The following is a 1,153,433-nucleotide window of genomic DNA, read 5'->3' as shown; positions in this document are numbered from 1 at the left end:
CTTAGTCAGCGAGGAGAGCAGAAAATCAGTGAGTTGTATGTATTAGTGTCTTTCACAGTCAAGGTCTCCCAAAGCACTTTACTCGCTGGTCTCCTCATTAGTAATGAGTTAGATTCTGGTAATGCAGCGAGTGCAATGATGCAAAGGCAATGGCCCTAGCTCTGGATGTTAGAACCTGTTTTACTAACAGAGGGAATGTTCTATCTGTCTGCTCACGTGGCTTTCCGCCCCAGAGTGCCTGATACTCACCCATGGCCTTGGGAGGTAGGGCAGTGCCAGTTTGCAGATGTGAAACTGAGGCACAGAGAGTCAAAGACCCAGAGCTATAACCCTATAACCCTAACCCTAACCCAGCAATGCCCCTCTGCCATGTACATTGGCCAAACCGGACAGTCTCTATGCAAAAGAATAATTGGATACAAATCTGACATCAGGAATTATAACATTCAAAAACCAGTAGGAGAACACTTCAATCTCCCTGGTCACTCAATAACACACCTAAAAGTGGCAATTCTTCAACAAAAAACCCATCAAAAACAGACTCCAACGTGAAACTGCAGAACTGGAATTAATTTGCAAACTGGACACTATCACATTAGGCCTGAATAAAGACTGGGAGTGGATGGGTCATTACAAAAACTAATTTCCCCATACTGTTACTACACCTTCTTGTCAACTGTCTGAAATGGGCCACTCTCATTACCACTTCAAAAGTTATTTTTCCTCCCTTGGTATCCTACTGTTAATTGAATTGTCTCATTAGACTGACCTCTCACTTTGTAAGGCAACTCCCATCTTTTCATGTATTTATACCTGCTCCTTTATTTTCCACTCCATGCATCTGATGAAGTGGGTTCTAGCCCACGAAAGCTTATGCCCAAATAAATGTGTTAGTCTCTAAGGTGCCACAAGGACTCCTCGTTGTTTAAGTTCCTAATGTCCATTGAAATAAAAATCTAAGTACCTCTGTGGATCTGATTGCAATGGAAATTGAAAGCCTGAATATCTTTGAGGATGTGGGCCTAAATTACTGGCAAGAGGTCACTCAGAAATCTTGTAGCTTAGAAGAGAATAGAACCTGGGTCCCTTACAAGTTAAGTCAGCCCTGGGCCCTTATCTAGTAGGGAACCCTTCTATATCAAAAGGGAGGTTAGTTGAGTGGACCTACTGGCTTATCAGTGCTTACCACATCCAGTTAGCCCACCACTAGGGATGGATAGGAGGGACCTCAGCTGAGCATCTCTGCAGGTCAGCACCCACAATGCACTGCACTGTAGAAGCGGAACTAGCTAAGAACCCACAGCAGAGTTCCCATCATTTCCTGGCTCAAATAGGGATATATTTAGCTAAACTCCCAAACCCATGTTGCTAAGTGGGGACACATTAGGGCACTGTCCTGAGATGAGGAGAGCTTGGTTTATTTCCCAGCTCTGCCATCAAGTCCTTGTGTGGCCAGAGACAAGTCACTTAACTTCAGCTTGCCTCAGTTTCCCTCTCTGTCACATGGGGATAACAGCACTGTCCTAGCTCTGAGTGGTGCTCTGAGGATAAACCCATTAGTGCATGGGAGATGCTCAGATAGGGTGGTGATGGAGCCAGGAAAAAGCCTATAAATAAAAATGAATTGAGAAAAATCTTTAATCAGTTCTTGAATAAAATGCATTTTCCAAAACAGACTCCTTATAATGCTGTGAGCGGAAGCAGGTAGCTAGAGAGTAACACACCCCACAGCTGGTCTGGTACCCTGGTCCTCAGAGGTACAAGAAACTCCCCCAGTTTAATTGAACTGAATCCATTTAACCCTTTAAGACCATAAGAACGGCTATACTGGGTCAGACCAATGGTCCATCTAGCCCAGTATCCTGTCTGCTGACAGTGGCCAGTGCCAGAATTGGGCAGTGTACAGAACAGGGAAATACTGAAAAGATTCACACCTGTCTTCCCCTCCCAGCTTCTGGCAGTCAGATGTTTAGGGTTGCATCCCTGACCACCTTAGCTAATTGCCATGATTGATGCACCTATCCTCCATGAACTTATCGAGTTCTTTTTTGAACCCAGTTATACTTTTGGCCATCACAACATCCCATGGCAATGAGTTCCGCAGGTTAACTGTGTGTTGCATGGGAAAAGTACTTCCGCTGGTTTGTATTAAACCTCCTGCCTATTCATTTAATCGGGTGACCCCTGTTTTTTGTATTGTGGGAAAGAATAAATAACACTTCTCTATTCACTTTTTCCACACCATTCATAATGTATAGATGTCTATCACATCCCCCCTTAGTCATCTCTTTCCTATGCTGAACATTCCTAATGCTTTTAGTCTTTCCTCACATGGAAGCTGTTCCATACCCTCAATCATCTTTGTTACCTTTCTCTGAGCCTTTTTCAGTTCATATATATGGGGTGACCAGAACTGCACGCAATATTAAAGGTGTGGGTGCACCATGGATTTATATTGTGGCATTATGATATTTTTTATTTTATTATCTATCCCTTTCCTAACGGTCTGTTTGCTTTTTTGACAGTCGTTGTGCAGTGAGCTGAAGTTTCCAGAGCATGATCCACAATAACTCCAAGATCTCTTTCTTGAATGGTAACAGCTAATTTAGATCCCGTCCTTATATATGCGTAGTTGGGATTATGTTTTCCAATGTGCACTACTTTGCACTTACCAGTGTTGAATGTCACTTGCCATTTTGTTGCCCCATCATCCAGTTCTTTGCAGTCTGCTTTGGACTTAACTATCTTAAGTCATTTTGTATCACCGGGAAATTTGCCACCTCAGTGTTCACCCTCTTTTCAGCTCATTTATGAACATACTGAATAGCACAAGACCCGCTATCTACCGCTCTCCATTTTGAAAACTGGCCATTTATTCCTCCCGATTGTTTCTTCTCTTTTAACCAGTGACTGAGCCACCAGAGGTTCTTCCTTGTTCTCCCAGGACCGCTTACTTTGCTTAAGAGCCTCTAGTGAGCCTTTCACAGATTTTCCCCCTGAAGCAACAATACAAACCCATGAAAGCTCCAGGCATCGAGGGAATAGACAGGCATAGAGGGGGATAGGAAACAAATGAATAAAGGTCAGGGACTGTACATGAACTGGAAGCCTTTCATTTTTGTTCAAGGAAGCATCGTGTATTATTCCATACCTGACAGCAAATGGCCATTCCTCGTATACGTCACGCAGAACTTTTTGCCTGCTTGCTGCTGAATATGATCGATAAGCCATCAGCTCCTTTCTCATTAATAACCCGTTAAACGATCACCAACCACCTGTCATTGGAAGTTGAGGAGAAACATTATGAACTACAGCCAACCCACACCATGTTCTGGGGGGAAAAGTGTTATGGATTACAGAACTGATGGCAGGTGAGTTGGGTTGATATTAAGGACCTTTCTGCATTGATTAAATCTAGTAGCAGGTAATTATTTATCGTATAGTCCCCGATGTGACACAGTGCAGTATTTACAATCTCATTCAAGCCACAAGGCTTGTTGTGTCTCACCCCCCCAAAATAAAAAGCATGACATATAAATGAAACTGAAGATTAACAGTGCATTTCAGAGGCAGAGAAAACAGCAAGCTTGAAGGCAATCTAGTGGCTTATAGTAATAGATGATGCTCCAGGTTTTATTCAGGGTGAGCGATGTTTTCCCTCATCCTTCAGGAGTGAATTCTCAGTGGCACATTCCATCATAACAGATCAATACTTTGTGTTTATACAGCAGCTTTCATCTCAGAGTGATTTATACAGAAATCATTTCACCCATCCCTGAAATGCAGACACTTCTGGGGCAGAGCACAACAACATACGGCAGCACAGCACAGCACCTTTTAAGAGAGGAAGGGCAGAAAAGGTGGGGGAGTAGCACTGTATGTAAGGGAGCAGTATGACTGCTCAGAGCTCCGGTACGAAACTGTGGAAAAACCTGAGTGTCTCTGGATTAAGTTTAGAAGTGTGTGCAACAAGAGTGATGTCATGGTGGGAGTCTGCTATAGACCACCGGACCAGGGGGATGAGGTGGATGAGGCTTTCTTCCGGCAACTCACGGAAGCTACTAGATCGCATGCCCTGATTCTCATGGGTGACTTTAATTTTCCTGATATCTGCTGGGAGAGCAATACAGCGGTGCATAGACAATCCAGGAAGTTTTTGGAAAGCGTAGGGGACAATTTCCTGGTGCAAGTGCTAGGGGAGCCAACTAGGGGGAGCGCTTTTCTTGACCTGCTGCTCACAAACTGGGTAGAATTAGTGGGGGAAGCAAAAGTGGATGGGAATCTGGGAGGCAGTGACCATGAGTTGGTTGAGTTCAGGATCCTGACGCAGGGAAGAAAGGTAAGCAGCAGGATACGGACCCTGGACTTCAGGAAAGCAGACTTTGACTCCCTCAGGGAACAGATGGCCAGGATCCCCTGGGGGACTAACATGAAAGGGAAGGGAGTCCAGGAGAGCTGGCTGTATTTCAAGGAATCCCTGTTGAGGTTACAGGGACAAACCATCCCGATGAGTCGAAAGAATAGTAAATATGGCAGGCGACCAGCTTGGCTTAATGGTGAAATCCTAGCGGATCTTAAACATAAAAAAGAAGCTTACAAGAAGTGGAAGGTTGGACATATGACCAGGGAAGAGTATAAAAATATTGCTCGGGCATGTAGGAAAGATATCAGGAGGGCCAAATCGCACCTGGAGCTGCAGCTAGCAAGAGATGTCAAGAGTAACAAGAAGGGTTTCTTCAGGTATGCTGGCAACAAGAAGAAAGCCAAGGAAAGTGTGGGCCCCTTACTGAATGAGGGAGGCAAGCTAGTGACAGAGGATGTGGAAAAAGCTAATGTACTCAATGCTTTTTTTGCCTCTGTTTTCACTAACAAGGTCAGCTCCCAGACTGCTGTGCTGGGCATCACAAAATGGGGAAGAGATGGCCAGCCCTCTGTAGAGATAGAGGTGGTTAGGGACTATTTAGAAAAGCTGGACGTGCACAAGTCCATGGGGCCGGACGAATTGCATCCGAGAGTGCTGAGGGAATTGGCGGCTGTGATTGCAGAGCCCTTGGCCATTATCTTTGAAAACTCGTGGCGAACGGGGGAAGTCCCGGATGACTGGAAAAAGGCTAATGTAGTGCCCATCTTTAAAAAAGGGAAGAAGGAGGATCCTGGGAACTACAGGCCGGTCAGCCTCACCTCAGTCCCTGGAAAAATCATGGAGCAGGTCCTCAAAGAATCAATCCTGAAGCACTTAGAGGAGAGGAAAGTGATCAGGAACAGTCAGCATGGATTCACCAAGGGAAGGTCATGCCTGACTAATCTAATCGCCTTTTATGATGAGATTACTGGTTCTGTGGATGAAGGGAAAGCAGTGGATGTATTGTTTCTTGACTTTAGCAAAGCTTTTGACACGGTCTCCCACAGCATTCTTGTCAGTAAGTTAAGGAAGTATGGGCTGGATGAATGCACTATAAGGTGGGTAGAAAGCTGGCTAGATTGTCGGGCTCAACGGGTAGTGATCAATGGCTCCATGTCTAGTTGGCAGCCGGTGTCAAGTGGAGTGCCCCAGGGGTCGGTCCTGGGGCCCGTTTTGTTCAATATCTTCATAAATGATCTGGAGGATGGTGTGGATTGCACTCTCAGCAAATTTGCGGATGATACTAAACTGGGAGGAGTGGTAGATACGCTGGAGGGGAGGGATAGGATACAGAAGGACCTAGACAAATTGGAAGATTGGGCCAAAAGAAATCTAATGAGGTTCAATAAGGATAAGTGCAGGGTCCTGCACTTAGGATGGAAGAATCCAATGCACCGCTACAGACTAGGGACCGAATGGCTCGGCAGCAGTTCTGCGGAAAAGGACCTGGGGTGACAGTGGACGAGAAGCTGGATATGAGTCAGCAGTGTGCCCTTGTTGCCAAGAAGGCCAATGGCATTTTGGGATGTATAAGTAGGGGCATAGCGAGCAGATCGAGGGACGTGATCGTTCCCCTCTATTCGACACTGGTGAGGCCTCATCTGGAGTACTGTGTCCAGTTTTGGGCCCCACACTACAAGAAGGATGTGGATAAATTGGAAAGAGTACAGCGAAGGGCAACAAAAATGATTAGGGGTCTAGAGCACATGACTTATGAGGAGAGGCTGAGGGAGCTGGGATTGTTTAGTCTGCAGAAGAGAAGAATGAGGGGGGATTTGATAGCTGCTTTCAACTACCTGAAAGGGGGTTTCAAAGAGGATGGCTCTAGACTGTTCTCAATGGTAGCAGATGACAGAACGAGGAGTAATGGTCTCAAGTTGCAATGGGGGAGGTTTAGATTGGATATTAGGAAAAACTTTTTCACTAAGAGGGTGGTGAAACACTGGAATGCGTTACCTAGGGAGGTGGTAGAATCTCCTTCCTTAGAGGTTTTTAAGGTCAGGCTTGACAAAGCCATGGCTAGGATGATTTAACTGGGACTTGGTCCTGCTTTGAGCAGGGGGTTGGACTAGATGACCTTCTGGGGTCCCTTACAACCCTGATATTCTATGATTCTATGATTCTATGATAAGAAGAAAGCAGTGTCTGATGGAAAGTGAAGGGGGATGTGATGGGATCCCCGGGGTGCATCCCGGGACTGTGGGATTGCTGTGCTCCCTGAATTCTCTCCAGCCTGAGTTGTCTCTCACAGGCCTTGCTAGTGACCAGCCGCAAACCCCTCCAGGTGCTGTTATCACCCAGCACAACTGCATGTGGAGACCCCACACCCAGCTAGATTGCATAAATGCTCCCAGATTCACTCATGAATCACTCAGAGAAAGGCACCAGAGCCAAATCCCTGCTCAAGATGAGCAGTGCAGATTTATTAATTGGTTCACCACTTTGTCAATGGAAAGTGGACATACAAACTCACTGGTAAAGATAAAGAGTTAAACAAATTTATTGACTTCAAAAGATAGATTTTAAGTGCTATTAAGTGATAGGCCAAAAGGTCAGAGTTAGTTACCAACAGAAATAAAATATAACCACGCAGTCTAAACTCTAATCCCTATTAGACTGGGCAACAGCTAGACTAAGTGCACCCCCGCTAGGACTCAGGCCTTGGCGATCGCTTCTTTCTTGGGGTGGAAACACAGGCTTCTTTCACTCTCAGACCAGGTGGTGGGTGGCAGTCCCCTGTGTATCAACCGTGAGCACTAGAGCAGGTCTGCCTTGGCCCAGACCCTGCAGTTCTATTCCTTCTAGGGAAAAGACAGCTGTACTTAGCGACCAAGCTGCTTCCTTAAATCAAAGGATCACTGATGTAGGACAAAAGCACATCAGTGAAAACCTCTAAAAGCAATAGCGAATGCATCCCTCCTTCTTCCCTAAGGCTCACCATGCCCTGGGGCTGGGAGGCCCAGGCTGTCTGTCTAGACAGCTGTTCACAAGGGAAACTGCCCACCCTCTTCACCCCCTCTGAGCGCCTTTTTAACTCTTTAGTCTTCTTTTGCCCCCTAGTTCCCAGCCCAGCTTTCCAGCATGATGGAGACAAGATCCAGCGTCTTTGAAGCTATCAGCAAGACCCCTCCCCCCCATTTTTCTTGTGTGTATGTGGGTATTCTGAGATGCCATTGTGTTGCCTTCCTATACAGTTCCCATGGGATACAAGCATTACAGGCATATAACAAACATTCCACTAAGCGCAATCTAAGTTAGATCAATGCATTCCCACAGGAAAGCCTTAGAACCCCATATACTGACCTCGTCTTATACAGAGCCCATACCAATATTGCATATCAATACTCATGAATTAAGATATAGCCATTCTTAAGCCTCGTGCATTTCAGCTCCACTTCCGTTGCAATGGGCCATGGCTCTGATCCAGTCTGGCAGTGCCTCATTTCGTTCCAAAGGTCTCTGTTGTTCTGCTTTGTCTCTGGGTAATTTCATTTGCTGAGGGTTTAAACGCCAGCCCCGATCGAGTCTTGCCTTTCATCTTCCATTCCCGCTTCAATTAATATTGATGCGGTATTTATCTTTAATTAATATTCATGATGATAAAGAAATTAGATCCATTCACTTTTAATTACATCCTTCTTTGGTAAACAACTTAGTGCAATTAAAGAGCTTCCAGTGTGTTAAAAAACAAATAAACTTCCCCTCTCTGCCCCCCCCCCCGAAGCAACCCCCCTGGGACTGATGACAAGTCTTTATGACCTGTCAGTGCTGTTTTATCTTGCTGTCTTCTTGCCATAAATGTGGAGAGACGGGGGTCTGTAATGCCAGGCTAGGCTCAAAGGATATTAAAGACACCAGGGGAAGATTCTAATCTCCGTGAGACTGGACTGAATTGTGAGTAACCCCATTTACTTCAACAAAGTTGCTCTAGAATGGCGGGGGGGGGGGGGGGGAAGGCAGGTCTTCTAGTTATTGCGTTTCACTGGGACTTGTGAACTCGGGGTTCAGGTCCAGCTCTGTCACAGACTTTCTGTGTGGCTTTGGACACGTCACTTGTTCGCTCGCTCTGTGCCTTGGTTTCCCCATGGAACTCATAATATGCCCTTTGTCCTGTCTTCTTATATCGTAAGCTCTTTGGGGCCAGGGCTCTGCCTTGCTTCGTATTTGTGCAGTCCCTAGCCCACTGGCAGCTCTGCAATACAACGAATAAGAATGAGGTAACTAAGATGAAAATCTGTCCCATATTTTCTTAACCCAGGAATACTGCAGAGACTTCGATACCATAGTGATAAGCATGGCATCACATCATAGGTGGATAGGTAGTGGAGAAGCTCTTGCTCTCTCAAACAAACATTCTTCCACAGTTGCCTGCAAATTTCTTCAGCAAAGTCAATGAGTTGTGCTGGTTATTTACATGAACAACCGGATCACACAGAGCCCTCAGTATAGGTTTGCCATTATGACTGTGTCTAGACACATGGCCACCTACCTACAGACCCCACAGTTGTCCCTGGGGATTGAACCTGGGCCCTTCTGCTCAAATACATGAGTCTCTGCCACAGGAGGACTCCTCAAACTGCAAGTGAGTGGAAGGCTGTTATAATGACTGGGGTCAGCCACTAGAGCTCAACATGACTTGTAGGTTCTCATGTGGCCCTGGTACAGGAAATTGAGCAGTCAGTGCTAGCAGATCCAGTTGCAGAATGGGACCTAATACAGGGTTAGGCCAAAATCTTAGTGACTCGTGATTTTGGGTGGTCCAGCTTGAGCCACTTTAAGGGGCCCGGTTTTCAGAAAATGCTGTAGATCTGCCTTATGAAAATCAGAGTCCTCTGAGGTGTCCGGAGTGGGGGCCTGAAAGTTGAAAAACCCCAAGTGACTAGTCAGTTTGCAAACCTTGACCTTAATTTATTATATTTGTAAGCTCTCTTTTCAGGACCTATTGGACATCAGAGAGGAAGGATGGTCCAGGGTTAGGCACCAGTTTAGGACCGGGGTTCAGTTCTCTTCTCTGTCACAGTTTCCCTGTGTGACCTTGGGCAAGTCTCTTAGTCTCGGTGCCTTAGTTTCCCATCAGTGCAATGGGGATAAGAGTTGGGCACTGTCCAACTTTATAAGTGTGTTCAGAGGATATAAATACATTGAAACGAGTGACTAGTGGTGTGAGATCTAGTGATGAAAAGCTGTATGTAAGAGCTAGGTGGTATTATTGTGCGTCCTTTTAAACCTAGTAGCCCCTCCATGGGAACTGCCATCCTTTAAGAGTTTGTTTTTAACAGCAAGGCTCCTTGGAGGAAAGCCTGTTAAGCAATTTTAGTGAAAAACTAATTTTGTTTTTCTGTTTTAATTCTCGAAGGTCACCGAGTCGATCAACAGGCTTGTCATTTTCATCTTGTAAAACAGACATTATTGCATTTCCCATCAGGGTAAAATAAATCTCCTTGTCTGGGGCCTGATTTTTGAATCTCCTGACCTGCTTTAATTACCATCCTCCTGCCTCTACATGTGTGTGAGGAAACCAGTAAAAATTTAAACCACTCTGGGTGATGGTGGGAGGCCCAGGGGGCTCACTGAAAAATTCAAAACCCTCCTGTAGAGAAGAGATTGGTGCATAAATAAAGGATGAAGCTGCTGCTATGGCAGATAGATACTTCTCTAGTGCTGTTCGCAGGAGTTACTGCTTTCATTGCTCATTCTCTGCTTCAGCTCCTGATGATGTGTGATTGGAAGATTTTTATTCCAGTAGCACGCTGAGGGCCCCCGGGAGATCAGGGCCCCCATTTGGGTAGGTGCGCTACAAATGCCTAACCAGAGACAGACTCTGCCCCAAAGAGCTTCCCATCTAAATAGACAAGCCAGCCAAAGGGTGGAAGGAGAAACAGAGCAGAAAAGTGATTTGTCCACAGAGTGGCTAGAGCCAGGCTTAGAACACAGGACTCCTGACTTTGCCTTGGCAGCCTTCTGGTCATGCCAGTGGACTTTGGGTCCGGCCCCTCTTGTGGGGTTGCAGCTCACTGACTTTCAGCTCAGCTCAGCGGAACGACTGTTCCCCATGGTGCCCGCGTTCCTGCTACGGTTACCCGAGCCCTTTGGCAACCATTCTTGGGGTGGGGGGGGCTCTCTCAGCTCTGCCGCTTCAAACTGCGGGATTCATCAGTGCTGTCTTTGCACCTGGTGTGTGGGGAAAGTGACCAGAGTCGAACATGAAGTCCTCACTGTTTGCGCTGGGAGATTCCTTCAGTCTCCTCCTCTTCGTTCTCCAGGTCTCAGGGTTCGGTCCAAAACCCAAGGGAGGCTAGTACCACTCCCAGTGTGCCTGGGGTGTGTGTGCAAGAGAGAAGGGCTGCAGAGTAACACGAGGCCCTCCATCGTCCCCGGGGCCGGGGAGCTCTGTCTCTAGCACAGCTGACTAGAGTCTCTTCAGCTCTAGCAAGTGATACCCGCTTGACCAATTAGAGCTCTGGTTTTGTAAGGTCTCCCTCCTCGGGTAGGTGGATGTTGCAATGGATGGACCACTGCTTTGGTTAAGCAGTGACTTCCTCTTCCTCTGTGCTACCTTGTTCTCTCTCTACAATACTGCTCATCTCTGGTTGCCCAAGTGGCTATGACAGAGCCAAGGGGCACGCTGCAGCTGGATGCCCAGGAAGGACGATACCCCCCTGGATGCTGGAGTTCCTCTTTGAGATGGCTCTGGAGCAGAATGCAGGGTGCACAGATTTTAGTATTCCGGCTGCTGGGTGATGGGGGAATCAGGTCTCATTACCTTCGCCTGAGAGAGAAACACTTTCTGAGCTCTGGGTGATTATAGCACATTCATTAGAGTGACAGACATGAGCGGGGGAACTGTTGGGAGCACGGTGCAGAAAATAGGAGAGTGACATCCTGACGCACTTAGACTCTCCCTGCTTCAAAGTGAAGGGAGACAGGAGAGGGAAGAGGACGGAATCCTGATCTGGGTCCAAACTCTCTCCTTTTCCCACCATGTCGGACACAGGCGATGGATAGATTTTGTGCTAGCCTTCTGCACGGAGGTTAATTTCAACCCTTAGCCCCAAAGGTGTCAGAACACGCTGCTGCTATTAAGCTTCCGGAACCGTTTCTGTCAACATGAGACGGGTCTGCCTGGGTTCACCTAAGACAAAGGGAACCGGAGAGCGTTTCTCTCTTTATCAGATGTAGAAGTGGATCCCGCTCAAAGCCAGTCCCCAGGTAAGATTGTGAGGCCACTCAAAAAGACAGGTGAGATGGGCAGTCACTTTCCCCCATAGCTGGAAATCAAACCATCACTTGAGCACAAAAGCAAGGCAGCCATTGGCATAATACCAGCCAGTGAGTTCTCCCTCCCTTGTATAGCCAGCCGCTTCAGCAAAGGAACGTATACCATCAGGACGCTAGGGCACGCCATGCCGAAAAGTGTTCTCCCTCAGCTATTGAGATCTGCTCGGTCACTCATTAAAATGTGACGTTTCCTTTCGGTGTCTTTGTGGAATGGTCTCCTTGTGTGGAATAGCTTTTGGGGAGAGAGGAACTGGAAAGTTTTACTAGTGGAAGTTTTATTTAGAAGGGGTGTGTGAATCCACTGCCATGCACAACCTTAAAAAGCAAGGAAACGCCACATTGCGGGAAGCCTGATTACTACACCCTCCCAGCCACATGGCACTGCCCAGGCAGACCCCCACGCCTTCCCACCGCTTCCAATTGATAAGGAAACACCCAAGATGTTACTCCCCTTAGTAGAAACCCAAGACCTTACCTGCCACCTCAGCAAGAGGCGCAAATGCATTCGTGCACAAGTGAAGGGTGTGGTGTGTGCTTGTGCACTCAAGGTGACCTTTGCAATCCTCATACAGACCAAGCCATGCCAGTTCCAGCGTTAAGGGAAAAACAGAAGCCAGCCTTAATGTAGAAATGATCACAGTGATACTTCCTCATCGGTCTGTATCCATCTGTTGTCTCTTAGATTGCAAGCTCTTTGGAGTAGGGACTGTCTTTTTGTTCTTTGTACAGTGCCTAGCATAATGGGCCATGACTAGGGCTCACAGCTGCTACGATCATACAAATGATAATAATAAAAACTCTATGATCACAGTGTTACATTTAATGTATAGTGCTATTGACGGTGCATAGAATAATTACTACTCAAGTCCACTAGGGAGCCTTTTGCAAACATGTTAAAGTCCTGCATTATTCAGTCAACAGTACTGCATTCCCATCTCCCTGCTGGGTTATCCAGATGCTAATCGCTGTTTATCACATCAGGAGTCCTCTGGGTTTTTTTTTACACTGTCTGCAGCTCTGTGGTGGTTTTCAGAAATTGTGTCTTTTTTTTTAAAATTATCAGCCACACCAAACATTACTTTGCCACCAGCCCAGTGAGACTTACAAGGAAAAGACAGATGCCCGGCTGGGCGTTTGCTTGTAGAAGAAGCAAAACAAAAAGGATTAGCGCTGAATGATTTGGTGCGAAAGGGCCTTTTCTGGGAATGAAGACGTATGGACGTGTTTTCTGCTCAGTGACACCAAAAATAAAAACAACACGGAGTCCGGTGGCACCTTAAAGACTAATAGATTTATTTGAGCATAAGCTTTCGTGGGTAAAAACCTCACTTCTATCCACGAAAGCTTATGCTCAAATAAATCTGTTAGTCTTTAAGGTGCCACCGGACTCTTTGTTGTTTTTGTGGATACAGACTAACATGGCTACCCCTTGATATTTAACGCCAAAAATAAAGGAGTAGAGAAAGTATTAGTGTCTATGTGTAGGGGATGGAAAGTCACAATGCTCCTGATCAAATGACATGCAGTGAGAGAATTTTCCTGTGCCATGAGGCATGATGAATTCTCTTTTTTTTTTTAAGCACAGGTAGACTTGTGTGTTGCTGTGCTATCTTGGCCCGTGAGGTTGATACTGTTAAAAAGCAAAGCAGCATTGGGAATGATCCGTACATGGATGGAAGGCCGATGCAATGATGTAGCTGGAGTTCTGCTTTCTCGATTGATGCTGAATCAAAGCTCGAAGCAGCATCCTATGCTGCTTTCAGCCAAGATATAAAACTGCCGTGTGGTGACCAGAGTTCCCCTGATGCTTTTTGTACAAGTTAGAGAGTTAGCCCCAGCCTCCAAGTGGAATAATTACATTCGCCCTAGCTAAGATTACTCTGCAGTTTTAACTGGTTACAAGATTCTGCTCTTCCTCTCCTAAACTGTGGCACTCTGTTGCTGTGTGCTGTTAAACATCTCTTGTGCTGCACCCCAGAGGTGGCTGCTCATCAGTCATCGATGAAATGATTCCTGTCTCATGTAGCGGGTCAAATAGCTAAAGCGGTTTGCGATCCTGCTGGATGAAATGCCCTATGCAAATCGAAGGAAAGAAAAATCACACCCTCAAAGGAATCGGACCTGGGTAACTGCACAGAGTTGGCAAATCCAAACAGAATACACTTTCCTGATTCTCCGTCTTCACCAAAAAAAAGCAACCGAAGGGAAGCAAGTATGACCTGAATAATAAATAATCATAATAAACAGTGTTGGTGATTGTACGGATAGAGCCACTCTCAATGCCAGCCTAAATGCCTTGGGAGCACTAGAATAAGAGGAACTCGGTAAGGGATTTTTTTAACCAGAAATGATGAGCTGGATCCAGGAATCATGAGGTAAGGTTCCCCAGCATGGGCTATACAGGAGATCAGCCTGGTCTCTTCAGAATCTATGCAACAAACAGGTTAAAGTACAGTGCAGACACTACATCAAAGTGGATAAATTGTTCAGAACGGGCAATTTACTCCTCAGATTTCCCCCTTTTTGGTCCGCTCACCATTTGTGCACTCCTATTTATTCAGGAGGGGCCTGATCAAAGCCCAGTGAAGTCAGAGGGAGCCTTTGGCCTGACTTCCTGGGGCGTTGGTTGCACTCTGTTTGGAATGATTGTTTGCTACCTACCATTACGAAGGGTGTTTGGGAGGTGAGGATTCTTTCTATTGCCCAGGGAAAAGACCTGTTGGCTGGAGCGAAAGGGCGGGTGAATAGCCAAGAAATACAGATACAGGTGTATAAAAACAAGACATGGCAAGACCTCTCGAGGTCCATTGATTCTGTAATATCCTGGGACATCCCTTTTAGATTCCTGACCAGGACTTGGAACAACCAAAGGAGGGGCTGTGAACCGAGGGAATGCATCCTAGATTTCACACTGAGTCCAGGGCTTATTAGAATGGGCTTCTGGGAGCTTGGGTCCAACTGCTCGTGCTCACAGCACAGACGTGATTAATAAGGTTCCTGGTTCTGTACCTTACTGCCACGTCCGTAGGCCAGTCTGTGCTTTGTTCCACTCTGGTGAGGCAAATCAGGCTTAAACCTGGCCAGCTCTTGTACAGGGAAATCTCTGGGAGCTCAAGAGCCAGCATCGGGGGAGGGGGGATGGGGTGGGGTGTCATGTCAGGACCAGAAGGGGTGTGTGGCCAGAACATTCTGCACTCCACTGAACCCCAGCAGCCAGAATCGCCTGCTGGGGACTTCTGCAGCCAAGTGAAACTTAGAGCAGCCCTGAAGCTGCTCTACCTTGAGCTGGAGGCTGAATGGGCACTTGACAGCCCCAGGATTAAGGGAGTTACTGGTGGTATCGCTCTCTCCTCTTGGCTGGCTCTGAGGATTAAAGCTCTCCATGATTTAATTTAAGGAGCTGCCTCACAGTAACTAGGGACAGAACCGCTCCAGCATCCTGAATCCTGCTGACTGAAGCTGAAGTTTAGAATGGGCTGCTGCAAGGTGCCATGGGGAGAAGGGAGTTGAGCTGGAGTGGCAGTTTTCATTAATGTGGGTAATTACTTTTGTAATTCCCTGTTCAGAGCGGGGGGCAGTGAGTTGTGCAGAGCTAGCCAGACACTGGGGCAGCACATTTCGGAGAGATGTAAGAATTGCCTGTCGCCATGGTGCCATTCTTCACTAGAGGTCACCGATAGCTGCTCCCCCTCGGCTGTGATTAAGGTGCATATGTAGCTAGTGAATCCGTAAAGGTGCTTAGTTGATGTGAAACTGGCTAGTGCAGAACTGGGGACAGGGGAATGTATATGAGTCTCCTCATCCCCAGGGAGCAACCTATGGGCAGGTAAAGTGGCTTCTTCCAAATTATCCCTATGCCCCATTTAAAATCAAGATGCTTCTTAAACTTTCTAGGCAGCTAACTAGCTGGGAACCCCCCGAGTACCCAGGGTTGCAGTGGAGTCCCCAGCACTGACAATTTTAAAATCAAGATTGGAGAATTTTCTAGAAGATCTGCTCCAGGCATTATTGTGGGGCTGTTCTCTGGCCTGTGTTATGCAGGAGGTCAGACTAGCTGATCACAGTGGTCCCCTCTGGTCTTGAAATCTATAAATAGACCCCACCTTGCAATGTTGGTTAGTTAGTCCTGATTAGTTCCTGTGCAGGATATTAGCGAGGCACCCTCATGGCATTCTGGGTACATCATGCCAATATATGGATAGGGGAGGGGGGATCCTGTAAATGAATTCTGGGGAAGCCCCCCCCCAATAGCTCTTACCCATCTCCCCAAAGACTCTTTCCCTCTGCCCTCAACAAATCCCCATGATTTGCCTTCCTCCTTTGCTCACATCCCTTTTTTTAACCTCTTCCTCTCAACTATCAGGGGAGGGGGGGGCCGGTTGTCCCATCCTGCCTTTGCCTTCCCATGGTAGTTGGATAAGGCAGATCTTTTCTCTGCTCATGCTGATCAGTTCACTTAGTAGACAGTATAGTCTTGTGCTAACTGCAAAGTTTTCCCATACCCTGTGGCATCATTCTCCTCTGGGCCATGGCTTTTTGTGTGTTTTCAAAGCCACTACAAATTCTCTGTACATCCCGTAAATTAATGTCCACCTGAGCTAGTCCCTTGCTGCGTTGAAGGAGGCCGTTCACACCTCTCTGAGCTATTGTTCCAGAATCTCAGCACTAATTTTTTTTTAAGTGTCTGTGATGGTGGCAAAGAAAACCTAAAACATGTGAACTGAGTGGGCCTCCTGGAGGGATGTTTGCCTGAGTCTGCAGAGAGCCTGGAATAGCTGAGAGAGGTGTGAATTTCCCCCTTCAACTCAGGCAGGAGTTCACTTAGGTGGACAGAGATGGGAATTTAAATGACAACATAGTTAACCATTTCTTTCTCCAGGAAAGAAAGGATCAGGAAGGTTGCAGATCTGTGTAGTTTACTGTGATTGGTGGCTTATGTTGGTGTCGCAGGTGGGTGGCCTTTGGGAGATAAACCCGGTGTTTATAATTTTATTTTCAGTCATGAGGCAGCCCAGCAGAGCCCATATTTAGGCTTGGCAGAATTCAATTTTTATTTTTTATAATTTCGATGGATACTAGCAATGTTTATTTTAAAGCATTTAAATTTTTTTTAATCGATTTACATTTTTACGGAATTATGGGGAGTCAACATCACATGTCAAAGAGTACAAAATACATATCCTTAAATCAAACTCTAATAAGTTCTCAAGCTGCATTTCTCTTTACATTGCCTCTCTGTCAATTTCGATGATTGTCAGTGAAAATATCATTTTCGTGGCTTTGTGTGTGTACGGTGAAATCAAGATTTACCAACGAAAATCTGGTGGTTCCAAGCCTACCTCTATTCATGCCCCGCCGAGGACAGCCAAGTTCAGGGAGCTCAGGTGCACAATCATAGTTTGAACATCTGCACAACCTACCACAAGCCATATCTCATTTTGGTGATGTATGTGGGTGGATCTTATTTTGTGGGTGGAGCTCAGAAGAGCCCCACTGCTTCTCTCCCCCCTCGATTTGACCCCTCAGTCTACACCACTGACAGCAAATTGTATCAGGAAGTACTGGGTGTCTCTGCGAGATGTTCTTTTGCTATGAGAGTTGTAGATCCAATTTCCAGCTCAGAGTGGCTCAGATGCATTCGGGTCAGCGGCCAAACCACTGGAGACTTTGTGAATCAGACTGTGGGGCAGGAGATGCCCATTGCACAGGTGACTTGGAAGATGCAAGTTTCACAGGCTTCCAATATGTTGCCCTCAGAGTGCAAGCAGTGAGTAAGAATTCATCCTGGCTTCTGGCTCGGGGGTGTGTGTTCACTGCACTGTTAATCTGGGCTCTTACCTGGGTTTTAGCTCCAACCCCACTACCATCCACAAAGGAAAACCTATAACCCAGGTTTGAAAGTGCCTGAAGCCCAGACTCGCTGGCAGATCTGGGGGGTAGCGGGAGAGCTGGGGTCCACTTTAGCTCAGGTGGGAACCCATCCACTTCGTAGTGCAGGCACATGCTAACCCATCCAAGTGCTGTTAGTCCTCCAATGCCTTCCCACAATGCCCTTCAGAGGGCAGAGAAGTTCTCCCGCAATTGCCGCAGCTGACCAGGTATGAATCCTAGAATGTATCCCTGCAAAGAACCATGGCCTACCTTCCACCCCCTCCGCACACACGTGGCGAATGCAGAAACCTTGCAGACACGGTGAGGTGGGTAGGGCTTTGCTGTGGGGATGCTCACAGTCAGGTGGAGCTAACCCGGGCACTCACAGCCAGATCCGGGGGCAGCTGCTCGGTGAAGACAGACCCTTGGTGTCTCGTAGGCTGAGTGTGTCGACTCTCGATGTCCTGCTGGAGAGTTTGGGGGCAGGATGAAAGCTCAGCTCTTTGTGTCCAGCACTGGCTGCTCTGTTCAGATCTTCGCAGTCCCAGCTGTGAATTCCTAACTAACCTCCGGAGTTTTAACCGTTGTTGCCTTCAACACGACTCCTCCAGTACGTCCGGCTGCTTCTCTGAACCTTCCCAGCTTCGGAGGTGCCTCTGGTCCCTAACAATTAATGAGGCAGCTCCTCAGTGTCGCAGGCCAAGCGCCAGGGAGTAAGAAAGTTTGGGTTTATTCATCCAAACAAGCTAATATTTGGACTGTCAAGTTGATTTGGGGTGAGTGCAGCTTGACAGACCATTATTTGGGAAGCACACGGATCATTTAACCGAGTCTAATAGCTGCTGTGCCACAATTAGTCATCAGCGCCAAGCAGGAACCAGAGGCGCCATCGCTTGGTACCGGGAGCCAGTGACTAAATTTAATGAAGGTGTTTGAATCATAACTGCAACGCGAGTACATTCATTATGCTGCTCAATTGGCCATAATCACCTTGTGAGGTGGGAGAACACCCCAGATGAGCCAGTTTTAGCTCCAGCTGGTTGCTGTGGGAGGGAGATGAATTGTGGAGATGAAGGGGAAGGGATTTGGAAGGAGGCTAAGGGGACCGGGACCGGCTGGAGGCTTGGTGGGATCTCCGTCATGAAGGAGTGCCTAATACGATGAAACAAGAGCCCAAACCGTGCTGGCAAATTATGCACGAGTGTCCAATGCAGAGTTCCCTGGGCAGAGACCCTGTAATCACTTAACACCCACCGTGACTTCAGCCAATCACAGCCAGGCCGGGAAGAGAATCAGGGTTCCTGACGCCCTGTCTGCATGGCTCTCATTTGAACCGGAGGTGACTATCGTCATGGGATCGAGCGCCAGATTGTGATCCCTACCCTGGAAACCATCCCTCCTCAGTTGCATAAAATGCTAATTCAAGACAAAGAACTCCTCCCCCCGCCCAATTAGCAGGGTTGAGGCAGGAATTGATATGTTGTATCAGAGATAGGACCAAACCTTGGGGTTCATAAAAATCAAGTGTAATTAGCAAAGGACTTCAAATGCCAAATGCAAATACTGCAGCCATTTTCTCAACACAGCTGCCTCCTTCCCCAAGGCTAAGCACGCACCGTTTGCAGCAGCTGATGGCAGTCAGATAACATGGCTGATCTCCGGCCGACCCCAGATACACTCCATAAAACATGTAGTTCATGTAATTATTACTTCCTTTCCTCTCATGCCTTATCGACCACTGGAGATAATGTTGCATCACTCCAACGCGAGGCCCTCTTCTGGGGGAGCAATGATCCCATTCAGAATGTCTCTACCCCAGGGCTTTGGGGTTTTATCTCTGGATTGAAACTGTTGCCTCTGAAGCAATACGTTAGCACAAACACTTTCCAGTGAATTTATCGCTGGGGAAATTACCTGGATTGACAGACCTGGAGACTAAAACCTGATTAGCCACACACCAAGGATGTGACAGGGTGGCTTGGGCTGGAGACCCTGGGGCCAAGCCAACCCCTGATGACACAATAAGCTGCACCTGAGGTTCCTGCAGGGCGACCCTAAGATCAGGAGTACTTGTGGCACCTTAGAGACTAACACATTTATTTGAGCATAAGCTTTCGTGAGCTACAGCTTACTTCATCGGATGCATTTGGTGGAAAAAATGCATCCGATGAAGTGAGCTGTAGCTCACGAAAGCTTATGCTCAAATAAATTTGTTAGTCTCTAAGGTGCCACAAGTACTCCTTTTCTTTTTACGAATACAGACTAACACTGCTGCTACTCTAAAACCTGAGATCAGGGGAATTGCTCCAGCTACGAAGGGCTGGGCGTAGCCTGCTAAGGCAGGAAGGGCTCTGTCCAGGCCAGAGACGCTTGTGTTTTGTTTTTAACGTTAAGTTAAAAGATCAGCCCCTAAGGAGAGCTGTTGTGATGGGACTGGAAAAACCCTGCTGTGCGGTGTTTATTTGGGAGTCCAAGAAGGGGAAACTCTGGCCTGGGGCTGTGTGCATGGCTGCCCTGAGGCCACTGGGTGGTGCTGTGAAGCAGCCGTTCGTGTACAAAGGACATTGCAGATTGCAGTGGGTGAAACTTTATGTCGCCCAGCTAATGTCCATCCATCCTGGCCTGGAAGGATGAAATGAGAGTGCAGTCTCCTGGCCCGGTCAGTCCTTGTCCTCTCCGCTGGGACGGCCTACAAGGCATGTGTCTGTGTGTCTGCATGCGCAATTAGAGCCAGTTACGTCAGTAATTGTGGGGTGTGGACATTTTCGCTCTAGGATGTGGAGTTCTGCTTTGGTCTTGGTATTTTGGCAACCTTGGCTTTTGAAGTGACACTTTTGGGTCAAATTTGGCCCAAGATACAGCTTTCTTTAAGCCCCCCAATCGTGTACAAGACTGGGTACAAATCTGGGAAGACACTTGCCCACACATGTGCAACTTGAAGCCATTGAAGGGTTTCATTGACCTCCATCAGATTACTCACATCCTTCAAATAGAGCATGTGCTAACGTACTTTCCTGAACTTGGAGCTCGGTGACTGGCAGAAATGCTGCTGGGAATTTTCCCCCCTGCTCCAGTGGAAAAGTTTTTTTCAACAATCATCCTCTAGCTGTGATTGCAACTCAAGTCTTGGGCATGTACCAGGGACCTAGAAAGTGAAACAAAAGTGAAACTGGCTCATCTAGTTTCACGGTCCAAGCAAAGAGAAATGCAAGACCTAATCCCATAGGGAAATAGCAGAAAGTAAATCAGGTGGGTTTTTTTGTAACATAGTGTTAATTCACATGATTTCACCCTGAAATGTGCAATATGTCACGTTTTTGTTAGCGCCTCGGCTTGTGGTTCAGGTGAATATGTGAGAATCTCAGCTTTCATTTGTGAACCGTGGGGTAGGCTCTTCTTGCATCGCTAAATACTTGAGTATCAAAAGTTAGGTACCAGAGTGCATAGTTAGGCACACTTTTATAGGTACTGTTTTCATTGAAGCCCATCATCCGTGTTGTTATGCTTTAAAGTAAATGCATGAAGCTTACTAGACAAACCATGTTGTGTAAATGACTTGATCTACTGCACGGGAGGAAGAATCAAGATTATAGAAGATGAATGTTTCTTGAGACTAGATAGATGTTATAACTCTTCTCCTTCTGTTCCGGTGCCATGAGAATGGATAAAGTTGGTGCCTGAGATCTTGCATTGTCAGAAGAGCAGAGACGAGTTGTACTCATTTGTTTTTCTTTTTTTAATAAGCTGTTAACTATCGCTGTCACAAAAATGAATGAACTTTTATCCTGTTTCTTGTTTTTTCTTGTACATTAAAAATCAGAATAAACAACCTCAGCCTGAAAGCTAATTACGGTGACAGACTATCTAATCTGTCTATGAAAACAAAAGAAAATTATGCAGTGTGAATTCTCCAGGAAGAAAGTACTGTAGGCACCATATGACAACCTTCTCTGCATGGGACCAGAAATCCAGGTCAATCCAAAAATCCAGAGTCATCCAGAGCCACTGGGAGGTGGATGGAGTTTACATTAGACAAATCATAATTCAGATAATCATCTCAGACGTTCCCTTAACTCCACCCAGATATCCACAGCACAAAGACATCACCCTAGTTGGCACAACTGACCCACTTGTAGAGACTAAGAGCTAATTAGGCCCCGGACCACAAGTAACCCCACACCTGTAGATAGTGGCCCCTCCAGGATAAGGAAAAGACATATTAGCATGGGGTAGAGTGGGGAAGATGACATTGTCATTTACCATCTATTCAGTAGATGCAGAATGTCTGTCTCCAAGGTGGTCAGTGCAGGGCTTTTAACGACTCTCCATTGACTTTATTTAGTTTTTTAAAATACTATTGGAAAAGCTTTTGGGGCCCAGTTTATCAAAGTGGCCTCTAAAAGTGTGGCTGCAGCTTTGGGCACCCATGAATTTGCTGGTACAATTTTCCGCATCTGAGTTTCTTCATGTACCAAATCTTGTCTCCAGCAGGACAACTCAGGTGCTTAAAGTCTGGTGCATGCGTAAGTACCATAATCTTTTAAAAAGCGGCGGCTGAGTTGGGAGTGTAGACTGATCTGCTACCTCAGGGGTTGCCTGAGCAGTGATAGCATTGGCAGGTCTGACTCAGAAAGAGCTTTTTAGGAATGTAGAAAGAGGGTGAACTGGTGACATTCCCACACGGCCTGGTCTGAAGTCGATGGAATCTTGCGACTAGCTACAATGGGCTTAGGACCAGGTCCATATTTCCAAATATGAAGGAATATCATTAAAAAGTGAAAAGTAACACTTAGCAACTTGCATGGGCTGTAGGATCACTGCACTGATGTCAGGTGGGAATGAATTTCCAGCGCTGACTTCTGATAACAATCCCCACTCTTGAGTTAAACCATCCAGCCTGTATTCCTCTCCCTGCCACTCACAGTGACAGAGCCACGAAGCAAAACAAATCCAAGATGATTGCTAAAGCACCTCGTGGAGCCATGTGTCTCCTTTCCCCCCAACCCATTATTAAATTTAAATCCCTTTTAGAAACCTGGCCATTAATTTTACAGGCGATACCATTTCAAACAAGCAAGAGAGGTAGCAAATTTCACAACATTCCACCCACACAGCAATGTAAAGATCTGGTCAGAGGCATGCAAAGGGAAGTGCATTTCCCATCTACAGAACCTTAGTGGTCAGGTATCTGATCTGCAAAAGCAAACCAGGGTTGGCGCAGGGGATGGCTGGTTAGATAGCTCTGGGGATGATCATGGCCCAAATGCCTAGGCAGATAAAAAGTTTTTTCATTTTGCCCCGCCTTTCTTCCTTTCCGTTGTTTCCTTACCCATAATTCCCCCCCGACTCATCTTGTCCAAGATCTCATCTTGCATTTTTCCTGTCTTTTCTTACTTAGCCGATCAGATCTTTGAGACAGGTGATTGTAACTCACTGTTATAAAGTGTGTTAATTAACAGTGCTGAGTAAATAATTTGTAAAAATAAGAGCTGTATAATAGGCAAAGTGGCTTAGTCTGGATTTGGCAAACCCCAAACCAGGAATTGTTTGGATCTGGGCTCTGTTTTATCCGAACCATCAATGTTTGGGGAGGGAGGAAGATTTGGATGCAAGATGTCAGTTTTGATCCCACTCCAAATTTGATGCACCCCATCTAGCTGCCTCTCATCTAGCTCCTCTCATCATCCTGGGTTATTTTCTCCTTCTATGTTCCTTTTAGTTAGCGAATGTTCCTGAACAGAGATGCAGCTTGGAAAATTAAAATGCACTTGTGATAAATGAAAGGGGGGTGGGGTAGCTCCCTTTTATGGACACTCAACCAGCCAGTAGCTATAAAATCCCTCTTAGTAGCTGTTCTCTAATTGCTCTACCTGTAAAGGGTTAAAAAGTCTCACTGCAAGGCGTAGGTAAAAGGAAGGGAGTTGGCACCTGGCCAAAAGAGCCAATGGGAAGGCTAGAACTTTTTAAACTTGAACAAAGGCTCCCCTTTTGTCGGTCTGTTGTCGTTCTCCCGGGGAGAGGCAGACAGGGCAGCAGCGATGCTGTAAGATGCTTGGGCCACGTATGAAAAATCCTCAGTATCACACCTAGAAACGACTCATTTAAAACCCCAGCTATGTAAGTAGATCATGAAAAGTGTCTAGGAAGATGCGATTAAGTTTATCTCTTTTTATCTCTTTATGGCTTGTGGACTCTGGATATGACTCAGCAGTGTGCCCTTGTTGCCAAGAAGGCCAATGGCATTTTGGGATGTATAAGTAGGGGCATAGCGAGCAGATCGAGGGACGTGATCGTTCCCCTCTATTCGACACTGGTGAGGCCTCATCTGGAGTACTGTGTCCAGTTTTGGGCCCCACACTACAGGAAGGATGTGGATAAATTGGAAAGAGTACAACGAAGGGCAACGAAAATGATTAGGGGTCTAGAGCACATGACTTATGAGGAGAGGCTGAGGGAGCTGGGATTGTTTAGTCTGCAGAAGAGAAGAATGAGGGGGGATTTGATAGCTGCTTTCAACTACCTGAAAGGGGGTTTCAAAGAGGATGGCTCTAGACTGTTCTCAATGGTAGCAGATGACAGAACGAGGAGTAATGGTCTCAAGTTGCAATGGGGGAGGTTTAGATTGGATATTAGGAAAAACTTTTTCACTAAGAGGGTGGTGAAACACTGGAATGCGTTACCTAGGGAGGTGGTAGAATCTCCTTCCTTAGAGGTTTTTAAGGTCAGGCTTGACAAAGCCCTGGCTGGGATGATTTAACTGGGACTTGGTCCTGCTTTGAGCAGGGGGTTGGACTAGATGACCTTCTGGGGTCCCTTCCAACCCTGATATTCTATGATTCTATGACTCCTCTGTGCTAACCCTGGGTGCTTTTGTTTTGCTTGGTTTCAGAGTAGCAGCTGTGTTAGTCTGTATTCGCAAAAAGAAAAGGAGTACTTGTGGCACCTTAGAGACTAACAAATTTATTTGAGCATAAGCTTTCGTGAGCTACAGCTCACTTCATCGGATGCATCCGAAAGCTTATGCTCAAATAAATTTGTTAGTCTCTAAGGTGCCACAAGTACTCCTTTTCTTTTTGTTTTGCTTGTGACCTTTAAGCTGGACTTCAAGAAAGCTATTTTTGGTGCTTAATCCTTGTAGTTGCTCTTTTAAAAATCTAGCAATAACCTGAGTTCCCAGATGTATTTTCTTTCTTTCTTTTTAATTATTAATAAAATTTACCTTTTTAAAGAACAGAATTGAATTTTTGTGTCTTAAGAGGTTTGCACTCACGTTGTTTAATTAACTGGAGGCAACAGCTGATTTCCTATGTTTTTCTTTCTCAGGCTTCCCCGGAGGGGGTGTGAAAGGGCTTGAGGGAACCCCACAGGAAGGAATTCCCAAATGTGCCTTCCTGGGCTCTCAAAGGGATTCTGCACTTGGGTGGTGGCAGCATCTACCAATCCAAGGTCAGAGAAAAACTGGAACCTTGGGAGTTTAATACAAGCCTGGAGTGGCCAGTATTAATTTTTAGAATCCTTGCGGGCCCCCACCTTCTGCACTCGAAGTGCCGGAGTGGGGAATGACCCTTGACAGCACTAGAAAAGATAAAGGAAACCACTCACAGAATGTAAGAAATCAGGGCTCCTTAGACAAGCCATGGATCGGTAAACCCAGTACAGCGAAGGAGATGTCCTTCTAGACAGATACCTCCGTCGGCTTAGAAGATCCGTTCTTAATCTGAGGGTTGTGAACATGTGTCCAGGGAGGTTCACAACAATCCTGTCATTTCATATTGCTAAATGAGAGGGGGATGCTGGTTAGATGGAAAGAGGGTCCCTCAAGGGGCAAGGTGGGTTCTGGTTATGGAAAGGATTGAGAAACACTGGTTAAACAGTGTGGACACCGGTGTAATTGGGAGCAGCAGTTATCCCCTGGTGCTTCATTGAGATTTGGGCTGGAAGTCTCATGAGAACTGGCTCTTGGGTGCTTCAGTTTAGGTTTCAAGGGAACAGTCTTTCGGATGCATGCTGGTCCCTCCACATCTCTCCAGAACTTGGGGAGCCCTATATTCTCCGGCAGTAATGCCTATCAACTTCTGAGGGGGTTATTTTTATCTTATGGGAGCAGAATATGGTCCAGGGAAGTGCGGGGGTGGGGGGAAGAGGGGAGGAAAACTACAAATAGTTGGGAAGCAGGAAGCTAACTGGACAGATGTGATCTTGGGCTACATAAACAGAAGAATCTCTAGTAGGAGCAGAGAGGTTATTTCATCTCTGTATTTGGCACTAGCTGCCCGGTTCCACACCTCTCAGAGAGAAGCGCTCTGCTGGAGGCAATCTTCCTTCCAGATTCTCCAAGAGCGCATAACCGCTGTAACCCAGGGCTTACCACTGCAATGGGCTGCCCTTCTGCACAGCGTCCCCTCTCATTGCTGGGGCATTGGTTCCATACGGACTCAGAGGGAAAATGATGAATCACCTACGTTACTTCCAGAAGCAGATGGTGTTTCTAGCCCAAGTAGCCTGATAGATCTGAGAAAACCATTATGATAATCTAGTCTGACCCCCTATATGGCATTGGCCAGAGACCTTCACCCAGTGATTGCATCCAGCCCAGTAACTGGTGGTTGAGGTGCAGTGGATCTTTCAGAAAGACACATTCAGTCTTGATTGAAAGACACCAAATGATGGTGACTTCTCCACACCCTGCGGTGATCTGTTTGCAGGGTTAATGACCTTGCACTTTATTTCCAGTTTGAGCTTTGTTGACTTCAGATGTTGAATCTTATTATGCCTCTGATAGACAGAAGACCCTTGTATATCAGAAAATTTCCTGGGTAGAAAGAAAAGGAGTACTTGTGGCACCTTAGAGACTAACAAATTTATTAGAGCATAAGCTTTCGTGAGCTACAGCTCACTTCATCGGATGAAGTGAAGTGAGCTGTAGCTCACGAAAGCTTATGCTCTAATAAATTTGTTAGTCTCTAAGGTGCCACAAGTACTCCTTTTCTTTTTGCGAATACAGACTAACACGGCTGCTACTCTGAAACCTTTTCTGGGTAGCTAATTATAGGCCAGGATCAAGTCACCCTTTAGCTTTCTAAGAACCTACACTTTCTCCCAGGGTTTTATCACAGTAGTATCTGAACACCTTCCACCTAAAATCACTAGCAATAGCAAATGGATGTCATGGACCAACAAGGTCCAATGCTGCTTAGCTATCTGGAGCTAAGATCATACCTTGAGGCAAAATGCCTGCAGGTCATAAGATCAAAGGCCTAAGGGTCAATACCATTGAATTCATTGCGATCTTTGCCGTTGAGTTCAATGGGATGCAATCTGCTTGTTCCCTTACTAATACATCGTGCCTTCTGCAGTAGCCATGTGTGTTTAAGCCATTCAAATGCAGTTTGTCTCTGAGCTCTGAATGGATGTTGATATACTAACCCTGCTCTGTTACTAGAAGTCTTGTCAAGTCAGCTTTGATCATGGAAAGCAAGTGGAACTGGTTCTCAGCAGACTTGGTTTTTACCATCAATCCCCATTAGAGAGCATCAGGCAAACGCATTCCATCCTGCAGGAGACACTGCGTACTCACACAGGGCTGAGTCACAGGGCTCCCCTATTAAGAGAGCCTTATTTGTTTTGGTTTTTTATACTGCCGTGGAATAAAGTTGCCAGGCTGCATTATTGACATTAGCCATGTTGTGTAAATTACCTGGAATAATTGATGAGATAGCGATCAGATGTTAGTGAGTCTGTTGTATCAATAATGCACCGTATTCTGGTTTGTCCTTCTGAAGTGCAGGAAGCCTGGGATAATAGTTTATTTTTACTGGATTTTAGTAAGTGATTGTTTTGCTCTTGAGTCCAAAGAATTCCCACTCTTGCTGTCTGTCTGCCTGTCAGGCACTGTACCGATTATAGGGCAGGTTATCCCATCACTGCCTCTTGCAGGATTTCATGCACCTTCCTCTGAAACAAATGGACTGGCCATTGTCAGAGACAGGAGACTAGGCTAGACTCAGGCTCATCTTTGATGCTGATCTGTCTCAGTCCTCATATCTGGCCTATGTCTATGTCACTCTATGTCTTTCTGGTTTTTTCTGCATGACATTTCTGAGATACGGGCTTGGCTATTATGATGGGATCCCCGGGGTACAACCTGGAACTGGAATACCGCTGTGCCCCCTTACCTCTCCAGCCTGGGCTGTCCCTCTCAATGATGAGAAGCAGCAAACCTCTTCAGGGACTGTTATCACTCAGCCGCCAGCATGCAGGGACACACCCAGCTAAGTTGCATGAATGCTCTCCATGCCACTTGTGAACTATACACAGGGAAACGCCAGCAAAACTCCCATGCCTCCAGCCTTGCACCCCAGAAATATACTGTCTCATACTGCTCAAGATCTTCTCTTGAACAGTGCAAGCTCATTAGTTAGTTCACCTTCGTCAAAGGACATTGGACCTGCACCAGCCTTTGTAATCTAGATTATTGCAGATTCCCCAAGCACTTTAGGCAAATGCACTGATAAGGATAAAATATTAAAATAATTTTATTAACTACAGGAAGGAAGATTTAAGTGATTGTAAGTGTTGGGCACAGAGGTCAAAGTTGGTTACATAAGAAATAAAAGTAGAATCACAGTCTAAATGTTAACATGAACAGAGTAAGCAAGATTTGAATCAGACAGCTTTTCTCACTGCACTGATGTTCCAGGTAGGTTGCAGTTTTTAATACACAGGCTGAATTTACTTCTCAGCCTGGGACCAGTCTCCTGAGTTCAAAATCTTTGTCTTCCCAGCGTTCTTGTTGCCTTCAGTGTAGGTGGGGGAGGAGAGAGTCCCAGTGATGATGCCATCAATCCTCATTTATGTTTTCTTATCAGATGCTAGAAAGATCCTTGCTATGATGGGGGCTTAGGTAGTCCCCATTGTGTACATGTGCCCCCTGAGGAGTCTCTCTCTAGGAGAGTGGATTCTTCTTGATGAGCCATCAACATGTATCTGGCTGGTCCTAATGTAAATCTCTCTTGTCAGTGTTAGTTGATCGTACACGCAATCCAACAGGATAGTCATGTTCAACAGACCAAGACTTTGATACCCCACAAGGGCATACTTTGTTCCAAACATACCATCATCAGACCACAGCGGTGAATATTGGGGTTCCAGGGTGCTATTTTGAGGGACAGAGTGCCACACCTGTCCATCCATGCCACTAAAACCCTCGTCATCTCATGTCTCGATTACTGAAATATCCATCTGTCTGTCTTGACAAATGCCTCCTTGCCCCATTCATATCCTTTCGGAATGCTTCTGCAAAGATCATCGTCTTAGCCTGTCTCTTGGATAGTGTCACCCCTCTTTGCATCCATCACTGGCTCCCCCTTCTTTATCCCATCAAACATAAGCTGCTTGTCTGCATTTTCCAGGCCCTTCATGACCTATCCCCACCCGACCCATCATCTCTCATTCACTAGTAAGAAGTCAACTCCCATCTCTGAGCAGCTCGTTAGCCCAGCCCCCATCGCCTGCATGTTACATTTTCTAACAAGCCCTTCATGCTTCCTCCCATGTGGCCCCTCAAAGCCATCTTGTTATCCTCCTTCAAAACCCTCCTCAATACCCGGCTTTGCCATGACGCTTACAAAAACACTTGACAATGGTTAGGCAGCTGGTGTGCTGATACCACTGCTCATCATGCTGACCAGTATTATCTCATTGTTTCCTTGTCCTCTCCTGTCTGCCTGTATCCCTCTATTATCTCTTGTCTTATACTTGAATTGTACACTGTTTGGGGCAGGGACTGTCTTTTTGTTCTGTGTTCGTACAGCACCTAGCACAGTGGGACTGGCTAACAGACTGTAGAGCCAATGATTTGAGAAAGAAGGCTGAAGTGATTTGGGCATAGAATCATTGAAGTGTAGGACTGGAAGGGACCTCAGGAGGTCATCTAGTCCAGTCCCCTGCACTCATGGCAGGACTAAGTATTATCTAGACCATCCCTGACAGGTGTTTGTCCAACCTGCTCTTAAAAACCTCCAATGACAAAGTTTCCACAATCTCCCTAGGTGATTTATTCCAGTGCTTAACTACCCTGACAGGACATTTTTCCTAATGTCCAACCTAAACCGCCCTTGCTGCAATTTAAGCCCATTGCTTCCTGTCCTATCCTCAGTAGTTAAGAAGAACAATTTTTCTCCCTTCTCCTTGTAACAACCTTTTATGTACCTGAAAACTGTTATCATGTCTTCCCTCAGTCTTCTCTTTTCCAGACTAAACTAACCCAATTTTTTCAATCTTTCCTCATAGCTCATGTTTTTTAGACCTTTAATCATTTTTGTTGCTCTTCTTTGGACTCTCTCCAATTTGTCCACATCTTTCCTGAAATGTGCCCAGAACTGGACTCAATACTTCAGGTGAGGCCTAATCAGTGCAGACGAGAGCGGAAGAATTACTTCTCGTGTCTTGCTTACAACACTCCTGCTAATACATCCCAAAATGATGTTTTGTTTTTTTTTGCAACAGCCGTTATGCTATTCACTCATATTTAGCTTGTGATCCACTATGACCCCCAGATCCCTTTCCACAGTACTCCTTCATAGGCAGTCATTTTCCATTTTGTATGTGTGCAACTGATTGTTCCTTCCTAAGTGAAGTACTTTGTATTTGTCCTTATTGAATTTCATCCTATTTAATTCAGATCATTTCTCCAGTTTGTCCAGATCATTTTGAATGTTAATCCTATCCTCCAGAGCACTTGCAACCTCTCCCAGCTCGTCCGCAAACTTTATAAGTGTACTCTCTACGTCGTTATCTAATCATTGAACAGAACCGGACCCAGGACCGATCCCTGTGGGACCCCACTTGATATGCCTGTTGATCAGATACTTGATCAGCATGTTATACTGATGTCAAAATACCATATTCCTAGACAAGCCCTTGACTCGATACCACTTGGTGGAAGACAGAAAGGAGGGAGATAACAGATGGTGTATAGGAAAACCATAGAGAAAGATGTTGCTGTCATGGAGGTAGAGTACAATGGAGCAAAAATCATGGCACTAGACAGATGGAGAGGAAACACTGGCTTGTCTCATGTGTCATAAGGCACAAGAGCATCTAATAATAATAATTAATAATAGCACAGTGGGGGCCTGGTCCATGACTAAGGCTCCTGTGCATTACAGCAATACAAATAATTAATAGTAATAATAATAATAATAATTAACAATTGTTGTTTATCTACTCTAGACATCTGTCTATCCTCATCTGATCTGACCTGGCTATTCCTGCCACCATAATGTCTTGGCAGCCTGCTCAATATTTTGTCTGGTTTATTTCCCCCTCACGCTCATTTGCTAGCTTGCAAGCTGTAGCTCATTTGCATAAAGCTCAGATAACGCAGGAAGACTGGACTCTGCAGAAGAAGCTCATTCAAATTAGTCTTTCTGGCGGATGGAAGGACTTTATCCTGGCTTTGATTTTTCTGCACTGCCAGCATCATTTCCATGCCCAACATTTCAATCAAACCTGCAGTTGTATTGTGAGAGTCATGGAAATGAATCGTGGGAAAAAAGATTCTTGGGTTACCCAGCCCATCTGTCCTAGCTACTACTGGATGGTTCCCATTCTACCTGTGCTTCTGCCTTCTCCGACACGGAGGGTAGGGGTGGGGGAACAGGTGCTCCTTTCATTCCAGCACATAAGGGGTTACCAGATTCCTTGCTCATCTGGCACTGGGCTAGAAAGGAAAGGGAATACTCTTCTCTTTCCTCCCAGCTGGCTGGTTGAAGGGAGCCCTGGGGAGGGTGTTGTTACCCAGTGTTCTGACTTGCTTTGCTGTTGTTTAGGATTTTTTCTTGTGCCCTAAAACCGCCTCTGAGTAAAGACTAAACTTTAACTGGAGCTTTAATTGCCCTTCCTGGCTGGTGTATTGGCTCGCTGGCTCACCGGGACCCTGTCACTGGTTGCATTCGCAGGAAACTTTTCCTGATGTCCAACCTCAGTTTTCCTTTGCTTAGTTTTAGCCAATGACTCTCTGTGTCTATGAGCCTCCCAGGAGCCTGATCCTATAATACATTTTCCAGGGAAATCACCCATGCTCTTTTGATTTCCCTTGGCTCGTTCCCATGGGAGTTACGTACACAGAGCATATCTCAGAACGAGTCATTAAATGAATCTAATGCTTCTATGTACATCAGCAGTTCAGTCACACTCCGTACTGTGGCCTCCAGCATCCAAACTGGAACTTCCTTCTGCAGGAAAATGTACTCCGAGTTCCTGTCTTTGCTCAATGTGGCTATCGCAGCAAAGCACTCAATTAGGACAGAAGTGACACTTTGCTCATGCTTAGAGCAAATCAATGCACTGACACAGAGGCAGGCAGCTGTAAATACAGATCATTGGCTGTACCACATACCACAGCTGGGAGATAGATTTATTTTTCTTCTTTAGCATCTCACTTTAACAAACACACTTGTCTTGGGAACCCCAGAGAGCAGAGTGAGCAGGTGGGAATTTATATGTGTTGTAACAAGTCACTTCTTTGTGGTTGTCACTGTGATACAGGCAATGGACGCTCAGAACATCACAGCTACATCAAGGGTAGAACTGAGATCAAAGAACAGGGACCTTTAGCACTTGAGCCACTGGAGAATCTCTGCAGTCAGTGTAGGGGCTTTGACACACAGGTAAGCAGTTCTGATTCTGTCCAGTAGAGGGCAGCATACTAATGCTAGCCACTCAGGTCTATCAGCTGCTAGAATACCCCTTCCTATCTCAAGCACAGAGAGCCTCATTCCTCCTCTCCGATTCAGGCGGAAGGCCCTAAGTTCCTTTCCTTTCAACAACCCTCCATTTCTGTGATGCTGTGCGTCCATGGGCAGCTCACAGAAAGGGGCAATGATTTTCCAGGCAGCTATTAAAGATTTGTATAGAGTTGCTCATCAATAACCAGTGCCAACAATTAGCGACTGAATAGCAGTTTCGATGGGTTCAGAACGATCAGCCGCATGACCCAATCCGTGCCAGAGACGGTGCTATTTTCAGCAACGCTAACAAGTCCTGCGGACGTGTCGCACGTCATGGTATCGACCGGCAGCACATGGATTGATTGCTACCTGCACAGGCGGGAATGGGGCCCTGTGGGTTTGGAGGCTTTCAGGGGAATGAATGAAGGCAGCACGCTAAGGCTGCTCTCGTTCCTCAGGCAGCTCTCCTGCCAAGGCCATGCAGAGATAAAGATTTAAAGCAGGGAGGGGAAGTCAAATTTATGGGCATTGGGACAGTAGATCAACAGAACGGATAATGTCCCAATCAGGCAGGTGGTTTGGACAATAAGCAGCACCTCTCTTGATTTTCCCTCGCTTGGAGCCCCCACGGCCACCCTGATACAGCTCCTGAGTTTTCAGTTAATTAGGTCTAAATGCTGTGTACTTTATTGCCTGTATTTAAAATCTGAGGGAGACGGAGACCAGAAAGGTCATGCTTAGAAATGGGCCTTTCCCTGCAGATTTTCCATTGAGAAAGCCCGGAGTGTAAACCAGTCATTGTGATACTTTGTGCTTCTGTCAGTGCCTTTCAGCTGCAATTAAGTGTCGTAACATGCTGGCAATGAAGTGGGGAAACTGAGGGCCAGAGAGATGTAATGACACCACGCGGGGCGTCAGGAGCAGATTGAGAAATAGAACACAGGTGCCCATGCTCCCCATCCTGACCTTGTATCTCCTGTTAGGCCCCATTCTCTCAAAAGGCTTGGAGACTCAGCTAAGCGCCCAGTCAGAGTGGTGATCCGAGCATCCTCTCCGCTGGACAAACCTGCCTGCGAAAAACTGAATTGTAACGTGCATGGGTGTTGTGTTCTGAGACGGTGGGTCACTTTCTGCTGCTGTTTGGGGTGGAAAGAAGCTGCAAATGGCTCTTTCTCTCACCCTCTGGCAACGGCAGGCCCAGTCCCCACCCCCAGAACCAGGAAATAAAGAGGGGCACAAACCCAGGAAATGATTGCTGAAAAGAAATTGTGATCTACGCTTTTTGAGCCTCAAAGCAGTCAGTTCGTTTCCAGTGTAGGGCCAAATAACTCTGTTCTTATTTGTCCACACTGGATCCCTTTCCCCCAACACCACCTCAAAGGCAGAGCATGTGGTTATTGACAAAAGCCTCTCCATTTGAGCAGGGAAAGATTTTGAATCAGTCATTAGTTCATTATATCAGAGGTGGGCATGAGTTGCACAATTTGGAGCCTGATTTTGAATGCTCCCGAGTGGGTGGTCTGCAGAGAGCTTGCCAGCCACATTGTTCTGGCTCCTCCTTTTTGTCCCCGGCTGCTAAATCACATTAAAAGGACATAAAATATATTTGAACTTAATATTCCTTTCCCAATAAAGCAGTTGCTGGTGCTGCCACCTGGAGGCTACTTGACTGCAAATGGGAAGGCAGGTGGAATCTATGCAATCACCTACAAGGGGAGATATGCCCATGATACAATCTTGTCACGAAGATGTGGTGCCCACTATGAAACCAGAAATTATGAGCATGATGGAGGAACCACTAAGTCCAATCGTTTGACCTGTGCCATGCAGAAGATCAGACTGGATGAACATAATGGTCTCTGTTGCCGATAAAATCTATCAATGTAGTAAATAGTTTAAAAACTCCTGCTTTACATAAGCAAATGCTCAGGAGAATGTTAAAGTAGCTACTAAAGTTGGACATTTTTAAAGCAGCAGGTCCAGATAACTTGCATCCAAGAGTTTTAAAGGAGCTGGCCAAGGAGCTCTCTGGATCAATTTTCAATAACTATTGGAACACTGAGGAAGATGCAGAAAATTGGAAGAAAGCCAGACTCTCCTATCTAATACTTAGACTATAAGATCTTTGGGGCAGGAACCATCTTTTTGTTCTGTGTTTGTACAGCACAGAGCACACTGGAGTCCTGCTCCATGACTAGATTTCTAAGCATGATCACAGTGGTAATAAGTAATAATAATATTTTAAACTGCTAAATGGGATTACCTGGGTAATTATAGGTCCATAAAACTGACACTGATCCTGGGCAAAAAAATGGAACAGTTGATATGAGACTCCATTAATAAAGAATTAAAGAATGGTAATATAATTAATGCCAATCAACATGAGTTTATGAACAATAGATCCTATCAGACTAACTTGATATCTTTCTTTGATGTGATTATAAGTTTGATTAATAAAGATAATTGGGTTGCTGCAATATGCGTAGACCTCCATAAGGCATGTGACTTGGTACTATATAACATTGTGACAAAGAAACTAAAATAATATAAAATTAACATGGCACACATTCAATTGATTCAAAACTGGCTAGCTGACAGGTCTCCAAACACAATTGTAGATGGGGAATCATCACAGTATAGGTGTGTTTCTAATAGGGCCCCGCAGGGATCAGTTCTTGGCCCTATACTATTTAACATTTTTATCAATGACCTGGAAGAAAATCATCATTGATAAAGGTTGCAGATGACACAAAGGTTGGGGGAGTGATAAATAATGAAGAGGACAGCTCACTGGCACAAAGCGATCTGGGTCACTTGGTAAACTGGGGGCAAGCAATCAATATGTGTTTTTAATATGACCAAATATAAATGTATAGGTCCAGGAATGAAGAAAGTAGAGCACGCTTACAGAATGGGGACTCTATCTTGGGAAGCAGTGACTCTGAAAAACTTTCGGGGTCGTGGTGGATAATTAGCTGAGGTGCCCGTGCAACACTGTGGCCAAAAGGGCTAATGTGATCCTTGGATGCATAAACAGGGGAATCCCGGATAGGAGTAGGGAAGTTATTTCATCTCTGTATTTGGCACTGGTGTGACCGCAGCTGGAATCCTATGTCCAGTTTTGGTGTCCCCAAGTCCAGAACTGGAGAGGGTTCAGAGAAGAACCACGAGAATGATTAAATGATTAGAAAACATGTCTTATAGTGATAGACTGCAGAAGTTCAATCTAGTTATTTTAACAATAAGAAGGTGAAGGGGTGACATGGTCACAGTTTATAAGTACCTGCATGGGAAACAAAACTTTGAGAATGAGCTCATTAGTCTAGCAGACAGAGGTATAAGGAGATCTAGTAGTTGGAAGTGAAAGCTAGACAAATTCAGAAGTAAGGTGCAAGTTTTTAACAATGAGGGTAATTAGCCATTCGGACAATTTACCAAAGGCTGTGGTGGAATCTCCATCACTGGAAATTTTTAAAACAAGACTGGCTGTTTCCCCTAGAGAGATACTCTAGCAGATCACAGTGCTTCTCTCTGGCCCTGGAATTTATGAATCACCACAACCTAGCTGTTCCCAAACTGTCCATTTTTGGATGCAGATAGCCACATGCTTTTCTTCAGCTGAAAAGTTTCTTACATTTACAGAAGAGTGACTGATTTACCCTTTGCTTCCCCTTGCTTAGCACCTTAGCACCTTTCTCCCTCTGAGATTCTCTCATCTCTTTTCTCTTTGCCCTAGGGTGACAGTAATGAACTGCAGCTGCTCTTCCTAAAGACCTGAGAGTCTGCCTGCAAAGGACTGTCTTGGAGACAAGTTATAGAGCCAGACTCTGAGCTGGTGTAAATCGGCATAGCTCCACAGTGGTCAATGCAGCTGTGCTGATTTACACCAGGTGAGGATCTGACCCACATTCTTTATCCCCCTTGTTATCAAAGCCCATGCAAGTATCTCTGCCTGCTATCTCGCCTGGTCTTGGGGAGGCAGATTTGTTAACAAAAGCATCTTCATTTATCTTTTCAATGCATCCCCTGCAATCGGATGTTTCTCTGACCCTCACGTTTTCAGTAATCTTTTCTCTTCTTCATCTTTCCAGCGCTTGCGCGGCTCCTTCTGTTTGAAAGATGTTGACGTATGCAACAACGAAGTGGGAAAAACGTAACCGATAACATCTAGGAAGAAAGTTTCTTTGTATTTTAGCTACACTGAATCTTTTTCTTTGTGTTTTGCATGCATGCATATTGTCCTGGTGATGTTTAAAGATGCAGTTGTCTGAGCCTGAGAGAGAGAATTCCAAGCAAGTGCTAGCTTTTGAGACATGTTAGGCATTTATCACATCAGTTTCCAACTTCCAGGGGCTGCTTGCAGAATGAGACAATACAAGAAAAGCTGCCAGCCCCTGGGCTCCCAGTGTTTATGTTGGTCTTCCTGAGTGAAGTCCTGGCCACATCTCACACTCAGATGATTTAACCCTTAGAAAGGAGCTCTGGTCCCTGCCCCCTGGAGCTTCTGAATCTACATTAATGCAACCCAGCCATAAAGTCCCCTTGAATAGATTTCTCCCCCAGATGGTTTAAGAATAAAGGACAGCTTTTCTCTCTCATTGTGCACCACTCAGTTGTCATAAAGGAGAATTCCCCCTGGGTAGCATATAGCTGTTACTGCTCCCCTCGCAGTCCTCAGTATAGAGGGCATGGTAGGGGAGGGATGGAGCAGACCCACTTGGGGCTGCCCAGGCCAGGGTGCTGCAAATTAGAGCAGGCAGAGGCTTCTCTAGCTTGTGATGGGGGGTTATTTCAGCCTAGGGTTGCCAACCCTCCAGGATTGTCTGGGAGTCTCCAGGAATAAAAGATTAATCTTTCATTAAAGTTTATGTCATGTGATGAAACCTCCAGGAATACATCCAACCAAAATTGGCACCCTATTTCAGCCCTTGGAGCAAGTAGAATCTGGAAGACAGATGGCTTAGAACATCTTTACCCTCTTCCTTCTGGGCTGCAGCTCCTGGTGTTGCAACACAGACTCAGACCCAGAATGTGGCAGTGTAAACTGGGGCATGGACTCTACAGAAAAATACACCTCAACAGTCAGCCAGGGCTTTTCCTCAAGGGAAATGACTCCCCCGCCGGGGGTTCCGCTCTGCCCTGTGATGCTGGGTGTGGTTGCTTCTGGGAACCTCTCCTCTCTGTCTCTCAGGCAGCCAGCCGTGTTCTTCCCCATAGCATCTGTGAAAAGGGAGGGGTAAGCCAAACTGGAGTTAAGCCCTTGTTTACTGGGGCCCCCTGTCATGGCTGGTTATAAAGCTGCAGAGGAGAAGACTGAGTGCCAGGTGATCTGAAGGAAGGAGGCCAGGGGAGGCTGAGTGCCAGGCACAAGGAATCAGAGAAGGCTGAGATGGGGTGAGGTCTGTTAGATCATCTGGTCCATTTCCCTGCAAAGAGGGGAGTCGGGAACAGGAGCAGGGATCCAGAGGGTAGATTAGGCCATGGAGGGCTTCTAAAGAGATGGCATACTTGAACTGGAAGTAGAAGCAAATAGAGGGTGAGTTTGTCTGAGTTTGGGGCTGATGTGCCTGCATCAGGGTCTTTCTGGGTGTCATTCTCAGCACCACGCAAAGGCAAGAAGAAGACAACCTGCTATTTGCATAAGATCCCAAAACTCCAATTGTGGGAAAATCTAGCAAGGGAGGACGGAATGTAATCAGGAAACAGGGATTAACTCCTTCCTGTTCGGGGAGAAAAAGCCAGGGGAGCTTTAATTACCGTGGATTTACATTTCATTAGAGAGATGGGCTTGTCCGGCAATACAGCACCGCCGGGGATCGCGCTCCAGCATTGGTCCCATATAGACCGAATGGGAAGAGTTCTGCTTATTGAATCACTAATACCATTTCCATGTCACCCTGGAAGGACGTCTGAGCACTGCCTGGGTAACCTGGTCACTCTCTATGCTAGCTACATGAAATTATTATCCAGGGAAGAAAAAGAAAAATGAGCCACTGTTCTAGCAATCTGCACTGTGTCTGCAACCATGCTGAGTTCTCTGGGAGAGGTTAAGGCAGCAGAAGATGAGATACACGTGGTCTTAAATTGGAGACAAGAAAGCTCTCGCCCAGGCCCTTTTCATGCTCGCTGGGCCACCCACTGCAAATGAAATGACATTACTTTGGTCAAAATAGAAAGGAAGAATTGCAGCTTTAAGGAAATCCTTTTGGAAATTGCTAGGTTGGTTTTCTGGGGGAGATAGCATAGTACTAATAATTCTGTACGCTGATAGAGCATTCTTCATCCAGCGGGACCCCAAAACGCTGCCAAAAGATTATTGTCATGGTCATTGCTGGAAAGCAGCCACCTCTGGGCTGGAGCACGGCGGTAATATAAGGCACATGACCACTTAGCACACCCCTGAGCAATGCAGTGACACTGACCTAAGCCCTGGTTGAGACAGCGCTACACCGACAGGAGGACTTCTCCCATCACCATAGCTTCCACCTTTTGTGGAGGTGGATTAACTACGCCAAAGGGAGAAACTCTCTTGTCGGCATAATAGTGTCTTCACCTCACACCCCACACTGAAAAAAGACATGGGCCAAATTCTGGTCTGACCTTGGTGTAAATCCAGAGTAACTCCCTTGATTGTGGAGAGGTTATTGCAACTTTACACCCATATCAGCGAGACTAGAACCCGGCCAAATGTTTATAAAAAGAGAGTTACATTGAAAAGCTTTTTACCGAAATACTTAATTAAAATAATATTGGAACAACCAAGACAGCCTGTGCTAAACACACAGGAACGGCTTCCCACAGCTCATTTGTGAGAGTGCTCGATAATAGCGGAGAGTAATTATTTTTTAATCAGCCAGTGTAAAGAACTGTTGGCATGTTAACAAATGGTACTTATTTTCTATTGCTCTAACAGTACAAGATCGTGTGCTGTGTTGTGCCAACTCGCTGGCACTTCCCTGGCAAAGTGGAATTACCCGGCTTTCTGCTGGCTGCAGCTGCTTGGATTTTAATGAGTTCACAATTCGTGAAGGGTCGACATTCTGGAGGGTTGGGTCAGTGCAGGCAATAATGGTTTGTGCTTCTAGAGCAAAGCAAGGATCGCAAAGCTTGTTACAAATGCTAATTAATCAAGCCTAACCACACCCCTCTGAAGTGTTTGTTTTTATTATTATTTATCTGCATTGCAGTAGCAGTTTAGGAGCTCCAGTAATGGATCAGGGCTCCACTTTGCTAGGTGGTGTACAAACACAGGCCTGAAAGATGGTCCCTGCCCCAAACAGCTAAGGAGAAGCACTATCATCCCAATTTTATAGATAGGGAAACTGAGGCACAGAGAAAGGCAGTGACTTGCCCATGGTCACACAAGAATTAGACTCCCAGATGCGTGACTCCCATGTTAATTGCCAGACAACTTGCTTGATGCTAATTTGAACTTACTGGTACAATTTCTTGGATCTGGGCTAGGAGTCTCATGGAATTGGTATAGAAATCTCAGGAGTTCAGATACCATGGATATAGCACAATATACATATCTAGATAGAGAGGGAGATTAGGTAGAACCAGTCTTCCCAGGAGATTTCTAGTTCTCTCTGCTTCCAGAGAGGATGGGAATCCTTCAGGAATGGGCTTTATTATGCATTGGTTCCGCACCTCTCTCTCTGCCTTCACTCAAACCCAAGAAATGCACATCCGAAGCAATCAATGATGGAGCAGGTGAGTGCCTACCACATCCACCCCAGTTCATCAGCACTGGAACTGCTGCCCTGTGCGTTGCATATTAAACGGTGCCTAAGCAACTCTGTACATTAATAATTCTATTTGTTCTGAAAGCACACAGCAGGTGCCATGAAAATGAATGAGAGCCCACTGAAATCAATTTCCTGCCACAAAAAATCCTAACCAGAGGAAAATGTGCAAAGGGGCTTCAGTAGTGTTGGGTTTTTTTTGAAGCAGTAGGGATAATAGATTCCCTGCCAAGGGGTGTATTTTGTTTATCCACTATACATATTCTTTTCCCCTCTCTTCCCTACCAGCTCTCTAATCACTCTGCTTGGATGTTGCATCCTTTCCCCATCTCCTCCCAGGCTCTTGTATGGCTTGTCTTTTTCAGCAGTGAGCCTGTCAGGGAGGATCTCTTATATATGTTTGGGCACACTTGGTGCCTCGATTGGGGCTGCTTCATGCTACCATCATGTAACAACCATAAAGCCAGAGTTCTTGCAAAAATAGTTTTAAAATGAGTTTAGTGCTTGTGACAGGTACTAGGTCCGTAACCCTGAGAATCAGCACGTTGGTGCTACGGTAATTGGCATCCTGTGTCTACCTAATCAGTCTGTCTGTGTAGATATTCCTATTTCACCTCTCACCGTGGTAGGTGAGCACAGTATCTCTCTCTCTTGGCTGGAAGAAGAGATATGCCATCATGTGCCAGCAGTGCCCCTTTGCCATATACATTGGTCAGACTGGACAGTCTCTACGTAAAAGAATAAATGGACACAAATCAGACGTCAAGAATTATAACATTCAAAAACCAGTCGGAGAACACTTCAATCTCTCCAGTCACTCGATTACAGACCTGAGAGTGGCTATCCTTCAACAAAAAAACTTCAAAACCAGACTCCATTGAGAGACTGCTGAACTGGAATTAATTTGCAAACTGGATACGATTCACTTAGGCTTGAATAGAGACTGGGGGTGGATGGGTCATTACACAAAGTAAAACTATTTCCCCATGTTATTTCTCCCCCCCACCCACCCCCCCCCCCCCCCCGTTCCTCAGATGTTCTTGTTAATTGCTGGAAATGGCCCACCTTGATTATCACCATAAAAGGTTTTCCTCCTTCCCCCCCTCCCCTTTCTGCTGGCAATAGCTCATCTTAAGTGATCACTCTCCTTATATCGAATGCATCCAATGAAGTGAGCTGTAGCTCACGAAAGCTTATGCTCAAATCAATTTGTTAGTCTGTAAGGTGCCACAAGTACTCCTTTTCTTTTTGAAGAGATAGACAGACACCCCTGTTGTTCCCAACACACAGAATGAAATACCCTGGTCACGGGCAGTGCAAGCTCTGATGTGCCTCTTCATTGTGCCCAGACCTGCCTACTAGTGACCATTTCTTTGGGATGCTTGTGGAGTGTCAAAGGGCTGGTCTACACTATGAAATCACAGTGACCCAGTAACGTCACTCAGGAGCGTGAAAAAATCCACACCCCTGTGCAACATAGTTAAGCTCACCTAAGTCACTCCATAGACAGCACTAAGTCGTCAGAAGAATTCTTCCATCGACCTAGCTACCGCCTTTCGGGGAGATGGATTTAATACAGCTATGGAAGAACCCCTCCTGTTGCTGTGGTGTTTTAAGTGTAGACCTAGCCTAAGTCTCTACAGGCCGTTGGTCTCTCTGCTGAAATTGCCACTCAAGTGTCAGTGGAGGAGGAACAGAGGGGAAAGAAGTGAAAGCTCTGTCTGAAAGCATTGGCTGGCTTAGATTCTCCATAACCCTGCTAGCTGAGATTGGGGTTGTTTGGGGCAGGGGTTTATCTCAGCTGATCATTTATATCCTTATGCCCCTGAGGTTTACTGTGATTTTTCACGCTGGGTATCGCCCCCATCCTCGGTGTCCTATTGGAGAGAGACCTTTGTTTTGGCAGATAAATACCTTCTGTGGCCCACCCAGCAGCGGTACTAAAGACTCCATTGCAAAAAGATCTATGCATGCTGGCAGATGCATTGACTCGGCCTTTATATTCCCATCAGGCTGTGTGGGCTCTTCTCCATCTCGTCTTTCTGGCTGGGTGATTTATTTAATGAAGTTACTAAATTCCGACTGACACATGCCTCCCACAAATGATGTTTTTTGGGGGGAATGCAACAAAATGACTTGTCACACAACCCAAAGCACGATCACTATAATTTTCTCATCAGCATACATGTGCTCACTGCCTTTGGAATCTTGCCATTCGCACTGGAACAGACAGTTTTACACCAGCTTCTGGCTTTGGAGACTTCTACTGCAGTGAGTTGTTGAGAGGACAGTGGGGAATAAATAAATGTTCTTTTCCTTCCCTTCCTTTCGAGGCACAAGAGTCTGTCTGATTTCCTTTGATTTATTGAACAGGAGAGTCACACCTCAGTATTCTTGGCTTCTATTTCAGGCTCTGCTGCTGACTCCCTGAGTGACCTTGACCAAGTCCATTAAGCCACAACATCCAAACCTGGGTGCCTAAAGTGTGAATTCAAAACAGATGAAAGGAAATATATTTTCTGACCACATGCAGTTAGACTATGGAACTCATTGCCACAATTTACCAAGGGGAGTGTGGATTCTCCATCACTGCCAATTTTTAAAACAAGATGGGATGTTTTCCTTCAAAATATGGCCTAGGAATTATTTTGGGGACGTTCTCAGGCCTGTGTTATGCAGGAGGTCGGATCAGAAGTTTAAACCAGTCTCTAGCTTTTAGGATGAGACTTTCACGGGGCCCTCTCCCCAGGGGTGAATTTCACCCTCAGTAAGGCTGGAGTCCTGCTGGATGAAGCTGGAATGGCTCTGATGATACTCTTTATGTAGTCACATCATTTCAAAAGATCTATGGTTATGGCGAGTGGTGCTAATACCCGGCATGTTATGAGTCATTGATGTACAAGTACGCAGGATGAAATTCTCCATAGAAAGAGTTTGATGCCCCATGCAGTAACTGCACGGACACTGAGGCACTGAGTAGTGGTTTAGGGCAGGCGGTATAGGTTAAAGAACTCTTCAATGTCTGGATAGGCATTTGGTTCCTTCATGTTGCAGAGCAGCTGCACAAAAGAGTCCTAATGCCAGACTCACTACAGTGTTGTGCGTGGGGCTTGCAAGCAAAAAGTCCAGGGTTGAGGCAGGACAAGAGGGTGGTGCAGTAAGCAGTAGAAACCAAGATAGACACAGACAAGAGAGAGCAGCTTCTCAGTGCCTGAGGTGTTTGCAAAAAGTGCTGTCTGTTACCACTTCTCTTTAAGGAAACAGGACCTGTGTGCATTTGGGAAATAAACAAATCACACTGAGAAATACCTGGCCTCTGCATCATTGATGTCTCAAGCAGTGGGAAGCAAAATGCAAAGGCCTCCAAAAATCTGATCTGATACTAAGCAAAGACAGCAACATCTATCTATCTAATCTACAAACACACACATATGTATAAATTGGTCCCTACATTTCTGAGGTATTTGAGATCCAGATCCACACTTTCCAACCTTTATTTTAAAAAAAGTTGATAAAAACAGGTGTTCGTAATTCAATACCTGCCCTGGCTCCATTGTGAATCCAGACAGATCTGTTCATCTCACTAGCCAGTGTCCTAGTGTGTTTCACGGCTCAGTACACTGGAACTTTATTCCTTTGTCTAGCGGGTCTACGTGGAATGCCTCACTTTACTTGCGTAGACATTTTTGTTTGGGGGAATTGACAACATGTACTCATAAACTGATTTAATCCTTTAGAAGTTATTAGTTGCCTGTATATAGTGGAATGTATTTTCCCAATGCAGAGACAACAATTCTTTGCTGGTGACTTGACCAGAAAAGAGTGAAGGGTCTGTTCTGTTGGCTGGTGAAAGATGTGCAGAGATCCAAAGGGTGAGGACCTAGCATTCCATTTAGCTCCGTGTGGTTTCTGCATTGCATTGAGAAATGTGCAAGGAGTATGAGTGACCCTTGTGTGTTCACAGCAATCACTGGTGAATGTAGTGAAATATGGGCGTGACTGGGCATGGAGATAAGGCGTGGCCAGAGCACAGGTACCTCAATGCAAGACAGCCAAAATACCTGGTGTACCTAGCTGCTCTTTTGGGGGCTGGTTTTGTGATCACCTTACTCACTGAAGTAATTCAATGGAATTCAGGGAGCCCACTCATGTAACTAGCAGGATCACAATTTGCACTTCGAGCTATTCAGTTTCTCCTGTTGCCAGCCAGGAGCAGTGGCAATTTGAGTGGACTCCAGGATTGTACTGGGCAGAAACTGAGAGCGGAACAACTTGGAGAGCCAGCCACTGTGCCTGGAACATGGCATGAGGCTGAGCCGCTGGCCGGGGGAGGTGCTTTTTCCTAGACACATTTCTGCCTCAGTGTCCATGTTAGCCTGTCCGCCCTGCAGTGCTTGCTCTCCTGAGCTGACCTCACCTGACTGGATCTGTCAGAGCAACATGCGCTGATGGTCCGCTGCTGTCCGTACCCAGACCCTAGCGGAATCGGGGCCTTAGCAAATGGGCTTAAGCAATCCTGATTTCCCCCAGTGCTTGGTTAAACCAATCCCACCTAGTCTCCTTTGCTTGTTTTTATTTATAAAATCCTCTTGACTGGTGCCTCAGGCTTGACGTGCCATTTTGGAATAACAAGATGACTTCAAAAGAGTCAGGTCTACAAGGAAAGACACACTCACTGAAATAAACAAGATACCTGTTCATCCCAGGCCATATGCCATGTCTTGAGGCTGACGCAAAAGGGTGTAGAAAATGCCCCCTGCCCCCACTCAGGCAGCAGTACCAAAGCCAAGAAAGGGGTTTATTAGCTTTAGCTAATATGGATCTATGACTCACCCAAGAACAGATAGGAATGGCAGTGTGATGGCTGCTGTCACCATGCCTCATTGAGCCACAGCTGAGGATGCTGGCTGAGGACATACTGCTGAGAAATAGGGCAGACTCACCCCAAACTGCTGGTTATTCCATCATTAGACTATACCAAGCCAGTAACAAAGTGAACTTCTGTCTCACCACACTGGTTAGCAAGAAGCCAAAACCACAGTCTCCTCGGGCTTTCCAGGCCTAGGCTCATCACCCAGACACTGGACTTTATGATAAAGGGTTCGTGATGGGTTGACCCCCTTTAAGGTGTCACCTGGTGTACTGGGATACCACTGAGCCCACCTGTTCCGCCAGCCTTGGCTCCCTTTACCCTGTCTTACTGAGCCAGGCTCTTAAGCCTCCTCTTAAGCACACACACACAGAGGCAGGGCCACACCCAGCTGCAGAAAGACACAGACACTGAGATCAGCTCTTGGAAGACTCAGCTTAATGAATTTGCCCCAGAACTCAGGTGCCCACCTCCCTTGGAGTGCAGACCCAAAGGCATATTGTCTTGCGCTGTATAGAAAGATCTGAACAGTGCAAGCTCATAAAAATTCACCCTCTTCCTCAATGTGAAGAGAGATATGCACAACTTCTTGCTCCACCCCCAGTTAAAAATTACACAATCTGGGTTTAATAATAAACAAAACAAATTTATTAAGTATAAAAGGCAGATTTTAAGTGATTATAAGGGATAGCAAACAGAACAAAGCAGATTACTGAGCAAATAAAACAAAACACGCATACTAAGCTTAAGATCTTAAAGAGACTGGTTTCAAGAAAAGAAAAGAGTACTTGTGGCACCTTAGAGACTAACAAATTTATTTGAGCATAAGCTTTCGTGAGCTATAGTTCACTTCATCGGATGCATTCAGTGGAAAAAGAAGAAGTAATTTCTTACCCTAAATGTTATTTTAGGCAAGTTGCTGAGTTTCTGTAGCTTAAAGTTTCAGTTATTTCTTCTTACAGATTGGACCCCTGTTTCAGTCTGGACTCACCCCTGCCTTTCCCCTTAGCTTAGTTCCTTTTTCTCTTCAGGTACTTTCAGCAGTCTTTCTTCTTGGGTATCATTGGAGGAGAGTTCAGATTAACCCCCTCCAGAGGAAAAGTACCAGCAGTGTCCAAGATAGTATTTTGTATCAAGTGATCTTATCACCTAACCGTGCAGTGTTAAAGCAACTATGAAACCAGGTTTATTTGCAATGTCCACAGGAAGGAACTCCAGGCAGATGGGAGATCCTCATCTCCAAAGACTCATTGCCTTTTTCTAATGGCCCATTAAGGCTGATTGCTTACTGTCTGGTGGCTGTTTCCCCAAGTACACACACAGTTGTAATTGTTACATAGTCAATATTCCTAACTTCAGATACAGAAATGATAAATGCACACAAATTGGATAATTGCATTCAGTAAATCATTACCTTTCCAATGATATCTTATATGAGCCATCTTGCATAAAGTATATCTTAGTTAGGCCATATTCATATCATAACCATATTTCTATGAAGAATATGGGGTGTAACGTCACAGGGTTACTGAAAACCAATTCCATCAGTTATAGGGCCCTTCCAATCCCAAGGGATCAGCCACTTAGCCAGGTCCTGGAGCCTGACTCCTCTCTTTCTTAGCCCACTCAGCAACAATGCTGGCCTCCTCATGCCTCAACATTAATGGACACCAGACCCTTTCAGGACAGGAGAATCAGGTCTAGGAGTTACAGGCTTAGACTCCATGGACCATTCACTCTTTGGCTTCTCTCCTGAGACTGTCCAGCAAGGGAGCAAAAGGATTGTGTTTGCTCAGTTGGGATGCCAGGCCTCTCGGAACTGACCTGTGACTCACCAGTTTATGTCTCAGAGCAATCAGAGGGTAGCAGTTTCCACTCCCAACCAAACCGAGCTGAATTTCAATCACCAGCATAGAGGAGAAAGACTCCTCTGGTCACTATCCAGAGCCATCCAACCCCTCTAAACAGTTAACAAGATGCTCCCCTGAATGAAGCATAGAGCTTTGCACGGCCACTGGTGCTTTTATGTCTGGCGAGGGCAAAAGCCAGTCTGACCCAGGGCCTGATTCGATAGGTTTGCCCTTCCTAATGGTGGGGAACATTCGATTAATGCCCAGCCCAGAGTGCAGAGGGGCCTGTATGGCTGGGGAGACTTAAGCAGCCTCACCACATGACTGAGCATGTTTCATTGATTGAGACTACAGTTTCCTTATCTCTCAAACAGGAATTTGGCATTTAAGTAAAGCCTCTCTGACTTTATGCTTTGCTCCATAATAAAAGTCCGTTAGAGAGTTAGAAGCTCAATTCCAGCTGCAGTGCTGACCCTGATGAATTTTCTTCCTAATAATATTGTGTGGGTCCAGTGAGGATCAGTTTGTCACATTTCTGCGTTGGGGATGCTAAGCTTTAAAAGTCACCTGGGGCAAAAAATCTCAGGCACACTCTGCAGACTATAAAAATGTCATGAGCCTCACAATCCAGCTGCCTGGATTGTCCGTCTGCTGCAATTGGTGAGGTCCTAGACAGCTAGGGCTCTGGCTAAGCTGTCTTCTCATTCCCAATTACCTTTCAAAGATGAACAGTATGATACAGGATCCCCCAAAGGGGGCTATGTGTGGCTGACACAGAAACAAATAGAAATGAGTGAAGAAGGTGGCAAAGAATGGGGAAAAGAGATTGAGTGAACCCAGGGAAGAAATTAAACTCATGACTAGGCTAGATCCACACCCAGTGTAAACTGGTGGAACTCCGTTGCTCTCGGTGGAACTACACTGATTTATGTCAGCTGGGGATCTGGCCCCATCGATGGCAGGAAGGTCAATATTCAATAATATTTTGCATTTTCCATCTGAGGAGCTTAATGCATGCTACAAATAATTCATCTCACACAACATGCCTATGCGGTTGGTATTATCCCAAGCTTATGAGTGGGGAAACTGTGACCCAGATCTCCCAGTAAATCTGTTCAGAGCTTGAAATAGAAACTAGCCATTGGGGGGCAGTATTATAATTTGGCTGCTATTGCTTGATGGATACCTAGGCTAACACAGCTAACTTCCCAAAACTACACAGCTGTTCCCTTTAGAGTACTGTAGGGGCGGATAATATACTTTCCACATGTAGGGTGGCATGCTGCAGGAATAATATATTTCACTGATGGAGAAAGTGATTTCACTGATTTCTCTGATGGAGAAAGGACCAAACCCAGGACACTTGGGTTCTGATCCTTGCTCTGACACTGACCTGCTGGGTGACCTGGGGAAGTCACAGAACTTGAACATTTCAAATGCTCCCTCTGATTTCAGGTGCTTACGTTTTGGGGTTCCCGGATGGAGACACCTGGGGCCTGGCTTTTACAGGTGCTGCCCCGCCTACCCCTGTAACTCCAATGAAGTTGATAGGGACAGTGAGTACTGAACTGCCAGTAGATATTTTTTTAAATTTGGACACACACACGCACACACACACTCTTACACTTGAAAGTGCCATAAAGCAGATTCTCAAGGACGCTTCTTGCTACCTGGCAAATACTTTAGCTCTCAGCAACAGGTTTCCTTGCTGTTATTGATGATTGCCATAACTGGACATGCGATCCAAATGCAACTGCAGTGAGATAGTTAAAATGTGTTTGTTTTGCCTCGATTTAAATTCCACCATCCATGTCGGCATTTTAAGGTGTGTAATTGTTCTGTTTCTTGTTTCCTCCCCCTCTCCCCTGCATTTTCCATAAGTAGATTAAAATCTGGGGGAAAGTAAATGCAATGTTTGAAGTGAAAAGGAAAGATAATGTTGAAATAATTACCATCAAAGCAAGATCCATTTTTCAAACGTGTCCTTGCCGTTCAGCAGGAGGAGATAATAGTTTGCGTTCCAAAACGTAATGATACATTAACTACTGTACAGAATGTTTGTTGCTTGGTTTATTATTTTAATTTCCAAGTACATTTAGCATTGCTAAATGATGCCTAAGTGCAGCCCTGAAGAATGAAGTCCTCTGTTTAGCCACACTACAGAGATGGCACAGGCAGTGGCCGGGCTACCTTCCAGCCCACTGATATGTCTCAGCAGGGACTATACCTTAGGGGCTGAAACTAAAGATGGCCTGACTCTAGTTGTTAGGTCACTGCATTGGGACCCAGGAGACCTGGGTCAAGTTCCTGGTTCAAGCATAGCCTGCCTGTGTGACCTTGGATAGGTCATCATCTTCCCTGTGCCAGAGTTCCCTATTTATAAATGGGGATAAGACAGCTACACCTCTCACCCCCATTAATGGTGTTTCCCCTCCCAATATACCTGTCCCCGGTGCATTGAGAGGATAAACTCCATTAATGAAAGTGAGGTGCTCAAGTGAGGGCCATATGTACCTAGCTAGAGAAGGCAATTCCAACCCTGCGGTCTTTCTGCCGAAGCTTCCAACCAGGCGGGCAGTTTTGACGGTGGGCTTTCTGTCTACATGGGTTGGACACTCTTCCACTAGATGCTTAGCTAAGACCACCAGACTCAGTTCATTTTGTATAATCTACCTGTAAATGATAGCAGGCCAATCATGTTGCTCACTGAGGACATCCACCAGTGTTAACTGCCCAGGGGTTTTCCTATCCTGGGAAGATCTTGCCGCCACAGGTCTGGATTTGGAGGGAAAGGGTAAAGTCAATGGAGGAAATATGGAGCGGGGGAACCCAATGATTCTGAAGCTTTGAGAAAGGTTGTGGTTGGCTTTGGGTTGGGGGAATGGATGAGGATGTGTATTTTTTTTCTCAGCCTAGAGGTGGCAGAGCAACTTCCCTCCCCAGATCAATTCAGATCGGGGTGAGGAATGGGCCCCTCAAGATTCTGGTGGGTGGTGGCCGGACCTCTGCTGAGCTTCAGATACATCAGCGCTAATGGAAGGCGGCATATCCCCTTATCCTTAGGTGCCCCAGGGCACGTAGGCAGCAGTGTTAGCGGCTCCAGCTACGCCGCCATGTGTTTTCTGTGAGTGGAATTCGCTGAGCTGGCAAACGTTAAGTGGAAGGGAAATATCTCCTGGCTCCAGGCCAGATGGGGAGCTCAGACATTTAAATGAGGTGAGGGAAGCAGAGTGGTAGCACATGCTTCTCCAGCACGGCTGTAACAGGAATCTCCCAGGCAGCACGAGGCATGTCACAGAGCCATGGGCTGGCCAAAGCGATGATGAGACTCTGGCCCCTGAATGCAGATTCACTGGCTGAGAGGCTTCCAGGGGGTCCGGGGTTTCTGGGACTGTTGCAATAAGAGCTGCATATGGGGATGGACGAATAGATAGGTTGGCATGGATTGTCAGAGCTGTTACCCAGAGTCCTCTGCTGGGCCCTGCTCAGGTTGTGACTTTGCAGGGGCTACTCACCTGTTACACCCATCTGTGAGCAAGTCTATGGGCAGGGGTAGGGTGTGGAGGATTCCTGGGTCTGCCCCCGCCCCCTACTCCATGCTTGCTGGCCAGAGTAGCCATGTTGGCACTGTTGTGATAACTGGTCCTACAGCCTTACCCCTAACTGCGAGCTCGCCCGGGAAAAGTGAGTGAAAGTTCACGACATGTCACCAGTAACCAAGAACGCCAGGTGTTGGCGGGGAGAAGACGCAAAAGCAAGACAGAGACCGAATTAGTCCAAACCAAACGGCCTTGTGACATAACTCACGGCCTGGGTTAAGATGATGACTGGTAACCAAGAAAAGTGTGAGACTGGAAATCAATGAACCCATTTGGTATGTCGGAAATTAGCCCTAATTACTGGACAAAATAATGAGGGAAGGGGCTAACACCCCTCCCCCCCTTGCATCACTCCCTTTGGGGTCCTTAAAGAAAGAGACTTTGGGGAGGAAAATTGGCTACTGGAGTGAGCTTCACCATTTTGGCTGCCACCCTGGCTGACCTCTGGGTCCCCAGGCCTTTGTCATCCTGATCCTGAGAGACGTCCTGACCAGACCGGCTCTGAGAGAGGCAACCAGATGACTCCCCCACCTCCACCACCTTTGGCTGAATCCAGATACAACCTGGGATGTGAGATTTTGTTTCCCCTGTGTGTCCTTGTCCTTCCCCGCCTTATTTCTTCTCTTTCCTATCCCACTCCTTCTTCCTTCTCTTTAATAGGAGCCTGGCTTAGCCGGCCCAGAGTGTATATGTTGCAATGCTGTGGTAAGCGAACAGCAATGCCCGGAACAGCCCAATGTTGGGACAAGTTTGCCAGGTCTTGGAGTGCCTGATCAGACTGTGTGTGTGACCTGTGTTTCTCCAGCAGTGAGGTGGCAGGTGAAAGTCAACTCCAGAGACAGCTGCTGCATTGTCTCTCTTTGCTGTTCTTTCCTCTTCCCTTTTGTGTGTGTTTGACTTCTAGAAAACAGGATTGGACTGAAAGAACATCAGCAGCTCCCGCCCATCTCAACTAATGTCTTCACCTTTCCTCAGAAAGACAGTTACTGCCATCTTTAGTCCCATGATCTGAGAGACTGTCAGGCAGCTAAAGGGGAAGGGAACAAAGGATGTTGTTCAAATGAAATCCCGATTTAACTCTTCACATTTCAGATGCTCTAGCTGTTTTCCCTTCTTTTCTGTATCTTTACTCTATGCTCAAATAAATTTGTTAGTCTCTAAGGTGCCACAAGTACTCCTTTTCTTTTTGCGAATACAAACTAACACGGCTGCTACTCTGAAACCTTTACTCTGTGTGTTTGCCATAGAATCATAGAAACATCAGGTTAGAAGGAATCACAAGGGTCATCTAGTCCAGAGGCTCTCAACCTTTCCAGATGACTGTACCCCTTTCAGGAGTCTGATTTGTCTTGCATATCCCCAAGTTTCACCTCACTTACAAACTACTTACTTACAAAACCAGATATAAAAATATAAACGTGTCCCTGCACACTATTACTGAAAAATTGCTGACTTTCTCATTTTTACCACATAATTATAAAATAAATCAATTGGCATATAAATATTGTACTTACATTTCAGTGGATAGTATATAGAGCAGTAGAAACAAGTCATTGGCCTTATGAATATTAGTTTGTACTGACTTCGCAAGTGCTTTTTATGGAGCCTGTTGTAAAACTAGGCAAAACTCTAGATGAGTTGATGTACCCCCTGGAAGAGCTCTGAGTGCCCCCAAAGGTACGAATACCCCTGGTTGAGAATCACTGATCTAGTCTAACCCCCTGCCAATGGGCAGGCTGAGGTCTCTATATGTCAAACCTGGAACCTTGTTTAACACTGTTTAATGTTGGACAGTGACTGCGTGATGTTAACACCTTTGGCCCATATATTTCATTGAAATCAATACAACAGCACACGACGGGGTCATAAGCTGCTCCAGGGAAAGGGGTGAAGTAATTTCCTACAGCTCCCCACCCAAGAGCAAGGAGTTACATGGACATGCAATTATGCATGGCCTGTACTCCTGGGGTAGGCAGAGCAGCTACCATCTAGTCCACAGTGGGTTATGTCTCACTGAGTTCTGGCCCCACTGTGAGTAACTACCCCATGCCACACAGACTGACGTCCAGCCACCAGCTTTTCATTTCGCTGGGACAGTAGGCTGAGGGGAGGCTGGAGGAGCATATCCCAGCTCTGAACTTCCGGGCCACCCCTTGCATGCATACCAGGCCTCTGATTCTGAGAGCTCCTAAGCTCCCATTGACGTTAGTGGAAGCGGTGGCCTCTCAGGACCTCTTGGGAGGGTGCAGAATCAGGGTGGAGGATGGGCTTTGCGTTATCATAAATGTTAGCCGAGCCAGGGCCGCCAGGAGGGTGGACAAAAGAAGCAGTTTGCCCTGGGCTCCCCATATGAGAGGGCCCCCAAGCCGCGACCTGGTGACCTTGCACGCCGAGTCACAAATATGAGACTCATTCCAATTTGGCCTGGTGTGCCCTCCATCAGAGTGCAGGGGTGGCTGGGCCAAACCTGAGTGATGGTGCGACCCCATGTCCCAGGCTGCACTGCAGAGAGCCAGGCCCAGCCCTGTGAGACGGGAGCTGGGGCACCACTGTGGGGTGAACTTGGGGTGGGCTTGCTCTCCAATCCCTCTTCCCCACCTCTCTTCATCTCATTGGAAATTTTTTTGGAAGAGTGGGGGGGACCTCAGCTTCCATTTTTGCCCCAAGCCCCCCAAAACCTCTGTGTGGCCGTGAGCATAGTTGTTTTTTCCATTCTCCCTTACCCCACACCCCAAGTTCTCTTAACTCCTAACTGCTGTGTCTCACCCCCAAGGCACTTTGCCTGGAGGGGCCCAGAAGATGAAAGCTCAGGAAGACGTCACAGTCGTTCCCATTCTCTCAGAAATGCTTGCAAGTATTAGCATAAAGCTTATTTACATGTATTCCAGCCCTCAAGCCATGGTGGCAAAATCTTTTTATCTGTAGCACAAATGGGAGTATCTACTATGTACCCCATGCACACGCCACTGGAGACAGTCCATAACACCAGAGGGCTGGTGAAGCAATTAGAAGGTCTTGCCTGCACTAGCAGCGCTTAGCTGTCCGCACCATGGCATTAGCTTCAGTGTAGCACCACCAATAGCTAATGCAGGCAGCAGACGCGGTTGGAAAATGGCAACTGGTTGCCTGGATGGATGTGGGCAGAAAGAAAAATGTCCATTTTTTTTTTAAATTTTTTTTTGCAGAAATGGTCGTGTCTTTTGATGGAAAACCAAAACCTAGAAAAATAATCATTTTGTCTTTTTTTTTTTTTTTTTTAAAAAGGGGAAAATTTCGAACAGAAATCATCCAGGAAAATTTTCCTGTAGGAGGAAAAAAGGCCATTTTTCATCACACCCCGCCCCTCCCCCCCAAAAAAAGTTTGCATGGCAAAATGTTGGCCAGCTCTAGTGACCAGGTAGCCATCGATGTTTTAACCACCATGGTGTCTAGACCTGCTCCGTGCCATGGAAGGCTACCTCAGCCATTGGCTCTTCAGCCACTGCATGGCCTGCAAGGGTGGGGGGAGATACCCCACGTCCCCACCCCCTTGAGATTCCCATCCCAAGAATGCTGTATACAGACTGGGGGCTGAACCAGAGACATTCTGATTTAGCACATTTTATAAATCCAGATAAATAAATAAATAAATAAGCTAGCTAAGCTCTATGAATGAGTAGCGTGGGAGAGGGGTACTTTTGCAAATACCTGGAATTACTAACAAAGAACTCTTAATGACCTAATTTACTTTGCCAGGTGTATTCCTATCAACTGAGGAAGAGAAACCAGACTGGTTCCCCTTTCTATTCCTTTTGTTAAAAAACTTGCATTGGTTGTTACCTTCATGACAGCCAGCAGAGCCTAAAGGTACATCTAATCAAGTTACATCTTGCTCAGAACTGAAGAGGGAAGAAAGCATGTGCTATATTTGTCCTTACCTTTATGTTATATTATTAAGATGGGCCAGAACTGGAAGCCAAACCCTTATAAATTGTGTGGGGTTTGGGTTTGAATCCCCAGTTCTAAATTCACCTTTATGGCTTTGGTTCTAGTTTGCATCCAAAACTGAAAAAGGGCTGTTTTCCATTCTATTTCCAGTACAGCTGAAATCTCACAAGAACAAGTGACCTTGCCAAATTTCTTCCAACTAAAAACAAGACATTTTCATTGAAAATCAGGGTGTGGTGGGGCAAACCCCCCTCCTGGAAGCCCTGCCACCTAGGCACAATGAGCCCAAAACATTTAGGGGGAAAATTGCACTGAGTTTAGTTCTCCAGGGGATGCCTAGAAAGGCCACCTTGAATCAGATGCAGGTGGAATCAAAGAGTATGGGGCATCTAGCTACTAGAAAGGCTGAGAGCTGGCAGAAGCCAATCAGGGGCCAGCAGGCAGGATAAATAGGGCTGGCTGCTTCTAGGGCCAGTTCTGGGTGAAGCTGGGATGGGGAAGGATGGAAGAATCTACCCCTCTCTCAACCCAAGAAACCTGGGCTGGCCTAGCCTAGCCTAGCCTGACCTGGTCAGGACCTAACTCTGACTGCAGCTTTTTGTTTTAGTCATAAGAACATCAGAACGGCCATAATGGGTCAGACCAAAGGTCCATCTAGCCCAGTATTCTGTCTTCTGACAGTGGCCAATGCTAAGTGTCCCAGGGGGAATGAACAGAACAGATAATCATCAAGTGATCCATCCTCTGTCGCCCATTCCTAGCCTCTGGCAAACAGAGGCGAGGGACACGATCCCTGCCCATCCTGGCTAATAGCCATTGATGGACCTATCATCCATGAATTTATCTAGTTCTTTTTTTAATCCTGTTATAGTCTTGGCATTCACAATATCCTCTGGCAAGGAGTTCCACAAGTTAACTGTGCGTTGTGTGAAGAAATGCTTCCTTTTCTTTGTTTTAAACTTGCTGACTATTAATTCCATTTGGTGTCCCCTAGGTCTTGTGTTATGAGAAGGAGTAAATAACACTTCCTTATTTACTTTCTCCGCACCAATCAAGATTTTATAGACCTCTACCATATCCCCCCTTAGTCGTCTCTTTTCCAAGATGAAAAGTCCCAGTCTTTTTAATTTCTCCTCATACAGAAGCTGTTCCATACCCTTATTCATTTTTGTCACCCTTTTCTGAACCTTTTGAAATTCCAATATATCTTTTTTGAGATGGGGCGACCAGATCTGCACACAGTTCAAGATGTGGGTGTACCAGGGATTTATCTAGAGGCAATATGATATTTTCTGTCTTGTCATCTATCCCTTTCTGAATGATTCCCAAAGTTTTGTTCACATTTTTGACTGCCGCTGCACACTGAGTGGATGTTTTCAGAGAACTAACCACAATGATGCCAAGATCTCTTTCTTGAGTGGTAACAGCTAATTTAGACCCCATCATTTTATATGTGTTGTTGGGATTATGTTTTCCAATGTGCGTTACTTTGCATTTATCAACACTGAATTTCATCTGCCATTTTGTTGCCCAGTCACCCAGTTTTGAGAGATTTTGTAGCTCTTCACAGTCTACTGGGACTTAACTATCTTGAGTAATTTTGCACCATCTGCAAATGTTGCCACCTCACTGTTTTACCCCTTTTTCCAGATCATTTATGAATATGTTGAAGAGGACTGGACCCACTACAGACCCCTGGGGACACCACTATTTACCTCTCTCCATTCTGAAACTGACCATTTATTCCTACCCTTTGTTTCCTATCTTTTAACCAGTTACTGATCCTTGAGAGAACCTTCCCTCTTTTCCCATGATACTTTTTTGCTTACTTCGTGGCTATCCTTGAATATTAATTTGACTGCGGTAAGGCACTGCGTGGGAGACTCCTCTGGTATAGGCAAGCCTGTGACATGCGGGGAAATTCCAGAAAACACATCCGATTTTGTAAATCCCCACACCTGTTTTTTCCTTTTTCTTGCCAACTTTTAACTTTGAAGCCAGTATTTTAAGATGATGTGGCCACTTTAAATAAATTATTCTTATGTTGGAAGGCTAGCTCGAATTTTCGTTTGTAGAATTGATGGTGCAGAAAGAAGCTTATTGACTTCTAACCCGGTGTTCTCCAGAAATATTGCATGGGAACTTTTTTCTTCCTAAGGCCCTGAGTCATCCCATAATGAGCATGGCTAATCTTGTTAAAGAGAAAATCTTACCAGTCATTTAAATCTTCAATCCGTGCAGCTTTTGATGTATGGAGGGAAATACTTAAACAAGCCTCTTTGCTTCTTCTAGAGCTATATTTCATCACAATTAAATCAGAATGCTGCTGTGTTTTTGCTGGAATATATTTTCAAGATTTTTCTTTTGAATGAAGTTTCATCATTTCTGATATGTTTCATTGGTGATCATTAGAACAATAGAAGAAGAAATCACATTTCCCTAACAAGACAATAAAACATGCCTTGGAATTTATAATAAGAGTTCATTCTGGAAATTGGATCCACCTTTGACACTGCCAAAGTATTTGAGATCTGACAGATGGAAGAGGAGACATTAGGTCTTTTGGGGCCATCTTCATAGGGACCCTCCTTTCCTGGCTGTCTCCTGATCACTCGTGGTGATGATGATGGTTTAAAACACAGCAGCACCTCGAGGTGCTCTATTTGAGATCAGCACCCCATTGTGCTGAGTGTGGGAAATCATAAGCCATGATCTAGGTAAACAGATGAGACCAAGGGTTGGACATGAAACAGAAAGGGGAAGTGACTTGCCCCAGGTCATAAGCGGAGTTAGGACTAGAACTCAGCTCTCCAGAGTCAGTATCCAGTGCACTTTCCACTACCCCACATGTTTTCTTTTTGCTCTCTATTCAGGTCTGACACCATATCAGACCAAAATTCAAGGCTGCCTTATTTGTTCAATATAAACCTGAGCCCTCTTAAATTTTGGGTTAAATTTGGATCTGGAGCTGAACTTCACAGCTTGAGCCTGTCTCTTGTAACCTGTATGTCCTGGCCCATCTCTCACACATATGTGTTTACATGTGCAATCATCACATGTGCATGCACATCCTTGCTCACCGGTTAACACGAGTGTACCTCCCTGATGTGAGTATCTATGGATGTGGAATGCACAAGGTGTTTGCTTTCACTTGCCCTCTTGCACAACTTCAAGAGTTAACAGGCTCTTGCTGTAAATCCCTGCTCAGGGTTGGAGCCTGGAATATTTTTTCCTCCCCAGGAGACAATGTGGATTTTTGTTTTGTTTTGTGGGCTGAATAACTTTGTGGCTGTTGCGTGAAGTAGGCCGTGTTATCAGAGCTGTGCACTTGCTAATGATTGCCATTCTGCTCGGCTGGATAGCGCTTAATTGTGTGGGGCGTTTTTGTAATCTCGCCATTCTTCTGCTCCTGATTTGCACGCCTGCCGGCCCTTATCTGCCTGGCATGAGCCTCATTTCCCATGGGTGCTTTTAGGAGACAAGGGCAGTATGTGAATGCCCAGCCCTAACCACCTGCCCCTCACCAAAGAACAACACCTCTTGGTGCTTCCAGGGGGAGGGGGAAGGAAATAAATAAATAATAATAATAAGGTAGCAAACACAATAACAAAGACGAGGATGAAAACCAGAAATTACTTTTAATTAATAATTCAGACCGAGATAAGGTAACATCCAAATGCCAATATGCTAATGTGGCTCCTTGGGCTGCATATACTGTAATTGTCCCTTCCTCGTTTGTTTCAGATCTATGACAACCTGTCTTCTCTCAGCCCAGAGATACATTTTTCTCTTAGAAATTAGGGCAAACCCTGTCAACATTTCACCATGAACAACAACAGCAACAAAAACCCCTTATAAACCCATCTTCTTCATGCTGGTCCTGCCAATACCACCCTACCCCTGATCTGTATTTTCCATCAGATCATAACTCCGTTTTGTGTTTTTTCTCCACCCTACCGATTCCCATGCCTTCCAGAGAAATGTTGACCTCAAAGGGCTGAAAACAGATGCTAAAGAGAGGAGAAGTGAGCTGAGGATTTGATAACATGAAAAACGGAGGAGTGTTGATGGGATGGGTTTAATTTTCCAGTTGCTCGTAGAAGTTGGAAGGGCACTTTTTGTTAGGCATTGTTACAGAGCTGAGGTCATCTACAGGGACTTCTGCAAAGGTTCCACAACAAAGAATCTCACCCACACAAGGCTCCTCTGCCTTTTTGGCTGTATCACAAACTGGAAACAAATTCCATAGGCTGTGGAGCTGGGGGGCCCTGGCTCTGACCAGTTTTAAGCAGTGGTCCCATACAAAATCCCTCCAGCTCCAGCATACAGACGGAGAGGTGGTCAGGCCAAATTTCACTGAGTGTCATTGCGGCCTGGAGCCACTCAAATTTGGCCTGGCCGCCCCTCCATCCAGACAGACCAAATGCTGATATGACATGGTGCCCAGGGAGGCTGGTCCTATAGGGCAGAGAACTAGACTCTTGGTGGCACTGGCTCATGCATCGTGTGGGTAAAAGAGAGCAGAGACTCCTCTGAGGCAGACCTGACCCAAGGTCCCTGCATGAGGAGGGAGCTGAGTGGGGACTGGAACGGGGTCCTTGCGGGGTGGGTGAAAACTGGAATTTTCCCTCCCCTCCCAGAAATATCTGACTTGGCACCACTGCTGGCTGGAGTAGCCAAAGTGGGAGCAGGGTTTAAATTATACTTGGCGGAAGATATCAGAACAGCAATCAATTGTTACCCTTTGGGAGCAAGGAAGAAGCAGGAGGGGCATTGGGGCTAAGGGGTGTCTTTGAATCACATCGCCTCCCAGGGCTACCCTTGGGTTGGTGCGGCTTACACATCCTCCCATGCTCAGATGTATGCTTTGAAACCATAGTTTAGCCTTACTCATTCAAAGCCAGTGGAGGCTTCTATTGACTTGCCTTGGTTTTGGATCAGGTCGCATAGGATTAGATAGATAGCAACTTGAAGACTATGAGCATGAGCCGAAAGGGAATTTTGATCAATCTCAGACAGGTTGTTCTGGGCAGACTGTGAATCAGACAGACATTCTACCTCTCTGAGATCCCAAAAAATTAGCAGGGAAGAGAACAGAAGCTAGAGATGCTGAAAAGTTCCATCACAGGAACACTTATTCCAGGTCTCAAACTCAGATCTTTGGGAGAGAGGTTTGCCAGTGGACAAACACCTGCAGGGGCTCTTCCATCGGGGAGACTCAGAGCCTTCCTGTTTCTCCTTTTCATATGATTTATAGTGAATATTTGATACTGTTGTTATCATCCAAAGAATCCACTACAATGCGTAGAAAGGTTGGGCTGTATTCACTCCTGGTGCAACTTCAACTACTGAGTTATACCGGATACAAATCTGGTGTGTTCTCTTTTGCTACGGGTGTTTGCAGAGGATGAACCTTTGCTGTAAACAGATGGGACTGTTCCTCTCCATTTTAACTGTTTGGATTCAAGGTCTCCAAACTGCTAATTGGTAGAAATAATTTCCTCTGCAAAATAATCATTTTTTTTTAATTCTCAAATTGTTCAGTTTTAAATTCACTGATGAGAAAAGTAAGAAAAAAACTTTTTTCAGCATTTTTGGATTTATGAGTTGAAACCCCTCTTCTTTCTGAAATAGTTATCATGGCCCCTAAGAGGACTAGCACTTTGCAGCCTGCAGGCTTAGCTCTCTATCTCTAGACCTAGTTAATTTAAAATTAAAATCTAGATGAGAATTTCTCAGATCCCTGAGATAAACATATTTTGGTTTGTTGTCCTTTAGGAGCCGTAATATGCAGCAGAATAAACAAGCAAAAAAGAACCACTGAGCGAATAGTATGTAACTCCTTGCTAGCACACTGCCCAGTGGTACTCCTCTTTGATATCATCTGGGAATCATTATTATGGAGAGTGCAGCTCTAATCTGAAAATTGATGTTCATTCGACTGACCTGTTGCCTGTGTGTAATTTAGAGTCAGATCTGCTGGTTTTAGTAAGGAAAAAACGATAGAGACAGTTAGCAAATGGGCTTTTATTCCACTGAAAAATTTGACCTTTTGTCAAAAAAAAAATCCTATAAATGTCAAAACAGAAACTTTGCCACCAAAATGTACTGAAAAAGTGAAAAAATGTCAGCTGAAAACTGCCAAAACCTGAAAAATTTGCATTTAATAATAATGATAACAATAATAATAATAATAATAAAGTTCAGGATTTTCCTTTTTTTTTGAGAAATGTAGACACTTTCCACAAAAATGTTGTTAAGTCAAAAAACCCAGTTTTCCATCAAAATCATTTTTGACTAAAATTTTTTGACCAGCCCTATAAGATGAGCTTCCACTACTTTTTACTCCTATTAGTCCCGCAGAGCCAGCCAGCTCTCCTGTGCCACATCCATGGAATTGTATACTAAATTCCAATCAGTGAGAGAGAGAAAAACAATGGGATTGCAAGGGCTACATTTATATTAGCCCTGGTGGTGTGTGAGAAGAAGAGAGCCCAGCTTGACTCTCAGATCCCAGGCTGAGTTTCCAGGAGCCAGTTAGAAAGCTATGACTTTGGGTATGATCCTGTTGCTGTTGAACTCTATGGCAAAGCTGCCATGTGATGAAGTCTTTCATTTCTAGTCTGTCACATTCCATCTGGCGTCACTGAGCTGAAATACAGAGGGGAACCCCAGGATGCCATGTTTATGGAGTTACTTTTCAGAGCAGAACTGCCCTTTTAATAAAATAAAAGTTTCTTAGCAAAGGGAAAGACCAAGGGTAAATGAGGATCTCACCTCCTAATCCTGGCACTTGGATAAAGCACCCGGCCCAAGCCGGATAACAAGGATAACTTCCAGATTTTAAACAAAATGACAAGGCGTCCTTGTGGCACCTTAGAGACTAACAAATTTATTTGGGCATAAGCTTTCGTGGGCTAGAACCCCCTTCATCTGAGTAAACTTGTTAGTCTCTAAGGAACCACAAGGGCTCCTCGTTGTTTTTGCTGATACAGACTAACACGGCTACCACTCTGAAACCTTCCAAATTTAAATGGAAGATAAATTATAAGCAATGCCTATCACCTATGCTGTCTCCCAAGGGGCTACAGCAGCTGAAGCTGGGGGAATGCAAGTCTTATGTACTCCCATGGCAAAGTCCAATTGGCAGGGGCCAGAGGTGGTGGAGCAGCAGTCAATGGAGCTGAAGGAGGTCCCACAGGTTTATTCTAATGATGGGGGGTGAGGGCTGCAGATGTGTGCCCAGGAACAAGGGCACCAGTATCTGGAGCTGGTATTTATAGGCTCTTCCTATGTGATCAGACTGCCGGGAGAGGAACAGTGGACGCAAATGGAGTTGAACGATACTAATGTACCAACCACCATTTCAATTAACAACAGGCACTCTGCCTGCCGCCCCAGCTCTAAGCATAACTCTCTGCAGCTTGAGCAATAGAGCCAGGTTCCCAAGCGGGACACTGGAACGGACTCATCTCCTCTGTGAATCAGGCACGAGTGGGACACATACACACCCTTCCTAGCCGGTTACACTGGATCTTATAGGGCCCAAAGCCCATTGGTGTCTTTCCATCCACTTTGATGGGCTTTGAATCAGGCCCATTGGCTCCTGGTGATGATGACAGGTGAGTAGCGCTGGAGGAATGGACCAATGAGCCACGACTGCCCCAGTCTGTAGCCCTCATGTTACAATTCCTCCTGGGGCAATCAATGAAGTCAGCAATTGGGTCAACTAAATTCATCCCAGGAACAATAGGCATGACAGCAGGAGTCACAGACACAGCCCCCAGGACAGGCTGGGGCCCAATCAGTCTTGGAAATACATAGGGAGTGGATATGTGGAATTAGAAGCTGATTTTTTTTTCTCATGGGTGACTTTTCTGACTGTTACTATTATAATTTATTTGCACCCTGTTTGAATAATAACATTTTGTCCTCCTGTAGCCCCTGATTTCTGAGGCCCCCGAAGCGATTTGTAGACATTCACTAGTTCGTCCTCACTGTCGGGTAGAGAAGAACCATTGTCCCCGTTTTACAGATGGGGAAACTGAGGCACAGAGCAGCAAAGGGATGTGCCCAAGGTCACAAAGGGCTCAGTGCTGGAGACAGGAAGTGGCCCCATATCTTGACACCCAATTCATTATTTTATCATTATTTATTAAGGCTATGTCTACACTGTGGCTTATGTTGGCATAATTTATATCACTCAGGGGTGTGAGTAAGTGCCAGTGTGGACAGCAGTATGTCGGTGGGAGAAGCTCTCCATAGCTTGGAGACATAGCTCCTGCTGCTCACGGGGTCTTGAGTCATTAGCTCTCTCCTGTCGGCTTACAGTGGCTACATAAGGAGTTTACAGCAGCGCAGCTGCAATGTGGTAGCCCTGAGTCATGGACCAGGATCTGTTTGTGCTGGGTGTTGTGCAAACCCAGAACAAAGACAGTCTCATTAGCCACAAAACCAACCTTCTGCCTTGAGCTGAGCTAACAGGTTACCTCTCTGCTCTACTGTGTACTGATTTTTGTCAGACATGGAATGTAAATTATACCTTATTCAGAGCCATAATCATCTGTCGACAATTTCATACAGAAGGCACAAAGGAGAACGATTGGCCTGGGACTCGCTTCTGCAAGCATCATCCGCCCAGAGCCTCCTCGTTAACTCGCTCCTCTCAAGCAGCCAATTTGTGGCAATTACAGCAATCAAAAATGCATTCAGCCCCCCTTCAGCACCTGACAAACCAGCCGACGTATTAGCCCCAATTGTGGCAAATGCTACGTCGGCCTTCCCGCCACGTGACTCTGCTTCCATTGCCAACAATGCTGGTAATGCCAGCCCCAGCACACTCCTTCGTGCGACCAGGAATTTTTTCTTTTTTTAAAAAAAGACAGATTTCAATTTTCTTCCATAGTTTTTAGGAGCCATAGAAAGCGGAATGAAAGATGCCATTTAGCCCTTTGGGTTTCATCTCAGTTTCTGCTGAGTCGAATGGAAAATGAATCTCTCTTATTTGCCTGATTGAAAGCACTGTTCCCTCTCTCTCCCCCGCTGAGATGAAAGGCCCAGGTGTGACTGAATGCCTGGGGTGATTGATCCGTTGTGATTCAGTTCTCTGCTCCCAGCGGGATGCTTTGTGAGAGCAGCCATGAGACGGCGCTGGGAGTTGGGGGCACGTTGAACAAAGCCCCATTAGAGAACTGCCGGTTTGGCGCAGCAGCTGCTTCCTCCTGCTTACCTGAAGTTTCTTATTTTCCAAGATATTTTAGCTAGGAGCTGCTAAAATCAGATCCGAGGCAGAGTTGGATTTTGGGGTGACACCTTGGGGCAGATCCTGCTGCCATTGAAGCCACCAGCAAAACTTTCTGTGATATAAATTTGCTGCTGGTGGAAGAGAGGGAAACACCATTATCTATACAGCAGCAGTGGATGGGGCCCATTGCTTCAAAGGAGCATCCCATGGGGGAACAGTTTGTGCATGTTTACACTGCAATAAAATGCCCAGGGCTGGCCCGGGTTAGCGGACATGGTCTGTGAGGCTATAAAATTGCAGTGTAGACATTTGGGTTCTGGGACCCTGCAAGCGGGGAGGGACTCAGAGCCTGGGCTGTGGCCTAAGCCCAAACATCTGCACTTCAGTTTTATAGCCCCACGACCTGAGCCCACAGCAGCTGACACGGGCCGGCCCCGGGTGCTTCATTGCAGTGGAGACAGACCCATAGGGGCCTATTCACTCACATCTCAAAGCTCCTCGCAAAGGTGGATAAGTATCGTTATCCCTGTCCGACAGAGGGAGAAACTGAGGCACAGAGACGCCCCCCATTTCCTGCCCCAGCAAATCAGTGACTCTGACTTGCAAGCAACAGCTCTCTCCTGGGTCCCTGGGCTCCCCGTATTGTGTCCTGTCTGCACTGAACCCCGCCCTTACAGCTCTCTAAAGCTTTGACAGCCAGAATGAAGCCTTGTCAGATATAGCACAGCCAGATCCAGGGACATGTGGGCTCAGGAGGCAGCAAGTAACAGCCTACAAGAGCAGTGCATGAGACTGACTAGCCCCGCTCTCTTGCAAGGTCCCCATAAGAAGGAAATTACTCAGTCTTTTTTCCAGCACACATAGGCCAGGTCTGCATACAGACTTCTGCTGCCAAAGCTGAGTCAGTTCGGGGTGCGATGGGGTGTGATCCCCGACGGGCATCACCGTTGCTGGTAGAAGTGCCTCGTGCAGATGCAGCAATAGGGGGAAAGCCATGCTTTTACCAGTATGGCTTGTTTCACTCAGGCCAGGATGCTCAGGGCAGTTTTGCCGTCCACTCTGGGACTGCTTGGCTAGTATATTATACTGCTGTAGCTATCCCGGCAAAGAGCTCCCAGTATCGACTTAGCCTTCGAGTACCAGATTCACACTGTGACTCCAGCAGGGTCTGCCCCTTGACTGCCCTGCGAGTTTATTCATGCATGCATAGGAGACTCATAGCCACTGCTATTGGCTTGCTACAAGTGCAGTGTAATCATTAAGAAACTGGATCAATGACTTCCTTTTAGAGCATCGGGCTTTTCTGTGCGAAGCATGGGGGATGCAAGTGATGAGACAGATTCAAATGTCTCTTTCGCCTTTGCTGCTGTTGAGAAGCTTAATCTGTGACTATACAAGTACCTTCCAGCCATGCAGAGGAAACCTGCCTGGCTGCCAGTGGAATTTATCAATGAATGGAGATAGCTTTGGAAGCAAGAAGGGGCATGCTGGGTCTGTTTTAGATCAAGCTGACACTCTGCAGGGGGCTGAGGAGATGGATAAATATATTAGACCATTTCAGGTTGGTAACCCCTTATTGAAAGTAAAAATAAAATAAAATGGAAACCCCTTTACATTAATTGTAAAAGTAAGAATAGAAAATGTATCCTAGCTAACACTGATGATTGTCTAGGATTTATTTGTGTGCATGCTTCAAGAGGCTGACGGAGCCTATTTGACCATGAAGGATAAGGGCGGGCAGGGAGTGTGGAAGCGAGATGTTCTTTGCATTAGATCCTAACAAAATTTTCAATACCTCCTGACCTCCCGCAATTGCCTTTTGTGAGCCTCTTGGCAGTCTTGACCAACAAGCTCAGCAACTGATCCAAAGGCCAATGATCCATAAGGACATAAATACATTGTTGTGCAGGTGAATAACCATGATCGATTACGTTACAGTATCATACCCCACCGTGCTGCAGCACCTTTTATCTGTGGCTCTCACGCATTGAGGAGGTGAACCTTATAAGGCCCCTCTCTTGAGGAGGCAAGTGCTGAGCACCCCAAGCTGAGATGGAGTCTTGGGAACAGTGCTGGAGAGAATGTTGAAGGTGCAAAGGGACATAGGACCCATGGAGCCGAAGGTCTGTCAGCACTCTAAACAGGAGGGTAGATATTATTATCCCCAGATGGGCAAATTGTGGTGCACAAAGATTAAGTGACTTGCCCAAGGCTACACAATAAATTAGTGCCAGCGGTGGGATTCAAACCCAGGTGTTGAGAATCCTAGGGTAGTGCCTTAACTGTAATGTTAGTCTTATCAAATGCCAGTCTTCCTCCCCTGATTTAGCACAGGACTAGGTACTCATATATTTCATAGATGAATAGGAGCATAGATAAATAGATAGCACTAAGGTCTCCTAACTCTCATTCCATTGCTTTATCCACTATACCACACTGCCTCTCTGTAGCCAAATTCATCACATAACTCTGGATTTATTGCATGGACATCATGGCCATATAGTGTTCTGCAGTCTTGAAATCCCACTGGGTCTGTACTAAGGGAGTGTCGTTTCTACTGGGTCTCAATGCTATTCAACAGCATTCACCCTAAGGGGTCTAGAAGCCAATCTGCAGAGCTGGAGTGATTTGAAGACTCCAGGGCTGTGTGTGGCATATTTATATATGGGGGCGGTCATGAGAGACTATGCAGAGTACATTGATGGATTCATAGAGTCCAAAGCCAGAAGGGATTATTATGAACATCTAGTCTGACCTCCTGTAGAACACAGGCCATAGAACTTTCCCAGAACAATTCCTAGCTTATATATTGATGTCCAGCTGTCTTTAATACATGCATGCATCAAGCTACAAATGTCCCCCATAACACTTATCTTCCAGAAGATAGCTCACTACTTAGTCAACTGGCCTTCCTCTGGGTTGCTTTAAATATCAGGCATCTTCTATAGAAGAGCCGTGTTCCTTTAATGAATTATCCTTCCCCTGCAACTAGCATGGTGAAAGGACAACATCCACCAAGCAAGGGTGATAACAAACCCAGGGCTGCTTCTATAGGGAGATATATTGTGTCCAAAGGTTCTGCTGGGGTTGAAAATAACCCACAAGACAAAGGTCTAGAGGCAGAGGTGCTGGAACCATTTTTATAGTGGGGGTGCTGATGATAGAAACCTCGTATTTGGTTTGTTATTGTTACTTCAAGCCAAGGGGGTGCAGCAGCCACCCCCATCCCCCCTAGTTTCAGCACCACTGCTGTGGGGCCTGTGGAATTCTCCAGGCTTGATCAGAACCTGAAATTACAAAGCAATTTTTATCTCTGTCCAACGATCCCCGGAACCCCATTGTGTGTCTTTTTCTCTCCCTCTCTCTAATTTCTAATCCATTTAGCTCTAAACACTTGGCTTGTCATGAAAACCATTAGGTTTATCAGTGTGGGTCCTGCTGGGAGCTGGGAAGACCTCTCAGAGCAGGGCCTGCCCTCCCGACCCTGACGTAGCGATGACAGGCAGAGAGTTACACTCTGAATAACCAGCTGTCAGTGCTACCTTGCATTCCATTCTATTACCCTATAAATAAGGAATTTGTGTCATCATCAAGTAACTGTCGCTCAGATGTGTGAACATCCAGGGGAGAATTGCTCGACCTTGAAACCGCTTCCCAGTCGCTGCAGACTGTGCAGCTAAATCAAATCTCCTCTTTCTGTTGGTGTGTTTTTCCTTTAAGGGCAAATACTGTTTGTTTTCTTCCTCCCACATGCCTGAGTTTCGGGGAAAAGACCAGAATAGAATCTAGCGAACGCCGGGGAGTGAGTTAGGGATGAATTGAAAACCTGCTCATCCAGTGACACTGTAGGCCAGACCCTGAGCTGGTGCAAATCAGTGCAGCTCTGCTGAAGTCCAGGGAGTGCTGCTGAGGATCCAGCGTTATGTCTCAGCACGGAAACCACTGGAGAATAGGAGCTAATGAGTGTATTGAAAATAATGGCCACAGTAGCTCTGTGAGCCAAGTTGTTTATTCAGCTTCTTGTTCATCCTCCTTTCTTTCATTCCAAACGCAAAAAAGCTGGTTTACATTTTAATGGGTTTAATTACCTCGTGAAAATGTGAGCCGATAGGAAAGCAATGCCACCGACAATGGCTTAATGGTCTACTGAACATAATTTGAATTAATTTGATCGGGATGGTTATTAGTGCTAATACTTGGGGAACTCGTGTTAACTGGTGCTGCTGTGACTTCTGGAGCCCCAGCCATTTATGTATTGGCTGAACTGAGTGCAGTTAACAGGCAGATTTTGTTCGGCTAGTACTAAGCTCGGTGTGAATGATAAGGCTCAATGTGAACTTGTAAGCAGCAGGGGTGGCCAACCTGAGCTGGAGAAGGAGCCAAAATTTACCAATGTACATTGCCAAAGAGTCACAGTAATATATCAGCAGCCCCCACTAAGCTCCCCCACCCCGCTCCCAGCACCTCCCACCCACCGGCAGGCCCGCCGATCGGCTTAGGTTGTTTTTTTGAAAATCCTGTTCTTAGGGTGGGAGAGCTTCCCAAATTGTGATCCCAGGTGACTGGGGGTCTGCAGGAAGCTGGCTGGTCACATGATGCTACTTCCTTCTCCTTGTTCCCAGTTATTATATTGCTTAAAAGGAAGCTGAAGACACCTCCCTTGTGTCACATTCCCACGTTAGCAGTTCCATGGAGCTGAGGAAGCAGGTCACTGTGTTCTGCACAAACTGGAGCCATTCCACACTCAGTCCCAGGTCCAGAGAGTTCATAGATTCCTAGATTTTCAAGCCAGAAAGGACCATTATGATCATCTAGGTCAGGATTTCTCAGCCTGTGGGTCAGGACTCAAAATTGGGTCGTCAGCATATTTCAAAGGGCGATGTGGCAGCTTCTGTGGCTCCTGTCCTATGGGGCTGGCTGGGCTCACCTCCCTGCTCCTGGCACTGCAACCTCTCGGGTCCCAGCACCCCTCAGGGTTGGCCCAGCTGCCATGATGACGGAAGCCCAGTTAGGCCAAATTTGAGCGAGTGGCCCTGCAACCCCAGGAGCCAGGTCACAACTCCACTCTCACAAATTTGGTCTAGTCAGGGAGGTGGGGGCCAAACCTGAGCAATGCTGCAGTCTCGGAGGTTGCAATGCCCAGAGTGGAGAACCAAGCCCAGCCAGCCCCACAGCTCAGAAGCTGCAGGAGCCACCACTGTGGCGTGAGTGCCGGGCAGGATCCAACCTCTCCAGGGGGCAGGCTCTGACTGAAACCACTCTATGGCCTCCATCCCCAGACTATTTACTGGATTGCAACCGGCTGTAAACATTTACAAATTGGTCCTGAGCCCAAAAAAGGTTGAGAACCACCGATCTAGTCTGACCTCCTGTGTAACCGGAGAATTGCAGCCAGTGACCCCAACAGGTGTGTAATTTGGATTATGATCCCTAACACTTTACCTCTTCCAGGTGCTGATTGGTCCTCCCAGTTAATCACCCCCACATTTCAGAGGGTCAGGTGAGATACTAAGAGGGGAAGTGATTTATTCAAACTCCAAATCAAGGGCAGAGTCAGCATTAGAACTCAGCAGGCCTGACTCCCAAAGCTGTGCTTATGTAATCCACACACCTCCTGGGTGTGGTGCTCTGTCCCCTCTAATGGCACCCAGGCCACTTCGAGAGAGAGATTAATGAGTCTGCTCTACAGCCTTAGCTAAGGGCTTTTAGCTCATGCAGTAGAAGCTCATGTACTTGGCTCCAGAGGTTCCCAGGTTCAATGCCGCCTGCTGACGACTGGGGTCTGTCGCTGTTACACTTAGACCTCCAGGCCTTGCTATTTACATTGATAAACCATTTCATCCTTCTCTTATTTCTCCTCCTCATGTTCCATACTGACCTCTTCCCTTGGTGGCAGATTGTTATTTGTATCATGATAATGCCTAACGCTCCCTGTTGGACAGACACAGAGTAAAAATATACTGCTTGGCCAAAGAGCTTACCACCTCGCCTTCGGGTAAGATGTAACAGGCAGATGAAATAAACAGATGGGGCTGAAAGGGAAGGATATGGCAGCAGCGAAATGAGCAGTAATCACAGCTTACCACCTTCCTACCCATGGCTTCAGTTCAGTTACATAATTTTCTCCCATTGGACCCAGCCGGTATTTTTGTGGTTCCTGTCCCTGTGATCTCTATTTCCACGAGCTTTCTTCCTGGCCCACTTGGCGTGATGATTAATTTGTGGCACAGCAACACCAAGACGCCCTGACTGAGATCAGGGACCCCCACAGTGCAAGGTGCTGTACAAACACATGGTGAAGGGCAGCCCCTGCCCCAAAGTGCTTACAATCGGAGCCGGCAAGGGTGGGAGGGGAAAGAGAGTTGAAGTAGCTTGCCCACAGTTGTACAGCAGGACAGGAGCAAAGCCAGGAACAGAACCACAGTTTTCTGAGTACCAGCACAGTGTCGCTAGACCCTACTGCCTCTCGCTAGGTTAGTTGTGACCCAGGGATGATCCTGTTTGATGGATGCTAATCTTGCAACATGCAATGTGTTGGGCCTCAGTCCAGTTGACCGTACAAGGTCGGCATCCCAAAAGCCCCAGTAGCACCCTTAGCAGACAGCGGGACGGAACACACCACACAGCCCAAACTCCCTTCTCCTCCTTCAACACAACCCAAGATCAAAATGTCTGAACAGTCCATAGCCGCTTCGTTAACTGCCCCCTCCTCGCCCATCCATCCTGGCTTGTGGCTAATGGGCCAAGGGCTCCAGTCTGCGCCTCCAGCTGAATGTAATCAGGGATAATCCCAACCAATGACACCTTCACAGCACCTTTCATGTAACTTCATTTCCCAAAGCAGAGCACATGCCTGATTGGCTTGTACTTGAACAGGGAAGGGAGCAGACTCATGATATGTAGATGCCAGGTGAAATCTGCAGCTCGTCAGGGATGAGGTGTCATCAAGTTCTTTACACTTCCCCCAAGTCCCATTCCCTCCATCTCTCCCCTGCTCGCTTCCCCTCCCCTTTCAGCGCTGTAGCTAGCAATGTGACATTTGTACCCACATTGGCCCATCTGACGGTCCTGACCTGTACTGCCTCTTTGATTTTCCAAGACCGAGACCCGCCATCTCCTGCAGTCTGGTCACTAACACAGCAGCTGCTGCTAGACAGAGAGATCTAGCAGGGTGTTAATAAAAGGCCTGAAGGGGGAGAAAACAAAGAAAATTGAAATTGCATTCCACTCTGGATGTGCTGCATGGTCTCCTTCACACACATGCTTTCCTTCTAATACCAGTCATTCCTTCCTGGGATGCTGTTGATTTCTTTGAGCTTTTATCATCCAAGTCCCTATCAGCTGTCTGTTTCCCTGATCTGGGAGCCTGCATGTTTGACAGATTTGAGTACGTGCTGGATTCTGCCGCACTTGGATTCCCCGTCCCTTTGCTGAGCTTTGCGTGGGAAGATCTGGAATGATCCGAAGACGGCAGGTTTGTTTGTAATAAGTTTCTGAGTGGCATAAGGCCAGGTCTTTAGCTGGTGTTCAATGACATAGCTCCATTACTAACAATGGAATGACGCCAATTGATACCAACGGAGGGTCTGGCTCATAGAATGGAATCATCGGTGCTCAGGATGAAAATGTTCCTGGGCCATGCAACACTCTTCCCCTCCAGTATAGTTTTCATTATTTTCCTGGCTAGCGGTGCATAGCAGGTGATGGAATGGCTTCCCTTTGGGATGCTCGTCTACACAGCATCAGCATCAGGGTGTTTCCCCTGATGTTTCATGGCTTCTCGGTAATATCCCTTTGGCTCTTTAAGCAATGGGGATAAATTGTAGGGGGCAAATCCTGATGCCTTTACCCAGGTTTTCCCCAGGCCTAGTTCCCACTCATACTGGTGAGAGTTTTGCCTGCTCATGCTGCTCCTTTACCTTGAAGGCTCAGCCAGGTTGACTCCCAAGTGAGTTTACCCCCGAGTTGTTCTGACCTGATCAGGGACCATCAGCTTGGACACTGACACTGTGCAACCACCATGCACACCTCCCCAGAATTTGGCCCCAGAGAGATAGGATTGGCTCTTTGTTTCCTGATATCTGCTGGGAGAGCAATACAGCGGTGCATAGACAATCCAGGAAGTTTTTGGAAAGCGTAGGGGACAATTTCCTGGTGCAAGTGCTAGGGGAGCCAACTAGGGGGAGCGCTTTTCTTGACCTGCTGCTCACAAACCGGGTAGAATTAGTGGGGGAAGCAAAAGTGGATGGGAATCTGGGAGGCAGTGACCATGAGTTGGTTGAGTTCAGGATCCTGACGCAGGGAAGAAAGGTAAGCAGCAGGATACGGACCCTGGACTTCAGGAAAGCAGACTTTGACTCCCTCAGGGAACAGATGGCCAGGATCCCCTGGGGGACTAACATGAAAGGGAAGGGAGTCCAGGAGAGCTGGCTGTATTTCAAGGAATCCCTGTTGAGGTTACAGGGACAAACCATCCCGATGACTCGAAAGAATAGTAAATATGGCAGGCGACCAGCTTGGCTTAATGGTGAAATCCTAGCGGATCTTAAACATAAAAAAGAAGCTTACAAGAAGTGGAAGCTTGGACATATGACCAGGGAAGAGTATAAAAATATTGCTCGGGCATGTAGGAAAGATATCAGGAGGGCCAAATCGCACCTGGAGCTGCAGCTAGCAAGAGATGTCAAGAGTAACAAGAAGGGTTTCTTCAGGTATGTTGGCAACAAGAAGAAAGCCAAGGAAAGTGTGGGCCCCTTACTGAATGAGGGAGGCAAGCTAGTGACAGAGGATGTGGAAAAAGCTAATGTACTCAATGCTTTTTTTGCCTCTGTTTTCACTAACAAGGTCAGCTCCCAGACTGCTGTGCTGGGCAACACAAAATGGGGAAGAGATGGCCAGCCCTCTGTAGAGATAGAGGTGGTTAGGGACTATTTAGAAAAGCTGGACGTGCACAAGTCCATGGGGCCGGACGAATTGCATCCGAGAGTGCTGAAGGAATTGGCGGCTGTGATTGCAGAGCCCTTGGCCATTATCTTTGAAAACTCGTGGCGAACGGGGGAAGTCCCGGATGACTGGAAAAAGGCTAATGTAGTGCCCATCTTTAAAAAAGGGAAGAAGGAGGATCCTGGGAACTACAGGCCGGTCAGCCTAACCTCAGTCCCTGGAAAAATCATGGAGCAGGTCCTCAAAGAATCAATCCTGAAGCACTTAGAGGAGAGGAAAGTGATCAGGAACAGTCAGCATGGATTCACCAAGGGAAGGTCATGCCTGACTAATCTAATCGCCTTTTATGATGAGATTACTGGTTCTGTGGATGAAGGGAAAGCAGTGGATGTATTGTTTCTTGACTTTAGCAAAGCTTTTGACACGGTCTCCCACAGCATTCTTGTCAGCAAGTTAAGGAAGTATGGGCTGGATGAATGCACTATAAGGTGGGTAGAAAGCTGGCTAGATTGTCGGGCTCAACGGGTAGTGATCAATGGCTCCATGTCTAGTTGGCAGCCGGTGTCAAGTGGAGTGCCCCAGGGGTCGGTCCTGGGGCCCGTTTTGTTCAATATCTTCATAAATGATCTGGAGGATGGTGTGGATTGCACTCTCAGCAAATTTGCGGATGATACCAAACTGGGAGGAGTGGTAGATACGCTGGAGGGGAGGGATAGGATACAGAAGGACCTAGACAAATTGGAGGATTGGGCCAAAAGAAATCTAATGAGGTTCAATAAGGATAAATGCAGGGTCCTGCACTTAGGATGGAAGAATCCAATGCACCGCTACAGACTAGGGACCGAATGGCTCGGCAGCAGTTCTGCGGAAAAGGACCTAGGGGTGACAGTGGACGAGAAGCTGGATATGAGTCAGCAGTGTGCCCTTGTTGCCAAGAAGGCCAATGGCATTTTGGGTTGTATAAGTAGGGGCATAGCGAGCAGATCGAGGGACGTGATCGTTCCCCTCTATTCGACACTGGTGAGGCCTCATCTGGAGTACTGTGTCCAGTTTTGGGCCCCACACTACAGGAAGGATGTGGATAAATTGGAAAGAGTACAACGAAGGGCAACGAAAATGATTAGGGGTCTAGAGCACATGACTTATGAGGAGAGGCTGAGGGAGCTGGGATTGTTTAGTCTGCAGAAGAGAAGAATGAGGGGGGATTTGATAGCTGCTTTCAACTACCTGAAAGGGGGTTTCAAAGAGGATGGCTCTAGACTGTTCTCAATGGTAGCAGATGACAGAACGAGGAGTAATGGTCTCAAGTTGCAATGGGGAAGGTTTAGATTGGATATTAGGAAAAACTTTTTCACTAAGAGGGTGGTGAAACACTGGAATGCGTTACCTAGGGAGGTGGTAGAATCTCCTTCCTTAGAGGTTTTTAAGGTCAGGCTTGACAAAGCCCTAGCTGGGATGATTTAACTGGGACTTGGTCCTGCTTTGAGCAGGGGGTTGGACTAGATGACCTTCTGGGGTCCCTTCCAACCCTGATATTCTATGATTCTATGATTCTATGATTCTATGACCATCAGCTTGGACACTGACACTGTGCAACCACCATGCACACCTCCCCAGAATTTGGCCCCAGAGAGATAGGATTGGCTCTTTGTTTCCAACCTGGAAGTGTTAGCTTAGGGGTCATTTTCTGAAACGAGGAAGAACAAAAGACTGAGCTGACTCCTGTGAGATTCGAACCTGGGACCCCAGGGAGCCTTGGTGAGTCAGTCTCACTTGTTAGGCAGCGAATCCAGCCCCTCCAGCTAGGGTGTGTTTTTTTCCCATTCATAACATCCTTCTATGCTTAAGCTCAGCTCTGGGCTTTATTGTACCAGCTGCAGTTGGGTTACGTCGGCTACCAGATTAATTGGGGCTTCCATTCGTGGTATCATTTCCTGTCTCATATGCACTGGATGGGGAGGGAGGCAGATTCAACCCTGCACAGGTGCTAGGGTCAGCATGGGGACATAGGGGAAGTGGCTGTGGACATGGCTGCTGCAGAGGGGTTCAGGCCTGGTGCAGGGCAGGCCTGGTGTGATAGGTCTGATGGGTCACTGCAGAGATGCACAATCACCGGGGTTCAGGACTACCCTGACGCACCCCCTGGAACATCTTCTCTGGGCATTAAGGTAACATTGAATTGAGAATAACAATGGGCCCTATCCAAAATCTCTGAACTCTGGTTCTGAATGAACTCAGGTGCTGTCCCCTTACTCTGTGATGATTCAAACCAAACAGCCCCAGGCTTTGGGGAAGTTCAGCTGCCCAGTCCACCTCTGAAGCTTGGAATTTGTCTGAATAAAAGAAACAATAAAATATGCATCCGATGAAGTGAGCTGTAGCTCACGAAAGCTTATGCTCAAATAAATTTGTTAGTCTCTAAGATGCCACAAGTACTCCTTTTCTTTTTAATAAAATATGAATACTCATCCTTGAGCAGTATTTTATAGGATGAGATATCACGCTCCTCATTGAGGGAACTGTTTTCTAAGGTATAAAAGCTTGTTGTGTATATAAACTCTGTTTTCTTGGCTCTGAGAAGAAAAGCTGCTTTATTTGTGGAGTTAATTTGCATTTCCTGGGGCTTGCATTAAAGTTATCCATTTTCCTCCATTCAAGGGACTTTGTCTTTTGTTCACATGAAAGAGGAAAGAGAATCCATCTGCACTGCACGTGTTCCTCCCGCTAATTGCTCATGGCACGTTACACTTTCAACTCCCATGAACAATGTCCTGAAAACTAAACCAAAATCACCACAGTTTGCAAACAAAAAAATACCTAGTGGTAGAGACGCTGCTGTCAGGTGTTAGATGTAAGGACAGCTCTTCCGAGTTTATTAATATTATGTGTATTACAATAGCACCTAGAGACTCCAAACTGCATCTGGGCTTTGTTGTGCCGGGCACTAAACATTCACATACACAGAGTTAGAGACAGTCCCTGTCCCAAATGGTTTACAGTCTACACAGACAAGAAAAAGGGTGGGAGAAAGGAACTGCTATTATGCCCGCTTTACAGCTGGAGGGCTGAGGCCCAGAGAGATTAAATGATTTGCTCCAGGTCACTCAGGGAGCCCGTGACAAATGTCTTTACCACAAGATCATCGTTTCCTTCTCTTTGTGAATAGCGCTTCGGAACAACCGAAGATGAGACTCACCCCACCCAGAGAATCTGAGCCAGGGTTTACATGGAAACTCTAGGCATTATTGGGACAGGTCTTTGGGGCTTTAATATCTCACGACTGAGTTTCCGTGTCTTGATCTAGGGAGCTCCCAATAACCCTCCAGTCACTGCCACTCAGCTGTAGCCCCGACACCCCCACCCCACCTCACCGCTCAGCACTGGGTCATAAAGCTGCCCGTTGAGCCTTTACCTTCCCATGTTCAAATATCAAAACCCAAGGGAGCTTGTGAGTGAGGCAGGATCCACACATCGCAGGACTTGGATTCTGTCACAAGCCACTTCAGCTATTAACTCGAGTGAGCTAATGTCAGGGGTGAAAGTGAGCCGGTAAGGGCCCATACGGCGTACCGGTAAGAAGCCGGTACAGGCCCGTATGTAGCCCACATGCCCCATCTCTTTTGCCTCCCCCGTTGTCAGCCCGGCCTGTAGGGTCCGTACCGGCAGGGCCACCGACAGGGTGGTGGGGGGAAAGGACAGCAATGTTAAAGCACTGCTAGGGCAAAGGACCGTCCTTTGGGGCAGAACGTCGCTGCCCTTTCCCCGTCGGCGGCCCTGCTGGTACAGACCCTACCGGCAGGGCCGCCTATGGGCGAGGCAAAAGGGGCAATGACGTTAAAACACTGCCACTTAATCCCATATCTCCTATGCCTCCACATCCTCCTATATCTCCTGTCTGCTCCAGGCAGGAGCACGTCTGTAGCATACAGCCAGCATGGCCAGCTGGCCAGTTGCACTCAACAATGGAGAGCTGCTAGGTGTGCTCACCAAGTTGGGCCATCAGGAAAGGGAATTTCAAAAATTCGTGAGGCTTTAAAGGGGAAGGGGGGCTTCTGGTGTCCATGAGCCCAGGACAGTGGAGTTCCCAATGGTGACCAGAGTGGTCTATGTGGGGCATTGTGGGACAGCTGCTGGAGGACAGTTTGGGTCGACATAAGTAACGCCGTGTCTCCCCACACATTGCATTAACCTAAGTCCATTGACCGTGACTCTGTGCTACGTGAGGAGATGGTGTTCTTATGTCAGTGTAACAGGGTGTTTACAGCGAGGGAGACCGATTTAAGTGCAGACACATGCACAACTAGGTCAGTGTAAGCTGCCATGTGTCGACCTAACTTTGTAGTGGAGACCAGACCATAGTCTTATATGTGAGCCAAGATTCACTAGCCATTATAGGAAACATTTCCCCTACATTTCATTTCAAGTAAAACTTTTCTAGCCTTTACACTTTCAGCATTACAAGTCAGGATTTGCTGCCACCAACTCCAGTGATGATGGACCCATGGCTTTTTAATTTAAAAGAAAAGAAAGTGATAATCAGCCATGTGGCAGCACCAGAGGGCTTGCAAGCAATTTGGCACCAGGTTTTCAGAGCTAACTCCATGAAATCCTTTTCCACGAAAGGAAAGGTTATGTTTGCATCTCCCACTTGGAAAGCCCAACATGGAGATTTCATCTAAAGTGCTAAATTGTCTTTAAACATCAGAATTTCTAAGAAGAAAAGCATGAAATAATCTCCCTATGATCCTATTAAAGGGATAAGACAAAAATCACAACAAGTTTAATAAAATACAATTGGGCCCTGGAGCTGGACAGACAGTTTAAATCAAGGAGATTAAATCATTGTGTTTTTCCAGAAGTAAATATTTGTTTTTTTATTTCTTAGACTGTGGACATCAAGGTGTGCCCAGTAATCGCTGGAACTAAGCCTAAAAGAGCAGTCTGTGCTCCTTGAATTCTTTCCTATTAAAAATCATTGAGCCAGATCCTAAAGTGGCGTAAATTGGCCTATCTCCATTGACATATTGGAACTATTCCAATTTACACTAGCTGGGATCTGGGGATGGATAAGGTGAAGGATAAAATTTTAAGATGAAGGATAAAATTGCCTTTAGTGAAACAGTCTCTGTACTCAAGAAAAACCAGCTTGTCTCCACAATTTTAGTGCAAACAGTGCAAATGAAAGGGCTCCTATTGGCATTTAATTTAGATTCAATAAGGCCTCGAGTGGATTGTTCATTAAATATCAAAGACCCTTTTAAAAAACCCTCTTTATTGAGGAAGAAGAACAAGGCCAAAAAAGCTCAAGTGTGTAGTGGAGCTTGACAAAAAGGGGGTTAAAAATACAAGAACTAGAAACTTATTTAAATGCAACTGCATTTGTATTAAATCAGCTAACTGTACAGCCCTGCTTATTTAGGCCCCAGTATAGCCAGGCACTTATCCAGCAAAAGCCTGGAGACCGCCCAATTACTCCTTCCCTGTTTACATTCAGCCCATGATGTAAAACTCCTCTCTTCCCAAAGGCTTTCAGCAGGTAACGAAGAGGAGGTAAAACTTTTCCTCACTGACATTCCATGGTGTTTCACCGGTTCACACCACGCCTAAAACTCACTGATAGAACAAGGGAACATTGAAGGAGTGCGGTCCTGCATGCAGAACTCACTGTCATGCTCTTATCATGCACCACAGCCCAGGTGACATGGTGATGGGTGCTTCAGAAATGCAGGTGGCTCAAAGATATGGAAAGGATCTGACTCTCTTCGCACATTGTCTTAAGAGCAGAGTAACTCCATGAATTTAATTGGGGTTACTCCTGATTTACCCCAGGAGAAGTGAGAGAAGAAATCAGATCTTAGTGAAGTGGAGTTAGACATACTCAGGAGATGAACCACCATTCGTGGGATCAGCCCCTCAATCCCTCATAAGGTGCTTTGGCATGACCCTCTGCTACATGAATGGAAGCTACTCTTCGGGTTATGTGACACTGCTTGATTCAAATAACGTTCATGAGATGATCGTGGCCGTTCGTGTTTGATGCATGCGGCAGTCTGCCTTTTCACTACATTTCCAAGCTAGTCTTCATCTAGTCAGTATCTATGCTGCCAAGGGGGAGTAATCAGCAAAGATGTCAAGAATGCTAATTAATTATTAGCTTTCTTTAAGCCTCATTAGATTTTCTGATAGCAAAACCTGTAGGAGGAATGTCACCTAGCAGATTCTCCTGAGGGTCTGCCCTTGTTACTTATGTTCCCTGCCCGCAACAAGAATTCCCATTGTAGCAATGCCCTGCTCTATAATCTACACTGATTATCTATACTATAATCTACACTGCCCTGCCAAAATGGTACCGTAAATTCTCATCTCAATGCTCCAATTATTCCTCTGTGTGTGTGTGTGATTTAAGAATTCATGGGCCAAATTAAGCTGCATCCAATGACATTTCTTAAATTCTCCTGGAAAAAGAACTCTTGATCTCATCCCAATCACTCTAATTCATTTAATAATTCAACTTGGGGGGAGGAAGTGGGTCAGATTTTCCCATTTTTGTTAAAATTGCCTGTAAACAGTGAGATGATTGTAGTCAGAAAAGCAACTTGGTTAAAATAATTGGTTTTCATATTTATTCCTCCTCACCGATTCCACTTCAAATTTGCTCAGTTTACAAGTCTAATTACCAGCCGTACACAGCTCATCTTGGGCTCGGCAAATCCAGCTGTGTACCCTCATGCAACAAGTCATTTTTGTTGCTTATGCATAAGGCAGAGCAGAATCCGGCTCACTCTTCCAGCACTGAGTTGGTTTTATTGTACCAAGAGGAGCAACGTACATGTTTTCAGATGGGAGGGTTTTTTTTCCACGAAATGCATCCGATGAAGTGAGCTGTAGCTCACGAAAGCTTATGCTCTAATAAATTTGTTAGTCTCTAAGGTGCCACAAGTACTCCTTTTCTTTTTGAAAACACAGTCGACAGGGAATTGCTTAGGTGGAAGGCTACAAGGAGGATGTTCCAGATTACAAGATCAGCGGAGGAGACAGGATTAAAACAAGCTATAAGGGATAGACTTGCTCATGCTTCAGAACATAAGCCAGTCACTGATTTATGAGGGTGAGGAAGAAACTTCCTCCTGGGGTAGTGATTCCATAGTTGTCCACTAGGGGGGTTTCTTGCACCTTCTCCTGAAGCATCTGAAGCCATTGTCCAAGAGAGAATACTGGACAAGATGGACCATTGGTCTGATGCAGTTTCATTTGCTATGTTCTGGATATTAGGAAAAACTTTTTCACTAGGAGGGTGGTGAAGCACTGGAATGGGTTCCCTGGGAGGTGGTGGAATCTCCTTCCTTAGAGGCTTTTAAGGTCAGGCTTGACAAAGCCCTGGCTGGGATGATTTAGTTGGGGATTGGTCCTGCTTTGAGCAGGGGGTTGGACTAGATACCTCCTGAGGTCCCTTCCAACCCTGATATTCTAGGATTCTATGGTGGGAAGGGTCTCTCGTCAAAGAGGTGTCATGACCTCAGAGCACAGGTCAGCAGCAAGAGTCTGTGGCACAGAGGGCCGGAAAGGAGGCTTCAGTGAGCAAAAGAAGGAAGGAAAATGTTGCTCTCAGCCATATAGGGATCAGATGGCATGGCTTGGCAGGTGCCATTTCACAGCTGGTCAAGTGACACAAAGAGTGAGTCGTGCATTTCCACAGCTAAAAAGGGTGAGTTGGATTCTATGTGTTATTCAGCAGGTGTGGTGAGTGGAGCTGCTGCTATGGTTATATAGAGGGTGTGAGGGTGTGATGGGGAGAATTTAAAGGGTCATTCTTCACATAGTGGTAGAGGGCACAGAATGCTGATCAGAACAGAGAGCTGCCTGCTGCCACTCAGAGCAGGCTCTGGTCTGGGTGCTTTTGGGTGGATACAAAGTCAGGAATAAAGTTTTTTTGCTTATTTGTATAGCACTGGTGTATTTGTATAGCATGACCGCTCCTTGCATTAATGTGCAGAACAACCAAATGAGGGTCCAGGTGACCACCAATTTGTAAGTGATGAAAAGTTTCATAAACCCTGAGAGTTCTATGGATTTCAGAAGGAATGATTATTAACTGGAAAACTCCACCAGTGGGTTATTCACTCCGTCATTCTCTTTAAAAAGTTTCAGTCACACAATCACATACCATGGTTGATGAACAGCAGACAATACGCATCTCACTTAGGTGTCCAGTCACACACCATGATTATCAAATAGCCAAAACTCGACCTGCACATGAACCACCCCGTGCTGAAATTTGTTCAAATAAACATCTGAGGTGACCTGGATCAATATGTAGACAGACAAATATACTGAGTTTCTGAATTACACATAACTACACATGTGAGCAGTCTGAAGTTATTCATCTGTCTAAGTACTTGCAGGATCGGGGCCTGTGGGTTTGATCCAAGGTCCAGTTAAGTCAATGGCAATCTTTCCATTGACTTGAATGGGCTTTCGATCAGGTTGTATATTTGTAACAAATAATTTAAAGTCCTTGTGTGTCTTGTGCTCATAGCCACTTACATTAACAGAACCAAGATCACTCAGCCAGGGTGGCTGTATTATTAAAAGATTTTTAAAAGTATATTGAAAAACTGGAGAGGGTTGGAATGATTTGAGGGCTGGAAAAACATGACTTGCAGTGACAGACTTAAAGAATCTGTTTAGTTTAAGAACATAATACTTGTCATACTGGCTGAGAGCAATGGTCCATATAGCCTAGCATCCTGTCTTCTGACAGTGGCTGGTACCAGATGTTTCAGAGGGAATCAACAGAACAGGGAAATTATCAAGTGATCCAGTCCCAACTTCTGTCAGTCAACGATGTAGGGACACCCAGAGCATGGGGTTGCTTCGCTAATAGCTATTGATGGACCTTTCCTCCATGAACTTATCTCATTCTTTTTTGAACCCACTTATGCTTTTGGCCTTCACAACATTCCCTGGCAACAAGTTCCACAGGTTGACTGTGCATTGTGTGAAGAAATACTTCCTTTTGTTTGTTTTAAACCTGCTACCTATTAACTTCATTGGGTGACCCCTGGTTCTTGTGTTACGTGAAGGGGTAAATAACACTTCTTATTTCAGTTTCTGCACACATTCATGATTTTATAGACCTCTATCATTTCCCCCCTTAGTTGTCTCCTTTTCTAAGCTGAATGGTTCCTCTCTTTTTAATCTTTTCTCATATGGAAGCTGTTCCATACCCTTAATTATTTTTGTTGTCCTTCTCTGCACCTTTTCCAGTTCTAATAGATCTTTTTGGAGATGGGGCAACTAGAAATGCATGCAGTATTGAAGGTGCGGGCATACCGTGGATTTAGGTAGTGGCATTATGGTATTGTCCGACTTATTACCTATCCCTTTCCCAATGGTTCCTCACTTTCTGTTTGCTTTTTTGACTGCCGCTGCACGCTGAGTAGATGTTTTTAGAGAACTCTCCTTTATGACTCCAAGATCTCATTCTTGAGTGGTAACAGTTAATTTAAATCCCAGCATTGTATATGTATAGTAGGAATTATGTTTTCCAGTGTACATTACTTTGCACTTATCAACACGGAATTTCATCTGCTATTTTTTGAGAGAACATTTTGTAACGCTTCGCAGTCAGCTTTACACTTATGTTGACTAATTTTGTATCATCTGCTGACCTTGCCATCTCACTGTTTAGCCCCTTTCCCAGTTCATTTATGAGTATGTGGAACAACTTTGGTGCCAGTACAGATTCTTGTGTTTTATAAAACAGAAGATTGAGAGGGACTTGATTACTGTGCATAAGTGCCTTCCTGGGGAGAAAATACCCAAGGAGCCCTGTGTAGCTCGAAAGCTTGTCTCTTTCACCAATAGCAGTTGGTCCAATAAAAGATGTTCCCTCACCCGCCTTGTCTCTCGGGAATTAAAGGGCTCTTTAAACTAGTGGAGAAACCACTGGAACAAGAACCAATGGCTGGAAGTTAAAGGCAGAAAAATTCAAATGAGAAGTAAGGCACACATTTTTAACAATGAAGGTGATTAACTGTTGGAACAAACTACCAAGGAAAGTGGTGGGTTCTCCATCTCTTGATATCTTCAGGACTGGGTGCCTTTCTGGAAGATGAGCTAGAATGGGGTTTACAAGCCCCATGCTGAGCATAGAGAGAAGAGAGAGTCTTCCCAGTGCTTATAAGCAATCAGTTTGATCACAACCCCATACAGGATGGCCAGTCCTGGAGGCAGGTATGCAGCATTGTTGTTGTAGTCATGTTGGTCCCAGGATATTAGAGAGACAAGGTAGGTGAGGTATTATCTGTCATTGGACCAACTTCTTTTGGTGAGAGAGATGAGCTTCCGTGCTTCCACAGAACTCCTCTTCAGGTGTGGGAAACTAATTTACAGTGTCACTGCTAAATCCAAGGTGGAACAGATTGTTTACCCTGAGGCTATGTCTACACTGGCAGAGTGACAGCACCAGCAGTTACAGCGCCGCTCAGAGAGCGCTGAAGGGAAACTGCTGTTATGTGTTCACACTGTCAGCTGCCTGCACAATAGTGTGTTCACACTTGGGACACTTGCAGCAGTATTCAGAGCGGTGCACTCTGGGCAGCTATCCCACAGAGCATCTCTTGCTCTTCTGCCACTAAGAGTTGTGGGAAGGCGGGCAGGGTCACAGGGCATCCTGGGTCCTGTCCCAATGCCCCGTGATGCATTGCTTCGCATCCCAGCAATCCCTGGGCTTCCGTCCGCATTTGGAGCCATCTTTCAATAGTTTGTGTACTGCGCACCCTGCCTCTTCGGTCTGCAGGAATGGATCCTACACTGGTGCTTGTTGCGGCAAAACTTTTGTCTTTCGGGGGAGAGGGGGGAGGGGTTAACACCTCTGAAAGACAAAAAATTGTCATTCAATTGCCAGTGTAGACATAGCCAGAGAAAACAAGCCTTGCTAGAAAGGGGAGAAGAGAACAGAGAGGGAGAAGGTGGCAGAAAGGCCTGAGATAGCAGAGGGTGACATCCCTGCTTCAGGCTGCATCTGGGAAAGCCACCAGGAGATAGACCGCAAGCCCTGGAGCTGAAGGGCTGGTAGACACAGTTAAAGGTGAAAGTTCATGACCTGATCTGATTGCAGACCAGCTGAAGAGGACCAGTTAGGAGAAGCTGGGTCCCGTAGACTGCACCAAGAGGTGGTGATATATGCTTTAGTCAAACAAGTTATGGGGTTCAATACAGGGGTATATGGGTGAGGTTCTCTGGCCTGTGATATGCAGGAGGTTAGACTAGACTTAAACTCTATGAATCTATGATTTCGTTTGAGACAAGCCCAAAAGAGAGGTTGGAGCCAATGCAAACTTTCCCAAACAGTGGATCATTTTCAGATCCTCATTTTTGGTCCTGTCCCATCTCTTGAACTTTTCCCAATTTAACAAATTATTATTTTTTGAAAAGAAAAAAAGAAGAGATGAAACAAAAGAATTCATTTAATTAAAAAACAAAACTTTGTGTAAAGCAAATCAATTGGAAGGAGTATCTTTCTGTAGCTCTCTTGGCTATCTCTGCATGGTTGCATGTGGAAGGTATGGAAGTAAATATTTCCCATGCTTAAAGTGTGAAAAAAAGTCTAGATTCCTAGCAAAATATTGTTAATCTTTCCTGATCCTACCCCATGTCCCCTGGTGCGAGGCTTGTGTTATACTTGCAGAAGCGGAAGGCGATTATGGAACTAAGCTCAACATAAGACTCGGTATCTTTGCACCTAAAACAAAGATAATGAGAACAAGCAAAGCATGCTCTCCTAATAATTATCTCAGTGAGGAACAAAAGCAGATCTCCTCCTGATGCATTATTGTACAAAAACAAAAAAAATCATAGCTGACAGAAAAAAATTGGAAAATGAGAGACTTATTTTCTTTTGGTACAAACAGAAAGGATTAAAAAAAATTAATGCAAAGCTGATACTGTCTCTGCAGATTTCAGAGTAGCAGCCGTGTTAGTCTGTATTCGCAAAAAGAAAAGGAGTACTTGTGGCACCTTAGAGACTAACAAATTTATTTGAGCGTAAGCTTTCGTGAGCTACAGCTCACTTCATCGGATGCATCCGATGAAGTGAGCTGTAGCTCACGAAAGCTTACGCTCAAATAAATTTGTTAGTCTCTAAGGTGCCACAAGTACTCCTTTTCTTTTTGTCTCTGCAGAAGCTCCTATTGCTTCCACATCCACAAAGATACCTGCTGGAAAAACTTTTGTTCTTGTAAACTTGAAGTGGCGGACCAAGCTGTTTGTTTAACCCTTTGGTGTTAAGAGTGGGATTTTCAAAAGTACTCAGCAATGACCTAACTCTGATCAAAATTAACAGGCAAACTTTCCCTGACTTCAATGGGAGATGGGTTAGGACAACTCTGAGTGTTTTTGAAAATCACACCCTGGAGGATTTGGTATAATTTCTTTCCCCTTTTACTGGATCTCTCTATACCTTAGCAAAAATAATGAGGAGTCCTTGTGGCACCTTAGAGACTAACAAATTTATTTGGGCATAAGCTTTCAGGGTTCGAACCCACTTCATCGGATGCACAGAGTGAAAATACAGGAGCAGGTATAAATATATGAAAGGATGGGGGTTGCTTTACCAAGTGTGAGGTCAGACTCCTTGTTATTTTTGCTGATACAGACTAACATGGCTACCACTCTAAAATCTATACCTTGGGTATCAATAGGGTACTCATCACCATTGGCTCTAGACACCAGAGCTCAGAAAGGCATACTAGTGTAACACACTTGAATGTGGTGTGGCTTTTTGTCCCTCTCTCGTGGCTTGAGCACATGAGATGTTTGAATCAGCTATGGCTTCCAGATGAACTGAATTAGTCTGTGAGCTCCAACAGGAGAGTGTCATGCTTTGAGAGGTCCAAGATTCAATTCCTGCTGACAGTCGATTCAGGGGGGTTGTTACCCCACGGAGCAGTGGAATCTCTGTAAAGTCTGTTCTTTCCCTGGGGTTAGTACCTCACCATCGTCTCTTCCTCATGGTTCTTTGACTACTGTACCAAGCAGTGAATTTCCCAATCGGAGCTGAACAATGTCAATCTACAGCTTAATCAGATCTATTCAGCGGGGCGCTCCACAGCTAAGGATCTGCCTCCAGCAGCAATGTCCATCCCTCAGGTTCCAGAAAATTTCACCCTGGGCCTGGAGAGCTCCATTTCACATTAAGAGTATAGCTGTCCGTATGGGTCACATGAAGATGTGGTCCAGGAGCTGACCCAGTGCCATATCTGGACAGTCCTTCCAATGAAGTACAAGCCGCTGGGAGAGCCACATTACAGGACAGTTTGAATTGCTAATCTATTGCTCATTCCCAGAAGCAGTTCTGGCTGCTCTTGTCAAGAAAAGACATCTCTAACACCAGCAAATCTTACCTACCTTCTCTCAAGGTCACATTTCAGATAAAGCACACACAAAAGCATTACCTTATCAAACAGCCTCTGAGTACTTTATCCCAGCTCCACAGAAGGGGATGGATATCACACTGTGAACAAAGCAAATGCCCTGAGATTCTCTTTTCATCTGAGCTGTATTAGCACATTAAGATACACAGTAATTAACCAATTGATGGCACCTCCCCATTCCAGTCTCCTACGGCGCTATTCAAAATAAAGAAACTGGCATTTGGAAATATCCCAAAGGTTATCTCGAGAGCTATATGGATAGATAGATGGTGCCACATACCTGGTGGCATAGACATGTGATACATTGCATTTACCAAGCACCTTTGACCACCTCACCTGCAGTCTGCTCACTGCTCCATCCCAGCTGGGAGTCCTTTGGACATTCCAAACCCCTATCCAGACTCCATTTGCTTTTCAAATCCACCCACCAGGGAAATGTTTCCCTCTTACTCCCCAAGTGTGGCATGGCCCTCCCAAAATGCACTGTTTGAAGGCCAAAGAGAGGCAATATTCAGTGTTGTACCAGTGATAGCTTTCAGGCCAGAGCTACAAACAGGAGCTTTCCATCAAGGGGAGATTTCTGCCTTCCCAGTGAGACACTCTCCCTCTGAGGCCCGTGTAGTTGGACTGATGGTAACAAAGGTTCCCAGGTGTGGTGATGAACATCAGAACGGCCATATTGGGTCAGCCGAATGATCCATCTAGCCCAGTATCCTGTCTTCCGACAGTGGCCAGTGCCAGACGCTTCCAATGGAATGAACAGAATGGGGAGTGATCCATTTCCCATATTCCAGTCCTAGCTTCTGGTAAACAGAGATTTAGGTTCAACCAAAGCATGGGGTTGCGTCCCTGACCATCTTGGCTAATAGCCATTGATGGACCTATCCTCCATGAACTTATCTAATTCTTTTTTTGAGCCCAGTTATGCTTTTGGCCTTCACAACAATCTCAGGCAACAAGTTCCACAGGTTGACTGTGTGTTGTGTGAAAAAATACTTCCTTAAATTTGTTTTAAACCTGCTGCCTGTTAATTTCGTTGGGTGACCCCTGGTTCTTATGTTAAGTAAAGGGAAAATAACACGTCCTTATTCACTTTCTCCACAACAGTCATGATTTTATTGACTTCTATTGTATTCCGCCTTAGTCATCTCTTTTCTAAGATGAGCAAAAAGAAAAGGAGTACTTGTGGCACCTTAGAGACTAACAAATTTATTAGAGCATAAGCTTAAGCATAAGCTAAGATGAGCAGTGCCAGTCTTCATAATCTCTGCTCATATGGAAGCTGTTCCATACCCTTATCATTTTTGCTGCCCTTCTCTGCACCTTTTCCAATTCTAATGTCTTTTTTGAGATGGGGTGACCAGAACTGCACACAGTGTTCCAAGTGTGAGAGCGAAAGGCAATTAAAAACATCTAAAAATACTTTTTTTGGGAAAATATAGAGCATAGAAAGGATACAGAGTGGTGTGGGACAGAGATGGGGCTGTGGTTTATGACTGGCTTCATCACTTGTTAGTGATATAAGACTGCTAATAATAGTTAGGGCCAAATTGTCTGCTGACTTTCTCTTACCATCAGAGGTTCATATTGATACAACTTTTTATATCACCCCACCCCCATCACCACTTCCCTCCCTCTGTCTCACATTCCTACATCTCACTTAAATACCCATTTTCCATCTACAGATCCCAAGCCCCATTGCAAAAGTGGGTAGGTCTAAGGCAGCGGTGTCCAATACGTTCGCCACTAGCCACATGTGGTTAATAGGCTATTGAATTGTGGCTAAGGTATGTGGCTTTTTTATAATGTGGCTAATAAGAAAAATTCAAAACCACAAGCATGGCTAGCAGTGTGGCTAGCATTGAATTTCTGTTGGACACCGCTGGTCTAATGCATGGAGAAGTGATCTGCCAAGGTCCCACAGGTAGTTAGAGATGGAATTGGGACTAGAATCCAGGGGTGAAGTTCTGGTGAAGTTCTGGCTTCCCTGAAGTCAATGGCAAAGCTCATGCTGATTTTAATAGGGCCAAGATTTCACCCCAGGACTCCTGATTTCCAGTTCCATGGAATGTCTACACTGCAGGGTATGTCTACACTGGGTATGCCAGGGTATGTCTACACTGCAAAAAATAAATAAAAATAAAATATAAAAATGCACCAGCAAGTCTCAGAGCCTGGGTCAATTGACGTGGACTCATGGGACTCATGGTATGGGGCTAAGAATAGCAGTGTGGCTGTGTTGGGCTGGAGTCTGGGCTCTGAGGTCGGGCGAGGGGGTATGGTCTCAGAGCCCAGACTCCAGCCTGGGCAGAAACATCTACACAGCTATTTTTAACCCTGTAACGCAAGCCTAATCAGTTGACCCAGGCTCTGAGACTCAGTGTTGGGGTTTTTCGAGTTTTTTTCAGCGTAGACGTACTCTCAGCCAACTAGAATATCTGCAGTTCCTGTTGATAGCACCATCTCTGCAGCCCATAATTACACCCCTTAGCTGCCAAAGTTTCTAACAAAATGGAGAGTCCAAGGAACAAGCTCCCTGGAATTAACCGGAGCAGCAGTATAAAGATTTTGCCATATCAGTCCTTTCATTTGGGTCTAACATCTCTAAACTTTATTTCTGTCTGCTCAGAGTCTTCTCAGTTCAGAGTAATTGAATTGTGCCTGGCTTACTGGCTCTTCAGTGCATGCATAATTTAGGCTGATTGAATATTTTAATACATTACAGAGGAAAGTATATGGATCAAGAAAATAAGGCCCCCCCACAACACATGCAAAATGACAAACCCAGATACTGCTCAGTGCCATCTTCAGTGCTTTCCATTAAGTAATTAAATAGGCTTCCTTGGGGAAATATGGAAATAGGTCTCTTAAAACGCTCGTTTCACCTATGAGAACATCAAGGACTGCAGGGAAGTCTCGCTCCTTGTTGCTGACTCCACAAAGGTTTCCTTCTAGTTGTGTCACAGAGAAAATAACCGAATCTGGGGGTTTCTCTCAAAAAAGGAGATGCTCATTTTCCACTGTCCCAGGTGCATAAAGGAGCATTTTTAACAGTTTGTTCCATGAGCACCTACCTTTAAAGCAGACAAATGGTGTGCAAAAATACATCTACTATTGCTTGTGGTTGTTACTAATATTATTTATTGCACAGAGTAGCACCTGGAAACCCCAGTCACAGTCCTGGTGTGCTAGGTCATGGAATCATAGATCTATAGGGCTGGAATGGACATTGAGAGGTCATTTAGTCCAGCCCCCTGTGCTGAGGCAGGTCCAAATAAACCTAGACCATCCCTGACTGGTGTTTGTCCAACCTGTTCTTAACCCAGCACTGGGAATACTACAGCCTTCCTTGGAGGCGTATTCCAGACTTTAACTACCCTTATAGCTGGAATGTTTTTCCTAACATCTAACCTCAGTCTCTCTTGCTGCAGATGAAGCTCATTGCTTCTTGTCCTACCTTCAGTGGACACGGAGAACAATTGATCCCCATCCTCTACAGAACACACCTTAACATATTTGAAGACTATTACCACGTCCACACTCAGTTTGCTTTTCTCAAGACTGAACATGCCCTGTTTTATTAGCCATTCTTCTTAGGTCAGGTTCTTGAAAATTTATATAATTTTTGTTGCTCTCTTCCGGACTGTCTCCAGCTTATCCACGTCTTTCCTAAAGAACTGGACACGGTACTGCAGTTGAGGCCTCACCAGTACCAAGTAGAGCAGGACAGTTACCTCCTGTGTCTTACATACAACACTCCTGTTAATACACCCCAGAATGATATTCACCTTTTCCCCCAACTGCATCACATTAATGACTCATATTCAGTTTTTGATCTGCTCTAACCACCAGATCTTTTTCTGCATTACTGCTGCTTAGCCAGTTATTCCCCATTTTGCAGCTGTGCATTGGTTTTTTTCCTTTTTGAGTGCAGTCCTTTGCACTTGCCTTTGTTTAATTTTATCTTGTTGATTTCAGACCAGTACATGTTGGTGTGGCATAAAGCTTTTATTAGCAATAGTCTGGGAAGGCTACATGACTCATAAGAGTGAAATCAAATTCACATAGTTACCGTAGCCCAAATTTTCTCCTCTCCCAGCAATATACTCTGCTAGGATCCTCTCAGGCAGGTGCATCCAAATGGGGCCATGTCGGGGAATGACCCTTGAAATATGTCACAGAGTTCCATCCACTACTGAAATGCAGCCACCTCTGAGGGGGAACATGCCAAGTGCTTAACAGTGCACTGCAATGCCATGCAAAGCGGAGAAGTGAAGGAAAATATTGCATCCATCTGAAACTGCAGGAATGTATTTACCTAATAGGAATACGGTCAGCACATTGGGACATCCCCCGTTGCAGAACATGCCTCGGGATGTCTTTAATCACATTACATGGTCAGGAGCTTATTTTTATGTCCCATGGTGAACAGCACCATGATGGGGACAATGGGTCACTGGTGGCTCAGAGGTAACAATGTCACCTACTGATTATCCTTCTCCATAGCTCCTTGGGCTCCTTGGTGATCTACTGTCCCACGACTGGTCTTGAGGGAGCTGATGTGATCACAGCCCAAAGTGGCATGGCTCCTGCTGTCCAGCAGCAAGACTCTCAGCTCCAGTCCAACTAATAAGAAAATAGCAGGCAGCTTAATAGCTAGGCAAGCTCCAAGGGCTCCCAAGAATAAATGCTCGGTCCTTCTCCCAGCTAATTGTAGCTGTTTGGACTCTTCAGGGCTTTCCTGGAAAGGTCATTGTGATTCAATGTGCAGTAGCAACCCCCTGAATGGCTCTCATCTATTTTCCAAAGAGGCTTTGGCTCGGTGCTTTGCCACGCATGCAACAGCTCGTTCCACTCCATTCACAGCAGTATCGAAACCAGCTCTCCCCACAGCAATTTGACGTTGCATTTTTTGCAGAAAAAAGTTTTGGTTCAAAAATGTCTCCAGCATTACTTAAAAGCCCCGGTTACAAGCAACCCATTGGACTCTATGGCAATCTACATTTGATTAACCATTAATTAAAGCCTTTATTAATCATTTATTAACCCATTATACATTATTTATTAATAGTACCTTACTATAATGTATGACTGATATTTCTGTTTAGCACTTCACCCTATGTGGCCCATCTTTCTTCACTTGTCGATATGATACAGGCAGTAAATTGCTTCGTATCTGTCATTTCTTTTATTCCAGTGTCTATGTTTCTGTACGTGGAATTTATTTCTGCAACCATGGTGATGCAATGTATTTACTGCTGCAATCATAAGACTTTGGAACAGGTCTCAGTCTTTGTTTAAGTTCAGCAAACCAGGCCATTTCCCTAACAATGGAGAATCTAGGCCTGGATTTATCCATGCGTCACTCCCACTGATTTCTAACTTTGTAAGAAAACCCAGAATCAGTGTCAGGCAGGAACAATAGAGTTCTGAGGGCTGCTTTGTCCACACTCAGCCCGAGGAGGGAGAAGAGGTTAATGAGAGACAGGATTGAGACCCCTTCCCCCCCCCCCCCGCACCATGTAGAAGTAGCAATGCCCCTGCAAGGATGTTTACAACTGATTAAGAAAAAGTGCATCAGCATACTGCAGGGGAAGGAAGCTGAAGCTACAGTTCCATTAGCAACATAACAGATGGGAGCAGAAACAGCAGCAAAGAATTGCACCTAGGGGGGCATTCCTGCGTTCTCTACCACTTGCTACTTCCCATCCCTTCCGAGACCTTTTGCCCGGATTCCCCAGGGCATCCTTTCTTCTCTGTGTTTCTCTTCCTTAGAGGGTCCCTCTAATTCAATATACTACAGAGCCTCAAGTGTGGTCTATTGGGTGGGCCATAGCCTGACATGCAGGAATCCTGGGACTAGATCCTCAGCTACTGGAAACCATCATCACTCCAGACCAACTCCACTGACTTTAACGGAGCTTTGGTTCCTCCACCAGCTGAAGATGTGACTCTTTGGTTCTATTCCTGGCTTTGCCATGTGACCTTGGTCAAGCCACTTCATCTCTATGTGCCTTTGTTTTACCCTCTTGCCATTTGTCTGTCCTGTCTATTTAGGTTGTGAGGTCTTTGGGGCAGAGATTGTCCCTCCCAAAGTGTACATGCAGCACCCAGCATAATGATCTTAGTTGGGGCTTCCAGATGTAAGACCAAATCATTATTGTCATTGTCATAATAACAACTGGTAATTTCTGAGCACCATGAGTTACTCTGAAAAATATTTCCACCCGCCAGGCCATCTCTTCTTTGGACTCAGCAGTTCACATTATAAACTGGTTTTAATCTTTGGATAAAGGGAAGGCACTTTGCCTGGAGGAATCCTCCTTGCAAGATAGGGCAGCAGTTTCTAAGGCAAATCATCTTTTCCCTCTCGGAATGAGCAAGTGCCATCATTAACTTTCACCTCCCAGGCTTGTGCAAGGTCTGATGGCTGCTAGTTAGATGCGCCGCCAGCCTCCTGGTCAGAGGCCAGTCAGAACTCTGAGTCGCTGAATCTCTCCGCTCTGCTGTCAGATGCGGTGAGCCAGGATGCTGGCCAAGGGGATGCTAGTAAAAACAGTGCCATTCCAATTAAACCCCATTGTTTATCAGTCATTGCAAAAATAGACGCTGCCCCAGAGCACAGAAATGTCCCTGAGGCAGAGCTGATTAGCTGCTTGTGATGAATCAGCCTCTGTGGAGTATATGTCTCTGACTAGGCTCTGACACCAGCAGCTCCCCTCGCAGCCAGTGGCTGCTCTTGATACTCAGGGTCCCAGACACTAGAGCCAGGTGAAATGTTTCCAGCTATTTCTCCCCCCCCCCCACAAAAAATGGCCTGTTTTCTAAAATGAAGAGTTCCACAAACATTTTTCATTTAAAAAAAATCTGTTTTGTTTGTTTATTTTTCTTTTAAAAAGAATCCCCAAACCGTAAAATTTTTACTTTTTTTGGTATTTTGGTTTTCCCTTCTCCTCCCCAACTCCATTTTCCTTTCCCCCAACTATCAGTGGCAAAGTAGGGGAGGGGGAGAGGAAAAGGGGAAAGGCAGAGAGAGGGGCAGAAAATACCCAACCCCCGAAATCAAAACAATTCTAAATTAAACATTTAAATATTTTTTCATGAAAAATTCCAAATAGATACAAAATATTCGTCCTTCTCCAAACGCGTAGCATGAAAACAATTTCAAAATTTTTAGTGAAAATCCTTTGCCATTTTCTGACAAGTTTTACCAAACAGGCAAATGTTTGTCATTTCTTTGAGATCATTTACCACTCTAACTTTGTTCAGTGCCTAGCAGTCATGCCCTGTTCTTGGTTGGCCCCTGGGCAATACCGTAATAAACATAATTAACAATAATAACCAGGCTATAAACAGCAATCACTAACAATTCACAACACTGTTAGGATAGGAGAAGAAAGAGATTCTTGTATCCCAAATCCAGATCTGTATCATTTTTGGATTCAGAATTATTTAGAGAAGGCTGTGGAAAATCTGACCCCTTAAATGTAGTGCAAATTTGCTTTTCATTGAGTCAAGTTCTACCAAAACTTTCTATCCTAAAGTGTCTTAGAATGTAATGTTTTGCCTTCCTGTTTCCATGACATTAGGCAATGTAACTGATCCTTAAATGCAGAAAATATGTAGAAAAATGTCAATGCGATGTGATTATAGCACTTTTGTAATCAATGAAGAAACCAGAGAAGAAATGAAGCCTTGCAGGCCGTGTGGCCTTTCTACCCTTTTCTGGCTGCTTCTCCGTGAAACATATATTTGAATCTGCTTGGCTGCAATTTAACAGGGGGTAAAAAAACCAGGAAGGTTCTTAGCTGCATCTTTGTTACTAAAATGAAATACAGAAGATCCAATTCCAGATGCAGCTTGTCACTCTAGAAATCAGAGTTCAGTCCCTTGAGGAACAAAATGTGCCGGGAGCTTGGGAAGGAGCTCTGGAAATACAGCCCCTTCTCACCTAATAGGTCTGCCCCTATGGGCTGAACCCCAGAATGTCCTAGCAGGGTTCTGATGGATGCAGCTATTCTAGGTGTAACTCTGTGCTCCTTTCAAACACATGGGGAGTTTTGCCATTGGGAACAATGGGCACTACAGGACCTCTCACCATGCCCCACCCCAGTAACTCCCCATGTTGCCCAGCGGTGCAGGGAGTGAGGAGTGTCTTGGGCCGGCTCCCTGGCACACATACAGTACTGCAGAAGAAAGATGGTGCTTGTGATGCATTTAGCAATTGCCATACTCAGGGAGGAGGATGGGGCAAGATTTTGAGCTCAGTGTCTTTGGATCAAATCACCTCCTAAACCAGAGATGGGTGTTCAGACCTGGATGTACCAATTATTAAAGGGTAGAAAGAGAGGCTCTGGCCGGGGGATCTTCCTCTCTGATGGACCAGGGACATGCCACAGAGTCAGGGATCCCTCCACTGGGGCCCTCACCCAGTGCTCGGCTGGTAACCCACTGACCCGTGTGGGTTATGACTCTCTCGCAGTGCTTGGCCTGCACAGAATATGAGTCTCTAACAGCTCCAGTTGCAAAACCTGACTGTTTAGTCCAAGCTGTAAAAACTCAGATATTTAGCATGGGAGCTCTCTGGTTCAGTCCCTGTTGGTGGCCATTTCACAGAACGCCCACCTCGTCTCTTCTGTTGTTTCATTGGGTACAGATGTAGCATATGTTCCAAAATGGCTCATCCGTTCACCTTGTTTAACTCCCTGTGTGCTGCTCTACAGAACTGCACACGCCTTCCCCCCAGATGTAAGGGGAGAACCAGGCGTAAAACAGATCTAGCCACTGCGAATACTGAAAAGGATCAAACATGTGGCTAGAGGGCAGGACATCATCAACCTTGGTTGCCTTTGTGCAGCCATGCCTTTGGGATGGGGAATGCATAGCTCACTCTGGAGTCAATTATCTCATAGCAGAGCCCTTCGCAAGCTAACAGGTAAATGGCAAAGATTACATTGGAAGTATGAAAACGGAAATCTCTGCCTTAAATCCCCTGGAAGTGCTGCTAACTCAGCTGAAAGACTTCTTGGCAGCATTACCTGGATCATTATTGTAAGGCATTAGATTGTATCACAGCCTTCTCAGTCCAGCGTTTATTCAGGGTTCGTCTTTACTACGCAGCTAAATAGGTGCAGTGGCGTCAAGTTAGCAAGTCTGGTGAAGGCACGATAGGTCTATGGCAGAGCGCTCTCTCATCGACTTCATTAATCCACCTCAACAAGAGGCGGAAGCTATGTCGAGTGGAGAGCGTCTCCCGTCGACATAGCGTGGTGTAGACACCATTTCAAAGTTGATGTAAGTTACCTCAACGTAAATTATGTAACTCATGTAACTTAAATAGCACAACTTAGCTGGACTTATAGAGTTAGTGTAGACAGGGCCTCACAGCTGCCCTGGCAATTTCATTTTTCAATACACATAGCTACAAAAATAGCAAATAGCTGCAAAATTACTGATACTGTGTTTATATATATGAGACACATGAAATTGTATAGGGCAATTCAGAAGACGTAAGTCCCTTTCTGTATTTTCTTTCAGCATAATTAGCACTAGAGATAGCACAGTTATTTGCACATGCAGCAGGTACTTTTGTAACATGATTATTTATTATTGGTAGCGCAGCAGAGCCTAAAGCGGCCCTGTTGTGCTAGGCACGGTACACACACAGTTCCTGCCCCAAAGTGCTTGCCATCTAAATAGGCAAGACAGGTGAAGAGTGGGAAGAGGTAAAAAGGGCACTGAGAAGTGAAGTGATCTGTCCCACATCATACAGTGGCAGAGCTGGGAAAAAGAACCCAGATCTCCTGACTCACAGTTCAGAGCCTTATTCACGAAGCCCTATTGCCTTCCCAAAGTGCCACTGCTTCCCCACTTATCATATGATACATTATGACTGGCAACTGTGGTCTAGTGGATTAAGAAGGGGCTGGAGGCCTAGATTCTTTTGCTAATTCTTTTGACTCCCCGTGTGACCTGGGGCAGTAACTTACCTGTGTCACAGCTGCCTGGTCTGCAAAGCGGGGTTTATAACGCTTGCCCTAAACGCCTTAGTGATCCACTGATGAAAAGCACCGTACAAGTACAAAGGGTTATTACTATAATATATTCTCATTACTGATTATATCCATTTGTCATTATTATTATTTTATGGCAATAGGCCAATCAGGGATCAGGGCCCCATTGTGCTCGCTAACATAAATGATTTTCAGCTGCTTGCACGATTTATATTGAAGCTGAAGCTTTGAGCCAGGTGGGATATTCACTGTATTTTTGATTCAGGTCCCCATCCTGAGCCCGTCTGATCCACATGGGCCCAGGGGCTCTTTGAAGTCAATAGGTCTCCACAGAGATCAGCTTCCATGACTGGAGTTTAACTGTTTACTTTGTATGTAGATTGTAAACTCTCTGGGTCAGGAACCATCCTTTTGTTCTGTGTTTATACAACACCTAGTGCGGTGGCGTCTTGGTCTATGACAAGGTGTCTAGGTGCTACTGCAATAATAATAATAACAATAATAATTAATAATTATTATAATTATAATTATAAGTATATTGCTATATACTTATAAGTATAATATAATTATGATATTAATACTATAATTATATACAGCATAATTATAATATATATAATTATACAATAGTGCTAATAATAATTGGTAATAATTATTAATAATTATTAGAGGTACGAGGTTGGTGAGATCATATCTTTTCTTGGATCAATTTCTGTCAGTGAAATAGACAAGCTATCAAGTTCCTCTGAGCTATTATTCAGGTCTGGGAAAGGTACTCAGAATGTCACAGCTAAATATAAGGTGGAACAGATTGTAAAGCATAAGGAGTTAACACATCTTGCAAGAAACCAATCAAAATGAAAGAATAATTATGAATAGTAATCATAATAGAGACAGAAGCACTTATAGCCCACATTAGGTGACTTTTAAATAATTCTAAAGAAATAAGGAAAAATAGTCAAGATTGTATTCAGGGCTGGAGTTCCATTATTATTTAAATTGTATATATTTACATTAGGGCTGGTCGAAAAAATTCCAAACTTTTGTGGAGAAGAAAAAGTGAGATGTCATTGGAAATGTTGGTGTTATTATCACAAAACTGGAAAGCAAAATTTAAAAACACAAAATACAGTGTTTTAAATAAAAACTTTAAAAATATTAAAGAAAAATTTTGATGAAAAACGAGTTGGTTTCACTGAAATTTTTCATGGGGAAAAAAACATTTTCCTGAGCAGCTGTTTTATGTTTGTATGTGTGTACACACACACATACACATTTACACACAAACACTGGAAAAATGCGATCTGTTCTATTCTGTATGGGTTCTTATACTGCACTTAGCACTGTAGTATCTGAACTCCTTCCAATCGTGCATTAACCAATGTGACTACACACCTGTCATGCATTGTTTGGTCTCTCATCCTCTCCCCAAGGGCAGAAGTGTATGCAGTGGAGCACATCTATTTCTCTTGCATTCCATCCCTTGTTTGCGTTAATATCTCTTTTCTCCTTCTCCTCTCTCTTTGCCATTCTACCTTGCCCAGCACCCCCACACAGCCCCATTTAGCAGCACTCCTTCCCCTTGAAAGCCTCACTGCCAAGTCACTGTAAAATCTCGAAATTAAGCTTTTCATGTTTTTCAGATTTGCTGGCTATTCTCCTTACGAGTTCCTGCTCCCTTTCTCGTTTTACATTATGTAGACAGCACTCTGCAGCTTGCAAAGGGCACTTTAGTCAACAGGCAATAAAGTACAGATCAGATCCAGAAAGACCCAGTGAAACAATACCAACAATTAGAACATGCCTAGAATCATATGATATTAGAACCACAAAAGATTACTTGGATCACCCAATCTGACCTCTCCATGCATTTTGCTGGATTTCCAGTGCATCAGTCCTGCTAATGTCTTCACTATCAATGATGGTTCATAACTGTATCAGCAGGCAGACACTGGGGGTGGCAAATGGGGAGGGGGAAGTCAGAAAAAGAATTAATGGCTTGAAAGGCCTTGCAAACTCACCACATGGCACAGAAGGGAGAAAGTTGTTTGTGTTGTTGACTCTTTAGCAGCTTCAAGGCAATGTTGTTGCAATCCACAGAAGCCAATTAGATGGCCAAGATGCACTCCGAATTTATTAGCCCACTGTCAGAAAGTACTTTATACAGTAAAGCCTACTCAATAGTTCTGTGTTAGAAGAGCATGAAATGCATTTTTAGCTCTCAAAGATAAAAGCTATGAGCAGAGGAGACTTCACTGCATATCATTTATTAATGTATTTATCTAGGCCATTTATTTATTGAAGATCTATTTTTCTATAGAACAGACCAATTAAGTCTGACAGTTTAATTGACATCCAATGGGGGAAAAATGCCATTTCATAGAGTGGTTAAGTCTCATTGATTTCGATATCAGCTCCATTTTTTTCCACCAAGTGTCACTGGCAGTTTGACAGGCTCATTAACAACATATTAAACTGCCCACTTTTTTAAAGGGCAATAAATTGCTATGGAGAAAGATGCTGCTGTCTTAACAGATGCTTTCATGGCATAAACATCTCTAGATTGATAACTAGAAAAGGCAGCAGCCTGTAAACTAGTCTTTTAATGTTAAATAAATAGCAAGACTGGAAAGTTAGCACTGAAATAAATGGTGTTTTGCTTTTCAGAGAGTGCTGGATTGGATAGCTCAAGAGACAGGTAATGGGATATGGAGACGTTCACTTTTAGGTAACCTGGTCTTAATCCAGTCCCTAATTTGCTGATTAGATTAGCACTCCTATTCCGTGGCAACCAGTTCTGAGCAACGTAGCCCCTCCTCACATTCGTCACAGAGCATCTACAGACAGACTGGTGGAAAAGCTACTTGCCAATCCAGGTCTCCCACCAGACACAGACATCTTCAGTCATCCCAGAGCATGACTTATGTCCAGGCGTCCATTGCAGTCTCAACTGCCAGATCGGAATCTGTCAGCAGCTTGATGTCCTATGGCATGATGAGCAGTCAGCCAAAGATGTTTGGAACAGTTCCCTTGTCGCTGATTTGACCGTTCGACGGCCAGGATTTGACTTGCCACGTCACCTGCGGACGCTGCTGAACAGGTTCCAAACTGGCCCAGGAATATGGACAGCCAACCTCTCTACACATGGGGTCTGCACGCCGGCCCACTGTGTCAATGTGGTCTTCATCAATCAATGGCTCTCGTTGTCGATGAGCATCAATTAACTGGACTTCATGGGGGCCTTAGGGCCCTTCATTCTGCTGTTGGGTGGCTTGGCCAGCACTGTAAATGCTAGAAGAAGTCCCTGATTGTCAGTGATGGACATTTGTCCTTATCTGCATGTGAAATAAATTTAGGTAGTGTCAGCCCACTTGTGAGTAGATGTGTCCATAGGCCAAAACCTCCACCACAGCTGGTATCTTCACTCAGTCGTTGCAGAAAGATGCTGATCTAATGGGTCCTGGAGAGCCAACCACCCCCTCCTAAAAATGGGCCCTCTAAATCCAGGGTTGAGGTACAGGTGCAATGGTAGTAAAACAAGAGCTTATATAACAGACGTGTTAAGTGAGGCACGTAGGCACGATATGACTTCCCACGGTCATACAGAAGGTCAGGCAGAGAGCTAGGAAGAGAACTCAGGTGTCCCGAATTCCCGTCTAGAACTCTGTCCACTGGACCACACTGCCTAGAACACAGAGCAGATATCAAGCGTCTTCATGCAAAGTAGTTATCTGCTAAGCCATAACGAATGCGCCTTCTCAGTAAGATCGGCGATGTCACCAGGGGAGCTAGGTAAAACAGAGAACCCCAGGGTTGGGTAGAAAAAACTTTCAGGTCACCTTTGTAAGCTGCTATAATAAATATAGTAGAAAGTAATGCAATTTTCTGATGGCAAAAGGAAAATCAATAGCTCATTATTACCTCCAATAATGTGTCAGGGTTTGATTTATTCCTGAAAGAGAAATCACTGATAATGGCTGAAGAAGGTGATGCCCATGTGATGTACAGCAAGCCATAACTGTACATCTAGGACTCAGGAAGAAAAATGGCTGGAAGTAAATTGTAGTGGAAACTCTGCTGTAATTATTGTCTGAATCTCATAATTAAGGTGCTAGTCAGTGAATGGTTTAGGTTATTAGATACCTACCAGAGAGGCAGGACTGATCAGCAGTGCAGGACTTTTTTCCCCGTTCTCTTTACATTTGTATTAATAGGGAAAGGAAGAGAGGCTGCATGGGCGAAGGCAGTGTCAATATCCAGAGAGCAAGGGGAAGGACTTAACTTCATACATGCCCTCATCTGGAGGGGTCACCAAGGTCATAACCCTCAGCCTTTTAAGCTCTGTCCAGATGTGTAGGCAGGCTCTGCACCAGGCTGAATGATCCTGCATCAGGCAGGCCTGGAGTGCGGGGTGAAATTGGAGGTAACTTGTCCCTTCATTCAATGGAGCCACCATGGGAGCCTCTAGTCAAGAACTGTAGAAGCTTCCAAGAAGAGAGCAGGACCACAAATACGTCCCGAAGAATGAAACAAAGCAAAATCTCAGAACGGGTCAGACTGGGGAAAGAAGGTGGCAGTGTACTTCTAAGCGCCGCCCAGGGGAATTGCCAAAATGAGACCCGCTGACATGCAGATAATTAAAATATGGTTGTGTTGCCACTTGGCTCCATTGGGTTCACTGAGCTTGGTGCCCCATTAGCGGGCTTCTCTAGAGAGTTACAGATCATAAAGCCAGAAAAGCCCAGTACAATCACCCAGTCTGCCCTGCTGCAGAACACAGGCCAGAGAACTTCTATGCAATAATTCCTGTTTGCGTATCTCTTAGGCAAAACATCCAATCTGGACTTAGGTTGTTCCATGGCTAGTTACCCTCACTGTTAACAAAATAAAAAGTACTTTATTTTGAGTCTGAATTTGTTTAGCTTTGATTTCCAGCTGCTGGATTTTGTTATACACCCCTGGGCTCTAAGAGGCTCCTTGGGTTGAACTCCTTTTTAACTGGGGAAAAAAAACAAACAAACTGGTGGCATCTGCCAAAGGCCACCCACCTCTAGCACCAATATGAGTTCTGATCTGTCACGCTCCTGCTCCTTTCTTACTCGAGGAATGAAATAGGTAACTACATTGTCAATGAAATGATCATCGCTAGCCATCTGAGCTAACCCATCCCTCAGGGCAGGTCTACACGTAAAACTCTGCATTGGTGCAGCTGCGTGGCTGTAATGCTTTAATGAAAACGTTCCAGGCCGACAGGACAGAGCTCTCCTGCTGGTGTAGTGAATGCACCTTCCGAGAGGCGGTAGCTATGCTGATGGGAGAAGCTCTCCCACTGACATGCCGCTGCCAACACCCAGGGGTTAGGTGGGTGTAACTACGTCACTCAAGGGTTTCACGCCCCTGTGTGACGTAGTTATACCAGTATTGATCTGTAGTGTAGACGAAGATGTGCCTGAGATGAAGGGGGCAGTTCACACCTCACTTGGCCTCTGCCGACTCATCTCTGCATCGGTTATATTTGGGTCTCCTTCCTGAGTTTTCCCTTGCAGCCGCAATAGTGAGCTGTAGCTCACGAAAGCTTATGCTCAAATAAATTTGTTAGTCTCTAAGGTGCCACAAGTACTCCTTTTCTAATAGCTAGAGAGTGACTTTTGGTTTTCAATGATGGCCAAGATTCTGGAGAACAGGACAGGAGCTGCAGAAAGGAGCCAGTACAGCATCTGGGCAAGTATTGCCTGTTTCTAAGCCCTGCCAGAGGGCAGTGGGGGTGTGGTGGGGTGAGCTGTGTTTGCCCTGCCCCTAGTCATCAAGAGAGGTGTTTCTTTAGGCTGGTCGGTGCTGGGCTGTGCTCCTGGCTGATAGCTAGAGCTCTCAGTCTCTGTGGCCACATCCTCAGTTAAGGGGATGATAGACTTCTGTGTTGCACTTTAACATGTGACCTTAATGATGGGTCTGCAGAGTCCACTCCCTACCCCCCTCCACACACACTCCAGTTGTCCAGATTCTTACTGGGATAGACATTTGAGAGAGAGAGAGAGAGAGAGAGAGATTGTTTGTTTCCACATCACAGGGCACAGTCAGGCTTTAAATCTAACAAAATTCCCTAAATCTGGTATCCTGCCATCTAAGCGCTTAAATAATTAGCTACAGAAACAGCCCTGCTCTCCCACAGGCCTGGCCAGGAAGGCGGGAGTGTTTGTGCTCTAACGGATCCCTAAATACAATGCAAACAACATGCGGGTCTGTCAATAATTGCTTTCGAAGAGCCAGCCAGAGCTGGTCGCTAAGCTCAGACAGTCTCCTCAGCAGCCGCACTTGTGGGTGTGAAGTCTGACTACGGCTGTTCACTTTAATGTCCTTATTATTCTGATATCATTAGCTGTGTTCCTCTTTAAGTTCTGCTAATGGGCCAGCACAGAACAAACCAGAGTGCCGTGAGTCACGCTTTCAACTCTTTGTTTATTTATTTTGCTCTCTGGGGGCTGCAGTTTCTATCTCCAGCGATAGATATATTTTTTAAAACATTGGCACTGAAAGGACAATTTTCTCGCTTGATGTAGCAATGGGAGGAAAGCATGGTTCATTTCCTGGAGGCCCACACATCTGGATCCCGAAATACGACGCGCCTCTTGGCCTCCACAACCCACAGCCATGTTGTCGCCCGGTAATTCCCCCGCTTGCCGTTTCGTTGCGGCGGTTTCTAGTACTCTTCGGCTCCCCCCAGACACGGCTACAGGAATCATGCTCCTCTCTCGCGGCTCTGAACCTGCTACCACCATCTCAAGATCCCTCCACTGGCTCATCTCACATCAAACTCCAACCTTGGGGCTCACCCACCCAGCCCAGTGTAATCTTGTGTCCATCTACAGCTCATCACCGCTGTCCTTTCCTCCTTCCCTCCCCTCCTCCCTATGGCCAGCCCTCACCTCACCCTTTCGGGTTTGACCCGGCCAAGACCTGACCCTCTCTGGTTCCTTCTGGCTGCAGTGGGAGCGGGGAGCTCAGCTCCGGGGTTACAGGAAGGGTGGCGGGTGGGAGGGACCCCATCTCTCCCTCCTGTGCTGGAGACAGCAGGGAAGCTACCCCGGTGCTGCTTGCCTGGGGTTGGCTGGGTAACACTCATCTCACAGCTCCCCCTTCCTCCTTGGCTGGGGCAGTGAGACTTGCCCATCCTGTTTAAGTCTCTTTTAACCAGTGATGAGCTGCCAAAATCTTAACAACTGGTTCCCTATAAAAAGTTCTGATTTAAGGGATGTGCCCCAGTATGTATTTTTTGTACCAACAGGGTTACCATACAGCTGTATTTTCCCCCCAAAATTCCTCCCGGATGGCGATTTAAGAACCAAAAAGCCTGACCTGTCTGGGAAAATATGGATGTATGTTAACCCTGCCTAAAGTTCTTTTTTAAAAAGATGGGCCTGAACTAGAGATGAGCTTCGTTTCACATGTGTGGGTCCCCGCCACTCCCTGGGGATGTGCTGGGGTGACCAGATGTCCCGATTTTATAGGGACAGTCCCGATTTTGGGGTCTTTTTCTTATATAGGCTCCTATTACCCCCCAACCCCTGTCCTGATTTTTCCCACTTGCTGCCTGGTCATCCTAGGGTGTGCACATGTGTGGGTCCCAGCTGCTCCCTGCCCCCCTCATTGAAGCAGGTGTGCAGGGTTACTGCCCTGGGAACTGCAGGGCACCAGTGGACGTGGGGCCAGCTGCAGACAGTGGCGTGGGGCAAGGCTAGCTGGAGGCAAGAAGTGCAGGGCTGGCTGTGGGCAGGGCAGGGGGTGCAGAACTGGCTGGAGACAGGAGGTGCGGGGTTGGCTGGAGGCAAGGGGGTGCGGGGCTGGCTGCGGGCTTGGCAAGGGGTGTGGAGCTGGCTGGAAACAGGAGGGTGCGGGGTTGGCTGGAGGCAAGGGGGTGTGGGGCTGGCTGGAGACGGGCTGGTTGTGGGCAGAGCAGGGGGGCGGCAGGGGCTGGTGTGGGCAGGGCAGGGGATGGCTGGAGACGGGCTGCAGGGGGTGCGTGTGGCAGGGGCTGGAGGCAGGGCAGGGGGAGCGGGGGTGGCTGGCTGCGGGCAGGACAGGGTGTGCGTGTGGCAGGGGCTGGCTGGGGGCAGGGCAGGGGGTGCGGGGGTGGCTGGCTGCGGGCAGGACAGGGTGTGCGTGTGGCAGGGGCTGGCTGCAGGCGGGGGTATGGGGGTGGCTGGAGGCAGGGCAGGGGGTGCGGGGGTGGCTGGCTGGGGGCAGGGCAGGGTGTGGCTGGAGGCAGGGGCTGGCTGGGGGCAGGGCAGGGGGTGCGGGGGTGGCTGGCTGCAGGCAGGGCAGGGGGTGGCTGGAGGCAGGGGCTGGCTGGGGGCAGGGCAGGGGGTGCGGGGGTGGCTGGCTGGGGGCAGGGCAGGGGGTGGCTGGAGGCAGGGGCTGGCTGGGGGCAGGGCAGGGGGTGCGGGGGTGGCTGGCTGCGGGCAGGACAGGGGGTGCGTGTGGCAGGGGCTGGCTGAGGCAGGGTAGGGGCTGGCTGCGGGCAGGGGGCGCGGGGGGTGGCTGCGGGCAGGACAGGGGATGCGTGTGGCAGGGGCTGGCTGAGGCAGGGTAGGGGCTGGCTGCGGGCAGGGGGCGCGGGGGTGGCTGGCTGCGGGCAAGGCAGGGGGTGCATGTGGCAGGGACGGCGGGAGACGGGCTGGCTGCGGGCAGGGGGTGCGGGGGGTGGCTGGGGGCAGGGCAGGGGGTGCGTGTGGCAGGGGCTGGCTGGGGGCAGGGCAGGGGGTGGCTGGAGGCAGGGCAGGGGCTGGCTGCGGGCAGGGTGCTGGGTGCTCACGGGGAGAGCGGCTCGGAGCAGCCGGGGACCCACCAGGCAGCAGCGGGCGCCCCGGGGCCAGGGGAGCCGCAGCACCAGGGCTCGTGGCCCGGGCCCGGCGGCCGCCCAGGTGGCTCCCGCAGCGCAGCGCAGCGCAGCGCCCCCGGCGGCCGGCGGAGGAATCACATCACTTCCCGGCCGGAGCCCAGCAAAGCCTGCAGGGAAGCGGGGTAACAACCGGTTCTAAACCGGCTTCAAAACGTAACGAGCGGCCGGTGCGAACCGGCCCCGGCTCCCCACTGCTTTTAACCCCTGCTCGGCAGCTCCTTGCAGGATCAAGCCCAGTTCCAATTTCTCCCACCCTCCACTTCGCACCTTGTTCCAAGGCCCAGGTCTGCTCTCCTGGGCTTTCCCTCCGGCCCCTGGTGCCCTCACTTGGCTGCCGGCCTGGATTTTGTGGTGTGGACCCTTCTGCGGATCAAATATACGGGGGTCTGATGCTCCCCTATGAAAATCAAGCCTGGGACTGACCCAAATCTACAGCATATTTCTGGGGGCTGAAGTCTCCCTTGGTTCTTTGCATCCGCCTGCAGCAAGTGCCCCTTGCTGGCAGCCAGACCTCCTCCACACCAGGTATGAAACGGCTGCAGGAAAGTGAGTCATCCACTCCATGGGCCAGAATAACTCAGACTCCCCCAGCGGACATCAGCTAAGGGCAGGGCTGCGTCACCCGGTAACAGGGCACCCTGCAAACCCATCTGACTCAACCAACACCAGCCGCAAAGGCCAAGAGTCTGTGTGTGTGACCTTCTCTCTGCTGCCCCAGACCCCTCTCTCAAGGCACTGGGCAGCAGCAGGGCTAGATAATGAGCCTGAACGTCAGCTGGTGGAAATCAGCAGAGTCACCTTGGGTTCGCTGGAGCTATTGTGCTTTGCATCAGCTGAGGATCTGGCTCAAAGTCCCCGGGAATGGTGTGACTTAGACGAAGGTTTCTAACCATCAGAGGAGTGAAGTTTTGGAATAGCCTTCCAAGGGAAGCAGGGGGGCAAAAGATCTATCTGGCTTTAAGAATCTACTCGATAAGTTTATGGAGGAGATGGTATGATGGGATAATGGGATTTTGGTAATTAATTGATCTTTAAATATTCAGGGTAAATAGGCCTAATCCCCTGAGATGGGATATTAGATGGGGTGGGATCTGAGTTACCCAGGAAAGAATTTTCTATAGTATCTGGCTGGTGAATCTTGCCCATATGCTCAGGGTTCAGCTGATCGCCATATTTGGGGTTGGGAAGGAATTTTCCTCCAGGGCAGATTGGAAGAGGCCCTGGAGATTTTTCGCCTTTCTCTGTAGCATGGGGCATGGGTCACTTGATGGAGGATTCTCTGCTCCTTGAAGTCTTTAAACCATGATCTGAGGACTTCAATAGCTCAGACATAGGTGAGAAGTTTTTCTCAGGAGTGGGTGGGTGAGATTCTGTGGCCTGCGCTGTGCAGGAGATCGAACTAGATGATCAGAATGGTCCCTTCTGACCTTAGTATCTATGAATCTATGAATCAAGGAGCTAGGGGGCAGAGTGGATGGTGGGCTCTTGTTTAAACAGGAGGAGGGGGATGCTTCAGTGTGTCCCAGCCAGGCCCTTGAGAGATAAGAGACATCCTGTTTCCCAGGTGAGCTCAAGCTAACCCGAGAGCTCTCACCCAGCAGAGCATAAGCAGGAGGCGTTGGAGATAAGAAGTCAGCATGGTCCAGCATGGTCCAAAGACTTTGCATCTAGTCCTAGGTCTGCTAATGACTCACTAGATGACTTTAGGTTTCTGTGCCTCAGTTTCTCCAGCTGTAAAATGGAGAATAGTGTGACCCACTGTTACAAAGTGCTTCGCGATCTAAAGAGATAAAGGGCTTAGTATTATTATTATTAATTTTGCATACATAGCCGCTACGCCCCTCTGCATTTGAAAGGCTGGGCAGCATTGACTGAAACAGCCCTGGCTAAGCAGGTCCTATTTCATGGGGAGCATGAAACCTGGCTTACACTTCAGCACTTTTGAGAGTGTAGAAAAAGTCCCAGTTCAACCTTTTAGCTCTCAGCAGAGCTAAGTAAAGGCCTTTTTTTCTGAGATTAATCCCAGGCCGATCTGATGATAGAATTTCATCCTCTTTGATGATACACGGAGAGACGGTATTATCTGAAGTAATTTCCCTAAAGTGAGTTGTCTTCTGGAACTTGAATAGGCCTTCACTCAGGTTGTAAAGCAGCCATCACTTCAAATTTCAAGAGACATTCAAATTGCAAAGCTTCCCCAGACACAGCAATCCTTGAATCATTATGCAACACTATGAAGGAGCTAATACAAATGTACGTGACCTGAGTGGTTTGCATATCTCAAACAGTTATGATGCACTGGGCCCCTGGGAGGTAGTAAAGTGCTATGATCCCCAGTTAACAGAGAGGAAACTGAGGCACGGAGCGATTAAATGATTAGCCAAGGTCTGTGGCCGAGTCAGAATTGAACACAGACCTCCTGAGTCCTAGTCCATTGCTTTATCTGACCCAAGCATTGTGAGGTTTGCCCGTCACTAGCACTACAGACCTTTTGTTACAAGCACACTGTGGGATTAAGGCATTATCATGTTGCTAACTGACTAGTGAATACTGACCGCCTCTGTTAAATACCATGGACTTGTGTGGGATAGAGATTGATACCCCAAAATAAAGACCTCAAGATACAGGGCATAAACTGATAATCTGTAGCATTAGAAAGAAAATTCTCCTGCAGCAGCCCCCACCCCCAGTGCCATATAGCCAGTTGTTCAGACTGTGCAGAGAAGGGGGGAGGGGTGTGTGGAACTGCCTTTCTCTGAAGCATCTGGAATAATTCACTGCTGGATGGTACAAATGGTCAGATCTGGACGAGGGATGCTTAGGGTCCCAAGTATGAACTGTAATCAGCTCCCTGTCACTAGAGAGGCTGTGGGCACTGGTGGATCTGGGTCCCTCCTGTTCTCTGCTTATGGCACCCCGTAGTGTAGTCTCCTGAGGGCTGTGATACTTTGGCTTAATTCTGGTTGTTGGGCTTGGTGTGCAGGTGGTGTTGGTGGCCTGTGATAGCCAGGAGGTCAGACTAGATGATCTGGTCCCTGTCCAGCATGGTTGATTTCAGCCCGATGGAGCAGGGTGTGGCACAGAAGTGCCAGGTCGCAGTGTCTGGAAGATGGGTTATCTGCATGGGAATAAAGCTTAAACAAATGGGCACCAAAGGTTGGGTGTGACGTGGTGGGTGGAAATCGGTACAGAAACAAGCGAATAATGTGGCATACTTCAGCGTGAGAAAAAAGGAAACACAGACAGAGCTGCCTGCGTGGGAGGTCTTACACTAGACAATATACTAATCAGCACAGGTTCAGTATCAGCCCTGTTATTTCTCATACATTAGTTAAACTGTTATCACACAGATTTCTTTTAGTCAGTGGTATTCTGACTTACATCACAGAGGAACCTCTGATCCTCCAGAGCATCTCCACACTGGAGAATGAACGGGATTAGCATAAGGTTGCTGATCTTGACACGTTTCAGAATCAGTCACTTTCCAGTTATAAATATACAGCCTCTTAATAATCAGTATCAAAACCCCAGTGGGTTAAAGGGGCACTCGCTGCTTTCAAATGATATGTTGTAAACACATACACGACTCTTTACCCAGGTTCTTAATAACACTGTAGATTATAAAATGTAAAAGCATTTTAAAATATCCAATTTCCCTGTTGGCATTGAAGATGGTCACTTCTTTTGCTTTTCTCTGCAATCGGTGAAGCCCATTTCACTTTTGTTTATTATCCGTCTCACTTTAAAGCTCCCTAATTCTACAGTGTGTGGCTCTGAAATGCTACAGAGGAATGTCCAGCTGTAAAAAAAACACTTGGCAATCTTTTTTTAAAAAAAAGTAGAAACATTTATGTTAGTCTTTGGCTTTATAAAGGATTGTTCTTGCAAAAGGTAAAACATTGGGGCCAAATTTAAGTTGGAGTTAGAAAGAAAGAAAGAAAAAGAAAGAAAGAAAGATTTGCTAATATTTGTACTTTAATAAATACTTTAAAAGCTATTTTTTTAAACCAAACATTGGAAGTATCAGCCCAAAATGAGAATGTGCAAGAGGGAAAACGGGGTTAAAACAGAAAAAAACCCTGTTCGGACTTTATTGGATTGATTGCTATTGCCAAGCTGTCTCCAAGGATAATGCTGTGGTTCCTGCCTCAGACAAGTATGTAAATATGGTACAGTCATTGTGAAGGTGCTCAGAGTACCCAGGACTAGGGAGGCCACTTGTCCGATTTTATACCGGACAGTCATCTTTTCGGCTGGGTTGTTCCCCATTTGTAGAGCCCTACCAAATTCACAGTCTAGTTTGGTAAATTTCACAGTCATAGCATTTTTTAAATCTTGAATTTCACAGTTTCAGATATTTAAATCTTACATTTCACGGTGTTGCCACAAAGCATGAATATGTATTTAAAAATATAAACATGTACAGCTCTTAAGGCAGCATTTCTCAAACTGGGGATCCCAAACCAAAAGAAGGTTGCAAGGCTATTGTGGGGGGGGGGAGGGTCATGGTATTGTCACCTTTACTTCTGTGCTGCCTTCAGAGCTGGTTGGCCTCACAGCGGCAGCTTCTGGCAAGGAGCCCACCTATGAAGGTAGTGCTGCCGTCAGCAGCAGTGCAGAAGTAAGGATGGAAATACCACGACTCCCTACAGTAGCCAGATTTCACAGGGGAGACCAGATTTCACAGTCTGTGCCGTGTTTTTCATGGCCATGAATTTGGTAGGGCCCTAGCTATTTGGTACTGGTGCAATATCAGATGTGTTTTGTCTGGTATTGGACAGGGGATGCTATTTTGAAGAGTGTGCCTCTCCACCCCTGCTGGTGTGACCGGTGGGTGGAGTCACATCTGTGGGGGCGGGGCGCCCCCACCATTCCCAGAAGTGCCAGAATGTCCAGTATTCTGAATGCATGAGTGGCTACCTTACCCACCATTGGGAGTCTCTGCTCCCCCTGCCTCCAGCATGCCAGAGTTCTTCTTGTGGGTGTTAGCTCACAGCCAATCAAGCACTCTCCTCTGGACTGTCTGCCCAACTTTGCCTTGCACGTTAAAAGGAGGTGCACCCCAATCCCTGAGTTCAGTTGAATTGTTCTCATGTGATATCCAGCCCCCGACACTGGCTACGCACACAAATTCCAGATCCTTTGCACCCAAAGGTGCAGTGTACCCTGTTTAACCTTAACCCACCACTCTTGTATAATACTCAGCACTTGTAATAAAACAAAAGTGGATTTATTTAAGCGAGAAGAAAGATTGAACTAGAAAAGAGAGCAAGTGATGGGAACAGGTGGTTACAACCCAAAACAAAATCATAAAACTGGGGCTCTACTTCTCGTTAGTTCCCTTTCCCATATAATAAAGTAGCTTTCCCCCGTTCAATCTTTTGCAGATCTGGCTGCTTTCACAAGAACCAGGATGCAAACGTTCATGAAAGCACCTTACTTCCCCAGGAGTTTCTTAATGGATGGATACAGAGTGCTGTGCTTCTCCCTCCGCTGTGTTACACTGAAAAGAGCCTTTCGTTTCTATTCACAGCCAGGGCAGAAGCTCCGGCCGGTGTAATGTTCCTTCCTCTCCCCCATCAAGTGGTTTCGATTATTTGCTGGTGCCTCTGATCCTTTTCCATTGATAGATCTGGGAGGGAGCAAGGCTAGGCAACGGAGCCTTTCATTACTTCAAGAGCTGATTACGGAGGGGTAACAGTTCCCTCTCCCTTGAATGGGGCATCACTCGCACACATTACCTCTTCGTGATTCATTTCTTCTCCAAGTCCAGAAAGCATACTTTCAATATACATACATTATTCCTTAAATGCTACCCATACATACATCTCGCTGTGATTAGGAGTCTTGACAAGTTATGAGCTTTCTCCAGATATGTCACATAATATTCATTGTGAATAAATACTCTGCAAGACAAGTGTTTGGTGTAGTGAGTTTGTCAGGTCTGAGGTGAGAGCAGTAACAAAGAACAGGGGATCCTTTGCCACAGTCTGTGTGTCACAGTCATTGTGATTCCAAATGGGGCTAGACTGACAGCTCTGGGGAATGAAATCCTTTATATGTCTATGGTGCACCGGGATGAGTGAATTCCACCTTTACAGAACAACAATGGCTGTGTTATGTGCTAGAAGAACCCGCTCTCTGCAAGGCAAGTGTGGAGGCAGTTCAGACTCTTTGGCTGCCTTGGTCCTTAGTTCTCAAGGGTCTAATGGTGCCAGTGGCACCTGGACTAAAACCCCCTGTGCTCAATTCACAGCAAACTGCTAGGATAGAGTAACACTACCCACCTGGGCTGGCTCCGAGCCGGCCATCTAGATGATTGCCAATTACCGTAATGTCACTCTTGTGAAGCCGCATTGGGTACCCTTTTCCTGGATGCCCTTTGAACTTTCGTCCCCACTAGCACTCGTTCCCCTTGGCAACTGTCTCCTGCCCTCTTTCTGGCTGGGCTAGTCATGAAGGTTTCTCATCACACAACTAATAGCCTTTGGAGGTTTTCCTGTTCCCCATAGAAAAATAATTGACCGTCCTCCATGGGAGACGAGAGCTGATTAGAGGATCTAATGCCAAGCCGTGGGCTCCTCACGGGCTGCACAAAAGCCTGGGTGACCTCAGAAAGGTCTGTAGATCGTCTCAGAGATACACACCCTCTGCTCCCGCAAAGGCTCCAAGCTCAGGCTGCCTTCCCCAGCCATGGAGACCTCTCTGTGACTGAAAGGACCTCCACCCCATCTGCCATTTGTCCATGGGCGGACTTGTTTTACAGATGGGCTAGGACAGTTGACTTTCCTTTCACTCTTCATTTTGTGAACAAAGGCAGCAATAACGCAGTGCCAAGACGCCTATTTCTTAGGCCTGGCCTAGTTAGGCCTGGGTGGCTTTTCCTCCCTCACTCCTTGCTGGGAACCTTGGCTGTCTTGTCAATTTCACGGCTCCAGGCTGGAGGTGTGAAATTGACAAAGCTGCCCAGCTCCCCAAGGGGAGTGGGTAGGGGAGGGGGTGAGAAGCCAGGGCAGCTGGACCCTTCTCCCCAGGGGGCAGAAGCCCCGGGCAGCTTCCCCGCCGCTCCTGGCAGGGAATGGGGAGGTGAGAAGCCCTGAGCGGCTTCCCCCGCACTCCCCGTGGGGAATGGGGAGCTGCGGGGGGGGGGAGGGAGGGCAACCTGCTGGGAGCCCAGGAGCCTGTTGGGGCAGCCAGGCTCCTGGCAGGGAGCTGAGAGACCAGGCTCTCAGCTCCCCACACTGCCCCTCTTCGGTTAGTGGAAGCACTCCTGGTGAGAACGCACATCACCGATCCAAGGAGGGTAGTGTGGACATACTGCGGTGGCTGTAAGTTGATCTTGTGGTTAGATGTTCGGCTGCGTGAGTGTGTTCTCCCTGTGTGCTGCCTCAGCTCTGCGTAGACAGTCGGCACAGCAGACCTCGAGCGAACTGCCCAACGACCACAAGAGCCGTTCAGGTGTGAAGGCACCAGGCCAGGTTTATTGTCAATGAAGCACAGTAATAGCACCTGGCAGACTCTAGTTGGACACTAAGACATGTATGCCCATGACAATGGATGCAGCTCAGTGAATCGCGGGGCTTTCCATTCCCCCTCGGCTGGACAAAGATACTCCTTCGGAGATCCATCTTTATACCCTGATACAAACTAGTTATGTACTGCCTCTGACATAGTTAGTTTCTGCCCCCTGAGGTGGCTAGTTATCACCTATCTCCTTGTACATATTGGTTGGATCAAAACATCTCTGTTATGTACTGTCATCCAGACCTTATCTTTTAGGAAGGGTCAGTGTGTTCCTGTTATCCTTTGGGAATGTTTTTATACCATTCTTGATATTGGGATGTTCTGGTAACACTTTATATCGGGTGTGCCTGCATGAACACTCTGTGCTTAGCACATCTTAGGAATGTATATTTCTGAAATATCACCCCTGTTCTTGCCAGATTCCATGAGCAGGTCCTGCCTCATACCAGGCCTCTAATACAAGGGCTTATGTCCCGGGCTCTCTTCCTACTACAGACCTAATATAGGTTGACTTAAGTTTTCAGTGTAGTCATACCCTAAATGGTACCCTAACGCTGAGGTAACAGAGGTAAAACATTTCCCTTTGGCTGCTGGAAATATTGTATTTTGGAAATCTCCAAACTTTTCCCTGCAACACAGGGCCACGGTATGCAAAAGGCCAAGACTCTCTGTGGCCTTCCATTAACAGTCCCCACAACTATCCAGATACAGCACGCTGTGGCCTTCTGATTTATTTCTTTTCAGGAGTGAGCTGGACCGTGAAATCACTCTGAGGTTTCGCTCCTCAGCTGAAATGTCAGGAGAACCCGACAGAATCACTTTTTAAAACAGAGGGGAAAAATCCCAGGGCAGAAATAACGGGAGAGGAGGGACTCTTTCAAAGCCACTAAATCTGGATTTCACTCCCCCTGCCTCTCTGAATCCTATCTGTCTTTAACTGGGGAATGGATTGAAAGTGATTAATTCATAAGGTGGTAAATATTGCCTCCAGGCAAGAGTGCGCTTCTTTAGCTCTTAGTACTGGAAGCTAAGTGACTATAACAGGTTGCAGTCAACACGTGAACAATGGAGTTTTGCTTCACCTGGTAGAATTTTTAACTCTGTCAAGAGCGCTCACATGTGTCCTTCAAGCCAGAGTGGGGAAAAAGCCCTCTGGAAGTCTCAGGGCTTGTGGTTAGGAGATCCAGAGCCTTTCATCGCTTGCTCTAGTAGCTGATGGACTAATGTTAGTAGGAGGTGTGAAAGGATTTGATTGTCTGAGGTGAGTTAATGGAGGAGAGTTGTCTTCAGCAGCGGCTCACCCTTTTCCACACTGGGCCCTCTGAGAGTACATCTACACAGCAGGGAGTCTCAGAGCCTGGGTCAACTGATTTGGGCTTGCGCTATGGGCATATGTGCTGATTTTCTCATTTCCCCAGGGGTGCTCGACCCCCACTCTGTCCCAGCCCCGGAGCACCCACGGAGTCGGCGCCTATGGCTATGGGGCTAAAAATAGCAGTGTAGATGTGGCCTCTTGGACTGGCGCCTGGGCTTTGAAATCTGACCCGGGGGAGAGGGTCTCAGAGCTCCAGCCTGAGCAGAACAGTTGATCCTCGCTGCCATGCGGGGAAGGGGCAGTTTGCAGTGTAAACATGGCCTCAGCCTCCTACCCTCTTCTGTCTCCTCGGCTAAAGCAGGCTTTGAGTCTAGAAGTGAATCCAAGTTTCATTGGTCAAACCAGGAAACAGCATGATTGGTTGGCTGCACATAGACACCTTCTCCCGAGACAAAGTTGCGCGGCTTCATTTGGTTCTGAGCAAAGCCCGGTGAACCTAACCTCACTGCTCTCTTCTGACTTGCCCTTTGCAGTGTGGGCTTAGACACCCCCGCATCTCAAAGCAAAATGGAGCAGGGCGCATTTCTCTTATACTGCTCTGGTGGGAGCCTAAACCAGCCTGGAAGGGGGTGGAAAAGGCCCCTTGAGAACACCCCTCTGCACTGGGCTCCTCTCTAGCTGGTGTCAAGCTGACGCAGGGGCATTATGCCAGCCCCGTTCCTAGCCCTCAGCATAGGGGGTGTTGGGTGTGTGCGGGGGGTAGGGAGGAGCTGTTGCTAGAGTGCACTGAGTTGCAGCAATTAATTAGTACAGCCCTGAGTCTGCTCTAACTTACTCTGCAGCCAAACAATCACCTGTGCTGCACCGGGGTATGAAGAGCACAAAGGTTTAAAGCCACTCCTGTTCCCCCTCCCCATTCCTGCCCAAAGTGCAAGGATGGGGGTGGGGGGACAGAACTGAGAATTGGGGCCAGTGTGTGCAAACCACGCGGAGTCACGTTGCGTCCGGAGTCCGATTACCCCACTTCCGCCCCGTGCAGACTGACACAAGCCAACCTTGCCCTGCAACTTTCATATAAAAGTGGCTGCACCGTGGGCTGAAGGCATCGTTCCAGCTGTGGGGACATATACCTGTCTGCTCACGTTATCTCCAGAAAGCCAGACTGTCACTCAGGATTAACGACATTAATTGCGCCTGGATGGAAGCGGGCACACTCCGCTTAATGTATTCCCTTCCTCTCGTAGACGCTTGCTTGTTTTTCTATTACCCCCCACTGGAGAGAGCTAAGCCTGAGCGACCCCTCCTTTGTGGATAATGCAACGTGCTTGTTTCCTTTTTCATTACAATGGCATCAAAAAATAACATAATGCACCAGGCCTTTGCACCAGCACATGGGGCTGGATGCTGCATAACACCGACAAGTTCATACCCAGCCTCGGAAGCAGCATGAGGTCTGAGCGTAGTACATTATCTGTGTCATGGAAAAACTGGTTTCAGAGTAGCAGCCGTGTTAGTCTGTATTCGCAAAAAGAAAAGGAGGACTTGTGGCACCTTAGAGACTAACAAATTTATTTGAGCATAAACTTTTGTGAGCTACAGCTCACTTCATCGGATGCATTTGGTGGAAAATACCTGCATCCAATGAAGTGAGCTGTAGCTCACGAAAGCTTATGCTCATGGAAAAACTATTCACTAACATTGCAAACAGCCTCCAAGTTGTGCCCAGCATTATCCCAGGGCTTCAATTTAGGCTGGGACCTGGGGGTTGAGGGTGAGGAGTCTGGATAGCTTGGGGTGTTGAGAAGGGGATGCTGGGTCTATTCCTTATAGTGGAAAGAGTGATTTTGCAGTGAAGGCATTGGACTGTGATTCAGGAGTCTTGGGTGAAGTTCCTGGTTATACCACAGCCTACGTGTGTGAACTTACTAAAAAGTATGCTCCAGTTCAACCACAAGATATGGGCTGCTTTCAGGAATTCTGAGTGGCCTGTGTTATACAGGAAAGTAGACGCACAATGGTCCCTCCAGGCCATACAATCTATGACCTTGAACAAGTCATGTCATTGCTCCCTGCCTCAGTTTTCCATCTGTCTGCAACGGGAGTGTTCTGAGGATAAACTCAGAAATTCTAGGGGTCCTTAGGAAGTTACAACAGCATCTTGGTCCTGCACAGGTTATCAGAGCCCACAAGTAGCTCTCACCTCTCTGCTGATGAGCAGCTGGGAGGTGAAATGAGTTCATGGTCTTGGCCCACATCCATTGGCTTCGCTAAACCAACGACCTCAGCTGGCAGTCGAGGCAGAAAGACCAAGGAGTGAAAGGGCCAGGAGACTGAGCTCTCCCCCTGTCCTGAGAGAGATGGCATGGTTGGGGCTCATTTCTGCAGCAGTGAAAGAGGCAGCTTCCACAGCCACTGCTCACATTAAGAACATAAGAACGTCTATATTGTGTCAGACCAATAGTCCAACTAGCCCAGTGTCCTGTCTTCCGACAGTGGCCAGTGCTAGGTGTCGCAGAGGCAATGAACAGAACAGGGAATCATCAAGTGACCCATCCTGTCGCCCATTCCCAGCTTCTAGCAAATGGAGGCTAGGGACACCATCCCTGCCCATCCTGACTAATAGCCATTGATGGACCTATCCTCCATGAACTTATCTAATTCTTTTTTTAACCCTGTTATGGTCTTGGCCTTCACAACATCCTCTGGCAAGGAGTTCCACAGGTTGACTGTATGTTGTGTGGAAGAAATACTTCCTTTTGTTTGTTTTAAACCTACAGCCTATTTCATTTGGTGACCCCTAGTTCTTGTGTTATGTGAAGGAGTAAAGAACACTTCCTTATCTTCTTTCTCCACACCAGTCATGATTTTATAGACCTCTGTCATATCCCCCCTTAGTCGTCTCTTTTCCAAGCTGAAAAGTCCCAGTCTTATTAATCTCTTCTCATTGGGCAGCTGTTCCAGCCCCCTAATCATTTTTGTTGCCCTTTTCCACTTCCACTATATTGCAGCTTCCCTGAGGACCCTGTCTCCAGGGCTAGCAGTCAAGCGCTCGTCACAAGTGCTACACATCCTTGTAAACGCAGAGAAGGTGTTTCTCAGAGATGCTGTGGTGGGACTTCTGAAAGCGTTGGTATTCGGCAGCTCCCAGCAGTACGGCGTGAGCTCTGCCCGCCCACGCTGCTTGGATTCTCCACTGCAACAGAAGCCATGTGCAGGAAGAGCCTGCTCCCTGAAGGGAGAGAGAAATTGACTCCCGGGCAGAGGAAGTGAGAGACTTGGAAGACATGGAGGTGGGTGGAGGGAGAATGGAGGATGGGCTTGGAGGAGCCCTGGTGAAACTTGGTCAGTGCCCGGGGAGCTAGATCCTGGAGGCTCTCTGGGGTCAGTTATCCTCTCACTTACTCCAGTGTTAATCAGCGGATAGTGTATGAAGGCAATATGAGTGTAGAATCAGACCCTTTGTGGGGAGTTCTCACTGACTTCACTGGGAATCCCATGTGTGGGCAGATGTGGGATCAGCCCTGGAAGTTTGACATCTACCACCTTACTGGAGTTAAGAATTCCTTGCCCAGATCATTTTTTTAATATAGATTCATCCAGGAGTCATTTCAGAGCCCCAAATTCCCATCTTTGCCCCCCACATCCATCCCCTCTTGGGACAGATTTCTCTGTATCTTCATTAAAGTGCTGCAGGAGCCTAATCACCGAATTCTGTGCTGCTAGGACCTAGCCTTGTTCCTTGTTTCCCTGGAGTGCTTTTTAATTCCAGTTCGGGCCTACACTCAGCAGAACCCAATACCGAGGCTGAACATGTGTGAAACTGATTCCACTGACAATAGCAGCTGCTGGAGAGTTTGCATGACAGCACATCTTTGTGTCCCTGGTCTAAATCCAGAGCAACCCCCTTGGCTATAGCCTACCTGAGATCAGAACATGGTCCAAACAGCCTAGTCTGACAAAGATTTCCAGTTCAGTTTTGTAGACTCAGCAGATTTGGATAATCAGGGAGCACCTGGAGTTTTGCTTCTTCAGATTGAGCCTTGGCACGGCTGGCAGATTCCCCCCTCACTCGTATTTATTCACGTAATTAATAACGGAAAGGCAAATGTCAAAGCTGATGCAGTCCGCAGGCGCTCTTGGACTTCACCCATTGTGTCAGTTCTTTCCTATGCACCTACTTCCCTTTAGGAGATCGCGGAATAGATTATTATGGTTCTGTTACCACTTAACGTTCAGTCTGGATTGAAGTGCAGCCATCTGACACCTCTTGAGCGAATACCTCCATGCTCTTCAGCTTTGCATAATCTTCCTTCCCAAAGCCCCCGGTGCTTTCAATTATTCAGTCTCCAATAAGAGACTTAAACCAAATAGCTGGAAGAGGATTCCCTAGTGCATGGCTAACCAGTAGCTACTCTCTGGATGGATTTAAATCAATGTGCTTTAAGTGATACAGAGTTGAGTGACAAGCCTGGATGAGTGTTAAGTAGAATCCCCCGGAAAGGGAAATTTACTTTCCCTCTTTTCCATGACACTATCTTGTTACATGGAAAGCTTCTCTTTGACAGCAGAAATACTGACATCAGCCAGCAGAGGGAATGAATGGGGCTGCATTCAAAGCATTTGTGTATGCATATTGATTTGGCCATATTGAAGGCACAAACATGATTAGCTTTTCTGGTTTGGATGGCTCCACATATAACTATGCATCCATGTGCCATCCCTGCAGCTATTTGCAATGCCTAGGGACTGTAAAGTGGGCAATATCTTGGCTTATCTTTCATCATTTATTGGCAGTGATATGTCTGAATGGCTCTCTGGAGGCCATCCAATCAAACAGACTCACCCTTGCCTGCCAGGATGGTGATGGTTAGGAACAGACATCGCTAATTAAATGTTAGTTTACAAGCTGGCATTGAAAAGTGGTCGTCTGGCAGCGAGAGCAAAGACCCGGGAGTCAGGATGCCTGGGTTCTACTCTCAGTCCTGCCACTGACTCCCTGTGTGAGCTGAGGTGAAAGCGACTTCACCTCCCTGTGGTTAATCATCTGAAAAAACTCAGTACAGGAGTGGGTAGGTGAGGTTCCATGGACTGCAACGTGCAGGAGGTCAGACTAGATGATCATGATGGTCCTTTCTGACCTTAAAGTCTCTGAGTACAATAATATTTATTGGTATTCCAGGAGGGGGTTGATATTTAATAAAAGGTACTTCGCTGAAGGACACTAGAGAGGTGCAGGGCAGTCGTATTCTTGTAAGAGATGTCAGGCTCAATCCTACCTAGCGCTGAGCACCTCCTGTTGGGTACTGCGTCCTGTCAGCTCTCATTGAGGCTGTTCATGAGAGGAGGCAGTGGGGCCTAGTGGATAGGAGACTAGACTGGGAGTCAGGAGCCATGCATTCCGATCCTGGCACTGCTGCTAGCCTGTTGTGTGAGAAATTTCCCCGCCCACACTTTGTCCGCTTATACTGCCAGGTCTTTGAGACAGTCTCTCATTATGCGTCTGGACAGGAGCTAGCACAGTGGGGCCCCGATCTCGTTATGTTAGTGTACTACAAATAATTTAACGTCGTCATCTCCGCCACCTGGGGCCTGGCAGGATTGGGCCCCTTCTTACTGACCGTGACAGACCTGCTTCGGGCTTCACCCTGAGAGATGCTGAGCACTTGTAGTTTTCTCCCCTGTCTCTTCCTTGGTGCCATCCTTTACCCCAGTGCAAAGGAGGTGGCAGAACAGTAGCAGTTTGCAGCCACTTCGCATTCATTTAGCAGATAACCACACAAGGAACAAGGCAGTGGGGAAGCAAGTGTTCTCAGGATCAGACCCTTATTATTATGTGTTATTTATCTTAGACTAGTACCCAGAAGCCTCAATAAAGATCAGGATCCCAGGGCACTCCATTGAGCACACTTCTCCCCCTGAGGAAAGGATGAGAGAATAAACACATGAGAGATATTAGCCATGTGCACTGCTGGAAGGCTCTCAGATACTCACAAGGCATTAGGCTGCATAAAGAGTAGGATGGAGTAAGGCCTTTCTGTGAATCAATGGTGCAGCCCCATCTGGATATTGTGTGCTGTGCCGGCTGCCCCGGCTCCAGACAGAAGCCGAGATGGGCTCAGAGAAAGGTGGTGAGAATGATGAAGGGCTTGGAAAACCTCCCCTAAGAAAAAAAGAACAGAACACCTGGGAATGTTTCCCTTAGAAAGGAGAGGAGTACAAGGAGATAGGATAAAATAAATAATGACCTGTCTAGAGCAGGTAGCTGGGAGCTTATGCTCTCCCTGTCTTGTGAAACAACAGCAGGGTACTGGGCCAGGCTCAGGGCTCTTTGGCGCTACAGTAATAGAAATAACAACAGTGTCCTGTCTTCCAACAGTAGCCAATGCCAGGTGCCCCAGAGGGAATGAACAGAACAGGGAATCATTGAGTGATCCAACTCCTGTTGCTCATTCCCAGCTTCAGGCAAACAGAGGCTAGGGACACCATCCCTGCTCATCCTGGCTAATAGCCATTGATGGACCTATCCTGCGTGAACTTATCTAGTTCTTTTTTTAACCCTGTTATGGTCTTGGCCTTCACAACATCCTCTGGCAAGGAGTTCCACAGGTTGACTGTGCGTTGTGTGAAGAAATACTTCCTTTTGTTTGTTGTAAACCTGCTGCCTATTAATTTCATTTGGTGACCCCTAGTTCTTGCATTATGAGAAGGAGTAAATAACTCTTCCTTATTTACTTTCTCCACACCAGTCATGATTTTATAGACCTCTATCATATCCCCACTTAGCTGCACTTGCCTGCATTTTCTGCTATGTCAGTTAAAGGATTCTAAGAGTTTTACAGTTTCCTCCTGTGTTTGTTTTCCACTCAGCACCTGTCTCTCTCTGCAGTGATTTATTGCAGAGTAGGAGTGTGTCTGGGCTGAAAGCTTCTCAGTGGTATGCAAAGTATTCGCTCAGAGATGCTGCTCCTCACAGCCAACCGCTTTGCTTCCATCACTCACTGCAGACGTGATTGTAGAGAAAAGGTCCTAGCTTTTCTACTTGCCTTTTCAAATAACTTCTGGAGCTGGTGTCAAAGCTGGGTCTGGAAAGCAGTGGACGTTCCATTCCTGCTAATATTTATTCATTTTCGATCATTCCTAATGTCGTTTTTCGTAAGCCCAATTTGTAGCCAAAAGTTGTTCTGATCTCATGGCTGTTTGCTGGCCTGTGTAAATGACTGGATGGGTGTGTTGGGGCACACACCACACACCAACACCGAAGGGGTTAAGGTGGCAGGAGAGGCCATTTAGCGGTAGGCTGCACCTCTGGGGAGCTAAGTGGGAACTGAGAATGAAGCTTACCTGGGCAGGAACAGGTCGTGGGGCTTCTACAAAGCCTAGAAGCTGAGACTAAAGGAAGCTGGCAGTGAGGTGAGCCTGCAGTCACACTCCCTGATACAAGGGGGAGAGCAGGAGCCTGAAAAAGCTAGGGTAGGAAGCAGTCCAGGGAAAGAGCAGTGAAGTCTGAGAGAGTGTAGACCTCAACTGCTGGTTCCAGGGTCCCTGGCCTGGAACCAGAGAAGAGGGAGGGCCCAGGTTCCCCTACCAGCCACTGCAAGAGTGACGTATAGAGTGGGTATGGAGACAGCTGAGACTTTGGGGAAGGAGGCTCTGTTGATACCCTGGAAGAGAAGGATGACAGTGATTTAGCCGGAGGGCTAAGCCACGAAGGAGACAAGTGACAAGTGAGAGAGGAGCTGCAGAGCAAGTGACTGAGGCAATGGGTGGAGCATGGACAGTGGCGAGCTAATTCCCCTGATGAGTCACGAGGGGGCACTGCTGAGTGGTGAGTAGTGGACGCTGTTGCAATGGGGCTCGGTCAGCTGTAGATGTCAAAGTTTCCACATTACAAAAACCATCCACAAAACGTGGCCCCCTTGTGGGCAGGCCCAAAAGTCAAGGAAGGGGCAAGTCATGGAGAGCGAACTTCCCCCCCTTGCTTTGAGGAGCTCATCCCAAGCCATGGCTGTAGCACATTGGTTGGGCAATGTAAGATGAAGCTTGCACTAGCTGTGCTGTGGGGGAACCGAGGACTTCAGTCTTCAGGTCTTTGAGATCCATAGATGAATGCTGTCACGCAAGTGCAAAGCATCTTGGGTAGGATTTTCAAAGGGAATTGAACTCCCAATGATTTCAGTGGCAAATAGCCACCTAAGTCCTTCAGGCTCCTTTAAAAATCTCAGCCTGTGAGCATTAACTTTCACCCAAGAAACTGCGGATAAAAGGTCACTGGCTACAAACTCTTCCCCCTTAATAATGTTCGTGTTCCTCATAAAGGGCCTTGAAGCTTGAGCCTCCAGTTGCGTGTGATATGGCAGTGCCATTAGGGCAATCAGAGCAGAATGCTGAGCAGCAATCCATTTAGGAGGATAGTGTTCTAAAACAGGCCAGCAGATCACGGTCAATTCAAAAGCTTTCTGGCAGCTCTCTCTTCATTTCCAAGATTTCTATCTTAGCAGTCCTGTGAAAGAACAGATTAGAGTGGATAAATTGGATGGGAACTTCTCCTAATGGTTCAGCAGGGCTAAAAAAATGCTCCCCAGTGTTATCCGACGTGCTAACACCCACACAAATGCTTTCGCTTTCTTCCCAGCTGCAGACAGAGCACTTCAGACTGTGAACGTGTTAAGAGATCACAAGAGAAGCAGGATTGGAAATTTCAAAATGGAAGTGGTTTCATTGATTCGGAAGTGGGTGGCTCTTCCTTGTGGGTCGGTGCAGACCCCCTGGGGGTTATTGTTCTGCCAAAGTTGCTGGAAAGAAGACTGTAAAACCAAAGTCCTGATTTTTGTAAAGGGACTGCTCAGTGCCACAAAAATAAGTCTGCTCATTCGATTGCAGGCTGGGAACTTGCTGCGTTATTTAACTGGATCACAACAGAGTGGGGGAGGTGATGTGGGGTCTCCCACTAACTGAACAGAAAGTAAGAGAGAGGAGGAACTGATATCACCACTTTATTATGCCAATCACTTGCGTTCGTTAAAGATCTCATCTCACTTTTTGTAAGAGCAGATTTAGCACACACAGCTTGACATTTTTGAGTTCCCTTTGGCACTTGCTGGATTGTGGATGGGGTGTTTAGAAAAATGTTATTCCTCTGGTGATCCTAGAAGTGGGACATGAACAAATTACAAATAATGGGTTTTTTTAAATAGTTTATCTAGCACAAATGCCCCAGTAATTATAAATACATGGGCTCTCCAATAAGGAATAGAGGTGTAGCATGTTATAGTTACGGATGTGTTTAAGTCCAGTGTTGGTTAGCAACCTTTTGTTAGGAACCATTCCCTTTTGGGGAATGTAAATTTTTGTTACGCTAGGCTTGGGGACTAAAATGCAGAGCACCGATATGTAAACGAGGTGAGGTCAGGTAAATGTTGTTGTACTGGGGACTGGGTAAAACTTGGCTAAAGCTAGTGGTCGTAACAGCTACCCTTTAGTCAGAAAAGTGTCAAAAGCAGTTAAGCAACTTTTGGCACAAGATACCTGAAACAATAGGTGCCACCACCCAAAACACAGACCACATGCAAAGCCAGTCAGAAACTGAGCTACATGGGTGGAGGGGTTTTGCTCTGGGTTGAGTGCAAATGTAGAGGATGGGTGGAGGGGGTTGTGTTGTTGGTTGGGGTTTTTTTTGGTGGGGCTGTGCATGTGTGAAACACCACAGAAGCAGACAAAGAAGGCAGAAGAAAATGAAGGGCATCTAGAGAAGCCCCTGACCCTGAGAGAAAGCTAAGAGAGAGAGAGCTTTTGGGGCAAAGTGCTGGCTGGAAAATGAGGCTTGGAATAATGAACAAGGAGGCACTCTCTCCTGTTGTCTGAGTTCTCCTGTGTTCAGGGAAAGGATTTTCTGTGCATTGTTTGTAAATAAACAGGATTGCATCCACAGGTGCGACTTTCTTCTTTCCAAATGGGTGCTCCACCCCTACTCCACCCTGAGGGCCTGCCCCTGCTCTTCCCCCTCCCCCAAGGCTCCACCCCCTGCTCCTCTCACCCGCTGCCGAACAGCTGATCAGCGGGGCTTGCTGAGCAGCTGATCTGTGGGAGGCCGGTGGGTGCAGCCCCAGAGCACCCATAGAGTTGGCGCTATGGTTGCATCAACGAAATACTTGACTTGTAACATCAGTTTTTCCTCCTAGTGAAAACAATCCGCAACACTCTAACTATTGGCTAACTACTTGAATCAGAAGGGGCAACAATATGAAGTGAACTAAGAATCAGAATACTTGGTCCATTGGCGTGGCCCATTATAACTCAGCACAAAGTTAGGATGTGAATCCAAGCCTTCCCCAAATCAGAAGAGTGTCTGGAGCTGGGGATTTGGTCCAAGCCCACTTTTGAATATAAGTAAGGCTGGCTGATGATTATTAAACTGCACAAGATAACCTAACCAAAATCTGAACAACTAAATTTCCTGGAGGCTCAAAAAATTCTGGTTAACTTGTTTATTATTTTAAATTCTATTTCAAACTCTCTGCACTTCTTGTTTCTAGCAGAAACCACTGAAATATTGCAAGAAAAATCTGTTCTGGTGCAATTTTTATTTTATTTTATTTCATGATCAAAGGCAGAAAATAATCAGACCATGGCAGGAAAAAGAAAAGAGACCTTTGCTGTGAGGTTTCTGGCCTAGCTTTGCAGCCCCACAATTAAGTTACTATGTATTTATTCACTGAAATCAAAATCTGACCCAAAGCCTCTTTTTAATTCTGCCAATGACTTCGTGCGTGACTTTGGGTGAGTCATGTCTCCTCTCGGGGCCCAGTTCCCCATCAATAAAATGGAGATACCAATCCTGAGCCACGTCACAGAGGCCCAGGCTGTGAACTCTTTGCATGCATGGGTGAGCAGTTACTCACATGAGAAGCCCTGTTGATTCCAATGGAGGTGCTGATGCAACTACCCACTCCCCAGTGCGCTTAATGGATTCTCAGATCTGGAGGGAATGAATGGACCCGATTCTCATTCACACTGATGTACGCTGCACTCACTTTAGGGCCCCTTCGTAATGCCAGAGTGGTTTAAAGGGAATTAAGACCAGATGCTCAAACTATTTAGACTCCTCATTTCCATTGGGAAGTTAGGTGCTTAAATACCTTTGAGGCTCTGTTGCTAAAGCGCTTTGAGATTCTACAGGACTGTTAACCAGATCTCCAAACCTCTTTGGATGCTGCCTTCACTCGCTATATTGCAGTTGTGGCTTTACATTTTTTAGCTCACCAGCAGCAAACATTTTCCAGATTGATTTAGGAATGGCTGCTCCAGCTCCTCATTTAAGGGTGGGCGTGGGTGCCTTTCATTCTACAATCTGCATATTAATTTAAAAAAAAAATCATTAGGATGTGAACTGCAAATTGGCTGCGCAATCGTATTAACTCGGTTACCCAGAGACTAATTGTCAAATGACAGCTCGGTGCTGGTCTTGTTCGGTTGCGTTCTGAGCAGCAGCTATTGCTCTGAAACGGGGATTAGCTCTGTGCTGTGAAACATGGGAGGGAAAAGTGAGCAGGAATCTGATTAGCTGCGATGAAAATTGGTGGGAGAAACTCAAAAAGAGCTGTAATGAAAGGTTCAGCAAGCTGAGCGCCTATTGTCTAATCACAGATTGGGTGTGTGCTGAAAACACTCAGTTAGAACCAGTGAGCTGTACCTCTCCGCTGGGCCATTTCACGCCATTTCCTCATGCTGTCCATCTATATACACACACAGAGATACAGAGACTGATTCTTCTTTCACTCACACTGGTGCAACTCCATTGATTTCAATGGAGTTACTTCTGATTGACATAGTTGTCAGCAAGGGCACGATCACAGGCCTGGGGTCTTCCCTTATTTCTTTAAGTATTTCTTTGGAGCCACACAGAGTTTTGGTCAGAGGGATAAGTCCTTCTGCAGTTTAAAACACCAAATCTGAAATGCCTCTGGCTGGGGAGGATATGAAGAGATGAACATGTTTGTTCTTTCCCCTGATAAGCACAATAAATCATTCCTGCCATTGGTCTGAGAAGCTGTCTTTCCCTCGTGCCCATCCAAAGTCACCATGCTGGCACATCAGCCCGCAGGATGCAGCTGTCTATTCATAGAGGCTTTTCTTATCATTCAGTGTTTTCTGAGCTGCCGTTCATGAAGGGCAGCTATACGTTGGAGGGTAGAGTACTTTCCAGGGAGCACAGCATATACCTAGGACCAGAGCAGACAATGGCTGGTGAGGCAAAAACAACCCCTATCAAAACCTATCACATGCTGTGTGTGTGTGTGTGTGTTTTAAAAGGAGAGGCAGGTGGATAAATCAATAGCTGTGTATTGTGGGAAAACTGGCCAAGAAATTATTCTCTCCCGACCCCATCACAAGGACTTGGGCCTGAGGTAGACTGTAAGCTCTTTGGGGCAGGGTCTATCTTTGCATTCTGTGTTTTTTCGGAGCCTGGCATATTGGAGTACTGTACCATGACTCAGGTGCAGAAATCTCCTGGATGAACCTCATGGAATTAAGGTAAAGTATTTGAGGAGCTCGCTGTATTAAAAATGTAAATATTTGTGTGTTACTGAGACGTGACTAATGTGAACCTTGGGAAGTATTATTAGCTGCAAAGGACTCTTGGAAACAATGTGCTAGACAAAGTCAAGTAGGATTTCCAGGAAATAATTTGGGGGCAGTTATGCAAAAACCTAGCCTTTTGGAGCTCTGCCTTGGGGAGGGATTTCTTGCCTATGAATTACCTATTCTCAAAGACCCAAACTGCACGAAGGATTCATAGGGGTGCTTGTCCTGACCTAATAGATGTTATGAACTTATGACTGCAGAAGAAACCCCTGTTGGGGTATGAAGGAGACTTCACCAGCCAGAGCCTTTGCTGGAGTTGCGGTGATCACTGGTAAGCTTATTAGCACCTGGGTAGGTTCTTTTATTGTTTGAATATGTTTTCTCTGTGGTGCTTTTATCTTAAGAACAAATGTACCAGCTTAGAAATGGCTGTGTGGTCACTTCTAACTGCAGCAATTACATTGTTCAGAGTCTCTGAAGAGAAAACAAAGCATAGACAATGGCCTGTTTAGGCAGTCTGGCTTGCTGAGGATATCACAGTGGTAGGCAGGGAACGGTGAAGCCAGGAAATTCATTTGGCTGTTTCTCATCAGATGCTATCCATATTTTATCATCTTCCATTCCCTCCTCCTTACTAGGACATAGACAATCTCCATTAGTAGGTCCTCCCCTGGATGTCTCTGGCCGAATCTTGTCTCTGGCCAAATCTTGTACTCCTCTGCACCTGTTGACTTTCCCCCAGCCCTTAGTTTAAAAACTGCTCCACGACCTTTCCCAAAGGTTTTCCCAGTTCCTAATAAATCTAAACCCCTCCTCCCTACACCATCATCTCATCCACGCATTGAGACCCTGCAGTTCTACCTGTTTAACGGGCCCTGTGCGTGGAACTGGAAGCATTTCAGAGAATGCTGCCAGGGAGGTCCTGGACTTCAATCTCTTATCTAACAGCCTAAATTTGGCCTCCAGGATCTCTCTCCTATCCCTTCCTATGTCATTGGCTCCTCCCCAGCACTACACATAAGTCTATCTAGATGTCTCGAGAGATCCGCAACCTTTGCACCAGGCAGGCAAGTCACCATGCAGTTCTCCTGGTCATCACAATCCCAGCTATCTATGTTTCTAATGATCAAATCGCGCATTACTAATACCTGTCTCTTCCTAATAACTGGAGTTCCCTCCCCTGGAGAAGTATCCTCAGTGTGAGAGGATACCACATCATCATCTGGAAGGAGGGTCCCAACTATAGGATCATTTCCCTCTGCTCTAGTTGGATGTTCTCCTTCCCTGAGGCTTTCATCCTCCTCAACAGCACAGAGGTTGTCAGACCGGAGGTGGACCATTCTACTTTGTCCCAGAAAGTCTCATTTATACCCCTCTCTGTCTCTCTTAGCTCCTGCAGCTCAGCCACTCTGGTCTCCAAAGCTGAGACACAGTCTCTGAGGGCCAGGAGCTCCTTGCACCGAATGCACACATACGCCACCTGCCCATAGGGCCGGTAATCAGACATGCTGCATTGGGTGCAATAAACAGGGTAGCCCCACTCTGTTGCTGCACTTCTGCCTGCATTCTCTTTTTACTCCTGCCACTGGTTCCTTTGTTGTTGTTTTGTTTTTATTGGGGAGTGTTTTTTGGCTGAAGTTTAAAGAATATTAAACGTATCTAGCTCCCCACTCTCACTCCCTCAGTGAACTCCCTCACAAAACTCCCGTTAGCTGCTCCTGTCTGCTATCTCCTCTGAATTGCCTCCCATTGGGGTGAAGTTATTTAAAAATCTGAATTACAAATACAATTCATCAGAGCACTATGTGCGTTGAGTATGGCACCTTACAGCAGAAGACCATTTGAAGTCATAGTGGAGTCATTTCTGCCTCTCACTCAGGGTGTGTGTGTTCATATCTAAAGACATGATCTAAATGGGAATTCCCAGAAAAAACAACAAAAGACAGGGTCTCAACTGGCAGGTAATGGAGTCCCAAGAGCTAATAACTTCATGCCCTTTTGTTGACTGGCAGCTCTAAAATTGAATGTCTCTGGTTCTTGCTCATGGGAGTTCAGCTTCCTATGTCTGTTCCTCCACAGACACCGATTAAACTCCTATGGCAGTTGGTCTGTTTGGTTCATCTGCAGATTTGCCTTCCAAGCAGAAAAATCTCTTTAAACAATGATGAGTCCCTACAGCAGTCCAGTAGCTTTACTGACAACTCCTCATATTTTAAAATCATGAGATTTAAAAACGAGCTCATTTGGAATTCTTTTTATTTGCCACCTGTATTGTGCACCTTTGGGTTTCGTGTTCTCTGGTATTTTTCTGTAACCACGAGAGCTAGAATCTTGCTTTTCTTTCAAATGAAAGCTACGATTCTGATGAATTCCTGGTCCTGGAACCCACCAGAGGAGAGGCAATTCTTGATTTAGTCCTAAGTGGAGCACAGGATCTGGTCCAAGAAGTGATTATAGCTGGACTGCTTGGTAATAGTGACCATAACATAATTAAATATAACATCCTTGTGGGGAAAACATCACAGTGGCCCAGCACTGTAGCATTTAATTTCAGAAAGGGGGACTACACAAAAATGAGGAGGTTAGTTAAACAGAAATTAAAAGGTACAGTGCCAAAAGTGAAATCCCTGCAAGCTGCATGGAAACTTTTTAAAAATACCATAATAGAGGCTCAACTTGAATGTATACCCCAAATTAAAAAATATAGTAAGAGAACCAAAAAAAGAACCACCGTGGCTCAACAACAGAGTAAAAGAAGCTGTGAGAGGCAAAAAGGCATCCTTTAAAAAGTGGAAATTATATTCTAGTAATGAAAATAGACAGGAGCATAAACTCTGGCAAATGAAGTATAAAAATACAATTAGGAAGGCCACAAAAGAATGTGAAGAACAACTAGCCAAAGACTCAAAAAGTAATAGCAATTTTTTTTAAGTACATCAGAAGCAGGAAGCTGCCAAACAATCAGTGGAGCCACTGGACGATTGAGATGCTAAAGGAGCACTCCAGGATGGGCTCATGGTCCGCAGCCACCGCTTTCCAGCTCTGAAGGCAGCCCTGCACCAGCAGCAGTGCAGAAGTAAGGGTAGCCATACCACAACCCCCCCTACAATAACCTTGCAACCCCCTCCCCACAACTCCTTTTCGGGTCAGGACCCCTACTATCACAACACTGACATTTCAGATTGAAATAGAGGACATCATGACATTTATGATTTTTAAAATCCTATGACTGTGAAATTGACCGTGAATTTGGTAGGGCCCTAATGATATTGCTTCTGTTCCCTGATTGGATGAGCATAAAATCTAGTTTTCAGTCTGGATACTCGTGTTTCGAATTCAGAATTCACTTTACGCCAATAGTCTCCAATATTCGCTTTAAATTTGCTGTTTCCATGCATTTTCAGGCCCAGAAACTCTTTTTTTGCTAGAATATGCATAGAAATCTAACACAAAAGGGTCATGGACACAATCAAAGAGAATTCAGATTTGTATGCGAACTGGTCAATCTGATATTCCTGGATTTATTTATTTCTCACCTCCAGTAGTGACCATAAGTTGTTAGCATCTGCTACAACGCAGCATTCTGCAATATAGGTCCAACACTGCAACCTCATTGGAAAGAACTATGGAATAACACAGTTGCCCAAGTTCAGGCAGGTCCTGAAGCATCTGCCTGATTTTAAGCACCTGAGTACTAGTCCCACGGAAGTCCAGAAATTTATTTACATACTTAACATTAGGCATGTTCTTAATGGCCTTGCTGAACAGAGGCTCAAGGAGCCACATCACAGCAGATGCAATGAGTTTTTCTTGAGGTTGCTAATCATCATACTTACGTGTTGCCATTTTACCAAGGTGACTATCCACGGTATGCTCGCTGTTTGGTTAGATATTCCTAGCATCAAACAGATCGAAAGTACTATTATTCTATTCTATAATCACAGGCCCACACATGAACAGTTATCATTAAAACCAGAATAAATTCCCCTGCTCATTCTCAGTGAGGGAAACGTCTGATTCTGTGAACTTCCAAGAATGTGAGGTCAAACAAGTGGGACCAGGTTCAAGTGGGTGTAAATTGCTACCTTCCTGATTTAGAAGCATTTTACACTCACTCTCTATTGGTATAAAGGATGACACCAGCTGCAGGGTAATTCCAAAGACTGTACAGTAGTTACACTAGAAATAAATTTGGCCCATTGATCCTAGTGTCCTCACTGCTTAAACCAGTGCTCATCTCCCGGTTTGGGAGTGCTGTTTATGCGTTAGTGCAGTGGCTGGATAGCAGGATGCCTGGGTTCTTTTCTCAGCCCTGCTAGTCAGGGTGATCTTATGGTTAGCACAGGCATGTGGGAATCAGGACTCCTGAGTTCCATTCCCACATCTGGGGGGCTGTGTGGATAAATAATTAATCCCTCCCTGCCAATGGTTAACCCATGGCTACAATACTTGTCTACCTCACAGGGACGCTGAGAAACCAACTCAATATTTGCAAAGTGCCTTGTTTGGAAGGTGCTGTGTAGATGCAATGTACTGTTATTGTGGCATCACTTTATCTGCATCATAGACCACAAACACAAAGGAGCACAGAATTAACTCTCTCTCTCTCTGCTTAGAACTCTTAACCCAAGGGATGCCATTGTATGTTTCTTACTTAGCGTAGGACATCCAGCAAGAGGCTGGATAATCCCTGGGGGTGCTTTATAAATGCATGTCTTGTTAGGAACAGCATGGGGGCATCACTTAAGACCAATTCATCAAGATCCCCTTGGAAAGAGATGTATAATATAATTTTTTAACCCTCTAGCAATTCTGACTGTTCCCCTTTATATATAATATATAGTAAATGATTAATATCTCACTTCACTGACAGTCAGGTCGTGCTCTCAACTCAGAGGGAAATTAAACAACTTACTTCCCCGCAAGTGCCATATTTTCCACAGTGCAGAAAACTGTAGTGGATTCAGGAGTCCATTCCATGACTGCTGAGGTCAGGCCAGGCCAGAGAGCATGCCCTGTGTGAGGACACTAGAGGTACCCAAGTGGGAAGGCCAGAGAGAACCACAGGGTCTGTCTGTGTCTGGCAGCCTCCCTAAAGAATCCTCTTTATGTTCCTTACAACAGGCAACAGTCTCTCTTTGACTGAAAGGGACAGCAGTGACCCAAAGCTGCCTCATACAACATAGCTAGAGAACACCAGAAACTGCAGCCCATACCCCAAAGGGCCAGTTCCCCAGCAAGGTAGAGGAAGGAAGAAATGCAAGAGTAACTGATGCAAGTACCAGAGAAAGGAGCTGCTAACTCTTTTGATAATAGGCCAGCTGAAAAAAACTGGACCCTATGCGTTCATGGAATGATTCTCTGCCTGGGGCACTGACTGGGTTTGAACTTGGGACCTTCAGCACCAAAAAGTGGGCCTGAACTATATGAGTTGATAGAGCAGCTTTACTATCTACCTGGAGTAGTAGGCTTAGCCTTTTGCATGGTGTGGTCACCATATGACACCCCACCCCATGGCAGTGTGTTACATAAACACATGCACACACGTGTGTGTTTGTATCGACACATATATACGTACATGCATTCGGGCATGTGTGGTTGTGTGTTCATACGTGTGTGTTCATATAGAGGGGACAAATAAATCCTGATCCCTTGCCTAGGGAAGCAAGAACACAGTGCTCCACTCAAAAACCATTTTCTTCTGCTTCCAAGTAAAGCTTCCACTGGCGAAACCTGCGTAAATGATGTGTAACACTTTTATGAATCAAGCCCTTAATCGGGAATTAGGATTTCTGTGCACATCCTTCAGACCTAACAGCCCTTTAATAAATTCATTACATTAAGAGTTAATTTACAACACACAGTTTAGGACAAGTTCTCAGCTCTTTGCCGGGCTCTTAGCCCAAAGCAAGAGAAGCGCATTAACAACTCAAATGTATTCTGCATTCGGGGGAGGAAAAAAACCCACCCCCTGATACTTAGCCCTGCAAGGGAGACTCTGGGTAGCAGAACAACATCACAGTGGTGTGATGGGACCACCACCGACTTCATGAATTTTAGATGCCTGGAAGAAATTATCTATTTTGCTGGATCCTTGCTGGGCTCAATCAGTCTCTCCATGGTTGGTGACAATTAACAGCCAATGTGATGCGAGGGGGATATTTTAAACACTGTTTGACACCAGGCCTTTCCCCCCACCTGTTCTGACCTCCCACACACCCCTGCACTTCCACACTGCTTGGCATCTCTTGCTTTCCTTGAAGCAGAAAGCGATCAACAAATCTTTCCCATGCTCCTGGCACCAGGCAATGGATTTTTATATACCCAAACTGGGTGTTTCCACCCAAATCTCATCCCCTGGTAATGAGCTAGAAAAACAGCCTTGAGAAAGAGTTGTACGATAGCAATGAGCAGCAGCAATCTGCTAATAGCAGCTGTCAGCGCGGACTCCCCTCTGCAGGTGAGGAGTCTCTGGGTCAACTGGGTCCAATGGCACTTTGCTCCAAGCAGTGCTGGTATTAGAAAGGCAGCTTTTTGTGCTCTCTGTTCTGCTCAGGGGTTAGCAATTTCAGACCATTGCCGTGGAGAGATGCAGAACTGTTCCATAGCAGGGCAGGACATAGTTCCAGCAGCTGCCAGTTCACGAGAACCAGTACAGACAAACAATGCTTTGCTTTTATGAAGCTCCTTTCGCCTGAGGATCTTGCAGAGCTTTGCAGACATTAAAGGCTTTGTGGTGAAGGGTGCTATAGAAAAACAGAATTCTCACAACCTCCCTTCTTCTTATGGCTTACCCCCATATTAACAGATGGGGAAACTGAGGCATGGAGGCCCAGATCCTCAAAGACACCTAACTCCCACTGAATTCCAGTTAGAAACCTAAATGCCTTTGAGGGTCTGGACCAGAGATGTTAAATGACATACTGAAGATCACAAAGCAGCAGAACCAGCAGAGTCTTGTCGGCCTTTTCTGTGCTCTAACCACTATACAAATTCCCTCTGCTCTGCACTTATGTCAGAGTTTGGCTGGCACATTACCTTTCATACCCACCAAGGAGGCCTGGTCTCAGCCAGGATCACAGACATTAGAAATGGAAAAGATCATTAGCTCAAGTCTCTCCACCTACAGTTACAGAATCTAGCTTTCTAACAGCTATGTGATGGAGACTACCTTTGATACTAGCCAAAAGGCCCCTAAGAGGTAATGTGGTCCAGGGACTAGCACAATGGACCAGGACCTAGGAAATGGGGGTTCTAATCCTGGATCTGTTGCCGGGTGAGTCACTTCCCTTTGTGCTTTGTCTATTTAGATTGTAAATTCTTGGGGGCAGGACAGTCTCTCATTACGTGCCTGTGCAGTGCCTAGCACGATGCAGCCCTGAGCTTGGTGCAAGCTTTTGAGCATGCCCGTAACACAGATCATCATAAAGCCCTTCAACTGAGCTTGCTCCTTCTGAGTTTTCTTAACACTGATGATGTTGGCATCCTGCTTCTCTGCTTGCTGAGCGCTTGAGATGATCCGCCAAACCTAGGGCAGAGTTAGCTGCTTGAAACTGGCCCTCGGCGGGGCTGTCCCCTACAGCCCAGCCCACTATCTCAGGATTGTTTTAACGAAGTGCAGGGCCACAAAACCCAGCATGTGAGCTAATTCAAAACTATCTGGCCTGCGGTCAGGGGGCCACTCACTTACACTGGCATAAATAAAAGCAGCTCTGTTGCGTTCAGTAGTTACACCAGGGTAAAAAGAAGAAACTCAGTCGCACAGTCTAACGGCAGAGATCAATTCACTGTTTGATTGCTGAGCCCTGTATCCAGCTTGTGGGCATAGGCGGATGTATGCCACATACGAATGGCTGTTCACCCCTTAGGGGGAACTCCTCATTGCAGATTGGTAGGGCTTGAGGCTCACTGGCCGGGGACAGGACAGCGCAGTGCGCTGGAGAAGCTGGCACTTGCTGTGCCGTCCTGTCCCAGGGAGAAAGAGAAAAATCTCTTCTCCAGGGACGGCAGCCTGGCAACTTCCACAGTTGTGACGTTCACTTTCACTTTCGGTCAGCATGTACAAATCTGAACCGTCGCGCCCCCTCTCAGCTGCAGCTGGCTCACACTTCAAAACAAGACCGGCTGCTATCTATGGCAGGGGGCTTATCTACAGATTTAAAAAACACAGTAATTGGGCGATAGGATTGAATAGAGACCTATTTGCCTGCTGTAGAATTTGCTGACTGATATACGCTGGCTACCATACACATATGTTATACTCATAATATGTGTTATCTGCACAATAGATATTAAGTGTTAAGTACAAATATTAAGCATAAATATAGCCATTGTACAGGCCAGATTGGCCTGTACATTTATTATAATCCTGTTCACTTATGCTAAGAGTCCCATAGCTCCTCGCATTAGCTGTAATAAGCTTTGGCTTAAGTAGATGAGAAAACTGTCAGGATCAGGACACACAATTATTGCCTCATAGCAACAGAACGGGAGTTACCTGCACAAGCCTACATACCCTGGTACAGGCTTAGGAGGTGTCGTCACTCCCCCGGTCCCTGAAAGGCATGGGCACTGCACAAAGAGAAGGGGTACACCACAGAACCAGAAAAACAAGGTAAAAAAGCTGATTGGTTGAAATCTAGTTTCAAATGATGCATACGGTACCTTTTCCTTGCAAACACAAAGGGTAAAAAATATGGCTTCCAGAGTGTGACTTTGGGGAGCACAACTTCTGTGTAAGGGGACTGTACCATGGCTGCATGGGACGGCTTCTTGGAGACTGTTATTGTACAGAACCTTTTTTCTCCACCATATTAATAAACCTGACTGAGATTGGTTACTCTGTCTCTTAAGTAGATTTCATAAGGAACCGAAGGGTGGTGAAGCAACTGACTAGACAATTCTGGAGGACAGCTTTAAACAAAGTGCTGTACAAGCATGTCATTCTCTCCTAAATCTATAGGGTTAAAGAGAAATTTCTACAGAACCTGGTTTGTTTCAGCCCTATGCAATCTATAGGAAATTTCCATCAAGAATGCCACCAGTCTAGTGTTATTTGCATTACAGTAGTGCCTAGCTCTTGAGGAGGGCCCCTGGGGCCTGGGCCCTGTACAAACACAGAGACAACCCCTTTCCCAAAGACCTGATCATCTAAGCAGAATCACCGGGAGGGGCAGGTCATCACACAAGGGAGCGGCAGACCTGGGAATTGAACCAGGTCTCCTAAGGCCCAGTCCAGTGCTCTATCTACTAGACCCCACTGCCTCTCTGAATAAAAGGTTTTTCACCTTTTTTCTGAGCTCCCCATCCTCTCTCTCTCCAAAATCAGGTGAGCTATGCTGTTACAGCCTGATCCTGCAGGTCAGTGGGAGCTTTCCCAGTGACTCCAGTACACGTGAGATCAGCCTCCATTCCCCACTTCACCATCTGTTGTCCATCATTAGAAACACTTGCCTCTGACTTGACTGATATCTCAGCTTTCTCACCTGCAGTTTTTCCATTGACTGCAGTGGGCTTTAGAGCCTACCCTGCTCGGTCTCCTTCAACTGAAGCCATAGCAGTCTCTGTCTAATGACACACTGAGTCAGTCTCATTGTGAGCGAGAAGTGGGGGGACAAGCATGTACTCATGTGCCCCACTCTGTGTGATTTCCCATTGGACTGTGTTCTGTGCCTGGTGGCCTATTTACCTCTGCTTTATGAATGTTGCTGTGATAGTTAGTTAATTAATTCATTCCATGTCTAAATGCTATTATGTCAGGGCTCACCAGGCCACTGAGTTCCTCTGGGAAATTGACCAGACTCCTCAGAGTATAGAGAATGATCAGGGTGGTCTAAGGTAAGCTCCTTCCCGCTCTCTCTTTGGGCAGGAGGAGAAAACATCCCTGGCTTTAATTGCTCTGGCTGGTGATGAGAAACAGCCCCCACTCATTGTTAGAGGGCATGAGATCTGAACAAGAATGAGACCTGAGTGCAGGCACCTGGGAGAGAAGAAGGCAGAGTCTTATAAATACTCTATTGGGGTTACCTTAGGAAAGGAGAAGATAGGATAGAGGTAGGAGCAGTGGTGAAGCTAGCAAGGGGAGTTCTGGGGGATGGCAGTAGCTAGGAGATTTCTCTAGCATCATGGATGTGAGAAATAGACAAGAACTTCTAGGTCCCACCTAGTCCTAAACCAGAGTTGTTCCCTACAGTATAGTCTTCCCTGTTTTCTCCCTGTCTAGTTTTTTTGTCACTTCCCTTGGGAGGCCCTTATACAGCCCAATATATCTCCCTGAAGGAATATTAAGTTTTCATTTTTCCTTTGCTCAGTTTCATCCTATTTCACTTAGATAGACCCCCTTCCCCACAGCTTACTCTAAACAATTTTCCCCTTCATGCTGTTTACACCTTTCTAATTCTAGCAGGAAAAGCTCATGGTCTGAGGCTTTCTGCACTAGAATTCTTTGCTGAGCTTTGATCTGCATATTTAACCCTATGGCTGGCACAGTGGAGTTCTTGCATTCACTGGGCATGTTGCCTGTGACGTATCACCAAGGAGAGTCTTGCTTTCCTCCAACAGCAGATCAATTTGCCACCCCAAACAAATATCTATGTCTGGGGAGACCTTTCTTGAACTTTTCACCACAGAACAAAATACTTTGTTCCATCATGCAACCAGCCACAAAATAATCCTCATCTAATGTATTGCAAATCTCTTGTCAGTTCTTAGAATTTCAGAGGGATAAGTCTCAAATGATGTAAATACATAATAAAGTTCATTAACTTATTTCATTCTCCTTCTACTACCACTACTAAAGTTTAGCAGCTTTAAATGGTAGAGTTAAACTGCACATAGGTGCAATTAATTTGAGGTCTTTGTCTGAAAAGCATGATATAAGTGCTAAGCTAGATATAGGGGAGAGATTCAATCTGTTCATATAACATATCCTTTTAGAGGACTGTTACTACTTATTTGTATTGCCATAGAGCCTAGCGGCCCTATGTGCAAGGTGCTGTACAAACACAGAACCCAATGAAAATTCCTTCCTGTTACATGATTCGAACAAATATTTTTACCAGTCTTAGCTTCCAAATCAAGTCTCATCCTCCAAAGAACAAATCTGGAATCCTTGATGATTGTGATCTAAAGTGTGGCAAACTCGTGGAAAGTCACAGCTGTCTGAAAGAGCTTACAGAGGGAATGTCGGATGCAACCCTGGGAGGTGGAGGGGGGGGAACAAACAGAGTGGAGGGGATGGCGCAAAGAAGCGTATCAGCAATACAACAATAGGGTGGCTATTATTGTGCTAGGCTCTGTGCATACACACAGTAGGAGACAGTCCTGGATCCCCAGAGCTTGCAATCTAAATAGATGAGAGAAGACAGGGTGGGGAAAAGACTGTCGAATTCTCCCCATTTTACAAAGGGGGAACTGAGACACAGATAGGTTTCACAGGCAGTCAGTGGCAGAGTTATTCCATTCCCTTCGCTGGAAATCCTCACACTGCACTCACCAGCATAACATCTGAGCACCATCCAGTAGCATATTAAGCAATGTGACTCGCATCTGCCATCGTGTTTGTTCTCCTGGCCTCTCCCCAGGGGAAGGTGTGTGTGCAGTGGAGCATTTTGTTTTGGATTTTTGAAGACTATCTACCTAGGCTATAAGAAAAGGAGTACTTGTGGCACCTTAGAGACTAACAAATTTATTAGAGCATAAGCTTTCGTGAGCTACAGCTCACTGTTAGAGAAGGCAGATCAAAGAAATGCATCTTGCACCTAGAGTGAAAGGTGAGCAGATTTACGGGTGCTTAGTTCCTGTGGGACTTCATTCCACCGTCTTGGGCTGGTCTCCGAGAAAGTTGTCTCCTACACATATCAGGGAATTGAAGCCGAGTTTCTGATCCCCCAGTCCAGTGCCTTAACCACACAGGCTCACCCTTTCATGCAGGCATCTGCACATGGTGGTGCAGCGTAAGGTGTCTGGATATTTATATATCAGTACAGAGATATAGCCACAGGATGGGATATTGTAAATATTATTGGCTCCCTAGAATTGCAGATGGAATCAGGCCTCAGGGAAGATATTCTGGATTGACATAATTATAAATGAAATCAGAACCTGGCCTGATATTGATCCAGGCTCATCTCTCTTTTCCTGCTCAGGCCACACCCTCAAATAATTATTAATTTTTAGCCCCACCCAGAAAGTGAAAAGACCAAAAAAGCAGCTGCAGCAGCATAGACCTTTCCGACTCTTGCGGGGCAGGAAAGTCATTATTCTTCCATTGTAGCCTGTTGAATCTTTTCTAGGCTTAACGCCATGGGTGGTTGGAGTTTTAGCTTCCCTTGGGTGTTTAAACACCCTCAGAAGCCATTTATTGTCTATCTGTGTCTTCACCAGCAACAGCAGCTCGTAATCACAGCTTTATTGAATGATAGTCAGCAAATAAGATATAATCAGCAAAAAAACCCTCCGTTTTACCCTTTGATCCAACCAGTGGTGCAGCTCAGAGTGGAAATTTGGGAGAAAATTTTGGGAAAAAAACCTGACTTTCGGGTGGCCGGACAATGACAGACGGTGCTAGCTCAGCTTCTCCCCCGCCGCCACACCCATTTGCTAGCCCTGGAGCTTCCAGACACACAGCTTCACCTGCTGAGCTGGGCACCATGCATGGGATGGCTCAGAACATGGCCAGGCAGAGCTGCCAGAGTGTAGCTTTCTGAAGGGCAGGCACAGAACTCTGTCCTGCATTTCAGGAGCCTGAGTGATGCTCTGGGCAGCTGTGGCAGCACTGCACCCCTGCTCAGATTTGGGTGGGCCTGGACGCTAAGTGGGTGAGCGGCACCCACCCGTAACTATGCCCCTGGAGCCAACTAGATGCCCCAAGGTACAGTGTAATTAAATTCATTGATCAGTTATAGAAACCCAGTCAACAAAGGAGTTCCAGAGATAACCAATTAAGCCAATCACCTCACCAGAACCAATTATATACATTGTTTTCTTCTTATATCCAAAGTTAGATGTTTTGTAGAGAGTGGTTGATCATCAGAGAAAAGAACACGAAGGGCAAGATTTAAAATCTAAGCTAGACTATTATCTCATTGTATCCACCTGCTGTATGTAGACCTTCATGTAGATGGCAAGCTCCTTGGGGCAAGGACTGTCTCTGTTATATGCTTGTACAGCATCTAACACAATGGGGCCATGGTCTATAGCTGCTACTGTATACAAATAATAATAATAATGATAGGTATTATTACATATTACACAGGGTTAGTAAAAGCCATAGTCCATTACAGAGCATTTAATCCTCTTGAAGAAAAGTCCATCCTTATGCCGCTTTCTTAAAATCAGCTCAAGATTGTTCATTTCTTTTCCTGCCAGGAAAGCCTCAGTTGACAGATGCTATAGTATTATTATTATTATTTTATTAATAAATGTTTTGTTTTCAAGAGCAGGACATAGGTAGCGGTAAAAGGACTACACTTTGTATGTGTGTTTGTTTGCATGCAACCTAGATATAGGTCACATCCGCAAAGCTCAGATCCAAATGTACACTTCCTCACAGCTGACTTGGTGCACAGACATACACCTCACTTGCAAAGCTCAAGCCAGAGACTAGACATGCAGATGCCTCTGTGTGGAGTTCAGTATAAATATCTAAACAGGTCAATCTGGATGTGGATCCATGTTCCAGCTTCACCAGCGTTTGGGTGGTGTTTGGATTCAGCGTTCTGGTTCTGGCTCACCTCACAACACATGCATCAGAGCTACAGACTTAGAAAACCACATTCCAAACTGTTGGAATACAGGGCTCAGCTGGCCTACCTCAGGGTAACTCCATGGCAGCTTGAAGTCAATGGAGCTCTTCTGCGGATCTGGTTGCAAACTGGTTAAACATGCAACATGCTATCAGCAAATGTAAGTGTAATCCTGAAATGACCGTAAAGAACCCATATCAATCCTACAAACAGACAATGACAGTGGCTTGAGCATTGGCCTGCTAAACACAGGGTTGTGAGTTCAATCCTTGAGGGGGCCATTTAGGGATCCAGGGCAAAAATTGGGGATTGGTCCTGCTTTGAGCAGGGGGTTGGACTAGATGCCCTCCTGAGGTCCCTTCCAACCCATATATTCTATGAATATCTATGAATAAGTTTTCCTTCTATATGAGCTGAGAGCTGCATATATGTTCTCGTAGGGCATCTGGGAGTGTTTGTTAAATGAGGTGCTAACCAGGCATTTACAGTCCTGTGATAATTTTGGGGCATCGTAAAGGAACAAATTATTTATCTGTTGAATAGACCGCGCTGGGGGGAGGGGAGACAGGAAACACAGATACATTTTTGTTTTATCTTCTCCCATGTTGTTAATGGTTCTCCTAGCAGCTATTACTTGGGAACGGTCCTTTACCTCTGCAGTCGACTGAAATGATTTTCCAATTAGCCAAACTTTTAGGTTGGCTCCCTTGAGTTCTACACAGAGCTTGTTGCAGGAGACGTTAATTTGCAGAGAGCTTGTCATTTCCAGCCTTCTAACTCATCGTGTTAACTATCCCTCCCTGCTACAAGCACAAAAACAACCCACTGCAGCAGCCTGCGCACATCCAGCTAGATGCCAAAGGGCATATTTACCTTGTGCCCAGTGAAATACCGGAGAGCTCATGACAACAATTACAGCAGCCATGAGCTGCTAAGGACAAGGGGGCCTGATTCCTCAATACTCAACATGGGTACCACTGTAAAGTGCTACCAGATCAGACCCACGGCGTTTCATCTCTGCATTGCACTGGTGTAAATGAATGCGCACAGTTCATGCTAAGGGTGGTTTGGGCCCAGGATCCTTTGCTGACTTAGATCATGGCCTAACACCCACGTGTGGCCTGTGGGAATTCCTGAGGGCTCAGTGGTTTGTGCAGATCTATTCGCAGTGCAAGGGCTTCAACTTTAATGGAAGAGACAAAATTTGACGACTTGGGTCCCACTTCCCCCATTAGATCAGTGATTCATTTGTAAAGGGGTGGGGGTAGTCAGGGAGAACTAACATTCCTGGCCATAAACATTCAGCAGTTTGTCCCATTCTGTGATGACCTAGATCCATGTTATAACTTTCTGTTCTGCAGCCTGGAGGCCTTTGGGTGGCTTCTGTCATGTACCCAGATGTTCACCCTGTGGCTGCTTTTTCCAGGCCAGAGCTAATGGAGACACTATCAGCCCCAGAAAGAACTACAGGGTCTGTCTGTGTCCTGCAGCCTCAGTAACAACTGGATGTCTTTCTACCAGATCTGCTCTTACTCAGCCCGAAGTTACAAGCCGGAGGTGAGGATCACTGGGTGAAATTTTCTGGCCTGTCACATCAGGCTAAATTATCCTCACAGTCCCTTCTGGCTTGAACATCGATGAAAATCCCCTGCTGTTCCAGTGCTGGGCTCCTGCTGAGCAGAGACTGACAATGCTGCCAAATTCTCTGCTCTTTTTGGTTCACTAGGGACTAATCTGAGCCCACTTGCCTTGCCTTGCCTTCACGTTCCCTCCAGTCACGTTTCAACTCACATCTTCCACAAAGCCCACTGGGGACCTCTCCGTCTCGAATTGGTTTTACATGGGAGGCACTCCGATGCTATGGTGTTGGGTGGCAGTGTAGAACCCTAAGGTAGGTAGTAGCTAAGTCTCCATAGCAAAAAGCAATGCTCTAACCCACGCAGGCTTTCCTGTGCAAAAAAAATCTGGCAGCTCCAGCTGTCTACATGGGCAGTGGGTGAACCCCCCCCCCACTTTGGGGAGGCTAGCCCCCTGAGCCCACCCCTTCCACTTGAGGCCCCACCCCAACCCCCACTGCAGCCAGAGGAGACCCAACTGAACCACTCCAAGTCCTGGGCTGCTGGCGGGCTTGAGCATCGGCCCAACCCCTGTTCTGGCCCAAGCTGCCCCTGGCCGCCGACCGGCCAAGTCCTGAGCTCCAGGCTGTCTTCCAGAGCTACAAGTGAGAGCCGAGCCTAGAGGCAGAGTGTGGATGGGACTATGGCCTGGGTGCCTCCCCATGCCTATTATTCCCTTTGCCCATGGCTGTCTAGCTGCACACTATCTAGCTGATGCATGTGCATTAGTTTCTCTCCTTGCGATGCACCGAGGAAGTGTCGCTTTAGAGACAGCCAGCTGGGACCAATATGTTGCAGCAATGGAGGGTGGCAGTAGGTCACCTGCTTTGTGCTATGATTTGAACAAAGCTTAAATGAGCTCCTGGTTGTCAGCAGCTTGATTCTACCGTAAGCGTCTGTTTGACTGGGGAATCTCTCAGTTTACAGCTGTCAAACATTAATATGAATAGTGGCAACCCACGAGAGAATTACTAGATTTTAGTCCTTTGAAAGCCAGTGCTGGGACTCTGAACAGGGCAGAATCTCGCTGAGCAGCCGCTCAGCACGAATGTGCATGTAGACAAGCCTCGATGCTAAACCATCTTGATGCAATCTGCAGTTGTCATTATTTTCAAAGCCAGCTGCAGCTCCTTTTTTGGGGCTCTGCTGAACTACCCAAGTGAGAAACTTAGTCTGGCCTCCTCCCACAGTTCATATTTGTTTGGCAGTGCGTAGGTGGGAATCTCTTTGGTGCTATTCCACTCACATCACTGCAGCAAGGAAATCTGCAGCTGCTGCTGGGTGCCAGGTAGACTTTCCCAGTCAAACGGGGCTGGGTAGCACCAGGAACAGCCTGATGCGCAGGTGACATTCCTCTGCCCAAGTACATGACTCATGACATTAAGCTGAGCTGATTTAAGCACTGGCATGTCAACCCCCCGGCTCCCTACGGGAGACTGCAGGTGGAATACACCTACATCTATGTTCAATGGGGAAAGCTCCCTTATAAACTTCCATACAGCCAGGACAGTACAGACTCACTCCTGGCCTGAGGAGTTTACAATCTAAGGGCTCAGTTGTGTCATTAAAAAACAATTCAAACAAGCAATGAGACAGTAATCCCCTCCCCCCACCCCGCCTCCACTGGGAGCTCTGGAGAGCACCACACCTTATCAAATGTGTGTCCAGTGGTAGTTTAGAACAGCAGTAATTATCATAGTGTGTCTGGATCAAACCACAGCCTATCTTGCATACCTGGTAATATCTGAAGCAATATAAGAGGTGCAGAAAATACCACAGGGGCAGGTCCAGGAGGTGAAGGACACAGTATGTTGCAGCTCTGACTGTAACAGTTTTATTGTTATCTGATAAAGGCACCCAATTTAGACTCAGGACAGGTGATCCAAAGCCCAATGAAGTCAATGGCTTTCCATATGTTTCAATGGGCTCAAAGAATCATTTGAAGCATCGGCTTTTTCTAACAGAAGCATATTCCACATTGTTGCAGGTGTTTTGCAGGTGATTGCAGCTATGGATGGATGCAGCCTCCATTTCTGAATAAAGATTTGCAAAGATTGTTTAACATTTATATGGTGGTAGCAGGTAGCATCTACTGGCCATCCAGGTCAGAGTCCCAGTGTGCTGGGCACTGTCCAAATATATAGTAAACGACAGTGCCTGTTCAATTAACCTTCATGGAACCTAGAGGGAAGGGAACAGGTTGCAGGAGGGAAGAGTTTGGAGAATGCACCAGGAAGTCAGTCTGTGTGCACATGGCTGGAATGCTAGCTGCATCTGCAGCATTTCTGTAAATAGGTATCAATAAAGAGCCAGTTTAGTTTTTTAAGCATGGAGTCTTCTCAAGTTATTACCAGGCTTGTGAGTACATGCAACATGTGTCCCTGCTGCATTCCAGCATTGAGCATATGCTTCTTGGGCTTAGTGAGGTGTTTCCCAACCTCTGTTTGGCTTTTTTGGGTGCACTCCTGGCAATGTGCATTCATGACATGTATCTCAAACCCACTGGAATCTATGTATTGAAATTTTCCCCTGATCAGTTACCACATGTAATTGACTTGATGTATAGCTCAGTTTGGTATTGAACAGAACCCTGGAGCTGTCTGAGATTTACCTTTTTTTAAGCTTTGTTCAGATGGAAAATTAAATGGGTTTTGATATAATAAATGTCCACCCTGGAGAGATATACTTGACTTCTCTGTCGGGGTAGCAATGCTGAATTCCTGCCGAGCAAGGAATAATTAAAGTAATTGAACAGTTTGTATTACTTTTTAAGACAATTTCTCTTGCCTTATGTAGTGTCACAAATGCACTGGGTTCTGGCAAAGCCACCCTTGCTCTCAAACAGGGTGACAAGCCTTGCTTTAGAAACACCACACAATTGAAACCAGCAGTCAGGTTCTCCATAGCTTTGCACCTTGTGCAATCTCTGCTGGGCTAGGTTAGTGCGAAGTGGGAGAGCCACTCAGTCTGCACAGATATAAATGATCACACCAAGTGCAAGGCAGGAGAGAATTAGGCCCTAGGTCTTTGGTTAGCCTTGGCCAACCAGTTAAGGAATATCTGGAGTCAGACAAATGGCTCTGTGAAATATGGACCTTAGCACCTGCCCCAGCCATATCCTGCTCGACTTATTCATGTTAAACTCACTGACCTCACTGAATGAATGGAAGGAGAAGGACAACCAGGATTTGGCTCTTTTTCTGTTCCATGCATTTCTCCTTGCAGACAAACAGCAGTTTGACCGCTCTCACGCCTGCAAAGGGAAAGCTGGACTCTGTTCCCCCTTACGATTCACCCCTCTTTCCCACTAGGTTATGGGTGAAGAGTCTTTCACGCTGGTGATGATGTGAGATGCCAAAAGAGCACAGTGAGGGTTTTCAGAGCCAAGCTAGAACCAAGCAGTCAGGGTCAGACCTGAACGTGAAACTCATTCTCACAGGGTGGCTGGCCTGACATTGGTCCCTGTGCCAGAGCGGGTGCTCCCAGCTGAGCCAATGAATGGGATAGAGGACCGCATCTGGGCTCTAAAGAGCCAGAGGGAGTTCTGTGATGGCAGAGCTAGGAGGGAGAACTGCAGAGTGAAGCTGCAGGGCGTGAAGCTCTCCTGCTGTGGTCCTTGGAGAAGGGAGCTGAGGCTGGGTAAGAAGACCTAGCTGAAGGTTTTGTTCTTCCTTTTGGAGGTCTAGCATCTTCTCCCCCTGCTCAGATACCAGAAAGGGATGGTACCTCAGGAATGAGGGGCTGTGCCCGGCTTACAGCTGGGGGTGAAGATGTGTTTTTGTGCTTGTGTTTGGAACTCTGTGCTCCCAAAGGAACCAGCTCCTAGGAACGGCTGTGAATGGGTGAACAACACTGTGTGGAGTTTTGTTTAAGGAGCCCTGAAGAAGGGGCAGGGCTCTGCAGAGGCAGCCCTGGTTACAAGGGGCCGCTCGGGTGATGGCCACGCCATGTTGCACTCACCAATAGAGACGGGGTGGGGTATGCCGCCAGGAAATCATTTTCATCCTATAGGGTTTTTCTAACCATCACCAAACTTCTAGCTCAGGGCCTGGATTTGGCCATGTTCAGCTCATGCTGGAACAAATGCCCCCTGAGCAAGCAGCCTGTGTCCAGGGCCCTGGAATCCTATCTCCCAAGCCATGGAGCACCCGTGTGGCCATTACCACAGCCCCTGTGCTGCAGCTCTGTGCCCGGGACTGGCCAGTGAATAGGCCCCTGGCCATGCTCTTGTTCTTTTTCCATGAGCCCCTCGAGGCTGGCAGGGAAAGGGCTGCTGCAGAACACTGAACCCTGGTGGTCGGGAAGCATGGAATCTCCCAGGTGGCATCTTGGACACTGTTTCCCCTTGTACAACGGAGCCAGGGTAAATCACCCTGATTTAGAACGGTTTCAGAGTAGCAGCCGTGTTAGTCTGTATTCGCAAAAACACAAGTACTCCTTTTCTTTTTGCAGATTTAGAATCTTTCTCACCCATTTGATGGCATTTTTCCCAGCCAAAGAGGTTGTATCAGACAGGATCGCTTTGAAAAGCCTCATTAACAGACAAATGGATTACAGGGGCCCAAGGACTGGAAGTTGAAGGTAGATACATTTAAACTGGAAATCAGATGCAAAATTTAACAGTGAGGGTAATTAATCATTGGAACAACTTACCCAGGGAGGCAGCGGGGGATTCTTCACCACTTTAACTCATAAATCGATTGAAGACTGAAAAGCTCTGCTCTAGCTCAGTCAGAAGCTATTGGGCCGGATGCAGGAATCACTAGCTGAAATTCTTTGGCTTGTTCAAAGCCAGAGATCAGATTAGAAGATCACAGGGGATCTCTTCTGGCCTTGGATTCTATGAAAACCATAAGAAGATAAAAAGCAGGAGACAATCAAAAGGAAAAATCAGACATTTCAACATCTCCCTTGTACCTGGTCACCTGTGGACATTCACAAGCAGCAGTCAGGGTTTTCTTTTTCTTTTTTTTTTTTTTAAAAACATAATAAATGCAAATAAAATGAAGGTTTGACATGTTTTTTTTAAAAGCTCTCAAATAATTACAGCACTCAGAGTGAACAGGCTCTTCACACTTGATTAGCTAATATGTATTACGACTCCATTAAAACACAGTGGCACTTCTGCCATTTTCCATATTTCGAAACGTTCAAAAAGAAGGGTGGTCGTGTCATCGGCGCTAATTGCCAGAAAAACAGAAATGAACCTCCTAAAAGGAAATCATTTTATAGCCGTAATTTGATTAATTAGGAAAGCTCATTGTTTCCATTTTAGGCAGGCAGTAAAACCCAAGTAAAGTTAATATTTATTAATCTTAATGCACTGGCCAGATAATTACATCTCCTAGTGCAGCTGCAATGCCAAGTCCCTCTTGCGGGATGTTTGCGCACCCTTTGGGTAAACAGGAAAGAGAGGAGAGTTCACCACTAATTAGAAAGACACCGTCGCTTCCCAATGGGCTGCTGATTTTAATCTCATGCGCAGAACTATATGCAAATGAACTGGGGTAGGGAAGCTGGGGGTTCACAGCTAATTATCGTATTACAATAAGCAGGAAATAGGAGTGGGTGAGCAGATAGGGAAGAAACGGTGACACACATGTGTACGCTGCTTTGCTCATTTTCCACGCTGAAATCTTTTTAAGGAGATCCATTCTATTTACTCTCCCCGTCCTCTTGGCCGCCGGTTCAAATGGAGCTCCGAGGATGAGAGTGTTTGAAAGCCGATCCGTGTAATGGCTCATTTGAAATGAGTCTGTAGTTTTCACCACTTCACCAGCTTCACCACAACTAGCCCTAGTGGAATTCCTTGTTGACAGCTATGATACAGGGGTCAGGGAAGAAATAGGCCATGGAGACAGAGCTATCCTCTCGCCTGAGCTTAATGCTCTTCCATGGGGATGTCTGCATTGCCAGTGCCTGAGAGGCATGTGGCTGGACATGAGGACATCAGTGTCCCGGATTATCCATCTGGCACCTTTGCTCGTGCCACACCTTTTTAATTCTTGGAGCTAAGTTTGGGGCTGGGTTGTGGCCTCCTTTTCCCCACAGTGGTGAGCAGTCAAGCAGTGGGAACTGCTCCTCAATCTAAGTGTGAGTGAACCCCGGGCTGGGGCATCTTTTGGAAATGAACCCACAACCACCACATCTACACGCATAAGTCTCTGCTGCGTGAGCAAAAAAATCAGCTCTGAGGCAGTGGCAGACACAGGAACTTCTTCATCTGATTGAGCCACTAGAGGGGACAAAGACCCAGCTCTGGGTTAAAGTGGGTCCTGGATAAGAAATCACGCTTTGGTTCTTTTACAGGGCTTGATCTTGCAAGTGCTGAGGAACTGCACCTCCTCTGACTTCACTGGGCATTGAGGGCACTCAACACCTTGCAGGATGAGCCCTCCTCCGCCCTGCCTTTTCTCTGCCGTCCTGTTGTAACACGTGATTTGATTTTTCCCTGTAATGATGCCAGTGGCTCCCAGATATTTGCATGGAGAGCACAGTGCATCAGCACCAGGCCCCAAATGACTAACACTGGCCGTTTGTACAGCTTGCAAGAAGAGAAACGTTTGAGGGGGATTTAATTTAGCTTCAGTTTGGTGTTTTCCTCCTTGAGGCTCCAAAAGGAAACGATACAGACAAGTTGTTTTATGAGGAGAAGAGAAAATTAGCCGGAGTGAGAGCACGTGGGGCTGCCTTTCTACCATCAGCTCATTATAAAGAACACATGTCCACAGCTGCTTGGCGGCTGCCATTAATTTGAACCAAGATATTAAAACCTGTAATTGCCCCTATTTTAAATAAATCTCCACTATCTGGATTATTGTATTTTTAATTAGTGTGGCTCCGTCTACTGTTTTTATCACGCTGATGGATTTGTTTATGCTATATTTATTTATAATTCATTGATCTCCCTGACCCTGCTTTCTCCTGATGTCTGTGTTTGGGGCATACTCCAGCAAGCTAAACAGGAGCTTGGCCTGAGTAAACAGCCAGTGAAAGCTGTCAGGCCAGATCATTCCCTTGAAAGCTGTGTGGAGAGGACCCTGGAATATGTATATCCCCATCCCCATGCAGACAGCAGCTCTGGGGCTTTGTTCTCTCTCCTCCCCAAAGCCATGAGGAGGGCTGCCAGTGGAGTGGCTAGGCTGAATAATCCTGCACCACCACCCATTATGCCCAGTGCAAACACAAGAAGAAAATTAATTTACTATAATTTTCCTGAGTAGTCCCTACCATGCTGGGGAAATCCCTTAAAGTGGGCTCTCCTTGGTAGGCCGGTGGGAGGCATTGAGCCTTCATCCACATCCCCTGAGGTCCAGGGATCAGTGCGATGTGTAGGCAGGACTCTGAATCTGCTACATGGTGGGGAGACTCACAGACTTATAGACTTTAAAACCAAAGGGGACCATTGTGATCATCTAGTCTGATCTCCTGCACATCCACAGGCCACAGAACCTCACTCACCCACTGCTGTAACAGACCCCTAACCTCTGGCTGAGTGACTAACATCCTCAAATCATGGTTTAAAGACTTCAAATTACAGAGAATCCACCATTCACACTAGTGTAAACCTGCAAGTGACCCATGCTGCAGAGAAACCCCCACCCTCCAGAGCCTCGGCCAGTCTGACCCTGGTGAAAATTCCTTCCCAACCCCTAACATGGTGATCAATTAGACCCTGAGCATGTGTGCAGGACCCACCAGCCTGACACCTGGGAAAGAATTCTCTGTAGTAAGACTCTTCCCCATCTAGTGTCCTATCTCCGGCCATTGGAGATATTTGCTGCTAGCGATCGCAGATCAGCTATATGCCAGTGTAGGCAGTCCCATCTCATCACTGACCCACTCCTCCAACAGAAGAATGCAGAAGAATTTCTTTCTTTGGACTGAAAGAGATGAAGTTCTATTTGATTTGCTTGCTTTTACTCTGAGTTAGGAGCTGGAAAAACACAAAAACACTAATAGTGCAGGAGGCAGAATTCAAAAAATGTGGATTGGCATAAAGAACGACCACAACCAGCCCACAGTTTATTGATCATACAAGTGATGAAACTGAACCACTACTCCAGATCCAAAGATCCCCCAAATCTGTGGAAGTTCAGATCCACGTCCGGATTCCTATCTCTCTAGTGGACAAAACCAAAACTAAAGGAGTACTTGTGGCACCTTAGAGACTAACAAATTTATTTGAGCGTAAGCTTTTGTGAGCTACAGCTCACTTCATCAGATGCATTCGGAGGAAAATACAGTGGGGAGATTTATATACACACAGAGAACATGAAACAATGGGTTTTATCATACACACTGTAAGGAGAGTGATCACTTAAGATGAGCTATTACCAGCAGGAACGGGGTGGGGGGGAGGAGGAAAACCTTTTGTGGTGATAATCAAGGTGGGCCATTTCCAGCAGTTAACAAGAACATCTGAGGAACAGTGAGGGATGGGGTGGGGGGAAGAAATAACATGGGGAAATAGTTTTACTTTGTGTAATGACCCATCCATTCCCAGTCTCTATTCAAGCCTAAGTTAACTGTATCCAGTTTGCAAATTAATTCCAATTCAGCAGTCTCTCATTGAAGTCTGTTTTTGAAGTTTTTTTGTTGAAGGATAGCCACTCTCAGGTCTGTAATCGAGTGACCGGAGAGATTGAAGTGTTCTCCAACTGGTTTTTGAATGTTATAATTCTTGACGTCTGATTTGTGTCCATTTAGTCTTTTATGTAGAGACTGTCCAGTGTGACCAATGTACATGGCAGAGGGGCATTGCTGGCACATGATGGCATATATCACATTGGTAGATGCGCAGGTGAACGAGTCTCTGATAGTGTGGCTGATGTGATTAGGCCCTATGATGGTGTCCCCTGAATAGATATGTGGACAGAGTTGGCAACAGGCTTTGTTGCAAGGATAGGTTCCTGGGTTAGTGGTTCTGTTGTGTGGTGTGTGGTTGCTTGTGAGTATTTGCTTCAGGTTGGGGGGCTGTCTGTAAGCAAGGTCTGTCCTGTCTCCCAAGATCTGTGAGAGTGATGGGTCGTCCTTCAGGATAGGTTGTAGATCCTTGATGATGCATTGGAGAGGTTTTAGTTGGGGGCTGAAGGTGATGGCTAGTGGCGTTCTGTTATTTTCGTTGTTGGGCCTGTCCTGTAGTAAGTGACTTCTGGGTCAAACTGGACAGTCTCTACGTAAAAGAATAAATGGACACAAATCAGACGTCAAGAATTATAACATTCAAAAACCAGTTGGAGAACACTTCAATCTCTCCAGTCACTCGATTACAGACCTGAAAGTGGCTATCCTTCAAAAAAAAACTTCAAAAACAGACTCCAACGAGAGACTGCTGAATTGGAATAAATTTGCAAACTGGATACAGTTAACTTAGGCTTGAATAGAGACTGGGAGTGGATGGGTCATTACACAAAGTAAAACTATTTCCCCATGTTATTTCTTCCCCCCCCCCCTCGCCACTGTTCCTCAGACGTTCTTGTTAACTGCTGGAAATGGCCCACCTTGATTATCACCACAAAAGGCTTTCCTCCTCCCCCCCCCCCGCTGGTAATAGCTCATCTTAAGTGATCACTCTCCTTACAGTGTGTATGATAAAACCCATTGTTTCATGTTCTCTGTGTGTGTATATAAATCTCCCCACTGTATTTTCCTCTGAATGCATCCGATGAAGTGAGCTGTAGCTCACGAAAGCTTATGCTCAAATAAATTTGTTAGTCTCTAAGGTACCATAAGTCCTCCTTTTCTTTTTGCGAATACAGAGTAACACGGCTGCTACTCTAAAACCAAAACTGTATTGCCTTAGAAAGCCTAGGTAGGGATCAAGATCGGATTTTCTTGCTTGGGACCAGTGTCTCTATTACATGACATCGTATGACTGATCCTCTGCTAGTTTATAAGAAACAAGCAACATTTCTGATGAGACACCAGTGTGAGAATCAAATTCAAACATGGAATATAACAACCACACAACACTGACAAACAACAGAAAACATCTTTTCAAGAGATCTAAACAATGAAGATTTCTTTTTGTAACTTACATTTTAAGTTGGCAAGCCAAATTAGATGCTCCAAGAAACAATTCAGTATCAGGGGATGCCTGAAAGTTAGCCGGAGCTTACTTAGATTGTAAGCTCATTCGGACAAGGACGGTCTTTCTTTGTATTTGTACAGCGCCTCACAGAATGAGGTCCTGATCCAAGGTTGTGACTACTTGGCACTATGGGAGTGCAAATAATAAATAATAGCAATAATAGCCTAGCTAGTTGCTGACTACTACTAGGAAAAAGATGTGCTAAAAAAGCTCAACATTTTCCTGGTTTTACAGTTCAGGTGCTTGAGGAACGGATTAGATGCTCTAGGAATTATTTTGGGAATATTCTCTGGCTTGTGTGATACAGGAGGTCAGACTGGATGATCACAACGGTACCTTATCAGAGGGTTTGCCATGTTAGTCTGGATCTGTAAAAGTGGCAAAGAGTCCTGTGGCACCTTATAGACTAACAGACTTATTGGATGCATCTGAAGAAGTGGTATTCACCCACGAAAGCTTATGCTTCAATACGTCTGTTAGTCTATAAGGTGCCACAGGACTCTTTGCCGCTTTAACGGTCCCTTGTAGCTTTGGAATCTATAAAATCTATGAGACCTTCATTGTTACTAGACAGTCCTCAGTCTGCCCTTGTTGGCCACAATAACAATGTGTGGCCACAATATACACGTACGATCTGTGTCTATTAGCGAAGGGTTATTTTCTCCCGCAATGTGAAACAGGGCATTGCATTGCTGAGAAACTATGGCCTGGGTTGAGTAATGTTATGATGGCAGAGCATTAATAGGGTGGCCTTTGTTACAGGAACTTCAGCATGTACCAAGTGGTGGAGGTAATAGCTAGACCTCACTGGCTGATTATAGTGGTGTAATGAAGTCAGAGCATAGCAGGGCCATTATAACATGTTTCAGTTGTTCGGGGGAGCGGGGTGTTATGAATACAGTGTATTAGTGGGTGATTATAGCATTCATTGAGTGGGGTTATGCTAGCATTGTTGGGATGTTGTGTTACTGGGTGATTATAGCATGGTTCAGTGATATTATACGGTGGTCAAAGTCTAAGTAACATTAACTGCCCAAGAAGTGTAATAACACCTTTGAAATTTTGTATATTTTGTATATAAAATATATATACAATATTATATTTTGTATGAAAATAGAAATTATACAATAAACAGGGCTAACACTCAGAGGGCGTATTTCTTTTTAACATGACATCTCTAATAGCCAGCTGAAATGCTCAGTTTGAGTTCAGAATTTTAAATTAAGCATTTCATAATTATGCTTAATTGTCTCCAAACAATATTTATTTATTAAGCATCTCCCCCAAAGTGCTTCATGCTGCACAAAACACAAAAATAAGTCCTGTCCTGGGGCGCTTGTGAGAAAGTGGGCATTTTACAGACTAAATACATGAGGTTTTCTGTCAAACTAACATAGTGCTACAAGGCTTTCTTGAATCTCTTCTGTGATGGCAGAGGAATGTATCAGTGTTCTGCAGAACAGATTGGCATTCTATGGTTGTCCATAGCAACCCCGCTGCATTCGACTCTTTTAGTTTGACAAGTGTTAAGTGGGTTTGAAATTCTGTATCTTATTGATTCTCCCTAAGAGAAAAAACATAGATTGGTACAAACTGCCTTCCCGAATGAATTCCCTGTTACGATCCTTGACTCAGGAATGTTCATTGTCAGTCCATTTAAAAAAATGGAGAAATGTATAAAAGTCTTGGTCTGGCCACAGATAATTTGCCAACAGAAAACAGGGCTAAATGAGTCCCATAAATTGTTTGCAGTGTATGGCAGGATCGGCTCTGCTCATGAGGGGCTCAGTCAAGCCAGAACTGAGCACTCTGACCTTGAACCAGCAAACCACTTAAGCATATGCTTAACTTTAAGCACATGCATAGTTTTATTCAAGCTAATGGGCGTCAGTTAAACATGTATTTAAGTGCTTTGCTGGACTGGGGCCATAGTTCTCAGAATGTCACAAGGTCAATCTCTTTTGTAAGCCAAAAAAATGGATTTAAATAAATATTTATATAGTGGCACAAAAGCAAGGAGCTGAGGCTGGAATATATCAGGCCCTCAGTTACTACAGTGATGGGTGCAGCGGGGAAAGAAAGAAAGAAAGAAAGAAAGAAAGAAAGACAATAGTGGGTACCAATGATAAAGAATCACAGAAAGCAACTTTCTTCGGACACTGAACAAGGAACTTTCTCAGCATAAGGAAAGCAGCATTAAAGCCCCTCTCTCCTTCACTGCAGAGCTTGTCTTGAGTCTTCTCCAGCTGTGTTGGTTCTCGCTTCACTCCTTCCTGCTGATTTAAATCAACAGTACACCCTCTGCATGGAAAGAGGGGTGGATGGTCTTGTTCCAGCACCGGGCTGGAATTTGAGAGAGCTGGCTTCAGTTCCTGGCTCACCACAGACTGTGTTAGGCATTTATTCTCTGCACTTCAGCTCCTCTGTGCGGCAATGGCAAGAACTGTCCCTCCGTTGAAGTGAGCTGTAGCTCACGAAAGCTTATGCTCAAATAAATTTGTTAGTCTCTAAGGTGCCACAAGTACACCATTTCTTTTTGCAGATACAGACTAACACGGCTGCTACTCTGAAATCTATCTAGACTGTAAACTCTTTGGGACAGGGTCTGCCTCTGAGGGGGCAAATACAGGACCTAGCCCAATGAGACCCTGATCTAGGTTGGGGTCTCTAGGCCCTGTAGCAGTATAAATAACAGCATAAGGCAGACAATAAAAAAGCACTTGTGGCAAGTTTATGATGCTTCGTAGGATTTCTGGTGGCAACTTCAGTAAGGAGCCAATGGATTGAGTGGGCAATAGAGACTGAACTGGCGGTCATCTCCTGTTGTGGTCCCTCCAGGACAGTGTGGGGGAAATGTTTACTGGCTACTCTGTGGCCATAGAACCCACTTTGGTCTACAAGTTCATCGGGGGGCACCTCCCACCTGCATGAGATCTCCAGGATGATAGCCACACTGAACCAGAGCAGTGGCCCATCTCATCCTGTGTTGTAAGCAGGGTCGATCCTAGCCCAAATGGCGCCCCAGGCAAGGAATGTCTTCGGCGCCTCCCCCATTTGTTAAACTTTTGAATACCTTATTTTTTATGCATTTGTAGCCCATTTCACAACTTTGATGTACAATTTACATGCATGATTTAGCCCTGTCTTATAAGGTGACAAATTTTCACGCTAGGGTCTGTAAATCTGTTTTTATATCTCACTGACTGACTGGTGAAGCACTGACCCTTATATACTCACGAGGGCATGGCTGACAACATCTAGGAGGTCCAAGGAAAATGTAGGTCTCAGAAAGTTTGGAGATTCTATAAAGGTCCAGAACATTCTAGAGGTTAGTGAAAATGAATCCATATATGGAATACCTGAAACATGTTACTTCAAATGTTCTATTTTCCCTTTTGTTGCTAACAACAAAAACAGCACCCCAGGCCCTGCACCCCACCAAGCCCAGCACCCCAGGTGGTCGCCTGGATCATTTGCCTCTAAATCTGTCTGTGGTTGTAAGGATTGGAAGTAGGGGGAAGGACTGTTGTTGGCTGGACCATAAAGTGGCGGTGTCAGCACAACTTGCTTGCAAGGTCCCACTGGTACATTTCCAGTTACGCTTTGGGTTGTTTGTTTCCTTTTTCCCAAAACAGGGAACATTTTTGTTCTGTGAACACTTCAGGCTGGCTGCTCTGTATCATCCCTCTCAAGTTGCTTGGGGGAGGCTAGGACACAATTAAGGCACCTGAGCTGGCAGCACATCCATGGTTAACGAGTAGATTGACACTGGGCCTCTGATAGGGCTGAGTCACAAAGCCCAGTCCAGCCCTGACTCTCTCCCCGCACAATCCAATGGCAAACGTGTGTGGGTGTGAAATTCTGCAGGGCCATGTAAATCAGGGCAGCATTTTGCCTGGAACCTTCTTGAGATCTTCTCAAAAGCCTAGAAATCAGTGACCACTCTCAGCAGGTCCATCCGGAACCTACCCCTAGAATGCAGTTATGGAACAGCCTCACCTACAGGGGAAGTTCCTTCCAAGTTGCCCTGCCAGTTATGGGTTGGTCTGTCTCTCTAGGGATGTACACGATTTTAATGGCTATCCTCCGCTAATCTCTGTGCTGGTGCTATCTGCTCCTGCCATTTACAGTCATGAAACACTAAGCAAGAAATTGGCAAGTCAGAGCAACTGTTAGGATCTGCTCACGTTGTGGGAGGAAAAAACCCTGGTGTGCTGAGAACAGCATTCCCCCCTCGTTCCTTACTGCTGTGTCCTCCCAGCTCTCCTGCTTACTGTCCCCTTCCTTCGTCCCCACCTAAATCCACACTTAACTGAAGGCCTAAATGGGGCTACTCTAACCGAGGAAGACTTCTAGTTGAGTCAGTGAAAGCTGCCCTCGTCTCATGAGCCATTCACTGGCGACCACTCTATATTTGTCTTTTTATTGTGTGCTCCCATCATGTGTGGTGGCTGATGGGGAGAGGAAGAAAAACAGCTGGCTGGTTCCGAAGCCAGCGGAGAAACACTCGGCAAGATGCCAGGTCCAGGTGCTATTTCTGCTCCTGGATCTTCACATAGCGGGGGAGTTTGCTGCTCTGCTTGTCTGGGGACACCAGGGCCAGGGGGTCTTCGAGCTTTGAAGGTCGCCGGGGAAGGGGGAGCTGGCTGCAGGATTTTGTGCCGCTACATCGACGCCTCATCAATTTCAGCCTGTCCAGGCAGAGAGATGGCCCCACCTCCTCCCCATTTGTATGCTCTCCTGGGGAGGAGGCTGTCCTAGTGGGAGGGGGAGCCTGAGCCTGAAGTGGCATCCCTGTGCCGGGGGGAAGGTGCTGTTTGCCCTCTCGCTCCATGCCCATCACTGCCAGGCCATGCTTTACGTAGCTGCGGAAGAGGAGGGAAAAGTTTTCCAGGAAAGGCTCCAAGTCCACATCGGGAGATTTCTTCTTGTATTCGTACAGCTCCTCCAGACCCTGCCTAGCATTCTCCTTGGAGCCAATCTTTTTAAAGATGCCTGCTAACATGTCATTGACTTTGCCCTTTGCAGCCTTGTCAGCCGCATGACCGGCATCTGTATTGGTCTCGTTGGCAGCCTGCATGGTGGAGAGCCTTGTTGCCCAGCCCAGGTGAGCCTCCAGCTCCGACTCCTCCTTGTTCTCGATCATGGTGAGGTGGTCCAGAATCCCAGGCCCTGTTAGCCTGCTCAAGGAGTGCAGTAGAGTTTTCAGAGCTATCTGGGGGAACGGACTTGTGCACTGCTTTAGTTTCTCTTGGGGGAGTGCCTTCATGAAGAGGTGGATGTCCAGTAGGATCTGGTCCAGGTTGACAGTGCCTATTGTTCGGGGGAGAAGCTGCGTGATTCTCCACAGACACTTGGCCACCAGCTCGGGGAACTTGGGGGGGCTGGCTGCAGCTGTCAGGCTATCCTGGAGCAGGGCGAGCAAGGCACTAAAGATTCTGGTCTGGTCAGACTGCTCCAGCACCTTTTTCATTAGGAGATTGATGGACTGGATGACCTCTTGCCCTTCCTCCACGTCCTCCACTAGGGATTCCAGCATCAAGGTGATGAGACTGTGGAGCAGGTCCTTCAACACCCCTGTGGAGGCCTCCTGGGCCAGGCTTTCTGTCTGGAACAGCAGCATCATGTTACGAATGATACAGCCATATAGCTGAATGACTTGGTCCTTCCCCAGTTTCTCCTCCCCCACCTGCAGCCTGTGGATGTACCGGAGCTGCCGCAAAGTGGCTATCAGGAACTGGTTGATGTGGCCAGACATGGCTTCTGCCTTGTCCTCCTGCTTCAGGATCTCATCGATCTGTGCCAGAGCCTGGATGATGGTGTCGACGTTGCCACTGGCCACGTGGTGGATAATGAAGTTGATGGTGGAGGCAACGTTTCTGTGCATGCCATTAGGGTGCAGGGAAACAGCACTGGGCTGGGGTTCAGGAATTGCACCTGGCTGAGTAATGCCATCAGGTTTGGGACTCTTGCACTGGAGAGAGTCATGCACATTCTCAGGCTCCTCTATGTCCACCTGGAATGTCTGGGGAGTTGCCTGCCCCGTCTCCATGTCTGCTGCCGTGCTGTGGGCGTGACTGGGTTTGGAGGGCATGCTGTCTGCTGTTCCCATGCTGTCATTAGCACTTGCACTCAGAGCATGCGGCGGTCTCTCCGTGGCCTGTTTGGCCGGAGAAGCAGCTGGCCTGATGGCTGCCTGTTCCATGCTCTCTTCTAGCATCCTCATGTGTTTCTCTGAAAGGTTCCCAATCAGCTTGAGCACCCCTTCCCCATGCACATGGTAAGCGGTCACAATGATGTTTAAGGCAGCACTGCGGATGGCATTGTTTTGGTCTCCAATGAAGGCAGATATCACCTTGAAGGCTTTGCCAGGGCTTGGCTGGCACACTTCCATGCCGTAGGCTTTGACTAAATATCCCAGCTCAGTGAGGCATCCTGCCTGCTGCTTGGTTTTCTTTGACCTGGTCCCTTCCATGATGAAGTTGAACATCTTCCTGGCTGGATAGACCAGGCAGACCCTCTTCAAAACATCATGCACCTCCCTGAGGAGAACCTCTTTCGTCTCCCCCATCTTCATGACCAGGTAGGGGAGGAAAGATGTTGCCTCGTGCTCAGTTAGCTGGTATCTCTCCCGGCTCAGCAAGGTGAACAGCAGCTTGAGATACTCCAGGCTCTTCGTCAGAACCCAAGTGTTGGTGTCGAAGAACCGCAGGGTGAGCCACTTCAGGATCAGATCCAGACAGCTGATGAGGCCGTCCTTTTCCCTCTCCAAGTGCTTGACCAGGATGGCCAATGCTTTGATGTGGTGCTGGAAATTGGAGTGAAACATCTCCTCCTGCAGCCAGTTGGACACACAGCTGCACATCTGAGCCTTCAGCTGCTCCGCGTACTTGTTGCTGGGGGTGGTGAAGTTCCACCTCAGCACCTTCCGCCCTCTCTCCTCCTTTGCTCTCTGCTCTTTTCCTTTGGGGACGGTGATAAAAATAGGACCCAGCTTGTTGCCACCCTCCTTCAGGCTGGCCTTTGTTTGCACCTTCCCCCCATCGGGCAAGCCTTTGACTTTCAGGGCAGCCGCTCCTGATGTGGCTTCTTTGGGTCCAGGCTTCCGTTCCAGGGCACTGCTGGACACGGATTCTCCGGCAGGGGCTGGGGAAGAAGATGCTGATGCCAGGTGGGATGTGGCTGAGGCTGAGGTGAAGGCCGGGACAGCCGTGACCCTTGGCAGCCTGGAAGGCAACTTAGAAGGAACAGTGGGCTCGGACGTAGGGTTGGCTTTGGCTGTCTCCAGCACGGCCACTACATGGTCCTTGGTAGCCGGCTTCAGTTGGCGAGTGGCTTTGTCCATCTCCTCAAATCCCAGGTGCATCAAGAAGAAGGGCACGGCTTCCTGGGCCGCCCTCTGCACGTCGCCATTGCAATCTCCCAGGCAGGTGTAGAGGTGAGGCACACCCCGCAGCAGGTCTGAGGGGGCAGAACGGAGAGCAGGCAGCTTCTCAGCCAGCCAGCTCAGCAGTTCTTGCCTTTGGAAAGGGTTTTCCACTCTCAGCTCCTCGGAAGAATCGTCCCCCTCCAGCCAGTCCTTCGTGCCGATCTGCTCGGCCCAGGCATTCACGGCCATAAGGGCTGAGGCTCGCAGGTTGCTCTTGCTGTCCCTGAAGATGGTGACCAGGGGGATGCCCAGATTCCTCACGTGCTGCTTGATGCTCGGGCCCATGGTGGTGGCCAGTCGCTGGAGGATTCTCAGAGTCTGCTGCACCAGAACTATATTGGGGTCCTGGAGACAAGCCCTCAGGGCAGCTGGGAGGTCGCCCACGTTCGGCTGGATGAGGCTGACGTTGCTAAGGATACCTGCCACCTCGTCCAGGCCCTCCTTTTGGATCCTCCAGCTCTTGTCCCGCAGCTTCGACACCAGCGCTGAGGTGATCCTGTCGCTGATATTCACAGCCTCAGTCCTTCCATGGTCCTGGGGCTTCCCTCCCTTCCCCTCATCCCCGCTCCCCCTACAGTGCTTGGAGCTGCCCCGGGTGGGAGCAGGTGGGCTCTGCCCTTTCATCTTCTCCAGCTCGGCATCTATCTGGGAGAGAAGGGGCAGCGTCTCGCTCTCGAAGCACGCTCTCAGAGGGGCGCCCACGTACAGAGAAATGGTCCCCAGCAGGACAAAGGCAGAGGCCCGTACATCCGGGTGAACAGCAGCAAGAGCAGCCTTTATGGTACTGACCAAGGCCTTCATCTCCATCCCAGTGAAGCCAAACTCTGTAATGGCATTCGCCAGCCACTTCAGGGCTTCTGCCTGGGTCCTGGGCTGAGTCTGTGAGAAAGCCAATGACATGACCTTGTCAGCAGTCCACGGCAGCGCACAGGCCTCTGCTATCGCTGTCAGGGCTCCTTTCACGTCGCTGCTGCAGATCACATCGCCCACCTTCCCCACCAAGCTGGCCAAGACAACCTGAGCTGATGTTCTGGAAAAGTTTCCCTTCTGGGCGATCAGGGTGATGATGTGAAGCTTTTTCTGCATCACCGGGAGTTTGGTTTCCTCCCATCCACTATCCTTCTCCAGCAGCCTCACCAGGGCCTGGCAGGGCATTTTGCTCTTTTCTATTTCTTCCACAGCCTTCTGAAATGCCTCCAGGCCGGAAAACCTCTCCTTCCAGTTGCGGCTGGCCAGCTGCTGAATGCAGGAGGCCGGAAGGACAGCTGCCACCACTTCCTCACATGATTCTTCTGAGAGCTCAAGTTCAGACATGTTGCTTGTCACTGACTTTTGTTTGCTTTGGGCGCCAGAACCTCCTGCACCATCGGTTCTTAGGTGGGTGACCAGGCTGGGTGACAAGAACTTACAAATGAGTTGCAGAGGGTCTTCCCGATGTCCTTGCCCCCTGCAGCCACTGGAGGAGCTGCTGATGTTCCAGCCGCAGCGTCGGATTCCTGGTGATCATCTGCTGCTCTTGCTTGTGAGATCTGATGCGCTCGGTCTGACGGCTGCAGGTCATTGTGACATCATCCACCCATGTTTAGTCCAGAGAAGAGAAGGCCAAGGGTGGGGACATGGTAACAGTCTTCAAATATGTAAGAAACTATTCTAAAGAGGATGGTGATCAACCATACTCCATGTCCACTGAGGTAAGATAAGGAGGAATCAGCTTAGTTTGCAGCAAGGGAGATTTAGGTTAGAAATTAGGAAAAGCTTTCTGACGATGGGGTAATGAAGTCCTGGAACCGGTGACCTATGGAGACTGTGGAATCCCCATAGAGAGGGCTGACCAGGAAGAAAAGCAGAGCTATGCTACTTGCTTGACAAGGGAAGCCTGGTTCTCACTGAGATCTTAGGACAGCACGCTGTCGGAGCAAACCATTTGGTGGTCTGGGATGACTAGGCCCAGGGAAACTGACAGAAAGGGACTAGCTGCCCAAAGACAAACCCAGAGCAGATGAGCGAAGGTCCTCCTGACACACCTGCAGATGAGCCTGGTTCTGAAGTTCACCGTTTCCCTTTTTGTTTTGGACTCTGACCAATCCCATATCTGTGAGGGATGATGCACTCACAATGGGGTGAGTTGTGCCCAGACAAACCGCAAGGAGACAACACCTAGACAACCCAGCTATGCCATCACTGGAGGTTTTTATGAAAAATTTAGACAAACACCTGTCAGGGATGGTCCAGGAGGCTTAGTTGGTCCTATCTCAGTGAAAGGGGATGGACTGGATGACCTCTTGAGGTCCCTTCCAGCCCAACATTTCTATGTTTCTATGATTCTATAAGACATAAGCACTTAAAGTCGGTCAGATCAGAGAGAGAGACCGATCAGTCCTTGAGAGACTTTCTCAGGCTAATAGAAGGCAGTTGCACACAGCAATGGAGAGCTGCTAGGTGTGCTTGCCAAGATGAACAATCAGGAAAAGGCATTTCAAAACTTTGTGGGGTTTTAAAGGTGGGATGGGTGGGATTCCAGTCTCCATTAAGCAGGGTTCACAATTATGACCAGAGCAGTCGGTGAGGGGCATTGTGGGATAGCTGCTGGAGGACTGTTAGGTCGACATAGCTAACTCATTATCTACACCCATGCTGTGTTGACCTCAGTACATGGACCATGCCTCAGTGCCGCTCGGGGAGGTGGCGTTACTATGTCGGCATCCTGGAGAGCTTTCATTGGGGGGAGACAGATTTAGCGTAGAACAGGCACAACTAGGGTGGTGCGAGCCTGCTTACATCGACCCCACTTTGTAGTGTCCATAGTGAATCAGACGCAGAAGCAAGAGTAAAACGCGGGAATTCCTAGCTCTCTGTCCTGTGCTACTCTGCTAGACAATGTTGTCTCTGTGGGGTTGGGAAGGAATTTCTCTCCACGGCATAGTTTTTACAGGGACTTTGTGGGATTGTCACCTTCCCCTGTAGCACTAAGCTGGGATCACCCATTAGGATCAGGTACAAACGGGGTGGGGGTGGGGAAGGGGAAGGCCAATGCCACCCTTCACTATGTTCCTATGATTATGCAATTGTGACTAAAGCAATATTAGTGGTGCAATGTCAAAGTGAGGTACAAACCCTCCTGTGCTGGAATAAGGTTGTTTATGTACGTTGCCCTGGAGGGAAAATGGCAGTGGGTAGAGAACGCAGAACTGAAAGGAATTTGAAAGGGTAATCAAGCATGACTACTTGCCCCTTGCCTAAAGAAAACAGATAGGCCTTGGGGGTGGGGGGGGGGGGAGACAGTGATGGTCAATTCCAAGGCAACAGCAGAGGTACAAAAACCATCTGTGCTGAAACTGGAGAAAGAAGGGAAAGTGATCATTAACCATCACTATTAAATAGTCCTCTATTGCTCTAGAGGAACGATACTTTGCACTTACCTCTAGTCATCTGAAAATCCCACCTTCATAATGTTGCCTCCATAGGACCCGAGCCCTACGAAGAATACCTGCTCGCCTTGATTCTGAGATGGACCTGGAAATCCGGCTCCAAGCCCTGTTTTATGACAGAGCAGCACCTTCGTTTTTATCTTTTGTTCTGAAGAGGATTTAATTGTTACTCATCACCCCGGGGTGAGCTCGTAGACTTTCTGCTTTTAATTCCGTGTGGTTGGTGGGTCCTAACGTTTGACTCCCTTGTGCCAAAGTTGATGTACCGGCGATGGCTGCAGTGTTTGTTGTGAAGCTCCGACGAGGCCCTTTGGCAGGCAGGTGCTGGAGATATGCCACCAGCCAGAATTTAAAACCTGCACTCAGTTTTTACTAAGCACTTACTCAGCTAGTCACCTTTGCCATTACCCGGGGTATTAACGAAGCAAACAAGACTTCATGACCTGGCCGGAAGTACTGCTGATAACCAAAACCGGCTGGATCGTAACCAGCATCTGTGCACCATATCTATCTCATTCAGTGACTCTAGTCCATCACACTGCCCATCTGCCCTGGCCTCCTCTGTTCAGCCAAAGCCTGGGCATGAGCAGCACAAATCCCCCCCCAAACAGCCTCTTCCAGCCCCGGAGAAACTACATCTAGGGGTGCAGCATCTCAGTGGCTCATTTAATCCTTGGCCTCTGTTCTAAGAACAGCACCCTCTGAAATGTGAGCACTCAGCTTGGGGACCCGAAGGGGGCCACTGAACTATCCAAGGTGAACACCTGTTGGTCACTCCCAACCTAGTTCAGATCTGGATTAGTGCCTGAGGTCTGAAATGGTCAGGAGTAATAATTGTATAACAGCAGCACTTAAAGGCTCTGGCCTTGGTCAGGGCCCTACTGTGCTAAAACACAGTGAGAGACAATCCCTGGCCCAAGAAAGTTACACAGTCTAAAGGGTCTGTTCCCTTTCCTGGTGCCAGGAAAAACACACACACACACACACGTGCACGCACGCACGCACACACAGTTTCAAGTCAAGTATCTTGTCCTCTTTCCATGTGTTTCTTCAGTTTTCCAGCCCAAGACGTGACAAAGTCCCTTCAGAGCCTCTGTCTTACATCTACAGCTTGCTTTAGCAGAAACATCTGACTCCGTGGGGAGGAAAGGTCACTTTGTGCCTGCTCTGCGGCTACAAGATCTCTCGGTTGCTTTAAACGATCTTCCGTTGGCACGGCTTGCACTAAGCTCCCACCAGACGCCTTCTGACAGTGCTGTATTGTGCGGGGCTGTGTCGCGGGTGTGAAGGCACAGGCCGGGCTGAGGCATGGGGGAGACGTCAAGCCGGCGTGGGGACTCTGATGCTCTTTAAGAGGCTCTTTAACGGGCTGCAAAGCATGCTCCTCACCCCTCCGCTGGCTCGGCTGCACTGGCTGGTACGGAAGGAGATGTGGGACAGAGGGCAAACCCATATTGCAACCTACCCATTCTTACACATAAGACACTTTTTAGAAGTCCAGTGCTGCCAGTGGTTCCAAATTCCCCTGGTCCTTGCCTTCAGGGACCATAACAACTGCAACAGGGCAGCACCTGGGCATAGAAAGGAGAAGATGCTTTTCACCCTCTCTCCCTTTGCGCTCCTTCCGAGGGCCAGCTGCAGTGAGGAGAGGAAGGATGGTCCCATGCTTAAGGTGCTGATCTGGAAGTCCGGACACCCCAGCTGAGTTTCTAGCTCTGCGGCAGGCTCTGTGCTGTTCTTCTCAGTAAGACATTTAGGTACCAACAACGTTGATTTTAATCGAACCTGACCCAGCCCTCTAGCAGTACAGCAGCCAGACCATGCTGCTCACTGAGGCCTGGCTCCTGCAGTCCAAAGCCCTGCCTTCCAAACTGGAAAGTGACCTTTGGCCTCGGCAGCCACCTCCACATCCTACCCCACACCAACCGACGGGGTGAGTTATCTGGGCGAGTTACCTGGGTATCAGCTCCTTTCTGTGCAATGGGTATAATAATCGTCCCTGTCTCCAACTCTTTGTCTTGGGGCAGGGGACTGTCTTGCCATCTGTGGCTCTGTGCTGTGCCTAGCACACTGGAGCCCTGAGCTGATTATTTGCCTAAAGGTGCTATCATAATACAAGGCAGTGGGGAGTACATCTCCATCTGTGCTTTTGAGCTCCCTCTGCTGGGTCTTCAGGGCCTGTAAAAGCAAATGCACCTCATTGTCAGGCTTGTGCTCCATTCAGTGATGCTAATGCACAAAGGAGGAAGTAGACAAAAGAGGCCCAGTTAATTTACAAGATGTTAAAGATTTGCGGGTCATGATGGATAATCAGCTGAACATGAGCTCCCAGCATGACGCTGTGGCCAAAAAGGCTAATGTGATCCTGGATTACATAAACTGGGGAATCTTGATTAGGAGCAGAGAGGTTATTTCACCTCTGTATTTGGCACTGCTGCAACTTCTGAGGAACACCTTTTCCAGTTCTGCTGTCTCCAATCCAAGAAGGATGTTGCTAAATTGCAGAGGGTTCAGAGAAGAGCCACGAGAATGATTAAAAGATTAGAAAACCTGACTTGTAGTGATATTTATCTCCATTTTTTATCTTAACAAAGAAAAGAGTAAGGAATTACTTGATCAATGTCTGTAAGTATCTACATAGGGAACAAATATTTAATCATGGGCTCTTCAGTCCCACAGAGAAGGGTAAAACACGATCAAAAGGCTGGAAGTGGAAGCTAAATGAATTCAGACTGGAAATAAAGTGTACATTTTTACAGCGAGGGTAAATTAACCACTGGAACAATTTACCAAGGGTCAAGGTGGATTCTCCGTCACTGACTATTTTTAAATGAAGAATGAGTATTTTTCTAGACCAGCAGTTCTCAAACTGTGGGTTGGGAGGACCCCAAAGTGGGTCGCAACCCCCTTTGAATGGGATCACCAGGCCTGGCTTAGACTTGCTGGGACCCAGGGCTGAATTCCAAGCCTGAGGGCTTCAGCCCTGGACAGTGGAGCTCAGGCTGCAGCCCCCCTGCCTGAGGCTGAAGCCCTTGCCTTGAGCTTAAGCATTGGCCTATCTGCCCACTGCGGTGAGGCTCAGGCTTTGCCCCCCACCCCACCCGAGGAAGTGGGGGTCGAACGGGCTCAGGCTTCCATTCCTCTCTCCTGGGGTTGTGAAGTAATTTTTGTTGTCAGAAGGGGGTCACGGTGCAATGCAGTTTGAGACCCGCTGTTCTAGAAGATCTGCTCTAGGAATTATTTTGGGGCAGGTCTCTGACCTGTGCTCAGCAGAAGGTCAGATTACAGGATCACAATGGTCCCTTCTGGCCTCGGAATCTAGGAATTTCAACCTGCCTAGAGGACACAGGGTGGGGAGAAGATCCCATAGGAAAGGACTGGAGCAGTTGGGAAAAGAATATTATGTTTGCACTGGTAGGAGAGAATTACAAACCATGAAGAGTAACCAAGAAAACCCAAAGGTAAAGCTACGACCCCAAAACCTTAGGAGAGTGAGTCTCTTTTTAACCGAAAGCACTGAAAAGTCTCGACATTTTATAAAACACGGACACATTCAGAACCAACGATGATGATCAGATTTCACTGCGGCTATAGCAAAAGCCTTCTCAGGCATCTTTCCCAGTACCGAGGCTAGATCTGAATGACTGTTTTAGCTCAGCAATGCAGCTGCACCGGGGGCTTTAGGGAGAGGGTGGCTTCTGGAGTAGTCATTAAGCAGCTGGATGCTTCTCCCTTTTTCTTTGTCCCAGTGGTTAACCAGATGACCGAGGCAGTGATTGAAGCAGCTGCAGGGGAGAGGGTTAGCGTACCATTGGTGACGGAAGCCTGGCTTGGAATTGAATGGATTGCACCCCAGAATAATGTTGCCAGCTGCAGAGCTTGGCAGAGGTTGAGAAACAGGACTTTCTTCTCCATGGTGGGTGTACCACAGTCCAAGGGCCTAAATGGGGAAAGGGGCCCCCTTGTGTGAAGCTGAAGACAAGCTACAGTCTGCACCCTGTCTGGTGTAATCTTGGCTGGCTGTTCAGTGAGTCAAGAGGGTAAGCCCTGGATAAAGGGGCATGTGAGGGAGAGGTCCCTGACATCCACCCAAGCTCCTGCAGTCACCCTCCCAGTTGGCATGAACTGGTCTCCTTCTTGGCAAATTCAATAGAGAGCCCGACAATGGAATGGGCCATGGAGACTCAACTTCCCTTGGACTGCTTGGTCACTCCAGATAAGGAGTGATAAGGAGCCCAGATAGAAGGCAGCTTTGGGGGGAACTCAGACTGCTGCCACCTGGACTGTATCCATTCCATGATCAAACAGAGGATTCCCGTTCCAGGGCCATGAATGCAGCATCTTTCTTCAGCACTAAATTCATTGAGATGCTCTTGCAGGTCACAACAGTGCTGAGGCAGCTGTAAGTTGCCGTGAAGACCAAGTGGGTCCCCATCTGTCCAGTGGATGCAGTGGCCCCAAATCGCGATCTCATCTACCCTTGTGTCTATGCCTTTGTTCTCTTTGAGTCCCTCATTTCATAAGTGACCCTAGTTGAATGCATTTTGTCAGCTGAATCAGCTGCAGGACCAAGAAAAATGATACACAGGTGGATTCATTCACCAACTGAGCTGTGGGGCCTTGGTGCAGTGCATGGACGGGGCGAGTTCTGTGTGCACAAGAAAGAGTCAGCTAGGTCTAAACACAACCCTCTCATTTGGAATCGGCATGTCAATATCCTGTTTTACAAATGGTTGACGCACAAAATGCCCCTTGATCTCGAGTCTAAAAATTGCTACAAGGAAGCCACTATCTCTGTCCAAATAAATGATTCTAAATAACTTATTCTAGGAAATGGCATTTAGCATTTGTCATGGGGTAATAAGTGATTCATGTGTGTTTTTTCTCTCTGCAGCGTTGGTTAGGGGTGTTGCGTTGTTCTGGCTGAGTGAAAAGCTCTCAGAGAACCTGAAGTGTGCTGGGATGGGAAAGTAAGTGCAAATCCTTTTATTGCTTGTGCATAACCTTTCCATCCATCTATCAAACGTCCTCTGCTTTATTGTAGGAGAACAAGGGCTGAGTCCTGCTGTTCAATGCCTCTTGCAACATGCCTCTTTGGGTCTGGTTCTGATAGGCACTCCGTGCCTCAACTCCTGTGGAGGGGTGGAGGGGGCTCAATCCCTCCCAGGAGGCGCTCAGCACCTTGCAGACTCCAGCTCCATGAAGTGGCATTTGAGGGTGCTCCACTCCTGGCAGGAGGAACTGAGTACCCTGCAGGATTAAACCCCTAAAGCTCCTTGGTGAAGGAAAAATACCACATCGGACTGGGAGGCAGGGATACAGCTGGCTACATGTGCCTGTAGGTTAGAGCAGCCCTGAGGTTGCTGTAATTTACATGAGGGACCCCCAGGATCCAAGGAAGTGGTAAGGTGACATAGAGTTACCCTGAGGTCTGCTACAAGTCTAGGCTGGCTGAACTCAAGAATCGGGGCCATTGCTCTGTTCTGAATACTCTGTTCCATGCATGAGAGTCTGATTCACCTCTGGGCCATGCTGACTGGCAGAAGTAACCCTCTGCTCTATAACTTTTGGACATCAATAATGCACAGCCATGTACTGGCACAGAAATGATTTTCCTGGGTGTGGAAAAGACCAGGATTTCTCCTGGAGTTTCTTGTCGTTTTATGACTATGGAAAAAGCCAAAGAAAGTTCAACACAGGTTATGCTTTATTTGGAAGCGGATGTGGGGAGTGCAAGATATGAAGCTAAAAAAATTGGGAGTGACCTTAGAATCCAGGGCACCAGGGGTTTATGGGACTGGCGGTGCAGGGTGGGACTGACCTGATACTTGGTCATGAGTAAACAGTTCTGTTTGGGACGTGCAGGACTGAATAGAATCCAGCTCCCTCCCTCTTAGTTCAGCAGGGCTAACTGAAGTACAAAGTGACAGAGACGTAATATATTCAGCAAAGGCAGCAGAGAGGAGTCTGAATTCACATCAGGCAGAAGGCATGTGGAGTAAGATGGTGATAGTCACTTTCTGGAGTACAGCCACACTTTACATTTGACGCCAACATGCCTTTATTATAGCACAGAGCTGGGATATTTGCAAACTGTCTTTCGCAGTCTAGCATCCTGAATCTGGCAAAACTCCCCCTCTAACCAGTTGTATCCAAAAACCCATGGCCTGGTTTTCAGCGCCACTGACGTTAATGGGAGTCATCAGTGCTCAGCGCCTTTGAAAAAAACATTGGTAACTTTATTTTTCCATGCCCAATCCACCCCCCTGTGGATTTTCTCTACTTCAGGCTACAGCTTCCAGACCTTTGGGTGGCTCTTCATAGACATTTCCCTCCAATGTCTCAAAGAAGCCACTGCTATGAATACACACACAGTGACTCGTTCCAGCTACTGCCGGTAACGCTAGCTGCAGTAGAGAGCAGACTAAAGTGAAAGTCAATCCTTTGTAGATTGACAAACAAAACCGTTATCCCTCACCCCACCACCCTGCTGCAAGCCTCTGCTTGCCAGAAGTTGGGAATGGGCAACAGGGGCAGATCACTTGATGATCACCTGTTCTGTTCATTGCCTCTGGGGCACCTGGCACTGGCCACTGTTGGAAGGCAGGATACTGAGTTAGATGGACCTTTGGTCTGATCCCATATGTCCATTCTTATGTTCTTATGACCTGATTCTGCAAACCTTACTCCGATTAAATAGGGCTTATTCGTTCAAGCCAGCCCATTGCAGGAAAGGTTCCTAAATTAGCTAGCTAGGTTGAAGAGATGACCAGACTCAACCCAAAGTACTTTGCACAGCAGACAAAAGTATGCACAGTGTAAACAGCTGTAAAAACTATTACAGGAGTGTCACATAAAGATTTGTCTTATAGTGAAGGCAGTGGACTGGAACTCAGGAGATTTGGGTTCGGTATCTGGCTCTCTCACAAAGTCCCTGTGTAGTGTTGGGCAAGTCTGTTAACCTCTTGGGGTCTCTGTTCCCCAGCTGTAAAATGGGGATGATAAATCTTCCTAGTTCTGCATTTAGATCATAAGCTGTTGAGGGCAGAGGCTATCTCTTACTTTGTGTTTGTACCATGCCTAGCACAATGGGGATTGTCATTTAAATAAACACTCCACATATAATAATAAATAGGCCATGGAATCTTATTGCAAAATCATCAGCAGTCCTGTACACCATGTGCTGAGTGAAGTGTTCTGGTGGCAGTGATTTCCTGGCAATTTCCTGCAGTATCCTTGGGAGATATTATTGAATTTGGTTTAAGTATGTTTTGGGTCCACTGTAGCAAATGACCGGTTTATGTATTATCATTGGCCAGGATTGTGTGAATCCTGGGCATTGTTATGAACTTGGAACAATGGGCCAGATAAGAATGGACTTTTAGAACAGTGTCAAGTGTTTTGCCTGGGGAATCTCTGCGGGAGGTGAATGTGAATTCCCCACTTCTGGTTTTGCAAAAATTCAGCCTTTGGAAGCTACACCCTGAGAAGGGAATCATTGTCTGCTGATTGCCTGTCCCAGGAGGCCAAGATCAAAGACCCAAGCTGTATAGAGGAAAGACTGAACTATTCATGGGGGTGCTAGTTCTGAGCTGAGGCTGTATATGAACTTGTAAACACAGAAAGCCCTTGGATGGGCTTTGGAGGACTGACTCCTGCCAGAGCCCTTGTTGGAGTTTGGGGAAAGGGATGATCTCTGGTAAACTTATTAGCATGCGTGTAGGTTCTTTTATTGTTGCAATACGTTTTCTCTGTAATGCTTTCACTTTAAGAATAAATGTGCTTGCTCAGAAAGAGCTGTGTAGTAACATATAACTGCTGACAATCATGCAGTTCATAGCCTTCGAAGAGAAAGCAAAGTGCAGAGACTGACCTGTTTGGGCAGTCTGGCTTGCTGGGGATATCACAATGTAGGCAGGGAACTCTGCAGCCTGGAAGACCCCCAGTCAGGAAGGCGAGAGACGCGAGTCTCCATGCAATAGAGGTGGTGGCTGAGAAGCCAAAAGCCTAGCCCTTGGTGTCCCACAGATGGGGAATACAGGTACAGTTGCCCTGAATTGTTGCATTTGTCTCTCTGAGACAAGGAAACCTAAACATGCCTCCTCTAGAATGTATTTCTTAGGCTATGCAGACACCACTACGCTATGAAGCCAGCAGCATTCATCAAGCTTGGCTTGCTGCAGCTGAATTGTCCAGTGCGGCTCTGCTTGGGGATCTGCCAGAGCATTATTTGCAATGACTTCACTCCAGTGATCAGCAACGTGACGCTGCCTCGAAAAGCACTGGCTGAGCCTGGTGACCAAAACAGAAAGTATAGGCGAGGAGCCATCTGTTTATACACCGCGAAATGCCGGCGCCCAGAATGAGACTATCTGAGCCTGCTACATCTCTGTCTCCTTTAAATTCCTGTCGCTCTGGCCTGATGGCTGTCTCCTCACTGAATAATTAGCTTGTTTTCAGAAGCTGTTTAGAGTTTCTATTGAGATGCCAGTGACAAGCCAGAAGGTGGAGATTCTGCAGCTGAAGAAGGCTCCTTTCAATTGGGGAATACAGTGGAGTCCACTTGGGCAGCCAGTTCCTGCAGCCATTGGATCCGTTCTCTCCCCGTCTATTTTAGGTAATTAATTGGTCCTCCTCACCATATTATCTGAGCACCTCACAGGCTTTAATGCATTCATCCTCATATCACTCCAGGGAGGTAGGAAAATATTATCATTCCCATTTTATGGATGGGGAAACTGAGGTAGGGAGACTAAGAGAATCACCCATGGTCCTGTAGGGATTCTGTGGCAAAGCAGGGAGTTGAACTGGGACCTTCTGCATCTGGTCCATGTTTCTTGTAAGAAAGAGGGAGAAAAAGCCCGATAGTGTCCTAGGAATTCTCACCTTGGGGGCTGGGGTTTGCCTCCCAGAACCTCCAAGATCCCTGCTGATTTCAGAGTATTCATTACAGGCCACAGCATCATCTACGCAGTGGCTTATGCCTTTGCAGTAATTATTGAGCTCCCTGGCAGTGTGGTTCTATTGGAAAGACAAAACCCTGTTGCCCCTGGAACCATTTGTCCCCTGCCATGCTGCGTCAGGCAACGTTAACTTCTTTCCCCGCTGATTTTGTGTTGGAAGTGGAGAGGGGGACCTTAGCCAGCTTCCCAACCTCAGTACCTGACAGCGCCTCTCTTCTCCAGCAAAGGCACAGAACTGGAACCCTAGACTTCAGGACTTCTGTGGAGTTGGGAGGCATGAGTTGTAGGGGAGCATATCAAAGCGACAAATTCTCCCATTCGGAGGGTGCAGGCTCCCATCCCTGCAACCCAGAGGGTGAGTTCGGGGTCCTCAGTCACCACTAGTCAATCTGAGTTCCGCTTGAGCAAGAATGGATGGAAGGCAGGTGTGGGAGTCATGTGGCCTGTGTTCTAATCTTGATTCAATGTCTTGCCTGCCTAGGCAAGCCACTTCACCCCTTCGTGCCTGCTTCCCTTCCCAGACTTGGTCTGTTTAGGTTGTACTTTTTTACTGAGTTGGGGCTGTTTGTGCCTGTGTCCATGCACAGTGCTGAGTGCAGCTGGGACCCTGGTCTTAGGTGAGTACTACTGTAACACAAACTAGTAAGCAAGGGCTGCGGGATTTCACACCTGATGTAATCAAATGCCATTTATCGTGAAGTGAAATGAAAGCCCCAGTTTTGTTATCAATGCCTCATGATCTGCCAAATGGCAATTCCAGCGGGGGAGACGCTGCTCTTGGGTTCATCCGTGCCAATTGAAAATCACTCCCTTCAAGCCAAAAATTTTCCACAATCACTTCGTATTGGCTCTGAGTCAGCAAAGCACCTGGGCATGTACTTAAAGCTGAGCATGTGTGGAAGTGCTTGGCTGAATCAGGCTCTGTAAGTGGGGTTTCATTGCGTACCAAGACTCAGGTTATCCTTCAGAAATGGGCTCTGACTGGTTCAAAGGCCCAACACATAGCAAGTAACACTTCAATCAAATGGCAAATATTATAGAGCTGTCAAAGTCCAGTTCTTCCAAGCTATGATCAAGTGAGATCTGCCCTTGGATTTGGAACACCCATGCTTAAAACTAAGATGTTTAAATGGTAGCTTTCTGAGACACATCATATGCTAGGACACATTTCCCAACGTAATTTTATTATCAAAAATCAAACAGGGATTCTTGAGTCAGTGCTGGTGAAAAAGAACAGAATGATGCCCTGATTCTTTGGAAGCCATCCATTTATTCAAAAGATCTGGTGTATGTCCCGAAACTCAAATGGCATGTCTTTAGGTGGCTGTTAGCAATACGAGGGATTAAACTGAAAGGCTGGAAGTTTATTTTAACAAACAAGTCAAGCTTTGTTTCCCAGCCTTCCAAATGAGCTAAAATCTTTATTGTTTGCTATTTCACTTCACGGACCTGTAGATAGAAAAGATCACATTTTGACTTGCAACCCCCGTGACCACTCAAGTGTGACAGGGCAGAATTTGGCTATCAAGGTTGTCGTAGTACATATGCACACACACAGGAGGAGCTAGATAGATACCACCTATGTGGTATGTGCATGTGTAAACTGGAAAAAAAGGTGAAAACCTACACTTAGACTAGCTCACTGCACCCCACTCAGGAATCCATCTCCATTGGGCCTTCCATTCCAAATTCCATTCTGCCCACAAGAACATAAGAATGGCCATACTGGATCAGACGAAAGGTCCATCTAGCCCAGTATCCTGTCTTCAGACAATGGCCAATTCCGAGTATCCCAGAAAGAATGACAGAACAGATAATCATCAAGTGATCTGTCCCCTGTTGCCCATTCCCAGCTTCTGGCAAACAGAGGCTAGAGACACCATCCCTGCCCATCCTGACTAATAGCCATTGATGGACCTATTCTCCGTGAACTTATCTAGTTCTTTTCTGAACCCTGTTATAGTCTTGGCCTTCACAACATCCTCTAGCAAGGAGTTCCACAGGTGGACTGTGCATTGTGTGAAGAAGTACTTCCTTTTGTTTGTTTTAAACCTGCTGCCTATTAATTCCATTTGGTGTCCCCTAGGTCTTGTGTTATGAGAAGGAGTAAATAACACTTCCTTATTTACTTTCTCCACACCAGTCATGATTTTATAGACCTTTATTATATCCCCCCCTTACTTGTCTCTTTTCCAAGCTGGAAAGTCCCAGTCTTATTAATCTCTCTTCATATAGAAGCCATACCATACCACAAATCATTTTTGTCACCCTTTTCTGAACCTTTTCCAATTCCAATAGATCTTTTTTGAGATGGGGCAATCACATCTGCACGCAGTATTCAAGGTGTGGGCGTACCATGGATTTATATAGAGGCAACATGATATTTTCTGTCTTATTATCTGTCCCTTTCTTAATGATTCCCAACATTCTGTTTGCTCTTTTAACTGCTGTTGCACATTGAGTGGATGTTTTCAGAGAACTATCCACAATGACTCCAAGATCTCTTTCTTGGTGGTAACAGCTAACTTAGACCACACCATTTTGCATGTATAGTTGGGACTACGTTTTGCACTGTGCATTACTTTGCATTTGTCAACATTGAATTTCATCTGCCATTTTGTTGCCTAGTCACCCAGTTTTGTGAGAACCCTTTGTAACTCTTTAAAGTCTGCTCTGGACTTAACTATCTTGAGTAATTTTGCACCATCTGCAAATGTTGCCACCTCACTGTTTTATCCCTTTTTCCAGATCATTTATGACTATATAGACTAATATGTGACCCAGTACAGACTGGGGTGGGGGGGGGAGGCATCACTATTTACCTCTTTCCATTGTGAAACCTGACCATTTATTCCTACCCTTCATTTCCTGTCTTTTAACCAATTACTGATCCATGAGAAGATTATCCCTCTTGTCCCATGACAGATTACTGTGCTTAAGAGCCTTTAGTGAGGGACCTTGTAAAAGGCTTTCTGAAAGTTCAAGTGCACTATATCCACTGGATCCCCCTTGTCCACATGCTTGTTGACCCCCTCAAAGAATTCTAGTAGATTGGTGAGGCATGATTTCCCTTTACAAACACCATGTTGACTCTTCCCCAACAAATTATGTTCATCTATGTGTCTGATAATTCTCTGCTTTACTATAGTTTTAACCAGTTTGCCCAGCACTGAAGTCAGGTTTACTGGTCTGTAATTGCTGAGATCACCTCTGGAGCCCTTTTTAAAAATTGGCATCACATTAGCTATCCACCAGTCATTTGGTACAGAAGCATATTTAAATTATAGGTTACAGACTATGGTTAATAGTTCTGCAATTTCACATTTGAGTTCCATCAGAACTCTTGTATGAATCCCATCTGGTCCTGGTGACTTATTACTGTTTAGTTTATCAATTTGTTCCAAAACCTCCTCTAATGATGCCTCAATCTGGGGCAGTTCCTCAGATTTGTCACCTAAGAAAAATGGCTCAGGTTTGGGAATCTCCTTCACATCCTCAGCCGGGAAGACTGATGCAAAAAATTCATTTAGTTTCTCTGCAATGGCCTTATTGTCTTTGAGTGCTCCTTTAGCATCTCGATTGTTCGGTGCCCCACGGGTTGTTTAGCAGGCTTCCTGCTTCTGATATACTTTAAAAATAATTGCTATTACTTTTTGAGTCTTTGGCTAGTTGTTCTTCAAATTCTTTTTTAGCCTTTGTAATTATATTTTTACACTACATGTGCCAGCATTTATACTCCTATTTTCCTCACTAGGATTTAACTTCCACTTTTTAAATGCCTTTTTGCCTCTCACTGCTTCTTTTACTCTGTTGTTTAACCACGGTGGCCCTTTTTTTGGGTTCTCTTACTATGTTTTTTAATTTGGGGTATACATTTAAGTTGAGCCTCTATTATGGTGTCTTTAAAAAGGTTTCATGCAGCTTGCAAGGATTTCACTTTTGGCATTGTACCTTTTAATTTCTGTTTAACTAACTTCTGCATTTTTATGTAGTCCCCCTTTCTGAAATTAAATGCTACAGTGTTGGGCTGCTGTGGTGTTTCCCTTGCCACAGGGATGTTAAATCTAATTATATTATGGTCACTATTACCAAGGGGTCCAGCTATATTCACCTCTCTGACCAGATTCTGTGCTTCACTTAGGACTAAATCAAGAATTGCCTCTCCTTTTGTGGGTTCCAGGACTAGCTGCTCCAAGAAGCAGTCATTTAAGGTGTCAAGAAAGCAGCCTTCAATCAGCCAGCAATTTTTAAAGAATCAGCTGCTACAGGAATGTGTTTTGTCTTTTCTCCAAGGGTGCAATTTTCCCTCAACGGTATACTGCTCCCAAATGCAGGATGGCTGATATTCAGTCCTGAATCAGTAACTGGCTTGTGCCTCAAGATCTCGCAAACCATCAAGACTAGTGTGGGGGGGGGGGGTAGGGGGAGACTTTATCTCACTGGAGATGCACCCCAATCTCTTTTCCATTTAAAGAGGTCACTTCTTCCTATTCCTGGTCTATCATGAAATATACCAGGACTTACCAGACATTCAATATACAGAAAAGCGTCCCTAACTCGTTTTAAAGTGCTCTGCTATTTACTAATACATTTTCTCTCCCTTTGAGGCTGATGAGGTTGGGTTCAACAGTGTGGCTTTATAGAGATGCAAAAACTAACACTAATTAACCCCTCCCCCTAACTCTCCGTAAATATTGCAAAAAACAGTGTTTAGTTAACAACGTTGCATAAATAAATTGCATCCCAGTGTGGTAGAAAGGTTTTACTGGTGCTGATTTGGGATGCCCTGTGTGTAACTCATCCATGCAGAATGCATGGTTTCAATTTTCAAAGTAGTCAAGGGGTTTAAACACATATTCCCTGACAGGTGTCTAATTCCCTAGACTGCTTTGTAATGTCAACCTATGTGTTTTGCAGTGCGAAATTCAACTCAGCCTTCATTCTGGAAGATAGCTCTCTGTCTCTGTACGCCAGGTAGAGGGTAAAGCAGAGGAAACATAGTTTAAAGGGCTGTGTTTAGATGATGTTTTTTCTGTATTGTAGTTGTCTGTGGCTGTTAAAGGGAAAGCCGATCTCAAAGAGGCGACTTTGGGGTTTTTTCCAGTAAACCAACAACTCTAAGAAGCGGCACCGTTTGAAACTTAAACTTTATTGCGGCAAAGAACTAAAAATCGTACATGTGGGAGAACTGCAGAGCGCCTGTGAGAAAGAACTAGTCAGAAATCACAACTCGGGTACAATCGAACGGAAAGTTTTATTAAAACAAGTGGAAATCAACTCAATTATTTCGGCGGTTGTTTAAATTTCACCATAACCGTGGATTGTATATTTACAGTCTTCGGCTCCTGTCGCGAAGGTCTTGCTCAGGATGGGGGGAACGGGGGTGGCGGGGCGGCGGCGGCTGGCTTCTAAAGCTAACAGGATGTGAACGTTTTCCAGAAGAAATTCTTGCAGCCGGCTTTGCGTTCTCGGGGCGCCAAGGCGGGGTTGGGGTTAGCCGATCGCTCCAACTCCAGTCTCACTTCGTCCTGCTCTGTCCCTCGGGACAGGTCCTCGGGCTCCAGGGCTTCATTGTCCGGCTGGTTGGGTTCTGAGAGCAATTCTGCCAAAAAGTACTTCGCCAGTTCCTTGTGGGGTGGGAGGGAGACAGAGAGACCATGAAAAGCTGGGCGCAGCTCGGTTATCTGCCTGGCAGCATTTCTCCCACCGCCAGAGCATCAGAATGGGCAAGTCCCATCTCTCCAAAGCCAGCGCCAACCCACCTGGACAGCTGCTAGTTGCAAGCGAGCCGAGGTTTGCATATCAAACCAGCCCTAGCCAGGAGAGCGTCAACCCAGCGCCCCCCAGCAGAGACACCTGCCCAGTGTGGAGCGAGGGCGTGTTAGGCGGCTACAGTCTGAAGGTTGAAAGGAACACCACCCCTAACTTTTTAAATTACCCCTGAATCCTCCTTTAATCCACCAAAGCCCCGAGAGGGGCTGGGCTTCCTCTGGTTTGTATCCTCGCACCCGGAAGGGGGGGGGGGGGTTAGCATCGCTGATCAAAGCAGGAGGATTAAAACACAGCGATGGTCTATCAAGTTTCTGTCTAGACACGCCTGGAAAGCGGGGACTCGAGGCAGATGTACCCAGAGAAGCCTGGTCCCTGTGGGGCGAATGGGACCTATCCGCTATCCCGTTGTTCCTCGGGAGCTAACACAGAAAGCCAGCATCAGATGCCTCTAAAGCCACCCCCATGCGCCTTGGCCAGCTCGACCCTGCCTGGAACCCCCGCGCGGAGCTGGAGGCTTTGGCAGTGGGGCTGGTTTCAGCACCCTGGAGAAATCCCACCACCGCCCGTCCCCCGGGTTGCTCCCTAGCACCCTGGAGAGTTCTCCCCTATTCCGTCTGGACGCTTTACAGCTTTCTTGGCAGGGCCACATTAACCCTGCGTTCATTTTAAATGCCTAATGGGAAAGCTAGCCCCGGGCTGCCCCCTGCAACTGTTCCTCAACGGCCTCGGAACTGTTCCTTCGGAAGACGCTGGCCCATCAGCTCCTGGGGCTGGGACGCAGCTGGAGGGAGCACTGGGCGCAGCTGAGCCAAACTGTAAACCCCTCTCCTCCCTCCCCAGCTAGATTCCTCTGCAGAGCTCAGTTTGAAAAGTGCAGGCGGGCGCATGTTAATCCCCCGCCCTCCTGATGGCTGGTTTCGTGTGAAAACAGCCCTGGAAAAACCCTCCCCTGCGGGGCCCGTTAAGCTCGGTCCGGTGCAGGTGAAATGCACCTGTGCATGGACCTGCTGCCCCTGAGAAACCCACCCCGTCACGGCAGCAGCCAAAGCCAGCGCGCGGCGGAGCCATGCCCGGCGCAGTCGGGGGAGAACTTGGTGCCGACCCGCTAACGGCCCCGGGCTGCCCGCAGCTCGCTCGGATCCCTGCGGCGCACTCCGGGGGAAGGTGCGGGAGGGACTTACCTGTTTCCCCGCTGCCGCAGCCAGTGACTTCTGCAGGAACTGCCGGAGTCTCGGGTCCGAGGGCGCCGCGGAGACGCTACTCACCGCCAAGGCGACGGAGAGCAGGGCTAGGGCGCACTGGAGACGGCAGGACAGCATCTTTCCAACCTGCGCCAGCAAGTCAGACAACGAACAGGAGGGGCCGGGGTGCCGCTCAGTGTCTCCACTTCTCAGGCGGTGGCTGCTTCTGGGATCTTCTCCCTGCTCGACCCCCTTTTTAAACCCATCTCCTGACGTCAAGGCAGAGGCGCCCCCCTCGCCAAATGTAACCACCACTTTTACGCACCATTAGGCGCGCAGATCAATCACCCCAGATGCTGGCGCTGACACGAGGCGAAGGGGGTTTTACTAATTCCAGGAGGCTGACGCGCTTCCTTCCCTCTGCCAGACTGGTTCGGAGCGTCCCTCGTTGTGACATTGAACAGAAACCGGGGGGTTGGGGGGGGGGGGTTCGCAAGCAACAGCTGCGTCTCCAAAAAGTAACTCTGGGGGCAGATCCATGGGGGCGGGGGGCTCTTTTGATTCCTTCCCGGGGGCTTGCAAATGCTCTTCGAGAAGTTTCATGAACCCACTGGGAAGACTCAGGGAGGGAGAACTATGAAATGGGCTGGGACTCTCTGTTAATGAGTCCGGTACATTTTCGTGGCAAAGTTGTCTTTTGACTCAGTCTCCTTGCTGGTGTGGCTTTTGAACATTCAGCCGATGGCTTGTTTTCACAATCACTTGGCCGATGAATCAATCCAGGCATCTCACAGGTTCATCACTTCTCTTTGAACTTGTCAAACATTTTTCTCTCTCCGCTCCATATTGGATCGTTTGTTTCGCATCTTGCCAGGGGCTCTGGAACAATTTCTACAGTGCGGGGTGCTGAGAGCCATTGAGCCAAACTGTAAACTCTGGACATAATGGAAAACATTTCAAGCCAGGTGCACCCCTACTTCCAGCACCTGTGCATCTTGCTACTCCTATAAAAGAAGCTCAAATGAGCTCCATGAGAAGCGAAAGCCCTGTTGCAAAAAAGACTATTTTGATCAAAGGGGTGTTCATATGAAAGGGAGATTAATTTAAAAGTAAAATATACGGCATATACGGTGTAACTATCATGTATTTCCAAACCCCTCCGTGAACACCGACTTCCTATCTGTCAGTCCGTCTGGCTATTTACCTGTGCCAAATTTCAGGGGCCTCTTTTTTGTTCTTTTTTCCCCCCAAAAGGCTCTAAGTTTATTTCCACCTTTTAACACCTATCTCCAATGAATCTGTTTAGCCCCGAAGGGGGCTATGAAATATTAGACAGGATTGCAAATGTCTCAGAGAGAAAACTTGATGAAACCAACAGCACCAGATAGTTTTAAAAGGCTTTTCATTCCCAAGGAAATAGTTTTGCCCCTGAGCTTAATGGCTGTATGATATGAAGCGTTTTCATAATGTTTATTGCCTCCTATTCGCCATTGTAAAATCTGGGCTGATTTACCTCTGGGAAATGCATCTTTTCTCATCAATGAACCTTAGCACGCTTAGAGGAAATGTACAGATTTGTTCAGATTTCTATCTAACGGGCTGAACAGAAACAATTGTGCCCACCCGTAGAGACCACAGAGGTGCGAAATATTCACCCAGACTCACATCGATTTGTCTGTGTAAAGAACTGTAACCGGCTGGAATGATTGGGATTATTTGCTATAAGAAAACTGCCCCAAATATGATACTTTACAGGAGACAACCATCATGGTAGCGCGGTTTGCTCCGCGTTATAGGAAGAACTAGGCAAATAAGGAATTGGGTTTTTAATTCCTTTTATTAGGATCAGCTTCCCTATAGTGACTGTTCCCCACCTTTCAAGCCGCTCAGTGTCTTCTGTTTAAATTACATCTCTCTGCCATGACATTATTCCTTTCCCCCATCGATGTTTCACGAATGGGTTTCAAAAGCCGTGTCCAGTTCATTTCAAGATCGTTCTGTCTCGCTGTCATATATATTGATTGGTACGTTAATTTCCCTTCCTGGACTTTCAATAGCGTGCAGACTTGGGATCTGCTTCGGGACTGGACTCGGATTTGCATCTTTAATTAAACATGTTGAAATCAGCCTTTACAGCCCGTCTGATGGCACTTATTTCCTAAGCGATACACGAATCGGTGCAGGGAATACCCAGTGGATGTTTGCTAAACGGGAGACTTCTCTTTCCAGAGAGAAGAGTGTCAGCTTCCAGCTCAAACAAACTCAACACTACACAACAGTAATGCAAATGTCGGGGCGGGATGGGGGGTGGGTGATTAAGAGACAATCCAGGGAATGAAATGTACACATTGATCTTTCAAAGACACTCTTGGCTTATCATGCATTGGCCCCATCTCTCCCGATGGAGTTCACATCCGGGGAAAGAGAAAAGGAGGACTTGTGGCACCTTAGAGACTAACAAATTTATCTGAGCATAAGCTTTCGTGAGCTACAGCTCACTTCATCGGATGCATTTGGTGAAAATCCGGGGAGATTCTTTCTTTGGCATGGATACATGCCCCCTACTAGCAACATTAAACTCGGCCAGAGTCTAAGGAAGGCGGTGGTGGATCGTGATGGGTAATAAATGCAGGGGAAATTTTGAGTTTAAGTGCCACGGAGCCAGTTCCTCTTTAGAGAGCCATAATGGACAGCAGCAAAGGCTTGGCTGTTCCCGTCCCAGCCGGGTGCAACTGCTCTGGGTAGGGCCGGGTCTCCACTGCTCAGTGCGTCAGAGGGACTAGCGCGAACGCCATAGGAGTCCTGCCTTCTTCTCCAGCCTTGATCTGGGACAAATCCACCCCTCTTATAGCCCCACCCCACTGAGTCACAGCAGGGGAATCTGACCCGACGTGGGGCCACCTTGGCTCAGACCAGGCACTCTGCCCTGGGCACCAGGCAGGTCCCGCAAGCGATCCAGTTGGTATAAATCTAGGGTTGCCAATTTTGGTTGGCCACATTCCCTGAGGTTTCATCCCACGACATAATCTTTCATTAAAGGTTGATCTTTGATCCCTGGAGACCCCGGGAGCAATCCCGGCGGCTTGGCAACCCGAAGTAGGTCGCTTCCCTGTTGGTAAATAGCTTCAGTGCCAGCCAGCCGGTCCTGATGCAGGGGGCAGAGCTCTGCCCTGTTCCTGCAACAGCTGGAATATGCAAGAGCGTCTGTTCTCCGAGGGGGGGGGGGAAACCTGGACAGTAGCACCGGAAAAGAGCATTGATTATTAATTCGTGCTTTGTTTCACTGTTATTCATGTTTGAACTAAATCACCTCTGCGCTGTAAAATGATCCTAGAATCAATCATTAATAACCCTGGGTTAAGGACAACCTCTCATTGAAATCAGCGCTGGACTTCACCTGAGCAAAGGGTATCTAGATTTGACCCAGTTAGATCATCAGAAGATAAATCTGCCTGTCCATCCATCCCCACACCCTCTTCTGTCTGTCTGTCTGTCTCCCATTCTATCTTATCCTGCTCTCCAGGCACCTCCTCCATGTAACAGCAAACACCGTCTCTGGTAGCAGGATCACCTGATTTTCACAAGAACAGACTAGTCCCTTTGGATCAGTTCGTTTGATAAGCTGGCACCTGCTTTGCCCTCATTAAATATTCCCTTTGTCACTTTCCGCATCCCGGGTACAATATCCCTGCTATGTTTGTCTGATGGTCTGATGGGTTTCTGTGGGGCGCTTGCCGCTGGAGGGCTCTTGGGAACTTGCCACCAGAGTGATCTGGGATGCTGGAGAAAGTGCCACAAAATGTGTCTAGTCTGTGATTTGCCTGTGATTCGTCTGGCATCACCTCCCACGTGGTGTCCTGATACAGGACCAGATCTTAGTTGCTATAAAGCGGCAGCCTCACTTCATTAGCATCCAAGAAAACCTGGTCTATAGGGCTGCACAGAAGGCTCTTTGATCCGGCCCTGCTTTCCAGCTGGTGAGTTTCATCGGCTTGGCGGGGGTGCGTTGCCAGACGGGAAATGAACCTCTGTTCAGTGCCTGAATGGCTGAGCATTGCAGAACGGGATCTCAGAGATAAAGGCAGCTGTTTAGATAATGATGAAGCCACTTGCATGAATCATTTGTACTGGGAAAATACGAAGTAATTGCATATTTCTCGGCTTACCTCTTCAAAAAGAGCAAAATCGCCATGCATTGTCCGAAGGGCTCCCCCCACCCCCAGAGATATGGAATCCACAACTCGGCGTAGTCCTTCTCACGGCGGGCCTGAGCGAGCAAATGTGGGACTTTAAACATGCGCATCATCCCTGGAAGTCAATGGGGACTTCTCATGTGCTTAAAGTTACGCATGGGCTTAAGTGCTTTGTGGGATCAGGGCCCATCTGCATGACACAGGGGATGCCCTCCTTCCATACAAGTCTGGCCAAAGTAAGGACCGCTGGGTCTATCCCTACTATCACTATTGGCAGAGAACTAAGATCTACTCAGTCAGTGGTGAGGGGCAGTTCCAAGCAACCTTGTGCCTTGTATTCCTGGGAGCATGCATTGGTATCGATGATTTGCTTTTAGCTGAAGATCCCGGCTGATTCTGACAACACGAATGACTAGCGCCCCCGTGAGATAAGGCTCATTTGCCTCATTTCACAGATGGGAAACTGAGGCACGGGGCGGTGCCGTGACTTGCCCAGGGTTACACCGCCGGCCACCCCAAATTTTCAACTTAAGCTGTTTTACACTCTCTTGTCAGTTGCTTTCCCTTCTACATTCAGTTCTATCAGCCACGGTTCTAATCTCTTTGGCTCCCTGGACCATATCTGCGGTGGTGTTTATGGGAATCTAAGCAACAGGTTCGTGAATGGACGCGAGTCTCAGAGTGCCTAACTGAGTCTAACACCTGATATAATTTACACACCCAGGTAGCCAGGAGATGTCTGAACTCCCTTATAGTATCCTCTGAATTGTTCTTCCTCTGCAGCAGAATCTAATTCCCACTGAAGCCAGTGGGGATCCCTTGTCCCTATAGAAGGGGGAAATTGGACCTCGTCCTCTGATTTACCCTCTTGAACACATTGCCCCCCTGAATCAGGAATAGGATGCAGAAATCCTTCCTGCCAGCCTTCTGTTCTAATCACTAGACGATACTCCTGTGTACAGCAAGCACTGTAACCGGGCATCTGGGCTCCCAGTTTTCCAGCCAGCAGATGATGTTTCCAAGTCCAGACTAGCTAAGTAGCAAAGCAGTCTATCTGAATGATGTAGCCGGAAGGGGTGGGGATGGGGGAAGTGTTGTTATTTCATTGGCCTGACTGATGGGAAGCTTTGCAGAGGCCTCTGGAAGCTCACTGGAATCACTTCCCTCCCACACCTTCCACCTCTTCCTCAGTGATGTTTGGTTCAGGAATCAAGAGCTGATTGTGGTTATTTTGCATTCAAAACGCAAGGGAACTTGCCAGCCCTGTACAAATGAGTCTTCCAGTTGGAAAACATGGGGGGGAATTGAAACAAAGGGCTATGTCCTTGGTCCCTCACATGTCTTTTGTACAAAGGGAACTGAAGCAGCCTTAAAACATTAGCTGAGGGTTCCCCTAGCAGAGGGAGCTTTCCAGAGTGGGCTGAGGGCATGGAGTCAGCATAGAATCCTAGAATCTCAGGGTTGGAAGGGATCTCAGGAGGTCATCTAGTCCCACCCCCTGCTCAAAGCAGGACCAACCCCCAACTAAATCAAGTGGACATGTCAGGGGCACTCTACTAATTCCGGCTGGTGGTGGTTGCAGCACAACTTACAGCTACCCCGAGGCTGCTCTAACTTGCAGTTCGACACTCAGCATGCCCCAGCATTGGGGAAGGAAGGAAAAGAAATGTAAAGTGCTTCTGGTGCTCCTGGGGCTCTCAACTTAAATTCATTCAGGGATGGAAACAATGGCTGCTAGTAGCGCTACATTTATATGCCCTTTAGCCCAGAGGTGATGGAATCGGTTAGGGCTCTCTCTCTCTCTGGAAATCAGTGCTCAAATGCCTGGTGTGTATGCACATCATCTGGTTAGACTGGGGAAGAGGCCCAATTCAATATGGAGCTGTTCAACAGATTCCCCCCAATCTTCCATGTCTCCTAAGCACAGGCCCTGATTCTGCTCTCACTTGCACTGTGGAAATTAGGAGTGACTCCATCAATGTCAGTGAAGTTAAACTGGTGTCAAATTGGTGTGAGATCAAAATCAGACCCGTAAAAGGTCAGTTCCTTTTGTGGTCTGACAGCATCTTCCTCTGTGTTCTGTCCAAATGCTGAACACACTGTCAGCACCCTAATGACAACAACCCATAATTCAATAGCAATGATTACAATAACTCCCATAGATGAAATTCATCCTAGTGCAGGGGGCTGGTGCCTCCTTTAAGTCCCACCTAGACCCTATGTAGAGGGGTTCACCATTGCATGGGCCTTGTTCTGGTGTTTGACCAGGGGTGAATTTCACCCCCAATGCATTGTTGCATTCAGCATCTTAACAGGTGTGTTGCACCTGAACATGGCCTGGAAGTGATTCCCTGCAATCTAGCAATCAAAAGCCTCATTTCTATAAAACAATAGTCGGAGGCAATTCTGTCTTTGTCGTGGTTCTGTTCTCAGTCAACGTTAGATCATTATGATGAATGTTCATGTCATTCATCCAGGTCTTCCCTGGTTCCCATCCCTCTGCAATCACAGTTCAGAAGGGGCTTTGATTCTCCTGCCATTTGTCAGACAGGGAGTTGATCTATTGCTCCCTTGTTCTCATAATGACGTGCTTGTCCCTCCACTTCCCGAGTCATGCATCAGGTCTTAGTCACACAACTCCCATTAAAGTCGGTGCCCTGAGAATGGGCTCGTTAGTGTCTGTTTAAAGGCACGTGCTGAATCTTGGTCCCATTCCACGATTCCCGTGCTCACAATGACCTCACTGACAGCATGACTCCTTATCTTCCCTGTCCAGGGGGCTTGTAGTGTCCAGGGTGGGTATGTCTTCACCACTTGAGTCCCATCACGCTCTGCTACTCCCCATCATTCATAAATTCCCAGGGGAGAGTTCCTGCTGATAATCAACTGGGGGCGTAAAGATAAGTAACACAGAGACAGGAGTTGACAACTGAATGCAAAAAAAACCAGTCGAGATTCTGCCCTCAGCCCCTCCCTGCCCCATGCCCAGCTCTGACGCTAAAGGTACCATTTAACCGTAAAGGTCTGATTCCCACACCCGGCAGAGCTGTGCTTGGCACATGACCCAAGTGAGTGTGAATTCCTAAGTGGCCACAGATTAGTTACAATGCTTACAACCCCCTTGAAATGCAGCCCTCTCTGGGGAGGAGAGCCTCTCATTTGTGCAGTGGTGTGACTGTGCCCCGGGGGAGACACACATGCTGGCATTAAAGGAGTGGTTGGTTATGCCTGAAAGATAATGAGGAGGCAGAGCCCAGAAAAGAGCTAGAAAACCCATTCTGGTTGGTATTTGGCATATCCTTGGGAGAAGGCTGTTCACAGAATGGGCTCTGCTGAGCTGTGTGCCAATGTGTATAACTACTAGAAGAATGGAAGGGTTCGCTTTGGAGAGTCTCTGGCTACAGATCCAGCATGCTCTTAAATGCAATGGCCACTCCTAGCAGTTTATTTTTGGTTACCAGAGTGTCATTTGAAATATTCCGGACAATAAATTCTTATTAATGGGAAATTAACATGTGCCTCCCCTCGGAAAAATGAGAGTCTTAAAGGGATACAGTCAAGATAAAATTCCTTTGCACTCTGGCTTTTCACTTAGATTGTACACTCCTTGAGGAAAGGCTGTTTCTTCACTGATTGTGTATGCATGGTGCTTAGCACAATGGAGCCCTGATCCTTGATTGGGGCTACTAGTTACAACCACAGAACCAATACTAAACAAAAGTTTTACTACTCCGAACACAGCACTTTTACATAGTAGATCTCAAAGCACTTTCTTCATCCCATTTGTAAAAAATTGGAAACTGAGGCACAGAGCGGTTAAATGACTCGTCCAGGGTCACCCAGCAGAAGAGCTGGAACTAGAACCCAGAGCTCCTGAGTTTTAATCCTATGTGCTGTCCACTAGACAACACTGCCTCCAGTTTTAAAAATTCTTTATTTAGCAATCCCAATGTAATTATGAAATTAGGAGATAATAACATTGAAAGTGACTCTCAGCTTTTTGAGAAAGGAAACATAAAAATGGCCGTACTGGGTCAGACCAAAGATCCACCTAGCTCAGTATCCTGTCTTCTGACAGTGGCCAATGCCAGGTGCCCCAGAGGGAATGAACAGAACAGGTAATCATCAAGTGATCCATCCCCTGTCGCCCATTCCCAGCTTCTGGCAAACAGAGTCCAGGGACACCATCCCTGCCCATTCTGGCTAATAGCCATTGATGGATCTATAAATTCAGAATCTCACAAAATCAATGTTCTATAGTACGCTATTGACAACGTGTTATTTCTCCAATGCATCTTGGCAGGAACAATTAATCTGAGATCCCAAATCCTCTCTAATTAAAACTCCTTCTTGTCTAAAATGTATAATTCAGAGACCAAAGGGGTGGGAAAAGCCAAAATATATTATGTGAATGAAAAGATGGTTCCAAGTGAAGATGATAATGAGGTTTGGAAATATACATTTTCTTGGTCTTGTCACAAAAAACAGAATGGAAGACTGTTTTCAGATCATATGCTACACCCAGTATGTTAAATAATATTAATCAGGCAATCCCAGCAAACTGTGGAAACGGCTGGGTGAGATGGGCCCTTTAACATCTGTGGTGGTCTTACTTATCTTGCTAGGGGAATGTTTAAATTTCTCCATCGCATATAATAATGTAAACGCCCCTATTTTCAGTGTTGCCAACTTTCATGATTTATATCACAAGTCATCTGATATTTGGCATTTTTCTTAAAGGCCCCAGCTTTAACTGATTACGAGAAAAACTCAACTTTCATTATTTAAAACAAGTCAGTTGCCAGCCCAAACATAGAAAAGTTTGAAACCATGGCCCTTACAGACTCTATTGTCACAAGGTTAAGAAACAGAATCCCTAATTTGTATTAACTTCCAATGATGTTTAAGCCAACATCATTATCTGGGGGGAAGACGGGGAAAGCTCATGATTTGTGAATGCCTGAGCCTGGTAATACCAGGTCCCTCACTAAAGGCTCGTAAGCAAAGTAAGCAGTCTTGCAATAAGAGGGAAGGTCCTCACATGGACCAGTAGCTGATTAAAAGACAGGAAACAAAGGGTAGGAATAAATGGTCAATTTTCACAATGGAGCGGGATGAATACTGGGGTCCCCAAGGATCTGTGCCGGGATTAATGCTGTTCAAAAATGATCTGGAAAAAAGGGGTAAACAGTGAGGTGGCAACGTTTGCAGACAATACTACATTACACAAGATAGTTAAGTCCACAGCAGACTGCAAAATTACTAAGGGATCTTATAAACCTGGGTGACTGGGCAACAAAATGGCATATTAAATTCAACATTGGTAAATGCAAAGTAGTGCACACTGGAAAACATAATCCCAGCGATGCATACAAAATAATGGGGTCTAAATTAGCTGTTACCACTCAAGAACAAGACCGTGGAGTCATTATGGATAATTCTCTGAAAACAGTTGCTCAGTGTGCAGTGGCAGTCAAGAAGCTATCAGACTGTTAGGAACCAACAGGAAAGGGATTGATAATAAGACAGTAAATATCATAACGCCACTATATAAATCCATGGTGCGCCCACACCTTGAATACGGTGTGCAGATGTGGTCGCTCCGTCTCAAACAAGATCTATTGGAATTGGAAAAGGTTCAGAGAAGGGCAACAAAAGTGATCAAGGGTGTGGAACCGCTGCCGTATGAGGAGAGATTAATAAGACTGGGACTTCTCAGGATGGAAAAGAGACGACTAAGGCGGCATATGACAGTGGTCTATAAAATCAGAAATGGGGTGGAGAAAGTGAATAAGGAAGTGTTGTTTACCCCTTCACATAACACAAGACCAAGGGGTTGGCAGATGAAATTAATAGGTAGCAGATTGAAAACAAACAAAAGGAAGCATTTCTTCACACAATGCACAGTCAACCTGTGGAACTCATTGCCAGGGGATGTTGTGGAGGCCAAAACTCTAACTGGGTTCAAAACAGAATTAGCTCAATTCATGGAACATAGCTCCCTTAAATGGCTAATAACCAAGATGGTCAGGGACACAACTTCATGCTCTGGCTTTCCTAAACTTCTGAATGGCAGAAGCTGCATCTGGCTGATGGGGTGGATCACTCGATACTTGCCCTGTTCTATTCATTCTCTCTGAAGCATTTGACATCGGCCACTGTCAGCAGACAAGATACTGGGTTAGATGGACCATTGGTCTGACCCAGTCTGGCCATTCTTATGTTCTTGACATTTAAAACAAACCCCATTGACTTGTTGAATCTTAAGAAATGAGCAGGATTCTGCAGTGAAAAAGAGGCTCCAATCTATTACTAGTATTTATTAGGTATATTACAGTAGCACCTGCCCCAGTCATGGCCCAAGACCCCATTGCGCTAGGCACTGTACAGACACAAAATCAAAAAGACAGTCCCTGCTCCAAAAAGCTCACTGTGTAAATGTAAGACAAGAGAGACCAGAAGGCTACAGACAAATGGGGGAACACAGAGAACCATTATTGGGCTCCATCTTCTCCTTACTCTAAGCTACCCCAGAATTTTCCGAGAAATTAATACCCAGCTCACAAGCCTTGTAACAAGGGCTAAGAGGGTCTTGTCTCTGAGGACACAGAGTTTCATGCTGCTGACCATGAATTTTGCCTTCCTGCCAGATAAAAGGATCCGGGAGGCCAGAGGTGAATGAAAAAAATAAATAACTGGCTTTTATTAAGAGTGAGAGGTCAATGAATCCTACTGAGTGCACTGTTTTGCTTATTTTTTTAAAACGTAAACACTATTTTAACTATAAAATACACTGAAAGGTACAGGCCTCTTTTACAGTCTGGACCTAATCACTCTGTGTGTGTATGTGTGTGTGTGTATACACACAACACACTTACCACATTCAAGCTCTCAGTGTTTTACTGGTTTCAGAGTAGCAGCCGTGTTAGTCTGTATTCGCAAAAAGAAAAGGAGTACTTGTGGCACCTTAGAGACTAACAAATTTATTAGAGCATAATAGAGCTACAGCTCACTTCATCGGATGCATTTGGTGGAAAAAACAGAGGGGAGATTGATATACACACACAGAGAACATGAAACAATGGGTTTATCATACACACTGCAAGGAGAGTGATCACTTAAGATAAGCCATCACCCACAGCAGGGGGGGGAAAGGAGGAAAACCTTTCATGGTGACAAGCATGTTTTACTGTACACTCAAACTTTGTCCTACACTGTCACCTTGTGGCAATTTGACAGATTACAACAGCATTCCCGAAAATCACACTTCACACTATCTGCATAATAATAAAATTCCTCCATCACTGAAGGCATGTTACACTAACTTATGTACATGCAGTTTCAGCACCTCATGTATGTGTTTAAGACTTCCAATTAATTCATGGGAAAATTATTAAAATAAAAATTGGATTATCTCATATGCGTCATCATTATTATTCTATGTAATCTGTTTATATAAGGTTTTATATGGTATCCAGAATTATTATATATATTTATCTCTCACTAACCTCCAGTCAACAGAGACTTTTAAAATCATTATCAAACAACTTCTTCATATTAAGACAGTGTTGCCTAGTGGATAGAAACCTGGGACTAGAATATAGGAGACCTGGATACAATTTGTGATAGTCTGGCCTGCTGGATGACCTTGAGCAAGTCACTTTGCCTCTGTGTGCCTCAATTTCCCCATCTGTAAAATGGGGAGAATAATACTGATCTCCTTTGTAAAGGGTTTGGAGATCTACTGGTGAAAAGAACTATGTAAAAGCTAGGTAATATTAATCATCATCGTTATAAATCATAGTTGATATTATTAGAGTACTCCAAGACTCAGAGACAAACTCTGCACCTTAAAGCCTGAAGAAGCTATTTTTTATTTTCCTTAATAAATAAATAAATTAAATAAAATACAGGTGTTGGAATTATCACATCCATCAATATATTTAGGGCAAATTCCATGTATCTGGAAAGTTGCAAAGATAATTCCTATGTGTAAACATTCCTTAAATTTCAAACAAGGTGATTTTGCTTCTGTTTTACCATTGAAAGTGTTTAGTGACTTGATTTCAACATCACATTCTAAGCCAGATCCTGCTGCACCTCCAGAAATGTCAGGAGGGAATGCTGAAAACGTGAAAAACAAACACTTTGCAGGTTTTGGGAGTTTTAGATGAAACCTCCCCCAATTTTGACCATATCAGGAATTACCTTCTGAAAATACCTGCTCTGTCAGAAAGGTATTTTTCATAAATATAAATAAATAAATCAACTATTGCTGTGTGGGAAACTGTTTCCTGTACTGTGAATATTTTCAAATGTTGGCATTCCCCCACCCCACCCCTGAAAAATCTCAAATCTGGACTAACAGTCAAACTCTCCACAAAAGTATCCACAAACTGAAAACCTGAAATGTTTTTTTCTTTTGGATCAATCAAAAGGTTTCAAAAAGTTTTGTTTCAATCATTTCAAAACATTTACTTTCTATTTTGATCTTTTTGCTCATTCAGTCTAATTAGCTTATGTTTTGAAATGCAAAGTCATTTTGTACTGGAAAACTGGAATGCTTCCTTTTGAAAATGTCAAAACAAAGCATTCTGAACATTTTGACACTCTTTTTCCCCAACCATTTAGGGAAATTTGTCCAAGTTGACCCTGGTTCACAAAGTTTGTTTTAGATAAATGGGCATTTTTCAACCAAAAAAACATTTGAGTGAAAAACGCCCAATCCACTCCATTTTCAACTATTTCATCAAGATGCAAACATCCTTAAATGCAAGTATGCAACTCTGCGGGTAAACCTTGGTGTGGAGTCACATCACTGCAATTGCACAGGCAAAACTGCGTGCACATGGGAGCAAGCAACCTGCTGTGTTTCACTGACCACTAGTCCATGCAAACACCGATTTCGTGCATGCAGCTAAGCATGCAAATTAGGAATATCAGGCCCTTGATATTTTTTGTTATGAGCATAATAAAAATACTAGAGTCAAAATGGGGCTGTGTGAGATCTCTGCATGGATTGATTTGCATAGAGGGCAAAAGTCTCTGCACCCTGAAAACTCAAAGTTTGGTCTGTGGGGGATGGAATCCAGTCCAACCTCTCCCACTTCGGAAGCTATGGTTCAGTGGTTAGCATTAGGCTAAGACTTGGGAGACCTGGGTGCAAGTTCCTGCTCTGCTACTGAGTTCCTGGGAGACCTTGGGTAAGTCACTTTGTCTCCCTGTGCTTCGGTTCCCATGTGTACATGGGGAAAACAGTGCAGCCCTGGCGTATAGGGGTTTTTATGAGCCTAACTAGATTCCAAGGCCAGAAGGGACCACTGATCACCTAGTCTGACCTCCTGCATAACACAGGCCAGAGAACTTCCTACAATAATTCCTAGAGCAGAACTTTTAGAAAAACATCCAATCTTCCAAAATACAGTAACAACTGTGCAATGCTCAGAGACTATGGAAACAGGGACCAGATGAGTGCCAGGAAGAGATCCAAGTGGCATGCTAACAAACACACTGGGTGGGGGAGGTGATATCTTTTATGGGACCAGCTTCTGTTGGGGAGAGAGAAGAGCTTTCGAGCTTACACAGAGCTCTTCTCAAAGCGTCAGGAATTTTTCAACCAAATGTTTTTTTTGGTTGGAAAATACTGATTTGGCAAAAACAAACTTTGTGACCCACGGTCAAGTTGGAAGCATTTCCTGACCCACTAAATTGTTGAAAAGAAAAAGTTTCAAGCTTGTCAAGATGTTTTATTTTGACATTTTTCCAAATATGGTACCAGAGTAACATGGCTCATGTGCAAGTGTTATCTGACATGAAGGTTTCACACATTAGAGGGGCAGGATTTTTTGGGAGTGTATTTAACCTTGGATTTTTGAGCAGATATGATGCTGGAGCACTAAGACAGCCAGCTGTGCTCCATCACTGATCACCACCAACTGGGAAAGACACCTTTGGCCCATCCCATCTAGGTCCAGCTGCTCACCTCGCTCTCTTCCCAGAAAACACCATTCATGGGCCCAAACCAGAGTCCCATCCGTGGGAGAATCATAGAATCATAGAATCATAGAATATCAGGGTTGGAAGGGACCCCAGAAGGTCATCTAGTCCAACCCCCTGCTCAAAGCAGGACCAAGTCCCAGTTAAATCATCCCAGCCAGGGCTTTGTCAAGCCTGACCTTAAAAACCTCTAAGGAAGGAGATTCTACCACCTCCCTAGGTAACGCATTCCAGTGTTTCACCACCCTCTTAGTGAAAAAGTTTTTCCTAATATCCAATCTAAACCTCCCCTATTGCAACTTGAGACCATTACTCCTCGTTCTGTCATCTGCTACCATTGAGAACAGTCTAGAGCCATCCTCTTTGAAACCCCCTTTCAGGTAGTGATTGAGAGATTGGGTCCTGACTGCGGCACTCCAGGCAGCAGCTGTTTTGTCAGCCAGTCCAAGATGGCAAATGGCCCCCCACAACCCAAATGGTCGAGCAAAAGAAAAAAGGTTGGTCAAGCAAAAATGGCCAGTCAATCGGAGCACAGAGATGAAGAAAAAAAAGCCAAGCAGCTCAGCAGTTTGGTACCCAGGGCAACTGCCCTGCTGACCCACCCCTAGAAGTGGCCCTGGCCCCCAGTTTATCTCTAGCCCAGCTCTGTTCTCAACTGGACAGTGGTGGTGAGCTGGTGCCACGTGGTAGCAGGCCTGGTCTTTATTTGAGCCTCACCACTCACCTCTTCTGGCTCGTGGTAGGAGAAAAACTTTCCATGCTGGTAGAGGAGCCCAAGATGCTGCAGACTCAGGTGAACCCCCCACCCCCAACCCAAGGAGCTCATCCTCAGTGAACATAGTACTCGTTGGTCGGTGTCAGATTGGTAGCGCTCACCTCCAGGTCTGGCCTGAGTCTTGTCATGCCTTCCTCCAGTGCCAATGGAAAATCTGTTCTGGTAGCTAAAATGCTTGTCCAGGCGCTGTCTTGTTTATTGCCTTTTCCTTGCCTATCGGACACCCTGTGTCATACCCTCCCTCGTTGCTTTCCCCACATCTCTCCTCCCTTTGAAACTCTCCTTGTCGGTTCCCCCTTCAGTGCTGCATCAAATTTAAATGTCTCATCCCTGCCTTTACAGCGCCACTCCTGGCTTCATCATGGCCCCTCTCCACCCCAAAGATTCCTGCCTGTTTCTAGTTGTGATGCCCCTTTGAGTGAAAGGTAGCAGGTCTGATTATTTTTCCATGTAGCTCATTCATCATCTGTCACGTTGCCCAGGCAGTGTCCAGCTGCACGGATATTTGTGGTGTAGTGATCAAACTGCATGTGCCTTTAAAAAGATAAAGCCGGGTGCCTGACCTAAGGAAATGCAGCCCGATTTTCAGAGGTGCAGAGCACCTGCAGCTCCCATTGATGTCTGTGGAATGTGTGGGTGCTGCATAGTTTTTATTTACGTAGCCAGGTTTGGAAACTCTGGCCTAAAATTAACAAACGGGAGCCTTGCCCAGTGGTTTATCAACAGAGGAAGTGAGTTTCTTTCATCATGTTGCACTAGGGTCCAGACAGATTGGACTGTCCCACCTTTGGCCAGCAACCCAAACAGTGCAATAATGTAACCCACCCCCATGCTCTGGATCATTCATTTCCTGGAGAGGCTACAAACACAGCTCAGTTTCACTGTTGCACAGTACAGCAGATGTTAACAGGGTGGCGGGCACCACAGTGATCAGGCAGCAAAAGCCCAATGGCCTTTGAGCCATGCTTATCATGCTTGAGCAGCAGCGGGGCTGCTCTCCTTAGTTCAAAATACACTCCAGACTTCATTAGCCTGAGTGGAGAGTTGAGAGGCAGAGTGGGGTGTAGCTGATAAAGAGAGGAGCTCATAGCAAAACAGGGCTTTTGGACAGTGCAGTATTTTGGTCTATTACTTAGGCTGCTGAGTATTATTTATAAATGGTTGCAATTAGTTTTTCCCCTACACAAATATTGTCCTTTTCCACATAGACACTGGACTTTTACCTCCCCAGAGGGCAGTGCTTCCAGCAGAACTGAAATCGAACATGGCTTTTATTAGCTGGTGTTGCTTGCGCACCAGAGCAAAAATAGCAACCAACAAGTCACATGGGGACAGCAGCTATTCTGTTAAATTTCTCAGCCCATAGCTTCCAAGGCCAGAAGGGACCATTGTGCTCATCTCATCTGATCTCCTGCCTAGCATGGGCCAGAGAATGTCCTCAACAAAATTCCTAGGGCAGATCTTTTAGAAAAACATCTCACCTTGATTTAAAAATGGACAATGACGGAGAATCTACCACAACCCTTAACAAATTGTTCCAAGGGTTAGTTATTCTCACCGTTAAAAATGTACCCCTTATTTTCAGTCTGAATTTGTCTAGCTTTAACATCCAGCCATTGGACTGGGTACACTTTTCTCTGCTAGACTGAAGAGCCCACGATTAAATATTTGTTCCCGCTGTAGGTACTCACAGACTATAAAGATGTTACCCCTTACCTTCTCTTTGTTAAGCCAAATATCTGCTCGGACAACAAAGCAGAGCAGAAGTTCTGAAACTGTGGTCCAGGAACAATTTGTTGGCAGTCACATGATTACTGGCGTCTCCTTCTTTGCAGCTCCTAAAATACATCCCCAGTCAGACTTCACCCCCCAAATGATAACTGGTACTGCCACCTGGGCCTTATGTAGTCATGAATGGAGGGAGGTGGGTCCCTCTGATTGCAGGTGGGAAGGGTGGAGACTCACAAGAGAATCTATATGGCCTAGATCATATCTTCAGCTGAGCTCCTGAGCTAGAGATTATGGACTCTAACTCATCAGCAATCTAGCCCTTCAGGGCTGAGCATTAGGCCCCCAAATTTGGAAAATGTGGACTTCGTAGCTAGGCACATTAGTAACAGTGGTCTGAGTTTCAAAGGTGTTGAGCATTCACAAAAGACCCACTGGAGTCAACAGGAACTGCAGGCTACTCATTGGTCATGATCTAGCAAATCTCGAGATCATGCTTAACTGTACGCAAGTAGCATAGGCCCTTGAAGTCAACAGAACTACTTGGGCACATGCTTTGCTGGGTTGGGGGCCACATGCCTCAATAGGGATTAGGGTAAGTCTTTCCTATTGACTTCAGTGCATTTTGGATCAGACCCTTAGTGACTAAGTCTGGACCCTTCCAAGTGAGAGAATATCAGATCAAGACATTTTAAGCCAAACAGACAGAAGAAAATACCCCTCACTCCACTGTACTTCACTTTTCATCGTTTTATTCTTGTATTTGTACAGCTATATTTTACAGAATGCGTTAATGCAGTTTAGACACAGCCCAAACCCTGTCTCCCGAGATTGTTCATAACACAAGCATGTAAAATAAGATCCAAAAAAACCCCAAAACCCAACCTCCCCCGCCCCCCCCAAAACATTCCCCAATAAACAGTTCTGCCAGAGGACTCCTTTTGCAACATAAGGCTGTACCTTAAAAAGGAAATTGGGCTCATACAGTTCATACATTGAAAACGTCCATTGAAAAAAAAGGCACCGTGCGAAACACATTTTACATATATACAGACTGAAAACAAAAACAAAAAAAAATTACACTTTATTATTATTTTAAATTCCTTCTGCAGCTTTGTTGGTTTAATACACACTTTTTTTTTTGTAAATTGTAAACCTTCACTTGCAAAAAAATACAAATACACTGATGCATTTAGACAAAATATTTTCTTACTTATACAGATGCAATACTTTAAAATATCTTGTTAAGTGCTCTACCACACTAAAGAGTCTCAAATCAGCATCTGCCTGCAGATGCTAAATCAAGTCTTTAATGCATTTTATATATTTTTAATATATCTTTATGTTCTATATATATATTTTTTATATATATATATATATATATATATATATACACACACACACACACACAAACTCTGCCATAGATTCCTTCACCTTTGGTTAAAAAAGTTAAAGCCCTCTCTTCAATAGTACACAATTCTTTTCGTCTCTTTAAAAGAACACACATTTTGCATACAAAGAGAAAGCAAAAAAAACAAACAAACCAACAACACAAAAAATAAAAAATAAAAAAACGCAACTGTTCCCGTAAATCAGCATGACCTTCCTCATCTTCAGACTGTGAAGGTTAAACTCCGGAGTTTATCAACACTCCACTGGACAGACATTTTTTATACACATTTAAATCTGAATACGTTTTTTTTTAGTTTCACATAACTGGGAAAAATAAAAATAAAACCCGTGTATTTTTTAATATTTTTCCCACCTTCTGCACTATGGGCTTAGAGGCACTCCATCGTGTGATGAAAGTTTTAAAGTGTTACAAGTGTTACAAGTATCCTTTGGATATCTTCCCCCCCTTCCCCCAGACTCCCCTTTCCCTCCCCCCGCAGAGAAATCCACCTGGCTTTCAGCACGCCTTGGGCAGTTCTGGTGGCAGCTCTGCTGTCGAGACGCGGTATTGCACCTTGGTGTTGGTGATGGCGCCGTGTTTCTGCCGGAGGTGCAGCCGCAGCTGGCTTTTGTGGCGGAAATGCAGGTTACACTTCTCACACTAAAACCAAAAGGATGGGGAAGGTGCTGTTAGCTTAAAAGTTTACAGAGCCATATGTAATCTAGCCACATATATGCCCCCAGCAGCCCCTGCCCTATCGGAGTTGCCTCACAATCATTCATTAATGTGGCCTCGCCAACATGGCGTGAGAGCAAATTTTACAGATGAGCAACTGAGGTGCAGAGAGGCTAAGTGACTTGCCAAAAGCCACGCAAGGCGTCAGTGGCACAGCCGGGATCTGAACCCAAGGCCAGCGCTTGAACCGCCAGCCCACACTTCCGCCTCAATTTTAAAATATCTTTGTTGCTGAAAAGACGGACGCCATTTCCCAGCCGGTCACTTTAAACGCAGTGAGTGCGAGTAATATGAAGCACTTGGCAGGTCTGTAGTGCCTCTGTCTGGGGACTCGAAATCTTGTCCTAATCAATGATTGCTCAGTACTCTCAGCACCCTGGACATCCCCTTTCTTTAGAGGGGGAAAAATGGCACTAGAGAGGTTAAGTGACCTGCCTGAGGCCACGCAGCAAGTCAGTGGCAAAGCTAGAAGACGACCCCAGGGGTCCTAGCTTGCCTGCTTTAGCCTCTAAACCACAGTTCCGCCTTGCGTAAGAGTCAAAGTACTTTTTTCTGTCCCCTTCTATCCTAACTATTCCCACCTGCTGATATTGCGCAGGAGACTGTATGTAGCAATCTCCGGATGGCTCAGATGGGGGCTCCCAAGAAGATGCCTGGGAAGGGGGTGCTACATGGCATGGGGCCACTCCAGGCCCCAGTCCCTCCGAGTCTTGGTAGCATCTACTCCTGGTTAGCTCCAGCTCTTTGGATTTGAGGTTAAGCCCCCATGTTGTGGGCCTCAGGGTTAAAAAAGCATCCTGGGCCAAGCTCACCCATGGGGTAATGCCACCAACTGCACAGCTGCTTACCCTAACCAGTGAATAGCCCTCACTCAGTAGAATTATGCCAGGGATGAGTTGAGCCTGGAGGGGACGTCTTGACACCCCTCATCTCTAGCATCTCTGACCCTCCCGTACAGTAGAGGAGCAACGTCCTTTGTCCTCTACTGTGATGTGAGCCCAGGCCCTTTGAAAGAACGTGACCTTCTTCGGATGGGGAAGGGGAGGAAGAGAAAACGGGTCAAGGCTGGTTCCAAATACAGCTCAACCCGTCAAAATGCTGTCTCAGCAGCAGGCCTCTAATTTACTGTGTCCCGGAGGGTGGATGGGGAACAGAGAGGTGTCCTTGGGGAGAAGCCTGGTAAGGATGCACCAGAGCTAAGACTGAACTGGTGGTCGGGACTTGAGCCATGCCAGGGTGATGCCAGCGATCAGTGCTGGACAACGTCTCCCCACCACGGTACGTGGCCCTTATGGCTGCTAGGGAGTTCTGGCTCGTGGTGACTAGCCCCGATAACGCCGGGAGGTCACTTACATGGTACGGTTTCTCTCCTGTGTGGATTCGAAGGTGACTTTTGAGTGTCTGCAGGTGCCGGAAGCGTGTGCCACAGATTTCACAGGGGTAGGGTTTTTCACCAGTGTGGATTAGCACATGAGCTCGGAGATGGGCAACCTGCCACAGAGGAGACAATGTCAAAAAAGGGTCCCCATAGGCATGCTTGCCACATGCACTTCACATTCAGACCAAGCTCCCCAAGCCACTCCTATCAATCCTCATGCTTCAGGGCATTAGCAAGACAACAGCTGGGGTCAGGAAGAAATCCTCCTCCCACCCATTGGCCATGAGAGGCAACACTGGATTGGACTGACCACTCGGTACGGCAGCTCTGATATTAAAGGCAGACTCTAAACCTAATGGATTCTTCTAATAAACTAGCTTCACCAAAAGGAGTTTGAAAAGCTGCCATCTCTAACCACAAGCCCAGTCCTTATTAGTCAAATGACCATCTGAAGGGCCATCTTCCTCGAGTATGGAATCCTAGATCAGACTCCACGGGCATAAGCTAATGAATGTTTGCAGCAAAACCCTTTGAGAGCCCGAACGGCTGACAGCACACGGAGAAATGTAAGAGGCACAGTTCTGTTTCATTGAAAAAACAAAACAAAACAATGGACTAGCTTCATCGACCTGCCAAGAGCAAAGTTCCAGGGGCCTGTATTAGCCCCACAACATGGGATCATCACCAGGCCCTAAGCAAGGAACAGTGCCTCCTTCAGGGCATTTCCCATATCACAGACTTCCAGCAGAGCCCCAGGCCCCAGGAAGACGCCTCCCACTCTCCAGGGGAATTGTAGAGCATGAAGTGGGATCCCCACCTGGACAAATCTGGCCCCGCAGGTCTCACACTTGTAGGGCTTCTCTCCGGAGTGGATGCGTGTGTGGGTCTTCAGGTTGGCCGGGCGGTTGAACTGTGCTCCGCAGATAGTGCAACGATATGGCTTCTCGCCTGTCACCCCGCCAGAAACAGAGAGACGCCAGGTTAGCACACAGTGTCCCGAGCGCCCCAAAGCTTCCACTACAGTCACTAAATCGCTATATAGTCCACAAGAGAATGGAAAAGACACGGGCTTCCTAGCAGCGCTGAACCTGCAAAGCCCAGGGCAGACTCCCTGCTGTGTTCCAATTCCTTTGCTCTGCTTTTGCTCCCGCTAGCTGGGAATTCCCTCAGTGTGTATGTGATGGGAGACCCCAGTGGGGGCACAGCCATCATAGTCCGGTCCTACGCCAACCTCCACACAGGCACTGGAGGCCAGGGAAGAGGCATGGCCACAGTACGGCATGCTCCAGCTATCCTCAGCTGGCAGGCGGTCCCTTGGGGGACCAGTGCATGTTAGAGCAGCCCTCAGGCTGCTCTAGCCTGCATACAGAGCTGGGTTAAGAGTCAGGGAACCTACCGCCTACAACATTTGGCTGCAGCAGAGAATCTGCTCACTGACTGTGTGGTACACCCACTGCACACTGGTATTTTTGACAGGGAACCCTAGCCAGATGTGACCCTCTCCTCCTTCTCCCAGAAAGTTATTCATAGAACTACTGTCTGGCTTAGATTGTGAGGCACAGCCCTAGAAATCAGGTCTACAAGGCAAGTCTGTCTGCTTTGCCAGACAGGATTAACAATTCAGCCCCTCCTAGTCCAGCAACAAGCAATTTTGACCAACTTTATACTGTAGCTGGGTGAGCAAAGCAGAGATACAGCAAGCAGATGAGATCTGCTTGGCTCTGTCAGTCTCTGAATGGTTTTAAATACATTTGATCCAATTGTTGGTCATTCCTTTGGCAAAGTGAGCAAGGCTGAGAGAGATAGAGGCTGGTTCATAGCCATGGAGTCAGTAGTAACTGCGCTCCAAACTATTCAGCCTCAATTATTCCCACCTGCCATCTACACAAAAGGTAATCTTCATTGGATCTTTTCCCTCCGCTGCATCCTTGGGATGGATACAGATGGGCTGAAAGGTTCATTGGAGGTTTTTTTTTTTCCCCTCCTTTGTTTTTAAATGAAGAATATGAAATGAAGAAGGGCCTTTTCTGTGATTTTGCTAGAGGATGTTTTGGGAATCTGAGGGGATGTATATTGTGAGCTCTTGCACCTTACGGCTCCGATCCTGCACGTGGTTAACTTTATGTGCTGTAAAGTCAGGCAATGTGCAATTCAGCCCAACTGATGGGGGAGGAAGGCTGGGTCTTTAACCCAAACTTCCTTTCTCCGAAGTGTTAGTTGGGCATCAATGTTCTGAGTGTTTTCAGAAGCAAGCCAACCCCCCCAGGATTCTGAGCAGCAGCTAAACCCCTGATCCCTTCCTTTCTCAATTGGGCTGGCTCATACCATTTCAGCTGTTCGCCAGTCACCAGGGATTTTGCCAGGCACCTGACTTTCTAATGGAAAAACAACCAGACTATTTATTTTTGGTAAAATAACCCCACTCAGCCTCTTTATCCATCATTTAAAAAAAAAAAAAAAGCCCAAAGGGCCCATTCCCTGCCCCAAACACTCTGAATGGAACAGCCAATACAGTTCACATGTGGAGAGAGAACCAAATGCTAGGCAACACCTCATAGTCAAGGATCCCAAAGTACTTTGCAGATATTAAGCTTCACAGCCCCCCAGGGGGGAAAATAAGTATTTCCCCATTTATAGCCGAAGCACACAGGGGTTAAGCCATTTCCAAAGGAGCAGAACCCAGGAGTTCAGGCTCCCAGGATGTGGCTGAAGATCCACAACCATCCCTTATCAGGTGCTGGGTTGCTTTGCCCTTCCCTACATACCAAGTCACAATGCCCCAGTGCTGGATATGGATTAGGCCTACATACAAGGCAGAACTTTCAGGACCTTTCAGGGCCTTGCGTACTTTTCAGGACCTGCTTTGACACATTGCCATGGGCTGGCACCAGGAGCGCCGGGTTGTACCTGTGTGAACGGTTTTGTGGCTGGCTAGGTTTCCCTTGTAGCGGAAGGAGGCCTGGCAACGGTCACACTTGTAGGGCTTATCACTGTGTGCCTGCAGGGAGTGCCTCTTGAGAGAAGCCTCTTCAGAGAACCTGCAGTCGCACTCATTGCAGAAGAAGGCTCCGTTTTCTGTCGGGGACAGAGAGAGAGGCGGGGAGAATGAATGAGATCAGCAAGCACAGCAGCACATGGGTCGCCTCCTGCATGGACAGGGCCAAGGAGCCGGTGGGGAGGTGAAGCCACTGTGCCAAAACTAAAGTCTGTTTCACGGGGGTTCGATGGAGTTGGGGACAGCAGCACTTCCACAGTGTCCGTTACACTTTCCTTCATACATACACAGCAAAAAAAAAATCACCCATGGGGCTAGCCAACAACCAAACCAATCAGACGTAGTGTCTTAGTAAATAGGAAGCAGAAGGTGGAAAGGCTGCCTCATGATGGTGGTTTCACTGTATATGAATTCAGAGTTCTACTCGTTGGGGGAAACTTGGGTTTTGAGCAGCAAATAAAATCTTCCATTTTTCCCCACTGAGTTGGAGGATGGGGGCAAACAGATTTTTACAAAACAGAGTTTTGTAAGCCTCTTAAGAGCATAAGAACGGCCATACTGTGTCAGACCAGAGGTCCATCTAGCCTAGCATCCTCTCTTCTGACAATGGTCAATGCCAGGTGCCCCCGAGGGAATGAACAGAACAGGGAATCATCAAGTGATCTATCCTGTTGACCGTTCCCAGGTTCAGATAAACAGAGGCTAGGGACACCATCCCTGTCCATCCTGGCTAATAGCCATTGACGGACCTATTCTCCATGAACTTATCTAGTTCCTTTTTGAACCCTGTTACAGTCTAACCCTCTTTATCCACAATTGCTCGTCTATACTAGAGACAGTTCCAAGGACTGATGAGTGAGGCAGATAACATGGCCAGGTCCAAGTGTGGATCATTTCTTTCTGCTAGCTCAGTCCCCTACCCTGGCAATTTTGATTGGGTGTGGCATTCTTCACATCATGTCTTAAACTGTTGGGAGACAATAATGACTCTCAATTAGCCCAAGCTGCCTTGTTAGAGGCAAAAACCAATTCCCATGAATGCTTTGTTCAGCCAGTTAGCAGGGGGTTTGGAAAGCACTTTGAGATCCGCTTGGAAAAGAGATGGCCTGAACCATTGAAGTTCAGATTCAGAATTTGGGTTCAGCCCATTGTAGAGACAGACACCAGCCGGATAGCCTGTATGCTGGCTCAAACATGCCCAGAGTTCTGGGGGTGCTGCGGCCGGGCCTCTCTCCTGATGTGGCGGAATGGCATTGTGGGAGCTTCATCCCACAGGTTCCATGGGCCCCCCTCTGCCAGCTGGAAGGGCAAGTGCGGGAGGATGGATTCTGGACTTACCACAACTGGAGTCGGAGTATTCGGAGTGGGTTTCGCCCATTTCCTCTCCGAAGGTCGAGCCAGGGGTGTGAAGGCACATCTCAGAATGCTGGGGGGACTGGGAGCCGCAGGAGCTGCATTTTGAGGAATGCAGGTACAGAGGGGACTGCCCCTCACTGCTCTGAGGGGACCCATCCAGGGATCTGTGGAAGAGGAGCAATGCCCATCAGAAGGTTTTAGTGCCACAAGATCACAGCACCTCCTTCAGCACAGGCATGAAGAATACACACACATTGCTGGGTGGACACTTAAAGGAGCCCTAGTCGGGATCAGGGCCCCATTGGGCGTTCCCTCTACAGGGCATTCAGCAATCACACTTCATTCTTGTATAGTGCCCATCCCACAAGGATCTCGCTGCACTTTACAAACATCCCCATAGAGTAGGTAACAGAAGAGTAAACTGATGCACAGGGTTTAAGTGAACCGGCCACAGCCACAGAGTGAGCCAGGACTCCTAGTCCCTAATGTAACCATCAGCCTATGCTGGGTGTGATTACACATTTGGGAAACATACATTACTGGCTAGATCCTCAGTTGGCATCAACTGGCAAGGTTCCACTGAACTCACCGATTTACACCTGCCGAGGAACTGAGGCAAGAGGCCTGTTCACCAAAACTAGGCATCTACCCAAAGCAGTGCTGCAAGGAGTCCTGTCTCCTCTGGGGGTTTGCCTTACCGGTTCACAATGTTGTTGAGCCTGCTGGCTTGTGGGATTGTCGAGTCTTCCCCATTCAAGCTCAGCTTGGTTGGGGACTGGACGTCTAGATTCTCAGGTTCCATGGACTGCTGGCAAGCCGACGCAGACACATAGGAGTGAGGGGAGAGGGTCCCTACTTCATTCTGGTCGGCACCATCTTGCTTGGTGCTCTGGTTTAAGTTGTTGAGGACAATGAACTTGTACTTCTTCCAGTTGCAGGCTTTGGGGTCGGTTGGGCTCTTGGTACCCAGAGAGCCAGAGTTTTGACCGATGCGGGCGTTCTTGCTGCTGCTGGACTCGGTTGGTGAGTTGGGTTGGCAGTCTGACTTCTGGGGGCTCTGGGGGCTGATGAGACCCTTTCGGTTCACTGGTGTGTTGGTTGGTTCAAAGTGCTGGCTTATCTCATCTTCTGAAGAGGTCCGCTCTTCTTCTTTGGCTGCTTTGTCACAGGCAAAGTAGGGAATGTTTCGGACCAAAGGTGCGGCGGGCTTAGGGCCAGCAGCTATGCTGTAGTGCATGTCATTTCTGGCCTCTTCGGCAGCAGCCTCTTTTGGAGAATAGATGGTGGTGTGGCACGTGTTGGTGGAAAGGTCAGTGATAGCTCTGGTGTAGTCTGTAGGGATTGTCCTGGAGCTGTCACATGGCAGCATTCTCTCCTTTGGGAAAGGGTTGACCCTCGAGACATCTGGCAGGGGGATCCTCGCCTCTCGCAGCTCGTCATCTAAGAGGAAACCATTGACTGGAATGGGGTTGTATCCAGTGTAGGAAAGGGGTGATCCAGACAGGCCACTGTACAAACTGGAGGCAAAGGCCCTCCCATCGCAGAGAGGCGTGTTTCGGAGAGGCATGTTGTTCTCGGAGACTTCCCGGCTCCTGTAAGCCATCACCTCTGGATGACTCAGCATCCGGCCCGTCAAGAACTCTTCCCTTGGGGTCTTCATTGCAGAGACCATCTCGGCTTCGCTGCATGGAGACAAAAGGAAGGGTGTTACGCCTTATTCCCAGCCTTTGAAACGAGCTATCAGATGCGTTTGCAATTCCACCCTCCACCCCCACAAAGTACAAAGCTCTCCAACTCAGCCACGGGTGTCTCACCTAGACTTGACAAACCTTCGGCAAGTATCGACAACATGCTCCATCTGCAGGTAGAGTGCGGTGGTCATGACAGCCATGATGTTGCTTTCCCTCAGGTTGAGGCGGGAGGTGTACATGAAGTCCAGCAGGATGCAGAATCCTTCAGGGTTGATCTCTGGGGCCAGAGTGATGATGTTCAGATTGCACTTTAGCTGGTCAGTGAATATGCTGTAAAACAGTCCGCTGCAAAGGGGAAAAGGGGTGGGAGGGGAGAGTGAACCCAAGTTGCAAGATTTCGGAAGAAGTGAGGGGGAGAGAACTTATTACAGGGGTTCTCCATTGGGATATCATGAACTCTCAACCTCTGCCCTTCCTACATTGCGACGCTGGAAGGCTAGCCCCAGGGAGGTCCTGTTATGGAAAAGGTTGAGAACTCTGACCTTAGTTAATTTAAGACCCTTAATAGATTTCCCTCATGGAAATCCTCTCCCTCCCTCCCATGTCTCCTGCCTCCTCTGATCTACCATTAAACTCTTCCACTGGTCCCCCAAATTACACCACTGAGTGCAAGCACCTTCTCCTCTGCAGCTCCTGCCATCTGGAGCAGCCTCCCTGTATCTCTATTTCTCCATGCCAACGGCCTCTCATTTCCTCCACAATAGCGCCACCTGATCAAACGAGGCCCAGCGACAATGCCAGGAGAGGTGGCAAGTGTTTTATTTACAGCGTACAATAGTGAATGGATTTCAGTCAGATGCCAAGCATCTGATATTCATGGATGTGAACATAGGGCTCGGAAAGGCAGCGCTGGACCCTGGGATGTCAGACGTGCTGTTTATCTGATGGAACAACGTGTGCGCGCAGAGAAAGGAAAGGGGGCTGGGCGGGCTGGAGGAGAAAGCGACTGTGTCATTAGCCCCTCTTCACCTGCAGGCCATGAGGACAGTTTTGTGGGCTCTGAACTGTTCCCGGTTCACGATGATAACAACATCGGTGAGGATATCCCGGCTCCGAAGGCGGTTAAGATTGAGAAGTACGTCACTTGCGTGGCGGGTGAACTGGATGCAGCTGTCTGCCTGAGAGGCCATCTTGACTCTGCCTGAAAAAGGGAGAGAAAAAAAAATAAATAGGACCACAAAGTGACTCAGAAAGCATCATAAGGCAGGGCCAAGAACCTGCCATTGGTCTACTCCAGCAGGGGCTACCCTGTAAGACAGTGTTTGGTTAGGACAGCAATAGACCCCCAGCTAGAGAAGAAACGACAAAAGTCTATGACGCAACCACATTTCAGCTTCCATCTGCAGTGGCCATGACTGGAGTGGATTCAGTATGAGTCCCATACTCCTAGCTGATGAATGAATACAATAAGACCTTCCTGGGGAATAGGTGGGCAAGCTATACCACCTCCCTATCACACCCCAGGCCTGCTCCTGCTCCCACTGTGGCCAAGCCAGCAGCAGCCGTGCTCAGCTCCATTGGAAGTTGCTATTTGAAGATCTCAGAGGACTAGCAGACAAAGCAAAGCAAAGCAAACCCTGCACACTAATTTTTATGGTTTGGTCCCACAACTCTGATACGTGCGTCACTCCCACGGATGTCAGACAGTTGAATGGACAGCCAAACTACAATATTCAGCCATGGAAATTAGAGCTATTCATAAAGATCCCAAACAAAGTTACAGGTGCTCAGCGCTTCTGAAAATCCAGACCAAGGGGTCTCTAGTGGGGCACCCAAAAACCTGTGGCCACTTCTGAAGATGAATTGCCCAGGGTCACTAATCAGTGGCTGCATCAGGAACAGAAAACCCAGGTATCTGGACACCCAATTCCCTAGAATCTAGATCACCAGGAATTCTTAATTCCAGAACTCTGTTCCTCTTCCCTCAACAGTTCTTGATGTGAAGCCTTCCAAAACACGTTCTCTTTGATCAAAGTTGGAGGGTCTGATCCAGGCCTTTCCCAAGAAGCTGCCATCCAGCACCTGAAATTCCACACTGGAATTTGATTCTTAACTGCCAAATTCCTCAATGACAGGATTAGTTCCAGCCACTGTTCCACTGCCGGTGGTGGGATATGAATGTGTAATTTTGTGTAGAGCAGCCACTCTCTTGAATACAGATTCTGACTGGGCCTAATGAAACATTTCATTCAACACATTAAAAAAGGGAATGGGGATGAAATTAAATTTACATACCCAGTGCCTCAATTCACAGCCCAAAAGTTTGTTTCAAACCTACAAAGCAAGCACAAGAAAACAAACACCAGATTAGGTCAGCAATGTAAATTGGCTGTGGTAGGATGCAAGCTTGTTGTTTTGATGTAACATCAGCAGGATGCGACCTGAAGCTAACAGCACTTCCCCTCTCCAATAAAGTTAATTTGTTTCTCCCAGTACAGCATGTTCCTATTGCAGCCACAGACTTTGGGAATCTAATCATAGACTCTTCCACACCCTCTACCCCAAACCATGGGTGTATGCCAAGGAGCCTTTCATATCTATGAGTCAGGGACTCGAGGGTAGCTGGGGAGGGTACAGGAGGAGTCAAATAAGAATTCACTCACCACTTTTTTCAGTTATGCCTCTTCCCATCCCCAATATTCCCAATCCCTTCTTATCATCTCATTGCATCACACAGGGCTGCAAGACTCTCTCCCCTCCCCTCTTTCATTCTCCCCAGAAACTGAAAAGGGTCAGGAATCATTCTCCTTAGTAGCCACCATTCTGAAGATTTCAAAGCACTTTGGAAATATGAAACACTAGAAATTGATAAAGACTGGGAAACTGAGGCACTGAGAGGTTAAGTAACTTTATCGATGTCACACAGCAAGTCAGTAGCAAAGCTAGAAACAGACCTAATCCCTTCTCTGACTGCCAAAAGATGCTCTTTGTCTCCACCTGCTGGCTTTGGGGAGTTAATGCAATTGGGACAGAGAAGAATTTCTTCCTTCCATTCCATGCTAAGAGAATTTTATTTTTCTTCTTATCTACATGAAGACAATTACTTTCCCCCCATAGTTTGCTTTTACATTGAAAAGAGGGGGAAAGGAGCATCATAGCCGTTATTTGGTTTTTCAGATATAGCCATAAACTTTTCCAAGCCCCAAAAGATGTGTACCCAGAGATTTATGGGGAGGAAGAGGAATTAGTGTGATTTTTTAATATGCTAAAACAAATGCATGACATTAAAATCCATTTCATACACTCAAATGAGGCGAGTCTCCAGAGCGCCTCTGAGTCTCCCTAACTTGAAACTCAAAAAAAGGTAACTCTTTTTCCAAATACTGCAGACTCTGACCTTTTTGCATAGCCCTCTGTGCCAGCCACTTTCAGTATTCACATGAAAGCCAAGAGATTTACAGACTGTGCTAGCAACTGGCCTAGCTTCAAAGTTCCCACCCCAGTGGAATGTGTAAGTGATGCACAACCGGGTCAGATTCTGAGCTCAGTCATTTCAGTGCAAGTGCCAGGCATGTCTACCAGCTACTGGAGTCACAAGAGTTGTCCCTGAGATCAGAACAGGGCCCACTTATAGGCTACGACATGGATCTGAGAAGTACAAAGCTCACCATGAATGCCATCCCGTTCCACGCAAGGCAAGAAGTTCCTGCAGTGGTAGAATTCTTTGACAGGGATGGGGCAGGAGGGCCACCTGCCCTGGGTGCTACTTGGTCCTTTGTCCCATCCTGCTGCTGCCCTCCCCCCCAGCACATCTACAGCACCCGTCCAGTCTCGTTGCCCAGCCCATCTTTGGTCCGCCCGGGTGCCCCTCTGCAAACCCACCGCTGGAGGCTCCTCTAGAAAGCAGACAAATCTGGGCTCCTGACAGCCAGCCAGCCTTATCCAACAAGGGACCATCGCATTGCGCTTCGCACCAGGATCTGCCTTCAATCTGCTGCGGTGACTGAGAAAGAGGAAGGCGCTCCTCCCCTCCGCGACACACCCTTTACCCACCCACCCCATATTAATCAAGCCAGATGCAAATGAGCGTCCCCCCCCCCCCAGTTTGGCCTTTGCATTCACCTGATCATAAGACAGCACAGTTCAGCAACAATAAAGAGACGGTCAAGATTTGATGGCTGATAGATTTCATATCGGAGTTGCGGGGGGCGAGGGGGGGTGAAGGAACTATTACCCCCCCGGCCAATTTCTCACGCTCCAGGGTTCACCCCACCAAAGGCACGTGGGGGTGGGAAGGAGGGGATCCGCTTCCAAATAACCCCTCCCAGGTCACCCTCTAGCCCTGCTGATGTAAGGGAGGGAAAAGGAAAAATCCCCCCCCCCCAAACACAGAGACACCCAGTCAGAGCTTCTCTTTCCCACTGTACCTTGCAGCCAGCTGCCGGCCCCAGGCCAGCCGGTGCGGTGTGAGCGGCCGGGCGTGCTGCGGGCTGGCTGCGTTTACACGGGGAGGAAATGCCCCCCCCCCCCCCCATGGCCGGTTCGCGCCGGGGAAGGGCACCGCGCTGTCATTCCGGGAACGCGCCGGGCTCCGGCTCCCGGCAGCCCTGTTCTAGGAAGCGAAGCGGGAGCCGAGCCCGGGGCACGGCGAGCCCAGCCCGGGGCACGGCGAGCCCGGGGAGACCGTCCCCGCCGCGGGCCAGGCTGCAGCGCTTTGCAACGCGACAGGGGAGGGGGGGCTGGAACCCAGAGCCCGGCGTGGGGGCGCCCAGGGGCCGGCTCCCCCACGTGGGCGAGGGGGCTGGAGACACCACTGCTCTGGGGCTGGCCCGCTGCTGAGCCGGGGGGAGGGAGGGGTTCCGCCGCTTAGGGGTCCGGCCAGCTGCCCCCCAACCCGTGCCCAGCTCCCCCTTGCCCCTGCACCCTCCCCGTCCTTGGCAGGAGGATCAAATCCACCTGCAAATAAAGAAATGCACCACCACCTACACGGGCGGGGGGGGGGGAGGGAGAGCGCGGCGGCACCTCGCTCCCCGCAGCCCTAGCCAGGGCCAGCCTGCGACTGGCAGGAGCTCGCCCCATCGCTCCCTCTGCAAGCCACGGCAGGCTGATCGCAGCGAGCGAGCGAGGGTGCGACGCCCCTCTGCCCGCTAGGGGGCGCTCCGCCGCCAGGCATCGAAGAGCCACCCGCCGGCAACAAGGTAGGTACTTTCAGCATCCGCAGAGACAGCGGCGGGGGCCCCGCCGTCGGTCTTGTTCTCTCTCCCGGGGGCAAGTGACCCAAAGCAGGCACGCCAGGGTTTGCCATCCCCCTGTGCACCTGCCCGCTAAGCAGAGCCCCGAGGGCGCCGCAGGGAGGCCCCCTTAGTAGAGGGGAAAGCCACCCTCCTGTCCTTCGCAAAAAGAAAAGGAGGACTTGTGGCCCCTTAGAGACTAACAAATTTATTTGAGCCTAAGCTTTCGTGAGCTCCAGCTCCAGCTCACTTCAGCTCCCTGAGCTGTCATTTCTTACAGAATGGCATGAGATGGGGGGGATTGTAAGAGGCCTTCAGCTGCCAGAGCATGGCTTTATTAATCTAGCAGCCTCCTGGGGCTGGGCCAGCACCTGTTTTGATTAATAATAAAAGAAAAAATAAAGAGAGAAAAAAAAAAGCCTCTAAGTTAAACACTGTGTCAGTGTAAATCAAAGAGGGGTTGGATGCTCTTCCCCATCCCTTGCTCCCTCTGGCGACTAGGGCACTAGCAGCATATTAAGCATTCTGAGCTCTTTCAGGCTGGTCCCATTTCCTGCCAGCAAACAACTGTTTCTAGGAAATGCAATATAGTACAGGGATGGGTTAATTATCAGCATTTGTAACGAGGAAACCTGCATATTTCTTCTGGCACTGCAAGCTGCTACAGTGTATTTTAATGTCTTACTTTGAAGAAGAGTTTAAACTGGTTGCACTTTTGAATGCTTGGAAAGGGCCCAGTTTCTAGGCTGCAGATTACTTTACTCTTCATTTAAAAATAAAGAGGGGGGGGGAAAAATACCATTTCAGAATCCTATTTATACTGCCAAAATCTTGCTTAGCATTGATGAAAACGGAAAGCCAATAAGTGCCCTTGGAAAGTGATGAGTGAACCTTTTTTCAGTGCTTCCCACTCCATAAGAAAATCCGCACATTCATTTTTAAAATGAATACAGAAATGTTATTTCAATTGAAGTGACGCCAGGGAAAATGTGGCCCATTATCTCAAATATCACCTACTGTTTAAAGTAACTTAAAAGAATACATTACTATAACTGCAAGTTTGGACTGTGGACACATATCCAGGTACACTCCAGCTCAGACTCAGCAAATAAATTTAGCCCTCATAGCTGCCCCTAGTGGCTATTAGCACACACTACACGTTTTAAAATAGCACAACTTGTAGTGTATTTGGGAAGATGCCATCCATGTAAGTTATCCTTCAGAAAGACCAGTCCCGTGACTCAGGGAGAAATGTCTCTCCTCTATGAACAGTTCTACAGTGAATTAGTCAATAGCCTCCCTCTCGTGGTAAGTAAAATTCAGGTCTTCATTGTGTCTGATTGATAATAAATGTAACTGGAGGTGCAAAGACTAGCCTAATAACACAGGGATGGGGAAGAAAGCCAACCACTATCCCCCACCCTCCCTTAGAAATAAAATTTCCACATGTGAATTACAGATTTTGCTGTAGTTCTACCAATCACAAGAATTGTTAAAAATAAAATCTAGTACAAAAATATGGGTGTTCTTCATAGAGGAGATGCTTGTTTACAGACCCCATACTTAACTATAAATCTGAATGAAAGATCATCAAGTCAAGTTTTTCCCCCAAATTAGTTTTTAAGTAGGCCCCACTATTTTTTAAAGTTCCAACTAAAATTGTTAACACCTCCCCAGAAGGTGTTTGCATCCAAAATATTGCTGCACTAGGAGCTTAAACGGACTTTACCTTGATTTTTTTGTCCAAGAGGATAAATATTAAACAAGTAACTTGGATATGTAAATTATTTTATCTTGCTCCTCTAAAGTCCTTGTAGCACATTAAGAAAATGTTGTTTGAAATCAGATTTAAAAAAAAAAAAAAAAAGAAAACTTGGCATTATCTCAATTAAGTTTTGCCACCTGCATTTACATTGGTGTTTGGATAACAGATTGACAATATAGTATATTTCTTAAGACTTTCTTATAAACTAGTAAGTTGCTGCCATGTAGGGTGACAAACATTTTTTAAATGAATGCATAATTCTGCAACACACGACAACCTATATTAGACAATGATTCAGGAACAGTAGATGAACATCACAGGTAGGAAATATTTTACATGTGATTTCATGAAAACATTCAGACAGAGCTCCACATGTAAGTATCAATAACATTTTAATATGTACTTGATTGTTTTCAGTTAGGCTGATCAATTTTTGTGGCCCTAGATGTGTCTCTATTCTTCATTGCTGACTTTTAGCTAGCTAGGAATTTTTTTTTAAAACAGTAGTGTATTCAACATGTTTTTGATTTCCCAAGCTTGAAAGATTAGTTGCAACCAGTCATCAAAAGGAATTTTAAAAACCTCTAGATGGCACCCTTTAGCTTTGTTGTAGAGATCTGTTTCCCTTGGAAAATAAAATCCCACAGCTGAGGCTGGAAAACATATAATTTTGTCGATGTAATTCTGTTGCTCTTAAAACACGTCTGAGCAACGTTATTTTTTTTACGAGCTTTTCCATCCTTGCTTTTCACAACTTAATGTTTCTGCTAGGCTTATTTTAGACTCAGACAGAAGTCTTCAGTCCTCACTATCCAGCATTTAGGCTAGCTGGGAACACTAGCCATTAAAAAAAGAATACATGCCTTTGACTTGTTTTTGGTGTTCTCTTTGAGAATCAACTCTCATTCAGAGTTCCTTCTCTTTAGAATAAGAAATAACCAGTGAAATACCATTTCTTTTCTGATTATTGACTCAGACAGTCAAAACAAGGGTGGGTGGGAGGGGAAACATATCCCAAGAGATCTTTGATCTATTTTGCCTCTCAACATTGAGCATTTCCCTAGAAATGAAGTCTATTCTTCCTGGAACAATGAAAGAATCCATTCTTCTGGAAGATCCTTACACAGCCTTTGAATATTTTAATCACTGATTACTTGACAAAGACAGAAAATATGAAAAAATTAAAAAAAAAAGGATGGATTGCTGGTTTAAAACACACAGTTGTAATGCAAACTGGAGTTCTTGCCCTATGAGAAAAAGTTTTGCCTTAAAATATTTTTGAAGAGATTTCCTAGCTGTAAAACAAGCCCTTAAGGGTTGCTGGAAGGAAGTCTGTATTTATTCTGAAATCACTTATCCCATAAGCCTTTAATACAATATTTTGAATAATCATTAAATTTTAAAACCTCTGGACAAGCAGCAAGATGGTGCTTGATGACAGTAAAACATCTTCTGGAGTCAATGAGAATTTTGCCCCAGTTAGAGGCTGCAGGATCCTTTTCTGCTTATCAGTGTAGATCTCCTCCATTCCCAAGCCAGTTTAGTGCTGGCCCTGCATCCAGTGAAGTCAATGGCAAAACTCTCATTGATACAGGCCTCTTCTCTCTCTCTTTTTTGTACTTTATTTTTAAATCAGATTTACCTGGTGTATAAACATAGCCAGATCTTGGGTTGGATGCCTTTAAAAGCCAGATTCAAAGACTGGAAGAGAAGCCACACATTTTCAAAAAAAGGTAGGATGTTTTTATTTCCCTACTCTTCCTTCTAGGCCATCAAGGCTATTTCATAATATTTCAAAATATTGTGACAACAAACAAAACCCCAGACACATCCAAAAGGCCATTCCCTTTAAAACCGAGAGAGGACGCTGCTAGCCACACACTACTACTTAAACCACTAAGTTTTCACAACAAAGTTTCTCCAGGGTGGGAGGGGAAAGTATTTTGACATCAAGTAATATCTGTCATTTACACAACAAACTAACTGGAACTCTCCAATAAAAAACACACAGAGAGAGAGAGAAACTGTACAGACCCCACCTTTCCCGCCATTCCTCCCTGCCAAGCAAAAGCAATTTGTCTTGAATACATTCCTTTGGAGAAGGCACTCCTGCCATTTAAAAAAAAAAATCCCATAAAGAAATTAACAAGGTTAGGTGTGAGGAAAATGAACCCTTCGCTCTGTTGGCACTGGAGTTTGGTTGACTTTCTCCCCCTGCTTCTCCTTATAGAAATACAGCAGGGGTTTCACCACCCCTCTCTCATTATAATTGTCAAACCTCAGCAGCAACCCCTTGACGTGATCCCATATGTCAACAGGGATTGGATTTCAGCCCTGGCTGGCTGAACTAGAGATTTCTAAAGATTCATCCCCCCTCCTAAAGCTTGATACTTTGCACCTCGTATTAGAGAGCGCGGCGGGGGGGGGGAGGTTGTGGGGTTGCATGCACTCTTGCAAAGCTCTGAGATTTCTAATCCCTCCCCCCCCCCCCCTCCCTTTTCAAACAAACCCGCCTGCTCCTCTTTGCTGGTGCTACCTCCAGGAATAGCGTGTGGAAAGGGGCCAGCTGGGACAGCAGATTTACGAGCGCCTGTCTCCACGCCAAGCGCGCTGTGGTAGTAAACGGCGCGGAGAACAAGCGGAATTGTCCCTGGCTGCTGATTTCTTTTTAATTGGTTTTTTAAAAACAAAAACAAAAACACCCCCCCTCCCCCACCACTCCAGGAAGAGAGAGGGCAGCCCGTCTCCACGGGCACTGCAACCAGCAACCCTGCTCCGGAGCCATCCGCGGATCGTGTTTACATTCCGCAGCAGCTGTGTCTTGGGCGATTTGAGGACATTAGCTGCACTCAAGACCATAAACTAATTGGAAATCCATTAAAAGATTACACGGGTTTCCTGCAGGACGCTCGCCCTCTTGGACACGAGCCCTGGGAGATTTCGCTCCCTTGCCACCCGAGTTCTGAGCCCAGAATTATTTCCTAAACGCTGGTTTGACGGATCCCCCCCCCCAAGCTGGTGATAATCCAAATAAATATGTATCTATTCACAGTAAATCAGTAGCCAGATTTTTTAAAGTCTCCTTAAAGCACTTATGTCTTGGTCAAAAATGCTTTTATTTCTCTGTCAACCAAAAAAAAAAAAAAATCAAACCCAGGATGGTGTCATTATTCTATGAAATACAAGCATGTTTCCTAAATAATTACTCATGCTTTTTTTAAAAGCAAAACATGGACGTTGTCCGCTCAGGCAGGTAAGAGTTAGTCGATCCAAGCAACAGTCACTTCGCACAATTACTTTGGGATCTCCCTCAAAATCTCCCGCAAGTCTTATCCAGCAATCCTGATTTTTTATTTTTTATTTTTTTTTTAAAAAAACAACAGCTTGGGTTGGCAGGACTAGACAGCCACAGGTTGCAGAATTCGCTAGCCCTTTTGCAAAGTCATCTGTTTGCACTGGATGGGAGAGAGGGAAAAAAAAAAAAAAAAAAACAACACACCACACACGCAACCAAGTTGTGTTGTCAACGCCTCCCCTAGCACAGTCTAGAAATAAAATCGGGAGCGTTTCTGTCCCCCGCCGGTCCTGCCCTGTGCAAACGCCCTGTCTAGTCTGAGTCCTGGTGCATGTGTCTTTGATTAGCAGCCGTACAGGTTCCCCTCTCGGAGGTTTTGCACCGTGGAGGAGAAAAACAAAAACACACAACAACAACGCAGCCATTAGGAGACAACCTCAAGTCACGCAGCAACCAAAACACCACAACATTTACTGCCATTCCCCCCCCCCCAGCCCCCGCAAGCGATCTCGCTCCCACCTTCCCTCCCCTGTCAACACCTCCCCATCGCCCCGAAGACCCCAGACCCCACATCCAGATGCGGCTGCAGGTGCAGAGCCCCCTCCCCCCCCCGGAGGAAGGTTCTTCCCCAACCGCAAAGAAGCCAGTGGATGCTAAAATTGTTTCCAATGCAAAAAAAAAACAAACAAGCCACCACCACACAAATCGCCTTTCCACAAACACACACAATTCAAGCCCAACGGGGCGTCCAAGCAACTGCAGGGGGAGGCAGCGGGGCTCCGGGGCCACGGCAGAGCGGCCGAGTTTTGCTTGGACCATTTGTTGTTGCAAATCTCTGCCCGCTGTCACTTAATCGACCCGGAGAGGCTGGCGGTGGCCGGGCGCCAGGCGAGGGGCGCCTCGGCCAAGAAAGGCGAGCGAAGCGGCAGAGGCTCCGCTCCCTGTCCGGAGGGGTAGGGGCAGGGGCAGCCCGAGAGGGCCCTGAGCGAGCCGCCACATCCTCCCGGCAGCCCGGCCCGGCGCAGGACTCAGCCGAGAAGGGAAGCAGCCCTGCGTGCAGAGCAGGGCCCCCCGATCTCCGCCTGTCACCCCCCGGCCAACGTTGCGGGCTCGCCCCGCAGCAGCGCCCCGGCCCTGCTCCGCAAAAAGACCAAAAAAAAAAACAAACAAACACCAAAGCAAAAAAAAAAAAAAAAACACACACCACCACCAAACCCCCCCAAACGAACAAACCCGCACCCCCAATAAAAGCACGCGAGGCCCCTCCACAAGCCCCCCCCGGCCGGCTCGGCGCCCCGAACACCTGCCACGCGCGGGCGGAGAGGAGGGACCCGGGGATGGGGAGAGAGGCGCCTGGGAGCCGGAGGCAGGCGCCTGGCAACCTCCAGCATTAAAGGGGGGAAAAGCAGCGGCGGCGGCAGCGGCGGCGGCGGCGGCGGCACTAGAAGCGGCGGTGGCAGCAATCACCTGGTCTCCGGGCTTTCCTAGAAACTCCTTGCATCACCACTTCTAAGAACCCCAGTTCTAAGAATCAACAGAGCTCAATTCTCGGAATTTGAGCGGCCGACTCTACCACTGCGCCCAGCCCAGGGGAGGCCACCCGCCACCCCTCCCTGCCTCCCCGCTCGCTCCTCCCTGATCCGCCCCGCCCGCCCCCTGCCGCCCGCCGGCGGGACCCCGGGGAGCCTTCCCGGCCGGGCTCCCCACCCGGCGGCGGCGCCGCGAGCGAGGGGCCAGCGGCCGGGGCCGGGGGGCTCCCCCCGCGGCCGGTGGTAGGCGCCGGTCTCTGGAGTCACGTGGCCGCCTGCCTTCTGTGACGTCGGGGCGGCTTCAGTGTTGCAGCGTTCGGCCCCTGGAATTCTGAGAACTAATTTGCTATTCGGTGACATAAGAGAGATCCGGGGCTGAGGCCACCCCGCTCTCGGTCGTGAAAGCCCCACAAACAGCGCCGGCCTCCTCGCAATACACCAGAACCCCCCTCCTCCATTCCCCCTCCCAGCACCATGCGCTACAATGTAGGGACCTGGGAGAGGGGGTTGCGGGGGGGAGGTTTTCATAATGCAGGAGGAGGGGGGGGAACCCTAATTAAAAAAGCAGGAGGAGGAGGCAGACAAAATCTCAGGCAGTCCGTAGGGAGGCGAGACACAGAAGCGTTTAACGTTATTTTTTGCATCTGCTTGAGCAAGTTTTTCCTGTAAAAAGATCCCGGGATCCTGCTGCCTTGGACTCTTTTTGAAAAATGATGATCCGTCTTTTTTTTTATGTTCCAGCCACCTCTTTTGGGCTCTCACGATCGTACAAGGGATTTACTTTTGGCGAAAGAAGCTTCTCCCCCCCCCCCAACAGATCTGTGTTTTAATTATGGTTTTGGCATTGCTTTTTTCTTGTGAGGAATATCCTTGTTCTTGAAGAGAAATAGACTCGCAGGGTTATGTTTTCGTTTGGTCCTTTTGTTTTCTTTTCTTTTTTTCCCCCTTCCCTTTCCAGGACTCTTCGCAGTTGTTGTCATTGTTGCTGATTCGTGCAAAATAGATTGTAAACAGTGTGTCAATACATAGCTGCCTCTGGGTGGAGGGAAATGTCAAGCTACGGTAGTGTGGAATTTTTTTTATTACTTTTAGTTTTTTAAAGCAGCTGTAGACTGTTTCAGGAGGGAACTGTAAAGGCCTGCCCTGCCTTTGCCATTGGAGGAGACTTCAGCCACCAGTAAAAATGTAAAGACCTTCCAATCTATGTTAGTGATAGAGTTACTGGTGTGTGTGGTGGGTAGTGCGGAGGGGGCGGGGGCAGATTGCAAACGTATTATTATGTGGACCCTTTAGCCATATATATATAAGCAAATGCATTGCATTTTTATTTTCATTGTGAATCCACTCAGGCCTGGTCTGAGTGTGTACATGTCAGCTGATTTCTATTGCAATTATTTATTTTTTTCCCTGATCATTTTGTGGTAAAAGGATCCAGTATTTCTGGTGGCTACTTCCACATAACAGAGAAGGAAGGGGTGGATGGCCGTGTGTGTGTCTGTGTGTGTCTGAATGATGGCATTTCATGTTTATAACGATTAATAGAAATTTGTTCACAAGAATAACCATCACAGGGTCACTGTGCCCTAGCTCCAGCTAATGCAATTGCTTAGAGCTACTTATTAAATTACAAATGAATTCCACAAAGGCTGCAACCCTAATACAAAGATATTATTGTACATTCAATGCTGCATTTTTTATTTTGCAGCAAAGTTCCTGAACTGAAATGCTCAGATCTGCTTTAAAGTAGAAAAAAGAAGGAGAGCTTTAATACTAATACTCCATCTATTCTTTAAAATAGCCCAGTAGCAAGTCAGGTCTCACACTCAGACACTTGAGATGATACAGACATGCTTTAAAAACATCTTCCCTGTAGTTAAAAAGTAAGATATAATTCAACGTGAACAAGCATAGCTTTACTTAGATTGTAAGATCTCAGGGACAGGGAAGACGTGTTTATCTACGTTTATCTTGTTTATCTGTGTTTGCAGAGAGCAGTGTAAACAAATGGTGCTATATAAATGGACTTAATAACAAATAATATAGTGATGATAATAACTAGGCTTTTGTTTCCATACAAGATGGAATTTATGAAGAAAATCTCTGTTCTGTTTGTCCCGCCCTGCAGTCTGATCTTTTCTTCTGCATGTATTGATCAGTTGGCTGAATGCAATGTTTGCAGAAAGTTAGGAAGAAGCTAAAAAAAATCCTAAGATTGAAGATTTATCATGATTGCTGTTCCAACTGGCATTTTATAGAGTTGAATTCTTGTCAAGCATTTATGCTGCCAAATGTGAGGTTGCATCAGAATTTCCATTATCAGCCCCCTGTTTACAAGGAGTTATAAATCAGCTATGAGCATTCCCTTTGGGCTGGGAACTTGGTATCAAGGTTCTCAGCCTGGAAGCAAATAATAGATTTTATTCATTTTTCCTGGGCGTCCCATATTCTCTCCCTCCTCTCCATTTTGCCCTTGCCTTCTTGTGGTTTCCCTTCACCCCCACACAGTACCTTGAACATGCATTCCTTGGGCACCCAACCCCTCATTAACTTTCCTTGAAGTTTCTTCCCCATACTCTGAAATGGAAGTTTTGAATGCGTAGGGAATGCAATATCCAGCATAGGAAAGGCTACATAGAATACCTTTCAAATCCCATGCATGCCACTCCTACATTGGCCAGAGGGGTCACCACAGAGCACATCCGTCCTTTGCTTTCTTCACAGCACCTCTGCTGGGCCTGGGAGTGAGGTCGGAATTCCAGGCCAGATTTGTAGTCACATCTTGCAAAATGGCAAGGAAGTTTACTAATACTGACTATATGATGACATTCCTTTAGCTCAATAACTGGCTGCATTTTAAGATGAAACTGGCCCTTGAAGGGGGAATTTAACAGGAAAGTGGGCAGGGAGTGGAGTGGATATAAAAACATGTAAACAACCAATTTGTTAACATTGGCCTGCTATGCAAATGCTTTAGTTTCTTGCATAATCTGGATCCAGTGCTTCAGATCTGATGCATGCAACCCTCTGTTCCTCCCCCCCATATTTCCTTTTTGGTCCTTACACACATATAAGGACTGTAGGAGCAGTCCTCACTATATCGACCTACATAGTTTGTCCATATTCCACGTCAATACAATAGTAAACATTAGATTTACATGAAGGACCAGGACAGCTCCTTTTGCAGTGTGTCAGATCAGTCATACCTAGGTTTCAAACCAGTGATAAAGATATGGTCACCCATCAGATTGGTACCACTGCTTCTGATCCAGGCTATAATTTATGATATTAACCCTAGTATTCTACTCAAAATTGCAGTGGAGGTAATTCTGCTGACTTAAAAATCCCCCTATGGTTGGGAAAAGTTTATCCTTCACTTTCCCCTCCTGCAAAACTGCTGAGTTACTAGCCACCTGAGAGGCATATCACAGGTGGCTTGGTTGTTTTCCCTATCTAAACCACTTTGGGATGAAAAGCACCACATACATATAAATTATTATTAATAATAATAATACTTACTCCTCTACAATTGCAATTCTAGATTTAAGGCCATAGAAGTTGGGTATATTGATCAAGGATGGTAGATGGCCCTGAATATGGAATTAGTCTTACTGGGATACAGAATACGTTTTTATATGCAAGTATTTCATGTTCTCAGGTAAGCAACACACATAAGGGGTGGGCCTGATCTTTTGATAAATATATATATATTTTTAAATAAATCTCAATTTAAAATTATTTTAATTTTTTTTTAAATTAGCCCCTTCAGGAAATAAATCCTACTTACCCAAATACTGTATAGACAGAACCACCAGGTCTTTAAAAAAAAGTGCCGGAGACAGAAACGTGACCCTTAAGAAAGGGCACTCCGTCTTTGACACTTTTCCTATGGCAGTTACAGTCGGATTGTCAGCTGAGCTGTGGAAATCCAGCCTTTTTTTATCAGCTTTGTGTCATAACATAAACATTATTTAAAGGCAGTTTAGTGCATGTAATTTTATAAAATAAGGGTGGATTGCACACTGTATAGAGCAGTGTATTCCCTGATTCAATTGCATTATCTTGTTTTCTAATCTAACCTACTTTTCTGTCCGAGGTTGGTGCTTTGCAGGAGCCTGTCTTCAGTGCAATCTGTGAGCCCTTTTGTGGGTGTCTGATTTCTGTAACATGCTTTGGTTTCCAGTATGAATATAACATTCAAAGAATATCATGACACTACTCTAGGTGTATGCGATCTTATCTACCTGACATTTAGTTTTTTAACCGTCCATTCCCTTGATTTGCATAAAATCACACAGTCATAATTTTTTGGCATCATCATAACAAACTACTCGAGATTACCAGCTTGCTTTTGCTCGCTGCCTGTCAGCACAAATGCATGTTTTCCCCTTTTCTTTGCATCTGGACTAGGAGCTTTCTGGATTTATTAACATAGTACTTTCAAAAGGATGGACACTTCTGCCACTATATCTGTGACAACAGCAAAGCTCTTTAATAAGTGTCATGGTTTAAGTTCAAAACCAAACAGCCCAATACGCCAGGTTCTTGCATCTCATTCTGTTTTAGTTTATTGTTTTAAATATAGAGCTCTTTGTTTTTATTTACAGGGAAAACCCACAGAACACTCTGCCTGATCCCAGAAGACTTGCCCTGCAACTGCTGTGTTCATTACAAAACAATCCTGCAATTAAAATAAACTCCAAGAGCTAAACAAACTGCCCCTCTTGCTGATCATTTGTTAATTTCAGTTCCTTATGCTTAGAACAATTTTTTCCCCCAGCACTGGTATCAGAGGTGGCAGCAGCTGGAGTTGGGAAGGACAAGGGGGAAACACCCTAATGTTTGTAAACTACAGGAGGGGGGGAGTAGGAGGGAGATATTATTATGTTAAATAGTGTTTTTATTGCAGTATTCATGATCTGGCAGGATCCTTCCTTCTGGGGAAAGGACTGGAAGTGGAAAAACTTGATTTGCATGATAGGGCCTGGCTTTTTGTACACACCCTCTGTACACCGGACCATACTAAACCAGCTCTGAAGGCTGCTGCAGATCACTCACGGTCCAAGAATGTGCATGGGGACTACACTGGTACTTTTCCATTCACATGCCCACAGTGGAGTGTCTTGTTTATTTCATCCTTCATGCAACAAAGGGACACATGCTGCAGAAGGGGAGGGAGAGAGAATTTCAGCCTATCTGCCTAAAAACCTCCCTGTACTTTCAACTGGAGAAGTTATTATTTGCTCATCCACCTAAAAAGAAACCACTCGCCAGTTGTGTTACTGGTTTCACACATGTTATCACACTATCTCTCTCTAAATACAACCTCAATTTTCAGATATCCTGGAGACTAAATCTAGAATACCAAGGGGTTGGATAATCAAGGCAATTGTCAATGTAATTCCAAGACAGTGAGGGCACATGGTCCAGTGTCACACAACAGGACAGTTCAGATAATGAGGCTTGGAGAACTGGATAATCATATTTTATCAGTAAAATTGGCATTCATGTATTATTGAGAAATTGTCCTGATAATTGACAGATCTACTTTCCCATCATTATTGTGAGATTCATAGTGAAACTTGTCTGTTAAAAATTACTTTCCCTAGGTAAGTGTAAGAGTAGAATGTTTGCAGTTTTTCTATCTATCTATCTATCTATCTATCTATCTATCTATCTATCTATCTATCTATCTATCCCTGCAAATACTACAGCCAGGAATAGTAATTACACAGTATGTATGTAAGGGTATCTGTTGTTCCCATCACTGTGTAAGTAGGCATCACAATTCTATGCCACACGTACGTGATCTTTGGTTTAAAAGGTAAATTTCAAACCCAAGTGGTAGTGAGCATCCAGCCAATCACAGAAAATTATCCTTCCTCCTCTCTGCCCCCAATCAATTTTTAACCAATTACAGACCAAAGTCTGCGGGGCTTGGTTTGGTTTTTTCCTTTTCTGCTGAGTTTGTTGGTGATTAAGTAGAGCAAAATTAAGTGATTCACATGTAGTGAGGGAAATTTATGAAGACCTTGTACCACTGACCTATAACATTTTCAAATACAAACATGCATTCCATACTCCCTTCCCCATGCCTTACCCCTACTTTTTCTTTTTTGCCTGCTGGTTCTTCTTAGAATTTGTCTCATTTGAAAATAGTAAGCATGAGACCTCTGGAAATTTAAAACTCACCATGTATTTTAAGCTGTGCTAGAAATGGCTTTTTTTTTTGGCACCTCTCTTAACAATCAACTAATGAGATTAAAAACAAAAGAAACAAACAAAATCCCTGAGATGATTCAAGCCTTGGTTACATAAGTGTTTGGTTTGCCTGAAAAAAATTGATCAAGGACAGTCTTTGAATCAGATTCTTATTTATTATTACTATCTGTTTCTATTACAATAGTGCCTAGAAGGCCCAGCCAAATCCAGGGTAATAAAAGTCAGCTGTGGAAAACATTTTGATTTCATAAGAAGAACTTTGTGAGCTAGGAAGTTTATCCAACAATACTTCCTATAGTGACAAAGGGCCTGATCCAAAAATGGAAAGACTCCCACTGAGTTAAATGGATTTGCATATGACCCTTAATTCTTATTCTAAACTATTTTGATAGTTATTGTTTTATTAATTATTTTGTTAGACATCTATGTGGTTAATGTTACCTGCATTTAATTTTCTTTCTTCAAATAAAATTTTAATGCTTTGTCTATACAGTTCTTTGAGTGATCAGTTTACAATTTTGGTTCATGGAATGTTTGTGACTATACTTAAAAAATAATTCAGTTAATTAATTGGAAGATATCAATAAATAAAGGGGGAAATGTCAATAATTTGTTTGTCTCCTGAAATCCTTTATTTCTGTGTATCCTTTTTAAAAGGATGGATGGTGCTTACAAACTTTATTTGGGAAAGCTTCATTTATATCTGTCTATTTACAAAGTATTTTACAAATATTCTATTAGTAGATACAGAATTAAATAATACCAGGTAGACTGAATTATTGACTAGATACAGTAAATGGATTGCAACATTATTTGTCAGGATACTAGTAAGTGGGGAGGGATTTATTTTATTTTATTTGGAAGAGCTTTTTTTAAGTGCTTGATAAAAAGTTGAATTTTCTCCCCTTTTTCATGATGAATTGTAAAATGGCTGGGGTAATTTAAGCTGATTTTGAGATGAAAAATTCCAGTGGGGCTTCTCTGTGTTTTAAAGAATTAAAAAAATAAATAAAAACAGCAGCAAGCAATAGTCAGTTGGATCTTACAGTGATGAGGAAGAATTCCATGGGATATTTATCTGCATTGAGTATATGGTAAATACATTCTTCCCTATCTGTGAGGTGTATTGAGTAACCTATAATCCAGGGCACGGTTACATAGATTGTTGTCAATCATATTTTAACTCCATATGTCCTAAAAAAATTATTTCCCTGTAGAATTATTTTTAACCAATTATTCCTCTAAAACAGAACTAAAAATCCAGCTGTCTCCAAAGAGTAAAAAGCAAAATCCAAGTGCTTTCCCCCCCCTTCTTTGGTTTAAATTTCGCTCCCTTCCTTCATTCCCTTTCCAAGGCTCCCATCTGTTCCCCCAGATCCTGAGAGTCGAGTAAAGTGACTTCTGCAAGAGAATGTGCCACTTTGGCTTCCAAACTTCTCTGAGAAGCTGCTGCCTCTCGCAAGCCTCCAAGGCTGGATCAACAAGTTAACCTTCAAAAAGATTACAAAGGTGCAAGTGGGCTGGTTGGGAGGTGAATCATTAAACAGGAGATGAAGTATATGACTGCAGGTTTCAGTTAAAGAGGCAGTTCACACATTCTCTCTGGGGCAAGGAAAGCCATCTCTTACTGGATTCCAGTGGTGTAGTGGTAAAAAAAAAAAGAGGTGGATAAATGAACATAACTAGACTCTATATTCCCCAAAAGAGAAGTGAGTAAACTTGACTGCACTACTTCTGGGTTCCCCAGTATCAAAGTGGTATCCACTCTGAATGGAAAGAGTTTGTTCACAAACCAAAAAAGGCCAATCTTGCTTCCCTTATGCACATCAACAGTTCCATGGGCTTCAGAGTCCCGGAGGAATGGGGGGGCTGCTAGCATGAATATGGGGTGTTCTATATAACTAATGATCGCAGAATCAGGACAATATGTGCAGAAAATACAGTAGGATGGCATTAAATATTGGGCTGTGCTTGGGATTCATTTTATCCTGACCATGCTGGAATAAAGGGGGTTGAGCGTGATCTCCCTTAAACTACTGCACTCCACACACATCACATGAGTTATTTCTGATTTACACCAATGTGTGGGAGAGGAGAACTGGGCCTGGTCCTTTTAATAAATGGCCTCTTTTATCCCCAAGCCAGAGGAAGTAGCTCGAGTGAAGTGCTACAGTTTGCCTGCCTTCTCCCTACTTGTTCAGGCTCTGCATGTCACAGTTCCCCCCTTCCCTTCCCAAGGGGGAGTTTCCATGGGTGTCTCTCCGGTGTTTCCCCCAGGAACATAGAATGCTGCACATGGAGAGCAATGCATATGCTGGATGAGCCCAATTGATAGGCTCACACCACAGCTTCGTCTATGAAATCTCCCCCTCTTGCAATGCCGAGTGTTGGCATGTCACTGGCTTCCGGGAGCAGAGGTGATAGCATAATAGACTGATAGAGGTTAGAGATGGGCCAGGTCATCTGGCATATCGCGGGCTGCCAAAGCAGGAAGATTCCAGACATGATCTTTTTTGATATTTTCCCCAGTCTGGTTTCAAATATCTCAGATTTGTACCTGATCTGCTCAGACACAATAGAGAAAGATGGTCCAGTGATTTGGGTTTTTAATATTCAGGAGACATGGCTTTAATTCCTTGCTGCGCTACATGCTCTCTAGGTGACCTCAGGCAAGTCATTTTGGTCTAGATTCTCAAAGGTATTTAGGTGCGTAACATCCATGGGAGTTAGGCACCTATGTACCATTAAGGATCTGGGCCTTGGTCTCCCTGTGCCTCAGTTCAATATCTGTAAAATGGGCTTAGAAGCACTGTCCTACCTCCCAGGGGTGTTGGGAGGAAAACTACATTAAAGGTTATGAGATGCTCAGACAGTTCATAATCGGAGTCATGTGCGTATGGTAGCTAGATGCCACCTACTACAAGTAAAATTATTCCACAGATTAATTTCACTCCTCTCTATACCTCCATATACCACTCTAAGTAATCCCTCCTGCTCCTGGGTTGTTTACACACCTTTCAGATTTTTGGTGCAATGTAAAAGAAGAAGGAATCTAAATACTATGGAATTGTTTTCCACTTTCTGCTCACATCTGTTGAAACCAGTCACCACACCTCTCAGCTGGCAATGCCTTGCATGGTGTATTTTTATTTTGTAGGCAGTATTGGTGTCAGGGAGAAGAAAACTTTTGACACAGTCCTACATGACATTCTAATCAACAAACTAGAAGATTAAATTACTACAAGGTTGATGCACAACTGGCAGAAAGACTGTACTCAAAGAGTAGCTATCAATGGTTCACTCTCAGACTAGGAGGTTCCAGTGGGGTCCTGGAGGAGTCAGGCCTGGGTCCAGTACTACTCAATATTTTCATTAATAACTTGGATAATGGCATGGAGATTATGCGTATAAAATATATGGATGATGCCACCAAACTGGATAAGGTTGCGAGTACTTTAGGGGACAGGAATAAATGACCTTGACAAACTGGAGAATTGGTCTGAAACCAATGCCATGAAATTCAATAAAGATAAGTGCAAACTTCTATGCTGCGGAAGGAAAAATCAAATTCACAACTACAAAATGGGGAATAACTGGCTAGGCAGTAGTACTGCAGAAAAGGATCTGGGGGTTATAGCAGATCACACATTGAATATGAGTCAACAATGTGATGCAGTTGCTAAAGAAGCTAATATAGTCCTGGCGTGTATTAACAGGAGTGTCACAGGAGGTAAGACACAGGAGGTAATTGTCATGCTCTGCTCAGCACTGGTGAGGGATCAGCTGGCATACTGTGTCCAGTTCTGGGCACCTCACTTTCAGAAAGATGTAGAGAAATTGGAGAGAGGCCAGAGGAGAGCAACAAAAGTGATCAAAGGTTCAGAAAACCTGACCTCTGGGGAAAGGTTTAAAAAATTGGGCATGTTTAGTGTTGAGAAAAGAAGACTGAGGGGGGACCTGATAACAGTCTTCAAATATGTTTAGGGCAGTTATAAAGAGGACTGTGATCAATTGTTCTCCATGTTCACTGAAGGTCGGACAAGACATAATGGGCTTAAGCTACAGCAAGAGAGATTTAGGTTAGATATTAGGAAAAACTTTCTAACTATAGTAGTTAGCTAAGTAGTTAAGCTCTGGAATAGGCTTGCAAAGGAGGTTGTGGAATTCCCATCATTGGAGGGTTATAAGGACAAGTTGGACAAACATCTGTCAGGGATGATCTAGGGTTACTTGGTCCTGACTCAGCAGAGGGGGCTGGATTTGAAGACCTCTTGAGCTCCATTTCAGCCTGACATTTCTATGATTCTAAGGTAGAGGGAAAGGGTTGATTGGGTTATTCAGTGTTAGGGGAGGCTTCTTTTAAAATGTAAATATATACATTTAAAATTCCCCACATACAAAATAATGAAGTCCCATCCTTGGTGACTGGAGGGCTGCGAGAGATGACTCTGAGCACCTTTTATAATTTTGACAGGAGCCCAGATACAGCAATGATAGGCACCCTATGAGATCCCAGGTAGACCAAGACAAGTAGAGGATAATGGCAGGCAAAAAAGAAACCAGATTCCAGAGCATCCCTGAAGCTACTAGGCCAGTATTTAATTTGTCAGCTTACAATCATCAGGCTCTATTTGGGTTTGCTGTTGGTGATTTTGAACCACATGATGTCTGGACTATTTTTAAGCCCATTACGTTAACTGCTGGATTAGAAATCCCGCTTTAGACCCAAGTCTCTTTTTTCATTATGTAGGTTTAGCATTGTTATTGCAGGCCACAGCCCTTCTACCAGAGTGAGATGTTCGGTGAGCTTAAACATAAAAAGGAAGCTTACAAGAAGTGGAAACTTGCACAGATGACTAGAGAGGAGTATAAAAGTATTGCTCAAGCATGCCGGGGCGTAATCAGGAAGTCCAAAGCACAACTGGATTTGCAGCTAGCAAGGGATGTGAAGGGTAACTAGAAGGGTTTCTATAGGTATGTTAACAACAAGAAGGTGGTCAGGGAAAGTATGGGACCCTTAGTTAAGGGGTGAGGCAACCTAGTGACAGATGATGTGGAAAAAGTACTCAATGATTTTTTTGCCTCTATCTTCAGAGAGAAGGTCAGCTCCCAGACTGCTGCACTGGGGAGCAACCTTCAGTGATGAAAGAACAAGTTCAGGACTATTTAGAAAAGCTGGACATGCACAGGTCCATTGGGCTGGACCTAATGCATCTGAGGGTGCCGAGGGAGTTGGCTGATGTGATTGCAGAGCCATTGGCCATTTGAAAACTCGTGGTGATTGAGGGAGGTCCCGGCCGATTGGAAAAAGGCAAATATAGTGCCCATCTTTAAAAAAGGAAGAAGGAGAATCCAGGGAACTACAGACTGGTCAGCCTCACGTCAGTCCCTGGAAAAATCATGGAGCAGGTCCTCAAGGAATCTGTTTTGAAGCACTTAGAGGAGAGGAAAGTGATCAGGAACAGTCAACATGGATACACCGAGGGCAAGTCATGCCTGACCAACCTGATTGCCTTCTATGATGGGATAACTGGCTCTGTGGATATGAGGAAAGCAGTGGACATAATATATCTTGACTTTAGCAAAACTTTTGATATGGTCTCTAACAGTATTCTTGCCAACAAGTTAAAGAAGTATGGATTGGATGAGTGGACTATATGGTGGTGTGACAGACCCAGACCAGTGGGGTACAGGAGTCTGGTAGAAGGCAAATATACTGGCCACTGGATGAATAGTTTTCTGTTCCCTGAGTGACCAGAGCAAGGGCTGCCCTCGAACAATCAGGAACCTGCTAGAACCAATTAAGACAGGCAAGCTAATTAAGACACCGGGAGCCAATTAAGAACTTACTAGAATCAATTATGGCAGGCAGGCTAATCAGGACACTTGATTTAAAAAGGACCTCCCATCAGTTAGTGGGGTGGGGGAGGCACGCAAGGAGCAGGGAGGAAGGCGCGCTGCTGGAGGACTCAGGAGTACAAGTGTGATCAGGCTTCAGGAGGAAGATCCTGCAGTGAGGATAAAGAAGGTGCTGAGGGGAAGGCCATGGGGAAGTAGCCCAGGGAGTTGTAGCTGTCACACAGCTGATACAGGGGACATTGTAGACAGCTGCTATCCACAGGGCCCTGGGCTGGAACCCGGTGTAGAGGGTGGGACCGGGTTCCCCCTATTCCCCCCAACTCCTGGTCGGACACAGGAGGAATTGACCTGGTCTGTGAGGAACACCAGAAGGGAAGGTCTAATTTGGAAAGGGATCTGGCCTGTCCCCAATGCAATAGGTGGGACACAGAGACGGCGGGGATTGTTCTCCGTTTCCCCCATGCTGGCCAGTGATGAGGTGAGCTGAGTGAATGGCAGGTTTGAGTCTCTAGCAGAAGCGGCCAAACTGAGGGCTGCCGTGAACCTCTGAGGCGAGCAAATCTGCCAAAAATCGCAGGACCTACCAAGGGCACAGGAGGAACTTTGTCACAGTGGATAGAAAGCTGTCTAGATTGTCGAACTCAACAGGTAGTGATCAATGGCTTGATGTCTAGTTGGCGGCGGTATCAAGCAAAGTGCCCCAGAGGTCGGTCTTGGGGCTGGTTTTGTTCAACATCTTCATTAATGATCTGGATGATGGGATGGATTGCACCTTCAGCAAGTTCGTGGATGACATTAAGCTGGGGGGAGAGGTAAATAAGCTGGAGGGTAGAGATAGGGTCCAGAGTGACCTAGACAAATTGGAGGATTGGGCCAAAAGAAATCTGATGAGCTTCAACAAAGACAAGTGCAGAGTCCTGCACTTAGGACGGAAGAATCCCATGCACTGCTACAGGCTGTGGACCGACCGGCTAAGTGGCAGTTCTGCAGAAAAGGAACTGGGGATTACAGTGGATGAGGAGCTGGATATGAGTCAGCAGTGTGCTTTTGTTGCCAAGAAGGCTAATGGCATTTTGGGCTGCATTAGTAGGAACATTGCCAACAGATCGAGGGAAGTGATTATTCCCTTCTATTTGGCACTGGTGATGCCAGATCTGGAGTATTGTGTCCAGTTTTGGGCCCCCCACTACAGAAAGGATGTGGACAAATTGGAGAGAGTCCAGCGAAGGGCAACAAAAATGATTAGGGGATTGGGGCACATGACTTATGAGGAGAGGCTGAGGGAACTGGGCTTATTTAGTCTGCAGAAGAGAAGAGTCAGGGAGGATTTGATAGCTGCCTTCAACTACCTGAAGGGGGGTTCCAAAGAGCATGGAGCTCGGCTGTGCTCAGTAGTGGCAGATGACAGAACAAGGAGCAATGGTCTCTAGTTGCAGTGGGGGAGGTCTAGGTTGGATATTAGGCAAAACTATTTCATTAGGAGGGTGGTGAAGCACTGGAATGCGTTACCTAGGGAGATGGCGGAATCTCCATCTTTGGAGGTTTTTAAGATGAGGCTTGACAAAGCCCTGGCTGGGATGATTTAGTTGGGGTTGGTCCTGCTTTGAGCAGAGGGTTGGACTAGATGACCTCCAGAGGTCCCTTCCAACCCTAATTTTCTATGATTCTATGATCTGTATTGCCTAGTGCATGTAGGTTTCTTCCCTGTTTTAGCTACTTCTAAAATGCTCATTGCCACACAATCTAAATGACCTCCCTATTCCCCAAAACAAGACCTTTATGCATTGCTTTCAAATGTTGACCTCTAGGAGAGAAGTGCAGAACTGTGGGAATAAAATCTATTTTCTGTTGAAACATATGAAATGAGTAACATCATATTTCTAAATAAAATACAGGAAGAGTCAAAGAAAGACGTTCAAAGGGACAGTAATCAAGGGGACAATTCACCAGAGTAAAGTGACTTGCATGACTCTGTGTTTGCAGGACTTGACCTTAAGTTTCCAACGTTAGCTGCCCTCATTATTTGACCTGCAGGAACCTGACTTTTTATTAAGACTTGCTAATGACTATTATCATGCTACACTGACTAATGAGATTCTTCACCCTCTGAAGCAGTGCAGCAGTGAAGGTCTGTTATCCTAGGTTAGCCCTGAGTAGAAACAGTAAGTTAATGTAAGGTCCAATGAGGCAGGACTTATTCAGGCTAAACTTCCACTGAGGAGCACCAAATCTGGATGCTTGGCGAACTGGAGTTATACAAAAATTGGGGGCCTGATCTGGCATTCTTGACTCACAGATGACTGGAAAGGGGCGATTGGCCATCCCCAGCTGTGACTGATAAGTTGCTTCCCATCCGAGACTCTGGGGTTAAGGCTGAGGTGAGCATCTCGTCCTTGCAAAGGCCAGCTAGAACTGAGTTGGGCTGACAAATTTATTAGAGCATAAGCTTTCGTGAGCTACAGCTCACTTCAACGGATGCATTTTCGTGAGCTGTAGCTCACGAAAGCTTATGCTCTAATAAATTTGTTAGTCTCTAAGGTGCCACAAGTACTCCTTTTCTTTTTGCGAATACAGACTAACACGGCTGCTACTCTGAAACCTGAGTTGGGCTGGAGAGCTGTAGGGTATAGGAATGTTTTGGGGTTAGGGAAGGAACCGGGGAAAGCTGAGAGAAGCAGCGGGGAAAGTCTCTGGGGCTACAGCCTGCTTTAGTTGGGGGAATTGCTTTGTTTTGTTTTACTTCATTGGGGGTGGGGAGTGTTTGACCCAAAAATTTGTGTCCTGAGGCAAGGGCACTGAAACACAGCCTGGGTTGGCATCGCTCCTTGTTGGGCTGGTCAGATAGCCCTGCAGCTTCTGAGTGCTCTGAGATGTTGTAGTAAATTGTTATTTATCAGGGAGAAAGCCAGATAAATATACAAAAACACTGGGCCAGATCCTCTGCTCATATAAATTGGCCCTGCTCTGATTTTGACCTGCGACCAAGAGGAAGATAAATGTGTCCGTGTGTGATTTTAAAAAGAAGAAAAAAGAATTGTTATTATATTAAGATGATTCATAAATGTACATCATTGCCAGGTTATAAGTCTAGATTTAGATGCCCTCCTTCACCCTTGATATTCCGGCTGTGATATTGACATTATTATAACCCGTTAGATCACCAAAGACTCGACCCCAATACAAGGGTTCAATCTCCTAGATCTGGGGTTCTCAAACTGAGAGGTTGTGAGGTTATTATGTGGGGGTCACAAGCTGTTAGCCCCCAGGTGGTGGGGCTCTGGCTGACAGCCTGAGAACCTCCAGCCCAGTTCCACCCCCAGACCCACTCCACCTTCAAAGAAAGGGCACCAAAATAGAAATTCGCCCAGGGTGCTATTTTCCCAAAGGCCGGCCCTGGGACTGAGGCAATATTAAAAGGCTTGATTGTTCAGCAGTTGAAGAACTGCATTAAACCACAGACCAATCTGAACACTGAGATCGGCAAAAAAACAAGTAATTTATAATTTAACAGTCAGACACACAGGCAGGGGTGATACTGGGAGGAGGAGCCTGCAGGGGCTATCGCTATCCCAAAATTTGTCTTAGCCCCCTCTTCCCCATAGTCAACTCTCCCAACGTAAAGGTCAAACATTACACAGAAGTAAGGGTGGCATGATATGACATTGCCACCCTTACTTCTGCAGCTTTGTGCTGCTGCTGGTGGTGGCACTGCCTTCAGAGTTGGGCACCCAGCCAGCAGCTGCCGCTCTCCGGCCTCCCAGCTCTGAAGGCAGCGCCTGCCTCCAGCAGCAGCGCAGAATTAAGGGTGGCAATAGGACACTAAGTCTACTGTGAAAAGTGATATTGACAAAGTTTTTTCGCAGCCTCTTCCCAGTATTAAACAATAACTATTTAAAACTGCTTATAACAATAATTTGATAACGTGTTTTAGTCTTAATTTAAAAGTGGTGAGAAAAGGTAAATTCCTTTTAAACAATAGGGTTATAAATTTAGCATTTAAAACAGTGTTAAACATAAAAACTGTGGTTTTAATTTATAAGGGTGGGGTCGCACTGAGAGGCTTGCTGTGTGAAAGGGGTCACCAATACAAAAAGTTTGAGAACCACTGACCTAGATATATTTTGGGCTAGCAATTTACCAAACACTCATCTATTTATTATCTGCAAAAACTCCTCTGCCAAGATCTCTGTGTTTTATTTCATTTCTATCTCCGGTGCCTCAAAGTCAAGCAAATACCTTCAAGGGAATCTCAGTAATAAAATATATTTCCTTCTCCCTGCCACCAAGTGAAAGCAACGTAATAGTTTTTTGATCCATTGTGGACTGGTTAATGCCTCACTTCTCATCACCAAGTGCAGCTAATAAAGGAGTAAAGGGGATTTGGCAGTTTAATACACAGCTAATTTTGTGCCTGCTTCCCTTGCCAAAAAATATTTTCACTTTTGGGTGATGCCAGAATATCAGTGCTGAGTAATTAGTCTTCTCCCAGGCAGGAAGAATTCAGCTAATGAAGTACATGAGCACCTATTTTCCCATGCCCTGCCCAGCCTCAGTACTAGGCCATGCACTGAGTATCTCCATGGATGGGAGTGCGAATGGGTAGGGAATCCTCCTCCAGCAAGCTGCAGATCTACTTTATAGAGTCTACTGCAGATTTACCCTGCCCTTGCCATGGGGAGAATGGACAGGAGGAAAAATATGCAATGGATCCTTGCCCCGGGCCATCCCTACATGATGTCGTGCAATGGGTTGTCTGGGCTTTATGGGAGGGGACGGAAACCCCCTTAGCAGACCCTGAAAATCATGCCTCTCTGACTAGCACAGTGATACCATAGTATTTACGATGCCCAGGGCATTCAGTGGGTTGGAGGATGAAACAGGATTTGTCCAGGGTGCAGGCGGAGTGGAGGAGTCATCAGGCTGACATTGAAGTTTATGTTGCATGATTCAGATTTTATCTTCAGATCAAAGACAGCTCTGCTGCTGTTAGAACATTGGTTCAAATCCAACTCTAGTCTGTAGTGACTGGGAGGCTTTAAAAATAACTGGCAGCTGTCAGGTTGCCCAGGTACGGTGAATTTGGTGGTTCTCAGCCTATTTCCTAGTGGGCAGTGCATATCTTTCTAACCACCATGACCCAAATGAAGGACAAAGACTTCACACCCAGGGGCACCCAAAAAATATTCAGGCAGGAAACTTAGAACACAGAGGGGCCCAGCCTTGGCCCTCCCTGTGACCTGAGCTCTGGGAGTCAGCATTTTGGATGCAAATAATTTCCAGCAGGAGAAGCATGGGGGAAACCAAATGTACAAGAAGCATTAAGAAGACAATGAGGGTTGTCCCTTGAAATGTAGGCCATTGCAGAGGTCTGGGCGATGGACACCACAGCAGAACATCCACCCCACGATAAGCCAGCGCCCACCATGCCTGGTGTGAAATGGATCCCTTTGAAAGCAGCCTCAGCAGAGATACAGCTGCAGCTGGAATCCAAAGTAACCTCTCCCTGGTAGGGATGCAGGAAATCAGTTGGCATTGCCTTGTGTTGGGCATTTTTCTTTGCTGGGCAGTGGTGGGACAGGGAGAGGAAGGTAGAAGAGGAAGGGTTGAGTCGGCCAGTAGGTGTTTGGGGGAGGTTTATTATAAAACATAAATAGATACATACAATGAAAAAATCCCCACAGACAAAATAATGATGTCCAGTCCCTGCTGGCTGTGCTTCAGCCTCTGGTGGTCAGAGCCCACCTGGCTGGTGGGCACAGTGTGGCTGACCCTACTCACTGACTCAGGAGTGGAAATGCCTGGCTCCCGGAGTGGAATTCACCCTAGCACGAGGCCTACACATCATCCCCTTGAGCCCTCAAGCCTGGACCTTTGCGGGCCCTTGGCACAGGGATTGATTTCCCCACCTAGGCCTTGACTCAGCAAAGCACGTAACACATGCTCAATTCCATCTTTACCCAGCAAAGCATGTAAGTGGAGGACTAACTTTAAGCATGTGCTCAAGTCCCATTCAAGTCAAGAGGCTTTAAGTCCATGCGTAAACTGAACCGGGATAGAGAGATGAACAGAGGCTTTCATGTAGAGGGCCTATGCTGCATGATTGCTGCCATGGGGTGCCTGGAGGCATGCAGCTAAGCAAGTGCCCCTGCACTTTCTGTGTGCTGCAGAATGGAGGACACAAGGGGTTTGTGTGCTGCACAATTGATCTGATGAGGGCAGATCATGGGTCTCATCTAGCACAGCAGCTCTATGCTCCTATGTAAGATGAACACATGGGTCTAATAGGCTGCAAAGTTGCTGATACCTCTGTATAAGGTAGAAAGTTGGCCCAGGAGATGAATCATAGAAGATTAGGGTTGGAAGAGACCTCAGGAGGTCATCTAGTCCAACCCCCTGCTCAAAGCAGGACCAACCCCAACTAAATCATCGCAGCCAGGGCTTTGTCAAGCCAGGCCTTAAAAATCTCTAAGGATGGAGATTCCACCACCTTCCTAGGTAACCCATTCCAGTGCTTCACCATCCTCCTAGTGAAATAGTTTTGCCTAATATCCAACTTAGATCTCCCCCACTGCAACTAGAGACCATTGCTCCTTGATCTGTCATCTGCCACTACTGAGAACAGCCAAGCTCCATGTTCTTTGGAACCCCCCCTTCAGGTAATTGAAGGCTGCTATCAAATCCCCCCTCACTCTTCTCTTCTGCAGCCTAAATACGCTCAGTTCCCTCAACCTCGCCTCATAAGTCATGTGCTCCAGCCCCCTAATAATTTTTGTTGCCCTCCACTGGACTCTCTCCAATTTGTCCACATCCTTTCTGTAGTGGGGTGCCCAAAACTGGACACAATACTCCAGATATGACCTCACCAGCGCCAAATAGAAGGGAATAATCACTTCCTTCGATCTGCTGGCAATGCGCCTACTAATGCAGCCCAAAATGCCATTAGCCTTCTTCGCAACAAGGCACACTGCTTACTCATATCCAGCTTCTTGTCCACTGTAATCCCCAGTTCCTTTTCTGCAGAACTGCCGCTTAGCCGGTCGGTCCACAGCCTGTAGCAGTGCATGGGATTCTTCCTTCCTAAATGCAGGACTCTGCACTTATCCTTGTTGAAGCTCGTCAGATTTCTTTTGGCCCAATCCTCCAATTTGTCTAGGTCACTCTCGACCCTATCTCTGCCCTCCAGCATATCTACCTCTCCCCCCGGCTTAATGTCATCCGCGAACTTGATGAGGGTGCAATCCATCCCATCATCCAGATCATTAATGAAATGTACAAGGCAGTACTCCTTAGAACATATAATACAGATTTCACTGTAAACGCTTCTCCAGGGGCTTTAAGTTGCTATCTTTGATGATATCGTGAAGAGGATGATTCCCATTGTTCCGGCCAAATCTACTAGATGAAAGATAGCTTGTACATTTTTCAGAGGGAGTTTAGCCATAGGGAGTAGTTCAGCATGTAGCAGGGATTGATTGTGAATTGTTTGGCTGCAAGAGAACAAATTCTTCTGCTAGTGGTTGTCATGGGATCGAGATCTGTTTTTAGTTTAGAAGAAGTAGTTATAGTTTTCCAAAGCAACAACTGTGGCCTCTGTTACTAAGAGCACCTGCGATCGTTGGAATGGAAAGAATGTTTACATTTTCTAAATCAATATTCACTATTAATGCTGTATGCTGTTGCCGACTATCCTTCAACTTACATGGTATTCCACTCCATCCTCGTACGTGGCATTCACCATCAGAGTATTTGAATGTCTAACCTTCCACTGAATCATGTAGTGCTCCTTGGATGGGATTGTGATAATGCCTGATTCCTGTATGCTCTACAGCTTCCACCATTGCTATGCTGGGACGCTACACTAATGGAGAATAAGCATCATTGGTCAAATAGTTAAGCTGATTGGCACCTCTTTTTGCACCACATTAAAGGTCCCAAGTCTGTAAAGACCACAAGTAATCCCATTGAACAGAATGTGTTGCTTGTTTTATTTATTCATACTCCTTTCTCTGGTGCTCATTACTGTGTTATCTAAGTGGCTTATAAATAGTAATGAATAGGTCTCAGGCCCCAGCACAGGGCGTCAGGGTTTGTCTTGCAAATGGTGAAAGTAAAAAAAAAAGCTGTTTTTGTTGATTTTTTAGAAATTTTCTATTAATGTTTCTTTTTACTAATGTTTTAAAAAATGTAGCCAATTCAAGGGTGTGTCTATACTACCAGCAGCATGGCAGCTAAGCCACCACAGTGTAGACACTTGCTACAGCCACAGATGGGATTTTTCTGTTGTTGAAAGGCGTTAGCTAGGTCAATGGAAGAAACCAAGCAGTATCTATAGCGGGGCTTAGGTTGGCTCAACTACGGCTCTCAGGGAGTGAGTTTTTCACTCTCTCTGAGTGATGTAAAAATGGACCTAAATTTTAGGTATAGAGCAGGCCTAAACTACCTTAATGTTGCCTCGTTAACTCAGATATGAAAATATGTGCCATCTACAAAGCTGCAATGCTGCATTCTTCTCTCTTCCAAAGGATTCACAGAAACCATTAAAGGCATCACAAAACCTTTCAACGCCTAAAGGGTTAATACAAAGAGCTATTGAATTGGCTTTGAAGTTATTTCTAATGGAAAACTATTTCCTCTTGGTTAAACAACTGACCTCCAGAGAACAATCATGCTCCTAACCTTGGCCTTCTGGCTTTATAAACCATTGTTGGCTCCTTTGTTTAGACTTCAGGACAATTCATGTTGACTGAAACATCAAGAGCCAGTCAATATTTGTTTAAGATATGCCAAAGCCATATTCCACATGAGATATTTATATCTTGACCACCTACCATCTCCATTTAATATTCTATTCTTCACTTTCTGCCCTAAACTTTTGTGCAGTATTGCTGGAGGGCTGGAAAACAAGTGCTATGTTCTACACCAGAGGCAGCTGCATTTCAGTAGTAGACGACGTAATCCTTGTATACATAGATTCAGATAAGGAACCAGATTCTCTGCTCCTGTAAATCCAGTAAATTCCTTCCAGCAGCTAATTTGTCTCACTGTCTATGAGATTTGTGAGGGGGGGGGGGGATCCAGAGTGTTTGAGACTGGAATGTGTTGGGATGGATCCTCAATTTCATCTTTTTGAGGGGTGGGAAGAGGTCCTATCTGTCCAATGAGACGGAGAGATGGTAGGTGCAATCTGGGGGGAAAGGGGGTGTCAAAAGGGCAAACCCTCCAGAAGTGTAGATGGTGGGCAAATGATCCTTGATCCCTGTGCTAGTTATTAGACAATGACTTTTTATGAATCTGGATCATAGACTGGCTGATAGAAGTGAAGCTGTATACCTTCAATCTGGAGCCAGGACTGTTCCAATCTAGAGTGTCTTGAAAATTGATATGTTGCACTGGGATGCTGGCAATACACATTTTATCCTCCTTGATCATGGCAGTTACCCTGATCAACATAACTAGCACCAACATGGAGTGTATTTGCATGTGTCCCTCTGCACATGGATGTCTGTATGTGTGAGTGTGTGCCTATGTATGCACACAAATTAAGGCAGAATTTCCCAAACCACAGACATTTAGGCTGATTTTGAGAAGTGGCTTCTGATTTTGTGATTGCAAAATCTAAGTGCTGTGGTGAATCAGCTAGTAGGATGTTTAAATGCTATAAGGTGTTCCCACAAAATGGAAACTGGAAACTGGATCGAGGCTCTTTTATGACTCAGAACCATTAGATTCAGTGGACAAAAAACAAATCAGTGTGCTAGCATCCAACACATAAGTGAAACCAGAAGCAATCGGGGTGTTAAGACTGGAAATACTAAGATACATGCCCATCAGAAAATTGATCTTTGTAATAAAGATTCATCATTATCTCCTCATTCTGTCTCAGCCTCAACCATAGCTCCTTTTGTAACACCAAGGATTACTAGCATACTGTATTTTTTTTTAAATGACAGTGATAGCTGCCAGATCTACAACACAGGAAGCTGAAGGTCTTTGTGGATTGTCCCAGCTTCATCTCCTATGCCCTTCTCCCCAGGAACCTTCTTTCTGCCAGTGACCCCAGACTTATGGTACCTTCATTTCTTTCCCCAAATGACTATGTCTTCCATGGTGCCCCTTCTCATCCCACTGTTCTCTGCAACACCTTCTCCTCCTCATGCAAATCCAACCTACAAATGGAGCCAGTCAGCATTTTTTGTTTGAAATGTTTTTCTGGTGAAAAATGGCTTTTTTTGGTCAAGACGAAATTTGCTTTGGGAAATATCCATTTGCAACACCACTTTTGGGGTTTGCCTTAAAACAAAAAAACTCAACAACCCACCAACCATCCCAAACTGATTTTATTCTGTTTTCAGCAACTGAAAACTCAAGAATATCAACCTGTTGGGTTACAGTGTTTGTTTTTCCTGAAAAATGTTCACCCCGCTGAATGGAATTTTTCAGTTGTCAAAAACTGAAAACATTTCAAGAAGTTTTGGTTTTTCAACAGGACTCCAACCCCTATTCCCCCAAAAGTGTTGAAAACTTTTGGTGAAAAAAAACCCTATTGCTTCCCTTACATTTTTTTAATGGGGGAAAAAAACTCCATTTCCCAACCAGTTCTATCCACAAATCCATTCCTGCCATGGCACGTGGAAGAAGTGAGTTAATAAACAAAGCGGCATCACAATGGGTAAGAAAGTGTTCTCAGCATTGTAATGTTCCTTTGCTCACCTCCTGTTTGTTTATACTCTCACTTTTCCCTTTTACCTGCATCCCATCCTCCTTTTGAGTGTTACACACACTTGAGGCATCTTGCCTTGAATTAGACTGTAGGTATTTTGGGTCCCAGTTCACCTCTTACTGCATGGTTGTGCAGCACCTAGAACATTGGGCCCCTGATCTAGATTGGCGTCTCTATGCACTATCAAAATACTACCAATAAATAATACCTTCTTGTGTCGTGTCTAAAATCCAGATTGGAATCCCTCCAGGGCAAAGAGCACAGGCCAGGTTCTCAGCTGGTAGAAATCAGTGCAGCTCCATTCACCTTGGCCAGTGATGGCTGCGGTTTAGAGGACTGAGCTGAGAATTAGGTGGTTTTTATTCTAAACGTGATTCTGCCACTGTGTGACCCTCCCTGCTGAGCTGCTACATTTTATTAGTATTGAAAGTGCCAGAGCGGACCCCAAAGAGAGGGGCAGCCAGTTTTAGAGAGGCTGGCCCGCACTTGGTAACTCCAGGGAGTAAAGAGAAAGCATGCCAATTGTCTTCATGGGTGGGGGCATTTTTCATCACTGCATGGACACCAACAAGAGTCATGCTCCTCCTTCCTGCCAGTGTAGTGTCCAACTCTGTCATTCTCCGGTGGGAGTCAATGAGGGCTTTGTCTCCTGAGAAGTGGAAAGGATCATGCCCTGTCCACAGGGGGATGAGCAGACTGACTCCAGAAGCTGTGCACGTGCCCAGGAACTGGCCTCCAGCACAAGGTGTAGCTAGCTACCTATGCCAGCTGCACCAAGTTGGAACAAAGGCAAAATTTATAAATACATAGATAAAGGGAAGAGACTGATGTAACATTTATGGTGTCTGTGAAACAGCCCTGTTTGCACCTGGAATGGACAAATATGAACACAGGAATCAAAATGTGCTGACTCCTGTCCAAAAAGCAGCCTGTGAAAGAAAGAGAGCAGTTAAGACAGGCATACCAATGGAGACCCAATGTCTGGTAATTCTAGTTATCAGAGCCCTGCTCTGAAAACACCGTAAGCTTTCATTATTGTGCCATGAAAGAGCACTGCTGGGGGGGGGGGGGGGGGTTGGAGTCACCCAGCCTCCCAAGTGTTGACATTCTCTCTCCTTGCCAGCTCATGTCCCATTCCCATCGCAGGAGGAATGTGTCATTCCCCTGCTGAGACGAAGCTAAGGTCTATGCTCCGCTCAGAAGAATTCTTACAAGCAGGGGAAATTGTCAAGGAAAAATCAAGGGACCTTTTGGGCACATTAGACAGTTTGAAAAGTTCCTTTGTTGCTTGTTTTTTTAACCCTAGAAACACGAGGAACATCAAGCCTTATCCTCCTGTTTGTGCTGTAGAACTTCTTGGATGACTCAGAGATGTGGAATGGAAGCTTTCTGAAGTTTTAATGACAGGAGGAGGGGGGTGAATAGCATGTGTCTGAGTCCAGTAGGCCTTCTTCATCAAAACAACTGAACCCAAAGAGTTTTACACAGTCTGAACAAAAATTACTTCCCCCTTCCATTGAATCAAGTTCCACTGCCTGGGTATCATTGGTGGCATAAACTTGCTAGTTCTCCAGTTGACCATAGATGCTTTCTGGATGGGAAAAGCTGGCATATCCTTAATATTCCAAAGCCAACTGCCATCTGAAGTTTTAAAGCCATTGGTCGTATCAGCTGGATATTTCTGCTAAAATGCTTGGCAGTGAAATAGTTAAGTACATTGCCATTTCGACTGTCACTATGGTGCCTCCAGTATACTGGCATCTACACCTAGAGCAGGGGTTCTCAACTCTGGTCCATGGCTTGTTCAGGGAAAGTCCCTGGCGGGCCGGGCCGGTTTGTTTACCTGTCGCGTCCGCAGGTTCGGCCGATCACGGCTCCCACTGGGGAAGGGTGGCCAGCACATCCCTCGGCCCGTGCCACTTTCTGCAGCCCCCATTGGCCTGGAGTGGAGAACCGCGGCCAGTGGGAGCCATGATCGGGCGAACCTGCAGACGTGGCAGGTAAACAAACCGGCCCGGTGCACCAGGAGCTTTCCCTGAACAAGCGGTGGACCAGAGTTGAGAACCACTGATCTAGAGCAACTGGTATTTTTTGTCTGTATTTCTCTCCCTCAACCTTTGTAAAAGCAAACTCACTGTGAAAACCTTGGTGATATTGATCTGGGATTGACTGGACAGGTGAGGTTGCTATCAAACAAATTCTAAATGATGATGAAGCATGAAACTTAGATAGCATCATTGCTTTATTGATCTTGTATATCTTAAGATTTTATATACTACTGCTCAGGGCCACGGTATCTGAACACCTGCCAGGTGAAAGCCATAGCATTGGCAAAGTCCCTAATGGATTTCCTCGAGTCTCTGGTATTATTCCCTTTACAGGGTCAGTAATGTGTTTCGGGTAGGTTTTGGGGGGTAGGTTAGGGATTTTTAGTGGGTTGGGAATAAAAGGGGTATTTGAATTGCAAGTATCACATACGGTGGAAAGGATCTCTCAAGGAGGAAAGCCTTGAAACATTTCCTGAAGCTGGTCAGGATTCAACTGATCTCCCCTGGAAGATTGCTCCACAGTCAGATCTTCTCAGCAGAGAATGCTTTGTTCCCAGCTCTCACATTGTCTCTTTATTTCATAGATTTATAGATTCAAAGGCCAGAAGGGACCATTATGATCATCGAGTGCATAAGAGAGGACATTGAATTTCATCCAGTGAGTCCTGCGTCAAGCATCAGCTTTAGGTTGGGCTACATCAGCTCTAGTTCAAATCTTTACAAAGGATTTTTAGAAAATGTTTCCTATTCCCACTTTGGAAAATCAGATTGATTTTCTAGAAGATACTACCATGGGGCGGGGGGGGGGGGGAAATGCTACCCAGCATCTTACATAAATGGCCTTTGCCTCTCCAAGTCCTTGTGTTTGGGTTACAACCAGACAGAGTAGATACTTTGAAGCTGTCCAATTGTGAGTTGCCCCTTGCAACAACTGACAATCCCCACTAATGTCAGAGGAATACTGAAAGCCCAGCTCAAAATAATAGGTTCTCAGATTTCATCGCTCTAATAAATGTTAGCCCTAATCCCAACCTCCCTGAATACTTTATGGCATCATCCACGTTTTGACACTCCAAAGTCAGGTATTTGTTAAAGAATCATGTCAATCTTTTATCATTAAAAAGTTGGGTTTAAAAATATATCTATTAGTTCTGTTAATTCCCGTCTGTCCCCATCCCTGTCTTTCAAACCCACGTATAAAGTCAGGAAAAACAGACGAAATGGGAAAGAGCCCTGGAGATCCCCTGCTAAGTAAGGCTGTCTGGCAATGGGAGGTGTTGGATTTCAGCTGGAGGACATGGTGACATCAAACGATATTGTGTCATGGTTGGCACTAACTGGGTACAAAGTGCTGTAGATGACAGCTCAATTCCACACTCATCTTTTCTATGCAAGGCGTTGAAAAGAAACCGCTTGTCACATCAGCCAAATGTGTTTTAGATGCTAAGTGAGATAGAGACGCATCTGACATTACAGTTGTATTCGTCAGTCCTGTTGAACAACTCATTGGATCTGAACTGGCTTTCAGAGTAGCCGCATGCAAGGCATTACTGAGGAGCGTCTTTGATCCTTAACTAGAGAGAAACACACACGAGGCATGTCCACTCTCTGGTCCATTCAATCTTCAGTCTGCCAAGAATCGTAATACCCCGCCTGAGTATGTATTCCTCCTGTCCTCTAGACGGCAGAATGGGAATCGCATGCAGTTCTTGTTTATTCACTCACTATGTGCTCCATCGAGTCTACCTAGTGTTGCCAACAGTCCCATATGAAGATGTTCAACAATCTTCTTAGCAAACTGGCAGGTTCGTCGTGGGGTGCTCGTGCTCCAACTCTGCGGACGTCAGCTCTTGCCACTTCGTATTCGGTGGCAAAGTCCTGCACACCAGTGTGGAGCTGATTGTCACACACCAAACTGGTGGATACGCAGTTACATGTCGCCATGCGTATCCTCTACGGCACCCCGCGTCCAACTCCACTCTCCTGGCTCCCAGTTCTGAGCAATATTGCTCCTCCTCCTATCAGACGAGAGGTCGCCACTGGCAAGTTACTGGAGAAAGTACGCGCCAACCCAAGTCTGCTGCTGCACAATGATCTTTTAAAACCACCAGCTGCACGTTTGCCGTCATGTCGCTCATTATGGTCTCATCCGCCACACCAGTATGTTAGGGCGGAAACACTCTGGCGAGAGGAATGGATATCTGTTATAATCCCCAACCAGTTCCTCATTGCCGACCCCGCAATTTGCCCACCTGGTTTTGACCTACCCCATCTCCAATGGTCCCTGTTGAACAGGTTCTGGACCGGGCAAGGTCTCTGTGCAGCCAACCAGTGTCACTGGGGCCTTCGTGACAGCCCTTTGTGCAGCTGCGGCACGACACAGATGATGAGGCACATTACTGAGGAATGCCTGCTGACTAGGTTCAGTGGTGGCCTAGAAGAACTGCATCATGCCACTGAAGATGCCATTGCTTGGCTAGATGACTCTGCACACGCTAAATAAATAAACTGAAATAGAAAATTCCCTGTCCCGGGCTTCATCTCAGTTCAATAAGACTGAGGGTTGTTGCGTGCTGCAAAAAGCAGCAAGAAATACCTCTGGCAAATGTAGGTGACTACTGATTATGATTACTACTAGTAATTATTATTATTATGATAATAACACTAATAATAATATCGAGAGGAGAGGTGGGGCGGGGGTGGTAAGAAAGCAGTCCCTTATTTTTGAAATACAGTGTTGGCCACCTTAAGTCTGCCCCACATAAAAACCTTCCAGAAAGTGAGGTGTTACCTGAGAACATGTGTGGGCCATCTCAATGGGAGTTGTGGGTGCTGCACAGCTTTGGAGGAGTTATCATGGTAATATCTGGTCCCCTCAGTATGTGGGGCTGGCTGGCTGGCAGGAGCTAAAGACATGACCAGGAGAACAGGGTCATGGCCCATGGAACGAGCCCCCCCCCCCAATATGTCTCTGCACTTCTTCCAGCCCTCCCATGGCATTAGCAGCATGGGCGCAGCAGGAGTGTTCACACGGCATGGAGGAGGGGGACGTCTGAGAGGCGGTGACTGATGGTACCTACAGCATCGTGCGTTACACCACTTGGAGAGGGTTATCCCTGGAGAATGGCTGTCCCTGATCCCTCCCTCCTTCTGCAGCATACACACTCCCATTAGATTGCCAGTCAGCTCAGAGGGACTGCGTGATGAGAGATGCACAGCCTCCAATGGTACGTCCCCTCAACAATGCCTCCCACACCTGTTGCTCTCCCATGAAACCAGTAAAAGTGAGTTCAACTCAGGATGGGCAAACTTCATCGATGTCTGAATCTGGCTGCAGTTTGTATAAGGAGTCGAAAGTCTAGGGGAAGCCAACAGAGATGCCTCGACTTATGTCATCTGAGGAACTCACCCTGGCTCATTAGCTGAAGCTTATTTATATGTACCACAGCTTTTGAGGTTTCCCTGCTCGAAAGCTGCACAACCTTTGCTCCCTCCCTAATCCTCACACAACCCTTTTCCGCAATAGCCCTTGGCACTCTGATCTCCAGTTGCAAGGTTCTCCTCAGCACACCCAGAACCGTAATATTGTATCCAAACAGTTGATTCAATTGCTTATTTCCTCAATAAACCACAGCTTCCTCTTCCTCTTGCAAATTTTCCTGGGGGCGTCCCATCTAATGCCTCCAGCATTCTATTCTCGGGAAACCCAAAGCCATTTTTCCCTCCCAGCCCCCATACATGTAGGCCCACTACCCCTACCCACCATCTGGGGGTGAATGGCTGGCCTATCCCACTTCTAGGGTCCATTGCTCCCAAATTCATCTTTGGTAGTGGCTGTCTTCTATTAAGAGGCAGAAATGGCACCAGAAGAGCATTTCTTGTTGTGTTTTGACAATTCTAGGTCTCAACCAGAAACGGGGAGAAAAAAACAACCACTGTTTATTTGAAGACTTCAGAACCTTAAAAACGGATTCTGTTCAAGTCTGGTTCTTGCAATGGATGACGGTTCAGGCAATGCTCAATTTGTAATGAAAGAGGTGCCAGGGCATAAGCAATTAGGTGCCAGGGCTCAAGTAATTTTTTTACTTTCGTAACTGACATGGCAAGCCCAGAGGTGCCAGGGCTATGAACTGCCAAGCCTAGAGGGACTGAGGCTCAGCCCTGGCAAGCCCTGGATAAATAAGTACTGGGTTCAGGGCTGGGGGAGATCCTTATTTTGTCAGAAGCAGTTTGCCAATTCCCTACTCCATCAGGGATTTCTTTGGTTATTATCTATTTACTCATTTAATTTCTTTAGATTGGTAAAAGTGATAAAGAGACAACCTCTGTCCAAGAGCTCTGGGCGCCCTGCCATTGCCTAGATGTACAGATTGTGCTCATTATTGAACCTGGGCATAAATTAGCTGTTGACACCTGCTCTGATTCCCATTGGACTCACATGGTTGATTCGATTCAATGGGAATCTTTGCATGCCTTAAAGTCAAGCCCTCATATGTAAGTCTCTGCAGCATCAGAGCCATCACAGGTCAAATTCTGACCACAGTTGTGTCTCAATTAACCTCCTTCCCTTGGTGTTCAGTACTTCTGAAAATCAGGCCATCTGCTTTAGGTCTTTAACCTTAGGCACCCAGGTTTGGTCATTTGAACAGCAGCTGTTTTTTCTGCTCACGGAATTATCCCAAAACCGCTCTCAGTTTCCTCAGATTTTATTCCTTCTTTGAATCTTTTAAAACAAACCAACCTCTTGACTCTGTGGTTTGATCACAAATATTTGAAAAGCTGTGTTGCTTAGTTGCAGTTTGTCCAATAGGTCACATAGGATTGTTGCGGTTCTCTGACTGGATGACTACACAAGTAATTCCAATACAAAGACTTCTGCACATGTATCCATTTCCAGTTGAGATTCCATGAACGGAGGTATAGATTCCAAGGTCAGAAGGGAACTCTGTGATCACCTACCTTCTACCTTTCCTATAACATAGGGCATAGAACTTCCCCACAATAATTCCTGTTTGAACAAACTGAATTAATGGGCTCTCAAAACATGGGGTGAGGGACAGACCATACCCTCTAGAGCTGAGAACCATTCCAGGCCCAGCTCTGCACCCAGGCATGAAGTAGGAAGAAATCAACCCATACTGTGTTACTCTTCCACATGTCCATGTGACTTTGCATGGGGGTGACTTTAACTGAAAACAAATTTCTGAGGGTCAGCAGAAGGTATCCTTTAAGTCCCACTCAAGCCCATTGTGTGATTCCACTTACGTGATGTCCATAGTCCTTTACTGGCCTTCTGCAGAGGGGCAAATTTCTCCCTTTGGGTGAACATTGGTGGCAGTGGCACTTAGCAGAAAGAGGATGCAAAATGGGTATAACCTGGTTGGAGCAAATGCATTGAAAATGTGCACCAACATTTGCAGAAATCTTTTTCTAATCAGTATCAATAAAATCTGTCTCAGACCTTGGCAATCAAAAAATGTATGCAATCTACTCTGCCTCTGACATAACACTGCATCAGATGCCACTCCCAACCACTTCTGGAAGATCAAATTAATGTGTTACAAGAACACAAGGCTCAGCCACTGCCTTGTTGGAGTGGTTAAAGGAGAAGAGGAATGTGCTCATCAAGCTGACATGAAATAATAACCCATATAGAGCAAGTTCCAAGCCTCTCACCACTCTAATTGATCTGGCTGCTGAATGGACCTGTACCAAAAGTGGGGCAACATTTTTTTTCTTCTTGGGAGGTACCAGGCTGGGTCCATCTTTCCCAGCACCAGAAGTGGGCACACATCCACACTCCAGGGGTATCATTTCTGGATGGGGCCCAATCCCGTAGTCTTTCAAGTATATCTGAGGGGATCTCTGCTGTTCCAAACCACCACCAGGTCTTTGCAGCAAGCTGGGCAATCTCTGCTCAGTTCCCAGTGCTTGCTCATTGTCCAAGATCTGAGCACCAGGAAGTTCACTCTGACTGGAGCAGACAAAGCTGAAGGGTAAGCTGCTGTTCCCGCTTTATAGATAAAGGATCCTTAAAGTCCAATGGTCCATGGCAATATTGTCAGAAACTCCCTCCAAACATGGACCCTCTTGCTCCAATGACCCTACCTTAACCCACCAATGGTGAACATATTCACTCTGCATTCATATCTGGAGCTGCCTCTGAACTGCTTGGCTCTGGAGTGCAAGTGGGTTGGAACTCTCCTGAGAATGGGTCCTCTTATAACAGTAAAGTCCTGGTACCACCTGGGCTTGAGAGACAAGAAGAACAGTCTTACTCTGGGCATTTCCTCTTCCAGTCCAATTTAGGACAACACGGAGGAGGTTGCGTGGGTGCATGGGTGAACATTATGGCACCAAAGGATAAAACAAAATGATAAGAGGAATTTCTACCCACATTTTTAAATGTTAAAAAAAGATTTAGAGTCCAGTTTGGTTCAGATTGCGATTGGGGTTCTGATTTCGTGACCAAAGACGTTCTGAATGCTTAAGCAAACTGAATCCCTGACTTTTCATGACTGTCGCCATTACCAGGCTGTTCATGTTCTGAGTTTATTCCCTTTCTCCTGTATGCCACACATCGTGTCTGTCCTGTCACATAGCGAGGTGTAGGTGGTGCGCCCTAGCGATCGGAACAGAACCAAAGGGTGGAGCCAGCATCGTGGTTGGGAGGCAAGTCAATGGTCAGATCCAGGAATCAGGAGTTCAGAGGCAGGCAGGGACTAGGCCTGGAGTGGAGCAGGCAAGGGGCAGTGCAAGGAAGCTGGAAGTAGGCCTGGCACAGCTGCGGGGAGCGGAAAGCATTGATCAGCCACTGGGCTGCTGTTGCAACCAGGCTGTAATAGGGATCCGTTGGGCCGTCAGGGATCACAGTCACTTAGTGAGGGTGTATTCGGCCCAGCCGAGCTCATTGGGTTGCTAGGCAACAGTGTCCAGAGCCAGCTGGGTTCCTGACACTTTGTCGTCTTCCCTTCAGTCTTGATGTTAGGCACTGGTGTGGTGGGCAGGTTTTTATAGCATGAATGGTGCAGCTTAAATATTATTGGATGGTAGCAGCTCCCTTGAGTCTGTCCCTAAAGAAATAGCAGGTAATAGAGGAAAGTTTGCTGCTGACCTGCGGCTGGTGTGTACTCATGCAAGAGTCTACGCAACCCCTGCATTTAACACTTAGCAATTCCAGATGCCATCCCATAACATTTGATAAGCTAAGTGGGGGCAGTGGCTGAATGGGAGAAATCCAAGGAAAATCCAGAAGTGCTGCAGGAAGTGGAGTTGGTTATTCGGTAGATGGCACTCTTCTCTCTGAGACAGCACCGAACCCAACGTCTTGGCCTGGGATGAGTGTGGGTTGCAGGAAGTGCCATCTTTTGGATAAGGTCCTCTCCACTTCCACTCATTAAAAAAACGAATGCCATTTTTTCTCTAGAGAGCAGATGTTAGCCCAAGTGTCCGAGCCCAATTGCCAATGGGTTGGAAGCTCAGGGGCCACTGAACAGGTGGCAAGGGATGGGTAAACATTTGGAGCGTTTCCCATTTAATCCAAAGTGGGTCTGCTCTGCCTAAACTTTACCGTATATACCATCAGGAGTTGACCATATTTACCATCATGGCCCGAACCTAGGAGTAAAAGGTGAGGTGTAAGAAACGGCAATGCTGACATTTTTTCAGCGTTCTTGAGAGCGAACCAAATCCTTCATGTTATTTAATGCGTGGGGCCTGTTGGGGCAATTTGTGAGGGGAGGCAAAGTGAGTACATAACTTGGTGGAGAGCTGCATACAGTATAAGTGTTTGCAGCTCAACTTGCCTAAACAGAGTTGTCAAACAGGCCGAGAGGGCCACCAGCCCAGGATTCTGCACTAGGATTTATCCAGCAAACCTAATGGCAAATGCACCAAATACTGTGGAGGAGGGAAGGGCTGGGCTTCAAAGAACACAGGTGGGAGTACAGGAGCTAGATTAGTGGTGCACTAGGGTTTCTTGGGGCTCCTAATCTGTTTCCCAGGTTCCTAATTCCACTGTGAGAACAGCCACATTCCTCCCTATGTGTATACGGAGGTTGTGGGGTTTTTGTTTTTTCCCCCCTGGCTCAGAAGCAGTCCAGGCAGCGCACACACCGAGTAGCACGAGGAGTACATACCATACAGCTGAGGCGGGGCGCAATACAAATATGCCTTTTCAGAGTAGCTTTTACACCTGGAAGAGGAGACTGGTTTATTACCTTGGTAAACAAAAGTTCGGATTCAAGCAAAGTACAAACTTTGCCCTGGGCTGTTCTGACTGTGTACCTTGTGTTTGTGAACTCCGCAACACGGAGACAACGTGAGGCAACAGAGCTACTTCCAACGCCCCCATCTTCCTTTGTCATAGTCCCAGAATTTAAAAGCTCCTGTTTAGGGGATGCGGGGGTGGAAGAGGTGCGGAGAGTGTTATGTGACGTAATCCACCCAGCTCTGGCTATTTTGAAACAGCGTTCAAAAGGATTCCCTTTAGTGGACAGCAAAATGTGTGATCAGTTCTCTTTCTGCATTGGGGGTTTGTCTTTGTTTTTTTAGTAGGAAGAATAGAATATATATCACGGGATGTGTGAGTTAGCAACAGGGATGGGGCGGGGTCATGCTTCTACCAGACGGGTATATTAATGGGGAGAGCGGGGTGCGGATTCCTCACTGACCATAGGTGCTGGAACCCGAGGTGCGGCCGCACTCCCGTCTCAAAGTGGTTTCCATCATATACTGGGTTTACAGTTTGGTTCAAGCTCTCAGCGCCCCTGTCACTGACCCACCCCATGCAGCAGCTACACAGAATTCCAGCCTCACGCTCAAGAGAGCACCAGGTAGGGGAATGGGCAAGCTAACACTGAGGGTAGAATTCAGGCCATTTAACCCACCTGCTCCCCCTCATGTAAACCTGGAGGAATAAGCCCAAGTCAATGTACCACTTGCAACCCATCCTTGTAAATGGGCCTTGTGCTGGCTCTTTGCACAGGGATCAGTTTCACTCTAAATAGCAGGACGATTAGCTACCCTGCTGCTCAATGAGCCTACCCTAGTCCACAGGGGGTGTGGCCTGCTCGGGGGCATGGTCTGTCCTCTAGCTTGTTTAGTTGCAGTCAGTAGACTGCGCCCATCGGGAAAGTGTGTGGGTGGGGGGGGAGTTACAAATTGATTTTAAAGGAGCAGCAAAAATGAGCCTGGTATTGCATTCCCAGCCCACGCACTCTGTGCCCCTTTCCCCTCTGCCACCAAGATGGCTCCTGCACCGCACACAAAGCTGGCCCCCTTTCTCAGAATTTTGCTGAATGTTTCTCCTAGGGAGGGGTGAATATACATTTGGATAACACTTAAAACTGACCCAAACTTGAACTGAACTAGAATGAAAACTTTTGACAAGTTTGAAAATATTCAGATGACTTTTTTTTTTTTTGGCCACATATTTGCTGATGCCTCTGCATTTCCCCAGGGTGACCAGGATCATAAGTGAACGTGCCCAAAAACTTTCAACAAGGTTTTCAACATAAGTATTTTCAGCCCAACCCATAATAGTGGCTGCTGGAAATCTGACTGAAGGGCTGTGTTTCCTGAGATTTCCAAGGGACTCAAATAATTGAGAGAAGCATCCCCACTGCTGGGCGCTCTTCCGAACTGCCGTGAGATTCAGTCATCATGCCTGGTTTCACTGGGCCAGATTCACCTCTAATGTAACTCCGCTGGAGTTTCCACAGGGATGGATGCATTTTGGTGTATGAAAATTCTGGCAGTGATGTAAAGTGTCCACCTGTGGGCTGAGATCTGAGACAACATCTAGTGATCCTGGTGTGGATGCATGGGGATACATGGATGCTTGTTTACAAGACCTGGTGTATCGGCCTAGGCCATGTATCTCTGGGGAGATTTTCAAAATCATGCATGGGAATTGGGCCCACAAATCCCACTGACCTTCAATGGGAGCCATGTGTCTAACTGCTCTGTATGCCTTTGGAGATCTCCTCCATACACACTTTTGCATACACTGGAAGCTTTTTCTGTTGCTGTATTTGGCTCAACATCCCCAGGCAGCCTGCAGGGGCAGTGGAAGAAAACCCATGTGCTGGTCACCACAGACCCAACTATTAGATGAAGATACATCACGTACAACCTGGGCCTTTCAAATCTACAAACCTACAAGTGTCTGCCCACTAGATCCTTTATGCCCTCCATGGGCCCAGTTGCTAGGATGAGACATCCCACTCACATTCTCATCAGTCTGTCACAACTTTGGAGAGGCAGATCCTCGCTTTCTGCCTTTAGTGGAACAGGCTGGAATAGCAGAAAGAGATAACAGTACATCTTTGGTATTCGAACCTGGCACCAGCAGCCCTTTGTTTGCATGAGGTGAGAACAAAGCAGCCACTGCAGCAAAGGAAGGGATTAATAAGCAAACCCTAGAAAATTAAGTTGAATTCATTACGCTTATTAAACCCAGAATAAACGGACCTGCTGGGGCAGGGCAGGGGAAATCTACAGTAATGTGTTAGTTTGTGGGTGTTTGGAGAGATGAGGCATTAACCAAGGATGAACATTAAATCAAGAGAGCAGCAGGGGTGATATCACTGGAGAAATGTCCACTCCGCTCTCTAAGCATAACTTCTGTTGACCCATTCACTTTACCGGATTACAAGATAAAGTCATTAGGGTTAAATTTCACCCAAATATAGTAGCCCCATTAACACAGCTGTGATTTCAATTTGTTGAGTGATCGCTTTGGCTGTGTTTATTGCAAGCTCTTAAAAATGTTTGGAAGACAAGTACATATACAAATTAAATGCATCTTGCTATAGGATTCATTGAACATGTCTAAATACACATAGTCTAACTACAGGGCTCAATTCAGATACATAGGGACTAATTGCATCCTGTGCTGTGAAATGCTGTGGTTTTGCCTGGCTGCGCAAATCCCATTGCTTGAGTTATTTACAGGAAGACTGGACAAAGCACTGAACAATTTACTCTGGGGAAGAACTCTGCCTGGCACCTCAGGGACTGCAAAAGGACCCAATAGATCATGAGGCTTTTTTTGTTCTGTGTTTGTACAATGCCAAGCACAATGGGGCTCCTAGGTACTACCGAAATACACCTCATATATAACAGTAATAACTTCCATTTCTAACTTCTGTAATGATTCTCTAAGGAGTAGTCTACTCTACAAAGGGTTTGCAGGTATAACTGTACCAGCCAAACTGCCTAGTGGAGAGGCAGAATTAGTTTGCCAATCTGCCTATCATTTCCGCAAACCAAATATGTTATGCCAGCCAAAGCATTTCACCCTGTATAACTGCATCTACACAAGGGCTTTTTGCCAGTGTAAAAATGCCATAAAAGTCACACCTGAAACCAGCATTATTATACCAGCAAAAGTTTCTTGTTTAGAGCTGCCCTAAATAATTTTGAAAAATATATGACAATATGCACATGTTTGCAATGGGACTCTGAGAGCAACAGAGCAGGACCTACCTGGCTGGAGAATGACCCACTGCACTGTAGATTTCTGGCAGTGTTCAATATAGTGTGTTTGAGCCTCTCCTATTTACACGTGTTTAATGCCACTGAGTTCAGTGGTGTTACTCCTTACATAGTGTCAATCAGATAAGAATCAGGCCCAGGAAAGCCAGGAGCTCAGTTCATTTCTTTGCATATCAATACCCACAATGCCCCTCAGGTTCACAGCTATTTCCCAGCACTGCAGTGTCTGACTTCAGATCTGGAAAAGGACCCATTTTGTTTGCACTGGCCCTCTGGGATTGGTACAAGATCAGATATGAGGATATTCAAAGTCAAACTCAACAACCATCTCCATCAGCACTAGGTCAGTTTTGTCTGATTTCTTGGTATGGACATATAATTAGAACGGAAGGCCAATGAATTCCAAAGTGTGTGTACCAAGGAATGCTGTTACATGGCCAGCGATCATGCGGGCATCAAAAGCTTTGGTGTCGCAACAAGATTACCAGTGATGGACATAAACTGAATATACCACCAGGCCACCTTAAGCACCTTTCCAAAGTTTGATCTGGATGGTGCTCAACTTGCAAGGAGGCCCTGGGCTTTGGGATTTGTCATGATAATGATGAAGTGTTTGAACTTTGTTCCTTTCTACAGTATTTCTACTGAAAATCTCCAGTGTGTGAAACACAGGAAGTAGGATGAAATGCTGGCCTGTAAAGTGATGCAAGTTCATTGAAGTCCAGCGGCTAACATCAGACCTGGTGCAGGTGGATGCAAATGCTATGGACTTTATGGGAGCTTGCACTTGCTTTTCTATTCCCATTCCCCCTAACTCCTAAAACTCGTGTCGAGGATGCGTTGCGGATCCTCTGTGATGGAGGCCTCAAAGAGTCCCTTTGGGGCCATGCCTAGTAGGAGACTTTGCACTCTCATTGCTTCTTCTGTCGAAGGATTTGAAGGGCTTTACCCAAAAATCATGAATTAAGCCTCACAACCAGGCCTGTGAGGTACTTAAGAATTGTCAGCCTGAAGGATGGGCAAACTGAGGCACAGAAAGCGCATTTAGCAAAGGTCATACAGCAATCCAATGGCACAGCTGTGACTAGAACCTAGCCGTTCTGACTCTGTCAGTTGCTCTAACTGCTGGACGCACTGTCTTCTTATGAACACTAGGTCTGAACAGAGTCACATTAACACATCCAGAAGAACTCAGTGTTTCTGCAAGCAGCAGGAGGAGTGGGCAAAAACTATGCTGCCACACAAAGAGGGTATAACTAGAAACAACTGGACAAAAATGAACAGGCGGGGGAGACACCTGGGATAAGGATCAGGAAATACTTTCTGACGGTGAGCTCTAGGGGGCATCCTCCCAAGGCAAGTGCTGGAAGCTCCATCCCTTGAGTCATTTAAATTGCTCAATCCTGAATTCTGTCGCCAGGATGCCTGGGTATCCGGACACCCCTCAGTGGCTCCAGGGATGAAATACAACCAGGATGGCTAATGTCATGTATTGTGAGACTGTTACACTCTAAGGCACTCCAGAACAGCAATCCCAAAACACAAGAAAATTGAAGCAAGACGCACAGGCAGGTGGTCAATCAAAACATGTAGTAGCCATGAACCAGTTAAGTCAGCAACAGTGCGAACAAACCATAATAACAGTCCAGATGGCAGCCCCATCACAGGGAAAGTCAGCTCCTCTTCACTCATCAAGCTAAACAGCAGAAGAACCTGCAAGAATTCAGAAAGGAGCAGACACAGGTGCAGCACCAACTGCTAAAGTGAGTCTCACAATGGGGTACAGCAGCAGGACACAGGGGCTTAACCTATGCAAGATGGGCCCAGCGGGTGACCCAGACATGTCTTCTGAGAGAGTAGTAATGGGAGTCAGATAGCATAAGGGATTTTGTGCCCTCTGGGTAGCACCCTATTTGTAAGAGGAAGACGAGGCATCCCACAAGGCCCTGAGCAAGGATCAGGCCTGGACTATGAGGTGGTAAAAACTTCCATCCTGGATCAGGTAGGCCTCCTGGTGGAAAAATATATACATAAATTTCAGGCCACTAGAGGGACTGGAGGGGTATGGCCCAGGGCATTAATGCAAAAGTTAACTGACTAGGCTACCTATTGGCTAAGACCACACCCCCAAAGTGTGGGGGAAATAATAGATGTCACAATACTGCAACAACTTCTCCAGTGCTGCCCCAACAAACACCCATTTCTGGATCCAGAGGCACCAGCCAATGACCCTGGAAGCAGTGATCAAACTCTCAGCAGAATTTGTGGGAGTGGACTTTCCCAAGAGAGAGGTGTGATCATTTCAGGGGAAGAAAGAGGGCAACTTGCTCTCACCAAGGAGGACAGAGGAAAAAAAGGCTGATACTAGAAGAACTTCAAGGAACTGGGCTGTGGTTTGCTACCAGCGTGGGGCTCCATGGCATGACCCAGGGGTCTCAAACCTGGGCCTTGGGAGTAACCATGCTTCAACCCTCCACCAGGTAGCCTGCTGGCAAGAGCTTATCTAAGACCCAGGAAGCCCTGACCCCATGTGATGCTTCACCCCCTCAGGTCCAATTGGTAGAGTCCCAAAGCGGCTGATTGGCCCACTGGCCCTACTTAAGCCAGCAGTCGTAACAGGAAGCCATCTGAATAACTGTGCCTTGTGCTTCCTGCTCCCTCCTGCTGCTGCTATCTCCTCCTGCTTCCTGCCCCTGCTTCCCTGGCTTGATTTCTTGGCCTCCTGACCCAGCTTGACTCCTGACATCTGACTTCTGGTTCCCAACCTCCAATTTGTCTCCTGCCTTTGACCCCTGGGTATCCTGACCCGGCCTGATTCTGGTTCCTGACTTATGGTTCTGATCTCCAGTGTGTCTCCTGCTTCTGACCTCCTGGTGTCCCGACCCAGCCGATTCTTGACCCCCATCTGACCATGGATTCTGGCTCTGACTACTGGGACAGCCTGGGGTATATAAAGCGAGACTGCCTTGTTATGGAATGTGAGTTCATGGAATTCTGTGGTTGGATGGTGACAATCAAAGATGAATAAAGAAACCCCCCAACACCTCTGTAAAGATTGGGCAGAAGCTCCAGCGGGGACTGGTGGACACCATCTTGGGATGCTCACAGCCAGGAAGGACTTCGTGAAGCCCCACTGGATGCTGTCAGGCAGAAGTTCAGTGTTAGAGAGCATGGTGAGACTCTTCCCAGTGGCTGAGATACCCCTAGAAGTTAAGGGGAAGTTCATATGGAAGCAGATGGGGGTAGTAGATAGACTACCTCATTCAATTATTACAGGAACAGACTGGAGCTCCTGGAGCCTCTGCCCTTATAAAAGGAAAACAGGGCTCAGGGTCACCCGCAGCAGAAATCTGGGTCAACAGGGAATGAGGGAAAAGGTCAAGAATTAGACCAATCAGAAACCTGTAAACCAAAGGAAACAAGCCAGGAAGAAAATGGGACCTCCCTAGGGAAAAGGAGTGGAGGAGAAGATAATTCAGAGCAAGACTTGGGGGAAGAGAGTAACTCTAGATTATTGATAGGAGTTGAACAAAAAACAGAACGGTGGAAGGAAGAGCTCCGGGGACAGCTTATGGGGCTGAGAGAATCAGAACCCCTAGTTAATGAGAAAAAATGGGGGACAGCAACAGACATAGAGTAAGGAGAATAAACCAACAAGTTGTCCAGGGAGGGGTAGTAACAGAGGGATAGGGACATTCCCCGCCCCCGCCTTTTGCAGGGCGAAGATGGTCGAGTGTGAACTAAAACATTTCAGCGCCCCCCCCCGACACACACCTGAAGAAGGGAGGGTGTGGGGAAAGAGACACCTCCCTGTTAAGCCGGGGAAGAGGTGTGAGACAGAGTGCTGGGAGCTAGCCCGTAAGCCAGCACTCTGGTCACTGTGGCCTCCCGTAGAGCGGGGAATGGAATGGAGCTATCTAATCCGGTTGGGAGGCTGTGGGGAGCTAAAGAACTAATTAGCGCCACTGGAGATTGATAAACAGAGACAGGAAAGAAGTGCTGGGGGAGAACAGGGCCAGCTGAGCCCAGACCGACGGAGTTCTCAAGCAAGGGAATTCTCTGCTCCTCCCAGGCCCTGGGGAAAGGGCTGGAGCTACAGGAGTAAATAGCATGGCTGCATGGGCCTGTAAAGGTGTGGGTGGAAGGAACATAAATAAACACTACAATGTTGCTACCTAAACGGCAGAGTCTGAGCAGGTTTCTGTGCTAATGGGCGGAATGCCGCCCTGATACACTTCCCCTTTGCTTTTCCTTCCATCCTTCTAATTCCTTTTCCTTGGGGGAGCTCAGCATACTCCATTCCCTTCTCTTCCATTATCCTCCTTCACTCCTCAGTCCGACTCTGCTCAGGATCAGGGTCTGGTATATACTACTGTTCTGTAGATTGGCAGAGTCTGGGAATTGCTGCTAATGGGTGGTCCTTTGGTTCCTGTTATTTCTACAATCATCTGTCTTTATTTTGCGTGGAGCCAGGGGAACACTCTGGTCTCCCTCTCTCTTTCCCTTACTCAAGCCCCACACTTGGGGAACTTCCTTCTATGCTACTTCCTTTGGGGTTCATCACTGCCACTTCCGGTGCTGGCCCAGAGTTGGGAGGATGACTAAGTGTACCACACAGCTGCCCCCACAGAGTCAGAGCCCAGCACGCCTCCAGTTGTTCGACAGCACATCTGAATTTTTCCTGTTGTCCTGCAGCACTAAGCACTGAGCCGTTCCTGAGGAGCTGTTCTTTTGCTGGACAGTTCCTCATTGCCTCAGGACCCAGCAATAGCTGGGGAAGATATCAGCACCATCAGCTTCCTCTGACTGAGGCTTGGATTGTGCTATGTTGTTCATTGCTCCAATCCAGAGTTCTGCTTCTGTAGCCTCTCGAGTGCCAAAAGAGGCTATGCCTGCCTGCCAGCCTGCCAAATGCTGATCACCAGGGTATCAGAGTATAATTCAAAGCAATTAATCCATTTGAAAGACTGTTTTCTCCATCTAGCTTCATGTTATAGAGTCCTAGAAATGTCGAGCTGGAAGCGACCTCAAGAAGTCATCGAGTCCAGCCCCCTGCGCTGAGGCAGGACCAAATAAACCTAGACCATCCCTGACAGGTATCTGTCCAAGCTCCAAGGATGGGGATTCCACAACCTCCCTTGGAATCTTGTTCCAGAGCTTAACTACCCTGAAAGTTAGAAAGTCTTTCCTGGTATCCAACCTAAATCTGCCTTGCTGAAGATTAAGCCCATTTCTTCTTGTCCTACCTTCAGTAGAAATGGAGAATAATTGATTGTTGCCCTCATTAGAACAGCCTTTAACATATTTGATGACTGTTATTGGGTCCCCCCCATGTCTGCTTCTCTCAAGACTGAACATGGTCAGTTTTTTTAGCTTCTCCTGATAGGCCAGGTTTTCTGAACTTTTTATCACTTTTGTTGCTCGCCTCTGGACTCTTTTCAATGTGACCACATCTTTCTTAAAGTGTGGTGCCCAGAATTGGACATATAACAGTCCTGTTAATACACCCCAGAACGATATTAATCTTTGCAACTGCCTCACATTGTTAGCTAATATTCAATTTGCGATCCACTGTAATCCCCAGATCTTTTTCAGCAGTGCTACCGCCTACCCAAGTTATTCCTCATCTTGTAGTTGTATATTTGATTTTTCCTTCCTCAGTTAAGTACTTTGCATTTGTCTTTGAATTTCATCTTCCTGATATCAGACCAGTTCTCTAATTTGTCAAGGTTGTTTTGAATTTGAAGTGCTTGCAACCCTTTCCACTTTCCTGTCATCAGCAAATTTGAGAAGCACAATCTCCACACTATTACCCAAGTCATTATTGAATAGTGCTGGACCCAGATACACCCCTGCAGAATCCAACTGCAGGGGTCCCAGTTCGACAGTGAACTATTGAGAACTACTCTTTGAGTACGGTCTTTCAACCAATTGTGCACCAACCTTATAATAATTTCATTTAGACAATATTTCCCCAGTTTGCCTATGAGAATGTCATGTTGGACTGTGTCAAAAGTCTTACTAAAATCGAAATATGTCATGCCTTCTGCTTCTTCCCTATCCAATAGGCCAGTAACTCTGTCAAAGAAAGAAATTTAATTGATTTGGCATGTTTTGTTCTTGTCAAATCCATGTTGGCTATTACATATTAGCTTGTTATCCTCTAGATGCTTACATTATTGATTGTTTAACAGTTTGTTCCAGCATCTTCCAAGGTATCCAAATTAGGCTGACTGGTCTATAATGCCCCGGGGCCTCTTTGATATTCTTTTTAAAGATAGGTGCTATGTTTGCCCTTCTCCAGTCTTTCAGCACTTCACCCGTCCTCTGTAAGTTCTCAAAGATAATCACCAGTGGTTCCAAGATTGCTTCCTCTGGTTCCTTTAACTACTGTAGAACGAATTTCATCAGGTTCTGCTGACTTGAATACATATATCTTATCTAATATTTGTAACCTGTTATTTCCCTAGTCTGACTTGTGTTCTTTCCCCTTTGTTTCTAATATTAATTGTGTGCAGTATCTGGTCACCATAAATCCTTTTACTAAAAACTGAAGCAAAATAAGCATAAAAAACTCCAGTCTTCTTGATGTCATCCATTATTAGCTCTCCTTCCCCACTAAGCAGTAAGCCTACACTTTCCTTCGTCTTTCTCTTGCTCCTAATATATTTATAGAACTTTGTATTGCCTTTTATGTCCTTGCTAGGTATAACTCATTTTGTGCTGTAGCATTTCCGATTTTGTCCACACATGCTTGTGCTATTATTTTGTACTCATCCTTAGCAAAATGTTGTTGGTCCTAAATAATGCCTGGTACAAGTCTGTCTTTCCTTCTTTCTTTCTTTTCCCTTGATCTCACATTTGCCCCTTTCTTCATGGCAGTAATAATGGCAATATTAATGCCAGGACACATCCCATATATTTTATTCTGAAGATGGTAAGATCTGTAGTAATTCTGATCTCTGCTGAAAAAGAGTTCCCTTGCCATTAAGACTGCTCAGTCCCCCTGCACTTGTGAATTTATCCTGGTGCAGTCAACGCCAGCTCCTAGCTATAGACCAACACCCACCAGCTGTCCAACATTTTGACATCCTAGATGAACACCCTAGCACTGACTCTGCCAGTCAATAGATGGGTCTAGCTAGGCATGATCACTTACAAAATAAAGGAGTTTTTATTTTAAATGGACACTTAAGGAAAAAAATCAGAGAGAGGGAGAGAGATAAGTGCGGGGGGGGGGGGGGGGGAAGAGGGGAGAGAGATCCTTCTCCCTGTTCTCAGAATAAGACTGTAGATGATTAAAAACAGAGAGTATGAAAGATATAATTTATATTTGCTCATGTTGGTTAAAGAGCTTGTCCCATCCAGTTTCACTTTTACATAAAGTTACTTTCTGGATCTTACGTATCAGCACAAGAATGTTGTGTTTGGGTTCACAACGGGATTTGAGGGGAGGAAGTTGGTTTCACTGCATTTTTTTCTTTTAACCTGTGAGCAAATGACTAGTAAACTTTGTGAAGGAAACCCCTACATTTTGGGAGCTCATGTTCAGCAGGCAGTGTCTCTTTAAAACCGTGCTTTTGTCTATTGGAATCACATTACAGGTTGATCCTTCCAGAATCTGCAGAGCCTTGTGGGTGTGAGATTCATAGCAGCAGCTGTGGTCAGCTTTCTCTTTTGCAATATCTCCTTTTTCACTATGACTTTCTGGACGACCTAGCCTAGGACAGCAGGCTGAGGGGAATGACACATACAAATAGGCTCACACCGGCTTTGGTTTTAAAAAGGCCAAAACCCACAATGCTGCAAAAGTACAGCTACCAAAAGGGGAAGGGAGGTTACATTTGTTTTTAAAATGGTTAAGAAGCAGAATCAGGGTCGAGGGGATTCATCAGGAAAGAACTGGGAGTGAAGAAAGGTAACCATGTATGTACCACAAGGCTCAGCTCTGGGATGGTGATTCTTTATTTTAAATTACCCTAGGAATAGCCTATCTCAGGCTATTTCTACACTACCATGGTAAGTCAACCTAAGTTATGCAACTTCAGCTACGTGAATAGCGTAGTTGGAGTCAATGTAGCTTAGGTCGACTTATGGCGGTGTCTACACTGTGCTGGGTTGACAGGAGACACGCTTACTCTTCTCATTCGAGGTGGAGTACCAGGGTCAACTGGAGAGCAATCTACAGTCGATTTGGCGGATCTTCACTAGACCTGCTAAATCGACCCCCGGTGCATCAATCGCCAGAGCATTCGATCTGATGGTAGTGTAGACATAGCCTCAGAACTAGCTAGTATGTTTCCAGAAAGGGCCTGCAGAATAAGAATACCTAATTTCTTATGCAGCATTTTTCATGCACAGAACTCAAAACACTTTCCAAAGGAGGGTTGGTTCTTGAATCGAGTTCAACGTCTTTATCTTCAAGGAACCCAGTGGCCTGTGCCAAGGATATTTAAAAGAGCCTAAAGCTCAAGTATGAAGACCATGTTTGACAACTCTGCTCCTCCAGAACACTGGAGCCTTCTACAATAAGAATAAAGCTCATGTGTGTTGGGGGAGGGGGCAGAGCTTTCTCGGAGGCCGGTCCCAGATGGTGTAATCAATCATCATCAAGGCAATTCCCAACGGGCTGTAGCCCCTTGCAGGTCAAGGCCACGCACATCAGCCTGTAGCTCTGTCAAGAAGAGACTGTGGAAATGAGCTCCCACTTCTCCAACCTGCCTCCTCTAACGTCAACACAGAGCAACACATCCACAAAAAAAAAACTAATGGCAGAACGGTACCAAAACAAACACTCCACGGTGTACACAACCCTTGGGAGAGGGTGAGAAAAAGAATAAGTCACATATGGCAGATGTTAGTCATGTTGCTTAATGCGTGGCTGGAAGGTGCCCAGATACTATGGTGATGAGCACTGTACAAGAACCTATACAGAGCAGAGTCCCCATTTTACATATGGAGAAGTGATTTGCTCAAGGTCTTCTAGCAGGCCAGCAGCAGAATCCAGAACTAGTACCTGGGCAACACTGCCCCAGAGAAGTTGGGGCCTGTAAAGGGGTGTAAAGGCTGTTGGAGGTTTGAGAGACCCCTGGTCGCCCAATACTACCCTGGTCCAACTTTGCTAATAACAATACCTCCAGGACAGGAGGCCTTGTCCTGGTGGGGAGATGAAGAGCCCTGGGGGTTACTTTCTGGAATTAATAAAGAAGCCCATTCTGCTGACTCTGGCTTGTGGACCCAAGGCCAGAGTTGTTGCATCAAGATGTTGCAACCCCAACGTGATGGCACTGTGATGCCCGAACCGTGTGACACAGGCAGTTGTGCAGTCACTTTCAACTCACTCACTTTTGTGCCCCCTGAGGTTTTGCTTTCAGTTTAGGGTTCCAACAAATCCAAATACCGAAAGTGAAATAAACTCAGTGGAACTGCCACAAAAGCAGAGATGGCCCAGGTTTGCTCCACGTTGGGCCCACGGGCTCTAGGAAACCCTCACAAAACTTTGAAATTTAAGGCTGAGTTTCATGTTTTTGTCAGTGCCCCAAAGCAGGCGAGATAGTTACAACATTTGCTATTTGCCAGCCCTTTGGTATTTTAATGGGAGATTGCATAATTTTTAAACAGCTCAGCTACTTCATTCTTAAATTGCTTCTGAATTCCTGCATGTGCCATCTGGCCCTGGTGACTCTAGCTCCTCAGGTTTTCAGGTTGTTTCCAACATTTCTTCCTTTTACCTTTAATCTGACAGCATCTCATCATTTCACCTGAAAATGGCAAGTATCTCCTCAGTATTCTCCCTGGTGACAATTGAAGTAAGGGAATAATTTAGCTTCTCTGCAGTGTCTTTATCTTCCTTAATTGTTCTTTTTATCTCCAGCCAACCCACAAGTCTTCTCACAGGCTGCTTGCTTCTGACAGTGATTCTGCAATAAACTAATGGGAAAATGGTGTAAATCAGGGGTTCGCAACCTTTTTTCTTTCTGAGGCCTCCCAAACATACTATAAAAACTCCACGGCCCACCTGTGCCACAATAACTGGTTTTCTGCATATAAAAGCCAGGGCCGGTGTTAGGGGGTGGCAAGCAGGCAATTGCCCAGGGGCCCAGCCCATAGGGGGCACTGCAAAGCTAAGTTGCTCAGGTTTCTGCTTCAGCCCCATGTGGTGGGGCTCAGGCTCTGGGCTTCAGCCCCATGCAGTGGGACTCCGGCTTTCTGCCCTAGGCCCCAGCAAGTCTAACTCTAGTCCTGTTTGGCGGACCCCTGAAACCTGCTTGCGGCCCCCCAGGGGGCCTCGGATCCCTGATTGACAACCACTGGTGTAAAAAAACTGTCTGAACCCAAGCGTAAAGTACAACAATTAACAGGGCCTTTTGTTAGCGTGTGAACTGCAACAGACCGAAAAAATAATGGTAGCTTAGGTCCAAGTGATCACATTTATTATGTGCAAACAGAATGAAAACCAGATCAGATGTATATACTTGATGCTTTAACAGGGCTAATTTCAAAAAGCTGAAAACACTTATGAGCCAAATCAGCTGGGAGGAAGAATTTAATCAGAAAAATATAAATGATAATTGGGAATTGTTTAAGGCCCTATAAGCCACAATCCCACAATTGAGAAAGAAGTCTGTACTGGTTAAAAAAACCCAACCTGCTTTAAAGGGGAAATGAATGGGGCTATAATAAATAAATAAATAACAAATGGAAGAAAGGGGAAGTTGATAGTAATGAATATAAATCCAGAGCTGGGAATTGTAGAAATTTGATTAGGGAAGCAATGAGACAAAAGGAGAAATCTATGGACAGCAGAGTTCAGGATAGTAAGAAGACTTTTAAAACTATATTAGGAATAAAAAGAATCCTGACAATGGTACTGGTCCATTAATAGATGGAAATGGTAGAATTATCAATAATAATAATAATAATAATACAGAAAAGATAGAAATGTTCAATAAATATTTCTATTTATTTTTGGGAAAAATATTATCTCATATGATGATAACACTCCTTGCATTCCACTAGTATTTCAGGAGGATGTAAAACAGCAGCTAATAAAGTCTGGCATTTTTAAATCTGCAGGTACAGATAACTTGGTTCCAAGAGTTTTAGAAGAACTGGCTGAGGAGCTCTCTGGACTGTTAATGTTTATTTTCAACAAGTCTTTGAACACTGGGGAAGTTCCAGAAGAGTGGAAGAAAGCTAATGTTGTGACAATATTTTAAAAGGGTAAACAAGATGACCCTGATAATTATAGGCCTGGCAATCTGCCATCGGTTATGGGCAAAATGATATGTAACTCAGTCAATAAAGAATTAAAGGAGGGTAATTGTAAATTAATGCTATTCAACATGGGTTTATGGAAAACAGATCCTGTCAAACTAACTTGGCATCTTTTTTGGGATGAGATTACAAGCTTGGATGATAAAGGTAATAGTGTTGGTATAACATATTTAGACTTTTGTAAGACATTTGACTGCACAACATTTTGATTACAATGAGAATGATATAAAATTAACATGGTAAATATTAAATGGATAAAAACTGGCTAACTGATAGGTCTCAAAATGTAAACATGGAATCATCATTGAGTACGTGTGTTTCTAGTGGGGGTCCCACAGGAATCAGTTCTTGGCCCTGTGCTATTTAACATTTTAATCAATGACTTGGAAGAAAACAAAATCATCCCTAATAAAGTTTGCAGATAACACAAAACTTGTGGGGTGATAAATAATGAAGAGGACAGGTCACTGATGCAGCGAGATCTGGATCGCTTGGTAAACTGGGCACAAGCAAATAATGTGTGTTTTAATATGGCTAAATATAAACATATACATCTAGGAACAAAGTATGTAGGCCATACTTACTCTGTCCTGGGAAGCAGTGACCCTGAAAAAGATTTGGGGTTGTGGTGGATAATCAGTTGAACGTGAGCTTCCCGTGTGATGCTGTCTCCAAAAGGGCTAATGCGATATGTGGATGCATAAACAGGGGAACCTGAAGTAGGAGTAAAGAGGTTATTTTACCTCTGTATTTAGCACTGGTGCAACCGTTGCTGGAACCCTGTGTACAGTTCTGGAATCCACAATTCAAGACGGATGTTGATAAATTGGAGAGCGTTCAGAGAAGAACCACGAGAATGATTAAAGGATTAGAAAAATTAAGGGTTGACTTGATTATAGTACCTACCTGAGGAACAAATATTTGATAATGCGCTCATCAGTCTAGCAGACAAAGATATAACACAATCCAGTGGTTAGGAGTTGAAGCTAGAAAAATTAAGACTGGAAATAAGGGATACATTTTTTACCACAAGTGTAATTAACCATCGGAATACGGGTCATGATGGATTGGGTTCTTTTCTAACAGGTCTGCTCCAGGTGTGTGTTACACAGGAGGTCAGACCAGATGATCACAATGGTCCTTTTCTCACCTTAGAATATCTGAATCTGTGATATACTGAAGGAATTCCTGGTTATTTGTTTTTCTGACTTTGTATTCTATGTATTCTTCAAATTTCTTCCCCACCCTCCTCATTTCCTTCTTACATTTTACATGCCACTGTTTAAATTAATCTCTACTGACTTCAGGCTGGATTTCCATTATCTGGGGGATACCAGTTGGATCAAGTAACCTCTTGAATCAGCCATTTAGCAATAGTTCACCTGGCTTCCTTTTGCATTCTAGGAACAGGAATGCTGTCTGTGACTCTTCATTGTGTGTGCTCAGACAACACAATGACAGGGTCATGTAAGCACTTAGATAGATTGGTATCTTCCATGCTCTGAGTCTAAGGATTTTAATTTGATTTTAAGATCTGTTTGACTTGTTGCAATCCATATGGTACAACAGTTTCACATATTTGGGGAGGTAAGATAAAAGCACACATACCACTCTGCAGTTTCCTTTACCCAACACCCCTGCCTTGGCCACGTCCCTGCTCTAGCCACACAATGAGGCGTCGTTCAGAGGGAAAACTACTCTCTGCTGAATAAGCAACACCACTTCCTGCAGCACCCAAGTCTTCCTGGAAGATTTCGCCATCCCCATACTGGCCGTGCCTTGCCCTACTTATCCTGAGAAAGCTGACAAGATAACAGCTCGTGGTAACATGGCTGCCGGTGGAGAGAGTAAGGCTGCCAGTTTTGGTTGGCTGTATTCCTGGAAGTTTCATCATATGACATGATCTTTAATTAAGATTAATCTTTAATTCCTGGAGACTTCAGGACAATCCTGGAGGGTTGGTAACCCTAGGAGAGAGAAGAAATGGAAAAGGAGGTGATGGTCAAAGTGTGCGGCAGCTGGACATCAAACAATAAATTCAGCATGCAGTTGGCACAAGCTATCACCATCATTTGCGTTACGGAAGAGAGTCTGGCTCGGGAGCATGGGGTGGGGAGCCCAGACAGTAGGGGGCATCCCTGAGCATTGCTTCCTCCTAATGAATAATAAAGGTCATCTTCACACCTCCACCACTGCTGGATGTGGGAGAAAGGGCTTTGATGACATGGGATGGGAGCAGCTGTGCTCACGAGGAAAAGTAAACGGACAACTCTGTGCCCGGCACAACTACCTCAGGATGTTTGTCGTGCCAGTCTCAATCAGAATAATTAATTCCCCTTCCCTGCTGCATATGCCAATGTGATTGCCGCATTGTGCAGAGGGAGGCCATCCATCATCATCAACCATTGATTTTTAAAGAGCTTTGTAACTTTGGGACCAGGAATAATATTTTATTTTGCTCTGCCCGCAGAAGGGAGGGGATATAAAATCACACACAACAAGGCCTACATTGATTGACTGCTGGAAGGGGAATGATGCCAGGAACTAATTCCCCAGATGTGGTATTGCAAAGTTGTTTGGGTGCATTATGGTGCATGAGAGCTAAGTCTCAGTCACTGGGCACTGCTAGAAAACAGAGACCCCAGTAGATGGACAAATGACAGTTTGGAGATTCATGGTCTAGATTGAGACAAGACAGTACCAGACACAGTGGCAAGAGTTCATAATGGCTCCAAGCTGCATTCGCTTGAACGTTGCTTTATACCCATAGAATCATAGAATCATAGAATATCAGGGTTGGAAGGGACCTCAGGAGATCATCTAGTCCAACCCCCTGCTCAAAGCAGGACCAATCCCCAATTTTTGCCCCAAATGGCCCCCTCAGGGATTGAACTCACAACCCTGGGTTTAGCAAGCTAATGCTCAAACCACTGAGCCATGTTCCTAGTGATGTCAGTGCCGGCGATGGTGATGGATTCACAGTGTCTGGTGTCCCCTGAAGAGCAGGAATCAGCAAGGTTCTCCACATGGTGCCTCAACCCCGAGCCAATTTTAGGGTTGAGGGGGTGCATCAGCAACCATGACAAATGTAGTTTTTCATCTCTCTGTGGAGACTTTCGGGGGAGGGGGAGGAGGGAAGCTCATTCTAGTGATGCAGTCACTGGTCCGCTAGGACGTGGTCTGAGAGCACCAGCCCATTTCACAAAGGCCACCATCAACTTATGGTCTCCACGAACCCCGTCTGGACTGAACCAGTTAGCTGTGTACCAAAGACTCCGTATACCATTAAGAATCCGCTGGATGACCCAGTCCCCTGCTGATTTAATTTAGTTGCCCTGTTCTGAGGGGAAATGAATGCCAAAGTGGCTGTGGGGAGGATGCTTTCATTTCGTTTTGGAAAGGTGGTGACAGCACTTAATTTTCACTTTTGCTGCTTCTGGGGGGCAATTTGGCACCATTCTGCTTTCTCTGCCTAGCTTTTTTATTAAGTTCACTGGATTGTGTGAACCAGAGCTGAGAACTTTGCTGAAATTGTAATCTATGCCCACAATGTATGTGTGTGCATGAGTCATTTTAATTCTTGCTCATGTTATTTCCTGGAGGGGGAAGGGAGATGGTTTAATCCACCGTAGAAGAATTTCATGCTCACACCCCATAGCACTGAGGAAGAAGAGGGGTGCATCAGTCGATTCCCCACTCAGAGGGGGTGGTGAGCAAGAAGGGACACAAAACTGTAAGACTCTGCCTTCTTTCCCAACTGCACAACTCAGACAAACTAGTCAAAGAGTGTATGGAGGTGCTTGGCATCTGGGCGCAGGAAGCTGCAGTCATGTCTCATCTCAATACCATTGCTACTCTGAAACCTGTCATTGCTTTCTGTGTGTCACTGTGGGCAGAGGTGAGACTAGGAGAGGAAACCACAAGTGGTCTGGGGTGCAGTATGTCAAAACTACAATACACTGGGGTCCAGGTGCAGCCTTTCACACACACACGTGAAGAAGAAGAACCGGATGGACCATTAAACCAGGGGTTGGCCGATCTCTCTCTCGCTCAGGGATGTTTTATCCAGTACAAGTTTGTTGTGATGTCTCTCTCTCTCGTGTCCTGTCTCAGTTTGTCTAACACTGCCCTAGCTTGTCTTGTTTTGTCCTCATGTTGTTCCCTTTTGTTAGAATTTCTTGTCAGAACGGCTTGTCTAGCGCTGGCAAACAGGTGTAGACCAAATAAAAACTGGCCCAGATTTTCACCCAGTGCTTGCATTGAACCCAAATGGGACAATTACTGAGGTCCTAAATTGTTTGATTAACTTTAAGGCGAATTATTATTCATTAACTCAGCACTTTTGGGTTCTGGCTGGGATCATAACCATTTAAATGACCATACCAAAATACATTGAGATAGAATTACGGTTGAGAGCACCTATCAGTAAAACCAGGCTGTTCTTGGGGTAATGTCGGCCTCGTCCCAGAGCAGAAACCAATGGACTTTTCATGAGAAAAGATGTCCTGTCGAGAGTGCCAGTGTGATTTTGCAGGGTCAAAGAGTTCAGATGAAGTACAGATAAACCAGTTAGGCCAATTTCCTCCTTTCCTCCTCTATACACAACTGAAATCGATGGCGCTAAACTGGAGAAGAATTTGATCTAGGAACCTTTGGCTACTACCTCTTGTGACTGATCATCACAACTGTTGTCAGTATCATTGGACTTTGGAAGAGGATTTAATTATAGATCTGGGCATCGAGAGATTGGCTTTATTCCTGTTTCTGCCACTATCTCTCTGGATATGTCACCCAACTGCTCTATTCATGAGTTTCTCCATCTATAAAATGGGGATAATAAGTAGAGGTGGCTGGGGAAAAAATTCCCATGAACAATTTTGGGGAAAACAAACATTTCACAGGTTTTTTTTTTTTGTTGTTGTTGTTAATTTGAAAATGAGAAAAAAAATCCATTTTGTCCAAAAAGCCATTTACAGTCAGCTGATCTACTTTATCACCAGCATTTTATTAAAGTAAAAATCTGATCAGGTTTATCAGAAACTCTGATGAAAGAAGGGTTAAGACAGTGAGGAAAGCAAAGATGCTTTAGACAGTCAAGGCAGAGGAGCCTGGAACATGATGCAAATGGGCCCCTGTGGCTGTTGGACTGAATATTTATGACCAAGGAGCTGGCCCTCTGTCTGAGCCTCACAGAGTTTAACCTCTCTGGATACATCCATTCTGAGCAGTGTCACGGGCAAAGGAGCATTTGGGGCCTGGTTTTTAAGTAAGTTAGATGTGCAACTGCACACATATTTGTATGTGCAACTTCCCCATGCAATTGCCACAGATTAGGGAATTGTGTGCGCATACAGATAACTGTGCCCTTTACATGCAACGATAATTATGTCTCTTGCAATCACAGTAATTGTGCATACAGTTCTGTCCCTTAAAGATCAGGCTCCTAGATTGTAAGTTCTTTGGGGCAGGAAGAGCATTTTACTATACGTTTGTACAGCATATAGCACAGTGAGGCCACAGGTGGTTTACTCTTCTAGGTGCTATCACAATATAAAAGATAAATAATAATTGTACCAATGCAGGTTATATGTACTGTATCCTACTCCTTCTTTCAAAGGCATTTAAGACAAATGCCTGATAAAGGTAAGGTCCCCTCTCTGTAGAATCCACCTACAAACCATAATCTCCCCTTCCCTCTGCCCCCAAACTATCAATCACTGTCTCTTTAGCCCTTCTATTTGGACAGCTATAATGGTCCAAAGTGAACAAATTGCTCCCATCCTGTATCCTCTACCCACCACTCGATCCATTGTCTACAGCCAAGCGCTACGATATAACCGCATTTGCTCCAACCCCTCAGACAGAGACAAACACCTATAAGATCTCTATCATGCATTCCTACAACTACAATACCCACCTGCTGAAGTGAAGAAACAGATTGACAGAGCCAGAAGAGTACCCAGAAGTCACCTACTACAGGACAGGCCCAACAAAGAAAACAACAGAACGCCACTAGCCATCACCTTCAGCCCCCAACTAAAACCCCTCCAACGCATCATCAAGGATCTACAACCTATCCTGAAGGACGAGCCATCGCTCTCTCAGATCTTGGGAGACAGACCAGTCCTTGCTTACAGACAGCCCCCCAATCTGAAGCAAATACTCACCAGCAACCACACACCACACAACAGAACCACTAACCCAGGAACCTATCCTTGCAACAAAGCCCGTTGCCAACTCTGTCCACATATCTATTCAGGGGATACCATCATAGGGCCTAATCACATCAGCCACACTATCAGAGGCTCGTTCACCTGTGCATCTACCAATGTGATATATGCCATCATGTGCCAGCAATGCCCCTCTGCCATGTACATTGGCCAAACTGGACAGTCTCTACGTAAAAGAATGAATGGACACAAATCAGACATCAAGAATTATAACATTCAAAAACCAGTTGGAGAACACTTCAATCTCTCTGGTCACTCGATCACAGACCTAAGAGTGGCTATACTTCAACAAAAAAGCTTCAAAAACAGACTCCAACGAGAGACTGCTGAATTGGAATTCATTTGCAAACTGGATACAATTAACTTAGGCTTGAATAGAGACTGGGAATGGATGAGTCATTACACAAAGTAAAACTATTTCCCCATGGTATTTCTCCCCCCCACCTCACCCCCCACTGTTCCTCTGATATTCTTGTTAACTGCTGGAAATAGCCTACCTGCTTGTCACCATGAAAGGTTTTCCTCCTTCCCCCCCCTGCTGTTGGTGATGGCTTATCTTAAGTGATCACTCTCCTTACAGTGTGTATGATAAACCCATTGTTTCATGTTCTCTGTGTGTGTGTATATAAATCTCTCCTCTGTTTTTTCCACCAAATGCATCCGATGAAGTGAGCTGTAGCTCACGAAAGCTTATGCTCTAATAAATTTGTTAGTCTCTAAGGTGCCACAAGTACTCCTTTTCTTTTTTCCAAGGACAGATTATCTCTTTGTTTCCATTCTAGACTATGGTCGATGGTCTGGTTTTAGGAATCCATTTTGCAGGAATAGATTGGGGAGTCAGCTTTCAGTCCTTCATATTCTGATAAGTTCATGGAACATCGGTCCATCAGTGGCTGTTAGTCACGATGGTCAGGGACTCAGCCCCTGCTCTTGGTGTCTATAAACCTCTGATGGCCAAAAGCTGGGACTGGACAACAGGGGATGCATCACTTGATAATTGCTCTGGTCGGTTCATCCCCTCTGAAGCATCTGGCACTAGCCACTGATGGAAGACAGGCTACTGGGCTAGATGGACCATTGGTCTGACCCAGTATGGCCGTTCTTATGTACTTTTTATCAATTGACTGATGGAAGAGAGGAATTCAAACAGACCCTTGGGGATAAGTTCTGCTTTCATTTACACCTATGCTACCCCATTAACTTGAGTGACCCTGACATTAGGGCAGCATAGCCTTACATCATTCCTACACTCAAACAGGGTTCTGTTAATATCTCTCTGCTACCCCGGATAGCCCCAGCCACCTGTTCCCAAAAGGGGAGAAGCACAGCATCACAGCTGTAGCTGTGGCATTCCGCTAGCCATTTAGAAGCTGGAGAATTTGTTACATTGGAAGCTCTCATCGGCTTCCAAAAGAACAGGGGCTGTAAAGAAAAAGATCAGCAAAAGAAATTGGCAGCGGTCTGTATCCCACTGATAAGCAAAGGTCTGTGATACATACCCAGGGGAAGACAGGGCTTTCCGAGTTCAGGCTTCTGCGCCATCTGTGAATCATAACTTCATTCCTGGGTACTGCAGCGGTCTGACAGTACTGTGAGACCTTACATAATGCACGGTGCATGCTGGCTGTATGCAGGAAGGCCTGGCTGTATGAGCTGAAGGGAGCCTGCCAATGCTCCCTTCATTTTGAATGCCCTTTGCCTTTCCCAGCCTAGTTTCAAAACATTTAAATTCTTTTCAGTGTACGGTGATGTATTTTAATTACTGGAGAAGAAGGGGCAATAACACACATTTGGTTTCAGGCACAGGTGTTAGGAAGCTGGAGGCCTGAATCCAGCACTGGCTGAATGCTGCATTATCTGTGCCTCAGTTTCCCAGTATCTCAATAGGGATAGTGGTACTTTACCCACCTTTGTTAAGGGTCTTGATTATCCTCAACTGAAAGGCACCACAGAGATGCAAAGTATTATTGTTATTAAACCCAGTGTACTGACAAATATGTGATCATCCATGGGGTATGACCTGAGAAATGGACTGCATTGTTATAGGCACTATGAAAACACATAGTGACAGACCCACCTCGCACAACATACAATCTAAACAGAAAGGAAGGCTATTGTCCCCACTTCACAGGTGGGGAACTGTTTCTACTTGCTCTCACACAAGATGTCAGGATAGATGCCTTCCCCACAATGTCACCTTCCCCCTCAAGGAGCGTGAGTGTACAGCGGGAGGAGGCAGATTTGTAGATCTGGTGTTTCTTTTCAACCAGAACATTCAGTTCCCTGGTGAGGAAAGATAATGGGTGAAACTCTCCAGATCAGAATGTTATAAACCAACCGATGCACAGGGGAGTTTGGCTGACTCATGAGATTTGCAATGGGATATTTTTGCTTCTAGGTGGGTGATTAAAATCCAGCTCACAGCAGCAGTGACTAAAGATTGTTACTATCTGATGGCTTCTGGGTGGCCAATGTGAAATGAGTCTGCTGTCTGAGTCACATTCCTTGTATCTACATCACAACCAATATTCTGGTAGGCAGACCAACAAGGAGACAAAGGATTGACTGGGCCAAGGATGGACTGTGGTTCTTCCTCCTTGTCAGAACTGAGAAACATTGTTAATATAAGGTGTTGGTGGCCTATTTAGTTAATGCAATGACCTATTCTCTCTGGACAGCTGGGATCAAATTCTGGCTTAGGTTGCAATGAAATATGAAGTTTTGGTGGTCTTGAAAAGTCCCACTGGCGCTAACGCACCATGGTATTCACCATAGCTGGACTTTTTGAACTCAGGAGATGCTCAGGACTGCAGGGACAAGGCATGAAGCCAGTACTGAGGTGTATTCATAAAAGCTATTTTAGGGAAATTTACACAGCACCTTCTGGCATTAAGCCTGGGTCTAACCAGTGCTGTCAGTTGCTTAACTTCATGAACTCTAGAACAATGACTCTTTTAAAAGTGGGAATTCATTAAAATAAACCAGAGAGAAGAAATGGCAGGAGGGAACAAAGAGAACGAGGAAGCTGCTGCTTAAAGCTGCTAACAGGGCAACATGTCACCTGAAATAGACTCTAAGGTCCAACCCAAGCCTGGCTCAAGTGAAGATAGGGATCATGTATAAACTGTGCTCCGGTCATCTTCTAGCTGGGTTTGCCCAACCTAGCACGTACAGGACCAAATCCTCATAGCACCATGTCCAGAAATGGTGTTTCAGCCTAGGGTGGACCAGGTTTTGAATGCTAGAACGTTGCTAGAATGTTTTCTGTCCAGGACCATGTGCACTGATGGCACTCAACAATAAATACAGGCTTAGAAAATAAATGAGGCTCACCATAGAATTTCAGCCTAGGTTCTGACATACAGTAGTTCTTTTAACCGAATTTGGTCTCATCTACATTGATTAAGTAAGCCACAGGCCAGATTGTGAATTCCTTGCTCAGACTGATGAGCAGTAACTCATGAGAGTAGGTCCATTGAAGTTTATGGGAGCTAGAGATACTCAGCTTCTTGCTGTACCTGGGCCATAGTTCGACCAGGAATTCTTCCTTAGGAGCAATCTGTGAAATAAAAATGGCCTGGAGAACAGGGTGCTGGAAATACCAGTCTGGGTCAAGGCCTGGCCAGAAGTTGAAGCTAGACAAATTCAAACTCGGAATAAGGCGTACATTTTTAACAATTAGGTCATCAATCTTTGGAGCAACTTACTCAGGGTTGTGATGGAGTCTCCATCACTGCAAACTTTTAAATCAAGGCTGGACATTTTCTAATGGATCTGCTCGAGTTCAACCACAACTATTAGCCTTCACGCTGGAATTAATAAGTTCTCTGGCCTGTGTTATGCATGAGCTCAGACTAGGGGATCACAATGGTTTCCTGTGGCCTTAAAAATCTATGCATCTATTAAAGCAGCCAGTACCCAATCCTAGGCCTTCCGCAAAAAGCAAGACCAAACGGAGAGAGGAGGAGGAGTGTTCTGTTGGGCGGAAGGGCCTGGCAAAGCTCCGGGGGTTGAAATTGGATGGAAATATAGCAAACTTTCCCCTGCAATACAGAGCAACAATAAAATCAGCCAGGAGCACTTTCCCATCACTGCAGTTTCCAGGAACGGAGCTGAATCATTCTCTGAACATGTGGCTGCCAGAATCTTGAACAACATACTAGAATCTGACTGATTCAGAGGAGTTCTGGGCACACTTGCATGGCTAGAGGTATTTTTAAAGCATTTTCAGTGGATTGAAAATGAAATACAGACAACACTAATACATATTGGGGGTGGGTAGGGTGGAGGGGATTTTGGCTTTATGGTATAATAATACTTTGCACTACGTAGCTTCTCTCCACCTGAGGATCTCAAAGCACTTTTCAGACATTAATATCATGGTTAAGCCTCATTGTGCCATCTGCATAGGTAACATTTTACCTATTTTACAGATGGGTAAATAAATAGATGGAGAAGTTAAGAGCCAAATTTTCCAGTGTGTTCACTAATTTTGGGCTGCCCACCTGAGAGACTTTGGGCTTTGTTTGCAGAGTTGCTGAGCTCCGCTTGTAGTCAATGGGTCTTCAGCGCCTCTGAAAATTAGTCCCCGGGTATCTCAAGTTGGCACCCAAAATTAGTAGGTTCTTGGGTGTGAGTGATTTCTCCAAGGGAATGAAATGAGTCTGTGGAAGAATTAGGCCTGGGACTAGAAGTCTTGACTCCCAATCTGCTTCTTCACCTATTGGATCTCAAATCTAAGCAAAGATCCATTCATCATTTTACGTGAGCTTTCATAATTCTATTATGTTTGCTACTGAAGCCATTGATTTTTAACCATTCTCACCTTCCACATCATATCCAAGTTTGGCATAACCAACCTATGTCTCTCCTCTCTACTTCCTCCTGCTCCACCACCTGCTGGCTTTGCTCCACATAAACCATACTTGAGAACATTTCTCTTGTCTCCTTCTCCCTCCCTGGTCTTCATAAATTCTTCTATGGCACCCTTTCTGGTTGCATCCCCCTCCACTCCAAAACCATCACCCTCTCTTCAGTCAAAATGAACCTTAAAACACATTCCCTCTATAAGGCCTTAGCTGAGAATCCAGCAAAGCAAGAAGAATATATCTCAATAAATATATGGAATAAGAGTGGTGAGTGTTGCCTTTTTCACTACGGCTTGGCCTTGTCTGGGAATCCTATTGATGAATTTGTAACCTATCATCTCCCTAGGATCCAGCTGTGGTGTAATACACACAGGATCATGGCTTCACTGCCCAATCAGTGCAGAAGGAGACACAGGAGTGGGAGGAAAGGAGGCCCTTATTAAAAGCCTAAACACAATTGAACCTCCAGCAAGAGCATGCAAAGCCAATAGGCTGCTCTGTGTTCCCAGCAACCACTTGAAAGCAGAGATGAGCCCGAATCAGAACCCTGGATCCAAACACCCTGAAGTCTGAGAGAGGTCAGTTCCATATCCAAATGTTATATCTGGATCCAAACCCCTGAGTTGGAAGAACTCCCCCGAAGCTGTGAGAAATCTGGGTCCCGTTCATTACATTATGTATCTCAGACCCATCTCTACTTCAAAATAACTTCAGGGGTTCCAGCACCATTGCATTTGGCTTTTCATTGAAAACCCACCTGCACTAAACTTTTGCCGGCCCCTGGGCATTTTTCATTCCCGAGGGACCCATGTGCAGCAAGGGAAGAAACTCATCATGGCTCAGGAGGGGTAGCTGGAAAACAGGGAGGATAAATGTGGTGGTGGGGGGGGATCTTGGGGGAACTTCCCCTCCAGAGAAATGTGAAGCTAATAAAACATTTGTCAGATCTGAAGTAATTATTGAAAATACCAGAACGTATGTGTGTGAGAAAAGAGAGAGAAAAAGATCCTGAAGGTTTCCATCCATTACACTTTGTTTTCGGGGTGCATGTTTGTGATTTTTAGACAACTGACCATCAAAGCCAAAAAATCCCTGACCTTCCACTGCTTGAACTGCCTAACTGTTTTGACACCTTTGTTCCTTGAATCGGTGCACACGGCCTTATTTTGTCATTGATCCTCATCTGGGGAGGATCTAGACAGAAGAGGTGGGAAGGACACAAAACATGTCTAAACAAATATGGTGTTGGGGTGTTTGAGAGATGCCAGGGAGGGAGGATGGGGTCTGCTGGCCAGTGTATTTCTCAGGGACCGTCTGGATGGTCCTCAGTACGCGGAAGGCCTTTGATCTCCACAAAGGCGATCATTGGGAGCAGTCAGACAAGTTGGACAGCAAAACTCATGTAAACTAATATTTGCCATTGCTGAGATTGCAACACAGAGGCAAAGACAGATGGATCATTTCAGGACTTGGTGTCCTTATCTCCACCTACTGCCACCCATAAAATCACATGAGAAATCAGGATACAGGATGTGGAAGTTTGGGCTGGAAACCAGGAGGGAAATGGAGCAGATCTGGCAGCATGGAGTTGCAAAGCTCTCAAAGAAGGGATGTTAAGGTTAGAGGAGTGAAATTTGAGACATATAAAGTCGCCCATGTATTGGGTTCTGAGGTCAGATTCCACCTGACAATCAATGTGTCACCACACAGTGCAGTTCACGCTCTGCCCTTAGTGTCAATGTGCTCTTCACAAAGTGGGATCTGAGCTCATGTCTCACCTGGCAGTCCTTATCCAAAGGAAGAGCTGAGTTCAAGTCCCTTTCTACTTGGCTGAAGAAGATTAGAGGCACTGCAGAGACACCCAAACTGAGAAACGAGAAAGCACTTTGCATCTGGCATAGCTGATCCAGGATGGGAGGTCTCAGAGGGAGCTTCAGTAAATACCGCTCCACCAGAAGGACTGTCTTGTCCAGTTTGGGTCCTTTCCAGGACAAAGAAGGGAAAATAGTGCAGAAATTCTGCTTCTCCCCACCAAATATACCGTGGCATATACTGAGTCCCTGCTGAACATATATATGTGGACAAGCAAATAGCTCATACAGCTGATGATGAAAAATACCCAGCATGTTGGGCCCAGGTGGATAGCTTCCTTGTTTGCATGTAACTCGAGCATGCGAAACCTTCCTGAACAAGGAAAGAGCTGAAAAAAGGTAGATATGTTGTTTGCAGTAACTAAAGGTTTAATATCTTACAGCAAACATACATACATACATACATACATACACACACATGCACATGAACAAGGGTGAAGGCTAAGCTGAAATCCAGGAGAGCTGGAGTGTTTTTACTGGCTGGAAGAGCCTGAGCACAGTAAAAGGTGATGCAGTGTTGCAGCTGAAATTCTAACCTTCACCTGTGTTTAACTGATTATTCAGGAGACAGAGCTGTGTAGAAAACCTGATGCCACAGAGAAGATTGCTTGCTTTTAAGCTTTTTTAATCTCTATCATTCCTTGGAAACTTTGGCTTTATTTAACAAAATCAAAGCATTTTTGTGAGATAGATTTAAGCAGGTGCTTCATGATTTATCGGTCCACAGGAGGAGACAAGCACAGAGCTTGGTAGTATGCCAGGACAACGGCAAGTAACATTAGTTCAATGCAAAGGATGTTCCTTGGGCACACTCTATCAACTAGGGGTCACACTCCAATATGACATGTACGAGGTTGGAATCTCTTTTGATTAAGAAAAGCAAATGCAAAGCCTATTAAGAAAAATGTCCTGAGACACCCACCTCACCCAACAACAGCCCTGAGCCAGATTTGCAGCTATTAACCTTTTGATTTCTTATTCGGTCATGTCACAATGAACCGGGTGATGAAATGTTTTTGTAGTAAGCACATTAAGCCCGCGGAGCCAGGTTTGTTCCGAGCACAAAATCTGCTAGGTTACATTAGGGATGGATTTGATCTAGAGCTCCCCATAGTGTTAACCATGTGTAATCCTCTGTCCGTTCCAGGTGTGTTGGATGTCCCTTGCTGTGTCCAATCCACAGATGACATGAATGTGTTCCGGCTCCCAGCACCAAGAATTAACTCTTTGGTTCAAACTTCAATGGGCTTTGGATCCAGCCCATATTCAGTAATCATTTCAATGATCACTGAAATGCAGTCCTCTCTGCAGCGGAGCATGGCATGAAATGCAGAAGTGGATTGAGGTCAGTGGTTTAGACTAATGACTCTTTGGAAAACTCCAAGGAAATTAAAACGGCATGGGCTGTCCTTAACACTGAGTTTTTGTTTATTGTATGCTGGGAGACGGGAGACTGGGAATTTATATTTTGTCAGATCCAGGTTATGTTTGCTTCCTTTGCAAAGTCATGTAGTGATGGGTAGTCAGAGGCTTCAGGAAGGAGAGGACACGGGTGCGCTACCGGTCTAAGATTATTAGCAGCATTTATTGCGTGATTATGTACTTTTCACAATGCAGCTTCGACACATTCTAAATCCCTATCAAAATTTTTCAGACAGGGCATTTTTCCTGCCTCCCAGTTTATGGCTCTTCATATGAAAGATACCTGACTGACAACACTGAAGATAGAAGCCTCTCTTTTCATCTACAGAGCAGGAGCAGCAAGCAAGCAAGGAAGCACACACACACACACACACACACAAACTAGATGAAAATTAGCCATGTCATCTACTGCCACAGATGGTTTCTTCAGCACTGAAACTACCAAAGCTTCCTTAAAATATGCAGGAATGTTTCCAGGTTGCAAAACCAGAATCATGCTGCCCAGACTCATTACATTCAAAGTAGGAAAATATCCCTTTGGCATAGGCTTCTAGGCCTTAAAGCCAATCTGATCTCTAGTGTAACTCCTCTGAAGTCAGGGAAAATTACACCAAGGGATTAATTTTGGCCCAATATTGAAAACCACAGATAAATAATAATGATCCCTGGGATTGAATTGATCCAATATACACAATTTCCCCTTAAAATGATCAGTTCCTTAATAACATTAGATAAATGAAATGTTCACCAAAATTATTGCATGCTTATGGAGAGGAAACTATCAACGATTTATTGACATGTTGGGATTAAGAGGTCCCCCCATAGTATATAACTGCCTATATCCTTCAGCATCTAACTTATTCATTCCTTGAGTGTTTTTTCACTCTTTTTTCATTTGGCTTCTCATTGGAACCTGCTTTTACTGGCTGCTCTTTGTACTGTTGGCTCATGGTTAGAGCCACAGATAAGGGCTCAGGAATATTCCCACATGGATTTGCCATGTGATTTTAGGCATGTCAGTTAGGCCAATGATTTCCAACTCCATAGCTAAAGGCACCTCAGTCAGTGGCCTAATTTTCAGATGTAACAGGCATGTGCAGCTCCCATTGACTTCCAAGATCCAGCCCTTGATCCTCAGTGGAATGGGCTGCCAATGTAGGGAAGTAGACCAAGAGTGCTGGATAGAGGAGGAGACAAAACTTTCTCAGGTGTTGCACCTAGATTACAGGGCTGATTCCCACAAGAGAGAAGACTGACCATGCAGTACGATGCTAGACACGTACCTGGGCAGCTAACCCCTCCTGTTCCTTGTGCTGCCATAGCTAAATTCCTCATTTTTAACTTGCTGGTTTGATTAGAGCTAGGACGGGAATTTATACCTCCAGCTCAAAGTGTGCACATACCCTGAGGCTCCTCCATAAACACGTTTGGCTGTTTTGCTCTCTCTCTCATACCAATCATGAGCGATAAGGGGGACTCCTACACACACACACACACACACACACACATCGAGAGCCATTAAGGCACTATCAAGAACTCCCAGGTCTCTTTCACTCAGTGTTTTACCCTTGCTTCCATTCTGAGAGGCAACAAGACTTTTCCTTGAGACTTCCCCCCATGTTAGGGACTAGGACTTTCTTCCTCAGTGACCAGTTCTCATTCCACCCCGCTACACAGTGCCTTTTTGTTACAAATCTAGGCCATTCTTTCCCAAAGTGACTTACGATTTTTCAACTCCACACTTTTCACACCTGAAAGAGCCTGTTTCTCAGAAGGCAAGCGGTCGGCACCTTCTGGAAACCAGGGCCTCAAGTTGGGCGCCTCAAATCACTAGTCAATTCTGAAGACGCGGGCCACATATTTTAGTCATTGGCAGAAAAAAACAAAAGCAATGAGGTGGCTATTTACAGCCAAAGGTGAGAGTAGCCTGGGAATTTTGCTTTCCCTTTCCCCACTTTTCACCCAGTCAGAGACTTTGAAACCCAGCCTCGGGCCTGATTTTCTTGTAAAGGTCAATTTTAGCCCCTGTGTCTGAAAAAAGGGCCACTGTGCTTAATTTTTTTCAAAAGAAGCCACACACACACACAAGAGTACACACAGAGTTACTGGTTTGCTGATGCCTGGGTCTGCCACAAAAGGCCTCCTCAAAGGGATGCCCCCACGTCCCTTGACTCATGTTGCATAAGATTCTATAATTCAATCAAAGCCGCTGGCTGCTCTGGCTCAGACAATGAAACACCAAAGCAGCAAGATGCTCACCAAATTACAGTGTCAGGGAATGGCTGCCCGAAGCAGGTCAGGGTGGTTTTAGGTAACACAAATGACCAATAGTACATCGCGTTTGCTGGTTCTTGGGTGGTAGGGCCTGGGTAGTGAGCAGTTTTGTAACTAGCTTTTGCTGTGTAGGACTTGAACACCTGACAAGTTTTGCTGAGAAGGTTTGGTTCTGACTCTGAGCTCTTTGCTTTTCCAGCTGTTCTGGGGGCAGGCATTGAAGGGAATAGCTGCTCGTAAAGAGGGTCTTTCTGCTTGTGCTTATAAATGATTGAGTTTCTGTTTCATAGGTACCAACTCCATGGTTGCTCCGGGGCTCACGCACCCATTGAAAAAAATAGGGGTTGCTCAGCACCCATAGGGCCGAATTAGTCTTTTGTGGGCCCTGGCACCCAAACTATGGCTTGAACCCTGCTCTGCCTGCACTCTGGCCTGAGGCCCCACTCCCATTCAGCCTCTTCCCCCCAGATCCCCGCCAGCCACTCACATGGGGAGGAGGGGGTTAAGAGGAGCACCCACGGGCGAAACCAAAAGTCAGCACCTGTGTTCTGTTTAAGGAAAGTACCAGAGTGAGATACCTGCACAATGAAGGAGCTCTGGACTCTGGATCAAAAGATCAGGGCTCTGTTCTAGACTCAGGCACAGCCTTGCTTTGTGACCTTGGCCCAGGTGTTTGTCAATGGAGCGGGCGAGGAAATGCGGTGAACATTTTTGGGATTTTTGGAAATTTTTCCTGCCCCGGATCAGGCTGAAAACTCAAAATTTCAACAACAACAACAACAACAACAACAACAACAAAAAAGTTGTGAGTGGAAAATCTGTGGGTTTTTTTCTTCCAGTTTCAACTATTTTTTTTAAAAAAGTGGCATAATTAGCTTTAATTTCTGAATGAAAAGTCTTTTTCAAACTGAAAACTTTTGTTTAAAAAATGTCAAAACAGGGACATTTGGACAAGCCTCAAACTTTTCCCAAATATTTTTTTCTCATGGCCAAATGAATCAAACCGACCCTTTCCCGTGAAAAGTGCATTTAGAGGAACGGAGCCACCAGGTGGGTGAGGTAATATTTCTTATTGGACCAGCTTCTGTTAGTGAAAGAGACCAGCTTTTTGAGCTTACACAGAGCTCTCCTTGAGGTCTGGGAAAGGTATTCAGCATGTCAAACAAGGTGGAACAGATTGTTAAGCAAAGCAATTAACGCATGTTGCAAGAGACCAATCCAGGTGAAGTGGGCAGATAATTCCTCTTCAGTCAAAGGTCAAAGGAAGGTTAGTAGGTTACAGATTGTTGTAATAAGCCATAAATTCAGTGTCTCTGTTCAGTCCATGATTTTTGGAGTCTAGCAAAGTTATGAATTTAAGCTCCCAGATCCGTCTTTTGAAGGTGTTGTGCAGGTTTCCTTTGAAGACAAGGACTGAGAGGTCAGATATGGAGTGATTGCTTTGTGAAAAGTGTTTGCCAACAGGTAATAGTATGTTTTTGCCTTGTATCATTTTTGTGTGAATGCCTTCAAGAGCGTGGTGACTGTCTCATTTCACCCATTGGCGTTATCGATGGAAAAAAAAGTTTTATCGAGAAATTCCCAACCAGCTCTTTATAAAATGTCTTTCTTCTTCAGTGCCTTCATTTGTAACAATGGAACAATAATCCTCCTCTACCTTGTGACAAGGAATGAGGTTTTGTTCAGCAGGGTAATATCCGACGGACGGTGCTACAGGAAAGCAATGTGTTATTATTCCTCCATGTATCTCTAGTGCAATGTACGCTTCCCCTCGGCAGCCCCGCCAATGCATCTCAACCGTCAGCTGGAAGGCGCAGTGAATTCTGATCACTGGTAAATCACTGGTCCTTTTAGTCCCTTTTTCTTCTTACTCCTAGCATGGTGGCCAGCAGGGTGCTGTCTTGTTTCTGGTTGTGTCAAGTGGCCTGAAGGGATCAAATTTGTCCTGATTTTTCACACTTTCTGTCTGGTCACCCTAGTATAAGCTTTTCTTCCTCAGAGGAGGAACTTATAATGCCAAAGCAATGGAAGAGCTGCTATCTGGCATTTGCAACATCCAGGAGCTGATTGCCTCGAGGAAATCGAATCTTGAAACTATATTTGAGACCCAAATTCTGGATAATTACAGATGCAAGACTTTGTCTTGCACCACACCCATTATACTCTTCCTGGCCTGATACCTCCTTTCCCTGCACAATGGCATGGGGAAGGCTGAAAGCTCTAAGCTGAAAGCTCCGTGGGGCACGGACTGTCAGACCTTCAGATCCAGCGAGGCCAATGTCCCTTTTTAGGGTTTTAACTGGTTCAGAATAACATAAATCATAGAAGCATAGGCCTGGAAGGGACCTCGAGAGGTCATCTAGTCCAGTCCCCTGCACTCATGGCAGGACTAAGTATTATCTAGACCATCCCTGACAGGTGTTTGTCTAACCTGCTCTTAAAAATCTCCAGTGATGGAGATTCCACAACCTCCTAGGCAATTTATTCCAGTGCTTAAGCACCCTGACAGTTAGCAAGTTTTTCCGAATGTCCAACCTAAACCTACCCTTGCTGCAATTTAAGCCCATTGCTTCTTGTCCTGTCCTCAGAGGTTAAGGAGAACAATTTTTCTCCCTCCTCCTTGTAACAACCTTTTACGTACTTGAAAACTGTTATCTCTGAGTCCTCTCTTCTCCAGACTAAACAAACAGAATTTTTTCAATCTTCCCTCATAGGTCATGAAGGCAACTCCAACCAAACTGCACCTGCTTACACAAGGTGTGCATTTGGCCCACTACCTGTCTCTCCCAAGTGATTAGTTGCCAGTATAGAAGACGATTTCCTAACAGCAGCTGGTATCAGTGGTTTATCGCCTCACTGACCTGGTCATATAATTAATTACAGCTACGTCCATGGACATCCCCGTTGCAGAAGGGTGCTATTGGGGCAACAGCCTTCCCCGGTTTGTGCTACGAATCTTCTGCTAAGAGGACTGCGGCAGAGCAGACTAGCGACAGGGTAGTTCCCTCATCCTTTGGGCTAATGCTAACAGCTTCCGCCTGAGCGAGAGCATTTCACAGGGGGGCTTGGAGGGTAAGGCGTCCCAGGAGCATGCGGGGGTCCCTATTCTTTTATCTATATTTCCAGTTGTCACTTGATTTAGTGCTAGTCAGAGCGTAGACAAACCCTAAGAGAAATGACCTGAGCAAGTCAATAGCATGGGTAGGCACTTGGCAAATTTCTTCCACATATATCTCAGCTAATGCATCCTGAATTTGGCCATCCTGATGGTCCAGTCCTGCATTCCCCACACACAACTCTGTTGATGCCCCTCAGTCCTGACTGACTGCCCCTCCTGATGTTCCAGTCCTGAGCCCAGTTCTCCCAGAAGATCTCTGTCCTTCTGCACCATCAGAATGTCCCATGTGGCTGAGACGTGGCTCCTGGATCAATAAGGGTATGTCTACACTGCAAAAAAAAAACCCACAACCCACAGCAGTGAGTCCCAGAGCCCAAATCAACTGACTTGGGCTTGTGCGATGGGGCTAAAACTAGCAGTGTAGACATTCCTGTTCGGGCTGGAGCTTGAGCTCTGAGACCCAGCCCCACAGCATGAGCCTCACAAGCCCTGGGCTCTGAGACTTGCAGCTGCAAAGTTTAGTTTGGGCATACCCTGAGACACTTTTGAAAATTTAACCCTATGTTGAAGTCCTCAAAGTTTCACATAGCAGGGAGTCAGCTAATGCCTGTGTGGTCTGCTGAGATTGTTGTGATTCCTGACATCTGCAAACATATCTGTCTTTCCTGTTACCTTGTCCATTCCTACTCCCTTCCCATTTGCCTGTTTATTCACTTGCTGCATATTGTCCACATCCCTTCGATTGTGAGCTCGCCGGGGCAGGGACTGTGTTTGAATGTTACGGCCCCTAAATGTAATTATTAATCATAATAATTAATACTGTATTAATAAATAATATCTCTCTTCATCTAGCACCCTATTTACAGGCTGTTGATTTGGCTGACTATGCATTTCTAACAGTAAGGGTAATTGTGAGGGGGGGTGTTTACCTCTTACAGGCCGAGAAGGAGATATTGTGGGACTGAGGGGCCAGATAGGGCACCTGGCTGCACCTGGAGGGAGAGCCAGGCCTAACTGAACAAGAAGTGCAGCTGGGCTGGAGTGTGCTGGATGACAAAGCCAGGAAGTTTGCCTCAGAAGGGAGTTGCAAGGAAAGAGTCTGTAGTCACTGTCTGAGAGCAGAAAGGAGGGGAGGAGAAAGCCCAAGAGGGAGAATAAGCCCAGGGGTTCTAGATCTGGAGAAGGGGCAACCACAGAGGAGTTGGGGGGAAAGGAAGCCCTGAGTGGGCTAGGTAGGAAGAACCCCAGGGAAACAGCAGCAAGGGGTAGGACTGTGCAGACCTTAGCTGCTTGTTATAGGGTCCCTGGGCTGAAACTGAATGTAGGGGGTGAGTCTGGGTCCCCTTACCAGCCACTGGGAAGTAGCACGGGGTGTTGGAGATGCCTACCGGACAGCTGGTTCGCAGAGGCTTTGTTACCCTGGAAGGAAGAACTATATAGTGACCTTGTCAGAGGGCTCCGCCACCAAGAGGGAGCACCCGGAGTCATGAAGTGAGACAGGGGTCACAGTTGGAGGCACCAACAGAAGAGGATACCAGACCAAGCAAGCGCTTATCCCTAGAGCAGCCACAGAAGGTGCCACCTGCAGTGAGTGAACCCCCTCACAGTAACTAACCAATGAAACAACTTACCTAGAGACATGGCGGATTCTCTGTCAGTTGGAGTCGACATCAAGATTGGGCGTCTCTAGCTAAAAGAACAGCTCTGACTCAGCCAGAAGTTCTGGGCTAGATGCAGGATCACTGGGTGGAAAGCTCTGGCCTGTGCAATGCAGGGAGTCAGACTAGACAATCATAATGGTTCCTTTGGGCCGGAGTATCTATGAATTTCTAAATCTATTAATCTGTGAATTTCTTGGCTTCAGAATTGAATGGCTTGTGCAGTCAAAGCTTTCAGCTCACATTCTGCTGTTTGCTGCTTTGAATATATCTAATGACCTTTTAAAAATACTTCACCTCTGACTGACCCAAGTGCATCCCTAGTACAAATGAGAGAAGCTAGCTAGTCAGGTCCTGTTCTCAACCAAGCCAGTAGCCATTGTGTAACACAGCACATCCTCTCCACTTCAAATAGACCTCTCTATGTTTTGTGTGCTGGATTGAGGAACTATTTTTGAAGGGATCCCTTTAAAAAAGAATACAATTCTGTTTGTTTTCCTTGCTTGTTTGCTGCCCCATCCCTGTTAATACAAGGGCAGTAATTAATGATTCCTGGCAAGCAGCTGAATATATTGATGCTTTCAGAAAAAGCAAAACCAGTTTTCAGGTGCTTTCCAGCAACAAGCACAATTCAAAGCCCTTATAAACTACAATGCCTTTTTTATTTTCCAAACCTATTCATAACTTGGGTAATTTTATTCTGCCAACCTGAATAAAAACCCTTTTGTAACGTTGGATGGCAAGATATTCTTTATTTCCCACATGCAAAACTGACCTATACTTTCCCTGGCACAGAATAGTTACCATGATCCACTTCCCCAAAGGTGGCTGAGTTTCAGTAATGGGCACACAATTGGGGTTGTCAACCCCAATCACTCCAAAGTCACAAGGAACGTCTCCCAAATTCCAGAAATTGTCTTGTACATCATGAAACATAAAATCTTAAAAACATAAGAAATGGTGGGTTCTTTTTATTTGCCTTTTGTTTTTCGAGTGCCTTGAGAATGTAAGTGGGGGACATTTTCAAGCTTTTCTCCACCACCACAAGGGCTAGAAACACACACTTAAAAAAAAAGATTAAAATGGAAGCTGAGGGTACTCACACAATCACAGGATTCCAGGAGCTGGGACTTTAAGGAAAACACCTCGCAATGATGACACTGAATGAGCCTTGTATACCAAACAGCAGCTGAGGGCCCCACCTCCGTTAGGTATCACCCTGATTCACAGGAGCCGACTTTCCACTTTCCCTGATGGTACTCCACCCCTGCTCTGTCCTGAGGCCTCACCCCCACTCCACCCTTTCCCCCAAGGTCCCACTGTCACTCTGCCTCTTCCTGTCCCTGTTCTGCCCCTCCCTGAGGCTCCACCCCACCCCACCTCTTCCCACCCCTGTTCTGCCCTCTCCCCAACTGCGCCCTGCCCTTGCTCCACCTCTTCCTGCCCCTCCTCTCCCTGCTCCCCCAGCACCTCCCACCCACCACCGAACAGCTGATCATCTGGTCGCTGGTGGGTGCTGAGCACCCACAGAGTCAGTGCCTATGCCCTGATTTATGTGACCACTGTAAAGTACCCTAAGGTCTCCAGTATGTTGTGTTAAAACTTTAGCTCAAGGCATCCCCTGTCAGATAGAGTGACCAGACAGCAAATGTGAAATATCAGAACGGGGGTGGGGGGTAATAGGAGCCTATATAAGAAAAAGACCCAAAAATCGGGACTGTCCCTATAAAATCAGGCATCTGGTCACCCTACTGTTAGATGACTGGAGTTTTCCTGGTATCTCAATGGCTGCTTAAGCGAGGTGTCCCGGTATAGCCAGTCTGTAAAGCGGTTTAGGATGAAAAACACTATCGACCCTCATGTACCACTCCCAGGAGCCCTCGCTCCCCGCCACATGCCTCTCACAAGGTCTGGCCAGAGCTTGCTTCTCAGCACTCCATGGGTAGGAGGGGAGGAGCAGGGCTATGTCTCGATCCCTCCCTCATCACCACCTAGCAGAGCTGGCCAGGTGTGGAGGGGCCAATCAGTGGCACTTGCTTCAAAGAAAGGGGGCTCACTGCTTGGCGCCAGAATTTCTCCTGAGGAATCCAGCTGTCTTGAGGCCCTTTCTCAGTCGTCTTCCTCGCCCTGAGCCACCGGGGTCAGAATCCCACTCGGATTAAATGATGCCATAATGCAAGAGGCTGTCCCACCCGGGCTGATTGTGTGCCCTGGTGACCGTGCTCTGCCATGTTCCTGGGAAGGACCCACCTGCCAGTCTGGACTAGCTTGTTCTTGTGCAGTCGCTAAGTACTGAGTCGAACCGGGGTGCTCACCCATGGGTAAAAACAGCCGTGTGGGTGCTGTTCAGGCCAGCTGTAAATGTACGTTCCCCAGAGGGGTGTGTGGGTTTGTACTTATACTGTTCTGCTGTGGCCACGCGACTAATTTTAGTCACTGTCTTGATCACAGCTAGCATGTGGATGTCTTCCCCAGCTGGGAATTGCACCGTCCAGCCGCCGTGTACAAGCAGCAACAACAGTCACCTCCTTTGCCTTGTGCTACACACTACTAGGACCATTGCTGTGTGATGGCGGTAGCCTGGGACACATTGCATCAGCTCATCCTTGGGGATGTTTTAGGCATCTTTAATATGGCATAGATGGGGCAGCAGGAGGGGCAGCTTATTGTAAAGGATAGAGCATGGAGCCGGGAGCTTCTGAGTTCTAATCATGGCTCTGAACTGCCCCAATTTCCCATCTATAGGCTGGGGGTAATTATGCTCCCCACACATAAGGGATGTGCAAATTAATGTTGGAAAAGCACTGTACATCTGCTAAAATATGCTCTACACAGAATTTTTTTTCCCTGCTGCTAAAAGCTGTAGATGGGAGTAGCCATTTCAGGCACAATTATAACATTTCTAGTTTTGTATAAATCTAAAGAAATTAACAATAAATAAAATACAAATCAAGTACCATCTTCCCTTGAGACCTGAAGCGAACCTTTTAAAGGTTTGGAAAATTCAGGACAACCATTTACACATATACCTAATCTCCGGCCCCTTCGTTTCCAGATATTGAAGTGGGTTAACTTATTTTAAACTGCAGGTGAGCTGAAAACATGGAAATGTATATCTGAATCTGGGTCGGCATTTGGAACCAGGTTTCTAGATCAGCCCATTGTAAATATAGGGACCATTTGGACCCAGATTCACATTGCTAACTCTATCAAAGTTTGCAAAGGGGGTGAGGATTGGAGTGTTTAGGCTCTGAAGCACCTCTAATTATCACACGTGTGTTAGTGCCTCTCCTTTCCCGGGGTATGAAGGAGCCTAAGGTTCTTGTGATTCTAGCTGCCTGCCCTGTACTATTACTGGATTGCTGGTGGGATAACAACTTTCCGTTTGTTTGTAGTACTGGTGTCCTACTTGGCATACAAAGGGAAGAGCCCCAAGCAAAGCCAGTTTGCAGCCGGCTTAGCAACCCTGCAAATGCATTCCTGTAAATTTCCAGGTTCAAGTGCAGTTTGTTTTCATATGCTGTCAAGCCAGCTGAACTTCTCGGTCCTTGCTTGTCTCACCATTTCACCTTCCTGCGGCTGTTCTAGGAACCGGTGCTTCTGGAATCTGAGCAAGGTAACAGGCATGGCTCATGAACAAAGAAGAAGCTGGCACATTAAGGGGAAAGTGTTGCTTAATTCCCCCGCAATGATCTTCGAAAGCAAAACAAAAGGTTTGGGTCCAGGTAGATACAGATATAGAGCTACACTGATTTACAGCCGCAGAAGTTCTGACCCATAAATATTATTCCCGCTGGATTTGTTAGATGGAGATTGTTTTGTTTTCAGTGCATGGCTCATATTACTTTGCCAGTGGCTTGAATGGCAGAAGGACGGGGCTCTAACAGACAAAGGCCCTAGTCAGATATGGATATCAAGTTAACGTGAAGCTTTTCCTTTTTTTGTTAGGGTGTGCCTGGGCTTCTAGGAAAACAAAAGTTGTGCAATTGTCAGGACTTACCTTCAGTGTGTCCAGATTATAGAGCAGACAACAAAACCCAAAAGATGTGGCATTACCCAAGGAGCAGGGGCAAAGTGTTATTATCCAAGCTTCCAAGATAATTGTTTCCCAGGTGTCTGGCTGGTGGGTCTTGCCCACTAGCTCAGGGTCTACTAATTGCCATATTTGAGTTGGGAAGGAATTTTCCACTAGGTCAGATTGGCAGGGGCCCTGGGGTTTTGCTGGTTTGTTCATTTTGCTGTCCTCTGCACCATGGGGCATGGGTCATTTGCAGGTTTCCACGTGAGTGAATAGTGGATTCTCTGTAACTTGCAGTCTAACCATGATTTGAGGACTTCAGTGTTTCAGCCAGAGGTTGGGGGTCTATTTTAGCTGTGGGTCAGTGAGGTTCTGTGGCCTGCAATGTGCAGGATGTTAGACTAGATCACGATGGTCCCTTCAGGTCTGAGTCTATGATACTGTCACTTAAGTTCCCTCTAAGCTGCGTGGGTGTGCAGCAGCTTATTAAGCACCGTGCAGACACTCAGGGCTGCAGCGGGGGGAGATGCCTCTCCACCAGCCCCATCCCAGCCCTAGACCTGCTGCGGCAGGGGGAGAGGCGCCCCTCCCACAGCCCCAACCCAACCCAGCTCTGGCCCGGACCTGCTGTGGCCAGGAGACAGGTGCCCCTCCCCCACAACCCAGGTGCTGCTGCAGGGAGAGAGAGCTGGGGGGAGGGTCTCTCCCCATGGTAGCCCTGGAGCAGCCTGCACCCCAAACCCTCATCCCTGGCCTCACCCCAGAGCCTGCACCCCTAGCCACAGCCAGCACCTCCCTACACCCCAATCCCCTGCCCCAGCCCTGAGCATCTGTGCCCCAGCCCCATCCCAGAGCCCACACCCCCAGCCGGAGCCCACACCTTCCCACATTCCGACCCCCTCAGCCCCACCCCCACCACATGAATTTTGTTATGTGCACCAATATGAAGGTGATGTGTCACACAGACTGATTGTCAACAAGGCTATACAAAAAAATTCTCTGGATTTAAACTTGCTACTTATATTTTTTTCATTCTTGATTTCAGAGTGAATTTGATGGTTTAAAAACTAATGGAAACCGGAGATTTGGCTTTTTAAATGGCCACTGATTTTGACAAGGGTTTGCATGTGTGCACGCACGTGCGCACACACACACACATGCACGCGCACACGTTAAGGATCCCAAGATTCATCGTGGAAACCTAGGGTAGAGCAAATTTGGTTTGGGCCCTTCAGAAAAAGGTGAGGTCCATCTTTGGGCCATGCTCCCGTGTTTGGATCCTCTTAGTCAGACCCTTACTCCCACTGACATCTATGGAGCTCTGTGTGGGCATGAGGATTTTCTAATGTGGCACCATTTACAGGATCAGGGCCTGGCTAAGGTGAAAGAACGTTTTTTGGAACACCGTAGGGCTAAAAAAATTATATGGAACAACTCAGCAGCTAATTTGCAGGGCACTGTCACTTTTGGCTCAAATACAATGTGTGGCTTTGCATATGCATCTTGTCCCTTGTGTTTTCCCCCCTCTGTTCCCCAAACGAATGGTGTGATAACAGCAGTCATGTAACACAGCAACACACAGTTATTGCCATTGTACTGCTTAGGTCAGCGCTGCCTGCTGTTGGCTGCATTTTCAAGGCAACCACTTAGAACAAGGGACTAAGTGTCACGTGAATCCCTGGATTCTCTCCAACACTCTGCCACTAAGTCATGCTTTACTTTTCTATGCTTCCTTTTCCTGTCCTTGAAATGTGGATAATTCTTCCTTGCCCTCACAGAGGTGTGGTGATGACTCATTAACTGTAACGTGTAAGCGACAGAGAAGTGCGAAGTATTGGTAATAATCATAATAATTAATAATAACTGCTTGTTGCCTCAGAGATCTACTACTATCTAGTTCTCAGGTACTGGGAGACTTAGTTAATGTTGGTTGCTTTGCTATCCTTGGATGAATGTGCCAGAGAACTGCAGTCATATTCATAATTTTTAAAAGGTCTCACGGTGGAAGGAATTTGCAAAAATTTGATGTTCATTTTTCTGCTGAACTATTCACTCTGTTCCCACTTTCACTCTGTTCCTAGCAAGGGAAGGACAGAGAGCCAGGCAATCCCAGGGGATACTGATTTCTTGCTGCTCTCCAGGTATGGCATATACAGCTGCAGCACGTTTTGCCATCCTGCCCTATATTCTGGGGCCAGAGAAGTTAATCTCGAAGAGTGAGAGAGATGAGTCAGTTTCCATGCTCAGCTTCAGTTATGTGCGGCTTCCTGAAAGCAAGCATCAAATTACAAAGATTGATTTTTATTTGTTTTTTTGTTTGTTTTTTTTTAAATTTGCCCACCAGATCCGGAACTGAAACCGTCAATTCATTTCACTTCAGATCTCACTCTAGACTCAAATCAGCAATAGCGCCCCTGGGATAGGACAAAGGGTTCACTGACTGAGTCACTCGATCTTCTCAAAATTTGGTTAATATGGAATTAAAAGGTACCCATTCTGCAGTGTGAGAGATGTTTATTCAGCAAATGAAGCAAGAAACATTCTAAGAGTTTATCACACCCTTAATTCCCTTCTTTCTTTTCTGGAGAGACACTAAGCCTCCAGTAACTTCCTTGAGGGCACTGGGGAAAAATGGAAGAGTCTGCGGGAACATCGGCCTTCCCATACCATATCAGACTATTAGCCCAGCTAGAACCGAGGCCACCAGAGAGGTCACGTAGACCATGGATTGGTCACTGCAAAGAAAGAGAAAGTCCATCATGATCTTGCCAATTGTCCAATGCTATGCATGGAGGAGAAGATAGTATACCCATAGCTGCGCTCCAGAAATCACTTTATGCTTAAGTTATTTCATGCTCTCAGGGCCTTGGAATCAATGGGAATCTTCCCATGGGCTTCAATGAGTTTTAGGCCTTGAGTTAGTATAGCTGCAAGTGTTAGAAGTGGGCCTAAAGGATCCATTTGGTATTTGTTTCAACCACCTCCTTTGGTGGTGGATTCTTCAGGATGACTATAGACTGTGTGAAGAAGTATAGCCCCTGGGATTTACTGGACCTCCTTCTTAGTTACACTGCAGCTATTTTACACTGCTCTGGCAGTAAGACGCAAGTGTAAATGTAATTCATGCCCACTTTAAGATCCCTTTATACTGTCAGAGGCATATAAAGCAGCTGTAGAACTGGCTTATACCTAGTTTTTGTACTAGTCTTACTATTAGTTAAGGGTGTGATTTTTGTATATATAATACGCATGCACGCACCTATAGTTACACCAATAAAACTGCTAGTGTGGGCACAGTTATACTGGTAGAAAGATGCCTGAAGCCAGTATAAAGTATTCCACTTCCCATATAGAAATAAGCTATACAATATAAACACCTTTTATACAGGTAAAACTGCATTCACAGAGGGGGTTGTGCTGTTTTAGCTATGCAGGATAGTTCCAGCAATACAACGTAGTCTTCAAGTTCAGACCTTTGTGTAAGTGTGAACCAGGCCCGCCCTCCTCAACTATCAGAGAATATCCCCTGGTTCCCATGTTATGGGACGGGGTCAAAAGAAAGGAACTGATCAGTTAATTTCACTTACTCCCTGAATTTTGACTGTCCACCAATTCCTCCTCCATGCCAGCCCTTGCAATCTCATCTTGGTGTGATGATTTGGGGGCACGGTAGTCAATGGGAGTCTTTCCGTTGGCTTCAGTGGGCTCTGGAAGTGCCATACGGCCTCAGAGCAGGTTACACTAATCTGTACCACTAAACTCTAGTGTGGGAAGTGGCCCATGGACATGAATATGCCTCTGAATAAAGCCATAGACACCAACCAGGCCAAGAACATCACATGCTGAAACACACTCCTGCCAGATCTTTATCGGACCTCCTGCTAATAGCTCACCATGTAATCCTTGCGTCTGATCTGGGTGTTTGGTAGTGTGGTGGGTTTTTTTCTGGCAGCACTACTTTGCACACTCCTTGGGACATGGGATCTTGTCTCCTTCAATTGTAAAGTACTAACAACCTCGCTGGTGCAGAATAAAGAATAAAATCAGAATGGCTATGCTTTTGACCGGTCTCCTAATGTAAGCCAGGGCTGAAGGACATGCTGTCTTTAGATTACCCACATTGTAGCTCTCCTAAGTGTAAGAGAAGGTGCGGTCTCAAAGGAGGGATTTGAATGTGCTATATTTCACAGCGCACACACACAGAGAAGTTAGATAAAAATATAGGATACTCTTGCTGGGAGGCTGCAACGTAACACAACTTTATTTCTGAGAATCCAGAACACACAAGAACATGCCCCCTCCCCCCCACACACACACACCAGAAAAGAGACAAAGCAGGCTGCTCCTTAAAACAGAAAGAAAAGGAGTACTTGTGGCACCTTAGAGACTAACAAATTTATTAGAGCATAAGCTTTCGTGAGCTACAGCTCACAGAGAGGCACAACTCACCCCATCTTGCTCTAGGTTGCCTATCTGCTATCTGACTGCTGAGACCCTGATGATCGCATTCTTCCCCACCGAGCCCCCTAGCCAGCAAGCAGAACCAGGAAATCCCTTACTCTTACATTGACCGCTTGTCATCTTAACACCTTTTTCAGTACATCACAGAATGTAGGGCACCCAGGTACAGCAGGGATTAGAGCAAAGGGGAGACAAGCTCTACTAAAAGCAGGGAGAACTCCTCTTCCTCTCCCTGACCTGAGAGAGCAATGTACCCCAACAGCTCCCCCACCACAGGTTGGTACAGGGAGGGCTTCACCATCCCATCTGAATCAACTTTAACCTCTGGGGAAGAGGGAGACATGTTCTCTGATTTCCTGCCTCACATAGAGTTCAGGATGTCAGGGCATGTTTTCACCACCCGGCAAGGTCCAATCCCTGAGCAGATATCTCGCCGATGTCACTCCACAACCAGTGAGACCTCTTAATTTTAAGCATGTGCTTAAATTCCGTTTAAGTCGATCAGACTCGAGTGCATGGTTAAAGTTAAGCATGTGCTTAAGTGACTGACTGAATTGGGATCCCGATCAGGGAACAGAAATTTAACACGCAATCCAATCAAAAAAGTTCAGAGTTAGAACTCACAATGACAAAGAATTATTTGCATCAATTATGTGGCAAATAATTTTGAGCTCCAGAGATACATTTAGGAAAATCTCAATCTATTCCTGGATGATTTATCAAACCAAAATGTGGTAAAATTCCTCACATGACTGATTTATTATGAATGTTTTATCTGGAACTATTATTTTTATTATTATTATTATTATTATTATTATTATTATTATTATTATTATTATGATTATGATTATGATTATTGGACCCTGCTTTGCCCACCTTAAGATGTTCTGAGACAAGATGAAAGTACTGAAACTTCTAATGCCTTCCTGCTGAGTTGCCACTGTAGGAGTGAAAAAGAGAAGGATAGCTCAGTTTTTAGTAAAATCTATGGTTTATGTAAAGCATCTGATTCAAAACCAATTCTCACAGTAGCCTTTTTGCAGACTGAAATAGTAGGCTGCATTCAAAATAGATTCCAGGTTCAGTGAAAAGGAAATGCTGATGAAAATCACGACTCAAACCCCCTTGTATCATTTAATTGCATTAATTTTATTTGTTAGATTTAAACTACGCCTCTCGTGAAGGAAATTCACCATCGGGCTGAGAGCCCATGTATCTCTTAAGTCCAAACCTATAGGTGAAATCCAGGATCCACTGAAGTCAATGGAAGTGTTGCCACTTATCTCAATGGGGACAGGATTTCACCCTGTAAGTGTATGTGGAATAGGCTTTAAAAGTACAAATGTAAGTAAATAAATGTGTATTACTTAATCAAAAGCACAGTATTTGCACAGAATGCAAGAAAAAGTCAGTCCTCCAAACAGATAGCACCTCCCTTCATGCCCACTCACTCTTCCAGTCCTTTTCCACCCAACCTACTGAGTTGGAGAGTTTGAAATAATTTTCAGAAACTGAAATTGCTGCCAAGATACCAGCCTTGAAAGACATGGGTGTGAAACATAAATAAAGGGCGGCAGTTGACAGAGATATCTTTAATTCAGCATTGGTGGCTTGGGGAAAGGAGACCCCCACCATCCTTACCCATGTAAATGTGAAGTTCATGGTCTTCAGGCCATGGTGTATGACCGATCTCTATTCCCAGGCCTGGCAGGTGGGGAAGAAGTGAGGTTGGGTGGAAAAGGACTGGAAGAGTGAGTGGGCATGGAGGGAGGTGCTATCTGTTTGGTGCACAGATACACAGGCCGAAGTTTGGGAGCAGCTAAGGTCACTCTGTAGCTCACGAAAGCTTATGCTCTAATAAATTTGTTAGTCTCTAAGGTGCCACAAGTACTCCTTTTCTTTTTGCGAATACAGACTAACACGGCTGCTACTCTGAAACCTGTAACTGTGTGTGTTTGTGTGTGTGTGTTCTGTCTGTGCGTGTTCCTGTGTGTGTGTGTGTGTGTGTGTGTGTGTGTGTGTGAATGTATGTGTATAGCTGTGTTGTTCTACTCATTATCTCTTAGCAGCTCTGCAGCAGTTGGAGATGAAGGAAACATTCAGAGGTATTTATAAACATTTATAGATGCTTCCTAGTGTCACTACATAGGGGCTCCTGGACTGGATTAAGCAGGCAGGCAAGGGATTGCTGGCTCCACACTATTTTGCTAGCTCTCTGACAGGGAGTCAGATCTCTGTTGGAAGGGAACCTGGCACACTACAGTCACAGAACATAGAAGTTTTTCTAAAGGTACCCTAACCCAACCCCTGAGAGAAGCTTCACCACAACTGTAAAAGACACTCAGCCTGTCATATTGGTCAAATATGCTAGGGGATCAGGGTAACAGGTTCTTATTATGGTGAAGTGCATTAAGAAGAACTTGGCTGGAGGTTTGATTACTGTATTATAACATCACACTTGTGTTGCTGTAGCTAAGGGCCTGTCTTTATTTCCACGCAGGCATCACTGAGCAAGTTGATTTTTTTTTGTTTTATATATTGAAGGGGGTCTAAGACATGGAATTCAGCAGAGCACTTCATCACATGCTTAACTTCAAGTACATGCTTCAGTGGAACTTGAACAGGTGCCTGTGTTAAGCATGTGCTAGGAGATTTGTTAAATAGGGATCAATTTAAGTGCACGTGTAAAGTTAAGGATGTGACAAAGTGATTTGCTGAATAGGGGCTCACCTAAGCCACAATAACATTGATCCATTCTTCATTTATTCCCATCCTCATGATGCCGTTATAATAAAATCAACAAATGTAGAGCCCAGTCCTGGAATCATGCACGTGATCAACTCCGTGCCTTCAAAAATCACGATTCAGGCCCCCCAAAATCATGAGCTTGGCTTAAAAATCATGAAAATTTTAAAATAATACATTTGGGGGAGCGTCTCTTTGTAATTTGCTTTTGGGCTTTTGCACATCGTGTTTTCCAGCTTTTCTCCACAGCCACAAGGCCTGGCAACTTTTTTTTTCTAATGAAAGCTGAGGGTCTCATGTAATCACCTGGCTCAAGGAACTGGAGCTTTAAGGAAAAAGAGCAAATATAGTGAGAATTGGCAACACTTTGTCACTTGTCTTACGTGTGTAGTCCCCCTGAAACCTAAGCAATCTATTCACAGAAGCAAAGTCACTCATGCACCAAAGGAGTTGTATGGCCAGGGCCTAACAAATGGAAAGTTATAGTCATGCCAGGAATAAACCCTTTTATAAACTTTTCTTCTCATGGGGGGAGAGGGGAGGAAATATCCTTATTCTAAACTAAATGTATTTCTTCTGATCTCTTTCTCCTTCCATGTATAAAAAGTATCTGTCTAGACATATGTGTTTGTCTTGTCAGCCCTACTCTTTTAAGTCATTCCTGAAGTGCTTGAGTAAATATTAAGAAGGCTCAAGGCAATAAATGAACTTTATGACTTTTTTAAGCAGCCTGCTCCTTTCACTCCCACATTATGCTTTCAAAAAAAAAAAGTCATATGACCTACATCTTTATCAGCTCCAGTCTGAACGCTGCTATATATAGGTTTTAGTTATGAATGTTTTTTCCTATGAAAAGGTCAGAGCGTGTACATGTACACTGGTGCGAAGCCCTGCTTATTAAAAAGCAAGCAGATGGATTTGTTAAAAAAGTCATTTCATAATGCGGCTGCTGTGAAAGGAGAATGCCTCAGATCGCTTTATGAGAAAAAGAGATAGAAGAGTTTTGTCTTGTGGTTAAATCATTTTTTCCCTTGCCCAGCCTCCACCCCCCACCCCCCGCATCCCCCCACATACATTATTTCTCTCCACACCCAGCACCTCTCCTACCTACATTGTCCTCCACATACACCCCCTTTCCAACACCCACTGCCCTGGAAAATCTGGAGGTGGTGTCAAAAGTAGGAGTCTGATATTCCATGCCAACCCTAGCATGATCTCAGCACAGACTGGCACACCTGCCCCTACCAAGCATTGAGTGCACTCAGCTCCTGTTGACCTCAAGACAGGTTGGGGGGGGGTGCTCAGTGCCTCTCAGGGGTTGCTCAGCCCATCACAGGATCAGGCCAGGAGTTTCCTGCCGAAAGCATTGTCCTGTAAATCTATTGTTGGGATTTCACAACCCACACTCCTTAAAAAATAACAGAAATAATATATGGTTTAGGAAGTGGCATTCTCAGCACTCAGCCAGGAGGCTGTGGGTTCTAATTGGACAGCCTCCTACCGAAACCTGATGCTGCACTGAAGTATTATTTGAAAGGTGCTCAGATGTGAGGGGTGACTGCCCTCGGAAAGTGACACAGCAAGGTGCCATGCTGCTCAGTACCAGTGTAGAGCAGGGGGCAAAGGCCGCTGATCCAAACAGCAGAGGAAATTCTCCATGTCTGACTTGCAGTGGTGCAATTCCTTCAGATGAGACATGAAACCCAGGTGCCTTCTGTCACATGGCCATGGCAAAGAATCACAGAATGAGCTGCCCTCTTCTAGCAATGAACAAGGAGCTTTACTGGTGAAGAAAACAGGATTTTTTCTAAAACTGTACTGCCTCTCTCTCTCTGCATCATCCCAGAATTTCCTAAACACTTCTTCCACCTACTCCCAGCCCTGCTGCTTCAACAGCCTGGCTTCCTGCTACAGATTTAAAGAGCCATGCACATAACCTCACACACCCTAAGTGTCAGTTGAAGCTGAAGTTGAAGAGCCTTCTCCCAGTGTTACAAAATTACCGTATATGCTGAAAATCCCCCCAACCCCATTTTTGGATGAAGTTTTGAAAATTTTCCATCAGCCCTAATCCCAAATTATGTTATGCCCAGAGTGGGGGATAACCCCAGTCTGCTGACCTTGGGAGAAGAGGTTCTCTGCCCAAGGCTGCATGTATGGACTACTGCTAAATGCAGAAAAGGCTCTTCGTTTACTTCCCCAGGCACTGGCCGATCGGTATTTAGTTGATTGTGAAGCATCTGAGACATGTTCACCATGAAAGGCCTTCTCTAGACTATTTCACACTTTCCCCCAGAGACAGGCCTAGGGGATTTTCACCATCTAGACCTGTTCCGACCAGGGATAGACAACCTGCAAACCCTGTCCCCGCTAGTGCTCTTGTCACTCACGTGAGAAAAAAGAAAGGTTGAGTTCACAAGTTCTTCCAGCCTAAAAACAAAACACCTCCTCTGCCCCCACAGCAAGTTTGGTCTCAACGCCCCCACACGTAACCTCCACACATATTCATCAGTTTCTTTTCCCATCATGCAACCTCTGTGCAGGGGAAAACAAAGCCACAAACTGCCCCGATTGCAGGGCTCAGCTTTCCAGACCCCCTCACACACATACCACCATGCTCCCACAGAAGCTAGAGATGGAACAGTTGTCTTGGAACATGCAATCCATCCCCCATCTGCCAAAATAGGACTATTCTCCTACAGTATGTTCATCTGACCCATGGAAGACAGTTCCGTGATGTCATAGATCTCACCATGAGGAAACATTAGTTGATATGCACAGGGGTCTTTCTGTTTAGCTATTCTTCTGTCTCCTGTCCCTGCCACCCATGCTTTGGGAATGGATTTTGGCTCCCCGCCCTGGGGCTTGTGGAACTGAGAGTTGCATGTATCATAAGTCTGCAGGGTGCAAGAAACTTGCCGTTGCACTGCCCTGCAAATGGGCTCCCAAGAGCAGTGCTTTCCACTGCCCTCTAGCCCTGTGGCCAAAGGATCAGACCTCCAAAGTTATCATAGAATCATAGAATCTCAAGGTTGGAAGGGACCTCAGGAGGTCATCTAGTCCCACCCCCTGCTCAAAGCAGGACCAACCACAACTAAATCAGTTATCACCTGCCTACACTAGAATGTCAATGTGCAAAGCCAAAGCACCACTTAATCCTGACGGGGCTTAAACGAGATTCAAGTGGTGACTAGATCCTCTGTCAGGGCTGGATGTCATCCCCCCCGGGAATTTGATCCAGTGTCTGATGGGTTCTTTAGAGACAGTCTGCCTGGCATCATTTAGGTGCAGGAAGGAAAGGGAGTGAAATGCAGAGAATTAAAAAAAAAACAACCAACAACAAACTCCAAAACCGTGATCTTTAAAAAGTAGATATAGAACCTGGAATCCACCCTGAAACATGAAGCCAGGTTGTGCATGTGGAAGCCCAGTGGCATTCTGGGGTGGTTATTCTGTTTTTTGCGGTGAAATCAATGAAAGGTTTAGAAAGAGAAGAATGAAAAAAAACGGTCTTTCTGGCTGACCTGTTGTGTCACTCGGCTGAGTGCTGTTATAGTGTGTGAGCTACTGATCGGAACGGATACAGCCACTCAGCAATCCATTGTGACCTTACCTGGGCTCACCCCACATGCCCTGCCCCATTCCCACCATTCAGACTATTGGAGAAGCTTTTCAAGAGAGAATATCTAATTGCACCACGGGACTTGATGGCTGTAAATGGGATCCATTAGATTATTAAACACCATTCCACTGTGTCTGTGTCTGGGCTGCATTGTCCATGCCTGAATGAGACTGGAAGCACCACGGGGCAGGAATCCTGCTTCCTAGTGAGGCACTTTGCCAGCATTATCATTAAAACCAGGCACCCCATAATATCAGATACACAGAGGCAGATATTGAAAGGTTTCTTTTTTCTGCGATGGTGATTGTCATCCTAGAGAAATCAGCTGAAAGGACTCTGAACTTGGAATAAGGATTGGCTGTTTGTTCTAAGAGATGCTGTAGTTCAAACAGGAATTATCTGGGGGCAGTTCTCCGGCCTGTGTTATGCAGGAGGCCAGACTAGATGACCATGGTGGTCCCTTCTGGCCTTGGAATCAATGACCCTGAATATAGCTGGACCCTGGACTGATCAGTGAATCCTTAGGGGCTGAGTCTGTCTGAGCAGCACCTTTAGCCGCTTGTGGAATCCTTGGGTCAGATCCTCAGCTGGTGTAAATCAGTAGCAATGGAGCAACCCGAGCTGAAGAGCTGGCCCATTAGTTGAGAAGTAAGGCTCCGTAATTTACTCCTCAGCCTACTTCAGGGTGAAAGAAGGTGGCCCTTGTGCCTCTGGGAGCAAAGATCCTACAGTAGGTAGCTACAGGGAGGGTGAGGCTCTGAAGCACAATTCAACCTCCCCACACCCCTCTGTGCATCTCTGTACCTGGCTGCCTCCGCTACACCCCCATGTGAACCAGGGGAAAGTGAAATAGCTCCAGCCACGTCTCTCTTGTTACGGGGGGGGGAGGAGGGGGTTATACTAATACCAAGAAAAAAGAAGAGTGTACCAGCTGCCTTAGTCAGATATTTATAATGATCTCTCCCCACAGGTGGCAGGAAGTGAAACCAAGGTCCCAGCCAAGCCACCTCCTCCCTTCCCTGTTGGCAGCCCCCAAGGCAGAGCGAGGACCGAGTGTGTGGTCCCACCACACTATCACTCTGTAGCCAGAGGTGAGACATATTGTTTTCAGTCATCACTGTTATGATGCCATGAGTCCGTCCTGTCCCTCCCCTGCCTCCCACGCCTTCCTGTCCTGTGAAGGCCTCACTAGCAACGTGAACTTGGTCACACAGAACACAGTGATCCTGCTTCTAGTAACTGCGTAAATCTGGAGTAACCTGCATCAATCCATACTTACCTCTGACCGTGCAATAAGCAGCATGGACTGAAGTATAGGTTCCTTATTCCCTAGCAGCCCACTCTCTCTCTCTCTCTCTCTCTCTCTCAGGGACCGTGGATGCAGCCAGTGGGACTGAGAGTAAACATTTCGAACCTGCTTCATGGGATCTTCGAGAAACTATTTTCCTACCTGGCCTCCCCCTACCCCCAGGACTCGAGAAACCCAAGCCCCAGCCTTCCATCAAAGCCAAGCGATTTTCCTGGCAGATGCACCCCTATGGGAGTCTATGCCTAGGTTCATTTTATTCAAGTAATACTAAAGACTGGCATTGATTTAGTGCCCCTTCTCCAAATGATTTTCCAAGCACTTGACAAGCCGTTTAGAGGGATCACGCAGGCACCCACTGGAAAGCAACCACTTCTGGAGCAGGACACAGCTACTGTTTAACCAGGCACAGCAATGCTGGAAAACAACCGATGGCAGAAAATGAAAAGGAACGTAGGCTGAATACCAGGGAAGAATTCCTGGCCGTGAGCGCTATTAGGCACTGAAATAGCCCCGTTGCACAATTTGTCTGACACTGGACTACAAAAGTGCTGGAGTATACATAGTATTCTAGGGAAACTACTCTACATTAACCCCCGATGGGACATCATCAAACACTCCTCGCCCGCTAAGGATTGTAGCGCCAGCCTGCATGCCCACGGCTGATGGCATCACATCAGGCATGGCATTGTGTTGTGGAGTTCCCAGATCTGGCTCAATCCTGTGAATCCACTGTCCCTTCCTTGTCCTTTAGTTGATTGACAGCATTCCCTTCTGCAGTCCTAGAACATGGGAGCCACACAGAATTGGGCTAGCCCCAAACAGCCAGCATGACTGATGATCAGCTGAGCCAAGTGAAATGGTTTAGCATGTTGCCACCTAGAACAATCACAATCAAAGACCAAGGGACAGAGTCTGATCTCAGTGCTAGGTCCCTTGGGTACAGTGCAGATTTACACTTTATGGGTATGTCTTCACTGCAAAAGGCCAGGTTAGCTACTTCGGGTTAACATAGCAGCTTTTAGCTCACCAGAGCAGCTCAAGTTAAACCCTACTAGGGAGCCTGGGGTTGACCTTGAGTTACTTACCTGAATTAAACATGGAGTTGCCATGTCTTCCCTGCTATTTTAACCTGAGTTACCTAACCCGAGCTAAGAACTCTGCTCTTTGGGCAGTGTAGACACTCCTTGTGTAACTGAGATCAGAATCTGGAGCCAGATGTTGGGCATTGCGTTCTGTGGGGGAGGAGAGGAATCCTCTAGGATACACCAATTCCTTTTCTATACTTGTTCTGCATTTGCTCCTTTCAGTCAGCTCCCGAGCAGTTATAGGGGGTGGGTGTTAGCGCCATCTCCCACCCCTACCTTGTAGCCCCCGTAATGGACATTTAAAACTGCCCCTCAGAGATCCCAACAAGAGCCTGCAATCACATTTTTTCCTGAGATCGAATTGCTTGCTGAGTGTTATTTTCGTATCAGACTATTTGTGATGGTCGCAGTAAATTTATATCGTTGGCAAATTGGCCTGGCAGAAGGGGCAGACGGCGATCTGGATTCAGACCTTGGGCCAGTTCCATGGAATGAGGGCTGCTTGAGAGACGTGTTTATGGGGCTTGGACCATGGCAGGATGACCTTCTGTCTCATTAGCTTGATCTGGAAGGCCTCAATCGAAGCTCTTTTATTACTGCTCATCATACCAATAAAAATGCTCTATCGATGGTACTTGCAAGCCACACATGCATGTTCAGAACCAGAGGACAAAAGCCTTTTACAAGGACACAATCTGCTAGGTTTAGTGAAGAGGGAAGGGCAGGAAGAGCATTTGCCAGATTTCATGACAGTTTAGTGGCTGTTCTTTGGCCTGCTTGTTCCTTGCCTCTGCCCCCAATCCATCCCTGCTCTTTCTTTGCCTCACTCCAGGTAACCCAGTCTTGACCCTCAGCTCCAATTCCTGGCTTCTCACGTTGTCTCTGTTCCTGGGCTCTGGCCTCTCACTCCGGTTCTGAACCTGGGCTCCTATTCCTGGCTACTGACTCTAACTAGTGCTCTAACCACTAGGCCTGATTCCTACTCTAATCGCATCCCGGTCTCTTTCAATTAGGACGTCAAACACAATGGCACTGCACTAGGGCAGTAGATCCAGAAAAGGAAACTGGCCATCAAGGGTATGTCTACACTGCAAAAAAACACTGCAGCAGGGAGTGTCAGACCCTGGTTCAAGTGACTCAGGCTTGGTGGGGCTCACGCTACAGGGCTAAAAGTAGCAGTGTAAACATCACTGCTTGGACTCTCAGATCCACCTTCTCCCTTGGGTTTCAGAGCCCAAGCTCCAGCTAGAGTAAAAATCTCTATACTGCTACTTTTATCCCCTTGGTGCGTGCCTGAGTCCGTTGCCACAGTCTCTGAGACTAAATGCTGCTTTTTCTGGTTAGGGGTTTTTTCTTTTTCTTTTGCAGTGTAGACATCCCGAAAGCAATCTGTATGAGCCCACGTCCGGCAGCCGGTTAACTTCCACTCTCACACAGCCCTGCCTCTATTCAGAGTCCATCGGTTAGCAAAAGCTTCCCAGCACAGTAACATCGATTAAAGAACAGCTAAGCATCATTCCTCATGAAGGAGGAAATGTGGGTGGGAAAAGACAGAGGAGTAAGGCTTAAAACCTGTAGCAAAATACACTAAGTAACAGGAGTGGAAGCAAGGAATGAGGATGATTTGTGCCCTCTATGAATAAATCCAGTGTGACTCTTAAATCCTTCCGGCAGCCAGGTACCATAATGATAAATACTGATGGATAAATGGATAGAAAGAGAGAGACGCAAATGTAGAGTGAAACTGATCAGTTTAGTTTCCTTGTCCAAGACAAATTAAATGCAGAGTGAAAAAGCTACTGATGAAAATGAGAGATAGTCCATACTAATCTGGAGGCCTTTGGATCTGGGGGTTTCATTCTAGTCCATGTCTAATGGAAAGTAAATTTGATTTTTATGAATCATCCCATTTTAATGATCTACAGTGTTATAGTGACTGAGCTAGGGACGTATACTTTGGGTTGCTGAGTTTTACATGGACAGTGTCCCGTTAATTACCACCCCACCTTGCTTTTTTATCTGTGATGACATCACCTTTCTTTATTGTTTCCAACACAGGTCAGCAAAAGCACGGCTCTGTGTGTCTTCTGCCTTCATTGAGCAGCACACAGGGAATGTGCCTATCACAAACTGAGACAATAATTCCAAGGTATCAGACAGCTGAGTGTTTCTACACCTAACAGAAACACGGGTAAAGCAAAACCACCACGTGCATAATCTGGGGATTCTCCCCACATACATTGTTGGCCTGGACCTCAGCTAGACCAATTGGAGTCAAAGAGTGCCCCCCGCATCATATGAAAGGTCACTTTTCATTGATTTGCAGGAAGGTCTCTCATATAACTTCTGATCTCAGTGCCACAAGGAAATAAGGGTCTCCACAGAAGCAATATCTAGGCCAGTGATACTCAGACCTCAGTGGTTCAGGAGCCAAATTAGCAATCAACATTCCCCAAAAGAGCCACGGTTGTTTGGACCCATTGTCTCATTTACGATAGAGATTCATTGTCTCACTGAGATTCATTGTCTCAGTCACACACTGTTTTAATACCATGTGCTGCAAAGAGCCACAGGAAACACATTCAAAGAGCAACTTGCAGCACGAGAGCCTCAGTCAGAGTATTACTGAGCTAGATGGACAAGTCTAGGATTTCCTTTGGTAGCCTCTGTAGATTTACAGGCCCAGTCTGCAACAAAATCAGGGCTTGGCTACTCTCATCATGGATGGATGCTGCAGCAATCAATGCACTGGGGGTCGATTTAGCAGGTCTAGTGAACATCCACTAAATCGACCGCCGATTACTCTCCCATCAACTCCGGTACTCCACCAGAACGAGAAGCATAAGGTAAGACAACGGGGAGTTTCTCCCATCGACCCAGCATGGTGTAGACATGACAATAAGTCAACCTAAGATACATCAACTCCAGCTACGTTATTCACGTAGCTGGAGTTGCTTAACTTGGGTCAATTTAACCCCGTAGTGTAGACCTGCTCTCAGATATCCATCCACAATAACTAAGGAATGTGGTGTTCCTCTGAAGAGCTAGATTTTTTGCTTAAATATTTGGGAAACAAAATTCCCACTCTGGATAAAATTGTAGGAGTAATTAAAATACAAGCACCATCATAGATTTCTACAGATTTCTAATTATGTAATAATTATAATATTAATAAATCTATAAATAACTAAAAAACAATGCAACTTTGAGTCCTCTGAAGGTTCAATTCAACTACCATTGTAAATTATTCATGTTTTTTACTGGTTTAACTACACTGACTGTTCATAGATTATAAGGTCAGAAGGAACCATTGTGATCATCTAGTCTAACCTCCTTTATAACACAGGCCAGAGAACTTCCCCAAAATAATTCCTAGAGCAGATCTTTTAGAAAAACATCTAAACTTGATTTAAAAATGGCCAGTGATGGAAAATCCACCATGACCTTAGATTAATTGCTTTTGCTGCTAAAAATTTGCAGCTTATTTAGAGTCTAAATTCGTCTAGCTTCAACTTCCAGCCATTGGATCATGTTATATCTTTCTCTGCTAGATTGAAGAGCTCATTGTTAAATATTTGTTCCCCATGTAGGTACAGATTATAATCAAGTCACCCCTTAACCCTCTCTTTGTTAAAATAAATAGATTGAGCTCTTGAAGTCTATCACTATAAGGCATGTTTTCTAATCCTTGACTCATTTTTGTGGCACTACTCTGAACCCTGTCCAATTTATCAACATCCTTTCTGACTTGTAAGCATCAGAACTGGATACAGTGTTCCAGCAGCAGTCGCACCAGTAGAGGTAAAATAACTTCTCTGCTTCTACTCAAGATTCCCCTGTTTATGCAGCCCAGGATTGCATCACACTGGGTGCGCATGTTCATCTGATTATCCACCACGACCCCCAAATCTTTTTCAAATCCACTTTTTCCCAGAATAGAGTCTCCTATCATGAAAGTGCAGCCTGTATTCTTTGTTCCTAGATGTATACATTTAGCTGTATTAAAACATATATTGTTTGCTTGCATCCAGTTTACCAAGAGATCCAGATCGCTGTGAATCAGCGACCTGTCCTCTTCATTATTTACCATTCCCCAAATTTTTGTGTCACTACAAACTTTATCAGTGATAATTTAATGTTTTATTTTCAGGTCACTGATAAAAATGTGAAATACCATAGGGCCAAGAATTAATCCCTGCGGGACCCCTGTAGAAATATACCCACTCTATGACAAATACCCATGTACAGTTATATTTTGAGACCTATCAGTTAGCCAGTTTTTAATCCATTTAATGTTGCCATGGTAATTTTATATCGTTCTATGTCAGGGTAGGCAACCTATGGCACACGTGCCAAAAGCGGCACGTGAGCTGATTTTCAGTGGTGCTCACAGTGCCCGGGTCCTGGCCACCAGTCCGGGGGGCTCTGCATTTTAATTTAATTTTAAATGAAGCTTCTTAAACATTTTAAAAACTTTATTTACTTTACATACAACAATAGTTTACTTATATATTATAGACTTATAGAAAGAGACCTTCTAAAAATGTATTACTGGCACGCGAAACCTTAAATTAGAGTGAATAAATGAAGACTCGGCACACCACGTCTGAAAGGTTGCCGACCCCTGTTCTATGTTTTAATCAAAATGTCATGCAGCACCCATCTTGATCTGCATTAATTCCATTGCCCTTCTTTAGTTCTTTATTAATCAAATCATGTATCAGCTGCTCCATTATCTTGCCTGGGATCAATGTCAGGCTGATACACCTATAATTACCCAGGTCATCCTGTTTCCCCTTTTTAAAAATTGGCACCACATTATCTTTCTTCCAGGCTTCCAAGACTTATTGAAAATCAACACGAACAGTCCAGGAAGCTCCTCAGTCAGCTCTTTAAAACTCTTGGATGCAAGGTATCTGGATCTACTGATTTAAAAATGTTTAACCTGAGTAGCTTCTGTTTAACATCCTCCAGAGGTACTAGTGGAATGGAAAGGCTGTTGTCATCATCATATGATGAGACGATATCATCTGTTTTTTCCCCAAATAGCGAACAGTAATATTTATTGAACACTTCTGCCTTTTCTGCATTATTATTGATAATTCTGCCATTTCCATCTAGCACTGGACCAATAATTTCCAAGTAGCTACTCCTGATTTGCACCAGTGTAAGGGTGGGGGAAGTCAGGTCTATTAATGTTTCAAGAGTAACTCATTTCCCTATTGGGAAGTACCTATTGCAGGGGTTCTCCAACTTGCTCATGGCATGCATATTCTAAGATAGCCTTGTGGACCACCTGGCCTGCCATTCATGAGTTTGTGATGTTCACCCTTTGGGCCAACCCCAGGGACCTCCAGAGCTATAAGCCTGAGTCTCCAGCTTGAGATAAAGAGATAGGCTGTCCGACTGGAGCTGTATCAGACCCATATCCATTGTGGACTGGGCACAGAATAGAACATATCACACACATCGACCCAAAGGTTAGAAGTTAGAGCTGGTTGGAAAAATTCCATCAAAATTGTTTTTCAACAGAAAAGTAGGTTTTCGACAAAAACCCAAAAACTTGAGAACCTTGAAGTTTCAGTTTGGAAAGTCTGCTGCTGTGGTTCATGGGACATGTAGTTCAGCTGCCTCATTCCCCTCACGTGCCACACCGGAGCCGGGGAGTCCCATTATGCCATGCGGATCTGCAAGAGGGAAGCCCATGGTGTATCTTGAGAGATGTAGTCAGACCTGGTGGACCAGGTCATTAAGGAGAATGGGATTATGGGACTCTCAAACTACAACTTCTGTGATCCACCATGTCATAGACTGCCAAGATGCACCACTGTGTCTCAGCAAGAGGGGGCAACCATGGTGCATCTTGGGAGATGTAGTCTAGCCAGAGAGCCAAGTCCATAGAAATGAATTGGGGCTTGGGGTCCCAAACTATAACTCCCATGAGGGACTGCAGCAGTATTCCTGAATCAACATTTTTTGATTTTTTTGCTGAAAAATTGAAATTTGCCACAGAACCACCCTCCCCCCCATAACACTACCACCAATTTTCTGATGAGCTCGATTAGAAATGCATGGATCATTCCCCTCCAGAAGACAATCCTGGAACATTCCTCTGTCTTCTACCACCAACACCGGATCAAGGCAGCTAAAATACAACAGCCCCATTAACAAGCATCTCAGAACCTGTTTCGCTTGGTGATGGGCCAGCTCCAAGCCTAGCTGCTGTCACTCTACCCAAGGCATCTGCTGCATTTACCCAGCTTGCTTCCTCACCAGGGGTTGCATGTGTGGGGAGGGGCTGCCTGTGTTTCCGAGATCCTGGGGGTGAGAGCTCCTAGGTGTTGCTGAGGAGACAAGCCAGGTAAGTAATTAGCACACAGGGAGTGGGGTCCGCAGAGCTCTTTAGGGCAGCCTGGGAAAGGAGTGGATCAGGGCAAAACTGGATCTGCCAACTCTCGAGGGAAACTGGATCTGTCAACTCTCCAAATTTGCCTCTCCCCCAGGGAAACTCTCAGCTGGTTCCTCTTATCCCAGCCTTTCATCCCTCCCCACCCCCTGCCCAGACTCTCATTCTTCTTCTTCCCATTCCCCAGCCCTTGATCTTCCTGCCAAAGGAGGCAGCCCTGCCTACCCCAGCAGGAAGCTGATTGGAACTACTTCTGACTGCATGGCACCTTGCTGTCAGCTGCCCTGATTCTCACTCCTGGGCCTGTCCCAGAGTTTGCAGCACAGATCCCAGGGAACCTGCCTTGCCCCCCCCCCACAGGAAAGCAGCAGAACAAGCAGTATGTATTGCAGGTCGGGGAACCCTGCCCACGTGCAATTCAGCAGAACTTCTACGGCCACTCGTTAGCTGATGGGCTTGCCAAGCAGGCAAGGTATTGTCCATGTTTGACTGGCAGGTGTCACAGAAAACTCAGTTATGTAAGGATTTCGGGGACAGCCCGGGCACTGCCTGCACCACCAGCTCGGTCCCCCCCATCTATGGCATAATGTGGAATGCGATTCTTCATCATCCACATCCTCCTCAGGGTATCCACTCCCCCTCCCACGGGGTGAGGCTGGCATTGACCTAGATCAACTGCCTGGCAAGCTCTGGAGTGAATATTAGGGCAAACTAAGCAGCCCGTGGCTGTGTCGTACCATACCCTCCCTGCCCCACTTGCACAACCCATCCCAGAGATGTCAATTTCCTTTTCACTAATGAACTCTGCTCATTTCCTGCTTGTACTGTCAGAGGAATAAGATCTTGACAGGAGTCGTACATGCCCAAAATTCACCCCTATGGAAAGGTGCCCAGCCAAGGAAGACACTGTGGGATGCAGGTGATGCAGGCTAAAGGCCACTGAGTGCAGGTCCCGGTCTCTGGCTTCTCTTACTGGCAGGAACTGGGAACAGTATGGTGCTGGCGACAAGAATGCAATTAATGGGGGTTGGAGAACTTCACAGCAGTGACCCCGAGGGTTGTCACCCATCCTGTTGCTTTTCTGCTCCAGTTTGAACAGGAAGCTCCCATGTCCTGCAAGCCCCAAATAACTATCCCACTGAGAAATGCCCCAGTCGCTAGCATGAGTGTAGGGGCAGTGCATCCGAGGCAGATGGCTAATGTGGTGACGCTCTCCCAGTCCCCTCTTCCCCGCATGTAAGTCCCTCTTGGTGCTGGAAGAGAACTGAGAGGCAGATACCATGCTGTTCCATCATCCCTTCCCTCCCTGCCCAAGGGACCTCATGAGTTCAGAGATTCACAGACTCTAAGGCCAGAAGGGACCACTATGATCATCATCCTGACCTCCTGTACAAACTCTCTCTCTTGCATCCCAAAGCCTCATTGCAGACATGGGGAGTGGGGCAGCATCACCATTCATATACCTTGTACAAATGGCCCACAGAATTTTTCCCAGAAACTGGATGAAGGCAATTCTTTTAGAAAGAGATCTCATCTCATCACAAAGACTCCAAGGCCGCCCCACGCCAGCAAAGCTGCCCCTCTGACAGGTTTAACCCCCCCTCACAGCTAGGAAACTGCTTCTTATCTCAAGGTTGAATTTGTCCAACTTCACCTTCCAGCCACTGGATCTTTTTATGCCTCTGTCAGTGAGTCTGAAAAGTTCCTCTCTCTCAGCTCCCTTTTCCACGTGTAAGTAACTACCAGGTCATCTCTCAGCCTTCGCTTCAATCAGATGACTAGGTCGAGTTCCTTACGCTTGAAATCATGGGGTTGTTTCACAGTCCCTGGATCATTTTTATGGCCCTCCTTTGAACTCTCTCCAGTATTTCCACATCCTTCCTGAAGTGTGGACAGCAGAACTGGACACAGTGTCCCTGCAGCAGTCTTACCGACTCTGTGATCAGAGGCAAAATCACGTTGCTACTTGACAGTCCCTTGGTTATACATCCAAGGATCACATTAATCCTATTAGTCCCAGCCTTGTACCGAGAGCTCATGCAGAAGCAGATGGATGACCCCAAGGCCTTTTCTGAGTCATTGCTTTCCAACACAGGTTCCCATCCTGTATGTATAACCTGCATTGCTGGTTCCCAGGTGTATTACCTTGCATTTGTCTGTATTAAAAAAACATTTTGTTGGATTGTGACCATTTAACCGGGTGATTCAACCATAACTTGTCCTCCTCTCATTACCCTTCTAATCTTTGTGATCTGCAAACATTACCAGCAGAGATTTTAGATCATTTTCCAGATTGTTGATAAAAATTATTCAAAAGCATTAGACCAAGGACTCATCTCTGGGGGACCCCTCTAGAAACAGCGCCCCTCATTGATCTCTCCCCATGAATCTCTACATTTTGAGATCTGTCAGAGAGTCAGTAATCAATCGAATACATCCCCTGTTCCATATAATGCAAGTTGCTAAACCATGTACTACTAGATGCCTTTGAGAAATCCAGGTATACTATGTCAAAACCATTGCCTTTATCATCCAGATCTGTCATCTTGTCAAAAAAGGCAACAGGTTTATTTGACAAGTCCTACCTTCCCTGAAACCATGTTGACTGGCCTTAATTATATTTTTAGCCTCTAATTTTTTATTGATAGAGTCCCAAATCACCATTCTATTATTTTGCCCAGGATCAATGCCAAGCTAACAGATCTATAGTTCCCTGCGTCGTCCCTTTCATCCTTCAAAATGCTGGAATTACGTTGGCAGTCATCCAATCCTTTGGAATTCTGTTTTCCAAGATCTGATAAGAATTAATCATTCTGGTCCAGAGGACTCCTCAGCTGGTTCCTTTAAGACTCTTGGGTGTAAGTTACCCAGGACTGGTGATCAGAAAATGTTTAATTTTAGCAGATGCTGTCTCACAGCCTCTTTTGTTACGATGGTAAATTTTCTCTTCCACCCACATCATCATGTGGGATGGCTACGTCCTCCTGCTTTGTGCCAAACATGCAGCAGATATACCTGTTGAATATTTCTGCCTTTTCTGCATCACTGTTTATGATTTTTACCATTCGCATCTTGCAAAAGACCTAGACTTAGAACCTAGACTTCTTTGTGTTCCTAATAGATTCCCTGCTTTACATCCATTCTCATAGAGCCAGACACATGTAGTGTCAGCGCTCCTGAACTGGAGATAGAGCCATTGTGACATGAGGCTTTCAAGCATGTCGGGGACAGTGAAAACTGAGAGGATGGTCCCACCAGGCTGCTGAGCAAGACTTTGGTAAAGCAGTAGAGAAGCGCCAAAGAATGTAGACCAGGTTTTGCATTATTCAAAGAATATATCTGGGGGCATCCAATGCATCGAATGAAGTGAGCTGTAGCTCACGAAAGCTTATGCTCTAATAAATTTGTTAGTCTCTAAGGTGCCACAAGTCCTCCTTTTCTTTTTGCGAATAAAGACTAACACGGCTGCTACTCTGAAATCTGGGGGCAGGACTCACTATGACCCCATGAGTTAGGGAAGTGTCATCATCCTGATTTTACAAATGGGGAAACTGAGGCCCAGTGAGGTTTAATTCCCTTGGGTCTGCTCTATTTTACACCAGGGGCCAGAACAGAATGCTAGCAGGAGGTAGCCAGTCAATTTGACTCCCTGCTCCTAAGCTATATGGGCGCAACTCAAAATCCAGCCCATTGCTCATTTATTAACTAATCAACATTACGGCTGTAGTTTCTTGGTTTAAAATGCGGTTGTGGAAGAAAATAAAATTGTTTTCTCCTTCTTGCCTCCAACACACATAGTAGGTCAACACCACTCGCTGGAGACAGAACCTTTGCAAAAGCTGAGGATTAAAAGAAGGATACAAATGCACGGGCAAGGCAGAAAATATTTCCACAGCAAAGCTTGAAAATTTGCTACCAGCTGGGGATAATATTAATCTCCTTCTCAGGAAAGGCCTCCATCCATATTTACCAGACCATTCTTCACCATAACCTTCCTGGAGTAATGCTGCTGCCTTTCACTGCAAAGTGAGGACACGTTTGTCATCTCCCCTGCAAAGGGCAAACGAGGTCCAAGAGTAAAACCGGGTCATCTGACTCCAGCCGGCATATTGACGGGGCAGCAGAGAAAGTCTCGGTGCCTAAACTCCGTGACTGCTAACTGCCAGAGAGGAATTCTCGCTAGGAAATTAGCTTTCCGCCTTTCAACCCTTTTGCTTATACAAACCTGGAGTCCTAAGCGGAGGGTTGCTGCTTAAATGGAGTTTTTGACTAATCAGCCTCCCCATACACCCAAATGGGGTGAAGGATGGAGCAGCAGTTGCTTAATATTTTAAGGCCCAGTCCACGTGGTGGGTGGATCCGATGTACATGCCATGTATGTCCAGCTCCCCCCAAGTCCTAGCAGCATCGACATGATGAATCAGAGAGCAGCAGCTGTTTCTGCCACTGGCCTGTGTCATTACGGGGTTTTATGATTCAGCCCCCCTCCACCACCACACACATACGCCACCTGCTCAAGGCAGGAAACCTCCAATGAAACCAGGCTTTCTAGGAAATTCACGCTCCTAGATCTTGAATAAATACATGAAAATCAAATGCATCCCCCAAGACAGAGGGCACCTGCTGCTTGCTGGCTCATGGCATCAGGAGGCAGCAGGCATTCGCAGGAATGGAGCACTGGCACAGAGCTCACAGGGGACAAGGGTCCTGGGAGTGAAATCCTTGCAGAGGTCAGACAGAATACAGGAGCTTGTGGGAGCTGGGCACTAGCAGCTGGCAGAGAGTATGGAAGAGCCAGGTGCAAGCAGGGGGCTGGGAGAATGCGGCGGCTCGTGGGAGCAGAAACCCAGCACAGAGCTGGGCAGTAGCTCATGGGAACTAAGTTCTGGTCTGACATTGAGCGCTAAGGACACACTAGCTGTCTGGGGCCAAAAGCCAATATTCTTTGACATCCTTGTGGCGCTGAGCCATAGTCGCTGGGGCTAGAGGCTCTTCGTAGAGTCTCTGGGCCTGTCTCGTTTGCATCTTGCCTTGCACAGGATATCAGCTTCCCAGCAGCACAACTTGGCGGGGCCCGGGTGAGGGACGGTGTGGGTCAGGGAGGATTAAAATGCCTTTTGCAAAGCACCAAAGGTAGCCTCCAGACTTGGCCTTGAGAAAACAGGCTGGTCTGCTGCTAGAAGGAAGTTGCAGTTTAGGGGTTAGAACCCATGGTTGGGGTGCCTAGGTTCTGTTCCCAACCCTGCTACTGACTGGCTGTAAGACGTAAAGTAAGTCACCATCCTGTCTCTGTGCCTCAGTTTCCCCACCTGTAAAACAGGGGTAATGGCACTAATTGGGAGACTTAATTCATTAACATTTGGCAAATCTCTGTGCTCCCCAGAGAAGAGGTGCTCTGTGCCATGAATGCAGAGGGTTAGTGTAGATAACTTGCTGAGGGAAAGGCTTCTGTCATACCCCTTTCACCAGTGCTGTCATTCTGAGAGGCTTGTCAGCCAAATCCAAAGAGAGATGCCGTGCCCATGGATTCTTGGCAACTGAGCCCAGAGGGCATCACTCATCCCTCTCAAAACACCCCCTCCTGAACTTTGGTTCCTGCAGAAGTGGGTGTGAAGAGTTTGGTGAGCCTGCTCTCTGCTCTTAGAAGCAGTTTCCGTGAGTGTCTACCCTGCTGGGTCAGTGAGATTTGGGCTTGTGGATTCAGTGTTTCCTAGCCCATGCTTAAGCATCCCCACTGCATTGGAAACCTGGGTTTGTAGTGGCTGGAGCCGAGTCTCCCAGCCGTGCTAACGTGTCCAGGCTGTACCTTGCAGACTTTCCGACTGAGGTCTGCAGCTTGGCTTGCATCCGCACTGTAGCATGACCAGGCGTGGACCTGAGTCATGTGGTACTCTGTCTCTGATCTACCCCTCTAGCAGGGTGCTAGGGCTGGGTCCTGAGAGCTTGCTGACCTGAGACAGACTGGTTTGTGTGTAGATGGAAGTGGGGATTGGGCTCAGACCCGAGTCAGAGCTTGGCTTTAGTGTGCAGTCTAGACATATCCCATGAGCCCAGTTCGGGGCTTTCCCCAGGGGTGTGTTCCTGTGTGAAATCCACCAGCTCCTCACAGCTGCACGGCAAAGTGAAAAAGAGGAGCTTGTGAAACTCCAGACTCTGCCACTGGGTGTGCAGCTCGAATGGATCAGCAGCCCAGACTTCAGAGCAGCCCAGACAAACCTTTGCCAGCTCTGTGTTTATCTCAGCATGTCCATTTGATCCTGGCCATAACCTTTGTCAGTGCACAATGTCCTTCCCTTGACAGACCTCTGATATTCTCTAGCTATTAGCCAGGGGACAAGTTTGCTGTACTTTATTAATAACCGTAAGGATCCTGAACCTTCTGTTTCACTTTAGTAACACGGGGAGTGGATTAGCTAATGCTCCCTGCAGAGTTTCTTTGAAATCTCCTGCACTTTTTTTTTTTTTCTAAATCATAGTAATTCCTGGGTCACTGTGCCGGCAGCAATAGCTGCAGGCTAAAATCAGGTCCTTTGACTAAGGGGGCCTTCCCTTGTGAAAATGACAAACACAGAAGGCTCAGGCCGCCACCGATTTCTCTCTGCCTGATCTCCCAAGCGAGCACTTAGCACCCGTGCAGAAAAATATTATATGCAGTTATTATGAAATAATCTTGGCCACATCTGATCGCTGCTCTGGGCATCCAGCACACTCACAAATGCTGCCCAGGGGCCTTCCGTTCCCCACTGTCTGTCTCTTCATTCTGCAGCTCACTGCTGCCCTTTAAATTCCAAACAGCCAATCTTGGGGCTGGTTTCCCCCATGAATGTCTGGATAGTAATTATTTCCTTTCTAGCGCAGTACAGCCACTTAACTAAGGCCAGGGTGTTGTCCGTCTCCCTCCAACATACACAGAAATCCTGTCATCGGGCAAATCTTTTACAAGGGAGGCAGTGTAGCCTAGTGGATAGAGCACTGAACTGGTGTTCAGGAGACCCAGGGATCTATTCTTGGCTGTGACCTTGGGCAAATCCCTTAATTGCTCTGTGCCTCAGTTTCCCCATCTGTAAAATGAGGATAATGCTACTCACCTCCTCTTGTCAAGGGCTTTGAGATCTACTGATGAAAAGAGCTCCCTATGTAATAGGGGCCAGATTTTCAGGGAGACTGAGCATCTCATTGACTTCCGTGGGAATTTAGAAGTGCTCTGCATCTCTGAAAGTCAGGCTGCTTATTTAGCTGCCTAAATATGAATGTAGGAGCCAAATTCTCTCTTGCCTTACACCTTGTGTACTCATTTATACCAGTCAGATTTGCAGTAGCATTTTGCACCCGCTTTGCACCAGTGTCAATGACCATACAAGAAGCAGCCCAACAGAGAATCTAGCTCCTAGTGGACTAATTTCAGCCCTGAGCCTGCAAAGATTGAAGCACGTGCTTAACTTCATAAACATGAACAGTCCCCTTGAAGTCAATGGGATTACTGGCATAAGTTAAGCACTGTGCTTACGTCTTTGCAGATCAGGGCCTTGGTTTCTAAATTTTGGCCAATAATAATAACAGCAGGTAGGAGCCTCAGCTACAGATTTGGCATTAAGCCTGGAGGTCTGGATGCTAGGTTCCATCTCAGGGCTTTGGCTCAGCTCACTACAGGAAGAGCTGCCAGCTGCAAAGTTGGGACGCCGATGTCCCCAGGGTTGGACCTCGTTTCTCTTTTAGTCTGAACTCTAACTCAAAAATCACCGTGGGCCCCTGAGGGCAGAAGCTGGGCCTTCCTCTGCATTTGTGCAGCCCCTGCAGTGCAATGCGGACTAGGGTGTCCGGGTGCTGTGGTCATACAAATATATAATAAAAACAGCACCAGGAATTAAAAGGCTGTAATTATTAACCCATTAGCATATCTCCAGCCCAACTTGTTACATTTTCACAGCACATAATAGACATTAATAATCCTCACACACCCTGCTGCCCACTACAAGGCAGGTCTGTAGCCATCACAGGGGACCAGAGGCACAGGGAAGCAATGGCCAACGTTTCTAAAAGCGTGTGGTCCATAGGAATTTGTTCATTGCAAAATGCACTACATATGTGCTTAAAGTTAATCATGTGCTCAAGCATCTGGCTGGACTGGGGTGGTGGGGGCCATATCTGGCTCAGAGAGGTAGATTATGAACAATGGGCCCTTCTAACAATGAAAAATGTCCTCTGGCCAGATTCTCCTCTCACTTCTACCAGATTCACACCAGTGCCGTTCTTGGTTTAATTGGAGTCACTCCTAATTTAAGCTGGGGTAAATGTGAGAGGAACCAGACACTTCTCTCCGACCATGACCAGAAGGGGGTGGGCAAATGGGACCAGCCCTCCAAACCCTTCATCCAAACCTCTTATGAAATTCACAGAGCTTTGGTTAACTGTATCCTCTGGTGATCACTCGTTCCTGGGAGTACAAAGCTCTGTGGTGATCTCCCCACAGACCTCATCCCCCCAGAGATCTCTAGTCCACGGCTATGGCTCGAAGCAGCTGGAAGAGTTTGCACAGTTGGCAGAAGCATTCAAATCCCTTGAGGTTCCCACCATCCCCCTCCTTCATTATTAGTCCCGCAAGGCCAAGCTGAGTCAGACAGGAGAAAGCTGCACAAAGTTGTCCACCACGCCACCCCCAACACCTCTTCCTCCTCCCCCGAGCCAAGATATTTTCAGAGCCTGTTTTGATCTCCTTTGCATGTCAGTTACACTATTTCTGAGCGTATTTATTTTTATTGTTTTCCGGTGGTGAGCTTGTCACCTTGAGCTCTCGGCTCGCTCCTTTCCACTTCCTCTCACTTTCATGCCTTTTGCTTTCCCCCTCGCCTGGTTGGTCGGCTGCTTTTGTTGCAGCTGACAAAGGGAGCTCTACAGCCCCCGCCCTGTAAAGGTTCCCCACCCCCAGTGGAGACTCCTGATAGAAGGTGGGTGGGGAGTACCTGACCTGAGGTTTTTGAGGTGCTTATTGTCAGAGGCAGAATGAGTTGTGGGTGTCTGGCATACTTGTTTTCAGTCTCTAGCCACGCATCCGTGTCAAGGGCTGAGGAGAAAGAATTGTTGACTCAGTGAGTGTCATAATATATAAGGGTAAGTTAACCAGAGATGCTTTCAAGTCCTACAAACATGCTTCTTCCAAGAATTCTGTAAGCTGGTTGAAAAATATGATTCACGAATCAAATGACACGAAATGGTTATAATTAGAGCTGGTCAGAAAGTTGGGATGAGGGGAACAATTGGACTGTTCAGAAAAAAATGAACACCTGAAAATGGTTGGTTGGTGGGTTCTCAGCAATAGAAAACCAAAAAATTTCAGCCTCAAACTGCAGAAAAATTTAAAAAATCCAACAGAAAACTGCTAAAAAAACTTCAGCATTTGGGGATTTGGTCTTTTTGACAAACAAATCCAAAGTTGGCAAGAAAAGCAGACGCTTCCCACCAAAAGCTTTGTTCAGTCAATAAACCCAATTTACCAAAAAAAAAAGTTAAGTTGGAATTTTTTGAACAGCCCTAATAAGAACAACAGCAACAAACCCCCTCAAAAACTGTGGAGTTAGCAAGCTGTCTGATCCTCTTCTCACATTAGTGGTGGCATTTTCTATCCACATAACATACCCTTCCCCATCTCCCTCCACATCCCACTCCCAGCATATCTCCACCCCATCTGTGAATTGCCACCCATGGAAGGTCGTACATCAATCCAGAGGCAAGGACCAGTGCTGTGTATGTGGCAGACACTTCCTCCTGCCCAGGTAGACATAGATCACATGGGGGTGACATGTAGAGCCTTCTGCACACAAATCCAGGCAGTACAGTTGGGACCATAGTGAAAAACAGATGGTATGGTGATGAGGGTCATATAAAGACACAGACACGCAGATCAGGAATCTGGTGAAACTCTGGGGCTAGGTGTCTGTAAATGTGTTGTACATAAACATCCGAGTATGCTGCAGTCTTAGCATGAGTTTAGCGTGACTAGAAGGAAGCCCTTCTTTTTACAGCACCTGCAATTAACCCGGCATACCTTGGCTGGGGATATTTTTGAGTCAATGACCTTAGTGCGACTCAGAGAAGAGTCGGATCGGACATGGGCATGAGAACAGCATTTGCACTCACGCTGAGGCAAGGTGTAAACGGCAGGACTCCAAGGCTGCCCGCTGCAGGTCAGAATGTTCTGCCCTGGTAGAACATGGCACACCTGTAGCAGTGCAACGGAGCAGCTTCAATGCACATTAACGACCGACCGGACACAGACTCGGTACAGCGTAGCAAATCTCAGTAACAATGACTCATTAATATTGCACAATGAGGTGCCTTATGAGGCTTTTTAAAAACAGCCTCACACCTTCCACTTGAGCATCTGGGCTCAGCCACCGTGAGAGATGTGCTAGCAATATACGTGCACTGTTGATCTGAGACAGCCTCTTCAGTCTGATGCTCCTCCGAAGAGCTATCACTTTTCAGACTAAGAACAGACTTTCCTCACTTACCATTGCAGAGATGGGGGGATCGCCATACGATCGCCGCAACTCTTCCAAGCAGTTTTCCTAGCTCAAGGTCCCACCCTTTTTCCCTGCCTCTTATTTGTCTGGTTTCTTTCCATTTTTCCGCTTTCTCTGATTACGCTTATTGGGCTTACACTTAGTAGATCCTCTGTTGGTGTAATTCCACACAGTGCTGTTAAAACCAATGGTGTTTCCCAGTTTCCACCAGCTGAGGCTCTGGAGGGGCAGGATGGCCCAGTGGTTAGGGTGTTAGTCCAGGACTCTAGAGACCAACGTTTAATTCCCTATTGTGTGACATTGAGCAAGTCAGTTAGGCCTGATCCTTGAAGGCTGGGAATGGGCAACCGGGGATGGATCACTTGGTGATGACCTGCTCTGTTCATTCCCTCTGGGGCATCTGGCACTGGTCACTGTTGGAAGACAGGACACTGGGCTAGATGGACCATTGGTCTGATCCAGTGTGGCCGTTCTTATGTATTCAGGTGCCATGGGAAATCAATGGGAGTAGGTGCTAAGTACCTTTGTGGATCTGGGTCTTAGTCTCGTTTGTGCCTCAGTTCCCCATCTGTAAAATGGGGAAAATGCTGCACAGGGCTGTTGTGAAGGTAAACAATATTAAAGCTTGTGAGATGCTTATATGGTAATGGGGGCCAGATAATTACCTAAGCTAGATAGATACCTTGTTTGCTGAGTCCTTGTGGATGGACACGTTCCACTCTACCTTTTGGATCATGTCTGTCTCTGCCTCCCTGGCACTGGTCTCCTCTTTGTTCCTGCACAGAATGTCACCACTTGATGCAACCTCCTTCTGCTCTGCAGCTCCTGGCATTTGGAACAGCTTCCCCATATCCCTCCTGGCCATGACTCTCCATCTATTTGCAATTCTCCTTGGTTATGCTGCTGTGATTAATAGAGCTTGTGTCCCCTTCTTCCACTGGTGCCCTTTAGCTGTCCTCTTCTGAGCACCACGGAGCCATTCATTTATGGAAGGATGTGTCCTGATGCCACGTGCCAGTGTCCATTGGTGGGTAATAAGGTAGAGGGCCCCAGGAAAGGAAAGAGTGTTCACTACCCCGACCGCCAGCCCTAGCCACCCCAAGCCACCAGCCAGCCCCAGCACCAGCCACAGTGCCAGGCCTGCCCAAGATGCTGGCCCCAGTATCTCCCCAGGCCGTCCAGAGCTGCCCAGGCCACTGGCTGGAGGAGAGCCCCTGCCGGTTTCAGGGGAAGGAGATGGGACCTGGGGACAGAACACAACCTAGGCCACCGCCTGGGTCAGGGGAGGCTTAGCCTGCCCTGGCCTTTGAGAGTCACCACCCATCTGTTTGTTCTGTATTTGTACAGCACCTAGCACAATGGGGTCCTGTCTCGTAACTAGGGCTTGTAGGTGCTAAGGTAATACAAATCATTAACAAGACTAGTGATAATAACTGGCTGAGGTGTGTGTGGAGAGAAGACGGCTGGTACAGCAAGAGGAGCTGAAGATCAGGAGTTAGGAGCACTGGCAGAGCTATGCTGAGAGACCCACACTGCTGAAGTAGGAGGGCCCCAGAGCTGCTGGTAGCACTATTTGGAGGAAGTTTGCTCACTCTCCATATGGGCCCAGGCAACATAAAGAGGCTCTCACTTCTCCAAAGCACTCAGTTCCCGCTTGCAGGGAAAGACATTTCAGGAAATTTCTGCTCCTCTTGACATCACTTCTGAATTTTCTAGTAAAAGCGTCTGCCAGCCTCCCACAGCCCAGTTCCCATTTTTTTTTATACAGCTATGATTCAAGCTGAGTTGGCGCCGTTGCTCAAGTCTGGCAGGTGCTCGATGACATATGTTCTGTGATAAATGTTTATTACATAAGTTCATTCAGGCTAACATGGCTTTTGAGGTATATTCAGCTCTCATTATATGACTTGCCTTCAAAGCTTGTAGCCTAGATTACGTCTTTGTGTGTGTGTGTCGCCCAGTGTTTGTTTTTTCTTCCCTGCATTTGGCTAACACTTGATTGGTTCATCCAGCTGGTTATTGATACATTCAGATTTACTCTAGTGGAGTGGGGAAAAAGAGTAATTATGACTTAAGCTCATTCAAGCTCATTATTTTAATCATGGTATGTTGCATTTAATGGAAAAACATCTCAAGGTATTAAAACCATTATATCGTCTAGGTTGACATCATTTGTAAACAAAGGGGTTGATTCTGATCTCACATACACCAGTCTGACACCACTGTTCCTCCTTTGACACTGGAGGCATCTCTTGTGCTTTTGATCCGAATTACACTGGGTTTACACAGAAGTCATTCCACTGACTTTGGTGGTGAAATTGGAATCAGGCCTTATACTGCATGAGATCTTGAGTCAATCTGATACACAGTTCATCACAATTCAGATGGCTCTGAAGAATCATTATCCTACTTTGTCTTTTTTATGAAGTTCAGTTATTTTTCAGTTGGTTTCTTTAAAGCAGTGGTTCTCAAACTGGGGGTTGGGACCCCTTAGGGGGGTTGCTAGGTTATTACATGGGGGGTTGTGAGCTGTCTCTGGCACTTCTCCCATATCAAGGTATAAAAGCTTTGCTTGTGTATGGTTTTTTTCTTGGTTTTAGGCAGAAGCAGAGGTCTGGATGAGGCTATGAATGTCATTCAGGTTAAGGTGGAAAAGCTTGATCAAACAGGATTGTTTAGCAGTGTGCAATGCTGGCCAATACTGTCTCATGGTTTATGGCTACACTCCTTTCTGTGTCCATCTGTTGTTTCTTGTCTTACACTTAGATGGTAAGCCCCTTGGGGCAGGGACTGTCTCTGTTCTGTGTTTGTACAGCAGCTAGCACAGCAGGGGTGTTGGTCTACCACTAGGCTTCCTAGGCCATACGGTAATATAAACAATAAGAATAGTAATTTTCATAAAGGTCCTAAGACTTTGGATTCATCTAATCTCCTCCAGAGGAGCCTGCCCTCAACTGGGACAGGGCTAGCATTGAAAGGGTTTAGAAAAAAAAACCCTGGGATTCCCCGAAGGAAAGCATCTGTAGGATCCCCCGCAGCGAGGGCAGGAACGGTGCGATCGCGCAGTCTGAACAGCAAGGCGAGTCACCACCGGACGAGCCTGCTCCAGTGAGGATTTCACAGAGTGCACTGAGGGGGAAAGCAGGCTGTGTACTTCACACTTGATCAGTTAACGCTAAGGCCAGTGGAAACAATAATACATTTCTAGTCAACACATGTGTCTTCTCTGGCAAATTCTGAAGCAAACACACTGGTAACTGGCTGCTGCCAAGTGGCTGCACTGGGCTGGGTCTGTGATCCTGTGCATTAGAGCCAGTGCTTCTCAAGCTATCTGATGTGGGGGACCGGCAAATTTTTTTTCCAATGTGTGCGCAGACCAGCAGCCGATGGCTCGCGGACTGGCACCATGAGTAGCACTGCATTAGACTGTTCGCTTAGTCTCTGAAGGCTCTTAATCAGAAACAAATGGAGCTCTGAAGACGCGGCAGATCTGCAGATGGGAAGGCTTTACAGTTAAAGCACAGCACTGGGGTATGACATGCGGTTAGAGTCATAGTATATGCCTGGGTTATTATGGTTGAGGCCAGGGTGGGTTGCTAATACAGCTGCACAGGGGAGCACGTCAACCATTCAGTGAATGTCACCAGTTTAGCAAGGCGTGCAGATGTTGTGCAAAGACTTTGGGGCTCAACATGCCAGAGCAGCAAATCTCAGAACGCAGCATTACCCGGCATTCACCTGCGGTCCCAGGGCGTCTTGGAACAGGCTTGCGAAAGGAGAAGCTCAGAGGAAATCATCCCAGCTGCATTAGGGATCTGAAACAGAGAGCAGTGCTGATCAGCCAGCTCTGTGCGAGCTCCGCAGTGGGCTGGTTGCACATCTCCATCAGGTGCCACTGAGCCTTGTTAGAGTCAGAGCCTTAAGAAGCTACCTTTCTGAGCCAGAAGTCTGCTGGCCGGAAGCTGGGGTAGGGACATGGGAGTGCTGCTCTTGTATGCTGATTTGGTGGTCCCAGACACTTACACTGCAGGGAGGGAATGGGGCCAGAGACATGACTGCTTTGCATTACAGGGGATTGAACAAGAGCCCTGTAATTAATAAACCAGTGTGCTGGGAAGGATTTTGTTTTGCTTAGCCTGGGTCTCCTATGAACCTTCTGACCCTAACCCTGACATGCCAGGTATCCAGTCTCCACTGAAGTCAGAAGCACAGGTGATGACACTTCGGGTATGTCCACACTGCAATCAAATACCCATGTCTGACCCAGCTCAGCTGACCCAGGCTCATGGGGCTCAGGCTGAGGGGCTATAACATTGCTATAAAATCCAGCCCAAGCCCATATGTCTTCACTGCAATTTTACCTCCCCGCAGCCCAAGCCCGGTGAGCCTGCATCAGCTGACCCACTCCAGCCACGGGTGTTTTATTACTGTGTAGGCAGACTCTTAGGTAAACTGTTAGATCTCTGCAGCAGGGGCTGTCTTTTTGTTATGTGTGTGCAGCACCTAGCATAATGTGCCCATGATTGGGACCTGTCTAGGCACTACTGCTGTATCAATAGCCAGTAATACTCATTGGTCACCCAGCTTAGCCAATTAACAATCAATAACCTTCACTTAGTCAGATGGCTCAGACCCAGATCAAATAAGAATTAGCCCTGTTGGGAGTGTGATTGAAATGTCTCATGTCGTCCCTTACAGGTATGGAAAAGATGGTGTAAACTGGCATAGCTCTTCGACATTGATGGGGTTATGCCACTTGACACCAGCTGTGGGTCTGGTCCAGACCTCTTTGATGGCACCTTTGACGAACCTGATCTCCTGGGCATAAAAATGCCCACGATTCTGCCATCTTGTATTTCAAAGGGGAGATGGACACCAGGCTCATAAGGCATTAGATGGCCCTTTTGGTAGAAGGTGTAATGTTCTGCCATAAATCAGCTGAGCGCAGCGTTTGTCCCGGCAGGACAGCCTTGTGGTGACCCCAGGCTTGCTACAGGTGCGATATGCTGAAATTAGAGCCCGGAACTCTCGTCAAAGACTCAATCAGCCGGACAATGTGATCACTGCCATCAGTCAGCCCGTCACCTAGGCCTCAGACAGCAGAGGGCCCCCTCCAATTCCAAGCCATTTAGAGCAGCTTAAATCCTATTTCTGGGAAAACTATTTGGGTCACTCCAGAGAAGAGCAGAAGAAGCAAGAGAGGGAGAGAGGAATCGTTAGGAATGGAAGAAGCTTGGAGGCTAGTGGGTTTCCGAGTCTATCGGGTACTCTTTGGGTTTGTGAGCTGTCCCTGAGTTCAAAAGCCTGTTAAAACCTGTCAGCTAAAAACAGGGTGGGTTCAGGTTTTCTAATGAAAGGGCAGGCTGTGCTCTGTCGGAGGCATAAAAGAACTCCCTCAACCTTGCACGCCAAAAGTGGGTGTCCCATCTCTGGTAGAGAGACTGTGGGCAAGATTTTCAAAGGTGACTCATAATTGTGGGTGCCTCCATTTTGGGGTATCCAAATTGAGACTCCCGAAAGCCACTTGGTTTTCAGAAAGTGCTGAGCCTCCCCCGTCCCCCCACCTCTGAAATTCACATCCCTTTAAGGATTCTCCAGCTGGGCACCCCAAAAACTGAAGTACCCAAAAACTCTAGTTGCTTTTGAAAATGTCGGTCTATTTATTTTTCACTCTGTTTTTCTCTCTCCTGCCCTTCTCTGTCTTCAGGCCCAGTCTCAACTTCATCTTTCTCCCCCGTTCTTTCGCTGGGCTTTTCTTTCTCTCACACTCCTGTTTTCCACAATCTCCCCTAGGCAGAACACCAGACACACAGCATTCAGGTTCAAAACTCTCATGTGTACATAGATTATGTATTAGGTGAAACAAGTGTGCCCATCTCTACTCATGATCATCTGCTGACATGCCAAATGAAGACAGGATACAGCGCCAGCTCTAGCCAAAAGATGGGCCTGCTGTGATGGAGTCTGATGCTAGAAGGACTTCTGAGGTTAGGGGAGGATCCATAGATGCACAAATCTGGGCCCATGAACCCCTAATATTTGGATCTAAGGAGCAATGGAGGACCATTGGAGAGGAAAACAGGGTAGCATTGGCAGGTTCTCCCTTTTAACAACTTGCAAGACGTGATCAGACAGCAAACTTTGAATCTGAATTTCAGGCAGCGCGGTGCCTGTCTTGTGTGTGACCCCCACTCAGTGCCATCAGACATACTAAAGATCTAGATCCAGATAAATCCTCCACTGTTCCATTCCTCCCACCTCATATATGCTGAGTGACGGCAGTAGGCAACAAAGGCACCTCTTTCTGTTATCAGAGCATCCCTCTGTCACATGAACATGGATGGTCATGTTTCCTCTGTCTTTAACCATGTTTGGGGAGAAATACTTTGGCCAAGGAAGGACCACCTGTGGAAAGAGCTTAGATGTGGGAAAGTGTCTTGGCTGGATAAGCTATATGGAAAAAATTGCCCAGTGAATCCACGGCTACAACCTATGGACGTACCTATCCGATAATGAGTTGTTGTTCATGGCCATACAACTAAGGTGGGGGATATGTGCACCATGCTCTCTGAAGATCACTGCAGTGGGTGGGCTTCCATCTCCTTCCTCCCTGCTCTGTTAAAAAGAAATCAGACCAAGAGGCCCTTCCTTGTTTCAGCAAGCGAGAACCAGCAGCAGATGGTCCCTCCTGTGCCCAGATAGTTCCAGCCAAAACAAATCTACGGCCCCCAGCTGAAGAGATGGGTACAGGAATAGAACAGGAGAGTGACTCAAATCCAGTGACTCAGGCAGGGACGGAGGGGGATGGGAGTGAGAGGCTGAGGCTGGCACAAGAGCCTCATACCAATTACAGTGATTATTGCTATTAACCTAATGAGGGCTCAGGGGTACCAATGACTCTTGCTCCCATTCCTGCTCTCTTTCCCTCTCTCTCCCTTACGTGGAATCACTCTGAGCTGTCCCTTCTGTATACTCACTGGGTGGTAAATACCGGGCAAAACACATGTGTGCCAGATATCAGATCTGTTCAGCTGTTTGCATGCCACTGCTGAGCAGTTGGCAGAAAATGCCGCGTGCCACTTAGCCCTAGCTCAGGATCAATCAAGGAGGCCGGCCGCAGCGGGGAGGGAGTGGGAATTCCAGAGAGAATCACCAGCCCTCAGAATCTTTCTTCCCACCTGCCCCAGCTCACCTCTTTCATAGAATCATAGAATCATAGAATATCAGGGTTGGAAGGGACCCCAGAAGGTCATCTAGTCCAACCCCCTGCTCAAAGCAGGACCAAGTCCCAGTTAAATCATCCTAGCCAGGGCTTTGTCAAGCCTGACCTTAAAAACCTCTAAGGAAGGAGATTCTACCACCTCCCTAGGTAACGCATTCCAGTGTTTCACCACCCTCTTAGTGAAAAAGTTTTTCCTAATATCCAATCTAAACCTCCCCCATTGCAACTTGAGACCATTACTCCTCGTTCTGTCATCTGCTACCATTGAGAACAGTCTAGAGCCATCCTCTTTGAAACCCCCTTTCAGGTAGTTGAAAGCAGCTATCAAATCCCCCCTCATTCTTCTCTTCTGCAGACTAAACAATCCCAGCTCCCTCAGCCTCTCCTCATAAGTCATGTGCTCTAGACCCCTAATCATTTTTGTTGCCCTTCGCTGTACTCTTTCCAATTTATCCACATCCTTCCTGTAGTGTGGGGCCCAAAACTGGACACAGTACTCCAGATGAGGCCTCACCAGTGTCGAATAGAGGGGAACGATCACGTCCCTCGATCTGCTCGCTATGCCCCTACTTATACATCCCAAAATGCCATTGGCCTTCTTGGCAACAAGGGCACACTGCTGACTCATATCCAGCTTCTCGTCCACTGTCACCCCTAGGTCCTTTTCCGCAGAACTGCTGCCGAGCCATTCGGTCCCTAGTCTGTAGCGGTGCATTGGATTCTTCCATCCTAAGTGCAGGACCCTGCACTTATCCTTATTGAACCTCATTAGATTTCTTTTGGCCCAATCTTCCAATTTGTCTAGGTCCTTCTGTATCCTATCCCTCCCCTCCAGCGTATCTACCACTCCTCCCAGTTTAGTATCATCCGCAAATTTGCTGAGAGTGCAATCCACACCATCCTCCAGATCATTTATGAAGATATTGAACAAAACGGGCCCCAGGACCGACCCCGGGGCACTCCACTTGACACCGGCTGCCAACTAGACATGGAGCCATTGATCACTACCCGTTGAGCCCGACAATCTAGCCAGCTTTCTACCCACCTTATAGTGCATTCATCCAGCCCATACTTCCTTAACTTGCTGACAAGAATGCTGTGGGAGACCGTGTCAAAAGCTTTGCTAAAGTCAAGAAACAATACATCCACTGCTTTCCCTTCATCCACAGAACCAGTAATCTCATCATAAAAGGCGATTAGATTAGTCAGGCATGACCTTCCCTTGGTGAATCCATGCTGACTGTTCCTGATCACTTTCCTCTCCTCTAAGTGCTTCAGGATTGATTCTTTGAGGACCTGCTCCATGATTTTTCCAGGGACTGAGGTGAGGCTGACCGGCCTGTAGTTCCCAGGATCCTCCTTCTTCCCTTTTTTAAAGATGGGCACTACATTAGCCTTTTTCCAGTCATCCGGGACTTCCCCCGTTCGCCACGAGTTTTCAAAGATAATGGCCAAGGGCTCTGCAATCACAGCCGCCAATTCCCTCAGCACTCTCGGATGCAATTCGTCCGGCCCCATGGACTTGTGCACGTCCAGCTTTTCTAAATAGTCCCTAACCACCTCTATCTCTACAGAGGGCTGGCCATCTCTTCCCCATTTTGTGATGCCCAGCACAGCAGTCTGGGAGCTGACCTTGTTAGTGAAAACAGAGGCAAAAAAAGCATTGAGTACATTAGCTTTTTCCACATCCTCTGTCACTAGCTTGCCTCCCTCATTCAGTAAGGGGCCCACACTTTCCTTGGCTTTCTTCTTGTTGCCAACATACCTGAAGAAACCCTTCTTGTTACTCTTGACATCTCTTGCTAGCTGCAGCTCCAGGTGCGATTTGGCCCTCCTGATATCTTTCCTACATGCCCGAGCAATATTTTTATACTCTTCCCTGGTCATATGTCCAACCTTCCACTTCTTGTAAGCTTTCCTTCTCCTGGTGCCTATGAGGTTGTTTCCCCTGCTCCCCGGTGGTTGGTGATGACTCAACACTTTGCCCTACCCCAGAGAGTCAGATTTGGAGTAACAAACTCAGTGGCTCACTCGCCCACTTTTGGGCTGCCCCGCAGGTCGGATTCCTCAGAGCCAGGTGTCCATGGGGATTCTGCTTTTGTGGCACTCACAGATGCAGTGGCGGGGGAGACATGCTTCCAATCCCCTCTGCCCTTCCTGCTTTCCTCTGACCCTCCACAAAAGGATTTTGCAAAACTCTTGCAGCACTTACACAAGAGTTCTCACTGGAGAAACTAGAGCATTGGGTAAAATCACAGATTGAACCCCAGGGACTGGCAGAGCCGGTTGTCCCAGATACAGGCTCTGGGTTAATTCTGCACTAGGCTCTGGCTACTTTGCACTGCACAGGCAGGGCAAAGAGGCCAGACTCTGACAGGCTTATCAGTGGCGAGTTTCCCTGACTGGCTCATCAGCATAAAATTTCCCTGGTGGAGGGGAATCCCTGGTGGCATAAAGCGGGCTCCAGTGCCAGTGCAGTGTAGAGGCATAGTGAGGGTGGGCATAGAGATGGCTGGGATCTGATTCACTGCACCGATCCTTCACTGGCATATGGTCCCCTAAGGGCCACAGGCCAGTTTTTAGGAGTAGCCCAATGGCTTCTCCAAGCCAGGGTCAGCTCCTAGACAACTGTCCCACCCCTGTACCAAGAAGAACTTGGATGCAAGAGAGATTTGAAGCCTTTGATTTTTGCTCTCGCTAGCTAGCTGTGACACGTTAAATCAACACTGATTGTATACACCTCTAATCCTCCGAGAAGACCTTGTTAGCCGGAAGGCTTGGGCGCAGCATGTGGGATATGACATATAATAACTCTGGGTTGGATTTTCAAAAGAGACTAAGTCTATGTCCACATCTGGAGCCAGGGTTGTGTCGAGTTAGCGCACTAAAGATAGTAGTGTAGCCGCAGTAGTTCTGGCAGAGGAGAGCAGCGGCACGGGCTGGGTACCCCGGGTATGACACATCAGACCCCTGGTACCTACGCAGAGGACAGCGGTGCTGCTGCTCACTGCCGCTGCACTGCCATTCTTAGCATGGTAGCTCAATGAGAGTGAGCAGCAGTATGTCTACACAAGCTGGGACTCACCAGGACCAGCTCTAGGCACCAGGAAAGCAAACACATGCTTGTGGCAGCACATTTCCAGGGGCAGCATTCTGGCCATCCTTTATTTTCCCTCGGCCCCACTCAGTCAACCAATGAGCCCCTGCGTGGGGCAGGGTGGTAGGCTCAGCACAGGGGTCCCGGCCTGGGGGCGGTCCCTGCCCTGGCCCCCCACCACTGGGGGTGTGGGGTGATGCGGCTCCTCCCCCCTTGCCCGCCCCTGCCGCAAGTGTCAGAAGCGGTGGAGGAGCCGGAGCCGAGCGGAGCCCGGGATCGGGGCAGGACCCATGGCCAGTAAGGGACCCGCTGCCCTGGGCAGCTCAGTGCTGGGTGGGCGCCCCTGGTTCGCCCTCCTCCCCGCAGCTGACCTGCCCTCCCCCAGCCACTCTGTTGGTTACTGTCCCCTCTGCGAGGGTGGGGCCGGGTCTGAGATCGGGCTGGGGGCCCATGGGCAGGATGTAGAGCCCCGAGTACCTCACTCCAAACACTGCTATAGCGTTACGCAGTCTTTTAACGTTACCAGTAGCAGTGGCTTCTGGTGAGCACAATTTCTCAAAACTGAAATTACTAAAAAGTTATTTGCGGTCCACCATGTCTCAAAATCATTTGTCAGGACTCACATTCATTTCAATTGAAAGTACCACTGCAAAAAATTTAGATTTCACTGAATTATTAAAAGACTACGCAAGTATAAAAACCAGAAACATTCATTTCATATAAATTCTTTTAATTTATGAGAAACTGGGTGCACCGGAAGACACTAACGTTTTTCATTACAGTGTATAGTTGAATCCAAATTGTTTGTAATTGTGATTTTGTTAAAATTAAATGAGTACACCAGTAGGGAATTGTTTTATTTCACTAACTACAAATTCTCTGTTTTCATTTTTTTTTTAAGTTTAAACGGTCAAAAAAAAATTGCAAGTGCAAACATGTAAAAGCCAAAAAAGGGGGGGTGGGCAGCCAAAATTTTTTTTGCTTGGGATGGCAAAAAACCTAGAGCCAGCCCTGGGACTCACACCCTTCGCCTGTAATGTAGACATAACACAAGTGACTTAGACACGTTAGTAGAGTATGTAGGGCATGTCTACGCTACAAAATTAAGCCAACCTAACTTACTTCGGCATACAGCCACTGCAGCAATTATGTGCGTGTCTTCACTTTGCTACTTGTGTTGGCGGTGCATGTACTCCTGAGAAGTGCTTGCACCAATTGTTCTGTCAGTGTGGGGCACTGTGGGACAGCTTCTGGAAGCCAGCAGTAGTCAATGTAAGCAAGGCAGCTTCTATACTGACAAAGCGTCGACCTAACTATATCGACACTGACTCTAGGCCATTCATGGAGGTGGAGTTATTAAGTTGGAGTAGCAGGCATGTTACGTCAGCAGGAGCAAAATTTTAGTTTAGACACTTAGGACATTAAGTTGATGTAAGCTGCCTTGCATCGACCTAACTCTAATGTAGACCAGGGCTTAATCTCATTGATTTTCATTGAGACTGATGCTCCTAAATTACTCCTGCTCTCTTCCTAGGTGAGTCCTTTGTATCCCAAGATTAGCCATGTGTTTTAAGACTAGTGGAGTCAATGGCACTGCTTGTGGTGTTGGGTACTCCTGGGCAGGAGTAAGGGTATCAAAATCTGTCCCCTAGATTGTAAGTTCCATGTGGCAGAGACTATGCAATTGTGTTGAGTGCATATAAATAATCAGCAATCTTCCTGCATCCCTATTAATATGGAAATGACACAAGGGCCATTGCTGCGGAGAAGTCTCTCTGACCCAGATCTAATCTTGTGGTTTTACTAATATTCTAATTATTATTTGTATTACCATAGCACCTAGAAGTCCTAGTCATGGGCCAAGTCCTCATGGTGCCAGGCACTGTACAAAGGCAGAACAAAAATGGTCCCTGCCCCAAAGAGTTTACAATTTAAGTGTACAATACAATAACATAGATACAGACATACTGATGGGGGAACAATGAGACAGTATTGGTCAGCATGATAGGCAGTGCCTTTATGGAGAACAAAGGTGGTCTTTGAAGTCATGGCACTCAGATGGGAATCCAGAGATCTGGGAAATCTAGGAGATGGGAATCTATTCCAGACTCTGCCACAAACTTCCTGTATGTCTCTCGGTAAAGTCACTTAGCTTCAATAATGCTTCAATTTCTACAGCCTGTCAAATGGGAATGGTGTTACCCAGGTGTGTCCTCTAGATTAATAACTCATTGATTTCTGCACAGCAGATCTATATCAGAGATTCATAGACTTTACGGCCAGAGGGGATTGTTAGATCACCCAGTCAGACCTCAAAGACAATGCAGGACATTTATTCTCACCAAGTTACCTCTCTATTGAACCCAATAAAGTACGCTGGACTAAAGCATCCCCTTCAAAAAAAGTAGCATGGCTGGATTTGAAGACCTGAAGAGATAGAGAATCCAACCCTTCCCTTCTTGGTTTTCTCCAGTGGTTCATCACCTTCATTGTTAAACAATTATGCCTAATTTCTAATTGAAATCTGCCAGGCTTCATCTTCCTCTTTTTCTGCCTTTCTCCTCCTGTGGTACCTGGTGTTTTCTCACCGAGACAGGACTTACACCCTCTCACTGTCAGGTATTTTCTTTAGCCTCGGAATCCTTTTTGTGGTTCTTTTCTGCACCCTCGACACTTTTTCAACATCCTGTTCAAAATGTGGACACCAGACTTGGATGCAGCTAGACCAAGGTGGTGGAGAGGGAGGGAATTGTGGTGCTGGGTCTGTCTTCATTGCAGAGTGGACATGAGTTATACGCACTCGGGGTGCTCCTTGGGAGTTAGCCTTGCTGCCTGTTGGAGGGGCCAAACTGCAGAATGAACCTCAGGCTGCTGCGTCCTCACTTGTACGTTGCTGAGATGTCTGGGGGCATATCCCACGGGTCTTAGCGCTGCAATAAGCAGAGCTGGGCTATGAATTCTTTCCCAGGAAATTGCGGGAGAACTTGTCCGTCCTTCCCAGGCACACGGGGGAATTTTGGGAAGGCCCTGGAGGACTAGTCGCACACAAGTGGGACTAGCCCATGTCCATACAACAGAGTGGTCATTTTAGCAGCTGACAAGTTGTGCTCACCCATGCTTTAGCCTTATCACTCATGGCCCCACCAGCTTGAGATAAAAGCACCACAACACTCGAGTTCAGAGTGTCATTGTGTGGCCGGGACTGGAGTTGGGGGCAATACTTGAGTTATAACTAGAATGAACTTTGCAGTGAAGACAAGCCCTCAGAGGGGTGGCTCGAACCACACTGCCTCCCAGGACACAAGTTACTCCTTCCTCATGCCCCAGGATGCGTGTTCTGAATTTTATGCTGAGATTTCATCTCAATTTCTTAGCAACCGCCTCCTCAGGAATGCTGCCCATATGATCTTCTATGTCTCTTTATAAATATTAACGATAATACGTGTGTGAAGTAGAGGGGAGAATTTGTAAATAAAGAGTAAAACACCATGGCCAGAGATGTGTAAAAACACTTCTGTGTATTACTGGGCCAGCAACTGTCCAGGAGTGCTCAGTAAGATCCAGATTCTGATCTTAATCACACCTGGGTCATTCTGAGGTCTCTCCCTTGGAGTTGCTCCTGATTTACATAGGGGTCCCCCAGAGTAGGTTCTGAGTCTGAAAGATCTGCCATGTTTCTATTGCAATTTCCATTCTCAGATGTACCAGTTGCCAGCTTTCAGACTTCTGCTGCAGTGGGTGTTTATGAGCGCAAGAAAGAATGCACATGCACGCAGCTGCCGTCGTAAGTCTGCCTAGGCTCAGCATACACCCTGCTTTCAAGCCCAGCGATGCATTCAACTATAAAGCAGAAAAAAAACGTTCTGTTGTTGTAGTAATGTCCGGATTCCCAAACACCCTGCACACGGGCTTCCTGATATTTCTGTAGACATTTGCATCAGAGATGCAGCTGCCTCCCATTCACAGAGCAGCATGGCTTTCAGCTGAGCAAAGGGTTTTTGCATTTCAGTTTTCCTGTTTAAAGAGAGTCTAAGGGTTTATCTATAGGCAGAATCGCAACGATTTAACTTATGTTTGTCCACATGAGAACATTGCACAGGTTTGAAACCCATTTAGTTGAACAGCTTGCAAAAGGCTGTGTTTACCTTCTCATTTCAGTCTGGCTTCAGCTGATGAAGATTTAGGTTTAAAGTAAATCGCAATAAGCCACACTCAAACTGTCCACATGGGATATTGCACCATTTTAACTAAACCAGTTTAAATGAAATGGTGCAATTCTGTATGTCAGAGAGAGTCTAATTTGGCCACACTCTGAATTTTGCTGGGGAGGGGGGTGCTAATAATTGTAAGTATTTTAAGAGATGCTAGTTAAAAGTCTATTTATGTTTATTATTTTTGTTGTTTCTGTTGTATTTAAATAGAAGTTACTCAGAAGACTTCAAGGAGCTTTAAAGACAACTGAGAAAGATCCGGAACCAAATTCTCATCTGCGATCTACTGAAAAACAGACCTTCCTCCCCCAGCTGTGGATTCCTAATGTGCCAGAGGCTTTCATCTCCCTTTGACTTCAGAGCCCTTGGACTGGGCCCTTTAAGAAAAAAAAAATCTCTTTACCTACCTTACAGGTAACTAGATCTTGAATACTGGAGATAAATAATGTCATGCAGTATCTTGTATATTTCACTCACCCCGGAGAAAGGGAATGGGGATGCGTGTCTGTAGTCAACGTTGCTCTCTGGTTCTGATGCACTAACATAAAGCTGAGGGGTCTGGACTGCAAGACACTGTGGGGTCTTTAAACTGGATCATTTTAAAAAAGGCAGAACAACAGTGGAAATGTTCCTGTTGATCTTAGATTCTGGAAAAACACTTGTTTTAATGCAACCTAGATTTTGGGTCTACATCAGCCTGACAAGATTCCCCTTAAATAACCCTCTTCCGCAGTTTGACTTTTAAAAAAACTAAACAAAACCTCAGAAACACAAAAAAGATTACATCTGTTATTCAGAGGAGGGCTCCTTTGTCCTGAATTTTGAAGGAGATGATTGTTTAAACATATACCTACATATAGAACAAACAAGGTGTTAAAGTCATAGAGTATCATAGAATCTCAGGTTTGGAAGGGACCAGGAGGTCATCTAGTCCAACCCCCTGCTCAAAGCAGGACCAATCCCCAATTTTGCCCCAATCCCTAAACGGCCCCCTCAAGGATTGAACTCACAATGCTGGGTTTAAACAAGCTGGTTCTCAAACCACTGAGCTATTCCTCCCCCACTCTTCTCTCTTCATAAAAACAGTTCAAATGCCATTTCTTGAGCATTGTTTATGTCAAAAGCTTTCAAAGTTTTATTTCCTCTGTGGCCACAACCCTATTCTCTGTGCTCTCTGTAGACTCTTAGGCATCATCAAATGTTTCCTCATTAGATAAGATCATCACACCCTAATGATTTAGCTCAGTGAGTCATCTTCCCTTCTGGAGCACCGCATTCAAACTAAAACAGGCGACTGCCCTACGACAGACTTCTCTTTCCTTGCCCCACTGAACAGAAATGTCTCCAAAACACAGTCAAGCCACTTTAATGAAGTAATTGACTGGCATGTTGTGGCTGTTATTATTATTAGAAATCATTTATATTATGTCAAGGCCCTGATTAGAATCGGGGCAGAGAAGACGACACAGTCCCTGCTCCCCAGAGCTTAGAATTTGAAAGACATGGAACCAGATGAAGGGTGGTGAAAACACAGCGATGGTCAAGGTGCTGATGGGCACCTGGCTTGTAAGTGGTACTGGTTTGTTTGTGGAGCGAGGGTGAATGACAGGAAGCAGGAAGCGAATATAAACGCCAGTGCGGGGAAAAAGGAAGAGGAGAAAATGTGAGGTGAAGGTTGGGACAAAGGGTCAGAAATGGAACTGTAATGTCCCACAGGTCTAAAACCCAGGCCTGTAGAACCACCATGTAGTTGGCATCTCAAGGCTGCCATGCAGCAGCAGTTGCAACCTGTCTGTACTCCATTTTCCATGACCCACTGTGGGGGATGGACCAGAGGAAGTTCCACCTAAAGGGTTTGACAGGTAGCAGCCCCATGGCTCCTGATTGGCTCCCTGCCCTATATGCTCTTCCAGGAAGTACCCAGGCATCAGTGAAGATCTTCTGAAGCTGCCATGACTCTTCCTGCTCTTGAATTCTTGGCTTGATTGGGACTTTGCCTCCTGAGCCAGACCCTGAACCTGACTTGGACTCTGACCCTTGGTATTGACCCTGGCCTGGAACGGTTTATAAACTCCTTGGCTTACTGTTAGCCTCCGGTTTGCCCCTTGGCCCTGACTGCCCTTGCTGGGATCCTGACAGCAGCCCCTTAACTTTTCTTAAAGTACCCTTAGCTATTCTCTGACCTATCAAGCAGGTACTGATCTCCTTGTTCCCCACACCTTCCCCTCTGGCATCAGCTCCGGCAGAAAATGACAACCTACCTGACTTCAGATTGGAACTGAGCAGCAAAAAGGGGTTTTTTTGTTCCCGTAAAAAAGTTGGTGCAAATCCAAGAACTTTTGCCAAAGCTGGTCTTCAAAACTTGCCACTGAAAAGGGAAATTTTTCAGGGTGTGGACAACATTTATCAGTTTTTTGATGAAAACCCAAAAGAATTTTGTCAGAAATGGAAGTTCCCTCTTGAAATGTCCCCTTTGACATCATTAATCTAAGATACTTATCTGGGCCCCATCCCCATAGTGTCTGGGGAGCTCATAATCTTACAACACCCCTGTGAGGCAGGGCAGTGTTATTATCCCATCGTAAAGACAGGAGACTGAGGTGCAGAGAGACCGGGGCAGGGGCATCGATGCTGTGATTAAAAAACCTACAGCACTGCGTCTCAGAGCCCAGCCTGAGTCCAAGTGTCCACAGTGCAATTTTATAACCCCACAGCCTCGGGTCTGTGACGCCAAATCAGCTGACCCAGGCCAGCAGCAGCCGTGCTACCAGTGTTTTATCGTGGTGTAAACATACCCTAAGGGTCAGATCATTGAAGTTATTTAGTTGCCTAACTCCCATTGCCACTGGGAGCTAGACACCTACATACCTCTACAAATCTGTCCCTAAATGACTGGCCCAACATTACAGAGGGGATCTGCAGTAGAGGTGGGCATTGAACTGGGTTCTCCCAGGCTACCTTGCTCACCACTGGGCCATCTTTCCTCTCGTAAAACGCAATTTTTCACGAACAACCGTTTCAGTTGAATAACTCTGGCCGGCTCCGGTCCTGACGCTGTCGCTTAGCCTCTGCATTGCGTCCTGACGTGAAGTGATCAAAGGTTGTCGTTCTCCATCTTGGAAGGCCACTGTCCGGACAGAGGGGAGAACTGCTCACTCCCTCGGGGAGCAAGCACTGGCTGCTGTCCGAGGTCATGTCTGAATAAAGGATTCATGAGATTGCTCCTATGGGCTCTCATGACTCGAACGCAAAGACCACCAGAGCCACTGCATTTGCAAAGGCTGCTCGGCCATTTCTGCTGGGCTGCCTCCAGCTTTCCCTAATCCCAGGCAAGGCCCTCTGAAAGGCCACCTCCCCAGAGATGCTGGGATCTTCTCTTCCATGTGCCCCTGGTGGAAAGGGGGCATCTTGGGAGAGGCTGGTGTCCCAAAGATTTGACCTCGCAGGAACTCAGCTAGCTTCTCTTCCTCCCCATCCTCGCTCATTCTGTACTGCTCTGATCCTGCAAATGCAGCCTCTTAGAGGCCAGCCCGGCTGGAGCTGCTGGATGAAGGATGGAGGAAGTCTCAGTGGAATCTAATGCCCCAAAGTTTGGAGACAGAGCTGGCCCATTCTCTCCTCCCTGATCCTTGCTGCCCCCAGTTCTTTTCCCTAGAGGGGGCTTTTATAGCCCTTTCCCCTGGGGATGCTGGGGGAAGGTTCTCATGTCCCTGTCCCTGCCCCATAGCCACACACTCAAGGGATTTCCCAATGTTGGTATGTGGCAATGAGCAATGCCAATGGCCGGAAATGCAGATAAAGTTGTATTAGTCAGCCACAATTAAGCAATATACTGTCATTTCCCTGAGTCCCCTGCAATATGGCACTGCATAGCCCCAGGTTAATGAGACAATATTTTCACAGCCTGGGTGTTATGCGACTGTGATACAATATGCCTTGTTGTCGTTTCTCCAGGCTTATGTTTTCCTAGAGGAAGGACACACCAGAATGCACACGCACAGCACCCTTATTATATAACAGCATCCCAGAGAGCCAAGCATTTGTTAACACAGGGCGGCTGTTTGGGGGTTGGTTTGTGTGGCTGGGGTTGGAGTCCCTGTAGGCCACAAATGAGAAATACTGAACACGGGGAAATTCCCTTCTTGTTTGCTCACCCCCCAAGGTACGTTAAAGCTCTGTCACAGCTGGTCCGATGCTGCCAGGCATTACAATTCCTGTGGGATCAGGAGGCACTTTCAGTAGCTTAGCATGTTTCTGGAATATTTGCTGGAAGCTCACTAGGCATATTCTCCTGGGCTACCGAAGGAACACTCCTCCCCGGGTATGCCTGGAGTGACACCAGCATGGCAGTTCAATGCACCAAGAACAGGGGCTGTTTTCCCTGTCTCCCTAGAAACAGCTGGAATGATGCCTAGCACTGCAGATGCCTTCTAGCTGGGTACACCCATAACATTCACTAGCCCAGCAGGTGAATGCTGCTTGACTCAGCCAGGAAAGTTTAACAGCACAGTGCTTGCATGTTAACCGGGGTGTACCTGAATTCAACAGTGGCATAAGCAGGTGCCATACCCACAATGCCCTGCGGGGTAGCTGTTGCATCCTCTCAGGGTGCATCTGGAATGGTTGGCAGCCCTGCAGCCGTCTTCAGCTTGGATGTGCCTAGTCCATGCAGGAGCCAGACATGCTTTGGTATGTTGAGCAGTTGGATTAATGATACTGCAACAACGGGGAATCGGGGAGTTTCCCTGCTGTCCTGGAACCCACAGCCCACGTAGAGCAACAGTGCTGATCAGCTTTAGGATGATGCAGTTAGGCCTCTGTCATCATAACTGTAATGCTGTAGGGCTTACACAGTAACTTGCTTTAGAAGATGTCAGAGCACTTTGCAAGCACGAACCCTCAGGTATCACAGTGGTCCTGTGAAATGGGGAGGTGGCATTACCCCCCCCCCACACACACACACACACACACACACACACACTTTATAGGCAGACAATAAGCAGCACACAGAAAGCAAAGTGATTTGCCCCAGAGTCAGTGGCAGTGTTGGGGACACGACCCAGGCTTTGGCTTGTTCAGCCACAGAATTTTCTTCCATTACAAGCAATGATTTACAACCAGCATGCCTGCTGTTTTCCAGATGCATCTAATTTTTTAAAAAAAAAAAAAAACCCAAAACAGTGCATTACAAGGTGAGCTAATGCTGAATGCAGCACAGTTGCTTGAAAGACTGTGGTCTTCCTACACTGGTTTCAGTTCCCCCATGTTCCCTAGGAAATGTGTGTGCAGGGGTAGTCAGTGGGAACGTGCCAGTAGCCAATTTGCTTTGAACTCCCCTATCTGACATTCAATCTCATTACGCAGCCACGGCAGCACAAGGGCAAGAGGGAGGAAATTCATAGCAAAAGGTCACTAACCACAAGTTTTTCAAACAAAAAGGCTTCACACATATACACACCCTCTGAAATATTCTCAGTTTAAACTTGAGACAGGGCTGCTCATGCATCCAACCATCATCATTCCTCAGCAATCCTTCTATCATACAGTTCTTTGGGAAGGGAATTGTGGGGGAGGAGGGAAAGTTTGTGTTTTTCTAACACACATTTGTCATGGGGATATTTTAACATTGGATCAGCTTTGTGTTTTGGAAACATTCATTAAATAAAGATACCCAGACCGCTCAAGCGTTCAAAATGTTCTCGCTCTCTGTAAAAATTAACAATGGAAGGGGATAAATCATTCCAAAGGTGTACTTATTCTTGACTTGAATATTCCATCAAGATTTTCCCATTTGGTCAAACTCAGCTGGAGTTTGTTTTTTTAAAAGAGATCTGGAAGGTAAAGTGTGCAATTTATCCTGTAATAAACTGAGGAGGGTATTTCCAAATGAAGGATATGAAATCAAAATGTTAACAATAGGGTGAGGAGGAAAATTCAGTCGCTGCATTCTACTGGATGGACTCAGAACTGCTCAATTGTCTGCCATAGGTGACCACCAACAGCCAAAGCTTGTCCAATTGTTCATATAGCAGGGAGAGCTATGCGCTTTGGAGTTGAAGGAGCTGGGTTCTAGCCCTCCTGTCACAGCAAAGTTCTGAGCAGTTGTGTGGGGCAGTATAATGGTGCCAACTGTGTATGCCAGGTGGGCATGGATTTGAGCAACCTCAAATGTTATGGTGCTCAGAATTGGGCCCGAATTTTATGGTTAGGCCCCCTCGTTAGCACCTGGGTGTGATGGGCTCACAGAGGAGAAGAGGTCATTGACTTTTCCCACCACAGCTTCAGGAGGGAGGGGATGTAGCTACAAGTGATTCATAGGCTCAGTGGACAGGGTTTTGGAATGGTGCCAACGCGTGGTTGGAGCTTGGTGAAATACACCGCTGATGAAGTTGAGCACCAGGCTGTGGTCTCAGAGAGTGCTGGTGGACTCCGTGTCCCTCGCCTTGCTGATTCTCAATGGCCATTTTGAATTCACTCCTGAATATCCCTGTGGCCAGTTTGCTGTGAACTATGAGACTAGGCAAGCTTGAGACATAACAGCAGCCGTGCTGCCCCGGATAGAGAAACGGACACTATACGGAGCCAGGGCCCGCAGCTCGTCCGGCAGCTCTGCCATGCTTTTCAGCTGGCAGGGATGCCTGGCTAAAAGGAAATGAAACTCCTTGGTTGGTGCAATCCCCTGTCCCTCTCTCAGTCTCACTTCCCACAGTCATAAATCGTGTGCCGGCTCCAGGCAAATCATTTCAAGAGCTGCTTAGTCAGAACTGGCAATTGCCCTCCCACCACAGAGGAGACGTGGTTGTTGGATTGTCCCTTCCCCTCCCACCTCCATCCAGTCCTGCTCTGGAGAACATCACTGAGGTCGCACGCCCAGATGGGGACATGGAACAGCCAGAACAGGGCATAACATGCCCCCTTCCTGGGACCCTCCAGGAGGCCCATGTGAGAAATGGGTTGGTTGTGACAGCATGAGCCCCTGGATCAGCATTTGCACAGGGCCCTAATGGACGCTGGTCCCCTGCTGTGACATTCTATACCTTGGGAGAGCATACTGTAACCCCCTATTCCTCATTTTCATATAATCATGATCTTACATATAAGGCATGCCTTGTAAGGTATCAGGGGAAAGGTTATGATCTGTTGAAAGTCATTTCTCTATCCATAGATGTGTATCATTAATGCACATGAAGTTATGAGAAGTGTGTTGTATGACTGTCACTAAAACATGCTCTAAATTTGGGAATGAGCCAGATACTAGCTCCCCAGAGGCAACATCAAGGAAAGTAATCAACGCCCGGGTGGGATGTCAACCCATCAACAGCCATTGTCCAGCAAGGGAGCTGCAATGCAACGACTCACCTGCATGAGCCTCACCAGGGGAATTGCTCAATCTTGCCTGGAGAGACTCAGCAATGTCCCCAGACATGCCTGAACTTGTGCTCCCCAAGCACATGGACTGAGGGTATAAAACAGACAGAGTGGACACATACTGGGCCCTTCTCCTGCCCCCACCTATGCTGCAAGCAACCAAGACACGGAGAAGAAGACAAGACTCCAACAGAGGAGATTGGCCCAGGTTTAAGAAACAAACCTGTATATTAAGGACTGCAATATCCAGTGCGGTGAGAAAAACTGCTTCATCTAGTTACTGCCCAGTCTAATAGGGTTGAGAGTTTACACTGAGTGCTTATATTTTCTTTTCTTTTGGTAACTACTCCGACTTGTTATGCTTTGACTTATAATCCCTTAAAATCTATCTTTGTAGCTAATAAATCTGTTTGTTTATTCTACCTGAAGCAGTGCGTCTGGTTTGAAATGTGTCAGAAGCTCCCCTTGGGATAACAAGCCTGGTACATATCAATTTATTTGTTAAATTGATGAACTTATATAAACTTGCAGCATCCAGCAGGCATAACTGGACACTGCAAGATGGAGGTTCCCAGGGTTGTGTCCAGGACCGGAGATATTGGCTAGTGTCATTCGTCTGCAAGTAGCTGGGAGCAGCTGACATGCCAGAGGCTGTGCGTGAGCAGCCCAGGAGTGGGGGTTCTCACAGCAGAGCAGGGTAAGGCCAGCTCCCAGAGTCGAGGATTGTAGTGACCTAGCAGATCACTGGTCCCGATAACATCAGAAGGGAATGTCACACCTGCCCAAGGTAGCACAGAGCATGTGCTGAAGGAAAGCTCTATAGGCAACTTCTGTTGGTTTGGACTGTGCTCGCAGAGCCACCCTTTGCTGAGTGTCCCCTGCCATTCTACTGCTCATTAATCTTTAAGGAGGAGGAATGTTCCTTGGGGGTGAAGGGGAACACTTTACACACACTTCTTCATACACACTTGTTCAGATATGACCTACCAAATTTAAACCAGTGAAACTCCACTTTCTAATCTACCCATCTGCCTGTCTATTGGAGGGCTTTCTCCAGCACCCATCACTATAGCAACTAAGCACCTATGCCAGTCAATCAGATTTGCATGGTGAACTTCATGAAGTCTTTTCCCTTCCATGGTGGAGAAGGCTTTTCTTGGACTATACTTCCACATTGTGTGTTCTTTTCTTCTCTTCTCCTCCCGGTCTCCTCCTGCTCATTCTGGTTATGTTGAGACAGCTTGCTCCAAGAAGAGGGTCTCTCAGCATACCCTAAAGGTGGTCAGATTTATGCAGACACTCATTCCCCAGCTCAGTCCCCCATTGACCAAGACAAGCTCTGATGTGGCTTGTACGCTTTGCTTGGATAAATATTGCACTCGTGGTTTGTTTACACTGTAAGCTCTTTGTGGCAGGGGATTATCTACTGCTCTGTTGAACGGTGCCCAAGCCAATCGGGCCTCATTCTTGGCTGGTCCTTCGGCATGACCATACTAAACATAATACATCATTAAATCGACTATATCCCTAGGGGCTTCAAGAAAGAGCTCCAAAATGTGTGATGGGGCTGAATTTTCTCAAAGGGGTGGAGTGGTTAATGCCACTTGCTCTGGGATCGTGTTCTCCTGGTTTCTCCCTTCTATAAAGTAGGCAGAGAATAGAGCTGGTTTGAAAGATAGGAGATGAAACACAAAAGGAGCAGAGGAGTCTGGTAAAAAGTTATATATAAATTCACAAAAACCCAGCAACTAGTGGCGCCTCACAGACGAAATGAAGCAATCTCCATAGGGGATGATATGAAGAAGGGTAGTCGGGGGGTGGGGCACACTCTGACTCAGAAGTGTCCCTGCTCTGCCATGACTTCCTGGCTGACTTTGGGCAAATCACTTGGAGTTAGATCCACAGAGGGGACTTAGACTTGGTGTTACAACCCCTAACTTTTAGGTATCCTGCTACTTACAAGTTAAGTACTGCCCCAAGTTAGGAGCTTGGGCTCCTTATACAAGGCAGGGGTAGAAAGGTGCCTGAGAATAGAATTCACAAGCCAGCACATTGAGCCAGGAGCCACCCAACCAAGCCAATGGGAGATGCCAAGGAGAGGGGGTGTTGCCTACACTCCACCCCTTAAAGGCAAATAGGCCCTAATGGGAGGTCAGGTCTGTCTGACACTGACTGGAGGAGGCCCTGTCTGCCTGCTGCACACTCCCCTTTCCACCCTATAGCCCAGAGGTTAGAGCACTCATTGAGAACATGGCAGACCAGGTTCAAATTTCCACTCTGCTGTGCAGGGACTTGAACCCACATCCCAGCTGAGTGCGTTAGGCCCTGGAAGGCAGCACGCCTTCCAGCTCTGTTGTGTGCAGGGCCCGATCAGGCCCTGATGCTGAGGTAAGCAGGGGGACGGGCTAGGTTAGCCATGAGGTACCAGGACTAAGGTGGTTTTGCATATGCCCAGCAGCAGAAATTTCATTCCAAGAGGGTTAGGGAACCACTGAGCAGGGGTCTGGAGGATCTTAATTTTGGATTTAGGTGCTGGAAGTGGCAGTTGGGGGAGCTAGCCCTTAGTCTTTCTGGACCTCAATTCCCCACCTGCAAAACAGGATAATAATACTTCCTTTCTCCTGTCTTGGGTCTGTCTTGTCTATTTAGACCTTCAGCTGTTTAGGGCAGGGCCCATCTCTCAATCTGTGTCTCCGTACAGCACCTAGCACAGTGAGGCTTTGATTGAGGTTGGTACCTCATGGAGCTACCATAGCATCATAATAATAATAACAGGGGGACCAACATGTGACCATCCCCCCCAACTACATGCAGCCTATTGCTCCCCCTGCCTTTTATAGCCACTGAGCTGTGGCTTGCAGTCACTTCAAGTCCCAGCATGCAGTGCTCCCCCTTGAGCCGAGCAATAAGTGAAAGGCAGCGTTACATGCTAGGACCTGTAATCTCTTCAGGGGCATACCTGTGGGTTAGCACTGAGGATGCTGCACCCAGCTCTGCTCTATTCAAGCGTGTGTGATTTGGAGACTCCCAGACAAACAAGGTTTGGGTTCCCCTGTTGCAGAATGACAGACAGAAATAAACCACTGTAGAAAAGTCACCCCCACCTGCTTATCGGTCACCGGGCTGCAAAGGTCAGAGGAACCACCAGGCACACTGTGTGGCAGAGGGCTTGCAAAGGAGGGATCCAACAGAAGCTCGCAGGGGAGGAAGCTGCCAAGGCTGTGGGATTTGTTTCTTAACCAAGAAACAAAGTTTCCTTTCCTGTAACCCCAGACTTATGAGTCAGCATTTCTCATGTCAACTATTTACAACAAGAAATGAGTGAAGCAATGCCCAGTTTCCATGGGATGTAGGCAAATCTGGATCTAAATCAAGCTAGGGAGTGTTCCTTGTAATGTCCTTAGTTTTATACCTTTCCCTCCCCAGCCCCTCCTCTACCCAAATTCCCTTAATTACTTTGAGAGATTAGTTTGTACATATAGTACATAGCAACTCTAAGCCTAGGACCTCAGAGGGTTTAACCAATATTCATTAAGCATCCAAACCCCTGCAAGGGAAGAAGGTACCATCCCCATTTTACGGATGGGGAAACTGAGGCACAGGAGACGTGACTTGTCCAAGTGGCAGAGCTGAGAACAGAATCCAGAAACACTAATACCCAGCCCCATGTGCTACCAACTACACCACACCCCCTCCCAGAACTAAAGGAGAGGCAGTATCTGTAGGCATAACAGCGGAAACCAAGGAAAAAAGCCATGGGCCAACAATAGCATTGGTGTAATACGGCAAAAGGCCATCCACTGCTGCATGGAAGATATTGAATAGTAGGAGACCAGTTGTATGTTCAGCCCAAGTCACAAGTGAAATCCATGCAGTGGTCTCAGTCCATCCCTAGCCAAGGCAACACAAGAAGTTAGCGACAATGAGACCCAATCCATACATTCCCATAGATTCCATGGATAGCTGGACTGAGTGTTAAGAGGCTAGAGAGGCCATTCGTCTCAAGTCACTGCATCTAACCCAATGCAGGTCACTAAGGCACTCGGGTTTTTAGCTTTCACTTCTTTCATTGGAAGTTAGGAGGCTAAATAGCTTTGGGGATCTGGGTCTAGCAGCCCGATGCCACTAGCCACTTGGAAAGGCCACTCGGGAGCTGCGGTGATGATCCAGGCTAGCAGCAAAGGAAGAAAGCAGCTCTTAAGTGAGGGACGCTTTACTGATTCAACAAGCAAGATCAGGTGTTAATAAATACACCCAGAGCACTTAAGTGCCACATAGTTGGTGTTGGTCCTGCTTTGAGCAGGGGGTTGGTCCTGCTTTGACCTCCTGAGTCATCTTCCAGCCCTGTCTCTCGAGAACTGTGAGAGTGATGGGTCGTCCTTCAGGATAGGTTGCAGATCCTTGATGATGCATTGGAGAGGTTTTAGTTGGGGGCTGAAGGTGATGGCTAGTGGCGTTCTGTTATTTCCTTTGTTGGGCCTGTCCTGTAGTAGGTGACTTCTGGGTACTCTTCTGGCTCTGTCAATGTGTTTCTTCACTTCAGCTGGTGGGATCTACAAGGATCTACAACCTATCCTGAAGGACGACCCATCATTCTCACACATCCTGGGAGACAGGCCAGTCCTTGCTTACAGACAGCCCCCCAACCTGAAGCAAATACACACCAGCAACCACACACCACACAACAGAACCACTAACCCAGGAACCTATCCTTGCAACAAAGCCTGTTGCCAACTCTGTCCACATATCTATTCAGGGGACACCATCATAGGGCCTAATCACATCAGCCACACTATCAGAGGCTCATTCACCTGCGCATCTACCAATGTGATATGTGCCAGCAATGCCCCTCTGCCATGTACATTGGTCAAACTGGACAGTCTCTACGTAAAATAATAAATGGACACAAATCAGACATCAAGAATTATAACATTCAAAAACCAGTCGGAGAACACTTCAAACTCTCCGGTCACTTGATTACAGACCTAAGAGTGGCTATTCTTCAACAAAAAAACTTCAAAAACAGACTCCAATGAGAGACTGCTGAATTGGAATTAATTTGCAAACTGGATACAGTTAACTTAGGCTTGAATAGAGATTGGGAGTGGATGTGTCATTACACAAAGTAAAACTATTTCCCCATGTTTATTCCCCCCTCCACCCCACACTGTTCTTCAGACGTTCTTGTCAACTGCTGGAAATGGCCCACCTTGATTATCACTACAAAAGGTTCCCCCCCCCGCATCTTTATGCCCATCTAGCTATAAAGAAAGGGTGTGAGAGAGCCCCTGTGCTAGAGAGACTGATGCTCTTCTCACCCTCAGAGTGCTGCTAGGCCAGATTGGAAGTGTGTTCATTAGCCCAGCAATCTGAGATACAGAGGTCTGTGCTGAAGCTAATGGGAGAGCTTCTATTTCTGTCTGATCTATGTCCTTATACTGTCCTCCTCTCCCTGGCATTGGATCTCTGGGGCTTCAAATCCAATGGCTGTTCAAAGGACCAGATCCCATGATGTTGGGAGCAGAATAAGAACTTGAATAGATTTGAGAAATCTTAATGAAAAAATACAGTCAGGAGCATCCATCTGCTCAGGAGATGCTCTGCACCTGCCGAAGGTCAAGGCAGAGAGGTGTATTGTCAGAGCTCTGTGCATCACCAGCACAGAAATACCTGGTGGAGAGATGCTGCAGGCTCAGGATGGATGGTGCACGGGCAGAGCTGGGCTGGCTGACGGTCCAGCTCAAGATGCATTCACAGAGCTCTAGCTACCAGCCCATCATTGGATGCGTGAGGGCATGGCAGACAGAAGCGTATTGGCAGAGCGTGTCTGGTCCAACCCAAGACTATTATTAGTTTCTCACTGTGAGTCACACAAAGGTCAATTTCATTCTCCACTCCCCAAAGCTAGACGTCCCATCCCCACCCACCATCTTAATCATCTATTACAGCCTATTCCTGGAAGCAATTGAGTCTTTAAAATATTAGAGCCAAACAAGCCAAGTCCTGAGCCCTTATTCAAATAATACTCTCAAGTTAAGTCAATGGAAGCTTGCCTGAATAGAAGCCCTTGGGTCTGGTCCCTTGTGTAGGTGCTGCTGCTTTGGCTGAGGTTTCCATTTGGGTTTTTTAAACGTGTAGCTAATTAGTCATGGCTCATGGCGCTGTTATACCTTTCTATGTACGCTCTTGGTAAGGGGCTCAGAGCAAGGGTGTCGGGAGATGCGCTCCTTAAGTACTTCTATTGTTATCCTCATTGTACAAGCTGCACCAAATAAATACCAGGCATTTCCAGAAATTGCTATTGATTTGGCAGCTGTGTTTACAAGGCTAATCAATAAGTTCCCCCACACCAGTTGTGTGATAGAGCGGCTCTCTCCACATTCCTGGGGTGCTTTCTAGTGCTTGTAATTTGTCCATTGTAAATGGATGATTTCATTCTTTTTCCTGGAAAAAAACCAAACACCCTGCCATTAAAGCTATACTTTCCCCTCCAAGAATTGTGTGTGTCTGTCCCTTTGGGAGAGGGTAATTCCACCCTTAATAGCAAGAAGGAAAAAAGATCCTGGTGTGTATGGATGGTGACTGGAACTAAGCCGTACATCCAAGCCTTTGAGATCCAGGAAAGCTTTCATCACATCCTCCTCTCTCGCCAGTTATTTTTCATTGTTGCTGCCTCTCCAATTCTAGGCAAACAGATCAAGTAGAACTGGGCCTAGCTCCCTGGTGTCAGAGCAGGTGAGCCCAATGCAGCCAATTAAAGGAGTCTATAAAGGGCTGCCAGAAGGCAGGAAATTAGGGGATGGAAGGGAGTGATTGGGACAGGCTGTGTCTGGGGAAGGGCAGATAAGTCCTATGGTGGGTCCCTGAAGCAAGGGGCTTGGTGCTTAGGGAGGTAGCTGAGCTGACTAGAATTGGGAAGCTACCAGGAGGGGAGTGCCTGAAGCCTGAGGAAAAAGGAGTGAGTAAAGACTGTTTTCTGTTGCTTGGGTCAAGAGGATAAATCTTCTCCAAGGAGACAGGGTGAGTCTTTGGAAGCTGGGGAGAAGCCCTGCCCTCTGATAGCTCCTCTAGGGGACTTTCCACACCAGCTGCAAGCCCCAGAATTGTAAAAGAGCCTCTTGCAGGCCTGGGACTCAGAGACCTGGGTTCAGTTCCTTGCTCTGCCACTGGTGTGACCTTGGGCCAGTAATGCCCTTTCCTTGCACCTCCATTCCCTGACAATATAATGGGAAGAGTATTCCCCCCTGAAATCCTGGAAACTGTGTTTGAAAATGTAAGCCCTAGGCTCATAAATGCTGGATTTCCTAAGTCTAGAGGCGTTTCCTTTCCCAATCTGATTTTAAATAGCAAAAAGTTGCTGTGTGTGACACCTGATACACAATGAACTTGCGTGTCCTAGTGGAATCGAGTAGGCCTGTGTATAACGTGACATGTCTGTTTACCTCAGACCCGGGGTAAGAGCTGGTGGAGTCAAGCTCCACAAATGTTTCTCTTCCCCTTTGGTTTTTGCCTTGAGCCTTTCAGGCTTAGGGCACGATGTACCTGTTTCTAAAACCTGAACTTTTCCTCTGGTAGCCAGTAGCTGGCACATACTCCCGCCTCACTGGTCTATTGGCTTAGGTGTTGGAATGGAAAACTACCGAACTCCAGTTTATTGCAATGAGCAGGAGTGAGAGGGACCTCGGTAAACACCTTTGCTCTTCATATGTTGTTGGGTTCCCCTTTGTTTACTGACTTCCCCAGTTATTTTCAAGTCTCTAAGGTCATTTCTAGTTAATAGTTGGCTAGAAATCAATAGCCAGAGAGATGGTTAAAGATAAGATTTAATAATAAGTGTGATCAAATTCTAGCAACTTTTGTCTCTCTGCTGCCAGTGTAGTGGGGCAGGGGTGGGTGGCTTTTCTGCAGAAACTTCATTCACATTCCAGCTGTGCAAACTCTATTCAGGGTTTGTCTCTTTACAAATAAATAAATAAGAAAAGCCATCACGGCCCAGCCTAAGAGACTAGGGGTTAGTGCTCTGCTTTTAGAGGCTGGCTGAAGTCAACTTCAGTGGGTTTGGATCAGGTCCTTGGTTATCCCTCTTGTGCTAGAATCTCCTGTATTGTCCTGATCTCCAGGTGATCCTGGGTCCTGCTAGCCAGTTCTCACTTCTGAGTTTTGCAGGATGTAGAATGCATCCAATGAAGTGAGCTGTAGCTCACAAAAGTTTATGCTCAAATAAATTTTAGTCTCTAAGGTGCCACAAGTACTCCTTTTCTTTTTTGCGGGATGTTGTTACTCTGGGAGGCAATCCAGCCAGGTGGCATTGCAACTTGATGATTAGAGTTGGCCAAACAGTGAGAACCAGGATTTTCAAAGGGGTCTAAAAGGGTTAAGCACCTAGGGATGGATTTTAAAAGCATTTAGGTGCCTAACTCCCATTTAAATCAATGGAATTTACATTGCTTTAAAAATCTGGCCCTTAACTCCTAACTTTCAAGGGGAATTGGGCATGTCATTCTCTTAGCACTTGTGGAAAATCTCAGTCGAAAGGGTTTACAAATATTTTCAGGAGTGCACCAAACCTGGCTTACTGTGATTAGAGAGGAAGGGTGGCCTAGTGGTTAGCATGCTAGCCTGGGACTCCGGAAACCCATGTTCAGTTCCTTGCGCTGTTTGACCTTGGGCAAGTCACTTAATCTCTTTGCCTCAATTCCCCATCTGTGTAATGGGGGTGGGTAGCAGCACTTCCCTACCTCAAGGAATGTGGAGGATAAATACATTACCAATTGTGAGGTGCTCAGATATTACTGTGGTGCGGGCCAGATAAGTACCTGAAGTAGACAGTTATTTGCAAGCCTCCAGGCAACTGCTGATATCTGCAAATCCTGAAAGTTTCAGAAATTTTAGCTTGATGGGTCATTTGAAAATTCATGCCTGAAATTTGATCTCTGTTGCTGCTGTTCTGTTTTAAAAAAAAATTCATTCGTCCAACAGGCAGCAGAGAGAATAGCACATGATATCATTCTGGTGATGAACTGCACAGCACAAATAACTACTAGTCAAGGCAAACTGTTTGCGACCAACCTATAGCCTGAAAGTTATTGGAAACTGAGGATACTTGGGAGGAACAAATATCGGACAGAAAATCAGGACACGTTTTCAAACGATTTGCCAACAAAACGAGTAGGGTTCCATTTATAATGACTCTTATTTAAGACCAACAGTTTGAAGAGTTCTACTGGTGATACTGCTGATTACTTTGAGTTCTGAGATGAGTGAAGGGAAAGATGAGAATTCGTGGTAGAAGGTGAGAGGGCTGGGAAGGCCTTCACTTCAGTCATGGGAAAGAATATCCGGATTCCGCATCCAGCCAACTTTCTGACTCTGTCTAGCTGAGACCTAAATGCAAACAATATATGTTTCTGAGAACTTGCATCTATGCTCTATATGCAGTTTCCAAATCAGTGGATGAAAGTCGAAATAGGTTAGTCAGTTGTTGGTGTCCAGCAACAAAGTACGTCTTGCTGGGACTCAGGATGGTGATGTTGCAATAGATATCCCAGAGGGATCCTTGGCAATATTGGAAATGATCTCTGGGTCTATAGATCAGCTTGACAGCCACTCCAGGAATCATCTGGGTGCATCTCAATTAATTCCCTGCCCTTGTAAGACCCTTGGGCATTGGTGGGCCTCGTTCCCGCTTGTTCTCTCCCTGTGGCATGCCATAGGGTAGTCTTCTGAGGGCTGTAATATTTTGGTCTAACTTTGGTTGTTGGGCTTGGTGCATGGGTGACTGGGAGGGGTTTAGCAACTGATGATATATAGGAGGCCAGACTAGATCTGGTGGTTCTCTCTGGCCTTAGACTCTGACTCTCTCTCCATGGTGGAGTCATGGTTTAGCAGGTTAAATTCTCAACGTTAATGCTCTCGATCAGAGCAGAGGAAACAACCTTCCGAGCCCCATCCTCTGTTGGCATGTAAAGGATGCCGTGCCCCTGAAGTCCGTGCACACCAGCTGAGGCTTTGGACCTGTGTTTCAATGGGCAAATTACAGAAAGTCCCTCAGTCGCTCTGTTGAAATGTCATTTCATTTCTCACGATCTGTCTCCCAGAGCTAAGCCCTGTACGTTTGTCTGTGAGGAATAAGAGGCAGCAATTTTCTGGAGCGGGCGACGGAGAGTAGTCTGCGGCCTGTGTGTATTCCATGAACTGTATGTGGCGATGCACACGTCGCATCTGGCACCAAGCCATGCTTGAAACCCAGGCCTTTGCTGGTCTGATAAGGCAAGTGGTGTAATGGGAAAGGAACATTCTGCATTGCTCTTTGACACACTCAAGGACACAAACTATGTCAACTTGTCCTCCAGCGGAAAGGGTTTGTTTGGAAAGGGGGGGAGCGTGTTTTTAATAGTAAGCAAACAAACTGAGGCATTGGATCGTTCAGGGGACAAGGGGTGGGATGGGGAGGACTCTAGTTTGCATTTCAAATCCGGCAGAGGTCCACAATGACCAAAAGTCCTGGTATTTTAAAGTCATCCCTAGGTACCACAGTTGGGAATCAAGGTCTCAGTGTGGTAGGTTCTGTATAGATGAGCAACAAACCCAAGACTCTGCGTCAGAGGGCTCACAAACAACCTGCCAGGATGTAACACATGGATGAAACTGACCAATGTGGGAGACTGAGGTGAGCAGGAGAGAAGTCCCATCTTGCCCCTTGCCTGCTCAAGGCCAGAGGGGTGTGAGCTGTAAGAGAGATGCTGTAAGGAAGGATGTGAAGGCTGCTGCTTGGCCTGCAACGTGAGTTTAGCAGCTCAATCCAGGGTCTGCCTCCTAAAAGCCACCCCTGCTATTGGCGCTATTTGTCCCTCTTGCCGATAGTCTCGCCTGAAAGGCCAGAGACTGAAAGGTGTCTCAGAGAATGAGTTTCCTTAAAATCTCTGCAGTGGTCCCTCCAGGTCAGTGGGGAGGCATGTGGATAGGTGGTTGTGTGGGGCAGTCTTGCATGGGAATTGCCATGTCATAGCCATTCTCTGGATAAATGGGGGACCTCTGCCTCCAGGAGTGTTCATCTAGCAGCATTTCCTCTGCAGGCTAAACTTAGTTCATAGATTTAAGGTCAAAACTTGCAAGCCAAAACGTTCAAAACTTGGGTGCATGAAGGAGGAAGCCGAATAAGAGCCCGGGTGTTCAAAACTGCTGGATGCTTTTTGAAAATGCACTGCAGGCCTCTTATTTAAGTGCCTACATTTGGGCCCCCAAGTCTGAAAAAGAAGAGCAAGGTGGGAGGCAACACAGGCTATGAATAGGGGCGATTCCAGTGCTGATTTTGCTTGGGAGGCTCTTGGACCAGATAATCTGGGAGACCTGCAAAGTTCTTTCTAGTGTTGAAATCCTGCACTGAGCAGCAGCTGGACTTTTGTAACTGCTCTCCACAGTCAGTCTGGTGTCTGATTCTGGAAGGACTGGGGAGATGAAAGAATATTGGGATTGACTTCTTAGTTTAGCCTGGAAATCGGGGGATAAATTGATGGGCAGGTGTCAGTCAAAGCGATAGTCATGAAACCCAGCAAAGAGTCATTGTGTGGTTTGCTTTTTCCGTGTGGATCTGGGAGTTATTGACCAGGGGGCTAAGAACTGAAGACAAAACCTGGAGGGTGGAAACAATTCCACAAGTGAGTTGTGAGCTGGCGAAAGCAGCGCAATGAGATGCTGACATCCGTGTGAGCACAGGATCATAGAATATCAGGGTTGGAAGGGACCTCAGGATGTCATCTTGTCCAACCCCCTGCTCAAAGCAGGACCAATCCCCAATTTTTGCCCCAGATCCCTAAATGGCCCCCTCAAGGATTGAACTCACAACCCTGGCTTTAGTAGGCCAATGCTCCAACCACTGAGCTATCACTTCCTCCCTCTCCCCTCCCCCCCGCAAGTAGAGACAAGTAGAGGCAGCAGCAATGCCAATCTCTCAATGCCTGCTCCCCAACTCTGGCCTGGAGGTGTCATCTCAGGCGTGTGGACAGAGTCCTGTCTCCATGGCCCCTTTGGCCCTTGGCGCCTTTGTTGAGCCTGCCTTTGAAGGGGATGATTGTTTCCAGTTGTGCTTTTTCTGTGATATGGGTGCTGGTTTTCAGAGACCTGGACGAGACCTCAGTCATGTCGCATCGGCCCCTGGATGGTATCGACTTTCATTTACTACCACCTGGGTCAAACAGTGAACCTGTGACCTGAGGCATCAGTCTCCTGTAATCAATTGCCAACCCCCAGAACCACCTGGCTTCTCAGACCTCTCTTGTTTTGAACTGATCTGGGATCAAGATCGGAATATGCTGTAGAGCTCCAATTCAATTAAAAAATGCAATTTGGATTAAAAATGTGTTTGGACAAGAGTTTCCTCCCCTCGCTGGGACATTGCAAAAACACGTTCTGTGTTGTTAAAATGGCTCACCAAGCTAGTGTGGTGGCTTAATGTGATTGCGTGGAACTTACTGTACCCAATGGGGCATGAGATACCCGTCACTATCTGCCATCTCCGGAGTTGAAGCTGCGCTGTGTGTGTGTGATATTTTCCAGGATGCCTGGGGCCAGAGGAAATTAAGTCACTAATACTTGCAGCCCTGAGCCAAGACTCAATTGCAGGAGAAGCATGTGCAGTGTGAGACCATGTCTGCTCCTAGGTGAATTTTCACGCTGGTGAAAGATGTAGGGTTGAGGGTTCTGGACAGTGAAGCCATCTCTCTGCAGAGCAGGCCTTCCCCAAACTGCCCCACTCATGTGCCTCAGCCTCCTGGAGCCACCATCTCAAGAGGGGTAGGGAAAGGCCAGTTCAGTCTCCATGACCCGTTTGACCCTTGGTCTCCTGCTGAGCCCGCCAGCGAGGCGGCCAAGTGGTTCATGTGGCAGGTGATGGCTTTTGTGAAATGGACCCTTGCTCATTAGGAAATGGACTCGGATAAGGGCTGGTCCAAAATGTTCTGTCAAAACTGGTTTTCTGTGGGGAAAAATGTGCTTTCAACTCAACATGTTTTGTGCATAGTTTCTGCTTTCCATAGAACACTTCCTAATTGTCCTCAAATAACCCAAACACTCCAAAATCGAAATATTTTGTCTGAATGCTGAAATAGTTTTATTTGAAAAGGCCGTGTTGCCTTATGAGAGGAGTTTTTCAATTACCTCATTTCCCCATTCTCCTCTGTGGGCTGGGGTCCCCAGCCAGACTACATCTCCCATGATGCACCCTGGCCAGGGATGTTCATGATTCACTTCCCGATGCAAGAGTGAAGACTGGTGCGTCATGGGAGATATAGTTCAACCAAGGAGCCTGGCCTATAGAGGAGAATGGGAGCATGAGGCACCTGCACTACAACTCCCATAAGGCAATGCAGCTGCATTTCTAAACCAAAGTGTTTGGGATTTCATTTGAAATGTTTGTTTTCAAACTTCTGCTGAAAAATGAAAATTTTCCATGGGAAATGTGGACTACAACTTCTTGGTTGAAATTTTCCATGGGGGGGACCCATCTCTCAACCAGCTCCCGTTCAACCCACATCAACTGTATGCAAAGCTCCAACTGGGATGAAGTAAAGGGCCAGATCTAACAGGCATTCTTCTATTTATATATTACCTTCTCTCCATCCATCTCCCACTTACTCTCTCCCTATAATTTTCTATCCTCTTCCTTTTTTCCTTCTGGGTCTTTTACCCTTTCTCACACATGTTCTCCTGAGTACCTTTTCTTCTTAACCTCCCATTACACCCTTTCTCTTCCTCAGACCCCTTCTCACTGCACTCAATGCCTGGTAATGACCAGTGTCAGAGGATCTTATTTTGTCCTGTTGTACCTTGCTCCAAATACCTGGAGAGTGCTTAGCTTCTGCTGCTCAAGGATGGAAGTGAGATAGCTTGGCCTATTGAGACAATAGTGGGCTGTGACTTGGGAGACCTGAGTTCTAGTCCCAGTTCTGACTTGCTGGGTTACCTTTGCTAACTTTCCTTCCAGCTCTGTGTCTTGGTTTCTCCATCTTTAAAAATGAGCATATTGATGCCTATCTCATTTGTAAATTGCCATGCAAACTACAGATAAAATGCTACCCAAAAGCTAGGTGTTATTTATTAAGTGTATGCCACCACACTCGATGAACTATAGGTTTCAGAGTAGCAGCCGTGTTAGTCACAAAAAGAACAGGAGTACTTGTGACACCTTAGAGACTAACAAATTTATTTGAGCAGAAGTTTTCGTGAGCTACAGCTCACTTCATCGATGCATAGAATTCTCCTGTTCTTTCTATGAACTATAGTATCTTATCCTTAACTCTACAGAACTTTGCACTGTGCAATTGCCAGTGCTGTGATTCTGACTAATGCAGACACTTATTGGGTGTGATTGTCATCCTGCTGCTTGTATTACTCACTTACACCAGTGCAAATTGCGCAAATATTCATTTTAGTGACATTTTTCTTCAAAAACTCTTGGTTTTCCACCACCAAATATTGTGGGGGGGTTTTTTGACACAAACCTGGAAAATGTCATCAAAATTGGACATTTATAGTGATTAACTTCCATTGGCAAACCAAACATTGGTGACACAAAGGCCAACTTTCATCAAAGTTTTAAATAAAAATGTGTGACAGGCTCTAGTGTAAAGGACTTCAGAAGGGGCAGGGAATCAGATGTACTTCAATGTCAAATTCCCTGAATAGAAAGTGTGTTGAGGGTCTCTGGATTTGGTGCATTGACTTTGCAAAAAATCTTGTTTGAGAAAGGTCTGAATACAAATGGGCCTTGGGCCAAATCTTGGGATTCCCAAAGTTAGAGATGGATTTCTCGATCTTGATATTTCATAGACTGGACTAATTATAAGTAACTGGTAAGTTATTCTGCCTGTCATATTCTGTCTTATGGAGCAAGTGCCTTACTATTTGCTGTATTTATGCCTGATCTATTGAGCTGTTAAAAATTGAATGATAGAGCCTCAAAACTGACCAAGTCTGCAACCAATTTGTGTCAGGGGCCTTATTTTCCTATCCATTTATAATGTTTAATATTATGGGTCCTGAGTGCTGTTTGGAGCTCCCAGGTGCAACCAAAACATAAAGCAAGACTTTTCTCCTGGGCAATGACATTCAGAGATCATAGTATTTTATCTGGATTGCAGTTGCACTTGGAGATGCCTGCCCCATTGTGCTAGGCACTGCACAAATATAACAAACAGTCCTTCCCCATCAGAAATTTACAATCTAACTTTAAGAATAGTATGAGTAAGTGTAGACAACAGACAGTCAGAGGAGCACAAGATAACACAGGAACAGGTGCTCTTCCATGATCTTGCTGTGTACTGGGCCAAATCACAGAGAGATACCGAGGGATCTTCCACAGGGTAAGTAACCACTGTAATCGGTGAGATAGATCTTCTAGACTAAGACAGGGGGTTGATCTTTATCTCCTGTTTGGAGACAGCAGCAGATGTTTGAAAAAAGGACTTTTTTTTTTTTCTCCACAAGGTCAAGTTCAGGGAGCTGAGATGGTATCTTGATCCTCTGCTCATTCAACCCTGGGTGCTTTTTGATAACGCTCAGCCACAGTGGATTGGAGATTAGGTTCCTTAACAGATAGGGACAAAAGGTCACTGAGGACGGGACTGAAACGAATATGAATGGAATGGGGTGGGGGAGGCTCTGGGTATGGTGTCCCAAGTCCCCCCCCAGGTAAGATGCTCTGGCTGATGGATTGATCAGCGCGATGGGGTTGCATACCCCCAGGGAAATCCATCCCAGCAGGTGCAATGGCTGCATTTAAATCTACTGATTATTTGCCATGGTGGATTAAGGCAGTCTACGTGGGACACAGGTTCCAAGAGATGGAGATAGGCAAAGGTGCAGGCAGGAGGGGGTCAGCCCAGGGATTGAGAGGCGCAGCTTAGCCCCACAAGAAGGAATGCAGTGCAAGGATCAGTTTGTCACAGGGGCCAAGGAAGTGGGGGGAATGACTGGTATGGCCTAGTGGCATAGGCAGTGAGTGAAAATATTCTTGTAGCGAGGCTCAGTAGAACTCCACAATAGCCATGTGGACATTGTGGCAGGGGCTAGCCGCCTGCATCCAAGCCCACCCAAACCCCTGGGTCTGAGACAGAAGCAGGAAGAATTGAACAGGCTAAAGGAGGTGTCTGCCTCAGTACACACAGCTGTTGCCTTTGGGAGCAAAACTCGGGTGTGAGGTGCCACCACGTAGGCAGCTCAGGGTTACCAATTTTGGTTGGATGCATTCCTGGAGACTTCATTGCATGACATAATCTTTAATTAAAGGTTAATCTTTAATACCTAAAGACTCCAGACCAGTTCTGGAGAGTTGGCAACCCTACTGGGCTCCTTGAGACTGGGGAACTGCCCCGACACCTGCACGGGGGGTGTCTGTGCTGGGAGGGCTTTGATTGCTGTGGGAGAGAGAGTGTGGCTCTCTGTAAGTTAGGGGGCAACCAAGTTCCCTGCTCTGTGAAGAAGGCTCTCTAGGTGTGGAGGGTGGGCAGGTCCCCAGCCCCGTGTGGGAGGAGCCTGCTCTCTGTTTTTGATGTTTTTGATGTTTCTGTGGCTAGGGTTACCACCTGGCCAGGGTTTTTTATGATTTGCCAGTTGCCAGAAAAATAACTTAATTTGCTGGGGGGGTTTTTACGTGGGGATCTAAAGATTTGCATTGTTATCACAATATGCTGGAATAGCTCATGTTAAAAGTTTGTCCAGCTAAAAATGCTGCCATGTTCCCAATTCTGCAGTTTAAGTGATAACAGATCAAAATTGTTGAAAATACAGTAGCTGTCTGCTCACCAGCGCACCGCGCGTGTGTGTGCCTGTGTGGGATTGAGTCACGCCAGAGTGAAGAGGCGTGCGAGTCACCAGTCTTATCTGTGTTATCTCTAGATATTATGAGTGGCTGATGAAGGGGGAGGGAGGGTGTTGCGGAGTTGCCTGGGGGTTGGGGTTGTAGCGGGTTTGCCTTGTGGGTGGGGGCAGGTGTCAGGTTTCTTGCATTTCAAAGGTGGTAACACTGAGCCTGCCACAGCATCATGTGACACAGGCAGCCATGTGCAGACGGGGACTTCACTCTACGATGCCCTGCCATCTTTCAGGCCTTAGTACCACCGCACGTGGGGCTGCACCTGCCAAGCTGGGCATGGTGCAGCTCAGAAAATGACATGGCAGAGATGGATTTGGGGGTGGGGGCCTGAATCTCCTCTAGCCCTAGCCCCCCACCTTCTATGCCGAGCAGCCTCGGAAAGCAAGGCCAAAGGGTGTCTGGGGTGGAAGGAAGTATCTACCATGAGAACCGAAGGTCAAGGGGTGAGCTGGGAAGATCAGGTTGCTTGGGGGGGTGATCAGTGAAGGAAGCAGTTTGGACCCAGAGTTTGGAGGTGCTTGGATATTGGGTCAGGCCCCCTCTCTCATCTTAAGATGACTTTGTCTTTCACTCCAACCCTCAGAAGGTTGGTGGGCCCCGTTTAGCAAAATAGACAATGCTCAGAGAGAACTTTTGCATCTCTGGATCCGGGCTGGGAAATGGATGGCAACAGGCGGCTGTCCTGCAAAATTGCTAGTTTCCTCCAGTAGCAGCAGAAATACTGCAGGAGCGACAGTGCTTGGCTGATTCTGCTTCTTCTCCTGTGAGTGCAGGGATAGGATTGGGTGAGGGGGACTTTTTTTTTTTTTTTTAAATAAAGGAAGAAAAAACTCTTAACTTTTTCCAACATTTTTAAAATAAAATAAGATTTGGGTTTTGCCTAAAGATTCAGTTCTGTTTAGCTTTAATGGCACTGGTCTGGCCATCCCTATTTTCCTTTGTGGATTTATGGGGTGGGGGAGTATCATCTAGTGGTCACAGGAGTCAGGGGACCTGGGTTCTATTCCTATCTCTGACTCACTGCGACACCTTGAACAAATCACTTCACTGCTCTAGGCCTCCGTTTCCTCATCTATAAAATGGCAATAATTAATAATACTTAAACCTACCTCACTGCATGTGGTTGAATGTCTTAATAAAAGTAGTCCTGGTTTTTCAGAAATGCAGTAAGGCACAGTCACCATGATTGTGCACCCAAACTGGGTGTCTGCATGTAAAAATCGTGCCCGCAGATTAGACATGCGGTTGCAATGCACACCTTTGCCTACTTATTTTTTTTAAACTTGCATCTTAATGTTTGAACCACCCTGTGGTGATGAGGCACTGCATGAGAGCCAAACATTATTGCTGTTGACATTATTACCCATTCAAGGACTGGAAGAACAATCAACACCCTCATTTCACTTTCAAATGGTTTTTTTCCCTTATCTTTTTGCTTAAAAAAAAATGGTACAAAGGCTGCAAAAAACATTCTCATCTGTGCAAACTCCATACAAGGGAGAGGAGCTAGATTCAACAGGCAGCTCTTGCTGCTAGGCTAAGACTCCTGGCTTCCTTTGCTAGTTGCAAACTACGCTTCCTTAAAAGGAGACAGCTCCCGATGCTGAGTCCTGGCTGCCCTCAAATGCTGTTGTAGCTTCTCCCTTCCTCGCTGGCATGGGCCATGAATGCAGCCCGGATCGCCATTTCCTTATGTGCTCTAGCCTGTGGATGTGTGGAGGGTCACTGGCAGAGTGGCCCTTTGGGCTTGCATCAGCTCATGGGTACTGCCCAGACTTTGCCATGAGTCCCGGCCCCTCCCTTGGCTGCTTTTCCAAGAACCCTGATGCTCTTGCTCTCCTTGGGACATCCAGTGAGGAGTGAATATCTTCTGTTTCCAAAGGGTGGGGTTGGGTGGAGTCTGTTGTGGAACAAAACTGTATTTTTGCCTCTTCTCAATCGGGCATGTGGCTGTAGTGCTGGGCTTTTTCTGGTCCCATACTCCCCTTTACTCTGCCCCTTATGGGCCTGTCTCTTGTCTGTCTCTGCTGTTCCCTCTGCTTACCTAGCACTGGTCTCCTTGCTATCCCTTTCTGCAGTCATGCCCCTCTTGGAGCAAGAACTGTCCTACAGTCATGCACCTGTTGGAGCAATTACTGGATGATGCAGTTTGCTTTCCAGTTGGATAACACGCCATGCATACGAGCTATAATAAGAGAGACATTGTCTGTATGCATCTCTTAAACAATGCTGGGACAGCTTAGAAATAACTTTTTTCTGCAAAGGAGTTTTATAAGGTCAATTCCTCTGTCTATATTTGTTTTTCACCAACCAGACCTCTTAAGTTCAATGTCTTTTTTTTTTAAGTGTGGAGGGGGGTCTATTAAACTGAGGAATAGTCTCCCAGAGGAAAAAGTTGAAGCCCCTTTAAAACTGGGAAGAAGCAATACTAGTTTTTAATACAACATACAGCTATCTGGGGAACTCTCTGCCACAAGATACTGAGTCAAAGGGCTTAGTGCAGAATTCAACACTATTAATTGGTTAAACTAATTTCCATAGTTATAAGACAAAAACATGTAAAGAATATAAACCTTTGTGCTTCAGGATATAGAAAAACCACCTGACTGAGGTTAGAAAGAAATATTCCCTATCCCCCATGGCATATTAGTGCATAAGCATCCATTTCCGGAGGTTTGACACCTTCCTCTGGGGCATCTGCTCCTCACCACTGTCAGAGAAGATCACTGGACTGGATGGACCAGTGTCAGACCACGTATGGAAACATTGTTCTTACTTTCCCATATCTTAGTTCAACTAACACTGGAGAATAGACTATAGGATACAGATCAGCATTCACAGGCATTTGCATGACTTACTAGCTGTTTTTCCATCCCTAATGTTAGATGACTCTAATATGTCCTTTCTATGATAGGTAGGTAGGTGGGTCTCTATGGGGAGAACCTCAATGGATTCTGCAGATTAACAGGAGTTCCTCACACAACCCAAGGGGTGAGTTACTCTGTTAGCCATTTTAAAGCATCAAGCAGACAAGGAAAAACTCCAGCAGAAATAGAGTACATCTACACTGCAGCTTGGAGACACTCCCCAGCCTGGGCAGACAGCTAGCAGGGCTTGAGATGGCATGCTAAAAAGAGCACCGGGGACAGTGCTGCACTGGCAAAATCTTGGGCTAGCCACCTGAACTCGCACCTGGGGTCAGGGGTCCAAATTCCAGTGGCTCCCCCAAGTCTCTGCTGGGGCACAACATCCACGCTGCTATATTTACTGAACTAGTTCAAGCCCCGTTAGTATGAGTCTGTCTTGCTGGGCTGGGAGGCTTCAGTGTAGACATACCCAAAGAGGTGAGGCTCCTGTATTTTCAGTTGTCCTTTTCCCAAGTTGCAGGTTGGGCCGATTGTTTACACTGAGCAATACAAAACCAGACCAAAATCAGCATGTCTTTGATTGTATATTTGCCTATCAGACACTTGCGTATACAGCCTCTGCCCATCTACTTTGCGAATTTGCCATGAACATGAACAACTATTCAAACTAGTCAAGGAGGTTATTAAATCAACAAGGGCAGCTAGCTCTTTATCTGAGAAATGAGTATGGCATATTCAGTGTGAATGAGCTCAATTTGAGGAATTCTTTAAAAACACTACTGTACAGCGCTAGTTGAAAAACAGGATATTTTTTTCCTTGTGGAAAACTTTGATTTCTTTCTGGCAGAAATTTGAAAATTGAAAAACTTGGGTGGAAAAAAATCCATTTGGAAATGATTCATGGATTCCCCATCTTCCTCTGAGCCTCTGAGTCTCCCTGGTCAGACTACATCTTCTCTGATGAACCACACGCTCCCCTCTTGGAGAAGGGGGGCCCTGCATCATGGCATTTGCATGGCTGCAGTGCATCAGGGGAGATGTAGTCTGGCTGGGAAGCCCAGCTCCTAGAGCAAAATGGGTCTTTGAAGCAACCAGACTCTGGCTCCCATGAGGCATTGCTGCAGCAATTCCAAGTGGAAATATTTCAGGTTTTTGACACGTTGGAAGTTCCCCAGAAAGCAGACACTTCTGTTTCAAAAAGTTTATTGGGAACCCACTTTTCCACTGAAAAAAATAGTTTTGCAGTTTTCAGTCAGCCCTGCTCATGTGTTCCACGGTAACTGCTAAACCACTGGACTGAGGGCACTGGCAGCAGATGGCGTAAAGTGTGTGCTACACAACACTGGACGCTGTGCTGTGGCTCTGCAGGAGGTGAAAAGAGGCTTTTCACTTTCACCATCACATCCATGCAGCCCCAAATACAACCTGGTGGCAGGCCCCAGTGCAAGTCCCTGGAGTTTGAGTTACTTTGTGGATAAAGTTCTGTGGTGGTAAAGCTGTGTTTGGGGGACAGTCTTCTCTGCTTGAATTATGTCCTGCATTTATTTGCTAGGTGTATATGACTTGAATGGAGATCATTTAATATCTTGACATCAGGGTCATAGGTTAAATCCACAGCCTTGTTATAAATCCAACAAGTATTTTCAACACAACCTCAACCGTAATAGTCTAGGACAAGGCCAAGTCGGGCTGATCATATAATCGTTTGTCCAAACTATACACACTCAAGCCCCATCATAGAAATGTAGAGGTCATCTAGACCATCTCCCTGCACTGAGGCACAATTAAGTAAACCTACACCATCCCTGACATGTTTGTCCTCCTTGTTCCCCAATGATGAGGATATGCTAAACTGTAATGCCTTATAATTAAGGCTACGATTTAATCACGGGCAATTTTAGTAAAAGTCATGGGCAGGTCACGGGCCGTGACTTTTTGGTTATTGCCTGTGACCTGTCCATGACTTTTACTAAAAATACCCCCTAATTAAATCTTACCTGCGGGAGGGGTGGCAGGACTGTGCTCCAGCAGACATTGCTGCTCCGGGCGGGGAACCACAGGCCGGGGCCCTGCCACTGCTCCAGGGCAGCGCCCGGGACCAGTTGCCTGGGGCCGCCAGAGCAACAGCCGGTGCGGCTGGTCCCGAGGGTCAGCCACACCAGCCCCTGCAGCTGCGGAAGTCACAGAGGTCCCGGAAAGTCATGCAATCTGTGACCTCTGTGAAAGACTTGCAGCCTTACTTATAATTCTCACACACACAGGGCAGTCTTTCCCCCACCTCTCAAAGGTTTAATTGCAGAGAATTGTGGTGTTGCCTTATTACTAACATTTTATTTTTTACCAGATATCAGAGCATTTACTGGTAAGACAGAGCACTAGACTGGGAGTTGGAGGACGTGAGTTTTTTGCTGGCTTTCCCACTGATCTGCTGTACAACCTTAGGCAGGTCATCCTAAACCATGATTTGAGGACTTCAATAGCTCAGACATAAGCTAGAGGTTTGTTAGAGGAGTTGGTGGGTGAGATTCCCTGGCCTGCGTTGTACAGGAGGTCAGACTAGACGATCATAAGGGTCCCTTCTGACCTTAAAGTCTATGATTCTATCTGACCGCTCTGTGCCTCAGTTTCCCCATCTATACAATGGAGATAATTACACTTGCCTGCCTTAGCTTACAATGCATTGAGATTTATGGATGAAATGCTCTATAGAAAGGCTGATAATAGTTTGCAACTACTGCTAATCATCAAGTATCACATAATTAAAACAAAGCAAAATTGAAATAAAGCAAACCTCATGGTGCAGTAGCCTGGCTTCTTATGCTAATTTGCAACATGCTATTCTATGCTATCTAGGCTTTTGTACTGTGATTATCACCGGAGTCGCTGCGGTGAGTGCGTATGCAATGTGACTACACATCTGTCACTTGTTTGTTCTCTCGCCCTCTCTCCGGAGGGAGAAGCATGTGATGTATCTTGCTTTGGTAGGTTCTTTTTGTTAAATACACCTGCTGATATGTGTTTATATCAGAGAAGACAGGGTCAAAGAAATATGCCTTGCACTTGGATTGGAAAGAGATGATCCTTACTTCCTGGGGAAGTCTTAGATCAGCCCTGGTAGAAGGTTCTGTCTCCTGCACAGATGAACTTGACTTTTATTGCTAAGAGTCCCATTGTGCCAGAGAAGTGAAGTTGTTGACCATGTTTTTTGTCCCTGGACTCTAAATGGTCTCTTTGCTCTCAAGGGTCCGGGCTATGGAGCACTTCAATGAAAGTTATCCTTCTCTTCAGTCAGCGATGTGTCTCCCATCCATTTGTGTGAAACAGACATTCTGCTGAACATTGTAAACCCCCCTAAGCTGGGCGAGGTCTTGGGGAAGAGGGGAGGGGCAAGGCTTTTGAGATTGAACATAGAGAAAGACATAGATTCATAGATACTAAGGTCAGAAGGGACCATTCTGATCATCTAGTCCGACCTCCTGCACAGCACAGGCCACAGAATCTCACCCCCCCACTCCTTTGAAAAACCTCACCTATGTCTAAGCTATTGAAGTCCTCAAATCGTGGCTTAAAGACTTCAAGGAGCAGAGAATCCTCCATCAAGTGACATACCCTAAATGGCAGGAGAAGAGAGCAATGGGCGCAGGCAGATATGCCCTGGCTACTGCCTCTGCCTCTCCAGGCAGGGGGGGAGAGAGGACCTGGTACTCTCAAGGGGCACAGATTCCTTTTTGCTGCTCTTGGGGGGGAGGAGGAGGATGGGGAGCAGACTTTCCACTCCAATCACTGCTCCTGACATCTGCCTCTTCAGGTGGGGATGGGGCCATGGCACAGGGATGGCCCATGCATTAGGGCCCCGGATTGCATGAACCTAGTCCTGCACTGTCTTACTCTGTGTTTGCAAACACAACAGGGACCTGAGCCAGCTGGCCCCACAGGCGCTACCGTAATACTAGTCAGTGAACACTTGGCTGTTCTAGGGGCTTAGGAACCTGTTGGTTTAAAAGGGAGATTTGGGTGCGAGGGGCCCACAGGACAAAACCTCAGGCCGGGCTGGTTTTCCAGCACTGCAAAGCCAGGTGACCACAGGCAAGCCTCTCTGCCCCCTCTGCAAACAGGGGCTTGGGTACCAGTCAGGTGACTTCCATGACTGCCGGCTTGCAGTACTCATGGCAGGGACGATGCGGCCGCACAGGAGAATCCAGCCCCTTTTGTGCTGGCTCCTACACCCAAGCAATTTTTCCAAGGGGCCGCAGAAGCACTTTTGGACCAGCTTCTGTCTGCCCTTGACCTTGAGGCACTGCTATTGAAGTCAATGGGGATACCCAGGAGTATCATTCCAGGCAGATTGTCCCCTGCACTGGTCTCTTCCTCTTTTTGTTCTACCTCTAGCTCTGGATGCTGGCAGGTGAGAGCTGTCAGAGCCACGGGAGTGCTTGAACACCAAAAACAGGCAATATTTGGCACAATTCTGTAATTATACAGGTGGCTGAGATGACTCACTCAATTACACACATGTAGGGGAGATAAAGGCAACATTTGGAGCTTTATGGGCAACATAAAAAGAGAGAAAACGAGGTTTTATATCAACGCAGTCGGTTAGAGAAGAAGCAGGAGGCTGTCCCCCCCCTTACATATGTTTGGAGCACATGGGGCAATTGAAACGCTGCTAACAATGTCTGCTCTGGGATTTGTGGCTGGCATCTGGCTGGGAACTGGCTGAACCAACTCCCTTTTCTGGTTGTATATGCAGAGCACACATCAGATTCCCTTCTCCCCTGAGGTAGATGCTCTCCGGTGCCCACAAATATCAAAATAAGACATGTATTTAAAGAAAGTCTAAACTGTGCTACTGATAAATAGATTCTTAAAATAGAAAGTTAAAATATCTGATTTATTTCCCTGCCCTTACCCCTACTGGTGGTTTTTTTGCACTTTGTGAAGCTTAGAACAGTTAAGAGAAGCAGGATTGTGTCCAGTGTTGCCAGTTCTTATGATTTTTCAGTCTTGTGAGTTCTTAAAGCCCCAGCTCCTGGAGTCATGTGAATATGAGAATCTCTGCTTTCATTGAAACCATAGTGTGTTTCAAATCCCCCCCAATGGATGGGACCCCAGTGCACCCCAAAGGTTAAGAAGCCAAGAGACAAATAAAACCCCATTTTATTTTTTTAAAAATCTCATGGTTTTGCAGAGCTTGACTCCTGATTTTTGGACAGCTGGAGTTAGCAATACTGTATCCCCAAGGCAACTGTATTCTATGCCCATCTCCTCTTCACCATACAGCTTCTGCTTGGAACCTTCCATATGCCCTTCCTTCTCCTGTGACAGATTTAAAGAAACAGTACCCATTCTAGCAGACTGAAACTCCAGGAGTTTTTCCCTCACCTCCTGGTCTTCATGCACTAGGCCGGTGCTCTTGTGTTTGCACATCCAGTGCTGGAGGGAAATGTGTAATTTAAGTTTTTATTAAATTACATAGAATCATGGAAATATTTCTGCTAGGTTTTGCGTGCAACGCATAAAATCTGGCCCTGTAGCAACCAAACCATGTACCTTCAAGCAGAGGCAAATGCAAGGTAAATGCTGTTCAGTGACTGCTATAGAAATTAGGGGCAGAACAGAACTCGGAGAAGCCCTTGATCTTCAACAGTATATTTTCATCTAAGGATGGCAAAGCTTATGAAGGTGGGTTAAGTCCTATAAACTGCATTTTAGAGCAGGGCGGGGGGAGGACTGAGACAGAGGTTTGACAGCTTCTCCAAGGCAACTCAGCAAGTCAGTCACAGAGCAGAGAATAGATTCCATGGTTCTTGACTTATGTTCCTATTATGCTGCAAGATCTTCAGGATGGGGTCTGTGTGGGCATTAGGGTTGCCAGCTGTCATTAGCTCCCTGCTCCGCCCCTGCCCCTTCTCCTAGGCCCCACCCCCCACTCACTCCAGCCCCCCTCAGTCACTCACTCTCCCCAACCCTCACTTACTTTCACCAGGCTGGGGCAGAGGTGTGGGTTCTGAGCTGGGGGTGGGGCTGAGGGGTTTGGAGTGTGGAGGGGCCTTTGGGCTGAGCCTGGGGCAGGAGGTTGGGCTGCAGGAGGGGGTGTAGGCTCTGGGGCAGGTGGTTGGGGTGCATGAGGAGGTATAGGCTCTAGGAGGGGGTTCGGGGTGCAGGTTCCGGCTGGGCGGCGCTTACCTCAGGCAGCTCCCAGAAGCAGCAGCATGTCCAGCACCGGCTCCTAGGCTCAAGGGCAGCCAGGCGGCTCTGCACACCGCCCCTGCAGCTCCCATTGACCGCATTTCCCTGTTCCTGGCCAATGGGAACTGTGGAGTTGGTGCTTGGGGAGGCGCAGTGTGCAGAGCCCCCCTGCCCCTACACCTAGGGGTCGCAGGGACATGCTGGCCACTTCCAGGAGCGGCACAGAGCCAGGGCAGGTAAGGAGCCTGCCTTAGCCCTGCTGCGCTGCTGGACTTTAAGCTGGCTTCAGTAGCCTCCAGGAGATCGAGCCAGATTCCAGGCAGCGTGTTAGGGTTGGCGTCCTCCTGGCTAGCTTGCCGTTTGGATAAGTGCCTCGACTTTCTGCAGTTTCACCTCACTCCAGTATTTTCACTTCCTCTTAGCTGGTTGGAAAAGCTTCGATGGAACCCTTATCCATCAAAATCAAAACACTTCATGAAATCATGTGGATTTTGCAGATATTGTTTTGGAGACAAGCCAGAAGAAAATAATTCCAACAATGTTGAAATGTCCCATTTCAATAGGGTTTTTTTTTTTGAATGAACTATCATTTTGAAATTATCTTGTTTACAATTATTGTATGATATTATCAGTAGTATATTCTAAATATATGGTAATGTCAATTTGAAAACAGACAATTAAAACAATGTTGTTGTTTTTTTTTTTTGTCAAAGCAAAACATTTTGAATCTATCTGAGATCAAATTGGGCGGGGGTTCCTTTGCAGAGAATGCCTAACTTTCTGAGATTTTGAAATCCTTTGCAAAATAGAATTGATCCTCCACATAGCTCCACTTCCTGTCTTACAGCGTGTGTGCAGGAATTCTTCCTTTCAGAGTGCAAAGTCCTTTGGGATGCAGCAGCTATACTTATGTAAATATAAACTATTGTGATGAACTGGCTAGTGTATGTTTATCACTGGCCTCTACTGGATGAAATGAGAACTGCACATCTGTTTTTAGGCCATATACTGCTCACTCCAAATGGAGATTCTCCTTGTAGCATAAGCCTATGCTTTTGGAGTAAAAATACCCGAGTTCTGTCCTTGTTGTGCCCATGTAGTTCCCTGTGACTATGGTGTGGATGTAAGGTAACTTCTAGGTAAAAACTGTCTTGTGCTGTGAGCTTATCACGCTGCTCCAGACTTGAACCATTGGTGCTCCAAGGACAACCGTGCCTTGCAGTTGGGAAATGTCTGCAGAGAGGAAGACGAGGGCAGTTCTGAAATAAGTGGGGCCCAGAGATGCACTAGAAAAAGGCACTTCAGTTTGAATCTATCTTCAGGGGTGCAGTGCAGTCTGTCAGTGGAAATCTAACTTTGTAGCAGTTCTGGTTGAGAGCTGCCTAAAGGTGCCCTGTGCAATCTGGAGTTCAGGTGTGCCATGTCTGACAATGCCTAATCATGTCCCCCAAGAACAAGGAAGAGACGGGGATAAACTAATACCAGAAATGGCTGTATCAGTTGGCAAAGCTACATCAGGCCCTTCCATTAAAATTGCAGAGAGCAAGACTTGGAGTCTGTAGCTTCACTTGATAAAGAGATCTCAACAAAATAAAAGCATTACTCTCTCTCACCTGTAAAAGAGCACAGAAGGGAGGGAGTTAGTCATTCCTGGGATGGAGAAAGGAGTTTTAAAGGTAAAAATCACATCTTGTCTTGTCTTTGTGTCTCTAAGATGTTGCCCAGGTGCTCCCTTTTAAAATGCATTAATGCACTGCATTTATATATTCTGTTCAAGGATCTCAGCGTCCTTTACAAACCCGAGTGACTTGAGGTTTGAAACGCCTCAGGGAGGTCAGTGTTCACTGCTCCCATTAGCTTCCCCCTTTCCAGGTGCCCAAGAGGTTATGTGTAGAGAGAGAGAGGCCCAGGCCAAGGAAAGAAAGGGGCACCTTGTTGTTAAGGCACCTGAGCTGGGACTCGAGACCTGCAGTCTGTTTCTAGCTATGCCACCGACTTCCCATGTGACCTTGGACAAATCACTTAATGTCACCAGCATTGCCAACTCTCAATATTTTGGCAGTCGCAGGATTGGCTGGAGTTTGAGCCCATCTGGGGATGGCATGAGAAGCTCCAGCCCTCTAGCAAATTTCAGCCTTGCCTCGGGGGAAACACCGTTTGATTGGCTGCCTGCCTCACTTGCCTGCCTCCCAGGGAAGAGCAGCCATTCTGAGCTGCTGGAGGAAGACTTCTCTCCTCTCCCCATAGCAACCTAATGCCATTTTTACAGGAGACGGGGTTGGGGAATAGGATGGTTCCTTTGCCATTCCCCCTAGTATCACCAGATTTCATCAAATGAAATTAATAAGCAGCAGATTTAAAGTAAACAAAAGTATTTTTTCACACAATTCAGTCAACCTGTGGAACTCCTTGCCAGAGGATGTTGTGAAGGCCAAGACTATAACAGGGTTCAAAAAAGAGCTAGATAAGTTCGTGGAAGTCAGGTCCATCAATGGCTATTAGCCAGGATGGGTAGGGATAGTGTCCCTTGCCTCTGTTTGCCAGAAGCTGGGAATGGGTGACAGGGGGCGGATCACTTGATGATTCCCTGTTCTGTTCATTCCCTCTGGGACACCTGGCACAGGCCACTGTCAGAAAACAGGATACTGGGCTAGATGGACCTTTGGTCTGGTCCAGTGTGGCCATTCTTATGTTCCTATATTATCGGGATCGTCTCGATATTAGGGGCTTTGTCTTGTATATGCAACTGTATCTCTCACCCACTCTACTGGAAAAAAGTGTCTGGTCACCCTCACCCTACCTCCTGGTCTGGGAAGGGGCAGAGGGGGAGAGAGACCCTGAAGCTGCCCCCAGACTGGAAGTGGGGAATGGGACCCCACTGTAGCCTCCCAAGCCTGGGAGGGAGGTAAAAAGCCCCAGGAAGGTCAGAGTAGGGTTGGAGGGACAGGGGGGCGAGCTGTTCCAAGGACTGGGGGGACAGCATTGACTTGGGCAGAGGATGGGCAAATATCGGGTGAGAGCTCCTGTAGTGGAAGCCAAAATCCCCCACCCAGTATATTTGGGAGAGTGGGCAGTGCCAATTGTCAGATGTGCACACACACCGGGCATGGGTGGGGGAAGTTTGAACATCAAAAGAGAACAAAAGCATTATATAATATAAAACCATCAGGATTTTGAGGGTCTATCTCATAAATGTTGGTGATTCTGACTCATTTTTTGATCTCTCAAGGTTGGTGGTAGTGTGTTTTCCCCCTCTGTAAATGGGGATAGCCCTTCCTCTCCGACCACTTGGTTTGCCTGTTTAGCTCTCTGTGGAAGGGGCTGTCTCTTATTTTGTGTTTGTACCGTGCCTGGCATGATGGGGTCACTCTCGACTGAGGCCTGTAGGTGCTACCGATACACATAATACAACTCTTGGGATGGGATCTACACTTCAGGACTTTGTCCTGTCTCTGGTGTGCTGAAGTGAGTCCGTGACAGAGCCAGAAATAGAACCCAGGAGTTCTGCCTCACAATCTACTGCTCCAGTGATGCTGTTTGTTTTCCTCCTGCTTATATGCTAACTTCGGCTGCTATCGGAGTACCAATGCCAGGAAAAGGAAAAAAATAAACCCTGGACTGAATGTAATAGTTCAGGTCAGAGGGCTTCTCTGTTGGTTTTTAACTGATTCTCTTCATGAAATTAATCTCTCTGAACCTCGCCTTGCTCTGTGCAGGGTACAGCTGCCTCGGCTGCCGTTTTCTTTTGTTGAGTCTTTCTTTTGTCGCCTTTCTCTTTGTGGAGGAGCGAGCGAGAGGAGATAAAATGCCCCAGATGCAAGGTTATTCCCTAGACAAAAAGGCATCCTGCGGAGGAAGGAAATAAAGGCCTGCAGTCGTTAAGTGTGTTCGAGCTACATCAAAAGTACCACTGAGCAGAAGTCTTAGAGCCATTAAGAACATCTCAAGTTCCTCAGTGAGAAAGCAGCCAATGCTCAGCTGCAAGATTTTATTCTTTCAGTTAAAAAAAAAAAAAAAAACACACCTCTGTCTGCTTTGAAACTAGATAACTCATGCTGGGGCTTAAAATCTACTTAGTAGGGCTATGTGGTGCCACTGATTTACCACTAGTGATCTAATCTCAAACCTGACTCTGGGCAGAGTGAAAATGCCTGTTAGCAGTGCCGATTGGTCCCTAGTAGATTTCTCTGCACTGGAAATCACTATGCAGTGGGGCATAACTGGCCGCTTCTGCTCACCAAAGCCCAGGACCAGCTTAGCAGAGGGTTTGGAGGTCAGGGTTGTGTTGTGTTGGCAGAATTGTATATAAATCCAAGTGTTGCAAGTGGTACTTCAGATTAGGAGCAGAGAACATAGCGGAATTTGTTTTATTCTGGGAGGGTCTAAAGACCCCAATGGAGATCAGAATCCCAATGTGGCAGGCATTGCACAGCTGCACAGGTTTCAGAGTAGCAGCCGTGTTAGTCTGTATTCGCAAAAAGAAAAGGAGTACTTGTGGCACCTTAGAGACTAACAAATTTATTTGAGCATAAGCTTTCGTGAGCTACAGCTCACTTCATACAGCTGCACAGTAAGAGTCCCTACCCTAAAGGGCTTACAGTATAAATAAATGAGGCATGGATAAAATTTAGATCTGCCACCAGGCCTGGGTTCTATTCCCAGCTTTGGACAACGTTCCAAGATGCAACTTCTCCATTAACTCACTTGTAAGGTTGGGGGATGTTACTTGACTGCCTTCTCAGCAAGGGGGAGGGGGCCTTGCTCAATTTCTGGGCACTGCAGAGCCTTCGTGTTAACAGCTATCTGGGGTGATGAGACCAGTGCTCCTGGCTTCCAGCTCAGTGCACTTTCTCTTAGGCTCCCTTGGGGTGATCTGGCAGGCTCCGTGCTAGCTGAAGTTCAGTGGTTTGGGAAACAGAGCTGGGTGGATGCATGATTTCTCTTGCGCTACATCCTGATTGAAAACTGATAAGGATGTTACCTCGAGGGGAAAAAGGCAATGCTTCAGAAAGGAAAACTTTAGAAATGGTAAAGGGGAGATAAAAGGAAAGCCCCTTTTCTCAGAAGGTGCAGACTCACTCCCTTCTCTCTGTCACCAGTGGATTTAGCTTACAATAGGGTATCCCTCCCTCCTTGTGTAACATAAATAAAGAGAAGACAAGGTGTTATGGTGCAAACAAAGGTAAGTGTATTCAGAGTAAAGGTACAGAAAACTGGGGGGGGGGGGTAAGAAGAAACACAAACCTAACCAGTACAATGAAACAGTGACTGGCTTTAAGAGCTTGAAGCTCAGACCCACAAAACCTCCCTCGGTGGTCAGAAAAATTAATAAATAAAACCCCAATTCAGAAACCTCTCCCACTATATTCAGGCGCGGTGGATGCTATTCACAGACGCGAAGCCCAGGACCTTCAACTCTCTGGCTGATTGGGAGTCTTTGAGAAGGACCACCAGGGAGTCCTAACAACTGGTGGACTTTGTCGCAGGCGGGGAGACCCTCTGGGATGATGGATACCAGGAAAGCTGCAGGATTCCTGCATGGGTAAGATGGTTTCGCTGTGGCGGGAATGATGAGGAAGACAGGCCTCTCCTTCCTATGTCTTGCTTCAGGATAGACAATGTTCTTCTCGCTAGCTCTGGAAAGTTGGGCAGACCCAACCGTGCACCTACTGCCGCTGGAATGGACGGCCCTGCGCAGGTGCTGAGCAAGATCTTGTATAATCTTTAAGGTGGGAAGAGTTCTGATAGAATAGAGTATTGGGGGTTGGTTTTGGTGGGGAAAAACTGGTTCTGTCCAGTTAGAGCCAGGGGACTCTAGTGTCTAAGTTGTAAACAAATTTGCTTACAAAGATGGAGTTCAAGGGTCACAGATGTACTCCATATTGGATTTCATTAGAGCCAGTGATTTACATAACCTTTATCTTGTATGCATTATTAAAACAACTAATTAAACACTTTTAAACAATACCAACACAACATTGTGTGTGGGAGGGATAGCTCAGTGGTTTGAGCATTGGCCTGCTAAACCCAGGGTTGTGAGTTCAATCCTTGAGGGGGCCATTTAGGGATCTGGGGCAAAAATTGGGGATTGGTCCTGCTTTGAGCAGGGGGTTGGACTAGATGACCTCCTGAGGTCCCTTCCAAGCCTGATATTCTATGATTTTTTTTTCTAACAAGGAGATCTCCTGCTTCTTATTGATCCCATCCAGTCCCGCCCATACTGGGCTAAACAGTCTGAAAGGGGAGCCAGATGTGACTCTTTGGAGTCTAATGCTGTTACTGGGTCCACATGAAGGTAGTTACCAGGAGAGCTGAGTGAATCACGGGATTTTTTTTTTTGCGTCGCTGGCCATTCCTAAAAAAATGAAGGGAAAATAAAGTTTTCAGGCCAAACCAACATTTTCTGAAACTTTCAATGAATCGAAAATTCGGGGCGGGAGGAGAGGGGAAGGTTCATTTCAACAATCAAAATGTTTTCTTTCCATTTAAACCATTTTGGATTGTTTTTAATAACGCGAAAGGAAATTTTGAAAACTGAAAGTCATTTCAAGCCAAAAATCTAACACATTCTGTTTAAAAAAATGTCCAAATGAAACATTTCCATTCTGCAATTTTTAAGGGTTTTTTGTGGGGGGTTTTTTTTGGACTGAAACAGTTGAGTGAAACTAACACAAATTTACCATCTTGTGAAGAAGAGCGCACTGTGTAAGCTCGAAAGCTTGTTTCTCTCACCAACAGAAGCTAGTCCAATGGAAGATATTACCTCACCTGCCTTGTCTCAAAAATTCACGTCAGTGTTGCCAAATCCACATTTTCTTGCCCAATTTTTGGGGGTGGGGGTGTGTGAAAATGTCACCCAGCTCTAGTTATTGGAGGGTGATACAAAAGGAGTTCCCAGAAAGTCAAAGAAAAGGAGTACTTGTGGCACCTTAGAGACTAACAAATTTATTTGAGCATCAGCTTTCGTGAGCTACAGCTCACTTCATCGGATGCATCAGAAAGTCAGCATCACTGGCCCCAGGGAGGGAGGGATGGAAATGAAGGTTTATCTGGTGAACTAAATGCAAGTGGTTCCATTCTCCAGCCTAGTATGATCCCAGACACTCAGAACTACGCAACCTGCAGAGAGGAAGAGTGCCTCCTTAAAAGGTCTCAGACATGAAGTCCTATGACCTGTGTTGTGCAGGAGGTCAAACTAGATGAACACAGAGGTCCCTCCTGGCCTTAGAATCTATTAATTAGTCAATGGCAATCACCTGATAAGGCAAGAAATCCTCAGCTGGGCAGGTGGAATGTTAAGGCCTCAGGACTAATGTCTACAGAGAGATTGATTGGATTTTGGGTGAGCTGGATGATGCTGTGGAATAAAGGTTTCCTTAATGTGATTCTGAGTAACCTGTCCAAATGCATCCGATGAAGTGAGCTGTAGCTCACGAAAGCTTATGCTCTAATAAATTTTAGTCTCTAAGGTGCCACAAGTACTCCTTTTCTTTTTGAGTAACCTGCATTATTCTTGAGATCATCTCAAATAAAATCTTTACACACACACTTACGTATTTTAATAGCATATAATCTCCATTATTTTTGTAAATATTTCAGGGAGTTTTGCTTGGACTACCTTTTTATATCCTGCTGCCTATACATCCAGGCTCCCTTAGTTACCCTGAGTCCAGTTGTACAGGCTTAAAAGGAGAGAGATTACAACTGTGTTTAGGGACATGCATTGACAATATTTTTACAAAATGTTTTTAAGTATCAGTGTTGTGTGACTTTACTAGGGTAGAACAAAATCTGAATTATATTGGAAAAGGGGATTTGTAGTGCACCTCTCATGATCTACAGAATTATCCTGTCTTAAATAGGTGACCTTTATTAATGCAAACTACACATGGGAGACAGATTTGCACACAGCTCAAGATCCAGCTTTTTCTCACGTTTACCAGGAACCACACCTCTCTATGGCACCCAGACACATAGTGGTTAAATTATATGCAGATAAATACAACTACATTCTCCAATGAGTTCAAGTTTCTGTTGCTAGCTATTCTAGTTTGAGACGCTGAACCTTTAACCTGGTACAGGTCTAGGACTGAATACTGCCTATCCTGCACCTCAGACCAGCGGTCTTTGTGGTGAAATCTCACATTTGCAAAGAAATATTTTTGTGGTTTGTGGTGTTTTTTTTTGTTTTTTTTTTTTTTTTTAAAGCTACTTAAGGGCCTGGAATTTTGGAACCAGCCCAGGCAAATACAGATTAGTGGGCAGAGTTTAGGTGAAATGATCTATCGCGCATTATAAATGCAGTTTATCATACAAATGTCACCTCCACTGAAATGGTGTGTTGATGTAATAATAATCATAATAAACACTTAGCACTTACCTGAGGGTCTCAGACGAATGTATAAAGAAGTTTCGTTATCAAAATTTTGTAGCTAGTGACACTGAGTCAGATAAGTAACATTCTGAGATGTAAACAAGCCATTATGTGACCGTGAGGTATTCTGACTCCCATTCCAGTGCCCTGTCCGCCAGACCACACAGCCTTTTCACTCTGTGTAGGATTCTATATCCCTATGTATGTGAGTATATACATTTTTAAAGCACCGGTGAACCCAGACCAGGCACTGCCATCTGTGCCAAAACGTCCCAGTACATTGTCATATTAAGGAATTAAACCAGAAGAAGGGGGCCCTGCAGGTGGCTGCATCAAGAGAAATTATCTAGGAACAATGTTCTGTCTGTGTTCCTTAGGGTAAATCTGCCTTTCTTCAAAAGATGAGTTGGTCCCTGCGTTGATTTGGCTTTTTCAGGCTGCAAGGGAACTGTGCATAAGGGTGGATGGCATCTTCTCACTGCTTTGGATTCTTTGCATTGAGTGGGACAACTTCTATGGCAAGTAAAGGCCACGTGGTCTAGACCAGTATTTCTCAAATGCGATAACCGTGGCCGCATGCAGCTACCAGGGCCTTTCCTTGTCCCCCTCCAGAGAGAGAAACTCTGGAGGTGCAGGCAGCTGGTGAATTCCCCACTTTCCCAGGGGTAGGGGAGGTGGATTTTGGCCACGGGGCTTTGGGCTCTATCCAAGGGGTGGCAGGCTCTGGTTACAGGCTCTGGCCCCAGGCTGGTGACCCCCACCATTGTCCCTGGGCCCCACTGTCTCCCTGTCTACCTCTCCATTCAGGACTTAAATTGTTCCAGGGCTTGCCGGGGTTGAGTAAGTCTGCTATGAAAAGTGATTATTAACAAACGTTCAAATATCACTTTTCACAGCAGAAGACTTACCAGCTAGCAAGTCTTAAAAGAAAAAGAAGAAAAAACGCAACCAAAAAAGCAAAAGAAACAACAACAAAAAGACAAGAACATGCAAAGTGCCTCATTTGTGTTTTCGAGTCCGTTTAGGTCCAGTAAAGAATAGAGACAACTGTACATTATTTTTATTACTGAGTCTGGAAAAAAACCAAAATCCTACATAAATAAATTACAATGATTTGGACATGTCTATGTGCATATTTATTTGTTTTTCCTAAAGTTAATTGAGTATTTTAGGAAAAATTGTCAGCGTGGCCACCAGCAAGAGTTGGTGGCGGCACTGTGAGGCCACCAAACAAATTTGTTGTGAGAACTCCTGATCTAGACTCTAGTGGATAGGGCATCTGACAGGGCCTTGGAGTTGGGTTCTGCTCTGGCTCTGCCAATGACCTCCATGACTTTGGGCAAGTCGAGTCACCCTCTAATTCCTTCCCACCCTCTATCCATCTTGGTTCTTTGGGGCAGGGACTCTCTCACTGTGTGTCTGTGCAGCACCCAGCACGATGGGCCCTTCATCTTGGTTGGGGCCTCTAACCACTACTGTATATAGAAAATACAGATTAGTGATGGGTGAACCTCAGAAGGACAGAGATTCTTCTCCAATGAGTTCCTCCAAAAGTTGATTCTTATCTGACCGGATAATCATAGTGATGCTTTCTGGCTTTACAATCAACACAAACAAGCTTTCTTGTGAGATGTCTAGTTCCTGCTTCTGGTCATTCTCAAAATACATGCACAGTCTTTCTCAAGGAAGTTAATTGCCAATCATTATGTATTAAGATGATTTTCTCATATTGTGTTCTTTCCGCTGGCAGAGATGCCGAGTGAAAATGAAGGGAGCAAGTTAACCCCAAAACTGTCCTAAAGTTGAGTTTGAGTTTAAATCCATGGGTTGTGGCCAGTTCTCATTTTATCGACATGTAGTCAGGGCTGGCCCTGAGCCAGAGGCTCCACTAACTTCTAAGAACATACAAACGGCCATACTGGGTCAGACCAAAGGTCCATCTAGCCCAGCATCCTGTCTTCCGACAGTGGCCAGTGCCAGGTGCCCCCAGAGGGAATGAACAGAACAGGGAATCATCAAGTGATCCATCCCCTGTTGCTCATTCCCAGCTTCTGGCAAACGAAGGCTAGGGACACCATCCCTGCCCATCCTGGCTAATAGCGATTGATGGACCTATCCTCCATTAATTTATCTAGTTCTTTTTTGAACCTTGTTATGGTCTTGGCCTTCACAACATCCTCTGGCAAGGAGTTCCACAGGTTGACTGTGCGCTGTGAAGAAATACTTCCTTTTATTGGTTCTAAACCTGCTGCCTATTAATTTCATTTGGTGACCCCTAGTTCTTGTGTTATGAGAAGTAATAAACAACACTTCCTTATCTACTTTCTCTACACCAGTCATGATTTTATAGACTTCAATCGTATCGCTCCTTAGCTGTCTCTTTTCCAAGCTGAAAAGTCCCAATCTTATTAATCTCTCCTCATAGGGAAGCCTAATCATCCCTAACCATATCCCTAATCATTTTTGTTGCCAAAAGCTGTCCTCTCTCTCCCTTCGGCAGCAAAGCCAGATGGGAAGGAAACAGCTCCCTGCCAGACACAGCCCTGCCCACAGTAGAGGCCTGATCTCCTCCTTCCCCATTTTCCTGGCAGCTTGGGGTCCTGTCCTCCAAATTGCAGCCCCCAGCAGAGATCCTGTCACAAGGTCCTGTGCAGAGTTCATGGTAATGGAAGCATTGTGATGAGAAGGCTCCAGACTGGGAGAAGGCTTGGACTCAACCACAGCCTGCAGAGTGAGTGGGTGGAATGAGTATTGTCTAGTGGGTATGGCAGTAGGCTTGGAGGCAGGAGATCTAGATCATGTTCTTGACTGTGTACCTTATTGACTGCATGATCTTGGGCAAGTCACCACATCACTTTGTGCCTCAGTTTCCCTACCTGTAAAATGATGCTGAGCTCCCGTTGCATCAAGTGCGTTAAGTGTTTTTTACAGGTGGCAAACCACAATCTACGAGTGAAAGCGGGAAGAGTTTATCACGCTGACCTTTTCAGGCAGAACTACTGGGCCAGTTCCTCCACTGGTGTGAACTGGCATCGTGATGCTGAAGTCAGTGGAGTCAGTGGGGCAAGTGGTGTGATGGGATTTGACCCTAGCTAAGGATTTGGCCCAGAGCCATTCGTCCTCATTTCACACACAGGTCAATGGAACCAAAACCCTAGGGAAACTGAACAAAAATCAGCTCCATTAAAAACAAACCCTCTAGAATTTGAGATGGAGCTAAAATAGCCCTCCTCCTTTGAAGAACGCTATATGGTGTTAACTTGGCTCTTCACTGTCACTGTTAGCCCTGCCACCAGAATTCATGTAGCAGGACCAGGTGCCCCGGAAGTGACTAGCATCTCCATTCCCCTGGAGAGACCCCTGCTATGTGCTGGTGTCGTGAAAGGGCCCCACACAGCTCCGATGCCCCGAGAGACTAGTGCTAATTGCTGGGGGAGATGCGACTCAGAGTTACCCCTGGGCCCAATACTCTGCATGGGAGGAGGGGGAGGGAATCCCTTCCTGCCCCTGTGGCAATTACGTGGTAACATGGGTGTCGACTACCCCTATTCTCATGACTACCGATAAGATCTCAGGACTTCAGTGCTTTAAGGGGTTCCAACGTTCATCTCAGGGCCCTTTGACCAGCATGGAGGGGGAAGGTCATTGCTTGCTAGGACAGGCCTGAGCCCGATGACGAAAGGCCAGTGTGATGCATGTTGCCAGTCTGCCCCCACGTTAGCCCTTGTTGCTGCTACTCCCATCAGCCTTTGCAGCTGCAGGTGCTTCTCCCGTTGTGATTGTATTCCTGTAGCACCTATAAGCGCACTAGTCATGGATCAGAGCCTTCTTGTGTTAGGCCCTGTAGAGAGAGACAACAAAAAAGTCCTTACATGGGTAGCAAGCTCATGTCATCTGCTTCTTTTTCTCCCTATCTCAAATGCTTTCCTAGGAGCTTGGGCAGATTCTGATTTGTGAGACGTTCTGCGGGGACTAGAAAGCATGAACTCCAATGCTGCATTCATGAGAACCACCATCCCACTGACGTAAGCCTGCCCCGTCTGGAGCGATGACTCTAAACGCGTCTCTGGGTATGACTCAAACCATGTCACTGAAACACATCCATCCTGTCTCTCTTCTTGTCCTTAAGCAGTAGGCTGCAGACAGCTTAAAAGCCAGGTCTTGGGGGTGAGGCTGCTGGTCTCTTGGCAACATGCCATACTGCTGAACAAGGAATGGAGATCAGCTCCTCAATGCAGTCCCTTTTCCCTGTGGAGGCAGCCCACGGAACAGCCAAATTTTTGAAAAGTTGCTTCCATTTTCCTGGTGCCCAACTTGAGGCACTGAGGGTCTGTGTCTGATCTTGCTCACCTCAGTTTCACACTGGTGATCCCCTCCCAGAGGAAAGCTGGCCTTGTAGTGAAAGCCCTGAATGGGTCCGCTCTGCCATGGATTGTGCATCTTTGGGCAAGTCACTTCGCCTCTGTATGCCTCTGCTTCTCCATCCATACAATGGGGATAACAATACCTGCCGCATTCTCCCTACATCGCAGCAGGGCTGTGATGAGTTAAGTGTTTGGCACCTTCTTCTGAGGTTGAGCTGTGGAAGGGTGATGATTCCTTTCCATGGGCCTTTCCAAATAGACTCAAGGAAGCTTTTATCGTCAATTCCAACCTACAGGGCCAGGCACATTGAGGTGTTTAAATCGTGATGCAAAGGGGGAGGGCTGGGCTGGGCTCCACTGGGAGAAGCCCCCAGCTTTCACAGTCACTCAGCATCCCAGAGCTGCTTACAAACCCCTGTTAGGCCACAGCTGCTACATTTCTGTGAGGTAACTGAAGACTGTGGCATCCACCCTGGGTGAGATGGTTCACATGCCGTACGTTTAAGCACAGGAAGCTGAAACTGCAGTAAGACAATCCTTTGATTAGCACACCTCCAGGTACCACGTGGGACCATGAAGGGTGAGAGTCCTTTCAGGGGCCTTAGGGGCAAACCCACCAGGGAAAAAATAAGGCAGAAAAGCTGAGAGCTGCAATCTCTCCGAGGCTGCAAGTCCTGGGCTCCCCAGGGAGATCTGTGAAGAGCTTCTGAGTCAGAGCTCTGCTTCCCCGGAGATGGAGTTTCACTCTGCCAGCACCACTCTCTTCCTCCTCCCCCCGCCCCAAGGAATTTGAGAATTGGGTGCGGGGCGGGGGGGGACGATTGTAATTGTGGGAATTGCTAGCAGGGGATTTATGGTGGGTTCTCATGTAGCTGAGCTTAGGGTATATTTTAAGATGTTGAGGACGCCGTGACATATCGGAGTGACTGTTAACTTTTTTATAAATCTGAAAGCTAATATTCCGCCTTCATCAGTCTGTGTCCACGAGAGAACCAGAGCCATAGCATGGGGACAGGGCCCATATAAACCATCTCTCGATACATTTCACAGAGTTCAACACAGTTCCAGCTGATTTATCTCACCAGCTGTTGTTTTGAAGAGGCTCTGGCAAGGAGAGAACATGGAAGTTGAGGTGGGATCTGATCAGATGAGATGGAGAGCTGGCAAGGCTGAGGGAGCCTGGCTGCTGCAGATGCAGGGTTTGCAAAAGCAAAGGCTCTTTCTCTCGCTCCCCCATGAGCAGCATGGAGGTTTGTGGTTTGCTTGCTTGTGCATGAAGAGCTCATTGAGGTCAAGCTAAGTGAAATGAAGAGTGCTGCTTTTTAGTTCTGAATATAGGAGTTGCCAGACTGAATCTGACCAATGGAGCAGCTACTCCAGTAACCTGTCCCTGACAGTGGCCAATATCAGCTGTTTTAGAGAAGGAGGCATGGTGTCTCTACCTGCATAGGGTAGTGATGGCATAACCTCAATCCAGGGAAAGTTCATTGGGAAGTCCCATTAGAGATTGGTTTGTGCCCTGAAATAGGTGAATTTCTTTCTTCCAAGGCTTTCAGTTCTATTGTAATTAGGGGTACTCTAAATGGTTTTCGACGGAAAACCCGGGTTTTCGACTAGACGAAAGCAGACACTTGTCTCAAAAGAATTCCATGGAAAACTGACTCCTCAGCAAAACAAAAAACTAAAAAAAAACCTAGGGGAAAAAAAGACAAGTTGACTTTTTCCATGGGGGGAAAACCCCATTTTCCGACTGGCTCTAATTGTAACCCTCGCTGTTAGAACTCTGAACGCTCTTGAGGCCGGTGCTCGTTCTTATCTCATGGGGGAGTGAGTTCCACAGGCTAAGTCCAGCTCCTGTGGCAGTTTTGTCTCCTGCACTCCCAAGCCTGCCCCTATAGCTGCCCCAGTCAGAAACTGGGCTTATGGGCCCTTTGCAAAGTTGATCTCTGCCCAAACAGCTAGTGTTCTGCTGTCTGGTGGGTACAATTGCTGCACTATGACAGCACAGACAGGGGTACAGCCAATGGTGAGACCTCTCTATTTTTCTAATGCCAATTTTTCCAATTATAAACCTGTGGCTGTCAGCCAATCAGCTCAGTTTTCCAGCCTCGTTATCTGGCTTTGCATGTCAGACTGATTTTTTTCCCCCTAAGAATCCTTAATAATAGTAATAGACAGTTTTCCACCAAGAGACAGTTAACCTTCTTAAAGTTAGTGGCTCAGACTCTGCCTCAGAAAGCCTTCCTCTACAAAACAGGCAATTACCTTTGGTTAATGACCTTTCCCTTTTTAATCTGATATTTAGTGCCAAAATAAAGATAGAGGGCAGCCATCTGTCCCTTCTTAAATACTCTACATCTCTATCTGTGAAGGATAACTAGCTGCCATCTTGCTTGTAATGTGTATTCTAGGTTTGCTGTGGATCTCATAATGCTCTTCAGTGTCTTCCTTTGGGAGCTGTAACCTGAAGGTACGACTGTTATTTTAAATAGAACTTTAATTGAAGCTTTATATAGAGAAAGAGAAATAATAAAAACCAAGTAGCTCAAAGCAATGGCAGATCATATTCTGCTCTTGACTCTCTAGTGTCTAACTGGAATAATTCTATTAACAGATATATTCCTGCAAAAGTTTTGCTTTTGACAAATTGGCATTTTCTTACAAAAAAAATGTGAAAAATTCTCGACTGACAATCAGAAGGCAAAAAGAGGTTAACATAATGAAATCTGGATTATAGTTGTAAAATGACAGATAAGGCGATACAGTTTGAGATTTACAGATGTAAAGCACTTGGGAAGTGCTCTTTTATTATTTGTGTAATGCATAATTGTGTCAGTGTATGCATGTATGTGTATATATGTACACAGTGTGTGTGTGTGGCGGGGGAGTGAATTTGCTGCATGCTAGCAGTCACTTGTAGGTGGAAATGTAATAATGTGGGTGTGTTCTTGTTAAGCTTTCTCTATAGAAAAACCTCCCTGCTGACCCTGTTGGTCCAGTCCTGGGTCTTCCACACAGTTCTGCATATGCACTTGAATTCTTCCCTTCAACACCCTTTACTATGAGCCCTGGTCCCCCATGTAGCTCTGCTGGTATAGCTGCAGTGTTCAGTCCTAGCCAGAGTTCTAGATCTGAGCCCAGATGGACAATTGATGTGTTCAGAGTTGTATAACTGGTATTCCAGGGCCTGGTTGTGAACGCAGGGGGATTCCCCCACAGCAGTGGTTTTCAATTTGTGGTCTGCGGACCCCTTGGGACCAAGTCTAAGCTTTCCAAAGGGATCCAAACCTCCATTTGAAATTTTGTAGCGGTCCGCACATGAAAAAAGGTTGAAAATCACTCTGTATTTTCCACATCCGAAGAAGTGAGCTATAGCTCACGGAAGCTTATGCTCAAATAAATGTCTTAGTCTCTAAGATGCCACAAGTACTCCTTTTCCTTTTCACACTGGCTCCTTGATTGTCTGATCCCTGTCTCTTACATGTGCAAGGGTAAATAACCACCTGCGGCTGGATGTGTGCGGAGACTAATGAATAGCACCCCACAGAAGAAGCTGTGAGATTTATTTTGAAGCACTGCATGGAACCGAAGGCTGATAGACAGGAGATCGTGTGGCTCTGCAAGTATTTCCTGTACTATGTGACTCACTGAAGTTCAGTGCTGTCCTGCAAGGGAGAGAGGCAATACAGCACTCTGAACTCTAGGGTACAGATGTGGGGACCTGCATGAAAATCTCCTAAGCTTACTTTTGCCAGCTTAGATTAAAACTTCCCCAAGTACAAACTATTTTACCTTTTGCCCTTGGGCCTCCACTGCCACCACAAAACGTCCGGGTTTATTTTTTGAGAAAGAGTTGGTTGGAAACGTCTTTCCCCCCCAAAATGCTCACCAAAACCTTGCACCCCCCTGCCTGGGAAGGTACAATAAAATCCTCACCAATTTGCATAGGTGACCACAGACCCAAACCCTTGGATCTTAAGAAATTGAATGCTTTTTTCATTGTTCTTACAAGAGGAATTTTAATAGAAGAAACAGTAAAAAGAATCACCTCTGTAAAATCAGGATGGTAAATACCTTACAGGGTAATTAGATTCAAAACATAGAGAATCCCTCTAGGCAAAACCTTAAGTTACAAAAAGACACAAAAACAGGAATATCCATTCTATTCAGCACAGCCTATTTTCTGAGCTATTTAAAGAAATCATAATCTAACACATATCTAGCTAGATTACTTACTAAATTCTAAGACTCCTTTCCTGTTCTGTCCCTGTCAAAAGCATCACACAGACAGACAGACCCTTTGTTTCTCCCTCCCTCCAGCTTTGAACGTATCTTGTCTCCTCATTGGTCATTGTGGTCAGGTACCAATGAGGTTATCCTAGCTTCTTAACCCTTTACAGGTGAAAGGGTTTTTCCTCGGGCCAGGAGGGATTTTAAAGGTGTTTACCCTTCCCTTTATTTTTATGACACACCCACCAAATCACAGCTAGGGTGAAACGCTGGCTGGGATTTCCTCCTGCAGCTCTAGGAAAAAAGAGTTAATAAGACACATGCACCTCTAAATGTACTACCAAGTATATAAAGACTAACAATATTTTCCACATCTCAAGGACGATTTTAACCAGTTGATTCTGGGAAATTTTCACAGGAGAGTGCATCAGCCACTTTGTTAGAAGCTTCTGAGATGTGTTGGATGTCGAAATTAAAATCTTGGAGAGCTAAACTCCACCGAATAAGTTTTGTTATTTCCCCGGGGCAGTATGAAGCCACTGTAGCGCAGCATGGTTGGTTTGCAGGTGGAAACGCCATCCCCAAACATATAGGCGTAGCTTTTCCAGAGCTTAGACAATGGCGTAACATTCTTTTTCACTGACTGACCAGTTGCTTTCCCTCTCAGACAGTTTTTTGCTGAGAAACACGACAGGGTGGAATTCTTGATCCGGTCCTTCCTGCATTAAAACTGCTCCCACACCACGCTCGGACACATCTGTGGTTACTAGGAACGGTTTGTCAAAGTCTGGGGCCCTTAGTACAGGGTCAGATATGAGTGTCTCTTTAAGTTGGTTAAAGGCCTTCTGACACTCTTCGGTCCACTGAATGGCATTAGGCTGTTTCTTTTTGGTTAGGTCTGTCAGTGGGGCGGCGATTTGGCTGTATTGCGGTACAAATCGTCTGTAATAACCAGCCAAGCCTAAGAAGGATTGAACCTGTTTCTTTGATTTTGGAACAGGCCACTTTTGGATAGCATCGACTTTGGCCTGTAGGGGGTTGATAGTTCCTTGACTCACCTGGTGTCCAAGGTAAGTCACTCTGTTTAGGCCTATTTGACACTTGTTAGCCTTAACAGTTAGTCCTGCCTCCCTTATGCGCTTGAAGACTTTTTTTTTTTTTTTAGATGTTCCAGGTGTTCTGCCCAGGAATCCAAAAATATGGCCACATCGTCAAGGTAGGTGACTGTATATTCCCCTAATCCCGCGAGGAGACCATCTACAAGTCTTTGGAAGGTGGCGGGTGCATTCCGCAGCCTGAAAGAGAGTACATTAAATTCATATAGCCCAACATGGGTGGTGAAGGCTGACCTTTCCTTGGCGGATTCATCTAGCGGTACCTGCCAGTACCCCTTGGTTAAGTCCAAGGTAGAGATGAACTGGGCCTATCCCAGTTTCTCTAATAGTTCATCTGTGCGTGGCATTGGATAGTTGTCGGGGCGAGTTACATTTTTGAGTGGACTACCGTAAGCTAAATGCTGTATCTCCCCATCTGGTTTGGGAACTAGAACCACTGGAGATGCCCATGCACCGCCAGAGAGGCGGATTATACCCATCTGTAACATATCCTGGATTTCCCATTCTATAGCAGTTTTAGCTTGAGATGGCACCCGGTAAGGTTGGACTTTAATTGGGTGAGCATTACCTGTGTCAATGGAGTGGTATGCCCGTTCAGTTAGTCCTGGGGTGGCTGAGAATGTCAGCGCGTAGCTAGTGCACAGCTCCTGGATCTGCTGTCGCTGCATATGCCCGAGGGTCATGGAGAGGTTCACCTCTTCCACGCCACCAGCACTTTTTCCTTCATAGTAGACACCTTCAGGCCACTCAGTGTCATCTGCTCCCTGGGCTGTAAACTGACAATCCTTTAATTCTCTGGAGTAAAAAGGCTTTAGAGAATTAATATGGTACACCTTAGGCTTTCAGTTGGAGGTGGGGAATGCTATGAGGTAATTAACAGCTCCCAGGCGCTCCTGGACCGTGCATGGCCCTTCCCACGATGCTTCCATTTTATGGGCCTGGAGCGCCTTTAAGACCATAACCTGTCTCCTACTTTGAAGGAACGCTCTCTGGCATGTTTATCATACCAGACTTTTTGCTCTTTTTGAGCATCCTGTAGGTTTTCTTTAGCAAGGGCTAGAGAGGTTCGGAGGGTGTTTTGTAGGTTGGTTACAAAGTCCAGAATGTTAGTTCCTGGAGAAGGTGTAAATCCCTCCCATTGCTGCTTCACCAACTGTAATGGCCCCTTAACCTCATGGCCATATACAATTTCAAATGGTGAAAACCCTACACTGGGATGTGGTACAGCTCTGTAGGCAAAGATCAACTGCTGCAACACTAGGTCCCAATCATCGGAGTGCTCATTTACAAATTTATGTATCATGGCCCCCAAAGTTCCATTAAACTTCTCCACCATGCCATTTGTTTGGTGGTGGTAAGGAGTAGCAGCCAAGTGATTTACCCCATGAGCTTCCCAAAGGCTTTCCATAGTTCCTGCCAGGAAATTAGTTCCTGCATCTATGAGGATGTCAGAGGGCCAATCTACCCTGGCAAAAATGTCTGCTAGTGCCTGGCACACACTTTTTTAGCCCTTGTGTTGCTTAGAGCTACTGCTTCTGGCCATCAGGTGGCAAAATCCATGAAAGTCAGTATGTACTGCTTTTCGGAAAAGGACCCAGAATATCCACTGCTACTCGCTGAAATGGAACTTCAATGATGGAATTGTAGAGTCGTGGTTATACTCCTGTCCCACAACAGGGGGTCAATATCCACTGATACCAATTCACTGGTGGGGAGAAGTGAAACAGGGACAGGAGTCAGAGTAGCAGCCATGTTGGTCTGTATCCGCAAGGAGAGGGGGAGGACTTGGAGACTGGCAGGTTTGTTTGGGCGTGGGCTTTCGTGGGCTGCAGCTCACTTCATCAGATGCATGCAGTGGAGAATACAGTGGGGAGATTTGTATGCACAGAGAGCATGAGATAATGGGTGTTACCATACGCACTGTAACAGGAGTGATCAGGGAAGGTGAGCTATTGCCAGCGGAAGAGCGGGGGAGGAGGGAACCTTTTGTGGTGATGGTCAGGGTGGGCCGTTGACAGGAACGTCTGAGGAACAGCAGAATTATAACATTTGAAAACCAGTCGGAGAACACTTCAATCTCTTTGGTCACTCGATTACAGACCTAAAAGTGGCAATTCTTCAACAAAAAACTTCAAAAACAGACTCCAACGAGAGACTGCTGAATTGGAATTAATTTGCAAACTGGATACAATTAACTTTAGGCTTGAATAAAGACTGGGAGTGGATGGGTCAATACATGAAATAAAACTATTCCCCCCACCATGCTGTTCCTCAGACGTTCTTGTCAACTGCTGGAAATGGCCCACCTTGATTATCACTACAAAAGGTTCCCCGCTCTCCAGCTGGTAATAGCTCACCTTACCTGATCACTCTCATTACAGTGTGTATGGTAACACCCATTGTTTCATGTTCTCTGTTCCCCACTGTGTTTTCCACTGAATGCATCCGATGAAGTGAGCTGTAGCTCACGGAAGCTTATGCTCAAATAAATTTCTTAGTCTCTAAGGTGCCACAAGTACTCCTTTTCCTTTTCACACTGGCTCCTTGATTGTCTGATCCGTGTCTCTTACATGCGCAGGGGTAAATAACCACCTGTGGCTGGATGTGTGCGGAGACTAATGAATAGCACCCCACAGAAGAAGCTGTGAGATTTATTTTGAAGCACTGCATGGAACCGAAGGCTGATAGACAGGAGATCGTGTGGCTCTGCAAGTGTTTCCTGTACTATGTGACTCACTGAAGTTCAGTGCTGTCCTGCAAGGGAGAGAGGCAATACAGACTTTTGCAATTCGGAGCTGCAAATTTCCTTTCTGAGCTGCTTAGCAATGAATAACGTGTGTAAAACCTTTTGTCGCACTTTAGGCTATTTCTGATGGTACAATGCAAGTGACCTAATAAATAAGCAGTTGGCTGTCTTTTGGAGGAGCTAATGGGACAGCACCCACCACTAAAGACTGAAATCAGAGCTGTGGTTCTCCCAACTTCTCAAGTGAGGAAGGGGTGTGTAGTAGGGATGGCTGAACATTTTCCATTGAAACTGTCTAATGGAAAACTGGGCCTTCAACTAAACAAAATTTTTCACACCGTTAGCTACTTTCTCTGGAAAAAATTCAACTTTTCATCAAAAAAACCAAACCATCCCAAAACTGAAAAGTTTTGGTTTGGAAACACCACTGTGATGTCTGATAGGAGTTGTAGTTCAAATGCCTCATGCCCCCATTCTCCTCTCTGGGCTACATTCCCCAGCTGGATTACATTTCCCATGGTGAGCCAGGGTCAGGGGCTCCCATGATGATTCAGCAAGAGGGGAGACGATGGTGTATCCTGGGAGATGTAGGTCCAGTCAGGACCATAGAGCAGAATGGGGGGCAATAGGGAACATGAATTACTACTCCCACCAAGCACTGTGATGGCATTTCTACATCCAAATTTTCTGTTTTCAGGTGAGAACTTTCAGCTTTTGATTTTTTTGCTGAAAGGTTTAAACTTTCCATGGGAGTAGGAATGGGACATTTTCTGACCATTTCTAATAATTTTATATTAGGAAAGTTCAGGGTTTTGCCTCTAGCTTTGATGTTACTCTCCAGGTGCTGCAAAGCCCTCCAGGAAAAAAGAGAACAGAGGTGTTCAATGAAATCTGGTATTTCTTATGTTAAAGCAGGGTTTTTTAAAAAATAAACTGAGTCCTTAGACAACATAATGGAGAGTAACACATAAGTAATGAAGAATTGTATACAGGAAGTCCTCAGACTTATGACACAATTGGTTCCTGAAAATCATGTCTTAAGTCGAAATATCATAACTCAATTTTCCCCTAGGAACAATGTTGGATCGAACATCAGAAAATCGAAACCAATGTCGGAAAGTCGAAACAGAATGTCAATTTATTAGGGATATCAAGCGATTAGAAAAATGAATTGTGATTAATCACACTGTTAATAATAGAATACCATTTATTTAAATATTTGTGGATGTTTTTTACATTTTTAAATATATTGATTTCAATTACAACACAATACAAAGTGTACAGTACTCACTTTATAGTTATTTTTTATTACAAATATTTGCACTTAAACAAAAATAGTATTTTTCAATTCATCTACTACAAATACTTTAGTGCAATCTCTTTATTATGAAAGTTGAACTTACAAATGTAGAATTATGTACGAAAATGCATTAAAAATAAAACAATGTAAATTGTAGAGCCTGCAAGTCCTCTCAGTCCTACTTCTTGTTTACAACGTCACCTGAAAGTGAGAAGAGGCATTTGCATGGCACTGTTGTACCCGGCGTCGCAAGATAGTTACATGCTAGATGCCCTAAAGATTCATATGTACTTCATGCTTCAACCACCATTCCAGGGGACATGCGTCCATGCTGATGACAGGTTGTGCTCAATAACAATCAAAAGCAATGCAGACCAATGCATGTTCATTTTCATTATTTGAGTCTGATGCCACCAGCAGAAGGTTGATTTTCCTTTTTGGTGGTTTGGGTTCTGTAGTTTCTGCATTGGAGTGTTGCTCTTTTAAGGCTTCTAAAAGCATGTTCCACAACTCATCCTTCTCAGATTTTGGAAGGCACTTCAGATTCTTAAAGCATGGGTGAGTGCTGGAGCTATCTTTAGAAATCTCACATTGAGACCTTCTTTGCATTCTGTCAAATCTGCAGTGAAAGTGTTGTTAAAATGAACAACATGCTGGGTCTCATCCAAGACTCCTATAACATTAAATATTTGGCAGAATGTGGGTAAAACAGAGCAGGGGACATACAATTCTCCCCCAAGGAGTTCAGTCACAAATTTAATTAATGCATTATTTTTTTAATGAGCGTCATCGGCATGGAAGCATGTCCTCTGGAATGGTGGCCAAAGCATGAAGGGACATACAAATGTTTAGCATATCTGGCATGTAAATACCTTGCAATGCTGGCTACAAAAGTGCCATGCAAATGCCTGTTCTCACTTTCTGGTTACATTGTAAACAAGAAGCAGGCAGCATTATCTCCTGTAAATGTAAACAAATATGTTTGTCTGAGCGATTGGCTGAACAAGAAGTAGGACTGTGTGGACTTGTAGGCTCTGAAGTTTTACATTGTTTGTTTGTTTTTGGGTGCAGTTATGTAACAAAAAAAGTCGACATTTATAAATTGCACTTTCATGACAAAGAAATTGCACTGCAGTTCTTGTATGAGGTGAATTGAAAAATACTATTTCTTTTGTTTATCATTTTTGCAGTGCAAATATTTGTCGTCAAAAATAAAATACACTTTGATTTCAATTACAATACAGAATACAATATATATGAAAATGTAGAAACACATCCAAAATATTTAATAAATTTCAATTGGTATTCTATTGCTTAACAGTGCGATTAAAACTGCAATTAATCACAATTAAAAAAATTAATCATGATTAATTTTGAGTTAATCGTTTGAGTTAACTGCAATTAATCGACAGCCCTACAATTTGTAAACGTGATAAGTGCTGTTCGTCGTAACTTGAACTTCATAAAGTTGAGGACTGCCTATATTTGTTGCTTTGCCATTCATGTTTAAGAGCCATTTCCCATAATGTTTTTATTTGCTCATTTAACAGTCAGATACTGCAAATAATCTAATCATGACAGAGCATTAAAAAGCAGAACTCAATATCTTGTGAATGATATTGGGGTTTATTTTCTGTAGCAGTTGTAACTGAGTGAAAACGGCTTTAGATATTTAGCATCTTGCAGCAAACTAATTTTCCAAAGCCTGTTTTTGAGCTGCTGTTAATTGAATATGGCCAAATATTTCTTACCCACGACCTTGACTTTGCTTGATTTTTATGAGGCACATCTTAAATGAGGCAATAGACTGCATCCTGTCTTGGTAGCTTAACATCTAAATACCGCCTAGGAGAGTTTGTTTGCGCATAGAAAGATGGGAGATGGGATGTATCATGGTGTCTTTAGTGAAAATCTTAAATGAGCCATGGTCTAAAAGTAACATCTTCACCACACTTATTTTTAACCAAATGTGAACTTCTGCAATACTCACAAAGTGCTGCTTGGCTCCTTAAATAGCTGCAGTGACAAGCTGCTGCTTGCTTCTGTTACTATGTGAATTTATGGAGCTGTTGTCATGCACTTCATTAGAGAAATATATGATGGTTCTGTCATGGGGACTAGCCACCTATAATTCTTGTCTCCTTTGCCGGCTCGTAAATCCTTGACAATCAGCTGCCCGGTTATCATCATTGTTAGGTTCTAATCCCCATTGCTGGAGCAGGGCTAGTGCAATGCCTTTGCAGAGAAAATGCTGAGTAACCCGTAACCTCCCAGCGGGGATAAGTACAGTGTACAGAGCTGTAAATGCCTGTGCTGAAAGGTGATTCATGCAGTGCATCTTCTTCTGGGTCACTTGAACAAAGAGCACGTGGTGGGTAGTAAAATGCACAGACTGCCTTTGATAGGTATTTGTTTACATGGGATTTTGCCCCCTTGAGTCACTTTTCAGTGCAGACTAGTGCCTGGCTATGAAAGAACCACAAAAGGTTGGGTGATTTAGTGAAGGTGTGTGCTTTAGTTGGACTTACGGAGAGTGGGAGGGCTCAGGCCTTGAATGCAAACTCCTCCTGATGTCAGCGGGTGAGTGCACAAGGAATGCAAGAGTAGACTCCAGCTAGGGTTACCAGATAGCAACTGTGATAAAAAAGGACAGGGGGTGGGGTGTAATAGGCGCCTATATAAGAAAAAGTCCCCAAAAATGGGACTGTCTCTTTAAAAACGGGACATCTGGTCACCCTAACTCCAGCAGTTCATTTGTGTTTATAAAGTGCTTTGAAGGCTTGGGTGGAAGGCAATGTAGAAGTGCAAAGTGTTACATTGTTCAGACATCTCCGGTCAAATACGGCTCAGCGTTACTTGGCCATGTCATTCCCCTCTTTGAGTCATTTTGTTTCCTCCCCATGGCTCTGTGCAGCAAGTTCAGACTATTTCTCCTTGCAACATGCGCAGCCTTCTGATCTGGTTTCCTTTTACATTCCACTCTGTCCTCTCTGCTCCTCCACCATCTGTACCTATTTAATTTTTCCTCCCCTAACTCTTCCGTGCCTCCTTTTGCATTCTCCTTTGTGCTTGGGTTGCAGCTCTTCCACAAGCGCCATCAAGACGCTACCCTGGCCTCACTGGAATTGTTCCTAAACGTGCCCTTCTGCAACATCAAAAATAGTGTGTTCACACCCATCCCCCAAAACATTTGAATCACCAAGCTATGCAGCTTCTAGTTTTTCAAAACATTGCCTGACTTGAGATTCCAGGGTTGCCGGTCTCTCCTCCCATCCTTGCAGGTCATCCTCAGTGTTGATAGTTCCAGAGCCCATCTCTGTAGTGGCTACTCCTAGTTAGTTTGCTTGGCTATTCATTGTGTCCAGTTTGTAATTTAATTTTTCTTCACACTGCTGTAATCTATGCCACTCTTTTATTAGTCATCCCCATGGCTGCTGAGTCGTCATCTGACTCGCTCCTAAATTTGCATAATCTCCCTTTTTTTTTTTAACCCTCTTTTTCCCCTTATTTGTGTTATTTCATCCGGCATTGCAGACTGTCCCCCATGTTCCTGGATAGACGTATTAATGGTGCGGCCGCCTGTAGTTACCCCTCTGTCTTGCTGTCTATGTTCCGGCACAGCCGCTGCTCTCTGTGATCCTCAGAGTGTGAGGGGGTGGATTTCCCAGTCACTCCACTCAGTTTTCCGGCAGGAAGTTTGTCTCCTGATACTGCAGTACCCCGAGATCAGCCACTCATCCCTACCTTCAACTGTGCTGATCATGTAGCGTGGGTGGAGGGGCAGCCACAACCTGTTCTGCCCCTGCCCCGTCCCTCCACTCCAGTCTCTGCTCTCCTGGTCCAGGTCTTATCCAAGTTATAAGGTCTCAGTCATTGGAGGGCTCTGCTGAAAATTGGGGAATAGGTGAGTGGTACTTCCCAACTGTGCTTCCTTGTTCAGGCATGACAGTCGCATGCCCACCACCACCCACAGCCATGCATGGGCCCCGACTGAACAACTGAGTAATCATTGACCTGCTCTGAAACCCACGTCTGGCCAAGGCAGTGTGGCTGGTGATCAAAGCACTGGAGTGGGGCTCAAGAGACCCAAGGTCTATTCCCAGCTCTGCCAGTGGCCTCCTGGGTGGTCTGGGCAATTCATTTCCCTTCCCTTGCCTCAGTTTTCCCTCTCTGTGTGTGTAAAAAAAAAAAAAAAAAAAAAAAAAAAAAAACACCAACAAACTGGGGATATTGCTACTGACCTGACCACCTAGGTAAAGCACTTTGAAGCTATGTATTATTATTGTTTCCCCTCTCTGGGCCTCTTTTCCGCTTCTCAGACTCTGTCTCGTCGTCTGACACTGCAGACTCCTTGGGGCAAGGACTGACAGTATACAAAGGTCCGATCTCCATTTGGGACTCTAAGCATTATTATAATGCAGATAACAATCATGTCTCTGTAACACAGTCTCTTGCCCCTTCCCGGTACAGTCTACAGCCTATCGTGTCTGTTCCGTCCATCACTTAGACCGCCAGCCCTCCAGAGAGGGGCCCGCACTGTGTTCTCTGCGACAGACCGAGCACCTTATGGGCACGGTAAAATAGGAATTATAAAGGCTGGGAACTTCCAAGCATCAGGCTGTCCCACGAGATTTGTCATGCTTTGTGGCCCTAGCTGGGTCAAAGACATGTCAGTGTCCTCGTCCCAGAACACGCCTCCCCTTCCGGCTGAAACCAGTGCAGGCAGAAGCATCAGCCTACATTGGAGAGCAGGTCTTGCTCGCTTAAACCTCTTCCCGACAAGCTCTTGTTGTGCCCAGATTCCCCCACCAAGCTCTCCTGCAAAGCACAAAGACGCTGTATTCCTGAGTAGTGCCCTGGTCCCAAGTATAGCACGAAGATTCGGAAGCTCGGCAATGCCTGTTCCGAGCTGGTGCGCGCTGCAAATGGCTTCCTCTTTGTACCCACAACAAGAAGTTTTATGGGGTTCTGTGAACCCCAGGAGCCATGCTCCTTACCTACCAGCACCTTCTCTATTAACTAGACACACATACAGACACAGAGCATTCTCATAAAAAAACACATGCAAGGCCTCACCAGGCTGTTGTGGCCCAACCTTGCGGGGCGGGAGGGGAATAGCTGGAGCCCTGACTATATTCCCCTTGCCCCCACCAATGCATCAGCCTGTACAGTTGAGCCAGCAATGGGAAATAATTTGCTATTAGTCAGACGAAGCAGCAAATTGCTTTCCTTGGGAGCAAGGGGAGAGCGGACAGGAGATTTGTCTCTGAGGCATTGGTGGGGGTAGAGCAGCTACCGGCTGCTCCATCCCCAGAGCTAGAGGTAAAGTGACAGTCTAGCCTTGGGCTGTCATTTCTTTTCAAGAGACAGAGTGAAGGAGAGGCCCAACAGAGGGAACAGATTGCTTGAATTTAGTCCTTTCCCTTTGGATGGACTTGAAAATAAAACAATGCTTTTGCTATTGATACGTTCCCACCTTGAAAGCCCAGTGAATGGGGCTGTGTGTTTGTGTGTCTTGGGGTCCTGTGGCACCTTATAGACTAACAGACGTATTGGAGCATAAGCTTTCGTGGGTGAATACCCACTTCGCATCCGACGAAGTGGGTATTCACCCACGAAAGCTTATGCTCCAATACATCTGTTAGTCTATAAGGTGCCACAGGACTCTCTGCCGCTTTTACAGATCCAGACAAACACAGCTACCCCTCTGATGTGTGTCTTGGGTTCTAGGTTGGAATCGGCTCGAACATTCTTTCCTTGGGAGCTTTCATACGCGGGTTTCTTTGCTACCACAACAGAAAGAACACCTCTTTCGTAATGAATTGCATTTGATTAAAGAGAGCCCAGCTCAGGTTGTTGGTTTTTTTTAAATGAGCTAGCATGGAAAATTAAATCTCTATAGCATTTTTTTTAAAAAGCAATTATTTTAAGTACTGTGAAAAAACAAGGCGTGCCTGACAAACACCTGTTATTTTTCCCGTCATGATCTTGGCTAAGGCTGAATGCCCAGAAATGCTGCTCTTTACAGATCAAGTGTGTTTTTCTGACAGAAAGAATAGGGTTTGTTTTCACTGTGGAATAATATGCCAGTTTTCACAAAATGTGCAGTGTCGCTCTCCAGAAGGGTCTGTTGTGTTGAAGGTGGAGGCACGTGTCTTCCTCCACTGCCTGCTGCTCTTCTCCTGGTCACGAAGTGGGAAGCAGAAGTAGGACTAAATTGCATCCCTTCTAACATGGACATCTTGACCCTGAGCTGGAGAAGGGAGTTCAGTCTTCATGGCTCATTCCTAGACTCTTCTGCTGAGACTGCCAGCAAGGGGCCGCATCATAGAAATGAAGGAAGGGGACCTCGAGAAGTCAAGTCCAGCCCTCTGTGCTGAGGCTGGCCACGTAAATCTAGACCATCCTTGATAGGTGTCTGTCTAACTGTTCTTAAAAACCTTCAGTGCCAGGAATGACTGAATGATGGTAGCTCTGATGACACGAGTGTTGACTAGGAACATAGAGCTAGGCTGGAGCTCAATAAATCAGACCCACACTCGGGTCTGGTTTTAAATCTCCCTTCCCCTGAAGTGCAAGGGAGTTGGGGGTTTGATCTGAGCCCCTCTTTGCTAGGACCTGGAAAGAGGGGATCTACTCATTTCCCTGCCCATATTCCTAGAAGAGGGTGCTATACTGAGAAGCAAACCTCGAAAGGAGAAGTCCCTGCAGAAGGCCAGGGAGGGATTGGGGTGGGGTCCTGTTGCTGCCAGAGGTTAATTGCTTTCCCCCTTTTCCCCCATCTTCCTCCCTGAACGACAAGTATCCGAAGCAACCCTCAGAACAGATGGCTGCTGCCAAGTGCTGGAGAAGCACTGAAGATGCAGGAAAAGGGCTCCCCAGAGAAGTTTGCTGACCCGATGGGGATGACACTTGCTCCTTCTGCAGCTTTATCTGAAGGTTGTCACCTCCTTTAGCCCATCCACCCTCCCTCAGGAGGAACACCATGGCACAGCTGAGTTGGAGCTCCATGAAGAGGCTTCAAATGCCATTCTAACCTTAGGGAAGGGAAAGGGGAGGTCAGAAGGGAGTGGGTGGGACATCACGGCTGATGGGGGCTGACAAGAGTGTGTTTGACATGTTCACATCTGACCTGCAACAGCAAGTGAAGTGACCTGACAGATCCATTCCTCAGCTATGTTAATCCACAGCCGCCTTCCCTCAGGTAGCAAACTAGCACCCGCCTTATTCTCAGATGCATGTCTTAGGATGGGAAGGCTCTCTAATGAGCCAAGACAAGCAGCTCATTAGCCCCCAGCAGTGACATATTTAGCAGGGATACTTGAAAGGCTCTCTGTCTCCTGGGCCTGGCTGGCTTTTGTATTTTCTCTTAGAGTTTCTTGTAAACGACAATGCTCTTTAAAGCATTGTTATAGCCCATGCATTGACTGTAAAATGGACATCTGGGACCTCCAAATTTATTCACTCTTAGTGGCTTCTCTGTTGTTCTCAATCAGCTCAAAAGTCCAGATGACTTTGTTTATTTCTTTCTCATCTATCTACATTGCTTGTTCGGCCTTGGACACAGTCTCCAGCCATAAAGGTTCCTTCATTAGGATTTAGACAGGAGTGGCATTCATGATGCACAAGGTGGACCAGAATCCAGCTTGCTCTCCTGTAGCTGTATTGCTCTGCAGAGCACTGTCAGTAAAGTGAGGCTGAATGTGAAATGAGGAGAGTTGGTAGACAAATGGGGGTGCATAAATAGTAAGTAAAAGGATGCCATTTTTTATTCTTGTTGCTGTGTGTGTGGGAAAGGAGGATACAGCTCTTCACAACACCTCATGCTGAGCAATGTTGTGAACAGGGACGTCGGTTACCTTCCTAATCTAGTGGACAACAGGATGTTTTTGTGATTAAGGTGTGAGACGGGAAGCAGTGACCAGGGTTCTATTCTTGGTTTGCCATTGACTTATAAGTGTAAACAAGTCCCTTAGGGCAAAATTTTCACTGCTGAGCCCTTCTGAAAATCAGGCCATTGAAGCCTGTAGGTAGTGGGCTAGGTGCCTAGGAACAGGCAGCCAGGCTGGAAAATTTTGGCTCTAATTTCTGTGCCATAGTTTCCTCACTTGCAAAATGGTGATACAGTAGAACCTCAGAGTTACAAACACCTCGGAAATGGAGGTTGTTCGGAACTCTGAAATGTTCGTCACTTGGAAAAAACGTCATGGCTGTTCTTTTAAAAGTTTAAAACTGATTGTTGACAATACAGCTTTGAAACTTTACTATGTAGAATAAAAATGCTGCTTCTCCTTTATTTTTTAGTAGTTTACATTTAACACAATACTGTACTGTATTTGCTTATTTATTTATTTGGTCTCTGCTGCTGCCTGATTGTGTACTTCCTGTTCCAAATGAGGTGTGTGGTCAGTTTGTAACTCTGATGTTCGTAACTCTGAGGTTCTACTGTAATTCTCTGCTCCCTTGAGCAGCACCATGAAGTGTAACTCATTCACCATGTCCAAGCTCATGGATGAGGTTGATGAAGTGCCCGGTTGTCTTTTGTGATAGCAATCAAACATGGCAGAGTTGAACAAGTGGCCTGGATACGTTCTCTACTGGTGCGAGACCGTCTTCGGGTCATGAGCCTCTCTTCCTCTGGGTTAGGTGAGACTAGAAGCATGATGGCGCTGTTGCTGCTTCTTAGTGGAGACTAGCTTATGCTCTAATAAATTTGTTAGTCTCTAAGGTGCCACAAGTACTCCTTTTTCTTTTTGCGAATACAGACTAACACGGCTGCTACTCTGAAACCAAGGATATGTCTGTACTGCATCTGGGAGCCAACCTCCCAGCCTGGGCCCACAGACTCATGCTGGTGGATCTCTCAGTAGTGTGCTAAAAATACCTGTGTAGACAGTGCTTTGTCACTGAGACTCCAGCTTCTTGGTGCTGGCTGAACTGGAAGGCCTATGTAGCTATTTTTAGCATGCAGAACAAGCCTTGCTAACATAAGTCCATGGACCTAGGCAAGGAGGCCTGCTCCCAGAGGCAGTGTATGAATACCCACAAACAGCATCACAAATTCTTTTCACCCAATGACCGCTACCCTAGCACTGGAGTTGGTATGATGGGTGTTCTGACTGCCAGGATGTGGATTATTTCTAGGGGAAAAGGTTAAAGGCATGCTGACACCACAGGGCAAATTCTGAAAACACATCGTCTTTGGAAATGATTCCGTTCATGTGTTACTGATATTCTGCTAAAAGAAAAGGAGTACTTGTGGCACCTTAGAGACTAACAAATTTATTAGAGCATAAGCTTTCGTGAGCTACCAAATAAATCTCTCCTCTGTTTTTTCCACCAAATGCATCCGATGAAGTGAGCTGTAGCTCACGAAAGCTTATGCTCTAATACATTTGTTAGTCTCTAAGGTGCCACAAGTACTCCTTTTCTTTTTGCGAATACAGACTAACACGGCTGCTACTCTGAAACCTGATATTCTGCTGTTCATTTTCCCCTCTCTTGTAAGTTTTTCGTCTTTGATACATGTTTGTATAAGATCTGCTGTTTAGGGCTTGTCTGCACAGGGAAGAGGACTGGAATAGCCATTCCAGAACTGCTGCTTCTCTTAATCCAGAATAATAATGCCTTTGCTACTGTTTAGCTTAATAGAACAGGTATTCCAGGCAATTTCCCCATATAGATAATCCCTTAGTTCATCCGCTCCTGCTCCTTATTTCCATGAGCAGCTCTGATTGTGGTGTTGTAGTACATTACTGTGGAGGAGTTTAACATTGTACTTCTCCATTTCCGTAGTGGCCTGTCAAGAGGGAAGTCAATTCCCACAATATTTCCAGAGCTCAGTCAGCACCAAGAAGTCTCCATACTGAAACCCATGCTACCTGATATTTCTCAACCAGTGTCATTTATGTTAACAGTCTCTAGAAGAGGGGGGGGGGGAAACAAATGCATGCAGACAGTTGTGCACCTGACAAAAAAACGTCCCTTTATGGTCCAACAATTCTTTTAGTCTCAAAATTTTAAATTGTCCAGGGCTGGCAGAATAAAAAGTAGTTCAGCTTCTTGCAGTTAAAGTAGCTTCCTCAGTGGACCATTGCCCTTAGCTGCTGTTTAAATCGTAACAAGATATGAGCAATAAGTGTTTCTATATGAAAAGCAGCCATATGTCATCTCTTTTGTTCCATGGAAAACTAATACAGGAAATCTTGCAAGAAGTCCAGCTCTGAGATTTGCACGTTGGCACAATGTGTTCGTCAATGTGGTTCTAAGACGGGTTTGGGTACTCCTGAAATTCTGGATGCTGAATCCTCTGAGTTTCAACCCTCAAATTAATGACAAATTAGCCTCCATGCCCACTTCTGTACCCAGTTGTTTCATGTGAGGCAGTTTCGCTACCCACACGCTGGTTAGATAAGAAGTCACCCTCTGTTTTGCAATCCCCTTCCCTACTCAGGAATCTTCTGCAATCTGTGTTGTCTCCAGCAAAGGATGAGCTAAAAGACGAGTGGGTTACTTCATTATAACCTCCAGCTGTGCAATGAGTCAACTCCGTGATTTTGAAATGTGAAACAATAAATTAGGAGGGCACTAGTGAAATTGGACAAACAACCTGATAATAAAATTTCTGGGCACCTTGTCAACTTCAGCTGAGTCATCAAAAGAAGACATCTTCTGCCAGGCTGATAGGAACCAAAGGCTGCCTTTAGTTCCTATTAGAGTCAACAGCTATGCCTTTTGGTTCAATAAAACTTAAACACTGGTTATATTTTATAGCGCCACTTTCTTCTCAAGAGAAGAGGGGATGGTTTCTAGTGGTTAGAGCAAAGGAACTGGGAGTCTCAGCTTTCCCATGAACCGTCTGACTATAGGTAAGACTCTCTGCTTCAGTTTACCCAACTGCAGTCTATTTAATAGGAACAGGGGTTTAAGGAGACTTAAAGTAGTGAGATTCTTAGAGGAAAGATGCTATGATATGTTTTCACCAGGAAAACTAACCCCGTCTCTGTTCTGGGCAAAGAGCTCTGTCCCTTTGTCTGAGAGAGGATGGAATGTTCACATTGTGTCTTAGAAGAAAGGTTTAGAATGACTTCTAATGCCACAAGGAGTTAGTGTCTGGGTATTTTGTTTCCTACTGGTAGGGCAGCAGCTATGTAACTGAGATGTATGGGCAGGGCTTTGGCATGTCCTAAAGTTCTGGACAAGAACAAAACCAAATACCTCTCTTTTTGGAGTAAAATCCAAATCTAGAGATCAAATCACATACAGAATTCTATGCCAGTGACTGGGGCAGGAAGTGTTCCTGGTTTATTTGTAATCTGCTCCAATCAAAAATGGTCATGTGTTTAAAGGTCAAAGCTTTAGAGCATGGATTCTCTCTCCATATTTCTAATGCACCAATCATTGTGGTATCTGAGCATCGGCCAGTTCAGTGTCAGGTTGAGCTGCTGTGTTGTCTGTGCCTTTGTCAAGAGATAACCTGTCCCTTTCCCCGCACAAAGTCCCTCGGAGCAGTAAGTCTTTGCTTTTTGATTCTTTCCTAATAGGAAAAAAACCTCAGATGCTTTGGTTCATATCACGACTGGGAGGTATTTTGTTTCACGCTGTAAATCCTTTGACTGGGCTTGCTTAGACTATGGGGGGTGACAAGACCACATCTCCAGGTGACATGGCTACAAAGATGCAAACACTAACTAACAAGTAAGATTTCAGAGGCGGTAAACCTGCCAAAGAGTCAGTGGGGCCACTGGACAATGGAGGTGCTTGAGGAGCACTCAAGGAAGACAAGGCCACTGTAGAGAAGCTAAGTGAATTTGTTGCATCAGTCTTTACTGCAGAAGATGTGGGGGAGATCCCCATGTCAGAGTTATTCTTTTGGGAGACCAATCTGAAATACTGTCCCACGTTGATGCCTCAGTAGAAGAGGTTTTGGAACAAACTTATACATTTAAACACTAATAAGTCACAGGGCAAGATGGCATTCACTATGAGTTCTGAAGGAACTCAAATATGAAATTGTGGAACTCCTATCACTGAAACCAGCCTCTACCACAAGACTGGAAAATAGCTAATATAATGCAAATTTTTAAAAGGAGTCCAGAGGAGATACTAGCAATTACAGGCAGGTGAGCCTTGCTTCAGTATTTGGCAAAGTGGTAGAAACTATAGTAAAGAACAGAGTTACCACACACATTAGATGAACTTGAAATGTTGGGGAAGAATCAACACGCCTTTTGTAAAGGGAAATCATGCCTCACCAATCTATTAGAATTATCTTATGGTATCAACAAGCATGTGGAAAAGGATGATCCAGTTGATATATAGTGTACTTGGACTTTCAAAAAGCCTTTGAGATGGTCCCTCACCAAAGGTTTTTTGGGAAAGTAAGTTGTCATGGGATAAGAGGGAAGGTCCTCACATGGATCAGTATATGGTTGAAAGATGAGAAACAAAGGGTAGGAATAAATGGTCAGTTTTCAGAATGGAGAGAGGTAAATAGTGAGGTTCCCCCAAGGACTTGTGCTGGTCAACTTATTCATTAACAATCACGAAAAGGGCGTGAACAGAGAAGTAGCAAAGTTTGCAGATGATGCAAAATTATTCAAGATAGTTATGACCAAAGCTGACTGTGAAGAGTTACAAAGGGATCTCACTAAACTGCGTGACTGGGCAGCAACAAAATGGCCAATGAAATTCAGTGTTGATCAGTGCAAATAATACATGTTGGAAAAAATAATCCCAACTATGCATATATAATAATGGGTTCTAATTTATCTGCAACTGCTCAAGAAAGAGATTGTGGAGTTGTCATAGATAAGGCTATGTTTTAGTCATGGGTATTTTTAGTAAAAGTCATGCACAGGTCCTGGGCAGTAAACAAAAATTCACAGCCTGGGACCTGTCCATGACTTTTACTACATAACCCTGACTAAAACTTGGGAAGGATGGACTGGGGGGGGAGCTGTGGGTGCTCGGGGAGGGGTCGCGGCCTGGGGGGTCACCATGAGTGCTTGGGGGGGGGGGGTTTGGCCTGGGGCAGGTTCCCTACCAGGCTCCTGGGAAGCGGCAGGCTCCAGTTCCTAGCTCCATGTGCTGCCTCTGCCCCGCTCCACTGTGCCCCAAGCCCCAGTTCTGCAGTTCCCATTGGCTGGGAACCGCAGCCAATGGGAGCTGCAGGAGCGGTGCCTGCTGGCGGAGGCAGCACGTGGAGCTAGGAGCTGAGGGAGGGGAGTTCCTGTCGCCCTTCTGGGGAGCCCCCCCCTATAAGCACCACCCCACACCCCAGCCCTGAGCCCCCCCCACACCCAAACTCCTGCTGCTGAGGAGTGAGGGGCCCGACACTTCCCCAGCAGCAGCCAGTGCTGAAGTGCAAATGTGACTGCAAGTGCTGCAAGTGCAGCTGCATTAATGGAGTTAGTCTTCCCAGTACAATCCCAAAGTATGCTTGCTTAACCTTCACGGGCAGGGCAGGCCACTGGGTCTTTCACCTAGCGATCCACCCATGTACTGGTTTCGTGCAAGCTTGGGGACAGCCAAAGCAGTACTCAGCTGGACAAGTTTTCATCCTGTCCTGACACCCTGTGAAGGTCAGGTCCTAGAGCATCCAAGGTGATGCTGTGCCTGGCCCCTCATCTGGCACCTCCAAAGGAGCAGCAAAGGGCACACACACCATGCAAAATACAACTTTATGACCATCCAAATAATTTTTTTCTTTAATCCCATTTGAAAAATGCCAAGGACAATGCAGTTTCCTTACCAGCAGCCACTGCATGTGCGCAGATGCTGGGAATGCTTCTCTCACTCACACCCTAGTGTGTTTGTGACTCCTGAGGTGCTCGGTTACTGTAGTAATGAGAGTCGTGACTGAGAGGGCCACTGCGTTCCAGACATCTCGTATATTCCTGAGGTTTGAAAGAAAAAGGGACACAAGATACACAAGAAGGCTCACTTCCTACCATCAAGTATATCGCAGATCACCACCCACCTAACTGCCATAAACCAAGTAGACCCTGTTTCCTCCAGCTCTAACCCTTGGCATTAGTTGTGGGAGGGGGATGGAGAATTTGCTGTGCCGCATGGAGGTCAGGAGGGATGTTCTTACCCTGGGTTCAGGTGACTCCTGACTCTGGTCCTAGAGGGATCCAAGAGAGAAGGAAATTGCTACAAAACATGGCATGAAACAAGAGCAGAAGAAACTACCCAACAGTGAAAAAGTGACAATAAAATCATGCTTCTTAATCTCAAACAGTGGCACTCAACAGTTCTTCCTTCAAAGTCAACCTAGAAGTGAATCAGAGTAAGACTGACGTTCTGTGCCATGGTGTGTGTGAAAACAAAACAGGATGTAGCCCCACTCCCTGCAATGCACAGATTCTTGGGAAGGACAGAGCCATTTGAAGGAAGCAATGGAGCAAATCAAAAATGGGAACAGGTGCAAACATTCATTCTATTGTGTATCCTCTCTGGGGAGCTGTACCACAAATAGTGGGGCAGACATGCTAACCCCCAGGCCACACAATAGCTGCGGGGAGTTCTGTGTGGACGCAGTGTGATGAGTCCACCCTGCTGGCATGGCTTGCCTAGACATGCCGCAGTGTTGCAACTTGCACCCGTTTTGTTGCACCGATGCAATTATTCTAGTGTAAACAAACATTGGGAGTAAAAGGAGTTTCCATGGTAATTGTCTTTCACCTCCCTACAGAGACTGTGGTCAAGGGCATTTTGTGGGGGGTCTTTTCAGTGTGAGGTAGACACCCATCCACTAGGAATCTGGCTGAGCCCACTAACTCACTTCACTAAGTGAACTGAGCCACATTCTAACTAGAAAACCAAAGAAAAAAGTACTGTAATCCCATTAACAGCTGCCTGAGCCATTCAAAGCCCTGCTAATTACTGTTCCTAACCTCCTCCAGTGCCCTATGGATGCTTAGTAACTGTTCAGAACAGCACCACCTGCAAATCCTACATGTGTGGTGCACAGATAGCCTGACAGCTCATCACCATGCTTAAGAACAAGTTACAAGATGCTGATCTTATTGCTGATCTCTCAAAAATAACCTTCTCCCAAGGGAGAGAAGAATGGAAAGATGGAGACTGCAAGTGCTTTGTCCAGTTAAACAAGTACGTAATGTGATATTGCTGGTTGGCATTTGGAAAACAGTGATACAGGGAAGATCGGGGGAGGATGTTGCAACCTACTTTATGCTGGCGGTGGAAGAAGTTGCGAAAAAGCCCGAGGAGAAAATAATAAACAAAGGGTGTAGCTGGAGAAAGCGCTGAATTCAGAAGCTTTTGCACAACATATAGCCGACACGCACAAAGACCAGGTGCTTCCGTGCTGTCTTTCCCATGTGATTGTGACTCAAGTGCCAAATTTAAAGGGGATATATAACTGTCTGCTAATTAAGTAGTTATGCAAAACAGGGTGATATATAAGGAGCAACCAGTTCATTCTTCTGGTTGTATTCTGATCAGCTGATGCATTCAAGAAGGGATTTCCCTCCTGGTCTCTCTTGTATAGAATTGCACAGCTAGGAGCAACCTGATGTTTTTTGGTCTTCCTTTGAAGAACAAGACATCTGCAAATGTCAAGGCAGGAGACAGGACTAGATGGTCCAGCGTTCATATCTCAGTCTGGCTGGTTTTCTCCCACGTAAAACTGTTCTTTATAGGATGCAGGCTGTAAAGGGACCAGTGTATGAATATTTTAGGTTCTTTCTCCTTGTTGTTTGGCCTAAAATAGAAAACAGCTTTTGCTTTTTTATTCAATGCCAAACATGGGCATACCATAGGGACACCAGAAGCTCCAGCCAAATGACAGAGGCTGAATCATTGCTCTTGTGTTGGAAATAAAATATATTTGCTACTCCTTTTGGGTGTTTCGTATGCTGAATTAAGAGCAGCGGTTCCCCAGCCTCCAGAACTATCTCCTCTTAATTGGCTCTGCTGGCTGTTTGGCCTGTCCCCAATATCTCGATCTTTGACCAATGTAGCTGCTCCTCTGCACTGTCTGAATTTTCTGAGCTTTTTTTATTTTTGACAGGGAAATCCTGCTCACAAGGTGCTTTCTGAGAGCACTTCTCAGGCCTATGAAATGTCACATCATGTTTTGGGGCAGCATTTTGCATGGTCTTCCTCCCCACCCCCCGAAAAAAATCAGCATTGTGTTGATTCAGCACTGTGTGACAGTGCTGCATCATGTAACACTGATAAGATGTTAAGATGTGGTGACACCATGAGAATAGCATAAAGAGGAATAAACTGACGTAGAAGTCCGAACTCCAAGAAGAGCTTCTCCAAGGGCTTCATAGCATTACTAGACCACCCACTGTCTCATTTTTGATTCAACCTTTTGAGATCGTTTAGCATCCAGTTGTCTTTTTATAAACTGAATTAAATTCTCATCTTTGAGTTATAGGCTAACTTGAATTACCATGTCACTTCCCTTGCCTAGTAAAATTTCAGTTCTTTGGAAAGAAGACAGGTAGAAATGCAAAGTATTATTTCTTGTAATGCTGAAAAGATGCTAAGTGGCTTTCCTAGAGAAATAAGACACAGTCTCTTTGGCAAGGAGCTTTAGGAAGATGGGGGTTACAATATGTAGAGTGGCCACAGTGCTGCATGGCTGAGTCTTGGTCTAGCCACTATAGATCAGCTAGATTCTTTGCAGACAGCACAGTCTTCCAGGAAGTCTTCAGGAGGGATTTAAAGGTGGAGAGGGTAGGAGCTATATGGATGAGCTCAGGAAGGGTTTACCATGCATAGGGGGCAGCATGGGAGAAGGCAGGGAGATGTTTGTGAAAAGGGGCATGTATAAAAATGCGGCAGTTCTGGAAAGAAGAGGCAGGATTTGGCCACTTGTGGATGTTATGGATAACTATGCCAGAAAGGAGACTTCCTATGTTCATTGACATTAGCCATCTACATATGGTGCCCCATTTCTGACTTCCGCTCCTGCTGTCTGTGCAGTTTTATAGCTACACGTAGCTCTCAGGTGCTCAGAACTGAGTTTTTCCTGCAATATTTTGATATAATGTATTCATTTTAACAGCTTCACTACATGAACCATGTGCAGTTCTATGGGGAAAGGCCATTTTTCAAAGACCTCTGCTCAGACAATAAAAAGGTTAAAACAGATTAGCATTTTGACTCGCATCAGTAAAATCATACTGGAAATACAGGAAGGACTAAGCATGCTGCTCCTGTTATATTTGCCTGATGCTGCTAGAAATCTTGTATAACTTTGCTTTCTTTGCTCTTCACCATAAGTTTTTTCACTTGATCAAAAGTTCTAGCAGATCTCACTTGAATAACTCCAGCCTAATGGGGCACCAGCGAATCATTATATAATTGAGCTGTTTGTTCTTTAGTTTATTTCTACAGCACTATAGAATTCTTTGATACTTTCCAGTCAACGTAATGACAGAGGTACCCACCACAAAGATTTTACACTCTAATTTAGACTTTACACAGGAAAGAGAAGGTAATAACTAGTGGGTAGTGGATGGGAATGTGAGGGTTACCCCAGTGAGAGGTCATGAACTGAGCTTATCATGTGCACATCATGTTAGATCTGTATGGTGGTTTCTTGAACATCCATGCAGAACAAAGAGAGCTTTGGGTTTTAATGAGAGATTCTGCTCTGAAAAGTGACTGCACAGTTGGCTTAGTGGATGTCTGTGACTTCTGTGCTCTGTTTTCAAGTGTAAAGATGTTTTTTTGTTGGGCCTGCAAAGTTTGCCTCAGATCTAGGTGTCAAACTGGGTTTGTCCTCCCGATGCATCATCACTACTTAAGTCTTGCCTACACACAAGCTTACATTGGTTTAGTTAAATTGGTTTGGTGCAAAGCTCTGTGTGGATACTCTTATTCTGGTTTCAGAGTGGCTTACTACTGTTTAGTTTTAAACCAGTTTAAACTGAAATAAGCCTGGTTGAAACTAAAGAAAGAGGGTCCACATGAAAGAGGGTCCACAAGAAAGAGGGAGCCCTTTTCACTGGTGTAACGAAATATGTTTGAAATTGCACCTTAAGTTCAAAGAATGAAACTCTGTGTGATGGGATTCCTGGGGTGTAACTTGAACTGTGGGACCACTGCACCCTCTATCCCACCAACTGGGGTATCCCACTCACACTGTGATGCTACAATTCGCTCCAAACCTCTGGCAGGTATTGCACTTACACAGACATCCACAGGGCAGGGATGCACCCAAATGAGTTACATGAATGCTTCTCCCAGCCACTCATGTACCAACAGTAGAGAGGCTCCAGCCAATTCTTCCTCAGCTTGGCACCCCAGGCTGTACTGTTCTGCCCTAGTCAGAAGCCTGACCAGTGTAAGTTCATTACCAGTTGGCCCATCCCTCAATGTGAAGAGGACACACACTAGCCTTTGTACACTGAGCTGAGATTTCTTAAGCACTTAAACCAAAACACACTGTTTTAGGTAAAATATAAAAAAGATTTATTAACTATCGAAAGATAGATTTTAATTGATTATCAGTAGTAAGCGTAGAGATCAAAGTTGGTTACCTGAGAAATAAAATAAATTCACAGTCTAAGGTCTATAAACTAGACAGGATTTGAATCAAGCAGTCTCACCCTGACAGTACAAGCAGGTCACAGATCTTCTATACACAGGCTGGAACTCTCCTTCAGCCTGGGACCATCTCCCCAGTTCAAAGTCTTTGTCCTCCAGATGTGTTTTCAGGTGTTGAGTTGTGTGGGGAGTGAGGCCAAGTCAAGATGTCACTCCCACTTTTATAATTTCTTCCAGCTTGCTGGAAAGATCTGTGCTCGTGACATGGGGGTCTGCCTCCATTGGTCAAGCTTTCTCCATTGTATGCCAGACATCAGCGTGTCTGGCTCCTCCATTGTTGTACCCAAAAAGCTGGTTGTGGGTGTTCCCAACCTCATAACATATTTCAGTAACACACTCATAGCAAAACTTGATAACTTCACATACAATGATAACACATCCAATCCAACAGAATATTAATGTTCAACAGATCAAGACTTTTACGATGATACCTCACAGGACATACTTTGTACAAAACATATAATTATGAGACAGTGGTGAATATGGGGGTTCCAGGGGGCTGTTTTGAGGCACAGAGTGCCATACTCGGTATGTAGACAAGCCCTTACAGAGGTGTTCAGTGACACTTGTGCAATCTATTATCTTCAGGTTATGCTTCAATGAGACCCATTCAGAGCCTTTGCCTTTGATGGGGTTATACGGGATATATATATATGGGAATAGTAAGAACACAGGCCTGGTTTTTATTAGAGAAGTAGCACCGTTGTTTGATTGATCTACATATGCCAGTGCTAATCTGTAAATTAGAAGCTCTCTAACTAGTTTAAGCCTCCTTTAATTCAGTTTTGTGTAATTTAGTAATTAAGTAATTGGAATTTTAATACTGGTTCCATTGCTAGCTTACTGAGTAACTGTGGGCAAATCACCTAAGCTAGTGATGCTTTCCTTACTCACCTGTAAAATACAGGTAACAGTATTTTCCTGTGTTTCAGGCCTGTTGAGGCCTAATTAATATTTGTAAAGTGACACGTATGAAGGTTATTCCAAAGGAAGACATAACACTAGAACTTGAGTCCTCGTGGCCCCAGCCATGTGTTAATCCATCGTGGCCTTGTGGACTCTGTTGATGTCGGTTCTCTGCTTTAGATAAGGTTTGTACCAAGAGTCCTAGAGCTGGTAGAAAAAGTAGAGCTGGTTGAAAAATTTCTGATGGAACAGTGTTCCCTTGGCAAATGCTGATCCAACACACCGGAAATGTTTTGCAGGAACATACTGGTGGTGGTGACGTGTCTGATGGGAAAATTACCCAATTGCTTAGTTTTCGCTTTATCCTTTTGATTACTCTGCTGTCATGCTTTGTTGCTTCTGTAGGCAGAGCCACTGCATACACCAGGGGCTCCTGGCATCCCTCTGTTCCTCACCATGAGTTCCTGTGTGCCAGCTTCCCATTCTTCTCTATTTGAGGAGCTCCCTGTAACCCCCATTCCTCCCTCATGCCAGAGGCTCTGTGTTCCCCACACTGTCACCAACCCCCCATGCCAGTGGCTTGGTGTGCCCCCCACTGCTCCCAGCCCCCCATGCTAGGGGCTCTGTGGTGCTCCCCCGCAATATTATATAACTAATAGAAACTATAATGAAGCACTTGGATGAAGTCATTTCTAGATTTCTGAAATGATCTTTTTTGAAAATTTCTACTTTTTGCCCCAAATGGGGAGGAAAAGAAATTTCAAAATGTCAGTTTCCCCCAGGATGGACATGCCGAGATTCTATTAGCTCTACCTGCAGGTCAAGATCAGCTTACCTACAGCACATGCATCGGGGTATCCATTATAACACTCCCCCATGCAAAGAATATGTGACGGTGTTAGGCTTTAAAAGGGATGTCAGAGTGATTCTTGACAGACAGATTCTCCCAAAGGAAACAATGTCAGAGTAACCCAGCATGCAGGGCTGTTCTCGGGAGATGCCTCAGCCCGAGTCCAAGGGATCCGAATGCCGAGACATAACATTATTAAATTAGAGGTTATATAACAAGTCTTATAGCGAGGAAGCTCTTTGGTTCTATTAACAAAATCCTGCGTTACTGACAAGGCCGGTCTCTAAAGCAAACAAGGAATAAAGAAAAGAATGTTTTTGTCCTCCACCTAGCTTAAATCCCCTGCCATTTTGAGATGTGTTTTCCCATACATAACACCATGTCTTGCTGTTAAAACTACAATTATAAAGCAAGCAAACAAGGGAGTAATCTCTACAATTACATCACAGAATGTTCAGCCTGATTGTTTTAAAACCTCAGTGGTGTTCATTACAGCTTTGAACCACCTACATTTTTGTGTCTGAAGAATTCTATTCAAGGATCAGGAGGGGTTTCTATTACCAAGAGACCATTCCCACATATCAAGCTCTGAGATTTGCTCCTCAAAGGCTCCTGTCCAATAAAGATGGTTAGAAACCAGCTCCCCTGATCCGAAAACCCCCGAACTTTGGGAAAGCTCCTAAGGGGACCAAACATTGCCTCTGTTCCCTATTTGTGAAATGGGGACAATACTACTTCCCAGGGTGTTGTGAGGATAAATACCTTAAAAAGACTGTAAAGCATTTTGAGATCTAGTGATGTAAAGCACTTGTATAAGAAATAGGGATTATTATTATTATGATTATTTATTATTTAAGAGTCTCTCTTCATGACCCATAAGGTGATGCATCAACCTTAAATGGATTTAATTAGAAGTTGGGATGGATTTTCATCATTCCCCTCCTTTCCATTGTTAAAACGCTGAGGTTTTTCTCATGGGATCCGTGGATGTTGGAAGTGCCATGTATCACAAATGGAATACCTTTAATTAAAGGGGGGAAAGGGGAAGAGTAAATTTAGGATTCCAGTATCTAATCCAGTAGTCCCCAAACTTTTGAGACTCACGCCCCCTTACTCCTGTCCGCACCCCCACAGAGCTGGGGCTGGGAGCGGGGCTGTGGCTCCAGGAGGGAAGGGGATGTGGACAGGGGTAAGGGGGCAGAGGCTGGGGCCAGGAACAGAGCTGCAGACCAGTGGTCAAGGGCTGGGAGCAGAGTCGCACCGAGGCTGGAGACGGGCCAGGTTTGGGGCTGGGATCCAGGGATGCAGCTGGGGGTGGAGAGGGGCTGGGTGGCACGTGCTCCCTGCCCCCCCATTCTCCTCTTGTGAGAGCTGGCCCAGGCCGTCGTGTCCCCCCAGACATTCCTCCATGCTCACCTAGTGTGGTACGCCCCACAGTTTGGGGACCTCTGATCTAATCTATCTTTCGATATCACACTTGTGATTGTGGCAGAGTGCCTGATGTCAGGGAGAGAATGCTTTTCAAGCTGTACTGGACTTCTATGGTGCATCTTCACCCCACAGTATTGCAACAGGATGACGATGATGATGCATCATCGTGTTGTGAGCCAACATCCTTCCATTAATGTCATGATGGGTTGATGCAGTGTTGTTGTAGCTGTGTCAGTCCCAGGAACAAGGTGAGTGAGGAGACCAGCTTCTGTTGGTGAGAGAGACAAGCTTTTGAAAGCTGGTCCAATAAAAGATGTAGACTAAAATTGGAACAATAGAAGATTAGCATGGCCCCTGCGCAAGGATGACACACACATTTGTGAAGTGTTTTCACCATGTCTATGATGGGTTGATGTCATTTTTGCCTCTAAAGAGCAAATGGGGAAAATGGTGGCCCCTCTTGGTCTTTCCAGCTAAATATGCCAAATTATGCCTGGCCCTGCATTGAATGCTCCAAAGAGGGAAGGAAGAGAAAGCATGCAAGAGTCCCTTTTCTGCCAACATACCAGCGTGTAGGATGTAGGGTTCAGGTGCTGGGGAGTACAGGTGTAGCAAGTCATGCTTTTACACTGGGGATCTCCACAGCTACAGCATGAATTGCTTTAGTTTAAGCTAAAGAGCCAGGGGCTCCTCAGAAGGGCCTGTAACAGACTCACATCATAGATTGGTAGATTCCAAGGCCAGAGGGACCATTGTGATCATCTAGTCTAACCTCCTGCAAAGCACAGGCCATAGGACTTCCTGAACTAATTCTAAAGCAGATCTTTCAGAAAAACATCCAATCTGGATTTTTAAATTCTCAGTTATGGAAAAACCACCACATCCCTTGGTAAATTGTTCCAAGGACTGTTAAAATTTTGTGCCATATTTTTACTTTGAGTTTGTCTTGCTTCAACTTCTAGCCATTGGCTCTTGTTAGACTTTTGTCTGCTAGACTGAAGAGACCGTTATCAGTTTTTCTTCCTTATCTAGGTACTAAGACTGTGATCAAGTCATCCCTTAGTCTTCTTTTTGTTGAACTAAATAGATGGAGCTCCTTGACTCTAACCCTAAAAGACATATTTTCTTCTGTGGAATGGGCATAGAAGTGGACCTGCAACACACACTTGTGGGTTACACAAGGTATATGTGTGGGAAACTGGTGTGGCCTGGAGTGCTGGTAGGTCCCAGCAGGCATTTCTGGGTGGGGAATGGCCCCGTCTCCCTGTGCACACCAGCAAGCAGCTGTAAAGATGAGTGCAGACCACAGCTTTCCAACTGGTGTTGCAAGAGGCATGGCATACATTGGTGTCCTCTGAGATCCAAACAGGAGTTAGGGCTTCCACAGTCATCCTGCCTCCTTTTGTTCCTCTCCTGAGCACGGTGATCCCTCCTCGTCCAGTGAATGTATCCATCACGTCACCCCTTAGCTCCGTGACCAGGCCAGACAAATGGAATTCCTTCGAGATGAGGAACAAAGAGGTAACAGAGTATGATTCTGTTGGTTGCAAATGCCTGATGCTTTCAGCTGAATTAATTAGTGTCTCAGCTTTTCCTCCTTTACAGGTAGGGAAAGATGGTTTCCCTTTACTCCTGCAAGTGAATTCTGTTGAAATGGATCTTAACCACGGCTTCACTCCATTATCTGAAGGGGGCAAAATCCCAGAGAGGGAGAGGAATATTTCAGGGTGGTTTCAAAAGGTGGTTGAACTAGGAGTAACCAGATAAGATTTACAAGTAAAATGTCTGATGAATGTCAGAAAATAATTGACAGCTCTTAGATTATAGACTAGTTTCCCAAAGGAGAAGACAGAAGCCCCATCGCTTGAGCCATTTAATCCTAGACTAGGCGAAGCACTGAGAATATACTGTAGCAAGATGGATAAACATTGATTTAAATTAAATGCAGGTTTATTTTTTAAAACATAAACCTATTTATAATTTAATTTTGAAATTGGGAACCTATATTAGGGCCTACATTTAAATACATCTTATAAATATTATAAAAATTAAGTAGAACATGTTTCTTGCCAAGTTTTAAAGAAAATCTGACCACTGGATTGGGGGAAGTCACTGGTTAAACACCTTAAACTCATTTGTTGAAGTGCTAAATCAGCTTTTGACAGCAGTAGTCTCTTCTGCAGCTGCACAGAATATTTTTTTCATCTGTTTATTCAATTAGCTCACTTCAATAACTAAGGTCATTCAAAGTAGAGAAATCAATTTGCAGTTGAAAAAGCAGGAATGCTAGTTTTCTGCTTCCAACCTATAAATAAAACCTAGCTGTGAAAGAATGAGATCTACCAGTTCTAAAACCTTGAATGACATGCTCACCAGAAATAATCAGTTCAATTCATTAACTACAGATACTTCCTTTGTTTAATAGATTAGTTAGTTTTAAATGCAAAACATGTTTTGATAAACAATTTTTTCTTGTGTATCAAGCTCATGTAAGGTAGTTTTTATTTAATTACAAAACAAAGGAAAATGCTGTTCTTGTGCATTTTTAATTGAATTTGAATTTCTATCCAAATAGAGCTTGATATAAATCACAAGTAAAAAATATTCATCACCTACTAAATAAGAAATGCACCATTCACCATTTTCTAACAAAATAAAAAATGTAAAAATTAAGAATCTACATAAATGTAAGTGGAGCTCTATAATTTTTAAATGTGCAGAGATAATATAATGTATCCTCCTGGTTAACAAAGAGTGTAAGCAAATTAGTGTAAAGCCTACATTTAATGGCAAATCAACATAGTTTTAATAGTTACCAAGCCATGAGAATCAACCTTTCTTTAGGAAAATAACTGAAGTACAAATACAAAACAGTTAAAATCAGCAATTTTAATGGTTTCCTGCATGCTGATTGAAATTGATTATTTAAATTGCTTTCATTTAAATCAATACACCCTGCACTGTAAGGAGGAATCCTCCATTAGCCAGAAAGGGGTGTGAAATGGATGGATAAGGTACAGTAGAACCTCGGAATTATGAACACCTTGGGAATGGAGGTTGTTTATAACCCTGAAATATTCATAACTCTGAACAAAACATTATGGTGGTTCTTTCAAAAGTTTACAGCTGAACAGTGACTTAATACAGCTTTGAAACTTTACTATGCAGAAGAAGAATGTATTATAATTTATTTATAATATCCCTTTTTTTAGTAGTTTACATTTAACAGAGTATTGTACTGTATTTGCTTTTTTATTTTTATTTATTTATTTTTTATCGCTGCTGCTGCTGCCTGATTGTGTACTTCTGGTTCCAAATGAGGCGTGTGGTTGACTGGTCAGTTCGTAACTCTGGTGTTTGTAACTATCCTAACAGGCTTTTTCTGTCTCTGGTTGTGATTCTATTAATACACCTGTTCCACATGATGTGGGATCTTGACAACTTGCAAGAAATGCCAGTGGTGCGTTGGATGCGGTGTTGTAGCTGTGTTGGTCCCAGGATATTACAGAGACAAGGTGGGTGAGGTAATATCTTTTATTATACCAACTTCTGTGGTGAACCAATACAAGATCTTACCCAACCAACCATGTCTCTCTAATGGTGGGGTGGCAAAGTTATCTCCCCGGGATGTATCTGAAGATAGAAGGGATGAATGGTTAAGGCTCCTGTGTGTTCCCCATTTGCTCATGCTGATGTTGTCATCTCAAAGACTGGAAATTTAGCTGTTCAGCGAATGAAACAAAACACAGGTTTCAAATGGATCAGAAGGAATTGTCTAAGAAATGAAAGAAATAACATGAAGCAACAGCCCATTTGGACGAATACCGTGCTCCTGGTTGATTCAGGAAATGTTGATGTTTGTATAGCTACAATAGAACTAATGGCCATTGAGAGCTGTCTCAGGTGGAAAGATTTAATCTCTCTGAAGCATCTGGAACCCATAAACTCACTGAACATTAAATCTCACCATACGAGGGTAAATCCATCCTTATCATCGTATCCACTCATTATACTCCACACCTGAACATAGACATTATATGAACAACATCTCCTCATATCTCAATGTCTGTACTTTGCCCCGTTAACCTTTTACCCCCAATCCGGGATATTTCAGATTATGTATTCTTTAAGCCATCCGATCCTAAACCGAACTTCGCACCCCTTGATAATCTGTACATTATTCCCTGATAACCAGAAACTTCTACACTTAATCTCTGTACCGTTTTTTTTCTTAAATCTCAGAGGATGATGGTAACCAATCAGTCCATGAAAATGTGAAGCATGGTGATACTTAGCTTTTCTATTGTGCTTGTTAATCTGTGGATCTCAATGCTTCACAAAGGAAAGTTTATTTTGTGATATAAGGTTTACCACATTTATTTGTTTAATCGCTGTTTCCCATATGGTCTCCCATTCATTGGAGAAGGAAGGTTTTTTGGTTAAGAGCACAGAACTAAATGTCAGAAAGATGGGATTCTATTTCCAACTCCATCTCAGACTTTGTGACATCAGGCGAGTCATTTACCTTTCTGTTTTTCCATCTGGGAAAATATTTACATATTATAATCTAATCTCCAGTCACGGATCAGGCCCTATTTTATTTGTTCAGCTGTCTACCCTCAGAATACTGTGTGGCTTGATTCATTGTTGGCAAAGAGCTTTGAGATCCTTGGATAGAACTTGCTATGTAAGTGAAAAACATTATATATATGCATTGGAGAGGTTCAGTTGTACTAGCTGTGACAAATGCGAGGGTGCTCTTTAAAAATGATTAATATTGTGACAGACCCAGATACCAGTGTGGTGTGTGTACCAAAGAATGGAATGGATATTTCACCTTAGGAGTCTTGCTGGGTGGCTCTTTCTACTAGTCACCTGATCGTTTACACTTGAGTGGTTATGGGAAAATGCCAGAGCGTGTAGCATTAATGGCTCTAGTCTGCTCCCCTTGGGGAACACCAGACCTATTTTGAACAGGGTGAGTAGGAAAATGAGAACAAGTCTGTGTCCTACAGACACACAGGAGGATCTGGCTTGCTAGGAGAATGTAAGCTGGCTCTATTTTGTTTCTGTAGCCGAAGGGGAAAGCTGATCTAACTTAGCTTGCAGCAAGGTGGAAGAGTAGTTGAGACTAAATATGCATGTAGAGTGTATGTTTGCTGCAAAATCTTTCTCTCTAATGTTTTCTTGCAACTGCAATATGAGTGGTCCAAGCCATTCTGCCTCCCAGGGTGGAAAACATTTTCAGTGCCCACCCAGTCCCCAGCAGGTGAGGGGAAAATGAACTCACAACTGGCCAGCTGGTGGAGTTTTAAATTAAAAAAAAAGAAGAAGAAAACCAGCTAATCAGAGCAGAAATCCCCTGGAAGTTGGTACCCAGCATGACCCCCTGCTCGCACGCCCCTAGAATCAGCCATCACTGCTAAATAAAAAACACACGTGTTTTAGGAAGGCTGTGGGTCACTGTCACTTGTCATAGGTTCTGAAAAGGAGTAGCACTGTATGTAAGGGAGCAGTATGACTGCTCAGAGCTCCGGTACGAAACTGTGGAAAAACCTGAGTGTCTCTGGATTAAGTTTAGAAGTGTGTGCAACAAGAGTGATGTCATGGTGGGAGTCTGCTATAGACCACCGGACCAGGGGGATGAGGTGGATGAGGCTTTCTTCCGGCAACTCACGGAAGCTACTAGATCGCATGCCCTGATTCTCATGGGTGACTTTAATTTTCCTGATATCTGCTGGGAGAGCAATACAGCGGTGCATAGACAATCCAGGAAGTTTTTGGAAAGCGTAGGGGACAATTTCCTGGTGCAAGTGCTAGGGGAGCCAACTAGGGGGAGCGCTTTTCTTGACCTGCTGCTCACAAACCGGGTAGAATTAGTGGGGGAAGCAAAAGTGGATGGGAATCTGGGAGGCAGTGACCATGAGTTGGTTGAGTTCAGGATCCTGACGCAGGGAAGAAAGGTAAGCAGCAGGATACGGACCCTGGACTTCAGGAAAGCAGACTTTGACTCCCTCAGGGAACAGATGGCCAGGATCCCCTGGGGACTAACATGAAAGGGAAGGGAGTCCAGGAGAGCTGGCTGTATTTCAAGGAATCCCTGTTGAGGTTACAGGGACAAACCATCCCGATGAGTCGAAAGAATAGTAAATATGGCAGGCGACCAGCTTGGCTTAATGGTGAAATCCTAGCGGATCTTAAACATAAAAAAGAAGCTTACAAGAAGTGGAAGGTTGGACATATGACCAGGGAAGAGTATAAAAATATTGCTCGGGCATGTAGGAAAGATATCAGGAGGGCCAAATCGCACCTGGAGCTGCAGCTAGCAAGAGATGTCAAGAGTAACAAGAAGGGTTTCTTCAGGTATGTTGGCAACAAGAAGAAAGCCAAGGAAAGTGTGGGCCCCTTACTGAATGAGGGAGGCAAGCTAGTGACAGAGGATGTGGAAAAAGCTAATGTACTCAATGCTTTTTTTGCCTCTGTTTTCACTAACAAGGTCAGCTCCCAGACTGCTGTGCTGGGCATCACAAAATGGGGAAGAGATGGCCAGCCCTCTGTAGAGATAGAGGTGGTTAGGGACTATTTAGAAAAGCTGGACGTGCACAAGTCCATGGGGCCGGACGAATTGCATCCGAGAGTGCTGAAGGAATTGGCGGCTGTGATTGCAGAGCCCTTGGCCATTATCTTTGAAAACTCGTGGCGAACGGGGGAAGTCCCGGATGACTGGAAAAAGGCTAATGTAGTGCCCATCTTTAAAAAAGGGAAGAAGGAGGATCCTGGGAACTACAGGCCGGTCAGCCTCACCTCAGTCCCTGGAAAAATCATGGAGCAGGTCCTCAAAGAATCAATCCTGAAGCACTTAGAGGAGAGGAAAGTGATCAGGAACAGTCAGCATGGATTCACCAAGGGAAGGTCATGCCTGACTAATCTAATCGCCTTTTATGATGAGATTACTGGTTCTGTGGATGAAGGGAAAGCAGTGGATGTATTGTTTCTTGACTTTAGCAAAGCTTTTGACACGGTCTCCCACAGCATTCTTGTCAGCAAGTTAAGGAAGTATGGGCTGGATGAATGCACTATAAGGTGGGTAGAAAGCTGGCTAGATTGTCGGGCTCAACGGGTAGTGATCAATGGCTCCATGTCTAGTTGGCAGCCGGTGTCAAGTGGAGTGCCCCAGGGGTCGGTCCTGGGGCCCGTTTTGTTCAATATCTTCATAAATGATCTGGAGGATGGTGTGGATTGCACTCTCAGCAAATTTGCGGATGATACTAAACTGGGAGGAGTGGTAGATACGCTGGAGGGGAGGGATAGGATACAGAAGGACCTAGACAAATTGGAGGATTGGGCCAAAAGAAATCTAATGAGGTTCAATAAGGATAAGTGCAGGGTCCTGCACTTAGGATGGAAGAATCCAATGCACCGCTACAGACTAGGGACCGAATGGCTCGGCAGCAGTTCTGCGGAAAAGGACCTAGGGGTGACAGTGGACGAGAAGCTGGATATGAGTCAGCAGTGTGCCCTTGTTGCCAAGAAGGCCAATGGCATTTTGGGATGTATAAGTAGGGGCATAGCGAGCAGATCGAGGGACGTGATCGTTCCCCTCTATTCGACACTGGTGAGGCCTCATCTGGAGTACTGTGTCCAGTTTTGGGCCCCACACTACTGGAAGGATGTGGATAAATTGGAAAGAGTACAACGAAGGGCAACAAAAATGATTAGGGGTCTAGAGCACATGACTTATGAGGAGAGGCTGAGGGAGCTGGGATTGTTTAGTCTGCAGAAGAGAAGAATGAGGGGGGATTTGATAGCTGCTTTCAGCTACCTGAAAGGGGGTTTTAAAGAGGATGGCTCTAGACTGTTCTCAATGGTAGCAGATGACAGAACGAGGAGTAATGGTCTCAAGTTGCAATGGGGGAGGTTTAGATTGGATATTAGGAAAAACTTTTTCACTAAGAGGGTGGTGAAACACTGGAATGCGTTACCTAGGGAGGTGGTAGAATCTCCTTCCTTAGAGGTTTTTAAGGTCAGGCTTGACAAAGCCCTGGCTGGGATGATTTAACTGGGACTTGGTCCTGCTTTGAGCAGGGGGTTGGACTAGATGACCTTCTGGGGTCCCTTCCAACCCTGATATTCTATGATTCTATGATTCTATGAAACACAGGTGCTCAAAACCCAGTGAGGCCTGCAGGTTGATAGGCAGTTGGTATGAAGGGCATTCCCAGTCTGAGAGTGAAAGAACTGCCAGATTCCACCCTATGACAGGTAAAGGCAAGAGGCCAAACACTTGAGAAGGGAAAAATCAGAGACCAGAAAATGGCAGAGGTGGAAATAGTTCCATAACCATAATGCTGACATTTGGACAGATAATGGAGATACTTTCTAAAAAGTCTTTTTCAGTAGACATGAGTGTGACCCAAGAACCTATGGATGCCAAGTGGCAGAGGGTACAGAGGGACAGGGAATCACCTGAGTTCACCAACAGAATGTCGTGTAAGGTCTCTAAAGAAAGCTTGTGTCATACTCATCATCATAAACATTGTAAGATGTATGTATGGAAAGCATGAGACGAGTTGTGTGTATATATACTGGAAATTATATTGCCTCTATATAAATCCATGGTATGCCTACATCTTGAATACTGCATGCAGATGTGGTCACCCCATCTCAAAAAAGATATATTGGAATTGGAAAAGGTAGAAAAAAGGGCAACAAAAATGAATGGGAGTATGGAACAGCTTCCATATGAGGAGCGATTAATACGACTGGAACTTTCCAGCTAGGAAAAGAGACGACTAAGGCGGGATATGGTAAAGGTCTATAAAATCATGACTGGTGTGGAGAAAGTAAATAAGGAAGTGTTATTTACTCCTCCTCATAACACAAGATCTATGGGTCACCAAATGAAATTAACAGGCAGCAGGTTTACAACAAACAAAAGGAAGTATTTCTTCACACAATGCACGGTCAACCTGTGGAACTCTTTGCCAGAGGATCTTGTGAAGGCCAAGACTAAAACAGGGGTCAAGAAAGAACTAGATAAGTTCATGGAGGATAGGTCCATCACTGGCTACTAATCAGGATGGGCATGGATGGTTTCCCTGGCTTCTGTTTGCCAGAAGTTGGGAATGGGTGACAGGGCATGGATCACCTGATGATTACCTGTTCTGTTCATTCACTCTGGAAGATGGGATGCTGGGATGAATGGACCTTTGGTCTGACCCAGTGTGGTCGTTCTTATGTTTTTAAAGTCTCTGACTAGGGACTGGTCACCAGAAAAGTGAAAAAGCCGGTTTCTTTCAGGCAAGAAATGTTTGTCTATCTGTTTACATGCAAATTAAGTATTGTGTGGTTCACAGTGGGCATCTACTTACAATCAAAGCTGAACGTTAGTGAATGATTGTGAAGTCTTCAAAGTGAGGAAATGTATAGGAAGAATTCATAGATTCATAGATACTAAGGTCAGAAGGGACCATTCTCATCATCTAGTCCGACCTCCTGCACAGCGCAGGCCACAGAATCTCACCCACCCACTTCTACGAAAATCCTCACCTATGTCTGAGCTATTGAAGTCCTCAAATCATGGTTTAAAGACTTCAAGGAGCAGAGAAACCTCCTTCATGTCACCCATGCCCCATGCTACAGAGGAAGGCGAAAAACCTCCAGGGCCTCTCCAATCTGCCCTGGAGGAAAATTCCTTCCCGACCCCAAATATGGCGATCAGCTAAACCCTGAGCATATGGGCAAGATTCACCAGCCAGATACTACAGAAAATTCTTTCCTGGGTAACTCAGATCCCATCCATCTAATATCCCATCTCAGGGGATTAGGCCTATTTACCCTGAATATTTAAAGATCAATTACTTACCAAAATCACATTATCCCATCATACCATCTCCTCCATAAACTTATCGAGTAGAATCTTAAAACCAGATAGATCTTTTGCCCCCACTGCTTCCCTTGGAAGGCTATTCCAAAACTTCACTCCTCTGATGGTTAGAAACCTTCGTCTAATTTCAAGTCTAAACTTCCTGGTGGCCAGTTTATACCCATTTGTTCTTGTGTCCACATTGGTGCTGAGCTTAAAAAATTCCTCTCCCTCTCCTGTATTTATCCCTCTGATATATTTATAGAGAGCAATCATATCTCCCCTCAACCTTCTTTTAGTTAGGCTAAACAAGCCAAGCTCCTTAAGTCTCCTTTCATAAGACAAGTTTTCCATTCCTCGGATCATCCTAGTAGCCCTTCTCTGTACCTGCTCCAGTTTGAATTCATCCTTTTTAAACATGGGAGACCAGAACTGCACACAGTATTCTAGTACCTTGTATAACGGTACTAAAACCTCCTTATCCCTACTGGAAATGCCTCTCCTGATGCATCTCAAAACCGTATTAGCTTTTTTCACAGCCATATCACATTGGCAGCTCATAGTCATCCTATGATCAACCAATACTCCAAGGTCCTTCTCCTCTTCTGTTACTTCTAATTGATGCGTCCCCAACTTATACCTAAAATTCTTGTTATTAATCCCTAAATGCATAACCTTACACTTCTCACTATTAAATTTCATCCTATTACTATTACTCCAGTTTACAAGGTCATCCAGATCTTCCTGTATAATATCCCGATCCTTCTCCGAATTGGCAATACCTCCCAGCTTTGTATCATCTGCAAACTTTATTAGCACACTCCCACTTTTTGTGCCAAGGTCAGTAATAAAAAGATTAAATAAGATTGGTCCCAAAACCGATCCCTGAGGAACTCCACTGGTAACCTCCCTCCAGCCTGACAGTTCGCCTTTCAGGAGGACCCATTGCAGTCTCCCCTTTAACCAATTCCTTATCCACCTTTTGATGATCATATTGATCCCCATCTTCTCCAATTTAACTAATAATTCCCCATGTGGCATGGTATCAAACGCCTTACTGAAATCTAGGTAAATTAGATCCACTGCATTTCCTTTATCTAAAAAATCTGTTACTTTTTCAAAAAAGGAGATTAGGTTTGTTTGGCACGATCTACCTTTTGTAAAACCATGTTGTATTTTGTCCCATTTACCATTGACTTCAATGTCCTTAACTAATTTCTCCTTCAAAATTTTTTCCAGGACCTTGCATACTACAGATGTCAAACTATTCCACACAAACTTCCTCGTGGCTGGACTTTACAAAAACTAGACAAGCCATTTACAAAACACACTTTGCTTCTCTACAAAAGAAAAAGGACACTAAGCTATCTAAACTACTATATGCCACAAGGGGCCACAACAATGGTTCCCGTAACCCACCCAGCAATATTGTTAATCTATCCAACTATACTCTTAGCCCAGCGGAAGAATCTGTCCTATCTCGGGGCCTCTCCTTTTGCCCCTCCACCCCCACGAACATGATACAGTTCTGTGGTGACCTAGAATCCTATTTTCGACGTCTCCGACTCAAGGAATATTTCCAACACACCTCTGACCAACATATTAACCCACAGAGACCTTCCTACCAACACTACAAAAAGAAGGATTCTGGGTGGACTCCTCCTGAAGGTCGAAACAGCAGCCTGGATTTCTACATAGACTGCTTCCGCCGACGTGCACGAGCTGAAATTGTGGAAAAGCAGCATCGCTTACCCCATAACCTCAGCCACGCAGAACACAGTGCCATCCACAGCCTCAGAAACAACTCTGACATCATAATCAAAAAGGCTGACAAAGGAGGTGCTGTCGTCATCATGAATAGGTCGGAGTATGAACAAGAGGCTACTAGGCAGCTCTCCAACACCACTTTCTACAAGCCATTACCCTCTGTTCCCACTGAGAGTTACCAAAAGAAACTACAGCATTTGCTCAAGAAACTCCCTGAAAAAGCACAAGAACAAATCCGCACAGACACACCCCTGGAGCCCCGACCTGGGGTATTCTATCTGCTACCCAAGATCCATAAACCTGGAAATCCTGGACACCCCATCATCTCAGGCATTGGCACCCTGACAGCAGGATTGTCTGGCTATGTAGACTCCCTCCTCAGACCCTTCGTTACCAGCACTCCCAGCTATCTTCGAGACACCACTGACTTCCTGAGGAAACTACAGTCCATTGGTGATCTTCCTAAAAACACCATCCTGGCCACTATGGATGTAGAAGCCTCTACACCGACATTCCACACAAAGATGGACTACAAGCCGTCAGGAACAGTATCCCCGATACTGTCACGGCTAACCTGGTGGCTGAACTTTGTGACTTTGTCCTGACCCATAACTATTTCACATTTGGTGACAATGTATACCTTCAAATCAGCGGCACTGCGATGGGTACCCGCATGGCCCCACAGTATGCCAACATTTTTATGGCTGACTTAGAACAACGCTTCCTCAGCTCTCGTCCCCTAATGCCCCTACTCTATTTGCGCTACATTGATGACATCTTCATCATCTGGACCCATGGAAAAGAAGCCCTTGAGGAATTCCACCATGATTTCAACAATTTCCATCCCACCATCAACCTCAGCCTGGACCAGTCCACACAAGAGATCCACTTCCTGGACACTACGGTGCTAATAAGCGATGGTCACATAAACACCACCCTATATCGGAAACCTACTGACCGCTATTCCTACCTACATGCCTCTAGCTTTCATCCAGATCATACCACTCGATCCATTGTCTACAGCCAAGCGCTACGATATAACCACATTTGCTCCAACCCCTCAGACAGAGACAAACACCTACAAGATCTCTAACATGCATTCCTACAACTACAATACCCACCTGCTGAAGTGAAGAAACAGATTAACAGAGCCAGAAGAGTACCCAGAAGTCACCTACTACAGGACAGGCCCAACAAAGAAAATAACAGAACGCCACTAGCCATCACCTTCAGCCCCCAACTAAAACCTCTCCAACGCATCATCAAGGATCTACAACCTATCCTGAAGGACGACCCATCACTCTCACAGATCTTGGGAGACAGACCAGTCCTTGCTTACAGACAGCCCCCCAATCTGAAGCAAATACTCACCAGCAACCACACACCACACAACAGAACCACTAACCCAGGAACCTATCCTTGCAACATAGCCCGTTGCCAACTCTGTCCACATATCTATTCAGGGGATACCGTCATAGGGCCTAATCACATCAGCCACACTATCAGAGGCTCGTTCACCTGCGCATCTACCAATGTGATATATGCCATCATGTGCCAGCAATGCCCCTCTGCCATGTACATTGGCCAAACTGGACAGTCTCTACACAAAAGAATGAATCCACACAAATCAGATGTCAAGAATTATAACATTCAAAAACCAGTGGGAGAACACTTCAATCTCTCTGGTCACTCGATCACAGACCTAAGAGTGGCTATACTTCAACAAAAAAGCTTCAAAAACAGACTCCAACGAGAGACTGCTGAATTGGAATTATTTGCAAACTGGATACAATTAACTTAGGCTTGAATAGAGACTGGGAATGGATGAGTCATTACACAAAGTAAAACTATTTTCCCCATGGTATTTCTCCCTCCCACCCAACCCCCCACTGTTCCTCTGATATTCTTGTTAACTGCTGGAATTAGCCTACCTTGCTTGTCACCATGAAAGGTTTTCCTCCTTCCCCCCCCTGCTGCTGGTGATGGTTTATCTTAAGTGATCACTCTCCTTACAGTGTGTATGATAAACCCATTGTTTCATGTTCTCTGTGTGTGTGTGTGTGTATATAAATCTCTCCTCTGCTTTTTCCACCAAATGCATCCGATGAAGTGAGCTGTAGCTCACGAAAGCTTATGCTCTAATAAATTTGTTAGTCTCTAAGGTGCCACGGGTACTCCTTTTCTTTTGGCGAATACAGACTAACACGGCTGCTACTCTGAAACCTGTAACTGGCCTGTCGTTACCCGGATGACTTTTTTCCCTTTCTTAAAATAGGAACTATATTAGCAATTCTCCAATCATTCGGTACTACTCCTGAGTTTTACGATTCATTAAAAAACTCTTGCTAATGGGTTTGCAATTTCATGTTGCCAATTCCTTTAATATTCTTGGATGAAGATTATCTGGGCCCCCCGATTTAGTCCCATTAAACTGTTTCAGTTTGCTTCTACCTCAGATATGTTAATATCTACCTCCATATCCTCATTCCCACTTGTCATGCTACCATTATCCCTAAGATCCTCTTTAGCCTTATTAAAGACGGAGGCAAAGTATTTGTTTAGATATTGGGCCATGCCTAGATTATCTTTAACCTCCACTCCATCCTCAGTGTTAAGCGGCCCCACTTCTTCTTTCTTAGTTTTCTTCTTATTTATATGGCTATAGAACCTTTTACTATTGGTTTTAATTCTACTTTCTTTAGTTTCTATTTTCTTTCTATAATATCTGGTTCACTTCCTGTACCAGTATCTCTAGTTCCTCCATTTTTCCTCCATTATTTACCTAGGTTCCTCGCATTGGTGTAACAAACATCTTAATTTTTGCTGTTTGCCTTGCTCACATTTTGTACCCTATTAGGCACAGTCATTCTACAGCCAGTATAACCTATTAGATGAGTATCCACACCGCCCTCACTCCTTATATACATTCTCCTGCCCATGGCTGTATCCTTTCTTACTTCGTCTTCTTCCCTCTCAATGCTAAAATCTGGCGTAGAGATTACCTGGACATCTCCCAACCATCTCCCCCAAATTCCTAGTTTAAAGCTCTCTTTATCATTTGTGCCAGCCTTGATCCTAGAAGTCTATTTCCTTCCCTACTCAGATGAAGTCCATCCCGAGAGAACTGTCCTCTGTCCGTGAATGCCTCCCAGTGGCCATACATCCCAAAGCCCTCCTTATAGCACCACTGCCTAAGCCATCTGTTGACAGTCATAATTTTGTCACACCTTTGTTGCCCTTCTCTAGGAACAGGAAGGATCCCACTAAAGATCACCTGAGCCTCAATTTCCTTTAGCGTCTTCCCCAGCCTAGCATAGTCTCCCTTAATACTTTCCAGCGAGAATCTAGCCGTATCATTTGTTCCCACATGAAGGATAATTAGGGGATTCTTTCTCGCTCCCTTTAGGATCCTTTTCAACCTCAGGTCTACATTCCTTATCTTAGCACCTGGAAGACAGCACACCCTTCTATTCTCTGGATCAGCTCTAGTTACAAGTCTGTCTAGTCTTCTCAATAAAGAGTCCCCAATCACATAGACCTGCCTTTTCCTGGTGACGGTGCTATTCTCCAGTCTCTCCCCTGTTCCCTCTGGCTGCAAGTTCTTTCCATTCCTATTTTCCCTTATAATCCTCTTCAACCCATCCTATATACTCCTGGGGCTCATATTTGGTGTAGTCTCCCTTGACTCTTCCGCTTTTCCTATAGGACTAGCCTCTCTTCTCTTCTTCCTTACCCTTCCACCTTCAACAAGTACCTGCTGAGCCCCTTCTTCATTTTCCAACTCTGCAAACCTGTTCCTAAGCTCTATTTCTCCTTCACTAGCCCGTCTTTTCCTCTGCCTGGTCCTTTTAGTCACATGCTTCCACTGACCACTTTCCTCACCCAGTCTCCCCTCAAAATTCCCCAGCCCTGCTTCCATCTGTGAGTCTGAGCTTTTCCCTTCAGATACCTCATGTCTTTGCTCCATCATCTGCTCAAACCCCTTCCTAAACTCAACCAGATTTTCCACCTGCATCTCCAAACCTCGGATCTTTTCCTCCATCAGCTCTGTCAGACGACATTTCATGCAGAAAAAACTCTTACCAGGTCCCCCCTCCAGGATCATGTACATACCACAGCTTCCACATCCAGTCATCCTCAATGTGTCTTCCACTACAGGAGTCACTCCCACAGCTGCCTCCGTATCTGTCATCGCCTTCCCACCTAAGTGCTGTTAATCTGGGAAACACAAGTCACACCAAAAAGACCACCCCCCCTTCTTCTCCAACAGAACTCCCACTCAAAGTCCCCTGTTTACAGCTCTGTTTGCTAGCTCCTGTGCCGCTGCAGCTGTCTGAACCAGCTGGGGAAAGCCTTGTTTACATGTGAACTTTTGTGGGTATAATTAAGGGTTAGAGAGGTACACCCTCATTCCTTTAATTTGTGAGAGTAAGCTGTCAGCAGGCTTGGTCTTATGAGAAGGGATCTCAGCTAAAGTGGTTGAAAATATGGGGAAAACTATCTTGTTGGAAAAAGAAAAGGAGTACTTGTGGCACCTTAGAGACTAAAAAATTTATTAGAGCATAAGCTTTCGTGAGCTACAGCTCACTTCATCGGATGCATTTGGTGGAAAAAACAGAGGAGAGATTTATATACACACACACAGTTGTGTGTATATAAATCTCTCCTCTGTTTTTTCCACCAAATGCATCCGATGAAGTGAGCTGTAGCTCACGAAAGCTTATGCTCTAATAAATTTGTTAGTCTCTAAGGTGCCACAAGTACTCCTTTTCTTTTTGCAATACAGACTAACACGGCTGCTACTCTGTATCTTGTTGGAGTTAGGGGAATGCCCTGGTAGTTAAGTTTAGGCTCTAGAAAGTATCATGATTTTGTTTCATATGTAACCATTTGTTTCCAATATTCTCACTCCCTATCACTCGACTCTGTTCTTTGATGGTAAACTTATTTTTGTTTTCACTGTACGAAAATGTAAGTGCTGTGTATTCAGTGGTGATCCTGAGTTTGAAGCTGGTGTGTGTTATTCCTTTGGGAATACTGGATCTGAGTGTTCAGTGGAACAGGGACTTAATGCTTCAGAGAGTTGCTTGGAGGAGTTGGGGGCTGGCAGGTGCTTCTCGCTAACCTGTATAGAGAGAGCGAGCCCTGTGGAAGTCTGGAAGGCCGGGCTTCTGTTGCCAGAGGCTGGTGGTTTCAGGGTGCTGACCTACAGCAGGCACAGACAAGACTGCTTCACGCTACGAGCAGATGGAGGTGAGATGCCTCAACCCTGTGTACTCTGAGAAGCCTGAGAACCATCACAATAAGCCTGAATCACATAGTTGGGATCTGAATGTGAGCTTTCCCTAAGGTTGGGGAGAGTTTAATCTGGTGGTAGGGTTCACATCCAAGTGTACAGTTTTTTTTGTTTTTTGTTTTAGAATTGAAGTTCATAATAGTAATACTAACATACTTACAAGAAAAATTAGAGGAGCCAGACCTTGCATGCAATTCTGTACAGACCACCGGTCCACAGTAATAATACTAATAATGAGACTGATGTCAATTTCCCTATTTAATCTTCATATCAGGGTATGAAGGTCAATTAGTTAACTCTTGCATTCAAGGAGTCAGCATGGCTGTGTTGGAATGATGTGGCTTTTATATATACATAAAAAAAAGTCAGTGGATGTGCATCCTTGACAATGGTATGTCTTGTAACCAATTTAGGCCAAAGAGTTGGCACTGGAGAATGTGATACTTTACATTTCTATCAGCCTACCGGGATTGCTGCTGAGTTCCTTAAGGTTCTATATTGCGCACATCACTGCAACAGCTGTGTGTCAATGTTTAAAAATTAAAATTGAAGAGAAGAAAATTATTCAGAAGTGTCTCATGTTACCCTCAAGACATTCACCAAATCATTGAAACGTGAGATGGAAGAGTGAGATTAAGCAATCTCATCTAGTTTCCTGGTAATTCAGGTTTTCCCCTCCAACACCTGGCCAAGTGCCGCCTTCACTCTAGATTTATCTGTTGGAAGGGATATGGGACTTTTACTGCAATATGGGTAGATATACCTATCATTAATGAATGTATCCTATCAAGACTCCTGAGAGGTAGAGAAGTATTATCTCTATTTTACAGATGGGAAATTGAGGCACAGAAGGTCACTTAGGTACTTTGGAAAATTTTACACAGCAAGAATAAGTGACTTGCCCAAGGTTCCACAGCCATTCTATGGAAGAGCTGGGGATTAAATCCAGATCTCCTGAGTCCCAGTCAGCACCTTAACCACCAGAGAAACACCCTTTCTCTTCTTGCTGTTGGTTTACATTATCCTTTGTTTCAGTGTTAGTCTGGTAACCTAGTTAAAACTTTTCTGCCACCTAAAGGCCTTCGCCTCCTTGGAGTTTTGCACCCTTCAGATGTTTGTGGGTGACGGCTGAGATTTTGAAGTAGTATAAAGGCTCTGGGCCCTCTATTGGCATCTTTTAAAGTCACAAGGCAAGTCTCCTTTCTTCGTCACTTAGCCAAGAGATACAGCTTCAGCTCTCAGAATCATTCCCCACAATCATTCCCTCTGGCCTTTAGTCATGCTCTCCCCGTGAATTCCCTCCAGCTTGTAAACAACACCTCTCTGGTAAGGAGGCGTCCAGAACTTGGATGCAATACTCCAGTTGTATTTCCACCAGAGCCATACAGAAAGGCCAATTATTACCTCCCTGCTCCATGATGTGCTCCCTTCATCTATGCACTCCAAAGGTCACTGCCCTATTTTGCAGCCATATCAAACAGCTCCTGTCTAATGTATAGTCCCCTACCACCTTTACATCTCTTTTATTCAGATGTGTCCTTCCTATTTTAATATTAGTTTCAGATTTTTCTCCTGTCAGATTGATTCACTTGTCTTTCACTAGGTGGAATCTGGTTTTTTTAGCCCATGTTTCTGATTCTCCTCCCCCCAGCATCTGTGTATTATTTCAGCCTTCTCTAGTATATACAGCTTCTCCACTTTAATATCATATGTGAATTTCATCAGCGGGCACTCTTTGCTCGTAAAGATCCGATCTATATGGCCATACACATTTTTTCTACAACTGTTTATTTACTTAAAGCACAATCTCAGAACACAGACAAAAGAGGTAGTATCAAATGTAATATTAAAAATGTATTCTCAAAGTGGCAATGAATATGTGGGCTATGGGCAAAGGAATTCCTTATGGAAATAATAAAAGTCATTCCTTTAATAAATACAGAAGCTCTGTCCAGTTTTACTGCCTCTGAAGGCTCTTTTTCAGCATATTCCGCTAAAAAGATACCAGATTAAATAGTATTTGTCTATTTCTTGGCTTCTCACATAGGTAATTTTCTCCCCTGACAACACATGCAATGTTTTCCAGAGCCTACATAGGAATTCTGGTGCTTTTTGTTGTTGTTTGTTCTTCCAACAAGCTGCGACTCTTCATCTTGCTGCCGCTTAGGAGAAGACATATGGTTAGTACTTTCAATATTTTCCTTTCCATTCTCATTGGGGAGGCTCAGAGCATTAAAAAAATAAAAAATTGCCCAAATCATTTGTGTCAATGGAAAGTAGGGGTTGGGGTAGGGGGAAACCAATGTCATGCACTTAGGTGTTTTTCCACTGTTACCTTCAAATAATTTGATCCTGGTCTGGTCTTTTTCCAAACAAAACATGCAATTTTAATCCTCAAAACATGGAAGTGAGATACTTAGTAGAATATCCATTAAAAGTGTGCAGAGAAAGGGAATTACAGAGAATGTAGCAATCTGCATTAATTACTTAAACCCCACAAAACCCCTGGTGGGGTACCCATTTTTCAGGCTGGTAAACTGAGGCTCACGGAGGTGGAAACTAAAACTGGTTGAAAAACTTAATGAAATTTTCCACATTTTGGCTAAATTTTAGTGTTTTTTTGTTGAAATTTCAAATGTTGATTGGAAAAAAATTGTCCAATGTCAACATTTTTGACCAGCTGTGGTTGTGACTTGCTCAGGGTAACACAGTGAGCCACTGGTAAAGCCTAGAATCTAGGAGTCTTGGCTCCCAGTTCCCTGATGTAATCACTAGAGATGAGTGGTTCTTAACCTGGGGTGCATGCACCCCCTGGGGGTGCGAGAGGCCCTTTTTGGGGGTGAGACATGCCAGATATTTTTAGAAGGTAAATCATCGAAAACACAAATTAAGCACAGGCACGTAAGTACAACTACTTTGTTTCATCAAACCTATGTATTTATTAACGTGATACATTTTTTAACGTTTACTGTAATATACAAACAAAAAAATATATCTAGGTTTAAACAACTGACCTACTTCAACGATTTTTGATAAGGGGTCTGAGAACGTATTTTGAGAACCAAAGGGGTGCAGGCTGCAGTAAAGTTTAAGAACCACTGCACTAGACAATATTGACTTAAACCTTGATCTAGTAAAACACTTACGCACATCATTTAGATACTGAGATGTATGCTTAAGTCTATTAAAGTCAAATGAATTAAGCATGTACTTAGGTGCTAAGCTGAATTGTGGCCTTTATATTTTCACACCACAAACATTAACTAAAATAAATAGTAAAGGTCCAAAAGAATGCAAAGTAACAGATAGACAGATGAAGACTGAAATCATAGAATATCAGGGTTGGAAGGGACCTGAGGAAGTCATCCAGTCCAACCCCCTGCTCAAAGCAGGACCAATCCCCAACTACATCATCTCAGCCAGGGCTTTGTCAAGCCTGACCTTAAAAACCTCTAAGGAAGGAGATTCCACCACCTCCCTAGATAACCCATTCCAGTGCTTCACCACCCTCCTAGTGAAAAAGTTTTTCCTAATATCCAACCAAAACCTCCCACACTGCAACTTGAGACCATTACTCCTCGTTCTGTCATCTGCCACCACTGAGAACAGTCTAGCTCCATCCTCTTTGGAACCCCCTTTCAGGTAGTTGAAAGCAGCTATCAAATCCCCCCTCATTCTTCTCTTCTGCAGACTAAATAATCCCAGTTCCCTCAGCCTCTCCTCATAAATCATTTGCTCCAGCCCCCTAATAATTTTTGTTGCCCTCCGCTGGACTCTCTCCAATTTTTCCACATCCTTCTTGTACTGTGGGGCCCAAAACTGGACACAGTACTCCAGATGCGGCTTCACCAGTCCGAATAGAGGGGAATAATCTTTTCCCTCGATCTGCTGGCAATGCTCCTACTTATACAGCCCAAAATGCTGTTAGCCTTCTTGGCAACACGGGCACAGTTGACTCATATCCAGTTTCTCATCCACCGTAACCCCTAGGTCCTTTTCTGCAGAACTGCTGCCTAGCCACTTGGTACCTAGTCTGTAGCAGTGCATGGATTCTTCCTTCCTAAGTGCAGGACTCCGCACTTGTCCTTGTCAAACCTCATCAAGTCAAATGATGCAGGGTTAGTTTATACGTAAAGAGTCATTCAGAATTGTAGGTATCAAAAACTGTGGCTGACAGCAAAATGCCAGGTTAGTGTGGATACAAGTAAAATTGAGGCTGAGAATGAACCATGTGGCTCATGAGCAGGTACAGAGAAGCTTTCTCATTTGCTGCTAGGCACCATCTCTGGTACCCAAGGAAAGAGATGGGGATATAAACTGGAGATTGTAGCACATCAGATCAGTGAAGAATCCCACACAGGCTTGGCTCACATTCTGTGAATGTTAGTGATCTATATTAAATGTCAGTCTGGCATACAGACAAGCATGTCAGCCAAAAATGAGAAATGACAAAGCTTTGGTGTATCACTACTCCTGGGGTCATCCAGCCGCTTTGAAACAAATCGGCAAATGAACATATATCTTTAAATTGGAAAAATGTCCCCTCTTCTGAAGTGACTTGAGATAGTTGAAGGGTCTCAAGCTGTCTCCTTTGCAGCCCACTGGCACAGTCAGTACTCATCTTGCTGTTCCCCGTCTCTTCAGAATAGCATCTTTCATGGTTGCAGCATCCACATCAACGCCACTGCTGAGAACTCTCAGATTTTGAACATGCTCCCAGGGAATCCCCCTTAAAACCTGAAATCTCAATCCTATTGCAGCAGATTCCAGAGTTTAAAAAAAATAAATAAAAAAATCCATCACCAAATTGCAATGGATGAATCTTAGAAAACCCCAGAGCTTTGGTTCAGAGGCGCCTCCAACTGATCTAATACTCATTGTATCCTCTCTTGGTTGAAAATTAGGCTGTTACTCTCACAAGAACTGGCTTCTTACTGTGATTTTTCAGTCCTGCAATGGCTAGCCCACAGGGGAATTAGTTCACCAAGCGAACAACTTCTCATATGCTTTGGGGAGTTTCACTGGAGAGGGGAATAAGTCCAAGCTCCAGAACTGGATCTGACTTTGCAGATCAAATGTCTCTAAAAGAACTAAATGCAAGCACCCTGATATTCTGGAAAGTTTGGGTTTCAAACACCATGTTCTGGATAGTTGAAGTTGGACCTTTGCTTATGTGTCCCATTGTCGAGGCTTGAAGTCTCGATCTGGGGCTTTGCTTTAGGCTGATCTCAGTCTTCCACTTCTTGGCCAGGTCAAGCCCAAGAAACAGAGAGGCTCATGAAAACAAAATGCTACATACAGAGAGCTGAAGTGACTTGTCTAAGGTCATAGAGGTAGAAGCAAGAACAGAACCTTGGTCTTACAGACTCCTAACCACGTGTGTTAACTAGATTACATGACTTGTATTAACAATGGTCCTAGTCATAGCTTGATTTTAGTATCATTGCCTATTGTGTGGCTTATGAAATTTAAAACACTTTATATCCTTTTGGGAATTGAATGCATTTTATGGTAGTGGCCCTAGCCTAGGCACCAGGTACTACTAAAATAAATAACGTTTACAAACTCAGTTCAAGAAGTTTGATTCTGACTGTATGCAAAGCAATTCTTCCTACTCCAGATTCTCTGTTTTAAAGTGTCTGGTTTCATAATCAAAGTTTGATGTTTTGGTCATTATAGTGAAATAAGAATATATTCACAATTTCTCACTAAAGTGATAATGCTAGTTAGTGGTATGTCTAAGGCACTAGACGGGAAGTCAAAGGTCTAGTTTCTATTTCTGTATCCCTCAGACTTTTTGTGTGTGCAAGTCACTTACACCATCTCTGAAAATGTTGGTCTTAACCTCCCTATACCTCAATTTCCCCATCTATAAAATGGAGATCAGAATATCTAGCTAACTCAGAGTGTGGAGCTCGGCATCTGGATTCATTAATATTTGCAAATTACTTCGAGATTTTTGAGGGAAATAGCTATTGGCATTCAAAGTAGTCTTTCTTCTGTCAACACAATATGGCTAATTGCATACACTTAATAGATAGGGAAGAAGTAGGTGTTGGACATGCAGCAAAGAAAATATTAAATCTTTGGCTTCCATTGCAACATTATACAGAGAACACTCCTTCCAATTTAATCTCGGGCCAAGCCATTCATTTTAATTTTAAGATACTTTTTGCAGACACTGTGTGATGGATGTCTAATAAGTTTGTGTTGTATAATGCAAATTCCATTTTAGATTTATGTAAAAGATTAAACAGAGAGGAGAAAACACTGAAATCCTTTGTAAATGTGCTTCTCTTAAGTGTTGTTGCAGAATCAGGGCTTTTAACTTAAGGCTAGAAGGGACCATTGTGAAAATCTAGTTTGACCTCCTGTGGTAATTCCAGTGGTTAATTACCTCATTGTTAAAACAAACAAACACACACACACGTTACATCACATTTCCAGTTGAATTTGTTTAGCTTCATTTTCTAGCTCTTGGATCTTATTCGGCCTTGCCTGTTGGATTCATAGATTCCAAGGCCAGAAGGGACCATTATGATCGGCTACTCTGACCTCATATAAGCACAGGCCGAGAACTTCCCCAAAATAATTCCTAGAGCGCTCTTTTAGAAAAACATCCTGTCGTGATTTTAAAACTGCCAGCGATGGAGAATTCTCCCTTGGTAAATTGTTTCAATGGTTAATTACTCTCATGTTAAAAATGGACGCTTTATTTCCAGTCAGAATTGTCTAGCTTCAGCTTCTCTGCTAGACTGAGATCCCTTTATTAAATATTGTTCCCCATGTAGATATTTAGACTGTAATCAAGTCACTCCTTAACCTTCTCTTTAAACAAATTAAAAAGCCCTCTACTGTCTGAAATAGTCTTCAAACTCCCATGCCTCCCAAACCCATCCATTAATCCCTGTATTTGGACCTGATTCTGCAAGGTGATCTATGTAGCTGAACCCTCTCCTGGCACAGCAGTCTATCCATGTAGATCACATGCAGGACTAGGGGCTTAGGGTGCAAACTTCTGATCTTTCAGGGATGTCAAACGGTGACAGATGGAATGACGGAAATTTCTGAAAGTGATGAGTGAGATTTTAAATGTCCCCTGAAAGAGCACAGCAAAATCCTTTGTCGGCAGGGGGAGAGGCTTTTAAAGTGCTTCAAAATACATCAAAGAATCTCTTTCCAAATGTGAGAGGCTTGGCAGGTTTGCTCTCCCCAGTCCTCATGCCCTGCATCCGTTCTGCCTTGCTCCTCTCAACTGTAATGCCAATGCAACCCCCTTGCAATGAAACTGGAAACCGCTAACGCTTAAAGACAGACCCTCATCCAAACAAAACCCACTTGTGCTTGAATTACAAGTAACTGTAACAAGCATAACAAAGAGATTAGAGGAAAAATCCCCCATTTTCCCAATTTGCATCCTTTGTACGGTTGACAGCTCTTTGTGTAGAGTTCGTTTCACTGTTTCCCCTGTGTTTCCTACTGTGTTTTTGTGGGTTTTTCACACAACAAATGTGGGAGAAGAGAAAAATAAAAAGAAAAGGAGTACCCGTGGCACCTTAGAGACTAACAAATTTTAGAGCATAAGCTTTCGTGAGCTACAGCTCACTTCATCGGATGCATTTTTTTCCACCAAATGCATCCGATGAAGTGAGCTGTAGCTCACGAAAGCTTGTGCTCTAATAAATTTGTTAGTCTCTAAGGTGCCACGGGTACTCCTTTTCTTTTTGCGAATACAGACTAACACGGCTGCTACTCTGAAACCTGAGAAAAATAAAGTAATAGATATGGAAAAGTACCAAAAAATTAACAGGGAGCCTTTGGGCAGGTGTAGGACCTGAAACTACTTGAAACTTTTTTTAAAAAAACTGACTACCTTAAAGTTGAATGTGTTAAAAACTGCAGCCCCAAATCCTGCAAAGATTAAGCACATGCCTGCTTACATTCCTAAAGATGTAAACACATGCATTTAATGTTTGCAAGACCAGGCCCTAAAGCGGAAATCTTAAATAATATTAAAAAAGCCCCTCTACCTCTTCCTATACTATCTCAGCAGCTTTCCCAGTCCAGCCCCTGCGATGCAGTGTAAAACCCCCGCCCTCATTGTCACCCTTCTCTCTCTCCCCCCGCTCTTGCAGTGCAGGACACCACCCTTTTCTATCTCTGCCCCTTTGGGCACTGCAATCCCCCCACTCACACCCTGTGTCTGTCACTCCTGGGCAAGGCAACTGCAGTCGCCATCCCCATACCTTACATGGACAAATCTGCCTTCAGGGAAAGTCAGGAATTTGGGCCCTTGACGTCAGCTGCAGCGCTCTGGGCAAAGCCCGGGGGGCAGAGGGGGAGGCACCAGCCCGGCTGCGGGAGCTGGGCAGAAGTTTCACTTTTTGTTTTAGGGGCTTCCCTTGACTTTTCCTTTGGTTTCAGACCCTCGGATGCCCCCCCACAGCCCGGGGCCAGGAGAGAAAGGTAAGGGGGGAGGGATAGTGCAGGGGCGATGGGGGCATGGAAGGGGGGGAAGGGGCAGGAGCAGAAGCAGAGATGGGGGAGGGGAGTACACCAAGAGGTAAGAAGGGGGGAGCACCAGAGGCGATGCTAGCCCCTTGGGAATATTTTTGGCCCCCCAACACATAATAGAGAGAGAACAGGGGGCCCCCTTGAGCTGCTCCAGGCCCTAAGCAATTGCTTAGTCGGCTTGTGTCTAGAGCCGGATCCGGGGGGGCGGAAGGATTGTGTATGTTGCGGGGGGGGGACTAGAGCGGATGTGCCAGCTGGGGAGAGATGGATGGGGATGGGCAGAGGGGGGCAGTAGGGAAGGGGGGGGGCAGGATGGGGAGTCTGCTGGGGGGGGAGGATGGACAGTCTGGGAGTTAGGGTAGAATGAGACATGGGGAATAGGGCGCTGGGGGAGTCAGGGTGCAAGGGGGGCAGGAGGGAGCTGGAGAGGGGGAAGCTGGGGTGCGTGGGGGAGAAGAGGGGGTTGGGACAGGAGGGAGCAGGAGAAAGGGGAGCCGGGGTGCGGGGGTGGGAGAATGGGAGTTGGAGGACAGGAGGGAGCAGGAGAAGGGAAAGCTGGGGGGCAGGGGTGGGAGTTTGAGGGGGCAGGAGGGAGCTGGAGAAGGGGGGTTGGGGGGCAGGAGGGAGCAGAAGGGGGAGCCGGGGCATGGGGGTGGGAGTTTGGGGGGGCAGGAGGGAGCTGGAGAAGGGAGGTTGGGGAGCAGGAGAAGGGAAAGCTGGGGGGCAGGGGTGGGAGTTTGAGGGGGCAGGAGGGAGCTGGAGAAGGGGGGTTGGGGGGCAGGAGGGAGCAGAAGGGGGAGCCGGGGCTGGGGGTGGGAGTTTGAGGGGGCAGGAGGGAGCTGGAGAAGGGAGGTTGGGGAGCAGGAGAAGGGAAAGCTGGGGGCAGGGGTGGGAGTTTGAGGGGGCAGGAGGGAGCTGGAGAAGGGGGGTTGGGGGGCAGGAGGGAGCAGGAGGGAGCAGAGGGGGAGCCGGGGCATGGGGGTGGGGAGTTTGAGGGGGCAGGAGGGAGCTGGAGAAGGGAGGTTGGGGGCAGGAGAGGGAAAGCTGGGGGGCGGGTGGGAGTTTGAGGGGCAGGAGGAGCTGGAGAAGGGGGTTGGGGGCAGGAGGGAGCAGAAGGGGAGCGGGGCCGGGGGGTGGGAGTTTGGGGGGGCAGGAGGGAGCTGGAGAAGGGAGGTTGGGGAGCAGGAGAAGGGGGAGCTGGGGCACTGGGGTGGGAGTTTGGGGGGGCAGGAGGGAGCTGGAGAAGGGAGGTTGGGGAGCAGGAGAAGGGGAGCTGGGGCAAGGGGGGAGGGGGGGCAGGGGGCACGGGGGTGGAGAAGGGGGGGCGGGGCAGGAGGGGGGGGAGCCGGGGGGGGGGGGAGGGAGGAGAAGGGGGGGGGGCGGGGGGGGGGGGGGAGGGGGGGCAGGGGGGAGGGAGCAGGAGCGGGGGGAGCCGGGGCGCGGAGGTGGGAGAAGGGGGGTTGGGGGGCAGGAGAAGGGGGAGCCGGGGCGCGGGGGTGGGAGAAGGGGGGTTGGGGGGCAGGAGAAGGGGGAGCCGGGGCGCGGGGGTGGGAGAAGGGGGCAGGAGGGAGCAGGAGCGGGGGGAGCCGGGGCGCGGAGGTGGGAGAAGGGGGGTCGGGGGGCAGGAGAAGGGGGAGCCGGGACGCGGGGGTGGGGGGCAGGAGGGAGCAGGAGAAGGGGGAGCCGGGGCAGGAGCGGGGGGAGCCCCAGGCCCGTGCCGGAGCCGCGGCGGCCGGGGACACTCCGGGGCCGGGGAGGGGACTCGGCGCTGATGCGGCCCCGGCACCGCCCCCCGCCGCCTCCGCCCTCCGCCGCCGCCGCCGCCGCCGCGCTCGCCTCCGCCTCCCCCGAGGTAGGGTTGCAAAGAATCACTTGCCCCCCCGCTCGCCCCCCCCCAGCTGTGCCGCAGCTGGAGCCCCCGGCGGGGCGCGCGCTGCATGTGGCCGGCGGCGGCGGCTCCTCCCTCGCCCGGGCCGGGTGCTGCTGGCCCGGCTGGGGCGGGAGGAGAGGCCCCGGCGGGGATCTCCAGCCTGCCGCCGGCGGGGGCGCGGGGGAGTGGAGAAGTAGGGACCAGATTTTTTTTGGGGGGGGGGGGTGGTGGTGTCAGGCTGGGCATGGGAAGGGGGCGAATTGGGGGGATGGGGCACCCAGTAAACTTCCCCCGCACTTGGGGGTCCGAGCCCCTCATGCTGTTTGGGAGCCTCGTGGTACATTCCTGGGGGCACGGCCCCCCCTTCTTCCAAGGGGCTGTTTCGGGGGGGAGGCAGATTTGGATGTAAGGACACCCTGCAAGCGACTGCCCCAGGGGCGGGGGACTGGAGGTGATTCAGGGTGCAGATGGATGCTGTCCCCCCCGCCCCGTCTTTGCCCAGGGAGGAGGGCAACTGGCCACCTAGTTGCTTCTCTCTCCAATAGTTGGGGACTAGAGCCCCCGAGCAACGCCCTGTGATCTCTCATTTCTAGGTGGGTGTGCCATACTCCCCTAGGGTCTTTGCAGGACACCAGTGGGCCCCTGGGTATGGCATCCTGCACTCTGGATGCAACCGGCTTTCACCAACCAGTGTGGGCCACATAGCTGATGGGACAGGAATGCACTGAGACACTGATTACTTTGGTTTAAGGGAGTTGTCCTGCTATCTTTTTCTATTAAATATCGCTTTCATGGTCTCCTCTGTCTTGCTCCTGAATTGTGGGACAGTAAATTCTTTAGGGCAAGGATTGGTATGGTGCCTTGTAGAATGGGACCCCAATCATTATAGAAATAACCCCAGGTGTGTTAGGCTCTGGCACACTTTTGCATGCAAGGCTGGGTAGGCCCTTCTCAGGCCGGTAAGCACAGCAGAAATTTCCCACACAATTACTGTCATCAGTTTATTTTCATTCAAGATTGACAGATTTCATTCTCATTATTGTTCAGGAGAAATCTTGGCACCCTCTGGGGCTTTGTTTGTGAGTGGGAGGTGTTGATAGGGAAAACTAATTCAGTAATTGCTCTGGCTTCAGCATTATACCATGAAATAAATTGGCCGTACTCAGTTTGACTAAATAAAGTCATTATAGATTATTCTTTTTATTTCAATAAAGATTATTCTTTTTATTTCCACTCCCAAGTAGGCTGGATTTTGCTCATTTACCTTTCACCCACTTCTAGGATGAGCTGGCTGTTGATATCTTACTTTTGTAAGGCGTGCCGCCTTTGCTTAAGGGTGCCAGTCTGGCTACAAAGTCAGAATGCTTTGTTCCACCCTGGACTATGCAACTGACCCCCCTATATGTACAGTGGAAAGTCTCACTCCTATAAGACTTCAGTTCAAAGAACTGCTATTGATTTTGATGGGATTTCTGCACTTGTAGGGCTCACAGGTTTGTGACCTACCGAGGCTGGGTGCTTGCCACGTGGGAGTAACTTTTAGGGTAAAATCTGTGCAAAAAATCATTTTGCAAAAAAGGATACGGGGAGACTGGGATCTTGGGTGCCACTGTTGCTGGGCACTCAGATATCATGGAGAGGGATGCTGTATAAATGCCTAGATTTAGGATCATGGAGGGAGGAGAGTAGGGTGTGGACTTGGGACTCTCAGAGTAGTTCACCTGTATATTGCTGGTTCAGCTTTGTCCCAAGTTGATAGTAACTAAGAGCCATTCTCTGGCCTGTGTGAAATGAGGTGGTGGGCTCAGCCCACTCTGTAGTGAAAATTTGTCCACATTGGATCGTGTGACTTAGAGCTGGAAAAGACTTACTGGGTTATTCAGTCCATTTCCTTGCCAAGACAGGATTGTTCCTGTGTTTCCTGGTTGGCCCAGACTGTGCTAAATATCCCAGACAACGGGGCTTCCCTTGAGTAATTACCTAGGAGGTGGTGGAATCCTTGTCACTGGAGGGCTTTAAGAACCAGGTTAGACAAACACCTGTCAGGGGTAGGTATATTTAATTTTGCCTCAGCACCAGGAGTGGGGATGAAGTAGATGACCTCTTGGTGTCCCTCCCCCTATGTTTCTGTGATTATTTCACAGCACAGTGAGGCCTTATTATCAGGACATTTTCTCTGGTAGTCAGCCTGGATTTCCCTCTTTTGGTTTCACCCTCTCAGTCCTGGTGTATTGCCCTCACTATTCCTCTCCATTGCTGTTATCTACAGTTCACCCTTTACTCACTGCTGGCTAGCACAGGTGCAGCACCACTGGTGGGAGTTCTAGCATAGACAGAGCATTAGCTCTTACCATTGTGTCATCTAACTGCTCACATCAGTGTTGTAGAAATTCCTGCCGCCTGGTCTTTCTAGTGCTCCCTTCCGTCCTGTCATCCGGAGGTTAAGCTGATGTCTAACTATTGGGAGTTGGAAATAAATGTCTCTGAGTTGTTTTCTGCAGGGTTTCTTGCACCTTTCTCTAAATCAGCTGGTACTGGCTGCTGTTGGTGACCGGTTACCAGATTAGGTAGACCACTGGTCTGATCCAGTCTGGCAGTTCCTATGTTCCCAGTGCACCCGTGGGAAAAGTACTGAAAGTTCCCAGGGTAGACAGACCCCTAGACATTAACTTCCTTCTGCTATTTGTAGACTGTTCTCATATCTCTGCCACTTCAGTTGTCTATTAGCTCAGCAACATGCCCCACTTAGCTCCTTGTAAAAAGAAAAGAAGTACTTGTGGCACCTTAGAGACTAACAAATTTATTAGAGCATAAGCTTTCGTGAGCTACAGCTCACTTCAGCTCACGAAAGCTTATGCTCAATAAATTTGTTAGTCTCTAAGGTGCCACAAGTACTCCTTTTCTTTTTGCGAATACAGACTAACACGGCTGCTACTCTGAAACCTGTCATTAGCTCCTTGTGAATCAGTCCCATACCCACCGGCCCCTTCATCCTCTTTGTTGCTTTTGTCTGAGCTCCATTCTGTTTGTCAATGTCTTTCATGTTGCTCAGAATTCAACACAATGTTCCAGATCTGTATATAGAGGGACTGTATCTCACTGATGCTGCTGTGTATACACCCCAAACTGCAATGGGCCAGTCACATGGAAACTCCTATTTACATTCCTGTCTGCTATCACTCCTGTCTCCATCAGCATTATCGCTTTCCAGGTTTCTCCCTGTCACTGAATATTAGTGTCTGTCATAATGGAAATGTTAACTGTCTATTATGATTGGCATTGGATAGCACCCTCATTAGCTGTCTTGGCCGAAACACCTAGGAATGAACTGGCAATGGAGACTTGAATTCTCTTGCCCAGAGAAATTTTCCCTTCAGAATGTGGTTGAAGAACACTGGCAGGGGAAGCTTGTGCTGCAAAGATTTGCCTTCATATCTGTCTCTCCAGTACCTTCCTCTAGCCACGACATTTCCAAGGCTTACAACTATATTGCTGTGCTGTCTACGACTTGCTGTGGCAATTTTCAGTTCTGAAACCCCTCTCAAATCCTGGCTAAGTCTGGAAAGGCCAGTTTCCCAAGTCATGATATGACTGTTTGCCTGTTTGTGACAGATTGCAAGGCAGATGACATCTGCAAATTGCATCATTCTCTGAATAGCTTTGGGTCTCTCTTTGGCCCCACTTTGAGTATGATATTTAATTGGCTGTTGTCTTGAACTTTGGTAGTTAGGACTCTCTGTTGAATAACTTATGAAAGCTTGAAATTCAAGTCTTCAAGTAGTATAAATTCTGGCCCAATTCTGCATCCCTTATGCTGCGCAGTATTTATCCTGTAAAAAGTTTTGTCTAAGGATATGCAAGTAAGTACTATACAACATGAATAAAGACTGAAGATTAATGGCCTTTATCTCTGCCTCTTGCAGCGTGTGAAAAACTGACTGCTAAAATCTCATCAGAATTGAAGAACTTCAACACATAAAGCGGTCATCAGGGTTTATTATTAATTATAAATCACGATACTGGTCAGGCATCGGGTGCCCCATCATTTGATTTCCAAGCATAGGTGTCATCTTGTTTATTAAAATTATCCTTTCACGTTCATAGGTCAAATCTCGTGTGCACAAACTTTAGGCAAGTTCCTTTTGTCTGATTATGTGTGATTCCTGCTGCAAGTCCCACAATGCTATTGATCTAAGCAGTTCCCATTTCTCCATCAGAAGGCGTTGCAGTAGCCTAGTGAAGCATAGTGTAGAAATTAAAGGTTCAGAGAAGAATAACTAAAATAATTAGGGGCCTGGAAAAACTCATATGAAGAGAGATTAAAAAAGACTGTCTCCTTTCTAAAGTAAACAACCTCAAATAAGTGACAGGATAAAAGTATACAAATAATGAATGGTCTGGAGAATGGTCTGAGTGTGACTGTTCTCCATGACTCAACAGAAGAACAAGGGGAAATTGAAAGGCAGCTAATTTAAAATAGATAAAAGGAAATACTTTTCATACAGTTTGTAATTAGACTCTGGAACTCATTGCCACGAGAGGATGATAAGGCCAAGAATTGGGCAACATTCAGAAAGGGTTCAGACATTTATATGGCTAACAAGAATATCCAGCATTATAAGAGTTTACTAGCAATTAAACTTTATGCTTCATGGTTTAAACCAGGGGTTCTCAAACTGGGAGTCGTGACCCCTAAGAGGATCACGAGGTTATTACATGAGGGGGCGGGTCGCGAGCTGTCAGTCTCCACCCCCAAACTCTGCTTCACCTTCATCATTTATAATAACGTTAAATGTAAAAAAAAAAAAAGGGGGGGTTTTATGTATAAGGGGGATTGCACTTAGTGGCTTGGTGTGTGAAAGGGGTCACCAATACAAAAGGTGTGAGAAGCACTGATTTAAACTGATCTCTAACTATAAGAGATCAGGAGGGTTCTTGCAGTATTCTTTGTGACATCTGGTGCTGGCCAGTGTTGGAGATAAATATTGGATTAGGAAGAGCATGGGTCTGATACAGCTTGGAAATTCCTGTATTCCCCTATGAAAGCATTTAACTTCAATATTAGTCTCATTATATTTCTCAACGTCATTTGGCCTTTAGAGTCACTTTAGAGTGTACCAACTGCTGTGATGTCTGAAACGATGTGCCAGTCCAGTGCCCATAGTAAGCTTCACTGGGTAAGGGAAGCTCAAATAAATTTTGTATGGATACCTTAAGAGGTTTTAGCATAAGAACATAGTAACACAATGACAATAGTGAAATATTTACTTCCTTTCGATTCATCCATGCGTTTAAGGTCCAGTATCCCATCACTTTCTTGGACTCTTATGGAGAGTACAAATACTTCAAGAGCCTTTCTAAGCACTGGTCCTGGACCAGGGATTGGAAAGGAAACATGGCAGTTGCTTTCATGCTAAGGGAGCTGCACGCTGACTGGAACTTGCAAAAGGGAACGTTAGTGAATTCTGACAGGTTTTTTTTTTTTTAGTTTTGTGAGAAAGAAAACACAGAGAAAAGAAAATAACAAATCATAAAAAAACACAGACCAAAAAACCCCCATGAAATCTCAAAGCTTTCAGCAGTTTGTGCCCTCCTGAGAAATTGGTTAGGTCAATATAATGCTTAGCAGTTTCTGCTCCCTGTGCTTCTGGGCACAGGAATATAGCGAGGGTGATAATGCTGCTAATCCAGATATGAAAAAAACATCGCCCGCACCTAATCACAGTGATTAGGATTAATGGCAAAGACACTCAAACTAAGATTCTGCCTTAATCCCAAGGAGAGTTAGTTTCGATCACGTTCAGAGCCAATGCAAGAGCTGGTGTGAAAGTCATTATTTTAAGTTAAAAAAAAAAAAAAGGTTGTCAGTATCTGTTGTTGGGATCTGAGACAGACTCTGTCATATGCATGAGTCACACATAAACGCTCCCAAAACCTTGCAATATGCTCAAGGAAGGAAAACAAACATCAGAGGAGTTGTGAGCTGCTGATAACCTTTTCTTAGAAAAGATACAGACTGCTGAGTATCACTGACTCCAGTCAGGCCATTTTCCCCCATAGGTTCATAGCTCTTCATGCCAGAAGGAACCATTTAAAATTGTGATTTCTCATTGGGGGTGTGGTGGCACCCATCAGTTGTCACAGGCTGGTGTGCAGGTTGGCTGTTGGCTGTGGATGGCGCGCAGGGCATGGAATTTACTGATGGATGCTAATCGCTTTCTCTTCATTTAAAAAAGTCTGTTTTTTTCTATTCATGGTAACTTTAAAATGGTTATTGTTGGCCCAGTTTTTATGACCATTTCCTGTAGCCAGTCCTGTTGGTTTAATTAGTTTACATTGTGCTGCTTGATCCTGTTTTGCATGCGGTGCCTTGGGCAGGCTGTATCCGTCTGCTCATACAAACAGATGCAGTTACCGTGTAAGTGATTCACCACAACTTGGGAGCCAGGACCAGAAGCTGGTTGTTCCTAAAATGTATGATCCTGCCACTTGAGCTAATATGCGTTTCCTAAACTAGCCATAGTACCATGTCCTTTATCTTCTCTGTGAGTTAGCCACTAGAGGGCAACATCACACACCCGTTGAAAGTCAGAACGAGAGCAAGACGTTGTAGACGTAGAGATGCCTTACGTAGAAAATGTGGTTTCTTCCTAAACTTGTCTCCATAGACCAGGAAGATGTATCCACCTCTCGCTTGGTTTTGTATATAAAACTTGGTAGAAAACATTAAAATTTATACTGTTTACTTATGAAATTGCATCTGGGTGTGAAATTTCATACTTCAGATTCATGTCATTTTCAAAAAGGTCAGTGGTGTTAGTCTCTGAATCATCGATTCATGAAATGTAAGGCTGGAAGGGATGAGAAGTCATCAAATTCAGCCCCCTGCGCTGAGCAGGACCAAGTAACACTAGACCATCCCTGACAGGTGTTTGTCCTGTTCTTGCCTGTTCCAGAGCTTAACTACCCTTAGAATTAAAAAGTTTTTCCTAATAACGAACCTAAATCTCCCTTGCTGCAGATTAATCCCATTACTTCTCTGTGTCCACTGGAGGCAGGAGAAGAACAATCGATTGCTGTACACTTTACAACAGCCCTTAACATATCTGAAGACTGTTTACATATGTTAATGTCTAGGTGTTTGGAATAAGCAGGCGGTTATAGGAAGTGGAAGGCCTTCTACCACTATGTCAGGGCTTTGACAATAGCTTAGAACAATGGTAGCCACAAGCCATTAGCATTTCATAGGGTTCAGGGGGCACATGGGAAATGAGGTCTCAGGATAGGTATATCCCCCATCCTTATTGGCCCTTTTGTTTCCAATCCTAGCAGGCTTTAGGAGGAGAGGTGGAAAAGTGGGGAAGACACTGCTAGAGAAGAAGTGGAGATGGAGTTAGAGAAGTTGTCAGTGGGAACTGGAACGGGCACTGGGCTGCATGCGAGGTGTAGGTTCAGTACCTGGCCCGGCTCCAGACTCCCTGTGTATCAGAGTTTATGGCCAAACGGGACCACCAGATCTTCTAGATTGATCTCCTGTGTATCACAGGCATTGGGCAAATCACTTAATCTTTCCTGTGCCTCAGTTTCCCATTTGTAAAATGGGAGTAATTCTTCCCTACCTCTCAGCAGTGTTAAGAATAAAATCCATTCATGATTGTGCAGCGTTCAGAGACCACAGCAATGCGGGGGCCATAGAACTCCCTAGATAAATGGATAGTACCTGTTCTGTGAATAAATGGCTTTCCGTCTTCAGGTGGGGCTGTCAATCCGGTATTGTTCACTGTTTTCACCCTCCCCACCCAAGTAAATCTGCTTAGTGCGCTGCCTTTGAGCCAGACAAACATTAGCGGAGCCATGTGTGATTCCGCCTCGAATGGAAATAGTCAGCTTATATTTAATAAGGCCATTTATCTCCAGGTAATAAAATATCAACTGACTCGATATAACTATCTTGTTTAATGTCAATTAAAAGCCCCACATACTTCTCATACTGGGTGAAATTTAATAGAAGTTCAGTTAAGCGTTTATTGCTTATTTAATTTAAAATTAAGTTGATCCCCACAGTCGCTAACAGCCACTGTGTATTCAATTAACATTCGGTAAACTACATTGTTAGCTCTAAATCACATACAGTCACATCTTGTTTATCCTCATCAGTTTGTAAGCCCCCAATTTGTTTTCCAGCAATGGAATTATCTCCCACCTCCCCTCCGCTTGCTGCAGCAACTGGTTTTCCAGGTGAGGACAGAATGGGGGATGCGGGAGACATTCTGAGGAATTGGAAAGGTGCTTCCTTTTCCATGGGTTCGATGGCTCACTGTGCGGTCTGGTTTGGCCAGTTCATGGGCAAAGGGAGGAATGTTGAGAATGCTCTTATATATCCATGGGAAGACTTTATTAAAGGATGTGGGCATATAGTGAAACGATGTTGGCATGAACTGCACAGTTAGGAGGCAGCTAGAAATGTCAGAATACAGCAATCGCTCCTAGGAGAAAAAGGGAGCTGCGCTTATCATGGGATTGTGATTTTACCATGGTATTTCTCAGTATCTTGTTAATACTTAGGATAGGCTGAAAAATACCCCAGTGCTAAGGCTGGTTGAAAATGAAAATCAAGTTTTTAATTAAGTGGAAATTTACAAAAGAAAGCATCTTTCAGTGGGGAAATGTGAATTTTTTGTCAACACTAGAAAAGTTTTCAGCTGAAAAACAGGTCCAAAACTTTGCTGTCAGATTTCATCTCACTGTTGCTCAATACCTTTCTTTACCCACATCGTGGGTAGTATTTATTATCTGATGCTTATAAGCGCATGACATTTTATTTTGCATGCAGTACACTTTATAAGGTGCCGCATGGACCACAACAATGCAAGTTTCTGCCCTGCTCTCTTGCTGATGGACTTTTACTCTGGCCTAGCAGACACCATCTCTTGGGAGTGAAAGAATAATTCAGCTTCCACGGTCCTTCAGTCACGGACACACATCTGCTGACAGAACTATCAAGTGGGGTCAATTAGCTCCTAATATGGTGGTGATTTATATTGATGTGGGTTCCTGCTCTGTGGGATTTCGCCTGTACGCTCACTGTTTTATTTGATGATGGTGACCAGCCAGTTATCCGATGGTAATCTCTTCACTTACAGAAAATGACTGACTGTGTCAGCATCTTTCGGAGGTGCTTCAAAGGTGCCCCTGGCTATGGTAGCTGCCATAGACATGGGTGAGAGGGAGTGGTATACGTTGGGGTAGAAAAGGGGAGGGGGAAAATTGCTTAGGGCTGTCACCACTTCTCTTTGGAGTTACCATGCTGAGCTGGAGTTATTTTGAGTTGAAGAGGACGACATATGTTATGAGGGGATGAGAGAATGTAGTGAGAAAAATGGCTGAAAAGCAGACCTGGCTAAGAGTCTTAGGAACCAGACATATAGTTAGACTGGGGAACTCGACACTCTAGTCGGTTTCGTGGAGAGCAGAGGTTGTCTGTGGTGCGTTGCATTGTGGGGAAGGAGAGTCTGTGGTTGGGATACAGATAAATGTAATCTGCACTACTCAGGAGAAATGTAGGTGGTGATAGGCTGTGTGGCAGGATGGTGGTGACATAAGCACTCTAGCTAATCACACACACAACTCTGAGGTAAACAACATTATTATGGCTGCAAAGTCAAGCACTCAGAAGTTAACAAATGCCAGAATTAAGGTTGCGCATACAACCTTAATTCTGGCCCCATAGTGCGTATGCATTATGATATGGTATTTAATTAGATGAGCCCATACTGGGTTTTTTCCACAGTGTGCCGAATGGGCAGTATTCACTTAATGAGCAGTTATTCAATGTTTTTGTTTTCTACTCATTGTTCAGTGTGTGGTTCAAGGCCTTATTTACTGTATACTGTTCAAACCTTGCTGTGAAAACAGAATTATTAATTTCCTCGTGCTTTTCTGTCATGTTCATTGCTATTGTGTGACTGCTTCACAACTGTTAATGGGTTTATTTTTCACAAACCCCTTGTGAAATAAGGGGGTGGTGCTCTCCGCATTTTACGCATCAGAAACCAAGAGAGAGAGCTGAAGGTCAAAAGTATCCACTACTTTAGGGTGTCCAATTTTAGAGTGTTAGGACCTGATTTTTCAGAATGTTTTGCCTTAGAGAGCGCTTTGTGCTCAAAGCTCACTGTGGGTGCTCACCGTCTCTGCAAGTCCCTCTGCTCAAAGCTCACTGTGGGTGCTCACCGTCTCTGCAAGTCCCTCCGGGTCTCAAGTAAAACACCAAGAAAGTGAGGGACACCGAGTTAGTGACCACCTGCAAAAAGCTTAGTTTAAGCAGCTTGGTTAAGGCAGTTGAGTTCCTACTTATGAGACCATCCTCTCTTTTGGCAATCTCTCCCCCACTCCACCCCCCCGACTCCATGCTCCTAAGCATGATTCATTCTGCCTCTCCCCCCCGACCTGACCTTCTCCCAGTCCTATCTCTTTCCCATCCCTGGCTGCTTGTCCCCAGTCCCATTCTCCTCACCTAGCCAGGCCTGGTCTCTAGTCCTCTGGCTTCTCGTCCCACTCTTTCCTGCCTATGCTCTTTCCTCCAGACTTACCATCCCATCCCAATTCCCCTCACTCTTGGTCTCAATTTCTTCCTTCCCAGCTACTCATCTGAGCTCTCTTTCTTCCAGGGTGGTCTCCAGTTACCCCTCTCCAGCTCATATTTCCGTCCCAACTGACTCCCAATCTCCATCCCTGAGCTTCTCATCCAGACAGAGTTGGCCTCTCCCTCCCTTCCATCCCTTTGTCCCATACTCTTTGCCCGGCCGGGCCAATGTAGACGGACTCTTTGGGGAATTTAGCTGCTAAAGTCTTAGCAGTCTTTACCGAGTATGTGCGAACTGTGATTTTTTTTCTCTCTGAAGTCTTATATCTTAGCCAAAGTTGGGCAGATTTTTATGGGGACACAAAGGCCACCCCCCCCCAGCAGATTTTCAAGTTCTTGCTCAAAAGGCACTAGAGCTTCTCAAAGAAAAGGCTGCCTGCAATTTTTAACATGGGCAAAACTATGTATTTTTTCCTAGCTGCCATCTTTGAAATGGCTAAACCATAGTGTATGACATTTAAAAAAAAAAAAAATTCAGCCTGAGGCAGACACCCGGCATGGAAAATTTCAGCCCCAAGGATTACAGTTTGGTAAAGTTACGAGCAACTGAATATAGGTCTGATAAATGGGAAGTGTTAGCCAACATTATAAAAGGTGGTTCTACCTGCCCTGTCTACAATATGATACCCAGCAGTCACTATGAGACCTATACTGCTCAGTTTCAAGTTCCAGAGTAACATCACTTGGCCTGAGATAAGCAGGCACAAGACATTAAATCCTGAATGTTCTCTGAGAAACCATGTGCTAGGTAAATAGTTTTCTGTATCTACGTCTGATGGGTAACTGATGTCTCTGGGGAAATATTCAATATACCGTATCTGCCCGTGTCGAGACTTCAGATGGATACCTGACAGCCATCACTTCACTTTAGCAGTGAAATATGTCTTTGGGATGCTGTTGGAATGAATTGATCCTATAAACAAGATGTGTTGGTGCAGGAGTCAGCAATCAGGTCTGTAAACTGATTTCTCTCACCAGGTCTGGGGTGAGAATTTTATAAACTCTTTAGCATGGTGCATGACTGACCTGTATCACTTTGCCTCTACATGTTCCAGTGGTGTCTTGATGCATCACAGCCACAGGCTTGGCTTTTTAAAGGACCTGAAGGGATTTAGGGACCCAGCTCTCATTGAAATCTGATGGGATTTGGGTTTTTAACATCCTTAGGCTTCTTTGAAAATCCCAGCAGGCCACGGTGGGGAGAAGAGCAAGATTGTTGTTACGTCTGTTGCACGTTGTTGAGCAAAATGAGAGGCAAGCTGTGACTGCAATGAACACTTGTTTTGTACGTGTCTTTACTGTTCATCTCCTCATCTTGCCTCACGTGTTTGTCGGTTTATCTGCTTTGTCCTAATCCTCAGCTGTGAACAGCCTGGGGCAGGAACAGTTGTTGCTTTACGTGTGCATACAGCATTGCGAGAGCCCTGATCTCTAATTGGGGGCCTCTGGAAACCGCAGCAGACTAAATAATCAGAATAATCCTGTGAGTGAGTTTCCCTCTATTATTGTAGCAGCTGCACCTTAACTGGGATTATGAAGGTCGGGAGGTGAGCAGCAAAGCCGGTTAGGGGTCTGGGCAGTATTTACATATGATGAAAAATGTCAAGAACTAGGAGAAGGATGGTGGAGACTCTCCCAGTTCATCAGCTGGTGTAATTCCTCACTCCCCACACACTGTTTTCCCATGCACAGCCCTTCACCAATTGCCAAAGTAGTTTTGGCTTCCTCTCAGCCAACGGTTCTCCAGTACGCAGGTGACTTTGCAAGAGAGAGCAGTTTGGCCTTATGACCCCACGCTGCAGCTTTCTCAGTGAGGTTTCATTCCAGCGAGGGGCTACTCAGCTCACTGGCAGTCCACAGAGCACAGCTGAGAAACCACTGCTTAGAAGCATCAGGTCTTGTCCACTTCTGGAGGCAGGATATGGGACTGGGAGGAGGGGGATGGACCCACCATGTGGCAAATCCTAAATTCGACCCTGTGAGTAGATGATCAGAATGGTCCTTTCTGACCTTAGTATCTATGAATCTATAGTCCAGCTAAAGTTAGTGAGGCTACTCCTATGCTTAAAGGTGAGCATATGCGTAAGTGCTTTGTGCTTAATTCCTCCATTATTCCAAGAGATGGGGAAGAAGGGATAGGCAAATGTGGTGTTGATAGAGAGATTAACACAAAACCCATTGGGCAGTCTTGTTGTCTTCCTTTGAAACAAGTGCTCTGGTGCTCAAAACATCAGTAGGCCTCCAATAATAAATATCGACACATACTGGAAATAGTCCTACTGCTAAGTAAATAGATTAATGTTTCAGGCATATTAGAAACAACAATTAGTAGAAGAGAAAAAGCCCTTCGGAAGGTAGGGAAAATACTTTGAGCGTGGCCTTCAATTAACAACAGAACAAATGCAAAGCTCTCGGGGTGGAAGGCCTGTTCAGATGTTGTCATAAATGTAAAGGGAAGGGTAACCACCTTTCTACATACAGTGCTATAAAATCCCTCCTGGCCAGAGGCAACATCCTGTTACCTGTAAAGGGTTAAGAAGCTCAGCTAACCTGGCTGGCACCTGACCCAAAGGACCAATATGGGAACAAGATACTTTTAAATCTGGGGGGGAGGGGGGTTGTTTCTGCTCTTTGTTTACGGGGTTGTTCTCTCTTGGGTCTGAGAGAGGCCAGACAGAAATCCATCTTCTCCAACCCATCCTAATCCAAGTCTCCAATATTGCAACCAGTATAGGTAAGCCAGGCAAGGCGGATTAGTTTATCTTTTGTTTTATGTGAAAATTTTATGTAAAAATTTTCCCTGTGTTAAGAGGGAGGTTTATTCCTGTTTTCTGTAACTTTAAGGTTCTGCCCAGAGGGGGATCCTCTGTGTTTTGAATCTGAATACCCTGTAAAGTATTTTCCATGCTGATTTTACAGAGATGATTTTTACCTTTCTTTTTTTTTTAATAAAACCCTTCTTTTAAGAACCTGACTGATTTTTCCATTGTTCCAAGATCCAGGGGTTTGGGTCTTTGATGTTTTTGTAACCAATTGGTTATGATATTATTCTCAAGCCTCCCCAGGAAAGGGGGTGTGTAGGGCTTGCGGGGATATTTTTTGCGGGGGAAGACATCTCCAAGTGGTCTCTTTCCCTGTTCTTTATTTAAAACGCTTGGTGGTGGCAGCATACTGTTCAAGGACAAGGCAAAGTTTGTACCTTGGGGAAGTTTTTAACCTAAGCTGGTAAGAATAAGCTTAGGGGGTCTTTCATGCGGGTCCCCACATCTGTACCCTAGAGTTCAGAGTAGGGAAGGAACCCTGACAGATGCATTCCTCAGCATGAGAGAATCAGAAATGTTGCCCAAGCCGGGGATGATTTTCAGTCTATGGAAACAGACATATGGCTCTCCAGACCTCCCCTCTGCTCACGGCTTTAACAGCGTCTGTGTGTAGGGATGTCATCTTGTGAAGCATTTATGTTCCTTAGCAGATTGCATGGCATAAATATGGTACTGTGATGCATGGGAGAATGAGAGCTGTGAACCTCGGGGAAGTACACCAGTGCAGCAGAAAGCCACTGCAGAAGTTTTTAGGGTTTGTTTCATAGATGCGTAGAATTGAAAGCCAGAAGGGACCATTAGGTCATCTAGTCTGACCTGTGTAAGGCCACGTGTCCTGGAGTGTATTGGTTTAGAGACCAGTCCTTGTATAAAGCAAGGCCCCTCCCCCCCACTCACATGCATGTACTCTTTCGTTAGCAGTTTCGAGCAACGCTGCCTATTAGATCTATCTGATGATTTGAGGTAGATGGGCTGTGTTTGTGCTGGTATATTGATTAATCCATGATTTACATTGTTGTGAGTGAGAGAAGAGTCAGGATCACACTATATTGTCTTTTGTGGTAATGCCCAGTGGCTAGTTAGGATCAGGCCCGGTTCAACTGGGTGCTGCTGTAAAAACACAGACCAAGACATGGTCCTTGCTCTGATCAATTTGTTCTAATCAGACCTCAAACGCCTTTGACTCATGGCGGGCACAATAGCAGGGCCTTCTGGAGCCTTCCTAAATGTCTCCACTAGTTGTGTGACTGTTAAACAGTACTTGGACTGCCTGTGCACCCTTACACATAACATATTTCCTAGCAAAAATCATCTGTTCAATCCAAAGCTCTTGTGTTCTACGTAGGTACCTGGCCAGTTCAGCTGCTCTGTCTATTTTACTTGAAGGTAAATTGCCATGAGACAAGCGTTTTTGGTTTTTTTTGGTAGACTTCTGATGATGGCCTGTCTTGGATCATCTGGTTCGTACCTGATTAAGTGTTGTTAAGGTCAGTGTTAAGTGAAAGCCATTTGGAATGCCTGAAGAGTCCTTCGAACAGAAAATGGAGTTTATACAGTGATGCCTGTGGGATAGGTGAATGAGTAGACAGAAGTGAGGGATGAAATATGTGAAAGAAAAGTATTAGGCTGGCTATCCAGATAGACTTCTTAATGGTTAGAAGATCTTCCCAAGGAAGGTGGTGAGAAGCTGCATTACTTGGGACATTTGAACTTAGACGGTACAAAGTACTGAGAAGTACATTGTAGGGGATTTGCTTGGATTGGTTGGAGCGGGGGTGAAGAAATGGACTTGAATGACCTGAGTTTTTTTACTTCATCTCCTATTTGTCTGTGGGAAAACTGAGGCATGTAAGGAGGTGAAGTGATTTAAAGCAGGTCAGTGGGAGGAATAGAACCCGAAATTCCTAAAACCCAATCTGCCGTTCTCTCTACTGGATCATGCTGCTTCTCTGTCTTTCTTGCTGGATTTTTAGTCGCAGGAATGAGGCTTGCTTTGAGTGGAAAGGAAGGACATTCATGAGAAATGGAGTTAACTTGGTGCAAAAACAGAGCTGTCCAAAAGCCATGCACATATTTAACCAAGGATCTGCAGCTTGTCCTGTCTTAGCTCTAGTGTTGGCCTCCTCTCTCCCGCTGGAGTCCCAGTGGGCAGAGTCTGGCAGTGCTGCTGTGGCAGGGTACTGTGAAGAAGAGAGTGAACAGTTGAAGAAAGGAGGACGCTTGTGGCAAAGATAAACTCCACTGCTATGGCTAACATCCACTAAAAGGTGTGTGAAAGCTGGGGGTTGTATGTTGCGCTGTCTTAATCAATGCCAGCTAGCTTGCAAAATACAGCAGTGGAGGCTACTGCCTCTGTAGATGGGGAGAAGTAGGAAAGAAACTGTGGAGACAAACTTTGCATGTGGGTTCAAATCCCAGTGCAGCATTCATAGCAACAAACAAGTGTGGTTTCTTCCTGCTAGCGCTGGCCCTAGTGTTCGTATGGCTCTTTATGAAGGCGAGCTAACTAATTCAAGCAGATGTTTGGCAGTATCAGAAACCCACCATGAAATGAAGTATAATTGCACTTTGGTAAAGAAATGCTCAGGGCTCAAATAACACCAGCTTGTATGGCACATTGGAGTTGTGGTGCTTTAGCATGACTGTGCATGCAAAGCTTGCACAGTATCTGCCTGTGTTATATATGGCTCTAAGCCAATGCGACCTGTCCCTTGTTATAATCTACACTACAGTCAAATATTGGTTGCATTGAAATCAATGGCGAAACTCTCTTAAGCTTCAGTAGAACCAGCACACTTTCCCCTGCACATGCGCAAATACATGAAAAACATAATTGAAAGGAGGAGCTAATAGCTGTGGCTTTTGCACATTGCCTGGCCTTCCCAGCCTCAGATATTTCCTCTTCCTTGTTGCTCTTTTGTTGTAGTCTGATGTTAATGTTTAACCTGGAAAAAACAATACCAGCGCTTAATGTCAAGGCACATAATGTGTGGGATCAAGCAAGTTATACAGGCAAGTGTAGGTGAGAGACCAGCCATTCTGGAGTCTCGAGACTACTACCTATAACATCAGGCTCAGTTCAAAGTAGATTCCAAGGGTAAACAGATGCTCCACCAGGCAGTTTAACGTGTGTGTCCAACTCCCAAGAAGCAACAGGGACTTGCTCCTGAGAAGAACAACAGTAATAACTTCCTATAGGTGAGGTGTTTTGAGATCTTAGCTATAAAAGATCCCACAATACTTCATAAGGGTAAGTGTTCACCTTATAGCTGCTTTGGCCAAAATTTGCCCTTCCTCTAGGTGCTACGGTAATACACATAAAGATGTGCAGCATGCTGTCCTCCACCCTAAATATGGTTGCGGATTTTCAGCGATATTGTAGGCATAAAGATTTCAATGTGTCTTGAGATCTTTGAGATGAAAAGTGCTATATATAGAGAGCGAGAGATTAAAAAATACTACCATTTGATAGAAAACTCATGGCTGAAGAGTTCCAGCTACCGCAGGACTCCACATATTTCCCCTTCCAATCCTGCTTTGAGTTAACAAATGCCACAACAAAAAAGGAAACAAACATGAATTTGGTTCTTGGGGTGGTTTTTTTTTTGTTTCATCTTCGTAAAAAACCTATGGGAAACCAAATGGCAAAGTAGTCAGCATCAAAATATGCAGCAGACACAGGTGTTTGAAGCTGGTTTTTCTTTTGTTTCTGTATTTATAGGACACTAAGTGTTGACATGGTCTCTTATGGGCTACTATAGCATTACAGAGGGCCTGATTTCTGATCTCACACTTATTGGCCCAAAGTCCTTGCCCTCGGGAGTATACAATCTAAGGTTAGAGACAGAGGTGGTTGAAAAATGGAAAACATTTTTCCCAGAAGATCATGCTAACTTTTTCCTCTGTTTTCTTGAAAATTTTAGGGAAAAAAAATCAAATAGCTTTTAGACAGAAAGCATAACCAAAGCACACCACCACTGCCTCCTATCCCTGTGCTATTCCTCTTAAAATCATAAAATCATAGGACTGGAAGGGACCTCAAGAGGTCATCTAGACCAGTCCCCTGCACTCGGGGCAGGACTAAGTATTATCTAGACCATCCCTGACAGGTGTTTGTCTAACCTGCTCTTAAAAATCTCCAATGATGGAGATTCCACAACCTCCCTAGGCAATTTATTCCAGTGCTTAATCACCCTGACAGATAGGAAGTTTTTCCTAATGTTCAACCTAAACTGCCCTTGCTGCAATTTAAGCCCATTACTCTTGGTAAACTTCAGCCACCCATAGTGGGAGAAAGGAATCTAGATGGCTAAATATGGAGATTTGATGCCATCAAAGATATCCTGTGCAGGATAACTGTAGAAGCTGCTGCTGTACCTGGAGCTGTTTCATTAAGTCTTTGAAGGACCATCCCGCTGCTTTAGTAATTCATTTTTATTTCTCAAATAGAGCAGAGGTGCTTACCTGTTTCTGCTAGCCTGGGTTGTTTACTCAGTCTTTATTTCTGTCCTGTTGCTCAGAGAGAGTTATAATTATGACTTTGCTGAGTGGAGGGGGTGTTGGAAGTAGGTTGGGTCTGGATTTCTAAAACATCAAGGACTTTGCTAGGTCTTTACTTAGATCCATATCAGTTTTGATTCAATATGAATCATCAAAAAGGATCCCAAGGTGCTTTCCTGATGCATCCATTCAATTAGGTTGCAAGCTCCTAGTGGCAGAGATCTTGTCAGTTTTATCTCCATAAAGCACCAAGCACACCTTTGGAGCTCAATAGATAAGTCTTGCAGCACCTTTCTGCGGTAGCTGGTGGTATCCCTATTTTACAGCTGGATGAACTGAGCACAAAAAGATTAAGTGACTTGCCAAGGGTTGTACAGTGTGTCAGTTGCAGGATCAGGAATAAAGCCCAGGAGTCCTCCTGGGTTCAAGTCTGGTCTGAGTTAGGCTGGGTTAAAACAGGAGCGAGTTAGTGACCCCATTGTAACAGCATATTTTCAGTGGAAAGTCAAATAACCAGCCATTCTGAAGGTTGAGAGGGGTCTGGCTATCTGACGGTGCTTATGTAGCCCCCCCACTCCTATTGAGTTTGAGAGCCTGATGGTCTTTAATGTATTTATCCCCACCACACCTGTGGGACGTAGGGTAGAGCTGTTCCTTCCCCTGTTGTACAGTGCAGGGGGAAGTGGGGAACAGAGGGAGAGAGAAACTGATTTGGCCAAGGTCTCACAAGAAGTTGGGCGGAGCTGAGGACTGGTCCCAGGTCTCCCAAGTCCCAGCCTGGCACGCTAACATGGTGTAATTTCTCCACGTGTGCATCTTATTCACCGCATGCTTTCTGTCGCCGTCTGCCTCTGCTGCTTTTAGTGTGCACTCGTTTAATTTGACCGAGAAGCTTGCATTAGAAGCCATTCATTTCCCTGGCAACTGTGCTTGACGATCAGAAGCTATTCTTAGTGTGAAGGACAGGTACAGATTTGTTTGCCTTGGCTGCAGAAACACAACCTGTAGTAGGTCCTTGATAATAAGTAAATGTTGACTTGCTTTACCAGCTAATTACAGGACAAAAGCATAGGTGGCCATATCCAAAATAATTATCCTCTTGAGTGAATCAAAGAAAACGGCACTAGCTACCAATCAAGTTCCAAACTCCTACATTTCTACCTCTGCAGTTTTCCTCTGATTCCTTCCCATAAAAGGCCTCGGTGGCCATGCTAATTAATGTTAAAAGTTGTATCTGAGAAATTGGCACATTTCCAATTCTATCTGAAGTGCTAGGAGGGTGTTGGTCCCCACTGTGGTGGAGTTTTCTGAGATTAGCATAAATCGCCCTCGCTAATAGTACTAGTTGAACATTTTCCATCCAAGTTTTTCAGTGGAAAATGGCTGTTTTTTGACAAAACAAACACTTTTGCAAAAAAACATCCAGCTTCTCTGAAAATTTATGAACAGATAGGATTTTTGGTCACAATCTGACAATTTCAACAAAGTGGGGAAAAAAATTGTCAATATTTTTAGTCAATAAAAAATTATTATTTTCAAACTACCTTTACTCTCTAATTAATGATGAACTTTGACTACAGCAGCTGGAATTCCGAGGGTTTGGTTCTGTCAGCAGTTGGTTTCAGATATGTATTATCCTTGATTCACACACCGAGTGCCTAGTGATGTGATGGAAAGGTCTTCATTGCCCGCTCTCTGTTTGCCTGCATTTGTAATGTGCCCATCACAGTGGTACCTGGGTGCCATTGGACAGTTGAATAGGTGCATGCACTTGCTTTTATGTGCCTAAAGGTTTGGGTAACAGTGTTTTTATTGTACACTGAGATTTTTGTTTCAGTTGACTCAAAATCAAAGAGCCTGGAGTGGATTTTGAACCAAAAAGCTCCTTATCCTATCCCTGATCAGGACCCTAAGTCATCCAGTCTCCTAACAGGATGGTTTTATCAAATATCAGAGCTTTGTCTTAGTTGAGAGCTTTAGAAAACTAAACAGGCAAACAAGCAAATTTCCATGAAAGCTCTCCTCTGAAATGCAGACATTGACTTCCTTGTCGAGTTTGAGTGGGTCACACTTGTTTGCTGTTCCTTGATGACAAGTCTTTTGACCTCTGTAAAGTCTGAATACTGATAAGTGCCAGGTAATAGGTTAGTGTGTGTGGGCGCAGGGGTGGGGTGGGTGGAGCTATGGATAAGAGCTGTATTAGACGTTGGTGCTGTGATCAATGTGTAGGTGTTTTACATTTACATGACTGACATGAAATATAGACAGCCCCTGCCAGCTGTTCCCCACAGTTCTCCACAGACCACTCCTGCTCTCACTAAAAGAGAGATTTCAGACTAGCAGCCGTGTTAGTCTGTATTCGCAAAAAGAAAAGGAGTACTTGTGGCACCTTAGAGACTAACAAATTTATTTGAGCAGTGAGCTGTAGCTCACGAAAGCTTATGCTCAAATAAATTTGTTAGTCTCTAAGGTGCCACAAGTACTCCTTTTCTTTTTACTAAAAGAGAGAACTGTGATATCTCATAGGCCTAAGGAAGAGCCCTGTGAGGCTCGAAAGTTTGTCTCTGGCAGAAGTTGGTGCAATGCAAGATGTTCTCTCACTCACCTTGTCTCTCTAATATCTCAAACATTACTCAGTGCCCACTCTGGACCAATGCTGATTTGTTAATGGCAACCTGGGTCTCAGCTGTTTCTAACATTTTCTAGTGCAAGTACCTGGTCTGTGTCCTTTGGACTTGGCTCTGTATGATGCCCTCTAGGGTGAGTTTGACAAAGCATGTTGCCAAACCACTCATGGTAAAATTAAGTGTTTGCCCTCCTCCCCAGTTCTACTGATCACCTTTCTTTCCTTTCCTTTCCTCTCTGTGTTCTATGTTCCCTTCTCTGATCCTTCCCCCTTCTGTCCTCTGTCCCGGACTCCACCTCTGCACTCAGTCACCACCCGAGACACCATGTGTTGCATGTCTGTTTTGGAGCATGTTGCATGCTAGGCCTGGCAGGCTGTGGAGTCAGCATTCTAGGTGGAGCTTACCAAATGGTGGGTCATTGGGAGATCTCCCTCTCCCAAGTTTTCTGCAGTTCCCTACTCCAAAAATAAAAATCTGGTTTCACAAAGTGGTTACTCTAGTACTGGTGGCTTAAATTCCAGTTGGCACGTACAATATGCTAGAGTAGGAGTAGGCGAGGATAGCTGTTAGTGAAGTGTTACATGTATGTGACACATGCTTGAATCTGGAAACTGAGATGCAAGAGTGATTAAGAGACCTGCCTTCCAGTGAAAGTTTTGGTTCCCTTGGCATGGAATAGAAGTGAGTGACACTTACATATCAAGCCAACACGGGGTATTCACTATTCCACAGCTGAGCGGTTGGGCGCAGGAGAGTTGAAGGATTCAGTCTGGCAATCGGTTGGAAGAACATGAAGTGTTAGTGGCCATGAAAACCCTTACAACTGAAAAATGATCAAATACGTTAGTGAAAACCAAAGACTTAGAGCTAGCTGTGCTTCTCTTGGTTGCTTGCAATGGCCTACATATGGGGTTTTTTTTGTTTATGTGCAATGTGGCTTACAGTAAGGAAGAGGTTAGACTGCTCTCTCAACACTGGCAGAACCTGTCTGGATGGCTAAATGCCATTTTGAATCTCATATTAGTACCGTGTGGGGTGAATCCCCATCATCGTGAAAGCTTGCAAGTGTCCCTTTGATGCCTATAGGAGTTGAGCATGACATGTAAATTCAAGTTCCCTTTGTATCTACAGTCTAGGAGTCATACTCCCCAGGTCAGTACAAAGATATCTATCTGAAAATGATCTGGGTGTATGAAACAGCACAGGGAGAATCTAATGGAATTGGACTCCACTTAATACATTTAGTCCTCTGACTGGTTGAGTTTCATATTGAAACTCTTCTGCTGACAGTGGTCAGTGGAGGATAGGGGATATACAGCAACACTGCAGTGACAAGACCTATAGATTGGCACGGTCAGAAATGGGAACCACTCTTTTGCATGTCACCAGTGTAGAGGTAGGGGGAAGAGTCAACAGCAGGTAATACAAGGGGACAGGAGATGTTCAGAACACTTAAAAATAGATTAAGCCAGAGCTGGGTCTCTAAGACTGTTGAACCGAGGTCAGGGACTCTGCACTGTGCACCTGAGATGTTCAAAGAACTTCTGTGCCTATGATAAAACGCAAATTAGAAACTGACTCAATGACGCTTGTGCTCCCTTATGAAGGAGACTTGTGGCAAGTGTCTACATCATTCCATGTTAGAATGAGAGGAGTTAAATCACTGGATACTTCTCATCGGCTCTCTGAGCAGGATTCAAAAGGGAGAGGTGCAGAGAGACCCCTCCTTCACTGCTGGTATTACTTTCGGAAGCCAAGAGAAATTAATCGTCATGATCCAGAGGGTGATCTATAATGCACCGTTGGTGCTATACCAATAGTAAGTAATACAAATGCAGTGCAAACCCATCGTACGTGCTGGATAGAATGCAGTTGTCCAGACCAAGGCAAAACTAGCTCACAGACAGAGGGGCTGAGTTTTTAGCGGGAGAGGGGAAAATAATAATTGTAATAATAGTTTCCACCTGCTGTGATGAAAGACGCTACGTGATAAACTTCAGACAATTAAGCTCCTTTGGTCGATTGATAATGTGTGGAACTCTCATTAAAATCTGCAGGGCTAATTTGCTTGCACAAAACATGCCCAGAAGTATGCATTCTGAATCTTCACTAATCCCTTAGTGAAAACCCCACCCCGAACCAGCTGGAAAGTCTGGAGCACCAGGCACCTCTGTGTGGAATAGGCAATGAACATAAGAATGTCCATACTGGGTCAGACCAAAGGTCAGTCCAGCCCAGTATTCTGTCTATTGATAAAAAGAAAAGGAGTACTTGTGGCACCTTAGAGACTAACAAATTTATTAGAGCATAAGCTTTCGTGAGCTACAGCTCACTTCATCGGATGCTGTGTCCCTAGCCTCTGTTTGTCAGAGGGTGGAGATGGATGGCAGGAGAGAGATCACTAATCATTACCTGTTAGGTTCACTCCCTCTGGGGCACCTGACATTGGCCACTGTCAATAGACAGGTTTCATAATAGCAGCCGTGTTAGTCTGTATTCGCAAAAAGAAAAGGAGTACTTGTGGCACCTTAGAGACTAACACATTTATTTGAGCATAAGCTTTCATGAGCTACAGCTCACTTCATCGGATGCATTTGGTGGAAAATACAGTGGGGAGATTTATATACACACACAGAGAACATGAAACAATGGGTTTATCATACACACTGTAAGGAGAGTGATCCCTTAAGATGAGCTATTATCAGCAGAAAGGAGGGTGGGAAGGACCAAAACCTTTTGTGATGATAATCAAGATGGGCCATTTCCAGCAGTTAACGAGAACGTCTGAGGAACAGTGGGGGGTGGGGTGGGGGGAGAAATACCATGGGGAAATAGTTTTACTTTATGTAATGACTCATCCACTCCCAATCTCTATTCAAGCCTAAATTAATTGTATCCAGTTTGCAAATTAATTCCAATTCAAAAAATAGTGTTGAAAAATAAATGCTTTAATAAAAAAAAGCCTCTCTGGAAAACAAAATCTGCCCCTTCTGTTTCTGTGCTGGCTAGGTGTAACCCTTATTTGGTCGCTTGCATTGTGAGCCATCGAAGAAGAGACTTCTGGACTCTGTGCTAATCTCACAAGCCTGAGACTCTAGCTGAATGAATGGAGCTCCTGGGCCGGTTAGTTTTGATGGAAATTGGGACAGGCGCCAATCCATTGTTTATGGTGCCAGCTGACTGCGCTTTTTTTAAAAAAAAAGTCAGCCTGGTTGGAGAATCCGTCTCCTGATCTTGCGGCTTTTGGAGAGGAGTGTTAGATGATAAAGCAAAGCAACTAAGACCATGAACTTTTAATGTAGGCGTTGGGGCCCGATGACCTCATTCTAAGCCTCTCGCTCTAAGTTTGAAACTATGACAATTTAGTATTAAAATGTCAAATGAAAGAGAATAGCTAATGTTCACTCATCCCAGGGCACTGTGCTATTACTCAGGGGTCGGGAGGAAACAGACATTTCTAAACCAGATGCAGAGATTTACTGGTACTACGGAGTGTCTTTTGATTATACTCCTTTTTAGATAATGGGCGATAATGCCTTTAAAAATACATAACCTCATGAAAGGTGGGTGACGTAGGGAATTGAAGTTGATTGTGAGATCTGGTGACCCATAAGAGTGAGCTGGTGAAATGAAATGTAATTGCTTTAATGAATGAACAAGATTGTCCATTAGTTTAGGTCCAAAGTTAGAATTTTGCTTCAATAAAAATCTAATATAAAAGCCCCCCAAATTATTTACTTTATAGCAGTAAGTTCTTAAGGGTTGCCTTGTGCTTATTGCTGTATACAAACGTGGAAAGCAGCAGTCTCTGTTCTGAAGGGCTTAAAATACATACAGATGAAGGAACATTTATTTTTTTCTAATACAAACCTCACTGCTCCTAGTTATGTTCACTTGTATTGTAGTAGGTTTTAGTAATCCTGTTATACGAGATGCTATACAAATATCTACAAAGAAACAGTCCCTGCCCTAAGAGATTGCGATCTAAATAGTATCTGGCTAAATAAGGCACTGGGCTGGGAGTCAGGAGATCTGAGTTCTGTTCCTGGTTCTGCCACTGACCTGCTCCATCACTTTGGGCAAGTCATTTCCCTTCTTTGTGCCTCAGTTTCTTCTTCCACCCTTGGTCTGGCTTGTCTGTTTAGATTACTGTATAAGTTTTTGGGACAGGCACTGTCTCTTGCTCTGTGTCTGTAGACTGCCTGGCACAATGATGTCCCAATCTACCCTATTAATGATAGTCTATGCAACCCTTTTTTGGTTTGAGATTGTAAAATATTCCCTGTTGAAATCTAGACCCTGCAACTGGTTTCTTTGCTGGATCAGAGAGGAGTCCGAGGGGAGAGGCAAGTGAAACTGACTGGTGTCATTCACAGTGTCTAGCCTAAGTGAAATGCAGACAGTAAATGGTGAGAAGTCAATTCAGCGGTTTTGAAAATAATCTGCTTTCAGTAATCTGGGTGTCGATTAGTCACATGGGGATGGGGAGAAGTTTTAAAAAAAATATACAGGGCCTGATTTTGCTATCAGTTGTGCACAGGTGTAAATCGTGAGTGAGAGCTGTTGGCAAACGTAGGTCAGTGCAGACTCGGGCCCAGGAATCATAGAATCATAGAATCATAGAATATCAGGGTTGGAAGGGACCCCAGAAGGTCATCTAGTCCAACCCCCTGCTCAAAGCAGGACCAAGTCCCAGTTAAATCATCCCAGCTAGGGCTTTGTCAAGCCTGACCTTAAAAACCTCTAAGGAAGGAGATTCTACCACCTCCCTAGGTAACGCATTCCAGTGTTTCACCACCCTCTTAGTGAAAAAGTTTTTCCTAATATCCAATCTAAACCTTCCCCATTGCAACTTGAGACCATTACTCCTCGTTCTGTCATCTGCTACCATTGAGAACAGTCTAGAGCCATCCTCTTTGAAACCCCCTTTCAGGTAGTTGAAAGCAGCTATCAAATCCCCCCTCATTCTTCTCTTCTGCAGACTAAACAATCCCAGCTCCCTCAGCCTCTCCTCATAAGTCATGTGCTCTAGACCCCTAATCATTTTCGTTGCCCTTCGTTGTACTCTTTCCAATTTATCCACATCCTTCCTGTAGTGTGGGGCCCAAAACTGGACACAGTACTCCAGATGAGGCCTCACCAGTGTCGAATAGAGGGGAACGATCACGTCCCTCGATCTGCTCGCTATGCCCCTACTTATACAACCCAAAATGCCATTGGCCTTCTTGGCAACAAGGGCACACTGCTGACTCATATCCAGCTTCTCGTCCACTGTCACCCCTAGGTCCTTTTCCGCAGAACTGCTGCCGAGCCATTCGGTCCCTAGTCTGTAGCGGTGCATTGGATTCTTCCATCCTAAGTGCAGGACCCTGCATTTATCCTTATTGAACCTCATTAGATTTCTTTTGGCCCAATCCTCCAATTTGTCTAGGTCCTTCTGTATCCTATCCCTCCCCTCCAGCGTATCTACCACTCCTCCCAGTTTGGTATCATCCGCAAATTTGCTGAGAGTGCAATCCACACCATCCTCCAGATCATTTATGAAGATATTGAACAAAACGGGCCCCAGGACCGACCCCTGGGGCACTCCACTTGACACCGGCTGCCAACTAGACATGGAGCCATTGATCACTACCCGTTGAGCCCGACAATCTAGCCAGCTTTCTACCCACCTTATAGTGCATTCATCCAGCCCATACTTCCTTAACTTGCTGACAAGAATGCTGTGGGAGACCGTGTCAAAAGCTTTGCTAAAGTCAAGAAACAATACATCCACTGCTTTCCCTTCATCCACAGAACCAGTAATCTCATCATAAAAGGCGATTAGATTAGTCAGGCATGACCTTCCCTTGGTGAATCCATGCTGACTGTTCCTGATCACTTTCCTCTCCTCTAAGTGCTTCAGGATTGATTCTTTGAGGACCTGCTCCATGATTTTTCCAGGGACTGAGGTTAGGCTGACCGGCCTGTAGTTCCCAGGATCCTCCTTCTTCCCTTTTTTAAAGATGGGCACTACATTAGCCTTTTTCCAGTCATCCGGGACTTCCCCCGTTCGCCACGAGTTTTCAAAGATAATGGCCAAGGGCTCTGCAATCACAGCCGCCAATTCCTTCAGCACTCTCGGATGCAATTCGTCCGGCCCCATGGACTTGTGCACGTCCAGCTTTTCTAAATAGTCCCTAACCACCTCTATCTCTACAGAGGGCTGGCCATCTCTTCCCCATTTTGTGTTGCCCAGCACAGCAGTCTGGGAGCTGACCTTGTTAGTGAAAACAGAGGCAAAAAAAGCATTGAGTACATTAGCTTTTTCCACATCCTCTGTCACTAGCTTGCCTCCCTCATTCAGTAAGGGGCCCACACTTTCCTTGGCTTTCTTCTTGTTGCCAACATACCTGAAGAAACCCTTCTTGTTACTCTTGACATCTCTTGCTAGCTGCAGCTCCAGGTGCGATTTGGCCCTCCTGATATCTTTCCTACATGCCCGAGCAATATTTTTATACTCTTCCCTGGTCATATGTCCAACCTTCCACTTCTTGTAAGCTTCTTTTTTATGTTTAAGATCCGCTAGGATTTCACCATTAAGCCAAGCTGGTCGCCTGCCATATTTACTATTCTTTCGACTCATCGGGATGGTTTGTCCCTGTAACCTCAACAGGGATTCCTTGAAATACAGCCAGCTCTCCTGGACTCCCTTCCCTTTCATGTTAGTCCCCCAGGGGATCCTGGCCATCTGTTCCCTGAGGGAGTCAAAGTCTGCTTTCCTGAAGTCCAGGGTCCGTATCCTGCTGCTTACCTTTCTTCCCTGCGTCAGGATCCTGAACTCAACCAACTCATGGTCACTGCCTCCCAGATTCCCATCCACTTTTGCTTCCCCCACTAATTCTACCCGGTTTGTGAGCAGCAGGTCAAGAAAAGCGCTCCCCCTAGTTGGCTCCCCTAGCACTTGCACCAGGAAATTGTCCCCTACGCTTTCCAAAAACTTCCTGGATTGTCTATGCACCGCTGTATTGCTCTCCCAGCAGATATCAGGAAAATTAAAGTCACCCATGAGAATCAGGGCATGCGATCTAGTAGCTTCCGTGAGTTGCCGGAAGAAAGCCTCATCCACCTCATCCCCCTGGTCCGGTGGTCTATAGCAGACTCCCACCATGACATCACTCTTGTTGCACACACTTCTAAACTTAATCCAGAGACACTCAGGTTTTTCCACAGTTTCGTACCGGAGCTCTGAGCAGTCATACTGCTCCCTTACATACAGTGCTACTCCCCCACCTTTTCTGCCCTGCCTGTCCTTCCTGAACAGTTTATAACCATCCATGACTGTACTCCAGTCATGTGAGTTATCCCACCAAGTCTCTGTTATTCCAATCACGTCATAATTCCTTGACATCACCAGGACCTCCAGTTCTCCCTGCTTGTTTCCAAGGCTTTGTGCATTTGTATATAAGCACTTGAGATAACCTGTTGATCGCCCCTCATTCCCAGTATGAGGCAGGAGCCCTCCCCTCACAGACCTTCCTGCCTGTGCTTCCTCCCGGTATCCCGCTTTCCCACTTACCTCAGGGCTTTGGTCTCCTTCCCCCGGTGAACCTAGTTTAAAGCCCTCCTCACTAGGTTAGCCAGCCTGCTGGCAAAGATGTTCTTCCCTCTCTTCGTAAGATGGAGCCCGTCTCTGCCCAGCACTCCTCCTTCATGGAACACCATCCCATGGTCAAAGAATCCAAAGCCTTCTCTCCGACACCACCTGCGTAGCCATTCGTTGACCTCCACGATTCGACGGTCCCTACCCAGGCCTTTTCCTTCCACGGGGAGGATGGACGAGAACACCACTTGCGCCTCCAACTCCTTTATCCTTCTTCCCAGAGCCACGTAGTCCGCAGTGATCCGCTCAAGGTCATTCTTGGCAGTATCATTGGTGCCCACGTGGAGAAGCAGGAAGGGGTAGCGATCCGAGGGCTTGATGAGTCTCGGCAGTCTCTCCGTCACATCACGAATCTTAGCCCCTGGCAAGCAGCAGACTTCTCGGTTTTCCCGGTCAGGGCGGCAGATAGATGACTCAGTCCCCCGGAGGAGAGAGTCCCCGACCACCACCACCCGCCTTCTCCTCTTGGGAGTGGTGGTCGTGGAACCCCCAACCTCAGGACATCGCATCTCATGCCTCCCAACCAGCGGAGTCTCCTTCCGCTTTCTCCCCCCAGACATATCATCTGGTCCACTCTCCGCATTGGTACCTGTGGAGAGAACATGAAAGCGGTTAGTTACCTGTGTCTGTGTTACTGGAACCCGGACATTCCGCTTACCTCTTCTGGAGGTCACATGTTGCCAAGCTTCTTCACTGGCCTCTTGGCTCCTCTGTGCAACCTGCTCTACATCTTTAGAGCTTTGTGCCCCTAGAAGGCTATCCTGAGTTTGGTCCAGAAAATCCTCAGTCTCTCGTATACAACGCAGGGTCGTTACCTGTTGCTCCAGACCTTCAATCTTCTCTTCCAAGAAGATTTTTAGTCTGTCAAGGTCCATTTTAATCAAGGTTCGTGATGACTGATCCCTCTTTCCTTCCTCACTGCTCCCCTCTGGTGGCTTCCTTTGAACCTATGGCTCGCTCATTTGTTCCCCGGGAGCTCCTCCCAGATGCACTTCAGTTTCCCTCGCTCCTCAGCCTCCCTGCTTGCCTTTCTTTTCCTTTCCTCATCTGCCTCCAGAGGCAGCGGTGTGTACATTTTAAATAACGCCATCTACAATGGGGCCTGCATCATACTGGGGCCCCACGAGCTGGCAGCCCTGTGCCCTGTGCTTTGAGGAGCGGTCTGCAGAACTACAGCCCCCCACCCTGTCTGCAGAACTGCTGAGAGGGAGAATTTACTGCCATTCTTCCTTCCTGGGACAGAAGGGTGGAGCTGGAGAAAGGAGCCACTCATGGCATGAATGTTTTCCCTCCCTTGGCCCCTTCCAGTTGGGGTACTGGCTTTCTAGGACACCCTAGTACTTGTCCAGTGCAGTCTAAGCCCTTCCGTTCTGTGCTGCTCTGAAGGAATGCACTGCACAATAAATCTATAAGCTCACTTTTTGGGGGACAATTTTATGACCATTGGGAGTAAACCTGAAGCTTTAGTGTAAAGGCGAAGTTAAAAATTGATAATTTGTTCCTGCAGCCAGGTTTGCCGGCTCAGGAATGCAGGCAAGGATGGAGGTGAGGTCATGGTTTACATAGGAAAGCCCTCCTGCCCTTATGTATGCAAAGTCCTGTGCGTGAGATGCTCCTCTTACAGGAGCTAATTTTACCCGTCAGCACTGATGCAGCTGGCCCATATTGCCTCTGACATCATCCTTCCTTTCGCAGGATGTCCTGAGAGCACAGCAATGGTAAGTCCCAGCATGTCTGACATGGACACTCCAGTTGTGGTTGATTTAAAAGCCTTAGTTATCAGAACAGCTTGCTACTGGGCACAATAGATTAGGAGAGTGCGTACTTCATCATGGGTGGAAACCTCCACTGCTATAAATTGGCATTGACTTCAATGTAACCGTGCCGATTTACACCAGTGGAGTGTCTGGCTTCCTGGTTTTCCGCAGCAAGCCCACCTCCGAAAAGGCAGCAAGTGAGTGGTAACTGTCACTGTTCCACTCAATTCACTTCCCAACAAGGGTTGGCTGTTGGCAGGAAAAGAAAATCATCCAAAAAAAAATGAGAAAACCCACTTCCAGCTTATATTTTTTGCATGATTTTTTTTATTGAATTCTTTTCAGAAAAGTTATTATTGTCAATGTGTATAAAATAATATAACCAAAGAAACCAAAGAAACTTAATAAGGACCCAATCCTGCAAACATTTACTTGGTGAGTAAGAGTGAAGTTACCCAGATGTGTAATTGTTGGCAAGACTGGGGCCTAATACCAGATAGGCCTAATCATAATGCTCTGAAATATCAAACTGAGCTGCTTAATATAGGCTCCGCAATCAATGTTCAGGCACCAAAAGGTAAGGGGCCTGGTTTTTCGGCAGTGCTGAATATCCTGGAATCTCATTCAAGTCCATGGAAGCTAAAGGAGCTTAGCAGTTCTGAAAATTAGGCCATTTATATTTAGGAACCTAATCTTGAAGATTTTGGCAACGAATCCCAAGCATTGGACACCACGTGTGTTAAAGTGTAAGACTGTATCGTTCTAAATCCTCCAGATTTTTAAAGCGTTTTTCATTTCAACTGAAAAGGTCAGATAGAGGTGGATTGAAGTCTAGAGACAAAGGGAGGCAAATTAATTTTCCCCTTCCTCCCCAGGCACCTGTCAATCATACACCAACAGACCCTTGTTAATTCACACTGATAAGTAACTCATTGAGAGCTTGTCTACACATTATTTTAACTGTATCGGTATAGCTAAAGGCAGTACAGTCCCTCTAGCGCAGACATGATTAGAGCAGTACAGCTATTCTTTACCAGAAGGGGAGTAAGCTACATTGGTATAAGGCATCTTCATACCAGTATAATTGCATCTACATTAGGACTTTTACTGGTATCACTATTTCGGTTTTTTAAAAAAAATCACACCCCCTACCAAAATAGTGACCCCAGTAAGGTTTTCAACTGTAGACCAGGCCTTAGAATGGATAAATGTTGTAAATTAGCAGAAGAGCAAATGAGATATATTTTTTTAAAAGGCTGCTACATCATACAATACGTTTGACAATTGCCACTTTAATGGCTGAGATTTTCAAAAGTAACTAGTGATTGTGAGTGCCTCCATCTTTGAGTGTCCAACACATGAGACAAAGGGGTTTTATTTTCAGAAAATCTGGAGCACCAGTCATCAGGTTTGTTATGCTGGGCACCCAAAGAAAAAAGGAGGATGGGCAGTGGCAAACAACATCCCAAGGAAGGGCCCCAGACAAGAGGTCTGAGTCTAGGAGAACGTCCCATGGCACAAACCCAGAATGAGTGAATAAACAGCCGACTCCCAGTTGGCTTAGAAACACGTGGGACCCAGCAGCAGACTAGTATCTGTACACAGTGGTAACATTTAAAAAATGTTTTAGTCAAACCTGCTGAACGCAAAGTCTGATCGGAACTGTTTTAAAACCAGGTCTGGTCACAGGAGGATTGTCTATGCTGGGCTCCCACCGGCACTAATGCTGGCTCAGCTGAACCAATCTTAGACCTAGTGGGGAATGGTCTTTAGGTTTCCCCATTGCAAATAAGGTCTCAGGGCATCTTGCCAGGAGCCTATGGGCAGCACCTAAATTGCATATAACTCTACATCAGTTTTACATGAAATGTAAACACCCCCCCCCAATATTTACTTGTACTTGTCTCCTCTTTGATGGGTGGAGAGAATTTGCCTGTTGGCTGAGTTTATCTGCAATAATTTTTCATCTTTGTCTATACTGTGCAATAAGTTGAAGAGGCCAGTAATGGGTTGCGTTTTAGGCTATTGTATGTAATCTGTCTGTGGCTTGGCTCTGCCTATTTTAAGTTATAGGTCTGGTGACGCCTGCAGTAAGCACTAGGAAGGCTGATAACTCTGATGCCTCTTGTTCCTGTACATGAGTCAGATCCTGAGATGCATCAGTGCTGGGCTGAGTCACAGGGAGAGCATACTAGGTTTGATCTTGAATGGTGCTGAGTGCTTTGGCCCAGTGCAGCAAAGCACAAAGAACTGTGGAAACACAGGGCTGGAAGCAGCCTTGATAGGTCATCTAATCCAGTCCCCTGTATTGAGGCAGGGCCAAGTATTGTCTAGACCATCCCTGGCAGGTGTTTGTCTAACGTGCTCTTAAAAACCTCATACGATGGCATTCTGCAACATCCCTGGATAATTTGTTCCAATGCTTAACCACTGTGACAGTTAGGAAGTTTTTCCTAATGTCCAACCTAAATCTACCTTGCTGCAATTTAAGCCCCTTACTTCTTGTCCTGTTCTCTGTGGTTAAGGAGAACAATTTGTCACCCTCCTCTTTGTAACAGCCTTTTATGTACTTGAAGCCTGTTATCATGTCCCCCCTCAGTCTTCTCCTCTCCAGACTAAACAAACCCATTTTTTCAATCTCACCTCTCATAGGTCCTGTTTTCTAGACCTTGCATCATTTTCGTGGCTCTCCCCGTGACTTTTTCCAAGTTTGTCCACATTTTTCCCGAAGCGTGTGGCCCGGAACTGGACACAGCACTCCCACTGAGGCCTCATCAGTGCTCATCAGCATGTGATAGTCCCATTGACTTCAGTGGTACTACTTGGGGTGCTTAAAGTTGAGCACATGGCTGCGTGCGGTGGGTGGATAAGGGAAGAGTGCTGAATACATTGCAGGACTGAGCCCAATGCAAATTAACAACTTTTCCACGCTAGGGATCTGCTCCTATTGAAACCCGAGGCAAAATACACCCCTTGATGTCAGTATTGCAGCATCAGGCTATCAGTGCAGAAAGAAACAACTCTTAAAAAGGATATTTTGCAAATGGAAGGGGAAGGAAATTATCCTCCCTTTGGAATCTGTACCCTTTTATAGTCCTGCTGGGGAAGCAACAGAAGAGGTGTCCAGTTTGTGGGAAAACTAGGTGCCTTCCTCTTGCATGACTGCAAACAGTCTAGACGTAACCACTGGGGTTTTACTACTTGTGATAGAAAAATATTTCCTCGTAAGTAGTACAGGTGAGAGAATTGCAAGCCTAAGCTGAGTGGTTCTAGCATCACAGCCACAAATAGAAACCGTGCAGCCTGATGAACCCTAGTGGTGTGTCTCAGCGCACCACACGCAAACACATTGGTCATGTGGGTTGGCCACACTTGGAGTGGCAAAGCCAAGATGAGAACCAGGACTCCTGACTCCCAGTGCTCTGCTCTGACTGGTAAAGAATAACTCCGCTTACATTTTATGCAAGGGTGAAACTGACACAATCCTGAGTTTTCAGGGCTTCCCCTAGAAGGCAGCAAAGTGAAATGTATAGGAATTGAGTCAGGTTCACTTTGGAGCTCGGTCCCATAGCAAGCAGCAAGAGGACCTGGGATGTGGATCCAGCCGAGTAGGAAAGGGAAAGGCCAATAAAAGCTTCTCCGCTGTTGTCCTTACTTTACTCCTGTTGATGATCAACCGTATTGGTCCCAGAACTGCACTAAGTAATTCCATGTGTGTATTACTCTGACTGTGGAAAACGTTGGGGTGGAGGATCACATCCGGCCCCCTAAATGAATAAGGTGGGGTTTAACAGCAACAGAGCAGCCCAGGTATGCTTGCCAGCTGATCATATTCAAACCTGCCCCCCACGTCATTTTTGTCTCCTTTTCCCTTCCCCTCTTCTAAGAAGTTAGCATGGTACCTCGAAAGTCTGCTTCACTCAGTGTCCTGGCTGGCACTAGTTGTAATCCTGTTCGACTTGCAGACAGTGGGTGTCCCAGAGGAATCCACATACTAAACCTCTATCTGATTTTGCAGTACAGGGACAATGCTCAAAACATCCCAGAAGTAGTGTGGTTTAAACTGCAAGCTTTGGAAAATAATTGTAGAGAGGCCTGTTCATCACGGGGGTTAATTGTGTGTCTTTCCAGGGCTGGGAAAGAAATCCAGAGTTGTGACTCAGGAGGAGACTTCGGAAGGAGGAAACCCTGAATATCTTCAAAGTGCCTTTCTGCATTCATCCAGGAGTGTTCAGCGCCAGAACCGGTACGTAGACCTATTTCTCGGGGAACACGGGCAATTCTGTGCTGGCTTCACCCCAAGAATTCCAAATCTAGACTCTTGTTTGTCATTTTCCATGAGGAATCGTAATCACTGAATGGAGAGAGGAGGCTCATTGAAGTTTTAGACACAGGCACTAACTTTCTGCAGTGCTGAACGTCCTGGCACTCGGTACCTTCTGTGGTGGAGTATGAGGTGCTCAGCACCTCTGAAAAGCGATTAATGTTCAGAACCCTGGGCTGAGTAGAATTTTAGAGCTTCTGTTATGCTCACTGAAGTGGGTGTGCTGAGGTCTGACACCAGGTGTGTCTATAATATATGTGAGGGGTGTGTGTAGATGTAAATACATAAAATGTAGCAGTGTGGATATAGATGAAACATGTATGTGCAGTACACAGTGATGCGGGAGATCTATAACGTTAAGATATGTATGTGCACGTGTGTAATATATCATCTGTGTGTACATGTGTGTAAAGTATTTGTATGCATGCACACATGTACTCTCTGTATATGGAGCCATTTCATAGCTACCAGATTCAGCCTCCTAGGGAAATGCTTCTGGCCAAGATGATGAAAGCCAGCTCCTGCTTTTCTCTGACTTCTGTCTATATTAATTCTTTGTGACCCAGTATTTGCCTTTGTCTGCAAATGGGAGCAGTCACACGCCTTTGCGTTAGCACATTTGACAGCGCATAGTTTGTCTGCAAATCTGACAGCTGCTTTTGAAATGCCCCAGATCCTTGCCTTCTGCATGAGGGCCTGGCGTTTGCCCTGTGTCTCCCCGTGACGCTGCAGAAGCCCACAGTGGTGTGCGTGTGTTGCAGCTGGTGTGCTCTGTCTGTTGAGACGGTTATGAATCAGATGTACTGAGGGATCCTGGTTATGTCATGTCATTTAGGTGAAATTGGTTGTGGCCTGACCCAGTGGCCTAGGGTTGGTGATCCGTACTGCTGTGCAGGGCACTTGGGGTGGATTTTTTTTTTTTTCAGTCCCCAGGCTTTTGTTTCCCAGGCCAGCACAGGCTGAGCGTGTGCAGGGAAGGAGCAGTTTGTGTTGTACATCAGTGAACTCTGTCTGGGCCGAATTTCTCCCTGCTGTGCTTAGATGCCTTGCAGTCTTCCATGAAGACAGAAGAGCTGACATGCTAAATAGACAACATAGTAATGAGAAGACTAAGGTAAAATTGGAGCAAGGAAAACGGGGGGAGATCCTCGGAGTTGCCCAGGAATGAGAGGGTAGTGAATAGGCCCTCCGGGGCATTTTGGTCTCTAATATGCTCATGTCATAAAAAGACGATGCACTTATTTGCATGTAATGTGATGCTTTGCATGCGCTCTCAAGGTGCCATACTGGCTGTTTACGTGGTTCACTCTGCGTTCCACTGGTACACAGCCATCGCTCGCGGGAGATTAGCACTTTATTCCATTTGAATTGGCGTCGTTTAAACTTGCTGGAAAGTAGCGCTCCCAAGACAGGCTGCCTGCCAACCCGGATCATTACCTTGACCAGGATGGGTTTGGTCCCCGGCTCTCAGCCCGTTTTTCTCTTGATACATTATCTCTGGTTGAGAGTCCAGCCCTTCCCTGTAAGGTCACGGACCTATTAGCCCCATGCTGTGGGCCAAGTGGCTGTAAATCATGTCCTGCCAGCCCCTGTGTAAATCAGACTGGTGCGTTAACAGCTTGCGTTCCTTCGGGGTGCGTTCCCTTAGGCCCCCACTCGCTGCAGCCTGCGTTTCTCTCATGGTTGGTAGATAGAGCAGGTAGGTGATTTCTCTCTCGAGCTGACACAGCTGATATTTCTCCTCCCGGCAGACGCAGGCAGAGCGATGGCACTTGGTGCTGGTTAAATGTGGCCGGCCCTTTTCCCTATTTTTGCTCTGAGTCCTGATCCACAGAGGGTCGGTGTGCTCCTATGACAGCTTTTCTAACACCCGCCTCTCTGCTCTCTTTGTGCTTGGTGCTCTGAGGCTTCTGCTGCCCATTTCTTGTGCTTCCTAGTGTCTTGTTCTGCATTCCTTGGGCAGGTGGTTTTACAGAATCTATCCAGGCACTGATGTGGCCTTTATCACCACAATGGCAGAGCGCCTGCTCCCACTGATACCAGGGGATTAGCCCTTGAATGGGATAGATTAGTCTACCCCATACGGCACTGCTGCATTAGGAATGAGCCTGGCTTCCATGCCAAAGGCAAGTGCAGCTGGCATCTCTGAGTGCTGTCATTGGGTTTTAAAAAAGTAATTCAATGGCCACCTCCCAGGAAAGACCTAAACCTGCAACCCATCCCAGCTAACACAACATGCTGTGCTGTTGTGCATCCCGTTCATTGCCCTTTGAATTAATAGTTGCTCATGTTAAGTCTCTTACATTTAAAGGGGGGGCAGGTGTTTGTGTGTTTATCTCTGTTTTGTGTGCGCATTCTGCCTTGTCAAGCTTTTTGTGCAGTGGGAAGGGCTTTAAACTACACTTGATTCTCTTCCTAACAGGGAAGAGAGCTCTGGTTTCTCCAGAGCAAAGGTGCTCATGTTCTCCATCTCCCATGACATCAGAACGATCATATCCTTGATCCCTGGAGGCCTTGGTGCCTGCTGCGTGCCCCTCGCTGCCTATCTTGGGTATTTATTTGGTCCCCATCACTGCAATATCTTAGCAGTTCAGATGTATATCCTCACAACACTCTGCGTGGTAGGGCATTGCTATTATCTCCATTGTACAGATGGGGAATTGAGGCACAGAGAGGCTAAGTGACTTGCCCAAGGCCACACAGGAAATCTGTGGCAGATTAAGGAATTGGACCCGGGTTTTTCAGGTCCTAGTCTAGCGCTGTAACCACTGAACCATCCTTCCACTCTGTCTTGGCCCCTTGATCCCTTGATGCCCCTCCAGAACCCTTGGTGCTGTTTTGATTAAAACCAAATATCACTTTTTAAAGTTGATTGGCCATACATGGGCAAAGCCAGCTTTGGCGTTCAGTGCCTCTAAATCTGACAGCATCTTGTTTTTTTTTTTTTTTTAAAAGGAACTATGGTAGCATCAGCTTGACAGCCTGTTCCTGTTGGAAATGTTCTGAATTACACATTCCTCAAATTCTATATGTTCAGTCAAGCTAATGACTGCGGCCGTTAGCTCCGGGTGGGAGGTTCGCTCTCTCCCCAGACAGAGGGGTTATAGAAGTTTTTAGTCTGGGCTTCTCCCTTGGGCACAAACGTTGGGATCCGCTTCCCTTTTAACTCTGGAACAGCCTCTAACTCTCCCTCCCCCATCCCTAGTTGTGCATTGGCACTATACACCCCCCCTACATAGCATTCCCGCAGCTTAGGTTCCATTGGCAGAGCCTGTTGAGAGGGTATATCCGGCCTCTGTGTTTTTTCAAGTGTAATAAAACCTAGGTCACGCCTTCCTCTGGAGACACCTCGGGGACATGCCACGGCTCTGAGATCTAAAACAAATGCTTTGGTCTGAGATGTGTGGGTCTGGGGATGCTCCCCTGAGGGTTTGCTATGCTGGGGAGTCTGTTGCTGTGACCAGGCTATGCTCTCCTTTCTGCCGACACCACCCATGGTTTGGATCATGCTCATCTCTTCCCCGGTGAGCTTTTCAGCTGTGTCCTGCTCTGGCTGCTGCTCGGGACCTGCCTGTGCGTTGATGTCTTGGCAAGGAAGCCGAATCTACCCAGTCCCCTTTAAGTGATGGTTTTTTTTTTTTAAACTTACAAAAGATCTGCTTGGCCTCCTGCAAATTGTGGGAACTTGACCCCAAGCTCCCATAATTCCCCAAGAGGAGTGTTGATATCCCACAATGCCCTGCAGCAAAGTCTCACAAGGTGGTGTAGGGGCCGCTGGGCTGCCTACCCACGGTGCAGTGCACCTTTTACTGATACAGTCTTTTCCAGGGAGGAGGCATGGCACCAGCAAAGACCAATAATGTTGGTAGCAATATGCCAGCAAAAATGCTGCTGGTAAAACTACCTAGCGTAGACTTGGCCCTGGGGTTGGCATTAGGTGGCGTAACAATGTGGGTGGGGAGAGTGGATCTTCTGAGATCTCAGACCTGTCCCTTGTTGGTTGGTTGCTTTCTCCCCAGTACACGATTGCAAACGGAATTAAATCCACTTGGCGTGTTGCACTTGGAGCCGGGAGCTTCCCAAATGCAGACTCAAGAACTGCAGTGCTACTGGGGCATGCAGCGTGGTGTGCGTCCCGTAGAGTTAATAATTCACACACAGCGCAGAATTCTGTCTCAAGATGGGCAAGTCGTCCAAGTGGCAAGGCTAGGGAGAGAAGGGTGATTTTTTTGACATCCTTTGGAGTCTTGATCTCCATATTTGGAAATGTTTACCCATTGCACTGGTCTATTGGAAGGGGAGGGGAGGTGACTCAGGGTTTGGTGGAAGCAGGGTTTGAATTCCTGGAGTAAGTTTTTTTCTTTTTTTCTTTCTCTTTTCCCCTTGTTTTGGAAGCCAGTTATCGTCAGTTTTCAGCTCTCTAGCTCCTGGATCTCCTTCCTAATGCCATCTGCTTTAGGGGGGAGCGTCTGAGTGAAAGAGATCGTCTGAATTCCAGTAAGTACGTGGTTATTGCAGAAGCAAGGGACTTGGTTTTTTGTTTAGTCAGATGGATTGGTTGGGGGAGGAGGTGAAGCGTGTTATGACCTGTAACCTGGTCTGTTGAGCAGGAATCAAAAAGAAAGAGACCTCCCGCAGCAATGAGAATTACCTGGTGGATCTATCTCAAAATCAAACCCCAGGCTCTGTCATTACCTGAGGGCCTAATGTTTGGCTGTAGCTGAAAAGATCCTTTAAGCAGGCTCCAACTCCGTCCTTCGTTCCACAGGTTAATGCAGCAGGACAGTAGAGTATTGTAGAGTGAAATAAGTATACCCCTAGAGTAGCATTCGGCAGGTAAAACACAGCTTATGTGCAATTTCGGTCTCATAAGCAACTGCGTGTATTAATGGGGCTATATAACCTGCAGGTATATTTGCCGCAAAAGTTAATATTTAACTACATTTATTGTGCAGCAGGAAGAAGTTCAGGCATTTTAACAGGCTGAGGTTTTTTCTTCCCAAGTTTTCAGTGTATAGTTTTTCCTGTTCTTTTGTGTTTTCCTCTTTAGTGTGAGTATATAATCTGTCTGATATTACAGCTATCTGATTTTCCCCCAACCCTCCCTTTCCTAAAAGGAAACTACAGTTCATCAAGAAAGGCAGCACTAAAAAGACCTGGAGCATTTTGTTTCCTGTTTTAGTTGTGTCAACTAAAGCCATGCCCAGGAATTTGGAATTTGTCCCTCTATTCTTATTGCAGATTCATTATTCTGCAGCATGTGCAGGGTAATTTCTTTCTGCTCAGAGACGAGGGGGAGAGCTTTTAACGTTGATTCTGAGTGGGTTGAACGCCAGTGAGTCCTGTATTTCTAATGGAGAGAAGTGTCCTTAATCTTTGAGTTTGGGAGGGGCAAGAATGGGGAGGGGTTTAAATCACTGGTTGTGATCATGGATATCTGTATCTTCTTTCCAGCTAGTAAATTTTAGACAGATTGAGTCTGTTTTCTTCATACTTTGCCTATTTTAAAGTGTAGAGCTAGAATGAAGGTTTTTTAAAAAAAGGAGTACTTGTGGCACCTTAGAGACAAACAAATTTATTTGAGCATAAGCTTTCGTGAGCTACGGCTCACTTCTGATGAAGTGAATAAATAAATAAATAAAATAAATAAATTTGTTTGCCTCTAAGGTGCCACAAGTACTCCTTTTCTTTTTGCGAATACACACTAACACGGCTGCTACTCTGAAACCGGTTTTTTAAAAATTATCCTTTTTTTTTTTTTTTTTTTTAAATTACGGGAAGGATTTGCATTGGTGCTAACTCAGCTGGGCAACTGACTTGATCATTGTTGGCATCAAATGGGCATCTACTTTAGGGTATGAATCAAAGGACAGTCAGCCTCTGAATGATCAGGGTAAGTAGGCCAAAGGACTTGCTGGACACAGTCTTGCAGACACTGACTGTGTTTGGAGTTTGCAAATCTCAGTTGCATTTAAACCTTCATTGATTTTCAACGCATCATTTATATTACTGCAGCTCTTAAAGGCCTTAACTGAAATGAGTGCCCCATTGTGCTGTGCACTATACCAATGGTTTTCAACTTGTGGTCTCTGGATCCTGGGAGTCTGCAGACTAAGATTTCCAAAGGGGTCCGCACCTCCATTTGAAATTTTGTAGGGATCCGCAAATAAAAAAAGGTTGAAAACTACGGCACTATAGCAGTACATAGTAAAGGCTAGTCATGGTCCCAAAGAGTGTACAGCTTCTGAATCCCAGTCCAATACAGTAATCAAAAGACCATCCTTCCTTTTCTGTACATGTTTATATAAACATGCTTTCCACCAGTGAGACTGAATGCTTTCAGTGTCACTGGTGTGCTGTGCTTTTTGGGTGTTTGACTCCTGAGCCTTGTAGGTTTCTGCAAAGTGTGAGTGTCATTTCACTGCCAAACATGTCTGTCATTCAGTCATTCTTCTGGTTGGAAGAGGAAAGATCCCTCCAGCCAAGCGCACATGTGCCTGCATCAAACCAAGCTCAGGTCCCCACTTTGGGTCGCGCTTGGAAATATGTAGTGACCCCATGCAAGAGTGGGCCCAAAATTCTCCAACCAGTGGATGCTGAGTTTGGTACTTTTTTAGGGGGAAAAAAATCAGATTTGTGCCAGGGCAAGAATTGTGACATATTGTTCATCTGATTTCCTCTCCCCCCCCCCAACTCACTGCTTGTTGGAAGAGAAAATGAGCAAGGCAGTGAGGCTTCGCTAGGCGTACTAGACTTGGCCCCCAAGACAATACCAGAGAGAGGGTTAAAAGGCATTTCATCAGGAGAGGCACATGTTTAGGGTCTTTTGCCAGCTGTATGAGCACAAAGATGGTGTGAAGTTTTATGTGCTTCTCCGTCTCATCTCAGCACCAGGAGAGCGCATGCTGGGCGGGCATGAGGATTAACTGGTCCATGGAGGCTGATCTCCCCTCTCACTTCACTCTGGACTGAGACCCGTTGAGCGCGGCAGTACGTGGGAGCAGCTGATGCTGCTACTGCCCATGCTATTCCAGGTGGGTGGATAACCAGAGGACTGCAGCCTCCCAGAGCAGTCCGTCCAGCCCACTTTTCAAGTGATGGTAATCAGATTCTATGATGGATGCCTCGTCAAGGATTGGCGTGAGCTCCGTGGATGGAGCCATTAAGGAAAGTCCCGTGAGTTAGGACAACTGTCACAAGATATTCCTATTGAGGCCCAGCCATCCAAAGTGTGTGCCTTATTAATGACTTTGCACTCTGGGCTTGCACGTCAGTGTACTTACAGAGCTCCTTATAGAGCTTTAAATGCATTTCTGAAGCATTTCTGGGCGGGCTCAGCAGGTTTCAATGATGTATTGAGTGCTGAGGACTTGCTTTGTCTTCTGTGGTGTGGGAGGAATTGGCTTGTACGCTGTGCTTCATCTCCATGCTGCAGCCTGGTGGAGTGATAACAGAGCAGCTCCCAGGCTCACCAAGTGCAGGACGTTGCTGCATTCAAAGCGTTCTGTTATTGCAGCACAGTATTGACTCACACGCTACTGGAGGAATAAAAATGCACAGATCTATGCTAGCTTGGGAACCTTTAAAACTTTCCTTGTGGAGGTTAGGGGAAAACACCCAGGTACCAAGGCGATGGGTGTGTTATGATATGAAAGGGATGGAGAATCTATCAACTTGCCTAGGCTGGGTGATGGGATTATAGTCCCAGATTCGCAAAAAGAAAAGGAGTACTTGTGGCACCTTAGAGACTAATTTATTTGAGCATAAGCTTTCGTGAGCTACATCTCACTTCATCGGATGCATTTGGTGGAAAATACAGTGGGGAGATTTATATACACACACAGAGAACATGAAACAATGGGCTTTATCATACACACTGTAAGGAGAGTGATCACTTAAGATGAGCCATCACCAGCAGCAGGGGGGGAAAGGAGGAAAACCTTTCATGGTGACAAGCAAGGTAGGCTATTTCCAGCAGTTAACAAGAACATCTGAGGCGGGTGGGGTGGGGGGGGAGAAATAACATGGGGAAATAGTTTTACTTTGTATAATGACTCATCCATTCCCAGTCTCTATTCAAGCCTAAGTTAATTGTATCCAGTTTGCAAATTAATTCCAATTCAGCAATCTCTCGTTGGAGTCTGTTTTTGAAGTTTTTTTTGTTGAAGGATAGCCACCCTCAGGTCTGTAATCGAGTGACCGGAGAGATTGAAGTGTTCTCCGACTGGTTTTTGAATGTTATAATTCTTGACGTCTGATTTGTGTCCATTTATTCTTTTACGTAGAGACTGTCCAGTTTGACCAATGTACATGGCAGAGGGGCATTGCTGGCACATGATGGCATCTATCACATTGGTAGATGCGCAGGTGAACGAGCCTCTGATAGTGTGGCTGATGTGATTAGGCCCTATGATGGTATCCCCTGAATAGATATGTGGACAGAGTTGGCAACGGGCTTTGTTGCAAGGATAGGTTCCTGGGTTAGTGGTTCTGTTGTGTGGTGTGTGGTTGCTGGTGAGTATTTGCTTCAGATTGGGGGGCTGTCTGTAAGCAAGGACTGGCCTGTCTCCCAAGTCCCAGATTGTGTACTTGTAATGATTCTTTGCATCTCTGTAACTGAAGATTTCAGAATCCTTAACAAATATTGAGTCAAGCCGGTGAGCCAGGAGAGAGATTGTTATCCTCGATGTACAGGTGTAGAGACTGAGGCACATGGTGATTGTGACACAGCCAGGCACCATGGGAAATTTGGAAATAAAACACAGATGTCCTGATTCCCACAAGCCAATCCTCTCCCATATGTTAAGCTCCTTCTGATCCAGGTAGCTGAAGTTTTGCAACCTTAAGCTGAAAAGTGCTATTACTTATAAAGTATTCTTTTTTTTACTATTAAAATTACACCCACTGAAAATTAATGCAGCGATTACTCAAAGGCAAACTAAAATCTGTGAGTATTTAATACCACTGACGCTTGTTGTCAGTATATGATGTGATCCCAACAACATATTGTTATGGCGGAATGCTACTCTGAAACCAGGTAGTGATGTTACTTAATCTTAGAAGTTTTTTTTTCCTTAGCCTGTGAGCAGTGTACAGTCTTTGAAGAAATGCTGTATTGTTGTTAGCTTTGTGATCTGGTTCTTTTGTGGGATATGTTGCAAGCAGCTGGAAAGTTGACGATCTGCCTTAATCTGTCTAATAGAGTCAATTCTTGGGGCAGAATTGCTTTCCTGAGAACCAGGTATTGGTGTTTGGGATGAGATTTCTGAAACAGCTTGTGTGCTATTTCTGACCACCTCTATTCAAGGACTGGTGTATCTGGTATAAATAAAGAAGTTACATTAAGAATATACCCAGAGTGTGCATCACCAATTCCTCCTCCAGTAGGAACCTGACCTGCAAAGTCCCCAAATCTGCTACTGCTTGGTAGAGGGGGCATGATATTGAGACTCATCAGTCTTTAAAGAGTTTTCTAACATCCAGCTGGCTCCCTGTGCTAGGAAGGAAGCCGGTTCTTGCTCTGTGCTGGTTGTGCATTGTGAAGCTCCTACTCTGCAGATATCGCAGAGACCAGTTCCAGCAGAGTTGTCCATTGTGGCAGCTGCTTCCCTTCCGTATAGTTTTTGTTTTTCTGATAAATCTCTCTTTATCAGTGTAGGCAATTTTTTCTAAAAAAGGAATGTTATAATCTGTTGAAATTAAAACCAAAAAGATGTGGGGAGGGGGGCGGTAACTGGATGTTAAGAAATAGAAAACAATCAATTAAATCATACATTGTGTGTAATTTTTCCTTGGTAAATTGCCATGAAATTGAAGAGCATTTTAATAATTAGTCATTTCACTTGCATTTGAACTCTGCCGATGGGTTGTTTGTATGGGAACTTCAGTCATTTCACAGTGGGACCTCGTCTTTGGTACTACTCCATTTGCCTTTTTTTTAAAATAAAAACCAAAAAACCAAAAACACTCTTACTACCCGCTAGAGCTTGTAGTCAGTGGGATCATCTTTAGTAAAAGGTGATTTCATGGGAAATGTGAGGGTGCCCCAGCTAAAATGGAAGGAATTGTCTGTTCTGGAGGTGAAGCTTTCCATCAACAGTCATGAAATATGTACAAATGTGATACTTTCTATCTGGGAGGGATTTACAAATAACACAGACTTGCCATACCCCTAAAAGACAGGAAAAATATTATCAGCTCCAATGTACCAATGAGTATTGCAGATACAGTGGTTAAGTGACATGTCTGAGGTCACACAATGAGTCTGTGTCAGAGCCAGGAATAGACTTTAGATATCTTGACTCCTGATGCTGAAGTTGAGCCACATAATGACTGTGTATCTCTGTATGGCTTCTTAACAAGGTATTTTTACCAGCAAAGCAGCTGTTGCTAAAAACAAAAGACCAAGATTTTATAAAACAACCAGTGATTTAAGGGGGCCTCAGGTTTTACTACAGCACTACATTAATGTGCACTAGGGCACTTTTAGTTTGCACCAGTCAGTGTGCAGCACGTTGGTGCATTTTAAAACCTCTCACACCTCTCTGGGGCGCATTGCTGCTCCGTGTAGACAAGTCCTGAGACCTCTTAAAGGCTGCTGATTTTCAGAAAATGCTGAGGCCACCTTCAGGTGTCTCAAACTGGGCACCGCAAAAATGAAGCATCCAGAATCACTAGTCACTTTTGAAAACTGTAGCCCCAAAACTCAGCTGCTGGAAAAAGCCACGTTGTAGTGGGTCATGGAATTTTTTTCTCATCTCTTCAGCTGTGTAACCTTGCCCAGTACACAGTTACACACATGATAATGTTGCAGAATAACACACACAGTCATAGAACTGCTTATACTACACTAGGAGTCGGTCGCCGGCCAGCTAGAACATTCAGCACCAGGCAATGTGGAAAGGTGTGGGCTAGGCTTGCTACCTTTTTAATGGCTGGTAATGGGACCCCCAAGACCCTGCCCCCTATTCCGCCCCTTCCCCCAGGCCCCATCCTTGCTCCGTCTCTTCCCCCAAGATTAAAAAAACTGATATCAGGGCCTGTCAAATGGCACCTGGACACATGAGCCGAAACCTGCACTGTCCAGGTGAAAACTGAACGGATGGGCAAATCTTCAGATTCCATTTTGAATGCTTATGCTTAAAAATTCCTGGTTTGTTCAATGCTGAAGTTTAGGGAAGTGCACTTGGAAAGAAGGGAGGCTATTTTATGTGTTGTGTTCTTCATTTTCTGGATGATTGCTTTGTCTACAAGTGCCCTGAATTGATTTCTCGTTTCCTGCTAATCAGCGGGCCCGCAATTACTATTGCCTCTGATTGCAGCAGTGATGCCAATGAGAGCTTTCATGTCTCTGAAGGCTGTGCACTCAAATCCCTTCCTTTCTTCGTGTACAATTTGACTGTGGCCGGGGGCTTTTACCGCTTTGCCTGAAGCGTTTAGATGAGGGTCCTGTTAACACAATACGTTGTTATCGTACAGAGCGGCTGATGTGCAAAGTGCGTCTAGAACATTGTGTTAGTTATCAGTTAGTTCTATGTGGAGAGGCACAAAAGGGCTAAGAGCTGTTTGGGGTTTTTTCAGTGAAATGTCATTGATCAGAAAATATCAATTCGCCAAAACAAACCTGTTGTGGAAACGTATTGGTTTCGACAAAACTGTTGTTGGGAAGGCTGTCCAGTGCCGGGTTGGAATTTCTGAACAGCCCTACAGAGAGGGATCTCAGAATAGTCAGGAGCCTGTGGTCGGGCCCGGGTTCGACTCCCTGCTCTGAATCGGGCAGAGCCGCACCTGGGGGTGTAGGGAAGGGCGTTTCTGATGGCAGGAGCTGCGAAGGAGAAATCTCAAAGTGGCTGTTGAAGCTATAGAGACAAGGGACTCGTTTTGGAGCTAGTCCAAAACAGGCCCATGACGGATTTTCAAAGCAAAGAGGGTTTTTGAGAAAGAAGAGTTTGAAATGGATGAGTTGTTGGAGTTCTTGTAGGTTGGGGCATGTCTGAGAAGGTGGGCAGGTGCTAAGGTCCAATAAACTGCGTCAGAAGGAGGCTGCAGAGCAGGGAGATGCTGTAACATAACCCTAAGTGTTGGAGTATCTTCTTTTAAGATAAGGAACCAGCTAATTGTATGAACTCTGTCAGCTGTCTTGTGAGCACTCTTGCTCTTAAAAAGAGAAAAGGAGGACTTGTAGCACCTTAGAGACTAACAAATTTATTTGAGCATAAGCTTTTCGTGAGCTACAGCTCACTTCGTCGATGCATCTGATGAAGTGAGCTGTAGCTCACAAAAGCTTATGCTCAAATAAATTTGTTAGTCTCTAAGGTGCCACAAGTACTCCTTTTCCTTTTTGCGAATACAGACTAACATGGCTGCTACTCTGAATCTTGCTCTTAGTAGCCTATTTACCAAGTATCTCATGCTGCTGACAGTCAAGGAGCGCTAATCCTGCTGGGTGACTGCTTCATCCTTTGGAGACTTTCAGCGCCAAAGCAGCCAGCCAGTTAATTTTGTCGACTGAGCGCTGAGCGAGGGATTGGATGTTCAACTTCCAAAGTGGCTTTTGCTTCAGGCTCATGGGTTTTTCATGGGTGTTTGGCCCTACCACTCACCCTGGGGCCAGTCTTCTACACAGAACCTTTCTGTTCTCGTCTTCTCATTCTGACGCACGCCAAAAAAATCCAAAGCCAGGTTTCAAATATTAAGATCTGTGGGCCAGATTCTCAGTTGGTGGAAATCATTGTGGGGTTCAGTGGAGCTACCCTGACTTACACCAGCTGAGGATCTGGCCTTTTGTATTTGCTATCCCAAAATCTTAATGAAAACTGAGTGAAAATGGGGTATAGGGTGGAGGTTGAAAATAACACAGGTTAGTCTTTTCTGGCCACATTCTAGCTGTGAATAAGTGTGCTGCTCACACAAGCTTCTGCGGCTCTCAAGGTTTGAGCTTGTGGGTTAGCAGTATTGGTAAAGCTCTTAGTTCGTGCACCTCCGCTTCTCAGCCATTTGTGAAGAATGTTGATAAATTTAAGTAATAGTCCAGGAGATAAGAGATAAGGAGAAATAGTCTTGCGGTAACCAGCTTTAGATTAGCATGCTTCAGAGAGAAAGCAAACATAAAGTGGGCTTAATGTTGGCAGCGCATGCAGAGCTATCTTGGAATGCTGATATTATTTATTTATCATTTACACAGCCCTGTAAATTTATATGGCACTTTACAAACAGAGGAAGACCCTTGTCTGGAAGAGTTTGCAATCACAGTGAGAGGGGGTCCAGGTGAGGGAGGGTCTGGGTGGACTGCTGGAGAGGAAAGCAAGATAAGGTGGGTTGCTGGAAAAAGGGACCTCTGTGAGGAGGGATTTGTAGGCGGCCAGAAAAAGAGCCTTCGGAGAAATGGATGGAGGTTCGAAGCTGGGAGTGGAAAGTGAGGAAAGGCAGTGTAAGGAAAGAAGAGTGAGAGGGGAGTGAGAAGAGCAAAAATGATGACTGACAATTATCTCGACTCTCTTTCTTTTTGGTCTGCAGTTTTTTTTGGGGGGGTGGAGGGGAGGAGGAGGAGATGAGTCATTTCCAAAACAGAGTGATACAGAGCATTCTGTTACATTTTCAGCATGCTGCAATCAGAAGGCCCTCTTTCTTGGTGCGCTGTGCAACAGAAGCTGCTTTTAATAGGAGTAGGGTGGCACTGGGGTGGGTGCGTGTGGCTGGCCCAGGAAAATGACTCCCTGCGGTCAGGTGCCAGCCTTGTGCCTGGGCTGTCAGAGATGCAGTGCGGAGGGTGCCTTAGAGGAGTCCGTGAAGAGGCCCCCACGTTGCTGTCGGGAGACTGTGGCTAGCTCACCGCACGCCGCTACCTTGCTTGGCTGGAGGAGTCATGTCCAGCTCTGCTCTCGTATGAGGAGGCTAGCTGCAGTGTGAGGGCTCAGACACAGGGTGGGTGGAGATGGTTGAAAGTGTCCTGGGGCACTTGCCAGCCACCTCTCAGAGACAGTGTCATGCTTAACCCTTTGCTGCTACTTGGCCATGCCTTCTCGCTGTGCAGCTTCAGAGTCTGTCTTCCTGGGGGACTGTGTTGAGATGAACACTTTAGTTCTGTCTTAGGGCCCCTGTTACCATTGGTATCTGTGTTTTTCACCATAACACCTTTCTAGGTGGGGATGTGCTATTATCCCTTTTGCTCGGTGGGAACTGAAGCGTGAAGAGAGCAAGTGACTTGCCCAAGGTCACACAGGATGCCTGTCTCAGAGCTAGGAACTGAACTCAGCTCTCCTGAGCCCCAGGCTGGTGAGACAGAAATAGATATACAGGTGGTCCTTGACTTTACGACGTTTGACTTAAGGTGAACGGCACAACGTTTCTGAATTGACACCCTGATTCGACTTAGGAGCACTGGTTTCGACTTTACGACGCTTGGTCCTGCACTGAAGTGAATTGTGGTTCTGAGTTACAACATTTTGACTTACGATGCAGTTTTCAGGAACCAATTGTGTCGTCAGTCTGAGGACTGCCTGTAACTTATGCAGATTTATGCATGTCTTTCTGTTTCTGAATGGGAGTGATGGAAAAGAAATGTGCAGCACAGAACCTCCAGCAGTGCAGAGCCACTGGACCCTACCTCTTCTCATTGATCTTTCTTTGACTTCCATTTACGCTAATTTTAAAGAGGCCTTATCAGTCTGGTCAGCCCCGAAATGTATCGGCCTTCTGCTTGTAACACTAAGGCTTTGGCAGCTTTTGCTGGATGCACTGGGACTGCAGCTACCCAACCACATCTATGGAAGACTGAACTTCAGCAAGTTGCCTGCCCCATTATTATGGTTACCTCTTGAATTTTGTGATACGAAGAATATATGAAAACCTATCAAAAGACAGAAGAAAGCTCATCATGCTTGTTTCAGGCTTTGCTTTAGGTTTACCGGCCAAAAGGCATGCTTTTTGGCATAAGTTGCTCATCTCCCAGTGTCAGGAGGGAAATTTCCCCCATGTGCTGCCTTGCATATTGAATATGATGTATAGTTATTTGATCGTCATTTGAGCCGTGAGGCATTGAGCTGTGCCAGAGACAAAGTACTTGATAAGACCAGCATTCTGAACTGCCATCACAAATCCTACTTCCTGTGATTACTACAAGAAATATTTCTGAGATGACCTTGGCTGACTGTTAAGAAGACTGAACTTCTATTATTCGTGCACCTTTCACAAGGTGCAAATAAGGCCTCAGATACTGTCATTAAGCCAGGCTAAGGAAGAGATCACTCTGATGACCACTAGGTTTGCGAGGAAGGATTGATGACCTCAGGGGGACCCAGAGTTGCAACATTTGGCTGTTTCTAAGCTGATGAAGCAGAAACTGAACTTTACTGGATCCAAAGCACACCAAGGACTGTTTACCAAGCAAATAAAGACGGGGAGAGAGAAAAAGAGAGAAGCCCAAAAGTGGCTCTGTTTTTTTTTGAGTGGTAAAAATTGGAAACCCTATGTGTAGATAATTAACTTCCATTTTCGCTATTTGAACAGAGTTGTATTTAACTGATAGATAATCAACTCCTGTGGAAAAAGTTCTAGTGACTCTGTACTCTGCATCTTTAATGACCTCTCCTGCTTAAGTATCTGTACTGAGAGCCATCTTGCTGAGGATGGCATTTTCCGAGCAAGGCACCAGCCCCTGCACTTGTGTGTGCAAATGGGTACTTGCTTGCTGAACTCTGGTCACAGCTTGCGGATGTGCACATTCAGAGGCGAGTGTAGTAAATGCACACATAGGTGGACAGTTTCACCTGTTGTGCAGTGAGGCCAAAGTCAGACATGGCGTTACCCTGACTTCAGTGGACTGTTATTTATCCCTCACTGTTGGGGGGGATGTGTGTGCATACACTGGTTTCTGAGTGGGAGGTGATGGAAGGGAAATGTGGTGTTCAGAGCCTCCAGTGGTGGGGGACTGTGAAGCAGATTAATAATAAAAATGTTCAAAACTATCCTGTAAAACATTTCTGAAATGGGATATGTGGCATAAAATGGGAGTTGATGTCATGGGGTGCAAACATTTTACTGGGATGAGCACTGGTTTACAACTTGTGAATAATTTGGCTAGGCCCATAAAGCATTTACACCAGCATCATCATGTAATAGGGATTCGCATGTATGTGTTTGCATAAATTAATGGAGGATAAGTCCATGAACGGTTATTAGCAAAGATGGTCATGGGTGCAACCCCATGTTCAGGGTGACCCTAAACTTCTGATTGCCAGATGCTGGGAGGAGAAGACAGGTGTGGATCACACGCATTGTCCCATTCTGTACACATCTCCTGAAGCTCTGGAACTGGCCACTGTTGGAGACCGGATACTGGGCTAGGTGGACCATTGGTCTGACCCAGTATGGTCGTTCTTATGCATATATTTATATGTTAAAATGCACATTCATATGTGTGATAAGAATTGTCCTGGAGTATAATGTGCCCTTAAATACATAAACTTTATCTACATAGGGCCCGATCCGTAGCAGGTGTATGTTGGCTTATTTCCACACCTCAGAAAATTCTTCTTTTGTCAAGGCCATTTTTTCATAACTCTTTAAGTAACTGTTTTGAACTCGTAGTTTTAAAACCCTTTGAAAACTTGACACAGAGACGTTTCTTCCTGAAATGCATTTACTCTGTCTCAGGGAAATTCTCTTGTCGCTCGTGAGTGCTGGAATTTGTGTCTACAAACGCTGACATGTTTGTACAGTCCCATCTTGCCAGGTGGTGTCTTCTTCCTCTAGTAAAATTAGAGTTGGTTGGACCCCCTCAGCCTTGAGAACAAGTGTGTGTTAATTTGCCCTATGAAAACATGCAAGTCGGTGCTTATTTGGCTCTGAATCATTGTCCTTGTAGCCTTGAATAATGTTCACATCAACCCCATGGAGCTGATACAAGCAATCGTTTCCAGCACAACTGATAGTAATAGAGTCAGATTCTTACCCAACCCTGGATGACAGAAACAACATTAAAGAAAGAAGAGAAAAGAGACACATCTTTTTTTCTTCCCTCTAAAAGTCTGTTTCCTCAAAACCCTGTTTTCACAGAAGACTCTGTATTTCCTAGAGTCAACATTTCCATGTCTGACAAAAAAAAAAAAAAAAGACAAAAAAAAATTGCAGAAAGGCGGCATGTGGTCTGGCGTGCTGCCAGGCAGAGCACACTCTTTGGGGTTATTATTAGGTAGATAACTGTATCAAGAGCTGAAGCGTCATCTTGTCTCTGAAGGCTGCAGCGCTCCGTGTTTGAAATGCTGATATGTTTGATGCTTATGCTTTCTCAAATAACTTTTTGCAGCAATAACTCGGTGTCATAGGAGTTCCTGGGGGAGATGATAGTGGCTCCATTGAGGTCCGTGGCTAGAATTGAGGTTGTAGAACAGCTTCCATTATTGCTCACTGCTTTTACCTGCTCCTAACTTTAATAAAAGCACGCACAGCTGGGCTGGAATCTTACATGCTTGGAGCTAGATGTACCCTGAGGTGAATTAAGTTCTTGCAGACCTCGTGGTAGATAGAGGGTGGGCTCAAGAAGGGACTGTGGGGAGTAGAGGTTCGTGGCTGTATGGATAAATTCAGATAATGATATTCTGTGTATAAGAGGCATCTGAAAGAATGCTATGTGAGAAAGAGAACATTGAATTCGGCATCCACAGTGTACCAGAGAGGGTAGGGGGATGAGGAAGAAGAGATGAGCAGATAAGCAAGAAGGGACAGAGTTGTGAAGGGTCTTGGAAGTCACGACATGGAGCTTGCTATGGCAGAAGGGTGGGGAGCCAGTGGAGGGATTCACAGAGCTGGGTAATCTGGTCAGAATCACAGGCCAGGAAAGTTCTTACAGAGTGCTCTGAGATCTTCAGAAGCATGTCTCTTTAACGTTGCTAGATTTGGTCTGTCTCTCTGTACTATCTATATCTGCATAGGTCTATATATAACACACCAGTGGGAGGTATTTTGGCTGATGCACTCACAATTTTGAGCCACAGTGAGAGGTTTAAAAATATCTCCCTGTTCTAGGAACATACACTGCGACAGATGTCATCCAGAGGGGGAGTGGCTTCCAAAAAGGAACACAACTTTAGTACTACAAGTGTCAGTATTCTAGTCGATGACTTATTACTTAGATAGCACCACAAGGCGTGTGAGTTCCATGATTTCTGCCTGTCAGAATTTTTTCACACATCCAGTCAGGCAGCATCTGTCTCTCCTCTCTGTAAGTTGCTGTTTCGTTTCCTAATGAATTTTCCTAGGGTTTCTAACTAGAAGCCTGGCAAATCAAAGCTAAACAAAACACAGACAATGGGTGGGCAAGGAGTTCATTCTTGTTCATATTGCAATAGCACCCATAAGCTCACCCAGGATCGGGGCCCTGTTTAGGCAGGCCTCCAGTTCACTGCCCCAGGATTATTGTTTTATTGTAGCATGTCATCAATTGGCCCCATTTGAGATTGTGGACTCTGTAACATTGCCTGGCACAAAAACACCTGGTAAGAGACCGTCTCAGCATTAGTAGGTGAACTGGGAGGACCCATTTTTGTCTATCCTCTGTGCAGAGGTGTAGAAGTGTGTGTCTGCCACAGAGCATTGCAGAGCATGCATAGTGCAGCGGGAACATTGAGAAAGCGAGGGCGTACGTCTCCAACAAGTTCTGCTGCGTGGGTGAAAACAGCAATGGGCTACATTCTCTTCTGGAGACGTTCTTGTACTGTGCTCATCACCGAAGCATCCGAGTGCCTTCTAGTGCATTTACACAACGTGACTACGCATCTGGGGCATCTCTCCTCCTCTGCCCAGGCGGAAAAGGGTGTGCAGGGGAGTGACTTATTTTGGTAGGGTTTCTTTTTGTTAAATTTATTTTATTTTAAATGTATATGTTGCTATGTGTTTATGCTAGAGAAGGCAGCAAGGGAAAAGGCTTATAACTTAGCCAAACCAGGATGGCTCTTTTTAGATTGTAAGCTCTGTGTTCTGTCTTTCTACAGCACTTAGTACAATGGGGTGCTGCTGGTCCATGACTGCAGCGTTTAGGGTCTATGGAAATACAAAGGATAATAACAAAGATCATAAAAGGCATATTTGACTGCAGAACCATCTACCCGTCCAATTGCTGCACCGGACTACGGTGGTGGAAGAGTTGTTTAAAATCTACAGTCGTGGCATCAGAATCCCCTCCTACGTGCTGGGGCGGGGCGGCTGTCCTGTACTGACCTCAGCCAAAGTCAGCCTGCTCTTCCTCTGCCTTGGTCACTAACCAGGAGGCTTCGCATGTCGTTTCAAACACCAGGCTCTGGTGAAAATATTTGCTTTGTCCTTCCGATCCCACGTTCAGGGTGGGAATGGAAAAGGGCTTAATAAATTAGCACAGGATAATTAATAAAAGGGAGGGATACCTGCACTCGACTCCAAGATTCTGTTTGTATCTTGGAGTCAAGTGTATGTGTCCCTCCCTTTTATTAATTCATTTATTAATTTCCAGGTCAGTAAAGTCCCAAAGGGGCTTCTGAATTTCCCAGTGTTAGTCTCTTACCTGCCCAGCCTGCTGTTTCCAGCATAGACTCCCCTTTTCCCTTCCTGTCTGCCCACGGGGTGGCTGGTGCATTGGGGCAGCTGGCCATGTTGCTTGGAGACGCGCCTCTGGGAGAACGGCATGGCATCCCAGCTATAGCCAGTGTTGCTTTATTAGGGGAATTGTATTGTCCCAGAATCTTGAGTGTCAGAGATGGAAGAGTCTCGTTCTGTCCAACTCCCTCCCTGGGTAGGACCCTTCCTGACAAAATGCTTTCTAATGTTTGTTCAGATTAACTGTACGGGTCACTAGCAAAGGCGCTGTCAGATGCTGGCTGGTTTGTGGGCCAGAAAGTTTGACTGCCCTTGCGACTGATCTTTCATGGAAGGTTTTGCCTTTCAGATGCTTCCCATATAATTTTATGTTATATATTTATTTTATGTATTCATTTCTTTATAACCACTGGGAGAAGAGAGGTGGGGATAGCATGTGAATTAACATCATACTGACAGTCAACAACCTGTCAAGCTCTCTGTTCCAGAGAGCTGCTCTGGTTTGACTTATACGGAGCCATATGTTTATTTGCTGACATTTTCCCATCTATTGCAGTTCATTCTTAGAAAAAACAAGATGCAGGGAGAAGCATTCGGAAGACGCCACTACCCAGGTGGGAGATGGTGCAAAGTTAGATGCGTTGAAGAGGCCTCATAACCTTGAGAAGTGGCCTTTTCTCTTTCGTATATTATCTAATGCTGCCTAGGTATTCTGACCTTGTAAGAGCTGAAACATCAGTGGCATGACCCGGAGTGACAGTGACAACAGATTAAAAACAAATACATAGAAAGCTTTGGGAGCGTGGGCGTCACTGGAAGAACAGGAGGGTGGAAAATATTTCTGGATTGGTGTCATAGGAAGCAGCCAGAGCATCAACATGAAAGATGAGTACAAAGAAGGTGGGGTAGGACATCTAAATAACAGGAGTCTGGTGGTGGTGTATGTCTCCCACCGTCTTCTGCCTCTGTACGGAGCTCTGTAACAGCTGTTGGAACTACAGTACATACTGTACATTCTCCTGCTCTGGAAGCACATGATGTAACCTGTCCTCTTGCACATTGTAGGAGGGGACGTCACACTAGGAAATAAATGTGGTGATGGCAGTTTTAAGTTTCACTTTCAGGCACATAATGTAACAGATACGTAATTATTGAGACACCTGTAAAAATTTTGTTTTTCCACTCTTCTTTTAGCTGAGGCATGGCATGTGTGCGCTTTTGTCGTCTGTGTGTGTGTGTGTGTGTGTGTTGTATCTGTGACAGCTAGCTCTGTACCTTGATACAAGAGACTGTGTGTGCATATGTGTGTGTGTACCGTACATATGTAACATGAATTGGACTGCATTAACAAATCCATGTACCTGAGTGGGAAATATTAGCCAGCATCGTAATTAGAATAGCTTCAAAGGGACATCAACTGAAATTGAGCCCTTAATTCACGTTTTGTACTAACGAGTTGCTGTATAAAATTTAAGAGGAATAGAAATGTTTCTCCAGTTTATTTTTGAAATGTCCCAGTGAAAAGCCTCTGAAATATCCCCTACAATGTTTGAGATCCAGGGATCCTGGCGTTAAGAATCTGAAAGTGAAAGTGACACCACCGACTGCTATTTTCCAAGCTGAGTGAAATCCAAAAAAGCAAATGAAGGCCCTGGTTCAGGAAAGCATCTATATTTAGGAAGGACTCTTAAGGTCCTGTTGAAGTCAGTGAGACTTTGGCACATGCTTTTAATTGTGTTCCTGATTTGGGGCCTTAGAAAATAAATAACACCAAGCAAACTGGATTTTTAAGTTTTTCGCTGCTAGTACTCAGAAGACCTTCAGCGCTGCCAGGTCTCCTGATTTTATAGCTAGTCTCATCATATTTTAGGGGTTTTCTTTAAGGCCCCAGCTCCTGGAGTCATGTGATTATTTAAGAATCTCAGCTCTTATTTAAATAAAGTACGTTTCTAGCCCTCATGATTGTGTAGAAAAATGTGAAAACGTGAATTGTAAAGGCTGTAAACCAGAATGTAAAGGAAAGAACTGCACCTGTATTCATTTAAAAATGGCTTTATTATTAAGCTAGTCTCAGTAACTCTGCGGGCCGAGCTCATGATATTTAAGCTTCGAGGCTGGCTGCTCTGGATCGTCACAGTAAGAGAGGTAAATACATTTATTTGGAATGTATGATTTTAGTAGCAGAATGTGTCCCTGTAGAAAGAGAAAGCTGATGACTTATTATATTTATTTAAAGCATGACAGAGATCATGTTTTTGTGAGAGTTGCAGGGCATCAGTAACTTTTGCTGTGTACTCCAGAGAACACAAATGTAAGTCATGCAGTCGGTCTAGAACAGACAACATTGAACAGTAAAATTGTCAGGGTTTTTTTTTTTTTTAATGCCAGCAAAGGCTTCTTGAGAGATGAAACATTGCTATAAAAAGCTGGATGATATTGGTTCTAGTGGAGAAGGTTAGTCCAGCCATTTAGGGCAGTAGCTTTCGAAGCCAGCCTGCCTGCCATCCTTTGCCCATTTTGGCTTGAGGCCCTTCAATATGAATAGACTGGGTGAGTGACAAGGGGTACACACAGTTTGTTACGTAAAGAGAGAACACGAGTGTGTTGGATGACCCCACCGATGTCTCACCTGCTTTGCAGATGCCATTTAAATAAAGACGTCCTCCCTGATCCTGAAAACATTTATCCCCTCTGACCCTGGAGGGCTTGTGGTGTTGGCTAATATCCAAGACTTTCTGCTTGGCTCATGGCAATCAGGAGTGGATTTCAGTGAGTTTGGGGAAAACTTGCCTTTCTGGATGTGAGTGGTCTGCAGCTTCTAAGCTATGGTGAGGTTATATATCCCTGCGTGGTTGGCACTTGCTGGAATGCAGGATGTTAGTGTTGTGCATTACTGTGTGTGTCTGCTGGGCCGGTAAAATGGCCCTCCAAGCTCCCATCTCCTGACTGGTCAGGCAGAGGCAGCTGTCAAGAATGAAGCTGTTTTGTCTGCAGCATGGCACAAATTTTCCAAGCTTCCAATCCTGTATAGCTTTCCCTGCCAGCTCCAACTCCTCAGACAGCAGATCGGCACTGAAGTCTCTCCCAGGATAAAGGGGATGCGAACGGCATTAGATCCTTAATGAGGGTGATTCCTACTCATGTGCCAATAACCAAAGATTGGGCTGGGAAGGAATTGTCAGCTTCTCTCACTCGTGCCCCGGCATATCCTCAGGGGTCTTATGAGCAGGTGTTGCTCTCCTCTGAAGCACTGAGCTGGGGTTACTCATTAGTGCCAACAAGGCAGTGTTGCCTAGTGGACAGAGCACTGCACTGGGGCTCAGGAGACCTGGGTTCTAATCCCTGCTGGGTGGCCTTGAGCAAGTCACTTCCCCCTCTGTGCCTCAGTTTCCCCATCTGAAAATGGGGATAATGATACTGATCTCCTTTGTAAAGCTCATTGAGATCTATAGATGAGCGTGACAGTAGTGATGTTCCTTTGATTGCACGGGGTGGGCATTGTTGGAATTCAGTCCTTCCCATGGCTCTGTTCTTTATAGACTGTCATTTAAATTACCCAGCTCCATCTTCTGCAATCTAGTTCCTCCCCAAACTCATTCAGTCTAGGTTTCAGTGGGTAGGTTATATTACTGCTGTCCAGGTCCCAACGGCTCCCTATAGCTGGTTATTAGGAGAGTTCCACAGGTGCCCTTCCTGCTCCTTCTCATAAACCGTTTTGTAAAACCCAAATGACGCACCCAGTCCTGCTTTGAACACCGACCTTTGGTCAGGCGAGCGAGACATAGGTTAAACAGTAACAGAAAAATGTAAGTTCAGTTTCAGCCTAGAGTAAAATACAGTGGTGGTTTCTGCTCAACACACTTATTTCTGAAGAGAGTCCCACAGGCCAGGCGTTCCCAAATTGTGGGCCATGGCCTGAAGGTGAGCTGTGACACAGTCCGGGGTAGCCTGCCAGTGCAACTGCATTCTCCATTCAAGCTCTTAGTAAATCTTTAACTCCACGTGACTGTGTAATCTAAGTAAAAGCTATAGAAATGTCATGTTTTGAGCTGTATATGTTGGATAGAGTATAGAAAATACTTCATTTAAAATAAACCCACGTTGCAATATGTCAGGTTTAATTCTCACGAGTACAACCGTGTGTTTCACTGCAAGGTAACCTAGCAACGTACACACAGCCCGCCGTTTACAACCGTAAAACCCAGCAAGCCGTATTTTAGTCTGACGTGGATCGATTTATTTTTTCAAAATGAGAAGGGTGCACAGGTGGAGAAGATGATGAAAGTCCCTGGACATCTACAACTACACATACGGAGCCAGCCAAAGAAATAAGTTGGTAAGAAAATATGACAACACATACTGGAAGTTTGGATTCTCCTTTACTGGATCGCATGAGTACCCATTGCCTCAGTGTGTTATAATACAACTGTTATTTTATATTTTTATTTACAATAGTTGATTCTTTTCCAATTAGGATGGAGTAGGGTTGGATCTTGCACAGCACAGAAATTCAGATTTTACTCTTAAAAAAAAATTGAAAACACAATATATTGTTCAAAGTTAGACAACTGATTTGTTTTAAAATCAACAAACAACACAATGTGTTTTTAACAGTTTTGTTAACACTGTTGTGTTGTTTGTTTTTCAGTTTTATGCATTGATACATTGTGTTTTCTCTCTTTGAACACCAGAGTTGGCTCTTGACATTTTTTTAAAGAGCAGTTTTTCTAAACCTGTTTGGCTTCAAAGATCTTGAAGCATTTCTTTGCGTGCATATTGCTAGGGGTTTCTATTGTGACAGTTGTTTACATGAAAATGAAGGGGAAACCTGGATATTGTTTGTTTACAATATTATAGTTTACATCTGGGTAATCATTACAATGAATATTCCTCAAGAAGTGTTAATAGTGGACCGTAGTGCCTATGGCAGCTGCACAGGTGGGCCTCAGGGGGAAAAAGGTTGGGAATACCTGCCACAACCAACAAAGTTGGAAGTTTTTGCTCCTGGGGGCAGCCAAAAGATAAAGCTCAGCTGGTTAAAGCAAACTGCCTGGTGTGTTGGGTTTCACTTGTAGGCTGCAGGTTAAAGTCAACATCTTACGGATTTCAAGGGCCAATTGGACCATTGTGATCATCTCGTTGATCTGCATAACCCAGCCAGAGAACTTCCCAGAATAATTCCTTTGGAACTAGAGCATATCTTAAAAAATTCCAGTCTGGAATAATTTGGGATGGAAACAGAGGCACAAAGAAGTGAAGTGACTTGCCTCGTGTCACAAAGCAGGTTGGTGGAAAAGCTGGGAACAGATGGCAGATCTCCTGCCTCCCAGCCCAGTGCCCTGCCCACTAGCCTGCAGGATCTCGCCTTTGTTTGACGAGCTTTTGTGAAAAGACTTCGGGTTCTTTGTGGACAGGTGTTCACATCAAAACAAGCACTACCTTGGGCCCCTTGTCTGGTATATTCAGCCAAGAGGCAAAGGGCTGAATGGTACATGGAGACCAAACTATCACCTGCTTTCTTCCAGAGGAGGTGCCTCCTGCTTATGGTTTGAGGCATGTTGGGTTGAGCCTGTGCTGTGTGTGTTATTCTGTCAATAACAGGGCTTCAGTCTTCAGGTGTGTCGTTGTGTCCCCTTCCCTGACCTCTGAACTACATGCACAGAGAGGCAAATACATGGTAAGGACAACATCACTTTAAGACCCTTGCATTCCAGGTTCCCACGGTGGGGCTGTGAGAAAAGATGAAAGGTGCATGCATCCATATCTACCAGTCAGCAGCTCTTGTGTGACCCAGTGGGATGTAACCTCCAGCCTTAATGGATAAGCCAAGTGGTAAATAGTGCCTGTGGACTAATGGTGGGGTATGGAAAGTACTCAGTGACCCCCTTGTGATTATGGTGGGGACAGGGTTCCGTAAATGGAGCTAATTTCAAGACAAATTAAGATTGTCTTGGTTTTTGTTTTTCCTCTTAAAGAGCTCGGGGTTACAAAGTCTAAGAAGAATAAGAAAATATGGGGGGGTTTGATTCAAGGAGAAGCTCCTTTTCAGTTTTAAACCTTTCCCTACCGTGATCTGATCCCAGACGTACCAGCTGCCAAATGAAATGGGTGTGAGGATTAAAAAGAACTGGTCCCCTGCTCAAGCACGCTCAAAAGATTAAAAAGAAATCAGCCTCTGCCCTGCAAAGCTTCCAGCCTCTCCTTCAAATGACACAGGGGTGGGGGGCAATAGAAGGGAGGGAAAGGTGAGGGTTACGCCAGGACAATCATGCTGATGAGGTAGGTGCATGGCTAGGAGCAAAGCAAAACTGACTAGCACAGTTCCACCGTCCAGCCTGAGCCAGGAAAAAACAAGCAAACAAATTGCACAAAGGGGGAAGAATGCTTGAGCTTTTGAAGCATTGTTTTGGCTAACCTGCGAGGATGGCACAGGATTGTTAAGAAATCCTTTTAAAACCTGAGCTTGATATTTATAGTGTCACTGCAAAGTAGATTGTTTGTACTGCCTAAGGCCCCAATCCTGCAGTTAGAGCCATGCAGCTTGTACCCTGGGACACAGCAGGGCCTGTGCATGGTTGCAGGGTTCCAACTTGACAGACTGGTACCTAAGTGTGATGCTGTCTTTATGCTCAGTGCTGTGAACTTGAGTTCTTTTATGGGTATCCAGTTAGTACACTGGACTGGAAGGCAGAAGTCCTGGGTTCTATTCATAGCTCTGCCACTGATCTGCTGGGTGACCCTGCCCATGTCCCTGCTGCTGTCTGTACCTGTTTCCCTTCCCACATTTCATCTGTTTGGACTGTCATCCCTTTGAGGCAAGGTCTGTCCCTTGTACTATGTGCATGTACAGAACCTAGCACAATGAGCCTCCGATCTTGGCTGGGATCTTTGGGAGCTACCATAAGACACAGAATAATAATTGGAGATTATCCTCTACATGTGTTGGGTCAGTTTTGCCCGGTACGGGGAGTGGGAAGCCTCCTTGGCAAGGGAAAAAGGGGAGAACTGGGCTGAGTAAAATTGATCCTGTGCTCGGGGGTGGCGGGGAGCATTGGCTGGCTACGTAACCTTCTAGGGGAGCGTGCAACTGTTCCAAACCTGTTGCATCCTTGAAGCAAGGAGAGCCTCAAGAGAACCAGAGAGCGGGCTGACGCTTGGCTATACGTGCAGGAGGCTGGGTGAGAAATCGTACCACTCCGCTGTGAAAACCAAAGGATCCACCAGAGGATGTTCTTCAAATACCAGGGCGAAGGCTGGAATAGCTCCCAGGTTCCTTCTGCTAACAGAGGCAGCTTGATTGCCTTCAAAAGGAAGGAGACAACAGGGGTAAAAGAGCCAGGAGACTGTTTTATGACCCAGGATAAAGATCACAGGTCTGGGCTAAGTTTAGGAAGATTCTCTGACATGCAGGATTAATTAGTAAATGTTTGTTCAGCTGTTTGACGTTGGGAAGCTCCATATAAGCACAAAGTATTGTTTTTAAACCCCAGCCTCTGTAATCATAGCAGCACAGGCATTGTGGAGGTGGATTCTTGGGGTCAGGCCCAGCGGTAATGTGCACACGCTCTAATTAAGGCCTGGTCTATACTTTAAAAGTTAGGTTGACATGCTGCATGGGTCAAGGGTGTGGAACCCCCCGCAACTGACATAGCTATGTGGACCTAACCCCCAATGCAGGTCCAGCTACGTTGACAAACGAACGCCTCCGTCGAAGTAGCTAAATGAGTTCAGTGAGGTGATGGTCCTACACTGAAGGGAAAAACCCTTTTCGTCGGTGTAGGTTGTATCTACTCTGTGGGGTTACGTGGAAATGGCTATGCTGGTATACTGTCTCCATAGTGTAGACACAGCCTAAGTGTGGTTCTGTCATGTGTCTCCTTGAGTCCAGCATGATCGAGAAGGAAAGCATTTAGGGAGGGGCCTCCAACAAGGAATGTAGTCATTAGGTGCCCATTTGCCACAGACTCTCCATGACAGGTGCGTGCCTGAATCCCTTAGGCTGCTTTGAGAAGCCCAGCCTCAATTGCAATAGCCAAACAGCTGTTGTATGAGATGAACCAGGGCCCTCTGCCGTCAACAGGAGATTTGCCACTGAGTTCAGTGGGAGCAGGGGCAGGCTGTTGACGGACGTACTGGCTGGCATTTGAAAACTGGGCACGCAGGCATCTGGGGAGAAAGAGACACAACTTGCAATGCCATAGAAATTCATTGGTCAAGAAGGAGAACTTTTGGGGTGGGGTGCTTTTGTGTAAGCCAAATTGAGCGTACACTGACCTATTAGTTCTCCTTTAACAAAAGAGTGACTGTATGTATAAAGAAAAGGAGTACTTGTGGCACCTTAGAGACGAACAAATTTATTTATTTATTTACTAATAAATTTGTTCGTCTCTAAGGTGCCACAAGTACTCCTTTTCTTTTTGCGAATACAGACTAACACGGCTGCTACTCTGAAACCTGAACGTATAAACTGAGTCTCTCTAACTCTCACACCCCAAACTGAGGGAGTTAGAGGTTTCTTTGAGTGGCACTGCTGATAAAATCTGAACTGTGTTCCCCAGGCAGGCCTGGGATCAGAGAGTTCACTGTTCCTCTCCTTATCTCATGTAGAAGCTTCATCCCTCCTCCTTGAGTACTTTGAAAATTTGGCTTGTATTTCTTCTCTCTGAGTTTTTTGGGCAAACCTTCAGCTAAATAGGGGCGGTGGCACCTGGATAGGGATGCGATAGTGGAAGATTCTCCATGCCTATGAGGACCATGCTCAACGATCACTGGAGACAAGTGCTGCTGATAGATCAGGCAGAATCTGACTTGCACGAGTACCATGCTCGTCTTGAAGGAAGTAAATCCTAATGGGGCCAGTTGAGAGGACTCTTAAAGATGCTGTGTGTGCAAGGCCTGCAACCTGACACATTCTTTCTACCTCTGCTTAGCAGCACGATGGGATTCAGCCCATGGAGACTGCAATGCTCTCCCTTGACCCAGCTGGAAGGATGCCTAGATCAAGATGGAATGATGCATGCTGAGACCTGTCTCTAGGACGAGGGAAACTCTTGGGGTACACCTATTTGGCCCTTTGTGAGTCATGTAGAAACACATGTCCTTCCAGATCTCTGAGCACAGTCGACACGCACTTAACTGAGCAGAAATATTGTGCCTATGGAGGGATGTCATAGATAGGGTGGGAGGGTGCAGTTGGTGATACTGGAAAGGAATCAAGTAGATTCTTGAGTTAATCCTGACTGGAAAAAGGAGAGAGAGATCTAAGGAAGGCTGAACACAAGGAAATTTTCTGTAGTATCTGGCTGGTGAATCTTGCCCATATGCTCAGGGTTTAGCTGATCGCCATATTTGGGGTTGGGAAGGAATTTTCCTCCAGGGCAGATTGGAGAGGCCCTGGAGGTTTTTCGCCTTCCTCTGTAGCATGGGGCACGGGTCACTTGAGGGAGGATTCTCTGCTCCTTAAAGTCTTTAAACCACGATTTGAGGACTTCAATAGCTCAGACATAGGTGAGGTTTTTCGTAGGAGTGGGTGGGTGAGATTCTGTGGCCTGCGTTGTGCAGGAGGTCGGACTAGATGGTCAGAATGGTCCCTTCTGACCTTAGTATCTATAAAAAAAAAAAAAAAAGAAATGGTTCGTATTTGGAATATTGACTGAGCCACAAAGTTAACCTGTAATGGAATCTGAAATGACATTAAAGTGGACTTTCAAATCAACAGCACATAAAACCTTGATCAGATTTATTGCCGAAAAGGTGACTCCCGTGAAGAGTTTGGGAAGGGGGTGTAAAACTGTCAAAATACTCCATGTGGTTATTAGTGAATCCTGACAATGTGGAGAGTGTTTCCTACAAAAAATTCAGATAGAAACAGAAGAATTTTCATGCCTTTTTACTTTTTTACTGAAATGTGGCGTTTTTTGAAAACTACAATAAATTAATCTTTTTGGTTTGTTTGGGATTTTTTTTTTTTTGTCAAAACAACCAGGAAGTTTTGACCAACCAGAAAATTTTCCAGGAAAAAGTTAGTTTTTCATTGGAAAGGAGATTTGAAGCAAAGCTTTCAATAAAACCCAGTTCATCTCAACCCTCTAGCCCAGGGGCGGGCAAACTTTTTGGCCCGAAGGCCACATCTGGGTGAGGAAATTGCATGTAGGGCCATGGTGCCGTCTGCTTCCGGGAGCGCCATGGGGCCAGCAATCCCATGGGCCAGATCCAAAGCCTGGATGGGCCGGATCCGGCCCTTGGGATGTAGTTTACCCACCCCTGCTCTAGCCTCTTGCCATAGATGGGTGCGCTGGGTAAGAGGTGGATTAGGTTCGTGGGGAAGAGGAGGAAGTTTTTTAATGCTGCAGATGCAGTCTAAAATGTGGTTATAGCTGTGAGATCATTTTGAATTTAATGTCTTTCGTCAGTTGTGCCTGTTGTCTGTGCTGTGTGTATTTTGAGAGCCTAACAGCTTCCCTGCCTCCACCAGATCTTTTTTCTACCCTCTGCTTCATAACCATCGAATTGTATTGAGTTGATGTGCTGTGGCCTCATAATGTCTAATGCTTTCCATCATTTCTTTTTACCTGCCAATGCAAGGCTCCTCTGCTCCATTCTTCCTGCTCCCTCATGACTCGGGATTCCAGATGTGTTCCTGAGATACGGGGGGGTGGGCATTGTAAGTTTCTGAGACAGCATATGTAAAATAAAAATTAATTGTGTGTGACACTGAAGTCTCCCCTGTGCTGACTGTGAATATTTCCTTTTTAGCAGCTTCCTTCCTGTCTTTCTTAAAGAGCACCTCCTCTTGCCCTGCCTTTTTAGTTTTTTTAAAACCTGTTCTCTGTGAAGGTAAATAATGAATAGATTGCAAATGAGAAGTGGAATTTCAGAAGAGGAGCTGACCTACAAATCTCCTCTGTGTCTGTCTCGCTGGTTATACTCCAGGAGCTCACTGGAGGTGATGGCTTCCAGTTGCAAGAAGCATGTGTGCTCTTTTGGATCAGTCTGCCATAAGGATAAACTTTGTCTGTGCAGGAGATGGCTTTCTCAGGGATGGGTCGAGGCCATGGAAGTGTCCTCCCCAGGAACTAAGGACCATCACATACATTCCACTCCAGGTGCAAGGTGTGTTTCTTGCCCTGCCTCCTCTCCTCCAGAGTAGCACAAACAGTTAAAAAAAAAAACCCTCTAAAAAATGAGTCCCTACCAAAACAAAACACTGCTCTGCAAACCCAATTCTCCCTCTGGAGAGAGGATGAGAGGGACTGAACCAGTGGTAAGCTGGGCCCATTCAAACAAAATGTGTTTTAATACAGCCAAGTGCAAAGTGATGCATCGAGGAACAAGGAATGCAGGCCAGACCTACAGAACTGGGGAAAGCAGTGACTCTGAAAAGCATTTGGGGGTCAGGGTGGACAAGCAACTCAACATGAGTTCCCAAAGGGCTAATGCAATCCTTGGATGTATAAACGTGAGGAGGGGAAGGGATTTTACCTCTGTATAATGCATTGGTGAGATCAATACTGGAACACTGCGTCCAATTCCGGTGTCCCTGTTTTAAAAAGGATGTTGGAAAATTGTTGAGGGTCCAGAAAAGAGCCAAAAAATGATTCATGCCTGGACAAAATGCTTGACAGTGCGAGAATCAAAGTGTCAAATCTGTTAATTTATCAAAAAAACAAACACTCCCAAAAAGATTGAGAGATGCCTTGATTACAGCATGTATTTCCAGGGGGAGAAAGACCCAGGTTCTAAAAGGCTCTTTAATCTAACGGAGAAACGCAGAATGAAAACCAATGGCTGGAAGCTGAAGCCAGACATATTAGAAATCTGACCTCATTTAAGTGAGGCTGATTTAACCATTGGCGCAAGCTACCAAGGGAAGTGGTGGATTCTCCATCTCTTGACTGGCTGCCTTTCTAGAAGAGAAAAAGAGTACTTGGGGCACCTTAGAGACTAACAAATTTATTTGAGCATAAGCTTTTGTGAGCTACAGCTACAGTACTCCTTTTCTTTTTGCGAATACAGACGAACATGGCTGCTACTCTGAAACCTTTCTTGAAGAGGTGTGTTAGCCAGATACAAGTTGTGGGGCTCAATAGAGGGGTAACTGATTGAAAGTTAATGTGCTGTGATATACAGGAGGTCAGACTAGATGATCTGCTGATCTCTCCTGGCTTTAAACTCTACAGCTCTATGAACCACATGTGACAGACATTAGTCATATCACTTAATGCAGTGCTGGAGGATGCCTAGATACTCTGGTGATGACGGTGGGGAAAGAGCCTCTAACTTCTAGGTGGTGTTTCATTTAAAAAGAAAAAGGGGGAGAAGAAGCTCTTGAGATAAGAATTATTGCCAAGATTTTCAAAACTGCTTTGGGATTTTCAGAAAGTGCTGAGTACCGGCCTTTAAGTTGTCTCAAGTCGGGCATCCAAGGAATTAGGCACCAAAAGTCAAAAGTCCCGTTTGAAAATTTTGACCCTTATATTTCAAAAAATATTGACCCAAAGGTTTCTTAGATATATATACTCCATTACAACTCTATTAGCAACACTCCATCTGTGTTGCTAATAGAGCTGTAATTTGTTTAGTCCAAAAGAATGTGAAAACTAGGCTATTCACGATTGATGGTTTACTTTTTGCAATTTTTTTACAGTCACCGTGGCCATGTAAGCAAGGCGAGTCCATTTCAGTCTTGGTCGCAGTCACTTTGTGGTTCTCCTGTAGTACCCAAAGCTGTTGTTTGTTACGCATTGTTAGATTCTCGGCCACCCCACCCGCCTTTACACATTATGTAGTACTTTGCCCTGCAGTTAGTGCCATGGAGTTCAGTAGGACTTTGTGCAGTGTAAGTTGTTACTAAGTTAGTGAATCCCATTGCAGCAAAGCCATCCACTATGACCTGCACATTTCCCAGGGTCACTACCCTTGATATCAGCAGAACTTTGATTGTGTTGGCTACTTGCATTACAGCAGCCCCCACAGTAGATTTGCCCACTTCAAATTGATTCCCGACTGACCGATAGCTGTCTGGCATTGCAAGCTTCCACAGGGCTATTGCCACTTGCTTCTCAACTGTGAGGGCTGCTCTCATCTTGGTATTCTTGCACCTCAGGGCAGGGGAAAGCAAGTCACAAAGTTCCATGAAAGTGCCCTTACGCATGCGAAAGTTTCGCAGCCACTGGGATTCGTCCCAGACCTGCAACACTATGCGGTCCCACCAGTCTGTGCTTGTTTCCCGAGCCCAGAATCGGTGTTCCACCACATGAACCTGCCCCATTAGCACCATGATGCCCACATTGGCAGGGCCTGTGCTTTGAGAGAAGTCTGTGTCCATGTCCTCATCACTCTCGTCACCGCGCTGACATCGCCTACTCGTCCAGTTTCGCTTTGCCAGGTTCTGGTGCCGCATATACTGCTGGATAATGCGTGTGGTGTTTAATGTGCTCCTAATTGCCAAAGTGATCTGAGCGGGCTCCATGCTTGCCATGGTATGGCGTCTGCACAGAAAAAAGGCACGGAACGATTGTCTGCTGTTGCCCTGACGGAGGGAGGGGCAACTGACGACATGGCTTACAGGGTTGGCTTACAGGGAATTAAAATCAACAAAGGGGGTGGCTTTGCGAGAAACTGAATGGCCGCCTCAAGGATAGAACTCAAAACCTCAAGGATAGAACTCAAAACTGGGTTTAGCAGGCCGTTGATTTCACAGAGGGAGGGAGGAAGGAGAAAATGAATACAAAACAAATCTGGTCTATTTCTTGTTTTGAGCCACTTCATCTATCTTTATACATCTTGCTGGCAGCAGACTGTGCAGTACGACCGCTAGCCATTGTCACCTCCTGGGTGCTCGGCAGAAGACGGTGCAATATGACTACTGGCCATCATCTTCTGCTAGCTGCAGATTAAAAGACAGTGCACTGCCGGTAGGACTCAATCGCCATGAGACGAAACAAGGGAAATGACCTGGCTGAGTCACCCCCATGTTTGTCCAGGTGCCCGGTTAAAAGAGCACCCAGGACTATGTCGATGACGGCTACCAGTCATACTGCACTGTCTGCTGCCAAAAGGCAATAAACTGCTGCTGTGTAGCAATGCAGTACCAGTCCGCCAGCACCCAGGAGACATACGGTGACGGAGGGAGGGAGGGAATGGGGGCCTGACGATATGTACCCAGAACCACCCGCGACAATGTTTTAGCCCCATCAGGCACTGGGATTTCTACCCAGAATTCAAATGGGTGGTGGAGACTGCGGGAACTGTGGGATAGCTACCCACAGTGCAAAGCTCCGAAGTCGACTGTTACCTCGGTACTGTGGACACAGTCCGCTGACTACATGCACTTAGAGCATTTGTGTGGGGACACACACACTTGACTGTATAAAAACACTTTCTACAAAACCTACTTCTATAAATTCGACCTAATTTCGTAGTGTAGACATACCCTAAAGCTGGCCTGTGATTTTGTTTATGTTTAGAAGACTTATATTTGCAGTAGGCTTTGTGAATTCCTGGAGGCAGTGGAACATGTGCACCTTCTGTTGTACTTGTTTCTTTCTAGAGACCTTGACTACTAGTATCAATTTTACAGGGAAGGCAACCAGATACTGCGGTGATGAGTGGCCGTATAAAACCCTAAAATAGACAGAGTGACTTAAGAAGCTTTCATATTTAATGAATCCATGTCTGGTGCCCAAACCCAAAATATGGCTTGCAAACGGTATTGCCAGATATGTTATGGGTGAGCCTATGCTCCAGGGAAAGTCAAGCTAATTCAAAGTCTGGCAGACTAACAATGATGCGTGTGATGCAGGGCTTCTCTGATATTTAATTATTTTTAATTTGAAAAAAAATCCATTCAATAATTGTGGTAAAAATGCATGCAATATTAAATCTTTTATGTCCGTAAATTGCTATTCCTTTGGGCTTGCAAATGAATTACCCTCACTCCCTTTTAGTCAGTGCATGAATGCCCATTATCGGGCTGTCAAAGATTAGTTATATTCTTGGCCCTTTGCAAACCTCAGTGGCCTTAGGCGGAAGACCAGGAAATACTCTTCCCAACACCAGCATTTCTGCATAAGCCCCCTCAGGAACCTCTGCCCATCACAGACGTGGGAAGGAGAGGCTGGGCTAGATAAAGGAGTGTGAAGAGCTGAGTGGAAGCAAAAGAACACAGGGGATGTGGGGATGGGGGTGGGGCTGGAAATAAGGATAGAGAGCAAGAACATGGGGCCACTTGTTCTGTCGCACAGTCAAGGGCCATGATGAGCACAGAGAGTCTAATTGAAATCTCATGATCTGCACTCGATGCTGAATGTATTGCAAAGCAAATCCCTCAGTGTCTTTAACTGGACCGGATCCTGCCCTCTGAGTCAATGGGAGATGCATGTGCAGTTCAGCTCTAAAGGCAGAGGTGGGCCCACTGGGGTCCCATTAACAGGGTTTCGTCCCTACAAGACAGGTTATGGGGGGGTCAGGCAGTACTTATTTAATAACAATGGACTTTGAGATTCAAAAAGTTAAAGCTTTATAACCCATAAAACACACATTTTCAACCGATGAAGTGAGCTGAAGCTCACGAAAGCTTATGCTCTAATAAATTCGTTAGTGTCTAAGGTGCCACAAGTACTCCTTTTCTATTTTCAACATCGTAGGTCAAAATGTACAAAGTAAATATCCTTAAATCAAACTCTAATAAGTCCACAAGCATCACTTTTTGCCTCTCTGTAAATTTTGATTATCATCGAAGGAAATATTTTTGTGTGGATTTGTGTGTGTCGGTTGAAATTGACATTTACTGACATTTACCAACAAAAATCTAATCCTTCCAAACCTATTTTTTCCTGTTTCATCTCCCTGCACCTCTGTTCAATCTTTCCATTGGTTCTTTCTTTGGCTGGAGTGAAGTTTTAGTTTGTTTAATTCAGAAGTGCCTGCTGCTGAGAGCCCCTGCTGGCTTTCAGTACTGGGAGAGACCAAGTGCGGAGTGGGAATGAAAGAAGTAAAGGTGAAGGTTGAGACCGTTGCACCTCTGAGCTAGGGCTAATGGTGAGAAGGCGTATGTGTGCACCATCCCAGAACGAAATGGTCTTTCAAAGCATGGGCATTAGCAGAGTGAGACTTTTCACCATTTTCTTTCATCAATAAGGTTTTTCTCTACCCATTTTGACTCAATTTTTTTTTACTAGCCCTTGGTTTTGTAGAATCTGTTTAATTATGGACAACGCATTGAGTAGTCATCCTTATCGGAAAGTGGAAGCCAGAGATGGTCTTGTGGTTGAGACTTGAACTCAGGAGATCTGGGTTCTGTCGTCAGCATGGCCATGGATTCCCTGGGTGACATTGGGCAAGTCGCTTATAGTCACGTGTTCAGAAATGGCCACTGATGTATTTTTTTTTGAATGCATGCATCTGATTTGTAACATCTTGGGCCTAGTTTTCAAAGGAGTTGAGCTCCTGTAGCCAACATTGAGTTCAGCTGGAGCTGGGCATGCTCAGCATTTCCAAAAGCCTGGCCCAAGTTGAGTGCCCAGAATCATTGGCCCCTTTTGAAAATGTTGGTTCTTAAAAAAAAAAAAAAAAGGCTCTTCGTGCCTCAGTTTCTCCTTCTGTGAAATGGGGATGATAGTCACCTACCTCACTGGGTGCTGTGGGGATAAATCAGTCATGCTTACCAGATGTTCAGATACTATGACAAAAAGGGCCATAGAAAGGCCTATGAATGAGATGCAGAATACAGACCATGTAAATAAATAAATACACACAAATACTGTGTCCAGAGTAAATGGAAAACATGAGAATAAAAATGAGATCTCTGAATTTTATCTTAAGTGGGTCTTTAGTTGTTTTGCATATTGCTCTCGGATGGTTGCTGGAGCTGTTAATTCTAGCCCAACCTCCCCGGATGAAAGGTCACCTGCAATAGCTGAGTGTGCCCCCATGTGGCAGGGGTTTTCCTGACACGGTCCCAATCATGCAGCAGCCATTGCCAGATTTAATTGGATCCCAGGGTGATGTCTCCAGAGCAAGGTCATACTGATTAAGTGTGTCCCAACTAAGTGGGACATGCTGTAATATAAAACTGGAATGGTTCCTAGAAAGCGTTAAAATACAAAGAACATTAACTAGAACTATAAACAGTGATGACTGGAATTATTCAAAAGAGCGAGAACTGGGCACTGGGAATCAGGACTTCTGGGTTCTATTCCTGATTCTACCATGGATTCAATGGGAACTACACATAGAATAAAATACTACTTCCAGAGGAGTGAGGCTTTTAGGGAATGAATATTTGTAAAACATTTTGAGGTCCTTAGAGACACTGTGCTATACGAATGCTAAATAGTGTTAATAAATGAAGCCAATGCACTGTTTATTTTACTGATTTACCTAGAGGTTTCTCCTCCCCCTCCCTAAGACAGAGAGATGAAAAGGACCCCTCTAAGCTGCAAAATGTGCTTATTAGGTCACATGAATTCTCATAAGAATAGGGGACAGTCAGCCCTTTAATCCATACTGCCATGGAATAAAATTACCTACAGGCCTAAATAACTGCAAGCCTGTCCTTATCTCACCTTGTGCTCATCTGCGTGGACGCTCACAAACGCACCCCATCAGCTCTGTGTCAGAGATTTGACTTGTAAATCTTGGGAGACTGAAAATCCTCATGTTGGTAATCACAGCCCCTAATTTAAATCTGTTTAAGTAATCTTCAAGAAACATTGTCGCTTTAAAAGAAACAGCAAACAAAACTTACTCCTGCCTACATTTTGCACCTACTGTAATAACCTCCCTGTATCTAGGGGAAACTGTGTGTGAGACAGAACAAGAAGCAGTGGTCTCAAGTTGCAGTGCGGGAGGTCTAAGTTGGATATTAGAAAACGCTATTTCACTGGGAGGGTGGTGAAGCACTGGAATGGGTTCCCTAGGGAGGTGGTGGAATCTCCATCCTTAGAAGTTTTTAAGGCCCGGCTTGACAAAGCCCTGGCTGGGATGATTTAGTTGGTGTTGGTCCTGCTTTGAGCAGGGGATTGGACCAGATGACCTCCTGAGGTTCCTTCCAACCCTAATCTTCTATGATTCTATGAGACAGCACTGGATGTAGAGCCATTTGTACTATGTCAAAGTGGTCAGTTTCTCCTGTTTTTTTACAGGAGACCCTTTGTGGGTCTTCGCAAAGCAACGGGGGTAAGGAAAACCACTGAAAACCATATTTTCCTATTTTTTTTTTAAACCAGAAAAACTGGCAGGGGATTCGGGAACAAATGTGGGTACTGAAACTACCTAAATTTTTGTAGCGGCTCTTTATTAACGATACTCCGAACTTGGCAATGCAAGTTATTTTTGTACATAAGTATTGAAACAGAGGGTAAGAGATACTCAAGCCAATGCAGTAGAGTTGAGGCAGTATAGATTAAGAATTTAGTGGGTATACACACTATTAGAGGTAGATCAGTTATCTTTATCAGTTCATCCCTTCGGTCTTATATTTCTTCAAATAGCTCCGTTGTTAAACTGAATCTATTCAGTGACCTTGGACAAGTCACTTCCTCTCTCTCTGACTCATTTTCCCCTGCCAACCTTTGTCAGATCTTGTCTATTTATTTTGTAAACTCCAAGGGGCAGGACTTTTCTTACTCTGTATTTCTACAGTGCCTGGCACAATGGAGTCCTAGTCTCTGCTGGGGTCTCTAGGCATTACCATAATACGAATAATAAATAATACATGCAGGAGCTCTTTCTGTTTCTCTTAATTCTTTTATTTTGCTCCATGGCATTTCTCTTGTTAGCAGGTAGGGAGAAAATACATTTGAGTGCGGGCACAATAATTATTCAATTCAGGTGGTCAGTGTTCCCATAATTGTTACGTGGCACAAAGACAGAGGGGCTTCTAAAGTTTTTTTTTTCTTTTTTTAAACTAGATTTTAAAAATAGTGTTAAAGGATCTAAAGCTTCAGAAAAGCTCAAGCTCAGGGACAGTTTTTGAACAACGCTTAGTGTCCCCAGAGCCGCGTGATGGAGGCCGACATGTTTAGTCTCTTTGGGATATTAGCAGAATTGTGGCCTTTGGAGAGGTACAAAAAGGCAGTGAAATTCTCCTACCTAGTTACCCAAAATCCCAGCCTGTGTATTGGTAAGTACAGTTTGTGTTCAAACAAGTAAACCAGGAGCCTGGCTAGTTTTGCACCAGTGCTGTAATACACCTTGGTAACAGGCTAAGGGTCCCCATCTGTATTGTTGTTGGAGGGGAACAGGGTTACATGCCACAGGGTTACTGGAGCAGGGAATGGTGGTACCCTGGTGTGTGTGTGGGGCCTATCAGGAATCAATTCCCATCCAAGGCACAGAACTGGGCGAGGTGCCAAGGTGGACCAGGAGGAGTCTGCCTTTGGCAAGTGCAGATCTCCCTTTGCTCTGACTCTTCCAGTGGCCTGATCTGAAACCCAGTGAGGGTTTTGGGGTTGACTTAGTGAGAGCAGGATATGGGCTTTGTAACTTTTCCTCCTCCAGGAAGGGTGTCCCTGTGGCTTCCTGACACTGCTCTGAGATCCATTGCCCTCGGCCTCAGTTACGCTGTATAGGAATCAGGGTAGCAGCCGTGTTAGTCTGTATTCGCAAAAAGAAAAGGAGGACTTGTGGCACCTTAGAGACTAACAAATTTATTCGAGCATAAGCTTTCGTGAGCTACAGCTCACTTCATCAGATGCTGTGTAGGAAGTTCCACAGCAGCTGGCCCAAAGACTCCAAGGATGTATCTGAGATCCAAAAGTGCCCCCTGCCATGCAGTGCAGAGCAGTAACAGGGCGACAGCTTGGGCCAGGGACACTGAGCTGGAAAAGCTTAAGACTGGCCTGCCTGTGGGTGTTCACAGCACTCTCAGCACCCAGGGGGACCTGAGTAGCTACTTCGTAGCATGTACTACGCCCACCTTCCTTGCTGGTGGGAGTGGTTAGGTAGATGCCTGCATAGATTTCCTTTTGTCATAATTTCGCTGGTCTGCTGTGCAAAGTGGGGAGAGAGTAATTCCACAAGGTTGGGTGGGTAACTACGAATCATTGAACAGCATCACTAGAACAGCTGTTGCAAAGTTGATTTTTTTTTAAAGAGGATTCCCCCAAATACAGAACTGTTGGGGAATTCCATTTAGCTTATAGGATTCAATATGCAAGGGCAGAGGTTCAAGACCCTCTCAGTACATAGCCCTGAGCTGTCATTCTGCTTTGTCACCTACAGCACTGCTTAGCCAAAGTTCCCTTCTGCTAGTGCTTTGAGTGAGGAAATGAATACGGGGGGAGGTCAATGCTTTTGAAAGGAGCAGTGTGAGATTCCTTTGAGCAAATGTAAAGGCAGGAGAAGCAGGGGGGCGGAGGGGAGGGGGTGGTCAAAAGTGCAAGCAGCTGGATTGCAAGGTCCAGCATTGCTGGAATGACAGTCAAGGCTGAGACTCTGTAATCTAGAGGTGTTTGTACTCTGTCCCGGACTAGCATTAGAAGCAACATCTGGCCCATGCGTTTTTCCATTAGAAAGCCAGTTCTTTGCAGGGTTTTAATATCTTGGCTGATTCAGATCACACTGAGAACCAACATGTCCCCATGCAGGCAGGCAGTTCAGAATCTTGAATTGTTTGTGAATATACAACACATAATATAATATAAAATATATAATAATTTATCGCACTGAGGTGAAAATCAGCAGAACGGGCAAACAAAGGAAAGCAGGCATCCTGCTGTAGGACCTTTCCCTGGCGTTTCTGCCAGGCAGGCTGCACAAAAAATATGTTTGCAACAAACGGGCATGGTTGCAATCTGAGAGTTGAGGAAAGAAGCTGGAGGGGCCGGGTGGCGTCTGTTGGCCTAGCCTCAGGTTTGAAATACTTGGTCGGGCTGGTTCAAGTCCCAGCAGAGTTGAGTCCAGCGCTTTCCACCTGAGACCTTGGGGACTGTATCTGGTCAGCATAGATTTTAAGTGGTAGGGTACTCAGAGTTAGGTTTTACGTTGCTATTGGCCAAGATTTCTCCTCTTTCTGTACCAGGCAGGGTGCTGCCCCTACACCAGAGGTGGCTGCATTGCCACAGAGTTGTTATATCAGTCACTTTGTGGTTCTTAGGAATTGACAGTTCTGTGTGCCTGTATGATTTTGCAAGCACTCAGCACCTTTGCAAGCAGGCCCCCGATTCAGGAAGGCATCTTTGTTCAGGAAAGCACTTTAAACATATGCTTAAATCCCATTGAAGTCCAAGAGCCTTAAGCATACAGGTTTCAGAGTAGCAGCCATGTTAGTCTGTATTCGCAAAAAGAAAAGGAGTACCGGTGGCACCTTAGAGACTAACAAATTTATTAGAGCATAAGCTTTCGTGAGCTGAAGTGAGCTGTAGCTCACGAAAGCTTATGCTCTAATAAATTTGTTAGTCTCTAAGGTGCCACCGGTACTCCTTTTCTTTTTAAGCATACAGGTAAGTGTTTTCTGGGGGAGGGGGTGGAAATTTAAATGCTTTCATGAATGGGGGCCCAGGTCACTTTTTTTCAGGTGCCTCATTAGAGAGCAAAGTGCCTAAATTTTCAATGGGAATTGACTTAAATGAAACTCACATACTGGGAAACTGATAACTGGTCAGGGAACAATGCTAGCAATGCCTGTAGAACTTTCAGAAGGAAAAGATTACAAATTTTGCCATTAGTACTCTGCAACTTGTTGGGGGAGGGGGGGAATGGAAGTTAAAATGCTCTGAGCAACAAAATCCCTTTGAAATGACTAAGGGAATTTGCACTATTCTTTTCAAAGGGAGCTCCCTGTAGCAAGAATAACCAGGTATGTTTCACAGAAGGATACATTGGAGTTAAAATGTAGTTCAGCTGGGATAAATACAGGAGAGGGAGAGGAATTATTTAAGCTCAGCACCAATGTGGACACAAGAACAAATGGGTATAAACTGGCCACCAGGAAGTTTAGACTTGAAATTAGATGAAGGTTTCTAACCATCAGAGGAGTGAAGTTTTGGAACAGCCTTCCAAGGGAAGCAGTGGGGGCAAAAGATCTATCTGGTTTTAAGATTCTACTCGATAAGTTTATGGAGGAGATGGTATGATGGGATAATGTGATTTTGGTAAGTAATTGATCTTTAAATATTCAGGGTAAATAGGACTAATCCCCTGAGATGGGATATTAGATGGATGGGATCTGAGTTACCCAGGAAAGAATTTTCTGTAGTATCTGGCTGGTGAATCTTGCCCATATGCTCAGGGTTTAGCTGATTGCCATATTTGGGGTCGGGAAGGAATTTTCCTCCAGGGCAGATTGGAGAGGCCCTGGAGGTTTTTCGCCTTCCTCTGTAGCATGGGGCATGGGTGACTTGAGGGAGGTTTCTCTGCTCCTTGAAGTCTTTAAACCACGATTTGAGGACTTCAATAGCTCAGACATAGGTGAGGTTTTTCGTGGGAGTGGGCGGGTGAGATTCTGTGGCCTGCGCTGTGCAGGAGGTCGGACTAGATGATCAGAATGGTCCCTTCTGACCTTAGTATCTATGAATCAACGATCAAGAGGGAGAGACTTGGAAATTTGAGTCGGGTAGCGTACTGCTTTGGATTACTTTTGATAAATGTCATTTTTCCTCCTGAAAGTTCTTTTGTGATGAATAGGACTCTTGCAGCACGAATTTGAATGGGACATTGTGTAGTAAGAATAATAAGCAGGTGCATTGTATAATATTAAGTGGAAAGCTACTGCCTAAATGGAAAAAGGAATGTGGTTACTGGTGCATCTCAAGTAATGTGAGTGTAGATCCCTGAGCAGTTTTCAGTTTCCCTGTATGAGTTTTATTTAAGTCAATTCCCATTGAAATGAGTGGGACACTTTGCTTCTTAATTGGTTTCAATGAAACTTTGCACATTTATAACAATAGGCATTACTAATGTATAGGTACTTCATAACAAGAGTAACACTTTGACTGGAAAGAACAGGATCATTCTATAAATGCGTGCATATCACTAATGAAAAGAGGTGGGAGAGGTAATTGTGTATAATAAGTTGAAATGCCATTTTTCTTCCTAAATGGGAGTGCCTTTAGTGTTTATAGAAATGAGAAACCGACGGCCTTAGCTAAAGCTGGGGATAGTGCGGCTGGGTGCAGGACAGATTTCTCATAGACTGCTCTGCTGATGCACCTGTCCTGAGCCCTCACTTAGCTGCCAGGACACCTCCAGCCTCTGCAGCATCCTCTGCGAATCCAGTCTAGGATCCCTACATTCATCTGTCTGCAGCGTGTCTCAATCTGTGATTTGAAACCTCTAGCTTTCGGCAGAGAGCAGCTCCTTTTGGGCTTGCCTTTTAGAGCTGCAGCCTATGGATTGTGAGTGTCCCGGATCTAGTTGTAGCTCTGGTCACAGCAGCAGGGCACTCCACTAATTGAGTCCATTCTGGTTTGTGTCCAGTTGTTGGCTGACACCATACCCAGCTCTTCTAACCGTGGGTCTCCCTTAAGCAGAGGGTGCTGCTTTTGGTAAGGCGGCTAGTGCACAAATGGAAACAGTGTGCCAATGGTAGATTACTTGTGCCATCTTAGCCTCTCCTGATTGTGCCACTGGCCCCGGTCTGAGCTCCCCTATCAGGAGGGCGGATTGTTGAGCAGCCAGCCCTCCTTGCATAAAGGAAGCGACTTGCAGAGTCCGTGACACCCCGTGGCATTGAGTAAATCGGTTACACTTGCAGTGAACTCGTTTCTACCCTATCTGAAGGAAGGGACCACGGGGCTTTATCAGCTGTCCATGCTGCATATGTCACAGAGGTCTGAGGGCTGTGTGAAGGGTGGTATGTGACAGCTTTCACTGTGAATGGAATCTTTTTAAATTGCAAAAAGCAGTTTTATTTATCCCTGATCAGCTGATATGATCTATAGCAGGGGTTCCCAAACTTGGTTTGCGGCTTGTTCAAGATAAGCCCATGGTGGGCCGCGAGACACTTTGTTTATCTGAGCGTCCACAAGTACGGCTGCTCGCAGCTCCCAGTGGCCGCAGTTCGTGGTTCCTGGCCAAAGGGAACTGTGGGAAGCAGTGGCCTGGCCCGTGCCGTTTCCTGCAGCTCAGGTAAACAAAGCATCTCGCGGCCCACCAGGGGCTTACCCTGAACAAGCCGCGAACCAAGTTTGGGAACCACTGATCTATAGCAACAATATTCAGGTTTGTGAGTGTGTGGGTGGAAGAAATGGAAATTCTTCAGTTTCGATCCCACTTCTGGCAGTGACTCCTTGGGCAAGTCATTGCATCTGCTTCTGCCTCTGTTTGCCCATCTGTGAAATGGGGACAATGCTTTACTGCGTGTTGGCTGTAGAAGTTGGTTAGCCGACTCTCGTATGGTGTTTTGAACATGCTTAGTTTCGCTCTGCAAGTGCCAAGTTGTAAATCATTGGCAGGATTGACTTAAATTACAAATGAAAACACTGGTTTCAGAGTAGCGGTCGTGTTAGTCTGTATTCGCAAAAAGAAAAGGAGTACTTGTGGCACCTTAGAGACTAACAAATGCGATGAAGTGAGCTGTAGCTGTAGCTCATGAAAGCTTATGCTCATATAAACGTGTTAGTCTCTAAGGTGCCACAAGTCCTCCTTTTCTTTTTTTAAATGAAAACACTGTAAAGGTGAACTGGGGCTCATGCTGTTTAAACCACCGGGACCTGTGGTTCTGGTGCCTGCGTTTTCTCCCTGCCGTAGCTGGTTACGTCACTGACACCTTGACCCTTGGCAGTGAGAGTGGCTCCTCTCTCTGCTATAGGTGCTAGCAGCAGCGGTAACAGAGAACACAAACTGCAGGGGGCCTGGGCTCTAGTTGGGGTAGGTGAGTGCAGGGAGGAACTGGCTTGGAATAACTGCCTGTGACTTCCTATGACCTGGGGCAGTTGATCATCTTGTGGCTCAGTTTCCCCACCTGGAACGGATAATACCAACCTCAAAAAGGGTGTTAGTGCTTGTAAAGCACTTTGTGATCTCAGGAAGGAAAGGTTTTGTAGAAGTGCAGGGAATTGTTACATTTTAATTAGAAACTAAACCCCTCAGCCTTCAACAAGGGGATCCTCTGGCTGCTGTTTGCAAGGGGATGTGGGCTGCCATGCTGTCATCGGTGACTCACAGCCCCTGCCTCAGTGTTTGCAGACACTACTTCAAATGCAATTTGTCTCAAAGCACTCACAATGGAGCGAACACCCGGGTTTGTACAGTGGGGCTCTGAGTTTCCAAACACATGAAAAAGAACAGCGTGAAATGTCCTTGGCTTACTTTTGAGAACAACAGTCTAGACATATGCATTGTTGTACGACGGATTGGTTCAAATATCATCTTCTCCGCTGCAGCGACAAAAACATTTCTGATTTCACCATTCCCCCTCCGAGACTAATGAAGACTCTTTGTACCTTCTGACAGTCACATCCCTAGCAGCTGGTAAGAGCTTTAATCCATGCTGATCACGCGTGCCTTGCCCCCTGGGGTGGATATGGACTAAATGAGCTAGCAGACCTCCTCTATTGCTATCGTCTGTGATTCTGTAGTGAATCAGAGTCAAATTCATCCCTGGTGTGACTCCATGGATGCTGGTGGAGAAATTTGGCCCTTCTGTACCATGCCTAGGTAACGTTGCCCTAAGTGCTGTTGTGTTGAGATGCCGGCTGTGTCACGATTGTACTGTGGTTGCATGATTTTGTTCTGCAGGACAGACTTTTGCAGTGAGTAACGAACTGGGCTTGTGGGTGATTCCGATTACAAGGGTGTAGTGGAAGGAAAGCTATCAAGGTTAACAGACCTGTTTTTTGTTGAGCTGATTTCAAAAAGCCGAATCCTCGACTGGGGAGGAGCAGTAATAGGTGCAGCTGGGGTGCGCTGGGGATTTCTGCGTTCTCCTAATCCTGGGGCTGCTCTATGCTGGCCTGAGCCCCACAGCACCTGGAAAGCTATTGTAACCCACGCTAACTGCCAGCATCTGCAAGGAGCTGTTACCTCATCTGAGAGTCATGGTGGCCACGCCCCGTCCTTGTGCTGATGTAGCAGTGCAAAGTTCTCTGGTGCACGGTTGAGGATCACGGCCAAAATCTGCAGCTTTTTTATCCGCCTTTTGTCCAGGGCAAATGCTTTGGTGTCTTTCATGGTGCTAAAATCAAAAACAACAGTTTAAAAAAAAAATGAAGCTGAGTTCCAGACCCCAGAGCTGCTGAGTAACCCGCCAAGGGAGTACAGTGTTGGCAGCAGTCGTAGAGTTTGATTGCAGGGGAGAAAAATCTGTTCCTCTTCTCCCTGACCTCAGTGGAGTCCATTCTTTTTGAGACGATCGAGGCTGAATCAACCCCATGGTGGTTCCCTAGCGCAAGCCGGGTGAGCTTTGTCTGCCCTGTGTTGAATCAGATCCATGATGATCTTTGCCCACTGGTGTCTATTATGTGTCAATTTTGGCTAGCCATGTTCAGGCATCCCACCTGAACTAGGAGGTGTGGTGGCATCTCATTGCTCTGCTGTACAACGCTCCCAGTCCAGTTCAAATATCGCCCTTGGTCTTCCAGTCCGGACGGCGCAGTTAGGTGTCCCTTTCTAGAAGGGGTGACTTTTTGCTCTGAAGCCACAACCTCTCCTCTGTGACTTGCATGTGGAGGTTTGTTGAGGATCTCTTCAGGGAGCCTTATTCGTGGGGGACTCTGGTCCGGAAGGAAAATAATACTCTAGCCTTCTTCTGTGCCTTTCGTCTGAGGATTCCTCAGACCCCCCCCCCCTCCCCATTCATGAGGCATGTCGCCTACCCATTGCACAAATGAGGAAAAGAACCTGGGGACCAGAGAGAATAAGTGATTTGCTCAAGGTCATGCGTGAAGTCCAAGGCATAGATGGGAAATAGAACCCAGATGCTGCCAGACCTCTAACCAGTGGGTAATGCTTCCCCAGAATGAGCTAATCAAGGGAGATCAGGCCGCCTACTTTGAATGGCATGAAAGTGAGGAGTTAACATAAGAATGGCCATACTGGGTCAGATCAAAGGTCCATCTAGCTCAGTATCCTGTCTTCCGACACTGGCCAATACCAGGTGCTCCAGAGGGAATGAACAGAACAGGGAATCATCAAATGATCCGTCTCCTGTCACCCATTCCCAGTTTCTGGCAAACAGAAACTAGGGACACCATCCCTGGCAATCCTGGCTAATAGCCATTGATGGACCTATCATCCATTAACTTATCTAGTTCTTCTTTGAACCCTGTTATAGACTTGGCCTTCACAACACCCTCTGGCAAGGAGTTCCACAGGTTGACTATGCATTGTGTGAAGACAACAAAAGTTTAGTGGTGGAGTCCAGCTCTGTTCTGGCAGTTAGTCAGCTTGGGTTTTGGCTGTAGTGATGCACTCGACAAGTGTCTGAAGATGGCTGAAAAATGGGAGAGATCTTTGTGATTTTTTTTTTCTTTTTTAAATTCTCTGCTCTCCTGACTTCTTATGTTTCAAAATTCAGATTCTGCCTGGTTCTCAGCTTACTAGCTGGTTGAAAATCTGTGTGTGTGTATTTGACGTGAACACTTTTGTACAAAACCCCTTCCTTTTTCAAAATGTCATCAAAATTCAAAAATAGGGGGAAAAAATTGACCCGCTACAAGTGTGAGCATGCGAATTGTGGACATTCCTTAGCACACATCATTGACCTCAGGGGTTACTTTTACCATTGGCTGCCTATTTCCGATACAGCATTTTATACAGTTCTTTTCTTTCCCTCTTCCTTCTGCTCCCTTGAAGAGGTCAGAGATCCCATGCCCCTTTCCTGCTATAGCTGCTGGGATAGCATTTGGCATGTGCCAGCTTGACATCACATGCTGAGATGGTTGGATAGTGTCTGGGCTAATAGGATAGTGTGGTGTCAAAGGACCAAAGCTGCATTCACTGGTGGTATCACCATGCCTGGATGGAATTTGTCCTTTGCAAAAATTAAAAGTAAAGTTAAATGGTAGATATTTGATTTTTTACATCAATGAATTTTTGTGTGAAGGGACCGATGGCCTAATGGTAATTTACCAAAGGCAAATAAGGAATTTTATTTGGGGTTAGCAAGACAGACACATTTCTTCTTCCTCTTTAGTCTAAAGTGTTTTGTTTATTTGAATGAAAACTGGTTAGAAGCCCAGTAGTGTTGACTGCAGGATGTGGGGATTAGACTAGATTACCCTCGCGGTCCTTTCTAACCCTGTGTTCTGTGATTCTCTGACAGCCCTTACATATATTGAGTACCAAGGACAGTCCTTAAAACCAAAGTCCTGTCTACCCTGAGCTGGTGTTAGACCCCAGGGCCTTTTTTCTTAAGAGAAAATGGTTTTCTCTGTTGTTCTTGGCCACAGTTTTCTGTCCTGGCTTTGTTGTGTCCTAGGTGATTGCAGTCCTCCACCCCAGAGATGGCTGTATTTAAGGAGTGCTCTGTGTATACAGTTGGTGAAATGCTTTGGGATTAAAGGCTTTATGAGCAAAATTTTCAAAATTGCCTAAAGCCCAGATATTTAAAAGTATTTAGGGGTTGCTGTGCTCATTGTTGCAATGCCTGTCTCACTTTCAAGTGATTTAGGAGTAATCAACTACCCATGGGATTTTTGGCTCCTAAGTGCCTAAATCCTGTTTGAAAGTGAGACAGGCTCCTAAATCAATTAGGCACTGCAATGCTGAGCACAGGAAGGCCTAAATATGTTTAAAATCAGACTTCTAAAAAACGTTTTTTCAACCAGCTGTAGTGAGAAGCCATGAAGGAGAGTGAGTAATTTTTGTGTCTGCAGAAATGCTCAGACTAATTTTTGTTTTCTTCTAAGCAATTAACTAATTTCTATTTATTTCCAACTTAAAAAAATCCCCAACTGTGCAGATTTTGCTGTAGGTTCATAATGTAGCTGAGCCATTAATTTTAATGGCTTTTGCCTCAGGCCCATTACTGACAAGGGTGGTCCAATATTGAGCATATCAGATAGAGTCTGATGAGCTAGGTTCTGTTCTTGACTCTGCTGCTGACTTGCTGTGTGACCTTGAGTCAGTCACTGCCCCTCTCTATGCCTCATTTACACTGGTCGTAAAATGTGAGTAAATATTAACATGCATTTGTGAAACGCATTGAGATCTTCCTCAATATGTAGCTAAGGGTCAGATATTATCCGTGTGCTAGCATTAGTGTCTTTGTTCCCCTTCTTTTGTTTATATGAAATGTGATGACCATTTTCAGTAGAAAGGGTCTAAACCGCACCTGATGTAAATTAGCGTAGGTCCATTAACTTCAATGGCCCTATGCCGATTTACTCCAGCTAAGGATCTGGACTAGTATTGTAGAAACTGCCCCAAATTATTCTTAAATTCCTAATATTCTCTCCATTCTTCCTCAATATGTAGCTAAAGGTCAGATATTACCCGTGTGCTAGCACTAGTGTCTTTGCTCCCCTTCTTTTGTTTATATGAAATGAGATGACCATTTTCAATAGAAAGGGTCTAAACCGCACCTGATGTAAATTAGCGTAGGTCCATTAACTTCAATGGCCCTATGCCGATTTACTCCAGCTAAGGATCTGGACTAGTATTGTAGAAACTGCCCCAAATTATTCTTAAATTTCTAATATTCTCTCAATTCTTCGCAAGCTCTTCCCCCTAAATAAATAAAACTGAGAAACATTTTGGGTGGGGAAAGGCCCAAGGTCAGAGTCAGGATGTGCTGTGTTCCCTTCTCTGTCCAGCCAGTCAGTTCAGAGCTGTGTGCTCTGAGAAGAGCGGCAATGGGGCAGCTGTTGCATCCTGGGCAGTAATTGTCTTTTTAGGAACTGTGAAGCAGCCAGTGCACCTCGAAGAAATGTACGGCTGCCTTCATGCCGTTTCCTGCCCATCCCACTGAGTACTTTTGATTGGAAAGAGCCGCGACTCAGATCTGACAAATTTTGTGGGAATGTTAAGCAGCTCATGTGGTTCTTGCTACGCCTTTCCCCCTCTTTAAACCCCTGCCTTCTCTCGGCTCCCCCCAAAACACTGACGGCTCCAGAGAAGTTCCAGGTGTATTAGTGTGAGAAGTTTTAGCACTGACTTGTTTTGAGAGTGACAACGAAGGAGGGTTTTCCAGGCGAAAGCTCAGAGCCTGCCGTTGCAGAGGAGCTTTCCTTGCAGGACACTGAAATGCTTTTCTTGGCTAAGCAACAAATGTTTTGCTACTAGGGTGGTGGAACAAAGGCGGGTGGTGGTTGCGGAAGGAGCAATGAAATCTTGCACCTTATGGCAAACAGCTTTCGCACTAATCCTTCCAACCCAGGGCGGTTTTTGCTGTAGTTTTTTTTTTAAAGTTGTCATAGCTGTTTTTAATCCCTGTCCATAATAAAGTCATGCAGTGTTAACACAGACAGCAGCAGGGCAGCTAATGTTGCAGATGTGTGGCAGGCTCTGCTTTTTCTTTGGGGATCTTATGGATGAGGACAGAGCTCTTTTTTTCCTCCAATGACTTCCTGAAAATCCCAAACACATTTATTTATGCTTAACTCTGTGCTTAGGAGCGTAACTGTCAGAATCCAGCTATGACGGGTGGGCAAACTTTTTGGCCCGAGGGCCACATCGGGGTTCGAAACTGTATGGAGGGCTGGGTAGGGAAGGCTGTGCTCCCCAAACAGCCTGGTGCCTGCCCCACTCAGAACCCCCGACCCATCCAACCCCCCCTGCTCCCTGTCCCCTGACTGCCCCAGGGACCCCCCTGCACCTAACCGCCCCCTGCTCCCTGTCCCCTGACTGCCCCCCGGGACTCCCTACCCAACCCCCCAACTGCCCCCTGGGGCCCCCTACCCAACCCCGCCCCCTTACCATACTGCTCAGAACAGCAGGAGCTTGCAGCCCCATGGCAGCGTGGCTCCATGAGAGGGGGAACAGCAGGGGAGGGGCTGGGGCCAGCCTCCAGGGCCAGCAGCTCAGGGGCCAGACAGGACGGTCCTGCGGGCTGGATGTGGCCTTCGGGATGTAGTTTACCCACCTCTGAGCTATGAACATTTTAAGCAATTAAGTCTCTTCACCTCCTGGGAGGGAGGTCTTGGATGTACAGGGGATGCTTCAGCCTTCACTCTAGTGCAACCATCTCTAGGGTAGAATTCAGTGACAGGTTAGCAGCACACAGCACCATTACAAAATGGCTTAGGACAGCGAATAAAGAAGAATAGTGTAGCCATTTAAGCTACAGGGTGGGGTATGTACATTGGTGGAACAGAAATTACCTGAGGTGGTTATTTGACAAGTTATTACATTTCATCTTCCCAAATAGGTATTATGGCTAATACTGCAGCTCTCTTGCAAGTATGAGGGGATCTTTAATGACCATCCAAAAGACAGCACAGAGCCCTCTATCTCCATGATGGAGCATTAGTTCAGAGTTGATTCAGAATGAAGAGCGCCCCCAGCTGATTGACTAATATTGCTTCCTCCAACAGCTACATTTTCCTCAGAAGAGAGATTGGAAAGATTGGGATTGTTTACCTTGCCAAGGAGACGAACAAAAAGATACGCAGTAAAAGTACATAAAATAAAGAATAGCCTACAGAAGGAAGATCGGGAGCATCTGTTCTCCTGTCCCATGCTACAAGAGCAAGACAATGTTGAATGAAATTAAAAGGTGGGAAATTCAAAACGGCAATACTTTGTCATCCAGTGCAGGTTTCAGCTGTCACTATCAGCCTCGGAAATAGTGGCGATAGACTTAAAAATAGGGATAGCCAAGGATTGCACCTCCCGGTGGAAAGGAACTTCCCTAGTCCAAAGATCTGAATCGCTGACGCATAGAATCATAGAATCTCAGGGTTGGAAGGGACCTCAGGAGGTCATCTAGTCCAACCCCCTGCTCAAAGCAGGACCAATCCCCAAGTGCATGTCCCAAGTAGTAATATATCCCTGTGTGTATTAGTTAGCCAGATTTCTGGGCAGGCTTTGTTTCTTAGAGTTAACAGTCATTTAATTGTCTCCATCCAAGGCTGCAGTTTATTTCATGTGCAGCTATGATTTGGGCCTTGCCAGCCTGGGCAACATCCCTTTAAAGCTATATCCAGGGCAGTTAAGTTTGCAAGTGGCACACCCCATTTGATGAAGAAAATACCATGTATGTGCACGCGTCTCGCTGCATGAAGTCTTGTGAACCGATCTCTGGCTTGGCGCACACTGCCTTCCCTGTGTGCCAATGCTGGGTGAGCCACTGCTTTTCCTAGATGAATTTGTTGGATTTCCAACAAAGACAGACAAAGTCGGAAGTCCAGGGTCATTCAGCACGCAGGGCTGTGCGCCATGACCCGGCCTGCTGTGTTCAGCTCCTTATACGGCCAAGAAATGGAACAGGAAAAGGGAGCACAGCTTGAATACCAGACATACGATACATTCCTCAGGGCTGCACGCTTGGAACTGGCTTTCCCCAGAAAATGGGCTCTGCGTTGCCATTAATGCAGAACGTGAACTGTGTATTGCTGAGAGGGAAGCCAATGTTCTGAGCGCCGGCTCCAGGGAACACATTGTCAAACGTAAGTTAATTTATTTTCTGTTAGCTTTTCAGGGCAGATTGCCCTGCTGTTTGCAGGGACTCTTTGCTAACTGCGGAGTAGCCCTGCTTGCAGCTTCATTAATTCTGTTGTTCTGCCTCCCTTAAAAATCAATCTGATTGTCATCCCCCTATACATTATATCTTCCCAGAACTGCCTCTTCCGCTTGGCAGTGGGGGGAGGGTGAGGAAGAGACTTAATCCAGAGATGATGTCAGTCATGATCTAACTTGAATCTTCCCTTGCTTAGGTCTTGAGCTTGCAAACACTTGACTCACTTCACACATGTGAATAGTCCAGTTGAACTCAGCAAACGGATTGGATGTGTGCATTGATGTTTGCAGCATCAAGGGCTTAATTGGCAGGCCCAGTCATTAGATGCACTGTGCAGAAGCAAGGGTTGGGGGTGCGTGTCAGACCTGCACCCCAAAGTACAATCCCAGCATTCTGGAGCCCTGGGTTCCTGGGGTTTGGTCTGGACCCATGTTGTGAGAATCAACGGGATGGAACAGGCCAGTCCTTCATTTCCTGGCCTCTGTCATTGGCTGGTCACATGCAAATGCAACCCCTTAAATGACGTTATGGAGTCCAGCTGCCAGTTTAGATCATGTGACTTTCTTAGCTATTTGAAAGCCGAATTGTGGCTCTAAAACTGCCCCAGTCAGTAATTTGGCTGTGTCATTTCGCTGCCCTGGGTGTTGTCCAACACAAGCTGGGGCCATTTGGAGGAAGATGTTTGAAACCTACTGTATTTCTGCACACATCTGGCACGGTTGTTTGCATTTACAGTACTGTCAATGCCTCCTGCTGGCTTGTCTCCTAAATTCCATCTGTGTTTAATGGGGAGCAAACAGGTCAGTGGGGACTGAACTGGGGCATTGGTCAGGCTGGGCCTTCTGCATTTTAATTGTAGCCCTGATTTTCCTCAGAAGTTGGTGGATAGGTGGATGGAGTTTTATTCGTGAAAAAACAAGACAGTGATTCACACTTATTACCCAGCCTCCTCAGGTGCCAGTGTGCACAACTAATGGGCAAGGCTGAAATCTAGCTGGGGCCTAATGGCACCACTTTGCCCAGTAGCTAACCGTGTGAAGCTAACTCGAAACGTTCTCACCTGTGGAGAAGCGGGTGGGCGGAACCAGGCTGACATCATCCCTGTGGTGATGGGGAAGGCCGAAGGGGGCGAGCACGTTTCTGATGAGCCCTGGCAGCTTCCGGGCTGGTGCGAAGTGGACGTTTCACCAGCCAGACAAAGTGGAAGTAGGTGGTCGTAGGCCGTGAAATGTGCAAGAAAATCAGGCAATCCACCACCTTGTGCAACTTTAATCTAGGAGGATCTTGAAGAGCTTTACAGATCCAGGGCCAGATTCTAACCTGATTTACACCAGTGGAAATTGGGAGAAAGGCTATCCAAGTCCGTGGAGTTACCCCTCTATCAGACTGGTCTGTGTGAGACTGCGAGACAGTCCGTGCATAATGGATGGAGGCAGTGACTCACTTGCTACTGAAAGTAGCCATTTGCCTCCCTCCTTGGCGACAGCAGTGGGACCATTACTGTCTCAGGGATGGGGATTGGGCAGCTGTACTACTATTATTATTACAATAATTTTATAGCAGTAGCACACACAGCCTTCAGTTGATAGGGGCCCCATTCTGCTGGGTGCTGTTCTGGCTGAGAGAAGAGACATTCCTGTCTGAAAGGCTTACACTCTAGAGAAAGTTCTCAGATGGGACCTACTCCCAGCTTAGCTGGACTGATCAGAAGTAAGGGGCAGAGGAAACCTGGGAACCTGACCCTTCCTGATTCATGACATCTCCTGCAGGTGTTGCCAAAGTACCACTGAATCTTCTGCGGTCGGATTTGCATCCATGTCTCCTTCTCTGAACATCCGTTGGAGTTGTTCTCCTGAGCTGGCTGCAGAATGTTCTTCAAAGGTCTCTAAGAATATACCTATGCCATGCTCCTCACCACGAGACCGGGTTGAATGTTTTTATTTTATTTTATTTTATTTTTTTAAATTAGGGAAAAATATTTCAAAATTGTTTCTATTTTTAAAGCTTCCCATTTTCATCCATTTTTGTTTTTTAAAAATATTTCACTTTTTTTTTATCAAAGCAGTATCTGGTGTGGTTCTCTGTTGTTTGTGAGATGAAAAATGTTAATATTTTTGACACTTTCTGTGAAAATGTTTGAAAAATGAATATTGTTGAAAAAGTCAGCCTTTTGAGAAAAATCTTTCATTTCCCCCCCAAAGGGCATTTTTTGATGATTTTATTTTTTACTATAAGTTTGAACCAGCTCTCAGTGCTGGGGGATAGGAGATCTCTAGTTACTCTAATGAGGAGATGAGGTTGCTGTTTAACTGCAAACATTCCTTTCTGCTAACCTTTCCACCGTCCTTTCCTATGTCTTGAATGGACTATGAAAGGACTCGAGGGATTAGAACTGTGCAGCTGTGTTGAGATCCCATCTGTTTCTGTACTTGACTTTCACGTTGTAGCACATCACTTTGTTCTCCACCGTTGTTTTTCGTATAAAAGCAAGCGTGTTGTTGGCATCTGAAATAGTTGCTCCTTTGGGCCATGTTATAATAGGAGGATGTTTCATTATGACAGCTTCCAACATCGCGTCGAGGCAAAGACCTTTTACATACACCGCGAAAAAAGCAACAAACATGCGTTGGTCAGATGTTTGAGCCTCTGTCTTACCAAATGTGTGTCTGTGTCTGTGTTCGGTAAGCTGTATTTTGCAACAACTGCTGGAAGTTATCCAGAGGAGCTAATAGAGGATTTTGTGACAGTAGAAGAAAGAGGAGTGAAGGTCAAAGTCACATTAATGAAAGCTTCCATCACATGCTCTTAATGCCCCTCCCATCCCACAATTTGGGTTGTTTAGAGGCAGGAGAAGTAAAAGAAATTTTGTCTTCCAGATGTGCAGGCTTCAAACTTATCCTCCCTTTGAATGTGTGGCAAAGTCTTTAGTTTTCAGAGTCAAGTGTGGGTGTGAAAGAGAATATTTTTGAATTGTTAGTGGGGAAAAACTGAGAAGAAGCGACTCCTTCACTGTGGCTCTGATTCAGTGAACCACTTAAGCACATGCTTAATATTAAGCATGAGCTTTGCCAAATGTGGGTTTTAATGACGTTCTTTGGGCCTGATCCAGTCAGATGACACTCGTTGATTTCACTACCTTTGGATCTGCCCTTTAGATCTTGGGAAGGTGGTGATTAAACTCAGAGGGATGGATGTCAGGACTCCTGGGTTCTATTCCTGACTCTGCCACTGACTTTCTGTGGCTTTCGACTAGATTGCTCCCAGGCTGACTTTCAAACAATGCAGACACCACATATGTGTTTGTGCAGTTATAACTGTGTGTGCTTCTGTGTGCACTTTGTGCGCTTGTGGTTGTGGATCAGGCTTCTGGAAAAGTCACGCGTAGGGCTTGCTGTGTCTCATTTTCGCTGGCTGTAAGATGGGAATAAGACTTAACTCCTGTGGTCACTGTTCTTATGTCAAAAATCTACGAAACTGGTGAAGTATGGAAAACAAATAGGCGGCAAATATTTGTGAGAAACTTCATTTGTTTTTCATCCAAAATGTTTTTCTTGGCAAAAAATTCCAATCAACACAAAAATATGTCCACTGTAACCTCACAGTGGAATCAGAGATATTGCATTTGTCTCCTGAATATCGTGAAATTCTGTGCTGCTGCTATTCATAGCACAGGATGGCCATGAAGCCGCTGACCTAGATCAGGGCCCATTATTATTATTATTGAGGAATTCTGCAAAGCAGATATTGGGAATAACTGCGGCGCGTTCTGTACTCCCATTGCTTCAACCATCATTCATAGCCTTTTTTTTTTTTTTTAAGGCAAAAAGGGTATGATTGCCATCTGTTAATAAAATGCTATATTTTAATACTACTTTTCATTGGGGGCACTTAAAATGCTTCACAAAAATTAATTTAGCCTCATGGCATTTCCATGGGGTGGGAATGCATTGTACCCATTTTACCAGTGGGGAAACTGAGGCACAGAGGTTCCCAGCAGTTCATTGGCCACATAGGGCACAGAACCGAGGTGTCCTGACTCTGCAGTCTGCTGGTCTAACCTCTGACCTCAGTTGTCTGCTCCAACCTCTAAGCCTTGTGGGCTAAGTCTCATCCCTCCTTTTAGCAGCAAGCCCTTTGAGATGCCCAGAGAAAGGCTTTATAATGGAGATGGAGGCCACAAAGCCAGTTCTCTTGGGTATTCAGGGACACTGACTTCAAAGATCGGGTGCATGGGAGTGAGAGCATCCCAGGGACATCTTGATGCCAGGAGAACACCCTGGGCCTTGGTGGACTTGCCAGCAGTAGCGGGGTCCTCCTTCCCAAAGCTGAATCATTCCTCCTATGGTTGAGGCCCAAGTGAGCTTTTCTTCACCAGTAGGCGTGCCCTCCGGCTTTCCTCCTAGTTGCATGGTCTTCACCAAACCTACTTCCTGTCCACGAACGTCTTCGTTTCCCGAAGCGCCTCTTGCATTCCATCAGGGCGGTGATGGGTATACAGGTTGCAGGAGTTTCTGCTCTTACTTCTTCTTCTCTGATTTGCAGGGTTCCCCTTCCAAACCCCAGTGTCACACAGTCAGTAGTGCTTTCATTTCCATGCCGTTACCTTCACTTTCTTAAAAGGGGGGATGGACAGTACTGGTAATCCATTTCCATTTCCCACAGGCTCCTTGGGAGCATGGCTGATAATGCATAAAGTTTCACACCATCCTGTGGAAGGGTGCCATGGCTACACGTGACAGAGAGGCGGTGCGGTATTGTGCAGGGGTTCTTAACCTCTGGGTCACAACCCCCAGGAGAGTCCCAAAGGCGGTCACAACCACAGTGGTGGATTAAAGATTTTTGCACCCTTAGGCCCTGAAATAATTGCCGCCCCCCCCGTCCCAGCTCACCTCAACTCCGCCTCCTCCCCTGAGCGCGCCGCCGGGTCCTGTTTCTCCGTGCTCCCTGCCAGTGCTTGTGCGTGAAACAGCTTCGGGAAGGAGGGGGGAACGCGGTGCGCTCAGGAGAGGAGGCGGGGCTGGCGCAGGGATTTGGGGAAGGGGACCAATAGGGGCAGGGAGGGGGTGGGGAATGGGTGGAGTTGGGGCGGCGCTGGGAGCGGAGGGCGCGAACTGGCGCTGGGGGAAGCAGCCTCTGGCTGCTATTATAAATTTGCCACCCTTGCAAATTTGCTGCCCTAGGCCTAGGTATTAATACGCCGCTGCATCACCATCCTGCTCTTCCCATATTGCTAAGTGGCAGGAGGGTGGGTTGCAGGGGATCCTGGTATGGAAACAGAGGGTCTTTTCCCACTCCCTGGGACCCTACAGGTTTACTCGGTGCCATTAATGGTTGTAGGACAATATGCCAGGCAAGGCAGTGGTGGAAAAGGCACCATAGAGTGAAGAGGGAAGCAAGAGGCCTTACTTGTACACTCAAGAGCACAGAGTCAGCGAGAGACGCTGTTGGTCCTAACTTTGTTGACTGGTTTCTAGCAGGTGTTATGAGCTGCAAGGGATGGGAGCAGTGCTTAAAACCTGTTTGAAACAATTCCAGTGCAAAATACAGAGGGAGGACGGTCTCATGGCCAAACTCCCATGAGTTGGGATGAGTTCTGTTCCCACTGACTCCCTGGGTGAATGTGAACAAGTTTAAGGACCTGATTTTCAGCACTCCTGAGCACCAGCTTCCAATATAACCTAATCTCGCCTTTATTACTGCACTATCTGAGCACCTCGCAGTCTGCAGTGTGTTTGTCCTCCCAGTACCCTGGGACGTAGGGCAGTGCTGTTATCCCCATTGTACAGGTGGGAAAGTAAGGCACAAAGTGACCTCCCCGGGGTCACACAGGAAGTTTGTGGCAGAACAGGGACTCAAACTTGGGTCTCCCACATCCCAACTTCCTGGAGCATCCTTCCTGGGAGCCCTCCTTGAGTTCAGCTTGCACTGTGGGTGCTCAGCACACCTGAAGAATCAGGCTCCTGCCATGTAGTTGTTGTAAAGGTACTCAGCAGCGTTTGTGGAATTTAATCCATACATGTTTGTAAAGTGCTTTGTCAGCCCCAGATGGAAGGCAAGGTATGTACTGTTACTTTTTTATATCCTAAGCAAGCTTCTCAGGGCCAGACTGGCTTCTAACCACCTTCTATCCAGAATGAGTTAGAACTTGGTGTGAAGCCATGATCTTTCAGCTCTCCTTGGCCCCTGCCAACCAAGCAGTATAATAGGCCAGATTAGCAGAAATGATGTTTAAATTTAGCTCTGAACATGGTATATGTAGATGGGCCCAGAGACAAATGAACTCACTCTCTGTTCAGATTCGTTTTACCAAATGCCACCCCCTCGTTAACATCTTATTGCCTCCAAGGCAGCGAGAGGTGTTGAAACTGTGATCATAAATTTATCACTGAGTTACGACAGCAGTCCTATATTTTACCTGAGCTGTAAAAAGTAATCAAGAGGGTTGAGCATCTCCTCAGTTCAGCACAAAATTAGGGACATGACACAAATCCTTATTATTAATTTTTTTGGTAAATTTCAGAGAATATTTTGTTGTCAGATGTTTAGAAATGAATCAGATTTAGTCTTACAGGAAACAGTCTAGTTGTCTATGGTAACCTGAAATTGAAATCCTTCCCTTTTCCCCCCACCCTCCCACCTACTGAAATTCTTCCCTTGTGAAGTTTCAGTTTAATTTAATATATCAGACTGGATATCCCTGCCTAGTGAAGCATTCTTAACAGGTAATACAGGCAAAAGGTTCCTATTTCAGATAAAGCTGCAGAGGTGACTTGATCGCTGCTCGGCGTTAGTTCTTTCCGTACCATTTCCTTGTGTGAAATTTCAGGCACTATAGAAATGACAAAAGTGAGCAGCAGATTTTAATTTCGAGCAGTCTGTCTGTAAGCCTTGTGGGTAACTCTAAGTCTTGCTGGCATGGATTCCAAGACCAGAAGGGACGATTGCGATCATCCAGTCTGATCTCCTGGATAACGCAGGCCAAAGAACTGCCCCAAAATAATTCCTGGAGCAGATCTTTTAGCAAAAACATCTGCTCGTCATTTTAAAATGGTCAGTGATGGAGAATTCTTGGTAAATTGTTCCAAGGGTTAGTGACTCTCATCGTTAAAAAATTACCTTATTTCCAGTCTGAATTTGTCTAGTTTCAACTTCCAGCCTTTGGATCATGTTAGATCTTTCTCTGCTTGGCTGAAGAGCCCATTATTAAATATTTGTTCATGTAGGTGCTTATAGACTGCAATCAAGTCACCTCTTAACTTTCTCTTTGTTAAACTAAATAGATTGAGCTCCTGGAGGCTCTAACTATAAGACAGGTTTTCTAATCCTTTAATCATTCTTGTCTCTTCTCTGACCCCTCACCAATTTAACAGTGTGCGACTGTTGTATCGTGTGCTTCGCTTTGGTCTTCAGCCATGCGGCCTGGGCCGTTGTTTGCTCTTCTGTGTTCCTAAGTTAAGCAGGGTTAAGCCTGGCGATGTTGGACTCTGAGAGCCGGAAGCAACGGGAGATGTTCTTGGGAATGATGACTCAGAAAGTGCTGCTGTTTCTATACTAACTTAGAGAGACATGTCCAAAAGAGAAAGTGAGGCGGGTGTGTGTGGTGTTGGCGGTGCAGCTTTTCAGAGGACTAGTTAAAAAACCACACCTGATAATTGCTGTCATTAAACGTTCCATAGCTTTTTACAAGTTAGGGTGGTTATGCCTGGGGTCCTAGCCAAATTTAACTTCACATGAGTTATGATGTGTTTACCTATAGTATCCCATACAGGTTCAACTGGGTGCAGAATTCTTTATTTCCTGCCCGAAACTATTGTGTAATGGTCTGTGTGCTGTTAACAACAAGGGTATTGCACTCCAGAGATTGGATATGTGTTAGTGTTAAGTGCAGTGTAAATACAGTAGCTGTTTTATCATAGGTTTCAGAGTAGCAGCCGTGTTAGTCTGTATTCACAAAACAGAAAAGGAGTACTTGTGGCACCTTAGAGACTAACAAATTTATTTGAGCATAAGCTTTCGTGAGCTACAGCTCACTTCATCGGATGCAGTGAGCTGTAGCTCACGAAAGCTTATGCTCAAATAAATTTGTTAGTCTCTAAGGTGCCACAAGTACTCCTTTTGTTTTATCATACTATACAATAGATGTTGTCAGAGTATGTTGTAGACAGATCTGGTAACTACACCCAGAGTTAAGATTGCTGAACACTTTCCATTATATGACTCTGTTTTCAGTTGCTTATAAGTTTGTCAAACTTCCACCATTTAATTTCAATTTTTTCATGCCAGTTCTCTGCTTCAGGCTGGTTTTCTCTCACCTCTTAAAGATTCAGTTAAAACAGGTCAGCAGTTTCTGAAGATGAGATTAGGGGAAAAAGAGATTGTTTTGTCCAGGTTAAAAAAAATTCCTAACCATTTTGTTGAGAAGCTCTGGTATCTACAATGTGGGATAGGGACTTGGAAATTCAGCAGTGAGGTCATCGTGGTATCAGAGTTGTGCTTTTTGCTTTCCTGGTGAAAATTCGCCCAATTTTGGCCAAGTTATAAGTTCCTGAAAAATCTTTTTGTGTGTGCCCAGTGGAGACTGTTTAGACTTTGGCAGCTAAACTCTCCAAAAATGTTATGTGTTCTGAGCATGCTCAATCCTGGGGCTGAGAAGAACTTGTCCTGCAGTTGCTTATCCTGGCTGTTGGTTGCTGTTGGAGCAATAGGCGCTGGAACTGAAAGACGATGAGGCTCCCTTCTGTGCTCTTGATGTCTCCACAACTGGTTCTCAGCCAACGTGGCGATGGAGATAGCTGCCTGGCTGGAATGCAGAGGGGTGGGTGGCAGAGACTGCAGGACAGCCTGGGAGAGGGTGCACATAATAAGAGTTTATAACTACTATAACAAAGGCCCCTCCTGAACTTGGGATTGAACCCAAGATTCCTGAGTCTCCATGTTCTTCTGCTTTCAGCAAATGGCTGTGAAACCCACTGTCGTCGTCCTCTACTGGCAGTTCCATGTTGATGATAACAGCCTACTACCGCTACCATTTACCCCACTTGCTCAAGTGGCAGTGGCTTGGTGTTGTGGCTCTGTAACCGCCAGTCTTTAGAGTCATTCTTATCTTTCTCTGACTATTCAGGTATTTTAAACAAAATGGAACCGCTTCGGCAGAAAAGATTGATAGAGACCCCCTCAGAATACCCCATAGCTTAGTGGTTGGGGCACTCACCTGGATGGTATGGGAGGGAAGGGAGGTCGGAGTTCAAGTTCATGCTTTGATTTTGGCTTGGTTTTGAGTCACATTTTTAGTTATTTATTTTGTTTTGTTTTTCAGAGCTGCCAGCAAACCAAAAAATCAGTTATTTGCACAGCTCTTATTATGATACAGTCTCTGACTACATGATTGCAAACTATTTTCCCCACAGGACGTGGACTCATTGAGTGCACAGAATGAATGGTGCTCGTTGAATGGGTAGTTACTTAACATTTCTTTTTATCCTCATTGCTCAATGTGTGGCTTTATTTAACGCACATCATCTGAACCCTGCACTGAATGCAAAATTAACTTTTTTCCCATGCTGCTGTCACCGGAGTAGCTGAATGCTTCACAAATGTTAATGAGGGTATCTTCGCAATGGCTAGGCAGTGGTATTATTTCCATTTTTCAGACGAGAAATTGGCAAAAGTGCCAATAATTTTGGGTGCTCAGTCTGAGACATCTGGGGCCTGATTTTTCACAGAAGATATCATTTGTACAGCACTTTTTGTTCAAAGCACAGCTCCAATCAACTTCAGTTGCAGTTGCGAGCGCTCAGCACTTCTGGAAATTTGCTCCAGGTGTTTCAAGCTGGGTGCCCAGAAAATGATCTAAGTCCAGCCTCTCATCTAGGAGCTCTGTGGCACCTGCAGGGATAGAGTTCTCCAGGGTGACATTCAGTTGCCTTAACCAGAAGATCATCCTTTCTCTTCCTGTAATCTCCTGCCTCGTTCACTACTCACCTTTCAACTTCTGCAACCAATGTGGCGGGGGCCCTATGGATCCCCTTCCCTACCCGACTTGGATGAATTACCAGATCGCTATCCATCTACCTGCCCTAAATACATTGTGAAATAATTGGGTAAACAACACTGCGTCTCAGTGTTTTTGTTTCCTCTGTCTTGCAATAGGAGTGTCAGGCACTGTGATAAATGGACTGACAGCTGGATCTGGTTTTACTGGGGCACGTATTGGTTCCTCTGTTGCTGTTTTGTAACTTCTTGCAGCATGACATTTATAAACTAAAATGCTGCTTCCCCAAAATATCAAAGGAAATAAGGCCACTTTTCACCACAGACATAAAAGCCTTCTAATGTACAAGTGCAGCAAGCACCACTGTGGAGATGCACTCTGAAGAACAAAGCCGACAGCTAATCACGTCTAATGCCTTTTAAGTTTATGCCTCCTTTTTCACTTCCAGACTGTCTCACAGAGCTTGAAGGCTTCAGTGATTGCCTCACCAAGAGGAAGGAACCATCTCTAACTTTTAAATGCCTCTTTTAATTTTCCTAAATCAACCTAGTGTCTGGGCCAAAATCCAGTTTTGGTGATCACATTGGATTTAACTTAATTTCTTTGCCGTTTCTGTTGTATTCAATATTCTTCTTGGCTTCCAGTGCTTCCCTGTTGGTCAGTACTGTTGAAAAGCTGCTATATTCCATGCATGTGGTTGCATTCCCGTGATAGATTGAGGTGATTCCTACATGCATATATGAGTGGCTATGCACCCTCAACGTCCATTGATGTTGGTAGGAGATAAGATGCTCAGCCTTGGTGAGACTGGTCCTGTCAACAGGGCTGCATGCATGCTTGAAGTTAGGCATGGGTTTTGGTACCTTGCTGAATCAGGCCTATTGTTTGTGAAGCATTTTGGGATCTTTGAGGATGAAAGCTACCACCTCGATGGAAGTTGTTAGTCTATGCCACCTATAGTTACCATATACTGGGAATGGCCTAGTGGATAGAGCACGGGACTCATGAGACCTGGATTCTATTCACACCTCTGCCACTGGCCTGCTGGGTGACTTCGGGCAAGAAACGTCTCTTCTCTGTACCTCAGTTACCCCATCTGTAAAATGGGGATAATGAAACTGACCTCCTGTGTGTAAAGTGCTGAGAGTTCTAGGGATGCAAGAGTTAGGTATTGTTGTTTTGCTAGGGACAGTATTGTGGCAGCTGTTAATCTTCTACCACCAGCACTGGAAAAACATTTCTATTTTCATAGCTGTGCCAAATGGGGCCACGTTACTTTCCTGTGCTGACAGCAGCTGATCCCACTACTAAAGTGTCGGCATCAGCAAGAGAAAAATGATCCAGGAAAGCAAAAAGACCCAAGAAGGGAAGAGAAAATGAAAAAGAACAAACAGTGTCAATGAAAACTTGGTGAGAGACAAGGCACAAGAGGGAAGGGGGCAGGCAGAGGGAAGAGATACATGACTGGGCTGGCGCATTGGCCTTTTAACCCTTGGAGACGTGGCTTTGTATATTTAATTCACGGGTTGGGTGGTTCTCAAGTCTGACCCCCAGTGGACAGGTATCTCTGTTGCGAAGCCACTGTGCAGTTTGGTATTGTTGGCAGCCTCTGCTCTCTAGAGGCCTAGGGTTTAGAGTAGGTGAGTGTGGAGGGGTATTATTTAACAAGAGATGCTTTCCTGGTAGACTTGACTGTCTCTGTCCACTGCTTTTTGTTTAGCAGCTTTGAGGGGAGCTAAGACAAACACACTATCAATCCTCCCTGATGGACAGACTTTGGGATATTGGTGCTGTACAGTTCTACTCACCTCTTTCCTTCCTCTTTTTTCACAAGTTTTTTTTTTTAAATCCTTATAGAACGGAAGCCCTTTGGTTTGGAAGGGAGATTCCATTTTATTAGAAGTCATGCAGAGCTGGAGGTAGATATCAATTTGTGGGCACAGAAATAACGCAAGGTTCCATCCACCCTGAATTTCAGGTCCGAGTTTAACTGGGTGCGTCCCACAGATTTGTAAGCGTGGGCTCAGAGAATATTAAAAGCATCCCCCAGTCTCTTCAGGATCAGTGCAGCTGATGATGTCATGATGTGATCTGATGTGTGTGGCATGTTGTCACAATACATGAAGACAAGTCAAGCCCTTTGTCATGAAGGATAGAGCTTTAGGGGGGGACCCATCATTCTACTGATGTGAATTGGGTTTTGCCCATGAACAGACAAAAGCTTTTTGCACATTCAGGCAGCCAAATACGAGGGCACAGCTTTAGGTCCTTGCAGAGGGATTTTTCCGCATAACGCCCATCAATGTTAGTGAGGATTGTACGGCTAAATCCCAAGATTGCCCTTCTCTGCCATTCTTTGCTACTGCTTTCAACAGTCTATTTGAATGTTACTTATGATTAATGTTATGGGTGGAAGAAGGCGCAAACAGTGGAGGATGGATGCTGTTTCCCCATGTGATTCCCCTTTCTGCCATGCTAAAGGAACAACTTTCTTTTTCTTTTCTTGCTGCAGAAATTCAGAGGAGTGTGAATGTACGACCTGTTGGATGTGAGCTCCTTCTTCTAAAGCAGACTTGCAATATCCTAATCTCTCGCTTGCCTGGGGTAAGTGTTTAAAAAAAAAAAGCCATTAGCATGGCAAAGGGAGGACAAGTGGATTTTGTGCCTGGGCAAGTACATTTCTGTGATAGTTTTGCAAGCTTGTCCTGCAGGATTAGGAATTGAAGGGCGTGACACGTAATTAGAAAGACATTGCTAAATTAATACCTAGATTGACAGGTCTGCCTTGTCTGATGAGTGACTTCGACCTAACAATAGGTCTGCTGTCCTCAATGTTCCTGTTACCTGAATGAACGCTTCCTGCTGGAGAGGACTACAAGCCCATGGATAATTAACACAATCCTCAATCATTCATGTACAATATAATGTGATAAAAGCAGGAGTTAATGGATAAAAAAGAAACAGTACTGACCCTGACTTGGAGTTTGGTTATCTTTTGTGATGCACTAAGCAGTTCTGCATGTCCCTATTTCTGTCAGTCTCATTTGTGAACTGGCATTAGAGCACAGTGGTCCAGACTCAAATGCAAACTACTCCAGACGCTGGATTATATGAGCACATTTCCAGATGTAAATAATCCAGGTGAACGATCTACACCGAGTCCTGCTTATTCCCTTCCCATCTCTAGAGTCAGTTGAGATGGGTTAGAAGTTCATTTTTCTCTTCTTGTCTCTCCGGTCTCATTCTTCCTTGTTTTCCTTTGCCCTGTTCTGAGAGCGGGGAAAGCAGGCTTTTGTGTGTGTGCACCCCCTTTATAGGAAAGATGTGTCTGACAGATAGGTCTTGAGGTTTGTCCCCCAGCTGGCTGTTAAATTCTGTTACCTCTCACTTGCTCCCACAGGAGTCATGAGTCACCCAGGAAAGCTTGGGAGAAATTTGAGTGGTCTTGCCACTTCTACTGAGAGATCCTAACAAGAGAGGGTGGAGATCATGTTATATTTCACCTTCCTCAGGTGGTTAAATATCAGAGCAATACACATTGTGGAAAAAGCCTCATCGGTTGGGGCTTATAAAACTAAAATGGGCAAGACCCTCGAAAAGGTGCTATGCATTCTTCAGGAGACAGGTCGGATGCTCTTAAAGTTGCGCTCTCCGTATGGCAGCTGGCATCCCACTATGATATTTCATTCTAACGGGTAGGAGCTTGGGAAAGCATCTGTCAGCCGCTCTGAGAGAGACAGGAATTGTCAAGGGGACTCCTTCCCAGTCACCTTGGCATGCATTTGTTCTTTGACTGGATCTCAAAAGCTCCGGCAACTCTCTGCTTCGATCTTCAAAGCAAAATATGTCAACGAAAGGACACAATTTACAGTGTGACCCCCTGATCTTTTTGATTTTGAACAATCAATTAAATCTAAGACGTTGTTGTTCCCCTCATTGTAAGGACTGTTAATAAGCTGAGGTGCCACATCAGTGATACAGCTAGATTGCCAATCTTTTTCTTTCCTTTCGGGCTGGGTCAGGGTCAGATTATTTACAAAGGCTGCTCCATAAATCTGCCTGTCAGGGCGGATGTTAGCGTTCTGATGTTATTGCATTGGTGAAAAAAAACAATGTTGAACTCTCGTCCAGTTCTCCTCTCTAGGATGTAAAGTGTTGGTAAAGCTCACTCCGCATCATGATGATGATGTTGATTCATTGCATGTGCAACGTGACTTCCACCTGAGAATCTCGCGAGTGCCTGATATATATCATGAGAGGCAGGTCAGCCCTGTGACTGGACAATGGACTTGGACTTTGGAGACACAGCAAAGCAGTACCAGAGCTGTGAATATAACCCAGGAAGTCCTTAGTTCCAGCTTATTGTAGCCTAGTTGGTGTCAGTTCTGTAGTACGGTGTGAATGATTTTGCAACTGAAAATTTGTTTTTTTTTTCCATTCTCTTTTCTGCTACGCCCACAAAGGAAGATATCTCAGGATACTTCTAATCTCTGTACCCTGCAAAGAAAACCTATTTCCTTTCACACGCTTAAGAACAGAAGTCTTGTTCTGAGTGCCAGTGAACACAATTTATATTTGTTGCTTAATGAAGCCCTACCAGATCCTGGTGTGTTTTGACTAGCACTGTGTGGCTAGGTTGGTATGAATGTTCTATGAACACTTTGGGAATCCCGAACACTGATGGGCGGTTGGTTGGGTTTTCCCCATTCTTAATTTTCATAGAAACAGTTCCTAGATGGCTCCATCCTGACCATTTCCACAAAGGGAGTATGCAGAGGTCAAGGTCAGTTTTTGGTTACCAATGAGAGAAGTTAATGGCATAAGAGCCCAGCTTCTGTGGTTCCATGTATACAGCCAAAGCCTTCAAAAGCACAGATGTCGCAAGCCAGTGGGGTTTTTTTAAGGGAAAATATCAGGTAATGTAGATCAAAAATTTATAATTTGGGTTTAAAAAAATCCACGCCCTTTAATAACATTTTTAAAATAATTATTTCTAATATTCAGTTAAGACAATTCTTTTGGGGTAGGTTTAACCACTTATCTGCAGTGTTTGCAACCTCATACGCTACATATTGGACAAGAACTGACTCATGTTGGTGAGGTGGCTCAGTAGATAATGTATTTATCCTCACAACACCCCTGGGAGGTGGGGAGGTGCAGTTATCCCCATTTTACAGTATGGGAAACTGAGGCACGGAGCAGCTCGGTGACTTGTCCAGGGTCACACAGGAAGGCAGTGGACAAGCTGGGAGTGTATTGCTATTATTTATTTGCGGTATAGCTGTACCCAGAGACCCTAACCAAGGTCAGGGTCCCATTGGGTTAGACACTGTACAGATGCATAATAAGGAGATTGTTCATTCCCTGAAGAGCTGACAGTCTTACTAGATAAGACAGACAAAAGGTGGGAGGTGAAGCAGTGAGGTGAAGTGATTTTTCCAAGGTCATACAGCAAGTTAGTGATGGTCAGTCTTAGAACCAAGTTCTCCAGAATCTGGAAACCTTCCTTCCTCTATCTAAATGCAAGCATCTATGAAGTACAACTGGCCAGTCTCTCCTCCTTGTTGGAACTGAGAAAAAGAAAATCAGAGTTTTAAAATTCCTTACATTTTAATAATTGAGGGCCAGATCTCCGGGTGATGTGTGTGTGCAGGGCTCCAAGCATTGTAACAGGTAATATAATAACCCTTTGACAGACCTACTTGCCTTTCACCTGAAACTGACGTGTGAGGAAAGTAGGATGTCAAAGCACTCGGGTGCATTATTGCAGAACATGACATTAATGCTGAGTTTAGTCATACAGCATCCTTCACAGGTGATAGGTTTCAGAGTAGCAGCCGCATTAGTCTGTATTTGCAAAAAGAAAAGGAGTACTTGTGGCACCTTAGAGACTAACAAATTTATCTGAGCAAATTTGTTAGTCTCTAAGGTGCCACAAGTACTCCTTTTCTCTTCACAGGTGATGTGATTGTCAAAGGTAGATCTCTTTCTACTTGGACAGTCTTGCTGAATATGACGTGTAGAGGAAAGGGTTCAAGTGCCTGGCTATATTACATGGCCCAAACGGCCAGCAAGCTTTGTTTTTTTTATAACGAGATAATTAACGTTAGCAGCAGGGGGTGATAGTCACTTTGAATGAACTAACGGGAAGGCACGGGAAAATGGAAGGGTTAAAAGGCTCCATCTATTGCACGAATAGATAATTCCTCTTAAGAACCACGTTTAAGAGGCCATATCCATAAATACTAATAAGGCTCTTTGATTCCAATTTTCAGGTGAGATGAACATTTTATTGAGTATTCTGTCTGTCACATTCAATACTTTAGTGTGCCATCCTCTCAGGCTTATTAGCATAATTGCACTGCTTAAGCAACAATAAAAAATTCAGCGGTAAAATAGCAGTGAGCACAGGCAATTTGTTATCAAAAGCTTTTACTTAGGGACAGGTTCACAGCATATTTACTAGTGAGTTAGGGTTATAAATTATTTTTATTTAGAAAAACAAAAAGGAAAACATTTTAGGAGGGTTGTTTTTTTTTAAATGGTAAATTGGAAAGTCTGAATATTGGTCACGGCTTCTTTTTCTGTTATGTAAAAGCTCCACCAATTTACACATGTAGTGGAGAAGAGATTATAGAACTAACTTGGGTTTTGTGTCTCTTCTGAGCAAAAAGACTGCAAAATCTTCTAATGTCTGCTAGGATGGCATGGCAGTTTTTTCCCTGTTCCAACCCCTTCTCCAGCCTCAACAGAATTATTTCCCTTGCTATTAAGGAGAACCATGAGAGCCACTGAAAAATGCTTGTGCACTGAGGTGCGCGTGACAGTTACACAGGTGTCATCAGCCTCTGTGCGGTGGCTGGAGGCAGAACCAAACCTGTTAGTTGCTTCAGGTAGGGGTGGGCTCACCTCCTAGACAGCTTGCCAGCCTGTTCCTGCCTTGACAGCCTGAGACACTTTTAAAAGATTAATCATTCATTTCTCATTAGGATATGGGTGAAACTCTATTTAAAGTGGGTGTGATACTTGTGGGGCAATGCTAGCTGGTTCTCAGTTCAGTTCCCAGAGGACCAGAGTCTATATCATATAAGTGCCGCTATGTGTTGGACCAATTTGTTGTCTTTGCTGGCAATCTAAGAAAATGAGAGGGTAGGGACTGAATGAGCAAGGCAAGCAGATTTTCCCCCTTGGCCCGAGGTGTTTCCAGAATAGAGCTGACACGCATTGGCAGAGTGCAGTGTGTGGACTGCAACATTACTGACCACTTGCTTTCTCCTCACATTCTATGACGAAATTGGAAACGGTCCATTTCCAGGAAATATTTAATTGAGGTGTGCACATGCAGATGTTCCTACACGAAAAAGGCTTATTGCAAAGAGGCGGGAGGATCTCACATTTTCCACAGGTGTTTTTGTTGTAAAAAAAAAAATCAATTTTTGTCATGACATACCAGCATGGAAGAAGGATGCAAAAATACACATACATGGGAGAAGTGTGCAAAATGACACCCATCCACACCAATATAAAAATGTTCTAATGGAAAAAATTCACTAGGTGAAAACAGGAATTTTGCCCAGTTTATATGAGGAAAGCCAGCTGCTGCTCATATTGCTCATAGAGTCATAGAAATGTAGGACTGGACAGGGCCTCAATAGGTCATCTAGTCCAGTCCCCTGCACAAAAGCAGGACTAAGTACTATCTAGACCATCCTTGGCAGGTGTTTGTCTAACCTGCTCTTAAAAACTTCCAATGACAGAGATTCCACAAGCTCCTTCGGTAATTTGTTCCAGGGCTTAACTACCCTGACAGTTAGGAAGTTTTTTCTAGTGCTCAACCTAAACCACCTTTGTTGCAATTTAACCCCATTGCTTCTTGTCCTATCCTTGGTGGTTAAGGAGAACAATTTATGACCCTTCTCTTTATAACAATCTTTTATGTAGGTGATGATTGTTACCATGTCCCACTACCTTCTCTTCTCCAGAGCAAACAAACCATTTTTTCCAGTCTTTCCTCATAGGTCATGTTTTCTAGACCTTTAATCAGTTTTGTTGCTCTCCTCTGAACTTTCTCCTTTTTGTCCACATCTTTCCCGAAGTGTGGTGCCCAGAACTGGACACAGTACTCCAGTTGAGTCCTTCTGAGTACTGAGTAGAGTGGAAGAATTACTTCTTGTGTCTTGCTTACAACAATCCTGCTAATACATTCCAGAATGATGTTCGGGTTTTTGTGCAATATTGTGGACTCGTATTTAGTTTGTGATCCACTACAACATCTGGATCTTTTTTGTTGTACTCCTTCCTAGGCAGTCATTTCTCATTTTGTATGTGTGCAATTGATTATTTCTTCCTAAGTGGAATACTTTGCATTTGTTCTTATTGAATTTCATCCTATTTACTTTGGACCATTTCTCTAGATTGTTTTGAATTCTAATCCTGTCTTCCAAAGCACTTGCAACCCCTCCCACCTTGGTACTGTCTGCAGACTTTGTGAGCATACTCTCTATGCCATTATCCAAATCATTTATGAAGATATTGAATAGAAAATTTCCATCTCTGGGCTGCCAGTTGGCTACTTTCAGAAATGCTGGAAAAGTGCGGGTGGGGGAAATCAGAGATGTATTTTTCAAACGTGCTTTTCTAAGTGCTGTGGATCCTTTGAGGTGATGTTGAAATGAAAGACATTTGCGTCAGATGCTCCCCACCCCATCTTCTCTCACTGGTGATGTTCCTAAAATCAGGATTCTTCTTAAAAGTTCTTTCTGGTGTGTGCATTATTTTGAATCTTCCCTTCACCCCCAGGGGTTGGTTATCCTCTTTCCCTTTCTACCCGTTCTCTGTGGATTGTCCTCCTGGAGTGCCTTTACTTAGACTGCTCTAGGGTCCCTCCACCCACCCCTACATCCCCATCCCCACTCCTTGTCACCATCGAAACCTGTGGATCTCTCTACTCTTTCACCCCGGCCTCCAGAAACTCCCCCGCTTTTGGATCTCAGCACATATTGACTTACCCTTGTATTGACAGACCCTCAACCTTGTGTTACTCTGGTATAATGATCACTGTCCCCCACCATGGCGACAGATGTTAGCTCTGGAGACAGTGGACATTCATTTCATTGTGAACTATTTCTGTGAGGTCAAAGCATTTAAAGAAGAAGACCGGTGAGGAAACGATAAAGATGTGCACAGTGTATTGTGAGTGGTGTCTCATTATCTGGATGGAAAGGTGATTACTTACTTCACCACTCCCCTCATCTTACCCCTTGTTTAAACTAATCCTGATGAGGGAGAAGTGAAGGTAAATTTGCTCCAGGGCAGAAGCTGCTGTTCATAGTGAAACAGGATGTGCAAGCAGGTTGTGGAATTGGAAGGGGAGCCCATGGAAACAGGTGAAACTAACTGGGTACATATTAGAGAAGTGATGAGCTTGTGAAGCCCTGTTTGCAAACACGCTCTTCTGTGAATGCGTGAAATTTTAAAGGCACTGATCATTTCGGTTCCCCTTTTCGGGTGCAAAAACTCTTATTATTTAGATATGAATTTTGTCTTTCAGCCCCTTTATGGACATGAATGTTGTGCTGCTTTATGGCTCTCTCTTATGAAACCATCTGGTACTGTACAATAGTTAGACTTTCATATCAACTCAGACACTGACATTGGTAACCTTCCTGGGAAAATGCTGATGTACACGGAACCCAACTACAGGTGAACTTGGTGCTCAAAAAAGAGTTGGCCATGTTTCCGGGCACGCTAGGCCTTCACTGCAAATGGGCTCTCACTGTAGCTGTGAAAATTATGAACAGGTTCCATTGAACAGTCCTGGAGCCTTCAAATGCCACTTGTTTTGTTGATGCTCATGTCTCTTTTCTTATGGTTCCCAGACTTGGAGCAGGAGTTAATTCAGGGAAGTCCAATGACCTGTGTTATGCAGGCGGTCAGACTAAATGATCACAATGGTACCTTCAACCTTGAAATTCATCAGTCTCCTTGGTTACCTGAGTACCTCTCAGAATTACATAGCATGCATATACAATACTGTTGTTATTTGGACTATGGTAGTGCCCAGAGGCCCCATCCATTCTGGTAGGCACAGTACCCACGCAAAGTAAGAGCCAGTCCCTGCCCCAAAGAGCTTACAGGCCAAATAGGGAAGAGAGACTAAGAGGTGAGAGGGAAAACAGAGACACAGAGATCAAAGTGACTTGTCCAAGGTCATACGGGTCAGTAGGTGAACTGGGGATAAAATCCAGGTATCCTGACTCACAGTCCCAGAGCCCTACTGGACCATGGTGCCTCAGACAGACTTTTTCTCTCCTTTCTTTTCATTCCAGTCAGCTGGGCCTGGGATTACTGACTGGTGGGATTGTTACAGGCCAGCTGCTTGAAACGGATTTTGCCTGTTGCTCTGAAGATGCTGAGGTTGATACTCATCCCAATCTTATCTAGGAGCGAGTCCGGATTCATGGACAGGTCACTGAGAAAGCTCTGTATCATGCATGAGCAGAACCCTGGATTTTGGCCATTCCATGTTTCCAGTGCCTGTCAGAGGTCACGATCACTCAGGGTGAGGGAAGTTCCTCAGGGAACTTGAGCCAATCTCATGGGGGGGCTTTGAAGCTAAGGACTGAAATCTGCCAGTGTGGGGAGCCACATGGGAGCTTGGAGCACTGGGACAGTGGGCTGTCAGCAGCCTGTGTTTCGGAGTAGATGGGCTTCTGTATGAAACCATGATAACTCTTATTTATTTTTCTTAAGGTTGACAGTTTCATTCCTAGGGGCAGAATGGGGCAATCATAAGGCATGGAGGGCCCGGGCCCATGGATTGCCATGTTGAAATCCAACCCCAATAGGATGGGACACAATCTGCTTGCCTATCCTCAGGTTAGAATGGTGTTTCTTGTGGCATTGACTTTTTGGGTATTCAAAACCTGGGAGGATTCCAGGTGGGCACCAATGCTCCAGAGTGTCTTACTGATCTGAGGACAGTCCCCCTCAGAGGGAGGTCATGTCACAATGGTGTGAGGTCTTTGAGGTGCTGTAGGGGAGTTTTCTGAGCTGAATCCTGTTAACTAATGTGGAGCTCTTGTTTTAAAAAAGAAACATGCAGTCCATTCTGCAGGACAGGTAATATTTTAGGGTCCTGAGGCTGCATATCACCGTAGCTGTCGTGAAAGCTAAGAAATACCCATTGCGATGGACAGTTGTGTATTCGAGGACTATAGGGTCAACTTCTGCAGTCAAATAAACACATACTTGTGTGCTCCTCCAGTCAACTTTAATGAGGGAAGTGCATGCATACTTCTCTAAAGGAAAAAAATTTGACTCAAAGAATTTAGCAATGATAAATGCCCTCAAAATTCTTACTCTGGAATTTGTAAAGCTTGAAACATCTGTTCCCTAAAATGCTTTGATCGTGTTGTGGGGTTTTTAAAAATGATACTTAAGGATCCCACTCATTTCATGAAGGCTTTGGGATTTCTTTCAGTGCCCTTTTCATACAGCAAAATGGCAAATTTCACAGTGTACATTACATGACTTAAAAGACATGTTTGAATGGTTAGGATCAACCAAACAATCTTTTATAAGGTGCTAGAAATGTTCCAGTTACATACCCGAGGAAACAAAGAATTTCTACTTACTTTTTAGCTTGTGGGAGCTGTACTTGAAAAATCTCAAGAATGTGGGGATGTCTTGCGAAGAACTATATTCAAAACCCAAACAAGTTCCAGGAAAATCAACGCCTAAACATTTGGAAATATTGATGACAGGAAAGTAGATTTTTTTGATTTTTTTTTTAGTTTTTCTTCCAAGTGGGAATGCAGAGTTGAGTCTCTCTGTCTACAGAACTGCACATTTACAAGTGCACATGCTTCTAGCACATTGAAATAGCTCGTTTTCTTGGTATCTTTTCCTTTGTGATCAGTAACTTTCTTAGTTACCTGCTTTTCTATGGAGAATCAAACTTTCTCCTTTTCTCAGCACGTGAGGTGACTGCTAAATGCCGATCTACATGTAGCTTTGGATTTATGGCCAACTGAAATGTTGCCCATCTGTCTGTCTGTAGGCTTCTATAGCACACTTAGTGCCATGGTGTCTCAGAGCCATGCTCTGCTGTTACACCTCAGAGAGCTGGTGTTTAGCTGGAATATTTCCTGACTGAGAATCTGCTTCTGGCTGGATCTAAATTTTATGCTGTAAAATGTTCCATGCCTGTCTATGCATGAGCTCCTTTAGCCTGACTGTTTGATGATACAACTAAACCATTCTGACACAGGGGGAGAGGAAAGCACTCAAATATTGAGGTGGAATGAGGGAATCTCCACCTCCAGGCATCTGAAACACATACCCTGCTCTGCCAGAAGAGCTTGCAGTCTAAGTATGAGCTCTGAATAGTGACTGACTTATCAGTACTAGCCAAACACGTGTTTATGTTGAATGAGGGTTGATCTTCTTTCACTCCTCCCATTTTAAAATATTTTATGAATCAATTTCTGCTATGTCAATTTACCCATCTTTCAGAAGTGGCACACCCAAGCTTCCCCTTTCTGCTCAATAAAGGGCAACTGTAAACCATATCAAAACCATGTGGCATGGCGTCCCATGTATTGAAAGAATGATGTAGCAGATAGTTTTGACTCAGCTGGTAACTTATGATCCCATGCTATTCCTGTAACATTTCAAATATGTGATCCACGTTTTTTATTGTTAGGACATTTCCACATATTGTGTGTTAGAGGTCCAGGTTACCAGCACATATCATTGTCCCGGAGTGATCTGTCTGAACAAGTGTACAGGAGCAGTCTAATACATTCTTTGTTATGATTTTAAATTGCTGCAATTTCATTTTGGACTCACTTAGCAGATCTGGCAGTAATGTGCAATATAACTGCCTGTTGTTTCTCATCAGGTTATGTATGGAACTCACATTCCCACCTCCCTCTCAGAGACTGAAATGTTCGAGAAGGACAAAATATTAAGATTGCATAAAATGTTGAGATCGGGCACAGATTCTTAGCTGGTGTAAACTTGGGTAATTTCATTAAAGTCAGTGAAGCAATGTCGATTTACACCTGCTGAGGATCTGGCCCTAGAATAGCAGAGGGGACAAGTTTTAATAGTGGAAGAGCTGCAAAGATGATTTTAGTGCCCCAGGCAAGCAAGAATGCAAATAGATTGAAATTACATGAAATCTCAAATGTATCTGTGTATTGAAAGGAAAGCTCAGAGTAAGTTGGACAGGGGATTGGTGAGGAAGCACCAACCAGCGTTTCTGAATAGTTTATTCTTATATTCAGTTCTGTTGTTATTGTTTTGCTATACATAGAGACTTTTATAATAAAACAGCCAGCCAAACCCAGAGGGGCAGCAAACGCAGCAATGAAGCCATCATTGAGTTCAGTGCTAGCAGTGAACTAGCAAATGTGGTGGCTGTGGGATTTTGCATTTAATTTTTGTCTGGATAATAAGGAGAAGCACAGGGTTAGTGAACTGTGGCCAGTTTTCCTCCGAGGTGCTTTGTTGGCACTTTGTGGCTGTTTTTCATGCTTCTATACTGCAGTTGATAATGTTGACAGATCTAAAGGAATCGACAGTGGATGCCTTAAAAAGAAAAATCTGGAAAGGGCTGTTGCTGTCTAGCTTTGCATGTGAACTCCTTGTACACAAAGCCCTTTCTCCTCTTTGATTAAGTATCCGATAAAACCTAGTCACATGCCTGCAATGAAACTTTAATGAAGCAAGAGGGTGTATTCATGTCATCTGAGTAATGCGTGAGGAAGGGATTCCAGTAACTGAGTTCTGTGAGTACTTCATTCCACACACAGGGCTAGTGTTACTAGAAAGCTTCCAGCCACACTGGAGGTGGAACTGGCCTAGAGTGAACAGTGCTGGCAAAACTACGAGCTTATTGTTACTATTGAGAGGCGGGAGAGGAGGGTGAATGTATATAAAGTAATTTTTAAAGGGAATGTGGCGTTGTGGAAGACAGCCTCTTCCCGGTGAATTCTGTTTTTTCTGATGCACAGTCGTCTTGTGGAACTCATTGCCAGGGGATGTTGTGAAGGCTAAAAGTATAACTGGGTAGAAAAAAGAATTAGATAAGTTCATGGAGGATAGGTCCATCGGTGGCTATTAACCCAAGATGGTCATGGACACAACTCCATGCTCTGGCTGTTCCTAAACCTCTGACTGCCAGAAGCTGGGTCCAGCTGATGGGATGAATCACTCGATAATTGCCCTGATCTGTTCATTCTCTCTGACACATCTGGCACTGTCTGCTGTTGGAAGACAGGATACTGGGCTAGATAGACCTTTGGTCTGACTCAGTATGGCCATTCTTATGTTCAGCTACAACACATAAAGCACAGCTCCTGTCCTGACTGTTTGCCTCAATCCTGTTTTATCTGCCATAGTCCTTCTCAGTAGCCTATGTGAGAGGTTAATGATCACTCCTGGCCCATTCAGGTGCTAGCCTCTCTTTTTAGGTTGGTAAGAATAGGCCTTTAGTCTTCTGCTTGAGGATCTGAAAGCACTTAACCAGCCTCTGTTGATTGAGCCTTACAACACCTGGCAAGGTGGGGGAAGCTGCATCACCCCCATTTTACCCCCATTTTAGATGGGGAAACTGAGGCACGGAGAAGCTAAGTGATGTGCTCTGGTGTTGGAGAACGTCAAATGGCAGAACTTTCTATGCCTATTCCTGTGGCTTTAACTACAAGAGCACTGTATGGTTGTGGTGGTGTTTGTGATGTAGACATACCTACTTATCCTAAGTCTCTTCAATTCCCTTCCAATTCAGTTCACAAAGGAATGGAATATTCAGTGTGCACCCTGAGTTACTGCTCCTGCTAAAAGAGCAAGCCCTGTGTCTAGAAGCCTGACCACGGGAGGCAGGAATTATATGAGGAATGTATTTCAATGTCTCTTTAACTGGTTTCCTCCTTGTTTGTATGTGGAAGTCATGTGAACCTGAATGGTCGAGTACCAAAAGATCACATACGCCCCACGGGGAAAGAAGAGAATCCTGCTTGGACAAGAGAATGATCTTCCAGTAAATGGTGTCGAGGGTTTGATCTCTGTGTAGCAACTGCCTCCGTCTTGCAGGCTGTCGCACCCTCTTGGAAGATGGACTAGGGCTGGAAAAAAAGGCACATGGCTGAGATGAGGAAATCCATCACAGCCATCTGTCAAACTAGAAGAATATCTTCCATTTGTATCGTGTCTTTCATCCCAGCTATATATAGGGATTATGTCACTCGCCTTAGGGGTGGAACTTGGCTGCTGTGTGACACAGCAATATGCAGTGATGTTTTTGGATGGGAAGTAAAGGATAATACTGTATCCAGTTGAAACTACTGCTTAGGTGGGTGGAATGCATTTACAAGGTTGGAATAGGCCATGATACCATGGCAAACAGCCCTACACTTGCAGAAAATACTGAGCTATTTCATAACCACATGTAGTCAGGACGTGTGCTTTTCTCATCCAGAATACAGTAAAACAGCACTGGGTCAGAGAATTGGGTCAGCGTTGTCTCAGCGGAAGGGCACCATTGATTTAATCCGCAGCAACAATTCCTGGAGCAGCCTGGGAGCTTTCTCTGGGAGGTCTCCCATTCACATATCAACCACTGCTGACTTCTTGAGGTCTGATGAGATCACAGCCAGCTCTGACATGGCTGACGCTCAATCTCTGGCACAAAAGCAGTGAAAACATCTTCCAAGGAGTCATGAATGGGGAGTGAAATCCTGGGATGTGCTCTTGCTCTGCAAAGATGGGTACCTCTTGCATCCTCCACCTTGTGTCTTTCTGAAGAAATAGCTGCAAGGAGAAGACCTGTCAGTTGTGCTCTAGAAAAAACATCCAACCAACCAACCAACCTATTTGCACTGATTACAGTGGGGATATTATTTAAGATCAGTTGATCTGTACGAAGACATGGCTTTTCATCTACATAGAGCAGTGTCTCTTTCAGATCCTCACCAGACTCCAGGGGAAGGTATCCTTTTTTTAAAGAGAGAGAGACACACATACACACTCTGCCACTTGTATAGCATATGAGGTTTGTAGCATGATTGGCATAATACTGATCCTTGATTTCTTTTAGTACCTTTTATCCCAAAGCATGTCATATCACAAACGTGCAGTATTTCCAGTATTTGCAGTATCACAAAATGCAGCTGCCTCTGGGCTGTGGCAGCAGCCAACGAAGTAGTCTCTCTCACTTTGCACAACAATTCAGAAAAAGAGAGCAGTTTTGGGTAAAGATTTTTGGATTTGATCCTTTGTGCAGCATTGAAAATGTTTTCTCACTTGTGCTTGGCTAAAGATACTTTTGAAAAAGGTGTATTTAAGTGTCTTGCTTTCTTATTTGCCTTTATTTGTGCAGAGTTTGTAAGCTTGATATTTGCTAAAAGGAGATATTTATAATTAGCCGTGTGCACACGTCAATCTCGTATGATTCATTAGTCGCACATTCCTGGGTAAAACAAAATAATGACAAGAATGACCAAAGGATATTGCTGTGACTGATCTGACAGCAGATGAGGTAGAGATCAAAATTAAGGCCAGGTCTACACAATAAACTTACATCAGTATAACTACATTGCTCAAGGGTGTGAAAAATCCAGACCCCGACCGATGTAGTTATCGGTGGACACAGCGCTATGTCAATGGGAGAAGCAGAGGTGGATTAACTATGCCGACAGGAAAAGCTCTCCCATTGGTTCATTGAAGGGCTGCACTGCTCAGTCTTTGAAGCCATGTCAAGGCCTTTGGATCCCAAATTGAAGTTTTATTTAAAAAAAAAAATTAAAAAAAAAGTTGAAAATTAGGTAGAAATGACATCATCAAATCTAAACGTCATGCTGCGAAAAGCCAGATCTGTAGCATTGTGCTAATGCATGAGAACGAGGAAGCAAATGGGAATTTCTGTGGCCTGCCTCCCTGTGGTATCTGAGCTCTTCATTTCTTGCATTTAGCCTTTATCAGAGGAAAAGTGGTGGGATCTCCCTTTTGTAGTGTGGGACAGTGAGGCTAAGGGCCAGAAGCTTTTCTCGGATTCTGAGCGCTTCCGGATTTTGGATGTGCCTTGACCCTCCTTTTCAGGAGGGCCGAGGCAGAAGTCAAAGGGCAGCAGAAAACCCGGCCTGACTTGAGCATCCACAATCTGTCTCTGAAAATTTGGTGTTAGGTGTTAGGATCCCTAAAAATCAGGGCCTATCTCATTCTCCCTAACCTCCTGACTGCAATAAGTAGGGAGGGAATTGGAGAGAGTCTAACATCCTTTAATAATATGGTACCCTGATATCTAATGTGCCTTAGGGCAGTGCTACTCAAATTGGTGGTCCGGGGACCGGTGCTGGTCCGCGAGCCATCAGCTGCCGGTCCGCGCGCACATTGGAAAAAAAAATTGCCAGTCCCCCACATCAGATAGCTTGAGAAGCACTGCTTTAGGGGGATCTAGGAGCAAGCCTTTGCCCTGAGTAATTCCTGCAGATGAAGTAGGCAGTGTGTGGCAGCACAAACAAAAGGAAATTGCCCTCTGAAGAAAGGAGACACTTGTCTTGTGGTGTCTTTCAGCTAGAAGGAGCAATTACAAAACCACGCAAAGTGTACAGAAGAGTGTATTTGCCATAACAGCTCAGACAAATAGTCCCTAACGTCCAGTAGTGACCTGTGCTGGCTGTGTCCAAGTTGGGCAAGGCTTGTGCTAATGATGTCTCGGGTGTGTTGTGGGCTGGCAGAAATGACTATTCTTCACAAACATACCATATATGAGAAGATATTTGGAACTTTAATATACTAGATTCTGCAGGGAGCCGAATAAAATGGCAGCGTTGGAGCTGTGGCACTTGTGGTTGTGGCAGTGGGATTCCTTATACTTACTTTCTAGGGAACTAAAATTAAAAGAACATTTTATGGTCCTCTTGAGACACTCAGTTTCGAGGGAGAGGGAAATGTATACTGCCCTGTAACTATATCCTTAAATCACTTTCTGTTTGTTTTCCAGTAAGCAGAAATAAGTTAGATTTTCTATCTCAAAATGGGAAAATTAATTATCCATCTTGGCCACAAAGTTTCTCTTGCCCCTCCCCAAAAGGAAGACAGTGATTTGTTGTTGAAAGGGAGCAGATTTCATATAATCAATATTGTAAAACACCTGCAAGATGCCATTTAATAATAGCACTGACCATCTGACCCCCTGGTGTGGGAGCAAATCAATGCGTGTATTGGTTTCAGTTCTTCCCTGTAACCCATGCTAGCACATTGTGGGTCCTTGCTGCCCCCCATAGCGACTGGGTCCACACAAGAGGCTAAGAGCCTACTACTGCTACCAGACAGGGGTAACTCCTTTAGCTTATGCTTTTAGTACTGAGAGTCCCAGATGCAAACTCCACTGTTGGCTCAAAAAGGTACTTTATAGATTCAGATAAAAAGATGGCCAATATCTGTTATTTAGGGCCTGTTCCAGCTGTGCTTGAAGACAGTGGGAGTCGTTTGATTGATGTCGAGAACTGGATCAGGCCTTGCTGGTTATGTCTATGCAGCAGTAGCAGCCCACGACAGCGAGTCTCAGCCCTCGGGATTACAGACTCAAGCTCGCAGTGTGGTGCTACAAATAGTTCTGTAGACATTGGGACTTGGGCCGGAGCTTGGTTTCTGAAGCCCATTGCTCTCCATCAGTTTCAGAGCCCAAACCCTAATGTCTACACAGCTGTTTCTAGCCCTGCAGTGCGAGTCCCCTGTGGTGTGTAGACCCCGGCTGTGAGGCTCGCTGCCGTGGGCTGCTGCACTGATTGCGGTATAGATGTTCCCTAAGGGGGAAGCTCTGTGCCCGAAGAAGGCAGAGCAGAAATGTTCTCTCTACTGTGTTCTTCGGTCTTTTATTCAGTCCAGTTGTTAACTGCTGATAACATCTACACTCTCACAACAAGGTGTGTGCGCTCAAAGCATTGTCCAGAGCCTCTCTTCTCTGGCGGCTCCCTGGTCAGACCCTAGTCCAGCGTTCTGGAGACTCGGCTTAAATGTAAGGAGCTTAAGATTTAGGGAAAAATGGTGCCCATCCTGAGGCAGTGCTGTGGCGCAGGTGAGGTGCACCATGCAGGTGTTCGGGGGCGTGCACTGCACCGTGAATCTCTCTAGCTAGGACCAGCATTGTGGGGGGCAGGTGTAGCTACACCATTCAGTAGAAAAGTGTCACCCTCTGGGGGTACCGGCAGCATGGCTATTTGTCGTGTCTCTGTAGGCGGGACTAGGCAGCTTCCCCCAGCACCTGCAAAGAGAGGATTGCTGCCTCCTGCATGGGTGACGGGGCAGAGGACAGGGGAGCCCCTGATGCCTTCTTCCATAGCCACCCTGGCCAGCCGGTTGTGATCCTAGGAGCCCGTAGAGGCGACATGCTGCCAGTCTGTAGCAGCTAGCCAGCCATTCACAAGGAGGAAGAGGGAAGGGCTCCCAGATCCAGTGTTCTGCCAGCCTGGGATGTTGCATCTCCCCAGGCTCTGACCTCCTTTTGTGGCCACTCCCTGAGTGCTGCAAGCCAAACTGTTCCAATTAGCCCTTGAACATGAGCCTTACCACATGATGCTGTGGGTTACTTCACTTGCATTGTCAACTTTCCCAACAGCTGGAGTCCTGTCTGAGGAAATAACCCCCTTGCCACACACCCACTCACACTTCCCCACCACTAAACACCCTGGGGGCAAGAATTTGTTCTCTCTAATCTCTGACATATTCTGCACTTGTTTGCCCAGGAAAATCATTTCAGATCCCCAAGCGTGTGGAGCCCCTTCAGTAGCTTCTTTTGCTACCAAATAACCTTTATTTTAAAACATTTTTTGTATTTTAAAAACATATTCTGGTGATTATATTTTTGGTCCAGTCGTATTTTCTTCAGAATTCTTTCTTTATATAGGAAATTTAATTCCATCTCCCCAAGATCTTTAACAGCAGTTCTGTTAGCTAAATGTCATTGAATTAAAATAAATAAATACAAAAGGACAGAAAGAGGAGAGCATGGTAGTTTAGGGGAGGATTTTAATTGACCATTTAAGGTCAATGTCTGCACTGCATGCTAAACCCAAGCTCTGACTATGGTTTGAGCCAAGCAACCATTTTGTCTGCACACAAATCAGTCTGACTTGGGTCAGCAAGCACTCAAGACCTGGCTCCTCGGACCCTGCTCAGGGGTGAGTCACAGCCCAAGGTCACCAGGGCTCGGGGCCAGTCATTTTGCAGCATGGGCTTATCTCAAGCTGCGGACCAGAGTTGTCAGGGCTGCTTAGTGCAGGATGGATACGTTAGCATGGCTGGGAAAGCCAGATCCAGCAACCGTAAACTTAGGTTTACAATGCAGTGTGGACGCTCAAACAGAGGCTTGGAAATACAGAGTCCATGAGCCCGGGTTCCACGGACCAGGGCTTTGTATGCAGTGTAGACATATCCTTAAACCCAGATGGGGAAAAACCTTAATATTCTAAATTCTGAGGAATGTGAGAGGCTCTGCTAAGGAGCGTAGGTTGTTTTGTTTAATTGAGTGCTTTCTGTAGCCATCGTTGTCAACATGACATTTCCGAAAAGCCCTTTAATGTATATTACACTCTCATGCAGACCAAAGAGGTGGCTCGGTTCAGTGGCTACAGCACTGGCCTGGGATGGCAAATGGCCGATTCTTGACTCTGTTGCTGACCTGATGAGTGAATGGAGGCCAGTCACTTTCCCGCTCCGCACCTCTGTTTCCCCTCCCACCCTTTGTCTTGCACATCTAGACTGCGAGCTCTTTGGGAGCAGGGACTCTCTCTTACAATGCGTGTCCAACACTGATGACACGAGGGCCTTGATCTTGATTCGGGCTTTGAGGCACTAGCAGAGCAAATGTATTATTTATATGTTTTGTGGTAGTTCCTCTGAGCCCCAGTCATGGACCAGGACCCCATTGCGCTAGACGCTGTACAGACACACAGCAGAGCTGGTGCCTGCCCCAAAGAGCTTACGCTCTTAGTGTAAAATAGGAGACAACAGAGGGATAGAGGCAGAGAGGGGAAACAATGAGACAGTATTACTCAGCAGGATGGGCAGTGGTAGAAATCATAATGTAGAGGCTTACAACCCAGTTTTCTCTCCTGGGGCCACTTTTCCATTTTCCCACGTCCGACAACATGATTTGTCCTTTGTAAATGGTGCACTATATTGTTAAGATTCCCCTGTAAATAATATGAATGTAAATCTATTCAATGAAGATTTAACCTCAAGGGTTTCCTAATTAGACCCATTAAGTACAATGAATCATTTGGTCATAGTAGTTTCAGACAGCACCGTGGATTTGCATGGTTGGGATTTGCAGCCTGCATTTCCTTTGTGAGGGCATGGGCTCCCCCCCCCCATCCTCCCACAGGCATCCGCTGTCTCTGCGGTGGAAATACTTTCACCCAGCGTGAGCTAGCTAGGGCAGTAGGCTGTCCCCAAGCCCCATTTCACCCACCACTTCATTTTGGAGTGCCGTTTCCCCCTTGGCATGTCTCTTTCCCTTTGGATAACTGTGAATACTGCACTCTGTAATGCACGGGGTCTTGCTCACAGGGGGGAGCTCATCCAGCCTCTTAATACTGCTGTATTCACTGCAGTATTTTGTGCAGTAGCAGCACCGTACTGTTCTGAGGCTGACAACAAGGCCTATGCACAGGAATGACTGAAGAGCGTGCTTGCTGTGGTCACCCTCCCCAGTTCTACCCGCCCAACAGCGGAGCGATATTGGAGGTCACTTCTAATCCAGTATGCTCCTCGGTCTAGAAGAGCATTAGTCCTCCAGCTCAGCTTCTGAGGCTGACCTGTTCATTAGCAAGCTCGTGCAATCGGCTAACTTCAGGTGGGGGAATATATAAACTGGACCTGAGATCAACCCTTTGAAGGTCGTTTTGATTTGTTGCTTGGCACACTTAGAAGCGATGTATCCAGGGATTAAATGCAACATTAAACATTGGAGCTGGCTTGTCAGGAGAGGGCGGCTGGGATTATCAAAATACAATTTATAACCTACAGTTTACTGCGGGATACGATAATTAATATGGTGCACGGTGGGCCCCGTCATTAATGTGCTTTGTTGTCTTACTTGCATTATTGCTGCTGGCAAGGCCAACTTCTGAGGCTTATGAAGGACACCGAAGAAAGAAATTGCGCTGTGAGCTGGTGGTAATATTTCTCTGATCACATGCTGTACCATGCGTTGTATCTGATCACAAATCTCATCCAGGCAGACTTGTCTAATAAAAGTTGATTTTCCAAATTCTTGCTAGAAGAGGCATGAATTGTTTGCACCAAGGTCACTTGGAGCTGCTGCCAGACCTGTATCGTGTTTTCATAGATTCATAAATGGAAAGGGCAGAAGGGATCCTTTTGATCATCTAGTTTATCCTCCTGTGTAACTCAGGCCACCGAACTTCCCTGAAATAACTCCTAGAGCAAGTCTTTTAGAAAAACATCCCATCTTGGTTTAAAAATCATCAGCGATGGCAAATCCACCATGTTCTAATGGTTAATTACTCTCACTGTTTAAAATGGACGCTTTATTTCCAATGTGAATTTGTCTAGCTTCAACTCCCAGCCATTGGATTGGGTTAGACCTTTTTCCACTAGAGTGAAGTACCCATTATTAAATATTCTCCCCCCCCGCCCCCCCGGGTACTTAGAGATTGTAATCAAGTCACCCGAGCCTTCTGTTTGTTAAGCTAAATAGATCGAGCTCCTTGAGTCTTTCTGTATGACGTTTTCATTCTCGTGGCACTTCTGTGAATCCTCTCCAGATTATCAACATCGTTCTTGAATTGTGGACTCCAGAGCTGGACACAGGATTCCAGCAGTGGTTCACCAGTGCCAAATATAGAGGTAAAATAACCTCTCTACTCCTACTTGAGATTCCCTTGTTTATTTATCAGGGATCGCATTAGCCCTTCTGGCTACAGCATCTAACTGAGAGCTCATGTGCATCTGATTACCCACCACAACCTCCAAATTTTTTTCAGCATCACTGCTTCCCAGGTTAGAGTCACCCCTCCTGTAAGTAGGACCTACATTCTTTGCTCCTAGATGTGTACACTTATGTTCAGCCATATTAAAATGCATATTGTTGACTTATGCCCAGCTTATCAAGCGATCCAGATCACTGTGTTTTAGTGACTTATCCTCATCATTATTTACCACGCCCTTCATTTTTGTGTCATTTTATCAGTGATGATTTTGTGTTTCCTTCCAGGTCATTAATAAAAATGTTAAATAGCGAGGGCCAAGAACCAATCCCTTTGGGAACCGACTAGTAACACGCCCATTCGATGGCAGCTCCCTGTGTACAATTACAGTGTGAGACCTGTGCAATGTATTTGTAGCCATGTCGGTCCCAGGATATTAGAGAGACAAGGTGGGTCAGGTAATATCTTTGATTGGCCCAGATTGATCTGTTGTTGAGGGAGACAAGCTTTTGAGCCACACGCAGCCCTTCTTCCCAAGAGAAGCCTGGGACTTCTGCAGCAGAGCATGCTGCTGATGAGCAATGTGTGGGGCCTTATCAGAAATGGTGGGTGCGAAATTTGCATGGCACCTACCTTGAATTTGCCCAGCATCTTCCTGCTAGCTTCCTGGCTGCAATGTTTACACAAGGGTCCAAACAAGTGAGAATTGAGGGCATTCAGCAGTTTGCTGATTCGGGCCCATCTGTTCTCTTGATACAAAATAAGCAATGTTCTCTTAGCTCCCATTTTCTGTTGCTTTCAAACGCGTCTTCTTCTGCGTGCGGACAGTTACAAAACCAGGTAAGATCACTTAACATTAATTGGGCAGGGTAAACTCTACATCTGCCATTTTTAATTTCCATGATCGTGGTCATCCTGGCTTTTCCTGCGTTCACTTAGACATTCCTGGTGTCTACCATTATGAAACTTCTCCCGCATGGGGGAAGGAGGGTGGCCTGCCTGGTGAAGGATTATATGCCCTTCGTGTCCTGTTCAGGACATAGCTCTCACCCTGTTTGCTTAGCCTTTAAGGAGCCTTTCAAACACTAGCTTTTGTGTAGATTGGCTAACAGCCACATCTTCCTTGTGCAGGGGGCATCAAGGAGTTTAAACATATGTAACTTGACTTGCTTGAATTAATTTTGCTGCAGCCATCCCTGATGACTAGGTAATGCACTGTTATATCATCGGTGCTAAATTAATGCCAAAAGGGGCATGACAATTTTATGACCGTGAAGAACATTTGTGTGCAGAGTAAAAGCCTGGTTCTGAGATGTGCTGACCATGAAAATACTTGGGAAATGAAGGTTCTCAGGGCTGCTCAGGATCAGGGCTTACGGGTGATGAGACTACTTGCTTAAGGGTTTAAGCTAATTGTGTGCAGGCATTGGGAAGGAATATTTCACACATGTGCTCACTCTCCATGCAAATCATTGGGCTAAATGCTTCCTCTCACTGAAAGACGTATTAGTCACCGCTGAGATAGGCTGGTGGTCTGAGCTGAGATAACGACTCCTGTTCCTAAGTGATATCTGAGAATCGGTCTGATATTCCCAGTATATGGTGGAGTGCAGGGGAAGGGGAACTTGAACCCAGCTTGCTGCTTAAGCCATGAATTCAGTGGAGAGGACCTGGCTGAATGACCTACCTTTCTCTTTTTAAAAATAACCAATGCAGATATTCCTATTTTGGTTTTTCTAATGTGCTGTTGGAATGAAACGGGCGTTGTGGTAGAACAGTGCATCTTGTTTCCCCCATCCTAGGGGATTCCTGAAAGATCTGCTCCAGGAATTCTGTGGGGAAAGTTCTGTGGCCTGTGTTATGCAGGAGGCCTGACCAGGTGATCACAGTGGTCCCTTCTGGTTTTGGCATCTACAAATCTATGAAACCTCAAATGAATTCAGCGTGATGCAATTCTCTGTGAGCCGAAAAGGAGCAGCAGCCCAGGACTTTGGGAGTAGATCGTGTGACTAAAGGATGTCTGCCACAAGAGCATCTCTGATTTCCAATACTAGATCCTTCATGGAGAGAGCAGTTCATCTGTCAAAGCGCAATTGGTAGAGTAACTTGGCTTGGTAATAGGAGCATAGGAATTGCTGCTTAGCTCAGACACAGTACATTCAGTTAGTGTGATATCCTGGCTCTGACAGTGTCTGGCTGCTTTGGAAGTAGGAGCATGAAACCCTGCTGTAGCAGTGATGGGATAACCAACCGCCAGGAAAAGTTTCCTCCTAACCCCTGTTAGTTAGAGGTTGAATCTTGCTCTGAAGCAGGAAAATTTATCTCTCTTCCAAAACTTGTGGGTTTTTTTTTTTTGTTTTTGTTTTTAATATTGCTTAATCTGCTCACACTGGGTAGATCAATGTGTAAGCAGGGTTTAAAAAATGTATTTGTGTTATATAGCATCTAGGAGCCCCAGTTATGGAACAAGATTCATGGACCATTGTGCTAGGGGCTGTACAAACAGAACTAAAATGTTGTCCCCCAAAGCATACAATCTCAGTAAATGTGTGCTGCCTTTGGTTGTTATGGATGTATATATAAAGGCACACCAGCAGAATCACTAACAGTAATCAGAGAACGCGTGTTGGGAACGCGTGTTGCATTAGTGAATTTACCCACTGGACTGGATTCAAATAGGTGGCTAGCACTTTGGTGTTCATTAAAGGTCTGTGCAGAGTAATAGAATCTTGTTATGAAAATTGGTCTAATTTTGAGATTGGGGCAGAGTGAGAAAAGCAGACATTTTACTGTAAATTGTAGGTAGATAACAACAGAAACTCAAATATTAGAAGAAACTGGGTATCGTGCAAACCACACACTTTCACATCACTAAAACAAGAGCCGTGATCGCATAGAAACATGAACCTCTCTGCAAACCACAGAAAGTAAAAGGGAGCGCTTCTCTTTCATTATTGATATAATTGCTTTTTTTCTTGATATGAGAATAGACACCAAATGTTCTTGAACACATACACAAAGGACCGTACTTTGGTAACTTTAAGGGCCAGAATCTATCCACAGAAAGAGAGGCTATTTAAAGCGATGGGTTAGCACGGCCTGCCTAATGCACCAAATTGTGCCTCTGATATTGAGAGTGTTACAATCCAATGAATATTTTCCAAAGCCATGTGTTGTATCTTTCAGCAGCTATTTCAGAACATTTCTAACACTGGAGAGTAAGGCCTATGTTTGCAAGTGACTAGTGAGTTTTGGTGCTTCTGTTTTAGGATGCCCACTTGGAGACATCTTGTAAGAGGGCCTGATGTTCAGAAAATTCTGAGCACCTACCTTCTGAAAATCAGGCTTTTTAAGGTGTGTTGGATTGGGCATCCAAAACCACGATGTTTTCAGAATCGCCAGTCACTTCTGAACATCCTTTGCCTACTTTTTGAGTCAGTCATTTAGACCTTTTTAGGGCCAAATTTTCCAAGAAGCCTCCTCATTTGGGCCTAGAAAACATGCCAAGATTTGTGGATGCAACACCCTGTGTTTGTACACCCCACCAAGCATTTCCAAGTGCAGAGTCCCTGGTCCTACAATCAGATCAGCATGGGTGAACACCTGACAGGTTCAAAGAACCTGAATGTATTAGTGAGGCATGATTTTCCTTTGCAGAAGCCATGCCGGTTAGTTCCTGTTCTACCACGGTCACCTCAGTGTTTTGTAATTGTACCTCAGTTGCTATTTCAACCAGATTATCTGGCATGGCTGCCACTCTTTCGGCTCTTGTCCCATCCTCCCAGTCGGGCTCAGGAGGCTCTGAGGTCAGGCAGAATGACTGTGCTACCTCCATACACCATGAACTACTCTCCAGGCAGTGTTCTGGATGATCTCTGCTAAGTCAGACCCCTGCTCCCATCACAGAGCTGTAATTCCTTGGATCATACCAAGCACCTTCTTTTAAAAATAGGTGCAGTATTTGCTTACCTCCCTCCCCTGCCCCAGGTCTACAATTTAATACAAGATTGTATGTTTTATGAGCAGCTAAGCCACTTAATTCTTAAGCTCCTTCAGAACTCTTTTGTGTACAGCATCTGGGCCTCGTGATTTAGCATTCCTTAATTTTCCAATTTGTAGAAGGACCATTTCTGTAGGCATCTCTTAAACAAACACACACCTTAGTGCTTAGCTTGTGAGCTCCAAGGGGTGATTACTTCTCCACCTTATCTGTGTGAAAAGTACCTAGCATGTTATAGCCTCTACCATAAATAATTAAGAAGGTGGGATCCAGTGTTTAGAACAGCAGAACTTGTTAGTCTCTAAGGTGCCACAAATACTCCTTTTCTTTCTTAGAACAGCAGAGAGTCAGAATTCCTAAGTTCAGTGCTTGGTTCTGCGACTGCTTTTGCGACTGTGTGGCCTTGGACAAACTCTTTAACCTTTCTGTCCCTCAGTTTCTCCTTCAAATAAGTGGGTGTAAAATTACTGGGATGAGGGGACGTGAAGCTGAAATGTTTGCAAAGGACTTTGGGATTCTCGGCTAGAAGTGAAAAGTGTTTTTCCTTTGAGTGGCCAGATTGTCCTAAAGACCCAAGAGAAGGAAAGATAGAGACAACCTTTAATAACATGTTTTTGAAGCAGTTCACTTCTGTTGAGAACTATTTTTGCTACTTAATGGCTCATGCACTTCAGAATGGCCTAGAGATTTGCCGAAAAGGTCACTTCCAAGAGTAACTAATAATAATAGGAGGGAAATTTCTCTTGATAAAGCTGTGGCTTTTGCTTATGCCACCTCAATGATTCTTTTGATGTGAGGAATCTTTGGCTGAATTCCCCCAGCTATTCACTTTACCTTTAAATCATGTTCAGTAACTTTCCTGTTTATTGATTTGTTGAAGCCACTTTAAAAGATTTAATTCATTTTATTGGAGCCAGGACGAGGGGAGACTCCAACTGGCATGAACATGCTTATATGGTTGAAGGGAGGTCAGTTCCACAGGGAAATGGCTTGATAGCAGTTGTCCAAATCAATATATGCAAGTTCCTTTTAAGAAAATTTTCCCTTGAATTGTCATGCAGTCCCAAGGCACCAAAGGCCTTGAATGAGTACAGACAAAATCCAGCCTCTCAGAAAAGGTGTGGACGCATTGGCTTTGTGTCTCCATTGCTGGACCACTGGGAGAGGGAGGCTGGCTTTTATTTTAGGGAGCTCAGACCCAAACCATCTGCAGTGTGTTCAGAATGGCTGCACCATAAGATTTGATGCAGTGATAAAATGAAATAAGTTTTTCAGGGAGGCTTTATCAGTGGTGCAAGAAAAAAAAAGGGGGGTGATTTTCTTTCATTGTCTCCCCTCAACATTTCCTCACAGCTCATAAATCCATCTTTTAATAGTCAACATCTTGATAACATTCATTTGCCATTTCAAATAAACCAGGAACACATTCCAAACAATCTGACAGGCTCTGAATTCTATTAGGGAAAGAAGCAAAGATTTAGCATGGGAAATTTGCTGATAATTTGATCAGGGCTTCTTCCTTAAAGGATTTACCGCTTGTTGTTATTGGTATGGCAGTAACACCTGGAGTCGGACAATAATATATTTAAAAGACAGTCACTTTCCCAAAAGAGTGGATGTGGGAGAAGGAGGGAACATGAATAAACAGAAATGGGGGCATGTTTCCCTGTAGATTAGCTGTGCATGCAGCATAGCTTGCTACATAACTGGCGGTTATCTATAAGCATCATGATAGAATAGGTTTAAAAGGTAGCAGTTGAGTGTCCGAAGTAGTTTTGTGTCCAGTACTTTAATTTCAGTTCTGCTCTGTTTTGATCAAACTGTTGCCCCACCAAGGACTTCACGAAGAGGCGGATAGGCAGAACTTTCTTTTTAAAGGGTGCTGTTTCAATAGCATTAGAGAGTAATACCTTGCACTTGCACAAGTGCCTTTCATAAGCACTGTATATAGTGGTTAAATATTACTGTTCCCTCTTTATGAATGGATGGGCCGAGCCACATAGAGGATAAATGATTTCCCCAACATTACATGCCAAGACAGCGGCTGAACTAGGAACAGAACCGAGGAGTCCTGACTCCCAGTTCCCTGTTCTAGTCACTGAACTGTGCGTGATTAAAGATTGCCTTCCCCATCCCAGAAATATTCGGTCTGTTCACTCCTTCACCTTTGTATCACTTTCTCCAACCTTCAGAGTCAGAGTGGGGTGACTAACAAAATATATAGATGTAGATCCTCTGTAGATGGCTGACTCAGAACACAACTCGTGTATTTATTTTTGGTTGCTTGTATGCCTGCCCTATGAAATGACATTCTGAATCGTATTACTCAAAGAAGCGCACAGTTTCCATTTTCAAATGTAAAGAGCTAGCCAAATCCCAGATTAATAATGTGCCTTCCTAAATTCCCCTGCAGTTTCAATTTAATGTCGTGCTTTCCTGCTTCCTGTCCCAAATTGTTGTGCTGTTAAACAGGTGCTGTACAGCAGCCCAGAGATGGTTACTCCTCTATGGGAGGGTGAAATGATTCTTGCCTCTGAGAGTTTGTAAAGCACTTTGCGATCCACTGGGATGGAAAGCTTTGTTTGTCTGAGCTGGCATTTTTTCACAGTGCTTCACTTTCACTGCTTTTCTTAGCTATGTCTGTTTGCATTATATTTCAGAAAAATGTCACTTGTGTGCTGTTTTGCTCACCAGAAGAACGATTTGTATTCAAATTAATAGGTTTTATTGGGCTAGAACTACCCCGTCACTATGCACTAATGAGGAAAGGGAGATTGAGACATGGGCTGAACAAGATTATTATTCCCCTTCTGATTTCAGAGGCTTTCAGGGTGGAATTTGGGAAAGACAGGAGATTTTAACCACTTATATGTTGTAAGAAAACTCTAAAATTAATCATTTTAGGAACATGGGCATTGCCAGACTGGGTCAGATAATGGGTCCCTCTTGCTCATTATTCTGTCTTTGACATTGCTTAGCACCAGGTACTTGAGAGAAAGAAATAAGAACTTTTGCTGTGAAATATGAGGCTTTGTAGTCCTTCCAAAGCATTTTAAAATCCTTATTAACTTAATTGTGTATTTTCTCATTACCCGTGTAAATGTCCATTCCTTTTGTGAATCCGACTATGCTCTTGGCCTGAATTGTATCTTGTGGCAATGAGTCCTGTAGGCCAATTGTACATTGTGTGAAAAAGTACCTTTGTTGTAGATCTAGGAACCAAATACCAATTTCTAATGAGAGTGCTTCATTTTCTTCAGAGTAATTGGTTATTACCCTCCAGAGATTATCATGCCATGTGCGTTTCTGTTACCATTATTAAGAAGTTATGGTAGCTGATCCTGTCCAAACTTGTTCAAAAACAGAAAGATGTGGTTGTTAAAATTCCAGCTGTGGGGTTATTTTAACAAATAAAGGCCCACTTATCTTAAAGTTGCTACCTGTTCTTAAGAAAATAAGTGTCGAGACCTACAAGGGAAATGTTATACTAAAGGCACAGAAATTTGGGATGCATGTAGCCTGCATCGTAGGATGTGTGCTTTCCGAAGTAGTGCAGCCCATCACTCTGGAATTGGTAACGATGGTGTCTCACATACAAATATACAAAACTGGATTGAACTTTGCTTTTGAAAGGGGTACCTCATCTGTTGCTCTGGATAAAGGGGTAGGAGCTAGAGTCAGGTATCCCTGGTTTGGGGTGACCTGGACTACTAATCCTGTATAATTGGAATCCTTGACAGATTTTAAATTTTGTTTTTTTCTTCTCTAGGTCTTCCAAGTTGAACTTAATCGTGTGAGAAGATCTTGGGAAATTAGAGAAAATCATCTTTCCTTTCCCTCTTCTTCCCCAGGCGTTTGGTGAAACTAGTTTAATGTTTGTAAAACACTTGGAGATCCTCAGATGTGGGGATATACATTAATATAAGCACAGAGGTTGAGAATTTCAAAGCAGTGCAGGGGAGCTAGCCACGCAGCATCCATTAATTTTAATGGAAGCTGTGTGGCCAATTCCCCTGCATTGCTTTGAACATTTCAACCACAATATTAATAACATAAATCACTCTGTCTCTGCGGTGACTGAAGAATTCTTCTTTTCTGATGCTGTAATTAGAGTCGTATATAAATATCTTCAAGCAGAAGAGTGGAGTCGCTGTGAGAAGACTTAATAACTGATAGTAGATTTGCTCACCTACAAATATACAGTGGTGGCTGTGCAAACTTTGCATGTGGGCTCTTGCCATAACTCTTTGATTTAGCTTCTTGGGAGAAGTTTGGAACTGGGGTTACAAAACCTCACTACTGTTCACTTTGGACTCCTATTGTGCCATCAGTAACACCCACTAGTGTATGCGTGTGTCTATAGAAGGATGTAGGTGACCGTCCTTAGAGTGACTGTTCATTGTAGCAGGTGCAGGTATTTCAGTACATTAGTTTCCATTTCAGTCATTGCCAAATCCATCCCCATCTGAGGTACTTATCTGGCCTCCATCACCATAGTAGCTGATTACCTCATGGTCTTTAACATATTCATCCTCACAATACCCCTTCTTAGGTATGGAAGTGCCATTATACCCATTTTATAGTTGGGGACTGAGGCACAGAGAGTGTAAATGACTTGTATAAGGCCATTCAGGGAATCTGTGGCAGAAGTAGGACTTTGAACCTTGATCTTCCAAGTCTCCTGTAGCACACTAACCACTGGTCTGTCCTTCTTCCCTTACAGAATATTTTCTGGTTTCAGAGTAGCAGCCGTGTTAGTCTGTATTTGCAAAAAGAAAAGGAGTACTTGTGGCACCTTAGAGACTAACAAATTTATTAGAGCATAAGCTTTCGTGAGCTACAGCTCACTTCATCAGATGCATTTGGTGGAAAAAACAGAGGGGAGATTGATATACACACACAGAGAACATGAAACAATGGGTTTATCATACACACTGCAAGGAGAGTGATCACCCAAGATAAGCCATCACCAGCAGCAGGGGGGGAAAAGGAGGAAAACCCCCCATGGTGACAAGCAAGGCAGGCCACTCCCAGCAGTCAACAAGAACATCTGAGGAACAGTGGGGGGTGGGGTGGGGCGGGGCGGGGGGGAGAAACAACATGGGGAAACAGTTTTACCCTGTGCAATGACCCATCCATTCCCAGTCTCCACCCAAACCCAAGTTAACTGTATCCAGTTTGCAAATCAACTCTAATTCAGCAGTCTCTTGCTGGAGTCTGCTTTTGAAGCTTTCCTGTTGAAGGACAGCCACTCCCAGGTCTGTAATCGAGTGACCAGACACTGTTTCCCCATGTTGTTTCTCCCCCCCGCCCCTCCCCACTCCCCACTGTTCCTCAGATGTTCTTGTTGACTGCTGGGAGTGGCCTGCCTTGCTTGTCACCATGGGGGGTTTTCTCCTTTCCCCCCCCTGCTGCTGGTGATGGCTTATCTTGGGTGATCACTCTCCTCGCAGTGTGTATGATAAACCCATTGTTTCATGTTCTCTGTGTGTGTATATCAATCTCCCCTCTGTTTTTTCCACAAAATGCATCCGATGAAGTGAGCTGTAGCTCACGAAAGCTTATGCTCTAATAAATTTGTTAGTCTCTAAGGTGCCACAAGAATATTTTCTGTACAGGTCACTGTCTTTATCCATCTGGTACATGGAGAATGGGAAGAAGTATTGCTGTAATAATGTTATCAACCTCACGCTTGTCTTTGTCCTCCTCCTCTTGGTTTCCAGTACACTACTCTCTCTCCTCATTCACATCCCTCCTTCCAGCCCATTTCTTCTGTGAAACCTTCTCGAGGTAATCTACCAAACAGAGAAATTCAGACAGGACTTCTTTGGGGTTTGTCCTTTCTAGTCAGCTGGTCTTTTTTTAGTTTTTTCTGTTAACCGTATTTGCCTAATTTAGGGCTGTAACTCAGGCAAAATTTCTGTTAACTTCAATAGGTGAAAGGACTTGCAGTGTAAAATGTAGGCCTCTTGCGGCAGTGACCATATTGTCTTCTGCATGCTTTATGGCACCCTGTGCTTGGACAGGGCTTTATCCACTAGAATAACTCTGGCTGAGCCAGTGTAAGGAGCATGCAGTAATAGAATCAATGCCTGCAACAGGGTTAGTTGCACAATGGGCGTGTTTAGCTAGATCTAGCCATGTGTTAAATCAAAAGCACTGACAAAGAACAAAGAGAAGCTGCCAGTGCCCATAGCCAGTGTTGCCTCCAGGAATTTAGATTGCTCACTTCCTGCCTGCCTGGCATAGCATGGGATCTTGTTAGTGAGTGGTGTGGGAATTTAGGGTGGTTCTCATACAGGGATGGAAAGGAGCCCCCAGGGGCAGAAAAATAATGCTTGGTTCTTAGTCCAAGAAAGAGGAAAACATAGCACTGTAGAATTGTTGCAACCTGTATAGCCTGCAGATATTTTTTTTCTTTACTAAATGCCATTGTCACACACATAATTCTGATGCCAAAGAGAAGGGGAAGGTACAGCAAAATGGGAGAGAAGGCTGCTTTCAGGAGAGTCATGCGCACTGGACCAATCACATCATACTTCTCTTTGTCCTTTGCCATATTCATTTAGCTGCAGGTTTTTGTTTTTGGACCCTGTGATAGGGGATGCTAGATACATCTGTCTAGGTCAAGACAGAGCACACGTTCTGATAAGGCATGTTACTTACAATGTCTGAAATTAGCCCTTTAAATAGCACACTCAACATCTTAGTAATGTACTGAATATACCTTGATAAGAAACAGTCTGACTGAAGCACTGAATTTATCGTAGTGGATCTTCTATGACTCATCAGGAAACTGAAAGCCTGGAGAAAAGACCCACCCCCAGTTAGTACTTTTGATGAGACAGAAATTAGTCTTAAATGGAAAGAAATCAAATTGCCCTGTGATTGTCCCTAAAAGGTCCCAAACCATGAGCTAATATCTAAGTGTTTGTCCTCATGCTTACTTGAACAGTCCAGCTAACTTGACTCCTGTCAGATGAAATGAACAATGCTTCCACCTACATGCATTTAGGTGAGACAGGATAAAGGTGAGTCGGCAGACCGTGTACTGTGAGAGGGCATTTAGTTGGATAATGGCTGCAGGCTGCAAATGCTGTTTCAGTGTATTCTGTCTTGGCCTACTCGATGCAAACGTGCAAATATATACAAAAAGAAAAGGAGGACTTGTGGCACCTTAGAGACTAACAAATTTATTTGAGCATAAGCTTTCGTGAGCTACAGCTCACTTCATCGGATAAAGCTCACGAAAGCTTATGCTCAAATAAATTTGTTAGTCTCTAAGGTGCCACAAGTACTCCTTTTCTTTTTGCGAATACAGACTAACACGGCTGCTACTCTGAAACCGTGCAAATATATGTAGCTCCTCCAGCATATACTACTTTTAATCCTGAGCGCGCTTCATGAATGAGAAGTAAGCAATGCTCACAACATCGCTTTGACGTTGGAAGGCAAGCGTTTGTGATCCCTGTTTTACAAACTGGGAACCCCGCCGTAAAGGGGCCCTAGTGGAAATCAGCATAATTGCTTGAGGCTTCTAATTCTAAATAGGGCAAGCAGCCCTGCTTTGGCAGGGAGGTGATGCAAATGCTCGTATGGGCCTTCTCCATCACAAACCTCTTTGCTTAGAACTTAGGAGTCCTGGGTTTCCAGTCCTGTTTTCATCACAGCCCTCCCTTGTACTTTGCTTATGTGGAGAACAGGTCCTGAATGGAACATGAGCGACGAGGCTTTTGGTTGGCTCTAGTGATCAAGCTTGTGTGCTATCCCTGTTGTTATGATGGATTTTACAGACACTGGTAGGGTTTTCTGCTGTATGTTTATTTTACATTACGGCCTGTAAAACAGGGACTGCAACTGACCAGCATAACCACTTGTGCTACCTGGTGGGGAGGCTCTGTTCTGTGCATAGCCCCGGAGGAATTCTGCCAGAGCCAGCCTCTGACTGCCATAATTTGGGACCGTTGTATTTAAAGAAGGCATTCCCTTGAGGTACCATCCTTGTGTTAATTGTTATGAATAGAATCTTTGAAGGTTTCCTTTTAGCTTCTAGTGCAGACCTTTTACATTGGCCTAGAACCATGTTCCAGCAATAGAGTGGTTCCCCATTGCTGTACGTAGGTGGTTGCTGATGTGTTATACTTTTATGACTATTAACCTTGGTTCCTGCTTCTTACCTTCATGATGAGTCACTCTGTCAGTTACCAGTGACCACTGGTGCCTCCCTCTGCTTCAGTGACATGCACTGTAATCAGCAGTGGAACCTGTCTTGATGTGACCTCTGGTCTCAGAGGTGCGAGAGTAACCCAAGTTCTGTTGTGACTTAGGTCATGTGCAATGGGGAGTTGAAGGAACTAGCTAGCAGAGTTGTAACCGCCTGCCACAATCCACAGTAGCATGGAAAAGAATGTTGGCACGTCTGCTGAGGATGTGTTCTGTTGCTGAGGAGAGCTCAGGAATGCGTTGCTGGACACTTTTATGCCCTAAAAACCTCTTTGATTTATTGAGCAGAGATAACCATTATCTGTCTGTTTTTGGGACCATGCTTCAAATGCTGATGTTGAGAAGAGGGGTAGGGAAAACAGTTACCAAATTCCTGTTTGGAAACAAAACCCTAAGTAATGTAACTTGACGGTTTTATGGTAGTCTCTGGTGAAGTCACAACAGTGCTGCGTGCTTAGCGAAATTAACAGTTCCAACTCCAGAAATATCAAATGAAAATGTGCAAAGCATCCTTTGATCTCAATCAAATGACTCCATTTGTGTCAAGGGAGAGGAGCCATACTGGTGAATTATCTCAAGAGGACATGTGATTTGTTAGAACAGAATCTGTAGTTGTCCCAAACCCGTATCTGTGACAACTAATTGGCTTAGGCCAAGATTTTCAAAAGTGGCAGGCCAACATTAGGCTCCAAAATCCATATTTTGGAACTTGTGTGATTTTCAAAAGTGCTGAGCATGCATCTCCTCCCACTGTAGTCAATGGGAATTGTGAAGTGCTCTTCATTATTAAAAATTAATCAGGTCTGTAAATATGGATTTTGGAGCCTAATTTTAGGTTCCTAGTTTTTGAAATCTCAACTTCAGTTAAGACTAGAAGGTAAAATTTTCAAAAAAGCCGAAGTCCCATTTTCAAAAGAAACGTGGGCCCAGATTTTTTAAAAAGTATTTGCATGTTGCTCGTTAAAGGTATCCAGATGTTGCAACATCTGACTTGGGAGCCTAAGTCTCATTGGCTTTCCTTGGTGTTTATAAGCCTAAGTGCCCATGTTACTTTTGAGTGTTAGCACTGTTAGAGCTAGTGTTAGCACTGGGTATTAGAGTTGTAAAAATGTGCTTAGTGTTTAGATATTATTGAATGCTTGTAAATTGCTACATGTGTTAATCTCACTTACAGTGTGTGTCTCCCATGTTGTAAGGTGGTAATATTAGTGTTTGCCTGGTAAGGGCATGTCTTCACTAGCTTTGTGAAGTGGTTTGAGCATTGGCCTGCTAAACCCAGGGTTGTGAGTTCAATCCTTGAGGGGGCCATTTACGGATCTGGGGCAAAAATTGGTGATTGGTCCTGCTTTGAGCAGGGGGTTGGATTAGATGACCTCTTGAGATCCCGTCCAACCCTGATATTCTATGATTCTTTGATCAAAGAGGACAAAAGACTTTGCTGATTGCTTCACTTCCCAAAGGTGCTAGAAGTGAGCAGGGCGTTTTGTATAGCAGGGTGTGCTGAAAGCCATTGAACCAAACTGTGAACCTTGTACATAATGGAATCCAGTTCCAATCAGAGGGTGCTGCAGCACCCATGCTCTCTCCCCCCTCCCCCCCAAAAGAGGAGACATACAAATAAATACCTCCCATCAGCTGAGCTGGCAGCTCAGAGGAGGGGGAAAGGGCATTAAAATTTCTGAAAACTCTGTGCTGCTTTGACTCTGGAGGGCAAGATTTCTAGACATAAGCAAGGGATCCCCGCAGCTTAGTCTGGGTTAGCCCTGAGGGGGACATACAGAGCTTGCGTATTATATAAACGCCTAGAATCTTTTGAAAGTTAAGACTGTAACTCATTTGTGTGTGTATTTTTACCTGCTGTCACCTTCTAAATAACTCTTCCTTTCTTTCCCTGGTTAATACATCTTTCAGTAGGATTGGCTCTACGCATTGTCTTTGGTGTAAAATCTAAGGTGGGGTAAGTGATTGGTCCCCTTTGGGACTGGGAGTAATCTGAATATTAGGGATGTAAATAGCTTTTAAAAAAAGTAAACCTTTAAACTATTACAATTTTACTGGTTAAACATTTAACTGCTAGGCTCGGCTGCCGCCCCGCATGCCCGGGGTCCCAGCTGCCACCCCGCGTGACGGCTGCCGGGACCCGGGATGTATGGGGGACAGTTGCTGGGACCTGGGGCGTGGGGGGGATGGCTGCCGGGACCCCGGGTGCAGGGGGAGATGGCAATGGAGTCCCACAGCAGAGTTTAAATATGATCCGGAATACCTTACCAATAAGACTGAATCTTATTGGTTAACTGGTTAATACTTTACACCCGACTGAATATTGCTGTGATTTTTGGTGTAAGGGACCATCTGTCACAAAGGCAAGCTTGCCTAGACTGGAGTACCCAAGGGGACCGTCTATGACTCCATGGTGTTAGGCCTGAAGAGTTTACACTTAACACTTGGTGGCTGAAATCTACGTATAGAACTCAGCCAATTTGGGGTTTATGCCCTATCTCTTTAACCTGAGATTAGTACTCATGCTTTTGACCCACTACAGGATAGCTTGACAGTTGCATCTCACACAAATCCATCCAGTATCCCTTTGGTCTTAGGCTTGCTGGTGTGTTCACTGTCCCATGGCCAGAGTGCTTTAGGAAGCAGTAAGTTAGCTCCTGGCAGTGCAGTGACTGTGTTGGGAAATGTACAGTCATTCTGTGCTGCCAAACAGCTCCTCTGCAGTGCTGGGATCTGAGAACTTGCTTATGTTGACAAAAGGGACGGTTGGGAAAAAAAATCCAAGTTTTGATGACAATTTTGGAAATTCTGAAATTTTGCTTCAGAAACAATGGGGGAGATTAAAGATTTTTTTTTTTTCTTCAGTGAATGTTCTCCAACCATCTCTTATTAAGAGGGATTTGTTTTTGGCGTGTCTCCATTATGGGTGCTCTTCGAGACCCATGTCTTATGACATGGGAAATACAACCTAGATGAAGCTACTATACGTTGGTTGTAAAATTGGTTGGAAAACCGTTCCCAGAGAGTAGTTATCAGTGGTTCACAGTCATGCTGGCAGGACATAACGAGTGGGGTCCCGCAGGGATCAGTTCTGGGTCTGGTTCTATTCGGCACCTTCATCAATGATTTAGGTACAGAGAGTACACTTATAAAGTTTGTGGATGATAACAAGCTGGGAGGGGTTGCAAGTGCTTTGGAGGACAGGATTAAAATTCAAAATGATCTGGACAAACTGGAGAAATGGTCTGAAATAAATAGGTTGAAATTCAATAGGGACAAATGCAAAGCACTCCATTTAGGAAGGAACAATCAGTTGCACACATACAAAATGGGAAATGACTGCCTAGGAAGGAGTACTGTGGAAAGGGATCCAGGGGTCATAGTGGATCACAAGCTAAATATGAGTGAACAGGGAAAGCTGTTGCAAAAAGAGTGAACATCATTCGCTGGAATGTTGTAAGCAAGACATGAGAAGTAATTCTTTCACTCCACTCCTCGCTGATTAGGCCTCAACTGGAGTATTGTGGCCAGTTCTGGGCGCCACATTTCAGGAAAGATGTGGATTTAGTGAAGAGAGTCCAGAGAAGAGCAACAAAAATGATTAAAGGTCTAGAAAACATGACCTCTGAGGGAAGATTGAAAAAAAATTTTTTTAGTCTGGAGAAGAGAAGACTGAGGGAGGATGTAACAGTTTTCAAGTACATAAAAGGTTGTTACAAGGAGGAGAGAGAAGAATTGTTCTGAGGATAGGACAAGAAGCAATAGGCTTAAATTGCAGCAAGGGAGGTTTAGGTTGGACATTAGGAAAAACTTCCTAACTGTCAGGGTGATTAAGCACTGGAATAAATTGCTTAGGGAGATTGTGGAATCTCCATCATTGGAGACTTTTAAGAGCAGGTTAGACAAACACCTGTCAGGAATGGTCTAGATAATATTTAGTCCTTCCATGAGTGCAGGGAACTCTAGATGACTCTCAAGGTCCCTTCCAGTCCTATATTCTATAATTTATAACAACAACATCTGACACTGGGTGCACAGAAATTCTGTCTACGTAAACAATTAAGGCTGTTTGGGGCATGATGCTGGAGGGAATGGGAGGTTTTGTTTAAAGAATGTCAATGACGTTTCAGACTAATTGGGAACCTGATCACTAATTAACATCAACACTCATCAGATTAACATTGAGTGTCTCCCATTGCCTTCTGTGTCCAGATGAAATTTATGCATTCTCTCAGCCAGTGACGCTTTATGTTAGGTAAGGAGGATGAACAAAGATTGATCATAGCTGGATGGATGAGATTTCCAGGGGGGAAGGGCCTGAAACTTACTGCTAAAGAAGTCAAGTTTTAGTTCTTTCTGAGATTTTTATATAAAGGAAATAAAACCTGAAACCTCCTAGCTGGGATCGCACAGTGGAGTCAGCATTTTCGGAGTCATTGCTCAAAAAAGCAGCGCTTCCAATACTTACCTTCCCACCCAACACCCACAGCTGAACTTTCAGCATGGCAAAATTGTCTTTGGAGTTGTGTGTGCTGAGAGCAGCATCTGCATGTGCTGCCGTGTGTCCCACTTTCGACCTTTGCTAGATCTTCTTCTCTGGGCAAGGGGAAATGCCCAGATTTTTCTTCCATCTTTAAAATTTCTTCCATCTTTATTTCTTTTAATTTCTTCCATCTTTAAAAAAGGGAAGAAGGAGGATCCTGGGAACTACAGGCCAGTCAGCCTCACCTCAGTCCCTGGAAAAATCATGGAGCAGGTCCTCAAAGAATCAATCCTGAAGCACTTAGAGGAGAGGAAAGTGATCAGGAACAGTCAGCATGGATTCACCAAGGGAAGGTCATGCCTGACTAATCTAATCGCCTTTTATGATGAGATTACTGGTTCTGTGGATGAAGGGAAAGCAGTGGATGTATTGTTTCTTGACTTTAGCAAAGCTTTTGACACGGTCTCCCACAGCATTCTTGTCAGCAAGTTAAGGAAGTATGGGCTGGATGAATGCACTATAAGGTGGGTAGAAAGCTGGCTAGATTGTCGGGCTCAACGGGTAGTGATCAATGGCTCCATGTCTAGTTGGCAGCCGGTGTCAAGTGGAGTGCCCCAGGGGTCGGTCCTGGGGCCCGTTTTGTTCAATATCTTCATAAATGATCTGGAGGATGGTGTGGATTGCACTCTCAGCAAATTTGCGGATGATACTAAACTGGGAGGAGTGGTAGATACGCTGGAGGGGAGGGATAGGATACAGAAGGACCTAGACAAATTGGAAGATTGGGCCAAAAGAAATCTAATGAGGTTCAATAAGGATAAGTGCAGGGTCCTGCACTTAGGATGGAAGAATCCAATGCACCGCTACAGACTAGGGACCGAATGGCTCGGCAGCAGTTCTGCGGAAAAGGACCTAGGGGTGACAGTGGACGAGAAGCTGGATATGAGTCAGCAGTGTGCCCTTGTTGCCAAGAAGGCCAATGGCATTTTGGGATGTATAAGTAGGGGCATAGCGAGCAGATCGAGGGACGTGATCGTTCCCCTCTATTCGACACTGGTGAGGCCTCATCTGGAGTACTGTGTCCAGTTTTGGGCCCCACACTACAAGAAGGATGTGGATAAATTGGAAAGAGTACAGCGAAGGGCAACAAAAATGATTAGGGGTCTAGAGCACATGACTTATGAGGAGAGGCTGAGGGAGCTGGGATTGTTTAGTCTGCAGAAGAGAAGAATGAGGGGGGATTTGATAGCTGCTTTCAACTACCTGAAAGGGGGTTTCAAAGAGGATGGCTCTAGACTGTTCTCAATGGTAGCAGATGACAGAACGAGGAGTAATGGTCTCAAGTTGCAATGGGGGAGGTTTAGATTGGATATTAGGAAAAACTTTTTCACTAAGAGGGTGGTGAAACACTGGAATGCGTTACCTAGGGAGGTGGTAGAATCTCCTTCCTTAGAGGTTTTTAAGGTCAGGCTTGACAAAGCCCTGGCTAGGATGATTTAACTGGGACTTGGTCCTGCTTTGAGCAGGGGGTTTGGACTAGATGACCTTCTGGGGTCCCTTCCAACCCTGATATTCTATGATTCTATGATTCTATGAAATGGGTAGCTCGTGTCCTGTAAATCTCTTGTGTGGGCAGGCTCCGTGGCATTCATGGGGCTAGAGGACTGGCTCCTCCCTTTCCCCTCCAGTCTCTTCTAAGCTGGAGGCAGCCCCCAGTGCTGCATGGCTAAATGTTGGCCCAGCAGTGCCAAGCAGCCAAAGGCTGGTGCCACAGGAGTGGCTGCAGTTTGTGAACAGGTGATCTGCGGGGGTCAATGTGCAGAGCAGCTGGGCTGGGGTGGCACCAAGCTTCCAAGGCGTTCGCACGTATAGTCGCTGTCGCAGACTTTTCGGGTGGCAGACCTCACTTGTGCTCAGGTGTGCACTCCTTGGGAATTCCCCTACAGGGGTTTATTCCAGTCATGCCCCTTCCTGCCAGGCGCAATTGTAGGCAGGGAGAGCTTGTTGATTGGCTATAGTCCTGCAGTGTTAAGAGTTCACCTGCCCTGTTGAATGACACTGAGATCCTGTGAAAGGGACACAACTTTCCTGCAGGGACAGGTGGAACTTCCAGGCTCCGGGACTGTATGAGCCCCTTTGAAAATGCCTAGTGAGTGCAAACTGCACCAACACCTAGAATTGCAGAGACAAAAGCCAGGTGATTCTTTTGTTCATCTACTTGATTTCTTTACTGTTTGCCATTTGCAAATCTAACCAGAGGGTGACACATCAGGGTAGAAAGTACAGTGCTGCTATTCCAGCATACCCAGTCAATCCTTGTCATGTTACAGCACCGTAATGTGTATGTTATAGACCTAAACCCAGAGAGGATCTGCACAGTAAAATGCGATAAAGCAAATAGGAGAATGTGAGTGTGTAAGAAATGTGAGTGTGAAAACTAGGCAAATATCTGTGGTATGTGGCTTTTTCATGTATGACCTTTTCCAGTTATGCGTCTATCTGTCATAAATACTTACAATGGCCCTTTTCACTGCAGCATGTAAGTGCCTCACAATCTTTATCCTTGCAGCACCCCTGGGAGGTAGGGCAGTGCTATAATCCCAGTGTACAGATGTGGGACTGAGGCCAGAGACAAAGGACAGAGATATGACTACACTGCAAAAAAAAAACAAAAACAAAAAAAAGACCAAAACCAACCGAAGAAAAACCCCACTGCAGCGAGTCTCAGATCTTGCTGAGTCTGTGGGGCTAAAAAGAGCAGTGTAGATGTTCCTGCTTGAGCTCTGGCTCTGAAACCTGGCAAGGGAGGTGGATTTTTTTGCAGTGTAGACGTACCCTGAATGATTTGTCCATCACAGGGAATCTGGGCGAAGTTGGGAATTGAACCCTGTTCTCCCATGTCCTAGGCTGGAAAACATGACCTGTAAGAGAAGATTGAAAAAATTGGGTTTGTTTCGTCTGGAGAAGAGAGGACTGTGGGGGGAGCGTGGGGGGCTGGGGGAATGACATAACAGTTTTCAAGTACATAAAAGGTTGTTACAACAAGGAGAAGAATTGTTCTTAACCTCTGAGGATAGGACAAGAAGCAATGGGCTTAAATTGCAGCAAGAGTGGTTTAGGTTGGACATTAGGACCCCCTCCACCCTCCCCAAGTTTTGTACAACATCTTTATTAATGATCTTGATGATGGGATGGATTGCACCCTCAGGAAGTTTGCAGATGACACTAAGATAGGGGGAGAGATAGATATGCTGGAGGGTAGGGATAGGGTCCAGAGTCACCTAGATAAATTGGAGGATTGGGCCAAAAGAAATCTGATGAGGTTCAACAAAGACAGGTGCAGAGTCCTGCACTTAGGATGGAAGAATCCCATGCACTGCTACGGGCTGGGGACTGACTGGCTAAGCAGCAGTTCTGCAGAAAAGGACCTGGGGATTACAGTGGACGAGAAGCTGGATATGAGTCAGCAGTGTGCCCTTGTTGCCAAGAAGGCTAACGGCATATTGGGCTGCATTAGTCTGAGCATTTCCAGCAGATCAAGGGAAGTGATTTATTCTCCTCTATTGAGCACTGATGAGACCACATCTGGAGTATTGTATCCAGTTTTGGGCCCCCCAGGACAGAAAGGGTGTGGACAAATTGGAGAGAGTCCATCAGAGGGCAACGAAAATGCTGAGGGGGCTGGGCACAAGACTGATGAGGAGAGGCTGAGGGAACTGGACTTGTTTAGTCTGCAGAAGAGAAGAGTGAGGGGGGATTTGACAGCAGCCTTCAACTACCTGAAGGAGGGTTCCAAAGAGGATAGAACTCCGCTATTCTCAGTGGTGGCAGATGACAGAACAAGGAGCAATGGTCTCAAGTTGCAGTGAGGAAGGTCTAGGTTGGATATTAGGCAAAACTGTTTCATTAGGAGGGTGGTGAAGCACTGGAATGCATTACCTAGGGAGGTGATGGAATCTCCATCCTTAGAGATTTTTAAGGTCCAGCTTGACAAAGCCCTGGCTGGGATGATTTAGTTGGGGTTGGATTAGATGACCTCCTGAGGTCTGTTCCAACCCCAATCTTCTATGGTTCTAAGTTTCACCCCACTTAAAAACTACTTGCTTACAAAATCAGGCATAAAAACACAAAAGTGTCACAGCACACTGTCACTGAAAAATTGCTGACTTTCTCATTTTTGCCATATAACTATAAATCAACTGGAATATAAATATTGTACTTGCATTTCAGTGTATAGTATATAGAGCAGTATAAACAAGTCATTGCCTGTATGAAATTTTAGTTTGTACTGACTTTGCTAGTGCTTTTTATGGAGCCTGTTGTAAAACTAGCCAAATCTCTAGATGAGTTGAGGTACCCCCTGGAAGACCTCTGTGTATCCCCGGGGGTACATGTAACCCTGGTTGAGAACCACAGGACTAGATGACCTCTGAAGGTCCCTTACAGTCCTATGATTCTATAAGCATTTTATCCATCACTTCCATGGACATCCACATGGTGGTTTTTGCCATTGTAGAACGACTACCAGATTGAGAGCACCTGCTGGGTGAGGATAGCGCCAAAGCTTGATTCATCCCATGTCTGAGAAGATTTAACCCCCGATGCCTGTTGTGTCTGAGATCCCAAAAAGAGTCTCTCGCGTTTTTCCTCAAATTCAGTTTTGCAGCAGGGGTTGTCACAGTAACAAGATCGTCTCCCATCTGCTCCTCATGTGGCAGCACGCGCGTCGCTAAAATATTTTTTATTATGGGTTTAGCCAGCGGTAACCATGGCGATTAGACTTATCATGCAGCGTTTTTCTTCCAAGTCAGTTTGAAATGCTGACAATTAAATAGATACAGTACGCTTCGGAGATCCATCAGTCTCTTTGTTGTCTTGACAACCAGGAGTATATTTAGAAATATCACAAGTACATGGAGTTCAATTGCACTTTTGCTAAGACGTAGCTTTGTAGCTTGAGAATTGACTATGTGGCTTGTAGGTCCAAGTGCACCGGGGGCTGTGCTCTGTGCTCTTGCTGGACTCCCTGGCAAAATCCTGCCACCCTCCTCCATGGCTGTAAAGGGGCTCCTCAGATTCAGTAGAAAGCGGGATGAGGTCCGCCTCGTCCGCATGCTGGCATTGAGTTACCAATCATGGTGGAGAGGCAGTAGTAGGGTATAGGACAGTGAGTCAGGAGATCTGGGATCTGTTCCCGGCTCTGCTACCAACCTGCTGGGTGACCTTGGCCAAATCACTTCCCCTCCCTCTGCCTCAGTTTCCTCTGTCTGTCTTAACTATCCACGTAGCAAGAGACCTGTCCTGAAGATCTTAGTGAGTCTGTACAGACCCATCTCACTCAGGGCCTCTGGGCACTGCTGTGATATAAACCGATAACAAATATGGCCTCCATCACCGTAATATCTGTGGTGGGATCTGGGGCAGGACTGGACATGGGTGAGTATTTGTTGCAATATGTCTCCTTAGGTCAGTTTCTCCTCCCTCTCCTCCCACACAAAGCAGAACTGCATAATGCTTCACTTCCCTGTGTGGACTGCAGCTTAGTTCAGGGCGGGAACTCTGCCCCTAGGCCATGTTGCCATACTCAGATATTTAGATAAACTGTGCTAACAATTGGGTAGAGTTTTGAGTTACGATGACTATAGCCTTGTGGGGTATGACCAAAGCATAGATGTACTCAAGACAAAACATGTATGTAGGTGAGCTGGGCTTCAACCTAGCATCTTCAGCATTATAGCGAAGATCTCTACAATTTTAGCTCCAGAGGCAACTCCGTTAGCCAGCAACAGTGGTAGGCTGTTAATCACTTATAAAACATGACAATAATTTTTCCCCCTGTAATAATGATGAGGATTCTTCTTATCCCCTTCTATCTGATTGACACTGAATTCACCTGCTCCTCTCTTTTGAACCCACCTGGAATTAGTATGTTGAGCAAAACATTTGAGGTTTTCTCCATTGTGTGCATAGCAAAGAGGATGGGCTTTTTTGGGCTTGTGAGTGTGTGCCCACACATGTATTTGTGAGTGTGTGCCCCAGTACAAAGCTCTGGTCTGCACAGACCAATGGGACTTGGAGTTCCATAGAACACAAAGGGAGGCAAATGGACATAGCTGCTAGCAGCATACTGATCTTGACATTGGTCGTAGCCAGTGCTCCTGTCCATCACAGTCGTTACCCCCAGTACAGCAGATGGATTGCTGCGAAACAAAGATCTGTGTGCAAAGGTGCCTGCAATGCATCCAACATTGGGACCTGAAAATACCCCCTCCTTCGTTAAAATATTTCCTGGTGAAGCCTCTTCGTTCAAGGCAAAAACGACTTGCAAGCAAAATAAACCCAAACTGAAAGAATCCAATTAATTTGCATGCAATCAGCGAGGATGTCAAATGATCCCTTGTGTTGACGATACTCCTGGCAAATGCTGATATGCAAGGAAATTAAAACCAGACAGGAAAATGGCTCGAATGCTACCCCCCCCCCGCCACTATTTTATTGTCTGAAATCAGAATGCTCACTGATGTAAAGGGGAATTTGTGCTGACCATAGGGGTCTTTTTCCAAGGCCTTCTCTCACAAGGCACACATGCATGTCATGGAGTGCTTTCATTGCAATGTGAGCTGGTTGGCCCATTTTAATTTTCTTGTGGGTCAGCCCCAGGATACTGTGGAGGGACTTCAGGTGAGGAGGCGGGGCCTAGATGTGCACATTTGAAGGGTCTGATTTAAAGAGTGTTTTGCAGTGTAACATGCCTAGGATATTTCATATTGCTTATGAGGTGCAGGCTGGTTAGAAAGGAGACAGTCCTCTTGGTAATCAAATGTCTTCCTTTGGGGATGAAGGATGAGCTTGAGACTCAGGGCACTGGGCTGGAACTCAAGACCTGGGCTCAGTTGCTAGCTCTGCTACAGACTCCCTGTGTGACCTTGGAAAAGTCATTTAGCCTCTCTCTTTCCCAGATAGGGATTGATAAAATGAGGTATTCTTCACAATGGTATGGTCAGCATGAGCACATTAATGTTGGTGAAGCTGCACAGACGATATGGTGATGGGGATTGTAAAAGTATGGTGATAGACCGACATTTAAACTGTATCCAGTGGTTATTGAGGAAAAATGGACAAGAAAATACTACTGGCCGGGAGAGGTGAGTATATGTAGCCATTTAATGAGGTATAAGGGGAGGAGAGGATGAAATGTATTTTTTTTCAGTTTACTTGTCTCAAGACTACATCTCTTATTAACTATGTACGTATCCAGCTTTGCCCTAGAGGTTTCCCTGCTCTCTTCCAATGGTGCCATTTTTCCTGGGCCGTATGGCTAAACACGTAGCATAGCATCACGTTAATATCATCTCTCTCGAGATGCTCTCTTGCATTTGCATGGGGATGAAGTCAGCTAATCTGCAATGACTTTTTGATGTCTAAAGCCCGTGGTTTTATGATCCTAATCCATTGTTCAATCTCCACACCCTGTCATTTCCCTGCTTTCCATATTTTTGCAAGAGCAAGTGTTTAAATCTTGGCCAACTGAGCCAACAACAGTTTGACTAATTAAATTCTGTCCTATCTCATTTTCCCCTGCAGCTTCATTTGGATACAGAGTTCTTCATTTTCCCTGTCTTTAAAATTGTTCTGTACGGTTGCTGTGTGCTGTTAAACAAGTATCAGAGTCTGCTGTACAAGTGGTTGCATTTTGCCAATGGATGAAGGCCTCTTTACCCATAATCTGTAAAGCTTTTGAAGATCCTTATGGATGAAAATACATGTAAAATGTTTAAACTAATCCAAATTCAGCTTCCTTTTCTGATCTGTTTTGTCTGCTTTAACTTGAGTTTTAAACCTATCTCTGCCATAGTACCAGAGTGCCTTTCTCCTCCCCCGGGCCCTTTTTCTGCAGCCTTTGTCCATTCCCAACCCAAAACTATCCTTGGTGAATAATACCTCGGGCCTCCGAAAAGAACAATTATTATCTTCTTGCCCAGCAGACACTCACAACTCAGTTTTATTTTTTGTGTTCTCTTTGCCACCCACACCAGGTTGCAGGGTTCTCCCTTTAGCCAGTGCACAGATTTAAAGCTGAAAGCACAACTGCACGTCCTCACAAATCTGGTGAAATATTAACACGTGCTTTCAAGTGTTCAAAGCTATTGGGATTTTATTTTTTAAATACAAACACAACCCAAAGATGTTGGTGAATCTTCAAGCATGATTTAAATAAATTATCCAAACTAATATGGCAAAGATCCTGGTCTTCGATAGGAGATATTTAACTGGGGAGTGGGGGCGGGATGAGCTGAAAAGTTGATAGGCCAGATCCTCAGTTGGTCTAAATCAGCCTAACTTCATCAACTTCAGTGGAGCTATATCAGTTGAATCCAGTTTAGGCTCAGGTCAATGCATCCAGATGCAGATCTAAGCTTCTGCAGAGTTTAGGGTTGTTTTGATTTGGTCCGATGCAGAGGTGATGCCAGCAATGAAGTTCAGCACTAGATCCAAGCTCTCCACAAAGTTTTAGGATCTGGGCTTTTGATTTGTGCCTCTCTCCCCTTTTTTCAGACCCGTCTAAAAGACTCCTTGGATTAGGACTAATAATGAAAATGCAGTTTATCCTCTGAAACTTTCCACAGACAGGCTGGGCAAATGGGCATGTGCATTTGTATAATTTGCCACCGGTGCCAGTGGATTTTTGCTCAACTCCGTTGGCTGTTCATGGTTAAATTGTAGATCTGAAGCTTTTGCTTTACTTTCACTTTCCAGCTGAGAAGAATGCAAAGCTACTGATGCAGAGCCATAAGCTTGTAACCCTGTGAGGACTTGAATTTCCTTTCTCCAAAAACAGATGCATACAGTACAGCACACATTAGGCGAGGCCTGGTGCTTACTAGCCCTGCTGTGTGCAGTATGAATGATACATCATGCATTCATCTTTGGTCACATTAGGGGCATTAGAATCATAGAATCATAGAATCATAGAATATCAGGGTTGGAAGGGACCCCAGAAGGTCATCTAGTCCAACCCCCTGCTCAAAGCAGGACCAAGTCCCAGTTAAATCATCCCAGCCAGGGCTTTGTCAAGCCTGACCTTAAAAACCTCTAAGGAAGGAGATTCTACCACCTCCCTAGGTAACGCATTCCAGTGTTTCACCACCCTCTTAGTGAAAAAGTTTTTCCTAATATCCAATCTAAACCTCCCCCATTGCAACTTTTAGTTTAGAACAGTCTCAATATGTAAGCAAGAATGATCCTTTGAAGTCTTCAGTCTGCATGCTACATCAAATGGTGAGCAGAAAATGTAACAGGCATAGAAAAGTCCTCTGCATTCATTTCCCCAATAAAAACAAAAACTAACCAACCTGTGAGCACATACTGCCTGCTCTGCAGTTATGTTTATCTGCTTCTGTGCTGTTACTTAATCTAGGTTTATATTGTCTTCAAAATGTTAATGTACATTTTTTGCTCATGAGACAGATCCCGAGCAAGCTTCCTCCTTGCATTATGTTCTTCAGTCCTGACCTGATGCAACCAACTGCTGTTTTAGTTGTTTTCACACCCCTTCCTCCCTTGCTCATGGTGAACCTCATCCTTGGTGGCACCTTCTGCCATTCCAATATGGGGGCTCTTCTGAGCAAAGCATGTATACCAATTGCCTAGTGGTTCTATGTAATGTGAGCAAATGCTGGCTTAAGAACTTTGTTGGCATCTCATCTTAGTTATCTTCATTTCTGGCTCAAGGATTGTGAGGAGAGACTCCAGCAAAGGCACCTCTACTTCTGACTCTGTAGAGAATTTGAATCCAGATATTGAGACGTGAAAGGCCTTAGAGGCCTGCATCAATCCATGTTAAATGGAGTCATGTCCTACTGGTACCGGGTTAGATTCCTGTCACCCTCGGCTGCATGATGTTGGTCTCTAGAGATCCACTTATCCTTGCACGTCAGCAAATGTAATGGCGAGGGATGTCTTGGAGAAATGAAGCGCTGTTGTTGCATTTATGCAAAACCTTTCACCAGTATCAAGTTGTTCTGGAGAAGAAGGTAACAAGTAACGTTCATAACAGGGCAGCCTGAAAAACACTGAAAGCACAGAGGATAGCTTGGTATGGAGGGTGGTCAACAGGCTACCAGCACCGAAGACCACTGGTTGAAAAACTGCTCACGTTTGTGGTGACTTAATCTGTCACATTTGGTGGCTGTTCGGTGGCCTATGTGAAATGAGTTTGATCTCAATTTTAGTTCTTGTTGGTGTCCCTGTGGCAAACTTACAACCACATATGGTATTAGCTGATGGTTCGAGAAGGGAAGCTAAGGACTAGATGGAGAAGCAGTAGCATTTCATCTTGTTCTCTTCTCCCCACTGCCTCCCCACCTGAAGGGAGTCCCTGCCAGCTCAGGGAGAGGAGGCATGTTAAGGGTTGTTGGCAAAAGGCTGTCTGTTTGGCAGTTAAAGAGAGGACTTTCTTAGCCAAGCCACTGCCTTTCACCATCTCTAAATCGATTTAAAACAAATAGCTTCTCCCTCCCATCTTACTCTAGCGCCAGTTCAGAATTAATCTCTCCAGAGAGAGGGTGAAAAGCCCTTATGTGGAGAAAAAAAGGGACAGACGGACATGGGACTTGTAAGTAAGGGAAAAGTCTTGCTCTGTGATTGTTAGAGAAGGTCTGAGGGCTTATTAGCCTGTTTGTTTTTTGCTGAAGCGATGTATCCAGCTTGATCTACTTATGGCAGTTATGAGGTTCAAGGGTTTGATTCTAATCTGGAAACATCTTTATCTGCTTCCCCACAGACACCCTTCAGCGTTCCTGTAAGTACATCTCGCCCTGGGCTTGGAGGGCGCTCGTGATTTGAGGTGAGAGGGCAATGGGGTCCCTATGCTTGGTAAACTGCTCATTTTAGGATTGATGTGGGGATCTAGGGACCTGATTTCTAGCAGCTGTGATCACCCCAGCATCCTCCAGGTTGTATCCAGATTGGCTTAAATCTCACATAACTTCAGTACCCAGCAGTAAAGAAAAGAGCGTGTCTCAATAATTAGAAGGACCTAAATAGAAATATATACACTGCTGAGCTAGTTCGTTCATTCTTCAGGATCACAAATTCTTTTAAAGTGACTGAAGGTATTTAGCAGGAATCCAAAGCTTGGCCTGAGATACAATTCTGAACCTTCAGCAACAGCCTCTTGTTGAATTATATGAAGCACCCCTTAGCTTTCTCTTCATTTCTGTGCCAAGGTATGATTGTTAAATCCCAGTGAAGGGGCTCCTTTAGGTAAGAACATTGTCAGGGTAGGTCCATTCTCAGTCCTTAATTAACCGTGACAGCATCCTGGGGGGCAAAATAGATGTTAGAGGTGCTCTTGAGTCGTGGTAATTGGCATAGAACAAGGCATGGGTAAGCCATGGAAAAACTGGAAATGAAGGAATATAGATTCATAGCTGGGAGGTTTGGAATAGCAATTTCTGTCCCATGACAAGCAAGAGCTGTTTGCCACTGATAGACAGGTGATGAAAAGGGAAGTAACGTGCGGCCAGGAGAGTTTGGTGTCCGGTTAGTTTCCCCCAGGGAAAACGTATAATGGTGACACGTGAAATTGATCCTGCCGCCGTGCTCCAACAAATTGTCCATTACCGGGTGCCCCATAGCAAAAGAATCATTTCTTCTCTCTTGACCATTTGTTCAGCGTCGCTCCTGTGGAAAATTGGGTTCTTACCTCTTGCATCTGGCCTGTAATTGGGCCCTGCATCAGATTGGATCATTGTCAGAAATCTATCCTTGCTGAGAGCAAATTCAGTCAGACCTAGAGAGCATTGCACTGTGGCCTGGGCAGGCTTTATTTAGTAGATACTGTAATAGTGCAGGCTACAGTGACACCCCCTTGTAGTCAGGTGTGTGTGAACCCTGCCATTATGTACCCCCCCATCATCTAGAGTACAAGTCCAGGCAGGGTTTAGGAGGGTCCACTTTTCAGAGAGCTCATTTATTTAGCAGAAAAGACCAGCAAAAAATATGAGCAAAACCAGTGTCCCAGTGTTCTAGCTGGGAGACCCAATCAGTCCCAGTCCAGCTGTCTCCCACCCGCGTCCCCTGCTTGCCTCCGTCCTGGTTCTTCATCCAGGATTCTTTCAATCCAGGCCTCTGCCGCTGGGGTCAGGTCTCTTGCCGCTGCCTGAAGAGGATTCTCTTCTGGAAGCTGGTGTCTGTGGAGATCCATCTGCTGCAGTGCGTGGTTCCTGTCAGGTTGGGGTTTCTTGCCACTGTCTGGGAGACCCCTTGGCTGAGACCAGGTCCTCCTGGATGCCTGCTGACTGCAGCTGTCTCTCTCCCATCTCCAGGAGTGACCTTCCAGACTCCTGCTCTGGTGGGCTCCCTAGAGAGCTCTGTGCCCCCTGGCACACACCATCTAGGCCCTCTGCTCTAGGAGCCCTCCTGATCAGGCCTTCTGGGAGCTCCTCTACTCAGGAGCTGCCTGTGGTCATGGGAGTGCCTCTCCCCACTGAACTGGGTAGGAAACACTTTTGCAAAGGAAAACTGTCTGTGTTTTGGATAATGTAATAATTATAGCAATTAACAGATACTTGCCACCGAGTATTATGGCAGGCCCAAGAAGACATGGTGAATTTGGCCCTAGAAATCTATAATTCACCAAAGAGCAACACGGCTTCAAAATATGACCAGAAATGCACCAAAGCTGTGGTTCTCCAGGCTAGATGCTTTCCCTCCAGCATCATCTGTATCCAAATGGCCCTGCTGAACAACTGCGTTTCCCTGGGCAAAGATCCATTAGAACTGCATAGGAATTAACAGTGGCAGAGCTGGGAATGCAAAATTCGATCATGCTGGTTACCATCACCTCCTCCTTGCAGCTAACTGTCCTGGCTGGCTCATTAATGGTTAATTAGTAAATGAGCACTTGGACACAATAAAGGTAACCCCGACTTCCCATAAAGGGATCAGTTGCCCAGTGACACACACAAACAAAGTGTGTGTGCAGTACTGGTAGATACAAAAAACATTAAGGTTGCAAAGTCCATGCATTGGAGACATCTCTTAAGTGTCTAATCCCAATTATAGCCTGAGATTGCATTGGCCTCGAAGTCACTGACTATTATTTCTAAGGTGTTATCAAATTCACAGCCAAGAAAAACGTGTCATGGACCGTGAAATCTAGCTATTGGAGGGGCGGGGTAGGGCAGGGGCTTCTACCACGCCCCTGGCTCCTGCTGCTACTCCCCTCTGGGCTAGGGAGGGATGGGACTTGCTCTTCCCCTGCACGGCCTTGCTTGGGATGGAGGGGTGGGGGAGATGAGACCCACCTCTGGGTACCTACCCCAGCTGCTCTGAAGGCGGCACAGAAGTGAGGATGGCAATCCCACAGCCCTCCTACAACAGCTTTGTGACATCCCCCTCTGCCCTTCCCCCAACTCCCTTTTGGGTCAGGACCCCCACGGTTACAACACTGTGAAATTTCAAATGTAAACATCTGAAAACCTTAAATTGATTGATTTTCAAATCCTGTGGCCATGAACTTGACCAGAATGGACCGTGAATTTGGTTGGACCCTAACTGTTTCTGTTGTATCCCAGTAATGTGGATTCTGCCCGTATTTCGTGAGGCATCTGATAGTGTGTGACATATCCACTAAGTATACTGCAATGTCCTGGTGTTTCTCTGTGCATTTTTGGTCACCATGATTTCATCAGTAAGCTGGAGGAAAAAGCCTTGAAAAAAACCAAAAACCCTACAGCTGAACGGTTTTATTTGTTGTTTTAAATCTGACTCTTGTGAAATACAGAATGATCAATCACTCACAACTAACAAAATGTTTTTGTTTTCCTTTACAAAAGCATATGGGAGCTACAGGCAAAGCATATGGGCATTTTTAGGAAAACATATTGGTGAATGGACAAATTTAAGTGGTGCCAATATGCTTTAGATGTCTGGCTAGACCAGTACTCTACTTGTTGGCACGCTAATCCTTCTACGAGATTTCCAGAGGTAGCATATGATCAGTGGTGTGTAACTGCTCTTGTGGGAACACAGCTGATTGCATTGAACCCACGTTTAAATAATATTCTGATCCCTACTCCTCATATATCGCAGCCACACCACTTCTGACTGTAAGCTGCCGGCCAAATGTAAGGGTCATGTTTGTGGCTACAAATCCCCTTGATTCAGTGGATTGCACCAAGAGCTCAGTTTGCAGCTTGGGGATGTGCAGTAGCTATCTATCTAGGTTTTTATACTGAAATGGAGGTTTCATGATGCCAGGTGCTGTCTGCACAGTAAGAGACAACAGCTGTCCTGAAGGGTACACCATTTAAATAGACATGACAGAGACAGGCAAGGAGAAAGCAAGTTTATTACTCTTAATTTTGCAGATGGGGAACTGAGGCCTAGTGAGAATATGTTTGTGGCAGAGATGGGAATTGCACTCAGATCTTCTGAGAGCCAGTCCAGTGCCTTAGCCTCATCTGTTCTTCCCCTCCCTCCCCCCAATTTCTGGGTGATCTGTTATAAATTTATTGTACTTTATTTACTTTAGCTACTGTGTGTCCTTGAGACAGTTCCCTGCTTTAGTATGCCAGCAGTATCGTTCACATCTATCTGTGCTGCAGTTCTCAGCATCACTGGGAATCCAGGCAAAAGAAGTTGGCTCTTCACAGAAGCCTCCTCTGAGCTCTGTGGTAACAGCTTCAAATGTAAAGGAAAAAAAAGTGATTCCTAAATGTTAGAGCTTGAAAAATATGCTCTGCTCCTTGTCACAATATTTAATACAAAGTGCTATTTACAGTAATGAATCAAAATGTCAGTTTTAAAAATATGAACCGTCAGAGTGTTCCTACTTTGCAGAAAAGTTTGATATGACAGTTTAATCATATGACTATTACATCAAATGTGGCTTGCAGCACTTTTGCTCATCCAGGGTTCCGCCCTCCACCCCTTTCCACTGCTAATTCCTGGCACAGTTATCTGACTGAATACACTCTGATTAGATGCTTGAAACATCCGGGGGCTAAGTTCATTTGTTATTACAATGCATTCACAAACTGGATGCAGGTAAACAGCTAATTGATGGTTGTGCATATGCTGAGCACATTCAGAGAGTTTTATTTTAAAACATCCCATAAACTATGGGCTCGGTTCTCCATTGCCCTGCTGCGTCTTGTCATTTACACTAGTAGGAATTGAGTGCAAAAGCTAACTCAGAATGGTTGTAATTGACACCTACTTTGCACTGGTGTCAAAGGGGGAAAGGCTATCTTTTTAGCTGATAGATGAGGTGAAGAAAACGAGAAAAGGCTGTTCTAGGGGGTAGGAATCAGAGAGGAGAAAGCTCTGGCTACTTCAATGGTAGGATTGTGTGAAGAGCTAGAAAGGAGGCCAGTGCGGGATGAATGGCAGCCCCAGAGAGATGGCACTCATAAGACTTTGGAAAGCACTGTAGAGCCATTTGGGGCTGTAGATGAAAATGAATGAGGTGGCACTGGAGCTGGGTGAGGAGAAGAAGAGGTGTGGTTGCATTCATTGTGTGTGTGGTGGGGCATTCTGTAGGCTTGGGAGCTGGGACGCGGGGGTGACATATTGAGGATAATGGCATTGTTCAGCAGAGTAGACGTGAAGGCCTGGATGAGAATTTCAGCAGCGAAGGTGGAGTCATGGTGGCAGCATACCTGGCTCTGTTGCAGAGACGTATAGAAAGGCATGGATGAATGGCTGATAAACAGCTGATGGCATTGGCGACAGGCTGCAGACAGCCAGTTCTTGGGGCGAATTTGCTCATGGCAAATTCTGGATCCTATGTTATCATTTTTAAAAATAATATATCTGTCAACTTCATTAAGTCTGTTGTGTTGCTCGCCGTGCTGCTCATTCCACACAGGCAAATTGATTCTTATTCAAATATTTTACACAAGCCACGTTTCAATTGTTAGTGCAATGATTTTTTTTTTGTATCATTATTACAACGGATGGAAAAGGAACTCTAACAGATGTGTGATTAGCAGGGCATGAAATTAAAAATGTCTGCGCACAAGCAAAAGGTTGTTTACTACCAAATCCCTCACTTGGTAATTGATAATATTAAGGTTGGCCACAAGATTATCCAACACAGACATGGTTTAGTTTCCCTACCTCCTTGTGTCTGACTCTTGACAGGAAGGTAACAAAATTTAAAGGCTGGGCCAGATTTCCAAAAAGTGTTGCTCCCACTCTGGAACCTAGTTTTTTTTTTTTCCACCAAATGCATCCGATGAAGTGAGCTGTAGCTCACGAAAGCTTATGCTCTAATAAATTTGTTAGTCTCTAAGGTGCCACAAGTACTCCTTTTCTTTCTGGAACCTAAGATCTCAATAAAGGAAAACATTTCAATACTGGAAAGCAGCAATGCATGTAAGCCCAGATTTTCAAAGGTATTTAGATGTTACTGCAACACCTAAGTCTCGCTTTCAAAAGGGATTTGGGCAGATTTTTAAAGGTATTTAGGTGTTGACCATGAATGGGATTTAGGCACTTTAGTCCACATCTAACCAAATGCCTAAAACCCATTGACAGTCAACACCTAAATACCTTTAAAAATCTGGATCTTTATCATGTAAGTTCCATTGATAGGACTGGTTGAAAATTTTATGTTAAAACTGTTTGATGGAAAATTAGGTTTTTTGACTAAATGCATTTTTTTCTTGAAGTGCCTAGATAGCAATGATATTTGGGGTGGGGGCTTTCTGTTACTGTGCTTGACAGTGGCCTACGCACTTGGGCCCCGTTCTGAATTGGTAACTACCATGATACAAATAATAAATAAAAAATAATTATCTTGGGCTATGAATGGAGTTGAGCTACTAATCCATTGTGATCCTGGCTCGCTCCCCCACAGATGAACTGATCGCCAGCGTATGATGCCCCAAATAAGGTGACAAGTCAGAATGTTGAGGTTATTAGTTGATTTCTACTTAGCATTCTCCTAGTGATTCTAAACCCAGTAATGAGATGGAGAGGAGAGCTATAGTGAGTGTAGTAAGCTGATGGATGTCTGGATTTATCTTCGAAAAATTGCGGAAGATGAGAAAGATTCCAGAGGACTGGAAAAATGCAAATATAGTGCCAATCTAGAACAGTCAACTTAACTTCAGTACCCAGAAAGATAATGGAGCAAATAATTAAGCAATCAATTTGCAAACACCTAGAAGATAATAAGGTGATAAGTAACAGTCAGCATGGATTTGTCAAGAACAAATCATGTCAAACCAACCTAATGGCTTTCTTTGACAGGGTACCAAGCCTTGTGGATGGGGGGAAGCGGTAGGTGTGGTACATCTTGACTTTAGTAAGGCTTTGGTACTGTCTCACATAGCCTTCTCATAAATACACTAAGGAAATACAGCCTAGATGGAGATACTATAAGGTAGGTGCACAGCTGATTGGAAAACTGTTCCCAGAGAGAAGTTATCAGTGGTTCACCGTCAAGCTGGAAGGGCATATCCAGTGGGGTCCAGTTCTGTTTAATATCTTCAACAATGGTTTAGATAATGGCATAGAGAGTACGCTTATAAAGTCTGTGGACAATACCAAGCTGGGAGGGATTGGAGGTGCTCTGGAGGATAGGATTAAAATTCAAAATGATCTGGACAAACTGGAGAAATGGACTGAAGTAAATAGGATGAAATTCAATAAGGACAAATGCAAAGTACTCCATTTAGGAAGGAACAATCAGTTGCACACATACAGAATGGGAAATGACTGCCTAGGAAGGAATTCTGCGGAAAGGGATCCAGGGGTCATAGTGGATCACAAGCTAAATATGAATCAACAATGTAACACCGTTGCAAAAAAAGTGAACATCATTCTGGGATGTATTAGCAGGAATGTTGTAAGAAAGACATGAGAAGTAAATCTTCCACTCTACTCTTCGCTGATTAGGCCTCAAATGGAGTATTGTGTCCATTTCTGGATGCTACATTTCAGAAAAGATGTGGACAAACTGGAGAAAGTCCAGAGAAGAGCAACGAAAATGATTAAAGGTCTAGAAAACATGATCTCTGAGGGAAGATTGAAAAAAATTGTTTTTTTTAGTCTGGAGACGAGAAGACTGAGGAAGAACATAACAGTTTTTCAAGTACATAAAAGGTTGTTACAAGGAGGAGGGAAAAAAAAATTATTCTCATTAACCTCTGAGGACAGGACAAGAAGCAATGGGCTTAAATTGCAGAAAGGGTGGTTTAGGTTGGACATTCGGAAAAACTTCTTAACTGTCAGGGTGGTTAAGCCCTGGAATAAATTGCCCAGGGAGGTTGTGGAATTTCCATCATTGGAGATTTTTAAGAGCAGGTTAGACAAACACCTCTCAGGGATGGTCTTTCTAGATCAGGGGTCGGCAACCTATGGCACGCGTGATGGCACGTGAGCCAATTTTTAATGGCATGCTGCTGCCTGCTGGATTCCAGCCGCTGGCCCTGCTCAGCCCGCTGCCGAACCCAGGCCGGGACCCTGGCAGGCAGCAGCGAGCCATTAAAAGTCCTGTCCGCCCCGTCCTGCTCTTCTGCAGGGGCAGGGTGAAGAAGCTTGGTCCTGCCGGCTGCTGCTGCAGGGCAAGCAAGGTCCCCCTCTCCCCCACCATACTGTTCCTGCCCCTCCTCCTCTCCCTCCCTGCCACCAATCAGCTGATGGCCCTTTCCAGGGAGGGAGAGAAGTGGAGCCGCAGCGCGCTCGCTGCTCTGGGGAGGAGGGGGAGAAGAGGTGGGGTCGGGGCCTTGGGGAAGGGGGGAGGGGGGAATCAGGGCATATCCCCTCCAGCCCCCTGCCGTGAGCCGCTCTGGGCAGGGGATTGGGAGCACTCCCACGACCCTAGCCCACACCCACATCCCCAGCCCTCTGTCCTGACCCCCCCAACCCCTAGCCCCCTGCCCTGACCTCTGCACCTCCTCCATGACCCCAGTCCTCTGCTCTGACTCCTGCACCCACCCAGCCCTCTGCCCTGACTCCTGCACCCCGCACACATACCCAGCCCCCCATGCCCTGACTCCTGCACACCCCAGCCCTCTTCCCTGATTCCTGCATCCCTCTCATACACCTCCAGCCCTCTGCCCTGACCTCTGCACCCCCCACAACCCCAGCCTTGACTCCAGCACCCCCCCACACCCTATGCCCTGACTCTTGCACCCCCCACATTCTCACCCCGACCCTGAATACCAAAAGGGAGCTCCTGCACACCCCCCCCCATTCCTACCTGCACCCCTCGCACCAAATGAGAGCTGCCCAGGTAAGCACTCCACGCCCAAACCTCCTGCCCCAACCCTGAGCCCCCTCCCTCATTCTAGCTCCTGGCTAGACCCTACACCCCAACCCTCAGCCTGCTCTTCACCCCGAGCCCTGTGCTCAGTGCACTCCCATCCTCAGCTCAGCGCAGAGAGAGGAAGAGAATGGGCTAGAACCAGGGAGAAGGTAGGTACCCACTCTATGTGGGCAGGGCCGGGATCCCAGACCAGCAGCGGGCTGAGCGGGGCTGGCAGCCGGGACCCGGGCTGGCAGGAGCCGGCGGACGGAACCCCAGACTGGCAGCGGGTTGAGTGTCAGCGGGCTGAGCCGCTCAGCCCACTGCCGGTCTGGGGTCCTAGCCACCAGCACCGCTCAGCCCACTGCCGGTCTGGGGTTCTGGCTGCCGGCCGCTTGCCGGCCAGGGTCCCGGCCACTGGTCCCGCTCAGCCTGCTGCCGGCCTAGGTGAACAGAACCCCGGGCTGGCGGCGTAAGATGAGCATTTTAATTTAATTTTAAACGAAGCTTCTTAAACATTTTGAAAAACCTTGTTTACTTACATACAACAATAGTTTAGTTATATAATATATAGACTGATACAGAGAGACCTTCTTAAAATGTTAAAATGTATTACTGGCACGCGAAACCTTAAATTAAAGTGAATAATGAAGACTCAACACACCACTTCTGAAGGTTGCCAACCCCTGTTCTCGATAATACTTAGTCCTGCCATGAGTGCAGGGGACTGGACTAGATGGCTTCTCGAGGTCCCTTCCAGTCCTACGATTCTATGATCCTATCCTTGGGCTCTGTCACTGACTTTGATCCGTGAACTTAATTCAGTCACTTAACCTTCTGGCCTGCTATTTATCCATCTGGAAAGTGGCTAATACTGAGGCAATTATCAGGAGTTTGTGTTAATGAGGCTTAATTAATGCATTTATGTAGTACCTCTCACTGGAGTGTCTGTATTATTTCTTTTCTTATTTAAGTTGGGGTGGTAGCATTTGAACATCCACATCTGGGCCGTATTGGGCTGGGGAGGTAAAATGGATTCCCAGTTTTCCACCAATAGGCATGCTGATGGGTGCCTGAAAATCAAGCGTACAGTGGGTGAAAAAAAAAAATTAGCTTTTGTTGATCCGCTGTAGTTGCAGTTGATGCTGCTCATTATTCCTGCTGTTTGCCTCTGTGTATTGTGTGTGTGCACACGCAGGGGGAAGGAACCAAGGAGGGCTAATGTGATCAGAACGGATTAGCATTTAAAAAATTCTTAACTGAGCAAAGCCATAAATTGTTCAAGTGAATTCTTGAGTGAAGCAGCTGAAGGTCATAAAACCAAAGCGCTATCATTCAGAGATACCAAAAAATCTCTTTGTGTATCAGCCAGGCCTCTGACCTATTACTTCCATATAAGGATGTGGGCTTTAATGTTTGCTTAATTTTCTTCCAGATCAATTTATGATGGTCTTAGTAAGAGCTATGGATCCCCACCACAGGGCTACTATGAATCATGTTCCTTTGTCAGCTGGAATAACTTGTTCTCTCGCCTTCTTGTCCTGTCTCACTTAGAATCAGTTTGTATGTACATCACATTTTAGATTCCTTTCAACTGTGAATACATTGTGTTTATAAAGCACTTTTCATCTGTAGATCTCAAAGGGCAAGGCAGAAGTGCATAAATATTATTCCCCATTTTACAAATGAGACAGTGATGTACAAAAAGGTGGCACAAGTTCCTCAGCATGGGGCAGAGAGTTGGGGCTAGAACCCTGATTTCCTGCCTCACAGTCCTGTGCTTTACTCCTGGGGGAATTCTGTGCCAAAAAAATTAAAAATTCTGCTCACAATATTTTAAAATTCTGCAGATTTTAAATTTGTCAAAAAACACTACATAATCATGCCAGTTTCAATTATTTCAGTAATTTTATTTCAAAATACCTGTGAGAATTGTTACAGACACACACACAAATTCTCTGAGGAGTAGAGAGTTAAAGAAACTCCTATGACAACCCAGTTCCTGTTTCTCTGGGAACTGCAGCTGCTAGGAACTTTCTACTCTGCCGCCCCCCCACCCCCGCAGCAGTGTCTTCTATGTGTGAACTGGGCTCTGCAAGGTCCAGCGGCCCCTAGTGGTGACCAGCAGCATGGCAGCCCAGTTCTGTGGGGGAAAAGAAATTCTGTGCACACAACATTAATTTCTGCAAAATTCTGCATTGCGCAGTGGCACAGAATTCCCCCGGGAGTAGTGCTTTAACCAAAAGGCCTTTTCATCCTGACAAAAGCACTCCTGTACCTTCCGGTTTTGCACTGGTAGAACAGTTAGTTAAAATGCAAGAGAGTTTTATCTTGCTTAAATGTACTAAAGCGAATGTGTTGATTATTCCACGGAGAGATTTTTCCAAAGTGGAGTTGGGTGTGCATCCTCTGCGAATTAGGTGTCTAGCTCTGTTTTGTGCCTGTGAAAATATCCCCTTTTTTCTACTAGTAAAAAAAAACCAACAGAAGCTACCTAATTTGGTGATATATTATTGTACAATCCACCCCTAGACCTTGCTTCCATATTTCGGGGTTAGTGAAGCTCTGTAAAGTTGTCAGATGCTGGTACTGAAATGAAAATTACACAGCAGCCCTCAGTGCCGTGCAAGAAAAATGGTATATGCTTTCAAAAAGCATGGTGTGCTTTGCAGCTTGAAGTTTCCTTGGCCTCACAAAGACCTGAGTGTCTTCTGCGGGTCTAGAGTTCCCTCCTATTTGAAAATGTTTTACTGCCTGGTATCTGCCAGCTTTATCATTTTGCTTACTGTCTGTAACTTTTGGGGGTTTAGGGTCTTGTAAATATGCCATTCTGACCATAAGAAGGGGACTAAGGGACTTATACCAGATGTCTTTTGCATGGGGAATTGCATCTGAGCCGGAGCCCCACCACTTGAAGAGCTGACAGCATTGGACCCCATATCTCATAGATGGAGAAGCTGAGATACCTTCTGAGGCTGTTCTTGCCTTTATTGCATTAGCCATTGTCTAAGAACATTGGTTCAATACAGCAGCTGATAGATGTGCACAGTTACCAATAATGGTATTTTCAGGATATAGTCACTTGTATTTGGTTTCTATTTGACCTTGTGCATCTCTGCCTCTTGAGAACTGTGAAGGAACACTGAGCAGAATACTCCATGTTTGTGGTTAAGGACAGGACAAATATTGGTGTACCCGCAACTGCTCTTCTCCCAAAGGTTCCCCATGCAAGGTCCCATTTGGTATTTCTCTTTTTTGGCTGTTTAATAAAATCCCTTGTCCAGTGTGCAAACGAATGAACTTCTCAGGCACCACTTCCCCTATTTCAAAAGCTCAGGCACAGACAACCTGCAGCACTGCCATAAAGAAATGTGTTCTAAGGAGACAAGCTCAGGGTTCTGTTCTCCAGTCAAGTCCACTTTTTTAACATAACTTCTTTAAAAAAAAAATCCATGTGACTTTAGTCCTGGTGCCAGACTGAGTCTTCTGGAAACTGAACTCCTGTGTCCATCCCCAGGACAGGGACAACTCAGGATGGGCTTGTGGCTGCGTTCCTGGGATTTGGGAGATTGGGTTCAGTTTCCTGCTCTACCACTGACTTCCTTTCTGACTTTAGACAAATCACTTAGGCCCAGAGTTTTAAAGTTTAGGTGTTGCTCCACTCACCAGTGCAACACGTAACTCTGATTTTCAAAAATGTCTTAGCACGCAGGAGCCAAATCTCATTTAAAGCCAATGGGACTTAGACTCCTAAAGTGCCTACTTCCCTTTTGAAAATGAAACTTTTAAAAATCTTGGCCTGAGTTTCTCTGGGCCTCAGTTTCCCATCTATAAAATGGGGATAATGATGCTTCCCTACCTCATAGGGAAGTTTGTGAAGATCAACTCATTATTGCTTGTGAGGTGGCTCAGCTATCAAGGCTATGCAAGTACCTAGTTTGCATTGAGAGAGTGGCAGTGCAAAATCATAGAATCGTACAAGATTAGGTTTGGAAGAGACCTCAAGAGGTCATCTAGTTCAACCCCCTGCTCAAAGCAGGACCAACACCAACTAAATCATCCCAGCCAGGGCTTTGCCAAGCTGGGCCTTAAAAACCTCTAAGGATGGAGATTTCACCACCTCCCTAGGTAACCCATTCCAGTGCTGTTTCACCCTTCTAGTGAAAAAGTTTTTCCTAATATCCAACCTAGACCTCCCCCACTGCAACTTGAGACCATTGCTCCTTGTTCTGTCATCTGCCACCACTGAGAACAGCCGAGCTCCATCCTCTTTGGAACCCCCTTTCATGTAGTTGAAAGTTGCTATCAAATCCCCCCTCATTCTTCTCTCTGCAAACTAAATAAAGCCAGTTCTCTCAGCCTCTCCTCATAAGTCATGGGCCCCAACCCCCTAATCATTTTCGTTGTCCTCCGCTGGACTGTCTCCAATTTGTCCACATCCTTTCTGTCCTGGGGGGCCCAAAACTGGACACAATACTCCGGATGTGGCCTCACCAGTGTTGAATAGAGAGGAATAATCACTTTCCTCGATCTGCTGGCAATGCTCCTACTAATGCAGCCCAATATGCTGTTAGCCTTCTTGGCAACAAGGGCACACTGTTGACTCATATCCAGCTTCTCATCCACTGTTATCCCCAGGTCCTTTTCTGCAGAACTGCTGCTTAGCCAGTCAGTCCCCAGCCTGTAGCAGTGCATGGGATTCTTCCATCCTAAGTGCAAGACACTGCATTTGTCCTTGTTGAACCTCAGTAGATTTCTTTTGGCCCAGTCCTCCAATTTGTCTCTGTCACTTCGACCCTATCCCTACTCTCCAGCATATCTACCTCTCCCCCCAGCTTAGTGTCATCTGCGAACTTGCTGAGGGTGAAATCCATCCCATCATCCAGATCATTAATGAAGATGTAGAACAAAACCGACCCCTGGGGCACTTTGCTTGATACCGGCTGCCAACTAGATATTGAGCCGTTGATCACTACTCATTGAGCCCAACAATCTAGCCAGCTTTCTAACCATTTTATAGTCCATTCATCCAATCCATACTTCGTTAACTTGCTGGCAAGAATACTGTGGGAGACCATATCAAAAGCTTTGCTAAAGTCAAGGTATATCATGTGCATCATTTCCTCCATGTCCACAGAGCCAATTATCTCCTCATAGAAGGCAATCAAGTTGGTCAGGCATGACTTGCCCTTGGTGAAATTCCCCATCTCTGTGCCCTGTCCCCTGCCTATGCTACCACCTAGCCATCGGATGTTAACTTTATTCTCTGAGTAATAACCAAACCAGAGATGTATGCAACTCTGTAGCCTATTAATGTAGACTGAGTTAACTAGTACCATAGTCTGTAGTTCTCGATCAGCTGCTGTCACATCAGCTTGCTTATGCTGATGGTGTGACCCGACTGCTAATAAGAGTTATTGTGAGATCGTGTCTCTGTTTGTGTGTTGTTCCTTCTCGTATGCAATACTTAGGCAAACCTGTGTAGAGAGTTTGATTATTATTTGAATGTCGCTGAAGGGAGGAAAAAAAAAAGCCCATCTGTTCTACAAAGAGAGTCAAAAGAGCGGGCTCTGTGACTAAATAAATTCACATCTGTTAAGCAGAGCCATCAAATGGCAGGCAGGGGACCTAATGCAAATCATATGTTGAAACCACAAGTATGAGTGAGATGACATACAAAAAAGGGGTGCCTGGAAGTATTGATCCATGTGAGTGGCCTCTGGTTTCTCTAATTATTCTCTTTCCCCTATATCAGTTCAATGTGCAAATGATGCAGCACCACAGTGACACGTGCATGTGTTTTTCTTTGTGCTTGATTAAGCAACTTTACTGCACCATTTTGAGCTACTAGCTCATAGCAGCAATTGGAAGCTGAGCAGAGCAATGAACTGTGGTAGCAGAATCTAGAGGACTGGTCGGCCCAGTTGGCTAACAATTCAGACTAAAGCTAATCCCTGGCAACATGACGGCAGTAAGGAATTGCACTGAGGTTGCTAGCCTTAAAAAGTTGGCCTGCCTTTGGCAGTGGGGTTCCCTTTTGGGAAGTCTTATTTACTGCCATCTAGAGGGAGCCTGATAGAGAGAGCCTGGAAATATCCCCCTTATTATTTGAATTGCCTGTAAAAACAAAGGGATAACCCAGACCCCTGCTTTGATTGGACTGCCAGCCCCCAACTGATCTGAGGCTTTTCTTGGCGTTGGCAGTTCAATTATTTTTTCAGCATAAAAAAAGTGGGTGTAAAGAATAATGAAGAAAGTGAGACTTCTTTACAGCATCTCTGGAAAAGTCCCCTGCCTGAGGAGTAAGTTTCTTTATACATCAGCTAACTGCAGCAGGTGACATTTTTTGAACATTTTGTTATTAGAAAATGGACTTTTTTCAAACTCAGAATTTTTATTTTTTGGAAATGTTACATTTTTGATGAAAATGAAAAAAAAATTAGCCACTTTTTAATTGTGTAGGTGTTTTCCCCTCTGTGCTCCCTTCTTTTTCAGTGGCAAAAGGGAAAAAGGACATGAGGGAGGAAGTGAATGGAAGAGGAGAAACAAAAAAGGACAGTTTCAAAATCCGACAATTTTTGATAAAAATTCAAGCGAACAGGAAATCATTCCTTTCTATAACTTGCAGAACAGCAACGGCTTTGAAAATGTTTAATTAATTTTTGGGGGCTAGCTCTCTGACTAACTCAACAGTGTCCCTTTGCAAAGCATAAATAAGAGGCAGTGGCTAAAGTGGTCTATACATCGGCCTTGAAACACTTTGACTTTCTGAAGTCACAGGTTTTGATTCTTGGCTGGGCCACCTTAGCCCTTTATATTTCTGAGATGGATTTGTCTGCATGAGTTATCCTGAGGTAACCTCAAGAATTGAGACCCTGTTCAATTTGAGGTACATACTAAAGATTTCCCAGTACTTTGTACACCCAGTATTCTGACCCAAAAGGTTCTGTCTTGCCCCCGTTCCCCCTAGTTATCCTACTGCGCCATGGGTGACATTTTCAAAAGTGACCACTGATTTCTGGATGTCTGATTTAGGGCCGGATTTGCACAGATTCTGCCCACAGCTCCAGTCACAGCAGCAGATGCCCAGGACTTGTGCACCTCAGGCCTGAACAGGCCTCAAGCTGGACACTTGAAATCAGGGGCTAATTTTGAAAAATTGGCAGTAATTGTCTGCCCCATAGGTGATCCCATTTTGCTGGCAATGGGGTTCCTGCACATATGTTCATGAAGCAGTTACAGATCTTTGGGATTGAAAGGACTGTCAGGTATTTGTAAATGTATTATTTTTGAAGAATAAATACTATATCTGCAGAGAGCACTGAGACATCTCTATGCTTTGCAGACACTAATATGTGGGGGTTGGCTTTGATCCATCAGTAATATATGGCAGCTATCTTTGTGCTGGGCAATTAATTCCTTTATTTAGTTTTACGCATACTAGCCTTGTGCTCTCGTGCCATAGATGTAACTTAAAAACTAAACACAGCTAAGAACCAGAATTAACTAAAATGCAATATTACAATTCAATATAGCCTCTGTTAACAAACCAGCCAGCTCACGATGCTCAAATCCGCCTTCCTATTCCCCATGCATACAACTTCCTCCTCCCACTCCCATTTTGAAAAGTTGTGGTGAAAATGATGAACTTTGCAGCATATCCCACAACAAGGGACTCGTGTCTTTGGACCAGCCTAGCAGTTATTTTGTTGCCGTTCTGTTAACCTATCTAGCTCATAACTGTAGTTTTTAGAAGAGTATATAGATGGCACATACCTGCATTACTTCATTATTCAAGACCCGAGCTACATAATGACAGGTTTCAGAGTAGCAACCGTGTTAGTCTGTATCCACAAAAAGAACAGGAGTACTCATGGCACCTTAGAGACTAACAAATTTATGTTGAGCTACTAAAGGGGACAAGAACATATTGGTCCAGCTTTCTGACGTTTCATAATACAGCGTGCCTCTATGGCACTGTCCATCAGAGGATCTGAAAGTGCTGTACTACTGTTCCTGAACTGGTTAGCTTAAAAACCCACACAAGTGTTGTTATCCCCAAGATACAGGTGGACAGACTCAGGCGACGGGGAGTCGGCTTGCCCAAGGTAACACAGAAAGCTAGCTGCAGAGCCAGGAAGGAGTCTGGAGCTCAACTCCCAAGCCTGTGCTTTAGTCACCAGATTGTAGTCACGGTAGTAGTGGAACCTGCAGTCTGTATGAAATAAAAATAATAAAGGACCCAGGGGGTTTACACCTGACCTGTGGCATCCCATTCCTTCTTCTGAAACATATATTCCTCTTTGCTCATTTTCCTACACTTCTGCAGCAGAAGATCTTTATTTAAAGAGCCATCTTCCCAATATAACAAAGCGGCAGGGAGGTCTTTGCCACGAGGCTGTATTTTGCATTTGTTGCATCTTGAAAAAAACACATTTGTCCCTGTGGCTGCAACCTTAACTTTGCTGACACTGGCAATGGGCTTCAGGGGCCTGAATAAGGAATGGACTTTTGATCACATCGAGGTCTTTCCTTTTGCTTTGTGTTGCAGGACTGGGGTTTGGGAACATGAAAATCGTGTCTTCCCCCCCCCCCACCTTGGTAACAAATCTGTTGTCAGGCAGCTTTGAGATTCGATGTCTCTTGGTGCTGGCGATGGTTCCTATAAAGGTGTCTCTGAACTAGCAAGGGGTCTAGGAGTAAGTATGTGTTAAAGTTCATGCACACTCGAAAAAATGACTGCAAAACCAGCACCTTCTTATCCAGCTCATCTGGTATGTTTACACCACTGCTGGCAGATAGATTCACGCTAGCGAGGCTCGACATAGTACACAAAAAAAGCAATGTGGATGTTGCGGCTCTGGTGCATACTCAGGCTAGCCACCTGAGTGCAGATCTAGTCAGTCGGGAGAGTTCGAGAAACCGAGCTGCTGAGTGAGCCGCAGTGTCCACACTGCTTCTTTCAGTGGGCTAGCATGAGTGTCTACTCAGGCTTACTCCCAGCTACAGGGGAGAGATATGCAGTGTGTCTTGGAGTCACTTGGACTCATGTTAGGTCTACAGACCTAGTCCAGGTACTGGAGGCTGAACCAACTTGATTTAGTCTTGCATGTTGTTATCCAAACCATCAAAGTTCTCCTTGCAGAATCCTTGTTGCTGCTAAGATGTGTGAGGAGCACAGAGAACCCATATCACTGGACAGGGGAAGTTTCTTGACTTGTTAACTCTGCAAACTTGACCTGGAAATTATTGAGAGAGGATTAAACATGGAACCCTGCATAGTCTAATTACTTTTTAACTAAAAAGAAAAGGAGTACTTGTGGCACTTTAGAGACTAACAAATTTATTTGAGCATAAGCTTTCGTGAGCTACAGCTCACTTCATCGGATGACTGGGATCCTCTACATTTAAAAAAAATGAAAAAATCAGTGATGTTTTATTGTGCAGTTCAACATTGATTAAGGAGTCAAAAGCGATCATGGTTTGGTTTTTCAAATGGCAGCTACTGATGTGAAATTGACGAGGGGAAATACCTTATGGTAAATCTATCACAGGAGAGCTTGAGGTGCTTTTCTAAGTAACCACAGCACTTCCGAGGGTTGGTTAAAGCGCCCAGATGAGACTGGAATTTTGACCTCATATCCTTGTGTGGAGGCCATGAGAAATATAAAAGCCCCCCTCCTAGAGTTTGCTGGCTGCAAGTGGAGAAATAAACTCACTTAATGTCTGGAGGGGAATGGGGCCAGGAGAAATAAGCAGCTTTGAGCATTTATAAAGAATAAATCTCCCTGGTCAGTCTTGATTTCTGCATTCGGCAGAATTAGTGGAAGAGGGGGACCAAGTAGAGAGTTGGATTTAGATCTAGCATCTCTTGGCATTTCAAATGAAAATCAAACTCAGATTGGCTTCAACAGGAACCCCGTCCTATGGACTAGCAGGCTACAAGCCTGTACATAAAGGGTAACAATACATGGCACCGTATTGAGTTGGGAGAGGCGTCCATGTGACTTGACGCTAGGACTTGTTTCCGTGAATGATCTGGAAGAGGGAGTAAGGGCAGAATATGCCTCTTCCTGTGTAGTTGTGTTGCACGAGGGTTGGGAAGGGTGTGTGGGTGACCCCTGCTGCACTGGTGCACCTGCACATAGGGCAGCAGCAATGTGGCTGCGGGGACCTAGGTGAACAGGGGAGTGGGGACGCTTGGAGTGTTAGTTCACCCTGCAGGGCCATATCTTTACAGGACTCCATCCCTGGATGCTAGCAGAGCCAAACCATAGTGGGGTTTTCCGGCTGCACCTGGAGTTTGCCAGTAAGGCAGTCCCTGCCTGCAGGAGCTTACAGTGTAAGTTACACACACATAGTCCAAAGAAAGCCTTGTACTTGTATGGAAAATTACACTCTGTATCAAGCCCTGTGATAAGTCAGCTGATGGGAGGTTCCACTTCCGTGGTGTTGGTGGATTTTAAGGACAGAGTGCTAATTAGAGGCACAGACACAGAAGGAGATGAGAGCCTAGATGAAGGATGGAGCTGGTTGTCTAGAAATACACACTGGTTTAAACAAAACATTTCTCCCCATGAGATGCCACCCATGGCTTCCATAAACAGTTTACATACTATAAGGACAAATCCTTCGTTCAGTTACACCCCTACAGCTCCAGCAACTCCCGAGGAGCATTTGGTCTGTGTTGCAAAAGGAAAGGTGAAATTAAGATTTATTTGGGTAGAGTCTTATTACGGAAGAGTCAGCCTGTCTCAATTCCATCAGAGACGAACCCGCTGACGCTTTCGAGTGGAGGCAAATTGGTACTCTAGCCTTCCATTGCTTATCTGATCTGAGGGTAAATTGAGTTTGGATCCTCTTCATGTTAGCCCTTTGCTTTCTTTCAGTGCTGAATGGCATCCAATAATTAAAAGCAAAACAGACTTTGTCAGGCTTTTGTTGTTGTTTAGTGTTATGCTCTTTGATATACCTGGGCTGACATTTGGAGATAATGTGGTCTCGTCTTGGGATTGATGAATTCCAGGTCCCTGTTGTGCTACATTCTTTTATAGTTAGAATTCTCTGAATTATGGCTTTAAGATTGTCTGAATGACAGGACAGGAGCCAATTAGTTTCCTTATCTATACAGCTTGATTCTGCACATTCCTCTTAATGTTACTTATCGTTGGTATTTAAGGTTAGTGCCATATTGGATCAGACCATTGGCCCATCCAGGCTGACTTCCCCACCTTCAGCAGTGGCCTGATACCGAATGCCTCAAGGTAAGGGCAACCAAGCTTCACAGAGTGCTGTTACAGGTGACTTGCCCCTTAAGGCTCTGAGGGGCCTGGAGCTAGATTGATGAAGAGGCCCACCAGAAGTTATTCCACTAGAAGGAGCAGCGGGAGCCTGCGGGGAGAAAGGGAAAGCTCTAGTAGAGACTGCGGAAAGACTCCTGTAGGAAAGACCCTGAGACCAGGAGAACTTGCCCCAGCTAGGAGGGCTGGGAGTAGTCGCCTGCTAAGGCAGGAGGAGGACCCTGACACCAGGGGAGTTTGCAAGTCAGAGCCAGAAGGCTGAGCTTCAGCCAGGTGAAGCCTGGGAGTGGTGACTGAATTGGGACCCAGCCCCAGGAAGGAGAGTTGAGGACTGCCTACCTTAGGAGGAGAGAGACAGATGCTGGACTGGGCGTGGGCCCTGGAGGGCCAGACTGTATAAAGACTAAATAAACTGAACCCCAGGAGGAGAATGTTTTAAATTACCCTTGGACTGGGGGTGTGCAGTTGTTTAAGAAGTCCCCAAAGAGACAGAGGCAGGGTGTCTGAGAGTGATAGACAGACTTCTGAGGGGGCACTCAGGAGGAAGCTGGCCCTGTAACAAAGCAGCATCTTATTGGCTCTACTTTTTCGCTTGCAATGTACTTGACCATTTTTCCCGTTTAATTTTAAGTGACCAGTCCTGGAATACTGTGTTGGGTTCCAGTGTCCACACTTCAGAAAGGAAGCTGAAAAATTAGAAAAGGTTTCAGCAAACAGCTACAAGAATAATTCAAGGTCAGGAAAGCCTGCCGTAGAGTGAGAGACTAAAGAAGCTCAGTCTATTTCATTTATCTCAGGGAAGTTTGAGGTACTTTGATCGTAGTCTACAAGTATTTACACGGAGAAGAGATTTCTGATAACAGACAACGCTTTAAATAATTGAGCTGAAAAAGGCATAACGAGATCCGGTGGTTGGAAGGTGAAGCTACACAAATTCAGACTAGAAACAAGGTGTACTTTTATCAGTAAGGGTAATTAACTGTTGGATGAACTTACCTAGCAGTGTGATGGATTCTCCATTGTAATAAGTCAAGTCTTTATCTGAAGTTAAACACAAGTTATGGGCTTGATGCAAAAATTACTGGGTGAGATTTTATGGCCTGCTTTACCAAAGTGTAAATGCTCATAATGGTCTCATCTGGCCTTAGAATCAATGGAAGAAGCAGGGTTTTAGGAGGGAATTGACCAAGGAGAAGGTAGCGGTTTGGGAAATCGGCATTACTGAGGGGGGGTTCCATTGGCGGAGAACGCCATGGGAGAAGGTACAGAGTTAGGCGCCTAGAAGGAGCATTGTTGTCAGAATGGTTGGCTATGCGTGCGTGAGACAGGAGGAAGGTAGATTAGAGGCTGAGGCAGGATTTTGTAGTGCACCGAATGTGGGAGCAAGGAGTTTGTACTTGAAGTGCTGGCCAAGGGGGAGTCTGTGGAAGAAGTCAGAGGAGTTAGGGTCTCACTGTTGCGGGGGGGGGGGGTAATTGGAGACAGAACGTGGGAAGGTTGGGATGGTTTGGTTTATTCAGGTTTGTCAGGAGGGACTCATTGAAGGAAAACTGGCTGACAAACCCAGAATGATTTTCTTGATGAAGAATTGACAGGGATGCAGGAGACGTAATCTGCAGCTTCGCTTTTCAGTACGAGCCTTCGATCCTGCCGTTGACCTTAGTGGCAGCAGCAGCAGGCCCTCAATCCACGAAGTTGTCCCGTGTGGGTTAGCAGTAATGGTCTCAGACAGCGAGAGGCCGAGGGTGCTTGAGAGCCGTTAGTTTCCCCCCGGGTGGCCACAGGACTTCATAGCGAGTCTGATGGTGATTCACTGAAAATGACGGTAGCCTGGAAGGAGGAACTCGACATATTTCACTTTAGGAGTGTGTAAAGCTGGCTGGGGTGTGGCACGGACAATAACGATTGTCAGCATCCTTCCTTTCCATTTCTACCCTGTCACCCCCTCTTTGAATCCCTTCGCTGATTTCCTGTCTCCAACATCAGGTCCTTGCTCCCTGCCCTCACTGCCTCAGCTCTCCACAGCTGTCCATCTGCCTGCATGTCTGCTGTCATGCTACTGCTCACGCTCTGCCACACCATCCATCCTGATGCTCCTTTTGCCACATTCCCCTGTTCCAGTGCCTTGCCTCCCTCTGCCCCTGTAACCTCCTCCCTCCTGTCGTACACCGGGCCCCCCCTCTCTCCTCCTCTTAGTGTCTCACTTCTTTCACCACTGATTTCTCCATCCCCTTGTGAAGTCCTGTACCTAGTAGTGAACTATTAAAAAACATGCAGTTTGCATAAAACTACAGCAGGCAAAAAAAATCACTTCTGTAACTATTACTAATTCAGTGAAGTGTTTGGAGATGCATCGTAGGAAGCAAGAATTGCTAACCTCATAGTTAGGCATTGATGCTAATCTCACATTCTCTGGGGTGTATATTATCACTTCCTGGGAAAAAATCAGATCTGGTGGGTAGGTGTGAGAAGGTCTGAGCTGCATGTAGGACTTAGTTTCATGTTCATGAGATGCGTTGGTGGTCTTAATGAGCTGATCCAACTCAGATTTGGATAGGGTTATGGATTTGCTGGGGTTTACATTGTCAGCATTAAGTTATAAACCCAAGTGGTGCCTTTTTGGTTTTTGGTCTCCATTGTGAAATTGGTGCATGGTTGAAACCATTGGCAGGGGTGTGGCAGAGTAGGCTTGTGGTGCATCTACAGTGTTCACATAGGGTCTGTGCCTGGACAAGTAGAAGTTTTATAGGTCAAGATTGAGAAGCACTGAGCGAAAGCTGGAGCTGTCCGCTTATCCTGCACTGCACCTGTCCTCTTGTTGCCCATCTAACCGGTCTCACTAACATCTGCATTTAAAAAAGCAAAGTTTGGCTTTACCTGCTTAAAAAAAAATGGAGTCAATCATTTTCCTTTTTGTATTTCGTGAGACTTGCAACGTGAGTGGATGAATTTTGCTTGTGTCAGGGAAACAGGGCTGGGGGCATATAAGGGAAAAGGGAACTTGTTTGGGACATCTTAACAGGCACAGATAGAGAGAAGAGAGAACAAAATACACAGGAGAAGATGAGCAAGAGCAAAGGAAGAACAGAAAAGACTAAAGGGGAAATAATAAAAGTATCAGAAAAAATGCTTTAGAGAATAGGAGAGCCAGGGTCACACACCGGCTCAGATACAGCAGTGCGGTTGCTATGCTCCCAAATTGGCCATTAATATGTTCTCGTCTCATTAATTGCAAGGTTCTGTTGCTGCACTGCATCGCTGCTGCTGAGATTGGCATTACTAATTTGGCCCTTCAGCCCAGGCTACCTTGTGTTGTGAATCTCTCAGGTGGTACAGGCTCCTTGGGCCATGTCACTGTGTGGGTGGGAGACCAGTCAGGAGTTGCAGGAAGTAGCTTAAACAGCTTTGTAGGTACACTTGTTGCGGAGTCTGTAGTGAGATAATGCCCCAGTGCGGTGCTTTCAGATGCCATGTAAATGCTGGGCATTCCCCACCCAGCCCAGTTGGAATTAAATTCCAGGGCACCTTCAACAGTGCTTGCTGTGTGCAGTGCGGCATGATTATCCCTCCTGGCGCTCCGGGTTATCGTGGCTGGGTTATCATGGCTTCTTTGCCCCCAGGCTGTTAGCATGGTTTGATCGCTTTGATCTGGAGCTTGTGGGGACATGGGAAGAGGAGGAGGATCTTCTTTGTTTGGGTGATAACTTGGTTTTGGTTCCATAAACCCTGGCCCTGGGAACAGCAGGTAGCTGGGCAGAGCGGAGCAGTTAGTGGAATTTCCTCTCTGGCCTTGCGGGTGGACTTGCCTTCCCATTTCTTGCTTTCAGAATGATGCTGTCATCTCGTAATATGAGACCAAGAAGCAGGGTTGGGTGGTGGTCACTCGGTTTGCTGGGGCTCTGCCACCGGAGAGTTATTGCTGGTGTGAATTGTGTTGGGTGCTGCATCTCAGCAGCTGCACTAGGGAGCATAAAATTCAGAGTCCAGTTCAGAGGCACCCTGCGGCGCTACAGCTTTCTTCTTTTAGAACTGCCTGGTTCCTGCCAGGTGCTCAGCACCATTGACTTCTATGGGGCAGCACCCGTTGACACCAGCCGGCCTGTGATGTTTTATTTCTCCATCAGTGGTTGGTCTCCTCTTAGCGGGGGGTGGTTTCTGTGTTGGGTGGATTAAGCTGGGTTCAAGCCCTTGGCTAGGATGGAAACTGTGGACTGAACATTTAGATCCAAGATGTGGAAAATGAGGTGCACAGTGGTGAAATGGATTGGTGCAGGTCCCACAGGGGTTTATGGTCGAGGCAGGGGTAGAACTCAGATCCCCAACTCTATCTTGTGCTTTGACTACAAGATTATCCTTACCAACCAGTCTTTCCGTGGAATTAACTCCTCACATAGCGAGTTGTTGCTGTCTGAAATAAATAATCCGTGACAGTAACAAATACAATTCTAATGGCTAAGTTAATTTTAGAAAGGCACTGGTGTGAGTAGGCTGGTGCCCCTTTTATTGCCCACCATTGCAAAGATGCATGCAATAAGGTATGGTGCAAAACTTCACCCCCTTCCACCGACTTGAGTGTATTCTCAAATAGCAAACCCCTGAGGCTGGACTGTACTTACAAACACAGGACAAGTCTGGTCTTTTTCCTGTGCTGTATTTTTAGGAATCCCCCTCTATCACCTATTGCCTCTTAGGTGGACTCTGCTTTTTATGCTTCTCAGAGGGAATAGTGAGACGCAGCTGTTCTGCCTGCCATGGTGAGTCAGCAGAGTAACTCCGCATCCCCCCCACCCAGGGTCCTAAAGCTTGGCACACCTGGTCCCTGTTTTTCTAATCTCTAGAAATATATTATGAAGAGTGAACTCTAGGTGACCAAGTTAGGACAGGCTTCAATATGTGTCCAAGTGTATCACCATGCTGCTGAAACACCTTCCGTAGAGCCATGTGCATCCGTGTGCGGAATGGGAGGCGCATGTGACGGAAACGTTTGCTTCACAGCCCCAGAGTGTGCCTATGTTGGCAGGGCATGTGGTACAGCCGCTGGGCTCTGCAGCGGAGTCCATGAGGAGATGTTTGGTCTCCAGCAGAGGTGGTAGATTGCAGAAGCAGCTGCCTGTTTTTCTTCAGATTCTAGCTGCTGACCTTCAACAGGTGATTTGTGACTGCCACTCCTGGCTTAAGAAAACCCCTCCGTGAGAGACATTCAAATAGATTTCTGTGCGTGTGACCGCAGAGCTGTGTCAGAGTGTTAGAGCGCTGCAGCCCTGCAGAGTTCAGAAATGATTTCTCCCTATGGGCTTGTACACCTGGCAGCATTCACCACCGCCCCCCCCCCCCGCTCAGTGGACAGTTCTCACCAATTAATATGCTCATCTGTGGGGAGCTAGAACTTCCCTCATGCACCAGCCCCGCTGGAATGCAATTGCAACTGTGGTGGGAGAGCAGCTCTCTTTGCAAATCCTGCCAGAGACTGGCGTGTCTCCCCGTTCACAGCTGGAGGTGTTTTTTCACCACGGTGATCAGAGAATGTTGTCCCTGGCTCTGCGCTGATTCTTCCCATGCTTTCTGCTTTAGCTGATCAAAGGAAACCTCTCCAAATCCAGTCTCCAGAGCCTACTGGGTTTTGTTGCCTTGTGGAATTCTCCTAACCTAAACAAGAGTATGGGGGGGCTGAAGTAAGGGCACGCAATGGATGCAAAACTAATTAACCCCTTCAGTACTGGGAGAGTGGATGCCACTGGGGACTAGTAAAGGAATATGTGACCTTTACCGCCTTGCCATTGTTCATATTCATCTTAGATAGATAATGACTGAAAGTTTTCCACCGAATGCATCCGATGAAGTGAGCTATAGCTCACAGAAGCTTATGCTCAAATAAATTTGTTAGTCTCTAAGGTGCCACAAGTACGCCTTTTCTTTTTTTTTTTGAAAGTCATTGACATCAGATGGCTGTTTGATGGCCTGTGTGGAAATGCATTGGTTGGTTTCGATGTAGTCCCTATTTGACAGATGTTTCTGGGTCAAATTTTCCAAAGCATCTAACATCTAGTTTTCAAAAGTGATTTAGATGCTTAGGAACCTAAAGCCAAGAATTACGTAAATAACTAGTGAGTTTGTTTGCCTTGGTTTTCATGTGTCCAACTCAAGGCTCCTGAAAGGGGCCTGATTATTAGAGGATTGGCATCCAGTGCTTTCTGAAAATCAGCATGCTTTACGGTGTCCTGAGTTGGATGTCAAAACCGGAGGCATCCAAAATCGGTTGCTTTTGAAAATATCGGCCTTAGAAGTTTCCTTGAAACTCAATCGGATGGTGGCTGCTAAGTGCCTCAATGCGCTTTGAATATGGGAGTTAGGCTCTTTAGGTGGCTTAAGGTGAAATTTTCAAAAGCCCCTGTCAGTCTGTATGGGCACTCTTCACCACGGTATCTGAGCACCTCAGGGACACTGCGAAATGTATCCTCACAGCATCCTTGCAAAGCTAGGGGAGTTTTATCCCCACTTTACTGAGGCATGCAGAGATTTTCCAAGGTGCCACCCGCCCTCCTTCACAGCAGGGAAATCATCCGCACAGTTTCATTAGTGGTCCCTCTTTGTGGCAGCATTGCTCTGTAGGCTAAGATTTGAACGGACTGTGGAATCAGAAGCAACCATCCTGCTGAGAACCCGTGTTTGAAACTCCAGAGGGAGGTGGAGCCGATTCCTCCCCACTGTCCTGCCAGCATGCCTCAGCTTTGATCTGGGGAGGGGGCCTATCTCTAAGAGTAGTGGCGGGGGAATTCAGCTCAATTCTAGCTTGCTTTGCTGAGAGGGCAAAGCTGCTGCCTCTGACATACTGTTGTAGAGATAAATAGGCAAATTCATATGCCAAGCCATCAAGAGAAACCTTCACATACACAAAGGTTTTTGTGTATTTGTATTTTACAAATAAATAAAAAGAAGTTCCTAGGTTTTTTTTCCCTCCAATTTAAAAACCTAATGTTCATATGTTCTTTTTCCCCCTCATCCTTCCCCAGATCTGAACCATGTCCCACCCATCATGGCTGCCGCCAAAGAACACCAATGAACCCGTCGGTCACGTCACTGCGAGAATGGAGACCACGCACGCTTTTGGGACCCCCAGCATCTCTGTGTCCATGCAGCAGATGCCAAAGAAGTTTGCACCCGTTGTTGCTCCAAAGCCAAAGTACAATCCATACAAACAGCCGGGGAGTGATGGTAAGAAACCTTTGAAAAGGAGCTTGGTGGCATGGCAAGTTCTCCATGCAATTTCTGCTAAATACAAGGGTGCTTACTGGGTGAAATTGACCCCTGTGCTGTGGGCCAGCACACTGTATTTTCACCGCCATGTCCTGCTCGTGTTGTGTGTGTCTGCATGGGAGTGAATTTCATCCATTGTATATATCTGATTTAGGGAAATTAGCCCCCTTATGGAGATGCTGACAAGTTACTCTACATTACTGACATCTTGTTGGAGGTTACCTGATTACAGAGCAGTTCAAATGAAAATCTTGGGGTAGCTTTTGAGCGTGTTCCTTCCAGCTATCCTCACATTATTTAAAAAAAATTAAAAAAATCATTGTGGGCCCCATCTTATTTTCTTAACAGTTGATGTCAACATCCACTTTCTAAGGACATTCCTTTTCCAAAGACGACATGCTCCAGAAGAAATTGCAGTGGCAAGGGGAGGGTTAGGGCTTTTGTGCTGGCTCAGTGGGAAGTACCATGCAAAGTACTAAGTCTGGGGATATGGCAGGATGATAGGGCAAGTTGTTGGCAGAACTGCTGTCCAACCAGTTGGATGAATTCAGCATTACAGCTCCCCTGGTACCCCAAATTCTTAAGAATTAACATTTTAAATGAATAATTATTTATGTGGATATTTATATGACTGTTGCAACAGCATCTGGACGTGTTATATAATTAAAACAAAACCTGAATTCACATGGCTTGACAGGACATAACAATAACCACCGATACTTTGGTCCTCCTCCATCTATCACTTTATAAACACCCTACGTTTAATACACTCGATCAGATACTTGGGCCACATGCTGAATCATGATGCTCTGAAGCTGGGTGTCTTGTGGACCCAACCAGCAGAAAGAGTAAGTTCCAAAGTGAGGGACACTCAATTGGGAGTGCCTCTGGGGATCAGCTCCAGTCACTTGCCCGGAGAAGCTCCTCCAATGTTCTGAATCGGTTCAGGAAGGTCAGTGGCAAGACTTCTTCCATTGATCGTAATAGAGAGATAAAGTGTGGGACGTGATATCTTTTACTGGACCAGCTTCTGCTGCTGAAAGAGACAGGCTTCTGAGATACACAAAGCTCTTCTTCAGGTCGTCTTTGTTGTAATTTGTGAGAGATGGGACTCCTGACTTGTTGGTATATGATGGGAGTTCTGTTTGCACAAGAATAACAATAATAGATTATGATCACAGCTGGCTGAAAAATCCGAGGGGTTTTTCCTGTGAAATTTTTCAATTTTATATGGGAAAACCTCAGAAGGAAACAAAAATTTCATTTTGGTTTGGTTTTTGAAAACCAGAAAACTTCAGTTTTTAATTTTCGGGTTTTGCATTTTCTAGATCCCCTTTCCTTTCTGTCTTCCTCAAGAGTGCAATAAAATGAATCATGTCTTGGACGGGGAGTGGGATGGTTCATGAGTCAGTTTTTCCCTTTTTTCCCCCCGCAAGTTTTCAAAATTTCTCCAGTTTTGGAAAAGTTATGGAGCAGCTAAAACCCCCCAAAAAAACCAAACCAAAAAAAAACCCAACCAAAACAAACAATAAATTAAGCTCAGAAGCTCTGCCACTCTGGAACTTTTCAAAAACATCCCTAGCTTTTGAAAAGTTGGATCAGCAGAGTTTTGACACTCTAACTTTTCAAAAGTTAGAGAAGTTTTTAAAAGTTGCAGAGTGGAAAAGGTAAACTAAAAAAGAGAGTATAAAAAGTGAAAAAGAATCCCTCAACCTGTAGACTTCGCTCATTCTGTTGCATTCATTGACAAGACATGGGTGAGAGAGGGAGGAAAAAACAAAAAATCTGCAATTTCAAAAACAACGAGGCGTCCAGTGGAACGTTAAAGGCTAACACATTTATTTGAACATAAGCTTTCTGCATCTGAAGAAGTGGGTTTTTTACCCACGAAAGCTTATGCTCAAATAAATGTGTTAGTCTTTAAGGTGCCACCGGACTCCTTGTTGTTTTTGTGGATACAGTCTAACCCGGTTACCCCTCTGATACTTGTAATTTCAAAAACATTTCAATTTTTGAAAACTGAAATTAAATGAAAATTTCAAACAGAAACTAAATGAAAATCCTTATTTTATTTTAGAGATTTCTCCCTTAAGATTGAAAGGTTTAATAGAAAATCTTTTTTTCCAATGTCAAAATTCATTTTTGATGAAACACCTTTTTGTGGTGGAAAAAATTTAGTTGAAAAATGCTCACCTGCTCTGATGATGATTTTTTTCATGGCTGTGGGCTAGATGGCTCAAGTAAAAAGTTTTCCACTGGAGTTGCTGCGGAGGTGATTGGATGGGAGGGAGGTATTATTTTCTTCTCTCATGTCTTTTGTACCATGTGGCTCTTGGGTTTTCGGGAGGGAGGAATTGTTAAGAACTGAACAGCACAGGGGAGGGAAGCTTCCTGTGATTAACGCTCACATCGAAGACATGTGGCACGACTCTTTCCCTGTGGAATACCACTTCTCATTGGACCCAGTCCTCCAAGAGGTGAAACTCGCAAGTCAGTCCCATTGAAGCCACTGAGATAAGTGTACACAGCACCTTGTAGGAAGCACTCAGCATTTCTCAGCATCGGGCCCACGTCTTGTCTTGGAGATCACATGGTCATTCGAGGAGCCTGGCAGACTAATGGTGATGAGGAAGAGCTATTCAGGGATGTGGTGTGATATCCAGCTTGCTGAAGTCCTGCCAACAGCCAGCCCGTCCAAACCCATTTGCTCGACTGTATATGAATATAAGAATGCTAGGGTTCTGGGATCCCGGAGAGAAAGCGGGGCCATTAGAGAATATTTAGCCTATCATGCTTCATTCCCTTTTTACTGCTTCATTGTCTCAGCAATGCTCCGTAATTATTTCCTCAATGACCTTGATTTGTTTTTGTTTCAACAATCTAGCCTGGGAGGCACTGGGGGCTGGCTGATGGCTGCCTGTGCAAAGAAGCCCGCTCAGTCATCTTGCCTGAATTTGTTCTTCCATTCTCATATGTACATCTTTCTACTTAGCTGTGAAACTGGAAACTCAAGAGCTGCGGTTCCCGTTTGGACACTGGTATATTTCAGTCTCTCACTCCCTGATCCCGAAATAACTTCACAGGGGTGTTTAGTTTTCTTAAGGCTTGAGAAGAGGTGCATAGTTTACAAAATTGTTCTGCTAACGGTGACTGGAAGCAAAGGGGTATAGCGCAAGCAGAATATTGCAGAACAGTGTCCCAAGGCTGTAGTGGTACAGAAGTAGGCTCACAAATCATGCACTGGCACAGCAGCTGCTGCCAGATCAGTATCATTAAAATCAATTGCCCATTTAAAAGCAGGTGCAGAGGCAATATCAGCGAATGTCTCACGGAGGCCAGCACATGCTCTTTACTAGTTTCTCCAGATTGTCGCTTGTAGCATCGGGGAAGCCACGTCCTCTGGGCTAACGTCTCATTTAAGACGTGTCACGTGTACAGCCTGGACCTTTTTTGGCTGATCGGCCTGTGTTTTTCTTGAGTGAATTGAAAGTGCTGATGAAAGTTGCCAGAGTAGAGCCTTGGGGCCCAATGCCCTCTTTGCATGACATGGAAAGTGGCAGTGACATGAACCATGTTGCCTCTCAATCAAACCTTTGGCCCCTCCACTTGCACTTGGATACTTTTTGTTGACATTTACTGTTATATCCTTTTTCTACTACACTGGTGCTTCCTGACCTGAGCACGGCCTTTCCCTCACACCTAACTCTCCTGCCCCCAGTTATAAAAAGTGGGGGTTTCAGGGGAAGCTAATAAAATATATTAAGCAGAAATAGATATACTTTTAAAATTATCTATAAAAAGGATTGGAAGTAGACAAATGATTAAAAAGGGAAACAAAAGCTAAACCAAAATAGTAGGATGACCCTGTTTTAAAAATACCATTTTAATGTTTTAGACTATGTAAGTGGGTCGTTGTAACACTCTACCTTCCTTGGTTCAGGTTATGATACTGACTCGTCTTGTTTTAAACTAGATTTGTTAGCTCATTGGGACAGAGAGTGGGTCTTCCTATTGCAGTGGGACACTCATCCTACCTGGTGCCTCTGGGTACCATTAGAAACAGAAGAATAGACAAAAACACAGTTCTGATTCCTGTGTGTGTTCAATTTCTGCTGCGTAGCTAGCAGAAGATGCACGCTGTTGTGTTTCTATAGGGCTCACAAACACTGGGCCAGATTTTCAAGTACTAAACTCCCACACTATGCGGCCAGATTTTCTAAGAGGTACAGCTCCAGCTTTCCCCATTTTGACACGTCCTGATTTCCAAAAGGGGCCAACAGCCAAAGTACTGAGCACTTTTGTTTTGATGCCTAACTGGGAGCTGAGTTTTTTGGAAAACCTGGCCCTCAGTAGCCGTTGGTTATTTGTTCTGTTGTGTTTAGTTTCTCAGTGGTGGAGTGGTAGCTGTTATAGATGTAGGTCAGGATTTTTCTTGTTCAATGTTACCTATTCTAAGGTCTGGAAAACATGAGCAAAAGTCACCATGTCATGGCATGTTCTTTTTGGTAGTGCTTTCCCCATGCACTTGTGCCTCCAGATGGCCTTTTTCTTTGTCCTGTTCAGCACATCTGTGTTCTGTTCAAAGCAGGATCTTAGCAGGAGGCTCAGTGATCGTCAGACTTTCTTTAATGGAACCAGCTTCTGATTGTTCCTCTTCATTTCGCCACTTGAGGTTTTCTTCACCCTGGTTGCCAAGGTTAGTCTGCACATCCGACGAGCTGCTATTGCTGTTGCTATCTTGCTGCTACTTTTATCCCTGTTTTTATGCTCTGGCTACAAGGGACTTAACGAATCATCAAGAGATTGCTGAGGTAAAAGTCTGCACACAAGAGTGTTGTGTAAGAGGAGCCTTATTGACCCGAGGCAGGAAGAAGATGAAGCGAGCATATGGGAGGCTGGAGCTGAGACCCAAGTCTGCTACATCGGCGATCGGTCTCACACCAGAATTATCTGAACTGAGGACATTTACCAAACAAATAAAATCCCGCTGGTGTTAACATGAATGGGAGCCATAGCATGGGCAGTGCTCATGCAGTCAGACCTGCTTCGCAGGTGTGTGTATTAGACATGCCAAAAGCTGCACGGGCCCCAACCGGGGCTAACACCAGGTCAGGGTAACCGATGGCCATTTCTTTACGTAAATTTCCCCAGCTTAGACCAGGGTCTGCTGTCTGCCCATATGTGTTCAGATTGCATGTTCCTGTGCCCTTATAGCTGCTGATTGTGGTTCTTTACCTAACTTTCTTCCATGAAAACTATGGGGGAGTGGATTGAATTTTCTTATTCTTAACTGTATCCAGGAACACACCATAAATCATTTGCCCTGATACCTTATTACACAGTGTTCTCATTTCACTTTATAAGATTCTGTAGCAGTGCCTGGCATTTTAATAAGCTAATCCCTAGGGCATAAATATTCTTGTTCCAAGTGGGCCTGATCCTGAGAGGTGTGACTATTGAAGTCAATGAGAGCTGCATGGGTGGGCCCTTTTTCCTGTGCCACTCATATTCTGTGAATCATTCCACACCTCATTCCTCAGGTTCCAGCTTTATGCTCAGAACCAGAGGGCTCCATCAGGCCTCCTTAGAAGTAGGTATATTATAATAATCTCTCTGTCTTCATAGACAAAATTCTGCCCAGAATAACATGTGCTTTTAGAAGGAAAATGACTTAATCCTGCTTTCATTGAAGTCAGAGGCATAACCCCCATGGACTTCAATAGGAATAGGTCTGCATTCTCTAAATATACTCAGAAAGCTCCCTGTTTATACGTGCAATGCTGTGTGTGTAACATAACAGCGATCGGGAGAAGGGGACTCACTGCGTTTGTGTCGAAAGAAGAGCACCGGCAATAGATCTCAAGGGTAGAAATGAATGAAGAATATTTTCCTTCCTCTGTGGTCTCATTCCTTTAACTGTTCTGTAACCAGCGCTGTGTCTCTGCTCCAATTTCAGTACAGAACAGAGACTTGGGGTGACTTTAAATTACTTCACAAATACTGCTATGTACTCTTTCCTTCCCTCACCGTTTTGCAGATAGAGAATTAAGGCGCAGAGAGATTAAGTGACTTGCTTTAAAAAATCCATGGCTGAGCTAGATTTCAAAAGAAAAAAAGAAAACTCAAATTCTCATGACTCTACAGGCTGGGGAAAAAGACCAAATGTCACAGGACACGTGATAAAATCCCAATAGTTGGCAACACTCTACAAATGCAAATCTAGCAGAACTCATGGGGTTCTGCCAGTTTGCCTGTTTAGCCCCTCTGTGTTGCAGTTTCATCCTCTCTGTTACGGATGGCAGGTATGCAAGACAGTTGTGGTGCCATCTGAATGTATGGTTTATTCCGTGGACCTCCAAATTAGAGATGGATACCCCTCTCCCAGTGTACAATCCAGTGCTGTATTTTCTCTGTCAGAGGCACTGTGGACTTGCTTAACAAAATTTGCTACCTTCGCTCATGGTGGCATACCACTGGAAATGTTATAATTACTGCTGTCAATGTCTTTTCCTTGTATTCTGGCACCCTCGGTGAATATAATACCAGCAAGAGCGGGAGCAGTTAATACGGGAATTTAATAATAGAAACTAAATGAAGGAATGAGAACCAAAGCAGACGTTTCTTTTCCTTTTCTTTTTCTTTTTCTTTTTCTTTCTTTCTTTTAACTAGCTTTTCTTTTGGGTGTCTCTTTTGGAGTCAGTACTGGCAGGGGGAATATGTGTAATTTTTTGCTCATCTCCTTCCATTTAACTTTTTTTTTTTGTTGCCCGGGGGAGAGGGTACATTTGTTACTTTTGAGAAGAGTCTCAATACCATGCTGGCTTCAAGCCAGAGATAGCGGGTGCTGTGTCTGTGAAAGCTTCATCCCTGCTGCCACTGGTCCGCCTGCTCTTGACCTGCAGCACGCTCCCTGTGTTCTGGTGCATGGAGACTCTTGAGTAGAGACTTCTAATATTGTTCTGTGTCTGCTAGGGACTAGGAACTGTTAGGTTCCCCTTTACTTGTACCCAAAGAAACATATTGAATCTTATGTGCAGGAGCTCCTGTCAGCATCTCTAATTTTTGAAGCCCGCATATGGGTTTACTGGAGTATATGATTCCACTTACCCTTCAGATATTGGCAGCTCATAGAAGCTAAAGCGGGCAAGCATCTGTTTTATACTTGGCTGGGACGCTGAAAAGGAAAAATCCAGTGTGGTATTGGTGATCCACTAGGTTCTACTCAACTCCTGTGTGTTTGATTTGAACCATACTTCAGCATGGGGACAGGTTATAGATTTTAGATGTAATAGATTATAAATCCAGAAGGGACCACGGTGATCATCTAGCGTGACGGGGAAGCTCTGCTGATGCTGGTGCTGTCTTTTGCATCAGACATAAATAGGAATTACTGATCAGCTGTGCTATCACTTTGCAAGAGCAGGAATGTTTCCCATCATATCCTGTCCATTCTGCCTCTCTAGAACTCCCCAGTAGTTTCAAACCAGGTACGGTATTCTTTCCTTCCTGTCTCAAACTGTTGTGAAGTGTTATAAGCTGTTAAAACAGCTTCTGTGTTTCACCCCAGAGGGGGCAGCATCTCAGTGATGAAACCGATGAATCTGTTTTGGGCCAGCACCTGTGAGATGCTGAGCACTTGTCACTCCCATCCTGCTCTCAGCATCTTCCAGGATTGGGTCCATGATCTGTAAAATACTTTGGGCTCATATGGGTGGAAAAATAGAAATGTGAGATATTATTGCTGCTCCTGCTGATGCTAATCACACCCTGCTAATGTATTTCATTCTCACTACACTTAAGCAAACCCCCAAATTAGCTCTTGCCTTTTAAAGTGTGTAAGCCTTTCGAAAAGGAATTGTGTTATGGAAGAAATATTAACTCTTTACCATGTAATTCTCCTAACGATGAAGGAAACTGAACAAATGCAACCTATTCATGTATTAGTCATTGTCACAGCTGCATCATCTAGGGACTATTGCAAAATAAAGCCCACAAAGTTAACAATGAATCAAACCTCCAGTTCCCTTTGCGGTGGCTCTGCCACCATCTGCCTTCGAGTTTTAAAAAAAGCCGGAGTAATCATCAAGAAGTGGTGGTTGAAGGGAGGGGCAGGAGGTTTCCTCACTGGGGGCTCATTCAGCACCAGTTCTGAACAACCCCTCCGGAAGTCTCCATTGATTTTTCTCTAATAACATCCTCTTCCCTATCGGTTAAGAACCAAATGAAACGATTGGTGATTAGTGGTTGTTCTCACTTGCACAACAGTGGTTTTTAAGTCAGTCTTTAGTAACTGGAGCTATACTGGGTAAGCCTGAGGCCACATTCTGGTGCCCTTCCTCAGATGGAGTAGCACCTTTGCCATGAGGCCTGTAAAAACCTTGACAACGGGTAGGCTGCTGCTGTGTTGAGACCCCTGTCTCTCATGCTGAGTAGTGTTGTCTCGTCGTTCCCTATTGCTCCACCTGTTGTCTTTTGTCTTATACCTAGATTGTCAGTGCTTTGGGGAGGGGCCCTCTTTTTATTCTGTGTTTATATAGCCCCAGCACAGAGGGGTCTTGGTCCTTGAATTTGGCTCCTGGAAATTAGAACCCTACTCCATAAGTAGTTCCACTGGTCTCCTTGTGGTGATATCAGAGTAAGATATTACTCTGTGTGAGCGATGGGATCAACATATGGTCATTAGATCTAGATAAATGGGTAGGTCTAATGCATTTGCTTTGCTTTCAGGTTGAAATGTTCTTCTTTGAAATATCACCATGGGTTATGGTATTGGGTACCATGAGACATCAAACAGATGCATAAAAACTACTGCAGAACCAATATACTTATCTGTAGTTCACAAAATGTCAAGTCAAGCAACCTGATTTTATTAATGATTTTTACTACATTCTGTTAGAATTACAAATAGGAAACTTCCCAAGGCTTTGGGATACATAATCACTTACTGGGGAGCTACTTGAATTAATATCTAGCCTTTTTTTTCACTTTGGTGAACAGAATTGCACTTTTCTTTGTTTGGATTAATAAAGCCAGCATTATATTTTTTGACAGGTAGACTTTTTCCAAGCTATGTTTTCTCTTTTCTTTCTCTTTTCCTATGTCTGTCTGTCTCTGTTTTCTTTCAAAATGCTATATTTAATTTTTCCACATCATTATTTCGAGCTTTGACTAGTGATTCATCTATGCAGTGGCCTGTTCCATGAACCACAATAGTTTGGGTAGAAAAAAGAAAGGAGGAGGTTGGGTTGGGGTGTGTGTGGGGGGGAAATGGGATGATCTGACACGCTCTGGAATGGAAACAAGCCATCTTTTTATAACTCAAATTGCAAACATCTGGCATTTATTATATTAAATCTACTTTTAAAAAGATAAAGTTTGCTCTCCACATTTATAAAGGCTATTGTGCCTAATTGAGGCAAAAGAGCAGCATTCATGCTGAAATAGCTTTAATTCAAGCAGGCAGCACTTGTCCCCTTTGTTTTTAATCTAAAAGATTGAATATGTTGCTAGTAAATTAAAGAATAGCAATTGTTATGTGACAATTAACAAGCAAGTAAAACTTCCTTTGTTTTTTCCCTTGTTCACTAAATGCACCTTTGTAAACTCTGTAAATTAACTGTTATAATAAAAGATTATATATATATAATAGATATAGTTTCTCTTCCCTGCCTAAGGCTTTTTTACGTTGCCAAAGAGTATGGTAAGGCAGGGCAACCAGTAAATGTCTATTGGGTTATGTTATAGTTGGTCTAATAAAGGTTAGAAGAATGAATGAGCAGCTTTTGAAACCTCAAAAATGGTATTTGTGGCCAAAGAAAAGGCCTTTTTGCATTACAGATTGAACTAAATAGATAAGGCCTGAAGTGTTCTCTGAAAGGAAGTACGTTGAGGGGGACTGGATAGGTAGCTCATTGGTCTGTTAAAGGGATACAGAAGGGTTTGGGTCTAGCCCACATTGAGTGTGGCTGAGTTGTTAGCCTGTAATGACTATTAAGTGGCCTGTGTGGAATGAACTCTGGGCCCAGGACAGTTCCTAATAAATAGATGTCCTCGTCACAAAATCCACTGGTATGCTCTTCTTTAATTGGCATCTGTGTTGGAAGGCCTCAGCAGAAGAGCTAAGGTTTGAGTGGGCCATAGAGATTCACCCGTACAGTTGGAGTGGCGGTTTGCACGGGTGAGCATTGGAGAGGCCACCGGGCCAAAAGCCAAAGAGTGAGCTAAAGAGGGAGAGGTCTGCTCAGGGCTCAGTTCATTGTAGTAGGTCTAAGCCTAGATCATAGCCATGTGAGTGTAGATCTACTTCTCAGCATCAGAGGTGAAATCCTGACACACCCACACACCCACTGAAATTAGTGGAAGTCTTGCCACTGATTTCTCCTGGTCTCTGCTGGCACCGTGGGTGTTAGTGGCTAATCCTGAAGTCTATTCTCAGATCGATCCAAATGGTGAGTGCTGACTGGTGAGTATTACGATACCCTCTGTGACTATTTGGAGGGTAATAGTTAATTTTTTTTGAGAGAGAAGTAAAGAGATGGAGAGGTGACTAGAAAGGTTGTAACTAAGTGTAACAAGTTCAGATTTACAAAGGAAGAAGCAGGCTGAATATCCGGAAGAGTTCCCTAGCAGTGAGAACCATTACATAGCAGAGTAGGATTTATTAAAGGGGATACTCTATATCCTAATAAAGAGGCGAGAATAGACATTGATAAAGTACAGGTAGGAACTGAAGAGAAACAGTCAAATGGAAGAGTCCCATTCAGTTACATCACATGAAGGCAGACAACTAAATTTTGACAGATTTTATAAGTGCTTATATGCAAAGGCAAGAAGTCTAAATACTAAGATGGGTGAATTTGCGTGACAGGTATTAAATGAGGATATTGATTTAAGAGGCATCACAGAAACTTGGTGGAACAATGAGAACCAGTGGGGCACAGTAATACCAGGGCACAAAATATATAGGAATGAGAGTAGGCTGCACTGGTCGGGGAGCCATATTGAAAGAAAGCACAGAATCAAATATAGTCAAAATCTTAAGTAAATCAATCTACCATGCAATGTCTGTGGATAGACATTCCATGCTTGAACAATAAGAGTCTAGCAGTAGGAATATTCTACCGACCACCTAATCAGGATGGTGACAGTGATTGTGAAATGCTCAGGGGAATTAGGCTACAAAAACAGAAAATGCAATAACGGGGGATTTCAACCATCCCCATATTGCTGGGAACTTGTCAGGATGGGATGCAAAGATAAAATTTCTAGACACTATCAACGACAGCTAGTTATGAGCAGCTAATCTTGGAACCCACAAAGGGAGAAGCCATTCTTGATTTAGTCCTAAGTGGAGCTCTGGATCTGGTTCAGGAGGCGAATATAGATGAACTGCTTGCAGATAGCGACCATAATATAATTAAGTTAAAGATCCTTGTAGGGGGGATAACGCTGAAGAAACCCACCATGGTAGCATTTAACTTCAAAAATGGGAACTACACAAAAAGGAGGAGGATAGTTAAACAGAATGTAAGAATGAAATGCCTACCAGCTGCATGGAAACTTCTTTAAAACACCAAAATAGAGGCTCAGACTATGTGTGTACCCCAAATAAAAAATAATAAAAAAGTAAGAGGACCAAAAAACTGCTAACCTGGCTCGACCAGAGGGTAGGAAAGGTGGTTAGAGACAAAAAGATATCTTCTGAAAATTGGAATTCAAATCCTACTGACAAAAATAGGAAGGACCGTAAACTTCTGCAAGTCAATTATAAAGTATAATCAGGCATGCCAAAAGAGAATTTGAAGAGCAATTAGCAAAAGACCCCAAAAATAACAGCAATTTTTTAAAGTACATTAGAAGCAGGAAATCTTTCAAAAAGTCAGTGGGGCTGCTGGTCAAGGAGCATGCAAGGAAGACAAGGCCATTGTGGAGAAGCGACATTAATTGTTTTTAATCTAAAAGATTGAATATGTTGCTAGTAAATTAAAGAATAGCAATTGTTAAAACTGCAGAAGATGTGAAGGAGATTCCCATGCCTCAGCCTTTCTTTTTAGGTGACATATCTGAGGAACTATCTTAGATTTAGATGCCATTAGATGAGGTTTTGGAACAAATGGATAAATTAATCGAGTAATAAGTCACCAGGAGCAGATGATGTTCACCCAAGTGTTCTGAAGGAACTCAAATATGAAATTGCAGAACTACTACCTGTGGTGTGTATCTGAGTTCCCTCTAGCAGCAGCAGACTATCAAGGGCCATGCAGGTGCGCAGCCATAGGGGCCTGGACTGGAGAGGTGCCTTTCCCCCCGTTCCAGCCCCGGAGCTGCCATGGCCAGGGAGAGGCATCTCTTCCCCAGCCCCAGTACTGCCACGGCAGGGAGAGGCACCCCACCCTCAGCCCTGGGCCGCTGCAGCAGCTGAGGGGTGGGGGAGTCCTCTCTCCTTGCCGCAGTTTGGGGCAGCCTGTACCCCAAATCCCTCATCCCCGGCCCCATCCCAGAGCTTGCACCCCAACCCTGTGCCCCAGCCCTGAGCCCCCTCCCGCACCCTGAACCTTGCATCCCAGCCCCACCCTAGAGCCCTCATTCCCTACACTCCGACCCTCTGCCCCAGCCCTGAGCCACCTCCTGCACCCCAAACCCCTCATCCCCTGCCTCACCCTATAGCCCGCACTCCCAGCCAGAGCCCTCACCAACCGCATACTGCAACGCTCTGCCCCAGCCCTGAGTCCCATCCCACACTCCAAACGCCTCGGCCCCAACCCTGCTACACGTCACCTTCATGTTGGTGCACATAACAAAATTCATTCCACACATGGATGTAAAAAATCAGAGGGAACATTGGTGTGTAATCTATTGCTTAAATCAACCTCTGTATCAGATGACTGGCAGATAGCTAATGTGATGCTGATTATTATTTTTTTTTTTAAAGGGCTGATCCAGAGGTGATCCTGGCAAGTACAGGCCAGTAAGCCCAACTTCAGAGCCAGGCAGATTGGATGAAACTATAATAAAGAACGGAATTATCAGACACATGGATGTACATGATTTGTTGGGGAAGAGTCAACATGGTTTTTATAAAGGGAAGTCATGCCTCACCAATCTACTAGAATTGCTTGAGGGGGTCAACAAAGATGCGGACCAGAATGATTCAGTGGGTATAGCATCCTTGGACTTTCAGAAAGCCTTTGACAAGGTCCCTCACCAAAGGCTCTTATGCAAAGTAAGCTGTCATGGGATAAGAGGGAAGGTCCTCTCATGGATTGGTAACTGGTTAAAAGATTGGAAGCAAAAGTTGGAGTAAATGATCAGTTTTCACAGTGCGGAGAAGTGCATAGCTGGATCCCCCAAGGGTCTGTACTGGGACTAGTGCAGTTCAGCATACTCATAAATAATCTGGAAAAGGGGGTAAACAGCGAAGTAGCAAAGTTTGCAGATGATACAAAATTATTCAGGACAGTTAAGTCCAAAGCTGACTGCAAAGAGTTACAAAGGAATCTCACAAAACTGGGTGACTGGGCAAGAAAATGGCAGATAAAATTCAATGTTGATAAATGCAAAGTAATGCACATTAGAAAACATAATTCCAGCTATACATACAAAATGATGTGGTCTAAATTAGCTGTTACCATTCAAGAAAGAGATCTTAGTCACTGTGGATAGTTCTCTGAAAACATCTGTTCAATGTGCGGCAGCCGTCAAAAAAGCAAACAATGCTAGGAAACCATTAGGAAAAGGATAGATAATAAGAGAAATTATCATAATGCTGCTATATAAATCCATGGATACTGAATGCAGTTCTGTCTGCCCCATCTCAAAAAAGATATATTAGAATTGGAAAAAGTACAGAGAAAAGCAACTAAAATGATTAGGGAGGGATATGCAACAGCTTCCGTATGAGGAGAGATTAATAAGACTGGGACTGTTCAGCTTAGAAAAAGAGACGACTAAAGGGGATATGATAGAGGTCTATAACATCATTAGTGATGTGGAGAAAGTGAATAAGGGGGTGTTATTTACCCTTTCACATAACATAAGAATCAAGGATCACCCAACGGAATTAATAGGCAGCAGGTGTAAAACAAAAGGAAGTATTTCTTTGCACAGTGCATTGTCAACCTGTGGAACTCCTTGCCAGGGGATATTGTGAAGGTCAGAAGTATAACTGGGTTTAAAAAAGAACTAGATAAGTTCATGGAGGATAGGTCCATCAATGGCTGTTATACAAAATGGTCAGGGACACAACCCCATGCTCTGGGTGTCCCTAAATGTCTGACTGCCAGATGCTGGGACTGGAATACAGGGGATGGATCACTCAATAATTGCCCTGTTCTGTCCATTCCCTTTGAAGCACCTGGCACTGGCCACTGCAGGGAGACAGGATCTTGGGCTAGATGGACCAGTATCGCCATTCTTATGCTTTTCTTTATTATGGCTTTGGTGCTCAGCCCTTTGCCAGATTGTCAGTCCCTTAAGTGTCAGTGACAAACTTCACTGACTGCTAAGGAAATACGCTGGCCCAAAGTAGTTGCATTTGCAAAGTTTTTTATGTGTGGGAGAGAGAGAGAAAAGGGGTAGAAATAGTTCCTAAGCCATTTGCCTGGGAGGGGAAAAAAAGGAGCATTTCTCAAAAAGGCCCGTTAACACTGCTCTGGTTGACAAGCAGTGAATCATGGGAGGTAAAAGTCCTTTCTTTCCCCTTCCCAGTGCTGTGATTTAAAATGTTTGAGAACACTCTTCAGTAGATGGTGAAGTAAAAGCCCCCAGTTGTCCCAGAAGAATCTGCAAAGGCCGCATCCGAGTGAAGGGGTCACAATGTGTTAATGCAGTCCATCATTTTGTAAGGAGCTCAGCATTCGTGTATGAACCGTGTCAGTGTGTTGTCTGCACACTGTCTTTGCTGATCACAGTAATCGGGTCATAAGAGAAAGAGAAGTAATAGTGCGTCTCTTAGCAACCAACCCCAGGAGAAAGAGAAAATTACTCAAACCGGCTATCCAGCCAGGGAAGTAGAAAGATGAAATATTCTGAAAGTCTGCTGACAAGTGCTCAGGGACATAATTCTTTTATCTGTTAGTTCCAATGATATCAGGTTTTTACCTTCTTCCTGGTAAACTTTTTTTTTAAATTAGGCTCAGAAAAATGGCAAAAACCCCTCGGAAACCCACAAAAAAAAGGTTTGAAAGAAAAATAAAAGTTAATAAAAGTTTTACATGATGTTTAATGGTGCCCGGTGGGGAAGGGGGAGCTGAACAGCTCAGGGGAATAGTAAAGGCTGTATAAATAGATATAAAGGAGATATATAAAGGCTTCTGGTTCTAGACCACTGGTTTGAATCTGTCCCACGCCAGTACAAGCCAAGAGTTGTTGTTCTATCTGATGGCTGCTTGGTGGCCTGTGTGAAATCAGTTTGGCTGGTCTCCACTCCAGACAACAGGTATTCACATCATTAAAGTCACCCATCTTATTTGGCACTCTTGTTCCCAACTCGACAAAGAGCATAAAGACTGAGTCATGGAGGTCAAACGACCCTTTCATCCTTAGTCGCCTTCCAAGTCAGAAGTGAAGGCCCCTTGCCAAGGCCTTGTACTGTGCTTGTTCTATGGACAATTCTGCTGGGCTGTCTATCTGGCCCATCAGCTCTGAATACATTTAAACAGAAGAAAAGAAAGAAAAGCCTCTTTTGAAACATAGTTCCCTAATTTTTGGTGCCTTCATTTTTCAATGCCCAACCTTAGACACATAGGGTCTGATTTCCAGAAGTGCTGAGCAGCCTTGCTCCAATTGCCTATGGCACTTGTGAAAACTACTTCCTGGGCACAGGAGATTAGAGACTGGAAAATTTGGCACAAAATTTCTAAGGATGCCTGGAATGACCCTAGATAAAAGTAAAGCCTGAAATTAAGACTCCTGGGTTTGACATGGGGGATCTAAGCTTTTTTTTGTGGGGGGAATGAAGCTTGGTTGTTAGCACAGATATGGAAAACACAAACTTTAGTGGACAGTTTTATTGGATGGGTAGTTTGGCTTATATGATGGCTGGTCAATGGACAAGAATGAAGATATAAATATGGGTGAGTGCATAGGGTGATGTGACCATCTCATTTAGCATTTTAGTACACGTCGTAGCCATATTATCCCCGGCCACCCAATGCAGTTGGCTTTAATGGAGCTACTTTGGATTTTTACTGGTTGTAACTGAGATCAGAATCTGGATCCAATGTACATATAATATTTTTTAATTCAATCTCTGGGTAACTAGAGTAGTGACGGGAGCCTGGAATGATGATCATAATAATCAAATGAGGGATTTATGTGTCACTCACAGTAAGATTAAAAAAAAAACAACCGAAGAGTACTTGTGGTACCTTAGAGACTAACAAATTTATTTGGGCATAAGCTTTTGTGGACTAAAACCCACTTCATCAGATGCATGCAGTGGAAAATACAGTAGGAAGATTTATATACACAGAGAACATGAAAAAATGGGTGTTGCCATGCCAACTGTAATGAGACTAATCAACTAAAGTGGGCTATTATCAGCAGGGAAAAAAAAAACTTTTGTAGTGATAATCAGGATGGCCCAATAAGATCTTATATGTGTGTGTGGCATGCTTAAAGGGAGGGTTCCCAAAATGCTTTACCGATACATTGTGACTCTCTTTGCCCACCACTGGAATACGGCCCCCTCTGCAATACAAGATGGTAAAGAGAAGGAGCAATTTTTTGGATAGTTAATGTGCTTGGCGTGGATAAGTGAGAACATAAATTCCCACCCTGAAGTCAATGGGGTGACTCCAGATTTAGAGCGCTGTAGCAGAAATCAGAACGTGCTCTTGGAGGCCGTCGATCTGATTGTCCGTTCCTCTCGTGGAAAGCACGGAAACAGTCATTTAGAACAAGATTCCATACTGTGTGGATGGAGCAAACAGGCTGAAGTGCCCCAGCCAGCTATTAATATCTGTGCGCTCACTGGGAGAGAGCTGCCAAAGTTTTCTAAAACTAGACTTCTTATCCTGGAAATAATCAGTGAAAAAATACCATCTTGCTGCTGTCCAGAATTAATAGTTTAGGACTGGTGTATACTACTATCAGGAGCTGAAGGAACAATATTAACTGGTATCCCTTCACAACAAAAGCATCTTTCACTGTTTCACTATCACCTTGTATCAAAGAAGAAGAAAAAAGACACCTTTTAAAGTTTAGTAATTGAAGAGTTTCTTTGCTATTTTTGTGTATGCCAGTAAGTGATGTTTCCTGGAAATTTTCACCCAAACCTATAAATACTGCCCCTGGGGCTTACAGCGGTGACTCAGTTTGGGAAGTCAAACTCTGTTCACTTCCTCAATGTTGCCAAGCAGGCACCATGTGTGGAATAAAGAACTTCTGCAAAATGGTTAATTCTGTATTGGTTTTAAAAACTGCAATAAAATGAAGCCTCAGAAGTTCAGCTTCTGGTGCTCAAGTGTACCTTCCTGTCATGTTGTTCTATGAATGTGCTGAGTATATATAGACCTGAAGTGCAGTTCAGCTCTGAAAAAGTGACAGTAATAGGGCATGGTGTTCAATGGTTATTTTCTCTCAGTGACTCCGGGTTTAATGTCTCTGATTTTCTAACCGGCAGCCTTGAAAACTTAACTTGGTCTTGGAGATCTTTCCTCCTTGCACACAGTCGCCTATGATGATGGGTCTGCAGGCCACGTTCTGCTCTTGGTTACACTGCTTCACCAGTCTCCTTCCAGCTGTCCCCTCACTGATACCTCTGCAACCCTGTTGCCTTAACACAGGTGCAACTGTTAAGGGATTTCGCAAACACTTCCACAGATGGTGTCTAAGAAGGAAACAAGTTCATTTTCTTAGCTGTATTGGCTCTGCCGAGCTAAAAGAAGAAAAAATGGCACTAAAAGCTTAGTTTGGGTGCAGACTTGTTGCATAGAAAGAAAAAATCAAAGCACGATGTTGTGGGTAAGTATAGTGCAAATCTGATGAAGTTCTACAGCATGGCTTGCAGGGCCTCCCTCAACTTCAGCAGATAAGAGACACACAGGTGCTACAGGGAACAGCATACAGTGCTATGTTTCGAATAGCTCCCCTCTCTTCTACTCACTTTTTTGAGAAGAGGCTATTCCCCCTACCCCCCATGCATTAGCATCATAATTAAATCCATAGATTCCATTATCTTTATTGTTTCAGTGGTGTTAACCATTCTCCATTTAGCACTGTCTGCCACAGAGCTTGAAAGCTCCCGTTTCGTTCTCCAGCTACTATGGAGAATGGTAACGGGCTAGTCGGGTGGATGTGACCATTCATCTTTTTTTAGAGGCTTGAGAACTAAACCCGGCTGCATAAAAAGAATCAAAAGGTGAGCAGCACCACTCCAGAAGAACGGGGGGTTCTAAGAAGTGGATTATCAGTTGATGCCTAATTTCTCAAGGTTTCATGCCTCCGTGGGGAACAAGAGCCCTCAAGACATTTGGAGAAATGACTGGTTTGGCTGGATATGAAACCTCCTAAATTGCTCTCAGCAAATAAACAGTTCTTGTTGGCCAGAGTGAAAATATTAAAATACAGCTTAGTCATCAGTCTGAAGCAAAGGTCCATGATGTGTTGTCACAAGCTTGCTCTTTTCACCATGGCCACTGAGACTTCCCTAAAAATTGCTGTGGCAAACACATTTTAGCCCTGGTCATAGTGCACATTTTGATTATTACTAATTCATAATAAAGCATTCATCTGAGACTCCTGCTCTAAGTCAAAGTTTCATAGTACTCTCAACTGTGCTTTCTCACATAGGTAGTCTATTAACCTATTGTTTACTGGTGTGCTAATAAATGCATTCCCATTTAGTGCTGTCTGCTTTGTCTGTGTGCAAGGGTGCCCTTGAAAATTAGCCTTTTTTTCTCAATGGGAATTTCTTCTTCTTTAAATACTATGCAGGCCGGTTACATTGTATTTGTTTAATCTGTGACCACTCTGGCTATTCCCGGATACCAGCACCTGATTGGTTTATTTGACTTTCTCAAGAGAGATGGAGTGGCAAATGCCGTATCTGAGCTCACTCTCTAGTACAGTAGGAGCCTCTGGAGTTTGGAGGGAAGATTCCATTTTTTTAAACCCTGTTTTATGAGATGCAGACTCAGATTTTATGGGGGCAGCCTGGTAGTTAAAAGTTTCAAATGCTCTGAATTCCACCTGTGAAAATGGAGGCAGAGATCAAGCCTTTTGAAAAATCAGGTCCTAAATGTCAACTTCCTTGTATTTGAAAGTGCAGTTTCGTGCATACCGTGTGTTAACAAGTCTGTATCAGCTGTGCTGAGTTCACAAGTTAAAAACAATAACAAAATACATCCAGCGGCCCCAAAATATCAGCCTGGGCTGTGAGAGACAGACTGGGCTCCTTCTTTCTCACACATCATCACAAGGTTCTGCAGGCCACATCTCACACTCAGTGGCACCTGTGCAAACCCATTGCCTTCAAATTAGCCCCCCAGCCCCCATGACATTTGTTCAAGGGATTTGCATAGGTGCAACTGACTGGAACCTGAAAATAATTCACAGGTGGAATTCACAGCATTTTAACTAGCTGGCTGCAAATAATTCTGTTGGTGTTCTACAAAGCAGAATAGAATCCAGGTCACTGTCTTATCTAGGCTGGCACTACAGAGTAAAAATCAGTAAAAAGAAAATACTTTTGTTAACTCAAGCCAGCTTCTGTGGGTATGATTTGGAATTCAACCAGGGGAGAGAGGGGGCAGATTGGTTGAATATGAAGGTGCAACTTTTATATTGTTGTGCTTCAGAGTACTTTTTTAAAAGTTTTGTTTGGTTTCATTTAATTTTTGTATCCCTGTGAGATTTGGAACTTTTGGTCCCCAAAGATCTAATTATTTCACATCCCATGCATAAGCCCCAGCCTTGTCTTCACTAAGGGGAAAGAAAGTTGTTCCTAATTCAAGTTGGCTAACATGAAGTAAAATGCTAGTGAGGACAAGATGGTTTGTAGTTACCACACTAGTTAGCAGGTCATGGTAAACTCTAGGATGCCCTTTGATTAGACCAGCTAATTCATGTGAATACTGCGAACTGCTTTGTATCCAAGATTTTACTTCATGTTAGCGAACTCGAGTTAGGAGCACACCTTTTTCTTTACCTGGTGAAGATGTGCTCTCAAGTCTCCTCTAGATAGGGTAGAGAGTGTGGTGTTACAATGTTAGCTAATACAAATATGTAGGTGGAGAGACCCTGGGCTAGCTGGGAAATATACGCAGAGCTGGAAACACAAGAGGTTTACAGTGGTAATTAGAACATGTTAGGTAACACTTTCAAAAAACCCAGCTTTCAGCGCTAGCCAAGAGAAACCCTAAGCTGCTTCTCATCGGCTTGACATTGTTCTTCATTAGAGAGACAAGGTGCATGAGGTAATATCTTTTATTGGGGCCAACTTCTGTTGGTGAGAGAGAGGAGCTTTTGAGCTTATACAGAGCTTTCCCTCAGGTCTGAGAAAGGTACTCAGTGTCACAGCTAAATACAAGGTCAAACAGATAGTTATGTGCTAACTTGGTATGGTAGACTATCTGTTCAGTTTTGTATTTAGCAGTGAGGCACTGAGTACCTTACCCAGATCTGAAGAAGATCTCTGTGTAGCTCGAAAGCTTGTCTCTCTCACCAACAGAAGTTGGTCCCATGAAAGATATTCCCTCACCCACCTTGTCTCTCTAATATCCTGGGACCGACGCAACTACAGCAATTGTTCTTCATTGGCAACTATATCCGATAAACCTGGTGCCGCTTCTCCGATTGCATTGACACATTGTCTGTTACATAGAATGTGCCATTTATCTCTCCATGAAACTGCAAAGAAACACTCTTGGATGGAATCAACCGATCATTGTCATGGTGGTACTTGTCATCCTAACTAATTCATAACATTTTTAACAGTCCTTCTGCTCTGGGGGAGAGGGAAAAAAAGAGAAACTTTAAAGAAGGGAGTCACCTCATTTGTGAGGGTTTTTTTTTTTTACTTTGAAGGAAGTCAAGCTGATGAAAACCATCATATTACCAAGGCCCAAGTGGTTCTGAGAACATTTAAAACAAGGAATAGAAATGACCTTTCTGTCATGGAGCAAACTTTGAGTGTATTCTCCCTTTGGCATTTCTAATGATAGACTTTCCGTCTGGTCTTCTCTTAAAAGCTAAGATACAGCTTGTGTTTTTTTCACGTTAAAATTATGCATACTTTAAAAATCTCCTGATTTTTGCACTTAAGGGAGAAGCAGTTAAAAGAAATATTTTTATTTTAGCAACTCTATGCACTGTCTGTAAGGGCTGATTCCCTTAGGCCCAAGTAACTAAAGTGGCCTATAATTTTGGGTGCCCCAATTTTGGGGTGCTGAGCTTCGGACATCTACCACCTTTGTGGAGAATTTCCAAAGTTCTGACACCCTGAAGTCAGTGGCATCTGGGGTGCTCCCCTCTATAGGGCATGATCACAGCTTTTATTAATTATCATCTGATAGGGGCGTTTGATAATGCATGGCCAGTCCTGTAAGTTTGTGAAATGATTTACTGCTGGAACTGCGTAGGGTCTGATTGCCCTCACATCAGTTTGACGCTAATATGAGGCAATGCAGAATCGAGCCCCTGGAATCTACCAGAAGGCAAGTTAAGAAAATCAGGGAACCCCTGCTACGTACCATACATAGCACTTGGGACCCATTTCAGCAAAGCATTTGAAGTCCATTCTTATATGCATCCCTATTTAACAAAGTGTTTAAGTATGTGCTTAACTTTTAAGTAAGTTAAGTCCCATTGACTTCCATGGGACTTAAGTGCATGGGTAAATAAAAGTGTGCGCTTTGATATATTGGAGCCATGCTGCATACAGGTAAAGCGTTTCTTGGTGTCATGCTTTAGAAATTTCCAAAATGTGAGGTTTGTATCCCTCGGTCCCTGGTAAAGTGTTTATTGTCATTATTCAGCCTTTTCTTTTTCTCTTGAGTCCTACAAAAACGTGTATGGATGGGGAGGACATAGCTTCTGCCGTCATGACTTAGTGCACCCTTTATTACCAATTAAATGTCCATTCATCAAATATTGTTCTTGCGGGAGCACTAGAAAGAACCTGTTAGTGAGCCAGTGTCTCTGTGAATAACAGTATATGGAGAGGGGACCTGCATTTATTTCTGTTCGGACATCGACAGACAGAGCACAGCAATTATTCTGCTGGGCTCTTGGCACAAAGTTACTCTGCTGAGTGCAATGACATTTCTACTGCAGTTTAATGACCCAAATCATTAAAATGGTGCAGGAGGGAGAGAATATAATATGGAACCTTGCAGATGGGAATAACTGTCACACATAGGAGCTTTCCTGTTTATAAAGCTGCTTTTCCTCTTTGGCGCATCTTACGGCAAGGAAATCTGATTGTGTAAAAGCGAGTTTGATCTGGTTAGTAGTACATTTGAGTGCCTGAAAGCCAAGTACTTTATTCATGGGGCAGTTTGAGTCCTCCCACCTACTATATCTTAAGGAAGGTTTGTTAGGATGCACCCCCCAAAATGGGAATGTCATTGGCTGGCTAGTCCTTTAAGGGGATTCAGGCTCAGCTTGGCTTGTGGCCTAGCCATTAACCCCCAGCTGATCCTGATCTGGACTCAGTGACAGTTAGTGATCCCAGGGAGGCCTGCGTAGAGAGGGAAGAGAACGGAGTGAAGTGGGAGACCCAGGAGAAAGGAGCACGGTGAGTTCCCTCTCTCTGCAAAGCACCTTGGGAAAGCAGGCTGGAGAGAACCTACATGGGAGATAAGGAGCAGGGAGGTCCCTGGGAGAAGCTGCCATGTTCTGCATCAAGGGGAAGCAGTGGGGGAAACCTGCCGGGAAGAAGCCCTGGGAAGCAGTTCTCAGCCAAAGGAGTAAAGAACATCTATCTCTTCAGCCCCCAGGAGTAGGGGCGAAAAACAGGGAACATCCATGTAACCTGCGAGGTTCAGAAAGATCTTCTGTTTGGATATAGGTGTGGATTCTTTAGTTGGATTTTATCAGCCCAGAATGGAAATGGAAAGAGCTGACCTGGCTGGAGGGCTAGGCTGCAGAAGACGTGGCCAGAGACAGGCCATTGTAGGGCCAAAGAAGTGGTCAGCAGGGGTCGCTGGAGATGAAGACTCTTGCAGCGCCACCCTCTGATGCCAGGGGGTGCTGCAGCGGGGAGTGGAATGGCTTGCAGGAAGGAATATAGTCATTTGAAATAAGTTTCCAGTGGGTTGTTTTGCTATTCACAGAATCACAGAGATTGGGATGGTCCCTCCATCTCACTGACCATTCAGAATTCCTTTCCACGAGCCCTTTCTTCTAGACGAGTGTTAAGTACCCCCGCGTGATGGGCCTTCTGTCACCTCCTTGGGAGACATCTCCATAATCTAATACAACTCACTGTCAAGACATTTTCATCTGCATTTCCCCTTTCTTAATTTAACCCAATTTATTCCTGGGTTTTGGCTCCTTCTAGCATTCTAAATAATTCCATGTTTGGCACTTGCAGCCCCAGATATAAATTAGCAGTTCCCATGCTCTCCCTAATTGTTGCTTGCCAGTGCTTTATGTATTTAGCTCTTTTAACTTTCCCCCATAAATCAGTCCCTCCTGCTCCCTTGCCATTCTTATTGTTCTTCTCTAAGCTCCTTCTAACTTGCTGATGCATTTCTGGAACCAAGGTGCTCAGAACAGAAGGCGGTATTTGAGGTGCAGTTTCACCAAAACCATGCACTGAGAGGCAACTGTTCCACCGGATATAAGATGAGAATAGCAAACACACAGCCAAATTCATCCCTTGTGTAATTCAGTTAGTGGAGTTGATTACATCTGGGATGAATTTAGACCATCATGGGCCAGATTCGTCATTCATCCTGAGCTAGTCACGCTGTAAGAATAGTGGGGAGGTGGCGAGGGGTAAAGGGGGCTTTAAGCATCCCTACATTCTGGAGCTAACCTCTGACATAAGCTAACAGAGCCTCTGGGCTGTCTGAACTTCTGTTAAGCTGCAGTGGGTCCTAAGGGCCTGTTCTGCAATTGAAAATAGCGGGTACGCAGCCATGCTCCCATCACACCCTTTTGCCTGCCAGCATGCCCTGCGCCAGGGACTGTGAGGGAAGGCAGTGTTCAGCCTTCTGCAGGCTCTGTGCGTGGCATGGAATAATCCATGTGCTGCGGGTATTCCTCCAGCGTGTAGCCCTTTTATGTTGCCCGAGTGGGAAGCAAGATCCAGCCCAAAGTTTGCCTCATCTTAAGGCGGGGCGGTGGAGAAGTGCAGAAATATTTTAGTTGACTTCTCTGTGACTTGCACAAATGCTGACGTGAGTAGGAACTGCAGCAAGCATAGCTAAGTAGACCTGTTTTAGGCAAACACTTGCAAGTAAAAATAAAATAAAATTGTACCAGTATAAAGAACTTTGCCAGGAATCCTTCCTAAACTGCAGAGTAGATAATTGAAGGGAAACTTTTTATAAAGGCTAAATGGTGTATGGGCATGAAAAATTCAGCAGGGAATTTAAGCCATTTCTAAACCGCATGAAACATTAAACAGTTCAGTCAAGAATAGCTTGAAAATGGTGTGTATCCTCCCAGACTTTAAACAGGTGTCTAATTTTTCTCCTTAAAATGTTAAATGTACAGCATTAAGGATCAAAAATCTTTTTTTTTTCTTTCTAATCATGAAGCCTAGACCACTGCTTGGAAAGATCGACTGGTCTACTCACTGCACCCCTTTGCAGCCATCTTTCTCAGATGATTTTAGCAGCCAGTGACTCAAGAATCACTGGAGTAGAGATTAATACTTTAATTATACCATGAGAACTGGGATTCCAAGTTCTGAGATTGTATAAAGCATTGGTTTCTAGCCTGAACAGATCTCAAAATAGCCCTTTAAATCCATTCAAGTTCAAGATGTTCATCTTGTCAAGCAAGATTTTAGTCACAAGGATGTGATTTGATATCTTGTGACCTGCCAAGGTTAGAGACTAAATCTTTGTATCACTTGAAAGCTGAGAATCCTGTTTTTCAAACTATATTGAGCATCCATTTCTAGGCCTGGTAGATCATAAGATACTGGGTGTTAAAGCTGTGTCAAGCCTAAATTCGCCTGTCAGTGTAAAAATGCTTCCCTTGCACTTGGTCCAAGAATGAATGAATACTGGCAAATTCAAGATTCATGTCTCAAGTAGGTTCTTGATTCCTCACTACATCTATGCAGGCAAGGTTACAGTTATACATGATGTTTCTTCTTTAATCTAAGTGGCAATGTTGGTCCTCACCTTGGCATATCGGTGTTGAAGAGAAATGGCAAATGCGATTGTTTTAAACCAGCTAGGGAGCAGCTTTGCCTTCTGAGTCAGCTTGTGATGACCTGATGTATGCATTGATGATGATGCATTGGTATTGGAGATGGGTGAAGCTTGGGGGTTTGGTTTTGCAAAAGCCTCCACAGTTGGGTTTGGTTTAGTGAAACCAAGACGTGGAGTTGTGTGGGGGTAAGTCCCATTCTCTTCAAGCCTCTAATATTTGGGGAGATTTGGATAGCTCCAGTTTTAGTTCATATCCAAAATACATGATACAGCCTCAACATGGAGCAACATCATTAATCATAAAAGCAATATCATAATGAAAGTTTCAGCATCCTCTCTGCCTTCTGCCCCACCCTTTCTGGCTGCTGGTAGAATAAGAATTGGGTTTTTCCCTTCTCCCCTCAACCTCTTCTGGCTGATGAGAGGACATGGGGGTCCCCCTCCATCTGCACCTTCTTATAGCATCCTGAACAAAGGGAAATGTGGAAGGAGGGGAGATGGGCCTCTCTTTTTCCCATCCTGCCAGGTATGTTTCTTTGGTGAGCGCTCACCATCTAGACTATTATGCACTAATTTGCACTTGCTTCCTCAGGTAGCCTTCAGAAGCTCTAGGGGAATGTGACTAGAGACAATTAAAATATTTTTTCAACAAAAGAGGGCTTTTCATCCAAAAAATTTTGGCTGAAAATGCTCATTTTGTTTGAATTTTCTCATCAGAAAACCAGAATCCAAAAAAGGTATTTTGTTTTAAAAGTTCTTTTTGATTAAACCATGCATTTTCACCAAAAACTGAAAAACAAAATCAAATATTTTCTGCAACAACAACAAAAAGGCATTTTTAGACCAGCTCCCAATGTGAAATATTTAGTATAATGGTCACCATTAAAGTCATGGCAGTGCTGCTAGATTCTAATTCCCTTACTTATGACCAATAGCATCTTACTGCCTGCCGAGTGCCACTGGCTTCAGTAGAACTACTTGTTTGAGTAACTGCTCCGAAAGGTGCAAAAGCTTCATAATCTGGACCCAAGTAATTAACATTGCCATGGTATCCCTGTGCTTAGTATAGGGAATACAGGGTGAAATCCACCACTGGGCAGAAGGCCAGCACAGGTACCACATAGGTACCATTTAAGTCCCACTTATGCCCTCAAAATAGGGCCTCTTCCTGCTGTGAACTTTGCTCTGAATTTCATTAACATCGCGGGTCTGATTCTCACTTACACTCAGTCGCTTTTATACTGCGCTGTTGAACACGCTCACTGTAAGGCTCCTCACACTGCCAGAGTGATGTAAAGGTGTCCTAGTGTAAATGAGAATCAGGCTCTAATTCACTGAAATTCCCTATGCCACAGTTTGCTTATATGTAAAATGGGGATAAGAATATGCATGTACTGCCTTCACGTACTCAAGATCCTCAGATGGAAGGTGCTAAAGAAATGCAAAGTGTGATCACAAGCCATTGCCTGCCTGGCATCCAGCTACTATTCAAAGATTTCCCAGCATTCTGGACAGTGTCTTGTTTTTCTGTTTGTAGTTCTCCAAGACCAGATTGCAGAGGAGGAAGTGAGCACCCCTTCTTGTTGATGTGTCCCATTGCAGATGAGTTGTGTAGCAAATACAGATGCTCCTTTGGAAAGTTCAGACTAGGGGTTGTGAATGAAATTCATCCCTGTGCAGAGAAGACCTTTGTATGTTTTTGTCCCACTTCAGTACTACATAGAGCTTGTGCACCATCTCTGCACGTGCATGGATTTGACCCAGTCTGAAGACACCTACATTTTATATTTGACCTAATAACAAATATCTTTATTCAATCCGTGTTTAGTTAGAATGTACATGCTGTTTCTAGTAAGCATAATCTGCTTGGAATTTGTGTCTACGCATAAAACAACAACACACAAACCATAAATGGAGAGTAAATTATCTACTTTGAAAGATGAAAAAATACAAAAGGATTTCTATTTATCCAACATTTGGGTTTTTCATCTGAAAACGTCCTCTGGGATTAAGGAGGTAATTTGATTTATTATTAGACTATCACACAGACAATAATCAAAAGCAAGTTCTTTTATATTCAAAAGAAAATCTAGTTAATTTTTCCATTCCCTAGTAGTGTTTATTGGCAAAATGAAGAATTGGATGCTAATTGCAATAGAAGGAAGGAAGCTGTCACTGTTTCTGCAGCTGAAAACAGTAAACTCTGCATCTTATAAAGACACAAGTTCTGCTTTAATCTTTTAATGTGGCTGTTTATAGGTATTACATGGAATGCTTCTTGGGGAAAGGAACTAAACAAGCCAATTTGAAACTCGGTCTCCCACCTCTTTGATCGGTTGAGCTGTAAAGCCTATTTGCCTGTTGTTGTATTTCCAATTTGGTGGCTTTGTTCTAATATATCAAACTACCAGCAGAAGATTATATGAGGAAAGTATTTTGCAAAGGTTAGCCCTTCACTCAAGGAACATTTAAGCAACAGTGATAGATTTAGTTGGTGAGGATTGATCTAAGCCCATCAGACCCATTTGATTTACCATAACCAGGCAGATTGGAATTGCACTTGGTAATGGGGGAAAAAAATGCAAAAAAGAGTTTGAACAGATCAATGCCATCTTAAAAATGGTTAGCTGCAGCATCTAACTCTTCAGGAAGTCTCTTGACAATAAAAACAAATCTGGAAGCCTGCCGTGATCTTTGCATGATGTGTGGAATGTTTTGTGCTTCATCGCTGAGCAGAAAGAGTTTGCCTGGCTTGGGGTTCATGTTAACAGGGTGGAATTTCATTGACACAAACACCCCCTACCCTAGGGGCAGAAAGTTAACTCACTCTATCTTAAAGGCCAAGAAGCAGATTGTGTCTTGGCTTTTTGTTTTTAATGCCAAGTGATAAATGGATTTTATACTCTTAGCAGTTGCCAAAGGTTTAATCCAGTGGCATAACTCGTTTTCCCAACTGTGTCACAACAGTCTTCTCTAATAAATGAGTGCGTGTGTCAACTCTTGTCAAGAGCACTTAGCAGTGAACAATGAATTTAACAGCACAAGCCAATAAGCAAATAGATAAGCCATTTCAGTTTTGTCTGAGCAAAACAGTGCTCCATGGTTGAGTTGCTTCCTGGACCTCTCATTCTTTCTATTCAGGAGAGAAGTTTATGCATGTGAATGCAATGTATGGCTTCTTTTCAAAGTCAATAATTGCTTTTGTGACGAGATTTCCCCCCCCCCATCCCACCCTGAATGATTTATGCAGAAAATTCTCCGTCTTGACGGCCTGTTTGTGTTGGTTTTTAACATTTGATAATTATTTTTATCCTCCTTGTTTGCCTTGCAGTACCACTCAGAGGCTCCCCCATTGTGCTGGGCCCTGTACAGACCCAGAGTAAGGGACAGTCCTTGTCTCGAAGAGTTTACACATGTAAATAGACAGGAGAGCCAGGTGGGAGGGAGGAAGGAATGGTGTCCCCATTTTACAGGTGGAGAACTAAAGCACAAAGAGGTTAAATAACTTGTCCAAGGTCACAAAGGAAGTCTCTGAGAGAATCAGTGATTAAGCCTAGAGCTCGAGTTAACCTCAAGACCATCCATCCTTCCTCCATGTATTTTAAGATAGATTGATTTAACATTTTAAAAGGTGAAAGCATATTTCTTGTATTATCTTTCCTTCAGCTGTATTAAACTGCAGGTCAGAAAACTAATTTGATAAAGCTGACCTATAATAATAGTAATGACAGCACTTTTCTCTTCCTTATATGGCAGTATAAATTTGCTGTAACTTCACCAAAGTCAGTTGAGTCACCCGAGTGTCAGACTGGTTGTGAGAGGAGAATTTACATAGGCTTTTCACCTGTGGATCACCAAACACTTGGCCCAGGTGAATAAATGTAGTCAATGTAGAGAGAGTATAAATGACACACACATAGGTCAAGGGTCTTGTCCAAGGTCATACTAAAAAGCAGTTTTGAATCAGAAATATTATCTATAGCCCATACTCAGAGGAGTACAGATACCTTCTCGTACTGTATTGCAATGATCTGCTTTATGTCAGCTTCTGGGAGAAATTCTATGGCCCTTGTGCATGGGGGGGGGGCAGGCTTAAATGGTCACAGCAGCCTTAGGAATATGTGAACCTATGGATCCCCCGGGCCATTCTCTTCCTTCATGGGCCATGAGGAGCACAGGAATGCTGGCATTGACTTCAGTGTGCTCATAACACTTGCAGATCTGCCTTAAGACAATGACTATAATCAAATCTCATGCTTCAGGGCTCTAGCTGCTCACCCCTCCACCCCCGATGCACAATTAGCCCAGGATATTGTGGGCTCTCTTTTTCTCCTCCTTCCTCTGAAGCATCAGTGATTGGCCACAGCCTGAGATGGGACACCAGATGGGGTGAGCCACTGCTCTGAGGTGGTCCAGAGAATCCTTCTCCTTAGATGCTTGGCTGATGAGTCTTGTTTATATACTCAGGGTCAAACTCCGTTTCCAGGTTTGGGATCAGGAAGGAATTTTCCCCCAGGTCAGATTGGCAGGGACCATGCTCGGGAGTGGTTGGCTTCCTCCGCAGACTGAAGCTTGGATCTCCTACTCCTGCTCTTAGTAGGATCATCTGGGCATATCCCACCGAATCAGTTCTGTACCAGTGCAGGCTTTAGTGACCCTGTGCCCGCTCCTATTCTCTGCCTCTGGCACACAGCAGCTTCTTCTCTTGAGGTCTAAAATGCTTCATTCTAACTAAGCTCAGTACTGGGGTATCTGGGTGAAATTTAATGGTCAGTGGTATACAGGAGGCTCAGACTAGATGATCTCAGGGTCCCTTTTGGCCTTAAATTCTATGACACTATAATGGCATCTACTGTCAGGGTAAGTCAGAGATGCTGATGATGTGATTGGTCGTCTGCCTCTTTTAAGGGCCAGCCAGCCTTGGACATTAACCAGGTGCAGCTGAAGAGGACTGGTGTTCCCCATATAGCGAAGTGGCCATTAAGGATTAGAGAGCTCAGAGGGGAGCCGGGATAGCAGGAAGGGGAGTGTCCTCAGAAGGGCCTGGAGAGGAGACTGTGGAGCCTGAGGGACTCCTGGGACCAGAGGCCGGGATGCGGGCTCCTGGAGAAGCCTGACTAGACTTGGAGCCTTTGTTTTGTGGACTTTAAGCTGTGGGAGCTTGAACGAGGGCCCAGGGTGAGGGCCTTATGGACTGTTTGTGGGATTGAAACCTTATTAAAGGGGACATTAGATTAGCTTTGTTTTGGCGTCTCCTGGCCCAGATCTGATAATGGGGACGTACTGATGCCCAATTGGGGAATTAAGGTTGGGCACACCCATGGCACTGCCCAGGCCGCAAGGAGGCATGTGGGGACGACACACCCGTTTGACAGGTGGAGATTTTACTTGACATTTGGTGCAGGATGTCTTCAAAGTGCTCTACAAACATGAGCTAATTAATGATGGGGGTCTCTTGAAATTACCGGGGATTTCAGGCGAGAGCTTGTCCGAATGGGACTTCCAGCTCAGCAAGGCTTGAGGAGGCAGCTGAGTTTGTTCAGGCTTAGGGGAAGTGAATCTTTGATGCTTAACTGAGTGCTAACCACTGCCTTTCCTGGAGCGTGGAGGAGAATTGGGAAGGTCTAACATTAATCTGGGGCCTGAGATTTTTGCATTAATGACCACAGGTGGAAAAGAGATTTGCACTTCATACACTGGTGGTGATTTTAAGTGAAGTGGCACCCCGGGGGGGAAGCCGTCCCAGGAGTATCCTGTCGTGTTAAGTGAGAGGCAAATCATGCCTCTTGGCTTGTTCAGATTAAAGGTAAAATATAGGAAAGGTCGACTGGAGGCTCAGTGGCGGAATAGCTGTGCCTGTGAAAGCTTTTGCAACTGGAGGCTGGATTCTGACCTCAGTTACACCAGAGTAAACCTGGAGTGATTTCCGGGGAGCTACTCCAGGGTTACACTAATGTACCAGATCAGAATCCCACCTAAGGGTTCAGAGGGATGCTAACTATAGGTGTTGTGGGCTGGGGTTGGCGGAGAGAAGAATTGTTTTTTAATTGCAGCAGAATCTCAGGTAGCTGGGTCAGCAGTGGTGATAATAAAGTTTCAGAAGCAGGAGGCTAAACTCATGTGGTACATGGTGCTTCTATAGATTGGTTTTCCGTGCAGTAAACAAAAATACCAGATGATTGTTGATGTGTGGTTTTTTATTTGAATAGAATATTTTAACCAGCACTCACGATTCAGTCTTGAACTGTAGGGGACTAATGTTCCCGTTCTCCAGCTGGGAGAAACTAATTCACCATCTTGTGTTGTAAACACTCACTCATTTTAACTGATTATACCTCCAATGTTCTTCAAACCACTAAAATTACTAATTGCTATTCCTTACACATCAGAGAGTGAATCCTGAATAATTAACCCCAAATAAAATTAGATGAATTGGCCCTTTTAATTAGAATCCCTGCTGCTGTTTGTTCTGAACTTCCTTTTCTTACTGTTAAGAGACTTTTAGAATAATTAAAACTGCTTAAGTCTTAAACAGCCAGTGACCTTTTAATACAATGTAAATCCATAAAAGCAATATTTCAGCTAACAGGTGGTGCAGTAAATTTTTAGTGCAACTATCTGACAGAGTCAATGTTCCTTTTTTAAATGCTGAGAGTGAAATTAGCCAGTTGTTTTTAGCTGCTTATTAATACAGTAGCTGATTAGCAAATGTAGTTAACATGGGAAGATTAACAGCTGGTAAAGAGCATGGGAGTCTAAAGAGTGACTCTGGTAGGTATGTTAGTTTAACGTACTAAGCACAGGCCGAATTGGCATGTTTAGGTAGATCATGCAAATAATATGCAGTCATGTGACTGTTTTGAGTGTATAAATGATTGTTGGTCGGTTTCTTTCTACAATGCTCCAAGCAAAAATGCTATTTTGGTTTCTTAAACATTGTCCTGGTCAAATAACATACATTTAAAAACATCAGCAGCAACAAAAATTCTATAGATAAATGTCTTGTCATAAGGCATGACCTCCCTGTTGCATGCCCTACTGGGCGAGTGTGGCACTATTAGTGCTCCTTGCCTCAGTTTCCTTTCTGAGGTGGGAGGGTGTCTTGGCTCTCCGTGCCCCCATCTGTGCTGGAAAAGTGGATTAGTCCTCTGACCAAGTCACAAACAAACCTAATCCCTTCCAGGGTAGCAAGAGTCCAAACTACAGAGTCCTAACAACAGCAACGAAGATTCTTCTGCCCCTCAAGGATTCTCTTCAGCCCATCCTCTGAGCCCTGTTCCCAGCCCCTATCCAGGCCACATTTGAGAGTTTCTCCCTGAGCCATTATAGAACTCTCAGCCCCCAAGCAGGTTCCCTTGGAGTACCCTACTTCTTGCAAACCCTGGCTCAGTGCCTTCCACCGGAGCCTTCCCACTCCTGTGGTTCCAACTGCAGGCTGATCTCTGTCCTTCTATAAGGCCCAGGGCCCATTAAGGTATCACCTGACCATCTTAGCCCTGGAAAGCAGTTAATTAATTATGGCACAGGTGTGGCTGGCCCATCTTCCTATTAAGGGGCCAGTGATCCTATGACTTGTTTATACTGGGAAACTTGATGGCTCATAGGATTGAAAATAGGGTACAGAGTCACACCAGAAGGTCACTGATTCAAATCCAGAACAACGCATATGTATCAAGACACAGCAGTACCAATACTGTGAGATGTAGGGTTTGTTGGCTGTTAATAATACTGTAGGACATTACAGTAGTGAGGTGCTTTCAGTCTGTTAGTATAGAATAATGGTGTGTGTGTCTGAAAGAGAGGTTAGTAGTGGTCAAGAGTCAGTACACTCTGAAGGTTCTCTGGCTGATGTGAAATGAATTAGGGTCTCAAGGTAAGGGCTAGTGCATAAGTGACCACATTCCTGTTATGTTTGTGGTATACCCAGAGAGAAGTTAGATAATAACAAACAATACTTGTGCTGAAAGGTTGCAAAGTAACACAGATTTATTTTTTAGAATTCAAAACAATAATATACAAGGACCCCAAATCAGAGAGAGACAAAGCAGACTGCTTCCTAAAACAGAGAGGCACAATTTGCTTTAGTCTGTCTGTTTCCAGACTGACTCTAATTGCTTGCTTCCCCACAGAATCCCTTAGGCTGCAGACAGGACCAGGAAAACACTCTCTCTCTCCCTCTGTGATAGCTTGCAATTTCCAGCCACAGTTATAAAAACCACCATAACAAACTGCCACAAAATGCTCATTGGCCCTTTGTTTGACCTTTTTGGCAGAGGCTAAGGGCTTGGCATTCGAGCCTGCATTATCCCCTCATTCTCATCCTTAGATATGATCCGTTCAGAGCTGAAGCACATGGGGAGGGGGCGGGAGGAGCCAGCAGGGAGCAATCTTGTTCTGCCATTGCCCTTGGTCTTTCTGTTCTGAGAATAAGTAGAAGAGGTTTTTTCTCCGGATATTTCTAACCAGCACTAAACCGACTTCTGAATTAGAAGTACTCATGATAATAGGAGACTAATGGAAAAACATCTAGTCCTGTAGCTTTCTGATGTCAGTCAGCGATCTGGGCACACGAGCACGAATCTTGTTTTGCTGGTTGATTTATTTCATTAAGAAGTTATTGCTTATTCCAGAAAAGATATTTTGTTTTGATTTTTCAAACAATCTGTTCTGACCAGGCAAGCGGACCTTTACATGTGTCTGGAAATTACCAAGCTGTGATTCCTTCCCAGGTCTGGAATCACATAGTAACAGTTGTGTTAGTCAGTGGAGGCCATTTGCTTTGATGCACTTCGATTTCCGATTGGCAACCAGATTCCCCTTGAAAACACTGAAGCAGTTTTTATAGGCCCGATCCTGCAAATGCTCATATCCAAGCACAATGTTTACAGCCAGCAGCACCCAGTAGGATTCACTGTGTTTGCAGGGATGGGCTGTGAGTGAGAGAGGAATCTGATATGCTAATACTTTATATATCTCAACTTGGCACCCACTTGGAGGTCTTTTGAGCACCCAATGGCAAAAATTCAAATGTTCCCAGGAAGTTTAATGCCTGTTTAAGTTTCTCATTTCAGGTGTGTATTCTTTGGATTTATGTTTGGCAAGTACGCTAATAAAATGTCTAAACTTCTTTTTTAAAACATACTAGAAAAGAATAAAAGCTGTTTTACTGAAACATACAGAATTACTTCCATGGCAATTAGTAGGCTTGGCAGAATTCGATTTAAAATTTGTTAAATTTCGACAGAGATCCATGTTTACTTTTTATGCAATTTTTTCTTCCATTTTTATCTATTTTTTCAGGGGCATGAAATTATGTGGTGGGGAGAGGTCAACATCACATGTCAAAATACACAAAGTAAATCTTCTTAAATCAAACTCTGTTTAAGTTCTCAAGCAGCTTTTTTCTTACTTTGCTTCTCTGTAAATGTCGATGATGGTGGAAAGAAATATTTTTTTGTGGGTTTGGAAATGTGTGTACAGTGAAATCAACGTTTACCAACATTTACCGGTGCAAACCTAATCCTTCCAAGCCTAGCAATAAGGGTAAGGATTTGTGGATGGCTGTCAGGGATCTGAAATGAAGCCAGGAGGTATATATAAAAAGCCTTATGTCATCATGATGAATGATGATTCAGGTACAAAGAGTGGGCTTGTGGTTAAAGCACTGGATGGAATTCTCCTGGCTCTGCCATAGATTTTCAGTGTAATCTTGAGCAAATCACTTAGCTCCTTTCTGCTCCAGTTATCCCCTTTGTCCAGACATGAGGGAGGGACATAGCAATGTTTTAAGCACCAGGGCTCTTTGCCAGAGAATGTCAAGGTATGTCCATTGAGATATCACAGGATCGGGCCTGCCTGGCAACTGCTGCTGAGCGCTCCTTCAGGAGTGTGGGGGACAAGAAAGAGATGAGCTTGGTGGAGGTTGAAAGAGGGGTATAAACAGACACACCGTGAGTCTGCATATCACACAGAGGGAGATATGTCGGCATGATTTCAGTGCACTTTGCTTTGTCACATCTGGAAATAAATGGAGATGATGCTTTGGTGTAACAGAGTGCCATACGGTGACTCGCATGGTTATCAGCTGTAGGAACCCAGCAGCGAGAAGCTGACAGTGTGGTTCCTTAACTCCAAGGGAGAGAAGGGAGGTGAGAGTGCCTGTCGGGGAAAAAGGTCTTGGGCTTGGAACGGACAGATTCTTCAGGCGGATCAGCCAAGTTTGGGGAAGTGGCTTGGGCTTGAATTCATTATAAACTAAACTGCAGGTGGAGGGTTTATTTGATTGTGACTATGAGCTAGAAGTGGAAGCTGAGAGACATCTAGCATGGTCCAAACCCAAAGAAGAGCGATTCTGGGACCGGCGTGACAGAAGAGAGACTGAGACAGAGGCGCACTCTACTCCAGTGTCCAAAATACGGGGGCGGGGAGAGTAAGGAAAAGATTTCTGCAAAACTCTTGGGAATCGTAAGAGATTTCTCATCGAAAAGTGTTGAGGGAAACTGTGTCTGACGCTGGGAGAAAGAGACAACGTTGCTATCAGCTGGGAGAGCTGGGCTCAATGCAGGAATCCCTCGGTGACTTTCTCTGTGTCAAGTAGAAGATCAAACTGTGAGTGGTCATAATGGACCTTTCTGGCCTCAAAATATATGGGGCAGATCCTCAGCCAGTATAACCTGGCATAGCTCCATTGACAATTAACACCAGCTAAGGATCTGCTCCAGTGAATCTATGTAGCAAGCTGCTAGTGCCACCAGACCAGGAATGGACATTGGTGTTAAATGGACATGGGATCAAACCCCGGACACAGGCTGTGGTGCTGACCCAGGGTTGATTGTGCCCCTTCTGACACATGTTGACAACATTTGCGTATCTTGTCATGCCTCTTTGAACTCTGAGAGGACTTTGTTTGGAGACAGCTGGGAGTGCTACCTACAGTTAGTGTGTCTGGCTGGTTGATTCTCCCACAGGGAAACAAGGCAGTCTGGGCCTATATTCTGCTTCTTTGCAAACTTTGGCCTTGGGCAGGGCAAGTCCTTGCCTGGTGCACAACAGGGTGTGCCGTGTAGGTGGAGCAGAAGCTATGCATGGGGCACCAGACGGATTAAGCACTGGAAGCCAGGATTTATTAGCCAGGATGGGTAAGGAATGGTGTCCCTAGTCTCTGTTTGTCAGAGGGTAGAGATGGATGGCAGGAGAGAGATCACTGATCATTACCTGTTAGGTTCACTCCCTCTGGGGGCACCTGGCATTGGCCACTGTCAGAAGACAGGATACTGGGCTGGATGGACCTTTGATCTGACCCAGTCTGGCTGTTCTTATGAGCTGTCCTATGGGCTGAACTAGAATAAGTATCAAGCCCTTGGTATGTCTGATCCTTATTTGTGGGGCCACAGGGTTACGTGCAGAGAAGGTGTAAAAGTGTCCAGGAAGAGGGAAATTCTCCCTCTGAATATAGTCATAATTATTTATTTGTATTACTGTGTTGCCTCGGAGTGCTTATCATGGACTAGGGCCCCATTGTGCTAGGCGCAGTACAAACACAGAACAAGATTCAGAGGGTAATCTGGTCATATTTATGTAATGTAGGAAAGTGAAGACACAGGAAGAGTCAAGGTCCATCATTGCCCAAACCTGCTGGAAGTTTCCTTGACCATCCTTTACTTGTACAGCACCTAAGACAGGGAGGCACCAATTCTTGGTTCAGTTACTTAGGTGCTTCAGTGATACAGGTAATATACATGTCCAGCTACTGCTAACAGATGCTCAATGGGTCAGTGCAAGAGGATCCCCCCCCATCCCCAACATCCCTGACACCATGAAAATTATCCCTGAGATCAATACAAAGGGGACACATGATGCAATTTTAAAGCAACACATTTAACACTGATACAAAGAAATGATTTTACATAATACATAAATAACCTGTGGAACACACTGCTTCATGGTACTGCACAGTCTAAGATTTAGGATTAAAGACATTTCTCTGCATAATAAAAACATGCCCAGCTCTGTTGTTTTAGGATAGCAATTTATAACGGCTACAAACCCTCATGCTTCACGGCATAAGCCACCAACGACTGCATGGGGTGAGGAAGAAACTACCATCAGGGAAGCGTTGGTCCATAATTTTGCACTATGGAGGTTTTGCTCTTTTCTCTGAAGCAGTTGGCACTGGCCCCTCTCTGAGACAGGATACCAGATGGCACAAGACATCTGGTCAGCTCTTTCGGTTCTACCAGAGTCTGTAATAGAGCAAGGTCTAAAAACCTTATTTCATTTGGCACCTGACCCAATCTCTCAGTGCCTGCTGTTTCCCAGGACTCCCCACCCACACCCCCTCACATTGCTTAAGTAGCCGAAATCCTGCTCACTACATCTCCTATCGCTGTCTCCCCCTCACTATACAGTGGGTGCGTGTGCATTGCTGATGTTCAAAAGTGAAAGCAAACTGCGGTGAAAGCCGGGGAAAGGCGTTCTGGATGTTGCCAGCTGATGTCACCCCCATTTCTCTGGTTAAGGAACCCCTCTGAGTGCTTTGTGAGAAGTGCTTTCAACCCAGCCTCCTGGCAACTTGGAGTTAGCCCCCAGGGCTCTCACCTGGAAGATAAACAATTGAGCTGCCAGTCGGTCATGGTGTGAGGACACGGGACGGTTGTTACCGAGGGAGCCCGTGTTTACTAAAATAACGTCTGCAAGCAGGGCTTTGGAGCTGTGCTCTGGCTCCACTCCAGCTCCAGGCAAAAACCTGCAGCTCCACTGCTCCGGAGCTGCTCCGCGCTCCAACTCTGGGCTCTGCTCCGAAGCACTGTCAAGTGACGAAACTCAGCAGCAGCCCCCGGATCAACATTTGGGTTGTTTGTTTAAAATACTAATATTTTCATTTTAATCCACACAGACACAAATGCCCACAGGAGAGCCAGCAGTGAGCCTTTCTGTATGATAATGCTGGCTGCACAGAGTTTTATGCTTTATCCCAAAGCAGCCAGAATTACAGTAAACTTTCTCCCAGGAAACCAAATTCAGGGCTGGAGTTAAACTAACCTGTACTCCTCCCCCCCCCCCCCCGAGATCTTCTTCAATGCCCTGGCTTTCGTGCCACCCTATACACCATTCTGCATACTTCACATGTCCATGTCATCTAAGGAGGACACAGGGAAAGAGCTCTCTCGGGGCACCTCTGAACGAGTAGTATTATTGCTCTCTATTAGTGGTTTGTATGAGAGCAGATCCTAGAAACCCTAATGAGGGCTCCATTGTGTTAGGTGCTGTACAGACAATCACAGGTTTGTTACCAGTCCTTGCATCTGAAAAAAATAAAGGGGAAAAAAGAAAAAAATATCTATCCCCAGGACCACAAATCTCCCTCTTTATGTAGATTTGCAGGTAACTCCTCCCATGCGGCAGTATGTCCACTGGGCATTGATTTAGGGACACCACAGCTTTCTCTAGAGACTTGCTATTCTGTGGTCAATATGGCCACTATCAGCTTTCTCCCTGGATGTATTTGAGACTTTCCTAAGGGGTTAAAGTGCTTCTGGGTTCACTGCAGTGAAGATGTAGAAGAGCTGGCATGTGGCTCCTCAAGCCTTGGATCCAAATATCTCAGAACAATTTGCAAACATTAATTAACCCTCATAAGCCCTGTGTGAAATAGGTGGATGATGTTAACTCCCTTTGGCAGCTGGGGGAAACTGAGGTACAGAGCAGTTAAATGCCTTGTTCAAGGTCATACAATGAGTCAGTAGCACGGATGGGAGTAGAACCCAAGAATCCTGACTGCCCAGTCTCCTGCTCTAATTGGCCTCATTTCCCTCTCCCTGCATGTTGAACTTCGCTGGCTCGTTTGCACTATCTTAAGCCTAAATTCTGTGGTTTTCTGTTGTAGATTTCCCTCTGCCGCCGCCACCACCACCACTTCCTGGAGATGATCTCGGGAACCTCCCAGCGCCTCCTGGTGCCTTTCCCCCACCACCCTCTACAGATGAGGCTGGTTTCAGTGTGCAGGTAAGGCAGTCTGGGTGTTTCCTGATCAGACAGGTCATAGTTGGGATGGACTATGAGCTGCATGTTCATAGTGATCAAACAAGAGGTAGAGGAATGTTGTGGTTTGAGAATGGAGAGAGGTAAATAGTGGTGTCCTCCAAGGGCCTGTACTGGGACCAGTCCTATTCAACACATTCATAAATGATTTGGAAAAGGGGGTAAACAGTGAGGTGGCAAAATATGCAGAAGATACAAAACTACTAAAGATAGTTAAGTCCCAAGCAGATTGCAAAGAGCTACAAAGGGATCTCTCAAAACTGGGTGGCTGGGCAACAAAATGGCAGATGAAATTCAGTGTTGATAAATGCAAACTAATGCACACTGGAACACGTAATTCCAACTATACATATAAAATGATGGGGTCTAAATTAGCTATTACTACTCAAGAAAGAGACCTTGGATCATAGGTGGATAATTCTCTGAAAACATCCACTCAATGTGCACTCAAAAAAGCGAACAGAATGTTGGGAATCATTAAGAAAGGGATAGATGATAAGACAGAAAATATCATATTGCCTCTAGATAAATCCATGGTGCACCCACACCTTGAATACTGTGTGCAGATGTGGTCACCCCATCTCAAAAAAGATCTATTGGAATTGGAAAAGGTTCAGGAAAGGGCAACAAAAATGATGAGGGGTATGGAATGGCTTCCATATGAGGAGAGATTAATCAGACTGGGACTTCTTAGCTTGGAAAAGAGACAACTAAGGGGGGAGATGATCGAGGTCTATAAAATCATGATTGGTGTGGAGAAAGGAAATAAGGAAGTGTTCTTTACTCCTTTGCATAACACACGAACTAGGTGTCACCAAATGAAATTAACAGGCATCAGGTTTAAAACAAACAAAAGGAAGTATTTCATCACACAACGCACAGTCAACCTGTGGATCTCTTTGCCAGAAGATGTTGTGAAGGCCAAGACTATAACACGGTTCAAAAAGGAACAAGATAAGTTCATGGAGGATAGGTCCACCAGTGGCAGGATGGGCAGGGATGGTGTCCCTAGCCTCTGTTTGCCAGAAGCTGGGAATGAGCGACAGAGAATTGATCACTTGGTGATTACCTGTTCAGTTCATTTCCTCTGGGGCACCTGGCACTGGCCACTGTCGGAAGACAGGATACTGGGCTATATGGACCTTTGATCTGACCTCGTACGGCCATTCTTACGTTCTTATGAGATCCCTTAAAACCAAGTCAACTGTAGCTGTTTGCTTCCCGAGTGGGAAAATATTTGACCCCCAACATGCTGGGTTATTAAAGGGACATAGGGCTTGATCCATCTCTCGCCGAAGTCACTAGGTCCCAACTTCTTGACTTGAATGGGAACTGGGTCTGGTTCAGGGAGTCTGCTCTTGAAGAAGCACATGTGCAGTGAAACGTGTTACACCTTTCCTTGTGGATTTCCTTTGCCACTTGGACAAGGTCCTGATGGATCCTGGGATGGACTGTTACAGAAAACCCTGAGCTGAGTCTCTAGAGACTTGACTTAAATTCCTAGCTTTGCCACATGACCTTGAGCATATCTCTTAATCTTCCCTGTGGCCCAGTTCCCTGTCTGTAAAATGGGGATAGTAGCAGAGGAGTCTTGTGAGGATAAATACGCTAATTTCTGTGAGACATTCAGAGCTAAAGTTCTCCTTTCGAAGTGCAGAGATAGAATATGGTCTTGCAGTGGGGTATACAGACCCTATCCAGCGTCTGGCTGGAAGCAGGTTAACATTCTTGAGCAAGGACCATGGCTTCAGTGCCATTAAATGCCAGGATTATCAGGGAAACTGGCAGCATGGGCAGTCCTAGCTTTGGGAATTAGGTGATTTCGTGGCCAATGTTGTTCTGTCTCTTACCTCTCTGAGAAGAGGGGATGTTAGAGTGATGGTCAAGGCAAAGCAAGTGACACAGCACCAGGCCTGTAGCTTGGCCTGCCTCAAACAAGGTCATTGATGACAAACTCTGATTTTTAGAATTGTTGAATTTAAGATTTAAAGAATTCTTGTTTGCCAGGAATCTAATCCGTCTGTGGACATGTCTAATGATGCTCCCCAAGAGGTCTGAGAAGATGGCATTGCTGAGTTTCTGTCCAATTCACTCTCATTTTCAGACCTACATGCCTTGTTCTCATGATCTGGGCCAGCTATCTGCGCAGGCCTTTTGGCTGGTAGCTGAAACATGCCTATTCATAGAAACACCAGCCACACTGGTTCTTCTTGGGTTAGCTCATCACAGAACTCTGGAAAGCCAGGGCAAGATCAGTGTTAACAACATTGTCCTTGGTTTAAGTTTCAAATGAAATTCCTTTACATGGTATTGTAGTCTAATGGGACATATGCCCAGGGTCAAATTCTGATACACTAGCCTAAGTCCAGTGTAACTTCACATCCTCCACTATGGATTAACACTGAAGCTGGCCCTATGCATGTATTGCTTTTAATCCACTTTTCTTTTATTTTAATTACTGCGAAAGGGTAGAAACTGTCAATAGTTGGTGCTAATTCAGGAATCCACAGGGTTTTGTTGCAAAATCAGCTTTTCAACGTGCAGAAGTAACAAAAACACATCAATAGAGAGGAATAAGGATTAAGACAGGCAAGGGCAAGCAATAATGGAGGAAAAAATGCGTTTTAGATACTTGGCTCTTTTGATGAATCCTGATAGAGGGTTCCAGGTTGGACTAAAAGACGATTGTGGTTCTGTTCGTTCTGCTGTTTATTTCATATTTGTATCTTAAACCCCTCAGTAAATGATAATATTGAGGCTGTTCTTATTTGCCATAATATTTCTCCAGAGAACTATGATAAAAGCTTCTAACCAATCATTTTCACATCTATTGAGAAAGGATGGTCTAAGGGGTAAAGCACTGGACTGGGACTCAGGTGACCTGAGCTCAATTCTATTTCTGCTCTATACTTCCTGTGTGACCTTAGATGAATAACGTTATTTCTGTGCCTTAGTTTCCCCATATGTAAAGTGTGGATGATGATACTTTCCTACCTGAGAGAGGAGTGGGAAGGATAAATCTATAGTGATTGTGAGGCAGTTCAGATGCAGCAATAATGGGAATGCAATGAATTGGGAATGTGTCAGTACAACTTGTGAATTCTGATTGATATTGCAAAGTTGCATTATGAAAAACTGCTGAAACATGAGTGCTTTTCTGTGTGTTGATCCACCATTGCTGACAGGGCCTCTAGCAGGAACACACCAGACAGGGACAATGGGGAATACTTTAAATGTTAACGATGGTTCTCAGCCCTTCCAAAGGTTATGCTAAAAAACAGCTCATGCCTTGGAAATCAAGGGTGGTCTACCCACCGAAGGCAGGAGGAAAGGTAAGGGCAGTGGAAACCTACCAGGATTAGAACAAAAGAGACCAGGTGACCAATAGGGGTTTAAATAAAGAACACTGGAACAGGGAGCCAGGCAGGAAGAAGACACACGGGGCAGGAGAGAGCAAGGTCACAGACAGAAGCTGGGTGAGGGGCTTCAGAAGGGAGAGATCAGCATGTAGCAGCCCCACAAGTCAGGGGGGCCCTGATGGCCCCAAGGACTCAGACCCCAGCCCGAAGAATGCTCTGGAGTGGTGAGGAAATGGAGACAGGGGCATGTATTCTGTATGAGCTGTGCCCTCTTCTGCTTTATGTGCTCAATAATAAAGAGCAGGAAGAAGCTGGACTGTGCAGACTGCATGTGTGTTGGCTACGTTATGGTTTCTGCGTGCCCCTGTGAGAATTAAACTGTAACCAGAAGCTTCACCTTTTTTGGGTGGAGTTCTGGGAGAAGGTTGTGTTTACATCACTGGGGCGTCTTGGGGGTCAGCACTGGTCCCAAAGGCCTAAGGCAGGTGGGCTGAGGAGCCCCGTATACAAGAAGGGGTGGCAGACTCAGTCACTTCCTAGGAAATGTGCCAGAGTTACCACAGGAGGAACCAGTGCTGCAGCCTTCTGAGCCTTTAGAAGCTTAAGGGGATCCAGAGTGGCGGAGGTTTGGATTCCCCTTGGCACAGCCGTCTTAGGGGGTGGCCAAGAGGGAAGGTTAAAAAAAACTGAGCAAGTTCAGTCTTGAGAAAAGCAGACTGAGGAGGGACCTGGGAACAGTCTTCAAATACATGAAGGGCTGATCTAAAGAGGATGGGGATCAATTGTTCTCCATGTCCACTGAAGGTAGGACAAGCAATGGGCTCAATCTGCAGCAAGGGAGATAGATATTAGGAAAAGCTTCCTAGCTCTAAGATTAGCTAAGATCTGGAACAGGCTTTTAAGGGAGGTTGTGGAGTCCGTGTCATTGGTGGTGTTTAAGAACAGGTTGCACAAACCCCTGTCAGGGATGGTCTAGATTTACTTACTTGGTTCCTAGACTTGATGATTTCTCAAGGTTTCTTCCAGCCCGACATTTCTGTGATTCTGTGTTGGGGCTATGTAAGTAGACAGATAGGACTACACTATGACTGTACAGTGAGTGCCCTTCAAATTTGCCCTGTTGTGAAAGATTCTGTCGTCTTCGGTGACTTTTCCTCTCTTTAAATTGGGAATTGTATTGGGTCTGACAGAATCTTTCAAACCAGTGGAACTTTTTAAAGGTGCTGACTGTAATTCTAGATAAAACGTTTTATTTTAGAAATTCTATTGATGAAGATCATGCCATAAATATTTGATTAAATTCCTCCATGAGTTACTAATATTGACTTAGATGGTTACAGCTGTGCAAGAATTTTAAAATGTAACCTATAACCTACGGAGTAGCAATTATTATAGTAACACCTAGTTCTTTTATAATGCTTGCCATCCCTTGATCTCAAAGCAACGTCACAAAGGAGGTCAGTATCATTATTCCCATTTTACAGATGGGGAAACCGAGGCAAAGTTGGTGCTCAACTTGGACAGTGAAACCTAAGCACTTAGTTTCATGCTCTAATTTTCTTGCAGTAACACCCCATTGCTGCCATGTTTGGATGCACAGCACTATAGGGGGAGGAGAGGTTTAAATCCTCTTTATGGATATATTTTAAATGGTTTTAAACAAGGTGAGGAAAGGGGAAAATGAGAGGAAAATGAAATCTTCTTGAAAGATCCTCTTAATTGAAATTAACTGGGAAACCCTGTTCCCAGAAAGGTGGTGAGGGCACAGCTGATGGTATTTTTGGCAAATAAGGAGAAAAACAAAGAGGCTATTGCCACATTGGCTTGTGCTCAATTAAAAATACAAAAACAAACAACAACCCGAAAAGTAAGAAAAAACCCAGACAGGAAGAAAAATGCAGTCGACGTTTGCCAAAGAGAAATCAACAGATTGGGGAAGAGAGAGAGATTTTGTTTTCGGATTTCTAAGAAGGAATTATAAACAGCATAGGGGGAAAAAATGAGAATCTGTCAACAATTCTCTCTAGCATTGTCCCAGATGTATTGCTGTGATGCAGATAGACCACAGCTAATAGCAGTCATGTGGCGTTTCCCTTCATTGTTGGGCAGTATGATCTAGTGGTTAGAGCATTGCCCAGGGACCTGGGGAACCTAGACGTTGTTCCCACCTTTGCCACTCACACTCCGTGGGTGAAATTCACACTTGGGCTGTGGAGCAGCACGAGTTCTGCATCACTGATGTCTCATATATAAACCCCGTTATGGTGAGTTCACTGCTGCACAGGGCTCTGTGCTGGCATCTTGTTCTTCTCCTTGGCTTTCCTCTGCTTGGTGGTTGTACCACTAAAGAAGACAGCTGAGAGCCCCTAAGCCTCCAGTTTGAAATGCTTAGAGCTCTTTGAACGACATGGTCAAATCCTGAAAGAATCAGCTCAGCCCTCTGTTCTGGGGTATGATTCAGTCCCTGGGTTTGGATGAGCCCTGTCTGTTCTGCTTGGACAGGAGAGATCCCATGATTCTTCTTAGAAGAAGAAGAAGGGTTAGCCCTGGTGTCCTTGGCCAGCATTTCAAAGACTCGGCTGAAAACCTTGGCAAGTGAGACTGGCATGTCCCTATTCTGCCTTAGTTACCCTAGAAAGGGCACACAGATTTACTGAAGAGTCCCCATGCACTTTTGTAAAGAAGGTAAGAGGTTGAATTGCGTTCGGTTTTGCATGGGAGAATTTTGATAGACATTCCATTAGCTCCTCCATGCTCCAAACCGCTGAGAACAAAGTGGGGAGCTCAGAAATCAGGAAGTGCCACTGGAAATGCTGGTTGCATTGTTTGTCAGAGAGACACACAGGTTTCCAGATGCAGCAGGGGCTAGTGGAGAACTTGGTCTGAGTAGAACGAGAGCTGCTCCAAGCAGACAAGTTACTTGAATGGCAGACCTGCAAAGGGTTTCCCTCCCTTGTTCCTTTGTCCTGACTGTTTGGTTTATAAACTCTTTGGGGAAGGGATTGTCTCTTACAACATGTGTGTACAGCTCCTAGCACAGTACGGACCTGGTCCTCTAGGCACAACTGTGATACAAGTAATAATAATATCTATGTCTTACATAGTACTTTTCACTAGCAGATCTCAAAGCACTTTATAAAGGAGGGGAGTGTCATTATCTCCATTTTACAGATGAGGAAACTGAGGCCTAAAGAGTGGTGAAGTGACTTGTTCAAGGTCATTAGGGGGCCAGTGGCAGAGCCATGTCACCTGAGTCCCAGTTCAGTGCTCTATCACTTAAGCATACTGTCTCCCTATCATGAATATTAATAAGTTATGAATAGTAATAAAATCTAGAGCCAATGAGGGTACATTTACACTGCAGTTAAAAACCCATGACTGATCCATGCCAGCTGACTTGAGCTAAAGGGCTGTTTCATAGATATTAAGGTCAGAAGGGACCATTATGATCATCTAGTCTGACCTCCTATTGAATTGCAATGTAGACATTCATATGCTGGCTGGAATCTAGGACCCTGCAAAGCGGGAGGGTCCCGGAGCTTGGGCTGCAGCTGAGCCCAAATGTCTACCGTATGATTAAAAAGCCCCTTAGTGCAAGCCCTGCCAGCCCAAATCAGCTGGTCCGGGCTAGCCAGTCCAACTGCAGTGTAGACGTACCGTGCGTCTCCTTGCTGGCTGGGCAAAGAGGGTGGGAAGAGAGGGTTTTGGGGTTCCGAGAAGTGACTAAAAATGGAGGTTAGAATGGAAACACTTCTGCAGCCTTAGCCATAGCAGTCACCAGCGCTCCCACAGTGCCAATATACCCGCACGGTAGACCCTGGGATGTTCAGTGCGGGAAGAGGCTTTTCCCTGCCATTCTATAATTCCTCTGTGGAATACCTGTCGTCGGCAGAGGATGGACAGACTGCACGACTGGGGGAGGAGAAGGGGCATTCTGCTTTTCTGGTGGTTTGCTACGGAATTTTGTAAATTGGGAAACACGCCGCTCAAAGCATCCTTCCTCCAAGAAACTGCTTAGTAGAGGCCTGGCTCTCTTCTCCCAGCCTCGCACTCCCTCTCCCAGCGAGTGAGAGAGGCAGACACAAACACAGGCTTGCTCCCGCCAGTGTCAATGGATTAATGTGTGAGCAGCGGCTCATCCCTTTAAATAGAGGTTGCTAGGCATTTCGCTGGCTTCCTCCCAGTGAATGTTAGTGGCGTTGCCTCTTCACTGCGGTGACTCATCTGCTAAGCTAGCGTCCAGCTAAAAAGGACAGCCTTTTTGGTTTTTTTGAAGTGCATATAGAGACGAACCTTTGAAACAAGCGGCATTCTTGCCAGGAGAGGGTGCTGCTTGTACTGGCTCCACTCTGTTCTTTAGTGAGAATCACAGCTGCTATGTGCCTTTAAAAAATAATAAATTGCATTCCTTTTAGTGTTTCTGAGAGGTAGAGTAGGCCTAGGATGGGGGGAAATATGTTTAGCCTTCCTTTAGTGCTGGGTTTTATTAATTGTTGGCCTGAGTTGGGGGACGGATTGGGCTCAGGTGTGCAATACCAAGGAATGACTGTAAGAGTTTGGGGCATTAGCTAATGGCCAGGCTTCACTGTAGCTGGAAATGAACGGTGGCGTTAGCTGATTCTCTGTCAGTAGCACTCCAGGTTGTGCATGTTTGCTTCAATTCGAGGGCATTCTTCTGCAGGTTTCATAGGCTTCGAGAGCCTGAAGTGTAAAGCTGTAGCCCATTTTCCCAAATCCCCGTGATAAGAAACTTCCTTATATGTGAAATTGAACCATGTACCCTCTAACTTAAACCCTCTTATACCTTATTTTATCCGAATGCTGTTAATGTCCCTAAAACATTTTGCTGAAACAGGGTTCTGCTGTGTTCTTTGTTAAAATCAAACGAAATAAATGTCAGGTGTCTAAATGCTCACATATACTTTGTATGAACAAATATGTGTGTGTGTGTAAATACATATAATGCATAAGTGTTTATAAAGCATGCATGAGAATATATGATATGTGGGTATATAATATAGACTGGAAATATACATATAGCTGGGGAATAGACACACATTTTATCCCTGCTTTTTTTCTCCCATCACATGAGTAGTATGATCAGTAAGTCCAGTAATAGAAGTGGGGGTGGGGGAAATGGGGAGGTTGTGTTGAGTATTTCTTCCAATCAGACCTTGATTCAATTCATCTTATAAGCAAGCACATGTGTTGTTTCACAATGCTAAACCACAGTCTATTTTAAATCTTCTATAAATCTCTGTTCTTATTTATATGAAGTTTCAGCCCCTACTCTCTTCCGAATAGACAACAATGTTGATTATAAACAGCTAATTTTACAGAAACCGGAAACATTTTAACAGTATAGCATAAGTTAGTTTTGCATCTAATCTCTCTGCTTGGATATTAATATCTTGCTATGTTATATTCGTATCAAAGCGCCCTGGGCAAGGGGTATAAGGGAAACACAACTGTAAATAGGCTTGGCAGAATTCATTATTTATTTTTTATAATTTTAACAGATAATATCTGTGTATAATTTTAAGCATTTTTAGTTATTTTATCGATTTATATTTTCAGTAGCATGAAGTTGTGGGAGTGTCAGACAATTATGTAAGAATCTCTAATAGGTGCTCAAACAAGTTCTGTAGATTTCGATTATAAGCAATGGAAATATTTTTTCGCCAGTTTGTGTGTTTATGGTGAAATCAATGTTTACACATATTTACCAAGTTAAAAAAAATCTATTCCTTCCTTAGAGATTTTTAAGGCCTGGCTTGACAAAGCCCTGGCTGGGATGATTTAGTTGGTGTTGGTCCTGCTTTGAGCAGGGGATTGGACTAGATGATCTCCTGAGGTCCCTTTCAACCCTGATATTCTATGATTCTATGATTCTAAGCCTAGATATAGCCAATGAATGATTTAAAAATTAAGATTATTTATTTATTATTTGTGTTACTTCTATTATAGTAGTGTCCAAAATGTACAAGGTGCTGCATAGACTGAATTATTTGGCTAGTGGATTGTACCTTCCTCTGTGTTGGAGGACACTGAGCATGCTGAGAGAGAATGTGATACAGATGATAAAGAATAATAGGAAGACCCACAGGAAGACCAAACAGAAAGCTGACAAAGTTTGGCTCCTAGTGTGACAGGTCTTCACAGGGTGCAACCTGGACTGTGTTCCACCAACCTGGGCTCCCTCTCACACTGTGATGTTGTTGCTAAGCCACAAACCTCTGGCAGGTACTTCACTTACACAGTCAGGGACACACTCAACTGAGTTACATGAATACTTCTCCCAGCCACTCATGAACCAGCAATAGAGAGACTACAGCCAATTCTCCCTCCCGCCCCCACCTCCCCGGACTTGCACCCCAGGGCTGTTCCATCCTGCCCTGGTCAGAAGCCCAAGCAGTGTAAGTTCATTAAGTTTGCCACTTCTACAAAGGAAAGTGGACGTGCAGCGGCCTTTGTAACTTGAGCAGATTTCCCAAGCACTTCAACCAAAACACACTGTTTTAGATAAAATATAAAACAGATTTATTAATTACAGAAAGATCAATTTTAAATAAGTAGTGAGCGTAGAGATCAAAGTTGGTTACCTAAGAAATAATATAAATTTGCAGTCTAAGTTCTATAAACTAAACAGGATTTGACTCAAGCAGCATCTCACCCTGATAGACAGTGCAAGCAGGTCACAGATCTTCAGTACACAGGCTGGAACTCATCTCTAGCCCAGGACCACCTTCTCCTTGTCAGTCTATGTCCTCCAGATGTGTTTCCAGGTGTTGAGTCGTGGGGAGAAAGTGAGGCCCAGTGATGATGTCACTTCCCCTCTTTTATAGTTTCTTCCAGCTTGCTGGAAAGACCCTTTGCTATGATGTGAGTCAAGCAGCCTCCATTGTCTACGCACTCCCTCTGAGAAGTCTCCATTGTATACAGATCCTGGGATAGTCCTTGGGAGTGTGGATTCCCTTCAATGGGCCATCAGCATGTCTGGCTGCTCCACTGTTGTATCTGAAAGGCTGGTTGTGGGTGTTCCCAACCCCACAAAGTATTTCAGTAACACACACAGAGCAAAACTTAATAACTTCACATACAATGACAGCACACCCAATCCAACAGAGTATACATGTTCAACAGATCAAGACTTTTAAAATGATACCTCACAAGGCCTACTTTGTACAAAACCTATCATAATTATAGGACAGTGGTGAATATGGGAGTGCTGTTCTGAGGCACAGAGTGTAACACCTAGTGTAGACCCAACTTGGCTGACAGAGGTCATAAGGGAGTAGGAGAGTTATGCTGTCCAGGCTTGGAATATTTAGACAGAGGAAAGGGAGTTTTGAAGAAGTAGCCATTCTGCCATTGGTGCTCCCACCCAGGAAAGGGAGCAAATGAGATCATAGTAGAATAACATTCTCCTGATCCCAATTTGAAGTGCCATTAACAGCTGTGAATTAACAGACTGGTTCTTCCGCAAAGGATCTCTGCAGAAGCAGCTGTGCTAGTGTTCCAGGCTGTAAAGTCCACATTGCACTAGGGAACGCCAAAGCAGCATCCGAGATTCAACTGAATGGTCCACTGGCCACAGTACAGAAGGGTATTTCTAAAAGATCAGCTGAAGCAAATTACAGTGCCCTGGCTTCCTGTGTGAAGATGAAGTTTAAAAGGACGCAGAGTAGCAGCTGTGTTAGTCTGTATTCGGAAAAAGAAAAGGAGTACTTGTGGCACCTTAGAGACTAACAAATTTATTTGAGCATAAACTTTCGTGAGCTACATCTCACTTCATCAGATGCATTCAGTGGAAAATACAGTGAGGAGATTTATATACACTTATATATATATATATATATATATTTACATTTATATAAATCTCCTCATTGTATTTTCCACTGAATGCATCCGATGAAGTTATATATATATATATGTATATATTTATTTACATTTATATCAATCTCCTCACTGTATTTTCCACTGAATGCATCTGATGAAGTGAGCTGTAGCTCACGAAAGCTTATGCTCAAATAAATTTGTTAGTCTCTAAGGTGCCACAAGTACTCCTTTTTTTTTAAAAGGATGAAACCTTTCAATAAAGCCAGGGAAGGTGGAGTGGTACAGAGAGAGAGAATTTGGAGAGAGAGGGACCAGTGTTTCTATTTGATTCTTTAAGCCTGGCTGTATTCTGTGATAATGAATCAGTACAGTGCACGGTAGAATAATGAGGTACTGATTCTGGAGGCTGGTCTGTTGTGTGGTTTAAGTTTTACATCAAGTAGCCCTGTGCAAAGTAGACTAACATTTAAAAAAAATAAATTTCAGCCCTTTTGCTGGAGAACATTTTGCACTGGGGCAGTGGTAACTGTGCTGCATGCCAAGAAACACCCAATGCCCAAAACTCCCAGAGCTAAAGCAACATTCCTTTCTCTCCCTCTTAGTTCCATCACATGAAAAAAAACAAAGCTTTGTGCTCTGCTCTCCACAACCGGCAGTTTTGTTGTCGGAAAATGTTGCCTTTGCAAAGAACATGTAGCACAGTGACTGAGCAATCCTGAGTGCTTGTGAAATTACCACTTCGAAAATGTCATTTTAGACTGAGGTTGGAAGAGATTCTTCCTAGGAGATTTCAGAGTAGCAGCCGTGTTAGTCTGTATTCGCAAAAAGAAAAGGAGTACTTGTGGCACCTTAGAGACTAACAAATTTATTAGAGCATAAGCTTTCGTGAGCTACAGCTCACTTCATCGGATGCATTTGGTGGAAAAAACAGAGGAGAGATTTATATACACACACACAGAGAACATGAAACAATGGGTTTATCATACACACTGTAAGGAGAGTGATCACTTAAGATAAGCCATCACCAACAGCAGGGGGGGGAAGGAGGAAAACCTTTCATGGTGACAAGCAGGTAGGCTAATTCCAGCAGTTAACAAGAATATCAGAGGAACAGTGGGGGGTGGGGTGGGAGGGAGAAATACCATGGGGAAATAGTTTTACTTTGTGTAATGACTCATCCATTCCCAGTCTCTATTCAAGCCTAAGTTAATTGTATCCAGTTTGCAAATTAATTCCAATTCAGCAGTCTCTCGTTGGAGTCTGTTTTTGAAGCTTTTTTGTTGAAGTATAGCCACTCTTAGGTCTGTGATCGAGTGACCAGAGAGATTGAAGTGTTCTCCAACTGGTTTTTGAATGTTATAATTCTTGACGTCTGATTTGTGTCCATTCATTCTTTTACGTAGAGACTGTCCAGTTTGGCCAATGTACATGGCAGAGGGGCATTGCTGGCACATGATGGCATATATCACATTGGTAGATGCGCAGGTGAACGAGCCTCTGATAGTGTGGCTGATGTGATTAGGCCCTATGATGGTATCCCCTGAATAGATATGTGGACAGAGTTGGCAACGGGCTTTGTTGCAAGGATAGGTTCCTGGGTTAGTGGTTCTGTTGTGTGGTGTGTGGTTGCTGGTGAGTATTTGCTTCAGATTGGGGGGCTGTCTGTAAGCAAGGACTGGTCTGTCTCCCAAGATCTGAGAGAGCGATGGCTCGTCCTTCAGGATAGGTTGTAGATCCTTGATGATGCGTTGGAGGGGTTTTAGTTGGGGGCTGAAGGTGATGGCTAGTGGCGTTCTGTTGTTTTCTTTGTTGGGCCTGTCCTGTAGTAGGTGACTTCTGGGTACTCTTCTGGCTCTGTCAATCTGTTTCTTCACTTCAGCAGGTGGGTATTGTAGTTGTAGGAATGCATGATAGAGATCTTGTAGGTGTTTGTCTCTGTCTGAGGGGTTGGAGCAAATGCGGTTATATCGTAGCGCTTGGCTGTAGACAATGGATCGAGTGGTATGATCTGGATGAAAGCTAGAGGCATGTAGGTAGGAATAGCGGTCAGTAGGTTTCCGATATAGGGTGGTGTTTATGTGACCATCGCTTATTAGCACCGTAGTGTCCAGGAAGTGGATCTCTTGTGTGGACTGGTCCAGGCTGAGGTTGATGGTGGGATGGAAATTGTTGAAATCATGGTGGAATTCCTCAAGAGCTTCTTTTCCATGGGTCCAGATGATGAAGATGTCATCAATGTAGCGCAAGTAGAGTAGGGGCATTAGGGAACGAGAGCTGAGGAAGCGTTGTTCTAAGTCAGCCATAAAAATGTTGGCATACTGTGGGGCCATGCGGGTACCCATCGCAGTGCCGCTGATTTGAAGGTATACATTGTCACCAAATGTGAAATAGTTATGGGTCAGGACAAAGTCACAAAGTTCTGCCACCAGGTTAGCCGTGACAGTATCGGGGATACTGTTCCTGACGGCTTGTAGTCCATCTTTGTGTGGAATGTTGGTGTAGAGGCTTCTACATCCATAGTGGCCAGGATGGTGTTTTTAGGAAGATCACCAATGGACTGTAGTTTCCTCAGGAAATCGGTGGTGTCTCGAAGATAGCTGGGAGTGCTGGTAACGAAGGGCCTGAGGAGGGAGTCTACATAGCCAGACAATCCTGCTGTCAGGGTGCCAATGCCTGAGATGATGGGGCGTCCAGGATTTCCAGGTTTATGGATCTTGGGTAGCAGATAGAATACCCCAGGTCCTGGCTCCAGGGGTGTGTCTGTGCGGATTTGTTCTTGTGCTTTTTCAGGGAGTTTCTTGAGCAAATGCTGTAGTTTCTTTTGGTAACTCTCAGTGGGATCAGAGGGTAATGGCTTGTAGAAAGTGGTGTTGGAGAGCTGCCTAGTAGCCTCTTGTTCATACTCTGACCTATTCATGATGACGACAGCACCTCCTTTGTCAGCCTTTTTGATTATGATGTCAGAGTTGTTTCTGAGGCTGTGGATGGCACTGTGTTCTGCATGGCTGAGGTTATGGGGTAAGCGATGCTGCTTTTCCACAATTTCAGCTCGTGCACGTCGGCGGAAGCAGTCTATGTAGAAATCCAGGCTGCTGTTTCGACCTTCAGGAGGAGTCCACCTAGAATCCTTCTTTTTGTAGTGTTGGCAGGAAGGTCTCTGTGGGTTAGAGTGGGATATGCGGAATTTTAAAAGTCCTACTGCTATTAACTTCCATCTTAGCAGAGCCATTTCCCATAATAGTATTTCTCTGTTTTTGTTTTGCTGATGAAAATGCAGCAAGCTGGTAATCTCTAATGCACAGGGGAGCAGGTAGGAATGAGTCTGACTGGGAAAAGGTTATATCACCATTTTAAAATATATATATTTAAGAGGGGTAAAAGAGAGAGGTTTGTGCAGTGCTGTAGCAACCTAAACTACAAACTACACTCAAGAAAATGAGGTTTAGTGTAGGCAGGTTCTCTGTAAGCTTCCCCCACACAGATGTGTCGGTGCCCTGCAATCCTCACTGTCCCGCATTCTATTCCGGTCCTGGTTCTACCCCTGCACCACCCCCCATTACAACTTTGCTAATGTCTCTTGATCCTAACCCAGAGCTCCCCTGCTGTTCCAATGCTGGGCTGCCTATGCACGGCTCTGCCAATGCACCTTGCTCTGATCTTGCAATACACTTCTGCTTTTCCCCTTAGAATTATGGCCTGTTCATGTGTGATTGGGTCCAAACCACCCTCCACTTTCCTGTTAAGGGGAGGTCTGAAGGCACCCAGCCCCATTCAGTGTAAGATAATGCTGCCAGAGTAGAGAGTGGCCTTTTAGAAACGCACACAGAGCTAGCATTGCCCTTACCTAGGGGAATCCCTATTGGTTCCTATGGGAATGTTGGCTCTAAGCAGAAACATAAGTTAGGGACATTTCCTTGATGTCTAGTGTAGGTAAGTACCCATCCTAGGGGAATAATTGTGAAAGTTAGTTGCACATGAATTCCCACTGAAAAATAACCAGGTATATTGTTTTATCTGCAATTATTCAGCACCTAAATATACCCCCACAAGCTGTCTAGGGATGGACCCAGGTGCGGGGAGTTCTATGCATCTTGAACATCTAAGCCATATTTGTTAGCAGCATTATGCAGAGAGTGTATGGATTGTGCTGGTTATTTATTGATCAGTTTTGATGCTCTCTTTCTCATGCAGGTTGTTTTCATTAACCTTAGGTCTGTTAAGGTTTAAACCAAAACACAACCAGACAGAGTTTGTGGAGTGAAAATGGTTGTTCATCCAAATCACATCCTTCTCCCTTTTTCAAAACCCCAACCCCATTGGGCATAAATGCTTCAGCTCTGATCCTCCAGGATGTATGGGGCACAGGAAGGTAGAGTTGGCAAAGAAAACCAGGAGAAGGGGATGGAGCACACGTCTCTAAAGCAACTCCCATTCTTAATGAGTCAGCAATTTTCTGTACTGTAGAGTAGGCTCAGTTGGGACATCTCTTGGACCTTTTTGGGAAAGGATTTTTTTGCCTCCAGGAAAAATTCTGACAAAACCAAAGTTTTAATTTTCATCAAACATTTTCTTTTGAAAAATTTTCAAGTTTTAGTTAAAAGGCAAAATGTTCAACCTTATTTTCACATTTCTGTTTCCTGGGAAAGCCATTCTCGACCCAAAAAAGGATGTTGGGGAAATTTTTAGGAGATGCCATATCACTCTTGTATGATGGGGGAAATATTAATGGCCCTGATTTACAGCTGGGGAAACGGAGGCACAGAGATGAAGTGATTTCCCTGAGGCTGCACAGGGAGTCAGTGGCAGAGATGGGTGTTAGATCTGAGTTTTGACCAAAGTTGCATGACAGTTGGTGGTTCTTTTGAGGGAGGCCCAACACAGCCTGGAATGGTCTTGTTTCTCCTTAAAGGGCAGTTAAGTTCTGCTCCATCGTGAAGGTGTTGGCATACCCATAGCTGCTGCAGCCTGCCTCTGCTCTCCAGCCATTCTCTGCCTGGTGCATGAGAAGGAGCTCTGCTTTCCTGTGAGGATCAAAATGGCAGCAGCGTCTGTGAAGAGGTACCTAGTTATCTGGAACCAGCAAATGCCCTTTCTCCTCAGCCTGCCGCGTGGGAGAGTCCTGTCCCCAGGGGATGACCTATAACCCATTCCCCTTTCCCGGGGAGACACCAGACAGGTGCACTAGCTATTGTGCTACATGCTAAGGAAGTAGCTGGTTGGAGAGTGGGTGTGGAGTGCTGAAATTTTAGCCACCAGGCCAGAGCTAGCTCTGTTTGTGAGAAGCAAGAAGGAGCACCCTGTCCAGATGCGTCATCCCATTCAGAATTCCAGTTTACAGGGTCAGACCCAAAATATCCACCTGTCTGTTCTAGGGAGCCCTCGCCTAGGTTTCAGTGGTACTGTTGGCTTTGCATGGAGTTTCAGGTGCAAGAAGTCTCAAAATCTCAAAGTGAAACAGCCTGAACCATCGACTTCTACATGATCTATATTTGTGTTTGCCTGAAGCCTGAGTCCAGACTCTTTGGGATGCTCTTGGGTCTTTGCAAGCTTCTGTTCTGTAAGGAAGTGGGTTAACCAAGAGAGATTGTAACTAACACTTTCCATCCTTCCCTAGCAACTGGTGTGGAGCATGCAGCTACAGTGTTGGAATACTGTAAGCATCAAAGAAATAAAGGGTTAAATATTTCTTTTATCTGATCTCAGTGTGTTTTGCAGACTCAGAAACTAAATAAACCTCTCAACCCTGTACTTTGTTTAAAAAAATAAAATTCCTTAGCCTGCAGAAGAAACATAGCTATTATAAGTGAAAGAGCTTTAAAGATCTATTTTGCTTTCCCCAAGTGATGCTTTTCATTTTATTTCTGCACTTCACTCAGTTTGGAAAATTAAAAAAGTCAAGTTCACTTTGTTTTCTCCTTGTCAGCTTGACACTGTGGTTTTCAGGGAACCCATTCAGGAAAGCGCTTCAGTAGGTATTTAAGTCACAGTGAGGTCAATAGGATTTAAAAACATGCATACAGTTGAGTACATGTTGAAGTGCTGCCAGGATTTGAGGCCGATGATGCCAAGCTGCTGTATGTAGAGTGTGAGTTCCGAAAACAGTTTTTACAACAATCTCATTCAGACTTGGTTTTGTAAAATGGTTCTTTTTAACAAAACCTCCATCTTTGATCAAAACTGCTTGACTCTGTTCCATTGAATAAGCGTTTTATTAAACTGTCACAACATAAAGGCAAGCATGGGACAGAAAAGAGGAAGCAAGAAATAACTGAAGTCCAGAGAAAATTAAATGGTGCAGAGAAGGGAGTCATGGGAAGAAATCAGAATCTGGGCAACCCCAGCTTTGGAAAATGATGTTACAGAAAAGAGATGGATTTCAGAGCTAAAGCCTCAATTCAGCTAAGTCCCTAAGGATCTGCGGAAGTCTCATTGAAGACTAAATATGGTTGTAATTAAGCACTTGCTTAATTAACTGGCTGCTAATTGTCCAAGAGGGTGACCAATATGCTGTCTGTCTCTATGTATTTTTTGTTTCATACCATGTTTTTTTCTATATTAGCGTATTTCTTGTCTTTGTTCACTTAGGCCAGGTCTACACATAGTTTTTGTATCAATTTAACTATGTTGGCTGTGTTTTATATTGATACAATGAAAGTGGAACTTCCCCTTGTGCGGACACAGTTATGCTGGTATAAAGGTGTTTATACTGGTTATTCTCATACATTTGGTTTCCACACCTATATGGTTAAGGTAGTACAAAAACTGGTTTGTAGACAAGCCCTTACAAATGCCATCAAGCCTTTGTTTCTAACTTTCATAGATTCATAGAGTTTACAGCCAGAAGGGCTCATTAGATCAGTGGTTCTCAACTAGCGGTCCGGGGCGTCCTGGGGGTTGCAAGCAGGTTTCATGGTGCCGCCAAGCAGGACTGGCATTAGACTTGCTGGGGCCCAGGGCAGAAAGCTGAAGCCCCACTGCATCGGGCTGAAGTCCGGGGCCCCGAGCCCCATCACTTGGGGCTGAAGCCGAAGCCTGAGCAACTTAGCTTCATGGGAGCTCCTGTGGCGTGGGACCCCGGACAGTTGTGTTGCTTGCTACCCCCTAATGCTGGCCCTGGCTTTTATATGCAGAAAAACAGGGGCCTTGGAGATTTTTATAGCCTGTTGGGGGGGGGGGGGGGGTTGAGAAAGAAAAAAGTTGAGAACCCCAGGGTTAGATCATGTTGTTTGACCTCCTGTCTATCACGAGCCATTAAATTTCACCCAGTAACCCCTGTATTGAGCCAAATAACTTGTTTCATTAAAGCATCTCTTCTAGAAAGCCATCCAGGCTTAATCTGAAGACATCAAGAGGTGGAGAATGGTAGTTTGTTCCAGCAGTTAATCACCCTTGCTGTTAATAATTTGTGCCAGATTTTTAATTTGAATTTGTCTGGCTCCGGTTTCCAGCCATTCGTTCTTCCCTTTCTCTGCTAGATTAAAGATGTCTTTAGTACAGAGGTTTTCAAACTGCAGGATGTGCCCCCCTACGAGGGCGCGGAAGAATTTTTTTTGGGGGGGGGAGGGAGCAGTGACGGTGGCCCCACACAGTGGGGCTCAGGGAAGGAGAACCACCTCCACCCCCGATTCACCTCAGCAGGCCACCCAGCCTTGCGTGTGTCTATGTTTGTCGGGGTTGGGGGTGCAACCAAAAATTGTAACTCAAACGGGGGGCTCAACTCAAAAAGTTTGAAAACTGCTATGCTAGTACCTGGTCTTTTCTCCCCATGAAGGTACTTGGACACAGTAATTAAATCACCTCCCAGTCTTCGTTTTGGTAAACTGAACTAATTGAGCTCTTTAAGTCTTTCATTGCCAGGCATTTTATCCAGCTGTGAAATCATTTTTGTGGCTTTTTCTGTCCCGTCCAAATTTCCAGCATTCTTTTTAAAAGGTGGACGCTAGAACTGTCGACAGTATTCTAGTGTCAGTCCTGCCAACGCTGTATATAGAAATCAATCAACTCCCTGCTCCTATGAACTAGTACCTTGTTTATACATCTAAGGGTAGCATTAGCTCTTTTTTGACACAGGATCACACTGGGAGCTCAAGTTGAATTGTTTGTCCACTACGACCCCTAAATCCTTTTCATAGTCACTGCTTTCCAGGATATCCCCCCCCCCCCCCGTTCTGCATGTCTCCTGCACTCCTTATCTCCAGTTGTATAGTTTAAGTGATTGGCCATATAAAAAAATGACTGTGACCTCCCTGCTGATAGAATTTTGTTTGGAGGGACTTTTAAAATAAGTCTTGTTAGTCAGCTATGTACAAGTTTCTTATCTGGACCCTTACCAGTTCGTAGCTCTGGACAAAACGTGATGGTGGTTCTCTCAAAAGTTTACCACTGAACAGTGACTTAATACAGCCTTGAAACTTTACTATGCAAAATTGAAAAGCTACTTTCTCTTCGTTTTTTAATAGCTTATGTTTAACACAGTACTGTGTATTTGTGCCTTTTTTTGTTTGGTTTTTTTTTTTTTTTGGTCTCTGCTGCTGCCTGATAGCATGCTTCCAGTTCCAAATGAGGTGTACGGTTGACTGGTCAGTTCGTAACTCTGGTGCTCTGAACTCTGAGGTTCTACTGTACTATATTTATAGCATTTTGTGACTATATATATTGGAGGTAATTGGTTACTGTTTGGTTACGGTTCCCATCAGAGGTGGATGCTGAAATAGCCAATATCTAATTTTAGTTCCCAGTTATTCTGCAGGCAACATAATGTGCAGGGAACATTAACTCAACTTAATGGCTAATTAAACATTAATTTGTGATGAGGCTGGAGTATATTTTAAGTTAGTGGGGGGAATGGGTAAGGAAATGGGAAACTTTAACAGTGGCCATAATTATCAATAGTGAGCCCTAATGGAATTTTTATTAATGCAAAGGAAAAGGTTGTATTCCTTGCTCCTGTGAAGTTAGCTACAGTCACCAACAGTCTTGCTGATTCAGAAGGGTTTCATGGCCGGCCGATGGACTTTGTCTTGCCCCATGAATAGAAAGGCGCGTCGTCCTGCAGAAGACGTAAAGAAAAAGTGACACATTCCATTTTCTATTGTATATTCTGCTGATGAACAAAAACATTTTGCTAATTCAATTTAATTCCCAAGGACGAGTAGTTGTAATTCCACCCAGAGAATATTAAATTGCCTTAATGGAAAAATAAACTAGTTTTATTCCTCCCCACCCCATTTAGTTTTCAGACATCTTGATGTACCTTCTTAGTTTATTAATACACTTCTCAGCTCGCTGTGGGTTTTGTATCTGGTAGCACAGCATACACAAGCATCCTGAAGTATTGGCAAATGCCATTGTGCTGCTGGATCTGCTACTCTGGCCAGTGTCAGGTCCTTGGAACTGCTTCTCTTTTTCTCCGTAGGCAGCAGCTTAACATGCTGCTCTCTCTCACTGTGTGTACAGCTAGGCAGTGAAATGTGTGGCCCTCTAGTCTAAACCTATTTAAAATGCTGTCCTATGGTGGAAATTAGATCTAGTGAGATTTGAGCACTAGTGAACCTTAATCCTAGCTCAGCCTTGAAATCTGAGCCCTAATCCAGCCCAGATTCTGATGTTTGTGCCTGTTCACACTGCCCAGCCCAACCCAGCTGTGGAAGAGCAAGACAGGTACTGTTCTTTTCCATGCATCTTTAGCACAGCTGTCATGCAAGATCCGATAGTAGAAGTGGCAGAAAGAGAGACCGTGGCTTGATTTCCAGCTTCTCATATGGGGAATTTGCTGAGGTGGCAGTTAGAAATCTTTCCATGAAGCTTGTATACTGAGCAGTGTGATCTGGAATCATTGCGCGAGAGCTGATACAGACCCTCTGTATTGTCATTTGTCGAGTCACTTTTCGGAGCCTAATTGTGCATTGTTTGCAGTTGCTGCCATAGCCTCCTTCTCTAACTAGTTTTCTCCCCCACGTAATGGGAAGTTTTAAGGGTTACATGTTGTCTTTTGTAGACATGCTTCTGTACCGGTTCTATGGCAAACACTCTGGATAATCTGCCTTCAGCACCTGGTCTAGCACATCAGTAGGAAACACAGTGGAAAGCACAGACTCCCTTTAGTTGAGCTCTGCTGTTGAAGAACATTTCAAGGGCAGAAGATTTCTTTCTCTTCCCTTGCTGGATATGCAATCCTGAGTCCCCAGAGCTGAAAGCTTCTTTGGTGACCTCGGAAGCAACAACCAAACCGCACCTCGGACACTTGCAGCACAGGGGCCCAGTCCCTTAGCGTTAGGCCCAGAAGCTCCTTGGAAAGCAATTCAGTAGTGGAGGGCTCTCTGGCATGCCGTTCTCTTTGACCAGCTGCCATGGTGGCTCAGCTCCTCAACACTTGAGGTAACTAACTGGCCAGTTCTGACAGGATCTGGGCTCCATCTGTAGGTGCGGAAATGCAATGGCTCCTTGCCCACAAGTCGATCCTCATCGTGGCAAGCAATTTCAGCTCAAGGCCACTAATTGGCCATGGAATTACATTGGATGATAATTTGGAGCTTGATAGCATTGACAGGCTCTTCTCCGTCAGGACCAGGAAACTTGAATATGGAAAATGAAAGAGACATTAGGGTAACTTAGTGAATAGAGTACTGGCCGAGGCCTTAGGAAGACCAGGGTTCTGTTCCCAAATAACCTGCTTGTGTGCAAATCTCTTCCTCTCGCTGTGCCCACTTTCCATTCCCTCTCTTTTTGTCTGTTGTCGAATTAGACTGTAAACTCTTCAGGGCGTGACGGCCTCTTACTATACTTATGAACAGTGCCTAGCACAGTAGGGCCCCAATCTCCGGTGAGACCGACAGGTGCCACTGTGATGCAGATCATGAATAATAAAGTCTCTATGCCTTTTTCCCCCTCTTCTGTCTCAAAAAAATGTCCGAAAGACTATGTGGCAGCCCTGTTGCCTATAGCATAGTGTGCTATGCTAGGGATTTTATGGCATGCACTGTGAATTATGGCCTGTTCGTCGGAGATGCAGACAGGTGGACATTCAAGGTGGTATTTCCATGAATTTGCCTGCATGACCTTGCCTGTAAATGTTCGACGCTCTGCCACTTCTGTGACCTGTGAGGGGCTTCTGATCTAGGCCTCTGGCTAGGGCTTGGTGGGGGAATCTTCTGTGATGAGGAAGAGCCTAGTAGCCATGATATGGTGGTTGTAGCCTGCCAGATGCAATCAGCAGGTTACCTACATCGTCTATCAACTCACAAACCTATAAGGAAGAAGTTGGCTGCCAGGCAGCGTTCCGTGCCCCGACGCTTCCTGAATGGATCAGTATTGGGAACTACCAGGGGGTATATTGCACCACCAAGACCCAAATGCATGCCGTGGCTTTGGGCGTGAATCCAGAATCCAGCCGTCGGAGGAAAGGCACCGATGAACACATCCCACATCCGGAGCAAGGTGGTAGACTACTCACGAAGGTACAGAAGTCGCGCTGTCTTTAGCCATGCTTAGCAAATGATTCTGTCACACACCTGTCTGTATGCCACAGCTATACCACATCGCACTTACCACACTGGGCATCTTCAAGCACTGCAGGTTACCTGGTTAATCTTCACAAAACAAGAAGCCCATAAAAGGATTGTTATTTCCATTTTTAATGGGGAAACCGAGGCACAGAGACCCACGCTCTCACATTAGGTTTGCACTGGAGCTGGGATTGGAACTCAGAAGCACATGGCTCCTTGTCCTGAGCCCTTAGCACCACCTCTGACTGTTGTTCCCTCTGCATCCTGAGAGGTTATATTTATGTCACGTGCCATAGAGTGGGGCAGAGATGCTAACGGGATCCCTGCCAAGAGAGGCATCTGGCACTGTTATTTGGCTGGTGCTCCTGTTATTATTCATTGGCTGTTTACGGGGTGAGTGGTAAAGTCCACCCACCACCCAGGGAGACACTGTGGATGGAGGGCAGTCACAACCCCTAGCCCTAACCCCTGCTTCTTTTCCATCTTTTGGAGATATTTTCAACCAGGTTCACCAGACGGAAGAATTTATGGGGAGAGATTCCAAAGTGCTCAGCATAAGCCGAACCCTAACCCTACTGATGTCAATGGGCTTTTTACCCATGACTTCCATGAGAGCAGAGCTAGGCCAATGCCAAGTGCTTTCGAACAGCCCACTCTTCACCTCGCATCAGTGTCTTTTGTTCCAAGAAAACCCAGCAAAATAAATCCGGCAACGTTGTTTCACCTGGGAGAGGGAGAGAGAAATAAATCAAACCCTACCTTCTTTTTGCTTTTATTCTTCCTGTCATCACAAGACAAGAATAGTCCGGGGCTGGCTCCAGCCGGATGGAACAGCAGGGAAGTTCTATTCTATTAGATCCCTGGTTCAGCCACGTCTGTTGAAATCACAGCAGTCGCATCTAATGAAACCTCCCATCCTTTCAGATTTGTTTCAAAAGGCTCAATCTTGCCATTTTTAAAGGGCACTGCTGCTTTTCCAACCCGTCCCTGATGCCCAGAACAGCGATTTCACATCAAATCTAGCCTCTTGGATCCCCCCTGAATGCAGGAGTCATCTTTTGTCTTTGCATGCCTGTTTGGCGGGGCAGCCTCCCTTGAACTATTTTAATGTATTCTGACAAAGCTTTGTCCTTGCCTCCATGGGTCCTGCGTTTCCTGGCGGATTTCACTAGCCTCAGAGGCTCACTGTGACCCTCCACGTAACCCTTCTTTCTCTAGAGACAAGGGTCACAGTCTACTGAGCCATTTTCATCATAAGTCAGCAAGGGAGGTGAGGAGAAGTTATCCTTCCTTGCACGGTCTCTGTTGTCTCCCAGTCTCAGTGATTAAACAGGGGGCAAAGGTGGGGGGGAGCCCATGACCACCCTCTACTCCGGGCTCCAGCCCAGGGACCCTAATAGCATCAGCTATGGTAGCTGACCTTATAGAAACATGACATGTACAATTTCCTGGGCTACTTCCCCACAGCAGCCCTCACTTCCTCAAGCTCCACTTTCCCCTTACCTCAGGGCCTCCTTCCTTGTGCCTGATATGGTGTGTACTACTCAGCCTCTCCAACCGCGCAACTTCTTCCCACAGCTCCTGACATCCGCACCCACCTCACTAACTGGAAGGCTTTTAACTAGTTTCAGCCAGCTCCTGATTGGCTTCAGGTGTCCCAATCAACCTAGCCTTCTCCCTGCCTTCTGGAAAGTTCTTAATTGGCCCCAGGTGTCTTAATTGACCTGGAGCAGTTGCCATTTCACTTAACCTGGTACCAGGGATTTGTTTAGCCTGGAGCTAATATATCTATCTCCCACTACTTTTCTATAGTCATCTGGCCTGCCCCGTCACAGTATATTTGGGGATTTGAAACAAAACCTTTGTTCTTGTCTTTAGGTTCAGGTGGGAATACACGGTGGCATTTCCCCCATAGTTAAATATGGGGCATACCTGGGATGAATGTGGTGAATATGGGGTATACCTGGGGAAGTGTTGTATGCATGTGAGGCACACAGTGCTTTGGACTTGTGGGACTTTGGCTGCATGGGGGCTCTGTGCCACACACACACAAACCCACTCCCATTTGAAAACCAAAGATAGAGAGATTCATAGATACTAAGGTCAGAAGGGACCATTATGATCATCTGGTCTGACCTCCTGCACAACGAAGGCCACAGAATCTCACCCACCCACTCCTACAAAAAACCTCACCTATGTCTGAGCTATTGAAGTCCTCAAATCGTGGTTTAAAGACTTCAAGGAGCAGAGAATCCTCCAGCAAGTGACCCATGCCCCATTCTACAGAGGAAGGAGAAAAACCTACAGGGCCTCTCCAATCTGCCCTGGAGGAAAATTCCTTCCCGACCTCAAATATGGCGATCAGCTAAACCCTGAGCATATGGGCAAGATTCACCAGCCAGATACTACAGAAAATTCTTTCCTGGGTAACTCAGATCCCACCCCATCTAACATCCCATCACAGGCCATTAGGCCTATTTACCACGAATATTTAAAGATCAATTAATTACCAAAATCATGTTATCCCATCATACCATCTCCTCCATAAACTTATCGAGTTTAATCTTAAAGCCAGATAGATCTTTTGCCCCCACTGCTTCCCTTGGAAGGCTATTCCAAAACTTCACTCCTCTGATGGTTAGAAACCTTCGTCTGATTTCAAGTCTAAACTTCCTGGTGGCCAGTTTATATCCATTTGTTCTTATGTCCTCACTGGTACTGAGCTTATATAATTCCTCTCCCTCTCCGGTATTTATCTCTCTGATATATTTATAAAGAGCAATCATATCTCCCCTCAACCTTCTTTTAGTTAGGCTAAACAAGCCAAGCTCCTTGAGTCTCCTTTCATAAGACAAGTTTTCCATTCCTTGGATCATCCTAGTAGCCCTTCTCTGTACCTGCCCCAGTTTGAATTCATCCTTTTTAAACATGGGAGACCAGAACTGCACACAGTATTCCAGGTGAGGTCTCACCAGTACCTTGTATAACGGTACTAAAACCTCCTTATCCCTACTGGAAATACCTCTCCTGATGCATCCAAGACCACATTAGCTTTTTTCACAGCCATATCACATTGGCAGCTCATAGTCATCCTATGATCATCCAATACTCCAAGGTCTTTCTCCTCCTCCGTTACTTCTAATTGATGTGTCCCCAGCTTATAACTAAAATTCTTGTTATTAATCCCTAAATGCATAACCTTACACTTCTCACTATTAAATTTCATCCTATTACTATTACTCCAGTTTACAAGGTCATCCAGATCCTCCTGTATGATATCCTGGTCCTTCTCTAAATTGGCAATACCTCCCAGCTTTACATCATCTGCAAATTTTATTAGCACACTCCAACTTTTTGTGCCGAGGTCAGTAATAAAAAGATTAAATAAGATTGGTCCCAAAACTGATCCTTGAGGAACTCCACTGGTAACCTCCCTCCAGCGTGACAGTTCACCTTTCCGTACGACCCGTTGTAGTCTCCCCTTTAACCAATTCCTTATCCACCTTTCAGTGTTCACATTAATCCCCATCTTTTCCATTTTAACTAATAATTCCCCATGTGGCACGGTATCAAACACTCTTACTGAAGTCTAGGTAAATTAGATCCACTGCGTTTCCTTTGTCTAAAAAATCTGTTACTTTCTCAAAGAAGGAGATCAGGTTGGTTTGGCACGATCTACCTTTTGTAAACCATGTTGTATTTTGTCCCATTTACCACTTACTTCAATGTCCTTAACTACTTTCTCCTTCAAAAATTTTTCCAAGATCTTGCATACTACAGATGTCAAACTAACAGACCAGTAGTTACCCGGATCACTTTTTTTCCCTTTCTTAAAAATAGGAACTATGTTAGCAATTCTCCAATCATACGGTACAGCTCCTGAGTTTACAGATTCATTAAAAATTCTTGCTAATGGGCTTGCAATTTCGGGTGCCTATTCCTTTAATATTCTTGGATGAAGATTATCTGGGCCCCCCGATTTAGTCCCATTAAGCTGTTTGAGTTTTGCTGCTACCTCAGATATGGTAATATCTACCTCCATATCCTCATTCCCATTTGTCATGCTACCATTATCCCTAAGATCTTCTTTAGCCTTATTAAAGACTGAGGCAAAGTATTTGTTTAGATATTGGGCCATGCCTAGATTATCCTTAACCTCCACTCCATCCTCAGTGTTTAGCGGTCCCACTTCTTCTTTGGGGGAGCAAGCTAGGGACACAGGTTTCAACTCCATTGAAATGCATGGCATTGAGAGAGCTGTTTTGGAGGGACAGACTGGGGAAACTGGTCAATATTTTGTATGTGTATATACTGTATATATTGAAGTAGCACCTACAGAGGCCAGCCAAGAGCAGGTGTGCAAAGTGCTGTACAGACACACAATAAGAACATAAGTACGGCCATACTGGGTCAGACCAAAGGTCCATCTAGCCCCGTATCCTGTCTTCCAACAGTGACCAATGCCAGGTGCCCCAGAGGGAATGAACAGAACAGGTGATCATCAAGTGATCCATCCCCTGTCGCCCATTCCCAGCTTCTGGCAGACAGAGGCTAGGGATACCATCCCTGCCCATCCTGGGTAATGGCCAGTGATGGATCTATTCTCTATAAACTTATCTAGTTCTTTTTTGAACCCTGTTATGAGAGACAGTCCCTGTACCAAGGAGCCGACAGTCTAAACAGACAAGGCAGATGATTGGTGGGAGGGGAAAGAGAGTCACAGAAAGGGGAAATGACTTGACCACGGTCACATACCAGGTCAACAGCGGAGCTGGGAGTAATCTCCTGGTCTTGGACTCCTAGTTCAGTTCCCTACCAACTGGACCACGATTATATATGAAATACCCCTCCTCTGAATGGACAGCTGGGGTATACCTGACCTGCCAGCAAGATTCCTTGTCTCACTTCTTTAGCTGTAGTTCTGTCTAAACCTAGTGCCAACTTGCCAGCCCTGCAGCTAGCTTCATTTCCTGCTCCTACCATCCCAGTCCATGTGTGGGGTTTACCAGACACTGCAGAGCTTTGCAGAGATGTGGGGTAGGTTGCAAGCTGGTGGGAGCAAGTAGCAAAAGTAGCAGGTGGAAGAGCTGGATGTGGTGCCACTTACGTTAGATTGCACAGCCACCCCCAAAGTGCCTGGCTGGTCCGACAAGTACTGCCCAACTGCCTGGCTTCTGGGCATATCCATGCATCACCTGAGGCTCCTGTCTGACCCCTCCCCCCCAGTGTGCATCTCCTGCTGTCTCCCCCCATAGCTCCTCTGCTTTCTCTCCCCCAGTGCGGTGGCATTACAGCTAAGGACCCTTCCTTTTCACACACTGCTCCTCATTGTCCCCTCACTGGTGGGACCCAGCTGCTGCACATGGATACGGCTTTGATCTGTCACAGTGCTTCAATATTGCAGGCGCAAAGCGAAACCACTGTTGCATAAGCAGCTCTGGGTTACATTGTTTGTTTCCACTCGTTAGCGATGCCCTTTCCTGCCTCAATCGCGGCCCAGCTCTGCTCTGCCTCATGTGGGTTATAAGGTAATCAATAACTTGTGGAAACAAATGATGCATCCAGAACTGTCTTAGTGTGTCCAGTACACGGCAGATACTATTGTGTATGGGATACAGAGCATTGTTCTGAGTCCCTTGTGTGCGCTTTAGGGTAGGCTCCATTGCCTTCTTTTGTTTCACTCCTGCTTGTCTGCTCCGGGATATCGCTGTGCAGTGCCCTCGTGAGGAGCACTGTGTGGGAATAGCTGTCTGAAGTGTTGTGATCGCTTCCGATTGGAGATCAGCCAGGAAAGGCGTTCTAGGAGTGACTTTTCCCTGCTAAAATGGCCCTGAGGACTTAGAGGATGATGCAGCAGGTACAGGGTTTGTCGTTCGTGCAGGGCAATCTGATACCACTGCGCGTTTAGGAGAGGATTTCTTTTCTGCTCTCGAATTGATGACTGGCATCTAACTTTGAGCAGTGGCGATGATTCACAGAATGGAGAGTGTTCTGAAGGAGTCATTCTGGTGCACGCTGACCGATTCCACACAAGAAGCTGGGTTAAGAGAATGGGAAGGGTGCATGGGTCAGCGTACGTAACCTTGACCCTGCCCTCTTGCACGTGTGAGTTAGGATGGCCTTCACTCATGTAATGGCACCCAATTTCCCAAATCAGAACTATATCTTATGTAGCCTTCCTTAGGCGCAGCTCGGGGTTTGAGTTTATTGCAACGCTTATCCAGCTGCTCAGGTGGGACTTAGGCTCCTGCCACTTCCTTTGTCATTTTATCCCTGTGTGGATGGGGAGGTGCCATGGGGGTGGGGAGAACAGAATGTGTGAGATCCTGACCCTATTGAAGTTGATGGGAGTTTGGCTGTTGACTTCAGTGGGGTCAGGATCTCACCCCATGACTCCAAAGCTACCCTCCTTTGCAGACGTATTCCGGTGGCGGCAGGCAGGACTTTGAGAGCCACTCCCCTCCTCTCCCTGCTGCTGCAGTGTAGCCGGCTGGGGCGATGGGTCGCCCACCCCAGGACTTGAGGCTCTGAAACCAGCCACCAGCCCGAGCTACTCTGGCAGCAGGTGGTCAAAAGCTTGTGTGTCTCCGCTCTCCAGGGCCATGCGTGGCAGCTTGTGCTCGAAGTGCTCTGGTAGTGAGTGGGGAATGGAGAGAAGAGGAAAGCACAAAATAAAGGAGAAGGAGAGAAAAAAGGGAGAAGGACAGAGAAGATGGAGAGGAAAAGTAAAGGAGTTGAGTATGCATCTGTGTTGGATGAGGGGTAGGGCAAGAGAGAGAGGGGCTTGAAACAGCCAAAGGCTGGGAACCCTGGTGATCCCGTCTGCTCTGTATGAACCCATTGTAGTATTGGGCCTCCTGCACCTACAAGGTGCACAGTAAATATTGCTCTTGCTCCTTCCTGGCGACTTACGAAGCCTATTGGGAGCAGGTACTCTGGGCTCAGTGGCAGGGTGGACTATGGGGGAGTCAGTGCACTTGGTCATGCCTCATGGCCCACCAAACTGGCCTGGTGCCTCTGCCTGGCTCTCCCTACTGGGAACCACTACTGTGCACTGAGAACTAAGCTTCCAGCCCGGCTTCTCCTCTGGTCTGAAGGCTCTAGAGCGAGTGCATCTTGGGTCCTGATACAGCCTCATGGTGGGTGCTGGGATTAGCAAATGAAAATCCGTTTCCGTCAGGGGTCGGCAGGGCTGGGGACGGATTTATGTCACAGCTGCTGCGAGTTGTGCCCGAGGAATTCACTCACTGACAAACAAGTTAGGCTAGCAAGTCTGGCTGCTGTTCTCCCTTCAGGCTGACCGAGATCAGGGGCATGTGAAATCTGCAGAAACACTCGCAAACAGGCGTGGAATAATTTATCGGGCTGGGTCGGCTTGCATGCATTGTCCGTTACTTCGGCTTGGTCAGATCTGGGGCAGTGCCTGGTTTTTTACCCACTTTTCCAGCTGGGTGAATTTAGGTGAAGGGTGCTTGCCCAAGGTCACCCAGTGAGTGGGCAGGACAGAAGTAGTGTACCAGTGCTGCTGGCTCCTGGTCCTGTGCTCGCTAACTACTAGACCTAATTCAGACTGTCCCTAAAGAACTGCAGCATTTCCTTGCTGTTCGAACATGTTTTTTCTAAGGACCTTACACAAGGGTTTGGCTCCATCGTAGCATCATAAAACACTGTGGCCAAGGCATGACAAAGAGCATTAGAAGGGAAATCATTTTACCTCCTATTAAAAGTTATAATGAGGTAAATTTGGCCTGTCTTTCTCAACACAACCACACCCACGCCACCCTCCAACTTCTGGCCTGCCAGAAGCCGCTGTGCTATAGGAGGTGGCATTTTTCAGGTGAGATGTAAAAGAGGGATCCTGATCTCTCGAGGTCATTAAAGATCCCAATCCGGACAATGGCATTCTGTCTCCTCCGAATTCCCTTTGTGGTATCAATTAGATACCATGTTCTTCCTTCCATCTTGACCTTACCCATTGCTTTCGTGTTGTTCAGTGCTGTTAAATGACAGCCATGCCACATTCCAGGGGTGGGGGACATGATTCCCTTGCAATAACATTCCCAGATGCCCTTTTGAGTGCCCATGCTCAAACCCTCGCACCAGGCCTGCTGCTAAAATATAGCTGCCTACTCATTTATGCAGCACCTTCCAAACTGCACTAAGATAATTTCATAATCCTTAAATAAACCTTACAGAAACCATAGGGGAAAATGTGAATTACAAATTAAAAACCAGACTAAATCCTTTTGCAACTCAGTTGTTCCCCCTGCCCGTCATCCTCTCTCCCTCTCCTATCCCCAATCTGATTATGGTAGCCACCTATAATATGTCAACATGTTTATGCATGCATCACCTGATGCTCTAGATTTGTTGCCAGGGTGTGAAAGTATCTCCAGATGATGAAAATCAGAAACTGCATGCAGGATTGAGCTATTTAAATAGTTTGAAATCTTGTTCCTTACTTGGCTAGGTAAATCCCGGTGAGAAGACGCTTGAAGAAAGACGATCCAGTTTAGATGCGGAAATAGACTCCTTGACCAGCATCCTGGCTGACTTGGAAAGCAGCTCCCCATACAAGTCACGGACTCAACAGGTTAGTGTTTGAGCCCCTTTTTATGCCTGTCGAACTGTGTAAACTTAGAGTGAGAAATCATGACTTTTGGAGTCAACTTGCAAACCGGTTTGTGTTCACTGGGAGTACGCAAGCCGGTTTTGTATCTTTATAGCATCCAGATGTACCTGCCAAAGGGACAACAGGGGCAGTGGCAGGCGTGTTTAGGTGTCTGTGTGGAGCTGGCCAGAGGTGCCACCATAAAAATGGCACCCTGTGTGCCACGATTTTCTTTCAACAGTAGCTGCTGAATTAAAAACATGCTCAAAAGCGTGTTTTATCTGTAACTCCTGGCAGCCTGACCTTGCTGTCTGAATATCAAGCTGTGTTCTTTTAGCTTTGTTGTCTAATCAACGGCAAATCTATGATCTTCATGCTTGGATCATAGCACAGCTGTCAGTGTGTTGATAAAGCAATAATGCAGAATGGAACCTCGCTTCCTCCTCCATGTCTAGATGTGGGCTGCAGGGCTTATTTGTGTCCCTATGATTCTGGGGACACCTAGGAAGCAGATCTGTGCATGTTACGTGATTTTTTAGCATCTGAAAAATGACACAGTAATGGCATTTCAAGGGGATTGTTGATGTGGCATCCAAAGATATCCCAAACCCAATAGCCTTCCAGTTGGATATCTCTTTTACTCTCTCTACTTACCGTTGCCATCACGTATTATGTATAGACGTGTTTCTACGCATGTTTATGCAACTTTGTGTATACGATATATGTGTATGTTTAAGTGACAGTGACTCGGATTAACCCCACAAAAGTAAGAAGAATCAGAATTAGCTGATGCAAATGGTTGCACTGTGCAAGGTATTTGTCTGTATTCTGTTGCAATCATTTGAGGGTAGGCGCTCTGCCTCCTTACCCGTTGCGGTAAACGACCTGATAGAGTTAGAGAAGGGCTGTACTCACGGCAGCGTTTTGGGTAGACACTGCACACTCAACTAATGCCGGTGTAGATAGCAGCGTAGATGGCGAGGCACAGCTTAGGTGAGTAAAGACGAGTGCCCATGCCTGAATGCCAGGGTATGTAACTTACATGGCTCTCGACACACCCAAGAAGTGCCTCTCACGTCTACACTACTATTTATAGCAGTTTAGTGTCCTGCTGCCTCCCCGCCGCCGTAGTCTTTGCCTGCTTCCTTCCCCTGCCAGAGCCTTTCACTGCCACATGGAGCTCCACACACCCCATGCACTGCTGCAAGTGTAGGCAGGGGCTTTCAGAGCTAAAGTAATCCCTCCATATGTGTGGAAGTTACAAAAGTGCTCCGTGCTGGCCTAACTTTGCTCCCACTGGAGTCAATGAGAACGTTAACGCTAACTTACTGGGAGCGGAGTGCGACCAACGTTAAGTGCTCTTTAATATCCCACCTTTAGGGTCCGTTGGCAGAATTATGGGTGACCTGGCTTTTTTGGTTGATTTGGACCCTGAGACGGCCTCATGAGACACGCGTTGCATTTTCATTGTAGCTGCATGGAGACAGCGCTCATACATGTTTACAGCCCATCCTTTAGTTCCTTGCAAACACTCTAATTCAGGGTACTCTCCCTAAACTGCAGACTTCATGAAGTAGTCGTGGTTTTGGTCCTTTTTCTAATGTCAAGAGTTTCTTAAGATGAGAGATGGAAAGTTACAATGCTGCCTTTTGTAACTGGGGTTGTGTTCATGCTCTAATATTCTGTATCAAATAGTTTGTATTTCTTTTGTTTTTTATTAGATTTTTTTGGAGGGGTTGGGAAACACTTGATGGGGTTGAAACAATGTAAGAGATGTATTCTTGTCACAGTATTATCCTTCCTCTGGGCTCTAAAATAATGTGAAAAGACTATGATCTCACATTATTTTGTTCCCATATTTTGAATAGGTCCTGGTGGTAGAAATTCCAAATTCAAATGCCACCCTATACAGGTTTATTTGGGGTTCTGTAGCATTCGAACACACAGCCCTAGTTGCAATGGAGCCATGTAACTTATTCCAGTTTATAAAGTCGGCAGCCCTGAGATCCTGTATCCCACTGACAGTGTGCATAAACTCACATTTTTCATGTGCAGCTCGTGCACAACTTTCTGCCTGTGATTACGGTGAGTGGCTATGTAGATTTGTCTCTTGGGGTGTGTCTTCACTGCACAGTTAACCTGGGCTTTTACTGGCCTGGAGGTGGTGGGTTGGCACCTGAGCTCCACTTTAACTTGAGCTGGAGCCTGTCCACTTTTGTGGCAAGGACATATGCAAAATCACTCACATGCTGATCGTCTGCCAGTGGCTTCCCACAATTCCCCCAAAGGACAGATAAGTTCTTTTTGCAATTGACGCAAATGATTGAGAAGGAATCCTAAAGTTTATCAACACAAGGAACCACAGGACATGCCCTCAGACACACACAGGTGAGTGCAGAAACAATGAGGACACACTACCCCAAGTAGAGCTCTTCGATGCTTGCTCAGAGGGTAGGCTCACCTGGGTTTTTAGACCTGGGTGCCAATCACCTAGGCTAACTGTGCAGTGAAAATGGGCCCTTCAAGTTTAGGAATGGTGGGTTGATCTTACGTAGTGTGTTTGCTACTATAGCAAACAGGGTGGGTTAGAAGCAGCGTTTCAGCTTTGATACGGAGCGGCCCTTCTTTTGTTCATTTTACGTTACACTTCTCAGTATTTATTATTTAACGAAATTGTGTCCTGTGAAAAATACAATTATGCCAACTATTAACAACAGCTGCAAGAAAAAAAAATGCTGGAGTTGAATGTGTCATCTTCTATAATCAAAAGGTACATGAGTAAATCCTCCAAGGATGGAAACATAATACAAGCCTTTGATGTTTGTCTTTATTTGATCTGCAGTAAGTATAAAAAAAAACAGTGACTCACTTGACAGCCTATAGTAGGGATAATAGCCTAGGCATCTCATCAGTAAAGCAATGTAGTTACTGGCTCAAGCCTTCACTTACCATCTCAAATGTGCCAGGATAATGGCAGTAGCTAGGAAAAGGGAATTAGGGGTTTCTACACGGGAGATTTTTCCAGTTATACTGGTATAATTAAACCACTATAGTTATACTATAGTTATACTATATAATGCTGCTGTGGGGACACTCATTCAGGTATAACAGTGGTTTTTTCTAATCTTAGCTTAAACCGCTTCCAAAGAAGCATAACCTAAACTGTAAAAGGGCCCTTTTATACTGGAATAAGAGCATCCATAATGGATAACAACGGTATAACAATAAGTTTAAATTCACATTCTACCTTATAACTTCCTGTGTAGACAAGCCCTCAGTCTTCTGTGCAAGTTTCTGTTTTCGGAAGGACGTTGTAATGGCAGCAGAATCTGGCCCTAACAATGTAACATAGGTTAATCTCCTGTCGCATGGAATTCCCATTCAAAAAGCACCCGTGGGAGATACCCTTACATGTAAATCTGTAAGGTGTTTGACTTGGTACCGCACAACATTTTGATTAAAAAACCTAGAATGATATAAAATTAATGTGCACGCATTAAAGACTTTAAAAATTGGCTAACAGATAGGTCTTGAAATGTAATTTAAAATGGAAAGCTACATCAAGTGGGTGTGTTTCCAGTGGGGGTCCCGCAGGGATCAGTTCTTTGCACTACGGTATTTAACATTTGTAGCAATAACCTGGAAGAAAACAAAGTTAGTGGAGGACACAAAAATTGGGGAAGTGGTAAATAATGAAGATTTAGAGCGCTTTTTTTAGAGTGATCTGGATTGCTTGGTAAACTGGGTGCAAGCATAGATTAATAGATTCCAAGACCAGAAGGGACCAGTCTGACCTCCAGTATAACACAAGCCGGAGATTTCACCCAAAGTAATTCCTAGAGCGTAACTTCTAGAAAAATTCCAATCTTGATTTAAAAATTACCGGGGATGGAGACTCTACAACCACCCTTTGTGAATTGTTTCAATGGTTAATTACTCTTGCTGTCAAAAATTTTCATCTTATTTCCAGTCTGAATTTGTGTAGCTTCAACTTATACCCATGATACCTTTCTCTGCTAGATTGAAGAGCTCATTGTTGAATATTTTCCCCATATAGATACTTATAGATTGCAATCAAGTCAACCCTAACCTTTCTCTTAGTTAAGCTAAATAGACTGACCTCTTTGAGTCTATCACTATAAGACATTCTTTCTAATCCTTAGTCATTCTTGTTGCTCTTTGAATCCTCTCAGATATATCAACATCTGTCTTGACTTGTGTGTTCCAGAACTGGACACAGGATTCCAGCAGCCATCTCACCAGTGCCAAATAGAGAGATTAAACAACCTCTTTACTCCTACTTGAGTTTTCGTGGTTTATTTCTCCCATTAGCTCTTTTTGGCCTCAGCATCACACAGGGAGCTCACATTCAGCTTATCCACTGCTGCCCCCAAATCTTTGTCAGCGTCACTGCTTCCCAGGATAGAACGTATGGCTAGAACATCCTGTACATATGGCTACACCCTTTGTTCCTAGATGGATACATTTACACTTAGCCCTATTAACATGCATATTGTTCGCTTGCGCCCAGTTTACTAAGTGATCCAGATTGCTCTGTATCATTGATCTGTCCTCTTCGTTACTGACCACCCCCATTTTTGTGTCATCTGCAAAATTTATTAGGGATGATTTTATGTTTTCTTCCAGGTCATTGATAAAAATGTAAAATAACATAATGCAAAGAACTGATGCCTGTGGGATCCCACTGGAAACACACCTGCTTGATGACAAGTCCCCGTTTACAATGACATTTTGAGACCTATCAGTTAGCCAATTTTTAATCCATTTAATGTGTGCTGTGTTAATTTATATTTGTTTAGTTTTTTAATCAAAATGTCACGTGGTACCAAGACAAACACCTTACAGAAGTCTGAGTATATTATATTAACACAATCTCATTAAAAAAAAAGATATCGGGTTAGTTTGACAGGATCTATTTTCCATAAACCCATGTTGATTTGCATTAATTACATTACCCTCTTTAGTCTTTATTAATTGAGTTCTGAATCAGCTGCTGCATTATATTGCTCAGGATGAATGTCAGGCCTCCAGGCCTATAATTACCTAGGCCATCCCATTTACCCTTTTTTAAAAATTGGCACAACGTTAGCATTCTTCCAGTCTGCTGGAACTCCCCCGCAAGACTTGTTGACAATAAACATTAATGGTCCAGCCCTTGGATGTAAGTTATCTGGACCTGCTGAATTAAAATTGCTAACTTTTGTAGCTTCTCTTTAACATTCTTCTGAGATACTAGTTGAATGAAAAGCATGTTATCACATATGATGAGACGATATCTTCTGTTTTTCCCCCCAAATAGGGAACAGAAATATTTATTGAACACTTCTGCCTTTTCTGTATTATTATTGATAATTCTACCACTTCCATTTAATAATGGATCAATACCATTGTCAGGATTCTCTTTGTTACTAATATATTTTAAAAACTCCTTATCGTCCTTAACTCTGCTGGCTGTAGATTTCTCCTTGTCCCTTTGCTTCCCTTATTAATTTTCTGTATATAAGCAATACACATTTTAATACAAATGAATGTACACATCTAGGAACAAAGAACATAGGCCCTACTTACAGGATGGGGGACTCTGTCCTGGAAAGCAATGACTCTGAAAAAGATAGGAGGGCTTTTTGCTGAACATGAGTTTCCAGTGCAATGCTGTGGTCAGAAGAGCTAATGTGATACTGAGCTGCATAAACAGGAATATCCAGAGTAAGAGTAGAGAGATCATTTTACCTCTCTATTTGGCACTAGTGCAACTGCTACAAGGAATACAGTGTCCAGTTCTGGTGACTGCAATTAAGGATTTTGATATATTGGGGAAGGTTCAGAGAAGAGCCATGAGAATGACTAAAGGATTACAAAACATTCCATAAAGGCATAGACAGAAAGAGCTCCATCTATTTATCTTAAAAAAGAGAAGGTTAAGGGGTGACTTGGTTGCAGTCTATAAGTATCTGTATGAGAAAAATGTTTAATAATGGGCTCTTCAATCTGGCAAAGAAAGGTATAATGTGATCCAGGGGGTGGAAGTTGAAGCTAGACAAATTCTGACTGGAAATACAGTGTAAATTTTTAATGGTGAAGGTAATTAATCATTGGAACAATTTAACAAGGGTTATGGTGGATTCTCCATCACTGACCATTTTTAAATTGAGGCTGGATTTTTTTTCTAAAAGATCTGCTCTAGGAATTATTTTGGGGACGTTCTCTGGCCTGTAACATCCAGGAGGTCAGACTAGATGATCACAGTGGACCCTTATGGCCTTGGAATCTGTGAATTATGGCATGGACCTTAGAGATGCTAAATGAATGGGAATAGTCAGTTTCGGTGTTCAGAACTTCTCTGGAACTTTCATTTGATGTGCTTTGAACCAAATCTTGTTCCTGTTGAAGTGGACAGCATGGCTTCCACTGATGTCGGTAGGAGCAAGATTTGACTCTTAGGTTGGTGACTCTTAAAGTAATGCTCAATTGTAGTGAGTACATCTACAGCTTGTGGGAATCAATACTGGTATGTCCTCAGAGTTTTGATTCAGCTGACATGTAGGGGTAGAGCACATCAGCACTTCTCTGGTGGTGAATTTTAAGCTTTGGTTTTAAAAAAAATCAACTAATTCTTATCATTTGGGACTTTCTGAAAGTGACCATATTCAGGGCTGTCTTAATGATTATGCTGGCACACTGACTGAAAAAATAGCTTTTACAAAGATGTGAATTACCCCCACTCATCCCAATGAGGTGTTGATTTTGAAACCTAATGATGATGATTTAACTGCTTGTAATTTTTAGCAGCAACATCCAACTTCCCTGGAATTCTAGATGGAGCATGAGGTTGTGGGTGAAGGAGGAGAACCACCACGCTGTTCATACAGCCCCAGATCTGTATCTGGCCTAATAGTAGAACCCCAGATGGATTTTTTTTTAAATACAGAAGAATAAGACAGGTTTCAGAGTAGCAGCCGTGTTAGTCTGTATTCGCAAAAAGAAAAGTAGTACTTGTGGCACCTTAGAGACTAACAAATTTATTGGAGCATAAGCTTTCCACCAAATGCATCCGATGAAGTGAGCTGTAGCTCACAACAGCTTATGCTCTAATAAATTTGTTAGTCTCTAAGATGACACAAGTACTCCTTTTCTTTTTTAGAAGAATAAGAGAATCTCTTAAATTTTTTAGCAAGCATGTTGCCTTACCTCTAATGCAGTGCTACTCAAAGTGGTGGTCCGCGGACCAGCACCGGTCCGCGAGCCATCGGCTGCCGGTCTGCGCACACACTGGGGAAAAATATTGCCAGTCCCCCACCTCAGATAGCTTGAGAAGCACTGCTCTAATGCCCTGGGAGCTATTTGCAGGAAATTCAGGCAGTCCTGAAATTCCTATCTCCAAATGCAGAATTGCATCAATCACTCGAACTGCTTGTTTGGCAGGTGCTTTGATATTTGTCCCAGAGTTAACACTCTCCAGGGGCTTTGCTATTGCCATAGTTCTCATTCCAGCGTCTAAGTTTTCCATGCACGCTGACACACGTATGCAGATAATTATGCATGGGGCAGGTATGTTCCCAGGTACCTTGGGTGTATGTATGAATTTTCAGGCAGTACTTTCAGCCCTGTGTATATTTGGATCATGGCCTATCTCTAGAGGAGAGAAAGTCTTCCTTTGCTCATGGACTCCAGCCAGAGCCAGCTAGCTAACTGACACTGTTCTGATTAGCAGATGCTTGAAGCTGCCGCATCTGTTGGTATGTATTAGAAGTTAATTCTTTTGATAAGAGCATGTCTGTTAAGATTTTTTAAATTTTTTCCCCAGATTATCAGATTGTCACAGATGAACCAGATAAGAATGGCCTTTATGTTCTAGTATTCCCTCCTGTTGTACTGTTGCCAGTGTGACAATAAAGGACTTCTATCCCGTCTATTTATTTTTTTCAAATGCAAAATCAGGTTCACAAAACCCTTTTTCCTCCCTGCTTCTGAAATAGCATTTCATGCCTCAAATCCGCTTCATTTTTGCATACGTGTTTGGTTACAGATTCAGATGAAGCCGAGTGTAGAATATATTGTGTTTTATAATCTATGCTGTCATCTCCAATTTTATATGTGGACTAGGATAAATATTGACTATGGGAATTGCGATAAAGTGAGCTGTAGCTCACGAAAGCTTATGCTCAAATAAATTTGTTAGTCTCTAAGGTGCCACAAGTACTCCTTTTCTTTTTGCAAAAAGTAAATGGTACCTCATAAATTATTATTTTTTTAATTTCTGCATTCATTATTATTTTGTTGTGAATGGTTTAAGAGCATGTCCCTTACCTTTTTAAGCAGCTCAAGGTATCCCATATGTTGTCAAATTTTGTTTCATAGCTTTTATTTTTCAGTGGCATCAGCATACTCTTCATGAGCCCCTTAGGAAATGAGTCACTCATTACTCCAGCGTAGGTTTTCGTGATATGCCATTTCATTAATAATACTGAAATCTCTCTCACCCTGAAGGCGCTCATAATGCTTCAAAAACTATGTATGCACAATGCCATCGAAATGCATCCACCTCTGGGGTGGAGGGCAGCAGATAGCCAGTGCACAGCACACTATTTATCTGCTTTTAGGGGCTGTTGCATCTGAGCATTTCACGTACATTAACAAATTTACCATCCCAACATCCCTGTGAGGTAGGGAAGAAATGTTCCAATTTTGCACATGGGGAAACTGAGGCAGAGAGCTTATGTAATTTGCCAAATTCACACAGTGAATCAGTTGCCACTGGAACTGAAACCAGCTCTCCAGAGTCCCAGTCTTTTAAGTCTAAGCTTATATTTCCTCCCATCGCGCATTGCATGATAGGAGGAGGAGGAGAGATTTTGGACACCCGGAAAAAACCTGGGACCTGTGGTAGTGCAGGAAACTGCACCCTCGTCTCCCAGGTTCCAGACTGGACCAACTTTCCTCTCTCTGGCCTCCCTGACAGTACATCTATCTACTGCAAATTCCTCCCCTGCACCCTCACTTGATAGACGGTGGAGCGGTCCTTGTTTCAGCTGAAGTGAAGGGAATGCAGAAGAGTTGGAATCAGGGCAATAAAGGAGAATAAGAGCCAATCAGCCAGCTGTGCAGTTCTTCCACCGACCTTGCTATCACTTGCATAAATATACATGATACATTTATAGCCTGAGCGCGTATCAGAGTTGTTACAAGAGGTTCCCAGTCCAGAACAGTTAACAGTTAAAGTATGAGGTGAATGCAACTGTGGACAGTTTTAAGGGGCTGTCTGTATTTTTTTGGTCATTGATTGTCTTTTGCTTGCCTGCCTACAACCTGTTGAGATATGACTGCGGAGCTGAACTGCCTTCTCTCTTTCTGTATATTAAAGCTGCATAGACTAATAGACTTAAAAAAATGATACAGGAAAGTTATGAATCAATGGATCCTCGCTGTAGCTCTTCTAATAACTGTAAATTATTCCAGTTTGCTAGAAGTTTCATTGTACGAGAGAGAGGAAGTTGTTTCCTTAACTCAGACTTTGTATTGCAGCAAAATTTAACGAGAGGATGTTTATATTTTGGCTTGAAAGTAGTTCTGATTTTCACAGCCTAGCGTTGTCATCTTTTGTTCCATAAAACAGGCTCAATGACATAGCCTACAAGCCTAACTTAGCATGTATTATTACCACATTGTGTTTCAATAGGGAGCAGAGTTCTAAGTGGAGGAAACAGACCTTGAAAGGGGGAAAATATTATACCCAAGCAAACCTACTTCACAGCTAAAAGCCTGCACTCCAATTCCCTGTCATTTCTACATGAAATCAATAATGCTTTGGTCCAGCAAGTATCCATGTCTTTTCTTTGAAATCCATGGGAGAAATGGCTCTGCCCAGAAAATGAGATTTTGAAACTGTTATTGAAATATCTCTATCATTGTGTGCAGTCTGAGACATAGTTTTATTTCAGTCTCAGACCGTCTCTTGTTTCCAGTCCACTCTATCAAAGTTTCACCTAGGAGTGTGTCTAAGACACTGAAACAGATAACATTGTAGGTAAGTAGGAAGGCATATACAGCTTGCAGCATGATTTGTGGATTTTTCTTAGCTTTCAGGCCTTGTGTTGTTATGATAATCTAATCTGACCACCCCTCTTGCAGAATACAGGCCAGAGACCATCACCCAATGATTCCTGCATCCAACCCATAACTTGTGGTTGAGCTAGAGTTTATATTTGGTCTGCGAGATGGAGAAGCTTCAGAAGATACCTGGATATATTTCTCTTGACTTGGAGTGATTTCAAAGCAGTAGATTAATTAGCACATTGCTATTATTAGAAATCCTTCGCCATGGAGAAATATCATGGTCGTCACAAATCTGGCACACCAACAGTCGTTCAGAGCTTCATGATGACAGGGAGGATAAGTTTTTAATTCCCTGTTCCAAAAACACTAATACTATAGCTCTTCCTTAGTGCCCGGCATTAGGAGCCATACAATAGTGCAGGTCTAATTACTGCCTTGTTGGTCTTACTTTTCAATTTGATATGCATTCTGCTATTGCAGATCATTCCACTCACTTCTCTCCATGCCTTTCGTGTTCTGTTTATGCATGAATTGAATTATTTGCACAGTATTTTAGGGTTGATGCATCTCACAGGACTGAGATTAGCAGCAGAGTAAGCTCTGATTCCAGGACCCCTCAACAAATAAGGTAAAATGAGGTTAATTTATTTTCTCAAAAGATTTTAGTGGCACATAATTGGCATGACTCACATAACTTACTCATGGCTTTGCCAATGTTGTAATATGGTCATCCCTAACTAGTGGCAATAAAATTTTAGTGAGCACGCTGCCATTATATGTTACACATACTTGAGTGTGAGTTCACATTACATGTGTGTGGGTTTGCGTATGAAATCCTCCATGCATGTGGCTATATGGATCAGAGTTTAGTTTGGCATAGCATCTTTCGTACGGGTCACATTATACAGTTACTGTAAATACTATATGACAGGTTTCAGAGTAGCAGCCGTGTTAGTCTGTATTCGCAAAAAGAAAAGGAGTACCCGTGGCACCTTAGAGACTAACAAATTTATTAGAGCATAAGCTTTCGTGAGGTACAGCTCACTTCATCAGATGCATCCGATGAAGTGAGCTATAGCTCACGAAAGCTTATGCTCTAATAAATTTGTTAGTCTCTAAGGTGCCACAAGTACTCCTTTTCTTTTTGTAAATACTATAATTACCGAATTTAAGTAGATAGTAAGAGAAAAGGGGGAGATGTATGAATATACAGGCAAGGAAGGAAAAACATTTTCAGGCAGAATCTGAAATGAGATGGACATTTGGTGAGTAGGGTTTGCAGAAAGGTTGCCTGGATGATGGTAGCTGCAGAGAAGAAGGCACATGAGCCAAAAAAATGCACAGATAGCTTAATACGTCTCTTCCATTTGCACTTGAAGTCCCCTAGCCCTTTTCCCCCAAGGAGTAAAAGCTAAATTACTCCCTATAATTCACTCTTCAGTGCTTTCTCCTGTCCAGTTTTAAATCATTCAAATGAAGGGGCTTCCACTGTTTCCCTTGCGAGACTGCTCCAGATTGTAATGGATACCTCGGTTAGGAATCTTTATTGATAGTCAACTTCAGTATTTCTTGCTTAATTGAATCCCATTGTTCTTCATTATAGTTCCTGGCGCTTGCCCTCTCTCACACACATACACACGCTCTACAAGGAGTTTTACATTCTCCACTACAAAACTGTAATAAAAGGACTGACAGCCTGGATCTGTAATATGCCTGACCTGACAATTAAGCAAACTTACGGCTATGTCAGCCTGCCAGATGGATCATCGACTCACGATGTAACGTGTGTTGCTTCTGAATGTACTGGAGTGCTGCTTCCTATTGTATGTTTGCTGAGTCTGAGAGACAAGGAGAAGAGCAGTTTTATTGAACTAAACCCACTCATTTAGAGTGTGTTTAAGGACAGTGAGATGTGACAGATAAAATAAAATCATAGGGCTCTAGTCCATGTTTACTTTAATTTCAAATGATAGGGGAAAGAGAGACGTAATATTTAAATCCATAGATTCAAAAGGCCTCTGGTCTTAAAGAAATAGTGAAATCCTGCAGGACCTTACTTGGTTTTACTCAGACAAAAGGACCTGTAACAGGTGGCTGCCCCTTTAAAAGCCAGGGGGTCAGTAAACCCTGTTAGATGATCAGACCCAGCTGGGAAGGATCAGATGATCCTGGGTAGACAGACTCACGTTAGAGAGGCTCCAGCTAGCATGCTAAAAATAGTTGTGTGAACATTGTGGCTTGGGCTAGCCCCCTGAGCATAACCTCCCCTCCCCTGACCCCCTAGGCTTGAGCTTGGGTGCCTACCCTAGTCACGCTGGGGCTGCATTGTCCACACTGCTATTAGTGCCCTATTGCGAGCCCCTCTAGCGCGAGTGTGTCTGCCCAGGCTGGGAGGCCGTTTCCCTGCTGCAGTGTAGACAGACCCTAGGTGGCAGAGGCAGCTCAAGGAGGTATAGGTGGAAGATGGACTCTTACAGTAGGGTGATTGAAGGGAAGGCTGTGTCCTCCTTTCAGCCGTGAGAAAGGCCAGGGAAAAAGCTCGAGGTGCTGTACCCTAGGGTGGGCAAGGGAACTGCTTTTGTTTTGGTGCTTTGCCTAAGTTTTATGTTGAGGAATAAAACTGTGCCTTGAAAGAGTCTTGGATGTGGCCATGGGTCCTTCTTGGGCAGTGGAGACGGAGCAGCGGGCCATGCTCCCAAAGAGGTGAAAGATTGCCTGGGTAATGAATGTAGGGTTTGGGCCATTAAGAATGAGCACCAATAATGTGCAGCATTGTCCTTCCTAATCATTGCATCTGAAACTTGCTAAGGAACTTAAGGTCTATGGAAGGACAGGAATGTTGGTTATCAAATAGTCGGCACCTTGCACTTGAGTTCCCGTTCACTAACGACAATACCATCTTGGTGCTTAGGAAGGAAGGATGGATGGCCCTGTGGCTAAGGCTCTGCCTTAGCATTCAGGAGATTTGGATTCAAGTCCCTGCTCTGTAGCAGACTGTCTCTGCGTGCATCTACACAGCAGTAAAGCCCCCGCGGCAGCACGCCTCAGAGCCTGGGTCAGCTGATTCAGGCTCACGCAGCGGCACTAAAAATAGCAGCTTCGACGTTCCTTCTCAGGATGGAGCCCGGGCTCCAAGACCTGGCAAGGGAGGAGGATCTCAGAGCTCACACTGACCTGCTATTCAGGGCAGGGACTGTCTCTTACTGTGCGTATGTGCAGCACCCAGCAGGGCTCTGCTTGCATTAGACGGTCTCAAGGCACTGCTATAATACTACTAGTACATATCTGGCCCTCTGGAGCCCTGATGTCCCTCTTTCTCTTGGTTCCTCTCTGAAGAACCCTCAGCTCCACTGGCTTCATCCCACCTAAGTTAGGCTCATATGCAATGATCAGCTGCTTTGCAGCCTCTCTTTGCATCTCCCAAAAGCTTGTGCTATATGTGGGCCTGCACAGCTGTCCTGCAACTTTCTTTATAGTTACATATTTAAATAGGCCTGGCTAACGATTAATACAGTCCTTAGCGGTGCGTCCATTGCCTTTTGTCTCTCTGACATGTGGGACTTCCGAAGGCACAGTTGGTGACTTCCAAGCCAGTGTCTCCTTTGAATTGCCTCAGGGTCTCCGCTGTTCCCGAGAAATCCGGACTTGGTCCTGCAAATATTTACACACCTGAGGAGAACTTTGTACACGTGAGCAGTCCCACTGAACCAAATTAATGGGGCTACTCACATGCATGGATCTGCAGGACCAAGGCCCAAGGCTGCAGGTTGAGTAGATTAGGAAGAGTGTCTTGTAGGTATTTTGTCTTCTATTGTGACATTTCTCTCAAACCCTTTCAGTTCTGGCTGCTGTAAAGCACATGAAGGATTTTGTCAGGGCCTTTATCTGCTTCTGGCCTGGCTAGGTAAATGAGAGTGTCAGAGCTCTGCTTGCTGGACTCTTATATTAATCCTTTTGAAATGCCAGCCCATTCCCCTGTTATATTCTGCAGCTGAACCTGCTGGGATGTAGTCTGTGCTTAGGGGGCCTCAATAAAGTAAATTTTGCACTATCCCCCATTTTTACATCCCCTACCTTCAGGAGCAGCAGTGACGGAAGTTTGTCATCTAGGGAAATACCCTACCTGGAAGCATGACTCATCTCATTCCCTGTTTCTCAGTATCTGTCTGTCAGGCACCACTGTATCTAATCCTGAAATTAAGCAAATTTCTGTGCAATATCTGTTCCTTTCTGAGCCCTCGTTGTGGTTGAACTACAAAAATGGGGACTTCCAACTTTCATTGTTTGACCCTCACACCTGAATCAACTCTTGGACATTTTATTATTAATATTTATTATTTTATTATTTACAAATATTTGATCATCGAGAAGCAATGGAGGAGGATGACGATTTGCGTTAGCTGTGTTTTTTGTAGTTTCGTTCAGTCTGATTCAACATCTGGCTTTTTGTCTGGAGCAGTCTTTCTGGAGCACCCTTAATCTCAAAGGGTTTTGAAAACATTAATGACTGAAGCATGACACCACTTTCTGGTGAGGCTTTTGTATGTTGACATCTCATAATTTCTAAAGACAATGTCCACAGGCAGTAGTTCATGGCTACCAGCATGAAATAGGATGAGAGGCACCTGGTTATATTTTAGAGGCCGTTAAGATGGACATCAGACTGGACGCCAAAGGATGTTTGGTCTAGAAATTGTAGCAAGGAACTGGGAGTCATATTTTGTTGTTGTTCTGTTCCTGACTGTTGCTCAAATGCAGTGAGATCAGGGGCAAATTACTTAACCTCTCTAGGGCATGGTTTCCCCTCTGTGAAATGAGGATGATGATAATTACCTACCTCCTATGAACTTTAGGGTGATAGTTGGAAAACACTTGAAAGACAATGAAAGATGTCATGAAAGCACAAAATATCCTTTGTTTAGGTCAGCCTATATACAATCTGACTTGCTGGGGAAAGTCAGAAGATCAAGTATGTTATTTTTAAGAACAGACCCTGGAAGTTTATGTTAGTGAATCAGAATCAGGCTCTGAGATCAATTATTTAATATTTCATGCCATTGATCGTGTGATGTTAACTTGATTGCATGTCCTATGGAGAGAGAGTTAAAACTGGGGCACTTCAGAGATTCATACTCTGTATTTGATTTGATAAATATATTAGCAGGTTGGAGGATCTTAGATTTTGTGCTGTCTTATAATAGCTAGAAGTGCAATGAATTAGCAAAATATATACAAACTTTTGACTGTTAAAGGAAAAAGTAAAGGTTTGGGATACTTCCTGTCGAAATAACTAGAATTTCTCTCGTTCTTTCTCTCTAATCAGGAACCAAACATGCTCTGTATTGTTTTGTAGCTGTAGCGGGGGGCCTGGAGAAAGAGAGAAAGCTCATGTATAGAAAGCTTTGTGTCCTGGGGGAGGGAGCCCAGCAAAGCTAATTATATAGACACTCCCACTCTATTACCCTTGAAAGAAATTGAGCCCAACATTCTGTTCTTAAGCTCGTTAAACTATTCTTTTTGGGTACAAGGATCTTATTTAGGAAATGAAATAGCTCCACTATGTAATCAGAGCGGGAATTGGAGCAAATCATTGTATTTACCCATTTGATTAGGTATTAAAACAGCTACTTAAGTCCCCATTTAAAATCTGCTTAGCAATTGCACAGTGGTGCTAACTGGAGGCCCTAATTAGAAGAGGAAAAGATTATAATAGTCTAATATACTTTAAAAAATGGTGTGGCTCTTCTCTCTTGTTGGTCAGGGCCAGATTCTGTCTGCTCCCATGTGATTCTCATGATGGGGGTGGGAGAAAAAGGTAGGAGAATCCTGCTGCAGCGCTGAGATTCAAACCTTTCCACACCAGCTGGTCAGCCTAAACTAGTGTTGAAAGACACTGCACCTCTAAAAAGGAGGTGTAGGCACCATTGCCCCAGAGGCATTGCAGCTATTGGTATACGCTGCCTTCCAGGCCCACCTCCCCAGCTGTGGTTACCAAACCACCATGTAGCGCTCAGTTGGCGTTGCTTAGCAGTGTGAATATGAATCGCTCTCCCATCAATCTGTCACCCTTCTGTGCATGATACACACACGAGGGTACTCTGCCTTCCCTGTAACATTCATCACCTCTTTGCCATTGATCTGTCCGCAAAGGCTTGTAAATGTGCAGTTACTGAAGGTTTTGTTTCCCACCTTTAGTCACAAAGCCAGGGAGATTACCAACAGAGTAGACATTTCAAAGGCAGCAGGCTCTCTATCCACCAGTTTTGTGGTACAAAACAGACACCATGGTAATGCTGGCACAGTTTTCAAGTATATAATATGCTGTAGCGAGAGTAAATAACTGCCAAAATAATGCAGCTCTTGTTGATTAGGCCAATTTACGACAGCAAAACAAACTCAATTATGGGAAGAAGACTCGCCATTTGGGCTGTGTGTGGACAGCAATGACAGACACCCAGCAAGTGTTAATTTTGATAGTCACCCTTGCTGGCCACAAAATGTCAATAAAGGAGTGACTGGAAAAGAGCAGTTCTAAGGAATAAGACAATCATTCATTCATTCTTATGCTGTCCGTTGTGAATCACTAAATAAATAAGCCTGGTTTGTTTGCTTTGGGCTGGTGTCTTAGAATTCCAAGTTACCGTACAGGAGGGTTGTCGATCAGTCTACTGAATTTCTTACCATTATTCAGTCTGATGATAATTCCTTTTCTCTCATTGATTTGAGGAGCGTAAGGGCTAAGAAATATTGTAACTGGAGAATCCATATTCATTATTCAGATTAGATTTACTTACACTGGAAGCTCTTTGAGTGAAGGACTGTCTTTTTGTTCTGTTTTTACAGTGCCAAGCACAAAGGGGTTCTGGTCCGTGACTGGAGCCTTCTAGACACTATGGTCACAGAAATAATACTACTAATAATGAATAAGAGCAGGGAAGCTTTGTGAGAAGAGCCGCTAGCTGCTCCTAATTAGAAGAAGTTCATCCTTTTACAATTGTTTGCAAATGAGGGCACCTCATTTGGATAACAGCAAATCCAGCTAGGGCTGTGAAAAGTGCTCTCCAGAGAGGGTTAGAGGAGCTTGGTGGAGCAGCCCCGGGGAACATGCGCTGGCACTGGCCGCTCTGTACCTGTTCTGCTGAGAGAGAGACAGAGGACTTGGGTCTCTAGGGCGCAGTCAGTCTGGCACCATTCCACAGCACTACATTTTAAAAGGAAAGAAAGGGGACCTGTTAGGCCCAGCATATGTTATGTAAGTTTGTGACTTAGGGAACAAGCACATCATGAGACATAGGTTAGACGTGTGCTGTAGATTTTAACGAACACCTAATTCCATTTTCAATGGTGTTTGGACACCTGTAATTAGATGGAGCCGTTACGCAGGGCGGTGTGTTGCTGTAACAACTGTGACCCCACCCAGCTGTGAGGAAGAAAAATATTCGAGAAGGTAGATGGTGTTGGTGCTTCCTTGACTTGAGTGCTGCAGGAAGGTATTAAGGGTCTGGTCTCTCTGAGGTGCTGAGCACCTGTAACTTCTACGAAAGTCAAGGGGGATGCTCAGTACTTTTGACAGTTCATTCTCTTGTCAGAGAAATAGGGGCTGTAATTTGCAGACTACCCCAATGCTTTGATCCAGCAAATCATTTGAACATGTGCTTTAAGTCCCACGGACGTCAATGGAACATTTTCAGTACATGCTTAAGTGCTTTGTTGAATCAGGGCCTAAAACGGAGGCTTGCTATAGGAGACTGTGTACATATCCATAAGCAAATGGACAGGTCTGACTTGCTTTTCTAACTCCCCAGATTGGGCTGCTGCCCAGCCCTCTGACAACTGAAACTGTTACCAGACTGTGTGTACTGGTACACTAGTCCAGTGTCCACGCTGACATTGCACCGGTAAAACGCATAGGTGGTAGACCAGGTACGTCGTTCAGGGAGGGGTTTTCAGCCACCGACAGAACATCCAGGTTTCACCAGCAGGACTCAAAATTGAGTGTAGACACATACAGAGGTGTGCCGAAATAAGATAAGTTTTATCTGTAAAACTTTCCCGTGTGGACCGGTCCTGGATGTGACGCTCAGCCTCTCTCTGCTGAGCATAAGGTTGCCACTTTGTTTGTTTTCCTTGACCTGCTGTTGCGTGCTTGTCTGGACCATCAGTCTCAAACTTGCTTCATCACTCTCCTTAAACCCGTTGGAGATCTAATCCCCCTGCAGCCATAATGAGACAGACAGAACCCCCTGCGCCACCATACGAGCTCAAGTGGCTAGGGTGACCAAATAGCAAGTGTGAAAAATCGGGACGGGGGTGGGGGGTAATAGGAGCCCATATTAAAAAAGCCCCAAATATCGGGACTGTCCCTATAAAATCGGGACATCTGGTCACCCTACAAGTGTCCCTTTGTCACATAGGTACAGAATAAAAAAACCCAGTGACCTTACTTCTCTGCAGCTTATTCTGGATCTTACACGGACCCTTTTCCCTCTTGCTTTCCCCGTGCAGTCGCTGCTTCAACCCCCCATGTGCTATTTGCCTGAGGAAACGCAAAGTGTTGTTGTTAGGGCATATCTGGGACAATTAGGTTTTATTCCTAGCTCTTTCGCTGATCTGATCTGTGGCCAGAGGGGAAGTCATGCCCTCTCTATGCCAGAGCTCACTCCGCTGTAAAATGGCTCTAATAATCCATACCTGCCTGCCAGGGTATTTGTTAGGATGAATTATTTGAGAGGCTCAGATGACAGGAGTTCCACATATGCAGAGTGGTGTTGTCCTGGCCCTGATCCTGCAAGCGTTCAGAGCTCCACTTGGCTTTGAAACAAGTTTCAAGCACTTGTAAGACAGGTGCTTGTATGTGCAAACATCCTCCCGTCATCCCCTGTCCAAGGAACACAGAATATGTGCTAAAGCCATCATGTCCATGTCGTGGCTTTCTCTCAGCCCAAATGGGCATTGATTTCATTTGCAGACAACACAAAAGCCACTCCTGTGGAGACATGCATTCCATTGTGAATAGCAGTATTTCCCTTTGCCAATCTTTTTTTCTTCACTTGATTGCAGAACAGTATTTCAGTGTTTAATTGTTGGGTCTTTCTGTCTCTTCAGTATCACAGTGTCTCAAGCTGGCATGCAGATTTTTAATTTTAAACAAACATGAGGGCTTCTTTTTTTTCATTCCGACTGTGCTAATGTTTTCTGGGCCGGGGGTCTGGCGTGTTGCAGTTTGCCCTCTGGTTCATGAGTGCTTATCCTTTGACTGTCTCATGCTGATGTTAGGCAGTGCAGACATGCTTACTTGCTGAAAGTGAAGGGCTAAGTCAGGTCATTAAATCCTTGTTCTCATCCCATCATCTTTTCCAGCCAAGAGATTCATTTTGCACAGTAACTTGGTGTCATTTTGGGAGGATTCACCCCCCCCCCCGTGAAAAATAACCTATTGTAATCCTACCTAAAAAGGGCTCCTTAGGGAACTGCTTAACTACCTCTCCATAAATGCATTGTAAATTCCTCACAGGGGCTAGTACATTTCTGCTCGGTGCGGGTGGGGGGAAGGTTCAGAGAGCCTTCACAAGAGGTGAGCCCAGATCTGTGGGCCCACCCTGCTATCCACAGTGTAGGGGGAGAGATGGTGCCAAGAATCTGCCACTGTGCACAACCGTCAGCCAGCACTTCTGACATAAAGGGCCTTCAACGCTGCACAGAAGTTGTGGTTCTGTTGCCACTACACAGCATCAGATTAGAATTCCTCCCCTGGAGTAACCCTTGATTTCACCAGTCCTTGTTTTGAGAATGCTCCATTCCTTGTGGAATCGACAAGTGCCCTATGGGGAAATGTCCACATCACAAAACCAATCCCAAGAGCGAGCTCTAGAGGTCAAGGATTGGACAGACCATGGAAACAGCTTACGGTCATGCCAAAAAGGTATTATTCTGGGTCAGGGAGTTGGGCATGGTCCTGCACCCCTTGAAGCCCAGAGCAAAGCTCTGCAGGACCTGGTCCATTGGTGGGATAGGGTGGGGGAAGCTTGCTCTGCCATTGTTCCGTGCTCCAGCCGTGGTGGGCAAATTACGACTTTTCATCAGCCAACCCGGCATTTTTCCCTAGGTTCTGCCACACCACAGTCAGTAGGTATTTTGTTGCGATAGGCTACTGAGAATTCAGTGGCAGATCCCTGTGCAATAAACCCATTACTCCTGGCTGTGCCATCAAACACACCAGACTCACCCTGATGTCCCACTGAGTTGAACCTGTTGTCTCTGGACTGTGACTGCAGGGGAGTCACATTCGGCAGCTGGCGAGCTGAGAGCGTTGCCTATCATGCTGACCAATGCTGACTAATTGGCTCTTTGTGCTCTGCCATCCGTATCCATCTGCTGTCACTTGTCTTATCCTTAGATCGTCAGCCCTTTGGGGCAGAGCCCATCTTCATTCTGTGTCTGTACAGCAGCTAGCAGCACAGTGGGGTCTGGGTCTATGACCGGAGCTCTGAGGCGCTATCGTAATACACCTACTCAATAATACAACTAAGTAGCAGCCCGGATCTGAAGGGTCACTCTCATTGCTCCTGTGGCTGATCTGAACATATCCCATGGTGGTTCTAGCTGAGGCATCAGTGAGTGAAACGTTGTCAGCCTGAGTGAGCCCAGAACATGAAAGCACAGTCAACTGGCTGATTTGCTGCTAACCTCCCTTGCCTTTGGCTTCCTCGTGTTCATTATTTTCAAAGACAAACAAAGCAAAGCTTTCTTTTTCTTTTTCTTTTTTTAACATTTCCACCTGCCACCACATGCACACACCTCTCTCGCTGGCCGACTCTTCCTAAGTCTTGTTGCGTGGCACAGTCCTGACTCAGACCCTGAGCCCAGATTTCCAACAAGCCCCCTAAAGACACACCTGCAGCATTGTAGGGTCTCTCCCGCTGTGGATGCAATCCCTCAGATGGGCGTCCTCTGGTTGCTGGATTGCATGTTACAATCAGTTACATGTGCTGGCATTTGTGTGCACGATGACATTGTCCACCAGATTCTGCAAGTGTGTTTCTCATGGGAAAGTTGGCTCCCAGCACCTGGACATGAAAATATGCCAGTATACAGCATCCACGGGAAGCGTCATGCTAAATTGTGTATAAAGCTAGAGGAGTTGAGGGATTACATTTCATTGCCATTAAAATCAAAGGGATCTTCGCCATTGACTCCAGTGGGCCAGGGTTTCCCCCAAGATAAAGAGCCAGGAGAAGGCTGGCTCTAGGTTTTGTGGGGCCTTATGTGAAGTAGCTTGTGTGGGACCCCATCCAGATCCCTTCCCTTCGCTCAGCTTCTCTCTGCATGCCTCCAGGCAGCATGTTCTTTGGTGACCTCCCTGCTCCCCGTGGCACAGGAGATGGTGCTGAAGTGGAGCTCTCCAACCAGCGAAGGGCACTGGCCAAGCTGATTGCTGCAGACGTGCGCATGTTGGCGTCAGGCTACACCAGAATCGGAGAGCTGGGGTGGGGGAGGGACAGAATAGGTGAGTAGCATGTGGAGCGGTGTTATAGATAGCAAAGAACATGAGAACAGTCACGTTGGGTCATCCAGCCCAAGAGCCTGTCTTCTGACAGTGGCCGGAGCCAGATGCTTCAGAGGGAATGAACAGAACACGGCAATTAGCAAGTGATCCATCCCCTGTTATCCAGTCCCAGCTTCTGGCCATTGGAGATTCAGAGACACCCAGAGCATGGGGTTGCATCGCTAACCATCCTGGCTAGTAGCCAATGGCAGTCCTGTCGTCCATGAACTTATCTCATTCTTTGTTGAACCCAGTTATATTTTTGGCCTTCGCAATATCCCCTGGCAAGGAGTTCCACAGGTTGACTGTGTGTTGTGTGAAGAAGTACTGCCTTATGTTAGTTTTAAACTCACTGTCTATTCATTTCATTGGATGATCCCTGGTTCTTGTGTTATGTGAAGGGCGTATCAGGTTGTGACTTGTCCAGGGAGGCAGCATGGGACTGGCTGTCTGGAAACCAGAGTGATGTAACCATGCTAGAGATCCTCTGCATGACCATGGCGCCCGAGTCATTTAGTTTCTCCCTTCTTCACTTTCCCCAGTGTGTCCAATGGGGATAATGGCACTGACCCACCTTTGTAAAGAGCTGTGAGAGCTAAGGACCAAGAGTTAGTACTGATTGGCAGCAGGCAGATATTTCCCTGAAGTTCCCTGTGAGCTGCTCAGCGCATGTGGAGCATCTTTCTCTCTCATCCACTGTTTGTGAAATAAAAGGAGTACTTGTGGCACCTTAGAGACTAACAAATTTATTAGAGCATAAGCTTTCGTGAGCTACAGCTCACTTCATCGGATGCTGTAGCTCACGAAAGCTTATGCTCTAATAAATCTGTTAGTCTCTAAGGTGCCACAAGTACTCCTTTTCTTTTTGCGAATACAGACTAACACGGCTGCTACTCTGAAACCTGTTTGTGAAATGACTAAGTAACGCTGACGGCATTAGTCGCAGGCCCATATTAATTATTTCCGCCGGTTCTATTTACTTACTTGTTCCCTATGGGAATGCTGTGCATACAAATCACAGCAGCACTTAATTTCATTGCAGCAAGCGGCTGGGAGGGGGGAGGGGGGCAGGGGGGCTTGTGTATGCCTCAGCCCTGCCAGGTTTTTCCTTCTGTTTCATTTGTGCTGAGGTTTTGATGATCATTAAGCCGATTGTATCCATGGCACAAAAGGCTGAGTTACCTCGGTAACCACACTAGCTGGCATGGTAATCCATTTATAGTATCACTGCTCAGGTCTGATTAAATTGGCATGCTGATGACGTAAATGCTTGGCTGGGCGATGCTGACAAGGCTGCTCCTAATAGGGACTCTCACCCTTACATTTATTCTCGCTTATTGAGTGAGACCCCTGCAGGAAATGTACAGAAATAAGGCAACAGGCAATTGACTCTTGCTTTCAGAACAACTTGTGCTGCTAGCAGCAGACAGCGATTTATATGAATGCAGACAGCAGCCTGCACATGTTGTGTTGTTTCTTCCTCGTTGCAGAATTCACCACGCAGCTCTGCTGAATTAGAACTTGAGTCTTGAGCCTTGCTTGCCATCTGCCACTGTGATACAGGGAGCAGCTCCGCTGTCTGATGAGTTTATTTCCAGACACCACTTAAAAAAGGACTAAGAGGGGCGGGGGGAATGTAAGCTCTTCCTCCTTGTAAGTTTCCTGCAAACACAGACGTTTTTACTTGTTTGAAATAAGCCATTTTGTTTATATCTGACTCTTCATCTCTGAACATATTTCTCAGTGATAGTGTTTCAAACAATGCAGTTCAAATCCCTTCAGCACCATCTGTCCAGGCTCTGGAGGAAAAATGCTGGCAAACCGATGATCTTGTCTTTGTGCTTATGATATGGTTGAGTGGTTAGAGCAGGGGAACTGGGAGTCACCAGGGCTCCTGGGTTCTGTTCCAAATTTACTCTCGCCCCATGAACAACCACTTCACCTCCCAGTGCCTCAGTTTCTCCATTTGTAAAACGAGGGAAAAATACTTTCCACTTGACAAGGATGTTCAAGGCTAAAAGGTATTATAGTTGCTAAAGTGTTTTTGAGAGCCTTGGATAAACCTCCATCATTGGAGATTTTTAAGAACAGGTTAGACAAACACCTGTCAAGGCAGGTCTAGATCAGTGGTTCCCTACCAGGGGTACATGTACCCCTGACAGTATGAAGAGGTCTTCCAGGCAGTACATCAACTCATCTAGATATTTGCCTAGTTTTACAACAGGCTATATAAAAAGCACCAGTAAAGTCAGTACAAACTAACATTTCGTACAGACAATGATCTGTTTATACTGCTCTATATACTATACACTGAAATGTAAGTACAATATTTACAATTCGGTTGATTTATTTTATAATGATATGGTAAAATGAGAAAGTAAGTGATTTTTCAGTAACAGTGGGTGCTGGGACACTTATATTTTTATGTCTAATTTTCTAAGCAATTTTGTAAGTTTTTAAGTGAGGTGAAACTTAGGGATAAGCAAGACAAATCAGATTCCTGAAAGGGGTACAGTAGTCTGGAAAGGATGAGAGCCACTGTTCTAGAACATACTTGACCCTGCCTAAGTGCAGGGGACAGGACTAGATGGCCTATCGAGGTCCCTTCCAGACCTAGACGTCTATAATCTCTCTGCAAGCTGTGTTGCTTTCAAGCAATTAGTATTTTAATGATTAGTTTGGAATTATCCAGGTGTCCGAGCAGGAATTTAAGCCTTTTGCAAAGAAATCTGTGAATATTTTGGGTGGTGGAATAATTGTAACAATTAATAGTTAGGTACTTGCCTCATTGTATTGTGGCTGGCCTAAGCCGATGTGATGATGGTGAATTTGGCCCTAGAAATCTGTAAGTCGCCAGAGAAACAGCACGCTTCAAGAAGTGGACTCAGGTCTGCTACTGTTAATTCCTATATTGTTCTAAGGGGGTTTTTTCCTGGGAAATACAGAGGTTAGGTGGGGCCGTTTGGATTCAGAGCATCATGCCATTTCATCTCACTCTCATCAGCACCCGATGCGATAGGTGTTGCTGTTCAAGTCTCTAAACATTCTGCTGTCCTAAGCAATTGATGTCTTCTGCCTACACAGAATGTGAAATCACTGGTGTCCTCTGGGATTAATCATATTGTCTGTGGCAGTGGGTGCACAATCAGTGAGAATCCGTGTGTGTGTTGGTGCATGGTGTCTGTTACTTTTACCACTACCCTTTACTGGCTCTCCCTTACCTTCCAAAGTTTCAAGGCACTTGGCTGTGAAAAATTAGGGGCTCTGAATATGGCAGAGGAAATGTCTGGTCCATTTAGTCTGATGATTCTTATCCTTAGAGCTGGAGAGCAATAGCCCCAGTTCATTTGCTCAGCATTCCCTTTGCCACCGGGTCATACATCAGGCAGCATAGGGTGCTCTTCTGGGATCAGTGCTCTGCCTGAGACATGAGGCTCAGGAGAGAAATACAGAGTGTCTGGGTGTGGTGGCTTCAGAACCATGGTGTGATGATGGTTGTGACCTGCCTTTAGATTATCTGAAATTCATGAACAAAGCATCTTGTTCCTCAGCATTTTTTTCCCAAAGACTGGTCAGAAAATTCTGTACTCTCAGCAACGGAATAAAGGAAGAGATTATTTTTCTTGCTTTTGCTGGATTTTACAGATGGCTGGATTCTACACTTTCTTTCTTCAATATCCCCTGCATAGATGGCCTGGGATGATGATGTGCAAGCTGACAGTGTTCATATATATTGTACAGTACATTAATCTTAACAGTGGAAAGATTAAAGACCTAATAGTGTTAGTGCCTTGGAAAAAGCCTTTACCCCAGGGCGATGCTTTAAATTTCAACTTTAATGGCTAATGTCTTTCGTTTATGGTTTCCAGTGTGAAAAGGTTTAAATGATCACACAGGAACGAGCCAAATCCCTCCTTGGGTTAACTCCACTGGTGTAGAGATCAACTAGTGACAGGGACTCCAGGAGGGTTCACCCAGATGTTAATAGAGAGGGCAGTTCATCAAGGAGGCATTTGGGGTAGGCCTTTGGCAGAGGTAGCTGCATTGGCCGCATTCAGGAGCAGAAGTTCCAGGTGACCCCATCCCCTCTGCAGATGGTAGAAGACACTATTGGGAATGGAACTCAAATTAGGATTGTGCCCCCATAAAGTTGGGTAGCGAAGTCAGCTCTTTCTCCCCATGGCTGCACAGTGTCTCTCTTTGGTAGGCAAACCAATATTGCCCTCTTAACTAGGGTCCCATCCACCCTGTATGCTGGGACTGTGGTGGGGTAGCATAGGAGGTACCCAGATACTCTCCCTATCTCGTGTCAGCGTTTCCGAGACAACTGTCACCACAGCATCAACGTGAGTTCACATGTAGGCATGTGAAGAGCCACCCAGTGTACGAGCCTCACTCAGTATACTTTTCACAGCTTCATCCCAGCTAAGAATTTCCCTTAGATTCAAAGGGTCTGCCCCCGGAGTGTCCAGAGAAAAAAAGCAGAGACTTTGCTGACTCCGTTTTCTAAAGCAGCCTTTAATCTGTGAGCTGTTTACATGGCTAGATCAGAGGACAACCATACTGCACTAGGGAAAGTCCCAATAAAATTCCCCTCCTCTCACCATCAGTCTCTGTGATTTGTTTTTGTGGTTGTTTTAGAACTCCTGGAAATTTTCATTTCAGACAAGCAAAATTTCAACTCATTTGTCTACCAAATTAGACCAACGCAGGAGATAAACGGAGATAAAATTCCTCTTTCTTGAAACAGACATACTCATTTGGAGAAAGGGGGGGAAGGAAGGCTCTCCAATATTTGCATGCATTTTAATTTTGATGCCTGACCCAACTCCTCTTTAAAGTCTTTGGGATATTTGTAATTGATTTCAATGGGAGCAAGATTGATGGACAGAGAGTTTGGTTTTGCATCAAGGTTTTTTTTTTTTTTTCAGGGGAGGTGGGTGCTGTTTTTAACATTTTTTGTTCAATAGGAAAGTTCACTCCTTATTCTCTTTCTTTTCTCTGGTGCTGAGTCATGGAAGTGAGAGAACCTGTAGGCGTCTTAGCAGCAGAGAGAGTAATGTTGTCATTTACAGACAGTTATGCTTTCCAGAAAACTTTTTTTTTTGTGGGTTGCAAAAGTGATTAATCTGCTGCTGAATCTGACTAAGGAGATTTTCTGTTTAAGAATATGTTTTTAAGAAAGAAAATCTGTTTCCACTTATGGGAAACAATGCAGTAGGGATTTTTTTTAAAAAAAATTGCCACAAAAGAACAGACAGCAGAATGTGTCCTTTTCTAATAATACCCTCTTATTTCTTCATTCTTCCAGTCTCTTTCCTTGCCTCGTGGAAAAGTCCAAGAGAAGTTGATAGGGATAAAACCAATAGAAATGTAAAAGAGTTCAGTATTGCCAATCCCAGCTGTTCAAAAATTCACGTCAGACTGTGCAAAATCATGAGTTTAAAAAAAAATCTAATGATTTAAAGCCAAAGAAATATCCTGAATTTGGGATTCATTTTTTATTTTCCTTATGACTTTTGACTATTTTGGTCAGTAGCTCTCAATCTTTCCAGATGACTGTACCCCTTTCAGGAATCTGATTTTTTTGTGTACCCCCAAGTTTCACCTCGCTTAAAAATACTTGCTTACAAAATAAGACATAAAAATACAAAAGTGTCACAGCACACTGTTACTGAAAAATGGCTTACATCCTCATTTTTGCCATATAGTTATAAAATAAATCGATTGGAATATAAATATTCCATTTACATTTCAGTGTATAGTATATAGAGCAGTATAAACAAGTCATTGTCAGTATGAAATTTTAGTTTGTACTGACTTTGCTAGTGCTTTTTATGGGGTCTGTTGTAAAACTAGGCAAATATCTAGATGAGTTGATGTACCCCCTTGTTGACCTTTGCATACACCCGGAGGTACACATACCCCTGGTTGAGAACCACAGCTTTAGGGGTCACTTTGGGCAGATTGTCAAGCTTTAGAAAGAAAGAAAGAGTCTCAAGTAATCCTGTGATTCCAAGATCTGGGGCTTTAAGAAAAGCTCCAAATATTATTAGACTTGAAACAAGAACTGGTAACACTGACTGGATTTTATGGAAATTACTCTAAAATCTATAGGTCCATATCCTCAGCCGGTGTAAATTAGTATAGCTTTTCTGACTTGAATGGACCTGCAACAGTTTACACGAGCTGAGGATCTGGCTCATAGAATGAACACGGAATAATTCCTTTCTGGGTTTATTTTCACCATCCTGTAGAATTGCCAGGCAGGGCTATAACTCCATAGGATGGTGCAGAAAGCCTGTCGAAACTCCAGAAAATCCCTGTTTTCTATTAAATTCAGTAAGACTTTTCTGCAAGGCTTTGGGGTGCATCTCACCCCTGTGCAGAGAGCCCACGCAAGATTATGGTGGGCTCGAGCCCTACTTTTGTCTTGTGTTAATGGCTTCCTTTGGAGCACAGGGCCTCATGCTGTTCCTTGCACTGGGGCGAACGTCGCAGTTTGCTGTGGAGGGCTCACCCAAGGAGCTGTGCACCAAGGAAGAAGCACCAGGGAGATGCTGTGAGGACGGGACCGCCAAGGCGAGGAGGGAAGGGCCTGTGTGCTCTGCGGCTGAGCGGATCAAGTTGCCGCAACCTCCTGGCTGGTAGCAGAGAGCATGTGCAGTGACTGTTCTGGCCCATGGGCAGGAGGAGACGTAAATGGGCAGCCCCTCACCCTGGCCCTAGGGAGGCTTGGGGGATAGGGTAAATTTCACCAGTACACTCCACCTGACAGAAATTCCAACCTGACCTTCAAAGCTACCTGGGCTGCCTCTTTCATTGATCGCTCTTTGTTTTAACCCTTTGATTGCTTTGGGTCTTATTTCTCCTGTCCCTGCTCCTGGTACAATATCCCTGATCTTTCTCCTCCCTCCTGTCCGTTGTGTCCTGTGGCTGACCTGCCTCCCAGCCACTATAGCGTGGCCCTGATCCTTCGGTCTTTGACAAAGCCCGCTTTGTGCCGTTTAAGTGGAATATTGATTTTTACATCACTCGCCCTGTGAGGCTTTAAAAATTATGTTTTTCTTTAATGTGGTTTATCTCTAGCTTGTCGGCAAAGGTGAGCTTTGGGCGCGGACAGCTTTCTTGGTCAGGGCAAGAGAAGCTGTGCTCTGCAGCTAGATCTTTTCTCTGGCAAACCACACTTTACAGCTGTACTTATAAATTCAAAGGGTGGGGGGGGGGCAGGGAATTAATCTGCTTTAACCTTCGTTTTTTTACAGTTCCACAGAGATGCCCATGACTCATTTAGAGAATTCAAAGAGTCCACAAAGACTAGAATTACATTTCTGAAAGCTTATCAAATGGCATTGCTTTGTCTTTTAATGACCGGGTCTCTCAGTGAATTTTTATGGGTTATAAGTAGGAGAGATTCATTGACTTCTTAGGATGCCAGGAATTTTTGACATGTGTGAGCTAGAAATGGTTCCAAACCTAAACACCCCCCCACCCCAATGTTCAGATCAGGAGTTTTGCTTTGGCCCAAGACAAATGTACATGAAAGCTGCAACGCTTGGCTCTGGAGCCAGTGTTTTTCAGAGTTTTGGGGTCTTTGGATGGGGCCTGTCTCTTGTTAGAACATTGTGGGAGCCAAGCTGCTCAGGTAGCTAGAATCTCTACTCTTTTAAGTCACAAAGCTTCTTCCCCTGGGCTAGAAAGTCATTGTTTCAAATTGTGAAGTTTAAAATGTCAAAACCAGTTAGGCTATAAATCCCAATAGCCATCAGTATATATTTATACAGCTACCACATGAATGTATAATTTAGATGTCATTGTCAGTAAATAAATAAAAATTTAGTAGAAACAACATACATTGATGTAAAAGAAATGGAGGCTGAGGAGAATTTCTGTCTTAAATTAGATAGTGTGTTTTGAATTCCATGAGCAAAAGTGTTTTGTGTAATTGTGTATGGGTCCCAATAAACGGTTGACCTAGAGAGATTCATTGTTAGATACCATTGCTATTATGCATTCAATTCACTTCTCAGAGGTGCTGCAGTCTGATGCCAGTGCACCCTATATTTAGCATAGATTATAAATTCCATTTGCTTTGGTTTAGGTTACAGCAATATGAAAAGACGAGATCTTTTTTCCTGTTCATTTTTTGGCAGAGCATGATAATTACTACCTAGAGGAGGTGTTATCTATGAGGTTCATTACAGTTTGCATAGAAACCTGCAATACATTTCAGGGGGAGAGAGGTGGGGAATGTATAGGGAACAATGAGCCGGGTTCTGATCAGTTACACCTATGTAAAACCAAAGTAAATTGAAGTCAATGGATTTACTTTACATTGACACCGGTGTAGCTGAGCTCATAATCTGGCCTGATATGTCTTTTTAAATGTAACCCAAGTACTGTAGGTGTTATAGAATATTCTAGCTCTTAGCTAAATTCCACCCTGAGACTTTTAGCTCAATCAGAGTAGCAGCCGTGTTAGTCTGTATTTGCAAAAAGAAAAGGAGTACTTGTGGCACCTTAGAGACTAACAAATTTATTTGACCATAAGCTTTCGTGAGCTACAGCTCAAATAAAAAAAAAGCTTATGCTCAAATAAATTTGTTAGTCTCTAAGGTGCCACAAGTACTCCTTTTCTTTTAGCTCAATCAGTAGTCATGAAGCAAAAGTCTTGAGATATGATTTTGATTTAAGAACAATATCAGTGAAGAAAATTATAAATCATTACTGAATAGGGCTCATTAGGTCATCATTGCTGAAGTTTAATTGACTTCTTTTTAAAAAGCTGCTGAGCTGAGAGAAGTGCAGTGTATAAAGAAACCGGCTATTAAACTAAGGCATGATATTAAGTGGTCTGGAAAAAAGTTGATTTTCAGAATAAGTAGTCACCTCATTCAGCAATATGCACCCGTCTGACAAATTCATGTCTCCATTCTGAAGACAAATGGGAAGGAGCTCTTAGGTTTTTTGTATTAGAATTACAATTGCCAGTGGGTAGATTTTGTTTCCCTGGGCAGATTTAGGAAAACTAGATTAATTGATAATGCAATCTCCAAGTGAGCCAAGCCTAGTGAGGCAATGAATCCATTATTACTTTACATAGACGTTTTAGGTTGATATGATGTCTGGAAAACAAAAGTACCAGACCAGTGCTACATTTCTATCAAAGTAATGTGTCTTTAAGTAAAAACCTTATTAGCAACAAATTGAATAGTAGAAAAGGAGTACTTGTGGCACCTTAGAGACTAACAAATTTATTTGAGCATAAGCTTTCATGAGCTACAGCTCAATTCATCGGCCATTTCTATTAAATTGTTAGGAAATGACCATAATTCCCATATAATTTAATAAAGAAACAGTGTTCTCTAAGTATCTAGATAGCTTTTTACTTGAGTATCACTGTTTGTTAGATGGTATTCTGTGTTGTAACAAAATTATGCTTCTCCTTCATTTTCCCAGATTCGTTTTAACACTATTCTGAATTTTAAATTAACATAAGAATATAAGAATGGCCAGTCTGGGTCAGACAAAAGGTCCATCCAGCCCAGTATCCTGTCTACTGACAGTGGCCAATGCCAGGTGCCCCAGAGGGAGTGACCCTAACAGGTAATAATCAAGTGATCTCTCTCCTGCCATCCATCTCCACCCTCTGACAACAGAGGCTAGAGACACCATAATATGGTTTCATCCCAATATGTAAAATTTCTACACCACATGTTCAATTATGTGTATAAGTTATATGTTGTTTACACACACACACACACACACACACACTCTTTCAAATCAGATATACTTATGAATTTCTTACTTGGAAACTGAGGTCATTGTGGACATTAAAATTCTGTGATAACATAGACAGAGCTGTTAAGTAAAAGAACACCGTTTACACAAGCAGTGGGCTAGAATCAAATGGAGCCATCGGGCAAACTACGATACTCTAATCTGGTTTGCAGGCTGGAAATCATCAGTCAACAGAAAAGATGGGTGTTCACGCTGGGTAAAAAAGAAAAAAATAACCATTCATGCTAGTAATTCAAATAATTTTGTAGCTCACTATCAGTATTGGCAGATGAGCGGTTCACTACCATGATTGAACTTTAAGAAAGTAGATGTTACATGAGCACAGGCTAGTCCACTGCTGCTTTTACTCTTCTGCACTCCTGTTTGCATAGAGTGCAAGAAAGTATGGAAAAGAAGAACAAAAACAGATGATTGCACAGGAAGTGATGAGACAACATCATCATTCAGATTTTTTGTGGAAAGATGATTTTTTTAAAAGTTGGAGCAATTGGCTCTTTGAGTTTGAAAATATGAATAAATTTAAAATTAAGTGCAAGTGATATTACAAATAAATGGAATCCTGAACAAGAAATATGAAATTAAGTAATAAAAACTCAAAGCAAGTGCTGTATGAGTATATATGTATTTCATTATCTTCATGTGGGTAAATACATATCATTTTAATGCCATATAAAGTTTAAAGGGGATGAAACCAACAATGTTCTATAGAAATTTCTCTTTTAAAAAGAAACCTACAGAATTTAGTGGAAAATTATTTCATTTTTGTAATTTTTTGGGGGTGGGGTGGGGTGGGGTGAGAAGAGATGGGAGAATGACTCTTCTGTAGAATTTAATATAGAATCTATGCCTGCTATAGATTTCTGTGGGATGGCTTAAAACCCCTAAAGAAATGCTATAATTTTCTATTAAGTTCTACAGTACTGTTTCAGAAGGGGTGTGTGGGTTTGGGTGTCTGTTTTATATATATACACACATACTCTCACTTTCTGTAGCTCATATGTTCATTACAAATAGTCATAGGGATAGCTGCATTCTCTGTACATTCCTTTTCACCCTCATCATAACTATGAACTACAGTATCTTGAATCCTATTTCCATTCAACTATAAATATCATATTATAGCAATAAGAGGAAAAGTTCATAAGTCTGAGGATGGCTTAATAATGATACTTCAAGTGTATAAGCTTTGCTATGCTTAGTAATAGCAACAGTCAAAAAATACTTCGCTTACCAATACTTTGCTTATATGGGGGTGGGGAGTTTCACCTGTGGCTGGCAAAGCAATTACTTGCCTATGCCAAGCAAGGTACAACATTCGTTGCTGAACATCGTGCTGCTATGAGTCTCCTTGCATTGCTAAACTGACATCCTGCTGCAAAACCCATGTTCCTGAACTTGTTTCTCCATTCCTCTGCATGTACTGACTTGTTCACGTGGTATCACTTCATCCCGTTTGTGGTAATCTGTTCCTGGGTTGTATTCAGCGGTTTTGCCTTCAGAGCAATGAATGAAACGATGGGGGCCGGACTCTGGCATGCCAGTTCTTGATGTTTACTATTGAGCCCATAAGCCACAAATTTAGCAAATGTAGAAAGCCATTGCCACACTGTTCTGGAGTCCAAAATGGCTCTGTTTTCTCTTTGCAGTCATAAGGGATGGAAGTTATTGGAATATCACAAGATGAGTTGATGAAAGGTTTAGTTGTTTATGTTTATGGTTAACAACCTTTGTTGCATTTTGGCCAACATCTATCAAAGTATTTGTTTTTATGTGGCAATGTCATGCATTCCTGTAGATAATTTATGGTAGATGGCTCAGCTCAGCTGAACCAGACTGGTGGATTTGCGAGACAGGTCCATTTTAATCATAACAAGATTTCTCAATGAATTAAACTAACGCGATGTCCTTTTGTTGTCTACCAAAGTTAAAAGTATTTAGGTCAACTATTTGTGTGTTGATTTGATGTAAAAGGTGATAGCACCGTGATCCCTTATGCTGTTCAGTGGCTAAAATATTGCTTTGGTTTCGATAATGAAATTGGGAACCTTTCTGGGCAAAGTTTGAGATCCGACAATTCAGATATGGACAATCATTTTTACACCAGTAATTCCATGGTCACTAGGTCAGGTTACTTTTCCAAATTAATATGTCCTTCCTTCAGAAGCCACGCCATCTCTCACATAATCTTCCTCATTCATATTAAGTGATAGTTTATCACCCAAAAAGCTCAAAGCAGGAATAGTCTTGTGGCAATGTTTTCTTGGAACCCGCAAATCCATCACAGGGGAAAACAAATCTGAAATAAATCTGGACCCAAAGAAGATAAGCTCAATTCATGCCTGGTATAATGCTACTGACCATACCAGAGGTACACTGGGAACAAATTGGGTCTGTTGATGAAGTTACAGCGGTAGCCTGGTAGGCTCCTGCACTTCTTAGATGTAGCTTACCTCTCCAGAACGAATGCAGTGCTGTAAATGGAAGACTGTGATTTGCCCACATCATTTGGTCCATGTGTTGAGCACAGAATTAAGATTTTTGTCTGTTTTTGCTCTGCACTTGTAAATAGCTGAAAGTTTTCCTCCAAGATAAAGGGCTGGAGGCCTGGTTGTTGTCATCCTCCTTCCTCCATCACTTCCTTCCTTACGTTTCAATCTAAAGTCATGTCCGAGTCCACAAGAAATTTTTAGCAGAAACAGTAATGACCATGATGATGACTCCCCTCCTCCCCATCTGACCCACGTGAATTGTGCAGCAGATGCAGAGGGGGGCAATAGGGGAGAAGAAATAAAATTGAGAACTATCTAGTGTTCCTCTGGTTGCTTCATGGCATATGCAAAGCCTGCGCCCCTTCTTTTCAATCCAGCCTGAGACAAAGACTATTAGACTTCTCCATGATTGTCTTTCAGTGAAATGTCTGGGAGTACTCCTCAAATACCTGGCTGCTGCCTGGGTAGCTAGCTATTAAAGCTGTATCCACACAAATACAGCTGTACCATATGAGTGTAGCTGCTGATTTGTGTACAGTGCATGCCATAAAGACATTTGCGTTTCTTGGGAATGAAATACAAATTTGCAGTGGGATCTTGATAGAGAATAAATCAATCTACTGGATTAACATGTTTTTATTAGACTGTAAATTATTTGGGCTGGATTTTTAAAGGTATTTAGGCACCTAAGAATGAAGATAGGACTCTTCAAAGTGAGACATCTAATTAGTCTAAATTTAAGCATGCATAAATAACTTGTATGACAGTCAATATTCACGTAGACTTTTAGGCTTTGGAAATGCATCTTGGTAGCCCTAAGAAGTGCAAATAGGCAACTTTGAAAATCAGGCTTCTCAGGCCATCCTGAACCCTTTGTACAGCCAACATTGTATCATCTTGATTATCTGTTGTACATGGAAACTCTTGATGTATATGCAGAAATGTATACACTTTCACTTTATTTAAAGAGACAGGACTGTAGTTGCTGATTAAAATGATTCCCTTAACCTAAACCAAGGTATTGTCTACTTAAGTATTTTTCCCCTTGTGCACTGAATGCAGCTTCACTTGATTTTGTGACCATTACTTCATCTTTCTGCTGCAGGACTAACTCATTCATAGATGAGGCAGTACATTTAGGTTGCTTCCATCTGTGTTTAACAAGGCTGTTGGGTTTTTCCCCTGTTTAAAAAAAAACACTGATTTTGTTTTATTTTTGACAGTAGAAGTGGTTCTGAATGTAATTCCTTCCTGCTTTTGTTTCTCTCTTCAACTCTGTTTGTTAGCATGTGGGGTTTCTGGTTTACTCTCTCTTTGCAATATTAATTTGCAAGGAGGAGGTGATGGTAACGGACAAGATCGTAATTTGCATTTGCGAAGTGCACTAGGTGCTTTCCCCTAGTACGCAAACAGCAGAATAGCCTGCATTAGTATGGAAACAAGTGCCTTAGCAAATGCCACAGGTGTGTTATGGTGTGATTGGTCACTCGCAAATGTGCTGCTTTTGAAGCAGGCCACGCAAGAGTTGCTGGAAAGAGGGGGATATATACATAAGCTTCCAAGAGCCCTCTTTTTTTCTCCACTCATTCCTTCATGGGCCGCTGCTTACGGTATGTGCGGAACTGTCCCCTTCATTATAGTAATCTCTCTGTCTAGCTGACACACCCACATATACATAGACAAATGCATCTAACCTAGCTCACCTGCCTGCCGTTGGCTGTCTAGATCACGCATGTCCCCTTGGTATCTGAGCACCTTCCTCTCCTCCTTCAAATCCCTTCTTCTGCGATGCCTTTAAATATGAACCACCCGAGAGAGAATCCTGCACCATCCCCAGCTCCAATTGGCTTACCACCTTTGTGTTACCTTAACCTGGAGAACCCCTATTTCAGAATGAGGGCTGAGACACTGGTGAATAGTCATGTGTGTAACCAGAGATGCTGAAGACCAGATAGTGGCCAGCCCTGTGCGGGTCAAGAGACCTTTTCTCCTTCTGCCCCAGCTCAGGGAACAGACAGACACAGGACTTATCTTTGTGCTCCCAAGGAGCCCTTGTGCTCTCAGCAGTGCTAGACTCCCCAAAAAGCCATAGCCCTGCCCCCTTTCTCTGACCACACCCTATTAATTGGTTTTGCCCCCTCTTCCCCCAGCACTGCCAGAGGAATTCAGGGTGAATCATGCTGAATGCCTCTGGTGACTCCTCCTGGTGCAGATTTCCTCCATCTGAATGCTGGCTGTGGTTTGAGTGACACAGTACACCCCTCAGTTACTTGTGTAAGATCACAGAGTGACTCGGGAAGAGCAGGGAATATAGGTCAGGTCCCCTGGCTCCCGGTCCCCTGCTCTAACCATGGTTAGACCACATTGCGAGAGTGAGAGCTGCTCCTTGTGCTCTTTTCTTTGTTCATCTGGTCTCCATTCTGGGCCCTTTTTGGACTATATCTCCCCAGTCAACAGGCACAGGGTGCTGTCTGGGATGGAGAGTGCTTTCCCTGTGAAACACCAAGTCTGCCTTGTTTCTGGCCTCCGGGGGCGGTGGTGGAAGAAGAAGGTCTGTAATCAACACACTAAATGAAGTTATATAAAAAAGGGAAAAAAGTCCCATATTATGGGTTGGAAGGGTTAAAACTGTCGAATTTTCGTGTAGATTTAAACTCCACTTGTATTTTTGCCATAGTTCCTCATTATCTTCTCTCAGAGCCTGTTTTTCAAACCCAGAAGTTGTGCACAGGTTTGGTGAACAGGGCCTCTCCCACTTCCGCACTCCTCCAATAGCCCATTGTCATTAAAACATTATCCAGCTTCTCCCCACTCTGCCCCGCAAAAAACACTTTCTTGGGGGTACTGTACTTAGGCTCTGCTGCGTTTCGACCCTTTCATCCCATTACAGTAAGTGGACATGTATTCATTTACAAGAACAAAATACGTGGGAAAACTGGCAAGTTTCTAGCATGCTCAAGCTTAAATGCCACATTCACTGGGTGCAATAGATCAGGCAGCAAAGTTTCTCATTAGGTAAGCAAAAAAGCTCCTTTCCTCACCTGCAAGGCCCTGAGACACTTCCTCCCCATAGCTTCTCTATGCTCACTCCCGCATCTTTCCACCCTGCTCACTTTACTGTCCTTCCCAGGAATCCCATGGTTGTTTGGAAGGTCAGGGGTTAAATACAGTCAGCAGTATTTTTCTCCAGCTGAAGCTTACTGCCTTGTTTTCTTTCGCCTCTCTCACTTGTTTGGAGTCAGGTGTGTGCTGCATTTTCCTTTCTCTTTCTACATTTGTTTATGGTGACTCCTTCGCAATTGGGGTTTGCTCCAAAGTTGCCTCCGCAACTGTAAGTTGTTTAAAAACGCTACAGCACACTTGGAAATGTTTGCACCTAAGTCCCCTATCCTAGTTAATCTTCATAAATTCTCTGCCTAATGGCAGATGGAATTTGAGATTTTCTTATTCTTTTTTATTGGTTTTCTTTGTATGTTGTGTACAGGAGATTGAATGTTTTTTTTAAGTATGCAATTTACGAAGGGTCTATAAATTCTATAGAGCCCCTCTTTCCACTGGTGTCTGGGGTTTGGTAACAACGCATACAAGACTGGTAATCTGTGGGATCAGCTATTTGCCTAAAGTCGAATGCAGCCTTCCTGTAGACCAGCCTGGGGTCCATTCACTTCAACAAGGACTGCATCTGCCTCCGCTAAGGCTGAAATTGACTCTTAGATTATAGAATTGATTCTGGGTGAAATTCATTCTCCTTCAGAAAGCTCAACAAAATCTTGGAAAACCATTAAATAAATAAATATACCTATCTAAGAGCTGGAAGGGACCTGGAAAGGTCATCAAGTCCAGTCCCCTGCCTTCACAGCAGGACCAAGTACCATCCCTTATTTTTGCCCCAGATCCTTAAATGACCCCCTCAAGGATTGAACTCAAAACCCTGGGTTTAGCAGGCCAATGCTCAAACCACTGAGCTATCCCTCCCCCCAAAGACCAATTTAAGACCAATTTAAAAGTGACAAGCAAAAGAAATTTTAAAAATTGCATTTCTTCAATTTTCTGCTTCTTCCTCTATATAATGAAAGCAGGGAAAATGTATAAACTTTTTAAAAGAAAAAGAGGAAAACGAGGTGAATTTTAAGAACTTTCCCACCATTTTTTGATTGTGTTGGATCATCAGCAAAAGTGTCTTTTCATTAGGCAGTGGGGTTAAATAGGTCTTAACCAAAACAACAAATATTTTACACACATGAGACCTAAAATCCCCTCAGTCTATTGCTCAGTTCTTGTGATGTCACCGTTTCACTAATTCTGCTTTTGTCCACTGAGTCCCAGGTACAGGCCTGATCTCACAACACATCCATGGCAGAGCTGTGAACAGAACCATTGTCTCTTGAATCCCAGTCCTGTTCCTTATAAATTGATCACATTGAATTCAGAGAACTTAAGCCTTCAGGACTGCTGGCCCCACTCTGCGCTTACACTTGATTTATATCTTTTGACCTCATGGCAATCACTCCAGATTCATACCAGCATAACTGAGAGCAGAACCAGGCTTTATATTTGTATTGTGACGGGGTAAGGCCAGATGGCTATAGAAAAGTAGTGGGAGATAGATATATTAGCTCCAGGCTAAACAAATCCCTGGTACCAGGTTAAGTGAAATGGCAGCTGTTCCAGGTCAATTAAGACACCTAGGGCCAATTAAGAACTTTCCAGAAGGCAGGGAGAAGACTAGGTTGATTGGGACACCAGAAGCCAATCAGGGGCTGGCTGAAACTAGTTAAAAGCCTCCCAGTCAGTCAGGTGGGGGTGCATGTCAGGAGCTGTGGGAGGAAGTTGCGCGGTTGGAGAGGCTGAGTAGTACACACCATATCAGGCACAAGGAAGGAGGCCCTGAGGTAAGGGGGAAGTGGAGCTTGAGGAAGTGAGGGCTGCTGTGGGGAAGTAGCCCAGGGAATTGTACATGTCATGTTTCTATAAGGTCAGCTACCATAGCTGATGCTATTAGGTCCCTGGGCTGGAGCCCGGAGTAGAGGGTGGTCATGGGCTCCCCCCACACACACACACCTTTGCCCCCTGTTTAATCACTGACACTGGGAGACAACAGAGACTGTGCAAGGAAGGATAATTTCTCCTCACCTCCCTCGCTGGCTTATGATGAAAATGGCTCAATAGACTGTGACCCTTGTCTCTAGAGAAAGAAGGGTTATGTGGAGGGTCACAGTGAGCTCTGAGGCTAGCGAAATCCGCTAGGAAACGCAGGACCCACGGAGGCAAGGACAGAGCTTTGTCACAGTATATTGGCATAGATTGATATTTTCCTTTGGCATTTGATCTGGGGTAACGTGTACTGCTTTGGGGACACTTCCATGGGAGTTGCTTTTAATCCATCCCTTTGCACTGCCTTCTGCGTATTAAAAGGAGCCTCTTATCAGTGGGCAGGATCGAACACATTTCGGAGTCCTCTCCATTTCAGAGCTCTCTTATTTTACAGGAATCTTTACAACTATGAACATTGGTTCTCCTCGTATTATTCTCCAGCAAGTGCTTTTGTTTAAGGCAGATTTTGTAGAGTCAAAATCCCAGAGAAAAAAAGAAATATCCTGCTTGGCCGTTCTGTTCTGTTGCATGGGTTTTGCCCCTGCTCTGCTATTACCATTTTATAATATGTAGTCCCAGGTATATTTCTCCTTTACTAAGCAGTTTCTGTGGTTGTGCAGATGTTGCTATAAAATCCTATTTCCATTTAACTCTAGCTACTTGTTTTTACCAGCTGTATATTTCCTTCTTGCTGGTGATAACATTTTTCTCCTCTTATTGTTCCACAGGGCTCTGGGTTCCCCACCGGCTCCCCAGTTACTTCTCCCCCGGGATCTACCCCGGTTACTGGGCACAAGCGGATGATCATTCCCAACCAGCCGCCTCTCACTGCCACCAAGAAGTCTACTGCCAAGGCACCAGTGCAACCTGCTGCTCCACCCGCCCCAATCCCAGTTACTCCTGTGGGTACACTAAAACCGCAGCCACAACCAGTTCCAGCTTCTTATACCACTGCGTCCACTCCCACCCGACCAGCATTCAACGTACAGGTGAAAACGGCCCAGCCCAGCCCTCACTTCCAGCCTCCTGGTCCACAGCCAGTTCAGTACAGCAGCCTGGGTCCAAACCAGTCCTACGCTCCAGTCTACCAGTCTCAGCCAGCACGTCCCCCGGGGCCAGCACAGTATGTTCCATCTCAGCCTCGTGGCCCTGACTATGGGTATGCTCCCCAGCCTGTACGTCCTTCAGAGCCTGGTTATGGCTATGCACCTTCACAGGGGCGGTATCAAGATCTTTACTACCCCGCAGGCCCTGGATATGGAGGAAGAAATGGCTCGGAACCATCCTATGTGCCACAAAACACCTGGAAGCCCGAGCCAGCCTATCCCACAGCTAACACCATGACCCAAAATCCAGTTGGGCCGTACCAACCGCCCAGCACAAAGAAGACCTACATTATGGATCCAGGGTTAGCACCTCCTCCACCACCCATGCAGCCAAAGGTAAGAGAGAGACAGACAGCCGTTGTCAGGTGTGTGGTTTTCAGTCTTGGTAGTATTGAATGGCACTCGTTGAGGTGCCAGCTCACCTGTTTGAAGACGTTAGCTGTTTTTTCAGTCATGTTAAGCTCACTGTATTGAGCTAATGGGATTGCCAACCACATGTTTGTGTCCTGTCGAGATAGGGTTACAAAGGGGACAGAAAGCAGCCAAGTCTGGTGTTTTCTCTCTTACTGGCTTTTTTTTTTTGTAACTGACTGGTAGAAAATGGGAACTTCCATTGGATTTGAAAATACAAGTTCTGGGGTCTTAGAAATTCCACCTTTCCTGTGGGGTGACTGTGTCTCATTTCAGGAATGCAGTGATATTCAACAGAATTCTCCCTGCAGGGCAGAGGAATTTTAAGCTCTGAAACTTTAAAACTCATCATCCCAATTAATAGGACATGTAATTATATGGCCTCATGATGCCCTGATCTTTCAGACCTGGTTCTCCTTAGATTGATTAAGAGATCACTGACAAAGACTTGGGGTCATGTACACTGTTGAGTCTGTTTTGTTCACCACTTACCAGAGGGGAAATTATTCCTGTCCACGTGCTTAAAGCTGAGAAAAAACAGTGTTGTTCACTAAATTTGGTTTAAGTGATTCTGTGCATCATTGCTGAAAGATCCTTATCTCTGAAACCACACACAAATGTTTTCCTACACCAAGCTTGGCGACCATGAAATGCTTCCGTGTGTGCTGCCCATCCGTTCCAACAAGTGTCAAAGCAAAGGAGCCCTTCAAAGAGGCCTCTTAATGTGAAACTGACTAGACACAGAAAGTTAAACTCACCTGTCTGGTTTCACTGCTTAGACCTTGATCCAGGAACCAGGTCTACACAAACAGAGCCAATTTTCCTTCAAAAGCTGTTCCTGTGGATACAGGGACCTGGCTATGCAGATCCAGGTTCAGGATTGAGGCCTTGGTGAAGTGTTTGAAAACAGCATCAGCGGTGAAAAGTGAGTAAATTTGTAAAATCTAAGCTGCTGTTGCCACAGGTAAGAGATCCATGTACCTGGAGCCAAATTCCACCCTCCACTGTAAGTGTGTATTTGGATTTTATCTTGACTGTGTGCTTTTAACACGAGCTCGCTAACCTCCCCATAACGAGAGCAATGCCTGTGTGCGTTCATTGGTTCACACCAAGGCCTGAAGACAGCTGGGCTCAAATCCCGCGCCAATGAAAGCATTGCTGTCAAAGGCTACCTCGATCTGCCTCAGTGCAGAACTTGTCTCTAGCTTTTTAATGCTGAGAGAAAAATGCTAAATAGTTACAAAACAAAACACAAAAAGCTCTTCCCATCGACCTTGCCCTCGGTCGGTCCACATAGCCTTTTTCAGTAGACAGATTTCATTCCAGTTTCCTGAATTCAGGAACTGTTCAAAGCAGGGAAGCTCAGGGTTTCTCAAGTCAGGATAGACAAAGCAACAAATAAAAGTCCTTGAAATACAGTCTGCTGGCAACCTAACTAATTAACTTTTTCTCTTCCACAGAGCTGTGAGCGCAGGAGAGGAGGAGACTCTATATATGTCACATGTCTGATACTAGGTAGAGCTGATGTTGTTTTTTTTAAAGTATTCTACTGCTTGGGCCAGATCTGTCACTGGAGTAAATCAGTGCAATTCCATACAAGTCAGTGGGATGACATCAGTTTACATCAGCTAAGGAATGGCCCAAGCAGTATAGAAGAACCAGAGTGCAGTGTCTCTATGGAAACATAAATCGCTTCTCACCACGAACAGCGTGAGTCTTGCAGCCGTATTTGCAATACAAAGCTGGAAGGGACAAGACAATTTAGCTTAAGTTTATATTTATAATGTAAAATCACTTCTTCTGCAAAACATCCTTTCCACTTATTGATACATAATCCCTTTGGGAATTTCATTTCTTTCGTAGCCTGCTGAAGGCACTTTGCTATCCAGTTTCAGCATGGGCATGACTGCTATCCTGAATAGTGGTGGAGGAAGCTGGGCATTACTTATTAGTAAGAAGCAGGGAAGAATTGATGGAGATTTTCCAAGGTAATAGGAAGTGTCCAGTAAATACACCCACCCCATTGGAATATTTTGTCATTGGCCATAAAAGCAGCATTGTTTCACTAGACCGCATTTTCTCTCTCTACTTTCGCAATCTGGCTTATTCAGATGAACTAACTTTTTGGAATGATTTCATATCAAGGAAAAGTTGCTGAAAATGTTATATCCATGACATCCATTGGAGAAATTGCTGTAGCTGGTTTTATTAGATGCACAAGGGGTCTTAGCTTGTTTACTCTCCACACACCTGTATGGCACATTTGTTTGAGGTTTATTTATAGAGATCTTTAACTGAGTAAAATGAGTATTAAACCAGGGTAAGAAACAGACATTAATTTATGTCTGAGGGCATAAAATAATTTTTAAATGTTATTAATACTAGTGGATTCTTAATGCAATGTACATGCAAAATGAAAGGGGTGTGGTAACAAATCCAGCAACACCCAGAAGTACGTGGTATTCAGCTCGGCTGCACACCATGGCCTAGAACTAGAACTGCCTGAAATTTTTCTTTCAAAATATGTCGTTTTTTTTATGAAAAACGGCTTTTGGTTTGCAACATGCCTGGGAAGAGGATCATGGCTGGTGGTTCTGTCTCTGACAGCCCGAAGCAGGAGCAGGCAATGTGCCATGTGCTAATCATGTTGAAGTTGCTGTTGATCCAAAGCAAATCTAGCTTGGTATGGGAACAAACAAAAAACCCAAGACTGTGCTGTTCCTTAAAGCCCATGCAGAACAATGAGTTGCACTTAGGAAGTGAAAATGCCAAATGAGTCGGATCAGTCCCAGTTTGTGTTGAATTGTTTTGTTGAATTGCCTTTTGTAGCAATTCTCTAAATTGTAATGCCCAAGTCATAATTAGGAAATGAACTAATGAAGCATATGCCCTCATTTAAACCTTAATATTTCACTAGGGAATTCCTGCCTCTCTCTCTCTCTAATCTGCTTCATATGTTGTGGGGATATCCATATGATCAGTTGCAGAACCATGTGATTAAAATGTGGAACCTTGTGACAAATAACATTTATCACATGATCCTCCCTTTTTCCCACTGCGTTCTGCCCCCTCCTACGTAGAGTCAAATTCGAAAACATCCCAGAAGGTAACTCCACCCCCTCATAAATTACAGAACAGAAGACCATAATGAGTCACTGACCACTGATCAGCCACAGCCCACTGATATTTTGGCACAAAACTATCCGCTGTGGAAAACACAAGCCGGAGCAGACAGTCTCCAACTCAGAGAATCCTTTGAAGCGAATGCCTTGGTCATATCAGAAGCAAAGAAACCCCACCACTTTGCTACCATAGCAGCCAACAGACATCTACACTGTACTATTCCAGGCCACGAATCTCCTTGTTAACCCGTAATGCCTTCACTCAATTCCACAGCCCACCACGTCGTGCTATGATGAACTATCCGCCTGTTTCTCAGAGACCTTCTGCCACCTCTTGGGACACCAGGAACCACACACCAGACCCAAGCCCAACCTTGCCTTTCCAAATCTGGATCCTTCACAGTAAGTCCTGGAAGCACTGCAGGGAAACCACGCCACCCCTGCGGCTCTGATCCAGGCTATTCTTGGCTAGTGAAAGTCAGTCCTGGCTCCTACTAACTGAGACTGTGAATACTTCCTTCAAGAAGAAAAGTTACCTCCTGCCTAAAGCACTATCTAATCTAGTCAGTATTTAAGGAAACCTTTGGACAACACAGCCAACCTCTCCATGTACTGCCCAGTATCTAACCTTAAACGCACCGGCGAGTTAAGGGAAAAGCTCATCAAGAGTTACCTCAACAAAGGTTACCTCTAGCTCCACCTCAGTGTAGCCAGTACCTTGTACTCCTGCGGATCAGGCGTCAAACGAGGACGCAGAGGAAGGATGGCAGGAAGGCATGAATTAGGATCATAGAAGATTAGAGTTGGCAGAGACCTCAGGAGGTCATCTAATCCTGCTCAAAGCAGGACCAACCCCCAACTAAATCATCCCAGGCAGGGCTTTGCCAAGCCAGGCCTTAAAAACCTCTAAGGATGGATGGGTTACCTAGGGAGGTGGTGGACAAAACACACCTACTCTACACAAAATCTGGACCTCAACACCATCTCAGGCACCCTGAAAACAGGCCAGTTGCCTTAAACACCACCTCAGCATTTACAGTATTCTAGGTATGTCCTATAGTAAATATTGAGAATGCTGCGAACAATGAGGTAAACCTAACAAATTATCTAACCCTCTTAGCAACGTTTTAACGGTGACCACTTTGTAGAGAACAGGCATAAACCAGTTTGTCTTGTTGCCGTGTGCCACAGTAGGCATTTCTCAATCTCCCTCTGGAATCAGCAGTAATGATGGTCCCATGAAGCTTCCAGCGATTAAAATAGTGCCTGGATAATGCAGTTGTATTTATTTATATTGCCTCTCACTCTTCCCAAGCCGCTGCGTGAGTCAGGGTGTCCACCTGCCTGAAAATCTTCTGCGAAGGCATTCACTTGGATGTTCCATTTTCAGCTCAGAGACGCCTGCTCACCAATGTCCTGAGCTACGATTGATGCACTCCCCTTGTATGGGTGTAATAATTTTTTAATGGAGGAAAGATACTGTCTTCCATCACTCACACAGCATAAAGTGGGTGCACCTGGCAGTTACGTTTTAACTGAGACTCATGCTCTTGCTGTTAATCCTCTAACTAAGATGTTTCAGTCTCTGCTGATTAATAAAATCAATGGGCCAGATTCCCTCTTGGTGGCATAGGTACGTGGGCTTCCCTGTAACAGCCTGGTTCTCTGCATTGCAGAGAAGGTAGACAGCCACCGTCAAGCCACCTGTGCCTCGCTGTACCATGACCCCCTCCTTGGAGCTCTTTTCACCACAGAGAGGCGATAGGTCAACATCTGAGCTTTGGACTCCAGCACAGGCCCTGGGTGAATTTGACCTGAAAGGGGGTTTACTACCTGAAAGGGGGTTTCAAAGAGGATGGCTCTAGACTGTTCTCAATGGTAGCAGATGACAGAACGAGGAGTAATGGTCTCAAGTTGCAATGGGGGAGGTTTAGATTGGATATTAGGAAAAACTTTTTCACTAAGAGGGTGGTGAAACACTGGAATGCGTTACCTAGGGAGGTGGTAGAATCTCCTTCCTTAGAGGTTTTTAAGGTCAGGCTTGACAAAGCCCTGGCTGGGATGATTTAACTGGGACTTGGTCCTGCTTTGAGCAGGGGGTTGGACTAGATGACCTTCTGGGGTCCCTTCCAACCCTGATATTCTATGATTCTATGATTCTATGACCTTATGTGGTATTAAAATGAAGGAGGAGAAAGAAGAAGGAGGTGTATCTAGAACTGAGATGAGGGACTCCTGGAATCAGGACTCCTGGGTTCTATTGGAATCAGGACTCCTGGGTTCTATTCTCAGTGCTGCTCTGTGACCTTGGACAAGTTTCCTGACCTTTCTGCACCTCAGTTTACCAATCTGCAACTGGGGATATGTAATACTTCCTTCTCAGGGCTGTTGTGAGCTTTTGCGAAGTAATCTTCGTAATGCCATTCAAGACTCTCAGATGAAAAGGCACTTTCAGAAGTGCAAAGTGTTATAAAAATTTATTTAGACTTTTCCATGTTCATCCTTATCTCTAGGGATCCAATGTGAACTATATGGCACCCTAACACCCTCGTAGATCCCCTCTAACAGCGTAAACTTTCCTTTCCTTTGGGGCTTAGAAACTTCAGTTTCATTCACAAACAGGAAGCAGTTGAGGACAGAGGAATGCTTCGCGATAGTCATTTAGGAATTGCATTCCTGAAATAGTAAAAAAATGAGTTGTTAATTGTATGACCGGCTCAGTTAGTTGATATGAAAGGTGACAGTGTGTGTGGTTGTGGGAGTAGGTGAGGTCAGCAAAGGCTTGTGAGCTACAGAAGAAAGCAACTTAAATTTACAGCTTTAGAGCATGGTTTTTGCAGTGTAAATCTTTAGACTGTCACAGTGGATTAGCAGCACGAGAGGAATAATTGAGCAAGAGGCTTTTGACATAATACCTGGATGTTCTTTCTTCCTCCTTCTTAAAATAATCTGAGGACAATGCCTCCATAGATGATACAACTAGGGGCAGCCTTGACATTATTTAAGGGCTCTGATTTGACTATTTTTAACCCTTGATAACCAAACAACTTTTAAATATACTGCATACATTTTGAGATACAATTGGGAAGTGAATTATGTTGGTGTTACAGTCCGGTAGTTACGGGTTCTATCGTCTTAGCCTAATACAGTATTCAGCATCAATTGTTTTTTTGTGAGGTGGTATAGTCCTCACGACTCCTGTTCAGGTCTCCCAGACCTGCTACTGATTCAGGGTGCAGCTTTGAGCAGCTGCCTCAGTTTGCTCCTCTGTAAATTTGGGATTGTAATACTAATCTACTGTGTCTCTACACAACTGCAAGGAGTAGCATGTGGGCTAAACGGGAAGACCTGGAAGTATTAGTACATAAGCTCAATTATGACTTAACTGGCATCACAGAGGTTTGGTAGGATAAATCTCATGACTGGAATATTGGTATACAGGCATATAGCTTGTACAGAAAGAACAGGCAGGGGAAAAGGGGCAGAGGTGTTGCATTCTACATAAAGAATATATACATTTGTTCTGAGGTCCAAAAGGAGTTAGAAGCAAACCAGTTAAAAGTCTCTGGGTAAAGATAAAAGGGGGAAAATAGGGATGACGTCATGGTAGGGGTCTGCTATAGCCCACCAAATCACAGAGAGGAGGTAGATGAGGCATTTCTAGAACAAATAACAGAAATACCCAAAACATGAGACTGGTAGTAATGGAGGACTTTAACCAGACATCTGTTGGAAAAAGTAATACAGCAAAACACAACAGTTCCAGTAACTTCTTGGAATGTTGTGGGGACAACTTTTTGTTTCAGCGGATGGAGGAATTAACCAGGGGGACAGACTTTTTAGACTTGATTCTGCTCAACAGGGAGGGATTGGTCACGAATCTGCAGGTGGAAGGCAATTTGGGTGAAAGCGATCATGAAATAATAGATCTCGTGATCCTAAAGAAAGGAAGGAGTGAGAGCAGCAGAATAAGGACAATGGACTTTAAAAAATGCAACAACTCAGAGGATTGATAGTTAAGATCCCATGGGCAGAAAATCTAAGGGATAAAGGAGTTCAGAAGAGCTGGCAGTTTCTCCAAGACAATATTAAAGGCACAACTGCAAACTATCCCAATGTGAGGGAAAGGTAGGAAGACTAGGAAGAGGCCAATATGGCTCATCAGGAGCCTGAAAATCAAAAAGGAATCCTACAAAAAGCGGAACATGGATGAATTGCTAAAGATGATTACAAAAGACTACCACAAAGTCAGAAAGGGTAAGGCTTGGCCTACAAGTGGAACTTCTGTTGTCATAGGTATATTGGTCAGGGTTGTTAAAATAAACAAACAAAAAACCACACACCTCTAAACGACAATACTACACCATCATAACCCCCAGCGTAGGCACAGCTATCTTCTTCTTTCACATGGCGTTTGAAAAGCAATGGGCTGGGATTATAATTGAATTTTCAGATTGAAGGCCATTCTAATGCTCCTGGGATTGCTAGGTGGATCCCTCTTGTGCCCACCCTATAAGCATGAATGGGGAAGTGGTTTGTGATGTGTCCCAGGGTTTGTACCTCATGACAGTCAGAATTCAGTGTAGCTAATGTTGTCTTGAGAGATGGTGTTCCTGTACCGACATAAAAACCCTTTTGTCAGCATAGATTGTGTCTACGCAATAGGTAGACACGCTATGCCGGTATAATCTCAAAATTGTAGACATACCCTAAGGCACAGAATGAATTACACCTAAAGGGATGTAAAGGCACTAAGAGAGGTTCTTTAAATGCGTTAGAAGCAAGATGAAGAAAAGTGTAGGTCCTCTACTTAATGGGGAAGGAGAGCTAATAACAGATGACATTAAGAAGGCTGAAGTGTTTAATGCCTGTATTACTTCAGTCTTCAGTAAAGATTAAATGATGACCAGATACTCAACACAATTAAGATTAACAACAAGAGGAAAGGAACGCAAGCCAAAATAGGGAAAGAACAGGTTAAAGAATATTTGGATAAACTAGATGTGTTCAAGTCAGCAGGGCCAGATGAATTTCATCCTAGGATACGTAAGGAATTACCTGAAGCAATCTTATCTTTGAGAACTCATACAGGACAGCCGAGGTCCCAAAGGACTGGAGAAGGGCAAACATACCACAATCTTAAAAGGGGAACAAAGAGGACCCAGGATGATATAGGTCAGTCAGCCTAACTTTGAAACCTGGAAATATACCAGAACAAATTATTAAACAATCAGTGTGTAAGCACCGAGAGGGTAATAGGGTTACAAGGAACAGCCAGCATTGATTTGTCAAGAACAAATCATTCCAAACCAACCTAATTTCCTTTTTGACAGAGTTTCTGGCCTAGTGGATAGGGGGAAGCAGTAGATGTGATGTATCTTGATTGTAGTGAGGCTTTTGACACAGTTCCTCTTGACCTTCTCATAAGCAAATTGGGCAAATGTGGTCTAGATGAAATTACTATAAGGTGAGCATCCAGTGGATTGAAAGCATACTCAGTGTAGTTATCAATGTCAAGCTGGGAGGGGGTATCTAGTCGGGTCCCGCAGGAGTCAGTCCTGGATGGTAGTTCTGCTGAAAAGGATCTGAGGGTTATAGTGGATCATAAATTGAATATGAGTCATCAATGGAATGCAGTTGAGAAAAAGACATGTATCGTTCTGGAGTGTGTTAACAGGAGCATCGTATGTAAGATGCTCTACTTGACACTTCCAAGGCCTCAGCTGGGCACGACACTTCAGGAAAGATGTGGATGAATTACAGAGTCTCCAGAGGAGAGCAATGAAAATGATCAAAGGTTTAGGAAACCTGACCTATGAGGAAGTGTTAAAATATATATACTGGGCAAGTTTAGTCCTGAGAAAAGAAGGCTAGGGCAGGGACCTGATAAATCTTCAAATATGTCAAAGGTTGTTATAAAGAGGAATGTGATTAGTGCTTCTCCATGTCCACTAACGGTAGGGCAAGAAGTAAGGGGATTAATCTGCAGCAAGGGAGATGGAGGTTAGAAGTTAGGAAAAAGTTTCTAACTCTAAGGGTAGTTAAGGTCTGGAATAGGCTTCCAAGGGAGGTTGCGGAATCCCAATCTTTGGAGGTTTTAAAAACATATTGGACAAATACCGGTCAGAGATTATCTAGGTTTACTTGGTCCTGTCTCAGCTCAAGAGGGTGGACTTGACCTCTTGAGATCCCTTCCAGCCCTGCATTTCTTTGATTCTCACACGCTGTTGATAGGATTAGTTAATGTTTGTGATTCTTGGATTAAGGGTGTCATAGAAGTGCAATGTCATAACACAAGAACTAGGGGCCACCAAATGAAATTAACAGGCAGCAGGTTTAAAACAAACAAAAGGAAGTATTTCTTCACACAAAGCACAGTGAAGCTGTGGAACTCTTTGCCAGAGGATGTTGTGAAGGCCAAGACTATAACAGGGTTCAAAAAAGAACTAGATAAATTCATGGAGAATAGGTCCATCAATGGCTATGAGCCAGGATGGACAGGGATGGTGTCCCTAGCCTCTGTTTGCCGGAAGCTGGGAATGGACGACAGGGGATGGATCACTTGATGATCACCTATTCTGTTCATTCCCTCTGGGATACCTGGCATTGGCCACTGTCAAAAGACAGGATACTGGGCTAGATGGACCTTTGGGTCTGACCCAGTATGGCCGCTCTTATGTTCTAACGTTTTATTTTTACATGGTTCTCATTGGTTCTGGTTTGAGTTATTAGGCTATAAAGCTGGGTGATTGTGTCCCTGGATGAATAGTGAACAGTGGGCCCAGTCTTGCAGGCACTTCTGAGCCTAGTGCTTAAGTGTTCATGGCACACTGCACTCAGTAGTTGTGTTTGTAGGATTGGATCCTGAGATTCACACACCATACATGAAATCTTCGGGGGAAAGACTATCAAATGAATCTGTCTTCCAAGATTCAGCCACATAAGACCTAGCAACTTTGTCCTATTTAAGCTATAAATGCAGCTACACAGAGTAGAAAGTAGCTCCATATTGGTATGTTTAATATATGGAAGAATCAAGAGGTTATATTTTTATTTACTGAGCATAAACGTTCCATATTAAATTCATTTAAATTCCCACGTAAAGCTGTTTCCCATGGAGATTTACTTCCAGATAACTATCATGCAAATCAGTATATTAAATGAAATAGCATCCTTTAAAAAAAAAATCCCATCAGCAGCTAAAAGAACCCCTCCAAGGCAAACGGCATTTGCAATTATACTGAAAATTTTTTTCTGAAATGAAAATAGTGAATTATAAAGTTGTAAAACTGTTTTGCAATAATATTTTGTTTTATAACCCGTATTATTTTACCTAGAAGCTGTCTGGCTCCAGAGCAAGTTATATAATGTGATATTATGAATATGGTGTCTTGACTTTTTGTCTAGGGAATTAATTTAAGAGCTCTAAACTTTCCAATCACATTTTTCTGCTGTGCTCCAGACATGGTTTATTCTGTCTGCCTGAAAAATATCAGATAAACTGCGGCTTGTAACTGAACTATTTGTACTCCTCTCTATCCAAACTAATAGGGGACTGACTCAGTTTTACACGGGTCCTTAAAACAGACCAGACTGAAATGTTCTGTCTGAAGTGAGCTACATAAAACAAAAGCAGAGTTGTTATATGTTAGCCGATCAGTGTATCTGTAAGGTGGCATATTCAACATCCGTAGCGCCCCCTGATTTGGGGTGAAGTGCTGCAAGGGGTCCTCGTTCCTGCTGCCTCCTGCTGACCATCTGCCTCTTGCTGTCTGTGCCGTGGATCAGCCCCACAGCCAAGTCTCAAAGTCCAGACCCCTTGCAGGGTACTCAAAGTCCCAGGAGCCTACACTGTGCCTGTTGGTTCCTCCTAGCCTGTATGTTGGGCATTGCCCCATCTGGGATCTCCCTCCCTATCTGGGCAGCTGCCTACTTAAAACTTAGCTGTTCCCTTGCTAATTGGCTAATATGCCACTACCTGGAGCACCTACCTGTTCCCAGGTGTATTTTGCAGGGTCTCCATGGGCCAGTTAGGGCCTGATTCCCTTGAAGGACTACGGGCCCCATAATTTACCATTACCGACCATTTTCCATTACTTGGTTTGTTACCAGATCAGAGACATGACTTATTATTATTGTTTATATCTTGCATTTATATAATATCTTTCATCCTAAAGATTAGTCAGGTTTTGTAACTCAGACTGATAGCCGCTTAGACTGATAGGTTGGAATCAGTCACATTGAACTGCACCCGGGATAAAACACAGCAGCTGTTTTAACAGCACACAGCATCACTACACAGCCGTTTAGGACAGGAAGCGCAGATGAACACTGTATCCAGATGAAACTGCAAGGAGGATTTAGGGAAGCACCAATATAAATAAATGTTCCTGTTGGAATTGGCATGTAGGTTAGCATATCATCTTGCTTTCATTCCTACTTATTCCCACTGCCACCTGAATCCTAGATCTTTCCCCCTGCTTTTTGACAGTTGGTCACGCGCTAAGTGAATCTTCTGTTCTTACAATGAAGAGATGTTGTTGTACCAGGACTGGAAAACGTAATGGTTTCACTGGGATAAGATAGCAAAAGAAGTCCTGCAGGGCAGTGCCACTGATGTGTTTGGGACTACTTGGGTGAGAACCATTAACCCAAAAGGGCTTTATTTTTCAATTCCAGAAATCTCAAGAGAAGAACTTGTTTTGCAAGATTTATACCATTGAGGAAGGCAGAAATCTTGTTACATTTCTGCCTCTATGTCCAGAATCTCATAAGAATATCTTGAAAGGTTCATCCATTTAATGCTACAGTGGATTGCTACGATCATCTAGTCTGACCATGGAATTAAGTCCTGCATCTTGCTCAGCAACTTGTAGTTGAAGTAGAGCAGTGGTTCTCAACGTTCTCCACAAGAAGCGCTGTTTTCCATATTGGGACTCCCCCCACGTACCCCGGGAGCCCAGTCCCATCTAGCTGCGGTTCCTCTCCCATTTAGCAATATGGAATGGGCAGGGTCTCGACTCCCTGACACCCTTTCACCTCCCCCTGCCCCCCCAGACTCAGAACCTATGAACCAGGGTAGATATCCTTAGAAACACATCCAGTCTTGCAGCTATTCAATCCAAACCCTTGACTTTGCTTCTTTCTGAACCCCCCAAAACTACATTAAACCTAATCTGGGTCCTCACCTGACTTCCTCCGCCCTTCTCCACTTAAAGCATCATTCAGACAAATGCTATTCTTCACCCAGGGCCAATGCCTGACAGTCAGGGTTTTACCACTGTTTTCATTTAGTGTGGGGTTGACACCTCTGAAATCTTCCCCAAGACAAATGCAGCCTGGGTAGCAGCAGAGCTTGCTTCCCTACAATGCCTTGTCAAAGTGTCTCAATCTCCTGGAGGAACAATTCTTAACACCCCATTCGCTCCTTGGCCTGCCAAGGGGTGTCAGTTTTAAGGGCAGCTTTCATGCTGTGAACACTTGACCACTCAGGGCCAAATCCTGATCCTACTGAAATCAAGAGCATTGCTGTTTATTTGTTTTATAGTCCAGACTGTGGCACCATAACAATCAAGCTGTCTGTGGTTCATTTATCCTGTGAGGAGAAAAAAGAAATATTTATTACTGTTTTTCAGTTGGGGGTTCTGAGACATTTACATGGCTTGTCCAAACTCATAGGGTCAATCTTTGGCAGAGACAGGAACATATCCCAATTCTGCCAACTCCTAGTTGGGTACCTTTAAGTACAAAAAGAAAAGGAGTACTTGTGGCACCTTAGGGACTAACAAATTTATTGGAGCATAAGCTTTCGTGCTGTAGCTCACGAAAGCTTATGCTCCAATAAATTTGTTAGTCTCTAAGGTGCCACAAGTCCTCCTTTTCTTTTTGCGAATACAGACTAACACGGCTGCTACTCTGAAACCATTAAGTACAAAGACATTCCTTCCTGTCTCTTCCATTGAGTTGAATGGGAACAAGGTTGGGTTATTGGTTTCAGATCTGGACTGAGAGTATACCAACAGCTAATTCCATCGTACCCTTACAGCCAAATCCCCAAATCGCTGGGCAAGTGGTGGCGGCTGCTTTCTAATAGTTTTTAGGTTCACAAAAGATTCAGATAATTCCTTGTGAGGCAAACCTGACCCTTTAAACAATGGAAACTTCCATGCAGACATCAAGAATGTGTGCGCTTGTGTTTTCCCTTTCCCAGTCCGATCACTCACCAGTGAATACATCACAATACAGTTTTCAAACCTGAATTCAGCTCTCAAAGGGTTTTGCCTCTAAAGTCCCCCACCATTGTTTTTCACCTTCTTAGCATCTGGTCACCTTATGGCAATTAAACACAGAGCAGCAATTAAAACTGCACGGCTGGTTTAAAAAACTAAAAAGCTCATCCCGAATGTACACTGTCTGAAGATAAGAAAGGTAAAAGGATCAAGATGACAAGCAACTCAGTTCTATGTGACCTGCTTTTGAATAAACAGCACTATATTCCACAGTCAATTATCTCAAAAGTACAATGTGTTCTGCTGGCAAAAAAAGGTTGTCAGATAGAAACAGTTAGTCGAAAGGACGTATTCACTGGAGTGAACATTAATCTTTTGTATTCCATATAATTTTATACAAACCACGTTGGTTTGTTTAGGCTTCCCGCCCTCCCCAACAAGATTATGCATTGTTTTAATATTATTTCATGAACATCTAATTGCAGGCTTCAGAGAGAGGTGCAAGTATTGCTAGGGAAATAAAATAAAATACCGTGCAGCCCAGTAATAAGGCCTCCAATACAAAAGCGGAAAAACAAGTAATTAGTTACAACCATCGAACGGAAGAGGTCTAATGGGAGCCACAGGATAAACATTCCATTTTATTATGTCTTCGTTATATGTTTTGCAAGACCCTGTGGTTATAAATTAAAATTGCTTTTTGCAGCAGTGGCTGTAAAAAGTTCAAAATCTGTGAATGTATCTATTATTTTTATTTATATCACAGCAGGCAGCTAGCAGAATTAATTTTTTTCCCCTTGTTTGTTAGTTAAAAGATGGTAGGTGCATACAAATGCATATTTGAAGGCAGCATTTAAAAACAGCTTTGGTTTTTTATCAAGATGGCATCAATTTAAAGGGGAAAAATTTAGCAAACCAAACCATCATGTTGGCAGATTCTTTTATTTGTTAATAAAGTTCAGCTAGCACTGGTGAAAGGGGCATGAACATTTACTTTGTCTGCAACAGATAACAACTTGGGATCTCTTGTTGACAAAGCAGAATACTTTCCAATGCTCCACGTAGCCAGTGTAAATAAAGGGCTGGATTGACAGCCATGGAGAATTAAGTCCACTGATCAGCCACAAAAAAGGCAATGGTAGGGAAAGATTTCCTATGCCGTCCTCTGCATTCTAGCCAGAGGGGGAACACCTCAAGGGATGAGAGAATTTTCAGTTTCTATCTCTCAGTCCTAGACCTTTTTTCTGGGACTTCTGGCAAGGGTATCAGTTTTAAGTTGTGATTTGACCTGTGAAACTCACTGACACAAGATATCAGTGCGACCAAGAGATTAGTAGGATTCAAAACAGGGATAGGGATTTTTATGGCTTAGAGACACCCATTATTTACATAAAACAGGATACAAATGTAGGATTGGTATAAACCACCATGCTTCAGGGCACAAGACAATCATGACTGATGGGGGTTAGGAAGAAATGTCCCTTGTAATCAGATTATTCCATTATTGTACACTTGAGGGTTTCTTACCGCTTTCCACTGAAGCATCTGCTATTGACCTGGCAGAGAATCCTGGATTAGATGGACTTGTGATCAAGTCTGGAAATACCTGTGATGGTGGGCTGTGTTGTGAACACCTCTAGTAAGCCTAGTATCACCGGATGATTTCACATTGGCCATGCAAGAGCCACATATACAGGTAACAGAGATGAAAGTTTTGCCCTAATCTACTCTGTCTCCTTAGGCAAAGGTGTATCTTCCACCACCAGGTCAGAGCAAACTACAACATATATCATCTCATGTGTCTAGGCATTGCTAATGCAACTATCATGGTGGCCCCATGCCACTCTTCTTACTGTTTTGCTAGTATTATTTAATTGTTTTACATATGAGAGAAGGCGAAGGAGTAGAAACCACAGGACTCACTTGTTTATAAACTAGAGAGCTTAGAGATGCTGTTCAGTGCAGAGGGATGTGTTTTAAAGTAGAAATCTGAGTTTTTCCTGCACAGGACGAGAACCAGCAAACCTTGCCTCCAACTGTGATGACAGCTTCTCAGGAATTATTTATTTCCCATTTTAGACATCGGACAGTGACTCAGTGTGCCCTGGAAATATTATTGTTGTAGCAATTTTCTCATGTGATCGTTCAGTTTAATGCTAGAGAAATGAGTAGTTACAAGTCCAGACACTGTAAGGTCGAAGCTACATTCTAAAAATAAAGCACTTGGTAAACTTTTAGTTGTCAACAACTTTTCGACAGTCGCTCACACTAGAAAATGGAATAAGAGTCCTCATGCAATTCCTGGCACATTTTATGGTCAAAGGAAACGTCTAAGGAAGATTAGTACATTGGTAACACTGATAATTGGCAATGCCACTGGTGCTGTAGCAGCACACATGCCCTGCAGGGTTTAAAAGAGTATTATTTACTAATAGGAGAAAACACGAGGCTTGACATCAGGATTCAAGGATACTATTCCTGACTTAGCAAATGACTTGTTCTGTGGCTTTAGGAAAGTCCTTTTGATGTTTCTTAAAGCAAGTCGAATATTTACCTGTCTCACAGCAGGGGTGTTCCAAGACTTGATTGTATTCAGGGCACTTTCAGCATCTGTAAATTCAAAGTATGATTGTTGCTTCGTAGACTGAAATGATGCAGAGTCCTTCCTAGGGCGTGGCGAGTATTTGCAATGGAGACTTTTTTTCATGTCCTTGAATTGGAGCTGGGGAAAATGAGAGACCATTCTTAAAACTTGGGCTGCCCATCATTAAGTAGCTAATTTTTTTGAGCATTTTACATCTTCAGAGCTCTTTGTGAACAATTAACTAAAACCCTCCAAACACCCTGAAAGGCAAGTACCTCTGTCCCTGGTTTTAGAGTCATTTCCCCGAGATCACAGAGGGAATAAGTAGCTCATATCACACTAAGAACTTACTTAAAACCACATTGTGTCTCTCTGATCAGTCCTTTGTCTTTCTCAAATTCTGGTCCATGCGCCTCTACTTGTGAGTACCAAGCAGGGCTGAGAAGAGGTGTAGGTTGGGTGCCTAAAAGGTTCTTTGGGAAGCAGCCTGGTGACTGATAAAGGTGGAGAATTACTGAATGAATAAATTCACATAGACACATTGTGGGGTGTTTATGTAACACTTGGGGAATACACAGCATTCCTGCATGTAAGAGGCTACTCCAGCCAATGGTGCACACAGTCTGTGAATTGCTGAGTGCATCCTAGTATTTAATGCTCAAGAATGCATGGCAGAATGGTGGGCGTCTTTTGGGGGTAGGGTGACCAGATATCCTGATTTTATACCGACAGTCCCGATTTTCGGGCCTTTTTCTTATATAGGCTCCTATTACCGCCACCCCCATCCCGATTTTTCACTTTTGCTGTCTTGTCACCCTATTTGGGGGGTTCGTTTTAAAAAGAATGTTTCATTCATAAGTAGGAGGAAAAGGCCAGTTGGAGCTTGGATGCTTACTAAATATCCTGAACTTTTCCCATTACTGAAGCATCAGTGTGTATTACTGTGAGCAGAGATGCAAGGAGCGGTAGGAAATGGGAAACAGGACGCATGTTATTGGTTCAGTGTGAGGAGTTGTTCGACCAGCCCACGTTGGAGTGAAGTTTGGGTTTGATAGTCTGCTGTTTGGTGGGCCACATTCTGCCCAGTTTAGTTTTAGGAGTCTGTAAAATAAGCTAGTTCATGAAAGTGGCCGCCTTGCAGCTGGAGTCTGGCTGCCCACTCTCTAGTAACACCAGCTGCTGGGAATTTATGAGAGCAAACCCAGGAAAGTACCCAGTAACAAAAATACGCAGGAGCCTACAGTGCAGTTAGAAGTCTGAGCGGATATGAGACTCTGAATGGAGTGGTTTACAAAACATATACGGTACGATCATTTATCGGCAAATGCAATCCAGAGCACATGGATTTATCACTCTGGGTGAGAGAGTTGTAATAGGCACGATACCGTATTGTGCAAAGTATAATGAACCAGATCATCATGTGGTGTAAATCAGCATTGCTTTATTGACTTTAGTGGAGCTGTGCTGATTTATTAACAGCTGAGGATCTGGCCCAATAATTCTTGTCCCTTACGTAGTACTTATCTGAGGTTCTCAAACCACAGACAAAAACAACGAGGAGTCCTTGTGGCACCTTAGAGACTAACAAATTTATTTGGGCATAAGCTCCTTGTTGTTTTTGCTGATACAGACTGACACGGCTACCACTCTGAAACCACAGACAGGAAATGCAGTCGGTCATAAACTACCGTTATATACTGTGATAACTCCTCAGCCTGTAGGAGACCCAGTCCTGGACCTACAGCACCCCATGGTGCCAGGTGCTGTACAAACAGCATTCCTGCCCCAAAGAGCTTACATGTAAGCTTTCCTCACAAACCTGCTCTTCCTGGACTCTCCCTGCAGGACACTCTGTCTCTGTCCCCTCTGAGAGTGGTTTTTTAGCTTCTTATACCCTGGTTGTAGTGAGACAAAGGCAGCTAACTGCCACTAGGATTGAGAGTAGACAGGTCTTAGAAACTGACACCTTTCTATAGGCTTATAAAGCAAAGTGTTCCAACTGTTGTGCTCAGCACTGTGGTATGGTAGGATAGTCTAAAAAATATTCTGGATGAACCTTCTTTCTAGATGGGAATTTATAAGGGAGGGTTTCATATCATCCCATCTCTGCCAGCACTACTACTCTCAAAATGCAGTTCTAGCTACGGCATAGGGACAGCAGGAATGTGTGACTAATAAGCAAAGGAGTGCGGCTTTCCTCATACCTGTGTGATTGTTGCTTGAAAGCTGGGCAGGAATTCAACAGGTGTCATATAGTCACACTGCCAAAATAGCCACCAGTGTGGGAAAGCTAGCAGGACATATAAATCAGGGAACAGAACAGAAACAAGTGTGAAAGTGAATCCAGCAATTGAAGTTGAAAGAGAACAAACTAGGAGGCATACGGGCACGCATCATGCAAAGCTGTGTTGTGTATGGTGCCCATAGCACTGTGGCTGTGTGTCATTGTGTACCTGTACTTTTACAGACATGTTTGCAGTCTCAGGTGTGCGTGGCATTACTGTCATTGACACGATGATGACAATAATTTGTGCTGCTTCAGTGCCTTCCATCCAGTGATCCAACGTGTTTTACAGCAGCGATTGATTACACTTCACAGTTTGACGCAGATACAACTACACTGCAAACAACTCTTTTGTGTGGCCTGCAATGGGGATGGGGAAACTGAGGCTTGGCAACATGGTCAAGATCAAACAGCAAGGTGGTAGTGGTAGTGGGGAATTGACCCCAGTGGCTCCAACACCCGGCAGTCCTGCTCCCTCTTAAAGGGAGAGGTTGTGAAGGCAGCTTAGCTGCCCACGATGACGTTGTTTGACTTCAGCTTATCTCAAAGTTTGGGTGATTCTTTTAGTCTGCTTTGTCCTCCTTGTTTGTTGAAGTTCCAGGTAGCTTTTGTGGCTCAGTAGTTGACGTTTTGGTGTCAGCTGTGTGTCACGGACTGCAAGATATTGTGAGCGGATCTTTCATGAGACATTTCCAAACAATATTTGCCTATCTGTCTGAAAAGCAAGGGAGGGGGTGGGGAAAAAAAACCCAGTGTGTGTGATGTTTGTTTGCACATCAGGACCACAGCTGGCTCATCTGTTGTTTGTAGACCCAAAAGGAAGGAGAATTCCAAACATTTGCCGACCTTTCTTTAGCAAAAATAAGCTAAATAAATCAATCTGCTATATTATTTATTAGTCCACTTTTCTGACCTGGGCCAGAGAGGTTTCCCCAGATGTTATCCCGATCGCAGGAATCCAGCAGACAAGGATAAGGCAGCCTGGCATGTCAGGCTGCCATCCAAAATTTTCTGTAGTGCGGTAGCATTGGCAACAGGGTCTGCTCTGAGCATAATGAAGGCTATCAGTCAGCCCCCATCCCTTCCAGTCCTAACGTCTTCCATCCCTGAAGCCTCTCGCTCTCCTGTCTGCCACTGACGCGTGCACACCTACATGTACCCGCAATCGCTCTCTTTTACCGTCTACCCTTTGAGGCATAGGGTAATTGTTTGCATTAAAATATTGGACCATCTCTCCACTGACAGAGGAGTGCTCAACACCTTCATGATTAGGCCTTAAATATCCACCTGTTGTTGTCCTTGTTACCCAGAGGCTGCAGCCAGGGATCGGGCCCCCATTGTGCTAGGGGCTCTACAGATACAGCAGTATTTATCCTGAACTCCTGTAGCAGTGAGTTCCAAAGGCTAATAACTCTTACCTTAACAGTTCCTAAACATATTGCCTTTAAACGTCAGGTGTCTTTTCTTTTGTTATCGTATAGTGGAATGGGATCAATTCTGTGCCAAGTCCAAGACATATTAGGTGGTACTCTGCTGCAAGATATACATAAACATCCTGTGGACCTCAGTAGGAGCTCTGTGCACCTTTCAGAGGGCGTTTGGCTTTCTGTAGTGAGGTCAGTTGCCCATCTTCAGGAGGTACATAACCAGAGCAGCATCTGTGGAGAGCTGCTGGCTTTCCCATCAGGGCATGAGCTACTTCAGCCCCACTCTATGCTTGGACAGATTCCTGTTGTTGATAAGCCTTTTACTAGTACATCCATAACAGTGACTTCCTGAGCTGGTGGCTTTGTTTAGCAGCTTCGCTCGCTGCTGCTGCTGGGAGCCTGGCTGTGACGGCTGATTTGTGTATATGTGTGTGTGCAGTATTGTTTGCTCTTGTTGTGTCAATTGACCCTTCTAATTACACATCCCTGGATGAATGCCAGCTGCAGAAGGGAGGACAAGATGTACAGTACAACGTGAGGCGTCACAGAGAGATTTGTGCCTTCTTGTGTTTGAAGGAGACTTAATTACGTTCTCTCAGCAAATGTTTAACAGTCATAGAAATGTCCACATTAACTAAAGCAGGCTTGTTATTCTAAGTGGAGTAGGACATTTCAATTCCACTAGTGGTGAATTATTGGGGAGCAGATACTTGTCACTTTTATAGGCTCTGCTCTAAAGCAGTTTGTATCTGCTGTTAGAGTAGATGGAGCATGCTGTTTTATTTGTGTAGACCCTTGAATAACCTTCCTCTTCGAAAAAGCCTTTCCACCATAAGAATAACACCCTCAGTGCTGATACCTCTTCTACCCGATAAACACCAACCAACCAAAAAAAAATCCAAAACTCTGAACCAAATCAGGCTTAAAAAAATTATTTGATAAAACCTTAAAACTTAGAAGCAAAGCCCCTAGACTGCACAGCGTTTTCACCCCAAAAGAAGGAGTTGCCAGAGACTCCATGAGTTCTAAGAAGCACTTTGCTATTGCTTTTACATGGAAGCCCCTCAGAAGCTATGGTGTTGGGTGGCAGGATGAGACCCTAGCTCTGCAGTAGGTCTGGTGGCAGTGGTTAGTTTTTGGGGTGGATAGATGATGACGCTGAGAAGAAAAAAGGCTCCCCCATCTGAATGGGGTCTTGTACAATTTTAAAGGGATGGATGGTGCATTTTAGTCAAAGGGACTTGAAAATGCAGATTAACAAGGGACATTTTTTTTATAACTGCATTTTCCTCAACCCTTGCTGTGATCACGTCGTCCTCTTCCTGAGATCGCTTCACTGACTTCCCCTCTTTCCTCGTTTGGTTCAAACTCCTTGTCCTTAGCTCCGCCCGACTCTGTCCTTCCATTATCTCTGCTCTCCTCCTACAAATCTCCCTACCCGCACTTGTTTCTTTTGTTTACTCTTAACTTTGCTCCCTTTCATCTCTCACAACTACACGTCTTACTTCCAGATCCCTCCTTCCAGTCCACATTTTCCCTTCCAACTCTTAGGCCTGAGCCAAAGCTCACTCACATCTGGAGAACTGCGTCCAGTTTTGGGCCCCCCACTACAGAAGGGATGTGGACAAATTGGAGAGAGACCAGCGGAGAGCAGCGAAAATTATTAGGGGGCTGGGGCTCATGACTTATGAGGAGAGGCTGAGGGAACTGGGGTTATTTAGGTTGCAGAAGAGAAGAGTGAGGGGGGATTTGATAGCAGCCTTCAACTACCTGAAGGGGGGTTCCAAAGAGGATGGAGCTCAGCTGTTCTCAGTGGTGGCAGATGACAGAACGAGGAGTAATGGTCTCAAGTTGCAGTGGGGGAGGTCTAGATTGGATATTAGGAAACACTATTTCACTAGGAGGGTGGTGAAGCACTGGAATGGGTTACCTAGGGAGGTGGTGGAATCTCCTTCCTTAGAAGTTTTTAAGGCCTGGTTTGACGAAGCTCTGGCTGGGATGATTTAATTGGGGATTGATCCTGCTTTGAGCAGAGAATTGGACTAGATGACCTCCTGAGGTCTCTTCCAACCCTAATCTTCTATGATTCTAAGTCAATTGGGGTCTTTCCATTCACCTCCATGGGTTTTGGTTCAAGGCCTCAGTATGCTGACGTATGGAAGTTCCTTATTTGGAGGGCTTGCAGGATGAAATCCAAAGACTGAAGACTCCTTTGAGATAGACATTTTCTCAGTGTAGTAAAGCTGGGCTCAGGCTGCAAACTCTGGATCCAGATTCAAAACACCCTGAAGTTCAGGGTTCAGCTCACAAGAAGAGGGCTAGCCCTACACTCGAATACAAACCCAGGTTTGAACTTAAAACACCCTCACGCTTCAGAGCTGAGGAGTGGTTCCCCTTCCCTCTTTTACATCTTCTGCAAAGTGCCTACTTATGCTCACTATTACTAGTGCACCATAGCTGGCAGGAGCAGCATTAAAATAAGAAAGGTTTGGCCAAGATTTTTAAAAAAATCTTAGAGAATTTTTTTCTGGAAACTAAGGGTTTTTTCCCCCCAATCTTTCTTTTTTTAACTGGACAATTCAGACATATCATTTCATCAGAAGAGCCTGCCAGGTTTTATTGGTATTATATGCCATTATTTACACATGGAAATGTCTACCTGATTCATGAAAGCCCAGTGGGAGGGAAATCCAATTACAGAATGGAGATAAAGCCAGGCTTGGCTTTAGGAAGCACAAATTGAATTTGTTTTACCATTTGCATTGTTACAAGGACTGTACTTGAGCGGGCATAGAGGATGCTCAGGGAAACTTTGGATTTGGTTCAGTGCACAAGTGTAACAGGTCCATGGCATCCCTAATGCTATCCTCCTAGAATTGGCTTCAAACTCTCAAGGAGGTGCTGAGGATCCTTGTGGGTGGAATAGACAGATTTCTGAGTGTGTGAACATGCGCGTGTGTGTGATTGACAATTGCTACTTTGGCTTTTCGTTCATTTGCAGGTGAGCTCTTTGTAGTTTCGAACACACTTGATACACATTCTCTTGCTGCTTTGCTGCCTTACTCAGATTTGCGGTCGTCTTAGCTTTGTTCATAATAGCAACTAAGCACTTTCATTGCTCTTCCTTCTGTTTGGAATGTGACCTTTTTAAACAGCTCAAAATAAGTTCCTTCCAAACAAGTGAATATAATTTTTCTTTCTTTAGCTGTTGTACTGTCCATATAGCCTGATTTCCAAAGAAATACAGCTCCGTTGACTCCAGAGGGATTTGTGGGTGCTCAGCACCTCTGAAAATCAAGTCTGTACACAAGCACATAATGAACATTAATAATAGAGGTAGCATCCAATTGTAATTTGGCCAGGACAATGCACTAACACTCCTGGGAAAGGTTTTGGTAATAATGATCACAAAGGGTCAAGAACAAAATTTTAGGACTCATGTGAAATACCATCCTGCCCCACTCTTGCAAATCACCAAGTGCATTTCCCTGTCAGCCAGCCTCAGAGGCACTGCATTTCCTACCATATGCACAGTGGAACCTGAGAACTGTCCTTTGAAACCTGCAGCATCAAGAAGTAGAAGAGTGGTGTGCACGCTTGCTTGTTACGTTAGCGTGCATAAGGCACAAGTAAAAACCAGGACGTCTGCCAGTTTATACGAGCTCACGTGGTTAAGTTACCTATTGCGCCTTGCTACCATCAGGAATGAGCGCATAATACATACAGAGTATTCCTAAATACTAAAGAGAATTCCACCAGCCTACTGAAGAATTGGTTCAGTGCTGATTTTGAAATGCAAGATCCTCCACATCCTCCCAGGACTTATCCACAACTGGGGAAAGTGGTGGGGAAGAACTGGAAGACAAGAAGCAAAGAAAGGAGAGGGATGAGAGGGGAGCATGGGCACTGTGGAGCAGGGAAACTGAGGCTCTTGCCATATAGGGCATCGTGGGTGATATCGCTAATTCTTGCATGGCCGTTAGATGCCAGAGTAGTAGATAACTGCAATAGTAAACCCACCGGTAAACAGAGTAGGCTAGATTGACTGGATCTACCTTGAAGGGTATCACACAAATTGTTGGTTAGAACCACCTCTGCTAAGCTTGGGAGAACCCATAGACCACAGGCGTACAGCTGCAATCTCTAATGTCGACCGTGTATCTTACAGAAACCTTCTGATATTTTTATCCTCGTTATGACTCTCCCATTTTCTTTTAATGGCTTTTTTGTGTTTAGTCTGTCACACAGTTCTTCAGGAAATTGTGTAATCTCCTTCCCTAGGGCAGATCTAGGACCGGCAAAGCTGGCTTTTAAGCTGCAGTATTTGAGATCAGTTGACTCATTGAAGGTCCCTTGTCTGAACTTCCCCCCACCCCGTGTTTTGGACCAACAGATCCTGAGTTGTTGGCCACAGGCTTTACAATAAGCTGCGCTGTATTTACCCAGGCTTTTAACAGAGCCGGAAGGGCCATTTGTTAAGTACTATGGATGGATATTTGTGTAAAAAGGGAAACATTCATTCATATTAGCTCCAAGGGTTATTCAGACTCGAGGCACCTGCATAATCTGCCATCCAGTGGTGCAAAGCAACGGTGATTACACATCAAATCTGGAGCAGCCCTGAGTGTCTGCATCTGCCATTGGCTTCAGTGGAGGCAGCATGTATTCAGTTTACCCTTAATGCATCAACAGCTCCAAAATCTGATCATTCTCTCCTAGCTCTTCAATAAGACACAGTTTACGATGTACCCTGGGACTATTTTGTGTAGACACATCAGAGTGAATCTCCACTGAAATGATGCCCATCGTTGACACACAAGGCTGACTTCTACCTTCAGTTACACCCAAGCAACCCTTTGACTTTATTAGTATAGCTCAGCTTTGGACCATGCCAAATTTTAGCTACTTTGTCCTCAGTTGCAATAAGTTAAGTCTTCTCAATGTACCTGTAATCAACGGTCAGCAGCATCACATTAGCCATCACAGCTGTATTCGAACCACGCAGTGCTGAGAACAGCGATGCCTCCAAAGAGAAAATGCACTGGTCACGTCTGTGTCATTTCATGCTCGAAGCCTAGCTAAGCCATTTTTCTCTGATGTGTAAAAATCCCAAGGCCTGGCTGCGGTTGCTGGGACCAATCTCACTAAAGTTTCTCAAAGTCGGATGTGTTGATTAGCAGCCGTGTTGCACCTCCCAATCTTTATTAATCTAACCTTTTAGCACTCCCCACCTCACGAGAAGCAGGGAAGTGCCATTCTCCCCATTTTACAAAAGGGAAACCGAGGCACAGAGGGAGTAAGTGACGTGGCCAAGATCATTCCGGGAGCATGTGCCAGAGCTGGGAATTGAATCCAGCTTGTCGGGGTTTATTCCATTGTCTTAACGACAAGGCCATTATCTTTCCCCTGCAGTTGCATCTCAGGATCGGTAAGTTGCAATACAAAAGGGAATGTTCCACTGCAGTATCATTGGTTTACAACTGAAAATGTTATTTGCCAGAGAAAGTTTCGTCTGGACATTTAGATAATGACCAATAGAAGCTCCTTCATAAATCTGTTTTGTAAATTCCCTTCCTTTCCACTCCCAACATTTGTGCACAGCCCCGTGACTACAGCCACGTCTACAAACAGACTAGCACAGGTTCTGAAGTAAATGCAGTGTTATGCAACAAAAATGCAGGAGGAGGGAGGGTTTATAGTTTTAAGTGTATCCAAAATGTAATAATCATAGCTACCAACATAATTGATTTAGCACAATCCCACCTATTCAGTCATTAAAATGCTAGATGGTATTGCGAGTGAATGGCAGTGTTTTAAAAGGCACACATCAGGTATCAATCTCCGCTGCAGACAGTACAATGGATTCAGGTGCTCTGATCTGCTGTGGCAAATCTTAGGTTTCTATGTTCTACCTCCTGAAAAGCAAGGCTTTGTGGGTACTCCAAGCCTGCATTCTGGTTGTCATTGTTACTGACAACTATCTGTGCATGCATCGGGAGTATTTTTATCAATCAAAATAATTCAAATGATTTATCCGCTTATAAACAATTGCTTCCATTCAATGGAACAACCACTCCACTGTGTCCTGATAGTGACTCTTGATTAAAACCAGGTGGGTGGGATCCTGGCCCCCTGTCAAAACTCCCATTGACTTCGGTGGAGCCAGGATTTCACCCATGATATTAATTGCTGGTTCCTTTTCCCCAAAGTGAAAGTGGGTCTTCTCTAAAGCCCTAAACATCTTTGCATTTTGCACCATTCCTGTAAATATACCCTCTCGCCCAATTGTAATGAATGTAAAACATGCATGCCCATAAGTGAGGAAAGCAACAAATGCGAACAGATCAAATGGTCGTATTTCCGTGTGTATAATACAGAACAGTTTTTCCTTTCCTCCTTGTTATCTGCTTTTCTCCATTTCCTTCCTGTTGCCTTTTTTAATTTAGAGCCTGAATCCACAAAGTGCTGAACACCTGCGGAGAAGTGATGTGCACCAGCAGCCAGCTCAGTGAGTGCTGACGGGTTGCAGCATCCCTCACGAGATGCTCAGTTCCTTGGAGGATCAGGAATCTGGCCTTTGGACTGTGCATACTTTAGGGCGAAGGGAGGAGATGGGAGATTCTGTAGTAGCTTGGCTTTTGTAGCTCCATGGCCTTCATCAGCAGAGCTTGTAAGTCTCCCAACCTGGAACTATGGAAGCAATGTAAGTCCGTAAGTCTGTAGTTAAGTTCATTGCACGGGCAGGCTCCACTACCTCTTGCTCTGACGGCAAGCTATGAAGCTTCCCAGATTTAAATATTTCCTTATATTCCAAAGATTCTACATTCCTTTAGCGTAGTTGTCTACAACTTCCAGCATTCGTGAGTTTCGGGGAGAGGGATCTCTCCCTTCTCTCTAATCCCTGTAACCCATCCTTGCTTTGGGTGCCATTGTCCTCAGTGCTATTTGCTTTGCTCTGGCATCCAAAATACTGAGCTGCTAAGCCATGATTTTCAAAAACGGGGGCCTAAAATTTAAGTCCAAATAAATGACTTGAATTTCAAAAGTGCTGCGTGCCCAGCAGCTCCTACGGACTTCAGTGAGTTCACCAATTTCATTATTTAGGCACCTAAATATAGACCTAAGAGCCCAGCATCACAGCCCTTGTTATTGAAAATCGTGGCCGTGTTCTCTAGGTGAGTCTCTACCTAGCACCCAGAGCAGAGTTGCTTATGCTAGAGGGAATGCTACCAGCCAGGGTTCTATCATCCCTGGCTGCCTGACTGGGGCAGAGCATCACTCCACCTTCCCCAATGAATCACCCATGTCAAGTGCGGCCTTAATAAACACCAACTGGTGAGCAAAAGGGCATTCTCTAAAGATAATGAACTCCTTAACTGACCTGGGAAACATGGCGCAGGGATAAGAGGCCATCTGCCATAATGCAAGACACAGCCCTTTGCCCCCACCACTGAAGTGGAAGGTTGGACATATGACCAGGGAAGAGTATAAAAATATTGCTCGGGCATGTAGGAAAGATATCAGGAGGGCCAAATCGCACCTGGAGCTGCAGCTAGCAAGAGATGTCAAGAGTAACAAGAAAGGTTTCTTCAGGTATGTTGGCAACAAGAAGAAAGCCAAGGAAAGTGTGGGCCCCTTACTGAATGAGGGAGGCAAGCTAGTGACAGAGGATGTGGAAAAAGCTAATGTACTCAATGCTTTTTTTGCCTCTGTTTTCACTAACAAGGTCAGCTCCCAGACTGCTGTGCTGGGCATCACAAAATGGGGAAGAGATGGCCAGCCCTCTGTAGAGATAGAGGTGGTTAGGGACTATTTAGAAAAGCTGGACGTGCACAAGTCCATGGGGCCGGACGAATTGCATCCGAGAGTGCTGAGGGAATTGGCGGCTGTGATTGCAGAGCCCTTGGCCATTATCTTTGAAAACTCGTGGCGAACGGGGGAAGTCCCGGATGACTGGAAAAAGGCTAATGTAGTGCCCATCTTTAAAAAAGGGAAGAAGGAGGATCCTGGGAACTACAGGCCGGTCAGCCTCACCTCAGTCCCTGGAAAAATCATGGAGCAGGTCCTCAAAGAATCAATCCTGAAGCACTTAGAGGAGAGGAAAGTGATCAGGAACAGTCAGCATGGATTCACCAAGGGAAGGTCATGCCTGACTAATCTAATCGCCTTTTATGATGAGATTACTGGTTCTGTGGATGAAGGGAAAGCAGTGGATGTATTGTTTCTTGACTTTAGCAAAGCTTTTGACACGGTCTCCCACAGCATTCTTGTCAGCAAGTTAAGGAAGTATGGGCTGGATGAATGCACTATAAGGTGGGTAGAAAGCTGGCTAGATTGTCGGGCTCAACGGGTAGTGATCAATGGCTCCATGTCTAGTTGGCAGCCGGTGTCAAGTGGAGTGCCCCAGGGGTCGGTCCTGGGGCCCGTTTTGTTCAATATCTTCATAAATGATCTGGAGGATGGTGTGGATTGCACTCTCAGCAAATTTGCGGATGATACTAAACCGGGAGGAGTGGTAGATACGCTGGAGGGGAGGGATAGGATACAGAAGGACCTAGACAAATTGGAAGATTGGGCCAAAAGAAATCTAATGAGGTTCAATAAGGATAAGTGCAGGGTCCTGCACTTAGGATGGAAGAATCCAATGCACCGCTACAGACTAGGGACCGAATGGCTCGGCAGCAGTTCTGCGGAAAAGGACCTAGGGGTGACAGTGGACGAGAAGCTGGATATGAGTCAGCAGTGTGCCCTTGTTGCCAAGAAGGCCAATGGCATTTTGGGATGTATAAGTAGGGGCATAGCGAGCAGATCGAGGGACGTGATCGTTCCCCTCTATTCGACACTGGTGAGGCCTCATCTGGAGTACTGTGTCCAGTTTTGGGCCCCACACTACAAGAAGGATGTGGATAAATTGGAAAGAGTACAGCGAAGGGCAACAAAAATGATTAGGGGTCTAGAGCACATGACTTATGAGGAGAGGCTGAGGGAGCTGGGATTGTTTAGTCTGCAGAAGAGAAGAATGAGGGGGGATTTGATAGCTGCTTTCAACTACCTGAAAGGGGGTTTCAAAGAGGATGGCTCTAGACTGTTCTCAATGGTAGCAGATGACAGAACGAGGAGTAATGGTCTCAAGTTGCAATGGGGGAGGTTTAGATTGGATATTAGGAAAAACTTTTTCACTAAGAGGGTGGTGAAACACTGGAATGCGTTACCTAGGGAGGTGGTAGAATCTCCTTCCTTAGAGGTTTTTAAGGTCAGGCTTGACAAAGCCCTGGCTAGGATGATTTAACTGGGACTTGGTCCTGCTTTGAGCAGGGGGTTGGACTAGATGACCTTCTGGGGTCCCTTCCAACCCTGATATTCTATGATTCTATGAAAGAGCGCAATCATGTAAACATCGCTGTCTGAACCTTTATCTGTGGAGCTGCCATGCGTGGATGCCCCATTAATGTTCCACGTGCAAAGAAATAAGGCTCTGGGTGATTAAAAGTCTCCCGGTGACTTAACTGCAGGGCTTTTATATACCCTTTAAGAGCAGCCTGAACGCACAGGTGTGTGCACACATGTAATTTGCAGCCTACCAGGTTCAAACTGTTAGGTAAATGAAATATTTCAACAAGAACCGCCTGGTTTCTGCCTTTGGTTACTCTTCATTCCCAGTAAAGTAGGAATAAACATTTGCAAAATGAGTTTTTATTATTCTTATTTTTAGCCCCTTTTTCTTATGGAGCTGGGGTAAGGAATACAGCCCCAGAGTGGAAGTCTTTATAAAGCAGTTTATAGCTCAGGAGATTCTGAAAGAGAGCCCTGCAGCTGCGTCTTGGTTGTCACTGGTGTTTCGATGGGGTAAGATGATAATAGCCATTTTAGAAGACAAGAAGAATTGGATTTTGACGGAGGGGCTATCAAGCCAAGCAGCTTTCCAGCATCTGGAACCACACCTGGATACAGTACAGTCAGGAGCCTGGTTACGCAGTGGCTTCTGGGAGATGTGAGGCTGATTCTCATTTCTGCTAAGCTCCCTTTATACCACTCCAGCAGTATAAAGAGGTCTTTAAATGGGAGTAACTAAGTGGTACCCACTTGAAGACCCTTTGATATTGCAATAGCGGTGTAAAGATGCCTTAGGGTAAATGTGAATCAGGTCTGTGGTGCCTAGGGGCCTGATCCTGTAAAATCACGCGAGTCATTCTTACTCATAGGATCCAGCATGTAGAATTTTAGGTCTGAACTTTTAAAAAATGACTGGTGAATTTGGATGCTCTGATACTTCAGCATCCAATTTGAAATGCCCTAAAGGTGCCTGATTTGCAAATGGTGGACTGGTTTTTGAAAAATTAGGGTCCTTTAAGGTATCTCAGGTTGGACAACCACAATTTGTTAGCCACCTTTACAAACTCGGGCCAGCATTGTTCAAGTGTGCATTAAAATAGTGTGAGTTTTTTAAAATTTTCAACTCTGCCCTGTCTTGTAGTAAACCCAGCCACAAGAGCATCGTGCTTCATTCCGGAGAGAGGGAAAGGGAAACTGACCAACCTAATTAAGTTCTTAAAGCTCAGAGGTGCAAAAAAGGGAGCAAGCATCAGAAAGGGAGAAGCATGAAACATGTTTATAAAGTTTTGTTTTATTTATCCAACTCTGATAAAGGTTTAAACATATATTTTATACAGCGTACCCTTAATAAATTAATTTTATAAGAGCACTGAATTTTAGTTTACTGCAAAGCTTGTATGGCCCAGGAACTGCATTCTAACCCTTGCCTTGTGAGAGTGGTCCACTTGAGCTATTTTGATCATTATTGCTTCCCGAAGGAAGACTAGGGGAAGAAAGAAAGATTAGCAGATGAAACATCACTTCTCGTATGCTGCCATCGACACAACTTGTATTTCTGCTTTGGACAGTTCACTGCAGAAAGCACATTTGGGGGAACTGACAGTAAGCATCCCAGTCTGGGATAGACAGCAGGAGTGGTATTTTCAGAAGCACTCCACACTGGCCTAACTATTCTGGCTGAGTTCAGTGGGAGTTTTACCATGGACTTCAGTGGGATCAGAGTTAGACCCAAAGCCCAAGCACTTGTGAAATTTCCACATCTTACTCAGGTGAAACGTACATGGACTTTAGTTAAAGCTTTAGCTGAAGACTGGTGTCCGGTTTTGGTGTTCAGACAGTATTTCAGATTTAAATATTCAGTTATAAAAATACTACTACCCATCTGCCTTGCCAGGTTTGGTATCTCTTGTGGCAGTTCACTAACCATCTGTTCCCTTGGTGTAGAGAGACACTGCATGTCCACTTGACTGTATGCCTCTCAGACTCTGGGTTTATTTTTGGTAGCTGGTACATATGGACCAGGTTCTGCTTCTCCAAATGTGTTTGTTCTTAAAAACTTCGCAGCATAAATTTCACTATTTACTGGGGTTCATGGGAGAGGGGTACAAGGGAAAGCAATGAATTCTTTGTTTTTCGTTCAGCGTCTGTCTTGCTTACTTTTCCCAGCAAGCTATGTAGAAGCATAAAGCTGCTAGGGGAGGGTAGCAACCCAGATGTGAGTTATCTGATTAATTAAGTCACTATCAGGCATGTGTAGTAAAACTCAGATGAAATGAATCATTTAAAGTTCTATTATCAGTGTTTCTGCTCTTTCCCCCCCCTACTTTCTATGCCAAGAGGCGGGGCAGTTCACTCAAGCATGCAGCTCACACCCTCAAAGACCCATTACCCACTGTGTCTGACAGACACCATAAATTGGAATCACACTTGGCCAATCAGATCTGATTGCAAACCCCATTCACAAGGCATGCACTTAGTTCCAGCAGAGATGCTCCCAGTAGCCCAGGTCCGCTCCAGGCAGAGATATGGGCGGTGTGGATCCATTCTAGAAACGAACAGAGTTATGAAATGGAGCAGATTTTATTGCCACTTAATGTGTTGTTATTGCTGATTTATTGGGCATCATTGGGTTCTGTTCTAATAAACTGCAGTAGGATAAAGATTTTGTTTATTTAGATCGTATTGATGGAGCTTGGGGAATCTGAACTGCTTCCAGGAAGTGCTTTATGGTATGGCTCTGTTTGTAGCTGGCTCTGTATTCCAGCACTGGGGCCCATTTCTCTTCTCATATCAGTTTTACATCAGTGTAACTCCTTTGATTCCAGTGAAACTGCCCCGGCCTTATGGCAGCATGAGATGAAAATCAGCCCCCTGACTCAAAAGGAGCAAGATTTCCACATTTTAGCTAGGTGTAAATTTTACAACGAGGCATCTGCTAGATGATGTGGCTAAATCCGAGCGTTGACTCCACCTCTTTTACAGAGTTTTCTGAATACTAGTTTAGAAACTAATTTAAGCAAGAGCCTTCCAGGTTAGGGCCTTTGCATCTTCCTTTTGCAAACCTCCGTTGATTAAAACGCTGGCCTAGGACTCAAGAAAACCAGGTTAAATTCCTATTCTGCCCCAGATTTCCTGTGTGACTGTGGGCAAGTCATGCAGCCTCTCTGTGCCTAACTTCCCAATTTCGTAAAGTGACATTAAGCACTTCCCTACCACACAGAGGTGGTGTGAGGAGAAATATGCTAATGATCATCAGGCAGTGGTGAGGGCCATGTAAGTATCTAGATGGATGGCTGTGTGAGATGGAGCAGCAGTGGTCACTGTCTCCTCCATCCCATTTTCCTCTCCTTAGCTGATGAAGAAACAGTCAAATCTGTTTCCTGTTTGCCCAATTTATAAAACATGGACCAGATTGTGGTGGCTTGCAGGTACAGCAGCAGTCCCATGTATGTCACTGAAAAACACTCCTGGGTAAGGTGCTCAGGCTCGGGCCTTTTGCTATGTAGGTAGATAGAGATCTCGCTGCGCTGGGTCTAATCCTATAGCTAGGACGTCCTTGGCCATGATGTGCATATTAGAGTTGGGCCAACAGGGCAGACTTCAGATCTGAGCTTCCTCAGAGTTTGGTTGCATTTAGATCCAGGGATCTGGTTTGTGCCCCACATCTGTGCATACACCCAAAGGGAAAAGTCCTGTGGTACCTAGGGGAAAGTAATTCACATCTATAGAAATTTGGGGAAAAAAGAATTGACTAGATAACTTTTCTCTCTCTCTCTCTTTTTTTTTTTAAATAGCAAAATGGGTGTACCACGATGGAAAATCTGGCCCAAGAGGAGAGTAGTGAGTGGTCTCCTCTATCGTCAGAGTCAGCCATTGGATTTTTAGCTCCGATGCTGCAAAGAACTTAAGCATGTGCTTAACCTTAAGCACTGGAATAGCCTCACTAAGTAAATGGGACTGCTCATGTACTCACAGAGAAGCAGTTGCTTTAGTGCTTGGCAGGATCAGGGCCTGTATCAGGGGTGGCCAGACTGGCTCTCAAGCCACATGCGGCTCTTTTACAGTTAAAGTGCAGTCCCCCTCCCCATTCTCCACCTACCAGACTGGGGGGCGGAGAGCCTCGGGAGTTCTGCCTTGCAGCAGGGTGGAAGGATAGGGGCTTCTGCCCAATGGGAAGGGGAGTGTCGGGACTTCAGTCCCACAAGGTGTGCCTGCCGGGGCTCAGGGCTTGAGCAGGAGCGGGACTGAAACTTGTGAAGGTTGTCATATTGTCATTGGAGGGCAGTAATTTTGTCCACCCCAGTCTATATACAGAAAGGGCCTTATACTGCTTCTTCCATGACTGTATATAATGTCCCTTTAGTCTTTTACAAGTGTGTGATCATCCCATTTCTTAGGGATGTAAACAGTGCAAACACTTTAAATCAGGCCAGTACGCACTCCAAGGGAGAGGAAAGCCAAACCAGTAGGATCTCTTCTCCACCTTATTCTCCCACAAAACTGACTGATAATGCCATATGCAAACACAGTATGCTTGAGGCGCCAAGAAAATTTGGGTGTGGGGGAAGAGCCAGGGTGCATCCTCTCTGTATCACATCATCCTCCGCAGACCCTCCCACTCCCTGCCCAAACTCTCATGGGAAATCCCAGTGGGCATGAAAGATTGCAGTTTCAGCATTAACACTTGCCCTCTGCCTCATTGCAGGCATGGTGAGTCCTCAGTGCCAGGCAGGGAGAGAAGGGTCAGGGGAATGCTGCAGAGGGCTAATCCCTGTGTACACATGCTCCGCGATGGGTGGATTTCCCCCGTGGGTTTAAGGACATCAGCGTGGTTGTAACACAACACCTGCTGTCTCCTTTGGAGGCGCCTGGCTCTGGGGGAGAGAAATCAGTGGGATGCATAAGGCTTTCAGGCAGCTCATACTCCCCCTGCCCTTCGAATTTTACCTGGGAAGGGGGATGGTTTAGGTCACAGTAACATTTTCTTTCTAAATACAAAATCAAAGTGTGTGTCCACTGTCACTTTCTGGGCACTCTGCAAGGCCTCGTTACCCAGTCTTTAGCTTAAGGGGATTTGGGGAAAAGTCTGAGGGTTCCATTGTGTGGGGATGATATCGACAGAGATAAGCGCCTTTTACTGGCAAAAGAACAAATATGTAACATTGTCGCTTAATTGTCATTCCTCATTTTAAAAAATGTTGCCTGCATTAAGCATGTTCAGATCAGCATGGTATGGTGCATGGAAAGAAACCGTGTCGGTGTGGCAGCGCAGCACAGTTGTGGCAGTGTGATGGGTAGGCAGTGGACAGGTCTTGAGAGCTAAATGCCTGGGTCTTTTTCACAACTTAGCCTTGCTCTGTGGCCTTGGGCAAGTTGCTTCCCTTACCCACAAAGCAGTTTCCATCTGGATATTAAATACCCACTTTGGGAAAGTCCTCTGAGTTCTATGGATGAAAAGTGGCAGGTATGATCATCCACAAGCCAAGGGTCTAGCCCTTGTTCACCATGGTGAAGAAGTTGTGCCTTGGAACTTTGAGACCCCTTACAGACCATTCCTCAGCAGCTCATAGTGCTTTGTCTTGCACCAGAGAATAATGCATACACAGAAACCAAACAGCATTATGATTATATGCTAATTGTAAGCTAATTAGTTTCTTTTTTCTTTAGAGAGGACCCACTTGAAAAAGTCAGGTGGGAGGATTTCTTGCACATATTATCACCAGGACTTTATTTCTGTACATACCCCTAATCCTTTGTAGTTCTTATTTGTATTAAGCAATCTAACTGGATTAACAGTGGGTTGACCCATTCTTTGCTGAGGCCAGCGTGTCAGCTTATAGAAATGACTGAAATGAGCCGCCAGTGTAATGTAAGGACAAATTCCTCCGTACACAGATTGGCATGAACACTGGAGGCAGCGTCTGAGTTTAATATTGACTAATCATTTAACCATGAGTGGCAGCTCTGAACATTGTGTGCTTTTTGCATCGCTTCCTGCATTTACTGTGAATCTGATTACGAAGGGAACAAGTATTTCTTCTCAGGCTCCTGAAAACTCAGAAACCAGTTTAGCGAAGTGTGCGGGACCCCAAGCTGTTTGAGTGGAGACGGTTGTAAATTGTGCATCAGCCGAGATCCTTGAACTGGAGCTGGTGCACAGCCTATTTTGCTGAACTGTGCTTCAGGTCTCAGGGGTGTGTGTGTGGGGAAGGTGTTTGAACAAATCTGATCTGAAAGCCTGGAGGTAGAAGCAGGCTCTAAAAAAAGCACAGCTTCAACTAAAAAATGTTATGGTTTGAAACAAACTGTTGTTCAGATTGCTAGAGCTGTGCAAGTTTGCCTCGGCCTCTCCATCAGCAGGCTTTTTCTCTATGGTGATGGTGAGCAGTTCTATGACAGTTGCCTGGAGAGGTGCCCCAGTGGAGAACAGGGCCCTGTTGTAGCAGGGATCGCCTGTACGCGTAATCAGAGACAGTCCCTGGCAGTTGAATTGAACATTTGCTTCTAGGGTTTGTGTTGTTCCTGTTTGGCTGGGTTGGGAATGTGTCACTCAGGGAGGTGGAAACGGTTTCAGATACAAAGGAGACAAGCACACTAAACAGGCACCACTCACTGATTGCTAGGAGGAACCGTCCTTAATTTCCAGGGTCTGAGGGTGACAAATGGGAAGGTTCAGTCTCCATGGGCCTTGTTTCGCCCCTCTGCGGTGTAAAGCGCTTGAAGGGGAAGAACACTTGGCTTCAAAGCCCTGCTGTGAGAGCCGAACCCAGCGGTACAACAATGAGGAGTGAATTCAGTTTTAAGGCCGGCGTTGGAGTTTGGGGACTTCCTAAAATGATTCCAGGTTTCTTTGACAACAGATCTGACCGTCTTTAGACTGCAAGCCCTTTCAGCAGGTGGTATCTCTCGCTGTTTGTCTGTGCAGCACCTAGGGGCCTGTACATCTTCCCACAATAACCACCGTCCTTTATGGACTAACCCTGCCCTAATACTTATACCTTATAGGGTGGACATGGCAGCTTTCACTTGGAAAATGTCTCGTGTATGTGGCTTTGTGCCTCATCCTTAACCCTTTGGAGACTGTAGTCACATACAATATATGTACATCCTCTTATGCATTCATTTGGCTGGGCATCTGGAGAATGCCTGTGCCCTCAGGCGATTGCATGAATTGTGATGTCTGTGAGATTTAGGAAAGACTTTCTAACTGTAAGGGCAAAGTTTTGGACCAGGCTTCCAAGGGAAATTGGGGAACCCCATCACAGGAGGGTTTTAAGAACAGATTGGACAAACCCCTGTTAGGGCTGATCTAGGTTTACTGGGTCCTGCCTCAGCGCAGGGGGCTGGATGTGGTGACTATCAAGGTCTCTTCCAGCCCAACGTTTCTGTGATTCTAGCTGATGCATTAGTGCATGTCTCTATAACATTTTTCCTTCATAAATTAAACTGAAATTCCCTAAAGTCAGAGGGAGGCCCTAACTCCAGGCTTTTCTCCTCCCTTGCTCCATTTCCGTTCAGCCCTATTGATTTGGCTGCCATTGCTTCCCATCCATTTTCATCTGTTAGAAACCCACTAGCTGTCTTCATTGAGAGCACCCGATGCGTGATTTTACCGAAATGGGGATAAAAAGATCAAGGTGGCAGGGCCATTGGCAGAGGAGATGTTGGGCATCGACCTGGGGCATATGAGATTGAAGGCATGCGCTTGGACTGGGACATGGTCTGCCATGGTCTGTATTATGTTGTATTTTGATGGGATGTAACAAATTACACGTGAAAGCAAATTCTTCCATTGTTCGCCTTTATTAGTGACACATGGTTCGATATAGAAAATATAGTGGGCCTAACTAATGCCCATCAAGCTTCCACGAAAATCACTCTGGAAAAGGAAATAAATGTGAGTTGGTGTTCTCCTTCCATTGCCGTAGGACACGCTGACAGGCACTCCTAAACTCTGTTAGATCTTGCAATAAAGTAAGCAGTGGTGCAGGGAGAATGGAGTAGAGCAGTGAGCTGCAAGTCAGGACTCCTGGGTCCCATTTTTTACTCCTCTGTAAAATGGGACTAATCCTTGCCTACCTCAGCTGGTGGGCAATGAGAGGCATGATGGATGTCTGTAAAGGTTCTATGTACATGCAAAGTATAGCTATTATCATACCCTGGTGGGAAGTTCAGTTCTTGACTCCCATTCCCTAGCGCACCATGAAATAAGAACATCTGCCATTACATTAGCTAAGTTGAAAAAGAAAAACGTATAAACTCTCCTGCTTCAGGGCATGAGCCAGCCACAGACTGTTTGGGGTCAGGCAGGAACTTCCTCTCTGGGCAAACTTAACTATATTTGTCCATTCTGGGGTTTATTGCACCTTTCTCTGAAGCATCTGGCGCTGCCCTCTGTCAAAAACATAGCGCTTGACTAGATAGACCTTTGGTCTAATCTTTCATGGAAATTCTTGTGCATTTCTCTTGGTCTCGGGAATGTTTTATGTAGGGTAAAAATAGACGTGCAGGAGGGTTTATTGTTACTAGGAAGCAAGTATTATGCCTCTCCAGTACCCAGAACCGAGATGACATTAGCTCCCCAGCCAAGGAAATCCACTTTTTCCCTTCTTCTGTATATTTTTCTTGACAGCTTCATCAGTTGTCAAGTTTGCTAGGCCTCTCTAGTCACCTCTCGTGCAATGCTTTAAGAACCGGTTCTGTCTCCCATTGAGCTGGATCAGGCCCTAAGCTCTCTCCGTGGTTTCCTCACTCAGGAGGGCAAGTTTGGGGCAATGTCTTTGAGTCACTCAGGCTCTGCCTTCTGCTCAGGGATCCTCCTCTGCCATGGTCAAGAGCAAGTGGGTGAAAGAGATGAAGCTTCAGGATGCTACATCTTGCCCCCTACCCCCACTTCCATAATGGAAAGAGAACCTTGTTGGTGCTCCACAACTGCTGGATCAGTCATTAACACGCAGGGACACAACAGTGTCTGAATACAACTCTGTAATGCGTGCGGAAAGAGCACTTGTATTTCCTAAACAGTCAGTCAAACCGTTTAAGTCTGGATTTATACTGAGCTTTTCTCTTCAGCATTATCCACCCTTGAATTGTGCCCCGGTCCCTCCCCACGCCCTATCCTGGTACTCGGTAACAACCTGGAGCTTCCCCTTTGTCCTCTTCTGGTTTCTCTGGCAACTCTTCTCTTCGATGCTCATCCTTTCTGCTGACAAACCCTGATGCTCATGGGAATGGTGACATTCTCTGGGTGTTCATGGTCACCTGGGCAGCCACCCAAAGGTTCATGTATCAGGCAGGGGAAATTCAAGACAAGGAGGACAAGGGAGCATGTGGTGGAGTTCAAAGTGTGCAGACTCACTGGGCCAGATCCTTTCTGAGTGCAGTTTGGCACAGCTCCCTGGAAGTCCATCCAGCAGCACCAATTTACTCCAGCTGAGAATGTGTCCCCCTTAGTTGTAGCTGTGTTGAGAAATAACACAGTAATAAGAGCTGATTGTGAAGCTGTGTTTCTCAGCTGGTCAGTAGCTGCCTTTGAAAATCCAAGGCAAGAGAAAAGATCTCTTTCCCTGGGAACAGATGCTACCAATTGTGCCCCATTGTTGCAGGCAGATTTGCTTTTGCGCACGTCAGACAGGAAGAGGAGCACTCTCCCGGCAGCGAAGCTGGCCTGGCAAAAAAGCGAGGTGGGAAGAGGGGAGAGGAGGAGAAATCTGCCTGTGTTGTGGCTCCAGTATGTTTCCAGAGCAACAAGCAGCCCTGGAGAAAGGCATTTGGAATCTGTCCTTTCTATCCGTGCAGCGCCATGTGATGTTCTAGCCTCTCAGTGGTCTGCCTTGTGCTATTTTGGGTTTAAAAACGAAGCGCGTGATTGCAGTGCTGTCATGCGCATAAGCACTTTGGTTTGCTCACTTGCATGGATGGGAGCAATTATCAGTGCGAATTATGAAAGTGACTTTCCATTCCTCCTCAGGTGATGTCTGGTACTGGGTAGTAAACACCATCCTGTGGTTTGCAGCCATCCAGATAATAGACTAGATGATCCCCTGCCATTCTGTTTTCCCATAAGGCAGCGTTGTAGGGATGGACTCGTTGATGTTTACCAAGTGCGTTTCTTCTCTCCCCCTTCCCAGCAGCTCACTCTCAGCTTTGCACAACAGATTGATTGAGCATGTTTGCCATCTCAACAGCTGCAGCTAAGCCCACTTCTCAAACAATTTATCTTCTGCTCTCACAGACTCATTGCACCAACTGTCTGGTTGAAGGGACATTTTAAATGAATTCAGTGCCTGATAGGCAATCCTGGAGGTTTAAAAACAAACCCCCCTTGCTCTCCAGTGGGCCCAGGCAGTTGGCTGTGCAAGCTTCCCCACATCATGCAGTCGATGAGCCTAAAACCTAAGATGGAGAAATGGTCCTTACGCAGTGATAGGGGAAGGATGGTGTCCACAGCCACTCGGTCCTTGGCCTCTCTGCTGAAAACAGAAGCAGTGGTGCCACTTCTGATCATGCTTTCTGTTATTTATTTGTATTACCGTAGTGCCTCGGAGCTCTCGTCCTGAACCGCAACCCCATTGTGCTGTACAAACACAGAACAAAAAGACAGCCCCTGCCCCACCAAGCTCACAATCTGAGTTCAAGACAAGAGAGGGATACAGACAGACCAGAACAGGTGTACAAGGAGTGAGAACACGTTGGTCAGCACAATGGAGGTCTCTGAGTGGTCTCAGCACACCAGCAATCTCACCCCGCCATGTTTTTGGGAGATAAGAACCAGAATGAAACCATCAAATAACTTCAGACTAGACCCTGTTCTGGTTGTCCTGCAAGAAGACTAAAACTTGGGTTCAAGCAGAGTCAGGCTAAGGTGGTGGTTATAGATTTTCACTGGCTTGCCCCGGTTGCATTGAGTACTGTGTAGCCAACACTTCAGGGCTGAAATAAAGGACTATGGTTTCAGGCACTGTTGAAACCCACAAGTGCATTATTAGTTTTCAGGTAGTGGTGCAGATGTGCACTGCATTGTACACCACAAGTGTGGGCAGAATCTCTCACCCAGAAAAGCTTAGAACAGCAGACATCACCAGCGGGCAGGGGTGAAGTAGAAAGTGAACAAGGGCAATTGGATTACATAGTCTCTCAGCCGGCTAGTGGAGGTGTCTTGTGGTCCCAAGTATTTTACGTGTGTTTTTGAAATTCATGATGCACTTTGAAGATAAGGTGTTTAGATGGAAATTGGAGGAGCAGGTGCAGCAGATGTGAATTCAAATTCAATTTGTCCCAGGTGCAGAGAAGAGCTATGAGGATGATCCGGGGAATGGAGATGAGACAAAAAAAGCTTGGCTTATTTAGCCTCCCAAAATGAAGGTTCAGAGGGTGTCTGATTGCTTGTTGGCACTTACTTCTGGGGGGTAAACACCAGGGAGGGTGAAGAGCTAATGAAGCTTAAGGACATCGGTGGCACAGGAACAAATGGGAATAAATTGGGGATGAGTAAATTCAGGCTGGAAATGAGAAGGTTTCTAACCATCAGAGGAGGGAGGTTCTGGAACAGCCTCCCAGTAGAAGCAGTCGGGAGCAAATAACCTAACTAGTTTTAAAATGGAGCTTGATAAGTTTATGAACATAGGTGGATGACAAGGCTGCCTGCAATAAGAGGGTCAGGACTCAGTGGCCCGGGAGAGCCCTTCCAGTCCTATGTACCTATGCCCTCTGAAAAGAAGTTTCAGGCCAAGAGGTTTCAAAAAGAAGGCCTGGAGTTGGCTCAGCTGGGGGAAATCCTGAAGGATGGCTTGGTCTGAGCACAGAGGTGTTGGAAGGAGTAATAGGATCCCAGGTGGAGAGGGAGGAGGGCCTTGAAGTGAAGCAGATTTCAGCCATCCTCCTCTTCAGAGCAGAGGTGCAGCCTGCAGGCAATAGATCTCTGTGTGTGATGCTCACTCCTGATCTGTGCAGCCCAGGGACTGTATTCTGAGTGAGTTGCACCTCCCTGTTAAAGCTGAACGGAGCTGTTGGCTCTGTGGGCTCCATTTAGCCTGGTGGCTGCACTTTGACAATCACTGCTGGATTCAAACTGTGCATTTTAAACAGGCTATGCTTACTCCGGTACCTTGTTCACTTAGGCTCATTGATGCTGATCAACACTGGCTGAGGATCTGGCCTATCGTTTTTAAATGGGCTGTACAAAGATTTTTTTTCCCCCTCAGACTCTGCTCAGACTCCATGAAAGTTGCTTGATCATTAGACACAGGGATTTTGTTGTTGTTATTGTTGAACAAAACATAAAAGCCCTTCACAGGCACAGTGATCATCTTAATACCGTGAAGCACTGCAGACCACTTGTTCGTTCTTGCTGCAGCCCTTGACCTCATCCGCTATAATTGGATATGCTGCAACCTCCTTTACTTCACTCCGTTCTGCGCGAAGCATTGCTTGACCAATTAGCAAGATAAGTTCATCAGTTGCCCAGGAGGCATGTGGACAGCCTTCTGTGATGCATCTTTGTTCATTGGGGAATGTTTTGACAGTTAAACATGGATCTTGTTAAGCTGTCAGTTCTGCTAAGTCTCTCAAGCGCCTCTTATTTATTGAGTCATCAAGCTCTTCCTGACCTCGTTGTAGTCAATCCCAGACTTGTGCAATAGGCAGCACAGAAATACGGTTAAATTGTGGGCTTGGAACAATGCTGACTTTCTTCAGGCAGTTAGCACCTTGAATGGGGCAGATCATTAGGTCTGTGATTACTGTGCATATCAGTGCGATAGATGCCACCACAGGGCATGGGTTAGGATGTGACGTTGCTGTGTCTCGCATGGGAGAGTCCAGGTTTCTTCCTCTACTTCGCTACATGTTTTGGGGCGCAAGACCCCATGGCTGTTCTAGAGGCTGATGATCAGGGCCGGCTCCAGGCACCAGCGTTCCAAGCAGGAGCTTGAGGCGGCAGCTTGAAAGGGGTGGCTGTTTTTCTGCAGCGGCAGCAAATCGGCAGCAGCTTCTCTCTTTTGCCGTCCACGGCGGCAGTTTTTTTCACTGCTTGGGGCGGCAAAAACGTTAGAGCTGGCCCTGCTGATGATGATGATCAGTCCCAGGGGGACCATGGCATGATCCAGTGGATAAGTCAGCGGATTATGACTTAGGACACCTGGATTCTGGTCCCCTGGCTCTGCCACTGAGCCACCCTCTCTGTGCCTCCATTTTCCTGTCCCACCCTGTGTCTCCAGCAAAATGGGGCCTTGATCTTGCTTGAGGCTTGCCTCTGCTCTTCCCTTTGACTCCAGCAACATAGAGTGTTCTGGCTATCCGTGCTGGAACTGTACTTCCTCTGTTCCAGCACTTTACAGGGCTGCTCCCCTCTTGTTGCACAACCCCCTGTGCTCCATCCCAATCAAGGAAACTATGGCAACCTTCAAGAGCACAGCAACCTTTAGTTACCTCTGGTGCATGCAGGTTGAGTAAGGAAGGTCGCCACCTACTGAATCCTCAGCAGGCTTCATGCAGTGCTTTTCCCTTGAATATCCCCCATCCAAGAGCCAGCCAGGTCTTGGCCCAAGTCACCATGTAGAGTCTGTTGAGTTTGCACCTGGAGATTCTACAGGGCAGCCCCCAAAATGGGCAGTCTTTTCACCTCTCCTGCACTTTGCTTAGATCTCACCTCCTGCTGATTGTGAGATGTTCACTACACAGGGACAACGTTTCAAGGAACACTTGAAGTTTTTACCTGAATAGTATTTAACTATCCTGGGCTGTGTAACCAGAGAATTATGACTTTGTGGAGAACTTTCTACTGCTGCAAGCCAAATTAGAGATCATTTTCATAAGTACATTGGACGAGATAAATGATAATCTGCATGACAGGCATTTGGCATGGATTCTTTCCCCAAGTGTACCTCAGAACTTGGCACTGCTGCGTTCTGAAAATATTATTTCTGGTTATCCCAAGATAATTGACAGTGAAACATGTGAGCCTTTGCTACAGTTAATGCTGTAACTGCATTCATCTTGAAAGCTTGGACTGTGCCTTTTCTGGGCTTGAAATGCAACATCCAGCCTTGCTCTAATTCATTGATTCTCCATCTCTTTTCAAATCTCATGTTAAATGTTTGCCCACTACCCTCTGCCCCACCTCCTTACCTCTGTCTCCGAATTATTTTACCCCTCTGCAAATGTCTGGAATGTTGAGTTTAGTCCCCTTATAGTGCCAATGTGACTTGTACCGTAGCTTCTGCCTTTCATTAGTTAGCAGCACAACACCACCCTGAAGCAAAGTGGTCATCATGGCCAATTGGCTTTGAGAGGCCACCAACTGGCACCAATGGGCTCACCTGACTGGCCTATTAGGCAAACACCCATCCATGGCATCTGTTCACTTGGGTGAGAACTGAGCACCCTTTGCGCTTTTAGTTGAGACTAGAACTAAACAGAACTCTGATCGTGAACGCGTCTGTTCCACAGGAGGGGATAGTGGTTTCACCATCGTCTTAAAAGATTTTATCCACCAGTTGTTGGGGTCAGCCCCTACCTGCTATTTTATTAAGATTCCATTCTCCCAGTATGCTGTAGGGAGACCAGCAGCTGAGTCAATGGAGGCAGTCCTTGTGAATTATCCTAAGTCCATCACCTGCCATCAAAACAGTGGCTCTCTCTGAATGAGAACATACATCCTTGCCAGAAGCGTGTGCCATGATGTTAGATGGCTGAGCCAGGACTTGGACAACCTAGAGAGACCTGCAAAGTGTAGGGAGCTCACCTTAATGTTTCATTGAGCCTGCTTTTGGGGAAACCTCATTGCTTTAAATTCAGTGAGGCTGGACTCTCGTAGGCATCAGGAAATTCATCAGCAGAGCTATAAGGGCAGGATGCATAAAGTGGAAGGAGACTCGGAGAGCATAGCAGAAACTAAAGAATAAATTCTTATCTGTCCTACTTTACTTACAGACTTCATCATGGTGCTTTACCTTCTGCGGCTTGTTCCCTACAGCATCGTGCAAGATTCCCCTTCTTGTTTTGTATCTCCTTGAGATATCAGTAGCCTTTTTGCAGCATTCTCCTCTCCTATAACATCTTTCCTGAAGGATCTCAAAGCACAAACACAGATGAATTCAGCCTCATAACAGTCAGGTATTATTATTAGAACTGGTTGAACATGGGAATTTTTATCATCAAAACTTTTTTAATTTTTGGATTTTTTTGACCAGCTCTGGTTAATATACCAAATAGGTAAACTGAGCCATGGAGAAGCTAAGGAACATGCAAAGTGGAAAACCAGGGTGTCCAGCGCTTCTGTATTCCACGTGCTCATTCTAACCATTAAGTTACTACCTCCGTTTCCTTCACTTATTCACATGTGAGCTTTGAAAGTCAAAGGATAATATTTAGCACTTAAAGCACACTACTCTTTCAGAGCTCCCAGACTGCTCTGCAAAGACACTTGTTCCAAACGTTCTGTTAAAGCAGGAGGGTGTGGGATGGAGAGAAGGAAAAGAAGAACACAGGATCTCATTCAGGAAATGCAAGATTGTGCAGATCTAAATGGAAAAAAAATCTCTCTCAGCAGAAGATTTGGGGGATTCTGATGAAGAAAAAAATGCAATAAAGCTTAGATTGGCTTGTGACTAAAATGGGAAAACCTACCTATCCGTAGGAAAGGAGTGATTAGATGATCCCAGTAGGAATGTGATTTCCTTTTGCCACCCCTGTTTTTCTAGTCTGTGTGGTTGCTATTTATCATTATTATTTATATAGCACACAGTGTGCTAGGCATTCTCAGGGCATGTAGGGAGACAGGTCCCTGCCCTGAGGATCATCTGATATAAATAGACATTACAAAGATAAAGCAGAGGGGGGAGAGACAGCACAGAATACAATAAGGATAATTAATCATAATGCTTTGCAGTTGTAATGCCACTTTTCATTGAGGATCTCAGATCACATTGCAAACACTAGCATGTTAAGACTTGCATCCCCCTCCCCTTTGAAGCAGCTAAGTATGACTATCTCCCAGTTACACAGCACTAGCGGAGAGTTGTTTAAGTAACATGCTGGGGCTAGAACCAGAAACCCTGGGCACCTAGCCTGCCTCCTATGAGCATTAGACCATGCACGCGCTTAAACATGAGCAACACTTTTCCTGTAATGATTTTTTGGTAAATGCTAAGCAAAGCATGTAGTCTTCATTTAACTCATTAGTATCTTGGGAGAGGTAATGGCCTGTGACTCTGCTGACTAAAACCGAGACTACATCAAGTGGATTAAATACATTTGGTTAACCATTTGTTTGCTGTTATAGTTTTCACATGAAGAGAAAGAGACTGAAACACGTCGTGTTGATGGAAAGTGATATGATTTGAAGTTTCTTCGTGTATTAAAACAGAAACCCGATTTGCATCTTTTAAGTCTCTTTTCTAACCTATTTGGGCATCTGGCAAGCAGGATATATATATTAACTGCTAATACGCTGTGAATGCAGGTTTCACATGCAAAATTAGGTGCTTTCATTGACACTAAAATGATGAAATTTATTTTTCTTTTAAAGCATAAACTATGCACCCTTACTTCTGTTTTCGTTACCTGCTAAGGCATTGCAGCTGAAAGAGGCTGTTTTTGAAACAAGCGATGAACCTGAACCACGGCACAGATGGCATTTATCTTACAAACACTCCCCTTCCCCCACACCCCTCCAGTACTATGGTGGGACTCATGGTGAGACACCCACTCACTGCAGTGCAGTGGACAGGGCAATGAACTGTGATTCAAAGAGCCCCACACAGGTTCTATTCCTTGTCCTACCACTACACCTACTGTGTGATATTGGACACATCATTTCGTCTCTCTGGGCATCACTTTCGCTGCCTGTCCAAGGTGTTGAATAGTACCTTTTGTGACAAAGTTCCTTCTCTGCCTTTGTGGGTCTTGCGCTTATGGGTGGATTTTCTCGCCTCAGAGGTTCATGGCAGCCCTCAGTTTGGCCACATTGGTGGCTCAAATCTGCCATTCACTCTGTTAGCCTCATCACTGGCCAGCATAGGGAAAAGGAAGAAGAACAATCCCCGCAGTCTCTGCTGATCCACCTAGTGGATCGGGGAACAGGCCAGAGACCTGCCCCTCTGGTGGAACCCACAGTCCAGTTCAACTCCTCCAGTATCAAGTAAGGAGTTGGGGGGAAGGAGGGAACCGGGGCCCGCCCTCTGCTCCGGGTTCCAGCCAGGGCCCTGTGGATTGCAGCTGTCTACAGTGGCTCCTGTAACAGCTGCGTGACAGCTACAACTCCCTGGGCTACTTCCCCATGGCCTCCTCCCAACACCTTCTTTATCCTCACCACAGGACCTTCCTCCTGATGTCTGATTAATGCTTGTACTTCTCAGTCTTCCAGTAGTACACCTTCTCACTCTCAGCTTCTTGCGCCTCTTGCTCCCAGCTCCTTGCACGCACCACAAACTGAAGTGAGCTCCTTTTTAAACCCAGGTGCGCTGATTAGCCTGCCTTAATTGATTCTAGCAGCTTCTTGATTGGCTGCAGGTGTTCTAATCAGCCTGTCTCCCTTAATTGGTTCCAGAAAGTTCCTGATTGTTCTGGAACCTTCCCTGTTACCTTACCCAGGGAAAAGGGATCTACTTAACCTGGGGCTAATATATCTGCCTTCTATCCTAATGATAGTTGCTTGAACTTCATTGAGGAAAATTGCTCATTGAGGAACATTGCTGACTTTGGTCGGAAGGCTCATGCTGTTGGTGACATTTCTGGTGTCCTCTTCAAGGTTGTCAAAGTAGCCAATGTTTCTCTCTTAGCCTTGTACAAAGGCAAGAAAGAGAGACCACAATCATAAATTCCTGTCATGCCATCTAGGCTACTAATAAACTTCAGTTTGATTTTTAAAAAAAAAAATCACTCTCCTGTAGCCATCTGGCCTGACCCTGTCACACTTTCAAAAGCGCTGGGAGATTTTTTTGGATGAAAAGTGCTATACAAGAGCTAAGTTTTATTCTCTCATTATGTTTTAAGGCTGTTTCAGGAAGTGTAAATTTTGAGCCATTAGAGCATCCTGGAATGAGCGCAAAGTGGCTGGCCATTATGCCTTTGGGGTGCCATTCACTCATGGCTAGCTTTCTACAGCAGCCCTGTTCCAGCTTCACTGGAATTGCACTAGGTTTACACCAGTGCCACTGAGGTTACAGTCTGGCCTATCATCTCTCCAGGCAAAGGATCCACAACTTCACCAGGGCCCAAAAACGTCTAGTCCCGATGACAACAGGGGGCTCAAAAGCATCAGCAGCACCTCTTCTATGTCAGATAGCCCCGTGGCCAAGCCAGAGAGTCTGTGGGGATCGAAAGATGGCTGTGGTGTCCCCTCTAAAATACAGACTTTGATCTCCTAGCCACCGGGGCAGTAAAGCTAAATTAATTAATGTTTTGATGCCAGTCACTGGACATGTAGGTTGTTAGGGAAGAGGAGCAGTTGGAGTTTCACAAGAAGTCATCATTTGGCCTGGAGAATCTTTATTACTGGGGATGCTGTGAGAAGGAAAGAACCCAGCTTGACTCTCAGAGCCCAGAGAAGTTTGCAGGGGAGGCAGTTTGAACAGACTAAAATTCACCTCAGTCAGTCAGAAAACAACACTGAGACAATGAAAATGGAACCTCCATTCTTACAGAGTAGAACAAGTGCTTTAAACCCATACCATAAGGTGTCACTGATGTATTAGTATTATGGGTTTATTTGTATTATGGTAGTGCCTAGAAGCTCCAGCCAAGATCAGGGCCTCATTGTGCTAGCTACTGTACATACATATAGTAAGAAAAGTAAGTGAAAAGCCAAGTGCAGCTTTTATTTTGAGCTTTATAGGAGCGTAGTTTAAACTGGCAATAATTCCCAAGAGAACAAGGCAACATTACTATTGCAAACAGCTTTTGGTTCTTGGTATTTGGTTTTATTAGGAATTTGGTCCTAAAAAGCATAGTCAATATCCTCTTATCCTTGAATGTCATAAATCGGACCTGAAGGAGAGCTCTGTGTAAGCTCAAAAGCCTGTCTCTCTCACCAACAGAATTTGGGCCCATAAAAGATATTATCTCTCCCGCTATGTCTCTCTATGAAAGTGGAAGGTATCATGTAGCACAGTCACATTCGGTGCACAGAACAGGTGCTACATATAAATATTATCCAACCTTTATATCATGCAGCAGAAACAATCCAACGCTTCCTGATGCAAAACATTAGCACAAACATGAGGACTAGTGATAATTTATTTAGTTTGTTTGAATGTAATGGAATGCACAGAATTCAAGGACAAAATAGCTATGCTCATTTATTACCATTTTTGAAAATTACTACAACACTTAGCCCTAGGATCTCAATAATGCTTTACGGAGATTGATTAATTAACACCCCTGTATCAGTGCAATATTACTGAACCGATTTTGGAGAGAAGTTAAGGTACCAGTTACTGATCCAATTGAATGTAATAGCAAAACTTCCATTTACCCCTAAACATGGGGCTCAAATTTTTTTCCAAAACTATGAGCCTATCTAGGGCTCTTAAGTCCCTATTTAGACACCTAAGTAAGTGACCTAATTTTCAAAAGCTTTGAGTTCCCAACAGCTCATTACTGATCTGAGGTCACTTAATTTAGGAGCATAACTTTAAGGCTCAGTTTTTGGCAAATCTTCGCCAGAATGCCCTCCCTGTTGAGCCGTGCCCCGAGAGAATAACACACAAACAAGGGCACATCTGATAAAATTGAAAGGCAGCACAGTTAAAAGCGATAAAAGAAAATGTGTATTTCATACAATATTGAGTTAGCCTCATTATAGAACTGTGGAACTACTTGCCACAAGAGATCATTGAGACCAAGAGTTTATCAGGATTGGAAAAAGGACTGGAAATGTATATGGATATCAAGAACTTCCTGAATTATATTATATTATATTATATTATATTATATTTATATTTTATATTATAAGTTTTGTCATGGATATAAACTCTCCCACTTCATGAGCCAACATCTAACAATTGTAGATCAGGAGGAAATTTTTCCTGTGGGTAAATTATTCCATTACTGCTGGAGAGAAGCTAGTAGATTAGACAAACCACTGGCTGCATCCAATGTGGCTGTTCCTATGTTTCTACCCATTCTTCATCCAGATAGTTTCTAAAGACTCCCCACTTGAATTACTTGTGTGCCAAGAATAAACCCAGGAGTTCTGACATCCTAGTGACTTGTCACAGCCTCTAGACAAGTCCACCTGGAAGAACCTGTCTGTGCTTGTGCAATTGTAACATTTCAACAGTTGCTAAACCAGGGATTAGAACTTTTTTTTTCCAGTTAGTCTTGTCTGGAGGAAGGGTTAGTTGGTTTCCATTTCATATCCCTTTTTCTTGAGGAACTCTTCTCTTGAGGGATGTGTCATCTCATTGCATCATCTTGCTTGAAAACCTGCAGCTAGTTTGGATGACCAGTACTCTCAGTCATACTGGATTGGCTTTGCGCACTGTGACAGGGTGTACCTGGCCTTTTCTGCTTCAGGAGGCCCCACAGTCCTCCTAGGAAAGGAGCAGAGAAGATGGATCCTCAAGGTTGCCCAGCGAGGCTTCACAGAAGCAGCCAATCAGAGTCCAGCATGCTCAGATAAATGGACCTCCAGGGCCTTAGCAGGTCATTTCCTGGCTAGAACCAGAGGGGTAGGGAAGGGTGCTTCACTCTGGCCACCAGAGCTTGAGGGATAAACAGCAGGGCCGTCCTTACCCATACGCAAAGCATGCAGCTGTGTAGGGCACCAGGAAATTTGGGGCACCAAACTTCCTGGTGCCCTGTGCAGTCTCGTGCTGCTCCAGCCCCTGCTCCGGCTCTTCCCCAGGGCCCCCACCTCTTCCCCGCCCCTGATCCGCCCCAGCGCCGGTACCATTCCCCTGAACTCTGCAGCTGGGCTGGGCCTGCACTCACCAGCAGCAGGAGTGCAGCAACCCAGCCTCAGCCGTGCCACCGGTGAGTGCTGGGGGATGGTTCCCTGCTGCCCCCCAAGCCAGCTCCCCCCCAGCCTGGGGCCCTACACACACACCCCGCCGGGGGGTTGCGTAGGGCCCCAGAATTGCTAGGGGCGGCCCTGATTTCCAGACTTTGTTTCTGGCTGCGTTTACTTGAGCTGTGTTAGAATGAAGAGAGAGACCCTCAGAACTTTGACCCTGAGATAAGGGTGAAGCTAAAAGTGACTGGGTGGGAAAAGGCCCAGGAAAGAAGCAGCAACTAACTGAAATCAAGCCATGCCTAGCTGCTGTTTATAGGGACCTGGGTTGAGTAGTGGGGTCTGTTTATAGGGTCCCTGGAGTAGTGGGAGCACCTGAGTTCCACTACCAGCCACAGTGGCATAACCCCCAAGAAGGGCACTGGGCTTATTTGAGAGCCTGAACAAAGGACTGAATTTAAAGGGCCCAGAGCCAGGGCTGAAGACCCTAGCGGGGGCAACAGGACTTTTAATTTACTGGTCTCTGTACTACCCCAGAAGTAATTCAGTTGGACTTTGTGACTTAACTGGAAGGCCACGCCATGGAAGACCACCAATGTCAGCTGGCAGCCTACAGGGGATTCTGGGGGTGAGAAAAGGCATGCAATACCACACCCAACTACTAGGAGGCATTCCGGAGGAGTGTTCTGATTACATATACCACTAAGTAAAAAGCCCTTGATAGGGTCGTCAACTGTTGAACTAACTAGTGATGATTTATGTGGTCAGAAAGTGCTGTGTGTGTGTCTGTGGAGTAGAAGGGAGCTGAAAACTTTATGCAGCTGAACAAGAAGGATAAATGAAAGGGAAAGTAAATACCAGCAAGAGATGTTTCTGGCAGCCTTTCAGTTCCAAATTGGGCTAATTCTACCTTTTGAAAAGAAGATATTTTCCATGTTTCTTTAGTTGAGCACACGTAATTGAAGTTATTTTCTCTCTGAGAGAAGGAACCTCTTATACATCATTTGCAAAGGAATAAGAAAAATGAACATGTACAGTGTACCCTGAATGATGGTCTATTTATTAGCTCATAATTTTTGGATGTCTGCTGATTTTGCATGGTGTTTTTTTACCCGTTTGGGTGGAACTTTGAGTAGGGGGATGGAGGGTGTTGGATAACGAACTGGATTAAATCCAAAGTACCCTGCACTGTGTAGTTGGTAAATCCAAGATAGATGCTTCTCATTGAGGGCTTGAGTGCCAAAGAAAAAGGAAAGAAAAGCTGAAGCTAACTATTGAAATGAAACCTTGACTTATGGTACCAAATAATTGCATACTGATTCCACACAATTGCTCCTCTTCACCTGGCTTTTTAGGAACTGAACTTTAATGAGGAAGATGAGCCAGATTTTGTTGCAGAATGTTGAGGGTGGCACAGATGTTAGTCACTTCCTTTTGTTTATAGCATAAAGATATTTCCTACTGCAGAGTGAGAGACCAATTGAAACTTAACCCTTGGAATGCTGCTGTTTTCCATTGTGTCAAGTTAACCAAGTGCTTCGGAGAATGTATATACTTGTGTGTACGTGAATGCATAGCAGTGTAGGACTATTACAACAGTTCTTACTGTGCTACTCACCGAGGCCGCTTGGTACTTCCCAGCAGCAGTGAGGAGAGATCCTCCTGCTCTTGAAGCATGGTCCTCTACTACTTGAGCTAAAGAAGAATTATGTGTAGCTGTGGCGGTATTGAGGTCTATAAGAGTGCTTAGCCTTCTCCAGGGGACGGCTTCTTTCCATTTTGATTGGTCAGTTTTCTAATCTTTGTGATTGGGGTTGGTGAAACAAATGAAGCCATGGGAACCAGGATTCCTGCCCTGCAATTCTGCATAGACTACAGACCCCTATATATATATATATATATATATATATATATATATATATATATATATATATATACATATATATATATATTTTTACCTCCTGACTCAAGGCAGGAGGAAGGAGATAGTTCTGCTGAAACAGACCCTACAGATCAGACTGTAGGATGCATCATGTATTTCTTTTCCCCTTTCTCACCAAATGTACCAGCCTTGACTATAGGCATGAAAACATGCTTTTCTGGATGCTCATGCACTGAGCAGTGCAATGGGGGAAAAGGTTCTGCTTAGCTCTTCTTAAACATTGGGCATTCATATGTAGTGTCTATAGGAAAAATAAATAAATAATGCTCTGAGCGTGATCATCGGCATTTGTTGTTGATTATTTCACTAGACACTGTCTGAGGACTGTGGCTGGCTGATGCAGAAATGTGTTGTTTGGGCAGAGTATTGCAGCAGCATTTCCAAACCTCCCCATTTATTGCAGCTAAAAGACAATGTGGTGAGTGTCTGCCTCCGAACTCTGACAAACGTGGACAAGCTTGAACCTGTGGCAGTTCAGTATGTTCCCCTCGGGGCAAACCTTGTCCCTGTTTGTTAGGTGTGAAGGGCCCTGTCCTCAAAGGAGTTGATCTGGGGGTGTGGAGATGAGAGAAGCCAATGCTGGGGACATGGGGGGGTCATAGATTCTAAGGCCAGAAGGGACATCTACTCTGACCTCCTGCATAGCAGAGGCCAAGAACTTACCCACCCTGCCCACTGAGTCCTTCAGAGCCCAGCTCCCAACAGCTGCCTGCAGCTGACATTATGGTGACCAGATAGCAATTGTGAAAAAATGGGACGGGGTGGACGGTAATAGTCACCTATATAAGAAAAAGTTCCCAAAAAACAGGACTGTCCCTATAAAAACGGGACATCTGGTCACCCTAGCTGACATGCAACAGGGACTTGGAGGGGGGGATGGATTGGAGGCACTGTGTGCATCTGATGACCATTTTGTGCACTATGGGGCACAAGAAAGACAATCTCCTTCAGCTATGAGGACCCGCTGTGGAGATCCTTAGCATGGGGTCTCAGTAGCCAGACTGCAAGCTGATGTGAAGTGACTTGTTAGCATTCTAACACAGAAGGAGGAAAGATGGGTTTGGGGGGGAGGCACTGGCCTTGTCTACACCGTGCCACAGCACGGACAGTGAGGGTATGAATTGCATTAACGTAGTCCTCTTTCAAGCAGGACTATGTTAATGCAAACCAGGTACCTTTTAGTTTGCACCAGCAGCATCCACACCAAGCAGTTAGATTGCAACTCTTCAGTGTACTCTGTTATTCACACTCATAGTTTGCACTGTCTGTGACTCACAAGCTCTGGGTTCAATTCCCACCTCTGCCATAGACTCGCTGGTTGTGTCATTGAGTCCCTTTGCCTTAATTCCCTGTCCATAAATCGATGCTTTCTCCATCTTGTCTATTTACACAGTAAGGCCTTCAGCGAGGCAGCTGTCTCTTAATCTGTGTATATAGACTGCCTGGTGCAGTGGGGGCCTTCATTGTGAGTGGGGCTTTTAGGCATCTTTAAGAAGCAGTAAGAAAAGGAGTACTTGTGGCACCTTAGAGACTAACAAATTTATTTGAGCATAAGCTTTCGTGAGCTACAGCTCACTTCATCGGATGCATTCAGTGGAAAATACAGTGGGGAGATGATTTATATACACAGAGAACATGAAACAATGGGTGTTATCATACACACTGTAATGAGAGTGATACACACGTACGGTATGTGTGATAACACTCATTGTTTCATGTTCTCTGCATATATAAATCATCTCCCCACTGTATTTTCCACTGAATGCATCCGATGAAGTGAGCTGTAGCTCACGAAAGCTTATGCTCAAATAAATGTGTTAGTCTCTAAGGTGCCACAAGTACTCCTTTTCTTTTTTGCGAATACAGACTAACACGGCTGCTACTCTGAAACCTTTAAGAAGCAGTGTATTAAAAGGGAAGCCATCAGCCTCTCAGAAGCTGCACTGCCTAGTCTACACAAAAAGCACGGGAGAACTAACTAAAAATCAGAACTATTGTTTGGTCGTTCTTTTTTTCAGCATGGAAACAAGAACACCCACCATTGATAGAATAATATGTTAAGAGGTTTGGTTGCCTGATTGATTTCCAGAGCTAATAAATCCTTGGCTATGCTCATTGTATTCAAATATATGCTCAAGTGCGATGCATGATCTGCTCTTAGGAAGGAGAGAATGCTGGGGGGTAAAAATTCTACCCAGATTAAATGCTTTAAATTTGGCAGCTCTAATTGTTTTATTAATAAGCCTTTTATAGGGGTACATTATTTATTATTACCGGACTTTTTAAAAAATTTCATTAAAATATTGGCCATTGGCTTCTGGGTCAAGTGCCAGTTCTAAAACTCTTGCTCATGTGAGTTTCTTTTCTCCATGGACAGTCCCACTGAGGGGTGTCTCACTTATGGGCAATGTTCTCCCTTGGACAGAGATCCGGTGCAAAGCTTATGCACCATTTAATCCCCCATAAGCCCCTAGGGTGAAACTTATACTGGCCCTTTGTACAGGGGTGAGTGTTATCCTAGGGTCAGTGGTTAGCTCTACCTTTGCCATTCCACCTATGTTACAACAGGAAAAAGTTTTGGAACACCCTTCCCAATCATGCATAAATATAGGAAAGGTGACTATGACCCCTGAAACCTGCTCACAACTCACAGGCCAGGAACTCATGCCCTAAATGCGACCGGGTTGGGATCTCAGAGGATTTTTGTTGTTGGAAGTGGATGGCAGTTCCATGGAACCTCACTTTCAGTTCTGCCAGTAGCCTCACAGGGGAAGTATCCTTACCAGGTAAAGGTCTCAGCAGGAATCCTACTTCATTTGAATTAAAGGTGACCTGCAAAGAAGAATAAAATATAGGTGCTTGGGCCAGTGCCCCTCTTGACCTCTTCAGGATGGATAGAGAAGGCTTTTGTTGGTTGGTTTTCTCCTCCCCACCCTCACGCTTATTTTTGACATTAGGAATTCAGGACTTGTCTACCCTGAAGTCTCTTTGATGCCTGAAATGATGATATCAAGGGGAAGGAAACTGAGCATTTGAGAATGGAAGGGATGTTTAGCCAAACGGTTTAAAGCTCTTGGTTTTTGACTGTTAAGACATCTTTACCTTCAATGACTAACTAATATTCTGGATAAAATACACAACTGTTAAAGATTCATTGACACCCTTTCAATTAGGCATTGAGAGTTCACAATCATCCGAGGGTGCTAAAGGAGTTGGCAGATGTGATTGCAGAGCCATTGGCCATTATCTTTGAAAACTCATGGCAATCGGGGGAGGTCCCAGATGACTGGAAGAAGGCTAATGTAGTGCCCATCTTTAAAAAAGGGAAGAAGGAGGATTCAGGAAACTACAGGCCAGTCAGCCTCACCTCAGTCCCTGGAAAAATCATGGAGCAGGTCTTCAAGGAATCAATTTTGAAGCACTTAGAGGAGAGGAAAGTGATCAGGAACAGTCAGCATGGATTCAACAAAGGCAAGTCATGCCTGACTAACCTAATTGCCTTCTATGATGAGATAACTGGCTCTGTGGATGAGGGGAAAGCAGTGGACGGGTTATTCCTTGACTTTAGCAAAGCTTTTGATATGGTCTCCCACAGTATTCTTGCCAGCAAGTTAAAGAAGTATGGGCTGGATGAATAGACTGTAAGGTGGATAAAAAGCTGGCTAGATCATCGGGCTCAACGGGCAGTGATCAATGACTCCATGTCTAGTTGGCAGCCGTTATCAAGCGGAGTGCCCCAAGGGTCACTCCTGGGGCCGGTTTTGTTCAATATCTTCATTAATGATCTGGAGGATGGCGTGGATTGCACTCTCAGCATGTTTTCAGATGACACTAAACTGGATGGAGTGGTAGATACGCTGGAGGGTAGGGATAGGATATAGAGGGACTTAGACAAATTAGAGGATTGGGCCAAAAGAAATCTGATGAGGTTCAACAAGGACAAGTGCAGAGTCCTGCACTTAGGATGAAAGAATCCCATGCACTGCTACAAACTAGGGATCAGTTCTGCGGAAAAGGACCTAGGGGTTACAGTGGATGAGAAGCTGGATATGAGTCAACGGTGTGCCCTTGTTGCCAAGAAGGCTAACGGCATTTTAGGCTGTGTAAGTAGAAGAATTGCCAACAGATCGAGGGACGTGATCGTTCCCCTCTATTGGACATTGGTGAGGCCTCATCTGGAGTACTGGGTCCAGTTTTGGGCCCCACACTACAAGAAGAATGTGGAAAAATTGGAAAGGGTACAGCGGAGAGCAACAAAAATTATTAGGGGGCTGGAGCACATGACTTATGAAGAGAAGCTGAGGAAACTGGGATTATTTAGTCTGCAGAAGAGAAGAGTAAGAGGGGATTTGATAGCTGCTTTCAACTACCTGAAAGGGGGTTCCAAAGAGGATGGATCAAGACTGTTCTCAGTGGTAGCAGATGACAGAACAAGGAGTAATGGTCTCAAGTTGCAGTGGGGGAGGTTTAGGTTGGATATTAGGAAAAACTTTTTCACTAGGAGGGTGGTGAAGCACTGGAATGGGTTACCTAGGGAGGTGGTGGAGTCTCCTTCCTTTGAGGTTTTTAAGGTCAGGCTTGACAAAGCCCTGGCTGGGATGATTTAGTTGGGGATTGGTCCTGCTTTGAGCAGGGGGTTGGACTAGATGACCTCCTGAGGTCCCTTCCAACCCTGATATCTATGATTTGTCATAAAGAAGCAAAAAAGAAAAAAAAGGCCCAGTTTTTTAATAATACATCCTTAAAAGGGTTCACCATCAGGCAGAGGCAGCTCTGTGGAGCTGAGAAGCTATTTCAAACATGTACACTGAAAGGCATTAATTCTCAGCAGCGTGGAAGGATCAAAACCAGACTTTTCAAGAAAAATGGGATAGTGATATTGAAGGGAGATATAACAGGGGAAATAGCTCCTGACTAGAACTGGTCAATTATGTATTTTATTCTCTCCAAAATAATGAACATTTTTTGTTCAGATTGACAGTTTTCCCTGGAATTGTGAGAATTTGGTCAATACACCCAGAACCAATTTTTGGTTGTTGATTCTGGTTGTTGAAAACTAAAAAAAATCAGTTTTTTGAGGGGGGTGGGAGGTATAAAAACTGAAACACATTGACAGATACAAATTATCTCATGAAAATGAATACATAGTGAGAAATCGACTTTTTGCTGTGGGGGGACTGATCAAAAGTCTTCCAGCATCTGTCGTCCTGCTATAGAATAGGAAGGTCAACCTCCATTATCCATTAGTAATGTCTGAGAAGATTGTTTCAAACTTTCATTCCAATGGTATCTCACTTGCTTAAAAGAAGAAAATATCCAATTTAGGCAGTGACCTTTACTGGGGAGATTGTAGGAGCACGGAAGGTCCTGGAGGATCTGCCCACATTTTCAAAACATGGGAACAGGTGAAGCTGATGACAGAATGTACCCTACCTAGTGACTCCTTGTCTGTTTCTGAGACTGCCAATAGGAATTGGTTTATTCTTGTTATACAACTGAATTTCTCAACTCCTGGTTGCAACTAGAGGCTTCACAGGTTACTTGTTGGAAATAGACTTTCAGCCCAGTGTAGTGGCATGGTATACAAAAGCATGGGACATATCTGTAATGGAAAAATTGATACACCTGATTTGAACAGAAGAGGGATCAAACTTATAAATTTGGCTTCCTTTTTTTTTTTTTAAGACTGAGAACAGTCATCAGTGGTAAAACCAAAAGATCAGTGATGCTTTTCTGAGTTCTTGTCTCTCTCAGATTTGGAGTATAGCATCTCAGTAGAATGAGGCTGATGGAGATGTTATCACAGAACACAATTCTAAGAACTCCTCCACCTGACTGATGTCAAGTACAGAATTTCCCGCTTACTTGAAAAGAAAGAGCTGGTGTGTTTAGACAGGTCAGTGGGGGTGCTGTTGTACTTGGTTAACAAGTGGTTCGAAAGATTCATCAGGTCAGTTGTATGATTTTTTGCAGTCTCTGTAAGTTAAATGTTTATCACCAGGGTGACCAATATGTTGTTCTCCAGCGATGTAACCCATTGATCCACATTTAAATGAGTATACGGTATAGGAAAAGGCATGTGCGTGAGATAGCCTGTGCTGATATTTGCCTCTAGAGTAATGATCCTAAGGTATAGATCTGAAATGAAATCCTAGATGAAAGCAGCAATTAACCAAATAAGTCACCCTGACTTTAACCATACTTTATTCCATAAACAAGTTCATTCTTGCATACAGGTTATTCAAGAAAATTGTATATGCCTGGAAATCTTATCTCAGCATCTTTTAATTCTGTAATGACCCTTGTGCTGAATTACACACACCGTACTTAACTGCTTCTAAGATCCTCCCAGGGTACATTGATGCACTAGAATACTTCCCTGTTTCTCAAGATGTCTCCATATTTTTGTTGTTTTCTTAAGACAACTCACTGGAAAACATAGCAGATACTGCACACCAGCTCTTAACACATGAAGGCCAAGAGGTCTCATTTCTAAGCACACGTTAAAATGTTTGCATTGCTAGATCTAAGATCTGTGAGCCAAATTCTGGTGCCCTTCATATGAATGGCAAAACTTCCTTTGATCAGGACTTGGCTCTGTGGAAGCCATACTAAAGAGAAAATATATCTAGTCCCTGGAGACTAGCTCTCCTAGTCTATCCCTTCCACCAAATGCAAGACTGTTCCCTCTGGCATCTTCTCTGGGTCTGTGTCCAGTCTAGTTTTAAGTGGTTCAAGCCAACGGGCCTTCCACCACTTCCCTAGGAAGACAATTCTAAAACCTCCGACACCTTTCTTATTAGGAAATGCTTATATTTGATTATCCTTAGCATAATTCCTTCTTTCTTTCTTATTTCAAGTCTGTCCAAAGGTCTGCTAGCCTGTCTAATTACTGGGTACATACATCCCTTCTAGTAATACCTACTCATCTCATTCTGATGGAAATTGTTTAGAGTTTTGAGCCATCTATTTTCATTTCATTAAATAGGATGTTCATTTGTCCAAACCCACTGGGTCCCAGGAGAAGAAAAATAAGACTCACGAGCGAGCTTGAAAGCCAAACAGCCAATAGAGTGAATTTTCTTTACCTTTCTATCTTACATCGGGCATGTGCAGCGTTGGTGGACACTTTAATGCTGATTTGAAACTTCATGAGCAGCATGTGTCTTCCCTTCTGCAGAGTGGGTACCCTGCCTCTGGCTCGGCGTCAGACGCTCCTTTGTTCAGACCCGAGGATGAGCTGGAACATCTGACCAAGAAGATGCTATACGACATGGAGAATCCGCCCTCTGATGACTACTTCGGTAAGTGTCGTGTCACGTTGAATAAATCTACCCAGTGCCTTTTGATCTACTTACCACGCTCTGTAATGGGGAGACTTGACAGCCGCACTGGTAATGCAGTGGCATTAGTAATGATGGATTTGTTTGGTATGCTTGAGCATGTAGTGTAATTGTTCATAGGGAACCCTCTGTAGTTTCAATATAAATCTGATGCTCTATAACTGTATTTTTAAACTCTCACCAGTGATTAAGTTCAATGTTTCAGTGTCTGGTTCTTTCTGATACCATCAGTCTGCAACCTCTTTAGCTATTGGGTCAAATTCAGCCTTGGTGTAAGTTGGTGTAATATCATAGGGCCTGATTCTGATTTCACTTACATTGGTGTAAGCAAGAACAATTCCACTTGGCCCAATGGACTTCAGTGGAAATATGCCAAGGTTGATTATAGCTTCTTATAACCATTGGTCCTGTTTTGAGCAGGGGGTTGGACTAGATGACCTCCTGAGGTCCCTTCTAACCCTTGTATTCTGTGATTCTATGAACCATGTCATCTTGTTTGTCTGAAAGAGGCAAGGCACTTATTCCCTTTTTAAAGGTATTTAATTGTGGTATCTCATGCCTCTGTATAAAATACAAGTTAGTGTGAGCTTCGGATTATGTGGTGAAGTCAAGCAACTCAGTCATTCTTGAGATTTCCCACTATCTGCACTTCAATTTCTCATAAGCTTGGCAGATAGATTTGTCAGGGAAACACAGTGGTATGAAATGGAGCTTGAGTTTTGCTTGGCACTTATAGTTGTGAAGCTGAAATATTTATGTCTTGCAGGCTAATGCTGCATCACTAGATGACTGCTTTCAGAGTATGATTTTTGAAAGAGGGGGCTGTATGGCTCAGGGGAATGGGATATAAAACCCTTCAACTTTAGGTCATTGATAAGACCATCGATTGGAAACAGCTGCCATTTGCCACCCAGTGGCTGTTTAGCTTACATGAAATTAAATGAGTGAACTGGTTCTAGCACCCAGTGTAGGTGCCCAAATCACCAAACCAGTCAGAAATTGCCAGCCATGTTATCCTCAGCAATAAGGTCAAAGACTGAATGGCCGTGGAGCAAGCTAGGAGACCAGCAATCTGCAAAAACCCAAGTCTTAGCTCAGGCAGATGACATACAAGCTGGGCACTGAACAATCTACGGATCACACTTAATTATCAGGTCACCGGGATTGACTAGTGCATCCAACCTGAGGACTCCAGTCTCAGTTTTCTTTTAAACATCATTTACCAGAAGGAGAGAGGTGATTAGCATGTGCCCTGCTGTTTTGTAGACTTCCTCCTCAGTTCTGCGCAACCTCTTGTGCGCCATACAGGACTTTGGAGAAACTATCCAGAGCTAACTGTGCATCTATCAAAAAAAAAGTGTGTGTGTGGGGGGTGGGAACCCAGCCTGGAACAGAACCACATGGGATGATAAAACCAGATACCCAGACAGTCCTTGAACAAGTCACTTCAAAAAAAAATTCCAAACTTGCATCCAGGTTGAGCTAGACTTTCATGTACAAAAGAGGCATTTTGACATGTCCATGAAGGGAGGGAGCTCACTCTACTGCTGCTTGTGCTGTATCCATTCTGTGGATAAAAACGGAAAGCCACCCTCCAGGGCTATCAGTCCAGCACCTTTCACCAGCATTAAACCCATTTGGAAAAAAATTAAGGATGGAAGCGGGGGGGGAAGGGTTTGGACTTTGCATGGTTAACTGTCTGAACCAATCTTTCTGCCTTTGTAGCCAGGCTGCATTTATTTAGTATAGTACCACAGACCATACAAGCTAAAGATTCATATGGCACATTGATCAAATAATCAGAAAAAAGGACAAGTGGGCAGAGACATTGACTCTGATTTGCATTAAATATCTTCTGCCTGAGGTCTAAATGCCATGGTAATTGTAGCATACCAGATAGCTGTCAACTAATCACTTTATTAGTTTGAATTGAGAAAACTGGATCTCAGCATATTAAAAGTTGGTTAACTGAGGAATACAATTAACCTTGCTGGAAAGCTTCAAGGTGTTATATTAAGTCATGAAAATGATTTGTCCAAATAATTATATTTGAACTGTCATGCTGGAGAAAGGTCATTTTACTTGATCCGTCAGCACTCAGGGTCGTCTCTTTAACAGCTCTCCTCCTGCTAGTCAGTTTCTCTTTTCACGTCTCTGGTTTCAATCAAGTCATTTGGTTTCCGGATGCTATGTCGGCACAGCCGATGTTCCTAGAAAAGGAAGTGGAATAGGGATCAGTAAAGTTCTGTCTACTCTTAGCTCTGGAAGTATCGGCTAGACCCCCTACAAGGCTAGAGGATGAGTTCAGAGGCAGGGAAGCCTGCAGCTCCATCAGCTCTGTTTTCACCAGTACACATCGTTGTAGCTTCGCTTTATGGAAATTACTGTAGACAATTTCACATACAAGAGAATAGCTTTAGCCAATAAACATTTTAAAAGAAATCACCCAAGCACATACAATTGAAGGCAAGGGATAGTTCACATGCATTCCTTGAGAGGCAAGGACGAGGAACAGCAACAGTTAGACAGGAGAAGCAAGATAATGATTTGTCTTCTATTGTATATCTCGGGCTCCTATCTGCTTGTGACATAATCACGGAGATACCCTCAGGGTTCTTGTTGACTATAGATATATCATCATCCTGAGCAATAAAGACCAAATTCTCATATGGAAATTGTCACGATATAAACGCTATCACGCCTGCACAATGTTGGATAGTCTTCTATCTTCCATATGATTCATTATTAATTATCTGTATTACCTTAGTGCCTAGGAGCCCTAGTCATGGACACAGAACAAAAGCACAGTCCCTCATATGGCCCAATTACCATAGTATCTGAGTGTCTCACAATCTCGAATTTATATGTTCTCTCAACGCCACTGTGAGGAAGGACAGTGTTGTTTCCCACATCCATTCAATGGGGGACGAGGGGGGGGTCTGCGGCACAGAGAGGCTAAATGACTTTCCCAAGGTCACAATGGAAGTCTGTGGCAGAGCAGGGACTTAAAACTGGATCTTCCAAGTCCTACGCTGATGCCTTAATCATTTGTTCAGCTAATGATCTCTAATAAATTACCTTTTATTATATTCCTTTACATTAAGAAGGATCTCCAAGTATTGTATGGACTGTTCATGTAGAGATCCTTTCAGTGGTTCACCTCTGAAACGTTGCCCTCCCTTCAGTGGCATCTGGTATATTCCTGCAAGTGGATGGTTTGATTTGGTGAAGGGTAAACTCCTCATGTTGAAGCTAGAGTGGAAATTGCAGCTAAGTTGGTACTTGGCCAGCACATGTGGCTTAACGCCCCATCTCCTGCCAAAAGTCTCATGGGGCCTTTAATGGCTACAAGTGATGTGGACCTCAGCTTTATGTCTCATCTAATGAAGGCACCTCCAGCAACACAACAGCCTATGTCACCACGCGGGCAATGATGATTAAGATAGAAAAAGTGCCATCAGGACCCCTGTCCACTGACTCACTGTTGGTTCCTCAACTCCTGTTATTGGGACCAACTAGCTCCAACTCTTGTGAGCAACAGAGGACTCACAGGTCATGCACAGCTGGCTTGCAACAAAATGTCCTGACTGGCCAGAGTAACCAACAGAACCAGCACTTTAGTCCCCCGGCTGCTCAGTGTTTACACCCTCAAGTGGGATCACTCCTGTTACCAGCCTCACTCCAGTCCTACTCTTGCTCTGTTCCTGCTTTACTCTGGCCCTGCTCAATTCCTGATTCCAGTTCCAACCCTTGGCTCTGACTCCTGGTTCCTGACCCTGGCTCTGACCACTATGCATCGCCACCCACTGCAGGCCCAGCTGCCCTCTGCTCTGACCACTAGCCCCAGCCACCCTGACTGTGTGTGTGAAAGTATGAAAGAAAATAAAGAAAGGTCAGATTTTGGTCCAGCTGACTTGACTGCTGCTCCCCCTTTATATTCTGCTAGTGCCTTTTGGCAAGCAGTTGCTGTATACAAGAGGCCAGTCATTTTTTACAATGCTTATTTTGAGCTTGTTTTAACTGCAGACTATTTGATGAGTCAAAGCCCGGTGCCATTTGTCTCGTTAAAACAAGGAGAGGTGATGTGACCAAGCAGCCCCTCAGGACAAGGCATCTTGATAGGGAAAGTGCAGTCGCAGAGGGCTGCGGGTGGTGGTTGCCGTGCATCTTGCAGCTGACCCTAAATAACCATCTGGAGTGTGTGTGCAAGCGAGGGGGCAGTTTGTTCGGTGCTGTGCAGACAAGCTGCCTTTTCCAAGGAGCTCGCAGTTGTCCCCCGGTGTGCGGGAGAGGCACATATGGGGCTGTTGGTTCCTCAGAGAGAGCGTTGGAAGGGATTTTATTAAAGAAGTTTTTTCTTCTGTCTTTCCAGAGGTCTGGTCCTCCTCTCAGCAGTGAAACCCCATTGATATGGGGAAATTACTTCAGATTTACTCCATTGTAAATGAAAGGAGAGCTCCCGCCATGAGCATGCAAATCATCCCACTGCCCTTCTCCGTGGCACTTCATCTGCTCATGCTGTTTATTCCTTTCTTGGCTGTTGTAATCCTCCAATTGTAGCTATATAGATTATTGTTGTTATGGCATCTTGCAGGGTGTGTCTCATGGTAACAAGGGAGCACTGGGCTCACTATAGATCTGCCCATCTACTGCACAGATAACCCAGGAAGGCCACTGGTTGTCTTCGGTTGCAGCTCATCAGTGCAAGAAAGGGTACAATTTTTATCTTGAGTTTTTCTGAGGCACAGCCACTTGGTTTACAGACTAGCACAGCTGCAGACGAGCGATCTGAAACAAAATTACCACCTTAAGTTCCAACTCCAGAATTGTTATTGTGGGTGATAAAATCCCATCTGAACAGCATGACTTTTTGTTTTTAGCTCCCTGGTTAAGTTTGAATCTCTGGCAGTCAGCAAAATCTTATTTTCACTTTGTAAATGGAGCTGATTTGATAATGAAGTCACTTAAAAGAGAGTAAGTGCAGAGCACTGGGCTATCATTTTTACAGAGAACTTTCCTGACTACTCCGTGCTGTAACGCAAAGGTGGATTGCAGATCATGAATTGAAGTGATTTGTGTCTTGACTCTGAATAAATGAAAGACTATGGTTTTCTGGTGTCTGCTAAGAAGAATGAAATGCTATGGTGAAATATCAGAAAATGTTACTATGATACGTTTGATCACAGAAACCCTCTTCGGACTGTTAACTGGTGTGCTGAGACTACCTCTGAGCCCATTTTCTCTGCAGTTTGGGCCTCCAGAAGTCTGCCTTGTTGAGCCAGATATGCCAGCCTGCTGCAACACAGACCCAGGGTCTGAACCACGCACCCCAAAGTTGCAGACTTAACTGAAAACAGCTTAAGAAGTGGTCCTGTCTCCAGCACCCAGACACCCAGCCCCAAATGAATCTGTTTTACTCTGTATAAAGCTTATACAGGGTAAACTCATAAATTGTCCACCCTCTATAACACTGATTGAGAGATATGCACAGCTGTTTGCTCCTTCAGGTATTAATTACTTACTCTGGGTTAATTAATAAGCAAAAGTGATTTTATTAAGTATAAAAAGTAGGATTTAAGTGGTTCCAAGTAATAACAGACAGAACAAAGTAAGTTATCAAGCAAAATAAAACAAAACACGGAAGTCTAAGCCTAATACATGAAGAAACTGATTACCAATAAAATCTCACCCTCAGAGATGTTCCAATAAGCTTCTTTCACAGACTAGACTCCTTTCTAGCCTGGGCCCAATACTTTCCCCTGGTACAGTGCTTGTTACAGTTCAGGTGGTAGCTAGATTTCTCATGACTGCAGCCTCCTTTGTTCTGTTCCACCCCCTTGTATAGCTTTGGCACAAGGTGGGAATCTTTTGTCTCTGAGTCCCTCACCCCTCCTTCTAAATGGAAGAGCACAAGGTTTAAGATGGTTTCCAGTACTACATGACATGGTCACATATTCTGTGAGACCCAAGCCTTCATTCTTCCTGGCCTGACTCACAGGAGGGCTTGCAAGTAAACAGAGCCATTTACAACCAATTGTCCTAGTTGATGAGAGCCACCAAGACTCCAAACCACCCTGAATGGCCCACACTTTGCATAATTACAGTAGGACCTCTCAGAGTTATATTTCATATTTCTAGTTTCAGATACAAGAATGCATCCGATGAAGTGAGCTGTAGCTCACGAAAGCTTATGCTCAAATAAATTTGTTAGTCTCTAAGGTGCCACAAGTACTCCTTTTCTTTTTAAGAATGATACATTTATACAAATAGGATGATCACACTCAGTAGATTATAAACTTTATAATGATACCTTGCAAGAGACCTTTTGCATGAAGCATATTCCAGTTACATTATATTCACACTCATTACCATATTTTCATAAAATCATATGGAGTGCAACATCACAGTTACAACAACCTGCAGTGACCTCCCTACTGTGTATTTAAAGATCAACATATTCATTTAAAAACTTCCTACACTGGGATGATGATTGATTATTGATGCAGTAGTGTGATGTTATCTGATTAAAATATGGCCATATAGATCATTGTGGCAACACAGTTATATATTTTCAACAAATCTTGTACAAAATGTGGCATGTAAGATGTCATGGAAAGGTTATGATTTGCTGGTTATGATTATGCTATCTGTATGCATGTATCATTTTTGTATTTGAAGTTACGAGTATTGGCTCTATACCTAGATTTCAAATGTTTGCTCCTGGGGTAACACCCACAAGGTAATTAGCTAGCACATCTTGGAGGAACTGTTCAAATTAAATGGCTCATCAAGAAACATTTAACTGACAATGGACGATGGGAGACACCCATCTACACTGAATGGACTGTCCTGCAAAGGTCCTGTCTGGGGTCTGAGTCATGATTTCCTGCTGCATAAGCAAAATTATGCATGGACATGTGACTTGCCCATGTGATTTCAAACCCCATCTTGTCACTTGTGATTTTTCCACTAGCTGTGCTGAGGGCTTTGTTTGAAACAATGAGTTTCCTTCCACATGGCAGAAGCTATAAAAGGCCCTGGAAACACCTCCATTTTGCCTCTCCTGCACCAGCCTCTGGACTATGGATTTATACTAATGGGAGCATTCTAACCAAGGGTCTGAGGTCCTTCCAATGATTTGGAAGCAGCCAGAGACTTGACTTAAGCCAGAAGTTTATTCCATCACTGCTACAAGCCTAAACCAAGAACTTTGCAATTACTGTATGTATTTGATTCCTTTAACCAATTTTAACTCTCACCTAGCTTTCTTTCTTTTTTATAAATAAACCTTTAGATTTTAGACACTAAGGGATTGGCATCAGCATGATTATTGGATCAGATCTGAGTTGTATATTGACCTGGGTGTGTGGCTGGTCCTTTGGGATCAAATGAATCTTTTATTTGAGGAGATTGGTTTTAAAGAACCACTCATCTCTAAGTTTAGTGTTTTGGGGGTGATACAAGGAATGGAATGCCTAAGGAAACTGCTTTTATGACTTCTTGTTAGCCAGTGTGGTGAAACAGAAGTTTTACTTTTGTTACTGGTTCGGTATATCTCATGGGAGAATAACCTCCAGTTTTGGGGTGTATCCGCCCTATTTCTTAGCAGTTTGTCCTGAATTTGGTATTCTCAGTTGTGACCCACAAAGGCATGGTGACAGGTGGTAATGGCCAAAATGTGCTAGATGCTGTGAAAACACATAGGAAGACAGTCCCTTCACTGAAGAGACTGCAAGTTACGAAGAGAATGATTCAACCCTCAAAAAAAAATGTCCCCCACCCCCAAATCAATATCTTCTGGATGCAAACAAAAGCAACACTTTCTTTTTTAAAACAGTTAAATAAAAATCCATTATCAAACTTACTGGAGAGCCAGAAAATAAAATATTGGGGGATTGCTGGCTAGAAGATTGATAATGATTAGGTAATTTTCCCAAGGTCACACAGGAAGTCTGTGGCAGAGCTGAGAATTGAACAAAGAAATCCTTAGAGCCCAATGTGCTATTTACCAGCCTTCTTCTCATTTGAAGACAAAATCAATTTCGTTTCCTCTGGTGTAGAATAGTGCAACTGTGCTTAAGGCTCTATTGGTGTTGAAATCATAACCATATTTTGGGGTGTTAATAACATGGCTGTGAAAACAAGAAAGAGAGAAAAGCGCTCCAGGATCAAACTAAGTAATCTTAAGTGATATTAATATAATGTACCCACTAATGCTATCACACTGAGAATTTAGATAATACACAGCTATAAAAATGTATAATTCACCGTAGTAATCGGTTACTTTCCAGTCTAACAACCAGCATGCCATTACGGGTAGGGGTGCGCAGTGTAGTGTGGATTGTTTCTTCTGTTTTTCATTGTTAGCATTTGTCTTTTTGTTTTTATTGGTGTTTTTGTCTTTTGCTTGTGGTTTTCTCTGGGTGTTTTGAATGCCACATTGTTTAGTGGGGGGAGGCTATTTTAGCTGAGTGAAATATACTAAAGAATAATTATAAACAGAACTTTCTCATTTATTGAGTGTTCTCCCCCCCCCCCAGCCTTTTTCAGTCGGAAATGTACAAAAAGTGTTTTTTAAAAAGGAATCGCTTTGACTCAGATTGTGTGAGATGAATCATAACCCACTTTCTCATCTGAGAGACGCAAGAAAAAATTCCAGCTCTGCTGTTGGTGTCAGCATAATCAATACGGAGTGCTTGTCAGAGGCACAAAAAGGAGGGGGAACATCAGAAGAATGAAAAGAATCAAAAGCGGTAGAACTCTCTCATTTCTTTTTCTCGAGCCTGCCAGCGCATCACACTGGCTCGTCATGTCATCCATGGAGAACACCTGCCTGCAGTCAGTGTTTTCTTGGCTAAGACGCAAGGTTGGGATGGGCATTCAAAAGCCGTGCGTTGGCGGTCCAAACTGGTATTCAGATCATGAAACCCCGCTTCAACACATCTGTATGTTTCTGAATGCTGCCCATCAGTCAAGAACACAAAGTCATCTTGACTTGCAAAACACGATTTACCTTATCAACCATCTTGACTGCGAGAGCGCTCTATGTTGGCTGATTGGAGCGTGTATGGCAAACATGAGACCCTGTGATCTGCCAGCTTTCCAGTCCAGTAAAGGAAAACAGAAGACAAACTTCAACTAGTAGTTGAATAAGTTCAATAAGACTGAGGTGGATGTGAATTTAAATCATGAAATCAAGTCTGATTCATTATGGATATCCTTAATTTACGAATGTGCTTGCTCGTATTAGCATTTTTTTTTCATTTGTGTCTCTCCTAAGCTCCAAGCACATACAAATGTTAGAGCCAGGAATTACTACTCTACTTACACGGGCCAACGATCTTAATGTTTCATAGAGAGGGCTCATTGACGGTCAAGAAGGGCATTCCACCCACCCCAAGCATAGCACTGCACAATTAAGTATATGATAGAGGCATGCTTATAGGCATTCTGGGGATAAGGAAGGAAATCTTCCACCCAACTCTTCACTGTGCATTAATGTACAGTAGAGATGATAGATTTAAGTGTGCGGGAGGAGGGTTGAACCATCCTCTGCAGCATCAAATATTGGTCACTGCTAGAGGTAGGCTACTGAACTTGGTGGACTAATGGTCTCAAATGCTCTAGGCTTAATTCACTTCTCAATTAAACCATTTTCTTTCCTGGACCCAATAATGGCATTAGCACATCCCTACAACGCACCTAGTTGTGAAACTGGAGCTTCCATTTGCTTATTTTTATGAATCAAACCCTGTGTTCCATTCATCCAGTAAACGGCACTATAACACAATTTCCCCCATAAATGCTGGTTCCAGACACTACCTTGAGAGGTTAATAACTTGCTCTGTAGCAAACACATGTTCTGATTCTGATTACACACGAGTGAACAGACAGAATAAATGATTTGTAGCTGTTTATGTGAGGGCAGTTTTTGAGGACCGCAGTTTTTTTTTTTTAATCTTTTTGCATTATATTTTTGGCTTTAAAAACCCACTGTTTGCTGAAACGTCAGTATTCCTTCCTCATCTGCATGCCCTGCAAGGGTAATTCATTCTAGCTGCTGCCCCCTAAATGCCATGTTCAGAGGAAGCCTGCTTCCTTCACCCTGATGTGCTCTAATGAATGAGTGGGAGTGAGCCACAGTACCAATGGGCCTCCCCTTTCTGAATGTGGTGATTGTTTCCAAAAATCAGCTTTTACATTTGCCATTGAGCCAGGGGATGGTGACTAGCTGGGCTCTCCTTAGGGGAGGCACAGAGTGACTGCTGGGTTTGATACTGGTGTAGTACCTTTAAGACTTGTTAAACTCTACTGCATTCTGTGTAATATGTTCTTTGATGACAGCGCACCCGCCCAGGATGGTTATAATTCCAGTCACACATCCATCACCATGCTATGGGCTTCTGTTTGTCATTTCTTCTCGCAGCAGAAGCTAGTGAGACTCTGAATATTTTTCTTATCAGGGAGGGATTGGTGCTGGGGGAACTGCTAGTGAGAGAGATACTGGAAAGAGGACTTAGTTTGACCAGCCAGAACTTCAGGTGGGTTGTACTGGCTGCATCAGAACCCAGCTTGCTAAGAGATTTCCTTCCTCCCTGTACTCCGTCACAACAGTTGTGATCATCTGACACCCTCTGCCTCTCACTCCCTTTTTGATACTCCCTTGCAAATCCTTACTAGATCTAAACCATCTTCAGTGGTGCCGACTCTCCGGGGCTGTTGCGGGCGGGGGAATGAGTTAACAGTGACTGCAGTGGAAGCCAAGTTAGGGCAAAGCTTGGTGCTTTTGCAAATCCCATCCCATATCTTTATGGTTATAGCTTGTAGACCCTAGGCTTGATCAAAACATCAGTCACCAAGTACTACATGCATCTGTAATTCCCCAGTGGTTGCTCATTCAGTAACACCCCTACTGGCACCGAACCAGTCATAACCTCTTCCTCTATGCACATAGTATTTCTAAATATAGGGTTGTTTTTTATGTTCAGAAATATTGTCTATTTTCTTTGCATAGAATAGAATAGAATAGAATAGAATAGAATAGAATAAAATAAAAAGGAAGATAAAATCTGACATGTACATTCTGGATATGCAATGCTTGATGCACCCTGTACATAATATCCCTCATTTGGAGGGGCGGGGGCAATCATCATGGATACATAAGGAAGTAACACAGGAGGAAGAATAGCCATTTGCCGTTCTGTTCAGTATGAGCAGAGGATGGCCACTTCATTTTTATGACAAATTGCTTGCCCCCGATGGCTATGAGATATCCAGAAATGGATTGTGGATTCTCAGGTCTTGTCTACACAGGAAAGTTGTACCAGTTTAACATACTGTGTGATTGTTAAACTGATTTAGTTAAACTGGTGCAAGAAGCTGTGTTGACTTTCTTATTTCACTTTAAACCAGGCTTAGGTTAAATTGATTAGGAACTGGATAAATGTACACACAGGTTTGTCTGGATTAAAAAGTGATTTAAGTTAAACCAGTGCAATTTCTGCATATCCATAAGGCCTCAGTCCTGTTCCTAATGTCACAAAGTCCCTCCCCCAGTGAACAGTAACTCGGCATGGCTTTGTCCCCCTCTAGTGGCTAGGCCACAAATAGAGTCTTACGGGTCTGCTACTGCCTCTGGACCTGGTCTGATAGTTCAAGCAGGAGGGACGCTTGTGCATTTAGATCCAGAGATCCTAGGTTTGAACTCCACAGGCAATCCACACAGAGGCGTTGTTACACGGTAGTTGACACCTTTGTTGGCAGTCTCAGCAGAAAAACTGTGAACTGAATTGATAAGTAGTGACCTACGGTCCCTCGAGCTAGGGATAGAGGCGTGCTGGTGGTGCCGTGTTAGAGAGCTGACTCAGCCCATGCTGTCCCTGGGCTGTGGATAAACAGAGGGCTTCATTCTCTAGAGCCATCAATCCAAAATCTTTTCCCAAGCAGGGCATTTGCTTTTAAAATAGAAATGGTATTTGTAGGCCAGGCTTGACAGCAGTAATTGGATGTGGGCAATTTTTTGGGAGACAGGATTAGGGAGGTAAATGGATCAGCAGGTTGGAAACAGAATGTCTGTACTAGCTAAGAAGAGGGAACACCCAGATACCGTTGACAATACACAAGATAACAATGGGTAAGATGAGCCTGGAACATAAAATGAGGGGGAAGGAGTCAGTCGTGCATGGACAATGTGTGATGTACTTGAACTGGTTCCTACAAAGTGACCACACCAATCCCAAAACACGTCATGCAATGTATAGTAAATACAATGTAATGTGTGAATGTAGGTAAAGGAAGAGGTTTACTGTGTAATTTTGGATGTGCGGTACAGCCTATACCCACCGCCTGCGCTTGAGTCGGATCAACTCAGTGTGGCTTTGCGGTATGCCAAAGAAGGGAACCTAAGTGATGAGGCTGGAGCCGAACTGAGTTCCTGGGGACCAAGTGAAAGAGACTTAGAGGGAGCCCCAGCAGTATTTTGTAGGGTGCCAATTAGTCTCCAGCTCCCAACTTTCTCTCTCTCTCTCTCTCTCTCTCTCTGCATTGCAGACACTACTTCCACCAGGGTGGGGCAGGGTCGGGGTGGGGGAGCGAGAGAGAGGGAATTAATGTGCCTAAGATCTGTCCAATTTTGCATAATTGCTTTTTGCACAATTGCTAGCAGTGGATTAAACTTTTTATTGCTTGCCTCATTTCATGAAACAATAGCGTGACCTTTAGGATAAGAGAGGATGAGAGACCTACCTGCAGCCCTCCAGAGGACAAAAGTTCAAGGTTTTTACAATCACAGCACTGAGACATAGAGTGGGGAAATGATCCTTCAGGAAATGTGAGATAATTGCCTCTGGCCCTGGACAATTGCATGTGTCTAGAAGAATGGAAACCTACAAGAATGAGGAGCATCTCACAGGCTGATGACTTGGAGCACAGCCCAGCTGGGTCATGCACACACTCTGGGCTGCATCATCCGCTCATGTGTGTTGGTGAGTGTGGCTCCATTGATTTTGGTGAAGCTGCACCAGTTTACATCTCCTGAGCTGGTGATTTGGTCCGGTATATCTAGAATAAGCTCATTTGAGAAGCAAGGTGCCATTGGCTGCCTGCCTACACTTTAGGGGTGGGTAGAAGGCAGACAGTGTGGGGGTTAGTGCTGCAAGGTAATGAATTTAACGAAATTAATGGGTAGCAGGTTTAAAACAAATAAAAGGAAGTTCTTCACTCAGCGCACAGTCAACCTGTGGAACTCCTTGCCTGCGGAGGTTGTGAAGGCTAGAACTATAACAGGGTTTAAAAGAGAACTGGATAAATTCATGGAGGCTAAGTCCATTTAATGGCTATTAGCCAGGATGGGTAAGGAATGGTGTCCCTAGCCTCTGTTTGTCAGAGGGTGGAGATGGATGGCAGGAGAGAGATCACTGATCATTACCTGTTAGGCTGACACCTTCTGGGGCACCTGGCATTGGTCAATGTCGGTAAACATGATACTAGGCTGGATGGACCTTTGGTCTGACCCAGTATGGCCATTCCTATGTTCTTATGTAAGAAGTTTCACAGGTTTTCTTTGAGCAAATGTCCCCTGATTTTGCTTCTCTTTTGGCTAGCAATATCCCCTGATAACCGTCGGAGCCTGGCCTGCCGCTATTCATAGGAAGAGGCTTTTGCCATATCTCAGATAAAGAAGTATCTTCCCAAACCGTGGTCAGCATTTGAGTCTGTTTCATCCCATCTGTGCCTTGTAGTGGAAAGAATGGTTCAGTTTTCCTTTTAAGTGACATTGGAGTGATGAAACCCAGACAGATGAGCCCCAGGCTCGGGTCAAGCATCGCAAAGTTTGGATGCAGATCTAAACTAACTCGAAAGCAATGGCAACCCTCTGTTCTAGAAATTGGATTGGAGTCTTCCCAGGAACTGACTTACGTGCTGTGTTTGAGCTTTTGATCCATGCCAGGGCCGAAAACAGGAGGATTGTGGAAAGGAAAAATTATTTACAAATAGACAAATTTAACCAAACTGTTTTGAACCTCAAAACCCATTTGGATCGTGTGAGTCATTGTTTTATTTAAACCAAAATGAGTCTCACTGTGCTTCATTTTCTGTTTTGGATACAAGTTGCAACAAGCCATAACTTGTGCCTTTCTACCACATTGCTCCACCATGTACATTCTGTGTAGGCTGCGTGTGCTGTAGGGAGATCATTTTTAAAATGCTTTGGAGAGTTATTGGTACTATTTTTCCATCTGCCTCTGCCAGTAAGCAGGCTCCCTTCATACCAACAATCCAGCTCTCAGAGGAAGATACAGTTTTAGCAACATCAAATAACTACCTTAAAAGAACTTTCTCTCCAAAATGGTGTCATGGTTTTAAGGGATGGTGTCTCTGGCTCTTGCAGTAATAAAACCAAGTGGTGTGTGCCCCTTTCAGGAAGAAAGAGCCTCCTCTTTTCCATTGAACAAAGCTCTCAGTTCTTGCACTAACTGGTAGTCAGATACTGAACCTCAAGCCTGGGTGGGAAAGAAGGAAACTGCTATCTGATGTAAAGAAAAGTAAAGGCAGCTGTTTGGAGCTGCTCAGAAGTTTGGAGTGACAGAAGTTCGGCCCAGGGGAAATGGGTTAGTGTCAGAGTGCAGGTCAGGCACTCAAAGGTGCACAATGGATTCAGTTTATCACCTGGGCAGTGTGTAGGCAGAAATGCATCATACACCTGGCATTGCTGCGTGGATTCCTGTTCAAAGGAGTCAGGTGTCCCACCAAAATTCAGTGGGGCTTGTGCATCCAACACCCTTAGACTCCTTCAACAATCCCAGGCCTGAAAGCCTTGGGTGGTTTGACAGCCCAGCAGCAAACTTCTGTTGGAGTCTCTTTTTTTTGACACCTTCTTCCTTTCTCCCAGCTTTTGCTCCCTTGTTTTCTGTTTAGCAACATTTCCTCGACTGCTCCTCCCCAGGCAGGCATGAGGCAGGTTGGCAGACAGGAGCAATTGGCAGAGCGAGAATCTCTGACTCAAAGTTTCACATCTCCTACTCGTTACCAGGCTTTTCCACCTCCCCACGGAACAGAGGACACAGCACACTCTGCTTCCTGCCACTGGTCTGCCCAACAGTCTGGCAAGGTGGAAGCAGGCTGCTGAGCACCAGCTGGAATGCAGCCAGGCCGGTGGAGAATGAACCATGTCCCTCAGGAACAGCAGTGCTCCAGTGAGCAGTGTGAAAAGAAAAGGAGTACTTGTGGCACCTTAGAGACTAACAAATTTATTAGAGCATAAGCTTTCGTGAGCTACAGCTCACTGTGTGATTTTGGGGGCTGGCTGTGAGTCTGGGAGAATGCTGACAGCCTTTGCCAGGAGGAGATGAAATGATTGGCTTGGGGAGAAAGGGAAAGAGCAAGGGGCGGTTTTGCAATATGGAAACAATTACAAATAAGCTCTTGTTGTTTGTACAGCACCAAGCACAATGGGTCCTGGTCCAGGACTAGGCTCCTAGGTGCTACAGCAATGCAGATAATAATAACTCTGAGTAACTTCCATTAGGTCGCTTCTGGGTAAACAGTAGAAGTCCATCTGTTCCCCACTGTGGACTGAAAAGTTGGTATCTGTGTCAGTGTGTGTTGTGGCCAGGCTGATGTGTTCTTTTTCACCTGCCCAGCGGCTTGGTTCTCAGCTGAGCATCCACTAAGGGGCCCGGGTTTCTGTCTGAATTTGGAACACCTGTATTTTGGGGCTCAGAGCAGCTGGGAATCGGCACCTTTTGTCACGACCGGGATGTGGACAGTCTGGCCTAAGCAGGTAGGACCAGGAGTCAGGCTTAGTGGTCAGAGCAGGAATAGGGCCTGGTAGTTGGAGCAGTAGTTGGGAGTTGGTGGTAAAGCCCAGGGTCAGAACCAGAGTCAGAAACTAGGAGTCAAGCTGAAGGACAGACCCAGGGTCACAAGTCTAGTCAGATATCATAGCTGGAGTCAGAGACCAGGAATCAAACCAAGGGTCAGAGTCAGGGGCCCGTGGAATCTGTTATAACAGCAGGCCCGGTAGGGTCTAGTTGCAGAGGCAGCTTCCTGCTTAAATAGTGCACCTGGACTAACCAGATGTCACGGGAGATGTTGCCAAAAGGGGTTTCTGTGAGCGGCACTTCCTGTGTTGCTTAGGCCCCCCGGATTTACAGAGTATTAATTGCAGGTCTTCCATGGTTGCCTGGTGGTAGAGTGGAAGTGTTTGTCACCCGGAGCCCTGCAAACTGGGGTTGTTGCCCTCCGGTTCCTTACACATTTGGCCTCTAGGAGTGGGTGGGGAGGGCTGCAAGCATTAGTCGAGTATTAAATGTCTGAGGAGGAGGTGACCTCGTTTGGCCTCAGAGTTTTGTATTGCATTGCCGCTCCCACATACAAGTGGGGTGGGTGTAGCATCCCCTAGAACCACCCACCACTGCTTCTACCAGCAAGTAGAAACACCTTGAGTTACTGCATCAGAGCGCTGAGCCAGCACCTTTTGTGTACAGCTGTGTTTGGCATCCGATGGGAAAGCCAGAGCCCCACCCAGCCCCCGCCTGCGTAGTGGCTGGGACTTCCGTCACCAAACCAACAGAAACGTATTTTTGTGGCTCCCAAAAAGAGGATCCTGAGATCTTGTCTAGAATTTCAGAACAGGTCCCGCAGACCAGGGGAATGCCCAGAAAGTCACTACCACCCCCGGAGGGGTGGGGGAAGAGAGACTGATTTCCATCACACACTCTGCCCTTTGTTTTCAGCACGAGTTTCAATCAAACCTTTTAGATAGACATTTGTTTCTCTATTTGTGTCCTTTCTGTTTCAAGAGTTAAGTCTCGCAATGATGATTTTGAAAAAGTAAGTGCAAAGGAATCCATCTCAGTGGTTGGTACTGGAGTTTCAGAGCCATTCATAGGAATTTACAGGCTGGATCAAACATAAAGTCCATCAGTATCCTGTCTCTGACAGCAGCCAGCACCAGCTGCTTCGGTGGAAGGCATAAGAATCTGCCCGATAGCACTGATGGGATAACTTGCCCCCAAGAACCTTTCCTTCTGAGTAAAGCCAGATGATTTTTTTTTTCAGCTGAAATTTTTCTGTTGGGTGGAAATGCAGATCTCGCAACACTGTAACATTTTATGAATTCGTGTCAGTTTCGCTGAATTGTTTCAGCAAGGTGGGGAGGAACAAAACAAAAATCCAAAGAAAAGTGGGAACATTTCATTCCAGTGTTTTCTAAACTAAACATTTTGATTTTAGGGGCCAGAATAACTTTTTGTGATGAAATTTCCTTTGATTTTACTTGGTTTTCAATGCAAAATCATTCTTAAATGATCAATGACCCACTCCACATCAAACAAAATGTTCTGTTCAGCGCAAAGCAATTTTTTGTTCGCCAAAAATTCCAAAATGTTGGTTTGGGGTTGACTGTCAGCAACCAAAACCTCCATTCTTCACACAGCGGCTTAAGCCCTAAGCAGCAGCAGATTGTTTTTCATCTGAGCAATCCTTTCTGTTGAAAATATTTATTTGTCAATGAAACTTTGAAGCAAACTTTCTTTCCTTTTTTTTCAAACTGGAAAAGGGAGATGGGGAAGTAGAAAGTGAGAGGAAGCGTTTTTTTTGCCCCACCTCCACTTCCTCTCACTTTTCTTCCCCCATCCTTCCTCTGTTTCTGGTGGGGGTGGGGGATTTTTTTTTAAAGTGGGCTTTTTCCAACCTAATTTAAACAAAAAAAAAATCATTCTGGAATTTTACAGTGCAAAACAAAGAATTACATGAAAAAAAAATCAAACAAAACAAATCTTTCCTATTTAATATTTTTCATTAAACATATTTGCCTCTTTAAAATCCGCTCAGTGTATATCCCATCTAAAATACCCATTCCTTTTTCATCACCTGGACACCAGTTTCAGTTCAGGCTAGATCAGTAGTGACCAGTGTGTCACAGGTGGCCTCAGTCCCTCATAGCCCTTCTGGAAGTAGTCATCCCTTGCCAGGGTTAAGGCACATTGGTAATGCACTGTAGGGAAGCTTGTTCTGCCAGTTCCCATGCTATGGCTGCTCTGTGGGTAGAGTGCTTTGATCTAATCGGGCACATTCATCAACATTAAAGGAAATAAAGTACGTCTTGCTCTATCCTCTGCAGTCCATGATCAATCAGCAAAGGAGGTTTCCTTTATTATTATTTTTTTTTCCATCTCAAGATGTTACACTGAGGCTGTAATTCAACCACTTTGCAAATGGTAAAACATCTGCCCCCAAGTGAGACAATACAACAAAAACCAGAGCCTGCTGCAAAAAGTGAGCATTAAGTCAAGTGCTATAGAACATCACTGACCCCCACTGGGCTTGGAGACCCATTGCAGGCTACCAGTTTCTGGGGACTAGCAAATAACCAGTTGGGCACAAGAAAACAATCAAGTCTCCTGTGTTGCAACAGGTACCTAGTCAGTGCTGGGTCATCATCAGAAGCTCAGATCAGAATAGCCCCTAGCTTTGTGGGAAATCCAGGTCCAAACTTTTCAGGTGGCTCTCATGATGGGAATCGACTCAGTCAAACCCCAGATGTGGACATTAAGAATGCTCTAGTCCTCACCTGACCTTTGGAGCTCGGCCCTGTCATGGTTGCAGCAATTTAGGAAAATTACTTTGGACCATGCAAATGCACTGTATTCTGATTAGTAAAACTGATGGGATAACCTACCTTTGAGCCTTTTTGGTGGGAGCATGGAGAAGGGAAGAGTTAGGTTCAAGGGGTTTTTCACCAGGCATAAGAGGCATTATTGCAATCCCATTGTTCCAGGGAGCACAATGGGTTGCTCCCTCATAATGCCTCCATTAAAAAAAAGGAGCCAGGGAGCAGCTTCCCACCCTACTTCCTCTCAGAGCTTGCCCAGGCACCCTGGGGTGACAGCACAGTTTCGCAGGAAGTACATTCTTCATGCCTACTGGGGAGTTATGATCAGGTTCGTATCCACTGAGGCAAATCTCTCCTGGAGCACCTTGTACTGCGGGTCTGTGTAACAGTGGAGAAAGAGATGGCCTTGTTGATAAGGCACTGGATGGGGCCTCAGAAGACCTGGCTTCAATTTCTGTCTTTGTCACAAACTCCCTGGGTAACCAGGGGCAAGTTGTTGACCAATCTGAGCCTCAGCTCCCCATCTGCAATAGCATTTACTCCCCATCTGCAGTGTGGTGAGGATTAATCCACCAATGCTTCTGAGTTGTTCCAATAGGAACAGTGGGTGAGCAGCATGGGAAAGTCTCTGAGAAGATATCAGGAAGGCTTAGAGACAAGATGTGTGATGGTATCTTTTATTGGGCCAGCTTCTGTTGGTGAGAGAGACAAGTTTTCAAGCTCCACAGACCTGAAGAAAGAGATCTGAGGACTTGAACCTTCTCTCTTTGACCTACAGAGGTTGGTTCAATAAAAGACATTCCCTTCCCCACCTTGTCTCTCTCATCTCCTGGGGCCAACACGACTGCAACAGCACTGCAAACAACAATGAAACTTTAGTAAGACGAGGCCTCACCATTGCCCTGCATTTGCTGATAAATCATTAGCAGTGTGTGGGCCGAGACCACCAAGGCATATTGGAAATGTATCAGGTTTGCAGATAAGTGAAGTGAGATAGCGAGGTTGTACTGTGGTTAGGGGATGAAAACAAGGAGCAAGCTTTGCTGTTACTGGAAGTGGTCAGAACGGTCATTGCAGAGACCTATGCATGAGGCGTGCTCTGTAGTTGAGATAAAATAAGAGGACTTAGGAAAGTAGTCAGTAATTAAATCACAGCTTTTGATTTAATTCATGGAGTGTTACAAACTTGCCTCGAAGCACCAAGCATCTATGAACGACGCGTGTTCATTGACATCTGCCGAAGCAACGAATTAAGATGAATCTGTCTAACATCCAAACATTGCATGAGACGACCGATGTGTCTGACCTGCAGCTGTCAAATGGTGAAACTTCACTACAGTGCTCCAGCACAGTGAGTTCAATGCTAAGGGGTGAGTAACTGCCACGAAAGCTGCGTCAAAAAACAAAAGAGGACAGGTGGCGGGAGTAGAGGGACGATGGGAGAATATCATATAATTTAATTCACCCTATCTGGCATTTAGGTAAATCATCTATCAGCTTAGGTTAAACTGTCTGGAAAATCTGAGGCCAAAATTTGAGGGAGCCCAGTCCTGCTTCCTGTAAAACCAATGGCAAATCCCTCGCAAACTCCAGTGGGATTAGGGATTATTACACACGTTACAAGGGCAAGACTTTGAGAAGTGACTAGTGAATCTGTGTGTCTGGGGTTTTTTTTGTTGTTTGGTTAGCAACACCGAGCACCTATCCTCCAAATAGTCTCTTTTAAGGCATCTAAAATCAGGCACCCCAGATCCTTAGTCACTTCTGAAAGGCTTGGCCCCAAATTAGTCCAGGAGTAAAAACTATAGTGTTGAACCACAGGCAGGGCTGAGGTATGAAACCAGGTCTGCTGCAGTGTTGAAAAGAAGAGCGAATTCATGAACCTGACCATCTGCCAGGCTTGTTGGGAGCTCAAGTTCACTAGAATCCAAGGGAGAACGCTTCTGCACATCTGGGTTAGCTCCTCCCCAGGGTCTGCTGCGGTGGGAATTCCACCTGGGAAAAGGTTATGGCAGTGCAAGTTGCCTACAGCCCCATGCCACCAGCCTCCAAAGCGTTGGCACTAGCTTAGGAGAGGTCATGGCCAAGGCACCCTTCCCTAGCATAACCCCTTTTGGACAAGCACCTCCCTTTCCTCAGCCAGATGGTAATATTTACTCTCTTCCAAAGCAAATCTTCCCCTCCTGTCAGCTTGGGCAAAATCAAGGAGCCTGTTGTGTGCATGGCCAGTAGAACGTTAACTAGAGCTCCAGGAGTTCTGGGTTTTGTTTTAAGCTCTGCCATGGACTTGTGCAAGTCTCTCACTTCTGTTCATTAAGGGAGGCAGTGTGGCCTAGTGGGTATAGCGCTAAACTGGGACTTGAGAGCCTGGTGTTAGTCTCAGCTATACCACCGATGTGCTGGGGGACCTTGGGCAAGTCGCTTCCCTTCTCTGTACTTCAGTTTTCCCCATCTGCAAAAAAGAGCTCATGGTAGTGCTTGCTTCCTTTGAGAAGTGTTATATGGTAGAGCTAAGTCGTAGTATTAACCTCTCTCTGTGCCCCGTTTCTCTAATTCTATTGGGGGTAACTATGCCTACCGTGCATGGGGCTGTGAGGATTAACAGATGTTTGTGGAGTGCTTGAAAACCCTTGGATGAAAGTCATTGGAGAAGGGGGGAGGAACCTTGTTATTTTGTTGACTTATGGTCAACGTTGCCCTCGAAATGCTGTTTTCGCGTCAATATTTCTTCATTAGGAATAATGATTTTTCCACATCCATTGCCAGCCGATTCAAAACTGTCCAAAAGGCAGATGTGTCATGAATTCCTAAAACACACTTGCTGGAGAACTCCTAAGCAGAGATGATTAGAAAAATAGCACTGGGGAATATACCAGGGTCTTGAGAATGCCAGGGTAGCTTTTAGCTTGATATTTGGTGCAATGTATTTACATATGAAAAATACTGTAATACAATTTGGTAAGGCAATGTATTCTATTTCTTCTCATTTGTATCCCAGCAGCAATGAAAACCAGGGAGGACATTGGGTTGATCGAGGGAAATTTAAGTGTAATCAATAAGCATCAGGGGATGTGACCTTGTTTTGATTAACTGTCGTATACTCTACAGTCTATAGGCATTTCTTTGAATGCATGAATTTAAAGCCTTTTGTGGGTGAAGGTCCATGTGTTTTCTACTCATTATTATTATTGCTATTTATATGGTTTTGGCTGAGTGCTGTACCCACAATGAGAGACTGTCACTGCCCCCAAAAAACTTACCATCTAAATAGATAAGACAGACAAATGTTGTGTTAGCTCCATTTTACAGATGAGGAATGGAAGTGCAGAGATATTGGTCCAAGAGCACAAGGCCATACTGGCTTCATGGCAGAAGGGTGCTACCCCCCTCTTACCATGCTAGAACTGCTCGGGTGTGTTCTAGACAACAACAGATCCTATTTAAAAGAAGGACCGAATGTTGGGTCGTTTCATCATGGTGACTGGTTATGGTTGTGTTCTAGCATTCCTCCCACTCACACTGACTAAAGGAAGAGACTTCCCGTAATTGGGGAAGAGGCGCACAGGGACCCGTGCGGGCTTCTCCCTCAGTCATGTCAGGTTAGGGGGAAAGTGAGAAAGCAGCAGCTTCCAGGAGAGATCTCCTAGCAGTAGTAGGGACAGGGGATGAGGCTCAACTGGGGCTTCCCTCCACCTCCCTGGACCCAGGTCATAATACTCCAAAGTTTTATGTAACTGAGACCCTATTTGGGTTCAGTTAGGAAAGTTACAGAAAAAAAGGCTGGGGCTATTGCTGTCTACCAGTTTCCACTATGAAACTATCAGCCATGGTGGCACTCACTGTTGGCAGCTCCTCAGAGAACTCTCAGTGCACCAGACTGAACTCCCCCTAAAACCTGTCCCTGAGGCCCATTGTTTGGGGCACCAGGAGGGAAGCATGCCCTGATGGTGCTGTATCTGCCATGTACATTGGAGAACTCCAGGAGTGGCTGCCAATACAACCCATTTCATCAGCGCTGGGGAAAAGAAAGCTAGAAGGAGGGGAAAGAAAATGATGATGCTGCAAAGACCCATCTTGGTGAAGTTTAATGTTAATTTTGTCATTTGTCTCTAAGCTGCCTTTAAAGGGCTGTCTGTGTCTTTGCCTCTGTCGGAAGCAACTGGGTCACGTTGCTCTGGGTTGCCATTGTAATATGCCACCCACTATTTTCCTCATAAGTTATTTTTGTAATCGTGTGCAATCTGTTTGTTCTCCCGAGTTCTGTGTGCCTAGCCTTTCATGGCAAGTAATGCTACTTGGTCTCAGGTATAGACGTTAACTAGATTGTTGCAGGCCGCGGGAAAATAGTGAGAAAGGAAACATGGGGTCTTTAATTTGAGGTGAATCTAACCACAGATGTGTTCACAATTAACCATGGTCTTGTGTGATTGGCCTGCAGGAAAATACACCTTCATTCTTTGTAGCCACAATGGGAGAGAGTGCATTATCTGTCACGTGGATTGTGTTTTTTCTTCTCAGAGGCTGATTGTGCCCTAGAGGTTTCAGCAAAAAACAGGCCATAGGCTGAATGATATTCAGCGCATGCAGTCTCCATTGACTTCCCAGGGGCTACAGGTATTCAGCTTTGGTCAAAACCAGGCCCAGAGGTGGCCAGTGTTTTCAGGCATGGAGGCCTAGAGCTGGGATCCTAAATCTGTATTTTGGCATATGAGTAAACAGAAATGGCTCGGAAAAGTAGCCTGCAAATAGCTTGAAAGTGACGCGCTGGCTGGAGAAAGAGGTATATTCCAGTGCATGGGAACTGGCTGAATGATAAATGAAAGAGGGGGGAAAATTGGTTGCTGGATGTTCCGTTCACATGTTAACAAAGGAAACTGAGAAGTGTTTGCACAGAGGTTACATTACTCTGGGTCCAAGTGCCTCATAAAAACGATACCGGATGATCACAGAACGGCACACAGGGGAGGTTAAATTCTCCTGGAGAATAATCCCCCTGGAAGAACACTGTGTGAAGTAATACACTCATGGCTTTCAATTTCATGTTTTATATGGAGAGATATTAACTGCTCCCCAGACGTCGCTTCCTATTACAGCAATGCTGCGTAAGCGCTTTGGATGAGACCACTGAGCACTCTTGGCCTTGTCCACCCGGAGAAGGGAGGGGAACGGGGGCCTCAGTCATGTCATAGATGAAAAAGACCTCTTAGTCCATTTCATCTGTCTCATTGCTGCAGCGAGACTGATGCATAGTCCTCGCTGTTAGGAAACTTTTCCACCGCTTTCTTGCCATGTACCTCACCCTAAATTACTCCTCTCCCAGTATGGCAAGGGACGTCCGTGTAAGAGGAAGCATAGCGAAGTGGCTAGAGCACGGGGCTGTGAATCAGGACAGCAAGCATGAATGATCTACAAAGCTAAGCTTTAAGCAAAAAAATCTATTTATTCCCCTGTGACGGGGAAGAGTTAACTCCGCACTGTGGGCAGAGGAAGCCACGCCCCCACGTCCCTACCGGGCATGCTCCAGGTGTAGCTGCAGTATAAGAGAGAGCAGCCTGGCTTAGTCTGGGCTGACTGCTGGAGCAGAAGGATGCTTCTTACTGGCTCCTGCCCAGGAACCACTGGCGCCCCGGACCACAGAAGCCAGAGGTCCAGGGCCCATTCAGTACCACACGGGACAGGATCTCCCCCACCCCGTCACATCCCTGCAGCTGGGCTTCTTAGCATGCTCCTATCTGCTCTCTGACTTAGAGTATTCCCACCGGGTTGCTCAGCGTGTAAGCTCTTTGCGGCAGGGTCTGTATTATGTGTCCCTTACAGTGCCAACTACACTGATGTAACTTCACAAATAAGAATGATTTGGATTCCGTTCCAAGCTCTCCTAAGAGATCTTAAACATCACCTTTCCCCTCATCCTGGAGTGTCGTAAAGTGCCTTCCGCGCATTATGGACTGAAATGCCTTTACTTGCTGCTGAAAGGGGCTTGCCCAGCACAACAGCCATTACTGTATGGCAGCAGCATGCACAAGTTTGGGACAGGCAGTGAAGAAGCTGTAAGCACATGGTATTAATGTCATCATCTGTTCCATGCACAGCAGTATCACAGTTCAGCCACCTGGACAATTGAGCAGGTTGTTTGATTTTTTTTTTAAGCTTTACAGATGTTTTTATTTTTAAGGCAGATACACACACACACACCACTAAATTAGTGCATGTTTTGTGACTGGGTTATTGAATTATTTGAAAGGCCATCTTTCAACTGAATGTGTGATACCATTTGGACAGCTATCTCCTGGCCATCATCCTGCTCTCTTTGCGTAGCCTTCGCTTCCCTAGCAACCATCCCGCTCCATCTGCCAAGTCCCAAATTCGTGATGCGATATCGTCCCACTGTTCCCTTCTGCTCCCCCACCTGTCTATCTAGCTGTCGTCTCTTGTGTTGTATTTAAATTGGAAACCTTTTAGGATGAGGACCGTGATTTTGTTCTGTGTTTGTACAGTGCCTAGCACCATGTGGTCCTGGTCTGTGACTGCATTCTCTAGGTGCTACAGTAATACAATTGATAAATAATAATGTCTGACAAGACCCAAAATGAGGGACACAGAAATTATTCATTTAGGAAACTAGATATGTCCATGAAATCTCCTCTAGTGGGGTAGAAACCTAAGCTTCTGTAAATTAGGGTGACCACGTAGCAAGTGTGAAAAACCAGGACACTTTTGGGTGGGGGTATAGTTGCCTATATGAGACAAAGCCCCTAATATCGGGACGGTCTCGATTATATTGGGATGTCTGGTCACCCTACTGTAAATCGTTATTGCTCTGTTGAACTCTGTGGAATTATGCTGATTTTCCCCAGCTGAGAACCTGGCACTATCTCTGTTCCATAATTCTGCATGTCTGAGCTAAATCATTATCAATGCTGAATGCTAGCGGTGTGGAACATCAGTAATCAGCAGTGTGGAACATCAGAGCAGGACTGAAATGAGCAATATCTCTCGGAGCTGCGCTTTTCACTGCGTTGAGTACTCCCACCTTCCCCTTTGCAGCTTCTGTACCACAGGCTTCTGTTTGGAAGTGCCCTTTCTCATGAGCTAAGCAACTTCACTCAGGCTCCCTCCCCTTTAAAACATGTGTCCCACAAAGCATTTCTACATCAGCCTCTCCAAGCCTGGTCCGTCGTCCGTGCCTGCCCTGATTTGTCTCTGTGTGTGCGCCCTGTATTGTCTGTTTCTGTAGAACTGTAAGCCCGCAGCATGAGAGATTGCTGTTGCAATCTCCCTAGCCATTCAGTCCTTCATTTCTTTGCTGCAACCCCCACCAATGGTGCTCACTGTGTTGGCAGTTCCTGTTGTGAGAATGCAGGGAGCTGCATTGAGACTGCTCACGTAGACCGCCAAACAGCCTCCCTTAGGTGACGAGTGTTCGTCCCCATTGGTATGGGCTGCATTCAATGCAATGACATACAAGTGAAAGGCACCAGAGCCTGGGGTCCAGCCCCAGAGCTATCTGATCCTCCAGAATGTGCAAATCTTTTCTAGGCATGAGATTGTTCTTTGCGGCTGAGGGCAGGAATTGTACATGACCATGTTGTGACATTGTACCTCAAGATAGCACCTGTAGCCCCCATATTCATCACTTTGCGATGATTATGATGTCTCTTCTCCTCTCTTCCCCCCAGGCCGCTGTTCCCGTTGCGGTGAGAATGTTGTTGGGGAAGGCACTGGATGCACCGCCATGGACCAAGTGTTCCACGTGGAATGTTTTACCTGCATGACATGTGGCAACAAGCTCAGAGGCCAGCCTTTCTATGCGGTGGAGAAGAAAGCGTATTGTGAACCCTGCTACATTGTAAGTGCCGAGGCTCATTTTAACAAGAATACAAACCAACAGTTTAGACATCTGCTGATACTCCCCTCTCTACTGTTGATTGCAGCATTGCCTTACAATTAATGGTGAGCAACTCAACTTGGATAGAGTAGAAACAGACCCATCCATGATGTTCTGAAAAAGTTTAATTTCCCACCCCCTTTCCCTCTTGTGCATGATTTCTGGTTTCCATCCAAGCCTTGAAACAAACATGCCAAAAGAGAGAGAAGTTTTTCTTGTGATAAACTTAGCCTGACTGGGAACAGAAGTAACAGCACTCTTAGGAGAAAGCCCTGTTCCCAAAAGCTTTCCACTGTAAGAGTCCTGATGCTGAAGTCCTTGTGTCAGCAAAACTCCCACTGAAGGAGGGGTGAGACTGAAGGATCCCAATGTAATTTTGCAACCCCACAGGATGATAAAAGCCGCCGAATAGCATCCAAACTTTAGGCCCCATCCATTGCTCTTTCAAATCAGTAGGAGTCCATCCATCAATTTCAAGGGCCTTTGTATCCAGATGCCTTTTGATGTTTCACCAATCACCCATTAAAGTATCTGCATTTACCATGCCCTGATATTTTGACAGTTTGGGTGAAAAAAATAGTTATAATCTCTGTATTTAGAATAAGTAAAACTGCAGAATATCGCTGAAAAATTCTATGGAGACCACTGAATTATCCCTGTGTAGATTTCTCTCTAATTCCTAGAACCCTTTCTCTCAACACTGACTTTTGTCAAACATTGCTCGGTTATATTTATTCTCACTTAATTGCAAGGTGAGGCTACAGCCATGGTAACTAAATCTCTAACTTCGAGTTTCCTTTGCAAGCTGAGGAGCCTGTTCTTCAAGGAGCTGAGTGCCTCCCGTGAAATGCTGAACACCCTACATTCACACTGATATCAGGGGGAAATGAGGGTTGGACGCTTCCCAGAATCAGGCATTCATGACACCCGAAATCTGAATCCCATTTGTTACTTGCTAAAAGCTTTAATTCCTCAGTTACATTCTTTCATCACTTTTTATTATTTATTATCATTACTACTTCAGAGTATGGTAACAATGCCTCATTATTCCTTGCCATTGCTACATGTCCTTTGCAGTGGGATTATTGCTAAAGTGTTGAATGCAATAATGAAGGATTGATGCTGCCTTATTTACAGTGGCAATGGTGGGATGGTCCCTGTTAATTGGCTCTTAAAAAGTAAATGATTTTTTGATTGAATATGTGCTTTTAAACCATTTCTCCTTTTAATGTTAGCATTAAAATTATTGTGCCATCAAATTTTTAAGGTTAATTTTGTGGCACATGTGTTGGCCCTTGGGAGGAGACCGTAGTTCATTGCGAAGTGTGTCACAATGCATTGCACCAAGTGTTTTATATCACTGAAGTTAAATGTCTCATTGACTTTGGGCTGGGATCTGCTAGTAGGTTAATACTTTTTTTTTTAAATCAGGCATGATTTCTTCACTGCACATCTGCTTTAGGCTGGGAGAAAATCTGCATTAGCTACTGTAATAATGGGTTGAGATTATTTAATCCCATTACTTATACACTTCATTAGCCTGAGTGAATTGTTGGCGAGGGTTCAGTAAACTTCCTACGTTGGGAGATAAAAGGATGAGAGGAAAAATACAGAAAGATTCTGTTCCTCATCTTCTTTCAAATTTATCTTCTATCTTTTTAAGGGATAAAGCAATGACAATTGCTTGGCTGCATCTGCAATAGTAAATTCCACACTACAGCTTTCACCACAGAGGAAAGGATAAACTTTTAATTTTTATAGCTTCTTTGAAATGATTAGGCAAAAAAAAGTGTCCTTTAAATATTCATCTACACAAGCCACAAAAAAAGAAGCTTGAAGGCCTGGCATGAAACACCCCTGGGAATCCGGTCTCTTGCTGATGTGAAAACAACATTAATGGAGTTACATACCCATAGCATTACATAAATAGGGGCAGTGATTTTAAACATCCAGATGGGGAAACTGGAGCCAAAGCTTTGACACCTGATTCAGCAAAGCTCTTAAGCATGTGCCTAAGTCCCATTGTCTGAAATGGCACATAAGCGTGTGATGACTTCAGAGCCTACGTGCCATTTCAAATGTGACTCCGGAATCCAAGTCTCCTTGAAAGTCAGTTTCACATTATGTTCTTTGCTGCGTTAGGGCCTAAAAGACGTGCCCATGGCTGCACAGCAAATACATGACTGAATCAGGCTTAGAAAGTAGAGGCCAAATTCTCAGCTGGCATAAATGGGCATATCTCAGTAGAGCTACCCCAATTTACGCCACCTGAGGTTCCAGTCCCAGGAATTCTTGGCTTCTTTTCCAATACTCAAACCACTAAACATGCTGCCTCTCTGATATGAAAGAAGACAAAAAAGTGTTTGCCTCATCCAGATTTATAGACCAGGAACTGTTCGCTCTTCTGATAGTTCGCTCTGAGTGACTGCACCATGCATGTCTGCATAGTCAGGCCACATGCAAATAAAATGAAAGTTTTTGAACAATTAAAAATTGGCAAATGTTTTCTCTGTTTCCGAGGTTACTCTTGTGGTGGTGGAGCAGTAGTGAAGCCATAGTTAAGGCTGCAACAGAAATTATGTTTAATTAGTCAATATCAGTGATCTGATGTTAAAAAAAAAGGAAGTGAGTAAACTAACCTAAAGTACATATTCCCCCAGTGAGAAGTTGGTAAACTCCAGTTACCTGTGTTTATCCTTGACTATGCTACTGGTCAATATTGATGATCAAAGCCTGCAAAAGTATCTCTCTGGTTTTACTTATCATTGCTCCTCTTAACACAAAATGCTCAAACAGGGTCAGGTCCAAAACCTACTGCAGTCACTCACCCCTTGAAACAATTCCTTATCCCCATCTCTGAACAAAAATGCCTCCCGGTGTTGAGAACTTGAGTTTGATCCCAGAATTAGTTCCTAACTTTTAAGCACCCAAACAAGAGCATTTAATACAGACCGACAACGATTGCATTGCAATGGCTAAATCCTACAAATGCATTTTTAATTCTGTTGCTCATGCTTTTGCTCAGTATTATTCATTTTATTCCTAAAACACCATCAACCTCCCTCCATCAAGATACTTGCGGTCAGTAAAAAGCAGTTGAGATAAGCGAAGTGTTAATGTTGGACAGATGTGTCACCCCCTATCACTACTACAGTCAATCTAATCCCTAAAATGTGACAATATGTCTCCAATCTAACTAGATTCTCCAATACGTGAGCCATGTAGCACGGCTACAATCTGTTGTCAATGTTCATATACTTTCTCCCCCTTACAGAAAAATTTACTGCCATAAGCCTTTGGTTTGCTTGCTCGGTATTTGGGGGAAGTTTTTGTATTGGGCTTTGTATAAAGAAGAGATTAAGTGTAATATTGCAAACATTTTCATAAAAGATTGAAGAGCGAGATGTTAAAGCCATGCCAGCTGTCTCCTTTCCAACTACAGTATTACCATAAGGACTGAACGCAAGGTTAACCAGACTTACTGGTCTGGCAGGGGATGCTGCTGTTTTGCAAATGGGAGTGTTTTTTGATGTCCTGATGACTTTCTCTGGGACATGGAAATTTCCTTCCATTCTTCATCCCTTCTTCTTGGCAATCACTCCCCGTGTTGTAACAGTCAGTAATAAACGATCTGTAGGGCCAAGTCCTGAAAGATGCTGAGCATCTGTCGTTGCCACTGCCGTCAATAAGATGTTGAGTACCCTCCCAGGTTTTCCCCCATGTTGTATGAGTGTCAAGGTCACCAAGTATCCGGCCCTGATGGAGCTGGCTGGGTACCTTGGGGAAGGGGATGGGAGAAAGCGTAAAGAATTCTTCAGGCAAACCAGAAATATTCAGTAGTCAAAGCAGAGGGACCTCAGAGAAGAACATCAAAAATTAGGGGGCTGGAAACAATGAGTGATGAAATAACAAAAGAGCAAAGTTATCGTGAGCCAGAGCTGCCCTTCCATTTTTAACAACTCCACTTAGAACTAGGGAAGTCAAATGGTGCTGTATTTCAGGCGCCAGGCCAAGACACTGGAGTTTTGGGTTCGATTCCTGCTTCAGCTGCAGGCTTCTCTATTTTCTCTTTCTGTGTTGTCAACTTTTCTCTTTCCTGGTGGTGTCAACTTCCCTGGAGAAATCATTTAGGGTAAAAACCATTTAAAAGCTTGTAAGTCACTGAGGAGACTGTCCCATTAATTTTCAGTGGGCCTTGAACTCTTAAGGTGTATTAGATGAGTGTGATTTTGAAATGTTACCCTAATCTTTCTGTGCCTCAGTTCCCCAGTGGTAAAAAATGGAATAATAATTCTCCCTTTCCCCTGCCATTTGTCTGTCTTGTCCATTTAGATTGTAAGTGGCTCTGTCTCCTGCAATATGTTTGCATAGCACAGTGGGGCCTCCGTTTAGAGCGTTAGTGATTTTTTTGCAGGAGTTCACACTCGATGGTCTGGTGGTTTCTTCTGGCCTTGGACTCTGAATCTGCTCCCATTGAAATCAATGGCAAAACTCTCATTAATTTGGATGGGAGAAGTTAGATCAGTGCTGATTGCTTTTGAGAGAGACAGAGAGAGTGTCCAGAGCAGCAGCCGTGTTAATCTGTATCCACAAAAAGAAAAGGAGGACTTGTGGCACCTTAGAGACTAACAAATTTATTTGAGTATAAGCTTTCATGAGCTACAGCTCACTTCATCGGGTATATGTGTGTGTGTGTGTATGTGTGAGAGTGAGAGAGAGAGAGAGGCAGAGGCCTGTGAAGTAACGTTAGCGTGCACAGATCTAAAATCTGAGGTCAATCCCCACTGTAAAATTACATCTATTTTTAAAAAGAATTCTGAATCATGTATGTAGATATTTCAGCACTAATTTAGCAACAACGTAACAATTTAAATTGGACAAGAAAAAAGAAGCTATAATTTAAAGGATGTTTTATGATTTTTTAAGCCCTTTATTCTTATTTTTGTCAAGCAACATATTGAATTTGAGAGTAATTTATGGAAAGTGTTGCCAGTGTGGTATTGCAAGTGCTCCGCAATTTGGATTTAAACTGCTCAATGGGATCATTAAGACTATTATGCATGTTTTCCCAAAGAGTTTGAATTCAAAGTGACAACTCGAACAGACATATAAAGTCGTGCACTCCTTAAATCATGGAATGTGTTTGTCCTCAAAGAATGTAATTGAGATCAGCATTATTCTGTATGCCCTATCTTAGGAGCTGCTGCCTTGTGCTGCTAATGTAACATGATGCCCCTGAGTAGATTGTCAGCAGTGGGAATTGAACCTGCGACGTCAGAATCTAAAAAACTCAGCCCTGTTAGCTAAGGCTGTAGCAGGTTCAGCAGCATCCATCGTTGACCCAGCCACCACTGGGGGTGGGGGACAGAGTGCCACACCAAGTCAGCATGGGTTACACTAGTACACAGCAGTTGCTCGGTTTGCCAGTTTTGGTTGGATGTATTCCTGGTGCTTTCATCACATGACATAATCTTTAATTCCCGATTAATCTAGAATTCCTGGAGATTCCAGGACAATCCTGAAGGGCTGGCTGAACAGTTGCAGCCAGGATATAAGACAGAGCAGCCTCTGGAGCTACTCTGGTTAACTCCAGGGTCCTCCAGTAGCTCCAGAGTCCAGGGGGTGTAAAAATGGAGTGAGTAATCGTCACTGTGCCAGCGCCTACCTCTATGAACCTTTGCATGTTTGTTCAGCGCTAGAAAAGTTTGTTGATCCCATCTTGCCCTTCCCAGTCATCTGACAGCTCGGAAGAGGGGGAAGGGAAGAAATAAAGTGAATAGTTGTCACTAGACAAAATGAAAAGAGTATTTTTCCCTTTTCTTTTTAAAGTAAATAGTCTCCTTTCAAGTGTGTGGCTATAAAAAAGAGACTGTGGAGGTGATGAGAGTAATATGTGGTAACTCCTCTATAGAGGAGCATGTAGGTCATTAGAGAGAGGACAAGGACCAATTATACTCATTAGCCAAAAAGGACAGAACAAGCTGTCCATGTGCAGAAGCTGCCAGGAGAATGTGATGGAAAACTTCATAATACGGTGCCTTGCCAAGAGTGATGATGGGATCACCTTGGCTGGGGATTTTCAAAGCCAGACTGGACACCTATCAATTAGGGGTGGTTTAAGGATAATGAGATCAATCTGTTTGCAATGCAGCAGGATGTGCTTGGACATCCCACTGAAAATCTTTATTTCCACAGGCATGAGAAGGGCCGGACCCTGCCTTTCTAGAAGGTAGGTCTGTCTGCAGGCTGCCTTTAGAGACAAAGCAGGGGGAATGTGTAGCAAAATGCGTATACTCCCAAATTAAATCCTCTCCCTGCCTGCTAGAGCTCTGGTACAGGATGGGAGGAGGCAGTGCTGTCCAGCTAGTTCCAGAGTCCTGCTAGCACAGGGTAGCATATTTCAAGGTGGAGAGAGATGTGTTCCTTTTAACAGGAGCAGCATACTTGCCCCCGGCTTGTGCGCTCTGCACAGTGCAGCATACCACCCCCACCCTTCCGTGCAGCAGACCATACTTCTTGGAGCTATGAGCCCTGAGAGCTGTTTGTTTGTTTAGATCATTTCCTTTAGTGTTTAAAGTTGCCCCGTCCCAGGCTCCGGTCTCCCCAACACAGACCTCCTGCAAAAAAATGGAAATATCCGGGGGAGGCACGTTTTCATTGCTGGGGAGCCCTTGACCCTGCAAATCCCTTCCGGGCCGGTTTGACAGAGCCAGAATCTTTTGCCCCGGCTGCAGGGGGTGCGGCTGTGGACAAGTGGATTGCTTTCCAGGGAAGCTCTGTTCTCTTACTAAGCCATGGACCCTCTGTTTGCTCTTACAGTATTTTATAATTAGGTGCATTTTACAAATTTAAAATAAAATAAGTGCCAGGCAATGATTTGGACACATTGTTCAGGAAGGCCCTAAAATTAGAAATTTTGGAGGCAGATGTTCTGTCACAGAAGTACAATGAAATGGTCAGGAACAAGCTGCTATCTTACAGTGTTAAACTACCATGTGTCCTCTAATGGATTTCACACCCAGTGGGGTGAGTTCCATTAACTAACACTTCCTGTAAGGACAATACCCTCCCTCTTGGCTGGACCGGTGGGATTTTAAGGGTCCAAGACTGTATAGCTGCTAAAGGATTGTTCTTCAATACTGACTGCAGCTGCTCTGTTGTGCAGAGAGATTGCTTGTTAGGGGTCCTAGCTCTTGTGTCCTGCTGTTAGAAGACTGGTATGCTGGGATGGCAGGCGTTGCCTGAGAGAATCATCTCATCCATCTGAATCCATGAGACATGGGAAGAATTTCTCTCTACTTTAAAAGAAGTCACTGACGCGTAAGAGGCGAGCCATGCCTAGTGCTCCAGGCACTCCCGTAGGCTTGTTTTTACTGTAGCCTCCTCCTCCTCTCACCAAACCACCTGTGTTTCTCCACCTTTGTTATTATTCCAGTAGCACCCAAAGCCCACACTGATATTGGACCCTATTGTGCTGAGAAAACACAGCGAGAGACAGTCCCTGCCCCAAAGAACTCCCAGAGCAACCAGCCAAGGGTTGGGGGGAAGGGTGGATTGTTATCCCAATTTTAAAGGTGGGAACTGAGGCCCAGAGAGGTTCAGTGACTTGACTTGGCCAGGGTCACACAGAACCAGGAACAGAATTTAGCCCATCTCAGTCCCAGTGTGGTGCCTATTATGTTGACCAACATCATTTCATGGTTTCCTTGCACTCCCCCATCTGTCTTTATCCATCTGTTGTCTCTTGTGTTATCCTTAGATTATCAGCTTTTCGGGGCAGGACCATCTTTTCTCCATGTGTGGACAGCGCTTAGCACAATGAGGTCCTTGTTCATGACTAGGCTCCTATGTGCAATGGTAATACAAATAGTTAACCACAAGCCCATCTGTCCTCCACAGTCTCTGTCCTTTTGGAACCTGGACTCTCTGCTGCTTTAAGCTAGGGACTGTCTCTCTCTCCTTCAGGGGTGTCCAGCAGCTAGCGCAATGGGGCTCTGAACCCTCACTAGGGTGATATACATCATAATGAAAGCTACATGAGATTGCTCTACAGGGGGGGCAGGTGGTGTGACAGTATGGCATGTTATAAAGTGTTAATTGTTGCTCATCCATAGCGTGTTGTTCTTGCCTTTCGTTTAAAATAGTGTGGCAGAGCTCCGACCTTGTGCCCATGGGTCCTGTGCTGCCAGGCGGTTCATGCTAGCTTCAGAGGCTCATTGCAACCCTCCACATAGCCCTTCTCTCTCTAGGACCAGGGTTGCAGTCTACTGAGCCATTTTCATCATAAGCCAGCAAGGAGGTTGGGGAAGAGAACTCCCACAGTCTCTGTTGTCCCTACAGGCTTATTCCATAATAGTTTAGCCTCCTGTCCTGACAGGGGCCTGTCTTCCCCTCCCATGAGGTGTTTCTGTAGTGGCGGGTTCGGGGGGGGTCTACTCCGGGTTCCAGCCCAGGGACCCTAATGGCAGCAGCTGTTGGCAGCCAACCTTTCACTGCCAGAGTTGCTACATTTCCATGGGCCACTTCCCCACAGCCCTCCCGCTTCTCTCTTCTTCACCCTTACCTTAGGGCTCCCTTACTGATGGCTTGAGGGTGTCTTCATTACTCAGCCCTTCAGCCACACTTCCTCTCCTCTGACTCCCTGGCTCTCCTCAGCCTGACTGGAGTGAGCCCTTTTACAGCATCGGAAGGGCCTTAATTAGAGTCAGGTGTTCACATTAACTGAATGGCCTCACCTGACTCTTTGCAGGTTAACTGGAGTCAGGTGTTCTCATTAGCCTGGAGCAGCCCCTGCTCCGATCAGTCAGGGAACAGAAAACTGCTAATCCAGTGGCCAGTATATCTGCCTTCTACTACTCTGTTGTACCCAACTGGCCTGGGTCTATTACAATAGATAAGAGAGAATTATTTTAAGGGGGTGTTGATTTTCATAACTGCATGTATAACAGGGGCATTTATCATGTGTGTGTGTAATTCCATCCAGTCTGTGGTATGTAGCCATGGGGGCTATAAAGAAAGATAATGGCATTTAAGCCAGTTAATTCAGTTCTGAAAACCTTGTCTTGAATAAAGAGGGGGTTAATTTTTTGCCTTTGGTTTAACAGGGGGAGAGGATGGTATGGTTGCTTTGCACTTGGGTCAATACTTTAGCGTTGTACCACTGACCGTGTTAATAGCCACAGTTACCAGTTAAAGGCCTTTCACCTATAGCTAGTCCTTGCTAATGATGCTTTCAGTGCTAGTGCTGCTCTGCCTTTTTATAGTATGGATTTAGCAGGTCTGATTTATCCTTACTCAGTTTTTTCAGAGAACAAAGAGTCTCATCTCTCTCTGATTGAAAATACCCTGCTACTTAGTCCAGGCAGCAGTGTGAAAACCTCATGGCCGGGGAAGAGTGGAAAAGTAGAGCATGGCCTTTGTGAATGCTACTTCAGTCAGACGCTTTGTTGAAGCCTCAGCAAAAGGAGCTTTGCTTTGGCAGAAAGTTCCATCTTTGAACTGATCCTGCCTCTAGAAGGGCTCTGTTTTTGGCAGTCAGCAGCATTGGTTCGACTGCATGTGATGTTTGTTTGCATTAGAGGAAACTGTCTAACTTGCCCTCATACACACATAAACCCCAATGGGTTTGGTAGATTTCTGGTTAGAAAAACAGCATAATACCAGCTAGGGGAAAGGACAACAAGCAGTGACGGTGACGAGAGGAAAAGTTTATTGATTCTAAGCTGTATCGCGAGTGCTGGATGCCCGTAGAGGGAGAAAGCACATTCCAAGTGCATCTCCCTTTCCCCCTCAGCTGTACTGATTACAAAGCTGTGGGCCAAGAATAATATTGACAGAAAAAGTAAATCATCCATTTGGGCATTTTACCAGAAGGAAGACCAGATTACATGTGCAGTTTAATTCTTAGCCTTGGCTTTGCCAGGGATAAGAAGTTATTGCATGCTGTGCATTCAGCAGCTCTCATTGCTAGCGGAGAACATGTTGGTAGATCAACCAACAAGACCTATAATATCTATAGTTGTCACTCGTCAGTATCAACAAAACCACCTGCATAGATGGAGACAGCTATCCTATTGTGGGAAACCGGGGCGTGGTAGGTGGGATCTGTCCTAATGCCAAGAAGGTTTAAGGCATGTGGTGTAATTAGCATAGCTTTGCCCTTGCTGTCCCTTGGCTTGTTTTCCTTTGTACAATGCATTTCCCACGGAATGTTTAGCTTAGATGCACCACGTGGTTTTTCAACGGGATTCTGCCTTTTACCCTATTGCACACATTGAGAGCTGGACTGACCTGAAGTACTGTAAGGAAGTGAAATGGGTTTGCTCGGGGACTCAGAATTCTGTATGACCTCTTTTCTACATGGCCCTGACTTCAGACACTCCCACTTGGATAAGAAATGAACTGAGTAAATGTATCCAATGTTTTCTTTGAGGGTTTATGGATTTATTTTTTTAACAGCAATCACATATAAGCCATGTTTTGACTCCCAGACTTTAAGGCCAGAGGGGACCATCATTATCATCTCATCTGACCTCCTGCACGTCACAGGTCACGGAACCTCACCCAGTAGGCCCATAACCTCTAGCTGAGTTCTGTAGTTCTCAAATCATCATTTAAAGACTACAAGTTACAGAGAATGCACCACTTTCTCTGGTTCAAACCAGCCAGTGACCCATGCCCCACACTGCAGAGGAAGGTGAAAAACCTCCAGGGTCTCTGCCAATCTGACCTTGGGGAAAATTCCTTCCCGACCCCAAATATGGCGATCAGTCAAATTCTGAGCATGTGGGCAAGACCCACCAGGCGGACACCTGGGAAAGAATTCTCTTTAGTAATTCAGAGCCCTCCCCATCTAGTGTCCCATCTCCAGCCACTGGAGATAATTGCTAATAGCAGTCGCAGATGGGCCACGTGCAACTGTTGGCAGTCTCATCATACTGTCCCCTCCATAAACATATCAAGCACAGTGTTAAAACAAGTTAGATTTTTCACCCCCACTACTCTCCTTGGAAGGCTGTTCCAGAACTTTACCTTTCTGATGGTTAGAAACCTTCACCTAATTTCAAGCCTAAACTTATCAATGGCCAAGTTTATAGCCATTTGTTCTTGTGCAAACATTGGCCCTTAACTTAATTAACTCCTCTCCCACTCTGGCATTTATCCCTCTAATGTATTTATAGAGAGCAATCAGGTCTCCCCTCAGCCTTCGTTTGGTAGGCTAAACAAGCCAAGCTCCCTTAAGTGCCCTCTCATAAGGTAGGTTCTCTGTTCCTCAGATCATTCTAGTAGCCCTTCTCTGCACCTGTTCCAGTTTGAAATCATTTTTTTTTTTACATGTGAGAGACCAGGACTGCACACAGGTTTCCAGATGAGGTCTCACCAGTGCCTTGTATAATGGTACTAACATTTTCCTGTCTGTACTGAAAATACCTCATGGCTGCACGACACTGGCGGTTCATCGTCGTCTTGTGATCAACGAATAACCCAGGTCTTTCTCCTCTGCTGTTGCTTCCAGCTGATTCGTCCCCAGCTTATAGCAAAAATTTTTGTTGCTAGTCCCTAAGTGCATGATGTTGCACTATTAAATGTTGCCCCATTTCTATTATTCCAGTTTTCAAGGTTGTCCAAATCTTTTTGTATGATATTCAGGTTTTCCTCCTGTATTGGCAATACCTCCCAGTGTGGTCATCCACAAACTTTATTAGCATATTATTATTATGGGGAGGTTGAAAGTATCTTCCAGGAACTGATGGGGTTTGGAGAAGAGCTTTTCTGTTGTTTTTTGTTTACTGGCTGGCTGAGTTAATTTGTTACCATGTGATTGTTTAATGCCACTAGTGGATGACGTCTGTGTCATTCATATATAATTTTTAATTCTGCTCGGTGGGCGTTATTCTGTTGTAAGATTAATTGATGATCACAGTGCCTAGAGCTCTTTGTATAGGTATCTTTTTAAACTACTGTATACATCTAAATAAATAACATAGTGCATTCTAGCAGCATGTCAGCTACTACCTGAGCACTAAACACTGAAATTGACCAGATCAGTCTTTTTTCACTATCCCTCTTGCGGGAAGTGCATGAAGCAAGCTAACAGCATCAATGATGAAAAGTAAATCAGGTTCAAGGTGTTATTAGTAACATGGGTAAGGACTGTCTCTCTTAAAAGCTTTATTATTACCTTAACTCTTGACACTGTCGCGTCTTTATTTTATTTTTATTTAATTAATTTTAACCAATACATTATTTTGGCGCTCTTCCACCATAGATGTCCGGGTAAATGTGAGCAGTGTTAAAGCCAGACAACACTTCTTAAATTAGTAAATATTTCCTTCAGAAAGCCACTGTGACCGGACATATTTTAGGAGGCAAACTAGAATTACAGCAATGTTCTCTACTCTGTCTGAGTAACTTTTAAACTTTTTTTTAAATTAAATGTTCTGCCAAATATTTATCCTCTGTCATGAAAAGAAAAATATTTGTTTGACATTCTATTCTCCTTGGCATTTAGCTGTTCCTTGGAGCTCTCAAAAGCCTCTGTATTCCCCTAAAGACTTAATGTAGGTCACTGATAGTGAGATTGTGGCCCTTACTTAGAACTGCAGTTGGTGTAGGCCTGGATTCAGCAAGCACTTAAGCAAGGACTTAAACTCTGTTGGCTTCAGCACAAGGTATTAGGTCCGACAATTGGTACGATGTGCACAGAAAAGCTTTTTAGGCCATTTCTAGAGATTTAGAGAACATCTGAGTTGCAGCTTCACTGTATCTAAGGCAACACGGTTGAAAGGTGAAGGGTTACAAAAACAGGGACAGTATACAGCACAGCCTTGCAAACGCCACTGAGCAGAGCGCTCGTTACAGTAACGGGATTACCCACAATAGCACGAGTCTCGGTAGCATATGCAGGATCAAACCTAAATTGTTTTTAAAAAAACTCTCTGAAACATTTCTAAAGTGGTTAATTCTGCTTAAGGAAAACTCAAGTGGCTTCTAAAGAATCCCTGGCCATGAGGGGGCACTCGGGTGCCAGCTACCATGGTAGAGCACCACTGTGATCACCTGGTCTCACCCCCTGCATGTCACTGGCCAGAGAACTTCCCTGAATTAATTCCCATTTGAACACGAGCAGATCTTTTAGAAAAACATCCTATCTTGATTTTAAAATTGTCAGTGATGGAGAATCCACTGGAACCCTTGGTAGATTGTTCCAGTGGTTAATTACCCTCACTGTTAAAAGTTTGTGTCTTGCTTCCCGTCTGAATTGGTCTAGCTTCCACTTCCAACCTCCCGTGAGACCTTTTTGCTGAAAAGAGACCATTCCCATTTTAAAACAAGAGAGTCCAGATGTGCTCGATTGCCTCTGACAGGTTTTCTTTCACTCTGGCGTGGCAATAAGATTAAAGTTTTATGGCAATATCACCGCTATCCTAAAAAAAAAAATTATCATCATAAAACCTTTCCTTTCTGCCAGTTAGATTTCAAACTCTTCTCTGCATCTGTTAATACAATCCTTAATTCACTCAGAACATTTTATTGTCGCTTCAGAAAAATTTAGTCAGAATTATTGTCCTAATATTCTCTTAATCTTTGAATTTCATACGTGCACCATATCACTCCCACCCCCACATATTCCTTTTAGAGCATATTTTTGCATGGAAGCCAGTCTTGAGATCATGTGAAAAATCAAAAAGCTTTAGCCTGAACTCTCCTTACTTTCCACTGAAGTGTCTTTCATACCCTATTAATTACTTTAATGGAGACATGCTGCTTTAAGGAAGTTCTTTATTAATACCACTAAATCTTTTTTTATTGTTGTTTAAACACTTTTTCTTTTCATCATGTAGATGTATTTAATCCTTTCTGTCTTTAAAATAGATGAGTGCATAATGCCACATAAAATATTTTGACACTTCTATTTTACATTCTTGGGGCGGGGGGGCATTTTGTTCTTTGGAACGTTCTCTTTTGCTTGATGTGTCTATATTTTAGCATAAGCGATGGGGTAGTAAAGGGACATCCTCCCTGGAAGGAAAAAAAAAGTCACATCCTTACATATAGTACTAATAATATGTTAGCTTATTATACGGAAGGAACTTTAAACATCAGATTGACTTCTTGCTATGTGTGCTGTAAAGTAGGTTTGCTTTTGGCTCTTCGATCTTCTGGGACATTGAAACTAGAATGGTCGATTTGGCTTTCAGGTTGTCAGCACAAAGCTGTGGTTCAGGAGAAGACTTAACCATGTGTTCTAATCTACTTCATTCCTCTCCTGGACAGCAGCTAGATGTGTGTTTACGTTCTGCCTGGGATAGGGATGCATTCATTAATCAGGGACTTAGATTGGGTTATCTAGCACCTAGGGCTTGTCTCTTAAGGTTGTTACCTCTGAGCTACAAAAGAAATTGGACATCTGGGCTGATCCTGAGCCCATCAAACTAAGCACCCTTACAGATTTCCCAAAACAGCGATCTCAAAAAAGTAACAATCCTGCGCCAATCTGGATAGGTGGCAACCCTACTGTCTGTACCTCAAAGTTATATGGTATTAATTATACATATAATTTAATACATACCCCCCAAGTGAAAATGGAAAAATGTTTGTATAGACCAGACCTAATATTTGCTTTTAATACACTGCATATGTTAATTTTTCCAAGATGTACCTTTTTAGTTGAAAACATGTAGATTCATATTCATTTTTTTAAAAAAAGCTAACTTGGGACATTGGTTGGAATTTTCAAAAGCATCTAAGTGATTTAGGAACCTGACTGCCACACTAGATTGATTTAAATCACCAGTTTTAATCATGATTTAATCAGCAAGCGGGAAACATTGATTTAAATAGTCAATTTTTAAATTTGTTTTGCATTTGTGCTTTTTAGTTATATTCTTAAAGAAAGGTGGTCTCACTGGTTGGTATAATTTGGTAATTCGTTTTGCTAACCAGGAGGATTCACTATAGCTCTATATATTTTTTAAGTAATTATATCGCTTATTCAGATTCTTGATATTTGCAGTTTTTTAAATTGCTAGAAAATGGATGACACATTCTTATTTATTAGAAGATTAATTTTTTACTCATGATTTGTGTCAAGCAGCATCGGATAGAAATGGGAATTCCAATTAAAAGTGCACAAAAACAGCATTTTAACATTGCTTTTTATTAAAATCTTAAATGTGCTGGCTACATAAGAAAACAAGTGTTTTGTGCTTAAAACTAATTTATTAAATAAATGAAGTATCTGTAGTCAGTGAATTGAATTGGTTGTTTCTGATCATCATGTCCTTCAAGATTTTAGAATTAATAGATCTCATCCTCTCTGGCCTAGTTTTTATTCATGGTTTGGAAGAGGAAAACAAGCTTTCCTGCTTTTTCAACTCCCAGCTGGTTGTGCCACTTTGAATGAACTATTCATTGAACTAAACTAGATGAACAAACTGAAATGAAGAAATAGCCTCTCTGTACCTGCAGACAAAATGCTGCTGCTGTCAAAAGCTGGTTTAGCATTTTAGCAAATTCTGGTTCCAGGTGCTTACTTAGCCAGTGACTGCCACCAGTTCAGTGGTCAGACTTTTAAATATTGCTTTTAAATATTACTTTTTTTAATTTAATTCAAATGATTTTAATAGATTATTGTATGTTTGGCCTTAAAATAAAAAATCTACGTTTTTTAATGTTTTCTTTAATCATAATTTTTATCCACTCTGCTCCTTAAGGGCATCTCAGGGTTCCTTTCCCATTCTGAACTCTAGGGTATGGATATGGGGACCCACATGAAAGACCCCCTAAGCTTATTTTTACCAACTTAGATTAAAAGCTTCCCCAAGGTACAAACTGTGCCTTGTCCTTGAACAGTATGCTGCCACCACCAAGCGTTTTAAACAAAGAACAGGGAAAGAGACCACTTGGAGATGTCTTCCCCCGCAAAAAATATCCCCCCAAACTCTACACACCCCCTTTCCTAGGGAGGCTTGAGAATAATATCGTAACCAATTGGTTACAAAAACATCAAAGACCCAAACCCCTGGATCTTGGAACAATGGAAAAATCAGTTAGGTTCTTAAAAGAAGGGTTTTATTTAAAAAAAAAAAAGTAAAAATCATCTCTGTAAAATCAGGATGGAAAATACTTTACAGGGTATTCAGATTCAAAACAAAGAGGATCCCCCTCTGGGCAAAATCTTAAAGTTACAGAAAACAGGAATAAACCTCCCTCTTAACACAGGGAAAATTCACATAAAACAAAAGATAAACTAATCCGCCTTGCCTGGCTTACCTATACTGGTTGCAATATTGGAGACTTGGATTAGGATGGGTTGGAGAAGATGGATTTCTGGCTGGCCTTTCTCAGTCCCAAGAGAGAACAACCACATAAACAAAGAGCACAAAAAAAAGCCTCCCCCCCGAGATTTGAAAGTATCTTGTACCCCCTTATTGGTTCTTTGGGTCAGGTGCCAGCCAGGTTAGCTGAGCTTCTTAACTCTTTACAGGTAACAGAATGTTGCCTCTGGCCAGGAGGGATTTTATAGCACTGTATACAGAAAGGTGGTTACCCTTCCCTTTATATTTATGACAGAGCATAAGTCTCTTTTGAAAATAGGACTTAGGTGCCTTAAAATTTTGAAAATGTTACTTCTAATTTATTGAACAGCCATTGCTGATCATTTCCTGTCTTTAAGATCCATGAAGAACCTTGGTTGAGTTTTAAAAGAAAATCAAACAAAAATGAATTATCGCAGTACATGATCAAATTATTTCTTTTGGCTTAGAAATGTCTTTAAGTTTTTGAATAGGTTTTAACATTGCATATGCCCGTTTAATATCCATACAGGTTTCTCAAAGCCTTTATGGAGTCTGAATGGCTCTGCAACATTACTGTGTTTGTTACTAGTGCACTTAACTTTAGCTGGGCAAAGTTTTTTGTTTGGGAAGGGAAGGGAAGTTTTTTGTTTGTTGTTGTAATTACAACAACACATAGTGAAATATAAAGGCAAGAGTAAACTTGTGGGACTTCCTGACATTTTAAAATAAGCAGCTGGTCAAATCTGAGGGCCAAGTGCTGCTCTGTGTTCCTGGGTGTAAATTCAGAGTGACTCCACTGATGTCACTGGAGTTACTCTGGATTCACTGCAGGTGTAAGTAAGAGCACAGTCTGGCCCGGTGAGAGAGGTTTTGGAAGCCTGCTCCAGCTCCCATTGAAATCACAGAGAGTATTTCCATTGACTTTCATGGGAGCTGGATCAAACCTTAGTTGCACAAGAACACATGGCTAACAGAAGTATACCCGTGCCATTTAACGCATATCATAAAGGTGCTCCTTGGAGGGTACAAATTCTGGTTTTAATTTCTCTGTTTTAATATTGAAGATAATCAAGATAGATGCAGTAAACAGCATTCACATTAATTTTAGTTTGAAATACCCTAACATGATCAGAAAGACTGATGAGATGTAATATTTTTTCCCTTTAGCTTCCCCCTCTCCCTTGTGCATCCCTTTTTTATTTTTTAAATAAATAATCTATTTTAAAAGCAGTGTAAATAGATTGAAAAGTGTGCTCCAATGGGATGGATAAATATATTCCGTCTGGTAGGGAGTGATTATTAAATAATTCACGACTGGCAAACCCAGGAGTGAGTTATCCATTTTCTCCTTCTTCATGGGTAATTTTTTTTTTCAGATCCCACAGGAGCTAATTATGTTTTCTTTGTACATAATGTTTAATAATTTTTTATAGTCTGACACTAACTCCTCCAACTACAGATTCTGGATTTTTTTTTTTTCAAAATATGTGTGTGTTGGCGGGAAGGCGTAAGCTATTTTTCTTCCCTCTGCTGTGGAAAAATAAAAAGGGAGAGGAGAGAGAGAAATGTATATCTATAGCTCGCATGGAAGCAGAAGAATTTGGAAAGGAATTTCCACGTATAGAATGAAATTTGCTTTTGTGCAGAGGTCAGACCAGCAGAAGGACTAATGAGTATGCATAGATCTGGAGCTGGACGTTAGCACAGGATGTGAACTTCATCCATTGCAACTGCAGCAGTGCAAGTTTCAGTCTGTCCCTCATCTCACAGAACCATGGAAATTAGAGGTGAGGTATATTTTCAGGGCTCAGTCCTATGCCCCTTGATGTCAGTGTGATCAAGATCAGGCCCCTATGGCACATCTAGTCAGACCTCCTTTGTCCAGCCTACCTTTAAACGAGCACGGATTGCTGTTAATTGTTAAGCACATTACCAGATGAGGGCCTGATCCAAAGCCCATTGAAGCCAGTCGAAAGACTCCCACTGATATCAACAGACCAAGTACAGTAAAAGCTTTGTTATCCAGCATGTTGGGGGAATGAGGGGTGCCAGTTAGTCAAAAATTCCAGTTAACTAAGAGTTATACTTCCAATGGAATACCAATTTTCAAAGAATTAGAATACAATAAAATAAATAAAGTATAAAATAGTAAACAGGTACTCACCAATCCAATAATAGTACTGCACTGTAGAGTGGTTGGTTTCTTGAAGCACTTAGATGTATACAAGTAAAGTTTTCTATACAGTAGGTTATGTTATGATACTACATATCACTATGGGCAGCGCATGGCCTGTACCCAGACCACTAAAAATACACTTAACACTAAAACTATACTGAACATAATTTAATCTTTCTTTGATGATTCAGAAGGCACTTCAGGATTTTAGAATCATAGAAGATTAGGATTGGAAGAGACCTCAGGAAGTCATCTAGTCCAATCCCCTTCTCAAAGCAGGACCAACCCCAACTAAATCATCCCAGCCAGGGCTTTGTCAAGTGGTCCTTAAAAACTTTAAGACTGGAGATTCCACCACCTCCCTAGGTAACCCATTCCAGTGCTTCACCACCCTCCTAGTGAAATAGTGTTTCTTAATATCCAACCTAAACCTCCCCCACTGCAACTTGAGACCATTGCTCCTTGTTCTGTCATCTGCCACCACTGAGAACAGCTGTAGTAGTGCATGGGATTCTTCAGTCCTAAGTGCAGGACCCTGAACTTGTCCTCGCTGAACCTCATCAGATTTCTTTTGGCTCAATCCTCCAATTTGTCTAGGTCACTCTGGACCCTATCCCTACCCTCCAGCATATCTACCTCTACCCCCATCTTAGTGTCATCCACAAACTTTCTGAGGGTGCAATCCATCTCATCATCCAGATCATTAATGAAGATGTTGAACAAAACCGGCCCCAGGACTGACCCCTGGGGCACTCCGCTTGATAGCAGCTGGTAACTAGACATGGAGCCATTGATCACTACCCGTTGAGCCCAAAGATCTAGCCAACTTTCTATCCACCTTATAGTCCATTCATCCAAGTCATACTACTTTAACTTTCTGGCAAGAATACTGTGGGAGACCGTATCAAAAAAGTTTGCTAAAGTCAAGGAACATGTCCACTGCTTTCCCCTCATCCTCAGACCCAGTTATCTTCTCATAGAAGGCAATCAGGTTGGTCAGGCATGACTTGCCCTTCGTGAATCCATGTGGACTGTTCCTGATCACATTCCTCTCCTCTAAGTGCTTCAGAATTGATTCCTTGAGGACCTGCTCCATGATTTTTCTGGGGACAGAGATGAGGCTGACTGGTCGGTACTTCTCTGTGCTGTGCTCAGTATCATCACTATCAACATCAAGTATCACTGTAGATGTAGAAGGTGTCAGAGATTGGGCTGAATCTGTAATGACCCTAAGACATACCCTGGAAGCTGCTTTTTTGAATAAATCCCTCCTATCAGCTTGCTTACTTGTCTTCTGCCTCTTTTGCATAAAAGCAGAGTGCAGAATGTGCAATTGCATAACCTTCTGGGCAGTATACTCATCCCAGTTACTAGATTGAAGATTTGTACTGGGAGATATCAGAAATGCCAGTTAATAGAGCTTTCCGGCAGATAAAGTGCAGGATGACACAGCTTTTACTGTATATAGGCCCAGCAGCTGTGATGGGTTTGGGGGAGATGGAATTTGCAGGCACCCTGGAAGCTGTGCTGTAACGACAGTCATGCAAACCAAATTAACTGGCATATCAGTTGCTGCACCCCATTGTGCCACCTTTGGGACTACTGAATCCGGATTCTTGTGGCTAAAGCACCCCCACTCAGTGTCAGAGAGCACCCTACCCCTGCATTGCTACCCCACCCATTCTTCTCCCCCAGGCCTTCTGCCTGCGAGTGAGTTTCCCTGAATGCTTCGGTGATATCTTTTCAGACAAAGTGCAATCCGCAGCTTCTTCCTCTGGTGCTGTAATTTATAATTAGCCATTCTTTTCTCCGCTCATAAAGACAAAAGGGAAGTGGAGACCCAGGGCACTTCCACCTCTTCATTTTTTTAATTATCTTTTAGGGCGCTTAATGAATCTGTCTGTCATTACAGGTGAGCAGCAGCTGTATTTCCAGGCAGGCAATGCCCTCTGGTGTTCTCTTTCACGTGGTGTCCAAAGGGCCAAACCATTTTACCAGCAAGCAATGAAATCTTCTCAACCAGAGGTGAAAGCATCGTTTCTTCCTCTCCCTCCTTCTCCTGTTTCCGGGTGGAGCCCCAAAAGCTGGTGTGGAAATGCTCTTTGTTTTCAGAGGCACTTGCTTTGGTGCTAAACAGCCTCAAGCAATCTTTCTTGGGACACGAAACAGACACCAAGAGTTGCAGTGGATTTGGTGGTTTTATATAGTTCCAAAGAGAATCAGTCCCTTTGAATCAAAACCTGCTGCTGCTGCAGGATGCCCTCCTTTTGTAATTCCCCTCAGCCTCCCAAATTCCCATTTTAAACAGGAAAAAGAAATCATTGGTAGGAGGTACAGGCTATGAATGAGTTAGCTGTGCCTGGAGTGTTTTGCTTGTTCATGGAGTGAGGGATTTTTTAATTCATAAAGCAGTATTATCTTATTTTCCATAAAGTGTAGTTATGGTGAAAACCAGTGTAAAAATAGCATCTCTCTCCAGCAGGGCGCTGATCTCTGTTCATCTTTTGAGTCTTATTGGCTGACTTCAGTGACAAAACCTAGTATTTGCTCCTCTCGGCCCAGCAGAAGCTGAGACAGCCAGGGTATAGCGAGCTGCATGCTGATCCGCCTCGCGCTTCCTGAGCAAAATTGCCAGCACAGTTCTGGTTGCGGAACCTTCAGTACTGATGGTGACGGTCCAAGCAGGAAGAAACCCGGGTGGATTCAAGGCCTTAGGAGTTTGTAGGACTGGCCAAATCGGGAAACTCTCTTGTAAACTGAGCAACTCTGATCTGGAGTCACAAAGCGAATAAGCGTGGAACTACGTCTACACAGCAAAACAAAACAAAACATGGCAGTGAGTCTCAGAGCCTGGGTCAACTGACTTGTGGGGCTAAAAATAGCCCCATAGTGTGAGCCTAAGTCAGTTGTCCCAGGCTCTGAGACCTGCTGCTGCTACACTTGCTGAGTAGACATACCATGAGTGTCCATTTGGCGCACATTTCACTGTTTGCTTTATTCTGTTCAGCCCTGTAGAGAGACAACTAAAGACAAGGGTGAGGCTAATCTGCACAGAGTGCAGCTCGGGGGTACGCGGGCAAAGGTGTGCGGCTCGGTATCTGCAAAGCTCATCAGCTCCGATCCCTATTGCAGCCTCTGTCCAGAACCGCTCCCCTTTTGTGTCATGTTAGAGCAGCCTGAGAGCTGCTCTAACTTATGCTGCTAGGAGCTGAAACAGCAGCTGAGGGTACTTGGGCACCTTGGCTGTGCCCCTTTCCCTCCTGTGTCAGAAGTTTAAAGGGGGGGGGCATAAAAGCCCCTACGTAAGCTCTGACCTTTGCTTTGAGTTAATCTTCACTGGGCCTGCTACAACAGCAGTACGAAGTAAAGTAGACTGTTGAATGTGGCCCCCCAGTCCCTGTCCTGTTGGCTCTTCTGTTCTCCTTTGTCATTTAAATCTTGGAATAGATGTATTTATGCACATGGAGTCTGATTTTTGAGAGATGCTGAGCACCCCCCAACTCTAACCCAAGCCAATGAGAGCTGCAGGCTCAGGAGGTACACATCAACTGTGCATGCTTTGGTGTCCCTCTTCCCACCCTTCCCATGCTGCTTGTCTCTTTAGATTGCAGGACCTTTGGGGCATTGATTCCATCTTTCTGTCATGATTACTTATATTACTGTAGCACCGAGAAACCTTCATTGGGATCAGCACCTTGCTCTGGTATGTAGCCCTAAAAGGAGGAGACCACCCCTCTGCCCCAAAGACCTTACACTCTAAAGAAACAAGACCGACGGGGGTGGAGGATGACTTTCTGAAAACCACATGGCAGAGCTGAGAATAGTGCTCAGGTCTCCTGACTCCCATTCCAATGCCCTGTCCACGAGACCACGCTGCCTCCTGTGTGCTGTGGACAGCATCTAGTGCCTAGTGGGCACTTCCAGAATACAGATAATAAGCACTGTGCAGAATTAAAAGAAACACCCATGGGAGGGCTGCTTCCTTAATACTAAAGCAAAGTCCCTCAACCGGCTATAATGCATGGAGCCCGTATTGCAATATGCCAGTAATGCAGACAGTAGTTGCCAAATGTTTCTGTTTTCTAAGCGCTATTCCATGCAGGTTGTTATCCGATTTCTCTAGTACTGAGAAGAGCAGTCAGATCAGAGCAGAGCCCATGTGGGTGGAATATATTCTGTCCAAAAAAACAATCTTAAGGTAAGGTGGGGGTGGAATTTAGTTTATTTATAGTCAGTTGACTTTTATACTTAGCACCATTTATTAAAAAAAGATGATGAAGAAGAAAATGAAGCAGAGAGCAAGGAAGTGTTTCTTTGTGATATTTTTGTGCCTGGCAATGGAAAGGGGTGTGTGTGCATGCGGACAATTTATCTTCTGCCCCTGAAGAGAAATGACTGGTTCACAAATGGACATGAAATGAAATAGTGCAGAACACGATAGGAACTTTTCAGAGCAAATGGGTCAATTTCCTGTTATTCTTTCGATAATTGTATATAGAATATACTGGGCTACAAATACTGGCAAATGTGATGTTTCTTCTGGTATTTTGCTCCTCTTGTAAATGGAACGAAAATGTATTGCAATCCTAACACTTATAATTAGCTTTTGCCGGTGTCTAATAGCAGTCCATTTTCAGTGAATCCTTATTACCTCCAAGCATAGTCCAAGACTCTACAAAATAACATAGCATTGCTTAGACTGGTACTCTTCTGACAAGACTTAGGTCTAGGCCCTTATTGCAAATATCCCATCTCAGCAGGAAGTGCAGTCATCTTTTGAATCTTTCCCTCCCTAATTGCAGAATAAGCCCTAGTGATCTTCACTGTGGAATAAGCCACATGCTCATTCTGAAATTTCTGGGATGGTGGCAGACTTTCTGCTCCATTTATGCCCTCAGCAAGCTGTTGCTCTTGATCAGCATGGTATACTCCGCCCCCTCCCCCTACCTCTCCCTCTCCCCACATTTACAATTGGCTTAGCTGCTCCAGAGAGGTTATAGAATCATACAAGTGTAGGACTGGAAGGAATTTCAATAAGTCGTCTAGTCAAGTCCTCTGCACTCAAGGCAGGGCTAAGTAATAACTCGACCATTCCTGACAGTAAAAAAGTAAGAATTACAGACAGCTGAGCAGTGAGGAGTTAGTTAATAATTTTACTTAAGTTACAATTAATTAAATTAACACTTAGCACTACCACAGCACCTTTCACCTACAGATCTACGAGTGCCTTAGGAAGGTGAGTAATTACTAGGATCTGGGGTAAGTCACACCTACACAAGGCAACTATATTGATGTAGTTTCATCAGTGCAAATTCCCTTAAATCTAGGCAAGGCCTTAGAAAAGTAGAATACAAAGAGAGAGGGAGAGAACTTTGTAGAACTGGCTATCAGGGATTATATTCTGATTGTGGTTGCACTACTATAAATCCACGGTGCTTTGACTTGAATGGAGTTACTCCTTTCATTTACAGCAGGCTAAACAAGATCCGCCTTGGCTCACCAGTGCAGATGAGAAGGGAACAGCGTATACGAAACATCAAAAATAAGATACTTTCTTCACTTGCAGGGCCCTACATGGCCTATCCCCACCTTACCTGGCATCTCTAATTCACTGCTAAGTCAGCTCCCACCTCTGATCAGCCCATGATCCCAGCCTCCACTGGCCTCTCGTTAAATTTTCAAACAAGCACGTTTGTGCTTTCTCCCAGGCTGCCTCTCGCACTTGGGAGGAGCTCCCTGTAAGTCTCTGTAAAGCCACCTCCCTTTTATGTGCAGTTACTTAGGGACTTCCATTCTCAGCTTTTTGGGAGCAAATTGGGCTTCAGTTTAAGTTGGTGAGGAAGTGCTGTTCCCAACCAAGTTGTTGATGAATATGTATTTGTTTGAAAGTTTTCTTCAGAAGTTTTTGGCTTTTCATCCCCCGCAAAAAAAAAAAAACAACAACAACAACAACAACAACCCTGAAAAAATTTCAATCAAAAACCTCCAAAAGTTCATCAAAATCGGACCCCTCCCACCCAAATTTCTGTTTTGATTGGGAGAGGGGCTTTTTTTGCTTTAAAAAAAAAATTTCAAACAAAATATTTTGGCAAGCTGTAACTTCAGCCCTTCTGAAATGCCCGTTAATTTCTGTGCCATCTTTATATCTGTGTATTTAAGGCCTGATTTAGTTCCAGTTGGGCCTTTAGCTTGAATGCCTGTTTTCCCTTAAAGCTAAAATGCCAAAAACACCAATACTATTGCACCAGTTGTGAAGTAAGGTCAAGCCTGTCTGTCTCTGTCTGTCTGTCGAACTGGAAATAAAGTCTGTTCCTGAACAGAACTTAAAATCTGCTTCTGCCAAAAGGAGAGGAGGAGGGGGAGAACTCAGATATGAAAAACACTGAGTGAATCAGCAGTTGCTAAAGCGAGTTAAAGTTAACACTTCTGACTGCATTATTGAGTCTGCATTGCTAGCATATTTTGATAAGATATTCACGACTACAGATTCCACACAATTCATTAGAAACCTGAAGTAAATGATCTTTGACTTGCCACACCAAAGAGCCTTGAGAAACGTTCATGGTGTTTATTTCACAGCTGTCGTTGAAAGTTTGGAGCCTTTAAGATCTCATTCGGATCTCAGATCCATCAGGAGTAACTCAGCGAAAGGGAACAGAATAGATCCATTGTAAAAGCCTTGGGAATTAGTTCATAATTAGCCTCTTTGTGATGCTTCTTGAACCAGAGAATGGGTCACAGTGACTCCTCTGGCATGGAGCAAAATATGAAAAGATCAAGGGCTTCATTAATCATTTTTCCCATTTTACATAACAATATTTTAGCAAACACTGTATTTCCCACGTTTAAATGCACTGCCTGAAGAATCACAGACGACAATGTGGCAGTAATAAACCATTCCTTATGTGTTGAGGGCAAAACAATTATTCTGGTTTTAAACTTGTATTTTTTTTAGTAATGTTCATCTTTGCTTTGGTTATTCACACCCTCATGGAGAGAGCTTGTTTTTATTTTAGAGAGAGAGAATTTATCATTGCTTGGATCAGAGCTAACTGGGTTTATCTTAATTGCTCCTGATGCCTAGATGCTATCTAAGGTACCTAAATTGCCCCTATTACCAGAGAATCCGAGTAATTCAGTGGTCCCCAAACTTTTCACCTCACACGCACCCCTTACCCCGTCCACACTCCCCCCAACAGTTGGGAGCGATGGCTGGGAGTGTGGCTACTGTGGGGCTGTAGCTGGGAGCAGGGCTGAGACTGGGGCCGGAGCCACAGCTGGGCCAGGAGCCAAGGCTGGGGCCGGGAGCAAAGCTGTGGCTGGACCAGGAGCCAGGAGCTGAGGCCAGGGCCGGGGTGGGGAGCGGAGCCGGGGCCAGAGCCGAGCTGGGGGCAGAGCAGGGCTGGGTGGTGCTCCCTCCCCACTCCCTGTGGGGGCTGGCCTGGGCCCCCCCCACGCCCCTCTGAACATTCCTCCCTGCCCCCTATGGGGACACGCCCCACAGTTTGGGGACCACTGGAGTAATGCCTGTAGGATCTCTAATGCAGAGATCTGCAGCCTTGAGTGCTTGTGTCCCGTGTGAGGAAGAGCGGTGTTTTTATCCCTATTGTACAGGTTGGAAGCTGAGGCACAGAGAGAGAGACTAAGTGATTTGCCCAAGGACACGTAGGAAGTGTGCAGTGGCATAGGGACTTAAACTCAGGTCTCCTGAGTCTCTAACAACCATGTGGCTACCCTATACCTATCGTCACAGGGAAGCTCTGCACAACCAGTTTAGCCTCAGGGGAGTTCCATGCACAGCAGCCAGCCAGGGGAGGTGCTGCTCCATTGAGGCCAGGCTGCCAGGGAGCAGGGCGAGGGTGGCTGGTTCCAGGAGCCTTCTCTGCAGAGGAGTAGGTGGCAAACCCTGATGTTTGGCACTTCTGGTGCTATTGAAACAATACATATGACAGCAGCGCATGGGGCTGGGGAGGGAGACAGGGAGAGCCCTATTTACCAAGGGCTGCATTGTGCCTGGCCTTCCGCCCCAGGCAAGCGCGAGTCCCGGTCGCACGCCTCGTGTTCATGGAGAGGGCACACAGGGACTGGTGCATAGCACCCCAAATGGAGCAGGGGAGAGGTTAAGCTGCGGTGTGCACATTGCCATAATACAAATGGAGAGAGTTGCTCAGAGAAGCATTAGGGCCACCTTTAAAGAAGGGTGGTTCATAGAGTTAGTGGTTACTGCTTCCCAGTATCTGTGGGTTCCCACTGGAAATCCCTGATTTCACAGGGTTTAAAACTTGGTCGTAATATACATTTGCTCTGGACTGGGATGTGGCCTGGAATCTTGGAAACTCTTTGCTTTAGAGCTAGCTTTGCAAGGGAAAATTGGCTTTCTACGGCACAACATGACTTATTTGTTCTGTTGGTTTTGTAAGAAGCATTTTTGTATTCCCATGACTCAAGTGTATTTTAATTTATTCCATTGAACCCTATGTTTCATAAACTCTGCTTAACCCAAAATTGCTTTTGATATTTTGAGATTTGAGCAGTGGAGGGCAGGAGGTAGTTTTTTGTTAAAGTATTTGGTAACTTCAGAACCATCAAAGTGGGCATTCAAAAGCTGCCCAAATGGCTGTGTGATCTCATCTTTGGTCCCTCCTTCTATTTGTTGTAGGTAGTTGTTTTTCCCTTTACTGCGACCAACACAAACTCTCCCTGAGATCTGAGAGTCAAGCTGGGTGCTTTCTTCTTGTGCACCACCAGCTGCGGTAGCAGATCTGCAGGCCAAATGAGGCCCATAGTGATACCTGCATAGCCCCATCAGAGCATCTGTAATTTTCACTCCAGGCATCTGAAGAAGTGAGGTTTTACTCACAAAAGCTTATGCCCAAATAAATCTGTTAGTCTTTAAGGTGCCACCAGACTCCTCGTTGTTTTTGTGGATACAGATTAACACGGCTACCCCTCTGAATCTTTCAGTGACACCCTCTGTAGCCCTAGAGCCTGTCTGGAACATAGTCAATGATTCTATTGCCGCCTAAGAAGGAATTAGAATCCAGCTCGCTCTCCCAGAGCTGTCTCCTCTGCAGAGCTAAGAGGAGAACGTTTCATTTCAGTCACTGTCAGCCAGTCTGACTCTGATACACACCGAGGCAGCGGGTCCACCGAGTAGCCTGCACGCTGTTCAGAGCAGAGAGGCCCTTTAACATTTCAAGCAGCTGATGTTTCTGCAAGTATTTTTTTTCCCCTCCATAAAACATTGCTCCCGTTTGACTCAGCAGGAACCTTTTGACGCTGGTTAATCCCATATATAGGCGTCAGTTCAGGGAGGTGGGCCCGCTCACTGCAGTAGCTTTCCTAATGTTTTGTTTAACCAGGATGACATTATTCAGACAGATTAATTCCTCCAAAACAGAAACTCGTTCTGACTTACTGCAGCAATTTCCCCAAGAGCAACAAACGATGATCTGACATCTTAACAGCTGTACACCCAGTCAGGAGCAGTCTCCATAAAAGATCTAAGTGGGACATATCTGTGTGGGACAGCTAACCCTCTCCATAAATATGTTCCCAGTTTTTAATAGTGCGTTGGGTTTGAAGTACAAGCTGTTCTGGAATTCCTCATCCCCCAGCACACATAGCCGGAGCTGGGTGGTGGAAGATGGGAAGTATGATTATGTCACTGTTGCTCCGTGGAGACTTTAAAACATCTTGCACCTCTGATCTCGCACATTCCTGCGCAGGAAGCCGACAGTCGGGGGAGCATGCTGCAGACAAGTGCCACTCTGCTGTCAACATCCACAGAATAGGAAGAGGAGCAAAAATGGAGCTGACCATGCACGAGTATATGGGGAGAGGGGAGCCCCTCTCAGCTGTACACCCCAGGGCTGAGTGGGGCTCCCTGCAATGCTGCTTGGTACCGAGCCATGGGGTATCTGGACAGGCTGGCTACCCTCACTGTGTGCACCAATCAGAGGGGCTGGGGGTATAACTTGTGTGCAGGGGTTGCAGCCAGGCACAGACAGCCCCACATCATCCTGTCTGCACTCCCTAAGATATCCCCTTTGTGCTCAGGGAGCCCCAAAGCCCTCCTCTGCATGGGCACTGGAGGGGTGGGAGGGCTGGTGCTCACATGCGTGGGCAGCTGTATTTTGGCCCTAACACATCTCGTTTCTTGTTGGTGGGAGCTGACAGTGGCACAGCACGTGCCCCTCCCCCATGTCCACCAGCTAGTGCCGGGGGGAGCCCAAGTGGCCCCCGTTCGTAGAGGGCTAGCAGGTGTCCCAGTTGAACACGCTCCACAGGCACTGATCATGTGCTCGGTGCTCCTGTGGCTCTCGGAGCAATCGTTCAGGCATTCGTGTGCTGATCAAGGCAGCAGTCCAAGCACAGTGAGGCCTCTGAAAGGGCCCTGGTGAGCCAAGAAGGAAAGTGCAGTGCTGTGGTAAGTAAAGGCAGTGTGGTCTGAGCATGGGGCTCCCAGCCAGCTGCTCCTCAGTTTACATGCTGTCTCCCTGCTGCTGATTTACTGCCTAACCGTACTCAGGTCACATCACCTCTTTTTGCCTTGGCTTCGCTCTCTGTGAACCTAGTGCCACTGGAGGTGGCTGTAGATTGAGTCGTCACTGCTTGTGCAGGGCAGATTAAGAACTGGCTAATAGACCTTTCCAAGGGGAATTGTGAATGGGCAATCAGCATGGAACTGGGGGTGTTTCCAGTGGGATTTGGCAGGAGTTGCTACTAGTCTTGACTCTATTCAGCATTTGTATCAATGATGTAGAGGTGCTTATAAAACCGCTGCTGATGAAATGTGCGGGTGACACACAGATTTGGGGAGTGTTAAATAATGATGAGAACAGGGCTGACATACAGAGTGACCTGGATCGCTTCTTGAAATGGGCCCATTCCAACCAAATGTGTTTTAATACAGCCAAAGGTGAGGTCTTGCATCTCTGAACAAGGAGTGCAGGCAATAACTTCAGACTGGATTTAGAGGTGAGGGTGGACGAGCAACTCAACACGAGCTCCTGGTGCCGTGCTGTGGCCAAAAGAGCTGATGTGTCCCTGGGGTATATAAACGGGTGGCAGTGAGTAGAAGCAGGGAGGTGACTTTATCTCTGTATCTGCCATTGGTGAGACCGACACTGGAAAACTGCACCCAGGTCTGGTGTCCACCTTTTAAACAGATGTTGAAAAGTTGTTGCAGGAGCAGAAAAGAGCCACAAAAATCATTCAAGGGCTGGAAAAATGACTTAAAAAACTCGAGAGGCGAGTTGATTACAGTGTATATAAAGTACGTTCACAGGGAGAAAACAAAAAGCCAGTCCTAAAGAGTGAGTGGAGAAAGGCAGAACAAGAATGGATGTCTGAAAGCAGAAGCCAGGCAAATTTAAATTAGGCACTAACTTTTTACAGTGAGGTGGACTAACCAGTGGGACACACTACCAAGGGAAGTGGTAGATTCTCCATTTCTTGATATCTTCAGATCCAGACAGGAGGCCTTTGTAGAAGAGATGCTTTAGCCAGACACAAGTTACTGGGCTCAGTACAGGTGAAATGTAAGGGTCTGTGTTATGCAGGAGGAACAGACTACATGATCTAATGGTCCCTTTGGGCCTTAAACCCTCTAATCTGTGCAGGTTGAATGTGTTTTGTGTTATAACAGCCCAGGGCCCCAGGCTTCCTGAGCAGAAATGCTGCTCTGATATTACGTCCCTGAGCTGTGGGTTTGTTTTTTGCTCTCCCCACCAAAACAGAGAACCCCTGGCTGGTAGGTTTAAGAGATGTTCCTGCCAGGTGCGTTGCTGACTAATGGCACTCATTCAGTCTGACTGATACTCAGCCAGTGTCAATCGGCACAGCTCCACTGATTTACAGCCCCTGGGGATTTGGCCCATCCAGTTCAATGATGGGAGTAAGCCTGCAGTCAAGGTTTGCGCAAAAGGCACCTGGTGGATACTAGTCCCGCCATGTGGGAAGGTGATAGCTTACATTTTCAGACGTGGCCACTGATTTCAGCCTCTTCATTTTTAAGTGTGTGGCTTTTGAGACACGCTGTGCTCTTCCCTCCTCTCCTCCCGCCCCCACCCTGCTCCAGGTGCTGAATACCCACACCTGCAGCTGGATTCCCTGGGAGAATACCTCTGAAAAAGGTGGCTCAAATTGAGCACCCCAAATCAATAGCCACCTAGAGACATGAGGCTGTTAGTGCTCTGGTGTTCAGGGGAGTTTGTATCTAAAGTACATCTTATGGCACCTATCAGTGTCTGATCGAACTCCTGAATCACACCACATAGTGGTACCCTAGCCACAAATCATGGTGTCTCCAAGCAAACCAAGCTGGGTTAAAAGTGGATGTTAGAGGTGAATTAAATTGAAAAGTCAGCAATTATAGCAATGCCTTGGGGTGAGGACTGTCTTTTTGTTCTGTATTTGTACAACACCTAGCACAATGGCATCCTGGCCCATGACTATGGCTCTTATACACTAGGGGAGAATACAAATAAGTAATATAATAATAATCCAAGCAGCACTTTTTCACCAGTAGATGACAAAGCATTTTGCAAAACTGGGTTAGAACAAGGATATTGAGGGTCAAATGAACCCAGGAGAGAGTGCAAGGTTGCATCATGAAGCTGGGATTTCAGTCATGTGTGCCAACTCTCGGTTCCAATATTTTTGTGTTCGGTTTGTTTCAGAAAAGTGCAGAAAAGCCTTGGAACCAGTAATATTGTCTAAAATACCAAGGGTAATTAGCAACCTCCTGGAAAGATGTGCCTCTGTAATAAGCTTTAAACCCCAGTTCCTTCCCACAGGTGGAGTCCAGGGATACCAGAGGCAATCAGCTCATTGTGGCTATTTTTATGCCTCTTCATATAAGAATCTGAATGTTAAACAGTGTCTGGGTGAAGTGATAGTAACGCATAAGCCAGCCTGCCTGCATGCCAGGCGTGTCTGAGCTCAATTGCATTGGCTATATTAAAAGCCTGGATTGCTCCTAAACTACATATCCAAGTGAAAATTTCACTAGAAGAAACTTCTTTACCTACAAATCTGGCCATTTAAACCAGAATCCTGAGACTTCGCAGGATAGTTACTTTCCCTGCCAACCACAAAGGGGGACAAATGATTGCAGGAGAGCTCAGCTAGTTATATAAAGCCTTTGGATTAACTTTTCCAAGGAGATCTTGCAGGCGCTGGTGCGGTTTGATTTATAATGTGTTTCTGAAGTGGCTGCATTCCATTTCTGTTTCAGACCAGACTTCTACCAGGTCCCCACAGGACTGGCTAGAGGATCCATTCTGCCCTCGCAAATCAGTATTTGCTGTCATGGGAGTGACAGATATGGCAACTTCTTGCAATATCTTTGGGAGCTCTTACTGTATTAAGTTTATGTAGCATCGTGGGCCAGAGATATACTGGTTCAAACTGGATTCTCCAGAGACCAACAGAGAAAGGAAGGATTTTCGGATAAAGTGCCTGAACCATCTCAGGGTTTCCCTTCTGTGGGACCCAGCAAACAAACAGAGCCCCCTTTCTGTCCATGGGGGGCCCCCAATCCTGCCTGGGAAGGGTTGGAAGGACTTTGGCCTGCTGAGGTCCTGTGAAATTGAGGGGTGACCTCTGGTAAGCTTGTAGCAGGCGCATAGGAACTTCTCTTGGTTTTTAAAGATTTGCTCTGCGATGCTCTCACCTTTAAGAATAAATGAGCCTGCTTAACAAGAGCTGTGAGGTAATGCATAACTGCTCCCAGTTTTGCTGTTCATAAGCCTTCAAAGAGAAAGCAAAGTGCAGACACTGTCTTGGCTAGGCAGTCTGCCTTGCTGGGGATTTTATAGTATAGGCAGGCAACTGTGCAGCATGGAAAAAAACAGGTCAGGAAGGAGAGAGAGATACAAGCCTCCCTCCACCCAGAAGGGGTCCCGGCCGAGGAGCCAGGAGTCTAGAGTGAGTGCCTTTGGTGTCTCACAGAGAGGAAATACAGGTGCAGTTCCCTGACCCATGACAATGGCGCCAAAGCACGACTTGGCCAGAAGCCCCTCTTATTGAGCAGTGCAATGTTATGCTGCCCCAGGAGCAGACCAGGAAGTAGATTCTGACTCAAAAAGTCACAAACTGATCTCCAGTTCCCCACCCCTGTGCCAGTCACATACCAGTGACTACTCCCCAGGGGAAGGCTCTGCGGAAGTTGCTTTCCATCAACCCATGGTGCAGGTAGCCGGGGCAGGGCAGTAAGGGGGACACCTTACACCCTTGTTGGAGCATGGAAAAGTGGGTCTGAATGTGGCCCCTAGTTGGAGCCCGCTGAATGGTGGCCCTTTTGTTGTCCCTGCTAGACCTGTGAAATCAGAGAGTACACAAAGACATGGGCCTTAGCAACATTGCTTTTCATCAGTTGTTTAGCAGAGGTTGCTGGTCATGGTCATCATGGTTTTCAGCTGAACTTTGGTGGGCACTTGAGGATTTCCCATGTCTTTCCCTTTGGAAGGAAAATTGGAAGTGACTTTTGTCAGGGTGGAGATGAATAATTCACACATTTCAGCGATGACCGGCCCCAGCAGCACGGTTGACTTTGAAAGGAACCTTCCCAGGACATTTAAAATACAGCATCCAAGCGTCAGAGCAGGGTTAATCTTTGCCACCATAATGGGAAGGGAAGTCGTCTCTTGGAACAGAAAAGATTGAGCTAGGGTTATTTTTCCCTTATACTCAGTAATCATAATTCCAGCCCTGCAGGCTGGGCAATAGGATGACATTAGAGATATAAGGTGTCTTATTTTAACATCTTTTATTGGACCAGCTTCTTTTGGGGAGAGAGACCAACAGAACTTGGTCCAATAAAACCTATTACCTCACCCACCTTGTCCCTCTAATATCCTGGGACCAACATGGCTATAACACTGCATACAATAAGATGATATTGACAACTTGGATATGTATATGTATTACATGTGAGCATACCTGTGCAATATGTTATTTAACTATGTTGTTAGTAAAACTGAAAGTATTATAAACATTTAACTATCTTTGCACTGCTTGCTTATTATCAGTTATATTAAATAGCCCTTAAGGGTGCCAGTCGGGGATGAGGGCCCATTTTGCTTAGGTGCCGGTACAAACATGTAGCAAAGAGATGATCGGTAGTCAGACTTAAGGTCCTTTTGCACTTAACTCCACCGAGGCTGTGAATCTAGACTGGTTAGTTTCACTTCCTGCCCCTGGTCCATTTCACTCTCTCATTCTCAAGGACTATCACAACGCTGTTGGGATTGCATCACCTTTGTTTACGCCCAAATGAACCTGGTTTTATTTTTAAATGTCCCTTCATATTGGGTTTTCCAAAACTCTTGTTTCTGTTTGATGGAATCTTAACAGTTTGGCCTAAACACTTCAATGGCATCCCTTTAAGTACTTCACAAACTGAATACTAAGCTAGTCAGTATGTGCGAGAGGTTGGGAATGGACTGAGATGGAGCGTGGTGCAGTGCGTGTGCTTTTCCCATTACACTTATATGCCGTGTGGGATGCCAGAGTGATGTGAATGATCTAGTAAGAACCACCAGCTGTCAGCTCAATATTCGGTCAGCTGTGCTTTGACGTGAGCCTTTCTGACAGCACAGACCAATGTCCTTCCTATTCCGCACTAACCCTGGTTTCTTTTTGCGGTGAAAGAAGAAGCAATCCTAGCTCTTCTGCCTTTAGAGAAAGTTTCATGCTCTGAAAATCGCCAACTAAACTCTGCTAACACCAGCATTTCAGCCACCTACTCCCACGGGCATGAGCTTCTCTCCCCGCAGAGGGGACAACACAAGCCATTTTTTACTCTTTGCTTTCCAGGATCACTGCATGTGATTATCTGGACCATCTATCTAAAGTGAGGAGATGTCCTACTACACCAAAGGGATTAATTGTGCTAGGGTGAGGGCAAAGAAACAAACTTCTTGGGATTGCGCTCCCTCCTCTCCTGGGACAGCATGTAGGCCCCAGGGTCCTCCTTGGAAGATGTAATAGACAGGGGTGGAGTCTGGGGAAATGTACATCCTCCTCCCCACCATGTGTGGGAATTCCCCAAGGACAGCCATGGCTGGCAGTGCTGGAGTCACAGGGAGCCAGACCCTCAGGTGGTGTAAATTACTCCATCACTACACCAATTTACACTAGCCAAGGATCTGGCTTAGGGTCTCCCCACACATAGCTGCCTGGCACAGGCAGGACTCCAGTGACTAGATAGTGCTGGTGCCTCATGATCAGCTCTCTGGGCAGAGGGCAGACCGATCGGTCACAAATCTCCCACTTTGCTCCTGGCCTGGAACTCTCTTTAGGAACTTTTCCTATCCAGTCCACCCACTGCACGGACCCTCCTTGTGCAGGCAGTTCCTCTTCCCCCTCTTTCTGCCCAAGTCCCCTGCTTACCTGCTCTGCCACACTCGGCAGGAGACCACATACAGAGGTACTTACTTCTCCAGACTAGGAATTTCAACTAAAGTTCAGATCAGCTGCAGGAAGAGAAGGGAGGAATTTGTGCATCTAAAAATAATCAGAATAGCTACTAGGCGATGTATTTGGCCCTGGACTTTACTGTTGGGCTGCATTTATTTCAGATTAGGGGCCGACTCTCTGGATAGGAAAATGGATATTGTTCTGTGGGATGACACAGTCCAGGCCTCTGCCAAAAATATCCTGGTTTATAGTGTGTGTGTGGGGGTTGGTGGAAGGGCAGGGGGAAGAGATATGTTACTCCCCCTCTTATGCTGACTCATTAACTGCTGCTTCCCCCCCCCCCTTGGAAGTGACTGGTGCTGTGAATGTGCAAGTCAGCTCCCCTGCGTCTTCCAAAATGCATTGAAAATGAAAAATACACATTGGACTTTGAGTTCAGAAAATAAGAGCCCCCACCCCCACGGTGGGACCTCACATATCTTATAATGATTTTACCCAAGAAATCCCAGCTGTTGTGAATTCTCCCAGTGCCCTGGAGCTCCCATGTACTCTTCTCACAACAGAGATTTATGTGTCTGGCAACTCTTAAAGAAACATTTCAAGGATTTGGTCGAATCATATTCCCACGGTCAATCCAGGTAGCAGCAGTATCCAAGCTCCACAGGTCTTTTCTCCTGTTTGACAGGAGATTAGGTATCTACTGAAAGCTGCTATTTTTATGTTGCACTGTTGCCATGATCTGTATTTCACAGCCCACATGAACCCGGTGACAGGTTTATTGTCTTGCACTCACTTAACTCTGAGACTGACCATATTGATCCAAAAGCAGCATGATCCATCTATCCCCTCCCACCAGCCACTCTGAGAGGGGTCTGTCGAATCCACGTGTGGGCACGCAGTGTTTCCCCTTAAGCTCAGAGGAACCCTGTTAAAGATCCCAGTTACCTTCTTTTTAAAATACTTCTAGCTGTGCCTTCCACAATTTAGTAGTGATACCGAGCACCTACATTATGCTTCCTCTCAGAGGATCTCGAAGTGCTATAATTCTGGAAACACTCACACTCCCCCAGGTTTATAGATAACTGAAGCACAGAGAGAGGTAGCAAATGACCAATTTAAAAATCACAGAGGGAATCACTACAACTCTGGATTCCACTCCTCTGCTGTGACTACACAACCATGTTACTTCCCAGTGTGATTTAAATCAGAGAAAGATTCATAAGTGATCTCTCATTCTGCCGATCTGAAAATGTTTAGATTTGAAGGTAAACTGTTCAACTGATATTCATCTGATCAGTTTCACCTTTGGCAGAAAAGTTTCACTTTTGTTAGAAACTTCTTAACCATGTTTTGAGGCAGACCTGAAAAAGAAAAGAACAAAATAGGTTGGGGCTGCTTTTTGCTTCCTGCTGAAGGGTAACTAATGCCTGAAAAGCTTTTGGGATCAAGGGGGCAGGATTCTGCCTTAACTTTTTTTTCAACCTTTGGAAATATCCAGCACGACAAGTTTCATCTTCCCCATTTTTCTGGAGATCTCCCTTTAGAAGATACAGGCATGGAATATCAATTCAATCCAGCCTTAATTGAAGGGATGGTGGTTTTAAATCCTCAATCAAAAGGCTTTTCTCCACAAACACATGTTAGATGTTTGAGTTAAATATTTATTTACAAAAATAGAGTTTTAAACTGTGTGACTACCTGTAGCGAAGCAATGACTCACCGGTACAGCACCTCCTGCTGGTCATCTTGGGAATTAGCTCTTTCCAGCCTTCGGAGCGCCCTCTGCAAGCCAATGTCTCACCTGCCGCTGGCCCCTGTCCCTCCCAGACCCTGTTGCCCTTTTCCTCAGAGTTCTGCCCCCTGGCACTGCCCCCACACTCTGGGTCTCCCCTCCCAGGGGAACCCCCACCCTCTAAACCCACCTTGCCTCCATGATTACTGCCAGTCATAGTCCAGCCCCCACTTACTGGGGCAGACTGCAGTATAATGCCCTGGGGGACTAACATGAAAGGGAAGGGAGTCCAGGAGAGCTGGCTGTATTTCAAGGAATCCCTGTTGAGGTTACAGGGACAAACCATCCCGATGAGTCGAAAGAATAGTAAATATGGCAGGCGACCAGCTTGGCTTAATGGTGAAATCCTAGCGGATCTTAAACATAAAAAAGAAGCTTACAAGAAGTGGAAGGTTGGACATATGACCAGGGAAGAGTATAAAAATATTGCTCGGGCATGTAGGAAAGATATCAGGAGGGCCAAATCGCACCTGGAGCTGCAGCTAGCAAGAGATGTCAAGAGTAACAAGAAGGGTTTCTTCAGGTATGTTGGCAACAAGAAGAAAGCCAAGGAAAGTGTGGGCCCCTTACTGAATGAGGGAGGCAAGCTAGTGACAGAGGATGTGGAAAAAGCTAATGTACTCAATGCTTTTTTTGCCTCTGTTTTCACTAACAAGGTCAGCTCCCAGACTGCTGTGCTGGGCATCACAAAATGGGGAAGAGATGGCCAGCCCTCTGTAGAGATAGAGGTGGTTAGGGACTATTTAGAAAAGCTGGACGTGCACAAGTCCATGGGGACGGACGAATTGCATCCGAGAGTGCTGAGGGAATTGGCGGCTGTGATTGCAGAGCCCTTGGCCATTATCTTTGAAAACTCGTGGCGAACGGGGGAAGTCCCGGATGACTGGAAAAAGGCTAATGTAGTGCCCATCTTTAAAAAAGGGAAGAAGGAGGATCCTGGGAACTACAGGCCGGTCAGCCTCACCTCAGTCCCTGGAAAAATCATGGAGCAGGTCCTCAAAGAATCAATCCTGAAGCACTTAGAGGAGAGGAAAGTGATCAGGAACAGTCAGCATGGATTCACCAAGGGAAGGTCATGCCTGACTAATCTAATCGCCTTTTATGATGAGATTACTGGTTCTGTGGATGAAGGGAAAGCAGTGGATGTATTGTTTCTTGACTTTAGCAAAGCTTTTGACACGGTCTCCCACAGCATTCTTGTCAGCAAGTTAAGGAAGTATGGGCTGGATGAATGCACTATAAGGTGGGTAGAAAGCTGGCTAGATTGTCGGGCTCAACGGGTAGTGATCAATGGCTCCATGTCTAGTTGGCAGCCGGTGTCAAGTGGAGTGCCCCAGGGGTCGGTCCTGGGGCCCGTTTTGTTCAATATCTTCATAAATGATCTGGAGGATGGTGTGGATTGCACTCTCAGCAAATTTGCGGATGATACTAAACTGGGAGGAGTGGTAGATACGCTGGAGGGGAGGGATAGGATACAGAAGGACCTAGACAAATTGGAAGATTGGGCCAAAAGAAATCTAATGAGGTTCAATAAGGATAAGTGCAGGGTCCTGCACTTAGGATGGAAGAATCCAATGCACCGCTACAGACTAGGGACCGAATGGCTCGGCAGCAGTTCTGCGGAAAAGGACCTAGGGGTGACAGTGGACGAGAAGCTGGATATGAGTCAGCAGTGTGCCCTTGTTGCCAAGAAGGCCAATGGCATTTTGGGATGTATAAGTAGGGGCATAGCGAGCAGATCGAGGGACGTGATCGTTCCCCTCTATTCGACACTGGTGAGGCCTCATCTGGAGTACTGTGTCCAGTTTTGGGCCCCACACTACAAGAAGGATGTGGATAAATTGGAAAGAGTACAGCGAAGGGCAACAAAAATGATTAGGGGTCTAGAGCACATGACTTATGAGGAGAGGCTGAGGGAGCTGGGATTGTTTAGTCTGCAGAAGAGAAGAATGAGGGGGGATTTGATAGCTGCTTTCAACTACCTGAAAGGGGGTTTCAAAGAGGATGGCTCTAGACTGTTCTCAATGGTAGCAGATGACAGAACGAGGAGTAATGGTCTCAAGTTGCAATGGGGGAGGTTTAGATTGGATATTAGGAAAAACTTTTTCACTAAGAGGGTGGTGAAACACTGGAATGCGTTACCTAGGGAGGTGGTAGAATCTCCTTCCTTAGAGGTTTTTAAGGTCAGGCTTGACAAAGCCCTGGCTAGGATGATTTAACTGGGACTTGGTCCTGCTTTGAGCAGGGGGTTGGACTAGATGACCTTCTGGGGTCCCTTCCAACCCTGATATTCTATGATTCTATGAAAGAGCGCAATCATGTAAACATCGCTGTCTGAACCTTTATCTGTGGAGCTGCCATGCGTGGATGCCCCATTAATGTTCCACGTGCAAAGAAATAAGGCTCTGGGTGATTAAAAGTCTCCCGGTGACTTAACTGCAGGGCTTTTATATACCCTTTAAGAGCAGCCTGAACGCTTGCAGGGGGTTTGGACTAGATGACCTTCTGGGGTCCCTTCCAACCCTGATATTCTATGATTCTATGATAATGGCCACTCATCATGGGCAAGGGGGTTGGACCTGCTGCCTTTGCCTAGCCTCAGGCTACCCCTCTGCAGCCTGAGTATCTTTTTGGGCCTTTAACAAGGCCTCAGCCTGGGTGTTTACCAGGCTAGAGCTCCCTCTGCCCTTCCCTAACACTGCTCCAATTCAGGTACCTTGTGACCAGGCAGCTAGCCCTTCCCACTCCAGGGCTAGAGTGAGACTCCTCCAGCTTCTGGTCCACAGCCCTCTTATCAGGACCAGCTGGGCCCTAATTGAGCTGGCCACGGCTGTGGCTGCTTCCCCAATCATCCTACCTTTTCCCAGCCACAGCCCTCTCCAGGGCTGCCTTTAACCCCTCTTTACTGGAGTGGGGCAGCCACCCCACTATACTATCATTTGCTTTCCTCTTAAATCTATCCAATTTCACTTTCTTAGTATTTCTGCTGTCACAAATTCTCCAGTCATCCAGAGTCTTCCAGGAAAACAGGGTAGACAAGAGCTTCAGTTGTAATGTAAAAATACCAAGAAAGGGGGGAAACATGCATCCAGGCCTTGTTCATGTGCAATAAACAAACATTAAATGACATACCCAGTGTTTTTTCCTTTTTCTAGTTAATTTTAACTGTTACGGTCATGGTGACCTTTCTGTGTCAATGCCAGTCTTTTACATCAAAACCATCAAACAGGAAGATCAAATGGAAATTTGTTTTTTTTCCTTTTATAGCTCCCAGATTTTACCAGTTTCTAGTCTCTTTGCTCTGCCAGTGATGAGCAGCTGTGCCAAAGCAGCAAGGGTGAATTACAGCACTGCTCATGTTTATTAAACGTTCAGAGAATTATGTTTTCTGCCAAAACAAAAAACTTTCTAGCCTCCTATAACATCTCTTTCCTTTTATGTTAATGGCATGTGGTTTGATTTGACTTGAGTTTTAGCATAAGAATTTGCTATACAGAATGTTTTGTTTTGTTTTGTTTTCAAAGAGCCCTAATCAGTTTAAACTGCAAACAGTTTGAAACGCCTCTCCAATTGCTCTCACAATACTCGCTCACCAGGTTTGTAAATCTAAACCAATGTCTCTGGAGAAGAATCTCTGGATTACCCACAATTGCATCTAGGCAGGAGTCCACTCACAAGACAAGTCCTGCTCACTTGTTTTCACCATCTCTCATCTGCGCATAATTCTACTGTCTGTGTAGAAGCTACTCACAATGGGACAGATCCTTCAGTCTTTACTCAGGCAAAACTCCCACAGTGGCATCGCAGGGTCAGACGTGCTGTGTTTAGGGGGATCACATTTATTTAGTGGTGCAAAATCTGCTTTACATGTTTCCATGCCAATAATGTAAATATTGGAAGCTCCTTGGGGAAGGGACCATCCTTATTCTGTGTTTGTACAATGTCTAGAAGAGTAGGGCCAGGATCCATGACTGGGGCTCTGAGGTGCTGCTGCAGGACAGGTAATTATAACAGGAAAGTGTTTGACTCAGTGAAATAGCCTTTCTGTCCTTGAGGAGAAATGCGAATATATCATCTCGTCATTTTAGAGGTTAAGGACGCTTTGCTATAATAAAAATAAAAATAAACAGTGAGACCCAGATGAAATCTACAAAGCCAGGAGATGACTTCACTGTAAACACAAGTCAGTGGATAGTAACCCCTATCATGTGCAAGAATTGTTGATCTATGGACTGGACTAGGGCCAAGGAATGAAGTCCTAGGTTCTTGCCAGCGCTCCAGAGTGTGGGAGCTTTTAAGACTATCTTTGGAATTTTGGGGGATTTCCTCAAAATTAGACATCTTTGAAAGCCAGCGCACCTTGCGCCCGGCTGTGTATTCCCATGTCGTGGATTTGAACTCAAGCCAACAATCCAGCAGGAAACTCATGAACTCCTAGAACCAAAGAAAGCAGTGACGGAAACAATCCCTCTGCCAAGGCAGCATTGTCTCCTCTGGTGTTCCTTATTGATGCTCACCTCTTCAGCAGTCTTAAAACTTGTTCCTGCTGGCCAGCCAGAAATCCACTCAGCCAGATGTATTCCTGGTGTAACTCAGTTGGCTTCACTGCAGCCACGCTAGCAGAGTATTTGGCTCACTGTGTTAGAAGCCGTTTTAAAAGGAAGTGTGAGCCACATGACCAGTTTAAATCTTGCACAGCTTTGGATTTGTGTAGGACTTAGAATACTAATTTTGTTAATACCCAGACTAGTTTTTAACATGAAACAATATCAGAAAGAGATTTGCTAAGAGGCGATTATAAAGTTAAAAAAAAAATTTTTCCACCAAATGCATCCGATGAAGTGAGCTGTAGCTCACGAAAGCTTATGCTCTAATAAATTTGTTAGTCTCTAAGGTGCCACGGGTACTCCTTTTCTTTTTGCGAATACAGACTAACATGGCTGCTACTCTGAAACCTATGTTTGCTCTGTCTTCTTTGTTTATGTACCATTTCACCAATCTTTGTGTCGTCCATAAATTTATGTTTACTTCCAGATCGCTGATGAAAATGTTGAATAGCATTGGGCCTAATACTGATCCCTGCCGAACCCCACTAAAACTACCCATATTCATTGATGATTCCCTAATTATAAACACTTTTTTGAGATCTGTCCGTTAGCCAGTTCTTATTCTATTTAATGTTTGCTGTATTGATATTGGGCCGTGCTAATATTTTAATCAGAATGTTGTGTAATACTAAGTCAAACACCTTAGCAAAGTCTAAGTATATTACATCTACACAGTTACCTTTATCAAGCAAATTTGTAATCTTATCATAGAATGAAATCAGGTTTGTTTGAGAAGACCTATTTTGTATAAAACCATGTTGACTGGCATTAATTATATTCCTACCCTTTAATTCTTTATCAGTTGAATTCCATGTCAGCTTTTTCATTATTTTGCCTGGAATTGATGTCAGGCTAACTGACCTATAGTTACCCAGATTGTCCCACTTCACCTTTTTGAATATTGGCACAGCATTAATAATCTTCCAGACTCTTGGAATGTCCCTGGTATTCTGAGATTTATTAAAAATGAACATCAGGGGGGTCAGAGATCTCCTCAGCCAGCTCTTTAAGGACTCTTGGGTGCAAGTTATCAAGGCCTACTATTTAAAAAGTTTTCTCACTAGCAGATATTGTTTAACATCCTCCTTGATTACTAATGGACTTCATCATCATCCTGTGACAGAAGCACAACATCCTGCTTCTTTCCAAATACAGAACAAAAGTATTTATTTGCCTTTTCTATATCATTAACTATTTTAGCATCTCCATCTAGTAGTGTGTCTATAGCGTTTCTAGGAATTCTTTTGTTCCTAATATACTTACAAAACTCTTTTGCATTGTTCTTAGTGCTGAGTGTCATATTTTTACCCTCATTTCTTTAGCTTCCCATGTCAGTTTTTAACACTTCATAATTTCTAATTTATATCAATTGCTATTTCCTCTTTTCCTCATTTGTTATATATCCCGTTTTATTTCTGATTGCTGCTTTCACTTTGCCACTGGGATGGGCATTTAGCCCAAGTTGTCTTCTTTCTTGATTGTGGAATCATATATATTTTTTGCCAGCAAATGAACGCTATTTAAAGAACTCCCAATTTTCATTTCCATGTTTTTGTCTAATTTTTTTTCCTCCCAATTAATTTTACTCAGCTTTGGGAAATTAGCCCTTTTGAAACCCTAAGTATACACATTACTGGACTGTTCTCTGTTTACCCATATTGAATGTAATCATGTCATGATCCCTAGTTTCTAGGCAACCACAAACTTCCAGTCTGATGATTAATTTATCTTTGTCCATCATAATGAGATCCAAAATAGTTAGCTCACATTGGGTGCAATAACAGAAGTTCCACATAACAACACAATTTTTCTTTCCACATATTACAGACAGATACTTAAAGAGTAACTCATCCTTCGCTCTAGTGTGATCTGGTGGTCTGTAACAGATACACTCCTTGGCTTTATTAGTTATCACATTGATCCATATGCATTCAAGTTCCTGCAGTTCTGAGTTATCAATAACTCTAAACAGGTAGTGGCATCTTTAATGTAGAGTGCCTACTTTACACTTTATCCATTGTGTTCTTCCTAAATGGGATATAACCAGAGATTTTTAACATTCCAGTCACGTGAATCATCCCATCAGGTTTCAATAATTCCAGTTCTGTCAAATTTGTTCTCATCAATGAGAATTTCCAATTCCTCTTGCTTGTTACACAGACTCCTGTCATTGGTATATAAGCAACTGAAACATTTCTTCACATTCAGTGCCACAGTAGTTCAATTTGTTCATGACACACTGAGCTTGAGTTTGTACCGCATTTGCCTTCTAAACACCCTCCCCTAGCACTGCTAGTTTAACATCCTCCTGACTGCTCCAGCTAATCTCCCAACTGAAAAGATTACCCCACGTACACCTGTGAGATGCAGGCTGTCCCGTTTGTACCTCTCTCCCACTGGAATGTAGCTTAATGCGCCACAAAAACAAAACCTTCAGATTCACCCCAGTCACACAGCCAGTGGTTCACCTTCAGTATTTTCTGCCTTCTCCCATTCGTGGAACTGGGAAGATCTCAGGGAAGACTGCCTGGACTTTCCTCTTCTTGAGCTCCCTTAAGTCTCTATAGTCTGTGTCGTTTCATCTGATTCTGTCTCATTTGTTCCAGTGTGTATCATTGCAAGTGGAGATTTGCCAGACAACTTCATAATCCTGCCCAGTCTTGCGGTTATAGAATGAGTACTTTTACCGCAAGGAGATAGCGCACTATTCTGTTGTCCTTATTCTGCCCACTGTTCTTAGTACAGAGTTACTGATGATGATTGCGTGCCTTCTGAGGATGGTTGAAGAGCCTCTCTTGGTGGCTGCTTGCTTCAGACCACAAGGATGCCCATCTGCTAAGTCCTGGTAGCTTTCTGTCCCATTCCTCCAAAGACAAGTTTCTCAGTAGTTGACTCGCTGAGTATCTGATATTGATTTGAGACTTCTAGCCAGGTTGAATTCCCCTCTTGGTCACACATCATTTGTCTGCTTCTTCAGTTTCTACTTTCTCCTGTTCCCTTATCGCCAGTCCCTCCCCATATGGTGTCTCTGGCGACAATTTCAGAAACTGGTTGTCCAAGAAATCTTTGTTTCGTCAGCTGCAGTGCAGTGTTCAAATTTGCACTTCCACACCACTCGTCTCCTCCAGTATGTTCACCAGCATGCACTTCCCACACCAGAACTCTGTTCTGTCCTTTGGCAGAAAGGAACACACAGCCCACGTGAGACCGGTCACAGCGGCTGTTCCTTTGTCGGCCATGTCTGTTATGTGGTGCACAGCCATTCCTAACTGGAAGGAACCACACGCTCTTTCCAAATGCCCTCTGAAACTCCTTATTAGCCACCCCTGTTTGTCTCTCTTCTTATAGCTCTTCTCTGAACCCACTAATTTTTCATCATGACCTCAGCCATTGTGCACATTCTCTCTAGCTTAATTCCTCCTCTTGTCACATTTGCTATTAATGCGGGCTACAAATTCCATAAGCACAGCAGTGGAATTTCTTGCCGTGAAGTCTCACAGGAGAGGGGGAAGAATCGAGCTGCTGCCAGTCACCCAACAAGTTGCACAAAGACGAGTTGATGCCTGGAGCAGCGTTGGGGCAGCCATGGGGACAGACCTGCAGCTGCTCTGGTTCCAAATATACAAAACCCAATTAACTTCATCCTGACAAGGAAAGCCGATTCCTGCAGAGGGGAACGCGCGCCAGCCCCATGATGGTTATTACTCTGCAAGTGGGAGTAAAACCACCCAGACCAAAAGAATGTTTAAAACCTCTGGAAATAGCAACCTCCAGAGGCAATGTCTATACTAGGTGCATTGCTGGTATAGCTATACCAGTTTATTAGGCCAGCAAAGCACTCCTAGTGTAGGAACAACATACACCAGGGAAACTGCTCTTTGCCATTACAGCTTAGTCCAGGCCCCACCCCCACCCCAAGCAAATGAACCATCCTAGGAAAAGCACAGGTTTGCTGGTATAGCTGTGTCTGTGCTAGGGTCAGGGTTCACACCCCAACACTCCTCTGTCCGACATAGCTAGGCTACAGAAGGCTGTAGAGTAGATCCAGGCTGAATGTTAGTGAGTCAGCCAGGACCAGTCCACAGGTCTCTGTGGTGTGTCACATCCCCATATCTGGCCCTGGTATAACAGTCAATGTGGAGGGAGGGAGAGAGTTCCAGTTCAAAGGATGCACACGTCTTTTAGTGACATTAAAGGTGTCAAGGGCTCAGATGCGCACATAGGGAGTTACATGCACACACCTGCGTGCAACTGGCTGTCTACTCATTGCCGCTGGTGTGTGGAATGTCCTCCCAATGAGAGGTGGTTGGGAATTTTTAAACTAAATGTTTTTTTGGCAGGGAGGTTGGGGAGGAGGAGTGTTGTTGAAACGAAAAATGCTTGCAGGAAAGGGCCGGTTTCAATGAATTGCCCATTTTGAAAAACGTTGAGAGAAAAGTTTCAAAATTGTTGTCGGTTTTGACAGTTTCTAACCAAAAAAGTTCCCATTTTGGTTCAAAATAACTTTTTGGTTTGGAATTTAAGTTAATTTATAGTTAAACAAAAAGGAAGGAGTTTTTTTTAAAAAAAGGTAGAAATCAAAACACCCCACTCTTTACACTGCTCCTCGTATTAAAGAGGAGGGAATCCAACACATCAGTGTCTGTCTCCTGACTTAACGTGAACCAAAATGCCAAAGCAGAAAATCAGTTAGGCTTTGCCCATAGTCAAAAAGTCTTTTGGAATATACAGTGTACTCGGACAAAGCAGAGTACTCACAGTATCTTCAGCCCAAAGCCAACCGTAGGGAAAGCTCCTTATCCTCCTTAGCAGTGTTCTGTTGTGTTCTTCCGCTTGGTTGACTCTCTGGAGGCCTGAGAGCGGCACTCACTCTTGCATCTTCTGGTGATGCCTTGAAGAGGAGTGGTGAGCCAACGATCTAAAAGGGAAATCCCCTTAAGCAAACATGTTCCCAGAGAGAGGCAGTGAGTTGGAGTCTGAAATTAACAACTTTTAACAATTAACTGTTTTTCTCACCAGTATGGAATTGGAAGGATAAAAGGAGTAAATCCCCTAGGATTAATTTTCAAGTGTGGAAGGGATTAATCAACAGAAGGGAAATTAAAATGCTTGTCTCACTCAGATGCGTCAACATCAGAAGGTGACTGAGCTGTAATGGAGCTGAGGTTGGCGGGCAGAAGGCATGCAGACTAGAGAAGCACCATCCAGTGGCAACAGCATGTTTATTTGCTTGCTTGGGCTCCCAGTCAAACTTCTACTAAGGCCCGTGTGCTGCAGAAAGTCAGATTAAATTGTCACCAGGGTCCCTCGTGGCCTTCAGATCTATAAATAGGAGTTAGATCTGGCCTGTGGCTGCAGCCTCTAGACAGAGCTCTCTAAAAGTATCAGGTATGCGCCAAAGTCCTTGTAGTATTGGGACTTTAGATGGTGAACTCTTCATGGCAAGAATTGTATCATCCTACGTGTCTGTACAGCACCCAGCACAATGGAGTCTCGCACCTGACTGGGCCACTGGTGCTGCCATGATAAAAATAATAATACATAAGACCCCAATCCTGCACATAGCTCCATGCCGACAGCCCCATTTTGTGCTTAGAGCTGCTTGTGGGGTGGCTTGTTCACATCCCTCCTCTGTCATGCTCCTACTAGTGTTCGCAAGCAGGCATTCCATTTACTCACTATTGCTCTAATCAGTTGCAATTCACTTCAAGAAGTTCCTGTTCTGTTTTGCAAAAAGAAAAGGAGTACTTGTGGCACCTTAGAGACTAACAAATTTATTAGAGCATAAGCTTTCGTGAGCTACAGCTCACTTCATCGGATGCTGTAGCTCACGAAAGCTTATGCTCTAATAAATTTGTTAGTCTCTAAGGTGCCACAAGTACTCCTTTTCTTTTTGCGAATACAGACTAACACGGCTGCTACTCTGTTCTGTTTTGCTATTTTTATCGTTCTATGGCTTCATGACATGGACTGTTTAAAGCGAAAATGGGTCATGCCTCACATATCTATCTATTTCGGTTAAAATATTGGTTACAAGAAATCAATAAAAGGGGAATCACAAAATGATTGGGTTGTGCTTTTATTTTTATTTACTTTGTTTTATTTTATTTCTGTGTGGGCCCTTTAGCAGTAAAGTTACAAATACTAATTGTGTGCTCTTCCGCTGCCTTGGGAGTAGATGCTTTGTGACAAGATGTCAGTCTCATTTATAAAAAGTCTTGAGATCTACTGATGGAAAATGAGATGTAAAAACCAGGTTATTGGCTTTTGTTATTGTTATTGTCATCTTCAAGTTTGCTCACTTCTGTTACTGAGGAATTTGTTTCCTCTATCCAGCCCCAGCTAGTTGCTTCATTTTATTCCTTATGAGTGAATTTCAGTAGGGAACCGTCAGTTTCTGCTAAACCGAAGGCCTGATCCCACATATCCTGTGCCTCTCCAGAGTTTCCTTTTTTAATAAAGCATATGGAATGGGAAGTATTTTGAATGAGGCCATAAGAAAAACAGCAACAACCAGATAACGAGTTAGTGATACATACAGTGGCCAAGCCCAACTATTAGGCAGTTACCCAGGAAAATTCCTTAGCTAGTTGCATAATGTTCCTCAATTGGCAGGATTGTAGCATTCCCTGTTGTAAATATAGGGAACGGAGCAAATGCTGCGGTAACATTATCTGTTTATGCAAGGCCTTGTTCTCTCTGGTACATCAGTCACTGTCATCATGATGATAGAAAACAAACAAAAAGCCCAGGAACAATTCTTCCACCTCCGTTACTACAAGTATCCAGTACATGAAGCTAAATCCTGCCAGGAACGAGCCCCCAGGTCAGACCGAACACAAGTAGGCAGTTCTCACAACGGGTTGAAATCAAGGATGTATCATACTGACTCTTCCAAAAATAATCCTATGGCTCTTCTGGGCATTGCAGGATAAGCGAGTTGCAGGATGTAGCTCTGTGTGTGTCTTACCAGTCAATTGCCGCCCGGGAAGTAATGTCCAGTGACATACGTTGCAGTATAGGCCTGACCTCTCTGAAGTCTTTGATGATTCATGTCCTGCATGCGTACTTCTGCACTATGTGTAAGGAGAAGGGGCTTGCCCGTTAACATTCTTGGCTCAGACAAGCAATAACAGTGCAGTCTTTCAGCTGGCAGTTTTCACTGGGAGTTTTGGGTGCACAAGGAATGCAGGCAGAAGTCTGTAGGCTCCATGTGGTGTTGGTCAACATGAAAATATTGACCTGTGGGGTTTTATAATTCTCTTTCTGTTGGATTTTTTTCTTTTCTTTTCTTTTCTGTTTATCCCAAAGATCACAGACTTCCCTGCATCTGTGCTTCACCATCCAGGATTGAACATATGGCTCTTATTTGATAACTCCAAACATTTCCAGCAAGATTAGCAAGTGGAATTCTGTCCCAAACTCCAGCAAAATAAACCATCTGAGCTTCTTCACAGATTTAGCATTTGCATCTGTCTGTATGGAATGCGCCTCTCTTTGTGGCATGCATATTTCAGGTGTTTGGTTTACAAAGGCGAGTTTCACATACTGTAGTCACGCAAGCCATCATTGAGAGGGTTGATGTGCCTGGCACAAACAGTCATTAGAAGCTGATTTGTATCGGTGTTTACATAACATGGTTGCGGGGAGGGGGGGGGAGATGAATCTTTCAGCTGAGCCTCCTTGAAATGAAAAGCACTTTATAGCTTCAGTGCTCCCAACAATGCATCTGGTTCAATACATAAAATCTACAAACCAAGACAGGCAACACACAGCCTTTAATACGGTTATTTAGAGCCGTCTGAACTGAAATGACTGGGGCAGAAGACAAATTTGGCATGGTACCACATGGAAAATTATGGCCTGGAAATTCGTACAAGAATTGTAAGGTGGATAAAGGAACTGGCTAAAGGGGAGAAGGAAAGAGATTGTGTGTAAAGGGGAACTCTCTGGATCTCTATTGGAGTTCAAGACTTGGTCTTGGGGCCAATCTTATTCAATGTTTTTATTAATGCTCTTTTCACAAAAAGTAGGAGTTTGCTAATGAAATTTGCTGATGATACAAAGTTGGGGAGGCATCGTCAATAAAGAAGTGGATGGAAATATTATGCAGGATGAGCTTGAAGACTGGAGTGTCAGAATGGCATGAAATTCAGTAGTACAAAGTGCAAGGGCCTGCACTGAAGATGGAGGTTGATCCTAAGATGAGTAGGAACTACCAATGTGATGTGGCTGTGACAAACGCAATGTGATCCTAGAACGTATCCGGTGAGGCATTTCCAGTAAAGATAGAAAGGTATTAATGCCATTGTACCAGGCTCTGGTAAGACCTCATCTAGAATACTATGTACAGTTTTGCACAGCCATGTTCAAGAAAGATGAACGGAACCTGTAATGGTGGCAGAGAAGAGATACTAGGATGATCTGGGGGCGGAGGGTCTATCTTATGAGAGGAGACTGGAGGAGGTTGGCTTGTTGAGCCTAGCAAAAAGAAGGCTGAGAAAGAGGATCCAGTTGTGCTCTATAAACACACTAGGGCAGTGGCTCTCAAACTTCCTCTGGCCCTGCCCGTCCCAAATTCCCCCCACCCCCTCTTCTCACCCCACTGCTCCCTCCCACCTGTTCCCCCCCAAGGCCGCCACCTCACCCTAAATTCCTGCGCGGCTCCACTAATTAGGTGGGTGGCCCTTCATTCTCTTGTGTGCAGCCGTTCAGGTGCACACCTTAGAGGGAACTATCCACAGACCACCTGAACAGAGCTTGCGGACCACCATTTGAGATCCTCTACCCTCAGGTGTAAACACCTGGGGGGTGAAGAGCTATTTAAGCTAAAGGACAATCCTGCACAAGAACAAATGGTATAAACTGGCCATGAGCAAATTCAGGCTGAAAACTAGAAGAAGGTTTCTAAGAGGGGTGAGGTTCTGGAACAAACAGAAAACTTAATGAATTTTAAGAGAGAAGGCAAATGTATGGGTGTATGACGGGGTTGCTTGTGACAGTAAAGGGCAACCCTGGGGCTTTATGTCTCATGTTCCTTAAAGCTCATGCTTCAGAGCTTCAGCTGGTCACCTGCAGGGGTCAGGAAGGGATTTTTGTCCCCCAGTGTATTCTGGGAGATTTTTTTTGGTCTCCTTCCTCTGAAGCATCAGAGATGGCCACAGCTGGAGATGGGACATTGGATGGGATGGGGGCAGGGATCTGAGGTGACCTTGGGGGTTTTCATCTTCCTCTGCAGCATGTGAGTGCGGGTCACTTGTCAGGTTCGTCTGGGTATATATCACTTACGCATTTTCCTGCCTTTGCGGGATCCTCAAGAACTGTTGAGCCTCGGACCCTCCTATTCTCTGCCTGTGGCACATCATAGTCAAGTCTCCTGTGAGCTGTTATGCTTTGGTCTAATTCCGGTTATTGGGTTTAGTGTGTGGGTGCTGGGTGTGAGACATGGGAAGTCAGACTAGATGACCTGGTGGTGCCTTCTGGAGTTAAACTCTAACTCAAAATAAGCACTCGGCTCGCCTAGCTGGTTATGTGCTCCTGAATCCCCGTCCCTTGTCCTGCCTGTATTGTGGTACTGAGGGGATGCATTTACTGGGTTGTCTCCTCCCAGGGTCTGTGCTAGCATCCCTCACAGAAGAGAAAAGCCAGGGTCCACCTGCAATGAATCCTAAGCAGGGTTCTCTGCTGGGGCAGCTGGATGCAGATGGGACCCTGCAGTTCTCCCCAGTGACTGTGCTGCCTTGTGTTCCATACGTGGTGTTGGCAGCCGCCGGCCTGGATTCAGAGCTGTTCTGGAACTGACAGCTGGCTATACCGCGCTCACAGTGAACGGCTGAAACGAAAGGGCCTCACGTTTCCTTGCAGACCAGCTGCAATCCCAGCCTGGGCATATATCTGAACTGATACTCACGCCAGTTGTTTTTTTTTTGCTTACAGAACACACTGGAGCAGTGCAGCGTCTGTGCCAAACCCATCATGGAGAGGATCCTGCGAGCCACGGGGAAAGCCTATCACCCCCACTGCTTCACCTGTGTGATGTGTCACCGCAGCCTGGATGGCATCCCCTTCACTGTGGATGCCGGTGGGAACATTCACTGCATCGAGGATTTCCACAAGTATGACCCAGGCGGCTCTTGTTGGCTTTTCCTGGCCCTGGAGGCCTACAATCTCTTCTCATGTTACCTAGGCAGGCTCCTGACCTGCTGTAAATTCTTCCTGAGATTCCCCAGAAGCCAGGGAGCCGGCAGGCACACCCTCCATCATTCCAGCTTAATTGACTGGGGGTAGTTATGTGGATTTGTTTTACGTCCATCTCCCTGCCAGCGAGGGTTGTCTCAGTGCTCACAGATCTTCTTTAACAGATTATGTTCCCCACCTGCCCTATTTGCAGACTGCATGATGTAGGTATTTCATGTTCTTTGCTGCACCCCTGCGCTTCCTTATCCTTCCCCCCCAGACCCCTGCCTGGCCTCCTACTGCCACTTAGCTATTGCCTTGAAGCCAAGGTTCTCACCCTGTGCTCAGTACCCTGCTCATAGCCCGCAGAGCACAGCGGGGTTTGCTGTCTCCTCTGTTTCCATCTGCTAGTTAGCCTTTAAAGGAGCTAGGAAAACATTCCTAATAATAATTTGTAGTAAAATACCTATTTAAAGTGCACTGCAATCCATGACAGGAGGTAGCTTCCTTTGCTCCCCCTACCCCTCCCCTTATCACAGCTGATCTGAGAAAGACAGATCAGTAGATATAATCAAAGCACAAATGTTTCACCAGCTTGGAAGAGACAGGCACGGTACACCCCTCAATTAAAAGAGGAAATCAATATTGACTAATGTGGGTTTATATCTCAAGCACTTATCTTTTAGTTTCTAAGGGGGCAGACTTAATTAGAGACTCGTGACATCAGTGTGTGGGCCCGGGAGCTCAGAGCAGCAGACTTACCTGACAAAAGGAATTGCAGCTGCCATGCGGAAGAATGTTAAACTCCGACGCAAAAAAGAACAGGAGTACTTGTGGCACTTTAGAGACTAACAAATTTATTAGAGCATAAGCTTTCGTGGGCTACAGCCCACTTCATCGGATGCATAGAATGGAACATAGAGTAAGATAGATAGATATACATACAGATAAGTTACCATACAAACTGTGAGAGGCTAATTAGTTAAGATGAGTTATTATCAGCAGGAGAAAAAAAACTTTTGTAGTGATAATCAAGATGGCCCCTTTAGACAGTTGACAAGAAAGTGTGAGGATTCTTAGCTTAAGGAAATAGATTCAATGTGTAATGACCCAGCCACTCCCAGTCTCTATTCAGACCCAAGTTAATGGTATCTAGTTTGCATATTAATTCAAGCTCAGCTATGCAAACTAGATACCTTTCAGCGTAGCAGCCATGTTAGTGTGTATTTGCAAAAAGAAAAGGAGGACTTGTGGCACCTTAGAGACTAACAAATTTATTTGAGCATAAGCTTTCGTGAGCTACGGCTCACTTCATTGGATGCTGTAGTTCACGAAAGCTTATGCTCAAATAAATTTGTTAGTCTCTAAGGTGCCACAAGTACTCCTTTTCTTTTTGCGAAACTAGATACTATTAACTTGGGTTTGAATAGAGACTGGGAGTGGCTAGGTCATTACACATATTGAATCTATTTTCTTAAGCTAAGTATCCTCACACCTTTTTGTCAACTATCTAAATGGGCCATCTTGATTATCATGACAAAAGTTTTTTTTCTCCTGGTGATAATAGCTCATCTTAACTAATTAACCTCTCACAGTTTGTATGGTAACTTCCAACTTATCTGTATGTAATGTGATACAGCATGGCCAGAGGGCAGCAGGAGAGTGCTAGAAGGGAGCCTTATTCCCTGTAGAGGGAAGAAAGTTTGCTACAAATTAATTAAAGCACCTGAAGCCAGTCACATGATAAAAACTCCCTGCTTCAATCAGACAGGAGGAGGAGTTGAAGCAGAGTGGATTGGTGTTGGAGCAGAGAGCAGTTTGGAGGGAAGCAGAGGAGAGTTTGGAGAAGTGCTGCAGTGGGCTAAGAAGACCAAGACCCTAGGTAAAGGGACACCTGGTTTGTGCAGAGGGAGGGCAGGAGAGGGAAGTAGCCCAGGAGAAGGAACCGCTAGTTCTAGTGGTTTACCGCTATCCCTAGGGCCCCTGGGCTGGGACCCGGAGTAGAGGGTGGGCCTGGGTCCCTCCCTCTCCACTCCCCTCCTCTAGGACACTAGTGGGGCAGTTAATACCCCAGTTTCTAGGGCAAGAAATGGTGCCCTGAACTGCCTCCTGCAAGAAGAGAAAGTGTGAGACCCATCATAGTAGTGCTGGCAATTTGCCACTGTGTGTGTGTATGTATGTGTGTGTGTGTGTGTGTGTATATATATATATATATATATATATATATATATATGTGTGTGTGCGCGCCATTCTATGCATCTGATGAAGTGAGCTGTAGCTCACAAAAGCTTATGCTCTAATAAATTTGTTAGTCTCTAAGGTACCACGAGTACTCCTGTTCTTTTTGCGGATACAGACTAACATGGCTGCTACTCTGAAATCTGACAGGAAAGGCCCCCTGAAGCTCAGACACAGCTGTTTAATTGGCAGCTGCAAAGGCCGCTGTGTGTTCCCTCTCCCTCTGTGTGCGTCTCAGCAAGAGTCCAGAGGCAGGGCCCAGAGGGTGAAATTCACCCTTGCGCAGAGGGCCAGCAGAAAGCCAAGGTGGTGGCACTTGCATGCCACGTGTCTATATGCGGGACGTTCCTCCTCCTTGAGAGGGATTGACATCCTTTAGGAAGAACTAAGTACCTTCTGGCTTGAAGGGTTAAATGGTGCCTCAGCCTCATACTGCTCCTCAACCTGTGGGTGAATTTCACTCTCTGAGAATAGACAGCATAGGGAAACAACCTGAACTGGTTGGGTACAAGGCTGGGAGAAGATCCAGGGGATTGCAGAAGACCTAGCTGAGCTACTGAGTCCATCTACAACCAGTACAGAGTCTGTATCCAGAAGTATATTCAGCAGTTCTTTCACCCAGTTTTAGTTGATGCAAGTAATGAAACTTCCATTGCTTCTCTTGGGTCACTGCTCCACAGCCTAATGTGTCTAATTATTAAGAAAATGTATCCATTGTTCTCAGTTTCTTTTTGTTTAATTTTACCTCCCTGTATCACCCTACAGCAGGGGTGGGCAAACTACGGCCCGAGGCCCACATCTAGCCCTCCAATATTTTAATCCAGCTCTCGAACTCCCGCCGGGAAGCAGGGTCTAGAGCTTGCCTTGCTCCGGCGCTCCAGCCAGGGAGCGGGGTCAGGGTCTTGCCCCACTCCACACGTCTCCTGGAAGCAGCGGCACGACCCCCCTCTGGCTCCTATGCATAGGGGCAGCCAGGGGGCTTAGCATGCTGCCCCCATCCCAAGTGTTGCCCCTGCAGCTCCCATTAACTGGGAACCACAGCCAATGGGAGCTGCAGAGGTGGCGCCTGCAAACAGGGCAGCATGCAGAGCCGCTGGCTGCGCCTCTGCATAGGAGCCGGAGGAGGCACATGCTGCTGTTTCTGGGAGCTGCTTGAGGTAAGCGCCGTCTGGAGCTTGTCCCCTGTGCCCCAACCCCGTGTCCCAGCCCTGATCCCCTCCCTGCCCTCCAAACCCCTCGATCTTAGCCCAGAGCACTCTCTTGCACCCCTCATCCCCAGCCCAACCCCAGAGCCTGCACCTGTGGCAGGAGCCTTCATTCCCCCCAACCCCCAATTTCATGAGCATTTATGGTCCACCATACAATTTCCATACCCAGATGTGGCCATAATGTTTGCGTACCTCGAGCCATAATGTTTGCACACCCATAATGTGGCCATAATGTTTGCGCATCCCTGCCCTACAGGATTCCTTCCCCCAAAGTTCCCCCTTTCAAAGCACATACATGTCCTTAGGGTAGAGAGTGGGTGAGAAAAAGGTTCAGGATGTATTGACAGCTCTGGAGGCATGAAGAAACAAATGGAAGGCAATTGTGGATGCAAAAAATATAGTCAGTAAACCGAAACACTGAGCACAAAATCAGGGGGGCAAAAGAAATTCACAAACATTTTCAAAAATGTTGTAAACATCTTCCTGGTCAAAAATCTTTGCAAAAAACTAGTTTTGAAAATTTCTGCACAATGTTTTCCTGAACATTTTTCATTTCTGGAAAATTTCAGGTTTTCTTTTTTCCCCATTTTCATACTTTTTTGTCCTTTTTGCCACTGAAAAAAGGGGGGGAAGTGGATGGAAGGAGAGAAACAAAAATTGTGTTCAAAAAGAAAATTAGTGAATTATTTTTTTTTTAGGGGGAAAAAATCAGGTTTTTTTGTGAAAAAGATTTTAAAAAAGAATTCCAACCAGATCTATTGGCCATTTGAAACTGCTATTGGGGTTCCTATCCTGAAAGGTGAGGAGCAAATAGAGAATGTGAAATCCACCTGCAAGACATGATTGGCTAGATGCTGCCCTAGGAAACACATACAGCTTCCACTGAATTCAATGGGAGTCATTTCTAAGTCTCTCAAGGGAAAAAATGGCCCATGCTGTTTTGCCTCTGGTGACCTACATAGAGAAACATTCAAGCATTTTTAAGCAGCACATTTTAACTGAATTGCACAAGAAAGTGCCGGAATCCCCACATTATTAACTCTCATTACAGCTACGGTCATATCATGATCCATTTAAATTCACTTTTGGAGCAATCAGCAAAGGTGCTGTTTAGTTCATGTCTGCATAGCTGCAATCTAACAAAACGCCTTGCATCTGCTGACAACGAAATGAATGCTTTTTTTAACTCCTACTGCAGCAAGATGTTTTTTAATTGAATTAATTAGAGAGTGGTTTGTATAAAAGGCTGAGTGGCAGAGTCACTGTTTCCTAGATATTTTACAAGAGAAGAATCTTTGATCTCTTCATATTCTGGCACTTGCCATAAGGATTGCCCATTGACCCTAATTCTAAGCTTCTTAGCTATTAGCCAGTGTATGTTCTGAGGGATAGGTTTTCAGAAGGAAGGCTTTCTATTTTGTGGGGAGAATTTGCATTCACAGCATTTGCACTTGTATTTTTGCACCCACACAATGAATAACTGTGGGAGCAAGGCTAAGTGTTTTTACCTGTGACTGCCAGATTGTGGATGCAAATCAAGTAGTTGAGCGATATAACCAGTCAGATATGCTCTAGCAGTTCTCTTTGGGGTGCCCAGATTGAGCCCAGCTAAAACTAACATCCTGTGGGTGTAGTGGGAGCCAGATGCTTGAGGATTTTAAAACAAGACTGGATAAAACCCAAGAAAATTATACTGCAGAGAACAATCCTGTAATGGCAGGATCTAAGGCTGTATCCCACTTGGTCCATCTCTAGTTTCTAGAGTATTGATATTTTTCAATAGAGATAGGTGGGGCAAATCCTGCTAACTTCATTCATAAGAGGAATTCCACTGATTTAAATGGCATTATATTAGGCATATGAAACTAGCTCACTCTGGGGCTTGCACTTGGATACCATAATGATGAGCAATGTCATTGAGAGAGTTTAATAATTCAGACAAGCAGAATATGATTCTCAGGCCTCTGCCATCGTTCTGTAGGAACTCATAAGCATCCCTTAATGTGTCCTTTTCAAGGAGGCAACTCTGCTTGCAGATATGTGTGTTGTGCCACAGTTCACTGTAGGGTTCTAAGTTTCTAATGTAGCATACAAAGAACATGGCTGTGCACTTGGCGTTTGACTGGAACCATCTTTGCTTTTCAAGGAAATTTGCACCACGATGTTCCGTGTGTAAGGAGCCCATTATGCCTGCCCCGGGTCAAGAGGAGACCATACGCATTGTGGCATTAGATCGTGACTTCCATGTCCAATGCTACCGGTGTGAGGTCAGTATTCCCACTACTGGCAAGGGAAGAAAGAAAAGATTGGGTTCACTGTATTGACAGAAATGACCTTCTGTTACATAAATAATGAGCACATTCCTGTTATCATATTGGTTCTACATTAAACTTTACTTCGTTGACTTCAGCAGAAGTGACTCCTGATTTTACACACAGACAGTGCAAACGATAGGAGAATCAGGCATTCTGTTTATACCGGCTTCATTGTGTTAGCAAGAGACTACAACTCAATAATTAGAGCTGAATATTTGAGAAGATAGTAGTTTGTTACCTGGACACAAATGTTGCTCCTATTCGCTTTATTAAAATCAACTCTAATGCATGTTGCACTGTAAGCAAGATTATATGAGTGGGTTAAAAAAAGATGAAGTTAATAATTAGCTGGAAAATTTAATTGGCACATAAACATTCTCATTCATGAATGGCCCTTGCTGTGCTATGTTCTGGTACATATGATTTTGATAAGAATCTGAAACCGAGGAAAAATCACCTTGGCACATGTAGCATATTGAACTTCCAAGAATTCTGCAATACAGCTGTTCTCCCTGGGATAAACTCCAGCCAGGTGTTGGGACAAGAAGCAAGTCCTAGTAATGGTGCTGATCACAGTTCTGGGCTCGGGTGCTGGACTGAGACTCGAGGTGTCTGAGTTCGGTTTGGTGGCTCTGCCATCACCTTCCTGTGTGAGCTTAGGGCAGTCACTTGATCACCATGAGCCTTGGCTTTCCATTTACAAAAGACAGATGGTGATGATGGCATTCTGTCCTTTCTTCTACCCTTTATCTTGTGTATTTAGATTACAAGCTCTTTGGGGCTGAGACGGTCTCTTACTATAGGTCTGTAAAGCACCCAGCACAATGGGCTCCCCAATCTCAGTTGTGGCCTTTTGATGCTAATGTAATAATGACCACAGCGGTGAAGGCGTGCTGCAAGGACATCGCTCTGCTGTCACCGCTGTGATATATTCTATCGCTTTCTGGAGTTCTCTCTCCCAAAGAGGAAGATATATAAGCAGCAAAGTGGTTTTCAAGGCTCACTACTTCTTTTTCCTTTTGGCATTAATAAATGTGAGCTTAAGTTTGACGTGTTCCGCAATGCTAAAGACCTTTCCTTTCCCAGAGATGGGAAGGGAATAATCTCTTTTTATTTTAGAGAGCTTGGGAACCCATCTCCGCTGCAGCATTGTCTCTTATCAGGGAATGGTTCAGTATTGAAAGACATCCTAGAACTCACACGCTGACTTGGGCAGAATTCTGTTATCAGGGGACATGACTGTGTATTTCACTAATAAAGAAAAGGAGTACTTGTGGCACCTTAGAGACTAACAAATTTATTAGAGCATAAGCTTTCGTGAGCTACAGCTCACTTCATCGGATGCATTTGGTGGAAAAAACAGAGTAGAGATTTATATACACACACACAGAGAACATGAAACAATGGGTTTATCATACACACTGTAAGGAGAGTGATCACTTAAGATAAGCCATCACCAACAGCAGGGGGGGGAAGGAGGAAAACCTTTCATGGTGACAAGCAGGTAGGCTAATTCCAGCAGTTAACAAGAATATCAGAGGAACAGTGGGGGGTGGGGTGGGAGGGAGAAATACCATGGGGAAATAGTTTTACTTTGTGTAATGACTCATCCATTCCCAGTCTCTATTCAAGCCTAAGTTAATTGTATCCAGTTTGCAAATTAATTCCAATTCAGCAGTCTCTCGTTGGAGTCTGTTTTTGAAGCTTTTTTGTTGAAGTATAGCCACTCTTAGGTCTGTGATCGAGTGACCAGAGAGATTGAAGTGTTCTCCAACTGGTTTTTGAATGTTATAATTCTTGACGTCTGATTTGTGTCCATTCATTCTTTTACGTAGAGACTGTCCAGTTTGGCCAATGTACATGGCAGAGGGGCATTGCTGGCACATGATGGCATATATCACATTGGTAGATGCGCAGGTGAAGGAGCCTCTGATAGTGTGGCTGATGTGATTAGGCCCTATGATGGTATCCCCTGAATAGATATGTGGACAGAGTTGGCAACGGGCTTTGTTGCAAGGATAGGTTCCTGGGTTAGTGGTTCTGTTGTGTGGTGTGTGGTTGCTGGTGAGTATTTGCTTCAGATTGGGGGGCTGTCTGTAAGCAAGGACTGGTCTGTCTCCCAAGATCTGAGAGAGCGATGGCTCGTCCTTCAGGATAGGTTGTAGATCCTTGATGATGCGTTGGAGGGGTTTTAGTTGGGGGCTGAAGGTGATGGCTAGTGGCGTTCAGATTGACAGAGCCAGAAGAGTACCCAGAAGTCACCTACTACAGGACAGGCCCAACAAAGAAAACAACAGAACGCCACTAGCCATCACCTTCAGCCCCCAACTAAAACCCCTCCAACGCATCATCAAGGATCTACAACCTATCCTGAAGGACGAGCCATCGCTCTCTCAGATCTTGGGAGACAGACCAGTCCTTGCTTACAGACAGCCCCCCAATCTGAAGCAAATACTCACCAGCAACCACACACCACACAACAGAACCACTAACCCAGGAACCTATCCTTGCAACAAAGCCCGTTGCCAACTCTGTCCACATATCTATTCAGGGGATACCATCATAGGGCCTAATCACATCAGCCACACTATCAGAGGCTCCTTCACCTGCGCATCTACCAATGTGATATATGCCATCATGTGCCAGCAATGCCCCTCTGCCATGTACATTGGCCAAACTGGACAGTCTCTACGTAAAAGAATGAATGGACACAAATCAGACGTCAAGAATTATAACATTCAAAAACCAGTTGGAGAACACTTCAATCTCTCTGGTCACTCGATCACAGACCTAAGAGTGGCTATACTTCAACAAAAAAGCTTCAAAAACAGACTCCAACGAGAGACTGCTGAATTGGAATTAATTTGCAAACTGGATACAATTAACTTAGGCTTGAATAGAGACTGGGAATGGATGAGTCATTACACAAAGTAAAACTATTTCCCCATGGTATTTCTCCCTCCCACCCCACCCCCCACTGTTCCTCTGATATTCTTGTTAACTGCTGGAATTAGCCTACCTGCTTGTCACCATGAAAGGTTTTCCTCCTTCCCCCCCCTGCTGTTGGTGATGGCTTATCTTAAGTGATCACTCTCCTTACAGTGTGTATGATAAACCCATTGTTTCATGTTCTCTGTGTGTGTGTATATAAATCTCTACTCTGTTTTTTCCACCAAATGCATCCGATGAAGTGAGCTGTAGCTCACGAAAGCTTATGCTCTAATAAATTTGTTAGTCTCTAAGGTGCCACAAGTACTCCTTTTCTTTTTGAGAATACAGACTAACACGGCTGCTACTCTGACACCTATTTCACTAATAGGTTCTTTGCCTAATTTCACTCTCATCTTATTTCTTCTTTTGGTCTTTATTCTGTTTATTGTCTAGGATTGTGGTGGCCTCCTGTCTGAAGGGGACAATCAGGGCTGTTACCCTCTGGATGGACACATCCTTTGCAAGACCTGCAACTCGGCTCGGATCCAGGCACTGACTGCTAAGGCCAGCACTGACCTTTGAGCATCTACCACCACACTCCAATATTTGCCTGTTGGGGGAATTGCACAACCTTTCCATTTAGCATGACTCCTTTCCCACCTAGGACTTAAGTTTTTTATTGAAAAAGTAAAGCTGGAAAGCCTTGGAACAAGCGGACAGTTTCTAAGTTTTTCTCTATTTGAGTCACATCTCCTAAGAAGCACATTAAAATTGAGATGATGAGGCTCAATTATCTTACTCTAGTGTGAGGGTCTGATCCTATTCCCATTGACGTCAATGGGAAGCTAAATATCGGACATGATTCCATAATACTAGACTTACACCAGTGAAAAACCAGCATGCAAGTGTAAGACCAGAATCAGAGTAATTGTTATCACAAGACAAACTATACAAACATTGGCCATGAGACATTGGGCCTTTATATAGGTACCGTTTTAAAACATAGGGACACAGATTTGTCTTAAATCATAGGGCCATATCTTTTTCTTATGCCCTCGCTTGTCTCCATTCCCTTCCAGTTTCATAACTTTTTCTTCTTTATAATATTATATTTTTGCTGTTGCATAAATTTATTCAGTAAGGATGCTTCCGACTCTCAGATGCTTAGGCATTTATGTATGAGCCATCACTGAAAGTTGTGAGCCTGCACATACATACGCACACGCACATACATACATATATCCTTTTGATACACTAGAGATATAAAGTCACTGAGAAGTTATGTTAATTATTGTTGGGGCTGGAAAGGGTTAAAAAGAAATTCAAAATGGCTTCAAAGAAAATGATTAATGCTAGCCACCACAAGCATGCTCAAAAGGATCTTGGGCTACCCGGGGCCAATGCAGTTACGTAGCAAACAGTGAGTACTGCTTGTTTCCCAACAAGTACTTTAGCAATGGAATCTTACTTCCACTGATATCAAAGGAAAGTCTCCCATTGGATTGAATTCTATCTTGAGACAGGCTCAGGCATTCTGGGATGATGGTAACATACCAGAGCTGGAGTTACAGTACAAGTTATGAGAATTGTTTAATATTTCAGCATTTAGGGCTTTCCAAATTCCTGACATTTCAGGAACAGGAATGATTCATTTTTCATCTCAAGTTGTAAATAGCTGTAATTTACCCCCCCCCCCCAAAAGGGGGGGGGCGGAAACAGACATCTTTTCTCCTACAGTTTCATCACACGGTTTTTTCTGTGTGGAGAAATGTCATTGCAAAGGAATGATTGGGAGATGTCACAGTTCCAGGAAAAAAGGGATGTATTGATGCACTCTTCAGAGAGTTAAAAATTTGCGCCAAGGTTAATAAAAACCTATGCACTCGCAAAATGGCTTGGGGGGGGGGGGGTGGTTAATTAAAAAATGTTATAAATCCACAACTCATTTTGTACAGCTATAATAGTCTATTCATGAAACCCATAATAACTAAGGTACAAATTACATGGGAAAGGAGCAATTTTCATATCATTGCATTAATATCTTATTTGCAGATGTAATCAAAGAAAATAACTTTAGCTGCACTTAACAAATTAAGAGTCAGAACTGAAACATTTCAGGGCTGATTGACCCTATTAATAACAAACTTGCAGTTTTGAAGAGTAACCTTTGTGAATTTTGGTCTCTCACAATAATAAAGGGTAAAATGTAGCGCTTTCCCCTTCAGTCTCTAACACGAGCTCAATAAAATTACATCACCCAAAACTGAAAAGAAAAATGAGTGAAGTTAAAATGAGATGGGTTAGATCCGAGCGAAGAATTAAAGAAGATGGAAAACTGACTCTTACTGTAACTCCTGAAAATGGTATGTCCCCTCCCAGCTCAGCATTTCGGTTGACCTTTATGGCAAAGTCCTACTGAATGTAACAGTGAATAATAACATTTCTCTAGTTTGTTTTTTAAACCATCCTATAGAGAATTTAGGATCTGTCCCCTGACACTCTCACCAACTTTTTACTGGGCTAACTCCATTGACTTCAGTGAAATTAACCTGGATTGCACCACATCAAAATGAGGTCATTTTTCTAGAAATCAGTAGGATGACTGATCAGTCCCATAGAAAGTATATCATTCTCCATTAAATCCAGCAGGACTTTGTTATTAGGGCAGTGATTATTTAGCAGCATCTCCCCATCATATTGGAGTTTGGCCCCAGCCTTCAATAATTTCAGCATTTTCCCACAGTAGATTAGTTAGATATGTTATAATTTATTTCATGCAAAAAGTTAAATGCTGGGTAACTTTTTTTAAATAAGGACATGACTTCTAATAGGTTCCATTTGTTCTACTGGTCATTAGCCCTGGCACCTAAGGTAATTTTGAGCTTGCTAGCATTATATAACTTGTCTGAACTGAATCTGCCAAAGCATGGAAGTTCAGAGTGCGGGTGGCTAATATCGCTTTATCACACATTCCATCATGCCTTAGAACTGGGTTTCTGAGCATCTTCTCTCCAAAGCACACTGGGGATGTGATGTATACAACAGACCATGGCACTGATGTAGCAACTATAGCTCTGAACTTGTGTGTCCTTGTAGGTTTAAGTCAGTCTCTCTATCACACTGAGTGCCATATTAGAAAGTGGTGAGAATTAGCTACTGTAATTAGGAAAAGGGAATGTGGTCTAGCAATTAGAGGAGGGAGACCAGAAGTCTGGATTCCTGGGTTCTTTCAGTGCCCCTGCCACAGACTCACTGTGCAATTTTGAGCAAGTCACTTAACCTCTCTGTCTACCCCACTTCACAACAGAGCTTGATAATTTTTACTAATTTCCCAGGGAAGTGAAGTGACTAAATTAAGTAATTTTAGCTTGGCCAACACTGCATAAGTTCAAATCCAGATCCTCCTTTTCAGAAAAAGTTTAGTTGGGTTTGTGGTTTTGGAGCAGCCCATTCCAGCACCAAGAGCTAGCCAAGAGGTCTAGATCTGAACTTTCATTTTTAGGGTGTTCTTTGGATTTGGTTGGGGGGGGCTCTTAGATCAAAGTTTCTCAAGCATTTTGACCTTCTTGGATGGAAGGAGAAGGGAGAATGTTGTTCTCATTGTATGTACAGTAGCTAATTTTCAGGCTTGAAATATCGGAATAATACTATTATTTTAATTTGTTTTTTCCCGCTAAAATAACCAAAGCCAGTTGCCCATTTGAGTGAGTGAATAAGTGCCTGGAGTATTTTCTAAAAAATGCGTTCGTATGTGATGCCTAAACTCCTATAAATATATTTTGGAAGATACACACTTGCGCGCGCGTGCACACACACACACAGAGTCTCTGTCATGACCCATCTGCCTGTCAAATTTTCAGCCCCAATACTCGAGGGTTTAAAGTGGAAGTGCTGGTGGATCTTTAATCATGGCATTGCCCTAAAGCACCAACAAAATATTGCTTAGCCACAATCTTTATCATGTATTTAATACATATCCTCATTTATCTATTCCAAAGAAGAAGCATTTTTTTTTTACCAAAGAGACCTTGTTCCTTTAAGGTACACTTCTAAAGTCACGATAAATACTCACGTTGTTTGCTGACGCATTGAAATTCAGCAATTTTCCTTTGACTAGGAATGTGAACATCACCTAGACCTTTCTATTTCAATCTGCCAATTTTTTGCTGGTAGTTCTTTGGCTTTTCTAGCATTTGTGTGAAATTAGGGCTTGATCCTGTGTTTCAGGTCACCTCATTGGGAGTTTGGGGTTCAGGAACAAGCCCTTGTTTAAGCCTTGGTTCTGGAAAGTATTTAAACATGTACTTAATATTCAGCACATGCTTAAATCCATTCCTCAATGGGACATAAACAGATGCTTGAATTTACTACATCAGATTTGGTTGCCTTGGTTACAGCCAAATCCCTAGTGACATCATCAAAGTTAATGATCGTATTTTGTTAATGTAATTTGCTTTATTGACATTTATTATTTTATTTTAATTGTTGCCTGAATGTTGCCTTTTAAAGCAGAAGACAACATCACAGCTTTAGATAATGCACCTTTCATTATGATTTTTTTTAAATCATTGGTAAATTTTTATCACAGCTGCAAAACACTTGGGGAATGACTTAGTCCTAGAGACATGGGGGAAGCGAAACGTGTGCCAGGGTGAGCTCTACACACATACATCAGAAGCAGGAATTAAGTGTGACATAGGCCTTGGGTTAGCTCATTATCCGGGGGTGAATTACACATCCTACAAGCATAAAAGAGTTCTCGATATAGATATTGTGTGTGGAGACCGGTGCACACAATCACCAATTAAATCCAGTCTAGTAACACACATTTTGTGCCCTAAGCCTCCAACCCAGAAAATCCCATCATCAAGATCCATGGGGGAGGGAGGAAAAGAGAGGGAAATCTTGTCACTTTGCTTTACTCCAGTTTAGAACATAAAATTCCGTGATTCCCCTTTTTTTGTCTAGAAACTGAACAGCTCAGAGGGGGTTTTTTTGGTTTTCTACTTGCCTTTTATTAATGTCTGGTTCCTGTGTTTGATTCTGTGGGCTGATTTGATATTAGTTCATCAAGTAGTGCTGATCACGCTTTATATAGATATCAACACTATAAATCAGGGTTGACGCATAAGGATGTGTGCTGTGGATTTGGGTGGTGAAATTCTACATGGGAAACACTAGTTGCATGTTGATTTTGAGGATCTACTGCAAAGAGATGGAGAGGACTACCTAAGGCCACATAGAAGTTAGTAAAGCGTGAATTGATATAAGGACTCTGAGAACATTACTTCTGTTAAAGCTGGTCAAAATGTTTTACACTAAACTTCTATTTTGTTGAGAAATTGACCTTTTTTCTTCAATACTTTTTGGGGAAAATTGTCTATTTTCTGTTCTCACAATATCTTTCACAATAGTTGTTGTTAATAGTTTAATCAATATGTTGTTGACATTTTTATCCTCATAGTTTTTGAAATGGTTCTCAGTTTTTCATTTACCAAAAATGAAGTTTTCTTACTCAAAACCATTTTTAATAAACAAAAGTTTTCGGTAATGATTTCAAAAACTGAATGGTAAAAAAAAAACCTGTAAAAATGTCACAAAAATGTTCGTGGAAAATGGATCTGTTCTGGACGTTATGAAACAAGCACATTTTGAAACTTTTCACAAAATCTTTCTTGTTTTCTGATTTGCTCTACTTCCTGTGCAGACACCATTTTCCTAGTTACTAAAAATCCGAATAATGTGACTTTTCTGGGAATAACAGTGTTACTTCTGTTGGACTCAGGTTTTGTCTTCTCCCTTCAAACCATGCCCAGGCTGGTGCCAAGATGATGACAATGTCAGTTGTCCTTTGTTTCAAGTATTGAAGATTGTGAGTAGATTATGCTCACCAAGATAAACTCTGGTTGAACCTCACACCCTAGCATCATTCCTTTGGGCTTGGGAAAGGCTGTTTTCCATATATATATTTCCAGAAGGATTGCTGTTCCTACTCGGCATTTCAAGTTTCCAGTTGACACAGTTGTTTGGCTGTCTTGATGCTAGAGCCCTTGTGCATTGTAAATGAAATGTGACTGGCAATACTGCACCTCTCCTTAAGCCATCTGTAAATCAATCCAACTCCACTGGTGAGTCCATAGTAATCTAGGGTTCATGGTGAACACAGAAGTTCTCAGCTTTGTTTTTAGAGACACTAACTATTGAAAACTCAGTAGAACAGTTAGGAACTACATATATAAAAATAATATACACATTTTAGATTGTCCTGAGACTATGACTAATTAAAGGTATAGGCAACAGTAGGTAACCAGTGCAGTTTTCATTATACTTGTCCTGTCTTCATTTCTGTGCTGCTGCATTCTCAATCTTTTTGGCATTAAACCATGTATAACCAACCACCCATTGATTTTTCAGCTATGCTAACGGGGCTAATCTGAAACTTTCTTTTTGTTGTTTGTGTGTCTTCCTGGTTATTCCTAAATCTAAAAAAAAAGAAAAGACCAAACCCAAAATGGTGATATCCTCTTTACATTTTTGCAGTCTTTAGAGTCCAGTGCTGGGAATCAGAACTCCTGGATTCTGTTTGCAGCTCTACCTCTTTCTCCCTTTGTCACCTTAGACAAGTCTCATAGCCCTTTTCTCTCTCTGCCCCAGTTTATACATCTCTGTAATGGGGACGCTATATTACCTACCTCACAGGGGTATTGTGAGAGTTAGTTAAAAAATGTAAAACTTTTTGAGCTCTTTAATCAAAGTAGCTATCTGCATCCATAGCATCAGTGGCAGAAGTGCCATGCATATGCCTGCCACATGAGAATAAAAGGAAATGATTATAATTGTTGTCAAATTGTGCCTTAAATTTTCAGTCAGCTCTAACCATGTAATTTAGAGCAATAATTCCAGGCCTTATGTTGGTGAATCCAATCAGTGATTTGTTTGAAAGGCTAGATTTTTTTAATACTTTTTTCAGAAAATGAGGTTATTGAGGGGTTCTCTTCTTTTATTTTTTCTCCTCCAATTTTATTTTGGCATGAAAGGGGCAGCCAAAATGCACATTTGTCTTGTATGTAGCATTTTCATCTGTTTTGTGTTCTTTTAGGGAGATGCCACTCTGTCATTTTATGCATAATGACATCTCTTTAAATACATACCAACCAATGAGATTGTTTTCCTAAAGTTAGCAGGCATTTTTTTAATCAACCAAATTTTGGGTTGTGGGGAAAGTGTTGCTGTTCTTTGCTACCTTAGAGACTAACAAATTTATTCGAGCATAAGCTTTCGTGAGCTACAGCTCACTTCATCGGATGCATGTTCTTTGCTACACATTCATTCTAACTTTCACTGCAAAAATGAAATTATAGTCTTCCCATATCTTTGCTGTAGTTGTAGTTTGACACAAGCGTTAAGGCAGATTATAAAGGGAAATACTCGGTGTAACCTAGTTCCATTTAGCAGCAAAAAGAAAAGGAGGACTTGTGGCACCTTAGAGACTAACAAACTTATTTGAGCATAAGCTTTCATGAGCTACAGCTCACTTCATCGGATGCATTCAGTGAGCTGTAGCTCACAAAAGCTTATGCTCAAATAAGTTTGTTAGTCTCTAAGGTGCCACAAATACTCCTTTTCTTTTTGCGAATACACACTAACACGGCTGCTACTCTGAAACCTGTCATTTAGCAGTAAGAATCATTTGTCAGCTGAAATCCTGTTGGTTTGGGTTTTTAAATGTCAAATTACAGACTTAGGGTTTCCTCAAGAGGAACAAAAATGGCACTTCATGTGCAGTAATTCGGTGGTTCCAGGCTGCAGTATTTTCCCTGTGAATCTGGGTGTCATTGTGTGTTAGGATCCTGCCTGCAGCCGATAGTACATTTGACCTATTATCCAGTCCATCTCATTGCTACTAAAAGGCTGCAGCACTGCAAAGCTGATGCAGCAGTTTTGGCTGCCTTCCCCCGCTCCCACTTGGGCCGTATTTACACAGTTTAACTGAGCTCTTCTTTCTGCTGAAGGTCAGATGCAAGCAATAGGAAACACTAAACTTTATAAAGAAGCAGAGCCGTTTAACCACTGTGCTTTGGACATGAACACATCTTTAGGTGGTGCACCGTCTGCTTGGCTGTGAGAGGGCATCCTGAGAGTGCGTGTGACTGGTATAGTGTGCAGAGCCACAAGATATGCTGTTTTCCCACAGCAATGCACTTACACTAGCTTTCCTCTCCCTTGCAAAAAGTGAAACTTTCCCAACTAGGCTGTATATTTAGTCTGTATATTGCATAAAAGGCTGGCAGTTATTTTCCTGAGGATTCTTTCTGTAACCTCTGTGTGGCAATGTTGAAGAGCTTGCTTTTTTTTGACGAGATTAGATGTTGCATATTGATGTGAGCATTTCAAAGGCCCGTGGGGCTTTGGAACATATTAAGAACTTCTGAAGTTAATATTCACCATGTTTTAAATATTCAAAAGTAAAAAAAAAAAATCTGCATAAAATGACTCTCGGTATACATGGACTATATTGTTTCTTTTTTAAGCAAGCACTGGGGGGCTCGTGGCTTGGCTAGGCTTGTTCTAAAGCTTTTTTCATTCCCATTTAACAGAACCATTTGGAAATAAAGGGCCCTGGCTCTTATCCCATGCCAGTTCTAACCATAGTGCCTATGATGGAGTGGCTCCTGATTTCCTCTGCGACTGAGTCCAGCGGGTGGGATTTTCACAAGATCCTAGGGGAGTTAGGAGCACTGAATTCCCACTGAATTCCAACTCCTTTATTGTCCCCATCATGACAATGTGGCATGTAGGGCCTGAATTGGACCTCACTTGCATCATAGTCCGTGTCCAAAGAGCCTGCCCTGCTCATCAGGGTATGCAATGAATCAGGAGTAACTCCAGCGTGGAGGCACTGCTGTGAAACTGGCATGAGAGGAAACTCAAGCCTGTGGCTTTTATGTGTTAGTGCTGCCGTCAGCAGGGACAGGGCAAGCACATTCTGTTCCAGGATGTTGGGACAAAGCTTCCTTCAGTTCACCCTTAAATATACCAGAGGAGATTTTGCTTCACTCAAACATCACTCTTCTGCTGGATTGCAAGGGGCAAGATGAAAGCTGTCAGCAGAGATGTTTCCAGGGAAGCCCTGTTTCCCGTCTCTATAGGAAAACTGCAGGCCGCTTTAGGTGAGGGTCAGGTAGAGCCTGCAAACACTTAGCCATTCCACTGTGGTGTTCGTTATTCCAGTCTGCCTTCCCCTCGAGTGCACACCGTGCATATCCCAGGAGCACAGCAGGTCTTTGGACACATGCTACGTGCAGTATCAGGGTTATCATGTTGGCCCTTGTTTGAGTAGATTGGAACTAAAAGGGTTCTGCATAAATTTGCTATTGTTCTGAAGGAATTACTCTAAAAGCTTATGGGGCAGAGTCCCTCATTGGTGTAAATATGGTAGTTTGCATATATGCATATTGCATATGCAATATGCAATCACATGTAAATATGGTAGTTTACACCATGGGGGGATCTGACCCAGAGGACGTTATTCTCTATGAAACTCTATCAACTGATTTGTTTGAACCATTCTATAGAAATTGATAGCAAGGATAGAATCCTTTAATCACTTCCTTAGGTGGCTTCCAAAAAAATCAATAGAAACATTGTAATTTTTTTAATTAAATTCTTCCACACTTCTCCATAAGGGCTGTGGCTTATGAAAACATGAGACTTCACCCAGATTGCACTTTATTGATATCCAAGCTTGTGTTAGATGAAGTTGATAGTTAATTGAGTAGTAGCAATAGAATCGTAGAAATAAGAACAGGGTTTGATGATTTTCCCATGCCTAGTGCTGATGCAGATTTTTCTAGCCTGAGGTGAGAATCTGACCCAGAGCATAATGGTTCAAAAAATTCACTCTATTTATTTTTATTCTTTTGAAATAATTTTTCTTTATCAGCAATTTAATCTTCCAGGATCTGATCCTGAAGCCTTTATTCACATGAGTAGTTCCACTGACTTCGGTAATGATATTTGTGTAATAGTGACAGGATCGGACCCCACTACAGAATCCAGGAAAGTGATTGCAGAAATATTCTATTTCACTTGCATTAATCACACCAGGATATTTCCACCAAGAGTTCTCTATTTAATAAGCAGCAGGGCTTTAATTGCAGTCTGAGTTCTGATCTTATCGACAGATGTTATAACTTTCTAGGCATTGCAGCTCTATTCAGATTCATATGTTTGCCTCTGTTTAAACTTGGATTGATCAGAAAGAAGGAACAGCAAGAGTTGTGATGCCCATGGAGATGCAGTGACTATAGATAAAGGAGTTATCTTCCTCCTATGTCTGCAGGATTTGAAGCTTGGAACGGAGCACACACGTAACAGAGGAAAACTTTACCTACCATGCATAGGGGCTGTGGACAGTATACCCGCTATATATTTCAAACTCTTGGAATGTTTGTAGGAATGGAAATTTGAATCTTTTTCAGGTCTTAGCTAGTGTACTTTCCAGTGAGGGAGTTTACATACCATCATTTCTCTGATGGCAGCAGCATCTGTCGGATCTGAACTTTCATTTTGTTTTTAAATTAAATGTCTAGCCCATATGGTTGCAAAGAGATCCTTCCAAATATGGTCTCAATAGGAGGCTGTCTTCCTGAGTCATGCGGGCAAGTTGAAATAGAAGTCCTGATTCCGTTCTGGCTTATGCCAGGGAAAATCAGGAGTAACTATGTGGAGTTGTAGCAATGTAAAAGTGGTGTGAGATCAGGATCGGTATCTCTGAGAGTTTTGAACTCCCACGCCCCCATTCATCTCAATAGGATGTTAACCCAGAAACCTAATGATGACCAAGTGGATGCTAACATAATTGCAAAATTTGCTGCTGATCATTTTGGCAAAAAACACCCAGCTCTTCAGGAACTGAACTAGAGTTTGGGAATGAGGGTGGAACTAAAGAAGAATGAACCCTGTTTTTTCTGTTATGTCATACCCTAGCTATGTTTGCGCAGTAGGGATAAAAAATACTGTACAAGCATAAGAATCTATGCAAAAAAAAAAGCAACCAAACAAGGATATTTTAATGCATGTAGAACCAACGATATGCAAGCCCTCCCTTTTCTCCAGCAAGCACTATTCTTTCTTTAATTTTTTTTGTCTGACTTTGCACACAGAATTTTTTTAACACTACTTCTAAGAAAATCGATACCTAAAAGGAGGAGGGGAGGGGTCTTACTTTCAAACACTTGGGTTTTTCTGGCTTGGAAATTAATAATTTCTACACCTGACCCAATTCCTGCAGCTGCCAAAAAAGAAAAGAGAAAGCTATTTAAATTTCTCATGGAGCCATTTATCTCTTAAAATATACCAGAGCAATTTGCGGTGAGGGTGGAGACTTAACTATTTATCTCTGCAGCCTACATTTTTTATCTCTTTATGCTTCTAACTGTCAAGGGGAAAGAAGGCTGGGAAGCTATTCTCGGGCTGTATTATTGCTGCATTGTGTTGCCATTATGCAGGATGCCTGCACTGCTTTGCACAGTGGGATGTTTTAATGGCCATCTTCCCCACTCTCTCTCTTTGGGGAGACACAGATTAAATCTGACCAGCTACTATTTTCAAGATTTTTTTAAAAAAACTATTTTGAGAATCGGGCATAGCGAGGATTGAGTTCGTACTTGCCGATTTCTTTGGACGAGTTTGCCGATGTGTCAGAGATCATACAGGTTTCAGAGTAGCAGCCGTGTTAGTCTGTATTCGCAAAAAGAAAAGGAGAACTTGTGGCACCTTAGAGACTAACAAATTTATCTAAGCATAAGCTTTCGTGAGCTACAGCTCACTTCATCGGATGCATTCGGTGGAAAATAGGAATATTGTGGGCTAGATTCCAGTGCAGTGGCTTTCAATCTTTTGTCATTTGCAGACCCCCCCACCCGCCAAAAAAATGTTGAATGTAGGTGCGGACCCCTTTGGAAATCTTAGACAAAGTCTGCGGACCCCCATGGGGTCCATGGATCACAGGTTGAAACCGCTGCTTTAGTGGATGGGGCAACATATATTGTGTGACTGCCGGAAAATCACTGCAACTCTGTGTGCCTGGGTTTATGCTCCCATATCTTCTCTGTTTAGATTGTAAATTCTTCAGTGCAGAGACTGCTGTTCACTGTGTCTGTACAGTGCCTAATACAGCGGGGGCTACTGTAATCCAAATAACAGAATCATCCACTTTGTATTATCTAGCGAATTAAATTGAGCAATGCCAGTTTTCTGGTAATTTCCCAAAACTAAGGATCAGCTTGTTTTAGGACCCCTCCGCCCCAGTTTGATTCTATGTTTTAAAAGGTCAGAGGGGTAAACAAAGTGCATAGGAATGGTTTCATGATTAAAAAATGCCAAGACTTAAACTTTCCCCTGAAGTGTTGGACGCCCCAACTCAACGATGTGCTGTCCGCATGTGAAACTGGCCAAGAAGAGTGAAGTGCAAAACAAAACAAAAAAATACACGTAGGAGAAACTAAATGTTCTAATTGGCCTGATTTTCACAGGTGCTGCTGCAGATCCTCCTAATTTCAACCCAGAGGAGCTTCATGTGTACAGCACTTCTGAAAATCAGGCCCCCATGTACCTTAAAATTCCTTCATTATTGTGAATTGTATTTAGATCATGCATAGGGGCCAACTGAGAACGGGGCCCCCAATGTGCTGGGCATCGTATAAACACAGAGTAATAGACAGTCCCTGCCATGAGAAGCAATAAGTTACAGTGTCATAGATTTCAAGGTATAGAAGGTACCATCAGATCAGTCCAGTTTCCTAATCACAGAGAATTTTCCAAATGCGAATTGTAGGTGGGTGGTGCATTTTTGTTTGGGAAACAGGTCACATTTCAAAGAGAAAGAAGGAAGGATGTTATCTGTAGCTTTTTTAATTTTTCATTATTAATTATTATTATTGTTTTAGTGGTGGTTGATCAAACCAAGAATGAGAAAAATATCAACTGAAACATTCCATAAACTAGAGACAAAGTCAAATAACTCCTATTTGAATATTGTTCACTTCAGCTGGAGTTTGTCCTGTTCTTTTTACATATGTGCAGCATAGACGTAGAAGATGGAGAAGAAGATTAGTCCATCTCACACTCAGTGCACAATCCATTCCCTACAGTATGTTTTCTAGCGCTTTTTCTGGTCAATTTTTTTTATTTTATTTCTATTTTTACGTAAGATCTTAGTAGCACAATGTTTTTTGCTAGAAATAGGGTTTTCTCCCTACTGCTAATTATGGGTATCGTGCAATGATTAGGATTCGAGAGCAGACCGCCTTGCTGGTGCTAATATTCCTGAGGATGGCAAGATAGTATAAACTGTGATCGGTTTACTCTGAAACACGCAGTTGGAGGGTTTGGTTCATTATTTAATATACTGAGTTTGTCCCCATGTAAAATGGTGGCACTGTGGGGGAGTTTTGACAGATCTGGATTGTGCCTTCTCGACAGATCTGGATTAGCAGGAAACCCCTTCTGGTTTAGCATAGAAAGACGCATCCTGTGAAACAGACAGATCACAGAGCTATGTCTGTCCAATCAATGATATTTCTAATTTGCCTATTGCAATAGTAGCTAAGCATCTAAAGAGCACAAGCAACATATTGCTTACTATTATATGTGGTGGGTTTTAGGAACATTCCCCATATATTTTACTCTCTGTACAAAGTGCCTATTCTAAGAGCCACAACTCATTAGACCTTATTCATGGGCAGAACAGGGAACTAATCAAAGAGCAGAGCAACAAGAAGAACGATCAAAATGATATCAAATGGAAGCAAGACGGGAGTGTCAAAGATCAGCTCTTCATTAAAGCATACCAAAGCAGCAGCTCATACCTTGTATGTCACCTTGTAGATCTCCCTTCTGGATAGTAATACGTTTCAAAGTTCCAGAATTGTTGACTCTCTGGTAGTGGTTAATTTAAGGGGTTCTAATTTGCCTACACACCAAAGTTATGGAGGTTAGAGAGCCAGCAACGTGAAGGGAAACATGCTTGAAAGTTTGCATGGTCAGTAAGATCTAAGAATATTAAGCACTTTCGGGGGATATGTTTGGGGGTGTTATTTATTTGATTGTAAACTGCCTGTGTTTCATGTGTTCTTATTCCTTGCATAACACTGGACGGTAAAATCCATAGATGCCAGAGAAGGCTAGGTGCTGTGGTGGGAGAATTCAAGATGCCCAGTGCCAGCTAAGCCAAACCAGATGCTCAGTGTGCTCTCACACTCAGTCCTGAAAATATCGCTCAGTGCCATTTGATGGAGCAGTTCCCCCCGCTTTGTACTGGGGAGGGAGTGCAGACCAAGACTATAACAGGGTTCAAAAAGGAACTAGATAAGTTCATGGAGTATAGGTCCATCAATGGCTATTAGCCAGGATAGGCAGGGATGGTGCCCCTAGCCAGAAGCTGGGACTGGACAACAGGGGATGGATCACTTGATGATTACCTGTTCTATTCATTCCCTCTGGGGCACCTGGCATTGGCTGCAGTCGGAAGACAGGATACTGAGCTAGGTGGACCAGTGGTCTGACCCAGTCTAGCCGTTCTTATGTTCTTATGAGTAATGTTTGTCCAAAGAGACAGCAAAATGGAGGTTTGATGTGTTCTAACACCTAATGTTCTAGCACCCCCATCTCTTTTGCTGTCCCTCTGGAAATCGATGTGTGAAGGTAAAGGCATGTACGGAACTGAGGCCTCATTGTGACCTCACCTCACCTGGTCCTACCCTGGTGTAACCCCCCAGACTTACTGTGTAAGTGAGATCAGAATCTGTCCTGCTGTGTTTAGATGGGCAGGGTGTATAAGTCAGGACACAGCTCTGTGGGTAACATTGCTGAACTCTTCATTGTCTCACAGCTCCCCAAATTGCCCTAGCCCTTGCATTGTGGGTAATCCCACTGACTTTAATGGGGCAACTTGCCAGAGGAGAAATTTCAGAAGCAGGCCATTGTTTATCCAAACAAGTCCGGGTCAGAGGTGGACTTGAATCCTCTCTGCACTAGTTTATCCATCTCCAAAGCATTTCTCCTACATCCTAACAACAAACACCCCTGTGCCCCACATCGTGTGACCACCGGTGGCTCGGCTGCCGATGGGACACATGTACTAGCTACCCAGACATACCATGCCTACAATTCCAATGTCACTAACACCCTGCACACATACAGAGTGCCTGGAGCTGGCCTCCTCTATGTGCTTCTAGCCACTCATACCAGAGATAAGCCCAGGAGACACATTTTAGATCAAAATCCAACTTTCCTCAGTCCCAGGGTGTTCATAGCTGGGGTTCTGTTTCAGCCCATTGTAGCAGATAGGAACCAGCTTGACATGTTGGGTCTAGATCCAAATTTTCCAAGGATTCCAGGAAGTGGGTTGGGTAGAGGCTATAGCTGGAATATTGGTTCAGGTCCATCTCCGCTCAGAATAAACAGCAGAGGCTGGCTGGCTTTAATCATAGGCAGGCGCCCCAGGGGCTCCCAATCACAGTGGGTGCCATTCCAGAGAAAGGTCTCTTGGCCAGATGCCATTTCTTAAGTCCCAGGACATTTTCCCAGAGCTTAGAGACCTCAATGGCTGTTGCACATTGCAAGGAGGAGTGCGCACCCAAGAATGTATTCACCTTACAGAGCTGCTATGCTTTGGCCCAGCCCTGCTAACGGCGGCATTCTGCATCGGGGCCCTTCGGTGAAGTTAGCTCTTTGGCGTAAGGTAGTTTATAGTGAATTTCTATGCAAAGTGCAAGGTCTGCGTTGGAAGAAGAGTGTGACTTGTGGTGGTGGTTTTACATCCTCTGGACGTTCTGTGCTGGGCAGGTGGAGGTTGTTAGCAGCGAGGACGGCTTCTTGGCTTTAAATGTGGATCGCTAGCTTACTAACACCAGGCAGCAGAGAGGCAGGAGAGGAGATAGTGCCTGATCCAAAGAGGCGCCTCCTTGCTAGAAATGCCATGCCTTCAAATCCTAATGAAATAATGCAAGTTGAGCTTTCAGGATTGGTGCCTTATTCCTCAGTGCCACTGGGTACCAGTGATTTACCATTTGCTGAGCACAACCACTACTTAGCATCTAATCAACTAGGGGCCTAATCTTGGTACCATTGAGATCAGTGGGAGTTTTGCCATTGACTTCAGTGGAATCAGAATTGGAACTCTTCAAATCTGTACAGACCCAATCCTGCAAACTGCTAAGAGCACTTCCTGAGACGTGCTGTGTGCTCTCAGCTTCCCTTGTAACTGATCAAGCCTCATGTCTGTTTCACTGACTGTTTTCACAGGAATTTGAGAGCGCTCAGGGACACGCACTCAGCAACTAGCAAGATTAGCCTGTAAGGTGATATATGAAGTTTACTATCTGGTAACGTGTGTGCATGGATTAAAAATCGTTTTATTCAAATGTATTCTGAGACCAGGTCCAGCATATACACAGTTTCTATATTTATAAATATAGAGAGAGATTTTTTTGTTGTTCTCAGCTAGTTACCTCTTCTGAACCGCAATTTTCAGAGCAACCGGCATATATTTTTCATTCAACACCCAAAATGACTTTTTACAGTAGGAAAATGAAAACTGTTGTAAGCATGTGTTTTCTATATTTGTATTATGCTTTATCCAATTATATTGAGATTTATTTTCCTCTTTGCTGTGCTCTTTCAGTTGTTATCCTTATTTTATCAGTTATGCTTTTCTAATGTTTTGTAAGGAGAAAAAAATATGCAAAATTTCCAGATGCCTTTTTTTCTTTGCAGAAGAAGAATCACAAATGCTTTTTATTACATTTTACCAATCCAATAAACTCCTTATAAATTTCATTTTTGTTTGATAGCGTGTGAAATTTTTTTTCCAAGTCAAATGGTGTTTGCTTTCTCTCAGCCTCCCCCTGCAATTGTGTCTCATTTCTCTTTCTCTCTGAGCCACATCCTTTCACTGTTAGCCTTCCTGAGCTGTTGGGAAAAGGTGCTCAAAACCAATGTCTGCTAGAGCAAGGATGCTTGAAGGATGTTGGGAGAAAGACTATTCAACGCTTGTGTAGGCCATTACATGAACATCATAAACCTGAGCCTTTGGTTTGGAGAGCACTCCGTTCCTGAGCCCGGAGGTAATTGGCAGGTGCAGGCAGTGTACGGTTTATAGGGAGGTGAGGCTAAGAACATAATGCCCTACCTACAAGTACTTTCCGGACTGAACTGTGATCTGATGCAATGGAGCCAAGCAGCCTGCTGTGGAGGGGAACACAAGGGCAGGGCTCATCCCATTCTGTGGAGGGAAGACCCAAGTGTGGAATGTAAACCTCTTCATGGGATGCCTTCAGGATTGTCACTGAAGTATGTCACTTGGGCTGTTCCCTGCTCAATATTGCCAAGCCCAGATACTCCAAAATCAAGAGGCAGGCCCCCAAAACTCATGAGAGCTTGGCATTCAAAATCCTGAGATGTAAAAAAACAGGCAACTTTTGTTGTCTTAATTGGCATTCAGGGTGTTCTCTCTCGTCATGAAATCTACTGTAAAAAAAAAATCATGAAGATTCTCCTATAATCACATGAATCCAAAAGTTGGGGCTTAAAATCAAACCCCAACTATTGCAAGACATAATAGAATCGTGAGTTAGCAACGCTGCCTGCTGGACCCACCGTGGGAGGGACATACTGACCCTGCGCAAGAGCTGATTGTAGGAAAGCGAGGGAGGACATACCAGTCTGCCCTCCCCCCAAATTAATGATCCTTCTTTTTCTGTTAAAGAGGGAGCTCTGAGAGCCGTGTGTGCTCATACCAATAGTGCTGTCCCTATGTGTGCATGGGAGGTGTGTTGAGAATCCTGGTGGGATGGATATCACCCATGCAGAAATCCTGGTGGATTGGACATCAGTTCATGCTCCGCGGCAGCTCCCCCAGCAGCCAGAGGGCTCTCCTGTTGGCAGAGGAGCGGGTGGCCAGCAGAAAGCCAGTGAGTTGACCAGTAAGCAGGCAGCGAGCGTGCTGGGGGTGGGGATATAGGATGGTGGGAAGGAGGATAGTGCAGTTGTGTAAGAGGGACTGGGGGTGAGGTCGAGCATGCAGTTTAGCGAGAAGGCTGGGATTTCCAGAGGAATCCAGGAGAATGAGCCACCCAACTCGAGTTAAAATACAGCAGGATTTGGGCATCCAGCCCCCTTTGAACTCCTTCGGCTCCTTTGAAATCCAAGCCAAGGTTAAGAGATGCTCAGATGTGAGCGTAGAGCAGGCGGGGTATGGTGAGAGAAGGGCACTGTGAACATAAGCCAAGCGCAAGGCAGGAGGCAGGGGCTAACAGGCCTTGCCCTGCCTCTAAAGCATCCTGTCAATATTTTATTAACACATTTAAGGCCAGAAGGGCCCATTATGGTCACCTAGTCTGACAACCTGGATTAGCACAGGCCAGAACCTTACCCAGTGATTCCTGCCTCAAGCCCAGAACTTCTGGTTGAGCTAAGCTTGTTTTTTTAGAATGAGGCACCTTATCTTGATTTAACCACATCTGGGGATGAGGAATCTACCACATAAGTTCCAATGGTATATAAATTGTGCATCCCACTTCTGGCCTGAGTTTGGCTAGTTTCCAGGCAACTGATCTTTTGATACCTTTTCCTGCTAGGTTAAGAGTCGCCCGCCATCCCGTCAGACACCTCCTCCTGCATACATGTAGACTATGATCAATTCACCGCTGAACTTTCTCTTAGTTAAGCAAAAGAGGCAGAGCTTCTTGAATTGGTTTTGCATTTCCAGTCTGCTGGTGTCTCAGCCATGGAAGGAGACGCCAACCGCCCCCGCCTTCCCAGAAGGGTTTGTGAAGGGGGCAGCTCTCTCCTTCTGGAAAAGGAGGATTTCTTCAGCTGCCCCAGCAGGGCGTGACAGCTTGAAGGGTTTTAGCTTGGAAATAAAGGGTTTCAAATCTGGCATCCTTAGAAGCCGATTCCAAGTACTGTCTTGTGTTCCAGAGTGATTCAGTCCTATTGCTTCCTTTCTAGCGAGGTGCATTTGTTCTGAACTCAGATGGAAAAGTTCCAGGGATCTGTTGTCTGCACACGCTTCTGGAACTCTTTGAAGGGAGAGGAATTATTAGAGCAGTAGGTTGGGCGGCTACTTGTCTTGCCATTGTTCCCAGGTTGCAGTCGGGACACTCTGAAGGCAACAGCAGCACTGTTAGCATGGCTGAAACGCAGGTGCCGCAGGCTGGCTTTCATTGCTTTGCTCCAGGCACCCAAGTTTGAAAACGTTGATCTTCCCGTTTGCCGCCTCCCCACCGTTGTTTGTCATGTGACTTCTCTGCGTGGCGAAAGGCTGCATATTTCTGAGCGCACTGAAGTGTGCTGTTTCAGTGGGACTCAATTGGCATGGCAAGCTCCACGAGTGGGTTGCCAAAGTACAAAGGACCAGGGCTTCTCTGGGTACCTCTAACCCTGTGGCAGCCTGCGGCAGAGAGCTGCCCAGTCTGAGAGACAGACACAGGCTTGCCGGGCTCACACTAGTGCTCTAAAAACAGCCTTCCTAGGCTGCAGAGCCAGAGGCATTTACACATCTATTGTTAGAGCGCTTACCTGAGTCTTCCTAATCCAGGTGTATCCACCCGGGCTGGGAGGCTCCCTGCCATGGGCCATCTAGACGTATCCTCAGTGTCTGACAGTGCCAGGTACAGCCTGCCTAGAACATGGTGTGGTTGGGGCTTTTAGCTTCTCTGTCCCTTTCTCATCACTAACCGTTCCTGGCAGGTTGCTACGCAGGGCAACGCCATCTCTGCTCTCTCGCCTTTCTCCTAAAGTTTCACAGAGGGGAAAAGACCACTCATGGGAAAACAGACATCAAGGAAGTTGGATAATAGCTTGACAGTGGAATTAGTAGTAGTATTATGGAAGGAGCACCTAGAGGCCCCCAAAAGAGAATCCGTGCCCCAATGAGTGTATCATCTAGATTTGAAGCACCTCCCCTCTCCATGGCTGGGTTTGGATTCAGCCTGGGGTGGTAGCAAATGGATCAGTCTGAGGGAAGCTTAGATTGCTGCTGCTGTTGCTTGCGTCTGTACAGCACCGAGCACAGTGAGGTCTTGGTCTCTGGCTGGTGCTTCCAGATGCACTGGGAATACAGATAAGTAATAATGTGTTGTGGGGATAATGATAGGGCTTCACTGACAATAAATTCAAGTCAATTCTGCAAGAGCACAGAGTTTCTGCTATTGCTTCCAAGGCATTGACTGCATCTCCAAGGCTGCATCACCCCCTGAGGAACTGATTGCAAGGTAAGTCAACGTAAACGCCAATCACTGCAGGGTAGAACAGACTGCACTTGTATCTTGGAATCTTGTCCATGGTGGATTGAAACTGCTGCCTTTCAATATACATATAAAAATGCTGCAAAATCATCGCTATTTCAGCCACTAATTAAGCGGGAACGCTCATGGCAAAGGAGTCTATGAGGCAATAAATGGATATGGCAGCTGATTAAAGGCTGACACTGAGGCATTTAATTATTGTGAAAGCCAATTATCATGCGTGTGTCCTCTGCCACCCTGGACATTAGTGCTGCTGCACGACCTGGCAAAGGAACGGTAGTAAAGCTGGAGAAGAATAGATGTGTGTGTGAAATACGTGGCTTTCTAACCAGGTCAAAATTCTGCCATGCCTCATTCTCCGACTTCCCATTTGTGTCACTTGCAGATGAACACTGGTAGGTTCCAGGAAAGGTCTTGTAGGCAAAAGTCCCACTGAAGTTTGGTTTGCCGGACATAAGTGGTGCATAGACCTCGTGCTGGCCCGCATTCCTAGCCTGTGCACAAAGTGATGAGCTCAGACCCTGATGATAGGGGCTGGAGAAAAACCAGTCGGGATTTAGTTTCCTCAATTTTTTTTTACAGTCTTTTCATAAAAAAATCTTAAATCGCAGAGTATTTTGCATTATTTCTCAGCTAGACAATTAAAAAGGTGGGGGCTGATTTTGAGAGGGGGCTGAGCACTTGCACCTCCCATTGAATTAACTGGTACCCTCAATGCCTGTGAAAAATCAAGCCCTTGATGTCCAAATCGCCTTGTAACCTGGTTCAGCAGAAATCACTTCTTCCCTTCAAAGGAGTTTCCTAGAGAAATTGTCTCTTAGAAAATCCTTGGCAAGGAACCTTAGCTAGTCTTGGCATGCAAACCTGCCACAGGCTGTCATTAGCAAGCCTCTGCTTTAAATGTTGATGAGTTCTTTGCTGCCAGTTAGCGATGGGAAACGCAGTCTGTGTGTTAAACCTGAGCTGGGAATTATGTCCAAATACCAAACTGTTTGTTACACTTACTGCCCACCTCCTTCTGTCTTGGGGGCGGAAACCTTCTCGAGAAGAATGACAAAAAAGGGAAGAAGGAGGATCCTGGGAACTACAGGCCAGTCAGCCTCACCTCAGTCCCTGGAAAAATCATGGAGCAGGTCCTCAAGGAATCAATTCTGAAGCACTTAGAGGAGAGGAAAGTGATCAGAAACAGTCAGCATGGATTCACTAAGGGCAAGTCATGCCTGACTAACCTTATTGCCTTCTATGACGAGATAACTGGCTCTGTGGATGAGGGGAAAGCAGTGGACAGGTTATTCCTTGATTATAGCAAAGCTTTTGATACGGTCTCCCATAGTATTCTTGCCAGCAAGTTAAAGAAGTATGGGCTGGATGAATGGACTATAAGGTGGATAGAAAGCTGGCTAGATCATCGGGCTCAATGGGTAGTGATCAATGGCTCCATGTCTAGTTGGCAGCCACTATAAAGCAGAGTGCCCCAAGGGTCGGTCCTGGGGCCCGTTTTGTTCAATATCTTCATTAATGATCTGGACGATGGCATGGATGGCATCCTCAGCAAGTTTGCCGATGACACTAAACTGGGAGGAGAGGTAGATACGCGGGAGGGTAGGGATAGGATACAGAGGGACCTAGACAAATTGGAGGATTGGGCCAAAAGGAATCTGATGAGGTTCAACAAGAACAAGTGCAGAGTCCTGCACTTAGGATGGAGGAATCCCATGCACCACTACAGACTAGGGACCGAGTGGCTCGGCAGCAGTTCTGCAGAATAGGACCTGGGGTTACAGTGGATGAGAAGCTGGATATGAGTCAACAGTGTGCCCTTGTTGCCAAAGAAAGACAATGACATTTTGGGATGTATAAGTAGGGGCATTGCCAGCAGATCAAGGAACGTGATCATTCCCCTCTATTTGACATTGGTGAGGCCTCATCTGGAGGACTGTGTCCAGTTTTGGGCCCAACACTACAAGAAGGATGTGAAATAATTGGAAAGCGTCCAGCGGAGGGCAACAAAAAGGATTATGGGACTTCTGAGGAGAGGCTGAGGGAACTGGGATTGTTTAGTCTGCGGAAGAGAAGAATGGGCAGGGGGATTTGTTAGTTGCTTTCAACTACCTGAAAGGGGGTTCCAAAAGGATGGATCTAGACTGTTCTCAGTGGTGGCAGATGACAGAACGAGGAGTAGTGGTCTTAAGTTGCAGAGTGGGAGGTTTAGGTTGGATATTAGGAAAAACTTGTTCACTAGGAGGGTGATAAAGCACTGGAATGGGTTACCTAGGGAGGTGGTAGAATCTCCTTCCTTTGAGGTTTTTAAGATCAGGCTTGACAAAGCCCTGGCTGGGATGATTTAGTTGGGGATTGGTCCTGCTTTGAGCAGAGGGTTGGACTAGACGACCTCCTGAGGTCCCTTCCAACCCTGATATTCTATGATTCTAATCTAGTCCGTCTTATTCAGGCCAAGCAGAGATGCGGTTAGAGAAATGTGTGAAGTCAGATAACCACAGACGCCTCCGGAGGTCTCTCTCTGCCACTGATGAGAACCTAGGAACAGAGGAATGCCAAACTAGATCAGATCGGGGTCCATCTGGCCCATTGTCCTGTCCCTGACATGGGCCAGCACCAGTTGCTGCACAGGTTGGTGGACTTGTCACAGTTGAGAGGAACGGCACCTGTATTCCCTCCCCATCGTCCAGGAAAGGCTCTAGGCTCCTGGCTCTTCACCTGTCACTTCTCCTGGTTGCAAACCCACCACTGTCACCATCCACGGTTCTTCCAGGCGGCACAGCCCCCTGCCTACACTGTGATCTCCCCAGCAAGCCAGACTGCCTAAACAGGCTAGTGTCTGTGCTTTGCTTTCCCCTCCAAGGCTATGAACAGCATGGTTGCCTCGTCTCAAGTGATCCCACAGCTCTTTATAAGCAAGCACATTTATTCTTAAGGTGAGAGCCTTACAGAGAAAACGTACACAAACAATAAAAGTCCCTATTCGCCTGCCGAAAGCTTACCCAAGATTCCCCCATCAGTCTTATGTGGCCTCAATAGGCCAAAGACTTTCCAGCCCTTCCCACAAAGGGTTGGGGCCCCCCTTAGTCAGAAGGTCCTGTCTGTTAGCTGGGTCAGAAAGAAGGCCTTGAGACAGTTTAGACTCAGGCTATTTATCCAAAAGTCTTCTCTTTGTCTGTTGGTCCCTGGAGAATCCAGTTTGAACCAACACACGTGAGCCTCTCTAGGTGGTGATAACGTCTCTGGCGGTGTTATAACCCTGAGTGAATTTGCCTAATCACCCGCCCCAAAAAACCTGTTCTGAATTCCTGTGATCTCCCTCCCCCATGGAATTACATACAATCCCTGACCAATAATGATACATACACTTAAAACAGTAAGATCTCCCCCAAGATATTACAGGACATTATCATCTCTGTCACAGCAGTGATGGGATAACCTGTCCCCAGGGCAAGTTTCCTCCTGACCCCCATTCGTTAGCGGTCATCATGGGCCCTGACTCAAACTTCCTGAACGTTTGTGTTGTCTTTTCCTTTTTTAACCCTTACTACTCTAGCTGTGGATGTTCTCATTATCTATGTAAATGCCCAAACCTCTTTTGAATCCTGCAAAACTCTAGGCCTCTAGGAAAGCTTGTGGCTGAGAATTCAATGAGCTAAGTGAGGCAGGTGTTAAAGAGAACGTGATGACCCTCTAAAACATCCTCCGACCCCCATAGCCCGGTGAGCAGTGTTCTTACCAGCTGTTGGTGACCAAATGCAGCCGCTGATTCTTAACCAGGAAAACATCAGCTGTATTGTGGAGATTCTTAATTTCCTAGAAGGTGTTGATTTCCCCTTTAGCTGAAGTTTTTAGCCAAGGCAAAGGACATGGAGATTCAAATGACAAAGCCAGGCAGGACTAGAGAAAATCCCCTGTTATCGTCTTGACATCTGTGCTGCTCGCTAAAATCAACATGCTCCAGCAAAGGAATTTATAAATTCTTTTTAACCCTTCACGCACTAACTCCTGCCAGTGCCATCTGTGTATAGAAGAGTGAAGGATAGCCTGAGGCTGAGGGTAGATATAATAGCCTGCTTCTCTGGTTTTTGACTGCATTGGGGGCTTTGTATCTGTCCAGAGATGGGAGCTTTCAATCCCATTTATGATGCACTATATCAGCCTGAAATAACATCTGCGTGGGCCTTAAACAGAAACATTGTCAGATTTACAGCTGCCACAAAAATGTCCCCTGTGTGACTTGGGAAAGCTGAAAGCAGTACTTTTGAAATACCTTCTTCCTCTGCAAAATTGACCTGAGGAAGGATATGCTGTTCATTTAAGGACCTCGGTTTGTTCATTTATTCAGAGAACCTCTTCACTGACTGCTGTTATAAAGAGATCTGCGTCCGGCTCGGCAGCTGGAGACCCACTTCCTCCAAGTCAATGGTGCTGCTGGCAGCTGCTTCACCAAGGAACTTCTGAGCTACGCAGCTCTGGGCAGGGTGGGAGGATCACTGGCAGCGATTCGGGTTGTTTGATATCTAGGGCTGGGCATACTGGTTCCAGTAAACCAATATTCCCCTGGCCCTTTGCCAGAGCATGGAGAGAACTTTGCCTGAAGGTCCAAAGACAACGTGGTAAACACCTTTTTTTGCTTTGGTCTCGGTTTTTTTCACGTTTCATGTTTCTGCGCTACCTGAAACACCACTAGCAAGCTTATTCCAGCATGGTCAAAGCAGGAGGCAAACTCCCCAGAGAGCCTGTTCTTGGATTGTCTCCAGCCAGTTGGTCACACAGCACCTTGACTAAGTCAGATTCAGCAAGCTCCCTATCATGAGCAAGGAGCAGCTGTTGTATGTACTCTTATTTGACATTTTTCCTCTGGTGTCGCACCGGGAGGCCAATCCAGATCAAGGCCCCGTTTTACTGTACAAATATAGCAAGTGGCCATCCACATCCCAAAATGCTGCCGCTCTAGGTAGACAAGACAGGCAAAGGGTGGGCAGCGTTGCCAGCTCAAGCTCCTGGAGCCCTGCAAGCATGTGAGGGTCTCAGCTTTCCCAAGACGTATTTTAGCCCTCCTGGTTCCAGAGAGAAGCTTAAAATTGTGACTCCTAAACACTCAAACCCCACAAGGCAAATAAAAAGATGCCAACATTTATTTATTTTTATATATTTCATGATCTCTTGATGCATCAGCCAGTCTCCTGGGGGCCTGACTCGGGGCTTTCGAACATTTGGGATTGGCTGCGTGCAGGAGAAGTGACGTGCCCACGGTCACCCAGCTGGCCAATGGCCAAGCCAAGATTTGAACCTAGGTCTCCTGACTCCCACTCCAATGTCCTGTCCACTAGACCTCACCGCCTGCCCTTCTCCTCCAGGCCAATCATAGCCTGTGTCGTCCAGCTTTGACTTCTTTTTCCCATACTTCTTGCATTGCTCTGCTTTTCGGCAAGGTCAGAATGCAAAGTCCCGGGCTGCTGTCCCGTCTCCGGGATGCTGTCCTGTCTCTGAGCTGCGGTGCTGTTGGCAGTCTTGGGAGTTTGCAAGTAGCTCTATATTTGCATGCCATGACTATGCAGCTCTGCGCCTCACCCCGTTCTCCAGGCAGCTCTCGTACAGACGCAGCCTGTGCATGTTTGAAAGTCACAGAGCAGCATCCTGTACATGTCCAAAGCCCCAGAGACTCTGCCCGCCAGTGACTTTGGGGATGTCTTTGTGTTTGCTTGGCTGTTTGCACCCGTGAGCACCTGGCTGGTGAGTCCTCTGTACAGCACACCAGGACAAGAAGCCTTATTCTAAATCCAATCAAATATCAGAGTCTTCCAGTTCAAATGTTCCTGGTCTAGAAGCAACTGTCCCTTCAGGAGCTGTTCCTATATATTTCCAGCATCTGATCTCTGCAATAACATGTGATGGCTTGGAAATCTCACCCCAGACCCGCGTAGCAGTGACCCATGGCAGCGCCTACTTGACCTCCCTCCTTTCCCCCTCGTTACAGCAACCTTTCATTTCCATTTATGGGGAGCGCTGTCGAGACAAGTAAGCAGCAGCTCCCAGGGACGGTGACTCTGGGCTGGGCTGAGGAGCATTTAGGAACGAAGGTGTCGCTCTGCCCACTGAGACCTCTCTCCTAATGCCAAGGTGCTCTTGAGACTAATTAATTACAGGGCCTAGGCCAAGCTGCTTTAATGACTCCTGTTACCTGCTGACGAATTGCAATCAGCACAACTCACTGTACTGTTTGTAACAAGGAAACGGGGGTGGGGAGAAGAATCCTGGATTATCTTTTTTGGTACGTTTGAAGGCAATTGCTCCATGAAGGTGCCGTGCTCAGGTCTCTGCTCGCTGACTCCTGTTCCTGGAGAAGAAGAGAGAGATCTGGTGGCCAGAAGATGCTAGCCCAGTTAGTAGCAATGCCCAACATCCTGTCTCAAAGGAACAGCCTGCATGATTGAGGCCAGGAGTAGTTCTTAGCCTGCGCCATGTGGTGGGGGGCCCAGCGTTTTTCTGAAGAGCGGACCAAGTACAGATTCCACCTGTCATTCCTCTTTGTTGTTTGTGTGGGCCACTGTGATCGGATCTGTACAAACCAAAAGCCCAGCTCCAAATACCCTTCATAGCCAGATCTATCCCCAGACTTGATGGTTCGGGGTCCTCTCTATGCATACCAATAGTTACTTACCACAGGTGGGCCATGAATCTTAGCATACTGCTATGTGCATAATTGTTGTTGTTAATATAGGGGGTTTTTTTACTTAGTTTGTACTGTTTTTACCTCATTCTACAAGGCACTGTACAGACACCTCTGACAAAAGAGATGGCCTCCCACTCCAAACAGTTTGCAGCACAAGCAGAAGATGAGAGAGACCAGGTGGAGGCAGATGTGGGAGCCTGAGGAAACAATGAGACAATACAGGCCAGTCTGATCGGCAGCGGTTTCAACCCCACGGCTGTATGACTGGTGTGGAGTTTTTCATAGGCATCACCACAAAGGAGAGTTTTGAGGACAATGCTGTGGCTTTGTGGATGTTCACGGGAAGGCATGTAGCAAACAAGCGATGAAGGCTGGGATCGTTGGCCAGTCGGAAGCGGGAGTCAATGCACTGGGGGAGCGAAGCTCCTATTTCAGGATCTGTTTCCCTTGTCCTTTCAAAGAAGGGTTACCACAGCTTCCATCAATGTCTGTCAAGGAGTTCTCCAGCAAAAAACAGAGTAGCTGAGAACTGATCTTCCTGATAGTTCTAAAATAGAAAATGAGAAAAAAATGTTTCCCGCCTTCTCTGTACATCACAAAGAAACCAAAACAGAGGCACAAAGGCGCACATTTCTTCTCTTTGTAGACCATATATAACGTTGAATAATAATAATACCTAGCTCTTATATAGTGCTTTTTATCAGTAGATCTCAAAGTGTTTCCCAGCCTCTAGTGTATTTATCCCCACAACACTCTGGAAAGAGATGCCAGTGCTATTATCCCCATTATACAGCTGGAGAAACTGAGGCACAGATAGGCTAAGTGACTCGCCCAAGGTCACACAAGTAGTTTGTGGCAGAGCAGGGACTTGCTCCCAGATCCTAAGCTAGTTCCCTAAGCACTGGACCCATCCTTCCTCGTTGTACTGGGCTTTGGATATACTAAATTCTGCCCCAGCACTCCATGCAACCCTCCTGACTTTAGTCAAGGGGTTTCTCAAGCATGCGAAAGCAGAATTTGACCCACTGCATTTAGCCCAACTCCTGTTAATGACATTCCGGCTACTGAACCTACAAAGAGTCCACAAGTCTTTATAGTTTCTGTCCACAGCACTTCTAGAACTAAGGGGAAGTTCAAAGGCAACTGTGCCGTGGTTTCACTCTCAGTTGTTTAGCTGAAATACGTTAGTGGTGCCTTTGTACTGGCCTGAGACTTTTATGCTGCGTTTGTGCTGAAGGCCCGGCTTTTCCCAATAGACCTCTGCCTTATTCTGGAGGGATCCCAGCAGAGAAGCCTCAGTGAGGTAACCTGGGAGTACACAAGGGCAACTGAGCACAGGCATTTTGACCCGTTTTCAGGATCGTTGTGTCTCCTGGGCCCTGCTAAGCCTGGCCTCTCTGCTAAGGCTTCTAACAAGGGTTGTCACCCCGCCAGGTTTTTCCCAGACAGTCCAGTTTTTGGCTTCTGTGGCCAGGTGCCGTTTAGGGTTGCCAGGTGCCCTGAAAGTCTGGTCATAAAGGGGACATGACAGTGTCCGGTCAGATGTACTGACCAGACACCAAAAGCCCAGTTACTGTGGGGCGAGGGGAGGTGCTGGGGCATTAGCCCGCACCAGGCCCTGCTGAGCCGGGGCCGTCTCCTATCTGCAGACAGGCTCCTTGTCAGGCTGCAGCAGCTCCCGTCCCAGCCCCGGAGCAGAGGGAGCACAGCTGGTGGGGCGGGGGGGGGGGGCAGGAGGGGCAGGTGGAGACGATCCAGCAAGCGAGGGAGGAAAAGGGGGGAGAGGAGCGCGTGATGGAGGCGGGGCTTCGGGGGAAGAAGCGGAGCAGGGGTGTGGCCTTGCGGGGAAGAGGCGGAGCTGGTGGGCGAGGTGGAGAAGGGCGTGGCCTCAAGGGAAGAGACAGAGCAGGGCGAGGGCTTGGGGGGAAGAGGGGCGGGGCAGGGGGCGGGGCCTCGGGGGTCCAGTTACCAGCAATTAGAAAGGTGGCAACTCTGCTTCTAACAAGGGAGGCAGATTGTGGCTGTTGTGATGGTGAAGCCGTTGTCTCCTGCCCCACAAGGCACTGACCAGCCGCAGCTGGGTCACAGCCCTGAGTCACTATGGCGAAAACTTCCTACTGATGACAACGGCGTGCTTAGCATGGGGACCTCTTGCAGAAGATGAGCTGCGGTTATGGGACATGTGGTGAAGGGTAAGAGCTCAGGCAGGTCTTGCTCTTCCTGTATTGCTAAGTGGTAGGAAGGGATGGAGATCCTGCACTGGGAAGGGTGGAAACCCTGGTGAGGAGGTTCAGATGTGGGGTCCTTCTTACACAGCAATCCAAGAATTGCCTCTCCTAATACCACGGTCCGCGAACCCACTCCTGCAGTCTCACCCACACAAGGGGCTACACCTGCCCGTCAGGGTGACAATTCAGGTTCAATGGATCGGGGAAACAGGCCCCAGGAGGGGTAGGAGACATCAGGCAGCAAATGTGTCTGTCAGCTCCTCGCCTGAACAGCTGTTCCGTTTCCTCGCTGAACATGTGATTATCTCTTTAGTTCTTTAATTACCCAATCAGCAAAATCAAATAAATCAAGGTTATTCCCAGCTCTGATAAACATTCTCGGAGGCTGGATTTCTGTATGGATCAGCTTCTACAGACTTTAAAGGAAACGTTTAGTTTTCACTGGCCCGGTTGGTCCAAGTTAGAGGCAGGGGACTTTGTCTTTTGTCTGAACAACTGGCAGGCTACAGGGGGGACTGGATGCAATGGGGCTAATTGTGCCCGCCGGTGGGTGGCTTTTGCGTAGTGCTGTCTGGGTAGGAGCTGACCTGGTGTTGGTTGGAGGTTGTCATCAGGCAAGGACTGATTTCAGCCCAGCTACTGCCTGTCAGGTGTCTGCCTCACAAACCTGCCATCGCACATGGGGGGCATTGCAACTGAGATTGGGCTTGTCCTGGGGGTTGATCTCTCCAAACTGGGGTGGAGGCTCTGTGGGGCCGGGCTGTGTGGGGAGCCCCTGCTGCTGTTTGCCTTGTTGGACCTATTCCCTGAACAAGGCTCTCGGTCTGGAACATTTCCCTGACCTCACTACTTCTTCTCACCAACACCAGCGACATTCAGTGGAGAGCCAGAAAATAAGTCACGGCCTAGGTGGTGTTCAGTGAGCCAGCTGCTATTTCTCCCACTGACTGCAGGGGGCGACAAGACTGCCTATTGTTAAGAGTAGTGAATATTTATATGCTGGCAGTGCCCAAAGAGCTCAATCGGGACTGGTGCCCATTGTATCAGGCGCTGTGCAAATCAGGGACACCTTATAAGAAATTGGCTCCCGTCTCTAGGCCAGTCGATTGCTTTCTTCCTTTGTGTGCGGCATCAGCTGGGCAGCAGGGCAGTGAGCTCTGCAGGGCAGGGACGGTCTTGTTCTGTGTTTGTACAGCGCCTAGCACAACTGGGCCCTCCTGCACGACTTGGGTTCCTGGGCCGCACTGAAACATAAACAATAATGCTAAATAGTAACACAATGATGTTAAGTTTCAGAGTAGCAGCCGTGTTAGTCTGTATTCGCAAAAAGAAAAGGAGGACTTGTGGCACCTTAGAGACTAACAAATTTATTAGAGCATAAGCTTTCGTGAACTGAGCTGTAGCTCACGAAAGCGTATGCTCTAATAAATTTGTTAGTCTCTAAGGTGCCACAAGTACTCCTTTTCTTTTTACAATGATGTTAAGTGTCTTCCAGTGTTTACAGCAGGGGGGATAGGAGCTGGGAGATCTGGGTGCCTTTCCCAGCTCAGCCACTAGCTCTTTGCCTGACCTGGGGGGGGGGGGAGGGAGTCATTTAAACTCATAGTGCCTCAGTTTCCCCATCTGTAACATTGAGGTGATATAATTTCCCTGACACCGAGCGGTGCATGATGAAGCTTCACTGCTCAATGAGTAGAGTGCCTGGAGTGAAATTCAGCCCTGGCCAGTGGGCCGGCACAGGGCCTCAGTGCCACTTATGCCTCATTTAAGCCCCAGGCTGACTTTCCCCTGCTGCGTTCCCTGGAGGAAAGGTGCTCAGCGGAGCGACTGGTATTACTAATCCCCAGGCCTGAGATCCCAGAACTTGCTGTGGCTTGCAATGCTGTTCCCTGTATTTTCAAGGCTCCCCTCTGCCAATCCTGGGTCTGGCAAGCCCGATTCATTGTTCTCAGGGGCTCCGGGGGCGTGATGAGCTCTCACGAGAGCAGTGAGCCATCCCGGGCTTGCAGTACATGGAGCTGATTCTGTGTCGCTTCTTGCCTTTCAAGGAATTAATTCCTGAAGAAGAGGAGAGCTCCACTCCACAGGAGAAAACTCTCCGCAAGCCGCTAAACCCGGCAGGCTCAGCTCTTTGTTTTGAGTAATTTCCACGCCTCTCCCTCCTCTAGGAGTCTCTCAAGCGGTTTTGTTCTGCAGCTGATAATTGGGCACTGCTGCTATTTCCCGCATGCTTTTCCTGACCCGTTCAGGCTGCCTCCTCGCTCAGCTGTGATGCTCACATGGGTCATTTCTCAGTGGCTCTTTTAAGGAGAGCGACCGGCCGCTGCCGGCTCCATGGCGCCTTTGATTCTGGTGCTGATTAGCAGCAGTAAAGCCATCTGCTGGGGACTGGCACGAAGCGTGGCAGGGGTGGCAAGACAAGGTTTCCTCTTTCCTGGTGAATGATGAATCTGACCTGCACCGGAGAGGCTGGCACAGCATGGGGCTGCAGGTCGGGATTGGGGAATATCAGCAGAGCCATGTCTAGGGCAGAGTGCTCAGAGCTGGCATAAAAGTGGGGGCTGCCTGCGGGCCAGGATTGAGGGGCCCCAGCAGAACTGGGTGCAGGGCCCAGCGCTGGAGAAGCAGGGAATGCTGCAGGCCAGGGAACGTTGGCAGAGATCTGCTAGGGATCGTAACCAGAGGGGGATGCGGCGTTCCAAGTTATAACTAGAGCTGCACCCCAGCCGCGAAAACTGGCTCGTTCCTTTTCCAGCGTGTGAGGGTGTCGGATCCAGCGTCCTGTATGGAAAACAATCGCCCGTTCGGAGGGGATGAGAGACCTGACTAGCAGGTGGGCAGCGGGTCAGGATTGAGGGGCGTCAGCAGAGTTGTGTGTGTTTGTAAGCCCTGGCCTGGAACCACAGAGGGGCTACAGATGAGGACTGAGGAACATCAGCCGAGCTGGGGTGGAGGAGCCCAGGCCTGGCTGGGATAACACCCAGGGATATTGCCAGTCCCGACTGAGCTCTGTGGACAGAGCAGCGTAGGAGCTAGAGCAATGCACTGAAGTGTGTGGAATCATGTCTCCTCCTAGTGCCTGCCCAGTGACTGCAAGCCGCCAGTTGCTAGTTCTTCCGATAGCTTACGTGTAGTGGCCCGGTCCTGGGTTTGATCTCTGCTGACACAACCTTTATTCAAGGCCTGTCTGGCATCCAGCTAGCAAAGCACCTGCCACTTCCGGGAACCCAAATCACAGTATCTGGGATCAGCAGCTTTACAGCTGCATCAGGGGGCAAAAACAATACAAGGCATGGAGGACTCCAGACGCTTTCTTCCCTTCCCCTCCACCCTCCGATCCTTCCAAGACTACGCCCCGGCCCCAGCTCTCAGATTCCCTGATGCAGGCCACTGGCTAGCGGTTCCCAATAATACTCATCCCGGATCGGAAAGCATCAGCATCGCGAGCGAAGTGCCAGCAGGGCCGGGAAGCCGGGCCTGCAGCGTCCCGGCAGGGGACACATTCGCTCACTGCGTCTGTTTCCCAGCAGCAGCCGGCCCTGTTTACTCTGGGATTCACTTTTTCTCTAGTAAATAGGCACCTTGGGAGCAGCATTACCATCTCAGATGTTAAATTTAGCAGCGGTGCTTCCCCCTGCCCGCCCCCTTCCCACCAGCTCCTGGAACCCCCCTTCTCCCCCCCCCCTCCCAGCTCACTCGCTTTGTCGCATTACACAGTAATCTGAGATGCCTTGGCCAAGCTCCAGGGAACAGAATGTACTTGGCAGGGAGACGGGTCTTGATGTCTGCAAAATGTCGGGAAATGCAGCCAAGAGCTGCTAACTGGGTCATTAACCTCCAGAAGAAGAGCAAGTCAGGGAGCCGTGCTCGGTCGCACTTCAGCTCGCCAATAAAAATGGCCTGGTGTGAGTGGAGGAAGGGGGCGGTGTACGGCATCGATTCCTAGGCAGTGAATGCAGCCGTTCGCCCCCTGGGCCACCGCCCTGCCCCACCCCGAGCCCAGCCTTGCGGCTCCCACGGGCCCTTTTAAACACCCAACGATCTCCCTGGAGCTATCCCAGGCGCTTTCAAAGGGCCAGGAATATCCACAGGTCTCCTGCCCAGCCACTCTCCCTGAGAGGCAGCACTGGACCCGTTTACTGGGGTACGGCCCCTCCACCCTGGAGTATGAGACTTTTTACTCCCTGGCCCAAGGCGTAGCCATTTATCCATCTGCCCAGCTCTCCCAAGGCCTAGTAGCTGAGCACAAGGCCCCCCCGGATCCTTTGACCAGCAATGGGAGATGGCGTCCCTGGGGGGAAGAAAATGAAGGGAGGGAGCTGCGTGGCTGGTACCTTTGTCTCTGCTGGGCTGCATGTGGCTCTCAGTTGCCATCAAATCCCATCGACTTGGAACAAAGCAATCTGCTAAGCTGGTGATGGGGATGGCTCCTCCAGGCTGGGGCCTGAGTCTGTTACAAGGGTCCCACTTTCCCCTGGAGCCAGCACCCCGTGGCTTGGCAGCAGGTACCACACAGCTCCGGGCAGAGGCAGCCACAGCTCTAGCTAACAGGAATAAATCATGGCTAAGGCAACCTTCCTTCCTCCTGCACACCCAGTCCATTGCCATGGGGCATCCAGGGGAGTCTTTGCCCCCAGTGGGTGCTGCTAGATAGCACAGGGTAACTCCATCTGGGCAGAGGGCAGTGCATCAGCTCCAGATTGCATTCAGGTCAGGGGCTGGGTGGTGAGGAGAAATACATCTGTGATGGGGTGGTGCTCAGCTGATGGGGGCTGTGAAAGTACTTCAGTAGAGGCACAGACACCACTGGCTTTTTAAGGCCCCCTGCAAATCAGCAGGAGGTGGGGGGTGGTTTCATGGGCTGCAGAATCCCCTCCCCCGACAGCTCAAGTCTGCCAGTTGAAAGGAACTGCCCCAAGACATTCCTCCTACCCTCCCCAATTCCTTCCCCTCCCCCTGTCTGCCTTTGTCCAGAGGCCGGGGAGAGTTAGTGGCTTGCATTGGAATGGGGAGGTGGTTTATCTTCATTTAAAGTGTATTTGAATCGTATGTTTTTGCTTTGTCCCATGCCCTGAAGGCTCATATAATAACATGCTCCATCAGCAGATCTCAAAGACAAAGGGTATCAGTATCGTTATCCCCCTTTTACAGAATGGGAAACTGAGGCACAGAGCGCCCAAGGTGATCCAGCAGGCCAGTGATAGAGCCAGGAACAGAACCCACCTAGCCGGAGTCCATCCAGCGATCTCTCCACTGGCTACCCTTGTGTGACGATTTTATTGTCAGTCATTTCGATAGCCACGTAGCCATTGTGGCCAGTGTCGTTATTAGTCATTCCCTGGCATTAAAAAAGCAGCATCCAATCAGCCCGCTGTACTCTGTGTTAAACTATCCGCCCAGTCTTTCCTCTGTGTTGGGGCGCCACATCTTGCCGGGGCCAGACACATCCCGGCTTTGCTAGGCATTTGCCTGCCAGGGGTGGGAGTGGGACTCGGGGGTGGGGCCTGCAACATAGCTGATTGTTGCAGGTGTGTGTGTGTGTGGGGGGGGGTTTAGGTGTCTCGCCCCCCACCCCCACCCCCGTAGTGCAAACAGCCAGAGTCTCTGTCAGTCAAGGACTGGCAGCATTTAAGATTTTCTCTTTCCACAGCCCCACCAGCAATCCTGCTACCGGGGTGTCCTCTGCTGGCAAGAGCAGGTTGGAGCAGCTGCTGCCATCTTTAGGTGCAGCACAGCTACCTGCTGTGAGCCCAGCTGGGTCCCTGCCTGAATTGTGACGGGGCCCAACGATCCACGCGTGAGCCAGGCAAGTCCGAGGAGCTAGAACTTGGCTGAAGGGACCCGAGCCCCTTGCTGCTCTGCAGAGAGCAGCATGGGTGCATCTGGCAACGGACAGACCAGGCCCTGAGCAATGTCCCAGCAACCCAAGCCTGAAAACATGACAGAAAATACAAGATTGCGATGAGCAGAGAAGGGAGGGGCAGTTGCATACAGCAGTTGGGTATGTATAGCTTGTCTGGCCTGCGCCCGAGATCCCCATCACTGGGAAATTCAATCACCAGGGAGGGTTGTTATCAGGGGTTTGGGTTTTGCTTGTTAAGTCACCTTGTAGCATTTATAACTTTTTAAAAAAACACATTAATTTACCACTTGTTCTTCATGAAGACCCAGGACAAGGCACCGGCCCTTTCTAATGGTAAAAGGGGCACCTTCACCCTGTGTTAAAATAGACAATATTAAACTCAATACCAAGCTCAGGAATGTTGAGCCTTCTCCTGGCCCCTTTCTCCCATTCCCAAACACACGTGCACCAGCCAGCAAAAACAGTTTACAACTCAAATCAGAGTCCATCCCCTCCCAATGGAAACCCCCCACCTGTCTCCCTGGTCTTCCGCAAACACCACCTTAGGTTTGTTGCATGCCCAGAAGATCGAGGATAAGGGTCAATTGGAAAGCCAAGAATGCTCTGTCTGTGGCTACCTCTCTTCTCTACCCCGGGACCTCCAGCACCTCTGCTGATCTCTGCTGCAGGAACATGGACCAGGGTAAGGTGGCCACTTCTCAAGTACAATGGTCCCGGGCCTTTGTGGATTTCATGGAAGAAGCATTTTTTCAGGCAAGATTTGCGTCAAGGCCCCTTTGAAATCAGCGACCGTGATGAAGCAGCAGCCAACGATGCCTGATCGTGAGTGTCTATTGCAGGAGTCACAAAAACGCTGGCCTCCATTCAGTAGCATTGTGCACGGAAAATATGAAAGCATCGGAAAAGGAAACGGGGCTGAACAGGCTCAGATCCCGAGCACTGGGCCTCTGTTTTGCATTGTGGTAACCCAGCTGAGCTCAGCTTGGAGCAGACTCCTTCCTGCAGCTGGACCCTAAAACAGCTGCCAAGGAAAAATCCTGGCACCCACCGAGACGTCCTTGCCGGATTGGCAAGAGGAGGAGCTCTGTGCAGCAGCCCAGGGCGCTCGTCTGGGCTAGAGACAAAGGGTGATGTTTGGTGAGAGCCACAGCTCACCTCGCCCACTGGAGCCAAATCCTGCTGGCCCAATACGAGCAGAAATCGGTCAGGGCTTGAGTCTGCCAGGATGAGCATGAGGAGCTAGACAATGGACTCCTGTTTGCCTCTGACCATGGCAGGACTGGCTGAGAATAACAATTAAGCCATGGCTGATCTCTGATCTCCTGACTTCAAGGACATGGGCCATGAGCTGCCATAGCCCACTGTGCCAGCACCCTGACAGGAAGAAGCCTTGGGTGATTTCGCAAAGTGTCGGCCCTTGCCTGAGCTTTCTGGGTACCAACGGGAGCCTGTTTCTAGCCATCGGGGTAGGGAGAGGCTGAATTTCATGTGCACAGCCCTGGTGACCCATCAGTCCCTCTAGGGAGACTCCATTGCTTGGGGCACTGCTGAGTAGACAGGACACAACACTAGGAAATCTACGGCTGAGAACAGTCCTGCAATGGGCAGTGGGCTGAGATGACTGAATGGAGGTGACACAGGCTGAGAGGGGGCACTCACCACTCCTCTGGTGAAGGAGGGGTTCAGCTCAGCTCAGCTGCCCCCTCCCCTCGCAAAGGTGCTTCGGGGAGGAGCTGGGAATTGGTGGCTCGGAGGATGGATGGAGGAGGATGCTTTCAGGAAGGCTGGGCTCATGAGGCTCCCGGCTGGGACGTTTTGTGTGTTCCAGACACAAACACGCTCCCATGAGCAAGAGTCCTGTGTGCCCACCTCTGTGGGATCTGGTCTGAGTCACTGCACCAGCTTACCTGCCCGTTTCCCAGCTGTAGACCTGTGAGTCTCCCTGAAGTGAAGATAGATGGTGACAACCCAGGACTGACCATTGGCCAGGCCCAGCCTGGCGCAAGCTGATGGGAACTCCTTAGTCAATAGGAAAGACATGAGTGCAGAGCCCCGGGGAATTTGTTGGGTTGGGGGAGGGGGCGGGGAAGATCAGAGGCCATGACCCATGTACCATTGATGGCAGAGGTCCTGCACCTTCTTCTCCCATGCCCACATTCTCGGGCATTTCTCAGAAGGGTAGCACCATAATGCTGCAGGTGAGGCAAGTTCGGCTCCCAGCTTCTCCTGTCTTCCTTTGAACACCCTCCTCTGGAAATGGCCCTCTAGGATTGTCTTACCAAAGCCGTCCTCGGTGGCATTCACAGAGAGCTCTCTTCTCCACCCCAAACCTGCAGTTATTTGTAGACAGAGCTGCTAATGGCCCGTGAAGCAATGCTGGTGGGAGGGTGTTGTGCTGGCCACCCCGGCATTTGAGGACTGTGTGAATATCCGACAGATATGGGCAGTCCCCTCCGACTCAGGCTCTACATCCCTTCTGCAGGATGGATATTGATCTCAACCTCCGAGGCCAACCACCCCATAGTGCTCTGGCTGGCTGCAGAGGGATTGGTGATAATGGATACAAAGAGGATTTTTTTTAACTGAGGAAGTTGGACACAGGCAGACCCTGTGGTTCTTTCTGGCTCCTTAGCACCCCAAGCAACACAGCTCGTGCTGCCCAGGTCACCCCAGGCTGCCTGCCAAAGTCCTTGTCTGGACTAGGTCTTCATGGCAGGGACAGGAGACCACACTGCAGACCCAATTACAGAACTTCAGAGCAGAGGCTCATCCACTCAATAGCAAGATGACACACGTCCCCACCCAGTTCCTGCTTCTAAAATGGTGATATCCAAATCAAGGGATGCTGGTTCAGTCATCCAGGCTTCATTGCCAGAAACCTGTGGAACCCTTACTTCAGTGTTGCTCACTCTCATGATAGTTGGTATTTTTCTTCCAGCCCCAGCTCCTGGAGTCATGTTATCACATGACAATTTAAACGTTCATTAAAAAAGAAAAGTTTCTAGCCCACATGGTTGCAGAGAAAAACCTGATTCATAAAACCCCCAAGCCGGGAGGCAATTAAAAAGAACGCAGCATTTGTTTTTTAAAATCTCATTAGTCTGCAGGGAGACCTGACTCCTGGTTTTTGACTGCTTGGGGTTGACAGCATGGCTCACTCCCTATAAAAAGTTCATCTGTTAGAGGAGCTACATGGGAGCACTCCCACCAACCCAAACTTTATTTGCAAGAACTTGCACTTAAGAACAACTACAGTCATACCCTATGTTAGCCAAAAGTCCCCAGTCTCTGGGAGCTCCTACACCATCTGCCTTAACTCTTCTGGCTTCTATTTTTAATTTATATTTTATTGATTTACCTCCCCCCCCCAAGAATAAAAAAGTGAAGGCACGGGAAGGGAAAGGAGGGTGACATCTTGGGTTCCCTCTGCTAGGAATTAATTAAGGATTTCTTAAAGGTCCCTCTTCTCCAAAACGTTACCCACTCTAGCTGTCAGGGCACTCTACCCACTCTAGCTGTCAGCTGAGTAGCTATGTAAAGCTGTTAGCCCTGGCGGCAATCAGCAATTCTAGCTAAGCAGTATGATCTGCTTAGTTACAAGCACCATGCTAGGGAACCAAGCCTCTTCTTAGGGAAGATAGTGTGGCTGTTATTGTCTGTCACCACTATCCACTTCCCTTTGGTTTTGCCCTCCTAGACTCAGCTGCCTTTGCCTTTGTGTGTGTCAGGGATTTTGCCCCTCTGCTCATGTGACTTCTCCCTACAGTCTCAGTGCCGACATGCAGTCGTGAGTTGCCAGGTCTCAGGCACTAAGCAAGTTTGGAGCAGATCTGGCTGTGGTTGGAGACCCCCCCCAATTCAATGTGTGGGTGCTGCTCTTCCCTAAGAATCAATCCTGAACCAATGGCTGCAGCCGGGGTACTGTGTCTTCCGGGTACTATGAAATCTATGTCTGTCCTCGTAGGCCCTGTGGAGTTATTAGCAAGAGGAGCAATCAGCGCATTATCCAAGTTCCAGCACTGCGTCTTCCTCAATACCCCAGAAGTTCCAACTGGACACCTTCTTCTTCGCTTCACGCCCCAAAGTGCTGCATAGTTTCGCCATGAGCTGTTAAACAGCTGCCGAGCTCCATCCAAAAAAGGGGCTTCACCCCGGTGCTGGGTGAAGTGATTCCTGTGTGTGCACACCAAGAGCTGGGTATCAATATTGCATGACATCCGTGGCTGCCTAGCAACCACACGGCTCTCGCTATGCTGCACACATGAGAAGTCTTGGAACTTCATAGACTCAGGTCTCTTCCTCCAACAGGGCGGGACGGACTCTCTTCCTTGTTCTCAAGAAGATTTCCCCTTTCTGGTTAGCCCTATAGGGTCTATGAGCATTTCTGATTTCACAGTGGGGGGTGACAGGGGACAGTGGTGCACATTTCACCAGTCCATACCGTTATAAATATTAGGATCCTATCCAGCTCCTGTCAGACTCGCTGAAGGCCAGATGGTTGCACCAGGAAGTAATTTAGCTATTTGAATATGTGCATGTAGAAAATTGCATATCTCTTATTTACTGCATAGTTAATGCACAGTAAAGAGGGTAATATATTAAAATTGTGAGGATGGTTTAAGCACTCTGTAATTAACTGCTGTCTGTTTAACCAGATACCTATAGCAAGTGAATTCAGTGCCAGTTAAGAGACTTCTAGCTGTCTGTGTGTTGTTTTTTTTAACATTTTACTGGTCCATCATTAACTAGCCCTAGATTATCTTGTCAAACTGATAATTAAATGCCTCAAAAATTAATTACAGACTAGGTATATTAATAGGAATGTAATTAAGTAATGTTTGCTTATGTGATTCCTGTCTATTACCTGCTCACTGATTTATCTCCAAGGCATTTATTAAATCTTTGTAGGCGCCTCTTCAGAATCAATAGAGGCCAGGTGTCAATAAACATCTTATTAGACCCAAATGAGCTCCTTAATTGGGGGAATGCAATGAAGGGCTGTTCTGGCTCTCCAGGGAGTTTCAATAGGGGGGATATGATCCAACAAACCTCAGCCTAAAGAATCCCAGCGGCTATTTTGCTGCTGCACTAGACTCAGGCACAGCAAGATTTCATCGTTGTGAGGCCTGATCTTGCTGATCCATTGCAAGCTCTCAAAGCATGTCCTTCTGGGCAGTCACTGGCTGCAACACCACAATTGATGCTGAATAGCTCCACGTTGTGCTTTAGGTAGGAATTCAAACTCATTGGTTTGCAGGTGAAATACACTCTCCTGCCCCCTCTTCTGCCTCTCCCCTCCTCCCCCCCGCATATCCTCCCCAAATTTACAGCACGTTCTCTTGGAATACAGCATGGGATTTTGTGGGAATTTACACAGAAAATCCATTAAGTCATTTGAGTTAAAATTAATTACAAACAAGTTCATTTAAGAAATGGGACATCGGTATGAAAGTTTTTTTTTCCTTTGTTTAGAATGATCTTAATAAGGGGTAACACAGAAACTTCCCATAGAGTTCAAACTAATTGACATCTTGTGTACAGGCTGCAATTAGACTGTAATTAAGCTAAATTATCAATTATTGTCTAATTATTAGGCATATAGATAAGCGGAAGAACTCCTGAGCCTGTAGCCTAAGGGCAACCCTTAAGTGGGGTCATTCTGACATCAGAAGTGACTCAGCCAATCATCACCCTTCCTCTACAACTAATATGCTTTCAAGGATTCTATTGATTGTAATGACTCAATGGCGTGAGAGAGACTGGACATATGTCAAGAGTTCTCACTGGAAGACTACTCGGGCCCAGTGGTCACTGCTCTTTAAAGGTGTCGTGGCTGCATACTAGCATCAGTGCTGCCCACAGCATTAGCACAGCCCTCTACACCACTAAATCCATCACAACTTAAGGGCTAGATTTACTACTATGCATCAGAGGCATTGCTCTGCTCTGGGGATGCAAATCAGCTGTCGTCCCATCTTCATGGGTCCACATACTCTGGCTGCTTTAGTGCCAACCAAACTCTCCCTCCTTAAGAATCAGGCTAAAATACAATGATTTCAGGTTGATACTACGTATCTTGGAGTCATTAGAAATATTGCATGGTCGCATTCTCTTTGGCTTTGTTGTTTAGTGTCCATGTATGCCACTTTAATAATTTTTAAAAACTAGTGAAATTCCCAGACAAAGAGTTACATATAGAGGGAGTTAAGGTCAAGAGTTAGGCTAAAAATACATTACAGGGATGTTTTAATTATTCCAAAACCAGTATCGTGACCCCAGAAATTTGGCGTTAAGGTTACGCTTTAAAGAAATCCAACCACGTTAAGGTTAAACAAGCACAGTTAAGGCACTCAGACGACTTTCACTCTGCTCTGTAGTGATGCCATGCAAAAACTATACCATTATGATTCAAGCAGTTTATTATTCATGCTCCCAGATTAAATTAAACTGATTCTTAAAGGTACACTTGACTTTTTCATATATTTTCCCCCCTTGTGGCATCAATACAGGTTTTCAGGATAATTACAGCATCCTGGTAATGTATTTTCACTCTTTTCCTTTGCTGGCACATGCTCTCAACCTTAACTCCATTTTAACATTGGTTTTTTTGGTCTGGGAATATATATATATACATACATATATATAATGGGCTAATTTCTCCCACTATTAAACTGATTTTTCAATGGTACTACCCCATTGACATCAATAGCATCCTTCCTGATTTACACCACTGTTAGCGACAGGAAGCCTGGTCTGTCTGCTTTGTGAGCCTGTGTCTGTATGGTTGCTGGTGTTTTATTTTTCTAATTTTAGGCAAATCAATCTTTTTCACGCTTAAATCTCTTTGTATTAAATCTATGTTTTTAATTGGTATTCTGGTATTTTCATTGTATAAAGAATCAGCCAGATCCAAGCCCTGCACTCCAGGGAAAGCATTCCTGGTAAGTGAGTTTGGAATCTTAGTTTGCCAGCCCTTCCTGGGAAGAGTTCACCACACTCCCAAAATAAAGGCCCAAATTCTGCTCTGTTACTTTGGAACAACTTCAGTGAAGTATGTTAGGGTTACACTGTAGAATGCAACCAGGTAGATACAGTGTATTTTAATGTGTTTTATGTAAGCATCTTCTTAAATTTTCCTGTCATGGAATCTCCTTGGTTTTGAAGTAAAACAAAAACACACACTGTCTTTTACACTCACTCTCTCCTAAAGGCTTTGGAGTGAGGAAAGCTGCTTAGACATAATATTTCCCCTCTCCATACCCTTTCCCCCCTTTGTGGAACTGAAGCTGTACCAAACCTTTGGAGAACCCTGAAATGCTGGGTAACATTTGTTTGTTTTCTCCATAACCTCTGCACTTGGCTCAAGGCTGGGATTCAAAGAAAAAGTGAGTCAGATTCAATGAGGAAAGCTATTTTGATAGCAATGCTCCTGGCCCAATGCAGGAAGCTCTGGAAATCTCAAGATATCAGGAAGTTCTGGATCTCACACAATTTCGGGCCAAACTGTACAATCCCAAGGACTTCAGAGAAGCATGCAAACTTCTGGGGTTGCCTATACCAGCACAAGCTCTTCCATCACTAGAATTAACCCTAGAGGTGACTGTAGCAAAAGCCTTTCATAATATGCCTAGTAGCCTTGGGACACAGTCAGTCATTTTAAGCAAACTATTTATGTAAAAATGGCCTCTTCTCACCCACTAGATCTGCTCCCTAGGTGTATTCTGAGTCATAGCTGCTGGCTGTATTGATAAAGGTGAATTTTCATTGCTTTCCACCCTTGTTAACCCAGCAGAATCTTCACAGGGAAGAGAGAGAAGGCAATGGGGTTGCATACGTCTCACTGGGAAGGTAATTTGACCTGTAAAACTTTTATTGTTGGGGATGATGTATGACAGAGACCCCAACTGGATTCTCAGATCTCAAGAGGAGTTTTGCAGGGGTTACTGACTCTGTGTGTGTGCGTGGGGGGGGGGGGGATCCTTTAAATTAAACCACATTCACTTGAGCATATTTGACATGGAAACTGAGAGACAGTGAATACAGAATTCCCCCCACCCCACCCAATGCCATTCTACAGAGATACTTTCTCCACAGGCTCTTTGCTTTAAAGGGAAACTGTTGGATCAAATCCCTCACAAAATTTAGATTTCATAAAAATAAGCTATTGTAAAATGTAGGGTCCACTGACAAGTTCCCCTGGTATTTTTGCAAACAAGTATCCATTCTTTCGCAGAATTTTCAACTGGGACATCACAACATTGTGCTAATGCAGGAGACCCTGCACGGGAAATTGGTTAGAAATTGATTTTAAATCCTAATGAAACTGACTAATCTGTTTTCATGATCCAAGATGGGAGAAATGCAGAAATGTGAACAAACAGTATAAAGGGTGAAGTGTTGGATCTTTTAAATGTCCTTTTAGCTGTACAGTGGCTGCCATTAAAAAGTTAGTGCTTACCATGCAGTGGGATGTGACATGCCATATATTTTCCCCAATACATAAAAAAGGAAATAACTGGTAACTCTCTGGCAGCTTTTTGGTAAATGACACTTTTGAATGGCAACACTAAATCCCCCTTTCATTTCAACGGCATCCAGGATTGTGCTCAGTTTCCTGTCTGTACCTTTGGTTAGTGTTGCTGTGCACTGTCAAGTAGTTGCTAAATTCTGCCCCAGAGGTAGCTGCATTTCAGTTTTGGATGCAGTGATTCCTTGTCACGGTGCAGCGACTCACCCCTGCGGTGCCTCCTGCTGGTTTCTCAGGGAATTAGCTCTTCCAGCCTCCAGAGCATTTCCAGAGCCTCCTGGGGGCATTTCCTCTGGCCTTCCCCCAGCCCTGCTCCCCAGCAGCCAGGCCCATCTCCCTCCACAGCTGGAGGAGACTCTGTCTGCTCCTGGCCCACTGCCCTCTTATAAGGGGCAGCTGAGCCTAATTCCCCCAGTCAACCCAGGAACTGCTTGCTCCCAGCCACAGCCCTCTCTTGGGCTGTTTTAAGCCCTTTAAGGCAGGAGCAGGTGACCATCCCGCTACATTTCTATAAATGGGAATGGCCATATATTGTTGTTCTCACTCAGACAAAATTCCCTTGGAAGTTTTGCCTGAGTAAAAGCTACAGGACATGGTGCAATATTTATAGATCGCTCTGGGTACCATCTGGGTAATGTAGCTCTTTGTTTGTTAAATTCTTCTTCATCCTGCACAGGGTTCATGTGTGGGGCAGATGATACTAGAAACTGTATTGATCACTATGAAAGCAGATTGAAGACGGGATGCAGGAGAAGAGCTCTCAAGCTGTATTTCTGCTCTTGCAATTGCAGTTAAAATACTAATATTGCAATTTTAGCCAGGGCAGGGGTTTTTTTTCCTCACTCAGTGGGATGTTTGGTTAGAACCTGTTGCATCCATTTCTAATGCAGATTTTGGCTCTTCAGAATCTATCACAACCTTTCATCCCTCCCCTCCTCCCTCGTAAACCTTTACGTCAGCCAGTTCTGCAATTGCACAGATCTATAGTAGGTTTGGCAGGAATGAAAGTAACCTGATTGAAAGTTGGTCTACCCCTCCCGATTACTAACAGCATTTTAAATTGGGCTCTAACACAGGGCTGTGGCTTGTTGGCAGGGTTGCTGCACAGTGCACCAAGGTGGTGGTGGCCAGCAGGAGAGAGAAACGCAATCTCCGCCCCCGTGCCAACCCCCGACCCGGGAGGAGGGATCTGAGCCCACCTGACCCAAGCCTGAGAAGGTCAGGTTGTTTTCAGACCCGACCTGGCCCAAACCCAACACTTATAGCCAGGTCCTTTTGAGTTGCAAGGTTCTGTAGAGAGCTAGTCAGTACTGTGCATGGTTTACCTGAATTGGGGGGACTGAGCTGAAAACAGGATAAATCTGCTCACGGCTTAGGTTGCTCCTAAACTGCTCTGCTGCAGAGGAGGTGACTTCTGCCCAGGTGGCAGGGTGGGATAACTGAGCCGGGCTCCGTTACCTGGCACGTCAGCCGCAAGCTTTGCTTACAAGAGAGGTGAGGCCCGGATGTGCCCACTCACATTGGAACCCACATAGACACCTGTGTAACTTCCCAGAGGTGAGTCCCATTGAAGTCAGGTGTCCCAGTGCCATAGTGATGGGGGACAGATAGTTACGTAGATGATCGCTAGGTGCATAGATGATTGCAGGATTGAGGCCTTATAAAGCCTATTGTTAATCACCAACTGTTAGCCTTGTTCTTTTCAATCCTTGCCCATGAAATTTAAAAAAACAACCAAAAAGCAATTTTATTATCATTAACCAGCATCAGGTTGATAGGTCGGCGAGATATAACATCTCTAATTTCCCAGGATCTCTGAAGCTTTTCCAGACTCTGGGCCCGATCCTGGTCTCTGCCACGCTGGTGTGAATTTGGGATGGCTGCAGACCCAGGAATCAGATGAAATGCAGCTGGAGGGAACACAGCAGCAACCTACAGAACCCAGGTGCGACTTTACACAACATTTTCCTGTTGCTAGCCCTCATTTGTCTGATCGCTCTTTGAAACCTGTGCATTGATAGCAGGTGGAACATGAATGTTACTTCAGAAAAGGGCCTACTTAAGTATAAGCTTCTGATTCCACATGCAGATTTTACAGATTTTTGCTGCTGGAGAAACATGGACAGCCCCTTTAGAATCAGAATCTGAACGGAGCTGAGGATAAGTCTGATCATGGCTAAAAGGCTTGCTCTCCATCATGGGGAAGAAAAATGGCCACCCAGAGTGCATTCCCTCATTCACTCCGCTAGCAGCTGATAAGAAGGCAATTTATAGGCAGCAGAGTGGGCTGGACAGGTTTGTTGGCAGCTGGAGAGCGGGTTGGGAGAATGTGATGACATTGCTAATGTACAGGGTTAGTGCAGATGAGGGAGATGCCCCACGCAGTGTTAGTTTTGGGAAAGTCACTTCCCCAGTATCCAGCAGAGGCTCGGCTATAGGATAAAGGGGCTCATTTCCACCAAACTGTCAGACCCACTTCCTCAGCAGAGCCCTCCAACCTCTTAGCCACTGGGTTCAGGCGAGCCGAGCCGTGTATGAATCACTGCTCTTCTGTTATGGCGCTGGATGCTCAGAGACCTGGGCACTCTGCCTCCAATCTAGAGACCCTCTCTGAACCCCGAGCTATTCCTAGGGTAGTGCCTTAACCTGCCTCTGAGCCTTTCCGCTCCGCTGTTTTAGTGTGAGGTGCTGAAATTTTGTATCACCTCAGCGGTTACTTGAGCTTCTGCTATTTTGTGCAAGTATCAATAAAGATTAAATATTGCAAAATCAGCCTGGCTGAATTAATGCAATTGGCCAAAAAAAAAGAAAAAAAAAGAGAGAGAAAGAGAGAAAAACTCGGTAGATGCCATATATATCCCAACCCTGGACTTACGCTGACATTTTCGGCAGAGCTCAGTGGAAAGTACTCTCGGCAGCATGAAGCCCATACAGTTGTTAAGATTGCGGCATTGTTTCTCTAAAAGCTGAATATTCAAGGTGCTCTAAAATTCTCCAGCAACACAGCACCCCCTACTGTCACAACAGTGAATTAATTTAGCCCTGATACACAAAAAGGTGCAATTACCAAAGGCTTGATCCAAAGCCCAGGAGCTTAACAGAGAGAAGGTTATGGGGTGACTTGGTTACAGTCTATAAGTAAGCTACGTGGGGATCAAATATTTAATAATGGGCTCTTCACTCTAGCAGAGAAAGGTCTAACATGATCCAACGGCTGGAAGTTGAAGTTAGACAAATTCAGATTGGAAATAAGGTGTACATTTTTAAGGGTGAGAGTAATTAACCACTGGAACACGTTATCTAGGGTCTTGGGGGATTCTCCACCACTGGTAATTTTTAAATCAAGATGGGATGTTTTTCTCAAAGCTCCGCTCTAGGAATTGTGTTGGTGCAGCTCTCTGGCCTGTGTTGTGCAGCAGGTCAGCCTAGGTGAGCACAGTGGTCCCTTCTGGCCTTGGAATCTATGAAGCCAGAAAGCTAAGGGGACTCTTTCTATCCACCTCATCAGGCCCTAAGTGGTGAGCTCAATCTTGGGGGAATTCACCCATCCCACATACTGATGATGCTTGCTCCTCCTGAGCCTATAGGATCTGACCCATGTTATGGTTGCTGAACGGCCAATACCCTTGCCTGGACAGCATTACCACTGCCCTGCAGTGAGTGGAATCCGCCCTGGGTGTGTTGGGAACAGGCTGGGTGTACGTTCCGGGAGCCCTGTTTTGTTGCTCCTGCTGCTGCTTTTTTTAAAACTCTTGTCTGATTTTATTTATTTTTTTTGCTCAGCTTTCTGAAAGGGAAAACAGAAAACCCAAAGAAACTCAGAGTAGTTTATTTATTTTTTGCAAAACACTGGCATGGCATGTGAAAGCGATCTGTTAGGGGGAGGGAACAGCCAGGTCAGCTCCCTGGCCAAAGGGACAAGAATGTGTCGCCTTCCGAGAAGCCACCGAGATGGGACCCTATTTGAAAGAGGAACGTCTTTGATAGGAAAAGCAACCAATCAAAAGCCCTGGCCGAGTCGGATCCCAGGCCTGGGGCCCAGAGGGGAAGGGATTGAATGGATGCGTTTTCCTCCTGAAGTTTTGGCATAGCTTTATAGGCACATCTTTAAAGCTTCCAGAACTGATTTTTTTTTTAATTGTGTTGCAAACCCGTCCTCCCTCAGTGAGTCCTCAGACAAGTTACCAGCATAAATTAGGCACAAGAGTAGAGTGTTTTTTCTTGAGGTGGAGGAGGGAATAACGGGCACAAAACTCCGCTGGGGGTGGGGGAGGAGTGTGAGTCGGAAACTGCTGCTGAGTGACTCACTCTGCAGGACAAATGAAACCTCACTCATCACTCTGCCTTCCTCCTCCTCCCTTCTTGTGGAGAGCAAAGAGAGCCGTGGAAAAACATCAGCTCTTTTCTTTTTCTCTCCCACGGCATCTGGACACAGGGAACCGTTCCAAGCCACAGCCGTGGCTTCCTATGCAGCTTGGGGCATGATCCGATTCCTTTTAATAGCCACCTCGGACAAGTCTCCCAGGTGACCTTGGGGAAATGTCTGTGCCGAAGGCCGAGGGGGGTGTGTGTGGGCCGGGGGTCTCGGCCCCTGGTGCATTCGTGTTCCAAGGCTTTTCTTTAAAAAGGCTTTCCAGTGAAATTTAAAAAATCAAATAATCACAATTCTGGGTGGAAGGGGGCAGGGTGGGGGTGGGGGTGGACAAAGCGATCTGGCCGCAGTTCCGACTCTAATGAACGCCGGGTTGTAAAAGTCGAGAGGGTGCTGGGGGGGGGGGGGAGGTGGTTACGGCGCCACGGGAGAATGTGAAAAACATCCCTGCCTTTTCTGTGCTCAGAGGGGCAATTAGCATTTTTTATGAAGAACACAAAACAGCACAAATCAAAAAGGCTGGGTTTATTGTCGTCGCAAAACTGCTGGGTTTTTCCAAACCGGCTCCCGAAAATGGCCGGGGTGGCCTGCCAGCAGGCCAGCTAAAATGCAGCCTGGCTCCGCTGTGGGCAAGGAGGACGATTAGGCAGTGACATCGCCCTCCCAGCAAATTGCTCTTCAGTTGCAGTGCGGTGGGGTTGAGTGGTGGCGAGGGTGGCCCAGCAAAACCCTGCTAGGGCAACCTTTCTCTTTCCAGGCTGTAAGTCACCCTGCTCGAAAAGGCCGGGGTTTGTTTGTTTGTCTTAATGATTGGGATCATTTGCATGAAATGGGGCATGCCTGCCCGTGTGAAGGTGGTTTGGGGTGTGGCGAATCATCAGAATATCCTCTCGCTTTTATATGGTGCCTATCGTACAAAGGGTGGCAGAATGGGAGGTTTAGGGCAAGACCAGGCTAGGCAGGAGCCCTGCCTTACTCACATGCCCGACCCTAGCACCATCCCTGGTACTTCTGTCTGCCGTTCTTATGTGACTGGCATCCGGCTGAATTCTCTACCCGCTCGCCCCTGCTCGCAGGGTTGCTTGTCAGCTCCATCTTTGGTTTGTGTGTCAGGCGGTCAGCACAGGCTGTGGATCTTCAATCCAGGTGTGTCGGGGAGCACTGCCCCAGGCTCACAGGGTGTGATAAGCAGCAAAGAGTTGTGGGGTGTTGCACAGAGGTGGTGGAAGCCAGCCAAGGATGGAGGAGCAAGAGCGGCAGGCCCTTGTATCTGTTAATTCTTGTAGGGCCCTACAAAACCTAGATCCAACATGCACAAATGCCAGGAAATTACTTCCACTGTTTCTGAAGTGCAGCCACCTCTGGGGTGCAACTTGGCACAAAAATCCCACACAGGAGCTGAGAAAAGTAGCCGGTCTACCTGAGAATGCAGAAGGATGTCCTTTTTCAAACAGGGAATACTGGGTTTCGTACCCCGTGCAAACACTTTCCCGGTCTTGCAGCAGGTTTGAAGACACTACCTTGCAGTCACATATTTCTAGCCCTGCAGGACCAAGATTGCAGCTGCACATCACAGTGGATGCAGACCAAGTGGCAAATGTGGGTGTGGAACACAATACGGAAACATACACATGCACAGCCCCCAGCTGGATCCCTCCCAAGCTCGACACATGGCCTATCGCATGCATGCTGGGAATGGTGAGTCAGTTCCCCATCGGCTGTCAGCCCGGCTGGCTGAGCTCAGTGAAGCAGTTGGTACCTTACCTCAGCGCTGAATTTTAGGGGCTCTCGTCAAAGTCACAGGGTTCGAGACACTGCAACAGTTTGACAGGTGGTTGCTCTGAGGGTGCTTGGGATGTTACAAAGAGCGGCCTGCGTTAACAGCAGTGAGCCACTGCCTGTGGTTGGGCTGGCAGCCCCGCAGTGAAGTCCTCTGTCAATCTAGAACTTGGAGGGAACCCAGATAGAAGGGGTGGGGTGGGGAGTTTGGATGCCATGGCCTAGGTGGCTATTTTCTCTCTCTCTCTCATCTGCTGCGGCTCTATCTCTTTGCTTCCCCCCTCTGTTCCTTATTATAACTAGCTCTCTCTGTAAAGCATTTCAGAGCATGTTGGTCAGGGCTATGCTGCCGTGGTATGGTGTCATGGGAAGCCATTGAAGTCTAGTGCTCAGAGCAGGGGGCTGGCAGCTCGGACTCCTGGGTTCTGTTCCTGCTGCCAGACCCGTATGTAAAAGAGGTGTAATAATAACGATGTTTCACCAGCCTCTCAGAGCTGCGGTAAGGGTTAGCTCATCAGCCATGTTTGCAAATTGCTTTGAGGTGATATTGAAGGGGAAAGGATCTGATTATTACAAGCATTTTTCTGTGTTTCACTAACAATAGAGATAAGCTTGAGCAACGCCCCCTGTGCCCTAGTGAGCATTAGACTCTGATCCGTTATGGTATGTCTCTAATGGACAGGAATATCGGGGCAGCTCTGGATCAAAACTTCCTGTCTCTAATGAAAAGTTAGGTGAGTTCCTTGTCTGCTCAGCAGCTGGTGGGACTGTCTCACTAGACACTATCTCGCCATTGTCTCCAGTTTGCAGACACAACTGGGCCTCAATTCTTGGTGTCAGACATTGTCCTCTCCATGTCAGCCATAGGCTAACGTGCAGGTGTTTTTCAGAGGATCTGTAGTCTCTGTTTCATCCAGACAGGACCATCCCATGCATGCCAAGGCTCGAATCTGCAATATTCCATATGGACTTCTTTGCTCTTAGTCCCTAGTGCTGTGGGAAGAATAGGCAGGAAGGTGCAACTTCCAGGATCAATTGGATGATGTGTAGGGTGAAATATGGGCCTGGGTTCTTTAGTAACTGGCTGGTGTTAATGAGCGTAAAGCACCATGCAGAGCCATTTAGCACGTTAGTCATAGCTTGAATCTTTTATGCTCCTTTTCTAATGGCAAGTATTATCCAGCAAGCCTTGTTATAGTGTGGTCTGTGGAAGGCAAGGAAGTTAGTAATGATGGTGCCGGAATGCTGTTCCAGAGAGCACTGCTATAATTCACAGCAGATAATAGAAGTCAGAGCCAGACAGATAATAGAACTGACTGAGATCCATTTATTGCTAAGAGACTGTCTGAATATTTCTGTGTAGCCTAGCCGATTTCCCAGGAGAAAAATACAAGCCCAGGGAAGAATGGTAAGAAAGAGATACAGGCAGTCTGCTATGGATCTGTAGGCTTTTCTATGGCCTTCATCTCCAGAGAAGCAGAGCAACTCACATCGTTAATTTATCCGCACACCCCAAGTATGGTAGAGAAGGATTACTATTCTCACCGATGGGAAACTGAAGCACGGAGAGACAAATAACTTGCCCAGGTCACACAGCTGGAAATTTACTCCATGTCTCCAGAGTCTTCGCCTAGTGCTTTAACCAGGAGTCCATCCCTGGTAACAGCTACGGAAGTTGTGGGCGCTCAGTGATAAGCACCATAGAAAAGTCTACAAGTAAAGCCAGTGGGAGTTGACGATACTAGCACTTCTGAAAATCAGGCCATTTTTATGTGGGTGCCTAATTCTTGCTGTTTGCTGCTTAGCGGCATGCCCCCAAGGTAGGAAATCTTGGCCTACCGCTGTGGAATGGAGTGTTAATTGCTGGCTCTTTGCTGCAGCTTTGTTGATGTCGTGCAGGAACCCTGTTCTACCTGCCCACCACATGATACATTGTGAAGTCTCAGGTCCACATTCTACTATGCAAGGGGCTCCGAAAGCTTATGCTCAAATAAATGTGTTAGTCTCTAAGGTGCCACAAGTACTCCTTTTCTTTTTACCTCCAGAGAGACAGTTGCAAGATGGAGTCCTCAGATTGTCCCCTTAGATACGGTGCTGCCAGTTGTCATGATTTTAGATGTTTTTCTTAAAGCCCCATTTCCCAGAGTCCTGTGATTTCAGGAGAATCTCAGAATTTTGAAGTAAATTTCTAGCCCTCATGGTTGCAGAGAAAAGTTTGAAAACATAAATCATAAAGATGCAAAAAACCTGAAGGTCATTTAAGGGACCCTCAATGCTGTTTTTTTAATTCCTGATTTTTAAGCCAATCTCTTAATTTTGGGACCTGACTCATTATACTTGGGTGCTTGAAGTTGTCAATACTGGGGATTTTCTCTCTTTTTAAAAAATAAAATGTTTCAGTTATTAATATTTTCTTTCAACAACAAAAATCTCCCACTGCTTTAAGTGAATACAGACACGAGGTGACAACCTCACCCGTTACCATCTCTCCCACCTGCCTAGGCTTTCCATTCTCCATTATACAACTACCCGCCCCCCTTGGTCAGGTTTTTAGAGCACTTGACCTTTTTCTCCCATCAGCCATTGCACCAGTCTCGCTGACGTTCATGCATATGGTATCCTGTAAAGGTGGTGCTATTGTGCAGAGTTCTGCCTTTCTGGTTTCCATTTCTCGCCACCTTTCTTCCCTTTAACAACCTGTTTTCAAACCTTTCCTGGTGCAGGCTTCTGAGAGAGAGAGAGAGAGAGTCCATCAAACAGGTCAGAAGGGGGCTTATTTTTAAATGAACGTGCAGGTTACCTTCTAGCTTTCTGGTATTTAGCTCCGCACTCCAGTTTAGGAGCTGGGTATTAGTGTGCATCGACCATGCTCCTTCCCCAAGCCAGGAAAAGAACTAAGGTTTAGTGGAAGAAACAACTTGGGGACAGAGGCCGAGCATATAGGTAGCATCAGAAAAAGCCGGAAAGCCAAAGAACAAGAAGTCAGTCAGAGGCCAGGATACCCTCCGATAGCTTAACTTCTGATAGCGTTACCTCCTCTGGATGTGGCTCAGGGCAGCCATGCCCATTCCTCTCTGCTCCCATCCCTTCTTGCCAGCGCTCCTTTTCACATGCTGGCATGCATGCCTCCAGCTAGGGAGGGAGCTGGGCGCCACTAGTGCAGCTGGCTGAAGGTGGGGACAAAAGTTGGCTTTTTGCTTAAACACGTTTTTGCTGGAAAATGTCCATTTTTGTCATCCGAATGACTGAGGTTGCTGTTGAATAATTGAAACCCCCCCATGACAGTTTTTCAGTCTTCAGAAGCCAGACCTTTTTTTCACTGAAAATACAAAAAACTAAAATTTAAAAAACGTTTATTTTTTAGCAGAAAATAAAATCCATTTTTTGTTCTCACGCTGCCTAGCAGCCCCACTGATTGCATAGAAAACCTGTGTGCCTGGCACTGCATGTATGTTCCCAGGACAGCTCCAAAAACACTTTATCCCAGTGTTCGACTGGCTTTCGGGTAGGGGTGCAGGCATGTGGCATCTGGGATGGGCTGGGGTAAGAGTCTGTGTTGCTGGGTAAGAGGTGGCGTTCCCTGCGATGAGTTGCAACAAGACTCTTCTGCTGAAAAGCAGGTTCTGAAATGCTGAGCGCTAGTCTTTAGAATGGAAGCCCAAGCTGGTGATTACATTTTCTTTAACGATATTTTCACTTATATGGAGGCATTGGGAGGTTTCTGCTGGCGTTTCCTTTTCCTCCTGCCCTTGCACCTAGCTCTGCCAGCCCAGAGGAAAAACAAGGGGGCCAGGCTGTATGTGCAAACACCACTTTAAAGCGGTGCCCCTTTAAGCAGCAACAGGGCTGGGTTCCCATGCAACTTCTTCAAGCAGCACAACTGCTGGAGCTGAGTATTTTGCGAGTGGGCTCAGGAGGGGGGAGCAGGCTGCTGTCTGGTTGGGTAGCCAAATGCTATTGGCTCCTCAGGGCACACCTGTGTTGTTCCTGTTGTGCCAATGGAGAAACCGAGGCACCGAGTGGTAAGTGGTGTGCCACAAGACAATGTAGGCCCAAGTTCTCCCAGTGGCTAGGGCTGTGCGGTAGCCACTGGACTGACTGCCTCTCTCTAAGAGACTGGGGTGGTTTGCCCATGCTGATAGTCTGTGCTTGGATGCTGGACAAGAAGTCAGTCCAGCTCTGCCCCTACCCTGCCCTTTGCTGGGAAAGACGAATGTCATAACTGGAGCACATGCCTGGGAGTTCATGGTCTGAGGTGCTTCTGGCTCCCAGATGTGAGCGCCGTTCAGCTGCAGCGGGTCCCTTGCCAAGCTAACCCACAATGGCCATTTATCTTCATGCTCTGCATTTTTTGAATTTCTGTCCGAGGTCCTATCCTGGATGGAAAGTTTATGAATGGGCCCCTCCCTGCTTGGCCATTCGTGCTGTGCTTTGTAGCTCCACGGCAGGGGCAAACCATGTGCAGGTTACAACAATCGTTAGCCCCAACTCCATGTGCAAACCCATGTGTTGGCATGTGAACAGACAGACCATGGGGTGAGTCATTCCTGCCTTGCGTCAGCTGCTGTAGTTCAGAGACACAGCATTGGCTGGGGCTAAGACACTGGACTGAGGCTCCAGAGAGATGAGTCCTAGTCCTGCCTCTGACCTTGGGCGAATTACTTGATTTGTATTATTATTTGTACTGCCCTAGGAGCCCCGCTCATGGACCAGGAACTAAGTGTGCTACAGCTGGACTAGCACGGACAAAAGGCCAGTCCCTGCCACACAGAGCTTATGCTTTGCCTTGGTTTGTCCTCTGTGCTTGTCTACTTAAAGTCTTAGCTGTTTGGGACAGGGACTGTCTCTCACTGTGTGCAGGGTTTACCCCAATGGGGCCCTTTGGTACGACAAATAGTGAACAATCGTGACAAGGGTGTAACAACCATTACCTTCTTTTCTGTCTGTGCAAACAAATGCACATGTACGTCCACACTTTTATCCTAAAAGATCATTTACACCTGTGCGTAATGGGTGTGAAACGCTAGTGAGTCGGAATTTGCCCCTCACACCCAGGCCAATGTTTTGCACTCGTTTTGCACAGGTGTAAACGATCACACAAGGTGTGGGGCAAGAAGAATCAGAATTCCTGATCTTAAATCTCCACTCTGCCCCATACTGTGGTTGTTCCTATTATGGATTAGTTGTATCACGGCAGTGTCTAGAAGCTAAGGACACATTGTGCAAGGTGCTGTACACACATGATTATGCTCTTTTGTCTGAAAAACTTCCATTGACTCGAGCAGCCTGTCCCTATCATGGGAGATGTATGCAGTTTTCCAGCAGGTGAGAAAATACATCTGTGTCTGGGGAGGCCATTGTCTTTACTCCTTGTTTAGTGGCTATGATTCCCGTCAGAGGGTTAACTGGAATAAGCCCATTGCTTCTGCTAGTCGCTGATGTCAGTCTCCTGGTATTCATTAGCATTTCTGTGCAACCAGCAGGCCTGGTGTTAATCCCTTTCTACCATGAGACCACGTTGTACAGCCCGGAATATTTTCTCTCCTAAGGTTAAAGGCCCTGACCTCAAGAATCCTGTTTACCTCTCAATTATAGGATCCCATCAGTCTGGGTAGAAGAGAGTGTATTTTTCACAGGATCTGTGTGATACAGTGGAATTCACCCTGTAGAGCTGGTGGAGTCTGAATACTCCCAGAGTGTAGACTATGTTTTAAAGGGATTGGTCTCCCCAAATCACTCCAATCCCAGACTAGGGTTTGGCATATTTCTCTAACACGTGCTCTCATCTTAACAGGAATTCACAGTTTATGCAGGAGGCATCCCCTATCTTCAAAGCCAAAAGAAGGTGCCATTCATTTGGTTCCTTCACGTCCACAGGTTGATTCATTTACGCAATGCCCTTCACAAGTCTCATGGCACTTGGCATTCTCCCAAGAGGAGGGATCTGTCGCAAGTCCAGCATGTGTTGAATGTGTGCATGACATGGGTGGGTTAACTAGTAACGGAGCCTGACCTTTTTTGATGGATGCGTTCGGGTATCTACGTAGACTAGCTCCCAAAAAATAGAAGGTGGCCAACATTTTCCAAAGTAGTTGCCAGTTAGCTGTAGCTGCAGCTCTGACCCTGGTTAGCTGTGTGATACCGGACAAATCGCTGAACCCTTCATGCCTCAGTTTCCTTACCTGTGGAATGGGCAAATAGCCTTATTTACTGGACGTGCCAAGTGTTATATTCTCCTCAGCCATGGTGGAACCTATATTTGCCACAGGTTCTGGTGGCGATTTCTTAGCAAGAGCCGAAAAAGAGACCCCACCCCCACCCCAAGTATGGCTTTCAGTTGCTGAGCATGAGCCAGTCCTGATGGAGATTGTTTCCTGGAAATTTTTTTTTTCCTGCTGCCAGATGTTGATGGCCTGCTTGGATCCTGTCTTGTGCTTTCTGTAAATAGGAGACAATTTCCCTCAAACTGCACCAGCCCTCTGCATACCCAGTGCACTCAGCATGTGCTGAGAGCCCAGCCAAAGTGGGAGCAAGTTAGCAACACTATCAAGAATACAAGGGAAAAAAAATCCTTGTTCAGATCCAGGACCCTTCAGCATGAACTTACCTTTAAAGGTTTCAGAGTAGCAGCCGTGTTAGTCTGTATTCGCAAAAAGAAAAGGAGTACTTGTGGCACCTTAGAGACTAACAAATTTATTAGAGCATAAGCTTTCGTGCATCCGATGAAGTGAGCTGTAGCTCACGAAAGCTTATGCTCAAATAAATTTGTTAGTCTCTAAGGTGCCACAAGTACTCCTTTTCTTTTTACCTTTAAAGGTGTCCCAAAATGCTCATTAGTAAATGCAAAGCACATTAAAGACCCCTCCTTGCCCATACCTATGTTCTGTGGATAATGTATTTCAAACCAAAGCATCTGAAAACCAGTTCCTCCATTGACTTAGCTGGCCTGAAGTCAGGGTGCTGTGTATCTCTTGCTCTAGGTGACACTTCTACCCCATGAAGTTGTGTGTGGGATCCCTGGAAAGTTAACCAGAGGCATATGGAAGAGGGAAGGTTAAACATTGACACCTGAGGTCAGTTTTTGGTAGTTAAGCTTAACCATTTGCCTATATCCTAAGGACCTAAGGATGGCTTCTGATACTGGCTAAGGGATGATGGTAAGACAAGGGTTAAGGAGATGCTCTGGCCATGGCATGCTGCCCCATGCTGTGTAAGCTCCCAGTGGAGGCAGAGCTCAGAAGGGAGCAGCTCAGATCAGTCTAGGCGGACAGAGCAGGAGGGCAGTTGTGTGGTGCTGCCTCCTGCAGAGAAGCCGTCCAGGCTACAAGCATCCGGGACCAGGCCGGGACCAGCTGCTGCAGGCCCTTCAACCGTGGAGGCCGAGGATGCCGAAGCCCTGCAGACAGGGAGACCCTCCAGAGAGAGCCCCAAGGGGGACCCAAAGACACCGCTGGCACCAGCTGAGGATCCGAAGCCAGAGTAGGAAGTGGCCCAGGGAGCAGGCATAGGGGTGCCCATCTCCTAAGCTTCATATTTTTGAATGATTGTTTCTTTTGGGCCTTGGGTTGAAACCCGGTGGAGCAGGGAGGGCCCGGGTTCATAGAATCATAGAATCATAGAATATCAGGGTTGGAAGGGACCCCAGAAGGTCATCTAGTCCAACCCCCTGCTCAAAGCAGGACCAAGTCCCAGTTAAATCATCCCAGCTAGGGCTTTGTCAAGCCTGACCTTAAAAACCTCTAAGGAAGGAGATTCTACCACCTCCCTAGGTAACGCATTCCAGTGTTTCACCACCCTCTTAGTGAAAAAGTTTTTCCTAATATCCAATCTAAACCTCCCGCATTGCAACTTGAGACCATTACTCCTCGTTCTGTCATCTGCTACCATTGAGAACAGTCTAGAGCCATCCTCTTTGAAACCCCCTTTCAGGTAGTTGAAAGCAGCTATCAAATCCCCCCTCATTCTTCTCTTCTGCAGACTAAACAATCCCAGCTCCCTCAGCCTCTCCTCATAAGTCATGTGCTCTAGACCCCTAATCATTTTTGTTGCCCTTCGTTGTACTCTTTCCAATTTATCCACATCCTTCCTGTAGTGTGGGGCCCAAAACTGGACACAGTACTCCAGATGAGGCCTCACCAGTGTCGAATAGAGGGGAACGATCACGTCCCTCGATCTGCTCGCTATGCCCCTACTTATACAACCCAAAATGCCATTGGCCTTCTTGGCAACAAGGGCACACTGCTGACTCATATCCAGCTTCTCGTCCACTGTCACCCCTAGGTCCTTTTCCGCAGAACTGCTGCCGAGCCATTCGGTCCCTAGTCTGTAGCGGTGCATTGGATTCTTCCATCCTAAGTGCAGGACCCTGCATTTATCCTTATTGAACCTCATTAGATTTCTTTTGGCCCAATCCTCCAATTTGTCTAGGTCCTTCTGTATCCTATCCCTCCCCTCCAGCGTATCTACCACTCCTCCCAGTTTAGTATCATCCGCAAATTTGCTGAGAGTGCAATCCACACCATCCTCCAGATCATTTATGAAGATATTGAACAAAACGGGTTCCCCTACTCCTGGCCACTGACTCTTGCCATTGGGCAACATAGCTGCTGAATCCTGCCACGAAGCATGGCAGCCACTGACCCTCATCCCTGGATGACACAGTCTGGACCAGCATTGCCACTGATGGCCTTGGACTCAAACAGCCCCCTTTGGCATAAGGCATTCGAGTTTGTTCTGCTGCAAGCCTCTGCAGTGGTATATTGCAGGAATATCTGTATTACCTGGGTCCACAGCTAGAGCCACTTGAGCACTGTTCACACCTAATTAGCAGTAGCATTAGTAGGGTAATGGATGGTTAACAGGACATAGGGAGCCTTTCCCCACTCAGTTATCCATTGGCATCCAATCCCAGCTGGCGGTAGATGAAACTCGTTACCATAACGAGTGGCTATAGCTGGCTCCCTGATTGGCAGCATCAATAGACAAGTTCAAGGTCTGAACGGGCCGTGGAGACAGAGCCATTCTTCTCACCACGTTAGCATTGCTCCTGCCTGCTCTGTGCCCATTCTGTAGCTAGACCAGGCAGATCGTTGATGGAACTTTACACCGGGAACTTTTCCTGAGTATTAAATTAAGGCTGTAAACAGAGCCGCTGTCCGCTGTCTTGCATCCCAGAACCTTTTGTGACCGCTGTCTGTCTACTGCCCAGGTGGCCATGTCATTGCAGGGCCAAAGCACTTTGTGGGGAGAAGCTATTTCCTGAGCCCGGGGAGGAGAGCGAAAGGGACCTATTGTATAAGACAAATACAGCACAACCCTGAGTTAAATTGAGGTGGTGTGAGATGGGGCAGCTGGCCTACCCGCCCAGTGGGATTGGCCGAACAACTTGTGAAGAGATTGTGCTCCGGGGGGTTGGGCGCTCAGCGTATAGTGAGGTGGCTCTTGTTAGCGTGAAAGTGGCAATGCTCCGGGTCCGGGGCTCCGGCTGTGTGGATAGGAAGTGACCAAGGCTTGGGGGAACTGGAGCAGCAGTGAAGAAGGTGCTGCTGGTTTGCAGGGAGGCGGGAGAAGCCTGTAATGCGGTGAGGTGCCACGAGGCAGCTTTGAAGAGTGTGCACGCCTAGTCTCTCAGACCTGGAGGACAAGGAAGAGGCAATAGCTACCTTCACAAGCCAGCTGATTTCACTGCTTCTTGGGGCTGGTGCTCTGAGGTGCAGGCTTTGGCCGGAGATGGACAGTAAATGCCCCAGGATCCATAACCCAGTTTGGGCTAGCAAACATTCAGTCAGCTGGGGTTGCCCTCTACCAGAAATTCACTGCTCTACAGGGGCAAAGCATTTAGTGGGACTCTGAAGTGGATTAGACATTTATATTTATATGAATACTAAGACTATCACTATGCACCAACACTGCTTAAGAGACAAGACACCCACCCTTCTGCCTCAGGATATAACCAAGGAACTGCTTGGGGTCAGGAAGAAACTTCCACCACAGGCATGTTATTAGAAAAGTGTCCAGTAAGAGAGTTCTACAAGCCTCTAGGACTAGTAAGGTTGGAGAATGGATTAGATAGACCACTTCTCTGACCCAATCTGGCATTGCCAGAGTTCCTACAGCTCACGAGACACTCTGAACTTGAGATTTGCAGCCCAGTTTAAAGACTGGAGCGATCTGGTTAACCTTCAAAAGAACACTGAAGTGGGGCCCTTTGAGATTGAACTTCCATAAATTATAAATGAAGTCTGGCCAAGGAGAATCAGAAGTCAAGCCCAGGAATTCTCCACCGGTAAATGAGCTTCCAGGGGCACAGCGCCAGAACCTCAGCTGGTGTAAATTGATCTAATTCCAGATCTCGTGGGATCACACACTTGGAAATTACCAGCATGTAAATAAAAGAGCGTGTAGTCCCAGTGGTCCAGGTTCTACTCCATCAGCACCCCAAGGAGTACAGAGAGTTCTCACGGAGGGGTACGCCAGTCCAGGATTTGGACTCCTATGAAGTTATGAAGTTCCTGGGTAGTTTGAGACCATGGGATGCAGATGTTTTGATTTTGGCAAACAATGTGAAACTGCAGGCCAGAACTATGCTGAAAAATATCTTGTTGTTCAACAGAGCAACTCACTGCTTAACAAGACTTTATCGCACAGCAAAGCCACAAGCCTTGGTTGGAAATATAAACATGGTATACGTTCTCCTGCTGGCCCCATATTTCAGTAAACTTGCACCTGATGTAAATCCGGTTCAACGGGATGTTTTTAGGGACATATGGGAACTATCAAGTCTACGCAATCCAGTGCAGGGTTTAGTGCTGCTGATGGGTGTTTGCCTCGACTGTGTGTGAGCTTGGGGATGAATTATGGAAAAGACCCACATCCATGTATTTGGTAAACATGGCAGAAAGGAAAGAACCCAATAGATGGGAAAACACTGTTCCAAACCGAGATGAAAAGAAGAGCAGAACTGAGGGCAGATGGAGATACCTTGGAGTTCATGAAACAGTCTTTCTTGTACCCTGCTTACAAAAGAATGTTTTGGAGTCATGCACTGGGGCGAAAGTGTGGGTGCTGCTGTTACGTTCATGGCCTACACACAGAGGAGTAAATTAAAACCCCAAATACTCTTGCTGGACAGTTGCAATGTAACATGATTTTATTTCTTAGAACTCAGAATGATAACATACAAGAACCCCAAAACAGAAAGAGACCAAACAGGCTGCTCCCTAAAAAAAGAGAGGCACAATTCCCCCCACTTTGCTATAAGCTGGTTCTCCGCAGACTGACTCTGACGTCACACTTCCCTATCAAGCCCGTTAGCCTGCAAGCAGGCAGAGAAAACCCCTTACAAATTAAAGTGACAGCCTCCAGTTCCAACACAGATTTCAAATACACCCTAGCTGCCAGCCTGGAATATAGAACAGAAGCTAACTGCTGGATGGCCATCCACAAAGTAAGCAGCAGAAATCATGGACCTGCACTGTCAGCCATGATGTGTGGCGCCAAACCTGGCAGGTGCCCTGCTTATTGCTTAGAGCAAAGCATAGGGAAAATTATTCGTGGCATTGATCTGAGAGACGAGCGCTCTTCATTAGAAAGGAAGGTAGTTTTTAGCAAAGAGAAGGATGCAAAGTGATGTAGTGTTAGTTTCACGGCCATAGAGGTGGCTGGCCCTGCCATCCTTGGGTGTCAGCTCAGTCCCTTTGCTGAGTTTTACATTTGTTCCAGAGACCATTGGACTTCTGGGAAAGGCCATCAGAGCTGAAAGAAGATCCCATGGAAGTGTGTGTGTGCGTGCGTGCACGCGCGGGGGGGAGGGCTTCCATTGTACTGCTTGAGGATGTCACAGTCTGCAAAGAAGCAGAAAATAAACCATGCACAATGCCTGTCATGGAACATTCCATGTGAGGCAACAATCTATGAATAGCCTCTTATAATGTAATTAGTGCTGATCAGCTTTTCTGTTGTCATCCATTGTGGCAAAGACAATGGAACGGCAAGAGGGTTTTCAGAATGCTGCATGATCATTAATGGGTTAATGATTTTTGTGGAAGAAACTGAAATATTAAGCTTCCAGGTGAAAAGGGGAAAAAAGAACATGCATAAAATGATCTAGGAAAGAGAACAACTACAGGGTTGGGTTTCATTTTAGTCAGACATCTTGTGCTGGGAGAGTAAAAGGTATTTTCAGACCTGGATGCCTATTCAGATTCAGAGATTAGGGCCCTATTGTGCTGGGTACTATAGGTGGATGTAATAAAAAGCCAGTGTCTGCCCCAAAGGGTTAGCTATCTAAGTACAAGATGAGAGGAAACGGTGCAGGGCAGGGGGCAGCAGACAGATGGATGGGAGCACAAATTAACAGATTTCAGAGTAGCAGCCGTGTTAGTCTGTATTTGCAAAAAGAAAAGGAGTACCCGTGGCACCTTAGAGACTAACAAATTTATTAGAGCATAAGCTTTCGTGAGCTACAGCTCACTTCATCGGATGCTGTAGCTCCCGAAAGCTTATGCTCTAATAAATTTGTTAGTCTCTAAGGTGCCACGGGTACTCCTTTTCTTTTTGCAAATTAACAGAGACTATGATAAGGGGCTGCGTATGGTAAAGATGTCTGAGGAGGAAGAGTCTGATAAGCAACAGTCACCGCACCCCAGTATGGTAAGGTATTGTAAGGTATGGTATGTGATCAGTTACCTGTCATTGCAGAGCCCTGGCCAAAATGAGCCTGGATCCTGCTCGTCTACTTCTGTGTGATTAATTGTTCTCCACCAGACCCAGGTTAGTCAGAAAGAATCATTTTCCTTTTACATCAGCGAGTTGGAAAATCTCCCGGGATGGTGTTTTTGGAAAGAGCGTGTATGGCAGTCTCCGAGATTTAAACACAGAGACGAGGGATTTGATCTCCTTCGCAGTGTTAGCACATTCCCCAGTGCGCTCGCCTGCCCGGAGACTGTAGCATACTTTCTGTGACTGTTTACACATCACAGCGTTTTGCAAGGTCAACCTGACACGGAGTTGAGGGAAGAAACCACCACCTCTTCCTGTCTAAATGAACTGGGGAAACAACCTCTTCCCCAGGAGCCAATCATTCTGAAATAAGGCAAACACCACCTATATTAATCATGCTGGAAAACAGCTGTCTGGTGGGAAGATTTGGGCAGCCATGTATTGCCTCTAAGCAGCAATCAGAAGTAATAGGCAGAGTGGCGTTTCTGGGATGCCGTGGAGAGACAACAAGACTCTGGAGAGGGAACAGCCTCTTCTGGATTAGTGGGTAATTCCCAAAATGTGTTTATTTCTTGACTCATTTTTAGGGTGAGTGAAAAGTACTGGATTGACAGTCCTGGAGTCTGATGTCCTCTATTCAAAGAGGCTGGACACTGGCACTGCAAGAGTCCCCTATCATTCCTCGGCAAAGGGCCCCACCTTTCAGCTTGCAGCAGTGGCTTCTGGGGGAGATCAGACTCTATCCATGGTCCGCACTTGCTACCTGCACTGAAACTATCAGCGAAGAATGGCTAGTGATAAGGTTTCTTTTCATATGGGCACCTTGATAGGAACTGGGTTCTGTTTCTTTTTCACTGAGCAGTCACTCTGATGGCAATGACTTCTGGTTGCTACCATATGGAAGCAGATCCTAACCGAGATGAGGAAGCATTCATATCCCATTGCTGTTCCCCAGAGCCATTCAATCTTGTTGGGCTTACAATATCACAGCCTTTCCAGCAGAGGCAGTGTGTAACAGTGTATCCTGGCCTCCTTTAGTGGCTGATCCATGGAGTAGATAAGAGCCTTCTGATGCTACTGGTGGATGAAGTTACTCCTTTAGCCTGAAGTGAGAAAGGTCTTAAGGCTTTCGTGCTGGGTCGTTACAAGGAAAATGCAGTGCTATCCAACCATCCATGAATTAGGTCATTCTGTTCTTCTTACGTGCAGACTTTCTCGTGAATGTCAATGGTGGGAGTTTCCAGTATTTAGGGCAAGAAGCTTCTGCCAGTTAATTGCTGTAAGACTGAGAAAAAGCCAACAGGTTAGGGATGAAAATAGGTACTCCCCCCCATGAGCTGCATGTGTTCCTCCGATGATCCTCGCCACCTGCACTGCATTGTTTGGCTCCTGAGGTTGCAAAGAGTTTGGAGCACAGGAGTGTCACTTCAAGGGGAGAAATGTTGTCTGAGTTGCCCTGTTTATGTTCCTTTTGCTACCTGGAGGCTTGGCTGGTCAAGGAAGAGACCTGCTGCATGTTCCTTGTTTTCAGTAGCTACTGCCTGCTTGTGCGGCTGGTTTGCATGGCTCACCCATGCTGAGGACACGATGGGCTCCATTTGCAGTTACACAGGGATCAGGCTGCACCCGATAACTTGTGCCCGTCTCAACTCCATTTCAGGCCATGAGGAGTCTTGACTCAAAGTCTAGGGTTGCCACCCATCCGGTTTTCACCCAGAGAGTCTAGTTTTCTGCTCGTGTTTCCAAGTGCCATTTGACAAGCCCTGATGTCTGGGTTTTTTTAATCTGTGGCAACCCTAAGCAGAAGGAAGGAGGCAGTGCAGCAACAGCAGTTGCCTCCGGAGCCAGGCTGCTCGTGCGGCTTGTGGTGGTGCATAGCATGCAGGGGAAGAGGTGGAGAAGGGGGCAGGGCCTGGGGAAAGAGGCGGAGCAGGGGTGGGGTCTTGGGGGAAGAGACAGGGCAGGGGCTGGGGCCTTACGGGAATAAGTGAAGCAGGAGCCATCTGTGGGGAAGGGGCGGGGCCTTGGGGAAGAGGCAAGGCAGGGGGTGGGGCCTTGGGGGTCCAGTTACCAGCCATGAGAAAGGTGGAAATGCTACCAGGGCTGTGAAATTAATGTCGGAGGATTGGCTGGCCCCCTTATAAAGTGAGGTGCAGCAGGTTGTTCCTTCCCATGGAACGAATCCCAGGGGAGAAGGGATCTGGAGCTGCCCTCTGGGGAGAGGGGTTTGCTGCCTGGTGGAGGGGCGAGGGATCAAATTCTGAACCATGATGGGGAAAGCACATGCCAGCCCTGCCTATCCTGGGGCAGTGGGGTGCCTCAGGCCTCGTTCCTCCTTGCTGCCGCACTCCCCTGGAAGCACAAGCTGAGACTGCCCGCATGGACACCTCCCACGCTCACGTGCCCAGAGGAGCCGGTGAATTGGCAGCATTCATTTCCACTGGCTTTTCAGCTGGTGCTGGCAGAGAGCATGCTCCATAGAGGGTGTCTTCCCCCAACACCGCCCTTCTCTTAGACATGCCCCCACAACACACAGAGCCAAAGGTTTTCTGGAACGGAGTGGCAGCTGCTGCCCCGCTGTCCTTGGCGTGCCCACCCATGCAGCCAACTGCATGCTGTCTTTGCTCTGAGGAGGGGCAGGCAGGCAGCCTAACCAGTGCCATCCTCCTTTCTCTGGGCTCAGGGCTCTTTGCACTTCCTTCCCTTGAGCTCTGTCTGCTGCAGGGTAAACATTTGGTTTTTCACCGAACACTGTGCTTGGTCAAAGCCTCCACTGAAAATTCCCGTGGTCTTTCTGCTGGGAGCTGATACAGCTTCAGTCTCTGCCTTTGAAGATAAAGACCAAATCAAGGGTGACTTCATTCTGCTATCATACCAGTCTCACTCTGTTTAATAGCTGAGGAACTATGGCACAGGGACACTACGGTCCAGAGCTTCAGAATCTGTAGGCACCTAACTCCCCTGGGTTGAGAGTTCAGCCCAGCTTTTCCAAGGTATTTATATGCCCGAGTGACATGCTTGAAGTCACACAGGAAGCCTGTGGTGGAGCATGGAACTGAGCCAGGGTCTCCTGTGTCTCAGACCAGCCTCGTAATCACAGGAGCATCCTACTTCTCTTGCCGAGGGGCAGGTTATCACTGTCCATTATAGAGTTTCTTGCCCTTGCCTCTCCTGCAACTGATGCTGGACACTGCCAGAGACCCAATGCTGGATACGATGGGTCAGCAGTCTGATCTGCTCTAAGCTGGTGCACTTTTCTGTTAATCTTTAAGGTGCCACCGGACTCCTTGTTGGTTTTACCCCCTCCATTGTGCTTCCACCTTGGAAAAACACAAGGGTCTTTTATGTGTAATCTCCTCCACCTCCTTTCTCAGCTGCGCCATCCGGTGGGTCATACGCTGGCCTCACCTTTTCTGACCCTCGCAAGCAGCTATGAATTTTTGAAAAGGCCCCTATTTTCTTCTGTCAGCGCTGCTCTCCCTCCCCTTCCCGGGAGCCACACTGAAGCTGCACTTTGCTGTTCTCCAGGAAATAAAGTAGGTCATGGTGTCACGTAAGGCAGTATTAATACACAGCCAGGCGAGCGGAGCAAAAACCACCCCCAAGCCTGCCAGATTGGAGATGCTAACTAAGCAGCTGTGTGGGATAAACATATAAGGAGAGAATTTATTAGGGAGCAAACTGGAAAACATAGTAGCCGGGTGCACGGAAGCATCAGGGGAAAGTGCTCAGTGTTGGCTTGATAGTGGAGTTCTGGTTCTCCATTTATCATGCCTTTCCACTGCAGTTTCCAACCTGGTCAGGACGCCCTCTGCCAGCACAGGTGAGGGTCGCTCCCTCCAAATTTCCTTTCTGGTCTCTTTTGCAGACAGTATTTTTCTTCCACCATTGGACCCAAGTAGGCAGTAGCAGAAAGCATCAGGCGTTCGTGGAAAATCAAAGGTCTGTGATCCAAGACCCTGGGTTGCAAATCATATATTTTTCCCCTGAGTTTTATGGATTCATTAATCCCGCTTCTGAAAAATTTACAGATGAAAAAATCGGCATCTTTCTGTCTCAGCAGCCTCTGGCCATTGTAATTCCAATTTTAATTGTAATTCCACCCAATTTTAGTCACTCGGATTTGAATCAATCTCCTTTAAGATGGTCTCAAGTCACAAAACTTCTCTCCGAATCAGGATTTCAAACACTCTGATGGTCAAGGAGGATGTTCAGATCTGGGGATTTGGTTTGGCCCAGTATGAGCATGGAGGCCATTTGCAAAATGGGGCTCTAGATTAGGATTTCTAGCACCTGCCAACCTTTAGAGGAGCCTGAGATTTTATTTAAACCCTATCTCAAAAGAGAAAAGCATTTGACATCTTTGCCTGTGGAGAGAATTTGGGGTGTTGATATTCTTGCAGTACTGCAGTATCTGTAGTGACCATGCATGTCAATTTCACCAGTTGATTTGCTATGGTACTGCTGTTGACACGGATTTCCTCAAATTACAGGGCTCCCAGTTCTGGGGAGCAGTAGGACTAGGACGGGGTACGAGTTTGCTTGAGTGCTTTACCAGGTTAACAGAGTCCCCGTCCAGAAATTGAGGGGGCCACTGGATGAAGCTGAAGACCCCATTGCTAGAAATGTGGGAATGGGAGGCTCAAATTCTTCCTGCCCGGAAATTTCAGAGCGGAGGCTGAGATCATTCCAAACGCCCCATTCCCAGAAAACTGAGCTCCGGAGAATGGAGTCTGCATCCTGCTCAAAGCTTCCATTCCCCAACACGTGGAAGCCTCTTAGGGGATTAGCTTCCAGTTCAAACCAGAGGCCCCCCTCCCAGAAGTTTGGGGAACCCCCACTGTTCAGTTATTATTAGGCGCTGCAAGCTAAAAACCTATCACTGTTTCCTTCTTTGCAGGTCTGGCCAACGACTCTGAGGGCAGTGCCATCAATGAATAACAATGCCTGGCACGTTTCACCGAGCCAGGAGGGTAAGCAAAGTTGGCAAACAGTGTGCCACTATCATCAGCCTTCACTGCTTGAGCCACATGGGGAGGTTCTTGCTAAATCCTAGGGTCATGGGGCAGCTGTGCCTAAAAAGGCCCTGAGACTGATGTCATCGGTGTATCTCTGTACTCAGCTGCCCTGACTGTCCTGTTCAGTTCTGTTTAGTTTTTAAATATTTTGGGAAGCTGGGGAACAAGGCAGGAAACAGCAGTCTAACCTGGAGTCCTCCTGCCTGGGCAGGTTGGTGAGGATGGATTTAAAATAATACCGCCTGGAAAGGGCAAGAGAACAAATGGCATAAGTCTAAAGTCAGGAGGGTGCTTAGCCCCCTGCTAATATTCACAGACATTATGTCCAGAAGGGACATATGTTCCAATCAGCTCGTGTGACCTCCTCCATAACACAGGCCAGAGGCCTTTGTCCAGTGAGTCTGGCAGCAAGAGCTGTGGTTGAGAGGGAGAGCATCTTTCAGAATGACATCCAATATTGAGTTAGCTGCCATGGGATGGAGACCCTACCCCAAGCTGTGCCAATGGTTAAAAATGAGCACCTTATTTCCAGTTTGAACCTGCTGTCTTCCCCTGCCAGGGATATGCAACACTTCTAAAAGGTCTCTTAGCCCAGACTCCAAAGTGCTTTGCAGACCTTGGCAGTCCCTCACGACGCATCTCAGAGAATAGCCGGTGAGCATAAATATCCTCATTGTACAGCTGGGGAGCCAGAGAGGGTGAGGTGACCAAGGTCACATAGCAGATCAGCATCAGAGCTGGAATTCCTGGCTCCTAGTCCGGTGCTCTAAGCACTTGCCAACTTTCCCTGCAGTCGGAATGGCAGTCTGTCCTGGAGACACTGGCCTCATTTATGACGGGAAACAAAGTGCTCACCTAGTAACAGGCACTTGTAACTTCTCTCATCCATTCAGCCTGAGCTCGGAAAGCAATTTGTTGAAACACTGAGGAACAGACGCACTTAGCATTGAAATGCTCTGGCTTGGCTTTGCTGTAGTCCTCGAAAATGGCACTGCGTGTGCTGAGAGTCTGCCACCCTCTCCCTCCAGTTTTAGAGCAGTCAGAATATATTAATCCTCCCACCAATCTCACCGCTTGGAGGCAGAGAATGGCAGCAGCAGATTTCCTATTGCCGTTGAAAACGGGGAGGGAAGGAGGGGAGCGGCAGAGATGCCCTTCAGAATGAGCAGCTGGACGGGTATCAAAGCACATTCCATGCTCAGATTGCCAACTAAAAGATTCTTTTCATCCTAAATTCACACTGTCCCTGACAATTCCAAGGCTATAAATCAGCTCAGGGCATTTAAAAGGACTCACTCAGGATAATCATCTATTTAGAAGGGTTTCTCCCTTGTGTTACTAACCCCTTGTTGGGTTATTAAAACCAAAGGATGTTAAAAATCTAGCCAATGGCACCTTTACTATCTAGTTATTTTCTCGAATTTCCAACATCACCCAGGGCTGCAATTCCAACTCAGCCATCTTCACCAAATGGATTTTTTTAAAATGTCACCAATTAATATTGTTTTGTAACAACCACCCCGCCCAGCCATGGCCTGAGTTCAAAATATTTAGTCACCTCCAAATTTTGCAAATTTATCATGGGTTGAACTAGCACTCTGAATCCAAATACCGCCCCCACTTTGGGGTATTCAAATTGTGGGTCTGATTGTTGTGAGTTATGCCCTAAACCATGATGGTTACTTACCCTGTTCTCTTAAGGGATGTCTACACTTCAAGCTGGAAAGGGGCATTCCCAGCTCAAGGAGACACACCTGTACAAGTTCTGAGGGAGCTAGGGAACTACAAACAGAGTGTAGTCGAAATGGCACAAGCAACCAAAGGGGCTAGCCTTCCCGCTTATGTACCTTTGCTTGAAGTGGCAAAGCAAGCTAGCTTTGTCTCCAGAAGAAGAGATGGCACATGAACTCTAGTTTCGGGAATGGAGGACCCCTTCAAGATTGATGCAGCAAGATCCACGAGGGGTGGGGCTAGATATACATCAAGTCCACGTGAGAATTGTAAACAGCTGTTATGTTTTGCCCCGTACAGTAGGTGTCATCGATTCCAAGGCCTGAAGGGATCATGATGGGCATCTACTTCCATGTCCTTCAAACATAGGGCAGAGAATCTCATCTAATCATCTAGCCCATTAGCCTGGGGTTAAACTAAAAGGACACCCAGCCTCGAAGGGAGGGAGAATTCCATTGGAGCCACAGCATGAGGAGGTCCTGGTACTCCAGGTCCTGACTTACACGAGAGTACTATGCTAATAGCTGACATGCATGGAGTGTCCTTCCCTCAAAGATCCCAAGATATACACAGGCCAACAACTGTTTCATTGTCCTATATTTTTTTAAAGTCCAGAACCCAGATGGAGCCTCTGCCTTCACTTATTGTTCAACGCAGTAACCGCGAGGTGGGGCGGGGGGGGGCAGCCCCACAAAACCCATCAGGATAGCAAGCGAGAGTTCTAAAGATACTCAGCGGTAACTATGGAGGAGCTCAGTAATTACCCAGTTGTAGTCTACTCAGGACACTGGGGATAACACTCCTACTCGTGCCAAAAAGTGCCTTGGGCTTTTTAACGCCCGCAGGCCGTTAGGGCTTCTGTTTTACGTCACACCAAAAAGCCGGCTTCTCTCCCACCAACCCCAAATGTGGTATAAAGTTTAAGTCTGCAGTGTGCTTTTAACTTACCAGGGTCTCTCCATGCCCTCCACCTTGAGTTGGCAGCATATCTGAACTGTGAGGTGTCCAGGATGTTTCAGGTTATCTATTGCTGTATTTCAAATCTGAACTAAGTCACAGCCTTGTGGTGAGATTCCTGAATGACATGTTTGTACTTAGGATGGCTTCATGAAAGAACCCCAGAGGAAACAGCCAGGAACACACACAGAGTAATAACCCCTCCAGAGAAAAGCTCATGTTTCTTTTCCTCTTCCTATGGTACTGGTCATCCTTGGTGTGTTTAAAGACATACCTGGCACAGAAAGCACAAATTAATGAACGGAGACTTTTTTTTTTAAGCAAGGGAAGATGATGATGAATTCTAATACAAACTTTATCTTTCTGTCTTCCTTGGGGTTTTCTTTAGCATCTGTTGCTATAGTATTTAGGGGTTTAGCTTGCTTAATTAGCCCAGCGTTTCAAGTGGAACAGGGATTGATAGTGTGGGGTCTGAGCTGCAACATACCATCTTCAGCTTAGCATCTGGAAGCCACTGAAGTTTTCATGGAAGAATGCTTTACAGTGCCCCTTTCTTGCCAAGACCCATTGTAAGTTTCAGTTCTGATGGACAAGTTGGTTAAGCTGAACCCAAATGATCTGTCTCCTTACCTTGTTTCGCAGACCCAGGCTGAGATGGACACTTCCAAAACACTCACATGAAAGTTGCTTTATTACTTTGCCCAGTTTAATTTTCTTGGACTTTCTAGTCTCTGTTTTCCTAAGGGAAACATAGGTTGGATTTCCCAACAGTGATGTCTATTATGCAATGGGATGATTTCCCTAAGGGAGCCTGACTGTGAGTCATTTAAAACTGGATTGGACAAGGTGCTGGCTGGCAAATATACAATACTGTACACGCTGGAGACAGCAAGTTCCAGGCACTGGAGTAATAGGAACCCTGGACTCTAGTCCCAGCTCCGCCACTGCTTGGCTGTGATCTTGGGTGATGTAGCTCACGAAAGCTTATGCTCAAATAAATTTGTGAGTCTCTAAGGTGCCACAAGTACTCCTTTTCTTTTGTGAATACAGACTAACACGGCTGCTACTCTGAAACCAGGGTAAATCATGTGGTTTCTCTGTGACTCATTTTCCCCATTTGTACAATAGGGCTAGCAGTGTTCACCCACTTTTGTAAAGTGCTTTGAGATCTCCTGATGCACTAGGAGTGTTAAGACCAACACTTCCAAACTTGGGTTTCCAAAATAAGGCAGGTACATCTTATTGATACACCAGCCTAAATGGCCTGACTTCCAGAGATGCTGAGCACATGCTGCTTAGCACCTCTGAAAATTAGGCAACTTATTTAGGTGCCTAATTATGGATTTAGGCACCTAACTCTAAGGACTCGAGTTTGAAAATTAACCATTGGAGTTGGGGGGGGGGAGTGTCAGCCATTATTAGCAGGTGCCCACGTCTGAGAAGACTCTCTGTGATTTCATCTTGCTTGTAGGATTTCCACATTCAGAACATGTGGTTGGCATGACTCTCTGGAATGAGTTATTCAGTTTCATTACACTTCATTGTTGACATTACAATACAATAGAAACAGTGACTGCTCTGATAGATTAGTTTAAAATGCTGCTGTCACCTCCACTGCCCCCAGCATAGAAGGATATTTACATCCTGGCTCTTGGGATTCCTATACCCTTGCAAGAACCTAGCCATGTCTCTTCTTGAATGGGGCTTGTCCAGCTTGCACAGCAGCTGAAATCACCATGGCTCGTAACTCAGCAGCGCCAGGAATGTGAGGCCAGCATCGGTGGAATGATTATTGTCCCCATTAAAAGAAGAGATTTTCTAAAAGATCTGCTCCAGAAATTATTTTGGGGAAATTCTCCTGCCTGTGTTCTACAGGAGGTCAGACCAGATGATCACAATGGTCCCTTCTGGCCATGGAGTCTAGGAATCTATGAATAGCTGGCACTGCTCAGAATAAGGTACGGGCTCTGTTTTTCGTCGCCCTGCCTAGGACACTGCATTGTGGAATGCACTGTGCTGAGGGTTAGTTACATGGGCTAACAAAACAGCACTTCTGCATTCCAGGTATCCGCACCACCACCAGGATGCAATTTGGCAGCTGTCCTTTGACCTCTGCACCAGAATCAAAACAGTCTTCAAGGCTGGGAATTGTTTCAAATCCAGCCCCAGATCTGGATTTGAATTGTGCAGCTGGCCTTTATAATGGATTGCAGATGAGTGGCCAACTCATGGCGCCCTCTGGTGGCCTCAGGGCAACCGCGCATGCAGTGCTCCACCTGAGTTTCCCTTCTTGGCTCCCCAGATAAACACCTCATAGGGTTTTTCCAGTCCTACCACAACAGCCCTCCTTAGGGTCTGATCTATTAACTTAACATTCAAAACTAAACACAAAAGTCTCCCCTCGCAGCCTTCAGCCAGGGACAGCCCAAACTCCCCTGGCCTGGTCAGAGCCCTCCCTGATTTAACTAACGACTGAATTCCAGCCTTCCTAGTGGGAACAATTCCCCTGGTCTCAGGATCTTCCTTGCAGGATCCTCTCTCACTCTTTGCAGTCTCACTACAGCCACCTGAACTTCCCAACCTCTGCTCTTTATAGGGAATGACTGATTCTCCTCAGGAGGGGTCATTCTGTCCACAGGGTTGCCTTTGTCCCAAACTCTCCAGCCTAAGGTCAAGCCACCATGTTCCATGGACCAAACATCCTTGAAGTGGGAGCGGGGGAATTGAAACATAGATCAGGATGTAGAGTCAGAGGTTGGAACCTATCTTGGCTTACACCTGGCGTCCAGATATGAGAACCATGCCTTGAAAGTGACTTATTCTGGTGTCTCCATCTGGGATTGGCAGGGTTGAGGATCACATGAAGGAGCCTCGTCTTTTGAGATTCTCCAGATTCAGGATGTTCAGATCGTTCAAAGGGCCATGCAAGTGTTGGGCTGCTTCACTTTATGCCAGACTGCACACATTGTTTGCTCAGATGCTGGGTCAGACCCAACCAATTAGTGTAATTCTCCTCCACCTCCTGGCGGGACTTGCAGAATGGGGAGGGTAACTCAAGGAAAATGGGTCTGGTTTCAGGAGGGGATGTATCTCGGTATGACACCACGCTGGGGCCAAGTTGCTACCACACAAACTCTAGAAGCTCAGCATGTAACACTGACCTCTCCGCATGCTGAATATAGATCTCTTTCTTACCACTCGGCTTGCCTGCCACATCATTTATTGCTATTGAAACAAGTGCTGCATTTAGCAGCCAGATGAGGATTGTTGGCCTTCCTAGGCAGCAACAGCCAAAAGGGAAGATGGTTGACTCTGACAGAGTCCAGCGAGACTTCTCCTGGTTGGAAGGCAGTATGTGAAGCTAATTTATATGTTGTGGGACTTGGAAAAATTGTAACGGAGGTTTAAGGTAATATTTTGATAAATCCTAGGGTGGTGCTAATCATGTGTGAAAATGCTAACAAGCTGCTGTATTGCTGACTCATAAACAAACCTTCTGAACTTGTGTGAAGTAAATACAAACAGCATTCTTGCTGCTGCTTTTGATTTTTTGAAGGTGTTTGGCTGGGAGGAAGGGACTGATGCAAAGCCAAGCCAAACTGGATTTTTCCGAAATCATGCAGCAGAAACTAATGAACCAACATAGTAAATTCCCTGAAACAAAGAGCACCTGTAATCTCCAGGTAAGAGTATCTGTAAATAACTGGCTGCTTAGAGGCCGGTGGCTCTTTTAAGCGTGTGGGAATGTGGAGGATAGGAACAGCAAGTGAGTGTCAAACAGACACTCAGAACCAAATGTAAGGAGTATTTAGACCATGATTCATCATCAAGTTCAGTTCTCTCCCTCTCCCTCTCCCTCTCCCTCTCCCTCTCCCTCTCTCTCATGGGTCTGGGCAGAACTACAGGAGAAGTGCAGAGGATGCTAGGATTTCTTCTTAAAGTAAAACTTAGTCGGTTTGACACTCATAAAAGCACTTCCTAGCAATGCCACCGGGGCCCCCTTCAGGCATTGATAACTCATGCATAGATCGGTGTTCTACCACTTTGGCAATGAGCTTTCTCTTCATGGGGACTTTTCTTCTGAGAAACTGGGCACTAGGCTGTATGGCTTCTGGGGCTGGTTTGCCCAGTGTGGCCCAGTGGTTTGAGCACAGGAATTTGTGAGTGCAAATCCCAGCCTTGACACTAACCCTCCGGATGACCTTGGATGAGGCACTTAATTTCTGTGTGACTCAGTTTCTCCATCTGCACAATGCTTTCCAAGTAGAGTGGTCAGAGTTACTGACTTTTAGAAAGTGCATTGATATTTAAAGTTGGCCTGAGTGCTAAGAATTATGACAGTACAAAAGTCCCTGAATAACTTTGTCCCTATCTTGCCTCCACCCTTTATGAGAGTGGTTAAATTTAAACTAGCACAATGATATTGCACGTCAATGTAAGCCTTGTTCCCTGAAGCATAAAGAGCTCTCTGCTCCCCATCTGTTGGTGAATAACAGAAAGAATGGCCACAGAGTTGCTTCATCTCCATAAGCTATTTACCCAGAACTCCAGATAGACAAACTCCAGAGGGAAGGAACTTGCTGTCCCCCTCTACTGATGAATGGGGGGGAAATTTTCTACAAAGAGAGCTTCATTTGCATATGCTTTCTGTCCAGAATTCCTCCAGTGACACTTTGGGAGTCACCCTAACTGTACACAAACTCACAATTGGTTGGGTAATGGAAGTGACCTAACTGAAGAAAAGAAAAAGATTTCTGATATACAATAAGAAAAGGAGTACTTGTGGCACCTTAGAGACTAACAAATTTATTAGAGCATAAGCTTTTGTGAGCTACAGCTCACTTCATGAAGTTGACAGATTTCCACTCTATACGGCTAAATTCAGTGCCTTGCATAATCACAGGTTTCAGAGTAGCAGCCGTGTTAGTCTGTATTCGCAAAAAGAAAAGGAGTACTTGTGGCACCTTAGAGACTAACAAATTTATTAGAGCTCACGAAAGCTTATGCTCTAATAAATTTGTTAGTCTCTAAGGTGCCACAAGTACTCCTTTTCTTTTTGCGAATACAGACTAACACGGCTGCTACTCTGAAACCTGTGATATACAATAAGGAGTGTAATAGATGTTTGTGGCAATGACTACTATGATATGCTACTCTTCCACTAAATAAAGCTGAAATCACTATTGTTAGTTTACATGGTGGAGCCTCCAGACAGAACCAGGCAGTGCTTCCCGAAGGACTGGAGAGCAACCTGTCTGAGTCACCGTAGGACCATGCTACCCACTGATATCAAACTGTGAGTGGGGTTTAACGGAAGGGAAAGTGACATGGTAAAGAGATTTTTGTCTGTTAGACATTTGCACTGGTGGGAGGGGAGCTGAGTTAATAGACTCCTGCCAGAGTTCCTGCGGGGGACTGTTTTATTTATCATTTGTATTGATAGACTGTTGCTGGGTCTTTCCAAGTTGATGTTGTGTTCCTCCCCAGGAAGTTCTCCATGTTCCAGACTCAATGCTCATTAGTGGGGAAGTATTGCCTCTTAAGGGCTGCCAGGGAAGGTATTTAGTGGGGCCTAGGTGGGGTCTCCAACTGGGGCGTATGACATTATCGGGGTTCAAATCCAGACTGGTGAGGGGTTGTGTCACTGCTTGCCCTGGGCGTCTTACAGTGCTTTGCTGCTGGAGCTTCCTCCTGGGATGCTCACAACTAATCTACACAAGCATGCAGGTCACACCCTGAGTGTCTGTGAGCTAGATACCTCTGGTTCAGCAGCTTGGACCCAAGTAGCCTGTATGCAGCCCCACTATGGTTTCCACCAGCATGGGTTACAACCAGCAGGGTGACCCCAGAATACTTCCAGCCCTGAATTTCCCCAAACTGTGTGCCCTGAAGTATCCAGCCCTCCCCGGACAGCTCAGAGAAATCATAAGGTTCATTGCTCCTGTAAAGAGACAAAACCACATCACTACTCATTAACAGAACTGGGGTAGATACACTCTTCCCTTAAACACAGCACTGAGTTGGTTTATAGTAAAATAAAATACATTTAATAACGATGGGGCAGAGGTAAGTGATGCCAAGTAGAAGGAATAAGGTTAGGAAGATTTATGAGTAAATAAAAGTGCCTCTAAAGGTCTAAAACTTAATCTAGCAAGATACAGGCCCTGTTCAAGATGGTTTCTCTCATCAGACCTCCTTCTTCCCAGCCACTGCTCTTTCCCTCAGTCAGGACCTTCCACAGACACACGAGCTGCTGGCTTTCCCTTCTTAGGTGAAAGATCTTTGCCTAAGCAGGTTTCTCAGCTACATTCAGTTCCAGACACTTCAAAGCCCCTGCCTCATTGGCTGAAGAACCCATCTTTCTCAGCTGACAACAGCTCTGTTCCCTGGTGTCTGTCTCATGATGGATGCTAAAGATGGCTTCTGTCTTTGCTTATGACAGGTTTCAGAGTAGCAGCCGTGTTAGTCTGTATTCACAAAAAGACAAGGAGTACTTGTGGCACTTATGAAGTGAGCTGTAGCTCACGAAAGCTTATGCTCAAATAAATTTGTTAGTCTCTAAGGTGCCACAAGTACTCCTTGTCTTTGCTTATATGTCCCAAAGGCTCTCCTGTGTGCTTAGCTTGCCGTGTCCACCAGGAAGCTGACCTGATACTGGTCTTCCCTTCCTGTGGGTTTCCTACCCCCTCTGTGTGTAAATGGGGCTTCCACTGTGTTGATTCTACCATGCTTAATTTACAGAGGAGGTAGGTAAATAGCTGCTCCTCTCCTTTCTGTGTGGGAGCTGTTCCTTCCTTTGTGCAGCCATGTACTTTAAAACATAATATCAATGACTATCCAGAATTCCTCCTATAGTGTTAATTCAGACATTTCACAGTGCTATTAATTGTTAGTCTCTAAGGTGCCACAAGTTCTCTTTTTCTTTCAGCCTGCTACAGGTGTTCATAAAAGACCTTAGGTGATGCACTCATCTTGTATTCAATCAGTTGATTCAACTGCTTATTATTTGAAATTTAGACCCCACCCCTGTTTTTATAGCTTTGCTAAAGTTTCTCTTCTTTGTTGGGGTGTAGCCAAGGTGTCTCTTCCTCTCCCTTGTTAGCTTGATCACTTTGTTTATCTGATATGTAAATGCATTCTCATTGTCTTTCAAAGCACTTTGGAAGTAACTGCCTGGTGGAGAAACCCTATTCCATTGTTTAGGGAGCTGGTAACTTCTGTCTGAATGACAAACACATTTTAAGGATTATAATTTCAGCCTATGTCCATAACTTTGCATCAGTTGCTCGCACCTACATGACACAATGCTCTCCATAATCAGTGCGCTGTGGGCTTTCCAGTGACTTATTACGTGGCACCTTTTACATACAGATTTAACAATAAATTGGTTTCAGAGTAGCAGCCGTGTTAGTCTGTATTCACAAAAAGAAAAGCAGGACTTGTGGCACCTGAGAGACTAACAAATTTATTTGAGCATAAGCTTTCGTGAGCTACAGTTCACTTCATCGGATGCTTATGCTCAAATAAATTTGTTAGTCTCTCAGGTGCCACAAGTCCTGGGGTCTGCTGGGCTGGTCAGGCTGGCAGCTGAAACTCACTGCTAGAAATCAGGATACCCCTGGTCTTTGGGCTGTGTATTGTCATGGGGCATTTGTTTGTTTTAAGAGGGATCCATAGCTGCTGCTAACACCTGGCAGAAGAGTCTCATAGCAAAGTGCTCATCCTGCTCCATCTGCTATCTGTGAGGGTGTTTGCAGGTTTACGTGTGGTTAATGTGCTCCCTGATCTGGTGGGCAGCTCCCCAAGCTCCTCCGGCACCCTCGCCTGAGGCCTGATTGTGTCTCTCCAGGCTCTAAATTTTGGCCCTGCAGGGTGACCTTGTTTAGTAATGAATTGAAAATGGGCTCCCTGAACCCATGCCCTGTTGTTCTAACATGGAAGGGTCTGGACCAGCCCTGTTGTTGTGGAGAGGAGGAAGGGGACGCTGCCTTCCCCCCCGCCATGCTCCCACAAACGGCTCTGGTGTAAGCTGGGTCTGCTCTGAGCAGCTGCGGGCCTGCTGGCTGCCGGTGAGCAGAGTAGCTCTGTCCGCTCTGTTGCCTGAGTTCCTGCCAGGCATAGGAGAGCCTAGGAGAGGCCCTCGAAAAAGAAGTCTCTCCTCTCCAACACAGTCTGCCCCAGGCGAGAGGAAAAATAACAGAGGATGAGAAGAAACTGCTAGTCCTGGCTCCCTGATTCTCTATCCCAGCTCAGGCTAGAGCAGCCTTCAGGTTGCTCTAACCTGCAACAGTCCCCTAGGGCAGCACCACATTCCTACCACTCTTTCTCCCCACCCTTGTCTCCTCTTCTGTGCAGGGGCTGTGGGGAGGGAGCTGCAGGACCCAGATGGGGATCCCCAGCAGGGGAATTTGTGACACTTGAGTTGTACAAAGGGAAGTGACTGGGGCAGAGAATCTCCCCGAAACCCGATTATGGGTTTTTGACCACAGGCTGAAATGGCTGGGCTCTGCTGTCCTTGCATCCTTCCTCGGGCCAAGGAAAGTGACTACTGCCCCTCTAGAACCTGTCAGCCTCACAGCAAGCGACAACCAGGAGGTGGCAGGTCACTTGAGAGCGACCTCCCTTTTCCAGAGATCATATACATCACTTAGGATTTGAACTTGGGATCCACCAGGTGAGGACATACCCACTGGCTGCCACCATACCCAGCCCTTCTCCCTAAGTCATTTACTTCTAGGTTGGAGGTTCAGTGGCACTTGTCTGTCATGTTGAGAAGGGAAACCTGTATGAGATAGGATTGCTGGGATGAGAAAACTACAGCTTGATAGTTAGAGGCTGTTTGCCCTGTCGCTGCTGATCAAAGCAACATCTGTCTCTGTGTTAGGAGAGTGCAGTTGTGAGCTCTTCAGAAAGGCTGTATTTCTTTGGCTGCTGCTTGCAATACCTATTCAAATGTATCCCTGTACCAGCTACAAGAACCTAATAAAACAGATAGGAAACATCTAGGCCGTAGGGGACAGTCCCATGGTAGCAAATGAGGCATGGGATGGTTTGGAGCCATGGCATGAAAAGAGGAAGGCGGCCAGGTGCCAGAGAGCTGCATCTAATGTCTTAAATTTGAGATGATGGCAGCCGCCCTCATCTTTTCTATGCAGATGTTCGAATTGTGCACAGACTACAGATCCCGGCATGCAAATCTCCATAGGCCTGGCTGCCTGGATGAAGATGGATGCTGGGCTATGCAGTTCCCATGGGCTGCACCTCCATATTAAAGATTGGGGGGCATCATTGCAGTGCTGCATTTAGCAATACCTTGGCTGTTCCTGGCTTATGGCATAAGCACATCCTGGTTCAGGGAAGCACTGAAGCGCATGCTTATGGGCTGGCCTGAATCTGGGCCTTTAAACCTGTGCGAAGTGGGGCTGAATTGAGAGTAGTTTTCAGGGTTTGAGCTCATTGCTGGGGGTGGGGAAGCTTGCTCCTGGTGGCGGGCCTGGGCTGTGGATAGCTGACGAGCTTCGTTCTCCAGGGCTGTCACGCCAAGCTGGCCATCCGCCCATCCAGGAAGAGGTGGAGGCTGGATGGGCGCATCTTCTGAGGCCCACCTCCTGGCACTTTCATGTTCATGCATCCAGGCAGAGCTCCTGTGGGCAGCGTCGACCTTAGTCCCTGGACCCTTTCTTGGAGCGATGGGTGCTGTGTGGTCCTGCTCCTCCTTCCAGTTCCCTCCATCGGTTCCTGTGACCCTCACCCCATCTCTGGCTTCTCCTTGGCTATTTCATGCACTCAGCTGATTCCTGAGCTCTGTGGCCCCTCCCTCGTCTGAGTGGGCGGGCCCCTCCTTCTGGTTGGCCTATGCCCACTTTTCCTGGAATTCAATAGGCCAAGGTGGCTGTCCGTCAGGGCAGGAGGAAGAAGCTGAGTGGGGCAGGGGGCGTTTCTCTAGAGCTGTGGGTCTTTTTTGACAGTCCCTCATCCATTCACCAATCTGGGGAGTGTTTACCTGGGGTCCGGTGACGGCACAGATTCCTTCTCAGAGCAGTGGGCATTGTCCAGAATCTTGGCTTGCTTTCTCCCTCTGAATCCCTTGTTTTGATCCAGTGACCTGCACCCCATCCCTGTTTTTTCCACTCCTCCCGCTCACCCCCACCATTATAATCTGTTTGGTTAGAGCAGGGGTGGGCAAACTTTTTGGCCTGAGGGCCACATCTGGGTGGGGAAATTTTATGGAGGGCCATGAATGTAGGGCTGGGGTAGGAGGTTGGGGTGCAGGAGGGAGTGTGGGGTGCAGGAATGGGCTCAGAGCAGGGTGTTGGGGTGCAGGAGGGAGTGTGGGAGGGGGCTCAGGTCAGGGAGTTGGGGTGCAGGAGGGGGTGTGGAGTGTGGGAGGGGGTGTGGGGTGTAGGAGGGGGCTCAGGGCAGGGCATTGGGGTGCAGGAGGGGGCTCAGGGCAGGGGGTTGGGGGCAGGAGGGAGTGTGGAGTGTGGGAGGGGGCTCAAGGCAGGGGTTGGGGCACAGGAAGGGGCTCAGGGCAGGGCATTGGGGTGCAGGAGGGATGCACGGTGCAAGAGGGGGCTCAGGGCAGGGAGTTGAGATGTGGGTTGTGGCAGGGGGCTCAGGGCAGGGGGTTAGGGTGCAGGAAGGGGTGTAGTGCAGGGGGTTGGGATGCAGGAGGGCTGCGGGGTGCAAGAGGGGGCTCAGGGCAGGGGGTTGGGATGCAGGTTTTGGCAGGGGGCTCAGGGCAGGGGTTTGGGGTGCGGGGCACAGGAGGAGTTCAGGGTGTGGGCTCCTGCCCGGCGCCGCTTACCTTGAGCGGCTCCGGGGTGGCTAGGTGTGCCTGCACTCTCTGTAATCTAGCTGGCACCGATGCCATGTTAAAGTGGGGGCTTCAGTGTGGCTGAGGTACTGACCGACCAACCTAGCAGCAGCTTCTACTGCCTAACTCGTTATGTTTTCCTACTAGTGATCTCCAGCGTAGCAAGTCCTTGTGAATGTGTGTGAACAGTCACCTTCTTCAGCACCTGGAGGACTCCAGTTGAGTACAGAGCAGGCTTGCTGCTGCTTAGCATCAAGTCTGCTGGGATCACAGCTTTAGCTGTTGTTGGTTGTGAAGCGGCCGGCAGATGGGAGCTATTTGCTTTAAACAGATCTTTAAATACTTCTGGTGTCCTGGCCTCATGCTGGAGTGGGGGGTTGAGTGCTGGCCTTTGCCCGCTATGGGATTGTACCCACAGAGAATTAAGCCAAAGACAGGAGGAGCAACTGTTCCAACCGATAGTGGCGAGTCCTCCAAGGCATGAATTGAAGGGTTGGAGGAGGCGGCAGGAATACGTAATACCGTACGTGCGGGTTGTGGGGAGAAATATCCCTCCCTGGCTTGTGCAGTGGTCAGTGGCTGTCTCTGTCCAGTGGCTTCCTTGATGTCTCTGGAATACGCTCGCCGGTTTGATAGCTGTGAGGCTTAGTTCTCAGCGGGCCAAGGGGATTTGCAGCACCAGCAGAATCCTGCGGGATCTTTGACAGAGCCACCAGTAATGCTGAGGCACAGAAAGGTGTGATAAAATGAGGAGAGTTCTTCCCCTGGTTTTTTCCATCTATGAAACTGTTGGAAATCATCATTCCACTGCAATTTTATATTTTTTTATTCCTCCAAACAGTACTGGATGTTCTTCCCGTATTGATTTATTTGTGGATTACACAGTGTTCTAGGCAAAACATCAGTACGGGCCACAAAAAATGTAACACAAGAGTTCAGCTATAGCAAAACCACAGTGACCATCTATGCTGCTAAATAATGACTAAGTGAAATAGGTACAGCTGTGTGGTCTAGTGGTTAGTGCAGAGGCGTGGCAGTCAAGATTCTTGTGGTGTATTTCCAGCTCTTCTCTTCCTTGCTGGGTGAGCTCAGTCATGGCTGTTTACTTCTCTGTGTCTTGGTTTACCCTCTGCACACTGGACATGATATCTGGCTAGCTGACTTATTGTGAAGTGTAATTAATTGTTGCTAAAGTACTTGGAGATCTACAGATAACAGGTGCTAAATAAAGGGGAAATATGATGTATCTTTTAAAGACAACACATTGAGATCCCAGTTTTGTGATACTGCCAGAAAAAAAAATCATCTTTTTTCCTTATGGGCAAAGCACTGTTGATTGGGAGTTGGTGCAAGACGACAGCTGTGGAACTCAATCCTGCCAGTTTTGCAGAACCCCACTGCATTTTAAACCTCAAAGTGTGTGTGTGTTGGGGGGGGGGTAAAAAAAAAGAAAGAAGGAAAAAGGGGAGACTGAATTTCATAGTCAGCAGCTGATTTTGGATTTAAACACACCCTCATGGTGCTGTGGACTAAAACACTACAGCTCTCTGCTGGTGCACCAGAACCAGAAAGTGAACTTGAGCGTAACCTGGGAATGAAACAGAATGGTCTATCCTTTCTGTCTAAGCTGAGTGAAATGCCCAAAGGTAACAAGTCGTATAAGGAGTGGGCAAAGGAAAATTAGATTTTGAGACATTTCCATTTTAACAATCAAATCTGTTATAGGTAGGGACAAAGGAGATGGGCCAGGAGGTGGGGGCAGGGGGAGGGGAGAGAGAGAGCCGTGGGTAGGGCACTAGCCTGGGGCTTGGCACACATGGATTCAGTTCCCTGCTTCGCCACAAACCCTGGGCAAGACATGGGACTGGATTCACCAATAGACTTTGGTGCCTAACTGCCACTTTAGGTGCCTAAATCACAGAATCAGGACCCACTGGGGTTCATAAAGCCCCCTTGTTACTTTTAGCCCAGTGGTGCAGGTGCTCTCCTGGTATGTGGGAGACCCCAGCTTCAAGTCCCACCTCGGCTTTGTGAATCCCAGTGGTTTTCTAGGCCCCTAAAAGTTAGGTGTGGTGATGCTGAGTGTCACCACACCTAACCTTCTCTGTGAATCTAGCTCTTAGTCACTTGGTGCCTCAATTTCCCTCCTGGGCAATGGAATAATGGCCCTGCCCTGCCTCCCAGGGGTGTTTGGGAAAGTAAGTACAATAAAGATTGTGAGGCACTCAGAAAGTGTGATGATGGAGGCCAAATAAGCACCTTAGACAGAAAAGCAAAATGAAACGTGGCCTTGATTCCAGACAGGTGGAATGTCCCCTTGCCAAGTTAACTTGGTGGAGTGAGGAATCCAGCCCTCTATCTTTAGTGTTTCCCTTTAGCAGGGAGAAATGCTTTACTGACATGGGGCTAGCGGTTCAAAGAGCTCAGGGCCAGGTTTCCAAGTGCTCAGAACCCAAAATGCTCAACAGGTCTGAAAATCTGGCCACTTATTTCGGTGCCTCGGAGGGAGCTGAGGTCTTTGGAAAAATCTGGTCCTTTCAATCTTATCCGGCACCATAGTTGTCAGTGGGAGTTTTGCCACTTAACTTCAGTGGTGCTGGATCAGATCCTTCCTTTGAACCTACCCACAACCAGTTCACTTGCCAACTGTGTCCCCGGTTAGGACTGGAACAAATCAAGATTCTCTCCTCTGACTCCTCTCTCATCCCTCCCCACCCACGAACACACTGGGATAGAATTCCTGTTGGGTAAATGGTGCCCTCGTGTCGGGCCAGCAATTTGTCCTGGCTCGTACAGTGTGGTGCACAGGGTTCTGCACAGTGTGTTCTGGCTTCCCCTGCCCGGGACCATCTGGAGAAGATGCTTTGCAATTGCAGCCAATTTGTAAATGTTTGTGACACCCAGGGGCAAAGTCCATTGATCTACAGTACAAGAGGGCAGAGGCAACAGCCTGAAGGCGCTAAGATATTTTGCAAAAAGAAAAGGAGGACTTGTGCCAACTTAGAGACTATCAAATTTATTAGAGCATAAGCTTTCGTGGGCTACAGCTCACTTCATCGGATGCATAGAATGGAACATAGAGTAAGATAGATAGATATACATACAGATAAGTTGGAAGTTACCTGAATTTAGCCGTATAGAGTGGAAATCTGTCAACTTCATGAAAAAACTCGTACAGATACAGACAGACATCATCTTCCTCTCCAAATGCAAACAGACGGACATCATACCGAAAGGACTGAAGGTAAAAAATCCATTACAATCTACATACCACACAGACTATGCTGACAGCTTGTGCCACACACTCTCAAAGAAACTGCGGAACCACCTGATCAACATCCTCTACAGCAAACAGGGAAAGATTAAGAATGAGCTCTCAAAACTGGATACTCTCATAAAGAACCAACCTTCCACACAAACTTCCTCGTGGCTGGACTTTACAAAAACTAGACAAGCCATTTACAACACACACTTTGCTTCTCTACAAAAGAAAAAGGACACTAAGCTATCTAAACTACTATATGCCACAAGGGGCCACAACAATGGTTCCCGTAACCCACCCAGCAATATTGTTAATCTATCCAACTATACTCTTACCCCAGCAGAAGAATCTGTCCTATTTCGGGGCCTCTCCTTTTGCCCCTCCACCCCCACAAACATGATACAATTCTGTGGTGACCTAGAATCCTATTTTCGACGTCTCCGACTCAAGGAATATTTCCAACACACCTCTGACCAACATATTAACCCACAGAGACCTTCCTACCAACACTACAAAAAGAAGGATTCTGGGTGGACTCCTCCTGAAGGTCGAAACAGCAGCCTGGACTTCTACATAGAGTGCTTCCGCTGACGTGCACGAGCTGAAATTGTGGAAAAGCAGCATCGCTTGTCCCATAACCTCAGCCATGCAGAACACAATGCCATCCACAGCCTCAGAAACAACTCTGACATCATAATCAAAAAGGCTGACAAAGGAGGTGCTGTCGTCATCATGAATAGGTCGGAGTATGAACAAGAGGCTACTAGGCAGCTCTCCAACACCACTTTCTACAAGCCATTACCCTCTGATCCCACTGAGAGTTACTAAAAAAACCTACAGCATTTGCTCAAGAAATTCCCTGAAAAAGCACAAGAACAAATCCGCACAGACACACCCCTAGAACCCCGACCTGAGATATTCTATCTGCTACCCAAGATCCATAAACCTGGAAATCCTGGACGCCCCATCATCTCAGGCATTGGCACCCTGACAGCAGGATTGTCTGGCTATGTAGACTCCCTCCTCAGGCCTTACGTTACCAGCACTCCCAGCTATCTTCGAGACACCACTGACTTCCTGAGGAAACTACAGTCCATTGGTGATCTTCCTAAAAACACCATCCTGGCCACTATGGATGTAGAAGCCTCTACACCAACATTCCACACAAAGATGGGCTACAAGCCGTCAGGAATAGTATCCCCGATAATGTCACAGCTAACCTGGTGAACTTTGTGACTTTGTCCTCACCCATAACTATTTCACATTTGGGGACAATGTATGCCTACAAGTCAGCGGCACTGCGATGGGTACCCGCATGACCCCACAGTATGCCAACATTTTTATGGCTGACTTAGAACAACGCTTCCTCAGCTCTCGTCTCCTAATGCCCCTACTCTACTTGTGCTACATTGATGACATCTTCATCATCTGGACCCATGGAAAAGAAGCCCTTGAGGAATTCCACCAGGATTTCAACAATTTCCATCCCACCATCAACCTCAGCCTGGACCAGTCCACACAAGAGATCCACTTTCTGGACACTACGGTGCTAATAAGCGATGGTCACATAAACACCACCCTATATCGGAAACCTACTGACCGCTATTCCTACCTACATGCCGCTAGCTTTCATCCAGATCACACCACACGATCCATTGTCTACAGCCAAGCTCTACGATATAACCGCATTTGCTCCAACCCCTCAGACAGAGACAAACACCTACAAGATCTCTATCATGCATTCCTACAACTACAATACCCACCTGCTGAAGTGAAGAAACAGATTGACAGAGCCAGAAGAGTACCCAGAAGTCACCTACTACAGGACAGGCCCAACAAAGAAAATAACAGAACGTCACTAGCCATCACCTTCAGCCCCCAACTAAAACCTCTCCAACGCATCATCAAGGATCTACAACCTATCCTGAAGGACGACCCATCACTCTCACAGATCTTGGGAGACAGACCAGTCCTTGCTTACAGACAGCCCCCGAGTCTGAAGCAAATACTCACCAGCAACCACACACCACACAACAGAACCACCAACCCAGGAACCTATCCTTGCAACAAAGCCCGTTGTCAACTCTGTCCACATATCTATTCAGGGGACACCATCATAGGGCCTAATCACATCAGCCACGCTATCAGAGGCTTGTTCACCTGTGCATCTACCAATGTGATATATGCCATCATGTGCCAGCAATGCCCCTCTGCCATGTACATTGGCCAAACTGGACAGTCTCTACGTAAAAGAATGAATGGACACAAATCAGACGTCAAGAATTATAACATTCAAAAACCAGTTGGAGAACACTTCAATCTCTCTGGTCACTCGATTACAGACTTGAGGGTGGCTATCCTTCAACAAAAAAGCTTCAAAAACAGACTCCAACGAGAGACTGCTGAATTGGAATTAATGTGCAAACTGGATACAGTTAACTTAGGCTTGAATAGAGACTGGGAATGGATGAGTCATTACACAAAGTAAAACTATTTCCCCATGTTATTTCTCCCCCCCACCCCACCCCCCACTGTTCCTCTGATATTCTTGTTAACTGCTGGAATTAGCCTACCTTGCTTGTCACCATGAAAGGTTTTCCTCCTCCCCCCCCCCCCCCCACTGCTGGTGATGGCTTATCTTAAGTGATCACTCTCCTTACAGTGTGTATGATAAACCCATTGTTTCATGTTCTCTGTGTGTGTATATCAATCTCCCCTCTGTTTTTTCCACCAAATGCATCCGATGAAGTGAGCTGTAGCTCACGAAAGCTTATGCTCTAATAAATTAGTTAGTCTCTAAGGTGCCACAAGTACTCCTTTTCTTTCTTCATACAAACTCTGAGAGGCTAATTAGTTAGGATGAGCTATTATCAGCAGGAGAAAAAAAAACTTTTGTAGTGATAATCAAGATGGCCCTTTTAGACAGTTGACAAGAAAGTGTGAGGATACTTAGCTTAAGTAATAGATTCAATATGTGTATTGACCCAGCCACTCCCAGTCTCTATTCAAACCCAAGTTAATGGTATCTAGTTTGCATATTAATTCAAGCTCAGCAGTTTCTCATTGGATTCTGTTTTTGAAGCTTTGCTGTTGCAAAGTTACCACCCTTAAATCTTTTACTGAGTGGCCAGAGAGGTTGAAGTGTTCTCCTACTGGTTTTTGAATGTTATGATTCCTGATGTCAGATTTGTGTCCATTTATTCTTTTCCGTAGAGCCTGTCCGGTTTGGCCAATGTACGTGGCAGAGGGGCATTGCTGGCACATGATGGCATATATCACATTGGTAGATATGTAGGTGAACGAGCCCCTGATGGTGTGGCTAATGTGATTAGGCCCTGTGATGGTGTCACTTGAATAAATATGTGGACTGAGTTGGCATCGGGCTTTGTTGCAAGGATAGATTCCTGGGTTAGTGTTTCAGAGTAGCAGCCGTGTTAGTCTGTATTCGCAAAAAGAAAAGGAGTACTTGTGGCACCTTAGAGACTAACAAATTTGTTAGTCTCTAAGGTGCCACAAGTACTCCTTTTCTTTCTGGGTTAGTGTTGTGTGGTATGTGGTTGCTTGTGAGTATTTGCTTCAGGTTGGGGGGCTGTCTGTAAGCGAGAACTGGTCTGTCTCCCAAGATCTGTGAGAGTGAGGGATCATTTTTCAGGATAGGTTGTAAATCTTTGATGATGCGCTGGAGAGGTTTTAGTTGGGGGTACAGACTAACACGGCTGCTACTCTGAAACCTAAGATATTTTGGTGTCTAAAGCCTCTAGTGGAAGCGTTCGATGCATTTCTGCACCTTCGGCACCTAAATACCTTTAAAAATCTGACCCTAAAGGTTCTCAGGTCTCCTATTGAGCTCAGAACTTCATGGGATTGGGCCCACAGCATAGGCCAGATAAGCATATTGGCTGCCCCAGTGCTATACAAGACACTGGGACGTGGAGGGCTGGAACACAGGATAAAGGGAACACCCTAGGGCAAAAGGAATCTGTTTATTGCCATGGTCCCTTCCCTGTAGTATATCAGCACTTAGCTCTATGGGGCCTGATTCTCAATTGTATTAGGGCCACTTCATGCAGCGCAGGCATTGGCACCCACTTCAAGGCCCCTTTGCACGGCTGGAGAAGAGTAAAGGAGACTCGGGCCTGTAACAGGGAGACCAGGTGCGTTGGCTTCCGGGAGACGAGGCCCCAGGTTCTCAACCCCTATTCTGGCCTCGTGGCCCCACTCAGGTCATGCAGGGTGGCCACGCTGGGCCTTAGCTGGCCATCTGGCATCGGCGTAGAGGAGCAGTCCCTGTGCATGGCAGTGCGTGCCCTATAGGGCTGTGTAAACCCACTGGATTTGCAGGTGAGCCCGGGCACTGGGGCTGCTGGATTCAAAGCCTTGGGCTGCAGGCCTCACTTCACAGAACAAGCGGCAAGGCACCTTTCCACGGCTCCACCCTCTCTGTCCTGTAGGGCTCTGTGCTCACCAAGGTCTTGGGCTGTCTACTGGGGCTGCCAGCGAGTGCCCACGGTGGTGGAAGTGGCCTTGGGGATGTGACGTCTGAGCCCTCCAGGAATCGGACAGGTCTCCACTCATCTTCCCCCCTCTTATGCAAGCTACAGAGCCGTCAGGCCATCCCTCTCCGCCCCCGTGGCCTTCCCTGGCTCATTGAACTGCTAAGTGAAGATATTTCCTCCTGTCCTCTTGGGTTTTGTAACCCATGTGTCCTGATATATAGCGGACAAAGGGCAATCACTCCTGCTGAGGAGCTAGCAGGGCCCTCAGCTAACTCCGGATTGTAAAAACCCTGCAGGGCACTGAACCCCTCTCCTTTTCTGTGACAGGGTTCGTAGTCATATATCCCTGGAAGGGGAGAGTATTTAGTCTTATGGGGGAAGCCCCTACCTGCAGTGCCATGTACGTTATCTACAACAGGCACAGAGCCATGCTTTACCTCTTGAGGTTGCTTTATATTCACCACTCAGCCCCCACAATGCTCCATCCAGGTGGAGGTAATGTCTCTGGGCATCCCCTCCAAACCAACCTAAGAAAGGACTTTGCCCCACCCTCCCCCCAAGAAACCATCCCAGGTTTTACAGTGCCCATAGGAGGCAGATTAGGGCTTTGGGCATTAGTCAGCGCTTTATGGATCCTTATGCAGTGCAGACAGGATCAGCCCAGTTCACCATGTTGTATTTCACTATTGAGTCTCAGAGGTTTAAATTTCTTCCAGGACCTTGGGGCTCTGTAGGAGTCAGATCAATGGTTTCCCCCTTTTGCAAATGCGGAAGTGAGTTAGATAACTTCATCGTGTTGTCCAAAGCCACAGTGGGGCAGTGTCAGTGACAGATTTACAACTGTGGAGTTAGGAACTCCTGGTCTTGTGCTCTCATGAGAGCTCTCTGCCTGTCCTCCCCGTGTTCAGCTCAGATGTTACTCCGAATAATTCCTCTTTCCAAGCAAACAACCAAGTTCCTACTAATGCAGAGTCTGGACGCTGGGACAAGATGTCAGCCTCATCATGAGGATGAAGATTATTATGGAAGACAGACATCATGTGAGTATGAAATTATCTTCGCAATTCATAGACCAGCAGATAAATACACTTGCTTCCTCCCAAAATATGTAGCAAAAAAGCCTGCCTTGTACTCTGTGAGTTGTGCATTCTCATGTGCTCATTTCCCCAGGGCGCATTTTGAAATTGTTCTAATTTATCAAAGGGGGGTGGATGGAGGGAAATAGTTCTGTTGCAATGGCATTGATTTGTCTGCAAAGTCATGACAGCTGTTCCTGTCTTTGAGGAGAATAAAAGAGGAATTCCTGATTCCTTTTTTTTTTTTTTAATGGAGGATGGGGAAGGGGTGAAGGAGTTTGACGCATTGAGAATGCAATGCATTTTGGAAGCAGTTCTGATAGGCACTTTGATGTTATGTGCGTGAGAATGAACAGTAATAATAATAAAAAAGTTCACAACACTTTCTGTCTTTCAGATTTACATTTGGGTTTGTTGCAATAGTGATAAGTGAACACCGGTGTGGGGAAATGTATTTGACGCAGTGGGTTGTGGTTGACAGCTTGAGCTTGTCAGTTTCGAGTCTTTTTAAAGGAAGACCCTGTAGAACATATAATGCAGCTATTTGAATAGCAATACTAATATTAAAAATACCCTCCTGAACTCTGTTCCATTAAATATGAAATGTAAAGACTTAACAAACCACTTTTCTCTGCCTCTCTCTCTCTCCCACGAACAAAAGCTCCAGCATGGAACTGGCAATTGCTCATCAAGGGAAGAGCTCAGGCAAGGATGTTGTTGATGGCTTTTAGTGAATAAAGCATTTAGTTCTAAAGGGAGCGTGTCATCTCCTGCCCAGTGCTCAGGTAGAACAGCCATTGTGCTCGCTGGCTCTCCATCAGACTGCTCCTCAGGCATAGTTATTGGGGTAAGTGCATTTACACGTACTGAGATGGCTGATGCTGGGAAGAGGTTTCTTAAATACCAAAACACAGGCTATTATGTGCATTAGCGTTATTATTTTTTGAAGTGTCTTAGCCTTTTGGAGACTGAAAGTACTTAATAATATGTTGTATTTATATAGTGCCAATCTGTCCTGGTACCTCAGGTGCTTGACAATCAAATACAGATTAAACTTTAGTTGTCCCTCTCCTTTCGATCTAGCTGGCTACCCTTACTGCTAGCTTGTGCAGTTTGTGCCCAGCCCTGGTAAGAGGTGGGGTGACTCCACGCCAACCTTTGGGTAGTTGCTGGAGAGAGAATCCCTCAGGGTGGATGATTTCTCCCATGGGAGGTATGAATTCTGCACCATTCATTAAGTGGCAGAGATCAGTCCCCATGGTGTGCTGGCCCAGTTCCATGGCCTGGTATGGAGGTGGAGCCATGTCCATGCTCTGCCTCCTCCCCACCCCTTTCCAGCTGATTTGCGCCCAAGTGAGCAGTCTCTGTTCATAAAGATGGCTGTTGTAGTTGACACAAAGGGGAGGAGGCTTGTTGCATGCTCCCTGCCCCAAGGGCCAATCATAACCCAACACCTCTGGCAGTCATCACCATGCTCATGGGAACCGTCCAATGGTTCAGAAAGCTGCTATCAGAGAGGAGGGACAATGGGAGATGGGGAAAGTCTGGACCCCTGGCCACAGCAAAGCCTGTTGTACCAGACTGTCTTTGCGCAGTCAGAAGCAGGTTTTCCAGGGGTGTCTCAGGGACCTGAAATCTGGTAGTACCAAAGAACAATAGGGTGAGCTGATATTGGTAATAATGCTGGTGTCTCTGCAACACCACGTCACTTGGCACCCCATCATAAATCCCAGAATAGGAAACCATTTGCTGAGGGACCCAGTGTATAATCCATCCCTCAAAAACCAACCCGGGGGGGTCAGTGCCAGTGAACTTAATGGTTCTGCAAGGGTCACCGCCATACAGCTCAGGGGCTTTTGCAGAATCTGTGGGGTGCTGCTTGGATTTCCCTTGGCAGCACCTCCTCGTAGTTCTCAGTGCACATGTTCATGGTCAGCGTGACAGGTGGCAACCAATCCCTTCCCTCTGACAAGCATCCGTGAAGAGGCTGCTTCTGCTAAGAACTGAATCCAGGACCGTTGGGAGCACAGCCACTCGCTCTTCCACTGGAGAAGAGACTCCCTCGTAGGTGGTAATGGTAGTCACAGTTGTGCACATGTAGCCACTGGTCAGTGTGTATCATGTGTCCCCCCCCTCCCCTTTCCGTGATCCACAGAGGATATGAGTCTGCAGCTACAGCACCTGGTTCTACAGAGAACCCCCGTTCAATCCCCATGATAGTCAAGATGGCAAACTTGGATCATCTTTTTCAGGCCTCTGGCCACTACATGGCAGGCTCATTAGCACCTGCTGCTCATTCACCTGCTGAATCCGAGCCACGGAAGTTATTGGTCCGGTTTATTTCGCTTTCAGGGAATTTAGTGCTGGTGGGGAAAAAAATCGCCAGACCAATAGCCACGGAGCCAGGTATAACTAGGCTGGAGATGTGCAAACTCCCTCCGCACTCCAGTGAGCCGCCACCCTGACATGGAGGAGAGTTTGGTCCATTAAGCCCTAGTTTAGTCATTTCCAGTTCTGACAGCGCACCCGGTACAGTGCCTTGGCTGCGGCTGAGTTTACCAGCAGATTGTCATGTCCGTTGGTGGGTTTTGGTACATGGAAATCTCCTCACTCAGAAGTGGGCTGAGACCAGCACCCCTTTCACAAAGGCCACCAAACAATAGTCTCAGTGAGGACTCTCACTTGACAGTGCTCTGGGCTGCATTTGAGTGGCCTAGTCTCTTGATCAGAGGGTAATCTGTAAAACAAGGGGGCTTGGTTGTGATCCCCTCAGGTGAGCATTGTTAGGTTATTCTGCAGCATCCCTATTAGCCGGGAAGAGGCATTGACTGGCTTGCAGGGAACTCGGAAACTGGCAGACTCTGTATCATGGGCGTTATAAAATGTCTTAGTTGTGAAGCTGCCTCTGCCAAGCAGGTAGGTATTTCTGGCTTTAGTACGGGTTCCTGAGTTCAGCTGAACCCACAGAAATCATGAAGCCAAGGGTGCCAAACCTGAGGGGCACTGTGATTCCATGTGCCAGGTGACAAAGCCCGGAGTGGGGAGCAGGCCTGGTGGCACAGGAGCCACTACTGCAGGAATGAGGATGGAGCAGGCTTGTTTTCTGCCCCCTTCAGGACCTCCTCTGTGCACTGGGCCAGGGTTAGTGTTGCAATGCTGGGGCAGAGGAGTCTGCTGGGGGTGGTCGAAGTCCTCCTTGATTACAACTCAAAATCAAGTCCAAGAAGAGTTTAGTATCATGCATCCATTGAATTGGGAGGCTACATCGACCGGCAGTATTTCTTTGTCCTTTTCTCTTCACAGTCTGTTTTTCTTCCAAACATCATGTGCGGGGGGCAGGGGCAGAGAGAAAATTACTGCCATAAATAGATCCCGAACTGCAGAAGATCAAAATAGACAACTTCTGGCTTTGCTGGATGAGTCACTGCCACAGCAAGGGTTGTAAAAAAAACAAAACAAAAAACCAAAAAAACAAGTGTGTGGACCCTAGTTTGCGTTAGAACTCAGGCCTGGAGAAGGAAATAACACCTTAGGGAGGAGATTCTGACATTTAGGAACGTCAAAGAAACTTTAAAGACGAGACAGAAAGGCTAAGTGAATTCTCAGGAGGATTAGTCAAGAGCTGGCAGCTGTGTACTACTTGGTCAGTAGCAAAGCTAGTGTAAAATTATTTCAACAGCAACAGCAGAAGTTTGATTTCTCAGCAGATGCTGGCTCACATGGAGAAAGTCAATTGGTCTCCCAGAGCCATCATTCCCAGTATCTTTGCATGTCTTCTCACCTAGTGATGTAAGCAGGCATTTAGGGCAACATGGTTGTGCAATGTGTAGGCTAGAATGTATGTGCCACCCCTCCCTCCACCATGAGGTGTAATCGTGTGTGTCATAGACCTGTGTTGCCAAACACCGAGTGAAGGTAAAGCTCTGAGAGGGCCGGGGGCTTTGCTTTTGGAGCAGGATTTGGTGCGTTCTAGCACTAATGCTGCCACAAACTTTTGAGTGATCGCAGTATGTGGACAAGGAAAATATCAGTTCCTAGATGGCTGCATATATGTTATATAATACTTAGTCCTGCCTTGAGTGCAGGGGACTGGACTAGATGACCTCTCGAGGTCCCTTCCGGTTCTTTGACTCTATAGGTGCAGCTGGTAGCACCTCCTAGAGCAAAAGTTGCCTAACTTGTTCCATGATAAGCTCCTGTTTTCGGTTGCCTATAATTTTCCCAAACATTCACTGTTTGGGCTGGAATTTTCCATGCTGGGTGTCTACCTAATGCTGAATTGTTTTGGAAATCATAGAATCATAGAATATCAGGGTTGGAAGGGACCTAAGGAGGTCATCTAGTCCAACCCCAACTGAATCATCCCAGCCAGGGCTTTGTCAAGCCTGACCTTAAAAACCTCTAAGGAAGGAGATTCCACCACCTCCCTCGGTAACCCATTCCTGTACTTCACCTCCTAATGAAAAAGTTTTTCCTAATATCCAGCCTAAACCTCCCCCACTGCAACCTCAGACCACAAAATTGTCAGGTAAAATGGTTCAGCCATTTCTGAAAAACCGGTTAGCAAAAAGTTTGTTTTCTTCATGTTTAAAAACTCTTACAACCATTTTGTCGAGAAGTTTTAGCAACCTTGTTTTGGAGTAGGGGCTTGAAATTTGGCAGGGGGAGTTGCTCGGTGTCATGGATGTGCCTTTTCCCATCTCTATAAACATTCACCCAAATTTATAAGCCGAAAAAGCACAGTTCATACATGCTTGGGACGGGTTTGTTAGAGTTTGGGGGCTAACTTCTCTGAAGATTCTATCTACATTGGGCATGCTCCAGCACAAGGCTGTAGGGGCTGAGCAGGAATTCCCCAGCAATTATTCCTCCCAGCTGTGGGAGCCACTGTAGCAGTGGGTCCTGGCACCAAGAGGAGGGACACACACTCTCTTATGCTCTGAGGCTTGTACCTTGGCCAAATTTGAGCACAAAGACTCATCCATGATGTCACACCAGCCCCTGCTGCCAAATTCCAAGACTCTGCTCAAAGGATGGAGTTGCCAGAGTTTCTCAATGAAACATTGCAAGAATTTTTTAACTTGGGCAAAACAGTGTATTTTTCCCATTTCAGGCTGATGTCCTGTGAAAACAGTAGCATGGACTCGTGATTAAAGACTGTATCATCACGTACATGCCTAAGAGGGGCAAATTAAGGTTGCACAGGCAACCTTAATACTGGCATTTCCTGTCTTTTGAGTGCTTGACTTTTCAACCTTAATATTCTTTTAACATCTTTTTGTGGGGATGTAATTATAATATATAATCAACCTGTGAATTGAACCAGGACCTCAAATCTGCAGAATTTCAGAGGGATAAGAACCAAACCCTTTGATCCAAAACACGTTTCTGGGGTTTTGGTTCTGTGATGCACTTACTGCTTGACCTCTCTTCTGAGCCTGCAGATGTGGTGCCAGCAATGCTGATGAAATTGTTCTCTGGACACCTGTCCATAAGGAGCAAGTCTGAAGCCACGCAGCTCCGTCCAACTGGCTCTGACCTTTGGTTACTCCAGTTGTAAGCGAAAGGTTCCATTTCTTCCATGAATGTTTCCAGTTGCATGTCTGATATGCAGAGGCATTAACCCTCTCATTCTGAGATACTCCATCTTTGCATGGCAAAGACACAGGTAGCATTAAAGTCATCTGGGCTCTTGTAAAGCAAAGGCTACCAGCAGAGTTGGGGAAAGACACTGAGAAGCTAGAGGTGAGGACTGGGTGCTACATGTTTACCTTTAATTCCCTTTTAACTGAACTGGAATATGAGGATGACACCCCATCCCATATACCCACACACACCCCTCCACCCTCGTGAGCCCAGGTGCTTCTCCTCCTAACCTTTGTTGTCTCCACTGAATAATTGTTTAGATCTTCTCCACAGCAAAATGATAGAAAATGCAGCAGTCTCCCTGCTTTGGGCTTGACCCAGAGCCTCTGGAAGCCTGTGGAAGTCTTTCCATTCGTGTCACTGGGCTTTGGGCCGGGCCTGTGTTTCCTCCATCTCTCGCTCGCTCCTTTTGCGTTTCCATTTCCCACCACAGCTCCCCTGCCGACAGCCACCTGATCTCCTGGTCTCTTAGTCCCTGGGCCACTTTCCCACTCTTCCCCTTGGCCGCCTTCATTCAGTTCTGAGGGAAAAGCCGAAGCAGAGCCGGGCCACCTGGCCCTTGGTCACTAGACCATGCTGCATGGCAGTTACCAGCCGATTGTACTGTGCACACGAATGCTTTACCGAGCTCAGACGGGGTCTGTCTTTCAGTGAGTTTCTTGCTCTCCATCCATTTTCTCATGTGTATTTGACTAAGGCTCAATTCAAGGTCAAGTTGCCTGGCCTGGTTTCCAGTAAGAATCTTGGGCGCCGTCTTGACTCCCCCCTAGTCTCTCATCATTAGACCCTTTGCTTCTAGGTGGTATAAGTTATACATGTTGTCACAGCTCACTGCTATGGGCAGATACTCTTCATCAGATGCAAAAAAAAAAAAAAGTGAGCTTAGCTCACGAAAGCTTATGCTCAAATAAATTTGTTAGTCTCTAAGGTGCCACAAGTACTCCTTTTCTTTTTACTCTTTAGCAAATAGCCCTGGGCATAGCCTGCAGTATCCAAGCTGAGAGAGGTGTTTAATTTTACCAAGTTCTTGCCATCAGGTTACAGGCACTGTCAGAAACACTGATTCCATGTACTGTTGTGTTGCCCTTCTGCCAAGTAGGTGTATGTTACTGTTTCCACTGGGAGTTTGGCCACTGCATAGATTATAAGCTCAGAAGGAGCCACTCTGGTCAGCTAGTCTGTCCTCCTGTGTAACACTGGTGATAGGACTTCTCTGAAATTATGTGCAGATAAGGCCTTAATTCTCCAGTGTCCTTAACCATGATGCCCATCTACCACAGCTTTGGTTGCTGGAACCAAACCGATAAAACCTTTGGGAGTGCCCACTGGGAATCCCGTGTGTCCTTAGCTAGAAGGGCTGTAACTAACCAAGGTGAGGCAGGGAAGTGTCCTTGCACCATGGCCCTGAGGCGTCTGCTGGGGATGGGGTGGGAGGCGCTGGGGCTTCCCTCACCTGGCGGCTTCTGCCAGGGATGGGGTCAAGGCCCGCTCAGGGGGAGTGACTCCTCTTGTCCTGTGACTTCTGCAGGGAGCAGGGACAGGGTGGGGGGGCTTCCCCCGCCCTGCCCACCCAGCGCTGCTGCCAGGGAGCAGGGTTGGGGAACAGGGGCTTCCCCTGCCCCACCTGCCTGGTGGCCAGGACTCCAGGCTTCAGCCAATTGTTTCTGGGGCCCCTGGGCACAGGCCCCGTTGGCCTCATGGCTAATCCACTGCTGTGCATGGCCACAGCCACCATCATTGGGAAATCTCCCTGAAGAGCTGGGTCTAGGACTCTGATCCTTTAGTTTCAATCACAGCTGAGCTGAAGATCTTCACTTAGCAGGCAGCAATCGTAGGTCTGTGGTCTCCTCTGCTCCTTGCCATTAGCGGCTAATATTACAGATAGACGCACAAGGCTAATACATTCAAACCTCACACCCCTTGGTTAGGTTAAAAAATGTCTAAGTGCCACATGCATCCAGCTCCTCTTATTTGAGTCTCTCAGATTCAGGCTGCTGATTTGCACTGGGAAGATCCGGTGTTTCCTATCTACTCAGTGGGGTGATATTTCTTTGCAGTCTTAATAAGTGCATTCGTGCTCGAACATCCTGAGGTGAACGGCACCAAAAGGGCTGGCGGTCTTGGGAGATCTTGCTTTTGATTGGGTGCTCAATATTCTACCCAATCAGTAAGGCTATGTTTTAGTCACAGAATTTTAGTAAAAGTCATGGACAGGTTACAGGCAATAAACAAAAATTCACAGGCCGGTGACCTGTCCATGACTTTTACTATATACCCCTAACTAAATCTTGGGTGTTCTGGGAGTGCTGTTGATGCTGGGGGTGGGGGCATCGGGGCTGCTGGTGCTGCGGGGGGCCTCTGGGGCGGGGGCACCTAGAAATGCCACTGCTGGCAGGAGGTGGCCTAGAACCGTTGCTGCTGGTCGCTGCCAGACCTGTGACCGTCACTGCCAGCCCTGGTGCTGCCGGTGCCACTGGCAGAGGGTATCCCGGGACCGCCATTGTTGCTGGCGTGGGATGGGGTGGCTGGCCCTGGGGACAAGCACACCTGCAGGCTGCAGAAGCCCTGGAGGTCCCGGAAAGTCATGGAATCCGTGACTTTTGTGACTGACTTGCAGCCTTACCAATCAGCAATGGTACTGTGCTCATGGTAAGCTAGTTCATTAGCTAAAGTGCCAGAGTATATTCCCATCCAGCACCCTGTGGGGGAGAAGAGGAATAAAACCCAACTAACTCAGAATCAACCGCAGAGTCGATTGTCTCCAGTTTGGAGGCCGAGGTAACTCAGGGGAAAATCAAATCGACCAAATTTATAAAAACAAAACAAAGGGCTTGTCTAACTGTCACTTTACAACGCTGCAACTCTCTCGCTCAGGGGTGTGAAATAAATAAATAAACCCCAACAGCAGTGCCAAAGGAAAAGAAAGTTAAGATTTTTAAAATGGAATACAGTGTGATGACCTTAACAACCAAACAAACGAGCTTTGATGTGAACATCTAGTTCCAGCCGAGAACAGAACTTTGCTTTCATATCTTCCATGCAGCTCGAATTCGGCTTGCTCAGCTGTGCTGAAGCCGGGTCAGGCAGCAGCTACTCCCCGAGCCAAGGGCAGGCGGAGCAGCTGCAGTGTGGGGAGCTCCTGGCCCAGTTCTGCCCACAGCTTGCCGGCTTTATTCTAGCAGCCCAGAGCTGGGCTCCACCTCCTTCCTTCCTCCAATCTTTCCTGCCCAGAAAAGGTGCAACTTTGCAGGAAGGGACATCTAGGGTGGTGTCTTTCTTTCTCTGGTCTGTAACGAGGGACTCTCCGTGATCAGATCAACCAGGGGGAGGGGTCTGAAATGCACCCATAGCCTAGCACCACAGCTGACAGACACAAATAGAAAGCCAGCTGCATAGGGGCTGCAAAACAGGGCACTACCTTCTGTGGAAACTTACGTGGGAACTGCCGTTACCTCCCTTGAAACAGAAACTGCTATAGGTGCATTCTTCCTTGAGTAACCTAGAACATTGTAATCTGTGTCTGGGTAGAAATATGGGAATTTTATACTGGTGCGGACTCCTGTCTGGTATCCTGGCTCTGCAGTAGCTGGTAACATACTTTGGACAAAAATAATATCATTTTCCCACCCTTCCCCTCCCCACATAATGCACCTGGCTAATTGTGCAATATCATACATGAGGTGTGTGTGTGGGTGGGGGGGTGCTTCCTTCCTGACCCCTGTGGTAATTGGCTGATGCCCTGGAGTATGAGGTTAGATAACACTTCTCTTTGCTCTCTTAGCTACAAAGATTATTAATGGCTATAAAATGATCCAGCCAAGTATTTGACTTGGTGACTTTCAGTGGCAGTGAATCCTGCAAGTTGATTGTATGCTGTGTGTGGGGGGAATACTTTTCCTTAGGCTTAGGAGGAATACATAAATGCCACATAACGATGCTAACTGTCTAATACTATCCCACCCGGACGGGGATGGATTTCTTCCTGATCCCACCTGGCAATCAGCTTATCCTCCAGAAGCTTGAGGATTGTGTTTCAGGAAATCATTTTTGTTCATATGGTTTCATTGGGTTTTGAAATATGTTTGTTCTAATTATTACTGTATTGGTGCCCGGGGAGGGTGCTGGGCTGCTAACCCTAGAGAACCCATACAGCCCCATCAAAAGCAGCAGCCATGCAAGCCGTCCCTCTACCACCATGGCATTGTGCCTCGGGGGCAGGGCAGTTTGGCCTTCATGGCCCAGCCAGTCCTTGACCTCCCTGAGCAGACTGCTGAGAAAGAGGTCAGCGGGTACCAGATGAACCATGACGTGGGTTTTTGTGACGTGGAACCCTTGTCCACTTGGACTGAGGCCACCACACTATTTCCCGCCAGCTGCTGGAGGAGCTCTTGGTGTCCACCAGCCTAGGCTGATTCCAAACCATGAACCTAGAGGAGAACATATAAGCTGCGTGGCTCAGAGTCTAGATATGGCAGGAACCATTCAAGTCCAGAAGACACCAAATACACAGTCTTTGAAGCTCCAGCAAAATTACAACCACTGACACAAACTCTCCCAGCTGACACCTTTCTCATCTTGCTCTGACATATGATTTCCAAGGAATATAATTTCCAAGGAGTAAATTTCCCTCCTCTGACTGCATTTACATGCTGGCTGTCTACTAACAAGAGCAGCATTTGACAGCACTGATATTGCCTTTTGTATCATCAGACGACTACAAGTCTGTCTAGGATTCATAATTTGACTAACAACTCAAGACAATTATTATTCCTATTGTTATTTTGCCCTGGCAAACAAATCCTGCAACTACTTTCTCCTGCCATCCGCTCCAATTTTCTCTGGAAAGCCAATGATCTTTTTTCCCCCAACATTTCAGCCATACTCCCCCACATCTTGCTAACTTTACAGTCCCCCATGGCATCTGTGTGCAGTGAACTGAGCTGATGAGACTAAATGTAATTTGCAATCAAGCTTCTGTTAACATACAAATATACCGGCTGGTCTCCAGCAATATGGATTCTCATTCTGTCTAGCATATGGTAGCATTAAATCCAGTCCATGCAATGTCTCTTGTTACCATGTTGTCAATCCTGGTAGAGTGGAGAATCCTAAAACAAGCACATGAGAAACATGTTCTGGGAATCAGCTCCCCCGGCAGAGCTTGACGGGAGCTGTCCAAAGAGATACTTTGTGCCTTGAAAGGAACTAGCTCTCAGCCGCCTAAAGCAGGGTCATGAAACGGATTCAAACGCTGATGCAAATTCCTTGTCCTTCCTGAGACAGGTACTGAAAAGGGAGAAGGGTGCGACGAGGGCTAGATGCAAGTGAGTTCATTATTAACAAGTTAAAAAGCTGGAAGCTGCTTCCCCTTCTGCCAGGCTTGATTCAGGAGTTCCTGGCCTAGTCTGGGGCACACAGCCAATATTTACATAAAGGCTTGAAATAAATGTAGGTTAAACAGGGAGAAATATGTCTGAGTAGGCAAAAAAGACTTTTATCCACTAAGCAGATAATATGAATGTCATTCCAGTTCTAACTCTTCATAGGATGCTTACAGAAATCCCTTCCTTCCCATTGTCTTGTAAGCTGTTTTGTTTTTTTTTTATTTGGCATCATTAGCGTTAATAATTCAGCGTGTTTTCTCACTCTCTGCTCTGACGGGCGTTCTCCTCTCTCTCTCTCTCTGGAGCTCTGAGGGGTTTCGACCTTAGCAAAAGAGATGTGAGATGGATCCTGTAAGATGAGCCCAAACTAAGAGCTCCCCTTCTGCCCCGTCCCAACCCCCCTCTGAAATGTGGGGACATTGGCATCTGAAGCTGAACTTTGCAGTTCAGCCCTGTTCCTCAGTGTTGCGTGAAAAACCTTGGCGCCACTAACCTGTACTCCTGTTACAGAACTGCAAGTTTTTCCTTAGTGACCCAAGTCTTCCCCTTTGGAGACCCCTGCAATTAAAACCTTGGCCCACGTGACAATGAGATGTTTGTGTCTAGCGGGCCCCAATTCAGGTCAGCATCCTTGAGCACCGGCTTCAATCTCAATGACATGAACAGGCTTTAAACATGAGCGTAAAGTTATGTATGTGTTTCATGACTATATTGGCTAAACCACGTGCTAAAGTAATTTCCTGACTCAGAGCCTTAGCTCACTTAATTGTGAACCACTGTAGCCTTGGGTTTCTCCTTGCCCACAGGGGGTCACTTTGTGCCATGTACCATGAGGCAAGCCCTTGTTGGTCAGATTGAGGCTGTGTGATGTGACTGCAGAATGCAATTCTTAGCCTTACGAATGTCTATGACCCAACCTTCTTTTTTGAGAGGTACAAAATGATTTGCTTCAATAGCATCCAGACGGGCTCTGTCCCAGTTATTTGTTTCTCTGGTAATCATCCACATATTTATGTAAGAAAAAAATGCATTGGAATAACTGTGGTTTTGCAAAGGAAATAACTGGAGAGAAAGCATCTGAAGAGGGAAGCAGAGCATTTTTAAAAAAGAGAGACATTTTCTTTGTTATGAATCTCTATCTGCAGGTTGGGTGGTCTGAGATCTTTATCTTTGCAGGACCTTTGCCCTTTGCCTCGGTCGTGTAGGATGGACAAAAGCAGCATGCCTGAGGTTCTGATCGCAAACTCCACGGGAGCTGCTGGTTCTTGCCATGGAAATATCAGCCGACCTCAGCCCCCACAAGTTTGCTTGCACTGTCTGGCAGAGTCCATCGTTGATGCCTTGGATTTCTGCCCAGACTACCCTCCCAGCCCTAAAAAGCCAGTGGCCTGGTTTTCAGAGGTGCTGAGTACTCATAGTTCCCATGGACATTGACTGCTGTCCTACCCCTTCCGCCCAGCGGTGGGTGCTTAGCATCTCAGACTGCTTGTGTGCCTGTCCCCTGTGGCACTCACCTGAAAGAGCCCCTGGTTATGTCGTGCCCTTGTTATTATAAGTGGGCACCTCTCAGAGTGGAAGCTCTAGGACCGAGCTGCCGATACTTCAAACTTGTGACATGGGTTTTGGCTGGCCAGAGTCTAAACGGCCCAACAGAACCACTTTCCATGATGAATTCTGGGTCCTGCCTCTGTTCTGGCCTCAGTGACCCCACCATTGCCTGTTTCCCATTCAGCTGACCATGCGCTGACTGACACCGGAGGTTGGGCTGGTCCGAACCTCACCCATGGAAAGCCAAGCCCCCCGGCCCTTCCTGGGGCACAATGGGGTGTGTTCACTTGTCATCTGTGCACGTTAGGACCAATCCTGGGCTAATCCCACAAGGTTTGGAGATTGGATGAGCAGCCTGAGGTCCTGATCCCCCTTCAAACGCTGAGCTAATGGCTTTTGAGTGGCTTGGGAAACATTTGCACGTGTCTGCCCAGTCCCTAGTGGACACTGGCAAACTCACCACTGCAGCTGCTACTAGCTGGAACCCTTTAGTCTGCGGTCTCAGCAGGGAGGCCGAGAGGTGACTGAGGTAGGAGGAATAAATTCCCATCTCACTGCTAGGGGGGTTGCTGCGGGATAGCAACTTTGGTGGAATATTTCCACTGCTGCAGTCCATGCTGTACCAGACCTCTTGGGGAGAAAAGTTCTTGGACTTTTGGACTGCCAGTCCAGCTTCTTTCATCAGCACACATTTCCCTGAAAATCTCCTAGAAAGAGAAGCACTGGATCGACAATAGAAAGGGATTACAATGCTGACATTCACCTGCCTGCATCAAAGCATGATGCAATGAAAAATGAAGCAGCAGGTATAGAGGAAGTGGATTAAAGGCCAGGAGTTTAAACTTGGGATTTTCTAAGGAGCCAATGAATTTGGAAAGGGGAAGTTAGATGCAGATTCCTGGAGAAAGGGGAACCAGATAATACATAAAGACATTGCTAAGGAAGAACAGGATTGGTTATAGCAAAGGGCTGGTGCTTCTTCCCTATGCGATATCGTCAAGGAAAACCATTTATGGTCCTGATCCAAAGCCCACTGGAGTCCGTGGAAAGTCCTCCACTAACATCAGTGGGCTTTGGTTGAGATCGTAGGAAACTACATCACCAATTCTCCCAATCCAACGTTTCAAAGCAATTTATAATAATACCTCAAAACCATGTTGGAGGGCATGTGGAGGAAGAGGATATGTTCTTTCATGTCTGAAAGGACTCCCTTAGGGCATATTTCAGAGTAGCAGCCGTGTTAGTCTGTATTCGCAAAAAGAAAAGGAGTACTTGTGGCACCTTAGAGACTAACAAATTTATTTGAGCATAAGCTTTCATGAGCTACAGCTCACTTCATCGGATTATTCTGGGAACAAATATTTAAGATCACAGAAACTAAGCAGCCAGAGGTTACATTCCTTCTCTTATGGGGACTTGCAGGGAAAGTTATGCCGCCCTATGCAAAATACCACTTAGACCTCCTATCTTTTGGTGTCCACCAGATGCTCTATGGCTGGATTTTGGAAGAAGAAATCCCTTCACCCAGAAGTTTCTTCCTTGCTCTGTAGAATCCGAGACACTAGTATTGGAGAATTATTGGACAGCCCAAGATCAAGATCTTCTGACTTGTATACAACCTAGCTTCTGTTTACAGAAGATGAAGGAAAGGACATCTCCTCAGTACCCTGCAAAGCAGGCAAGGCTACATCTTCCATTGTGAGCTGATCTTCAATACACTGATATATAAATTATTCAAAAAAAAGTATTGTCTGGGTTTGTAACTTCTATTACAAACCTTAGGAAAGACATACAGACCTATGCTCTTAAGAGCTGGCTTGATTGAGAAAGTGAGGATTCCCTCTTTCTTCCCTTCATTCATTTTTCATGTTTGGAAAAGTGGTGAAAATCAGAAGCTAACTATCTGCGTACGGTCGGCCTGTCCATTGTTTTATTAGGGCAGCATCAGGGCAGAGCAGGTGTAGGTGCTGGCTGCGCTAGGAGATTGTGTTCACCGCCCCAGTGAGCTTGAGTTACTTTGCTAGAGTTACTCTGCCGGAGCTAGGCTGGCTGGAGTGAGAGCGGCCATGCTGGGAAATTACGCTCAAGCTACACGGTGTTTGGATTAGCATCTGGTGAGTAACATTAATTCAAGTTTGTAGTCTGCAGCTGCATCCCCCTTGCATTTCTAGTTGTAGCATTAGTAGCACTTGAGCATGAATCTCCCCCAGCCCCCCATGAGCCAGCTCAAATATAAAGCTCAAATATAAAGCCCCATTTGATAGGAGTTAGAGATTTTTGTGTCTGGACAGGAATCAGGATAGGGGCACCACTTGAGTTATACCTCTGCAAGGTATGTTGTTGTACATAGTGATATCCCTGTAACACATGGCAGATGCATAAAATCATTGAAATGTAGGGCTGGAAGGGATCTCAAGAGGTCATATAGTCCGTCCCGCTAGCTGACACAGGGTTAAGCATACCTAGTCCATCCTTGGGCATAGCTGTGAATCTCACCAATGGGAAGGACTCGACATTAAGTCAGATGATTGAGCTAAGTGACTGGGGTGTCGAGAGAAGGGGCATTTGCATCTCCCTGCATATGAGAATCAAGATTATATAAGCAAGGGAATAGTCCCGCTCTTGTGGGGAACTTTCCTGGCTTCTGCACTACCCTGGTGAAGTGGACTAGCGAAAGGATCTGAGTCCTCGCTCCCACTTCCTTTACCCTTGAGGACTCCTCTTCCACTCTCCTGTCTGGCAGAGTCCTCGTAACCCCAACAAGGCTGGGCCCAGGATTCCTGGGGGGCTCGACCCCCAACCCTGCTGCGGTCACCTAGGACAGGGGCCAGGGTGTCCCCACTCCGGGGTACTCTCTCTGCACTGGGCACTTCTCTGACCCACTGATCATTACATACAAGTTAAAGCAAATGCAAGTTATTTAATCAACAATTAATTTTAAAAAGAATAAGGAAAAATGGGAAAGGTTAAAGGAAACACAGCACCCGGCTCTGTGGCAGGGAACATCACAAACGGTGTCTCTGGAACGTCAGGGCAGTTCACAGTCTGTTTCTTGTCAGTCCCCGGCCTTCTTCTCAGGCCCTGGCTGTGCTGCAGGGATGCTGTGGGTTGGATACTTGCTCTGGTGGTGGCCACACGCTCTCAGGCTCTAAGTGGTAGGACCCTTCTTCCCAGCATTGCCCCCTCTCTGTCAGGGTTACCAATCCCCCTCCGAATCTGGCCTGCAGAGCCTCTGGCTGAGGCGTCTCCCTGTGCTGGGCCCACTGCCCAGGGTCCCCCTCGGTCTCCCCAGCTGCTCACCGCACCCAGCTCCAGACTGCTCCAGCCCCAGCGGCACCACTCGGTCTCAGCACGGCTGCTGCTGCTCTGCCTCCAGCTCCCTGGGCTGCTTCTCTGGCCCCTCTGGCTCTGGTTGCTGCAGCTCTGCTCCCAAGACAGGGTCTGCTCTCTCTGGGCTGCTTTTCTGGCCCCTCTGGATCTGGCACAGCTCTGCTCCCCAGCTCAGCTTGGGCCCCTGTTTTCTCCTTAGCTCGGCACCACTCTATCTGACCCAGGCATGTCCAGCTCATATGGACACAGGATCTCCCTGTGCTCCTGACTCCCTCATTAGTCTGCCCGCCCTGTCATTCAGGCTGACTTGGAGCATTGGCCTCTCCCCATTGTACCTGGGGACTGTCAGTCTCAGGGTCCTGATTCCACATTGACCCTTCCCCCATTTACTACTGGGAGTTAGCAACTAAAACACCCCCACTGAATGTTAGTAAGGGGGCAACAGGACCCTTACATTTTGCTTAAAGCATTAAGAGCAAACTAAACAGCCGTTTATTCTCAAGACACCATGCTCAGTGCTTTGAACTTCGAAGGTGTTGGGATTTGTGCTGGGCAAACTTCAGCAACTCCGGAGATGCAGTTCATACAAATACCCTAAAGTTGGGTTGCTTATTGGGATCTCTGGAAACCTGGTCTTGGAAATCTAGAGAGAGCAGGTTTTCCTCACCAGATTTCTGGGACTCTGCTCCTGGTTGAGTTGGAAACGGCTGCAGTGTTTGTCCTTTGGCGCTTGACGGCCTGGCGGATGGAGACGGAAATGAAAAATAATGTGGGAAATAAATTCAACTTTTTTTTTTTTTAACCTCAGAAAAAGTTTGACTCCGGCTTAGGCTGAGTTTAGGGGACAAGATTTGTGAGACATGTTAGCCAAGAAGATTCCCTAATGCCACATTTGATTTCCAAGTGTTTAGAAGGAGTGTCCTTCCTCCTTTGTGCATTCCCCCCCCCGTGCCTCTTTTGCTACCTCCCTCTTCGGCTTGGAACAGCCGCGTCAGTCTTTGCCCTCCCTTTGCCAGCAACAACCCTGCAATAATCAATAACCCTCAAACTGCTGCCATCTGTTTTCGGTAGCGGGGCTGATTTTTAAACATCCAAACTCCCGTCACAAAGGAGCGTGTCAGGATGCAGTGTGTGCAATGGGGTGGTGTGCTGGTGATGAAGCAATACAACCTAGGTGCTCTAGAGAAGGTAAAGGGGAATCTGATTAGGACACGCCTAATAATATCCCTGCCTGTCTTTAAAAAAAAAAAAAAAAGGCACATGTCCTCGGGGGTATCACTCAGCTTTGTCTCTGGAACAAAATGTCCTTCTGCTTTGGCACGCACAGCATGGTGCTATCAGCTGCCATGTGCTGCCACCGGATGGCCAAATGAGTTATGGCAGCAAGGGGGTGCAGACATTTACCTTCGCCTTGGATCCCACCCTGTGGAAGGAACAGAGATCCTGCATAATTGGCAGCATCCATCTGATAGGCGGGAGAGCTCCAGATCACTTCCCGGTGGCTGCAGAGAGGGCGGACGGTCTCCTGGGGTCTCCCACCTGCTGTGTATTCAATCCTGAGCTGGTGTTATGAACTCTCCTGCTAGTATTTCCCACAGTGACCTGTCCACCTTGTTCCCGTCAATGTTGAGCGCTGCTTTCGGCTGCTTCGCCCTCCTCACCATGCACCCAGGAAGCACAAAGCAGCGCAAGCAACCGTGCATTCTTGCTGCAGACGCTGCAGTTCCTGCACTGGTAGCTCTCCCTGTAACTTGCCCGCTGGATCTCCACTCCCAGCACTGGCAGCAGGACTGGAGTGCGGGGCTCCATGACTCCAAGTGTAAGAACTGCGTACTCGGTGCTCCAGCAAGCCTATCCTAGGGCCTGGTGACTGTGCCTTGCCTGGAGGCAGTACCCCTGCTCCCTGCGCTGGCAGAGCAGTGGCATCTCCCGCATGCCACTTGACAGCGTTTCGTTCTTCTATTTCGATCCCAACATCCATTTCTGCTGCCCCCGGGTGGGGGTAGGGGGCAATCTGTAGGGCCGGTCACCATCTGGAGTCTGCTGTCATTAGATTAGCACTTGTAACCAATCTCACTTCCTCCCGTTTGTCCTTCATTGTCAACTGCAGCTCCCGCACCACCAAGGATGGGTAGAAAGTCAAGTTCAATGAAAGGCAAGGGGAGGCTGAGTGCCAGGGAGAGCCACCTCTTCAACAGTGTCCAATCTAAAAATACATGAGAGAGGGTACGTGACCGGGGCGTCCTTATCACTTGTGTTAGCAGTGCCTTGGTCTGCCGGGCGAGTGACATTCTAGTCCTCCTCCATCCGTGATGATTTGTTATTTCCACTGGGGCAGAGGCTAGGAACCCTATCCAAGGATCTGGCCCTCCTGTGCTGGGCACTCTACAGACATGTAATGAAGAAGTCAATCCCTGTCCCAAAGAGCTCAGAAGCTACATATCAGACAGGACGTGAGAAGTGGATGAAACAGACAGAGGGGAGGCGGTTGGGTTGGGAGGAAATAAACATAAAGTGAACGGAGTTAAGCAGAAGTTGATCCTTCTTGCCTCTCTTGAGCCAGCTTTTGTTCCACTGCAGAGATGATCTTTCTTTGCCAGCTGCTCTGATGATCTCATTCCTCTCTCGCTGATGCCACCCTGCCTGCTGTAACTCACTCAAACTCCTCTCCTTGTCCCTCAAGGCTCCGCACAACACTGGACCGGCCTATCTCTTGGATCTCATTCTGAAATGTCTTCCTCTCCCTCCCCAACACCACCAGCAATTCCGGTCGCAGTTCTCCCTTCGTTCCCTTCTCCATGCTCCACCTTGTTGTCCCACGCACCTGTCGGTGCCGATGTGCCATGCCCTTTCAGATCCCTCCTAGGGACTCACTTCCTCCGCAATGCCCACAAACACTGACCCATTATAATTATTATTGCTTAATTATGATAGTGCCCTGCAGGTGCTTTCCGAACACACAAGTGGGATGGTCTCTGTCCTTTACTGGATGGAGTTGTGTGGACCTACCTATATTCATAGACTTTTAAGGCCAGAAGAGACTATTACGATCATCTAATCTAACTTCCTGCTTAACACAGACCATGGGACTTCCCTGTATTAATTCCTGCTTTCAGTTCAATGGATGTGCTTGAACTAGAGCAAGCCTTTTAGAAAAACATCCAGGCTTGATTTCAAAATTGCCCATAATGGAAATCCACTACAGCGCTTGGTAAGTTGTTCCAGTGATTTAATTACCCTCACTGTTAAAAATGTGCACCTTGTTTCCAGCCTGAATGTGTCTAGTTTTAGCTTCCAGCCTTCGGATCTTGTTAGACCTTAGAATAGGTGGAGCTGAATGAAAAACAGGATGAATCTTTCATAAAAATGTTTGTGAAACGTCACTCATTTTTTAACTGAAATGTGCAATTTTGATAAGAATTTTTTTAAAACTTCAACGTTTTCAACCAGCCACAGAGATGGTTTTTTTAAAAAAAAAAAAAAAAAAAAAAGATGAAATTTTGGTGAAAGTTTTGTGACAATTTGGACCTATATTTTTTTCATCAACATTTCTAAATGTTTCAGCCAGCTCCACTCATCTGTCCATTCTCTCTCCTTCTGGCGCTAGGGGCTGTTCACAATCCCACCTGGTATCATCATCCTCCCAGTTCTGGGACCAGCAAAGCAGCGCTGGGACTTTAAGGTGGATGTGCAGTGCCTAGTGAGGACAGCAAATGGGGCTGCTTTATCGATCCATTTATGACTGTTGACGCAGCTGAGCCGGGGAGCAGATTTCTGCTTGGATCAAATTTCATGACCTTTCCAGGTGTTTTGCTTTGTATGTAGTCCCCTCCCTCCTCTGAATTTCTGAGGAAGAGCTATGAGGCCTGGTAGGAAACACAGCCCTCCGTCTGGATTCTAAATCCCCTGGCACTTTGGGGGTGTTTGGATCCAGAGTTTCCTTTCAGGCCTGTGTATGTTTGAAATGCACAGTAAAATACCACAGCAGAAAACGCCTGAGGAAGGGTAAAATGTGCTGAAGTGAGCCTAGAGCCCATTTTCAGAAGGGATTTAGGCACTTTTGAAATTGTTACCTGGGGAGTTTGTGATGGCCGCCAATCCCAGGAACTGTGCTGTCCCTGTCCTGTCCTGTCTGCTGTAATGTCAGGCTCTGGAGCTGAAAGCATGGGTCTCTGCTCCTTGGACTAAAGAGCCAGGCTGTGTAGCTGGGGCTGTAACAAATTCTCCCCTTCTGTGGCTTGAGCGCAGGGCAGGGTGACTAGCATATACTGACCCTGATCCATAGTCCCAGTATCGCCTCTGTTATGGGCTGGGTATGTGCAGCAGTCACAAAGCTGCCACTCCTTCTAAGGCAAACAGAGGGAAATCAGCTGCACCCAAGTCCTACCCTGTCCATTTAGAAAACATTTGTACTTAGCAGCTGCGTGAGCCCACAAATCCCCAGAGCCCTAAAAACAGAGTGAGAGAATGCCCCTCGCTGGCTTTGGGTGTCTGAACGGACAATAGCGCCAACCCGGTTCCTCTCAGTCAGCAGCAGCTGAACTTCCTGGTCGGTCTACCTGAAATCCTATCTGAATCCTTCCCTGACTGGCTGGCAGAGAGAGAGCAAGATTCCTGCAGCAGCTCACCTGAGGCAGGTAAGCCCCCAGTGTGGAGTTCTCTGTGCTGCGAGCTTCCAGCAGGAGAGGTCGAGAGGTAGGAGAAGTGGGAGCGGGGTGTATATGACAGCTCCAAACCCAGGAAGTCTTTGCCTTCGATGCCACAGCTGCTGTGTGACTGGGAAAGCCATCTTTATTGTTGCAGGGCCTTTACGGTTAATATTTCCTGCCACACCTTACAGGGACAGTCACTTTATTCCTGTAAAACCCACGGCACCATTCTAGTTGTAGCCTTCTTTTAAACTAGACAAACCACTTTGTCAGACTGGGTGAAATTCACAAGCAAGGCCTGTAGGCAGCGTTTCCATTAAGGAGGGAGAACCCAGTTTCCCAAATGCCAAAGAGACAAGGTATTTGAATGGACTGAACTAAAGAAATGAGGTGAGGGAAAGAATTGGAGCTAAGGGACTGGCGGGGGAGGGAGAACTTTCTCCTTCAGACCCTTCTGCAGACACATTTTCCTCCTTTTTTTTTTTTTTTTCTGCCACAAATGCTTGTTTGCGCTGCTTGCCTGGCCCTTTGCTCTTCCAAGAGTCTGCTGCCATCAAAGCTTTCCTCAGGCTATTCTACAGAGTGAGGCTGGTAGTTACCTGTGTGGAGTTCTTGCTTTAGACATGAGCTTTTGTTTAAAAAAATCTCCTTCTCTTGAGGAGTGCTTGGATTTACAAACACTAGAGAGAGAAGCTCAGTGTAACCTCTCCCGCTTCTATCTAGGGACATATATGCCCTCTCCATCATTAATATGTTTATCCGCCCAACACCCTGGGAGGTAAAGAAACACAGAGAGGGGAAATGATGTACCCAAGGTTACACAGGGAGTCAGTTTCAGAGTAGCAGCCGTGTTAGTCTGTATTCGCAAAAAGAAAAGGAGGACTTGTGGCACCTTAGAGACTAACAAATTTATTTGAGCATAAGCTTTCGTGAGCTACAGCTCACTTCATCGGATGCATTCAGTGGAAAATAGGGAGTTTGTGGCAGAGCCAGAAGTTGAATTCAGGTCCCCCAGGCTACTGCTTTAATATCGGCCTCCTGAACACCATTGCAGTCCATACTGCCATTCTCAGGCCCAGTAAAGCCTGGTTTAAAAGCAGGTTGCACGGTCCATGGGGTTCATGTGAAATGAGGTGTAGTCTAGTACTTCATCATACTGCTCTTTGTGCTGAAGGCCCCTGATTTAGTATGCTGTGCTGGGACAGTGCCGTGAGACTCTTTCACCACAAATCCTATCCAACTGGCCAGTTTTCAGGCTTGTGGCTGAGCTTCAGAGAAGCCTCAAAAATCAACTGCTTGAATCCACGCCTCAGATCTGGGAGCAGAGCTGGATTTGGTAGCTGTGTCTATGTCTTGCTGGCTCCGGAAGACCTTCTGTATTTTGGGGACATTCAAGGCAAAATGACCCTCCGGGGGGACTGAAACTGTTGAACCTCGTTCCATGTATTTCTGTAATCCAAAACCACCTCCTCAGTTCACACTCTCGTATGGAGAAGGTTGGAATACTGGAAAAATAAAAAGAAAATACTGGAAAAAGAAAAGGAGGACTTGTGGCACCTTAGAGACTAACAAATTTATTTGAGCATAAGCTTTCGTGTGCTACAGCTCACTTCATCGGATGCATTTGATGAAGTGAGCTGTAGCTCATGAAAGCTTATGTTCAAATAAATTTGTTAGTCTCTAAGGTGCCACAAGTCCTCCTTTTCTTTTTGCGGATACAGACTAACATGGCTGCTACTCTGAAACCTGTCATAAAATACTGTGTTATTATTCCCTGCTGGGTAAATTGTTTTGGCAGGTTATTTGATCCTCTTCATTGTACTGAAATGAACTGGCTGGTGTGTATTTGTACCACCACATTCTACTGGATGGTACTAGAACTGTTTAATTGTGTGTCCTAGGACCTATACCAGACACTGCCTCTGATGATTCTCTTTTTGCTTAGGTGGCGGGGGCCTTGTGATTTTAGAGCAGGAGAATTTGAGTTCTATCTCATCTGCTGCCATGGACTTCCCAGCGGTCATGCTGTGCAGCAAAGAGAGAAACAGGAAGTCCGGTGGGTTTGTCACACTGTGTCGTACTCCCTAAAACCCTAGGGATAAGTTGTTCCTGGGTGAACAGCACTGAGCTATTACATCAATTTAAGCTGACCTGAACCTTCCCTTCTCAGCACACGCATTCAGGACTGAGAATGCACCTCATTCCCAAATGCTCTCTGCCTGACAATTCATGTTCTCATTGAAGTGCCCAGCGTTGAGGTCTGGATCTTGACACGCTTGAATGGGCAATGTCCTCCTTCCCTAATGTGTGCGGGCCAGTAGTTGCAGCCGTGTCAGATGGAGTCTCTGAGCAGCAGGAGGAGGGTTGTCTGTGGGTTTAACTGTAAAGCAGTGATGTTGAGCTAATCAGTGGCACATGCAAATGATGGAGTGCCAGGACTGCAGTTCTGGGGCATGTCTGCATACACACATGCTGACTCCCCAGCTTCAACTTTCTGAATGCAAAATGAATTGCAAATCTGCAATGGCCAACAACAGCCACTAGTTTCAGAGTAGCAGCCGTGTTATTCTGTATTCGCAAAAAGAAAAGGAGTACTTGTGGCACCTTAGAGACTAACAAATTTATTAGAGCATAAGCTTTCGTGAGCTACAGCTCACTTCATCGGATGCTGCTCTAATATATTTGTTAGTCTCTAAAGTGCCACAAGTACTCCTTTTCTTTTAACAGCCACTAGGTGGCATTTTGTGTTGGCTATCTCAGTGCTTCTCCAGTTCTGTCAGTCTGCGCCTGCTGTTGCCACTCTTGGTAATTTTTTACCAATAGTTCTACTTTTGAAAGTAGACAAAACTACTTTTGTCCTCGGGGACAAAAATTGGTGGCGACTTTTTGGGCTACCAATTACTTTCTTGTGGCAAAATACTGGAGATTTTTCTGGAGGTCTCTGCGGCTCCCCAGTCCCTGTCCCTGCACTGCCACCTGGTGGCTGTTCAAATGAGCAGCCACTGAGATGCAGGTGCTGCTGGACCAACTCCACATCTCCCGGCCAGCAGAAGCCACATGGCAAATGCACCCTTGGAACAGAGCCCTGCTGGCTGCGGCAAAGCAGAGATTCCTTTTGGCCACGGGATGTATCCAGTCGGATGAGGAGGCAGCCAATGTGGAGGTGGGGGCAGGGTATAATAAACCTGGAAGCAACCCAGTGAGTAGCAGCTGCTGCTGGGCCCCCTTTGTAGGGAAGAAAGGCCCTGCCAGCCCCACCTTTCTGGCCTCCAGCCATCTTCACGCCTGCGTTCACTCTGCAGACTTCCAGGCAGGCTGCGCAAATCACTGATGGTCCAAAGTCAGTGGTTGGAGAACCACTGAGCTGCCGTATCTAATTGTGTGTGAGCCAATAAACGTATACCTAAGTTGCGAGACCATTTTTGTAGCAGACCCATGATTTCCCCCCCAGCTCCTCATGCCTTGTCGGGCTCCCAGCATAAAGTACTATACAACAACTGGACTTCCTTGGCGGGGCTGCAGGTCTTCAGTAGCCCTCTGGGCCTGCCCTTATTCATAAAAAAAGACAGTTTAGAGATGGGTCACTGGGCTTTAAGGACTTCATTGAAATGAGCAGGCACTGCATACGTATGAGGTTGGCTTATAGGCAGTGCCAACTTCAATATGACTTTATAGGGCACATTGTGGGTGCAGTTTGATGCCCATGTTGGATGGCATTGCCAGGCAGCAGCACCTCTGAGCTCTTAACTGCTTTGAGGAGTTTACACAGAATTGATTCCTGTAGAGCTGGTGAAGTAACTGACAGAGAGGCTGGGAGACCTGAATGGTGCATCTGGTCTTTGCAATCAGGCACATTCTGTTCTCCCAAGCACAATTCTTATTTTAGTGCTTCCTCTTCTTGGGATAAGATAACTGGGGCTATGGAGATGATGGTTGTCTTCATCTCCTTGAGGCATTAGAAGATATTGGTGAGTGGAGGTGAGCGTCTCTGCTGCGGGTCAGATATAATAACCCATAGCACTGTGCTGGGATGATTACATCCAACCAATATCTGCACGCAGGTGGAATGTTGTTCTCTTGTATGCACTTGCTCTTCCCATGTGAAGTTTCATGCTAATACTACCATCCTCCCGGGCCAAGCTTTCTTTAGAAAGCTATTGTTTAAACAAACAAAAGGAAGTATTTTTTTCACACAATGCACAGTCAACCTGTAGAACTCTTTGCCAGAGGATGTTGTGAAGGCCAAGACTATAACAGGTTTCAAAAGAGAACTAGATAAATTCATGGAGGATAGGTCCATCAGTGGCTATTAGTCAGGATGGGCAGGGATGGTGTCCCTAGCCTCTGTTTGCCAGAAGCTGGGAATGGGCTACCAGGAATAGATCACTTGATGATTCCCTGTTCTGTTCATTCCTTCTGGGGCACCTGGCATTAGCCACTGTCGGAAGACAGGATACTGGGCTAGATGGACCTTTGGTCTGACCCAGTAGGGCCGTTCTTATGTAAAGCTCTGTTAGGGCTCCAGCTTTTAAAAGCCCTGAGGCTAATGCTCTCTCCTCTTTGCCCCACCCACCAACTCCACAGCTGAGCAGGACCATCCTGGTGGTGCTACTGGCTTGGAAGGAATTGATGGACTAAGTCCAGGATTCACACTCTGTTAGTCCGCTGTGTGGAATTGCCAGTTGCTAAGTGACCCTTTCTGAGCTGCTTGGGAGCGCATCTTCTTGATGGTTGCTCAGCACCCCGGCAGTCTGTGACCTCGCTTGATTGTGTTTGCCCAGATCCTCCAAGTCTGTGTCTCAGGAGGACCTTTTGTTCATCGGCTTCTCCAAGTCTTCCCAGGGTATGGAAGATTTATCACTTTTGAAGAACATTCTGAGCAATCTTGCCTGACTTCCTATGTAGGCTATGGGTGTCACCTGCTTACTCCTGCATCGGGCCCAACAGCTTGTGACTGAACTGGAGCATGTCTAGACGGAACGCTGAATACCACGGTCCCTTACGAAGTAACAGCATTCTGTTCGAATGTGGCCAAAACCCACTCCTGCTATTCCAGTCTGTATCCCCACAGTGATCATCGCCATGAACCCCGTTTTTCAAGGAGGTGACGCTAGATTGCCAAGCTCTGGAACATCTGATACATTTCATATTAGTTAATAGGGGTGACATTCTTTTCCAATCTCAGGATCCTGAAGTGCCTGCCTTTGGGGGCTGGACTCCTTCCCAGCATGTGAAGGCAGCCACTGGCAGAAGAGGTGGGCCTGACATTGTGGCAAACCCTCCCTGCAGTCAGCCACTCCAATGCTGGTTCCCTTTGTGAGGCTTGTTTATTGAAGGTGAATTCCTTGAGCATACAGAGGGTGGGGGGGCAGGTGCTGCCGGAAGAAACATTGCTAGGCAAAACTAGAGTGTGTGCTGCAGGACGCTCTGGGGCCGGGGCCAGAACCTCAGAGTTGTGGTAAGAAGAAAATCTGGTCTCAGATGTCAGGTTGGGGAAGAGGAGTGAGAGGTCTACGCTAGGACAATCAATATGGTGATTTTGATCTCATCGCATAATGATACTTGCCTGCCGTTGCAAAGCAGTGTAACAGGGCATTGGTCCCTTTAAGGGCCAGGGGCAACGGGGAACAGCATCCCTTTTCTGGCCTGGTGAGGATTCCCAGGTAGGGATGGTGAAGAAGATTCCCAGCTCCATGAGGGAGCCTGGGACCAGGAGAGGACTAGGTGTGCACTGTCCCATGGCTGCAGCAGAAGCTGAGAAAGGGAAAGCAGGCTCTGCGCACACCCCGGGCTGGGGAAGCTCGAGCCATTCAGCCATAGAGCCCCACCATCGAGTTTGGGAACAGGGTTATTCCTTTGTTATTGGTTTCAGAGTAGCAGCCGTGTTAGTCTGTATTCGCAAAAAGAAAAGGAGTACTTGTGGCACCTTAGAGACTAACAAATTTATTTGAGCATAAGCTTTCGTGAGCTACAGCTCACTTCATCGGATGCATTTGGTGGAAAAAACAGAGGAGAGATTTATATACACACACACAGAGAACATGAAACAATGGGTTTATCATACACACTGTAAGGAGAGTGATCACTTAAGATAAGCCATCACCAACAGCAGGGGGGGGAAGGAGGAAAACCTTTCATGGTGACAAGCAGGTAGGCTAATTCCAGCAGTTAACAAGAATATCAGAGGAACAGTGGGGGGTTGGGTGGGAGGGAGAAATACCATGGGGAAATAGTTTTACTTTGTGTAATGACTCATCCATTCCCAGTCTCTATTCAAGCCTAAATTAATTGTATCCAGTTTGCAAATTAATTCCAATTCAGCAGTCTCTCGTTGGAGTCTGTTTTTGAAGCTTTTTTGTTGAAGTATAGCCACTCTTAGGTCTGTGATCGAGTGACCAGAGAGATTGAAGTGTTCTCCAACTGGTTTTTGAATGTTATAATTCTTGACGTCTGATTTGTGTCCATTCATTCTTTTACGTAGAGACTGTCCAGTTTGGCCAATGTACATAGCAGAGGGGCATTGCTGGCACATGATGGCATATATCACATTGGTAGATGCACAGGTGAAGGAGCCTCTGATAGTGTGGCTCATGTGATTAGGCCCTATGATGGTATCCCCTGAATAGATATGTGGACAGAGTTGGCAACGGGCTTTGTTGCAAGGATAGGTTCCTGGGTTAGTGGTTCTGTTGTGTGGTGTGTGGTTGCTGGTGAGTATTTGCTTCAGATTGGGGGGCTGTCTGTAAGCAAGGACTGGTCTGTCTCCCAAGATCTGAGAGAGCGATGGCTCGTCCTTCAGGATAGGTTGTAGATCCTTGATGATGCGTTGGAGAGGTTTTAGTTGGGGGCTGAAGGTGATGGCTAGTGGCGTTCTGTTGTTTTCTTTGTTGGGCCTGTCCTGTAGTAGGTGACTTCTGGGTACTCTTCTGGCTCTGTCAATCTGTTTCTTCACTTCAGCAGGTGGGTATTGTAGTTGTAGGAATGCATGATAGAGATCTTGTAGGTGTTTGTCTCTGTCTGAGGGGTTGGAGCAAATGCGGTTATATCGTAGCGCTTGGCTGTAGACAATGGATCGAGTGGTATGATCTGGATGAAAGCTAGAGGCATGTAGGTAGGAATAGCGGTCAGTAGGTTTCCGATATAGGGTGGTGTTTATGTGACCATCGCTTATTAGCACCGTAGTGTCCAGGAAGTGGATCTCTTGTGTGGACTGGTCCAGGCTGAGGTTGATGGTGGGATGGAAATTGTTGAAATCATGGTGGAATTCCTCAAGGGCTTCTTTTCCATGGGTCCAGATGATGAAGATGTCATCAATGTAGCGCAAGTAGAGTAGGGGCATTAGGGGACGAGAGCTGAGGAAGCGTTGTTCTAAGTCAGCCATAAAAATGTTGGCATACTGTGGGGCCATGCGGGTACCCATCGCAATACCTTTGTTATTGTTACACATTTCCGGGTTTTTTTATTTGCACTGAAGAATAAAGAGGGCCCTGCGGACAGGGCATAGACTGAACTGAGAACGGCCGATTGTTTGTCCCAGGCTGGTGATCAGGTCCACTAGCAGTTTGAGACATGAAGAGCACAATAGACCAGCGAGGTGGTCTTGTTATTACTTTCTGTGATGCCTTCCATCTGAGGATCCCAAAGCACCAGGCAAATGTTGATCGATTACAGGCCATGCGGTGAGTTAGTGGCAGAGCCAGTAGAACCCTGGTGTCCTGATCTCAAGTCTCTTTTACCATTTACTCCAGATCTCTCCATTCCTCTGAGTAGGTGGCAGTTTCCCTCCTCTTCAACCAGCAATTTGGCTCAGTAGCCTCTGGGAAGGACTGTTGTCTGGGGTTTAGGGGAAGGGCCTGGGTTTCTCTTCCTGGCTCTGTCACTTGATTTGGGTGAGCCAAAGCTGTGCTCTGCCTCAATTTCCCCAGTTGCAAAATGGGGGATCACAATAGCTTGCCTACCTCACAGGAGCATTTCAATTCTTTATCAGTATACAAAAAGAGTCACTTGATGAAAACATCATGAGAGTGCCAGTGAAGAGGACAAAGTCCCTATATTTGTGTACACTGCCCACCCACCCATTGCGCTGATGGAGTACACCCCAACTAATGCAGGGGTTGGTCTTTGGACCATCTCCCTGGAACAAAAGCCATAGGTAGGCCACAGTGTGAATGCATTGCTGCCAACACACTAGTCCGTTCCCAGTTCCTGGGAAGCCAGGCTCCATTGCCCACGAGTTAAATTGTCAAACAAGCATCTTTGTCCTTTCTCCCATGCTGCCCCATATAACTGGGAGGAGCTCCCTGTAAATATCCCCAAAGCTTCCTGTAGTGGAGCGGCTGTCGCATGCTCTGAGAAACCTGTCACACTGTCAGCCCTTTGATGTCTTCATTTGATTCATGCTATGTGGTAGGTCCTCCCTGAGCCTTACACCTCCATTACACAATTCAGCAATGCTGGGTGGGAATGACTTTACCAATAAGAGAGTCCGTAATTTAAATGCAAAGAGCTGTCTAGGAAAGATGTTGCTTAGATCTTTCACAATATAAAATGCCAGGCAATTGAAATATGCAGAAGAAGTCTATTTGTTCGGATACCCAGAAACGCTGAAAGGAAGTGGTTAATGTCAGTTTCGGGTTAATTAGCAAACATTCAAAGGACTTTAACTTAATTTCAGGGTTAGAAGTTCTCTGAAGTTGTACGTAAAGAGAGGACAATGGCTGAGCCTCCTTTGAAATGAGCAAAAGCAAACTCTGTAGAAGATGGAGAAGATGTATCTGCCTCATGGGTCACTATATAGCGCAGCAGGAAAGCGGGGGTAATAATATCATGCCTTTGCCCTAACTTCAGAAGAAGTCTCTTGTGGCCTGAGCTGATGCATATATCTCTAGTGCAGTGGCAAAACACACATCTTTTGCAAACTCTGACACTTTTCTATAGGCTGGGGGCGTAGAGCTGAGGGCTTCCCTTGGGCGCACACCATCCTGTTGGGAGGCATCAAATCCCAGATGTACTGTGGCTCTGCCGATCTCTTAGCAAATCCAACAGCCTCTACACTGGAGCCAGCCTTCCTGGTAAACCCTGCGACATTCTGTAATGAAAGCCCAGGTTCTCAGATGCACCTGTGTGCTGGTTGGGGCTTTCTTTTCCGGATCCTTTGTCTATCTTGTCTGCTTAAACTGTAAGCTGTTCAAGGCCAGAGGTGTCTTACAGTGTGTGAGGTGGGAAGGGGTGTTGCACGTGGCAGAATAGGGATCTGATCTCAATTGGGGCCTCTTGGCCCTACTTCCTACTGGAATAAAAACGAGATATCCGGGAGGGGAAACTCTGCAAACGAGCTTCCCAATCCCATGGCCAGCAGAGACAGCTCAGCCGCCAGCGGTGTGTAGAACAGTTTGGGGTGCGAGTGGCAGCTGGGGATTTGGATGGTGCCCTGGACACGCTCCTTTCCCCCTTGGCATGGCCCCACGTCCAGTGCCACCAAGAGAGTAGTGCAGGAGCTGGCTTCATTTGCTTTCCCTCACCAAGGGATTCCACCAAACCAGGAAAACCTCAGTTGGGTAGATCCACTGGCTTTATAGCCACATCCCAGTAAAAAATCAGGCTACTTGAGGGAAGTTCTTAGTGTCCATTACTGTGCACTGAAAAGGTAGCTTGTTTTTCTGTGTTTCCTCTTTATGGTGTAAAAAGCCAGCGAGCCCTTCGTTTGCTTGCGGTCTGCACTGCAGCCTGGTCAATAGCGCGGAGGTGACCAGTTGCAGAGCGTGTGCATTGTCCACGGTCGCTGCTGAGCGAAAGCTAATTGAAAGTGCAGTGCTGAGGACCAGCCGAGCTCAGTATCGGGGGTGCAACCTTAGCGTCTGCACCCAGGCTGCACGGAGAGTTGCAGAGGTTAAGCCCAGAAGGGACCATCAGATCTTCTACTCTGACCTCCCGCCCAGTTTCCCCGGAATTGAGCCCCATCACTTGGGATCACGAATCTGTCCATGGTAGAGTGCCCCTTCCAGGAGGAACACGCGGAGCTCATACGTGAGTCCAATTATCCCCCATCCTAGCAGGAGTTATGGGGCATCTTTCGAGCAGGCTGACGCTCAACCTTCTGGCCGAGGCCTCTGGAGCCATGTCCCCTCTCGGGGTCCCAGGCGAATCCACAAAATCACCCGCAGTTAGCAAACGGGGCTCAACCAAAGAAAGGAAAAGAAAAACCTGTCGGCAACTCCCTCCAGGATATGGGCCCCTCTGACTCCAGAGCATCCTGGGAGTGTCACTGTCCATGTCAGAGTCCACTGGGGGACTCTGACTCCTCTTTCCCCTTCTGCTCCGGGTCCTGCACCCTCCTCCTGCGAGGGCAGGGCCTCGGCAGGCTGCCAGCCCTCTTTTCAGGGCTGGAGAGACTCAAGAGTCTGGTCCCTCCCCAGGGTTGTCCAGGTCTCCTTTTAATGCTTTCTCCAGATTTTCAAGTGCAGAGGGGCAGGGCCATCCTTGCCCCACGCTGCTCCATCCCAGCACACTTGGGTTTGGCTAAAGCATCTCTTCCAGCAAGGCTGGACAGTCTTGAGTTAAAGCCATCAAGAGATGGAAAATCCACCACATCCCTTACAAGTCTGTTCCAGTGGCTACCCACCCTCACTGTTAAAAATGCATGGCCTAAATTCTAGATTGCATTTGTCTGGTGTCAGTGTCCAGCCGCTGGTTGGTCTTCTGCCTTTCTCTGTTAGATTGAAAAGCCTGTTAGTACCTGATATTCCCTCCCCAGGATGGTACTTAGACAGCATAATGAAGTCACCCCCACAATCATCTTTTTGCAGTTGAACCACATTCAGGACCCCTTGCTAACACCTGTTGTCAGCATTGGGTGACTTTTACAGTGTACTCCAGGAGTAAACTTCACAGGGCAGAGATGGCTGGTAACCACCCATAGTTACCAGCCTTCTATCCAGCAATAAACTAATCACACACAGAAGTTTTATTTAGGGGCTTACCCCCATCAGCTCTATCACGTTATTTGCTCCTGCCCTCATCCTTTAACTCTTTCTATCTCAGTCCCATTCAAGCTCTCCCAGGGGACAGAGCTGTGTCAGTTCTGTGTTTTGCAAAGCACAATGCAGTACTCACCGGAGACTCAGCAAATGTGTTTTGCCTATTTTTGAACAGGCTGAAACATGGCTTTGAACTCAAACGCTGATAGGGAGGGTTGGTGAGAAATAGTTTTTTTGTCTCAGAAAAAATTGTTGAGGTTTTTCTGGAAATTTTTTCTATTCTGCATGAGGCTGTTCAAAGCTTTTTTGACAAACACCAGAGAGAGAAATCACATCCACCCCAAGAAAATCAGACACCGTAGGCACTTGAGCCCAGGGGTCCCACATCTCAGGTGAGTGCTAAGGTGTGGAGGTGTGCTCTCTCTCCCTTGTTTTGAAGAATCAGCATTTTCCAACAAAAACACCATTTTGTCGAAACCCCTCAACTATCTCTGCTGTTAGATTTGTGTTTCACTGGGAGAGACGTTAAAACAGGAGTTGGGTGGCTGAGATCAGCATGCAAAGTGGATGAATAAGTGAGCAGAGTAAAAAACGATAAATTAAACTCAGGGAAAAAAACATAGAAGAGAGATGATGCTAATGAAAAAAATAAAAAAAACTTTCTTCCCATAGACAGGGCACCCATTCTTGCTCACCTAGCCTTTGAGTGTGGTGTTAAGTCCTTAATACACAGCAGAGTCTTCCCTGTAGGAAGAAAGATTTTTCTTTTTAAATTGACTCGCCTTTGGGAGGAGCCTTTGGTTCAGAGGCAGGAAAAACAAGCTTGCAAACTTCACTTTGTTTTGCAGCCCAATCCTAAATAGTCCCACAAGGGTCTCCTGTTCCTAGTCACACACCTGCTAAGTGAAATTAACACAGAACAGAGCACGACACAGTGACTGCATTCCTATCCTCTGATCAGAGAAAGGTGCAGAGGAGCCCAAGATCCTGGGTTATATCTCTGACGAGTGCTTGAAACAATGCCCATTCAGTGAATCGTTGGAATAAACAAGTGTCCAGGCTAACGACTGCAGGAGATGCCACAGAAATAAACGGAAACAAAATCTGAGTGCTCATCCTGTGATTTTCCACATACGGTATGTTAATTGCTACCAACTGGTGCAAATTGCTGCTTGCCTTTTCTATGCCTGAGGTTGGCTTTCATGCAGCTCTGCCATTTGCTGTACACTGACTGCTGAATGTGGCCTGTGTTCTTCATTTATTCCCCGGCAAATGCTGTCCCCTTGAACATACTCTCTGGAAAGGGGGATGATTGGGAAGTCCTGTATGGTGTCATCAAAGAAGGACCCTAGTAAATAAATAGATACAACATAACACTGATTTTTGTGTGGTGGGAGAGACCAGTGATTTTGTTTTTGCAGAACTTCTCAGGTGGGCTTCGGGTTCATCAGGCCAGGTTTTCTCCTGTTAAAATCAAAACTAGATTTGTTTTGGATCCAGGTCCTGTGCTATCCTAACCTTCAAAGATTTCAGGAGTGTGAGGGGGTATATGCCTCGTGCAGGCAAGGAAAGGGCAAATGTGGGACAGAGAAGGAGACCAGTAAGCATACCAAGCTGCACCTGGAGGGTGGGCCACGCTTAAGGATGAGGAAGTGCAGCTGGGGTGGGGCTAGGAGAGGACTGTACATAGAGGGAGTTTTTAGACTAGAAGGGGGCTGTAGGTAGTGAGCGAGGAATGTTGCAGTCACTTTCTGGGACTAGAGAGGTTGGGATGAGCTGGCCCTGGGATCTTCTCTGGAACAGGGAAGTCTGGTAAGTGGCCTGGAGTGCTACAGAGCAGCCACCGTAGGGGTACAGGATCTGGTGGGAAGCTCAAAGGAGAGAATCTGGGAAGGCTATTGAGAGGGATGTAATGTCAGGTCCAAGGAAGGCAGAAGTGGGTTTATCTCTGGCAGTTTGTGAGCTTGTTACGGGATTCCAAGGGAAATTCCTGCGAGTCCAGGCCCCTGAGAGAAGGGTCAACCTCCACAGGTTTGGGAGGAGAAGACCTGAGAGATGCTGAGTAGGAAAAAGTCCAGGGAGCGGGATGGAGCAGTCCTTGGCTGCTGGTTACAGCATCCCTGGGCTGGAGCCCAGCAGAGTGGTTGGGCCTGGGTTCTCCTACTAGCCAGTGGCAAGATGGCATGTGTCCAGAGAAGGGGACAAGAATGACGGAGACCCGACAGAGGGGTGTGAGGACAACAGGACCTGGAGCTGAGGCTGAAGACCTTGTGCTTAGGGACTTTTGGACTTTGTGATCTTAGAGGGGTGGGAACAAATTGTCGCCTGACTGGTGGGCTGAGTTACAGGAAGACAGACCACTGCAGAACCAGACCCACCATCAGCAGGGGGTGCTAGAGAGGTAGAGCTGCTACACCAGGTCTGGCCATAAGGAGGTGCTGCAGCTGTGAGTCCACTCTTTCACAAGAAGGTTTGGACGATGGTCTTGGCACGCGTTGGGCGGAAGTATTGTCCATAGTGGTTAAATTACAGGACTGAGCTAATGGAGCTTCTGTTCCCAGCTTTTCCACAACAATCCTGGGTGGCCTAGGTCAGGCCATGCCTTCTTTCTGTGTTGGAAATAGGAATAACACGTACTCTCCTCAAAGGGAGGGTTGTGAGACCTACCTCATATTTACAGAGCACTTTGAGATCTTTGGATGAAAGCTGCTACAAATGAATAAGGTGATGTTATTGTGTTAATGCCATTTACTAATGCTGCTCAATGATATTTTCAAGGCCACAGATAATGAAAAGCCTGGAGGTTTAAGCATTCATTTGGTTTTGCCCAGTTGGCATGTGCTTGCATTTCATTTAGCAGTAATACAAAAGATTTGATCAGATGTTCTGGTTGTTCTGTCTTGCTTGATTTTTAGACGGCTGAAATGTCTAACAGTGAGCACAACCAAGAGTTCCAGATGATGGAGCAAATGGAAGAGACGGGCGAAAGAAAAGCTGGCAATGGAAAAGCTCCAGAGTCCAACCCAAGTGCCGGCAAGGGGTCCCCCTCTGTGACTTCTGAGTCTACTCCCTTCCCAAATTCTTATACCAACCAGTATGCCATGAGGAAATTCTTTGTTACAAGGGTAAGCAAACCCCACCCCTGTTTGTGTCCCTTAGTTAACAGATTGCCCACCGAATGGCTTGGCTCCTGGGTTCTCCTCCTGGATATTCAGTCCCCGAATTGCCAAGAGAATCTGGAGTGATCTACCCTTACGTGGCTAGGAGTCTATGATTTAGGTCCGTTGGGGAAAAAACCTGCATGTGAGTCTAGTCTCCTTCTAGCATGCGTGATTTCCACCTGTAACTCCCACAAATCATAAGCAGTGCTCGCTATCTTCCCTGCACATGGGCATGAGGTATAGGTCAAACCTGGACTTCCCTAATGTTTGGAGGGTATGGTATGGAGTGCAATTTGATGTAACCAACTCTGTGACATCCTTATGGATAACTGAGAAGTAAGCTTATGAGAGGGCTTTATCCAATCAAAGGCTGTGTCTAATGTGGGAATTTGCCTCAGTTCCATCAGTCAGCAGCCAGAACCCCTTGCAGACAAACCCGCAATTTGTACCAAGGTAGCTAGTCCCCTCTCTGAACCCTGGGTAACGTGCATTGGTGTAAATCATGGCTTTGCTTTTCTACACTTGAAATTTGCATTGGTGAAGCTACTCCTTTTTCTAGCCACTGATGGGCTGGAAAGGGAGTAAATTCCCAAAGGAGAGAAGGCCTCCATCAAATTTATTGTATTTGTGGAGGGCCCAGTAGCCTTGAGTCTAGGAATCCACCAAGGCTCAACAGAAACGTCTGAAAATTATCATTCACTGATGCCGGCAGTACCAACTAAAGCGCCTGACAAGCCCTTTCCTTAATGTTAGTATATACAAAGTCTGATTGCGCACGCACTCTGTGGAATATATTTGCTTGGTTGTCTCTGATCCACTGTTTTACTGCATTTGCTGTTAGGCCCTGATCCTAAGCAGCTCCTGGAGATGCTGAGCACTTTAAGCTCCCCCTGGGTTTAATTGAGCCCTTAATTCTTGTACCTATTTAATGCAGAGTCTTCCTGGATGGAAAGTAGCATTCAGGGCTAATAACTGGAGGTATGCTGTGGATAGAATCATTGTTTCGGTGGCGGAGACTGCTGATCCAAAGCAGTGTCTTACAAAAGGAATAATACTTCATCTCTCCTGACTATGTATTTATAAGCTCCCCTCAGATTGCTATCCACAAGCTATCATACCCGAAAGCCGGAAGGGGAGGGGAGAAATTCTCTCTAAATTTAAACTTAAGAATGTAAATTATATGCAGATGAAAGGAGCTAAAACCATTTGATCATTTACTATTTAATTAACGGTTCCCTGTTGCCTTTTTATAGCTTGCAGTCTCTTGTAGGCAGCAAGACTCTAATAAGCAGGCTCTGGGCTCCCCATTGTGTTCTGAGACACAGTTGCCTGTATGACACTGGTTTGGCTCATATCGACACCAAGTCTCCCTGCATGCTATCACCCCCCCTTCCCCCGCCCCAGAGAGCTCTGAATCAGGCACGGTGCTGCCTGTGGGAGCATCTCCCTGGTTAGAAATCAAGGCGGCTCATGGAACGAGTTGGCATTTCATGCTGCCATCTGGAGCAGGCCTTTATTTCAGAATAATGCAGATGCTCTTAGCCTCCTTAGAATGCAGATGGTCTAAGCCGCCCTGGTAATAAGGCCAATGCTTAATTTGCGCCAGGGCTTAGCCCCGGCACCTCTGGGCTTGGCAGGTCATAGCCCCAGCACCCTTTGGGCTGAGTGCATCCACTATGAATGTAAAAAAGTAGTTTGAGCCCCGGCACGTCTTTAACTACAAATTAAGCCCTGGCTGTGACTGTGGCCTTATTTAAGGGCATGGTCCGTGGCACATTTAAAGATTCCCATTGACTTCACTGGGCTTTAGATCAGATCCTTGAAGCCTGATCTTGGAAAGCAACTTCAGGGGTGAGGGCTCCGAGCACCTTTACCGATAATGCGCTTTCAGTAGAAGGACCAGCTGGCTTTGCCAGTCAAACTCAGTTGCATCAGACCCATAGGTGCTGTCGTTATGAGTTGCCAGGAGCGTGCTTGGCCCCTGCTCCATCCCAGGCCCTGTCCCCACTCTGCCCCTTCCCCCCAGCCCAGCCCCACCTCTTCCCGCCCCCTCTCCGCTCCTTCCCCCATGCGTGCCCGCCCAGTCCCTGCTCCTCGCCCTCCCTCCAGCGCCTTCTGCACGCCGCTGAACAGCTGCCTCGGGGGTGCTGAGCACCCACGTTTTTCCCCCCGGGTGCTCTAGCCCCAGAGCACCCACAGAGTTGGCCCCTACGATCAGATCCCCTGTCCTCTCTGGTCTCCTCTGCTGCTGCCTTTCCAAAGTAACAGCAGCCCTGCAGAGCTAGGCGACCAGTGCTGTGAAAAGGGTAAGTTAGGAAAGGTGAAACCATGTGAGGCTCTCCTGATTGTGCGTGATGCACACTTAAGGTTTGCTGATGCTCAGGGACTTTTCAAGTGGACCAGGGCTGGTTTATGGGCTTACATTGAAACCATGTGAAAGTGGCAGTTTCCTGTTCATTCTGAAGAAGAAAAGAGGGAACTCGTGTTGTGAGTTTCAGTTTGAGGCCTCACAAGCCCAGTCATGAAATACCACGTCTTTACCACCTTCCTCCGTTTCTGTTGTGTTCCTGTCACAAATATTAAAGACCCATGTAATATAGGCCGGATGTGATCTTGTTTACACCAGTGTAAATGTGAAGTATCTCCGCTGAAGTCAGTGGAATCACACAGACAGACAGACAGACACATACACCCACAAACGAACGAACAGACGGAAATGTGTGGTACTTCCATAACCAATGGAAGGCCTTTGCGTTAACCCGTGAGACCGCCCCAACACCAGCTGCCATCTTGGATTCCCTCCACACACATCTTGGTCATTACTTCGGTAGTTTTGAAAGCTCTGCTCTTGTTTGAACAATATTCTGTTTCTTCAGAGCTGGTATAGTTGTCACCTCATGATGAACCCTCTAACAGCTGGACAATAAGGATGTCACCATTAGCTTGTGTATATAAAATGAACCCCCACCCTCTGGAAGGCAGACAGAGGGCAGATGACTGAGTCATTTCCAAATAAAAAACACGTTTTGAATAGATCCCCTAGTTCTGAGGCTTGAGACGTGATACTTTTCTTTGAAGGAGACACCTGTATGCACTTAGCATTGCTCCAACGACGTGGATTAGAATAAGAGGAGCGTGTGTGTTTGAGCCATAATTTCTTTCCGTCATGTTTATCTTACTTTTCTTTTCCGGTGTTCTCCCTTTCTAGCCAGGAGCATTTGACCAAGCCATAGAAGATCTGAAAATCCACGTGGTCAAGAATTCAGGGGAAACTGCTCAGAGCTTCTGGCTTTTGTCCGAGTGAGTAGTCATGACGTTTGGGGCACTGGCTGAGGCAGTGGCTTTGCTATGGGCTGCTAGAAATAAAGCAAGAATGGGAGGGAAGGGGTGTCACATAGCGACACTGGGTTAAGCTCTCTGGGTTCTGCTTTTAGAAGTAATTGCATAGATACATCAGCCAGTAGCACGACTTCCTGTTGAAAGGGAGACTGTAGGGAGAGGAATTCCAGGCACGAACAAAGCAGGCCTATGCCTCCAGTGTAGTGCTACAAAGAGTTGTGTAGAATCTCTTAATATTGATGATCCTTTTGTTAGTGGTTTGTAAATCATGTTGACAGTAAGTGCTGTGTAAGTGTCATTTATTATACTAGCAACAGTGTGTAGAGCACTGGACTAGGACTAAGGAGACCTGCATTCAGTTCCTGGCACTGTCATGGCCTGCTGGGTGACCTTGGGCAAGTAACCGTCCCGCTCTGTGCCTCAGTTTTCCCATCTGTGAAATGGGGATAACAATGCTGCCCTCCTTTGGTAAAGTGCTTTGAGATCTGCAGATGAAAAGTGCTAGATAAGAGATGGGCTATGGTGGTGTCATCATCGTCGTCAGACCAAAGCAGAGAGACCATGTTAATGTAAATATAACTGTTAATTCTGGGGTCATCTGAGCCTCTTTTGTGGTTTTGTAAGAGCTAGTGCAGGGAGTGGGAGACTGAATCGTCGCCAATCTTGCTTCAAAGGTCTCTGTTAGCAGCTTCTTTTAAGGAAACTGAAATTTGGATTTTGTTCCTCTGCTGTGTTTATTTCTAGTTGGAAGGATCCCAGCAGTGGCAAAAGACAAATCCTCAGTCTCACAGAGGACATGTCATTCAAGCCCGGGAGTGGCCATGTTCTGCAGTTAAGGATCTTTGCAGGAGGCACCCTGGGTTTAGCTGAGACGAGAACAACATTTAATGTGGCTCCTGACATAGTTGAGCGATTTCGAAAGTACAGAGAAAGAGGCTGGTAGAACCAGGGTTACATAGGCAGATTTGACAGCCATTACGGCAAAATTTAGAGGCCCCAAATCAGAATCAGAGCTCTGTTGTGCTGGGTGCTCCACATACACATGGTACATGTTGGTCTATCCTCTAAAGAACTTCCAGCCTAAATAGACATGACAAAGAGTGGCTGAAAGGGAGTAGGATTTATCCTCATTTTACAGACTGGAAACTGAGACACAGGGCAGGTTGCATAGGATGGTTATACAGGAATTCTGGGTTGGAACCAGGAATTGCACTCCTGAGTCCCTTCAGCACGGGACCATCCTCCCTCTTCAATCCCCTCCCTCCCTCCTCACCCTCTGTGCAAAAAAAAAAAAAAAAAAAAAAATATAGGACAAAATGAACCAGCCCAAGAATCTGCATCTCATAGAATCATAGAATCATAGAATATCAGGGTTGGAAGGGACCCCAGAAGGTCATCTAGTCCAACCCCCTGCTCAAAGCAGGACCAAGTCCCAGTTAAATCATCCCAGCCAGGGCTTTGTCAAGCCTGACCTTAAAAACCTCTAAGGAAGGAGATTCTACCACCTCCCTAGGTAACGCATTCCAGTGTTTCACCACCCTCTTAGTGAAAAAGTTTTTCCTAATATCCAATCTAAACCTCCCCCATTGCAACTTGAGACCATTACTCCTCGTTCTGTCATCTGCTACCATTGAGAACAGTCTAGAGCCATCCTCTTTGAAACCCCCTTTCAGGTAGTTGAAAGCAGCTATCAAATCCCCCCTCATTCTTCTCTTCTGCAGACTAAACAATCCCAGCTCCCTCAGCCTCTCCTCATAAGTCATGTGCTCTAGACCCCTAATCATTTTTGTTGCCCTTCGCTGTACTCTTTCCAATTTATCCACATCCTTCCTGTAGTGTGGGGCCCAAAACTGGACACAGTACTCCAGATGAGGCCTCACCAGTGTCGAATAGAGGGGAACGATCACGTCCCTCGATCTGCTCGCTATGCCCCTACTTATACATCCCAAAATGCCATTGGCCTTCTTGGCAACAAGGGCACACTGCTGACTCATATCCAGCTTCTCGTCCACTGTCACCCCTAGGTCCTTTTCCGCAGAACTGCTGCCGAGCCATTCGGTCCCTAGTCTGTAGCGGTGCATTGGATTCTTCCATCCTAAGTGCAGGACCCTGCATTTATCCTTATTGAACCTCATTAGATTTCTTTTGGCCCAATCCTCCAATTTGTCTAGGTCCTTCTGTATCCTATCCCTCCCCTCCAGCATATCTACCACTCCTCCCAGTTTAGTATCATCCGCAAATTTGCTGAGAGTGCAATCCACACCATCCTCCAGGTCATTTATGAAGATATTGAACAAAACGGGCCCCAGGACCGACCCCTGGGGCACTCCACTTGACACCGGCTGCCAACTAGACATGGAGCCATTGATCACTACCCGTTGAGCCCGACAATCTAGCCAGCTTTCTACCCACCTTATAGTGCATTCATCCAGCCCATACTTCCTTAACTTGCTGACAAGAATGCTGTGGGAGACCGTGTCAAAAGCTTTGCTAAAGTCAAGAAACAATACATCCACTGCTTTCCCTTCATCCACAGAACCAGTAATCTCATCATAAAAGGCGATTAGATTAGTCAGGCATGACCTTCCCTTGTGAATCCATGCTGACTGTTCCTGATCACTTTCCTCTCCTCTAAGTGCTTCAGGATTGATTCTTTGAGGACCTGCTCCATGATTTTTCCAGGGACTGAGGTGAGGCTGACCGGCCTGTAGTTCCCAGGATCCTCCTTCTTCCCTTTTTTAAAGATGGGCACTACATTAGCCTTTTTCCAGTCATCCGGGACTTCCCCCGTTCGCCACGAGTTTTCAAAGATAATGGCCAAGGGCTCTGCAATCACAGCCGCCAATTCCTTCAGCACTCTCGGATGCAATTCGTCCGGCCCCATGGACTTGTGCACGTCCAGCTTTTCTAAATAGTCCCTAACCACCTCTATCTCTACAGAGGGCTGGCCATCTCTTCCCCGTTTTGTGTTGCCCAGCACAGCAGTCTGGGAGCTGACCTTGTTAGTGAAAACAGAGGCAAAAAAAGCATTGAGTACATTAGCTTTTTCCACATCCTCTGTCACTAGCTTGCCTCCCTCATTCAGTAAGGGGCCCACACTTTCCTTGGCTTTCTTCTTGTTGCCAACATACCTGAAGAAACCCTTCTTGTTACTCTTGACATCTCTTGCTAGCTGCAGCTCCAGGTGCGATTTGGCCCTCCTGATATCTTTCCTACATGCCCGAGCAATATTTTTATACTCTTCCCTGGTCATATGTCCAAGCTTCCACTTCTTGTAAGCTTCTTTTTTATGTTTAAGATCCACTAGGATTTCACCATTAAGCCAAGCTGGTCGCCTGCCATATTTACTATTCTTTCGACTCATCGGGATGGTTTGTCCCTGTAACCTCAACAGGGATTCCTTGAAATACAGCCAGCTCTCCTGGACTCCCTTCCCTTTCATGTTAGTCCCCCAGGGGATCCTGGCCATCTGTTCCCTGAGGGAGTCAAAGTCTGCTTTCCTGAAGTCCAGGGTCCGTATCCTGCTGCTTACCTTTCTTCCCTGCGTCAGGATCCTGAACTCAACCAACTCATGGTCACTGCCTCCCAGATTCCCATCCACTTTTGCTTCCCCCACTAATTCTACCCGGTTTGTGAGCAGCAGGTCAAGAAAAGCGCTCCCCCTAGTTGGCTCCCCTAGCACTTGCACCAGGAAATTGTCCCCTACGCTTTCCAAAAACTTCCTGGATTGTCTATGCACCGCTGTATTGCTCTCCCAGCAGATATCAGGAAAATTAAAGTCACCCATGAGAATCAGGGCATGCGATCTAGTAGCTTCCGTGAGTTGCCGGAAGAAAGCCTCATCCACCTCATCCCCCTGGTCCGGTGGTCTATAGCAGACTCCCACCATGACATCACTCTTGTTGCACACACTTCTAAACTTAATCCAGAGACACTCAGGTTTTTCCACAGTTTCGTACCGGAGCTCTGAGCAGTCATACTGCTCCCTTACATACAGTGCTACTCCCCCACCTTTTCTGCCCTGCCTGTCCTTCCTGAACAGTTTATAACCATCCATGACTGTACTCCAGTCATGTGAGTTATCCCACCAAGTCTCTGTTATTCCAATCACGTCATAATTCCTTGACATCACCAGGACCTCCAGTTCTCCCTGCTTGTTTCCAAGGCTTTGTGCATTTGTATATAAGCACTTGAGATAACCTGTTGATCGCCCCTCATTCCCAGTATGAGGCAGGAGCCCTCCCCTCTCAGACATTCCTGCCTGTGCTTCCTCCCGGTATCCCGCTTTCCCACTTACCTCAGGGCTTTGGTCTCCTTCCCCCGGTGAACCTAGTTTAAAGCCCTCCTCACTAGGTTAGCCAGCCTGCTGGCAAAGATGTTCTTCCCTCTCTTCGTAAGATGGAGCCCGTCTCTGCCCAGCACTCCTCCTTCATGGAACACCATCCCATGGTCAAAGAATCCAAAGCCTTCTCTCCGACACCACCTGCGTAGCCATTCGTTGACCTCCACGATTCGACGGTCCCTACCCAGGCCTTTTCCTTCCACGGGGAGGATGGACGAGAACACCACTTGCGCCTCCAACTCCTTTATCCTTCTTCCCAGAGCCACATAGTCCGCAGTGATCCGCTCAAGGTCATTCTTGGCAGTATCATTGGTGCCCACGTGGAGAAGCAGGAAGGGGTAGCGATCCGAGGGCTTGATGAGTCTCGGCAGTCTCTCCGTCACATCACGAATCTTAGCCCCTGGCAAGCAGCAGACTTCTCGGTTTTCCCGGTCAGGGCGGCAGATAGATGACTCAGTCCCCCGGAGGAGAGAGTCCCCGACCACCACCACCCGCCTTCTCCTCTTGGGAGTGGTGGTCGTGGAACCCCCAACCTCAGGACATCGCATCTCATGCCTCCCAACCAGCGGAGTCTCCTTCCGCTTTCTCCCCCCAGACATATCATCTGGTCCACTCTCCGCATTGGTACCTGTGGAGAGAACATGAAAGCGGTTAGTTACCTGTGTCTGTGTTACTGGAACCCGGACATTCCGCTTACCTCTTCTGGAGGTCACATGTTGCCAAGCTTCTTCACTGGCCTCTTGGCTCCTCTGTGCAACCTGCTCTACATCTTTAGAGCTTTGTGCCCCTAGAAGGCTATCCTGAGTTTGGTCCAGAAAATCCTCAGTCTCTCGTATACAACGCAGGGTCGTTACCTGTTGCTCCAGACCTTCAATCTTCTCTTCCAATATGGAGACCAGCTTGCACTTTGTACAGACAAAGTCGCTTCTGTCCTGTGGAAGAAAGACAAACATGGCACATCCAGTGCAGGTCACAACAGCTGAATCCCCCCCTTCCATATCACCTACCTACTATGGAGCTTCCTCAGAGACGTTGGCAAGATGTAAGCCTCACTGGGCTCAGTCCAGGCGAACTCCCAGGCAAACTCCTGCTGTGAGCTGCTCTGCTGTCCCCGCTGCTCAGCTGGTTCGCGAGGCTCTGGCTATTTTTAAACAGCCAGGCTTCCCTGACGCAAACACACAGACACCCTAATGCCCGCCCCCTGCAGGCTAGCAGCCAATCAGACACTCACTCAGGCTCCCTCCCAGCAAACACACGCTCGGATACTTCCTCAGCAAGCAAACACACACACTCGGATACTTACCAGTCCCAGGCAAACTCCTGCTGTGAGCTGCTCTGCTGTCCCCGCTGCTCCGCTGGTTCGCTGCCGCTCAGCTGGTTCGCGAGGCTCTGGCTATTTTTAAACAGCCAGGCTTCCCTGACGCAAACACACAGACACCCTAATCTCAGCTGCATCTGTGTGTGTATATAAATCTCCTCACTGTATTTTCCACCGAATGCATCTGATGAAGTGAGCTGTAGCTCACGAAAGCTTATGCTCAAATAAATTTGTTAGTCTCTAAGGTGCCACAAGTACTCCTTTTCTTTTTGCGAATACAGACTAACACGGCTGCTACTCTGAAACATCTCAATAGCGGAGATGGACTGGTAAGTAGGAGCCCTGGGACAACCTTCCATAGTCTAAAACCTCTCGTGTATTGGTAACGATAGTGAAATGACCTTTTAATGATGAGGTAAATACTGCCGTGGCGGTGTGTGTACATGGCAAATGTGGCAGATTGCTTGGCAATCAGTGGTTAAAGGCACACTTACTTGCACTAATGATACCATGCTGTGGTCCTGTGACCTGGCTGGCAAGTAGCTAGTCAAGTCTGCCTGTGCTCAACTGCTGGAGTTAGGGAGCCCATTTAGCAGGGCTGTTTGCTTTGGTCCCTCCAGGAGCTTGTATATATTTGCTATGTTTTTAAAAGCTCCAACCCTCCGAGGGAGGGTTTGCATAGACCAGCTGTGATGTGAGTTGCTCTTCTCTGTGTGAAGCCGGCTCAGTCTGGGAGGATGTCAGACAGGCTGACTCTTCCTGTATGATGAGGCCGCTGGGAGGGGCGGCTGCTGTCGTCCAGATACAGTATTTTGTTGCTGATTGTGAAGATGCGTCAGTGAGCTTCGTTTAAGCTACTTCAGCAGCGCTGGGGCTGGCAGGTGTGTGAGATTTAAAGGCACCCCACATCCATTCCTTCTAAAGGCAGGCCGAAATATCCCTGCCCTCCGTGTTTGAATTTCTGTGTGCTGGTGTTGAAAGCTGCCTACTGCAAATGGATTCCCAGCATGCATTAAAATGAGTGGCAACGGGGCACCACTAAAACAATATCCCGAAGGTTGTGGTGGATCCTCCATCACTGGCAATGTTTAAATCAAGACTGGATGTTTTTCTAAAGGATCTGCAGTAGGACTATTTTGGGGATGTCCTATGTCTGTGTTACACCCGAGGTCTGACTAGACGATCACAATGGTCCCTTCTGGCCTTGGAATCTCTGAATCTTTTAGGTGGCTGTGGAAATTCCAGCCCTAGTTTATATTTAATCACCTGAATTTCTACAGGGCAGTTTATCCTGATGGGTCAAAGGCACTTTAAAAGCATGGGACCTGATCTTGCAATAGGGTTTGCAGGGTTGGGGCCTTAGCGCATTCAAAACCAAGCACATGTTCTTTCTAGATTTGTTTCCAGCTGTCCGAGATGAGACTTTGGGTAAAACTTTCAAGAGTCCAAGTCCCATTTTCAAAAATTACCTGGGCACTTTGGAACCTAAGACCCACTGCCCTTCAATGAGATTTAGGCTCCTAAATGCCCGTCACTTTTGAAAATGGGACTTAGGTTCCCAAGTCACTTAGGACCTTTTGAAAAACATGCCCTCCATTTCAGAAAAAAGCTAATGCCAAGAACCAAAACCCTTTTTTTTCTAGCTGAATCTATTTAAGTCCTAAATCAGACCATTGAAGGATTTGTCCAATGACCCCTGGACTTTGCAGTGTTGTCATACCTCGTGTGTACCTCGTCCAGTGCACTAAATGCCCTACTAACAACAACGTGGGTGAAACAAGACAATTCTGTGCTCTTGAATGAATTCACACAGGAAAATGATAAAAGACAAAAACACCACATTGCCCGGGGGGAACACTTTGTGCAAACAGATCACTACTAATGTGACATATCAGTCCTCATCCTCAAAGGAAACCCGCACAATACCTTCAAAAGACAAGCCTGGGAACTTAAATTCATAACAAGAAAAGGAGTACTTGTGGCACCTTAGAGACTAACAAATTTATTAGAGCATAAACTTTCGTGAGCTACAGCTCACTTCATCGGATGCATTTGGTGGAAAAAACAGAGGAGAGATTTATATACACACACACAGAGAACATGAAACAATGGGTTTATCATACACATTGTAAGGAGAGTGATCACTTAAGATAAGCCATCACCAGCAGCAGGGGGGGGAAAGGAGGAAAACCTTTCATGGTGACAAGCAAGGTAGGCTAATTCCAGCAGTTAACAAGAATATCAGAGGAACAGTGGGGGTTGGGGAGGGGGGAGAAATACCACGGAGGTTTTTTGCCTTCCTCTGTAGCATGGGGCATGGGTCACTTGAGGGAGGCTTCTCTGCTCCTTGAAGTCTTTAAACCATGATTTAAGGACTTCAGTAGCTCAGACGTAGGTGAGATTTTTCGTAGGAGTGGGTGGGTGAGATTCTGTGGCCTGCGTTGTGCAGGAGGTCGGACTAGATGATCAGAATGGTCCCTTCTGACCTTAGTATCTATGAATCTATGAAATAGTTTTACTTTGTGTAATGACTCATCCATTCCCAGTCTCTATTCAAGCCTAAGTTAATTGTATCCAGTTTGCAAATTAATTCCAATTCAGCAGTCTCTCGTTGGAGTCTGTTTTTGAAGCTTTTTTGTTGAAGGATAGCCACTCTTAGGTCTGTGATCGAGTGACCAGAGAGATTGAAGTGTTCTCCAACTGGTTTTTGAATGTTATAATTCTTGACGTCTGATTTGTGTCCATTCATTCTTTTACGTAGAGACTGTCCAGTTTGGCCAATGTACATGGCAGAGGGGCATTGCTGGCACATGATGGCATATATCACATTGGTAGATGCACAGGTGAACGAGCCTCTCATAGTGTGGCTGATGTGATTAGGCCCTATGATGGTATCCCCTGAATAGATATGTGGACAGAGTTGGCAACAGGCTTTGTTGCAAGGATAGGTTCCTGGGTTAGTGGTTCTGTTGTGTGGTGTGTGGTTGCTGGTGAGTATTTGCTTCAGGTTGGGGGGCTGTCTGTAAGCAAGGACTGGCCTGTCTCCCAAGATCTGTGAGAGCGATGGCTCGTCCTTCAGGATAGGTTGTAGATCCTTGATGATGCGTTGGAGGGGTTTTAGTTGGGGGCTGAAGGTGATGGCTAGTGGCGTTCTGTTGTTTTCTTTGTTGGGCCTGTCCTGTAGTAGGTGACTTCTGGGTACTCTTCTGGCTCTGTCAATCTGTTTCTTCACTTCAGCAGGTGGGTATTGTAGTTGTAGGAATGCATGATAGAGATCTTGTAGGTGTTTGTCTCTGTCTGAGGGGTTGGAGCAAATGCGGTTATATCGTAGCGCTTGGCTGTAGACAATGGATCGAGTGGTATGATCTGGATGAAAGCTAGAGGCATGTAGGTAGGAATAGCGGTCAGTAGTTTTCCAGTATAGGGTGGTGTTTATGTGACCATCGCTTATTAGCACCGTAGTGTCCAGGAAGTGGATCTCTTGTGTGGACTGGTCCAGGCTGAGGTTGATGGTGGGATGGAAATTGTTGAAATCCTGGTGGAATTCCTCAAGGGCTTCTTTTCCATGGGTCCAGATGATGAAGATGTCATCAATGTAGCTCAAGTAGAGTAGGGGCATTAGGGGATGAGAGCTGAGGAAGCGTTGTTCTAAGTCAGCCATAAAAATTCATAACGTTGCTAGACACTAAAAATCTGGACTGAACAGAGACACTGGATTTATGGCTCATTACAACAATCTGTAACCCAATAACCTTCCCTCCCCCTTTTTTTGTCCTATGACAAAAGTTATAAAGTTTGCGAACGATACCAAGCTGGGAGGAGTTGCAAGTGCTTTTGAGGATAGCATTAAAATTCAAAATGATCTGGACAAACTGGAGAAATAGTCTGAAGTAAACTGGATGAAATTTCAATAAAGACAAATGCAAAGTACTCCACTTAGGAAGGAACAATAAGTTGCACACATACAAAATAGGAAATGACGGCCTAGGAAGGAGTACTGCGGAAAGGGATCTGGGGTCATAGTGGATCACAAGCTAAATATGAGTCAACAGTGTAACGCTGTCGCAAAAAAAGCGAACATCATTCTGGGATGTATTAGCAGGAGTGTTGTAAGCCAGATACGAGAAGTAATTATTCCGCTCTTCTGATTAGGCCTCAGTTGGAGTATTGTGTCCAGTTCTGGATGCCACTTTTCAGGAAAGATGTGGACAAATTGGAGAGAGTCCAGAGAAGAAGCAACAAAAATTATTAAAGTTCTATAAAAAATGACCTATGAAGGAAGATTGAAAAAATTGGGTTTGTTAGTCTGGAAAAGAGAAGACTGAGAGGGGACATAACAGTTTTCAAATACATAAAAGGTTGTTACAAGGAGGAGCGAGAAGAATTGTTCTTAACCTCTGAGGATAGGACAAGAAGCAATGGGCTTAAATTGCAGCAAGGGAGGTTAGGTTGGACATTAGGAAAAACTTCCTAATTGTCAGGGTGGTTAAGCCCTGGAATAAATTGCCTAGGGAGGTTGTGGAATCTCCATCATTGGAGATTTTTAAGAGCAGGTTAGACAAACACCTGTCAGGGATGGTCTAGATAATACTTAGTCCTGCTGTGAGTGCAGGGGATTGGACAAAATGACCTCTCGAGGTCCCTTCCAGTCCTACGAGTTTATGACTGCAGGGATGTTAGCTGGCCACTTCACCTTGTTAACTACTCATGCAGTGCTTCTCAATCAGGGGTACACAGAGGTCTTCCAGGGGGCACATCAACTCATCTAGAGATTTGCCTAGTTTTACAACAGGCTCCATTAAAAGCACTAGCGAAGTCAGGACAAACTAAAATTTCGTACAGACAATGACTTGTTTATACTGCTCTATATACTATTCAGTGAAATGCAAGTACAATATTATATTCCAATTGTTTTATTTTATAATTATGTGGTAAAACTGAGGAAGTCAGCAACTTTTCAGTAACAGTGTGTTGTGACACTTTTGTATTTTTATGTCTGATTTTGTAAGCAAGTAGTTTTGAGGTGAAGTGAAACTTGGGCAGGGGGGTGGGAGCCGGGAACAGAAGACAAATCCTGAAAGGGGTACAGTTATCTGGAAAGGTTGAGAGCCGCTATGCTAAACAATCTCTTTCATCTTGTATTTAGCCACGACACTCTGAGTACTTTTCCCAGACCGGAAGAAAACCTGTGTGTAAACATGAAAGCTTGTCTCTCTCACCAACAGAAATGGTCCAATACAAGATACGAGCTCACCCTCCTTGCCTTTCTAATGACATGGAATTTTGTCATGTCTAGTCTGTTGAGTGCTGTAGTTTGGGGCCCTTTGAGAGCCAGCTCAGCCTTTGGAGTTGGGTTCATGACCACAATTCTGTAGCTTGCAGTATATTTTCGGGGGCTATCCAAAATCAGCCACTAGCTTTTTATTTCTGAAATGGCACTGGATCTATTCAGCTCCCAGACATGATGTGAGTGTGTCATCCCTCTCCTTCCTGCCCACTGCTGCCAGGATTGCAAAAGGGGCTCACACTCTCCCGTTTCTGAGGCTGAGCGATAGTCCTCTTACATCAATTTGCTCCAAGCACGGAGGTTCGTAGGCCAGGCTGAGCTGCTGCACGGTCGCTTTCTCTAGTGCATTGTCCCGCCCTCCCTTTAATTTAGCTCCAAATGTTTCTTATGCCTGAGCCATGGCAGTGATGACTAATGGGTCTCTTCTCTTAGCCCTATGACCCCAGAGTCTGCTGTGCTCTCCCATCCAGACGCTTTCGCTTTCCTGCATCCCTCTGTGATATCACTGAAGTCTCACCAGCCGTCTACATTAACCTCCATGCATCAAACCACCCCTTGCCTCTTCTTTTCTTCTCCCTACAACTGGTAAGAGAGAGCAGGGGAGAGCTGTTTTTCTTGCTGCTTAGTTCAGCAGTGCAAGGATTGTGTTCTGCATTTTGACCTTGTTTAGGTGTATATGTGTAGGCATGCACCCGGGGAAGACAATCAGTATCTCTCAGGTACTCTTCATCCTGGAGGAATGTTAGAGGAACTGACCTCTAGATCTGGTGCTTTTGCCCACCTGACCCACTCTCAAATCTGGCCCGTCATTAATTAGAGTGGCACTCCTAGGAACAAATCCGTGGCTCCAGGCAGATGGTGTGTATATTGGCTAAACAACAAAACAGAGGCATCGGGCTTGGTCCCAGTCAAACTTGGGCTGCAGAGGAATAGCTGTTAGCTGTAGTAACGTTCAGGTTCCTGCTCCTTCTGTAGGCTGCAGCTGCTAGAGGATGATATGATCACAATCATGAGCAGGCCTGATGTTACAGCTAGGAGCAGACAGCAGTGACATTCGCACACACTTGTGGGCAGACTGTGTTAGTTAGGGGCTGGCCTCCAGAGGGGTGACGGGGAGACACACTCCCCATGGGAGGAACGATTGTGCCTCTCACATAACCACACACATACGCTGTCCTCCACACACAAAAGGCAGCAAGTAGCTTGCAAACCCCCACCCCCTGCTCTTCTTCATGTTTCAGAGAGACGCCTCCTGCTTTTTTCCATCCATGCAATCGAGCCATCAGATCCACGTGCTGTGCTTCCCATCTCCCTCTCCTGTCACTGTAGTGGGTAGGTGGTTTGAAGGCTCTGCCAGGGAGTGGGTCACCTGTGCCCATTGTGACTAACTAGACAGCTGTGCCGCACGTCTCTGTTCCTCCCCCAGACCACCACGCTTACTGGTCCCGTGCCCAGAAAGTGCTATCGGTCATGAGGAGTTGCTGACAGCGTCTTTCAGCCTGCGGGAAATGCTCCTAGTTCCTCACTGTCCGGAGCACCGGAGTTAAGCTGAGCCGAGGCTCTGGATTCCTAACCTGCCCGTGACGGGCTTGCCACCTCCACCTTACTCCTGCATCGACTCCATTTCACTCAGGCCACAAAGTGTGCACAGAATAGCTCCTGGGCTGCTGCTCTGGGCCTGTCCCTTCTTGCAGCAGCCAGGGGCCGTGTGGCTGCTGGATCTGATACGGCAGGCGGGGAGGCACTGCTGCATGGAGTAGAGCTGGCATGACACGTTGACATCACCCCCTCGCTGCCCCGGGGCTGTCCTTGTCTGTCTGGGACATGGCCCAAGGCTGTTGTGCTCCAGCAAACTCTGCCAGCCAACGCGGGCCTGGTGGGGGCGGTCGCAGAATGGCGCTACGGTCCCTCCTCACCCGCTTGAGCTCGGCACGGCCCAGCGCTGGCCTGGCAGAGGGGCTGGCCCGAGCTTGCCAAGTGCAGTCCACGAGGTGGCCTTATTATACCGGTCAGTATCCTCCTCTCCCTCTCCTTAACTACTGTGGAAATTGCAAACGCTTCTGACTCTTCAGCAGAGACCATCTCGGGGAACCGGGCAGGTGCACACTGAGCTCTGCCCTGGCACTCATGTCCCTGCGTTAGAGGCATTCGCTGAGGGCACTGGCCGCCTTTCCTTTGACGGGCATGGGAGTTGGACTGGCCCTTTCCGGGCCTCTGGAGTGTGCGTTTGGATAACTGAGCAGCATCTCTATAATAGATTGACAGCCATCGCCATCGACAACTCCTCCGAGTCTGCATCTGGGTATTAGCGCTGTCCTTTTCCCCAAGAGTCAGTGTCTCTTTGTGGGACTGTAAGAACACTGTATCTGTGTGGGGAACATGAATCCCCAGGATTTCTCAGCTTCTAATCCCGCCTTGTGGGTGACTGACCTCTCTTTGGGGGTTCCTGGCACCTCACCCCCACACTTGAGTCCCCCACCTCTATCACTTTCCCTATGGCCATTCCCAGCTCTCCTAGACCAGGGACCGACACAGTGGCCTGCTGGTGCCCTGGTGTCAGACGTGATGGTAATGTCTGGTGGCTGGGCCATGACAGCATCCAGGGAATACCTCCTGTGGCCAGAATGAATTTATAGTGAGTGCGTGGCTCTGATTACAATTAAATGCATCATTTTCCTATGAGTTCCCTATGATGGAAGCATGTGCTCTGAGCTAATGGCTACCCTGGTCTTTATTACATCGTTTCCCAGCGCAGATGAGCATGTAGAGAGATTATGTACAGTAGAGACACAGATGTTCATTTTCTAAGGCCAGAAGGGATCATTATGATCATCTAGTTTGACCTCCTGTGTAACACAGGCCAGAGAACTTCACCCCTTGATATCTTCATTGAGCCCAATAACTTGTGGTAGAGATAGAGTGTATATTTTGAACAGACACCTAATTTTGATTTAACAGTTCCAACTGATGGAGAATTCATCACATCCCTAGGTAAGTTGCGCTCATAGTTAATTACCCACAGCATTAAAAATCAGTCTGTCTGTCTATTTTATAAAAAGAAAAGGAGTACTGGTGGCACCTTAGAGACTAACAAATTTATTAGAGCATAAGCTTTCGTGAGCTACAGCTCACTTCATCGGATGCATTTGGTGGAAAAAACAGAGGAGAGATTTATATACACACACACACAGAGAACATGAAACAATGGGTTTATCATACACACTGTAAGGAGAGTGATCACTTAAGATAAGCCATCACCAGCAGCAGGGGGGGGAAAGGGGGAAAACCTTTCATGGTGACAAGCAGGTAGGCTAATTCCAGCAGTTAACAAGAATATCAGAGGAACAGTGGGGGGTGGGGTGGGAGGGAGAAATACCATGGGGAAATAGTTTTACTTTGTGTAATGACTCATCCATTCCCAGTCTCTATTCAAGCCTAAGTTAATTGTATCCAGTTTGCAAATTAATTCCAATTCAGCAGTCTCTCGTTGGAGTCTGTTTTTGAAGCTTTTTTGTTGAAGTATAGCCACTCTTAGGTCTGTGATCGAGTGACCAGAGAGATTGAAGTGTTCTCCAACTGGTTTTTGAATGTTATAATTCTTGACGTCTGATTTGTGTCCATTCATTCTTTTACGTAGAGACTGTCCAGTTTGGCCAATGTACATGGCAGAGGGGCATTACTGGCACATGATGGCATATATCACATTGGTAGATGCGCAGGTGAACGAGCCTCTGATAGTGTGGCTGATGTGATTAGGCCCTATGATGGTATCCCCTGAATAGATATGTGGACAGAGTTGGCAACGGGCTTTGTTGCAAGGATAGGTTCCTGGGTTAGTGGTTCTGTTGTGTGGTGTGTGGTTGCTGGTGAGTATTTGCTTCAGGTTGGGGGGCTGTCTGTAAGCAAGGACTGGCCTGTCTCCCAAGATCTGTGAGAGTAATGGGTCGTCCTTCAGGATAGGTTGTAGATCCTTGATGATGCGTTGGAGAGGTTTTAGTTGGGGGCTGAAGGTGATGGCTAGTGGCGTTCTGTTATTTTCTTTGTTGGGCCTGTCCTGTAGTAGGTGACTTCTGGGTACTCTTCTGGCTCTGTCAATCTGTTTCTTCACTTCAGCAGGTGGGTATTGTAGTTGTAGGAATGCATGATAGAGATCTTGTAGGTGTTTGTCTCTGTCTGAGGGGTTGGAGCAAATGCAGTTATATCGTAGCGCTTGGCTGCAGACAATGGATCGAGTGGTATGATCTGGATGAAAGCTAGAGGCATGTAGGTAGGAATAGCGGTCAGTAGGTTTCCGATATAGGGTGGTGTTTATGTGACCATCGCTTATTAGCACCGTAGTGTCCAGGATGTGGATCTCTTGTGTGGACTGGTCCAGGCTGAGGTTGATGGTGGGATGGAAATTGTTGAAATCATGGTGGAATTCCTCAAGAGCTTCTTTTCCATGGGTCCAGATGATGAAGATGTCATCAATGTAGCGCAAGTAGAGTAGGGGCATTAGGGGACGAGAGCTGAGGAAGCGTTGTTCTAAGTCAGCCATAAAAATGTTGGCATACTGTGGGGCCATGCGGGTACCCATCGCAGTGCCGCTGATTTGAAGGTATACATTGTCCCCAAATGTGAAATAGTTATGGGTGAGGACAAAGTCACAAAGTTCAGTCACCAGGTTAGCCGTGACAGTATCGGGGATACTGTTTCTGGCGGCTTGTAGTCCATCTTTGTGTGGAGTGTTGGTGTAGAGGCTTCTACATCCATAGTGGCTAGGATGGTGTTTTTAGGAAGATCACCAATGGACTGTAGTTTCCTCAGGAAGTCAGTGGTGTCTCGAAGATAGCTGGGAGTGCTGGTAACGAAGGGCCTGAGGAGGGAGTCTACATAGCCAGACAATCCTGCTGTCAGGGTGCCAATGCCTGAGATGATGGGGCGTCCAGGATTTCCAGGTTTATGGATCTTGGGTAGCAGATAGAATACCCCAGGTCGGGGCTCCAGGAGTGTATCTGTGCGGATTTGTTCTTGTGCTTTTTCAGGGAGTTTCTTGAGCAAATGCTGTAGTTTCTTTTGGTAACTCTCAGTGGGATCAGAGGGTAATGGCTTGTAGAAAGTGGTGTTGGAGAGCTGCCTAGTAGCCTCATTGTTACCCAGGATCAAAGATCATTGGGAAGCTCCTAGGTCTGGCTCACTAATTGCAACTAGATACATTCAGTCAGCTTCTTCCACCAAACTTCTCTTTGCAAAGTTTTTTGTTGCTTACTGTGGCCAGTTGGTGGCAGCACAAGGTAGTTTGGCTCAGCCTCCTTAAATTCTCTTCTGCTAATTTAGACCTGCCTCTGGTTACAATAATCCTGGGGGAGCCACAACCTGGAGTGGACGCACTTCAGTGACATCCCTTAATGGGATTTTTTTTAAAGCTCATCTTTGTTCTATACTAGAAAGAGAATCTGCTGCAAAATCATCCAAACTACAATCATCTTCATCACTAACAAAATCATCCAAAGCACAGGGCTTGGTGGTGATGGGGGACTTCAACAACGCAGACGTCTGCTGGGAAAATAAGGGCACAGATTCTGCAATACATCCGTGGAATGTATTGGAGACAATTTTTTATTTTAGAAGGTGGAGACAGCTACTGCAGGGAGGCTGTTCTAGACGTGATTTTGACGAACAGGGAGGAACTGGTTGAGAATTTGAAAGTGGAAGGCAGCTGGGGTGAAGGTGATCGTGAAATGACAGAGTTCATGGTTCTAAGGAATGGTAGGAGGGAGAACAGCAAAATAAAGACAATGGATTTCAAGAAGGCAGACTTTAGCAAACTCAGGGAGTTGGCAGGTAAGATCCCAGGGGAAGGAAGTCTACAGGGGAAAACAAAAGAAGACAGCTGCCAGTTTTTCAGAGCTGCTCCAGTCTGGCCTGGAAGGGGTTAGAGCAAGCCAGCTCTAATCATGGAAGGGCTTTTTGGGAGGCAGTCAAGTGGAGGCTTGAAAGCAGCCAATTAGGGCCAGGCTGGGTCCTATAAGAAGGCTGCAGGGCAGCGAGGAGCTCAGTCTCTCCCTGGAGGGCAAAGGGAGAAGCACCTGGGGCAGGGGCAGGGGCAGGGGCAGGGGCAGGGGCAGGGGCGGGGGCGGGGGCGGGGGCGGGGGCTCTAGGCTTACGACTGCCAGACTGGGGTCCCGACACAAAGGGGCCGAGAAGTTGCTGGGGCTTACGGGGAAGCGGCCCAGGGAAGCAGGCAGTAGAGGAGAGTCGGAGGAGGGCACTAAGTGGCTGCCACCAGAGGGTCCCTGGGTCGGGGCCCAGGGTAGCGGGTGGGCCCCCCCCGCTTTACACCTACTTGCCAATGAGGAAAGTGGCCTAAAGCCAGACTGTAGTTTGCCCTTGGAGGAGGGGGTAGATGAGGACAGCAGTGAGCCACGGAGTGGCAGCGAGTGGTAAAACCGGAGGCTGATGGTCCCCTGGACAGGTCAGGCTTTTTGGTTCTTAAATCACCGTCTGGGAAAATATGGATGTATGTTAACCCTGCCTGAAGTTCTTTTTTTAAAAGATGGGCCTGAACTAGAGATGAGCTTCGTTTCACATGTGTGGGTCCCCGCCACTCCCTGGGGCTCTGCTGGGGTGACCAGATGTCCCGATTTTATAGGGACAGTCCCGATTTTGGGGTCCTTTTCTTATATAGGCTCCTATTACCCCCCCACCCCCATCCTGATTTTTCACACTTCCTGTCTGGTCACCCTAGGGTGTGCACATGTGTGGGTCCCAGCTGCTCCCTGCCCCCCTCATTGAAGCAGGTGTGCAGGGTTACTGCCCTGGGAACTGCAGGGCACCAGTGGACGTGGGGCCAGCTGCAGACAGTGGCGTGGGGCAAGGCTAGCTGGAGGCAGGGGGTGCAGTGCTGGCTGTGGGCAGGGCAGGGGATGTGGAGCTGGCTGGAGACAGGAGGGTGTGGGGTTGGCTGGAGACAGAGCAGGGCAGGGCAGGGAGTGCGGCAGGGCTTGGCTGCGGGCAGGGGAGGGGGTGGCTGGAGGCAGGGGCTGGTGCGGGCAGGGCAGGGGGTGCGGCAGGGGCTGGCTGCAGGCAGGTGCAGGGGGGGCTGGATGCGGGCAGGGGGTGGCTGAAGACAGGGACTGGCTGCAGGCAGGGGGTGCGGGGGTGGCTGGAGGCAGGGGCTGGCCGCAAGCAGGAGATGCGGCGGGGCTGGCTGCGGGCAGGAGGTGCAGGGGTGGCTGGAGACAGACTGGCTGCATGCAGAGGGTGCGGGGGTGGCTGCAGGTAGGGCAGGGAGTGGCTGGAGCCAGGCTGGCTGCAGGCAGGGGATGCGTCGGGCTGGCTGCAGGCAAGGATGTGGGGGTGGCTGCAGGTAGGGCAGGGAGTGGCTGGCTGCAGGCAGGGGGTGCGTCAGGGGCTGGCTGCAGGCAGGGGGTGCATCAGGGGCTGGCAGCAGGAAGAGGGTGCGGGGGTGGCTGGAGGCAGCGTAGGGGTGCGGCAGGGGCTGGCTGCGGGCAACGGGTGCGGGGGTGTCTGGAGACAGTGCAGGGGGTAGCTGAAGGCAGGGGGTGGTTGGAGACAGGCTGGCTGCAGGCAGAGCAGGGGGTGTGTGCGTCGGGGCAGGTTGCGGGCAGGAGGTGCAGGGGATGGCTGGAGATGGGCTGGTGCTGGGGGTGCGGCAGGGGGTGGCTGGAGGCAGGGGCTGGCTGGGGGCAGGGCAGGGCAGGGGGTGCGGGGTGGCTGAAGGCAGGGCAGGGGATGCGGGGGTGGCTGGCTGCAGGCGGGGGCGCGGGGGTGGCTGGCTGCGGGCAAGGCAGGGGGTGCGTGTGGCAGGGATGGCGGGAGACGGGCTGGCTGCGGGCAGGGTGTGCGGGGGGTGGCTGGAAACAGGGGCTGGCTGGGGGCAGGGCAGGGGGTGCGTGTGGCAGGGGCTGGCTGTGGACAGGGCAGGGGGTGGCTGGAGGCAGGGCAGGGGGTGCGGGGTGGCTGGCTGCAGGCAGGGGGTGCAGGGGTGGCTGAAGGCAGGGCAGGGGCTGCGGGGGTGGCTGGCTGAAGGCAGGGCAGGGGCTGCGGGGGTGGCTGGGGGCAGGGCAGGGGGTGCGGGGGTGGCTGGCTGCAGGCGGGGGTGCGGGGGTGGCTGGCTGGAGGCAGGGCAGGGGGTGGCTGGCTGGAGGCAGGGCAGGGGGTGCGGGGGTGGCTGGCTGCAGGCGGGGGTGTGGGGGTGGCTGGAGGCAGGGCAGGGGGTGCGGGGGGGCTGGCTGCAGGCAGGGCAGGGGGTGCGGGGGTGGCTGGAGGCAGGGCAGAGGGTGGCTGGAGGCAGGGCAGGGGGTGCGGGGGTGGCTGGCTGGAGGCAGGGCAGGGGGTGGCTGGAGGCAGGGCAGGGGGTGCGGGGGTGGCTGGCGGCAGGGCAGGGGGTGCGGGGGTGGCTGGCTGCAGGCGGGGGTGGCTGGAGGCAGGGCAGGGGGTGCGGGGGTGGCTGGCTGGGGGCAGGGCAGGGGGTGGCTGGAGGTAGGGGCTGGCTGGGGGCAGGGCAGGGGGTGCGGGGGTGGCTGGCTGCGGGCAGGACAGGGGGTGCGTGTAGCAGGGGCTGGCTGAGGCAGGGTAGGGGCTGGCTGCGGGCAGGGGGCGCGGGGGTGGCTGGCTGCGGGCAAGGCAGGGGGTGCATGTGGCAGGGACGGCGGGAGACGGGCTGGCTGCGGGCAGGGGGTGCGGGGGGTGGCTGGGGGCAGGGCAGGGGGTGGCTGGAGGCAGGGCAGGGGCTGGCTGCGGGCAGGGTGCTGGGTGCTCACGGGGAGAGCGGCTCGGAGCAGCCGGGGACCCACCAGGCAGCAGCGGGCGCCCCGGGGCCAGGGGAGCCGCAGCACCAGGGCTCGTGGCCCGGGCCCGGCGGCCGCCCAGGTGGCTCCCGCAGCGCAGCGCAGCGCAGCGCCCCCGGCGGCCGGCGGAGGAATCACATCACTTCCCGGCCGGAGCCCAGCAAAGCCTGCAGGGAAGCGGGGTAACAACCGGTTCTAAACCGGCTTCAAAACGTAACGAGCGGCCGGTGCGAACCGGCCCCGGCTCCCCACTGGCTATAGATATACTTACCGAGACCATGAGAAGGCGGAGTAAGAGGCTAATGAATTAAAATGAGCTCTTATCAGCAGGAGAGTCTCTTTTCGGAGGGGCTTTAAAGGAGAGGGGGAAACATCTCTCTGCTCTGCCACTTAGTGGATGCAAAATGCATTCCTCGTGTAAAAGTGAGTGAACAATACGCTCAAGAGATGTAACGATAGCAAACGTGCCCCAAGCTGATCCCTGGAGTTTCCAAGCCAGGGAGCAGAATGTTCTTTTTATTTTAATTATTATTTCAAATTAGAAAAAAACAGCTTTCTATTTTCCCACATGGGAAAGTCCTACAGAACTGAATAGGGATTAAACCAACAGGGGTCTATAGAAATTGCTCCAAAAACCTAGGGACCCATCTATCCTTAGGCACTGGTGTAGACATATCTGGGCCATTTCAAATTGCAGTGCTGGTTATTTATGCAAACCAAGGTTGGATTCCTGCTCTGATCTTCAGTAATCAGCACAACCCTCTCTCCTCCCTCAGTGGCTTGGAGGGTCGCTGTCTGAACTCTGTTTTGTCCCCAGGATAGATCATTGGAACAACGAGAAGGAGCGTGTCGTGGTGATCACAGACACCACCCTCCTGGTCTGCAAATATGACTTCATAATGCTCAGCTGCGTCCAGGTGCAGTGGATCCCCTTGAGCTACATCGATCGTATCTGCCTTGGCCAGTTCACCTTTCCTGAGAGGTCTCTGGACAAGTGAGTACCAATGGCAGCCAGAGGCAGGGCTGGGGGGAAACTGAGGCCCCTTTGCTGAGCTGAAAGCTGTTGTGTCCCTGTCATTTCCTGCGTCCCCGAGATGTTCTGGGATCTCTCCAGGGCAGTGAGCTAAGGAGATCCATCCCGGCACAGCACATGGTGGGTGGGATGAACAAACATTGCAGCAGTAGGACTTGATGGAACCTTTGTGATGATACTGTTACCAGATGAGCGGAGGGGAAGGAGGCAGGCAATCCGATCCCATGAAGCCTCGTCCTAGGAATGTGGGGGGGAGGGGAGGTCCAGCTCTCCTGTTGCTCCCCCCTCCACACCCCAAAGACAGAAGTTGGGGAGAGGCTGAGAGAGAATGAACCCCAGGTGACGGATGTTAGTCACATCACTTCATGCATGCCTGGAAGGGGCTCAGATACTGCAGCGATAAGGACAGTATACGACCCTACACAGAACAGAGTAGCCAGACCCAGAGGCAGTGAACAGCATGCCCAAGTCTTCAGCTTATACTGGTAGTACAGGGAGGTCCCACAACCTAACGACCAGGAGGAGGCATCCCTGGTTCAGAGACACGTACAGCTGGGTATGGCACTACCCTCCACCAGCACAGAATTGGTGGAGCTGCTGAGATTGACTGTAACTTAGAGGCAAGGTGTTCAGGTCCAGTATTCTGAAAGTCAAACCCCTTATGGAGACGGGCCCGAGCCATGAAGTTTGGATCCACATCTGAACTCTGCCGGAGTGTCGCTGGACTCCCCCGTCGTTCCACTTTCGAATTGATCTCTTGTTTTTACCCCCAAGCTGTCAATCCAATACGGGTTGGCTGCACTGAACTCAGGTGGCCTATTGGATGGTGCCAACTGGGAGAGAGTTATACAATGCTCCAAGCTTTTCTCCTTGAGCTAAGGGGGGAAAGGTCAGAGTCCTGCTGGGAACAAAGCTGCCATAATCTCACATTAAATGATCATTTGGCTCCCCGTTAAATGAGTATAACTAACAATGGGAGAGCTCCCTGCAGCCTCCCAGCAGAGCACCCCCTCCAGCACGTTTCCTGAGCTTTGTGGGGGTTAAAGCCTGCATCTTCTACTGTCATTATATTCTGTTGCTAGAGATATCATGCTCTGCTTCAAGATCTCATCACAATACAGCCTCTGCAGCAGGTAATTACCATGTGTCTTATGAATGGTTGCATGTGAATGTCTGCTCACACTGCTGACGGCAGCAAGTTCCAACACATTGTGCATACCAGGCATTTAACAGCCTCTGTTTTATTTGTTCTAATGGCTCCTTGCCTTGCGCCTTGTTTTTCTTCACTGGCTCTGTTTCGTGTTTGTTTTTGCAAAGGCCAGAGTTCAGGTCTTTGATGCAGAGTTTGGGCTGGGATGGTGGCTTTGATTCACTCGGTTTCCATTGCAGTTGGACTGATTAAAGGGAGCCCTGTCCAGCAATTACGGCATGGGGCCATCTGTGATGAGTTCCTGTTCTGAGTCTAGAAAATGTGCCCAAAAGCCTCTGCTGGTGTAAATCAGCATTACTCTATTGAGTCCAGTGCAGCCTTTCTGATTTACACCAGGAGGGTTTTTTCCAGCATTACTGCTTTCCCGGTGTCCCCAGCCCGTTGAATAACCTGGGTTGGGGCACTGCGCATCCTAACCCTGACTGGAAGTGCTCTCTGATCGCTGGACCACTCAGCTTTTCGGTGCAGCAAATCTCCAAATCCTCCATCATTGTTCAATGGCAGCATCCACAGCTACCAGTCACTGCCTGTTTCCCGGCACTGGGGCCTAGCTGTGGCTAGCCATAGCATGCCAGGCTGCCCTCCAGTGATTCTTTACAGCTCCGTAGACCTGCTGTGCTCCTTTCTTTTGCAGGGTCTGTTGCTGATCTCCACCCAGCTGAGAGCCAGCAAGTCCCTTGGCAGGCAGACACCCTCAGAAGGGTCCGTAGCTCAGATGACATTCCCTGTGTCCTGGCATGGTAGCTAGAGGGGCCGGCACTAAGGACAAAGGGGCACGGCTCCCGATTCACTGCAAAGAGAGGGACTCTGTGTTCAGCACCATTATCTGTGCAGGCTGAGCTGGTGCATGGCTCTGTGTGCAAGGGGGAGGAGGGAATGAAACCGCTTCCCTCACCACTCCAATCCTGCTAGCGCTGCTGGCGATTCTGGCTTGGCCCTGGTAGGAAGGGCTTGTGTCACTGGAGCACGTGGCTCTGGGTTTGGTCCCAGCTGTTGCGGTGAAGTTCTGCGTGGCTGTGACGTGTCACACAGGGGGACAGTGAAGTGGGAGGGGGGCTGGGTTTGTTGCACTACGGTTCCCCTGTGCTGGCTGCTGCTCCTTCCAGAGAGGCCAGTCATATCTGGCCTCTTCTCCAGGATGGCCGTGTTCCTCACTACGCTTCTCCTCGAATGACGGGTGCAGAGTTACAGTGTAATAATGGCCCCCTCCATTGTCTGGGTTCTGGTCTTCCATGTTCATGTGGCTGTGACCACACCATGGTCACCCTCTGTGAGGATAGGAGCTTGCTGACCGCGTTTTCTCCCAACTCAAGTGGCAGAAGCCTGTGCTTATGGTGCAGAAGTTCACTGGCTGGGTCCTCTCTGTCGACTCATGTCTGCGGCCATGTTGCTGTGCACTACTGCAGCCCAGAGGTGGCTGCATTTTGGCATTGTGCAAAGTGCTTTATAGGTGCGTCTCTATGTACGTTAGTGATCGATGTGGTTGAAAGGTGCTATAATAAATACAAGCTAATGTTGTTGTTAGAAATAGTGTAACTGAGGCTCAATTAAAATAACCGCCAGCCTTCGAATTCGCTCCCTTGGGGCAATGAAGGAAATGAATTTGGCTGACTTCCTGTAACTCTGTTTCTTTTGGAATACATTTAAAGCAGACAGTGGGCCGGATCCTCAACTGGTGCAAATTGGCACTGACGTCAATGGAACCTGGCTGGCGTGCACCAGCTGAGGATATGGCCAAACGAGGCTGCTAAAGGTCAGTGTATGGAGGAAGCAGAGTTAGCTGAGAGCTGACTGCATAGGCTTTTAACCATGCCTCCAATCTGAGGTGGGATCAGAAGGCCTGAGACCTAAGCAGTGTGTGTTCCATCATTGCTCTCATCTGGCAGCCCTTTCAGACTGTGAGGGGTTACACAAGCACTTTTCCTCGGGTCAAAATCAGCTTTCATCTCAGGTGGATTCCACTGGGCTTGTCTCTGTCTGTGGTCTAATCCCCACTCGAACTGTGCTGGCCTGAAATGCTTGCAAAACCCTTTTTCCGGCTGCTTCAGCAGCGGCATCTCCTGTCCAGACACTCAAACTATGAGAAGCAGGGAGCATACAGCAGGGTGCATGGATAACTCCAAGGAAAACAACAGGCAGGTTTCATCCCTTCCCTGGTCCCCTGCCGAACTAGCTTTGCCAATATTTTAGCTGCTCTACCACTAAGATTAGCTGCTCTAAGGAGACAGCCAGGTGCCTCCTAGGCATTATTCATTTGAACTTCGTTAGAGCTCAGTCCATTGAAGTCAATGGCAAAACTCTATCAGAATGCAGCAGGAAGATTTAGCCAGTGGACTTATGCCTGATACACACTAGCATAGATGGGATCCGACTCAGACCCTGTATATTTTGCTGTGCAGTTTACACAAGTGTTGTTAAAGCTACTAATTTAGCAGGAGTCTCTCAAAGAAAACAAATACACCTGAAATGCTGGAAGCTGTTTACTGTCAGACTCTGTTGATCTGTGCAAGGCACTGCATCCAGGGCCATAAGGCAAGAGGAGAAATGTTAAAATGCAAAGAAGGGACAGAATAAAGGAGTAAAATATTCTCTCTCTCCACATCTTTAATGTGTCATCACTCCTGTTTACTTAGCTAAAAGAAAAGGAGTACTTGTGGCACCTTAGAGACTAACAAATTTATTAGAGCATAAGCTTTCGTGAGCTACAGCTCACTTAGTGAGCTATAGCTCACGAAAGCTTATGCTCTAATTAATTTGTTAGTCTCTAAGGTGCCACAAGTACTCCTTTTCTTTTTGCGAATACAGACTAACACGGCTGCTACTCTGAAACCTGTCATTATGCAAGTTTACTTAGCTGTAATTTATACCCAAGGATTGACTGTGGAATTTAGCAGAGCATTTGGGGATTGGCATATTCTCTGCCACTGCACCACTTCTGGGACTTCCCTGGGGTTTATACAGCTCTGTAAAGTTGTGGTGGGTGAGAGAAGTCTGCTCTTTGGCTTTTGATTCCAAATCAACAGTACTTCAAGTAATACGTGTAACCCGTATTTTCCTACAGAACTTTTACAACATGCACCAATCAGTGCCACTAGGTGGCGGAGCGGAGCAGATATGCTTTGGGTTAGTGAAAAAACTTTACCTTTTTGCCATGGTTTCATGTTTGATTGATGAGATCACACTTGTATCTGGTGGCTTGCTTTGGTCCTAACCCTCCATCTTTTGGCTGTTTAAAGTTAGGCTGGACCAGAGGACATTTGTGCTGAAAGCTGAGGGCGAAAGAAGAACATCCGGAACAGGAGGACATGAAAGAAGACTGCACAGCCGCCAGTCAGAATCCCCAGTTCTAGGGTTCTTTTATTTGCAGGAAAAAGGGCTGTAAATATGGGGCTGAGCAGGAGCTATTAGATTCTGCAGCTGCACATTTCAGAGGCCTGCTCTACATGGGAAAGTTGCATCCGTTTAACTGAAATCCAATTTAAACCAATGCAACCCCCCACCCCCTCGCGTGGACACTCTTATTTCACTTTAATTTAGCTTAATCCTGTTCCCAATCAATTTAAACTACACTCATATAAGCCCTTCTGAAACCGAGATGAGTGTCCAAGCATGGGTTTGCAGCATTTGAACTAAATCTGTTTAAATTCATGCCTTAGGTTAAATCAGCCCAAATTTCCTATGTAGACAAGGCCTGAGTTTGAATAGTAAACTCTCAGGGAGCTAGGGTGAAATCCTGGCCCAATTAAAGCCAAAGGCAAAACTCCCTTCAAAGAAGCCAGAACTTCACCCTGAACAATGCTCTGTCCTGGTTTGACTTAAGGGAATTACAATCTGGTTCTTAGCTGAGATTCAGGCTGGAACTGTGGATACAATGAATGTCCCAAGAAGAGACCATCTCCCTCCTGAGCCTTCATAGAATCATAGAAAATTAGGATTGAAAGAGACCTCAGGAGGTCATCTAGTCCAACCCCCTGCTCAAAGCAGGACCAACACCAACTAAATCATCCCAGCCAGGGCTTTGTCAAGCCGGGCCTTAAAAACCTCTAAGGATGGAGATTCCACCACCTCCCTAGATAACCCATTCCAGTGCTTCACCACCCTCCTAGTGAAATAGTGTTTCCTAATATCCAACCTAGACCTCCCCCACTGCAACCTGAGACCATTACTCCTTGTTCTGTCATCTGCCACCACTGAGAACAGCCAAGCTCCATCCTCTTTGGAACCCTCCCCCCACACACACACACTTCAGGTAGTTGAAGGCTGCTATCAAATTCCCCCTCACTCTTCTCTTCTGCAGCCTAAATACACGCAGTTCCCTCAACCTCGCTTCAGAAGTCATGTGCTCCAGCCCCCTAATCATTTTTGTTGCCCTCCACTGGACCCTCTCCAATTTTTCCACATCCTTTCAGTAGTGGGGGGCCCAAAACTGGACACAATACTCCAGATGTGGCCTCACCAGTGCCAAATAGAGTGGCCTCACCAGTGCCACTTCCCTCGATCTGCTGGCAGTGCTCCTTGTAATGCAGCCCAAAATGCCGTGAGCCTTCTTGGCAACAAGGGCACACTGCTGACTCATATCCAGCTTCTCGTCCACTGTAATCCCCAGGTCCTTTTCTGCAGAACTGCCACTTAGCAATTCGATCCCCAGCCTATAGCAGTGCATGGGATTCTTCCGTCCTAAGTGCAGGACTCTGCACTTGTCCTTGTTGAACTTCATCAGATTTCTTTTGGCCCAGTCCTCCAATTTGTCTATGTCACTTTAGACCCTATCTCTACCCTCCAGCGTATCTACCTCTCCCGCCAATCTTAGTGTCATCTGCGAACTTGCTGACAGTGCAATCCATCCCATCATCCAGATCATTAATGAAGATGGTGAACAAAACCGGCCCCGGGACCGACCCCTGGGGCACTCCACTTGATGCTGGTTGCCAACTAGACTTCGAGCCGTTGATCACTACTCATTGAGCCCAATGATCTAGCCAGCTTTCTATCCACCTTATAGTCCATTCATCCAGCCCATACTACTTTAACTTGCTGGCAAGAATCCTGTGGGAGACCGTATCAAAAGCTTTGCTAAAGTAGAGCTGTCCTGGGCCAGTTTAGGGTTTCAGATTGAAACGTGAGATGCTCTGTCTTGTGGTTTGATTCAAAATCAGGGGGCACAGTTGGTGCTTAGCAGTGAATTCTGCATTGAGTTTCTTTGGGGTTTTTGGAGACCCAGAATTCAATTCAAGAATTCAATATGCAACGTGAAACTGGTTGAGGTAATGGGGAGAAGAGGGTGGTAAAAGGCTCTCTCCAGCCTCTCGGAGCTGAAAACACCAAGTGTTGCTGAGCTCCAGACCAAGGCCGCTCGGCCGCTGCTCCATTGCATCACCATGTGTGGGCGCACCGACATCGCATTAGCACCGTGCTGTGCCCTGCCTGTGGCTTTCCCTACGACCACGGCCAAGTCACGCACACAACAGGGTGTCGGGTCATGCATTCCTAGATCCCCACATAGCTGGGCAATTGCTACAAGGTTGCACAGTTGTTAAACATGAAGTAGGAACAGGCAGAAAAAAATCATCTGCCCAGCTGGCTGGTTTATTAACTCCTGAGGAGAAGGACCAGAGCAGCAGACAGCTGGGCGAGGACTAAACCCTTTAGCTGTGTTTGAGATGAGAATGCAAAGCTCAGAGACGGAGCGTATTGAAGATGCTGCTATGGGGGTCAGTGCTGGGGGAGCTGCTGCTCAGTGAAATGTGACAAGCAGGGAAGCTACTTCTTGTTGTTCTCTTGGCTACAATGAAATTGGGTAATGCTTCTTTCCCTTCTCAGTTAGCCGTGAGGCTATTTTCTTTGGTCACAGGCCCTGTGTATCTTTTGGTGGTGCAAGGAATGTAGCTAACAAAGAACCACTGAGTGCTGCGTTTTGCATTTGCAAAGGGGCAGTGCTGGGAAGGGGGGGGAGTTGTTTCAGTTGGAAAGGGGAGATGCGGGGTATTGGACGCCTCTGGCCCCAGCTTTGCTTTTTGGCAGAAAGATGGGTGGACAGGAGGCTAAGAAGAGGTTAGAGATCACATAAGGTTCTTGAGCATGTTGCACTCGTGAAGACGAGGATAACGGAAACCTAGCTACCACTCTTCATCCAAGTGCTTTACAAAGGTAGGGAGTACTAGGTATGGTCAGACAACACCTGCTTATGGGGAAATTGAGGCACAACGGGAATCGGTGACTTTTTGCAAGTCACACAGAGTTAGGGGTAGAACCCCAAACTTCAGAGCATGCTCTGCTCTTACTCCTAGCCACACTCCTGCCATGGAGATTGGGAGTTGTGCAAATGTAACACCGACAAACCCCGGTCTTCGGTGGGCGGGATCAAACCTGGGACCTCTGGAGCTTAGTGCATGAGCTAAAAGCTAACTGGCTGTTAGCTAAGGCTGTAGAGCAGACTCATTAATCTTCTCTCTCTCTCTCATATGTCTCGGTGCCAGTAGATGGGACAGAACGCCACACCCAGGTGTGTGGGTTACACAAATTGCATAATAGGAGGGCTAGGGCTTCCCTGAATCCATTGGGTTTTGGCCAGTATTGTAGCAAGTGAGTGGGTTACCTAGGCCATTGGCAGACTGTGGCGTGGCAATTCCTATACGCTAGCAGGGTATAAAATAAGAAGCTGCCATTTTCACTGTGGGGCTCACCCTGGCCTTCCCCGCTTTGGGGAGCTTTTCTCCGAATCGGAGCCAAAGGGTCCAGCGAAGCAGCAGGTCATCCCAGCTGGCTGTACTGCTTGAGAGAGACAACTCATTGCTCCTGGGGATCATGCCCCCAGGTTGTGTCATGGAGGCAGGGCCCGAGCAGTTCCGTGGCATTATTCCCCCTTCCTTCGGGCCCCCAGGGAGGATGCTGTGGAGCTGGGGCCTGTGTAGGGAGAGGGGCTAGGGATGGGGCAACACACATCGGTGTGTCCCCCAACCTCACCACAGAGATTCACTACAACCTGGGCCTGTGTTATCTTTCCCAGCGAGCCCCCACCGCAGCGACAATCCGCATTCATGGGACTGGCTGAGGGAGTCACGGAGCAAGGGTGGAGATGTGGTGTCTTTGCCTCCCCCATATCTGCATGGTCTGAGGGGAACTGCAAACCCCTGAAGAGACCAGTGAGGGGTGTCATGAGCGAACCGTCCCGTTCTACTCCGGTACCCATGCCGAGGGGGCAGAGCCATTGTCTTGGTACCAGGACACCTTGTCAATGTTCGTGACCGTCTCCTCATGGGTAGGGAAGGGTCACTGTGTCCCCACTCTGCAAAGAGGGAATTGAGGCCCGGAGTGGGGATGTGACCTTCTGGGTGTCACACAGGGGTGTTTGTGGCTGAGCGGGGAACAGACCCCATGTTGCCTTAGCCCAGTGCCCTCGCCACTGGTGGGCAAAGCACGCTTGCAGTGGTGAGGGGGTCTGTGTTCCATCATTCCTATGCAGAACCGAGCTGGAGCGGGGCCTCCAGGCAGGCTCTGCGGTGTCTCTTCTATTTGTGGGAGTGCAGGATGTCAGGAGAGGTCCTGATCCTGTAGTATGCCCGGTTGGAGCCCAGCATCTCTTCTCATGAGTTTTGGCTGAGTCCTGCCTGCGCACCTAGACTCGTGGCCACCCCATGACTCCCTCGTGTATCTGGACCCTGCCAAGAAGGGCTCGTGCAATGATCAGCCCTCACCGAGTTCAGCTCCTGCTCCGACAGGGATCATGTTCCCCTGCATACCACGGCCAATAGGGCAGGCAAAGAATTCTTCATAGTTTCTGATGACCTTGCCTCGAGGGGCAACGTGCCAAGAATGCCCCATGTTTTCTCAGGGTGGGGTACTGTCCACCACTGATGCCCAGCCAGGCGTGATGACAGGGCTGAATGCATGCCGGGATTGCCAGGGCAGGCGCTGACGGTCCTGAGGGGGGAGTATCCCAAATGCCGCAATCCTGTTATTTCGGGCAAAGGAGGGAGACAGAGCCAAACCTGTCACAGCTTCGTCCATTTTATGTCCTCGGCAGGAATATTTTGCTATCACTCGGGGTCTACCCAGCTGGGACTCGACTAGTAACTTACCCGAGGTACTGAAATGCACCCAACATGGAGCCAATGGCAGATATTGTCCTCCATCTTTGGGCCCTGGAGCTCTGGTCCCCAAAAGCTCCTGTATTGAAGTATCACATCCCAGAGCTCCAGGGCTGGGTTTTGGCCTCCCCCCATGGACATACATAGCTCCCCCTCATAGAGCCTCACCCAGCTCTTCAATTTTCAGAACATAAGGTGAATGGCACCTAAGCCTAGTAACCATGGCGATGGAGGTACCGGTCAACAGGCTGTGTCTGCCTGTTGGTTTTTCACACTGCAGGCTTAGCCAGCTCCCGCCTGTACATGGGCAGTTGCTTGCAGAGCAGATGGGAAATTAACAAGCATATTGATAAGTAGCAATTATTTAGTTCTCTCCATTTGTACACCTCCAAGGGCTTCAAGAAACAATGTTGGTGTGTTTATCCTTGGTAAATACAGATGGGTAAACTGAGGCACGGGGAACTGGCGCAACTTGCCCCAGATCGCACAGCGAGTCAGGGCAGAGATGGGCTTAAAACCCACATTTCTTGATTCTTCACGTATGTCTACATGGCAATTAAAAACCTGGGGCTGGCCTATGCCAGCCAACTCAGCTCATGGGGCTCGAGCTAAGGGGCTGTTTAATTAGGTGGAGGCTGCACCTCATCATGCATTGACCAGCTGCATGGAGGGGGATAGGTGACAAGTATGTTCAAGGGGCGTAGCTGTTTGCATACTCTTCCGCTCCCCAGGCAGCTCCGGGCGGCGTTCTGCATGTGGGCTGTGCCTGCCAGGCGGGATGCAACCCCAGGTTACTGAACTGACATCTCCACCCCACTTCCAACCCCCCTCCAGGGCACTCAGACATGAGCATCAGACACGACAATGTGAGGTGCGAGGCAAGGGAAAAATCAGCCCTCCTTTGTAGTTGTGTGTTTTTTTTTTAAAGTACGCATCATTGAAGGTGAAAATTAAACTGACTCTCAGGCCATGAGTTTTCCACCTAACTCCAGCTCCTTTTGAGTGAGTCATTTGTCCTCTCCTCCCGTTTCAATCATCGGCTCAGCCCAGCCCTGTCTCTGCTGTAATTGTCCTCCTGGATCAGACTGCTGCATCATGCGCAGTGATCACAGTGGGAGCCGTTTGGCAGCTGGTACTCTGAGAGAATGAGATCTGTGTGCAGCATGCGTCCAAGCGGCATCTTGCTTAACAGCTTTCCCTGGACTCTCGAGCTCTTCCCAATCTCTCTAGCTCTCATGACTGAGCTGGGACAGAGCAGAACACATGATGTGCCTGCTGAATCGCTGGGCCCAGCCTGTGAAGGATGTAAACTCTCCCACACGGGAGCAAAAGGAAGAGAAATGGGTTATCAGCATTTTCATCCCCATTCTCCTGGATCCTCTCCAAGTTGTCAGTGCCCTCTTCTGCAGTTAGTGCAGTACAGTGCCCATTAGTATTCCGGTTACACCTAAGCACCCTGTTCATGAATCAGGGCTCCATTTCACATGTAACAAAGACAAAAGACCCTGTCCCAGACCCAGAGAGCTCACAATCAACCTGCCACACGGGATGCATGAGGCGACCAGAGCAGACAAATGGGATGGAGTAAGCTGAGAGTATAAGTGGATAATAAAACCAAGAGTTTACCAGCAAAGCAGGAATCACAGCGTTCGGCCCCGTTTAACCAATGCCAGACAGGAGTGATCCATAGGCGTCTTGGTGGAAGGAGGTTTTGAAGGAAAATTTAAGAGAGGATAAGGTGGTGCCTTTACAAATTTTGATGGGGAGTTTTTCCCGCCATGGGTGCAAGCGTGGAGTGTCAGAGGGGAAATGGACAAAAGCCTGAAATGCGAACTTTACCAACCCCATAAATGCAGCTACTTCTGGGGTGGAATGCTGCAGCAATCCTATATAATGCCTTGAAGAAGAATGCTGCATCCAACTGAAAGAGCACAGGGTATGAAAATAGGCAGGATGTGTCCCTGGGTTGAGCTTTGGGTACCATGTTATTAAAGGGGCACATCTAGATGGAATAGTCAGCACAACCTGAAGGATGCCAGCGCTAGTGCCAGTTCTAAATAATGCTCTAGATTAAGTATCATTCGCCGTTTTCCAAGCAGCTGGAGCCCAGTTTGGTGTCTGCCTCCTACAGTGCTCTGCCTCTGGGTCAGTAGTGATCACACTGCTGCGTAGTTATTCAGTGAGCTAGTCTGTGTGAAACGAGTTGGTGGTTTCAGTTCCCTATGGCTAAGTATTCATGGTACCGATCCCCCTCTGTCTCTAGCCAGCACCATGTTGTAAGCCTCAGCTGAGAGACCCCGATCTGAATGAACCATGGCACCTAGACTTCCTCTCACGCCTAGATGAAGCCCTTGCACAACAGGGTGGGAGACCCGCTGATGGGGGTAGTATGGGGGCGAAATATCCACTGATGATGCATGTTGCATGGATAAATGGAGAATCGAGGGTCTCCAGAACTGCTGATCTTGCTTTGATTTCACTTAAAAGATTGTTTCCAACTCTTCTCCCACCTCTGTGTGTGTGTGTGTGAGAGAGAGAAAGAGGGGCTCTTGTGTAACTATTTCCATTGCCGATCAATCCAGGACTTCCCCGAGCATCGTTCGGCTGCTGATTTGATTACACTGGTTGTGCCTTAGCATAGGGAATACCACAAGTAAGTGGTATTCTCCATACATCTGAAGAAGTGGGTTTTTTACCCACGAAAGCTTATGGCCAAATAAATCTGTTAGTCTTTAAGGTGCCACTGGACTCCTTGTTGTTTTTGTGGATACAGACTAACACGGCTACCCCTCTGATACACAAGTAGGTTGTTATCTCCTTCCTGGGAAGATCAATGGTGAGCAAGGTGAAGGACGCCAACATCCCAAATGCAGACCTCGTCAAAATATGGTCACACTATGAACCATATTTGCACATCACATAGCAGCTGCACCTACCTTCTCCAGAAGAGAGGAACGAGATGCAATGCTATCGGGACTGCAGGAAGGGGCTTCAAACGGTGGAACACCTCGTCACTCAAAGGTCCCAAATAAGCCATCCACTCTACGTCAGCTGAAGCCACCAGCTGGGTTGTCAGCCTAGACTTGGACATCTGATGTGCTGTTTTGAAGCCATATGAAAGAAGAAAAAGATTTGTAGGGAGGAGAGAGTGAGGGGGTGGTGTATAGTGTGGGTGTGAGGGAATATGTGCAACAGCTGATTTCATAAGAGACTGTTCCCTTGAATTTCTCCTGGGCACCCCCAGGGAAACCCTTTCCAAAGTTCCTATTTGATTTCTCAGGGCAGGTACACATAGCTCACCCTTTTCTTTCACACAACCCCACACTCTACTCGGCGAAGGGTTCCTTTCCTCTTGGCTCGGGGGGAGGAGGAATGAGGACATTGCAGAGGATAATTAATATTTTCTGTGTCTGAAGGGTGACAGTCCTGCCTCGGTCGATCGGCCAAGCTCCAGCCAAAGCACTCACCCTCTGCGGCTGTGAGTTTTACTCCCGACGCCGTGCATGTCTAGGCTGGTTGTTGGGGCTGATGCCATACGTGTGGAATTTTTGTGGCTATTTGCTATTGTTCTAATGAAAAGAAGGAACCCAGCCATACAATAAAAAGGAAGCTTTATGTTTCCCACACCCGCCTGGAAATGAATGTTTTGGGAATGAGTTTAATGAATACTTTAGCTGGTCTTGACAGCCTTATTTGAAAACATTGCAAATGACGCAGCTGATGTAACTGTTTTTTCCCTGGAGGATTCACAGACCTGGGGGATCTGTAAAGGAAAATGGAACACTTTGGGTCTTGGTCCAGATCTGATCTGAATTTAGCCCGTGGCACGTGGCAGAGCCAGGAATAGAACCTTGGTGTCCGGTCCGGGGCTCTATCCGTTAGACCATGCCTGCTGCCTCCATATTCCACCTACGTGACCTGAAAAGCGATGGACTGATGGCCCCTGGGTACAGATGTCTCTGATTAGGTACTGGGGGTGGCATAGGGCAGTTTGCCACATTCCTCCCCACTAACAAGCCTGAGAGATCGCCTCTAGTGAAGAAGCATGTGTATTGTCCATGGGCAATTTACTCCGTGGCCTCTGCGGAGACTCATGTGTCAGTTAACAAGGGGTGACAGTAACAATGGCCCACTGGGAAATGGGCTGAGAAAGCATCAACTTGTTTGACATGAGCCTCCAACAAAGCTGGGAACAGCTTTCAGTGCCTACTATCTTGGTCATGGATTTGATCCTAGCTGCGGGGGAAGATGCTCTGAAACTCTCTTGCTTTCGTACTCTTGATCTTCCAGACCCTATCCACTAACACAGCGCTTTCAATGTCTGAAGGTGAGCCTGCCTGGCATGGGTGGGTGTTGAGCCATCCGGCAGGAGAGGGTGAAAGTGGTGCAAGCGAGGAGGAAGGATGGATGCAATCGGATGCAATAAGTCTGCTGCCCTCTATTAGCCCACAGGGAAGTCCCATCTGAAATAAAAACGCAGCAATTCTCTCACAAATTCCCCCTTGGGTCTTGGTGAATTTGTAAAGTGGGGCCACAGTGTAGCTTAATTTCCTGAAATGTCAATTGGCTCATAGTGGTTGCCTGTCCTGTTGGTGTTTTTCTTAGGGATTCTTTGCAGCACCTGGAGTGCGTGTTCCTATCCGCTCTTGATGGTCACTTAATAAGAGTGATCTGAAAGGCCAGGGAAACTTCAGTTCCTCAAGATGAACTCAGTGTCTGCTCACGCTCTCCTGTGTGGCCTGGCTTGTTTTAAACCCACAGCAAAAGATAACATTGATCTAGGACCAGACCCTACTAGGTGCTAGGGTTCCCGTGGGACGCTCAGAGCCCTTGACTCCTGTCCGCTTCAGGTTGAGGACCCTGACCATCTGGCAGGATTGAGCCCCCCTTCCCCCCCCGGTGGATACTGGAAAACAGGATTCATGGGGAAGTTGTTCACTGACTGCAGCATCACCATCTCTCACAATTGGAGGACCAGACTCACAATATGGGGTAATGCATCCGATGAAGTGAGCTGTAGCTCACGAAAAGTTATGCTCAAATAAATTTGTTAGTCTCTAAGGTGCCACAAGTACTCCTTTTCTTTTTGCGAATACAGACTAACACGGCTGCTACTCTGAAACCTGACAATATGGGGTGTTTTTCTTAAAGCCCGAGCCCCTGGGGGCAGTGGGTTATGGGAGAATCGCAGCTTCCAGAAACAAAAGGAAGTTTTGGCCCTTGTGGGTGAGGAGGAAAACCTGTAAATGTGGCCCAAGGGCAACCTAAAGGCTCAAGGACCAGCAGGCAAATACAATTACTCTGTGTCTGTGTGTGTGTGTGAGAGAGAGAGAGAGAGTGTGTGTGTATGTTTGTTTTTAGAAATATCATAATTTTTAAACCAGTCTGATTTGGCTTAAACTAGGCTTGACTCAGGATTTTTTACCTGGGGGGGTTGGCAGTACCAAGACCGTGACTCTCAGTCATGCTCGCACGTGTTCAATCGCCTCTAGCAGCAAAGACATCTTTGTTTCACACTGAGGTGGGGGCACTCAGTAAAGAAAAAGAAATTTTCTTTTTCATCACAACTCTTAGCTGCCTGCTGCCACGTAGCATTCTCTTTCTTGCTTCCCATCTTCAAAGTGCGGTGCAAATATTGACCAACTGCACAGCTCAGGACAGGGAGGTGGGCAAGTCAGAACCCCCTAGATTATTAACTCCGCATGAAGGTTAAAGGTCTCCTTTCCTTTTTCCATTTGTGCTGTGTGTTTACCTTCTGAATGGCACTCCACTCTGAAACTGGGCTGCTCAGTTTTGCATTCTGCTTATAGTCCATTTCCTTTCTGGCTCTCATTCCCTTGCACAAGACTGTTGTATTTGGGTTTCTAGCACGGCAGGTGGGAAAAGACCCAAACTAATGTGGGTGAAATGTGTCCTTTTCATGACAAAACCATTTCTAGGTATGTTAGGTAATACAGTTTCCACTCCTGCCCCTCTAAATTTTGAATCCTACACGGCTTCCCAATATCCTTTAAAAGGGGTGTTCCCGTCTGTGGCACAGACGATGCTGAGTAGCAATGCCGACAAAGATGTTTTAAATTGAAAAAAGGAAAGGCCTGGTTTGACCTGGAGCCACAAGATGCTGCAGCATCCTTCTCCTTAGGGAGACAAGTAACTCCCCTGATCACAGGTACAAGTGTCGCAGAAAATACATGAGCAGATACCACACATCAGCTCAGTGCCCCTCCACCTTGGTGCATTATGGCAGCGTGGAACTGAGCATGGGAAATCATCTGACCATACACTGGAGGGTTGGAGCCCTAAATACTATACACTGCTGTAGTAAATTAAACTTTACAAGGGCAGTCTGATGCAGTGAAGAAATTAATTACTTAACTTTTAGTCTGCTGTTTGTATCCTTCAGTCATCTATGTGTGTGTGGGTGTCGGCGGGGAGGGGGGAGGCACATAGTTGTATTTCTAACCACATTTATTTTATGTAGCATGACATTCTAAAGATTCATACTTTTTTTCTTCAAAAAAACCAAAACCACCAAAAATCCTGCCACCAAAGAATTAGCAGCAAGGGCATTGCTTCTGCATTGCCCTGCACCTTGTGCAGTCATTTACACAAGTCAAAGTGAGTGCCAAGCAGATGTAAGATAAAAGAATCAAGTCCTTGTTTGTCACAGTACAACAAATGCCTGGCTGTCTGGTACTTCACAGTTTTCACTAGGGCCGTTGAGAACGTTTTTGAATTGAAGGGGAATCATCCATTAGCTGTTAGCAGTATAGGGCATACGACATGCAGGTCAGTAGTTTTGATTTTTACTTAGTATAGGGCAGTGATGTGAAAGCTTGCACATGCATACACAGTGCAGACTGGTCATTTCAACATTTTATTTTGCAGGTAATGCCTTCACCGCCCCTCATCCTTATACTTACATTTTAAAGGGGGTTCTCAGAATTGAAGAAAGTGAGGATTTTTGGGCTTTACTAACGTATTATTTTTCTTTCTGTACTGGCACCCCAGATATTCTTTGTCCATGAATGACTTGGAAATGACTCTCTGTGGTGCTAGTTAATGCTGTTTCAGGCTTTAGCTAACTGGGGCCCTTGAGAGCATCTCAAAGAACTCACTTGTCCTCTCCTAGCTGAAATGACTGAGAGGTTTAGATAGTCCTACTCATATTGAGGCACCTATCTGACGCAGTATGGAGCAAAAGTGTAAAATTAATTTTAGCTGTTAGCCATATGCTTTGCACAGTGTTTAATCTAGCAACTAAAGGGCTAATTATCTAGATTTTATGTACATGGTCGAAATGTGAATTGCTGTTTCTGATGTCTAGACGGATCTGATAACAGGAAAATGTGACATATTGTTGCATCTAATGTTCTAGCCTGTACCTGCGTTTAGTTGGATGATAGAATTGAGTCTGTAGAGAAACTGGAGATCTGCTTTATGAGACCACTAAAAAGATTAATTAGATATTGTACTGTTTGGACTCTCTTCTTCTGTTTATAGAAGTTATGCATTTTGTTAAGAAACGGTGAGTGTGGAATAATATAACAAAATGAGATTCATCTGAGAGAAAGCCAAGCTAATACCACTAGGGCAATGTCAGCTGGAATGTTTGTGATATCTACCAAGATGCTGGTGAGTATGTTACATGCTCACACTTAATGGGAAAGGAGAGGGAAATCTGGGAAACAATAATGGTGAAAGACCTAGGGGTGACAGTGGATAACAAATCAGATGGAAATTTGCAGAAGTGTACATAGCAATAAAGACCAATGTAGTTTTGAGCTGCCTGAGCCAAGCAAAGAGGTAACAGATCTTCTCCAGAGCTATGCAATGTGCCTGCACCTGGACCATTACACTAAAATCTGGACATCCTTCTACCACTAGAAATATTGACAAATTGGAGGGAGTTTAACTTGTGGAAGGCATTTGATTGGTACATTTCAAAACCGTATAGGGAACAAACTCCATATTGCCAACCTCATGTTTTCAAAAATCCTTGAGTCAGGCCATGAGTCATGAGATTAGTTTAAAAATCATTGGATTAACCCCCACACTCCCAAAACAATACATTTTAAAAATATAAAAAAGGCCACACTGGGTCAGACCAAAGGACAATCTAGCCCAGCATCCTATCTTCTGACAATGGCAATGCCAGGTGATTCAGAGGGAATGAACAGAACAGGTAATAATTAAGTGAACCTTTCTCTGTTGCTCATTCTGAGCTTCTGGCAAACAGATGCTAGGGACACCATCCCTGCCCATCCTGGTTAATAGCTATTGATGGACCTATCCTCCATGAACTTATCTAGTTCTTTTTTTTAACCCTTATAGTCTTGGCCTTTATAACATCCTCTGGCAAGGAGTTCCACAGGTTGACTGTGAAGCAATACTGTGTTGTGTGAAGAAATACTTCCTTTTGTTTTGTTTTAAACCTGCTGCCTATTAATTTCATTTGGTGATTCCTAGATCTTGTGTTATGAGAAGGAGTAAATAACACTTTCTTATTTACTTTCTCCACACCAGTCAAGATTTTATAGACCTTTACCATATCCCGCCTTAGTTGTCTCTTTTCCAAGCTGAAAAGACCCAGTCTTATTAATCTCTCATATGGAAACAGTTCCATACCTTAATCAATTTTGTTGCCCTTTTCTGAACCTTTTCCAATTCCAATATATCTTTTTTGAGATGCGGTGACCACATCTGCATGCAATATTCAAGATGTGGGCACACCATGCATTTATATAGTGGCAATATGATATTTTCTGTCTTATCTATCCCTTTCCTAATGATTCCCAACTTTCTGTTAGCATTTTCGACTGCCGCTGCACATTGAGTGGATGTTTTCAGAGAACTATCCACAATGACTCCAGGATCTCTTTCTTGAGTGCAAACACTCAAGCGGTTTTTCTCTTTATTTTCAAGTTTCTGAACCTTTATGTGACAATCCGGTCACATTTTAACACCTTTCTCCAACCATGAGGGCTAGAAACTTACTTCTTTAAAATGAAATCCGAGATTATTGTGATATAACATGAGTCTCAGAGTAGGGGCTTTAAACAAAACACCCAATATCATGAGACTAGTGATAAAATCACACTGCATACTGTAGGAAATCATCCTGCCCAGGGCAGGAGGTAGACTAGCTAGGCTAATTGCTACTTTCCTTCTCTGATTTCTACGCTTTGTGATTCTCAATACATTATAGCATCTAGGGAGGCAGCATTAGCTAGTTGTTAGAGCAGGGACTTGGCTTTAGGTGTCCTCACTGCTTTTCCCTACTCTGCCACTGAGTCGTGGCCTGACCGTGGGCAAATCACTTCACTTCCCTGTGCCTCAATTTAATCATATCTGTAAAATGGGGCTAGCAGTTACCTATGGGGCCACCAAAGGTGGCTGTGAAAGGTCTTCAGAGGAGTGATGCTGTGTCACAGCCTTTCTTTGGGATCAAGCCTTCAATTCCAAGCAGTAAAATATGGCAGAACATGTTTTGTTTTCAGAAAGTCTAGAGGGTATGAAATATACTTTAACAAACCTCAAATGTAACACAATCTAGATAAACTAACTCCTGTGGCTTTAATGTCTGATATCAAGGGAAAACTATTTTCCTTAACTGATTTAGCGATGTTAATAGGTTCTGAAGTAAGGCTAGTAATTAACATGCTACACTGCATGCAGCAAGGCCATGGTGTGGCATTGTTTTAAGAAAGATGCCCTTTGTCTTGACAGCAGCAGCTGCCTATGCAGGAGTTATTCAGTGGGTTAGGGCCAGGCTAGGGTAGGACTTTATGCAGTGTCTGGTCTCCTTTCCATTGCTCTGCTTGGTAGCAGAGATGTGAGTTCACTGCAGGCAGATTGCTAATTGCCTGATGCCATTCATCAACGAGTTTTGCATATTTAAAATCTGAAAGGATTTACAGCCAGCTTGTGTGAGGAGAGCTGTACCACCCATCAGTCTTCTGTTGTTCAGAGTTTATGGAGGAGGCAGTGATGTCCCGGAAGAGTCATAATGCCCGGGGCTGCTGTGATTTCATAAGCTAAGTAGGGTTGGGCCTGGTTAGCTTTCGGTCAGGAGACCTGCAAGGAAAATTCAGCTGCTACCGCAGATGTGACTGGGTGATTCAGTAGGTGGTGCTGCTCCCTTGGAACAAAGTTTGGAGTGTGGTCCCAGGTGGGCGTTAGGAGCTGCCGTGCTGCTGGGATCATTGCCTTTCGGAAGAAAGGCAAAACCAATGTCCTGATCACTTGACATTGATGATCAGGTGACTCAGGGGGCTAGCCCTGGCCAAATTCCACCAGCGATAATCAAGTGAGCTGTAGCTCATGAAAGCTTATGCTCTAATAAATTTGTTAGTCTCTAAGGTGCCACAAGTACTCCTTTTCTTTTTGCGAATACAGACTAACACGGCTGCTATTCTGAATTCTGTAGATTCAATCCCCGCTGTTGTTTCAAATGGACACCCAGCATATGTTGCGTCTTGTTTCTTAGTCCAGAGGTGACAGCATTTCATTGACAGGTGACCTGTAAAGGTGTTGGAGAAGAGTAAGATATTTTGCTGCACATAGGACATTTCTGACAACATTCGTAGGGCACAGCCAGAGGAATAACCACTTTATAAAGAATCCCTTGTATACGAATGGAAGCCCCATGCCGATCGGCATGTTACATGCAGGCCTTGTTTCACCAGCGTATCCTGGTGCTCTCAAGGCAAACGGAAGTGCGGCAGTACACCTGCCCCATCTCAGTGAGGCATAAAGGGTTTGCGTAACTGTTTTTCTACATTTCTAAATGTACCTGGGCCAAATTCAGAGGTGCAATGTGTGATTTACCAGTGCATGGGTGCAAAGTGCCATAATTTATGTACTGAGCGGTTGTAAGGCAGGATTGAAGCAGGAAATGCAACCAACAAGAGGGCATCAGATGAAACATGGGGGAGGGTCACTGGAAGGAAACTAATTGCTTTGGCCTTGTCTCTACACAAATTTGCTCTGGTTTATGTAAGTACTCTGTGTGTATGAATGCCCTTATTTTGGTTTAGCTTAAACTTGTTCCTAATTGACTTAGCCTAAACGAGCCCATGTTGGAGGGTCCTTTTGAGAAGAAGCAAGACCAGGGCACCTCTGCCATATCAGCTGACCCGAATGAGCTTTCAAAGAGGGTGCTGGGGCCTACAGACAAAGAGAGACATGGTGAGGGGGAGCCCGGGTGAATCAGGCTGAGAGCCAACCAGGAAAGGGGCAGAGAGAGCAGATGTGGGGCTCTCACTGCTGGCTCCCTGGGAATAGGGAGACCTGGAAAGCTTGGGCTGCCAAAGTCACCTGGGAGGGAGGCAGCTGAAAAGACAAGGGGGAAATTCCCCAGGAACCGTAGCCCAGGGTAGGCGGCAAAATTGTTTTGGTATTAAGTTGGACAATAAAACTGTCTCTTTGAGATTGTGGGAGTTGGGGAGCAGTCCTGCCTTGTTGCACCTGGTGGAGAATGTGGGCCGGCCATTGGCTCCTGGAATCGAGGGGAAATTGAAGCCTGCATTTGACAGATACTCCATCCAGTTCGGGGGACCAGGAATCGATGGAGCTGAAGCATGTGGAAGCAGGCTTTGCTGAAAGAAGCTCCATCCTCCCAAGCTGCTGCATGGGGCAATGGCAGGAGTTGCTGCTCCAGTGTCCGCAGGCAGCCAGACAATAGAAGCAGCAGGAGGTGCAGCCGGAGCGATAGACGTGACTGACCATGCTTAGGGAACAGCAGCGGTAGCTCCTGGAGAGCACACACCGGGAAAGGACTGGTGGGTGCAGGTATGAAGCAGTAAAGAGGGGCTGGAGGACCCTGGGATGTGAAGCTCAGTGCAGGGAACATTTTGGCTGTGGGTGACTTGGGCACGTAAAAAGCATTTGCCCCTGTGTGAACTGTGCTTTAAAGACTGGAGGAAGTGCAGAAGAAACGGAGGAGACTCTGGTACCGTGGCACCAAAAGGGGCAAAGACGGGGCGGGGGGGTGTTCTCGGGGGCTGTATGATGTTGCTGTGGTGAGATGGGGCACATTAGAAGTTATTGCTCCACCAAGAGCTCGGATGGTGGGAAACGGGGATACTGAAGATTTGGGTGCCCAGGTGATGGTGCGATTACTGAGAGGTTTGGACCAGGATGGGTAGGAGGTGGCCTGAGTGTTTATGGGATACATCAGGCAGCTCTGCCCATTGATGAAGGAACTTGGGAAGAATGACGTCCTGTGGAGAGTCCTGGAGAGCGAAGGAAATGCCTCCCCAGAGAGAGGCACCAAGGCAGAGAAGGATACCAGGGAGCAGAAGCTCATGGCAGAGGCCAAACACAGTACAAAGGGGATGCAGACAGGGCCTTGGGCTGATCGGCATGCAGTGGGGATGCAGACAGGACCTCATCAGCACACCAGGACTCCGATAAGGGCCCAGGGCAAAAGCAGGGGTCCTTTGTGGGAGGAGAGACAGAGGACCCTGGTTTTATGGGTCCCGTAATGAGGACTGGGGATCTGCCACAGCACCAGGCAGCTGCAGAACGCCTGCTACAGCTGATACGGTGAGAAAAAGAGCAGCTGGCCGGCAGAGCATTGGGCCATTCAGAAGGAGAGGGTCGCCTGATCCTTGTGGCTGGTAAGCTTGAGGGAGAGGGAGACACTGCGGGCAGAGACCTTGAAGACCTAGAGAAGGAGCTGAAGGTTTATGGTCGGTGCTCTGGGAAGGGTATGGACAGTGAAGGCTTTGCCTAGGCATGGGCATGGCTTTACAGAGATGGGGAGCAGGGTCAGTGCCCTTCCTCTGCATCAGCTGACCCAAATGAGCTTTCAAAGAGCTCACGGTGCCTCCAGGCGAAGAGACCTGGTGCGGGAAAACCTGGGTGAGTCAGGCTGAAAGCCAGTCAGGAAAAGGGGAGAGAGTGGATGTGGGGCTCTCACTGAATAGGGAGACTGGAGAGCTAGGAGTGCCAGAGTCTCCTGGGAGGGGAGGCAGTGGGCACCTGTGAGGAAATGCCCGAGGAACCATAGCCCAGAGTGGGCTGAGGAACTGTGTTATGTTTGTTAAGTTTGGATAATAAAATTGTCTAAAAGAGGCTGGGGGTGTTGCAATGGGTCCTTTAGGAGCTGGGGGGCGGAGGGGGGGGAAGACCTACAACTCTGCATGTAGAAAAGCTCTTAAACTGACATCTTTGTATCCCTTCCTGCTTTTCTGGTACAGCACTGCTGTTCTGCCTTGCACCCGTTCCCTGATGTGTAACTAACATTCCCTCTCGGCTTTGTGAATGCACTGAAGTGAATTAAAAAACCTCACCCAAAACAAAGCAAACACAGTCCCCGACACGCCATCCCCTTGGGAAAAAGCACAGGGTGAACAGAGCCTATGCCCTGAATGTAAGCTGTGTCAGACCAGGAGAAGGCATGAATCCTTGAGCTGAAGGCCTTCCACCAATGATGCCAGATGCAGATCTAGGGTCTGTTCTCAGAATCCCCCCTGCAGATCTCTGTTCTCCTGGCAGTGCAGGCAGGGAGAGGATGTCTCCAAGACTTAGCTCTGCCTTTTGTATATTCCTTCCCTTGCATGTTGGGTCTTGACATGCGTACTATGCAAATTTCTAAGTGTGGGGGGAAAAGAGCTGACATGTAACACCAAAAATTCATCTGAAGGCTAAATCGGTATGTTTGTAGGTGGGTTTTTTTTTCAGTTGAAAATAAATCAACATATAAAAGGATGATGTAAGTTAAATATCCTCATTACATGTTCCAGGCAGCGTCTGAGTCATGGCATTTGCACTGTGCTTTTTGGCCCTGCGGGGCATGTAAATGTTCCCCTTCTGAAATATCTTTTGGCCCACCCCAGTCAGATATGCCAGGTATCAGTACCAGTGTAGTCTAGGTGTAGACTGTGTTATAGGCAGTGTGTGTATTAATTCTGTCTCTGGGTAAAGCTCCGTCCTGTGCACTTGGGACCAGCTGAAGGTCTGTGCACCACTTGTGTCATATTTTGAGGAGTTAAGCTGTTTGTTGCTGTTATAACTTGGCCCTGTCCTCCCTCTCGGCAGATACCAGTCTGTTGTAAATGGGCCCAAGTCCTGTGCCCCACATTCTCCTAATGCCTCTGTATCTGAGGAAAAAGAACAGGAGGACTTGTGGCACCTTAGAGACTAACAAATTTATTTGAGCATAAGCTTTCGATCCAATGAAGTGAGCTGTAGCTCATGAAAGCTTATGCTCAAATAAGTTTGTTACTCTCTAAGGTGCCACAAGTCAAATTATAAGCTATACCAGCAAAATGATTGTTTTGCTGATATAACTGTGTCTTTGCTAGGGCTTTCACTGGCATAGGGATGTGATTTCTTTTTTCATATTCTAACTGATGTAGCTATTCTAGTAAAAATCTTTAAGTGTAGCCTGAATCAAAGGAGGCTATTCCACCACCAGAAGCAAGATGGCCAGGCCAAGAGGGCCAGAAGGGTTGCCTGCCTAAAGGAGTTGGACAAAACCCAGAATTTACAGGGGTGGTGATGATGTTGAGAGGGTTTGAGTTCAGGAGCTAGTCATTTTTCATAGGGCTCTAACTTGTGATTTTTAAGAGTCAAGTGCTTGTGGTTAGAAATTCCTTTGGTGAGGTTGTGTTTTCTTGCTTTACGGCCACATTGTCCTTGAAGAATGTAACCAGAAAACCAGAAAGCCTACAGCCAGGTGGATGCTGAGGAGACTGGGGGGACAGGAGGGCTGTGACACTGGTTCTGGGTTCTAGGTGGCTGGACTGCAGGGTCCTCCTGCCCAAGATAAGCATCAGACCCAGGGTCTGCACCTATGGGTGTGCATGAGACCCTAGAGCTAGAAACAATAATTAGTCACTTCTCAGATCCAAGGGGCCTAGAAGCATGTGGGATCCAATGGCTGGATCCACTTGCAATGGATTGGTAACCATCCAGAGTCGGACTGGGCCATTTGTAACATCTAGTAACTAGAGATGAGCCTGAACGAAAATCCCTGGATCTGCACTCTGGAGATGATTGAGTCTGAAGCCAGATCCAAACTTGGCATTTGGTCCTTACAACTCTCTCCCTTACAAATCCCTCCACTGGCTCCCCACTTTCTGCCTCCAGTCAGTCGATGGTCCCAGCCTTCATTGCTCTCTTGTTACAGTTCCAAACCAGCACCTCCCATGCTTTCTCCCATGCTGCTTGTCTCACTCAGAGGAGCTCCCTGTAGTCCTCAAGAAAACTACCCCATTGTCCTTCACATCCCTCCGTGGCTATGGAGCCTACAAAAAACTTGACAATGTTGATAACGCTGGTGTGCTGAGACTACAGCCTGCCATGCTGATCAGTACTGTCATGGTTTCTTTGTCCTCTCCCAACCGTCACTCTCCATTTGTTGTCTCTTGTCTTATATTTAGATTATAAGATCTTTATGGCATGAACCATCTTTTTGTTCTGCATCTGCACAGCACCAGGCACAATGAGCTCCTGATCCATGACTCGGATTCCGAGTGGTCTGGTAATACAAATGATAAATGATCATAATACAGTGGGTCAAACCAAAAGTTTGAAGTTCTTTTGCTAAACTTTAAGATGTAAAAAAACAGAAAAAACACTCAACATTTGGAAGTTGGGATATTTTGCTAAAGCATTTAATAGAACAGAGGACGTGAAGTACCCTACTAAGACCTCCAGGAAACGTACAATTATTGGGATGAAAATACCTTCCATAAGTGACTTACCTCCTGAAACAGTGAGAGTAATTAGCGTACTATAAAAGACAGAGCTGCAAATCCTTGCAGGATTATCGCAGCAAGGCAGTAGCGAGGCATAGTCTAAAAAGATGTCCTTGGATTGGATGGCAGCAGCACTATGTTGTGCAGGCATTATCCAGGGTGTTCCTGTCCTGCTAGAAGTGGGCACATTTCAGATACCATGTACAGTGCCTGATGACTCCAGTGCTTCCCTCTGGCTTCATTCCCATGGCTCTAACTGGTAGGAGCTCATCATATCTGCAACTCCTTCCAAAAGGGAGCATGCTGGTGCTGCAGCTAGAGTTTGGGCTGTTTTTTAAATCACTCACTCATAGGGTGGCCAGGTGCCCGGTTTCTGGTCGAAAAGGTGACCTGACAGTGTTTGGTCAGCTCTACTGACCAGACACCCAAAGTCCAGTTACTACAGGTGAGGGAGGAGGGGAGGCGCTGGGTCATCACCCATGCCAGCCCCTACTCAGCTGGGGCCACCTCCTACCTGTGTCGGGCAGCTGTAGCTCCCAACCCTGGCAAATCAGGTGAGTACCTCCTGACCTGAGGGGTGGGGAGTGATAGGGGAAAAGCAGTGAGCATCGGGGGGGAGGGGGAGCGGGGAAGAGGAATGGACACGATGGAGCCTTGGGGGAAAGAGGCAGGGCAGGGGAGGTTCCAGCACTCCTGCTGGAGTGTCCGTTTTTTAAATATTACCAAGTTGGCAACTCTACAAGTCAGTTAATGATGCCGAGGTGTAAGTATCACAGTTCAGGGCAATGGTGCCTGTATTTCCCCATAGTGGTTCAGTGAGGGCACCCACTCTCAAACTCCTGGCTCCCCAGCGGTTGCCTTTCTTGGGTGGAGACTCGTGTCTCTCTCCCTTCTGACCGGGGTAGTTGCACCGTTTCCTGCCTTCACTGTGTTATTGCCAGCCAAAGACAGTCTGCCTAAATAGGCCTCCTTGCTCTCTCTTCAGTTCCGAGAGTAACGGAGTGATGGCCAACAGTTATACGTTACCACACGATGCTTCCTGGGCAAGTCTATTTTATTCCTAAGGTAAAAGCACTACAGAGGAAACATTAAAACCATAAAAGAACCTACATGCCTGCGATAGGGTTACTGGACATCCCCTCCTCCCCCCAAAAAAAACTATCTCCAACAGAGGTTCTGGCAGGTGTGTCCTTCAAACCACTAAAGGGGTCTTTTTTATGTTCACTAGTGTGTAACAGCCTCAGCTCAGAACAAGCACACAGTCTTATGGGGCCTCAGTAGGCCCTGTCCTTCCAATCCTTCCCTAAAAATTGGGGCCCTGTGTGGAGCAGGGGTCCTATGCATTTGCTAGATCAGGAAGCCGGGCTTGAGGCTGTGTAAAACCAGGCTAGTGATCCAAAAATCCTTTCTTTGTCTGTGGGTCCCTGGAGAAGCCAGTTGGAACTAGTATATGCGAACATCCCCAGGGCGTGGCTTGAAAAGGCTGATAACCAGGGGAATTAGATTAGCATCCCCCTCCTCCTAAATTGCATACAATCTCACATTAAAATATAAACAGCTGCATTTTTGATACAATAGACTCCAAAGGTATTAAACTCAATTCAATACGATTTTTCCGGGATATTGCAGGATATTGTTATATCTGTCACAGAAAGTTCATGGGCGGGGGAAAGAGGCTTCACTAAGAAATTTGTCTTCTGCATCCATTCTCCACTTGAAGGAGTTTCTTGCTGTAGCTGTATTGTGGTTACATCTACCACAGGAGCTGGACCAGGCTCCCTTGAGAACCTCAGCGATGAATCCAGCTAGAAACTAAATAAGGCCCTATCCCCCAACAAGAACGGATTCTCATTGATTTCCATGAGATTAAGGCACCTAACTTGCTTAAAACCTTTGAACATCCCACTAGGCACCTATCTGTATCTTTAGGAGCCTAAATGCCTTTGAAAATCTGGCCCATGGTGCATTATGAGATGGAATTTTCCTCCCTCAGTTGCCTGGGGCAGGATACCACACTATGCTGTATGGCTGTGATCTGTTTCCATATGTCTATTCTTTTCGTAATTCTGTGCTATTACAGCGACAGGGGAAATGAGTCAACAGACTAACCAGAGATATACTGAACCAAGATCCTTGTGAATTTGTATATCTGATGAGACCAGATGAATGCACAATGTAAAACTATGGAAAGGAGCTGTGGCCGAATTGCTCTAGGAAGGAGCTTAAAGTCCTCCATTGTCTTTGGTCCAAACAACAAAGTAGCTTTACTTTATTTTTTTTTTTAATTGTGAGAGAAAAAAATAAATGAAACATTCATTTTTGCTTCCATGTGGAAAGAGTGGCTAGGCAAAAAGTTTGGATTGGGCCTTTTGGCCTCAGTGGGGTGAGGAAATCTTGATATACGAGAGGCTGGACTCTATGGTGTTGGGAGCAAGGGCTTATCTAACTGCAGAATTGCATTGGTTCAATTCAAGGTGTGATTTTAAACCGATTTAGTTAAAACTGAGCAAAAAAGGCTGGATGGACACTCTAATTTTAGAAACAAGGTTGGTGAGGTAATATCTTTTATTGGACCAACGTCTGTTGGTGAGAGAAACGAGCTTTTGATTTACACAGAGCTCTTCTTCATCTCTGTGTAAACTTGTCTCTTCAAGAAGTGCAAGTTTCTGTGTAGATGGAGTTTTGGTGTGCAGAGAACTAACTGCATACTGAAGGGTGAAAACTCCCTTAAGGATTGGCCTGGCCATGAATATAACAGACTTTAGACTCCCGGGCAGCAGTGGGGAAGTCTGCCACTGATGTCATAGTCCCAAGCATGCCGGGAGGCCTATTATAGACATCAGAGGAGCTTGTGCCTGCTCTTTCGTTATATGTGCACTGACATTGAGCTTGGTATAATATGAGATTCATCCCAAGTAGCTTACAATGCTGAATGCCAGGGAGACAGAGCTAAATGCACTGAGAGACCCAGGAGAAGGTTCTGTCTTAGTTCCTTTTCGTTCAGTACAATGAGCAGTTGACTGTATATTAACTGACATGGGGGGAATTTGCAGTCTGAACAGCAGGACTGAGTACCGAAGAGGGGCGGGATGTGAAGGAAGAGAGGACTGGCATGCAGGGAGGAGGGAATTCCAGGCATAGGGGGTAGCAGAGAGAAGGCCATGGGGACAAGATAGGGAGAAGGAGATGAAGGGGGAGAGGAGATGGGATTCCATGCTAAGAAATGAGACTGGGTGGTGTGTAGGGCGGGACAGAGTCATAGGCGAGGATGCGTTTCACTCAGGATTTAATGTGCTCTGTCAGGCTGGGCAGAGGGGGCAGAGTAAAGGGGGAATTAGGAAGGAGGAGACGGAGGCGGAGTCCAGAACTGATAGGCAGGGTCTCCGTTTCCAAGCACAGTTCCTTGTGAGTCCCCTTAAATCTATCTTTACCTTACTCTGCCACGAAGCCTTCTGAAAGCATGACTAACCCCTCACTGGATTATTGTTAAAGCCCCTTCTTTATATCCACCTTTAATTCACTCTTCCTAGGCTGTGGTAATAGCCTTGTAAATAGCGCTGTTAAGTGTGTAATTATCATTCTTCCAGGTTGTGTGGTATAAAGGGCGTAACCTCTCACAGCATCTCTTGGAGGCATATTACCCAAGAGAGAGGAGCCAGTGCATGATAGGCCCAATTAAGCTGAGCAAAGAAGAGAGGGTTTGAACCACAGATATTCCAGCTCCTAAGGAGACTATTTTCTCAAAGCTGGGCCATGGAGACTGCACTGCAGTCCCTAAGAGTGTCAGGATGAGACATAGGGGGGAATACTAAAATGGACATGGGGTAAGGACCTGTTAAATGTACCCACCTCTGCTTATAATGCAAGATTCTGTGACTCTCAGCTGTTTTCTCTAGTGTATCCCTTTGGCCACTGATCTCATAATCTGACCTGGTGATTGCCCCCAGGGTTAGCTTTGGGTGGAGTTTGTCAGAGCTTCCAAGAGACAATGACAGGTTTCGGAGTAGCAGCCGTGTTAGTCTGTATTCGCAAAAAGAAAAGGAGTACTTGTGGCACCTTAGAGACTAACAAATTTATTAGAGCATAAGCTTTCGTGAGCTACAGCTCACTTCATCGTATGCATTCGGTGGAAAATACAGTGGGGAGATTTATATACACACACAGAGAACATGAAACAAAGGGTTTATCATACACACTGTAAGGAGAGTGATCACTTAAGATGAGCCATCACCAGCAGCAGGGGGGGGAAAGGAGGAAAACCTTTCATGGTGAAAAGCAAAGTAGGCAATGGTGATCCTCTAGTCTGGCCTCCTGCATAACACAGCCCTGAGAATGTCACCCAGTGATTCCTGCCAAGGGCCCAATAATGTGTGGTTGAGTGTATCTTTTAGATAGACATGCAGTCTCCATCATAGGACTCCACAAAGAATCCACCACATCCCTTGGTGAGCTGTGCAATGGTTAATTACCCACTGTTGAAAATGTGCACCTCATCTCCAGTTTGAATTTGTCTTGCTTCAACTCCCAGCCACTGGCTCTTAGTCTGCTAATTTAAAGAGCTCTCTGCTATTCGATGTATTCATGGTATATGCCGCTGGAGACATGACAGCCTGGTGTTGCCATCTCTCCCCCTGGGGTTATAAATGTCCCTGAGATTCCTTGCCCCTCTGACTGCCAGAGTCAGCAAATAGTTAACCTGTCTGAGCCCAAAGCCTCCGAATGGTCTGGTTAGGAGCCAGGTGAGCAAAGAGCAGATAAAGGCAGCACCTGCCTATGGGTTTGGAACAGCTTGGGGCCATAGATAGAATGTAAACACACTCCGAAAATCTTACTGTCTGACTCAGTGCCAGCGTCTTCTGGGCTCTTGTAATGGAAAATATTCTGTCTGAGGTCATTCAGTGACTAGAAAACCAGCATTTAATACCATAATATTAGGTGCCAACTCGCTTCTTCCTTTGTGTCGATAAATAAACAAAGCGGGGTAGCATTTTGTATTGCCAAGACCTTTGTTTTAATGGGAAGGGTTTAAGTTTTTCTTCTTCCTCCTCCTTTTAAATGCATGGACTCTGTGAATTTCTGGTCCATTTGCCTCTGTTTGCTCCTTTTGGCCACATGCACACACCCAGCCTTCTGAGCAAGAACAAATGTCTATGTTCCTTGTAAATCTGTGATTGCTGCCCCAGGCTATGTTTGTAATTCCCTTGCTGAGCTTTGAGATGAGTAGGGGAGAGGTGCAGCTAGCTGAGATGATGGAAACTGCCATTTCCCTCCCTTCCTCAATTAGGCTGCTTCACTTGGCTTCAGCTAATTATTAAAAATTTCCATCGGAGATGGATTTGCACTTGCATGGCAGGTCGAGGGGTACGGGACTGAGAGATCTGAGGAGGAGAGTAAGGTGCGCTAGTCACTACTTGTAATCCGGGGATGGAGAAATAGCATGGCTTTAGAACAGAGTTCAAAGCAACTGACCCTCTGATCAGTGCAGTTTGTTCCCTTTGTTATACTGCTGTTGCTTTTGTCCAGTCTCAAGCATGATAGTTCTAGCAGCAGGCCTTCCACCAGTTCCCCTGGGGAAATTCGTCCACTCTCTCCAAAACTACGGCTAAGGAAACTTCTCTGGTGTTCACATTGAACTTTCCTGCCTTTGGTTTTCATCCAGTGATGAATTCCGCATTGTTCACAGAAGGCTGGACCTGCACGTGGCATTTAGTGAGGGGGAAGAGGTGCTTGCAAACCAGAAGATCTCTAGGAGCAGATGAGAGCATCATCAGCTGAATCTCTGCCAGGGATTTCAGCTCACTCACAGCTTTTAGAGCTTATAATTCAGGTGAGACACGTTAATGCTGACTGTAATGTCACACTGCAATCCACAACTCGTAATAAAGATGGCAATCAATGCTCATCTCAATCGCAGTCGGGCTTTTGGTGATGGTTGTGTCTTGCCCATGGAGATTCTCCTTTAGCTCAGGGTGGTGGAGACATTTGGAGCCAGAAAGTAGTAAATTCTGTGCCACGCCTACCATTGTGGTGACAATTTGTTAGCCACCAGGAGCAGTTTATATCTCCCCTGCTAGCGTGTGGACTTTAAGGCTCATGTTTTCAAAGCTGCCTACAGGATTTGGATGCCAAAGTTAATTTTAAAATTAACTTTAAAAGTCTCAGCCTAACTGTTTCACTTTTCCTCATGCTTTCATTTCTGATGTGGCTGCTTATCCCATGTACATCTCTGCAGCAGAAAAGGTTGCCACTGCTCCCCATCAGGGCTGAGACATGCATGCAGATCTCAAAATTTTGAAGAAACAGAGGTTTAGCTCAGCTCCATGCTCTGTACATTACTATACTTATGAAACTGACAGTGTGCTGTAGGTGAGGGTCCTTGGGACCCTGCTTATGAACCTAACTCAGCAGCTGACCTGGCAGGAGGAATTGGCAAATGTACATTCCTTTTGGAAAGAATGAAATCTGCACGCAAATTGACATGTGACGCAGTTAATATTCCATTGTGTGAGATCTCTGAATGAACTGAAGCCTGAATGCTCCATTAACTGCACACACGTAAAATATTCACTGAGCTTGGTTTTGTTGCCACGCTGGGGAGTGGGGAGAAGTGCTGTATATAGAGATAAAAATGTCAGTGTTGAAGGTACATACTGAAATCTTTTCCTTTAAAAAAAATTTTTATTTTTTTTTTTAGAAAAAGTTCTCTAATCTTCAGGGAAAAAAGAGAGGATTAGATGCAAAAATTACTGAGTTTCAAATTTCCAATATAATTGTCCAAAGTCTGAAAGCACCTCTGCTATTTGTGCCAAGATCCTTACTATATTTTGCAGTGTATACACTCTACAAAGAAAACCCTGGATCAGTCTGTTTTTTTGTTTTTTAACATAGTAGTAAATGCAGAAACCACAATAACAACCCCAAAGGGGCTGTACTCCTAAGTAAAGGGCTAGGGTTCCTAAACACAGGAAACTCTGAAGCATTGCAGTGGCAGAGCAGGTAGGTACTAGCTTTTCTTTCCTGAAAGCCCAGGTTTTAATTTCTAGATGATAAAAAGATCTTCTCCTGTTCTGGGCTGGTTTCAGAGGTTTAGAACAATAAGCCTTCCGGTTTCATTACCTACATATTGTATAGCTAGCGAACACTTAGAAGGGATTTGGTTAAAAAGAGTTGGCTGAATTGCTGGCTGCCATTTGAATTAAGAGCCACGAATGAAACCATAAACTCACATTTCAGAACGGTCGGGCCTGGTGAACTTCTCATTGTATTTCCCACCATTGTATTTACCACTGCTCACAAAAAGAAAAGGAGTACTTGTGGCACCTTAGAGACTGCTCACAGTCACTCTCCAGCCAGGGGATTGTAATGTTGTCCTGGGAACACATGAGATTACCTGGGCACATTATTGTTCCTGTGCCATGGTACCTACAAACCAAGGACCTGATTGTGTGAGGTCATGACTGCCCTCAGCTTCCACTGGCATACTTGTAAGGGGACCATAGCAAAACTTGGGTCTGCAAACCCACTAGTCACCAACATATGTTTCCTTTTATATGTATATAACATGCTGGCTCACCCCTTAAGGGCTGCAGGACTTGGGGCTAGTCAACTCAGATAACCACTGAGGCACACCTGGACTGGATCTGGTAATTCCCTTTGAAGGGCAGCAGGTGGCTGCAATGAAGGGGGAAGCTCAGGAAACTGCAGGAAGTAAGAAAGACCCTGATACCTGGGGGCTGGACACATGAGGCTTTAGCTCTGCAGGGGCCTGGACTGCCAAAGCAGGGAAGGCCTGGGAGTAGGGTGAATTGGAGAGTGTTGGGATTGAGCAGACTCCAGCTGAAGGACCTGGGATGAGAATTTTCCCGAGTGAGATGACAGGCCTGGGACTGACCCAACCAGAGAGTAAAACCAATGGACGGTGTCTAGGGACTTAAGATTTAATCTTGGAGTTTTATTTATGTGAATAAACTTGGACCCTGAAGAAGGGCTGGGGAACGGGGAAGAAAACCCTGTGTGGAGTTTGTCACGGAAGCCTGGTGAGGGAGAAACCATTAGCAGGGCACGGCAGGGGCACTGCTGGCCATGAGGGGGTGCATGGGAGGCTACAAGTACATAATATTGTATCCCTAGAAGCCCTGATTCAGCAAAGCATTTAAGCACATTATTAACTGTAAGTACATGCTTTGACCTCAGGAAAGTGCTTAAGTGCTTTGACATTTAAAAATAAATCTATAATTAACAATAGGCCTGATTCTCCACTGGACTGCATAGTTTTATGCTAGTGGAACTCCAGTGACTTCAGCTTGGATGTAGGGTTTGGTTTTAGGATGTTTTAGTTTTGCAAAACAAGGAATTTCATATCCTGGAATTGGAGGGAGTTTGTGTAACTGTTTCTGTTTTGGGCCCATAGTTTTTAAGGGAAGTCCTTTTTTAACTCCACTGATCAAGTGACCAATTTGCCCAAGATGAGGTCTATAGCTTTCAGAACATGAGTGTTGGTAGTTAATCACCGACCCTATCCAGTGGTTTATAGCACTGGGGTGCCCTTATGCTATAAACAGAGACAATATGGGAAAAGAAAATGGGGAGACAACTTTTAACTGCACTGAAATGTAGTGAAGTTGGAGAGCTTTTTGGAGGAATGCAGCCGAAAACAGTAAGTTTCTTGTTTGAAAGATGGGACTGTCCATCCCAGATATGTTAGACCTTTCTCTGCTAGTGTGAAGAGCCCACTATTAAATATTTATTCCCCATGTAGATATCTATAGACTGTGATCAAATCAGCCCTTTTCCAAAAAAGCTATCTGTTCAGGATGATTGATCCCCTTTCCCTTACGAGTTGCCTGATGCAATACACCTTTCTCTGTCTGAATTGCTCATTCTCCAGGAGGGAGGGAGAAGGCCTGAGGATCTACTGGGATAATTTGAAAGAGCCATCTGCCCTGTCCCGTTGGAACCCATGGGCCACGGATATCCCTTATGCAACTTTCACAGAACATCCAGTGAAGAATAGCAGCGAAAGGTTCAGTGCCATCTGCCAGGTATGGAGCATGGCTTCTCCGGATAGCAGGTGAAATGCATACTTGTGGAATGCCTGGAAGATGAAAGGCATGTTTGTTTGGGGCCTAAATTTCTTAACTGTACCCTTTTTAATTCTCCTTGCATTCAGTAAATGAAGTGATTGCAATACACTGAGAACTTCTTTATGAACCAATGTGATCATATGAGAGAGACGAAAGCTTGTGTATTTCCCTCGGGAACAAAAATATACAGTCCTGTTATAGAAATGCTCTATGAGTAGCAAATGTGTTTCACAAATTAGATTTACAGATTGTATAATATAAAGGCAGCCCTTTTCATATGACAGTAAATGTACATATTTAACATATGCGTAGAATAAAAAAGGGATATAAGACGTGTTAAGTCTGAACGGAGCTAGGATCTACTCTGAGTAAAGGGGGCAAAGGTCGGTCTTATAGTTGAAGCATTGGGCTGGGACTTAGGAAATCCGAGTTCAGTTTCTGGTTCTGACAGAGATTCCATGTGACTTTAAGCAGGTCACACGGGACCAGATTTTCAGAAGAACTCAGGGGCATTTTTTCATGTTCGAAAAGTGCTTAGCCCCTTAGCAACTCCCGTTGCTTGGGATGTTGGGAAGAGGTGAGGGGAGCTGTCCATTATTCTCAGCTAGAGCTGCGGGGGACTGCAGCATCTGTGAAGAGAAAACCACTTACCCCCACTCACCCCAGTGGGTTCTGGAGCAGGTGCTCCCACCCCTCCCCAGCACGGTCCCCACTGGTGCTGCTCAGAGCTGTATTTAGCAGCACACCGGGATCAGTGCTGCTGGCTCGCTGCTCCATGCTGATAGTGGGGAGGGATTTCTGCCCACTGCCAGGAGGCGCCAGGGGCTTATCCGGAGATTGGTGCTGCTGATGGATCACTCAGCGCTGAGGGGAGCCCGTGGACGTGTAGGAGTGCGGTGTAGTCCCCGATGGGCGCAGCAAAGGCGCTCAGGGCAAGTGCGGCAGCTCCTGTCACAGGATGCATGGGGCTCCCTGCAGGCAGGAGAAGCTGCCCCAGTTTGCATTACCTTCATTCAGGAGTGACAGTACCGGAAGGGCATTCCCACACATCTTGTTTTGGGACTCGAGCACTGGGTGGGGGTGGACGTGATTGGATGCTAGGTGTTGGTTCAGCTGATGAAGGGGATAGGGCACAGCTGTCGATTTTGGATCCAGGTTCAGTTGCTGACTTGCCCCCATGTACACAAACGCTGCAGGAGACTAGGGGGAAGATAGGGTTCAGCTCTAGTGGTTGGGGTCAGGCTGACCTCTGCAGCAGCTGGAAGTTGCTGTCTGTGTGAGAAGGATTCAGGGAGGGGGCCATCTGAGTCCAGTTGCTCCCGGAGAGGTGTCCATTTAAGAAAATCCACCGCCACAATTGTCACTAACTGGGAGTCTGAACAGAGTGAGCAACGGCCTTGGGGCCTGACCTCCCCTACCCTCCAGGTCAGTGATGAAGCACAGGGGTGGCAGTGCGTTGTTCTGACACATCCCAGTTCTGTACACACCCCAGGCTGTGGAAAAACAGCACATCAGTCTCCAGCACTGTCGGCCCAGAATGTCTCACCAGCCCTGCGTTTGCTTAAAAAGAGAGATGGGCCTGAAACAAAAGCCCGGATTAGAACCTGGGTCTGGATCTGAGCTTGTTGCTCGAAGCTGTTGCTGTGGGTCTAATCTAAGCACTGAATCCAAACGCTTTTCAAACTTTGGGATCTGGAGCCCAAGTCTGGGGATGTTTGGATCCTGGGTTTTGGTTCTGTTCATTCTAGAAAGACAAGCTCCCGACCTGGGAGTTCTCGGCCTGGGTCCTCTTAAAAATCTTTTCCCCCTTCTTTTTTAATATTTGTAGTTTCCCCCCACTTTACTATTTACCCTCTTCATTCCTAAATCATAGTCTCTCCAAACCAAGACAATGCTGTGCCTCACTTGGGTCACTGGCGTTCTTGTCGCTCTGGCTATGAGGCAAGGAGCCTTCACAGATATTTCACTTGGAGGATTCTCAGCTCACTTTTACACAAATCTACTTTCTTCACAAGCTCCTTCCTGAGAGCTCTGACTGTGATTAATGAACCCATACTCCTGGTGTTCAGTTCCATTCACATTGGACAAACTTTCTCCCTCTTCCTTGTCTCCATTGTCACCACTTTCTCACCTACTTTGGCTTCCTGTGTCAGTTTTCCACACAGTCTGTCTGTCTGTCTCTCGTTTTTTATGCACCTTGCTTGGCTTCTTCACATTCTCGGGATGGCTTTAAGGGGTGGAGGTCACTTCCTGATGTCTCTGATCCTTGAGCCTCTACAAAAAGTCCCTGCCTTGCATGCACAGGAAGTGGATCCCTAGAGCTTAGAGAGACAAGGTGGGTGGGGGAGGTATTATCTGTTATTGGACCAACTTTTATTGGTGAGAGAGACAAGCTTCCGAGCTTACACAGAGCTCTTCTGCAGGTCTGGGCAGCCCAGAGACCCAGACATTGGTATTAAAATCTTTAACCCTTGGGCCTCTGCCATTTTTCCACTGGGGTGGACAGAGGAATGTTATTTGGGGGTGGGGGAGAGAGGGGTGGCTGAGGGATGAGAGGAGATGCCTGTATATATGCATCCATAGCAAACTGAGGAGGATTCACTTACACAGATTATTTGCTGCAGACAGTTGAGCGCTCAGTGCAAGGACGAGACAGGTTGCTTTCCTTTCAGCAACTGAAGCTTAGAGGAAGGAAGCCAAACACAACATGCAGCTCATTCCGTAGAACTTCACATAATTCTCACTTGTCATCTCTTCCTTCCTTCCATAGATGTCTGAGTTCACTGCTCAGTTGATCCGGGCCGTTCAGACCGCCCAGAGCAAGAACCCGGCGCCAGGCAGAACCAGCGGAGTCGTGGTCCTGAATCAACCCCTCCTGATCGACACCTACATGGGTTTTATGTCTTTCATCGGGAACCGAAACAAACTTGGTTATTCCCTTGCCCGTGGAAGTATTGGCTTTTGAAGCTCTCCATGGTGGGGAGTGCTTTTTATTTGTTAATGTCACTCTCCTTTAAATTCTGCATATAGCCCCATTTCTTTTAGAGGTTAAAAAGATGCAAAGGTTAAGTGATGCATAGGTCTTGTGCTGGCCCTCTGCCCAGGGGCAAATTTCCCTCCCTTTGCAAAGTTTTTCCTGGGCCTTTCAGCCCTTACTGTGTATGAATATGGATGCGTTATAAACTCTTTATGGTGTGTGCATTAAAAATGAATCAAAACCAGGACTCCAGACCTGAACCGTGCCAAACTTTGGTGGAAGTTCAGATCTGAAGTTGAATCTTTGCAGCTGTTGCCCATCTCTTGTGTAAAAACTCCACCCCAAACTAAGCTGTCTAGCCCAACCTGCCCATTGCTAATGTCAATGCAGTGGCTGCACTGCTTAAAACTAGGGCTGTGTCTACACTGGCACTTTCAGTGATAATGCTTTAGTCATTCAGGGGTGTGAAAAAACACCTCCATGAGCGACAAAAGTTTTAGCACTGAAAAGCACCAGTATAGACAGTGCTTTATTGCCAGGAGCGTGACTACACTGTCCCCGTCACAGAGCTGCTGCAGCCGCGCTGCATTGTGAGCCGTGTAGACATACCCTAAGTGCCCCTGGAAATCTGCAGTCCAGGACCTACAGCTACCCATTGCCTCTTCAATGACCATGTGGCTCTGAAACCTGTTTCCCATCTCAGGGTTCTAGGAACTTTGCAGCACAGTAAGTAGGTGCTTGCTTCAAATGTCAGGACTAACATTCACACTAGAGAGAAATAGTTTGTTAACTGATCTCTGGAGATGGCCTGGAATTGATACGAGCCTTTAGCTATCTGCACTCTCTCACATGCCGGATATATTATTTTGTGCTTGCATCTATATCTGCCAATCCATGCCCGGAAATGACATCCTACACTATCCTCAGCGTTGCCCTTTAAGATCTCTTGTTTTTTTAAAGAGCCGCCGTGTTTGAAATTCTGTTTGGATCACTTGGAGAATCTCTGGAGCAACCCAGTGACACATCTGGAAAGGAATTTTCTCTGTTTCTCTGGTCACGTGACACCTGGTCCAAAGCCCTTCAGAGTCATTGGAAAGACTCTCATTGCTCTGAACTCTTTTCAGATCAGACCCATGGCAAAAGACAACAGTGAAATAAATATCTTGAAACAAATCTTAAAGGATAAAAAAAATGTTTACTCATAAACTTTTCATATTCTGCATAAGATGCTGGAATGGGGGGAAATCCAACAAAACCAGACACATTATTTTTTGGACTTTTCAGAATATTTTAGCTAAATAGATAAGTGGCTAGTATAATTGGGTCTCAGAGTTTGTTTGTTTTTAAGGATCAGAATCACAGTATATTGTCATTTGAGATTTTAATAAAATAATCTCCTCAGTGGTTGTGTTTCTTTTAGGTTCCAGGTGGCAGATAAGTGAGTGGACAATATTATTTTTCTTTTTGGGGGTAGGGTTGTCTCCAAGGTTCTCCCATTTTCCTCACCTACAGGCCCTGCAACATACTGCTTTTCTTCTCTATGCCCTGGCTCTGTACTACAGTGAAACCTTCCCGAGCCAAACAGTTCTGTCATCTAGAGAGGGCCATTAGAGACTTATGGGATGTTCTCCATCTTACTCAGTATCTGATGTCTCTGCAGCATCAGAGAGTTCAAGGCCAGAAAGGACCACCAGGGTGCTGGGGTGGTGAAGAAAGAGATAAGAACAGGATATAAAATCTGATTTCCTGTAGTTTCACTGATGGCCTACGCCATAGGCATGTCCTCAGTGGTTGCATTTAATAACCTGCATTGATTAATATCACCTATCCTTTAAGGACTGTTCTTCAAAAGCCCATGGAATATCTAATGCAAACCACAAATGTACCATATAAGTTGTAGCATCCTGTTTGCTTGGCATGCCACCAAAACCGGAAAGTGGGCGAGACCATTGGTCACACCAGAAGGGTTGTCAGCACACAGGACTCTATAGATTCTTGAATCCTTGAATTCTGTGTTACCCTTAATGGATCCATTTCAACCCAAAATATAACAAAAATGTTTTCAAATCTAACTATCTTCTCTGACTCCAGCCTGGGCAGCAGTTGAAGTTCCAAGCCAGGAATGAAGCAAATGTGTTTTATTTTTCTTCTCTGCATCCGTTACAGATTCCCCTCACCCTTTAATTTGTTATGTCAGTTAGCATTGCCATCCTCAAGGCAAGAACTTTCTATTCAGCCTGCAAGAGGAAATGTTGCAATGTTGGAAGAGGTGGGATGAGAAATCTTTGGCAATGGTTCTTAGGAAGGCATCATTGGCAACTTAGCACAATAATTTTGCACAAGAAAAAAAAATCCTTGCCTAGGAAACTGGGATCTTGCTGAGAAGGTGTTAGGAAAATAAATATCTGCTTTTATTTCATGCTGTTCCCTATTGGGATTTAACATTCTGCTTGTGTAGCTCTTTCATACCAAGCTAACTTTCAAAGTAACCCCCTGCCATTCCATTGCCAATGTGCTTTTAAAGACACAAGCTGAGCTTTATTTGCTTGTCAAGAATATTTTGAACTTGTTTTTGTTTCTGATTCAGACAGAGTTACTGGGCTTCAGAGCCTCCAAAATGTAGGTCGCTTGCTTGAATCCTCCCCAGGAACAAAGGTTATTAACACTGGGTTTCTTGAGGACCTGTGTGAGGCAGGGCCTACGGTTACCTGAGACAGGTGTTCACATAACAAAAGTATACCCACCACAATTGCTACTGACTTTCACTCATTTGCAGCCTAAAGACTTAACAGTGCTTGGAGACTGAAGTCTCCACTCCCCCCCTGGAGAAGGTCCCACCAGATCAGGGTGCAGAGACTTTTCGAAGGGGCAGTCTTGGGAAGTTTGAACTGCAGCTACTCATGCTTATTATATGTGAATTTTGGCTCATTGATGTCCATCTTCAGGGCACATTACACTAGCACTAAAATGCCAAGGAAGAGGGCTGAAAGATTAAGGAGAGCATTTCATAGCCTTGTGGGATGGAAAAACACAGAGCTACCACCCGTGGGACTGTTCTGGCCACCGTTAAAGTTGGTGGTAAATATCCATTCACTTCAATGGGGCCTAGATTCTTCTCCAAGCCATGACATTCAGAGCCTGTTCTGATTTTATCCAACCCCAAGGGAGTTCAGATCCGGGATGTTGTTTCGACTTTTTACCAGGTCCAAGGGGAGAGGGGAAGGGAGACAGTCACAAAGTCTGGACTTTGGTTTCATCCTATTTGTCCTTTGGATATTGTAACACCACTTGGGAAGCCATTCATGTCTCAGTACATTTCACTGACAGGAAAGTTTTTCCTGATGATCGTCTCCTTTCTTATTGACATCAGAGTGCTGATAGAGATGCCTCATGCAATGACCTAAATGCTGTACTGCACGATTTCAGTGCAAGAACTGTATTAGTTTCAACCCATTTCTGGAAACATGTGCCTTTTATGTGGTTTGTGTATTACACACTAACATCAGATCTCTTTCATGAGTTCAACAATTCAACTTTAATGAGTTCAAGGGCTTTGCAGGAACTGCAAAAAAAGTATTTTTGTCAAGCTTTTTGTTTTCAAGCCCACTTTGGTTTCTAATGTCTGATTTGAATATTAATAACCACCGCAGGGAAAGAAGTGTAAGTAGCTTGCATACTGTGGGAGGAGGGGAAGCAGGTTCCTTACACCTCCTCAGCACCTAGCGTCCTTAGGAATGAGCAGTAACAGCACAGTTGCAAACTGGTGCGTCTTTTAGTGAGAATGGCCACAGGAGTTTCTTTTGGGACTCCTTTGTTTCTGATGCGGATTTGATCCTGGAATTTTAGCTGCTGCTTCAGGCACCTATTAAATAAATGTGCACAAGGTCCTTTTCAGCGCCTAGCATAATGTGGGTATAAATTAATGAGAGCATGATGTTTAGTGATCAGAGCTGAGGCGGTTGGGTTTTCTTCCTGTCTTGCTGTGTGAACCTGGGCAAAATGCTTAGGGCCAGATTTTCAGAAGCGGCTTCTAAATACTGAGCCCCCTACACTCTGACAGGGGACAGTGGGAACTGCAGGGGCTCAGTACGGCTGCAAACAAGGCCTTGGGAATCTACTGATGAACACCCAAAAACAGAGGCACCACTTCCTGCCTCGCTATCCCCAGCTCTAAAACAGGGATCACAATGAGTACCTCCTGCACCTCACAGGCTGTGGTATGGGTTTACCAAACAGAGTCCCTCTTATCTGGTGACAAGTGCTTCTATTCTGCAGCCCTTGCTGCCTGCACCTCCTTCAGCCATTGACTGGCAAGGCTTGATTTGGTATTTTCAGAACGATGTGTAGATCATGCGACTCTCTGATGCCGCTAGGTTACCCTTGCTAGGCCCTGATATTTATGCCAGACTCCCGGAGCCCAACTCCTTCTTTGATGTGGCCGTGCAGCACCTCAATGAGTATTTCAACTCTGGAGATTCAGTTCTGCTAAAGAGGGAAAACGTTTTTGGAAACTCACCAGCAGCCCAATGAACCCCTATATGAGTTTGCAGGTTGTTTGCGGCATTTGGCCCAGGACTGTGAATTTGGGGATGTTATGGCTTCTGCCATCTGACGGGTTTAGCTGCTCCCAGATGCGAAGCTTCAAAGGCAAGATCTGTTTCCAAGGCAATGAGGGGCTCTAGAACGGAGAATTGGTGCGGCCTGATATGCCACATACATGAGACAATATGCTCCTCCTTTTGCTGCCATGTTGCCTTGGTGTGTTCCCAGCAAAGCACCATCATTCTGATGCCATTGCGCAGATACCGATCGGCGTCGCCATGTGTGAAATTGCTTTCGCTGTGGTTTCCAGGCAGCAGAATCTATGCGTCAGGGAACAGTATGTCCCTGCCACATTCCCAGCCTGCTAGCCTCAGGAAATGGAAGAGCCAGGGATAAAAGCTGCAGGGATGGTTCCCATTCAAATCAATGGGTGTAGCCCAAACACCTGCTTTACCTCGCCACTGTGCAGTCAGCCTATTCTTCCCTGAGGAAGAGGTGGGGGACCCACTCCTTCCCTCTTTCTCTTACAGGAATGATCTCCATGTGAGTCATTCCCAGCACCCTGTGGACCTTGTTTCCCTGAAATAGGGCCCTGCCCCAGCAGCCGCAGGGCTCAGCTCAGCTCTGACACAGCTTCCGGAGTAGGGCAGGGCACCTACGGACTAACGCATCTCGGGGCAAGGCTCGACCGCACTTCAGTTGCACATGTGGCTGTTGACTTACTGCAGAAAGCACTAAACTCAGAAGCAGAGGGAGGGTGGGACTGCAGCGGGTCCATTTTCATCGTTCTAGATCTCTGCCTAGCATCCTTCCTGGGTACCGCCTAGGCCCTGTGTGTCAGGCTTGAGGGAGCAATCAGCTTGCTGCTTGGCGATGCTCACTGTTTACTGTAGCCCAAGGGAAGCTGTTGATCCAAGATCTTGGATTATTGACCAACGTGGTGATGGTTAGGGTGGCTGGGGATTACTCTCAAAATCTCCACTCAAGTGGCAGCCTTTGTGCTGTGAAAAACTGCCCCCTTCCTGATTCCTCCTTTCTGGTTTTTGATCTCACCTATCACCCGACCTTCCCAAAGATCTGACACATTGACGCTGCCTTTCCCTCGCTCCCTCCCTCCCTCCCTCCTGGGCCTGCACACGCCCCCCTCGCCCCCCCGTCACTTTCCGACCTTTGGAACACACTCCCCCAAAGCTCTGTGCTTCAGCTGAGTGACACGTTGGGTGGTGAATGAACGGGCACAGCTGTGTCGAAGCATCCGAACAACGAACACATTCCAAAATAGAATGCGCTCGTGGGGAACAGGCAAACCCCTCATGTGCCAGAGACGAAATCCAGAGAATGCTGGGCTGGATCGCTGGCTTTTCACGCCTCCCGCTAATTAAACCCCGCGTCTGTAGTAGCTCTCCTGTCCGCTCCGTCCAGTCGGTGGCTTCCTACCAGCTTAACAGAGGCATTTCCACTGGGACCTCTTCCAGTAATGACTGAAGTCCTCCCACATCACCTTTGATACAGACAGACATAATTAAGTCATTTCATTTGGGCAGGTTGATTTGCTAAAGGCCCATGGTCCACCATCGAGTTAAAGGGGCAGTTTGTCCAGCTTTTAACCTCAGCTGGGATTCTGTTACACTTAATCCTCCCTTGATGGCCTTTGCACTGTGTTCTGAGTAATTTAAATGATGTGGCTTAAATCTATTTAAAAAAGAAGGGGTGGAGTGCTCATCCTAGTCATTCCAGCTGAGAAACAAACCCAGGCCAGCCAAAATGCTTCATTTAAGGATGGGTGAGACTCAGAGCACGCCGAGATTTGGTTTACTTATGAATCCAATTTTGGAGCCTGGAATCCTGTTGTGGATTTGTCATTTTGCTAGCCAACTGCTGTCTATGGGCAAAGGGGGAAGAGTCACTCTTGCAGCATTGCCAGTGCTCACCATGACATCGTGAAGCTGGCCATGTTTGGTATTTTTCAGAGATCCCCGTTGTCACAGGGTGACTGGCCCCTTTAAGAGAGAGCGGGCTCCAGTGCACCTGTGTCTGATTACCTGCTGCACTGCTGGGCTTAAGGAAAGGCTCCTAGGGCCTATAAAGGGAGAGCAGCAGGGGGAAAGCTGTGATGTAGGGAATCTCTCTCTTAGCCCAGGGAGGTGAGGGAAAGAGCTGCAAGGGTTCTTGAAGGAAGTGCCTGGGGAAGCTGCTGAGAGCCCAGAAACACAGGCCCAAGAAGGAGGGTTGTGTATCCCCTGGGAAGCAAGTGGAGAGACTGCAGGCCTGAGAGACTTTATTCTGAGTGAGGGTTGAAGGGTTGAATTTATTTCAAATTTTTTTGGACTTAATAAAGTAAAAAAGGCTGGGGAAATTTTGTCTCAGACCTTATGCCCTGAGAGAAGAGGAAACTGAGGCAGAGCACTGCAGCGGGTGCAACAGGGCAGGCATACCCTTTTACACCCTACTCCTGGACTCCGTGAGTATACAAGGCTTTCAGCTCTCATATATATAAAAGCTCTAGCCCCCAGTGTTACAAACAAAAGCTTGAAAATGGGACCCATGTTCCCCCCAAGAGGCTCCAAAACCAAAAGGCAAGTAAAAAGGACCCTGAATTAATTACTGCTTAAAAATCTCAGAGTTTTTAAGACAATCTCATGATTCTCAAGGGCCTGACTCATGGCTTTTGAATAAGCAATTCTGCTTTGAACGATCCGTAGATGACCTGAAGCAAAAGATCTCATGACTCTTGACTAAGCTTGCATGACTCCAAATGATGTCAATAATAAAATGATCCCAGGTGACAGGGCTGTAACTAAGGCTTGATCCAAAGACCACTAAAAAGAAACACTGGACTTGGTCTCGAGAGATCTGGGTTCAATGCATATTTGGAAAGAACTGCTTGGATAGAAACTCCAAATGATTATTCGAGCTTAACTCAGGGTGGAAGTCATCTCTGGGCAAAAAGCCAGCACAGCACCTAGGGGCTGATGCAGAATTTAAGTGGTGTCTAGGGCTTTGTCTACACTGGCAAGTTCCTGCAAGTAAAGCAGCTTTCTGCATTGTAACTCCTGAGGTGCACACTGCCAAGCCACATAGTGCACAGAAACTGCACCATTGCAGCACTGTAAAAAAACTACCCCGATGAGAGGCGTACAGCTTTCTGCGCTGGGGCTACAGTGCTGCGGTGCTAGTGTAGACACCCTGGTCGATTACAGCCCTGCAATTGGCCTCCAGGAGGTGTCCCATGATGCCTGTTCTTGCCGCTCTGGTCATCAGTTTGAACTCTACTGCCCTGCCCTCAGGTGACCAACCATCAGCCCCACCCCATAAATTCCTTGGGAATTTCGAAAGTCCCCTTCCTGTTGGCTTCAAATCTTTCCAGGTGGCCAGGTCTGCTCCATGCATCAGGCAATCCCCCACTTGGAGCAATGCCGAGCTGCTGGACCTCATCAGCATGTGGGGAGAGGAGACTGTGCAGACCCAGCTGCGCTCCAGCTGTAGGAATTATACCACCTATGGACAGATTTCACAATGTATGACAGAAAGGGGCCATGACCGGGACACATTGCAGTGCAGGGTCAAAGTGAAGGACCTGTGGGACGCCTACCACAAGGCACGGGAGGCAAACCACTGCTCCGGTGCTGCGCCCACGAGCTGCTGGATCTACAAAGAGCTGGACACGATACTCGGTGGCGACCCCACTCCGACTCCACTGCGAAGGCCACTGTGGATACTTTGTTGGCTCACGTGTCATTCGAGAGTGGACCGAGCCAGGAGGAGGAAATCTTGGACAAGGATGTGGAGGGGGATCCAGAGGCAGAGGACGACTCGGCGGTCAGAGATGTATGCAGCCAGGAGCTCTTCTTTACCCCAGAGGAGGCTAGCCAGTCACAGCTGTTGGATCTTGGCAAAGCGCAGACAGGAGAGGAGGCCCCTGGTACGTGGCTTTGATTTTGGGAATCACTGAAGCGAGTTGTTGGGGGCAGGAGGGTTGCAGAAGGCAGGCTTGTGTCTGTATGATGCACATACCACAACCTGCCTAGTCTGAGCGGCAGAACAGGGTGTTGATTGACTCCTTCACTTCACGGGAATCTGCCTCAGAGATCTCCAGGAAACTCTCATGGAGATACTGGGCAATCCGCTGCTGCAGGTTCTTTGTCAGAGCTGCTTTGTTTCTTGCTCCATTAAGGATAACTTTCCCGTACCACTCTGCGGTGACTGGGGGAGGGGAGGGACCATTGCTGCACACAGGTGAGCCGCATAAGGGCCAGGGCGGAAGCCGCAGTCTTGGAGAAAAAAGAAAAGGAGTACTTGTGGCACCTTAGAGACTAACAAATTTATTAGAGCATAAGCTTTCGTGAGCTACAGCTCACTTCATCGGATGCATTTGGTGGAAAAAACAGAGGGGAGATTGATATACACACACACAGAGAACATGAAACAATGGGTTTATCATACACACTGTAAGAAGAGTGATCACTTAAGATAAGCCATCACCAGCAGCGGGGCGGGGGGGAGGAGGAAAACCTTTCCTGGTGACAAGCAAGGTAGGCTAATTCCAGCAGTTAACAAGAATATCAGAGGAACAGTGGGGCGTGGGGTGGGGGGGAGAAATAACATGGGGAAATAGTTTTACTTTGTGTAATGACTCATCCATTCCCAGTCTCTATTCAAGCCTAAGTTAATTGTATCCAGTTTGCAAATTAATTCCAATTCAGCAGTCTCTCGTTGGAGTCTGTTTTTGAAGCTTTTTTGTTGAAGGATAGCCACTCTTAGGTCTGTAATCGAGTGACCAGAGAGATTGAAGTGTTCTCCAACTGGTTTTTGAATGTTATAATTCTTGACGTCTGATTTGTGTCCATTCATTCTTTTACGTAGAGACTGTCCAGTTTGGCCAATGTACATGGCAGAGGGGCATTGCTGGCACATGATGGCATATATCACATTGGTAGATGCGCAGGTGAACGAGCCTCTGATAGTGTGGCTGATGTGATTAGGCCCTATGATGGTATCCCCTGAATAGATATGTGGACAGAGTTGGCAACGGGCTTTGTTGCAAGGATAGGTTCCTGGGTTAGTGGTTCTGTTGTGTGGTGTGTGGTTGCTGGTGAGTATTTGCTTCAGATTGGGGGGCTGTCTGTAAGCAAGGACTGGCCTGTCTCCCAAGATCTGTGAGAGTGATGGGTCGTCCTTCAGGATAGGTTGTAGATCCTTGATGATGCGTTGGAGAGGTTTTAGTTGGGGGCTGAAGGTGATGGCTAGTGGCGTTCTGTTATTTTTTTTGTTGGGCCTGTCCTGTAGTAGGTGACTTCTGGGTACTCTTCTGGCTCTGTCAATCTGTTTCTTCACTTCAGCAGGTGGGTATTGTAGTTGTAGGAATGCATGATAGAGATCTTGTAGGTGTTTGTCTCTGTCTGAGGGGTTGGGGCAAATACGATTATATCGTAGAGCTTGGCTGTAGACAATGGATTGTGTGGTATGATCTGGATGAAAGCTAGAGGCATGTAGGTAGAAATAGCGGTCAGTAGGTTTCCGATATAGGGTGGTGTTTATGTGACCATCGCTTATTAGCACCGTAGTGTCCAGGAAGTGGATCTCTTGTGTGGACTGGTCCAGGCTGAGGTTGATGGTGGGATGGAAATTGTTGAAATCATGGTGGAATTCCTCAAGGGCTTCTTTTCCATGGGTCCAGATGATGAAGATGTCATCACTGTAGCGCAAGTAGAGTAGGGGCATTAGGGGACGAGAGCTGAGGAAGCGTTGTTCTAAGTCGGCCATAAAAATGTTGGCATACTGTGGGGCCATGCGGGTACCCATCACAGTGCCGCTGATTTGAAGGTATACATTGTCCCCAAATGTGAAATAGTTATGGGTGAGGACAAAGTCACAAAGTTCAGCCACCAGGTTAGCCGTGACAGTATCGGGGATACTGTTCCTGACGGCTTGTAGTCCATCTTTGTGTGGAATGTCGGTGTAGAGGCTTCTACATCCATAGTGGCTAGGATGGTGTTTTTAGGAAGATCACCGATGGATTGTAGTTTCCTCAGGAAGTCAGTGGTGTCTCGAAGATAGCTGAGAGTGCTGGTAACGTAGGGCCTGAGGAGGGAGTCTACATAGCTAGACAATCCTGCTGTCAGGATGCCAATGCCTGAGATGATGGGGCATCCAGGATTTCCAGGTTTATGGAAACCTACTGACTGCTATTCCTACCTACATGCTCTAGCTTTCATCCAGATCATACCACACGATCCATTGTCTACAGCCAAGCTCTACGATATAACCGCATTTGCTCCAACCCCTCAGACAGAGACAAACACCTACAAGATTTCTATCAAGCATTCTTACAACTACAGTACCCACCTGCTGAAGTGAAGAATCAGATTGACAGAGCCAGAAGAGTACCCAGAAGTCACCTACTACAGGACAGGTCCAACAAAAAAAATAACAGAACGCCACTAGCCATCACCTTCAGCCCCCAACTAAAACTTCTCCAACGCATCATCAAGGATCTACAACCTATCCTGAAGGATGACCCATCACTCTCACAGATCTTGGGAGACAGACCAGTCCTTGCTTAAAGACAGCCCCCCAATCTGAAGCAAATACTCACCAGCAACCACACACCACACAACAGAACCACTAACTCAGGAACCTACCCTTGCAACAAAGCCTGTTGCCAACTCTGTCCACATATCTATTCAGGGGACACTATCATAGTGCCTAATCACATCAGCCACACTATCAGAGGCTCGTTCACCTGTGCATCTACCAATGTGATATATGCCATCATGTGGCAGCAATGCCCCTCTGCCATGTACATTGGTCAAACTGGACAGTCTCTACGTAAAAGAATGAATGGACACAAATCAGACGTCAAGAATTATAACATTCAAAAACCAGTTGGAGAACACTTCAATCTCTCTGGTCACTCGATTACAGACCTGAGGGTGGCTATCCTTCAACAAAAAAGCTTCAAAAACAGACTCCAACGAGAGCCTGCTGAATTGGAATTAATTTGCAAACTGGATACAATTAACTTAGGCTTGAATAGAGACTGGGAATGGATGAGTCATTACACAAAGTAAAACTATTTCCCCATGGTATTTCTCCCCCCCACACCCCCCACTGTTCCTCAGATATTCTTGTTAACTGTTTGAATTAGCCTACCTTGCTTGTCACCATGAAAGGTTTTCCTCCTTTTCCCCCCCCCCCCCTGCTGGTGATGGCTTATCTTAAGTGATCACTCTCCTTACAGTGTGTATGATAAACCCATTGTTTCATGTTCTCTGTGTGTGTGTATATCAATCTCCCCTCTGTTTTTTCCACCAAATGCATCCGATGAAGTGAGTTGTAGCTCACGAAAGCTTATGCTCAAATAAATTTTAGTCTCTAAGGTGCCACAAGTACTCCTTTTCTTTTTGCGAATACAGACTAAAGCGGCTGCTACTCTGAAACCAGTCTTGGAGAAGTTTCAGAGTAGCAGCCATGTTAGTCTGTATTCGCAAAAAGAAAAGGAGTACTTGTGGCACCTTAGAGACTAACAAATTTATTTGAGCATAAGCTTTCGTGAGCTACAGCTCACTTCATCGGATGCATTCTTTGTCTTGGAGAAGACCCTCCTTTGATTCCCTGCTCACTCTCAGCAATGAGATATCTTCCATAATGAACACAGCCTGTGGAAAGTGTGGGGACAGGAATGATTATAAGCCCCTGTCCCCGCTGCCCAGTGCTGGCTCTCCCCAAGAGCCGTATACCCAGTGTATAGTATGGTCCTGGAACACTGATTTCCCTTGCCCCTTCAGTTACTCACCATTTTGGGGGTTTTGTGGCTCATGTGTGCTTGCCTGGGGTCAGCCAGTTAGTGATAGGTATGTGAATAGTGGCTGTTTTAAATCAGTGGTCTGTGTGTTGCAAACAATACTACTTCCGTAAAATGTTGCATTTTGGCTTCACAGATGTGACCTTGGGAGCCCAGCCTTCCTCTTTGTTATCGCTAGCTGAACGGCTGCGCAGAATTAGAAAGTGGCCCCGAAGAACAAAAGAGGACTTTCTGCGTGAGGTCATGATGCACTCCGTGGCCAAAAAACAAGAATTGAAGGAGTGGCAGGACAGCGAGAAGAGGGACCAGAAGGAGAGCATGGCTCACCAGAACGAAGCCACAGAGCAGCTCTTAAACTTTATGGAGCTCCAAGCTGACACACTCCAGGTGCTACTAGCACTGCAAACCGAGCAGCTCCGCACCTGCCCTCCCCTGCAGCCACTGTCACAAAACTCTTTCCCATGTGCCCCCCAGACACCACCCACACACTCTTATCAACCTCCTGGCTCCAGGCTATACCTGCTGTGTTCCACTCTTCCCCGTCCCTGTCCAGACTCCCAGTACCCACTGCACTCAACACCCGTCCCTCTGCAGTTTAGCCCTGCTGCACTGTACTGCAAAGGACAAGGTTGGCTGTGATACCTGGACATACACAAATCTTTAACCATCCCGGGACCCCACCTCCTCCTCCTGGGACCCTCCCTTCCGCCATCCCCCTCAGTGCTGATGTAGTTTTTTGTTTGTCTCTCTCCTCCACCTGTTGTTTTTTAATAAAATAATTGTTTTGGGTTGAAAGCAATCTATTCCATTAATTGAAAACAAACAGAGCCCTGCAAAGCAACCAGCAATTTTCTTAAACCTTCACAGTGCATCGTCTGCACCTATCACAATCACCTCCTAGCATTACAAGCACTTCACTTCTGAGCATAGCAACAAATATTAGTGGCTTTCAGCTTCAAATTGATGCCTCAAGGCATCCCTGATCCTTATGGCCCCGTGCTGCACCCCTCTAATAGCCCTGTCTCTGGCTGCTCAAATTCAGCCTCCAGGCACTGAGCCTCAGCAGTCCAGCCCTGAGTGAAGCTTTCACCCTTCCCGTCACAAATATTATGGAGCGTCCAGCACATGGCTATAAGTAAAGGAATATTGTCATCGGCCAGGTCCAGCCTCCCATACAGGCAGTATCAGTGGGCCTTTAAATGGCCAAGAGCACACTCACCAGTCATTCTGCATTTGCTCAGTCTGTTGTTGAACCGCTCCTTGCTGCTGTCAAGGTGTCCCATGTATGGCTTCATAAGCCACGGCATTAAGGAGTAGGCGGGGTCTCCCAGGATCACAATGGGCATTTTGACTTCCCTATGGTGATCTTCTGGTCTGGGAAGAAAATCCCTGCTTGCAGCTTCCTGAACAGGCCAGGGTTTTGAAAGATGCGTGCATCATGCACCTTTCCTGACCGGCCTGCACTAATGTCCATGAAACGCTCATGGTGATCCACAAGCGCCAGGAGAACCATAGAGAAATATCCCTTGCGATTAAAGTACTCGATGGCTCGGTGGTCTGGTGCCAGAATTGGAATGTGCATGCCATCTATCACCCCCCCACAGTTAGGGAAGCCCATTTGTGAAAAGCCATCCACAATGTCATGCACATTGCCCAGAGTCACGGTCTTTCAGAGCAGGGAGTGATTAATGGACCTGCACACTTCCATCAACATGAGTCCAGCAGTCGACTTTCCCCTCCGAACTAGTTAGTGACCAATCGGTAGCAGTCTGGAGTAGCCAGCTTCCACAGTGCAATTGCCTCTCACTTCTCCAACGGCAGGGCAGCTCTCATTCTCGTGTCCTTGCACTGCAGGGCTGGGGTGAACGCATCACACACAGTCCCAAGAATGTGTCTTTCCTCATCCAAAAGTTCTGCAGCCCCTGCTCGTCATCCCAGACGAGCATCACGATGTGATCCCACCACTGAGTGCTTGTTTCCCGAGCCCAAAAGCGGTGTTCCACTGTGATCAGCACCTTCCTGAATGCCACCAGCAATCTCGCCACGTGTACTAGCTATGACACGAGATCAATGTTGCACTCCTCTTGCCTTTGTAGTTTAAGGAATAACTCCATTGCCACTCGTGACGTGTTCATGAGAGCAAGCAGCATATTGGTCAACAGTGCGGGGGTCCATTGCTGCAGTCCAAAGAGGCAGGGTGCGCAGTACACAAACTGTTGAACGAGGGCTCCAAATGCAGATGGAAGCCCGGGGATTGCTGGGGTGCGAAACAATGCATCATGGGGCATTGGGACAGGACCCAGGATACCCCACAACCCCTTCCCACAACTCTTTGTGGCAGAAGAGGAAGAGATGGTTTGTGGGATAGCTGCCCAGAGTGCACCGCTCCGAATACTGCTGCAAGTGTGAACACATTATGGCGCAGGCAGCTGACAGTGTGAACACACAACAGCGGTTTCCCCTCAGTGCTCTCTGAGCAGCACTGCAACTGCCGGCGCTGTCACTCTGCCAGTGTAGACATACCCTAGGTCTTGTAGGGCATAAGAGATGTGTAAGCCTTAGGCTGGCTTTCTGCACAGAAGTAAATTTCACCCTTAAAATTGTTTGGCTTGTAAACTGAATCTGGGCCTAGTTTCTGTTTAGCTGCCCATGTGCAATGTTCATTAACATCCCAGGATTTATATTTTGCATTTTTTTTAAATACATATGGTAAAAGATGGAAGGGATGGGAATACATTGGATAATCTATATTTTTAACTGGCTATGGGCTGTACATTTTAGGCTTCATCATAAAATATAATAATAGATTTCTGAGTAATTACACCGGGGGAAAATATCTCATCCAAGTTGCATAAGATGTTCTGCATCCAAATCTGTGGTTTTATAAGAATTTAATTGTCCAGGATTTAGAACATACCACAAGCTTTTGCTTGGTGTCAGAAAGGTTTGAAGTATCTCGATGAACTGCTATCTGGTGTTTCTTTTCTTACACCACAGGATACTCGTGACTACCCCTGCAATTAGTGTCAGTTGCTCATATCTTGTGTAGGAAAATAGGTCCTTGGGGAGGTCAGAAGGCTGCCTGAGTCCTTGACTTAAGCAAGGAAGACAAGGAGCGTGATTTTCATAGTCTCTCCATAATCCACCCTTACATTTTCTCCTGGTTCTGAGCAATAAGATTTCTGTAATTGCCTGCTGGATTTGCAGTAGGAACACTCCAGCTATAATTACCTCTATTATCCAAAATAGAGACGCGTGCCAGTCTGAAAAAGTAAAGACGTTGCCTCAAGGAAAGAGATGAGTGCGTCTCGCTCGCTCTCACATACCACTACCTACGTACTTACCTATTGTCATGAGAATCTGTATTGCGTCCCCACTGCATATGAATACTGAGATGCCTGCTGCAAAGCAAGAGAAAAAGAAAACTGCTTTAATTGTAGCAATTCAAGTGATTATTCCTGATAGGCTCTCAGCAAAGGGAGTGCAGCAACTTAAAACCTTTCACCAGCAATGAGAATAAAATAAAACTCTCAGTGAGGCTTCACAGGAGCTGGAGAAAGTGCTATGCTAAAAGAAGGGGGTATGTGGCTATAGAACATCAGCATAGGGTTCTTTGAAGTTTCCATTCTGTACAGTGCTTTGTAAGACATCAACTCCATCCTGCACTCAGTTCCCCTCCAATACTACAATCCCACGATGCAGTCTGGAAGCCACCATCAAGAGCTCCCTGGGCCACAGATGATCTGTTGACCATAGTTTGGGAACCAGTAGATTAGCTAAAGCAGGAATGCTGCGAAATTATTGAGACCAGTTCAGACTGAAGGGAGATGTCAGTGTGAATTTCCCATAGTGTGACAGGACAACCCTTTATATGAAATCCTTTCCCTTGTAGGTGCTGATGCATGTGGGGCATGTCGACAGTTTGTTCTGGGCCCCAATCCTTCTCCCACTGAAGATACCAAGAGTTTTACCATTGAGCATGTCCGCTGCAATGGGAGCAGGATTGGACTCCTCATTTCCCTTCCGATTAGGAAACATTAAGCAATATTAAGGGAACTGTTCACTTGTCAGTGCTCTGCTCAAACCCACAGAACTCTGCCCCCAAAAGATGGACTTAAGAAATTCCTGATCTGGTTGTGTTAGAAAGCATCTTTTGGACTGGAAATTGGGTAGCTGACAAAACAGGTAAGAAGCAGGATGGTATCTTGGGCTGCATTTTGGATTTAAATTTTAGATTTTTCTTTACTCCCCCCTCCCCTTTTTTAGAGCAAATACAGTCACGTCAACAATATGCATTTAATAGAGTGGTCTTGTACAAGTGGATAATGAACTATATATACATATATGATGTGTGTGCACACACATGTGTGTGTATATGGCTGTTCTTAAAAGTGACTGTGCAGGGTTATGCATGTTATACCAGCATTGTGTCGATTTTCACACTGGTCCCATCTATCTCACTGAGTCAGATGCCCAGGGGAAAAAATATTACAGGTTTTCAACTAAGGGCAAGTAGTTACCTGATTGTTTCATACAAACATATGGGAGTTTCCCTGGAGCCCACAGCAGTCGCAATGATGACTCTTGCCTGTTGGGATGGAAGAGCTGGGTGTTGCTTGCAGATTCCTTTGTCGTGCTGGTTAATTCTCAGGTACAGGGGGAATCTCTGCAATCCCTACTAAAGCTGCTTTCTGTCTCTCCAGATACCCGGAAGGGAGCAGCAGAGTGGCCAGGAAAAGGGGGGGGAGGGCCCATTGGTTAGCATGAGATCTTGAAGACCCAGATTCAATTTCCTGCACCTGTGTGACCTTGGGGAATTCACTTCGCCTCTCAGTGCCTCGGTTCTCTATCTGTACAATGGGGCCTCCAGCCTGCCCTGCCGCACAGGGGCACTGTAAGGATAAATGCATTAAAAGATTGGAAGGTACTCAGATTCCACAGTGACGGAGGCCACATAAATACTTAAGGCAGATAAAAAAGCACCTGCCTTCAGCATTCTTTTCTTCCCCCCCTGATTTTGCTAGTCCCTCGGGGTGAGGTGGGAGCTGCATGTATTTAGTAAGTATCTTGTGGTGGATCTTCATAAGTTTCCTGTTTTTACAGATGCTGTCATTGAGCCACACCGATACCAGCCAGTCTTGCAGATGGGAAGAACCTACATGCTCCTGCAAGGTGCCCCTGAGCAATAAATGTAGCCAGCCGGGTGCAGGCATGATCAATATGCCCATCTTTAAACCCACAGTGTACAATGGTAGTTTTATCGCTGGGCACAGTTACACACACAAACTCCCTGTATGACAACACTCAAACAGTACTAAACTTCACTCTGCGTTCCCCTGGCTTTGTGGTGCACTCCTTTGCTCCATCTCTGTTGTTTAGACTGTAAGCTTTTCAGGACATCTACCACACTTTTGGTTCTCTATAAATAGACTAAAAAGAATATTCTGGGTGGTAATCTACAGGAATAATTTATAAAGAACTTCTTTTCTTCAAGGATCTCAAAGAGTTTGAGAACATGAATGCATCACACCTCCTGTGGCAGCTTGGATATCAGTTCAGGAACAAGGGGTAAGCTGTGGACCAGACAAGATAAGGCACCTATTCAGCAAGGCACTGAAGTAGGTGGATTCTTGGTTTGCTGAATCAGGCTCTAAGGCCCAGAACCTCACAGGTATTTAGGGGACTAAGTCCATTGAAATCAATGGGTGTTGAGTGCCTGAATACCTTGGTGGATCTGGTCCGAAGTGACTTTTCAGTAGCAGAGCTGGGGACCTGAGTTCTCACCATTCCTTGCCCAGACCCTAGAAAAACATCTAGCAGTAAATACATGTGAAAATGGCCAGAAGAAGTGGGGCTATGTTTGTATCCGCTTATAATTTAGCCACTATCATTTCAGACTGTACTTTAACAGGCTTCTTGATTGCAACTAGCAAAACAATATCTATCTATCCATCTGTCCATCCCCATATACTCTCTCTCTCTCTCCATCCCCATACACACTCTGTCTATCTATCTATCTATCCTGTATATATTTATTAGAGAGGTGGGGAGAAATATCTTGAATTCCAAAAAATCCGGTTCTCCTCTTTAAAGTAAGTTTTATATGCAAAAGGACAATTTCTCTTGCAGAGTTTTTCATGTTTTTCACAATCCACTCATTGGAAACCAGCAGCCAATTTAAAACGATACTGGAAGAACAGTTTGGACATGGAGAGGAATGCGATGGAATCTTAAAACAGCCGAACCTATTCAGTGACGTGAATCTTGGAATAAGAAGCTAAAAGGGAAATAAAGTTCGGGGCATTCTTGTTACCTCAAAAGAATCCACTCTGGCTCAGCTCATCTGGCATCTCAGCAAGGGAATTAAGTTAACTGCTGTGCAGTAACATTGGCTGCTACTTTTCTTGAATGTGTAAGGGTCACCGTGACCCAGTGATGAGGTTATTCAAGGGCTTGTGAGCCAGAGCCCTCTTTGTCTGGGTTCCAGACAGGCCTTCCTGTTGAGAAACACCTGTTCTTAAGACTCTAAGACAAACAACATTCCAGCAGTTAACCTAGAGGGATGCTGGAGAGATTTCACTATTTCATATTTCTGCTGCCATTTCATGGTTCTGTGAGTTACCTTCAGCTGCAACACAAATCTGTCTCTCTTACAGTCATGTGCACTGATTGTCTCTTAGTGGACATATTTATTATGACAGTATTGACTTTTGCAAAGTCTGAGCCGAAGAGGCCCAGTGCTGCAGGGGTATTTACGCAGGAAAGGGCTGACAAGCTGCTATTGTTGCTCCGTATCTATATTGCAGTAGTGCCCCGGTCAGAGAGCAGGACCCTGCTCTTCTAGGCGCTGTATGTGATGAAAAGAAGGACCCTTGAGAGTTTGCAGTCCAGGTTTCCCTGTGATCTGAGGCCCAGCATAAATTGTAGGATGGACTGCAAGGATGTGGAGTTACCTAGAATCATTTCTTGGCATCACATTTATGCTAATGACTAAAGCAATAGGCCTTATTTAAAAAAACTACACATTGGAGTCATCTCTTTGTAATGAAAATTAGAAATACAGCAAGTATCAGAGGGGTAGCCGTGTTAGTCTGTATCCACAAAAACAACAAGGAGTCTGGTGGCACCTTAAAAACTAACATTTATTTGGGCATAAGCTTTCGTGGGTAAAAACCCACTTCTTCAGATGCATGAAGAAATACAGCAAGGGCTGTCCTGCCAAGCAACCTGTAATCACAGCGACGCATGAAAATGACCGCTCTACTCTGCAAACCATTGATGGATTAGATTATAGATATAGGACCACATTCTGTACTCTATGTGTCATGGGGCGCAGACCATGGAAGGGGGTGCAAAAGTGGCGTTGTGCCACCTACGTATCAGTTACATTATGGCCTGCTCTAGGGACCGGGGCTGCCCCCTAGTGCTGCTTTAATTTGCAGCATCTTTACCACAACTGCCCATGGGCTGCTTACCAGCCGTGAAATACCACAGCACAGAGTACTCCAGCTAGTCCCCCTGCCAATCCCACTGAGGATGGAAGTGTAAGGCTGCATATGATGCTCTCCATTGCATTTGTGCTGGGAAATCTCTCCCAGGGGAGGACACTTCTGCCCCATTATGGCCCCTCTGCCCCATAGTGCACATGCGGTGTGTATCCCTACAATCTATATATGACAGGTTTCAGAGTAGCAGCCGTGTTAGTCTGTATTCGCAAAAAGAAAAGGAGTACTTGTGGCACCTTAGAGACTAACAAATTTATTTGAGCATAAGCTTTCGTGAGCTACAGCTATATGATTATTCATATGGTATCTATTGGGATTATACATATGCATGTGATAATTTTATAATATGTAAATACTATTGTCCGCACGCGTCTCTCTCTCTCTCTCTCTCTCTAGACACACACACAAGCATACATAGATTTATATGCCAATTCATACATGTAATCTGTAATATTAGCATGATGGTGTGATGTGGTATAAAGGTTTTCTCAGGTTCTGTGTCATTTGGGCTACCCAGTTCCACTATGGCTGTGCCACTCCTCAGTAACACAGCCATGCCCCACTCAGGCTGAGGAAAACTTTACAGCACACACCACTAACCTGTTAATTTTATTCCACGTAGATGTGGAACTTCACTGGCTGGGTGGATGAGATCAGCTGTTCCAGTGAGATCTCTGCCACTTTTTAGCCACATTCAGACTAGAACTGCCCTCAAACCAGGGTGTGAGGTCACAGCCATCTCAGTCATAGGACTCGTGGGGCCTTTTTCAGGCCTGTGCTGACTCACCACCTTTTAATACGAGTTCAGGTTTCTTTGTGTTTCAGCTCGCTAGGACTGAGCCATTTAGATGACCTGTGTGAGTGACTTCTCCCCCTAAGAAGGCTGAGATGCTATTTCTCCAGCTTTCTTTTACTCTGATCTTGATCGCGTATGTCACAGGCAATTTTGGACCCTTTTTATGCCTTGCATGAAAGGACACGCTGTCATTATTGTTTCCTTGTGCTCCCCTGTCTGTCTGTATTCGGCTCTTGTCTTGTGTCATAGATTGTCAGCTCTCTAGGGCAGGGTGTTTTTGTACATGACCTAGGTGCTCCGGTAATACAAATAATAAATAATAACAGAACTGGGAAAATAGGCCTTTTTTGGGAATTAGATAAGACTCAAAACCAAAACCAGAGGGTGGATTTAGATTCAGCTATTTCAATTCGATCCTGTATCCCTTAAGTGGTTTGCGTTCAAAGTTGTGGTTCAGGCCTATCTCTAGTTTAAATGCATTTGTTTTTAATTGACTTTATTTGAAAGATGCAATTTGAACACCGGGTTAGAAATGTTTTTTTCCAATGCCATTCTTTTTCTTTCTCTTAAGTTCTTGGATCTGCAGGTTCACTGAGCTGCCAGGCTATGGCTGGTTATGAGTATGGAATGTCTTGTAACCATGCAGGCTGTGACATGCCAGAGTAATGGGGCATGGTGCATGCAGCCCAGGAAACTCAAGATAATGCGATGGATTAATGCGCACCACTAGTTCCTTCCATTAAAATCCTCCAGATCTGTGTAGTTTAACCCTTAGATAGTGACATTTGTATCCACATTTCCAAGCAAAAAGGAATTCCTAAAGAGGATGTTCCTGCCTGTTGGTTGATGGATATTTTGGGCTTTTCATATGCCATCAGGCTGAAATTTGAGAATTATAGAGCAGGACAATACTAGAAATATTGGCCAACCCTTAGTAGCTACCGAGTGGCAGCTACTGCTGCCGACTGCAGCAGGAGGGATGGTGTTTTCCTTTCCATCCCCTGCTTCCACTACGGTGGGGAGTGCCGAGCATCGCTAAACATTTCCTTCCGCTGATTAAGGAGCTGCACTGACAACTCCAAAGGTTGTCCATTTCTGTTGGCCAGAAGGGTGACAGCAGTGATATGGGAACTCAAGAGTGAGGAGCATAGTGAATGAGTGTAATGAGGAATGTGAAGAAAATAGGAGTAGAAACCTCTTCTCTTCTCTTCTCTTCTCTTCTCTTCTCTTCTCTTCTCTTCTCTTCTCTTCTCTTCTCTTCTCTTCTCTTCTCTTCTCTTCTCTATGGGTTCCTACACCACCCTCAGCACTGTAGCATCTGAACACCTTCCAACAGCACATAAAGCTACGTGATTAACATCTATCACATGTGGTTCATCCTCTCTCCAGAGGGAGAATTGTGTGTGCAGAGGTGTGTTTTCTTTCAATAGGGTTTTCTGGGGGAGGAAGGGGGGAGAGGGAGGATTTTTTTTAAATCTCTTTGTTTGTTAGTGAAGGCAGATGGCAGAAGTGCACCTGGCGAGGGGAACAGAAGGTGGGGAGGTATAGGATGGTCCTTAGTCCCTGTGGGAGCTCATGGCCTAGGACCAGCCTCTGAGAACACTCAGTCTCTTACTCAGATGAGGTTTACTCTTATTGAGCTCTATGGGGTCAGAAAAATGAAATTGTTGATCATGGTCTTCATCCCAGGGCTTTAGGCTCTCGTAGATGTGCTGGGTCCAGGCACTCAAATGTCTTGAAGATAAAGACAGAGACTTGATTGGCTCTAAGAGGATTGAAGTGGAGTTTCCTGGGGGAAAGGGACAATGATTTAGAAATAGGCTAGAGTTAAAATGCTGGCTTTCGATTTCCTCCCACGTTAACCCAATTTCCAGTGAAGATGAAGGTCAGATGCGTTAGGATCCACACGCTGCTTCTGAAAATGAATCTGTGCTTAAACACAGTTCTTGTAAGAAAGTTGCCTCCAGCATGGTTCCCCCAGGCAGAGTCCATAGGACCTCAGTAACTTGGACTTATTGTCTAGTTTCCTGTTTCTCAGCTGCATGACAGAGACTTTATTCCCCATTGCTACATTGCCCTGGACTTGTGGCGGTCAGGACTTGTGGGGAGCTGCAAGTTTTAAGTTAATTGAACGATGCACATGGAAGACACGAGTTTATAAGTAACAAAGGTTGTTAGATGTTCCTAAAGTTCCTCCCCCCCCCAGCTTTTATTTTGGCCACCTTTTATCTACAAATGGCCAGGACTGATTTCCAGACTTGTTCTATTCTATTGTTCTTACCAAAAACAGGTGTGTTTGTCTAGGTTTTAGGGACATTGGCAGGTTAGTTTCAGAGTCATGCTCTGGACCAGGCTCACTGTTCATGAGCCAATGAGATGTCTGTGGCCAGAGTCCACCCCACCTGGACATGGATTTTGGGAAGCTGGTACCAGGATTATGGGATTAGACTCCATCTTGGAAGCAATAGGATATGTGTGATAAATGTCTGTTGCTGCTGGGTATGACTCCAACAAACCCCTGCAAAGCCACCTCAGGAGATCTGTGCACTGATACCGTGAGATCCTGGCCTCAGTGAATTCAATGGAGCCAGAACTCTTCATTCAGTCCTCCGGGGTTTATAACGTCTGCACGAACAGCAGAGAGTGGTCACAAGTCCAGTGTAGATTCCAGTGTCAGGTCACCTGCCAGCAAGGGCCAGACTGTACTCAGCTACTTCTTCCCTCAGGGCACAGTTACTGCACTCCCCTGGTGCTGGCGCTGTTCCCTCTGAGCGGTGCTGGAGATGCCAGCCATCCCCAAAGGGTGAGGAGGAAATGGGCTCATTGCTCTGCCCCCTTCATCATATCTGTCTGGGTTCAGAGAAGGAAGCATCCCGCACCAGCCACCCTAAAGCATAAGCCCCTCTACTTATCATAATAGACAATCAAATCCTCATGCTGCAGGATATTAATTCACCATTGGCTGCTGGGGCTCAGAAGACATTTTCCCTATGGGAATAATTTTCCACATGAGGTTTCTTACACCTTCCTCTGAAGCAGGCTACCATCAGAGACAGGATATAGGACGGGTCACTGATCCACGAAGGAAATTCCCATGATCCCATTTAACTATCAGTTAGCAGAGGTAAATCTTAGGTGAGAGCAAGTGGGTCCATATATTGGTGATCTGGTTCACAGCATAGATGGACCAGCAGTCCAGTTCTATGGAACTTGATTCACTTGGACTGGCAGAGCTAAGGGGAGGGAAGAGAAGGAGGGTTTGCAACCATGGTTCAGAAAGGTACGTGCAGAGTCAATTCAAGTGCTTAAGCTTGTTCCAGAAAGGGGTAGCTCACTTCCACTACCACTTTGCCTTCCTTACATTTGCAGATTAATCCTTGAGAAAGGGCAGCACAGAGAACTTAAAAGCTTTTTTGATTATTTACAAATTCTTATTAGTAATTAATTTAGTTTGCTGTTTTCACCAAGAATAACACTCTCATCAGCTTTTAAACCTTTTCATCACAACTCCTGGATTATATCTATCTATCTGTCCCCATACACCCCTTCTTTCTATCTATCTATCTATCTATCTATCTATCTATCTATCTCCATACACCCCATCTATCTATCTATCTATCTATCTATCTATCCCCATACACCCCTTCTATCTATCTATCTATCTATCTATCTATCTATCTATCTATCTATCCCCATACTCCCCTTCTATCTATCGATTCCCATACACCCCTTCTATCTATCTATCTATCTATCTATCTATCTATCTCCATACTCCCCTTCTATCTATCTATCGATCCCCATACACCCCTTCTATCTATCTATCTATCTATCTATCTATCTATCTATCTATCTATCTATCCCCATACTCCCCTTCTATCTATCGATTCCCATACACCCCTTCTATCTATCTATCTATCTATCTATCTATCTATCTATCTATCTATCTATCTATCTATCTCCATACTCCCCTTCTATCTATCTATCGATCCCCATACACCCCTTCTATCTATCTATCTATCTATCTATCTATCTATCTATCTATCTATCCCCATACACCCCTTCTATCTATCTATCTATCTATCCCCATACACCCCATCTAATCTATCTATCTATCCCCACATACTCCATCTATTTATCTATCATCACTTTTTCTTTCGTATCCAGCACCATTGTATCTGAGCATTTTACAGTAAGGAATATATTTGATACTAATTGCAAATTGTTGAGATTATTTTTTGTGATTCAACACTTTTGTTATCACTATGTGCCTCATTAAAGACTTTCAGTCCTGTAACAGACATATTTTTCATGATCCACTGGTATTTATATACCCTGTATAACTAAAATGAAAGACATAGTTTACGTGCTTTTAGATCCCTGGATTTACAGTGATACCAGAAAGGCTAATGACTCTTTGAACATGTATAGAGTGGTCGTGGATGCTCCAGAACAGGCTGTATATAAAGTTTGCATTAATGATACCCCTTATGGAAACCATTCCCGATGTCCCTCCTGACTCTTTTAGACTGCCCTGCTGCTCTTTTCCAATAATCCCCTGCTATCTTCTGGGCTTTCTGTGGGCCTAAACTTAACATATAAAGTTATTTTTATCTCGGGAAAAGGGTGTGAATAAATTCAGAGAATGCTTCTCAGCATGACCTTATGTTTATAATTCTTCCTCTAACTTGGCTGGAAAGGATCAACTCCACCCCACCCCCCCAGTAGCCTTTGAGCATCCTCTAGTGAAATACTTGCACTGACAAAAGTTTCCACCTGGAGCCAGTCATAAGTCATGTCAGGCAGTAAATGCCTGGAAGAGAGTGTCGGCTTAGAGCTCAAAGGGCCAGCCCAGGACTAGGAGCTGGAACTCCTGGCTTCTGTTCCTGGCTCTGACACTGACCTGCTGTTTGACCTTGGGCCAACCACTTCCCCGCTCTGCTCTAATCATTGTTCTGTCTCTTTTACTATTATTTAGCATGTGTGTTGTGGCGACAGCAAGAGACCAAGCAGGGTGGAGCTCCACTGTAAGCGGTGCTGTGCAAACTGTTATGATTTGTGAGGGTTAGTTAATTAGAGCGGGGGTCTGCTCCCCAAGCCCCCTGGAAATTCAACAGGACTTGGGGACCTAAGGTCTATTGGCTTCTTTGAAAACGCCCCCCTTACTGTTTATATAAAGCTCTTTGAGATCCTTGGATGAAAGGACAACATCTTGTGAATATTGCCAGCTGTGACTATATTTCTAAATGGGTAAAGGTGCCTGAACGAAAGGGAGCGCTGGAACAAAGCTCCATACAGATCAATGATATTTCATTGCCGCTGGTCTACAGAACACATGCCCGGTACAATAGCTGACTGTGTCATTATAACATGAGGAACAGCTCAGCTAGCCAGGAAGTTCCAGGGCTGCTGGAGTTGGCTGGCAGAAGATTACCTGCACTGTAACATAGGCCAACAGCAGCCTGACTTCCATTTGGCAAAGGTGGCCCATTTTATAGAGGCTGGAGAAAGCTGTATGTGACTCTTCACACAGTACAGTTTATACATGAGCGGAGAACTGATTTCTGCTAGGTGAAAATTATATTATGGATTGATTATCGGACAGGGCTGGAGTCCATGACCCAGGAGGGCCATTTCAGTCCTGTGTTCTGATGAAAACTCCACCGGGACTGAAAACCACAATGTGCCATATGTTAGACAGGGGAGGTAATTGTCCTGCTCTCCTAGGCACTGGCGAGGTCTCAGCTGGAATATTTTTCCGTTTCTGGGCACTGCACTTGAGGAAAGATGTGGACAAATTGGAGAGAGTCCAGAGGAGAGCCACAAAAATGATCAAAGGTTTAGAAAACCTGACCTAAGAGGAAAGGTTAAAAAACACCTGGACTCATTTAATCCTGAGAAAAGTAGAATGAAGGGAGAGCTGACAAGAGTCTTCAAATGTGTTAAGTGTTATTATAAAGAGGATGGTGATCAATTGTTCTCCATGGCCCGGTAGGACAACGAGGTAGGTTAAATATTAGCAAAAACTTTCTAATTCTAAGGGCAGTTAATCTCTGGACCAGGCTTCCAAGGCAGGTTGTGGAGTCCCCATCACTGGAGGTTTTTAAGACCAGGTTGGACAAACCACTATCAGGAATGGGCTACGTTTACTTGGTCCTGCCTCAGCGCAGGGAGCTGGAGTTGATGACTTCTTGAGGTCCCTTCCAGCCTGACATTTCTATGGTTCTGTGCATGTGCTGGGGAATGCGTTGGTGTATTCACAAAGAGTGATTTAGAGCCTACTCCAGCAAGGTTCTGAGGCCCAGATCCCCAAGGGTAGTTAGGTGCCTAACTCCCATCCCTCCGAGGATCTGGGCCCAAGTGCCTCAGTGCTCTGCAACTGCCACTGAGGTTACTGAACATTCAGCGTGCTCGGGATTGGGCCTGTACTAAATGGCCTTCTGGGGTGGAAGAGAAACAAGATGCACAGAGATGTCGAGGCGCGGGGCTTTTTCTTGGGTCAGTTTGGGTCACAGGTAATGTGACCAGCATTCTTTCAGCTGATTGCCCTTCTTATTTTAATGTAAACACTTCCCACCTGTCCCAAATATGCATGCCCCTCTCCAAGACTTTCCAACATTGCTTACATTTGCGGAAGTTCAGTCCCCGCTCCCTACGTTCACTCTCCCTGGGCTGCATCTGTTCCTTTCACAGCTGTGGCCCTCCTGTTCTGTCTGACTGATCTTCCCCCCCTCCCCCCCAACACTTCCCCACCAAGATCAAAATACTTTGTTTTTATTTATTTACTCTGCAGCTGTCAGTGTTGTGTCTGGGTCAGCGCACTGTGGCTTGGAGGGACATGCGATACATGGAAAATCCTCAAAACTGGTAGTAACCAACATACACACAGTCAACAAACATCCCCTGCTCCTTTGAAAACAATGGACCTGGGCAACGTAAGAGGAGATGTTGTCTGCTGGTTTTAAACTTCTTTTATAACGCCATGCCTTTAATAACTCCATGCCTTGGGAGCATGAGTAGCTATGAGAGCCCAGAGACAAGGGTGATGGCCAGTTCAGAAACGCATAGCTTTTTCTAGTTTGCTCTTGACATCCCATTCATTGCTGTGATACGGCAGCACCTCTCATTTACGGTGTGATCTCAGGCAAGTAACTGAACTGTTTCCTTCCTCCATTTCCCCATCTGTACAATGAGGATAAGAATACTTCCCTGTGCAAAATGCTTTGAGATCTATGGATGGAAAGTGCTACTAAGTAGAGCAAATATTGTGGGAGAGGTGGAGAAAGAAGATTAAATGACCTACAAAGGAAGGAACAGTAACAGTAGATGGCTTCTGTATGGTCCCTTTGCCTTTACTTGCTGATGCTTCCATTGAAATAAAAGATAAGATGCCTGCTGACTTCAGTGGAGCAGGGTCAGACCCTAAACGAGGAATTTGGCCATGAGTTTAGTCAGAGGGCTCCACAGGGACTGACTGAACCCAGGGAATTAAAATGGAATATGGGTCTTTCATTCTGAAGGGAAGATGATTGACTAGTGATGCTGGATTGCTCCTCCTGTCTGTAAAGATATTTTGTCATGAGATGAAAAGAGGCAGAAGAAGATGGGTCTTTCACTTGAGGTTCACAAGTTCAAACCTAGCCCTAGTGGGTAATAACAAAACCTCTTTGGATGGCTGTGAGGTGCTCTGTGTGAACTGAGGTTGTAGGCTATGTCCGGTTTGACAACGCTTGCTAGGAGGCGAATGGGATGAACTATTCTTTGACATTATTATTATTAGTATTACATGGAGCAGCCCCGCATTAAGCTAGAAGCTCATTCATTTATTCTTTGAATCTATTCCTTTTTTTCTGGTCATGAATTATCTGCATACAGACTTGGATTTCCCAGGTATTATCATTATTTAAAATTATTAGACAAACCCTTTGCACAAACCTCTTTCAGCCCCTGGATTGCTTGCAAACTGTTCCATTGGACTGTGTCTTTGATAACTCAGTCTCTATGTGACATAGCTCAGGGGGTTACATCAGAGGTCTCAGAATTCAGGGGGTTGCAGGTTTGAATCTTGCTATGTCTGAGTAGCAGTCTCTGCCTTGGACTCTCCTCTATGTGACAGAGTGCTGGTAAACAGCACCTATTAGGAATCGGAGGTTGGGTGGGCACAAGCCCTCTGGTCACTGCAGACCAAACCAGTTTCTCCAGAGCAGACCTCATTAAGAAGAGCTGTCCCTAATTGATAGGCTGAGAAGAACTACCAGGGTAAATGAATCCATTAGGCTGATGGTGCAAAAGGCACTGGAAGGAAGTAGGATAGAAAGAAGCAAGTAGCTCCTGAGGCATGCAGAGAAAAGTGGAGAGCTCTGTAGTAGTAAGGCTGTATAGTATATAAGGGTGACAGAAGCCAATATTGTGAATAAACTGCAAAGGTTTTTTACCAGCAAAAGGTCTCTGAGCTGAGTGTGGGGATGAAAAGAGGTAGGAGTGAGTGGGCCCTGCCACAATGCAGTATTGGTGGTGTGGAGTCTCACTCTCCTTATTTGGTTGTCTAAGTCACATGACATTGTTTCTACTTTCTGATTGGATGACTGAAACTTTTATAAACAGGAGGAGGACCATAAAAACATTTCCATGCAAACACCCTCCCTGCCAATGTATGGTCATGTGAGTACTCACAAGGCTCTTGTTCTCTACAAACAAAGGTATTGCTCATATGGATGATTGAGGAAAATGAATTAATGGGGTTCTGAGCGTGGTTTAAGGGAATGCACTCATGGTTCATGAATACTTTTGTACGTTTTTTGTCCGGCTCCAGTTGGCAGTCTTAGGGAAATGGCCAAAGACTGCATAGGCATAGAAGGGCTGTCTAGTGGCTAGAGCATAGGACTGCAAGTCAGAACTCCAGGGATCTGCTCCTGAGTGGCCCACAGCTCCAAAATGAGTTGGTAGCAAAGTCACTTTACTTCTCTGTGTCTCCTTCACTTACCTATTTACTGACTTGGATGTAACAATACCTACTTGATGATTATTAGCAGCTGCAGTGTTATAGTAACATGCAAACAAGATTAGGGTCCTGTTGTTCTAGGTCAGGGTGGGCAAAGTTTTTGGCCTCAGGGCCACATCAGGGTTCCAAAACTGTATGGCAGGCCGGGTAGGGAAGGCTGGGCCTCCCCAAACAGCCTGGCCCCCACCCTCTATCCGCCCCCTCCCACTTCCCGCCCCTTGACTGCCCCCCTCAGAATCCCTGACCCATCCAACCATCCCCTCCCGGGACCCTACCCCCCCCTGCTTCCTGTCCTCTGACTGCCCCCCTGACTCCTATCCACACCCCCACCCCCTGCAGCCCCCACAGGACCCCACCCCCTATCCAACTCCTCCAGCTCCCTGTCCCTGGACTGTCCTGACCCCTATCCATACCCTGACAGGCCCCCTGGGACTCCCACACCTATCCAACTCTCTCTGTCCGCTGTCTGCCCCCCCCCCGAACCTTCACGCCATCCAATCCCCCCGCTCCTTGTCCCCTGACCACCCCCTTCTGGGGAACCCCCCACCCCCATCCAACCGCCCCGCTCCCTCTCCCCTGACTGCCCCACCACCTATCCACACCCTGACAGGCCCCCTGGGACTCCTATGCTATCCAACCCCTCCTGTTCCCCATCCCCTGACCACCCCCCCCAACCTCCGCCCCTTCCAACCCTCTCTGCTCCCTGTCCCCTGATTGCCCCCCAGGACCTCCTGCCCCTTATCCAACCCTCCCGCTGCCCGCCCCCTTACCATGCTGCTCAGAGCAGCAGGCCTGGCAGCTGCGCCGCCCAGCCGGAGCCAGCCACACCGCCGCGCTGCCTGGCAGGAGCTCGCCGCCCAGAGTGCTGGCAGCGTGGCGAGCTGAGGCTGGGGGCTAGCCTCCCCGGCCGGGAGCTCAAGGGCCAGGCCGGACGGTCCCGAGGGACCGTTTGTCCATCTCTGTTCTCAGTGCTACACACACACACACAGATTCCAAGGCCAGAAGGGACCATTGTGAGCATCTAGTCTGACCTCCCGTATAACACACCCCAGAGAACATCCTCAAATTATTCATGGAGCAGATTTTTTTGGAAAAACATAGTTTTGATTTAAAAATTATCAGTGATGGCAAATGCAGCGCGATCCTTGGTAAGTTGTTCCAATGGTTAATTACTCTCACGCTTAAAAATGTCTGCCTTATTTTTCAGTCTGAATTTCACTCTAGCCATTGGGGCGTTAGACTTTTCTCTGCCAGACTGAGGAGCCTAAAGAGCTTACAGTCTAAATAGACAAGACCATCAAAGAGTGGGCAGGCGAAGAGGTCTCTCAGCAGACCAGCGGCCAAGCCAGGAATCAAACCCAGGCCTTCCACCCAGTCTAGTGGATAGGCTGCTTTTCCAAAGCTCTGAACAGTTTTTAACCTCTGTGAAAGCAAAAACAATATCCCAGGCTTGCAAAATTTGACTGCTCCAATAATCCATGGTGAGTTTGTTTGGGGACAAATGAGTAAAATATCCTTATTTTTCCATTAGTGACAGTTGTGTAAGTGACAGGCATGTGAATTTCTGTCCCCTTATTCTCCCCTGGCTGGTGGTTTGTTGCAGCCCCCTTTAACATGGTGTCAGTCCCTGGATTGTGAGCTCTCTGAGCCAGGAGCTGGCTTCTTGTTCCATGTCTGTGCTGCACCTAGCACAGTGGGACCCTGATCTGCGACTGGTGCCCTTAGCACTACAGTCATACACATCAGACCTTTTCAGGAACGTCCCCTTTCTACCCAAGGAAAAACCATGAGGAGAAGTTACTTACCTAAGGCCACTGGGAATGTGAGAGGCAGAACTTGGATTAGAAATCAGGAATTAAGGGTTTGCAGTCTCTTGCTCAATCCACTAGGCCAAGCTGCTTGTTCTTAACCCATCACTTCCCATCCACTATGCCATCCAAATGCAAACACCTCAGGAAAAGCTGCAATAGTCTCCCCCGATGCAGCGTGCTCAGAAATGCTGGGATGTGCCCACTCATAGTGGCAACACCAAAATGGTGTTTGTGCTTTCCTACACCAAAGAGCTGGATTTTCCTTGTGCTGATTACAGCTCCTCCTACAGCTGACAGCAGCATTCCCACTGCAAACCCTGTCTACGGGGCTGTGTGTTAACTCACCTCTGCAACGGCAATCCGGGCAGAAATGTAACATGCAACTGTGTGAGCCAGGCAAGCAACAGTCAAACCAGGCCTCCCCAGCCCGGAAACCATTGGGCTGGGCTGAGCGGGGCAGGCCCCATCTTTGAGCCACGTTGGGGGGATCCCCCTCCCACCTAGGGTGACCAAAGGGCAAGTGTGAAAAATCAGGACAGGGAGTGGGGGGTAATAGGTGCCTATATTAAAAAGAAAAAAAAGCCCCCAAAATTGGGACTGTCCCTATAAAAGTGGGACATCTGGTCACCCTACTCCCACTTGACCATGGAGGGAAAGTCCATGGTAGAAAGGGGGTGGGGGCTGAGAGAGCTGGGAGGAGCAATTCCTTGTCCCCAAGAATAGCCAGTTGGTGGGCCCCTCTGAAATCATGAAGCCAGCTTTGCTGTCAAATAAGTAAACCGAGGCATAGTCACTGAGTGAGTCAGTGGCACAGCTGGGAACAGGACCTAGGACTTATGGCTCCTAGTCCAGGCTGTAAGCCCCGGACCACACTTCTTTAGAATGGCATCACCCGAAGGGCTTGTACACAAATTCTGAGGCGGCCTGAGCATCTCCTTTTAACTGTCCAGGGATGAGCTCCTGTCACCGGGGGTTGGGGTGGGAGCGCAGCTCTGAAGAATGGCTGTAGATGTAGCTGTTTACTGAAACTGCAGGATGCCTGCTGTCTGGAAATCAATGCTGGGAATAGAAACGTGGGACAGAATTAGAACAGGGCAGTCGATGGGGACATTCCAGTTTCAGGCACCAAACCAGGATTCTAGCAGCGCATTTACTTGCATCAGCCCATGTAGGCGCCTGAACAGAATGAACTGATCTGCAGGGTCGGAGGGGATGCACAGTGCACTTGGAAAACAACGCTCCCCATGTGCTGACTGAGCCTTGGGCATCTGTCCCTAGCAATAAAAGTGGCTTCCTAACAGTCTCCCCCAATATATAAATTAACCCTTTCTTCCCTCCTTGTCTCTACCTTTCTGGAATCTCTGCACAGGCTTCCATTCCTCTTCTACATTTAGTTCAAGCCCTGCCTATGTCTCTGAACCACATAACATGGGGGAGCCTTGCTAGGTCTGGCAGCCAAATTCCAACTGTGCTTCTGGTAGGGTGACCAGATAGCAAATGTGAAAAATCGGGACGGCGGGGGGGGGGGGGGAGGGAATAGGTGCCTATATAAGAAAAAGTCCCAAATATTGGGACTATCCCTATAAAATTGGGACATCTGGTCACCCTAGTCCGGTGATGGGACGTATACAAATATTTAGTCCTGCCTTCAGTGCAGGGGACAGGACTAGATGATCGCTTGAGGTCCCTTCCGGTCCTACGATTCTATGGGGGAGGAAATTAAGTATTTTGTTAACCCCACCTCTTTCCCACTGTTGCGGTGGTTGCCTTTCTGGATGGCATCACACCAGAACATTTGTCACCCTATCTGCCCCATTCCTGCGCAAGGACAGTGTCTCAGGAAATGACATTGCTACAGTGATGCCAGAGTGGAGGTTTAGGAGGCTAGGGGTAACTAGATGCCCTGGAATTGCAGGTTCAATTGATTCAATCCTTCATCCTTCCGAGGTAGCTAAATTGAGTATCAAGCAAGGTGGTCTTTCTGATGAGGTCTCCTGTGAGGATATTAAAAATCCCATGGCATTTTTGCAAAAGCACTTCTCCTAAGACAAAATCCCCCTCCTCCAGTGCAATTCATGGGTTTATTGCTGTCCTCCACCACAGAGGTGGCTGCATGTCTGGTGTTGTCTATATACACAGTAGATTGTGAAGCACTTTAAGATCCTTTAGAATGAAAGGCACTATAAAAATGTAAGATATGATCTGCGTTAATGATACCAGAGTGTGAGGAATCATATTCCACTATGCAGCAGAGGGGACAGAGAGATGAAATATTTACTTGGGCTGCATATGCCAGTTTGATAAAATAGGAACCAACATGAACTTTCACCTAGACCTGGGCTCCCACACCTTCTGAAGTTCACCCATTGCTGTTACCTTCTTGAAAAGGTGAGGAGACCACCAGCCCCTGTTTCTACCAGCTGCTGCACAGTGAGAGCGATTGCAATCACAATGGCCTTTGCAAAAGCCATACACAGACAGTCATGAGACAGTAAAACTGAAATTAAGCAGTTTGAGCATGATTGGGTGACTCACACTAAGACTCACCAACTTAGAGTACCTCAGACCAAACAGATACTTTTCTATCTCTGTTAAGACCTCATGGGACTTTTTGTTTTTCACAGTGCCCCCCCAAGGGGAATATTTCAGATGAAATAGTTTCTTAAGTTTTCTCTGTAGCCATTTTTTGTGGCTAACAAGGTGGTGGGGAAACCCCACAACAACCGCTCTGGTTAGATCAATCTAATTTAATCCAGTGCAGCTGCATTTCCAATACGCCCCTGGCTGTAATAGCAAGACTTTTTGCCTTGCACCTTCTATTGCTATTTATAGCTGCAGTAAAGTGAGTGTTTCATACACATGTAGGCCCAGATCCTTGAGGTGTTTAGGCACCCAATTCCCATAGGAACCATCCTGATTCATTAGCATTTAAACACTTCCTTTGCTCCAGGTGGTCATGGCAATAGAAGGTGCATGGTAAAGAGGAATTGGGCCCCGAGGAGTCTAGGTATCATAGCCATTGGCATGTTAGAAATGCAGCTGGACTGGTTGAAATCTAGGGGAGTTAGGTGCATAAAAAGCTTTGATGGTCTTGGACTTCATGCCACCAACACTGAGGAAGGATGTTCGATTGCTGAAACATCCAGGTATAGGGACTTGTGTGCATCCCCTGGTTAGGGACCTCTGCTTACCACGCTAAGTTGATTCCTCAGTGCCACGCCATTTACATCAGTCCAAATTGGGTATCATATCCCACAGAATCCAAATGGTAGAGTTTTACTCCATTTGCACCAATGTGAAGGACGGAACAGTAAGTGGGGCCTGGAGAATATCCATGCAGAACTAAAGAGCCAGCAGCTCTTTTAGACCCATCTGGCCTGGAGAGGTCAGTCTGAAGCTAACCAAGCTCCCCTGGTGCTTTGTTCCAGCAGCAGCTGGATTTCATGAGCTATCTGGAGGGATTCTTTGGAGGCTGTCTATGCGTTCGTTCTTCCATAGCCCTGATCTGGGGTTGTACAAATGATGGGTCCCACACCCTGGTACCAGGAGGATATATAGTGAATTGCAGCTGCTCAGACTCTGGAGCTGAACTTTCTCACACTTGGGAATAGTTCAGATCCTCGTTCATGTCAGTCCCCGTCTATGTGGAATGGACTTCATTAGCCCTTTCTTTTGTGCTTCACATACAGAGCGCCTGCCCTTTGGCATGCGTGAATAACGGATGGAAAGAAAGGCCTGTCTCCTTTGCTAACTCCTCCCCCCTCTCCTCCAGGTCAAGCATTGGGCAGGGTTAAGGGCTCAGGCATTACCAGAGACAAGGCTGTGAGAGCACCTGGCTCAAGAATAATCACCCCGCCATTACTAGTCCTGAGCCTATTGATCTTTCAAAGCTGTTGGCCAACTCAGCCATTGGCAGCAGCACATGGCGACTTACCTAGATCCAGAGACTCCTAGGCCAGAAGAGGCCACTGTGATGCCCTAGTCTGACCTACTTCAGAGCTGAGGCCAGAGAGCACCCCCAAAGTTATTCACAGAGCAGGTCTTATAGAAAAAACATTCAATCTTGATTTAAACATTGCCAGTGATGGAGAATCCACCACGGCTCTTGATAAATTGTTCCAGTGGTTAATTACTGTTGGTTAAAAAAATCTGTCTCATTTCCAGTCTGAATTTGTCTAGCTTCAGCTTCCAGCCATTGCATCGTGTTAGATCTTTCTCTGCTAGACCAAACAGCCTATTGTTAAATATTTGTTTCCTATGTGGGACTTACAGACTATGATCAAGTCACCCCTTTAATCTTCTCTTTGTTAAACTCAATAGATGGAGCTCCTGGAGTCAATGGCTATAAGACATGTTTTCCAATCCTGTAATCATTCTCGTGGCTCTTCTCTGAACCCTCTGCAATTGATCACCATCCTTCTTGAGTTGTGGGCACAAGAACTGGCCACAGGGTTCCAGCAACAGTTGCACCAGTGCCAAATACAGAGGTGAAATAACCTCTCTGCGCTTACTCGAAATTCCCCTGTTTATGCATCCCAGGATCACATTAGCTGTTTTGGCCACAGCGCTATACTGGTTCAGATGCTTATCAATCTCCTCCAACCAAATATTTTTCGAGTCACTGTTGCCCTTTCCCAGGCTATCACCCCCTGCCTGCCTTGCGCCCCCCCCCCACACATACACTTTCCTCCTCTATCAGGGAGCTGGCAGTGATCTGTGCTCCGGCTCTTGTACATCCTGATCTCCCCATAGACAGCAGAAAGGTTCTCCACTCCTGCCCAGTGCACCCCCACCCTCTGGCCAGTCTCTGGCTTAGAACCTGGAAGCCTCTATCCTAGTCTTGATCTTCAGACATTAGGCACCGGAGACCGGTGATGTCTGGAGGTAGGTGACGGAGGCGTTTGCCAGTGTCACTGGGATCTAGGTTCCAGGCGATCACCGTGCTTCGGTGTCAAAGCCAGGAAGGCAGTGCCCACGCCGCCTGCCCAGAGGAGCCGTCGCTGCCGTGTAACTGGGGCAAAAGTGACCTCTTCGCTGAACTTCCTTTCTGTCTCAGAAATGTGCAGGGAAGGGCAAGATGGGCTAGCTGGGGAGGTTCCTTAGAGCAGGTACTGTTCTGTGAGAAACAGCAGCAGATTGCTAGACGCAGATAAAATTTGATTATGGGATTTTTTAAAAGTGTCCTTATGGTACAATAACAATCATAGCTCATGATCTTTCCCCGTTGTCTTCCACATTCCTCCCTCTTCCCCGGCTCCCCCCGGGCGTGTCATGTTTGATTTAGGAAACGTACTCAAATGTTACTGCTCGCTCAAGAGCTGGCCAGAGAACCCGCCCACTTGTTTCATACCAGCCACCATCAAATCTTTCAGCTCGCTGGCGCGAGTATGAAACGCTCCATTAGTAATCAGTTTCGCTTTCCAGTTCTCTTATCCACTGGCCCAGTGTTTGTGTGTCTGGGTTTCCAGCACCACCGTGGAATGTTTAAATGTAACCTTCACCTTGTAATCATGGAAATTCATGACCGGTCCCCCCTGGCTCTGCTGACGATGGAGATCCCTGGCCATGCTCACAATTTTCCCTCACCATTTTCTGTCAAGGGGACGTTTTTCCCAATAGATGGTAATTCACATGAAGAGCTCTTAGGTCTTGCTCAGTATGATGCCTCCATCTTCTTGGCCTGTCATGAGACCAGAGACCATAAGGCTGTCCATCCAGAAGAGGCCTAGCTGGTTCATCTTCCATGATGCTAACTGCATGCCCTGCTCACTGAAGTTGCTGGGACTTCACTACATTTATTATATTTGCATAGACCTCCTACTGTTCCCTGTTAGATCTTCTGCATCTCCCCCTCCATACCCCCAGCACCATGCCTGGGAGGAGAGTAGGGGAGTGAATAACTCCTGGAAATGCAGGAGGAGCACAGGTGTGGCTGGGCAGAAGGAGGGCAGAGGTGAGGGTTGTGGGGGACAAAGTTGATGAGGGGGTTGGAGAGTTGCATCATTAATTGCCAGGTGGTGGGAGGGCCTGGGGGGCAGAGAACAAACGAATGAGACTGGTAGGGATTGGGGGGGAACTGGATGCTCTGCCCCACCAGGCAGCAGTGAGAGCCCTGCAGTGAGGTCAGAATCACCTTGCTCTGTGCCTTTGCAATGCTGTACCTGTTCCATACACCCTCCCGGGGGGAGTTCAAAAAGCAAAAGACAGACCAAAAATCCCAATATCTTTTATTTAAAAAATCCCATGATTTTCAGGGGCAATGTCAAGGTTTTGGGTCTGACTCATGATTTTTTTTTTTAAAACTTTCGGGGGTTGGTAACGCTGGATGAGCCATCCGAGCATTAAATGTTGTTTCTGCTTTAAACAATGAAGAGCTATTTGTAACACAGGGAAAGAGTTGCTCTTAAGACATATGAACATGAACATATTACATGTTCACAATACAGATGGGGAGCCAAACTGTGTCCTTGAATAATTCCAGTGGGACTTCCATGCCCGTGCATCCCACTTTGACTTGCCTTGTGGGGTAGTTTATTTATCATGGGCCGGGATGCAGCTTCAGTTGAACTCACTGAGCACACCGGTAGTCTCTGCAATGCATTGACACGAAACCCATTGCTGAAATCATTTATCCAGCCTACCAGATAAAACACAAACATCCTTGACTCTTAAAAATCAATGAGGGCTGGAGCCAGCTTGACTCTGCAAAGGGCCTTGGCACGGATGATAGATTGATGAGCCGAGAAAAAGATGCCAGCCACTCCCCCCCCCATTTGTGGCTTTCCAGTCCAGGGAAAGGGACACAGATGCAGGGGTGATCGATACGCTCTGCGATAAGTGTTGGAGCGGGAGGTGAGAAATATGAGCTCCCAGAAGGAGTGGGGGAAGCAATGCACTGTTAAACAGGTCACAGTTCAGACAGCATAACCACTTGACAGGCTTTTGGCAGCAGTTGGGGTGGGAGCAGCGCCCGCAATCAAAATACCTGTTATCGAATGCTACCCACAGGTACTGGGAAAGCACAGCCCATGCTTTGAAACTGATATTGTATCTCTCCAGTTGCTTGCAAAGGATATGGCAAGGGGCAGTGAGATGAAAGGGAGAGAGAGGGGAGATGATATGGATAAATAAATCCTGCCCTTTGCTAAAGATACAGTAACACCACAGTGTAAACAGAAAGACTTCCAAATGCAATTGACTTTTCACCACCTCTGCAACAGGCTTAATGTTTTTTGCACTTCACTGATGCAACGGGATGGTCAGTTTCATTTTCTAAATCCATTTTAAAAACACAGGTTTTGCAATCTAAGACGAATGCTGAGGAGCCCAGTGTTTCCAAGTCCTGTGATTTTTTTTTTTTTTTTGGAAGACCCATAATATTTGGTGTTTTTCTTAAAGCCCCAGCTCTAGGAGTCATGTGATCAGGTGAGAATCTTGGTTTTCATTTAAAAAAAACAAACACCCTGTTCCATTCTAACCCTTGTGGTTGCTAGAGAAAAGCTTGCAAATGTGAAGCAATTGTACCCTAAAAGCTGAGAAACCAGAAAGTCAAGAGAGAGAGCCCATGATCCATTTTTTAAAAAACCTGATGATTTTTAAGCCAAACTTGTGATTTTTGGAGGGGGCCTGACTCATGATTTTTGAAGGGTCAGGACTGTCAGTAGCGCACCGTGACACTGGAATAGTCTCGTCTGTTACAGCGTCCGTTGTCAGTTTCAAATGTAGGTTTGGCAATGACAGTAGAAAATGAAAGCAGAACCGTGACTACAAATAGAAATCCTGGTAGGCTTGGGTCTTTTAAGCTCAGTGACATTCAGCTGCAGTGTTAGTAACCAAAACGCAATAGCACTGCACCAGGAGATAACTAGAAAGTGAAGCTGCCTATGTGCAAGTAGTGAAAGCAGCAGCTTAAGCCCTGATCCTGCAAACACTGAGGCACATACATAACCCTATTCATAGGAATAGTGCCTTATGCTAAGCATCTGCACCAATCCAAATTTCCTCCTCTCAAGTGCAAAAATAAATAGCATGGGCCAGATTCAGTGCTGGGCTGCCCGAAAGACACAGGACAGAAGGTGCAGCCTGAAGGAAGGAGGAAAAAGGTGCCTTTAAGTTATCTTTGCCCCCCAGATTCTGAGCTGCAATGGGAGACAAAATGGGCCCCATCACAAGTTAGAGCAGCCCTAGTGAATGCTCTAATTGTGGCAGCTTCCCTACTCTTGCCTGTGGGCTGCACTGCAGTCCAACATCTCCATTCCTGTCAGCAATTCAGGCATGTCCTACCTCACACCCCTCACAAAGTGGGGGAGCTTAGGGGCACTTACTTCAGTCCTATCCTGTTCCTGCATAGGGGGATTTCTCCCCCCAATCCATTGAGGCTCCTTTACACTCCCTGAGGGGTGCATAGGAGCCTGAGGGATAAAATCAGCCCCCATCCATGGTGATATGCAGATTATTAGACCTATGGAAACAGTGCCTATGTAATATGAAAAACTGTTTGCACTCACTGTATCTTTTCCAAGCAGCAGGGGTAAGAAAGTTTGAATAAGGAGTGTACTGTGCTTTCCCATGGCGAATGAACACAGCCACTCCTCTATACAGGTGGATCATTTTAAATCAAATATCTGAGGCTGCACTACAAGCTGACAGATAAAGCTGTGACAGGAATGAACCCTGATCCTTTTGTGATCCCAATGTCTCAGCAGCTCAGTACTTCTGCAATTCGCTTTGACTGATGCAGATCCAAGTGCATCCCTGCCCTGTCTCCACAGCTTTATCTCTGCATGATGAGAGAGCTGGCCATTATCAAACATCTACTCTTCCAAAGGAGTGGAGAGCTGATGCTAACTCTCCTAGCTAATTCTGTTAGTTCCTCTGGTGACAATGCTGAGAAAACTCAGTAATAACCAAATCGCATAGCAAAATGATCTAGAGGAAGTGGTTAGGGGGTATTTTCCTGGGAACAAGTGAACCATGAAGAATATAAATCCACCTTTGTAAAGTCTTACAAGTCTCTCCACTCCATTCCGCTTTCTAGATTGTGCTCAAAATACACGTATGGAACCAGAGGGTCTCAGATCTTGCTCTTTTTCTTCTCTCTTCCCTTTCACTCTCATGGTGTCTTCAGAACAATGACAGTGGGTGAAAATATCCCCATCCCAACCCCGTGCCTTGATGGGCTTGTTACACAGGAGGGTTTTTTCCATTCCCAAGAGGCGAGGCAGGCCTCAATTAACACTGTAATAAAGTTGATTACAACTCCAGGGGCTTTGTTTTCTTTTGGGCTGGAACATGGAAAGCATCCCAGCCTGGATAGACTCCTATGACCCATCTCAACTCTGTCCCAAATTTTGTCCTGCAAAACAGCCAGAGAAAACCCAGCAAAAGGATCTTCATCAGCCAAATGTTCTTTGTGTCCTCTTCCTAGTCTCATTGTACAGATATTTGGTCAGAAGAAGGCAGCTCTGGTATGTGAGCTAGTCCATCTTCCTTGCTTATAGAAGGATTTATTTCATGTCCCTAAAGGCCCCACCCAGATAGATGGGGTTCTGGCCTGGGCGATATGTACTGTGATGACATTTACCAATGCAGGCCTCCAAAAGCTCCAGGCACAATTGTGATCTGGGGCCACAATAAAGAACCAGGGTTGTCCAACCTTTTCAGTGCCGTAGGTCAGATGCTCGTTTTGGAGCATTTCCTTGGACCCCTTACAGAAATATAATTCCAGGTTCTGGACTCCAGATTTTAGGATTTAGCTATTAAGGGGTTAACAAGTCCTAACGTTGCAGTCAGTAAGAGAATAGCTCACCTCTTAGTAAGAAAAGCTGCAGAGATGCAGCAGCTGCTGCCACCTCTCCTGGCCATGCCTGAGACAGCAGTACGGACAGCCCCGTGACCAGAGACCCGCTGCCTGCCACTCGCTGGGGTGCCTGCATCCCTGAGCCTTGGGAGAGCCCCTGCCAGCATCCTGGTGCTGTGGACTGGCAGGGGACAAGAGGCCTGGGCACTTCCCCTGGTCCCAGGCAGGGCAGCTGATGTCTGGATGCTGGGGTTTTTCATGGGGCGCAGAGGACCTGCAGGGACGCACAGTACTGGCTTTCCCTGCACTCTCTGGGCTGTGCCCTGTGCAGGTACCGGGACATGTCCCAGTGCAGCTGAAAATCATTCAAGGGCTGAACAGAACCATCCCTTGGACGTCCAGTTGCACCCCCTGATCTAGGGGATGAATCAGCAAGATGTGGAGCACCCCAGAACTGGCCCCCACTTACAGCACTAAAAGGGTAGGGCCCAGATGCACAATGGTATTTTTAGGCTCCTAACTTCCTCTGATTTCAGGAAGGCTCTGAGCCTAGATCCCTGGAACAATCTAGTTGCTCAGACAGCAGCAGACTGTCTTATTACCAATAAACAGGGCTCAGGTGTGGTTCCTAAATGTCTCCAGCTGGCAACAGCTGGTAGAACTAACCCTCCAGACACACCATCTTCCCTTAGCTCCTACAGCCTGGCAGCGAATTGCTGAGATCAGGTAAGTATTTCAAAGCAGCAGAAAAGAATATGGTGTCATTCTCATAAATTAATAACGTGCTTTTATGTGGGAACCTGACTGTTTTCCAGAGGGTTGTAAAGATCAAAGGTTTGAAATGGTGGATAATTGTAAGTAAGGGGAACAATGAACAACAATGGCGTATGTGAAATAGAAATGTAGTGGTAGTACCAAATCCAGGCCTGATCTGAACCCCCTTCCTCAGCTTTAAGGAGGCCTGCCTGAGGTCTGGATCTTGTTAGCGAGCAAGCCCACGTGTTCATGCTTGAAATGTGGCTCTAAAGCAAGAGGTGTTAGTTTATGTGATAGGGAGCAAAATCTGGTGTGAGAAGGCTAAACCAGCAGAGCTTCTGTAGGGAAAAGTTGTTCCCCTTCAATCTACTCGTATGCTTTTGTGTGTCAACAAAATAGGGAATGAATGGGGTGAGTGATGAAGGGCTGCCACGCATTTGAAACTGGTGGAGAGCCAGAAAACAGTAAGAATAATCTGTTCTCAACAAAGCAACAGGCTGCCTGTGAGGTGAACTGGGTTCTGCACTGGATCTGGTGCTATTTAATAGTGCTCTGAAAAAAAGATGAACTCTGAGGAAGGAAAATTTGCAGATAAGTTAGACAAGATGAAAGAAAACTGCAAGGGACCTGACCAAGCTAGTTAAATGGGCAACATGACGGTCTGATGAAATTCAGAGTTGACAAATGCAAGGTAGAACACACTGGAAAGGATGATTTGAAAAAAGAAAAAAAAACTACTCTCCCCCCCCCCCCCCCACACACACATACACTTCTAAAGGAACTGTAGGCACTCAAGAAAAAGACCTGGAGCTAGTTCAGTGCAAATGTGTGCTTTGTGGTGGTCAGGAAAGCCACCAACCTGTCAGTATGAATAAAGGATGGGATAGAAAAATATACTGGAAATATCCTGCTATTACAGAAATGAAAGGCATGCCCCTGTCTGGAAGATTGAGCCTACCCCTGAGATAGGGTGATGCATCAGAAATTGAAAGGGGCCAGAGACAAGTGCTGAAATGATAAGAAGCCTGGAAAGACTTCTGTATCAGGGCAGACTGAAAAGACTGGGCCAGTTTAGTTTATTGAGAGACAAATGAGAGGGATGTGATGGAGGTGTGAATGCTAATCCGTGGTCTAGAGAAGTGGGGGAGAGTACTCCTGTTTGCCCTTCATCTTATGAGTAAAAGGCATTACTTAAAGCTGGTCAAAGGAATCTTTTAAAAAAAAATTCAAAATAGTTAATTTGTGGAACTCTCTGCCACTAGATATCATTGAGTCTGAGATTTTAGTAGGAATAAAAAAGTCTCAGACATTTTATTGGGTAATGAGGATGCTTAGCATAATTGTGGTGAGAACTATAAAACCTTAGAGACAAGGACATACATTCATCTGCTGTCTCACACAAGCTAACAATCTCTTGGTTTAGGCGTAGGCTGAAATTTCTGCTAGAGGCTGATTATTCCACAACTGGCTAGTAGGGGGTGTCTTGCATCTTCCTCCGAAGCAGCTGTTCCTTGCCGCTTTAAGAGACAAGGTACTGGACTACAAAGACCACTGTTTGACTGTGGAATGGCATTTCTCAAGAAATATCATCTTCTTCTGTTTCTTCTTTATGGCGCAAATTCACTGTTATCCTTGAAGTATATTGCCCTTTTTACAAGCATCTGGGTGTTTTCCAGATTGACAAGTTATACGTATATACAGGTCACTTCACTTCACCCTCCACTGAAATGCAGCTGAATCTGGGGAGCGAATGTGGCTCACGAAAGCTTATGCTCTAATAAATTTGTTAGTCTCTAAGGTGCCACAAGTACTCCTTTTCTTTTTGCGAATACAGACTAACACGGCTGCTACTCTGAAACCAGTGGTTACAATGGCACTGGTGATGCTATGCAACTATTGGGGCTCTGATTCCGAGGCGGGAAGCACTGTCTGTCTCCAGCTAACTCTCTCCTTGTTCTCTCTCCTTCCTGGCCCCAGCAGCCTCCATTTTCCATCCTTACAACATCTAGATCAAACTGTCCTGTCCTGATGTGCCACGAACAACCACTGGGGCTGCCAGTTGGCCCTTCTTCGCGTAAAAGAGATCTTGCTCCATCCCCTCACTGGGAGCTTACCTGTCACATGCCGACACAGGTTGGAAACAAGAAAGTCTTTAGTTAAGCAATTAGTTGTTGCCAAAGCTGGCTCGGCCATGAGATAATTGACTGCTTGAAGTAACATTTGGTTCTGAAATGTAGCAATTATCTCTGTAATTACTTGGACATATCTTGAATGCTAACGATTTTTATGGCCACATGGAAGAGCATTCCGGTTCCATGGCTAAACCGACAGCACTGGCGAACCTCGGCTAGAGTGCCCCACTAAGGGGAGCGGGGGAGATGGGCTTGCTGGGCCACTCTAATGAAAACGTCAGGTTGGTGGGAGCTGATCTGCCAGTGGGTGGTTTTGTGGCCATCTGTCTGCTAGGAATTGGGCTGAGATCGCGCAAGCCCCCCCACCCCACACACATGGAATGTCTTTGTTAATGCCAGCCTAGGCTGGGATCAAACTGGAGACTGACAACTGGAGCGTTCTCTATATTGTGACTAATTCTTGGGTGGCCCTGTCCACTGCTCAGCTCCCCATACTAATGCACATTCATATTTTAAAGTAGCTTTTGTGCAGTAGCAAGCTCTGTTACCTGTCTATAGGCCAATGATCAGTAAGATTGCACAGTGAAGAGGACGGTATCGGAATTTAAATAGAACAGAGTTAGCCACTAGAGGGCAGCACAATTAAAAATATGGGCCAATCTGATTCCTTCCAGCTGCGGAGAGGATTATAATTATTTACTTGTATGAGGGTAGCACCAGCTGAGATCAGGGTGCTGTACAAACAGATAGTCACACACGGTCCCTGCCCCACAGAACTTCCGGACCGACTGGCCGAGGCAGGCAAAGGATGGGTGAGAAAACAGAGGTGCAGAGAGAGGAAGGGACTTACCCAAGGTCCCCCAACCAGTCAGTGCCAGAGCTGAGAATATCATCCAGCCCTCCGGACTGCCTGTTGGGTGCCCTCTGTACTATGCTGCCTTTCCTGATCCTGGACAGCGTCACAAGCTGATGTACTAGTTCATTCTTTATATGCTGCCTGTTCTCCTCCACACACACACCCTGGATGTAATATAGAGCCCAAACTCAAGGACCCGATTTTGGCTATATAGGCTGCAGAATGGAGTCTAACATCGCTTCATGAATGAAGACCTCTATAGATTGCACCTGTTCAGTCCTCAGCTATTCCCTGGCCCAATCCATCATACTTAGGGATGCAATGCCCTTTCTTTGTTTTCTGGACTAATCCATCCAACCAAGATTCTCGGGTTAAAAATACCACAGTACATGTCGCTCCTTTCTTGGCCTTTGCCAGCTTGTTCAGGGTACCATGCACACAGGCAGCCAGTAGCTCATAATGCGAGTGACAAGGTCTTACAGATCTTCCAGTATATGAATGGAGAGAAACTAGCGCCATGTCCCTCAGGAAGCAAAGGTTTTGATTTTAAAGCATATTTCTGGAGCCAAAGATGAGCACAGAGATGTCCTCTCCTGAGCACAATCCCCATCAGGACAGTGCCTTAATGTTTGACACCGAAAACTATAGCTGTGCTCTCAGGTTAAAGTCCTGGCTCTACCATGAGCACGCCGTCAGGACAAGGCTGTAGGAGAGGGAAATGGGTGTGTGTGGTGCACGCTGACCTTTCTTTCTCCTGATCTTTTGAACAGCCATGTGTCAAGTATATCTTGCAGTGTGTGTTGTGCCAATTGCCAATATGCTGCGAGGGCGTTTATTTATTGTGCTAAAATATTTTAACTGGAGGTGAGGGTTGGTCTGGAGGCAAGAAAGCAAATACTTGCAAATGCTTTGACCGTATTCGGATGGCTGGTGGAATTGTTACAGCATTTACAGAGCATCAGTTATGTGTTGGGTTTTTTTTCTTCTAGACTGTTCGTAGAAAGCCCCTGAAACAGCATCAAGTTGTGACTCAGTGTTTTAACTTAATGTGGCATCAGACCATGGGCGGGATGCTCCGTGATGCTCTGATACAATGCCATAATATTGTCGGGCAGGTGCCCTGATGACACACAGTAGGGATTTGTCTTCCTGGAGAAATGTGCCAACTCAAAACAGCCTCTTTAATTACAGGCTATCAGCGCATTGGCCTCTGCGATAACAAAAGGCAACAGCAGAAGGTGCTGGTAAAATCCTGAAACCTCCCCTTGCTAACAGCCCATGGGAGAACCTGCGGCCTTGCTGGTTGCACACAGAAGAGGTTTTACATCTAAGTCTGCAGAAGACGTTCGGGTGGGTTTCCAGAAAGCCTGGATTTTCCCTGACTTTGTGCTTGCTGTGTTAGGTTTGCCGTGACCCTTCAATAAAGAACTGGAAAAAGGATCTCTGCTTCAGTTGATTAGAGAAGTCAGGGCATAGAGCTCTCCATTTGCTCTCAGGTTACCCATCATGCGCTGCAAACCCTGGGGAATCTGCAAATCAGGTGGATGACATAGTTCACAAGAACAGTCTCCTTGTGTCATGCAAGCTCATTGCAGAAGCTGCAGGTATGAGGCTAGGGATACCCAATGTGCTAGGAACACGGATTTGTGCTCAGCAAATATCTCGTTAAATGTTAAATACGTTGCCTGCCTGATGCTGTTTTTCTGGGATGCTCAGCAACTGCCAGTGCTCAGCACCTCGGGAAGCCAGGCTGTAAGGTCCCCTGTCATTTAAACACCCAACTCTTTGGCTGTCACCTCTTTGGGGGCAGGGACTCTGTGCAGCGCTAGACAAACAGTCTAGTTGGGAGCGGGATTACACTCCCACAGCTGTAAAAGAACTGAAAGGGAAGAGCTGGAATTGAAGCTTGTCCTTTGCTGAAAGAAATGTCCATTCACCAGATGGCAGTAAGAGTGTGAGCCGCTCCCCCGGGGCATTCGAAACATGAGCAAGTACAGTAGCAAGTTGTGTTGGTGTGGTTTTTTTTTTTTCCCCGTTGCCTGAGGGAACAAATAACTCCATGCTGCTTAGCCCTGGGGCGGCCTGCTTAATAAGCGCTCTACTTTAGTGGTAGCTGGGCTTTCCTAGCCCCAGCCTGACCCTGGCAGGGGAATGTAGCTGTGATCCACAGAGGGAGGAAGAGGATGGTGGGGTTAAGGAGGGAGGGGCTATTTTTTGCTTTCCTACCATTGTAGAGGTAAACTCTAAGATGCTGTCCTTTCCTGCTGTGTGTTCTCTCTCTTGCTTTGCAACTCTCAAGTGTTTACCATTGACAAACTGGGAGCAGATGGACTGGCAAGAAGAGATAAATTTGACCCAAGAAGATGTCATTTGAGCAACAGCTGAGTCTCATGTTTCACCAGATGTCCCGGCTTTAACCCCTTAGCAACTTCATAAAGCTCCATGGAAATGTTGTCAGTGGCTTAAAGACACTCAGTTACTGCAAGAAGCCAGACCACAATGGCTACTGTTCAAACTTGCCTGAGAAGCAAATATTTTAGTTTCCCAAATGCCTTGGCATAAGATCAGGAGCAGGAGAACCAGAGTGGGGCGGTGCATATACTTCCTCTGCCAGCCTTATCAAAGATCTGGAACTAGTATTCGTTGTCCTAAGGGCTCGTCCACGGTCACTTTTCACTGTGTCTATGTGTAACCAGTTGGTAGCATGGCTGGCTCTAAACCTAGCTGGTATCCACACATAGTCAGTTAGTAATTATGGCAACTAACCACATGCCACCTTTCCCCAGCAACCTAGACTAACGCATGATCCTGTAAAGAGGTTGTTACAGCAGGAAAGACAAGACCCCTGAGGAGTATCTGGGTCAGTAGGGTGGTTGGTCTTCTTCCTTCCCCGCTGTCTCTGCATAGGGTATCCCACAATGCATTGCTCCACATCCTGCTCATTTCGCTTATGCTGCCCCACGTACGTCTTGTGCTGGGATACTGTGGGATTGCTGGCCGGAGTTTTCCCAGAATGCAATGGCCGGGGAGGCCATGGGATAGGTGTAGGTGTGCAAACATGAGTGCGTTGTGGGGAAAGCTGCTTTGTGGACATAACACAACTGTATCTGTGGTGAGCTGCCGAGATGAGAACGCCCCCTGGTTACCAAAGCATGGTTATGTTTACAGCACAGCTGAGGTCTTAGGGCAATTAGCAGAGACACCCTGCTGTCAGTGGGAGGAACTGAATCCTCAGGTTGTTGGCTTGGTCTAGCTAATACCATAAGAGTTGGCATTTGAGTTAAAGAGGGTGGTGATTTCATAGAGATGGGCCCAAGGCAAAGAGCCCCATAAAGTTCAGAGCTGGTCAGATCCGGCTTGTGGCCTCATCTCTGGTTCCTAAAGGCTAATCAGAGCCATATGAAACTGTCGGCTCAGTCGGAATGGGCATGTGAAGAAATGTTCTCTGGGCTGGCACAACCCAAGCTGCACTGGGAGTCTGTGGTTCAAACAGACGCGAAAATGCAGTCCAAACTGCTGAGTCTATTCATCTGTCCACATGGCAATTGACCCTGATGTGTCTCACCGTTTGGGTGCAAAGCCCTAAGTTGTCACCAGGGGCTTGTGTTCACTGGTGTGACTTGTGGAGCGGTGTCCCCTTCTGGTGAACTCAGCAGGGTTTCTCTGCAGATATCGGAAGGCCTTAGAGTTGGAGTCTTGTTTCTCTGTTTTCATAGCTAGAGATTTCTATTTGCTGGAGGGCAGATTCTGCTGTCCCTGCCCTCTCCCTACAGACCTGGACCACCTGTAGGATAACATGGGCAGAAGCAAGCTGCAAAGAGCCTGGCAGGGTTCGGAGAAAGTGCATGGCAGCTGCAAAACACACCTACAGAGTTGTGATCTATAAGGTCCTTTCAAATGGCAATGGCCCAGGGAGGGGTTGAGACGAGGGGATCTGTGGTTACGTGGCTTGGCTGGGCAAAGCACCCCTGCATAGAGCAGAGCCAAGGGCTTGTCCTGTGGTCAGCTCCATGCTGAGACTAAAACAATGCCAAAATGCACAGACACTTTTTTTAGCGGAGTGGTTAAAGGCCCCTGGGAAATGCAGATCAGGCTCTGAGAAACAGCAGCTAAAATATGTTGTCAGACTGAATCTGAAAGGCACAGTATGAGCCAACCAAGTCCCTAAGCGTGGCATGCAATGAAGTCCCAGAGGAGGCTGCAGAAGGAGCACTGGACTCGGAAATGGGGCGCACAGAACAAATCCTGAGAAAAAGAGACAGTGATTCTGCAACACAGGGAGCCGTAGGAGCTGAATTGGAGGGAACATGCCCAGCAGAAGGCAAGCTGCCCACCCTGCCTCCCAAGTGACAGACATTGCATTAATTGATGATGTCCTGCAACGTGCAGAAGAAGATATCCACGTAACCAAAGGGAGATCCAGGAGAAAAACCCCATGTTCCTTATATTCAAGGCTATAAGCAGGATCCGAGATCTTCCATCCTCCTCTTATCTGGATGTAGGGCAGTGCCACGGTTGGCAGAAAGGAATCCACATACCCGCTCTTGAGACTTACCAAACTCAACAAACTCTTGGAAGGTACACAGCCTGCTAATAATAGGTTCTTCAAACAGCATTTGATTGCACAAGGAAACTTGATTTCTTTAGCCTATATTAACCCATGGAACTCATGGCCACATGATTTTAATAAAGCCAAGAGCTTAGCAGGATTGAAAACAAATTATTTGTATTAGAGCCACATCCACAGTAAAACCTGATGCTATAAGAAAGTCACAAGGGTTACAGCTCCTTGTGCTTCAGGGCAAGAGGCAATCTCGAACTGTTGGGCGTGGGGAGTTTGAGAACACTTATCCCTGCTAGGCAGGTTATTCCATAATTAGGTCTTGTTATGGGCTGCCTTGTACCTTCCTCTGAAGCAGCTGTTGCTGGTCACTGTTGGACCCAGATGTACCATGTGGTTTAATGCAATGTGGCAATTCCTCTCCTGGGACAAGCTTTGTGGAGAATAGACACGTGTGTGTGCTCGCTCACACTCACACTCACACACACTATCTAGGTATTTATATGGCTCCGCTTTCTGTAGCATCTCTGAGTACCTTTCTTGTGTTTTGAAGACCTCGGTATCTTTGTTTTGTTTTCCCACCAGAAATCTGACACCAAGCCACTTTTAAATTTCTCACCATAAATCTTGGTTTAGCACTTCCTCTAAAATCAACAAATTCAACGCTATCACTTTCCAGCTCCAGCTTCCATGAATCAGCCACAGTGCTTGCTATCGTGTAATGTTCCAAGAGAGACCCAAGGACAAGGGATAGCATCTGACGAGGGGCAGATTCCTGAATGGGTGTTCTTTCCTATGGCAGTTATGATTTTAATCAAATTGTTTCCCTCGAATTAATGTAAGTAATTCAGGGCCTGGTTCTGCAGGGTGGTGACATCCCTCTGTCAGTGAAGGGCACTTAGTACTCCACAGGATCAGGCACTTGATCTCAGTGCCATGGGCCTCCATGTACCTGCTTGTGGAGAACCAGGGGTTGAGCTCTGCCTCTCTCATGCTGAAACAAGGGAGTAGCCCTCTTTGCATGGGTTCTGCCAAGTTCCCTACTTCATCCTCTAAGGGCACGGAGATTTTGGGCACAGTGAGCCAAGATGCAAATCTACAGCGCGCTCACCGGCCGCGCGCTCTCCGAACCTCGTTACCAAACACTGGACGTTCCATAACACACTTTGATGTAGTGCCGCTTCCGTCAAATACGGAGGGCTAGGGATTCAGTGGGTGTCGACCAGCGTACATTGACTTCCATTAAGCTATGCCTGTTAACATCACCTGAAGATCAGGCCCTTACTTTGCTGCAGGCTGTTGCTCTGTCGCGAGGCTCCAAATGTAAGGCACTGGGGGTACCCTCTTCCCTTTGTATGCATTTGAATTTGTTGCTCTTTGGACGGGCTTTTAAGGTGCAGGCCCTGGAAACTCCCAGGCTCAACAATGAGAGCTCAGAGCCCCTTGCTGCAATGATGGCATTGCAGAAAATTTCCTCCTAAGTGTAGCTCAAACTGCCAAACTTTGAATGCCAGCATTTATATAAGCTGCCCAGCTGCTGTAGGACATGTGTGCTGCTCACATGCAGATCTCAGCTGGCTTCTACTGCAGCATAACCAAAGGGAGGCCCGCAGCTGAAAAGCATGCGTTTGCATCCTGGGTGACTTGCCAGCAGTGTGTTTAGTGGTGCCAGCACACATGTTTTTATTTATCCTTTGTACTGTCTTTTGAACAGGAATTGACTCTGCAGTTACCCCTGCAAGGGGGAAAGCCTAAAGACTGGCCCAACCCAATATCCCCGAGCCAAACACCTCTGTACTTTAGGGATAGTCAACACCTGTGTCATGAGCCGTATGTCCCCAGTGCAGATTGTACCTTTGCCCCAAACCTGCCTCCTCTCCAATAGGTTCCCCTTCACCACCACCCATTCTAGTCTCTTCATATGCCTGGTTCATGAACTTTTTTTGGCTAGTTGATTACATATCATTAAAAATTATGCTCAGCTAGACAAAGATACAGGCCATTTACCAGACAGGCGGAGAGAGCCACCTTTGATCATTTTAAGCATTAAGACCAGTCTGCTTCAAATCCAGCTGATCAGATGAATTCAAGCCTTCAAACGCCTTCAATACACTGATGTTAAAGTCTAGAGACTAGATGCAAACTCTGCATCTCTGGGATCTTCCTAAAATTGGGAAGTTCATTCAGGATGAAAAGCTAGACATTGTGCGTGTGTTTCTCTTTTTAATATGTTAACTGATGTACATTATGGAATGTACCATAGGTGTTTTTCTTAATTGCTCAATAAGACTTGGCTTTGAATTCTGCAAAGAACCTGCTGCAATCTATATTTCCTCTTTCATATGCCATTCAGGAGCCAGTCCAACTTCGTTGTGACACGTACAGTTGCTGAAGTTTAAAATCCAGTGGATCTGGGCCAAAATTTTCCAAATGGCCATCCATTTTTGAGGCCCGATTACTTTTGGGGTGCCCAACTTGAAATAGCTTTCTCCAGATTTTCAGAGGTGGTGAGTGCTTGCAGGTGTCCTAGAAAAATACACAGCTATCCTAAACCATTTTTTAATTAAATACACTGAACAGCTTAGCACATTCAAGTCTAATAGTTACTAAGCAACAGAGCTTAGTAATAAATAAAGGCTATTTTGTTGAAATGTCAATTTTTGAGAGAATTTTTAGGGCAATTCAAAAATTTGGAGTGGCTGGGCAAAGAAAAATTTTTTTTGTAATTGAAAGCTTTCATCTGATTGGCTGAAATTCAGTATTTCAATGAAACTATGAAACATTTAGCTATTTTTTTTTTTAATTAAATTGTGTCAACATTTTTGATGGGGGAGAAATGTTTCCTGCCTAGCTCTATTAGACAACAGTGCTGTATTTTGTAATTTTAAAATTATAGTTTAATAATAAAAAAAATGGTCTGGTTGTCCTCATGCACCTTGGTGTAAATCAATGGAGTTACATTGAAGTAAGAATGTGATGACATGCAGTGTAACCTAGTGGCTAGAGCACTGGCCTGAGGCTCAGGAGGCCTGGGGTCAAGTCCCAGCTCTGCCACTGGCCTCCTTGGTGACCTTGGGCAAGTCATGTCCCCTCTCTGTGCCTCACTTCCCTATCTGTAAAATGGGGATAATGATACTGACCTCCTTTTTACAGTGCTTTGGGATTGGCTGATGAGGACTGACTAGATAATTTATCTATAGCTCCTTCTGGAGTCAGTGAAAATCAGACCTTAAGTGAGACGAGAATCAGGCCCAGGGAATCACCTGGGTCCCCATCCAGTGCTATTCTCGGCCTTCCTCCCACCACCAGGGTTATCGATGGACCAGGCAGGGAGGAAGTTATGGCTGCTGTGTTGCTTAGATCTTTAAAATTGCTGAAGGCTAAAAGGGGACTGAAAAGCAGCCAATGCAGTGAAGATTGATTGCTTGGTTGCCTCGAGGGCTGGCTGGGGTTTCTTACCTTAACAAATTTCTGCAGAGTTGTAAATCTTAATATGCTTCCCGAACAGGAGACTTTATTTAAAAAACAACAACAACCATCCCTGACTTCTTCTCTTTGACTCAACGCACTGGAATTCCTGCCAGCTCGGCTAGTGAGAGCGCACTGGAACAAAGGCTGTGTTGGATTTAGCCACAACTCATTTGTGACATCCTGCAATAGATTGACTGACCCTGCTTCTCTGCCTACTGAGCAAAGAGACTGACCGCGTCTTGCCAGGGATATGTCAGCAGGGGTCGGCTCCGATTAACATCCCAGACAAAATGCTTGCCCTGTCGACAGCAGGAGGACTTGAACCAGAGGCCTCCGAAGGGAAGAGACAGATGATTTGCCCACTGAGCCTGTCACAAGCCAGAGTGAATTGGTTTAATACTTTCCATGTCTTGTGGCAGCTCCACAGCACCAGTCCGGCGATTGTGTATGCCCTTAGCTATTTCTGGGAATGGTGTGGGCCCTCCAGCGTGACCTGGTATGCATGGAGGACGCCATATTGAAGGTTGCGCTGCTCCGTCCCTGCCAGCATGACCTTGCACGCAGTGTGGAGTAGCGTGGTCTTCAAAATGATGCCCCCCCCAATCTGATACCAGACAGAACCACGTCCCGTTTTGTCTCAGTATCGGACAGTGAACAAACCACTCCAAAAAAGGACGGTCTGGTTTAAAAGCGAATGAACAGTACGTGCTAGCTCCATGCGCTAAAAATAGCAGTATGGCCATGGTGGCTCAGGCTGGCCTTCGGAGAACAACCCTGTCCAAGATCCTAGCTGTTATTTTAGTGCTTGCACTAGGTTGAGCAGATCTAGCACATATACATCTGACTGAACTGCAAATTACACCTCCCAGCTGCAGTGTAGACCTGCACACAGACACACGCGTGGCCTTCGAACATGCTGAAGTAACTCCTGGCATTTAAAGTTACACTGTTGACAAAATTAGAAATGGGAATTTAGCATCCAACTCATGTTGACTTACAGTGGGAGTTGGGCCCATAATGGCATTTGGAAATCTCCTAAAGGGATACTGGTGAGATGCAAATAATTAAAACCTTGGATTTGTGCCCTAGGCATACAGGTTTCCATAGGAATTTAGTATGGTGTATGTTGCTGTGTAATTGTTATGATTCTGGGGGTTTGTGCAGGTTTGTGGGGGGGGTTGTTTGCTTTGCTGTGCAGTTAAGAATATAATAGGAGCTGGACAAAAAATGGGGAAAGATTTTGTGAAATATTTCAAGCTGTTGCCATGTCAGAGGGTTCAAAAAACACAATTTGTGAATTTTTTAATTGAAATTGTTGAAATTATTGGAATTTTTACCTTACCAAATACCACATTTTCTTACTGAAAACTGAGGTTTGGTAAATAACAAACATCGATAATGATTTCAATAAAAAAATATCAATTTCAAACATGTCATGGACATTTTTTCAGAAAATCTTGATAATGTTCATGAGTTTTTGCCAAAAGTTTTGTTTTTGACAGATATTTTTCGGCCGGTCCCAAAAAACCCTCTTTGAAAAGAAATGTAACTTTCTGGAAGATATGGCGTGTTCTATTTAGAGAGGGGGACCAGAACTTCATAGAAATGGCCCCTTGCATTTTAAGGCTAGAAGAGAGCATTTGCTCATCTCATCTGATCTTCCGCATAATAGGGAAGGTTTCAGAGTAGCAGCCGTGTTAGTCTGTATTCGCAAAAAGAAAAGGAGCACTTGTGGCACCTTAGAGACTAACAAATTTATTAGAGCATAAGCTTTCGTGAGCTACAGCTCACTTCATCGGATGCATTTGGTGGAAAAAACAGAGGAGAGATTTATATACACACACACAGAGAACATGAAACAATGGGTTTATCATACACACTGTAAGGAGAGTGATCACTTAAGATAAGCCATCACCAGCAGCAGGGGGTGGAAAGGAGGAAAACCTTTCCTGGTGACAAGCAAGGTAGGCTAATTCCAGCAGTTAACAAGAATATCAGAGGAACAGTGGGGGGTGGGGTGGGAGGGAGAAATACCAGGGGGAAATAGTTTTACTTTGTGTAATGACTCATCCATTCCCAGTCTCTATTCAAGCCTAAGTTAATTGTATCCAGTTTGCAAATTAATTCCAATTCAGCAGTCTCTCGTTGGAGTCTGTTTTTGAAGCTTTTTTGTTGAAGGATAGCCACTCTTAGGTCTGTGATCGAGTGACCAGAGAGATTGAAGTGTTCTCCAACTGGTTTTTGAATGTTATAATTCTTGACGTCTGATTTGTGTCCATTTATTCTTTTACGTAGAGACTGTCCAGTTTGGCCAATGTACATGGCAGAGGGGCATTGCTGCCACATGATGGCATATATCACATTGGTAGATGCGCAGGTGAACGAGCCTCTGATAGTGTGGCTGATGTGATTAGGCCCTATGATGGTATCCCCTGAATAGATATGTGGACAGAGTTGGCAACGGGCTTTGTTGCAAGGATAGGTTCCTGGGTTAGTGGTTCTGTTGTGTGGTGTGTGGTTGCTGGTGAGTATTTGCTTCAGGTTGGGGGGCTGTCTGTAAGCAAGGACTGGTCTGTCTCCCAAGATCTGAGAGAGCGATGGCTTGTCCTTCAGGATAGGTTGTAGATCCTTGATGATGCGTTGGAGAGGTTTTAGTTGGGGGCTGAAGGTGATGGCTAGTGGCGTTCTGTTGTTTTCTTTGTTGGTCCCCATGGTATTTCTCCCACCCCACCCCACCCCCCACTGTTCCTCTGATATTCTTGTTAACTGCTGGAATTAGCCTACCTTGCTTGTCACCATGAAAGGTTTTCCTCCTTTCCACCCCCTGCTGCTGGTGATGGCTTATCTTAAGTGATCACTCTCCTTACAGTGTGTATGATAAACCCATTGTTTCATGTTCTCTGTGTGTGTGTATATAAATCTCTCCTCTGTTTTTTCCACCAAATGCATCCAATGAAGTGAGCTGTAGCTCACGAAAGCTTATGCTCTAATAAATTTGTTAGTCTCTATAATAGGGAAGAGTGAATTTAGATTTTTAAAGCGTTCCGTTTTAAGGATCTGTTTGCATGTTATTATTGGATGGTGAAACTAGATTGGCCAGATTTGCTTCTTTGTTCAGGTTTCTGAGCCAGCTGAAAATCCTCAGATGAAACACTTTTTTTTTTTCCTTTTAAACATTTTGGTGAACAAATACATCCCACAATGCTGTAGTGTTTTTTAAACACTTGTTAGGCCACGTGCTACTTGGCAGGATCCACCTTTAAACTGAAACCTTCCAATTTCAGGCAGGTTAACTTGCTAAACTGCATCTTTCCTTTCAGGACCATTGCAGTAGCTACAGGCAACAGAGAATTGGCCAAGCAAGTTCTTTTCATCTGTCGTCATCCTCCTCCTCCTCCCTTACCCCTCCATCCTCCCACAATGCAAGAGAGAAAGCTAAACTGTACCCTCAGACATGCCTCATTAATATTTTGTGATTTCCCACACCCAACTGTGGTATGGCCTCAGGAGTGCAGCTACATGCTAACATAGAGAAAGAGACAGGCATCCCGTGTATTGGGATAACTTAGCACTCTCCTGTGCAAGGCACCAAGCAGACTTTACTAAGAGCTCTATTAAATAATAAGGTATTAGGCGCTTTGGAGCGCCCCCTGCCTCTGAGGCAGAAATAGATGCTCCTCCTCTTTGTCCCCTGGTGGCTGGTTCCAGGCCCCCATCGCTCCAAATCTAACCCCTTCTCTCGTTTCCCTGTTCTCTAGTTTGCCAGGAGTTGCCAATGCAGGTGTCACCGCAGAACTTCCCGAGGGCTTTTGCCCTAAAGCTGTTCCATAGCTTTGCCCCATCCTAGCTATAAATTGTTCCTCGCCCTCATTACCCGTTTGCTGCATGCTTCTCTGAGAGGCTTTGTGCATGGCTGCAAGAAGGCAGCTCCGCAAACAGAGCTGCACCAGTGGCTGGCTGCTTAAGCTTAGCCTGGTCAATGCAGATAGCTCCTCCACTGAGCAGTGGGATCAAGGCAGATCCAGGGTTTTGTAGAAGCTATCCCCACCCCCATTGCTAACACAGTGGAGATCGAATGAATCAAATTGTATTCTATATGTAAGCGGGGGAATTGTCCCGCTATTGTGGGGAACTTTCCTGCCTTTTGCACTACCCCGGTGAAGTGGGCTAGTGATAGTATCTGAGTCCTCGCTCCCACTTCCTTTATCCTTGAGGACTCCCCTTCCACTCTCCTGTCTGGCAGAGTCCTTGTAACCCCAACAAGGCTGGGCCCAGGATTCCTGCGGGGCTCGACCCCCAACCCTGCTGTGGTCACCTAGGACAGGGGCCAGGGTGTCCCCACTCCGGGGTACTCTCTCTGCACTGGGCACCTCCCTGACCCACTGACCATTACATACAAGTTAAAGCAAATACAAGTTATTTAATCAACAATTAAATTTAAAAAGAATAAGGAAAAATGGGAAAGGTTAAAGGAAACACAGCACCCGGCTCTGTGGCAGGGAACATCACAAACGGTGTCTCTGGAACGTCAGGGCAGTTCACAGTCTGTTCCTTGTCAGTCCCCGGCCTCCTTCTCAGGCCCTGGCTGGGCTGCAGGGATGCTGTGGGTTGGATACTTGCTCTGGTGGTGGCCACACGCTCTCAGCTCTAAGTGGCAGGACCCTTCTGCCCAGTGTCACCCTCCACCCTGTCGGGGTTACAATCCACACCTGGCCTGCAGAGCCTCTTGGCTGAGGCGTCTCCCTGTGCTGGGCCCACTGCCCAGGGTCCCCCTCGGTCTCCCCAGCTGCTCACCACACCCAGCTCCAGACTGCTCCAGCCCCAGCTGCACCACTCGGTCTCAGCACGGCTGCTGCTGCTCTGCCTCCAGCTCCCTGGGCTGCTTCTCTGGCCCCTCTGGCTCTGGTTGCTGCAGCTCTGCTCCCAGGACAGGTCTGCTCCGCAGGCTGCTTCTGTGACTCTGCTCCCAGCACTGACCTGCTCCCTGGGCTGCTTTTCTAGTCCCTCTGGATCTGGCACAGCTCTGCTCCCCAGCTTCGCTTGGGCCCCTGCTCTCTCCTTAGGTCAACCCCACTCTGTCTGACCCAGGCAATTCCAGCTCACATGGAAGACAAGACCTCCCTGGCCTCTCCTGACTCCCCGATTAGCCTGCTCGCCCTGTCATTCAGGCTGACCTGGAGCATTGGCCTCTCCCCATTGTTCCTGAGGGCTGCCAGTCTCAGGGTCCCATTGACCCTTCCCCCTTTTTAGTACTGGGATCTAGCCAACCAAAACACCCCCACTGAATGTTAGTAAGGGGGCAACAGTCCCCTTACATTCGACTCTTTGTGCATCATCAACTGAACTCTTTATGAAGCGCTCAACATAGGCCCAGTTACAGCTGTACAATCCCTTTGATCGTAATGGGGCAGAGGAGTATCACTCAGGGCATAATTTTAAAACCGTGGAGGTCTCATTGGTCTGCAGAACTCGGAAGCTGTTGAGAAACCAACACGTGAAACTCCAGGAATCCGAACACTGTGACAGAACCACTGTTCAAAGAAGAACCACAGTTTGAGTTTTTTCTTTTGAGTGCTCAGGATTCCCTTTGAACTCTTTGGAAGTAGCACTTTGCAGGCAGAGCTGCCACCTGCAAAATGTCCCTATCCTGCAAAAATGCCAGTGAACTGTGACCCGGCTCAAATTCTGAAATGTAGTTCCGATAGGGCCCATAAGCAGCCTCAATAAAACTCCAAAGAGAGCTTCTGTCGGCTCTGAATTGGCCATCAGAAGTTGCCCCAGCTGACTGCAGAAATGACAAAGTCAGATCCTGGAAGCTGCTCCCTCAAAGATTGGAAAACCTGTCTCACTTCTGGCATCATAGCAACCCTGGCAGCTCTGTTTCTTCTGTAGATAAGTTAGAAAGGTCTTTGATGCAAATAACTGTGTATGCACACGCATGCATGTTTTTATATATCCTGTCAATGTCCCTTTAATTGCTCTTAAAAAAAAAAAAAAAAAAAAAAAAAAAAGTTCCTGCCTGAGAAGTAAAGTTGTAGGATCACAGTAACTAGAGGATAGAAAATACCTACTATGTTAACTCGTAGATTCACCCCCCCGGGCCAGACCAGTCTGGTGTCCTGAAAACAGGATACATCAGATGTTCAACCATGTTTCGTATTATTATTTTATGTGTATTGTAGCAGTGTCTAGAGCACATATCGGGGCCTTTTTGCGCTTGGTGCCACAGGTGGTGAAGAGACCGCACCGGTTTTAAGGAGTTCTTGATCTAAGTGAACGACAAGTGGATGACATGGATGACGGGGGTGTAGATGGTGGAGAAGCAGACTGAGTTGATAGATTTCAGAGTAGCAGCCGTGTTAGTCTGTATTCGCAAAAAGAAAAGGAGGACTTGTGGCACTTTAGAGACTAACAAATGTATTTGAGCATAAACTTTCGTGAGCTACAGCTCACTTCATTGGATGCATTTCGAATTTTAGAATTTTCTAAAAAAAAAAATTTCCCCCCAAAATTTCTAGTGTGAAAATTTTCAGATTTTTAATAGAGAAATTGAAACGCAAAACTATTTTCAATTGAAATTTTTGGTCTCTCTGGGGGGAAAAAAAACCAAAAAACAAAAAACTGAAAATTTTAACCAAAAATGTTTCCAGTCAGAATTTGTGATTTGTTTGTTTTTTTTTAATTAAAAAAAACAGAAAATTGAATATGGTCCCTTTTGAAATATTTAGCAGTTTCCATCGGGGACAATATTGGGAGGTCAAAAAGTCCTCGTTCTTTGTGCTTTGATGAAGAGATTTCATCCAGCTCTGGTGCCTGTTAATACAAGCAGGTCTCCATGGAGACGAGCTATGCGCACACCTGATGTCACCGCATTGTTCCTCCCATCTCTCCATTCCTCTTTCGTTCAAAGTGGCTTTATTTCTGTCTAGTGCCGGCTCAGTGGCAGGCTCCTCATCAAGGGGGTTGCGATGGCTCTTATGGAGACATCACCACTGCAGAGAGAGCAACTCCCCCCTCCTTCCCTCTGCCCACCCGCATGTGCCCGCACTTACACGTCTGTCAAGGGCACCAACAGGTGACGCGTTCCCCCTCTCCACCATGTCAAGGCTAGAAAAGGCTGCTGGGAGGGGAACACGGACAAATAAGGCCCTATGTGGTGGCTGAGATCAGTGACGCATTTTTTTATTTATACCCACACACACACGCTCATGTGTATGTTACAGTGACTTCAGGGGACTGGAGGGGACTTTCCAGAAGGATTAGCCAAACGGATCTCAAACAAGGTGACGCAATGAGCTTGTCGTGTGCTGCCTGGTGCCTCGTGTAGGATGCTTTTTAGAAGGGCTTGCATGGATAAAGAAAAATGTAGCATGTTTGGGCCAGATCCCGGCCAAGCTCCGATTGACTTCAATGGAGAACCCAAGCAGGGTTGGGTCCAGTAATCTCTGTTGTCAGGGCATTTGTTGTTTGATATCTGCGTTGCGCCAGGATTGGGCCACTGTTGTGCTGGGACCACATGATGAGGCCCTGCCCCCAAGATCTTGCAGTCCAAGAAGACAAGTGATGTACACCAGGTGATGGTGGGGGGAGAGAGAGAGACACTGAAATACAGCCAGACTTCACACGTACGGTAAGTGCCACCTATCCCCATGTGCCCCATAAGCCCTGATTAACTGGTGGGCTTCTCATAGGCATCCTGGCAGAGCTAGGCCCTGAGGAGAGACTAGAAAGAAGGGAGGGCTTTCTGCTCAGTTCAAGGAGGCCAGTCCTGGAGGTAGGGGCACTGGGAGGGAAGGCCCAGAGAAGTGTGTGTTTGCAGCTGGCAGACGGGCAGACCCAGCAAGGCAGTAGCCCAAGCCAGGCTTGCACTCAAGGGAATGCAAAGCCTCCAGTTCTGGCCAGCCCCTGAGGGTGGACAGGCAAGGGTGGGGGAAGCACAATGTATGGGTGGGAGTGGGATGAACTTTCCATGTGCTTCCTCCCCCTCAAACACCAGTGCAGGGGCCAGCCACAAACAAGGGGGCTGCCAGACTGCGCAGGGGCTTCAGGGGCAGCTTTAGCATCTGCCAGGATAAACCTGCCGGAATCACCGGTCTGATCCGTTTCTTTCTAGGCCCTCCCTTGTTTTCACCACAGCCACTTGCCCCATCTGAACAGAGGCAAGTGAGCCCAGGCAGCCAGTATCTGCCTGTATAAAATAATTCAGCAAGATGTTTCTGTAACCCACACACCAAAGCCAACTGGCTGTTAGCGAAGGCTGTGGAGCAGACTCATTTTCTCTCTCTTTAACTGGTCTCAGTGCCACTAGATGGGACGGAACACCACACCCAGGAGGTGTGTGGGTTACACTTCCGAGCACCCTAACCCCAGTGGTGTGTCTGTCCGTCCCACTAGTCACTCACCATCAGTAAATGGCGACTTTGTGTAACAACCATCCATGTGGTTTAGTGGCTGCAAATGCATACAGGACTCTGCAGCACTCCTTACTGTATGGTGTACAGCGGTGGGGTGGCCATGAAAGGAAGGAAGGACATAGCCTTTCCCTGCTCTATGCAAGTCATCGAGTTTAGAGAGGGTGTGTGGGCCAGTGGCTAGGATCCTGGGGTAGCACTTCAGTAGGCCTAGGTTCTTTTCCTGACTTGGCCATTGACCTGCTGCATAACATTGGCCAGGTCACTTCCTTTTCCACTGCTTCTCCTCTCACCTTTTGTCCTTTCAGATTGTAAATTCTTTGGAAGGGAAGGGGGGAGGAGGTTGTAAAATTTTCAAAGCACCCAAGTGACTTAGGACCCTAGGCCACATTGAAAATCAATGAGACTTAGACTCCTAAGTCACTGAAGTGCTTTTGTCAATTTTACCGAGGGCCAGCCTAACTGTGTATTTGTACAGTGTCTATCACAACGGGACCCTGATCCCACTGGGGTCTTAATAATACTAGTAACTGGGGTGCAGGAGCCCCATATTCTATTTCCAGCTCTCCCACTGGGTTTCTGGGTGACCTTGAGCAACTCGCTTCCTTTCTCCATGCCTCCATTTCCCCATCTGTGAAATGGAGAGAATGACACTGACCTTGTTTGTAAAGCATTTTGAGAGATACTGATGAAAAGAACTATACAAGCACTAGGTGGTGGTATTATTATTTATTAATTACTACAAATAATAATGGTGCCTAGTGATGGGCAGACTCAAAAATTCCTGTTTCCATGTGGATAAGCATCCTCAACTTGTAAAGTGGGTTGACACATCTCATGAGAACAGTCCCTTCTCCCCCTCTCTCCTTCTGAATTGAAATAAATGGAAGTATATTTGCTGGCATGACCCGGAAGTGGTGTGGGGAGGAAATGGAGCAACATGTTTTAAAAGGTTCAGTTCAAATTTAGTCTTAACGCATGAGGAAATCTCTTTAAAAGCTATTTTACCTGCCTTCAAGGGCTATTTCTCATGTGCAGTGCGCGCTCTCTCTCTCTCTCTCTCTCTCTCTCTCTCTTTCCTCTGTTTTCATGGTAAGGATCTGAGTCACATGCCCGTTGTGGCCGATGCCATCACAGCCATGCGGTACATAACGTGTTACTGGTCAATGATACCTAGCAATGTGTACCATATCCTGCATTCTGTGAGCTTCTCACATTTACTTTCCCTTCCACAGCCAGTATTTAGCAAACAGAGTGTTCTGTGCCGTGGTTACCAGCTGCTGTAGTTTAGTTTACCTGCTTCTGAGGATGTATCATGGACTCATCACTGCTACAGCACCCCTTGGGAATTCAGTGTTTTCCTGGAATCTAGCCACAACTGGGGCTGGCTGGGAAACAAGAATTCAGGTTTGGGGGAAAAGTCAAGGTTTCAAAATCGGTTTTTGTTCCTCAGTGGAACAAAACATGAGACCTTCCAAAAATGTCTTTTGGTGGCAGGAGGGGAGGAATGCAAGACTGAGGCTTTTGGGAAGAAAAGAGACTTGAACCTGGCTTCCCCAGGTTCCAGGTAAATGCTTTAAGCACCAGTCTATGGAGTCTGCCTTGCTAGTTCTGGCCCAATGAATATGTATACGAAGTGGAACAGTTCCAAAAAGAGAGGCTGAGAGAGGCTGTTTTTAGGGCCTGGTGGGTAGGACACATGCTGGGCTGTGGAAGCCCCCAGTTCAAATCCTAATCTGCTTGATTCAGAGCAGGAGTACAGGGTTTTCTGTATCCCAGCTGACTAGTCTAGCTGCCAAACTATTGGACGTGTGGGGAGGGGGGGTGTCTCTTTTCCCCCACATCCCTGGTTTTGACCAGAACTTCCATCCTGGACCTAAGTAACCTTCCAGACAAAAGTGTAATCAAAACAGCTACATTTGTGCAAAAAGTTTGGTTTGGTAAATCAGCATTTTCCAGTGGGGGAGGAGGGGGTCACTGAAAAATTCCCGACTAGCTCTAGTCATAACAGGAGAGGCCCCACTGTGCTTTCAGCCCCTGTCAGCTCTCAGTTATCAGTCTCTGGAAGTTCCATGCTGAAGACTGCAGAGGGCTGGTGAGATCAGTAACTTTGGGGGGAGCGGAGGTGCTGGGAGACTGCAATGCTTCAGCATTTGGAATGTGAAAACGGGAATGCTGGTGCTCCCCCTGGCATAGATGGAAAACTCTCACCTACCGCTTGGTTGTCTGTCTTGTCCTGTCTCTGCCCACGTACGCAAATCATTTCCTGTTTATTGTATTGCCCAAGGAATCACAGTCTGGGTGGAAGTGGCGTAATATAAGAACAAAAGGCTACTTGGCGAACTGAAAGGGAACACACTTCATACAGATCAAAGGAAATGCTCGTGCCTGTACAGTGGGGCTGGATTCTGATGCACTGACTCACAGCAAATAGGGCTTTGTTCCATGAATAGCCCGTGGGGCCACTTGTGGGGCAGGGTACAGAATCTGGCCCAGTATGACTAGCCTGTGGAACTATATAGCCCGATGCAGGACACGAGGCAAATGGCTCAGCGTGCTTAAAAAAATATTTAAGGTGGAGTTAAGTGTTGGTTTCACTTTCTCCCATTGATGACCATGATAAAAGCCTCACTGATTCCAGGAGCTCGACATCAAGTTCGTCTGAAAACCTTGTTTGTAGGCTTTCTGTAAGAATAGCTCCTGCAGTTACGCTAGCTAAGATAAGAAACAACAAGGGCCATCTCTAGACTGACTGCAAGCTGGGGCCATCCCACCTCAGGGCCTCTTGGAGAGGTTAGTGGGAGGTCTGTGGACAAAACCTGGCAGGGAGCAGGGAGAGGAATATGGTGATGAGTGACAATTCCACAGCTCTTTCGTTCTAGGGACCATAATATGGATTTTCTATTGCTTGACAGCCCCAGCTCCTAACTCTGTTGCATTCCCTGCTTTGCTGAGTTTCCTGGCTTCAGGAAGGGTTATGGGAGGGGACCAAGGACCACAGTCTGGAAGTAGAAAAGGATGAGTGTGCAATACATGCATCTAGATTCATCTAAAGGGGCAGGGGGAGATTTCTCCTTCTTCCCCACACTAACTGCCGGATGATGAGTACCAGGCTCCGAGGTGATGGGTCGTGCACCCAGCAAGAAGCAGGCCTAAGGGAGAGCATCTGACCTGCTATCATACTTTTCCAGAGCTCAGCTTCTTAGGCACCTAACTAAGTGGCAAGATATTTCAGCTGAGCGTGCCACGTTAAGATCTCTGAAAAGCCTGTGACCAGCTGTGGGTGCTGAGCACTTGGAAATCTGCTCTGAGTAATGGCTCAAAGAGCCCAAGGAGAAAAGTAGAACTGGAAAAGCATTGAAGGCAGGGTGTAATAAGGTGCAAATTAAAACATGCCTGACCACTGTGACTTTCCTTCCTCCCAGCTGTCAGGTATATCTCTGAGCCATCATTTCACCTACAACTCAGACCACCTGGCACATCCCTTCTGAATGTGGCCCTGTGTATCTCTGATGCCTCTAGCCACCACGCTGGCCTCTGTGCAGATGGCGCTGGCCTGAAGTCTCTGGGGAATCTATCTAGCTTTAGGATGGAACTCCCTCAACTGGAATACTGTGTCCAGTTCTGGGCGCCACATTTCAGGAAGGATGTGAACAAATTGGAGAAAGTCCAGAGAAGAGCAACAAAAATGATTGAAGGTCTAGAAAACATGACCTATGTGGGAAGATTGAAAAAATTGGGGTTATATAGTCTGGAGAAGAGAAGATAGAGGGGACATGATACCAGTTTTCAAGTACATAAAATGTTGTTACAAGGAGGAGGGAGAAAAATTGTTCTTCTTAACCTCTGAGGATAGGACAAGAAGCAATGGGCTTAAATTGCAGCAAGGGCGGTTTAGGTTGGACATTAGGAAAAACTTCCTAACTGTCAAGGTGGTTAAGCACTGGAATAAATTACTTAGGGAGGTTGTGGAATCTCCATCATTGGGGATTTTTAGGATCAGGTTAGACAAACACCTGTCAGGGATGGTCTAGATAATACTTAGTCCTGCCATGAGTGCAGGGGACTGGACTAGATGACCTCTCGAGGTCCCTTCCAGTCCTATGAGTCTATGATTTCACGGGAGGCAAACCCCACCCCTACGACCAGCATTTCCTCCCTTGCTGAGTTTCTCACCCTCCCATAGGTCTTGGCATGGATGGAGGCAATCTGCCCCCATGACTTTTTCCAGAAAAGCCCTTGTCTCCTTGAACCCCATTTCCTCCCCTCCCTCTTTTGTTCAGTGTGGTATGAACCAACTGATTCCCTCCCCCTCCCGCCCCCAGAGCAGTATGGGTGATGCACCCAATCCTCCTGCCCCATGGTACTTCTCCAACTCCACTCATTGGCTGCAAGGGCTGCAGGATCAGGCCCCCCGTTTAAAGGCATACCGTGTCCAAGGAGAGCCAGCCAGTGTTGTTCGCATGGCACAGGGAGTCCACGGGTCAAAGCTGGCCCCTCCCCAGGGTCTCCATGGCTCTCCTCCCGCCAGGCCTGTCCAGAGGCTGCCGTGGGTGTTTGTGTTGCTGCGATGGGTGCTCTGAATCCCTCACCCTAGGGGAGGGCGGAAGGGGCAATGCAGCCTGGAAGCAGGGGCTCGGGAGGCGCTGGCGAACGAACTCGGTGGCGATGAGGCACCGCAGTTCTCGGCCCCTGACAGCCCACACAGAGCAAAACAAACGAACTACCCATGCTCTCTTTCATTTGCACTTGGTGCGGGGGGGGGGGGCGGCAGCTGTTCCCCTTGACTGACAGATGACAATCTTGCCCAGGCACCTCCACATACCCTCCTCCCCTTCCTCTCATCTTTCACCCACTGCTGTCACTGCCCGTGTTCCCTGCATGACCCTCCTGGAACCAGCAGCCTTGGCAAAAGAGCCAGTGAAGCCGTTACAGTCACGCTCCAGGCTGCGAAAAGGCCTGTTGGCCGCAGGGAACCCTGCCTCCCTCCAGAATTCACATTTACTGGCTCGGGTGCCTTTTTTTTTTTTTTTACAAGCTCGTTAAAGGAGTTGGGAGGCTGCTGGACAGTAAAAGAGACTGACGCAATTAACACCAGGCTGCCGGGGGAGCATGGAGTGTGTGTTTCTGCTGGTGGCATACTCCTTTAGCTGCTGATCAGTGGCATGTCACTGGAGGGCCGTGAGCAGCCACCCCAGTTTGGGCCATGTAGCCTCTCGGCTGGTCACTTCTCCACGCGTCTCTCCCCTCGCTCTGTGTGACAGTGCAAGGCACCCCAGGGCAGTAACGTGTCTCCTATTGCGGCTCCTGGGGGCAAAGTTACAGGATCAGAGAGTTGGTGGTTTCTGGAGTTAGGGATAAAACCACAGCAGAAGATGCACAGATTACAGTGCAGTCACCAAAAGGCAGTGCCGCCTTCGGCCAAGGTTCCCTCTCCAAAGGGCTGCTTCTGATTTACGCTCCTGGTCCTGGCTCCCAGGGGTTGACTATGAGTTTGCATGAAGTGCACAGATTTATTTCCACTTTGCTCTTTTGTGTCAGATCTTCTGTAACTTTGTCTTTTCATCACTGACACATGTCTGTTAGAGACTAACCCAAACCAAAGCCACAGATCTAAATGATCTTGAAGTTAGGAGGTGTTTGACATCCCAACCCAGATCTAAATTTTGCAAGTACCCTCTCTCCCATCCACCCCTGGTTCTACATCCGGCCCACCTGAGCCCTGGGTTCTGAACACTTCCAAAGTCTGAGCTGTTCAAAATCCAGAGCTGGATTCCAAGTCTAATGCTTCTTTTTGTTTCACTTTAAAATCTAGCCCTGTATTTTGACTGTGGAAGCCACAATGTATGTGGGGTTGGGGGAAGCCTTAAAACATCTTTGATAGTTAACCTTTTGTATTGCTGTCTAAACTGGCTGTGGAGACCTCCTTGGCTTTAAAGTTTTGGAGGTTTACTTCCACCTACATGCAAAAAGAGAGGGTGTTTCTCTTACAGGAACTCAGTGCTATTCGATGGAATTCACCCAGTGGGCAGAAAATCACCCACAGCACGGAAGAAATGTTCAGGCTTGAGGATTGTAGTTTTCAGCTGCCCCATTTTCGTTGTGTGTAATGTTTCGTAGATGGGTTAACTTTTGTCAGCGGAGCTTACGTAAGGCAGTAGGGTTAGTTAGATTTTTGTTTGGACTTTCCATGTCTTCAAATGTAACACAATACCAATGTTTTGTGTGCCCCCACAGTGGCTGCTCCACATAGAAGTTAACAACCTACCATTGCTGCTAGCTAATGGGAGTTGCTCCTTTGCCACAAGTGATAGAGGCCCATTGTAGCTGTCTTTTTTTCTTTTTGGTGTTTACAATGCTGTTGAGCAGGTAGTGACTTCTTTGCTAATTGTATTTCTTCTGGTTTCAGAGTAGCAGCCGTGTTAGTCTGTATTCGCAAAAATTTCTTCTGGCACCCAGCAGAGGAGGGTAAAGCAGCTGGATCAATTGTCTTTGTGAACAGGTTTGGAGGTAGTTTTTTTTTTTTTTTAAATGTCAAGGCTGGAAAACCTTGCAGTGTGAGAGCAGGAGCCACCCCCTGCCAGCCACAGGCTTGGGAGGGGGCTTTTGTCTCAGATGAAAACCAATTCTTTAATTCTGCTGAGGAAACAGTAATAATAATAATAACCACTTGAAAGGAGCTTTAAGTGATCGCAGCTAACCTCCAAACATGGTGAAGGGGAAACATCCCTCCCTGGGGAGTTTTCAGAAGCTGACAAGTGGGAAAATAGACTGGTGATATTCAGACCAACGGAAGGGAATACAAACCACTGCAAACTAATCATTAAGCTGCCAGTGGTTACTGCACTCAAAGCTGCCCTTACTTACTGCTACCCCCGCGTGTGAGTGTGAGGGTCACACTAGCACTTATGACAGGTTTCAGAGTAGCAGCCGTGTTAGTCTGTATTCGCAAAAAGAAAAGGAGTACTTGTGGCACCTTAGAGACTATGCTCAAATACATTTGTTAGTCTCTAAGGTGCCACAAATACTCCTTTTCTTTTTAGTAGCACTTATAGACCTGATACGGAGAAAAGTTCTTCCCTCCTAATGAATCTTTATTTTACACGGCACAATGTCTGGGTTGTGTACGTAGTCTTTTTTACACAGCATATTTCTACAAACGGCTACAATGACCACTGCTTATCCTGCTAAGCTGGTCTGTCTCCTTGCTTCCATGTGTCCTTCCCATCTGTCTGGTGCATCCTTCTGCTGTCTCTTATCTTATACATCAATTATCAGCTCTTTAGGGGAAGGGACCATCTTTTTGGTCTGTGTCTGTACAGTACCTAGCACAATGGGGTCCTGATCTGTGAGTGATGCCCTTAGGTGCTACCAACGTGCAAATAGTATATAATAATTATAATGAATAATACAAACAGCATTAAATCAAGCTTCACAACCCAACTAATGATATAATGGTGAGCCATAAAGTCTGGATCCAGAGTCAGCTATAGAGTTTGTGAGTATTTGGATCCTTGACCCCTCTGGGATTAGGGAGAGCAGCGAGATCTGGATCTAGATCCAGAATTTCCATGAAGTTCATATGGTGTTTTTGGATCTGGACAAGGGGAATTTCCCATGTCCTGCTAAAGCTGCGTAAAGGGAATTCTGCCTTGCTTTGTGGCAGAACCAATGCACTGCAGTAGAGTCCAAGCTGCACCAACTCTTAAGCATCCTGAGTGGTATATCATTGCCCCGTTGTATATGATGGAGCATGCGGTTCCTATTCTGTGGCCCATGGACTGCTAGTGGTCTGCACGTCCTGGAGGCTGGCAGGAACAAATGTGCTGAAAACTCTGGAATGCTGGACCCATGAGATGAGATCTCTCCCTGTTTGTTTTAAGGAGTAGGCTGCAGGCTGCAGAAGCTCTGGAAGCCTCCATCATGGAGGGTCCTCTCCAGTTGGGTCAGCTAGTCCCAGCAAAAAAAAAAAAAAAAAAAAAAAGTCTATTTAATTTAGCCCCTTTATCTCTTCACGAATCACCTGTGACAGACTGATTTTTACAAATGTGTTTGTTTGAAATTATTCATCAAAGCCTTTGTTGGGCAAACCCCAGCCTGCTGGTTACTCATCAACTGCTCGCCACAACTCTGGTTTTGAGTGTTCACTCGTCCAAAGCTGCTGCTAGGGATGTATATGACTGGTCACCTACCTCACATGGGATTGTTTCTGCTCCCTGACTGGCTGATGCTCAAGTCGATGAAGTTTTCAGGATTGCCGCACAAATACTTTCAGTATGAATGCATCACGGCATGAGAGTTTATGACCTTTCCTCTCTTCCCCCCACTGGTTTTGCAAAAGAAAAACTTGCTTACCAAATGCTCATGCAAAGAAAATGCCCAGGGGTCTCGAATACCATGCCACCAGAGCTGTAGCTTGATCCATCGGAGTGTTCACCATTATTATTGTTGCACAAGTCTGCCTTGGTCAGGATTTCAAAGCTCTTTAGGTACGTAATGATGCAGAACAGTGTCGAGTCGGATTTACCAAAGTCCCTCAGCAGGTTGTTAGCACTGAACTCCCAGGGATTTCTTCTTCTGAAACACCAGGGACTTGCCACAGTAGGAGACAGAATTGAAACTAGCTGGATCTGTGTTGCGATCTGCTCTGAGGCTGCCTCTGTTAGAAATATAATTCCATTTTGTTCATTCTCTGTTTTAAATTTTGAGGGAGTCTTTAGTGTTGTAAGTACCTGTATTAACTTGGGGGAGGAGCTTCAGCTGGATGTCCTAGCCTGCTGTTACTTACCGAGCTTTCCAGATGGTGACTCAGCTTCCAGGGGGTCATGTTCCTTTCCTCAAGGTCACACAGGGAGTCAAGTGGCTCAGCTAGAGTTACAACAAACCGCTTGCCTGGCTCCCAGTTTGGCGTTCTAATCACTAGACCTACAACCCCAATGCCAGAATTATTGGGAAAGATGCTGGTATATGTAATTCAGAAAGACTTTCAGCAGATATAGTTTTCAGAAGGCCTCTAGCTGAAAGGGTCTAAAGGGAACTTTCCTTTTCAAACTCAAATAGAGCAACTCTTTTCCTAGCCTGCTTTGGTTGCTTTAATTTCCCAACACAGGGATGTTTGGTCTGTACACAGGGCTTAATTTGTAATGAAAGAGGTGCTGGGGCTCACGAAATTAGGAGCCAGGGCTCCAGCAATTTTTTTACTTTAATAGTTCATGCACCAAGCCTAGAGGTGCCGGGGCTATGAATTGCCAAGCCTAGAGGTGCCGGGGCTATGAATTGCCAAGCCTAGAGGTGCCGGGGCTCAGCCCTGGCAGAAATTAAGCACCATCCATACATTTTCTAGAATTTGAATAGCTGTCCAGTCTAGACCCGCCACCTTGCTTGTGGTCTGTGCTTTTTTTATAGTTATTTTTTAATGATTGGTCATGAAGTACTGGCCATTTCAGGAAATAAATAGACCATTTACCTCTCTTTGATTCTTTTGTGCCTCCTGTTACATTCTGGGGTGCAACCAGACTAGTCAGGGGCTGCATCTCTGCTTGTCCTGTAACGCTGGATTCCTTAAAATGCTCTTCTGCTGTGGCTCCCTGTCTGGATGCTCCAAGCCAGCATCCAAGCCTGCATTGCATGTCAAGCAGCCCTTGTACAGCAATTCTGACCCCAGTAGCCTGCTTGTTACATCACAGGCATACTCTGGTTTCCCCCAGGCTTGGTTACTACTGGCCAAGTGACTCCGACACACACCCCGTCCTGCATTTCCCCCAAACCATCTGTCCAGAAGTGTCCAGGCCCCTCCTGGACCACGCAGGGAAATCATAAGGTTTGTTTGCTCCTTTAAAGAGACAATACCCAGCAGCTATATTAACTGGAGTTAACACTTCCATTCAAACACAGCACCGGGTTGGTTTAGATTAAAAGGAAAAAGTTGGTTAACAAAAGGATGTAGGGTAAGCGATGCCAAGTAAAAGAAATAAAGGTGGAGATGGTTACAAGCAAATAACAGTGAAAACACACCTCTAAACCCCAAAATCTAGCAAGGTGCAGTCTTTGTTCAATTGGTGGGAGAAACCATCTTAGTCTTCATGCAACCCAGCCGGATGTCTCTCAGTCAGGACTTTCCACAGAGGTATGAGGTGCTGGTTTCCCTTGTCTTCGGAGAAAGACAAAGATGGAGTTTCTCTCGGCCCCTTTATATTCCCAAGGGAATTGGCTTTGTCCTAAAAGGCCTCCTTGGGGATTCAGTCTCCTGTGTCTCTCTGGGGTGCAGGAGTCATGTTAATTCCCTTGTCTCTCAAGTTCAGAATCAAGATGACCCTTGATAGATTTGTTTATGTGAACTGAAGTAACCCCCCCCCCTTCATTTGTCCAGGACAGAGCTACTGATCCCCTTTGCCTAGGCTAGGCTGTCATGTTTAAGATACAGTTCTAGTAACATCATGCACAGGGAATTCAGAACTTCACCTATCAGGTTAACCCATGCATTTTGCAATGATATGAATGGCCTGTGTGGTGGTAGCTTTCATGTGGTACCTCACAAGGCATGTTTTGTGCAAATATTATTGCAGTGGTGTGGGAGTGCTGAGAACCATTGAACCAAACTGTAAACCCTGCATATGATGGAAACTACTTCAAGCCGGGGGGTGCGGCCGCACACACAGCATCCCTAGTTCCAGCACTTAGGGGGGTGTCTAGGGTCACCCCCCCTTTACTGTCGTATCTGAACACCACATCATCTGTCATGTATCTACCTTTGCAATGTCCCTCTGAGCAAGGGAAAGGTTTTTATCCCCATGTTAAGGTGGGGAGCTGAGCTGAGGTGACTTGCCAGGGGTCCCAAAGGAAGTCCATAGCAAAGCAGGGACCTGAATGCAAGTTGCCGGCTCCTAGGCTACTCTGTCCTTCCTTCCACCCCCCGCATCGGCCTGTTTCCATATGCTGTACTGACTTCGGTTTTGACCCAGCGTCCTCTGCAGAGCAGAGTGCGGGCTTCACCTCCGCCCTCCATGTCCTTTGTGCAGGGATCATAGCTCAGGACTAGGTGGGATATTTTTATAATGTATCTAGTGACCAAACTGCCAGGGCACCCTTTCTAATGTTACGGAAGGCAGGACATGGATCCAAGCTGAACTTCTGAACATAGCATCTTTGCTTACTATTGGAGTGCCATTGGCCACAGGGTCTTGCCTCTCTGCCCAATCAGGGTGGCTGCGGGATGGGAGCTAGCAGTATCTTGGTGACTGAATATGAGACTCTGGGGAGTTTATGTCATCACTATATTTCAGAAGTTACAGAACATGAAAGCTATTCTTACCTAAGAGGCATGTTGCTAAGCCAGCTTCTCTGGCCTCACGACACCTTCTTTTTAAAGGTTTTGATGTAATGCAAATTTAAAATAAAGACGGCCAGTGTCTCTTATTTTACTAGTGATAAAATGAAGCATGGACCCAAGCCAAACCCCAGACTTCACGAGAGGGAGGACAGGAAAGCCTTGCAGCACATTCAGATCCAAAACTCATCAAGGGAGGGGCCCGAGTGGCAAAGTTCAGTTTAGGGTCTACTAGCATTTGGGGGTGTCTGGTTTTGTATTGTGACTTGCATGCCTTATCATGAAGCAGATATTTTTCTGACCTAGTCCGTGCGTACTGCTCATCTGTATCTTGCTGATGCATCCGCTAGCTATCCCCTCCATGACAGTGGGCCCCACTGGAAGCCAGACATCTTGGTTAATAGCAGAGGGCATTCAGGGTCTCCGAAGCTGCCCCATCTTCTGAGAGTGCAGTTCATCCTACGCCTATAGTTGCAGCACACTGAATATTTGGGAGAAGCTTCCATTCAACATTGCACTTTTAACGTGCCGTAGGTACAGGCTGGGGGTGTCCTACTGTCCTCTACTGGATGGAATGTCAAATCGGCGTAGCTTTCGCCCTCTAGTGACTGCAACCTATACTGGCTGTAAGCCCTATTACTACTACTAGGGCTGTATCTAAACTCCAAGCTCGCGGTGTGATTCCCTTGCTGGCATACACGTTCCTGTGCGAGCTTTCACCCATCTATCATGAGTATAAATAGCAGTGTAGCTGCAGCAGTATGGGTACTAGCAGTGGGGGCATGGCTGAGCCAGGCCGAGTACATACCCGCTGGTTTCAGGTGGACTGTGCTCAGCGCGGCTAAGCCGGGACTTCACTGCCCTTACCCATGCTGCTGCTGCTTCAGTGCATGAGTGCGTGTACGCGAGCCGGGGAATCACACCCCTAGCTCGTAGTGTAGACATTGCCCAAGGGAGATTTTACCTTGTGTGTATTTTTGAAGCAGAAAGCCCTGAAGTGGAGCCTAGCTAGTGAGCGTAAAACCAAGTGTGAATTAGGAAAACCATTATTACTTTTACCTGGGCTAGTCCACCCCCAGCTCTCCAACACCACTTTCTACAAGCCATTACCCTCTGATCCCACTGAGAGTTACCAAAAGAAACTACAGCATTTGCTCAAGAAACTCCCTGAAAAAGCACAAGAACAAATCCGCACAGACACACCCCTGGAGCCCCGACCTGGGGTATTCTATCTGCTACCCAAGATCCATAAACCTGGAAATCCTGGACGCCCCATCATCTCAGGCATTGGCACCCTGACAGAAGGATTGTCTGGCTATGTAGACTCCCTCCTCAGGCCCTTCGTTACCAGCACTCCCAGCTATCTTCGAGACACCACCGATTTCCTGAGGAAACTACAGTCCATTGGTGATCTTCCTAAAAACACCATCCTGGCCACTATGGATGTAGAAGCCTCTACACCGACATTCCACACAAAGATGGACTACAAGCCGTCAGGAACAGTATCCCCGATACTGTCACGGCTAACCTGGTGGCAGAACTTTGTGACTTTGTCCTGACCCATAACTATTTCACATTTGGTGACAATGTATACCTTCAAATCAGCGGCACTGCAATGGGTACCCGCATGGCCCCACAGTATGCCAACATTTTTATGGCTGACTTAGAACAACGCTTCCTCAGCTCTCGTCCCCTAATGCCCCTACTCTACTTGTGCTACATTGATGACATCTTCATCATCTGGACCCATGGAAAAGAAGCTCTTGAGGAATTCCACCATGATTTCAACAATTTCCATCCCACCATCAACCTCAGCCTGGACCAGTCCACACAAGAGATCCACTTCCTGGACACTACGGTGCTAATAAGCGATGGTCACATAAACACCACCCTATATCGGAAACCTACTGACCGCTATTCCTACCTACATGCCTCTAGCTTTCATCCAGATCATACCACTCGATCCATTGTCTACAGCCAAGCTCTACGATATAACCGCATTTGCTCCAACCCCTCAGACAGAGACAAACACCTACAAGATCTCTATCATGCATTCCTACAACTACAATACCCACCTGCTGAAGTGAAGAAACAGATTGACAGAGCCAGAAGAGTACCCAGAAGTCACCTACTACAGGACAGGCCCAACAAAGAAAACAACAGAACGCCACTAGCCATCACCTTCAGCCCCCAACTAAAACCTCTCCAACGCATCATCAAGGATCTACAACCTATCCTGAAGGACGACCCATCGCTCTCTCAGATCTTGGGAGACAGGCCAGTCCTTGCTTACAGACAGCCCCCCAATCTGAAGCAAATACTCACCAGCAACCACACACCACACAACAGAACCACTAACCCAGGAACCTATCCTTGCAACAAAGCCCGTTGCCAACTCTGTCCACATATCTATTCAGGGGATACCATCATAGGGCCTAATCACATCAGCCACACTATCAGAGGCTCGTTCACCTGCGCATCTACCAATGTGATATATGCCATCATGTGCCAGCAATGCCCCTCTGCCATGTACATTGGCCAAACTGGACAGTCTCTACGTAAAAGAATGAATGGACACAAATCAGACATCAAGAATTATAACATTCAAAAACCAGTTGGAGAACACTTCAATCTCTCTGGTCACTCGATCACAGACCTAAGAGTGGCTATACTTCAACAAAAAAGCTTCAAAAACAGACTCCAACGAGAGACTGCTGAATTGGAATTAATTTGCAAACTGGATACAATTAATTTAGGCTTGAATAGAGACTGGGAATGGATGAGTCATTACACAAAGTAAAACTATTTCCCCTGGTATTTCTCCCTCCCACCCCACCCCCCACTGTTCCTCTGATATTCTTGTTAACTGCTGGAATTAGCCTACCTTGCTTGTCACCAGGAAAGGTTTTCCTCCTTTTCCCCCCCCCTGCTGCTGGTGATGGCTTATCTTAAGTGATCACTCTCCTTACAGTGTGTATGATAAACCCATTGTTTCATGTTCTCTGTGTGTGTGTATATAAATCTCTCCTCTGTTTTTTCCACCAAATGCATCCGATGAAGTGAGCTGTAGCTCACGAAAGCTTATGCTCTAATAAATTTGTTAGTCTCTAAGGTGCCACAAGTACTCCTTTTCTTTTTGCGAATACAGACTAACACGGCTGCTACTCTGAAATCTGTAATTCTAGTTAGTGACTCGCAGGTTGTGAATGTTCAAGCATGTTGCCTTTTCCTAAGAAACAGACTGTCTGAAATAGGACCAGAAAAAATGGTGGAGACTAAAATGAGGGTGAAGTTCATTGTGTGACATTCGGCACTAGCAGAAAGTTGCACTGTGCAAAAGGAAGAAGGCAGGTCAGCGGAGTGTTCCATTGCTGAATGGGAATGATTGGTTCTTTCACCTAAACTACTAACTTTGTGTTTGATTTTTAGAAAGATGATACAAAGTCGATCAGACCCTACATTTAGACTGAAATTTTCAAAGGGTGGGTGGGTGTGTACAATGAAGCCTAAATATAAATGGCCCAATTTTTCAGAAGAGCAGAGCATCTGCAGCATCTATTGACTTGGTGCTAGGAGACTGTGCCTTATCGGAGCTGCTGCTGTTCACAGATATATAAATTCAAAATCCTGACCATTCATAATCACTAAAGAGCCTTTAGCTCCTTTTGGAAAGGGAAAGGTGTCAATGCTAGTGTCCTAGCCAAATTCGAGTAATTGCTGTTGCATCTGATGAAGTGAGCTGTAGCTCACGAAAGCTTATGCTCAAATAAATTTGTTAGTCTCTAATGTGCCACAAGTCCTCCTTTTCTGTTTTGCAAATACAGACTAACATGGCTGCTACTCTGAAACCTAAATGCACCTGGTAGTTTCACCTGGGGAAGCTATTAGTTCATGTCCCTTCCTAAAAAATTGTTGTGTGCAGAATGGCTGCCTCATTCCACCCCAGAGGTGGCTGCATTTCAATGGGGCTGAGTGATTCTCTTGGGCCTATGTATCTGAATTATCTGGGGACCCTTGGATGAAAGTTGCTCTCTAAATACAACTTCTTATTGTAACTCTCCCATGTGGTCATTTTAGTTGAATTTTCCTTTCACCAAAAAAATCAAACATCAAGTCCTCTAAAGCTTCTAAGTGAAAAGAGAAGGGACGTGTATCATAGAATCATAGAAGATCAGGATTGGAAGGGACCTCGGCGGTCATCTCGTCCAACCCCCTGTTCAAAGCAGGACCAATCCCCAACTAAATCATCCCCACCACGACTTAGTCAAACCTGACCTTAAAACCCTCAAAGAAAGGAGATTCCACCACAGCTCTAGGGAACCCATTCCTGTGCTCCAGTGTGATTTGCTGTGGTCTGAGAGACTCCCTTTGGTTGATGCTGAACCTGCTTATTCCTGTATTCTAACAAGTGTGCTTGCAATGACAGGCATTGTGCGATCTCTAGCGTACATGGAAATGCTGAGCAGTCAGCACAGACACCCGGCGACAGTGATTTGTTGGGAAGAATTAGCAGTTACAAGGAGACATGGGCCGCATTCCTCAAAGGGAAACCTGAAGGAAGTGTGGTCAGAGCAGGGAGCCAGGACTCCTGGATTCTATTTCCATCTGTGCTGCCAGGCCGCGACACAAGAGGTGCAGGGGGGTGGGGGTGGGAAGGGGAGCAATTGTCCAGGGGCCTGGATTTAAAAGGGTCCAGGGGCCACCACTACCGGCTGTGCAGCGGGGCTAAGACAGCTTCCTGCCTGCCCTCACTCCACGCCACTCATGGAAGTGGCCAGAATGGCCCTACGGCCCCTGGGGGGACAGGGAATCTCCGCGTGCTGCCCCTGCCCCGAGCACTGACTCCGCAGCTGCCATTGGCCGGGGACTGCAGCCAATGGGAGCTGCCAGGGCAGTGCCTGCAGGTAGTGGTGCACGGAGACCCCCTTGGCCCCCCCGCCTAGGAGTTGCTGCCAGAGAGGTGTGCCGGTCGCTTTCAGGAGCCACCTGAGATAAGCACCATCCCCTGACCCCCTCCTGCACCCCAACCCCCTGCCCCAGCCTAAAGCTTGCACCCCATACTCACTCCCAGAGCCTGCACCCCACTCCTGCACCCAAACTCCAGCCCAGAGCCTGCACCCCTCACCCCCTCCCACACACAAACTCCCTCCCAGATCCTGTACCCTGCACCCCCTCCTGCACCCCAACCCCCACCTCAGCCTGAAAGTGAGTGAGGGTGGGGGAGAGCGAGAGACAGAGGGAGGGGGGATGGAGTAAACGGGGGGGGCTCAGAGAAGGGGCAGGGGGTGGGGCAATGGTCTTTGGGTTTGAACGATTAGATAGCTGGCAACCCTACTGGGTGGGCATGTGGAAGCCCTGGCCGTACTGGAAAAGTGCGTCCAGCAGCACAGCTGGCAGCTCGCTGGGCACCAGCAGGGCAGGCGCAGCACTGCCCAAATGTTAGGTGGGCCGTGTCCACGTGGGCGTGGCTCGTGCGTGCGTGGGAGCCCATTGACTGTTCTGCCCTGGGGCCCAGAATTGCTGTCAGCTGGCCTGTCTGTCACTGACTCCCTGTATGACCTTTGGGAAAGCTGCATCACTTTTCTGTGCCTCGGTTTCCCCATCAGTAACGTGGCTCTAGCCAAACCAACCTAGAGTGTGATCTCACAGGCAGTTGCCTAGACACCCTCACAAGTGTAATTCCTCTTTCACAGAGTCCCACTGAGCTCCAAGGGCCTCGGTATAGGGGTCAGTGATGGCGGGATGAAGCCGATAGCAAGGTGATGTGAAACTGACTGATAATTTAATAAAGGTTTCTAAAGCACTTTAAGGCCCTTGGGTGAACAGAGCTATATAAAGTGTTTTTTCCCCCGCTCCATCCTCCTAACTGTAATAAACATCATTTTGTGCTCATTAAATTCAGAAGCAGATAAGTGGCATGTAGTTACACCCATGGAAAATTAATTCCTGAATTTCATAAGCGTTAACGAATTGTACATTTCCGGGAAACTGGAATTTCATGAATAACCAAGTGTGCCATTTCTTATCCCCCTTCCAAGGACCAACAAGTGTCAGTTTGCTACAGATGGCTTTGGCCCATCTGTCCTAGAACTGAGCACAGAATTCTTCACGATTACTAGGTTACTAATATTAAAACACTGGACTGCTAGTAGTTTTTAGCGTGTGCTGATAGCCGTTCCAGTATGCGTTGCTTAGCTTGCTTGGCTGGGTGGTGGTATTTGAACTCCCTCAGTTACTCAAACCTAGAGGAAGTGGTCACAAAGATTTTGGAATTTACCAGCATACCACATATTGCGCATCAGCTTCTTTCACGTACAGTAGGAAACGGGTGATTCTGAGTGGGAAGCCCCAGTGGTGCTGACAATGGGGTACTTACCTCTCCTTTGTCACCACTCCCAGTCTCCGAGGTTCAGCTACAAATGTTTTATAGGGAAGAAACAGTCCTGCTAGGTCCCCCTTCCAGGACATGAAAGGGCTGAGAGTTATCCCTGCATTAGTCACCTAGTCTGTATATCCATTTCTAAGGCACTGTTTCCGAAGAGCTTTGTACTCTTTCTGTCTCAGAAATAAATAAAGCCCTAGGTTTTGCCCTCCAGTACATTGGTGTAACTCCACTGATTTAAAGGGGTTATTCCAGTTTTAGGCACTGTAGCTGAGATGAGAACCTGCCCCTAACTAAATAAAAGCAAGCAAGTCAGGATTTAGGATCTGCCTAACCTCTGCTGCTCCTTCACCCGGGACGCTAGAGGCCATCTTCAGCAAGACTGGGCTGGGAGGACTGAACCTCTGAGTGCCCTGTGAGGTCATGTGCATGGCAGATTCCAGAGAGGCATCCTCAGGGTTGAAGCTGTTACAGTTGCAGTGGGTTCACTGGATACAGGAAGCCTCACACTGAGACTAGCAGCATCCAGAGGGGTGGACTATGTGTGACACAAGGGACTGCGGAAGAGGTTGCAAGGTGTGTGGTGGAGTGTAACTGGCTGAGAGTGTAGGCGCAAGCTCCTGCTGCTGCCATGAGGTGGAGGGGTGCAGGGAAGAGCAGCAATAGTGCAGTGTAAGCAGGAGGAAAACCACAAGAGGCAGCCAGGTGACTCGCCAGAAACCTCAGGCAGCATGACACATCAGGATGGGAGAAGCAGGTGAGGGAGAAGCAGCTGCATCCCAGAGGCACTTAAGGCTGCTAATGAAAGGGGGGAGTGAAAGGTGAATGAGGTTATTCTGGAGTGCACCAAGCTGGGCTGCGTTCATGGGCCCCTCTTCCCGTAACGTAACCCACTTGTTTTAATTCAAGATAATTCAGCACTCACACTCGCTCACAAAGATCGTCTCCGTGAAGGGGATTTTCGTACTATGCTCTGAGGCTAGAAGCCAGTGGAATGAACCCGATAGTCCCCATGCAGACGCAAGGATCCTTGAACCCAGGGCCATCAGCAGTAAAAACACAAGCCTCTACCACCTGAACGACAAGAGTCACGCAGCTGTCAGCAGAGCAGGTTGTTGTAGGGGCCAGCCGCACTAGAGGGAGACATGGTTGCCAATGCTAAGCCAACGTTAACACCCGAGGCTGGGTAGGGCATGCGGAATAGGCTGTTTTGATTTTTTTTCATTGGGACTCTTCTCCCTCTCTCCCTGTTCTCCCGCCACTTCCATTTCTCACCCCATCATCACCATTTCCACTGGCTTTTGGCCCCTCTCTCTTGGGTCCTTCCTAAACCCATCAGCGTTTGTCTGAGTCAGGATTACAAACTCGCCGCGACCCGGGGGGTTGGAAATGAGGCACCAGGGGCCAGCTTCTGAGCTGGTCTAAATCGCCGGAGCGCCATCCACTTCGACGGGGCTCTGGCCATCAGTGGAGCTACATCAATTCTGAGCCGCTGAGAATCTGGCTTAAGGAGATTCCCCTTCCCTCGCTGTCACCAGCCCAGTTTCCCCGGAGTGCTTCTGCAGCAGCATGATCATCCCGTCCCCCTCCTCTGCCCACAAATATTTCTGCTTAGCACCATGTCCTTCTGTTGCAGGAGCCCGCGATGTTGCAGGATATCCTGGAAAGATGGAGACCTGAGCTCCTCTGCGACTGTATGCACCACATGCTAGCAGGTTTGGCTCTCCCTTCGATCGGCTCGTGGAAAGTGTAGGTGTTTGCTTTAGGGTACGATGACAAGAGAAATACCTTTGTGAGGCAAGGCCTGGGTGGATTGGGGTGTGACGCAGAGGAAGTCAGTGTTCAGGGATTTGTTCTCTGTGTGTGAGATCTAGTCACTTTAATTACACCCAGAGTGGTAACTAACTTTTCTTCTTAATTTTGAGTATTAATCACTGTTAATATCTCCTTTCTTGGCTAAACTGATGAAGATTGCAACTGTAATTTTAGGGAGCCCAAGATTTATTGCATGAGTGTCTGACTGCAGGCAGCCAGGGGGTTCTGCTAGGAGTGCTACGTAATGTATGACAGAATGGAGTGGAAATCAGATTGGCGTGTAGCCCGGGGCAGGATACCTGGCTTCAGAAAAAGACTGTGGTGAAAGCAATCTTTAAAACCAGGCTAGGGAAAATCTAGTCAATTCAAGGAAAGATAGGGGAGGTGGAGACAGCAAGATGCAAAGAGGACGGGACTACTGTGTTTTTTTTCTGATCCTCATACCTGGGAAGTCATTGGCAAAGTTCCCACTGGCTTCAAGGCAGGCACATGCTTGTGCTGTTTTGTGTCGATTCATCTTTACCTGGCCCGTGTAAAGAGATCAGATTAGTTTGAACTCCCACACAGGGTCAGAATCTCTGCAGGGTGGTTCTGGTCTGTCTGTCCGAATCCCTAGATTAAGTCTCCGGGGGCAGCCAGGGGATGGGGTTGTGCAGGATGTAAATTGATCACGGCTCCAGATTTGAATGCCTTGTCAATGCTATTCTCAGCCTGCCTCACGTGGGGGTGCCGCTGGAGTTCCTCTAAAAGATCTGCCCTTGGAATTACTGTGGGACAGGTCTCTAGCCCTTGCTCTGCGGGAGGCCTGACTCGAGGATCGCGATGGTCCCTTCTGGCCTTGCAGTCTAGGACGCTAAGATTCTGATCTCCTTTACTCATGGCTAAAGCAAGAGACACTCCAAATCACTCTACATCAGGAGTTGCACTGGTGTAAAATGAATGCAAGTGAGATGAGACCAGACCAGACCCACAGCATGCCCCTCCCCCGCACTGTACAGAGAGCACTTCCTGCACCGGGATGCACACTCAGCACCTTGCACTGATGTCTCGCGCTGCTGCAACAGGGTAATGGCCCAATGCCCCAAATACCTAGTGGACCAAAACCACACAGAACAATCCCCCATGTTTCTGCTGGGCTCCCAGGAAAGTTGCATAGTGGGTGCCGGGTATTTAGAGCAAATCAAAGCCCAGTTTCTAGTGAGGAGCAGGCACGTGTCTTCAGCTGGGAGGCACAAGAACCATGATGATTGCAACCGACTTTAGATTTAGTTAAGTTTGAAACTGGAAGCAGCATTTTGGGGGCAGGAGGAAAGGAGAAGATGATCCTGAGCAAAGCAAAACCGGGAAAGGCTCCCAGGAATTCTATCATATGGCTCCCCTTCATTGTAGCATCTGTGCTTCATGTATTTACATAAGAACAGCCACACTGGGTAAGACCAATGGCCCATCTAGCCCAGCGTTCTGTCTTCCAACAGAAGCCAATGCCAGGTGCCCCAGAGGGAATGAACAGAACAGGTAATCAAGTGATCCATCTCTGTCTCCCATTCTCAGCTTCTGGCAAACAGAGGCTAGGGACACCATCCCTGCCCATCCTGGCTAATAGCCACTGATGGACCTATCCTCCATGAACTTATCTAGTTCTTTTTTGAACCCTGTTATAGTCTTGGTCTTCACAACATCCTCTGGCAAAGAGTTCCACAGATTCACTGTGTGTTGGGTGAAGAAATATTTTCCTTTGTTTGTTTTAAACCTGCTGCCAAATTTCATTTGGTGACCCCTAGTTCTTGTGTTATGAGAAGTAGTAAACAACACTTCCTTATCTACTTTCTCCACGCCCGTCATGATTTTATAGACCTCAGTCATATCCCCCCTTAATCGTCTCTTTTCCAAGTTGAAAAGTCCCAGTCTGATTGATCTCTCCTCATACGGCAGCCGCTCCAAACCCCTCATCATTTTAGTTGCCCATTATGAACCTTTTCCAATTCCAATAGATCTTTTTTGAGATGGGGCGACCACGTCTGCAGGCAGTATTCAAGGTGTGGGCATACCGTGGATTTATCTAGAAGCAATATGATATTTTCTGTCTTATTATCTATCCTTCCTTAATGATTCCTAGCATTCTGTTCGCTTTTTTGACTGCTGCTGCACACCGAGTGGATGTTTTCAGAGAACAACCCATGATGACTATTTGTCTTCAGGGCACTCCCCTGAGGCAGGGCAGGGCTATTATCCCCATTTTACTGGGGAACTGAGCCACAGAGAAAGGGAGTCTGTGGCAGAGCAGGAACTTGAACTCAGGGCTCCTGGCTCGCGCTCTAGTCACTGTACCATCCTTGCCCTGTGTGAGCCTGCTTAGCAGAGATTCACACCGCTCTAGTCTGAGAGATGGAAAGGCTTCCTGTGGCTTGCCTGGGCACAGACTGGGAATCAGGAACCCTTGCTTTTATTCCCAGTTTTGCTGCTCATTCACATCGTCAGCCCAGCCAGGTCGCTTCCCCGTCTGTAAAATGGGGCTGTGGCCCTCGGGCGCCTTTTGTATGGCCCTTGGTGATCTCCAGGTGAAATGCATGACGTGAGAACTCAGCACCAGGATTTCAAAAGGGCTCAGCACCCACTGTGCACCCAGCTTATTTCGGGGTCCTCATTCATACCTGGAATGATACTGTACACATTTTGATGTTTTGAAACTAAAGTTTTATGTTGGTCTGAAATGAAAAATTTTGCTTCCAATCAATGTTTTTTTAACTGGAAATGAAATAGTTTAAAGTCAATGTGAAACAAAACCGAAAATTCTGAGACTTGGTCTGGTTTCTGATCTGTTGTGCTGAGCACATCCCAGTGTGACCCCGATTCCAGTGGCATGTTAGTGGATGGCCCTAGGGGTGCACAGGAGGTATTTGTGCTGATCAGGGGATGGGGAACCTAGTACTATTTTGGCTCATTCATCCTTTGGCCAGGGGAGATTCCATGCAAGAGTCACTGTCCCTTCTCCGTCTTGCTCCCGATGAATAAATAGCATCCCTAAAGAATAAGGGCTAACGCTGCAGTGAACAAAAATGACAGAAGTTGTAGCAGGTGGCAGCACCTGTGCCCTATCTAATTCCAGCCCCATCTGCAATACATCCCAGCTGGAGAGAATGCAACAGAAATAGACTCTGAAAGTGACTCAGAGTCGGGGGGGGGGGAAGAGTATGTGGTGACCCTGGCTTCAGAAACATAACCTGCTGCGGGGGAGGGCTAGTGTCTGTGGGGAAAACTTTGGCCCTTTCTGTCAAACAGCTGTGGGTGATTCCCCTTCAGAACTCACCCTTCCCCTCCCCAAAGCTGGCTGCTGGAGTCTAGCTAGCTGGAAAGGGACAAGCTAGAATCCCTGTGTGCTGGAATTGCAGAGCAGCTGCTGTGGTATTAGTGTTTGACATACTAGCTGGTCTCTGGACTAACTTTCAAGTGGCTTCTTCTTCAGAGAGGTGTGTGAGCTTCTCATACTGGAGTCCCTTGTCAGATTCTCTTTTTTTTTTCCTCTCCTTTTTCTTTCCTCCCCATTTTCTGGTGCTTGTCTGAACTGTAGCCCCAAATTTTTCAGTATTCATCCATCACTAAGACACATGCACAGTGGGCTATGAATTTCCAGGGGTCAATGCTTGGAGAAATATATTGCTCTGCATGATGTCACTAAGTGAGTGAATACTGCATGGTGCTGCTAACCTAGGATGTGTCCCTGTGGCCGTGTTACGGACACTGGAAGTGGAGGACGTACTCTGGCAGAACAATACTGCAATAGTTTCATGAGGGAAATGGGCAAGGGAATGAGAAAGGTTAACAGGCCGTTACCTATGAAAAAACTATAGACCGTTTGTTTATCTTACGGTTGAATAATGACGAGCAAAATAACTTCCAAACCCTCTTCCTTGTTTCTCCGAGTGGCTTGAGTCCGTGGTTGGAGTTCCCTCAACTCATTGCTTGTATCTTACAAACAGAACTTAAATCAACACAGACAGTTGTGACAGCTGACACAACCCACAGAGAGCGGCTCAGCACAATGGCAATGACTTATTCCACCATCAGCTCGGATCTGGGGCAGACAGACAGGCAGTGAAAGGAGTGAGTCGTAATTTTGTTTTTCATTCATCACGGCTTTTGTCTGCTTGACAAATGTCCTTGTGGTGTGTTTATGGTCTTGACTTTATTTTTTCTTCTTTGCTTCCTCCATGCAGGACTGTCTCCCAATGATAACATCAACTCCCACCATCAAAGGGCTAGAACCTGCACAAACCACCAGGCTTCTGACGAAGTAATTCCACATCCTTGCCAGGAAATGTGTTTTGCAAGTTTATAAGACAAGGTGTAGCAGGTGTTCCACAAGCCTTTCTGCCCTCCTTAAAAGCCAGCAGGTGAGAACTCAGCAAAGGTAACACCTTAGGTAACGTCTTTAGGGATGGGCATACTGGTTCAGGTAGAAGCAGCAACAACCCAAACTGGACCTTTGCCCATTTTTTGGGACATGACTCAACCTAAACTGGACTTTCATCCATTTCGCAAACCTAAACCAAACCTAGACCTGAACGTTCACTGGAACAGACACTTGTTAAAGTTCTGAGAAATTTGGTTAACTCTCGGCTGTGTTCATGCACCGCTGCCCTCCTCCAAAGTCAGTAATTTGAACATCAGCTTATGTTGCACCCCTGGACTGCTGTGCACTTCAAGTCTCTGAGATTTACGCCACACTCGGCCACAACCCAACCTGTTCCTTCAGCTTTGCCGACAGTAGGTTACATAATTGGAGCAGAGGGGATGAGTGTGGTGAGACCATCCAGCCGCTTGACATGGTTTGACCGTGTGTGTGGTTTTGACACAAGGAGAGTAATTGGATAATCCTCCTCTGAGTTAACACTACAAAACAGGAGCAAAGGGCTGCAGTGTAGCAGGCGTGGGAATTTTTTTTCTTACTGCACTGTGCACAATTCTGGTGCTCGTTCCTCCTGGATAAGAGCTATATAGCGAAGCAGCAACTGGCTTCATAATCTCTTTCCTGTCGTGCTGAAACCCTAACCTGAGGAGTTCTTCAGCTACTCAGGGAATCTTCTAGGTTTCATGTTCGCCCTGGGGTGAGACGGTTGTCTATGGTATTTCCCTGTTATGATATGAACAATTCTCTTGGAATTCAGCTAGCGTCGCTAAGGGTCAGGCTGCATGGGATCTTCCTTTATCTCTCTCTCCCTTGTTTCACTGACTCAAGCTTATGATGAAAGGCTAATCTCCCTCTTTCTTCTGCTAATATGCTTTTTCTAAAGGGAATCTAGGGTTGGTGAAAGGGGCTGGATTGACATCCCTGGAACCTTAAATCTCATAGTTCTCCTAAGAACAGGTGTCCAGGCAGCAATGGTGTAAGAGTTTACTGGGAATCAACACTGGATTACTCCCTTTCTGCAGTTATACTAGCCAGGCTATAATGTTAGTAGGGTAGATATCAATGCTCAGGCTTGAGGACAGAAGCCAGCCCCTAACTCTCCGCAGCCCTATACTCCCATAGCCAAGGGTAGCGGAGGGCACCGGCCCCTTTAAGAGCAGGCACTGCCAGCCCACCTCTTCTGGAGGTTAGACTCTTCAGGGGAGAGGGGTTTCTAGGAGATGGAGTCTCCCAAGAGTGACTGAGTTGAACGCCCCCGACTGCATAAGACAGAAATCACATGGTGGCCAAGCTATAAAACGAGCTGCTCTTTGCTCAGGGGGAGAAGCGAGTGGCAGGAGGAGATGTCTGCATGCACTGCAGGGGAGAGACGTATTCAGAGAAGGGGCTGTGGGGAAGGGTCTGCAAGGCGGTCGGATGGAGAAGGACACTGAGGAAAAGAGAAGGAAAAGGCCTGGGAGCAATATAACACTGGTGGGCTGCAGGTCCTGTCTTGGGGGCTGAGCTGTTATTTAGGAGCCTCATGCTGGATTGGCTGGAGGGCTAAACCCCAGCAAGGCCAGGGAGAGAGCGTAGACCACCAGCAGGGAGAGAGGCAAACAGAGGCCTGGACACGTGACTACATACCAAGAGAGGTAAGAACCCATTAGGGGGCTGTTTTGAAATAACTTTCTTTGTGTGGATTGTAAAGCTGCTTCTGCGATATCTGGAGATGGATACTGGATTAGGTGAACCACTGGATGTTCCTAAGCGTTCCCTATCCTCCTCCCTAGCCTGTCTGTGTGCCCAGCCAGGCCTCAGAGTGGCTGCCCTTAGGGGCAACAAGCGAATTCATATCTCCAGCATTACTGAGCCCTGCAAAAAGGGGATTAACAGAGCTCGAGACACCTGTCTATTGCGAACTGTATTAAGATGGGTAACCTAGTCCAGATACTGTGGACCACTGCAGAGTGATTTTTGTTCACTACTGACCCAGACCGCAGCCTAGAGATGAAAAGCTGGAATCAGTGTAGAGGAGAAAGGCCTTGGGTTCCACTGCTAATCTCTGTAGGAGGCACAGTCCCGCCCGAAGGATAACAGCCACTTTTTAGGGGAATAAATGAAAAATTGAGAAATATTTGTTGCAAAATTAATGAGGAGGAGGGTTGGCCTGATCTGAGCAGCAGAGTTCAGCAGTCACTCTGAGCTCATGTCAGGAAAGGGACCAGGAATAACTTGCTGCTCAAGAGACTCTGGAGAAAGCGAGGTGACCTAGCTCCATAAATTCGGCCTGGGATCTGGAAGACATGCTGAGCGCCTCCCCTTTCTGCCGCAAGCACCACTGCCAGCCACCACGTGGGATAAAGATGCTGTTCTGGTGGTGTGAATGCTAAATGAATATGGCTCGCATCCACTGCCATAATGGCTCCTCTGTGCTGACAGCCAAGACACGAAAGAACAGGACCCTGGATTTTTGTCAGGAAAAGTGCACTTAGCAAGACAAGCTGTTGGTTCTTAGTCACTTTTCTAATCATTAGCCAAACTCTTGTGACAAAATTTCTGAGCCTACACAGTAGATGATTGAAGGCTGTGACTGTTCCTCACTCCCAGTGACTACCTAGACCTCTCGGTCATTAGGGAGGAAAGAAAGCAGGATCCATTATACTGAAAACAATAGGCACTTAGCATGGGGTTTGGCTCTGAAAAGTGACTCTAAAAATGCCATCATGGGGTTCTGTGTTTTGTTGTTTCTAAATAGAAGTAAAGGATTTTTTTCCCTAACTGCTGGCCCTGCCGTCTCAGCCTGGGATCTGAAAGTCCAGTTGGTTTCTTTCTTCCTTATGTATCATCGCTAGTGATATAAGTAAAAAGAAAAGGAGTACTTGTGGCACCTTAGAGACTAACAAATTTATTTGAGCATAAGCTTTCGTGAGCTACAGCTCACTTCATTTGATGCTGTAGTTCACGAAAGCTTATGCTCAAATAAATTTGTTAGGCTCTAAGGTGCCACAAGTACTCCTTTTCTTTTTGCGAATACAGACTAACACGGCTGCTACTCTGAAACCAGTGATATAAGTGTTTGTAGATGCTACTAGATTCTCAGTGGTATCTGTACAACTACATGCCTTCAAATGATACTCTACTAGTATGGAACCTGTTGCCTTCAAAGGGGTTTGCACAGATGACTGGAACTTAATCCAGAGCTCTGCTGAAGGAATAGAATCTAGCTAGCAATCCCATATCTATGTTGGCTGCACAGGGCTAACAGGAGTGAAAAGTTTTAGAGGCTTGTTTTAGTCAGTGAAGTCAACTCTGAACGCATCTTCTGGTGATCGGAGGTTCCACTTTTCATTTGTCCCCTATTAAAATAGAACTGCCCTTTAATTTAAAATAGAATCCCCATTTGCTGTAATACCACTAAGGCTTGTGTCTTCTGAAGATACTACGGCATGACAAATGCTTGATGCGTCTATGCATGAGAAAGCAATGGGCCCCCTATGCACGCTCCCCGCTGCTTTTCTGAGCAGAAGGCACTGGGAAGACATGTAATAGACTCACTGATGGCATTAAACACAGGTCAGGTAGGGGATTCTCCTGCAGCTGCTGTGGCATGGTAACAATAATTCCTAATAAAGGACACAACCTTTGGCTGGGTTGTATTTTTCTTCCCTGCTGTTGGCAGAGGTTGGGGTTTTTACCTGAATGCTTTATCTGTGTCTGAATTTGCCTAGCTCAGGATTGGAAGAGGGTCAATATTTCTCTGCAAGAGGTGATGTACGAGGCTGGCGAACTGTTGATTCAAAGAGGAATTACTAATTTCTTAACAGCTTGTCAACAAATCTGTTCACACTTCAGCAACCAATGGATTTCTCCAGCTCTTCAAATATAAACTGAGGGCCTGTTTGTTTTACAGGGGCACAGCCCGGGGTTATGTCAGTGCATATTCTCACCAGGCGTTCTTGTGGCTAAGGGCTCACTGCTGGTTAGTATAGCGAAGCGGTGCCCCAGGAAGGGGCACTGTCATGCGATATGCATACTCTCCTCTGGCTCCTTTGGTGATGAGCCCTGGACACAACTCCCAGCCCTATGCTAGATCTCTGCCATCTTTCTAATAGTGTGTTGGGATATTTGTTTGCATTTAACGCAGGAAATCCAGGGCTTCTCCTGGAATTCCCGAGGAAAGGGTTGTTATCCCTCTTATTGGTTCATTTTAAAATGATGTTACTATTTATCCCATTAATTTTATAACTAACTTTGCCTATCTGTCCAGGGATGGAACGGCTGAGGGGCATAGTAGAATGGGCTACCCAGCTGCTTGTCTCATGGTTGCTTGTTCAAATCCAGCCCCACTAGGTAGAAAGCAGTTAGAGTGTGGTGGCCTGGGAAAAATGGGCAGGTGGCCATTTTAGTCTGGTTCCATGTGTACAGGTATCCAGACTGTGCGCACACAATCCAAATTAGGCCTGTCCCTCTTCACTAGCTCTTCCCTTCGTTACTTTCATGTCACCTCTGAGATACCAAGAAATGTCTTGGTGGAAATGCATTCCCTCCATTCCTCCTTGTCTGGACTCTCTTGATGACAGTCTTTCTAGTTGGAAGGCAGGGTAGAATTGCACAAAGGCTGGCTGCATTAGATGGCTTTTGCTCTGCTTTTTGTCTGCACTGCAATAGCTTTGCAAAATGCTGTGCATGCCTTTTAAGCATTTACACTGTTTCCAACAACAGCAACCCAGCTCTGGTCAGCCTCTTCTCTTGCCTAATGCACTCTGCAGTGCACTTCCTAATGTTAGCACGGAAATAATATACAGAAAAGTTTTCCCTCGGTATGTGTTTGTTCTTTTTGTTACACTATAAATGTGTGTTGATTAAAGTCCCCTAGGGTAAGCTAGTTTACAGCGCTGAAAAACTTGAGTGAAATAAAAAATCTGCTCCAGTCTATCTATACCAAATAAATAAAAATGTTTGCAATGCTCTGACATGCCCTCAGAGTCTAAAGGGAAAAGGTTCCTAACCCGGCCAGGCTCTAGGGGCAGCATTCATTTTAATAATGATTTTTTGCACACATGAATGTTGTTCTGCTGGCAGCCAATCTAGATTAAACCTTCTAAATTTAGATGAACATTTTTGTCAATTTCAGTGACTAATTGCAAAAATCAAAATGTTTGCAAAATATCTGCCCCACCTGCTTCAATACACATTCAGTGTGTCTGTGAAAGTCCCTTATTCATCCCTGTGTTTGGCATTTACCAAGCAAACTAGGGAACGTGGCATGCAGATACCAGTTTGAATGCACAAAAGTCTTGGTGAAAGGCATGCAGCTGACAGTTCTGGGGCCTGAATTCCTAGTTTAGCTGCAGAACAAATACAACAAAGGCGGTAGCAGGTGGATTCTCCATCACTGACCAGTTTTAAATCAAGATGGGATGTTTTTGTAAAGGATCTGCTCATGTTCTACGGCCTGTGCTCCACAGGAGGCCAGACCATGATTGCCATGGTCCCTTCTGGCCTTGCAATCTCTGAATCTATAAGGGTACGTCTGCACTGTAAAAAATCCCACCTGCAGAAGCAAAACTCAGAGCCTGGGGCTACAGACTTGGGGTCACACTAAAAATTGCACTGTTGACGTTCCCAGTCGGGCTGGAGAACAGGCTCTGGAGCCTGGCGAGGGGGTTCTCGGAACTCCAGCAGGAATGTCTACACTGGTATTTTTAGCGCCGTTGTGCAAGACCAAGTCAATAGACCCAGTCTCTAAGCCTTATCGCCCTAGGGTTTGGTTTTTATTTGCAACGTAAACATACCCTGGGGCCCCAGCTGAGATTAGGAGTCCATTGTGCAAGGCGCTACAAAACACATAGACAATTCTCTTGCAGGAGCTTACAGTCTAACCAGGCAAGATGGATAGAGTATGGGAGAAAAGAGGCAGCGCTGTGGCAGAGAAGCACTCAGTAACTCTCCAAGGTCACACAGGGTATCTGTGGAAGAGCTGGGAAACAAAGCCAGATCTCCTGAATCCCAGTCCAGTGCCTTATACACAAGCCCATTCTTCCTGTCTCGTCTCCAAGAACAAGCTTCACTGCTAATGTTCCCTAGTCCTGACCTGGTGCCTCTGCCCTGCTGGAATGCTGAGCCCCAGCACCTCCCATTGACTCCACTGTCAAGCATGGGCTTGACAGCAGGATCAGGACCTTAGTAACTAGGACCCAGAACAACTTCTGGTCCACCTTTCCCTATAGTTTATCCTCAGCTCAGTGAGCTCCAGGTTTATCCCCCATCAGGCTGGAGTGGGTCGTGCTGTTACCTCCTTTAAAATAATCCAAAAAGCTGAACATGTCTGCCTTGAAATAATCCAATTCACATTTAGCTCAGTTCCATTCAAAATAACCCGCAGCTGCAATTTTTAAAGGTGGTTTTTAACTGAACTCCCTTTATCCCAGGGTGTGTGGGATTTCCCCCTGATGTTTCAAGAGCAGATGGGCTGTGGGAAATTCCTGCAAGTCCCCTAGTGTACAGTTGCTCTGTGGAGTCTTGAAACTTGTATTGTGCACTACCAGTGCATCAGATGTGACTTTTTGCATCTGTATTTGCACAGCAGAAAACTTTATATATCAATAACTGGCACAAGCTCTACAGTATTATAAATGATAGTTATGGTATTATACAAACCTTTGAACCCTTAGCATCTTCATGGGTTGTCCTGTGCTGTGCACAATGGCCGCTCAGAGCTTCACATCAAGAGCCCCCAAAGCAGCGCAAAAGCAGACTCTCCACTAACTTCTAGCAGTGCAGGAACTAAGACACACAGCACAGCAGTACTAATTCCATTCTAGTTGTATATTGTGTGAGTACCTTTCATATAATTGTATTGCTAAAATTGTTTTATACTGTAAAACATGTCTGGATGTTCAAATATTTATTTGTTCTTTTATTTTTCTTAATAGGAGCTCTTTCTTTAAGAGTAGGGAAGGGCGCTTCATTTAAATTTTCAAGAGCAATTTGTGATTGATTCTTGTCTTTGTTTCCAGAGTGTGGGGAGGATGCTTGTGTGATTTTTGAGCTTTTGGAATTTAAAGTTAGGAAACAATTTCTCATTCAAGAAAGCAAGCCTCATTCCTGGAGCTGTATCAGTTACCATGTGCTGTAGAAGAGAGCTGTAGTTAAGGTTGTCTGAGCTTTTCCATTCCAAGTCCCCATTGCCAGTCATTCATAACTTTTGGAAACTTTCAGCTACTCGGCTGAAATTTCCCATGTTTGGTCTCTGCACTAACATGAACTTTCCTGGGAAGTTTCGGCCTCAGAGGCTTAGCCATTTTAGACTAAGGGAATGGAGGTGGATAAATGCAGAACTCTTGCTACTAGTCTTTTTAAACAATCTTAGCCCTGCAGAAGCCGTGGATATAAACCTACATTTTGCATAGGAAATGATCTTCACTTCAGGCAAATGGCTTTCAGTGTTGCAGTGAAAATTGGTTTTGATCCAGTAGAGAGCTATAAGCCCTTGATAAAACTCCCCCCATGTACAGTGTGAGTAGCTGGAATCCTTGTCTTAGCCCTTGTCGCTGATTGAAGGTAGGTTCTGGGAGCCTTTTCATTGACTTCAAAGGGTTTTGGATCAAACTCTACATACACATGGAATGAGGCAGGACTTCCAGCCTGGTTCTCTGTGCACCTTGCCTCATTCTTGATGCCCTTTGTACATTTCTTGGCCAATGGAGGAGCTCCTATTTCTTTAATGGGCCAAATCAAAATCCCAGGGTGGAATCCTGGGCCACTGAAGTCAATGGATGTTTTACCATCGTCGAAGATTTCATCCCAGATCGGGGCAGCTCCGAGCACTGGGGTGTTCAGCATATGCATCATAATTTTGGTCTTGAGGCTCATTCCTACTTCAGGGGGAGAGTTTGAATAGTTGTCTTTCTTCCTGCCATCTGTCACTGGAGCCTTGGTTACTATTGTAAGGGGACTGTTGCCCCCTTACTAACATTCAGTGGGGGTGTTTTAGTTGCTAGCTCCCAGTACTAAAAAAGGGGGAAGGGTCGATGGAGAATCAGGACCCTGAGACTGACAGCCCCCAGGAACAATGGGGAGAGGCCAATGCTCCAGGTCAGCCTGAATAACAGGGCGAGCAGGCTAATCAGGGAGTCAGGAGGCCAGGGAGGTCCCGTCCTCCGTGTGAGTTGGATTTCCCTGGATCGACAGAGTGGGTCCGAGCTAAGGAGAAAGCAGGGGTCCAAGCTGAGCTGGGGAGCAGAGCTGGGCCAGATCCAGAGAGAGCAGACCTGTCCTGGGAGCAGAGCTGCAGCCCCAAAGCCAGAGGCACAGACCAGAGAGAGCAGACTTGTCCTGGGAGCAGAGCTGCAGCAACCAGAGCCAGAGGGGCAGAAAAGCAGCCCAGGGAGCAGGTCAGTGCTGGGAGCAGAGTCACAGAAGCAGCCTGCAGAGCAGACCTGTCCTGGGAGCAGAGCTGCAGCAACCAGAGTCAGAGGGGCCAGAGAAGCAGCCCAGGGAGCTGGAGGCAGAGCAGCAGCAGCCGTGCTGAGACCGAGTGGTGCAGCTGGGGCTGGAGCAGTCTGGAGCTGGGTGTGGTGAGCAGCTGGGGAGACCGAGGGGGACCCTGGGCAGTGGGCCCAGCACAGGGAGATGCCCCAGCCAAGAGGCTCTGCAGGCCAGGCTTGGATCGTAACCCCAACATGGTGACACTGGGAAGAAGGGTCCTGCCACTTAGAGCCTGAGAGCGTGTGGCCACCACCAGAGCAAGTGTCCAACCCACAGCATCCCTGCAGCCCAGCTAGGGCCTGAGAAGACACCGGGGACTTACAAGGAACAGATTGTGAACTGCCCTGACGCTCCAGAGACACTGTTTGTGATGTTCCTTGCCACAGAGCGGCGTGATGTGTTTCCTTTAACCTTTCCTTTCCCATTTTTCCTTATTCTTTTTAAATTTAATTGTTGATTAAATAATTTGCATTTGCTTTAAATTGTATGTAATGATCAGTGGGTCAGAGAAGTGCCCAGTGCAGAGAGAGTACCCCGGAGTGGGGACACCCTAGCCCCTGTCCTAGGTGACCGCAGCAGGGTTGGGGGTCGAGCCCCCCCAGGAATCCTGGGCCCAGCCTTGTTGGGGTTACGAGGACTCTGCCAGACAGGAGAGTGGAAGGGGAGTCCTCAAGGGTAAAGGAAGTGGGAGTGAGGACTCAGATCCTTTCACTAGCCCACTTCACCAGGGTAGTGCAGAAGCCAGGAAAGTTCCCCACAAGAGCGGGACTATTCCCCGGCTTACACTATAATCATTTTTGGTGGGTTTCTGAGAGTGTCAGCATTCATGCAGGGTAAAGCTCCAGGGAACTATTTGCCAAGTAAATAACATCCCTGGGTCTATTTGTTGTCTCTTCTGAGGCATTTGATCTATTTCTTTAGAGCCAGCTCATGCCCTCCAGTCCATAAGTGTGTGGCTCTCCCTGAGGGCCACTGGAGCTGTGTGTATGCTTATCTTCAGAAGTTTTCTAATAGCTAACCCCCGAAGCACTGTATGATATACAGCCAATGCCCTTGTGGGCATATAAATCAGAACACTCTGCACAAATAGATATTTAGATTATTGACAGGTTTCAGAGTAGCAGCCGTGTTTGTCTGTATTCGCAAAAAGAAAAGGAGTACTTGTGGCACCTTAGAGACTAACAAATTTATTTGAGCATAAGCTTTCGTGAGCTACAGCTCACTTCATCACTTTATTGACCTGTCCCTGCTTCCCATACCCAGAGGTATGGGAAGGGTCAGGCCCTCTTCTTGGGGCTTTAGCTTTATTTCTTCCACATCAAACTACTATAGCACATCAGTCCTCCCTTCCCCTAACCCAGGGTCTTCTGCCAGGATCTGGCTATTCTCTACAGGTTTCCATTCTAGAGGCCACTCACTTCAGGTCATGCTCTGCTCCAGGTCCTCCCACAGGAACCAACTCGCTCCTGGCAGCTGCCCTTTGGCTTTATGATCACCTGATCCCTAGATGATCAGTCTCAGCAGGGAAATAGTTGATCTGTTACAGGTGAGCTCAGGGCCCAGCTCCTCTCGAAGGACCAGCCACCCCTGTGGCAAGATATCTCGACTGGGATGGTCCAGAGGTGTTTGCCCATCCTGCCATTTGCCCAGCCCAGGAGCTGCAGTGGTGAGATCCAGCGGGAAGTAATGCAAGCTGATCCACTGTGTCTTTCAAGCCCAAAACTCTTTAGCTTTGGCCTTTGTTTCATTTGGTGTGGAACCTCCCTTAACACTTCTCCCCAGTGTAAATGCAGGGAGGATAGAATCAAACAAAAGGGGCACATTCCCAGCCTCTCTTCCCACTCCCAACGCTCCCCTCCACTGGGGAGACGTTCGGAAAATTCGCAAGTTCAACAAACACATGACATAGTTGTGAAAACTTTGTTCAAAACTGACATACCATCTCTTTAACCATATCCTGTCACCCCCTGGGTGGAGTTTAGGATTCAGGTGCTCAGATGCATTGGGGCTGAGGGCCAGATTAACAAATTGAGGAGATTTCTCCCTCTCTGTTTTTTACTGAGGGCAAGCATGTGAAATGGGAACAATATTTTCCCCCAGAGAAAATGTGACTTTGTTCCAACTCGGCATTTTTCCCTGTGTCCCTTGAAAGCTTCAGGTAACTGCACCCAGCATGTGCCTGCTTCCAATACCACCCAAGATTAGAACCCCAGAGCACCATTGATTGAGTCTGGAAAATCCTGGCTAGATAAGAGAGGAGTAATCCTGATAGAGTTGCTGTAGACATTTCACCTGCCTCAGCAATGCTTCTTCTTGGCACAGGTCCTCTGTCCATTTCCATCTCCAATTGTTAGCGTTTTCAGAGATGTCTGTGCATCTTCTAGGGTTGATGGACTCCCAAACTGTGAGGCTTTACAGAGACATCCAAAGAAGTCCAGTAACGTCCCACGACCCTGTGCGGAGCTCATGGCACTTTCAAATGATTGGAGCACTTCCCATTTTTGTATAATCTCTTTAATGTGGGGGCACTTGGGAGAATTGGGTAATTTTAACTTGCTGGAGCACTTCAAGGTTCCACAGATCTGATTGTGGCACTTAAGCAAGGTCTGAAGCCTGAAAAGCCAAAGGCTGGATGTGAACGGAGTTGGGGAGCGTCTCATTTGGCTTCCCAGGGATATAGGTGTTCACAGCACAAAATCTGCCACCACTTGGCATGGATCGGCCACCTCCTGGGCAGGCCCAGCAGGGGAGTCAAGGATTGAACCGGCCATGGAGGCTGAACTCCCCTGCTGTCCCTTTAGGTGTGGGTCAGAGTTTGAGGCTTGTTATGGGGCAGCGATGTGGGATTTAGTTGTTTGCGGGACAGCTATGATTTCATTTTCCAGGGCTGCCACTCAGTTACCTCTTAGCAGCACTACGTGGACACATGGTTTCAAGATGAGCTGCATGTCATTTAACATTGTCAGTTTTCCCAAAACAATATTAATATACCACTTAACCTGCCACGAGTATGTACACACACACACACTCCTACCTCGACACGGAATTGGAGGAGGCCAAATCACTGTGCGCTCTGGTTTCTGCGCATTTGGGGTCTGCACAGTGATTTTGCCGCCAATCCTAAGCACCATGAAATGTGGACTTTTTGATCCCCAAATAGCAGCTAACAGTCTGTAAGTGGGTGAGCTAACTCCCCAGCTCAGGCACCGCAGAACACTCTCCAGCCACGGGATTCCAGCCACTTTGTCTTCATGGCTTCAGCCTTATTTCTTCAAAATAACACAAGTTCAGTCTATCAATCATGTGCCTTGCATCCTGACCCAGGGTCTTCTTCAGGGGCTGGCCTACCCTCCACGGGCTGTCTGCCTGGTGCCAACCCGAGCCTCTCTGCTCTGATCTCCTCCATAGCCCGCTCCTTGCAGAATTACACTCCATAGGCCTTCAGCTGAACTGGACTCTTTTCCTTGATCAAGCTGCCTGGCCCAACTGAACTACTTGCTGGTTTTTTATGAGAATCAAGTGAGCTTCAAGCCATGACCTGATCCCTGGCCACCAAGCATCAGCTGGAAGGCAGCTGGTTAGCTATACGTGGGGCTGGGCCTAACTCTCTTTAAAGGGCCAGCCACCCTGTGACACAGACCAGTCGTGTCCTAGAGTAAGTGTCTGGGGCCACAGTTCAGGAAAGCATCCCTATGTAGGAGGGCACGCAAGTCCCATTGGAACTGAAGCATATGAGTAAGTGCTTTCCTGAATCGGGGCCTAAATGGGCTCCAAAGAGCTGCCATGCAGTGTCCAGGGTTTGGAGCCCAGGGACTGGGCACAGTTGAACGACCCTGGGTCTAGATATCGCTGCTGCTCTTTGCTCTGGCTTGTACTTCAGTTTAGGACATCTCTCAGTAGCAACAGCAGGAGAGGGGCTGGGGCTGATCCTACTGCTGCAGAAAGCGGGTAGGTGGGATGTGCAGTGTCCCAGCAGTCCCTCAGAAGAGACCCGTGTGTGTCAGAGAGATGTTAATCCTGGCGCTGCCCCTGAAGGCACCAGATGGAGGGTGGGCTGGCCAGCCACGCCCTAGCAAATCCA

General features: G+C 45.9%; 5 protein-coding genes, 3 long non-coding RNA genes and 1 pseudogene across 21 annotated transcripts; 5 read left to right on the top strand and 4 right to left on the bottom strand.

The window, feature by feature from the left end:
* Positions 1-156,209: 156,209 nt before the first annotated feature.
* Positions 156,210-160,466, bottom strand: LOC119861341 (cytoskeleton-associated protein 5-like). Its single transcript, XM_038416374.2, has one exon. The coding sequence runs from the start codon at positions 160,419-160,421 to the stop codon at positions 156,210-156,212; it is 4,212 nt and encodes a 1,403-aa protein (XP_038272302.2). The 5' UTR covers positions 160,422-160,466.
* A 16,161-nt stretch (positions 160,467-176,627) lies between these two features.
* SST (somatostatin) lies at positions 176,628-178,739 on the bottom strand. The gene is made up of 2 exons (XM_038416936.2): positions 178,452-178,739; positions 176,628-177,125 (listed from the first exon to the last, which is right to left on the bottom strand). The coding sequence occupies exons 1-2, from the start codon at positions 178,587-178,589 to the stop codon at positions 176,913-176,915; spliced, it is 351 nt and encodes a 116-aa protein (XP_038272864.1). The 5' UTR covers positions 178,590-178,739; the 3' UTR covers positions 176,628-176,912.
* Positions 178,740-195,878: 17,139 nt separating this feature from the next.
* Positions 195,879-216,560, bottom strand: BCL6 (BCL6 transcription repressor). Of its 6 annotated transcripts, none has more exons than XM_043491742.1 (10): positions 216,450-216,560; positions 206,987-207,025; positions 205,721-205,892; positions 204,830-205,036; positions 203,699-204,682; positions 202,983-203,164; positions 201,557-201,724; positions 199,467-199,597; positions 198,625-198,762; positions 195,879-197,196 (listed from the first exon to the last, which is right to left on the bottom strand). In XM_043491742.1, the coding sequence occupies exons 3-10, from the start codon at positions 205,879-205,881 to the stop codon at positions 197,053-197,055; spliced, it is 2,115 nt and encodes a 704-aa protein (XP_043347677.1). In that variant the 5' UTR covers positions 205,882-205,892; positions 206,987-207,025; positions 216,450-216,560; the 3' UTR covers positions 195,879-197,052. The 6 variants fall into 6 exon arrangements, with proteins under 6 accessions (XP_043347677.1, XP_038272724.1, XP_038272722.1 ...); XM_038416796.2 differs by having other exon boundaries at positions 204,815-205,036; positions 216,450-216,559; XM_038416794.2 differs by lacking the exon at positions 216,450-216,560 and adding an exon at positions 208,360-208,721 and having other exon boundaries at positions 204,815-205,036.
* A 326-nt stretch (positions 216,561-216,886) lies between these two features.
* On the top strand, positions 216,887-223,339 carry LOC119861939. 2 transcript variants are annotated; one of them, XR_006274020.1, is made up of 2 exons: positions 216,887-217,696; positions 221,116-223,339. It is a non-coding gene; the product is annotated as an uncharacterized LOC119861939 (long non-coding RNA). The 2 variants fall into 2 exon arrangements; XR_006274021.1 differs by having other exon boundaries at positions 220,050-223,339.
* A 22,807-nt stretch (positions 223,340-246,146) lies between these two features.
* LOC122455655 lies at positions 246,147-266,109 on the top strand. Its single transcript, XR_006274019.1, has 3 exons — positions 246,147-246,158; positions 256,657-256,668; positions 265,978-266,109. It is a non-coding gene; the product is annotated as an uncharacterized LOC122455655 (long non-coding RNA).
* An 82,323-nt stretch (positions 266,110-348,432) lies between these two features.
* On the top strand, positions 348,433-871,598 carry LOC119861738 (LIM domain containing preferred translocation partner in lipoma). 6 transcript variants are annotated; one of them, XM_043491737.1, is made up of 16 exons: positions 348,433-348,658; positions 372,936-373,106; positions 471,429-472,210; positions 472,908-473,022; positions 477,500-477,597; positions 537,733-537,824; positions 585,668-585,730; positions 612,459-612,660; positions 651,922-652,040; positions 683,249-683,371; positions 723,121-723,834; positions 782,964-783,087; positions 809,422-809,591; positions 860,868-861,046; positions 866,700-866,820; positions 870,253-871,598. In XM_043491737.1, the coding sequence occupies exons 8-16, from the start codon at positions 612,468-612,470 to the stop codon at positions 870,379-870,381; spliced, it is 1,872 nt and encodes a 623-aa protein (XP_043347672.1). In that variant the 5' UTR covers positions 348,433-348,658; positions 372,936-373,106; positions 471,429-472,210; positions 472,908-473,022; positions 477,500-477,597; positions 537,733-537,824; positions 585,668-585,730; positions 612,459-612,467; the 3' UTR covers positions 870,382-871,598. The 6 variants fall into 6 exon arrangements, with proteins under 6 accessions (XP_043347672.1, XP_038273156.1, XP_043347671.1 ...); XM_038417228.2 differs by lacking the exons at positions 348,433-348,658; positions 372,936-373,106; positions 471,429-472,210; positions 477,500-477,597; positions 585,668-585,730 and adding an exon at positions 436,703-436,868; XM_043491738.1 differs by lacking the exons at positions 348,433-348,658; positions 372,936-373,106; positions 471,429-472,210; positions 472,908-473,022; positions 477,500-477,597 and adding an exon at positions 524,534-525,158.
* LOC119861970 lies at positions 411,776-411,873 on the top strand (annotated as a pseudogene).
* A 1,015-nt stretch (positions 871,599-872,613) lies between the features above and the next one.
* LOC122455654 lies at positions 872,614-877,247 on the bottom strand. Its single transcript, XR_006274018.1, has 2 exons — positions 877,122-877,247; positions 872,614-877,042 (listed from the first exon to the last, which is right to left on the bottom strand). It is a non-coding gene; the product is annotated as an uncharacterized LOC122455654 (long non-coding RNA).
* A 67,842-nt stretch (positions 877,248-945,089) lies between these two features.
* TPRG1 (tumor protein p63 regulated 1) lies at positions 945,090-1,058,383 on the top strand. Of its 3 annotated transcripts, XM_043492530.1 has the most exons (7): positions 945,090-945,283; positions 994,086-994,293; positions 997,538-997,629; positions 1,018,225-1,018,401; positions 1,052,335-1,052,488; positions 1,055,301-1,055,506; positions 1,056,468-1,058,383. In XM_043492530.1, exons 2-6 carry the CDS (start codon positions 994,093-994,095, stop codon positions 1,055,493-1,055,495), a joined length of 819 nt encoding a protein of 272 aa, XP_043348465.1. In that variant the 5' UTR covers positions 945,090-945,283; positions 994,086-994,092; the 3' UTR covers positions 1,055,496-1,055,506; positions 1,056,468-1,058,383. The 3 variants fall into 3 exon arrangements, with proteins under 3 accessions (XP_043348465.1, XP_043348464.1, XP_038272483.1); XM_043492529.1 differs by having other exon boundaries at positions 1,055,301-1,058,318; XM_038416555.2 differs by lacking the exon at positions 945,090-945,283 and adding an exon at positions 979,282-980,180 and having other exon boundaries at positions 994,084-994,293; positions 1,055,301-1,058,319.
* The last annotated feature ends 95,050 nt before the right edge of the window (positions 1,058,384-1,153,433 follow it).

Source organism: Dermochelys coriacea, chromosome 9 (genome assembly GCF_009764565.3).
Source record: "Dermochelys coriacea isolate rDerCor1 chromosome 9, rDerCor1.pri.v4, whole genome shotgun sequence".
Classification (NCBI taxonomy): Eukaryota; Metazoa; Chordata; order Testudines; family Dermochelyidae; genus Dermochelys; species Dermochelys coriacea.
This window is presented reverse-complemented; position numbering and strand designations above follow the sequence as displayed.

What these genes read in the sequence shown, in the direction of transcription:
- SST (XM_038416936.2), bottom strand. Translation starts at nt 178,589, where the DNA reads ATGCTGTCCTGCCGTCTCCAGTGCGCCCTAGCCCTGCTCTCCGTCGCC. An exon ending in CTGCGGCAGCGGGGAAACAG is followed by an intron (nt 177,126 to 178,451) that starts GTAAGTCCCTCC and finishes CCACCCCACAAG; the next exon opens with GAACTGGCGAAGTACTTTTT.
- LOC119861341 (XM_038416374.2), bottom strand. Translation starts at nt 160,421, where the DNA reads ATGTCTGAACTTGAGCTCTCAGAAGAATCATGTGAGGAAGTGGTGGCA.
- BCL6 (XM_038416796.2), bottom strand. Translation starts at nt 205,881, where the DNA reads ATGGCCTCTCAGGCAGACAGCTGCATCCAGTTCACCCGCCACGCAAGT. An exon ending in CTCAACAACATTGTGAACCG is followed by an intron (nt 203,165 to 203,698) that starts GTAAGGCAAACC and finishes CCTCTTCCACAG; the next exon opens with ATCCCTGGATGGGTCCCCTC. An exon ending in CAGGAGAGAAACCGTACCAT is followed by an intron (nt 197,197 to 198,624) that starts GTAAGTGACCTC and finishes TTTTGGTTTTAG; the next exon opens with TGTGAGAAGTGTAACCTGCA.
- LOC119861738 (XM_043491737.1), top strand. Translation starts at nt 612,468, where the DNA reads ATGTCCCACCCATCATGGCTGCCGCCAAAGAACACCAATGAACCCGTC. An exon ending in GCCCTCTGATGACTACTTCG is followed by an intron (nt 783,088 to 809,421) that starts GTAAGTGTCGTG and finishes TCTTCCCCCCAG; the next exon opens with GCCGCTGTTCCCGTTGCGGT. An exon ending in TGCATCGAGGATTTCCACAA is followed by an intron (nt 861,047 to 866,699) that starts GTATGACCCAGG and finishes TTGCTTTTCAAG; the next exon opens with GAAATTTGCACCACGATGTT.
- TPRG1 (XM_043492530.1), top strand. Translation starts at nt 994,093, where the DNA reads ATGTCTAACAGTGAGCACAACCAAGAGTTCCAGATGATGGAGCAAATG. An exon ending in AGCTTCTGGCTTTTGTCCGA is followed by an intron (nt 997,630 to 1,018,224) that starts GTGAGTAGTCAT and finishes TTTTGTCCCCAG; the next exon opens with GATAGATCATTGGAACAACG. An exon ending in CCTGAGAGGTCTCTGGACAA is followed by an intron (nt 1,018,402 to 1,052,334) that starts GTGAGTACCAAT and finishes CTCATTCTCCAG; the next exon opens with GAGGGAGGGAGAAGGCCTGA.